The 1,123,091-nt window shown below is 41.2% G+C and overlaps 13 protein-coding genes and 1 long non-coding RNA gene across 27 annotated transcripts; 5 read left to right on the plus strand and 9 right to left on the minus strand.

Annotated features, from left to right (window-relative positions):
- Nucleotides 1-308,623: 308,623 nt before the first annotated feature.
- On the plus strand, nucleotides 308,624-329,539 carry SLC39A10 (solute carrier family 39 member 10). The gene is made up of 10 exons (XM_072120855.1): nucleotides 308,624-308,694; nucleotides 309,348-310,303; nucleotides 313,960-314,140; nucleotides 315,836-316,005; nucleotides 318,550-318,750; nucleotides 320,996-321,119; nucleotides 323,004-323,333; nucleotides 325,272-325,352; nucleotides 326,517-326,707; nucleotides 327,899-329,539. Exons 2-10 carry the CDS (start codon nucleotides 309,359-309,361, stop codon nucleotides 328,055-328,057), a joined length of 2,382 nt encoding a protein of 793 aa, XP_071976956.1. The 5' UTR covers nucleotides 308,624-308,694; nucleotides 309,348-309,358; the 3' UTR covers nucleotides 328,058-329,539.
- Nucleotides 329,540-332,250: 2,711 nt separating this feature from the next.
- Nucleotides 332,251-517,266, minus strand: DNAH7 (dynein axonemal heavy chain 7). The gene is made up of 64 exons (XM_072120857.1): nucleotides 517,036-517,266; nucleotides 513,079-513,144; nucleotides 512,018-512,123; nucleotides 509,833-510,010; nucleotides 509,603-509,684; nucleotides 504,769-504,949; nucleotides 494,726-494,798; nucleotides 492,672-492,797; nucleotides 491,327-491,446; nucleotides 484,682-484,865; nucleotides 482,198-482,377; nucleotides 480,694-480,963; nucleotides 480,286-480,413; nucleotides 478,100-478,178; nucleotides 476,820-477,044; nucleotides 475,500-475,646; nucleotides 473,787-474,472; nucleotides 470,360-470,546; nucleotides 463,549-463,742; nucleotides 463,035-463,233; nucleotides 461,104-461,244; nucleotides 460,469-460,681; nucleotides 454,897-455,006; nucleotides 454,633-454,801; nucleotides 450,097-450,199; nucleotides 449,880-450,007; nucleotides 449,444-449,656; nucleotides 448,153-448,251; nucleotides 445,179-445,427; nucleotides 443,777-443,926; nucleotides 441,320-441,502; nucleotides 440,944-441,120; nucleotides 440,204-440,335; nucleotides 438,770-438,991; nucleotides 436,804-437,001; nucleotides 431,461-431,616; nucleotides 430,458-430,626; nucleotides 427,959-428,085; nucleotides 422,975-423,194; nucleotides 420,179-421,051; nucleotides 419,700-419,929; nucleotides 417,526-417,856; nucleotides 416,457-416,803; nucleotides 411,214-411,394; nucleotides 406,323-406,508; nucleotides 386,283-386,446; nucleotides 381,464-381,618; nucleotides 378,533-378,723; nucleotides 377,946-378,079; nucleotides 376,018-376,353; nucleotides 374,982-375,108; nucleotides 370,615-370,809; nucleotides 365,653-365,745; nucleotides 364,313-364,489; nucleotides 353,252-353,413; nucleotides 350,510-350,710; nucleotides 347,992-348,153; nucleotides 347,531-347,716; nucleotides 346,378-346,515; nucleotides 343,027-343,257; nucleotides 340,486-340,638; nucleotides 337,400-337,577; nucleotides 337,039-337,142; nucleotides 332,251-332,553 (listed from the first exon to the last, which is right to left on the minus strand). The coding sequence occupies exons 1-64, from the start codon at nucleotides 517,042-517,044 to the stop codon at nucleotides 332,347-332,349; spliced, it is 12,021 nt and encodes a 4,006-aa protein (XP_071976958.1). The 5' UTR covers nucleotides 517,045-517,266; the 3' UTR covers nucleotides 332,251-332,346.
- A 3,955-nt stretch (nucleotides 517,267-521,221) lies between these two features.
- Nucleotides 521,222-536,404, minus strand: STK17B (serine/threonine kinase 17b). 5 transcript variants are annotated; one of them, XM_072120860.1, is made up of 9 exons: nucleotides 536,242-536,404; nucleotides 534,888-535,036; nucleotides 532,102-532,280; nucleotides 531,587-531,799; nucleotides 530,773-530,917; nucleotides 528,971-529,094; nucleotides 527,851-527,899; nucleotides 527,196-527,375; nucleotides 521,222-524,472 (listed from the first exon to the last, which is right to left on the minus strand). In XM_072120860.1, the coding sequence occupies exons 3-9, from the start codon at nucleotides 532,221-532,223 to the stop codon at nucleotides 524,214-524,216; spliced, it is 1,092 nt and encodes a 363-aa protein (XP_071976961.1). In that variant the 5' UTR covers nucleotides 532,224-532,280; nucleotides 534,888-535,036; nucleotides 536,242-536,404; the 3' UTR covers nucleotides 521,222-524,213. The 5 variants fall into 5 exon arrangements, with proteins under 5 accessions (XP_071976961.1, XP_071976963.1, XP_071976959.1 ...); XM_072120862.1 differs by lacking the exon at nucleotides 534,888-535,036; XM_072120858.1 differs by lacking the exons at nucleotides 534,888-535,036; nucleotides 536,242-536,404 and adding an exon at nucleotides 534,050-534,176.
- A 9,146-nt stretch (nucleotides 536,405-545,550) lies between these two features.
- Nucleotides 545,551-674,945, minus strand: HECW2 (HECT, C2 and WW domain containing E3 ubiquitin protein ligase 2). Of its 6 annotated transcripts, XM_072120867.1 has the most exons (32): nucleotides 674,554-674,943; nucleotides 646,633-646,770; nucleotides 629,312-629,627; nucleotides 607,366-607,473; nucleotides 604,294-604,388; nucleotides 603,048-603,120; nucleotides 598,739-598,908; nucleotides 597,638-597,780; nucleotides 596,598-596,672; nucleotides 591,440-591,540; nucleotides 590,409-590,999; nucleotides 589,695-590,015; nucleotides 586,960-587,055; nucleotides 586,253-586,403; nucleotides 581,313-581,422; nucleotides 579,750-579,874; nucleotides 578,954-579,139; nucleotides 577,088-577,222; nucleotides 576,439-576,541; nucleotides 573,468-573,564; nucleotides 573,086-573,169; nucleotides 572,746-572,855; nucleotides 570,474-570,594; nucleotides 569,205-569,318; nucleotides 567,610-567,762; nucleotides 566,946-567,044; nucleotides 566,434-566,563; nucleotides 565,232-565,378; nucleotides 559,489-559,603; nucleotides 558,547-558,632; nucleotides 551,893-552,005; nucleotides 545,551-550,981 (listed from the first exon to the last, which is right to left on the minus strand). In XM_072120867.1, the coding sequence occupies exons 3-32, from the start codon at nucleotides 629,604-629,606 to the stop codon at nucleotides 550,870-550,872; spliced, it is 4,359 nt and encodes a 1,452-aa protein (XP_071976968.1). In that variant the 5' UTR covers nucleotides 629,607-629,627; nucleotides 646,633-646,770; nucleotides 674,554-674,943; the 3' UTR covers nucleotides 545,551-550,869. The 6 variants fall into 6 exon arrangements, 5 of the variants coding, with proteins under 5 accessions (XP_071976968.1, XP_071976964.1, XP_071976967.1 ...); XM_072120863.1 differs by having other exon boundaries at nucleotides 589,695-590,999; XM_072120866.1 differs by lacking the exon at nucleotides 586,960-587,055 and having other exon boundaries at nucleotides 589,695-590,999; nucleotides 674,554-674,944.
- A 31,586-nt stretch (nucleotides 674,946-706,531) lies between these two features.
- RFTN2 (raftlin family member 2) lies at nucleotides 706,532-741,927 on the plus strand. The gene is made up of 9 exons (XM_072120869.1): nucleotides 706,532-706,915; nucleotides 713,538-713,721; nucleotides 717,682-717,793; nucleotides 720,535-720,808; nucleotides 724,888-725,091; nucleotides 725,851-725,972; nucleotides 732,936-733,039; nucleotides 733,371-733,458; nucleotides 738,960-741,927. The coding sequence occupies exons 1-9, from the start codon at nucleotides 706,777-706,779 to the stop codon at nucleotides 739,224-739,226; spliced, it is 1,494 nt and encodes a 497-aa protein (XP_071976970.1). The 5' UTR covers nucleotides 706,532-706,776; the 3' UTR covers nucleotides 739,227-741,927.
- Nucleotides 741,928-745,295: 3,368 nt separating this feature from the next.
- On the minus strand, nucleotides 745,296-800,225 carry PFKL (phosphofructokinase, liver type). Of its 2 annotated transcripts, XM_072120870.1 has the most exons (23): nucleotides 799,952-800,225; nucleotides 796,269-796,342; nucleotides 794,560-794,637; nucleotides 793,736-793,925; nucleotides 793,244-793,409; nucleotides 787,394-787,438; nucleotides 787,160-787,268; nucleotides 780,452-780,466; nucleotides 773,409-773,504; nucleotides 772,210-772,302; nucleotides 771,761-771,886; nucleotides 770,992-771,056; nucleotides 769,040-769,103; nucleotides 767,658-767,804; nucleotides 767,455-767,525; nucleotides 763,549-763,636; nucleotides 762,126-762,278; nucleotides 753,727-753,891; nucleotides 753,027-753,088; nucleotides 750,969-751,080; nucleotides 750,660-750,759; nucleotides 746,357-746,462; nucleotides 745,296-745,806 (listed from the first exon to the last, which is right to left on the minus strand). In XM_072120870.1, the coding sequence occupies exons 1-23, from the start codon at nucleotides 800,034-800,036 to the stop codon at nucleotides 745,659-745,661; spliced, it is 2,358 nt and encodes a 785-aa protein (XP_071976971.1). In that variant the 5' UTR covers nucleotides 800,037-800,225; the 3' UTR covers nucleotides 745,296-745,658. The 2 variants fall into 2 exon arrangements, with proteins under 2 accessions (XP_071976971.1, XP_071976972.1); XM_072120871.1 differs by lacking the exon at nucleotides 780,452-780,466 and having other exon boundaries at nucleotides 799,952-800,224.
- A 17,083-nt stretch (nucleotides 800,226-817,308) lies between these two features.
- Nucleotides 817,309-834,513, minus strand: DNAJB11 (DnaJ heat shock protein family (Hsp40) member B11). Its single transcript, XM_072120872.1, has 10 exons — nucleotides 834,277-834,513; nucleotides 831,797-831,953; nucleotides 831,021-831,118; nucleotides 826,628-826,760; nucleotides 826,255-826,397; nucleotides 821,751-821,833; nucleotides 821,546-821,603; nucleotides 820,337-820,448; nucleotides 818,472-818,631; nucleotides 817,309-817,454 (listed from the first exon to the last, which is right to left on the minus strand). Exons 1-10 carry the CDS (start codon nucleotides 834,348-834,350, stop codon nucleotides 817,390-817,392), a joined length of 1,083 nt encoding a protein of 360 aa, XP_071976973.1. The 5' UTR covers nucleotides 834,351-834,513; the 3' UTR covers nucleotides 817,309-817,389.
- Nucleotides 834,514-838,821: 4,308 nt separating this feature from the next.
- On the minus strand, nucleotides 838,822-886,183 carry CALCRL (calcitonin receptor like receptor). Its single transcript, XM_072120873.1, has 13 exons — nucleotides 886,036-886,183; nucleotides 864,945-865,035; nucleotides 852,941-853,088; nucleotides 850,711-850,821; nucleotides 849,281-849,393; nucleotides 848,915-849,006; nucleotides 846,370-846,496; nucleotides 845,030-845,183; nucleotides 844,335-844,395; nucleotides 844,179-844,245; nucleotides 842,831-843,049; nucleotides 841,392-841,433; nucleotides 838,822-839,537 (listed from the first exon to the last, which is right to left on the minus strand). The coding sequence occupies exons 2-13, from the start codon at nucleotides 864,993-864,995 to the stop codon at nucleotides 839,316-839,318; spliced, it is 1,407 nt and encodes a 468-aa protein (XP_071976974.1). The 5' UTR covers nucleotides 864,996-865,035; nucleotides 886,036-886,183; the 3' UTR covers nucleotides 838,822-839,315.
- A 28,714-nt stretch (nucleotides 886,184-914,897) lies between these two features.
- On the minus strand, nucleotides 914,898-927,757 carry TRA2B (transformer 2 beta homolog). The gene is made up of 9 exons (XM_072120874.1): nucleotides 927,578-927,757; nucleotides 918,918-919,063; nucleotides 918,637-918,799; nucleotides 918,144-918,332; nucleotides 917,916-918,031; nucleotides 917,382-917,474; nucleotides 917,191-917,274; nucleotides 916,968-917,041; nucleotides 914,898-915,743 (listed from the first exon to the last, which is right to left on the minus strand). Exons 1-9 carry the CDS (start codon nucleotides 927,611-927,613, stop codon nucleotides 915,733-915,735), a joined length of 912 nt encoding a protein of 303 aa, XP_071976975.1. The 5' UTR covers nucleotides 927,614-927,757; the 3' UTR covers nucleotides 914,898-915,732.
- Nucleotides 927,758-938,718: 10,961 nt separating this feature from the next.
- On the plus strand, nucleotides 938,719-1,022,332 carry VPS16 (VPS16 core subunit of CORVET and HOPS complexes). The gene is made up of 24 exons (XM_072120876.1): nucleotides 938,719-939,026; nucleotides 940,269-940,357; nucleotides 942,455-942,552; nucleotides 945,034-945,162; nucleotides 957,088-957,232; nucleotides 958,829-958,944; nucleotides 962,403-962,525; nucleotides 965,911-965,966; nucleotides 971,158-971,246; nucleotides 972,334-972,429; nucleotides 976,144-976,220; nucleotides 976,665-976,796; nucleotides 993,459-993,586; nucleotides 993,727-993,762; nucleotides 994,807-994,915; nucleotides 994,998-995,132; nucleotides 996,193-996,301; nucleotides 997,937-998,034; nucleotides 999,559-999,666; nucleotides 1,002,177-1,002,254; nucleotides 1,014,390-1,014,559; nucleotides 1,014,893-1,014,989; nucleotides 1,019,362-1,019,465; nucleotides 1,022,082-1,022,332. Exons 1-24 carry the CDS (start codon nucleotides 938,977-938,979, stop codon nucleotides 1,022,224-1,022,226), a joined length of 2,517 nt encoding a protein of 838 aa, XP_071976977.1. The 5' UTR covers nucleotides 938,719-938,976; the 3' UTR covers nucleotides 1,022,227-1,022,332.
- On the minus strand, nucleotides 948,569-953,007 carry LOC140075520 (uncharacterized). Its single transcript, XM_072121594.1, has 5 exons — nucleotides 952,224-953,007; nucleotides 951,204-951,370; nucleotides 950,706-950,972; nucleotides 949,266-950,192; nucleotides 948,569-949,193 (listed from the first exon to the last, which is right to left on the minus strand). The coding sequence occupies exons 1-5, from the start codon at nucleotides 953,005-953,007 to the stop codon at nucleotides 948,891-948,893; spliced, it is 2,448 nt and encodes an 815-aa protein (XP_071977695.1). The 3' UTR covers nucleotides 948,569-948,890.
- Nucleotides 1,019,472-1,021,917, plus strand: LOC140075253 (uncharacterized). Its single transcript, XR_011849375.1, has 2 exons — nucleotides 1,019,472-1,021,122; nucleotides 1,021,231-1,021,917. It is a non-coding gene; the product is annotated as an uncharacterized lncRNA (long non-coding RNA).
- A 14,961-nt stretch (nucleotides 1,022,333-1,037,293) lies between the features above and the next one.
- Nucleotides 1,037,294-1,070,498, minus strand: TBCCD1 (TBCC domain containing 1). Of its 3 annotated transcripts, XM_072120878.1 has the most exons (7): nucleotides 1,056,538-1,057,026; nucleotides 1,055,363-1,055,518; nucleotides 1,052,985-1,053,351; nucleotides 1,051,920-1,052,106; nucleotides 1,049,654-1,050,148; nucleotides 1,045,389-1,045,561; nucleotides 1,037,294-1,037,579 (listed from the first exon to the last, which is right to left on the minus strand). In XM_072120878.1, the coding sequence occupies exons 1-6, from the start codon at nucleotides 1,056,871-1,056,873 to the stop codon at nucleotides 1,045,432-1,045,434; spliced, it is 1,671 nt and encodes a 556-aa protein (XP_071976979.1). In that variant the 5' UTR covers nucleotides 1,056,874-1,057,026; the 3' UTR covers nucleotides 1,037,294-1,037,579; nucleotides 1,045,389-1,045,431. The 3 variants fall into 3 exon arrangements, with proteins under 3 accessions (XP_071976979.1, XP_071976980.1, XP_071976978.1); XM_072120879.1 differs by lacking the exons at nucleotides 1,037,294-1,037,579; nucleotides 1,056,538-1,057,026 and adding an exon at nucleotides 1,070,229-1,070,498 and having other exon boundaries at nucleotides 1,043,487-1,045,561; XM_072120877.1 differs by lacking the exon at nucleotides 1,037,294-1,037,579 and having other exon boundaries at nucleotides 1,043,487-1,045,561; nucleotides 1,056,538-1,057,025.
- Nucleotides 1,070,499-1,070,543: 45 nt separating this feature from the next.
- WIPI2 (WD repeat domain, phosphoinositide interacting 2) lies at nucleotides 1,070,544-1,093,864 on the plus strand. Of its 2 annotated transcripts, none has more exons than XM_072120880.1 (12): nucleotides 1,070,544-1,070,766; nucleotides 1,071,741-1,071,823; nucleotides 1,073,069-1,073,238; nucleotides 1,075,899-1,075,995; nucleotides 1,078,020-1,078,117; nucleotides 1,082,941-1,083,033; nucleotides 1,084,377-1,084,447; nucleotides 1,085,629-1,085,736; nucleotides 1,086,417-1,086,581; nucleotides 1,087,169-1,087,276; nucleotides 1,092,263-1,092,390; nucleotides 1,093,405-1,093,864. In XM_072120880.1, the coding sequence occupies exons 1-12, from the start codon at nucleotides 1,070,693-1,070,695 to the stop codon at nucleotides 1,093,515-1,093,517; spliced, it is 1,308 nt and encodes a 435-aa protein (XP_071976981.1). In that variant the 5' UTR covers nucleotides 1,070,544-1,070,692; the 3' UTR covers nucleotides 1,093,518-1,093,864. The 2 variants fall into 2 exon arrangements, with proteins under 2 accessions (XP_071976981.1, XP_071976982.1); XM_072120881.1 differs by lacking the exon at nucleotides 1,070,544-1,070,766 and adding an exon at nucleotides 1,070,961-1,070,989.
- The last annotated feature ends 29,227 nt before the right edge of the window (nucleotides 1,093,865-1,123,091 follow it).

Raw genomic sequence — 1,123,091 nt, forward strand, 5'->3', positions numbered from 1 at the left:
CACCAGTAATGTCCCCCATACCAACCCCTTGTATTGTTCCCCACAGCCTCCCAGTAATGTCCCCCACAGCTACCCCCAGTAGGTAATGTGCCCCCACACAGCTACCCTCAGTAGGTAACGTGCCCCCACACAGCTACCCTCAGTAGGTAACGTGCCCCCACACAGCTACCCTCAGTAGGTAATGTGCCCCCACACAGCTACCCTCAGTAGCTAAGGTGCCCCCACACAGCTACCCTCAGTAGCTAATGTGCCCCCACACAGCACCCCCAGTAGGTAATGTCCCCCACATAGCCCCCCCAGTAGCTAATGTGCCGCCACACAACCCCCCCAGTAGGTAATGTCCCCCACACAGCCCCCCCAGTACCTAATGTGCCCCCACACAGCCCCCCCAGTAGGTAATGTAACCCACACAGCCCCCCCCCCCAGTAAGTAATGTGCCCACACACAGCCCCCCCCCCCAGTAAGTAATGTCTCCCACACAGGACCCACAGTAGGTAATGTCCCCCACACTGCCCCCCCCCCCAGTAAGTAATGTCCCCCACACAGCCCACCCCCCATTAAGTAATGTCTCCCACACAGCCCCCACAGTAGCTAATGTGCCGCCACACAGCCCCCCCTGTAGGTAATGTCCCCCACACAGCCCCACTTACCTCAATGATGCAGGTGTTCACTGTGTGTTTCCCCAGCAGGTCATGTGACCATGACATCATCACAGGTCCTTCAGAGCATTATTCCTCCAGAGGCTGCAGCCCCTGCTGGGGAAAAAAGTGACTGCACTCCATCTCATCAGGATCTGCGGAGATCGTGATGAGAGAGAAGAGGATGCGCAGGGGAGATCCGGGGCTCCAGCCAAAAGCGACCTAGCGACACCCCTGACTACAGCTGTTACTTGACCTGGCTGTCCAGCAAAACTAAGCAATCATGGGAAAAAAGCCTTGTTGAGAGAGGTAAAGAGGAACCCCAAGATCACTGTGTGTAAGCTCCAGAGATGCAGTAGGAAGAAAATTTAACAAAGTCTACCATCACTGCAGCAATTTTTGGAGACTTTTTGAGATACATAAATAAAATGTTGCAAATGTATTTTTTTTATTAATTTCCTCACATATTTTTTTCCAGCTTTCCAGTACATTGAATGGAATCAGTCAACAGTTTAGACCATGGGTTCCCAAAGTACAGCAGCAGGCCGCATGTGGCCCCCAGAGGCCCCCGTCTCCCCCAGTGGTGATTGAGAGGAGCACAGGATGTGTCCACATTCTGTGTTCCTGGCAGGGTTGGATTACCAATAGTGCTGCTGAAGCTCCTGTGCCCAGCAGCTCCATTGATGATCTGACCCTCAGTGATTCAAAATCGCTTGCCTGTGCGTCTATAAATTGTTCTTTAAGAGCAGAAGGGAGGGACTGCGAGTAAGCAAATACAGAAAGTGGAAAGAGACATAAAGAGAACCCGTCATGCAAAATAACCCTCCTAATCTAAATATATTTTTATAAACTGCCATTAGAAAGCATTGCCTCTAACTTTTCAATGCCTGTAAACTTAAGCAATGAGGTCCTAAAGCTGTATGAAAATGACCTGTGAGATGTCCAATGAGTCATTAGCATATTCAAGCTGTCCAGCCAGCTTATTCATGAGAATATAAGATCTCCAAAGGGCAGGGGCTCACCTCCGTCTTATTCATGAGTGGGAGGCACAGCCACACCCCCAGTGCATGACTGACAGCTGCTCCATGTGCTTGCTTGTGGTCACGCCTCTTGCAGCCTGCGTGTGCATGTGTATGTGAAAGATACAACAGCTCCAGGCAGCTATGTCGTAGTAGAACATGTCAGGTACTTGTGTAGCTGATGTCTGTGTATTAGGAGGATGCAGCATGTCAGCAGATGCAGCACACACACTAGCAATGCTTTACTATACATTACACACAGACATGAGCAGGGGGAGGAGAGTGGAGGGGTAACAGGAGTGACATCACTGCCTCTGACCATGTGACCAGCCTCATTTACATAATAAAGAAAAGATGATTTTATAATGATTAATGTATGAGTTGACTAGATAAAGGCTGTGATGGAATCCATGTGAGCTGCTCCAACAGGTAGAGGTGACAGGACAAGTGACACAGACCTGATGACAGGTGTCCTTTAAAGATCACTTCAGAGGACCTACAAACCTATATAAAGTTCAACTTTTCATAGTCCTACTGCTCACGAAGATTCATCCTTAGCAATGTCTGCAGTTTTGTATGGTCAAAACTGCTGAAGGATTTCCTAAAGTTGTAATTAGTTGCATTATTTTGCACTGTAACTTTTCTACTATTATAATGCTATCTGTTTTCCAAACATCTACTAATCATGTACTTGTGTGATGTATGATATAAGTTTTCTTCTTAACAAAACTTTTTAATAAGATTATTCAATGCTCATTAGGTAGACTATTTTCAAGGTTGTGAAACTATTTAAATTATAACTTTTTTCTTGAAAAAAAAATAGTTTATTTAACAGGTTGAAACAAAGGTTTCATAAATGAGAATGAACTGAAATGTAGCATTCTCAAAATTTAATAAGATATAAACCTATTTGTAATGTAAATGATAACTATTTGTACTTAGTAAGAACAAATATTGTATATACTCGAGTATAAGCCGACCCGAGTATAAGCCGAGGCCCCTAATTTTACCACAAAAAAACTGGGAAAATCTATTGACTTGAGTATAAGCCGAGGGTGGGAAATGCATTGGTCACAGCCTCTCCAGTATGTAGCCAGCCAGCCCCTGCCCCAGTGTATATAGCCAGCGAGCCCCTGCCCCAGTGTATGTAGCCTGCCAGCCCCTGCCCCAGTGTATATAGCCTTACAGCCCCTGCCCCAGTGTATATAGCCTGCCAGCCCCTGCCCCAGTGTATATAGCCCCCCCTTCCCCGTCGTGCAGCACAACAATACCGGATGGATCGCACAGAAGATCTACGGGTGCCGCCAGAAAGGCGAGTTTTGATTTATTTATTTTTTTGACTCAAGTATAAGCCAAGTTTGAGTTTTTCAGCATATTTTTTGTGCTGAAAAACTAGGCTTATACTCGAGTATATAAGGTAACAGAATTCCTTTGAGTAAAAATGTATAGAAACTTTTTAATGAATATGTGTTTACAACAAAAAAAATTAGAAAACTTATTGACTAAAGTATAAGCCTAGGGTAAGAAATGCATTTCAGTCTCCCTCTAGGTAACCGGCCCCCTGCTCCCCAGTATATAGCTAGCCAGCCTTCTAATATATATATAACCAGCAGCCCCCTGGTATATAGCCAACCAGCCCCCTGCCTCCAATATATAGAAAGCCAAACCCCTTCCTCCAGTATATTGCCTGCTAGACCCCAGTTTATAGATTGACAGCGCATGCCCCCATTACACTCACCGGCCACTTTATTAGGTACACCATGCTAGTAACGGGTTGGACCCCCTTTTGCTTTCAGAACTGCCTCAATTCTTCATGGCATAGATTAAACAAGGTGCTGGAAGCATTCCTCAGAGATTTTGGTCCATATTGACATGATGGCATCACACAGTTGCCGCAGATTTGTCGGCTGCACATCCATGATGCGAATCTCCCGTTCCACCACATCCCAAGGATGCTCTATTGGATTGAGATTTGGTGACTGTGGAGGCCATTTGAGTACAGTGAACTCATTGTCATGTTCAAGAAACCAGTCTGAGATAATTCCAGCTTTATGACATGGCACATTATCCTGCTGAAAGTAGCCATCAGATGTTGGGTACATTGTGGTCATAAAGGGATGGACATGGTCAGCAACAATACTCAGGTAGGCTGTGGCGTTGCAACGATGCTCAATTGGTACCAAGGGGCCCAAAGAGTGCCAAGAAAATATTCCCCACACCATGACACCACCACCACCAGCCTGAACCGTTGATACAAGGCAGGATGGATCCATGCTTTCATGTTGTTGACGCCAAATTCTGACCCTACCATCCGAATGTCGCAGCAGAAATCGAGACTCATCAGACCAGGCAACGTTTTTCCAATCTTCTACTGTCCAATTTTGATGAGCTTGTGCAAATTGTAGCCTCAGTTTCCTGTTCTTAGCTGAAAGGAGTGGCACCCGGTGTGGTCTTCTGCTGCTGTAGCCCATCTGCCTCAAAGTTCAATGTACTGTGCGTTCAGAGATGCTCTTCTGCCTACCTTGGTTGTAACAGGTGATGATTTGAGTCACTGTTGCCTTTCTATCAGCTCGAACCAGTCTGCCCATTCTCCTCTGACCTCTGGCATCAACAAGGCATTTCCGCCCACAGAACTGCCGCTCACTGGATGTTTTTTCTTTTTCGGACCATTCTCTGTAAACCCTAGAGATGGTTGTGCGTGAAAATCCCAGTAGATCAGCAGTTTCTGAAATACTCAGACCAGCCCTTCTGGCACCAACAACCATGCCACGTTCAAAGGCACTCAAATCACCTTTCTTCCCCATACTGATGCTCGGTTTGAACTGCAGGAGATTGTCTTGACCATGTCTACATGCCTAAATGCACTGAGTTGCCGCCATGTGATTGGCTGATTAGAAATTAAGTGTTAACAAGCAGTTGGACAGGTGTACCTAATAAAGTGGCCAGTGAGTGTATATAATTGAGTCTTGATTGGCGTTCTTCATAAAATAGAATAACTTTTATTATCCCCATGGGGGAAAGTAGTATTGTCACAAAGTCTGCCACATAATATCACATTTTAAAATACAAACACATAGAACAAACAGATACACCCACATATAAATACAGATACAATGAATAGACATTAATAAGAAACATTAAATACAATAAAATCCTTCCCCATGTATTGGCTAGTCCTATCACAGAAGGAATAAAAGAGAATTTAAATCTTTTTGTCCTACATTTTTATTGAAAGAACCTATCACTGAAGGTGCTATACTGCCCAATCAGAAAAATGTGCAAGGGATTGGATTTATTATTTAAAATCAAGTCTAGTTGTATATGCATGCTGCATGAGTGTATATACTGTAGAAGTGTGAATATATATGTGTTTATGCTGTCTATTTGTGTATATACTGTATGTGTGTAACTCAGCTCTACTACACCTGACCGACTCAGACTTCTACTACACCTGACCGACTCAGACTTCTACTACACCTGACCGACTCAGACTTCTACTACACCTGACCGACTCAGACTTCTACTACACCTGACCGACTCAGACTTATACTACACCTGACCGACTCAGACTTCTACTACACCTGACCGACTCAGACTTCTACTACACCTGACCGACTCAGCCCTACTACACCTGACCGACTCAGCCCTGCTGCATCTATATATTGTCCTAACCATTTTGCCGCAAATAATAATAAAAAGCAATCATTTGGATGTACGATCTCTAAAAGGGTATTGATGGAAACATCATCTTATCCAGCAAAAAAGCTCCATAAGTATGAAATGGTCCTACATATATGTTAGAATATTTGGAATCTCCCTGATCTTATTGACCCAAAGATTAAAGGGGAGATATAATTTGGGGTGCACAGTGACAGCTGTAAAACAGCCCACAAGAAAATGTCGCAATTCTTGTGTCAGTTGTTCTGCAAATGGAATTTATTTCCACTTTTCCAGTACACAGCATGGAATATCAAATGCTGCCGCTACCAAGTATAATTTGTACTGCAGATAAGGCTGTGTTCATTTCTCTATTGTAATGATACGATGAGAGAATTCACTCTATATGTCGCGGTAAGGGGGGGGGGCGTCTTTCTGAAGTTCGCCTCAGGCAGCAGAAAGGCTAGGTACACCCCTGGCCGCGCCCCCGTGTTTTGGCCCCCATACTTACCTACAAGCCCCGCGTCGGCGATCCGCCCATCTTCTGTAGCTCCTGCACCGCGCGGCCCATGTCACGTGACTGACGCGACCTGACGTCAGGTCGTGTAAGTCAAGTGACATGGGCCGCGCGGTGGCCACTTTTCCAGTACACAGCATGGAATATCAAATGCTGCCGCTACCAAGTATAATTTGTACTGCAGATAAGGCTGTGTTCATTTCTCTATTGTAATGATACGATGAGAGAATTCACAATGTATCCCACTGTATATGTCGCGGTAAGGGGGGGGGGGGCGTCTTTCTGAAGTTCGCCTCAGGCAGCAGAAAGGCTGACGTCAGGTCGCGTAAGTCACGTGACATGGGCCGCGCGGTGCAGGAGCTACAGAAGCTGGGCGGATCGCCATTAGGAGAGAAGTTACGCGGAAGAAGACATCAAGGGTAAGTATATAATGTTATTATTTGTATAGGGAAGGCAGCTAGGGTCTTTTTTTTATTAGTAAAGGGAGGCTGGGGCTTTTTATTAGTTAAGGGGGGCCTCTAGGGCCTTTTAATTAGTAAAGGGAGGCCGCTAGGGTCTTTTAATTAGTAAAGGGAGGCCGCTAGGGTCTTTTAATTAGTAAAGGGAGGCCGCTAGGGTCTTTTAATTAGTAAAGGGAGGCCGCTAGGGGCTCTTGATTAGTAAAGGGAGGCCGCTAGGGGCTCTTAATTAGTAAAGGGAGGCCGCTAGGGGCTCTTAATTAGTAAAGGGAGGCCGCTAGGGGCTTTTAATTAGTAAAGGGATGCCGCTAGGGGCTTTTAATTAGTAAAGGGAGGCCGCTAGAGGTTTTTATTAGTAAAGGGAGGGCGCTAGGGGTTTTTTATTAGTAAAGGGAGGCCTTTTATGACTGTTTTAGTATCATTTTGTGCTATTTTGGTTGGTGGTGTGCCCCAGGATTTTCTAAGTATAAAAAGTGTGCCGCGGCTCAAAAAAGGTTGAAAATCACTGGGCTAGGGGATGTTTCACAATTTCTGTCTAGCACCCAGTTTCCTAAAATAAATTCTAAATATGGATGTATTTGAAGAAGAGCTAGGTAGAGCGATTAGAAATTTAAAAAATGGAAAAGCTTCAGGAATTGAGCGTTGCAACACCCCGGAAGAAGCCTTGCCGGCGAAACCCTGGGTCGGGCAGATAGAAAGCTAGCGTCCCGTTATGTGAATTTGTGATATGCGCATTTTTATTGGATTTTTGTGAGTATAATGAATTGGAATAAATTTTAACCTTGTTGGAACGTACCACACCATCTGCCTGCATATTTTCTTCCAGTTACAATATAATAAAGGAGGAGAATGAGAATGTGATGGTGCTAGTCTGAATGGTGACATACTTTCAGCAGGAGAAATTGAAGATTGGTGCTGTTCATCGAAGTTTTAGAATCCTTGGAGCTCCGGTCATAGTGAAAATATTTTTCTCTATTTTGTGGACATTCTAAAAAAGCCTATACCATACTAATCGGTAAAGAGGTTAAAGACCCTCTGAAAGTGGGGTCTTACTGACCAATGTCCTTTTTAGACCAGGACATCAAGTTTCTGGAAAAAATTATGGAGTAAAGACTCTCCCGATTTATGCCTCATAGAAAGTAGATCGGTAGTTGCCAATATAAGAAAGGTGCTTACAGTAAAACACTGCCTGCAGCCAGGAGAACGTCCAACACTCTTGGTGTCAGGTGCAGAAAAGCTGAGAAATTTTGCATGCTACTAAGGGGCTTATATGACACATCTAAAAACACATGGATTCACATGGTAGGATTTGTTTCCATCCTATTTGATCTGATCTACAAAAAGGATCTAGCAAGACTGCCCACTATCACTGTTGCTTTTTGACCTGTCCCTTAAGGATTCAACACTCTTTGAAGGCATCTCAGTAGAAGGCGTTACTTGCTTACAATGTCATGCTCTTCCTATCAAATCCAAGTAAGCATTTGGAATTTGTATTGAAGCACATTAATATCTTTGGGTCTTTTGGGGGCTTCCACATCAATGTTACCAAAAGTGCATCACTGGACTTATCTTCAAGGACAAGTAGCTCAGCATGGCTTCCCACAAATGTACGTATTAAGATAGGAAGTATAAGTATATACTAAGGTACACTAAATTACTGACTTCTCATTAGTTACTAACAGAAGTGAGCTGATGGCATCAATGTTGGTCAGCTGATCAAAATGATCTCCTTCCCCTTTTTCCTTTTTCCTACTCATTACAGACAATACCAATTCTTTTGAAGCATCTGGACATAGACCAGCTAACGAAGGACTTCTAGAACTTTATATGGTGTGGAAGAGCTTGCGGATAGCGGCGCATAAAAGGCTACTGGATAAACTAGATTGAGAAATAAACCCACTGAACATATGAGGCTATAATTTGGCAAGTCTATTTCATCATGTCATAGACTGGCTCCTCCATTTCAGTTTAAACGGCTGTAAAAAGTCCATCAAGGCCGACCTGCTAGTGGAGCCACACAATTTCCTAGCCTTAGCATGCTACATAGCTCCCTATAGCAAGAAAATCAATGATACTTGTGATACATTAGATACATGGAAAAGGGTTAGGAAATTATACAAACTGTAGTTCCTTCTTTCTAAGTGAAGCATCAGAAACCTAATTCACAACTTTCCTGGTTACAGCACAAAGTATGTGTAGCATATCCATACTTTATTCAGAATACTCCCCTTACAGGGGTGGCGAAACAAGTGGGCAACTGTTGGGTCTGCAAATTTCCTGATAGCAATGTTCATGAGGGATTCAAAAAGTGATGAGCGGCAATAAGAAGGTGTACACTTAAAAAACAATGGAGAGAGACCTATTTTCAAATTCTACATCATTAATATTATAGCTTCAACCTTCCTAAAACATCCTCCAGGCCTGATAAATTGCCAGAATGCCCTAAATGCTACACACCCTACACAGATCTATGGCATGGGCTTTGGATGTGTGAACATATTTAGACTTTCTGAATAATATCTTTCATGATGTAGAGGGAGTTAGAAGTCAGGAGGATATTCACATTATCTGCTTAGACCCTCATGCCTTTTTACTGGAAGCCAAAAACTGGATACTTTCGTCAGTGCCTTCTGTAGAAGAAGTTATCTAACATATGCAGTATTCAGTCAAGCTAGACAAACTAGAAACCCTTACACATAAAGAAAAGCAAACAAAAGGTTTTTACTGTGAATGGAAAACTCTTATCACCACTCCAGACCTGAGATTGTAGAACTGGTGCCTCATGGAGTGGTACAATACGGAGAACCTGCAGGGTATGCTAGGGTATCTGACCAGAAAGCTTCCTTTCTCCATCTTCTCAGGACTTACTTGTGGACAAATCTCCTCACCATTCCAGTACTTTTATTGTCATATTCACAAAATAAGGAAAGGCCACAGCATCCAATGCAATTTAAAGAAGGCTGTACGCCTTTATTCACATGGGCATGAAAAAAGCAGCAATGTTTCAATTCACCATGAATCTTTGTCAAGCATGCTGGTGGAGGCTGAGACAGCCAAAGCAACAGAGGAAGTCTCAGCTGTTTCTAGGCATTTTTGGTGTCTCCTCCATTGTAGTTCATATTTAGTTTGCAGATTACTGGTCATGCATGAGGTGCTCAGATTATTGCCACTTTTCCCTTCACTTTAGGGACTGGTGGTTCAGTGCACAAAAGACACTTGTTCTTTCTTCTGCACATTGGGTGAAAAAAATGCCATACTTTAGAGATCCCCCACATTGGTCTTTGTGTGCTGAGTGCCTGGGTGCATTGAGCAATAGCAGGCAACGTCAGGGCTATGAGCTAACTGCTGCACAATGTGCCCACCACCTTTTCATCTAAAGTCTCATTGCCTTTGATCTATGTTGAGTCTTGAACATCAGCCTCACCCATTAGATCTTCCTCCAGCTAGTCCTCACCACTACCCTCCTTGCATAAAGCTGCAGCAGTTGGCACTTTAGTTTCATCATCATCCATATTCTTCATTCTCCAACACAAGTTTTTGGGCATTTATCAACTGTATGGGCGTATTTATCCAATTAAACCACACTTTTATCATTTACCGATAAGTCTGTAAGCATTCAGCTCATCCACCTGGATTTTTTTGAAATGTTTACAGTCTTACTAGTAATTTGTCTCACTATTTGGATTTATTTTTGAAACCATATGTGACAAAGCTAACCAGCTATTCCAGAGACTAAGGTCATCTTATAACCCTACTTAAAACATTGAATGGAAAGAACACTATGCACTATATAGTATCATGGGACCTACTCATAGTTTGGCCTGTGTAGAGCAGACATTTTCAGAAAATGCCAATTTGGTAGTAAAACAAAGATTCTTTTTATTAGAATGTCTCAAAATTATATTACATAATAACTATTTTACGTATGGTGAGAATATATACCATCATATTTGTGGAACAGCAATGGGGATGAAGGTACGGGGCTGGCACCAGCACTGGGCATGCCTGGGCAGATTCCAGGGCTGCTGGGAGTCCCACATAAGACTGTATATAAGGAATACATGGAGTTGAGGAGTGGCTGTATATAATGAATCCACAGGGTGTAAAGTGGGCTCATTTATAATAACCATGAGGTGGTTATTTGGTATAAGAAACTTGGGAACAAGAGAATGTTTTAGTTGTGAATTTTTTATGCCGCCACATTAGTTCACTGCAAAGGGGCCCATTGAGGCTCTGTCGCCCAGGGGCCTACTGAAACCTGGAGCTGACCTGGCTGCTGTATATGCCAATCTTTTAATGGGGATATTTGAAAGTATTTTATTATCCCTAAAGAACTTCACAAAGGAGACTTCATAACGTCCTAAATCTCTCAATGACCTCTTTATGATGTTCGGAGGTGACAAAGAAAACATTTTTTTTAAAAAAACAATCAGTCACAATGACTGGGGAAATAAAATTTTTGGACCTAATAATTAACCATCAAAACAATATCATAGTTACAGAAATTTTTTTTGAGGCCGTCGATATTAACAGTTATTTGAGTTATTCCAGTAACCAACATGGAAAATGGTTTAAAAATATACCATACAGCTAATTTTCGAGACTAAGAAAAAATTGAAAAAAGACAAAAAAATATAAGGAACATTCTAAAATAATTAAAAAATGATTTAAAGAGAAAGGATTCATACATAGAAATAATCAAACACAGAACGACTACCTACAAATCCAAGTCCAGTGGGGGAAGTCCAAATAAAACATTCACTAAACTGTCAATCCTCAAATGTGATTTATCTCTATGAATGTCAATGTAAACTTAAGTACATAGGCAGAACAACACAGACACTACATCATAGGTTAAATCAGCATTGTTTTAATAATAACTATGAAAACATGAAACATGGCTTGTCTAGACACTGTGCCATATACCACAGAGGATCCAGCAAATTAAGTATCCCAGTTATTGACTTTATACTGGAATTAAACCATCATTTTGAGTCTTAAAAAAACATGAAATTTATTAGATTTATAAATTAAGAACATTGAAACCAGGAAGTCTAAATGAAGTATCGGAAACCATTCTGGTTTAAATTGAGATTAATACACATGCAAGATATACATATGGATATTATCTCTTCCATATCTTTCTGCTGATGTCCTAATGATTCAGATATGAGAAGCACTGTATTATCCCCATAATAAGGAAAATTCCTGATATTTGTCGTAGTATAAGATGATATAGTTTTTGGTCCAAGTCAGTTATCCTACCCATTGCCAAAACTACATGGGAAATCGATCTATATCGGTCACCGTACTTGTAGTCCTACAAGGAATCCCTCCTTCAAATAGGTTTATGTCCCATCCTTGCACTTGTAGTTGTAGGCCTAATGAACCAACTGAGGCCATTTTATGTCATTTTCAACACATCGATATCGATGAAAATGTATGTATTGAAGTTACCAGAGTTATCAGTCAATATTATAAAAACAGACTTTTTATTGTGTACATGTATAAAGAACATTCATTTTCTAGTGTTATTTATACAATTATAAATGTTCATGAATGAATGCATTGACACACATTTATTAAAAACAGTGCAAACTGCACTATGTGCAGTTTGTCTGTGAAGTGTGCCGGCTGCACCAGATTCATGAATTGTAGAACAGATTCTTCATGAATCTGGTGCACCCTGCACTTCTCTGACAGAGTACACCAACAAATTTTTGGTGCACCTTTAACATAGAGCCTGCAACACAATTCTGGCAGACACTACATGATAAATGTATTGCACGACTGTGCACCGACTGTTCGACTGTGCACCGGAATGCCCCTTTCAGTTCAGAATTTTGTTGTTGCGTGTATAATGCACATTTGTAAACTCGTTATAAATACATTTGCAAGCAGCTTGTACTGAAAAGAATGTGCAAAGTTAGACAGAAAATTTGTGCAGGAGCTTTAATAAATGTGGGCCATTGTCTTTCTTTGCACCATTATCTCCTTTTAACCCCTTAAATACGCAGGGTTTTTTCCCTCATTTCTCGCTCTCCAACTTCAAAAATCCATAACTTTTTCATGTTTACGTGTACAGACCTGTGTGAGGGCTTATTTTGTGTAACAAATTTTACTTTAACGTAATGTTATTTTAACATACCGTGTGCTGCAAAGCTGAAAAAATAATTCTAAATGTGGAAAAATTGAAAAAAAACCACACGTGCCCGTTCTTGTGGGCTCAGTTTTTACGACTTTGACTATGTGCTCCAAATAACACCTAAGTTTTATTCTTTGGTTCGGTGCGATCGCGGTGATACCAAATTTATACAGGTTTTATTGTGTTTTAATACATTTTCAAAAATTAAACGAATGTGTACAAAAAAGAAAAAAATTTTTTGCCATCTTCTGAAGCTAATAACTTTCTCATACTTTGGTGCACGGAGCTGTGTTAGGTGTCATTTTTTGCAAAATGAGCCGACGTTTGCATTGCTACCATTTTAAGTTCTGTGCGACATTTTGATCATTTTTATTCCATTTTTTATGTGATGTGAAAAGGTGTAAAAGTCCATTTCGGACATTTGGGCGCCATTTCCCGTCTCGGAGGTCACCGCCGGCCGTAACCGTTTTTATATTTTGATAGATCGGGCATTTTGGGATGCAGCGATACCTAATGTGTCTGTGATTTTTACTGTTTATTATGTTTTATATCAGTTCTAGCGAAAGGGGGGTGATTTGAATTTTTAATATTTTATTAATTTTTTTTCTTTTTTTAAACTTTTTTTTTCACTAATTCTTAGACCATCTAGGGTGCATTAACCTTAGATAGTCAGATCGTTCCTACCATATACTGCAATACTTCTGTATTGCAATATATGGCATTTTTGCACATGATTCATTACAATGAGCACTGGCTCATTGTAACGAATCTGCAGAAGCCATTAAGCAACCAATCGCTGCCCCCCGATGACGTTCGGGGGCGCGGCGATCTGAATAAAGATGGTGGCTTTGTCGGCGGCAATCAAAAGGTTAATAGCTGCAAGCATCAACCGCGGTTATTAGCGGTGGGGGTTTGCTGCAATATGCAATAACCCCCACCTCTGTATGAAGAGGACTCAGCCCGTGAGCCCTCATCATACATTCCCTGTACCTCTGCGCCGTAGAGCTACGGCGCAGAGCGTTAAGGGGTTAAAAGGAGGACACTTTATTACTAAGTTAGATTCCAACGATGAAGAGTCCAATGTGGACTAGAAAAGTGTCTCGCTAATTATTTTATATTTATTATTATATTATATTTTTATAATCAAGTAAATAAATATCTTAAAGCAATAACATTTTGTGTTCCACTATTAAGTTTCACAATACTATATTAAAGTATAGGACCCCGAATTTGGGGGTTTGGTTTTGCTCAACACTATTGCAGTTATCACTCACACTGCATTTTAGCAATACAATAATGCAATTAAACATCAGGCAGGGGTGCACCAGCCATGAGGCAAGTTGAGCATCTCTTCACAATTGATACTAAAAAAGGTGCATAGAGAACCCACCAAAAAATAACCTGTTATTTAATTACTGGATGGGATGGAGGGGGTGCTGTTCTATAGCTGGCCTCAGGTAGCAAAGAGTTTAGGTTTGAAAGACGTACCAATTTTACTTCAAGGCTTTACTTCAATACATTATGCATTAGCAACTTCATTTGCCCAGTAAATGCATATAATAACTTTGTTGCACGTTACTGTTTAAATGTAGCTTGCAACAGTGTTTCAACCTTGGATCATAAGAGCCAGCTTCAGTTCTCACATTTATATCCTTTTATACTTCACCGATCTAGTAAAGTCGGCACATGAAATTATAATATGTCTATCTGAGGAAGACATGTCTGTCTGAGGAAGGGAGCATGTCCCTTGAAACGTCACAGGGAACATGAGGCTTGAAAGATCGTTGTATGGCGTCTAAGAGAGGTAGTGTCTCTGCCCGTGGATCGAGAAACGTGAGTCAAGCATATTCATATCATAATTTTATGTGCCGACTTTACTAGATGGGAGTATACAAGGATATACTGTAAATGTGAGAACTGAAGCTGGCTCTTATAATCCAAGGTTGAAACACTGTTGCAAGCTATATATATATATAACAGTAACATGCAGCTGCAAAGTTATTATATGCTTTTACTGGGCAAATGAAGTTGCTAATGGATAATATATTGAAGTAAAGCCTTGAAGTAAAATTGGTTCGTCTTGCAAAGCAATTTTTGTGGTCATTATTTGGACACTATTCATTGGATGCTGTCACGGGTGGTCCCGCGACTCATATCGCGGGTCGTGGGCTCACCTGTGCTCCCCGGGGCTCGCCGGCGCAGCTCACCTCTCCCTGGTCCTGTGTCTCCGTCTGGCTCCGTGCGCGCGTCCCCGTCTCTTAGGGCGCGCACGCGGCACCTTCAGAAGATTTAAAGGGCCAGCGCACCGCTGATTGGTGCGCTGGCTGAACACTTCACCTTTAAAAGGCAAGTACCTCCCTTACTACCTTGCCGGATCTTTGTGCCTCACAGCCTTAGAGAAAGCTCTGTTGCGATTTGCCTGCGTTCCAGTGTCTCCTGCGTTCCAGTGTCTCCTGCGTTCCAGTGTCTACTGCGTTCCAGTGTCTCCTGCGTGCCTGACTCCCTCCGTGTTCGTGTGTTGCCTGACTACCTCCGTGTTCCTGTGTCGCCTGACTACCTCCGTGTTCCCGTGTACCAGTGTCCCTCCGTATTGCTGTCGTGAGTTCTGTGTTCCCGTACCCTTCTGCTTGGACCTCCTGTTGCTGACCCCGGTTTGGATTCTGATGTTGCATCTCTGCTGCCTGCCCTGACCCAGTGCCTGGACTGTGACCTCGAGCTTGGCTGCTGTTTCTGTACCTCAACCTTGGCCACCACTGCAGACAAGTCACGCCTGAGGAACGACCTGGTGGTACCACGCCGCAGCTTGTCTAACCTGCTTTGCGGCGGGCTCTGGTGAAAACCGGGTACCACTTAGACTCCGGTCCCAGGTAGTGGCTTGAGTCATCATCTGCAGTGGTCCAGCGGAGCCACATTCCGCAAGCCTGACAGATGCGTTAATTGAGGAGAGCTGGAGAATCTCCTGTCCCAGACCATTTCTAGACTATCTAGAAGTCTTACAAAAAAGTGACTCCACATACTGTCATTGTTTATTTTATGAAGCAAAGAGTTTAGGTTCACCCCTGAAAGCAGGGTCACCCGTCTGACTTGCCAATCACAGCCAAAAAACTCTGGAGAAAAAACTCTGGTTGATTGGCTGCTCAGCCAAACACCAACCCCCAACTTCTCCCTGAAGTTTTGGATCCGGGGACCTGAACCATCTATGTTGAGTATAGACCGAATAGCATGGGTCCTCTCATCACTACTGATAAATAAAAATAGCATACCTTTAGTATTTACTTCAAAACTAACTTTGCCCCAAATGCAGTTTTCTTTTACCGGCCTCAACCCCTGCAAAATAATAGATTGAATTTTACAATGTACTTTTTTATGTAGATTGCCCATTTCACCATGTCTGAGTTATCTATTATAAAATACACTCACCGGCCACTTTATTAGGTACACCTGTCCAACTGCTCGTTAACACTTAATTTCTAATCAGCCAATCACATGGCGGCAACTCAGTGCATTTAGGCATGTAGACATGGTCAAGACAATCTCCTGCAGTTCAAACCGAGCATCAGTATATGGAAGAAAGGTGATTTGAGTGCCTTTGAACGTGGCATGGTTGTTGGTGCCAAAAGGGCTGGTCTGAGTATTTCAGAAACTGCTGATCTACTGGTATTTTCACGCACAACCATCTCTAGGGTTTACAGAGAATGGTCCGAAAAAGAAAAAACATCCAGTGAGCGGCAGTTCTGTGGGCGGAAATGCCTTGTTGATGCCAGAGGTCAGAGGAGATTGGGCAGACTGGTTTGAGCTGATAGAAAGGCAACAGTGACTCAAATCGCCACCCGTTACAACCAAGGTAGGCAGAAGAGCATCTCTGAACGCACAGTACGTCCAACTTTGAGGCAGATGGGCTACAGCAGCAGAAGACCACACCGGGTGCCACTCCTTTCAGCTAAGAACAGGAAACTGAGGCTACAATTTGCACAAGCTCATCGAAATTGGACATTAGAAGATTGGAGAAACGTTGCCTGGTCTGATGAGTCTCAATTTCTGCTGCGACATTCGGATAGTAGGGTCAGAATTTGGCGTCAACAACATGAAAGCATGGATCCATCCTGCCTTGTATCGACGGTTCAGGCTGGTGGTGGTGGTGTCATGGTGTGGGGAATATTTTCTTGGCACTCTTTGGGCCCCTTGGTACCAATTGAGCATCGTTGCAACGCCACAGCCTACCTGAGTATTGTTGCTGACCATGTCCATCCCTTTATGACCACAATGTACCCAATATCTGATGGCTACTTTCAGCAGGATAATGTGCCATGTCATAAAGCTGGAATCATCTCAGACTGGTTTCTTGAACATGACAATGAGTTCACTGTACTCAAATGGCTTCCACAGTCAGCAGATCTCAATTCAATAGAGCATCTTTGGCATGTGGTGGAACGGGAGATTCGCATCATGGATGTGCAGCCGACAAATCTGCAGCAACTGTGTGATGCCATCATGTCAATATGGACCAAAATCTCTGAGGAATGCTTCCAGCACCTTGTTGAATCTATGCCACGTAGAATTGAGGCAGTTCTGAAGGCAAAAGGGGGTCCAACCCGTTACTAGCATGGCGTAGCTAATAAAGTGGCCGGTGAGTGTAAATCTTTAAGCAACACAATTCTTTTTCTTTTCCTGAAATGTATGTATCTTTTTAGCCTATATGTAAACTTATATCATCTGATATAAATGTTGAATTTATATATGGGCATCTATCAGGTAGAATTCCAACCTTTTTCAATTATAAAGGATATAAAGGCACCAAATTATAAAGGCACCAGTGTATAAAAAGGATATAGTAGAGCTGGAACGGGTGCAGAGGAGAGCAACCAGGATTATTAGGGGAATGGGGGGATTAGAATACACTGACAGATTACAAAATTTGGGATTATTCAGTTTAGAAAAAAGACGACTGTGGGGAGACCTCATTACAATGTACAAATACCTGAACGGACAGTACAAGGATCTCTCCAAAGATCTTTTTATACCTAGGCCTGTGACCAGGACAAGGGGACATCCTATATGCCTAGAGGAGAGGTGATTCTACCATCAACATAGACAAAGGTTCTTTACTGTAAGAGCAGTGAGACTGTGGAACTCTCTGCCGCAGGAGGTTGTTATGGCGGACTCTACGTACACGTTCAAGAGAGGCCTGGATGCCTTTCTGGAGAGAAAAAATATCACAGGTTATGGGTATAAAACATTTATTTAATTCTTAAAGGTTGGACTTGATGGACTTGTGTCTTTTTCCAGCCTTATATACTATGATACTATGAATGTTATATTTGACTTTTTACTTTTAATGCAATCATAATTAATTTTTACCAGGACTTCCCTGTACCAATTTTCAATTATAGAATATGTTAGGTTAATTTATAGTTCATTCTTCTTATTAGCATCCTTGTTTTTATAATTTTTAAGAAGGTCCAAGAGTATCTGTCTTATTGTCTTATGCATATGTTTATTGAATACTAGGTGACTATTTTTATTTTTATTATATTTATATATATGTTTACAGTTATATATTTTATATTATTATAATTGTACAATACAAAAGCTTTTATAAACAAAAAGGTAATAAGAAATGGTAATTTAGAAATGATAAACATTTGGAGATTCTATTAATCTATCCTATAAAATGTTATATGACTTTGAAGTAATTACTTACATTGTTTGTTTGCTGTGGTATTATTGAAATGATTCACAACCAAGTGACCCACTGTTGCCATTTTCGATTATTATATGCAAATAATATTATATATTAATGTGCTTCTAATTATGACATTTTCTTAATCTTATTTAAGTTTAAACAGTGTTATATTTTTAGAAAGCAATTATCGTTATATAGTATACCAGAGCATAAAGAGGAAAATCTTTCAAGGTGAATCAGTCCTTTCCAATGTTGTGCTACTTATTTTAAAAATATTGCTGTTCATTAGACCACAAAAAAAACTCATATACGGTATGGCTCATACAATATGTCCAGATCAAATAAAATAGGTAATTTTTAGGCAATCATATAGAACTAAAGACTGATATAATAGATTTACAAACATTGTAAAAAGGTTACCTATCATAAGATAGTTAATTGATAATATTGTATTGTTTCCATATATACTAATTTAAATTTATATATTTGGAAAAATACAAATGATTGATTTTTCTATATTATTTTAGGTTATAGCATTATGATTAAAAACACAAATTATGAACTGAAACTGAATTTAAAACGGTAGGTAACCCCCCCCCCCCTCTTCAGAGGGAAGAGTCAAAAGATAGCAAGAGAATAAAATTTGCTATAATGCTTCACAAGCTTCTGGGTGAGACTGTGTCACAAAAGCAGGGGAGAAGAGTGGAACATATTCGTTATCTTATTTGGATCCTGAGCAAGACCACTTCGGTTATCTACTGGGGCATGAGAGGTCTGTTGCTAGTACGGTATGTGCCTTGTTTCCCCTTATATAAAAGTGCTATCTTGTATGTAGCAACATTTTCCAGGTCACTTAGCTGGGCCTCAGTATCAATTAAGTATCTAAGAATTGCCACAGAAGGTGCCATGTCATAACCCTCTCTATTCTGCATATCTCGCTTTAATCTAGTCCCTACTAATCTAGTTCTTCCCGCTGATCGCCTTATGAGCCTTCCAAATAATAATCAGAAAAGGTTCCAATCATTATCCCAAAAATAAATTGCAACTCCTTTCTATGAAGTGATACTTTGATCAGCTGCTTATCAAGATGCCAGAGAAAAGTATGGGTCAGGGAATAGGAATCTTTCAAGGAGAGAGTAAGTATGTCATGGTCAGACCACCAAAAGACAGGTCAGTGCAAGCAAGGGTGTGATGAGTATGGGAATAAAGAAAGTAGTTGATTTGTGGGGTTCACAATCCACCTCAAATCATAAATGAAAACTCATTTCAAGATTTGCAAAGGTCGCTAGCAAGGCAGCTTTTAGAGCTAAATGAGGATGGATTTAAGAAAGGCCCTGTCCATGATAACAGAATAGATCATGTTAAAATCCCCATTAAGTGTCACAGAGATATGGGGAGGTACAATAATTTTTGCCAAGAAATCATTCAGAAAATTAATTTGGGAGGAATTAGGACCATAAACATTGAAAAGGGGTCAAAGGGAGGTTAAAATATGTGTCATGGAATAAGTGGCAAGCTACATCAGTAATATTTGAGGTTTTGTGTTTTGTGGGTGTATTGGAGGCCAAGTAAGCCTTGGCACAAATGTACAACTTCCAGAACAGCCAAAATGCATTTCCTGAAGGAACGTCATACCTGAACGTCATCCCGCAGGGATTGAAATTCCAAAAGGGCCAAACACTATTTAAGATTTGAGCTCAGACTTTTTACATTCTTAGTTACTAATCTAACTATAAGGGAAGCTAAGACAGACTAAGATGAAAAAGAAAGAACAAAGGAACAATAAACAGGAAAGGCGTAATATAAAAAATCAATTGAGAAGACAGATTCGGGTTGAAACAAAGAATAAACAGGATCATAAAAGTTTATAGAAGTGCATGTTTCTGCAGAGCAACCTTGGAGAGACCAGAAAGCAGCTTGAGCTCGAAACCCTGAAAAACAATAGGTTTCATGGCTCAGGCGTTTGACGTAATAGATTCCTTAACTTCCTTCCCATGAAGAATAATGTAACTGAGGACAGCGTGAATGGTTTGGTCAGGAGCTGGTGGGTGAGTGCTGCACCTCTTTTTTCAGGCACTGCTGCATCATGGAGGGTATGGAGCCAATTTGTATGGCAAATAAAAATCCAAATTGCTAACCGGAATGCCATCTCTCTGCTTATTGTTGCCAGGATGAAGCTTGGAATTCCTTACAAATGCAGGTATTGCACCCGCACAGGTGAACCAAGATAACAATCCATAAGGAGGCTCAAAGAATTAATCATTTATGGTCAATTATAAAAATAATTTGGTGTTACAGAGATACACAACCAATTGTGACTGTGCACTAGAAAGAATGTACAAACTGCTTTCACATATATTTATGAAGTGTCTGCTCCAGTTTTGTGGCACAAGCTGCACTGTGTATGCTGTGCTACAAAATTGTGCACACAGTGCCAGTTTAACTACTACTTAACATGGTAAAAACAAAAAATTAAAATTTAGTCTTTTTCCTGTTAACTGTTTCCTGTTAGCAATAATTTTGGCAAATAATAAATAAGCAAGCAATTGATTAATAATAAAACAAAATGAAGATGGTTGTAGATTTGAGTATCAGCCATGTTTTTTAGGTTAGCGAATCACGTTGTGCTATTTGTTAAATTTTACGTGGAATATTAAACAATAAATCACTTTGTTCTTTTTCATTTCTTGAAGTATTGTAAGAGAAAATGACCTTATTGCCCATAACTAGAGATGGGCAAATCGATTCTAATTAATCGATGCCACAAGCACAATGTGTTACATGGGGCAGAGAACTCTGGGAAGAAGAATGGAACACAATCGATCACATGTGCAATCATGAAAGACAATCAGCGAGCGGCAGGCTTATGTGATGTCACAGCCCTATAAAAGCAGACCCCAAATTGCAGTTATTTTTTGTTGCTGAAGTTACTAACATGAACTCTGTGTAAAATCCACATAGTTCTGGAGTGATTTTTGCTCCAATTCCAGGGTGTCCATTTTGGGGGATCTGTATACCCCAAATTGCAGTTATTTTTTGTTGCTGAAGTTACTAGCAAGAACACCGTGTCCAATCCACATAGTTTCTGAAGTGATTTTTGCTCCAATTCCAGGGTGTCCACTTTGGGGTATCTGTATACTGCAAATTTCAATAATTTTTTTGTTGCTAAAGTTGATAGCAAGAAATATGTGTCAAATCCATGTAGTTGATTAACCAATATGTCAGACAGAATGGTGGCAGGTGAAGCAGGCAGAGGTCACAGCACAGTAAGGGGATGGTGCAGCAGGGGTCACTCTGTGAGGCCAGAACTTCCGGTGTCATCTAGCAGCAGTGTATTGCTCAAGAACCCAAAGTTCTTGATTGGTTGACTAGGTCATCCACTTCCTCCCAAATGATATCTGAAAACCCCAGACTAGAGTCCGTGGGTTCATCGGATACAACACTTAGTGATGGCCCAGGAGCAGGTCAGCGGCCCTCACCTGCCCTCAACCAGCCTCTGTCCTGTTCATTTCCCTCAGCCAGAGATCTACAAGGTGGTCTGGGCTCAGTGCCGCTATACAGCGAGGACAAAGTCTTTGAGGACAGTCAGCAGCTGCTTGGGAGTGAAGAGGTGGGGCAGACATCCGCTGCTTCCTCCAGTAGGTGGGAAAGTAGAGATGTGGAGAGTGGCACGGGAGGTTATGTTGCAGGTTGTGCATACTGTGACCGTTGAGGAAAATAACAGTGACAGGGAAACACAAATTGATGATGATGTAGCCAATCGCACTTGGGCTACTGTGGCCATGAGTTAGCAGGATGGCAGCAGTGCGAAGACGGGAGCCAAACTGCCGTGGGATACAGAACCTGCTTCCCAGATCCAAGTAAGCAGTGGCACAGGGGCTCAGCAAGGCAGCGGCGTTAGTAGTCACTCAGTGCAGAGTGTTGGCGGTAAAATCACCCACACAGTGGTGTGGTAGTTTTTTGGTGTGGTAGTTTTTTGTGCAGAGGAGCAGAGCATGTTTATATGTAGAATCTTCAGGCAGAAAGTGAAGCGTGGCCAGGGAGCTAACGTTGGTACCACGGCTCTGCGTCAACACATGTAGCGTCCCCATCCAATGGGCTGCCGCCACAGCAACAGCAGGAGCACCTAGTGGCACACATGCCATTTCAGCCAGTCAAGGCCCCAGTGCCGAAAGGAGCTGTTTGTCTTTGACATCATCTCCCAGTCCAGATGCTCCTGCTCCTCGGTAAGCATGGCGCCAGCAGTCGTTAAAGGAAGCGATTACAAAGAGACAACTGTATGTGTCCAGCCATCCTAAGGTGCAGAAGCTGACTCCTGTACAAGTTGTTGGTACTGCAGTCCCTCCCTTTCCAAGACGTGGACTCTGCACCCTTCAGAGAACTAATGGCTTGTGCCGAACCAAGATCTAGAGTTCCAAGCCGCAATTTTTTTTTCCAAAAAGGCAGTACCAGGCCTTCACAAATATGGAGAACAGAAGGTGGGCCAGTCCTTGAGCTTATCGGTTTCTTCCAATGGTGGTCTGGGCAGCGCGGATGTATGGAGCTGTAACTACGGTCAAGGCTAGTACATGTCCTTTATGGCCCACTAGGCAAATGTGCTTCGCAGCGACACCAACAACTTGTACAGGAGACGCCGCTTTCTCCTCCACGTTGTCAAACTGCTGCTCATTTGCCAGTGTCTGTCTCCTCCTACTCCTTCTCCACCACCTCAGCCTCCACAAGTCTAAGTGCTGTTACATCACACCACATGTGCAGGGCACAGTGGTGTCACGCAGTTCTACACCTGGTTTTCCTGGGCGAATGAAGTCACTCAGGACAGGAACTGCTCCGTGTCATGCAAGAAGAAATCAATCTGTGTCTTTCTCCGCCATAACTGCAAATCGGAACCATGGTGACAGACAATGAAAGGAACATTGTGTCCGTGCTGCACCAAGGAGGGATGGTCTTAGGAGGAATTGCTCAGATACAAAAACATTCCTTAAGCAGGCCAAAGACATACGTCTGAGATTTCAGGAAAAGGGCTATTTGGATAGGATATTAAGATCTGCCTTTCAAGATGCCCTACATAGAAATCGATGTGACCTCCTGAAGAAACAGGAAAAACCTAAGGAGGATGAAATGATTAGATTAATCACGACCTTTGACAATAGGGCAGGCATAGTAAGAAAAGTGTTGGAGAAACACTGGGATATCCTTCTGTGAGGGAATAGAATTATTTTTTTTTTTGTGTTCTCCCTACATGTGTCTTCTTCTTTGGCTCTATTGATAGAAAAGACTAGTACCCATCCCCCCGAGTACAAAGATCATTTTACACGCATAGCTCCTCTTGAAGGCTATTGGAATGTGGGTATGGTCAATAGGCTCCTTTGTCTCAAGAACCTATAAAAACTGTCTGCAACCTAAATAAATTGGAATTCTCTCAAACATGTGAAGGTCTGAGTGATTCACCGAGCAGCTCGTACTATACAATAATTTGGAACCACATATCACATCGAGATAAAGGGATATTTCCCTGACACTTTGTATAGACCCTGATATAAGACATGTGATCAGTACAGGCCCAACAATAACATACAGAAAGGGTCGTTCTCTAAAAGACAGATTAGTCCGCAGCCACTTCACTGAAGAGCAAGAATCTATATGGCTTGAGAAAATAAAAATCACTGGTAGTTTCTGCTGTAGTGGCTGCGTGGCTTACCCATAGATAAAAAGGTGCAAATCCCTTACCTCAACAGTGACAGATAATACCTATAAAATCAGACAATTTATAAACTGTCAAACGAAAGGAGTGATTCATAGGGCGATATGTGAGTGTAAAAATCGAGTATGTTGGCAAAACCATCTGCCAACTAAGAAGATGGATAGGAGCACACCTGGGAGACATTACTCACAATAGGGATACACCTCTGGCTCGCCATATTAATCTGGTTCACAATGGAGATGCCAGAAAGATCAGTTTTCATGACATTGAGGCTATCCCCAGACCTCCTAGGGGAGGAAATTGGGATAGGTCCATCCTGCAGAAGGAAGCTAGATGGATCTTCTCTTTAGATACAGTGTCCCCGAAGGGACTGAATGAAACTTTAAGTTATGCCTGTTTTCTCTGATATCCCTATCAGTCGACCAGAGCTTAGAGAGGTGTCCGCAAAAAAAGTCCTCCTTAATCATGTCTGTATTTTACATGACGGTATTGTACCGTACCCTTCTTGTCATCTGACCTCTTATTCTCTCTCTGTAATCTTGCTCTCTTCTCTAATCACCTCCCCCTATGCATCTGTAACAATTGTATACTAAACTTTTTTTTATTACAGAGCTGCCACCTAACCCTACCAACCAAAAACCGGATTAAATTAGGACCATTTCAACATGCCTCCAATATTGCAACCTAACTTTAGAGTTAAGTTAATCTGTCTAAATAGGATGTAACATGTAAGCCCCGATTATATATATAAAATTAAAAAAAATTATCAGGGCTTTTCTCAAACTACGAGGCACAGCTCCTCCCCTCTGCCGCATATGTAAAAGTGATATCCTCACTTAACTGAATGGTAGGCAATAAGGGGACGATGTTTGCTGCGATATCGGGATGTGAGGGAACAACCGCTTGTGCGATTGGAGTGTGGGGGAGTGCCTTTGCGCACCTCCGCCCGCAGATTGGGTCCCCACACATATCCGATCGCAGTCTCCTCCCATGTCATGACGCGATGGCTCCCTGGCCAATGATCTAGAGCGGGGGAGGGAGTAGCCTTGGCGGTGCCGGAACCGGCTATTTTTTGGCACATGCGCAGTATTCTGGCGGCGACGCCGTACCTATACCTAGTGACTAGGAGAACGCTTGCTTATGCTTGACGAGTCACTGCCCGGTTTCTAGACTGTAGTGAGAGCTAGCCTACGTAGCCCACTTAAAAGCAGCAAGTATATCAGTATTAGTTATATCGTTTGTATCCCCTGATGAGTGCAATTTAACCCTTGCACGAAACGCGTAGGGATGAGATGTAAATATAGAGTTGAGCTTTAGAGCACAATAGCCACTGTAGGGGCAGACTTGGGACAGTCCTTGTAAGGGCTGGGAGCAACTAAAGGGGTCCAGGCCAAAACTGGATCCTACATCCCATTTTCCTGTGATCCCTGGATGAAGACTGGTGAGAACCTTTGTATATTCTCCCCCTATTTTTCCTTGTGCCTAGACATTGTTGATGGTTGGCTTATTGTTGCTCATAATTCATGCTTCAATCTAAAGATTTGGATATATGCTGACGAATAGGACGCACTGGTGTCCGTTTTGGTCCGTTTTACTATCTATAGATTAATTAAAGGTTAAGTTTTATATATTATTAAGCACCCTGCTTATTTTGTTGACTTACTGTGATGCCATGGTCTGGAGCCAGTCCTGAACGTGTTGCTATTTAATTAGAGTAACCTTGGACAGGCTCTCTACACCCATCCTTATCCAAGGAGGGATGGTCCATGCACCCTGCATGGCGCATGTGTTCAATCTGGTTGTCAACAGGTTCCTGAAGTCTTCCACCCATCTGCAAGACATTCTAAAAATGGCCAGGAAACTGGGCATGTACTTCAGTCATTCTTACAAGGACACCCTCCTCGAGTTGCAGCGGCAGAAAGGCCTCCCCCAACATTAACTGATATGCGATGTTTCCACCCGTTGGCATTCCAGCCTCCATATGTTAGACCGCCTGTATGAACAGAGAAACGCCATTAATGATTTTTTGATGATGCAAGTGGATAGGAGTAATCCCCTGTGTAGTGTTGATGTCAGCCACGGACAGCTCATGCTTGACACCTGCAGTCTGCTCAGGCCCTTTGAAGATACCTCGCTATAAGTCAGTTGCCAGGACTATGGGATGAATAACGTAATTACACTGCTTTATGTCCTGGAACCGATGCTGAAAAATCTGTCTGGTCAGGGCACTGGAGAAGTGGCGACTACATCTCAAGGACACATGAGTCCGGTGAGGGCTGAACTGGAGGAGGAGGACATTGGTGCACGAGCAGAGTCTGGTGAAATCAGTAGTTTTTCCACTCAGGTGACAAGAAAGGAGGAGCAAGAGCATCCGGAGGAAGTAAAAGATGAGGCAGATGACCCAGAAGCACCATGGCAGTATAAAGTGGCGATGGAGGGCGGGAGTCCCTCAGAATCACTTGCACAGATGGCCCGCAGCATGCTTCTTTGCACAACTAGTTGACAGCCGAATAGTCAACATCTGGCATCAGGATGAATTTTGGCTCTCCACCCTCTTGGACCCTCGCTACAGTTCCAAAATGGGTGCCTTTTTTCCATCTGCCGATTGCTGATTGCCGCAGGTCACTTCCGGGTTTATACTTTAACCTGCGGCTCCTGTCTCCATTCCTGCTCCTGCATCTATCTCCTGTTGTGACCCCGGACTTGACCTCTGACCTTGCATATCAGCCACCTGCCCTGACTGCCTGCCTTTTCCTGACTCCGAGACTGCTCGCTGAGTTTGTACTTCCACCTTGGCTGCCACCGCGGGCTAGTCCGACCCATGGAATGACCTGGTGGCACCATCCTGCTTTGCAGCGGGCTCTGGTGAAGACCAGGTGCCACTTAGATTCCGGTACCAGGTGTCAGCTAGTGTCATCTCCCGCGGTGGTCCAGGGGATTCACTGACCCCGAGCCATGACATTAGTGTGCAGGCACTGGAGCATATAGTGGTTCATGTGGGCCAGGATTCCCAGAGGCAAAATCAAGCTGTCCTCAGTGGGATCTGTCTTTTCTTCTTCCTCCTTGCATCTCCCAGGCCTTGCCCCAGTGATGCCTCTTAGCTGCTCTGGGTGTTATTAAACTCCTTCTCATCCTCATCCTTCTGCTTCAAAACTGTTCTCTGGCTGGACAGTGTGTTGTGGACTGGTCTGGTATCTGTTCCTTCTCTTCTTCCTCATCTTCCATCATTACATCCTCCATCATGGCCTTAAATGCTTTTTCCAGCAGGTGAAAGATGAGGATGGTAGAGCTGATGATAGCTTCATCAGCACTGACCACATTTATAGCACATTGGAAGCAGTGCAAAACTTAACAAAATTCCTTTATGGAAGCCCAGTCGTTGGTGGTGAAGTTCTGCAAATATGAGGCAGTGGGAGGGCAGGGCAAAGTTCCTCTGCGGTGTAGAAAGACGAGCAGCAGCGCAGCAGCATGTGAACACAGAAAATGTGAAAACAGCAGGCACTTTAACCAGGAGCATTTCCACCACCAAGTTCAGCACATGCGCAAGACATGGGAAGTGTATCAACTTGGCTGGGACCACAGCTTCTACAAATTTTTGGCGGTTGTCGCATACCACCTTGCTGGGCTTGAGGTTCAGCAGCAACAACCATTCACCTGTTTGCTCCTTGATCCCAGTCCACAGCCCGTGGACTTTTGCCCAGTGTAGTCTTTTGCCCAATATGGTCTTTTTCCCAGACAGATGAGTTTTGGCATGGCATGCTGCAGTTTTCCCATGGCTTTGCTCAAATTGGCGCTGTGGGCGCTGCGCTGACTGGATGAGGAAGCAGGAGAGGAGAAAGCAAAGGAGGATCTGGAGGCAAAGAGTGAAGTCCGGCAATCCTGGGTGGGGAAAGAATGTGAGCCACAGCACCTTCTGCCTTGGAACTAGCAGCTACTTCATTAACCCAGTAGGCAGTTAAAGAAATGAAACGTCCATGCCCGTGCTTACTGGGTACTGTGGAAGTTGTGTGTTCGGGCTCCAGGTGAACCTGTGAAATTCGTTAAGGATTCAGACCCACTCATCACTAGTGCCAGTGTCTTTTGAAACTTAGATTAAAACAATAAATTATAAGAATACTGGACTATGGACATAATATGCAGGCCAGTTTTGGGAAACTATGTACATTCTGGCTTTTGTCTTTGTCTTAATTTGTATTTAAATGTATTATCTTGATGTTGTACTGTTTTAGTATCTCCTTTGATATAGCATAATATGGGCATAAGAAAGTATTTATTATTTTTACTGAATATTGACAGTAAGTATTGACTGGAACAGCCCTCAGAGGTAGTGGATATTATGGATGGTATGGATGGGGTCCCTGCGTTGGTTTTGTCAATCAAACGATTTTTATTAATTTGGATGAGGGTTTCATAGGTGGATTACCTTCTTCATCAGATCTAAGAAGATGACATAAAACTTAATGTACTAAAAAATATTAAAATATTGCAGCGTATTAATTGACACAATTAGCAAACATGTGATTGATTGCCTATCTTGAGCACTAGGTGGCAGCAGAGATTGGCGTGTACAATCTTTTGGTAAGTTTGCAACTAAATATATCAATAAATAAACATATAAATAATATATAAAAATAGGTGCATACATGGATGAAATATACAAGTCCATAGTTGGATAAATAAAAAAGTCTAAGACAATGAGGTAGGTAGAATGGAATATTGTCAAAGTAGGGTGGGCATGAATAGATTTAGTTCCTACAGTTTCTCATTTGGTTGAATGAAATCATTCAACTATAAAGTAAATATTTCATTAAGTTGGTGCCTTACCCTTTTTACGCTGATGTTGGCGTGGACATACAGCGTTCACTTACAGTTCCAGGGTATTTAAGTGATTTTCGTGAGGAGAGGTGGACGCCTAGTACTCTCTCTCACACACCTGGTACTACATGCCATATCTGTTGGTAGCGGAGGTTGAGGAGAGTTGAACATGTGGCCATGCTTACTCTCCCTCCTGAGATGGTGCTGGTGCCTCTGCTGCTTTGGTGACTTCCTACTCCTTGTGCGGTGGGAAATCCACAATAAGTGCCTCCATCATAATGTGCCTCCTTTATTTCTCTCTCATGTATTACTGGTAAAATGAAGGATGCTACGCTATCTTTGTAGTATGGATCCAGCAGGGTGGCCACCCAATATTCAGAACTGTTGACTATCAATGGGGACCTGAATTTTAACACCCAAAAATGGCAGTTAAAGGGGGTAGTATGAGCTGGAAAAATGGTGGAAATAACAGGACATTTGTCCTGCCCACAATGTGCTAGGGAAAGTGCTTAAAATAATAACAACAAAAAAACCAAAGAAATAATTAAAAATAAAGTAATAATAATAACAATAAAGTGCAGAGCGCTAGAAGACAATAGGGCAGACTTATCAACCTGTCTGAAAGTCAGAATATTCTTAGTTGCCCATGGCAACCAATCACAGATCCCCTTTAAAATATTCATGAGCACTGGTAAAATGAAAGCTGAGCAATAATTGGTTGCCATGGGCAACTAAGAATATTCTGACTTTCAGACAGCTTGATAAATCTGCCCCAATATGAGTAGTATACCCGACAAGCACTGTTTGTGGGAGTCAACTATAATGATGGGGAGGGGTAGCTACTAGAGATGAGCGAGCACTAAAATGCTCGGGTACTCGTTATTCGAGACGAACTTTTCCCGATGATCGAGTGCTCGTCTCGAATAACGAACCCCATTGAAGTCAATGGGAGACTCGAGCATTTTTCAAGGGGACCAAGGGTCTGCACAGGGAAGCTTGGCCAAACACCTGGGAACCTCAGAAAAGGATGGAAACACCACGGAAATGGACAGGAAACAGCAGGGGCAGCATGCATGGATGCCTCTGAGGCTGCTTAATCGCACCATTATGCCAAAATTATGGGCAACAGCATGGCCATGACAGAGAGACCGAATGAGGCTAGATAGCATCTAAAACATCTAATAATTGACCCTGACATTATAAGGGACGGCATACAGAGGCAGCGGCAGCAGCGGCAGGCTAGAGAGTGTCATGGCGACATACCCTAAATGGACTCAGGTTTCACCAAAGGAGGTGAACAAGAAGCGCTGAAATGATTTCCTATGTGAACAAAAGGTTGACGGTTTATTTAGTCGATAACACAGCATGGTGGCGACTTAGTGACCAAATTCCATAACGTATCTGGTGAAACACCCGAAAAATGAGCCTGACACAGCTCGTTTGATAAAGGGACGACATGGGGAGGCAGCCATGGAGACGACTTCCATGATTACGAGTGACTACTGGGGCATCCATATTGCTTCTATGATTGAAACTTCAGGTCTCCAGCATGGTGACAGATGGGCCGAGTTCCACTATGTATCTGGTGAAACACCTGAAAATTCTGCCTGACACAGCTCGTTTGATAAGGGGATGATGTGCTGCATATCCTCTCGTGCTCCAGCGTCTGGGGTATAGACAGTTGAAAGTTGCACATGGAGACATTGGTGGACGCTGTGGAGGATCGTGGAGGCGAAATGGACAGGAAACAGCAGGGGCAGCATGCATGGATGCCTCTGAGGCTGCCTAATCTTGGGATGGAGCTGGCGGTCCGCTGCCAGGTGAGCTTTCGCCTGTCCAAGCCCCTGTCTCTCGGCTCCTCCCCACCCAAGATGGGCCTGGGGGCCAGAAGCGTTTACTTTGAAAAAATTATAATTTTTAAAGCAGGCGGGGTCGTTTGAATATTTCACCTAGGAATAATGGAATAGCATAGTGGTTCTATTTTTAATTGTTTTTCGGAAATGGTTCCATGAATAAGAGCGACAGTATGGGGCATCCATATTGCGCTGCTATGATTGCAACTTCAGGTCGCCAGCATGGCGGCGCCAGATGGACCGAGTTCCACTATGTATCTGGTGAAACACCTGAAAATTCTGCCTGACACAGCTTGTTTGATAAGGGGACCATGTATGGAGGCAGTGAACTAGTAGTAGATTAAAGGTGCTGCAGTTAAAACTATGTTAGTTGGATCTTGGGATGGAGCTGGCGCTCCGCTGCCAGGCGAGCTTTCGCCAATCCAATCCCCTATCTCTAGGCTACTCCCCAAACAGCACTTCTAAGAACCTTTTGTATAAGATCAAGTGTAGTAGCATTCTTATAAGTTTGGGTTATGGCGGGTGAGGGGAATGTAAACAGATGCGCAAGAAGCGCTGAAATAATATCGGTAAATGATAAAAGTTTGCCAGTATATTTTGTGGATTACACAGCAAGGTGGCGACAAAGTTAACAAGTTTGATGTGGAAGCCATGAAAACAACCCAAAATTCTGCCTGACACAACTCGTTTGATAAAGAGACCATGTATGGAGGCAGTGAACTAGTAGTAGATTAAAGGTGCTGCTGTTAAAACTATGTTAGTTGGATCTTGGGAAGGAGCTGGCGCTCGGCTGCCAGGCGACCTTTCGCCAATCCAAGCCCCTGTCTCTAAGCTACTCCCCAAACAGCACTTCTAAGAACCTTTTGTATAAGATCAAGTGTAGTAGCGTTCTTATAAGTTTGGGTTATGGCGGGTGAGGGGAATGTAAACAGATGCACAAGAAGCGCTGAAATAATATCGGTAAATGATAAAAGTTTGCCAGTATATTTTGTGGATTACACAGCAGAGTGGCGACAAAGTTAACAAGTTTGATGTGGAAGCCATGAAAAAAAAACAAAATTCTGCCTGATACAGTTCGTTTGATAAGGAGACCATGTATGGAGGCAGCTATATGGACGACTTTTGGAGGCAGCTATGGCGATGACGTGTGAAGGTAGCAATGGAGACAACGTGTGGAGCCAGCTAATAAGACGACATGTGGAGGCTGCTATGGAGACAATTTAATTTGGATAGTGCCTGTATGTGGCAGTCCAAAAAAGTTTTCAAACCAGAGGAGCAGGTAGGTGGTCCTCCAGAAAAATTAAATAGATTGAGTGCCTGTATGTGGCACTCCCAAAAATTGCTTAAAACAGAGGACCGGGTAGGTGGCCCTCCAGAAAAATTAAATACATAGAGTGCTATAGCTAGAGCCAGTTGGCCCTGGCAAAAAATAGCCAATTTCCTCTGCTTTAGTGTACAAAGAGGAGGAGAAGGAGGACAATGAGGAGGAGGAGTGCATACATTATTCAGGTTGAGCTTCTTTCACCTGGTGGAGAATGAAAATCCGCAGAAATCCAGGCTTTATTCATCTTGATAAGTGTCAGCCTGTCAGCGCTGTCAGTCGACAGGCGTGTACGCTTATCGGTGATGATGCCACCAGCTGCACTGAAAACCCGCTCAGACAACACGCTAGCGGCAGGGCAGGCAAGAACCTCCAAGGCGTACAGCGCCAGTTCGTGCCACATGTTCAGCTTTGAAACCCAGTAGTTGTAGGGAGCTGTGTGATCATTTAGGACGATGGTATGGTCAGCTACGTACTCCCTCACCATCTTTCTGTAAAGATCAGCCCTACTCTGCTGAGACTGGGGACATGTGACAGTGTCTTGCTGGGGTGACATAAAACTGGCAAAGGCTTTGTAAAGCATACCCCTGCCAGTGCTGGACCAGCTGCCTGCTCGCCTACTCTCCCTCGCTACTTGTCCCGCAGAAGTACGCCCTCTGCCGCTAGCGCTGTCAGAAGGGAAATACTGTTTCAGCTTGTGCACCAGGGCCTGCTGGTATTCATGCATTCTCACACTCCTTTCCTCTCCAGGGATGAGAGTGGAAAGATTTTGCTTGTACCGTGGGTCCAGGAGAGTGAATACCCAGTAACACGACATCACCTCTTCACACTGTTCTGGCCTCAACAGTGCTCTACCACGAGTCCCAGTAACTTGAGACATGATGAACCTAGGGAGTGTAGCTCTGCGGTGTTCCCCTGCTCCCTCATCAGCAGGTGGTGTCTCACCCCGCCCAGGACCACGGCCTCTGACCCCTGCAGTAGTTGGACGCCCACGTCCACGCCCTCGCCCTCCACCCCTAGCCCTCGGGTTAAACATTTTCAAAATTAAAGTGTAAACTTCAAATTTTTTTTTTGTGTTTTTTTTTTTAAACAAAACGATGCTATCCTATTGCTATGGCTAGTTTCTAACCTACACTGACAGCACACAACTGGATTTTGTGCTGTGCCAGATGACTTTGAGTTATAAGATAAATAAACGTAAAAAAAAATAAATCAGCAGACTCGGCGTAATTCAAATCAAACCCCTAATAAATTGTCCCACTTCGGTGTTTGAGGTGGATATGTGTGTCACTAAGAGCTAAACACAAGTCTCCCTGCAAATTACTCACAATATGGTACTAGCTGCACTACTAATGCCAGCAAGCCCAGCCACAAGCAAACCAAAAAAAATGAAAATATAATGCTATTGTAGGCCTAAATAAGCCGTTGGGGTTCTCCTATGGCTATTTTCTAGCCCACACTCAAAGCACACTGCTTTGGCAGATTACTGAGAATTCTAAAAAGAAATAAACGTAAAAAAAAATAAATCAGCAGACTCGGCGTAATTCAAATCAAACCCCTAATAAATTGTCCCACTTCGGTGTTTGAGGTGGATATGTGTGTCACTAAGAGCTAAACACAAGTCTCCCTGCAAATTACTCACAATATGGTACTAGCTGCACTACTAATGCCAGCAAGCCCAGCCACAAGCAAACCAAAAAAAATGAAAATATAATGCTATTGTAGGCCTAAATAAGCCGTTGGGGTTCTCCTATGGCTATTTTCTAGCCCACACTCAAAGCACACTGCTTTGGCAGATTACTGTGAGTTCTAAAAAGAAATAAACGTAAAAAAAAAAAATCAGCAGACTCGGCATAATTCAAATCAAACCCCTAATAAATTGTCCCACTTCGGTGTTTGAGGTGGATATGCGTGTCACTAAGAGCTAAACACAACGATCGCAAGTCCCCCTGCAAATTACTCACAATATGGTACTAGCTGCACTACTAATGCCAGCAAGCCCAGCCACAAGCAAACCAAAAAAAAGGAAAATATAACGCTATTGTAGGCCTAAGTAAGCCGTTGGGGTTCTCCTATGGCTATTTTCTAGCCTACACTCAAAGCACACTGCTTTGGCAGATTACTGAGAGTTCTAAAAAGAAATAAACGTAAAAAAAAATAAATCAGCAGACTCGGCGTAATTCAAATCAAACCCCTAATAAATTGTCCCACTTCGGTGTTTGAGGTGGATATGTGTGTCACTAAGAGCTAAACACAAGTCTCCCTGCAAATTACTCACAATATGGTACTAGCTGCACTACTAATAGCAGCAAGCCCAGCCACAAGCAAACCAAAAAAAAGGAAAATAAAACGTTATTGTAGCCCTAAGAAGGACTGTTGGGTTCTTGTAGAATCACTCCTGCCTAACACTATTCTAATAGAACACCCTAACGCTTTCCCTGACCAGCAGCAGCTCTCTCCCTAGCGGCATCCAGACAGAGAATGGCGCGAGCAGCGCGGGCAGGGGCTAGTCTATTCCAGGGTCACCTGATCTGGCCAGCCAACCACTGCTATCGACGTGTAAGGGTACCATGTCATGCTGGGTGGAGTGCAGAGTCTCCTTGCTTGTGATTGGCTCTGTTTCTGGCCGCCAAAAAGCAAAACGGCGGGAGATGCCATTTTCTCGAGCTGGCGAAATACTCGTCCGAGCAATGAGCAGTTTCGAGTACACTAATGCTCGAACGAGCATCATGCTCGGACGAGTATGTTCGCTCATCTCTAGTAGCTACAAATTTTAAATAATAACCATTTGCAAGGCAGTGTTATTTACTACTTGAGTATTCTCAGAATGGAGAGGGCATTGGCCAATTACATCAGCAAGAGTGACTCAAGTTTCATCAGATCTACAAAGCCCTTCACCTCACACCCATAAAATACAGCAAGGATGTCTTTTGGTCATGGTGCAGTCACTAATGCTCTATGATTACTCTCCTAGCATCAGTTGCAGTTGTTACCAGATGCCAAACTACTTGTGTTGCAGGATATGTGGAAACTAACAAGGAGGGCAGTGGTGAGGGTTTGATGGAAGAAAATCTAAGGGGTGATGATGATGACATATGCCCAATATGGCTCAAAAGTAACAACAGTTTGCTCTATAAGCAATAAGAATATCCCTGCACTATAGCAGCCTATGAGTAGCCTAATATGGTTTTTCAGAGTTGCCTAAAAAGAGATTTTTTTTCAGATTTTAACCTGTCCCTAATAACAGCAGCCTCCTTGCTGCAACCAAGTGCCCTGAAAAAGGCAAATGCTGGTTTTTGAGAAGTTCCTTCCTACCTGAATGACCCAATAAATGGAAGCAGCAAGCTCTCTCTAGCTCTGTCTCCTGTGTGTAACCAATCACGGCTCAGCTTCCAACTGCCACAGCAGCAGACAATGGATCCTGTATATGGTGGTTAATAAGTAGATTTTGGAAAGTGCGGGGTGAAAATTTCATCTCAAAATGTGGTCTTGACATTCCCTGAGTCACAGGCAAGAACTGTGCAAAATGTGGTGATTGTAAATGCGACGGAGCAGATTCCTTTAGCGGACATACATACATACATACACACACACACACATTCAGCTTTATATATTAGGTTTATACTAACTTTCTCCACAATAAGGTGAATTTGACATGGTCATTTGATACTATTTTGTATATTCAATGGAAATGCAAATAGTACCAAGACTGTTAGTGTAACAGAACACTGTACAAGGAAAACCTCATACACTACTACATTGTGGTGCTATTGTTATTACTAAATTCACCTATGTCCTCATATGGTATTGCAGGTGCTTTCAAATTTGAAAAGCAGGAATTAAAGGGACAATGACATAGCAGTGATGTTGATGCTGCTGATGGTAATGGAGTTGGTGCTGCATGGAGAAAAGGTGTGCCGTCTACTACGTAATCTGCCTGCTACTTCCTCAGATACAAGCAAGCAAAAGGATGTGCAGTGTATACTTGTAGGCTCCAATAGGTCACAGAAAGTTGAGACATTGGTCAATCACATGTCAAGCAGAGTCTCAACTTCCAAGGGATTAGGTTCGCCATGCTCAACCAATGGAGCATCCCACATCACTCCCCTTCAAAATACCAACGGATGTGTTGGAGGACGAGGATCTAGATGGCAGGCTATCACAAGAGATGTACAATGATGATGAAATCCAATTGCCATCTGTTGTGGCTTCCTGTGGTGTTCAGATGGAGAAGGACAGAGGTGGTGATGGTTCAGTGGTAGCCGATGGTAGGGGTGAAAACAAGATCCTAGACCCAACATGGGTTGAAGGAAGCTCGAACAAAGACGTGGTGGACAGAAAGTCCTTGTTAGCTAGCAGAAAACACACAGGGGATGGCTTAGTGCAGCAGTCAGCCATGACTTTGCCTGCTACTTCCAGCAAGCCTGTGAGCTCTCAAGCCTGAGAGCTCACAAAGGCCAGCCCACATAGTGTCCATGGTGTGGCATTTTTTCATCTGGAGTTAACAAGACAGAACAAGTAATTTGCACAATGTGCCACCAGTCTATAACGCATGGAAAAAGTCTTAACAATCTGAATACCTTGTTTATCACCAGGCTTATGTAGACATGACTGCAATGGATCAGATATCAAAAAAGCCTTAAAATATCGCTCTCTCTACTGCTTTGGTTGGCTTGGCCTGTACCACTACCCCCTGAGTGACAAGGTCACCTGTCTCTCCTTGTAGAAGACCTGAGCTTTGCCAGATTGAGACTTACAGATTTACTCACCCGGTCCTGTCGTGATCCCGTGGTGCTTTGTCCGACGGGCCTGCTGCGATTCACTATGGTTGTGCATCCAATTTCCTGCATGTGTCGCTTCCGCACCGAGGCCCGCCGGAGTTCACTTTCTTCTTCCTGGTGCATGTAAGTGCGACACAATTCTAAATGCTAAATCTTGCGCGTTGTCCGAATCTGTCAGGTCTCCGACAGCCACGCCCCCCGATTTCTGTCAAGTTCAAGCCGGCGCCGAGGCGGCAAAATCCGATAGCGTGCGCCAAAATCCCAGGGCAATTCGGCGCAAAATAGAAATGGTTGGGAATCCCCGCGAAAATGCGCTCCGCGGACCCTTAGTAAATGAGCCCCATTAATTGATTTGCACATGTGCTCAACTTGTTGGTATAAAGGTTCCTGACCGATTACACAGACATGCCAAAGTCCAACAGCACTTCACCAATAACAACGTGGCCTTGATGGGCATTTGTGTCGTGCTGCACTGCTTCCAATATGCCACCAAAATGCTTTAGCAGTAGCATGATATTGTCAGAACATTGTAATGTGAAAAAGCCCATTGAAAAGAATGGTCAGTAAGGTAGTGAAAAATCACTGAAGTCCGGAAGATAAAACCAATCTGTAAGTGTTTAAAGGCCAAAATGGGTTCAGTGAAAAATAACTGATGTGTAAAAAAGCCGATCTGAAACCTTAGAAAATAAACTGGAATATTCTATAGTACCAGTGACCATTAGAACAATATTATAAACAGAAACACTTATTTAAATAGGTCTAATTCACATGTAATGAGGGCAACAATTATTATGCTTGATTAATTAAGTATTTTTAAACAGATTTTCTGGTAGGAAAAACACTCATGTCTAATTAAAAAACCAAGGCATTAAATTAATACATTAACTTGCAGGCTCATTTTCTTAATGATTTTCTATTGGATTTTTAGTTCTTGTTTTACTTCAATAACATTTATCGATTATACAAAAGCCACAATTACTTAGAAGTATGTATCTATCCTTTATATAATACGATGTGTGCCTTGTTTCTCTGTTAAAGCCATCTCTACTTGGGCAAAATGTGGGAATGGCATGGGCAAAGTGAGGAAGGGTCTTTGCACTCCAACAAAGTTAATATTTATGCAATCTACACCAGTTCCTAGTAGAATGCAAATGAATGTAAGTTGTTAATAATTCCACTGCACCTTTAAACCGTGAATGCATTTTTTTGCAATTTAAGGCATGTTTTTCAATTTTTTTAGCTAGAAGTGGATGCTGCAAGAAGGAGAAGTATAGTATATGCAATATTTAATTCACACGTGCATAAAACCAAAGATGTATAAGAACCTGAAACAACATAAAACTCTTGTATAAGTAATGTGGAAAAATTGAAAAGACATTATTTCCACACGTCCCTAGTAACAACAGCCTCCTAAGTACCCTGAACAGGGCAAATTCTAGATTTTCAGAAATCCCTGCTTATCTGACTGGCTCTATGATGAGCAGCAAACTCTCCCTAGCTCTATCTGCAGTGTGTAATGGTTAAGAAAGTAGACTTATAGCTCGTGAGGTACATGCACACTCTTTATCTTTAGCAAGGGTGGCAAATTGTTGCCGTACATATTTTGAACATATTTTGATTATTTGATTATTAAAGGATAATTTAAGTTTTTTCTGTAAATAGATATTCTTCTCAATATATATGAACATTTTGGGAGATTTGCTCGTTTTTAGATTGCAAGTCATAATATAGTTAATTCCTATAGTATGTCATGATTTAAAATATTTTTTCCTATGCCCTCCAAAAATATTCTGCAAGGAAGAAGTTTAATAAAGAAGAATATAAAAATTCAATTATAGCAATAACATATAGCTTCGCCTAACGTAAAATTCCAACACTGTGTTCAGTATGCGTCTACTGAATGAGCTTTGAAGTATTGATCTAAGGATCACAAATCATGAAATGAGAAATTAATTTCTACTAATTCATCACTTTAGTGAATGCTGAATCATTAAAGACTACCTGTAAGGTTTGCCTTAAATTGTACAACAGAGTAAGGGAAATCTCTAATGTATCTCTTCACTGAATTTATAAGCACAGTTTGATCCATGTACAAGCAATAAGATAAATGGGTAGGCTTAATGGACTAAAATTGCTACAGAACAACTTAGCTGATTACACATATTATTGTTGGCCTTGTTTACCAACTCAGCAATTAGTCATTTCTCATGTGTTCCTTGAACATCATACATAATGTAATAACAAACGAGCAATGTAATAATTCTGGCAATATATTGAGATTATTTCTCTACTGTGAATAAATGTGTGCTTTTGATTTCTAATGTTTGCTTTTGTTTCTCTATAGGTAAAATGTTACAGATAATAGATTACTTTACCTTTAAATCAAAATGTTGCTTAGGTTGCAATTTAGCAATAGAAATGACAATACTTCTGTTAAATGTAATGCAAATTTATTAAATGAAACATCAAGTAAAAGAAAAAAAAAGTTAATTATGTGTTCAGATTCCCTTTAAATTATTCATTAAGCTACAGTTTATTTTTATTTATTTTTTTTTTGCATTGAAATACAACAAGAGAATTGTTTAACCCCTTATCTCCACATATTTTCCATGAAAACCCATTCATGAACCAACCAATGTAAATATACACTCACCGGCCACTTTATTAGGTACACCTGTCCAACTGCTAGTTAACACTTAATTTCTAATCAGCCAATCACATGGCAGCAACTCAGTGCATTTAGGCATGTTGACATGGTCAAGACAATCTCCTGCAGTTCAAACCGAGCATCAGTATGGGGAAGAAAGGTGATTTATGTGCCTTTGAACGTGGCATGGTTGTTGGTGCCAGAAGGGCTGGTCTGAGTATTTCAGAAACTGCTGATCTACTGGGATTTTCACGCACAACCATCTCTAGGGTTTACAGAGAATGGTCCGAAAAAGAAAAAACATCCAATGAGCGGCCGTTCTGTGGGCGGAAATGCCTTGTTGATGCCAGAGGTCAGAGGAGAATGGGCAGACTGGTTCGAGCTGATAGAAAGGCAACAGTGACTCAAATCGCCACCCGTTACAACCAAGGTAGGCAGAAGAGCATCTCTGAATGCACAGTACGTCGAACTTTGAGGCAGATGGGCTACAGCAGCAGAAGACCACACAGGGTGCCATTCCTTTCAGCTAAGAACAGGAAACTGAGGCTACAATTTGCACAAGCTCAACGAAATTGGACAGTAGAAGATTGGAAAAATGTTGCCTGTTCTGATGAGTCTCGATTTCTGCTGCGACATTTGGATGGTAGGGTCAGAATTTGGCGTCAACAACATGAAAGCATGGATCCATCCTGCCTTGTATCAACGGTTCAGGCTGGTGGTGGTGGTGTCATGGTGTGGGGAATATTTTCTTGGCACTCTTTGGGCCCCTTGGTACCAATTGAGCATCGTTGCAACACCACAGTCTACCTGAGTATTGTTGCTGACCATGTCCATCCCTTTATGACCACAATGTACCCAACATCTGCTGGCTACTTTCAGCAGGATAATGCGCCATGTCATAAAGCTGGAATCATCTCAGACTGGTTTCTTGAACATGACAATGAGTTCACTATACTCAAATGGCCTCCACAGTCACCAGATCTCAATCCAATAGAGCATCTTTGGGATGTGGTGGAACGGAAGATTCGCATCATGGATGTGCAGCTGACAAATCTGCGGCAACTGTGTGATGCCATCATGTCAATATGGACCAAAATCTCTGAGGAATGCTTTCAGCACCTTGTTGAATCTATGCCACGAAGAATTGAGGCAGTTCTGAAGGCAAAAGGGGGTCCAACCCGTTACTAGCATGGTGTACCTAATAAAGTGGCCGGTCAGTGTATGGCTGGTCACAAAACGGTTTATGGAGAGGGCTCATGAACCTAGCCCGTTGCATATGCAATGAGTGTCAACTGTGTTACACAACTGACACCTGCCAGTAACTGCCGAGAACACGGAAGTTAACCTGTTGGAACCTGCTCTGCTTCGGGGGCGCTGCCATCTTTAAATGCCACTTGGGACCCCCTGTGACATTATCAGAGGGCGCTCATCTGTGCAATGACAACTGAGAGTATGCTAAAGACTCCTAAATCTGTAATTAGAATATTAATATTACAGTCTGTCTGAGGCAGACTATAATATACAAGCAGTATATCTACAATATACTCCCATACAGTTGTATAGCAGTATATTTTTTAAGTGGTCAGCCCTCCTAAGATTCAAGTACCCTAGGGGGACTGAAATAATAGTAAAAAATAATGAAAAAATTCAAGTCACCCCATTTCACTGGAACACACCTAAAATAAACAAAATGTTGAAATCACAAACATGTTAGGTTTGCTGCATCACAAACTGTCTGATCAAAATAGAAACAATTATTCCTGGCGATGATCCCCATAAGGCAAAATAGTATTCTAATGTCCGAATCGCCACTTTTTTTTTTGCCATTTTGCCTCTAATAAAAAATTTTATGAGAAGTTATCAAAAGGTTCTACAGTTTTCAAAATAGTATCAATATAAACATCATCCCATGCCGCAAATAATGACTCCTTACACTAAAGTATAAAAAAGATATTTTTGGCAATTATAAAAGTTTTGCCCTTTCCCAGTGCATTATACTAACGGTCTTTGATCCCTTATACAATGAAGTCTTCAATATTTATATTTGGTAACATATCGTTGTCCATTTGTGGTCTATAACAGTACGAATTGTACGAATTGTACATACTTGAATCATTTATAATGTTTATATGTGTATCAAATGTTGCATTTAATATGGAAAGAAGGATATGGTCTTGTGTGAACACGGTCTTATATTTACCTGTGTGAAGTGATCACCCAGGTGTGTCTGCACACACCTCATCCCTTCCTCTGCTTTGTAATTGGTTGGTGTTTGTTTTAAATATTTTACTGCACTGCACTATACTTTTTTTTTTTTTTTTTATCGCTTCATTGGCACAGAAATGAAACGGTGCAACATCACAAAACAAGGATCATTAGCTGAGGTACATCAGATATAACAACATATATCTTTACACTATCATTTGTCATGTGTTATTACTGCACTATACTTTTCTTATGCCATGACTAAGTGCGGGTATACGCTCGTAACGCATAGGTTTTAGTCCAATCACTGTATGATGTTTTTTAAAGAATGAAAAATAAAGTTTGATACCTTTTTAAGAGGATGTGCTGCGATTTCCCTTTGTTTCATCCAAAGTCTGTGATAAAAAAGTTATGGATGTCAGGATATAATGGAGCAAAGCTTCAGGGGTTGTCTCAAATGCACATTGAAAACCTTAAAGATAAAACCCATCAGGCCGCGGTCACACGTACCGCTAGACGTCCGTTCATAACGCGACGCTAGCGCATAGGGGGAGGTCCTAGGCCCGAACGCACATGCGTTTCCAGAGAAACGCATGCGATCGCCTTAACAATCACATGCGTTTCCCTGGAAACGCATGTGCGTTCGGGCCAAGGACCTCCCTCTGTGCGCTAGCGTCGCGTTGTGACGGACGCCTAGCGGTACGTGTGACCGCAACCTCAGAATAAAGTGGAACTTCTAGGAGCCATATCTATGTTAAAATGTTTTGTCAATGTGGCTTTGTGAGGGCTTTTGGGGGGTTCATAAACCTCTCTTATTTAATAGTATATAGTTTTTGTATGATAGAAAAAAAAATGTCAATTTGGGTGGTACTAGTGTTTCACAAAATGTATGATTTACTTTTTTTTTAAAGAGCGGTTTTGTATACTGGTATTTTTGTATCTTTCTTTGGACTTTATTTTTTTATTTTTCATATTACTTTTTCTCACAAGGGGACAATGACATGAGGTTGTTTGATCTCTTGTACAACCCATTAAGTAATGCAGTGCATTATACTGCCTGTCAGGCATCTATAGAAAGTTAATACAGGCAGCCCTGGGTTTCTTCAGTGAATCCCAGGCTGCGTGTGACATCATAGGCATCTTGTGATTGCAGCTGCAGGGTGGTGATGGGTGATAGAGGGAGCTCACTCCCTCTAAACCTGCTTGGAGAACGTGGCCAATGTGTCTAAGGGTTAAACACCTGGGACAGGAGCAACTCCATGTTTCAGTGGGCCCCTTTGCAGTGAACTCACTTGGCGTCATTAAAATTGAGAAACTAAAACAGTCTTATGTTCCCTAAAATATTCACTAGTTTATTGTACCAAACAACCCCCATGGTTATTTTATATAAAGCCCTCCCCTGGATTCATCAGATACAGCCCCCCTCACCCCATGGATTCCTTATGAACAGCAGCTCTGGGCCCTGGAACTTGCCCAGGTATGCCAAGTGCCGGCTATGGGATTTGAGCTTTTCTGATCCCAAGTGTTAGTAATGGGCACCAGAATAAGCACTTTCAACGGCCACTGTAAAAACCTGATATGGCAGTCAGTAAGGTGTTAACACAACAAAAAAACACTTAGAATATGTTGATTTGAATGTTTGGATATTGCTTTCCAATTAGCAATTGGGACATTTATTTTGATATTTTATTAGATCACAGGTTTTGTCAAATACCTAATTACCTAACGTGTTTATAATTTTTTTTCTTAAATATTCATGCATGTGTTATAGGGAAAGATGGATGATTTGAGCTTTTACTTACATTTTCAGGCTCCACAAGGTTGCAGTACGACCAGGGGAAGCATTAAGGGAAACACTTGCTAAGGCAGCATCCCCCTGGTCTGTATTAATCCTTGAATGCTTCATGTATTTTTTTGTGTTGCCCACTTTTTATATTGCAGAGGGGAAATCAAAAGAGGTTAAACTATAGGGGACTTTAACATACAGTCTTTGGATCTATATCCTTAGGATATACAGGCGGTCCCCTACTTAAGGACACCCGACTTACAGACAACCCATAGTTACAGACGGACCCCTCTGCCCACTGTGACCTCTGGTGAAGCTCTCTGGATGCTTTACTATAGTCCCAGACTGCAATAATCAGCTTAAAATTGTCTGCAATGAAGCTTTATTGATAATTCTTGGTCCTATTACAGCAAAAAAATTTGAAACTCCAATTGTCACTGAGGCAAAAAAAAAAATTGTCGGGAACTACAATGATAAAATATACAGTTTCGACTTACATACAAATTCAACTTAAGAACAAACCTACAGTCCCTATCTTGTATGTAACCCGGGGACTGCCTGTATAAAAAACTAGAGGTTTAATTACTCATACAATATACAGCAAAACAACTAAATTGCAGCACATCATAAATGTACAACTTTTCAATATCAGCCTGGCCCTGGACAGGTTATCAACCTCATCATAAATGATTTACAGACATTCCCTAGCAATATCAGGGAATGTTCCCCATTCCCCCCTAGTCCCAGAGATGGAGATTGTGACAAGTGACATGTGTGACCAACAATTACAACTTAAAGGGTACCTGTCATCAGGGAGGTAATTTTTACCTGAAGATACGTTCCAATTGCCAACAATATAAATAAATTCAGTGCTTTTTATATTTAATGCGGGAGGCATTTTCTAAATTTACATGCCATAGGCAATTGGAAAAAGGCTATAAAATAGGTAGAAATTCCTTCCTGGATGTCAGGTACCCTTTAAAATACTTCTAGCTATTGACAAAGAGCAAACCAATAAACTCATTAAAGGGGTATTCCGGGAATATGAACGTCTGACACAAAAACCCTTGATGATGTAAATAAATGAATACAACAATACTCAATGTCATTAGTCACAAAACGGAGCTAAAATAATATGATTTTATGATTTACAAAATTTATGGCCTCTCTAAAGTAGGTGGAGTTATCACTAAGATGGCCGCCACTGGAAACTACAAGTTCCATGATCCTTTAGTTCTCAGTAACTCCTCCTACCACTTATGCTCTGCTAACAGTGATGATGTAACAGGTTTTCTTGCTCTGTTACCATAGTAATGATGTGTAACTGCCATCACCACAACACTGACCATACTGGATGCACTGCAACCAACCGACTACAGCCAAACGTAGTGGTGATCACATGACCCTGCCCAGGCAGGTACAGGACATGTGATGTGGACATGTGACCAGCGGCCATCTTCTTTTCTGCGACGGACCGCGCGGAGGAAATTAACGGACTGATTAAAGGGCCGGTAGCATTTTAATTCTCCATCATAGTCTATGTCACCAGCATTTTCTGCTAAGGGGAGCAAAATTTTAAATAACAACTAATTACACATTAGCTTATATTTTGAGTGCCCACTTGTATATGAATTATGCTTATTCCTGGAATACCCCTTTAAAGACTGGTCCTGAAAAGGCTTTATATTGTAACTACAAATGTAACCAAATTTTAAAAAAATTATTAGTGCAGATGACAAAATATTTGTTTGCACCTCCACCTTCTACTTTTAAAAGTTTGTATAAATGAGCTTTCCTGTGGTATTTAGGGCAAATTCTATCCTTTTGGCTGACCTCTCCTGAGTTTCCTATACCTGATCCCCCTGCTAATTATGTGCTACTGAATTTAAAGACAAAACTACCCACATGCTGACAACATTACTAATGACTGACACTACACAGGCTGATGCTGTCTCACACACTAGCATCAGTCATTGATGATATTTTCCATCAGTTAGAGGACTTAATTGCAACTTCTTCTAGCTCTGACTTATCACCGCTGAATTTCCCCCCTGATGTCTTCAGCTCCTGGTAGCACATCTCCACATTGCACCCCTAAAAATACCACTTACAGTATAATCTTACATGGTGCATAAATATGTATACATGTACATTTCTTTTAAACCTAGTCTATATACAGCCCATCCTACCACATACTATATACATCCTCTCCCACCATAGTATATATACAGTCTCTCTCACCACAGTCTATATACAGCCCCCTTATCATCCATATACAGCACCCCCACAGTCTATATACAGAACCCTTATCATTAACATACAGCAACACCACGTCCCCTCTGCATATCAACATCTGAGTTTTAAAGACTCAGTTGCAATTGATGCATCCCGCACAGTATAGACTACCACATTACAAACTGCAATTCTACCACTCCTTCACAGAATTGCCATCTGCTGCCTGAGGCAAGATTTTCATCCCGCTTTATGGCAGATGCGGCCCTGCTCATAATGATAGGTAAGATTATAATGTAGTTTCAAGTGAATAATCTCTTTTCAGACAGTCCCTGGAAAGATAATATTTATCCTCCTGTCCTTATCCGCCTGCTGTGTATGAATCTGTGAATAAAAACTGAATCTGTATTTTATTCCAAACTAAAGACCTTTTCAAATAGTCAACATGTAGTAAAATATCAATGATCTATTGCATATGGACAAAATCATACATGTCAAAAGAAGATCATTGATTCAATTTATTCTAAATCAAATAATAAAGAACAAAGCTGTCTTCTTCTAGTAAAGTAAGTGGTCAAAAAAAATATCACAGCTGCGTGAATACTATATTGCCACTTTAATGTGAAAAGTGTATTACCATATGTGTTATACAGGTTGAAATGGATGCTAAATGTGTGTTGCTTGTGACCATTGCTTCGAAATAAATATGCGTCCTATCTCCTTTTCAAAGTATGCAAATGTCAAAATAGATGTCATTTCTGTATACCAGCAGAGTTCACAGGGGTTTCAGTCACTGGTATAAAACAAAACTTGATGTTGCATGCTACCTCCTGCTATCAGACTAATGGAGGTACATTAATGTATTTGGCTATGGGATGCTTTCACAACTATGATCCCAGCACGCAGTTTAGCACAATGCTTGCAGCTGTTAAATATATTCTACACTCCATTTACACTTAACATTGCTTTTTCAGCAGGAGGCTTGGCCTAATCAAAAAGGGTTTAACATTCTTATATTTTATTTTATCCTTTCTAACTTCTGCCCCATGGTGCGTGTTCTCTGCAATGAGACCATTTAAAGTATTCATCTAGCAGGTTGTGGATAAAATAACTTCTTACATACAGGTAATGATAAGTCTTTTACAAAGTTTGTTTCAAAGTCAATTGCCACAAGAGACGGAAAAGGATCTTATTATCCAAATTCATACATTTATCTTAGGAGTTCGGTGTCTTCTAATCTTAATAATCACAATTTTTTTTAGTGCTTACTACTTCTTATATATTTTTGTTCTATAATTATTTTTTGGAGTTCGTGTACCCCATTGCAAAAATGGTTAATTCTGAAACAAGATTTCTAAACCATATTTCTGTAATTTCTTAGGTAACAAGGGTAACATAAGAGAAGGACTTACAGTGAAGGTTATTACTAGTTTACACATTTATTAAATATATATTTACAGTCATAAGTGCTCATCTACCTGACACCTTCACTTATCAGGGGATATTATCAGGGATTCTGCACTTATAGCTAGCACTTGCAATTATTTTGACCAATCCTTCACCTTCACACCAGGGTGGCGTGGAGGGGTGTGAAGGGGAAGGGTGGCTGACCAGGTGGTGGGCAAGGCCGGGTGGTGAGTGAGCCGGAGCATGGCGTTCCTCTTCCGGGTCACTTGCTGCAGCTGGCACCAGCTGCATTTATATCTATGCCATGCAGGGCCTGGCATAGAGATAAACTCTGCCCAGGACCCCACCAGCTACATCAAAAACGGTCAGCGTGTTACCTTTATGTCATCTGTTTTTGCAGATCTGGCAATAAAGGGGGTAAAACAGGCAAAGTATGTCAGAGGCTTTTTCCATCCTCTTGGAGTGTGAAATGATTATGTTACCTAGCAACTGATTTGCAATTACGGGCAGCACATGGATGGAACCTTTGTATTTTTTGCGTTCCAATAGACTTCTATAGGAGGGCACGGCTGCAAACACAGCTAAGAATAGGACCTGGTCTGAGTTTTTTCCTCTCGGGCACAAGGCTCATTCATGGGTCTGAGAAAACTACAGCTCTGTGTACAGTGGGTACAGAAAGTATTCAGACACCTTTAAATGTTTCACTCATTGCAGCCAATTGGTAAGATTAATTACATTTGCTCATATAAATACACTTTGCACCCCATCTTGACAGAAAAACAAAAATGTAGATATTTTTGCTAATTTATTAAACAAGAAAAAGGGAAACATCACATAGTCATCACAAGTGTTCAGATCCTTTGCTTTGACACTCATATTCTCTCTATCCTGGCGGACATATTCCCGCCCAGTGTGACGTCTGACTATTCCTGTGTTCCTCAGCTTCGGTACTTGCCCTCCAATTCAGGTTTCCAAGACTCCGGCTATGCATGGAACTTTGTGGATGCCACCCTGGTCTCCTGGCATAACATCCCAGTGGTTCCTCTTGAGAAGCCTCTCGTCATCTCCTCAGTCAGCAGACAAATTCTCTCCGATCCAGTCCAGTACCGCACTGACCCTACTTTTCCGCAAGAAGGAGCTCTTCTCAAGGAAATACTGTCCTTTTACGTACTGTCACGCGCCACCTCATCTCTCCTGCTGGGTCTCCTGTGGCTGCAACTCCATGCACCGGTCCTCAACTGGAAGACAGGGGAAATCCTTTGTTGGGGGTCTGAGTGTCATTCACGCTGCATGGTGGCATCTCTACCTGTACCTATTTTGACCTCTTCTGTATCTCCTAAGCCTTTGGAGGGCCTACCTATGTGTTATCAGGACTTTGCCAATGTTTTCTACAAAAAACAAGCAGAGACTTTGCCACCGCACCGTCCCTACTACTGCCCTGTGGATCTTCTGCCAGGTGCCTCTCCTCCCAGAGGTTGTGTGTATCCTCTCTCCATTCCAGAGACTGTTGCTATGTCAGAGTATATCAAAGAGAACCTGCAGAGAGGCTTTATATGTAAATCCTCCTTTTTCAACTGGTGCAGGTTTCTTTTCTGTGACTAAGAAGGATGGCTTACTCCGGCCTTGTTGTGGGCTTAACAAAGTCACAGTTAAAATCCGCTACCCCCTGCCGTTAATCACGAAGCTCTTTGACTGCGGTTCAAAGGTCTTCTCCAAGCTGGACCTTCGTGGTGTCTACAACCTCATCCGGATCTGCAAGGGTGACGAATGGAAGACAGCTTTTAATACCTGTCATGGACATTTCCAGTACCTTGTGATGTCATTTGGACTTTGTAATGTTCCCGCTGTCTTCCAGGAATTTGTCAATGACATCTTCAGAGATGCTGTATATGTGTGTCGGGGTCTACCTAGATGACATTTTGGTGTTCTCCACACCTTTAAACCCACCAGTCTCACGAATGGCAAGTTCTTGGTTACCTTTAGTCTAATTGGCTATACGCCAAGCTTGAGCAATATCAGTTCCACCTTTTGTCGGCTATATAATCTTCGACAAAGGACTCCAGACGCATCCTGTTAAACTGTCTGCAGTTCTACAGTGGCCGTGTCCAGAAGGTCTTCATGCCATACAGAGTTTCCTGGGTTTTGCAAACTATTATATGCAGTTAATCCCACACTTCTCCTCTCTGGTGTCTCCTATTGTGGCGCTCACCGAGAAGGGTGCCAATCCCCGGAATTGGTCTTCAGCAGCAGAGAAAGCCTTCTCTAAGCTAATGTTTCCTAGCGTACCCTTAATTGGCGCTGGCTTTGCCTAGAATCCTATTTAACCTTGCCTCTCCCTGCACACCCTGCCGGATTTTTTTGCTTATACCTATGAGAAATCTGTTTCCTGTGCCTCATGCTTGTTATTGGATTCCCCTTTGTGACCCCAGACCTGACCCTGACTTTGCTCCTTTGCTGTCAGCCCTGACCTCCTGCTCTGTTCCCCTCTCTGCACCATTGCCAACTGCCTTGACTACCTGCCTGTCCTCAATTTCGAGACTGCCTAGAGTTTCTGTACCTCGACTTTGGCTGCCACTGCGGACAAGTTGTGCCTGTGAAACGACCTGGTGGCACCATGACGCAGCAAGACCATCCTGCTTTGCAGCGGACTCTGGTGTAGACCGGGTGCCACTTAGATTCTGGTCCCTGGTGTGGGCTTGTGTCATCATCCGCAGTGGTCATAGCTTTGCGTTCATATGTTTGTGTGCATGAGGCCTAATGCACTTCTCCCAGTGCACTCATTGCACTTAGTTTGGCTAGATGGCAAGGTCGAGTTGTGGTCATCCCAAATTTCTTTGAGATGTCCATAACCTTTGTGGGATAACGTCATGACAATTTTTGTAAACTGCCCTTAACAATCCTTCTCAAGGTCTATAGTCAAAAGAAAACACAAAATGTTTTTCATCACTGTCCCTTCTTTTCTCTGAAGATCTTGTAGAATTTATTAATTTTCCTCAAGAAATAGATGATGCCTTTTTTAAAGCTGTGTCAAAAGGTGCCATAGGAAACCCTTGGTCCGTTAATCTGATCTTTAATTTTTCAGCCTATTTATGGAACTGAACTAGAGATGAGCGAACATACTCGTCCGAGCTTGATGCTCGATCGAGCATTAGCGTACTCGTAACTGCTCCTTGCTCGGACGAGTATTTCGCCCGCTCGAGAAAATGGCAGCTCCCGCCGTTTTGCTTTTTGGCGGCCAGAAACAGAGCCAATCACAAGCCAGGAGACTCTGCACTCCACCCAGCATGACGTGGTACCCTTACACGTCGATAGCAGTGGTTGGCTGGCCAGATCAGGTGACCCTGGGATAGACTAGCCGCTGCCCGCGCTACTCGGATCATTCTCTGTCTGGATGCCGCTAGGGAGAGAGCTGCTGCTGGTCAGGGAAAGCGTTAGGGTGTTCTATTAGCTTACTGTTAGGCAGGAGTGATTCTACAACAACCCAACAGCCCTTCTTAGGGCTACAATAACGTTATATTTTTTTTTTTTATTTGCTTGTGGCTGGGCTTGCTGGCACTAGTAGTGCAGCTAGTACCATATTGTGAGGAATTAGCAGGGGGACTTGCTACCGTTGTGTTTAGCTCTTAGTGACACGCATATCCACCTCAAACACCAAAGTGGGAAAATTTATTAGGGGTTTGATTTCAATTAGGCACAGTCTGCCAGTTTCTTTTTATTTTACGTTTATTTTTTTAATAACTCAGTGTCATCTCATCTTGCATAGTAGTGTGCTTTAATACTTGGCTAGAAAATAGCCATAGGAGAATCCAAACGGCTTACTTACGCCTACAGTAGCGTTATATATATTTGATTTCTGGTTGATCTGCTGGTGGCTGTAGTTGCTGCAGTGCATCTACTAGCAAATTGTGAGCAATTTGGAGTGAGACTTGCGACCACTGTGTTTTGCGCTTAGTGATGCACATATCCATCGCAAAGACCGAAGTGGGAAAATTTATTAGGGCCCGGGGTTGGATTTCAATTAGGCACAGTCTGCCATTTCCTTTTTTATTTTACGTTTATTTTTTTCATAACTCAGCGTCATCTCATCTGGCATAGCAGTGTGCTTTCATACTTGGCTAGAAAATAGCCATAGGAGAATCCAAAACGGCTTACTTACGCCTACAGTAGCGTTATATATATTTGATTTCTGGTTGATCTGCTGGTGGCTGTAGTTGCTGCAGTGCATCTACTAGCAAATTGTCAGCAATTTGGAGTGAGACTTGCGACCACTGTGTTTTGCGCTTAGTGACGCACATATCCATCGCAAAGACCGAAGTGGGAAAATTTATTAGGGCCCGGGGTTGGATTTCAATTAGGCACAGTCTGCCATTTCCTTTTTTATTTTACGCTTATTTTTTTCATAACTCAGCGTCATCTCATCTGGCATAGTAGTGTGCTTTAATACTTGGCTAGAAAATAGCCATAGCAATAGGATAGCATCGTTTGGTTTTAAAAACTAAAAAACACACAAAAAAAAAAAACACAAAAAAAAGTTAAAAAAAAAATTAAAGTTATAACTCTCATTTTCAAAATGTTTAACCCGAGGGCTAGGGGTAGAGGACGAGGGCGGGGACGTGGGCGTCCAACTACTGCAGGGGTCAGAGGCCGTGGTCCTGGGCGGGGTGAGACACCACCTGCAGAGCTACACTCCCTAGGTTCATGTCTGAAGTTACTGGGACTCGTGGTAGAGCACTGTTGAGGCCAGAACAGTGCGAACAGGTGATGTCGTGGATTGCCGACAATGCTTCGAGCAATTTGTCCACCAGTCAGTCTTCCACGCAGTCCACCCATGTCACCGAAATCGGCACTCCTCCAGCTCCTGCACCTCAGCCTCCTCCCCCCCAGTCTGCCCCCTCCCAGCAAAATTTGCCATTTGAACCGGCATACTCTGAGGAACTGTTTTCTGGACCCTTCCCACAGTCACAAACCACTTGTCCGGTTGCTGATGAGCAATTTTCCGATGCCCAGGTTTTCCACCAGTCGCAGTCTGTGGGTGATGATGACCTTGTTGACGTACTGGAAGAAGTGTGTAAAGAGGTGTCCGACGATGAGGAGACACGGTTGTCAGACAGTGGTGAAGTTGTTGTCAGGGCAGGAGGTCCGAGGGGGGAGCAGACTGAGGGATCGGAGGATGATGAGGTGACAGACCCAAGCTGGGTTGAGAGGCCGGGTGAACACAGTGCTTCTGAGACGGAGGAGAGTCCTCGACCAGAACAGGTTGGAAGAGGCAGTGGTGGGGCCAGACGGAGAGGCAGGGCCAGAGCTGGTGCATCAGCGCCAAATGTGTCAACTAGTGAAGCTCCCGTGGCGAGGGCTCCTGCGGCGAGGGCTAGATTTTCAGAAGTCTGGAGGTTCTTTAAGGAAACACCGGATGACCGACGGACTGTGGTGTGCCACATTTGCCAAACCAGGATCAGCAGGGGTTCCACCACTAAAAGCTTAACAACCACCAGTATGCACAGGCATATGAATGCTAAACAACCCACTCAGTGGCAACAAGCGCGTTCACCTCCGGCCGTGCACACCACTGCTCCTTCCCCTGTGTCAGCTGATAGTCAGCCCCCTGCCCAGGACCCTGCCACAAAAACCCCATCGTCGCCTCCACGATCCTCCACAGCATCCACCAGCGTTCAGCTCTCCATACCCCAGACGCTGGAGCGGAAACGCAAATATAGTGCAACCCACCCGCACGCCCAAGCCCTTAATGTGCACATCTCCAGATTGCTAAGCCTGGAGATGCTGCCCTATAGGCTAGTAGAGACCGAGGCCTTTCGCAGCCTCATGGCGGCGGCCGCCCCTCGGTGTTCGGTCCCCAGCCGCCACTACTTTTCCCGATGTGCCGTCCCAGCCCTGCACCAGCACGTGTCAGACAACATAATCCGTGCCCTGACCAACGCCGTTTCTGACAAGGTCCACCTGACCACGGACACGTGGACGAGTGCTGCCGGGCAGGGCCACTATATATCGCTGACGGCACATTGGGTTAACTTGGTGGAGGCTGGGACCGAGTCTGACCCTGCGGCTGGTCATATACTGCCGACGCCGAGGATTGCGGGGCCTACCTCGGTCCATGTCTTTCAGGCCTACTATGCCTCCTCCTCCTCCCACCCCTCCTCCACCTCCTCCTCCGAACGACCATCCGTGGGCATGGCGCCATCAGTCGGTAGCTCTAGGCACAGCAGCAGTGCCGTCGCTAAGCGACAGCAGGCGGTGCTCAAACTGCTGAGCCTAGGCGATAAAAGGCACACCGCCCAAGAGCTATTACAGGGCATCACGGCGCAGACTGATCTGTGGCTGGCACCGCTGAACCTGAAGCCAGGCATGGTTGTGTGTGACAACGGCCGTAACCTGGTGGCGGCTCTGCAACTCGGCAGACTGACACATGTGCCATGCCTGGCCCATGTGTTAAATCTGATAGTTCAGCGTTTCCTCAAGACATACCCCAATCTGTCTGATTTGCTCACGAAGGTGCGCCGCATCTGTGCGCATTTCAGGAAGTCCAGCACAGATGCTGCCACTCTCAGGGCAGCGCAGCGCCGCCTCCAACTGCCCGCTCACCGACTGTTGTGCGACGTGCCCACGAGGTGGAATTCAACACTGACCATGTTATCCAGAGTTTACCAGCAGCGCCGAGCGATTGTAGACTGCCAGATGTCAACTTCCACCAGAACTGGTAGTCAGGTCAGTCAGCTTCCTCAAGTCTACAATGAGGAGTGGACGTGGATGTCTGATATCTGTCAGGTGCTGAGTAACTTTGAGGAGTCAACACAGATGGTCAGTGGCGATGCCGCCATCATCAGCCTCACCATCCCGCTGCTTGGCCTGTTGAAAAACTCTCTGGTCAGCATGAAGTCGGAAGCTTTGCGCTCCTCACAAGAGACGGGGGAAGAAGATTCCCTTGTTGATAGCCAAAGCACCCTTAGGTCTGTTTCTCAGCGCATATCGGAGGAGGTGGAGGTGGAGGAGGAGGTGGAGGTGGAGGAGGATGAGGAGAAAGTGGAGGAGGATGAGGAGAAAGAGGAGGAGAATGTTGGCGAGACACAAGAGGGGACCATTGTTGAGTCCTTCACTGTTGAGCGTGTATGGGCAGAAGAAGAGGAGTTGGAGGAGTTGGAGGAGGAGGAAATGGACAGTCAGGCCAGTGAGGGGAGTGAATTCTTACGCGTTGGTACTCTGGCGCATATGGCAGATTTCATGCTAGGCTGCCTATCCCGTGACCCTCGCGTTCAAAGAATTTATTCCAGCACCGATTACTGGGTGTTCACTCTCCTGGACCCACGGTACAAGCAAAATCTTTCCACTCTCATCCCTGGAGAGGAAAGGAGTGTGAGAATGCATGAATACCAGCAGGCCCTGGTGCACAAGCTGAAACTGTATTTCCCTTCTGACAGCGCTAGCGGCAGAGTGCGTAGTTCTGCGGGACAAGTAGCGAGGGAGAGTAGGCGAGCAGGCAGCTTGTCCAGCAATGGCAAGGGTACGCTTTACAAGGCTTTTGCCAGCTTTATGTCACCCCAGCAAGACACTGTCACCTGTCCCCAGTCTCGGCAGAGTAGGGCTGATCTTTACAGAAAGATGGTGAGGGAGTACGTAGCTGACCATACCATCGTCCTAAATGATCACACAGCTCCCTACAACTACTGGGTTTCAAAGCTGGACATGTGGCACGAACTGGCGATATACGCCTTGGAGGTTCTTGCCTGCCCTGCCGCTAGTGTCTTGTCCGAGCGGGTTTTCAGTGCAGCTGGTGGCATCATCACCGATAAGCGTACACGCCTGTCGACTGACAGCGCTGACAGGCTGACGCTTATCAAGATGAATAAAGCCTGGATTTCTCCTAATTTCCCATCTCCACCAGGTGAAGGAAGCTCAACCTGAATAATTTATCCACTCCTCCTCCTCCTCTTTGTACAGTAAAGCAGAGGAAACTGGCTATTTTTTGACAGGGCCCACTGGCTCTAGCTATAGTACTTTATGCATTTAATTTTTCTGGAGGGCCACCTACCTGCTCCTCTGGTTTGAAAACTTTTTTGGACTGCCACATACAGGCACTCAATCTATTCAATTTTTCTGGAGGGCCACCTACCTGCTCCTCTGGTTTGAAAACTTTTTTGGACTGCCACATACAGGCACTCAATCTATTCAATTTTTCTGGAGGGCCACCTACCTGCTCCTCTGGTTTGAAAACTTTTTTGGACTGCCACATACAGGCACTCAATCTATTCAATTTTTCTGGAGGGCCACCTACCTGCTCCTCTGGTTTGAAAACTTTTTTGGACTGCCACATACAGGCACTCAATCTATTCAATTTTTCTGGAGGGCCACCTACCTGCTCCTCTGGTTTGAAAACTTTTTTGGACTGCCACATACAGGCACTCAATCTATTCAATTTTTCTGGAGGGCCACCTACCTGCTCCTCTGGTTTGAAAACTTTTTTGGACTGCCACATACAGGCACTTAATCTATTCCATTTTTCTGGAGGGCCACCTACCTGCTCCTCTGGTTTGAAAACTTTTTTGGACTGTCACATACAGGCACTCAATCTATTCCATTTTACTGGAGGGCCACCTACCTGCTCCTCTGGTTTGAAAACTTTTTTGGACTGCCACATACAGGCACTATCCAAATTGAATTGTCTCCATAGCAGCCTCCACACGTTGTCTCCATTTTTACCTCCAAATGTCGTCCATATAGCTGCCTCCATACATCGTCCCTTTATCAAACGAGGTGTGTCAGGCCGAAATTTAGGTTGTTTTCATGGATTCCACATCAAAGTTGTTAACTTTGTCGCCACCCTGCTGTGTTATCCACAAAATACACTGGCAAACTTTTACCATTTACGGATATTATTTCAGCGCTTCTTGCGCATCTGTTTACATTCCCCTCACCCGCCATATCCTAAACTTATAAGAACGCTACTACACTTGATCTTATACAAAAGGTTCTTAGAAGTGCTGTTTGGGGAGTAGCCTAGAGACAGGGGCTTGGATTGGCGAAAGCTCGCCTGGCAGCGGAGCGCCAGCTCCATGCCAAGAACCAACTAACATAGTTTTAACTGCAGCACCTTTAATCTACTACTAGTTCACTGCCTCCATACATGGCTGCCTTATCAAACGTGCTGTGTCAGGCAGAATTTTGGGTTGTTTTCATGGCTTCCACAACAAACTTGTTAACTTTGTCGCCACCCTGCTGTGTAATCCTCAAAATATACTGGCAAACTTTTACCATTTACGGATATTATTTCAGCGCTTCTTGCGCATCTGTTTACATTCCCCTCACCAGCCATATTCCAAACTTATAAGAACGCTACTACACTTAACTTGGTGCAGGCTGGGACCGAGTCTGACCCTGGGGCTGGTCATATACTGCCGACGCAGAGGATTGCGGGGCCTACCTCGGTCCAGGTGTTTCAGGCCTTCTATGCCTCCTCCTCCTCCCACCCCTCCTCCACCTCCTCCTCCTCCGAATTACCATCCATGGGCATGGCGCCATCAGTCGGTAGCTCTAGGCACAGCAGCAGTGCCGTCGCTAAGCGACAGCAGGCGGTGCTCAAACTGCTGAGCCTATTTGATAAAAGGCACACCGCCCAAGAGCTATTACAGGGCATTCCACATCAAACTTGTTAACTTTGTCGCCACCGTGCTGTGTAAGCCACAAAATATACTGGAAAACTTTTTTCATTTACGGATATTATTTCAGCGCTTCTTGCGCAGATGTTTACATTCCCCTCACCCGCCATATCCCAAACTTACAAGAACGCTACTACACTTGATCTTATACAAAAGGTTCTTAGAAGTGCTGTTTGGGGAGTAGCCTAGAGACAGGGGCTTGGATTGGCGAAAGCTCGCCTGGCAGCGGAGCGCCAGCTCCATGCCAAGATCCAACTAACATAGTTTTAACTGCAGCACCTTTAATCTACTACTAGTTCACTGCCTCCATACATGGTCCCCTTATCAAACGAGCTGTGTCAGGCAGAATTTTGGGTTGTTTTCATGGCTTCCATGTTAACTTTGTCGCCACCCTGCTGTGTAATCCACAAAATATACTGGCAAACTTTTATCATGTACCGATATTATTTGAGCGCTTCTTGCTCACCTCCTTTGGTTCCTCTCTGCCACCCATTGGTTTGAAGCCTGAGTCCATTTAGGGTATGTCGCCATGCCACTCTCTAGCCTGCCGCTGCTGCCGCTGCCTCTGCATGCCGTCCCCTATAGTGTCAGGGTCAATTATTGGATGTTTTACATGCTATCTAGCTTCATTCTGTCACTCTGTCATGGCCATGCTGTTGCCCATAATTTTGGCATAATGGTGCGATCAAGCAGCCTCAGAGGCATCCATGCATGCTGCCCCTGCTGTTTCCTGTCCATTTCCGTGGTGTTTCCATCCTTTTCTGAGGTTCCCAGGTGTTTGGCCAAGCTTCCCTGTGCAGAGCCTTGGTCCCCTTGAAAAATGCTCGAGTCTCCCATTGACTTCAATGGGGCTCGTTACTCGAAACGAGCACTCGAGCATCGGGAAAAGTTCGTCTCGAATAACGAGTACCCGAGCATTTTAGTGCTCGCTCATCTCTAAACTGTACCCCTCATTATTAATTTATTTTTCAACATTAGAAACTGGCTATATGGCAAACTCTGTTTGTGAAAACTCCCTAACCTCTACCTGCTTCACTTTCACATTTCTTAATGTGTTTTCATCTTGTTTTGTTAGTAAAATAAAATACACACCCAATTGTTTTTAATCAATATTTTACACTAAGGCCGCACCACACGGCCAACACCCAGCTTTTCTAGACTCTCTCTGGTTGATTGATCTTACCCATTCTCAGGAGTTGGGAGTGTTGTAGCAGTCAATCAGGAAACATCACAAATTCAGTACGTCGAAGGAAGCTGTGTCTCATCTTCAAAATTCCATTTCATAAGTGTTTGTTTTGGCCCCAAAAAAAGTGTAGGTGTCTCTCTTTTTTCATTATCTATGAGCAACATAATGTCCAAAAACTGTTTTCTATGTATTATAGTAAATAAGGTTATATATAGACATCAAGTCCAATCTATAAATCGTACCGTGTTGATCCAGGGAAAACCAAAAACTCTGCTGTTGCCAATTGGTCCAAAGCAGAAGGAAATTCCTAACCAACCCCTAACATGGTGGTCAGAATATTAGAAGACTCAACAGAAACTACTTACAAAAAGTTTTATTCCCATGCATATTCAAATTATGAGCCAATACAACATCTTTTGGCAGAAAGTTCCATAGTCTCACTACTCTTACAGTAAAGAATCCCTGTCTAAGGCAGTGTTAGAGCCGCCTCTCCTCGAGGCAAAGAGCATGCCCTCTTGTCCAGGCCACAGACCTAGGTATTAAGAGATCTTTGGAGAGATCTCTGTACTGACCATTCAAATATTTGTACATTGTTATCAGGTCTCCCCTCTTCGTCTTTTGTCTAAGCTGAATAACCCCTAGCTTTGTGATCTATCATTGTATTCCAGTCCTCCCGTTCCATTAGTAATTCTGGTTGCTCTACTCTGCACCCGTTCCAGTTCCACAATGTCCTTTTAATATATTCGTGCCCAAAACTTTTAACAATATTCCATGTGTGGTTTGATCAATGATTTGTATAAGGGCATAATCATGTCATCATGAGAATCTATGCCTCTTAAGACTCCTGGCACTAATTAGTAATTTATGATCCACCACTACCCCTAAGTCTTTTTCACCATCAGTTTTAACAAGAAATCTATCATATAAAAATGATTATAATTTTTTATTTCTACATCACTAATGTATAACCTTACATATTTCTACATTAAACCTCAAGTATTATTTGTCTGCACAGGTCTCCAGTTTCTACAAATTCCTCTGTAATATTATACTACACTACTCTGTATTAATTAATTTACAGTGCGTATTATCATCTGCAAATATTTGCAGTCATCAGTCATTTGCTGACCCAAATACACAGATTTCCCTCAAGTTCCAACAGTGCTCTTTTATGTACCAAACTTTTATGCAATACTATATCAAATACCTTGGAAAAGTCTAGATACATGATATCAAAATATACTCAAAATAATTCTTCTTTTTACACATGCCAGCACCGGTCATACACAGTCTATGAAAGCAAAGTGTTTTGCCTGTTTCATTTTGCAGTTAAAATCGTCCACTGTTCCCCCTTTGAAATGTCCATTATTGTGTATTACACATGAATATTAGTAAATCAGAAGTTGGATGGTTTATTGAATTTCTGCCTTTTACTTCCAGAGACTTCCATTTTATACTGTTTTGTTGCACTAGTTTTTCAACAGAAACAGCTGGAAATGAATCCTTACTGGTTTTCAACTTTGAATTTTCTTTTCAGAAACTGAGGGTAAATCTGTCACTATTGATTAAACATGCAGACAGAAAGAAAGGTCATGCAGGAACAAGGAAATCAATCCAGCAATGTAAAGCTAAGTGTCAAATAATCAGTCTTTATTAATCTAGTATTGAAAAAGATCCACAGGAAAACCAGTTGGCAATACTGAGTGCACGCCTACATGTTAGGGATTTTTGATATGTCCTAAGTCATGGAAAGAAAGAAAGATTACTATTAGTTTCTGAACACTGGTGGCCAAAAATGTATTTTGAATGTTTCACAGGTGTATTTGCCCCAAACAAATAAGGAATGTTAAAATAATACACATAAGGATTCTATATTGTTTACCAAATAGGTAAAACCACAACCACAAAACTCCACCATAATAAAATACATGGACCAGAAACACCTTTCTTTATATCTTGATTAGGTAAATCTTTCTGTAACATTGAGAACTATAACATCACTGTAAAACAATAGTAAGTAGTTTCACATTACAGTATTTTTCGCATATAGTATCTGTATGCGTTATATAAATAAATAATAATTATTATAATTATTATTATTATTATTCTGTGGCTCTGTTCAGTTTTACAAACATAGGTACTGCCCAAAAGTTAATCTTCAAGGAAATTCCAAGCAGCATTTATTTATATTAACTGAATGATTGCCTTTATTTTAAACAGAGAACAAAATGGCAAACATAAATAAATAATAAAGAAATACAGTTGTCAAAAAATCTTTAAGAAGGAAATAAAATTGTCTAAAATACAAAACGCAATAGTTTCAGTGAAAACGCATATGTGTCTTGGCCAAACCCCTCCCACTTGGAGCAGAGCTGAAAACCGGGGGGGGGGGGGTGACATTGCAGTATTTACTCTGTTATATTTATTGGATGACTGTGTTATTGTGTCTTTTTCTATGTGTCAGACATTAGAAGTCTGTTTAAAAGCTAAATGAAAGTGTAGATAAATCCTGTACCCTGAAAATCTACACACATTGTCAACACAAAGCATCTCATAGCAAAGAGGAATAATGAGGTGTCTGCAACTGCTTTTTAAGCTAGTTGTCTTTTTGTTACAAAGACCAATTTTTTAACACAGACGTCTGTAGGTCTGATTTTTATATCTGTATGTTTTTGGATGTATAATTAAATATTAATTTATTTAAGAAATCTGGAACCTTCCTTATTAGTGCCCACCCACACTTTTACTTTATGCAATAGCTTTGATCTTTTCCCTTTGGGTGTTTTAGGGTTAAGGTGGTAGCACATAAGGACGGCTAGATAAATTTGATAAGTGCCACTAAATCTCTCAAGTATATATTTATACTTGTTGGTAGAGACTTTGAAAATCAGATTCGCCAAGTTCGTCCAAATTTCGCTACAAAATTCACCAGGAACCAGGACCCGAAAGTTAACCAACCCTATTGAAGTCAATGGGAGTCATAAAAATGACTGTAAAATGTGGATAGTAAGGGCAAGAGAGCTGTAAAATGGTGGGAATAAAATGGTAGGCATAACAGGACAGTTGCCCTGCCCACAATGGTTTAGGGATAGAATAACAAAACATAAAAACAAAAACTAACAAAAGAGAAAATAGTAAATAAAAATAAAAAAAGTCACAGCGTTTAAAGACACTCTGGGTATTCATATCTAGTTATCCTCTCTGCGGTAAAAGAAGCAACCTTTCTACTCACAGTGGTTAATTTAGATATGAGTGTTCAGATCCAGTTATTCAAAGCTGAAGTTCAAGGAAAGTGAAATCGAAAGTTTTCAATTGAAATTTCAGGAATGAGGAATTGAAAAATTTCAAGTTGATGTTCCAGGAATACAGAATGCAGAAATGTGGAATTCTCCATTGTGGCCATGTTGCCCTCTGTGGTAAAAGAAGCAAAGTGAAAACCACAAACCCTTCTTCTTACAGCATGTAGTGGTGATCTGGGTGTTCAGGTATAATGAACTTATTGAGACATTTGCAAAACCAAGTTTTGGGGATCCATGCCATTTGCATCTTTATTTATGTTAGGATATCCATGTGTCAGTAGAGAGGCAAATCCTTTTGTCGGTGATGACACCACTGGTAGTACTAACCACGTGCTTTGACAGCACAGTAGACATGGGGCAGGATATCCCCTGCAAGGGATAGAGGTTGCGCTTTGGCCACATTTTCAATTTTCCCACCCAGAATTGAACTTGGAGTACCCATCCTACAATATTGGAGTCACATCATGCCTCCTGGTACTATGTACCTCATGCAATGGTAATGGAGGTTCAGGGGGATTCTACATGGCATTCTCCATTGTAGCCATGCAGTTCTACCTTCTATGTTGGCGACTTCCTCATCATGCTGCCACTGAGCTCTCAATGTGGAATGGGAAGTCTGTAGTGTCTGCATTAAAATGCGATTTTACTCCCTCATTTTAGTCTCCCCACTCCAGTATTAGAATGAAGGAAACTATGAAGGAAACTATGCTATCCTTGTAGGGTGAATCCAGCAAGATAGTAGCCAGTAATAGGTACAGTTTATCCAGACAACTCAGGTATCAATGTGCAGGCACTGGAATATATGGTGGCTCATGTGAACCAGGCTGCCCAGAGGCACAGACAAAATGTCCTCAGTGGGAGTTATAGACACCCAAAATGGAGGACAGATCAGTGGTGCTTCAGGTACTCAAGAGATAAAAGGTAACTTTATCTTTATTGCAGTGTGTTTCAACCCCAGACCCAAGCCTCTCTTCAGGCTAGACAAGCTTTAACAACTTGGTCTTATATAAACAAATACATATAAGTCACAAAAAAAAACCCTTGGGGAGGGATTAGTAACTCATGACCACCGATGATCAAAGTTCATGATAAACATACGGAAAAACAAGATTCTAAAACATCAATATTTACATATAGTTAAATAATACAACTAGTTAAATAAATAATTCACTAGTTCATATATAAATTTGTAAAAAAAATTCATCTCAAAAAACACAACTGAACAAACTAGTGAATTATAGAAAACCTGAAACCAAAAGGAGCAAGATTATTCCCAGTGGACCATAAAATAAGAAACAGACTTACCTTGTTAGAAAATAGTGTAAAAGTATACAATATACCTTGTGCACTTTTTACAATACAATATACCTTGTGTACTTTTTTTAACCAAGTAAGTCTACGTGTAATGCCTCTGTATACTGGAATTTGAGTGAGCTGTATACCTATGACTCGCTGCTGCAGTATCATATGTGCATATTTGTCTATATTTGTGTACACCCATCATGTGAGAGTCCAAATCCTTTATGACAATAATACAGTAGGGTACATGTTCTATGATTGACTTGATCTGTTCTATCTGTGGGTATTGTGACTGTGATTTCCCAGGTTCCTTCAGTTGGAGTTGTCATCTCCTCTTCATCTTCCCAGCCATGCTCTTGTGAGCTACTCTTGTAGTCACCCAACTTATCCTTATCTTCCTGTTCCTTATCTGGCAGAACATTGCAGTAGCAGACCACTGGTCCAAAATTCACTCTGCGAACCTTGTGTTGACTGGCCTGGCACAGGTTCCTCCTCTTTTTCTTTGTCTGCCACCATTACATCCTCCGTCATAGCCTAAAGAGCTTTTTCAAGCAGACAAAAGATTTGGTTGGTAGAGCTGATAATGGTGTCATCAGCACTGACTATATTGGTGGCATATTGGAAGAAGTGCAGCACTGAACAAATGTTCCTCATGGACGCCCAGTCATTGGTGGTGAAGTGCTGCTAATCACTACTTTGATTTACTGAGGCGTTCTTGAACAAGAGTTCCACAATTGCCTTTCCAGCATATGTAAAGTGGAATTCCACCTAGTAGGTACATAAAATTTAAGATGGTGGCTGGGAAGGCCAAAGTTTCTCTGCAGTGCCGATAGATAAGCAACAGCGCTGTGTGAATGACAAAAATGTGACACAATGGGGCTCATTTACTTACCCGGTCCAGTTGTGATCACGCGGCGCATTGTCCGATGCTGATTCGGGTTTGCCGACATTCACTAAGGTCCATGCGCCCGATATCCAGCAGGTGTCGCTGCTGCGCTGAGGTCCGCCGGAGTTCACCTTCTTAGTTCCGGTACATGTGAGTGCGTGTCTTGCAACACAAATTCTTTTTTAAATTCTGCGGTTTTGCCAAATATGTCAGGTTGTCCGATGGCCTCGCCCCCGATTTCTGTTACGCAAAAGCCGGCGCCCATGCGCCAAAATCCGATCCCTTGTGCCAAAATTCTGAGGCAATTTGGTGCAAAACGGAAATTGCTGGGAAACCCAACGAAAGTGCGCGGTTCTGACCATTAGTAAATGAGCCCCAATCTGTCTGCTTCTAGATCCCAGTCCACAGCTCCCTGGTGTTGTGTTGTCTTTTGCCCGGGCAAAAAATTTTTAGCATTGCCTGCTTACATTTCTCCATGGCTTTGCAAAAAGTGATGGTGTGGGCACTGCACAGACTGGGTGAGGAGGCTGAAGAGGAGGAAGTGGCAAGTTGGAGAAGGCAACTGGCGTAAAAAAAATATGTCCCACAATCCTGTGAGCCAGAGTTCCTCCTTCCACAAGACCATCTTCCAACCCACTTTGCGTCAGGCTCTGGTGAAAACCGGGTGCCACTTAGACTCCAGTCCCAGGTGTCGGCTTACGTCATCGTCCCTAGTGGTCCAGTGGGTCCACTACCCCTGATGCTGTGATGCAGTGATGCTGGTGGTATCGCATCTTGTGACATGGTAGGCCAACTGATACTGAAGGGGGAGCCTTAGGTGTTTCCACATTTTTTGGTGTCTCAGCCACTGCAGCTCCTGTTTAGTCTACAAGTGCCCGGTCATATATAAGGTGCCAAGATTGTAAAAGTTTTGGCCATACTTTAGAGACTGGTGGCACAGCATGAAAATGATACTGTCAGGTTCGCTGGAGAGAATGCTGTTACTTCTGGTTCTTCTGGTGGTGCTAACAGCGTTCTCCAACCTCCAGTGCATATCCGCGCAAACTCCACCTTTCGTCCGCTACCTGCAGTCTCTGGTGTGCGTCTTGTGCTTGGTTATTCTACACCATGAGGGGTTAATTCTCAGAAGTTGTCCAGCTCCTATCAGGTTCTGTAGTCTCACTAGTCACCTGTGCCAGTGTATGAAATCCCTTTCTTCACTCACTCTCTGCATTAGGTTTGACTTGCTCTGTGTCTGAATTGTTGTGATCTTGGCTAGTTTTTTGACATTGACTCTTTGCTTACTGATTTTATTCTTGACGTACCCTCTCGTTGTGACTCCGGCTAGTTTACCACTCTTTTGTGTTTTATGTTTGTCAGTCTGTTTGTGTTTCCCTTCCCACACTTATCCAGTGTATTTCGAGTCTTCAAGTAGTCACCCCACGGTTTAGCTTGGGGGGGGCTATAGGAAGGGACAGAGGCTGGGGCAAGCTCAGGGCACACTATCCCCTGTCTTCTGTGTTACCCAATCCTAACAGACACGTGTTCTGTTTTCAAGTTCTGTCCCTGGGCATGGGCAATAGTAACTGACGACATGCCTACAAACTGCGCTCTGTGTCTTTGCCCCCTTTTGTTTGCTCTGCTGGCTGTCTGTGACCTTCTAGCCACCATCTCTTCATCCAAAGTTTCCACTTGTCCCTGGCTTTTGAGAAGTTCTTACCTACCTGACTGACCTTATGATGAGCAATAAATTCTTAATAGCTGTCTCCTGTGGGTGAAATGGAGTCCGGTTATGTGACCCTGCTCTTATACTGCAAAGTCACTTGTTCAGCCCAGACACTGTTGTGGTCGCTAAGGGGTTGCAAGTTATGTGATTGGCTGCTTAAACGTGGCCCGAATCCCGAACAGCAGTGCTTGTTTGGTCTCCAGGCCCGTGAGTGCCCAACCCACCAATTCAGTACAGATCTAAATTTTGCAGTTCGATATTGCTCATCAGTACTTGAGGGTCATTATTTACTTAAAGTTGTTATATTAAGCTGTTTTTGGGAGTCCTTTCTACAAAATATTATTTATTATAGGGACCAGTTAGCCCAGTTATTGTGGGGCTAATCTATACTATTAATTATGGGAGTGGGCATGCATCTATTATTATTCACTATGGGGATAAACTAATAGCCACAAGAATACTAATCACAGCCCTATGTAGCACATGTTAAATTAACAGTCTTACTGTGCAATCTTCAATGCCTGTGATAACATTTTGGGTTTGGAGAAGATCCATCGGTAGAGGGCACAAAGTTGCAGGTTTTACGATATTATAAATGTCAAAAGGACTACCACCTAAAGCCAGACTTCTATTCCAGATCCCCAAAAATGACAAGGACAGTACTAAGTTCTTGCCCTCTGGTTTGCTCATTACTACTTGGGGTCATTATTTATCAACAGTTTTTATTTAAAATTGTTTTGTGGGGTCTACTCTACAAAATATAATTTATTATGAGATCAACTTACCCACTTTTATTGTGGCAGCAAATCTAGAGAATTATCAGAATGTTGGTGCTTTACATAATATTATTCATTATTGGAACAATATTTATGTTCATTTATTAAGGGGGTCAACATACAGTTTACTATAACTTATGTTCAATCGAACTGTATATTTCATTAGACTAATTAGCAGACATTTAGATGAAACCGCTTGTCGAAGAATGAATAACTCCCTAAACAAATAACCAAATAACAGTACACATAATTAAGATCAAGCCAATCAGCCTCAAGAATCAGAGAATACTAATCACAGCAGCTGCAGTGGTGGACCCACGTGGAGAGTGGAGGTTGTTGGCTGTGTCCACACAGCTGCCTGATGGAGCTCGATCACCATCTCTCCAGCGCCCCGAGTTCCTTCGTCCCTCCGGAGCCCCTGATGTCCTGATGCCTGATATCACGCCTGCATAACAAGAACATGCTGTGTATACATGCAACTATGTAGCTAAGAACAAGCAAGGAATCATAGTCTGTTATAGTAATGTAATGGTAGTAGTATATGTAACTGTATGTAACCGTATCTGTATCTGTTGTAACAGTATGCCTGAGCAATGTGTACAAAAGAATTTTCCCCAGGGGATCAATAAAGTAATATTGTATTATATGTAGAACATAATATATGAACAGTCTTACTGGGCTATCTTCAATGCCTGTGATACCATTCAATAAAGTGATACTAGAGACTTAAGAGTTGGGAGAAGATCCATGAGTAGATGGTGCAACATTTCAGATGTATTATAATCACACTGCCACGTACAGCCAGACTATTATTCCAGATTCCCAATACTAATTTCTTGCCCTACTACACCTGACGCTTTTCAACGTTCTAAAGGATAGAGTTCTGGTACTAAGTAAGGATTTAAGATTTTTTATTTGCTTTTAATTTAATGAAACAAAAATGTATGTATTTACATTTGACTTCTTATCCACAAGGAAAGTATAGAAAAGAAAAAGGGTACAAGTAAGAAAAATAACGAAGCAACATCATCTTGATAGATTCTTGAGAATCATCTTCAGCAATGCCCCTGACATTTTCTCCTAAGTGCCGTGTGTTAAGAGCTCTTCTATTACAGATTTTTTTTATAGTGCTTTTTAAAAACTTTTAAGTGCTGCCCTACGGTTAAACAACCATTTCAAATAAACATAAAGTCTTGAGTTTACTACTTTTTTTGTTAATCTCACCTCATATGTACTGATTGATACATTCACTCCGATTGCTCATTTTCCATAGGAGTCTTGCAGTGTAACAATAGTTTGTATCTATGCAAATTAGTAAGTTAAAGAAGAAAATGCTATTTCCCGGTAATTTGTTGAATTGTGCGGTTCAATCAGTGGTTAAGAATTACCATTGCAGCAACAAAACAACATTGTGAAGACATTTGTAGGCAGTTTTCTTCACAGATGTATTCAGATCGTAATTTCCACTGAGACTATTCCACAGTGTAAAGTTGATGCCTCTGCAGAAGCTGGAAGCTAAAAAATAATGGAGTAGAATCTGTTTTATTTTTACAATCTATAAATTCAACAACTATTCACACAATATAAAGACCTAACAGAGTCTTTTTATATACTATGCATTACATTTTGTGGCAATAGTTTCAATTTTATTACCATGAGACAAAATAAAGTTCATAAATCTCAAACATTTAACCCATTTATGTACTTTTACCATCATTGTTTGTAGTTCTAGATGGTTAAATTGACATCAATCCTAAACTGTTTGGAGCTTATTTAATTTTTTAAGTTATAGTCAGTGTTTATAATATCCCTTCATTCTATATATAAAGAATTTCACAGATGTACTTAAAACTTTTCTGTATAATTCCTATTTCTTCTGTATAATTTATATTTAAATATTTTCTGTATAATTACTTTCACTGTGAAAACAATTTAGAAAACCATATGTGGGTCACCTTTAATAAACAATTTTCCTCAATATGTGTATTTGTTTATCTGTATATTTGTCTCAACTGCAACAAAAAAGTGTTAACTGAGATAAAAATGTCTCAAAAGCAGTAGAAGAGACCAGAGTAATGATAAATCCCACCCCCAATGAAGGGGCTAGGCAGAATATAAGGCAATAATGGACACTGCCTCCAGCACTGACTGGCTCTGCCGTCCATCACTCAAACCGCAGCTGCAGATAAAACAAGTTCAAAGACACACCCAGCTTTCCCAGGATCAGAAATGGAGCTGTCAATCACAGGCAGCTCTGGTTGTGGTTTTCTGGCAAAAAGCCTGAAACCTGATCCCATCAGAACAATTTGTGAGTTCTGACAAAATGGGGCTCACTTACTAAGGTTCCGTGGTCCGCACTATCGCCGGAATACCCAACGATTTCCGATGTGCGCCGCATTTAGAAAGGGTTTTTGGTGGACACGATCGGATTTTGGTGCATCGACACTGGCTTTCACGCGACATAAATCTTTGGGGAGGATGTCGGCCGATTTGACGGATTCGGAGTATGCGCTGGATTTAACAAAGCACATTGTGTCGCAAGATATGCACTTACATGCACCTGAGGGAGATGGTGAACTCCGGTGGACCTCAGCAGGAAGCGACACATCCAGGTAAGTAAATGTGCCCCTATGTCTTTAAAATCCAGATGTGAATATTTATAAAAAGATACAATTATTTGCAATATTGTTGCGAAAATTCACATTTTTTTAAAATATAAACATATGTGCCCAACTAGGATCCCGTGACGCCTGTCCTGACCTCCTGTGTGACTATGGCTATGATTCTGCCTAACGTTTCTGTACCTCACCTCGGCCACTGCCGCAGGCAAGTCACATGTGTGGAATGAACTGTTGGCATCCCGCCACAGCAAGTCCAACCCGTTTTTGCGGGCTCTGGTGAATATTGGGTGCCACTTAGACTCCGCTCCCATGCATTGGCTTACATCATCACTTGCGGTGGTTCAGTGGGTCCACCACCAATCAATGCATCCTCAGCCACAATCTATGGGACAGAGGACAGAGGATGCCACCAACTCAGGTAAATAAGAGTTACACTTTTTTAGAACTGGATTTATGCAAATTGGCACTTCTCTTAATGCTGTGAACCTTTAATAGAGTTCTTGTATTGTGGTGACCCCAAAACATAAAAATTATATTTCTACTTCATAACTGTAAAACAACAAGTAATCCATATTGAGCTGACCCAAACTGGTAATCTGTAGATTGCGACTGCAAGTGTTACCTGTTCTGGCATACCAGAACAGGACCTAAACAAGATTTCAAAGTAAGGGTACATCCGCACCCAAATTTTAACAGGCATGCTCATCACTATATGTTATTATTTATAGCAAAATATTTATTTCTAATTAGAAATAAATACAATTTTATCTTGTGGCATGGTGTCACAGGGATAACAGTATTAATATAACAACAGTAAACTACATTTCTACATTTAACAACATTATAAGTAAAAATCCAAAGGTCAGTCCGAAGGTTGAAATTGCTTCTTCCCCAGCAGATCATAAATTCTCGGAGCAGTCATTGCATAGAATATTAACTCCTTGTAGTCAATGTCCATTTTTGTGTTTACCTTTTCCATTTTCCACCTTTCTGCAGATACATTGTAGGATCATTATTTAATATTCCATGGCACGTTTTTGGTGCGCTACAAATGCCTCATCCCCTTTATTTTATGCATCTGTACAATCACGGCAATACCAAATTTATATAGGTTTTGTTATTTTGTTATGTTTTAATATATTTTTTAAAAATTTTTTAAAAAATTCATGGAAAAAAGTTGCTATATTCCGACACCAATAACTTTTTCATACTTTGTGTACTGTCCTGTTTAAGGTATCATTTTATAATTTTATATTTTGATACATTTATTTGACACATTATTTTCATCTAAAGTAATTTTTACATTTTTACAGCGTTTCCATAGGCCTCTTTAGCCAGTAGGTTCACCTCTGGTGTTCTATATGTGTAGTATTGCTGTGTGTATCCATCACATGATAAATGCAGGATCGTTCTGTGTGACAGGTGATCTCTGGGTAACCAAGCTGTGTGTGTCTGGTGCTTTATGTATGTAGCTGGCTGTACACTGTTGATCTATGGTAATGCTGTGTTTGTCTCCATGTTCGCTGTGTTGCAGACTCCCGCTCTCATCTCTATCAGCTTTAACAGCCAGGCTACAATCTTGGCTCTGTCCACATTCATGTAACTGGTCACATGACACTAACCTTTCCCCATCTATTAAAGCTTAATATGTAGCATGTCAGCATTTGGGCAGACGTGCCAAGAAATGGATTGAGGAGCGGAGTCTTGATTCCTCCGAGCATTGGAAAAGACGTTTCCAAAGGTCTTAAACGACCCCTGTGAAGGGTCATTTGATCTCCAAATGGGTCGATACCCGCTGCAAAGTGAGTGAACTTTGGTTTGAGTCAATGTACAACACTTGAGCATCCCTGAGATCTGCAACAAAGGCCTACCACCTAATCTAGAGAAATCACTGATTTGGCATGCTGCACATCCTAAAGTATGTTCCAAAGCCTGTTTAATGGACAGAGATTGACCTATAGGGTTCCTCCACCCTCCCCTATACACCACAAGAAGAAGCACATGCACATGTACAGAAGCACATACATCAATATAAAGTGATTTGTACATATGAACTTACAATATTCTGTTACACAAATTCAGGGGATGTGTTTATATGTGATAGGAAACTTGTTCTATGCTCCACCACTTTTTTTTTATCTCAACTTGTAACTTATTGCTTGGCTCTTTTGAATGCATTGTTTACTTCACTGGGAACTTTTGCCCAAAGACACTCAAGACGGTCATTAGGAGGCCTGTGACTTGCAGGTCTCCCATAATGAAACACAACAAATCTAATAAATGTGATAGTTTATTGGATATCAGATGTCTGCGATGCATATTCTTCACCAACCAATTGCAGCATCTAAATGATCTACTAATGTGTAGCATGGCGGGAACTGCTGCAATGCCACTAGGTCATATTTTCAAGGGAGGCCTTATATTTCTGAGCTTGAACTAAAATGTACTAGGTCTTATTTTCAGGGAATGTTCTATTTAGGGGGAAACAGATTATTACATTTTCTTTCATGTTCTGTACATATACAAGTTACGTTACTCTTTAGAGATACATTTCAATTTTTTCTTTCAGAAGACAGTTTTTTTTAACAACAGACAACTAACAAACATGGTAAAGATATGCAATGATCTTTGAGCGGAAACTACCAACTTTATGCTTATGTATTATTAAGCTTTACATGCTCCATATGAAGAATTATTATTTTGTTGAAGCTTACAAACTTAAAATAAAATCAGCATCTAATGTCCAGTTGCATCAAGCAATAATCCTTAGTGAAAATGAGAACAGATGGCTCTATCATACACTAATGCCAAAAATCTTCTCATTATAATGACTGTCAGATCAGTATCATTACATTTGCAGAGCTACAAATTATATACATGTCTTTGCTGACATTTTCTCAAATTAACCAAATTTTCTTATCAGTGTGTGGTTAAATGTTTTCAATTCTGATTAATGATAACTTGTTAGATTTCAGCTGTGATATATGATAACATGTTAAAGCTGACATTTATGCCAAAATAAAATTAACCTCAAATATTCTATAGTAAACACGATTTATATAATCACATAAGTCAACTTTAAATATTATAAAATTTTATGGATTCAGTGTTTTTGTGTGTACATCAAACATAAGATTATACTTCCTATAATTGTTGATAACAGTAGTCATGATATCTCTTAGTCAAGCACATACATATTAATTTTTAATTTTTGGATTTATAGCATGTAATCAATGCCGTATTTGTGGGCAAGCACAGGGGGCACTGTGCTCAGGGCAGATCGATGAGGGTGGTAATATTATTATTTCAATAAAGTTAACCAAGAGGTTGTGGTGGGTAAGTTGGTTGGCAGCAGTTGCTCAAAAGTTTGTGGAGCAGGGGCCGGGTGCATCCACCTGCCACTTGTTTCTTGGACTTTCAGATGAAGTGCAGGAGGACAGCACTGGCTACTGGGTCACGGCTACAGCACTGGCTACTGGGGCACGGGTACAGCACTGGCTACTGGGGCAAGGGATAACACTTCTCTCTGGGACAAGGGAAAAGCACTAGCTACTGGGGCAGGGGACAGCACTGGCTACTGATGTAGGAGGAGAGCATTGGCGTCTAGGGCAGAGTGACAGCACTGTGTCACTGGGGCAGGGGGATAACAATGGCTACTGAGGCATAGCAACAGTACTAAGGACACTGGGGCAGAGTGATAGCACTAGCTACTGGGGCAGGGGGACATAACTGGTTACTTAGGCTCTGGGACAGTATTGGCTCCTGGGATAGGGGGCCAGCTGTGGCTAATGGGGCAGGGGACAACACTGTGGTTACTGGCTCTGTAGGATAGCACTGGCTATTGGGGCATGTGGACAGCACTGTGACTACAGGGACATATGGACAGCAGACGCTACATGGGCAGCACTGTTGCTACCTAGGACACTATTGTGACTACTAGGGCCTGGGGGCAACACTGGCTACTGACGGCAGCACTGTGACTACTCTGGGGCAGCACTCTGACTACTGTATCCTGGGGAAAGTATGGTGGCTACTGGGGGCCAGCACTGTGACTGCTGAGGCAGAACTGTGACTATTGGGGCAGACAGCACAGTAACTACTGGCTACTGTAGGAGTATAACTGTGATCTTTAGGAGAACAACAGAACGCTATTAAATTAGTCATAGGAAAGTGGAGGGGATGTTGAGAAAATGAGGAATCTAACTTTTTTGGGTTGCTAAATTTTTAGATCTGTCACACTGGTTGTGACGTCGTTGCTGCATCACTGTATACAGAGAGAGCCCTGATGTGATGGGAGGCACAGCACTGGACTGGAGCACAAGAGAAGGGCAGGTACAAATGCTTTCTTGTTTTTACACATGACCCAGCTCCAACAACTTATTTAATTATGGATGTCACTGTATATGTTAATAGCTCAGTAGCTTAGGGTTAATGGGGCTAAAGTTAGTTGTCTTAGGTTTAATGGGGCTATGGTTAGTTGGCTTAGGGTTAATGGGGCTAGGTTTAGTTGTCTCAGGGTTAGAGGGAACATTAATGATCCCGGTGGTTACGTTCACACACAGCGTTCGAATTACATTTTGGAAAACAAATCAAGCAAAGTGCGGGGGAGTTTCTCCCAATCGCACGTGTAAAGTAAAAAACAAGTGTTGCACATTTCTGTTCACAAGCATTTCAGTGCAAAAGCAGATGACAACTCACCGCCACCCTGCAGGAGTTGTTGGCTACTTAGCACCAACGTCCAGTACCACCCATTACTACGGCTGCATTGTCTACTGCTGAGCCCAGACTGCATCTTTCCATGCCCTTCAAATATAATGTTGAGGCAAAGATATGCAAGGGCTTCATTACTCAGTGCTCCCTACATATTGAACTGATGCCTTCACAGTCCGCCACAGAACGGGCTTAGGTGGCTTTAGTGATCAGCCTTCTTTCCGGGAAAGCCCTGGCTATGGTTACTCCCTTCTGGAAAAGGAACAATCCTGTTATGGCTACTCTCACCATGTTCCACGCTGAATTCCAGTACGTCTTTGAGAAGCCTGCCCAAGCGTAATCTGCTTAGAGCGCACTGCTGAGCCTGTGTCAAGGGGACTCCTCTATTGGAGACTACGTGGTCCAGTTCTGTACTTTAGCCTCTGAGCTGGATTGGAATTAGGCGGCCTTGCTTGCTACGTTTAAAAAAGGATTGTTTGGTCAGATCAAAGACGCCCTGTCTCCACGGGACCTGATGATGGACTTTGCTGAAGTCTTCTCAGAGAAACAAGCGGAGACACTGCCACCACACCGACCCTACGACTGCCTTATTGAACTGCTGCCAGGTATGTCTCCTCCACGATACCTGTTATCTGTGCCCAAAACTGCGGCTATATCAGCCTACATGAAGGAGAATTTGCAGAAGGGGTTCATCCGCAAGTCATCTTCTCCTGTCGGTGCTGGATTTTTCTTTGTGGCTGAGAATGATTGTTCCCTCTGACTGTGCATCGATTACCGCAATCTCACTAAAGTCACGGTGAAAAAACACTACCTGTTGCCTCTCATCACTTAACTTTTTGATATTGCCGTGGGCATATAACCTCATTCGCATCAGTGAAGGCGATGAATGGATAGCCTTCAATACTTTTGACGGACATTTAGAGCATCTTGTGATGCCCTTTGAACTCTGCAATGCTCCAGCGGTTTTCCAGGAATTTGTCAACTATATCTTCAGAGAATTGCTCTACACTTGTGTTGTTGTCTACTTGAATGATATTCTGGTGTTTTCTTCTGATCTGCAGTCTTATCAGGCCCAGGTACGGCAAGTTGTCAGGTGCTTAAGGGCCATTTGTTTATATGACAAGCTTGAGAAATGCCAGTTTCATCTGAATAGTCTTCTGTTCCTGGGATACGGACTAAAAATGGATCCTGCCAAGATGTCTGTCGTACTTCAGTGGCCTTGCCCAGTGGGACTATATGCTATACAGAGATTTCTGGGCTTCGCCATTTATTGCTGGCAGTTTGTTCCACATTTTTCCTCTCGTGTCTCCCATTGTGACGCTGACAAAAAAGGAAGCAAATCCTAAACTTTGGCCTCCAGTGGCCGAATAAGCATTCTCCCAGCTTAAGTCTGCCTTCATCTCTGCCCCTGTTCTCTCACCTGTGGGTTTTTTTCCAAGTATGCTGAGAGAAATTACTCCATAGGAGACAGGGAACTACTGTCCATTAAAGAAGAAGCGACGGCGAAACATTCGTCGGGGTGCTGTGGTGGTGGTCAAGCCTCTCGCCTGCATTATTTCGTCATGTCACGCCCGGGTGGGTAATATGTATTTGGAAATTATTTGGCTTATGCATTGGGCCATTGTAGTGGAGATGTATTTATATTGATTGACTTTTGGACCACCACCACACTCTTTTGTGTCTTGTGGAATATTTTATATGTTTTTAACATTATGTGTCTTGATTGCTGTATATAGTCTATAATAAAGATTGTTGTTATTTCATCCCCAACAAATGGTCTTTGGTCTGTGTTTGGGATTGATTGTTGTCCTAGATGCCTCTATTGGTATTGCTATTGTTGTCTTGGTGTTAGGATCTATACAGGAATAGGGTTATCTGATTGGTATTTACTGTCCATTAAACTTGCTCTTTAAGAATGGTGTTATCTTCTGGAGCTTGCCTTCCGGTCTGTGTGTTTACAGATCATAAGAATCTCCTTTATCTCCAGACTGCTGAACACTGCAACCCACGGCAGGCCCGCTGTTCACTCTTCTTTACACGTTTTAACTTCTTGATACAATTCCATCCTGCTGATGCCCTCTCTCGTGCCTCAGATATAATTGAGAAGAAGCGGCACCTCAGCATATTATTCCTCCCGAGAGACTGGTTGTTGCTGTTCCAGTGGATATTCTGCAACTGAAAGACATATATACGACCTGCACTTCGGAAGAGAATAGTTGTTTTGGGGACATTACTCTCATGTGGCTGGGCACCATGGGGTGCAACGCTCGGTAGCCCTCATTTCCTGTTTCAATTGGTGGGCAGATTTGGTCAAAGATGTACCAGATTTTGTTGGAGCCTGCACTTCCTGTGCTCGTAATAAGCCATCTTGCCCAAACCAGCTGGTCTACTACTGCCGGACTCACGTGGCCATGGACTTTATCATTGATCTTCCATCTTCCTCTGTGAATACTGTCATTTGGGTGGTAACTGACCGGTTCTCTAAGATGTCCCATTTTGTGCCTCTGCCAGGTCTGCCGTCAGCTACTTCTCTTGCCAGCCTGTTTTTTCACCGACATCTTTTGGCTACATGGACTTCCTATGCACATTGTCTCTGATAGGGGTGTCCAGTTTGTTTCCTGCTTCTGGTGTTTTCTCTGCAGTCAACTTCAAGTTGGATTTTTCCTCTGCGTAGTAGCCTCAGTCCAATTGACAAGAAGATAGAGTTAATCAGACCCTGGGATGTTACTTCTGTCATTTTGTTCCTGCCCGTCAAAATGACTGGTACACTCGGTTACTGGTACATGGTGAGCACATTTCTTCTTACACACAGACTATTTTCAAAAAGGTGTCACACTATTAGCGCTCTCTCCCTGTCCTTCCTTGCCTCTCTCTACCCCCTACTCAGTTACTATGGGCAGAGTTCTCTTATAATTCCTTGGATTCCAAGTTCACCCCTTCTTCATTGTCTATGGACATCAACCTCATCCATCTGTACCGCTGTCTGGGACTTTTGGTACTTTTCTTGCAGTTCAAATTCCTGAATCTTCCTATTAGAATAAACCACCATTCAGATGACTACTGCAGCATTTTCTGTGTATCCATTCACATTATACATTCTAACGGACCGCTGGAAGAACACACAGATAGCAGATAGTATGTTCTTAACACTCAGGATTTATTCAATAAAAATTATACTCACAAACAATCATTAACAATGGCATGTAAAACCTCAACATGAGACGCCAGCTTCTTGTTACCGAACGACCCTGGGTTTCTCCAAAGAAGGCTTCTTCCGGGGGGTTACTAGCGTCCAGTCCCAATTGCTATTTATGCTCCCCACTTGTAGTTATAGTTCCACATAAAATTCATTATACAAGTCAAAATATGCAGTAAATTACATGATATACAACAGCCATTGATAGGGTCCAAACCATGGCTATTATGAACCAGAACTCTAAATCCCTCTAGGTAGGGTAGGTATCCTATACTACTATCTACTACTCAGTGGTTACCATTTCATTCATAAATCGCGCTATGTACAATTCATACTACTGACCAGTCATCATCATGGCGGGGAATTTGATTTCTCCTATTGGCAGCCCCTTATGCAACACACCTTCTCTGTCACTCACTCTCCTGAACCAATCGGAGTTCTTTATTACTCTCCAATCCGCTGCTTGGCGGTACAATCATATAGACCTATAACAATCTCACTACCACTACACCTCCTGACATTCTAGGACCAATCGAGGCCATCCAATCAATAGCTCTGTGGTTTCTTTACGTGGACCAATCAGGACCTCATCTTCACACACACCTCCTTTGACCCTGGGAGGAGCAAATTTTTGTATCCTCCTTTTTAATATTTTAGCGGTACTTCTAAATAAGAAGATCTTTACATAACATTCTTGCTCCTAACTTAGCACGGAGCCTCAACCTTCCATAAACCATCTACTTTATTACTCCTAATTCAGCAAAGGATTTCTATCTTCCATACACCATCTACCAAGTTATAACTCTGTTATTACTCCTAAATTTATGAAAATATGCCTCGATGAATCCTGTTTTACTCCTACCAAGTTTATGTCATGTATGATATACAAAATATCTATGTACCGGACATTTAATTCATACAAAACTTATTGCACCTATCCGAAACCCACTGAATAACATATATTTTATATGTATATTGTGCATAAAAGTGTATTCGCTTCTTAATCTTATAAGCCTCTATCCGCATATTACATATAATGTTCATCATGTTACTTTTATTCAATGCTCATTTTTCTAAAAATGATCTTACCACCTTTTTACAATTTAATTACACCGGAGTCAGTGTTCCCAATTTAAGGATCCAATATCCCTCCCTTCTACTTAATTTAATATAAATCTGTTCCCTTCACAAATGCGCTATTATTTTTTCTATTGCCCAAAAACGCAGGGTCGGCGCTATGGGTAGGCAAAGTGGGCAATTGAGTGGGCAATTCTGTGCCCCCTGAAAGGGGAGAATTTTCTTTCAAATGAATCTTGAATTTTGTTTCTAGGTGCCATGGATCCAGAGATATTCAGGTTTAAAGTGAGAATATCAGGTGCCATTTTTATACAGTATATATAAATCACTCCCGACGGCAGTTTAACAGTTAATAGCTCAGTTTTCCTGAAACACAAATTTAGATTCATGAACATTCGATCCTCTTCGACTAATGTCCATATTATATATAAACACTGCGACCCAGAACATGTCAATAAAGTTATATGTAATACCAAAAACACACACATGTTCTGGAATAAAGTTTTTATTTCCCACCATCCTCCATTATTTACACCTATGTTATGACGTTCTCACTCTCATTCTTATGAAGCATGAAGGGTTCTGTTATTGTGCAGCTAATACATTGGCGCACATCTAGAAGTGATTTTTGTTATCTCATTAGCTTGTTTTCTGGATATAAAGTTATTTAATTGGGTCACCATTGTGTAAGGGATCATACAATGATAAATCTGTGTGAAGCTCAGTGCAATTTTCAGCAAAAATAGTTTGGTGTACCGTGTGGATTTAACGTTCCTTTTGCTGCATATTTTGGTGAATATACACATGTGGGGTCTGTGTGATCTTCTCGCATCTTGCTGTTTTTTAGGAAAGTATATTTTCTCTATATAAGTATTCTGGATTTGTACATATTTTAGAGGAAATTTTGAATGTTAATTGCAAAATGCATCGCCTGGTTGTCTGCTTTCTAAATTCTATAGGTTTTATGGCGTCTTTACTTTTTATTCTGTTTTATTGATATATTTTTCAGGTTGTGACTGTCTTAAACAGTTATTACAGTTTTAGTCATATTATGTGGATTTATTGATGTGAACATATCAATATGGGACATTTGTGAACTCTACACATGTCCATTTACTACATTTAGGAGATGTGCTCAAAATATTTACCTTCACATTTTTTTTTGTCAAAGTCAAATTTTATGGCTCTATGTCTACAGTATAAACTCTTTAATGCAATTTTGAAAATGGGGCAAGTGTCTGCTTGCAGAAAATATGTGGTTTGCTGGCTTTACTTTAATTCTTTTTGCTGTATTTTCCAAATTGTAAAAATTGCTCTGGTCAATAATGCAACAAAATATCCAGATATGCCTGGTGGTGAAATACCCTTTGGTTATATTCCCGGGTGAAGATGCTTATCTATCTCCTGTATGTGTGTGTATATATGTATATCCATCTCCTATAATCTGACCATTTATATCTCGCTTTTTCTATTTTTCAATCAATCTTCTCTCTCTCTTCTACTGTATTTCTCTCATATCTATCTACTGTATATATCATCTACTTTATAATTCTGCATCTAGAAATCTCTATCATATTTATCTTCCATCATAATGATAATTAATAATTCTTTATTTATATAGCACACACAGATTACGCAGCACAGCACTGTGCTTGCCAGATCAATCCCTGTCCCCATGGGGCTCACAATCTATTCATAATGAGGATCCAGAGGAAACCCACGCAAAAACAGAGAACATACAAACCTTTTGCTGATGTTGACCACCGCTGCAAGGCTGTAGTGCTAACCACTGAGCCACCGTGCTGCCCATCAATCTCCCTATCATCTATCTCCTTTAAAATTCTCCCATATTACAGTTTGTTTTACCATACTAAAGGGAGCCTCCTATTGACTGTGACTGGTCATAAAATAGTTTTATTTTGGGGCCCCACTTTTCTAGAACCGCCCCTGCAAAAATGCAATCCCTTTGGGTCTGAATTATGCACTTTCCTAAAATTTGCAGACACACTGTGACTGGTCACACCCTTCCAGGCAATCTTAGTTTTGGATTTTCACCCCATTCTTTCTATATACCCCATATTACACGGGCGCCATCAAATAAACCACATTGGTGGTATCACAGCTCATGTATTTTTTTAATGTTATTCTATATTCATTTACTTTGGGGTTATTCCCCTATGGTTTTCTAATCTGTCTAGTCTCCATACATTCTTTACACTTGCCACAGTGTGCAAACTTTCTATCTATAGTTTTATTGTGACATTCTGTTTTGTTTCTCACATAACTGTTGGTCAGCATATCTTTCAATAAGGGGGCAGTTTTTTTCTATTCTTCTCATTTGACCCCTAGGGATATTATTTAGCCAGGGTCTGTGATGACAGCTATCTAATTGAATAAAACTGTTCACATCAACCATCTTAAAATAATTCCTACTGGATCCAAAAAATGTATACTTTCATACTTTTTTCATATGTGAATTTTAAATTATATTCATTAATATTAATGTATTTCACAAATTCCTTGAGTTTTTTATGTGTATCCTTCCAAATTATAATGCAATCGTCAATATAACGCCTAAATTAAAAAATATTATCTTTAAGTACATTTGATGGGGCAAGTTTTTATTTAGTTTTATTTAGTTTTATTACTAGGAATGACTAACAATGTCACAAACCAAACTACTAAGAAAATGTATTTACATGTGATGAAGCATTTTGCCTAATGCATTTCAAAACACAAGGCAAACACACAGTGGAATAACAAGACCCCGTGGGCCACCTAAACCTTTGCTGCCAGCCCATACTGCATGTTATTCTTCAGAATATGCATATACCCTTTATACTTTGCACAGACATAAGGACACATAAACTACATATACATAACACACATACACTCACCGGCCACTTTATTAGTTACACCTGTCCAACTGCTCGTTAACACTTAATTTTTAATCAGCCAATCACATGGCGGCAACTCAGTGCATTTAGGCATGTAGACATGGTCAAGACAATCTCCTGCAGTTCAAACCGAGCATCAGTATGGGGAAGAAAGGTGATTTTAGGCCTTTGAACGTGGCATGGTTATTGGTGCAAGAAGGGCTGGTCTGAGTATTTCAGAAACTGCTGATCTACTGGGATTTTCATGCACTACCATCTCTAGGGTTTACAGAGAATGGTCCGAAAAAGAAAAAACATCCAGTGAGCGGCAGTTCTGTGGGCGGAAATGCCTTGTTGATGCCAGAGGTCAGAGGAGAATGGGCAGACTGGTTCGAGCTGATAGAAAGGCAACAGTGACTCAAATCGCCACCCGTTACAACCAAGGTAGGCAGAAGAGCATCTCTGAACGCACAGTACGTCCAACTTTGAGGCAGATGGGCTACAGCAGCAGAAGATCACACCTGGTGCCACTCCTTTCAGCTAAGAACAGGAAACTGAGGCTACAATTTGCACAAGCTCATTGAAAATGGATAGTAGAAGATTGGACATTCGGATGGTAGGGTCAGAATTTGGCGTCAACAACATGAAAGCATGCCTTGTATCAACGGTTCAGGCTGGTGGTGGTGGTGTCATGGTGTGGGGAATATTTTCTTGGCACTCTTTGGGCCCCTTGGTACCAATTGAGCATCGTTGAAACGCCACAGCCTACCTGAGTATTGTTGCTGACCATGTCCATCCCTTTATGACCACAATGTACCCTGTAATATCTGATGGCTACTTTCAGCAGGATAATGCGCCATGTCATAAAGCTGGAATCACCTCAGACTGGTTTCTTGAACATGACGATGAGGTCACTGTACTCAAATGGCCTCCACAGTCACCAGATCTCAATCCAATAGAGCATCTTTGGGATGTGGTGGAACGGGAGATTCGCATCATGGATGTGCAGCCAACAAATCTGCGGCAACTGTGTGATGCCATCGTGTCAATATGGACCAAAATCTCTGAGAAATGCTTCCAGCACCTTGTTGAATCTATGCCACGAAGAATTGAGGCAGTTCTGAAGGCAGAAGGGGGTCCGACCCGTTACTAACATGGTGTACCTAATAAAGTGGCCGGTGAGTGTATATAAACACTGTACGATATAAACTCTACACACACTATATACACTCTACACATACAAATACACACACCATTTATAAGAAACACTGAAATACAGTTCCACATAAATATACTGTATATTTACCCATATACCTGTACAATACTCATTATTACAGTAATGAATATACCACATATTTACACATATAAAAATATATACCAGCAAGAATGTGCAAGAATATACTACACATTACTATATAGCACGAAAAATACTGCACAGGTCTGAAATAAAGGAGATATAGAGATCACTTACTATATAAATCAGTTGTAGCTCCAACCTTCTTCCTCTTATCTGTCCTGGTCTTCATCTTAGTGGCTCCTCACAGATGACAGTTCTTCTTCTCCATCAGTTACAAGACGTCTTCAGCTCCGTGCAGCACATCCTGAAACCGAGCCCCTAAAAACACTGGAGTCACTTACAGTATAATGTCATACATACACAGGTGACCCCCCGCACACACACCTGCCCTTACTATATACCGGAACAGCTCAAAATTATATATATATATATATATATATATATACTGATGTCTTCAGTGCAGGTACAGGAGTCACGTGGCTGCTGTCCCACGCACTGCTGCTGCAAAGAGGAACAGAGCAGGAAGTGTCAGTGTGCATTGTTTCCTGATCTGTCTCATCTTTCAGCTGTATCGGAGGACAGCACCAATATACCTGCAAGCTGTAAGGAACTGGAAGCTGTACACATTTTAATCGGTGACAGCCTCAGCCATAGACGGCCCCCAATCCTCCAGCATACTCACATACGCCCCTGCAAAGCATCATGTTAACACAGCCTGAAGCAGTTTAGGAATTAAATGCCAGCAGTCGATCATTGAAGAGACTCCTCCTGGGTCCAGCACTAGTCTCTTCTAGTAACATGCTGGCAGTTATGGGCAGAAACATAAGCTTGTTGGCACCAATAGGGGTTTGGGTAGGGGTTGCCCTAGTGCCTAGGGCAGCACCAACACTAAATACAACCCTGCATGTTAGTATATAGGATAAACAAAGTCTAGTATCAGTGCCTCAATTTTTTTTGACTAAAAAAATAAGATTACTTAAAGTTAAATGGTATAACATTTGTCTTCTGGGACAAGATAAAATATGTTGCCAATTTTTATTTTAAAATATACTAAGGTCACCATTATTTAATTTGCTTTAGTTTAGTTTAATCATATGTGACAACTAGAGATGAGCGAACACACTCGTCCGAGATTGATGATCGTTCGAGCATTAGCGTACTCGTAACTGCTCGTTGCTCGGACGAATACTTCGCCAGCTCGAGAAAATGGCATCTCCCGCCGTTTTGATTTTTGGCGGCCAGAAACAGAGCCAATCACAAGCCAGGAGACTCTGCACTCCACCCAGCAAGATGTGGCACCCTTACACGTCGATAGCAGTGGTTGGCTGGCCTGATCAGGTGACCCTGGAATAGACTAGCCCCTGCCCGCGCTGCTCGCATCATTCTCTGTCTGGATACCGGGAGAGAGCTGCTGCTGCTGCAGGGAAAGCGTTAGGGTGTTATATTAGCTTACTGTTAGGCAGGAGTGAGTCTACAAGAACCCAACAGCCCTTGTTAGGGCTAAAATAGCGTTATATATATTTTTTTGTTTGTTTGCTTGTGGCTGGGTTTGCTGGCACTAGTAGTGCAGCTAGTACCATATTGTGAGGAATTTGCAGGGAGACTTGCGAACGTTATATTCAGCTCTTAGTGACACACACATCTCAAACACGTAAGTGGGACAATTTATTAGGGGTTTGATTGAATTAGGCACAGTCTGACGATTTTTTTTTTTTTTTTCAAAACTTAAAGTGACTTAAAATCCAGTTGCTGTGTGCTGTTAGAAACTAGGCATAAAAGAACCCAACCGACTTTCTTAGGCCTACAATAGCGTTAGGGGTTTGATTGAATTAGGCACAGTCTGACCATTTTTTTTTACTTTTATTTTTTTTTATAACTGAAAGTCATCAGGCACAGCACAAAATCCAGTTGTGTGCTGTCAGTGTAGGTTAGAAACTAGCCATAGGAATAGAATAGCATCGGTTTGTAAAAAAAAAAAAAACACAAAAAACAAATAAAACAAAAAAAACAAAAAAATCCAAAAAAATTTACAGTTTACACTTTAATTTTGAAAATGTTGAACCCGAGGGCTAGGGGTAGAGGACGAGGGCATGGACGTGGGCGTCCAACTACTGCAGGGGTCAGACCGCAGAGCTACACTCCCTAGGTTCATGTCTCAAGTTACTGGGACTCGTGGTAGAGCACTGTTGAGGCCAGAAGAATGCGAACCGGTGATGTCGTGGATTGCAGACAATGCTTCTAGCTGTTTGTCCACCAGTCAGTCTTCCACGGAGTCCACCCATGTCACCGAAATCAGCACTCCTCCAGCGCCTCCACCTCAGCCTCCTTCCCCCCAGTCTGCCCCCTCCCAGGAAAATTTGGCATTTGAACCAGCGTACTCTGAGGAACTGTTTTCTGGACCCTTCCCAGAGTCACAAACCACTTGTCTGGTTGCTGCTGAGCTCTTTTCCGATGCCCAGGTTTTCCACCGGTCGCAGTCTGTGGGTGATGATGACATTATTGACGTAGTGGAAGAAGTGTGTAAAGAGGTGTCGGACGATGAGGAGACACAGTTGTCAGACAGTGGTGAAGTTGTTGTCAGGGCAGGAAGTCCGAGGGGGGAGCAGACTGAGGGATCGGAGGATGATGAGGTGACAGACCCAAGCTGGGTTGATAGGCCGTGTGAACACAGTACTTCTGAGACAGAGGCGAGTCCTCGACGAGAACAGGTTGGAAGAGGCAGTGGTGGGGCCAGACGGATAGGCAGGGCCTATGTGCATTAGCGCCAAATGTTTCACGTAGTCAAGCTCCCGTGGCGAGGGCTAGATTTTCGGAAGTCTGGAGGTTCTTTAAAGAAACACTGGATGACCGACGGACTGTGGTGTGCAACCTGTGCCACACCAAGATCAGCAGGGATTCCACCACTACTAGCTTAACTACCACCAGTATGCGCAGGCATATGAATGCTAAACACCCCAATCAATGGCACCAAGCCTGTTCACCTCCGGCCGGGCACACCACTGCTCCTTCCCCTGTGTCATCTGCTGCCTCTGCTAGTCAGCCCCCTGCCCAGGACCCCGGCCAAAAACATCTCCCATGCGAAAACCACATCTTCGCCTCCACGATCCTCCACAGCATCCACCAAGGTCTCCATGCGCAGCTTTCAGCTCTCCATACCCCAGATGCTGGAGCGCAAAAGGAAGTATAGTGCAACCCACCCACACACCCAAGCCCTCAACGTCCACATCTCCAGATTACTTAGCCTGGAGATGCTGCCCTATAGGCTGGTAGAGACCGAGGCCTTTCGCAACCTCATGGCGGCGGCCGCCCCTCGGTATTCGGTCCCCAGCCGCCACTACTTTTCCCGATGTGCCGTCCCAGCCCTGCACAAGCACTTGTCAGACAACATCATCCCTGTCCTGACCAACGCCGTTTCTGACAAGGTCCACCTGACCACAGACACGTGGACGAGTGCTGCCGGGCAGGGCCACTATATATCGCTGACGGCACATTGGGTTAACTTGGTGGAGGCTGGGACCGAGTATGACCCAGGGGCTGGTCATATACTGCCGACGCCGAGGATTGCGGGGCCTACCTCGGTCCAGGTCTCTCGGGCCTACTATGCCTCCTCCCACCCCTCCTCCACCTCCTCCTCCGAATTACCATCCATGGGCATGGCGCCATCAGTCGGTAGCTCTAGGCACAGCAGCAGTGCCATCGCTAAGCACCAGCAGGCGGTGCTCAAACTGCTGAGCCTAGGCGGAAATAAGCACACCGCCAAAAAGCTATTACAGGGCATCACGGCGCATCAGGGCATCATCTGTGGCTGGCCCCGCTGAACCTGAAGCCAGGCATGGTTGTGTGCGACAACAGCTCTGCAACTCTGCAGACTGACACATGTGCCATGCCTGGCCCATGTGTTAAATCTCATAGTTTAGCGTTTCCTCAAGACATACCCCAATCTGTCTGATTTGCTTACGAAGGTACGCTGCATCTGTGCGCATTTCATGAAGTCCAGCACAGATGCTACCACTCTCAGGGCAGCGCATAGCCGCCTCCAACCGCCTGCTCACCGACTGTTGTGCAACGTGCCCACGAGGTGGAATTCAGCGCAGAGCGATTGTAGACTGCCAGATGTCAACTTCCACCAGAACTGGTAGTCAGGTCAGTCAGCTACCTCAAGTCTACAATGAGGAGTGGACGTGGATGTCTGATATCTGTCAGGTGCTGAGTAACTTTGAGGAGTCAACACAGATGGTCAGTGGCGATGCCGCCATCATCAGCCTCACCATCCCGCTGCTTGGCCTGTTGAAAAACTCTCTGGTCAGCATGAAGTCAGAAGCTTTGAGCTCGTCACAAGAGACGGGGGAAGAACATTCCCTTGTTGATAGCCAAAGCACCCTCAGGTCTGTTTCTCAGCTCATATCGGAGGAGGTGGAGGAGAATGTTGGCGAGACAGAAGAGGGGACCATTGTTCAGTCCTTCACTGTTCAGCGTGTATGGGCAGAAGAAGAGGAGTTGAAGGATTTGGAGGAGGAGGAAATGGAGAGTCAGGCCAGTGATGGGAGTGAATTCTTGGTACTCTGGCGCATATGGCAGATTTCATGCTAGGCTGCCTATCCCGTGACTCTCTCGTTCAAAGAATTTATTCCAGCACCGATTACTGGACCCAAGGTACAAACAAAATCTTTTCACTCTCATCCCTGTAGAGGAAAGGAGTTTGAGAATGCATGAATACCAGCAGGCCCTGGTGCACAAGCTGAAACAGTAATTCCCTTCTGACAACGCTAGCGGCAGAGGGCGTACTTCTGCGGGACAAGTAGCAAGGGAGAGTAGGCGAGCAGGCAGCTTGTCCAGCACTGGCAGGGGTACGCTTTACAAGGCCTTTGTCAGTTTTATGTCACCCCAACAAGACACTGTCACCTGTCCCCAGTCTCGGCAGAGTAGGGCTGATCTTTACAGAAAGATGGTGAGGGAGTACGTAGCTGACCATACCATCGTCCTAAAAGATCACACAGCTCCCCACAACTACTGGGTTTCAAAGCTGGACATGTGGCATGAACTGGTGCTGTACGCCTTGGAGGTTCTTGCCTGCCCTACCTCTAGCGTGTTGTCCGAGCGGGTTTTCAGTGCAGCTGGTGGCATCATCACCGATAAGCCTACACGCCTGTCGACTGACAGCGCTGACAGGCTGACGCTTATCAAGATGAATAAAGCCTGGGTTTCTCAGGATTTACATTCTTCACAAGGTGAAGGAAGCTCAACCTGAATAATGTATGCACTCCTCCTCCTCATTTTTCTCCTTCTCCTCCTCTTTGTACACTAAATCAGAGGAAACTGGCTATTTTTTGCCAGGGCCAACTGGCTCTAGCTATAGTACTCTATGTATTTAAATTTTCTGGAGGGCCACCTACCCGGTCCTCTGTTTTAAACAATTTTTGGGAGTGCCACATACAGGCACTCAATCTATACTTGTTAACTTTGTCGCCACCCTGCTGTGTTATCCACAAAATATACTGGCAAACTTTTATCATTTACCGATATTATTTCAGCACTTCTTGCGCATCTGTTTACATTCCCCTCACCCGCCATAACCCAAACTTATAAGAACGCTACTACATTCGATCTTATACAAAAAGGTTCTTAGAAGTGCTGTTTGGGGAGGAGCCGGGAGACAGGGGCTTGGACAGGCGAAATCACCCCTGGCAGCAGACCGCCAGCTCCATCCCAAGATCCAACTAACATAGTTTTAACTGCAGCACCTTTAATCTACTACTACTACTACCTTACTGCCTCCATACATCGTCCCCTTATCAAATGAGCTGTGTCAGGCAGAGTTTTGGGTTGTTTTCATGGCTTCCACATCAAACTTGTTAACTTTGTCGCCACCCTGCAGTGTTATCCACAAAATATACTGGCAAACTTTTATCATTTACCGATATTATTTCAGCGCTTCTTGCGCATCTGTTTACATTCCCCTCACCCACCATAACCCAAGCTTATAAGAACACTACTACACTTGATCTTATACAAAAGGTTCTTAGAAGTGCTGTTTGGGGAGTAGCCGAGAGACAGGGGCTTGGACAGGCAAAAGCTCGCCTGGCAGCGGACCGCCAGCTCCATCCCAAGATCCAACTAACATAGTTTTAACTAAGGCACCTTTAATCTACTACTACTAGCTTACTGCCGCCATACATCGTCCCCTTATCAATCGAGCTGTGTCAGGCAGAATTTTCAGGTGTTTCATCAGATACATAATGGAACTCGGCCCATCTGTCGCTGCCATGCTGGAGACCTGAAGTTGCAATCATAGCAGCGCAATATGGATACCCCATACTGTCGCTCTTAATCATGGAACCATTTACGAAAAAACAATTAAAAATAGAACCGCTATGCTATTCCATTATTCCTTGGTGAAATATTCAAACGACCCTGCCTGCTTTGAAAATTATAATTTTTTCAAAGTAAACGCTTCTGGCCCCCAGGCCCATTTTGGGTGGGGAGGAGCCGAGAGACAGGGGCTTGGACAGGCGAAAGCTCGCCTGGCTGCGGACCGCCAGCTCCATCCCAAGATTAGTCAGCCTCAGAGGCATCCATGCATACTGCCCCTGCTGTTTCCTGTCCATTTTGCCTCCACGATCCTCCACAGCATCCACCAATGTCTCCATGCCCAACTTTCAACTCTCTATACCCCAGACGCTGGAGCACGAGAGGATATACAGCACATCATCCCATTATCAAACGAGCTGTGTCAGGCAGAATTTTCAGGTGTTTCACCAGATACATAATGGAACCCGGCCCATCTGTTGCCGCCATGCTGGAGACCTGAAGTTTCAATCATAGAAGCAATATGGATGCCCCATACTGTCACTCTTAATCATGGAAGTCGTCTCCATGGCTGCCTCCACATGTCGTCCCCTTATCAAACGAGCTGTGTTATCTCATTTTTTGGGTGTTTCACCAGATACGTTATGGAACTTGGTCACTATGTCGCCACCATGCGTTATGCGCTATGTCGCCAGTTAACCTTTTGTTGACATAGGAAATCATTTCAGCGCTTCTTGCTCACCTCCTTTGGTTCCTCTCTGCCACCCATTGGTTTGAAGCCTGAGTCCATTTAGGGTATGTCGCCATGACACTCTCTAGCCTGCCTCTGCATGCCGTCCCCTATAGTGTCAGGGTCAATTATTGGATGTTTTAGATGCTATCTAGCCTCTTTCGGTCACTCTGTCATGGCCATGCTGTTGCCCATAATTTTGGCATTATGGTGTGATTAAGCAGCCTCACAGGCATCCATGCATGCTGCCCCTGCTGTTTCCTGTCCATTTCTGTGGTGTTTCCATAATTTTCTGAGGTTTCTAGGTGTTTGGCCAAGCTTCCCTGTGCCAAGCACTCGAGCATCGGGAAAAGTTCGTCTCGAATAACGAGCACCCGAGCATTTTAGTGCTCGCTCATCTCATCTAGTGACAACATTCTCAATGTGCATATGTATGAATTCATGTGCAATATATATGAATGCATTCATATATAAGTGAATTATGTGGCCTATTCATCTTTTTTCTTTTACAACTACATAAACTTTATGAAGGTCACATGCAGTTTAGATTAAATAGATTATTCTTGCAATTATTTTAGCAAATAATGTGTATTGTAACAAACCAGGATTTCATAAATAAAAAGAAGTCCAGAAAAAGTCCAAAGTCAATTGATAAAATAAAGTACACTTGACAAATGGTGCTCAGATTTGAAGAGACTGTCATATAATACTCCAATAACCCTTCCACTGTCAAGGACATATCTCTGACACCTCCTCTTTAATATGACGCTAGAATTGGGTTTCTAGTTACCAGAGAACCAGAGATATTAACTGTAAAATTGTCATTTGGGAGTGGGAACTGTATATAAAGATTGCATTTTTTTCTTTAACAGTTAATATGTCCAGTTTTCTGGAACATGGAAACACAATCATGGTGTCATATTAACACCTTAAGGACATGGCCTAAAACGACCTTCAGGACACAGAACTAGTTTTCCCTACTCAAATTCTAAAAGACATAACTTGTTTATTTTTTATCCATTGGCATATTTTTGCGTGGTAAAATTTGTATTTTCCGAAAGGATAATTTTTATCGTAAAAATATCATAATGATTTAAATTTATAAATTTTTTGATGGAGCAGAACAGAAATAAAAGTGCTGTTTTGCCACTTATTTATGCAGTTTACATGCAGAGTATAATAAATATGATAAAATTATTCTGTAGGTTAGTATTATTAAGGAGACACCAAAAATGTTCAGGTTTTCTTATGTTTGACTACTTTAGCAAATAAAACCCTCTTTTAACCCCTTAAGGACGCAACCATTTTGTAGCTCAACACCTTGCCGACCGAGGACGAACTATATCGTCCTCGTGCCGCGATGGGTGTATGGAGAGAGCTCACGGGCTGAATTCTCTTCATACACACTGGGTAATGGCTGTATAAAACAGACAACACCCACCTGCCACTTGCTGGTTTTATTTGGTTGGTGCTGGCACCGATCGCGGCAGTTAACCTGTTAAGTGCCGTGGTCGAACCCGAGCAGCACCTAACTTACTGTTAAATGCCCATGATAGGTTGCTATGGCAGCCTAGAGTCTCATTGAGACTCGTAGGCTTGCCATGTGCAATGATTTCTAATAGCCAGCAGAAGCCAGGCTATTAAAAATCATAGTAAAATAGCAATATACTGCAATACAGTAGTATTGCAGTATATAGTATTAGCAATCGGACCCTGCAGGGTTAAATTACCCTGGAAGATCTAAAAAATGGTAAAAAAAAGTAAAAACATTAAATAAAAATAAGAAAAAATAGTAAAAAAAAAGTAAAAGTTTAAATCACCCCCCCCTTTCCCTAGAACTAATATAAATATAAATAAACAGTAAAAATCATAAACACATTAGTTATCATCGCGTCCCAAAATGTCCGATCTATCAAAATATATTAGCAATTTTTCCTGGCGTTTAAACTCGTAACGGAAATTGGCGTCCAAAGTTGTAAATGCTACTTTTTTGCTATTTTGAAAAGTATAAAAAATTCTATAAAAAGTCGCAAAAAATGACATCACCCACAGCTCTGTGCACTGAAGTATGAAAAAGTTATTAGTGCCAGAACATGGCAAAATGAAGAATTTTTTTTTTTGTACAGAAGGTTTTAATTTTTTTAAATGTATGAAAACATTATAAAACCTGTACAAATTTGGCATCCTCATGATTGTACCGAACTAAAGAATAAAATAGACATGTGATTTGGGGCGCTCAGTGAAAGCTGTAAAATCCAAGCCCACAAGAAAATGGCGCACATGTGTTTTTTCATCATTTTCACTGCATTTGAATTTTTTTCCCGCTTCCCAGTACACGCCATGGAATGATAAATACCATCACTATGAGGCGCAATTTGTAAGGCCGAAAACAAGCCCAAACAGAAAAATAAAATGGAAAAATAAAAAAGTTACAGATTTTTTAAGGTGGGGAGTGAAAAATGAAAATGCAAAAATGAAAAAGGGCCATGTCCCTAAAGGGTTAAGGCTCAGCCCCATTTTTTGGATTCTGACTTGCGTCGCTTTATATGGTTATAACTTTTGAACACAGTTACTTATCAAAGTGATTCTGAGATTGTTTTTTCCCCACATGTTGTACTTCATTTTAGTGGTAAATGTTGGCTGATAAGTTAAGGAAACCGCATTTGCCTGTGTGTCACAATATTCTGAGAGCTATAACATATTAATTCCTGGATCAGAAGAGGATTATAACGGCTTATTTATTGCCGGAAAATGTAACAGTTAGATTGGTACTATTATATTATACTTCTGACTTTTTGAATACTTTCTTTACATATTTTTTGGAGGCAGGAAGCACTAAAAATTTAATTTTGCATTCACAAAATGGGAATCATAATGTAATATTTGCTTGGCCAAGGTCGTTACAAATGCAACAATACCAATTTTGTGTGGAAGGGGGGTTATTTTATTATTTTAGCATTATTTATTTTTTTACTTTTACATTTATTTAAACACCTTTAACTTTTTCTACTGTCCCATTTTGGGACTTGAGCCTTTATGCAATACATTGCAGTACTTCTGAACTCAAATGTAGGGTATCTGTCAGTATTATACTGACAGTTTGCCTACTAGACCCAGTTTTGGACTGAGCCTAATAGGACACAAAGATCTTCAACTAACCTTGGGCTGCCACAGCCACCCCATGGAAAGCTTCAATTGCCATTTTCCCTCTGTCTCCATCCTTAGCTGCCACGATTGTGTGATCCAAGCAGTTAAGGAGTTAAACTGCCCGGCAAGGAGAGATCTCCCGGTACAAAGTTGCTTGTGTGTTTTAATTATAAAGTTAAATATATCTACATGGAAGGCTATGGTTTCTGAAATTAGAATTTGGTAGGATATGAGTTTGTACGTTGCATGTTATATATTTTTAATTTTCTCAGTTGAATCAATAACAATCCCTAACACACCATATGCTGGACTACATAAGCTGTGAAATACACTATCTTTAAAAGCACAGAAACATCAATGTTGTGCAGTGCCCATCATATCCATCCCCAGGAAACTCCCATTGGGGAGTAACCATGCGGGATAATGAAGATATGCGATATGGAGATAACAGTGGGGTTGCAGTGACAGGATTTCACAATACACGACTTTATTGATCACAGCGTGTAATCATAGATCAATGTCTTTATTACTATAGGAAACACGGTAGTGGTAGTGTGAGCATGAACAGTATATATGATACTAGACACACTTGTGTTCTGTAAAAATGGGAATGTTCCCTTTGATATTCTACAGGTATTTCAATTGGAAACAGTTTCTATCCTCCTATTATCTAGGTCTATGACTAGGTAAATATTCAACTACAAACAAATGTATTGCTCTGGCCACTTGACAGTATAGAAAATATCACTGCTGGTGCTAGAGAACTGGCCCTTACTACAGCATCTTGTGTCTACCACTCAGGTCTTAGCTCAGTAGGTTGATTTATCCAACCAGATGATCATAAGTGCAGTCAGTAGGTAGGTATATATTGGCTCATTTCACCATCGCAAACACACTCCCCAATTCAATATCACTGCTGCAACTGCAACCTACAGCTGTTACTCCTAATATTCATACACTGTCCCCTAGTCTAACTTGCATTCTCATGCTAGCTAGTAGAGTGGAATAGGTCACTAATCACAACTATGTTACTGCTAGTTAAAACTGACACACACCACCCCAACATGTTTTGCGGTATATAGAGCTTCATCAAGGGTTTAGGCTTATGTTGGCATGTGGCGTTTAGCACTGCTTTATATAAGCTTAGGGAGGTCCCATTTCATCCTAAATTCTCCAATCAGGTCCAAGGAAACATGGAGGTGTAACTTTGATGTCATCAGTGATGTAATTAGCTCCTCCTAGGTCTCCTCCTAGGTCTGATGACATCATGAGTCATATGATCAAGTCACATGACTAGGTCTGATGACATGATCAAGTCACATGACTGACGTGTCATATATCCACCCAGGGCTCAATGAGTCATGTGATGTAGTTACAAACCTGTCATAGCAGCGATGGGATGTTGTTAATCATGTGTTATAGGGAAATACAGTTATATTCTACAGATTACTATTTACAATATCATTATATACTCTGAAGGAGCATCGAATACCAATAGGCTGTAAGTATCCCTACATCAATACACACAGTGTTTCAAATGTGCCGTTCTGGAGCAATAATCTACATCAGATAATTCTTTATTAGATTGGAGGTAGGGAGAATTATAAAGTGCAGACTACCACTGATGTGTGTCACCAATCTGCACTTGGCGGTCACAGGACACACAAAACTGAGCAAAAAACAAAAAAAAAACCCTCCTGTATAAAAAAAAGAAGATGAAGCTAAAGCTGATCAGTGATGCAAGTCACTATTCAGTGCCCAGCGTACAGGATGCAACCACGGAGGTGGTGCATGCGACAAAAAAACTGCAACAAAAAAATTAGCACATGAGCTCAGCATCACAGGACGCACACAGGGAAAGGGGGAAGGGATCAGGAACAGGGATTGGGATAGGGAAATGAAAGATCACACACAAAAAAAATAAGATCACACAGAGGTGAGATCTTACTGTAGCAGTCACAGCAGCAATTGAGGATCACACTGGTGGTGCCCAGAAAGGTGCCAGCCAACAATTCTAGAGGGTCCAGCAACTCAGGGTGGTGATATACACTGTTCTGCATTAGAATAAGAAATGCAGAACAGTGATCACTAATTTGAACTTCCCACCTGAAATCCGTTGGCCGATCTGTACAGATCGACCAATCAGATGTCTATGGGAGGTGGCATGATGCCACCAGACATGCCCCCTAATGATGATGACGATATCCTAGACACCACAAATCATCATTCTGTGTTAACCCGTACATGGCCTCTGATGACGTTTACTGGTGCTATTGACTGGTCGCATTAACCAGCCAATAGCAGCGATTGTGGATGAGAGGGGGGGAGGCGGCAAAACCCCTCTGTAACATGAGGAAATATGTTGGCTGTCAGGGACAGCCGCCATCTTGCCCTGATGACCGTGTCTATATACACATTTCCAATGCTATCGGCTGGTCTGAATTGACCAGCCGATAGCATCGATCGTGAACTGGGGGGTGCGGCAAAACCCCTCTGGTCCACGAGGCAAGGTGGCTGTCTGTCAGGGACTGGTACTAGTAGTACTAGTACTAGTAGGGCGTGTGTCGTTATGTCCCTTCCCCCGCGCCGTACTAGTACAGCACAAGTCGTGAAGGGGTTAAAGGGAACCCTTTGTGTTTGTTCCAACCCGAAAAAGGCTGAAAAACATTCCAGCCTGAATACATCCCCCAGCCACATCCGACATATTCATCACATCTTCCTTTGGTTTGATAAACCTGACTGGCACAATATAGATAATATCTATATACAAAACAGCATAATAATCCGTCTATTTAAGCAGGTTACTATTCAGCAAGAAGGGAGTTAGGAGTTGCTAGTTATCAGTAAGTGAAGAGTTATCAGTCCTCATTCCTTAGCTCTCAAAATATCAAGGAAAAAAGAAAAACAAGATACTTCTCACCCATCCTCGTAATGTTCCCGCTGGCTCCAAAATTGATCCAGATTTACCAGACTGGTAGTCACATACAGCACGTGCATATAGTCAAGAATTTACTCCATACTCCAGTGGTGGCGAACCTATGGCACGGGTGCCAGAGGCAGCACTCCAAGTTCTTTCTGTGGGCACCCAGGCCATCGCCCCAGCACACCAGACAGAACTCAAAGAATTTTCCTGCAGTTCTTAGCAACTTTAAAGATGCTGCTTTCAGTGATGTGTTAAAGTGATACTTACTCGGCTACTTGGGACTGTAGGAAGAGGGAGAATGTGTAGGCAGGGCAGAATTATCTTTGGAGGACCTCCTGCTGGATTCTCTGTGTACAGAGGGACACTGGAAAGATGCTACAATGATGCAAATTTTCCCTCCTTCTTTCTACTGTGTTGGTGTCCTAAGGACATGTATGATGACAGTATGATTAACCCCTTAGCGCTCTGCGCCGTAGCTGTACTGCGCTGAGTCCCGCGAATAGCGCTCAGCGCAGTACAGCTACTGCGCAGAGACGATGCCGGTTCAGCGCTGTATAGCAGCCGAACCGGCATCGTTAGCCGCGGGATTTCAACGGTAATCTACCGTTGACATCCCCGGCTAACACCCGCGGTCGGAGTGGGCTCCGATCGCGGGTGTTTAACCCGTTAAATGCCGCGGTCAACGCGACCGCGGCATTTAACCTGCCTTCTGGGGGTCTTTACATCACAATCGGCCCCCCCGCACCGTTTTCGGGGGGGCCGATTGCTGTTTTGGCACCTCTGGGGTCCGATCGGGACCCCAGAGAAGCCTGGAGGCTTTACCTTTAAGATGGCGTCTGTGACGTCATCTTAAAGGCAAAGTGTCAGCCTATGCATCTGCATAGGCTGGCACTGATAATACCCTGCAATACATTAGTATTGCAGAGTATTATCAAGAACAAGCAATCAGATGATTGCTTGTTCATATCCCATGGTGGATCATGTAAAAAAATGTAAAATAAATGTTTTTCAATAAAAAATTACTTTATAAATCACTAAAAATGCCCATAAGCCCCAAAACATATAAAGAGACCTATAACACTCAAAAAAGTCTAAATCATAACACAAACCCCACATATATAGTATCACCGCGTCCGTAACAATCCATAGAATAAAACTAAATAACTATTGAACCCATATGATGAACGCCGTAAAAAAAAAACGTTAAAAACCCGCCAAAAATTATGATTTTTACCTATTATATCCCACTAAAAATGCAATAAAAAGTGATCAACAAAACATATGTACTCCAGAATGATATTGTTGCAAAGAAAAACATGTCCCGCAAAAAACAAGCCATCAACCAGCTCTGTAGCCAAAAACGTAACAATGTTATGCCACTTGGAAGACGGCGATGCAAAAATGATAGATTTTTCCCCACATTAGGGTTTTATTTGGCAAATTTAGTAAAACATAAGAAAAAATATTCATGTCTGGTATCCCCGTAATCGTATCGACCCATAGAATAAAGATAACAGGATTATTAGGCTATACGGTGAACACAAAAAAAAAAAAAAGTAAAAAATCCAGTACAGAATTGATGCTTTTCTACTCATGACCTCAAAAAAAGTTCCAAAATTTTCAACAATAGGTGATACCAACCCCAAAATGGTAACACTGGAAAAAGCATCTTATCCCGCAAAAAAAATGCCGTCACAAGGCCCAAATAACGGAAAAGCGAAAATGTTATAGCCTTCAAAAGGGGGCAACGAGGAAACTAAAATCCTGGCAGCTGCAGGGTGCTCCTTCCCTTCTGCGCCTTGCTGTGCCCCCATAACACAAGTAATGTCCACATGTGGGGGGTCGCTGCACTCAGGAGAAATTGTAGAACAAATTTTATGGTGAGTTTTCTCTTTTTATCTTTTGGAAATGTGTAAATTTTAGGGCTAGATGAACGTATAACCGACAAAATTTGACCATTCTAAATTTCACTGCCATTTTGATTCAATTACTATGAAGATCTCAAGGGGTTAACAATCTTTGTAAATGCTGTTTCTGATAGTTTGAGGGGTGCAGATTTGAAAATGGGTTGGTTATATAGGTGGTTTTGTTGCTAAATATGTAAAATTTGATTTCAAACAGTATTTATCCCCAAAATAGTCAATTCCGAAAATACGGAAAAGCGCTATTCGATTTGTAGGCCGCGTGACGTCAAAATAAATGATCCAAACATTTCAAAAATTATGAAAATGTAAAGTAGACAAATGGGAAATGTTATTCTGCAAGTTATTTAGGTGGTAAATCTATCTGCCTGAAAACGCGGTGATTTTGAATTTCGAAAATGGCAAATTTTTCTAAAAATTCATCACTTTTTTCTTTTTTTTTGTAAATAAACGCAAAACGTATCAGCCAAAATTTACCACTAAAATGAAGTACAACATGTGGGGAAAAAACAATATCAGAATCGCTTTGATAAGTAACAGTGTTCAAAAGTTATAACCATATAAAGAGACGCAGGTCAAATTTCAAAAAAAAGTTGCGAGCCTTAACCTGCAAACAGGCTGCGTCCTTAAGGGGTTAAACATAGTTGAAGAATAGGAAACAAAAAGTTACTGCATTCATTTTTGGTTGGCACCTCTCGATAAATGAGGATTTGGGGTTGCAGTTTCGGCACTTGGTTGCTAAAAGGTTCGCCATCACTGCCATACTCCATCTGTCCATTCGTGCACCTGATCTTGCTTTGGCTTCCAGCTCTTAGGCGTGCAGCACATGCAAGATGAAAGAGGCAGCGCCGCGCTGTCCGGTCCTCTCATAACCACAGCTTCAGCTCACCTCTCCGATCCACCTCCTGGTCAGCCAGCCACAACACGCCGACAAGCCACAAGCCGCTAGATGCTCGATCTCAATGAATCTTTTTCTACAGCTCATATTTCCAGCTATGTCTTTAACTGGCTGTATATCAGGTTCTATAGGTTATTGCAGGAAAATTATGATCACTTTTACCAATCTTTGGATCAGAATCTTTGTTGGTAAGTAGGCAATATTTCACAAAAAAGAGAGACGTTCAGATCTTTTGGGGGGAGCATGGGAGTGTGAGTGCATCAGGCAACGTCTAGGCTCTGCCCCACGTCTGACCAGACACATGCAGCTGTGAAGCAAGAGCCGCTCCTCGCCTAAGCTTTCTTGGTTCCTGGGACCTTATGCTCTGAGGAACTTGCTGGTCTCCGGCCTACTGAGGATTGGATTGAGGCAACTGAAACTGTGTCGAGATGAGAGATGATGTATCCCTGATGCAGTTGTGGCCATGACTCTGAATCTGATAACTTTGCTTGACAGCACACGCTTAGTTGACAGGTGCCTTGTGGAATCTGGAGACCTGGAGCCAACATGGTGCTCAGTTGGAGTTTAAGATGTATCATGTGCTGGGTGTTGAACTCCGTGTTGGTAGGCTGCAGCACATGTGTGGGAGTGGGAGGGTTGGTCTTTGACAATCAGGGAAAGGGTTAACCTGATGAAAAACTTACCTGCTCCCTCTGCTGATATATCTGGGTAGTGTGTGCATCTCTCCACAACCCCTCTGGACTCTGGGTCTACAGTCTGTTCTTCCAGCTCTTATGGGGGAATGGGCTGAACCTAATCAAGAGGGCGGTTACTTACTGCACAAGTAGACAAGGAGGGTTGTGTATGGTCAACCCTCTGGTATTCCTAGTAAATACCTTTCTCTGGAAAGAAACTACTGTAGGGGTTGGTCCCGGCCTTTCTTACAGAAATGGGAGAGAGGAGGGCAAATAAAGAATCCGCACATTCTGAAGGCAATTCGCTGGTGGGTTTTGGGAATGAAGGAGATGAGTACCAAGAGGAAACTCCTTGACAGGAGGGTTCTGTTGACCCATTTCCAGAAGCCTCTGGCCCTCAAGGATTGCCCAAGTTGGGGTCTGGGTGTAGGTTTAAGTCTTTTGAATTCCATCAGGATCCCCTTGAAGTTTTAGGATGTGACTTGCTTCCATGGAAAGCTGTGTGTGAGGGACAATCTGAGGTATAGTAGCTCTGAGCAAAGGGGTTGTCCCTGGGAGGAGTGTGGTGGAAACAGGGTGGATGCTTCCATCCATTGTCCCGAGTTGGCCGGTCTCTACAATGTAGTGTGGGCCTATGGAGCATTCAGAGGCCTGGGTGGCAGGGACCACTGCACTTTATTTCTAGTCAGTCTAGGGGTCAGGTACCAGATGTGGAAGGCACAGTGCTTAGTGTCAATGCAGCGTAAAATTCTCCTGGTAGATTAGGTGCATAGGAACATGCTGGGTGACCTGGTCAAGGTGCTCTCTCTGGAGTATGTGAGGCTGTGCATGGGGAGGGCCTCTCTTCTTTGGAAGGGGCTCGACTTTAGTGTCCCTTAGTCTGTCATCTCCCCTACTGGTGATGGGCTGATTCTACACAGTAGATTTTTGTATTGTTTTCTGAGTATACAGAGATGTAGGGCTTGCAGGTGCCAAACCTGAGCTTTATGGTATTGATAGTAGTTAAGCTTTTGTTTTGTACTATATTTTCTTTATGTTATGTTGTAAATAGTCTGAGCTCAGTCATTGAGATATTGATTTCTCAGAAGTAAACAATATTGAGTAAACAATAAAGAGATCCCCAACAGCACTGCCTGCTTGCTTCAGTGTATCCTAGGTGATAATGGACAACCAAGAGGACTGTCCTTCCCTGTGTCAAAGTGTGGACACATAACAAGACAGAAAAACAAATAACACAAAGGGAAGATTGATAATCCGAGTCATAAGAGAAATGCCAAAATGAAGAAAAAAGACAGGCGCTTCCTGGTGCAGATAAAGAAGGCAAATAGTGATCTGTATTGATAGGGTAGTCTGGTGCTCACCTTTGGTAGTTGCAAGCCAATACATCAGGTAAAAAAACATTAAAAGTGACAACGCATTTCTCGTCAACCTACTGGATGCTTCTTCAGGTCTGTAGAACATTTACAATTTAGGTGATTTTAAATACATCGAGGAGGTGATGTCACGTTGTGTGTGGTGTGGTCCTACCTATGTATTGTAGGCCACATGGGCATTCTATGAGATGTATTACATAGCTTGATTGGCAAGTCATGGTCGTTTTGATTGGGAACTTTTCCTGAGTGACATTTGACTTAAACTGGGTGGCATTGTCACTGATGTTTGTGTAACATAGACAAGTTTGTGGTCGCATTTTCGTATTCTTGGTAGGGTGTCTGTAATATCATCTCTTTTTGTATCCTTCCCTTTACTGTGTTGTTTTATTTGGCTCGGGGCCAAAATATTTTTCAAAGTGGCGGCACATCGATAGGTGACAATGGGATTAGTGGGAAGGAAAGTCTTGAGGTTCTGATCCTTTTGTAAGATATGCCAATGTATTTTCAATATGTTTGATATTTCCTTAAATTTCTCATTGTATCTAATTATAAAATTCAGGGGATATTCTTTTAAGGTTCGGTCTGCTTTTGGTGCTTCGTTTTTTTGATAAACATTCTTGTTGGGTCAGATCACTTGTTTTGTGTTATGCTCATTTAAAATATGTACAGAGTAGCCTTTATCAAGACAACATTTCTTCAGAATTGCAACCTGCTCTTTGAATATATGCGAGTCAGTACAGTTCTTCCTAATTCTCTTATACTGGCTATAAGGAATATTATTCTTCCACTTTTTATAGTGCGAACTTTCGTAGTTCAAATAACTATTCGTATCCCCCTTCTTAAAAAAGGTGGTAGTGTTAATCGAATTTTGCTTGATATACAATGAAAGGTCTAGAAATGTAATTGTGGTCTCTTGATGTTCTGCAGAGAAGGATATACCCCAATTGTTGGCATTCAGGTAACTTGTAAAGGATCTTGCGTCCTCTGCTGTACCCATCCATAGTAGAAAGAGGTTGTCAATATAACAGCGATAGTAGTGTATGAACTGTTTGAAGAGATGATCTGAAGACAGGTATTGGTTTTCGAAGATGCCCATGAATAAATTGGCATATGCGGGTGCTAGTTTCGTACCCATCACTGTGCCGCATTTCTGATGGTATAGGGTGTTGTTGTACATAAAATAGTTATTTTCTAATACTATGGTTAGTAATTGAAGGAGTAGACAATTAAAACTATCTGGAAGAGAAGGATCTTCTTTTAAGAATTTGTCTACACAATTGATGTCTCTAATATGTGGAATGTTGGAATATAATTCGGTAACATCTAGTGTTAGAAATGAAAAGGTATCAGGTAGTGTGAGGTTATTAATTTCTTTGATGAGTTGATCGGAATCCTTTAAATAGCTTGGAAGTTTGACAACATACGGTTGAAGAAATACATCAATGAAGTGAGAGATGTTACTAGTAATTCAATACATGAAATAATAGGGCGCCCCGGTGGTTCTTTTTAGTTTCTATGAATTTTGGGGAGAAAATAAAAATACAACATAGAGGGAAATGGTATAAACAGGAATCTTGCTTCATCTTTAGTAATGATTCTTGATGTAACGGCTTGATCTAATAATGTTTTTATATTTTTCTAAAGGTTAGGGATTGGGTTTTCATTGACTACTGCATAATATTTGGAATCTGATAGAATATGCAAAGATTCACATTCATAATAGGTGTGGGAGAGGATGACTAGCCCTCCTCCCTTATCAGCTGGACGAAACACCAAATCTCTATTGGCTGAGAGTTTTCTCAGTGCTTGGGCTTCCTTTTTTGTAAGGTTCTTATGTAAAAATGAGTTTTTAGTTGAATTCAAGTTATTGCTGTATATGTTGTCCCCCTTTACAAGGGACTTGAAATAATATTGTATCTTGTCACAGAAGGTTCTTATGAAGTGTCCCTGATTGTGTAGGGGATAAAAATTTGATTTATTATGGACAATTATAGGGTGCTCCTGTGATGTACCAGGGGTGCACTGCTCAAGCTCAAGATTCCTTATGGAGGGACTGCGGTTAAGTAATTTTTCTGTTAGGGTGCAATGTCACTTAGTTGTTAGCTTTCTGATAAAGACATTTACATCTAAAAATAGCTCTAAGTCATTAGGTTTTTGACTAGGGCAAAAAGATAAGTTTAGATAACAGGGATATTTCATCTGAAGTGAGAATATGATCGGTAAGATTAAAGATTTTGACCGTGCTGTTAGTGTCTACAGATTGTTTTTCTGTAGTGGTTGTTTTTTTTATTATTTTTGTTGTGTCCTCCTCGTGTCCCCAATCTATGGATTGTGTACTAGTAAGTGGAGGGCTGTGCCTTTCTTCAAAGTCTATTAGTTCAATTTCTTGACTCAAAGGGCTTTGTGTGTGTGAATAGGTACTAATATTTATAAATTCTTCTGGTAAATCAGTATGTTGAGTGATAAAATATAGATGATCCAAGAGGAAAAGGATGATGACTCCGTTCTCTCCGGACAGTAGGATGCAAAAAAATGGACTTTCCTCTGGCGCAACCCAATTGAGGTTAAAGCATCTATGATGCCATTTTTAATCAAGTAAAAAGTGGATGTTAACCCCTTAAGGACGCAGCCATTTTACAGCTTAAGGCTCAGTCCCATTTTTTAGATTCTGACCTGCGTCTCTTTATATGGTTATAACTTTTGAACACTGTTACTTATCAAAGCGATTCTGAGATTGTCTTTTCCCCACATGTTGTACTTCATTTTAGTGGTAAATTTTGGCTGATAAGTTTTGCGTTTATTTACAAAAAAAAGAAAAAAATTATGAATTTTTAGAAAAATTTGCCATTTTCGAAATTCAAAATCACCGCGTTTTCAGGCAGATCGATTTACCACCTAAATAACTTGCAGAATAACATTTACCACTTGTCTACTTTACATTTTCATAATTTTTGAAATGTTTGGATAATTTATTTTGACGTCACGCGGCCTACAAATCGATTAGCGATTTTCCGTATTTTCAGAATTGACTATTTTGGGGATAAATACTGTTTGAAATCAAATTTTAGATATTTAGCAACAAAAACCCCCATATAACCAACCCATTTTCAAATCTGCACCCCTCAAACTATGAGAAACAGCATTTACAAAGATTGTTAACCCCTTGAGATCTTCATAGTAATTGAATCAAAATGGGGGTGAAATTTAGAATGGTCAAATTTTGTCGGTTATACGTTCATTTAGCCCTAAAATTTACACATTTCCAAAAGATAAAAATTTGTTCTACAATTTCTCCTGAGTGCAGCGACCCCCCACATGTGGACATTACTTGTGTTATGGGGGCACAGCGAGGCGCAGAAGGGAAGGAGCACCCTGCAGCTGCCAGGATTTTAGTTTTCTCGTTGCCCCCTTTTGAAGGCTATAAAATTTTCGCTTTTCCGTTATTTGGGTCATGTGATGGCATTTTTTTTGCGGGACGAGATGCTTTTTCCAGTGTTACCATTTTGGGGTTGGTATCACCTATTGTTGAAAATTTAGGAACTTTTTTTGAGGTCATGAGTAGAAAAGCATCAATTCTGTACTGGATTTTTTACTTTTTTTTTTTTCGTGTTCACCGTATAGCCTAATAATCATGTTATCTTTATTCTATGGGTCGATACGATTACGGGGATACCAGACATGAATATTTTTTCTTATGTTTTACTAAATTTGCCAAATAAAACCCTAATGTGGGGAAAAATCTATCATTTTTGCATCGCCGTCTTCCAAGTGGCATAACATTGTTACGTTTTTGGCTACAGAGCTGGTTGATGGCTTGTTTTTTGCGGGACATGTTGTTCTTTGCAACAGTATCATTCTGGAGTACATATGTTTTGTTGATCACTTTTTATTGAATTTTAGTGGGATATAATAGGTAAAAATCATAATTTTTGGCGGGTTTTTAACTTTTTTTTTTTACGGCGTTCATCATATGGGTTCAATAGTTATTTAGTTTTATTCTATGTTACGGATGCGATGATACTATATATGTGGGGTTTGTGTTATGATTTAGACTTTTTTGAGCGTTATATGTCTCTTTATATGTTTTGGGGCTTATGGGCATTTTTAGTGATTTATAAAGTAATTTTTTATTGAAAAACATTTTTTTTTTTACATTTTTTTACATGATCCACCATGGGATATGAACAAGCAATCATCTGATTGCTTGTTCTTGATAATACTCTGCAATACTAATGTATTGCAGGATATTATCAGTTCCAGCCTATGCAGATGCATAGGCTGACACTTTGCCTTTAAGATGACGTCACAGACGCCATCTTAAAGGTAAACCCTCCAGGCTTCTCTGGGGTCCCGATCGGACCCCAGAGGTGCCAAAACAGCGATCGCCCCCCCCGAAAACGGTGCGGGGGGGGCGATCGTGGGGTAAAGACCCCCAGAAGGCATGTTAAATGCCGCGGTCGCGTTGACCGCGGCATTTAACGGGTTAAACACCCGCGATCGGAGCCCACTCCGACCGCGGGTGTTAGCCGGGGATGTCAGCGGTAAATTACCGCTGAAATCCCGCGGCTAACGATGCCGGTTCGGCTGCTGTGCAGCGCTGAACCGGCATCGTCTCCGCGCAGTAGCTGTACTGCGCTGAGCGCTAATCGTCGGAAGCTGCGCAGTACAGCTACGGCGCGGAGCCCTAAGGGGTTAAAACAATAAAATGAAATAATAAGATAAGTGCAGCAAGACTATGGAACTCTCTGCCGCAGGAGGTTGTTATGGCAGACTCTATGTACATGTTCAATAGAGGCCTGGATGACTTTCTGGAGAGAACAAATATTTAATTTTTAAAGGTTGGACTTGATGGACTTGTGTCTTTTTTCTGGCCTTACATACTATGATAGACAACATTTTTAAAAATATGCAGGATAACAAAATGAAGAATTCTCTAATTCAGCAAAATACCGCATATAATTCTAACCCTACTGTATCAGTTCTGGTGTTTACAATTTGGTTGTCTGTGGATCCAACCGTAAGTCTTCTGACATTGCAGGAGCAGGGGGAAGGGTAGGAGACAGATAACACATAACATAGACACTTCCTGGTTTAGCCATGCTTCTACACTGTTCTCAGCACCCTGGAGAGGACACAGCAGCTGCTCTACAAACAAGATGAGCTCTGGGTCCCAGGGGAGGGGGTGACATAGCAGTGCTGACTGTGCTTCACTGATTAGGTGAAGCAGCATAGCTGAGTGTGTTGTTGTGCCTTATATCCATCCCATGACTAAAAATACAATAAAACTGAGTCAAACTGCAAAGAAAATTATCTTCATTTTGCAAACATGACTAATAGATTAAAATGTGAGAACTTAGTTTCTTGGGCAACCCCTTTAAATTACAAAATTTGTGTAAAGTACCTTGCTGTAAAGTACTTCTGTAAAAGTGCACTTCACACCTCAAAGCTGCAGTTTTCAAAATATCACATAGAGGAAACAAAATAAAAAATATACCACCAGAAAATTAAAAAAAAAAATGGGAACAGGAGAAGAAAAGAGTAAAATGTATCTTTACTAGAGATGAGCGAACATACTCGTCCGAGCTTGATGCTCGATCGAGCATTAGCGTACTCGTAACTGCTCGTTGCTCGGACGAGTATTTCGCCCGCTCGAGAAAATGGCAGCTCCCTGCTTTTTGGCGTCCAGAAACAGAGCCAATCACAAGCCAGGAGACTCTGCACTCCACCCAGCATGACGTGGTACCCTTACACGTAGATAGCAGTGGTTGGCTGGCCAGATCAGGTGACCCTGGGATAGACTAGCCGCTGCCCGCGCTGCTCGGATCATTCTCTGTCTGGATGCCGCTAGGGAGAGAGCTGCTGCTGCTCAGGGAAAGCGTTAGGGTATTCTATTAGCTTACTGTTAGGCAGGAGTGATTCTAAAAGAACCCAACAGCCCTTCTTAGGGCTACAATAACGTTATAATTTTTTTTTTTTTTTATTTGCAGCTAGTACCATATTGTGAGGAATTAGCAGGGGGACTTGCTACCGTTGTGTTTAGCTCTTAGTGACACACATATCCACCTCAAACACCAAAGTGGGAAAATTTATTAGGGGTTTGAGTAGAATTAGGCACAGTCTGCCAGTTTCTTTTTATTTTACGTTTATTTTTTTCATAACTCAGCGTCATCTCATCTGGCATAGTAGTGTGCTGTAATACTTGGCTAGAAAATAGCCATAGGAGAATACAAACGGCTTAATTACGCCTACAGTAGCGTTATATATATTTGATTTCTGGTTGATCTGCTGGTGGCTGTACTTGCTGCAGTGCATCTACTATCAAATTGGGAGCAATTTGGAGTCAGACTTGCGACCACTGTGTTTTAGTGACGCACATATCCATCGCAAAGACCGAAGTGGGAAAATTTATTAGGGCCCGGGGTTGTATTTCAATTAGGCACAGTCTGCCAGTTTCTTTTTATTTTACGTTTATTTTTTTCATAACTCAGCGTCATCTCATCTGGCATAGTAGTGTGCTGTAATACTTGGCTAGAAAATAGCCATAGGAGAATACAAACGGCTTAATTACGCCTACAGTAGCGTTATATATATTTGATTTCTGGTTGATCTGCTGGTGGCTGTACTTGCTGCAGTGCATCTACTATCAAATTGGGAGCAATTTGGAGTCAGACTTGCGACCACTGTGTTTTAGTGACGCACATATCCATCGCAAAGACCGAAGTGGGAAAATTTATTAGGGCACGGGGTTGTATTTCAATTAGGCACAGTCTGCCAGTTTCTTTTTATTTTACGTTTATTTTTTTCATAACTCAGCGCCATCTCATCTGGCATAGTAGTGTGCTGTAATACTTGGCTAGAAAATAGCCATAGGAGAATACAAACGGCTTAATTACGCCTACAGTAGCGTTATATATATTTGATTTCTGGTTGATCTGCTGGTGGCTGTACTTGCTGCAGTGCATCTACTATCAAATTGGGAGCAATTTGGAGTCAGACTTGCGACCACTGTGTTTTAGTGACGCACATATCCATCGCAAAGACCGAAGTGGGAAAATTTATTAGGGCCCGGGGTTGTATTTCAACTAGGCACAGTCTGCCATTTCCTTTTTTATTTTACGTTTATTTTTTTCATAACTCAGCGTCATCTCATCTGGCATAGTAGTGTGCTGTAATACTTGGCTAGAAAATAGCCATAGCAATAGGATAGCATCGTTTGGTTTTAAAAACTAAAAAACACAAAAAAAAAACAAACAAAAAAAAAAAAAGTTAAAAAAAAAATACAAGTTATAACTCTCATTTTCAAAATGTTTAACCCGAGGGCTAGGGGTAGAGGACGAGGGCGGGGACGTGGGCGTCCAACTACTGCAGGGGTCAGAGGCCGTGGTCCTGGGCGGGGTGAGACACCACCTGCTTATGAGGGAGCAGGGGAACGCCGCAGAGCTACACTCCCTAGGTTCATGTCTGAAGTTACTGGGAATCGTGGTAGAGCACTGTTGAGGCCAGAACAGTGCGAACAGGTGATGTCGTGGATTGCCGACAATGCTTCGAGCAATTTGTCCACCAGTCAGTCTTCCACGCAGTCCACCCATGTCACCGAAATCGGCACTCCTCCAGCTCCTGCACCTCAGCCTCCTCCCCCCAGTCTGCCCCCTCCCAGCAAAATTTGCCATTTGAACCGGCATACTCTGAGGAACTGTTTTCTGGACCCTTCCCACAGTCACAAACCACTTGTCCGGTTGCTGATGAGCAATTTTCCGATGCCCAGGTTTTCCACCAGTCGCAGTCTGTGGGTGATGATGACCTTGTTGACGTAGTGGAAGAAGTGTGTAAAGAGGTGTCCGACGATGAGGAGACACGGTTGTCAGACAGTGGGGAAGTTGTTGTCAGGGCAGGAAGTCCGAGGGGGGAGCAGACTGAGGGATCGGAGGATGATGAGGTGACAGACCCAAGCTGGGTTGAGAGGCCGGGTGAACACAGTGCTTCTGAGACGGAGGAGAGTCCTCGACCAGAACAGGTTGGAAGAGGCAGTGGTGGGGCCAGACGGAGAGGCAGGGCCAGAGCTGGTGCATCAGCGCCAAATGTGTCAACTAGTGAAGCTCCCGTGGCGAGGGCTCCTGCGGCGAGGGCTAGATTTTCAGAAGTCTGGAGGTTCTTTAAGGAAACACCGGATGACCGACGGACTGTGGTGTGCCACATTTGCCAAACCAGGATCAGCAGGGGTTCCACCACTACTAGCTTAACTACCACCAGTATGCGCAGGCATATGAATGCTAAACACCCCACTCAGTGGCAACAAGCGCGTTCACCTCCGGCCGTGCACACCACTGCTCCTTCCCCTGTGTCAGCTGATAGTCAGCCCCCTGCCCAGGACCCTGCCACAAAAACCCCATCGTCACCTCCACGATCCTCCACAGCATCCACCAGCGTTCAGCTCTCCATACCCCAGACGCTGGAGCGGAAACGCAAATATAGTGCAACCCACCCGCACGCCCAAGCCCTTAATGTGCACATCTCCAGATTGCTAAGCCTGGAGATGCTGCCCTATAGGCTAGTAGAGACCGAGGCCTTTCGCAGCCTCATGGCGGCGGCCGCCCCTCGGTATTCGGTCCCCAGCCGCCACTACTTTTCCCGATGTGCCGTCCCAGCCCTGCACCAGCACGTGTCAGACAACATAATCCGTGCCCTGACCAACGCCGTTTCTGACAAGGTCCACCTGACCACGGACACGTGGACGAGTGCTGCCGGGCAGGGCCACTATATATCTCTGACGGCACATTGGGTTAACTTGGTGGAGGCTGGGACCGAGTGTGACCCTGCGGCTGGTCATATACTGCCGACGCCGAGGATTGCGGGGCCTACCTCGGTCCAGGTGTTTGAGGCCTACTATGCCTCCTCCTCCTCCCACCCCTCCTCCACCTCCTCCTCCGAACGACCATCCGTGGGCATGGCGCCATCAGTCGGTAGCTCTAGGCACAGCAGCAGTGCCGTCGCTAAGCGACAGCAGGCGGTGCTCAAACTGCTGAGCCTAGGCGATAAAAGGCACACCGCCCAAGAACTATTACAGGGCATCACGGCGCAGACTGATCTGTGGCTGGCACCGCTGAACCTGAAGCCAGGCATGGTTGTGTGTGACAACGGCCGTAACCTGGTGGCGGCTCTGCAACTCGGCAGACTGACACATGTGCCATGCCTGGCCCATGTGTTAAATCTGATAGTTCAGCGTTTCCTCAAGACATACCCCAATCTGTCTGATTTGCTCACGAAGGTGCGCCGCATCTGTGCGCATTTCAGGAAGTCCAGCACAGATGCTGCCACTCTCAGGGCAGCGCAGCGCCGCCTCCAACTGCCCGCTCACCGACTGTTGTGCGACGTGCCCACGAGGTGGAATTCAACACTGACCATGTTATCCAGAGTTTACCAGCAGCGCCGAGCGATTGTAGACTGCCAGATGTCAACTTCCACCAGAACTGGTAGTCAGGTCAGTCAGCTTCCTCAAGTCTACAATGAGGAGTGGACGTGGATGTCTGATATCTGTCAGGTGCTGAGTAACTTTGAGGAGTCAACACAGATGGTCAGTGGCGATGCCGCCATCATCAGCCTCACCATCCCGCTGCTTGGCCTGTTGAAAAACTCTCTGGTCAGCATGAAGTCGGAAGCTTTGCGCTCCTCACAAGAGACAGGGGAAGAAGATTCCCTTGTTGATAGCCAAAGCACCCTTAGGTCTGTTTCTCAGCGCATATCGGAGGAGGTGGAGGTGGAGGAGGATGAGGAGGAAGAGGAGGAGAATGTTGGCGAGACACAAGAGGGGACCATTGTTGAGTCCTACACTGTTGAGCGTGTATGGGCAGAAGAAGAGGAGTTGGAGGAGTTGGAGGAGGAGGAAATGGACAGTCAGGCCAGTGAGGGGAGTGAATTCTTACGCGTTGGTACTCTGGCGCATATGGCAGATTTCATGCTAGGCTGCCTATCCCGTGACCCTCGCGTTCAAAGAATTTATTCCAGCACCGATTACTGGGTGTTCACTCTCCTGGACCCACGGTACAAGCAAAATCTTTCCACTCTCATCCCTGGAGAGGAAAGGAGTGTGAGAATGCATGAATACCAGCAGGCCCTGGTGCACAAGCTGAAACAGTATTTCCCTTCTGACAGCGCTAGCGGCAGAGTGCGTAGTTCTGCGGGACAAGTAGCGAGGGAGAGTAGGCGAGCAGGCAGCTTGTCCAGCACTGGCAAGGGTACGCTTTACAAGGCTTTTGCCAGCTTTATGTCACCCCAGCAAGACACTGTCACCTGTCCCCAGTCTCGGCAGAGTAGGGCTGATCTTTACAGAAAGATGGTGAGGGAGTACGTAGCTGACCATACCATCGTCCTAAATGATCACACAGCTCCCTACAACTACTGGGTTTCAAAGCTGGACATGTGGCACGAACTGGCGCTCTACGCCTTGGAGGTTCTTGCCTGCCCTGCCGCTAGCGTCTTGTCAGAGCGGGTTTTCAGTGCAGCTGGTGGCATCATCACCGATAAGCGTACACGCCTGTCGACTGACAGCGCTGACAGGCTGACGCTTATCAAGATGAATAAAGCATGGATTTCTCCTAATTTCAAATCTCCAGCAGGTGAAGGAAGCTCAACCTGAATAATTTATCCACTCCTCCTCCTCCTCATTTTCCTCCTTCTCCTCCTCTTTCTACAGTAAAGCAGAGGAAACTGGCTGTTTTTTGACAGGGCCCACTGGCTCTAGGTATAGTACTTTATGCATTTAATTTTTCTGGAGGGCCACCGACACGGTCCTCTGTTTTAAACAATTTTTGGGAGTGCCACATACAGGCACTCAATCTATTCCATTTTTCTGGAGGGCCACCTTTCCGGTCCTCTGTTTTAAACAATTTTTTGGGACTGCCACATACAGGCACTCAATCTATTCCATTTTTCTGGAGGGCCACCTACCTGCTCCTCTGGTTTAAAAACTTTTTTGGACTGCCACATACAGGCACTCAATCTATTCCATTTTTCTGGAGGGCCACCTACCTGCTCCTCTGGTTTAAAAACTTTTTTGGACTGCCACATACAGGCACTCAATCTATTCCATTTTTCTGGAGTGCCACCTACCTGCTCCTCTGGTTTGAAAAATTTTTTGGACTGCCACATACAGGCACTCAATCTATTCCATTTTTCTGGAGGGCCACCTACCTGCTCCTCTGGTTTGAAAACTTTTTTGGACTGCCACATACAGGCACTATCCAAATTTAATAGTCTCCATAGCAGCCTCCACACGTTGTCTCCATTGCTACCTCCAAAAGTCGTCCATATAGCTGCCTCCATACATCGTCCCTTTATCAAACGAGGTTTGTCAGGCCGAAATTTGGGTTGTTTTCATGGATTCCACATCAAAGTTGTTAACTTTGTCGCCACCCTGCTGTGTTATCCACAAAATACACTGGCAAACTTTTACCATTTACGGATATTATTTCAGCGCTTCTTGCGCATCTGTTTACATTCCCCTCACCCGCCATATCCTAAACTTATAAGAACGCTACTACACTTGATCTTATACAAAAGGTTCTTAGAAGTGCTGTTAGGGGAGTAGCCTAGAGACAGGGGCTTGGATTGGCGAAAGCTCGCCTAGCAGCGGAGCGCCAGCTCCATGCGCATCATGCGCTTCTTGCGCATCTGTTTACATTCCCCTCACCCGCCATATCCCAAACTTATAAGAACGCTACTACACTTAACTTGGTGCAGGCTGGGACCGAGTCTGACCCTGGGGCTGGTCATATACTGCCGACGCAGAGGATTGCGGGGCCTACCTCGGTCCAGGTCTCAAAGGCCTACTATACCTCCAAATCCTCCCACCCCTCCTCCACCTCCTCCTCCTCCGAATTACCATCCGTGGGCATGGCGCCATCAGTCGGTAGCTCTAGGCACAGCAGCAGTGCCGTTGCTAAGCGACAGCAGGCGGTGCTCAAACTGCTGAGCCTAGGTGATAAAAGGCACACCGCCCAAGAGCTATTGCAGGGCATTCCACATCAAACTTGTTAACTTTGTCGCCACCCTGCTGTGTAAGCCATAAAATATACTGGAAAACTTTTTTCATTTACGGATATTATTTCAGCGCTTCTTGCGCAGATGTTTACATTCCCCTCACCCGCCATATCCCAAACTTATAAGAACGCTACTACACTTGATCTTATCCGAAAGGTTCTTAGAAGTGCTGTTTGGGGAGTAGCCTAGAGACAGGGGCTTGGATTGGCGAAAGCTCGCCTGGCAGCGGAGCGCCAGCTCCATGCCAAGAACCAACTAACATAGTTTTAACTGCAGCACCTTTAATCTACTACTAGTTCACTGCCTCCATACATCGTCCCCTTATCAAACGAGCTGTGTCAGGCAGAATTTTGGATTGTTTTCATGGCTTCCATGTTAACTTTGTCGCCACCCTGCTGTGTAATCCACAAAATATACTGGCAAACTTTTATCATGTACCAATATTATTTGAGCGCTTCTTGCTCACCTCCTTTGGTTCCTCTCTGCTACCCATTGGTTTGAAGCCTGAGTCCATTTAGGGTATGTCGCCATGCCACTCTCTAGCCTTCCGCTGCTGCCGCTGCCTCTGCATGCCGTCCCCTATAGTGTCAGGGTCAATTATTGGATGTTTTAGATGCTATCTAGCTTCATTCTGTCACTCTGTCATGGCCATGCTGTTGCCCATAATTTTGGCATAATGGTGCATTTAAGCAGCCTCAGAGGCATCCATGCATGCTGCCCCTGCTGTTTCCTGTCCATTTCCGTGGTGTTTCCATCCTTTTCTGAGGTTCCCAGGTGTTTGGCCAAGCTTCCCTGTGCAGAGCCTTGGTCCCCTTGAAAAATGCTCGAGTCTCCCATTGACTTCAATGGGGCTCGTTACTCGAAACGAGCACTCGAGCATCGGGAAAAGTTCGTCTCGAATAACGAGTACCCGAGCATTTTAGTGCTCGCTCATCTCTAATCTTTACATTTTAAAATGTATATTAGTTGAACATACTAAATATTAACTGATAGTTTAGAACTTAAAGTGAAGTTCAGATCTGTGAAAAAAATTGTGTGGCAAGAAGATGGCAAATAACACGCTACTGAATTATTCATTGAGCATTTTATATTTTACAAGGTAGTCTCTTCAGTAATTGTCCATGAGTTTGTTTGATGTTTGTGTGCTACTTTATAGCAGTTTATTTCTCCCTTCTTGCATTTTCAGTATAAAAGTTATGGATCTTAGTCCTCTTTGAAGGCACAACATCCAATAAATAAAATATTCTCTTGCTATCTGTCAAGGTTTAGAAAAAGTATTCACAGATCATGTCAACACATGTTTAGAACTTAAACTACGATACAACTAAATCAAATGGAAGCAATCAAGACACATTTGGAGTATTCATCACATGAAATATATACAGCACACCAGGAATATTTTCTGAAATATATTGCCCAACCACATCTACTGAAGTGCAAATGTTTCCAAATAAGTGTCAATGCTGGAAAATTTCTCTGAGCTGCAAAACTTTGCTGTATTTAAAACTTTTTGGGCTACTAGCCCTACTGACTAATTATTCGGCAACTATAAATAGATTGTATGACTACTATGTATACAGACATAAAAGAGAACATTTAACTCAAATTTTAATTGGTTTTAAAAAAAAAAAATTATGATTGATTTCCTGCATTTGTAGCCAAATGTAACCAGTTCAATTCAATAACACATCATGAAAAACCATACATACTCTGTGGTTAACTTATTGAAGCGACATGCTGCAGTCATGGTGTGGTTGTGAAGCGGATACAATGCATCCTGAAATACCACAGTATTCTATTAATTCATTAGAAGTCTAATGGTGATTTTGTACAAGCAAACTAATGTAAACTTTGCATCATACACTTAACTTGATTGAATATAAAAAGTAAAAAAGTTTTGTGCTCTGTTAGTCCCTTGTTGCTTTAAATAGGCCAAGTAAAATAACATTCTTCACATTTACTATGATGCCTTATTTAAATAGAAGATGTTACAAGAAGTATTTTGGGACTGTTAATGGCCCCTCTATCAGGAATGACGAAACTATAAAACAAACACAGATTTTATGCACAAATTGATCAGAGAAGTGATGGCAAAATGAGCAGAACAAAGAAGCAAGGTCCTTAATTCATTTACATAATTGGTTTGAAAGTTGATTACTTATTTTCAGCAAACCCGAACCTCAGATTTTAGGGCTGGAGAGTCTGCTCTGTTCAGTCCTGTGCTTCAAGCCCCGCCCATTTCTTCATGTGGGCGCAGTTTGGTACAGAGCTGGAGAAGTGAACAGCCGTCCTCCAGCTACAAGAGACCCGCCCCCAGCATGTGTTGCTTACCGGGAGTAGCAGCATGGAGTGGAACAGGAAACAGAAGGTAAGTGATGTCTGTGTAGATCTTAGGGGAGATGAGAGTGTGTGTTTGTCTTTCGGAGAGGGTGAAGTTTCAGTTAGTGGGGTAGTGTTGTATTGTCAGCAAGGGGAAGTTTAGATATTATCAGTGTGAGTGGGGTATGTTTGTGTTGCAGTGGGGGATTGTGTTGAAATGGGGAGGGGGAGTGTGTGTGCTGACAGTAAGAGGGGAAATGTGCTGTCACTAGAGGAGGTGTAGTGTGTATTGTCAGTGGTCGAGAGGAAAATATGTGTTGTCAGTGAGCGGCAGCATGTGTTTTGTCAGGGGGGGAGGATGTGTGTTATTATTAGGGTAGGGGGTGCTTGGATGTTGTTAGTAGGGTAGGGTAATAAAATAATAAACAACAGATACAATCCCTCTCAGATGCTCCTGTTAAGCCCGTGGTGTCACCTGTCATCACCAGCCATTGTTTGTATGTAGAGACTAGCAGTGATAGCCACACAACTACTACAGTAAGTGTTTTTGGACTGAAGAAGGCACACAGCTATTGCTGTATATGTTCAGTGTATACAAATTGTGGACAGTGGTGAAGGAGCTTTTTATATAGCCATAAATAAAAAATATTATAACCCAGACAAAACCTTTAAGTTCATACCACATTTGGAAAATATTCTGTTTGTTTCTTAGTATATACTGTATGTATGTATTTAGCATTAGTCCTTCTGCACATGGATGTGTGCATATAACAGGCCACAAACAATGGATATTGTCTTCTGTTTGAGGCCTGTTATCATCTGTGTGCAAGGTCTGCTGACACCCAGTTGACAGGAGAAGATACTACCTAGGCCTCAAGCTCAGGTAGGAACAGGACCTGCTCTGAGTTTTGCGGCTCAGGAAGGTGGCTCATACACTGTGCCACCAGAACCGGCTCAATTCTTTAAGGATGGGGCATTAATTAGCTGAGCCAATTCTGGCTGAAGAAAAAGGAAGCTTTTTCTTGTTAACCTGGAACTTTGCAGGCATGGTTAGTAAGGCTACATTCACACTAACGTATGGAGGACGTATATACGGCCGACGTGTATACGGACGATATACGTCCTCCATAGACATCAATGGGCGCACGGCGCCCTACGGGAGTGGTACGGTGCAGCACACGTGCGGCACCGTACCGCTCCGTACCCAGAAAAAGATAGGACCTGTCCTATCTTTTGCCGTAATACGGCGCCGTGCGCCATTACTTCCTCTGGAGAGGGGCGGGGATGAGCTGCGCTTACCTCCTCCTCCTCTCCCCGTGCACTACCATTGCCCGCTACGGTACGGTACGGGCGGGCAACGGCAGTGTGAATATAGCCTAAGCCTGTTCTGCTGATTTTAAATGTGTTTTTAATATATTTCACTTAATAAAGTTTAGATTTTCTTTTTCATCAATTTAGTAATTTTTCCCCTGTTTTGGGTGATATATGATATATATGTGATCTTATGAGGCAATCTTTACTGCTTTCATGTTAATTATTGGAGGTTATGTTTTCCATTTCCTCCTATTTAGTGTATTACAATACGTATGTTGGACAAACTTCCCAGAAACCCAGTATGAGGGTGAACCTTCATAGGTAGAAAACCTTTGAAGCATTTCAATATTGCTTACTAAAGGAGAATTTGTAATTAGTAAGGATCCCCACAAATGTAATGTGATACCTGTGGATTTGCCATATGGTATTCTATGAGGTGATACTGTAGCAGTGTAAAGTTTGGGATTTTTGATAATTCCATGCACACATTTCATTAAAAAATCTGCAGCATGTCACTTAGGCTGCATTCACCCGTTGCGTGGCAAATGTACAAGGATAGGTCTCGGCCTGGTTGCATATGCACTTCCCTTAAAACGCATGCAATTGGTAACAAGCTCTCTGTGATTTTCAGGCAAACAGTGCAAAACACTCCATGCTTGTTACTGAGCTTGTGCGCAGGGTGGTGGAGCCCCATCAAAGGATATAACACAGAAGAAATCAATCAATTTATTATGGAATCTGCTGCCATTAAACTACATATGGCAGATAGCCAAAGGATCACTCTCATAGGACAAATAAAATGTAGTAAGTTGCTGGGTAACTAAAAGTTCAATTAAGTCATAGAAACAATGTAAAAGAAACTATGTTTCTTTTATATTTTTAACCAATACAATATAATACAAATTATAATGATTTTTTCAAGAAACATACTTTTATTGAACCCACTCCACTTTTCGAATTCTGATGTTCGTTCCACTCGTGAGGTACGAGTAGTATTGAAGGTTCAAAGTCCGATGGCCTATGAAAATCCTTAGGGCACCTTCTCATGTACCATTATCGACGCGCTGCTTGATGTACAGTAATTGCACAAGTAATAACATGCATTTCAAAATGCAGACCACAAACGCATGCATTTTCAAAAATTCAACCGCTTTGAAAAGCGCAATGAAAAGGCACCTCAAAAACGCAGACAAAAAACCACAGGGGAGAAAATGCCAAGTTAAGTCACTTTAACCTAAAACCCATTGAAAAAGCCAATATGCAAAAATTGGTTGCAAGGATGCAAAAACGCAATGAAAATTCCACGTGTGTCACCGGGGGTAAATAGTGCCACAACTTTTGCCAATATTTTTTCTTTGCTTTTATGTACATTTGATCCCAAGTCATATTTATGGGGACTTTCTGGGAAACCTACTTTGGCTAGTGGCTGCTGTACTATACCAGGATCCAACTTGATCCTGATAAGAGGACTATCTCCTACCTTCAGGACCCCTAAATTGGGGTAATTCACCTTAAGACAAGACATCGACAGGTGAACAACCTATATAGGGGCGGGTTTACTTCTCATTGTTGCTGGAATCACCCGAGGCGCCATCCTCTGTTTTTCTGTTTTTTCTTCATTGCTTGAGCAGTGCAGTGTGATCCTTACTTGTTTAGTCAGGCAGAGAGTGGAGGGCTCTTACCATAGAACTCCTTCTTTTCTTTGTCTCACTGTCTTTTTGCTATTGCACAATCCAGCAGGCTGTTGAGGACCAGTCTGTAGCAATCTACTTTTGTCAAGGTTGTCTTGTGCCAAGTGAGGAATCTCCTGGCGTTGCAGATGGCATCCTTAAAGCAACTGATAAAGAGCCAGGCATCCTGGATATCCTCAATGGCATGAGTGTCCTGAAATAGCCCATAAAATACCTTGTGGTATGTCATGGAGCTTCCAGGCACAGAGTCTTGAAATTGGTGTTCCAGGGCATCCAGCAGGCTGAGCAAAGGGGCGCTCCCAAAACATGTGCAGAGGGGTCTCCTCATTCTAGGGGCACCTGGGGCAGTAGAAAGTGTTGCTCAGTCTTTGGGCGTACATGAAGGACTGGAGGGGCAGTCCCTTCCCCCCTGAATGGCCATCCATGATAAGTCCTTGTGCCTGTTAAGCAGTCTGCCCCAAGACACATTGGCCCAAACAGTCCTGGCCATGTTCTGAGTGACTCCTGGAACTGGAGTTTGGCTCAGATGAGCTTGTGCATGGTCTTTGGCTTCCACAGATCGGGTTTGAGTCCCTTCAGTTGGTGATCCCTCACAAAGCATACACCCTGGGCATAGTAACAAGGCACGTCCCAGTTGTAAGGGAAGCAGCTGTCCCACCTGTCCAAGACGAGACCCCTCCAGAGGGGCAGGAGGAAAAAGCGGGATATGGACTTTTCCGCAGATCTTGCAGAGTTCCTCCCATGTCCTGAGCACATAGTCGCAGACCAAAGAGATGCAGAGCAGGGTGGAGATGTCTGAGACGCCTTTGTCCCCCTTGCCTAGCTCCTTGAATATGACTGGTCGCTTGACCCTGTCCATCTTTGAGCCCCAAACAAAACGGACATGGTAACTGCCTTGCAGACAGGAGCCGGGGATGGCCACATCTGTGCTTCGTACTGGAGTACTGGAAGCACTTCAATACGCAGGACGAGAGTTTTCCCCTCCAAAGAGAGCTGTCTGTGGCCCCACAGGGCAACACTTGCCAGGTCTTCAAGGCTGTGCCTTCCTTCCCAAACCAAATTCCCAGAACCTTCATGAAGTCCCGTTGAATGCTGAAGAGGTCTGGACGAGAGCCATCACGGAACTCCTGTCGGAGCAGAATATGGTCACGTCGTCCATGTACAATGAGGACTTGACCTTGTTGCTTCCTGGACCCGGTGATTCCTCCGTTCTCTTTGTTCTGCCAGATAGACTCCATGAACAGCTCTATAACGCAATCAAATAGAAGAGGTGAGAGAGGACAGTCTTGTCTGACCCCCAACACCAAGCTATGGATATCAAGGTACATTAGCTCAACGAAGGAGAAGAACATCTTACCCAGACCGAACCTGCGCAGTGCCTGGCCAGTGAAGCGGTGCTACAAATGGTCAAAGTCCTTCTCCTGGTCCAGGCTTACCAGGGCCGTGTGGAAGTGGCGGTTTCCAAAGTACTTCAGGGTGTCCCGCACCAGGGCCAGATTGTCCGCGATCCAGTGATCTGGGACATCGGGGTGGACGATCTTACAGATTTTTAGTCGCACGGCTTACTACCAGAAACACCCTTTATCCACCAGGGTTGTAATTAAAATCTAACTTTTATTATTTTGTTTATAAGAAACATCCACAATAGAACAAATTAAAAGTATGCAAACAGCCGATGTACGGGAGTGAGTAAATTCGCTGGAGCTAGGAAGTTTAAGGATTCAACAATAGAAGATTTGTAAATTCTCATAGGGGGATTGATCAGTTCTCCCTAGAGGCTGTAAGTAGCTGAGCTAGGCTACTATAAACAATGGGGATGAAAGCCTCCTGCCTATTACCGGCGTATTGTATCCCTTAGTATTGGGGTCGCTACCAGGGTACTCATTTGGATCTCCCTACATGAATATTTAGTATACGGCACTTCCCTACAATCTGCCTGTTGCTAATTAAAACACACACATGCTGCTCAACCTAGCCCGCCCGACATGTTTCGCCAGTCACAGCGTCATCAGGGGTTTAGGGCTGACTGAAACGTGGTTAACATACTTCTCAAGCTTATATAAACTATTAATCCTCCGCTCCTCATCGTGCACCTCACATCAGGGGAGGAAAGCCCCTATGAGGGGATTCTTAGAGATAGAAAGGAATGTGATCCCGTTACGAGTGGTTGGATAGACTTATAAGCCCCATCCCATTATACCTTAAGGCAGGATGTTGACATAAATGTCATCTTACTCAGGATTTCTGGGAAAGTCGCCCGTCAATCCCGTCACAGTGTGTCTTCGTTCTCCTATTCACCCATCACTGTCTTGCTTGTGCGCAAGCGCATTGGGGGTTAGATTTCCTTCGCAGAAAAAAAGTTTTGACGCATGCGCTCAATGCATAGTTGTGCGCATGCGTACTCGCATCATGTACGTGACCGTATGGAAACAAGAAAAAGAAGACCTAGCGCATGCACAGTACGGGTGAGTGCACACATACCATACATTTATCAATCTACAAATATCCCAAATGGGTTATCAATATGTCCTTTCTACAATTGCGTGCCTAGAAACACACTTAAATGGCACAGTATAAAGAACAAAAATAGTAAATATATTCCTTGATATCTCTATTCCCTAATATCTCTTCTTTAGTGTTAAAATAAAAGTCCTTGGTTGACAAATGTCAATACCAGGACCGTGAAGTCCAAAAAGTGGGAGGATATATTGGCTTGTATCATTCATTGTTCTTGTAGCTGTTATACATACTTCCATATATTTTATGTTTGAAGTTCTTGGATATAGAGATCCACATGTAAATATGTATGGTGCACATTGACATCTTTGCATGTAAAAAGTTATGTCTTAACGGCATTAATTATTAAAAAAGGCATTGATAACTTAGTTCATAAAAATGTAGAAAAGGAAAATCCTTCATTCAATCCATTTGGACTGAGGCTTTCCAATCTATAAATCCATTTAGCTTTTTGTCTAGATTTCCTTTTCGTGGGCCCAGTTTCACCTGTTGTAACCCCCAGAATTTCAAGCATTCCAAGGCTCCACCATGATCTAACCTGATCTAACGTGGCGAGATATCGGTGTATCTTCCCCATTGCGTATGGTGCTTATATTGTTTAGATATCCTCCTTCGAAACTCCTGGGTGGTCTTCCTTACATAAAGTTTCGGACAGGGGTAGCTGGCCACGTAGACTATTCATGTGCTTCGACAGTTAAATAACTGCCGGATCATATAGCATTTGCTATAGGTGGGATTGGTGAATTCTTTCACCCTAGGGAGAAACGGGCAAAAAGAACAATTTCCACAGGGATATGATCCCACAGTGGCCAGTGTGAGCCAATTTGCCGATGATGGGCTTTGCATCCAGGTAGCTATGTACAGATGACTCCCTTCAACCTGTTGGCCAGCACCTTGGCTAGGATCTTGTAGTCCACGTTGAGCGGAGAGATGGGAAGCCAGTTCTTCAGGTTACACCTCTCTCCCTTCCGCTTTTACAAGACTGTGATCAGTCCTTGCCTTGACAAAGGCGGCATCCTGCCCTCTGCCACCATCCCCTCGCGGAACTCTGGCAGGTCCGGGCGGATGAGGACCCCCAAGGCTACGAAGAGCTCAGTTGGGAGACCCGAAATTCTGCTGGGTCTGAAGGATTTAGCAGCAGAGAGCAGCTCGGCCCCCGTCAGAGGGGGTGGATCAAAAGTGTTAGCAATACCTGACAGAAACCTCTCAGTGGCATCGTCTGTGGGCTTGGGGGAGTAGAGGTCGCTGTAGAAGTCTCTGATGACTCCAATGATGGCCCACTTCCCTGTCTGCATGCATCCACTTTTGTTTCACAGTTCGTTCAGGGGCATGTGGCCGGCGTGGACTTTTCTGAAAAAGAAGAAGTTACACTTCTCACCCTTCTCCAGGTTGTCCACTTTGGCACAAAAGATGATTCGCTTGGATTCCTCCTCAAAGTGCCTCCTCAGGCCCTCCTTGGTGTCCTCCAGCGCCTCTCTGTCATCCCAGCCGCAGCGCTGGAGATCCTGCAGGGATCCCAGCTGTCGCCTGCCGCCTGCCTTTGTTCTAAAAGAAACAACGGATTTCAACTTTAGCATATTCCCACCACTTACTTACATTTGTCATTTCTCAGGACCATGTAGATGTCAAACAGCTCCGCCTGTACTCCCTTGTCCGCCAGCAGGGCACAGTTCAGCTTCCAGGGGAAGCCGTGGCCCAGGGCGCACTGGACCTGCATGGCCCTGTGTTCGGAGAAGAAGCAGGGGACCGTGGAGGACCCGCACTGCCTGATCTCCCTAGAGGTGAACACAAAGTCAATTCTAGAATGGGAAGTGCTGTCCAGGGCTGCTCCTGGTGTAATTCACGGAGCCATCCCCGACGGTGTCACTCAGGGACGCTTCCATCACTATATCCAAGAGCAGTTTGGACGCCACGTCCAGCATGCAGCACTCTTCCTCTATGATGCAGTTGAAATCGCCGACCAACAACACTGCCCTATTGGTGGCGAGTTGCAGCCTGAGGTTCTGTTAAAGCTTCAGGCGCTCACCACTGTCAGGGCAAGCGTACACACTGATTAGCCACACGGGCTCAGGAGCCATCTACAACCAGAAGTCAGCAGCAGACAAGCTCCTGGACGGAATCAAGCGTGAAGGCGCTCCCCCTGAGAAGGATGGCGGTGCCAGAAGACCTGCAATTGCCCCCACCGGACCAGTAGAAAGGACAGTGATTCCATCTCCTAGGACCTAGAGGAGGGCATACCAAATAATAATGTAATATGTACACATTGCACAACTGGGAGGCAAGGTAGGTTAGTGCAGTCTGACAACCAAACTTATCTCTAATGCTTCTAACATAGATGGAGAAAACGGTTAGGTTAGCCATCATGAGGGAAGAAAAGGAGGGTTAGGTTGGGACGACACAGCCTTAGTTACCTGTCCGGGTGTCTTCAGGCGAAACATTTTTGCCTTCATTGGCAATAACTCTATAAGAAGAACACTTACCGTCTGACCCCAATTGAAAGCACAGTGAGGGTTTACTTAAATCAAGCATCACATTTCCCTCTTGTAGCAAAACACATTTTGCTATAAAACAAAAGTAAGAGCAGAAATAGTTTACTTCAGATTACATTTAGTTTTGTCTACCACAGGTGAACAGTTAATGATCCATGCATTATAGCAAGTTTATTTGTTTTCTTAAAGCACCTGAGATTCCCATGGTTTTTCTATCACATAGAAAGTTAAAATACTCTCATAAGGAACCGATTGGTGACATTTTTAAATTTCTCTTTTGCATCATTTGTTACATTTTAAACTATTTTTGGATGTATTTACACTCTTATTTAAAGTTGAAATAAATTTTCAGTATTTTCTTGTAAGCAAAATACTTATTTAACAAATTTTGTGTATTTTTTAATTTTTTTATGTATGTTTGTGTGTTTTAATATTTTTGTTTTTCAACCTGTTTTCATATGTGAAGGTTGTGAAATTAAGGCCTTAAAATGGGGGATTACAACCCAAAGAATTTAGGATACTATTGAAAAATGGAACTACACAAGTTCAAGCCTAGTTACATCTAGCAATAGATTTAGAAGAACTTAGAAGGGAACACCACTGCTAAATTTTAAGTCTGTGGAATACAAGCCACAAAATGTGGATATTACAACTGGAAGAAATTAATATGATGAGTGCAAATATGCAAGCTGACAAGTTCAAAATATTACGGGTTCAGACTGGCACAATGGATTACCATTGAATTCTCTGCTGGGCCCCACACCTGCTGTCTCCTCCCCCTCATTATAATAAAACATGCAGTGCCTCCTGGTAGGCATTTGACCATGTTGTAATGTGCTTGCATGTAGCTCGTTTGCTGCACTTGGAAAGCAGCATATTCAGTAAAGCCTGGAAGATGAGGACTTGCGATGAGTGAGAGACAGGCTCATTCAGCTGGAACCAGGTCTCTCAGCTTCCCACAGTGCTCGTGGAGTGCCCAAGCGAGCACCTCACCCCTTATTTAATTATACTGCAGCCACATTGGGTGAGCAAATAGTAAGGATTTCGGTCACTGAGTTGTGCTGCTTGACCAGAGGACGTGGGCCCTCCTCCTACTCATTCCATCCGGGGCCACTAAAGAAATAGCAGCTGATGCTGAAGCGGCATCACTTTGACAGCCTGCTCTTAATATGAGGTCTCGCCTAACGCTGGTGTGTGTGGCAGCAGGACCTCAATGAAAAGCTGCTTGCTCTGCCTTCTCCCCCTTATATGGTGGCCTTCTAAACAAAAAAATAGGGTTTATAAAAAATAAAAGTGAAAATGAAAATAAAAATTTCATTCACAAACATACCTGAGTACATCTCTGCAATTTGTACACAATTTGTATTACAGTGAGCTGAAGAACTACAACTCTCTGTAGTTGAATGATCTGCTTAAAGGAAACCTACCACTTGTAGTGACAGGTTTCTGATGGAGATACCGGGCACCAGCTCAGGGTGAGCTGGTGCCGGAGCTTATTTTCGTTAGTGTTTTAAACCGCGGTATCGCGGTTTAAAACACTTTTTAAACTTTATAGCCGGCGCAGGCAGGTACGCGCTCGGCGCTTACCATGCGCTTACCATGCGCGCGGCTCACTTCCTATGTAGCCACGCGCACCACTTCCTATGTAGCCACGCGCACGGTAAGCGCCGAGCGCGTACCTGCCTGCGCCGGCTATAAAGTTTAAAAAGTGTTTTATACCGCGGTTTAAAACACTAACGAAAATAAGCTCCGGCACCAGCTCACCCTGAGCTGGTGCCCGGTATTTCCTTCAGAAACCTGCCACTACAAGTGGTAGGTTTCCTTTAAAGTTGTAGTTTCTCAAATGACTATATTTTATATTGATGTGGATTTACTTTTACCATAAACCCCCCTCCAAATTGCAGAGTGTCCAAATTGTAGATTTATCATCATTTCAACACACTTATATATTTGAATAAAGAGTGATCAAAAGGTTCTACATTTCACAAACTGGTATTGATGGAAACATGTGCTTGTCCGGCTCCCTACACCAAAGTATCAAAAATTAACAGGTGTGTGTGTAAGTTGTTAAAAAAAACACATGTAATAAAATGGTGCAACTTTTTTTTGTCAATTCTACTGTATTTGGAATTTTTCTACAGCTTCCTAGTATACTGCAGGCAATGTTAACCCTTTAAATACCAGGGCTTTTTAGTTTTTCCTGTTTCCATTTTTAACTCTCGATCTATAAAATTCCATAACTGTTTGAGGCTTGTACATAACAAATTGTACTTGTCACAGTATTTAATATTCCATGCAGTATACTGGAAAGCTGGAAAAACCTCCAAATGTGGTGAAATTGACGAAAAAACACAGGTACACAATTTTTTTTTTTTTTTTTGGGGGGGGGGCGCTGTATTTATGGCTTTCACTATAAACTCCAGATTACAACTCTCATGTGTTTTCTTGGTCGATCACGACGATATCAAATTTATACATGTTTCTTTAGGTCACAAGCATGAAAAACACACCATACAAGTTTATGGAGATGCATCAAAACGTATTGCACTCTGAGACGCATTCAAGTGCAATGCAAGTGTAATCTGTTTTTTACTGACCAATTGCCATAAAAAATAGACAATAGTCCTGAGTGCGTGAAAAATTGAGACACTGAACAAACTGATGAAAAATGCCAGTTTTTCACTGACCAAACCCTGATTGCTCTGTGATCAGACTCTGGAGTGATCTGTAATGCAAGTGTGAAAGAGGCCTTACAATACAAAGGTTAAACTCAGCCCCCCAGCCACTGAAAAATTACTGCTTTAAATCAAAATAGTTACCAGTAGTTTGCACTGTTTTTGATAAATGTTGGCCAATATCTCCCATCAACCGGGGATATTTATAATTTTTTTTGTTTTTGAAATGGTATATTGATATAGACCTTTTTCTATATATGTGCCTAATTTAAGTATTTTTATGTTGTAATAAATGTCTTTTTTTGTTTGCGTTTTATTTTTATTACCTTTAATTTGTCTTTAACCATAAATATGTGTGGTTTATTTTATTAATCACATGTTGCGATTTTTAACACTGTTGATTAATTTCATTGAAAATAATCACAATTTGCGTTTTATTAATAAAAATAAAACACAATGCAAAAAAAACCCCCTATAAAACACAAGGTAGTCATTTGAACTTTGTATATATAAAATCATTCCTAATTAAAAATATGCAAATGCTCAGCAAAAAAAAGTTAAACATTTTTTTTATGTAAAATATTATGTTTGTAAAGGCAAGGCCATCTCAGTAAATGTACCTTTGCACAGCGTTGCACACCCATAAGGAATTATACATTTGTTGCCCTTGGAGCATTTGCAGGAATGATGTTCAAACAACTTTGCGATTAAATTAGGCAAAAAAAAAATCGCAATTGACGCAAATTGTGCAAATTTTTGTGTAAAAATTAAACATAGAACAGATTTGCAATTATAAATATTCCCCGATGTCTCTCCCCAGCCATAGGCTAAAATTACATGTGCATGGTCAGTCTGTAAATCCTGGACAAAGAACTGGACTTCTTTCAACATAGCGATATATGCGAACCTTGAGTTTGTAAATGTGGCCTAGCAGCAATAGATCATTGTATAATGTGTGGATGTGCGGTCCAGTTCTTTTTTTCTCTCCAAATGTCAGTTTAATTCCGTTCTTTCACCTCATTTATTTAGTTTTTTGCCTGGTACCACCACTCCACCCCATTCGACCCTGGTGTTTTTAATTAGCTGGAGAATGCATATAATGGCTGCCTACTTCCTCTCACCTTTAAGGTAACCATGTTTTCCACTCTTTTTATTGTACTTTGCTGCAATGTGTAAAGTGATTAACCTCCTTCATGTTAAAAGTATGCTAAATTACCACTATACAACTTTATTTGTCATAGAGGTAGGCCTTTAACTATGAGCTGTCATACATATATGGTGGCTCTTTAAGATGGGCGTAGGTGTCTGGGGACCAAGAAGTGCAGTGAGATCTCACTCCAAGCCAATGCTCACTGTAACAGTTTAGCGCCTTCCCGATACATACTGTAATAGTATGACGCACATCTGAAGATGTTGGATGAAGAGGGCTCCCAAGCTGAGCCTCTCCATACCAGGCGGTTGTTTGTTTTCAATGTTTTTTTATTGAAATTTATTGAAAATATAAACCATTTTTTTTAAAAACATTTAACATTGCTTGTCAGATATTTAGCATCATAGATACATTTTCCATAATATACGCAGTAAGTGTATTTTTATATTTAGTTTTACTAGGTCAAAATAGATCGCTGACGCTTAGTCTATCCATTAGATCTAAATCTTTCTGACAATAAAAACAAAAGACAGAATGAGAGAGAATGGAGGGGGGGGATAGGGAAAGAAAAGTTACAGTAGGTACCCAGGCCTGGGGGCGAGAGCCAGATCAAAAATACCAATTTCACTTCTTATTCTGTAGAATAATCTGTAACCCAGTCTTGCCATATCTTTATAAAGTTCGTTTCCTTATCATGTAACATACTATATAACTTGTCGTTAATCATAATCCAATTTAGCTTAGATTTTACCAAGTGTATTGGTACAACAGCTTTTTTCCACGAGGTTGCTATTGCAATCTTAGCTGCTAAAAATTGGTATGAAGTAAATCTATGTTGTGCAGCCGTAAGGCCCGGTATTGTTTCATTCAAGAGTGCATGTACTGGAGACAATTTAAGATTAATTTGCGTTATAGAATACAACATATTGAATATACATCTCCAAAATCGCTTAACCTTAGGGCAATGCCACCATATGTGAGCATGAGTGCCCTCAATCCCGCACCCCCTGAAACATTTTGATGTTATTGTGAGGAAAATTTGTGACAGGCGAGAGGTCACCACGTACCACCGTGATAAAACCTTAAAGTTTTCTTCCACTAAGTAAGCATTAATTGAGATCCTGAAGGTACGTTCTGCCATATCTTGCCACTCTCGCATTGTTAGGGTTATAGCAAAGTCCTTTTCCCACGCTAGCATATAAGGCAGCTAATTAGCACAAGATACCATCATAGTATATATTTGGGACAAGATACCTCTACACGCAGAGCTGTATAAACAAAGTGTTTTGAACATGGAGCAAAGACATATATCAGGGGTTACTTTTTTCAGTGACTGTAAAAAGAGCGTAATTTGAGAGAATCTGAACAATTCTGTATCTGGAAGTTTATGTAAGTTTATATAAAATCGGCGATTCTGTACAGGCCTTTGTCCAACCACCATTGAAAAGCTGATGGTATTAAGCCTGGAGAGAAGCTTGGGTTGGAGAAAAGCCTTGCAGCTGGTGTATGAGGAGAAACCATTTTAAACCTGTGTTTCAATCTATCCCAGATTGCTAAGTTTGAAGAGAGGAGTCGGCACATTATAACCGGTCTGTCTTTAGGCGCCATCCAGGGCAATAGATCTATAGGAATCGGAGAACATGCTGCTTGTTCAATAAGGCCCCACAGAGGGAGTCTAGGCATTCTGTGTAAAGAAGCAATTGGGACTAATCTAGCCGCATAGTAGTATTTAGTGACGTTTGGAACCCCCAGTCCCCCGTCTATTCTTGGAGTATACAGAGTAGTTTGCACAATTCTACTATGTCTATGCCCCCAAATAAAATTTTTAAATATAGACTGGAGTTTCTTCAAAAATGAAGTTGGAATGTCAATAGGGATAGTATGGAAAAAATATAGCAAACAAGGTAACAAAGTCATCTTTAATGCCGCTAAAAATCTATTGTATAACGGTTTGAAATTTGCTTCAAATAAGTTGCCGAAACTGGATGTCAGGTTAACACCTAAATAGAAGATTTTATCTCCCCTCCAGGGCATCTCAAAATTGAGTTGTATTAGCTTCGCCATATGTGAGGGAACAGTTAAATTCAAAGCTTCAGATTTGTCATGGTTAACTCTAAGGCCCGAGAGAGAGACGCAAACCTGTCCAGAACCTGGTATAAATTTGGCAGCGAAAATAGAGGGGATGTAATCATAAATAAAATATCGTCCGCAAACAGAGCACAGTTATGTTCTCTACCTCCCACCCCAATGCCTTTCCTATTACAATTCATCCTGGACAAGTGGGAAAAGGGCTCAATGGCTAAAGCAAAAAGAATGGGGGAAAGGGTACATCCCTGTCTAGTACCACATTTAATTTTTATGCGATCTGACATGAACCCCTTGATGTTAACTTCCGCAGTTGGTGAGGAATACAGGTTAGACAGTATTGCTATGAACTTTTGTCCAAATCCCCAACGCTTGAGCATATAAAAAAGATAAGGGAAGTCAAATGCTTTGTGAATATCAATTGCTAAACACATAGCCTGTTTTGGTGGGGCATTATTCCATTTGGCGTGAATCAGGGAGAGGAAATCTATTACTCTACGTGGTTTGGTCTGCTGCCTGCCTAGAAGGCACGAAGCCCACCTGGTCAGGATGAATATAACCCTCTAGAAAGGTATTAATTCTTAATTCTTATTTACATAACTTTTGGTGAGAAGCTTCAAATCACTATTGATAAGAGATTTTTTTTATTCAATGGAGTATTTGTGGAACTTCAAAAAGGAGATTGACCCGTGTTAAACATCTGCAATGTGTTTTTCACACATATTGTTCTTCACATACTTTTGTGAAATACACTGTTCTGCACTCGTGTCTTCTGATAAGTTAGCAGATGTATGGAAACATCTGCAATGTGTTCTTCAGTTAGCAGATAAGTTACATCTGTTAACTTATCAGAAGACATTAGTGCAGAAAGGTGTCACTGTTCTTCACTGTGTTTCCTTAAGTGAAAGCTCATTCTTGAGCAGGCGAAATACTCGCCCGTGCAACGAGCCGTTTCGAGTACGCTAATACTCTAACGAGCATCAAGCTCGGACGAGTATGCTCGCTCATCTCTAGTCAGCATATTTCTTTTAGTAAAAATTTGAAAAGCCATCTGGTCCTGGGCATTTAGATGGTTTAAGCAATTTTATGGCCTTCTGAACCTCCATTGAGGTAAAGGGGGCATCTAACAGATCTTTATGTGATTCACTTAGTACTGGAAGCTGTATGTCTGCGAATAGAAGGTCAGGAGACCGACAGGGAACTTCATGACCATTGAGGTCTTTATAATAATTTGCAAAAATGTCCAGGACTACTTTTGGATGCTGGGTTAATCTACCATCTGGCTTCCGAATTTTCGGAATAGAAAAAGATTGAGGACGAGGGGTTAGTCTTTGGGCTAACAAAGTACCAGCCTTATCACTTTGGGAAAAATTTTTTAATTTGGACCATCTAATACAGGGGTCCCCAAACTTTTTACATAGGGGGCCGTTCACGGTCCCTCTCAGACTGTTGGAGGGCCGGACTAAAGTTTAAAAATAAATAGCGGTACATGTGACCGCATCCGTAATACACTGGGACCCCCCTCAATTAATATACTGCACCCCATTGTGAACTATTTTAAACAGGCGGTCCCCTACTTAAGAACACTCGACTTACATACGACCCCTAGTTACAAACGGACCTCTGGATATTGGTAATTTATTGTACTTTAGTCCTAGGCTACAATAATAAGCTGTAACAGTTATCACAGGTGTCTGTAATGAAGCTTTATTGTTATTCCTGGTTCTTATGACAATCCAACATTTTTAAAATCCAATTGTCACAGAGACCGAAAAAAGTTCTGGCTGGGATTACAATGATAAAATATACAGTTCCGACTTACATACAAATTCAACTTAAGAACAAACCTACAGACCCTATCTTGTATGTAACCCGGGGACTGCCTGTATATTGGCCCAATGAATTAATTAATTGGGTCAATTAATGCTTAAATATACGGGGACCCCTCTCCATGAATTATTTTCTATGCTGCTCCCCCCATTAATTATTTCCTTTGCTGCTACCCTCGTTAATTATTTCCTATGCTGCTCCCCTGATTAATTATTTCCTATGCTGCCCCCCACCATTAATTATTTCCTATGCTGCCCCTCCACCATTAATTATTTCCCATACTGCACCCCCCACCATTAATTATTTCCCATTATTTCCCCTAATTAAATACTTTTGGAGGTCAATATTTGAAAAAGTAATTACTTTGTGTAATGTAATGTGTAATGGCAGTGGGGTGCCACCAGCAAAACACATAATGACATTATTTAATTTCACATCTTGTGAAGTGGGTCTGAAGGTACCGGAACAATAATGCTATATGACCTCCCATTGAGAAGTCATAGGTTATAGCTTTGGAAGAAGAGTGGACCAAAATCACACCAGAGCAGTCAGAGCAGACTAGTGATGTGCGATGGCCGCAGATGTACTGCAGTCAATCAAAGTCAGTGCACTTACTACTGATTGGTGACTGGTGTAACCTTCAGAAAATGTAATTAATATTTCTCTGTGCTACAGTCATTACTGTTCAATAATTATGATCATCTCAGGTTTTATGTTGATATACTTTGGTAATTATGTAAAACAGGGGTTTCTCTTCACCATGGAAATTATTCTTCAATCATCCACCACTGTTGTCTTTCTTAGCACTCCAGATCTTTTTGCATTGATGAGTTCATCAATGTTTTCTCTTTCAGGATGTAAACTGTAGATTTTGCCCTCCTAATATTATACAAAATTCTCAGATGATTTTTTCAGTTTTTTCGCAGATAAAAAGGACATCAACCATCAGCTTACTTGATGGTAGATGATTATTACTTACCTCCCTGTTCCTTCCCCACATTCCCCCAGCTTCATTCAGAGAAAAATGCACATATGCAAATTAGAGAGCACCACCAGACTCTACTGTAATGTAATTTATTCACAATCCGAGAGCATTCAGAGAGCCAGTCATCGGCTCTCTTTTCAAATCTCGTGCTGGGAATCAAGCTGGCAGCACAGGGAATGTAAAAATCTTGCACACGTGTGTGGTTAACACGCAAAAACACATAAAAATCTAGTCCTGAAGGGGTTAATAGGGCTCTGGGAATATGAGTCTTCTGGTTGTGATTTTGTGTATTTGTGAATGGTCAAAAAACTGAAAAGTGAAAAAGTCCTTAGTCAGGTCATGAGTTCTTTTATTTATACGGCTGTGTGTACTTCTTTTGTGGACACTAACTTGAAGCCCTACCAACCCTCCGCTTTGATGATTACACATACAGAACCCTCTACCCAGGATATTGGCTCGGATTTGGAAAAGTAATAGAAAAACAAGAAGTTACGTATAATATTGTATCACTTAAGAAATAACAAGAAAATACATTTTATATACTTATTTAATCAATTCATTGAAAGTCTATTCTAGAAAGAAAACATTTATATTTCAAAAGAAAGACATGGCTTACAAACTCTGAACAAGCTAGAATGTGAAAGACATGAATGATAGGGCAGACTGTCAAACATTGGGCTGTCAAAAAAAATCTCTCCTTATATTGCTTCATTTAATTCCTTTAGAACATTACTGACAAGAATGATGTATCATTTAGTACTTTAAAAGGTTCTTCAGTAAGCCATGGAAAGTGATGAACAATTCTTTTGACCTTGACACCCATAAATAATTATGATTATCTGCACTATTTCCCTTGAAAAGATTTGGACACTCCTCATGGTCTGTTAAGCCAGCTTCATGTTTGATAATTCATATTTAAAAGTCATTCAAGGTCACTGAACCTTGGAGTACTCTACATATACTTTGTTAGATATAAAATATAATTTATTCTCAGTTGTAGCTCTTACAGTAGCACTTTTATGTTGATAAAGTAATATGTTAAGAAATATTGAAGCAGACATGATGGTGACTTAAATTGTTTGCAATTAATAACAATTTCCAGGTGATAAAATGGAGGTGAAAGTAAAGATGCATATAAAAATAAAAAATGCCTTCCAAAAAGTGAAAGGCTGAACTAAATGAATTTACACATGAAATAAAAATGGAAAATATTACGATACATGTTTTTCCTTCTCATAAGTAGAACAGTGCTCAAAAAGTGCAATACAAGCATCAAAAACAACAATGGTGTGTGTTGAAGAAAGTGTTCTTTGACAATAACAAAAACTTACTAGGGTAAAAGACAGGAGGCTTCACTTTACACTTCAAGAAAGCAATGCAAAACTAAATTACCTAATATCATGTCCCCAACACTAACACACAGATCTAACGAAAACATGAGGTAAAGTGGCCAACCCTTTTAATATGATGGCGATAAGGACAAGAATAAATGTCTTAGGTTGTAGCATCCAAATTTTTTAAGATTTGGACAATGCTCTTCATCCTGCTTCTTGTTTTCTGTGCATGCTCAGTGTCTTACATAAAGGAAGGACCCAGCTCCCAGAAGAAGCCACACAGCCCCTGGACACTAACAGACCCCCAGGATGCCAGTGGAGGATCGGACCCCCCTGGTTAGTGCCGAGCAGGTCTGATTTTGTGCAGAAGACCCTTACACGCCACGTCATTCATGACCACCGCATGTAAGGGCTTAATGCCCTCGATCAGAGGAAACTCCAATCGTGGGTTCTAGAGACATGTGCCAGCTGTAACATATAGCTTGCACCCGCAGCTTCTGGTACTGGCTCTGTTCAGGATCTGGTGCCAGAAGCATGACGTAATAGTACTGCATAATGTGGGAATGCAAGTCCCCCCATGCAGTACTATTACGTCAAATGTTGGGAAGGGGTTAAAACTGCATTTCCAGAACGGCAAGTTTAAATCTTTCAATTCTCGGAACTGCAAGTTGAGAGAGGTTTTTCATTTGTCATTTAAATCATCTATGTCAATAATTGGGCCTAAACACATAAACGACCTTTAATCGCTGTGACATCATATTTTATGATTTATTAAAATTATGTTTTTAGTAATTTTTTTGTTATGTTATTATTTCAGGTATTTTATCTGACCCCATTTCCTCTCGCCCTTACCATCCCCATTTTACAGCCATTTTGGGGTTTTAAAATGCAGAACCCCATTGACTGACTACTATAGGGTCCATGTTTGAATAAAAGTTCATCCTGAATTGTGAGTCCTGAACCAAATATTGTTGTGAAATTCGGACAAACCCATCTAAGGTGAATTTCGACTAACTTGTCTCTACAAGAAACAAGACAGAGCCAGTTGTTGCACTTGTTATCTTCTTTTTTATGTTTGCAAGTTAAAACAACACCACCTATTTAAACAAGGACTGATATGTTTTGCAGAAAGAAGGATAAAATTGGTGCACCAGCTAGCATTGGTATTCCTGAGTGCACCAAAAATCTAATATAAGATATATACACAATTTTCTCTAAAATGAAATATTGCCGGATAGCAGGTATACATAGTATATGTTTGGAACACTTATATAGTGTCATAAACAGTGCTGGTTTTACTTGGGAGGTGGTAAAATTCCTTTAAATATTGGTGGAAAAAATAAAATGTCGCATTTTCATCCTGGTACTTGATAACATTTTCAGTTTCTTCATGGACAGTGAATTTTAGTTCTAATTGGACTGTTGACTATTACAAGGTATTTAGACCCTAAAGAGAATACTGTGCCTCTGTCCAATTTTTTAACCTGCCTTGCCATAAAATACTAATGTGAAGCTATTTTGCTATTTTGCTATGTGAAGTGCTTGGTCCTTTGGTCAATCCATGCACCATTGGAATTGGAACAGCTAGGCAGTGATCCATTTACATTTTTTACAATTGTGCCGTATAACTATGATTTTTTACCAATTTTTTTTATTTTGTTAATGTTATCCTATAAAAAATGTAATTTTTCCATATGAAGAGCTAGTTAGTATCCTTGTGGTGTATATGCAGCTTTTTGATCACCTTTTAATTCATTTTTCTTGAGGAATTTTGACCAGAAAGTTTTGGGAAGAAATTAGATATGTTATCAGTATAGTAATGTTCGTTTTCTGGCATGGGAGTGTCTTTCAGCTGCATAGTTGCTCAAAAAATGCTGCTTTTTCAGACATTTGCCAACCTACTTCCCTTTTCACTTTGGCTTACCTATGCCAGTTTTATCAAGTGAATCCAGATGTACTAGACAGATTTATGAAGTGCGAGTTTCCAAATTGTTGAAAATTTAGGTGCAAATTCACTCCAGTCCTTCCTAAAGTAGAAACACTTATTTTACTCCTTTTTACAAAAAAAGTCTTAAGTCCGTTGCAGACATTAACACATAATATGTAACATATATTCAGCTGTTTAAGCCACTGATAAATCTAACATACAAAAAGCTCATAAGACAGTCTAAAAAACCTGGTGTAAGAAGTGTCCTGAATAATAACAATCAAGAAATACTGGGGAACAGTGCTCTTTAATAAAGTTAGCATGCGTGTTAGTATATAACTTTAACAGTGATATTTGTTATATATTTTTTTCTTTTAGACTATACATTTGACTGTTGAGGTGAAGGAGAACATTTCACCTTATTCTCTCAAAGGCTTATGTCTTTGGATATGAATTATTTCTGATGTGTCCTGCTTTATAACAAATAAAAAAAGTAAATACTTGTTCCCAACATACCATATTTCCGACTCAGTAGTTGTATTGATTGCTAAAAAGCCTCATTTACTGTAAAAGCTACCCTGGTTAAAAGAAAAAGCACCTGCAATTGTTGGTGTTACTTAATATATGTCTTGGTTAGTTTCAGGGGCATAATGATATAAAGTGTTTGGTTTCTGGAAACAATAAAGTTAAATCATCGGAGTGATCTAAAAATACCCTCTGCATTTAAGAAGGTGCCTGTAAATAAATGTTTTTATTTCTAAATAACTGCAAAGTTAAAGTGATCCAGTCACCAAGATTATGCAGAAATAAGTGGGGGGGGGGGGAGTGGGCTGTAAAAAACTAATAGGACTAACCCTATGACTAAACTGTTTCTAAGCAAATATGCAAAAATATAGCAGACAATAAAAAACAAGTTATACTGATTAGTTTACTGCAAAGTTATGTGCATAATTACAAACAAACATAGAAATGATATTATTTATTATGTAGTAGTGCTAAAAATGTCAGTGAGAAAAAATTGAATGAAGCCTAAATGCAGGATATACTGCACTATTAATTCCTTAAAAACATGATCCCTTATCCATTGTATGGGTTGCATGAAGGTGACCAACATCTGGAATTAGTTGAAAAAGGATAATGAAATCAAAGAAAAGATAACTCATTGTTAAAGAGGGAGAAAACTTGAAGCAGGGCAGGATAATTTATACTATAGTATTGATAGAGAGATAGCGAAAGGAGATCAGTGCCTCTCCTCTGATTTAGGCAGCAGGAGAGCTCCACGGAAGGTCCATCTCAGAACTTCCTACAGAGGCATTTGGTAAGTTACTTTTATAATGTTTGAATTGTAGAGATCCATATTTCTCCTACACTTTTACAAATAACATTCTCTTTGCTAAACGCTGCAGGTTCACAACTACAGACATCAAATACATCAGGGCAAACAAACAATGTTTCAATTATCCAAAGAAAATACCAATAGGGCAACCAATAGATCTGATTACATATTCCCCATTTCACCAGCATCACAGTCATTCCATTTCTTCACAAACCAGTATTTTGTACTACCCAACACCCACAATTGTTTCTTACCATTTCCACTATACATACGCTATCCTTGTAACTTATTTGTTTCCCGATATTTCTGTGATGGTACCATTATGACACTGACATGATGATGTACTTTTAAAATTGCTTTGTTGGATCAGCTTATATTATAATATATCTCACGATGTTATTTATTCCACAGGATCTTTAGAAGGTTTAATTGACCCAAATGTCACAATATTATTGTGGATTGGTATCTATATGTACTACTATTATAAAATATTATTCTACAGTGTACTACTTTATAGTGAATCTCCAAATGAATCATATATGAAATGGATTAGTATCCTACTTGAGCACAACCACTCTCACATGGACAGAGGTGTACGCCGACTGACCTATACTTTCATCAACTTTTAAAAGTGAATGGAAGCAGTAATGTTAATTATAAAAGAAATGTTTGAATTAGTATCAAAAAGGCTATGGAAACCTGGTATTAGTTGAAAATGTGTGTCCTGATGACCGAATCCTTTCAACCGTTCCCAACGCACATCATAATAGTATAGGACACAGCAGGAAGCTACTTCCTGACCAGCACATTACACATTAAAGTGCTTTGTGGTGCCAGCTCACGAGTGGAGGCGGATTATCAAATGGGCAATTTTGGTGTCCGTCTGGGGGCTTAGACTCTCAGTGGGCCTGTGGCCAAAATGTCCTTATGATGATCCAATATGCAGACCTTTGCAGCTGCTACTGTCTGCTCTGCTCCTTTATTTAATTCTTTGTGTAGCTGCTGCCTTATTCTTGTCATGTTGTTTAGGGTCCCTTACACCCACATACTTTACCCTATGGAATCCCTACCAAATAGGATCCCCATATTGTCTTTGTTGAATTACATGCTTCTGTGTACCCAACTGTCATTCATATAGAAGTGTATTGCCCATGAAGTGCATGACTACCATACAACACGTTTACACAGGATGCACAAATTCATGTGAAACAGCCCTTATAGATGTATCACCTTTCACACGTGCCACTGCCCCTGCCAACAAAATCCCATTGGAAGGATTTATCCTTATTGCAAGCATGACACATACCCCAGTCATGATTTCCCTCCATCGTAAAACAATGCGACAGATTTAATAGCAGGCTCTGTTCCTGGATTACTTCTGCACAAGGAATGTGACACAGGCTGTGCAGAAGTAATCCAGGAACAGAGACTGGACATCTCCACCCCATCATGCTCTCTTGGTGTAGGGGAAAAAAACTTTTTCTTGTCTTGTACACCAGAAACCTGGAATACAAGCAATTATATACTCCCTGTAATGATTTTGTGTTTCTCCAGCTTCCTTTTCCTCCCCAAACTGAGACACCTACACCTTGTATTCTTCACACCTACCCATGCCCCAACCCTCACAGAGCCATTGGTAACGTTTATCTCCTGGTGACCCCCTTCCTCCTAATTATCAATTCAAGGCCACAAAAGTCACATCCCTCAGGCTGCATTCACATGTGGAATTTAAATAGCATTTTGAAATGCAATATAATAGCTGAGACTTGCCTACTGTATATACTTGAGTATAAGCCAACCCAAATATAAGCCGAGACCCCTAATTTTACCACCAAAAACGGGGAATTGACTCGAGTATGGGTGGGAAATTCGAGGGGTAAGTCGAGGGTGGGAAATTCATTGGTCACAGCCTCCAAGTATATAGCCAGCCCCCTTTAGTATATAGCCAGCCCCATGTAGTATTTTACCAGCTCCCAGTAGTATACAACCAGCCAACCCCCAGTAGTATACAGCCAGCCCGTCCCCATGTAGTATACAGCCAGCCAACCCGGCCCCATGTAGTATTGTTAGGGTAGGATTTAAGATATCCTCTTTTAGTGTGCATTGGCTATGGTTCAAATTATTAAATTATTGCATGTGTGCATTGTCGCAAGGAAATGAATCAGACCAACACTGATACAAGATAAACTCATGTCATTCAGCACTGCGCAAGCTTTATTTGGTTTCACATAACTATATAGAAAAACAAGAAAGAAGCAGAAAAGGAGGAACATACTAATCAAAACAACTCATGGTTCCCAGATCATGTAGTCTCTTGATTGGAGAGCTTCCCTGCTGTCGCACATTGACGTCATGTTCACATTTCTTAGCCTCAAAACTTTTCTGTCTTGATGCCACCTTGACTTCATTGTTTCTATTACAGTACTCTTTAGGAAAATAAGACAAGTAGAAATTACAGGATTTGATCTATCAGCTAGGTTTATCTTAAAAGTATACAGCCAGCAAGCCCATCCCCATGTAGTATACAGCCAGCCAGTCAGCCCCCATGTTGTATGCAGCCAGCCAGCAAGGACATAAAGCAAGCACATAAAAAGAACAAACTTGCATGCTTACCTCCGGATGCTCGGAGCAGCTCCCTGATGTTCCGGTCCCCACGGCTCCTCTTCTTTCTTCTACTTGCTGTATTATCCGGCAGAGACGCTTCCACGCAATCTGCCGGCCGGTGCACACTATAACGTCATCAGTGGCGACACATAATAGTGTGTACCGGCGGCAGATCACACCAAGGATTGGGAGCCATGCCAAGAATCGGGGGCGCTGAGGTTGAGTATGTACGTTTTTTTCTTTTAATTGTATTGTGTAAGCCGAGGTGAGGTTTTTCAGCACATTTTTTGTGCACATTTCCTCTCCTGAGCTGTTGTATTGTATTTCAAAATGCAATGTAAATGCCACATGTGAACGTCGCCTGTGGGATGGGACTTTTGTGGTTTGCATGGAGCCTCTTAAGAGGCTTTTATCTTTTGAATTGGTCTACTAGCCAACAGTTGATGTTACTGTCATTGCAAACACATCAGTAAATAACACATCACAGAACACATGTGTTTAAATTGATCTAAGCAGCAACATGTTTAGGAGTGTTAATCATTATTATAAAGGTTAATGGGGTTGTCCAGGAATAAAAATTATTTTATACATTGCTAAGAGACGTGGATGATTATAAAAAACATAGAGGTGTGTATAATGGAAGAGCGCCGAATCGGCCTGGTCAAGTAGGTGAAGCGACAGAACATTATTTGAATAATAAAAACACCATTTACTGAAACTAAAGGTTTACGTGACTAAACAAAGATGTAGGTGGGTTCAGTTCATATCACATGTAGATTTCCTTTAAATCACCCATTCAAATTTGTCTGCAATCATGATGGAAATTATTTTGTGTTGAAATAGCCCTTCTGCTCTTCTGCTTTACTGTCAGTTGGCATAATATATCTGTAGTCTGTATCACACAGCCCCGCTGACAAGTTAGGATAACTACTAAGATTTCATTGTGCAATACAGGCTGCAGAAGTGACACACATCATTGTGCCACACATCACCCTGCCACAACACCCCTTTGTAAATCTTCACCACCAGTATGACAGCAAACACAAGCAAGTGGTTATCATGCTGGCCAAAGATCTAAAAGACCTGGTGCTGAACATAGAACCATGGCCCGGACCCCATACAATGCCAAACTAAAATCCTATTGTGAGGTCACCAACAATAAATTGACCTCAAAGAAATTTCTCACCAGAAGTCCAAAACAAAGTCCCCTACTAAAAACCAGACTAGCAGAGGCATAAACATTAAAGAAACTACCTGCCTCACAGGAAGATACAGAACAAAGACGTAGAGGAGAAAAGATCCTGCTCATTACCTTATGTAAAAGATTCATGTGCCTTTACCAACAACAAGTAGTTCCAAATCCCAGTTCTGGGCACCGGTCCATAAAAAGGATGCCCTGGAGCTGGAGAGGGTTCAACGTAGAGCCACAAAACTGATAAGGGGTATGGAGGGTCTTAGTTATGAGGAAAGATTAAAACAACTAAATTTATTTAGTCTGGAAAAGAGACGACTACGAGGGGACATGATTAATTTATCTAAATATATGAATGGTCCATACGAAAAATATGGTGGTAAGTTGTTCCAGATTAAATCAAATCAAAAGATGAGGGGGCACTGCCTCCGTTTGGAGAAACCAAGGTTTAATCACCTGAGGCGACAGGGCTTTTTTACTATGAGAACTGTCAATCTGTGGAATAGCCTGCCTCAGGCGCTGGTCACAGCAGGGACAGCGGATAGCTTCAAGAAGGGTCTAGATGCCTTTTTACAGCTAAATAACATTGATTGTTATGCTATATAGGATTGTTTCCCCTAAATCCCTTCCTCATCCAATTCCTACCCTTCCTTGGTTGAACTTGATGGACAAGTGTCTTTTTTCAACCGTATAAACTATGAAACTATGAAACAAATCCAGATTGTACAGTATATTAAAAGGTATATGGACACAACTATCATATCCCTTAAAACCAGTAGCTGGAACATTCAGAGCCTCACCCGGCCTTTGGATTTAAAACACTATTTCCAGACTTCAAGCAAAAACTAAAGAATCTAGACCTCTAACCTCTACCTCTCTGCAGCCTAAACAGCACCACCAGAGTTCCCCTACTTCAATCCAAACTGCTCTGATATTCTACAGAGCAGCTAATTTGTAGGCTAAATTGCCGCACAAAGGGAGACTCTTTAGGAAGGTGAACTCTTGTGTAGACAGCAGTGGGGTGTACTACGCCATCAGTGATATGGACTCTAACAAACATTGGTGCCATCAACCCATATTCTATACATAAAGTCCCCCAAAACACCAGACCACTCACTTCAGCCTCTCCCACATTGTTCGAAAGGTCAAAAGCATTGGTTTCAAGATATAAAGTAATTCCAAACAGTCCAGAAATCAAGGAAATGCTCCAGAACTTCTACACAATTATGTGTACAGCCCTCCAGAAATGTTTAATGTCGGCTACTTTCCTCAGACCTGGAACCTAGGCCTCATAATCCCCATACACAAGAGCAGGCTCAGGTAGGACTACTGAAAGATCTGTGTCAGTAGTAAACTAGAAAAAGCTGTTAAATAGTGTCCTGCATAGGAGGATCTCCAGTTTCCTCATCTAGCACCATTTTCTAAGCAAGAGCCAAGCAGGGTTTATTTCAAAACTGTGCACATCTTCCGCAGGTCACAGCTGAACAGGCAGCTCGGATGAGAAATGGAGGAGGAAAGGTGACAGTAGGACTAGGAATCTCTCATATCTACTTCCTGTGGGCCCCCCCCATGTGGCCTGCAGCTAATGGGCTGTATATGTTGTGTATATGTTGAAGAACTACAACAAGAAAACCACTGGCACAAGTAGTTAAACATGAACCCATGACACCCTTGTATTTTATATAAGTTACATTGCAACACTTGATTCCATGGTGAAGAAGACATTTCTAGTCTTTAAAACGCATTGTAAAGGAAAATCCGCTGCAACATACTGTAGTGAGGTGACATCACCATACGGAACAGTTCGTTGAATTGCACATGTGAAGACTGCTTTTTGGGATATTCTCAGCAGCATTCCTGGATGACAAAGCTGGAACAAGGATACTTACCTTTGAGACAGTTTAAAAGAAGGCATGGAGGACCTATTTGATTTGTCTCAGACCCAAACACGAATATATCACTACAGCCTCCAGTTATCTGTTCGCTTTCACATCCACTTATTGTTGAGATACACACAACACACAGCTAGGATAGGTAATTATATAGAGGTTCTATACAGACCCATCTATCTAAATGAATGGTCCATAGCTTATTGTATGTTTTGGATGTTGCTGTAATGCTTCCATTGGTAATTATTGTGATAAAGTAGCTTATCTATCTTATTTACACTATATTGTCCTGTTTTGAGAAAACCTAAGCTGTCTGTTTAGTTAGCGCAGGTGTTATCTTTGTGTGTATGTTGTATGGGTATATGCCATTTATATGCTGTATGTGTGTATATGACCTGTATGGATTTGCATGGTGTGTATATACTCTATGTTGTGTGTATACGTATTATTTGCATATCCTGCTTATGTGTGTACATACTGCATGTGCTTGCATGGTGTATATATATATATATATATATATATATATATATATATATATATATATATTGCATGTATGTGTTTATATGCTGTGTGTATGCAGTATGTGTATATACTGTATGCTTGTACATGGTGTGTATATGCGTATGGTTTGTATATACTGTATGAGTGTGTTAAAATGTATAAATGTGTTTAAATAAATATATGTGATTGTATAAACATGTGTATAAATATGTAAATATTTTTCTAAAGGGGAAGGGGGGCCCATGCTATGGGGCCCAGCCTCTTTTAGCTATGCCCCTGCTCAGCCTCATCCAGAACCATGTTCACAAAGCAAAACAGGAAGTGAAGATCTTCATCCTGCTGGGGCAAGAAAAGACCGTAATGGGCACAGCTCCACAATATGTCATTGCCTGCCATGACTAAGAGGCATGTGAAATACACACCCCTGCACCCTATCACACTGCACCCCATGTCCCCCATCAACCCATCTCCCACAATCCCCTAATCTTTAAATGTTTTGGCAATGCTAATTTTGTGTCTTGGTACTTAATTGTTCTTCAAATGGATTTTAACATCTAGTATTCTACGCATTCTGTGAATGCATGGCACTTTTTAGCATTTTTATTTAAACCAAATAATTTTTTAATTTTTAACATCTTAATGGCCTTGCCCTTTTTTGTTTTTAAATTTCCATTTTTCACTCCCCGCCTTCAAAAATCGATAACTTTTTTAATTTTCCATGTATAGGGCTGTGTGAGGGCTTGTCTTCTGCGTAGCAAATCACACTTCATAGTGACAGTATTTAATATTCCATGCCATGTCTGGGAAGCAAGAAAAAATTCCAAATGCATTGAAACTGTTGAAAAAGCACATTTGGGCCATTTATTGTCATGGACAACACAGTGATGATGTATTCTAGGCTTGTGCTGGGCAGGACAAGGCTGAAGCAGTGCATAATTAGGGTGAGGAGAAGTGGTGGGCCAGCAGTGAGATCAACAGAGCCTCATTATCATAATTTTATAATTCATTTTTTCAGCAAAACCACTAATCTCAGTGATTAAACAAGATATGTTTCAGCATCAGTGTATCTACAGCATTCTCAAGGTATGTTTGGTTCATAATTAACTATTGGCTCCTGGTGGTACTGGGACTGTTCTTAACTAAGCACTGCATGACTGTTTCACTGTCAAAAAGGATAAAGACCTGCATATTGAAGCAATATACAACTTTATACAATTTTCCAATATACTTTCTGTATTTAATTACTAAAGGTTTTCTAGATCTCTGTTTGCTGTCCTCCTATAGAAAGCTTCAATGTTTAGGACCATTGAGCAGAAATCTGACCATGGTCACAGAGGTGCATGGCTCATTATAACACACAGCTCTGATTACTCTCTGATACTAACGAGCCATGCACCTGTGTGACCATGGTCAGATTCTGTCTACTGGTAGTAAACATAGAACCTTTCTATAGCAGGACAGCAAGCAGAAATCCAGAAAACTGAGGGATTGATACAGAAAGTATATTGGAGAATTGTATGACTTTTTAATATGCAAACAACATTTTTCTGAAATGGGAATAACGCTTTACATGCTCAAATTTTTAACATGAAAATACCTGGGATTCCAGAGGAATCTGCTCAGAAGATTTTGAAAAAAAAAAACCATTAAAAGTATAATAAAATAGGTTGCTTTATCACTGTGCTGAATCACAGATTTTAACACATAGTTATTACTAGAGATGGGCAAATCGATTCTAACGAATCAGAATTCGTTCTGAATTTCTTGAAAACTTTGATTCGTCACGAATCCGAAGTTTACAGTGATTCGTGGGAACAAAGTTTTTTTTCCCCCTTTATTAGCAGAATGGGTATGAGCACAATGGGGCAGATTTACTTACCCGGTCCATTCGCGATCCAGCGGCGCGTTCTCTGCGCTGGATTCGGGTCCGGCCGGGATTCATTAAGGTAGTTCCTCCTGTTGCGCTGAAAAGCATCGGAACGCCCTGGAGTTCACCGAGCCGGGCCGAGTGAAGGTAAGTGCAAGCTCCGCGACAGATTTTTCTTTTAAAATGTGGCGGTTTTTCCGAATCCGTTGGGTTTTCGTTCGGCCACACCCCTTGATTTCCGTCGTGTGCATGCCAGCGCCAATGCGCCACAATCCAATCGCGTGCACCAAAATCCCGGGGCAATTCAGGGGAAATCGGCGCAAATAGGAAATATTCGGGTAACACGTCGGGAAAACGCGAATCGGGCCCTTAGTTAATGACCCCAATGTGTTACATGGTGCAGAGAACTCTGGAAAGAAGAAAGGAACACCCTTGATCACATGTGCAGACATGAAAGCCAATCAGTGACCGGCAGGCTTATGTGATGTCACAGCCCTATAAAATCCAGACAGCCATTTCCAATCCCGTCATTTCACACTGTATGTGCTGTCTGTAGCGCCTATCTGCTTGTGCTCAGTAGCTGCTGGAGTGATTTTTTCTCAAAGTCCAGAGTGTCAGTTCTTGTGGTTTTTTCTACCCCACATTTCAGGTGTTTTTTTTTGCTGATAAAGTAGATATCAAGAAATCCGTACCAAATCAACATAGTTGATTAACCAATATGTCAGACATATAGGAGGCAGGTAGAGCAGGCACAGGTCGCAGCAAGGGTGACTCTGAGAGCTGCTGGTGTCATCTAGCGGCAGTGTATTGAATAACAATCCAAAGGTTCTCGATTGGTTGGCTAAGTCATCCACTTCCTCCCAGATGACATCTGAAAACCCCAGCCAAGAGTCTGTGGGTCCGTGAAATACAACCCTTAGTTGGCATGGTCCAGGAGCAGGTCAGCAACCCTCACCTGTCCTCAACCAGCCTCTGTCCTGTTCATTTCCCTCAGTCAGAGATCTACTAGGTAGTCTGGGCTCAGCGCCACTATACAGTGGGGACGAATTCTTTGAGGACAGTCAGCAGCTGCTTGGCAGTGAAGAGGTGGGGCAGACATCCACTGCTTTGTGAAGTAGGCGGGAGAGTGGCACGGGAGATTATGTTGCACTTGCAAGTAGTCAGACTGTGCATACTGAGACCATTGAGGAGAATAGCAGTGACAGGGAAACACAAATCAATGATGATGTAGCCAGGCTCGGACTGGCCTGGCGGGGGGCCGGGGTATTCCCCGGTGGGCCCCTGTCCCACTCACCCAGAGCCGGATTGGTGCTATTGGAGCACCAGCGCCGTGACCCGGACTATTTTGCAGAGGCCCCGGCCTGGCCGACAAGCAGCAGTAAGGCAGGGGCCTCCGTCCATCCGGACAGGAAGCTCCTGCCCGCGATACTCTAGTGCTCGATGCGGCTATTTCCGGCCGCTCGAGCACTATTACTAGAGCAATGTGGCCAGAAGAACAACCCCGGCGCACATCGCTCTTTGAACTTGGATGCGCGGCCGCGTGATGGCGTCACCACGCGGCCGCGCATCCTTTCCTGTATGGCCGCAGGAAGAAGAAAGAAGACGCGGGAGCCAGAGGTGAGTACAAGATTTTTTATTTTTACTAACAGCAGTGAAAGATGGTGGGGTCCGGGGTCCGAATATATACGTATTTTTCGGCCTATAAGGCGCACTGGAGTATAAGGCGCACCTCTAATAAATGCCTGCTAAGACATCTAGGTTCATATATAAGGCGCACTGGAGTATAAGGCGCAGGATCAAATGCAGTACCTAAAAATGACCAGCAGGTGGCAGACCTGTGCACAGTACAAGCCAGCTAACTTCCCGGGAAACTTGTCTTCAGCATGTCAGAGAGCTCCGATCTCAGAGGTATGGGCTGCTGGGGGTTAATGCAGGGTGATGCAGCAGGGGTTAAGCGGTCTCCCTCTGCCCCTTCTCCTTCCCTCCTCAGCCAGAGTGTTATTCCTGTGGGGTTCCCTGTGGCTCCTTCTCTTTCCCCTATTACAGGGCAGTCAGGTATGGGGGATTGTTTACTGATGATGATGATTGCCTCGTGGTCGGCACTATGGCAGCTCCGGTCTCTCCGTGCTAGGGGAGGGCAGGATGGGGGCACTTCAGGAGCTAGGGACCCTGTGTACAGTGTGGGAAGGTGCAGGACATTTCTGGGGATGGAGCTTTTAAACACTGGTAAACGTACAGTACATCTTGTCTGTAGTACATTTCTGTATAAGTTCATATATAAGGCGCACTGGCCTATAAGGCGCACCTTTGATTTCTGAGAAAATTAAAGGATTTTTGGTGCGCCTTATAGGCCGAAAAATACGGTAATTAATTATAATATTATTATATTATTAATAATACATTATGGGGGGCATTATATTCAATTATCATGGGGGAAGCATATTCATTAATTATGGGGGGGCAGCATATTCATTAATTATGGGGGCAGTATATGTATTAATTATGGGGGGGCAGTATATTCATTCATTATGGGGGGCAGTATATTCAATAATTCATTATGGGGGGTACCAGTATATTCAATAATTCATTATGGGGGGTACCAGTATATTTATAAATTATTTAAGGCCCAATATATAAAATGGTTGACACACCGTAGCCCTTTTTTTCCGTTTGTTTTTGCGTTTTCATTTTTCACTCCCCACCTTCAAAAATCTGTAACTTTTTTATTTTTCCATGTACAGAGCTGTGTTATGGCTTATTTTCTGCGTAACAAATTACACTTCAAAATGTTGGTATTTCATATTCCATGCCTTGTACTGGGAAGCGGTAAAATAATTCCAAATGCAGTGAAATTGGTAAAAAAAACGCATTTGTGATGTTTTCTTGTGAGCTTGGATTTTACGGATTTCACTGTGCACCTCAAATCACATGTCTACTTTATTCTTCAGGTCTGTGTGATTAGGGGATAAGAAATTTATAATGTTATAATTAAAACCTCCTGTACAAAAATTTTGGGGGGGATTTTGCCATCTTCTGGTGCTAATAACTTTTTTATACTTTGGTGCCGTTTTTTTCGGATTTTGCAGAAGTTGTGGTGTGAGGGGTGTATATGATATATATGGGGGCACAGTGTGGTCAGTTGTGTATGTGAGAGTCAGGTGTGAGGTTTATATAGGATGATGCCGACCATCAGTGGCGTAACTAGGAATGATTGGGCCCCATAGCAAACTTTTGCCTGGGCCCCCGTCCCCCCGCCGACCACAGCACTTCCTCCCACCCCCTGCCAATTTTGAACATATACAACATATATAGGGTTTTTTAATTATACAGTTTTAAAAGTAATTGCAATAAGGGGTTAGAATGATGCAACAAACACCTAAAAGGACCTACTTCACAAAAAAAATGCCCCAGCAGCCTCCATTTTTCAAATAAAATGCCCCAGCAGCCTCCATTTTTCAAATAAAATGCCCCAGCAGCCTCCATTTTTCAAATAAAATGCCCCAGCAGCCTCCATTTTTCAAATAAAATGCCCCAGCAGCCTCCATTTTCTAAATAAGATGCCCCAGCAGCCTCCATTTTTTAAATAAAATGCCCCAGCAGCCTCCATTTTTTAAATAAAATGCCCAGCAGCCTCTATTTTTTAAATAAAATGCCCAGCAGCCTCTATTTTTTAAATAAAATGCCCCAGCAGCCTCTATTTATTAAATAAAATGCCCCAGCAGCCTCTATTTATTAAATAAAATGCCCCAGCAGCCTCTTTTTTCAAATAAAATGCCCCAGCAGCCTCCATTTTCAAATAAAATGCCCCAGCAGCCTCCATTTTCAAATAAAATGCCCCAGCAGACTCCATTTTTCAAATAAAATGCCCCAGCAGCCTCCATTTTCAAATAAAATGCCCCAGCAGCCTCCATTTTTTAAATAAAATGCCCCAGCAGCCTCTATTTTTAAAATAAAATGCCCCAGCAGCCTCTATTTTTAAAATAAAATGCCCCAGCAGCCTCTATTTTTTAAATAAAATGCCCCAGCAGCCTCTATTTTTTAAATAAAATGCCCCAGCAGCCTCTTTTTTTTAAATAAAATGCCCCAGCAGCCTCTTTTTTTTAAATAAAATGCCCCAGCAGCCTCTTTTTTTTAAATAAAATGCCCCAGCAGCCTCTTTTTTTTAAATAAAATGCCCCAGCAGCCTCTTTTTTTTAAATAAAATGCCCCAGCAGCCTCTATTTATTAAATAAAATACCCCAGCAGCCTTGCCTAACAAGTAAAATGTCCCAGCAGCAGCCTCCCTTTACAAATAATAAACTTATATACTCACCCTCCGGTGATCGAGTCTTCTTACCTGTGTCTTCACGACCAAAACAGCGACTCCGCTCCTCAAGCTCCTCCATGCTAAACCGCGCGCCTCTGGTCACGTGAGTGATGTCAGGTGGCTTCAATCACATGACAAGGGGCGCGCAGTGCATCCTGGAGGAGCTGGAGGCCGAGCCGCCATTTTGCCGGCTACGGACAGTGGGCGGACCGGACAGCCGACGCGGCGCTGGGTAAGAAAATTAGAGGGGGCGGGAACAGAGAGGCAGGTCAGGAACAGAGGGGCAGGAGGGGGGCAGGAAGATTGTTAAACAGCGTTGCGCTGGATAGCAGGGCCCGGGCGGAGGCCGGACTGGGTTGAGAATTGTAGTGCAGCCATTGTGATTGAGCCGCTGCGGGCCCCTGCGGCTCATGGGCCCCGTAGCAACCGCTATGGCTGCTACGGCGGTAGTTACGCCACTGCCGACCATGTCTGTTTTATAAACCCGCAGGGAGTCCTGGATGGAAAAAGTCTCCTGGAAGATCAGACAGAAGGGAGGATACGGCATCAGGAACGTCACCTGTAAGTGATTGGATTACACTGCAGCCTCTGTGCAGGACTGGTATCTACTGCTATATGGTCACTATATGGTGGTAGATACTGCTCTGTGTGTAGGTTATCATATAGTATTGCAGTATTATTTAGTAATTATGTAGAAGTGATAATGAGGATGTAATGTTATTATTTGGGCCTTGTACAGAGGTATCATTAGTGATATTGCCCTTTGCTCGGTGGTGTTTGTATAATAACAATATGGCTGTAAAGATCATCAGTAAATGGAGTTTATATGTGGTAAATTATTGGTAATACTGGTCTGTGTACAGAGTCTTGTCTTCATTATCAGGATGTTGGTATTCTCTTCATGTTGTGGTGATGCTGTGGGTCGCAGTTTGGAGGAATCATTTGGAAATTGTTGCGCTATTGTTTGGAATACTGGTCTTGTCATAGTTTTAATTGGTAACAGTACAGGCAGTCCCAAGATAGATTCTGCAGGTTTGTTCTTAAGTTGAATTTGTATGTAAGTTGTATACTATATCATTGTAACCCTAGCTGCATTTATTTTGGTCTCTGTGGCAATTGTACTTTAAAAATGTTGAGTTGTCATATGAACGAGGATTAAAGCTTCATTTCCGACACATTAGATAACTGTTACAGATGTTTATTGTAGTCTAAGGCAAAAGTACAGTAAATTACCAACATACAGAGGTCCTTTTGTAACTAGGGGTCGTCTGTAAGTTGGTTGTTCTTAATTAGGGACTGCCTGTTGTAGTATCATTGTTTGGTAATAGTATAGCGGGAGTATGTTTTGGTTTGTCATGGACCAAAATTGGAATTGGTTTAGTTACTGATTGGTTTATAAATTCCTACCTATCTAAAACTAAATATACCAATGTTTCTAAAATCTCTAGAGCTTGGGCTGATATTTGAAACAGTATAAGGCCACATTTACATGACCGTCCATGGGGTGTATATGAGGCCGCAAGCTTGCGGTCATATATATGTCCCCATATATGCCCCAACATGTGTGGCATCATACCTCTCCGTGCACAAGGAAAAGATGTCCTACCTTCCCAGTTTGTGCAGTGTACATCCCTCCTTCTCACCATCACTGGACAGCGGGCATACGTTCATGTGAATGTAGTTTAAGTATCTGGTATCTCGTTACAAATTTTGTTTTGAGAGGGGCCCCGCATCGTCTACCAAGCTGGGGGGCCCTGTCCTAAATGAGGTGCTCCATACTGCTGGGACCCTTAATCTGGCCCTGCAGACACCTGAAGCTATTGCAGGTTCCTCCGTTTGCAGGGCTACCATAGCAACGATCAGCGCCCCCCGAAAACGGTGCGGGGGGGCCTTGTGGGGGAAAGACCCCCCAAAGGCAAGTTAAATGCTGTAGTGTTACCCGGGGATGTCAGTGGTAGGTGGGCCCCCAGAATCTATTTCACTGGTGGGTCCTAGGCCCCCCAGTCTGACCCTGGATGTAGCCCATCACACTTGGGAGCTGGGTGAAGCCAGGGCTTCAACATCATCGTCAGGAGAAGAGGGTGTCAGCTTGCACGTCACGCAGCGAAGCAGGCAGCAAGTTTCTACTGTGGAGGTGAGTCAACAGGGCAGCAGTGGCAGGACGGGAGCCAAACGGCCATGGAGTACAAAACCCACTTTGCAGGTCCAATTAAGGCACAGGGGCTTAGCGAGGCAGCGGCGTTAGTAGTCACTCAGTGTAAATCAGTGCAAGTCACTCAAATCAGCAACTCAAAGGTGTGGCAGTTTTTTGTTTGTCAACACATGCAGCATCACCATCCAAGGATCTGGGAGAAATGTGACTCAGATTTGGTAGTTCATACTGCCGCCGCAGCAACAGCGGCAGCACCTAGTGACACACATGCCATTTCAGCCAGTCAAGGGAGATGTTTTTTCTTTGACATCATCTCCCGGTGCAGATTCTCCTGCTCTTTGCTTCATATGGCAGCAGCAGTCGTTGCATGAGGCTATTATAAAGAGATAACTGTATGCGTCCAGCCATCCTAAGGTGCAGAAGCTGACCGTGCTCCTGTCAAAGTTGTTGGTACTGCAGGTTCTCCCTTTCCAAGTCTTGGACTCTTCACCGTTCAGAGAACTAATGGCTTGTGTAGTATCGAGTCGGAGAGTTCCAAGATGAAATTTCTTTTCCAAAAAGGCAGTACCAGCCCTTCACAAATATGTAGAACAGAAGGAGGGCCAGTCCTTGAGCTCATCGGTTTCCCTCAAGGTGCACAGCAGTGCGGACGCGTGGAGCCATAACTACGGTCAGGTCAGTACATATCCTTTATGTCCCACTGGGTGAATGTGCTTCCCGCCCAGCCACACCAACAACTTGAACAGGAGATGCTGCTTTCTCCTCCACGTTGTCAAACTGCTGCTCCTGCACCAATGTCAGCCTCCTCCTCCACCGCCTCAGCTTGCTCCAATCACCATTGTTGAGCTTTGATATGCATGACCGCAGTATGGATTCCCCGTGTCCCCCGAATGGGATCTGGTCATATTCAGAACAGCCCCAAGGCCTGCTCTGAAGAAAAAAAAAAAGAAGTTTAAAACTCTAAAATAAATAAAAAATAAAAAATAAATGATAAGCCCTTAAAATAACACATTCCCATAAAAACACTTAAGTATAAAAACCTCAAATAGACAATGCCACTCACCCACACACATATTTGGTATTGTTTTGTATAGTTTTAATATATAGTTGTATAGTTTTAAATCACCTGTATGAAACAATTTTTGTTGCATAACGAAATAAAACCATTAAAAAGATCAACTCTTCTTGCAAAAAATAAGCTCTGATTTTTCATCTGAAAAATAAGTTATTCCTCTGAAAAGATGGTGATGCTTAAATTAACAAGATTTTTTCCAAATAAGTTTTTATTCAGTAAAATTGAGGAAAAAAACTTTAAAAATCCATATAAATGGGGTATTTATGTTATCGTGGTGACCCATTGAATAAAGATAACATATTATTTTTATGGTATGTGAGAGGCCAAAAAACCCCCAAAATAGTCTCACCAAAAATTGATGATTTTTATTTCTTCCATCAATTATGTACCAGAAAAAAAAGAAGAAAATGATAGCCTTCACAATTTGACAATGCAAATCTTCACTGAACAGCGCTCCTTCCATTCAATACCCAGCCGTATGCCCTTATAGCATTTTACCACCACATATGGTGTATCTTCAAACTTGGGAGAAATTGGATATCAAATTTTGCGGAGTTATTTTTTTATAGTCCATTGCAAATGTTTGATTTTTCACTCAAAATTTAATGTATTATCCTAAAATGTTACAATTTGTAGACTGCACCTCCATTTTGTTTTAACCCCTATAAAATTCTGGTCCGATAAGGACTCCAGGGCTGCCTATAGTAGCAGCCTGTTAGGATCATGTTTACAGCAACCTAAGGGTTAAGAAACTTCTTAAAAATGCTTTTTCATACATTGAGGGATGTAGTTTCTATTTTCGATTTTCCAAAAATGTGAAAAATGGCACCCAAATTCTGAGCCTCATAACATTCTAGTAAAATATGTGGATTCTTAAAAAAACATGACAACATAAAGCAGACATTTGGGAAATTTAAGAATTAATTTGGGTGTTATGAATATTTGCTTCCAAAGTAGATCATTTAAAACTTTGAAAAAGGAGAATCTTTGTAAATTAGTTTTTTCATAGTTAAACACAAAACGTATTATCCTAATTTTGAAACTAATTTGAAGTACAATGTGCCATGAGAAAAAAATCTCAAATCAGAGTCATGGTCAGGCAGGAAGTTAGGACAGGCGGCACAGGATCCAGGTCGGAGACTAAGCAGATGGTCAAGACAGGCGGCAGAGAATCGAGGTCAGAAACAGAGGTCATAAAGGTAATTGCAGGAGTTACAAATAGGAAGCTCTCTCTAAGGCTATAAGGCACAAAGATCTGGGAGGGGTTACAGGAAGAGCCTGGCTATTTATCAGGACAGCGGCAATTAGCGGCACTGGCCCTAAATCTCACTGAGCCAGAACGTGCACGCCCTAGAAGGCCAGACCATAGGAGCCGTCCCTTGAGTGCGAACGGGTAAGTCAGCCTGCCGCAGCTGCGATAGGGGACACAGGGGTACACTGGTACGCCTGCGACCCAAGACATGGATTGCAGGAGCATCCGTGACACACATGTTGTAGAACCTTACCATATTAAGTTCTCATCGCTCCCAAACTATATAATATAAATGTTATCTTCTGTAATAATTACTTTTAATAAGATATAAACTCAGAGACTATTGCTTTGATTAATTACAGCTACATATGTATATACCTATAGGCATATCTATTTATTTAGTTATTCATCAATAGACTTGCTAGAATGTGACCTCCTTTGTCTAATTTGGATACATTTACATATTAATCACCCTCTATTTCAATTCAGTCTACAGCTCAGTATTTCAAGTTTGCCGAGTATTTTACATAGATTATAATTTCTTCTTGCACCTAAATTCTTTGTAACATCCTATTTTAATTATTATTCAGTTACCTAATTACAATATTAAGTATGTAAAACGTACTTGAAAATGTAATCATCTTATTAGTTTGGAGGATTTTTGATTTTGAACAAATTTGGTTCTTCCTATAGTTTGGGATTTTTTGTATGCTTTTTGTTGTATTTTTTTCTGATTTCCGTAGCAGAATAGCGTGAATGTCATAAGACACTTTCTTTTTCAAGAGTCCAACTGTGAGTGTAAGTGTACCCAATGTTATTTTGTACCTAAATCTATTCTATTATTTTTACATGTATAGTTATTGTATTTCTGTGCATTGTAACATCAGTATGACTTTTAACCTAATCCTGTATGTGGTATGATGTAAATATTTATTAAACACATAGAATAAAAAAGGAATTCTTTATAATAGTGCTACTCTCTAGCTAGTGAACAGTATAAAAATTGCTGTAATTAGCTAACTAGGTTTATCAACACTTGCACAGTGGTGGGGTTAGCTATAAATGTTGATAAATTGCAGGACTGATTTCTCAAGGAGCTGAATCTGGTGGCCGTCTATACTCCTAATCACACACTATTAAAAGTATTTAGGACAGTAGTTAGCATTGATGTCTACATAGGATACACACAATACACAGGTCAGACTCGCAATGTTATTTAATTAATAGGCTAAACAGTCTCCTAACATGTATGTCTGTACTAGGTATCTTCAGGGGTGGCAGAACTAAACTAGCACTAAACTAGATTTATCAGAAGTATCTGAAGTAAAACTATTCTAGTTGCACACAGCAGCCAATCAGAGCTCAGCTCTAACTTTATAAACTGCTGTGGTAAATTGAAAGATGAGCTTCAGTTACCATGTGCAACTAGAATATTTCTGATCTCAGACACTTCCGATAAATCTCCCGCGCTAGGAGGACTTAATAGGTTGTGGCACCATATTGGGTGGGCATCTGAGGCTGTCACTTGGAACTTGAAGCGTTTATGGGACACATTTAACTTGGCATACATTGTTAAATAATTATTGGGGGATAAGAAAATAAAATAAAGGTTTTATAACATTCTCAACTACTGCCACTGCTTCCCATGCAGTCTCATTTATCTCTATGTCCTGTTTTACCAGTCAGTCACTGGCTGTGGCAGGCCACCATTGTAGTGGGGGGTTGAGGAAGAGCAGAAAAGTATTCGTCAATAGGGATTTATGAATAATTTAAAATCAGCACGTTATAAATTGAGGTTGGATCTAGTGCATTGTAATTGGTATTAAACTGTGTAGTGAAACCCCTTTCAACAATAAAAAATAAGCCTTGTTAATGTATAAAAAAAATAAAATCTTGTTTTAAAAATAGTAAAGTCTCAGTTATGCATACATAAATTATACATGCCTTGATGTTTTTTTTTCCAAGATGGCTTGCAGAATTTTTTAAGGTAGGGATTGTCTGTTATAACTGTTTTGTTAAAAGATATTAAATCCATTCACTTGCTGACTATTTTTGCTTACTGTGATAAGCAAAATATGCATTTGGTGTGTGCATTTTTAAATAATAAAAAAAGATCATTGGATTAGTCTTCCCACATCCCTAGAAATACACTTCTTTTGTCACATGATTGGTTAGCTAGTTAGCAAGGATTTAATACCATATGAAGGTACTAAGTACAGTTATATATCTTTCAAACTTTGTGGTAATAGAAAAGGAATGTTGGAAAATGAGTTAGCTTTAAATAAAATCCTAACATTCCTACCTTAAGTGTGTGATCGTATATTCATTATATGCAAATGTGCCAGCAATCTATCAGCTCACAATATGTGCAAAGCATATTTAAATTGTGACAGCTCCAATTCCATTGCTATAAATTCAGAGCTACATAACCAAATGTGCCTCATGTCTATTTAAGACATTTATGTCAGGGCTGAGATATTTTAAAATTAAATGGCATTATTCATGGATGTCTATGATGTTTTTTTCAGAACCTTAATAAAGTCTCTTAGAGGTGGTAAGAACAGCATCTGCTTTTGAATAAAAGTGCTTTAATCTCTAGAGTATTCAAAGTATTTTCCACAGAATGTATAACCTTTAAAGCATGAAAATGTATCCTTACATCATAAACAGCACAATTACATAAATTTGCTGCAGCATGTGACATCATAAATAGCATGTGCGGGCAGGGTGGTTTAATGAATAGTCAGAACATTTCTTTCCAATGTGAAAGTAGTAGAAATATATCCATATATTTGTTTGCTGAAAGTGGACAACCCCTTTAAGATATATATTGATATAAATCTTAAAGGGGTTGTCCACTTTCAGCAAATAATTGAAATGTTGTGTAAGGAAAAGTTATACAATTTTCCAATATACTTTCTGTATCAATTACTCATGGTTTTCTAGATCTCTGCTTGCTGTCCAGCTATAGAAAGCTTCTATGTTTACATCCAGTACATAGACATCTGTTCACAGTCACATGATGAACATACAGGTGCACAAGCCATTAGTATCACAGGTCTCTGATTACTCTATGTGATAATAACAGCTTGTGCACCTGCATGTCCATCACATGACCATGGGCAGATTTCTATCCACTGGATGTTAATATAAAAGTTTTTTTATAGATTTATGGCAAGCAAAGATATAGAAAACCATGAGCAATGGATTCAGAAAGTATATTGGAAACTTTTCATTGCACAAACATTTTTTGTTGAAAGTGGACAATCCCTTTACAACATATTTTTGTTTGGGTCATGCTTGCTTCATGATATTCTGTTAACATGCTATTTTAAATCATATTGAAATAATACATTAGGTTTCCACTGTTATAAAAAGATGTGCATGTCAAATCGATTTGGGTTGGACCTTGATTGAACATCAAACCTGCATAAATAGAACTGCTGTGGTACTGTTGAGTGGTGAATAGTGAACTGTTTGTCTTTGTGTTTGTACTTTTTCTCCTCCTGCTGGCCAGCAAACCTTTGTCTCTGTCCACTATTGTTTCAACAGACAAACCAGTTCAGCAGTCACCACTCAGTGTTACTTGTGTGTGCAAAACCTGAGCAGAGGGTGAGCTGGGGTTATATAGCTGCACCCAGGGCCGGTTCTAGACAAAGTGGGGCCCTGGGCAAAACTAAAAGTGGGGCCCCAAAATAAAACTATTTTATGACCAGTCACAGTCAGTAAGAGACCCCCCCCCCCCAGTATGGTAAAACAAACTGTAATTTTGGAGAATTTTATAGGAGATAGATAGATGATAGGGAGATGGGCAGCATGGTGGCTCAGTGGTTAGCACTACAGCCTTGCAGCGCTGGTCAACATCTGCAAAGAGTTTTTATGTTCTCTCTGTGTCTGCGTGGGTTTCCTCCCACACTCCAAAAAATTACTGGTAGGTTGATTAGACTGTGAGGCCCATTGGGGAGAGGGACCGATATTTTCTGAAAGCAGAAGCTTGCCCCATTTTCAAAATTGCATCAAAGAGTTTATAGACATAGGCGCCTTCATGCAACTTTGATTCGAACTGAAACATTTTACAAAAAAATACTTAAAATTTGAATTTGATGGCAACAAATGTGCTCCAAACAGAAAATATTGACCTTCACATCTCCTAAATGTAATAGATGGACATGTGTAGAGTTCACAAATGTCCCATATTGATATGTTCACATAAATAAATCCACATAATATCACTAAAACTGTTATAACTAAATATCTGCTTTCCAGCTAGAAATTTTTAGACAGTCACAACCTGCAAAATATATCAATAAAACAGAATAAAAAGTAAATGCACCATAAAACCTATAGAATTTAGAAAGCAGACAACCAGGTGATGCATTTGGCAATTAACATTCAAAATTTCCTCTAAAATATGTTCATATCCAGAATATAAAGAAAATCTACTTTCCTTAAACAGTAAGTTGTGAGGAGATCATACAGACCCTACACCAATATACAGTATTCACCAAAATATGCAGCAAATAAAGTCACGTTTAGATTTGCGCCATTTTATTAACCACACAATAACAGAACCCTCCGCGCTTCATAAGAATATGATTGAGAACGTCATAACATAGGAGAAAATAATGGGGGATGGTGGGAGATAAAAACTTTATTCCAGAACATGTGGGTGTTTTTGGTGTTACATATGGCTTTATGGACACGTTCTGGGTCGCGTTGTATAATATATAATAGCGACATCAGGCAAAGAGGATCAAATGTGCATCGTATCATTCAATTTTCCCAACAAAAAAAACTATCACAAAGTAAAAGGGAATAAGAGAGAAAGTGTGTTCTCAGATAGTTCTGGATGGAGAAGGGTTAAAAACATAAACATTAGTTGATTTTATTCCTTCTCAAAATGCAGTAAGATATAAAGTGAATATTTCCACTATCTGTGAGGTGCAGCAGCTTCTGTGTGCACCAAATGCTCCCTCAGCCTGATGGCTAAGAATCTGGAGGGGGCTACATTTCAGGGGGCTGTATATCTGGCTCTGTGACACATAGAACCTCACTTCTTTTTTCTTATGGAAGAAGAGAGTCTCCTCTTTTATAGGAATCTACATTTTTGTTAATAAGTTTTAGGAAAATGGAGATAATAACTGTTGAACTGCCGTTGGGAGTGATTTTTATATATAAAATGGCACCTGATATTCTCACTTTAAACCTGAATATCTCTGGATCCAGAGCACCTAGAAACAAAATTCAAGATTCATTTGAAAGAAGAGATTCTCCCCTTTCAGGGGGCCCTGGGCAATTGCCACCTTTGCCTACCCATAGCGCCGGCCCTGGCTGCACCTGATTACTGCCAGGTGATGCAGAGCTTCAGCCATGAGATATATGTTTGTATTTCTTACTTTGGTTACTTGTGTATATTGTAAACTCCCCTTTATATTTATATTTTGATTATACTGTAATGTGGTGTTTTATATATATATATATATTATTTATGTAAGAAATGTATCTTGTGATGTTTGTTGTTAAAGGTGCAACCTAGGGGTGTATCCCTTTAAGACTCAGGGCGCATTCACACGATGCATTCCGTTGTGTCATGCGATGCGTTTTTTGACGCATTTGAAAAGATGCTTCTGTTCCTTTGTCATTCAAATGAATGTGTTTGCGGCATTGTTTCTACAATGCATTTATTTACATCATGTACATTTTGATTCATGCGTTGCGTTCTACTGTGCATTTTTTGGTGCGTTCTGTGGGACATTTAGCGTTGCGTCCTAAGTTGCGTTCAGCGTGGCGTCCGACATTGCGTCCTGCGCTGCGTCCTACGTTGCATTTTTCTTGCTGGAAAGCATGTTGCATTGCCGACAACGCTGCTTGACTGCTTTTTTTGGCACTTTCATCCATAGTGTTTGATTTGCGGTTGTGTATGCGTTTTAGACGCTGTTCCCTTCTCCAGTGCTGAAAGAAATGTCTTCTCCCCGGCACATGTCGCTGGATGCGTCAAAACTGATTTCTTTCGTGAGTGGTTTATCATGGGAACTTTCTGCAAACATTCTTTTCCCCTTGAATTGGGAGTGTGTAGTCTCTGTCCCCCAAACATCATGTTTAGGGTGATGTCACACAGTTTTTGATGCCCAAACCAGGAATGGAGTAAAAGTAGGAGGAGGAGCAGCACCTTTCAATTATTTGTCTCACCCTTTATGATCCACACCTGCTTTTGGCTTCAAAAACTGCATCTGAAAAACTGAACGTGTGCCATCACCCTTACAGTGCAAAGTTTTCATGCTGATGAGTTTAAAGTGGATTTTATATACCTATCTGGTCTAAATAAAAAATGTCTTTTTCTTGTATACGGAGCTGTCTACGGAGGGATTAATTTCTTCATTTCCATTTGGACACGTTAGTTTAGTTTGATAATTTCTCTATAACAAGTACTGTGAAGATGTTCCTACCTGAATAATTACCTAGAAGAGGACCTGTCATCAATTAGAGTGCCACAAGGAGATGTTTTAAGAAAAAGAAGCTCCTATTGCAAAGACTACATTCTCACTGCTGTTTTCTGCCGTAACGTAGCGCTGTGGGCACACTGCAGTGCGGGGGGAGAGGAGGAGGATGAGAGCGCCGTTCAGCAATGGCCCTCTCCATAGGCAGGTGCCACACATGACACTTTGTCTGCGTTTGCAAGCGCAAACGCAAACAAAACCGCACCCACTGGGGCAAGCCGCGGCCCGAACGCATCAGCGTTTCTATGGAAACACCTGCAATCGGGAATGAGCCACTTTTGCATTAAATTAACGCAAAACACCGGTGGCTCGTTCCCGATCGCAGGCATTTCCATAGAAACGCCGATGCGATCAGGCCTGGTGGGTGTGGCTTTGTCTGCGTTTGCAAATGGAGACAAAGCATCACATGTGGCACCATCCTATGGAGAGGGCCATTGCTAAACAGCGCTCTCACCCTCCTCTTCCTCCCCCCGCACTGCAGTGTGCCCACAGCGCTACATTACGTTACCATTTTTTAAATCACAAAAAAATGTTCTGAAACATAATCAAAAATGTAAACATTTGCATTTAGATGATCAACTCTGCAAACGATGGAGGTCTTGCCGAGACCGTTTTGGGAAATTATACTCTCAAATGAAAAAAAAATAGAGCTTAGCCCACCAAAGCAAAAGCCTATGTGCACTTTGAAGAGCTAATGTTTCTTGCTCCAATTCGAATTGTGCGCCAGTGAGTATCTTTTTTTTACATTACATTTTGTTACATAGTTCAAAATGCTCAAGCACTGTCCTTGTTAGTGCATTCTTGTTCCAAAATTCCAAAATCAACATCTCTATTGCTTAAATCACTCTGCTGTACTTTTTAAAGTACATTAGGGCTTGTGCTTATATATTAGGAATTCAAAATGATGTAAACTGGACAATATATTTATGATCACATGTTAGATTCGTTGTCTGTTGAAATATGTTTTATTTTTTTATGAAAACATCAAAATTCAAAGGTACTGTTCTTAAAATACTTACAGTGCCTACAAGTAGTATTCAACCCCCTGCAGCTTTAGCAGGTTTGATAAGAAGCAAATAAGTTACAGGCTTCAAACTTCAAACAAGAGCAGGATTTATTAACAGATGCATAAATATTACAAACCAAAAAGTTTTCAGTTAAATTTTAATACATTTTTAAACATAAAAGTGTGGGTCAATTATTATTCAACCCCTCAAACCACAAGAATTCTGTTTGGTTCCCCTAAAGTATTAAGAAGTAGTTCAGGCACAAAGAACAATGAGCTTCATATGTTTGGATTAATTATCTGTTTTTCCAGCCTTTTCTGACTATTTAAAGACCATCCCCAAACATGTGAACAGCACTCATACATGGCCAACATGGGAAAGACAAAGGAGCATTCGAAGGCCATTAGAGACAAGATCGTGGAGGGTCACAAGGCTGGCAAGGGGTACAAAACCCTTTCCAAGGAGTTGGGCCTACCTGTCTCCACTGTTGGGAGCATCATCCGGAAGTGGAAGGCTTATGGAACTACTGTTAGCCTTCCATGGCCTGGACAGCCTTTGAAAGTTTCCTCCCGTGCCGAGGCCAGGCTTGTCCGAAGAGTCAAGGCTAACCCAAGGACAACAAGGAAGGAGCTCCGGGAAGATCTCATGGCAGTGGGGATATTGGTTTCAGTCAATACCATAAGTAACGTACTCCACCGCAATGGTCTCCGTTTCAGACGAGCACGTAAGGTACCTTTACTTTCAAAGCGTCATGTCAAGGCTCGTTTACAGTTTGCTCATGATCACTTGGAGGACTCTGAGACAGACTGGTTCAAGGTTCTCTGCTCTGATGAGACCAAGATCGAGATCTTTGGTGCCAACCACACATGACATTTGGAGACTGGCTGGCACTGCATACGACCCCAAGAATACAATCCCTACAGTCAAGCCAGTGGGGGCAGCATCATGCTGTGGGGCTGCTTCTCAGCCAAGGGGCCTGGCCATCTGGTCCGCATCCATGGGAAGATGGACAGCACGGCCTACTTGTAGATTTTGGCCAAGAACCTCTGCTCCTACATCAAGGATCTTAAGATGTGTCGTCATTTCATCTTCCAACAAGACAACGACACAAAGCACACAGCCAAGAAAACCAAGGCCTGGTTCAAGAGGGAAAAAATCAAGGTGTTGCAGTGGCCTAGTCAGTATCCTGACCTTAACCCAATTGAAAACAAGTGGAAGGAGCTCAAGATTAAAGTCCACATGAGACACCCAAAGAACCTAGATAACTTGGAGAAGATCTGCATGGAGGAGTGGGCCAAGATAACTCCAGAGACCTGTGCCGGCCTGATCAGGTCTGATAAAAGACAATTATTAGCTGTAATTGCAAACAAGGGTTATTCCACAAAATATTAAACCTAAGGGTTGAATAATAATTGACCCACACTTTTATGTTTAAAATTTATTAAAATATAACTAAGCAACATAACTTTTTGGTTTGTAAAATTTATGCATCTATTAATAAATCCTGCTCTTGTTTGAAGTTTCAAGGCTCTAACTTATTTGCTTATCAAACCTTCTAAATCTGCAGGGGGTTGAATACTACTTGTAGGCACTGTATATGTGGCTTTCAAAGAATATGCTTCATCAATGTTTGGGACAAATGGGCAAGGTGAGCTACATGAATGCAGGCGGACTATGTATATTTTGTCGTAATTACCATGATTGAATTCGAAATTTTGTGAAGTTATTTGAAAAAAAAAACACTGAACATAAATTTAGTAACATACTAATTTCATTTCTTGCAAAAATTTTTAAAAACAGATCACAAGGCAATCTGTCGCAGAGCCAAACATTAGCTACCACTTCTGCTGAAGCTCAAGCAGAAAGCCTGCAAAATCCATCTTCTGAGGAAGAGGAGGAGGTTCTGACTATTGTAGAGGAAGAGCAGCACCCGTAAATTGAATCACAGTTTTCACCAGAAAGACCAGCAATGCCGCCGCCACCACCGACTCATGGAAGGCATGCTTCAAGGCGACAAGCCCCAAACCTGAAAGCCAGTGCCTTTCACATCTTTGGCATTAGAAACCATTTGCTCCAAATTTTAAAGTTTTCCAAAACAATAGCCTTTCAATATTCCTGTACATTGGGATTATAATCCTTGAAATATGTCCCCAAAACCATTATACACATAAATAGCCAGTGCTAGGAGAATTATTTTGTTGCACAACTTTATCAACAATGTGGAAGGCAACAGTAACATGATGTATGTTACTTTGGATGTAGAAAAATGGAAAGCTTACAGTGTGCGGACAATGTAGATGCACAGCAGCAACCTACTCTATGGAGTCCCAGAATTTCGCTCTTAAGCTCCGCCCACTTCCACAAAATGGCGTCCTAGCGATAAATTTACTCCACTCAATCTCGGCACCCAGTCCACACTGCCACCACCCACGAGTTACTTACGCAAAGAAGGCCGCAGGCACCTCAACCACACAGACAATGCACCCCGATGATAATTCAGCACATGCACTCACTACTTATACGATTTTACAATGATAAATTCACACAGAACATGCAATCGTTACTACACAGACTATGTTAACAATGACCTCTGGTAACGTAATTCCCATCAGAGACTCAGATTCTTTAAGGCTACAAGCAGAGACTTGTTAAAGGAACACTTTAATTTACATAAAAAATGCAGTATTATCAAAGAATGAAATTGTCAGATAAAATGAAAAAGATTAAAAGCATACACATACGATACTTACAAACAGTTAGGGACAAAGGAAACAAAAAAGTCTTGCTAGTTAAATAGGAAGAAATTCCTTTGGCATGAAGACTGGGCATAGACATCGATACAGTCTTCTAGTGTGATAGAGTCCTCCAAACTGAACAAAACCATGTGGCTGCTTCACTAATTTAAACCCAGGGGCATTTTGACCCCCACACCTGGCTATGATGTCACTGTGAGGGGGATTTTTTCTATACCCCTCCCATCAGTGAGGTACTTTCTGGGTCTGGGTTTTTATTAAAACCCCATAACTTTTGATTGGAAAATGGCACAATTGTGCCATTGCTTCCAACCAAACGGGTATGTTATTCCCATTAACCCCATACTAAACTCGGGGTGTCTCAGCCTAGTATCAGGGGTGTTCGGCTATTGGCTCCCTTCTCCTGGACAGTGTGTGTCTAGACCCCATAACTGTCATGTGTAACTGGGGATCCATAATTATGAATTATTCCCCAGTTATGGACAGCAATGATATTCCCATTGTCTAAGTTTTGAAGGGAAAACCAAAGTCTGCTAGTTCTTTCACCCACCCCACCACCACCACCGACCCCTTTCTGAACCACTCTGGCCTAAGGTGTTAATTTCGTCACCTGGGGAAGTGCACATTTCTCTGATCAAAAAGACTCCATGTAGTGCGGAGACCCATTGCCCAGTGCCTCTTCCTGGCTGGTTGTAAAATTGGTCAAATGGAGTCTAATGACTCCAGAATGAAACACCACAAAAGAAAGAAAAATAAAAAAAAAATTAAAAAACAAACAAACTGTAAAGTACTAATATTATCACACAACCCATAATAATTAAAATACAGCAACACAAGTGGAGCCATGTTGAAATATTGAGCTGGCTCATTAACCCCTTCCCGACGTGCGCCGTACTAGTACAACCGGGTCCCGGTGCATGGAGAGGGCTCGCGGGCCGAGCCCTCTCCATAGCCGGTAAGTCTTTGTTGCATGTTGCAGCAAAGGCTTACCGGTAATACCCGTGATCGGTGCCAGCACGACGATCGCCACCGGCATCGTCGCTCCCCGATGATGTCACGGGGAGCGGTGATCCGTTGCCATGACAGCTTTGGGTCTCACGAAGGCCCGAAGCTGTCTCGTATCATGTGCTATCAGCACATTGTAATGAATGAGGAGTAAAATCCCCATATACTGCCATATTGCAGTATGGCAGTATATGGTAGGTCTCGATCAGACAACCTAGGGTTAAAGTACCCTAGGGAGTCTGAAAAATAGTAAAAAAAAGTTAAAAAAAAAAATTATAATAAAAAAACCTAAAAATTCAAATCACCCCCCTTTCCCTAGAACTGATATTAATGTTAATAAACAGTAAAAATCATAAACAGATTAGGTTTCGCCGCGTCCGAAAATGTCTAATCTATCAAAATATAATAACGGTTTTTCACTGTGTTTAACCCCGTAACGGAAAATAGCGTCCAAAGTCAAAAATGACATTTTTTTGCCATTTTGGAAAATATAAAAAAATTAATAAAAAGTGATCAAAAGGTCGCACAGTCCTAAAAATGATAGCAATGAAAACGCCATCAAAAGTCGCAAAAAATGACACCACCCAGAGCTCTGTACACCAAAGTATGAAAAAGTTATTGCCGCCAGAAGATGGCAAAATCAAAAAAAAAATTTTGTACAGGAGGTTTTAATTTTTTTTAATGTATGAAAACATTATAAAACCTATACAAATTTGGTATCCACGTAATCATAGCGACCCAAAGAATAAAGTAGACATGTCATTTGGGGCTCACAGTGAAAGCTGTAAAATCCAAGCCCACAAGAAAACGTTGCAAATGTGTTTTTACACCATTTTTACTGCATTTGGAATTTTTCCCGCTTCCCAGTACGTGCCATGGAATAATAAATACCGTCACTACGAAGTGCAATTTGTTACGCAGAAAATAAGCCATAACAGAGCTCTTTATGTGGAAAAATAAAAAAGTTATAGATTTTTGAAGGTGGGGAGTGAAAAATGGAAGTGAAAAAACTAAAAAAAGGCCAAGTCGTTAAGGGGTTAATTTAGCAATTTATTTTAGAAATAGGTGTTTTCATTTTCTGGCAATAGGCAATGATATAAGTGTATGACGACTATTCATCTGTTGCACCAAAGTCCTTGTTTTTGGAGTTTATCTTACACTTTGTTTTTTAAAAAATTTTTAAAAAGGAAATTGAGAGGAAAGCATTAGATTGTTTTATAAAAATATTTTTATGTACAGAAAATAAATATGGTTACATTCAGCATTCAAACGTTTGGTCTTAATTTACAAAAGACAGGAAAAAAACAGGAAAAGGGACATTTAATCATAACTACCCTGTCAAACCAAATCATATTGCCATGCCACTGCACCTTCTGCAGAAATAAAATACTTTGCAATGTAGTCCCTTAAACGCCAGCCAGATACTACATTGCATACACAAGAGTCTTATGTACTCTGCTGTATACATGGTGGCTCATCTGCAGAAATGGCATGGGACACAATGCCTTTCCGTGCAAAATTGTGGAGTGCACAGCAAGCTTTTACCACGGCGTCCACATTATTTGGTGCCAAACAAATGGCTGTACCCAAAATGCGCCATTGGTTAGTTAGAATGGCAAAAGCGCACTTAACCATATGTCTAGCCCTAGACAAACGAATGTTAAATATTGGTTTGACTGGAGTTAGCCCTTACTGACAATATGGCTTCAGCAAATGTGGGGATATGGCAAAAGCTTTATCGCCTAAAAGGAAACGGTAGAGGATGGTTAGTGGAAGGCAACAGTGGGGCGTCAGGTAGGTTATGATGTTGATCCAGCAACATTTTGCCCATGACCAAGTGTAAGGGACGTGAGGATAGCTCTTTTTAGAGCTAATCCTCACGTCCCCGCTAACTTTTGGGAAACTTTATTGAACTAATATGTAAATTTAGTTATGTGGCTACTGGGGCGTGGAGTAGCCGGGCACGAGGCTAAAAGGCACGGCTACTCCACGCCCCAGTAGCCACGTTACTCCTTCTACCCTGTTGTGTGCGGCGTGCAGCTCCTCGTAGCTGTGCGCCCTCGACCGTCAGTAGCCGGCTTGTCGGATGAGGGCGCGCAGCTACAAGGAGCTGCGCGCCGCACACAACAGGGTCGGAGGAGTAACGTAGCTACTGGGGCGTGAAGTAGCCGCGCCGTGGAGCCTCGTGCCCAGCTACTCCATGCCCCAGTAGCCGCATAACTATATTTACATATTAGTTCAATAAAGTTTACCAAAAGTTAGCGGGGACGCGAGGATTAGCTCTAAAAAGAGCTATCCTCACGTCCCTTACATCCACCTAACACCCGATCTACCTTTATAGGTAGAATCGTGGTGTTAGGTTCCCTTTAAGGGAGAAGTAAGGGCTCCTCAGCAGAAACACTTTGCCGCATTACAGTACAAGTGTACGTAATGTGTGGTTCCACAAGAGGCAGAAAAGTATCAAACTGCTCTATGGACAGCATACAAAACTCCATGAACTTTGAGCGATATCTTTAAGACACAAACAAACGTAAATGAAACTAGAAAAAATAATAGCAACCAACTAATAAAGGAAAAAAATTACCGTTTGAGCTCAAAATAAATTACAGCAAAATGGCCATGCACATCACGGTTTCGAATAAGGAGATGAATCCAATATTCCTTTATTTGGCCGACATTTCTTAAGTATAAGAAGAAAGACCTCTATTAGTACAACTTTTACAATGTACAAGCAAATGCCTAAAAAATATTAAAAAAAAAAAAGATATACTTTGCATCTTGAGCGACGTCGGTAAGACATAGAAAGCAAAATGGCAATTGAGGCTACCAAACAGATGTGGAAACAGGCATAATTTAAACAAAAATATTATATAAATTTCAAAGTTTGCCGAACACAGTAGATAATACAGCATGAGGTTGCTCTATCTTTTAGAAACTATTCCAAAACCTTTTATGCGTTTTTTAGCCTTTGAAAAAGCAATTGATTTCAGCTGATTGGGATCATAAAATGCATTTGAAAAATGGTCTTTGGATGCATTCAAAACGCATGCGTTTTCAATGCGTCAAAAACGCAAAGCATCGTGTGATTGCGCCCTCAAGGGAAATAGTTGGGTATTTAATGGCACCTGTGTCTACATAGATTTTCTCTAGGTCAGAGTGTCTGATCTGACCACGGGGAGCTGCTTGTTCCAAGGTAGCTGCAACCTGACCCCTGAATTATCTGCATTTTTGTTCTGTTCTGTTCATTTTATTTTTGTGCAAATAAATGCAAGCCTTTTCTTTGGACCTGAAGCCTGAGTAAAGATTTTGTTTTTTTTTAACGGTCAGAAGACCCCACATCTCAACAGGTACATACACCAGCAATCTCACAGAGAACAATGAAACAGCAAGACATTATTTAGAGTGGGGTAGAAGATTCATTCTTTTAAAAATTGTTCTGCATATGTTTTGTTAAAGGGATTTTCTGATCATTTGAAAACCCCCTGAGGGGGATAGTTTTGTTGATAAGTGAAAAAAAAATCATACGTCAACTAGAAAACCTCTTACACTTAATCTACATTTTGAAAACAGGTATATGTTGTATATACTGTAGCTGTTGACCTCTGAGCACTAGCTAGTGTACATTTATGGTATCCACAATATTTTTCACTGACAGTTGTAGAATTACAGCACAACCTGCAAAAATTCCTTTTACATATTTGTATTTCTCTTTACATGTGTTTCTCTGATATTTAGGAACACATATATCTATCTTCATCACGTGATACATTCTAGTGATATTCTTAGGAGAACAGCACAGAAGATCGGACCAGTGTTGGGCAGGGTTCTTAAGCAATTCATTTACACCAAAAGACTGTAGGGTAATTTTTACCCGTATTCCAACACTAAAGTGTAATTTTTATTCAATGATCTAGTAAAAACAGGTACTATTAAAATGAGTTAGCAAATGCTTTTAAAAACGCATGGAACCCTTGAATGAGTAGTGATAATTATCCAAGTGCGGAGATATCCCCAGATGTTAGGGATTTTTATGCAGGGCCCCAACAGCCCTCTTGACTTTTGTAAGGTGAGTCCTAATTAACCCATGATTGAACATAAAGACTAAGCCACACACGTCAATCTCTTAGTCAAGATCTTCTACCGTTTAATAATCAAAATACATAATATATATCAGACAGAAGAGTCATCAAAGGGGTGTGAATAGTACACTCCAAAACTATTGGTCATCAGCACATTCTGGGAAAAAAGTTAATTAATTGTGATCAGTTCTCAGAGACCTTGTACACAGATATTGTTTATACTAGTTTGCTGAGAAGAATATGATAAGTGGCTCCAGAATCATATTATCATGCAGCTTCGAGGACAGACTGGCTTCTCATTAAATGTCAAAGGGTATTAGCTGACAGGCAGGCAAACAGGTTACATAAAATGAAGTTTGAATCATGACATTAACTTGACAATGGTCAGGTAACATGGCCACTGTATCTAAGATGGCGGACAGTAGTCAAGATGGTGTCCGAAACCAGTGCGACCTCCTTAACACCAGATCAAACCTACATTAATCTAGTGTCCACTTTGACTAAGAGATTGGCCAGTTATATTAAATATTGTCTAAAGGGATTTCAACAGTGTTTGTTACAACAAATGTGGCTCCTCTCACTAGTATACAGGAAGTTATGTGACAGTGTGGATAGGGCTGATAATTTATTATTAATAGATGGCAAGTGACTTGATGGTGACTAGTAGGTATTACTAGGTAGGTATTAGTAGATAGTACTAGTGACTAGTAGGTATATAAGCAGTCGGCCGAATTCTCAGCCTAAATTTTAATACAGTGGCAATATGTGTGTCTATTGCCACATTGCCACTGTGGACCATTTATCCTCTGCCCACATAACATGCCCTCAGCTAAGAGTCTAGCCTTTTGATTCTTTCTGCTAATGAGAGGTTTACTCACTGCTGAGTGTGCTTTCAGTCCAAATGCTTTTAGGTATTGTGACACTGTATGACAAGATAGATCCTTAGCCTGTTCAATGCTGAACTGGTGTTCAGGGCTCAAGTCAGGGTTCGGGGGCCTGAACCTGTAATGTTTAGTACACTTCTGAATATTATGGGTCCATGTTCATTCATTCATTGCTGTCCTCTAATTATGATCAACATAATTTTTGAAAATTAAGGTTTTAAGTTAATATACTGTGGTAATTTTATAAAATGCAGTTCTAGTGGCATGGTGTACCCCTTACAAAAAAATCCATCAAAAGTTAATCAATGGAGAATACATTACTTCAGAAAATATCAAGTGATCATATATTCTCTAATTTTGATTTTCAGATTGTGTATGTGTATAATATGTACCGTATATATGTGTGTGTATGTATATATATATATATATATATATATATATATATATATATATATATACTATATTATATATTCACATCCCAGTGGTGATTAACGGATTAGTAACATGTACTTTAGGGAAACTAGGTGTCCTTTTTGACTTGAACTTTTCTGCACTGCCTCTCTGTTTAACATAGAATTTGCCCTTGTAAGGTTTGCTTTTGAGTATTGACCACAGGACACATTCACATTAGCTGATGCTATGAATTAATCATGTTTATTTTTCATATGGGATTAGTTATTCACACTCATAATGAGAAAAGGAAGATTCAGAAATCCTGACTTAAAAGCCAATCCATCCTGTTGAAGTCATCAATACTATAAAACTCCTCTGGCACTTTCAAATATATTGGCTTTTCTGGTCCTAGCAATGTCAAATAATTTATATGATATTTATGAGATCACAAGTTCTGGTAACTGTTTTGCTTTAGATCTTCCAAAAAGAATAAATCAATCCAGAAATGTATAATTGGATTTTTACAATCTGTAGATTACTGCTCAAGCTTTAGCTGGGGCATAAGATGCCTAAAATGTGTCTACCTGATTTATTGATTTTAATTTGAAAAAAAAAAAAAAATACTTCCATTTTTCTTTTAACTATAAAGCTTTATTAACACATCTGTTTTGTAATCCACATATTCTGTCTGTGGAAAACACAAAGAACACACACATAGATTTGATCAGATTACTTTATATTGGCCTTTTTTGTATTTTCATTAAAGTACTTGAATCAATGATATTCATTAACACACCATACAAAAGTATCACTAGAATAAAGTGTTTTCTGTGGAGAACAGACTGCAAACAACCATTCTAAAAGGATGCGTGAAGAGAGCCTCTGGCCTTAATGTATCTTAAGATTTTAGAAAACATAAATATAATAAAATGTTAATATAATAAAAAGCTTTTTTTTTTTGCTTTTCAACAGGAAGTCAAGATGTTAGTGGTTCAAATTTTAGATTTTTTTAATAGTAGAAATTTTTACAAGTTGCTATTCAGGTCAGGGAAGTATCTCAAATATTTGATCTAAGAAAAGGTCCTACTAGCAAATGGTAGATAACTTCACTTGGCAAAAAGAAAATAATGATTGAGGAAAAAAAGGCACTCATAGAATAAGTTCACAATTAATGTAGCCAAGCATGATATGAGGACAATGGACAATGGATCGATGACCTCAAGCCTAGATCACACTGTGTTTCATTCACTGAAGGATCAGAAAGGATTCACAACTTGAAATCAAAGTTCATCTTTGGTGGTATGCAATAATGTGTATCAAGTGTTTACACAACCTTCGTCTTTGCTGGAGAAAGGATGCATGAACAATGGGTGTGTAAACCCATGAAACACATTGCTAGTATCATTATGGAATATTTTCAGATTTTTAACCTAATGAGGAAAAAAAATGTAAAGAAAAATTCCTTGATCTTTATGTATGTTTAAACTGTTACTGATTTTTGCATAGGTAAATTGTATTTTTTGTAATTATTGTTCCAAACATTGGATCTTTATTTTTACATTTCTTAGTTAGATAGCAGTAACATTAACCCCTACGGGACCTATTTTGGCCTTTAGGACGTGGCCCCATTTTTCAAATCTGCCCTGTGTCACTATAAGTGGTTATAACTTTGGAACGCTATAAGATATCCAGGGGATTTTGAGACTGTTTTCTCATGACACATTGTACTTCAAATTAGTTTAAAAATTTGCATGATATCTTTTGAGTTTAGTTATGAAAAAATAATAAATTTAGCAAAAATTTGGAAAAATTCTTTATTTTCAACATTCTAAATTCTCTACTTTTGATGCAGATAGTCATAGCACCCAAATAAATTCATAACTTACATTTCCCAAATGTCTGCTTTATGTTGGCATGTTTTTTTTAAGATTCCACATATTTTACTAGAATGTTATGAGGCTCAGAATTTAGGTACCATTTTTCACATTTTTTGTAAAATCATGAAAAAACCCGTATTTAGATGGACCTGTTCAACTTCTAATTGACACTGAGAGGCCTAAATAATAGCGAGACTCATAAATTACCAAATTATGGAAACTACACCCCTTAACGTATGAAAAACCACTTTTGAGAAATTTGTTAACCCTTTAGGTGTTTTATAGGGATTAAAACAAAATGGAGCTGCAGTCTACAAATTGTAATATTTTTTGACAACACACTCATTTTGGGTGGAAAATTAAACATTTGCAATGGATTAAATGAAAAAAGGCTACACAAAGTTTGATACCCAATTCCTCCCGAGTACACCGATGCCCTATATGTGGTGGTAACCTGCTGTATGGTAGCAGGGCCGGGCATAGAATGGAAGGAGGCGCCATGCAGATCAGATTTGCTATGTCACATTGTACAGGCTATAATTTTTTTCTTTTTTTAATGTGGACCTATAGCGGCTTATTTCTTTTGCCACATGAGATGCACTTTTCTGGTACATAATTTTGGGGCATCTATAGCTAATTGGTGAGATTTTTTTTAACTCTTTGTTGGTGGAGGAAATTAAATTCATCAATTTTTAGGAAAATTTTTATGCTTTTTTTTCTGGCCGTTAACCATACCAAAAAATAGTATATTATTTTTATTCTATGGGTTGCCACGATTACGAAAATACCTCATTTATATAGATTTTTATAAAAAGTAATTTGGCAAAAATGTTGTTAATTTTAGCATCACCGTCTTTCATATGTATAACTTTTTTATCCTTCGCCTCACAAATCTGTTTAAGGGCTTATTTTTTGCGAGAAGGATTGGATTTTTTTTTAGTGTTCTTATTTTAGAGTGCATAATGTTTTTTTTAGTCACTTTTTAGATCATTTTTGATAGGGTATTAATTGAAAAATTATCTTTTTTTTAAGCTTTTTTTTGGCTTTTTTTGGGGTTCACTTTGAGGATCTAATAACGATTGTTTTATAATGCAGATTGATACGGACGCAGCGATACTAAATATGTGAGGGTTTTGTGTATTTTATTCAATTGTACTGAATAAAAACTAATTTGGAGAAAATCTTGTTCATTTTAGCATCACCATCTTTTTATATGCATAACTTTTTTATTTTTCGGCTGACAAATCTGGTTAGTGGCTTATTTTTTGCGAGAAGAGTTGTTCTTTTTAGTGGTAGATCACTTTTGCAAGTCAGAGAAATCCACAGTAGTAGCGCATCTCCATTAAAATCATATCCTTTTTATTATTGTATAGAGGAACTACGCGTTTCAGCGCTGGACAAGCGCCTTTGTCAGGTTCAAGATAACAAAATGGAATAAAACATATAAAACACATTCAATGCTAAATAGAGGTACAGTAGCCTCTCTTTGGGTGAAGGAAATACGTCAGACCCGTACTGATGTTAACATAGGGAAACCTGTTTTTCTATCATTCTAAGTGTCATTTCTGTGTTAGTAAAATAACTTCATTATAATTTCATATTTTCAAAATGGGAAGTACAATATAAGGTAAGAAATGTATAAAAATACTGAATGTTTGTTTGTTTATGAGTATATAGTTAGCTGTTTGGGAGAGGATGTAATGTGATGTTTGAGGTAAGCCTCTGTTTCCCTGGAAACCGGACATTCCGTCTAAGTGATGTTGGTAACTACGGAAGCCGGCTGTGATCAAAAAGGATTCTGGTCATTCCGTCTTAGCTATGTTGATAACTACGGAAGTCGGCAATAGACAAAAAGGGGTTCCGCTATTTTTCTGCTTGGTCGCCGCAGATGTCAGATGGATCGGATGAACGGTAGAGAAATTTTTAGAGAGATTTTAAAGTAGCGCCTATTCAATATATAGCTGTTCCATATTGGTTCGTATTCTTAGTTTTGACTGATTGAGGTAGATCAATATCACTTAGCTTGCGGAGATAACTATCCAGTATAAAATTAATTTTCAAAGTTTTCAATCGCTTCGTTCAACCCTTCAGTATATAATCTGAAGATCTAGTATGATTCTCTTTTATTTAGGGTGGTTAATCGATCCAGTGTGTCTTCTGGGATATGTTCGATGGGGGTTATTGTGATGCAGCTGAAGTCTTTGTTGTGTACTGTTGTTAAATGTTTGGAAAGACTTTGTAGCAAAAATCCAGATTTTGTCTTGCATCTGTGGCCATTTAATCTTGTTCGTAAGGATTGTGTTGTTCGTCCCACATATTGTAATCTACAGCTGCAGTTGATTAGGTATACTGCAAAGTTTGATTAATAGGTCATTCTAGATCTGATACGGAATTCTTCTTTGGTGATGTTAGAGCGGAAGGAAGTTTTCTTATCTCTAATTACTGAGCAACATAAGCATTTTTTATGTTGGCATTTGTAAACGCCCTTTAGTACCGTTTTTTCTTGGATACTTTGTGATTTCTTTATAGTTCTTAATTTACTGGGTGCAATAATGCTCCTTACAGTTCTTGCTTTTCTAAATGTTATGGCTGGTTCGTTCGGTAAAAGTTTTTCAAAATTTTCCATTTTTTTTGTAGAAGATATCTGATGGCATTATTGCCCTTATCAAATGTTGGAATGAAATTAGATTGTATGGGTGTTGAATTTTGAAGGGTATGTTTTTTTTATTTTTTTAGGAGCATACATTCTTTTTGTGTTGTATACAGGTTTTTGATATATGCCTTTTGTATAAGTGGCCTCGGGTATCCCTTTGCGAGGAATCTATTAAAGATTATTTTGGCTTGGCTTTTATAGTCAGTAGTGGTACAATTTCTTCTTATCCTCCGAAACTGACTGAAGGGTATGTTTCTTAGCCATTTGTTGTAATGTGCGCTTTTAAAATTCAGATAACTATTTCCGTCGACTTTTTTAAAATGAGTTCTGGTTTTGATGTGTTATTGGTTATCTTTACTTATTTCCAGATCGAGAAAGATAATTGAATTGGAATTGAAGGTCTATGTGAATTTTAGTCCCCAGCAGTAATCATTCACGTGGTTCACAAAGGCATTAGCTTCCATTTCATCCACCCTCCAGATCATAAACAGATCATCTATATATCTTCTATATAGTATTATTTTTGGCCAAAAGGGTGAAGCTTGTATAAAGTGGGTTTCAAATGCTCCCATAAACACGTTTGCGTAACTGGGGGCTGCTCTGGTCCCCATTGCTGTACCGCGTACCTGTCTGAAAATTTGGCCTTGGAACTCAAAAACATTATGTTCAAGGACAAACTTGAAACTCTCTATTATAAATTCACTTGGTTTTTCATCCATATTCGTTTGGTTACGTAAGTACCATTCCATTGATTTTAATCTCAATTCATGTGAAATATTAGAATACAAGGCTGGAATGACTATGGTGAGGAAATGAAAGTTCTCTTTTATTTCAAGATCTTGTAATTCTGTAATAAGGGTACTTGAATCTCTAAGATAGGAAGGCAAGGTTTTTACAATATCCTGGAGGAAAATATCAACATAGTGTGATAAATGGCTTGTTAGGGATCCAATTCCTGAAATGATAGGGTGGTCCGGGGAAGTCTTTCTCATCTTTGTGAATTTTGGGAGGTGGTAAAATGTTGCGAGGATTGGGTCATTTATGCTGAGATAGTCCTTTTCTTGTTTGTTTAGGATTCCTGCATCGTATGTTAACTTTATTAGATTTTTATAAATTGTGAAGTATTCATGTGTTGAATTCTTCTTTAGGATAATATAATAGTTTGTATCTGACAATATATTGTAGACTTCCTTAAGGTAGGCTTTTCTATCCTGGATGGCAATACCTCCACCTTTATCCGCCTTGCGGATCACAGTGTTTTGATTCTTCTTCAAGTTGGATAAGGCATTTATTTACTAACATAACAAAGCAAACCAATAGGTTATGTGACATAGGAGGATTGTATTATCATCTAGCTGAGGATCAGTGTTGGTACTGCCATTGTAGGGGGGTAGTCTATTCAATTGGGGCCAAATTAAGGGGCAGATTAGCCTTTGCACCTCAATGTATGAACTGTAAGATCCTTATGTTACGACTTTCTTGGCAAGTATTTACTAAATCTCGTCTGTACCAGGACTCCTATTACAACTGGTTAAATTGTGCATTGATAGGATATTTAGTCCCCTAAAGTAATAAAAGTTATATTTTAGCAAGTAATTATATTTGCTGTTCAGTACCACTTTTTTTTCTCCTATCACAGTGTATTCCTTTCATATTTCATGTGGGTCACATATTGAATGGTTCTGTTATTTGACAGAATCAGGTCAATATGGGACCACCTCTCCCATATCCCATATGGGGTTGTTAATCGTCTCCACAGCAGCCCTGAGGTGCAATGAAGGACCCCAGGGCTGCATTGTCTGACTGCCTGCTGGTTTGCATAGGCTAACTGGTATAATATACTGTGATACATCACTATGGCAGTGGATTAATTTGAACAAGTAATCAGATGATCACTTGTTCAAGTCCCAGAGGGGGACAAAAAAAGTGTCAAAAAATATTAAGAAAAAAAACAAAATAATAGTCCCCTGAATGCCCAAAATCTAGCGTACAACTCCCAAACACAATAAAACGTGCAAAACACCACAAAAACACACATGACATCCATAACAACCGTATGAAAAGTAAAATGAAATCATTACTGAACCCGTATGGTCAACGCTTAAAAAAAAATAAATATAAAACACAGAAAAAGTTATGAATTTTGTGCATATAACCAAACAATAAGACACCATAAAAAGTGATCAAAAATTCACATTTACCCTTGAAATGGGATATAAATGGGATATCACCGTAACTGTATGTCACGGGTGCTCCTGCGACCCATGTCTAACCTGTGCCCCTTTCTGTGCTCCAGCGCGGTCCCAGCTACACTTACCTGTCCCCTTCCTGTTCCAGTGGTCATACGTACGCGTCCCAAAGGTTGATTGGTGCTGCCCATTCCCAGAATCTCTCATAATCCAGCAACGCCCTGCACATCCCACCAGATCTTTTGGCTGCCACCGCGGATAAAGTAGCGCCTGTGAAACGACCTGGTGGTACCATGCCGCAACAAGTCCAAACCTGCTTTTCGGTGGGCACTAAGGCTCCGGTCCCAGGTGTAAGCTTTTGCATTGTTCTCGGTGGTCCAGTGGGTCCCCTACCCCTGGTGCCTGACAGTAAGATCCAACCCTGTATCCTGCCAAGGTTCCACTATCTGAACTGGCTGATCTTACCACCATCATGGTACAGCAGTCCCAGCAGATTGCCATGCAAGGTCATCAACTCAGACAAGTCACTGCCATGTTGCAGCAATTGATGGCTACACGGTGTCAAGACTCTACATGCCATCTACACTCATCAGCCACTTTATTAGGTACACCATGCTAGTAACGTGTTGGACCCCCTTTTGCCTTCAGAACTGCCTCAATTCTTCATGGCATAGATTCAACAAGGTGCTGGAAGCATTCCTTAGAGATTTTGGTCCATATTGACATGATGGCATCACACAGTTGCCGCAGATTTGTCATCTGCACATCCATGATGCGAATCTCCCGTTCCACCACATCCCAAAGATGCTCTATTGGATTGAGATCTGGTGACTGTGGAGGCCATTTGAGTACAGTGAACTCATTGTCATGTTCAAGAAACCAGTCTGAGATGATTCCAGCTTTATGACATGGTGCATTATCCTGCTGAAAGTAGCCATCAGATGTTGGGTACATTGTGGTCATAAAGGGATGGACATGGTCAGCAACAATACTCAGGTAGGCTGTGGCGTTGCAACGATGCTCAATTGGTACCAAGGGGCCCAAAGAGAGCCAAGAAAATATTCCCCACACCATGACACCACCACTACCAGCCTGAACCGTTAATACAAGGCAGGATGGATCCATGCTTTCATGTTGTTGACGCCAAATTCTGACCCTACCATCCGAATGTCGCAGCAAAAATCGAGACTCATCAGACCAGGCAACGTTTTTCCAATCTTCTACTGTCCAATTTTGATGAGCTTGTGCAAATTGTAGCCTCAGTTTCCTGTTCTTAGCTGAAAGGAGTGGCACCCGGTGTGGTCTTCTGCTGCTGTAGCCCATCTGCCTCAAAGTTCCATGTACTGTGCATTCAGAGATGCTCTTCTGCCTACCTCGGTTGTAACGGGTGGCAATTTGAGTCACTGTTGCCTTTCTATCAGCTCGAACCAGTCTGCCCATTTTCCTCTGACCTCTGGAATCAACAAGGCATTTCCGCCCACAGAACTGCCGCTCACTGGATGTTTATTCTTTTTCGGACCATTCTCTGTAAACCCTAGAGATGGTTTTACTTGAAAATCCCAGTAGATCAGCAGTTTCTGAAATACTCAGACCAGCCCTTCTGGCACCAACAACCATGCCACGATCACAGGCACTCACAAAAATCACCTTTCTTCCCCATATTGATGCTCGATTTGAACTGCAGGAGATTGTCTTGACCATGTCTACATGCCTAAATGCACTGAGTTGCCGCCATGTGATTGGCTGATTAGAAATTAAGTGTTAACGAGCAGTTGGACAGGTGTACCTAATAAAGTGGCTGGTGAGTGTAAGTTGTGCAGGGGCTTTATCACCCAGTGCTCCTTGCACATTGAACTTTTGCCAACACAGTTCGTCACGGAACAGTCTAAGGTGGCGTTCATCATCATCCTCCCCTCCGGGAATGCCCTGATACAGAGAAGCCTTTCCAGCTGGAAGTTGACGCCTCCTCAGTAGGAGCTGGAGCACTGCTCACCCAGAAAGAGCCCAAAGGCCAAACTTTCACTTTTGGCTTCTTTTCTAAGACTTTCTCCTCCACTAGAAGTCTAAAGACTGTTCCTTCTTGAATAGATATACTGGTTTGGCTTAATCCCACACCATATATTTAGACTTCTTGTTGGTCATACTTGGTGTTAAGGGTGCTGCCTTTCAACGTAGCAAAAGGAGGTATTATTTTCCATTTAACACCTTGGAAAACATTTTTGCATACTTCCCAAAATTCCCTAGTGGAGCATCTATGGCTTTAAGTCTCCACATGCCTTTAAGGTGGCCTTAATTGGCAATCTCTCCATAAGGAGAACACCAACTGTCAATAGCCTCTCACACAGCCAATCCAGTCCCCTACACTGTACTGAGGAGACCCAACCAGGTTGAACAGTGCTGTCTACAGTTGGGTGTCTGTTCCTTCTAGAATAGATATACTGGTTTGGCTTAATCTCACACCATATCTTTAGAGTTCTTGTAGGTCATACTTGGTGTTAAGGGGGCATTGTTTTACATTTAACACCTTGGAAAATGTTTTGCATACTTCCCAGAATTCCTCCACAGAGAGGAATTACTCCATAGGGGTCTGAAAGTCATTGGGTAAATAACTTGCCTTAGAAGAGTGGTGCTATTTTCCAGTCTGCATATAAACAGACACATGAAGCTCCTCTATCTCCAGACTGCTCAGTGGCTCAATCCGCGACAAGCTCGCTGGTCGCTCTTCTTTTCCGGTTTTAATTTTCTTATCCACTTCCATAAGAGCGGAGCGAATGGGAGGTGAATGGTAGGTCGACCATATGGTCATGGAGGGCGAAATAATTCTAAAAAGTGGAGGTTAAAAATTAATAAAAGAGAGGGGTATGATCAAAGCAAAGCTTCAGACCGCTCTCTATTGTTAGAAGTTTTCTTCAAACATCTCATTAAGACCTGCTGGATGAAGCCTGTTTAGTTTGAAGATCCAGTACATTTCGCGTTTGCGCAATTTTTGAAAACGGTCACTACCATCATTGGGTATAGATTCAATGGGTGTGACTGTGAACGCTGTCATGTCTTTATTATGACAAATCAAAGCATGTTTCGAGACTCTATGTTTAGTGTAGCCATTTGTTATCTTACTTCTGTGTCCATTGATTCGGGTACGTAAGGTGAGGCACGTGCGGCCCACATATTGTAGGCCACATGTGCACTCCATTAGATAAATGACATAAATTGATGAGCAATTGAGAAATTGGTGAATTTTGAAGGTTTCACCGGTCTGGTTGCTCGCAAAAGAGTTTTTCCGGTGTTTTTCCGCAGCATTTGCAGCCGGTGTGACCACATCTAAAACTGCCCATTGTTTGTGGAAAAAGGGAGATGGAACTAGCTGTGTTTTTCTTTACCCATAGTTTAGTGGGTGCCAGTAGTCCTTTTAGTGTTTGTGACCGTCTGTAGATTATCTTTGGGTGTCTGGGTAGATCCTTATTGGGAAAAGCGTCATTCTGAAGTATTGACCAGTGTTTGTTGAGGATCTTAGCAAGAGTTGAATGGTTGCTGTTGTAGGTCGTGATGAAAGTTGGGCAGTTGTTAGGATGGGGGGTGGGTTCCTGGTTGGGTTTTGAGTTTGAACTTGATGGACTTATACAATCAGCCTGTGTGAGATTGAGAGACTCCGGTTACCCCGACATTCTATCACCTTCCAAAAGTTCATAAATGCACAAAAAATCCACCCGGTAGACCCATCGTATCAGGGATCTCATCTCTAACCTGCAATCTCTCCCATTATGTAGATATCCTTCTTCCGAAACATGTCACTCAACTGGACTCTTACTTACGAGATTCCACTAGTGTTTTATTAGCACTAGAAAAAATTAAATGGGAACCCACTTACATGTGGTTATCCCTCGATGTCACAGCCCTCTATTCAAATATCCCCCACCAAAAGGGCCTGGAAGCAATACGGTACTTCCTAGATAAGGATCCCTCAATGCCCACCCAACAAAGCACCTTCATTATAGAAGCAATAAATTACATACTCACCCATAACTACTTTTCATTTCAGAAGACCATTTACAGACAAATAAAAGGCACAGCGATGGGGACACGTTTTGCCCCTAGCTTTGCCAACCTTTACATGGGTAAACTCGAGGAAGATTTGGTCTATACGAACAACACCTGGAATTCCAACATCATACTGTATAAACGTTACATAGACGACTTACTCTTCATTTGGAACGGCCCCGCCACTTCCATTGTCCAATTCATTAACCATCTTAACAATAATGATTTAGGGTTATCATTCACTGCCTCCTTCTCCCCAACCGAACTGGAATTCCTGGACCTACACTTATCCATCGTAAACAACCAGATCACCACCAGCACCTTTTTCAAACCGGTAGACACCAACAGCTACCTTGATTACAGTAGCGCACACCATAATAAATGGAAAAGCAATATCCCCTTTAGCCAATTTAGAAGGATAAGAAAGAATTGCACAGACACCAACACCTTCAAAATACAAAGTTTAACTTTGAAAAAGAGATTTAAGGAGAAGGGGTTTCCAAAACCACTAGTTGAAGCAGCCTTCGATAGAGCTCTCAATCTCACACAGGCTGATTGTTTACATCCATCAAGTTCAAACTCAAAACCCAACCAGGAACCCACCCCCCATCCTAACAACTGCCCAACTTTCATCACGACCTACAACAGCAACCATTCAACTCTTGCTAAGATCCTCAACAAACACTGGTCAATACTTCAGAATGACCCTTTAATCCAATAAGGATCTACCCAGACACCCAAAGATAATCTACAGACGATCACAAACACTAAAAGGACTACTGGCACCCACTAAACTACGGGTAAAGAAAAACACAGTTCCATCTCCCTTTTTCCACAAACAATGGGCAGTTTTAGATGTGGTCACACTGGCTGCAAATGCTGCGCTAACATCCAACACCGGAAAAACTCTTTTGCGAGCAACCAGACCGGTGAAACCTTCAAAATTCACCAATTTCTCAATTGCTCATCAATTTATGTCATTTATCTAATGGAGTGCACATGTGGCCTACAATATGTGGGCCGCACGTGCCTCACCTTACGTACCCGAATGAATGGACACAGAAGTAAGATAACAAATGGCTACACTAAACATAGCGTCTCGAAACATGCTTTGATTTGTCATAATAAAGACATGACAGCGTTCACAGTCACACCCATTGAATCTATACCCAATGATGGTAGTGACCGTTTTCAAAAATTGCGCAAACGCGAAATGTACTGGATCTTCAAACTAAACAGGCTTCATCCAGCAGGTCTTAATGAGATGTTTGAAGAAAACTTCTAACAATAGAGAGCGGTCTGAAGCTTTGCTTTGATCATACCCCTCTCTTTTATTAATTTTTAACCTCCACTTTTTAGAATTATTTCGCCCTCCATGACCATATGGTCGACCTACCATTCACCTCCCATTCGCTCCGCTCTACATCCATCCCTATACATCCAATTGCTAAACATCACTCATGTATCCAATCACTCAAATATGACATCACTATTTCTCATATTTTTTATTTAATATTTTATTTAATTTTTATATATTTATTAATTTGTCATATTCATTATTCATTCAATTATATGTTCAGATAACGCTGTTACCGATTCAAAACAGACAACCAAATCACTGACTCAGTGATCTGTGTCGCACACCTGGCACTTCCATTGACGCCTCACTGCCGGAGGCCATGTTTTCGGCCCCCTCGAGCCTAATACGCATGCGCATACCCTGCGCCACACTAGTGCGCGTGCGCACAATTCGGGCGCGCGCGCCAGCGCCGCAGCTTTCGCGGCTTTTTAATCCAGAGTGCGAACCCCCGTGCGCACACACTGGAGAGATTCACACGCCCCTCCAGCGTTCGGTAAGTCCCACTACCACATTCCTCCGAGCTATCTAAATCCAATCAATGATGTAAACGAGTTTTTATATGTATTTTTATACTTTGTGACCATTGGAATACTTATTCTCATTCAGTAACTTCTTTCATCATCTATGTACCTTCCTCTGCTGTATGAATTATTTATTTATTTATTTATGTATTTATCTATTTATTTATGGACTCCTATTGATGTATTATCCCCTCATCATCTATGTACCTTCCTCTGCTATATGAATTATTTAGTTATTTAATTATTTAATTAATTATTTATTTATGTATGGATTCCTGTTGAGATATATATATATATATATATATATTTACTCTGTCATCATGTCTCCAATTTTACTCAACCCTATTCTTATCCTGACAACAACTTCTATTCTCTACTGTTATGCTACATCTTTATTTTCCCAGTCTATTTTATTCCATAGCAAGTCACCTGTTTAATCTTCACTTTCTCTATACATATTTATATCTACTTTCCTTCCCTATGATCTTCACACAGATCCCGCTGTTGATCTTTAATCCTTTCGCATTTACATTATATTTTGTGTACCTTTGTCCTTCGTCAACTAACAGATTACTCATCCACTTGAAAAAGGGGACCCCAGATCCCCGAAACGTGTTGTGTCTATTCCGTGTACATTTTAACATCGAAATAATAAAGCAAAATCATTTTGGAAACCAATACCCGGTCCTGCTGTGCGCCCTCCGCTCTTGTTTCCACTGTACCTACTCATTGTCATTCTGATTCGATCTCGTCTAGACTACTGTGACTCCCTACTAATCGGTCTTTTACTTACTAAACTCTCTCCTCTACAATCCATTGTGAAAGCAGATGCCAGGCTTGTCCTACACAGATTCCTCCAGTTTATGCCAGACACTGCACTGCACTGTTTGTCCATCTCTTTTTGCATACAGTTTAATCACCCTCATCCACAAAGCTCTTCATAATGCTGCACCACCCTACCTCTCCTCTCGTATCACACTCTTTTGTCCAACCCCTGCATTTCGATCCACCAGTGATCTTAGATTATTCTCTTCCTTAATTTGATCCTCCCACTCACTTCTCCAGGACTTCTCTAGAGCAGCAACAATTTTCTGGAATGCCCTACCCTGGTCTATCAGTTTAGTACCCAAGCCCCAAAGCTTCAATTGTGCTCTTAAACCCCATTTATTTAGGCAGGGCCATCACACTTGCTAACTACATGAATCTTTAGTTATTTATTTACCAATTCTGGCCACTCCCCCTGTCTTTTATGTGGAAAATGTTTCTCTACAGTCCCACTGACTTTGGACTTTGTATATAAGATTGTGACTAATCACTGATTCAAACATCAGTATTTTTATTTATTTACCCCTTAACACAAAAAGATGTTCCTGAACTTCCTGTAGCGGAGTAGGGAGTGTTAAGCGGGCTCTCAGGATGAGCCCTCTTCATACTCACCGGGTGTTTGCTGCACAATAGAGCAAACACCCGTCGCTAACACCCGTGATCGGTGCTAGCTCCTGTCGCGGGTGTTAATCCTTTAATCACAGCCAGCAGGCTCCGAATGTTGCACCCTGTGAGGTCATTGGAGAGCAGCAATCCGTTGTCATGACAGCCTCGGGTCACACAAAGATCCGAGGCTGTCATATTTTAGGCTATTACAAAATGTGATTTGCACAATGTAATAGATGATGTGCAAAAACTAGGGTTAAAGTACCCTTGGATGGTCTGAAAAATAGTAAACAAAAATAATAAAAAAGTAAAAAAAATAAATAAATAAAAAAACCTAAAAATTCTAATCACCCCCCCTTTCCCTAGAACTGATATACAGTGCCTACAAGTAGTATTCAACCGCCTGCAGATTTAGCAGGTTTGATAAGAAGCAAATAAGTTAGAGCCTTCAAACTTCAAACAAGAGCAGGATCTTTTAACAGATGCATAAATCTTACAAACCAAAATGTTATGTTGCTTAGTTATATTGTAATAAATTTTAAACATAAAAGTGTCGGTCAATTATTATTCAACCCCTAGGTTTAATATTTTGTGGAATAACCCTTGTTTGCAATTACATCTAATAATCGTCTTTTTACCTGATCAGGCCGGCACAGGTCTCTGGAGTTATCTTGGCCCACTCCTCCATGCAGATCTTCTCCAAGTTATCTAGGTTCTTTGGGTGTCTCATGTGGACTTTAATCTTGAGCTCCTTCCACTTGTTTTCAATTGGGTTAAGGTCAGGATACTGACTAGGCCACTGCAACACCTTGATTTTTTCCCTCTTGAACCAGGCCTTGGTTTTCTTGGCTATGTGCTTTGGGTCGTTGTCTTGTTGGAAGATGAAATGACGACCTTCATGGATGAGCGGAGGTTCTTGGCCAAAATCTCCAAGTAGGCCGTGCTATCCATCTTCCCATGGATGCGAACCAGATGGCCAGGCCCCTTGGCTGAGAAGCAGCCCCACAGCATGATGCTGCCACCACCATGCTTGACTGTAGGGATGGTATTCTTGGGGTCGTATGCAGTGCCATCCAGTCTCCAAACGTCACGTGTGTGGTTGGCACCAAAGATCTCGATCTTGGTCTCATCAGACCAGAGAACCTTGAACCAGTCTGTCTCAGAGTCCTCCAAGTGATCATGAGCAAACTGTAAACAAGCCTTGACATGACGCTTTGAAAGTAAAGGTACCTTACGTGCTCGTCTGGAACGGAGACCATTGCGGGGGAGTACGTTACTTATGGTATTGACTGAAACCAATGTCCCCACTGCCATGAGATCTTCCCGGAGCTCCTTCCTTGTTGTCCTTGGGTTAGCCTTGAATCTTCAGACAAGCCTGGCCTCGGCACGGGAGGAAACTTTCAAAGACTGTCCAGGCCGTGGAAGGCTAACAGTAGTTCCATAAGCCTTCCACTTCCGGATGATGCTCCCAACAGTGGAGACAGGTAGACCCAACTCCTTGGAAAGGGTTTTGTACCCCTTGCCAGCCTTGTTGACCCTCCATGATCTTGCCTCTAATAGCCTTTGAATGCTCCTTTGTCTTTCCCATGTTGACCATGTATGAGTGCTGTTCACAAGTTTGGGGAGGGTCTTAAATAGTCAGAAAAGTCTGTAAAAACAGATAATTAATCCAAACATGTGAAGCTCATTGTTCTTTGTGCCTGAACTACTTCTTAATACTTTAGTGGAACCAAACAGAATTCTGGTGGTTTGAGGGGTTGAATAATAATTGACCCATACTTTTATGTTTAAAATTTATTAAAATTTAGCTAAGCAACATAACTTTTTGGTTTGTAAGATTTATGCATCTGTTAATAAATCCTGCTCTTGTATGAAGTTTGAAGGCTCTAACTTATTTGCTTCTTATCAAACCTGCTAAATCTGCAGGGGGTTGAATACTACTTGTGGGCACTGTAAATATAAATAAACACTGTTACATATTGCCGCGTCCCAAAATTTCTGAGATATCAAAATATAATAATATTTTTTCCCAGCGTTAAACCCTGTAACGGAAAATAGCACTAAAAGTCGAGAATGCCACTTTTTTGCCATTTTGCAAAATATAATAAATTCAATAAAAAGTGATCAAAAGGTCGTACAGTCCACAAAATCACATGCCGATGTATGAAAAAGTTAGTAGCACCAGAAAACGACAAAATGAAGATTTTTTTTTTTGTACAGGAGGTTTTAATTTTTGTAAACCAAATTTGGTATCTTCATGACCGTACTTACCCAAAGAATGAAGTAAACATGTCATTTGGGGTGCTTAACTGTTCTGTTCTTCATTTTTTAGTTTCTGAACAATACAAATTGTAAATTCTCCCTTTGTGTCTGTACCAACATGATTTGTGTTAACAATGTAAAAAAAAACCTTGAGTCTATGAAAAATGACAATTTACCGTATATACTCGTATATAAGCCGAGTTTTTCAGCACAAAATATGTGCTGAAAAATGTCCCCTCGGCTTATACACGAGTCTATAACAAAAAAAATTACCCACTTAAAAAAAATAAACTTAAATACTCACCCTCCGATGTCAGCGCGGCTCCCCGATGTCGGCGCGGCTTACCGATGTCCCCGATGTCAGCGCGTCCCATCTTCTTTCTTCTCCGCGGCTCCTCTTCTCTCTTCTATCTTCCGTCATGGACGCGGCCATGTCTACTTAGTGGCCGCGCATACTATGACATCAGCAGCGGCCGTGTCATAGTATGCGCATGCTAGAAGAAAACATGGCCGCGTCCATGCCGGAAGAGAGAAGAGGAGCTGCGGAGAAGAAAGAAGACAGGACGCACTGACATCGGGGACATCAGTAAGTCGCGCCAACATCGGGGAGCCGTGCTGATATCGGAGGGTGAGTATATAAGTTTATTTTTTTAAGGGCCGTGGGGGGCAGGCTGGCTGTATACTACTAGGGGCTGCTGTATACTACTGGGGGCTTCTGTATACTACTAGGGGCTGCTGTATACTACTGGGGGCTGCTGTATACTACTAGGGGCTGCTGTATACTACTAGGGGGCTGCTGTATACTACTAGGGGCTGCTGTATACTACTAGGGGCTGCTTTATACTACATGGGGGCTGGCAGGCTGTATTCTTCTGGGGGCTAGCAGGCTGTATACTACTGGGGGCTGGCAGGCTGTATACAACTGGGGGCTGGCAGGCTGTATACAACTGGGGGCTGGCAGGCTGTATACAACTGGGGGCTGGCAGGCTGTATACTACTGGGGGCTGGCAGGCTGTATACTACTGGGGGCTCGCAGGCTGTATACTACTGGGGGGGTTTGACCAATGCATTTCCCACCCTCGGCTTATACTCGAGTCAGTAGTTTTTCCCAGTTTTGGTGGTAAAATTAGGGGTCTCGGCTTATACTCGGGTCGGCTTATGCTCGAGTATATACGGAATATCTGTGATGCTTATCGTTTGACTCAATAAAAAGAATTGGAAAAAAAGCTATATTTTTTTTAATATTCAGATTACACTCCGGCGCTCGAGGGTGTCTCTGTTTATCAGCCTTGAGCTTTGTCCACACATAAATGCATATCCCCCTGTGTGCATAATTCTCTTCCCCCTCCTTCCCATCACTGAAGTCTTCATTTAGTGAAGCCACTTCCAGCTCCACTTGCGCAGACGCACAGTAGCTGGCTGCATAATGTATACACACAGCTCACGAGAGGGAATTATGCGAACATGGGTGTGTGCATAGTTATAAGCCTATACACGCAGGCACTCAGGAGCGCCAAAGCCATATTTGAATATTTTTATAAATTGCCTTTCTCAGCAATAGCAGTGTTTCTTGGAAAAAGAGTATAACTACAGGTATCACAATGAAAAGGCTGGCTGAAACTGTTCTCAGCTTAAAACTGTACAATGCAAATGGTTGATTTCCTTTAAGCTTTGTGAACTTTATAATATTATGTTTCCCAGCAAGAAAATAATTGAAACTATTTAAAATACTACCGTTATCCATATCCAAAATATAAACCTGCCAAAAGGGTTCTTTAGTATAGAAACATAAATGTTCTGTGAAAAAACTATAGAATTAAGAGCCATCTGTCTTTATGGCTGTTCTGTAGCCATAAAACGCATGCTCTGAATGATTAGAACAACTATAGACTACATACATGCATAAAGATGTAAACTAAGAGGCAACATAAGTCAATAAGAGATTCTGTTCGCTTGCAAAGTGAGGGCACATAAACATTTTACAGCTGCAAGAAGTCATATTCACAAACAATGTCTTAAAAGACGAAATAAACAGCATTAAATAGCTGATCAACATTTATCAGGGATTTAATGCATGAAATTCACAAGACCTCTGGAAAATATTTGAACTTTCTGGTTTTATTAAACAAAATGTTAATGTCTTGTGTAATGGAGTTTAGTGAAACAAGCAGACTTTTGTAAAATGTATTACTTAAAGGTGATATCGAATGAAAAAGACTATTATGCATCAGTGATCTTAAGTATTATTGATGTTGGGGGGATGTGACCAGCATTATTACCCCTCTCTATAATGACGAATCGAGAGACAATCTGTATATATGGTTCTTTATCTGTTTTACATAAGCTTTCCATGTATTACTTAGCTACCTACCATATACTATATTTATACCTATGGTGGTGTCCACAGAGAGAATTTATGGTCATCAGTCATAACTACCCTGAAAAAATTTTCTGTTCATCTTTTCTGAGCAAGGCTTAACACCAAGATTTCAAAGGTTGTTGAAAACATATTGTATTCAACTTTTTCAGTTCAACAAACTTGAGAAAGTTTCTGATTTTAAACATTTTAAATTATTTGTAATTGTCACCGCCGAAAAAAGTAAAGAGACAATCCCTTTTATTTCCATTTTTATGTTGCCTTTGTTTTACCCACCCTGGGATCTAGTTTAAGTTTCAGTACATTTTAAATGGTACCAACTTACATAAGACAAGTATTGTGTTTATTTTTGACTGAAGGTATAATTATTCTATATAAATTCTGCCATTGTTTATATGTTTTTTCCTTTTATATATTTTATGTAGCTATGATTCTCACAGATGTTGCAATGCTAATTGTGTGTGTTTAGTTTTTTAATTGCTTTAAATAAACAATAAAACTTGAAATTTGTGGGGGGCACTTTTGAATTTCACTTCTTTACATTTGTTATGTGGTTGGAATTTGTACATGCAGTTGTTGAAACATCCAACTTATATAGTGCACTTTATTATGTTTGTCTTGAGTATAGTGACAAGCATCCTGTATATGGTAAATGTGCAGGCCATTGTTAGATCTACCAATACAATCTTATCGTGGTACCTTCCATTATCTGCCATGATTGTGCTGGGCCCCCTGACATAATCAGTGGGTGCTAATCAGTTGACATAACACTGAGGAGGTTCCTTTCTCTCTGCACTTTCTGTTAGAGTATGATGGAGGCAGTCTATATTAGAATAGCAGATATTCAAATTATACTTTAATACAGTTGAATTGCAATATAATGTATTAGAGGTCAGTTTCCCTTTCAGCTCATTTGCTTAAGGGATCCTGAAAAATATAAAAAAAAAATGTAAGTGAAAATTGAATAAAACAAATTAAACATGAATGTTTAAGGCATACTTGAATTCCACAATGACCGATCTAATAAAATATAAAAAATAATATGGTCAATGCAGAGGGGGAGAATATAGAAATGCAAAATCATTGGGTGTTTTTTCACGAAATTTTAATTTTTTACAAATATTATTAAGAAAATCAAACTATAAAAATGTAAATGTGATGGAGACCGAGGAGATAAAGGGGTTGTCTATTGGAATTCTGGAAATGAAAAAAAAATTGCAATAACAGGCCAGATATTGAAGAAATCAGAAATGTAGCTTGGTTTGTGGAGTTTTTGAAGACCTTTCTAGCAACATTGTCACTGAATGTTGTATTTAGCCTATGTGGTATGTGTCTATATACAGTATGCAGTATTCTGTTACAGCAAAGTATAGAAAAGCAACCCCCCCAACCAACCGAAAAATAACATATCAATCAATAGCTACTGATTGTTCTGTGTACAAACACATTTAACTACATTCAGTCCCAGACATTTGCTCTGTGTCTCTGGATGTTACTAATTGAAATGATCTAAAAAATGAAATGAAACTCCTTGAGATTTGTGCAGATGTTTGGATGAACGTGACTATACTCTAAACTTTAAACTAGGGCAGTAACATAGAAAATGCTTAGCTTAGTTCAGACATTCCACTGTCTATCTTGATTTGTCCTAGTCAGGCTATTAAGGGACACACCCCTTTCACAAATGACCAATAACTAGTTGAAATTGCTAGTTGTCAAATTACTACTTGGAATAATAAATGAATAGCAAAATATAGACCACTAAAATAAATATACTTAGACATTTTCATACTACAGTGAATGCATTCACCAAAACAATCTTACTCAGAGATGAGACAAGTTTTTTGCGATCTACTTCCTTGGTGGAATCTCTGATTAAATCCTTTACACCCAACGGTCATGTGACCACCGAGTCTATTGAGCCAGCGTCTGCTCCTCCATGCATTGCGCTCTTTCCGGAGCGGAGAAGCAATAACAAACCGCATCTCCCTTCTCCCTCGGGTCTCCGCACTTGTCTGCTTTTACAGCTAGTGCGGGAGCAGTAGAAAACTACAGTGACATCTAAAGACGCCGCTGTAGACTCTGGTCCGAGAGGAGTTACATAACTTTGAGAATTTATTGTATGCTTCCTACGGAACATTACATGGTCAGTAAAGGCAACTAACAAGTGGGGTTTGTGCCATTTAATTAACTCCTGCAGTGAAGTCTACACCACTCGCACTACACCCTAGTAATCACAAATGACAAACCCTCGATGCGCAGATAGCGATATCCAGAGACATCAAGTGCATGGGCCAATTAAAGGACATCTACCACCAGAATCAAGGTCTGGTAACCAAGCACACTGACATACTGTAGCATGTCTCTGGCAGGATCTGCTATTTTAATCTGCTTTAACCCCTTAGCGCCGAAGCCACTTTTTACCTTTCTAACACGGACCATTTTTTCAAATCTGTCCTATGTCACTACAAGTAGTTATAACTTTGGAATGCTTTAACATATCTTAGCTATTTTGAAATTGTTTTCTTGTGACTGTTTCTATGTTAATTGAAAAAATTTTATGGTATGTTTTCCATTTATTTATGAAAAAAAATGATATTTGTGGAGATTTGGAAAAATTCTCGATTTTCCAAATTCAAAATGATCTACTTTTTCCATACATAGTCATAACAGCAAAAAAAACCTTGATAACTAACATTAACTGAATATGAGTTTATGTGGACATGTTTTTTTACGCATCCTCTCATTTTTGTAAGATTTTATGGGGCTTTGAACATTAGGTGCGATTTTTCACATTTTCATAAAAAAACACCAAATCCTGCTATTGCGGGACCTGCACGGATTTCAAGTCACTTTAAGAGGCCTAAATAAAAGTAAAACCCCATAAATTACCCCATTATAGAGATTACATCCCTAAACAAATGTAAAACAACTTCCATGAAGTTTGTTAACCCTTTAATTGCTTTACAAGGGATAAAACAAAATCGTTTGCAATTTTAACATTTTAATTTTTTTGACTAAATGGATGTGTTTTTCAATAAATGTACAAATTCTCAATGGATAAAATACCAAAACACTCCACAAAGTTTGATACCCAATTTCTCCTGAGTGTAAAATACCCCATATGTGGTGGTAACCTGCTGTATGAGCACACACCAGGGCATGGAAGGAAAGCTGCGCCATTCAGAGCAGATTATGCATTGTCCCTTTATATCGACTATACAATCTTTATTTTTTTGGCTATTTGGACAAATAATGGATTATTTTCAGCAACAATAGATGCACTTTACAAATACTTCATTTTAGTTGGTTATTAGCTTATTGATGAGATTTTATTAACGCTTAAATGTATGTAGTGAAAGAAAATCATACATTTTGGTTTCATTTCTTCTTGTATTTTTTAGGGGCCGTACACCGTACACTAAAAATATGGAATTAGACTTACCGGTAATTCAGTTTCCACTAGTGACCATGACGGCCCCCACCTGGAGGATGCTCCTATATCCTGTAGGGACAGGAAGTGCAAGAGATTAAAAGCTCCTCCCTAGCACCCAACACCCGTGTCTACCAAAGTACCACCCGGAAGGATGCAAGTGCAGAAAATTTACGTAGAACCATCTCCAAGAAGGAAGAAGGGAGGGAAATAATGGGGGGCCGTCCTGGTCACTAGTGGAAACCGAATTACCGGTAAGTCTAATTGCATATTTCCACCACGTTCCATGACGGCCCCCACCTGGAGACTTACCAGATTACCCCATTATTTGGGAGGGACCACCGCCTGCAGGATTTTCCTGCCAAACGCCAGGTCCTCCTGGGAGGCAATATCCAAGCGGTAGTGCTTTGCAAAGGTCGAGGAACTTGACCACGTTGCTGCCCGGCATATCTGGTCCAGAGACGCACCCCTTTTTTTGGCCCATGATGTTGCCATGGCCCTAGTGGAATGGGCTTTAATGTCCCCCGGAAGGGAGGTGTTTGCGGTTTTGTAGCAGAGAGAGATGTGGATTTTATCCATCTGGCTAAAGTCGCTTTTAAAGATTTTAACCCTTCATTCTTCCCCCCAAAGTTGACTAATAAATTTGAATCCTTACACCATTCTTTTGTTGCTTCTAAGTAAAAGAGAACACGTCTCCTAACGTCTAACGTCTGCCACTTTTTTTCACGTTCAGATTTAGGATTAGCACAAAAAGAGGGAAGAATAATCTCCTGTCTACGGTGGAAATCAGACACAACTTTGGGGAGGAAGAGGGGATCTAATTTGAGAACTATCTTGTCGTCTAAGATTCTTAGAAAGGGTTCCCTGCGCAAGAGGGCATGAATTTCGCCCAATCTGCGGGCTGTGGTAATCGCAATGAGGAAGACCGTTTTAAATGTGAGGATTTTCAAGGTTGCAGAATCAAGAGGCTCAAAGGGGGGCTCTGTGAGAGTGTTTAGGACCAGTGAGAGATCCCAAGAAGGGACTGGGTTGTGTATATGTGGTTTAATACGTGAACAGCCCTTAATGAATCTTTTGATCCATCTGTGATCTGCTAAGGGGAAATCAAAATATATACTTAAGGCCGAAATTTGGACTCTAAGGGTACTTGGTTTAAGGCCAAGAGAAAACCCTGTTTGTAAGAAATCTAAGATTTGACCTAGGTTTGGATTCTCTGGAGAAGGGGGATAGTCTCCGCACCACGTACAGAATTTTTTCCAGATCTTGGCTTAAACAGCGTTAGTCACTGGTTTCTCGCTTGCTTGAATAGTGTTGATCACTTCGGTAGAAATGCCTTTGGTCATTAGGTATGCCCTCTCAGGATCCAGGCCGTGAGTTTTAAATGTCGTACGTCTTGATGGTACAATGGACCCTGTAGAAGAAGATCCTGACGATAAGGTAGATGAACAGGATTATCTATAGCTAGTTCCTGAATAACCGGGAACCAACTTCTTTTTGGCCAGTATGGAGCAATAAGAACTATTGATACCTCTTCTGTTCTCAATCTTTGTAAGATTTTGGGAATCAGGGGTATGGGAGGAAAGGCATAGACTAACCCTGACCCCCATGCATGACTGAAGGCATCTAACCCTGTAGGAGAGCCCCTAGGGTCTAAAGAGAAGTATTTAGGGGATTTATTATTTAGGTGGGTCGCGAAAAGATCTAAGGTTGGAGTCCCCCAGATATGACAAATTTCCCTGAAAGTTTGCGGGTTTAGCGACCATTCATGTGGATCTAATGTAACCCGGCTTAAAAAATCTGCTTCTATGTTTTCTGTACCTTTCAGATGAACAGCTGAGAGGGATAGAAAATATGTTTCCGCCCACCGAAAAATCTGATGTGATAACCCTGACAAAGGTTTTGACTTTGTGCCCCCTTGTCTGCGCAGATAAGCTACTGTGGTAGTGTTATCAGAAAGGATTCTTACATGTTGATTTCTTATGTGCAAGTGGCTCTGTTTGAAGGTTTCTAGGACTGCTTTTAATTCCCGGAAGTTTGAGGACCTAGAACGAGTCTGGCTGTCCCACTGACCTTGAAAATAGTGGCCTGCTAACACAGCCCCCCAACCTGTCAGGCTTGCGTCCGTTCGTATTGTCAAGACCGGGTTAGGATTCCACCAAACCCCTTTCTTTAAGTTTATGGAATTCTTCCACCATGATAGGGAATGTTTAACTAAAGGGGGAATTTTTACCTTGTGGTCTAGATGTAGAGGGTTTTTGTCCCATACCCGGATTGTCCAAGCCTGCATAGTCCTTGTGTGGTTCTGAGCCCATGCCACGCACTGGATACAGGACGTCAGAAGGCCCAGAAGTCTCAGAGCTGCTCGAATGCTGCACGACTCCTTTCTCTGGAAGAGACTCAAATTTTCCTTTATTTTTTGGATCTTTTCTATCGGTAGGAAAGAACTCTGTTTCACAGAATCTAGATTCACCCCTAGAAACTTTTTCACTTTCTCTGGTTTTAAATCTGATTTTTTCTTGTTTATGACCCAACCTAAGTCCTGGAGGAGTCCTATGACTATCTGAAGGTGGGTCTTTAGATCTAGTTTGGTTTTGGCGACTAGAAGTAGATCGTCTAGGTAAGGTACTATAACTATACCCTTCAACCTTAGATGGGCCACTACCTCTACTATAATTTTTGTGAAAATACGGGGTGCCGAAGAGATCCCAAATGGCAATGCCTTGAATTGAAAGTGAAGTATTTTTCCCCCCGGGGAACGAGCTGTGAATCTGAGATATTTTTGGTGATCCTGACAGATACATAAAAGATAATTTTGACCTATTAGGGGGGTCGCTGACTTTATCAATTCCATTTTGAAGTGTTTGTATTTTATGAACCGGTTTAATTTTTTCAGGTTTATAATTAGACGGTAAGACCCATTGGGTTTTTTTACCAAAAATAGAGGGGAATAAAATCCTTCCCCTATTTCTGTCTCCGGGACTGGAGCAATCACATCCATTTGAAGTAACTGTTGGATGTTGGTCCAGAGATGGAGAACTTGTTTTTCTGGAAGTTTTGGAGGGGTCTGAAAATGTTGTGGGGGAATATGGAGAAACTCTACCCTGTAACCTGACTGGATGGTCTGGAGTATCCAAGGGTTTTGGCAGATTTTTTCCCATTCGAGCCTGAAATGGGAAAGTCTCCCCCCCACCTGCAAGTCATTGTTTTCTCTGTTTATGGTCGGGGTTAGAGAAAAACCCACGGCCTGCCCCTCCTTTTGCGTAGCTCCATCTCCCTGTTTTTCCTTTGCCCCTAAAGGGAGTTTTCTCTTCCCTGGAAGTACGAAAGGGAAAGGAGGGTTTTTTAGGGGGAAGTCTATTAACCGGAAACCCCTTTTTTCTGTCTGCAGCTTTCTCTAGTATAGAGTCTAATTCGCTGCCAAACAAGAATTCGCCCTGGAAGGGTATACCACAGAGCATAGACTTGGATTTTGTATCACCACCCCACTGTTTTAACTAGAGAGATCTCCGGACAGAGTTGGTCAAGGCCGCCTCTTTGGCCCAAAATCTAAGAGCCTCCGCCGAAGCATCTGCTAGAAATGCTGTGGCGGATTTGAGGAGGGGTAAAGACTCTATAATGGATTCTCTTGAGGTCTTATTTGCAAGGTGGGATTCTAATTCTGATAACCAGAAATATAGAGTCCTGGCAACAGAAGTGGAGGCAATGTTGGTTTTAATATTTAAAGAAGACGTCTCCCAAGCCCTCTTTAGTAGGGCATCAGATTTACGATCAAGGGGGTCTTTTAATTGGGCACTATCTTCAAATGGGAGATCTGTTTTTTTAACTACCTTAGCGACTTGTATGTCAACTTTAGGTATCTCGTCCCATAGTGTATCATCCTCAAATTGCAACCTGTTTCGGAATTCTTTGGGGATTGAAATTCTTTTCTCTGGTTCCTTCCACTCTGATAACACTAAATCTTTTAATGTGTCAACTACCGGGAAGCAACTTTTCTTCCTATATTTAAGAGGTCATTCTGGACTGAAGTGGGTTCAGACACATCTTCTATTTCTAATGTGTTTCTTAGGGCTTTTAATAAGTTGTCTAGATCTTCCGATGCAAACAAGTATTTTGTGTGCCCCTGATCCTTAGAATGTACCTCCTCTAAATCTTCTTCCAGTCTTTCGTTAATAGAACAGGAAGGAAAATCTGAATCCTGATCAGAAGAGGACGAATATATCTAGGTTTTTTCCTAGGTGGTTCGTGTAAGTGAGCAGCAATAGAGGAGGATACTTCCTCCTTTATTGCGGACCTAATTTCGTCCATTAATGACGATCTTTCCTCCTTTAGAATTTTAGTTAGACAGTCTGGACATACACTCTTTCTATAATCCTCGGATAATTTAGAATTACATATGCCACATCTTTTAGAGGGTTTTTTAAGGGGTTTATCTCTCTCTCTCTGTTCTTTTTCTTTAGATTCTTTTTGCTCTTTCCCTTAAGAAAAGCATACATGATAACAGTCAATAGACAGGTATGAAATGTATGGTGAGAGAGAGAGAGCGATCAGCCCAGGGCTTGTACTTACGGGTACCAGGACCTGGAACAGGTTTGATGCGTCGTCAGCCATGTTTGCTGGAAGCATCCGAGCCACCCAAGATAGGCTTCTCCAGGGACGCTTATAAGGGATTTCTGGCGCGTCTGGAGAGGCTCGTCCCTCCTCCCCCTTCCGGTGTGACCGGAAGTGATCGGGCTCCTGGACTGAGCATGAGTCCACGGAGCCGGGCCTTCGGGTCCGCCACTGATGACGTGACCCCGGCGCCCTGGTGACGCGCTACCGGAAGTCGCGTCATCATGATGACGCGACGCGGCCCAACTTCCGGTACGCGGCCACTCCGGAACCGCGCACCAGAGACGCGCGCACGTGCGCCACCATCCCCTGCTGTTCGGCAGAACCCTCCACCTGCCGAGGACCGACGCCCGCTCGAACGCCGGTCCCCAAACAGAAACAAGGCTCCAACGAGCAGGTATTTCAATCTGGCTGCTTGCCCCCCCGTATCCGGCCCAGCATTAGTCTCCCGGGACCTCTGGATGGGCCGGATGATGCGGGGGGTGGGAAGGAGGTGTTTTTGTTCCCCTCCACTCGGTTGTGGAGGCGGAACTCAGCAAAAAAATGAAAGGTAAAAAGTAAAAAAGTAAAAAGTAAAAAAGTAAAAAGTAAAAAAGTTTAAAAACTCTTGTGTCTCCATAAGGAGACTCTCTTGCATCCTATATCCCGTAGGGACAGGAAGACACTGGTGTTGGGTGCTAGGGAGGAGCTTTTAATCTCTTGCACTTCCTGTCCCTACAGGATATAGGAGCATCCTCCAGGTGGGGGCCGTCATGGAACGTGGTGGAAATACTATATTATCTTTATTCTATGGATCACTATGATTGCAGTGATACCTTATTTATATAGTTTTATATATATTTTTATAATTTTACTGAAGAAAAACTAATATAGAGCAAAATCTCATTTATTTTCGTATTGCCATCTTTTCTGCGACATAACTTTTATATTTTTTGGTTCACAGAGCTGGTTTAGGGCTTATTTTTTACGTGTTGAGTTGTCCTTTTTATCGGTACCTTTCTGTTGCACGTAACTTTTTTGACCTTATCTTGAGCTCTTATTCGTATAATACAGTGTAATACAGATGTATTACACTGTGTTATGTAACACAATGAGCATGCTGGACCCGGCTCCTGGACAGGATCGCGCAAGCCCCTGGGCGACCCCGGGGCTGCCCTTGGAGCCACAAACCCCCCCAGTAAGTGCCACAGGGAGTCCAAATCCCTACACATGGCCACGGGTGTTAGTGGCGGGTGTCGGCTATAATATACAGCCGACACCCACAGCTTCTGACACAGGCGCTGTACAGCAGCCGGTGCCAGAAGCGGGACGTAGTACTAAGTCATGATGTGACAAGGCCTTGCTACCCTTGACGTAGCACTATGTCTAATGTCAGAAAGGGGTTAAAAATTATGCAAATGACCCTGGTCATGGTCATTTGCATAATTTTAAAAGTCTTTTTTTATTAAAACTAGGGCGTAAGAAGCTAAAAGAAGAGCAGATTCTGCCAGAGGGGGCACATATCGGTATGTCAGTGTGTTTGATTTACAAACATAAATGAGTGGCCAACCAAATACAAAATACCTAAAATATATTTTGCAATCTATGCAATTAATTAATCAGTAAAAATTAAACAACATCAACCTTTAAAATAGCATCAAGCAATAGGTAGCAAAATATAATAATATATACTACTGTGAGTATAGATACTGACAATATGCAAATATACCCACAATATGATTAACCTATAGTAAAGTCGTATGTAAAAATAGAAATGGAACATAAGTGCAACAAATAAATAGATGAAAACACATAGTGGTAAAAAGGATATGACGAAAACCATACCTTGCCACTTCAATGGTATGAGTCCTCTGAACTCAAGCCAAGATGAACAGACAAACTGATTGATTCAAGGGGTGGAAACTGGAAGAAAAATTTGGCACTAAAATAGAATATGGGGGATCATTTATATTATGATTTTCTTTTTCTCCTTCTTCTGTTTGCAACTTTTTTGGAACATTTGTATATTTGCGCCAAAATTTGAAACTTTTCCACTTGCCTAGTGCAGTTAGCAGTGCAAAAGTTTTGCGCCTGATATATCTTTAAATTCCAGAGGGAGACGTATTAAAAATTAGCAGTTTTGATCGCAAATCGTGGTTAAAAAGTCGAAAATATACTCCAGTCTTGATCAGGTAAAGGAAAAGCTTTAGAAGTCGATGCAGAAAAGTTTGAGACTTTTGTGCAACTTTTAAAGTCGCAAAAACCCAATAGACCCAGATGCCTTCTGATCCAAAATTCAGAAAGAAAAAACATAAAATAAAAAGAAACATGCAAATGTCCTGACTAAAAATAAATGATTCCCAATGATTTATACTGTATTCTAGGGCAGATTTATCATTAAGGGGCAGAATATTAATACAGTGAATTAGGGGCTCCTAGATGTCTTGATACATGATAAATGTTGAGCAGACTTCATTACAAGTTCAGGTCCAGGTTATGCGCATCCTCCCCACCCCCCTGTGCCCGCTGCTGGCACCTGTTGCAGGCATTAACTCTTAACAGTTGTGAACTGTGCCAGATTTTTTAAATGATTTAATTTGTCACACAATGTACCTAATTTTCTTCTTTGTCAGGAAGAGACTACAGTGGATTTGTGCTTAAATTTGCGAACTCATAAATCTGTCAAGCACATCTGAATTCATTAGATAAGTCTGGAGTGAGTTGTATGATATGAAAAATAGGCTGGAAGAAGTTTATGCAATGATCTGTAGCAGCATAGATAATGGCAGTGTGCTCAGTGAGTTACACCCCAAGAGACAGCAAGGCGTGCGTTATATGTGTCAGGGTGATTTTATCCCCTTCTTACCTGCCTCATCTGAACACCGCATCAACACTCCATTTGTCTGAAGTGGCAGTTTTAAATATCAGGCTTAGCTTTTGCTTTGCCAAATAATGTTCACATTATGTGCTTTTAACCATTTTCTTCATACAGTATGGGATCTATGTCTATGCACTTTTATATTTATATACTTTTTCTGATCTTGTAGAGGTTTCAATGGGTTTGGTCCAACTGTATTCTGCCTCATTTTTTATGTATTGATATTATTTAAGAATATTTTTATTTGTATATATTATGTGTGTGTTCTAATATTAGTTTTTCTATTGGTGGATTCAACTTAAAAAATGTGAAACAAAGTGTTTTTGCCATGTCAATGCCATCTTGCCATGGGCTCATTCCCTGCTGAAATCACATAGAAACAGCAGATGGCAAAGTGCTAACAACACAGAGAGATAACATGGAGCACTGTAAAGTATATTTCAAGAAGCAGTGTAACACCCCAAGGGACAATGTAGACTCTACCAAATGAGAAACCATCATCTGTTCAGCCATAAAATAACCTTCACCTTTGCTACAAGTGTAAAAAGCACCAAAGGAGATAAAACAGAAATACATTAAGTGCTATAGCATTAAATGTTTTTAGGTTTATGTAGGTTTGACAAACTATTGTCCTGATGATCAATAATAGTGACAAAAGTAAAGTGACAGTGGAAATACATTTTTAATAATTGGAAAGTTTGTTCTGCGCGTTCTAGATTCCTGAACTTGTTTCACATTTACTAAAGGCTGTGCACATTCTTTTTAGCTCCCACTGCTTGCATAGGTATTTAAGAAGTGTCTGCGCTACATTGTGTCTCACGCAACCCGTTTGTGGAGCAGCTGCACTAGGCATCGTGCGAGGTCCAAAAGAATTATGTTGCACACCTCATATAAAAGGTGCACAAAAAAGGGGTGCACTCAGTCGAAGCCGTGCAAGGGGTGCCAGATTCATGCAGAACGGGCATCACAAATCGTGAAACTGGCACATTTCACAGGCATTTGATAAATGTGGGCCACAATCCTTTGGATAGACATTTAATATGACGTTGAATTGTTGATAAATAAAAGCAATACATGCAGATAGCACTATTTGTAGTACTGCATGTACACGAAATGGAATAATAAACAGAACAAAATAAATATTTCATCATTTTAGTTAAACATGGGCTACACTGAATTGCTTAGTGCCATGCTGTAGCTGTAAAAGCAAATAATGTTAGGTTGTATGAAAAGAGAGAGAGAAGTTCACATTTATTTAAGCATTTTTTTAAAGCCAGTTTTCTATATGACTTTTCACTGAAAAGAACGTACAAACTGCTTATACATGTATTTATGAAGTGTCTGCACCAGTTTTGTGTTGCAGCTGCACAAGACCGAAAAATGTGCACCTAAAGAGGCGTGTTACTGCTTTGTCAGAGTTACATAGTTAATATTGTTGAAAAAAGACAAATGTACATTCTGCGCACAGAATACTAACACAGGTCTGAGACAGGGAAAGCAGGATAACACTAGGAGGTAAACCATACTGAGGGACACACTATAGATACAGGCAGGCAAGCAGAGACAAACAAACCGGGTCAAAACCAAGATGGCTGCAAAGGTACCTAATGGGAAACAAAACACAGAATACCAAATAGCAAGAGTACTAGATACACAGGTAAGACTTGAAATAACAAACCAGGTATGATGGGAATAGGCAGGTATATAAGGCAGTTCCCAGACACGCCTCCAGCAGAACACTGGTGAAACTGTCAATCAGGCTAGTAACCCTTACTGGGCAGGACTGAAATGCAAGGAGCAGGGTGTGGCTCAGTTAATACAAATACAAAGTCACAGATCACACACAAATTAACGCCATCTATTCTGCCATCTGCGGAATAGTGTGATTTTTAGGCACTGATGTTACAGTCCCCAATAATGACCCCACATACAGCCCCCCTGTAATGTCCCCAGTAGTGTCCCCACACAAAGCCCTCCTGTAATGTCCCTCAGTAATTTCCCCACAAACAGCTCCTCTGTAATGTCCCCAGTAGTGACCCAACACACAGCCCTTCTGTAATGTGCCCACACAGGTCACCCTATGTTCACACTCTCACCTCACTCGTGCAGCTCTATGCACGGCTTCCCCCTGCAGGTCATGTGATCATGACATCATCACAGGTCCTGCAGGGAAAGCAGTGTGCACTGTGCAGTTTCTCATCACAATCTATGTCCTGAGGACAGGGGAGGAATGCCCGGGCAGTGGAACAAATGCTAACCCAGGGAGATCCGGGGTTCCGGCCTGTGCCCCAGATCTTTTGACCTAGCGGCACCCCTTCCGGGTGCTGCTTACCAATCACATGCATTTACACAGAAAAGCATAAGCATATGCAGTCGGGCCTAGGCCTTCCTCCAGGTACTAGCGTTGTGTTTGTAAACGCAATGCTAGTGACTGCCCCATAACAGGAAATCAGAGTTAGACCAATGTTCGTACAAGTACATAGAAAAACATCAAGCAAAACCAACCACTAGTCTGGGAAAGCGGACAAACAACAGATAATAGCAAGGTGAGACAGACAAAAGTGGACCAAATCCAAGATGTCGGCTAGGCACAGAATCATATAGCAAGAGAATGGTCGAATAAAAGTATCTGAGGTCAGATACACAGAATAGCAAAGATATTTCTGTAAACATAAAGAAACTCAAACTCACACCCAGTTTTTCCCAAGTGAAAGATAGCGATAGCCGCCTCCATAGCCGTTAAGTCCAAAAACCTTCCCTCATGCATCTAGTAATAATTATGAATTTATTTATTACTTGATATACATAGACTAATAAAATTTGTCTACCAACAATGCACTACAGCTGTCTATGCTATCAACTACTTTGATAAGCAAAGCACCAACTATATTGCCGCAAAGTTTGAAAAACACTATCATCTGCTATACGGAAGCTGTAACACGCTGTGCCACTCTTGGATGTGTGGTGCGCCGGCACTTCAATGTGCGCATGCACACAGAAGAAATCCACATCATATATGTGAGTAACGAAAGATACTAACCAATATCACTTCCCAGGGACGCAGATGGTAAGAAAAATGATTTGTAGAGGCATTTATAAGTTGAAAACTACAGCAAAGGTACGAGCATAGTATATCTTACATTGGCTGTATACTTCATACAAAATTGGCGGACTTCTCCATTTAATGAACTTCCAGTCTGATTGTGGACGGCGTTGATCCTGTCATCATTATAGTGAAAAATATTCTTCTGACTGGTCACTATCCATAAAATCCATATGGACAAAAATTGCATTTTTTGAAAGCCAATGGACTTTTAATTTGAACCTGTGAGAAGTTTTATACTTAACATATATGCTAACAACTATTACTTTATTAGGATATTAGGCATAGAGATGTTTAGGTGCATGGGCCCGGCACAAACCTTGTGACACATAACATACACTCACCGGCCACTTTATTAGGTACACCATGCTAGTAACGGGTTGGACCCCCTTTTGCCTTCAGAACTGCCTCAATTCTTCATGACATAAATTCAATAAGGTGCTGGAAGCATTCCTCAGAGATTTTGGTCCATATTGACATGATGGCATCACACAGTTGCCGCAGATTTGTCGGCTGCACATCCATGATGCGAATCTCCAGTTCCACCACATCCCAAAGATGCTCTATTGGATTGAGATCTGGTGACTGTGGAGGCCATTTGAGTACAGTGAACTCATTGTCATGTTCAAGAAACCAGTCTGAGATGATTCCAGCTTTATGACATGGCGCATTATCCTGCTGAAAGTAGCCATCAGATGTTGGGTATATTGTAGTCATAAAGGGATGGACATGGTCAGCAACAATACTCAGGTAGGCTGTGGTGTTGCAACGATGCTCAATTGGTACCAAGGGGCCCAAAGAGTGCCAAGAAAATATTCCCCACACCATGACACCACCACCACCAGCCTGAACCTTTGACACAAAGCAGGATGGATCCATGCTTTCATGTTGTTGACACCAAATTCTGACCCTACCATCCGAATGTCGCAGCAGAAATCGAGACTCATCAGACCAGGCAACGTTTTTTCCAATCTTCTACTGTCCAATTTCGATGAGCTTGTGCAAATTGTAGCCTCAGTTTCCTGTTCTTAGCTGAAAGGAGTGGCACCCGGTGTGGTCTTCTGCTGCTGTAGCCCATCTGCCTCAAAGTTCGACGTACTGTGCATTCAGAGATGCTCTTCTGCCTACCTTGGTTGTAACGGGTGGTGATTTGAGTCACTGTTGCCTTTCTATCAGCTCGAATCAGTCTACCCATTCTCCTCTGACCTCTGGCATCAATAAGGCATTTCCGCCCACAGAACTGCCACTCACTGGATGTTTTTTCTTTTTCGGACCATTCTCTGTAAACCCTAGAGATGGTTGTGCGTGAAAATCCCAGTAGATCAGCAGTTTCTGAAATACTCAGACCAGCCCTTCTGGCACCAACAACCATGCCACGTTCAAAGGCACTCAAATCACCTTTCTTCCCCATACTGATGCTCGGTTTGAACTGCAGGAGATTGTCTTGACCATGTCTACATGCCTAAATGCACTGAGTTGCCGCCATGTGATTGGCTGATTAGAAATTAAGTGTTAACGAGCAGTTGGACAGGTGTACCTTATAAAGTGGCCGGTGAGTGTATTTTATTGTATAAAAATGTTTTTTTTAGAAATATTAAAATTTAAAGTGTAACTGTAAAGGTTTTTTTTTTATTTTCCACAAATCAATAGCTCTTGAGTTGTAAAACAACTTTGCCTATTATCTTTATTACCTATATGCTATATGCTATAGCCCTCAGATTACCTCATTGCTTTAACCCCTTAAGGACGCAGCCATTTTACAGCTTAAGGCTCAGCCCGATTTTTTGGATTCTGACTTGCTTTGCTTTATATGGTTATAACTTTTGAACACTGTTACTTATCAAAACGATTCTGAGATTGTTTTTTCCCCACATGTTGTACTTCATTTTAGTGGTAAATTTTGGCAGATAAGTTTTGCGTTTATTTACAAAAAAAAGAAAATGTGATGAATTTTTTGAAAAATTTGCCATTTTCGAAATTCTAAATCATCACGTTTTCAGGCAGATAGATTTACCAGCTAAATAAGTTGCTGAATAACATTTCCCATTTGTCTACTTTACATTTTCATAATTTCTGAAATATCTGGATAATTTATTTTGACGTCACGCGGCTTGCAAATAGAATATCGCTTTTCCGGATTTTCAGAATTGACTATTTTGGGGATAAATACAGTTTTGAATGAAATTTTACATATTTAGCATCAAAACCCCCTATATAACCAACCCATTTTCAAATCTGCACCCCTCAAGCTATCAGAAACAGCTTTTACGAAGATTGTTAACCCCTTGAGATCTTCATAGTAATTGAATCAAAATGGAGGTGAAATTTAGAATGGTCATATTGTTCCCTTATACGTTCATTTAGCACCAAAATTTACACATTTCCAAAATATAAAAAGAGAAAACCCACCATACAATTTGTTCTGCAATTTCTCCTGAGTACAAAGACCCCCCACATGTGGCCGTTACTTGTTTTATGGGGGCACAGCGAGGCGCAGAAGGGAAGGAGGGCGCTGCAGCTGCCAGGAATTTAGTTTCCTCATTGGCCCCTTTTGAAGGCTATAAAATTTTCGCTTTTTCGTTATTGGGGCCATGTGACGGCATTTTTTTTGCGGGATGAGATGCTTTTTCCATTGTTACCATTTTGGGGTTGGTATCACCTATTGTTGAAAATTTAGGAACTTTTTTTGAGGGCAGGAGTAGAAAAGCATCAATTCTGTACTGGATTTTTGACTTTTTTTTTTTTTGGTGTTCACCGTATAGACTAATAGTCATGTTATCTTTATTCTATGGGTTGATACAATTACGGGGATACCAGACATGAATATATTTTCTTACGTTTTACTAAATTTGTCAAACAAAACCCTAATGTGGGGAAAAATCTATAATTTTTGTATTGCCATCTTCCAAGTGGCATAACTTTGTTACGTTTTTGGCTACGGAGCTGGTTGATGGCTTGTTTTTTGCGGGACATGTTGTACTTTGCACCAGTATCATGTCTGAGTACATATGGTTTTTTGGTCGCATTTTATATCATTTTTTGTGGGATTGAAAAGGTAAAAATCATAATTTTTGGAGGGTTTATAACAGTTTTTTTTTACGGCGTTTATCGTGGGGGTTCAATAATGATTTACTTTTATTCTACGGGTTGTTACGGACGCGGTGATACTATATATGTGGGGTTTGTGTTATGATTTAGACTTTTTTTTTAGTTATATGTCTCTATATGTTTTGGGGGTTTTGGGCATTTTTAGTGATTTATTACTTTATTTTTTTATTGAATAACATTTTTTTTTTTACTTTTTCACTTTTATACCATGGGACATGAAGAAGCAATCTTCTGATTGCTTCTTCATGATAATATTCTGCAATACTCATGTATTGCAGAGTATTATCAGTGTCAGCCTATGCACTTGCATAGGCTGGCACTTTGCCAGTAAGATGACGTCACAGACGCCATCTTACTGGCAATTCTTGCTAGTAACTCTGGGGTCCAGATCGGACCCCAGAGTTACTATAGCAACGATCGGCGCCCCCGAAAACGGTTCGGGGGGGCCGATCGTGGGGGAAAGACCCCCCAGATACTTGTTAGATGCCGCGGTCGCGCTGACCGCGGCATCTAACGGGTTAAGCACCCGCGATCGGAGACAACTCCGATCGCGGGTGTTACACTGGGGTGCCGGCTATTAGTTACAGCCGGCACCCCGTGTTTCCCGATGCCGGTTCGGCTCTGATCCAGAGCCGAGCCGGCATAGGAGCCGTGGCGGATATATCCGCCACTGAGCGCTAAGTCACTGCGCTCCGTGGCGGATATATCCGCCGCGGAGCGCGAAGGGGTTAATGGCGGCCTCCTCTCCATGTGCTGAATCCTTATGTTGTTTATACTTTGTTTCCTGGGAGGGGAGGAGCTGCTGCTTCCTGCTCACAGGGGAAGAGCTCATGTTTCAGTGAATGCAGCAGAGCTGGAAATGTGAAGAGCAGTGAATGCAGCAGAGCTGGATGTGTATGGAGATTTCTCCTGCACAGAATAGTGAGGTACAAGATCTTCCTGTTCCTTATCAGTCCCTACATTCCAGTCTGAGATTCTATAGAACATTATCTGTCTGTCTCTCCACTTCATGCTGCTCCCTTACCCCACCTTGTCTTTGGCAGCATCAGCTCTGTGTAGATAAGCTATTAACCCTTGCTGCTCACACATCACAGGCAATAGACTTCATGTAACTGGGTTACTTATGATTTCTTACACTTATTACATGTTCCCTGCTCCTGCCTGTGATGGCAGCTCTCAGGCTGTCAGCATATACATCCTGTATGTGCACTATGCAGAGTTCAGTGGATTTACTTGTGGGAAACTAAATGTATTTAATGCATAATTAATTACTGCATAAATTAATGCATTCATATTACCGTTATGGTGATGATGCGGTGCTCACTTTGATGTGCTGTCGCTGCAAAACAAATTGAAGAGAGTAGGCTCTATCTTCAGTCATAAGAACGGCTGTGTGGCACTATTTCCTATGGAGAGGGGAGGGATGAGCAGCATTCATCCCTCTCCTCTCCAGCACGCTGCCTTCTGCTTAACTGGTCTATGGCAGGGCAAGCACATGTCAGTGTGAAAGGACCCATAACAGTATGAATCAACAGAAGGCTGCTCTAAGGGACAGAGTGTGATATCTGCTCTGGGTTCAACCTCTAACCATAAAGTATGGCTGAGGATATACTTGTTCTCAGAGAGTTAACCCTTTGTCTTCCAGATTTGGACTATGGATCCTCAAATAAGCTCCTCCTAATCTTTACTGTTTGCATGATATAGAATTAGTTCTTATCAAGCTCCTGATTATCCTGTTACTCTGGTATCTGTATTCTGGTATCTATTACTTCTGCCTTGCAATTTTTTGGTGTGCCTCTTTGTTGTGATCTAGGTCTAGAGACTATTTTTCTTCGTTTGCTTTGTCTTGTCTGTGTCTTTTGCAGTTTGGCAGAAGAACAGAACATCTTCTAGTTGTCCCTCACCTGCATAACACAGCTGTGGTTAAAGCTCCTCTTCCTCTTCTAACAGGATGGCAAAAGATGTCATTTGATTTGCTATTAGCCACTTTTAAACCAGTAAAATAAATTATATTATTTTATAAATCAGGCAACTGGCTAGGATTTGAAGGACCAACTTGTATAGACTTTTTTAATTTAACCTTTATATACTGAATAAATTGCAAATCCATTTATTAACAACAGTGGCTCCACTCATCTAAAATGATGGCTTATAGTGAAACGGGATAGTTTTTTAATTCACCTTTTAAAGATGTATTTGATGATTTAAGGATTAGAGATGAGCGAACATACTCGTCCGAGCTTGTTGCTCGTTCGAGCATTAGCGTACTCGAAACTGCTCGTTGCTCGGACGAATACTTCGCCCGCTCGAGAAAATGGCATCTCCCGCCGTTTTGCTTTTTGGCGGCCAGAAACAGAGCCAATCACAAGCCAGGAGACTCTGCACTCCACCCAGCATGACGTGGTACCCTTACACGTCGATAGCAGTGGTTGGCTGGCCAGATCAGGTGACCCTGGAATAGACTAGCCCCTGCCTGCGCTGCTCGGATCATTCTGTGTCTGGATGCCGCTTGGGAGAGAGCTGCTGCTGGTCAGGGAAAGCGTTAGGCTGTTCTATTAGAATAGTGTTAGGCAGGAGTGATTCTACAAGAACCCAACAGCCCTTCTTAGGGCTACAATAACGTTATACATTTTTTTTTTTTATTTGCAGCTAGTACCATATTGTGAGGAATTTGCAGGGGGACTTGCTACCGTTGTGTTTAGCTCTTAGTGACACACATATCCACCTCAAACACCAAAGTGGGACAATTTATTAGGGGTTTGATTTCAATTAGGCACAGTCTGCCAGTTTCTTTTTATTTCACGTTTATTTTTTCATAACTCAGCGTCATCTCATCTGGCATAGCAGTGTGCTTTCATACTTGGCTAGAAAATAGCCATAGGAGAATCCAAACGGCTTACTTAGGCCTACAATAGCGTTATATATTTTATTTCTGGTTGATCTGCTGGTGGCTGTCCTTGCTGTAGTGCATCTACTACCATATTATGAGGAATTTGTAGTGAAACTTGTGACCGTTGTGTTTAGCGCTTAGTGACGCACATATCCATCGCAAAGACCGAAGTGGGACAATTTATTAGGGGTTTGATTTCAATTAGGCACAGTCTGCCAGTTTCTTTTTATTTTACGTTTATTTTTTCATAACTCAGCGTCATCTCATCTGGCATAGCAATGTGCTTTCATACTTGGCTAGAAAATAGCCATAGGAGAATCCAAACGGCTTACTTAGGCCTACAATAGCGTTATATATATTTTATTCCTGGTTGGGCTGCTGGTGGCTGTCCTTGCTGCAGTGCATCTACTACCATATTGTGAGGAATTTGTAGTGAGACTTGCGACCGTTGTGTTTAGCGCTTAGTGACGCACATATCCATCGCAAAGACCGAAGTGAGACAATTTATTAGGGGTTTGATTTCAATTAGGCACAGTCTGCCAGTTTCTTTTTATTTTACGTTTCTTTTTTTAATAACTCAGCGTCATCTCATCTGGCATAGCAGTGTGCTTTCATACTTGGCTAGAAAATAGCCATAGGAGAATCCAAACGGCTTACTTAGGTCTACAATAGCGTTATATATTTTATTTCTGGTTGATCTGCTGGTGGCTGTCCTTGCTATAGTGCATCTACTACCATATTGTGAGGAATTTGAAGTGAGACTTGCGACCGTTGTGTTTAGCGCTTAGTGACGCACATATCCATCGCAAAGACCGAAGTGGGACAATTTATTAGGGGTTGGATTTCAATTAGGAACAGTCTGCCATTTACTTTTTATTTTACGTTTATTTTTTCATAACTCAGCGTCATCTCATCTGGCATAGCAGTGTGCTTTCATACTTGGCTAGAAAATAGCCATAGCAATAGGATAGCATCGTTTGGTTTTAAAAACTAAAAAACACAAAAAAAAGTAAAAAAAAATTTAAAGTTATAACTTTCATTTTCAAAATGTTTAACCCGAGGGCTAGGGGTAGAGGACGAGGGCGGGGACGTGGGCGTCCAACTACTGCAGGGGTCAGAGGCCGTGGTCCTGGGCGGGGTGAGACACCACCTGCTGATGAGGGAGCAGGGGAACGCCGCAGAGCTACACTCCCTAGGTTCATGTCTGAAGTTACTGGGACTCATGGTAGAGCACTGTTGAGGCCAGAACAGTGCGAACAGGTGATGTCGTGGATTGCCGACAATGCTTCGAGCAATTTGTCCACCAGTCAGTCTTCCACGCAGTCCACCCATGTCACCGAAATCGGCACTCCTCCAGCTCCTGCACCTCAGCCTCCTCCCCCCCAGTCTGCCCCCTCCCAGGAAAATTTGGCATTTGAACCGGCATACTCTGAGGAACTGTTTTCTGGACCCTTCCCACAGTCACAAACCACTTGTCCGGTTGCTGCTGAGCAATTTTCCGATGCCCAGGTTTTCCACCAGTCGCAGTCTGTGGGTGATGATGACCTTCTTGACGTAGTGGAAGAAGTGTGTAAAGAGGTGTCCGACGATGAGGAGACACGGTTGTCAGACAGTGGTGAAGTTGTTGTCAGGGCAGGAAGTCCGAGGGGGGAGCAGACTGAGGGATCGGAGGATGATGAGGTGACAGACCCAAGCTGGGTTGAGAGGCCGGGTGAACACAGTGCTTCTGAGACGGAGGAGAGTCCTCGACCAGAACAGGTTGGAAGAGGCAGTGGTGGGGCCAGACAGAGAGGCAGGGCCAGAGCAGGTGCATCAGCGCCAAATGTGTCACGTAGTGAAGCTCCCGTGGCGAGGGCTCCCGCGGCGAGGGCTAGATTTTCAGAAGTCTGGAGGTTCTTTAAGGAAACACCGGATGACCGACGGACTGTGGTGTGCAACCTTTGCCAAACCAGGATCAGCAGGGGTTCCACCACTACTAGCTTAACTACCACCAGTATGCGCAGGCATATGAATGCTAAACACCCCACTCAGTGGCACCAAGCCCGTTCACCTCCGGCCGTGCACACCACTGCTCCTTCCCCTGTGTCAGCTGATAGTCAGCCCCCTGCCCAGGACCCTGGCACAAAAACCCCACCGTCGCCTCCACGATCCTCCACAGCATCCACCAGCGTTCAGCTCTCCATACCCCAGACGCTGGAGCGGAAAAGGAAATATAGTGCAACCCACCCGCACGCCCAAGCCCTTAATGTCCACATCTCCAGATTGCTTAGCCTGGAGATGCTGCCCTATAGGCTAGTAGAGACCGAGGCCTTTCGCAACCTCATGGCGGCGGCTGCCCCTCGGTATTCGGTCCCCTGCCGCCACTACTTTTCCCGATGTGCCGTCCCAGCCCTGCACCAGCACGTGTCAGACAACATCATCCGTGCCCTGAACAACGCCGTTTCTGACAAGGTCCACCTGACCATGGACACGTGGACGAGTGCTTCCGGGCAGGGCCACTATATATCGCTGACGGCACATTGGGTTAACTTGGTGGAGGCTGGGACCGAGTCTGACCCTGCGGCTGGTCATATACTGCCGACGCCGAGGATTGCGAGGGCCTACCTCAGTCCAGGTCTTTCAGGCCTACTATGCCTCCTCCTCCTCCCACCCCTCCTCCACCTCCTCCTCCGAACTACCATCCGTGGGCATGGCGCCATCAGTCGCTAGCTCTAGGCACAGCAGCAGTGCCGTCGCTAAGCGACAGCAGGCGGTGCTCAAACTGCTGAGCCTAGGCGATAAAAGGCACACCGCCCAAGAACTATTACAGGGCATCACGGCGCAGACTGATCTGTGGCTGGCACCGCTGAACCTGAAGCCAGGCATGTTTGTGTGTGACAACGGCCGTAACCTGGTGGCGGCTCTGCAACTCGGCAGACTGACACATGTGCCATGCCTGGCCCATGTGTTAAATCTCATAGTTCAGCGTTTCCTCAAGACATACCCCAATCTGTCTGATTTGCTCACGAAGGTGCGCCGCATCTGTGCGCATTTCAGGAAGTCCAGCACAGATGCTGCCACTCTCAGGGCAGCGCAGCGCCGCCTCCAACTGCCCGCTCACCGACTGTTGTGCGACGTGCCCACGAGGTGGAATTCAACATTAACCATGTTATCCAGAGTTTACCAGCAGCGCAGAGCGATTGTAGACTGCCAGATGTCAACTTCCACCAGAACTGGTAGTCAGGTCAGTCAGCTTCCTCAAGTCTACAATGAGGAGTGGACGTGGATGTCTGATATCTGTCAGGTGCTGAGTAACTTCGAGGAGTCAACACAGATGGTCAGTGGCGATGCCGCCATCATCAGCCTCACCATCCCGCTGCTTGGCCTGTTGAAAAACTCTCTGATCAGCATGACGTCGGAAGCTTTGCGCTCGTCACAAGAGACGGGGGAAGAAGATTCCCTTGTTGATAGCCAAAGCACCCTCAGGTCTGTTTCTCAGCGCATATCGGAGGAGGAAGAGGAGGAGTATGTTGGCGAGACACAAGAGGGGACCATTGTTCAGTCCTTCACTGTTCAGCGTGTATGGGCAGAAGAAGAGGAGTTGGAGGAGGAGGAAATGGAGAGTCAGGCCAGTGAGGGGAGTGAATTCTTGCGCGTTGGTACTCTGGCGCATATGGCAGATTTCATGCTAGGCTGCCTATCCCGTGACCCTCGCGTTCAAAGAATTTATTCCAGCACCGATTACTGGGTATTCACTCTCCTGGACCCACGGTACAAGCAAAATCTTTCCACTCTCATCCCTGGAGAGGAAAGGAGTGTGAGAATGCATGAATACCAGCAGGCCCTGGTGCACAAGCTGAAACAGTATTTCCCTTCTGACAGCGCTAGCGGCAGAGTGCGTAGTTCTGCGGGACAAGTAGCGAGGGAGAGTAGGCGAGCAGGCAGCTTGTCCAGCACTGGCAAGGGTACGCTTTACAAGGCTTTTGCCAGCTTTATGTCACCCCAGCAAGAAACTGTCACCTGTCCCCAGTCTCGGCAGAGTACGGCTGATCTTTACAGAAAGATGGTGAGGGAGTATGTAGCTGACCATACCATCGTCCTAAATGATCCCTACAACTACTGGGTTTCAAAGCTGGACATGTGGCACGAACTGGCGCTGTACGCCTTGGAGGTTCTTGCCTGCCCTGCCGCTAGCGTGTTGTCCGAGCGGGTTTTCAGTGCAGCTGGTGGCATCATCACCGATAAGCGTACACGCCTGTCGACTGTTGAACTGCCACATACAGGCACTCAATCTATTTCATTTTTCTGGAGGGCCACCTACCTGCTCCTCTGGTTTGAAAACTTTTTTGGACTGCCACATACAGGCACTCAATCTATTTCATTTTTCTGGAGGGCCACCTACCTGCTCCTCTGGTTTGAAAACTTTTTTGGACTGCCACATACAGGCACTCAATCTATTCAATTTTTCTGTAGGGCCACCTACCTGCTCCTCTGGTTTGAAAACTTTTTTGGACTGCCACATACAGGCACTCAATCTATTTCATTTTTCTGGAGGGCCACCTACCTGCTCCTCTGGTTTGAAAACTTTTTTGGACTGCCACATACAGGCACTCAATCTATTTCATTTTTCTGGAGGGCCACCTACCTGCTCCTCTGGTTTGAAAACTTTTTTGGACTGCCACATACAGGCACTCAATCTATTCAATTTTTCTGTAGGGCCACCTACCTGCTCCTCTGGTTTGAAAACTTTTTTGGACTGCCACATACAGGCACTCAATCTATTTCATTTTTCTGGAGGGCCACCTACCTGCTCCTCTGGTTTGAAAACTTTTTTGGACTGCCACATACAGGCACTCAATCTATTTCATTTTTCTGGAGGGCCACCTACCTGCTCCTCTGGTTTGAAAACTTTTTTGGACTGCCACATACAGGCACTATCCAAATTAAATTGTCTCCATAGCAGCCTCCACACGTTGTCTCCATTGCTACCTCCAAAAGTCATCCATATAGCTGCCTCCATACATCGTCCCCTTATCAAACGAGGTGTGTCAGGCAGAAATTTGGGTTGTTTTCATGGATTCCACATCAAAGTTGTTAACTTTGTCGCCACCCTGCTGTGTAATCCACAAAATACACTGCCAAACTTTTACCATTTACGGATATTGGGGCACATTTACTTACCCGGTCCAGTCGCGATCCAGCGGCGCGTTCTCTGCTCTGGATTCGGGTCCGGACGGGATTTATGAATGTAGTTCTTCCGCCGTCCACCAGGTGGCGCTGCTGCGCTGAAAGTCATCTCATCGCGCCGGAATGCACCACCTCGGACCAGGTGAAGGTAAGCACTCCCCAAGCGATACTTTTTCGGTTTTTAAATGCGGCGGTTTTTCCGAATACGTCGGGTTTTCGTTCGGCCACGCCCCCCGATTTCCGTCGCGCGCATGCCGGCGCCGATGCGCCACAATCCGATCGCGTGCGCCACAATCCCTGGGCAATTCAGGTACAATCGGCGCAAATCGGAAATATCCGGGTAACATGTCGGGAAAACGCGAATCGGGCCCTTAGTAAATGACCCCCATTATTTCAGCTCTTCTTGCGCATCTGTTTACATACCCCTCACCCGCCATATCCCAAACTTATAAGAACGCTACTACACTTAACTTGGTGGAGGCTGGGACCGAGTCTGACCCTGGGGCTGGTCATATACTGCCGACGCCGAGGATTGCGGGGCCTACCTCGGTCCAGGTCTCAAAGGCCTACTATACCTCCTCCTCCTGTTGTGCTCTGTAATGTAACAGAGCACAACATTTGTATGGAACAACAGGAGTGAGGTCCCTGCTCGCCAGAGCTTACGGTTTATGAAGATGATGGGGTAACACGAGGTAAAAGAATATTTAATGGTCAAGCCATTCTTCTTAGGGAATAGAACAAAATATAATAAATGGAATTGCTGTCGCTTGAACCACTCAGCCGTCATCTTATATACCAGGTCCAGGGTGAATGGGACTGCAGAGAAGTCTGGTGCCTGTTGGTTGCTGGATAACAGATGGGAGGACGACACAGGACGGGTTAGTAGAAGAGTTAAAACTTCATGCAGTTAATGAGTGTTATAGGCTTGCCTAAAGAAATGGGTTTTAAGAGCACGTTTGAAACTTTGGAGGTTAGGTATTAGTCTGATAGTCCGGGGCAGAGCATTCCATAGAATTGGTGCAGCTCTAGAGAAGTCTTGGAGACGCGAGTGGGAGGTCCGCACTAGGGTAGAGGTTAATCTAAGATCACTGGCGGATCTAAGAGCACGGGTTGGGCGATAGACTGAGATAAGAGAGGAGAGGTAGGGGGGTGCAGCATTATACAGAGCTTTATGGATGAGGGTTATTATTTTAAACTGTATTCGAAAGGAGACTGGCAGCCAGTGCAGCAACTGGCATGAACTGTAGGCATACATGGTCCCCTTATCAAACGAGCTGTGTCAGGCAGAATTTTGGGTTGTTTTCATGGCTTCCACAACAAACTTGTTAACTTTGTCGCCACCCTGCTGTGTAATCCACAAAATATACTGGCAAACTTTTATCATTTACCAATATTATTTCAGCGCTTCTTGCGCATCTGTTTACATTCCCCTCACCCGCCATATCCTAAACTTATAAGAACGCTACTACACTTGATCTTGTACAAAAGGTTCTTAGAAGTGCTGTTTGGGGAGTAGCCTAGAGACAGGGGCTTGGATTGGCGAAAGCTCGCCTGGCAGCGGAGCGCCAGCTCCATCCCAAGATCCAACTAACATAGTTTTAACTGCAGCACCTTTAATCTACTACTAGTTCACTGCCTCCATACATGGTCCCCTTATCAAACGAGCGGTGTCAGGCAGAATTTTGGGTTGTTTTCATGGCTTCCACATCAAACTTGTTAACTTTGTCGCCACCCTGCTGTGTAATCCACAAAATATACTGGCAAACTTTTATCATTTACCGATATTATTTGAGCGCTTCTTGCTCACCTCCTTTGGTTCCTCTCTGCCACCCATTGGTTTTAAGCCTGAGTCCATTTGGGGTATGTTGCCAAGACACTCTCTAGCCTGCCGCTGCTGCCGCTGCCTCTGCATGCCGTCCCCTATAGTGTCAGGGTCAATTATTGGATGTTTTAGATGCTATCTAGCTTCATTCTGTCACTCTGTCATGGCCATGCTGTTGCCCATAATTTTGGCATAATGGTGCTTTTAAGCAGCCTCAGAGGCATCCATGCATGCTGCCCCTGCTGTTTCCTGTCCATTTCCGTGGTGTTTCCATCCTTTGCTGAGGTTTCCAGGTGTTTGGCCAAGCTTCCCTGTGCAGAGCCTTGGTCCCCTTGAAAAATGCTCGAGTCTCTCATTGACTTCAATGAGGCTCGTTATTCGAGACGAGCACTCGAGCATTGGGAAAAGTTTGTCTCGAATAACGAGTACCCGAGCATTTTAGTGCTCGCTCATCTCTATTAAGGATCAATTATAGTCATACAAAGGGAATCTGCAATTAATAAATATAGGATCTTTTATGTTTTTTATATCTATGCAACTGTTGTGTTATATGACCACCAGTGCATCCTTTCTATACACTATATAAAAGTTGTAGATGTGGTGTTAGAATTGGTGCAAGTATTAAAATCTGCAAAAACTAACTTTCATGTGGCCTTTTTTAAAAAAAAACTCTCCACATGTATGCATTCCCACTTTGAATAAAAACAATGAAGCATTAGGATTAGAGCTTGCTATGAAACTGTATCAAATTTGTGTCACATTTATGCTTTTGATGGATGGGTCAGGTTATATCTATTGGATGTTGTAAAACTTTTTTTTTTCAATTCTGTATCAAAATAATAAACTAGCTTTGATCTTAGTTACCATATAAAAATGTTTCCTAGGCTCTCAAAAAGACTATTGTAGTGACTGTTCTTCCTCTCAGCTAATGGATTAGACTATCAGACATTGTGGTTACCAGTGTGACACAAACAAAAAGGAATTGAAAATTAACTGATCTGTACTTCTGCATCCACACAATATCACCAGCTGAGAATGAGGAAAAACTTTGATAAGAAAATTACATGAGACAAGGCATCATATATTAATACCTTATATTCTCGAGTATAAGCCTAGTTTTTCAGCACAAAAAAATGTGCTGAAAAAACCCAAACTCGGCTTATACTCGAGTCAAAAATTTTTTTTTTCCAAATCTCACCTTTCCGGCGACCCCTGTATATCTTCTGTGCAATCTGTCCGGCAGCGGCGGCAGGCTATATACACTGGGGCAGGGTCTGGCAGGCTATATACACTGGGGCAGGGTCTGGCAGGCTATATACACTGGGTCAGGGTCTGGCAGGCTATATACACTGGGGCAGGGTCTGGCTGGCTATATACACTGGGGCAGGGTCTGGCTGGCTATATACACTGGGGCAGGGGTTGGCTGGCTATATACTGGGGAGGTTGTGACCAGTGCATTTCCCACCCTCGGCTTATACTCGAGTCAATAGGTTTTCCCATTATTTTGTGGTAAAATTAGGGGCCTCGGCTTATACTCGGGTCGGCTTATACTCGAGTATATACGGTATACTCAATTTAATTTATCATAGAAAAATATTTATTTGCATTTTTTTTTCTACATGTCAATCTGTTATCCTGAAATCTTATATATAACAATGATCTAATACAACATTTTTACATTTTTAAAAGTGTACTTGGCTGCTCTTGGCAGACCTGTCACCACATTTTCGCATATACAGCTAGTGACAAGTTCCTATAGAGCCCTATTAACTAACTGATACCCTTCTTTTAGCCAAAAAATGTTTTCCTTACATCTATATAAATCAACTTTATCTTATTTTCCCTGGCATCAGAGACCCCTCAAATCTACTCCTCCCCATTCCTCTTCTCAGCACGTCCTGTGACAAGGGTGATGTCATTTAAGGTCCTGTTACATTTGCATCATTTACCGCATGTAGTTGATGTTCAATCACATATCTAATAGTATCACTTTTGGTCAATTATTTTGACAACTTCCTGCTACCCCTTATTAGATATTCATATTCATTGCCATTGGCTACACTTGAACCACACTATTGCACCGTAATGGTTTATATACTGTTCCTCCGTAGACTTCAGAAGAGTAAGCCAGCACCTCATTAGCTATTAAACACCACCGCTATTCATGATGTGTCCCAAAATTACTTTTTAAAGGATTTTTCCCTCAAAATATCCATATGGCTTCCAAAAATGGGGGACCACCATGGTGCCCCTGTATTAAAATGCATTCATAATTGCTAAATTGGAAATCTCTTGGAAATCAAACATCTCTGTAAACAGAAAATAAGAAAAGTTCTGACATTTGCAGAGAAGTAAAAAACGAAAGCACAAAAGTGGCTGCAATGGCAAAGGTTATAAGTTTCTGACACAGAAATGGCATATCAGATTAACAGAAATGAAAAGCATGTTTATTTTAAGAGGCTACTCTTAGGGATAGATTTATCAAGGCTTGTACTGATATGGTTGAGATTCCTTGTGCACTACCTGGAATTGCAACTAATTTACCCCTTACACCACCTCCACTGCGATGCCCATATGATCATACGATGTTACGAGTTCTGCAGCTGCTTGTGGGCGCTCTGTGTGATGACAAGAGCAGCAGGTCACTGACCGCCGCTCCCCTCTGACAACTTCTCCTCACTGATTTCGACTGCAGCAAGGTAGGAAGGACAGTGAGCGGCATGACGTAGTGGTGTACTGCACTCCTGCACACATCCCTTGCCTTGTGTCACTCTCCATGCCTCGCTAAAATATAGAATGAGCTTTGTTTAGCGAAGAAGCACTAACCCCCATGCGGATATGCAACTAAAAGGCCTGGTGGAATGCCAACGGTGTGAGGGTTTTTTTTCTCTGGTGAGTACAGCGGAGTCACGTAACACTGTGGTGAGGCAGTGGTCAGTGCGAGGCTGTGGGCCGTGATAGGGTCCACATACTGAAGAGGCCATAGCTGAGTAGGCAACTTTGTTACTGTATATAAGAGGCAGCGTGTACACTGTGCCATAAAAACAGATTTTGAGACCATTGTAGAGTATGCGCCCTGAGACCCTAGCCGAGGCTCCAGCTGAAGTGGGGGAATACCGGTTCCATTTGTAGCTTGCATCATTCCATCTGCCTTATCTAAAGACTTCCTCTCCTGGACCAGAACTACTATAGGATCTGGGTGAGATCAATCCAATTTCTACGACTTTTCTTTTTGTTACCGATTTATAGGCCTGAACATCACATCAAAGTATTACTCAAGCCTCTTTCGGTGGACAGTTTATTAGTAGATAACATATTTTAAGGTATATGGCCTGAGGTTGCAGCTGACACTTTAGTGGAAACACTGGCATTGCCACTGCTTGACGCTCACTATCGTCCCCTTAGGGCTGTTTAAAGATTAATTTTTGTGCATCTATATTAAGTAACTTTTTTGGCTCAGGAAAATGACTCCCAAAGATAAAATAAAGTCCACTAAAGATAAATATAAAACGGGGAACGAAATAGACAGCAGACAAACAGCAGATAAAATTTGGAACTCCACTCAGACTAGGACAAAAAACTTTAAAAAAGGGAGTAGTGATAATAAAAGCGCTTATTAACAGACCTCAATAATAGTGGAGTCTCGCTATGCAGCTCCAGAATCACAAACTCAGCAAAGTATTCCTGATGAAGATCATAACAGTAGCTTAACTTTAAACAAGAACTTAATATCAGAAATCTTAAATGCGATTAAGACATGCAATGCTTCAATGCTTGTGGATTTAGCTGCTAAACTTGATTCCACGTCTAGTGACATAATGTTTATTAGAAATGATATCTGAAAAATCTGAGATCAAATGAAGCAAAACGATGCAAAAAAGTGGAATTAAATGCAAAAGTGACTTAGAGGCTAGATCTCGCAGATCCAAAATATGTATTGTGGGGCTACCTGAAGGCTCTGAGGGACAAAATGTGATAAAATTTATTGAGACTTAACTTGGTGACTTTGTTGGAAAGATAAGCTCTCAAATATTTTTTGTGTGGGTGCATCGCGTGCCTCAGAAACCTCTGCTGCGCGGGTATGCACCAAGGCACCTATTGGTTAAAATATTAAGTTTTAAAGATCGAGATACAGTGATGTGCAAACTATGTGGAAAAGCAGATTGGGGCTTCTTTACTAAAGTTCGCGGATCGTACTTTCATTGGACTGTGCACTGTTTTCAGAGATTGTGCGTCTTGGACAGGTATTTAAAGGGTGTCTGCGCTGGGATTGCGTTGTACGCGATCAGTTTTTTTGGCACAGCTGCGCTTATTACAATTCTTGGAGTTAAAAGCAAGAATGCCTTGTAGTACCATGTGGGGATTATAATTGTGTTATGGAGATAAAGTTGGCTAGGGTTAACTTGCTGAAGAAAAGGAAATGGAAGTAGATTCCCCTTTGAAAAACTATGTAGGGAGATACGATTCATAGATCTATGGTGTCATAAGTATGGGTAAAAAAGTTTTTTTTCCTGCTTCAGCAGTTCTCATAAATCAGAATAGGTCTTGCTTTAGGGAATAGCGTAAGTTTGGAATTTGTTACAAGAATAATAAATTAAACAAATCCCTTGTCTAATCACTCATTCATGGTCCTAGATAAATAAGGGAAATTCTGGGATTCCAGTCCCAATAAGGATAAATCCATAATGGTTGTCGATTATAGATGAGGACATGGCAATAATGCAAGAAATTAAGGACTTTAGGTACAGGATTAGGGATTCAGGAGATGTGAGATGGGCTTGGGATGCATTGAAGGCTTTTTAACGGGGTCTTCTGTACAGAAAGTATGGTCTAGAAAAGTAATTAAAAAGAAAGAGGAGAGGTTTAAAGAGCTTGTGCAGGAATGCAAGAAAATGCTTTCATTGGATCCTTAAGAAGAAAATAAAATAAAATTCTACTAGTTGTAGAAAGCGAAGCATAGATCCTTCTTTGAAGGCTGCAATCATTATTATAATGAAGGCAGACCAGGTTAACTACTTGCTAATATCATCCGACAGCAAGATCAACAAGCAAATATTGATAGGATTAAAAATAGTGAGGGGGATATTATAGCTAAGCAAGAAGGAATAAGCGACACATTTGCTATGAATTCTGAGAACTTGTACAAATCTGAAGTCAGTATGGATAGGAAGAACGTCCGAAAATATTTATCAGATATTGATCTCCAGAAATTATAAGCAGTACAAAATGTTAAAATGGAAGAACCTATTTCCATGGAGGAATTGAAAAGAGCACTGGAATCTTTTTTTGGGAATACATCACCTAGTGCTGACAGACTACCTTTTGAGGTCTACAAATGATTTGGGAGAGTTTTACTCTTGATTTTGGAGACCTTACATAGTTCAATAGTGATGGGAAAGATGCCTCATTCAATGAATGAACAAAAATCACCCACGTGCCGAAGAAAAACAAAGTTAAGTCGGAGGTGGACTCATTTATATCTTCCAATATATTTGTTAAATACAGACATCAAACTATATGCCAAAGTGTTGGCAATTAGACTTAAAGAAGTAGTTCCGAATTTGGTTCATGAGGAGCAGATGGTTTTCATCCCAAATAGGCATACTTTGAATAACTTGAGGAGGTTATATTCGAACATTCAATTAGGCCGGGGGGAGACCGGCTCCATTCTGTCCATTGACGCATCTAAGATGTTTGCCAGGGTGGAGTAAATCTTCCTCTGGGAAACACTAGATAGGTTTGTCTTTAATGCTACGTTTATTAAACAGGTACAGTTACTTTATGAATCAACGAAGCCCTGTATTAGAATAGGTCGGTTTTTGTCTGAGTCCTTCAACATTAATAGAGGCACCAGACAGGGGTGCCCTCTCTCTCCCCTGCTGTACCTAGAACCACTGGCAGTTATTTGCAGAGAAGATAGACATATTGTGGGATTTGGCAACAGAGGGGAGGGAGTTGATGACCTGATGTTTTGTCTGTGTCAGACAAATAGGTCTTTGTCTGTTGTGATTCAGACAATAACCAATTTTGGTAAATATTCAGGAATGGTGGTAAATTGGGAGGAAAACCAATTTTGAGCTGGCGGAATTTGGTAGTTTGAGAATTTTGTTGGATGGAGATAAATTAAATATTTGGGCTTCAAAAAAAGGAAAAAATTGCAAATAGCTTTTTGGAAAAAAAATTTAATATTATTGATACATAAAAACTGGGAGAAAAATAAAAATTTGGATCAAATTACCCATATGACAGACAGAATAGCGCTAATAAAAATGGTTATATTGCCCAAGTGCTATATGTGATCACTGCGGCGCCTATTTGGTTTAACAGCAAATATTGATAGATATTAAGTTGATATTAAGTTGATAGAAACCCTCCTGAACAATCTTATTTAGGGGAACAAAAGAGTAAGTATTAAGCTTGAGCAATTATATAGACCTAGAGGGAAGGGCAATCTGGCATCGCCCGATTTTTTTTGGTACTATGCATCTGCAATTGTGCAATAGCTGGTATTGAGGAAATATAAGACAATAATTAAAGAATTGGCTCAGATATAGATGATGGTATCAATTTGGCGTAATCAGGAGTGTTGAGAGAATCTGGTTTATCATGAATACCTTTGTGTAGATATTTAGATAAAAATTGGTCATGGCTCAAACAAATGATCAATATTAGAGGGGGAGGGGGACCTAATAGATCACCATTATGGAATAATGCATGGTGAGAGGAGTTGAAAAACTATCACAATAAGAAAATCTGGTGTAGTAAGGGAATATACTTTGTTATACATTTGTTAAGCTTCTAAGAATAAAATCATACTCCCAGAGCTAAATACACAGTTTGGTATAGAAGAGAAATATTTTAGATATATACAATTGACATATAGGTGTAATAGAATTAAAGATAAATATATATTCAGTAGGTCACTATAAACAAATAGAAATTTTGCATAGGTTAAGAAATGGAAACAGAATATTATCAAAGATATACAAATTGTACAAATTTTCTGTAAAATAATTTTTTTTTGTTTTTCTTTCCGGACTCTTGCTGGGTGCGGGGTGATATTTGGGGTAAAATGAAAATAAATAGGGGCACATTTACTTACCTGTCCCGTTGATGCCGCTGATCCGGGTGTCGGAGCTGCCGCGATTCACTTAGATCGTCCGTCCAATTTCCTGCATGTGTTGCTTCCCCGCTGAGGTCCACCAGAGTTCACCACCTTCTTCCCTGTGCATGTGAGTGCTGATCTTGCGACGCAAATTTTTTAAATTCCGCGGTTTGTCCGAATCAGTCGGGTTGTCCGACGGCCACGCCCTCAGTTTTGTGTTGCAAGAAAGCTGGCGCAGATGCACCACAATCCGATCGCGTGCGCCAAAAACCCGGGGCAATAATGTCTATTTGTTCTCTTTCAGTATAAAAACTGTAATTTTATTGATTTTGAAATTTAAAAAAAGAACTAGACCGCAGCATGGAAACATGGAGCAAATGCTGCTGGACAATCAGCAGTGGACACTAGGAAAAGTGCACAGGGGAGGGAGGTCAGGTACAATAATAATACCTCTTGAATTATATAGCGCCTACAGATTATACAGCGCTGCACAAAGCATGTTAAATTGGTCCAATATGAAGCTGTGTAACTCCTGCTGTTTAAAATAACACTCACTCACTGTGTCCCACCAAATAGAGTCCCCAACACATCTCTCTCTATTCTTCTGGCTGTCACATAGGACTTATTTAGATGACATTACAGGACCAAACTTCCTGCAGGCAGAAGGGCTTCCAGCATCTTAACTATCTGTGATTCTAAAAGTCCCTGTTAAACTACACAGCATTATAGGCAGCTACCATGCTGTCAATCCTGCTCCCTGCATGGCATCTAGCGTGAGACATGTGCCAAATTCTCATTATATCTAGTCAAACATTTCTAACATATTCAGACCTCGGTGGGCCCTGTTGCATGTTAGCCCCGCCCCCTGTCAGTTGTTGTCAATCACATGCCGACACAGCTCAGAGGAAGATGAAAAGAGCAGAGCTGCTGGGAACATGGACAAGTGAATATGTGGTGTTTATTATTTTTTTAATTATTTGAAACAAGGAACAGAGGATGAGTGGGGGGGGTCTACAATATGAGGGATATTAGAGGGGGGCACAAAATATGTGGGCCCTCAAATATGGTGGGTTTTAATATCACCCAAGAAGGGGGTATGAGCGAAGGCAACAATATGGTAGAATAAGAAGGGGTCAAAATATGGGTGGGTTTTAAGAGGGGCCCAAAATATGGGGCATATGAGAGGAACCGACAATATTGGGGGTTTGAAAGGGGGCCACAATATAAGGGAGAGGTGAGAGGAGCCACAATATGAGGAGGAGATGAGAGTCAATGTTCGAGTTCAGTGGACCCTCTGGACCACCGCAGGAGGTGGTACTAGCCGACACCTGGGACTGGAATCTAAGTGGCACCTGGTCTTCACCACAGCCCGCCACAAAGCAGAATGTTCTTGATGTGGCGGGGTCGTTCCGCGGGTGCGACTAGCCCACGGTGGCAGCCAAGGTCGAGGTACCTAAACAGACGACAGTCTCATAGTAAAGTTAAGTCACAGGGTCAGCGCATATCTGTCTGTAGGTAGTAGAGTAAGTCTCTGTACACTGCTGCTTGCTGGCAGGAAGTGACAGTGTCTGAACTGATCTTGTAATGCAGGAGGGATGGGCTGAAGGCAGAGAGCACTGCATTGTGCAGACAGTCCTGAGTGATGCCAAAGCATGCACTATGTCAGCTGCTTGCTGACATTTTAGTGTGTGAGCCGTCATCACACACTATGATGTAAGCAAGTCAGAAAGGTGATTACAAATTTTATTTTTTCTTCTAATGGGCTGGGTATACCTCAGGAAGGGGCTGACTAGCTATATACTGGGGGAAGGGGCGTCACACTCTATACTGGGTGCAGTGGCTGACTGGCTATATACTGGGGGCAGTGGCTGGCAAGCTATATACTATGGGCAGGGGCTGCAGGCTATATATAAGGGGCAAGGGTGGCAGGCTGTGCACTGTGGGCAGTATGCTGGGGCAATGGCTACAGGCTAGATACTGGGAGCAGGGGCTGCACACTCTATATTGGGGGAAGGCTTGGCAGGCTGTATTCTATGGGCAGGGGCTGCTTGCTATATACTGGGGGCAGGGACTAAAGACAATATACTGGGGAAGGTGCTGCAGGCTATATTCTAGGGGGCAAGGAACTGGCAGGCTATATACTAGTGGGCATGGGCTGGCTGTATACCGAGGGATATGTGCTGGCTATATACTGGGGGTCAGGGGGATGGCTAGCAATATCCTAGAGGGCATGGGCTGAATGGCTGGCTGGCAGGCTATTTACTGGGTAATAGTTGTGACCAATGCATTTCCCACCCTCGGCTTATACTCAAGTCAATAGGTTTTACCAGTTTTTTGTGTTAAAATTAGGTACCTCGGCTTATACTCTGGTCGGCTAATAAACAAGTATATATGGTAATCCTTTGCAAAAGGGCTTACAATTGCATGCCCTACACTATCAAAAGTTATTTTTTAATGACAGTTACTCTTTAACTCTACCATCTCATATACAATTGCCACTGGTGTGTGGAACTCTGGCAATGGGTTAATCCCCTTGTCATGTTCTCCATTGCAGACTTACCTTCAGTCAACATGTCTGTATCTGCTCCAGAAGAAGCCTGAAGAGGCGAAACCTGGGTCGGGCGAGGTGTTTGGCGTTTTTTACACTGTTATATGCGCGCTTTTTAACTCCACTTTGTGAGTATATACAATAAAATATCCTTCTTGAACCTTGGGATTCTGCACTATTTGTTCGTTTATCTTCTGGCACAGGACTAAGAGTGCACCACGGACACGGGAGTGATTCAGGGGTGCATTGGAATCCAGTGTTCAGGAGAACGAAGAAAAGGCAGGAGAAACCTAGGAGATCCTCAATTTCTAACTGAAGGGAAGGTGGTGAGATTACCTACTGAATGTGAATTGTGACTTAGAAGAGTTGAGCACTGACCTTTTTTATCTGTGTGAATTGGTTACTATAGTGGGAGAGTGCCGGTTCAGTAGCTCCTCTGTTTTTTCTTTTTTGTCCCTGTTCTTTTTCCGGAGGTCGAACTTTTTGCAATATTTAACATGTCTGTATCTGCTTGTCTTCCCGTGTGTGACCCTGGCTCATCCCCTGTCTCTGTTTCTTCTCCGTGATCCCTAGTATCTATCCCTGGCACACTGTGGTTGGTCAAAAAATTACATTTTAAAATTAGACCAATAGGAAATATTTTTGTCACTTCCCTCATACTTTGCATGTGACTGCATATGCATGATTAACAATTAAGAGCTACAAGTAATGCATCTATTTTGGTATATTTAATGAAATCCCCTTGCAGGCTAGGTATGTGAGTGGAACTATCTAGAATTTACAAGACCAGTTGGGTATTAAAAATTCTTATTTTCATTGTAAAGTGAAACCTAGTAGCACAGTCTGATTGATCCTACCATATATGGCAGTATATGGGAATTTATCACTTTGTAATGAATGAGTTAAAACAAGACATCCTCTGGTCTTCATATGACCCAAGGCTGATTGCCGCCCTCCTGATTACCTCACAGGGGGTGGGCATCGAATTTAAGATGGTGGTCCCTGCACACGCCTGGGATTTAAATGTCTCCGGCTTTGCTAGTGGCACTTTCGTGGTTAACACACGCGAACGGTACCAGCACTGACCGCGGACGTTACCAGCGGATGTTTGCTACAATATGCAGAAAATGCCCACCGTGCATGGAGAGGGTTCAGCCCATGAGCCCTCTCCATATACCTGCAGCCAACATGTGACGTACTATTAGGTCACATGCCGGTAAGGGTCAAGAAAGTACAAGTTACAACGTTATTAAAACTGTCTGAAAGATCACATGCAGAGAGTATTTGTCAATGATTCCTACAATGATTCAGTGGTCCACAATTATAATTATTCAACCATAAAGTTACATGCTGCCTCTACTATTTGATTGATTTCAAATTGAATGATTCCATTGCTGGAACTTTGGAGACGCCATATCCAGAGTGGATAGTTTCACATATGGTCAAAATTGTTGCCTATGTAATTATGGATCTGAGCTGGCTATTTGCTGGCTGGCTATCGTTACTTGTTTTCTACTAGTCCTTGTCTTTCCTATTCTCAGACCATTTTTCTTGATTAGAGTATATTTTATGTGGTATTACAGACAGCCAAAAAAAAAATGGAATCAATTTTTTCCACTGTGAGAGAATATTATTTAGTAGTATTTAATAAATTGATTAATTATTTATTGTCATTAAGTTCCCTATAATATCAGCAGAGATGAAAAGTTCTCTTCTATTATCAAAATCAAGCATGGACAATCTTCTTATATTTGTTATCCATGGCCTCCTTCCTTCTAAAATGAACTTTTGTAAGTATGCTTATGAGTCTGAGGTGTTACCAGAGAACTCCATGCTGCAGATTTACAGGCTGTTCCAGTGTACAGGGGCACTCCCCCCACCCATCCCACGGTGTGCTGAAATGTCCTCCGCAGTAGTTAGATTACATCTGGCAAAGAGAAGGGTGAAGTGCTAAGGGAGCTGGGGAGAAGGTGAGCATGGTCTTCATGAATTTGGTTCATGTACTAAGTGAACCAGTTTTTTTATGGTGCAGTCAGTTTTACGGGCATGCGCAACAATTATGTTGGACTTCAAACATAAAATGACTGCCAGGGAGAGTATTCACCCTTTTGGTGCAAAGTATTGTGTTGTGGCGTGCAAAGAGCAGCTGCAACAAAATAATAATACAAATATTTCATAAATACATGTACAAGCAGTTTGCCCCCTCTGATGCCAGCCAGAATAATATAAAAGTTGATATTCTGGGGATGTGAGGAAAAAATATTTTTGGCTAAAAGAAGGGTTTCATTTAGTTAATCGTGCTCTATGGGAACCTATCACTAACTGAATATGTGAAAAATGTGGTGACAGGTTCCCTTTAAACTGTCATCTTCATACTTTTGCATTCTAATTTCCAAATTTTTCACCATGCCCTAACTGGAACTATTTCATTTTTCCTTTTTACAAGAGAAGAATGGTTTATAGCGAATAAAGCCAACAGTATGTTGCAGATTTTTTGTATGCGTCAGGTTTGAAAATAAAATGAAAATGCAATGCCCACCGATTGCTTATGACAGCTCTCTTTAGAAAGAATATTGGGGCACATTTACTTACCCGTCCTGCGCAATCCCTGAAAGAGCATTGTCCGACCGGAATGCACATCTGCCCATTTCCTCCATGTGTCGCTTCCCCACTCAGGTCCGTCGGAGTTCACCTTTTTCTTCCTGGTGTATGTAAGTGCATTGTCTTGTGACACATATTGAATGTTAAATCCCGCTCTCAGTCCGAATCAGTCGGATCGCCCGACGGCCTGCCCCCCCCATTTCTGATGCAAAAATCTGATTGCGTGCGACACAACCCCTGCTAAATACCTGTCACAGGGGCACAAATCCCGAAAACGTCTGGAAGTCCTACAGAAATGCGATTCGTGGACCCTTAGTAAATAAGCCCCTATGTGTGAGAAACAGCACTCATAACAGAACATTACAGTTGTTACAGTTCATTGTGGCTTCTGATTAATGTTATTATAAAATTGAACTTTACCTCTAGTTCACTTGAAAATGTAACAGTTTTTTTCAAATATTTAAATTTAATATCTGGAAATAGATGTAATGTATTCTAATTTTATTCCAAAAAAAAAAAGTATGCCAAGCAATAAAATAAGTTGAACAATCTCCCACAATTCATAAACTTTAACTATTATATTTAGATTCATTAACGTGTAACTAGATAGCAGCAAGCAAATTTAAAAGAACCTGTCACCACATTTCCCATAGGGCCCTATTAACACCATTCTTTTAGCTAAAAATTGTTTCCCATAGATCCCTATATAATCAACTTGAGCATTTTATCAGGTATCCACAGATAACAGGTTCTTTAGCCTCATAAAATTAGCAAAATATATACAATTTTTATATCTGATCACATGAAATCATGTCTGCATAGAGGCATGGCGAGAAGTAGAAGTCCATGAAGGCATGCTGTGATTTTATGTGATCAGATATATGTAGGATTCAGAGTCAGTGGACCTCTGGACCACTGCGGGAGATGGTACTAACCGACACCTGGAACCGGAATTTAAGTGGCACCTGGTCTTCACCAGAGCCCACCGCAAAGCTGGATGGTCTTGCTGCGGTGGGGTACCACCAGGTCATTCCACTGGTGCGACCAGCCCAAGGTGGCAGCCAGGGTAATGCAGGAGACAATCCGAACCTGGGGTGACAGTGGGAGAACAGCGCTGTAAGGAACAGAAGGACTCACGTCAGGAACCTAGAGCTGGCACACAGAACAGGAACGTGGGAACGGACTGGCACATGGGATGCAGAAGCAGGATCACAGAAACACAGGAGGAGGAACTGGAATGCAGGATATATGGGAACACACAGGAATGCTGGAGACACAGGAACGCTGGAGACACAGGAGGGGTTTCACAGGAATGGCTACCATTATTCCCCGCCGGATTAAATGCAGACCTGGAAGTGGCCAGCACCAATCTCAGTGTAACGCGCGCACCCTAGGGAGTGGGAGCCAAGTCGGGACGGGAGCAGGAACGTGAAGAGTAAAGTCCTGGGGAAGCGGAGCTGGCGCCGCCGAGAGGGGCATGGGTGCACCCGTGATCCACGACATGGATCGGGGGGGCTCCGTGACAGTACCCCCCTCCCTTCGGCCTCCCCCTCTTTTTCTTGGCCCCAAGAAACCTCTGGAGGAAAGTCAGATCAAAAATGTTCTCTTCGGGCTCCCAGGATCTCTTCAACAGCTGCTTGACTCTCAGCCTCAACATCAGACTCCTGACTACTCCTGTGGCAGTTCCAGCGACTACCCCTGCAACTTCTCCTGTCATCCTGGCTTGTCCACCGGCAACAGAACCTAGGCTCAGATTTTCTATGCCTGATAAATACGATGGTGATCCCAAACTGTGCAGAGGTTTCATTACACAGTATGCATATAGAGCTGATGCCGTCTCAGTTTGTCACCGAACACTCCAAGGTGGCATTCATCCTTATCCTCCTCTCCAGGAAAGCCCTGGCCTGGGCTACTCCTCTATGGGACAGTGACTCCAGTCACAGCTAATTATACTACTTTCCTGTCTGAATTCCTCTCCGTGTTTGAGGAACCAGCACAAGCCTCCTCAGCAGAAACAGCGCTACTGAACCTATGCCAAGGAGACTTATCTGTGGATGAATATGCTGTCAGGTTCCGCACCTTTGATTCCGAGTTCTCCTGGAATTACACAGCCTTATCTGCGATCTTCAAAAAGGGACTGTCTTCTTGGGTCAGAGATGCATTGGCCGCCCGTGATCTGCTGGCTACTCTGAGTGGTCTCATCACGCTGGCAACTCAGATAAACGTGCGGTATTTGGAACGACCTGAAGAGTTGCGTCATGAGCGACCTCTAGTCCTGCTTCCGCGTCTGCCTTGTTTAGCTCCAGTTTTCCAAAAGACGCTCCAGCCTCCGGCCGCACAGTCTGCAGTAGAACCTGCGCAGGTTGACAGAGCCCGACTCACGCCTGGGGAACGTTCCAAACATTTTCAAGAAAACCTCTGCCTGTACTGTGCCAGTCCCAAACACCTCATCGGGACTTGTCCAGTCCATCCTCAACGTCCGGGAAACGCCAGCGCCTAGGGCTTCTGGGCTACTTATTTCCTCAGTAAGCAAAAAGCTTCTTTCTGATCCAGTGGGGTACCGTACTGAAACTATCCATCTACAAGTTGGAGTCCTATATCAAGAAAGACTGGTCTTCTATGTCCTGCCTCACTCCACTTCATCTCTTCTTCTGGGTCTTCCATGGCTGCAACTCCATGCTCCGGTCCGCAATTGGAAAACTGTGGAGATCCTGAGGCCCTGAATGCCAATCTCGATGCATGGTACAACCACTTCCGGTCCTGACTTCTTCTGTGTCTTCCAAGTCTCTGGAGGCTCTGCCAGCTTTTTACCGGGACTTTGCAGATGTTTTTTCTAAAAAACAAGCAGAGACTATGATTTTTATGATTGCCCTGTGGATCTTCTATGGGGTGCCTCTCTTCCCAGAGGTCATGTCTATCCTCTTTCTGTTCCCGAGATGGCTGCCATGTCCGAGTACATTATGGAGAACCTGCAAAGGGGTTTCATACACAAGTCTTCCTCTCCAGTTTGTGAAGGGTTATTCTTTATCACCAAGAAAGACGGTTCCTTACATCCCTGCAAAGACTATCGCGGGCTGAACAAGATCATGGTTAATGCTGTACCTTTAACCCTTTACAGGTTCACATCATTTTTGGGTTATTTTGTTTCTAGTTTTTACTCCATGTCTTTAACCCTTTAAGGACGCAGCCATTTTGTAGCTTAAGGCTCAGCCCCATTTTTTGGATTCTGACTTGCGTCTCTTTGTATGGTTATAACTTTTGAACACTGTTACTTATCAAAGCGATTCTGAGATTGTTTTTTCCCCACATGTTGCGCTTCATTTAGTGGTAAATGTTGTATAAGTTTTGCGTTTATTTACAAAAAAAGAAAAAAATGATACATTTTTTGAAAATTTCGAAATTCAAAATCACTGCGTTTTCAGGCAGATTTACCATTTAAATAAATTGCTGAATAACATTTCCCATATGTCTACTTTACATTTTCATAATTTTTGAAAATTAAAGGCCGGATACGGCCACCTCTGCTGGAGGGATTGCACAAAGAAACAAAAGGGTTTTTGTATATAAAATGTCTGGGAGTTACTGCATGTCCCTCAGCTGTCCTGTGGTAATGGTTGCAGAATCGAGGAGGTCAGGCAGGACTCAATAGTGCATGTCTGGCCATGGCTACCAAAATGTGAGCTTCCTCGGATACAGCCACCTATCTCGTTTCTAAGGGACAACATGACTACATATTTGAGAAATTATCTTCACACAGAAACATTTTTTTTAATAACATCCAATTGAAGAAATGTTTACATATAGCAAATAAATGAAATTAAATGCCCAGATGGGAATACCCCTTTAACCATTTTTATATTTTGAGACATTTATACTTTTGGGACATAGCGATGCCTAACATATTTATTAATTTTTATATGGGTTCCAGGGAATGGGGGGTAATTAGAATTTTTAGTTTTGATAAATTTTTTTTAACTACTTTTAAGACCCCCATGGGTACTTTACCCCTTTGGGGTCTGAGCATTCCCACCACATACAGTCCAATACTACATTACTGTGGTATACGGATGTCATGGGTGCCCCCATGATCCATGTCATGGATCACAGGCACACCCTTGCCCCTCTCCGTTGCACTGCCCCCTTTGGTCCTGCTCCAGTCCTGGAATTACCTGTCCTCGCTCCTGATCCCGTCCGGACCCGGCCCCATGCGCATCCCTGTACCCTAGGGTGCTTGTGCTGCGGTACTCTGATTGGTGCTGGCCACTTCTGGGTCTGCATTTAATCCGGTGGCTCCCATCATTACATGCCGGATCTTCAAGCCATTCCTGTGAAGAGAAAACCCTCCTGTATCTCCAGCATTCCTGTGTCTCCAGTGTGTTCCCGTGTATCCTGCATTAAAGTTCCTCCTCCTGTGTTCCCGTGATCCTGTTCCATGTACCAGTTCCTGTTCTGTGTGTTCTTAGTGTTCCTTTGAGCGTTGTTCTCCCGTTGTCGTTCTGGGCTCGGACTGTCTCCTGCATTGCTGCCTTGGCTGCCACCGCGGGCTAGTCACACCTGTGGCACCCCACCGCAGCAAGACCATCTTGCTTTGGGGCTCTTGTGAAGACCAGGCGCCACTTAGACTCCGGTCCCAGGTGTCGGCAAGTACCATCTCCCGTGGTGGTCCAGAGGGTCCACAGACTCTGAATCCTGACAATGAAGAATTTGCTATGGATGTGCCTTTGACACACTGTTATAGATACTGGTGGATAACATGTCCTAGAGCAGGGGTCCCCAAACCTTTACCATAGGGGGCCGTTCACTGTCCCCCTCAGACCGTTGGAGGGCCGGACTAAAGTTTAAAAATAAATATCAGTACATGTGACCACATCCATCATACACTGGCACCCCCCCCCCCCTCAATTATCTAATATACTGCACACCTTAAGAACTATTTTAAATATTGGCCCAATTAATGCATTAATTGGGACAATTAATTATTAAATATACTGGGACCCCTCTCCATTAATTATTGAATATGCCTCCCCCCCGTTAATTTCTAAACTACCCCTCATAATTAATTATTTCCTATACCCCCCACCATTAATTATTTCCTAAGCCACCCCCACTATTATTTCCTATACTGCCCTCCACCATTAATTATCTTCTATGCTGCCCCTCACCATTAATTATTTCCTATGCTGACCCTCATAATTAATTATTTCCTAAGCTGACCCTCATAATTAATTATTTCCTAAGCTGCCCCTCATAATTAATTATTTCCTAAGCTGCCCCTCATAATTAATTATTTCCTAAGCTGCCCTTCATAATTAATTATTTCTTATACTGCCCCTCACCATTAATTATTTCTTATACTGCCCCTTATAACTAACTATTGGCCTCCGGCCACCACAATCTTTTTACTGCCCTTTTTAATGAAAAAAAATAAAAACCCTGTACTCACCTAAGTCTCCTGCGGCGCGTCTTCTAATTTCTTGTCGCGTCCAGGCAGGAAAGGTGAAAGGTTCAAAGTTCAAAGAGCGATGTGCGCCGGGGTTGTATTCCGGCCACATTGCTCCAGTAATAGTGCTCGAGCGGCCGTTTCCGTTTCCATGGGAATGGATCATTGCTCCCCACATGCCACGGTGGGTGTTTTCAGTCTATCAATACCTGAGGTATTACAGTGGGGAAAAAAGTATTTAATCAGCCACCAATTTTCCACCATAATTTTGAAATAAATTCTTCAAAAATGTGATTTTCTGGATTTGTTTTCTAATTTTGTCTTCTATAGTTGAGGTCTACCTATGACGATAATTACAAGCCTCTCACAACTTTTTAAGTGGGAGAACTAGCACAATTGGTGGCTGACTAAAAACTTACATAACACTGCATGTGTCTCACCTGTGGCAGGTTGTCCATATAGAATGACTTGAGTGACAGATCCCAGTAATGGCATGTTTATGGAAAATACAGGCCAGATTGTAACCCCTTAGGTTTGGTAAATTCAGCCCATGAACCTATTCACCCAAAATTCTGAGAGGGCCTCAAAATCCCCAAGGAGGTTCATTACTTTTGTTAAATCCCTCTGTAGATCAGCCATAAAGAGCCAACAGTATCCAACCACAGGCCTTTATGTTGGGGTAACATGCCAGAGACTCCATTAGCGCATGAACTCTTCTCTTCTCTATGGAAAATTTGCAGATTACTATTTAAAGGGGACATTTCAAGACACAGAGGGAGAGGAAAGATTGGGTATAAGAAGTATAAATTAATGCAGAGATTCAACACCTTACAAAACCTTAAGTGGTATTTACATTCACACCAGCTTCATGACCCCCTATCTCTGAACTGGAGGCCACAAGCAGATAAGAGCCAGAGCTCTCTTGTCTTGCCTCACAGGTTTCTAGTCTGTTTATTGCCATCCTGTTGTAAATAAGATGTCCCTGTATCTATCAATCTGTTGTGGGTTTTTTTTAGTATGCTTTGATGATAACTGCCTAGTGTGCATAAAATGCTGTGAATTTTCTGTTTAATGCATAACATCATGTCTGTTAAAGAGAACTTATTTTCTCGAACGCTCAACATCAAATATACTCCATTAGCCTCAAAAAGGGATCGCCTGACTTCTTCACTCTTCTGCTTCAGTGGCTTACACGTTACAAATCTAGACTGCCAGGTATCTGGACAGTGGTTCAAGCGCCAAATTAAATAACAAGGAGGAGAGTGGACAACCCTGTCTGGTACCCTTGCTCAACTTGAAAGATGATAATAGGAATAGGAAGTGGTCACCATCACTACAGGGATGTCATACAATCCAGACAGACGGAAAGCCCCATTAAAACCCATTGTGGTTCATTTACTAAGGGTCGCGCTGCCCACTTTTGTCAGATTGTGTGCCTTTTTTCGGGATTACATGGCTTGCACAGGAATTTAACAAGTGTCTGCTCCTGGATTTTGGTGCACATGATCCCTTTTTCGCGCAGCTGCACTGGCTACCGTGCGACACAATTTAGACCTTCAGATGATCCGACTGATTCAGACTGAGCACAGGATTTAACTTTCAAATTGTGGCACAAGCCCAAGCACTTACATGCACCACTAAATAGATGGTGAACTCTGTTGGACCTGGACGGGGAAGTGACACATGCACAATATCAGGCGCACAATCTTAGTAAATTGAGGAACAGTGCATTATCGTCAGACAATGCACTTTCGGTGAACTACAGCAGGAATTTAAGTAAATGTGCCCAATTGTATACAACACTTAGTTCAACCAAGGTCATTTGACGTTGTCAAACGACTTCTAGGTATCAATGGGAACCAGTGATGGATTTGTCGGCTTTGTGGATACAGTCAACCTTCTAATGTTTGTTTCAGGCAATCTGACAAGAGTAAAACTCACATGAGAAAGTAATGACAGCATTACTTTTTTGGACATGATATTTAAATTTTAAGAGCTAAGTGGTGGCCGGGATATAGAGTAGCTCAGGGCAACATGTCCATTCTGGTCAGCTGTATGGTCAACAATTTAAGCTTAAAATTGTTCCCATAAATTCAACTTTATAATTTTTTCTTGGTATCCAAGGACGTCAAGCAAGTTGAAATGGGCGTGACCTCCTTGGGCTGAATCCAGCAGCCCCTCCTTGTGCTTTCTCTTTATGCAGCAGTAATGTTATGTGACCAGGATGACATCATTGCAGGTCCTTTAGCCTCCTAACAATACCAAACAGCACACCAAGCATATATCTAATGAAATCATAGCATATCATAGCACATAAATTACAGCAATCTGCATGGAGAAGAGTATAAAAAAGCAGGCAAGCTTTAATTTTTTTTAATGTTGTGAGGTACAGTATGTGCATGGGGTGCAGTTTGCTAATGTTAGGGGATTAAAGGACCTGTGATGATGTGACCCTGCTTACGCTCGATAGATCTCTAGATACCAGGCAAGTTTATATGGGAATGTAAGATAAACAATTTTTAGTTACTAGGGCTCTATAAGAAACTGCCACTAGCTGTATATGTGAAAAATGTGGTCACAGGTTCTCTTTAATGCTGTGCAAAGATTTCAGACTTAAAATATCTAAGCAGTAAAAAAAAATGAGAGGAAAAATAGAAGTTTTAAGAACAAAGCAACACAGATTCTTTCCTAGCGCAAAGGCTTTATTAAGATGGATAAAAAAAAAAACTAAAAAAAAAAGACTAGAATACAACACAATTAGTCGTTTACTTCAAACAAATCTCTTTGCTGCTGATCTGAACGTTATAATTAAAATTACTTCTCTTCAACGTACTATGCATAAATTATTCAAATTTTACCCACATAGATTATTCAAATATCTCCTCTTTAAACTACTTCAAACACCTCACCAAAGCATAGTTTAGAATTTCCAGCTGGTACAAACCAACTCATAAAGTGTTTGATAGAAAATAAGTATAAAAACATACATAGTCTCTGTGTGTCTGTACAGATACAAAGAAAGAAATAAAAAAATACAGAAAGAAGAAAAAAATCAAGTTATAATACAAACATATCAACTATTACAAAAAATTTTGCAACAAGTTTATATATATATATATATATCTATATATATATATATATATATATATATATATATACCAAAATACTATTATGATGATTTATATTATATTTTAATAATGAGTATTCATTATAATTCATTATAACAAAATATAAATATATAGGTAATGTAATGAAAGAAAAGTTACATATTGCTATTATTTATTGAATAGGAATTTCAAAGAAGTCCTTTATATACTTTTTTGGAAAGATCTAAGATCTGTCACTATTTAGATAATTAAATTTAGAATCAATAGTGGCAGGTCACATTTTACATACTTGCCATTTGTCTGCCTCCAACAGTTAAAGAGAACCTGTCATGCAAAATAACCCCCCTAATCTAAATAGATTTTCATAAACTGCCATTAGAGAGCATTGCCTCTATCCCTTCATTGTCCCTCTACATGCCTGTAAACCTAAGCAATGAGGTCCTAAAGCTGTATGCAAATGACCTGTAAAATGTCCAATGAGTCATTAGCATATTCAAGCTTATTCATGAGTGGGAGGTACAGCCACACCCCCAGTGCATGACCGACAGCCTCTATAATGGTGTGAAGCTTTATAACAGGGTTCCCCAAACTACGGCCCGCTGGCCGGACCGTTTCGATCCGGCCCCCGGCGGGAATTATGAGGGGCAGCTTAGGAAATAATTAATTATGAGGGGCAGTATAGGAAATAATTAATGGTGAGGGGCAGTATAGGAAATAATTAATGGTGAGGGGCAGTATAGGAAATAATTAATGGTGAGGGGCAGCATAGGAAATAATTAATGGTGAGGGGCAGCATAGGAAATAATTAATGGTGAGGGGCAGTGTAGGATATAATTAATTATGAGGGGCAGTATAGGAAATAATTAATTATGAGGGGCAGCATAGGAAATAATTAATGGTGGGGGCAGCATAGGAAATAATAGTGGGGTCAGCATAGGAAATAATTAATGGTAGGGAGTATAGGAATTAATTAATTATGAGGGGTAGTAATTAATGGGGGGGAGGCATATTCAATAATTAATGGAGAGGGGTCCCAGTATATTTAATAATTAATTGTCCCAATTAATTCATTAATTGGGCCAATATTTAAAATAGTTCTTAAGGGGGTGCAGTATATTAAATAATTAATTGAGGGGGGCGGTGCCAGTGTATGATGGCTGTGGTCACATGTACTGATATTTATTTTTAAACTTTAGTCCGGCCCTCCAACAGTCTGAGGGGGGCAGTGAACGGCCCCCTATGGAAAAGGTTTGGGGACCCCTGCTTTATAATGATGTGCTTCCTGGTGCTGGCACCCCCTGCAGCCTGTGTGTGTGTATAGGAGAGATACAACAGCTCCAGGATGCAGCCATGTTATAGCAGAACATGTCAGGTACTTGTGTAGCTGATGTCTGTGTCTCATACATGTATATTAGGAGGATGCAACATGTCAGCAGATAAAGCATAGACACTAGCAATGCTTTACTATACATTACACACAGACATGAGCAGGGGGAGGAGAGGGGAGGGGTAACAGGGGTGACATCACTGCCTCTGAACATGTGACCAGCCTCATTTACATAATAAAGAAAAGATGATTTTATAATGATTAATGTATGAATTGACTAGATAAAGGCTGGGATGGGATCATTGTGAGCTGCTCCAACAGGTAGTGGTGACAGGACTAGTGACAGAGACCTGATGACAGGTGTCCTTTAAACAACTGAATACCCAACCAGTGAGATGATATCAGTGAGGAAAATGAGAATGTAGAGTCCATATGGGTGGAAATAAGGGAAAGAAAAAAGAATAAAATATTTCTAGGAGTTTGTTATAAGGCTCCAAATATAATGGAGGCAGCAGAAGAAATGCTGATAAGTCAAATAGCTGCGTCCTCAAAGCATGGTGAAGTACTTTTCATGGGGTCTTTAACTACCGTGATATAGACTGTGGGGTAGAAACTTATAGGTCCTACAAAGGCAGCAGGTCTTTGGCAATAAGAAAAGACAATTACCTGTCACAACTGGTACAAGACCCAACAAGAGGGAGGGGCACTCCTGGACCTTAAACTGGGGCAATGTTCTCAAAAATAAAAGCACTGAAAATAAACAGGATGTTTTAAGAAATATTCTAAAAAGTTCCTGTGACATATACCATATGGGAATAAGTACAGAAACAGAAAAAAACAATGTTGTTAACAAGTACTGTAAGGCAAGCAATAAACGAGAAGGATAAAGCATGTAAGTTACTAAAACACAAAGGTACGAAGGCGTTAAAGGATAATAAGGAGAAAAATAAATCCTGTAAAAAATGATAAAGGGAGCAACAATATAAAATGAAAGAAAAATTTTCATGGAAAGTAAAAATAATCCCAAATAAGTTTGCAAATACATAAATAACTAAAAAAGGAGAGTGTAGACCCTCTGAGGAATAACTTGGGGGTCATGGTGGAGGGAGATGAGAAAAGTCCAAATGGAAATGATATGAGGAATAATGTAAATCCTCCATCAACCCCTTAATGACCAGATCCTTTTTGGTTTTTACATTTTCATTTTTCACTCCCCACCTCCCAAAATCCATGACTTTCTATTTTACCATGTAAGGATACCAAATTTATATAGGATTTATAATGTTTCCATACATTTACAAAAATGAAAACGTCCTGTACAATAAAAAAAAATCTTCATTTTGGCATGTTCTGACGCTAAAAACTTTTTCATACTTCAGTGTACGGAGCTGTCTGTTTTTTGCAAATTTTGATTACGTTTTCAATGCTACAATTTTTAGGACTTTATAGCCTTTTGATTACTTTTTATTAAATTATTTTTATATTTTTCAAAATGGGAAAAAAGTGGCATTTTCGACTTTCGACAGGGTTAAAAGTTATTATAATTTGATAGATTGGACATTTTGGGATGTGGCGATTCCTAACATGTTTATGATTTTTAATATTTATTTATATCAGTTCTAGGGAAAGGGGGGACTTTTTTTTTTACTATTTTTCAGACTCCCTCGGGTACTATAATCCTAGGTTGTCTGATTGATCCTACCATATAATGCCATACTGCAGTATGGCAGTACATGGGAATTTTTCACATCATCTATTACAAAGTAAAAAATCGCACATTGCAATAGATAGCCTAAAACAAGACAAAATCTTTGTGTGACCTGAGGCTGTCAAAGTCACAGATAGCCATTCCCTGATGACATCATGGGGAGTGACAATCCGAGCCAAGATGGCGGTAGCCAAACGGGGCTGGCTCTTTAATGCCTGGCCTGACAGATGGCAGAGGTTTAATGTAGATAAATGTAAGGTTATTAATTATAGTTGTCAGGATCAGTGGTAGTGAACCCTCTGTACCACCGTGGACAATGACGTAAGCCGACACCTGGGAGCAGAGTCTAAGTGGAACCCGGTTTTCACCAGAGCCCGCCGCAAAGCGGGTAGGACTTGCTGCAGCGTGGTACCACCAGGTCGCTCTATAGATGCGACTTTGTCCGTGGTGGCGGCCAAGGCACGACTTTGTCCGTGGTGGAGACAACTAGAGGAGAGGCGGTTCTACCATCACCATAGACAAGGGTTCTTTACTGCACAAGCACTGAGATTATGGAACTCTTTGCCATGACCATGTTAAAGAGGGGCCTGGATGCCTTTCATGAGAGCAATAATATCACATCATATGGGAATAAAACTTATTGTTAGAAGTTTCTGTTGATCCAGGGAGTTATTCTGATCTCCATATTAGGGTTAAAAAGTAATTGTTCCCTGCTTTGGGTCAATTGGCATCAGCCCTGCAGGGTTTTTACTATCTTCTGGATCAACGCAATATAATGTATAGTTTAAATGAGTGATGTCTTTTTCTAACCTTTTTTACTATGATACTTTGATAGAGGTATTTGACCTGTTGCGTTTTGTAGACTGTTGGAAATATGACCAGTTTCTTTAGAGATTCAATTGCTTGATGCTACAGTATGTACAGGCTAGCATTAACCTTTTCATGCTCTGCGCTGTACATGTACATGGTGTAGGTGCTGTATGAAGAGAGTTCACCCTCTTCGTCAGACCCAAGGCTCTGGTTTCTGCAGTTGAGCCAGTGGCTCAATGTAATGAATACTATGTGAAAATGCCATATACTTCACTACCATAGTTGCAGTATATTGTAAGAATGATCAGACCATCTAGTTTCCAAAAAATTTCAAAAAATAATAAAAACTTTAAAAACCCTAAAAATTCAAATCAACTGCTTTCCCTAAAAGTGACGTAAAAAGTAATAAAAAGTAAAAATCAAACACGTCAGGTATCACTGCATCTTAAAATGCTCAATCTATCAAAATATAAAACGGTTATTGCTGTTATAGCTCCCAAATTTTACATCACATAAAAAGTGTAATAAAAAGTGATCAAAACATTGCGTAGTCCTCACAATTGTAGCTAATATGCCAATGTCAGCTCACAGCTCCGTACACCATAGTATGTAAAAGTTATTAGTATAAGAAGATGGCAAATTTTTTTTTGTACACATTTGTTTAATTTTTGAAAATGTATAAATGCACAATAAATCCGATATAAATTCGGTATCACCGTGATCATTCCGAATCCAAGAATAAAGAAAGTGTTATTTGAAGCTCACAGTGAAAGTGACACAAATGTGTTTTTTTGCCAATTTCACCACATTTGGAATCTCTTTCCAGCTACCTTGTATGTGCCATTGAATAATAAATAACATAATTGGGAAGTAAAATTTGTTACAGAGAAAATAAGCTTTCTCACAGCTCTGTACACAGAAAAATGAAAAAGTTATGGATTTTTGAAGGTGGAGGGAGAAAAATGAGCGAAAAAACCCAGTGTCCTTAAGGGGTTAAGTATAGCTCTAATATGTGCACAATTAGGCTCATTTCCCATCTCTGTTACTAGTTTCTGTTATAAAAGAACACAATGTAAACTAAATATTAATGATGAGCAGAAATCTTACCACCTTGCTTATGTTTATAACGGAATATATACAATTTCTAGCACACATTTTTGTTTTAAAATACTGTTTGCCCTCTTAAACGGAACCTGTCACCAGGGACGTCATTTTTCACTAAAGACAGGTTGCAGAAGCTTATTACACCTGCAGTGAAAATCTGCCTTTCTGCCTTTACTATGCATTTGTATTACAATATAATTGTGAGTTATAATTTGCTCCATGACAAAATCCTGGGGTAGTCACAGGGGCTGGACTTTGGTTTAGATGCATTAAAAAAAACAACATGTCACTTGTCTGTGTTACTCCTCAAAGCTTGGCCCCCACCTTTGTGCTCCTGTACAGCTCCACCTCCTGCTCCTTCTCAGAGGTCACAGCCTGGTCAGTTTGACATCAGTGGGGGAGGGACAAGCTGTACAGGAGCACAAACAGAGACAGCCTGCAGCTCAGACAAGTCACATGTTCTTTTTTGAAATGCATCCAAAACAAAGCCCAGCCCCTGTGACTACCCCAGGATTTTGTCAGGATGCAAGAGTAAGTTATAACACACAATTATTTTGTATTACAAATGCTTAGAAAAGGCAGAGAGGCATGTTTGCACTGCAGGTGTTATGGGCTTTTAGAATCTGAGTTTAGTGACAAATGAGGTCCCTGGTGACAGGTTCCCTTTAAAGTTTAATACGCTTTGGAAGATATAACATTATTACTATAATACACTCACCGGCCACTTTATTAGGTACACCATGCTAGTAACGGGTTGGACCCCCTTTTGCCTTCAGAACTGCCTCAATTCTTCGTGGCATAGATTCAACAAGGTGCTGGAAGCATTCCTCAGAGATTTTGGTCCATATTGACATGATGGCATCACACAGTTGCCGCAGATTTGTCAGCTGCACATCCATGATGTGAATCTCCCGTTCCACCACATCCCAAAGATGCTCTATTGGATTGAGATCTGGTGACTGTGGAGGCCATTTGAGTACAGTGAACTCATTGTCATGTTCAAGAAACCAGTCTGAGATGCTTCCAGCTTTATGACATGGCGCATTATCCTGCTGAAAGTAGCCATCAGATGTTGGGTACATTGTGGTCATAAAGGGATGGACATGGTCAGCAACAATACTCAGGTAGGCTGCTCAATTGGTACCAAGGGGCCCAAAGAGTGCCAAGAAAATATTCCCCACACCATGACACCACCACCACCAGCCTGAACCGTTGATACAAGGCAGGATGGATCCATGCTTTCATGTTGTTGACGCCAGAAATCGAGACTCAGCAGACCAGGCAACGTTTTTCCAATCTTCTACTGTCCAATTTCGATGAGCTTGTGCAAATTGTAGCCTCAGTTTCCTGTTCTTAGCTGAAAGGAGTGGCACCCAGTGTGGTCTTCTGCTGCTGTAGCCCATCTGCCTCAAAGTTCGACGTACTGTGCGTTCAGAGATGCTCTTCTGCCTACCTTGGTTGTAACGGGTGATGATTTGAGTCACTATTGCCTTTCTATCAGCTCGAACCAGTCTGCCCATTCTCCTCTGACCTCTGGCATCAACAAGGCATTTCCGCCCACAGAACTGCCGCTCACTGGATGTTTTTTCTTTTTCGGACCATTCTCTGTAAACCCTAGAGATGGTTGTGCGTGAAAATCCCAGTAGATCAGCAGTTTCTGAAATACTCAGACCAGCCCTTCTGGCACCAACAACCATGCCACGTTCAAAGGCACTCATATCACCTTTCTTCCCCATACTGATGCTCGGTTTGAACTGCAGGAGATTGTCTTGACCATGTCTACATGCCTAAATGCACTGAGTTGCCGCCATGTGATTGGCTGATTAGAAATTAAGTGTTAACAAGCAGTTGGACAGGTGTACCTAATAAAGTGGCCGGTGAGTGTATATAATTGAGTCTTGATTGGCGTTCTTCATAAAATAGAATAACTTTTATTATCCCCATGGGGGAAAGTAGTATTGTCACAAAGTCTGCCACATAATGTCACATTTAAAAATACAAACACATAGAACAAACAGATACACCCACATATAAATACAGATACAATGAATAGACATTAATAAGAACCATTAAATACAATAAAATCCTTCCCCATGTATTGGCTAGTCCTATCACAGAAGGAATAAAAGAGAATTTAAACCTATTTGTCCTACATTTTTATTGAAAGAACCTATCACTGAAGGTGCTACACTGCCCAATCAGAAAAATGTGCAAGGGATTGGATTTATTATTTAAAATCAAGTCTAGTTTAGCCAGCATTCTGGAGTGAAAAACCATCTCCAAATTTTCCAATGGTGCACAACTGCATAGTTTAGTGCACTCGCTACTACCGACTGATAGAAAGTAATTAGCATCCTACGCTGCACGTCAAAAGACCTCAATGATCCAAGGAAGAAAAGCCTTCCAGATATCTCTGAATTAATATGCCAAGACAATTTCTCATCCAGATAGACTCCCAAGTATTTATAGCTGGAGACCTGCTCCACTTGAACATCCCTAATGCGCAATAGCTCTTGCCTCATATTCGGAGCCCTCAGAAAATTAATCACTAGAGATGAGCGAACATACTCGTCCGAGCTTGATGCTCGATCGAGCATTAGTGTACTCGTAACTGCTCGTTGCTCGGACGAGTATTTCGCCCGCTCGAGAAAATGGCAGCTCCCGCCGTTTTGCTTTTTGGCGGCCAGAAACAGAGCCAATCACAAGCCAGGAGACTCTGCACTCCACCCAGCATGACGTGGTACCCTTACACGTAGATAGCAGTGGTTGGCTGGCCAGATCAGGTGACCCTGGGATAGACTAGCCGCTGCCCGCGCTGCTCGGATCATTCTCTGTCTGGATGCCGCTAGGGAGAGAGCTGCTGCTGGTCAGGGAAAGCGTTAGGGTGTTCTATTAGTTTACTGTTAGGCAGGAGTGATTCTAAAAGAACCCAACAGCCCTTCTTAGGGCTACAATAACGTTATAATTTTTTTTTTTATTTATTTGCAGCTAGTACCATATTGTGAGGAATTAGCAGGGGGACTTGCTACCGTTGTGTTTAGCTCTTAGTGACACACATATCCACCTCAAACACCAAAGTGGGAAAATTTATTAGGGGTTTGAGTAGAATTAGGCACAGTCTGCCAGTTTCTTTTTATTTTACGTTTATTGTTTTAATAACTCAGTGTCATCTCATCTTGCATAGTAGTGTGCTGTAATACTTGGCTAGAAAATAGCCATAGGAGAATACAAACGGCTTAATTACGCCTACAGTAGCGTTATATATATTTGTTTTCTGGTTGATCTGCTGGTGGCTGTAGTTGTTGCAGTGCATCTACTAGTAAATTGTGAGCAATTTGGAGTCAGACTTGCGACCACTGTGTTTTAGTGACGCACATATCCATCGCAAAGACCGAAGTGGGAAATTTATTAGGGCCCGGGGTTGTATTTCAATTAGGCACAGTCTGCCATTTCCTTTTTTATTTTACGTTTATTTTTTTCATAACTCAGCGTCATCTCATCTGGCATAGTAGTGTGCTGTAATACTTGGCTAGAAAATAGCCATAGGAGAATACAAACGGCTTAATTACGCCTACAGTAGCGTTATATATATTTGATTTCTGGTTGATCTGCTGGTGGCTGTAGTTGTTGCAGTGCATCTACTAGTAAATTGTGAGCAATTTGGAGTCAGACTTGCGACCACTGTGTTTTAGTGACGCACATATCCATCGCAAAGACCGAAGTGGGAAAATTTATTAGGGCCCGGGGTTGTATTTCAATTAGGCACAGTCTGCCATTTCCTTTTTTATTTTACGTTTATTTTTTTCATAACTCAGCGTCATCTCATCTGGCATAGTAGTGTGCTGTAATACTTGGCTAGAAAATAGCCATAGGAGAATACAAACGGCTTAATTACGCCTACAGTAGCGTTATATATATTTGATTTCTGATTGATCTGCTGGTGGCTGTAGTTGTTGCAGTGCATCTACTAGTAAATTGTGAGCAATTTGGAGTCAGACTTGCGACCACTGTGTTTTAGTGACGCACATATCCATCGCAAAGACCGAAGTGGGAAAATTTATTAGGGGCCGGGGTTGTATTTCAATTAGGCACAGTCTGCCATTTCCTTTTTTATTTTACGTTTATTTTTTTCATAACTCAGCGTCATCTCATCTGTCATAGTAGTGTGCTGTAATACTTGGCTAGAAAATAGCCATAGGAGAATACAAACGGCTTAATTACGCCTACAGTAGCGTTATATATATTTGATTTCTGGTTGATCTGCTGGTGGCTGTAGTTGTTGCAGTGCATCTACTAGCAAATTGTAAGCAATTTGGAGTCAGACTTGCGACCACTGTGTTTTGCGCTTAGTGACGCACATATCCATCGCAAAGACCGAAGTGGGAAAATTTATTAGGGGCCGGGGTTGTATTTCAATTAGGCACAGTCTGCCATTTCCTTTTTTATTTTACGTTTATTTTTTTCATAACTCAGCGTCATCTCATCTGGCATAGCAGTGTGCTTTCATACTTGGCTATAAAATAGCCATAGCAATAGGATAGCATCGTTTGGTTTTAAAAACTAAAAAACACAAAAAAAAAACAAAAAAAAAAAAAAAGTTAAAAAAAAAATTCAATTTATAACTCTCATTTTCAAAATGTTTAACCCGAGGGCTAGGGGTAGAGGACGAGGGCGGGGACGTGGGCGTCCAACTACTGCAGGGGTCAGAGGCCGTGGTCCTGGGCGGGGTGAGACACCACCTGCTTATGAGGGAGCAGGGGAACGCCGCAGAGCTACACTCCCTAGGTTCATGTCTGAAGTTACTGGGAATCGTGGTAGAGCACTGTTGAGGCCAGAACAGTGCGAACAGGTGATGTCGTGGATTGCCGACAATGCTTCGAGCAATTTGTCCACCAGTCAGTCTTCCACGCAGTCCACCCATGTCACCGAAATCGGCACTCCTCCAGCTCCTGCACCTCAGCCTCCTCCCCCCCAGTCTGCCCCCTCCCAGCAAAATTTGCCATTTGAACCGGCATACTCTGAGGAACTGTTTTCTGGACCATTCCCACAGTCACAAACCACTTGTCCGGTTGCTGATGAGCAATTTTCCGATGCCCAGGTTTTCCACCAGTCGCAGTCTGTGGGTGATGATGACCTTGTTGACGTACTGGAAGAAGTGTGTAAAGAGGTGTCCGACGATGAGGAGACACGGTTGTCAGACAGTGGGGAAGTTGTTGTCAGGGCAGGAAGTCCGAGGGGGGAGCAGACTGAGGGATCGGAGGATGATGAGGTGACAGACCCAAGCTGGGTTGAGAGGCCGGGTGAACACAGTGCTTCTGAGACGGAGGAGAGTCCTCGACCAGAACAGGTTGGAAGAGGCAGTGGTGGGGCCAGACGGAGAGGCAGGGCCAGAGCTGGTGCATCAGCGCCAAATGTGTCAACTAGTGAAGCTCCCGTGGCAAGGGCTCCTGCGGCGAGGGCTAGATTTTCAGAAGTCTGGAGGTTCTTTAAGGAAACACCGGATGACCGACGGACTGTGGTGTGCCACATTTGCCAAACCAGGATCAGCAGGGGTTCCACCACTACTAGCTTAACTACCACCAGTATGCGCAGGCATATGAATGCTAAACACCCCACTCAGTGGCAACAAGCGCGTTCACCTCCGGCCGTGCACACCACTGCTCCTTCCCCTGTGTCAGCTGATAGTCAGCCCCCTGCCCAGGACCCTGCCACAAAAACCCCATCGTCGCCTCCACGATCCTCCACAGCATCCACCAGCGTTCAGCTCTCCATACCCCAGACGCTGGAGCGGAAACGCAAATATAGTGCAACCCACCCGCACGCCCAAGCCCTTAATGTGCACATCTCCAGATTGCTAAGCCTGGAGATGCTGCCCTATAGGCTAGTAGAGACCGAGGCCTTTCGCAGCCTCATGGCGGCGGCCGCCCCTCGGTATTCGGTCCCCAGCCGCCACTACTTTTCTCGATGTGCCGTCCCAGCCCTGCACCAGCACGTGTCAGACAACATAATCCGTGCCCTGACCAACGCCGTTTCTGACAAGGTCCACCTGACCACGGACACGTGGACGAGTGCTGCCAGGCAGGGCCACTATATATCGCTGACGGCACATTGGGTTAACTTGGTGGAGGCTGGGACCGAGTCTGACCCTGCGGCTGGTCATATACTGCCGACGCCGAGGATTGCGGGGCCTACCTCGGTCCAGGTGTTTCAGGCCTACTATGCCTCCTCCTCCTCCCACCCCTCCTCCACCTCCTCCTCCGAACGACCATCCGTGGGCATGGCGCCATCAGTTGGTAGCTCTAGGCACAGCAGCAGTGCCGTCGCTAAGCGACAGCAGGCGGTGCTGAAACTGCTGAGCCTAGGCGATAAAAGGCAAACCGCCCAAGAACTATTACAGGGCATCACGGCGCAGACTGATCTGTGGCTGGCACCGCTGAACCTGAAGCCAGGCATGGTTGTGTGTGACAACGGCCGTAACCTGGTGGCGGCTCTGCAACTCGGCAGACTGACACATGTGCCATGCCTGGCCCATGTGTTAAATCTGATAGTTCAGCGTTTCCTCAAGACATACCCCAATCTGTCTGATTTGCTCACGAAGGTGCGCCGCATCTGTGCGCATTTCAGGAAGTCCAGCACAGATGCTGCCACTCTCAGGGCAGCGCAGCGCCGCCTCCAACTGCCCGCTCACCGACTGTTGTGCGACGTGCCCACGAGGTGGAATTCAACACTGACCATGTTATCCAGAGTTTACCAGCAGCGCCGAGCGATTGTAGACTGCCTGATGTCAACTTCCACCAGAACTGGTAGTCAGGTCAGTCAGCTTCCTCAAGTCTACAATGAGGAGTGGACGTGGATGTCTGATATCTGTCAGGTGCTGAGTAACTTTGAGGAGTCAACACAGATGGTCAGTGGCGATGCCGCCATCATCAGCCTCACCATCCCGCTGCTTGGCCTGTTGAAAAACTCTCTGGTCAGCATGAAGTCGGAAGCTTTGCGCTCCTCACAAGAGACGGGGGAAGAAGATTCCCTTGTTGATAGCCAAAGCACCCTTAGGTCTGTTTCTCAGCGCATATCGGAGGAGGTGGAGGTGGAGGAGGATGAGAAGGAAGAGGAGGAGAATGTTGGCGAGACACAAGAGGGGACCATTGTTGAGTCCTTCACTGTTGAGCGTGTATGGGCAGAAGAAGAGGAGTTGGAGGAGTTAGAGGAGGAGGAAATGGACAGTCAGGCCAGTGAGGGGAGTGAATTCTTACGCGTTGGTACTCTGGCGCATATGGCAGATTTCATGCTAGGCTGCCTATCCCGTGACCCTCGCGTTCAAAGAATTTATTCCAGCACCGATTACTGGGTGTTCACTCTCCTGGACCCACGGTACAAGCAAAATCTTTCCACTCTCATCCCTGGAGAGGAAAGGAGTGTGAGAATGCATGAATACCAGCAGGCCCTGGTGCACAAGCTGAAACAGTATTTCCCTTCTGACAGCGCTAGCGGCAGAGTGCATTGTTCTGCGGGACAAGTAGCGAGGGAGAGTAGGCGAGCAGGCAGCTTGTCCAGCACTGGCAAGGGTACGCTTTACAAGGCTTTTGCCAGCTTTATGTCACCCCAGCAAGACACTGTCACCTGTCCCCAGTCTCGGCAGAGTAGGGCTGATCTTTACAGAAAGATGGTGAGGGAGTACGTAGCTGACCATACCATCGTCCTAAATGATCACACAGCTCCCTACAACTACTGGGTTTCAAAGCTGGACATGTGGCACGAACTGGCGCTGTACGCCTTGGAGGTTCTTGCCTGCCCTGCCGCTAGCGTCTTGTCCGAGCGGGTTTTCAGTGCAGCTGGTGGCATCATCACCGATAAGCGTACACGCCTGTCGACTGACAGCGCTGACAGGCTGACGCTTATCAAGATGAATAAAGCATGGATTTCTCCTAATTTCCAATCTCCAGCAGGTGAAGGAAGCTCAACCTGAATAATTTATCCACTCCTCCTCCTCCTCATTTTCCTCCTTCTCCTGCTCTTTGTACAGTAAAGCAGAGGAAACTGGCTATTTTTTGACAGGGCCCACTGGCTCTACCTATAGTACTTTATGCATTTAATTTTTCTGGAGGGCCACCGACCCGGTCCTCTGTTTTAAACAATTTTTGGGAGTGCCACATACAGGCACTCAATCTATTCAATTTTTCTGGAGCTCCACCTACCTGCTCCTCTGGTTTGAAAAACTTTTTTGGACTGCCACATACAGGCACTCAATCTATTCCATTTTTCTGGAGGGCCACCTACCTGCTCCTCTGGTTTAAAAACTTTTTTGGACTGCCACATACAGGCACTCAATCTATTCCATTTTTCTGGAGGGCCACCTACCTGCTCCTCTGGTTTAAAAACTTTTTTGGACTGCCACATACAGGCACTCAATCTATTCCATTTTTCTGGAGGGCCACCTACCTGCTCCTCTGGTTTAAAAACTTTTTTGGACTGCCACATACAGGCACTCAATCTATTCCATTTTTCTGGAGGGCCACCTACCTGATCCTCTGGTTTAAAAACTTTTTTGGACTGCCACATACAGGCACTCAATCTATTCCATTTTTCTGGAGGGCCAACTACCTGCTCCTCTGGTTTAAAAACTTTTTTGGACTGCCACATACAGGCACTCAATCTATTCCATTTTTCTGGAGGGCCACCTACCTGCTCCTCTGGTTTAAAAACTTTTTTGGACTGCCACATACAGGCACTCAATCTATTCCATTTTTCTGGAGGGCCACCTACCTGCTCCTCTGGTTTGAAAAATTTTTTGGACTGCCACATACAGGCACTATCCAAATTGAATTGTCTCCATAGCAGCCTCCACACGTTGTCTCCATTGCTACCTCCAAAAGTCGTCCATATAGCTGCCTCCATACATCGTCCCTTTATCAAACGAGGTTTGTCAGGCCGAAATTTGGGTTGTTTTCATGGATTCCACATCAAAGTTGTTAACTTTGTCGCCACCCTGCTGTGTTATCCACAAAATACACTGGCAAACTTTTACCATTTACGGATATTATTTCAGCGCTTCTTGCGCATCTGTTTACATTCCCCTCACCCGCCATATCCTAAACTTATAAGAACGCTACTACACTTGATCTTATACAAAAGGTTCTTAGTAGTGCTGTTTGGGGAGTAGCCTAGAGACAGGGGCTTGGATTGGCGAAAGCTCGCCTGGCAGCGGAGCGGCAGCTCCATGCCAAGAACCAACTAACATAGTTTTAACTGCAGCACCTTTAATCTACTACTAGTTCACTGCCTCCATACATGCCCGCCTTATCAAACGTGCTGTGTCAGGCAGAATTTTGGGTTGTTTTCATGGCTTCCACAACAAACTTGTTAACTTTGTCGCCACCCTGCTGTGTAATCCACAAAATATACTGGCAAACTTTTACCATTTACGGATATTATTTCAGCGCTTCTTGCGCATCTGTTTACATCCCCCTCACCCGCCATATCCCAAACTTATAAGAACGCTACTACACTTAACTTGGTGCAGGCTGGGACCGAGTCTGACCCTGGGGCTGGTCATATACTGCCGACGCAGAGGATTGCGGGGCCTACCTCGGTCCAGGTCTCAAAGGCCTACTATACCTCCAAATCCTCCCACCCCTCCTCCACCTCCTCCTCCTCCGAATTACCATCCGTGGGCATGGCGCCATCAGTCGGTAGCTCTAGGCACAGCAGCAGTGCCGTCGCTAAGCGACAGCAGGCGGTGCTCAAACTGCTGAGCCTAGGTGATAAAAGGCACACCGCCCAAGAGCTATTGCAGGGCATTCCACATCAAACTTGTTAACTTTGTCGCCACCCTGCTGTGTAAGCCACAAAATATACTGGAAAACTTTTTTCATTTACGGATATTATTTCAGCGCTTCTTGCGCAGATGTTTACATTCCCCTCACCCGCCAGAACCCAAACTTATAAGAACGCTACTACACTTGATCTTATACAAAAGGTTCTTAGAAGTGCTGTTTGGGGAGTAGCCTAGAGACAGGGGCTTGGATTGGCAAAAGCTCGTCTGGCAGCGGAGCGCCAGCTCCATCCCAAGATCCAACTAACATAGTTTTAACTGCAGCACCTTTAATCTACTACTAGTTCACTGCCTCCATACATCGTCCCCTTATCAAACGAGCTGTGTCAGGCAGAATTTTGGATTGTTTTCATGGCTTCCATGTTAACTTTGTCGCCACCCTGCTGTGTAATCCACAAAATATACTGGCAAACTTTTATCATGTACCGATATTATTTGAACGCTTCTTGCTCACCTCCTTTGGTTCCTCTCTGCTACCCATTGGTTTGAAGCCTGAGTCCATTTAGGGTATGTCGCCATGCCACTCTCTAGCCTTCCGCTGCTGCCGCTGCCTCTGCATGCCGTCCCCTATAGTGTCAGGGTCAATTATTGGATGTTTTAGATGCTATCTAGCTTCATTCTGTCACTCTGTCATGGCCATGCTGTTGCCCATAATTTTGGCATAATGGTGCATTTAAGCAGCCTCAGAGGCATCCATGCACCCCTGCTGTTTCCTGTCCATTTCCGTGGTGTTTCCATCCTTTTCTGAGGTTCCCAGGTGTTTGGCCAAGCTTCCCTGTGCAGACCCTTGGTCCCCTTGAAAAATGCTCGAGTCTCCCATTGACTTCAATGGGGCTCGTTACTCGAAACGAGCACTCGAGCATCGGGAAAAGTTCGTCTCGAATAACGAGTACCCGAGCATTTTAGTGCTCGCTCATCTCTATTAATCACCATTTCCTTTGTTTTTGTGAGGTTTAATTCTAATCAGAAAACCCTTGCTAAGACAATCAAAAAACTTATAAAAATTTGGAATAATTAAATACATATTTCTGCGTTTTCCCCAATTTGTATAGTGTATAACATATCCAATTTGCATATAATTTATGGTTAATTTAATAAATTATACTGTAGGTACCTTTCAAACTTTTATTAATATTTAAGAGGTATTTGGTTTTGATGTTCAATATTGTGTTTTAAATGTTTGCAGGAAAAATTACAAAAAAGTCTTTATCAATGTCAGTATCTGAAAAATTCAATTACCATGGTAGGATGCTGACTCAAGAGGTGGCATACTGACAATCCATATGCTTTATTACTACACCATAAGCTTGATGCCAGTTCCAACACAGAGTATTTTACCTCAGAGACATTTATGACACTGAAGCTGCAGGTAAAATGCTTCATGTACATTTTTTTAAATAAACTTACAGATGTATTTGTATCCCCAAGAAAAATTGTAATTATGTTTTATTTTGTCATCAATAATAATGGAAGTTATGTTTTTGTTTGCTTCCAGGTGTACTGAAAACCCACTGGGATAATCCTAATGTTCTTCTAGGGGGGAAAAAGCATAAAATAAAGAGAAAGATTTAGTGCAACTTAAAATTTTGCATTATTTATAGTAGTTTTCAGAACTGTTTTCTACATGTTTTATTTGTGATTAAACCTATGTTTTTCAGCAATATTATTTTCTAATTGGTAGGCAGTAAGTCAAAGGACTCCTTTGAAGGAAATCTACCATTTGCTTTATGCATTATTAACCAAAAATACCTTGAGATACTGTAGCTACACTGATGCAGAAACATTTCTTGTTTAATCCATGACTTGAGTGGCTTTGGTGAATAAACAATTTTGAAATTATGATAATGAGGTTCTATCGCTCCTGTGGCTGGCTCGGGATTATTCTCTAACACTAATTATGCACTGCTTCAGAGAACATTGTAATAACTGTAAGAATAAACAAAAGGAGAAAAGCGTCCTTCGGCACCAGCTTGAGTAAAAATCTTGAAAGTTTATTAGTATCAAAAAAGAGTGGTTAAAATCGAAAACATAGTGAAAAAATAACAAAACATGATAAAAACATGTTTGTACAAACAGGACTGGGTGACGCGTTTCGGACCTTTACATTTTTAGCGGTCCTTACTCATACCTAGCAAGCATATAGACTGACCGACATTTAAAGCCCAGATCACATGTGAAAGACCTGCCTCCATATCATGGGACAGGAGGAAACACCCAGAGGTCATGTGACTAGTGAATGCAAAGAGAGACACGAATAATATGGATGTGTAGGTAAATTACTAGATTGGGATGCGTTAGGGCGACACTGATAGAAAGGAAGTATAGATAAGGAAAAGAGGTAGAAATATAAATGAAAATAGAGATGTGGAGCATGAAGTTTGGCCCCACCTCCTAAGTTGTGACAGAAGGAAAAACGCCCGTCAGTCATGTGACTGTTTAGGGCTTAAGACTTAGCTATATCTTCTGTTCCTAGGTTCTTAGCACCCGGAGCATCACGGGCGCATCCAAACACTTTCGAGACCTACATGCGGGGAACACATAATACATGAGAGTTACAGGAATAGATCGAGTTTTTCCCAATAAAAGAGGAGGTGACAGAAACAAACAGTTGTATCTCAAAGAAGCAAAATGGATACTCACCTTAGGCACACGCCATCCACAGGGCCTAAACTATAGAAACGATCTTACATATGTATACTAACACATATGTTTACTGTCTATCACCTGCTCATCTGAACTCTTTTTCCTCATCCCACTTTTTCTAAGTTTACAACATCTTGTAAACATTTCTGTTTACAGTTTACATCTCTACAGCAATTGTTATTTTTACATATGCATACTAACACATATATCTACTGTTTATTACCTGCCCATTATAACTCTTTTTTTTCCTTATTCTACTTTTTCTAATTTACTACATATTGTAAACATTTCTATGTTTATAGTTTACATCACTATAGCAATTCTTACTCTTACATATGTATATTAACACATATATCTACTGTTTTTTGCCTGCCCATTTGAACTCTTTTTCCTCATTCCACTTTTTCTAAGTTTACAACATATTGTAAACATTTGTATGTTTACAGTTTACATTATCAGGGCAACTATTACTCCCCTTCTTAAGGGCCACATTACTTATGGGCGTTCCCTCCTAACCTAGGAACAGAAGATATAGCTAAGTCTTAAGCCCTAAACAGTCACATGACCGACGGGCGTTTTTCCTTCTGTCACAACTTAGGAGGCGGGGCCAAACTTCATGCTCCACATCTCTATTTTCGTTTATATTTCTACCTCTTTTCCTTATCTATACTTCCTCTCTATCAGTGTTGCCCTAACGCATCCCAATCTAGTAATTTACCTACACATTCATATTATTCATGTCTCTCTTTGCACTCACTAGTCACATGACCTCTGGGCGTTTCCTCCTGTCACATGATATGGAGGCAGGTCTTTCACATGTGATCTGGGCTTTAAATGTCGGTCAGTCTATATGCTTGCTAGGTATGAGTAAGGACCGCTAAAAATGTAAAGGTCCGAAACGCGTCACCCAGTCCTGTTTGTACAAACATGTTTTTATCATGTTTTGTTATTTTTTCACTATGTTTTCGATTTTAACCACTCTTTTTGATACTAATAAACTTTCAAGATTTTTACTCAAGCTGGTGCCGAAGGACGCTTTTCTCCTTTTGTTTATTCTTGCATACCCTACCTGGGACCGGACCAGGCTTGATAGTCCCGGCGAGCACAGCAGCATCTATTCGGAGCGACCCACTCATTTTTCACAGGTGAGCTTACACTTTTGTTCCATCCCACCCTTTTGCATTATCGTATTTTTCTCCGGTATTTTTGTGTATAGCTCCCTGTTGCAACCTATAAACACATATACTTTTTCTACTATTTGGGTCGCCCGTTATATACGCCTTATCTGACAGTGTGAACTGAACGTATTTTTTTTTTTTTCAATAACATAAAATCCAAAAGGCTTTGGACTCCTTTTTTCCTTTTTTGCAAGCACATACTCTTTTCCGACATCATGGAACAATCCCAGCGTGAACAAACTACTGATCTTTATGATGATGACCAACGTCTACACAAAGCCAAATCCATTTTTTCTCAATCAGAGGCAACACCAGAGGCTGACACTCAAACTTGGGGCATAAAAAAGGAACTCGAAAAAGCAATGTCGACAAGACAAACTATGGTGGGATTCTACCACTCTGACTAATTACTTAGAAAAGCGCATGATCCCTAGAGTACTGCGTATATGTAAATATCCCACCACCTCATATGATGCCGACTTTACAAATCGATGGAATCAAACTCTCTCAGAGTGCTCTTTCCAGCTGATGTCTCTAATTATAGAACAAGAACAGAAGAATATTCAAAATTTACAAACCAATATTGAAACTCTAAGTACACAGCTGAAACAACAGATCACTGCTGATTCCTATGATTCCTTCCTACAACAGACTAAAACCCGCTTAGATCAACAAGAGAAACAAATTATGGAAGTGAAGAAAACCAAGTTTAATCAGGATAATGTTGATTACTTAACAGACAGAGTCTATGTGAGGGAATCTAGAACACCTCGCTCAATTCTAAGAAAACGCTATCAGAGGAGACGTTCATCCAGCAAAGTCTCCTTCTCATCGTCCGAATATGAGTCGGACTTAAATATGGAACAATCAGACTCGGAAAGATCCACTTCAAGCCAGCCAAAAACGGTGTATCTCCCTCTCCACATATTCCTCCAAAAAAACGCGGCGAGCAGGGAGAAACTTCCAAAGGAGAAAGTCAATATACAACACGCCAGACCAACAAAAACAAGAACAACAAGAAAAATTAATATGTGGCAACAGTGTGATCAACCTGTCTGCATGCGTTTTATCTCAACATCAACTATCCCTATTATCTAAAGGTCTAAGCTATGCACCTAAAAAGAACATGGATCTATTCACCACCATGTGTGATGTAAACAAATTTGTACGAGCTCTTACAGTTAAAAAACATTTTCATACTCCACTACAATCATGTACGGAAGCTCCAACTACAGCGCCCCTAGATACCATGAATATCATGGACGCTTCAACTACAATGCCCCCAAACATAGGGGACACAAGGAACAATATGTACAATTTTGAGATGCGTTTTTTAGACTTGTATACTCTCTTTCAACTTTCAGAACTCCAAAATCCCAAACCCAGCCAGACAATAGAAAATGTAGATACATCTACTCTAGTACAGAGGAGCAATCCAAATTTCTATCCTATCAACTCAAGAGTCCCAGAAATGGATCTCTTCCAGGAGGCAGTAGAAAGAGACCTCACTCAACTACATATGACAACCTCACTATCTATGGATCATAATCTGACTGGAGGTGAACAACTCGCCATCAAAGAAATCAAAGATAACCCGTACATTATGGTACGACCCTCGGATAAGGGGGGTACCATAGTGGTTCTGGATAAAGAATTATATCGTAGATCTGTTCTACAACTACTGGACGATGGTGTCACATACAAAAAGCTATCAAAGGACCCCACAAAGTCTGTTACCCAAACATTGACGAAGCTTTTACAAGAAGGTTCGCATCTACAGCTGTTCGATACAAACACCATGGACTTCCTTCTACCCTCTCATCCGATATGTCCTCATTTTTACGCATTACCAAAGACGCACAAAGGCAGCTTTCCTTATTCATATCGCCCCATCGTGTCGGGAAACAACTCACTCCTGGAAAGACTGGGCTCGTGGTTAGACACCCTTCTGCAGCCTCTTGTCAAGCGACTTCCCGCCTACATCAGAGACAGTAAAGCAGTCCTCGCAGCAATGGACAAATTTACTTGGTCACAAAACTACACATTGCTATCATGTGATGTTACAGCACTGTATACTTCAATCCCCCATGGCTTAGCTTGCAGTGCAATAGCATATCATCTTGCTAAATACAGTCTGTATCCTGAGACTTTGCAGGACTACATTGTTTCCGTTTTACATTTCTTATTGTCCAATAACTTTTTTACCTTTGACAATCAGTTTTTTCTCCAACAGGTGGGGTGTCCCATGGGGGCCCGTTTTTCCCCCTCCCTGGCAAATCTTTTTGTCGCCATGTGGGAGGAACGAGTCTTATACCACGAATCTAATCCGTTTTTGTCTGATATTCAATGGTATGGGCGTTACATTGACGACTGTCTCCTGGTGTGGTCTGGGCACCGGGAGACAGTCGTCGATTTTGTGGCGTACCTCAACAATAACGAATTTCATTTGAAATTTACTTATGATTTTCAGGAATCCACTATTGCTTTCTTGGATGTCTGTCTGTCCGGGCACCCAGACACTAATACAGTGACTACAGAACTTTACAGAAAGCCAACATCAGGCAACACATTACTCAGGGCAGACAGCAATCACATTAAACACACTATAAGGAATCTACCTATAGGTGAATATATTCGAGCAAAAAGGGCTTCCTCCTCTCAACAAAGTTACTACAAAACATGCAAAGAGCTTGAAGCTCGGTTAAAATCAAGAGGATACAGTAGAGCACTATGTAGAAGAGCGCAAAGGATAGCTGATGCACAACCGCGATCGCATTACCTCAAAGACAAAACCCCTGACACTTCCAATAACCAAACAAAAATATACTTCAGTACTCGTTACAGTAATCAATACGAGCAAATCATTTCTATTATCAAAAAGTATCTACCCATTCTGCACCATAATGACACTCTTAAAAACATCTTAGACAATGGCATAAACTTTGTCCCCACCAGAGCTGTTACTTTGGGTAATTTACTTTCACCCAATGTCTTTGTATCCAAAGAATTACAAACTCCTTGGCTCACCCATAAAGGCAGTTTCTGTTGTGGCGGTACAAGATGTAACATATGCAAACTCATGCCCAAAACACAGACCTTCATGTGTACTAGAAAAGTGGAAATAAATTCCACTTTTATTCTTTAGGTCAATAAAATCACTGAAATACCAAACATTCTAACAGATATGTAAGACTTTTTTATCATTATGGAGCTTTTTAAAGTTTAATTTTTTTGCAGGATAAGATGATGTTTCCATCAATAACATTTAAGGGATTGTTCATACTACTGATCACTTTTTATTAACATTTTTAATAATGGTTATGATGATATATAGGCACAGCAGGGCTGAGTTGGTGAGGTGTGGCAGGTCTCTGTTGATTTAGGTGTGGCAGGGCTGTGTTGGTTTAGGTGTGGTAGGGCTAAGTTGGTCAGGTGCGGCAGGGCTGAGTTGGTCAGGTGCAGCAGGGCTGAGTAGGTCAGGTAAAGTAATAAATACGGAGGTCGATCGTTTAGCATTACAGAGAGATTTGTAGAAGCTTGAGGAGTGGGCAGAAAAATGGTTGATGAGGTTAAGTGTAGATAAATGCAAAGTTATGCACTTGGGCAATGGAAACAAAAAGTATAATTATGTTCTAAACTTATGTTCTAAACAGTTAATTACTTGGTAAAACTGGAGCTGAAAAAGACTTGGATGGTAAAGCTGGTGGATGGTAAACTTAATTTTAGTGACCAGAGCCAGGCGGCTGCTGCTACAACAAATAAAATTATGGGATGTATAAAGAGATTCTCATTATAAGGACAAAGTTTTGCCCTTATACAAATCACTGGTCAGACCACACATGGAATATTGTGTACAGTTTTTTGCACCGGTGTATAAAAAGGACATAGCACAGCTGGAATGGGTGCAGAGGAGAGCAACCAAGATTATTACAGGAATGGGGGGGACTACAATACAATTATAGATTACCAAATTTGGGATTATTCAGTTTAGAAAAAAGATGAAAGATGAAAAAAGATGTAATGAGGGGAGACCTCATTACAATGTACACATAGGTAAAGGTTCTTTACTTTAAAAGCGGTGAGACTATGGAACCCTCTGCCACAGGAGGTTTTTATGGCGGACTCTATGTACATGTTCAAGAAAGGCCTGGATGCCGGTTATGGCACATTCTCAGATTGGGTTGACGTTACCAGTGGAGTGCCACAGGGGTCAGTATTGGGGCCTCTTCTTTTTAATATTTTTATTAATGACCTTGTAGTGAGTTTGCACAGTCAATAAATTCGGAGGTTGATAGTTCAGCATTACAGATGGATTTGTGGAAGCATGAGGAGTGGGCAGAGAAATGGTTGATGAGGTTTAATGTAGATAAATGTAAAGTTATGCACTTGGCCCATGGAGACAAAAAGTATAATTATTTTTTAAACAGTCAATTGCTTGGTAAAACTGGAGCTGAAAATGACTTGGGGGTATTGGTGGATGGTAAATCCCTGGTCAGACCAAACATCAAATATTGTTTACAGTTTTGGACACCAGTGTATAAAAAGGACATAGTAGAACTGGAACGGGTGCAGAGGAGAGCAATCAAGATTATTAGGGGAATGGGGGGACTAGAATACAATTACAGATTACAAAATTTGGGATTATTGGGAGAGGCAATTCTACCATCAACATAGACAAAGTACTTTACTGTAAGAGCAGTGAGACTGTGGAACTCTCTGCCGCAGGAGGTTGTTAAGGCGTACTCTATGTACATGTTCAAGAGAGGCCTGGATGCCTATCTGGAGAGAAAAATACCACTGGTTATGGGGATTAAACATTTGTTTAATTTCTAAAGGTTGGACTTGATGGACTTGCATCTTTTTCCGGCCTTATATACTATGATACTGTAGAGAAGAGCTTCCTGGAATATCAAAAACCAGCCATCTTTACAAGACAGCTATAACACACAGGAAAATGAAGGGTTAATGCAGGCACAGAGAGTGAGCACCAGCAGACACTGGGGGAAGGGAGGACACATGCTGGATCTTAACTCCTGCTGTCTGCAGTGTGTCTGTTACCTGAGGACTCTTCTTCTGCTCCTCTTCAGGTCTCTCTTCTAAGTCTCCTGCTCTGCAGCACAGGAACAACCAGTGCCCAAGTGATGCTCCTCCCCTCGCCCACCAGCAGTGTCTTCTTCCTGTGGCACGATGGAGCCTACTAGAAAGAGTATGGGGAGGAAGGCAGGTGGTGGAGGCCTCCTTCTCAGACCTCTCCTCCTGCATTCACATGTAGCCATGAGGTTCCGGCACATTTTGCAATGACATGTCCTGGCTGCCTAACGTTCAGTCCTAAAAATGCCGCCTCCACAACCAGCCTCATGGCAGGTATGCCGCTGATATTTTTGTTATTCAGAAAGGAATACTGGACCCTCTTGAACACTTTAAAAGTATCGGCCATATTACATTTAGCAGTACCATGTTATCCAGAAAAAAATAATACTTGTGTAAACATTGTGAATATGCTGATACTTTTTTGGGCTAAGCAAAAAATATATTTTTAATCTTTGGGAGCTCAGATGCCCCTTAATCAGGCTTGTTTATAAATGTATGCATATTCTTTCCCAGGGTTCTTCTGAAATAACATGTGACATATGAAATGAAAGACATGTCAAAGAAATACAGGATGCAGTCTAAACAATCCTGGTCTTACAGGACCCTGAGAAGTTAACACAATAGAGCACAAGTCACAGCCTAGGACATTGGTATCTTGTTCAGGATGTATAAACAGCTATAAATGAACTTACGCACTACTGCAAGAAGTTGTGATCCAATAGTAATTAAAATAAATGTAATATGGTAACAGTGTACACTAGTGTCTACTAGGGTCTAGTGTACACTGAGAGTTAGATAAAGTATTTAAAGGAACATGGTAAAAGGGTCACCAAAAAGACAATAGAAAAATTGAACAGTTACAAAAATCCTAGGACAGAACACACAAGACAAGGTAGCAGTATGAAGAAGACAGATCCACTTCTGTCCGGCAGAAAAGAACATAAAAGCTGATGCCCTTTTTTATGCCTCCGATATCTTTGGGGAGGAACCGGCTCCACGGCATGTCATTCCTACTAAGCGACTGGATGCTGCGGCTCCAGTGGACCTTCGGCAGCTTCCTCATTGTAAGACCTACTTCCAACCTACTCTTCGGAAGAGGATACTAACTTGGTGAAATTGTTCATGTGTGGCTGGGCACCCTTGGGTGCAACACTCTGTCGCCCCCATTTCTACTAGTGGCTTGATCTGGTCAAAGATGAACAGGATTTTGTGGGCTCCTGCACTTCTTCTGCCTGAAACAAGCAATCTCGTCTCAAGCTTGCCGGTCTCAGACAATGTGGTCCAGTTTGTTTCCAAGTTCTGGCGGTCATTGTGAAGTAAACTACAAGTTAAGCTGATTTACAAGTTGAGAGGGTCAATCAGACTCTGGGCTGCTATCTCAGCCAGAATGACTGGTCCACTCTGCTGCCCTGGGCAGAATTCTCCTACAACTCTCTGGACTCTGAATCCACCAGCTCCGCTCCATTTTTCATTGTGAATGGACAACATTCTCGTCCACCTCTCCCTCTTGCAGAGAGCTCTAAAGTTCCTGCGTGGAAGAATTGGTCTGAGATCTCATATCCATCATCCATCCATTATACAACTTTGTACTTTGCCTTTGTCTCCACCCCGGACAAATTCGCGCCCGGAGCAACCTGGTGGTACCACACCGCAGCAAGTCCAACCCACTTTGCAGCGGGCACTGATGAAAACTGGATACCACTTAGACTCCCCTCCCAGGTGTCGACTTACATCATCATCCGCAGTGGTCCAGTGGGGCCACTACCCCTGGTTCCTGACAATTTATTAATTAAACATTTTAAAATATGATTTTTTTAAATTCAAAATTATCTCATTTTCAGGCAGGTAGATTTACAACGTAAATTAGTTGTTTCATATTTTATCATTTTTGAAATTTCTGGATAATTTATTTTGATGTCATGCGGCTTTCAAATGAGATTTTAGAGTTTTCTGGAGATCATTATTGTTTTTGATTTGAGATATATTAGAAACCCCCTATGTATGAACCCAAATTGCAAATCTGAACCCATCAAACTATCGTAAAAAGCTTTTAGGAAGATTGGTCATAGTAATTAAATCAAAATGGAGGTGAAATTTAGAATGGTCCGATTCTGTGGGTAATACGTTCATCTAGCCCTAAAATTTACACGTTCATAAAAGATAAAAAGAGAAAACCCATCTTACAATTTGTTATGCAATTTCTCCCAAGTACGAAAACACCCCACATGTGGACGTTACTTGATGTAGGGGCTCACAGTGAAGTGCAGAAGGAAAGAAGGGCCATGTATTAGCCAGTTTTGACTTATAGAATTTAGTGGATTTTATTTGGTTCATAGCACAGTTTTTAGTACTATAAAATATTTGTTTTTCTGTTAATGTTGCCATGCAATGTTTACTTTTTGTGGGATGAGATGCATTTGCCAGTGGTATTACTTTGGGATGGCTATTCCCTATTGCTGAAAATGTATTTACATTTTTTGTGGGGGAGGCGGGTTTGTAGAAAAAAAATTAATTCTGTAATTGATATTTTATTACCGCAATACCAAATTTCTATATTTTTGCATACTATTTACTAATTTTGCACAACAATGTATCATTTTTTTCAACTCCATTTTCCAATTAGCATAACTCTTTTATTTGCGAGACATGTTGTGCTTTATAACAGTACCATTTTTGTATTTGTTTTGGTTTTGGATCACTTTTTATTACATTTTATGTGGGACAAAATAGGCAAAAATCATCATTTTGGGTTTTATTTTTTAATTATATCACAGCCATTGTACTCATATCTATAATTAATTGTCCTAGTTTATCATGCTTGAGTTTGATAGAAATTTCTTTTAAGATGTTTATGAATGTATTTAATGGACATGGCAGTAAAGGGGCAAATAATAACAGTCCTTGTGTTCTACAGCAGTAAAAGGGCTAACTTGAGAGTTAAGTAAGTGAAAACTTACATCCTTAGTGGACTAGGGAAAATAAATAGTCAATATTAACACTACTGGTAGTGAAGGAAGCAAATGATAAACATCCCTGGTGTTTGATAATCTGTATATACATGCAACTGCTATAAACACTGTGCCAGGATACTTTTTAGATGCAATTCTAGAATGCTGCATTCTCCAGTAAAAATATTGACATTTTCCTATTTGCAAAGTATACATTTTTATTGATTTCAAAGATATTGAGTTCAAAAGTTAAAACTGCAAACTTAATTGTTACGGTTCTTTGTTTTTCTTTTATAGGGTATTAGCATTAGCGGCTTAAATCCTCTTTTCAAGTCACTAAAGCCGATAATCTATACTGCATCAAAGAAATGAAAAGCCTCAATGTAGATGCAATTTCTGCTTGAATTCTAAAACAAACAGTAGTATGTCTAAATTACAATGGATTAGTAATGGCTGCACATATTAACATTACTTTACCTTAGTAAAGCTGTAGGCTTAAGCACAATTGTATTACCTTTATATGCCTCACATAGTATGTTAAAAAAAGCAGTCAGTTGTTGATACCTTTTACTGGCTAACAAAAAGGTGATAACAGTTGCAAGCTTTCAAGACTACTCAGTTCACTTTATCAGGTATTGTGTAACATGAAATATGAATGAAGCAAATTTTCATACACAAATGGATACATAAATGCTATGGTTGATGGGACAAGTGGGAGCCTAATGGTTTTATTGTTCCATGATTGAGATCTGGTCCATGGCTGTGATGACTTTACCAGGTCTGAAAAGCACGTTCCTTAAGAGATAGAGTGACTATCCATGCAACACCTTTATCATTGTTCTCAGCGTGTCAAAAGTTAGCATCAGTTATTTTAAGCTTTACTATTAGGCGTCCCAGTTGTCCCACTTTACTTGGATGTTCCACCTGGAAAAATCGTGCACCATATCACTTCTTGTAAACCCCTACTCTAGTGTGCATACCTCAGCTGAACACCTCCTATTTGGGGGAAATGGACAGACCCCCCTTTGCTATGCCAACTTCTTTTGTTGTAGGCAAGAGTTTGCTCTCACTACTATGCTACCGGAATTTACTATCCCTTTTGGAATAACCCAGCACTTTCCGAACTTTTCCTCCTGGCTAATGGAGTTACATGGAGGGGCAGGGGGTGTTCTATATCAGGGATGTCTTTATACATACAAACACTCCTATGACTTGCCAAATTCCTTCCACCTGCCATATCTTCAACACCGTCATGCTATAAACACATAGTTTCCAGTGGATCAGTAACCCCTGGTGAGGGTATGGTGGGAAAGAAACCTTGGTCCCTTGACGGACAAGGAGTGGGATCTTGCCCTCTCTTCACCTAAGCTGGTTTCCCCCAAATTGAGGGAAAAGAATGTCCAAGGTATATATACTGCATCAAGCACACCTAACCACCAGTAGAGTCAGTAAGTTTCGTCCTGGGTTCCTGAACCTGTGTCCAAAATGTTCAGAGACTTCAGGAACCTTCTTCCATCTATTATGGTCCTGCCCTGTGGTAAGTGGGTTCTGGGAGCAGGATCGTATTTCTGTTTGACAAAATGGGAGTGGCTGTCCGTGACGACCCCAAGCTCTGTCTACTTCTGATAGATCCTGAATTGTTACAATCCACTGCAGAATGAACTTTCATTTCCCAAACTCTGTATTATGCAGGAAGACAGTCGCTAGATTCTGGATTCTTCGGGACTGGATCAAGGCAGTGAATAACACCCTCTCGCTCAAAAACTGGTTATTTATTCGTAGAAAGGATAGGAGGTTCCATGACATCTTGGACAAATGGCTTGACTCTCCTTTTACTGCAGTTCTTTAAATTCCAGCCTAGACACACTCTCTGAGCCCATTGCTGTACAGTGCACTTTGCACATGACTATAAACATGGAGACAATGGGGCACATTTACTTACCCGGTCCTGTACCGATCCAGCGGCGCGTTCTCCAACGAGGATTCAGGTCTTCAAGCGATTCATTAAGGTTGTGTGCCCGATGTCCACTAGGTGTCGCTGCTGCGCCGAGGTCCGCCGGAATTCACCTGCTTCGTTCCAGTGTATGTGAGTGATATTTTTGTCGGCCACGGCCCCCCCCCATTTCTGTCGTGTGAAAGGCGGTGCATCCCGGGGCAATTCGGCGCAAATCGGACAAATTTGTGAAACCCGGCGGAAAAATGCGATTCGGACCCTTAGTAAATGTGCACCTGTCTGTCTATGGTAACAGACCTAGTATTCATAGTGTCTTGTTTTATTGTTGATTATAAAAAAGAAGTTATCATACGTTTGTACTCCCAGAACCTGTGCTCTCTGAGAATGAAATTTAAATTTTAATTATTGTACTCTCAGATCTTCAATATTGTGGTCAGCAAAAATATTCTGCCACTTTAACTATTGGCTTTTCTGGGAGCCCATAGGGGCTAATATGGGGAACTGTAATTGTTGGCTGAAAGGGAGCATTGTGACTATTGGATACAGTGTAGGCACTACGACTACTGGCTACTGTGTGGGCACTGTGACTACAAGCCACTGTGTGGGCATGGTGATTATTGGTTACTGTTGTGGAGCACTGTTACGATTGGCTACTATGAGTCACTCTGACTATTGGCTACTGTTATGGCACTCTGACTATTGGCTACTCTGGAGCAATCTGACTATTGACTACGGTGGGGACACAGCCTATTGGCTACTGTCGGGTTACTGACTATTGACTACTGTGAGGCACTGTGACTATTGGCTACTGTGGAGTACTGTGACTATTAGCTACTTAATGGTAGCCACTGTGACAAATGGCTACTGTGGTTTTGCAGCCAGATCTTGTTGCAGTGAGTTCAGCAGATTTTTGTGGCACATAACCTTTAAAAAAAGCATCAGAAAAGCAAGTGCGGGAGCTTGGTGGCGAGTGTGCATTGATCCGAAGTGTGTGCAGTGTTCTAAGTGTGAATTACGTTTAAGGGTCTTAAGTTTGAGGGGCTTTAGCAGGTAACTGCTGTATTTTGTGTTACTTTGACTGTAAATTCTTCTTTCTGTGCATATTTCTATTGTAATCCCCATTAGAACAATGGACTCCATAAGTGGCATTGCTACACAGTGTAATGTATGCAGTCCTGTGCCATGTATGCTTTCCTTGAACAGCTGTTCGAGGGGGAATACTGCTGTGTGGGATGTGTGAAAATTGCTCATCTGGAAGCCCAGATTCTGGATCTAAATGAGCAAGTTTCAAGATTGCGGGCAATTGACAATATGGAGCGAAGTTTGCTGCTCCTGGAGCACAAACTCTCTGGGGAAGAAGGATGTGGGGAGGGAAGAGTGAGGGGGAAGCTAGTTGGGTAACATGTAGAAGGCGGGGTAGAGGAAAGAGTTGTAGGGAGTCTAGTATTGATCTGGTGCACCCCAATAAGTTTGCCAGGCTGGCGGATGAGGGGGATATCAGCTCTGGGGTAGAAATGCAGCAGCAAGACATGGCCTCTAGCAACCAGGGGACTGTCTGCTCCAGTAAGAAGGGTAATGGGAGCACAGGCAAGATCAGACAGGTGCTGGTAGTGGGAGATTCGATTATTAGGGGAACACACAGGGCAATCTGTCACAAAGACCGTGCATACCGAACAGTGTGTTGTTTGCCGGGTGCTCGGGTTCGGCATGTTGCGGATCGGGTTGACAGATTACTGGGAGGGGCTGGTGAGGAACCAGCGGTCATGGTCCACATTGGCACTAATGACAAAGTAAGAGGTAGGTGGAAGGTCCTTAAAAATGATTTCATTATTTTTCAAGTATATAAATGATAAAAAACTAAAAACAGAGAGTGTGGGTCCCCTTAGAAATAACATGGGGGTCATGGTGGAAGGAGATGAGGAAAGGGCCAATCTACTGAATGTCGCCTTCTCAATGTAAATTCTTTTTGTAATGTCAACAGTTTAACCCAGAAAGAGGTACGGCACCACCTCATAACCACTAAGATAGATAAATCACCGGGGCCAGATGGCATACACCCCCGGGTTCTGCATGAACTATGTACAGTGATAGACAGACCGTTATTTTTAATATTTGAAGATTCACTGAGGACTGGTTATGTTCCACAGGACTGGCGCATAGCAAATGGGGTACCAATATACAAAAAAGGATCAAATAGCGATCCTGGAAACTACAGACCCGTGAGTCTAACTGCTGTGGTGGGGAAAATATTTGAGGGGTTTGTTAGAGATGCTATCCTGGAGTATCTCACTGTGCACAACCTTATAACCCAGCGTCAGCATGGGTTTATGAGAGATTGGTTTCTACGAGGAGGTAAGTTCAAGACTGGATCTGGGGGACGCTGTGGATGTTGTATATCTGGACTTTTCAAAGGCATTTGACACTGTGCCACATAAAAGGTTGGTATATAAAATGAGACTGTTGGGAATAGGAGAAAATCTGTGTATTTGGGTAAGTAATTGGCTTAGTGATAGAAAACAGAGGGTGGTCATTAATGGCACATTCTCAAATTGGGTTGACATTACCAGTGGAGTGCCACAGGGGTCAGTATTGGGGCCTCTTCTTTTTAATATTTTTATTAATGACCTTGTAGTGGGTTTACACAGTCAAGTTTCAATATTTGCAGATGATACTAAGCTGTGTAAAGTAATAAATACGGAGGTCGATAGTTTAGCATTACAGAGGGATTTGTGGAAGCTTGAGGAGTGGGCAGAGAAATGGTTGATGAGGTTTAATGTAGATAAATGTAAAGTTATGCACTTGGGCCATGGAAACAAAAAGTATAATTATGTTCTAAACGGTCAATTACTTAGTAAAACTGGAGCTGAAAAGGACTTGGGGGTATTGGTGGATGGTAAACTTAAAGTATGGGATATATCAAGAGAGGAATAGATTCTCATGTTAAAGATATAGTTTTGCCCTTTTACAAATCCCTGGTCAGACCACACATGGAATACTGTGTACAGTTTTTGGCACCAGTTTAGAAAAAAGACGACTGAGGGGAGACCTCATTACAATGTACAAATACCTGAACGGACAGTACAAGGATCTCTCCAAAGATCTTTTTATACCTAGGCCTGTGACCAGGACAAGGGGGCATCCTCTACGCCTAGAGGAGAGGCGATTTTACCATCAACATAGACAAAGGTTCTTTACTGTACGAGCAGTGAGACTATGGAACTCTCTGCCGCAGGAGGTTTTTATGGCGGACTCTATGTATATGTTCAAGAGAGCCTGGATACCTTTCTGGAGAGAAAAAATATCACGGGGTATGGGGATAAAACATTTATTTAATTCTTAAAGGTTGGACTTGATGGACTTGCGTCTTTTTCCAGCCTTATATACTATGATAGTATGATACTGGGGCCATTGTGACTATTGACTACTGTGGGGCACTGGCCTTGGCTATTGGGCTTATTTTGGCCTAGTGTCTCATGTTATTTAAGAATATGTTCTGCTTTATGGTTCCCCGTCAAAGGACTGACTGTAGTAGTAATACTGTTACTGCTCACTATTCCGTAAGTGTACAAGGTAGCTGCCATGTAGCCTCCATTTCCTATTTAGCCTACAACCCCTCATTTCAGTTTACCACAATCTTAGCTTTATTCTGGCAAATGCCCCAACTGCCCTACCTCACACAGGTATGACCTTGCTTTGATAGAGTGCAGTTCTTCTCCACCATTTAACATTGCATTGACAACCACTAATACATTTGCCTGGCTGTATTACATGTCGATAAAGATAGAAAAGTTTCATTGTTTCAGAGGTGCCATATTTAAAGGAAATCCACCACTAAAGTTGAGCTAAATTAAACTACAGATACTTACCTATACTCCTCTTCACAGGACCGCCACTAGAAATTTTGTGGCCCCTGACTGGAAGATTCAGCCCCCCCCAGTTTACTGCAGATGTCCCCCTTTAATGAAATGTCCACCGTTAATAAAATGTCCATTCCAGATGCCCCATTTTAGTAAAATGTCCATATGCCCCTTATTACATAAATCGCCCCCTCATCATTAATGTAATATCCACAGCAGGGCCCTCTTGAAAAAAAAACTATACTCACCTTCGGCTTCACCTCTGTCTTTTTCTCTTCAGGACCCGGCGGATACACCATGACACCAGGGGATCGCCTTAAAATAAGAGTTATAAAAACTAGGACACGGTGTCCCAGCATGTTAATTATTTACGCCATTTGCGTCATGTCACCTGCGTCTCCTATGCTGAGAGAGGGAAGTATCTATCATGCAGCATGGTAGATTGAGGTGACGTCACACACCGGGCTGCTTTTTAAAACTTATTTTTTTACATGCGATCCTGGCGTATAAAGCTTAAAGAAGACCAGCACCATAAGCGGGGTGACGAGGAGTATAGGTGAGTATCTGTAGTTAAGTTATCTTAACTTTAGTGGTAGATTTCCTTTAAAGTCTAAATGCATGGAAAGAGTACATATATTTTGTGATTGATTATTTTCTGTGACTCTGGTAACTGTTTACTTAAATCTAAGTACATAGTGATTTGCTTTGTGAACAGATTTCTAACAATTTGGTTTTAATACCAAAGGACTATTCATCTCAATGGATAAACAACAGAAGTGCAATAATTAGAACTGGCTTTATGTCAGTTTTTCTCCCTTTGAGGCTATTATAAATTTAGTTATTTTGCTCTATGCTGATTCCCGTGTCTAGCTTTAAAGTTAACATGAATGACCACTAATCCTTTAAAACTTTTAATGACCACTCTCAAGTCTGTAACTTACATTCTCTACTTGATTTAATTGTAAAAGTCATGGCAACTGAGATCTCATGCCTTTTCCAGCTGTACATAATAGCTTTTCAAGAAGAAAGTAAAGTGTAGGGTTTTTTTTGTATTTGACTGCATGTGATGTTTTGAAAAAGTCTGCTTTATTAAAATGCAGTGGTTGCATTAAGTCAGTTAATATAAACTTTTGACAAAATTGTATAAATTATAATAAGGTAATAATAGTAAGCTTTGTTCTATACTTTATTAAAGAAATGTAATGTATGCTCTGGGAATAGACAAAGAAACTAGACAAAGACTAATCACTTAGCCCACTACCCAAAATTACCTACCTGATTGCCTCACATACCCCAACGGTAAGGGAGAACTAGTTGACAATTCCTTCCTACAATAAAGTTTATATAAATCAGCTCAGTCTCTTCATAGCAGCTCAGTTAATCAGATAAGACTTTTCTCCAGACTGGAGAAAGAGCAAAACAAGGTACAGAGAAGCTGGTTTCCTTATTTAAGTATATTACAACTTTTATTCTATTCATTTCTGCAAAGGTTGAGTTACACTTGAAAATCAAATATGCATTATCAACATCACAGTAAGCTTCTGATGTGTTTCTGACCTGATACTGGATCCTTTATGGATAGTGGAGCTTATGCCAATGTGTACCATACAAGAGTACAAATCACACCCAACTTTATTAAAGACCTTTGTGCACATGATAAGACAGGAGATAAACACAATCTAATTAATCTCATTTAAGAGAGATGGTTCTAGTCTGGCATATGCCACAAGGGCTTTGTTTCACAGTGGCTATATTCCAGAGAAGATGAATCCAGATAAATTGCCATTTTCAACATAACTTATATACGAGTATGAGTCGACCCCAGTATAAACCACGGGACCTGAATTTACCACAAAATACTGGAAAAACTTACTTGAGTATATGTATAGGGATTGAAAATGAATTGGTCACATCCTCTCAGAGTAATGAAATGCACAGCAGCCTCCCCATTAATTAAATGCCCAGCATTAAATGCCAGAATGCCATATCTCAGGTCACTGACGCACCCGTATGCCTCAGTGTGCCCCTCCTTGCCAGCCGCAGCCTCACTTACTTGTCCGCATTCACATCTGTGAGATTTAAAGGGGCCAGTAGGCCACTGATTGGTGCTGTCGGCCTCCTAACCTGATAAGTAGCCACCCTCTTCCTGTGACCCCTGCTGGATTTTGTGCCTCATGGCTTTAGAGACAGCGTTCCTGTTCTGATTCCTGTGTATTATCCGTTGTGTCCTTCTGCTACTTTTCTGCCCTGAATTCCTTGCCACCTGTTTTGCCCTTCTGCTACATCCTAGACTCTGATCCTGTGCCGCCTGTCTTGATCTTCTGCTTGTCCATGACTCAGATTTTGCCTGCAGATTAAACACCTTGCCTTGACCACCACCACAAGCAAAGTCGTGCCTGTGGAGTGACCTGGTGGTATCCTGTTGCCACTTAGACTCCATTCCCAGGTGTTATCTTACATCATTGCCTGCAGTGGTTCAGTGGGTCCACCACCTCTGACCTTGTAAGATCTGGCCATGGATCTCACCAAGCTTACGCTGCCTGAACTGGCTCACACCAACATCATGACTCAGCAGTCCCAGCAGATTGGCCTGCAGGGCCAGCAACTTGCCCAACTCGCCGCCATCATGCAGCAGTTATTGGCCACCCAGCACCGCCTAGTTTCCATGGCACCTTCCACTACAGCGGCTACACTGTCTTCTACAGAACCCAGACTGCGATTATCCATGCCCTCCAAATATGACAGAGACCCCAAGTTGTGCAGGGGATTCATCACTCTTGGCACATCGAGCTGATGCCTACTCAGTTCGCCACAGGTCTAAGGTGGCATTTGTGTTCAGTTTACTTTGCAGGAACGCCATGGCCTGGGCTACCCCTCAGCGGGACAGGAACGACCTAGTCATGGCTACCATTTTCCTCGTGGAATTCTGGTCCATCTTCAAGGAACACCCTGTAGCATCTTTTGCTGAAACCTCCATGCTGAATCTACCTCAAGTGGACTTCCCGTCTTCACTGAGTGACTTCATCACCCTGCCCACTCAGATTGATATCTGCTTCTCAGAGCATCTGAAGGAGCAGCATCTTGAACAAGTACAGACCAGGGTCCTCCATTGCCCCATCTAGCCTCTGCCTTCTAAAGACCACCACAAATGCCCTCCTTATCTGCAGTGGAGGAGGCCATGCCAGTGGATAGAGCTCATATGACACCCCAGAACACTCCCAACGTCGACAGGAGAATCTGTCTCTCTATTGTGTCAGGCCAGAGCACTTTCTCAGGACTAATCCACTTGTTCCACACCATCTGGTAAACACACGCACCTAGGGTTTCTAGGAGGAGCATCCCTAGGTGAGAGCAAAGCTTCTCCTTGCCTGAATATCCCTATCCTACTCAGCTTTGGGACAGGAAGACGATTCTAGCTTCTGCCTTCCTGGATTCTGGCTCTGCAGGAAACTTCATGGATGCTGCCCTGGTCTCCCAGAATCATGTTCCTGTGGTCCATCTTGAGAAACCGCTGGTCATCTCGTCCATTAGTGGGCAGATTCTCTGCGATCATGTCCAGTACCCCAGCAAGCCTCCATGTCTGCAAGTTCGGGCACTGCAATACATTTTATGTGCTACCCCAGTCTATGCCTTCCATCCTTCTAGATCTTCCGTGGTTGCAGCACCATGCACCCGTGCTCTACCGGCAGACTGGGAAAGTTCTTTGTTGGGGACGGGAATGCCAGTCACGTTGTCTAGTGGCACTTCATCCTGTGTCCACCATGTCTTCTCCAGTGTCCTCCAAGCCTCTTCTGGGTCTACTCGCTTCTTTTATGGACTTTGCTGACATCTTCTTGGAGAAATAGGCGGAAACTCTGCCACCACACCGTCCCTTTGACTGCCCAATTGAGCTGCTACCGGGAACATCTCTTACACAGGGTCTGGTGTACCCACTGTCTGTGCCTGAAACCATGGCTATGACAGCCTATGTGAAGGAGAATAGGCAGTAAGGCTTCATACGCAAGTCCTCTTTTCCTACTGGTCTCTTCTTTATGGCAAAGAAGGATGGTCCAATCTGTGCCTGAATAGACTGTTGCAGTCTGAACAAAATTACCATGAAGAACCGCCAATTACTGCCTCTGATCATGGAACTCTTCGACCGCCTATGTGGAGCCAAGGTCTTTACCAATTAGACCTACATGTGGCGTATAATCTCATCCGCATCCGTGAAGGCGACAAAGGAAGTCCGCCTTCAATACTCGTGATGGACACTTTGAGTATCTTGTCATGCTGTTTGGACTTGTATCCCAAGTTTGAGAAGTGTCTATTTCATCAAAAGGGTCTTTTTTTTCCTCGAGTATATCATCTTTGACAAAGGACTACAGATGGATCCCACTAAATTATCTGTCGTTCTTCAGTGGCCTCGCCCAGTGGGACTTACTAATGGTAGTTCATACCGTACTTTTCCTCCCTTGCATCTCCAATTGTGGTGCTGACGCTGATCCTACGCTCTGGCCTCTGGTGGCTGAAGAAGCTTTCTCCAAGCTGAAGTCTGCCTTTCCGTCAGCTCTTGTTCTCACTCGGTCTGATACAGAAAAACCGTTCTGGCTAGAGGTTGATGTCTCCTTGTTGGGAGCTGGAGCCATTCTCATCCAGAAAGGTCCCAAGGGCCAAACTATCACTGCAGTTTCTCAAAAACGTTCTCAGCTGCAGAGAAGAACTACTCCATAGGTGATCGGGAGCTTCTGGCCATAACGCTTGCCTAGGAATAGTGGCGTTATCTCCTGGAAGGAACTCTTCATCAGGTCTGTATCTATACAGATCACAAGAACCTTCTACACCTCAAGACTGCTCAGTATTTTTATCCACAACAAGCTCGTTGTTCCCTCTTCTTCTCTCACTTTAATTTCCTGATTCATTTCCATCCAGTAGAGAAGAATGCAGCAATCTCATCTCTCGTTTCTACTGGTGGCCATTTCAGGTCAAGGATGTATGTGACTGTGAGGTTCTTCACTTCCTGTGCCTGAAATAAGTCATCACATCCCAAGCCAGTGGGTCTGTTCCTGCCACTGCCTATACCCAGCTGCCCGTGGACTCACGTAGCCATGGACTTTGTTACGATCTTCCGCCATCTTTCGGTAATACCGTCATCTGGGTAGTCACAGACCACTTCTCTAAAATGTCCCACTTTGTTCCTTTGCCATCAGCTCCTCATCTTGCCATGTTCTTTCTCCGGCTTCATGGACTTCCTTAGCACATTGTCTCAGACTGAGGGGCACAGTTTGTTCCAGGTTCTTGTGCAACCAACTGCAAGTTAAGCTGGATTTCTCTTCTGCCTATCATCCTCAGACAAACGGTCAAGTGAAGAGAGTCAACTGGACTTTGGGCCACTATCTTTGGCACTTTATCTCCGCTTAACAGGAGGACTGGTCCACCCTGCTACCTTGGGCAGAATTCTCCTATAACTTCCTGGACTCTGAATCTGCCGATTCCGCTCCCTTCTTTATTGTTTTTGGATGACATCCATGACCACTTCTCCCTCTGTCTGTTCCTTCTGATGTTCCTGCTGTGGAATGCTGGTACAAGACCTTAAGTCCATCTGGGAGCAAACTTGTCAGTCTCTACTTCGGGCATCCGCCCGCACTAAAACCCAGGCCAACAAGAAATGCAGGTCTTCTCCAGTCTTCTCCCCAGGTGATAAAGTTTGGTATCTTACAGTTGCATCCAGTTGAAGATTCCCAGCTACAAACAAAGTCCTCTTTTACTGGGTCCATTTGAGGTGTTGAAGTGCATTAAGCCCGTGGCCTATAAGCTCCGTCTTCCTCCCACCATGCGCATCCCAAACTTCTTCCACGTCTCTCTTTCCGGTTGGTAGGGCTCCCTGAAAGAGTGGAGGGGCCGGACCGTGTATCCTTTTTTGAAACATGGTTCAAAAATCTGCTTACAGCGGAAACCTTCTCCCCCTTCTTCACTGTAGAAAGGGCCCATCGGGTCCCATCCCGTCATGGTTCTCGAGGGGGTAACCCTAGACCCTTCCTGTCCTGTCTGCTGCACTTCCAGGTCAGAGACTCTATCCTTAGGGCGGTCTGCTCCAAAGGGGAAATCCTGTATGCCAATAAAAGGGTTTCCTTCTATCCTTATTTCTCTGTTAGATAACAATGATCCCAATTCACTGAAGTCCATTGCCGTCTTATAGAAAAGGGATACAAGTACTCTATGATCTTCCCAGCGAAACTACATATTGTGGATGGCCAGAAAACTTGGTTCTTCACCTCACCAACTGAAGCTCTCCACTGGGCGGATGCTGCCCCTCAAGCGGCCCGTGCAGCTGAGCGGACTCCCCATCCTGAATGAAAATAATTCCTTTTTTCCTTTTCCCTGCTTCCTCTGCTATGCATTTGCTGTTTAAATTTGATTCAAGGGGCATGTGTTTATTTTCTTCCAGCCACGTTGCTGAACCTTTTTCTTGGAAGACATGATCTTTATACAAGTCCTGTTTCTTCCGCTTCCCTCCTTTTTTCCCTTACCCCATTTCCACACCATCTCCCACCCCCACTTTCCTTGCCCCCTCCCCTTTTCTTTTTATCATCTCTGTATTATGGATGCCTAACAATCTGCTGAAATTATGTATGCAATATTGGGTTAGGGTCCTGGGATGATCAGTGTGGGTTTGTCTTAAGTTAGGGACCACTGTTCCTAACTGTTAGTTAGTGGGTATAGGTCTACACTACAACTGTTGGAAGTGCTAGACATGGTTTAATTTGTTTTGGTTTATCTGTAATGTTTTTCAATGGTTGTTTGTCTATGTCTGCGTCGCACGAAAGGATAAATGCTTTGTTGTATATGTCTCCTTCCCTACACCATCCCGTTTCTTCTTGCACTCCCCACCAGCCTGGGTGTTTCCATTTCCCTTCCGATGATATGACCCCAATTAAAATTATGAGCTGGAATGTCAGGGGTCTAAACTCCAAGTTCAAGCGGGCTTTAATTTTAGATGTTATTACACAACAGGTCCAAAAAATCGTATGTTTACAAGAGATCCACCTCACGGGTCAGAAGGTTTTTTCCCTAAAGCGGGCTTGGGTAGCTAGAGGGTACCACTCCTCCTACTCTGTCTACACCAGGGAAGTCTCTATCCTTGTTTCCAAAGAACTTCCTATAGAGGTCACTCAGGTGGTGCCGGACCACTTTGGCCAATATTTGGTTCTGCATTTTACCTTGTGTTGATTCGCTTTTACCATAGCTTACATTTATGTCCCTCTTTCCTTTGATGTGGCTACCCTTCATCTGGTATCTAACAAGCTGGTGGCTATGCATCCAGGTCCACTAATATGTATAGGCAATTTTAACCGGTTCGCGTCCGCCCGCCATGTATTCACGGCGGCGGTCGCGTTCCGATGCATGGAGAGGGCTCGTGGGCCGAGCCCTCTCCATAGCTGGTAAGTCTCTGCTGCATATTGCAGCAAAGGCTTACCGGTAACACCCGCGATCGGTCCCGGCACCGTTCGCGGGTGTTTTCTTGCTGGCGCATGGACGCCGACATCTTTCCGAGGATCGCCCCGTGACGTCATCGGAGAGCGGCGATCCGTCGCCATGTTAGCTTCGAGTCTTACGAAGACAATATGCTATCAGCACATTGTAATGTATGAGGAGTAAAATCCCCATATACTGCCATACTGTAGTATGGCAGTATATGGTAGGATCGATCAGACAACCTAGGGTTAAAGTACCCTAGGGAGTCTGAAAAATAGTAAAAATAAAAATAAAAAAAAAATTTAAAATTATAATAAAAAAACCTAAAAATTCAAATCACCCCCCTTTCCCTAGAACTGATATAAATATAAATAAACAGTAAAAATCATAAACACATTAGGTATCGCCACGTCCAAAAATGCCTGATCTATCAAAATATAATAACGGTTTTTCACTGCGTTTAACCCCGTAACGGAAAATTGCGTCCAAAGTGAAAACTGGCACTTTTTTGCCATTTAAAAAAAAATTAAAAATTCTATAAAAAGTTATCAAAAGGTCGTACAGTCCTAAAAATTATATCATTGAAAACATCATCAAAAGTCGCAAAAGATGACACAACCCTCAGCTCCATCCAACGAAGTATGAAAAAGTTATAAGCACAAGAAGACGGCAAGATAAAAAAAAAATTTTGTACATGAGGTTTTAATTTTTGTAAATGTATGAAAACATTATAAAACCTTTACAAATGTGATATCCCTGTAATTTTATTGACCCAAAGAATAAATTAGATGCATCATTTGTGGCGTGAAGTGAAAAATTCACTGCATTTGGAATTTTTTTCCCGCTTCCCAGTACATGGCATGGAATATTCAATGTGATCACTATGAAGTGCAATTTGTTATGCAAAAAACAAGCCGTCACATAGCTTTTTACGTGTAAAAATAAAAAAGTTATAGATTTTTGAAGGTGGGGAGTGAAAAATGGAAATGAAAAAACGGGAAAGGTCCTTAACCGGTTAATGATCCTTCCATGGACCGCACAAGCGTCCTGGATACAGCCTCCCCCAGCCTGAATGAATGGCTCATATCTTTAGACCTCATTGACATACGGCAAAGCAAACACCCTGTAGAGAAAGAATGCTCCTATTACTCCTCTTAGCACAAAAGTTTTTCCCGTATTGACCTGGCTATTGTCTCCTCAGATATGCTTCCTTACATTGACTGTGTATCTTACTGTATACGCAGTACCTCAGATCACTCTGCCATGCTTCCTTTTCTTTGTGCAGGCCAGTGACTCCCGGCTATGGTGTCTGCACCCGGCTTTGCAGCCCACAGTGAGTTTTGGGACACATACTCGGCAATCCAGACCCTCTCTTGATGTGGGACTCATATAAATCTTCCATTGGGGGGGCCTTTATCTCTGGTGTAGCGGGGCATAGATGTACACTAAATGCACAGGAGGTTTGTCTATCTGACGCCCTACTTCTTAACCTGTACTCTTCAGCATTGGAACTTGGTTCCCTCCCCGAATTCATGCTAGAGGCCCTTTTAGCCTGGCCCAAAGCCAGGAACTTGGATATAAAAATACTTGCAAAAATACTGCCTACAAGACTTAACAAATTACTCCTCTCCCTGGTTAATCTGGACCAAACGGGATGCATGCCGGGAAAAGGGACTGACATCAACATACAAAGGTTAAACTAAAACACTGCAGAGCAGGAGGGCTCAACAGACCCTACATTTATATTATCTCTGGACAACTGTAAAACTTTTGATTCATTTGAGTGGCCATACCTATGGGCCCTCCTGCTGAGGTTGGGTATAGGTCCCTACTTCACAGCCCTAGTTCAACTCTTAAACAACACACCTAGGGCAAGGGTTAGGAACAATCTAAACATCTCATCCTCTTTTCATATGGCCAGGGGTACTAAGCAAGGCTGCCCGGTATCCCCGTTTTTATTCGCACTTGCCATTGAACCCCTTGCAGTGGCAATCCGCCATTCTAACGATATCAAAGGCATTTCCAGAGGTGCTATAACAACTGGGATAAATCTGTCCTCTTTCCCATTTCAGACAAAGGTCTGAGTGGCCCTCCCCTCCTGGTCCCGGTTCAAGTGATGTCAAGCTTTACTTAGGAATCCAGGTGTCACGCAAGATTCAGGCCTACACAGTGCTAAACAATGAACCACTAATTTCTGCTACGGAATCTCATCTGAAGGCCTGGTCTACGCTGCCTCTATCTCTATATGGATATATTAACATTTTCATGATCTTCCTCCCCAAAGTTTTATACTTGTTTCATCCTTGCCCAATAATACTCCCTAAGAGCATCTTGAAACATATTGACGGCATCCTTAGATCCTTGTATTGGCAAGGCGGCTCCGTGCTTTTCAGTCAAGCTTTGCTCCAGGCACCTAAGTCCAGGGGTGGGTTGGCAGCTCCTGATTTATATTTTTGCTATTTGGCTGCTCAGATGGTGTATGCACAGTGGTGGATAAACATTGGCAGAGGCAATGCTGACACTGCTCTAGCAGGGGCCATAGTGGGTTCTTATGAAGCTCTCACAAATGTTCTTTACCGTTATAAATCCCCACCCAACATTCCACTCCCTATATGCACAGTGGCAGTGTGCTGGCGCAGAACACAGATACTGGTCTTCCACTTTCTCACTTAGGACCCCTCTATGGCTCAATCCATGGCTTCCTTACCTCCTCTCCTTTCCTGGATGACAATGTGGGGGGTAGTAGGGATGAAATTTATTGGCCAAATCCACAAATGCTGAATTGCTCAGCTTTGCTGAGATACGGGAGAAATATAATGTGCCCAACAGCTGCCTTTCACTACACACATTTACACAATGCTTTCAAGGCCCAATTTGGTTCCCTCAGTCTGACAGACGAATTTTCAAAGTTGGAAATCTGATGAGCACCCTGGACCTCCCTAAACCACTCACGCAGGTTTATGCTCTCCTACAAGAGCAAAGGTCCAGACCCTTTGATAAAGCTCTGAAATGTTGGAAGAAAGACATCTCTGACATGTCTGATGATGACTGACGGGAGGTCGAATGCCTTATTTTACATCTGTGGTGAGTGCAAGGGACTTCTTAATCCAATCTAAATTCTTACACTGGGTGTACTTCACCCCGGTGAAACTTTTTCGCATCGGAATAATGCCTAATGATTTGTATCTCCGCTGCCAGGCTGAAGTAAGATCCTTCTCGCATTGTTTCTGGTCCTGCCCAAGGTTAATATCTGGTCAAAAGATCTGGAATTCTTAAACAAACACTTCCCCTACTAATGTCCCCTACAGAATGTCTCTCGGGTGCTATGAACGAAGTCATTAATGGCCAATACGACAAAATCTTTTTCCGGAAAGTGGTAATTTCATGGAAGGACCGGGACCCCCCTCCCCCCTAAAAAGATGTCTCTTGCTCATTAATAGTACCATTCCCAATTATCGCTCACTTTATACTAACAGTATATGCCACAAGAAATTTGATTGTATGTGGTCCAGGTGGTATGCGAATCCATATACTCCTACATAAACTCTCAAAGGACAAAGGAAAAGATGACCATTGGTGTGAGTGTGTGAATGGCTGTCTATCTTGTGTCCTTGTTGTTTTGTTAACCCCTTAAGGACGCAGGGTTTTTTCGCTCATTTCTCGCTCTCCACCTTAAAAAATCCATAACTTTTTCATTTTTACGTGTACAGAGCTGTGTGAGGGACACGGTGATCGCAATAAAGATGGCGGAGCCCGCGCGCCGCCGTTTTTTAAATGCCGCCGGCGACTTTGCGGCGGCAGTGGACGGGTTAATAGCCGCGCAAGCACCAACCGCGGTTATTAGCGGTGGGGGTTTGCTGCAATATGCAACAACCCCCACCTCTGTATGAAGAAGACTCAGCCCGTGAGCCCTCTTCATACATACCCTATACCTCTGCGCCATAGAGCTACGGCGCAGAGCGTTAAGGGGTTAACAAAGGGGTTGGCTGTCTACAGTATCCTGTTCTCACTACTGTACGATACCTATATCACATATCGAGAATCCGATAGGTTGATTGACAACTGTATTTCACTTGCTATTGTCTTAATGTAAAAATAATACACTGTAGCCTGCTGTCTTGTAATTATGTTCAAGTTTATTGTTCAAAAAAAATTTCAAAAAAATGAATAAATACTGTAAATACTTTTAAAAAAAAAAGTAACTGACTTTAAAGAGGAAAGAAGCAAAACTCTGCAGGTGTGCAAGCCTTAACCCTTACTGGTCAAAGGTTACAGTTTTCAAGAAGTCCAGCAATTAAGCACAGTTCAGACTGCTGACTGATAAGCATTGAATAAAATGAATTGCCTTCTCAGCTGAACAGCACATGTAACACAAATGACACTGATGTAACATGTAGTCTGTTTTTGTGGTTTATGTGCCATCAGTGTGTACTCCATAGAGCCGTATGTCTGCAAAAACAGTATGTGTGTCAAATGAATAAAGGAGATAAAACAAAAATAATTGAGGTTGCACAATATTTCTTAAATAATATAAAATAACTAGTGGAACGCTTTAAAAGAATTGTATTAAAGAAAACAATTCAGTTCAAGTTCCTCAAATGGTATCCATGACGATCTCAGTTATTCCTGCAAAAAAATGACACCTTACACAGATTTACATGACAGTATTAAAAAGTAAAAAAATAAAGGAGATGTGTCATTTGGACACAATAAAAACAAAGCCCACAATAAAATGGAGCAAATGCGCTTTTTTGGAATTGACCATAACATATGGAATTTTTCAACAGATTTCCAATCCATTGCATTTATATTAGTCTTTTTCTTTCTTTCTTTTATTTTTGCACATTTTTTGGCTCATTTTGACTCACATAGCAAAGTGTGCCTAATATATCTTTAAAATCCAGATTAAAATTTTTGCTCCATCATGGTAAAAGTCATAATTTTTTATGCGAAAAACATAAGCAGACGTAGCTGTGTATTTTCTTAATCAGCTGCGAACTGCTATACTACAGGCAGTCCCCAGGTGATGTACGGGATAGTTTCTGTAGGTTTGTTCTTAAGTTGAATTTGTATGAAAGAATTTGCATGAATGGTGGGAGTGCTGTGAGCTACAGAAGTTCTGGTCTCAGGTTTTTAATTTAATTTCCCAGACAGGAAAAAATAAAGTAGACCCGACACCAACAATGGCCAATATCAAGTATTTTAATAGCAGCGAGATTGTGCATAACTAAGTGTCAATGAACAGACGACTGTGAAATTTCTTTATTGAAGAACATAAAGCAGTGGAAATATACAAAAAAAAAGTGGAGGATATGGGAGAACAGCTCTTTCGTAATACCGATGTTAAATGAATAACTGAATGAACTTACTGCCATTCCTTCTCTTGAGATGATTGATTAATATTTAGAAGTGTTCCCTTCGAACAAGATATTGTATGGAGTGGATGGAAGACTGAATGTATACGTATTACTTGTATAAATTATTGTATATGATATTTGGAAGATATATGTATATTTATTATAAATAATAAAAATTAAATTTAAAAAAAAATGTGTATGTAATTCGTAACTGTATATTTTATATTTGTAAGCCCAACCAAATTTTTTTTGGTCTCTGTGACAATTGGAGTTTAAAAATGTTGGATTGTCAAAAAAACTTTTAATAATTGTTATAGCTGATTATTGTATCCTAGGGCTAAAGTACAGTAAGTTACCAATTACCAGAGGTCTGTTTGTAGCTAGGGGCCGTCTGTAAGATGAGTGTTCTTAAGTAGGGGACCGCCTGTATTTTATACATTGCATCAGTAGGCAGTTATCAGTGAACTACATTCTACAGACAGTTGAGATCTCACTGCACAGCCCCGGGACTGTTCACAGTTGTCTCCAGTGACAGCCTGCCATAGTGATCATTCAGCAAAGTAGGCAGTGCAGAGAAATCAAGCTGTCCCTAGACAACTGCAATCTGCTCACACAGCCTGGAAACTCTTCACAGAGGGCAGCGGGCAAATGATGACTGTGACAGCCTGTCATAGTGATCATTTAATGAGACAGTGCAAAGATATTGTCTGGTTGTCTCTAGATAGCGGCGATCTCCCTGCACTGCCCAGAAACCATTCACAGCGGTCTCTGGGCAAATGATCACTGAGACAGCCAAATGTATATAACCCCATTTCACTTATCAACACTGACTATAAATTGATAGCCATGATTTTGGAAAATAGACTGAGGGGAATTATAGAGTCACTTATAAAAGAAGGCTAGGTGGGGTTTATGCCTAATAAATCTACCTTTTTAAATATGCAGCATCTTAATATCTTAATATTCAGAGGGGTGGGAAGCTTAAAGGGGTACTCCTAGGAAGAAAAGTTTCTTATATGTACTCAGGATAACAAAATAGCACATTCTGTAATTCACTATTATTAACAAAAATGCAGCCCCCTGCACGGAGCTCAGAGACACTCACTGATTTGCATCCTGTCAGCACATGGTGAGCAGAGAGAGAAGCTGCAAACTACAAGCTACGAGGAGATAAGAGATCCAGAGGAAGGGGGAGGCAGGCACATGTCTGTGAGATGTAGCAGAGCTCACAGTGTAACAGTGTAAAAGCCTGCAGCCTCTGTCTGTCAGATGCATCTCATGCATCTCTGATCTGTCTCATCTCTCTATGTGTCAGTGTGTTAGTACAATGTCACACCTGATCCCTGATAATATAACCACATTGTCATCCCACAAAAGTAGATAGGTCATAATGTGTCTGCTTAGAGAGGCCCTACCCACACCCTGGGATTTTGCATTGAACGGCTCTATCTGACCATATTGGCACTAGACAAGGATGTCCCTTATCCCCCATGTTGTTTGCTACGGTAATTGAACCACTGGCTATTATGATTAGTAATAATTGAATTATCAAGGGTTTAAGAATAGAGCATAGAGAAGAAAAAATGTCCAATGGTATGTTTGGTTCGTAATGCATTAAATCAAATTATAGATTTCTTTTTACGTATTTAGGTGTAGTGATATCAAGGGATATGAACAGGTATACAGATATAATTCCATTAATTAATACATTGAGATGTAAAGCTGAAATATGGAAGTAACTACCTCTGCGGCTGATGGCAAGAGAATGGTTAATAAACATGATAGTTTAAAATCTTCAGGGATTCCGTAATGTCTGGTGTGGTGCCAAGTGACTGGCGCAATGCAAATGTGGTGCTAATATATAAAAAGGGCTTTAGAACTTTGCCAGGCAATTACAGGCCTGTAGGCTTAACTTCCATTGTGGGGAAAATATTGGAAGGGTTTGTCAAAGGCTATATACTGGAGTATGTGACATCAAATAGTATAATATGTGATAGCCAGCATGGGTTTTCTAAGAATAGAAGTTGTCAAACTAACCTGATGTTGGACAAACTAAGTGTTTGGTCGTCCACTTGGCAAATGAGGTTCAATGTGGATACATGTAAGGTTATGCACCTGGGGGCTAATAATCCAAAGGCAAAATATGTCCTTGAGGGAGTAAATCTGGGAGAGTCCCTTGTTGAGTAGGACCTGGGAGTACTAGTAGATCATAAATTGAATAACAGCATGCAATGTCAAGCAGCTGCCTCTAAAGCCAGTAGGATCTTGTCATGCATCAAAAGTGGTATGGACTCTCGTGATAGGGATGTAATATTACCACTGTACAAGGCATTGGTTTGACCTCACCTGGAATATGCGGTCCAGTTCTGGGCACAGGTCCATAAAAAGGATGCCCTGGAGCTGGAGAGGGTTCAACGTAGAGCCACAAAAATGATAAGGGGTACGGAGGGTCTTAGTTATGAGGAAAGATTAAAACAACTAGATTTATTTAGTCTGGAAAAGAGACGACACGAGGGGAGATGATTAATTTATTTAAATATATGAATGGTCCATACAAAAAATATGGTGGTAAAATGTTTCAGATTAAATCAAATCAAAAGACATGGGGGCACTGTCTCCGTTTGGAGAAATCAAGGTTTAATCACCGGTGGCGACAGAGCTTTTATACTATGAGAACTGTCAATTTTGTGGCCACAGAAGGGACAGCAGAGAGCTTCAAGAAGTCTAGATGCCTTTTTACACCTAAATAACATTGATGGTTATGTTATATAGAATTGTTTCCCCTAAATCCCTACTTCATGCAATCCCTTCCCTTCCCTGGTTGAACTTGATGGACAAGTGGCTTTTTTCAACCGTATAAACTATGATACTATGATCAGCTTCTTTATTTGTCTATAAATTCTCCAGTTTGGCTTCAAGAAAAAATATTTTGTACATTTGATAATAGGATTGGGAATTAGCCAAAGCCCTTTTTTGATTTTACATTTCCATATTTCACTCCCCACCATCAAACTCTATAACTTTTATATTTTTCCTTGTAAAGAACTGTGTGAAAGCTTGTTTTCTGCGTAACAAATTGCACATAGTGACGGTATTTAATATTCTATGCCGTGTACCGGGAAGCGGGGAAAAAAATTGTTTATCCCCGCATTCATAGACACCTATTGTCAGACTGTCTAGAGGTTTCTGAGTTAGTTATTTTGGGACGCTTGAGGCCAGTATATTTCTAACAGTTGATAATCTTTAGTAGATGATCCCTGGCCTCCTGGGCAGTCTAGCCACCAGTATATGGTCGTTGAGCAGGACTTTCCAATGATTTTCAAAGATCCTTATGATGCTAGAGTGTTGGGCATTAAACATTGTAATAAACTTATGTTTAAAGTCACTGCCCTTGGTTCTTTATTCTTAGGGGCTAGGAAGACCTATTATGGTATCATAGCTGCTTTTTTGGAGTTTGTGTTAATAAGTGAGGGCAGGTAGCCTTTTTTCTTTAAACTGTTTGATAAGGACCTTGGCCTGTTCCTCAAATATTTCCTTATGGAACAGTTTTTCCTTATTCTCTTGTATTTGCTGTATGGAATATTTTTCATCCAATTTTTGTGATTGCCACTCTAATAGTGGAGGTAACTATTGACATCCAACTTCTTGAAGAAGGTTTTTGTGTATTTAGTTTTATTATTATTTTATTTTTTATTTTATTTTTAAAAAATGCAATGAAAACGGAATGTGTCAAAAATGCAACAAAAAGGGCAATGCTTTGTATGAACGCTGCCTTTGTCTGGCGATGGAATGCGTGAACATGTAAACAATGCAAAACAATAGTCTTTAACACTATGTCCTGAGGAAAAGTATCAGCAGATGTGGCAACTAACTGAACTATTGAACTAATATTACAGGGGAATAAATCATGAGAGTCTAGTACAATCAGATGTACATGTGCAACACCCTCGCCGATGCAAGGCAGAGCTGTGTTTGCGAATACGCCTCACCATGTAGCTTGCAGCCTGTGTAGGGTCTGATCAGCCCCACAGCATGTCACTACATAACACTCGATAATACAGGGGAACATTGCAGTGGCAGAACCTGCCTGGTAAGGCAGGAATTAAGTGTTTTGTGTGATGTCATATGTGTCAGCCAATCACATGTGTTACACTCTGTTTCTGTGAGCTGAGATGTAATTGGAGGAGTAGCCACCACCTGACCAGTGGGAGTAACAAAATCCCTGTTCAGGAAAGTTCTAGTGAGCAGGTAGCTGAGCAGTAGCTCAAAAGCAGACTGGAGTTAATCCAGTACAGACTCTGAGGAGTCTGTGCAGCCCGCACACCAGACGAGAGCAGGTGAGCCCAGCTCCCTGCCTGGAAATGGAGCTAATAGCTAGTTAGCGAGAGGAAAGGGGTATCATCCTACCTTTAAGGGTGATACCTGAAGCAATCCAGGATAAAGCTGAAGCATCCTTCCAGGACACAGCTATCTCCCAGCCTGCCATTGCATCCAGGCTGGTGATCTACATCCTGTGGCTCCCTCCAACTACATCTCCAGCATTCCACCATCCTGTTAAGGCACGTTGCTACGGTTCCTGTCGGTTCCAATAAAGCATTGTAAGTTTTTTTTGTTCAACGTCTGCCTCCGTCTGGTCCCTGCTACTATGGCTGCCACCATCACAAGCACCCTGTCCACCACACAAAGACTCATACTCTAGACACCAAAGGGTTTCCCCAGGGAGAACCGCTATAGCAGCCTCTCCCTCATCATTTCTTGCCAACACCACCCTGCTGGAGACCTGCCAGGCTGTAGGACTTCCCCATACCAAGCACCGTGACACTAGCCGCAACCGCCAGCCACTAGGGTACTGCGGGCCCCGGCTGACTCCAGGCCCCGGTGGGGGATGTTGCACATGGCTGAGAGAAGCAGTGCCACCTATGGTAATTCAGGCTACTGACTTCTGGTGAATGTGAAGGAGAGATCTGAAAAGTGGTGCATCAGCACCTAGCATATTAGTGCTGTGCACAGGAGGCAGTGTGAGACAGGGTGTATTATCTCTATTTCTTTCACATGTTTTGTGTTAAGACAGTGTGGATTTAGTGTATTTTCTAAATTTCTAAGTGGGTTTGTGGCATAGATTTGCAGCCCTGAGGCTGCGTTCATGCGGTGCATTTTCAGACAGAATCCAAAGAAATGCATGCATTTTGCAGTGCGTTGAAAAGCACACCAAAAATTCACTGCACCCTTAAGGCTACATTCACACTGCTGTTGCCCACCGTACCGAAGAATGGCGGGCACACGGCAGTGCCAGGGAGAGGAGGAGGGGGAGAGCGCCCCCACCCGTCTCCATAGGAATATATGGCACACGGCGCCGTATTCCGGAGAAAGATAGGTCATGTGTTTCCATTAAAATGTATGCGATCTGTAAGTTGATGCATTTTTGACGCATTCCAAAGGCTTCAGCCTTGATCACATGCTAAAGGTTACATTGCGTTTTAGCAGATGCAGTGGAAACGCAATGTAACCTTAGCATGTGATGAAGGCTGAAGCCTTTGGAATACAAAATGTCAAAAATGCATGAAATAACGTGACGCAACGTATAGTGTGAATGCGCCCTGGGGCAAAAAATCAAAAATGAACCTTATGATGCTACCACCCACACTAGTACTAAGTCATTAGACACCGACATTAGTGACATCTAGTATCTAGCACCTTACAGGTAAAAATCTGCTCCGGCAGTAAGACAGTAAAACAACTTCTTTACGATTTCTCCCGGCCATGGTTTATCTCTGCTGAATTAAGCTAAATGTCTTCAGCTCCATGCAGCACAAATGCACACTGCGCCACACAAACCACAGTCACTTACGTTATAATGGGGAATGTTCCTAAATACAAAACATGACTGAACACACTATTACCCAGATATATCACCACCCCTAGTATTACACAACTCCACCACTAAATACAGCCTCCCCCGCAGTATACACAGCCTCCCCTAGTGTTACAAAGGGCCCCATAAATACAGCCACTCCCAGTATTACACACCACTCGCAGTAAATACAGCTTATACCAGTATTACACAGCCCCTCCAGTATCCACAGCCTTACCCCAGTATACAAAGCCTTCCCCCAGTAGTAGTAAATACAGCTGACACCCATAAAAATAATAAAGCTTGTACTTGCCTCCAGCCCCAGCGCTCCCCCACAGCTCCTCATCCTCTTTTCTATGCCGGCAGCCGCATTGTGTGTAGTGACACAGGCAGATGTGAGTGATGACTTCATCGCACACAGAGGCCTGTGTTCTGCAGGGCAGTGCACACAAGCGCACTGTCTTGCACTGCGCTGCTCTGCCTATCAATTATATCAGCACTTTAAAGGTACGGATGTAAATAATTTTTAAGGTAGTACGGACTTGCAAGCATTTGGTCGAGTCCGTAGTACAGGTGGCCATCTGCAGCCCCCAAAAGGGTCCGCAATCTGCCACCTGAGGCGGGAACTTCATCCTGCCTCATAGCAGATGCGGCCCTGGGGGAGTTGCATCCGGGGGAACATTTATGGTTGAAGTACCCAGTGACCTACATGGCGGTCAGGATATTCGGGTCGCAGCCCCATAATGCAATCATAACGCAAATGTACTGTAAAAGAGAACATAGGGGGGCACTGCACTTAGACGGACATTTGCAGGTTTCTGGCAAAAGACTGCGCTTTGCACAAAGGGAAAAGAGTGTGTTGCAGGGGTCTCTGTCCGTATGAATGCTGGGGTGGTGCTCTAGCTTGGGTAAAGCAATAGTGGCGTCAAAACAAGTGTTCATAAGAAAAGAAAAGAAGCTGGCACTCACCCAGTTAAAACTTCAAGGCTTTATTTCTTCAAGATAAAAGAGACATCGTTGCGGGAGGGAAGAAGTATGTACAGCAGGAGCCCACAAAAAAGGCGACGGTCCGTTTCGCACTGTAACAGCGCTTAATCCTGCCCCAGGATAACGCAAATGTAGACACTCAAGGACACGGGGGAACATTTAGCTTAAGTCTGGAAATGTGTGTCTAGTTGTGGGTATTTTTCGTAAGGATTTTTTTGGGCTTGCCTGATTTAACTTAGTGTTTGAAAACTGAGGGTGCACTCCTACAATGCATTGCGTTGCGTTTTTTGATGCATTTTTGATGCATTCCAAAGGCTTCAGCCTTGATCAGTTGGTGAGGTAACATTGTGTTTCCATTGCATTTTCTAAAATGCAATGTTACTTCAGCAAGGGATCAAGGCTGAAGCCATGACAATGCGCAAAAAACACATAAAAAAAGCCATGCAACTCACTGTATGAACACTGAGGCTTGTGAGTCTGTTGGTTTTTCAAGGCTTTTTTCTGAAGTCATAGAAAAGTCTCATGTTTAAGTAACTTCATGCCTACATCTTCTCTGAAGGTTATTTGAGCCAAAATTTTAGACTTTCCACCACGATTGCACTAAAATTAGCAACTTTTTTGAAGCACAAAAAATATTTAATTCAAAAACTTCCTTGAAAATTAGATAAATTGCTGCTCGAATTGTAAACCTCCTAACCTCCTTTTAAAATAAAATGACATGGTATAGTAAGAATTTTAGGCCACAAATGTTCCATTAATTTATTTTCTATTTATGAAGATGGTAAAGAGAGGATGTTTAAGTTGTGTGGAGTACACTGGGTGCACTGTATCCTAGATTTCTCTTACTAACCTCTAGATTGGCAGCCATTGCATTCTGGTAAAGTCAAATCTTGTCTCTTTTTTATTTATAAGGATGTTAGGAGGTTTACAATTCAATCAGCAATTTTCCTAATTTTCAAGTAAGTTTCTGAATTAAATATTTTAGGCAACAATTCATTTTTATAGGGATTTTGAAAGTCCTTATCAAAGCATCCCATTTTTTAATCTGAACCCCTGAAAATATTAAAAACCTCTTTGAGTAAGCCTTTTAACCCTTTAAGTTTCTCATGATTTAAAACAAAAAATATTTATTTTTTATTAGGGGTTAAAGAATAAAATACAGCCAGTTGTTTGCTACATTATTTATCCTGAATATGGAGATACCTCATAAGTGGTCACTGGTCATAAATTTCTGTTGGGAAACACAATAGGGTTCATTTACTAAGGGCCCGACGTGTTACCCGAATATTTTCGATTTGCGGGGGGCGTGGCCGAACGAAAACCAGACTGATTCGGAAAAATCGCCGCATTTAAAAAAAAAATGTCGTGGAGCTTGCACTTACCTTCACTCAGCCCGTCTCGGGGTACTCCAGTGAGTTCTGATGCTCTTCAGCACAGCAGCGTCACCTGGTGGACGGCAGAGGAACTGCCTTAGTGAGTCCTGGCCGGACCCGAATCCACCGCAGAGAATGCTCCGCAGGATCGCGAATGGACCGGGTAAGTAAATCTGCCCCAATGGGGCTCAGAAAAGATGGAGAGCCAATTGACTTTTTGAGATTGATGGGACGGATTTCGGGTGTTTCAGATGCAGAAACAGACCGGATTTCCTGATATCCATGTACGTCAAAATTCTTTAAGGGGTTAAAATAGCATTTTAATGCACCATTTGTGACCAATACATTAGAACATTGAAAAAGAAATGGCAAATCGGTCGAATTAAATTTTTGAATAGTTTGCTAATCCCTTTTTAAGAGTTTCTAATCTTGGGTGTGAATTAGGCATTTTAAAGATTTGTAAATGTTTTGATCTTGTCTAGGATCTGTACTAATGTAACGTACCAGCCTGTCCCACTTAAACCATAGCTTATGAAAAACAAAACACTTTTGTCCAAGTATTTTGGGCTTTCCAAAGTTGAGATTTTTGCTTTTTCTGTGCATTCTAATTTTATAATGTATGTTTAAATGCCTCAAGGTTTTTGTATGATGAGGATAATGTTCAGTCACTAAGTTATTACATCAGAAGGATAAAGTAGGTCTATTGTCAGTTAAAAAAAATACCTGAAGGGCATGAATCATGTAAAGACTCACAGTAACGAAGGGAATTTATGTGTGTGAATGTGTTGCAAGGTTCAAATAATCACATGGCGCTGGTCATGGGAAGAAAGTCTCCAGAGGTTCAGGAACAACATTAGACTTCTTTCTAAATATTTGAACTATTTGTTGTGTGAGGGCTAAAAATAGTAGTTTCTATTGCTAGTGGTGCACTTTGGATTTCTGCTGCCCATTAGATTTTTTAAATTGTCTTTCACCCTAATCTATTTGCAGCATTCTTCTATACTGCTGCCTATTTGCAACTTTGCAGTGGATAGGGCCTAACTTTTCTTCATGGGAAAACCCCTATAAAATAACTAGATTCATTTTGTCTGGAAAAGAGACGACTATGAGGGGACATGATTAATTTATGTAAATATATGAATGGTTCATACAAAAAATATGGTGGTAAGTTGTTCTAGATTAAATAAAAAGATGAGGGGGCACTGTCTCTGTCTGGAGAAAACAAGGTTTAATTCCCAAAGCCGACAGGGTTTTCTTACTATGAGAACTGTAAATCTGTGAAATAGCCTGCCTCAGGCGCTAGTCACAGCAGGGATAGCAGAGAGCTTCAAGAAGGTCATAGATGCCTTTTTACATCTAAATAACATTGATGGTTATGTTATATAGAATTGGACATGTGTGTCTTTAGTCAACCGTATAAACTGTATAAACATGGGGCCCATGGTATCAAGAGACCCGGCTACCCCACCTACCACAATAAAGAATGGAGCTTGAGCACAATTATATACATATTATGCTGCTCAGATGAAAAATGTCAGGGTAGGTAAAAGCAGGTCAGCAGAACAAGAAAACTTCCATCTCTACTTCCTGCATGTGATCTGCAGATACTAACTGTATGAACTCATATCTGTGGCCTCTGACACCCGCCTGCTCAGATAAGAAGACTGCCCGACAATAAGTATATACATGTGTGTATGAGTGTATAAATTATATGTGTGTATCTGTCATATGTATGTATATGCTGCATGTTTGTGTGTATATATTCTGTATTTATGCTGTATGTGTATATTTGCTGTATGGGTATATGGTGTGTATAAATGCATATATGCATAAATGTGTGCATATGAGTGTATACATGTATTTAAAAATGTATGTGTATGAGTGTAGAACTTTATGGTGTGTGATTCTATAAATGTGTGTTTACGTATCTTTTATATTGTTTTAAGGAGAAGGAGCGGGGGGTAGTTATTCAGAAGTCTGTTATGGGGCCCAGTCTCTCATAGTTACCTCCCAGATCATAAGAGAAATCAGCACAGCCAGAAGACAAGCTAGCGTAAGGGTAGGCTAAACTGAGAAGGATAGCAAATAAACTGTTGCACATACATATAATAATAAATAAAGTTGTTCTACATCCCAAGAACTATTATCATTTTTATGTCCTAATCCACGGCGGGCCTGCTGTTGGGGGAAGATTATGGTAGTATGGGGGAGGTCCCGGCTAGAGCACCAGATAGCCATGTGTTAGTCAGCTGTTGGGAATGCAACAAGACAGCTAATGGAAATACATTCAGTCCATAGTTAACCTTAGTATTTAGCATCAATTTGCCTCATCCTACGTACTGGTGTCATTTATTCCCTGTGAGAGCCAAATTGAATGCTAAAAGGCCTCACTAGGGTTTTATACTTTAAAATTAGCCTTTTTCTTTAAACACATTAACCTCTTCCCGACATGCGCGGTAATAGTACGACGTGGCGGGAAGTGACTTAACGATCCGCACTTTACTATTACAGCGCACGGTAGGTGCCAGCTCACGTTCGGAGCCAGTACCGTACAGAACGAGTGTCAGTTGCTTAGTGCAGTGGACAACCATCTGTATCACCAGTGACCGGAGGTTCCGTGTAAGGGGCTTTTGACATGGAATCTGACACCTCCCGGAGGCACTTACTGGGGGGTCCAATCCTCCACTGACAGCCCCAGGGTCTGCTAGTGCCTCAGGGCTGCGCGATCTGTTCCGGGAGCTGGCAGGACCCAGCTGTAATACACTGTGCATGCTCAATACAGTCTTACATTACACAGTGCAATACATCTGTATTGCACTGTGTAAGCTGTATCTTACACATCTTACATCTGTATTGCAATGTGTAAGCTGTATCAAAAGATCACCTGTTTAAGCTTACTTGTCAGTAAAGTGAAAAAAAGTTAAAACATTCTTTTTTTAAAAAAAGATAAAATGAAATAATAAAAGAAAGCAAAAGTCCCTCCAAACACCACAATTAATTATGCACAAGTAATAAAAGTACAAAAAACACAAAATCACAAAAAAATCCCATTTATTTGGTATCGCCGTGTAACAATCTGTACAATAAAACATAAACATAATTGGACCCACTTGATGAACTTGGTAAAAAAAAAAACTGAAAAACTTGCCAAAAATTTAAATCAAATTGCTTTACAAAAAATGTTATTAAAAGTGATCCAAAAAAGTTACAAGCACCAAAACGATACCACTTAAAAAAACAACTTGTCACGCAAAAAACAAGCCCACAACTGGCTCCTCGTATTTTCTCTGTTCATGACAGCCACCAATTTTGCCTTGCGGTCCAGAGGGGTTTCGCTGCCAGCCCCCCCCCCCCCCCCCCCCCACACCGTCCATGTTCGTCGCTTTTGCTGGTCGATCCGGGCCAGCCAATAGTAGCAGTATTCGTCACAATGGGTATCGCTGGGGTGAATAAGAGCAACACTTGGCAATAATTCGCACTAATCATAAGTGGTAGGGGCCATGTCTAGTGGCATCATGCTATCTCTCAGAGAGCTCCGATTGACTGATCTGTTCACCCACTGCTGGATAAGGGTTACCACTTGTATGTGGATAACTTTTATCCCAGTGTTCCCCTACTCCAACACTCAGTTCCAGAAATTCCGCAGCATGCGGTGGCACTGTACGCAAAAAACAGAGAGATCCCCTAGTACCCTTGTTAAGCAACTGGTTAGAAAGGGGGACATCAAGGCACTCTGCAATCAGAACATGGTGTTGGTCAAATATAAGGACAAAAGCAATGTCCTTGTTCTCACCACAATTTATGGGGACTCCAGTACCCTCATCCATGTATGAGGTACCATCACCGCTGCCTCCAAGCCACTATAAATACATGGGTGGGTTTGATCTGTCAGATCAGGTGCTGACACCGTACAGCACCCTATGGAAAACGAAGATGTGGTACAAAAGCGCTGGTTGTGTACATTGCAGGTCAGGCCGTATCATTTCTCCATTTTCAAGAGGAAGATACTAGAAAAATAATATTTTGACAAGAAGGACAGGGCCCCAGTACCTCTGATTATATGTCCCCCATGTTTTGCCAGGACAGCATTTTCCCAGTGAATTCTGCTGCTTCTAAAGGAAAGACTCAGAAAAAAGTCTGTTCCAAAAGAGGAGTTAGGAAGGACACTACATACTACTACGAGACCTGTGAGAACTCCAGAGTGACAAAATTTTTGTTGTCCCCTGGTATATTTCACCACCTTATACGCAACACATTCACAATTTACGTCCAACCTGTGTTGTGAATTCATTTCGGTAAAAGGAATTATTGTAACAACTGTTAGGTCAAATCACTATATGTCAGAGAGCTGACATTTCACAGTGGCACAAACTTGGCATCACATAATGGGCACCACATAACAGGTGTCACATAATGGGCACCACATAACGGGTGTCACATAATGGGCGCCACATAACCGGTGTCACATAATGGGCGCCACATAACCGGTGTCACATAATGGGCGCCACATAACCGGTGTCACATAATGGGCACTGAACTATCCAGAAATAATTGCAATTTCCATCTTGGGCTCTATTGCACATCATGTTCAATATACTCATTTCACCACGTGTATTACACTACGCCACATATTACACCTTGCTAAATTCTGCAAGGGGTGTGCATTCAACAATTAGGGTCACTTTTTGGGTTTTCCTCTGTTTTGGTACCACTAAGGCTTTCCAAATGCATCCTGACACTTGTAAAGGATTTCTGTCAAATTTGGCTTCTAAAAGACAAACGTCCCATTTTCCATCTACTGTGAGCCCATATAACATTTTATATAAACATGTGGGGCACTCCTACACTCGGGAGAAATAGTTTTACACCTTTTGGGGGTTATTTCATCTTTTATCCCTTGTGGCTATAAAAAAATTAGGGATTAAAATGACCTTTATAAGAAAATTTACACCTTTTTCCTTTTAGGGCCTTATTAAATCAAACACCTTTATGGGAAAATACACATATTACATCTTGCAAAATTCTCCAAGGGGTGTACTTTCCTAAATGGTGTCACTTGTTGAGGTTCTCCTCTGTTTTGTACCACTAGGGCTCTCCAAATGCAAAGGATGTATGTCAAATTTTGCTTCTAAAACGCCAAGGTCTCGCTTTCCCTTCTGAGCCCTACTGTGCGCACAACATTTTATTTATACAAGTGAGGCGATTTTATACTCGGGAGCGGTAGTAGTATACGTTTTTGGTGGTTGTTTCCTCTTTGATCCCTTATGGCTTTCAAAAATTATGGGTAAAAGTGACTTTTTCGTAAAAATTTTAATCTTTTTCCTTTTAGGGGCCTAATTGAATCAAACACCTGTAAGGGGAAATACACATATTACACTACACCAAGGGTGTTCTTTCCAAAATGGTGGCTCTCCTTTGTTTTGGTATCACTAGGGCCCTCTAAATGCATCATGTCACATGAAAACCTTTTCAGCCATATTTGTCCCCCAAAAACAAAACAACCAAGTCGTTAAGGGGTTAAGTGGTGTTTGAAAATATTTTATTGAAGTGATATTAAAAGTAATATTTTAACTCTTACCACTTTAACAGCGAAATGAATCGACCTATGTGAGGGAATATCAAATATCTACTCCACACAGTAAATTGTTCAGTCCTAGTCTGAACCATTTTCACTTTGCCATGTGTACAATAAAAGTCAACGGAAAACATTTCTATATTTTTTTTCAACTTTTTGGTGTCATAAAGTTGCAATAAAGATATAAACTTTTTTAATGGAGTTATTCTCAAAGCCCTAATCTGTCTGTTAGTGCAAGACAATGCAAGCACATATATTTAGCGACCCCCATGCAATTTAAGCAACTCCTTTTTTTAGTCACACAGCCAGAAGTGCAGAAGAACACCACATGCAGATTTATTAAGAGGGCCAAAACCACTTTAATAAATATGAAATGCAGCAGAGCTTCAAAGACCCCCCCCCCCAAAATGATGATTGCTAGGTTACACTCTTGAAATTCATTAGTGCTTTTTAACCCCTTAGTGCTCCGTAGCGGATATGTCCGCCATGGAGCGCAGTGACTTAGTGCTTAGTGGCGGATATATCTGCCACGGAGCTGATGCAGGCTTGGCTCTGGATCGGAGTCGAACTGGCATAGGAAACACGGGGTGCCCAACGTAACACCCGGAGTGGGCTCCGGTCACAGGTTTGTAACCCCTTAAATGCCGTGGTCAGCGCGACCGTGGCATCTAACATGCCTCTGGGGGGTCTTTCCCCCACGATGCCCCCCCCCCCCGAACCATGATGGCGTCTGTGACGACATATTACTGGCAGAGTGCCAGCCTATGCAAGTGCATAGGCTGACACTGATAATACCCTGCAATACATCAGTAATGCAGAGTATTATCATGAACAAGCAATCAGATGATTGCTTGTTCATGTCCAATGGTGGAAAAAGTAAAAAAAAATGTTATTTAATAAAAATAAAGTAATAAATCAATAAAAATGGCCATAAGCCTCATAACGTATAAAAAAAATATAACCCCAAAAAAGTCTAAATCATAATAAAAACCACACATATATAGTATCACCGCATCCGTAACAACCCGCAAAATAAAAGTAAATCATTATTGAACCCATACGATGAACGCCAAAAAAAATGTTGAAAACCCACCAAAAATTATCATTTTTACCTATTCAATCTTACAAAAATGCAATAAAAAGTAATCAAAAAAACATATGTACTCCAGAATGATACTGGTGCAAAGTACAACAAGTCCCGCAAAACACAAGCCATCAACCAGCTCTGTAGCCAAAAAAGTAAAAATGGTATGCCACTTGGAAGACGGCAACGCAAAAATGATAGATTTTTCCCCACATTACGGTTTTATTTGACAAATTTTGGATAATGTAAGAAAATATATTCAAGTCTGGTCGTATCGACCCATAGAATAAAGATAACATGATTGTTAGGCTAAACGGTGAACACGAAAAAAAAAAAAGTCAAAAATCCAGTACAGAATTGATGCTTTTCTACTCCTGCCCTTAAAAAACGAGTTCCTAAATTTTCAACAATGGATGATACCAACCCCAAAATGGCAACACTGGAAAAAGCATCTCATCCCGCCAAAAAAAAATGCCGTCACATGGCCCCAATAACGAAAAAGCGAAAATTTTATAGCCTAAAATTGGAGGCAACGAGAAAACTAAAATCCTGGCAGCTGCAGGCCGCTACTTACCTCCTGCGCCTCGCTGTGCACCCATAAAACAAGTCACGGCCACATGTGGGGGGTCTCTGTACTTGCAGAACAAATTGCAGGGCAAAATTGCAGAACAAATTGTATGGTGGGTTTTCTCTTTTTATCTTTTGGAAATGTTTAAATTTTAGGGCTAAATGAATGTATAACTGGAACAATTTGACCATTCTAAATTTCACCTCCATTTTGATTCAATTACTATGAAGATCTCAAGGGGTTAACAAGCTTCGTAAAAGCTGTTTCTGCTAGTTTGAGGGGTGCACATTTGAAAATGGGTATAAAGGGTTATAGAGCGTTTTGATGCTAAATATGTAAAATTTCATTCAAAACAGTATTTATCCGCAAAAGAGTACATTCTGAAAATACAGAAAATCGCTATTCGATTTGTAAGCTGCGGGACATCAAAATAAATTATCCTGACATTTCAAAAATTATGAAAATATAAAGTAGACATATGGGAAATGTTATTCAGCAACTTATTTAGGTGGTAAATCTATCTGCCTGAAAATGTAATGATTTCAAATTTCAAAAAAGTGAATTTTTTTCTTTTTTTGGAAAATAAACACAAAACTTATCAGCCAAAATTTACCACTGAAATGAAGTACAACATGTGGGGAAAAAACAATCTCAGAATCGTTTTAATAAGTAACAGTGTTCAAAAGTTATAGCTAGAGATGAGCGAGCACTAAAATGCTCGGGTACTCGTTATTCGAGACGAACTTTTCCCGATGCTCGAGTGCTCGTCTCGAATAACGAGCCCCATTGAAGTCAATGGGAGACTCGAGCATTTTTCAAGGGGACCAAGGGTCTGCACAGGCCAAACACCTGGGAACCTCAGAAAAGGATGGAAACACCACGGAAATGGACAGGAAACAGCAGGGGCAGCATGCATGGATGCCTCTGAGGCTGCTTAATCGCACCATTATGCCAAAATTATGGGCAACAGCATGGCAATGACAGATTGACCGAATTAGGCTAGATAGCATCTAAAACATCCAATAATTGACCCTGACACTATAAGGGACGGCATGCAGAGGCAGCGGCAGCAGTGGCAGGCTAGAGAGTGTCACGGCGACATACCCTAAATGGACTCACCAAAGGAGGTTTCACCAAAGGAGGTGAAAAGATTTCCTATGTGAACAAAAGGTTGACGGTATATTTAGTCGATAACACAGCATGGTGGCGACATAGTGACCAAGTTCCATAACGTATCTGGTGAAACACCCGAAAAATGAGCCTGACACAGCTCTTTTGATAAGGGGACGACATGTGGAGGCAGCCATGGAGACGACTTCCATGATTAAGAGCGACAGTATGGGGCATTCATATTGCGCTGCTATGATTGCTACTTCAGGTCTCCAGCATGGCGGCGACAGATCCACTATGTATCTGGTGAAACACCTGAAAATTCTGCCTGACACAGCTCGTTTGATAAGGGGATGATGTATGGAGGCAGTGAACTAGTAGTAGATTAAAGGTGCTGCAGTTAAAACTATGTTAGTTGGATCTTGGGATGGTGCTGGCGCTCCGCTGCCAGGTGAGCTTTCGCCTATCCAAGCCCCTGTCTCTAGGCTACTCCCCAAACAGCACTTCTAAGAACCTTTTGTATAAGATCAAGTGTAGTAGCGTTCTTATAAGTTTGGGATATGGCGGGTGAGGGGAATGTAAACAGATGCGCAAGAAGCGCTGAAATAATATTGGTAAATGATAAAAGTTTGCCAGTATATTTTGTGGATTACACAGCAGGGTGGCGACAAAGTTAACAAGTTTGATGTGGAAGCCATGAAAACAACCCAAAATTCTGCCCGACACAGCTCATTTGATAAGGGGACGATGTATGTTAGTTGCCTTGTGTAGGACTAATGTGGATGGATAGTCCACTTTTGATGATCCTACCTGCATTTATATGGTGAATCGTTACGCCAGGTAAGACACTGGGCACCAGTGATGGCCTGATTATAATAGGTGTAGACACAAACCTGCGCGCCCATAGGAAGACCCTCCTACCTGGTAACACATCCAGGTTCATGGAAAAGTTCTAGTTTCTCAATGGAAAGGCATAGGGTCAGGGTTCTTATCTCATTGGATCCAATTGAATCCCTGGATTGCATCAATACCAAACCTGGCCCATTTACTAAGTTCCCATTCAAAGATATTTATATCTCTGTGACCAAGACTGCTAGAACCTTTTTATTCATAGCTATACGATCCTTTGGCTGTACTGATGCCAAAAATGTATCTGGCCTTGGGCTGAGATGGACTATAACTCCATAACTGTCCATAACCCTTTGTCTGTTGTCAAACAAAATGGAGGGAAAATGAGGGAAGCTCTTGAAAGATTACAAAGGCTGCAAAGGTGTTAGTTAATAGCCACTGCCTACAGAGCCAGAGTCCCTTTGCAGCCTTTGTAGTACGACGTTCCCAAGGTCTCATTAATTATAAAGATAAGACTAGGGAGAAGTGAGGGATATGGATGTCTACATTCACAAGACCAAATTTGGCATGTGAATCTCCCATAACAGTACTCACCTTCCAGTGCTCCCTGCAGCTCCTCTTTTTTTTTCTTCTACAGTAGTGCAAAACAAGCTATGCACACTCGGCCCATGCACACATTATGGCGCAGCGCTTTGTAGCGTCATAGTGAGTGCACGGAACTGGATCACGCTACTAGAGAAGATAGAAGATGAGCAATGGGGAGTGACAGAAGGTGAGTAATTAGTTTGTTTTTTAATGTGCTGGGGCTACCTATATATTTGGGGATGCATTGTGCTGGGGCTTCCTGTATACAAGGGGGGTATGCTTTATTGTTTTTGGGCTAGCTTCATACTGGGGTAGTTGAAGTGTGCTGGGACTACCTGTGTACTAAGGGGGAGGCTGCATTGTGCTGGGGTTACCCTATATACTGGGCAGGGGGCTGCAGCGTGCTGGGGCTACCTCAGGGCCGCATCTGCCATGAGGCGAGATGAAAATGTCACCTCAGACGGCAGATGCCCAAGCCCTGGAATTGCCCACATGAAAAAAAAATTAAAAATCAATCACGCCTGTCTCTTTAAGAGGGGCTACCTGTAAACTGGTTAGCTGCATTGTGCTGTGGCTACCTATATACTGGGGGGCTTCATTGTGCTCAGGCTACCCAAATACTGGCTACATTGTGCAAGGGTTACCTTTATGCTAGCTGCAGTGTGCTGGCTACCTATAAACTGGGAGAGCTGCAGTGTGCTGGCTCCCTATATACTGTATTGTGGTTGGGGGGCTACAGTGTGATCGAGATAAAGAGGAGCAAAGGTAAGTATACCACAAAAGAAAGTTATAATTAGCAGTATGGATCATGGGGACAAGATGTCCGGTGCTCCAGGCTGTTTATTATGCATGACCTCACCACCGCCCTCTCCCAGCAGTGAGGTCAAGAAAGAGGCGTGAATTCACGCCTCTCAGTTAATGTCACAGTGCTCTGCCAACATGGGGGAGGGAGGAGGCGAGTTCATGCATAATTAGCAGCTAGGAGCGCTGGACATCTTGTCCCAAATTATAAGAAAATTTATCCCACTTATCCAACTTGTCTGACTGGGTTGCTTCAACCAGAAAACACACATGCCATTAGGCATACTTAACCCATTGGTCAAAAATTCAAATGTAATCTTTATTTATAAAGATATTTGTTAAAAGTGTAGCAAAAGCACTAACATTAATCAACAATGTGTATATAATAAACCATGTAATTAAAAACACAGCACAGGTTTTTGTTTTTGAGTCTTTAGGGTAAGGCGATCTCAGTGGGACCCGGACTTATTTGTAGTGTAGTCAGTAAGCCATTGTTATACTTCACAGTGGCAAACAACAAGCAGTTTTTGGTGTGTGCTCCTGATGTAGCCGTTTACTACATTGACTTATTCAGACCTGTGCTGCACTAGCTCAGAACTACAGGATGAGAGTCGTTTATAATTGGCTGTATTGACCTTTTGCTAGTAGCCATCTACATCACTCTATTTTTTGAACCACACACGCTGTCTCTCTAATGTCCCATTTTCCTACATCGCTGATCACTACAGTATATTTGGAGACACTGGGGCTTATTTATTAAGGGTCCGCAGATTGGACTTTCGTCGGATTTTCGAAGTTTTGGGGATTTGCGCTGCTGTGACAAGTATTTAACTAGGAATTGTGTTGCATGCTATGTGATTGTGGCGCAGCTGCGCTGGCTTTCATGGGACAGAAATCGGGGGGCGTGCCGACGGATGATCCGACTGATTCGGACTGAGTGCTTGATTTAAGATTCAAATTGTGTCGCAAGACAATGCACTTACATGCACCAGGAAGAAGATGGTTTACTCCGGCAGACCTGAGCGGGGAAGTGACAGATGCAGGATATCGGGCGCACGATCTTAGTGAATCGCGGCAAAATTGCAATTCCGGTCGGACAATGCACTTTCGGGGAACTCTACGGAGGGGTAAATAAATGTGCCCCACTGTCTGTAACACTGGCCACTATTTTATCCACTCACTACCTACTGCTGCAGATTAAAAGCACTATCACAGCCACCCCGACACTTTTTGCCAACTAGTGCCGTCCTCAGGGGTAACGGGGCTGTATAAATATTTATTTAGACTTTTTTACAGCCCCATTACCCCCTGAGGACGCCACTAGAGAGCATGTGTGGTTCAAAAAATAGGATGTGATGTAGATGGCTACTAGCAAAAGGGCAATACAGCCAATTCTAAATGACTCTCATCCTGTAGTTCTTTTTTTATCAATTCTGTTTTTATTAAAATTTTTAACCAAGAATAGATACAATATACATTGGCACATTGGTGTGTACATCTCCGAGGTACCGAGCATACCATGGTGAGAAATCGACTAATACATCTAGTCATACATATTCAGTGTATACAGCATCTACATAGTATAAGGTAGAAGAGAAGATATCATCCTCTTGTGATGCAAGAGGTAAGGCCCAGCTCTTTCTCTCATGCTGATATATAAAGAGGGTAGTCGGGTGTTTTCTTTGTTAGCAAGAGATCATGGAGAAATGACACTTTCGTAGCTTTAGGGGCTCCTACAGCTAAAGATATCTCTAGGGGGGTTGCCTCCCTCACTGCACCGTGGACCTTTTGGAACTCCTTGCACACTGACTTGAGCTGCATCTTGATAACTGTCAGACAACTCTTCCCTTTTGTTCTATTCTTAAGTTCTACGTCCTGCATATTGTCTGCTTTTTTTAAGAAATACCCCTAGTGTGAGATCTTCAAATCCCACCCACCAGGTGGGTATATCTGCCCACTTCTTAGAGACTACAGTGTCACGGATCTCTCCTTCTGCCCCATCGATGTGGGGAATACTGAGGAGCGGCCCGATGATCTATATGCTATGCCTCTTGCTGCCTGTGCAGCCCAGTAATAGTATCTTACTTCAGGGACCCCCTCATCCTGTAGTTCTGAGCTAGTGCAGCACAGGTCTGAATAAGATAATAGTCAATGTAGTAAACGACTACATACCAAAAACTGCTTGCTGTTTGCTCACTAGGATAAATACACGCAAACACAACACTTAAAGGGTAGGGCTAATGTAGATGTATTTGTCACTGAGGGCGCGTTCACACGTTGCGTTTTGACCTGTGTTTTCATTGCTTTTGAAACACATATACAACAGCTGAGGAGAGGTGATTTGCCTAATTACATCACTGTTAACATTTCCGTTTACAAAACGCATCGTAAACACAATGCTAACACACGCGTTAAAAACACATTAACACATGTGTTTTGTTAACACATGTGTTAACATTGTGTTAACAAACGTAAATGGTGATGTAATTAGGCAAATTAGCTCTCATCAGCTGTTGTAATGTGTTTCAAACACAATCAAAACGCAATGTGTGAGCGCGCCCTAAGATGCATTGTTCACTGCTCCCTTAATTCTCACATAAGCCTCAGGGCAAATCAGTATCTCATTATTCATTGCATCTAGCCATTCTCATTCAAATCCCTGGCTTGTAGTGTCACTACATCTAGACCCTGAATCCCTAATACTTCATAACCCTATATGTATTTCACTCAGACATGAGTTCTTCCGGGGTTAAAGTAGGTCTATAGATTTAGTTTCAAACAAACTTATCAACATTTGGCCGCATGGTGCAAGCATGCCCATGGCATTAGATTATAGACATGGCCCGCCCCCAGCCCGCCCATATTTATAGTGCCCAATGCAGTTCTGGGTAACACCCACAAAGCCATATCCACCCAATCCGCACTGAACATCAGTTCATCATGTGACAACAGCCTCCGCATCATCACCAAGAGCCGCTTCCCCCAGGATATCACATGACATTGTCACATGATCAGGAGGGCGGGGCGAGGGCCTCTAAAGTATGCAGTGAATTAAATTCCATTTCTTGAGACACAAATAATTAGAACATACTATTCTCAGTGACTTGATATAACAGTGGCTTACTGACTACACTACAAGTCTGTGTCACGCTGAGATCGCTATCCTTACCCTAAAACCGCCAAAAATTCACCCACTCTTGCTGTGTTTTTAATCACATTGTTTATTATACACACATTGTAACTGATTTTGCTACACTTTTAACAAAGTATACAAATAAAGATTGCAAGATTTGAATTTTTGACCAATGGGTTAAGTATGCCTGATGGCATGTGTGTTTTCTGGTTGGACATCGTGGGGCAGATTTACTTACCCGGTCCATTCGCGATCCAGCGGCGCGTTGTCTGCGGTGAATTCGGGTCCGGCCGGGATTCATTAAGGCAGTTCCTCCGACGTCCACCAGGTGGTGGTGCTGCGCTGAAGAGCATCGGAACGCACTCAAGTTCACCGGCCTATTCCTAGTGAAGGTAAGTGCAAGCTCTGCGACACTTTTTTTTTTTTAAATGCAGCGGTTTTTCCGAATCCGTCGGGTTTTCGTTCGGCCACACCCCCGATTTCCGTCACATGCATGCCAGCGCCTATGCGCCACAATCCGATCGCATGCGCCAAAATCCCGGAGCAATTCAGGGGAAATCGGCGCAAATCGGAAATATTCGGGTAACACGTCGGGAAACCGCAAATCGGGCCCTTAGTAAATGACCCCCCTTGTCCCCATGCTGTGTGCTGCTAATTAAAACTGTCTTTTCTAGGTAATCCCTGTATGTCAAGACTAGCGACAGACAGCAGAGGAGCAGAGATGAGTATTGCTAGGTCTGGTTAATTTCCTTTAAAGGAAATCTATGGATCTATAGATATTAATACTCACCTCCCTGTTCCATCCTGAACGGCACTAATCTTCTTTTGTCATCTTTTAGAATGACTGGGTTTCATAGAAAAAGATCCCTTTGAACTATGTATATGAACATAAGGGGTTCGGTTGAGCGCCTCATAGCTCCGCCTATAATTAGTTTATGCAAGCTCCCCACAGCCAATTGACATGCCAACTTAATGACGTCACTGGCTCTCCCTCTGCTATTCTCGAATTATGCGTGATAACAGCATTATCTCACTACACTCAGCTATGATCATGAATGGCACAACAAGAGGGAGAGACGGTGACATTAACGGTTCTGTTAGCATTGTGTGGGCATGTCAATTGGCCAGGGGCAGTGCATAAATTAATTATTGGTAAAGCCATGAGGCGCTGGCGGAGTGCCCCAGGCTGATTTGCGCAGTTTATAAACCTCTTTTACTATAAATCCTCGTCATTCATGAAGATGACAAAATAAGGTTATTGACATTCGGGATGGGACCGGGAGGTGAGTATAAACATCTACCATCAGGTTATCCGATGGTAGATGTCCTTTAAGTGTTTTAGTTTTAACTTTTTCTGTGCAGTTAGCATCCAATCTCCTATATACAATGACATCACAGAGCAGCTTATGTACCTCCTTTCCAAAACTATTACGGAGCTCCCCCCCCCCCCCCCCGTCTACAGCTGTAATTATTGCTTGGGATTTTTTTGTAGCTCCTCAAAGGTAATTTGCAGATATCTTCTTGTTTCTTAAAATGTTTCTTAATGATATAGTACAAACAAAATTGTTAACATTCAACAGTATGTTAAATCAATTAAATGTTCTACTCTGCACAAAGTAGCAGATAAATTTAACATGGTCAGCTCTTGCGTTGACAGGAACTCACTATCTACACTTCTGATTACCGTGACAATAGAGTGGTGAGCTATATTTTTAATATGCGTGACCATATTGTATATTCTGTGATCATCATTGACCACTGGATGACCTTGTCCCCCAACTATCATGGGCTGTGATTACACTATTTTAAAGGATTGTTCAGACTACATGGCATTATAAGCAGGGAATCACTTTTATATACAGCTTTGCTTTTATTATAATTTTAACACAAACTTTCAGCATGGATACTGCATGCATAACTACATAACTTTTGAAAATATAGACAATTTATAAAGGCAAAACAAAGCTGCAGCACTTTTTTTGTAGATTGCAATGAGATGAATAACACTAACCTGCATCCTATCCGATCTATGCATGGCTTGCAAAAACTCATGTCTGACCAACTCAGAATTTGGTGGGACATTGGGGCAGATTTACTCACCCGGTCCATTCGCGATCCAGCGGCGCGTTCTCTGCGGTGCATTCGGGTCTTCCGGCGATTCACTAAGGCAGTTCCTCCGACATCCACCAGATGTCGCTGCTGCGCTTAAGAGCATCGGAACGCACTGGAGTACACCGAGCTGGGCTGAGTGAAGGTAAGCGCATGCCGAGCGGCAATTTTTTTTTTTTTTAATGCGGCGGTTTTTCCAAATCCTTTGGATTTTCGTTCGGCCACGCCCCCCGATTTCCGTCGCGTGCATGCCGGCGCCGATGCGCCACAATCCGATCGCGTGCGCCAAAAACCCGGGGCAATACAGGGAAAATCGGCGCAAATCGGAAATATTCGGGTAACTTGGCGGGAAAACGCGAATCGGGCCCTTAGTAAATGACCCCCAATGTGTTTATAATAAACAATGGGGCAGATTTACTTACCCGGCCCATTCGCGACACCAGCGGCGCGTTCTCTGCGCTGTATTCGGGTACGGCCGGGATTCACTAAGGTAGTTCCTCCGCCGTCCATCAGGTGGCACTGCTGCGCTGAAGAGCATCGGAACGCACTGGAATACACCGAGCTGGGCTGAGTGAAGGTAAGTGCAATTTTCGCAACACATTTTTTTTTTTTAAATTCGGTGGTTTTTCCGAATCCGTCGGGTTTTTGTTCGGCCACCAAGCCCCCCCCCCCCCGATTTCCGTCGCGTGCATGCCGGCGCCGATGCGCCACAATCCGATCGCGTGCGCCAAAATCCTGGGGCAATTCAGGGGAAATCGGCGCAAATCAGAAATATTAGGGAAACCGCGAATCGGGCCCTTAGTAAATGACCCCCAATGTGAATAAAAACACAGCAAGAGTGGGTGATTTAATTTTTGAGTCTTTAGGGTAAAGATAGCGATCTCAGTGGGAAACTGACTTATTTGGAGTGTAGTCAGTAAGCCACTGTTATACTTCACATTGGCAAACAACAAGCAGTTTTTGGTGTGTGCTCCTGATGTAGCAGTTTAGTACATTGACTATTTTATGCTGGTTAACCAGGTAAGTGGTGTACAGTATGGAGAAAGTGAGGACATTGGTGTGAAAAAAGGGGAGATTGTGAATACCAGATAATTTAAGAGGAAGCATGAAGGTATAGGCATGAATAATCCCTAGTTTAGCAATTTATTGTTGTATTGTAGCCCTTCCTCCATTCCCCTAATAATCTTTCATTATTAATCTTCATTCATTCCTCTGTACCCATTCCATTTCTACTATGTTCTTTTTATACATTACATGTGTGGCCTGACCAGTAATTTGAGTGCAAAACTATGTTTTTATCATGAGAATCTATAACTCTTTTGATACATCCTATAATTGTATACAGGCAGTCCCCGGGTTACATACAAGATAGGGTCTGGAGGTTTGTTCTTAAGTTGAATTTGTATGTAAGTCGAAACTGTATAATTTATAATGGAAGTTCTAGACAATTTTTTTTCTTTTGCCCCAGTGACAATTGGAGTTTCAAAATTTTGGTGTAATTGGACCAAGAATTATCAATAAAGCTTAATTACAGACATCTTACAGCTGATCATTACAGTCTGGGACTATAGTAAAGCATCCAGAGAGCTTCACCAGAGGTCACATGGGGCAGAGGGGTCCGTCTGTAACTATGGGTTGTCTGTAAGTCGGGTGTCCTTAAGTAGGGGACCGCCTGTAATTGCTTTATCAACAGCTGTCTGTCATTGGTCACTATATTAAGTTTAGCATCCACCAAAGTAATTTTCAGGTGCAGTTATACCAAGCAATTGACAGTTATGAACATAATTGTAATTTTTGTATTTATGGCCTGAGTGCATTACCTTACATTTATCCACATTAAACTTCATTAGCCATTTCTCCACCCATTCCTCCAGCTTCCACAAATTCCTCTGTAATGTTATATTATCGGCCTCAGTATCAATTGCTTTACACAGCTTAGTATCATCTGCAAATATTAAAACTCTACTGTGAAAACCTCTATTATTAAAATATTAAAAAGTGGCCCCTGACATGTGTGACACTTTAAAAAAATTAATAGTTCAACATTCCAGTAAATAAAAATAATTAAATAATTGCAGAGTTTCAAAGATTATCTTTAAGAGACAGTTCACACAATTTTCTTTTTCCAGAGTTTTTTTGGGACAATCCATGGCAAAATCACTCTCCAATTGAAATAATACCCTGTATACCAAGCAGATGGTGCGGCCAGATGCTGCTTAGAATATAGGGCATGGTTGTCAAAATCTACATTGGAAAGCATAACATTAGATTAGTTTTTTTTAGATTTAAAAAGGAGTTGTGGGAAGTAACCAACTTATTTGTAGCAGTCTTTCTGATTAGAAGTTTTGGTTACAAATAACAACACAACATGGATCAAACAAACCAACAAAAATCTAGTCATGTTTGTGTGTGGGTAGCCTAAGGCTTGGTTCACACGCAGAGTTAATGTTGTTTTTTGAAACCCCATGGGTTTGGCCCGATCGCAGATGGCTTTCCACTGAAACTATTGTGATCAGGAATGAGGACCTTGAGGGGAATTTATCATACGCTGGTACATGATGTACTGGCATATGTGCAACACCCCTGCCAATGCGCATGGCAGAGGAATGGTTGCGAATAGGCCCCTTGTAACATTCAGTACACCAAGAGGTAATATGCAGCGGTAGATACTGCCTGGATAGGCAAGGGTTAATCTTATTTAATAATGTTATCATCCAATTACATGCTTCATTGTGAACTGGAGTGTGATTGGAGAGTGAGCCACCACCTGACCAGAGGGAATAACAAAACCGCTGGACAGGAAGAGACAAGCTCTCTTGGGATCCAGCTCCTGACCGAGAAGCATCTAGATCATCTACCTGAGCACCCACAGTGAGAGATACCGTGTCAGTCCACCATCAGGGCTGACATTCAACCAATCCAGGACTAAAGCTGCAGTTTCCATCATTGGACACAGCTAAATCCCAGCCTGCATCTGCAACCAGGCTGGTGAACTAACTCCTGAGGTTCACTCTCCAAGATCACTCCCAGTAATCCTACCATCTGTAAGAAAGTGTTTAGGCCTGCTGTTGGTTTGAATAAAGAACTGTAAGTTATTTTTGCACTATATTGCCTCTGTCTGGTCCCTAATATGGCTGTAACATCAAGGGCTCCCCCATTCACCACCCATCGGACATTAAGGGGCTGTCCAAGGGAGAACCAGTACCTCTCCCTCATATAATTTCTTGCACACACCACCTGCTGGAGACCTGCCAGGCTGTAGGACAGCCCTCCGGTCCCCATACCAAGCACCGTGACAGCGTGCCTAGGCCGCAACCGCCAGCCACTCCGGTATTCTGGGCCCCGGCTGCCTCCAGGTCCCAAGAAAAGGGCTAGGCCCCGGTGGGAGATGTTGCATATGGTTAAACCCTGCCCCTTCCGCCAGAAGAGATATATCAGGAGGCTCCAGCCCCCAGTTGGGGCAGGAATGCCTGGCACCTCCCCTCCATGCCCACTTGGCGTGGAAGTAACACAAGGGAGAAGATTATAGTAATTCCTAAAAACTCAGATAAGTCCGTGGTTCCATGGTGCATGTTCCTGACCAAACCGTCCTCAGTCCTTCAGACAACTATATTTTCATGTTGTTCATTTTGATTAGTGTTTAACCCATGCTGATTTTCAGTTGCATCTTTAAATAGTGGGGGGGCTTGACGAGAACTGAAATGCCTGTGTTCTAGAATTAGCACCACGTGTTTTGTATGTAAATAATGAGCTTCATGTGTTTTCAGGCCAAGTGTTGCGTTTAACGATGCAACTGAAATGCAATGTGTGAACACGGCCCCCGTGTTTCCATAACATTTTCCAAACATTCATTTTTGTAGGCTCTGTTCATAATACTTCAGCATAATTGTAGCTTAAATCTACCCAGGTTGAATTTCTAATTTGTTACAGCATCCAATATTTACTGTGTGAAGCGTGCGGTATGTTAGAAGTGTGTCCCAACGTCTATGATAACTTATTATGAAATAATAACTCTGAAAACATGTTGTTCTAATTGTGCATACAATGTACCCATTATTCGGACCGTTCTTCCAGCCATAAGGATGTCCTCTGCTAAATGTCTTTCTATCACATGAAACATTGCAGATAATGAACTAACTGCTTCTGGGAAAACTTTGAAGGAAAAATTAATGGTTTCATTGTATGCAGCATCTCCTAACAATGCTCTGTATCTACATGCCCTTCCCCCTAAGTTTGGAAGCTTTATAAATGACAGCCTCGTGGATATGGAGACAGTATTTTCCCAATTGTAGTACAACTTTAAAGAGGAAGGATAAATAGCCATTAATGCAATTTTGGTAAGTGGCAGCTGGCTGTCCTGCTAAGTTTTCTGTCTGTTAAGAGCAGTTTAGTTCTTTCCTTGTTTTTCACACTTTTTAAATTCTACTTTTTTGAAGGGGAGAGGTTCTTGGAGAAAAAAGTTATGAATGATAGGTTGTGATTTTTCTCCATTTTGTATATATAATTTTTTTGTTTTTTTTATGTATTCATGACATAGGGCAGCAAACTTTTGTTACACAAGATATATCAGTAATTGTAGTGATTTACTACTGTGGTTAAGTTTTTTTTTAACAAATATTGTCTATGAATCTTGCATCGTTTTCTTTAAATTTATTATTTATTACCTGCATGAGCAAAAACATATTGTGAAACAATGGAAACTATACTATGCATGTGCTTGTCCTGGTTACTGAGCCTCCTTGTGATCCATGTAATGCATTGTCTCAGCTTGTTGAATTTGAGATCATTTGAGTCACTTAGGCTAGTAGGACAAGAAACTAGTAACTACTGTAAGACGAGAGATATTTGGTAAAGCATATGTTTATATGTTGTATTTTTTTGTGTATTATATATATATAATATATATATTTATATTATATTTAATTGTTCTGCAAAGTACATGATCTAAATATTAAAAGCATATCCCTGTTATTTATGTGTGTTTTTGTAGGTGAAATAGAGATGAAGTTACTCCTGCACACAAAATTTTGCTTCATTTATTTGTGTACCATTATTATTAATTGCTGTAGCCATTGTCATGGCTACAAATCAGATAACAGCCATGGACATGGTCACCAAATGTCAGAAGAGCCAGATCTGCAGAATGGAGCTTCAATGCTGTTCCCAGACCAGTCTTCTTTGCCTGAAGCTGAGCATGAACAAAAATATTATATTGAAAAATTATTCCATCGCTATGGGGAAAATGGAAGACTGTCATATTACGGGCTTGAAAGACTTTTATCCAGTTTGGGTCTTGGTGAGGTAAAAGTGGTTGAAATAGGTCATGAGGACATAGGCCATGATCCTGTTTCACATCTGGATGTTTTAGATGTTCAGGAAGGGAAGCATTTACATGTACAAGATCACATAGAATCTCATCCGTACACAAATGATAAAAATGAATCCAAAATTTTGAACACAAATGATTTTAACAAATGTAACAAGAAAAAAGTATTGCACAAGGAGAATAAGGGCACCCACAAAAATCACTTGCATCATCATGTTCCCAATGGAACTTACCATTTCCATAACCGCAACCAGCATAATATCAGTGTTGCAGTCAGCCGTGTCTCACTTCAAAGGCAAACAAATGAATTAGGAACAAGTGTTAATACAACACAGCAACAAGTAACAAAGAAGCCACACAAGCATAAAAATAGGAAAGAACCAAAACCCAGAAATGCTACTGTAAAACCATACATTGAACGAGATGAAGAAAGTCACGGTTACAAACCTGTCCATATCTCTGCTATTCCACAAAATGTGCAGAGTGATAATCTTCTCTCTGAGGAACACAGGCGGAGAAACACCCATAAAAGAGAGGCTCCTAATGATGAGATGAGTACCCATGCTGGCTTGGAGAAAAGTCACAATCCCCACGATTATGAAGTGCACGAACATGATGGGGTAAGTGAAGGTTACTTTTTTTTCAAATTTTACACTGAAATGTTAAAATGTATACTATATCCCTGAAGTTTCAAATAATTTGGAAAACCGGTATTTTGATTTACAGACATTCTGTGTAAGACTCTTGATTAATAGCTTCCTTTTATGCTAATTGGAACTAATACCTAATAAAATATACTTGACAAAATGTTTAGCACTGCCTCGAGGCTGTGTTGCTTAAATGTCTACTTACAAAAATCATTGAAGATTTTAAAAAAGAAAGAAAAGAAAAGTAAAAAAGAAAATCTTCTAAAATATTTCGGGAAAATAAGTATTTTTCTCCACCTACAAAGAATGGAAAGGTCTATAATTTTTTTAATACACTCAGGGCTAAACCTGCCATGAGGCGAGATGACAAGTCTCAAAAGGGGCCCTGGGTACACTTCAATTGAGAGACAGACTATAAAAACAAATATACGGCCTTGCAGTCAACAATGTTTCCACTTGCCTTCCTGCACAGAGGAAAATATCCAGACAGGAAAAAAGGGTATTCCAGTATATGACCAAAAAACATTTTTCTGTGGTTATTCTTGAAATTCCATTTTTATTGAAAATCGATTAAAACATAGGCGCCTTACAGAAAAGTTTATACGTTTTCAGCATTATCATAGCAAATTTCTTTTGCCCGTTTGCTGGATTACATTCTTTTTCTGTGAGAGACAGAATCTAGAAAAATACATGGATGTTTTTTTAATAATTAATTAGCATTCAATTGCATTCAAAAAGAATTTGATATAATAGAAAAACATAGAACTTAATACTTGGTAATAAACCTTTTTGTGCAATTACAGAAGTCAGACATTTCCTGTATTTCTTTACCAAGTTTCCACAGACTGCAGCAGGGATTATGGCCCAGTCTTCCATACAGATCTTCTCCAGGTTGTTCAGGTTTCGAAGCTGTCACTGAGCAACATTGAGTGTCAGCAACCTCCACATATTTTTGATTGGGTTAAGGTCTGGAGACTGGTTAGACCACTCCAGACAGTAGACAGTCCTTAGTTGCCCTGGCTGTGTGTTTTGGGTCATTGTCATGCTGAAAAAGCTACAATCTGCAATACTCTTACTGAGGGAAGGAGATTCTTGGTCCAACTCTCGCAATGCATGGCCCCATCCATCCTCCTTTCAATTCGGTCATCCTTTCCCATTTGCATAGTGAAACACACTTTGAAAGACAGTTGACAATGTTCATAGTAATGGACTTCCTAGCCATTTCACCCATAATGTCAAACTGTGAAGTGCTCAGAAAATAGTATAAAGAACCAAGAGATACATTCTAGACTCAGTTTCTAGAATGTTCATGTTCAATATATCATTATTAGAAATGCCTAAATAAGTATGGCTTATATAGAAGGGTTTTCAATTAAAAAAAAATCTAATCTGTTCAAAAGATGGCTTAAATGGAACATGTCAGGGAGATTTAAGACACTAAACCACCCACAGGTCCTTTGGTGTCCCAAATCACCATGTATGAATTATCCATGTGTTTGTTTTTTTAATGCAAACCTTTATACTTCCCTTTGTCCTGAGCTTGTGGTGCCTGTGCTTTGCAGCAATTGAGGATGGTGTCGTACACCCCAGCTTCACAGTACAAGCATCATAGAAACAGCGAGTTCATAATAAAGCCTAAGTATTATCTCGGCTTCACCAGAATCACTTTTTGGAAAATATACATGTTAGCTTTCTGTGGCCTCAATTAAAAAAAGCTATTGGGTAAATTTGGGACCCTAATCCATTGGTCTATATGGACCCGTAGGTGGTTTAGGTTTAATCGACCAGACAAGTTTAAGTTTGCAAAGTTGCATTTGAATAAGCCACAAAATTCCTTAAAGGAAATCTACCATTTGCTTTAATGCATTATGAACCAAACATACCTTAAGAATGCTGCAGCTACACGTATGCAGAAACATATCTTGCTTAATTCTGGAACTGAGTGGTGATCCTGAAAAAACAATTCTAAAATTATGATAATGAGGCTCTGTCCCTCTTGTGGCTGCCCTGGCGTTCCCCTCTCACCCTAATTATGCACTTCTTCAGCATGCTTCAGAACTGTGTTGTTCTTGCCAGGCATAAGTAATCATTCCCTGCACCATCTCCCAGCTGCTGTGCATGAGACATCCAGATCAGGTTGATTAGTCCTGTCTGGACAGTCCAGGCAACTCCTGTGTATGTGGAAATGATGGGGAAAATTTACTTACCTGGTCCTGTCGCTATCCCTGATTCGGACGGTCTGACGAAGATAAGTCCGGCGCGATTCACATAGCTTGTGCGCCTGAGTTCCTGCATCCGTCGCTTCCCCGCCGAAGTCCGCCAGCATTCACTTTCTTCTTCCCGATGCTTGTAAGTGCGTGTCTTGCAACACAATTCGAAATTTTAAATCCCGCGTATAGTCCAAATCCGTTGGGTTGTCCGACGACCCGCCTACCGATTTGTGTCGCGTGGAAGCCGGCGCCGATGTGCCAAAATCCAATTGCGTGCTCCAAAATCCCCTGTTAAATCCGGCGCTCCGCATACCCTTAGTAAATGAGCCCCACTGTGTTTATGTATGGCAACCAGCTTTCACCCAGCTTTCGAAGGTCCTGAATTTTAAAATAGTTTTTTAAGCAAAACCACTCCGTTCAGGGATTTAACAAGATATGTTTATGCATCAGTGTAGCTACAGCATTCTCAAGATATATTTGGTTCACAATACATAAAAACAAAGTGATGTTGATTTTCTACAATGCATAGCTCCTGTTTGGCAAAGGCCAAACATAGCACATACATGTCATCTAAACTAAAAAACATATTGGGGGGGGGGGAGTTGGATGCAGACAGGGCTCATTTATAAGCTGTAGTCCATTGAGTAGTCCATTGAGTGGAATATAGAAATCTATGACCAAATTCTTAATTCAGTTTTCAAAATTTTGAATAAGGGGACACATGACAGTGCAAGTGCTAGCACCAGGATGAAGGATTGTAAACCAAGCACACTGACATACTGGTGTGTTCCACCTCTTCTTTCAGCTTCCTATGACCTGGTTTTTTACAAAAAAAGGCTGTTAAAATTATGCAAATACTTTTTAAAAATACCCTATGATGTAGGGAGTGGCATGAGACCCAGCTTTAGACTATGTGCACACAAACAGACCATGTGCTGCTCCAATCAGACCAATCATAGTGCAGTGATATATGATACATCCTCCTGGCAGCATATGAATGATGCAAGGACTCATATCTGCTTCACTGTACTCTGTAGTCTGTGGGATCAGCCCAGCACACAGGTCCATTTCCACCATCCAAGCACGTTCATGTACAGGTAGTAAAATCTGTTAGTAAATCTGCCCTATTGTTTAGAAAAAAAATACACTTTGTACGTAATGCAAGAAAAAGTTAAAGTGTTGCATGTGTTTTCAATGCTCTTTGTGTTTTTATGTTATACATAATTTAGCTTGTTTGACCTGAAAATGTAAAGAATATAAATATTTGCGTAATTGATTGCCTATTTTTCGTTTTACTCTAACATACATAGACAAACAATAAAAATAAAAAAGTTTCACCCACTCCATATTAATACATGCCAGAAGTGACCATATTAGTAATACATTTTAATGCATTTTTGTTCTTTTTTTCCATTCTAGTGTTTAAATGTTACTCAGCTCCTCAGTTATTACGGGCTAAATACCAACTCTCCAATTTCCCCGCATCAGTTTGCCTACCTTTGTCCTGCACTGTTATATCAGATTGATAGTAGGTTTTGCATCAAGCATTTTACAGATTTGGAAGTAGAGACATTGGAAGAAAGTAAAGAAGCAGCAACTGGTAAATAATTCCTGTTTTCAGAACCTTCTTTATATGACATTGTTGTATACTGGTTGGGCTGGAAAAGTTGGGCTAAAAGTGCCCCTGTCTAGGAAATATACAAATTATAGGAGACTAAGCAAGGAGTATTAAAGGAACAATACATCCTCAGCCCACAAAAGTCCTAATGTAGAGGCCCCTTTAGGACAGGGGGTCCTGGGAAATTGCCCAGTTCCCTAATGGGAGCCCTGTAACCATTGACATTTGGGGGTCAATAAGTAAGGCTTTTTCCATTCTTTTAATGCATTCTGAGCCTGCTCTAAAAATTTTCCAAAACTTGTTCAATGTGTCTATACATCATTTAAGATGTAATGTTGAAATGGCAAAATTACTTTTTTAGTTACAGTAGCTTTTTATGTATTAGTGAAACCCCACTACTTTACTTTTTCAGATTGTAGAGACTATTCAAACAAGATAGGTAGTTACTATTCTGTTTTTATAAACTCACAGTAAAATAATGTAATGCCACTTCTACCATGGCCAATACCCCTCCTAACATATAGATGGTCTTACTCAATTGCCTTGCTGTGGAAATACAAAATTAGGAATCTTTCCAGATGAGTAAATTTTTTGTGGATCCTAACTAATGTATAAGTAACATTCAAAATTTGCTTTGTTTCCCATATTTATTTAATTTCTCATATATTCTCAATGTGTACAATAGGATAATTTGACATGGTGAAAATCCACATCCAAATTGGTGCTGCAGGTTTTTGCTAAATTGTTGTTACCAATTTAAATCCACTGAATAGGTGGTGTAAAAAGTGGAGTAACATCTGCAGACAGGTTTAAAGATGCATCCAGTTTTCAGTTTATAAATCTATAACATTTCAACATAGTCTCCTGCAAAACAAACTTTAAAAAGTCAGATATTAATAAGAGCTTCCCAGTGTGTGTTCCAAAATAGTACAATAAAAAATACTCATCTCACAGAAAACAGAAGCTGACCCTTGAACCTAGAATGAAAAAAATTAGTACACTTAGTGTTTTAGACCTTTATGTCGCACGTTGCAAATGTACTGAGGGAAATAATCTACTTTGCTTTTTTATGCAACACAGTGGACCAGTTCATGGTGGCTATTTCACTTTTAGCATGTTCCATAGGAGCCCAGACTAAAAAATTTTTCAATTAATAAATGAATACAAAAAATTACCTTGAACATAAAACATTATTAACATAAAGGTATGATAGATATCTGTCAGTAATACAGCATTGTATTACCAGTGTACCCTATAGGTGTCCAACACACTTTCTAGGTCTCCATGTGATATTAGCATAGTGAACAGCAGTTGAATGGATAGGTGGTTGAGCATTACCTTTTAACATTCTGACAGTAAATAAGGGGTAAAGTTTATATATTTTTCTGGTAGAACTCAAATGCTTAATGCAATTTTCATTGTAGTACACCTAGAGTAAATTGGAGCTGTGATCAGTGAAGTTCTCCTGTCTCATTATTGTCAGCTGCCTTCATAAATCAATGTATGGTAACCTATTCTTTGCCAAATTTAATCTGAAAAGATCTACAAAGAAATTACATTTAAGATAACTTATCTGTTATATTGTACAATAATATCCCTGAATTATGTGTGTAGCTTTGGTCAAATAATATATTAAGATTTTTTTTTTTTTTTGCCTCCTTCTTATCGCATACAAAGCTTGGATCTGTGGCCTCATTTCTATCACTGTTATCAGTCTATTGTCACTGCTGGGAGTGATTTTGATTCCAATCATTAACCAAGGCTGTTTCAAGTTCCTGCTCAACTTCCTTGTCGCTTTGGCTGTGGGAACCTTAAGTGGAGATGCACTTCTTCATCTCTTGCCCCACGTAAGCACTTTATTATATACTAAGAAATAATTTAAGAAAGGAATGCAACACCTTCTGTGAAGAGAGCTGCATACAACGGTCCCGGATGGATCAAAAATGTACCCGAAAAGTTAAAATGTTATACTGTATATGTTGACCGGAGATCCAAAATTTCTCAATCTTTCATCTTTCTTTTAGGTTCAAATCCAATAACAGTCCACACGACAGGATTCAAACCATCACGACCGGTGACATTTTAGATGAGAATAAGTCACTATTCATACACGGGTCTGCCACATTTTCGCTCCTGGTCCTTTAATTCCTCCTAATGGTAAATTCCACTATGCAGAGAAAATATAGACCAAACATAGCGTAGACAGTTCCCAAAAATTAAATTCTTACTACAAATCTACTCACATAAAAACCATAAAAATGCGCTTATATCTCCACGAGGACGCCGAGTCACTGCCCCACCCTGGGTTGGGCCTCTCTTGGCTTCTTCCGGAGTAAGCCATGTTTGGTCTATATTTTCTCTGCATAGTGGAATTGGCCATTAGGAGGAATTAAAGCACCAGGAGAGAAAACGTGGCAGTCCCGTGTATGAATAGTGACATATTCTCATCTAAAATGTCACCGGTCGTGATGGTTTGAAAATCCTGTCGTGTGGACTGTTATTGAATTTGAACCTAAGATAAGGATGAAAGATTGAGAAATTGTGGATCCCCGGTCGACATACACAGTATAACATTTTAACTTTTTTATATATCGCACATAACATAAACCATAGCTTTCAATGCAATACATTTTCTTAGCTTTAATTTTACAGCTTTCACTGTGCGGTCCGACTGACACATTGTTTAGATCAGTACAATCATGGAGACACCAGATTTAAACAGTTTTGTTATGTCTTGGCACCTTTTATAAAAAATAAAATGATAAAATACTTTGTTAAGAAAAACCCTTTTTTCATACTTTGTATGGAACTGTGTAGTGTGTCATTTTGTTGACATTTTCCATTCTTCCATTTTGGGAACTCTACAACCTTTTGATCATTATTTATGAAAATTATTTTGGATCGCAAGAAGGAAAGAAAAATACATGATTGAGCCTTTTTTTCCAGATACAACCTTCCTGGTATAAAAAATTTTTTTTATAGATCAGGCATTATATGTGTATTAACAGTAAATAGGTAGAAGGAGCAGCACTGTGGATAACCGGATTAAATCCAATGTGGGTGCAGGCTTCAAGGGACTGACTCAGGATCCCATGTGTATACAAACTCCAAGGAAGGAAGCAGCACTCCAAGATAAATAGGGAATATGTATTCCACCAGTGGTAAGTGCTACGTTTCGGCTGACTCTATGCAGCCATTCTCAAGCATGCATAGAGTCAGCCGAAATGTAACACTTACCACTGGTGGAATAAATATGCCTGATCTATAAAAAAAATAATTTTTTCATACCAGGAAGGTTGTATCTGGAAAAAAAGGCTCAATCATGTATTTTTATTTCCTTCTTGCTATTCAAAATAATTTGAAACCCGACGGATTCAGAAAAACCGCCACATTTAAAATAAAAAAAATGTCACTTGGTGAACTTCAGTGCACTCTGATGGAATTCAGCGCAGCAGCGACACCTGGTAGACATCGGGGGAACTACCTTAGTGAATAATCGGAAGACCCGAATCCTCCACACAGAACGCGCCGGTGGATCGCGAATGGACCGGGTAAGTAAATCTGCCCCATTGAGTCAACTGATTCCAGCTACAAAGAATAGGCCATCACTACTAAATGCTGCTCAACCGCTTCAATGGCCCACATTTACTTAAAACAGTGCCTGGGTAGCGTGCAGAGGGCGACTTCTTCATGAATCTGGCACCCCGATCCAACAGTGTGTAGCAACTTTTTTTGGGGAACCTTTAACATGGGACTTGATACATGTGTCAGACTGTTGAACTGTGCACCGGAACACCCCATTCAGTGCAGAAATTTGTGTTGCATGAAGAATAGTACAGCCTCGACACAAGAGTCACATGCAACACATATGTATATATGTACACATGGGCAAGTGCCGGGGACCAGAGCTGCTGGGGGGGCTCACATAAGGCTGTATATAAGGAATCCATTGAGATGAGGGGGCTGTATCTAATGAATCCATAAGGGATGAAGGGGGCTTATAAAAAATAACCATGTTGGAGCTGTATGGAATGATAAGCTTGGAAATATTTTCAGGGAACAGGAGACTGTTTTAATTTCTGAATTTTTAATGCCGCTATGTGAGTTTACTGCAAAGGGGCCCACTGAGGCTCTGTCGCCCAGCGGGCTACTGAAACCTGGAACCGGCCCGGTACCTGTGCAAGCAATTTGCACTGAAAAGAACATGAAAAGTCCCCCCAGAAAACTGTCGCAAGCACCTTGGAAAATGTGGGCCAATGTGTCTAGAACTTACATACAAATTTTCATGTACTAGAGACTTCCAGTAAAATTTGAAAACTCACATTCAGTAAAAACATTGCAGTGGCCTTTTTACTTTCTTATTCTTTTGCTGTTTTCATTCTGTTTTGCAGTCACAAAGTGGACATGACCATAAATCAAATGAATTTGGGAAAAGTGATGGCATTCACAAAGATTTAGATCAAGCTTCAAGCGAGGAGTTTTTGGTGGAATATGATGGTATAATGAAAGGTCTTGTTGCCCTTAGTGGCATCTATCTGCTCTTTACAGTTGAGCATTGCCTACAAATGTTTAAACATTATAAAGAAAGAGGGGTAAGTATCCATTTTTCCCTTCTCGTAACATTATGCTTTTCCAAAAACCCTCAGTGTATCTAGTCCAGATGCATGAGGCAGATTTTTCTGCTCAGCCAGATTCTCATCAGTTGCAGGTAGTCTCTAGGCAGCAGAGTGAAGAAGAAATGACCAAATGAATGTCTTGTATCTTTATTACTGCCAAATATGTCTGTTCTTAGCAGCTTTCATCATATTGATTTCTACCATGTGTGGTACAGCAAATTCCTATAATTTTTGTGGAAAAAAAATAAGGGAACAAAACTGGTGCTCCTAGGGCTGCTTGCAGTAGGTACTTGGTGTAGAAATGTACATTCTTGAAAATTGGACGATGCAGTGATCTCCTTACGGCTTAAACGCAAACTGCAATATTTGTTAAAATAGAGACCAAGAAAAAATTTGGAGATTCTCCACTGCGCTGCCTTTATTGAGGGGCTATAGGCTCAATCCTTTTAATAGCTTTTATTGCTAGAAAATAGGTATCTGAACAAACAAATGTCCAAACTGCTCCTAAAAGAATTAGCACTACAGATACAATTTGAAGTTAGGGTACTCACATGTGCACTGTCAAACTATGGACTTATTGATATAGGGGGTTAGGAAAAGGATAGATCTTACCGCATGTCCACACAAATAGTTGGTTGAGGACTAAATAGTTGGGTGTCTTGTCGACTAAGAATTACCCAATCGTCCTGATATTCACCCTAACACCCCATGGTACAACTCCCGCTTTTACAAGGGCACACAAGAGAGTGCTAAGCCATATTTAGAGTTTATTGCCCCTGATGATTGTAGTTATTCCACATGAAAAACATAGGGCATTTATAAACAGCTCAGTAGGTCAGGTACAGTAAACTGAAGATATGGCAACTATTGGGACTGGCCTTGAAAGGGTGGGAGCTATACCATGAGGTGTTAAAGTGAATATTAAGGCATTATGGTATATCTTAGTTGACAAGACCCACTGTTTTACCTTCCCCATTGGCTACTCTGCAAGAACATATGTTATCCAACATCGATGGGTCAACACTTCAAGTGTACATGTGATGACCCTAACCTAACCTATGCAGCAGAAGCGACATGTAAAACTTAATTTTTAATATTCAAGAATCAAACACAATATTTTTGCCACCCCTAAGTTAGGGTACTCACATGTGCACTGGCAAACTATGGACTTATTGATATAGGGGCTTAGAAAAAGGATAGATCTTACTGCATCATGTCTACACAGAGGAGCCAATGGGGAGGACTAAACAGTTGGGTGTCTTATCGACTAAGACTTACCCAATTGTACTGATATTCACCCTAACACAGCATGGTATAACTGTTGCTTTTACAAGGGCACACAAGAGAGTGCTAAGCCATATTTAGAGTTTATTGCCCCTGATGATTGTAGTTATTCCACATGAAACACATAGGGCATTTATAAACATCTCAGTAGGTCAGGGACAGTACACTGAAGATATGGCAACTATTGGGACTGCCCTTGAAAGAGTGGGAGCCATACCTTGAGGTGTTAGGGTGAATATTAAGGCAATAGGGTATGTCTTAGTCGACAAGACCCCACTGTTTTACACTTCCCATTGGCTACTCTGCGTGGACATGTGTTATCCAATATCAATGGGTCCACACTTTTCAAGTGTATATGTGATCACCCTAACCTAGGGGTGGTGGCAAAAAATGTTGTGTTTTATGTTAATTAAATTGTGGTTCTTATTGTATTTTCATCTTGAATATGAAAAGTTAAGTTTTACATGTCACTTTTGCTGCATAATAAGACACCAGACAATGTTATCAGATGTGTACAGCTTAGGCGTAAAACAATTGGCCGAAGATAACTGTTATTTGCAAACCTTTGGAGCCAACCTGAGTATAAATCGAGGTACCTAATTTAGCCACAAAAAAACTGGGAAAATGTATTGACTCGAGTATAACCCTAGGGTGGGAAATGTAGCAACTACTCTTTAATAAATGTCCAGCAATAATAAACTTGGTACTTATCTCTGGTGCTCAGCCCCATGTCCTCTTCTCCTCGCGGCTCTCCATCTCCCTGCAGGTAAAGGCACGTCTATGAGCACTAGAGGATACATACATGTTTATGTTCTTATACACTCGAGTATAAGCTGAGCACATGTGCTGAAAAAATCGGCTTATACTCAGGTATATATGGTATGTACAGCCTTTTGGAAGCCACTATATTATTGAATATGCTGTTTGATTTTGTCAGGGAAAGCTGAATAAGTTGAAACAAAGGAAGAAAGCCGATGAGTCTGCTGTGGGAAAAAAATTATCTGATCATCAACTAAATCGACACTCAAATGCAGAATGGTTACAACTAAAACCTATGGCAGGTAATTTGGATTTCTGGGTGGACATACCATAAATAAACGGTGTTTGGTGGGTTATTTAGAATGTTAGCAGTTTTGCCCAACTTCTTTTACCTCCGAATAACAATTAACAGGACCATTTTTTTATTTAAAAGAGAAATGGAAAGAAAAACAACTTGTTTTGTAGAAAAGAAGTCCTAGGTGTAGATTTATCATTCTTCTTGGATTTGTTTCTCATTAAAAATTCATATCTGAGCTTTTTTTATTGCTACTTTTCAGCTGACCACTGTCACACAACATTTATTAAAGTGTATCATTGGAGCAACTCTGTTCACCAGCCAACAAAAAAATTCTAGAAAACATATGGAAAATTCTATATTTTTGGGGATTCTCTGCATGTTACCCTTCATTACCTTTTCCATTTATATTTCTGATGAGGTAGTTGTACATCGATATTGTACGGGTAGTCTTTTGTATTTCAGGTCCATTTATAGAGGGGTAATTTATAGATGGTATTGTCCCAGTATATTTATACCTTGGTCTTATCAATTCAAGCCACACACTGGGGAGCTTTTTGTCCCCCCACTTTTTAGTCAGTGATTTATGTTATATTGTTTAAACTTGCTATCCACGTATTACCTTTTGTAAAATGTAATGATGAATAAAACAAATTGAATGTTTTTTGCAATTTATTTTTGCAGCTCTCATTTTTTGTTTGTTTTAGTTCTTTTGCCTTTTAGCTCAATATTGATATTCTCTTCAGAAAAGCTTTTTTTGAGGTTTGTGTAGGTTAATAAGTAACTCAGTTCACGCCAGAATTATGCAACTTTTCAAAAATTTTGACACAAATCCACTCCAGTCCCCTCCTAGCATAGTAAATATTAGTTGTGCATAAATTGGAGACTTTTCAGCAAAAAAAGTTTCAAGCACACTGCAGCTCTTAAGACTACAAATACCAGATTTATCAGGCAGTCTAAGCCACTACAATAAATCTGATGTGTAGAAGAGCTCCGAAGACTAAAAACTGGTGCACAAATCCTTCCTTTAGATACATTTCTGCCCTTGACTGATGTGAGTTGTGACATACGACAGAAAACCATCTAGTGACCCCTTTTTTGATTGCATTTCAGCTATAACCATTTCTTTTTATACTACACAAGATAAGTAAGCAGGGTACATGTGATATTTTGATCCTGCTGCTGTTGATGGTTTCACATCCTCAGGCAGATGTCATGGGATGTTATGAAAAAGTTAAACATTCACTGTTGTGTGTGGGGTGGGGTAGAAACCTAAGGATTAAAAGGCAATCACATAAAAACAGTGAGTGTTATCACAAAAATGTATACACTCTTACCACGTGGTGTGTACATCAGTACAGATGACTCCAGGTCAGGTCACCGGTTGCACATGATCAGCAAAAAGAACTCTTGACTTAAAGATTGACATTCAGAAATTCCCTCTGCTCTAGATGTCCATAACTTTTTCCTAAACCTTCTTCATATGTCTTTCATTGTTTAGTTGCCTTTTACTGAATAGAGATCTCTTATTAATATTTTTTTTATCTTTTAACAAAAAACAGGTGCAAATAATTACCCCAATGAGTTTGCCAGTAGATTCACTAACTCTCATAGATGGCTCAGATATGTACAATGTTATTCCATATAGTCTTGAGTATTGGTCTTTAGGAAAGTGCAGGAGGCAAATGTTAAAATTTAATGTAAATTCGAATTTGACAGAGGTAAAAGTGTGAAAGAAAATTGTAGATAACACTAACAGCGCATTTTTCCGTATGTTAAAAATCATCAGTTCACTACATTTTTCAATTTTTATATATTATGATATCTGTGTGTCATTCAGATATTTCCAATGTATTATGATGTTTGTTATAACTTGTTTGTCTCAATTTAGTCACTGACAGCCCACCTGCATCCCAGCCGCTCAAAAAAGCAGAAATGGATAATCTCCATCAGTCCCCTGTGAAGGATTTTGCAGCAGTTGAAGATACCATGCCACATACTAGTAGGAATGGCTCTTGTGATGATGATTATTATGTGGATGTTGGGCAGTTTGATAATCATGGAAAAGCAGAGCTTCCAATGAAACATAGTCAGAGTAAACACCATTCACATGGCCATTGCCATACGGGAAAAGACATGAAAGATACTGGGATTGCCAGTATAGCTTGGATGGTGATAATGGGAGATGGAATGCATAATTTTAGCGATGGACTAGCCATAGGTAAGATTGAGCTTTTTATCTTTGTAGAAATTTCAGGTAAATTTTAATGAAAGATTATGTAGTCTCTGTCCATACAGTGTCTGAGCCCTAATGAAATTATATTACATGTCCAAATGTATGCCAAGATCTGGACCACACATTACACAATGATCTATTGCTGCTAGGCCACATTTATCAATCACATTTGAGGTTCTTAGTCACACTTTGATCAAGTTGCTTAAACAGAACCTGTCATCAAAAATTGGCCTAATTAACTATCACCAGTATGTTATTTAGCAGCTTTACATCTTCCAAAACTTATTTCTTTCATGGCCCAGCATAGTTCCATCATCCAGAAAATCAACTTTGAAATGAAATGTGAGTAGGTTCTATAAAGTCAAGGAGGTGGTGAGTTTAAAGGAAACCTACCACTTCGGGTAGGGCTTATAAGCTGGACATGCCGTGCACCAGCTCAGGGTGAGCTGTGCCGGCGCATATCTCCGTTATGTTTTTAAACAGTTTGAAAGTGTTTTAACAGTTTATTAATGTTTATATCCTTACTAGCTTCCCCGCACCGGGGTCCGCGCTCGGCTCACCATGCGCGCTACCACTTCCTATTCAGAGGCACGCACGGTCGAGCACGGACCCCGGTGCAGGGAAGATAGTAAGGCTATAAACATTAATAAACTGTTAAAACACTTTCAAACTGTTTAAAACCCATAGTGGGTTGTGCATCATGGAGCCCGCTGCTGCCACAACACAGCAATAGCAGTGACCAGGACCCAGCAGTACCCCTACTGACAGACTAAGCCCATATGGCTCTGAGCCTGGCACCCCACAAGTAATGCACCAGAGAAACATTAGATACAGTGCAGCACTGGCAACTTTATGCAGTCTCCTGCAAATTAAAAACACTTGGGCCAAATGAGGAGGGCTGCTGTTGCCCAGAAAAAAAAATGAAATAACGGTGCCAACATTTAGAAAAAATGTTGAAATGTTGAATTCAAATCTTTTTATCCATAGATGTTACCATAGATTTCCAGATGTGTATCTAACAAAAAACTCTAATTTATAACACAGTATAAAAAGAATTTAAAAAGCTCAACCCTGAATATAAATTATCTTTTGCCACGCCAACTCCAACCTCATGCCTCTTTCACTTACTCCAACACAGCTGAATTTTTTTTTCAACACCACTCCCTGGGAATTGGTGGCTTTAGTTTCTGCTCCCAGTATGTTAAAGGGTCTATTCGGAATAAATAACTTAGGGATGGGCTGAGGCAGGCTTTTTAAAAATTATTAATGTATACGTACATCCTCCAATACTGCTGATGTCCTGTGCCACAGTATGTCTCATCCTTGCCCCAGTTTGTTTACAGGGACACAGAAGCCACGGACAGGGAGCTTCAGGACGGCCACTCCCGTCCATCCCTATCTCTCAGTATTGTAGGGCACTGGGAGATGGTTTCGAATGGGAGCTTCCGTCTGGCCCTGTAAAAAACAAACAGGTGCACATATCAGATGGACCATGGCGAGGGACATCAGCAGTGCGGGAGGAGGTGAGTTTATTATTTTCAAAAAGCCCACCCTAGCGGGCCCTAATATATTTATAAATCCTGGATAACCCCTATAATGAGACCTTCTACTGTCTGAAGGGTGGTCCTGGGTTGAATAAGACATCCTGGTTCTGCCCACCTGACAAAAAAAAAGTGTTTCAATAGCATACTGGGTGCTGAAACGGCTCCAGAATTGGTGAAGGTGGTTATGTGTAGCAAATAATGAATCCATTACTCATTTCTGTTATTTGCACATCACAAGTCAAAGAACCAATTGTCACATAAAATAAATAGCGTATAAATGATAAAATATGAGATTTTCGCAGTGTCCACAAAAATTACAGAAATTAGTAAAACATCAATTTTTTTTAGGTATTTATAGTATGTAATTTATGTGTTCTAGGTGCTGCCTTCAGTGCTGGCTTGACAGGTGGGATAAGCACATCAGTAGCTGTATTCTGCCATGAGCTGCCCCATGAATTAGGTAAATTGACACTATTAAACATTACAGAAATTTGGGGGGAGATTTACAAAAAATACTACACCAAACATGATGGTTCTGGTATTCACTAAATGTTTTAAAAAAGTTTTCCTATAATATACTTTATCCGTTATGCTCAGCACTCAACAAACCTACAGCAAGGACCGCTGCATGCAACAGAAAGGGTGACCGCAAGACCCCCTTAGTTGCCCTGTGATGCCAACCTATGGCACTGACTGAGCTATCACGGTAGTACCATTAAAGTCTAAGGCATGAAGAAGAATAATGCGTTATGTGCTCCACTGTAGTCTTTAGGTCTTCCACTATGGCTCACTAAAGAAGCCAAAGTTGGAAGAGGACATCACAGGGCATCTTGTGGTCCTGTAAATAGGAGATAAATGTCTATCATGGGTAAACATTAACCCTGTGTGCCAGAATTTAAGGACCTTGACACAACTTAAGTGCCATGGCTACAGTTCATCTTGGCTAACAACATATTTACAATTCCTCAAGATACAAACTTGCACACAAAGCTCGCGTTCTATACACCAATATCTAAATGGTCTTCATTACCCATCTTTAGTCCACAGTTAACATTGTCTCTTTGGTATATGTATAATCAGTATCATGTATAATGTGCTCTTAAAACCCATCTCTTTAGGTAGGCCTATAACACTCATTAACTGCATGAAGTTTTAACTGTCTTTACCTGTCCTGTGTCCTCCTCCCATCTGTTATCCAGCAACCACCAGACACCAAGGTCAGGCTTCTATGAAGTCCCATTCTCCTTGGACTTTGTATATAAGATGACGGCTGATGACTGGGTCAAGGAACAGCACCACTATATATTAAATTGTATTTTGCTGCATATGAATGTTTGTGCTCTGTCATGTTTTTCTTTATATGTATATGTCCCCTATGATTTGTAAAGCGCTACGTAATATGATGGGGCTATATAAATATAGATTATTATTATAATTTAGTCTCTGCTTCTCAGAGTGTACAACATTAATATGCTGGTATAGTAAATGTGACTATTTGTTAGCCTTAGACCATGCGGCTAAGACACTTTGATAAATATGAACATTGTCTCTCTTTTATTTGGGAAAGAAATATGACAATTGTTAGCATTGCAGTTATTTATAATGTGTTTCTTATTATTTACAGGAGATTTTGCTGTGCTTCTGAAAGCTGGTATGACTGTAAAGCAAGCAATTGTGTACAATCTCCTATCAGCAATGTTGGCTTACGTAGGCATGTTAATAGGGACAGCAGTCGGGCAATATGCCAACAATATCACCACATGGATTTTTGCCATTACAGCTGGCATGTTTCTATATGTGGCACTTGTTGATATGGTAAGAAAATGTTATTACATATTTGTCTTTATAATTCTATATGATCTATGATGTGACCTGGACCTCATGGTACCCTTTCTGTCTGTGTGAATATTCTGATATGCAATTACACTGTATTAGTGATCTATACTAGTCTGTATATGGGATGAGAAATGGTTAAACTCATCACTGCATAGTTGGTTACTCTATTATGAAATTATAAAACTTTCATTCATTTCATATGCTGTGGTCCCTAAGTTTGGTTATGTGTACTTCAACTTATAGTGTGCAACTATTATATTTTAGAAGGGGTTTATCTATAAGGGCATTAGACATAACAACCACTACAGACCCACAGTGTCAGGGAGCCCAGCCACCTCATCTGCCACACTAAAGAATGGAGGGTGTGCACTGTTATATACACTGTGGACATTGCATCATATTACGTTATACCAGTTCATGTCTTTCACAGTACACAGTAGAGCCAGCATCTCAGATGAGAAATGTCGGGGGAAGGGGACAGCCGGGTGGCAGAACTAGGAATCTGTCATCTCTACTTCCTGCTGTCTACTTCCCTGTTTTGTACTAATGCTACTGGGCTACACAAAATCATATATGTGACCGCTGACACCCTGCCTGCTGTGATACAAAGACTGCCTGACAGTTCATGCTGTGTATATTGTAGGTTTGTGGGTATACGTGTGTAGGATAACTATGTACTACTTATGTGTGTGTGTGCTATATGTATGTATGTAATCAAAACGGTATATAAGGTATGCTTTTACTGTATGTGTATATATGGTGTGTATATAATTCAGGTCAAAGTATATGATGTGTATATTCTGTTTTGTGTGTATTATGTGTATATACTGTAAGTGTGTGAGTGCATAAATGTGTGCATTTGAGTGTATCCATGTATATGTGTATAAATGTGTGTGTATGAGTGTAAAACTTTTTGTTTGTGTGTATATAAGTGTATAATCGATTGTGTAAAAATATGTAGTATATATTTTTTAAGGGTAAGTGGGGCCCAGGCTCTACTAGTTACAGCTCTCCCTGTATTGTACTATATGATATTTGTCCCTCTACTTTAATATAGGTGGGTATATTGTAAATCTATAAAATGGCTGCACACATACCGGTATATATAGGAGTTAGAGATTTCTATTAACTTATACATCCTTCATTAAATCTGTTTCAATCTATTTATAGCTTCCAGAAATGCTGCATGGGGATGGTGAGAATGAAGAACTTGGATACAGTCCTGTAGGACAATTCATTCTACAAAATATAGGACTTCTCTTCGGTTTTGCCATAATGCTGCTCATTGCGTTATATGAAGATAAAATTGTACTTGACATCCAACTGTAATGAAACTTTCCTCCAATTGTAAAGGGTTTTTTTTTATCACCTAGCTGTCTAGGATATCAATGATAAATATAAATCTAACTAAAAAGTCGCTAGAGTTCCACCTAGGAATTCCCCAAAAAATTCCTAAGAAAATCATCACTGTGATTTGTGTTATGATGTGAACATGAAAAAGCTGTCTACGAGTCTGCAAATGTTGCCAAATATAAATCATATACAAAAAGATCATGTTTTATAAGTTCTGGATGGTTTTCCAGGTCTTTGTGGTGCCAAAAATATTATTTTCATATTGGGTGGGGGGGGGTCTCTGAAAAAAATAATTACTTGATATATATTTCTACTTGGAATATATTTTTGTTTACATAAGAGATTTATAGGTACAAGCTTACTGTGATTTTATACAAGTTACACCACTATCGGTTTAGTTTTGTGCATATAGCTGTTGAAATTATATTTCTATATAGGAAAGACCTCCCCTGTGTATAATTTTTACTTTTACTACCATTGACATCTCTATACCCAAATTCCACTTATTTGCCAGGCTTATAAGGCTATAAATTTCAAAAAATTTTTCACCATACCTGTAAAATTTGATAGAACCCTATCATATATAACATTGGCTGTAGGTTTTTCTATTCTCTAAAAGAAAAATAGAAGAACAAAAGTTATTATTAAATCATCCTAATCTTGTGATGACATGGGAGTTATAGCAGATACTCATCTCCCTGTTTGAACAGCCATAAAGCCACAAAATGGCTCCAGCTGCAGAATTTTTTTTTTTTTTTATATATAGAAAATAGAAGTATTTACTAAATAAGACATGTATAATTTAATGTTGGATATATTGGTAAGTCAAAAGACATACAACAAATGCCAAAACATGAAGTATTTATAACTAAGGTGTGGGGACCAAAGAAGTTTTCTAAGAAAAGTTGACACTCTAAAAAAAAAAAAAAAATACAATTTTACATTTGTTGTAGAAGCATTATGTATAAGCACCCAGTCTCACATTTATCTTACATGGTGGAATAGGCATCAAAATAGAATAGTTAGTAATATAACTGCTTATAAGATCGGAAGGTTGGGACTAGCATTAAGGATATTGAAAATAGAAAAGCTGTTGCATTTACCTTTGTGTAAATGTTAGTATTATTCTCCAAGTATCCAAATTTTGTTTAAGTTGCACAAGCATCTTTAACTCATGTACATTTACTAAATGATTTGATACACATTGGGGCACATTTACTTACCCGGCCGACAGAGTTCACCTGAAGTGCATTGTCCGACTATGCACTGTGCCTCGATTCACAAAGATTGTGCACCCAATTTCCTGCATCTGTCGCTTCCCCGCTCAGGTCCGCCGGAGTTCACCATCTTCTTCCTGGTGTAAGTACGTACAATGGTTGCGACACAATTTGAATCTTTAATCCAGCGCTCAAGCAATCCCTGTCTAAATAGCTCCAGAACAAACGAGTATATACAAGAGGGTGTACATTAAATAGGATCATACAACTTTATTTGAAAATTTACAAAGGCATAATTAAAAGCATTTAAAAAGCACTAATAGTGCATAAGACAAAGAACAAAACATTAGTCCTGGCAGGTAAAGAATCAAATAAGACAGTGGAGTAGGCAAAGGATACAAAAAATGTCATAGAGTAAATTCAAAATACATAAAGATATAAAGATAAATTCATATTGTCATCGTATCCAGCAGATAATATATGTACAAGTGCAATTAATGATCCATAGTTACCTACATAAATGTAATGTATAGATCACAGCAAAGCCAGGAACTAAGGAGGAATCCCCACGCGTTCCGCCTGTGCAAGCAGGCTTCCTCAGGGGTAGTGTGTAGTCTTACATGTAACAGAGTGTATTTATATAGCGTTCCCTACCTCTGGAGCCCAACACCCAACAGGTGTGAGTTGCGGTCCACCGCGGTGGCGTGCGTGCCAACCGCCGGAAACGGGAGGTCCACGTGATCGGGAACCGGAAGTTGAAGTTACATCACTTCCGGGGGGAAAAATTTTGAAAGAAATTTCATGCGCATGCGCAGAATGATATGACGGCCGCGATCGGAACCGTCATACACATATATCGCGAGGCAGTTGTTCAAGATAATGCGCATGCGTTTAGAACAATAATAAATAGGAAGTAAAGGAGACATATAATAAAAGGTGAGAAAGTGTAAGTGTAGATATAAAGAAAAAATATAATTGAATTGGCATGTAAGTATGTGTAAAGTGAGTGTTGGGCTCCAGAGGCAGAGAACGAAAAAACAATTAAAACACAGTGTTAACTCCCGTTTCCGGCGGTTGGCACGCACGCCACCGCGGTGGACCGCAACTCACACCTGTTGGGTGTTGGGCTCCAGAGGTAGGGAACGCTATATAAATACACTCTGTTACATGTAAGACTACACACTACCCCTGAGGAAGCCTGCTTGCACAGGCGGAACGCGTGGGGATTCCTCCTTAGTTCCTGGCTTTGCTGTGATCTATACATTACATTTATGTAGGTAACTATGGATCATTAATTGCACTTGTACATATATTATCTGCTGGATACGATGACAATATGAATTTATCTTTATATCTTTATGTATTTTGAATTTACTCTATGACATTTTTTGTATCCTTTGCCTACTCCACTGTCTTATTTGATTCTTTACCTGCCAGGACTAATGTTTTGTTCTTTGTCTTATGCACTATTAGTGCTTTTTAAATGCTTTTAATTATGCCTTTGTAAATTTTCAAATAAAGTTGTATGATCCTATTTAATGTACACCCTCTTGTATATACTCGTTTGTTCTGGATTCATTATGGGTGTTACCCAATTACCCTTTTGGCCCTCATTCCCCCATTGTTACCCTGTCTAAATAGCTGTCGCAGCGGCGCAAATCCCAAAATTTCCAAAATCCAACGAAAGTGCGTTCCGCGGACCCTTAGTAAATAAGCCGCATTGTGAACAGACCCCTAGTATTCTATTACTTTAGCTTTGTAAATCAGATTTTCACTTTTCATGAATAAGAATTAAACGTACTAATTAATTTACGTTAGAATATGTTCTGTACATACACTTGCAGTTTTGTTTAATTGAATGTATTGTCCTCATATCCTCTGTTAGCAGTTTAAGCAGAAAAGTCCCAAAAGGTTAGTTTGCATATTCTAGAATAAACCGTGTAGACCTGTGAACATTTTTAAGTTATATATTAAAACGGGTTTTAAATCTCAGAATGCTATTTGTTTGGTCCTTATTTTTAAGAAGGTAGCCATAGATTGTTTTATGAATACCGATAGCTGCTAACAATCTTATACACTAGTAAACCATAACACTAACAAGATAATACTTTCTTAAACCAGTCAAAGTGCCACCTACAAAAAGAGTGTGATACAAACCACAGGAAGTGAAAAGTCAGTCCTTTAAAACTGGAAAATAGACAGGTGTAAGGGTTTAACCAAACTACTGTACTTCGGGAACATATTGTAATAGTGAGACTACTGCTCTAGTAACAGGAGGTCTTGTTGAAGGTTCTCTGTATAAAGTGTTTAGTTCCTACCAATAAAGGACAACCAGTTAACCAATTGGTACCCAATTTTCTTAGATGTGAATGAAAAGAAAAAGCTAGCAAGAAATATCCCAAATATGATAACTTCGGTGGCATACCTGACGAAGGTAGTAAAGAAATGAAACGCATAGTGACAAAGATATAAAAGGAGTTTTAAGAAGGATCTAAACATTTGTGCATGCAGAGCCTCTTTGACGATGAGAGATCCATTTGTGTACATGCTATTTCTCTGAACAATGGAGCCCCTGGAAACTGCTGCGTGGCTCCAGGCAAGCTGCATCACAGCTATTGGCTTTCCAAGAGTCTGATATGCTCAATTATATCAGACATAAGGTGAGAATTATTCTTACGCTAAATTGAAAAAACAACAACTGATTTTTAATCACTTTTCTTTGTACTGTAATTCACCAACAACTTCTTTACTGGTGTTTAATAATTGTACTCAATATTCCATGTGTGGTCTGACTACTGATTTGTGTAGAGACAAAACTATGTCCTTATCATGAGCATCTGTCCCTCTCCTGATACATCCCATAATTCTATGTGGCATTGCAGCTGATGCATGAAAACTTATTGCTAAAACTTAATTGACATGCCAATTGTATCTAATATATGGACTCACAAGTGTCTTCAAAATGATTTTATTGTAATTCTATTTCTGTACCTTTTTTAAACATATTTCATTGTTTTAAAAACCAGGTGAAAGTTCTATGAATATATTTTAAGAGTTAAGTTGGCACAGCAGTGCAACCCCTCGCCCGATCCAGTGCTCCTGAGGCTTGTCAGATGGCAAGGTCATTGCTATAACAAAGTTGGTTGAATGTCCAGTAGTGGACAATGTTCCTCTTCTTTCGCTGGTCTTGTAAACTGGTGCAAGATAACTTGGTCGTTGTGGGATTTCTGACCTCTTACAAGGTTTGAGCCACATCTGTAAACAAAAAAAAATAGAGAAAAGGGTACATTACATATACATAAGAATTCAGGCTCATATTAATGTGTAAAAAAGATGTGCAAATAGCAACAATAAGGGTGGTACTGCATTTTTTCCACAAAATTGTGTCCTATTAATGCCGAAATGAATAACTTTCTTTAGTTACAATAGGGGGGGGCTGTTAATTATAATAGTAAAAATGGTCTTTAGAAGGTCTTAGAAGCAGATTAATACAACCGCAGATGAACAAGATCATGGCAAATTACACTGATCTCATTTATTTGATCTCTGTTTTGGCTAGTTTTTCTATCTACTTCTTTGGCAATTTATCAACCTCACTTATTCGTTTTGTTAAGTCATTTTTTTAGACATTTGTTACAAATTACTCAAGTGACTTCTAAGTTTTCCTTAAGTATTGTTTCGTCTTTTTTGTTTGCAACCAAAAAATGTTGCAAATTTTGCACAATTTGAAATGATAAATGTCATTTGCGACATTTAGCACACCTGGAATAGAAGATATATATGTCTTACTGACGCAAAACAAATGTTTGGGGGACGTTTCAAAATGCCACAAAAATTGCAATGTGCCAAAAATATCTCACAAAAGACAGAAAAAAACAGGGAAAAAATCAAGATAAATGATTACTATATATTGTATAAAACAGCAAATAATAACTAATTTACCTTGGACAGAAACCCCACACAGCGAGTCCACTATTATGTACCAGGGAGCCATAGGAGCTGCAGAGGAAACTCTGCAGTTACCCATGATCATGACAGCAAAGAGGTTAAACCAGGACAGATGCCACTAGGGTCAGCTTGTATGTCACAGTGGGTGCCCTGTTGCTGATCGCACTAATCAGGACATGCAAACTCAACCCTTGTCTTAGAGCTTTTGGCCATAATACATAGTCCCATATTTGGCCCCTTAAAAGACCTGGAGAACTTCAGCGCAAAGAAGTCAAGCACAGTGATGGAGAGGCGATGATTTGGGTAAGTTTTACAGCCATATAACTGGAAACCTTGCAATCATTGTCAACCATAAACTCCTCTGTAAGTATTTCAGTGAAAGTGACACCATCTACTCAACAGCTAGACTGCCATCTTACTTTGAGTCAATTATGGAGAAAGAATTGTCCAGGGTCCTTATCTCTGTTTGCCCCACTACCTGAATCAATGACCCCATCCCCTCATATCTCAAATTTGTAAAGTGTTGCAGAATTTACATGGCACTATATAAAAATTATGAATATTATTTTTGCAGTCCTTTTCCCCAGCAGTCACTTTTCAACTCACAAAAAATTTCAACCTCTATCTCTTCTGATGCCTTTTCCTCTTCTTTCAAGCACATTGTTCTTACCCCATTACCAATTAAACCTTTCCTGGACTCTTCCAGTGTTAACCAACAATCAGTCTCTAATCTCCCTTTCATCTTCAGACTTTTGGACTGTATCTCTAGGCTAACTCCCTCCTTGACCCCCAACAATCTGGCTTGTGTACTATCACTGAAACTGCTCTTTGTAAAGTGTCCAATGATCTCCTCAATGCTAAATCCAAAGTTGAGTATTCTCTCTTCATTCTTCTGGTCCTCTCAGCAACATTTCAGTACTGTGGACAACTATCTCCTCGGTGAGATGCTTCACTCCATTGGCCTGAAGGACAATGTTTTTCTTCCTATCTCTCCAACCGTACTTTGTCGTCTTTTTTGGATCTCTCTCCTCTCTTCTTCTTACTGTCAGAGTTGCCCAGGGCTCTGTCCTAGGTTCTCTTCAAACCATCAACAGGACTGGTTTTCAGTATCAGCTTTATGCTGATGACAACTATACTTCTGAATATAATATCACCCCGCCTTATTGCAGAACACCAGTAATTGTCTCTTTGCCATCCTCTCTCCTATTGAAACTTAATCTTTGCCAAAAAGAACTTTGTCTTTCCACCATCTGCAGCGGGTCTAAAAACATTTCTAAAACCCATCTATTTCTTACAATTGAAACCTCTAAAGCGATAAAGCGGAAGGACGGAAGCCCCTGCCCAACTGTTGAAGGCCGTGGGGGCCCGGTGCTGGCAATCCAAGCGATGGGGGCCTGATAGAAACATGTGGCCCTTGGGCCGTAGTTTGGGGACCCCTGATGTAGAGTAATCCAGTCTGTGCTAGTCACTGTATTGGTTTCTCATCTCCTTCAGTTTAAACTAATCACCATAATCCACATAAGAGCAAAAGTGTTGCAGCCTGTGCTATTTTAATGATAAGAAGTAGTGGGCATCAAATGGTGGAGTGAACTGGGCCTTAGGCTGTTTATATGTAAATTCACTGAAGGGAAATACTGTATGAAAGATGTGTATGTATGTGTGTATGTATGTGAAAGACCAGTATATATCTAACCTCATTTGGGGTAAAAAAAAAAAAAAATTGACAGGTTTCTAACACAACTGATGAGACAATTTGCCGTGGAGGGTGGAGCTCTAACTTTGCATTGCAAAGGTTGATTTCTGTACCCTGACATGCATTTCTAAGTTCTAATTACTTTAGATCATACCATATATACTCGTGTATAAGCCGAGTTTTTCAGCACAAAAATGTGCTGAAAAATGTCCCCTTGGCTTATACACGAGTCACTCAGCCTCCGGTGGCCGCGATCTGCAGCGCTGCTCCCCCGATGTCCGCGCGGGTTCTCTTCTGGCTTCCGCACCCGTCTTCTGTCTTCTGTCTTCGGGAGAGAGCAATGGCGGCGCCCAGGGCGATGTACAGGAGACGGGCACGGAAGCCAGAAGAGGACCCGCACGACATCTGGGGAGCAGCGCTGTAGATCGGGGCTACCGGAGGGTGAGTATATTTTTTTTTGCAGGCTGGGCAGCGCTGTATACTACTGGGGGCAGGCTGGGCAGCGCTGTATACTACTGGGGGCAGGCTGGGCAGCACTGTATACTACTGGAGGCAGGCTGGGCAGCGCTGTATACTACTGGGGGCAGGCTGGGCAGCGCTGTATACTACTGGGGGCAGGCTGGGCAGCGCTGTATACTACTGGGGGCAGGCTGAGCAGCGCTGTATACTACTGGGGGCAGACTGGGCAGTGCTGTATACTACTGGGGGCAGGCTGGGCAGTGCTGTATACTACTGGGGGCAGGCTGGGCAGTGCTGTATACTACTGGGGGCAGGCTGTATACTACTGGGGGCAGGCTGTATACTACTGGGGGCAGACTGTATACTATAGGGGGCTGGCTGGCTATATACCGGCGGGGGGTCTGTGACCAATCCATTTCCCACCCTCGGCTTATACTCGAGTCAAAAGGTTTTCCCAGTTTTTGGTGGTAAAATTAGGGGTCTCGGCTTATACGCAAGTATATACGGTAAATTGGCTTTGTGCTGTGGATTTTTTCTGCAATGTGTGTATGGGATTCTCATAAATCCCATACACTACACTATGGATTTACCTTATAAAAATGCTGCGCAGCATTCCACAGGTAATACACAAGGTTCCTTACATTTTCACACATCTTTTTGTTTTAATGACCCAGGGGAATAAGTTGAGTAAGTATTGTTGTTTGTCTGAGCCTGCATTTATCTAATTTTTAAGAGCTGCTTAGAACATGTATTTTTTTACTAAAGGATAAAGAATTTTTCTGGCACTTCTTTAAAAACTTGGGGCTCACAATTGTCTCTATTTGTATTAAAACTGGCCACTAGCAAATTAAGATTGCTAGGAGGTGCTTCACATGTGAACGAAACTAAAGCTAGTCCAGGGTATATCACTGTCATTATGAATAGGGATGAGCGGTGTGATATATGTGACCAGGGGAGGGGAGCCTTTTCCTACCCCAATTTCCCCCAGCCTCAGCTTACTTGGTCTAATTGAGCTGGTTGTTTATGAACACAGCATGTGCCCGAGCTTCAAAGGACCTCTGCAGTTACATCGTCTATATGTATCCACCCCCAAGTCACAAATAGACAAAGGGCCATAAAAACTCTTAAACCAATAGGTTGAATAGGGATAGTTATAGAGTTATAATCCATCTCACCAGAAGAACAAATACAATTTTGGATTTGTGATATTCAGGAGATCCCACTGGTGGGATCTAGAATGCTTGGGTCCAGAGATATCAAAATCCTTGGATAGGATTATAGCAAATGGGTCAGGTTTGGAATCAATGTGATCCAGGGATTCACCCGGATCGAATGATACCAGAACCATGACCCTACAACTTGAGAAGCTTTGGCTTCAAGGCCAACCATAGAGTATAATAGAATATCACTGCTCACAAATTACTCTACAGGGGTCAGCAAATTTGAGTGTAAATACCAGGTCAAAATCTGCTGTAGCACTTTCGCACAGATTTTATCCAATAAGACCTACTAGAAAATGGAATCATTCAGTGCGACTTCATGTGCCATTCATTTTTCGACTTAACACTCTACTGATTTGATGAAATATAGTAAAAAAAAATGCTTCTAAGTTTTTAGATAATATAGACAATTCTACTAACCACAGGAACTGAATCATAAAGAATCTTAGGGTAGGACTCTCCTAACTTCTTTTTCTTTCTGTCCCATCGGGCTCCATCAAGAAACAATCCATGAATGTATACACCTAAAAACAAACAGAAATCATAAGGTAGATATAATAAGTATAAAACTTGTCACTGGGTATAAAATAACTATAATAGTTTTATTTGTTCTAGACTTATAAATAGAACTTATCTTCACTATCATCCCAATTACAACCCAGCTTCAGAATTATCTGTCACATAAAACTGAGGAAGAAAACTAGCTAAGATGAGTATGAATATCTAAACTGAAGCTTTTCTAAAATACACATAAAATGTAGAAGCAGTGACAGTTCCTTACCATCTTCAGGTGCATGTTTGTATTCTTTATCTTCTAAAACCTCAAAATCAAAGCCAAGCAGGTCAATGGGAATAGTGTACTTGCGAGCAAAATTTTGCTGTGCTCCAGTCAAAAATGCTTGTGTGAAAAAAAATCCAGAGAGCCAAAAAATTGGAGGAGTTCCATTTTCATACCAATCCTGTGTTATATTAATATTATATGCTTAATATAGCAAATAAAAATACCATCATGTACATTTTCATTTTCAATTGACTACACTAAATCATTATGCCATGCATGAGTTAGGCTAGGTAGGTGCACATAGCAGGCGCAACTCATAACCAAAACATAGGTAATTTTTGCTCATTAATGTACACTCTGCTTAGTATTGAAAAAAAGCACCTTTTGAGCTAGTACAGTCATGATTCTTCTTGGGAATGATGCAACAAGTTTCTCACACCTGGCTTTGGGGGTCTTCTGACATTCTTCCTTGCAGATCCTCTCCAGTTCCCTCAGGTTGGATCATGAATGTTGGTGGAAGCTATTTTCAATTCTCTCCAGAGATGCTCTATTGGGTATAGGTCAGGGCTCTGCCTGGGCCAGCCAAAAATGGTCACAAAGATGTTCTGAAGCCACTGCTTTGTTATTTTAGCTGTATCTTTAGTGTCATTGTCTTGTTGAAAGGTGAACCTTCGGCCCAGTCTGAGGTCCAGAGCACTCTGGAAGATTTTTTCATTCATTATATCTTTGTACTTGGCTGCATTCATCTTTCCTTAAATTGCCATCAGTCATCTTGTCTTTGCAGCTGGAAAACCACCACCATGTTTTCGCTGTTGAGATTGTATGTGGCAGGTGATAAGCAGTGAATGGTTTTCTCCACACATAGCGCATAGAATTAACACCAAAAAAGTTCTACCATAAATCCCAGACTGGTGGAGGGCTGTAGTGATACTTGACTTGGTGGAACTTTCTCCCATCTCCCTATTCCATCTCTGGAGCTCTGGAGCCACAGTGATATTGGCATTCTTCTTTACCTCTTTCACCAAGGCTCTTCTCCAATCATTGCTTAGTTTGGCTGGACGGCCATGTGGAGGAAGAGTTGTGGTCATCCCAAACTTACATTTAAGAATTATGGATGCCACTGTGCTCTTAGGAACCTTGAGTTCTTATATAGACAGGTGTGTGTCTTTCCTAATCAGTTTAATTAAACAGCTGCACTAGAATGAAAACTTAGAACCATCGCAAGAATCAGAATGCAATGAAGAGCATGTGAGTTAAAATTGAGTGTCACAGCAAAAGGGTCTGAATACTTATGGCCATGCTCCTGTTTAATAAATCGCAAAAATAGCTACATTTCAGTTTTTTATCTCAAGATGTGGTGCAACAATATGGGGATGTACATTAATGAGCAAAAAAAAGGAACTATTTTGTGATGACAGCAATGAAACAATCAGTGAAAAAATTTGAATACTTTATCTACAGACTGGAAAATCTACTGTGTATTTCTGAGACTTCAAAGTATACAGACATTTTCATGCAAATAAATCAGCGGCAGATTTTAGTCATCTGCATTTAGCCTTAGAATCCAACCAGATTTTGGCTCAAAAATATCACCTAATACTGCCATAGAAACTGCATGTATTCCAGCCAATGGGTGGGGACATACAGTAAATTTTCAGATTTCATCACAGGAATGCACAGTAAATTTATCATAGATTTCAATATTTACAGAGTGACAAATCTACTATGAAAATCCACATGAATGAATTAACATGCTGCCGACTGAGCCACAGAGCAAGTTGCTTTATGCTGCACATTTTATTCTGTAAAATATGACAGCCACTATCCAATATACAAAAAATATACAGATAATGTATGTCTTCTGGAAAATGTATATTTTGTCTACATTTTTGTCTACACAGTCATATAGGGTCCAACCAGTGCCCACTACTCTGGAGCATACCCATTTTCCTATTGTAATAGTTATACCCAGTTGTTATTTTTAGATTACTCCATTTCTAATAGGAGTAGTAAAGGAATGGCACATTATAGAGTTAATGTGAGAGAGCACGAGAAATGTAATTTTTTTTTAAACTGTTTATTGAAAAATATGTATAGCTGTACAGATTAATACAATAAGACTACTAGAACATCATCATGTTGTGTACATATATATAGTCACACATATTATGCAATTTACAGAAAAGTAAGTTATACAACCATACTCATGTGCTAGTCTACAATGTCTAGTAGACATGAAGACATGAGTCTGTACAGATCATTAGTTCACATTAACCACAGAAAAACGTAACCAATAAAATTAACCAATTAAACTAACATGCCTTTGTTATTGCTTCTTATTGTGTGTAATGGTCTGGGTGGGTACGAGTTTAGTTTGCCCAGTTTGCATTTAATATGGCCCTCCAGGTCTCATCAATATCCACATTTGGGTAACACATTCTATCTAAGATTTTGTCACATTTCAGTAACAGTATAGGCTGTCAGAGAGGAGTCACACCAAGCACCCCTTACTTTATTAAATGAGAAATGTATTTTTAACATTACAGGTAACATGTTTTGGTACTATAGGACACTGAGCAGCTTCCTATCCCTGAAGGTCTAAATTTCCATATTACCTACTGCAATTTAAGAGTGTATAGCCCTATGTTGACAAAGCTGTGTAAAACTAAAGTAAAAAGCCTTGATATTCAGTATGAGCTGCACCACTAAACAAAGCCATTCCCAATACATTTGGTTTATTACACAGACTGCACATAGCATAACTCTGGAATGAATGGTTTAGATCTTTTTTAGAAGCAAAATATTAAACCCAAGACTTATGAAATATGTTAAATATTTTTCTAACTTCTATGAAGACAATTATCTACAATCACTTGTCTTCCTTACCCATAACCTTGTCCTCAAGTAGCCTACATCTATAAAGCTTTTACATCTTGTTTCTTTTTCTTCTCATCTCTCCTATTCATGTCATGTATGCATCACTGCTATACATCTGTTGTATTTGTCAGACTAGATGATATTGTAGTTTTGATAAGGTTTAAGTTTAATGTTACATCTAGCTTCATTTCAGCGTAAAAATTACTTACCTGTAAAAATTTTAGCCTTGCAAGAAAATCATTAACATAACTACCCAGAGGTTTGAGGCTTGGATAAGATTTCTTCATCCACATACCAGGGATTTTTCCTTTTAGCATGCTCATAACAACCTCTTCCAAGTCTGCGGACATAACCACCAAGCCCTGTATGCAATTAATAAAACAATGTATTGGTTAATTAGACCAGCTTTACATGATTTGGACTTGTTCTGCATGTAATATAGGCCAGCAGCATTGCTACACACACAGAAATATAGATTTTAGATTGCATAGTGGACCTATACTGAAATAACATAAAATAACAACATTGTTGGTCTAAAACAGTGATGGCGAACCTATGACATGCGTGCCAGTGCTGACACGTGTAGCCATTTTCAGTGACTCGCGGCCGCCGGAGAGTTAAGTTTCATCCTCGGCCAGGTGCAGTAGCCGGGAGGCTGAGATTGTCACGCACTGAGCTCCCAGCACTCCTCCTCTCCCGGGCCGGCCCCTCCCCCTGTGAGAGCTGTGCCTCGTGTCTCCAGTCAGCACAAGTATCATCCTGGGGCTCAGCAGGAGAGGTGACCCGGCCATCAACTCCACAAACTCCTCTGCAGCTCCTGATAGTTGTGGTGGTGTAGTTGATAGTTTTTTGTCAAGGTGACACACCACCCAAGTTATGCCGGGTTTTTTGGTGAATTTTGACACACCAAGCTCAAAAGGTTGCCCATCAGTGGTCTAAAAGATAAATTGTCCTGCTAATTTAGTATGAATGTATTGAAAAGATGACCACAGAAACAAGAAAACAAGAGTTACCAGTTGATCTAGTAGGTTTCAAAATATAGTACTTACTGGGGCTTTCTTACTAAGGGTCCGTGGACGCACTTTCATCTGTTTTTCTGATGTTTTCAGATTTGGCAGCACTGGGACAGGTATTTAACTGGGGATTGTGTCACATGTGATCGGATTGTGACGCAGCTGCACTGGCTTTCATGCAACAGAAATCGGGGGGCGGGCCGTCGTACGATCCGACTGATTTGGACTGAGCGCGTTATTTAACTTTCAAATTGTTTCACAAGATCAAGCACTTACATGCACCAGGAAGAAGAAAGTGAACTCCGCCGGACCTAACCGGGGAAGCGTCACATGCAGGATATCGGGCGCACGATCTTAGTGAATCGCAGCAGAGTCGCATTCTGGTAAGACTCGGAACTTCGGGGAACTCCGCAGACCAGGTATGTAAATGTGCCCCCATGTTTCCTACCTCTGAACTAAGTGACAGGTAAATGCAGGAGCTGGTGGGTCCACATAGCTTGTGCAGAGCCAATGTAGTGCAAATGTTAAAAAAGTTACAAAATAGGACAGAAACTGAATAGTTTAAAAATGTAGATAGAAAAATATTAGAGGGGTTTCTAAGAGTTGCTATCCTAGAGCATCTCCCTGATAATAACTCTATAACAGTATCAGCAAGGGTTTGTGAGGGAACAGTATTGTCAGACTAAGTTGAGCAGCTAAAATAGAGTGGGGACAGAGAAGAGGGACCAAGGTAAGTAAGATAATGGATATATTAGAGAACAAAGACAGGTTTTCAAACTTGAAGTTCTTCTATTTGGAAAACGTCATTTATAGGGCGATCTGATTAAAATATAAAAAAAACTTGAATTGACAGTGCAGAGATCTTTCTAATTATATTATTCAGGGAATATGTCAGCGGTTTTGACCATACAGGCAGTGTTAGGTAGCAGCCTTGGAGATCTGGTTGAAAAAAAAAAACCTTTATGTGTGTTGTTAGTGGTAGCAGGACTGTAAAAAATGCATTTATGTTCTGGGATTGTAGCAAGGTTAGGAGCACTCTGTTTCCCTGGTGTGTTAGTTCTAAACACAGCACAGCCCCTCCTCCCCGAGTGACTGCTGTAGTATTCAAACAGAAGTCACACCAGTACACCAGAGTGCTTCACATCCATCTACAATCCTGGAATATACTGCTACTACTCACATACATATAGATAAGCATTTAATTACAGAAATTCCCAGGGCTGCCAACAAAAACTGTAGCTTTGAATTGTTTTTTTTTTACTGTAAGAGTATGGAATCAACTGCTAAAAGATACTGGGCAATTTCAAAAGGGGTATGAAAAAACATTTCTTCCATGAAAAAGCTTCACATATTATGAAAACATTGGATTCTTAGGAGGGAATTTAATTAAATGCAGGCATTTATTCTGGCTGCCATACAGTATTTGGAAAAGGAAGATATTTGCCCCTGGTTTTGGGAAAATGGCACCTGTCTTATGAGATTTTTTTCCTTGCCTTCCTCTGATTGACAATGTAGGTTGATATATAATGGACCTGCATCTGTATTTAACCTAATCTGCTATCACACTGTAATACTATGATTCTACCAAGATTCTACCGTCCAGCCCATGTTATTTCTCTATCTCTCATGTGGACACATAAAGCCACAAAACTTTCTATATCTACCACAACCAACGAAACTGAAATATTGTTGCAAAATATAACAATTATTATTTCAAAAATTGTTACCAAATCTTACCTTTATTGCTTTCTGTATATTAACACAAGAATCTCTTATGGTGGACAGCAATTTGTTGAATCGGCCCATTTCTTGAACTAATACAGTATTCATGCTCTGAGCGTAGGTGGTTGGGTATCTTCTCAGTGCAGCATCAGTGTCAAAGTTTGGGGGGAGTTTACTTAAGATGTCACCAGACACTTCATAAACTGTTTCATCTGAAGATTTGCCTCCACCTCCGGATGTTCGCGACTATGCAGAACAATTGAATTAATCAAAACACTTATAAAAAAATGTTTGTACATATATTTTAGTCACTAAGAGTCTAGATAAGTTGGGGGAGATTTATCAAAAGTGTCTCGGAGCAAAACTCTTCTAGTTGCTCATAGCAACCAATCAGAGCTCAGCTTCCATTTACCCACAGCAGTGTATAAAGTGAAAGCTGAACTCTAAAAGGTTGGCAGGAGAAACTAGAACATTTTGGCTCTCAGACAGTTTTGATAAATGAGGCCCATCTTATTATGAAATCATTAGAAAAGTGATGGCAGTAGTTATTTTTAAATTTTGAAATGTTTGTCCTAAAATCTTGTTGGTCACTACTGTAAATGTCAGGAGGGCCAGATTGGGTCTGAAGTGTATTCAACAGACAGTTTTTCCTAACTGGTGACAATTTAAAAATTCACCCAAGTTTTTTATAACATTGCAGGGGAAAGGAATGCAATGTTTAAAAAAAATAAATAAAAGGGCAAAAAAGTCAGAAGAAAACATTCATTAAAGAGGACCTGTCACCCATAAAAAAGGCACCAGGAGCTGCTCGCTAAAGTAAGCAGCTCCTAGCGCTAGCCCATTTTTAGCAGTGATAAACTGCTAGCATGACCCAAACCCTTGGATAAAGCGAGCAGACACTGACGCACAGTACGGTAGGAATGCCGGACCGCGCTCAAGGTCTTCATGAAGGGGCAGGACTAAGAGGCTGTGACGGCAGTCACCGCCGGCCTATAGAGTAGGAGGGTCCAGCTTTGGGCGTGGTCCGGTGTTCCTATTGTACTTCGCGGCCATGTCTGTTAGTATTATTGGAGGATTCTGATGAAGCTAGTAGTTTATCACTGCTAAAAATGGGCTAGGAGCTGCTTTACTTTAGAGCGCCAGTCTTAAAATTCCCCCTGCAGGCCGTCCTGCAATCATATTCATTAAAAGGCTGTGACAAACCCCTGCCAGTTCTTGAACTGGCAGAGTTTTTGGTACAGTTTCTGACGGTTTTCTGGTCAGACAAGCTCATATTGGATCGGGGAATGCCAGAAAATGGCGGGGAGAAAATGATTTGTGTGCCTTATCCGCTAGAAAACTGTTAAAATGTCTGTTCTCACATAAAAAATGTGTTCACTTCAATTCCCTTTATATACCACTATGAAAAGACTTTACAGACTGAACAAAACTAATTCAATTACATAATTAGAGTAAGACATAAGGACAGCCCAGCTATAGCCATTCTGTTCACATAAAGACTATTCTCTCACAGTAGTATAAGGCTGAAGTGACATTTAAATCCATCGTAAAATTCACTTAAACTAAGAAAAAAATTGAGGACTTTTAAAGGTTACCAAATTTACACAACTCAGTTTTCAGTAGAAAACTCCAAAAACCAGCTATGCTTGTGACATTATGGAAGGAGAGGCAAAGAAAGTGAGCTGATTTCTTTTTCCTCAGATGACAGAAAGTACCGTCGTTTTTTTAAAAATACATTTATAATACCTACAGAATAACATGATTTCAGTACTGTATAGACTTTACCAGGCTCACCATTAATACATTCAATAATTCTCATTCTTTACCAAATCTTTTGTCACAGCCTTATCCCAACTGTGAAGAGAATAACCTCCAATGATGATGTATACTATTCCACATGTATACAAAAAAGAACCATAGACTAGTACACTTTGTAGTAGTTTGTAATGTGAAAAAATCCACCACCTTTTGAATATGAACCAAAGACTGGTTTGGACTAGTGTTAGATAAGCCACCACCTCAGTTTATATTAGCACTAGAACATATATGTATCAAGAGGGAAATGCAATGAGTAAGTAAATTATATTTATACAGAAATTTGATGCAAGGACAACAATTGGGGGCCTGATCTTCAGCCCTGACACTGGAGGGAGTCCATGCATCATATTTCTGTATGATTTCAGAAGCCATTTCCACTGCACTATGATCGGTCAGTGGCATCGGAATGGTATTATTTGCAATCTGCCAGAAAACCTGCAGCAGTATATGATGTGATGGATTGCTAAAAACCTCTTGACATCATATGGTAACTAAAGTACAGAAAGAAGTCCCACAAAGGACATCCAGAGTATATTTAATACATTTTACTTACACCACTATCACTCTGAAAGAAAAAAAAAAGACATTAGAATTAAAAACTATATAGCTGGACTTAAATACATATACCTGATCAGAGAGATACAACATAAAATCAACATAAAAATATTACAATTTCACACAATTTGCCATACCATGGTTATCCTTCAACCTTCTCTATCTTCACATGTATTTCATTTATAAAGCTATGAGAGGTCTGATGTTTCATGTTGTATAGTTTAAAGATAGGTGTTTTAATATACTATAATTTTTTTTTTTTTACAAATGAACATTTATTGAACCAGAGGACACATGTAGGATAATTTTTGGCCGAAATCAATGTAAAATTCTGACACATTCTACTAACTTTCTCGAATAAAATAACCATTCCATGAGGAACAGGTTTGTGTTGTTTAGCTGCAGTAAACCCACTACAAAAGCCAAACCACTACAATCTGTAGTAAAATCTTAACTAACTATAGGATCCCTAGCCTTAAGCACAAATGAAATACCGGTGTGCAAACCGTCACAACATTTCTTAGAAAGCTCTTTCTTAGGCTGCATTCAAACCACCATATGGGGGCGTATGTACAACCGCAAGCTTGGGGCAATACATACGTCCCCTATAGACAGCAATAGCCGCACGGAGCAATGCGGTGATGCACACGCATGGCACCATATAACTCCATACACGGGGAAAAGAAAGGACCTATCTTTCCCCGTGTGCATGGCCCGTATGACGTGCATTTCTATTATAGGGGACGGGTCACCCTGGCCATAGCTGTGCGGGCATACGTTCGTCTAAATGCAGCCTTAGGACTTTCAACAGTAAGGAAGTGATGAGATGAAAAAGGATGCCAAAATCACTACAACAACCCAAACATTTTTAAAACAATTATAGTCAACAGTCCAAATAAAACAATTTAAAAATCACTACAATAACATATACTTACATAATGTGAAAAACTTCAAAACTAAACTTAAAATGGAATCCACTTTAAAGTACCGTACCTGTGTTAGGAGGATGCTATCAAATAACTGCTGCGTTTCCGACTGATCTTTGGTAATGTCAGCATTAGCATTCATACCAAAAATCTCAGGAGAAGAGTTCAAAGGGAGGGTCTTTGTATATTCAATATAATGGTTGTACTGAAAGAAAAAAATGCACAGAACTTCAATTTATATTTATGAGACTTAAACTACCTTAAAACCATTATCTTCTTCCCATTATCTGTAGCGTCTTACAAAGAGACGTGGCAAAGATACATAATCTGCACTACAATGATGAAGAGTGAGCATTAAAATATGGAGGAGCCCCCTTCCTTCTCTTATGTGAATCTGCAAAATGGATCTAAATAATTGAATATATGTGACTATATTTAGTAATGTGATATAGCCAATGGTTGTAAATCATTTCTGAGGATTTGGATTCATAAAATAACACAGCTGTTACATTTACATTTTACAGTCCAAGTCTAAAAGTGTTTCATCTGTCTGCAATTTCATTATCTCTGTACAGCTATGTGTTTTCAAGTCTAGAAAATGAATTGGTTAATTATAACGCACCATAGCATCACTGAAAATGATACATAATGGGGGTTATTTCTCATTCGGCGGCCAATGGTAGCCCTGCCTCCCCTCTGTTGAAATTAGAGGCCAGCTTAGGCCTCTTGGTGTTTCTGGCCAGTGGTGGCGCAACATTTTATTTCTATGTAAGGTAGGACCTGGCGCAGCCAGCTACTTTTTTACGTATGAAATGCGTGGACGCAGAGACAGGAACGCCCCAAACCAACTCACTCCCCTATTGGACGTGCCCCTTTCAAGCTCCTCCAGCCACCTTTGCCGCGGAGGTGGAGGAAAGGTGTAAATAATCCCAAGTACTAGCAATACACTAAGATTTGCTTCGCTTCAGGGTTTCTACGCTAGTGTTTAGCTGCAGAAGCCCTGATAAATAAGCCCCACTATGTATACAACAATATTTGTTAATATGTTCTTTTATACCATAGTCCTTCAATTCATTACAAATGTAATAATATAAAGTAATTGCATTTAAGAACATGTAGAATAATACATTATTGAAACATGATAATCTCCCCTTCAGTGAAAAATCTATAATATAAACTGTTAAAATTGTTGAATCATAAAATAAAACAATTTTGCTCACATCTCCATCTGAGGGTGCATAGTAAATGCTGCTCGAGTCAAATTTGTAATTTTCATTGTTAATAATGTCAGGGTCATAAAATTTATTTAGTATGCTACGAAGCGTCCGACGGTCCCAGTCATCAGTCACTCTTCCTCCGTAGTTACATTCTCCTGTCATGTATCTTAGAGCATCATATGGTACCTCCTGTGACAACAAGGACATGTATTATAGGAAGAATAATTAAAAACAATCTGATAACTGCATGGTGTAACTTGGAGACACTAACACATTTTTGGAAGATTGGTAAATAAATATGAGGCATAAGAGATAAGACACAGTTTAAAAGTGAGATGCAAACACATGGAAAATTGTGGACCAACATATTTGAATATCAATTACATCCTTAAGTCCACACATAATAAGACTATAATGAAGCTATAATAGAGAAGCAACAGGCAATAACTCTTTCTCATCCTTACATCATATTGATTTAAAAACATGTTTAATTGCTGAACACTAATTCGCATGTCGGTCTCATTGAATTCATATGGAATATTCCATCCCAAAGGGCCAAATTTCCTTCTTTCTTGAACCAGTGCATGAAAGAAACAAAGTCCATAAAGAAGTTTCTTGAATTCCGGCTGAAAAATAAAAATGACAACAACTTATTTGATATTTTATAATATAGAAATATTCTCATCATCATTTGTTACTATGGAAGTTATTGTACTAATAAGTGGAGTCTGTAAATCATACATTAGATTACAAAAAAGTAATATTTCTTTTTGTTAGCACATTTCAATGTAAAATCCTATATGATAATTAATATAACCAACAAGAACACAGCCCTTTTTAGTTTTTGTTTCCTTGTTTTACTCCCTACGTTTAAAATTCCATAACTTTTTAAAATTTCTATGTACAGAGCTTAAAGGGGTAATCCAGCTGTTAAAAATTACTGAGGGCCGGGCTGGGGTGGGCTAGTTAAACATAATAAACATGTACTTACCTGCTCCAGCGCCACCGATGTACCGCGTCGCGGTCCGTTTGATCCGCGCCCCTGTTTGTTTACAGGAGCACAGAAGCCGCGCACAGGGAGCTTCCAGTCCGGGATGTGGTGGGCTCCTCCCATCCATCCCGATCTCTCAGCGTTGCAAGCGCTAGGAGATGCTGTTGGACGGGAGCTTTCAGCTGGTCGGAAGCTCCCTGTGCGCCCCTGTATACAAACTGGCGCACAGAGGAGACGGACCGCGGCGCGGGACATCAGCAGCGCGGGACATCAGCAGCGCGGGACATCAGCAGCGCCGGACGAGGTATTTACATGTTTATTATGTTTAACTAGCCCAGCCCGGCCCTCAGTATTTTTTAACACCAGGATAACCCCTTTGATAAGGGCTTGTTTTCTGCATAATAAATTATTCTTGCTAGTGATAACATCTAATATTCCCTGCCTTGTACTGGGAAAAAAAAATTCAAATGTTGTGAAATTGACAAACAAAAACCACATCTGTGCCATATTCTTTGGGGTCCTGTATTTACAGTGTTCACTATTCGCTCCTAATGACACCTCCCCTTTATTCTTTAGGTCTTATGATTGTGGGGATAGCACATTTATATAAGTATTATTGTTTTAGTATATTTCAAAAATGTAAATCTTTTGTACAAAAATAAATGAATTTTGCCATATTCTGAGGCCAATAACTTTTTCATACTTCAGTGTATAGAACTGTATAAGGTGTCATTCTTTGGGGGATGAGATGGCATTTTCATTGCTACCATCATGGAGACTGTATGACTTTCTGGTCACTTTTTGTTAAACCTTTTAATTGATTTTAACATTTTTCTACTGTACTTTAAAACCCCCTAGGGTACTACTGCAATTGTGTATGCAATATATGGGGATTTTTTGTGTCACACCATTATACATTGAGCTGAACGACATGCTGGGGAGTCTCACATAGACACAGTCACAGCAATGGATCAACGTCCCCTGATGACGCCATTTGGGGGTTGACGCTCCAGCCAAGATAGCAACACACACGCACAACAGCATTTAAATGGCGACTTTGCTTACTATTATGTGATGAGAGGCCAAGGACACTTACTCATAGCCTCCTTCCTTCTACTTACCCATGGCCTTCTCGCTCCTTCCTTCTAAAACTACAATCAACTTTAAAGTTATGCTAATGAAAGCCATGGAGGTATTATCAGAGCCTCTCTGTGCTCTGGCTTCACAGGCTCTTACACTGTGCAGGAGCAGTTCTCAGCCTTGCTCCCTGGAGTTACTCACTGCACCAGATTTCATCACACACAGTGGGAGGGGGAAGTGCTTCTGCGCAGTGCAACTACCTGCTAGGAGTGGTTCTGGTAACACCTCCATAAGGCTCATTACCATAATTTTAAATGTTGGTTTTAGAAGCAGTGTAAGGGCTCTGGCTGTTACATCCCCTCCCCCTACTCCTAAGGCTCTCCCCCTCCTTCTCTGCCTGATGTCACACAGTGGGACAGGAAAGTTGCATACTGTCTGTGAAGCTGCAGCATGGAGAGGCTCTTTTAATGCTATTCAGAGCCCTTCAGGCTCACCACCATAATTTAGATATTGACTTTAGAAGGAAGGAGGCCATGGATAAAAAAAATATAACAAGTTTACCAAGTCACAGTGGCTGGATCCATAGTCCCTGGTGCATGCATGATATTTATGGTAGATTTCCTTTATCCTATAAGTTGGCATCTGTGTTGTGGCCACGTCTGGACAATGTTTAACAAACCGTGAACTATAAAATATTTGTATTGTAAAGCCTAACTGTAAGCAAGATTAATTTTTCAATTTTTTTAGTGGAGTTTCTATTTTACAAATACATGCAGCTATTTTACATATAGTTACAAGAAAAGGCTAGTAATGTATTTTAGCCACTTAATATGTAGGAACTATAATGTACCATAATGTAAATGAACAAAAAAAACTGTTTTTTTTCTACAAATCTAATAAATATTACTAACAAGCTTTTTGCAGCTAGTGAAAAACTCAGGATCAGAGATAGGATCCATCAGGTATGAGCGGATAATGTTGGAACGTAAGCCTTTGGGTGCCTCATTTGTCATCTTCACTCCATTCTGCAGTACAGAGACAGGGAAATTTGGTGATGGATAACTTGTAAGCCAGAGGCGAAAATCTGGATGTGTAGTCTCCGGATTCAGCTCCTGTGAAATGACAAAACATTAAACTATAAACATACAATGCAATCTAAATTCAACATGTCATGAATATGTAATGCCACTTATAAACGGCACAAGATGATGTCCTTATTAGCTTGCATTTTGCAATTCTATGCCTGGAAAGTAAACTCAGATGACATCTTTTTATAAGTCAGGTTTTCACATAACTCTTAAGTGTTTCATATATTTGACATCATTTAACCCCTAAAGTTTGCCTTCAAGGGACATTCCAAGATATGTTAGGATAAGTCATAATTGAATATGTAATGACAGTACTGACACCTAGGTAGTGTTGCTTCAGTTTAATAAATCTGTTATGTCATATCCATTGGCCACGTTTGTAGTATATTCCCTTCAGGTTAAAGGGGCTGAGCAGCAATATCAAGCATGGCCTCTAAACTAATGTACAGCACAGTGCTTGGTAAGGCAACCACATTGCAATCCAAACTATGCAAGAATTATCTGCATTGCTTCATCAGCTTTCGGCCACAAAGCTATGTTTCTGCTCTACTAAATGCCCCCTTCACAGTAATATTACTGGTTTCGTAGGACTTTTTGATCTAAAATGCCCCTGTTATTATTATGTAGTAATTAATGATTTTTTTTGTCTTTTTAAGTAATTTATAAGATCATTATTTTGGGATGAAGAGACATAAAAAACTGATTTTTTTTTAAACATTTTATTTAATAAATAATTTGTTACATAGTTTCTTCTTAGCTGGAATAGTCACATTTTTTAGAAAATGTCTCTACTTATCTTGCGCATGTGCAATGCTATAGTCGGTGTGTACCAGAAGTTATGTTGTTTTCACATGCAGGCAACTGACCCTGCACTAGCTGTCAATCTACTACCACCTACACACATAGCATTTCCCTTTTTCCTCTTCAAAATAAAAGACACATCGAAAAAGTATCCAATTATTCTTCATTGTAAAATTATGCCACTCCATTGTAGTATTTGATAAAAGGCTGGGTTGTTGTGGCTTAGCCGGTTTGGTGGCTTAGCTGTCTTTTTCTTGGGATTTATCCGAGACAAAAATATGAGATGATTGCAGCGTAGAATCTCAGCTTATTGGCTCCTTATCGCTATATTGCTTCACTATTAAACAGGCTTCTAAATTATTGAATACATTATACATCAGTTGAACATTTTTACTGCCGGTTTACCTGTTGCAGTGGCTAAAGTCCATATTAAATATTGAAATCTGAATAAAATATACCAATAGTAAGCAATTGTTATCGTAAATAAATTTCTTCTTTATTCAACCGAATGTTAAATACCATTAAAATTTTGTTTAAAATGTTTCAAAATAATTTAAGGGAGCATTTTCCCAGGTACAAAACTTTTAATCTATAGATAATGATACTTCTACTGTAGATTGAAGGCAATTGACTTTATAAATATATTTTCCATTTCTTGGCTTACTCTGCATACACATTAAATATGAAAATCCCATTCACCTCGGATGTGGCTTAGATGTTATCAGACCTGACTCACACAAAACTAGCTATTTCAAAACCAATCAATGAGAATGTTTTCAAGGACATAGATGTGTGAAATAAGGTGAGATTTCATTAACTCCTTCACTGCAGAAACATAGCATAATTACTGGAATCAAATAGCAGCTGCACACTTCACGGTACACAGAAAAAGGGCCAATGTGCTTCTATCTTATTAGTCCGGGAGTTTTACTGTCAAGTCAGAGAGTAAACTGTCCTTCACCAAGTCTGAATCAGAAGTGTCATTGCTGAATGCACTTACTAATTCATATTTTCATTATTACTAACTTTGCATTGAATACTAACTAATGTTAACTGCCATGTCAGCAGTGAAGCAAGCTTACAAAAAATAAAAGGTATTATGAATAAATTGCATGATTCAAATATAATAGAAACATTTCAAACATTTTAGTGAAAGCTGCAGATGGCCAGTTTCACATTGGCCACTTGCATCAGTCACAATAGGCTGATGCTTGCTGTTTCTTGCAGCTCATCTGCCAGCTCTACTTTACAGATGTAAATAGTATGAGCATTATTATTATTTTAAGATCAGCAAGCTCATTAGGACTTAATGGTATAGTAGCTTAGATAATAGACTCCATTTAAACCCTCAGGTGACTTATTATACTCTCTCTGTACATGCTGTGTATCTGAGCCCTTTTGCTTGAATCCTTGACTAGACTTTGCCTTTAGATTTTGTACCATATCGCAGTCTTGGGTTTGACCCAGTGTGTCTGACTTCACTCTTTTTTCACTCTTTGTGTGTCTTACTTTGCTGTGCATGAACTCAGAATAGTGATTGTCCTCCATCTATCACCAGCGATTTAGCAAAGGGCTGGCAAGTAGACAAGGACATAGTTTGTAGGAAGCACAGGACTTGTACTCTTCTGTTTTGACATCTGCATTACATCTTTCTGTATCTCTAGTCCATTAATTAATTTTATATATTGGATTACTTTGTTTTAAATAATTAAGGCTTAGCATCTAGTATGCAAAAAATTAATAGTTAATTAGAAAAGAAAATACCTCACAAACTTTTTCCAGTGTGGACATCCACGAGGTAGCCAGGTGACAGTTTTGAAGTACTACCCAACTACCTTCTTTTATAGCCTTTTCAGTCATACGAAGGGCTATTGGTCCTTGTCCTTGCCCAAGAGACAAAGAGCTTAGCTTTGAGCCACCAAACCCCTAAAACAGAGCAGGAATGTTTTATGATCTTATTGTAAAAGCATATTCCTAAATTTACATTTTACAAGTTTAATCAGAACAATTCTAATGAAAAACAAAACAACAATTAATTCTGCAATATAAAACAAATATTCATGATTTTCACATTTTAAATAGTTTTTAAGAAATAAATATAGTCTAACATAAATAGTTTAAGAACCATAATAAGGTATATGTAAATTGTTGCAGCATATGACAGATAAAATGTAGAAATGTATAGAGACTCTATCACCAGCTTTTACCCTAGGGTAGGTTATAATATCCCACCCATTTACCTATGATAAATACTCTCCAGAGTCCTATGAAAATAAACTGAAAAGAGCTGAAGAGAGCCTGAGATGAGTCATGCTGAGAGGCTGAAGTTCACTTTAGAAACTATTAACTTGTGGTATATAGTGCCTAGAACCATACCTTTGGTATCATATTAAAGTATGTGGTTCTCTGACATATAGTACCAGGGTATCAGGATACAGCCTGACGAAGGTCCATGTTCTGGACTGAAACACGTTGTCTATTAAAAGATGCCGTTATTTGGATCACGTACATTGCGACAAATGATTTCCTGAAGAGCGCTTCCTTACACATTCGCTTATGAAACAGACAGAATCAGCTCTATTCATCAGAACCAGAGATTTGGAAAGGTGCAATTTGAAAGATTTGAATGTGACATGATCTGAAAGATAACACCTAACCGACATGTGACATACTATTACATCACATGCCGGCTACAGGTGCACAGAGAATTCTCACGGGCTGAGCCCTCTCCACACAAGGTGGGCGTTTGCTGCCTATTGCAGCAAACACCTACCGGTAACCCTGTAAATGCCTCCGGCAAAGCTGGCTGCGAACGGTTGCCATGACAGCTGTCGGCAGACCCAAGGCAATCTGGTTTCTGCAGATTCATTACAATTAGCCAGTGGCTCAATGTAATGAATACTGTACAAAAATGAGGGTACTGGTAGTTTAGGTTTCAGAAATAATAGCAGTTAAACTGAAATCATGCATAAAATGGTGTATCACTGCGTAATATTACACACATGCTTCCAAAATTTCGACTCCATCATGTATACAGTACATAGAAATTTGATCTATATTGTTTGATTATTTAAAGGTGGTTTGCCCAAGTTTCACTATTATCTCCAATCCACAAGGAGGAGTTCACAGAAAGTGCATTGTTCAACAAGAATGCATTCTGACGTGATTCATTAAGATCGTGCGCCCGATATCCTGCATATGTCGCTTCACTGCTCCGGTACTACAGAGTTCACCTTCTTCCGGGTGCATGTAAGTGCTTTGTTTTACAACACAATTTGAATTTTAAATCCCACGCTCAGTCCGAATCAGTTGGATCGCCTGACAGACCAACCCCCGCCCTGATTTGTGTCGCAAGGAAGCCAGTGCAGATGCGCCACAATCTGATCGCACGCGACACAGTCCACTGCTAAATACCTGTCACAGCCGCGCAATCCCCAAAAACGACAGAAAATCTGACTAAAGTGCGGCCGTGGACCCTTAGAAAATAAGCCCCATTGTGTCCTTCTATTTTAATGAGTCTAAGAAATAATCAAGTGCAGCCAAAGTGCCAAAGACAGCAGTGTACTGTTCTCAGCCCACCACTTCATCAATTAGAAGGAACAAGACTACCTTTTTTCATAATGAATGGGGATCACAGAAGTTAAATCCCCAGAAAGCACATTGTTATCCCCTATAGTTTGGATAGGGTATGACAGTGAAACTTCAGCCATGCACTTTAATGGAAACCTATCATCAGAAGCCCTTTTTCTGGTTCCCCCATGTCCCCATAGAGAATAGTGTACACATTACCAAAGAGTTTTTTTATAATAAAACTGGCTTTTTCCAATAAATAGAAAAGTTAGATGAAGGCCTACCTTTCTCTCTGCAGAGCAGAGTGGCAATGGGAGTGGTTAGTGAGGAGTGACTACCCTCCCCAACCTTGGGAAACCGCTCTGCGATAAGACTTTTTCTAAAAGGAGGGATATGGGCGTTTTTTTTTATTTGAAATGACGGAGCAGTTTTCCAAGGGTAGGGAGGAATCACTTCGCCCTGGCCACTCCCATGGGACACTGCTCTGTAAAGAGAAAGGTAAACTTCCATCTAATTTCATCACCTTTATAGGAAAAAGACAGTTTTATTATAAAAAAAAAAACTTTGGAAATGTGCCCACTATTCTCTATGGGGACACAGGGGGGGCCAAAAATGGCTCTTGATGACAGGTTCCCTTTAAGCTCTTATGTGCAATGTAAAGATTTTTTTTTATGGTGCATAAATGTTCAGGGTACCAAAATGTCAACACCTAAAGTTGTTGTTTTTTTGTAAAATGAGTTTCAAACGGTCATAACTAGAGATGAGCGAGCACTAAAATGCTCGGGTACTCGTTATTCGAGACGAACTTTTCCCGATGCTCGAGTGCTCGTCTCGAATAACGAGCCCCATTGAAGTCAATGGGAGACTCGAGCATTTTTTAAGGGGACCAAGGCTCTGCACAGGGAATCTTGGCCAAACACCTGGGAATCTCAGAAAAGGATGGAAACACCACGGAAATGGACAGGAAACAGCAGGGACAGCATGCATGGATGCCTCTGAGGCTGCTTAATCGCACCATTATGCCAAAATTATGGGCAACAGCATGGCCATGACAGAGTGACCGAATGAGGCTAGATAGCATCTAAAACATCCAATAATTGACCCAGACACTATAGGGGACGGCATGCAGAGGCAGCAGCGGCAGGCTAGAGAGTGGCATGGCGACATACCCTAAATGGACTCAGGCTTCAAACCAATGGGTGGCAGAGAGGAACCAAAGGAGGTGAGCAAGAAGCGCTCAAATAATATCGGTACATGATAAAAGTTTGCCAGTATATTTTGTGGATTACACAGCAGGGTGGCGACAAAGTTAACATGGAAGCCATGAAAACAACCCAAAATTCTGCCTGACACAGCTCGTTTGATAAGGGGACCATGTATGGAGGCAGTGAACTAGTAGTAGATTAAAGGTGCTGCAGTTAAAACTATGTTAGTTGGATCTTGGCATGGAGCTGGCGCTCCGCTGCCAGGCGAGCTTTCGCCAATCCAAGCCCCTGTCTCTAGGCTACTCCCCAAACAGCACTTCTAAGAACCTTTTGTATAAGATCAAGTGTAGTAGCGTTCTTATAAGTTTGGGATATGGCGGGTGAGGGGAATGTAAACAGATGCGCAAGAAGCGCTGAAATAATATCGGTAAATGATAAAAGTTTGCCAATATATTTTGTGGATTACACAGCAGGGTGGCGACAAAGTTAACAAGTTTGATGTGGAATGCCCTGTAATAGCTCTTGGGCGGTGTGCCTTTTATCGCCTAGGCTCAGCAGTTTGAGCACCGCCTGCTGTCGCTTAGCGACGGCACTGCTGCTGTGCCTAGAGCTACCGACTGATGGCGCCATGGCCACGGATGGTAATTCGGAGGAGGAGGTATACTAGGCCTTTGAGACCTGGACCGAGGTAGGCCCCGCAATTCTCTGCGTCGGCAGTATATGACCAGCCCCAGGGTCAGACTCGGTCCCAGCCTGCACCAAGTTAAGTGTAGTAGCGTTCTTATAAGTTTGGGATATGGCGGGTGAGGGGAATGTAAACAGATGCGCAAGAAGCGCCTGATGCGCATGGAGCTGGCGCTCCGCTGCCAGGTGAGCTTTCGCCAATCCAAGCCCCTGTCTCTAGGCTACTCCCCAAACAGCACTTCTAAGAACCTTTTGTATAAGATCAAGTGTAGTAGCGTTCTTATAAGTTTAGGATATGGCGGGTGAGGGGAATGTAAACAGATGCGCAAGAAGCGCTGAAATAATATTGGTAAATGATAAAAGTTTGCCAGTATATTTTGTGGATAACACAGCAGGGTGGCGACAAAGTTAACAACTTTGATGTGGAATCCATGAAAACAACCCAAATATCACACCTCGTTTGATAAGGGGACGATGTATGGAGGCAGCTATATGGACGACTTTTGGAGGTAGCAATGGAGACAACGTGTGGAGGCTGCTATGGAGACAATTTAATTTGGATAGTGCCTGTATGTGGCATTCCAAAAAAGTTTTCAAACCAGAGGAGCAGGTAGGTGGCCCTCCAGAAAAATGAAATAGATTGAGTGCCTGTATGTGGCAGTCCAAAAAAGTTTTCAAACCAGAGGAGCAGGTAGGTGGCCCTCCAGAAAAATTGAATAGATTGAGTGCCTGTATGTGGCAGTCCAAAAAAGTTTTCAAACCAGAGGAGCAGGTAGGTGGCCCTCCAGAAAAATTGAATAGATTGTGTGCCTGTATGTGGCAGTCCAAAAAAGTTTTCAAACCAGAGGAGCAGGTAGGTGGCCCTCCAGAAAAATGGAATAGATTGAGTGCCTGTATGTGGCAGTCCAAAAAAGTTTTCAAACCAGAGGAGCAGGTAGGTGGCCCTCCAGAAAAATTGAATAGATTGAGTGCCTGTATGTGGCACTCCCAAAAATTGTTTAAAACAGAGGACCGGGTCGGTGGCCCTCCAGAAAAATTAAATGCATAAAGTACTATAGCTAGAGCCAGTGGGCCCTGTCAAAAAATAGCCAGTTTCCTCTGCTTTACTGTACAAAGAGGAGGAGAAGGAGGAAAATGAGGAGGAGGAGGAGTGGATAAATTATTCAGGTTGAGCTTCCTTCACCTGGTGGAGATTGGAAATTATGAGAAATCCAGGCTTTATTCATCTTAATAAGCGTCAGCCTGTCAGCGCTGTCAGTCGACAGGCGTGTACGCTTATCGGTGATGATGCCACCAGCTGCACTGAAAACCCGCTCGGACAAGACGCTAGCGGCAGGGCAGGCAAGAACCTCCAAGGCGTACAGCGCCAGTTCGTGCCACATGTCCAGCTTTGAAACCCAGTAGTTGAAGGGAGCTGTGTGATCATTTAGGACGATGGTATGGTCAGCTACGTACTCCCTCATCATCTTTCTGTAAAGATCAGCCCTACTCTGCCGAGACTGGGGACAGGTGACAGTGTCTTGCTGGGGTGACATAAAGCTGGCAAAAGCCTTGTAAAGCGTACCCTTGCCAGTGCTGGACAAGCTGCCTGCTCGCCTACTCTCCCTCGCTACTTGTCCCGCAGAACTACGCACTCTGCCGCTAGCGCTGTCAGAAGGGAAATACTGTTTCAGCTTGTGCACCAGGGCCTGCTGGTATTCATGCATTCTCACACTCCTTTCCTCTCCAGGGATGAGAGTGGAAAGATTTTGCTTGTACCGTGGGTCCAGGAGAGTGAACACCCAGTAATCGGTGCTGGAATAAATTCTTTGAACGCGAGGGTCACGGGATAGGCAGCCTAGCATGAAATCTGCCATATGCGCCAGAGTACCAACGGGTAAGAATTCACTCCCCTCACTGGCCTGACTGTCCATTTCCTCCTCCTCCAACTCCTCTTCTTCTGCTCATACACGCTGAACAGTGAAGGACTCAACAATGGTCCCCTCTTGTGTCTCGCCAACATTCTCCTCCTCTTCCTCCTCATCCTCCTCCACCTCCACCTCCTCCGATATGCGCTGAGAAACAGACCTAAGGGTGCTTTGGCTATCAACAAGGGAATCTTCTTCCCCCGTCTCTTGTGACGAGCGCAAAGCTTCCGACTTCATGCTGATCAGAGATTTTTTCAACAGGCCAAGCAGCGGGATGGTGAGGCTGATGATGGCGGCATCGCCACTGACCATCTGTGTTGACTCCTCAAAGTTACTCAGCACCTGACAGATATCAGACATCCACGTCCACTCCTCATTGTAGACTTGAGGAAGCTGACTGACCTGACTACCAGTTCTGGTGGAAGTTGACATCTGGCAGTCTACAATCGATCGGCGCTGCTGGTAAACTCTGGATAACATGGTCAGTGTTGAATTCCACCTCGTGGGCACGTCGCACAACAGTCGGTGAGCGGGCAGTTGGAGGCGGCGCTGCGCTGCCCTGAGAGCGGCAGCATCTGTGCTGGACTTCCTGAAATGCGCACAGATGCGGCGCACCTTCGTGAGCAAATCAGACAGATTGGGGTATGTCTTGAGGAAATGCTGAACTATCAGATTTAACACATGGGCCAGGCATGGCACATGTGTCAGTCTGCCGAGTTGCAGAGCCGCCACCAGGTTACGGCCGTTGTCACACACAACCATGCCTGGCTTCAGGTTCAGCGGTGCCAGCCACAGATCAGTCTGCGCCGTGATGCCCTGTAATAGTTCTTGGGCGGTGTGCCTTTTATCGCCTAGGCTCAGCAGTTTGAGCACCGCCTGCTGTCGCTTAGCGACGGCACTGCTGCTGTGCCTAGAGCTACCGACTGATGGCGCCATGCCCACGGATGGTAGTTTGGAGGAGGAGGTGGAGGAGGGGTGGGAGGAGGAGGAGGCATAGTAGGCCTGAAACACCTGGACCGAGGTAGGCCCCGCAATCCTTGGCGTCGGCAGTATATGACCCGCCGCAGGGTCAGACTCGGTCCCAGCCTCCACCAAGTTAACCCAATGTGCCGTCAGCGATATATAGTGGCCTTGCCCGGCAGCACTCGTCCACGTGTCCGTGGTCAGGTGGACCTTGTCAGAAACGGCGTTGGTCAGGGCACGGATGATGTTGTCTGACACGTGCTGGTGCAGGGCTGGGACGGCACATCGGGAAAAGTAGTGGCGGCTGGGGACCGAATACCGAGGGGCGGCCGCCGCCATGAGGTTGCGAAAGGCCTCGGTCTCTACTAGCCTATAGGGCAGCATCTCCAGGCTGAGCAATCTGGAGATGTGGACATTAAGGGCTTGGGCGTGCGGGTGGGTTGCACTATATTTGCGTTTCCGCTCCAGCGTCTGGGGTATGGAGAGCTGAACGCTGGTGGATGCTGTGCAGGATCGTGGAGGCGACAATGGGGTTTTTGTGGCAGGGTCCTGGGCAGGGGGCTGACTATCAGCTGACACAGGGGAAGGAGCAGTGGTGTGCACGGCCGGAGGTGAACGGACTTGTTTCCACTGAGTGGGGTGTTTAGCATTCATATGCCTGCGCATACTGGTGGTAGTTAAGCTATTAGTGGTGGAACCCCTGCTGATCCTGGTTTGGCAAAGGTTGCACACCACAGTCCGTTGGTCATCCGGTGTTTCCTTAAAGAACCTCCAGACTTCTGAAAATCTAGCCCTCGCCGCAGGAGCCCTCGCCACGGGAGCTTCACTAGTTGACACATTTGGCGCTGATGCACCAGCTCTGGCCCTGCCTCTCCGTCTGGCCCCACCACTGCCTCTTCCAACCTGTTCTGGTCGAGGACTCTCCTCCGTCTCAGAAGCACTGTGTTCACCCGGCCTATCAACCCAGCTTGGGTCTGTCACCTCATCATCCTCCGATCCCTCAGTCTGCTCCCCCCTCGGACTTCCTGCCCTGACAACAACTTCCCCACTGTCTGACAACCGTGTCTCCTCATCGTCGGACACCTCTTTACACACTTCTTCCACTACGTCAAGAAGGTCATCATCACCCACAGACTGCGACTGGTGGAAAACCTGGGCATCGGAAAATTGCTCAGCAGCAACCGGACAAGTGGTTTGTGACTGTGGGAAGGGTCCAGAAAACAGTTCCTCAGAGTATGCCGGTTCAAATGCAAAATTTTCCTGGGAGGGGGCAGACTGGTGGGGGGGGGAGGCTGAGGTGCAGGAGCTGGAGGAGTGCCGATTTCGGTGACATGGGTGGACTGCGTGGAAGACTGACTGGTGGACAAATTGCTCGAAGCATTGTCGGCAATCCACGACATCACCTGTTCGCACTGTTCTGGCCTCAACAGTGCTCTACCACGAGTCCCAGTAACTTCAGACATGAACCTAGGGAGTGTAGCTCTGCGGCGTTCCCCTGCTCCCTCATAAGCAGGTGGTGTCTCACCCCGCCCAGGACCACGGCCTCTGACCCCTGCAGTAGTTGGACGCCCACGTCCCCGCCCTCGTCCTCTACCCCTAACCCTCGGGTTAAACATTTTGAAAATGAGAGTTATAATAACTTGAATTTTTTTTTTAACTTTTTTTTGTTTTTTTTGTTTTTTTTTGTGTTTTTTTAGTTTTTAAAACCAAACGATGGTATCCTATTGCTATGGCTATTTTCTAGCCAAGTATGAAAGCACACTGCTATGCCAGATGAGATGACGCTGAGTTATGAAAAAAATAAACGTAAAATAAAAAAGGAAATGGCAGACTGTGCCTAATTGAAATACAACCCCGGGCCCTAATAAATTTTCCCACTTCGGTCTTTGCGATGGATATGTGCGTCACTAAGTGCAAAACACAACGGTCGCAAGTCTCACTCCAAATTGCTCACAATTTGCTAGTAGATGCACTGCAGCAAGTACAGCCACCAGCAGATCAACCAGAAATCAAATATATATAACGCTACTGTAGGCGTAAGTAAGCCGTTTGGATTCTCCTATGGCTATTTTCTAGCCAAGTATGAAAGCACACTACTATGCCAGATGAGATGACGCTGAGTTATGAAAAAAATAAACGTAAAATAAAAAAGGAAATGGCAGACTGTGCCTAATTGAAATACAACCCCGGGCCCTAATAAATTTTCCCACTTCGGTCTTTGCGATGGATATGTGCGTCACTAAGCGCAAAACACAGCGGTCGCAAGTCTCACTCCAAATTGCTCACAATTTGCTAGTAGATGCACTGCAGCAAGGACAGCCACCAGCAGATCAACCAGAAATCAAATAAATATAACGCTACTTTAGGCGTAAGTAAGCCGTTTGGATTCTCCTATGGCTATTTTCTAGCCAAGTATGAAAGCACACTACTATGCCAGATGAGATGACGCTGAGTTATGAAAAAAATAAACGTAAAATAAAAAAGGAAATGGCAGACTGTGCCTAATTGAAATACAACCGCGGGCCCTAATAAATTTTCCCACTTCGGTCTTTGCGATGGATATGTGCGTCACTAAGCGCAAAACACAGCGGTCGCAAGTCTCACTCCAAATTGCTCACAATTTGCTAGTAGATGCACTGCAGCAAGTACAGCCGCCAGCAGATCAACCAGAAATCAAATATATATAACGCTACTGTAGGCGTAAGTAAGCCGTTTGGATTCTCCTATGGCTATTTTCTAGCCAAGTATGAAAGCACACTACTATGCCAGATGAGATGACGCTGAGTTATGAAAAAAATAAACGTAAAATAAAAAAGGAAATGGCAGACTGTGCCTAATTGAAATACAACCCCGGGCCCTAATAAATTTTCCCACTTCGGTCTTTGCGATGGATATGTGCGTCACTAAGCGCAAAACACAGCGGTCGCAAGTCTCACTCCAAATTGCTCACAATTTGCTAGTAGATGCACTGCAGCAAGGACAGCCACCAGCAGATCAACCAGAAATCAAATAAATATAACGCTACTTTAGGCGTAAGTAAGCCGTTTGGATTCTCCTATGGCTATTTTCTAGCCAAGTATGAAAGCACACTACTATGCCAGATGAGATGACGCTGAGTTATGAAAAAAATAAACGTAAAATAAAAAAGGAAATGGCAGACTGTGCCTAATTGAAATACAACCGCGGGCCCTAATAAATTTTCCCACTTCGGTCTTTGCGATGGATATGTGCGTCACTAAGCGCAAAACACAGCGGTCGCAAGTCTCACTCCAAATTGCTCACAATTTGCTAGTAGATGCACTGCAGCAAGTACAGCCGCCAGCAGATCAACCAGAAATCAAATATATATAACGCTACTGTAGGCGTAAGTAAGCCGTTTGGATTCTCCTATGGCTATTTTCTAGCCAAGTATGAAAGCACACTACTATGCCAGATGAGATGACGCTGAGTTATGAAAAAAATAAACGTAAAATAAAAAAGGAAATGGCAGACTGTGCCTAATTGAAATACAACCCCGGGCCCTAATAAATTTTCCCACTTCGGTCTTTGCGATGGATATGTGCGTCACTAAGCGCAAAACACAGCGGTCGCAAGTCTCACTCCAAATTGCTCACAATTTGCTAGTAGATGCACTGCAGCAAGTACAGCCACCAGCAGATCAACCAGAAATCAAATATATATAACGCTACTGTAGGCGTAAGTAAGCCGTTTGGATTCTCCTATGGCTATTTTCTAGCCAAGTATGAAAGCACACTACTATGCCAGATGAGATGACGCTGAGTTATGAAAAAAATAAACGTAAAATAAAAAAGGAAATGGCAGACTGTGCCTAATTGAAATCAAACCCCTAATAAATTTTCCCACTTTGGTGTTTGAGGTGGATATGTGTGTCACTAAGAGCTAAACACAACGGTAGCAAGTCCCCCTGCAAATTCCTCACAATATGGTACTAGCTGCACTACTAGTGCCAGCAAGCCCTGCCACAAGCAAATTAAAAAAAAAAAGTATAACGTTATTGTAGCCCTAAGAAGGGCTGTTGGGTTCTTGTTGAATCACTCCTGCCTAACACTATTCTAATAGAACACCCTAACGCTTTCCCTGACCAGCAGCAGCTCTCTCCCTAGCGGCATCCAGACAGAGAATGATCCGAGCAGCGCGGGCAGCGGCTAGTCTATCCCAGGGTCACCTGATCTGGCCAGCCAACCACTGCTATCTACGTGTAAGGGTACCACGTCATGCTGGGTGGAGTGCAGAGTCTCCTGGCTTGTGATTGGCTCTGTTTCTGGCCGCCAAAAAGCAAAACGGCGGGAGCTGCCATCTTCTCGAGCGGGCGAAGTATTCGTCCGAGCAACGAGCAGTTACGAGTACGCTAATGCTCGATCGAGCATCAAGCTCGGACGAGTATGTTCGCTCATCTCTAGTCATAACTCCTCAAAATGACACAATGTTAAAGATACAATTTTTAGCTAGTTAGGAAAAGAGACATGCATGCCTACCTGATCATCAGCAAATTTCAATAATGCAGCCATTGGATCAGCACCAGGAGACAAAATAAAGATCAAAGGAGCACAGCAGTGGCTGTCAGCAAAGGCTTTTGATAGATCAAATGGAGGAGGTTCAATAAAATGTCGGCCCAAATTCTCTGTTACATATTCTTGAATCATCGGAATTACCTAGGGAAAGAAATATTTGTACATTTCACCTTTCAGTAGCATTATTACCTAAGAAAAATGTTTCTAACACAGTTGTAGTGTATTTATTCTTCATACATATCTTCAGAACAATGACTATTTCAGAACAACATCACATCCCCTGAATAATAAAGCATCTTGTCCTTGTAACATAGGTGCAACAATAGAAGACAACTCCTCTTTGTATCATAAGTTAATGTATCATACTCCCTATTCCAGTCATTCATAGGACAACAATGCTTTCCACCACATCTTTTGAAGGGATGTTGAAGTTATTACATGCTAATTAAAAAGGATTTGCCTTCACAGAATTTTGCCAACGGGGCAAAATGGGGACACAAAGAAAAAATAACATCTGCTACATTATAAACTCTTGTAATATAGTATTTATTTTTGTTTATTTAAAAAATATATGGATAAAATGATGAAGATATAATTCTTCTGATTAAAATAGAACAATAAAACACTTATGTCACCACTCTGTAGGGGTCATTTATCATGCCTTATATGCCATTTTTGCCAAGTGAGTGTGACGAGGATGGGATGTTTATCAGAATGTGCCAAAATCCTGGCATAGGCTACAGCTTGTCCTACCCGGCGTATAATTTACATGGGTGCTGCAGACTCTCAGTATATCCGGTGCAATGTTCCCGGGTGGAGACTGGTGCTCTTGATGATTCCCCCCCCCCCTGTGAGTGTATTACATGTAAAGGTTGCATGACAACTTTTTTTTTCTATTTGCCCATAAAGAGTAAAGAATAAAGAATGGGCTTCTGTAGATCCCTAACTTCTGTGAAAGAAATATTTATTCTTTCGCCAATCTTTTATAAAATACTATATTGGGTATAAAGAAAAATTAGAAGAATCCTGCTTTTGGTACGTCCACTTTAAAGGTTTATCGCTCTTGTAAGAAAACAAATATCCCCATGTATTAAACTCATGTTCTTCACTTGTGAGCTTTGCTGAGCTTAAACTAATATATTCTAATAATAAGGAAAGGAAAACAAGTGTAGCATGTTTGCTGTTATAACTTTCCGTCATGCTCCATTTCACTCAATATGCAATGTTGGTTGTTTATCTGATTTCAAGGCACTAAGTCATCAAAGCTGTGTATGATAAGACTTTTAAATTGCTACCATACTTACTTTGTCAGGCCTTAGGCATCGGATGATGAGCATCCTTTGGAACTGACCCACTTTTTCTTGCCACTCAGAAGGAAAAGCCTCATGGTGTGGTTCCTACAAGAGCAGACACAGTAGGTTGACTTTATTTAATTTGTCACTTTTCATAGCAGCTACAAAACGATAAAGCCAACATAATCACCATCTACAGTTTGTCTTTGCAAATAATCCTTGAAATAAACATTTATTCCACAGAGAAGGAAAGCGGAGTAAATAAAATATAAAACACACAATTAGCACATTAAGATTTACAACTTTCAACGTAAAACACAGAACACAATGTATCACAGTGTATCACAATGACAATTAGTAAATCAACCTTCTTTAAGACCTAATGTGCTACTGTAAGCAGACTGCATGCTGATGGAAGGTTTATTTCATGGTTTCCTTGATAATTGAAGAGCAGATAAAGCCAATGAAGTAAGTTATACTTGTATGTTCATAACAAGGAAGACATCTGAACAAAACATACTGTGTTTAATCCTAGATTTTCTTAAAATTCTAGTACACTACCTATTTATGGTAGATTGGTGTCTTCAGTTCTTTTCACACAGAATTAGGACATTCATTCATTCATTTATTTATACAGTTTCTCAGGATCGCATGCAATATGGCCTTCTTTTGGGTTACATGTGGCAGAATGTGGAACCTTGTGGTGTTTTTATTGCATAGTTTTTTGTATGGAATAGAGCAGCAGTCTATGCTCCTACATACAGCTTTTATTTAGAAAACAAACTGTTAAACCGACTTTATGCTGGGGAAAGCCACCGATTAATCTTAGGAGACCATTTCTGAATCTGCAGATGCAACAGGAGGGGGAGGGGACTGGGCGGTACTTTCATTAGATGGATTTTCCTATGGGCGGTTATGCAGAAGATGGGATTTGGAAGGGGCCATCTCAGATGGGTTCAAATGCTATATAGAAATCCTAGGGCTGGTATTAGAGCCATGGGCCTACTTTCAGAACCTTTCATCTTAAGAGAGGGACTAGACAGGGCTGCCCGCTGTCCCCTTTCCTCTTCGCCCTGGCAATAGAACCCCTGGCTTGCTTGGTGCATTCTTCCAGTCTTATAAAGGGTTTCAGATGCTTGGGTTAGAGGACCCCATTATTGTGCCACTTTTTTTTTCATAAAAATCTCCAGCTCATTGACAACACTCCCCCAGTGGCCACCCTAGGCACTGCTGTCTAATATCTCAATTTTATGCCAGGCAGGGAGCAGATGAGGTACAGGGAAAACATATAATAAATGTAAAAATTCACAGAAGATAGAAGAAGAATGTAAGCTGAAAGCTGCAATGGATTTCCTAAACATCTTAAGTATTTAACAAATCTACAGCCATGTACAATTTCATATCCTTTGCTGAACCTACCTTTATATCTGTTTCCAGATAATGAGACAGATGACAGCATCCAGAAGCAGAAAGAAGAAAAGAGCTAAAAGTGATTTTCTGTGTAAATGTTAGGCCTAAAACACGTTAGATGGGCAGTATAACTAACTTATCCCAGCATTTCGTTTTAGGGAGAACCAAATTTCACTATCATATAGAATCTTTTTATAAAAAAGCACATACCTAAATTATGCATATACTCGTATAATTATGATGCTAACCAATAGTTGAATACAAAACACATAGGTTTCATAGCAACAACGGTAAACAACCAGCACTCTCAGGTAGTAATGAAATATCTAGCATTCCTATTTTATGTTAAAACACTTTCATTTACCAATATAAATTGCCCTTCACAGTCATAATAAATAAGGTGAAGAGAGTCACTTTTTTCCTGCAATAAGTCACCCTAAGAAGCTAGAGAAGAAGCATCATTTCAGATGCACCTATCCTGATCTCTATAGCAGATATGGTTCTGTTATCATATTAATCACCAGGCTTGAGGTTCTGTGTGCTAAAGAACTAGAGAAATAGGCAATTAAAGACAGAGTAAGAAACAGTATCTCCGGTTTTGTGGCAGACACTGAAGTGATTTGAAAGATAAGATTCTTATATTTAATATGATGCCAGAACTGCCAAAGAACCTAAGACAGAGGAGACTGAAGTGATGGTCTCTCTGTAGTTTCACAATCTCACTTATCTCATTTAAAATCTGACTCTTCTCAGCTCATATAACTTTGTAGGCAATTTTTTATGTTTTTAATGTTTAATTTTTTAATATTTATTAATGTTTATACAATATTTTTAGGCAATATTTTACATAAAAGAGGAAATTCTTATTTATTAGCCTTCTTCTGGGTGCTGCTGGTTTAGTGGTGTAAAAGGTGTAACCCATTCCTTTTTATTTTCTTGTGTTTCAGTTTTTTGCTCCCCTTTTTAAATAAAAATCCATAACTTTTAGATTTTTTCCATGTATGGAAATTTATATATATTCTGTGTAACCAACTATACTTCTTAGTGGCACTTTTTAATTTTCTATGCCGTGTACTGGGAAGCGGGTGACAAAATTCCAAATGCAGCAAAGTTGATGAAAAAATGCTTTTATGCCATTTTCTAGTGTTTTTATGGCTTTCACTTTGCAGTATTGCAGTATTTTGTAAATTTGAAAAAGAGCCTGATAACAGCATGCTCCTTTACAGACCCTACTATGACAGTCATGGAACCCTGTGTTAGGGTCCTGACTGTCAGCAAGCAGCCAACGCCCCAAAGACACTGTCAGTGGGGGTGCCGAACAGATCCAGACTAACACCCGCTGCGTATGGAGCGGGCTCTGCCCCTGAGCCTGCTCAGTATATCCTTAGGCTTTTTTCACACTGCTGTATGCTGGAGAGAAGCCTTCTCCATAGTGTGGCATAGTGCCTAAACACTGCAAAATCTTTTTCCCATGCACGATAGGGTACGTTGACACTTTGGTCCATATATATACGTCCCCACAACACCAGTGCAAAACAGAGATGTTAAGTACAGATATATCACAGGTCATTAAGGGGTTAAAAGGCTCTAAACACTTGCTAAGACTAAAGATAAAAAATCGAATTGATAGTATGGTTATTGAGAACCTGTAATTAAGATTTTTTTTTAGTAAAGTGAAGATGTATCTTTTTGTGTGTTTATTTCCTCTTTTGCAGTATTTTTTTTTTTTTGCTCATTTTTGTCGTGAATTTTCATACATTCTCTGAAGTACGTGGAGCACTGGTTTTCCTGCTTTGTGTCTTATTCATTTTTGAACTGCGCCTGCTGACAGATGATAGCACATAGTGGGGCACATTTACTTACCAGTTTCCTGCACCATCCCCGATCCGGACTGTCCGATGAGGATGAACTCTGGCGTGATTCATGAAGATTGTGCACTCGATATCCTGCATGTGTCGCTTCCCCGATCAGGTCCGCCAGAGTTCACCTTCTTCTTCCAGGTGTATGTAAGTGCTTGCAACACAATTTTTAAGTTAAATCCCATGGTTGGTCCGAATCCGTCAGATTGCCGTCAGCCCGCCCCCCAATTGTGTTGCATGAAAGCCAGCACGATTGCGCCAAAATCTGATCGCAAAATCCCTGTCCCGGCGGCGTAAAATGGAAATCGTCGGGATGTCCAACGAAAGTGTGACACACGGGGCCCTTAGTACATGAGCCCCAATGCATCACTGATTTGTTCAAAAAATGCACAAATAAACCCCAGTCCGTACCAGATGTAAATAACAATGTAGTATAGGTTGCATCAATAATTACACAAATAACAGAAATTGTGTAAAAATAGGACATAAATATATAGCTTAACCCCTTATCACCGACACTAGTTTTCAGCTCCATGACCAGACTCGATTTTTCAAATCTGACATGTCTCACGATAATTGGTTTAACATATCCAGGTGATTTTGAGATTGTTTTCTCGCAACACATTGTACTTCATTATAGTTGTAAAATTTAAGTGATAAGTTTTGCGTTTCATTCTGAAAAAAAGTGAAAATTTGGCAAAAGTTTGTAAAAATTCTTCATTTTCCAAATTTGAAATGTTCTGCTTTCCATCAGGAATTAAAACTACCCAAAAAGCTTGATAATTAACATTTACGGAATGTCTTCTTTATGTTAGGATGATACTTTATGCGTCCTGTTATTTTTGTAGGATGTTATGAGGTGCAGAACTTTAGGCGTGATTTTTCTCATTTTCATGAAAATTGCCGAAACTCACATTTTGAGGGACAACTCAGCTTTCAAGTGACTTTGATAAATTACCCCACTATAAAAAGTTCACCCCTCAACGTATGTAAAACCGGGTAAGCCAGGTCCTGCCAGGAAGGCAAAACCCGGCGTGAAGGATTGCTGGCAGCCTCGGGTCACTCGCCGGAACCTGGGGCTGCAGCAGGAGGGATCGGATCCCCCAGTAAGCACACAGGGGGGGGGGGGGGGTAGGGGGGCGCGTTCCAAGTGGGACACGCGTGTAAGGGGTTAAACACCCGAGATCGGAGTTTTTACGATGCCCAGTGTCAGGCATCACAGCCCGACACTGGCACCAACCTAGCCCGATGTACCAAAATCTTCTTCTAACGCGCCGCCATAGAAAGGTGTCGAGTCAGAAGAAGTACCCTTAATGACCGCCTTAGAATCCCGATACGGCGGTCATTAAAGGGTTAAGGAAATCAGCCCAAACATAAATCAAAGAGCAGAATAGCTAATAGAAATAGTAGTAATTTCTAGTACTAGGATTTCTTTTGCTGTTTTCATTACTGATTTATGCAATATATTTCACCAGAAAATCGGCGTAAAAAAGCACATGTAGAATTTTCCAACTCAGTTTTGGGGACCCTCACATCTTATATTCTTAGCAGAATTTAGGGCTTATTGTTGTATAAAAATATTTTTAATAGTGTAAAAAATTTTGAAGGACCGTGTAATAAATATTTTTCATCATAAAATCTCATTCATTCCCATTAAAACTGTACTATGGAATGTATATGATAAACTCTTAAAATTGCATCTTACCAAACTATCATATACTATTTTCCATCCATCTTTAAGTCTCATAAAATCCTTTCGAATTCCCTTGAATCTAGTAACAGAATCAAGGCGGCAGATTTCATCCCATGATTTCTGTGGCAACCACGTGCATGGATTGGAGTGAGGATTATCCAGTCCTAGGCCACCGGTCAGCAAAAACATCCATTCTACTTCATCAACCTAAAAGAATGTAAATAAAACATTATGTTTATGAACAAATAACAATATTCTGCTGAAATACAAGTTCTAAGTAGTCCACATTCTTAAATGAGGGAAATATTCCAAATATATTGACAAAACCCCACTAAACTGTTGGATTTTTTACAGCCAAAGCTTGGAATGTAACAAGAGAATTGTAGACTTTTCTTACTGACTTTACCTAAAACAATCTGCATGAAAAACTGCAATGCAGTGTGAAAGCAGTCTTACACAAGATGAGTGGTTTTCTGGCACACTTTTATCTGAACAGTGGAGCAGCTGCTTGTTAAGAGTGACTGACTGCTCAACAGTGACTATAGCAGAAGGAAATGCAAACTGCACACTATTTTGACAGTGGATGATATTCAATATGAACTTCTTAAGATCAGTTTACCGTTTCATTCCTTCCACATGACTTGCTTCACTTTCGTCTCTGAAAGCTTTTTGACACTTTAGTGTGATATTATTATTTTTTTTTTTTTGATCTTACAGTACTATACTGTATATCAGAAAATAGAAAAGAAAAAATACTCAAAAGCACCATAGTCATAAAGCAGAAGAAAAATTAAAAACAAAACATTTAATTCCATTTTTAAAAATACTCAGCTCTAATTAAAATAAAATAAAATAATCAACATGGCTTCTGCCTCTTACTCCTAGTCAGGAAATGCCAATACAGCCAATCACTGGCAGAGGCAGGCCACTGCTATAACCAGTGACTAACAATGCAAGTTTTTCCTGGAAGCTGTAGGGGATCATTAAGATAGGAATTTATTTTGCTTTAAAAGGACAACTACTACCAGGATGAACTAAGCACACTGACATACCGATAAGTGCCCGATCTGGCAGGATCTGCTCTACTTTTAGCTTCTTATACCCTGTTTTTTTATTTTGTTCCCCTCAGATTCCTATATATAGGACTTTATAATTTTACCTGGTGTCCAGGCATGTCTCTAGCAAGTCTAGGTGGGCGTGGCTTCCTCAGACTGAACCCCACAGCTCCTCCCCTTGCTATATTTGCATGCAGCAGCAATATCATGTGACCAGGGTGACATCAGTGCAGGTATTTTAGCCTTCTAACATAAGAAAACTGTACTTCAAGTATATATCTCATGAAATCAGATCGAATCATATCACATGAAATCACAGTAGCCTGCATGTAGAGAAGTATAAGTCCATGCAGGCATGCTGTGATTTTTTATGTGGTCAGATATGTGCATGAGGTACAGTTTGCTAATGTTAAGAGGCTAAAGGACCTGGTCACATGACATTAGACCATGCCCCTTGACTCGCTCTAAAGATGCATAGGATCTGAGGGAATCAATTTTTAGGTAAAGGGTGTCATTTAATTACTAGGGCTGTATGGGAACCCGCCACTAGCTGTATTTGTGAAAAATGTGGTGTCAGCTTTGCTTCAAAGCCTATTTTTCTTATAAACAAGGGCATATGAAGAATGAGAAAATCCTGCCAGAGGGGCACATATCTGCATGTAAGTGTGAATAGTTTACAATCCTTCATCCATTTTGTTTTAAAATTGTATCCCGCTACCCTACACCCACTTTCAAGGCTACAAACACCTACAAACAGGTATACCCTGCCAAATGTATGGCATATCTACACTTTAAAGTATGCTATAAATACAGTGTTTGCAAAGTATTCGGCCCAGATGAACTTTTCTATCTTTTGCCACATTTTATGCTTCAAACATAAAGATATAAAATGTAAATTTTTGGGTGAAGAATCAACAACAAGTGGGACACAATTGTAAAGTGGAACAAAATTTATTGGATAATTTAAACTTTTGTAAAAAAAAATGATAAACTGAAAAGTGAGGCGTGCAATATAATTTGCTCTCCTTAAGTTAATACTTTGCAGCGCCACCTTTGCTGCAATCACAGCTGCAAGTCGCTTGGGGTATGTCTCGATCAGTTTTGTATTATATACAGCCCAAAGAAGAAAGAAGGAATGGCGCTTTGCAACTCACTCGGAGCTCCAACATTGGATGAAAGATGTTTTATTAGGATGAAATGATACAAGTAGTGACCGGAGCTTTAATCAGGCTCTATCAGTTTCGAACAACGAGAGACTGAAGTTCTTGCCCATTCTTCATCGAAAAACAGCTCAAGCTCTGTTGGAAGTTGGATCGAGAGCGTCGTGAACAGCAGTTTTCAGCTCTTTACACAGTTTCTTAATTGGATTAAGGTCAGCACCTTGACTTGGCCATTCTAACACCGGGATATGTTTATTTGTGAACCATTACATTGCACATTTTGCTTTATGTTTAGGATCATTGGGGCACATTTACTAAGGGTCCGCAGCCGCGAATCCGTCGGGTTTTTCCCGAATATTTCCTCTTTGCGCTGTATTTCACGGAATTGTGGCGCACGCGATCGCGACAGAAATCGGGGGCGTGGCCACCGGACAACCCGAAGGATTCGGAAAAACCGCAGAATTTAAAAAGCCATTTGTGTCGCAAGATCAAGCACTCACATACACCAGAAAAAAGTAGGTGAACTCCAGCGGACCTCGGCGCAGCAGCGACACCTGGTGAATATCGGCGCACGGACCTTAGTGAATCCCAGCAGAACCCGAATCAGCGTCGGAGAACCCGCCGCTGGATCGCAACTGGACCGGGTAAGTAAATGTGCCCCATTGTCTTGTTGGAAGATAAATCTCTAATCCAGTCTTAGGTCTTTGCAGACTCCAACAGGTTTTCTTCCAGAAGGGTCCTGTATTTGGCTTCATCCAACTTCCCATCAATTTTAACTATCTTCCCTATCCCTGATGAAGAAAAGCACAAACCATGATGCTGCCACCACCATGTTTGACAGAGGGGATGGTGTGTTTAGGGTGATGAGCTGTGTTGATTTTAGACCAAACATATCCTTTGGTATTGTGGGCAAAAAGTTTGATTTTGGTTTCATCTGACTAGAGCACCTTCTTCCACATGTTTGGCGTCTCCCAGGTGGCTTGTGGCAAACTTTAAACAAGACGTTTTATGGATATCTTTGAGAAATGGCTTTCTTCTTTCCATTCTTCTATAAAGGCCAGATTTGTGCTGTGTACAACTGATTGTTGTCCTATGTCCTATGTTGTTCATGGGGCTCTTGGCTGCATCTCTAATCAGTCATCTCCTTGTTTGAGATGAAATTTTAACGGGACGGCCAGGTCCTGGTAGATTTGCAGGGGTGTGATACTTCTTCCATTTCAATATGATCACTTGCAGAGTGCTCCATTGGATGTTTAAAGTTTGTGAAACCTCTTTGTATCCTAATCCGGCTTTAAACTTCTTCACAACAGTATCAATGACCTGCCTTGTGTTTTCCTTAGTCTTCGTGATGCAGAACCCTGATATATTTATCATACAGTAAGTCATATAGGACAACATTGGATCATTCAGAGATCCTCACTGAACTACTGGAGTGAGTTTACAGCACTGAAAGTAAAGGGGCCGAATAATATTGCACGCCTCACTTTTCAGTTTATTATTTTTTACAAAAGTTTTAAATATCAAATAAATTTCGTTCCACTTGATTCATCACCTAAAAAATTACAATTTTATATCTTTATGTTTGAAGCCTGAAATGTGGCAAAAGGCAGAGGCCAAATACTTTCACAAGGCACTGTATCTCATAGATGTGGGTCCCAAATTTGAGAACGCCTCCTGAACCTGTATCTTTACTGTGATTGAATACAGAGGTGGCTAGAATTCTTTGTAGATTCAAACACATGTTGTTTCCTTATTGCCATTTTAATAAATATAGTATTTGGAAGCTAGACTGCATAGCAAGTTACAGTGTTTAATAACTTATGCGTGTGGGTCACTGATGTGAGTGTGTATTGGATTCTGTGTTTTTCCTCCTAGAAATACCCCTTTTATATAACAAAACTCCAGCCAAGTGCTTTTACACCACCACAAATGAGAACACAAGCACAATTTTCCACTACAATCAGGCGATAAGTTGTAAGCAAGAAGGCCAATTGGAGTTATATTCAGGGGAAGCACAAATGAGAACAGGCTACATATTTCTTACTTCCCTATTGTATCAGCAATGGCAATAACCTTACAAATCATATATAATATTATAATATTTAATTATGTGAGCACTTACGGTATTGATAACACAACAGGTACAACACTGGATATTGCTTACCAGTTTTTCATGTTTTAACAGGTTTACTGTTAAGCAGAATGAAAAGAGAAGCTTGTCCTTTTCAAACAGAGAACGGCATACATTTGTGTATAGTGAGTATGTAAAGTGATCCTTCAGTATTTGCAACCTTTAAAAAAATGGGATATGTGTAAATTTAGTTCTCTATATACAATACAATTGAATTGCTTAATACAACAGTGGGCTTATAGACAATGTATATGGAATACAACAATATCTTATATTTAAGAAAGCAGATCAATTATCAGCCAACACCAACAGCCATATAGTAAGAGACTATTTGTATCACTATTTGTATCAAATTTTTCTAGTAAATGTTTAAAGTAAAAATATTAAATAGTTAGAGGTTATGCCCATTGCACATGGTCTTGTGCTTGTTTAAGACATAACCTAGGTGTAGCACATAAAATGCTGAATGGGGAGAGGTCACATTGCAGTGATACAACAAATGATGCTAAACATAAATTAGTATAAAGGTTATACCAGGTAAGACCATAGGGACAGCCCAGGCAATGTGTCTACACATGGGTGCTAAGTAGTAATAATAGTAGGGTTGAAAAGACTATTCATATGTCCAATTGTCACAGATCACACACAATGTTGGTTTCTTAACCATGTAATGTATGCTACATTACATACATTAGTTATTATACAGTACTATAATTACTAATTGGCACCCAGTTACTACTTGCCTGGGTTGTCCCTATGGTCTCACCTGGTATAACCTTTATGTATTTTAATAGTAACATTATCTAATAAGGATTATCTATTTTTATATATGTGTTTGGAATCATTTGGGCTATTTTTTCTCTTGATTCTTTTGTGGGTGGTATAGCCTGCACATAGATTATGCCAGGCAGGGACTACCATACAATTGTCCATCCGCACGGTTGGGGACAGGATATACTTAGTGGTAAAAGCTATGCTGTGCATTGTTTAAGTGGTTAAGCAAGAAATGGATTACCTTGATAATAGTTGGCTATATGTTTTAGTGTTATAGTGTTATATGTTAACTTACCTAGTCTGCAAATCTTCTGACTTCTCTGAGTTGTCTATTGACATAATAAAAAGATTAATAAACCATGTAAGTGAGTACTGGTACATGGGCTCAATGTTGGCTAAATCTGCAATGGAGAAAAACAGAATTGAAGAATGGATAGAGATAGGGCGGTAGCCCATTCTTGTTGAATCAATCTTCTTCTCTGTTGCCTCAGCAACTGTTTGCTTCTCAGAAATTTCATTTGCTAGGGCCTTGGAGGAAGACAATATTTTAATGGCAGTTTCATCTTCTAATATGTTGCCTTCTGAAGTTGAAAGTACTTCTAAAATCTTGTCCTCAATTTCTTTTAGCTGCCTGGAAAAATAAAAAAAATTCATTCTGAGTTATATCAAAGACACAGTAAAGAAAAAGTATCTTATCAACTGAATAAATACAATATTTAAAAGAAGTATTCTGGAAGTCTATGTCTTGCCTAAAGTTCTCACCTATTACTAGTCATATAATTAAAATACATAACTGTTTATAATACAATAGACACACGATGGGCATTTAATGCTGAAGAGCTGAACAATATACATTCCACCAGTGGATATATCTCTACTGTATTACATGCTACCTAGCAAGCACATATCTTGGTAGATACAAAAGCACATATCTTACCAAAATTATAATAAGGGAGTTACAAGGTAAAAATATTCATAACATATACACAGATAAGATCATTACTATCTGACAAATCGGCTGTGCTTAGGGTTTTATAAATAGAGAATGAAGAGGAAGCAGAGGGCTCCAATCTTTGTGTTGTGGCTATACTAGATTATTGGCAGATAAGCCACAATAACTTAAAACAGCTGATCGTTTGGGGGTTCTGGTTATCGAACAGCCACCAATCTGATAATGAGAATATTACAACACCAATTATTTATATCTATTTTAATAGCATAATATACTTTTTAGCACCATGTCACTGCTTAAGTGTTACATTTGTTTTGTAATTAAAATGAATTGTAATTTAAACATTTTAGAAATGTAACATTCTATAAACTTTGGGCATATGATAGTGAAATGTCCGAGGTTTTGATAATTGGGAGGGTAAGAGGAGTTCTGTAGCCCTTTGACTCTGATAACCTTTTTTGACACCTCATTTTAGTTTACATAAAAATGGCTGATTATCATTTATAAGCTTTTTCCGCTGAGAAATTTAAAAGAAAACACATATGCCATTAATTTTTTACGGTGTACTGTACATTTTGTACTTATTCACCATGAGTCTGAAATAAAATGTCAACATTAAACAGTGTGTCAATACAGTAAAGTTCCCAAACGTATTACATTTTTATAATGTTTACTTCACCATATCCCAGCATTGAGAACCTTTTAAAAATTTTTAGAAAACGGAGCTTTGGAAAGGCTCTTTATTTGTTTATTTCAGGGGGTGGGATAAACAATACTTCTGTATTGCAGTGTATGAAACCTGAAGAGCTTCCTCAGCATAGGAGTATTAGTGTTCTACAGATGGCAGACTCAGAATTCAATTAAGAGCCCATAGTGAAAGCTGTAAAAACAAAGCCCACAAGAAAATGGCATAAAAGCGTTTTTTCTACACCTTCACTGCATTTGGAATTTTCTCCATTTCCCAGTACATGGCATGGAATACTAAATACTGTCACTGAGAAGTACAATTTGTTAGGGAGAAAACAAACCCGTACAAGCCCTGGCGGAATGAGGTTAAAGGACACCTACCACCAGAATCGAGCATTGTAAACCAAGTAAACAACAACTTAAAAACAAGGGTATAGGAAGCTTAAAGAAGAGCAGATCCTGCCAAAGGGGGCACACACCAGTATGTCAGTGTGCTTGGTTAACAATCCTTGATCCTGATGGTAGATATCCTATACTATACAATATTAATAACAGTTGATCATTGAGAGTTTATTAAGTGCCACCTTTTGTTTTCAGCTCCCTGGAGAATAAGTGCTTGTTTTTCTTCCTCAAGATCTGGTCTTTCCCGAGCAACAACAATACCCAGCAACTGATCCTGCATCCCTTCAGGAGTGATCATAAAATTCAGCAAGGTGACCTACGTGAAATAAATTATACAGGAATGTAAATATTCACACATATTTTCCAATTTAATGAAGCAACAAAAAATACACCTTTATTTTGTGAGAAGGCAGAATGTTTGACCTTTCAATAGCATTATTTCTAATTTGCTCAAAAAGAGCACAGCATTTAAATGTGAACTTTAAAGCAAGATAAGCATCAGGCAAACATACACCATAAATAAGAAGGTATCTAATGCAGCATCAACTAAATATCATTCTTCTACTACCCTTCCCTCTATGAAGATTAAATCAGCTAACAAACAGTGTTTCTGCCAAATAGCTAATCTGCCAGAAATATCATAATGCACACAGTACAACTAGTTTGTTCAGATACAAAACTGAGAAATTTAGTGGGCCTGTAAACTTTCATTCTTTATTTTATTTTTTTAATTTTTAGGTTAAAAAAGTGGAAAATACACGTAGCTGACCTTGACAGATGTCTCTGGTAAGTAGTGAGGATTTCTCAGTTTAGTTGTAATGTAGAATCGGAAGTCAGGAGCATATTCAATGGTGGAATCCCCAAGACGGATACACACACTGCCTCCTTGTTTAAATGTTTGCTTTAGAAGAAGTGGCTCCAGAATAGGATCCAATTCTTCTCCAACATTTTCCAGTAATACTAAAATAAATTAAGAAGAAAAAAAAGAATACATTTGACATATCAAATTCTATAAATCAAAATCAGGAATACTGGTTACCTATTTATGGATGATCTGTCCTGGCACGTAATCCCGTTAGTGATTTATATGACACAACATATCGGTAGGTGATTTGTTAAGAAATGTTAACATATATAGCATGATGTTCATAATAACCGTATAAATGAGGACGTAAGATTTAAACCATCCTGGCAGTGCAGTCAAGACACAGGCATGCACCTGCTATAACGGTGTAGCAAGGCTGCAGCACTGGTTTGGATGGCATTATCAGCCTCTATATATAGACAGAGAACCGGCAGTGAAGAGATGAGACTATATTCTTTTTATTATTTTTAAATCCCCCAAATACTTATATTAAAATAATGTATATACCTGGACAAACCCTGCCCTGTCATGCAAATTAACCCAACTAAAATAAAGACGTCTTTAAAAACTATGATTATATTTAGTGTTGCCCTTATCCCTAAATGGTTTCTTTCCATGCAATGTTACAAAAATCAATCTGTAAACTTATATTCAACTCACCTGATGTGAGTTCATCTCACTAAGTGAGTCACACTTATTAAAATTTACTTGCATTGCCCTGCCTCCTTGTTAATGATTTACAGGTCTAAGTGCTATGATATTCTGTTGTATTGAACATTGAGAGAGAGAGATTTTACATCTTTGAGCACTTAGAACCTTAAAAGTCATCATCCTGGTCAAATGACTTACATATGCAATGTCTACCCCATGTATGCATCTGATCACATGAAATCACAGCATGTCTTTATGGAGGATGGGGAGTAGTAGAATTCCATGGAAGATGGGAAGGAGAAGTACATGGAGACATGCTGACATTTCACCTGATCAGATATATACATGGGTTAGACATTGCAAATGTAACAGGACCTTAGATAATGTCACCTGGTCACATGACATGCTTAGAAGAGGCATGGAACATGGGGGAGGGGGAGCCAGCTGAGCAGGACACACCCCCTCTGATTCCAGGTAATATAACATAAAGTTGATTTACGGGAAACTAGGGAAACAACTTTTAGCTAAAGGGGTGTCAGTTAGTTAATAGAACTCTATGGGAACAAGACACTAGCTGTATTTATATAAATTTGGTGACAGATTCCCTTTAAGTAAAGTGGGCAGTCACTGACTTGACCCCTGTCCCAGTGACAATAAATGCTCTTCAATGCTCCTTTCTGCTCTTAAGTGACTGCTGTGGCATTTAATTGAAGAGATAATACTACTGTCACTTAAAGTATAGGGAGAGGGTTAGGGACCATTCATTGCAGTCAAGTCTGCATGATTAAGAACACATTCAAATATGTGGTCACTATAGATGAGCAGGATATACGCTTTGGTTACCGAGAATTAAAACTTTGTACCAAAAAAAAGGCAGATGAATAGGGAAATTAATAATCTTTATAGAAAATGTGCAAGGACTTTTAAAAACCCAAACTTTTAAAAACCCAAAACTGGGTACATACCAAGACTCCCCACATGCCAGGCTTCCATCCAAAACTGCATATATGTAGAGTAATGAATAATAACATATAAGTAAATGCCACAATTTATGAGGACTAAGGCAAAAAAGGGTCCACATTTGGTAAACATTGGATGCATATAAAGTGCTATAGTGTATAGCCCAGCGTCTATCAATACATATAAATAAATATTTTTAATTTCCCTATGCATCTGCCTAGTTTGGTACAAAGTAGATTCTTACTTAGATGTGGGAACAATGGGGCAGATTTATCAAGCTGTCTGGAAGTCAGAATATTTCTAGTTGCCCATGGCAACCAATCACAGCTCGGCTTTAGTTTTACCAGTGCTCATGAATATTTTAAAGGGGAGCTGTGATTGGTTGCAATGGGCAACTAGAAATATTCTGACTTTCAGACAGCTTGAAAAATCTGCCCGATTGTCATGTAACTATTCAACTTAACCCCATTTATTAATTCTTATGGAGGTTTAAAACTTTATTTCTTTGAACATTCTATCAACAAGAGTGGTCACCCACGATATGGATAGTTGAACTCCTTTGCAGGCTTAAAATAAAGACATACGAGTATGTGACTGCATGATAAGACATGCAATCACTTGCTGAAGTGCGTCACCGCTGAGACCACAGCATCTTTTATAGCATGTTAAACAACCCCTTTAATTTCAGACAAAACCATTCAATAACAGACAACCTTGAGCCTTGATCAATTTATAATAATGTTACGGAAATAATTCTGTGTCCTTTAATCTGCCATAATTAAATAATATTTTAGACATTGCAAGTTTCCTACTCTTGGATTTATTTGGTCAAGGAAGCGAAATAAAATTGTCTCATAGATAAATTATGTATATTGCCACTACCCCGTAGAAGCAAGAGGTTTAGATTTATCTATGTGCCATTGTGTAAAATATCGTTTTTTTCCCCCCAATAACTGCATCTAGAAAAATCTTATTTTTAATGAATACATAAATATGCTGTGCTTCACGACACAATAAAGGAGCTAATTAAAAGAATTTTACACAAATGAATCTTTCAACATACAGATTTTACCACCTGCTGCTAATACAGCAATTACAGTTTTAATGTGATTAATGATCAGTAGAAAATGAAAAGCTAGAAATGCACCAGTCATCATGGGAAAACTCTACTTTTAACTCTGTGTTTTCTGCTTTATTTTGCAGTTTTTGTTGTTTGTAACTTACCAGGTGTGCCAAACTGGATGCAGTTTTCCAGAGTTCGCACAAAATCTGGATCACTTAGCTTAATAATATGTAAGCTGTTGGCCTTTTCCATATTCTTCACCCATTTGTTTGCCTGACCCTGGGGATCGATCATCAAAGGCCATCGCCTGGCGTTACTGAAATGACATGTGTAAATATTAAACATTGAACATATTTTAAAATTGTCATTTAAGGGGGTTTGTCGTTTTACCTCATGTTTTTGTTGTTATATTCATAAATACTAATACTATCCTGGCAGGGTGATTGTTCATGGACTGATAGACATAAATTACCTAATATCATGCCCCCCACACTTTACACAAAAGATGAGGTTAAGTAGCCAACCCCTTCAAGTCCTTGCATGTGTGACATCTGGCAGACATCATGTTCTTTATTCTGCCTGTTTATCTCTATTCCCTTATTTGGCTCTGGAGGAGACACATGGAGGACATTGTGCTCTAACACTCGCAATCTGAGCCGGTTCAGGACGCTTAACCTAAAGGGTTAACAAACTTCTTAAAAGTGCTTTTGCATACCTTAAGGGGTGTAATTTCCATAATGGGGTAATTTACAAGTCTAGCTATTAGTTAGGCCTCTCACAGTCAATTAAAAGTTGAGCAGGTCCCTCTAAATACGAGTTTTGGTGACTTTCCAAAAAATCTCATAACATTCAAGTAAAATACGTGGAATCTTAAAAAAACATGCCAACTTAAAGCAAACATTTAGGAAATGTAAGTTACGAATTTATTTGGGTGCTATGAGTATCTGCTTCAAAAGTAGAGAATTTAGATCTTTGAAAATAAAGAATTTTTCCAAATTTCTGCCAAATTTCCATTTTTAATAACCAAACACAAAAGATATCATCCAAATTTTGAAACTAATTTGAACAATGTACAATGTGTCACGAGAAAACAATCTCAAATCCCCTGGATATCTTATAGCATTCCAAAGCCGTAAGCACTTATACTGACAAATAGGCCCCAGAAAGTCCAGAAAGGGTTAAATAAAAATTATTGGGGGGGGGGGGGTAAATTCTGTTTTCATGTTACCATGCTTATTTGAATAAAAAGGAAGAAATAACACATGGAAATTACAAATATCAATATATATATATATCTGTTACACTTTGTTTCTATTTTAAAACAAAACAACTAAAACCTTCTGTTGTGCCTATGTTATTTTTAACAGAAAAATGTAAAGCAGCAGACTGTTAATGTTTCCATCAAAATAATGGAAATATAGGAGAAGACATATCAATGGATGAAAAGCATGATTTAAAAAAAATTGTCTACAAATAATGAAAGTGCAGAAGATGTAAATGAAATTCACAAAAGGAATTCACAAGTTAATTGCTATTTGTTTCATGATTTAAATATCCAGTTGTGTCATTGTGGTCACTAAAAGCAAGTGCATTAACTTGTTTCAGAAGGTTAATAATGACAGGGATATTATTACTAGCCAGCGCCAAATCTTCCTTGCTCAATATGTGATTGATCTGATACATGTCTGCCTCATCTGGCTTTATTGCTTGATTCATTTCATTGTCTCTCTTGCTAGCACTATAATGAGGTTCATTTGCATTAATATAGAATTTAGTAGTCCTATGTTTTTTTTTTCTAGGTAAAAAATGTTCTGCAAAATATACCTTTATGAAATAGTGATATATTTACTAGCTCTGAAAATTACATTTTTGACGTTAAAATTGTGGAACATTTGTAATAAATTTGCTCCAGTAGTTATGTCTAAGGAGTCATTCAGATGTACGTGTGTCTGCTGCATTTCCCAGTTTGACTGCAGCACATCTGAACTAAATTCACGGCATCATAATGCTTTATGATGTCCCATATGCACAGCAACATTTACGTATGGGACAGAATTGCCAAGGTAGTTATGACACAGCATCAGAAATGACTATGCTGAGATCAGCTATGATGTGTGGCAGTAAGGCCAAGAAATGTGACACTGATTTCCTGGGCATAATGCAGACATCTAAATGGGTTTTCGGGCTGAAGTTACACACAGGAATTCACTTTTTTTGGCCATTCTAAATTTTAATGCTAATGTTTTAGGTCAGTAATGCTATGGTCAGGCTAAGTTCACACCACTCAAACCGCTGTTCCTTATTTGTGTTAAAAAAAGTAAAAAACAGAGGTTTAAAGGGAACCTATCATGCAAATGAACACAAAGGTCCTGTTACATCTGCAACGTCTAACTCATGTATGTATCTGATCACATGATCACACTGCCTCCATGGAGGATGAGGAGAAGTAGAATTTCATGGTGGGTGGGGAGGAATAGAAGTCCATGGAGGCATGCTTTGATCTCATGTGTTAAGATATATGCAGTTTGCTAATGTTAGGAGGCTAAAGGACCTTTGAAGATGTCATCCTGGCCACAGCCATGGGACATAGGGAGGAGTAGATGGAAGGGGTCGACCAAGCAGGACAAGCCTTCTCTGAGGTCAGAATATATAAAATAAAGGGATTATAATATAAAGTTGAATTCTGTGGATATAAGGGAAACAAATTTTAGCTATAAGAAGGGTGTCAGTTAGTTAATATGGCTATATAGGAACCTGTTAGTTTTATCAGTTACAGTTAGTTAGGCAAGCATGCTTTTTTTTTTTTTAAAGGGAGAAAAAATATTGCAGCCACCGTAATTTTTTCCATCAAAAAAACGCATGCATAATGGCTACTTGCCAAACTTAACATAACGGATGACATCAAATCTACATGTCAATAGGATTTTTAATTGATACATTAAACCTCTGTTCTTTACTTTTTAACCAAGGTAAGGAACAGAGGTTTGAACAGTAGTGTGAACTTAAAGGAGTTTTCCCAAAGAATAGGGCCTAACTTGCGGATCGGTGGGGGGTCTCAGTGATGAGAACTCCACAGATCACGAAACGAGGGGTCCAATGGGTCCCACGCACCTCCATCGTTCCCTTGTCGATCTGCCAGACCATTCTGCTCCATTAATCTCTATGGAGCTGATGGAAATTGCAGAGCGCCGTGCTCGGCGATATCTGTCAGCGCCATAGAGATTAATGGAGCAGAGCTGTAATGCGCGGCCGTCTGCTCCATTACTCTGACAGAGCAACAAGGTGTATGATGGAGGTAGATGGGATCCCATCGGACCCATCATTTTCATGATCTGTGGGGGTTTCATCTCTGAGACCCCCCACCGATCAGCAAGTTAGGCCCTATCCTGCGGATAGGGCCTAACTTATGTTTGAGGGAAAACTCCTTTAACCTCAGATATTATTTTAAGTCTACAGTATAGCACTGACTTTTCTACATACAAAACTGTTTAGTTGTGCTATTTTATGGTTCAGTAGATTTTCATATAAATAGGCACCTTATCTTATCTCTCAGTTTTTAACAAACAGTTTGTCTTGAGCTGGGCCTAATACGGCAGTCACAGAGGTCTTGTTCAGACCTACTGCTGCCATGGCAAGCCCATGGCACCTTGCAGTCACCTTGTGGTGGGTCCAGGGGGGAGGGACCTCTCTTCCACCTATCTCTCTCCTTAGCCACTGAGTTAAAGGGCCAGGCTGTGTGTAATAGCTAGTCTCCAGCTGATGACCAGGCTGACACTCTCACAGTGCCTTCCTGATCATCTGGATCAGGATGCTTATTCTAATGCGGCTAAGACCCACTAATAAGGATGATCATACTTTCTTGGTCGTCAAGCTGTTAATTATGTGTATTAATTTAGTTTCAGAACTACATTTCTGAAGTAAAGAAGGACAGCAGAAAGACAGCATTAACTGACTGTTCATACATTAACCCAAATTTATGCATTTGACTTTCCTCATCTCTGATAATTAAAGTCACATATCTTCTACATGTTCTAACTGTGGTTTCAGTGACATTTTTGAGAAAGAAATATTGGCAAAAATTTGGCAGTAGCAGTTTTACTATACATCTTTAGACATTGCAACTCTGCCCTTGCATTGGACCTGCACAACAAAAAATCTTCAAGGTGTTTGGTAAAATTATAAACTTTGCATGGTTTTACTATTCTCCATTTTTTCTAAACCATTCCACAAAAAAAAAAAATTAAAAAAATATTTTTTTGTAAAGTTACTGTATACCCACTACATATTACTAAAAAGATGCAACCACATACTAAAATGGTAAATACTCCTCAGTCAGCAGGCACTTGATGGTACCCAGAAGTTGAGTGGGCCTTTTTTTTTACTACAAAGTGGCAGTTTATTCATAGGTTATGAGAAACCACAATGTCGATTCAAAGACCCTACACTGCAAAAATAATTACAAAACACCTTTCAAAAACTCATATTTAAAATCATTTTCAAAGTGTGATAAATTGTAAAAATGGCACCGTCAGATTTCTTTCATTACTTTGTTGCCTGGTCATTTAAAATTGCAGCATACACTATGTAAATTACTATAGAGAAGCACCTCAAAATGAACATTCCAAAAAACTGGCTGTCTTCACAGTGCGATGCAGCCATCTTTTGTAAGGGTGTGATGCAGCTGACTGTAAAGATTCCTGATGTACTCTTACAATGGAGGGCTCAGACATCCCACTATATGGTATATACAGGGGATACCCAAACCTGTAGGCAGCAGTGAGGCTAAGTTCACCACTGATTCTATCATTACCAAATACAACTGAATGTACACAAATTAAAGAAATATTTTTGGACAAGATCTAAAAATGGAAACATAAAACACCAAACTGAAAAAATTATATATAAATGAACTTGTGTTTTCTGCTATCTTATAACATAATGTTACTCGAAGACAATGCAACAGTATAAACTATAACTTACGAAATAATAATTCCATTGTCAATAGAGAAGCTGTCCGACGGTAAACCTGCAATGTTCCAAGCTCTGATTTTCACAGGTTCGCCTAATGTGCTGGTAAGAGAGTAGTCTTCAGAACAAGGTATATTCTTGTCTTTGCACATTAAGCTCCATTCTTTAGTTTGCATCTGCAAAATTGAATGTATTATTATTATTATTTATTCCTGGTGCTGTACATTCAAGGGGTTCATAACATCAAGTCAACAAGTCAAAAACAAATGGAACTAGAAAAAGTGGAAGGAGAACCCTGGGAATTCACAATGTATATGGGAGGGTAGATGGCAAAGCTAGGGGAAGGAGCATAGTAGTGGGCTCAATGGGGGAGATTTATCATTAATCCTATGTAGTTTCTTGGCGTATAATTGTCGCAATTTTTTGCGCAAACATCATTTTTGTGGGTTTTTTAGTTTGAAAAAAAAGCAACTCCAAAGTCACAAAATTGCGGAAATAATACACCACAGAGTGTGCAACACTGTGCAAAACCACATTTATCAACTGAGAATTTTCAAAAGAATGCAAATTTAATCGCAAAACTACACCACTTAGGAGGTGGTGTATGTGGGTCCATTGCTGCTACATGGGGCAGATTTATCTCAAACCTGCACAATTTTGAAGTTTTTGCTCAATTTTGAAGTTTGAGCAGATGTTAAACATACGTGAGACTGGTGCAGTCTCTATTCGCATAGAGCACACACTGCTGATACTCGCATCAGAAGGTAACACTGCACAAACACGGACTATAAATCCGACTGTTGGAAACCTGCCAGTCTAACACATAGACAACGGCTCAAATTCTGCCTAATGATAAATCTCCCCCAATGTCTTTAATATTCTTTATTTGAAAACTTCAAGCGTAACCTGAAAATCATTTATGTAGGATTGTCTGCAACAAGCAATATGTTATAGATGAGTTTTCAAGTTTGAAGGATCAAAATAAGGAATAAAAGAGACATTGCACTTAAAGGAAACCTACCACTTCCGATGGTGGTTAAAAGCAGCAAATGGCGTGCACCAGCTCAGGGTGCCGGCGCTTATTTTCGTTATGTTTTTAAACCGATATAAAGCGTTCAAATTCTTTATTAATCTTTATATACAAGTACCTTCACCGCACCGTGGTCCGCGATCGGCGCACCATGCACGCAACCACTTCCTACTCAGGCGCACAAAGTGGTCGCGAGCACGGTGCGCCGAGCGCATACCATGGTGCCGGTGCAGCCACTTCCTATGTAAAGATTAATAAAGCATTTAAACGCTGTACATTAGTTGAAAACATAACAAAAATAAGCACCGGCACCAGCTCACCCTGAGCTGGTGCACGACATTTGCAGCTTATAACCACCATCGGAAGTGGTGGGTTTCCTATAAGAGCGAGCTAGGCTAAAATAAAGCATAAAATGCAATTGCTGGTTTTGCTGTCAACTACCTCCCAGCTCATCCACAATATATACCAATATTGCTTAATCTAAGGGCAGGGCGACTTTAGACATCACAAAGGCTTTTGTGACTTTTTGGATAAAAATGTGTAAATACAACGTGTGAAATAAAGATTGTCCAGATAGCACTTTGAAAGCTTAAAATCACAAGCTTTTTAGTATATTTCATGTCTTGATGGTTAGATAAGAACTCATCATAAAGGAAATCTACCATTTGTTTTTATGCATTGTGAACCAAACATACCTTGAGAATGCTGTTGCGACACTGATGCAGAACAATATCTTGTTTAATCCCTGAAAAAAGTGGACCTTGGGAAAGCTGGGTGCAGGCTGGCTGTCGTACATAAACACATTACTTCCACACACACATAGGAGCTGCCTGAACTGTCCAGACAGAAATAATCAACCTGAGCTGGATGACCCATACACAGCAGTTGGGGGTGATGCAGCGATTGATTACTCTTGCCTGTAACACAACACAGTGACTACGTATTCTCGGCTTGTGCTGGGCGGGACAAGGCTGGAGCAGTGCATAATTAGGGTAAGAGTAGAGCGCAGGGCAGCCAGAAGAGCGCCAAATCCTCATCATCATAATTTTATAATTGTTTTTTTTCAGCAAAAATACTCAGTTCAGGGATTAACAAAGATATGTTTCTGCATCAGTGTAGTTACAGCATTCTCAAGGTATGTTTGCTTCATAATGCATTAAATCAAATGGTAGATTTCCTTTAACTAATGATGTAACTTTAACTAACCATCATGTAAATAATGGTTACTAACTATTTCGCTTTAGTGACACATAAAGACAAAGTACATTTTTAGAAATGACCACTAATCTCATGGTCACACGATAATATAATATGATTTGTACAATCTTTTGAGGTGACTGTAAAAGACAAATGAAGAGATTTGTAATTTTTAGATTCATAATCCACAAAAGATAACATTGCACTCACTACAGACATGAGCATAATGTGATTATGGCACCAACTGGGAAAAATTCAATTAATTTAATGTTTAATTATAAGGTACCTCATTATTTTTTATGTTCTCCTTGGTTGTTAATTACAATGTCTTTTCTTACAGAAATCTTGCATTATACAACTATGTTGTGTATTGCGGTAAAGTTAGAAGTAAAATATCTCAAACCTCATTTACATTTAATGTGCTCTAACAGGAAAAACAGCTTTTACAACCCAAAGTGAAAATGGACAAATTTTCACCAGAATCTGAATGTCTTGCATGCAGTCTTTTAAAAAAAAAAAAATTAAATCTGAGAATATCTACATCAGCAAATAAAAATCTGTCACAACTTCTTAACTCAACAACTTATCACAATTCCTCAGCTGCATACATCAGCATGGGAAATATGAGGATTTTGGAACAGATTTCACCATGGCATCAATTGTACCAAACATAAATCCACCCTACAGTTTTTAATGAAAACTACTTTTTAAAAACTTTTTAGGATTGTGTAGAATAGGAAAAACTTGCTCCTCCAAACAGGAGAATGTAGAATATAATTCAACCTAATATATTCAATATAATCAGTCTAAATGTCCCCTTATTCACAGGACTTATTCACACTTGAATAAAGCAGTCAAGAAAATGCTAATAAATCTTAGTGGTGTGCAATGCCTGTGGCTGGGGCTAGGATGGCAGCTGTTCACAAGTGGTATTTTATATGTTTCATGATGTAACATTTTCTAATGTAATCTGTGTTATGTATTCCGTGTACCACTGTGATTGGTAGGCAGAGAATGGGTTACTTCACTACAGACAAGAACTGGTGACAGTGACAACCATAGATTGTGGTGGGAACTGCTTCAGGTAGTGTTGGTAAATGCCAGTTTCTCCTAGAACCTGCTGTAAGGTAGACAGGGGGAGGTTAATGTGGGCCATACCCACAAACCCTACCCGTAACAGTAGGGGAAAGGAGTGGTTGTTCAGTTGGTGGGTTGGTTGAAACCAGCTTGCTGCTGACAAGGGGCAAAAAGGAGATCAAGGAGAAGAACTGAGAGTGAGAATGTGAGAAAATGTACCAATTGTATTTTCCACAGAAACCAAAGATACCTCTACTGTGGAAATCCTCAATCCAAGTGGACTTGGGTATATTGGGTGGCAGAGTAAACTACTGTCCACTGCATCATATCTTTGTGGGATTCAAGGGGGAATTTGTACATGGACCTTTGGATTATTCTAGAAATCACACAGGCTCGGCTCGGCCTAAATACTTACGCAGAAAGCTCTCCATATTATAGGGAGAGAAATGACTTAAGAACCATTGGGAAAGCCAGGATTACGTTACTACTGGACTGACCAGAATAAGCTAGGGTTTCAGAAAGCCATTGATATTCCCATCCTCAAGCACAGTAACACATTCCATGCCACCAGTATTAAAAACTAACTGGACTGTACTAGTGCCTGTAAGTAACTGGTAAAAGAATTATTGTTACACCGCCTCCCTCCTTGTCTCCCTATTATCTGGTCCATCTACACCACAAGGCCCAGTCATCATGCAGGTAACACAACCACTCTCACCCTGCAGCTTGTGTATCCCCTCAACCGAGAGCTCAGTGCATTACACAGAGTGGAGAGAAGCCTAATCACCTAAAGATTTTGCTACTACTAATACCAGCATCATCCTCTCTGTACCTTTTTTTAAACTTCAAAAATACTTGAGCCCTCCTGCATGAGAAAGATGTTTTTGCCCATGTGCTTTCCACTGAATTAAATGGACAAATTAATGTCTATAGGCTCATGCACACAGCTGTGGTTTCCACAGTGGGGTCGTTTATCTCTGTAACTGGGTCTATCATAGACACCACAGATACAGTAGAAAACTTGTAAAAAAATGTTAATTAAAAAATATACACTATACACTTTATAAATCTTTATAAATTCATTTATAATGAATTCAGAATCAGAAAACAAGGTATGTTACCATAATGTAACTTTAATCGCAACTAAAAATGAAAAAAAAAGCGTTGGGAATCTTTTCTTTCTTTACATCACTTCCACACCCAGTGGGCAGGGATGGACGCAGAGTATGCTGTGTCAGACCGACGAGTTCCTGATAAAAGTCATAGGGCAATTCTATACGCTGGCACAGAATTGATACATGCCTCTTATTTGGAAAGGGAAAACATTAAAAGCTGGAAAACAATGCCCCACCTCTTCATAAATACCCCCCTATGTGTCAAAAAAAAACACGACGTTAAACCACGACATCTGCATTTGGTTATTTTATTCCTAGAAAACAAGTTTACAAAACCCTCACAGTGGGTTCGTTGCCACCTGTATGATTTACAGGAATATCATGATTTCAGAGAAATAAAAAAGGAATAGCCTACGATAACTGAGTGTAAATGTTTAACCCAATAAACAACGTGTGACTTCTAAAAGCAAATTACATAGTTTACCAGGGACAGTCATAACAGCAGGATTTTTATCATAGAAGATTAAATCCTTTTCCCACTGTCTTGCATCACATAAAAGATCACACGTGTAGGGACACAAAGACATCCAGCAGAGCATGGGATATTAGTAACAAGCTGTCTCAGCTGAACTTTGTCTGATGCAAATAATGGTTTTTTGAGACAGAAGCCAAATCTAATTTCATATTTTACAGGTTTCAATTTGAAGTGGCTTAAGGCAAACATCCACATAGCTAAATAAAAATCATATAAATCAGGTGACCAGAATGGAGTGCTCATATCTAGTGCTTAAAATCGTATACTTGCCAATGCCTATAGATGTAATGATTGAACTAGAGCTTTAAAGTTTTACCTTTTTGAGGCACATATTACTTTTTGATTTTTTTTTCAATCAGGTTTTTGGAAGGCAGATTGAGAAATAGCAGTTTTAGCCTTTTCATGAATTGTGGGTAATATACCATAGTTCTGATTATCATTGGTTCAGTAATACCATTCAATTGTAGGATTTAACATTTTTTTCTCAGGAATAAAGGTTTTTGGCAAGAAAAATGCATTAAGGTTTTTTTCATTCAATTTAATTTATTTTTATTACATCATTTATATTAGAAGAAACTTGATCTTGGGGTCTGTTTTGAGTTTGTTATAAGTATTATTTTTCATTTTCAACCTTTTTTTAATTTTGCACATTTACTGGGGTAGGAGGATATACACTCACCGGCCACTTTATTAGGTACACCTGTCCAACTGCTCATTAATACTTAATTTCTAATCAGCCAATCACATGGCGGCAACTCAGTGCATTTAGGCATGTAGACATGGTCAAGACAATCTCCTGCAGTTCAAACCGAGCATCAGTATGGGGAAGAAAGGTGATTTGAGTGCCTTTGAATGTGGCATGGTTGTTGGTGCCAGAAGGGCTGGTCTGAGTATTTCAGAAACTGTTGATCTACTGGGATTTTCACGCACAACCATCTCTGGGGTTTACAGAGAATGGTCCGAAAAAGAAAAAACATCCAGTGAGCGGCAGTTCTGTGGGCGGAAATGCCTTGTTGATGCCAGAGGTCAGAGAAGAATGGGCAGACTGGTTCGAGCTGATAGAAAGGCAACAGTGACTCAAATCGCCACCCGTTACAACCAAGGTAGGCAGAAGAGCATCTCTGAATGCACAGTACGTTGAACTTTGATGGGCTACAGCAGCAGAAGACCACACCGGGTGCCACTCCTTTCAGCTAAGAACAGGAAACTGAGGCTACAATTTGCACAAGCTCATCGAAATTGGACAGTAGAAGATTGGAAAAACGTTGCCTGGTCTGATGAGTCTCGATTTCTGCTGCGACATTCGGATGGTGGGGTCAGAATTTGGTGTCAACAACATGAAGCATGGATCCATCCTGCCTTGTATCAACGGTTCAGGCTGGTGGTGGTGGTGTCATGGTGTGGGGAATATTTACTTGGCACTCTTTGGGCCCCTTGATACCAATTGAGCATCGTTGCAACGCCACAGCCTACCTGAGTATTGTTGCTGACCATGTCCATCCCTTTATGACCACAATGTACAACATCTGATGGCTACTTTTAGCAGGATAATGCGCCATGTCATAAAGCTGGAATCATCTCAGACTGGTTTCTTGAACATGACAATGAGTTCACTGTACTCAAATGGCCTCCACAGTCACAGATCTCAATCCAATAGAGCATCTTTGGGATGTGGTGGAACGGGAGATTCGCATCATGGATGTGCAGCCGACAAATCTGCGGCAACTGTGTGATGCCATCATGTCAATATGGACCAAAATCTCTGAGGAATGCTTCCAGCACCTTGTTGAATCTATGCCACGAAGAATTGAGGCAGTTCTGAAGGCAAAAGGGGGTCCAACCCGTTACTAGCATGGTGTACCTAATAAAGTGGCCGGTGAGTGTATATTTGCATTTATATCAGTTTTCTGCTTTAAACAGCTGATGTTTGGAAAAATTGTGGAAAATTGGTAATTAATTACAGGAAGAAGTGAGAAGAGGGGAGGGAATTTAGAGGTGCTCTCATTGTTCCGGGCAAGAAGACAACCATGTTGGAGGCTAAGGGTGTGTTCAAAAGTTTCTTTTTTTCAGGTGCAGTTTTTGATATCCAAACCCAGAGTGCAGTGAAAAAAAAGGAGGAACAGCTTCTCTCAATGATCTGTTCTCCCCCATTATCATCCACACCTGCTTTTGGCTTTAAAAATTGAAAAACTGAACGTGTGAATGCACCCTCACAGATCTGATTGATTGAAACTTCCCTAAATTCTGCCCAGGATGTAGACACTGATATATTGGAATGGGCCGTTAATCCTTCTGGCACTAACAAATCTGAAACAGAATAAGCAGAAGCTATGGCTAGTCTGATCCATCTAGCTATGGTATTTGAAGAGGCCGCCCTTCCCCTATTCTGCCTGCCGAACAGAATAAAGAGGCTGTCAAACTTTCTCAAAGGGGCAGTCTTCCGTAGGTATTCAATTAGAGTATATCTGAAATCTAGTCAATAGATGTCAGGCACACTCTCCCTCTCCGTGAAAGGATTAGCACAAAAGGAAAGTATCACTTTCTAAGTATGATGAAATCGTGATGCAACTAACATCTAACAACAGGTTTACAGGATAGAGATGAAAATTCTTCAGCTTGTCTTGCTGACATGATGGCTACTAGCAGTACTGTTTTCAAGGTCAGAAGTTTGAGAGAAGTATTTTCAATTGGTTTCGAAAGGAGATTGAATTAATGATTCGAATACTACAGACAAATCCTAAATAGGGATTGTCCTTCTCTTTACTGGTGTCATCCAAGAAGCTCCCCTGATGAACCTGACTATCCATGGATGAGAAGCATAAGCTTTGTTGAAAAGGGATCAAGAGCGGAAACCTGCACATTAAGTGAAGCAGGTCTCAACCCCTTTGTCCAGGTCATTCTGCAGAAAATCTAGTATTTTATCAAAATTTGAGTCATCCAGATTTGGATCTTGGCAGAAATGAAAGAAAGCCCTACAAATTCAAAAGTATATTTTCAAGGTCATGACTTTTCTACTTTTCTGTAAAATAGAAATAACTTTATCACAGAGGCTTTTGTTGAAAAGAATTAACCTTTCAAGTGCCAAACCATGTTGGGGTAGTCTGCTGATTTTGGAATGATAAACTGGGCCATGAAATGGAAGGTTCGGCAGTTCGGGCAGAATCCGTGGATCTAAGATGAACAATTCTCTCAGAACCCTCTTTAGCCAGAAAGGAGTTATTATGATGACTCTTATTTGGTCTTGCCTGATCTTCTTTAGGACTCTTAGCAGCAGAACTAATGGAGGGAAAGCATAAAGTAGATTGGATTCCCATTTTGTGCACAGAGATTACCATCTAAGGACTCTTCTGAGGAGTCAAGGAGCAGAATCTGTTGGGTTGTCTGTTCTTTAGGGTAGCAATTAAGGTCCACTTCTGGGAATCCCCAGAGACTGGTAATCATCCGAAAAACATATCTTGTGAGACAACCTTCTCCCTGGTTGAGATTGGTTCGGCTTAGGAAGTCCATCATAGTATTATCTGGACCTTTTAAATGTATGGCTGACAGGGAGGTTAGATGTTGTTCTGCAAGGAAAAAAATGTCAGAGGCCAATTTCACCAGTTGGGCTTCTGGTGCCCCCTTGAAGATTCACAAAGGCCACTGCCATAGTGTTGTTGGTAAGTATCTTCATGGGCGAGTTCTGAATGATAGGAATAGACGCCTTCAGTGCCTCCCAGATAGCCGCTAACCCAGATAGGCCAAATGTCAGATCCGGAGTTATCAACTACCACTCAAGGGACTTGAGAATTTTTTTGGATAGAAGAATCTTCTAGTCCAAACTTGACTCTTCTCCATCCCACAACTTTAACATGTGAAGTTGTAAGTGATAGCCATGGATTCGAGCCCAATGAACGGCCAGGATGATAGCAGTGATTAGGCCTAGAACAGACATTACAATCCTTATTGAAGGGAAGTTGTTTGCTCGAAGACCATTAACAGCTTCCTGAAAAAGTCTTGGACTTCGATGGAATGAGAGAATACTTTTTTTAATTTACCATCCAGCCTATTCTGCCTTTTCTAACACTTCTTGTGCATTGAAGTTTGACATTACTGTAGTCTTGAATCGTAGAGGCAGTGGAGAGAGGAAAGGTAGCTTCAGGGCCTCCTGAATAATCCTCAGTACCCACTTGCTGTTGAAGATCTCCTTCTACTGTGGGTAGAATCAAGAGCGTTCGCTCACCACCTTTGGCATCATTGCTGAGAAGTTTTGGAGGAGTCTGGGGATGATTAAACATAAACCCCCTTAGTTATCTTGAAGATTTCCAACCACCCTCTTTCTTATCCTGGGGTTTCTGATTAGAAATTAACCTTCATTGAGGGTCAAAAGACTTGTTCTAAATTACTGGATGCTGAAAACACATTTTTTTCTGTAAGATGCTCTTTCCCGAATTGTATGTAGGGTGAAGCATTGCCCTTCGCAAGAAATAGCAGACAGACAGCTTTTTGTCACCACATCTCCATTGCATCTTTTTAGGCAGATGGGTGAATTGAGAAAAGCAGAAGACCTCGCTGAAGCCTGAGGGCGTCCACAGATGCGTCCGCTAGAAATACAGAGTCACAAGTGGGTTTTTCATATGAGGATGGTAAATTATCCCCATAAATGCTAAAGACTTTATTCTTTCCAGTGTTTTTTTTTTTTACTGGGAAACCCAATTCAGATCCCATGGGATCCCCTCTTCCAACATCCATTGAGCTCATGGCAAAAACATAGTAATCCACAGGAACACTGTCAATCACTGGTATAATGAGGGTGCATGGCACACAGCCAATGGACCCAAAAGGCTATTATATACACCCAGGTCAGCAGCTGCAGCAACAGGAGTGGTGAGCAACAATCCTTGTGGTTGGCTGGGAGCATGGGCAGCAACCCATCAGCCCTGTCAGGATATTCTTTATTTCAAATTTCCTGCCCCATGATCCAGTTAAGTGGGCAGCCACAAAGCAAAGGCGCAATTCGCCGGCAGCGAATGCAGAAATGCAGCACACAGCCTCCACACTTCCCATATAGCCACAAGTGGAGAGCACGCTGAGTCCTCCTCACAGCTCCCAGACTCGGCACGCCAATTGATGCCCATCTGACCTCCCCCGGCGCCTCCCCACTGGGTAATTGCGGATAGTGAGGGAAGCACGCGACCAGCCAGGGGCATGAGAACCAAAGGTTTCACAGTCTCCATAGAGCACAAGGTGAAATTGCCCAGGACCCTCACTGAGGTTCCTCTTGGGTCTCTCACAGAAACAGGTAACCACACTGAGGCAAAGGTGAAATTTAAAGCCTTGGTTTCCTGTTCGTGGGGGCAGACCCCCTCTCTCTCTTTGGTGTTGCTGTCGCTAAGTCACCAATTTCCATACAAATCCAAATCATCATCATTCTTGCATAAGAAGAACACAATTAGTCATGCCCAATATGCTACTTTTTTTTTACTAAAAAATTGAAACTCCTCCCCTTCACACTTCATGTGCCAAAACCACATTTATCAAGCCTTCCAAGCCACTTAATCTGATGTGCAAAAGTCATTAATAATGCTCCCAAGAATTCTGGAAATCTGTGACTATTTTGTGACAAATGTCATCATTTTTTTTCTGAGGAAAAGGATAGGGCAAGGAAGAAAATAATTCAGTAAGGCATCAGTTAAATCACTTAAGCCAGAAAAAAATATCTCTAAAAAACTGCGACTGTTTACCTGTTACCTGTGGCAGTGCATATCAGCTTAAACACCCGAGGGCACCTAAAAGGCTATATATGTTTTTTTTTATTCTTTTAAAAAATATCTTTTTAATATAATACATTAACAAAAATGTGATCGCTCCTCTCTATCTACACTCACTGGCCACTTTATTATGTACACCATGCTAGTAACGGGTTGGACCCCCTTTTGCCTTCAGAACTGCCTCAATTCTTCGTGGCATAGATTCAACAAGGTGCTGGAAGCATTCCTCACAGTTGCCGCAGATTTGTCGGCTGCACATCCATAATGCGAATCTCCCGTTCCACCACATCCCAAAGATGCTCTATTGGATTGAGATCTGGTGACTGTGGAGGCCATTTGAGTACAGTGAACTCATTGTCATGTTCAAGAAACCAGTCTGAGATGATTCCAGCTTTATGACATGGCGCATTATCCTGCTGAAAGTAGCCATCAGATGTTGGGTACATTGTGGTCATGAAGGGATGGACATGGTCAGCAACAATACTCAGGTAGGCTGTGTCGTTGCAACGATGCTCAATTGGTACCAAGGGGCCCAAAGAGTGCCAAGAAAATATTCCCCACACCATGACACCACCACCACCAGGCTGAACCGTTGATACAAGGCAGGATGGATCCATGCTTTCATGTTGTTGACGCCAAATTCTGACCCTACCATCCAAATGTCGCAGCAGAAATCGAGACTCATCAGACCAGGCAACATTTTTCCAATCTTCTACTGTCCAATTTGGATGAGCTTGTGCAAATTGTAGCCTCAGTTTCCTGTTCTTAGCTGAAAGGAGTGGCACCCGGTGTGGTCTTCTGCTGCTGTAGCCCATCTGCCTCAGAGTTCGACGTACTATGCGTTCAGAGATGCTCTTCTGCCTACCTTGGTTGTAACGGGTGGCGATTTGAGTCACTGTTGCCTTTCTATCAGCTCGAACCAGTCTGCCCATTCTCCTCTGACCTCTGGCATCAACAAGGCATTTCCGCCCACAGAACTGCCGCTCACTGGATGTTTTTTCTTTTTCGGACCATTCTCTGTAAACCCTAGAGATGGTTGTGCATGAAAATCCCAGTAGATCAGCAGTTTCTGAAATACTCAGGCCAGCCCTTCTGGCACCAACAACCATGCCACGTTCAAAGGCACTCAAATCACCTTTCTTCCCCATACTGATGCTTGGTTTGAACTGCAGGAGATTGTCTTGACCATGTCTACATGCCTAAATGCACTGAGTTGCCGCCATGTGATTGGCTGATTAGAAATTAAGTATTAACGAGCAGTTGGACAGGTGTACCTAATAAAGTGGCCGGTGAGTGTAGAACAGACATAAAAATGCAAAAAAATTCCTAGCCTTAATGGTAAAACATCTGAATATTTGATTTAATTCTTTTTCGTCATTTTGCCACAAATTAAAATTTATAGGAAAAAAATCAGCTAATACAATTTCCATAATGCTATGAATGAAAATTTAAATTTGTGCCATACAAAACGGATAAAAGCGATATGACATTTGGACCACACATGAAATTCTACATGAAAGCAACTTTTGTTCTTTTTTTCCAGCTTTCCAGTACATTACACAGAATAACTAAAATGTCTACACTCCTCAAAGAGCTATATAAACTTCTAAACAAAGAATGCTTTAATTTCATAAGAAGAGGAGTGAAAAAGGAAATTTAAAAACAAAAAAGGGGGTTTTCAGGTATTATAATTAAGGACTGAAAACAGGCCCAAGCACTAATTGTGTAAACACACGGTGGAGAGTCATAAGCAGTTTTCTCCATGATCCGTGTGCTCACCAGAAGCTGTAACTGCAGCCAAGGCTCCCATAAACGTGAATGGGTGCCACAGCTAAAGACACTTAAAGTGCACATTGCCAAGTGCCCCCCAAAACCTTCTCTGTATTTATATCAAACAGCTGAAAACTGACCCATGCGTTGGCTCCCCACCAATCAAACATTAATCGCCTATCTTGCAGACCCATTGACAAAGAGCTGTTGGCACTGAAACAAGTGTCGGTGAGGTGCTGGGCAGCGCCTCTTGTCTTGCACATTGGTGTACCCTGATCTCTTTAGGTAATATATACCAGTATCTTTGTGTTTGCACAAATGTGATTACTATGTTACTATGTTTACTTATGTTCATTGTAATACATTATACTGTATGTATAGTTACTTGCATTTGTAGATCTGCAGCCCGACACTACTTTTTGTTTCATATCCATCTCTGGATTAAATTTTAAGCTTTAAAATTATTTTTTTATGTATTTTGATAAATGTGACCAGGGGGAGGGGAGGCCTGCTAGTATGCCAATTCACCACCTCCCCCTGCCTCAGTTAATTGGCTTAATTGAGCTAGATTGTTGACAGACACAGCATGTGACTGTGCTTCAAAGACTTTTGCAGTCATATCGACTCCAGGCATTCCCCCCTCCCCCCCCCCCAAATCTCAAACAAAGATTGGGGATATTTTGATGGTCAAGGAGATGCGATTTGCTTGGGTCTAAGATACTCCGTTCCAGAGATATCAATATCTCTGGATAGGACCATAGAAAATAGGTTTGGTATCAATGCGATCCAATGATTCACCCGGATCTAATGATACCAGAACCATGACCCTACGACTTCCCCTTGAGAAGCTATGGCTTCTCCAGGGCTCTGGTTGTAGTACCAGATAGGAGGGATCCATGACTTCTCCTGTTGGGTTGGCAGAGGTGTGCCCACACCTGATATATTCAGGTTTCTCTCAGCCAACAATTGTCTTTCGCCTGGGGGAAATCTTACCATCAACAAGCGCAGGGAGGATCTTAAAGTGTGGACTATCCATCCCCATTGGGGCCACACACACAAAGGTAATTAACTTACGGAACTGCTGTAACTTGTATTGCCACCTTGTAGTTTGTACTCTGTGTAACTGTATATATCCCAACTGTATATATTGTTTTGTCTAGTGTGCCCTTAAGGCAATTAAATATAAAATTTTTATTTATTATTTGTTGCTCTTTTATCTTGATCACGAATTTCCACATCCGAGTTTCACTTATATACATGCTACCGGGTTGGTTCCTCACCCTATATAATCCCGTTACGGATCGGGCTTATATTAAAGGGGAACTGGTGGCAGCACAAGGCTGATAATTTTCTGTCTCACGAAGGCTAGTGAGAGGGATCTTATAACCATTCAGGGCTGTGATTTATTGTTGTGTCATATCCGGAAGTTGTGTGGACAACTTTAAATCACTTCCTGCGCCTCTCAGAACTCATGCGTTCTGGGAGTGTCTATAAATGGATAACTGAGTGACGTTGCGTACCCTGAACATCGCGGGTCCTGAACATTGCGGTTTCCTTCACATGTATATTCAATAAACTATGAATTTTTATTCTGAGCGCTGGTATAGCTCTTTTTTTTCTTTTTTCGGTTTTATCTTGCAGCTAGGTCATCACTGATTATTTATATACATCTGCCTCAATTTTGCGCTATATCTCTCATGTTACAATCCTATTTTAAAGAAAAACAAGAAATACAGGGATGCCCTGTGCATCCCACTTCCTCTATCCCTGCCTACTTGCCAGCCTTGTGCTAAATCGCACGAGACTATTGGGTGACGGTCCCTACTCTGAGTTTGTGCACAGAGCAGAAAGACAAAGAAATGAGAGAGGGACAGACAAATAGTGAGGTCACACAAAACAAGTAAAAAACCAAGATTGCAGCAAGATACAAAAATCGTAAGGCAAAGAATAGGCAAGGTTACAAGCAAAAAGTCACATACACAATAAAAGCAGAGAGGGTATATAGATATAGATGGCTACTATCCAGACTTGTATAAAATGCTCTGAATGAAATGAATAAAATGGACGCCCCCCCCCCCCCCCCCCCCAGCAGCTAATTGGTTTGGACGGCCATCAGACCAGCAGGCACCTGTGACATACCCCAAGTTTCAAAGAGGAAGCAAGTTGTCAATCATTCAGCCCTCTGCAAGTTATACACCTGTATGTGGAACTCATCCAGCAGAACTGAACCTGCAGAACTAAAACCTGACATCTAAGTCTTAATTCTAATAGGATTTCATTTAATTTATTATGAAATGTGTAATTTTTAAATGTCATTTATTATGCCTCTATCAAACAGAGTATCACTTTCAAAAGCAGCGAAGACAAGCGACAGAGAATCTGTGTACGCTTCACATAGCAACACGTCTATTCCTGGAAAATGATGCCAAGCATGCAAAGATTTTCTTCAGTCAATGGCCAATTAAAAAAAACCTTCCATTTGTAGAAACACATTTCTAGATTCCAAAAGTGGGTTTGTAAGGTGCTGTTGTGCAATCTAAATCAGATTAAAGATTTTCTGCAATAATGCAAATGTTTACCATAGCTTCTGTATAGTTACACAATTTTACATCAATGTCTATATCTATGTGCATATCTATAACAAGATAACGCTACTGCTAAACCTTAACACACAATCTTATCTAATAAAATATCTTCTTTTTGGATTAGTTTCCTGTAGTACACAGACATTCAGTGAATCAGACGCAGATCAAAGAATAAGCTGAAATAAAAATTCTCTATGCATGGGTAACATGGTTTCCTTAGTTTGGACCAACAGTGACATCTAAAGGAAATCATTCTAAACTGCTTACATTATACTCTTTGAAGAAACACATTACAGCTAAACTACAAGTAGAGCACAAATTAATTGTAGTCACACAAGCTGCATAAAAATACTATAAGGCTGCCCCTTCATGAAGCACAATATACTTAGTGGCATACAATATGTCCTGTGTAACATGTACACACATTTTGACTTAACATGCATGTATAATATATATACACACAAACAATATACAAATGTGGAAAATGTATTAATTATTAATTCTTCAAATTTGTATTAAATTTATTAATAAAAGATACATTATCCGAAGGTTTTCATGGTAGAACATTTTTATACGTTTTCCCCATTTGTTTGACCGTTTGACACCCATCTTGAGAACATCCCTTGTATATTGTTCAATTGCCAAGTGAGAGTAGCATCTCATTTCTTGTATTAAATATACAATATTTCCCCATGGACATGTGTAATACAGCTTTTTGTACTGGCTTATAAAGAGCACAAAGGAAATTAAAGGAATTTCTTTGAAGCCAAATTTGCCTCCCAAACCAAAAATATGTTCTTATTGCTCATTACTCTAGAAACACAGCCATGTTTTTATAATTTACGTTCCCATCTTTGATCCCAGCAAAAAAATAGATTTAAAAAAATATGCTGATTATTTTGAAGTGCTTTGGGAGGTTTTGTCAGAGCTCCTCCTGGCTCTGAGTCCAGGACATAATCCCCACTCCCTGCTGCACTTCAGTTACACCCTCCCATTCATCGGCAAGTAAACCTCATGCTGACATGAGGCATGAGAAGGTTGCACCAATGAACAGGAGGGCGTAAATTAGCCAAAACCTATCTACCCTATATATTGTTCATTCTTACATTAAAAGGGTGTTCCCATTTCTGCAAATTAATGTTATTGTTTTTATGATAACAAGTTATACAATTTTCCAATACACTGTTTCCCAGATCTCTGCTTGCTGCGATTCCTATAAAAAGATTCAGTGGACAGAAATCTGACCATAGTCACACCGTACAACTGTACCCCTGTGTGACCATGGTCAGATTTCTGTCCACTGGAAGTAAACATATACGTTTTTTATAGAATGACAACAAGCAGAGATCTAGAAAACCGTGAGAAATTGATTCAGGAAGTACCGTATATACTCGAGTATAAGCCGAGCCGAGTATAAGCTGGGACCCCTAATTTTACCATCAAAAACTAGGAAAACCTATTGACTCGAGTATAAGCCGAGGGTGGGAAATGCATTAGTCACAGACCCCCCCAGTATGTATACAGCCTGCCCCCAGTAGTATACAGCAGCCCCCAGTAGTATACAGCCAGTCCCCAGTAGTATACAGCACTGCCCCCAGTAGTATACAGCAGCCCCCAGTAGTATACAGCCTGCCCCCAGTAGTATACAGCCTGCCCCCAGTAGTATACAGCCTGCCCCCAGTAGTATACAGCCAGCCCCCAGTAGTATACAGCACTGCCCCCAGTAGTATACAGCACTGCCCCCAGTAGTATACAGCATTCCCCCAGTAGTATACAGCTTGCCCCCAGTAGTATACAGCCAGTCCCCAGTTGTATACAGCCAGTCCCCAGTTGTATACAGCCAGTCCCCAGTAGTATACAGCCTGCCCCCAGTAGTATACAGCTTGCCCCCAGTATTATACAGCTTGCCCCCAGTATTATACAGCTTGCCCCCAGTAGTATACAGCCAGTCCCCAGTAGTATACAGCCAGCCCTCAGTAGTATACAGCACTAGCCCCAGTAGTGTACAGCCTGCCCCCAGTAGTATACAGCACTGCCCCAAGTAGTATACAGCACTGCCCCCAGTAATATACAGCCAGCCCAGCATTCAAAGAAAATAATAAACTTATATACTCATCCTCCGGTGGCCCCGACCTGCAGCGCTGCTCCCCCGATGTCCGCGCGGGTCCTCTTCTGGCTTTGGCGCCCGTCTTCTGTCTTCACTAACTTCGTGCCGGGCGCCGCCATTGTTCTCCCCTGGACGGCGCCTAGTATGACGCGCGCGGACATCGGGGGGAGCGGCGCTGCAGGTCGGGGCCACCGGAGGGTGAGTATATAAGTTTATTATTTTTTAAAGATTTTTTTATGTATGACTCGCGTATAAGCCGAGGGGACGTTTTTCAGCACATTATTTGTGCTGAAAAACTCGGCTTATACACGCGTATATACGGTAGATTGGAAAGTATAGAAATAATTAGATTATAATACCAGAAATAATAACATTAATTAGCTGTAATGGGAATACCCTTTAATGTTACTGTAAAAAGCTTTTTTAAAAGGATTGGCTGTAGTTTTTATGCACATATTTGGCCTATATAAATTTATAATTCATTGGCCACTCAACCACAGGTTAGAAGGTAGCAAATAATAATATACACACATATTTAGAAGCACACACATATATATAGTATTATACTATTATCTACATATTAAAGTGACCACCTCAGCAGGACATTAAACCTTGAAAGAATCTCCTGTCAAGACTTGGTGTGTTAATTGGAAGCCACAGATACTCCGTCTTTGATAGAAAGAAGTTTGGTGACATTCAATAACAATACAAATTTTTTGATCTTCATGACAACAGCTCATTAGCAACATATAATAGCAGTCATGAACACGGACACATACAAATGATAAGAAAGAAATAGCTCATGACAATCCTTGAGGAAAAGGTCTACCATCTCATAATGAAAGGCAAAGATAAAAATAAATTTCAGTTGTAAGTTAAAAAGAAAATAACTGTAAAATATTCACAATTTAAATTAAGGTTAACCAAAAGCATATCCTACAATGGTTATCCAGGGCAAGAGTACCGCTAATTGGTCCTGACTGATATCATGCGGACTGTCCTGACCTTCTGCTACATCCCTGACTCTGATCCTGTGCTGCACGTCCTGACCTCCCGCCTGTCCCTGACTTCGTCTCTGCTTCACGATTCTGAACTTCGCCTTGGCCACCCCCGCATGGTGGTACCATGCCGCAGCAAGTCCACCCCCTTTGTGGCGGGCTCTAGTAAAAACCGGGTACCACTAAGACTCCACTCCCAGGTGTCGGCTTCATCATCGTCCGCAGTGGTTCAGTGGGTCCACTACCACTGTTGCCTGACAGCACCTCGTATTTAAGAGGTGATATTTAATGCTTTAAGTATTGTTTATATATTTTTTTCATTAAGATTTCTAACATTTTTCATCTGTTTTATCTAAAAAAAAGGAGTTACATTTTTTTCTCAGTTGTAATAAAAGTCCATAGAAATCAAAGTGTCAAAGTAAATTTAACAGTAACGTATTTATTCGAGTATAAGCCGACCCGAGTATAAGCCGAGACCCCTAATTTACCACCAAAAACTGTGAAAACCTATTGACTCGAGTATAAGCCGAGGGTGGGAAATGCATTGGTCACAGACTCCCCCCAATATATAGCCAGCACTGCCCCCAGTAGTATTCAGCACTGCCCCCAGTAGTATACAGCACTGCCCCCAGTAGTATACAGCACTGCCCCCAGTAGTATACAGCACTGCCCCCAGTAGTATACAGCACTGCCCCCAGTAGTATACAGCACTGCCCCCAGAAGTATACAGCACTGCCCCCAGTAGTATACAGCATTGCCCCCAGAAGTATACAGCACTGCCCCCAGTAGTATACAGCACTGCCCCCAGTAGTATACAGCACTGCCCCCAGAAGTATACAGCCTGCCCCCAGTAGTATACAGCCTGCCCCCAGTAGTATACAGCCGTGCCCCCAGTAGTATACAGCTGTGCCCCCAGTAGTATACAGCTGTGCCCCCAGTAGTATACAGCCGTGCCCCCAGTAGTATACAGCACAGCCCAGAATAAAAAAATAAACGTATATACTCACCCTCCGGTGGCCCCGATGCGCAGCGCTGCTCCCCCGATGTCATCGCGGCTCCCGGCTCCTCTTCTGGCTTCCCGGCTGCTCTTCTTGCTTCAGCATGCTGGGCGCCGCCATTGTTCTTTCCCGGGCGCCGCAGCTGACGTCATACTAGGCGCCGCCCGCGAGAAGAACATGGCGGCGCCATTAATTTGACTCGTGTATTGACTCATGTATAAGCCGAGGGGACGTTTTTCAGCACATTTTTTGTGCTGAAAAACTCGGCTTATACACGAGTATATATGGTAGGTTGCATATCCACTGCATCACCTATCAAGTTTGGCTAGGGGCTTTACAAATGTCCCTGTCGTATTTTTATTAAGAAAATTTCAAGGAAAAAGCCTTAGAAAAAAATCAGGACAAGGATGCATCCTTTATGTCTACAGGAGAGACAGTTCTACCATCACCATAGACAGGGATTCTTTACTGTAAGGGCAGTGAGTCTGTGAAACTCACTAGAGACTTTTTTGGTGGATACTTTACATATTCAAGAAAGGCCCAGAACAAAAATAACATTTGTTCAATCTTATAGGTTTGACTTGATGGAGCTGTGTCTTTTTCCAGCTTTGTCCACTATAGAAAGTGTCACGCGTCAGTAATTAATGTGGCACAAACCCTGACTAAGCACTAAAACGCCTCTTTAGGTGCACATTTTTTCTGTCTTGTCGGACACAGTGCAGCCGCAATACAAAGCATGCACAGACACTTGATAAATACATGTGCAAGCAGTTTGCACGTTCTTTTGATGTGCAAACACTTTAATATATGTGATCCAGTAATTATAAAGATGTAGAGAAAAACGTAATTTGGGCATGTCTGACTTTCAAAAACATCTTCAATTAAGGAAATACCTGACGATAACTTGATGTGAAAGCTCCTTGATAAGCCACAATTCCTGATGATATAAGAATATCTCCTGTGAGGTTAACATAAAGTGTTCCAAGTTCTATTGCAGTTTGGCTCCATCTTGTTTTTTCGCCACCTAATCCTCCGATCAACTGTTCTGCTCGATCCAGTTTTTTGCTGCATAGATCAACCTAAAAAAAACAGATTATCAGTTTTTCTTGCATTGTTTACATGGTGCATATGTAGCCTTCAAACCCTAACGTTGTAGCTGAAGAGTTCCATATGTTTTGGCAGTTGTTTTAATATATATGACATGTGTTGTTTTGGGTATATGGAATTATTTAAGATTTGTTTTAGAGGGGAAGTTATTTTTTCTATTTTAAACTTAATTTGCAATTCATGCCATAATTTATACTGCATATGTGTTTTGTTTTGATGTGTTGATGTTTTGTATAACATCATGTGCTCACCAGGAGGTCTCCGGGTGACTTGTGTCTTTATTAATCTCCTAAGGAGTGCCCAAAGTATATCCAAAAGAGGTGAAGGCTGTACACAAAGAAGGTGCACACACTGAGCACTAACCTTACAGGGCAGATATCTGCTGTATTATACAGCAGACACCTGCGGCCTGTAACGTAAAATAGCACCCGTATGTCTGAACTGCGACTTTTTCACTATTTCCAACACATAAAATTATTATTAAAAAGGGATCAAAAAGTTGTGGTAGCAATCAGCTCAGCCCATAAAATTACTTCTTACTCAGCTACGAAGCCTCAGATTATGGCATAATGAAAAAATATTTTTGTACAAAAGATTAGAATTTTTTAAAAAATATTAAAACCTAATAAAACCTATATAAATTTGGTATCCCTGTGTTCATACTGACCCAAAGAATAAAGGAGACACTATGAATGAACTAAAAACAGTCTCCATAAGAAAATAGCGCAAATGCTTTTTTTCATCAATTTCATTGCATTTGTAATTTTTAACAGCTTCTCAGTACACAACAGGGAATATAAAGTACCTTTACTACACAGAATAATGTGTTATGCTAAAACAAGCTCTCATACAGCTCTGTACACAGAAAAATAAGAAGTTATTGATTTTTTAAAGACAAAGAGTGAAAAATGAATATGTAAAAAACAAAAATGGCCTGGTCCTTAAATGGGTTGGCCACTTTACCGCATGTTTTTCTGATGTAGGTTTGTAAATTGGGGGGCTGCATACTAGGTAATTTACCAATATACATCTATTAATAGTTCTGCTCTGCTTTTTTGATATGTGAAGTGAAGCCTCCTGTGTTTTACCTCATCAGCCAGACTTTCCTGTGCATACAATGGCTGCAGATGGAGGGTCATGTGATCTCTAACTGGCCATTGTTCATGGGCAGTTAAAGATCACATGATAAAACACAGGAGGCTTCACTTTACAAATCAAGAAGGTGGAGCAGAACTTTTAATAGATGTATATTGGTGAATTACCTGATATCCTGCCCACCACACTTAAACACATTACAATAAACATGCAGTGAAGTGGTCAAGGGGTTATATCTTATTTACTGTGTTACTTTAAAACCTCTGGGGGATTTTTTTTATTCACCTTTTATGAGCTGAAAATATATTTTTCCTAATAGTTTGAAAAAAGTGTTGGACTGGGGTTACAATTATTATAGGGACATACCCTGCATCATACTCTCGGTAATAGACCAGCTTCCAAATTCTTTTTTCTACAATATCTATGGGGTCCAGTATTTGGTTAGAGCCTGATCCCACCGGAGGATCCTCTGGTATTCTGGTGGGCCAGTCCAACACTGGTTTTATAATTAAAAATCCCCAATAGTTGTTATTCTCCAAAAGAGTACAGGCGGTCCCCTACTTAAGAACACTCGACTTACAGATGACCCCTAGTTACAAACGGACCTTTCGTAATTGATAATTTACTGTACTTTAGCCTTAGGCTACAATAATCAGCTATAACAGTTATCACAGGTGTCTGCAGTTCAGCTTTTATGTTAATCCTGGTTCTTATGACAATCCAACATTTTTAAAAATCCAATTGTCACAGAGACAAAAAAAAATTTGTCTGGAGTTACAATTATAAAATATACGTTTTTGACTTGCATACAAATTCAACTTAAGAACAAACCTCTGGAACCTATCTTGTACGTAACCCGGGTACTGCCTGTAATCTATAAGAGAAGTTGACATCTAATTTTCATGCTGTTATCTCCAAGTTTTCATCATTTGCTTGAGCTAAATCTATCATAAGACTGGTAGATGCTGGATTATCTGATGAGTTTCTCTAAAAATGACATTGCAGTATACAATATATGAGAAAAGGTGCAGGTGGCTGGGTAAAGATGTTATTTTTCCATATAAACATACTGGAATGTTTTTTTAGCTTATAATAAGTGCAATGTGACTCCATGGGTCATCAATGTTAAGCATATTTTTTAATGTTCCATACAGCATTAGTGATATATTGATTTTATAGTATAAAAATGATATAAAATAAGTAGGAGAGCATCGTCCATGTCAATAGTGCCCAAACAAGCTGTTAGGAAAACACAAACCCCTGACACAAATAAATATTCCATTTTATTGAAGCTCATCAATCCTTCTACACAAAGGCACATAATTGATGCCAACACATTTGTGAGCTGCAGCCCCCAGAACATAATTTATGTGCTGCTGTCAACACATTATACTGTGCTTAGTATGAGAAGTAAAATGCTAATCACGTTTTACAAGAAGGCCAAAAATTATGATTTAGAACAGACAAAGTTATTACGGTATATCATCATCCCAGAACATTTTATATCTGAAGGTCTAAATACATTAGGTAAAGCAGTCACCTGACATTATTTCAGTGCATCTAAATTTGTTTCTATGGTCATTTTCAGAGATTTACAAATAAATGTGATATGAACTCTGGTAAACTCAATTCGTATTACATCGTAGGGTTATTCTGGTACATAAACTCTATCAATTTGAAACGGCTGAAGTTTTTTTTTTAGAAAATGCATAACATTTTTCTATCTAATTATATCTTCTGCTATCAAATAAATCGCAATACATTTGATTCTAATTTAAAGTCATATTTCCACCTTGACCATTTATGGTATATTGACAGGATATGCCAAAAAAGTCCCACATCTGTCTTATGAATGGAGGTCCCATCATTCGTGGTATACAGCTGCAGTAAGCGATGAGCGAGTATGTGACTGTTCTAAAGCTACATGTGCCCATAATATAGTTGGAGCCCACTTCTGTAGGAATGTATGTCACATTTTGTGCAATATGTCACCATGTGTCACAGAACACAAAAATGTTCTTTCTAACCTTACACGACGCAGCCAGGTTTAGCCTTCAGGACGCAGAGTAGTTTTCCCAATCGTTACACTTTGGGGGGTGATCTATCACCACAATATCTGGTTACATATATCAACAGGGACAAATAAGTGTCAAAAAGTAGTAGTCGAAAACAAACAATGAGACACATGTATCATTTGGTTTCTTTTGCTACTTTTTAAAGTTGTCTGAAGTTGGGATACTTGAAGCAGTGCTTTGTATATTCCTAAATTTGCCGTTGTGATGCACGTCTTTTATTTTATTTGTCTCTGTTTTGCAGGTTGTCTTTGTGAATGGGCAATTAAGTGACTGCACCCATAATTAAAATAATATAAATATATTATTAATCTTCATTTGTATCACTGTAGGATTCTAGATTGGACTTCATGGACCTATCTATTTATATTCCCTAATAAGCAGATATCCCATAGTTTCAAAGTGTACTATATTTATTAACCTGGACCTAATATAGAGTTAACATTAGCAAGCCTGTACACCTTCATTTGGCTGTCAACTGCCATGGGAACAAGAGATAGGTGTACAATATATAACCACTTTCACTTTCTTTAAAGGGAACCTGTCACCACATTTGCACATATACTGCCAGTGACAGGTTCCTATAGAGCCCTATTCACTGACTGACCCCCTTCTTTTAGCTAACAAAATGTTTAGCTTACATCCACATAAATTACCTTTTATCATATATTACTTGGAGGGGGCGTGTCTTCCCCCTCCCATCTAATCCTCCCCATGCCTTATGCCTCCTTACTGGTCACAGTTCATGTCATGTGACCAGAGTGACATCATCTCAGGTTCTTAAGCCTCTTAATAATAGAAAACTGTACCCCATGAAGTCACAGCAGCCTCCATGGACTTCTACTCCTCTCCAAGCTCCATGGAGCCTGCTGTGATTTCATGTAATTACATACATGGTGTACAGATTGCTATTCTTAGAAGGCTGAAAGACCTGCAAGGCACCATGTAAAGATGGACACAATATTTCCCATCTGTACATAGAGCTTTGTATGTTGAATATTAGCAGGCAGTCCCTAAGTACAAGAAGGCAAAGCAGGGATTTGAAGAGACGCAGATTTGTCAGAATAATGGGGCGTGATTCAGTGCCAGCCTGAGAGAGGAGAAGAATCAGAGATACCAGAGGTGAGTCAGAAAAGCTAATTTGCATATCAAAAACATGTCTGTAATTAAGGTACAGTGCCTCACTGGCAAATAATTTTAAGTGATATGGGGAGGACTTGTAACCCTTTGTTAGTCGGGGGGGGGGGGGGTAAAAATATGGTGAAAGGTCCTCTTTAATGCTTTAAATGATGCAGTTAGTACTGGCTCTGGGGTCTAAAGGGTTAAACAGATGCAATTGCTATCTGTATGTGACAGGCTGTGACTGAAATCATACTGGCTGGGTACTACAACCCATTCAAGCACAATTCTCTCCCTACAGTAGGTATCTGCTGTATAATACACAAGACATGGTCATTTTCTAGTAACACATTTCATTTAAGAACCCTGAAGTCAAAGATAAGTTACAAACCTGGTTTTCAAGATCAGCTTTTCTTTGTTTGTTCTCCTCAAGTTTCTCCTCAAGTTTTGCCAATTTGTCTTGTACTTCCTTTAAAGCTGCTTGTTTCTTCCGCAAACTATCCATAGCAATCTTCAGTTCACCTTCTGCTTGATTTAACTTAATTTTTTTAGGAGCTACAACTTTTGCCACTCTAAATAAACCGAAAATAAATACATTATTAAAAACTATGATTAAAAAGCAGTGCCTTCATCCCTAAAGGTCATTAAAATTATAATTTTAAAAATCAGTTTTTTTATACTTACCGTATTTTTCGGACTAGAAGGCGCCCCTGATTATAAGGTACACCATCAATAAATCCTGCTAAAATATCTAGGTTCATATAAAAGGCACACCGGATTATAAGGCGCACCTGATTATAAGGATGAATGACCAGCAGGTGGACGACCTGTGCACAGTTCAAGGCAGCTGTTGTCTGTAAGTATGGTTCATATATAAGGCGCACTGCACTATAAGGCGCAGCTTTCATTTCTGAGAAAATCAAAGGATTTTTTGTGCGCCTTATAGTCCGAAACATACGGTATATGCAATTCACCTGAAATGAGTCCAATCACAGTAAATAAGTCCTGTATATTCATGGTTACCTGCACTGTCCAGCCCCCCTGTTCCTCATTGACAAATATCACTGCTACCACCATGCTGCCTGTATGGAAATAGTACTTAACGACCTTTATTCAAAACAGTTCTGCTTTCTTTTTATCAGGGGTAGGAAATGCTACACATTGCCTTGCTTGAATGTTGACAGATAGAGAGACATTTGACTTGCTGAAGAGAATCCTAAAGGGGGGACAGGTGAGAGAGACAGTGGATGTGTGTGACTGACTCTGCTACATCATTAAACACTCCCTGAGGAAGATGGGCTATGTGAAAAGAAATTAACCTTGCTCTTCACCCCTTTGTCAGGAATTCTCTCCAGGAAGTCACAAATGTCTCTTTAATTTATAAGTGGGCATGTTTAGTAGTGTTAGCATCAGTTAGGAGGACAGGGTAGCCTGACTGTAAACTGCAATTCACAACCTCCTTTATTGATGTCAACCAACAGATGACATCAATAAAAAATGTTTTTAGAAGAATGGTGGTTCTAATCCCATGGATAGAGGCATCAGTGAAACATGTATAAGGACATCTGGTTTGTGGTGGGGGTCGCTAGTGACAAATTCTCTTCAAGTAAGAAAGTAAGCACATTTACATCATGGATACATCAATGTTGACCTATTTGCATTTATGCTTGGTTTAAAAATCATGAACTGCAAGATGGGCTTGGTTGAGAAAAGTTGACTTGGGTTTAACCCCTAGGGGACACAGCCTATTTTGGCCTTAAGGACGCGGTCCCATTTTTCAAATCTGACCTGTGTCACTATAAGTGGTTATAGCTTTGGAAAGCTGTGAGATATCCAGGGGATTTTGAGATTGTTTTCTCGTGACACATTGTACTTCAAATTAGTTTAAAAATTTGGATGAAATCTTTTGCGTTTAGTTATGAAAAAAAACAAAATTTGGCAAAAATTTTGAAAAATTCTTTATTTTCAACGTTCTAAATTCTCTACTTTTGATGCAGACAGTCATAGCACCCAAATAAATTCATAACTTACATTTCCCAAATGTCTGCTTTATGTTGGCATGGTTTTTTAAGATTCCACATATTTTACTAGAATGTTATGAGGCTCAGAATTTGGGTGCCATTTTTCACATTTTTTGTAAAATCGCCAAAACCCGTACTTAGATGGACCTGATCAACTTCTAATTGACACTGAGAGGCCTAAATAATAGCAAGACTCGTAAATTACCCCATTGTGGAAACTACACCCCTCAACGTATGAAAAACTACTTTTAAGAAGTTTGTTAACCCTTTACGTGTTTTATAGGGGTTAAAACAAAATGGAGGTGCAGTCTGCAAATTGTAATATTTTTTCACAATACTCTCATTTTGGGTGGAAAATTAAACATTTAAAATGGATTAAATTAAAAAAGGCTCCACAAAGTTTGATACCCAATTTCTCCCGAGTACACGGATACTCTATATGTGGTGGTAACTTCTGTATGGGCGCACGGCCGGGCATAGAAGGGAAGGAGGCGCCATCCAAATCAGATTTGCTATCTCACATTGTACAGGCTATAATTTTTTCTTTTTTTTAATGAGGACCTATAGGGGCTTATTTCTTTTGCCACATGAGATGCACTTTTCTGGTATGTAATTTTGGGGCATCTACAGCTAATTGGTGAGATTTAATTAACTCTTTGTTGGTGGAGGAAATGAAAATCATCAATTTTTAGGAAAAATTTTATGTGTTTTTTATTTGGCCGTTAACCATACCATAAAAATAGTATATTATTTTTATTCTATGGGTCGCCACGATTATGAAAATACTTCATTTATATATATTTTTTATTTTTTACCATTTTTACTGAATAAAAAGTAATTTGGCAAAATTGTTGTTAATTTTAGCATCACCGTCTTTCATATGTATAACTTTTTTATTTTTCACCTCACAAATCTGTTTAAGGGCTTATTTTTTGCAAGAATGATAGCTCTTTTTAGTGGTCTTATTTTAGATTGCGTAACTTTTTAAAATCACTTTTTTTAGAGCATTTTTAAAGGGCATTAATAAAAAATCATCTTTTTCAGAGAGAGTTTTTTTAGGTTGTTTTTTACGGGGTTCACTTTGCGGATCTAATAACAATTCTGTTTTATTATACAGATTGTTACGGACGCAGGGATACCAAATATGTGGGGGTTTTGTGTATTTTATTCAATTGTACTGAATAAAAACTAATTTGGAGAAAATCTTATTCATTTTAGCATCACCATCTTTTCATATGCATAACTTTTTTATTTTTTGGCTGACAAATCTGGTTAGGGGCTTATTTTTTGCGAGAACAGTTGTTCTTTTTAGTGGGCTTATTTTAGAGTGCATAAAATTTTTAAAATCACTTTTTAGAGCATTTTTTATAGGGTATTAATTAAAAATTATCTTTTTTCGGAACGTTTTTTGCGTTTTTTTCCTCCGGCGTTTACCGTGCGGGTCCAGTAACAATTCTGTTTTATTATGCAGATTGTTACGGACGCGGCAATACCAAATATGCAGGTTTTTTTTGTGTTTTTATGTTTTTTATACTTTATTAAGTTTTTTATGGGAAAGTGACATTTTAGGGGCTTATATTTTATGTATTTATTTTTTATTTATTATAATGTGTAGTGTTAACTGTTTTTGCATTTTTTTTTACTTATACATACTTGAACTTAAACCAGTGATGCTCTGATCACTGGTTTAAGTTCAATACACTGCTCTACAATACTATTTTATTGTAGAGCAGTGTAAACTGTCTGAGCAAGCTTGCGCATGCTCAGACAGTTTGCAGTCAGACCCGGAAGGGGTCTGGCTGCCATGGAGACCGGGCAGCTCCGGGGCACATGCGAGTCCTCGGAGCTGCCCGGAAGAGGATCGGATCCCCCGGTAAGCGGCACGGGGGATCCGATCCACAGCAGGAACACCCTTACACGCCGCGGTCATGCTTGACCGCGGCGTGTAAGGGGTTAACACCCGCGATCGGAGCCGGCTCCGATCGCGGGTGTTACAGCGCGGTGTCAGCTGTGATAGACAGCTGACAGCCGCTGCTTCTGGTACCGGCTCCGTTCGTGAGCCGGTCCCAGAAGCTAGACGTTATACTACGTCCCGGTGCGCTAAGCATCTAGCCCCGGGGACGTAGTATAACGTCGTGGTGCGCCTAGGGGTTAAAAGGGGTTTCTGAGACTTTACTATTGACAATGTATCCATAGGATAGGTCCGGGAAGAAAGATCTATTCTTATGTAGACTTTGTCAATCAAAGGAAACCTACCATTTGATTTGATGCATTATAAGCCAAAGATATCTTAAGAATGCTGTAGCTAGACTGATGCAACAGCATCTCTTCTTTAATCCCTGAGCTGAGTGGTTTTGCTGAAAGAAAACAATTATAACATTATGTTAATGAAGCTCTGTGGCTTCTGTGCCTGGGCTCAGCGCCGTTCCTTTCACATTAGTTATGCATTGCCCCAGAAGATGATACAATCACTGTTCTCCCTGCCAGGCAGAATAATCAATTGCTGCACCATCCCCCTGCTGTTGTGTATGAGTGATCCAGCTCAGGTTGATAAGTCCTGTCTTGGCTGTACAGAAAGCTTGTGTGTAATGTATGTAAATGTGGATCCAGCTTTCCCAAGGTCCTGAATTGTTTTATTAGCAAAACCACTCAGCACAGGGATTAAACAAGATAAGAATTTCCTTTCAACTATCTTGTAAGGCAATCCCCTTAACATCAAGAATGACTTTCCGGAAGCCTAATGACATGATGCAGGATAAAAGCCAAACCAGGATGACTGTTCCAAAAGTAACATATTTCCCACTGTAGACTGCACTGTTTTTATGTTTTTGTTTAGCTGGGTGAGAGGCTTTTGACTAGGTCCAGGAAGTGGAAGTTGTTCTTACAGTGACTTTGATAAGAGGTACTATTTTAATTATACCATCCTGGAAATGATATTTGCATATTTCCTTGTATCCCCCACTGGAGAATCAATGGCTGTAAATCTCTGCATGTCTGCAAGGCAGCCTTAATTGATAAAGGTATCCTTAAGAAGAACTGTTATTTCAAGTCAAAAGCCTTTTACTAAACAAGTACTGTCTACAGTCTTTTGGATAAATATACTGGTTTGGCTTTTATCCTACATCATGTCTTAAGGCTTCCAGAAAGTCATATTTGATGTCTAGGGGGTTGCCTTACAAAGTAGCTAAGAGTCAATGTTTTCCTTATACTATCCTGTGAAACACATTTGTATATTCCCAAGGATAAGTTATCAATAGCAGATTGGGAGGCAAACTCAAGACACGTTACCTAGATGCTCCAAAACCATCTATATATTATACCAGCCAGAAGCACCTCACTGTGGCGGCGCCCAATTAGTGCAGCTCTCTCTCTCATGCACTTGAAACAGACTTAGCTGAAGTCTGCTGAAGAATTATTAATTTTTTGATACAGCACTGATATAACAACAGCATAAGTCACCAAAATATTCCCCAAATATACACTGATACACAGTCACAATATACAGAACAAGAATTTCAAATATTATACCTGCTTTCTATATTAGTTTGATGCAGTTTATAAATCTAATCTAATCTAATTTAATCTAATACTTTATTAAGTTTTATTTTCTTACTTATCATAGGAATCCATGGCAATGACCCATTTACACAGCCCTTCAGCAGCTGTAGATGCATTGCGGATTTTGTCTGGAATAAACTCTGCATTGGTAATGTATTGCTTTCTTATAATATTCATGTATGCAGGTGGGATATTATCCTTATCATATTCATGTAGAGACTGGAGAAATTTCATATCACCCAGTACTCTTTTTGCTGGTCCCCAGAAATCTTCAATCTTCCGTCCTGAACCACTGGGGTCCGGGATTTTATCAGGTTTCACTCCTTTCAAAATGCAAATTGCCTCCATGACAAGCTTTACTCCAGCTGGGGGACTTTTCATAGACTTTACCACAGTAATGTCCTGGTGAATAAGATATGTAGTTTAAAGTATATTTTCAATTAAAGGAATTCTAATAATTCTAATATCATCAACAGGAATACAGACAAAAATGGCAGAATTGTCAGCTTGGGATGAGGGGGAAGGGAGCCCTGATACAAACGCACCCGCCTACTTTCCATGTCTACTTGATGACCTCCCTAGATGATGAGTGACATTCTCGACACTAATGTGAGGAAGAAGGCCAAAGTTGGGGTCAGCAAGCTAGATCATACAAAAAGATTATGTCAGATACAAAATCGTAATCAGTGGAGAAGAGTCAAAGGCACAAACCAAAGTCCCAAATAGAATATAACCATAAACAAAATCAGGAGACAAAGGATGATCAGAAAAAAAGCAGAAGGCAGAAGGTAGACTCCTAAATCAGGTCAAGCAGAACAAACACACATGTAGGTAAAATAAATTACTGGCAGGAAATCACAGCTGCAAGGAAGCTTTATAGTTGGATAATGAGCTGACTGAGGTAGCGGCAATAGAACTACTGTATACATAACTCCTACTATTTGCATCTTGGACTTAAACAAGCAGAAATCCAAAAAGGGGAAATGTTGTTTCACAGCTGATTCCAGAAGAGTTTTAATTCTTTAGCAGTGTAATCCAAATCAGTGTATAATGTGTGATGACTTGGTCATTTTAATGTGATGAGGCATACGAAGGAACTGTATCCGTACATAGAATAAAATTACCTGGGCAGTAAGGGTGTCCAAAGCAGCCAGAGCAGATTCCAAAATAGGTAAAGCTTGAGCCAGATCACTATCACATTCATCCTTGATTGCTTTAGCAGCCATTGCTTGTTCATTTGCCACAGCTTCATCAGCTTTGACTATCTTTTCAGTCTTAGCTACTTCAATTGACTCTCTTTCAATGACAACCATCATCTCATCAACCTCTCTGCTAGCAACCTTCAACTGGGGCTGTAGAGCCTCTAGCTCACTTTGCATAGTGGCAACTTGTGATGCAGCTGATTCTAGTTTCTCTAATCCCACTTCATATCTTCTTTTCATTTTCATTACTTCCCTGTACAGAAGAAAAATGTGAATTATTTATCCTTTCATTTATTGCACCTTTAATAAATGAGCAACAAATTCACAAGCAATATTGAAAGTTCTATACACCGACATAGAGTTAACATGAACAAAATATTCAGTGTTTTATTTGCAAACTTGTTGAGAAACACAGGAAAGTATAGATTTTGTGTTTTTACACTTTCAGGTATGTGTGAAAATAAAAATAAACCCTCAAGTATATAAGTCAAGGAAATTTCTCATTCTAATTCTCTAATTTCATTAAATTTCAGATAGATGTAGGTCACTAAGACACTGTGAATAATAAGGTGGCCAGTCATGTGTGTCCTTCACCACTCACTACACTTCTGTGTGAATACTATATACAGGTAAGCAAGTTGTAATAGCCGGACACATACAAGGACAGTGACATAACTGTTCCCTTCCCACACCAAGTGTGTACGTGTAACAAGACAGACAAATTACATAAACGGAAGGTCAACAATCTGAGTCACAACTAGATAGCAAATACAGTACAGAATCAAAAACAATGGTCGAGGATGTAGTAAATATTCAGAAACCAGGGCAAGCAAGAGAAACAGAATATAGATAGCAGAGTATAACACAGCTGGGCAGACAAATAGTTTGACCAGCAAGGGTAAATAGCTGCACACAGATCTAAAATCAAAGTTCACCCTTGAAGGAGAGGCAGAACTCTGAAAATGTGTAAGCCTTAACCCTTACTGGTCTAGAGCAGAGGTTGCAGCTTTGCAGCTGTACAGCAGGAGAGTGCAGTTCAGAGTGCCAACTTAAAAGCACCAGAGGAATTTAGCGCCTTCTCAGCCGAAAAGCAGAAGACCATGATACAGCTGTAACACAAATGTTCCAAACTGCTTATTAAGGCTGAGAAACATTTTTAAGAACATACCATATTTTTTGGACTATTCCATACTGTTCTTCTAGGGTGCATCTAAAAGCTTAAATACAGGGATGGTCTAAGCTCTAGGTAAGAGTATAAGGTTCCACTTCAAAGGCATGTGGAGGTGAGCTCAAGATGAGGTGTGCATACAGAAAACATCATTCGGCTCAGAAATACAGGACTGGAGAAATCATATGTTATTGTCATAAATCATACGTTAGTGTGAAAGGGGCCTAAATCATCAACGAGATGCCCATGGAAACATTGGTAAAAATATTCACCAACAACTACAGTCAGTATGCATATGGCCGATAGACTCTTTATAAGATAAGATAAGATAATCCTTTATTAGTCCCACAGTGGGGAAATTCACAGCGTTACAGCAGCAGAGAGGGTACAGAGAGTGAAGTACAAACTATGACAACAATAACATTAGGGATAAAAGAACAAAAAGAAAAGGGGGATAAAAAGACAAAAAAGAGACAAGCAATGATCGGCAGTTTGATGTTTAGTCTGTGGATGGGACTTGTAGGGACTGGTTAGGTGGGTGGCACGGGTTACTTCTGTTTAGGCCTTGTTTGTTGAACAGCCTGATGGCAGCGGGGAGACGCACTGTGGGAGACAGTACTTGAACATTACGTGGGGCAGTGTGGCAGACACCTGACTATATTGCCAGAATATTACCCATGCAATATGAAAATAACTTTTTCCCCTTTTTTTGCTTCTAATTATAGGTCTTGGTGCATCCTATTATGAGAAATATACAATATAGTTACATAATTAGTTTTAATGTTCATTATACCAAAAACCTTATGGGTCAGAATTAATCCGTCTTCTCTAATTTAAGATACTGTATGGTTATTCAGATATATCACAACTATCTTTGGTATTCACAAAACTTCTTTAGTACAAAATATTTATAGTGATAAATACTTACGACCGTTTTTTCTCTAACAAAGTTTTAAAAGTGGAGATGAGTTCCAAATAAGATGTAGGCGTCACATAATTATATCTTTGTAATTCTGCACGAAACTTCTCAGACAAGTTAATAGTTGATGTGTGGAAGCTTTTACACATATCAATACATCCATTGCGAATTTCTTCTGACATTTCAATGTCTTCCAAAAATCTTGTTGCAACAGCTTGAAGTGCATCTTCTGGCCAGGACTAGTTACCATGGAAAAAATTATGGACAATTAAAATTAATTACACATAAAAATGTTAAAAATTAAATAAGATACTAAAGAATTATCAGATATGCAAATCAAATTCCTTTTCTAAAAATATTTGACTTATAAGGTAGGTACAGGCTATTTTATGACGAACATATCCATATTTTATATAATATAATAAACCTTGTATCTTTAATTAACAGAAATGAAAACCATTTGCATTTAATGATAATATAAATATTACCTGGAACCAGTCAATTGTACAGCAATTAACGAGAGCGGGAAATTTTCGAAGACGGTTCCGGAATGCATCTCCAATAGGACTCATGGCAAGTACAACGTGAAGTTGATCTCTGCAACGGTCAACAAACAAGTTGAAGAGAGCAAGTGGGCTGCCATCAGTCTGCTTTGATTTATCTCTCTGTCTGTCTATCTGTCGCATTCTTTCACATATTTCCTGTTTTTCATCAGGTGCAAAAAGATTTGGAACCTCTCCTGCATTGAGCAAATTGTTAATGTCTTCTAAGAAAGATTCCTTCTTAATCTGTGTATCAGTGAAGAGAAAGACCCCTTGCATTTCACCCTCTGTAGAACGACGTAGAATCTGTTTCAAGTCCTCACGCCACTCAGAAGTACCATAACTTTTTGAAATTTCAACTTGAAAGAGTCTCTGGTCAGCCATGTGAACAGCTAATCGAGTAACAGACTGACGGCCACTTCCTCCAACACCAACAAGAAGAGCATGACTGCGAGGTTGTTTCAATATACGAGATATTCTACATATGTGTTCAATTGCAAATCTGAACAAAACCAAATTCATTGGTTTTTTACTAATGTTATTGAATTCCTCTAAATGACTTTCCACAACTAAACGCAGCTTATTAGAATCAGTTATTTCTTTATAGTTTGTGTCTTCTCTTTTAAGGTCATGAAAATCACAGAACATTAAACTACGAAGGTCATCTTCCTCTACTTTTCCATCACCATTAAAGTCAAGATGTTGAAACAGTTGATGAAAGTCTTCTCTCATGTGACTCTTCACAACTTCTTCAATATAGCTAACAAGCCAAGAACGATCTGCATTATCTACCAGGCGATCATAATAAACTCGAAGAACCTGTATCAATGAGATATACAAACAATTCATTTACAGAAAGTTTAACACTCCAAATATATTAACCACTTATCACTTAAGGCCCTTTTTACCTTCCTGACACGGCCCATTTTTTCAAATCTGACATGTGTCACTATAAGTGGCTATAACTTTGGAACATATCTAGGGGATTTTGGGATTGTTTTCTCGTGACACATTGGGGCACATTTACTTTCCCTGTCAAGAGGAGATCCTGAAAGTGCATTGTCCGAAGACAATGCACTGTGCCGCGATTCAATAAAATCGTGTGCCAATTTCCGGAATGTGTCGCTTCCCCGATCAGGTCCGCCGCAGTTCCTTCTTCTTTCTGGTGTATGCAAGTGCCTGGCTTGCAACACAATTTTTAAGTTAAATCCCGTGGTTTGTCCGTTGGATCATTGGACAGCCTGCCCGCCAATTTGTGTTGCATGAAAGCCGGCGCGATTGCTCCAAAATCTGATTGAGCGCGACACAATTGCTAGTTAAAACATGTTGGTGATATGTTTATCTGGGCACACGCTATGGCATTGAAGGGAAGAAGGGCCATTCAGTGCAGATTTGCATTGACACTTTTTGAAGGCTACACAAGCTATATTTTGGGGGGGGGGGGGGGATTTGGACATCTCTGCGAGATTAGAAGCACTTTAAAAATACTTCATATTATTGATGATATTTTATTAACTCTTGAATGTATGGAGTAAAAGAAAATTGTCAATTCTGATTTCCTATTTTTTGCAGTTGTTTAGGAGACGTTTACCATACCATAAAAATAATATGTTATCTTTATTCTATAGATCACTATGATTACGGTGATACCTCATTTATATAGTTTTTAAATATATTTTTACAATTTTACTGAAGAAAAACTAATTTAGAGAAAATATCATTTGTTTTCATATGCCATCTTTTCAGAGACATAACTTTAACAATTTTTGATTGACAGAGCGGTTTTAGGGTTGTTCGAGTTGTTCTTTTTAGTGGTACTATATTGGAGCACATTTTTGTGAAGGTTGATTTTATGAAAAGTTTACATTTTTGGCAAGTTTTTCAGGTTTTGTTTTTATGTTGTGTGCACCGAGTGGGTGCAATAATGTTTCTGATTTATTGTATAGATTGTACTGGATGCGGCAATACCAAATATGTGGGATTTTTTTTTGTGATCTTGTTGGGGGGTTTTTTGTACTTTATTAGATGTGTATAGGGAATGCTTTTGTTGAGGGGACATTTCTGATCGCTTGTTCAATCTCTTATACATCCAATACAGTGCAATACAGTGGCATCAGAGGATCAGACCTCACCGGTAAGTGACACAAAAATCTCTGATTGCAAGTGTTACAGGCGGGTATCAGCTGTAATATATAGCTGACACTCACAGCTTCTGGCACCAACTCCTTTCAGGAGCCGGTGCCAGAAGCTGGACATATTAGTATGTCACGTTGTGAGAAGTCCCTGTTGACCATGACGTACATACATACACAAAAGACTTTGCTCACAGCAACAAATCTCAGTGAAACATTCATTTCCTAATTTGCACTTAAAAATTAAGGCTGTAGTGATAATCAATAATAGGAATGCTTCTGCTACACTTTCCTTTAAGGGTTGTTGCATGCTTGTTGTTTGGCTGAATAGAAAACCCTGTTTATAAGCACATTCCAAACATCCAAATCCTCTACAAAATTATGACATAACCCAATCTCTAGAGATGTTTAGTAAAATCAGGTAAATCAGGGATTCCATGAAAGATAACTATGAAATGATTGCAATCCTTCCCTTTATACTTTATGTTGTACTTGATCTTTTTGTTTGAACTATAATAAAAAAGGGCAAGATAAACATAATCTGCCTAAAGACATTAACATTTGATTGTTTTTGGAAAATAAAGTTGACTGTTTGAGAGCATTTCTGTACCTCATGAACCCATAGCCGCTTAATTAGTAAGGGAGAATCTGAAGTCTCAGGACGTGATAAACAGATGCCTTGAATGACACGAGAAAAATCACGAAGATTGAATAAGTAGTGAGATTTTGCTGGAGTAGGCAACAGATTTTTCATTGCTTCCTTGTACACTGCCATGGTGCTGTGTATAATCTGTGGTGTTAATACTGTATATTCGCTTGGAAAGTTGTACCTGGTAGGAAATAATAAGAAATCTCTGAGAAGTTATATTTCAGCAACAGACGTTATGTGTTAACAAGATTTCTGTAATGTTATATTTCTGTAAAAAGAAAACTTCTTAAACAACTATATAAAAGTTTGGGAGACAGTAATTTGTGAGGAGTATCATCTAGACTGAGAAAATCTGTATAGCTGTTTTATAATTGTACACATTGTATTCCTAACATTTTTCTTTATTCCTAGAAATTTAACAATGCTCATCCTGTGAATTCCAACCGATATGGAAAAACTCACAGGTTTCACATATTTCTCGTAGCCTTTTAAAACAGTAATGTTAGGCTAGCTTCCCATCTAGCTAGATTTCCACATGTTGCCATGCAATGTACTGTATATATACAATGTACAATATCATCCATAGTTGTAAGAAAATAAAAAAAATTTCAAGGTGTCATACATTTGACCAGTGCAGAGTAAGACCAGGCAATCTTCTGCTGCGCCAGATTTATAACTGTGTTTTATGCTGGAAGATATATCTGGAGTAGTATAAGAAGTTGAGTCGTACTTTGCACAATGTATTAGTTGGTTTAGTTTAATTATTTAATTTTTGGCGCTCTTACTTTTTGCTGCAGGCCCCTTCCCTTTTCCAATGTCACTTTCCTTTTCCGTTAAAGTGCCTAAAAATAGTCTAAAATCCTTAAAGGGATTGTCCATTTTCAGTAATTGATTGGTATTGTTTGTGTAAAGAAAAGTTATACTATTTTCCAATATACTTAAAACCAAATAATCGGCATATAACAAATAGCTTATGTCTGAGGTATAACCTCCTATTTGAACCCACTCCAACACATATACTCAACCAACATACTTATGAGTGAAAATTGGTTCTTACATAATTAATCACAATGTGATTCTTTAAAAATCAAATTCATTTTATTTATTAAATACAATTAAAAAAAAAAAAAGGACCACTCCAAATGTGAAAATTCATAGCACAATAAATCGTTTCTGAAGATCCATCAGATACATCACCGCATCACCAAATACATATTCTCTGAGATTTTTATCATTAGACAATATGTGCAGACTAATGCAATTCATATAGTGCCAGTGTTGTTATAAGTCAATCTGCCATACAAGATTCTAAAGTGTCAGTGCATTATAATTGTCTGTACAGGTATAAGGAAAGATAAAGGATGCACAAAAGGGTAGCGATCAAAGTTTCCAATAATTTACTCGGTAGATATGTTTTCTAAATCCACTTACCCATAATGTGTGAATGTTTGGTGAGGTGGGATGCGCTACCCCGACACGCATTTCGCATGTCCCCGCTTCCTCAGGGGGCCTGTCCTGATGTATTTGGTGATGCGGTGATGTATCTCATGGATCTTTGGAAACTATTTATTTTGTCATGAATTTTCACATTTGCAGTGGTCCTTTTTTTTTAATTGTATTTAATAAATAAAATGAATTAGATTTTTAAAGAACCACATTGTGATTAATTATGTAACAACCGGTTTTCACTCATAAGTATGTTAGTTTCCAATATACTTTCAATATCAATTCCTCACAGTTTTCTAGATGTCTATTTGCTGTCATTCTATAGGAAGCTTCATTGTTTACTTCCTGTGGTTAGAAATCTGTCCACTGTATGTGATGTTACACAGGGGCATGGCTCATTATCTATAACACACAGTCTCTGTGTGTACCTGGGTGACATCACATGACCAAGGATCAGTTTTTAGCCACAGGAAGTAAAAAAACATTTAGAAGTGATACAGAAAGTATATTGGGAAATTGTATAACTTTTCACTTATTTTCTGAAAGTGGACAATCCCTGGCACAAGGCAGCATCCCGAATTCTGACGCAGACAGCTTGACAAATCACCCCCATTACTCCAGTATTGTTGGTTTCAGCCTCTAGGACCAAGTCTATGGAGAGGGATGTACTAAATTAGAAGGCTTGGGGACTCATATACAATTGACATAAAAACAGAATTAAGAAACTTTGTACAAATCCACTTGTCTGTGTTCTTTACTTTCTGGGTACTGAATAAAATGTGAATGACGAGGAGTTAAAAAGTATCTGAGTATCTAATTTCTAGCGAAAATGGACAGTGGTATGTGTTAGAATATAAGGACAGATGATCTTCTTGCATACTAAAGGGCTGATGTATGCTAACTGTCATTTGAAAAGCTTGTAGACAATGGGGCACATTTACTTACCTGTCCGTGTCGCAATTCCCGATCCGGAATGTCCGACGATCATGGATTGTGCCACGATTCACTACGAGCGTGCGTCGGATATCCTGCATGTGTCGCTCCCCACTCAGGTCCGCCGGAGAGTTCACCATCTTCTTCTAGGTGCATGTAAGTGCATGGCTTGCGACACAATTTAAATGTTAAATCCCACGCTTAGTCCAACGGCCCGCCCCCCCCCCCCCAATTTGTGTCTCATGAAAGCCGGCGCCAATGCGCCAAAATCCAATGGCGTGCACCAAAAACCCTTCCTAAATGCGTCTCAAAAACGGAAATTGTCAGAATATCCAACGATAGTGCGGTCCTCGGACCCTTAGTAAATAAGCTTCAATGTTATTTATTTGTCTGTCTAAAGCTTTCGCTGCCATCCCAGCAGTAAGCCCCAATTTGCCATGGCAAATCCTGGCATGAGGCCACAGGCCTGTTAAATGGGAATGTTTCTTTAATAATTGTATGATAAAAAAATGTGTAAGGTTTTCCACTGTAACTCAAGCTTTCTTAAGGAATTGATAATTGTAATTTGTTAAGAAAAACAATCTTGTTCATCAGCTGAATACCTAATGCTCATTTATAGCAACTATTGGAATATGTAAACATTCCACTTGACATTTACATTCATTAAGGCAATTTTAAAATATTACTAGCAGGTTGTTAAAAGTAATGATGACACTGATTAGACTGATTAAAAAGATATACACTCATATTAGAGAATAATCGAAAAATCAACATCTATCAGGAAAATACACTCATCTTACGATGCATAAATTATTTGAATGCTAAATATAATTGGAAATAGAAGCTGGAAGGGTTATTATTTACTCAAATTTAGCTTCCGAGCAGTTTACACAGGTGTTCTTTCTCCTCAAATGAGAGACTGGAATGATTATGAATTTACGCTATTTATGCACAATACACATTGCTATTTACTACTTTTATCACCAGGAGAAGAAAAGAAGCTAAACAGTCTCTAGTCCTGTGAAAGGTCGGGATAACACTGGATAGGGAAGTTTTATAAGTTCTATGGAATTGCCTCAACTAACCATCCGAGAAATTGGCTGAACGTGTTCATTATCATTCTGTCACATGGGGCATTCTGGGCATTTGAAGTCCCCCATTGTCCGAAATGTTGAAAGTTACAATGATTGTATCTGCAGAAAATTATTTCTCTATATTGAGAAAATCCCTTTAACCTGTACACTATGTTAGGCTTTCCCCCTTCTCTGCCAATGTCAATAACCCTTTCACTGTTGTAGGCTACCATTCTCCACATTATGGATCCAAGGCACCAGTATTAAAGTCTCACCTTTACTTTATTGAACCTAAAGTTTCACATTCAAGGTGGAATTACGCTGCCCCTGTTGGTCTATGAACCATGGACTGCAAAGAGTTCAGCCGTACAAACCAACCTCACTGCTGGAGATGGAACTCCTTATGTAATAAGGATTTATGATGTAAGGAGTTCCTGCTTTTTTTTTTTTACTTAACAGCAGCTCCTAGACTATAGTGCACATAATTAATTTTTTTGTGCTAAAAAATCCCCCCTGGGCTTATAATCCAGCGTTCACCACAGCTCTGGCTTCTTCTCTCTTCAGATCATTTGACTGGGCTCTTCCCAGTATGTACTTCGAAGCACATACTATGACCGCTGTGAGACATCACAATGTGTTTGTGCAGGCAGAGTACATAGATGTTCCTCTGCCCACACTGGCCGAAAGCGGCAAAGAGCCAAGGAGAGAAGAAGAAGATAGAGCAATGGGGAGAAGAGTAAGGGGAGTACGGAGTTTTTTTATTTTTAAACGGGCTCTGCTGGATATTTCATTAAAGAGGCTCTGCTGGACATTATATTAATGAGGGGGCTATGCTGCACATTTTATTAATGAGGCGGCTGGTGTGGACATTTTACAAATGAGGGGGCTCTGTTGGACATTTTATTAATGAAGGGAGGCTGCTGGACATTTTATTAGTGAAAGTAGGTGGCTGCTGGACATATTATTAATGAGGGGAGGCTGTGTGACATTTTCTCACATTATAGCAGCTGCATTTCCCATCCCAAGCCTATACCCGAGTCAATGGCGGAGATTTATCAGAAGTGTCTAAGAGCAGAAAAGTTCTAGTTGCCCATGGCTACCAATCAGAGCTCAGCTTTCGCTTTCCCACAGCTGTTTAAAAAATTAAAGCTGAGCTCTGATTGGTTGCCATGGGCAAATAGAACAGTTTTACCTCAGACACTTCTGATAAATCTCCCCTAATAATTTTTCTCAGTTTTTTGTGGTATAATTGCGGGCATCGGCTTATACTAGAGTATTTACAGTATATACCAATCCAAATTTGCCTGCAAAAAAGCATAAAAACTGCTGAATTGGTGAGTTTTTTTTCCCACATTGTTGTGTCAATGCTACTCATATCATTGATGGGTTCCAGAAATTTTTTTTCATTTCATTCCTAGTTTTGGTTTATAAACAATACATAAAAAATAGAGCTTCTAAATTAAAATTTATATAATAGGTGGACATCTATTTACCGTGTTGAAAGGTGCCATTCTAGTATCCTGGAGAATATAGTATACATAGAGTTGTCATCAAATTCATTAATTGTTATAGTATTGAAATGCCGGAGGAATCGTGGTGTTATGACATTTCTTCCACCACCTAAACAAGAAAATATATGTGGACTGACATAAACCATTAAAAAAATTGACTGATACTGGCATCTACAATTATATATGAGATACAACATGTAGATGTGCTCTTAGATTTGTTAATTGCATGTTCTAAATTTAAGCAATGCATATTTCAATTGACAGTCACAGTAGCCAACAACATCTTTAGTATCTTCCTATATACTTTGAATGATTAGACAACTATACTTGTCAGTGAGGTAAAAAAAAAAACAAAGATTAGAAATACATTTATTCTAGAAATACATTTATTCTTTATATAAAATAAAAGTGTTGAACAACTTTCCTAAAGTACCATATATACTCGTGTAAAAGCAGAGTTTTTCAGCACAAAGAATGTGCTGAAAAACCTCACCTCGGCTTATACACAAGTCAATTAATTAAACCTACATACTCACCCTCCGCCGCCCCTGATGCTCAGCGCAGCTCCTTATCTGTCTTCCCTGTGGCTCCTCTTCGTTCTTCGGTCTTCTGTAACACCCGTCAGAGACGCAGCCATGTTATCTGCCAGCCGGGTCATAGTATGCGCCGGCTGGCAGAGCACATGGCCACCTCTCTGTCGGCTGTTAGAGGAGACCGAAGAAAGAAAAGGAGACAAGTGGACTGGAGCATCGCGTAAAAGACAGAATAGGAGCCGCGCCAACATCGGAATCACCCGAAGGTGAGTATGTAAGTTTATTTAAGTGCTGGGTGGGCTGGCTGTACAGGGGGCAGGCTGGCTGTATACTACAGGGGGCAGGCTGGCTGTATACTACAGGAGGCAGGCTGGTTGTATACTACAGGGGGAAGGCTGTATACTACAGGGGCAGGCTGGCTGTATACTACAGGGGCAGGCTGGCTGTATACTACAGGGGGAAGGCTGGCTGTATACTACAGGGGGCTGGCTGTATACTACAGGGGCAAGGCTGTCTGTATACTACAGGGAGCAGGTTGGGTGTATACTACGGGAGGCAGGTTGGCTGTATACTACAGGGGGCAGGCTGGCTGTATACTACCGGGGGCTGGATGGCTGTATACTACAGGGGGCGGGCTGGCTATAAACTACAGGGGGCAGGCTAGCTATGTACTACAGGGTGCTGGCTGGCTGTATACTGCAGGGGGCTGGCTGGCTGTATACTGCAGGCGGCTGGCTGGTAGTATACTGCAGGGGGCTGGCTGGTAGTATACTACTGGGGGATGGCTGAATACTAAAGGAGGCTGGCTGGCTATATACTAAACAGTGCTGACTGTATACTACTGGCAGATGGCTATATACTAAAGGGGACTGGCTGGCTATATACTACAGGGGCTGGCAGGCTATATAGTAACGGGGCTGGCTGTATACTACTGGGAGCTGGCTGGCTATATACTACTGGGGGCTTGCTGGCTATATACTGGGAGGGGCTGCGACCAATGCATTTCCCACCCTCGGCTTATACTCAAGTCAATGGGTTTTCCCAGTTTTTCGTGGTAAATATAGGGGCCTTGGCTTATACTTGGGTCGGCTTATACTCAAGTATATATGGTACATCTGGAAATGTACTGTGCTATAAGATGTTAAAGATGTTGTCTACAATTTATTTGTTTACTGATTTGGAACAGCTTTCTGTGCAATGAAAAATGTAAAAGAAAAGAACATTTACAGAAAAAAATTTATTTTAATTTTCATTTATGCAAATAAATATTATTGTTTGTATATTGAAAAGATTAACAATTTTTCAATATGCTTTCAGTATAAATTCTTTGTGGTTTTCTAGATCTCTGCTTGCTGTTATTTTATATATAGCCTCATTTTTTACTTTCAGTGTAATGAAATCTATCCATGGTCACGTGATGTCACTGTGATGGTGCACAGCTCATTATAACACAAATCTCTGATTATCTGTGACACTGTGTGACATCACACAGGATCACAGTGGACAATTTTCTATTCACTCTAAGTAAACAATTGTATAATGTTTCATTATACAAACAATATTATTTATTTGCTTAAATAGGAACACCCCTTTAAAGCTACAAGCACAAGTCGTGTACTGTGCCATGATGTGGTTGTATGTTTTGTGACCAGATCCCGGCCCCCATTCTACTCAATGGAGGTCAGACATTCTCCTCACACTGTGTCCTAGCCATGCGGCTTAGCTGCAAAAGATAGAGCAGGAATTCTTGTCCCATTTAGTGGCGTGGCTGCTCAGATTCCTATGAAAAGGGGAGGGTTGAGCAGTGATCACCCTTTCCATCTCCTTCTGGCTTGCGGCTCATGGCACATGTGCGATGCTATGGCAGTCTGCAATGTAGCCTAAGTACTGCAGTGTTTGAGAAAATATTTCTGTACCACATCTCTCACTTATTCAACATATTGTTTACCTGCTGGTCCCATTGCACACATGATTTGAACATCAATTAGCTTGATCATGGAGCAGTCTTTCAGATCATACCAGTTCCAATGATCTAACCACTGGCGTAGTAATTCTACAGGAGGCTGAGCACCATAAACCTCTCTAGCAGGCATATTCACATCATCAACAAAGACCACCTTGAAAAAAGAAGGATGAGACAATAGTGAATCCCTGGATCAAATGTATTATTGGGGATGAAGTATTTGATGTATTTGAGTATACAAGTTTGTATGGTCACTTTATCATAAATTTGCCTGATCTCAATGCAGAGGATTTGTAAGTCTGTTAATAAAAAAATAAGTTAGTCAGCAGTTGTGACAATGGATGGCAATTTAATCAAACTTGTTACAAAAAAACGAGAATAACAATTTAAACATCCCATAAGTCAGAACTCTAATTTATAAAGTACGCAAAGAAAAAAGCCCAAAATTGAGACTTAAAAATAACACAGACTGGTTTCAAATTGACAATAGACTCTGTTCTCATCTTGTCTGAGCCATGCATCAGACAAAATACAAGACATTCACTATAAGTTACACTACAATATAAACGTATAGTAGAATATAATGTAACTTATTGCCTCCCCACTCCATACAAAAATCTACTTATTTTTGAAGCATAATGGAGGCCAAACCAAAACTATGATTAGACATAGGCAAAAATAGACTGTAGCTGACTCATTGAAGTCCATGGAAGAGATCTTTTCTGTACAGAAAAGGGACATGATAAACATCATTTCTAGATGTGTTATATTCTACTACAAACTGTCTTGTAAGTGATGTGAATTAAGTGACTGCCAACAAAATTACCACACATCAGTCTACTGTCAGATGTAATGGTCTCAGTGAAAACCGAAGAATATTGCACTTTTTATAATGTTGACATGGAAAAAGGTTTTTAAAAAGTCTTTAAAAATTCCAAAAAAATAATGTTTAAAACAGAAAACACTGAATGAACAGTGCAATAGTTACCGTTTTCTTTCCTAAGGGAGGTCCATAGACTCCTTTTCTTCTTTTGTCAAGCTTGGACATAATAATGTTCTGAGTTTGTGCTGCTGTCGTCTGAGCTGAGAAATTGATCAGCAATGGTTTGTACATCTCTTTATCCAAATTATTTAACAAGAAATCCTAAAAATCAATATTGTTAACAATTTTAATTTCAGTCTCAAAATGTTCCAAAACAGTTTATTGTGTTCTCCCATTCCAGACATTAATGTTATGCAGAATTGACCATCAAAATCAAGAATTATAAACAAGGGCACTTAGGCTACATTCACACGATGCATGCCCGCTGTACCGCAGTACGGCAGGCATACATCACGTCGGGGAGAGGAGCAGGGGATGAGCGCTGCTTACCCCCGCTCCTCTCCATAGGAATACACAGCGCACGCGTGCTTCATTGTACCACTCCAGTATGGCACCATGAGGCCTTAGAAGTGTTTGGGGGACGTATATCAATAGCATACTTTATTGTCCCCACAGGGGAAATTGATTGTGTCACAGCAATAACACCTCCATCCGCATACTCACAAAAATACAGATACAAACAAAAAAAAAAACATAATGGCATACATGCAAAACACAAACTTAAAATAAATATTTTTTAAATATACGCCCCCCCCTACGTTCGTGTGAATATAGCCTTACTCATAGATCCAGGCACCATGTCTGTGGTTATCTTTTTATGTTAGTTATCCATTGCCTCCTCCCTTCTAAAATCAACTTTTAAATTTCTGCTAATGAGCCATAGGGCTACCAGAGCCCCTCAGTGATGTCTTTTCACACGTCATTACAATGAGGTCTCAACCTCCCCCTGCTCTCTCCCTTATCTCTCTTCCTGTGTAATCTACCAGCAGGAAGAGCATGGGATGGATAAACCTTCTCTGCTCATTGTAACCATGAATGAAACTGCCCCCCCAGAGCCATCATTAGCATAATTTTAAAAGTTTATTTTAGAAGAAAGGAGGCCATGGATAACAAATATAAAAAGGGACTTCAGGGATTTCATAAAAAAACTAATTCTGTACTACTTGTTTTACTGCATAATAAAAAATGACTTAGTTACCTAAACAACTAAAAACCCGTCAATAGTCATTGGATCAAGAGTGACTTAATGAATGTACAGGCGGTCCCCTACATAAGAACACTCGACTTACATACGACCCCTAGTTACAAACGGACCTCTGGATATTGGTAATTTATTGTACTTTAGTCGTAGGCTACAATAATCAGCTGTAACAGGTATCAAATGTGTCTGTAATGAAACTCTAGTGTTAATATTGATTCTTGCGACAACCCAACATTTTTAAAATCCAATTGTCACAGAGACCAAAAAAGTTCTGGCTGGCATTACAACGATAAAGTATACAGTTCCAACTTACATACAAACTCAACTTAAGAACAAACTTACAGACCCTATCTTGTATATAACCCGGGGATTGCCTTATCTTAAGAAACATTTTAATTAAAAAAAACTGTAAAAACTATACATATATCATGCACAACATTGATCAACTATTGGTTTGGAAGAGTATTCTAAAACAGACAGATTTCACAGTATAAAACTTTATGTATGTCTCTAAAATATGTAAATTTAAGCTTTCTAAACACAATATCATTACTCTTAGTCTTTTATTGAACTCTTACACAAATTATGTTGATATTCACTTCCAATGATGTCAGTAAAAAATAACATCCAATGATGTCAGTATAACTACTGGTCTGGTAAAAAAAATTCCCAGTAGCGATAAACTTATTTAAGATGGAAACATAAAAACCCACACAGGGGATGTTATATGTCTAACAGTAACAATATGATTGATTGAATTTTTAGAACTACTCTAATTAAAACAGAAAAAGATAGGCATGTACAATGTCATGAGGCACCAGGGACTACTTAGATGATTGTGAGGGAGATCATTGGGGCATTATTGCTCAAATAAACATTTCATTGCTTGATGCTGCTTGAAAGATGAATGAGTGAATCTCCCATTGATGAATCTACGGATTGCTTTGTTTTCTATACGGTCAAGAAATAATAAACAATATAAAAATGATAATAAAAAATAAATTGAAAGATAATGCAATTTAACACATGGCTGAGAGAATAATTCATTGCGCTGTGTGGATGTTAAAGAGATTAGCTATTTGCATGTTCATAATTTCTTATAGCACAGAAGTAAGAAGATCTTACTTTGCAATTACTATATCCATATGGCTACAGTAGTTTATATCTAGACCACTATTATACACAAATAGGGGCTTATTTACTAAGGGTCCGCGGACCGCACAAACGTCAGATATTCCGACGATTTCGGATTTGCGCCACATTAAAAGGTTATTGTGTCACATGCAATTGGATTTTGGCGCAATCGCGCTGGCTTTCATGAGACACAAATTGGGGGCAGGCCGTCGGACGATCCGACGGATTCGGACAAACCGTGGGATTTAACTTAAAAATTGTGTTGCAAGCCATGCAAGCCAGCGGACCTGATCGGGGAAGCGACACATTCAGCAAGTTGGGCGCACAATGTAAGTGTATTGCGCCACAGTGCATTGTCATCGGACAATGCACTTTCGGGATCTCCTCCGGACCGGGTAAGCAAATGTGCCCTATACTCTTGCTGGTAAATATATGGTGTGCAAGTAGCTACTGATACTGTAACAAAAAACGTCAACAACTTTTAACTAAGACACTGCTGCAACTGTAGTGAAGCTGGTCTATTCTACCCGTAACTAAGGAAAAAGAATCAAGAAGACAGACAATTAATAAATGGAACATTCACTAAAATGGTATACAAATGAGCCTCTATGTCATAATTAAATAAAAACATATGCTCAGTGTCGAGTCCAGATATGGGCGGAATGGGTGGTCGCCCAGGGCCCCTGGCTTCCGGGATGGGGGCCTCAGCTACCCAAACCCCTATAAAAATGTTCCCGGCCACTGTACTGTAGGTCAGTGGGGATGCTGACACTTAGTACTGACAAAGCTGTGGACACTTTCTCTGTTCGGGGCACTAAACAGTTAATAGTGCTCTTCCTGTTGCATCACAGAGAGTGTCCAATGCTTCCACTGCTTCCTGTGCACCACCACTGCCGCTCATGACACTGCAGCAGACCGCTGGCTTTTTGGTAAAGTTCAAAAGGCATTGCAGGGGTTGCGGGTGGGAGTGGGTGTTAAGGAGATCTGGGTGTTGGTATAGAATGCACGGTCTGAGAGACTGAGGAGAGGGACTTGCGTGTAATGTTTATTGTTGAGTAAAACTGGTAGTCAGTATTGAAGTAGCTGTTTGAGCTATTGTGTTATGGTTGTGTAAGTGGGTCATACGTATATACAGAATTCATTTTGGAGGCTCTATATAATAAAATCTTTAGGGGCAGTTAAATATAAATTAGAAGTAGCTGTAGACAAGTAATAATTATTATCACAAAGTAATAATAACAGGGTGCCATCTATGACTTATATATTATTGAGGCTGCCTTCACATGATGCACTTGCATTATACATTTAAAACGCTTTGCAAATGTATCAGGCAAAACTTCATATGAAGCAACTTGTTACATTGTTAATCGTTATTACTAATGTTAATAAAGCAAATCACATGTTGTTATTTACACATATGTGTTTGGTGATATGTTTGCCCAATGTGTTTGCAATGCATTTCAAGACACAATGCAAGCGCATCATGCGAGAGCGGTCTAAGGGGCCTCTTTATTAATCAGAAAAAATGAAAGAAACAACAAAGGAGGACGGCGTCTCGTGTGATAACGTTTAGGCAATGAGTCAGGTGAGTGGCAGTATATGCTCACCTGATGCACACTTGTATAGTGGCAAAGAAACAGTGGGACAATGATCCATCCAAGGTCCAGATAGTATTGTTGGCGAAAGAGCAGCTCCCAAGCACTCCAAAGAGACACGTACAGAAATAGAAATTTTGTCTTCTATTTCTGTAAGTCTTTATTAATCAGGGAGTGCTGTATATTATATATATTATTATATGTGTGAAGGTAAGTGTGGGGGCCTCTGATTAATTAAAGGGGTATTCCAATTTCATCAAATAAATGTCCAGTGGACAGAAATGTGACCATGGTCACACGTGTGTGACGCTTATTATAATCCACAGCTTAGATTACTCTCTTTGATACTAACGAGCTGTGCACCTGTGTGACCATGGTCAGATTTCTGTCCACTGGAAGTCAAAATAGAAACTTTCTTTTGAAGGACAACAAGTAGAGATCTAGAAAACTTTGAGAAATTGATACAGAAAGTAAAGTGAAAAAATTTATAATTTTTCATCATGTAAACAATAACAATAATTTGCCGAAATGAGAATACCTCTTTTAGTAAATGGAATGTAGTAGTGGATAAGAAAAAAGAAATCTTATGTGATATATTCTAAAATGTAACACAGCTAGCTACAGACGTAACAATATTATTCATGCACACAATGTAAGAAGAAACGTGTATGAATGTATGTGCAGATAATCCTATTTTGAAATGATTGTTTTATAAGAAATTTATCGTGTGAAGAAAAAAGTATGCAGCACTCACCAACATGTACGAAGATCCTTAATGAGGTAATGTGCAGTGGGAGAGCGGGGCCTAGTGACGGGCCGTTTCGCGCTTCTTAGCGCTTTATCAAGCCGCTGAACAGCTTTGTAATGCGCTAAGAAGTGTGAAACGGCCCGAGAATGTGTCATGTTGAGAATGTGTCATGTTGTTATCCTGAGTAGATTTAAGAAACAGAAAAAGAAAGAAAGACAAAAAAAGAATTAAATATCTTTTTTAATTGTGGTCGACCTTTCATTTGAAGGGGACAACTAAAAAAGGCCCTGTTCAACAAGTTTCACAAGATGACTATTTTAAGATGGGCATTTATAATATTAGTTGGCTGATAAGACAGCTTCTTCAAATCCAAAGTTGTTTAATGTTATTAAATAAAATAAAATATGTAAAAGTCTGATGAGGTGGACTACTGTGTACAATTAAATTAAAACTTTAGTCCCTTTACCGTATTCCTATTGAAAATGTGAAAACCAATGGCAACATTCAAAAACAATCTTCTTTAATATGAGTAAACACAACACAGCTTCCACATACATTGCCAGTCATCAGATGTGCTATAAATGGATAGTAACTGGTTTCTGGATGTGTAACTCCTACTACAGTTTATGGAAAACTGAGCAAAATGATATTGAAGATGGGTTTACAAAATGATCACAAGAGTCCATGTGACTGATTTCCAGATTCAATACTATTTACCACAACCGTAAGAAATATAACAAAACTGAACATAAACTAATAGAATAACTTACAATAATATAAGTACTTTTTCCAGTACCAGTGGGACCCACAAACACAGTAGGTTTCTGGTGTGTAGTCAGCAACTTCATCAATGCTGTGTACCTAATGGTGTCCAAAGTGGGTACAATTATTTCATTAAACATTGTGTCGCGTGGTATAGGTGGCACTAAATTCAAGTCTTCGGTCCATAGTTCCCATCTTCCAACACCCTATGGTTAAATATTTAAATATGAACATATTTGTGTCATTAATATTTATTAGATGTCTTATGCATTCCAATTTGACATTCACAACTTTGTTCATACCACAAAATACATTTAAATTTAAATGAAGGAACACTTCAAAAATGGGAACAGATCCTACTAATAATAACCTCAAATTACTGTTCTGATACAGGGAATGATCATTGTGTATTGCTGATGTTTTTTGGAATATGATGACTTGCTTATTCAGAATGGACATCTATCAGGCCTTTTATTTTTCAGCTTCTGATTTACTTCAACAGTACCGGCCTACCAAAAACAAAGGCATCAGTAACAGGTGTAATTTTATACATTGCTATAAGTTAGTAGCTCAAGAGAAGCAAGCTTCAACGCCAGGAACTATAAAAACTGAGAAGTGGTGCTTATTCGTCAATTACCTAAAACAATGGTGGCGAACCTATGGCACGGGTGCCAGTGGTGGCACTCAGAGTGCTCTCCGTGGGCACTAAAGCTCGGCACAGAGTTCACCAGACAAGACTCAAAGAATCTAATTGAAGTTCTACACAAGTCAAGATTTACTACTCTCAGTGCTATTTTAACCATTTTTAATCGCCAAGGAAGTATCTCATATGTCCTCATAGGGTCGCACCTTAGTGGCCAAGCATGTGTGAGATATGTCCTCAATTATAGGAGCCATAGCTTTGGATCCCTGGCACCTAGAACCTCTTGGCAGTTTGGGACTGAAAGAATAGGGGGGAAAAAGTGTGGAGAGGAAGGGAATATCTTTGAAGGTCCTCCTGCTGTCCCCACAACTCTTCCTGTACAGCGTGACCCTGGAGAGAAGCTACAGTGATGGCCCAGATTTGCCCTCCTGATTTTTATTGTATCAGTGTCCACAGGAGGTATGATCGAAAGTTGTAGGGAACAGTTCCACAAATAAATAAATAAATAAATTACTGCTTATATTGGCACTTTGTGATAAATAAGTGTATTTTGGTTTAAGCCTGGGCACTTGGTCACTAAAAAGTTCCCCATCACTAACCTAAAACATAAGTCTCTGGACTATGAAACCAAAGGGTTTTTCATACAAATTTTTAAACTTTTTTTAAACTGCACTAAAAAACAATACTCAATATTCTAAATTCTTCAATTTGGAAACTGTCCTGCCAGTCAGTCAGTCTTTCTGCTTCTTCAGTGATGTGTGGCAGGGTTCAAAAGATATAATATATCTGTTTTCACCTTCTCTGTGCCTCTTTCACGACTCTAGTGAGTATTTTTTGCACCTCATTTCTCTTTGTAGCCTCAGCTATTTGTCAAGTGCAGGGTTTTTGAGACTTTTTAAGCCCAAATTTTTGTGCAACTCAGACTATTGGCTTTCACACACATGCTCAGGAGTGGAGTGTTTTAGCACAATTATTTGTGCCTTTTTAGGCGCGAATCAATGTTAAATTAAGTAAAAACTACTGGATGGAGGAAAAACACAAAGAAAACTAGGCGCAAGCTACACGGTGAACTCTGGCGTACTGCTTGAAAAAGTCAAGAAAAATTGTGCAAATAACCAAAGGTGCCGAAAATGTCACTAAAATACAAACAAAAAGCACACATCTGACTTAGATGGAATTTGTGCCATAGTGTATTGAAAAACAAATCTAAATAGCAGGATAAACATTGATGATAATAAACAATGGCCCTTTAGGGACATTCACTTTATGTTATTCTGGCCAGAAAATAAGTTAATTCATGCAAATTTTTGGGTACTATAAGAAAGATATACCTCTTTCAGAAATCGGTAGTCATAAACAGTGTTTTCTTTCGGAATTGGAACTGTAAAAGGTTTTTCAGGTGGATCAACAGGATGCAAAATCTTAAATCGAGTTCTTGTTTCTTCACTTAGTGGTCCTTCTATAATTTCTCTCAGAAGTTTGTCAAACTTCAGGCGATCATCTTCCTTACAACTTCCTCCAATGGACCATACCAAAGAAAACACAAATATGCCCTTGGGAGACAAATTAATATTTTAGATTAATAATACATGTCTAATTTGGCTTCACTTTACTTGAATACTCCAGTTTGATGAACTGGCTTCCTGATCACTGTAGTTTTTGTATTTGCATTTATTTTATCTAAATGTGAATCATTTACTGATTGCACAGCACTATGGAATTACCGTATATTCCGGCGTATAAGACGACTTTTGAAGACAGAAAAATCTTCTGTCTTCTCTGGGGTCGTCTTATACGCCGGTAATTGACCGCCGCCGTGTATTCACGGCGGCGGTCGGGTCGCGCTGCATGGAGAGGGCTCACGGGCTGAGCCCTCTCCAAAGCCGGTAAGTCTTTGCTGCATATTGCTAGCACCGATCGCGGGTGTTTTCACAGCGTTGGCTCAAACAGTGGCGTACCGATCGGGTCAGGTGCGACCCCTGCGCTGATAACTCGGCGCAGCACAGCGGGCAGATGTTTTAAATTGTGAGAGCCGCGGGCCTTTCCCTTACAGCGCACGGACTGTTCTGCATCTGGTCCGGGCGCTGGATCAGGGAGGGCCCGGAGCTGTCACAATTTAAAATTTGAACGGCCCCCGATCCGCCCACCTCCCCACCCACCTCATCCATCGACGCCGGCACAGGCTTAATGCGTCATCAGCCGTCGCCTGCGCCGATCTTTAGGAGAGAGAGAGGGCGCGAAGAGGAGCGGAATAACTAAGTAAGAGTTTTCTTTTTCATTTTGCTTAAATCTATGGGGCCCTGATTCTATTTGGGGGGGGAGGCATAGGTGAAAGTTAGGAAATGGCTATTTGGGGGGGATATTACCTGGTAAATGGTAACATTTACAGTAAAATGGACGATGGTAATGTTGTTGTTGTATGCCTTATGTTTATGAGCGACAGTTTTCCTGCTATATACCTGCATGTCATAAGAATTTAAATTAAAAAAAGGACCATGTTAAATTCAAATCTGTTTTTTTTTAAATTTTTACCGGTGTTTTGTATGCGTTGGAAAAGGGATAGTCTTATACGGCGAATATATCTTAAACTCTATATTTTAAACAGGAAAGTAGGGGGGTCGTCTTATACACCAGGTCGTCTTATACGCCGGAATACACGGTAATATCGCTCTATAAATAAATAATAATAATAGCTTTTACTGCTATCTCGTTCCAATTTGTATGTAGTATGCTTGTGTTGAGTGTTAAAGAATTGGTCAACATACCTCTAACCATGAGCAAATGTCTCTTTCATTCATACTATGAACTGCAGATTCATCAGAAAACTCATCCAACATACAGTCCATCAGATTCATCAGAGATCGGACTAAATTTGTATCAGAGGTGGGAGACAATTCCTAAAGTAACGAAAAAAATATCAAGATAGAAATAATAAAACAATGCAAAGTAATTTTAGCTGCCTTGTCAGTTACAATCTATCTTTTATTATTAAAGAGGACCTGTCACCCTAAAAAAACTCTCTAGGAGCTGCTTACTAAAGTAAGCAGCTACAAACACTACCCCATTATTATCAGTGTTAAACTGCTAGCTTTATCAGAACCTTCCGATAAAGCTAGCGAACACTGCCGTGCCCACGTACTCGTGAGGGGGCAGTACGAGGAGGCGGTGACTGCCACATTAAGCCTGCCAATCACCCTATAATCAGCCTATAGCGTGGTAGGGGCGGTCCAGAGGAGAAGCAGTGCATGGACTGTCACCTCATGAGCTGTAAGCTCGATCCGGTGTTCCAAGGCTATGGCAGTGCAGTGTTCGCTAGCTTTATTGGAAGGTTGCGGTAAAGATAGCTGTTTAACACTGCTAATAATGTGATAGCGCTAGGAGCTGCTTACTTTAGCAAGCAGCTCCTAAAACATTTTTTTTTAGGGTGACAGGTCCTCTTTAATCTGTAGTTATGAATAATATATATGACATCTATTCACACGTGTATGCATTCATTTCTATTTACCTTGGCACATTTTCGAATCATTTGAAGGCATGGAGGAACCATCCTGTCAAATAATCCTTCAATAAAAGTTTTGTGCATTTTGCTGAGTCCAGAAGGTAAAATGTTAAGCCAAGATACCATAACTGGTTTCCAACCAAGCATAGTTGGTTCCATGTATATCATACCACATCTGGAAACCTGTCAAAAATAAAATTGAATATTATTATATTCCCTCACAGCTGTATTTACTTCCAGAATGTAAAGCAAAATCATGCACTAGGCATTTAAGTATAAGGTTCATGTATAATTTGAAATTGTAGTGGTACCATGATTTTTTTGTTTAATGTTACATGTTCATAAACAAAGTGGTATGTGCAAAACAGATATGGATATTTACTGTTGCAGGAGATGCCACTTCTAAATCCATAGGCTCAAATATAAGACTCATTTGATTAGACATCTGAATAATCTCTCCACTCATCAAACACAATTTTTTGTTGTCATCCAACACAGTATTCATGTTTTCGATCCAAACAGCATCAACTGGTCCATCAAAAATGAGCCACTTTCTATCTGGAGTCTAAAATGAAAGAAAATAATTATATTTTTTACAAACTGAAATATTTAACTAGAAATTAAATGCAATGAGTTTTAAATGTTAGTTTATGCTTTACTACAGACAGTCCCCGGGTTACATACAAGATAGGGTCTGTAGGTTTGTTCTTAAGTTGAATTTGTATGTAAGTCGGAACTGTATATTTTATCATTGTAACCCCAGCCAAAACTTTTTTGGTCTCTGTGACAATTGGATTTGTAACTAGGGGTCGTATGTAAGTCGAGTGTTCTTAAGTAGGGGACCGCCTGTATTTTAGGTTATTCATAGTGTTCACATACAACAATAGTAAGTTACCAACAAAACTCTCTAACCAACACATTGGGAGGAATTTATGAAGCCCATTTGCAAGACTTCTGGTCTAATTTGTCCCTAAATACGGGCACATTTATGAGGGCTTTTACACAATTTTTTTAACTTTTTGTACTAATCCTAAGAAAGGGGGTGGTCTCCCTTGATTAGACAGAAAATAGTCCATGTACAAAAAAATTAAGAGGGTGTGTCACAATGTGGGGCAGTTTCGATCAGCTAAAAGCAGGTCTAAAAGAATTCAACAGTTTTTAACTACAACATATTAACCATCAATGTCATGAATCTGTCCCAACCAAAAGACAAGTATCAAGCTCTGAACTGTTGGAGCCAGTGACACATTGCATGATAAATCTGGCGCACAGTCTGGTGCAAAGTCAGACATAAGTCTGTCGCGTGCCCTATGTTAAAGGTGCACCATAAAAAAGTTGGGGAACTCTGTAAGTGCCAGGGAGTTTCATGAATCTGGCGCACCCCACTTTTATTGCAGTTAGCACCATTCTTAGTAAATGTGCCACATTGGGGAAGATTTACTTACCCGGTCCATTCGCGATCCAGCGGCGCGTTCTCTGTGGTGGATTCGGGTCCGGCCGGGATTCATTAAGGCAATTCCTCCGACGTCCACCAGATGGCGCTGCTGCGCTGAAGTCCGCTGAAATGCACTCAAGTACACCGACCTATACCTGGTGAAGGTAAGTGCAAGCTCCGCAACACTTTTTGTTTTTAAAATGCGGCGGTTTTTCCGAATTCCTTGGGTTTTCGTTTGGCCACGCCCCCCGATTTCCGTCACATGCATGCCAGTGCCGATGCGCCAAAATCCGATCGCGTGCGCCAAAATCAGTGCAAATCGGAAATATTCGGATAACACGTCGGGAAAACGCAAAACGGGCCGTTAGTAAATGACCCCCATTGTGTTGTTTGGGGACTCAGATTGTCGGTCACAAATCATTGTAACACAAGGAAACCTTCATGGACCTATCTAATGGGCCAAAGAATTATCTTTTTTATGCAGTCCCCATTTAAAGTGAACTTTGTGAGGTAGTCCAACACAACCTTATATGTACTGTAATGCAGCAAAGTATGAAAATAGAATAAAGTTACCTACATCTACAAATATTATTTTATCAATTAAAACAAAATCTAAACTTCAGAGTCAGAATATAACAAAAGAAAAATAAAATTTTGTTTTGAAATTTTTTTTTACTGTTTTTAAAGTATTAATTAAGAATAGAGACTATAAAATGCAGTTTTACCATAAATTTACTGATCAATAGAATAGAAATTACAGGCAGTCCCCGGGTTACATACAAGATAGGGACTGTAGGTTTGTTCTTAAGTTGAATTTGTATGTAAGTCGAAACTGTATATTTTATCATTGTAGTTCCCGACAATTTTTTTTTTTTGCCCCAGTGACAATTGGAGTTTCAAATTTTTTTGCTGTAATAGGACCAAGAATTAACAATAAAGCTTCATTGCAGACAATTTTAAGCTGATTATTGCAATCTGGGACTATTTTAAAGCATCCAGAGAGCTTCACCAGAGGTCACAGTGGGCAGAGGGGTCCGTCTGTAACTATGGGTTGTCTGTAAGTCGGGTGTCCTTAAGTAGGGGACCGCCTGTACATTCTTTTTTTACATTATGAAGAGTACAACCGGTAAGAAAATAACGCAACATCATTCATATTTTTTTTCCACCTCCGCAGAACGCTGCATAAAAGGTGCCATCACGAAGTACAATTTGTTCAACCAAATAAGTAGCCCTTTTACAACAAACCACAATGAAATGTCTTCTGTTTTGTTGTTTAACTGACATTGGATTGACAAAATTTTAATACCCAGCAAGTATAAGTTTCTTTAGGAAATGTTAAATAATAAAATGCATAGAGGATGTACTTTTTCACATGTAACACATTAAATAGGCATGGTAACTTACCGTTGATGAAGCAAATGCTCTAAAACTGACAGCCAGTATTCCATCTGACCATTCATGAGACACTGGGTCAAACTGTCCATAGAGTTGCCCCATAGTTATAGATTTTGGATTGAGAACAGTAATTTGTACTTTATTTTCATCTGAAAGGCCCTGCAAAAGGAATATTTCACATACAATGAATGGTCTATATTTAATCGTAGTTGTCAAGCAGAATGTAGATGTAGGTCAGTAGTAAAAGTAGTATTTAAACAGTAGGGGAGATTTATTTAGCAAAATGTGTCCATTTAATTTGGAGAAAAAACACACTTAAACAGATCGAATAATTGCCTCAGTAAAAACAAAAAGGTTCTTGTGATAAGATTTTGACAATCTTCATGGCCTTTTATGTGGTGTAGATGTGTGTGCACCTAATTTAAGGATTTTTTCACCTCTATTCCTTGCTTTATATATTCTTTTCATGATTGGCAATATTCTGCAGTGTCTACGGAAGGTCACAACTAAGTTGATGATGTAGTTGTAGTAGGCAAGTGCTTCCTGGGTCATCACATAGACCGCGAGCAGCACTAGGGGTGAACTCCTGGATTATTTAAAGGTATCTTTCACCAGATTTTACCCCACTTAACTACTAGTACCCTAAGGTAGAGTATGAAAAGCTCTTTAAAAATTCCCTCTATTATGTGAAATCTCATATGTATAACTCATAGCCAGGTAAATATGACTCTGCTTATCTAATTTTCCCATGGGTTGAGTCAAGTTTAGAAGTTGCAGGGGAAGTGTAATTTCAGAAGACTGTATCTTTGGTTCTATAGTATCTAGAAACAAGATTTTCTGTCTAATTAAAGATAAGACCCTCATCTTTACGATCCCTGGACTTGCATGCAGTTAAAAAGTAGGGTGGAACTAGATCTTTATCTGCAGTTTCCATTAACAAAGTCTTTAGCTGTCTGTATCTCTGGTTGTGTAGCTCACAGAGCCATAAGCATGTTTCTAGGTACTACAGAACACAACATAGGGGCTTCTGAAACAACACTAGCCCTGCAGCCAATAAACTTAACTCATTTCATGTGAAAATGTGTTGAGAGGATCAAGATTTGTCTTTGGAAGGGATTTCTTCTATAAGGAAATGGGTGAGATTTCACATAAAAGAGGGAATTCTAGAAAAACTTCATACCCTACCTGAGGGAGCTGGTAATTTAGTGGGGTAAACCTGGTGACAGGTTCTCTTTAAAGAGAAATAATGTAAGTATGTTTTATTATATTATGTTTTAACTACATAGCTCAGACCACTCCTTTACTGCACTCTCAATGCGGCTCACAGATGGACTCACTTAATGGACACAGATCACATAAAAAAGGGTGTAAACAAAGGAACATTAAAGCAACAGCATTGTTATAACAGTACCTTTTCACAAATGTCACTGAGTGCTGCAGCTAAAACTCGATAAGCTGAAGTCTTTCCTCCAAAAGGTTCTCCAACAATCATAAAACCATGACGAACAATCATCATTTCATATATCTGCAAAATTTTTTCTGCAAAGAAGTTTGTCATCTGCAAATTCATTCGCTCACAATTTTCTTTTATTGCATCCATGAGGATTTTATAATCTGCTTTAGGAAGTTTAACACCAGGAAACAGATCAGATGTTATTCCCTACAAAGAAGAATATAGTTCATGAATCTTCAAGGAGTTATTTTTGTTGACTATTTAACCCCTTAACGCTACTGTTGGTTTTTGTTTTTCTGTTTCCATTTTTTTCTCCCCACCCTCAAATTTTTTTAATTGAAGAAAATGAAAATTGAAAATATATATACAGTATACAGGCAGTCTCCGGGTTACGTACAAGATCGGGTCCATAGGTTTTTTCTTAAGTTGAATGTGTTTGTAACTTGAAACTGTATATTTTATCATTGTAGTTCTAGACAAATGTTTTTTTTGCCCCAGTGACAATTGGAGTTTCAAATTTATTTGCTGTAATGGGACCAAGGATTATCAAAAAGCTTCATTACAGAAACTTTACAGCTGATTATTGTAATCTAGGACTATAGTAAAGCATTCATAGAGCTTCACCAAAGGTCATAGGGGGCAGAGGGGTCGGTCTTTATCTAGGGGTCATCTGTAAGTTGGGTGTCCTTAAGTAGGGGACTGTCTGTATATATACACACAAATATACACTCACCGGCCACTTTATTAGGTACACCATGCTAGTAACGGGTTGGACCCCCTTTTGCCTTCAGAACTGCCTCAATTCTTCGTGGCATAGATTCAACAAGGTGCTGGAAGCATTCCTCAGAGATTTTGGTCCATATTGACATGATGGCATCACACAGTTGCCGCAGAAGGGATGGGCATGGTCAGCACCAATACTCAGGTAGGCTGTGGTGTTGCAACGATGCTCAATTGGTACCAAGGGGCCCAAAGAGTGCCAAGAAAATATTCTCCACACCATGACACCACCACCAGCCTGAACCGTTGATACAAGGCAAGATGGATCCATGCTTTCATGTTGTTGACGCCAAATTCTGACCCTACCATCCGAATGTCGCAGCAGAAATCGAGACTCATCAGACCAGGCAATGTTTTTCCAATCTTCTACTGTCCAATTTCGATGAGCTTGTGCAAATTGTAGCCTCAGTTTCCTGTTCTTAGCTGAAAGGAGTGGCACCCGGTGTGGTCTTCTGCTGCTGTAGCCCATCTGCCTCAAAGTTTGACGTACTGTGCGTTCAGAGATGCTCTTCTGCCTACCTTGGTTGTAACGGGTGGCGATTTGAGTCACTGTTGCCTTTCTATCAGCTCGAACCAATCTGCCCATTCTCCTCTGACTTCTGGCATCAACAAGGCATTTCCGCCCACAGAACAGCCGCTCACTGGATGTTTTTTCTTTTTCGGACCATTCTCTGTAAACCCTAGAGATGGTTGTGCGTGAAAATCCCAGTAGATCAGCAGTTTCTGAAATACTCAGACCAGCCCTTCTGGCACCAACCATGCCACATTCAAAGGCACTCAAATCACCTTTCTTCCCCATACTGATGCTCGGTTTGAACTGCAGGAGGTTGTCTTGACCATGTTTACATGCCTAAATGCACTGAGTTGCCGCCATGTGATTGGCTGATTAGAAATTAAGTGTTAACGAGCAGTTGGACAGGTGTACCTAATAAAGTGGCCGGTGAGTGTATATATATATATATATACACAGATTAATTAAATTAAATGTGAATGCCCACAAGGGAATACCTCTTTAATTGACATCTTTATTATTTCTTGATCATAAAAGCATTACATTAGTAAGTAGGAAAGACAACTTACTTACTACTATGTAATGCTTTTGATCAAGAAATAATAAAGATGTCGGGATTTTTACTGTTGCCGCGAATAACTTTCCTTTTTGCATTGCTTGCTTATTCTTTAGGAGATGGCAACTTCTTTCTTATCTTCAGGAACAGCTGAATTTATGTAAAAAAAAGTCTTTATAAAAATATGTAGATCAGATGTTCTAGCTATGTTATCAAAATGCCTCTTGGAAATGCCATCTGCTTAATTGTGTACCCGCAGAGAACTGTGCTTTGCAGAGTGATGGGCAGTGCCAGGCTGCAAAGAACAGAGCAGGGGCGTGCATAAATAATCTACGTCGGCGTGTCAGAAGAAGATTGCGGTACATCGGGTCTTGCGAGTGCTGGTGTCAGGCTATGACATCATAGCCCAGACCCGGTACTAACATCCGGAATAGGAAAAACTCAGATCCCGGGTGTTTAACCCCTTACACGCCACGGTCAAGCATGACCGCAGCGTGTAAGTATGTCCCCTGTGGATCATACCCCCTCTGTGAGCTTACCGGGGATTCCAATCATTCCTGCTGCAGCCCCGGGGTCCAGAGCATGCCCAGAGGCTGCCAGCTCCTCCTCATGCCAGGTCATCATAAAGCAGACATTCCAGAAATAAACGTTAGTTATCAAATGTTAGCTATCTGCCTGGAAAACTTTGAAAATGAATAATTTTTCGGAACTTTTGCCAAATTTTCATTTTTTTCCAGAGCAAAACACAAAACTTATCATTTAAATTTAACAACTAACATGAAGTACAATGTGTCACGAGAAAACAATCTCAAAATCACCTGGATATAAGATATAAGACACATATAAGATTCTAAAAATCGAGTCTGGTCATTGAGCTGAAAACAAGCATAATGGGTTAAGCGATAATGGGTTAAGAAAACGTTTGCCACGTTGTGACTTGTGTACAGGGTACCTTACCAAGATTCTCAATTCTATTTACCTATTTGATTATTTACTTCCAGTTTTCATTTTCTGTAAACATCCTTCAATATAGACATGATTTTTGTCTTTACCAAATATTAAAGCATATCAAAATAACATCTTACCTCAAAAAGAGGGAGATCATGGGACAAAAACTTTGGCAGATTTACATCAATAATTGATCGGAGAAGCAAAATCTCTTCATTTTCATTAGGGTATTTAAGCTGTAAAATTAAATATTAAATAGATATGTATATATTCTATATAATAATACAATACTGCACATGAATAAATATTGTAATATTAAAGGACATCTACTATCAGTTTAGTGATTGTAGATGTGTCCTATTAAGAAGTTCCTTTATTATAACTCTATATCCTGTGATTTTGGAAATATAGAGTTATAATAGTTATGCACATTAGGCTAAGTTATCCTGAGCAATTCAGGGAGCCTTGTATTTGAATGCAGCGCTAGAGGCCCCACCCTCACCAATCTATGTGCTTGAGGGGGTTGGTTGGTGGAACCAGGCAGGGCACTAGTGCTACTTCTTACTAGGACACATTTACCATCAGTAAACTGATGGTAGATGTCCTTTAAACCCATGAAAACTTATTGAGTACTGAAAGTTGTGTGACCTCTTCAGGAAAAAAAAAAGTGAAAACCTATTCAAAGGAATCATACAATTACAATAAAAATAAACACGAATTGGCATTTTGGGTCACGTGTGAAATCTGGACCAAGAATGGCCCCTTTCATGTCACAATGTGAAGCATATTTATGAATCCATGCATATGCATATTTATTAATCATTTCTATAGGAAGAGTATACTGAAAATAAGGATGAATAAAGGATGTAATGGAACACATTAAGAATAATAAAAGAGGGAACATCACAAGTTTTACCTCAACAGATACTCTTTATTTTATATTTGGAGAGTTTGATAACGTATATGGTCATGTTACACTTTATCAATCATGAACTTTAAGGACAAACACAACATTCTAAATTTATAAACATTTTCTTATACATGAAATGACATGTAAGCGGGTTTGTACTAAATTCAAAGCTGTATAAATTTACTATTGTGATGTGAGAGGTCCTGCCTAGGGGCACAACATCTTAGATTTAACTCTAGATGGGAGTTCCAGTATATCCACCTGGATATATAACTGATCTATCACATGCACGCTTTCAACATATAGCATGTATTTGTGAGCAAGAATAATTGATTGTTTACTGAGGGCATAAATAAATATCTTTGAAACAGGGACATATCAATATAATACAAGAACAGATTTGATTAGTGCAAATTGTCCATAGACATGAAATAGCTCAAATTATTTATATCCTATATTTGATTTGTAGAAAATAAATTATATGGAACATACATACAGATCCTTATCTTTATCTATACCTTTAGGTTTCCTGCTGCTGTAAGAACGGATTTAACAGCTCTCATTCCATAGTCATAATGATGCTGGGAAGACAGTTGTTCAGAACATAGACGATATGTTGCTACAATTTTCACTGATAATGGTCGGGCTGTGACAAAGCCACAAGAGTATAAGACTATTTCAGCAATCATGGCATAATCCGGGACCATCATAGCAACAGTTCTGAAAAGAGCCTGTTTGTAAAATGGGAAATAAAACTTGTGTTTAACAATGCACATTTACAGAACTCAAAATTTTATGATGGGTTAACTATAAATGAACAGAAGTAAAAGTTGTTATCAGTATAATTATATAATTAACAACAAAGAACAACAGCAGACAAAAGGATCCTCATTTATCAGAATTAACATTCAAAAAAGTGAAATAAAGTTATCAAAGACAGAATATGGCTAATACCTTAAGGTTGTCTGGGAGCTCTGAACGTCCAGCATAGCCAGGGTTCATGGTGATGAAGACTGCGCATGTGGGGTTAAGTTTTAGTTCCGTACCCTCAAAAACTAATAGATCTGATCCTGTATTGATACCTTTAAATAAAGGAATTTTTATGGCTTAAAAATAAATGCTACATCACTGTGACTATAAAGCAATATAATATAGGTATATAAATTGGTACCTCTTTGGATTGTAAGGATCTGCTGTGCAACCACTGAGAGCACTTCTAAATCTATTCTGTTAAATTCATCAAAGCAAGCCCAGGCACCACAGGAAAGTAGACCCTGAAATAAAAAAAACGATTACACAATAATGTGTTATTTGAAACTGAGATAAATATGCCCAATGTGGCAACCATGCATTCTAAAATTTTGCAGAACTTCTACTTTAAATATCTTCCTATTTTTCATAGTAGATAAGGTTGGAAAAAGACTCAGGTCCATAAAATCCAACCTATAACATTAAACAAATGTTTTCTTCCCATAACACATGATATTTTTGTTCTCAAGAAAGGCATCCAGGCCTCTCTTAAACATTTACAAAGTATTTGCCATGACAATCCCTTATGGCAGAGAGATCCATTCACTGCTCGTACAATAAAGAATCCTCGTCTATGATGATGGTAGAACCGTCTCTCCTCTAGGTGTGGAAGACGTCCCCTTGTCCTGGCCACAGGCCTAGGTATAAAAGATCTTTGAAAAGATCTCAGTACCGCCAAATTCAGATATTTGTGCATTGTAGCGAGGTGTCTACTTAGCTATAACCATTCCCTTAATAAACTTGTATATACACAGTAAAAATATAGAAAAATAGATTTCATATACTCAGGCTTCTCTATGGGTGGGGTCCTATATATGCGAGTGCTCCATGGCGCCTGGCATGCGATGCAATCCATAAAAACGATGAAGGAAGACCAGGGCACATCCAGATAAAATCCAAATATAGTCTTTATGAATGCTCATAAAAGATAACACACAGTAAATGTGAATGGTCGGTGTAGGTGCGGTAACCTACGCTTTTTGGCTTAACATGAAGCGTTAGTCATGACTAATGACTATATTTGGATTTTATCTGGATGTGATCTGGTCTTCTTTCACCGTTTTTATGGATTGCATCACATGCCAGGTGCCCTGGAGCACTGGCATATAGGACCCCACCCATAGAGAAGCCTGAGTATATGAAATATATTTTTCCTTTACCCTTAAAAAACTTGGTTGCTCTCCTCTGCACTCTGTCCTTTTTATACACTGTACACAATATTCCATGTTTGGTGTGACCAGGGATTTGTATAATGGCAAAACTATGTCCTCCTATGTCCTCCTCATGAGAATCTATGCCTCTCCTGTTACATCCCATAATGTAGGGGCTTACTCTACTCAGCAGGACTAGCATCCTCTAGCTACTATAGCAGTGGCGTTCGCGCCTCTAATTTAAAGACATACCTAGACAAAGCGCTTGTGTAACGCAAAACAGACTGTTGCTCATGGTGAGGGGGAAAGCAGCTACTTCACCTGACCGGCTGCTGATTTTTATGAAGGACTTTTGATTAAAGATTTCGGTGATTGCCACTGTTTTGTATGCCACTTCTTATGAGAATTTATGCCTTTCTTGATACATCTGATAATTTTATTTGCTACTTGGCTAAATATTAAGTTTACATTCCACCAATAACCCCAAGTCTCTTTCCACTGCAGTTCTAATATGCATTTGACTGTTTAGAACACAATTGTTTCCATGGCCCAAGTGCATAACCTTACATTTATCTACATTAAACCTCATCAGCCTTTTGTCAGCCCAAGCATACAGTTTCCACAAATCCCTTTGCAATATTATACTATCCTCCTTTGTAGTAATTACTTTACAAAGCTTAGTATCATCTCCAAAAATTGATAACATTGGTAAACCCTTTATGAGGGACCATTCAGACATCCGCACATAGCGGTCGTGAGCTAGCCGCAAAGTCACCAGCTAGCTCACAGCCACCTAGACATGCATTGTGCAGGATGGTCTTACTGCATTGTGTCCGAGCCGGGCACCCACTCTGCAAATAACATAGGACAGATCCCATTTTGCTCACCCTCCTCCCATATAGCAACTCACGGTGTATGGGCATGTTCATGTAGCCCGACATAATATATAAAAATATTAAAGAAGCGGGCCCAATACTGACCCCTGTGGCACCCTACTGATAACTTCAATCCAATCTGAGAATGCACCATTAATGATGACCCTATTTTCTCTATCACTAAGCCAACTGCTAAACCCAAGACACAGATTTCCCCCTAGTCCAGTGGTCTCATTTTATCTATCATATTTTTAAGTGGTACAGTATCAAATTACTTGGAAAAATGTAGATACACAAGATAAACAGGTTCCCCCAGTTCCAGTCTAGAACTTACCTCCTCATAGAAGTTGATCAGATTAGTCTGACAGGACCTATCCCTCATAAACTTATTCTGATGCTTTGTTATCGGGTTGTGTTTGTTGAGATACTTCATAGAGAAAGCATTTCTAACAAACCCTCAAAATGTTCCCCCACAGAAGTTAAACTTGCAGGTCTATAGTTTCCAGCATCCCTTTTTGCTCCTTTTTTGGTAAATAGGCAACACATTTGTTATGCACAGACTTGTGGCACAGAACCTGCCTTTTCGAAATCTTCAAATATTAAAAATAACTATTTATCTATTAAGTGGATCTTTATTGCTTGGTCAGGGGTATAATTATTGGAGTCCAAAAGTTTAAGTTTATTAAGTTTACTTAAAGCCACCTTTACTTCACATTTCTTGTAATGTGTGCAAGTTTAGGGGTGAAGGATTTTAATTTAGCTATATATATCTATTAAAAGTTCTGCACTACTTTCTTCAAATGTAACGTAAAGCATATGTTTAACCCCATATTAACAATTTTGTATAGTTACAGTTAGTCATTGTAGTCTGAGACTGAAGTTCAGTAAATTAGCAGCATCCCCAGAGGTTACAGAGGGCAGAGAGGTCCATTTCTAACTAGTGGTTGTGTGTAAGTCTGGTGACTGCCAGTCGTTGAAGTGTAGGACATTTCTGCAGTTTTACTTTACATTTCAAGAAAGTGGTGCAGAACTTTTAATAGCAAAATTCTTGTGCTCGGCTTATACTCTGGTATAAAAAAAACCAAAACACTGTACTCACCTTTCCCACGACCCCCCTGCAGGTCATCCTCTTGATCCCTGCCTGTCAGTAGCGCCAGAGCCGTGCACATTAGCGACGCATAGACTATGATATCGGCAAACAGCTGTGCACCCCCAGCATGCATGGACTTGTCCGTGCTGGCGGGATCGGATTAAAAATGCGGATCTGTGGAGCAGCGGCGTCAGTTGGCTGGCTGTATACCAGGGGCTGTCAGGCTGTATACCAATGGGCTAGATGGCTACATATTAAAGGCATGCTGGCTATACACTGGGCCATGGCTGGCTGTATACTGGGGGCTGGCTGGCTATATACTGGGACTAGCTGGCTATATACTGGGACTAGCTGGCTATATATAGGGACTGACTGGCTGTATACCAGGGACTGACTGGCTATATACTGGGGACTTGCAGGCTGTATACTTGGGTTTGGTAGGCTGTATACTGGAGGCTGGCTATATACTGGGGGTTTGCTGGCTATATACTGGGCATGGCTATATACTGAGGGCTGACAGGCTATATGCTGGGAGGCTATATACTGGGGGATGGCTGGCTATATACCGGGGCAGAAGCTGGCTATATACTGGAGGTTGGCATGCTATATACTGGAGAACTGGGGTCTGGCTGGCTAGATAAAGGGGGCAGAGGGCTGGCTTGCTTATATACTGAGGGGATGGGCAGACTGGCTACCTATATACTGGGCCAATGAATTTCCCACACTAGGCTTATACTCGAGTCAATATAGTTTTTGTAGTTAAATTATGGGCCTCAGGTTATATTTGGGTTGACTTATACTCAAGTACACATGGTATATAGGTAAAATACTAATAGAGTGCTTTACTTTACATTTAAAGATGTAGTGTACTTTTAATAGATAATATATAGGTAAATTAATATCCTTATCTAGTAAGTGTAGTAATATGAAGTAAAGGCCACTTTAAAGGGCCTCTTTAAACTCAACAACACTTTTGGACTTTAGTAATTATAACGCATGCAATGAAGATCCACTGGTGCACACTTTTAGGGACAATCCTAATTGTCATGCTTTGTGCAGCTCTGCTTAATCTGCAGGCGCTATATAAATAAAGAATTATTATTATTATTAATCCTATAGCTCATAGTCATAGCAGCTAAATATTAATAAAAAGTGGGGTAAACTAAATCCAATCTACGATTCTGCAGTGTTCACCCAGAGAAAGAAAACATAATGGTGATTGCTGGTAAAAAAAAAAGCCTATGGTAGGGAAATAAATCCTTCCTGGCAGCCATATGTATATATAGTAGCCACAATAAATCCCTGAATCATATCACAGATCTCACACCAGGAATATAGTTCACATAGCATAGCATCTAAGGCTCTTAAGCTTGTCCAGTGTATCAAGCATCACAACATATAACAGCATGTGCCACTGTCTGACAGCTCTAGAGATTATTTACACTGATTTGAACGCATTTGACTAATGACTTTATCACATATTTAATATTGTATAAATCTTTTATGAACTTGATGGTGTGCAGCATATAGAATGGCACCTAACAATATATAATAAATAATACCTTAAAAAACTTTCCTAAAGCAAGGTAATCCAATCCATCGGAACAATTGAAAACAACACATTGCTTAGCCACAGCTTTTGCCAAGTCCTTTGTTGTTTCTGTTTTTCCTGTGCCAGCGGGTCCTTCAGGAGCACCACCCAAATGAAGATTGAGAGCACCAAATAAAGTTCTGTTTTGAAAACAAAGATTTTAGAAGTTATTTCTAATACATGTTTTGCATTTTTTTCTGACATTTTAAATTCAACTTATAGATGTGAACAATACCTGTAGCATCTATCTGTTAGTGGCGTTATAACCAGTCTAGGTGTATTGCCAAGATACTCATAGCCATATTGTAAGCCAGCATTGATCATTTTTGTTTGCAAATGGCCTTCCTATATAGAAAATGAAAATTAGACAAGATTTTTACAATACTTTAAGGAAGCATGTCAAGTATTTTTTTACATCCATTCTGATACACATTGAATACTATTATAAGCTTTACAAGCATGCCCTTCTTATACGTTCTGCATAGGAATGGCGGACAAGGAGAGACCACAAAGTGCAATAGAGAAAAACAGATTTTGGTGAGGTGGTTAGAATAAGGCTAACCAGAGGGCGTTGTGCTAATACCAGGCTCAACACTAGTAGGAAGCTGAAGTAGGGAACCAAAAGGTCATGCCCATTGACAGGATCGTCAGAACACAGTAGCCACACTGTTCTGGATCGGGCCATTGGGTAATAAGGTGGTTGTCACTGCGGCGCACACTGGTAGTCAAAGTAATTCGGGATAATCTTCACAAAATACCAAGACACCAATAAAAAGTATTTTGTGAAAATTATTCCGAATTACTTTGACTACCAGTGTGCGCCGCAGTGACAACCACCTTATTACCCTTCTTATACATTTAATGCAATTATCAAACATATAGCTTTAAAGTTTGCTTTCACAGGCAAATTAGCCATAAATAGTCATGAGGGTGGGGAACTGATCAGTCAAGGGTGGTGGTTTATTATTGTGTGGATTTTCCTGGCATGGAGCATATGTCCTTGTCTCCTAGAGCCAAAAAGGGGTGGAAGATGAAGTAGGAGAGGTGATTTAGGTCAAAGGCACACACACAATCGGGCTCATTTACTAAGGATCCGCGGAGCACATTTCCAATTAGGTGTGTTTGGAGCATGCAATCGGATTTTGACGCATCGGCGCCGGCTTTCGCTTGACACAAATCTGGGAGCGGCCGTCGGACGACCCGACGGATTCAGACAATGCGTGGGATTTAACATCGTAAATTGTGTCGCAAGGAAGAAGAAGGTGAACTCCGGCGGACCTTAGTGGGGAAGCGACAGGTGCAGGAACTCGGGCGCAAAATCTTCATGAATCGCGGCAGATGTGGATTCCGGCGGACAACGCACCTCGGGGATCGCGCAGGGACCAGGTAAATAAAGGTGCCCCAATACGGGTAACTAGATCAATCAAGCCCCAAACCCATGCATGTAAACAGGCATTTTATATGGTGTGGCAACTGCTTCCATCACTTTACATCTATCTATTTTTTCCTGAAGAGTACTGTTAAATATTTTTAAAAAATATAATTAAATGGTGGCATTTCTCCAGCATACTAACTGTGATGAGGAGACTTTATCATAAATTGTGACTAAATATCAAATGCTTTTTCTTTGTCCTTTTGGTAGTAATATATTTATGGACTTATTGTTTCCTCAGGATCATAATGTGTGTGCTGTACAAAATTGTAATGCCCTATATTTCTTTTGCTAAAATACATTTTCTATTTTTTTTCATTTACTGTATATGGGACTGGGTATCCTGCTAGCATATGGCTAGAAGGTGCAGAATCAGCAACTATTCCTGCTTACAATTCTGTAGGCTTAATTAATAATGCATAAATTCCCTTCTCAAAAACATTTCTTTATGCTGCATTACAGAAAAATAAAAAATGACAACTGCTATGCTAGCTGTATTCAGACATAATGAGTGGCTGTACGCCTGATCAGCTAGTTACAGCCAGTGACAATACTGTGACAGCTGTAAAATACTCTGAATAAAAATACACTTTACTGATATCCAAGATGCTATAAAGCTAATAGAAGGGCCTGACATCATCAATTACTAGTTTGTGTAAAAAAGATATGTTTAGAGTTTTATGTCAGATATGAATGCTTCAGTTTGCATCAAATATTTTCTTACTTCTCAGCCCTCTCCGGTATACATTAGATTACCCTTAGAAATCTAAAGATTTCAGAGACAGGGAGCTTGCTGCATATGCATTTTCACCAATTTTATTGAACTCAATGGAACAAGTAAAATAGTATGCTGCAAGATCCCTTTAGCAGTAGCCTCAGAATCTTTAAAGGAAATTTTCAATTGGAGTTATTAAAATCATTTGATTTACTTAAAGAAGACCTTTCACCAGAATTTTAACCCCAAAACAACATATCACCTAAATTTAAGCTGCCAACGAGGCACTTTACATTAATTATAGCTGTTGTTTTTAAATGGAAATTAGCATACTTGACTCTTTTAGTCAAGATATGGCTTGTTTTCTCTCAGGCTGCAGGTGAACCCGCCATGTCCCCTTATTTTGACTGACAGCTCTATATCTCTTCAAATCTGCACTGTCCTGCTTGATTATTCCTGATTGACAGGTCTCACTGCTAGGAAATGCTACTATATGAAACTTAGGGCCTGTCTGCTAATATTTGACTACTGACATATAAAACTCTGCTTACTTTTGGGAAATATTTTGTCACATTTTGTACATGGTGATTTGTGTTATATTCATGGGGAGGAGTAGAAGTCCATGGAAGCATGTGATCAGATACATTTTAAAAATGTAAAGGGTAAATGACCCTAGATGACATTACCCTGGTCACGTGACCAAGTGCTGAATAGTGAGGAGGCATTATTATTATTATTTTATCTTTGAGAAAGGGTCGTCCGACCCGAAACGCGTTAGGAGGATATACTATACATTCCTGTACTTTTGTTTTACCATTCTGGTTTTATCAATAAATTATTTGGATTTGTAACCAGTGATACATTCGCTGATACTCTCAGTCGGTGGTCAGCGCCCGTAGAATCTAGCCAACCCATCCTTATACATGTCAGGGTTGTCCACTATCACCACTGTTATAAGTCTTAAGCATAGAACCCCTAGCGGCTCATATCAGGGCAAACCCAGATATTGGGGGTATCATGGTCCGCAACACTCAATTCAAAATCTCCCTATTTGCTGATGACATCCTACTCACTCTGTCCAAACATCTTATCACTCTGCCAAACCTACACACGAGGTTAGATCGATACAGTAGTTTCTCAGGTTACAAAATCAATAGTACCAAGACAGAGGCACTGCCCATTAATGTCCACCAATGACATCTACTGACTCTACAGGCTATATTCCCCTACACCTGGAAGTCTTCCTCCCTAAAATAGCTAGGTATTAATCTTAAGCCCTGCTATGGCGCACCTTTTGGGGCCAACTTTACACGCCTACTTGAATTAAAAATATGAGGTCAATGGAACACCTGACCGCCCAACTGAACAACAAATTAGATGTATTTGAATTTGTCTGGTCTCTATGGGACCTTCATTGCATGACTAATGGTCAAGGCTCTTAGGCCAACTGCTCTGGTTTTCCTTATATGTTCCTTTATATGTGTAGCTAGTGTGACAGGTTTGTTTGTTGGTTTTTTCTTTTGTTTCTTTATGATATTATATTTCTCTAGGTACTTATTTACATTGTACCCTTCCTTGTAATTGTTTATAGTCCATTTCTGGGCAGATGTTCTTGCTTTGTGAATGTTAAAAAAATAAAACAAAATAAATAAAGAGTTGAAAAAAAAAAGATTATAGAAACCAAAAGTTGGGTTGGTGAACTAAATAAAGGGGGTGACAATGCCCCATAATGCTGCAGTAGTTCATAACTTAGGTATCAGAACCCTGCAGTCCAGCCAGGAGCTTGTGTGCGGCTGTGACTGGAACAGCTACTAGTAGTCAGTGACAGGTGGGTGAGCAGGTGACTTGTCTGATAGGGACAGGTTAGATCTATGATAAATAAATATGATGAACCTAATAGGGTCTAAAAGTAGCACCGTCAGAGAATTAGAGCTGTAGTAAAAAGTAGCTGGTTAGTACTGTGAGGATAAGTGCAGGTCATCACATTACTCTGAGGTGCTGTTGTACAGTGCAGTGACTACAGAATAAAAATCGAAATGACCCTGTGTACCTCTAGAAACACCTCCCTGTGAAAAGTATGAGTAAGTCTTAGGTCCGGAAAGTTAAATTCTGAACTTACAAAGACCTAAAAAATATATCCTTCCCAGTGTAGATACAGTTGTACTTTGCTGAGCTACTGACAGCTCTGCATTTTACCACTTTCTTTTTCATATTTTAAAGGCATCACAGTATAGTGTTTATGGCCAAATATTAAATCCATACGACAAAAATTCTCGGTGGAGTGGGGGTGAGAGTTCATCAACACTGTGAATCCAGAAATCCTCTTTAACTTTTTATGTGGTTGTATTAACCTTTTGCAGGGTTGTCACTTGAGCTGCCTGTGAACCAATGCTTCTCAAACAGTGGATCAGTGAGGATGATAAGAGTCAGATCTGCACCAATTTAATATTGTGACCTAGCGGCACACAACACTACATCCTCGTGCCATTCGTATTTTGATGCGCAGCACAAGGCTGATCTAAATGATGCGCAGCACAAGGCTGATCTAAATGCAATGCCTTTTAATGGATCAGCACCTAAGGCCATTATTTTTACTAACCGTAAGACTGATACATAAAACGGTAGAATACGTCCCAGACAGAACTGTTTTTCAAGGATCACCCAGGTTATTGTTTATGAGGGTCAATGAAAAATGGGTGCCAGACTGAAGTAAATGAGCTGTGAGGAAAGGAGAATATTGGACCGCATTTATCAAAACTAGTGCATTCTGTACTATGTGCAGAATGTACCAGAATCATTAAAACTGGTGCACAGTCTGCATTAATCTGTCGCCCCCTGCACTGCTCTGGAAATGTGCACCATTTTTTTGGTGCACTTTGTTCATGCTGCAGAATTGTGGCGCATGTCAGTAATAAATGTGCCGCAAAATCTGACTATGCACTAACATGACCCTTTATGTGCAGGTAGCCTAAGGAGAGACCATCAATATTCAGAACTCAACCCATTTAAACTTTGTGTATGGTTTCATTTAGTGTACATTAGGGCTACTTTTATACTTCCCAATTACAGTGCAAATGGCTTTTCTAAATGGGCACAGATCCACCTTCATTTAGCATTTTTCTGTGTAAACAAAAACAACCATCTCTACTGATTGAAGATGTGAAAAAGGAGAAGCAATTATTTTAAATGAAGTGTATTTCCCCATTTGCGCATTAATGACTGAATATTGGACTGTGTAAATAACAGAAAATGGGTTTTCTACACATCATTTTTATAATCTTTCATCATCTATATTTAAACACAGCTTTCAAATTAAGAAGCAATCTCAGATGAGCTTTGCAGTCAAGCAGAATGACTTCACAAATAAATATCAAACCATATTTGCACATAATAAAGAATTGTGACAAGAGAAACAAAGTGCCATTTGAAGGCAATTTAGCTTAATTATTTTTTTAATTGGTTTCCTCTGTAATTTTAGTAAAACTGTATTTCCAGTTCTTGAAATAATCATGCAAGTGATCAAGCTCTAGCTCCATTTTTTTCAGTACTTGATATTCAGCATTTTATGATTGTACAAGGATCATTACACACTGCAAGCATGAAGATTATTATTTAACTGAAAATATGAAGAGAAAGCAGACAGAAATCTTCATCACTTACCTCCCAGTAGTATCGTAGCTGACTCAACCATTCAAAATCATTTTCATCACTGACTTGTTTTTTAACAAGAGCAGCAAGAACATCCCTTGCATGGACATCCAGGACCACAAGCGCCCCAAGTGTCACCCGATTCTGTTTTGATAATGTTCCACGTACAAGGGCTACAATATCATCAATTTGTTGGTTGTTCTGTTCCAGGTAATCTTCAAGCGCCTAATAAGATATGTTACAACATCTTGATTTCCAATGGAAAGTCATTATAATAGTAATATGAAAGTTACTGTTGCTATAGACACCATGAACTGAACAAAGAAAATTGCCCTTATGTATTGCCTTATAGTGGCTTTGTACTAAGACTTGTCTATTTTAAGCTATTTTCTTTATGTTTCGATTATACTTAGAGGACAAGTTAAAGGACTTGTGCAATGTCAAAGATGATGATCTGCAAGCATCATGTCTGCTGTATGCATACAAGTAAGAGGGTAAGAGGACAAAGATTCAGTCAAGCATGTAATTCCTTACTTCAGATCACAGACCTATCTATGCTCATAACTCGAAGAGGCAGCCTGAACTATATAATGTACACGCAGGATGTAAAATAAGATCAATAATCAGGAAAATTCTGTTGTACATACCTTTTGACCTTTCCTTATGGATAACTGAACATCATTTGTCCAGAAGCACTGCGATACACACAAGACAGTTTGTCCAGGCCATTCCCTCACCCAGTCAATACGTTTTGTTTTGGGATAGGCTTCTATAGCTTCGCCAATCACCTTAAAAAACAAATACATTTCATACAAATGTAATGCCATCAACTATCTGCAGTATTTATATTTTAACCCCTTTTTTATTTTTACATTTCCATTTTTCTTTCCCCAACTTCAGAAAACTATAAAATTCTTTATTTTTCCATGCAAAGTGCTGTGTGAGGGCTTGTTTTCTGCATAACAAATTGAAATTCATGGTGACTATTTAATATTCCATGCTGTTCTTCATTTTGCCATCTTCTGGCGCTAATAACTATTTCATACTTCGTTGTACAGAGCTGTGGGTTGTGTAATTTTTTGTGAATGTTGATGACTTTTTCAATGCTACCATTATTAGTACAGTACACCTTTATGATCACTTTTTATAGAAATTTTTATAAATGGCAAAAATGTGGCACTTTCGACTTTTTCCGTTACTGGGCTAAACACCGGGAATAACCGGACATTTTGGGACACGGCGATAGCTAACATGTTTATGATTTTTACTATTAATTTATATTTATATCAGTTCTAGGGAAAGGGAGTTGATTAGAATTTTTAGGTTTTTATTAACTTAATTTTTTTAAAACTTTTTAAAAAATGTTTTACTTTAACCCTAGGTTGTATTATTGATCCTACCATATACTGCCATACTACTATGGATTTTGCACATCATCTATTGAAGTATGCAAATCGCACATTGCAATGTATAGCCTACAACATGATAGCTAGGGTCTTTGGCCCAAGACTGTCATAGCAATGGATCGCTGCTCCCCGATGACGTCACGGGGAGCAAGATCTTTAATGCCGGCATCCCGCAATCCGTGTTAGCACCGATCGCGGGTGTTACCAGTAAGTGTTTGCTGCAATATGCCTAGGGTGAGAAATGTAGCCGCTACACATTAACTAAATGCCCAGCAACCTACCATCATTATTAAAATGTCCAAAGCAGGCCCCTTCAAAAACTCACAGCCCCCAATAGTAATATCCCCTGCCCAGCCCACATTCTAACGTCCTCTGCCAAGGCCCCATAGTAATGTCCCCATCACAGCCCCCTAGTAATGTCCCCTGCCAAGCCCCCATAGTAATGTCCCCTGCCAAGCCCCCATAGTAATGTCCCCTGCCAAGCTCCCATAGTAATGTCCTCTGCCCAGCCCCCATAGTAATATCTTCTGCCCAGCCCCTATAGTAATGTCCCCTGACAAACCCCCATAGTAATGTTCCCTGCCCAACCCCCATAGTAGCATCCTCTGCACTATCCCTATAGTAATGTCCTCTCCCCAACCCCCATAGTATCATAGTAATGTTCCCTGGCTAGCCCCTATAGTAATGTACCTTGCCCAGCACCCATAGTAATGTCCCCTGCACAGCCCCCATATGATTCCTCTTTAACCTGCAGCTTCCAGGCAGACGGGCAGAGGCACTGGCAGTGCACATAGAAATGCCTCTGGCCGTCTCCTCCGAAGCTGCGGGGTGAAGTATTTATTCAGTGCGGCTGTGCAATAGAACCTAGAAGCCAAAATATCTACATACAAACACCACAGACACTTAGCACATCTTGTAGCATATTTTTAAATGTTAGTTTTCTGCATAAGGAAGCCAAAAAAAAGTAAAATACATACAAAGCCAGTGATTGACTGGGGGTCTTTACTGTAAGTCTCCTAATGAGTCACTTCTTCCATATGTTGTGGAGAGAATACATGTAGTAGTAAAGACCCTTTAACAGTTGTCTACACAGTGGGTATAATTTCCCCCAACTCACTGACAAGACCCAAATATACTTGATAATGGAATAGGTAGGGTTAAAGAAGTCATACCTTATGAACAGACTGAATCATTGCCGTCTCAAGCTCCACTAGCCACTTTTCAACTTGGCCCCTGGCTTTTGATGTCGAAATTGTATTGACAAGTTGTACTACCTCTCCTTCACTGCTGTTCATATGGGTAATGTCTAAAACATCTGTGAATTCTACTTTTGCTATACCTTCAAAGCATTTCTTTAGATGTGGCTGTACCCTGGAACAATGTAAATTCACATATATTAAACAAATAAAACTAGTAACAGATACAGACAAAACAGGAATTAAAGTTTGCTCAACCTAAAATTGTCTAGTTATTTATGGTATGAAAAAAACCACAAATATTTATTTTTTACTGGACTATTGATTTTTCACATAAACTGTTTCTGCCTGTAATTTCCTTCAAACACTCTTTAGTAAAATACTGAATACTTCTCTACTATTTGCTGAATCTACTAGTTCCACATTAGTTATAACAATACAATTGGACCTGATCTTTATAACTCTGTTGGATGGATTATATAAAACATACCTGGTTGGATCTTTTGTTTCTGATAAAATTTCAAGGAGTTCATCATTAGACAAAAAGAAAAACCGAGGGAAAAATAGTCGTTTCTTTTCCAGGTAATCATTAAGTCCCTTTAAAATGAGCTCCAAAAACTCATTTGACTTTTTAAATTTTTCAAGCATCTTTTCAATCATAACAACAGAAAGGACATGCTTATCCTGTGGAAAGACACGGAAAAGTTTGCTATAGTTAAATAGAAGAACACATTTTATAAGACCATAACACAATTATTATTCCATTTACTGATGAAATACATATAAAAAATATATATACTTGTTATTGCTTGTTATTAAAAAAATATTTCTCTATATACCCTACAGGGTAAATGCATCCTATTACTGGCACCCAGCTGTCATTACACTGCGTGCTCCGATGAGGTCACGGAGGACACCGACCACCATTTAAAGCAGAGCTGTTAGGTGCCACAGTCAAACCCAAATTAACAGGTTAACTGCTGTGATCAGTGTCAGTACTAACAGCGGCAATTCTCGGTGGTTATCAGCCTGTGTAATGCACCCCACCATGACCAGCCAACGTTAATATTTTAATTGTAGAGTGGAAGTGAATTCCAAGGTGGAGGCATTACTCAGTGTGGGCTATAGGGGCATTACTTTCTGTGGGGACATTAGTTGTTGTAGGCCCTGTGGTGATTACAAGTGATAGGTCATTAGTGGCTGTGGGGACATTACTAACTTTGGAGGAATTACTGGCTGTGGGCCATGGATGCGTAGCTGGCTGTGGGAGCAGTACTTGCTGTGTAGACTTTAAATAGTATTTAGTATGTGTAATATTAGGTGGAGGGCTGCTTACAATGGAGCCACAATCGGAGAGCATTATTTTTGTGCGGTACAGTGAGAAGGAATTAGTGGGGGGCACAGTGTGCTTGGCATTATCACATAACAGGCCACATTAGTGAACATTGTTAGGTGGGTGGCTCAGTGAAGAAGCATTATTAAGTGTAAGGGCAAAAAGGGAGAGGTTTATGTAAAGTATGGGGACATACTGTACATTGTATGTGTGGGGCTGTAATTGGCAAGTTTAATAAAAAAATATGGGGGCCACAATAAGAGTTGCGTTATAGTGTGAGCACAATGTACTGTGTGTATACCAGAATATAAAGAATTATGCTGTGAGGGGCCATAACTGGGTCATTACAAAGTGTGGAAGCCAAAATCAGGACAGCATACTGTGTTGGTCCTCATTTTCGGCATGAAACACATTAAGGGGCATTTTATAGTATAGGGCCTAGAATGGGGTGGGGGATTACAACAGTTTATACTAGGTGTGGTAAAAAATATGAAAATAGCAATTAGCAGTTATCTCCAGTCCTTTAATTACCATCACCTTTAGTCATAGCCATAAACTGAGCCCTTTTGTAGTGTAAATGTTAATTATTCTTTAGAGCCCAGACAGGATTTGCCAGGAAGGAAAGCTTGTGTGGTGCCTGACAACCTTGGGTGGTCCATGTTTGTCAAAGACTTTGGGGAAGCATGTTTGTACAGAGAGAGTGAGCATTGCCACCTCTTCCAGGCACATCTCCTGAGCAATGGATTAAAATATGGAATGGTTTTTTGGGCTTGGGCATAACCCATATAAGTCCTTATAAGTCCTCATTTACAAGGGAGGATTCAGGGGTTTTGGTGTCTCTGTTTCTATTTAGTGAATCCAGGGGACCCCTTGGTATGTTTTGGAAAACCTATCGTCACTGGAATGCTGTCCAAATCATCTTTGCTGGGTTTCTCAGTCAAATGAATTCTAACTATTCCATAGTAAGGTTGTTTTGTTTCTTTTTATCCCATTTAATGTTCAGAACTGTTTGTATGTATTGTATGTTTGTATGTATATAGTGTCTAATCTTTTTTTTTATCATTAATTAGTTTTTATTGAACAAATTTTCATACAGTGTGTAACATTTACATTTGCAAGTTGTCAAAAAAGGATGCACATTGAGGTTAGATGTACATGGTCAAAACACAGAGAACTAAAAAGAGCATCCCATCTTCTCTCATGTGAGAAGAGACTGTGTAACAGGAATCAAAGTTTCTACCAAGAACTGAGCAACGTATGTATTGCCCAGGTCGTATAGTGTTGCTGGTTGCTCAGTAGGAAAAGGACATAAAGTCAACTTAAAACAACATTTCTTTTTAGTGTTATGCTGGTTTTTGAAGTTTTATACAAACTTAACAAACAAGGCAGGTTGTGGGGGGGGGGGGGGAGGAAAGGAGTGGGGGGAAAGGGATTTGGTGGGGGGTGCAAGACTGTCAGGCTCAGTATGTCCAGGAACTAGGGAGAGCTCATATCTCAATGGTAAAGGCGGGAGAGCGGTGAAAGTCGAGCCATGGCCCCCAGGTCCGGAGATATTTCTCTACAGTGGAATATGACTCAGCCATGAGTTCCTCCATTCTCTGGAGTGATAGCATTTCTTGTAGGAGGTCCATAGCTGAAGGAATCCTCATAGTTTTCCAGAGCCTGGGGATCAGTGCCCAAGCCGATAAGAGGAAAAAACTCAGAAGGGAACGCCTGGCAGTAGGAGTCGACAAAGGTAGGAGTAAGTGTGCCGGATCGTTGTATAGCACAATACCCGTAATTTTGAGATCAGCCTAATAACCATTTGCCAAAAGGGCTGAAGTATTGGGCACTCCCACCAAATATGTACCATTGTGCCAGGTGCCTGCCTACATCGCCAACATTCTGTTGGGCAGGAGTGGTGGATTGCATGGAGTCTAGCAGGGAGCCAATACCATCTCGAAATGATCTTATAGTCAGTTTCCTGGGCTTTGTTAGAGATGGAGAGTTTGTGGCATAGTTCAAGATATTTATCCCAATCCCCTGGGCTATAGGTTGTGTTCTAATCTTTTTATTTCAAAGACTTCATTCTTTAGGTTGGTCACTAGGATACCCCATTTTTATAGGTTTTATAATACATACATTTACAAAATTTAAAACCTGTACAAAAAAAATTCTTCATTTTGCCATCTTCTGGAACTAATAACCTTGTTTGCGGAGCTGTGGGCAGTGTCATTTCTTGTGACTTTTCATGATGTTTTCAATGCTACCATTTTTAGGACCTTACGATCACTTTTTACAGAATTTTTTTAATTTTTTCAAAATGGCTTAAAAGTGGTATTTTCGACTTTGGGTTCTATTTTCCATTACGGGGTTAAATGACGTTATTATATTTTGATAGATCGGACATTTTAGGACGTGGTGATACATAACATGTTTATAATTTTTACTGTTTATATTTTTATGAGTTTTAGGGAAAGGGGCGATTTGAATATTTTTACTATTTTTCAGACACCCTAGTACTTCAACCCTAGGTTGTCTAATTGATCCATATACTGCCATATTATTGCATGGCAGTATATGGGGTTTTACCACATCATTCATTACATGAATAGGTTAAAACTAGACAGCCTTCGGTCTTCATAAGACTGTCATGGCAACCGATCAAATCCAAGATAGAGGAGCCCACGCGCCAGGATGCATTAACAGGGTAAACAACTGCAGTCGGCATGTGACACAATAGTATGTTACATGTCGGTAAGGGGTTAATAAGAGATTTACATTACCAGGTTCTTATAGCATAGCATATTTAGTTATTACATGTTCTGTGTGGATGAGGTGCCTATGGCCTTCTTAGTTTAAGTAATTTGTGGGTGTTGGTAGATTGTTGTGGGGTGCTGACACTGCTTTGGAGCAGATTTAATGTAAATACACCATCTTGCGTAGGTAGGTGGGGGTAAATTGCAAGGCTCCCTAGTGTGAGTGTAACCCGTGATCGAACACAAAATTGGGGGTTCATCACGCTAGGAGTAATTATTTGGGTGGTGCTGATATTTTCAGTTCTTTGTGTAGCACTATTGCAGTAACTAAGGGCACAGTGTTAGAGGTAGCAACCGGAAAAAACTGTTAGGGGACGAAGATGTGGTGGACAATGGGACAGTGAAGGACATTAGATGTTGGTGTTGGTGTTGGTGGACAACGTGTGGTTGTACTCCACAAGAACGACGTGTGGTTGTAAGAGGGGACATTGTGATTGCCTGCCTAATCAACTAGATCATCTTCAACATCTTCAACATCTAACCTTCAACACTAGATGTAATAGCTTGGGATTTCGACTGTGTTTTCTGTAGCTGTATATGATAAGTACATTTGTTTTTACTGCAGGCACATGTGTACATAGTTTTTTATATCCCTAGCATCCTTCCTGGACCGATATAGCACTGGTTAACGTAACTAAATTATTTAATTAACTCACAAAAATGGCCCTTATTACGTAAAACTATTGACTGTATTATCACATATTATAAACTATTTAAGACAGTCATGTTAACCAGTGCTACACCTGTATCTTCACTAGAAAAAGGTTCTGCTGTCTGTAGTAGCTGAATGTCTGTGGCGGGTGCTGTAAGGTGGGGCTGGGGTGCACATATGGATTAACAGTGCCCTTAGATAAAGAAAAAATGTCCTTTCACATCATTCACCTCAGCCCTGTCAAGCTACCACACTTGCGGACAGCTCTTCGGTAAAGACAGGACTAATACCAGGAGACAGTTTATTCCCGAAACGCCCTGTGCTACTGTATAGCATTTTATTGCGTTTTATTGATTTCCAATTAATTTCCTCCTGTTCTCAATCGAATTATCTGTGAATAAATCACTTGGTGCGTGCGTGCCGTCTCCATCTTTCCAACACTCCAGCACCCTAAGCATGAGGCAAAAAGACATAGGCTGCACCACTGAACATTATCCTATATGTGCCGACACTAGAGTTGTGCCCAACTACACTAGATGTGTAGATTACATATCACTATTTGATAATTCTTCTATACTTTATCACCCTATGGGCACTTTTTGTTTTCCCAGTACTTTTGGTATTTCCCTTTACTAAAAACGAACTAGGGGGTCATTTATCATTTTTTGATGAATACCAACTGTCCAGCCACGATATACAAATATAAAGCCTGCCAAACAGCAAATACGTATTATCTACCTACATGCAGACCCTATAAAAGGTGAAAACAAATCAACACAAAATGTATCAAAAATTATAAATTTTATTTGTAATTCAAGAAAAAAACATATATATGATCACCATGACATAAAAACAACCAATAAAAACAGTCCCTGGTGGACACAAAGTCCATCGCTAATCCTGATACAATAATAACAAGCTTGTTTACAGATAGGTATCGCCTAAACTGGGATCTGACCATTTACGGCCATTGTTGTATACTGGGTATTTTTGTTTGTATTAATAATTAAATTGTACGACTTTATTTAATTACACACTTAGCAATTTTTTCTCATATTTATGCAGTTTAAATCATACATATGATAACAAGCAGTGTCACTCTGGCGGGTTCTGTGCACTACACAATGTTCTTATTGTATCAGGATTTGTGATGTACTTTGTATACACCAGGGACTGTTTTTATGGGTTGTTTTTTGTCATGGTGATCATATATATGTTATTTTTGTGAATTACTAATAAAATGTATAATTTTTGATAAATTTTGTGTTGATTTGTTTCAACCTTTTATAGGGTCTGCGTGTAGGTAGATAATGTATCATTTGTTTTCTGGCAGCTTTCACAAAGTTGAATGGGGAATTTAACATTTTTAATTAAATTGAAAAAAAAAAAACATACACAACAAAAGCCTAATTCATGAAGTAGGAAAAGCCACTTTTGATAAATCTGCTAGGCAGCAGAACTACTATCAGTAAATAAACTGGTGCCAGTTGCATGGTTGTTAAGTTTTTGGAATGCAGGAAATTTTAAAAAAGGAAACAAAAAAGCTAAAGCTGGCTAAAGGGTGTTAAAAATGTACAAAAACAACCAATAAGTTGACACCAATATAAATTTTGTGAATATCAAATATTAACATAACTGACTTTGCAATAAAACTGCATTTACCGCGCAAACAAATAACCTGGATTAAAAAGGATTTTTGTGGGCAAAAATATTGAGGACCAATTAAGGAGAGTACTCAATGGGTCCTAGGTCCTCAATATCTCATGCGTGAGACTGCAACCTCTGGCAGTTTCAGCTTACAAAATACATATTTTTTTTGCTTTCGGTATATATTGGAGGAAGCTTTATGTGCTGCTTTACTAAAGGGACCATTTTCACATAAAAACTGTTTTATGTATTCCACTTTTGAAAATAAAATCTTGTCATTACCCAGCATTGCTTTTTTCCTATATTTTAGAAAACAGGAAATACACATTTTTAAGTAGCAATTATTCATAATTACCCTGACAGGTTAGGCGCTTGAAAGATCACATTTGCATTACCTTTCATCCCAAAATGCTAAGAGCTAGCCCAAATTATCATGAAAATAGAGGATAGAGCAAGTTTATTTTTGTTGATCAGTATGGAAGGAATCTCTGTTTTGATGTTTAGATTCTTTTTTTTTGGGTGTGTTTTTAAACAAATTCCTTTTTATCAATTTCACAGCGCCATCTTGTGGATATTTTCATTAGGAGATGGAAGTACATGAAATCGGTAGATGAGGGAAATGTAATCATACGATGGGTTTTTATTACAAATCAAACAGATAAATGATTTTAGTAAAGTATGTAGTAAATATAATTGTATATAATTATTATTATTATAAGATTATAACCTGTTCATAGCTCAGAAATTTTCAAATTCAAATTTCTTCACTACTTCTTTATCTAACAGTATGTAGAAAGTGTGACATTGGTCGGAGACAGATTGCACCCTTACCACACCTCTAAATACCTTTAGTATAAAGTTACCTACTTACCAACAATACTAGCTTCATCAAGTCTCTCCATGTCTTATCCACAGTTGAGAAGCGCCTTCCTTCTTCTGGCATCTGGGCCATTATATCTGGAGAACTGAATATGGGTTCCAAGTATAACCATGTTGCCTGAACTTTTAGCCACTCATCCAGTATTTCTTGCAAAAGCAATAGTTTTCCTTCCCATTCTCTGTAAAGGAAACAACTGCAAGTTGAAGCATTTGCAATGCAATATACAGATTTCAGATTCTCTTGGCACCACATAACATCATCACAAAGCTTATTGATGTACCTTTTTCAGTATTGTCTTAAAGGAGTTGGCCACTTCTTTACTTAAGTTACCCATGTGCCTTTACTGCCTTGTGGATAATCCCTAAATGTTCATCAAGTGATTAAGCAGTCCTGCTACGTACTTTTGTACTGCATACAGACTGTCCATGCTTTTTTCTCTACATCTCTGAGAACTACTGAATAGGTGGGGCTGCAGCAGTACAGTTTGACTCCCTCCCCGATCTCAGTGTTAGATCTCATGCACACGTCCAGATTTTCCTCTTTCAGTTTTTCCGGTCCTATACTACAAATACCGACCGTAAGACACTGGTATGCAACTGCATGTGATCCGTATATACTCCAAAAAACAGCTATAGCAAACCCCTGCCTGTTTCCTCCCACCTGCAGGAAACCATCTGCAAATACGGGTCACCTACAGCATGAACAGGTCCAGATATGGAAAAGAATAGGACAAGTTGTTATTTTTTGTGGACCATACGCCACGGAGAGATATGGGACTCATTTAGTGAGCCGTATTTTACACTGAAGTTTATGGGGTCGTGTTCAAGCTGTCGTATTTTCAGTTTGGACAATGCCCAAACATCTGGACATGTGTATGAGGCCTTAGTATGGACAGACAGTGAGAACAGGGAGAGGAGGAAAAGACACAGGTACATATACATGCAGGGGCAAGTCTAACAGAAGATATTTATTGAAAAGAGGCCAACGCCTTTAAACTTAAAGGACATCTACTACACATTAATGGGTGGTAGACTATCACCAAATGCATGCTTGTTACCTTAGTGGGGATGGGGGAGTCCTGCTGCCATGTTCTGGGGTGTCTGCTACCCCAAAATATAGACTTTTAATCTTCATGCAAATGAGCCAGAGGCGCTCACCTCTCCTCTGGCCAAGCACCTCCTGGCTCTGTCGAAAGATAATTTATGCACGCCCCCTCACTGATATTTCCCCACGTCGCTGGCCGCAAGCGCTGCAGACAGCCGGTACCACCCGAGGTCCTCCTTCTGTGGCGCAAAGTCGCAATGAAGTTCCATGTGTGTCTCTGGCCCAGCCGCACTTCTCTCCGGCAAGCTGCGCAAGGTAAGCAGACAGCCGGGTGAAAAATAGGGTGAAAGCACCTCCTGGCTCCGATGAAAGATAACTTATGCACGCTCCCTCACTGATATTTACCCACGTTGCCGGCTGCAAGAGCTGCAGAAAGCCGGTGACGTGGGGAAATATCAATGAGGGGGCTTGCATAGATTATCTTTCGACGGAGCCAGGAGGCGCTTGGCCAGCGGAGAGGTGAGCGCCTCCGGCTCATTTGCATAAAGTTTAAAGGTCAATATTTTGGGGTAGCAGACAGCCCGGAACGTGGCAGCAGGACTCCTTCATCACCCCAAGGTGCATTTGGTGACAGTCTACCACCCCTTAATGTGTGTGTCCTTTAATATAAATAATTATGGAAATCTGAAACCTATTCAAGTGAATGGGAAATTTACAGCCTGGCCACTTATCCTAATAATAGATAATCAATATCAAAACCCTGTCAAGTCACTTTAAACAGAGAAAAGATGCAGGTTATTTTTCTCCAAATTAGTTTGGCCCTTTGTTAAAGGGATTGTCCAGGAATGCTACATTTTTTATATATGGATGGGGGAATCTGTGCATTTGTAAACAGAGGCCTGGTGGCGACATCCCCTGAAACAGCCTATAGGAGCACAAAGAAAGGTGAGTATAAGTTCCATATTATTTTTAAATATTTAACACTGTATGGCAAGAATATTTATCTCTCTATGGCAGTACTATTTGTCATTTTATGGTGTTCATATTATCACAGCATGGTGGTAATATTAATTACCGTATGGTGGTCATAATTAATATTTCCACCATACAATGGATATTACTGCCATACAGTGATTAATATTACCCTCATACTGTGATTACTTCCATATAGTGCTAAACATGTACATATATCAAACTGATTTGCACCCAAAACAATATACATATACTGTAAAAAGAAATACAGCACACTCTACATACAAACACATATATATATATATATATATATATATATATATATATATATATATATATATATATACAAACACAGCTGCAGAGCACACAATAAACACACTTCATATGTATATCCATCTATGCTGGACACTTACATGTTATGACTGCATCATAGTATGCACAGGCTCAGAAGACTTCTCTGCTCACCTCCTTCCCATTCCTCTGTCTGACATTTTGTGTCAGATGGATGGGGGAGGAGAGGCAGCTCCTGTGCCGCTTCTTCTGTCTGTTATGCTACAGACAGAAGAGTGGATGCTCCAGTTCTCCCTCTTGCAGCACTGTCAGGTAAGACAACCCCTGACCCTGCTAACATGGGCCCTAATATGAGGCAGGGACGTAACTAAGAGGTTCATGGAGCCCTGGCATCTGGGGTATTGGGTGCGCATATACTGGATGTGTGTGTGTGTATGCTGTATGTATGCATATATACGCTGGTGGGTATACACTATATACACTTATGCTGTATGTGTGTATATGGTGCGTATATACGGTATATATAAAAGTATGTAATGTATTACTCTCTGCTTTGCATTCATTTTGCCTGCACACAGAGGCCCGGTGAATCATTGGAGCTCCCTGCATGCAGCAAAATCTTTCCCTGGCCGGAGCTCCAGTGCTGAACCCAATCTGGAGAAAGTGTGTGATAGGTTCGCCACCGCTGCACTAGGGAAAGATTTATTGTTAGGCAGGATCTCCAGTTTTTTTTAGAGTGACTCAGAATTTTGTCATAGTGGATTTATAGCATCTCATGGTGGCTTAGAAAGCTTGATAAATGTATCATGTGAGGTGTTACTGTATGCAGTAGACACTTACTTTTTGGTTCAAAAGTCAAACAAACATCACAAATTTGCCACAACTTTTGCTATGCCGAAGTGGCTAGATTGGATATGTGCCTAAAATTGCTAGTTTTTTAAAAATTGCACTTAATGAATCTCTCTACATCTGGATTAACTTGATATAAATTGTCTAGAGTGAAAAGCAGAGGGGGATTTAAAAAGTTGCAAAAACTTTGCAAATTTCTAATGAATCAGTTGTGAGATGCTTGAAGACAAAAACTAACATACATCCCCACATTATTCTTTACCTGATTTCGTTTTCAAAAGCCTTAATAAATGGAGACCCTCTCATGGTTTGTGTTTTGACAATGTGATCATCTAGCAGCATCTGTATATCATCCACAGATGATAAAATATAGGTCCCAGTTTCCCGATATGGAAGCAAAGTGAACTCCATTTGATCCCACTCAGAAATCATTTTCTCCATTGCTTTTTCAAGCGAGTATTCCTTGCTTGCACTTTCACTGATGCCTTCAAATTTGTCCAGATAGGGCTGCAGGTTCATGTCCAAAAACTTATTAACACAGGTGTCTTCTTGAGGTTTAATTGGATAGCCAACAACAGCAGACATTGCCTCCCAATGCCTGTCACGTAATCCTGGGTTACACACCACCTGTATAAGGGGTATGATTTCTTTGAACTCTTCTACTTTCTGCTTGATTTTTAGGGTCAGAGAATGAGCATTTGGAGAGTTGGTAAATGTTCTTTCAAGTTTATACAGCAATCTCCAGTAATTTCCCACATCTTGCTCCACAACATCAGGATTTACTGTAGTATAAGGACCTTCCATCCAATTTTTATATTTTGTGTTAAACTCCACTGTAATTTCATAGAGTTTGAGATATGGATTAAGAGAGTCTTGAATTTTTTTCCTTTGTGGATACTGTGAAGCTGCCCAGCCAAATGCTTCTTCCTCCAAGTTAAGCTGATCAATCTGAAATGTAACAAATCAAAGCAAAGTTGAAACCAATAATGGTAAAGTATACCAGGCACATAAAAACTTCACAGCATTGGCTTTAAGAAGGTTTTCCAAGTGTGTAGCTAAGCCATCATTTGCTACCCGGCTTCAGTGCTACATACTGCAGAAGCAGAGCAAAGAGGAAAGCTGCTGCGGGAAACGGGGAGAGGTGAGGATCTGTATTTATTTATTTTTTTTATTAAGCAGCGACAAGCATAGGAGGTGCTGGCCACAATATTAGGGGGAGCAGCTTGGGATATATAATTAAGTGGAAGCTACTGGGAGGGCATAACAAGAGGTGCGGCTGATAGGAGGCACACAATAAGAGGTGGAGCTGATGGGAGGTGCACAATAGAAGGGGGCTTTAATATGAAAGGCATGGGTGCACTATATCAGAGGGGTTACAATGTGAGGGGGAGCTGCTGGGGGACACAATAAGTGGGAAAAACACAGACATATATTATACACAAACAGTATACATATTTAGATTTTTTCTTTCTTACTACTCCACTGTAATAAAATGTTAGATTTTTGTTATACTTAAACAGGCTTCATTATAAGTGTTTCACTTCTTTCACTTTTTTTAAACTCTTTTGAAAACCCTTTAGCAAAAACCCTTCATATATATTCAATACAATATGTCCAACACTTTGACGAGTACAGTATTCTTTCTCTGAGTTTATGTCCTATTAATATTTAACATGTTGACTTGTACAAATTATGATTCAAAGAACCAGAAATAAACAGCCTGACATCTGTCACACTATAAATATAAAAGGTGCGCAACTGCAGGAAACCAAGCTAATTATAATCCGTAAGATAACTTGCAGACAATAAATATATCTATGGGGAAATTATGTTGGTTATAAATGACCAAAGTGTAATTTCAAAGAGTAATAATTTAGAATGAACAAGTTAATTGCATGAACAAAAATACAATAAAATGTTGCTTTGAAAACATAAAAAGATTGGGTACCCATTAATAATTCAAAACAATACTAACCTTTTCAATGGCTTGTTCCAATTTGGAATTTAGAGCTTGTGCTTTTTTTAGGTATTTGTTCACCTCTTGAATATCACCATATGCTTCAAATTCTTCCACCTGCTTGCCATAGTTTTGTAATTCTTCGATAAACCTCTCACAACGCAACTGTAGAATAATTATATTTTTAGTGAAGAATAGCTAATTCTCAACTACAAAGCAAGCAAAGCTCAAAAGAATACCATTACCATAATGTCATACATTTTGCAATAATTTTATGTAACAACACAGAACACCACAAAAGATAGCAAATATTTGTAGTCTATATAATAAAAGTGACATGTATTGATTAACTGTGATTGATTGATTAAATGTGCTGAAAAACCCTAACTCGGCTTTTCTTGACTCCTAACTGGAGTCAAGAAAAAAAACTAAAAGTGTACTCACCTTCCCCCCCCCCCCCCCCGGCAGGCCCTCTTCAATCCATCGCAACTCCGGCATCGGCTCCGTGTTCCCGCACAGCTCTTCGCAGGCATCATGACGTCTGCCGCTCAGTGACATCATAGTGTGTGCCGATGCCGGCACACACATTAGAATGTCAGTTTGCGGGAACACGGAGCCGATGCGGAGTTGGGATGGATTGAAGAGGACCTGTCGGGGGGGGCTCGGAAGGTGAGTACACTTTTTGTTTTTTGGGGACAGGGCTGCAGGCTATATACTAGAGGGGGCTGGCAGGCTATATACTATTGGGGGCTGGCAGGCTATATACTACAGGGGCTGGCAGGCTATATACTACAGGGGCTGAAAGGCGATATACTACAAGGGCTGGCTGGCTATATACTACAAGGGCTTGCTGGCTATATACTACAGGGGCTGAAAGGCTATATACTACTGGGGGCTGGAAGGCTATATACTACTGGGGGCTGGCAGGCTATATACTACTGGAGGCTGATAGGCTATATACTACAGGGTGCTGGCAGGCTATATACTACAGGGTATGGCTGGCTATATAGTACAGGGGCTGGCAGGCTATAAAGTACAGGGGCTGGCAGGCTATATTCTGTAGAGGCTGGCAGGCTATATTCTGTAGGGGCTGGCAGGCCATATACTGGGGGGGAGGGGCTGGCAGGCTATATACTATGGGTGTTGGCAAGCTATATACTGGGGGGCAGGGACTGGCAGGCTATATACTGGGGGGCAGGGGCTGGCAGGCTATATACTGGAAGGCTGTGACCAATGCATTTCCCACCCTCAGCTTATACTGGAGTATGCTTATACTCGGGCCGGCTTATAGTTGAGTGTATACAGTATACAGTATAAAGTATATATATTACTGCTGACCCTTAGTCCTTCTTGATACTGTTCAGTCTTTTCCTTTATGATCTTTCTGTGCTCCTCAAAAACGTCTCCCATTCGACCATGCCACTGAAAGGTACTATTGTTCGAGCGAATATCTGCAGGTGACAAAGTTACATAGTCCACAAGAAACATGAGACGATTTTTGGCTTCTACCAGCTTCATCTCCAAATCTGTCATCTCCTGAGCTTCAACTTTCTCAATGTATGCCTGCAGAAGAAAAAAAACAACTACATCATAGATCCAGGTGAAAACTGGATTGTTTAAACTAGATTTTAACCTGGATGTCACTTCAAATATGGTCATGCATTAGTTATTCTGAAGCCAGATTGTAGTGTTTTAAATGCATCTATGAGTGTATACAGGGCCGCTATCATGGGGGGGTCCAGTGTTCAAGGGCCCGCCCGTTTTTCTATCAAAAGAGGGGGGGGGATACAAATCTGTTCCAGCTACCTCTCCCCGATACCGCGGCTCTGTCTTCTGTTCTTCCGGCCGGGGCGCATCAGTATGAAGCGGCTGTGTCGCAGCTGCGTGATGCCATATTCTATGCAGCGCGCAGGCCCTTACACGACATCCCACTGCCGCGACACCACCGGGGGCGTCTGGCAGGACATTTCATTAAAGGGGGAATCTGGCTCATCATTTCATTAAAGGGGGCGTCTGGCTGGACATTTCATTAAAGGGGGCGTCTGGCTGGACATTTCATTAAAGGGGGCGTCTGGCTGGACATTTCATTAAAGGGGGCGTCTGGGGTGGATATTTCATTAAAGGGGGCATCTGGGGTGGACATTTCATTAAAGGGGGCATCTGGGGTGGACATTTCATTAAAGGGGGCATCTGGGGTGGACATTTCATTAAAGGGGGGCATCTGCTTCACCAGCAGCAGCAGGAGCTCCATGTCGCACAACTGGTTGCAACAGAGTACTGGAACCGGAACTGGGAGCCAAGAGCACCAGTTACAACTTCACCGGAGCATCTGAAATACAAGTGATCACATCCAGTGCCTTACCGCAAGTCTGGAGGAACACTGCACCAAGGCTCCAGCGGTAGCCAGCACCAGGAAGCTTCAGCGCCAGTATTTGGCAAAAGTGGGGCTATGGGCAGTGTCTCCTCTGCCAAATACAGCACACCACTATTTCACCACAACATCATTAGCACTGCACCAGCACATTGTTCTCCAATGCTGATCTCCAATTCATATATGAATACATTCTGCAAAAATATGTGTTCTTTGTCGCTAAAAACAGCAGCCTAGGCACACATACCTTTAACTCCATGAGTTCTTGGGTATTCGGAGGAGTGCTGAGAGCTTTTTCTGCAATTTTTTCAAATTCACCACACAATCTGTAAATATATATTATATTGCTTATGTCAAAAAGGGACATTATACTACACAGTGCTTCACATAAAACATATAGCTTTTCTTACTCAATGAATTAAGCCACATCTACAAGTTCCATTAAAAATCTACATAATATGAACTTTTTCAAAGGGAGACCCTTAAATTTACAAGAAGCTCCACAAGATTACAATAGGTCAAACGCTCCTGTATATATATATATATACTGTATATACTCGTGTATAAGCCGAGTTTTTCAGCACAAAAAATTTGCTGAAAAACATCCCCTCGGCTTATACACGAGTCACAAAATAAGTAAAAAATACTTTAAAAGTAATAAACTCATATACTCACCCTCCGGTGGCCCCGATGCGCAGCGCTGCTCCCCCGCGGGTCCTCTTCTGGCTTCCGCGCCGTCTTCTTTCTTCTGTCATCACGCTTTCTTCTGTACATCACGCTGGGCGCCGCCATTGCTCTCTCCCGGGCGCCGCTGCTGACGTCATACTAGGCGCCGCCCGGGAGAGAGCAATGGCCGCGCCCAGCATGATGTACAGAAGACGGCGCGGAAGCCAGAAGACGAGCGGCGCGGACATCGGGGGAGCAGCGCTGCAGATCGGGGCCACCGGAGGGTGAGTATATAAGTTTATTATTTTTTTTAATGCTGGGCAGTGCTGTATACTACAGGGGGCAGGCTGGGCAGTGCTGTATACTAGTGGGGGCAGGCTGGGCAGTGCTGTATACTACTGTGGGCAGGCTGGGCAGTGCTGTATACTACTGGGGGCAGGCTGGGCAGTGCTGTATACTACTGGGGGCAGGCTGGGCAGTGCTGTATACTACTGGGGGCAGGCTGGGCAGTGCTGTATACTACTGGGGGCAGGCTGGGCAGTGCTGTATACTACTGGGGGCAGGCTGGGGTGGCTGTATACTACTGGGGGCAGGCTGGGCAGTGCTGTATACTACTGGGGGAAGGCTGGGCAGTGCTGTATACTACTGGGGGCAGGCTGGGCAGTGCTGTATACTATTGGGGGCAGGCTGGGCAGTGCTGTAAACTACTGGGGGCAAGCTGGGCAGTGCTGTATACTACTGGGGGCAGGCCGGACAGTGCTGTATACTACTGGGGGCAAGCTGGGCAGTGCTGTATACTACTGGGGGCAGGCTGGGCTGTGCTGTATACTACTGGGGGCAGGCTGGGCTGTGCTGTATACTACTGTGGGCAAGCTGGGCAGTGCTGTATACTACTGGGGGCAGGCTGGGCAGTGCTGTATACTACTGGGGGCAGGCTGGGCAGTGCTGTATACTACTGGGGGCAGGCTGGGCAGTGCTGTATACTACTGGGGGCAGGCTGGGCAGTGCTGTATACTACTGGGGGAAGACTGGGCAGTGCTGTATACTACTGGGGGAAGACTGGGCAGTGCTGTATACTACTGGGGGCAGGCTGGGATGGCTGTATACTACTGGGGGCAGGCTGGGATGGCTGTATACTACAGGGGGCTGGCTGGCTATATACTGGGGGGGTCTGTGACCAATCCATTTCCTACCCTCGGCTTATACTTGAGTCAATAGGTTTTCCCAGTTTTGGTGGTAAAATTAGGGGTCTCTGCTTATACTTGGGTCGGCTTATACTCAAGTATACACAGTATATATATATACATACATATATATATGTGTATATATATATATATATATATATATATATATATATATATATATATATATATATATATATATATACAGGCAGTCCCCGGGTTACGTACAAGATAGGTTCTGTAGGTATGTTCTTACGTTGAATTTGTATGTAAGTCGGAACTGTATATTTTATAATTGTAACCCCAGCCAAAATTGTTTTTGGTGTCTCTCTGACAATTGGATTTTAAAAATGTTGGGTTGTTAAAAGAACCAGGATTAACAATAAAGCTTCATAACAGACACCTGTGATAACTGTTACAGCTGATTATTATAATCTCGGGCAAAATTAAATTAAATTACCAACATCCAGAAGTCTGTTTGTAACTGGGGTCGTCTGTAAGTCGGGTGTTCTTAAGTAGGGGACCGCCTGTATATATACTTTTTGTACAAGAGAGTAAAAAAAATGTACCTTACTGAACAACTTACTTTCTGTTGCTTTCCTGGTGATCTGTAAACATTTTCCCTATCAGTTTTCCACAAATAGATTCTGTTCTCTTGGACAATGCTCGGATTAATTCATCACAGTGGAGTTCAAACATTCCTAAACGGACAATCTGACAAAGTAGTAAAGTATGATTTACATGCCAATACAAATGCATATAAAAAACAACTGTATAAATAATGAATAAATAATTCATCTTCTGGAAAGATTGTACAAATCACAAATGAATCAAAATCTAAGGTTGGTGCTTGTGCATTGACTTAGCACACACCTGCAGAGGCAGCTTTTAATGGAAAAGTCTTCATAAGGCATCTTCCTACTTCCCAGACCATATAAAAACATAGTCATGAGTTAGCAGCTGGTCCCTTATAGAAGGTATATATACAACATACCTTTCTTGAATTATACTGAATTTCCTCCGTGAGTTTTTCATATTTCATGAACTCTCTCATAATTTCTTCAAATGTGTGTGTCTCAGCTAAAAACTGCTGAACATCCAATTCTGCCTGCTTGGTAATAATGAAGCTGTACTTATCATACAATTTCAAATGTTCCTTCGGCAAAAGGCTCTCCAGAGCTACAAATTCCTTGATTTTTTTCTTCTGTTCTTCCAAGATCTCTTCCGGAATAATTGGCTTTAAAGTTACATTTAGTTGATGATCCTGTTTTTTTTTACAGAAAAAAAATATATGTGATGATCTGGATTTGGTCACTTGGTAATAAAAGCGCCTAAACTTTTTATTGAATCTTGGAGCACTGCCATTTTTCGCATATCATTTTTTAACTCGTTGTCCTGCTGACCTTTTTTATTATTCTATTTTGTTATTATTCTTCCCTCCTTTCAAATGCTATGATTTTAGTTTGGAGTTTTCCATTTACATAGATGCATAAAAAGCTTCTTTTCTGCATAATAAATTGTTCCTTTGGATGGCACTATTTAACAGTGCATGCGTTGTACTGAGAAGTAGGAAACAAATTCCAAAAGCAGTGAAATTGACAGAACTTAGAAGTAACATTTTATTTCCGGCTCGGTTTTCACGGCTTTCCCCGTGTGCTCGAAATTGCATAGCCTTGTTATTCTTTGAATAAGTATGAACACTAATATAACAAATTTATGTATTTTTTATTATGTTTTAATACCTAATTTATAAAATAAAAAGAATTCAAAAAGAAATTCTGCGTCACCATATTCTTACACCAGTAATTTCATTCTCTGGTGGATGGAGATGGGTAATGTGACATTTATTCCAGGACAAGCTGACATTTTCATTGGGTGGTAAAATATCTTGATAGACCTGTATCCCCATGTGCCAAAATGACAGGTCTATCAAGATATTTTACCACCCAATGAAAATGTCAGCTTGTCCTGGAATAAATGTCACATTACCCATCTCCATCCACCAGAGAATGAAACACATAATGCTTATGTGTGTTTATTTATGTTTATCTGCAATCTGCAAACTGGTTAGCCGAACCAGTTCCCTACACTGTACTGAGGAGATGCAACCAAATTGAAACAGTGCTGTCTATAGTTGGGAATCTGTTACTTCTAGAATAGATATACTGGTTTGGTTTTTATCCTGAATCATGTCATTAGGCTTCCTGAAAGTCATGATTGATGTCAAGGGAACTGCCTTACAAGGTAGCAAAAAGAGGTGTGGTTCTCCATATTCCATCCCGGAAAACCTATTTGCATATTATTCTAGGGGAAGGGGATGCTTTGAACTTCAAATTTTTTTTTTTATAAAAAAAAATTTTTCCTAGGCCACTTAGGATGTTTGAACCCTGAGGATTCTGATCGCTCCTACAATATACTGGAGTACAACTGTATTTTCTCAGGCAAGTAACAGATGCAAATGTATTTAACAGATGAGGATCAAATTCTCAAATACTCACCCATTCAGAATATAGTTTTGTTTCGACTCTTGGAACTAGACTGACTGCTTTAACCATCACATCAAAAACATTTAACAGCACAATTTCATAATCATTAAAGTCAGGTTCAAATTTAATAGAAACATTGTCCAGAATGAGTCTTATTACAAAGCCTGGATGTTCATAGGCTCGAACTGAATTCTGGAAAAAAAAATAACATATTATTTATTTGTAATTGCTCCCCCCCCAAAAAAAAAGTTGATCAACAAATTATATGTACCCCAAACACTCAACCCACAAAAAAACAACCCCTGTTAAGGTTATATTGAGGTAATAGAGAGAGACACGTGGCTCCTGGTTATGTAGTGAGTGGAAGAGTCAACAATCTTGAAGGAGAGGGTGAAGGTAGAAAATAATGATGTGGTGGGCTGCAGCGTACCCTGTGGCACACAGGAGATCCTGTGATCCAAAGTATTGTAGAGAGAGAGACAATAATGTAAAAAAAAAACACAGGTTTGTATGTGCACGCTGCCCCTAAGTCTAAATAAGAAAGATGGGCTCTGGATAGTGACGAGTATTTTATTATTTTTCAGTCCGTTACTGAAAAATAATAAAATACTCGTCACTATCCAGAGCCCATCTTTCTTATTTAGACTTAGGAGCAGCGCGCACATACAAACCTGTGTTTTTTCTTGACATTATTGTCTCTCTCTCTACAAGGTTATATTGACAGAGCATTTAAAATGTTTTGGGCTTTTGGAGGTTAAGCAAAATACACCAAAAAGCCAGGTAAAGTCAATTCCTGGTTGCTCCACTAGGGATCCAAAACAATAGCACAAATGTGGATACCACCTAAAACATAACCTTTAATCAATCTAGATAAAATGAAGTACATAAAGAACCCTCACAAGCATATACAATAATATTTATGCAGCAAACGACTTTTGCCTCTGGTTTGGGATTACAGACTGGTTATGGGCTAACCAGTATCAATACAAACCGGGCCAGAAAAAAATTATTATTGTTGACTCAATGGGGGTCATTTACTAAGGGCCCGATTTGCGTTTTCCCGACGTGTTACCCGAATATTTCTGATTTGCGCCGATTTCCCCTGAATTGCCCCGGGATTTTGGCGCGCGCGATCGGATTGTGGCGCATTGGCGCTGGCATGCACGCGGCGGAAATCGGGGGGCGTGGCCGAACGAAAACCTGACGGATTCGGAAAAACCGCCACATTTAAAACAAAAAATGTGTTGCGGAGCTTGCACTTACCTTCACTCAGCCCGGCCCGGTGTATTCCAGCGCGTTCCGGGGAACTTCAGTGCAGCAGCGCCACCTGGTGGACATCGGAGGAACTGCCTTAATAAATCCCGGCCGGACCCGAATCCAGCACAGAGAACGCGCCGCTGGATCGCGAATGGACCGGGTAAGTAAATCTGCCCCAATGTGACACAATAACAGACAATATTAACGCGAGTCTCGTGTAATGAATCCTGATTAACCCTATGATGTAAGACATACAATAGTGTCCGCTAAATGCCTCAATTCAGGAGTGACAATCCTGAATGATTGCCCCCAACCGGAACTTGTCCCTAAGACAGTGCACCCATTTAGGGACAGGTTCTGGTCAATCATTTAGGATTTAGGGTATTCTTCACGTCATATGGTTAATCGGGATTCATTAATCAATGCCATCACCTCCCTATTGAACTATCCGGTATATCTACCTATAAACCCTGTCTCTTTGCCTGTCTCCTATTGGTCACTTTTTGTCTCTTTTCACTTTGCCTTCTTAAGCGAACACTGCATTTGGTATCTCTGACATGTCTACAGAGGATTTTTTCTACCAAAATTGGGCATTTTCTATCATTGTGTCACATTGAGTAGCTAATAATATTTTTTTTGGCCTGGCTTGTATTCATACTGGTTAGCCCATAACCAGTCTTTAATCCCAGATCAGAGGCAAAAGTTGTTTGCTGGGCTACATACAAATTATTTTATATGCTTGTGAGGGTTCTTTATGTCCTTCATTATCTAGAGTGATTAAAGGTTATGTTTTAAGTAATAGCTCCACATTTGTACTATTCTTTTGGGAGGTAAGGTTACAAAAAAACAAAAATGCATGGCGCAAAACATTTTCGTCACTAAAGGGTAAACTGCAATTTTTCCAAGAAAACTGAACTACACAAAATATCATGGACAAATTTTTTTTTTTTTTTTTAACTTCACATGTGCTCGCCTTCCCCAATTTTGCAGGCGCAGCTACAGCCTGATGTAACGTAATTAGCTATGGACCTACAGAGCAGCATACAAGAAAGATAGATCTTTCTACTGAAACTGCACTTTATTCATCCCATATTGTAGGGTATCCTGTTTTAATTAAGAGTGTTCATGTCTTGTAAGCCAAGCAATAATGTAGCAGTATTGAATGACCTTGATAAAAAAAAAATGTAGTAATAAAATGTTGAGTATATTAGCATAACATTGAGTAATGATCCTACTTACTGGTGGTTGTACAATTAGATCTGTATAATCCTGCATGGATGTTAGAGCAAGGCTCTGCAGCTGTTCTGTCATTAATGTGGCAGTACAATTAAAGAAAGATTCCAGTTTCTTATAGTTGCCGTTACTGGGAATTTGCTTTCTCTTGTTTCCTTGGTAATAGATGTTCTGAATTTCTGGAAACCATCTGTGAAAATAACAGGATTTAATATCATCATTCTCTATTATAGAAAAATAATTATGTAGCAACAAATGTTGGGAACAATTTCAACAGGTTGGTATGACTTTCCAGTATACGTAGATTTATAAAACTCTCAAAAGGAAAAAATGCTTTTATTGCCCACAGGAACTAATCATAGTACAGTTTTCATTTAATTTCTAATTTTATGAATATGTTGCTTACTGCAACCTCTACATACAAACTGCATATATTGCAGTTTGCACTATTTTAAATGCGGGCCGCGTGCTCACCGTACCGTATCTGGCCTCCATTGACTACAATGGAGGCCATCATCTGCCAAATTGTGCTGCCAGATCATGGCACTACACTTAGTCTTAGGCCTCATACACACAACTGTATGCACTCTGTTTTTTTAGTGTGTCAACCGTATGTAACCTGGAGGCCACCGTAAGCGAGCCATATCCACAAAAAATTCTGTGAGCTGGCACCCATATTACCTGGTCTCCTGGGAAACTCACTGCAAAACAGACCAAATACATGGAGAACACCATATGTAGACCACTTTTTTGGATACCCATATACTTTTATAGAGAGACTGTGCCGTAAAACTTCAAAAAAGTTGAACATGATCTACTTTTTGTGTTGCAGTCTCACAGCCAGTTCACTTTGCAGTGAGAAATATGACAATATTATATAGATCGCTGTATACCCCCCATTAAAGTCAATTGGGCTGTTTTTTAGACCAAAAAATTTGTTTCAGTGGCGACATTCCAATACAATTTGCAAAGATAAGGGGAGTGATGTCCACTAAGGACAGCTATACCCATTAGTCACTAAAATGTAACTTTTATTGATTCATATTAAAATTTGAGAACTTGAAAAGAAATACTCCATCCACTAGTGTAAAATTAAAACTATCAGCAAGTAATGACCGCAGCCACAGTATAAGGGTAGGATATAATCAGAGCCACCAATGTGCTGTATTGAGTGCTGAGGATCCCCTTTCTAAAGTGTAACCCTCTCAATTTCCCTACTCGCTGTGCTCAGCGTGCTAAGGGGAGGAGGGGGAAGGGAGGATTCCTATCAAGCTGCCTCATACACTATCCCTGTTATAAACACTGCAAACTGTCTCCGAACAGAGGTGGACTTGGTCCTATCTCGATTCCCTATTAGATGGCTATCATCCTGCTGCTCTAAAATCAATGCCAAGTTAGCCCCCCCGACATGTTTCACCACTCAAGGTGGCGTCCTCAGGGGTAGCGGGGCTATTAGCGGCACACATCGCGAAACGGTGTACTATATAAACTCCTACCGTGACGTCACAAAGGGGGACCGTTCACGGCAGCCAATCATCTGGCACGGGGCACGGTTGAGCAGACCAATCACCTGTGTGCATGGTCTGTGACGTCGCACGAGGGCGTGGTTCGCGCATGTCAGATTACCTTAGCGTCGGAAGCCACAGTCAAGAGGCCCGGTTAGGGAGACCAATCGCCAGCGTGTACTGTCCATGACGTCGCACCAGGAGGCGTGGCTCACGCCTGTCAGTCACCAGCCGGAGTCACAGCCAGTGACATCATGCGAGGGGGCGTGGCCTGCGCATGTCAACCGACTTAGTGCAGAAAACCACAAGGTCCTACCTGGTGTGTATATCGTTTCGGTTAGGCATCCGGTTGGGTTGGCGTAGATGCGCATGTCAGGGGACTTAGTCTCCATTTACAAGGATGACTGTATCTGTACATAGCCATCACTTGTATGTGCGTTATGCATAAGTGTGCAAGTGTTTATAAGGATACCCATATCTATATGCCGCTATTAGTTAAGCGTGCACTACATTTGATTGTATGAGTATCCAAGTTTTAATAACAGTAAGATTATTGAGTCTCTAAGTCCCCAACATCTGGATCTACACTGGGGTAAGTATAGGACATCTCCATTTACTCCAGCATATCAAGTTCCTTGTGCGAATTAGACTATCTTGTCCCCGTGTACATTTCTGTGTCGGGAAGAAAGCGATGCGATAATAGTGTGCCTATATGGATGGGTATTGCCCATGTGGATTCAAAAGAATTCGTTCTACATTATGTTGTATTATGATATTGACTCATATCACAAGAAAGCTGCAAAAGTAAATCCTTCATTGAGACCCTTGGGGTTCAATGTCCCCAATCTATAGATCCATTTTGCCTCAAGCTGTAATAGCCTGCGGTCCAGATCTCCTCTTCTAATGCCTGTCCGAAGGCTGTCAATTCCCCAGAAGCGTAGGTGTTCGAAGTCACCCTTATGTACAGCCTGTACATGTTTGGATAACGTGGTGTCTTTTTTCGTTCTTACTGTACTAAGGTGTGAAGAGATCCTTTTTCTTAATTCTTGTATTGTCTTCCCTACATATAGCTTTGGGCATCCACATTGTATCATGTAGATCACCCCAGTTGTCTTGCAGTTGATATATTTTCTAATCTGATATAGATGGTTATTTTCCGAGTCCGAGAATTCCTTTTTCCTGATCATGTACTTGCAAAATGAACAGTCCCCACATGGGTATGACCCTGTTATGCGGGTGGGTAGCCATGTTGTTGATGGGGTGTGTTTCTCAGTGTAATGGCTACGTACGAGTAAGTCCCTCAGATTTTTACCCCTACGATATGTAATCGAGGGGGAATTAGTTAAAACTGGTTGTAGATCCTCATCTGCCATTAGCATGGGCCAATATTTGCCAAGGATCTCCACCATCTCTTGGGAATAGCCATCATATGTTCCAATACATCTGATCGGTTCACGTTTTGGATTCGTATATTTATTGCCAAGAAGATTCTCACGTTTCATTGATCTTGCTTTTTGATAAGCTCTGTGTAGGGTCTTTTTTGGATAACCTCTTGCTACGAAGCGTCTGTAAAGGTCGCCACACTCTTTTTCAAATTCACACTCTGTTGAGCAGTTCCTTCTGGCGCGGAGGTACTGTCCGATAGGGATACCCCTTTTAAGGGGAGTAGGGTGCCAGCTTTGCCAGTTCAGTAGATTGTTCGTTGAAGTTTCCTTTCTGTAGATAGAGGTCTGTATTTTTCCCTGTGCATCAATTGTAATGTTTAGGTCCAGAAAATAAATGTGCTCGTGATGGATTTCCGATGTGAAGTGCATGCCTATCCTATTATTGTTTAGCTGAGTCACAAAGTCATGGAAGAGGTCTTTGTCACCATCCCACAGGATCAGGATATCGTCGATATACCTTCCCCAGTAGATCACATGTTTGGTGAATTCATATAGATCATCAGAAAACACTATGGTGGATTCCCACCACCCTAGAAAAATGTTAGCGTAGGTAGGTGCGCAGATAGTCCCCATGGCGGTGCCTCTCACCTGGTGGTAGAAGGCACCGCCAAAGAGGAAATAGTTGTGGGTGAGTAAAAAATGAAGAAGTGACAACAAAAAAGTATTGTGTTTTCTATACTGTGTCCCTTTAGTGCTTAGGAAGTGAGTCACTGCTTGCAGTCCCAGTGTGTGCTGTATGTTACTGTACAGGGCCTCTACATCAAGACTTGCCAGATAGGTGGTTTTTGACACAGTTATTTCTTGTAATTTGGTGATGACATCCTTAGTGTCACGAAGATAAGACGGTAGCGAGGTGACAAACGGTCGTAGCAATTTATCAATATATTCGCTTATCGCTTGTGTGAGACTATCATTCCCAGAGACAATCGGTCTCCCCGGGATAGGCTTTGTCTGTTTGTGTACCTTTGGAAGGGCGTAAAAGGTTGGTATTGTCGGCTTCTTGATAAGTAAATATTTGAATTCATCTTTGGAAATCATGTTTTGCTCCCTCGCCTCCGTGAGGATGACTGAGAGTTCTTGGACAAATTTGTCCGTGGGGTCTTTCTCTAGTAATTTGTAGGTGTCCTTATCAGCTAGTAGACGCTTGGCCATGCCTACATATTCCTCTCTGCTCATCACTACTATGTTCCCCCCCTTGTCCGATGGTTTAAACACCACCTCATCCAAGGCTATTAATTCTTCAAGTGCCTTATTCTCCTCCCTAGTGAGATTGGAGGCAATTATCTTTTTGTGTGGTTTCATCTTTTCTATCTCTCTGGTTACCATATTTACAAAGGCTTCTATTAGTGGGTACTGCGAGAAGAGAGGTGTGGTCTTACATTTTGGCTTCAGATTTGTTAGAGGTGGAGAGATATCAAGGGGGGTTATCTGGTTCTCCTGTTGTAATTCAGAGAGAAGTTGCACAACCTTCTCATCATTGATTGTAGGGTCCTGCTCTAATCGTGTATGGTGTTTGTGTAGAGCGATTCTTCGAGCAAAGAGGTTTATGTCCTTTATCCAGGAGAATTTGTCAAAACTGGGTATAGGGGTGAAGGAGAGGCCCTTACGGAGTACCCTAAGTTGCATTTCACTTAGCTCTAGTTTAGATATATTAATCACTAGTCTGTCTTTCTGGTTCAGCTCAAAGATATCATCCTTTATTTGCCATTGTACCCCCATTTCTCCCTGTCTCTCAGGGCCATATTTGGCATTGCTCCTAAAAAAGGAACCGAGGAGGGATTTGTTGTTTGTAAGCTCCTGTTTATCCCTACATTCACTGGGGTAGTTGTAGTGACTACATAGGGGGTAATAGTGTTGTATGTCCCTGGTCCTCCTGTGAGGTTCACATGGGAGGTCACTGGGGCCGTGACGGGGATATTCGTTTGTGATGGTATGATGGATTGTTGCGATGATATAGCTGAGGATTGTATAGAGGGCATATGCTCTGCCCTTGGCCATTGTACAGATGATAAGGCAGGGGAGTGTCCCCCTCCAGTATGTGCAGATTTTTTGGAGTGTTGTTGATATGTCAACCTCTTATTTTTATTTTTTCGTTTGGTACCACTTCTATTAGGAAACGGTGCTCTCTCCTCAGATGCTGAATTCTCGGACTCGGAGATATCAGTGTAATAGTTTTGTCGTTGATTAGATTTTGTATTGTAAATTTGTCCTGATTCAAAATCGTTAGAGTCCCTAATATATTTGCGGTGTTTTCTTTCTTTAATCTCTAGTGTAAACGTATTTAGGTTTTTTTGAAGTTTTTCTTCTAGAGTCTTGAATTCAGGGCAGTTATTGAACGTTTGAATTTCTTCTATTGCTTTATCCAGGGTTTTAGTTATTTTTTGTAGGTATGCTTTTTCATAATCATACAAGAAGTTAATCATCCTAAGGGAACTCTTGGTTAGTAGTTGCTGCCATCCCCTGAGGAAATCTGTGTCCTCCTGATGGGCATTTGGGGTTAGGTTGATTCTTAATCCCCTAAAGACTATTTTCTGTTTGAGATAAGTTTCCAAACTGGCTACTTCCCAACTAGCTCTTATGTAGGATTTATATGTCTTGGTGAGCTCTCTGAATGCAGTATTTATATCTACTTTATTGAGGGGGATATTCTCCCTGGAGAAAACGAAAGCAGCTTCCGTGGGAATAGAGTCAAATGTAGGTTTGTGTGACAGAAAGCCTGCATTGGTTACAATACATAAACTTTGCTTCTATATAATTCCAATACAATCACCTATTTTTCAAAACAACAAGACTTTCATTATTTAATTGATTATGGACACCATATCAAGTTCTGGTTTTTCATCTCCAATTCCACTCTAAAGCTTTTATACACTAGTATTGGAATTTACAGAGCTAAATATGTGCATAATTTATTTTTACTTCCTGGTCAAGTTTCTTTCATGGCCCAGCATGGTGAAATCATCCATAAAATCAACTTTAAAGAGGACCTGTCACCCATAAAAAAAGCACTAGGAGCTGCATACTAAAGTAATTAGCTCCTAGCGCTAGCCTATTTTTTGCAGTGATAAACTGCTAGCTTTATCAGAACCCTCCTCCTATTCCTATTGTACTGCGCGGCATTGTCTGCTAGCTTGATAAGCTTGATGGGCTAGCGCTAGGAGCTATTCAAAGCTGTCAATTACAGAAAAGGCAAGAGCTTGACTTCAGTGCTAAATTCTCTGCCTTTTGGACTTAATACATCCAATATTGACTGACAGGGTCCCTTTAAAAGAATAACTTGCCTTGTTACACATACAAACCATTGAAAGTATAGTTTCCATTTTCTAAACTGCCCTGGAAAAATAAAAAAATAAATGTTGCACTGTCATAGAGTACTGTAAGTAGCAAGAACATTGCTATATAGAAGGCTTAAGCACCAGAAAAGCAGCATCAAACTGTTCCGAAAGAGCCCATAACATTTGCGGATATTAATCCACCAACATGTTGTTTAAATCAAAAGGAAACTTATGTTTGTGTAAATAAAAATACAATGTTATGAATACATAACATGCAATATGAATGAAAAGATATATTCATGAAAAGATATATTAATATATTCACATATTCATGTAATACTTTCCTTAGTCTCAAATCAATAATAAACCTAGTAACAGAAAACAATGAACCAGCTAATGGGATAACAAGACAATTTATTTTCTTACTTTTTAAGTAATTTATCTTTGGCAGAATCGATATGTCTCATGACAAGGTTTTGGAAGATAGATAACTCCATTGACTCCTGGCGGTTGTGAAATTCATCAGTATCAACAAGACGTAATTGCCTTTGAAATTAACAAAGAACAATAGTTAAAAATGTACATCAGAAGCAAATGAAACCCCAAAATATGCACAAAGTGGGGCAGATTTATCAAGCAGTCTGTGCTATAAATCTGGAGTAAAAAAACTGTCTTAAGTGCCATTCAGACCATTTTTAGGAATTTTTCTGAATTGGGAATAGGAGTGTAGTTTAGCAACAAAAAATGCGCCAAAAAATGTTTTATTTTAAAGTAAGGCATTTTGGACCATTTTTAGACACTTTTCTGACTTTTGTGAAAAGGAACTTGGCCTTGTGAAAAGTAGTGTGGCCTCATGGCAAAAAGTCCATGCACCAAAAAAATAAATTAATTAAAAAAAATAAGTTGGTGCCCCATAAAATGTATTATTTTGCGCAACAAACTAGACCACCTTGCCATGACTAAGAGCATGAAGCATGAACCGTTCACTACTTCATCTGCAGTCCTAGCAGACCACATGATTGCACTCCTACTCGTGTAGATTATACCTGTTGAATTTCCTTCACGGTGTGTAATCCTTCCACCTAGATGGTGCAAAGTACCACTTTTAAAGGGCACCTACCACCACGACCACCACCTACCATGTCATCTTCGGTGCGCAGCTCCTCGTAGCACGGCCACAGCTCCGAGGCCGGAGCTACTGCGCATGCGCAGAACGCCGGGTATTCGGATGAGGGCGCGCAGCTACAAGGAGCTGCGCACCGAAGATGACATGGTAGGCGGAGGAAAGAGGCTACTGGAGAGTGGAGTAGCCGCGTTGTGTAGCCTCATGTCCGGCTACTCCACGCCTCAGTAGCCGCTTAACACAAATTCCATACCCACGGATTAAAGTTTACTAAAGGATAGCCGGGACGTGAGGATTAGCCCAAAAAAGGGCTATCCTCACGTCCCATTCATCCACCTACCACCCGTTCTACCTTTATAGGTAGAATCGTGGTGGTAGGTTCCCTTTAAACTACTCCAGATCTGTTATCCAGCATCACACATACAAATAAATCTGGCTCAGGAAAAAACTGGTCTAGTTCTACTCTGCACTGGCCTAATGTGCAACACATTGATCAATCTCGTCCAGTGTGTTTTAATGTACTTTCAACTGTGTGTACTACTTTAATCAATTTTTCCATAGCTAAACCTGTAAAATTTGTTATATACAGTAAATGGAACATAAAAATATAAAAATAACCTAAATTAGGTCTGTGATGAGTTTACTTACTTGAATGATGAATGCCATAAATCTAAAACAGCAGCCATTGTTGGGTTTACTGTGTTCAAATTCTCCTTAATAAAGTTGTAATTTGATAAAAATGACTTCTTCCAGGGTTTCGGCACTACTTCCAATCTATAACACAGAACAATAAAGCACACTTTAGTTTTCTTTATTCCTGTCCTGGGCCCCAAAGTATTTTTGTAAAAGCCAATTGAGTTTTATTGTTTAGCCTTAGGAACCAAATTAATGGGACATGCTGGAGTTAAATTATTATAGTAAATAGTATGAATAATTGAGCTAATGCTGTATGTTAATTGGGTTGGGGGTGTGGTAGCATATTAATTCATTAGGGGGTGCCAATGCTTTAAAAAACATAATAAGTGGCATAGGTTTGGAGGGCATTAGATATAAATAATTATATGGGCAAGTACGTAAATGATTTTGCTGTCTAATTTAATTCATAGTAGTGCTGTGCATAAATAAAACATAATTAATTTGGAGAGGGGTTGCTGCATATATGGCGTATGTAACAGCAATTAAAGGGAACCCGTCTGTAGAAATTGACCTAATAAGCCACTACAAGTATGTTATCAAGCAGATGAACTGTCACAATACTAGTGGGACGGGAGCAGGAGTCCAGTAGTCAGGTACGGCAGAAGAGGCTGGGGACAGTACACGGATAGCCCGCAGGGGGCTGCAGTAACAGTATTGAACAGGAGTGTAGAGACCAGAGTAACAATCCGTTATATCTCAGGAGCTAAAGGAGCAGTATAGATAACTTGCAGTCAGCAAAGGTAATGTTCCAAGGAACTAGAAGAAGATCTCCAGCAAGGAGGTCTCCTGGGTGTACAGGCTGTACTCAGTAAACTGAACACAATACTAACACAAGGAGGAAGTGTCAGAGACACATATATATATAGGCAGACCAATCAAGGTAAACTCAGGGCGGTACTAATCAGGAGAAACAGGTGGCAGGTTTTACAAGTAGGTTCAGCACCATAGTCCAGCGGACAACTATTCAACTAGCTGAATGGCTCAGCATACAAGGAGACAGAGAACCAGGCACCAGAGCACAGGTTTGAATCCTGATATGAACATCTTCTAGATAATGCCTATTTCATGGCCCAGCGTGGTGGCATCATCCAGAAAATCAACTTGGAAATTACGTGTAATTTGGTTGTATAAAGTCAAGGAGGCGGAGAGTTTAACACTGAAGTCAAACTTTCCTGGTCCTGCATCCAGACAGATCACTAACCATATCTAGTTCATTCTGAGGTGAGGAAAGTTTGATTCAATGCTGAGCTCTCCGCCTCCATGACTTTATACAACCAATTTACATCTCACTCCAAAGTTAATTTTCTGAATGATGCCGCCACACTGGACCATAAAAGAAACATTATCTGGAAGGTGTTAATCTGCTTCACAACATACTGGGAGTGGTTAATTAGGTTAACTTCTGATGACACAGTAGAAAGATAGGAAATTTGCATAATTTTAGCTTCTTTCCAGTGTCCCTCTGTACACAGAGAATCGTGGGGCCAGCAGAAGGTCCTCTAAAGATAATTAGGCCCTGTCTATTCATTCTCCCTCTTCCTACAGTCCCAAGTAGTGAAATAAGTATCAAAATATGACCGAAAGCAGCATCTTTTAAGTTGCTTGAAACTGCAGGAAGATTCTTTGAGTCCTGTCTGGTGTGCTGGGGCAATGGCCCGGGTGCCCACAGAAAGAGCCCGGAGTGCCGCCTCTGGCACCCGTGCCATAGATTCGCCACCACTGGTATATTTTAATAATTTAATGGGTAAAATATATATTTATACAGTAAGTAAGTGCCATATTATAAATCGGGAAGAAAATTTTCACTGCTTTGGGCCAATTGGCATTAGTCTTGCAGGGTTTTTGCCTTCTTCTGGAATATTGCAATATAATTTACATGTTGGACTTGATGGACTTTTTCTAACCTTTTTTACTATGATACTTTGATACACTTTTAGCAGATTTATACAAGGACTATGATAAACACTATGATGAAGGTAAAGAACTTTCTAAAGAATATGACTTACTCTAAACGATGTGGTTCTAAAACTGGTTCTTTATTTTCATTCTTCTCCCTTGGATCTTTCAAAACAAAGTCAACTAAAAGAAACAAAAAGTGTACATTTTCTTACATGTAGTCTGTCTGTGCATACATGAGGAGTAGAACAATTTGTGGCCAAAAAATTACTTGTATCCTGTGTTATGTAGCAGTTTTTCACTCACTGCCAGCTCTATTTCTAATTTCAAATTGTCTCTAAAATAGTAGATGGAGACAAGCTAAACTCCTGTCTCCCATACAACCCAAAACCAGGAAAGATTCAGCAATCAAATCTTAATCATCATGCAAAGCAGCAGAATTACACTACTATACATTTATTGAGGTATAACACTTGTCAGATACTAAATCTTACCTGTACTCCGGGCCGCGTCTGCCATGAGCAGAATGTAAGAGCCCTTTGTGAAGTGACAAAATTTCCTATCCTAATATGGTAAATCTTGGTAAATCAATCCTACCTGTCTCTTTTAGATAGGTGCGTTAGATATGTGGAGCAACACAGAGCTTACCTAGCGGCCTGCGTTGCTCTGTACTATGCAAGAACAATACCTGTTTCTCTGCACTGAGCCGCGGCTGACAGGAAAGCCGGAAGAAGAGAGCTGGCCGGCATGGGAGCACATTGACTGCAGATATCAGTATTTTTATTTTTACTGTCAATTATTGATTTAACTTGGGGGGGTGGGAGAGTTGGGGTCTGGGGGATCTATATATATTAATATGGGAGCCTGATACTGTTTATACTGGGGGGGCTGTGTATGTAACTAATCTTTATGGGGAAATCTACATAAATGGTTGTATATATAGGAAAAAACTGGGGGTGTCTATACATGAGGCTGTATATAATAAAACTGGGGTGGGGGAATCTATATATGGGGTAAATTAATAATTAAACTAGGGAGTTTCTATGGGAGGCTGTATGTAGTCAAACTGAGGTGGGATCTAAATATGGGAGCAACATATTAATGAAACTTGGGAAAGGATATATATATATATATATTAATCCAGGGCTGGATTTTAATTAGACTAGAGGGTGGCTGTATATAGGGTACAGTATATTGCATATATAAGTTGGGAGGGCTTTATATGTGGGGACAGATTTTATTTAAGCTGGATGGGAAGCTGTATATAACTTAATGGGGGGGGGGTGTATATCAAGGCCTTTAAGTATATTAGAGGGGGAGATATATATACCGTCTATATTCATTAGGAGGTGCCATATTTTTACATTGGTCAGGGTAGCACTGTATATAAAACCATATGCAGCTTAATAATAGCAGGGTGGGGTATATTAGTGATAGGATACAACAAATTACTTAGGCTGGAGTCACATGATGCATTTGCTTTGTGTTTTGAAACACTTTGCAAACGTATCTGGAAAAAATGCTCAATCACATGCGTCCTGTGTTTTATAAGTGGTAACTTGTGATTATATGCACATGTAGTTACCTATATAAATAAATGAATAACTTACACATATGTTTTATGCTCATGCTTTTCACCTAATACGCTTACACTGGATTTTAAAACACAATGCAATTGAATCATGTGAACCAAATGTTGGGGGGTCTATATTAATAAATTAGGGGGTGCTGTATATATAATTGATTGGTGTGCTGTACATGCTATAATTCAAGTAGAATGAATAATATTTTTTTGTATGTGGGGGAGAGTGTGGTAAGTTGTGTTGTGAGGGGTATATATTGTGTTTAGGAGCACAGTGTTCTTATCCAGGAGACTTTATACTGTAAGTGGAATTTTAGGGACGCTGGGTGGAGATGCGCTGCATGGAGCTACAGATATCTGCCTGTGAATTCAGCAGTGACATGGATTGGAGAACCCGTTATAAAGTCCTCTTACTGATGGAAAAGCTTGTCATTAGAGATGAGCGAGCACTAAAATGTTCGGGTGCTCGTTATTCGAGATGAACTTTTCCCGATGCTCGAGTGCTCGTCTTGAATAACGAACCCCATTGAAGTCAATGGGAGACTCGAGCATTTTTCAAGGGGACCAAGGGAAGCCAAGGGAAGCTTGGCCAAACACCTGGAAACCTCAGAAAATGATGGAAACACCACGGAAATGGACAGGAAACAGCAGGGGCAGCATGCATGGCTGCTTAATCGCACCATTATGCCAAAATTATGGGCAACAGCATGGCGATGACAGAGTGATCGAATGAGGCTAGATAGCATCTAAAACATCCAATAATTGACCCTGACACTATAGAAGACGGCATGCAGAGGCAGCGGCAGCAACGGCAGGCTAGAGAGTGGCATGGCGACATACCTCAAATGGACTCAGGATTCAAACCAATTTAAAAAACTCCTTTTGGCGAGGATAACGTGTAGCACTGTATGTATCAGTATTTTGCCTGGTTAAGGCGGCAGAGAGGAACCAAAGGAGGTGAGCAAGAAGCACTGAAATGATTTCCTATGTGAACAAAAGGTTGACGATATATTTAGTCGATAACACAGCATGGTGGCGACATAGTGACCAAGTTCCATAACATATCTGGTGAAACACCCGAAAAATGAGCCTGACACAGCTCTTTTGATAAGGGGACATGTGGAGGCAGCCATGGAGACGACTTCCATGATTAAGAGCGACAGTATGGGGCATCCATATTGCGCTGCTATGATTGCAACTTCAGGTCTCCAGCATGGAAGCGACAGATGCGCCGAGTTCCATTATGTATCTGGTGAAACACCTGAAAATTCTGCCTGACACAGCTCGTTTGATAAGGGGATGATGTGCTATATATCCTCTCGCGCTCCAGCGTCTGGGGTATAGAGAGATGAAAGTTGCGCATGGAGACATTGGTGGACGCTGTGGAGGATCGTGGAGGCGAAATGGACAGGAAACAGCAGGGGCAGTATGCATGGATGCCTCTGAGGCTGCCTAATCTTGGGATGGAGCTGGTGGTCCGCTGCCAGGCGAGCTTTCGCCTGTCCAAGCCCCTGTCTCTCGGCTCCTCCCCACCCAAAATGGGCCTGGGGGCCAGAAGCGTTTACTTTGAAAAAATTATAATTTTCAAAGCAGGCGGGGGCTACAAACAGCACTTCTAAGAACCTTTTGTATAAGATCAAGTGTAGTAGTGTTCTTATAAGTTTTGGTTATGGCGGGTGAGGGGAATGTAAACAGATGCGCAAGAAGCGCTGAAATAATATCGGTAAATGATAAAAGTTTGCCAGTATATTTTGTGGATTACACAGCAGGGTGGCGACAAAGTTAACAAGTTTGATGTGGAAGGCATGAAAACAACCCAAAATTCTGCCTGACACAGCTCGTTTGCTAAGGGGACGATGTATGGAGGCAGCTATATGGAGCTATGGAGATGTTGTGTGGAGGTAGCAATGGACACAACGTGTGGAGGCTGCTATGGAGACTATTAAATTTGGATAGTGCCTGTATGTGGCAGTCCAAAAAAGTTTTCAAACCAGAGGAGCAGGTAGGTGGTCCTCCAGAAAAATTAAATAGATTGAGTGCCTGTATGTGGCACTCCCAAAAATTGTTTAAAACAGAGGACCGGGTAGGTGGCCCTCCAGAAAAATTAAATACATAGAGTACTATAGCTAGAGCCAGTTGGCCCTGGCAAAAAATAGCCAGTTTCCTCTGCTTCAGTGTACAAAGAGGAGGAGAAGGAGGAAAATGAGGAGGAGTGCATACATTATTCAGGTTGAGCTTCTTTCACCTGGTGGAGAATGGAAATCCTGAGAAATCCAGGCTTTATTCATCTTGATAAACGTCAGCCTGTCAGCGCTGTCAGTCGACAGGCGTGTACGCTTATCGGTGATGATGCCACCAGCTGCACTGAAAACCCGCTCAGACAACAAACTAGCGGCAGGGTAGGCAAGAACCTCCATGGCGTACAGCGCCAGTTCGTGCCACATGTCCAGCTTTGAAACCCAGTAGTTGTAGGGAGCTGTGTGATCATTTAGGACGATGGTATGGTCAGCTATGTACTCCCTCACCATCTTTCTGTAAAGATCAGCCCTACTCTGCCGAGACTGGGGACAGGTGACAGTGTCTTGCTGGGGTGACATAAAACTGGCAAAGCTGCCTGCTCACCTACTCTTCCTCGCTACTTGTCCCGCAGAAGTACGCCCTCTGCCGCTAGTGCTGTCAGAAGGACCAGGTCCTGCTGGTATTCATGCATTCTCACAATCCTTTCCTCTCCAGGGATGAGAGTGTAAAGATTTTGCTTGTACCGTGGGTCCAGGAGAGTGAATACCCAGTAATCGGTGCTGGAATAAATTCTTTGAATGCGAGGGTCACGGGATAGGCAGCCTAGCATGAAATCTGCCATATGCGCCAGAGTCCCAACTCACAAGAATTCACTCCCCTCACTGGCCGGACTGTCCATTTCCTCCTCCTCCAACTCCTCTTCTTCTGCCCATACACGCTGAACAGTGAAGGACTGAGCAATGCTCCCCTCTTCTGTCTCGCCAACATTCTCCTCCTCTTCCTCCTCATCCTCCTCCACCTCCTCCGATATGCGCTGAGAAACAGACCTGAGGGTGCTTTGGCTATCAACAAGGGAATCTTCTTCAGAAGCGCAAAGCTTCTGACTTCATGCTGACCAGAGAGTTTTTCAACAGGCCAAACATCGGGATGGTGAGGCTGATGATGGCGGCATTGCCACTGACCATCTGTGTTGACTCCTCAAAGTTACTCAGCACCTGACAGATATCAGACATCCACGTCCACTCCTCATTGTAGACTTGAGGAAGCTGACTGACCTGACTACCAGTTCTGGTGGAAGTTGACATCTGGCAGTCTACAATCGCTCTACGCTGCTGGTAAACTCTGGATAACATGGTTAATGTTGAATTCCACCACGTGGGCACGTCGCACAACAGTCGGTGAGCGGGCAGTTGGAGGCGGCGCTGCGCTGCCCTGAGAGTGGCAGCATCTGTGCTGGAATTCCTGAAATGAGCACAGATGCGGCACACCTTCGTGAGCAAATCAGACAGATTGGGGTATGTCTTGAGGAACCGCTGAACTATGAGATTTAACACATGGGCCAGGCATGGCACATCTGTCAGTCTGCCGAGCTGCAGAGCCGCTACCAAGTTATGGCCGTTGTCACACACAACCATGCCTGGCTTCAGGTTCAGCGCTGCCAGCCACAGATCAGTCTGCGCCGTGATGCCCTGTAATAGCTCTTGGGCGGTGTGCCTTTTATCGCCTAGGCTCAGCAGTTTGAGCACCGCCTGCTGTCGCTTAGCGAAGGCACTGCTGCTGTGCCTAAAGCTACCGACTGATGGCGCCATGCCCAGGGATGGTAATTCAGAGGAGGAGGTGGAGGAGGGGTGGGAGGAGCAGGAGGCATAGTAGGCCTGAGAGACCTGGACCGAGGTAGGCCCCGCAATCCTCGGCGTCGGCAGTATATGACCAGCCTCCACCATGTTAACCCAATGTGCCGTCAGCAATATATAGCGGACCTACCCGGCAGCACTCGTCCACGTGTCCGTGGTCAGGTGGACCTTATCAGAAACGGCGTTGGTCAGGGCATGGATGATGTTGTCTGACACGTGATGGTGCAGGGCTGGGACGGAACATTTGGAAAAGTAGTGGCGGCTGGGGACCGAATACTGAGGGGCGGCCGCCGCCATGAGGTTGCGAAAGGCCTCGGTCTCTACCAGCCTATAGGGCAGCATCTCCAGGCTCAGTAATTTAGAGATGTGGACTGTGCCTAATTCAATCAAACCCCTAATAAATTGTCCCACTTAGGTATTTGAGATGGATATGTGTGTCACTAAGAACTAAATAGAACGTTCGCAAGTCTCCCTGCAAATTCGTCACAATATGGTACTAGCTTCACTACTAGTGCCAGCAAGCCCAGCCACAAGCAAAGAAAAAAAAAAATTCTAGCCCTAACATGGGTTGTTGGGTTCTTGTAGACTCACTCCTGCCTAACAGTAAGCTAATATAACACCCTAACGCTATCCCTGCAGCAGCAGCAGTTCTCTCCCTAGCGGCATCCAGACAGAGAATGATGCGAGCAGCGCGGGCAGGGGCTGGTCTATTCCAAGGTCGCCTGATCAGGCCAGCCAACCACTGCTATCGATGTGTAAGTGTACCACATCATGCTGGGTGGAGTGTAGAGTCTCCTGGCTTGTGATTGGCTCTGTTTCTGGCCGTTAAAACTCAAAACAGCGGGAGATGCCATTTTCTGGAGCTGGCGAAATATTCGTCCGAGCAACGAGCAGTTGCGAGTACACTAATGTTCGAACGAGCATCAAGCTCATCTCTACTCTACTCGCTCATCTCTACTCATCTATAAGGTACTAGATGCCACTAATGACTCTTAGAACCTGTAGTCAGTCAGATCGTGTCAGTGAGCTGTGGGGATGTTAACAATTGTTAGTAAAGCTTTCAGCATTTATGGAACAGGGTGTGGGCAATGGAAAAAAGGTAGGCTACTGAAGGGGAGGCAGCATTTTTATTTTTGCCTCAGGCAGCAAATATGCTAGAATCACCCCTACTATTATCAGTACAGGCTTCATTTTGCCCAAGTCTTTCATGCTCTTTCAATTGTATATATTTGTCTGTATTCGCCACTTATATTCTTGACGCGCTGCAAAAGTAAAATAACATAATATTTAAAAATGTTATAGATTAAAAAATGCTATAAAAACGGTGTTTCATCAGTAACTTAGCATAGGTCTATGTTTAGGTGTTAAGTCTACGCCAAGTTACTAATGAATAGCCCAGTACAGTCTTGAAACGTGTTTTTAAAGCATTTTTTAATCTATAATACAACATCCCCCACCTAGCCTAGCCTTTTCTTTTGGGTCTGGAGGCAGCCAGGGCCCAGAATACTGGAGTGGCTGGCTATTGGGGCCTAGGGTACGCTGTGGTCACGGTGCTTGGTATGGGGACCGAAGAACTGTCCTACAGCCTGGCAGGTCTCAAGCAGGTGGTGTGTGCAAGGAATAAGGAGAGGCTGATATACTGGTTCTCCCTGGGGGAGACTGATGAGTGTCTGTGGGATGAGTTCCTGGGTAATGGATGGGGAAGCACATGGTGGTAAGCAGTGGTATCCAGGGATCAGACGGAGGCAAGTTTGTGCAAATCAACTTACAGTTCTTTATTGAACAGCAGACAATGGGCCAAAACAATTAATATTGGATTCTGGTTACTGGAGTGGTCCGCAGAAATGGTGCACCAGCCTGATAGTAGATGCGGGCTGGGATAGTTGAGGTGAAGCTGTGTTCAAATTGTGGAAACTGCAGCTCTGGGTTAGAGTCTCCCAACTCAGTTCCTGGGATTGGTATATGTGCTGCACACACTCTCTCTCTCTTCACTCTGAAGACTCTGCAGTCTAGACCAGCTAACACCATGTGGTCCCACTGCACAGGGGTTTTATACTCCCCCTGGTCTGGTGGTAGCACCTCTCCAATAACACTCCAGCTAACAATACAGCCACATAATTGGATAATTACTTACAAGTAAGTTCTCCTAGCATTACCTTCTGGGTGAGTTACACAGGCTCACCGGATAGATTGTGACATGGAGAGGGCACTATTCGCAACTACCACCTTGCCTACATATTGGCAGGGGTGCTGTAATAAGATTTTTTAATATTTTGTTATTTTAAATTGTTAAAATAATTTAAAAAAACAACGGTTGAAGAAGATCTTTTGCAGCGTGCCGAGCATATAAGTGGTGAATACAGACAAATATATACATTTTATCACTTTCCTGAGGAGGTCTTTGGAATTGAGCATATCGGATCCCACTGTGATAAATGTGACCAGGGGAAGGGAGGCCTTAAACTACTCAAATCCCTCACTTCCCCCCAGCCTCAACGTTATTAGTCTAATGGAGCTAGCTAGTGTTACCTTGTTACAGCAGATACAAAGGATTTCGGTAGCTGCATTGTCTTTATAGCTTCAGCTGATTTTCCCTCCAATTTTAAAAAAGAAGACAAAGAGCCATAAAAACTCTTAAAATAATTGGTTGAATAGGGACAGTTATGGAGTTATGGTCAATCTCAGCCCAAATGCAACTACATTTTTTGGATTTCTTATCGTCAGGAAATCACAGTGGCCCAATCCCCGGGGCTCTAGCATCCTTGGATCCAGAGATATCAATATCTCTGAATAGGACCATAGCAAAAAGGTCAGGTTTGGTATCAATGCGATCCAGGGATTCTCTCTGGTCTAATGATAACAGAACCCTACGACTATGGCTTCTCCAGGGTTCCTGATGTAATACAAGGTAGGAGGGACCCATGACCCCTCCTGTTGGGTGGACAGAGGTGTGTCTGCACCTGATATAAGGCCACATTGTCTTTCAGCTGGGGAAATCTTACCATCACCAAGCGCAGGGAGGATCTTAAAGTGTGGACTATCCATCTCCATTAGGCCCACACACAAAGTTAACTAGCTCACTGAACTCAAAAAACAAGCTAGCATACGGGGGGGCAGGCCTCGGCCTGGTCGCATATGCGCTTCTATGGAAACACATGTGAGCGGTAACCAGAACCCAGTGTTTTGCATTAAAACAATGGTTCTGGTTCCTGAACACATGCTTTTCCATAGAAATGCATATGCGACCAGGCCGTGCAGCCCGTACGCGTCACAGCACATGTAACAGCACCCAGAAGGTTGCAGCTCTGCTACATCTACTCCCTCTTTCACTTATTCGATTTGGTGAAACTTTGCACGGTACTGGAATTGCCTTCCTGAACATAATTCAAGTGCAGAGTGTGAACACAGCTGGAGGTCGCATTCTCATGATTTGCTTACAATTCAAATGCATTGGGCTAAACGCATCAAATGCATTATGTGTTCTGTAAGTAGCCTTGTCTTTTATTATTAATACTGATGACTAACAACGTCACACACCACACATGCTGCTACTAAGGATATGTACCTATATGTGATTTAGCATTTTGCCCAATGTATTTTTAAACAAAATGTAAATGTCTTGTGTGAACACAGCCTGAAGCTTTTATAAAATTTAATGCTAGCATAGCAGTGGAGACTCCTCCTGGATCCAGCGCTGATCTATTCTAGTAATATGCTGAGGGTTATGGGCAGAGGTGTTGGCTTCACGGCTCTGATAGGGGGCGTAAGTGCTGAGAGTGCCTAGGGTAGCACCAACACTAAATAGGATGGGCTATAAAATAGGTGATCTGTGGGGGTTAGCACCTGACAGCAACATTGAGCTTTAAGCTTCCTATGCCCTTGCTTTTAAGAAAAAAGGCTTTAAAAATGTGCCTGAGGGGCTCCAGGCTCCATAGATGTCAGACTCATTTGTATTGTATTTGTATGGCAAAAACCTTTTCTTTGTAAAAACCAGGACATCAGAAGAGCAGATCCAACCAGAGGGGGCACACACCAACAGGCAAGTGTGCTTGGTTTACAATCCTAATCCTGGTTGGAGGTGTGCTTTAAACAAATGAAGCTCTGCTTGAAATGATCCTGGACGGCTACTACTCTATGGACTTAGGTGTCTGCTTTCAAACTCTCTCTACAGAAAGAGATTGAAAGCAAACACCTAAGTCCAATAGTGGATTGCTGGAACTGCTGGGTGCTGTTTTATATCATCACCTATTAATGGTCTATTCTAAGGAGTTAGCAGCCATGTTTTGCTCGTCCTTGACTATTTAAAGGGAACCTGTCACCACATTTTCACAATTATAACTAACTAACACCCTTCTTTTAGCTAAAAATTGTTTCCATCCATCCAAACCATCCAGCTTTTTCATATGGATGTAAAAAAAAACAGGAAGAAAAAATGGATGTGGATATAAAAAACTGACTGACTTAAAAGGGCAGTATGCAGTCCTTGAAAATCATGGATAGCATATTGAGAAACAATGGATGTGCCCTGATATGGAGATTTTCACAAGGTCAAAAATCTATTCAAATTCTTTAAATGTCTTCTGTTCTTGAAATCTACATGAGCAGAACACTATTTATACAGATATGTTACATAGGAAGACAAATTGATCAACATTTCAATATTAAAAAAAAATGCAGTATATTATGAAAAGTAACTCACCAATTGCCTTCTTTACACTAAGAAGATAATCTTCTTTCATTTCATCTGACAACATGTAAATGGTATCTGTGTACACCTTCAAGTGTTCTGGAACCAAACATAAGACGTTTTCCAGCCACGAGTCTTCCATGGCTGCTACATGTTGAGTGTCAATCCCATGGCTTATATAGTAATTGTACCTCTAATGTGGGGCAAAAAAGCAAATAATGAGCTGGAAATGTAAATATGCCAAATAATGTATTGTGCACTCAACGACTTAAAGACACTAATATTTTTATTTTTTGGACAAATTTCTAAGGATAAATTGTCCAAAATTGTAAGATTCAAATTTTTATTTAAATTATATAGTAATTTGGGTATAGTAAAAGTCCAACCAAAAATATAAAAAGTTAATTTATCCCCAATGTCCTCAAACATTTGATCTGGAAACTGCATTATTTTTATTGCCTGCTCTGGGGTCTGTATTATTATTTATCATCTTGCTTTGGGGGTCGCAGTGCGCTGGTTACCTATATACCAGGGGAGGGGCGCAGTGTGTTGGCTACCTATATACTGTGGTGGGTGCAGTTTGCTGGATATTTATATACTGCGGAGGGTGGTCCAGTGTGCTGGCTACCTACATACTGGGGAGCAGTGTGCTCGCTACCTACACACTGGGGGGTTCAGTGTGCTGGCTACCTACACACTGGGGAATGCAGTGTGCTGGCTTCCCATATACTATGGGGGTGCATTGTGCTGGTTACCTATATAGTGGGGGGCAGTGTGCTGGATACCTATATACTGGGGGCAAAGAAGGAAAATGTGGGGTCGAATAGGAAGACGCGCTACGTCCAAAGTAAAGTAATAAGGGTTTTATTAAAATTATGACAACGCGTTTCAACACCGTAATGGCGTCTTTATCAGGTCAAAAAACTGTGATGGTGGGGTTACATAGCACAAGACAAAAACAGAAGCAGAAAATAACACATTAGTAATTAATAGGTATAAAAGACGCCAAATTTAGTAAAAGCAATGGTTAAAAAAGCAAAAGCAAATTTAGTAAAAAAAGACGCTGGGGGGGCAGTGTGCTGGTTAGCTATATACTGGGGGGCGGTGTGCTGGTTACCTATATACTGTAGCGCAGTGTGCTGAATACCTATATGCTGGGGGCAGAGTACTTAATACCTGTATACTGGGGGGGCAGTGTGCTGGTTACCTATATACTGGGGGACAGTTTGCTGGATACCTATATACTGGGGGGCAGTCTGCTGGTTATCTATATATTGGGGGCATGTGCTTGATTCCAATATACTGGGGGGGGGCGGTGTGCTGGATTCCTTTATACTGGGGGGCAGTGTGCTGGTTAACAATATAATGGGGGGTGGTATGCTGGAAACCTGTATACTGGGGCACAGTGGCTGAATACCTATATGCTGGAGGCAGTGTGCTGGTTACCTATATACTGGGGGCAGTGTGCTGGATAACTTTATACTTTGTGGGCAGTGTGCTGGATTCCTATATACTGGGGCAGTGGGCTGGATACCCATATTTTCAATTCAATTCAAAGAAGCTTTATTGGCAGGACCAAATACAACTTAGCATTGCCAAAGCATTATACAATATGGGATTGTGGGAAAAAAGTTGGGGTACAGGGTCATGGGGAACAGGATGATAGGGACATGGGGTTTGGGGGCTCATTATAGTCCATGGTATCACGCGTCTTTCAGTCTATGGCAGGCAGTGACATATTGTGCCGCTATGGCCGTTGTGGTCTCCTCTTCCCCCAGCAGGATGGAGATCTTCTCTATCTCCTCCATGGAGCAGAAGCCCAGGTGGAAATCTGAGAGTCTCCTTAAGTGAGTGTCCCTCACTGGTCTATGTTTGTTTCTGGCTTGGTTTGGATTCCCAGGTTGCCAGTGACCCCCTGCTGCTGCCAGGCTTTATGGTGGAAGGAATCTGGACTGCTCTTCTGTAGGTAAGCCAAGAACGATAGCACCCTATTTGAGGTGTTTGTACTTGGGGAAGGTATTTGCAGGACTCCAGGTGAATTATTTCAGTTGGACTGGAGCCCACCTTGACCAGTTTCATTATGTGTGTGGGCCCCAGAACTCACTGCCATACAGACAGATAGAGGATATGATGCTGTCAAAGATTTTTGCTCAAACTGTCACCTGATGTGATTGCATGGCAGGTTGTCTCTGTGCAGACCTTGTCTCTGAGCATCTGGATGGCTTGCTTGAAGCTTCCTGATTGGTTGATTTCCAGGCCCAGGTAGGTGTACTCTTCCTTTTCTCCTCTGGAACACCATGATATTGGTTTTCTTTAGGTTGATGGGTAGTACCCAGGTGGTGCTAAATTTCTCCAGGATTTCCAGTCCGGGTGCGGAGCAGGCCTCCAGGGCTGCAGCCAGCTCATTGATGTAGATGTTGAAGAGCGTTTGACTTAGGCTGCAGCCGTGTCTGACCTCTCGTCTCTGCCGTTCTCCTTCCATTTACCGTCACCCTGCAGGTGTTCTCGGTATAGGAGCTTTTGATGGCGTCATAGGTTTTACCACCTATTCCCCTCTCCAGCAGTTTGAGACCTGGGTGCCACACTGAGTTGAAGGCCTTTTTAAAGTCCACAAAACAGGTGTATATCTTTCCCCACTACACCACGCTGGACGTAGGGTATAGAGGTGGTCAGTGGTGCGATGGTTTGGCATGAATCCTGCTTGGCTCTTGCTGAGGACATTGTGCTGGACGAGGAAGCTGGAGATCCTCCTTTTCAGGACAATATTAAACAGCTTTCACAGGTTACTGCTCACACAGTAGTTGGAGGGGTCGTACTTGTCCCGCTCTAATGATACCAGAACCATAACCCTACGACTATGGCTTCTCCAGGTTTCTGGATGTAATACAAGGTAGGAGGGACCCATGACCCCTCCTGTTAGGTGGACAGAGGTGTGTCTGCACCTGATAAGGCCACATTGTCTTTCAGCTGGGGAAATCTTACCATCACCAAGCGCAGGGAGGATCTTAAAGTGTGGACTATCCATCCCCATTAGGCCCACACACAAAGTTAACTAGCTCACTGAACTCAAAAAACAAGCTAGCATACGGGGGGTGGGCCTCGGCCTGGTCGCATATGCGCTTCTATGGAAACACATGGAAGAAAGTGTGCTGCATACATAAATACTGGCAGGATGTGTGCTGGATACATATATACTGGGGGACAGTGTTTTGAATAACTATATACTGGGGGGTATGTGCTGGATACATATATACTGGGGGGAAGTGTGTTGAACAACTATATACTAGGGGGGGCAGTGTGCTGGATACCTATATACTGAGGGCAGTGTGCTGGTGTGCTGAATACCTATATACTGGGGAGCAGTGTGCTGGATACATATATACTGAGATAGTGCCGAGAACTCTTAGGCGGCTGCACATGAGAAAACAACTTGATGTGCAGTCGCTCTTGTACTTACATCCTTACATATGTTTACATGCCTCTGATGACACAATACCCACACAATGGGATTGTAGAAACGCGTCAGGCGTAGAATGTGTTAGGCAGATTAGGAATGCTGACAGACCAAGGCAGAATCAGCATCCAATGAGCAATCATTACTCGGCTGAGTGCTAGGATTATAAATGAGAGTGGAATGTAGCACTTTATCTTCAGCACTACCTTCACTTTGCACTAGCACTTTGGTCCACTGTGTGCATAAGCACCTAAGAGGGGCGTTATTTTAGAAGTTACCTTCACAGGGATAACGCTGGTTGCTGCGCATGGTGGACTAGATAACACTATTTAAAAGCACTTTATTCCAGTGTGGAATTACGGACTAAATAACCTATGATCTGAGACACACACTGGTTAGCCTGAATAAACATTCAGTTTACTGAAGAGTGGTTTTCAAATTTTAATATGGTAATAAAAGTTAGTTTTTAAGTGTTCCTACTTCAGGCAGATTTAATTTTCAAACATTTGAACACAAATTTTTGCATCAACAATTTATTTTGATACATATATACTGGTAGGAAGTGTGCTGGATACAGAGGTACGGGAGGGGCAGTGTGCTGAATACATATAGATTGGGGGCAGTGTGCTGGATACATATATACTGTGTGGGGGCGTAGTGTCCTGGATAACTATAAACTGGGGGAAGTGTACTGGATTCATATATACTGGGGCATTGTACTGGAAACATATATACTGGGGGCATTGTACTGGATACCTATATACTGGAGGGCAGTGTGCTGTAAACCTATGTACTGGGGGCAGTGTGCTGGTTACATATATACTGGAGGGCAGTGTGCTGGAAACATATGTACTGTGGGCAGTGTGCTGGATACATAGATACGGGGGGCAGTGTCCTGGATACCTATATACTGGGGGTCAGTGTGCTAGATACCTATATACTGTGTGGACAGTGTGCTGGATACTTATATACTGGGGGCAGTGCACTGGATAACTATATACCTTAGGGGATATTTATCATGTTTTTAAACTGCCATTCTGAATATTAAATAATAACAATGCACAGATCCATCAGAATTTTTACAGTAAATGTATAAAATGTTCATGTAATATATAGCAGAGTGGAAGCACAGTGGGAGCCGGGAACAGAATGACACAAATGATGGCTTGTGTATGTATTTATTATGTTTGTGCACACAGTTCTGTAGCTACAGTATTAAGCCATGTGCACCAAAATAAATAGGTTCAACTGTGTCCACATCATGAACCGGATTAACTAAGAGGCTGCGACACTATTAAATAATGTGGCCCAACTCACACAAAGCAGGTGTAAAGAGAAATAATGCACAGTGCACCAGTTTTAATATATCTGAGTGCAATACAATTTCCTTACCAAAATGTCTTTGTCCAGTGGGGATGTCCCAGATGTATTTTGATCCATTTGAAAAGGCTGCACTGTAGCATCATCATTTTTCCTAAAAAAAAAAAAAGTACCGTAATATTAAGAAGACAAATGAATATGAAATATTCAGCTCTCAATTGAAAACTACAAGACACATTTAGAATTGTTTAGATGCAGTCTAAAAAAAGAAAAGAACGAATGTCCACTGATGGGTCACTTACATTATAATGTCAACAAGGGCACTTCTGAATTGTTCACGATCCTTTTTTGGGTGTGAAAAGCTGCTTCTCATTTTTAAAGATGGTCCAGTGGATAGATCATCATATTTTGATGGTCTAGGCTTTGGGAAGCTAGAGCTCAAGAATTTATTTCTTTTCTGCTTTGGACTGACAAGAAAACCTGAAATTTAAATGATACATTTATTTCCATTTGTTACAATTGAAGTAGTATGGTGTTGAGAGTTCTCAAACTAAATTTCATTTCAGATAAGGTATATGTAGAATTTCTGACTACAGGTTTCAGTCATTTAAATGGAACACACCTTTTATATTAACCCACCCAAAATAAAGGATTCATAAACACTATGATTAAAAAGCTTTGCCCTTATCCCTAAATGGTAATTTTCCATGGCTGCAATGTTTAAAAAAACTGTTTGCAAACTTATATGTAACTCACCTGAGGTGAGCCCAATGATATTAATGGAGTCAGGCATATTAAATGTTATTTGCACTGCCTTACCTCCTTGTTCCTGATTGACAGGTGTCACTGCTAGGACATGCTGCTGTATGGATCTAGTACTTAGTGGCAGTCTGTTAATATTTAACTAAACACAAATACAAACATGCACATTATTAAGACTTCATGTTATGTGACCAGGCTGATGTCATCTAAGGTCCTTTACCCAGTAACATTAAAGGGATTGTCCACTTTCAACAAATAATTGATATGGTTTGAGTAAGGAAAAGTATTACAATTTTCCAAAATACTTTCTGTATCAATTCCTGACAGTTTTCAAGATCTCTGCTTACTGTCATTCCATAGGAAGCTTTATTGCTTACTTCTAGTAGATACAAATCTGGCCATGGTGTTGTGATGGACAGGTGGGTGCACGAGCCGTTACTATCATCAGTCTCTGTGATAATAATGGCTTATGCACCCACCTGTTCAAGGACAGATTTCTATCCACTGGAAGTAAACATAGAAGCTTTCTGTAGAATGACAGCAAGCAGAGATCTAGAAAACCATGAGGAATTGATACAGAAAGTATATCGGAAGAATATATGACTTTTCATTACTCAAACTATATCAGTTATTTACTGAAAGTCGACAAGCCCCTTAATATCTACCTCATGTATGTATCTGATCACATGAAACCACTGCATGCCTCCATTGAAGATTGGAAGGAATATCCATTGAGGAATGCTGTGATTTCACGTGATCAGATACATAAATAAGAAGTTAATGTCATTGGGTAAAGGACACCTTATGACATCACCCTGCTCACATGACATGAAGTGCTGAATAGTGAGGAGATACATTTACTTTTTTAAAAACAACTCCTCAGCCCAGCAGGTACATTTTTCAGAACAGTCAGATAACCCCTTTAATAGATATATATCTATCTCATTGCCAAACTAAATTATCAAGATAAGTATTCTCCATGTCTCTAAGTAGTTAAGGTTTAAACTCCCTTATCAGAGCAGGGAAGAGGGGCTAGAAAAATAGAAGACTGACATTTTTTTTCAATTATGCAAGTTACGGTTTATGTTTATAGTAGTACTGATTTCTGAAATCATTTATTTATACTTTAGGTGCAATTACCAAGGGCTGCTACTGGTGTAAGATTTTTTTTAATATGGTTGAGGTAACTATTATCATAGTAATTGTTAATCATCATCTCTCTGTGATCCTATTTAAGGGCAGAAATGGACCCTAAATACAGAAGATATACAGATCTTTCCGTTACATCTTCTCTCTTAAGGACCCACTGCTGGTATTGCCTTACAAATACTGAAAAAAAATGCTTTCATTTGTAAGTAGCTTAACTTCAGGGTTTTTTTATCTAGTGTAAGTCAATAAAGGGATTATTTCAGAATTTCTTTTTGATTTGGTTTATCAAATCTACACTAACGTGTAGTGAAATAGAAACCAAGGATGCAAGTGATAACTTTTACATCAGCCCTGTAGTGAATATGATTTGAACAAGTTCCATCTTGCACAGTGTAATATTATTTTTAACATATTCATAATTTATAATTGCAGTATTCACTGCAAAATAAGCAAAATTACAACTAAAATCAGCAGAACAAAACAGCTGTTTTTAAACATCACAATTCAACAAGGTGTTTCGGTAGCCAAACATTTCTTTTTATATAAAATGGTTGTAGGTGGCTTCTCAGAACTTACTTTGGGAAAAGTTGTAAGCATCATTAACATTGTTTGATTCCTCTTCTTTCTCTTCTCTCAAAAGAAAAGACGGTTGGGCCTTTCTCCATTCAGGCTTAGAACTAACCTAAAAACATATTACATCATTTTTAATTCCAGTGTAATGCCTATACCAGTCCATATATTTTCAAATGTTGTTCCCCAAGAGTCACCATTTAAACTTGAAGAAGTATCACAGAGCAGTTAACATAGACTGGTGGTAGAACTATGGCACTGTCCGGGTTTCTTCAGACAAGCAATTGCTTCACTGCGGTATTTGCAGCATTTGGGGAGGCGTGATGACAGGCGCACACTGGAAAAAAACTTGTTTTTGGTTGTTATGGTTGTCTGTTAAAGTTATCAGATTCTTGAGACTGCAAGGAACTATGTTTCTCTTTCCAAGGTAGGACATAACTAGTGTCATGACTGCTCAAATCGAAGGGTTATCCTAACAAAATGAGACCATTGTATAATGGCAGCTTGTATGGGACACAGTGTCAAACATGCGACACTCTCCAACGAAAATTAGGTTTCTACCTTGTGGAAAATTGGAGCAAGATGGAGAAGATGGTTATATGTCTCTATATGATACACTGTTGCTTTTGACCTACTATGGGGAGCCCTTAAATTCCAAGAATGCTTATAGGAATAATTGAAAATAAAGTGATGTGATATGTTATGTTATGATAATACACCTGTATTTGATCTTGGAAAAAATCTGATTTGTGTTGTAATAATTTTATTTGGAAAATCAAATAAAATCTTTTGAAAAAAAAAAAAGCCTGTGTACAGAGTTTATTATTTTAAGAGGGGTCTGGTGGACATTTTTTAATGGGTCTCCGCTAACATTTTATTAATGAGGGGGTTCTGCTACTCAACATTTTATTAATGAGGGTAGGCTGCGGGACATTTCATTAAATAGTAGCAGCTGCATTTCCCACCCTAGGTGTATACTGGAGTCAATAAGTTTCCCTACAATGATACATACCCCTCAAAAACTGCATCATAGAACAAAGAAAATGAAAGGCAAAAGGCTATATTACCTCCGGTAGCTGTGGTAAGAATCTTGAAGAAGTCTTAGGGAACCTTCCTTTGTTGTGGGTTGCAGACTGTTGAAACAAATATAATGAAAACAATATGATTTTGCACAAAGAATTGATTAAATCATGGCACTAAAACATGAATACTGCACATGTGATTAAAGGGGTTATTCAGGGATATAAAATATACCTTTACAATTTTACTCAGTTTTATTGCTGTTTTAGCGCCTATAAGTATTTTACAGTGATGGCCAGTGTAATATTGTAGGCATGTACTCTCTAAGCAGACATATTATGATCCCTGTGTGCTGACATCCTGATTACATTATTAGGGTACAGGTTTCACTAGTACATACACTAGTATCTGACACATATAAAAAGAGAGATAAGACACATCAGAGATGAGAGATGATGAGATCCATGAGATGCAAATAACACACAATGACACTCTCAGCTCTGCTAACTCAGCTACACATAGTGAGCTCTGCTATATGCACCCATCCCCTGCTATATACATCTTATCTGTCCGTAGCTTGTAGATTTAGTCTCCTCACTATGCTGCTTGCCGGCAGGAAATGACCATGTGAGTGTCTGTGTGAGTTCTTCTTGGAATACAAGGGTGGGGACCGCTGCAGGGAGCAGACAGGAGAAACTATTCATGAGAAGAATCTGCCATGCCCGAGCCTAGTTAAAAGAAGATTGAGGGTCAGATCCAGGGGCAAGCAAAATTGTGTACACCAGGACTGATAGAGACAAGTTCGAATTATATCTGTGAAATTCTGTATTTTTGTTAATAACAGTGAGTTAGAGAATGTTATATTGTTATTCTGAGTATATTTGAGAATACCCCTTTTAAAAAACTGTAAAAAATAAACTAAAATTTCAAATTATAAACATGATTTCAAATCATAAACCGGTATCGCCATATCCAAAAATGTCTGATCAATCAAAATAGTAAAACAATTATTCCTAATAGTGAACCTAGTAACAGAAAATAGCACCCTAATGTCCGTATCATTACTGTTTTGCCATTTTACTTCCAATCAAAAATGTTAATAAAAAGTGATCAAAAGGTAATACAGTTTTGAAATGCAGAGTGTGTTTTTTTAACACAGGGTTTTTAAAATTTTCTAAAACATAACTAAACTGTTTAAATTTGGTATTTCTGTGATCATACTGATCCAGAAAATGAAGGAGACATATCATCTAGATCGTACATTGAAAGCCGTAAAAAAAAGAATATGGCGTAACTGTGGTTTTCTGCCAGTCCCACCACATTCAGAATTTTTATTCCAGCTTTCTAGTACATGATGCGCTAGAAAGCTACATTACACTAGAAAGCCCAATTTGTCTCCCAGATAAAAAGCACTGGTATATGAAAAAAATCAAAAAGTTATAGCTTGTGGAAGGAGCAGAGTGAAAAGCCGAAAAAACTTGGTCTTCAAGGGGTTGGCCAATTTGCCTCATATTTTGTAATTGTTGGGGGGGAAGAAATTAGCTAATATACATCTATTAAATGTTCTGCACTGCTTTATTGATATGGAAATTTAAAAACCTCCTGTCGGACATTCCTGACCATAAATTGGCTCCAGATGGATGTGATCTCATGTGATCTCTATCTTCCCATCAGCAATCGCCTTGCCATGACCTAAAGGGCAGACGCCCCTTGATGGCCACCTACATTAAGTCCATGTGCTTGTTGGAAAGTCGGTCCCACGACACGTAAGTCCAAACAGTCTCTGCCATGTCAGGGGTAACACCTGAAAGCTGCTCTTCATGTACTTAGCTCTGATGAGCTTGTGAATGGTTCGGTTTCAGTCCCTCCATATGGTGATCCCTCACAAAGTCCACAACCCTGGCATAGAACCAGGGGGCATCCCAATTGTAAGGGAAAGAGCTGACCCACTTATTACACCCCAGCTTGTGCCAGCGACTGCCCTTCAATGATGTCACAGAATTTTAACGCCTCCAATTAAGGCCATCTTGCAGGCGTGTGGAGATTTACAGCCACTGAGGCTCCACAAGGGGAGTCTGGGAAATAGGTTTTCCAGGATGGGACAAGGAAAACCACACCTTTTATTGCTAATATGTAAGGCAGCCCCCCCCCCCCCTTACCATCAAGCATGGCCTTCAGTGACATGATGTGTGATTAAAGCCAAACCAATATATATATGCCAGAAGGAACAGACTCTCAACAGAGGAGAGCACTGTTTCAACGTGTTTGTGTCTCTTCAGTACAGCGAAGGGAACTGGTCACGCTAGTAAAAAACCCTCCTACATCTAGTGCTGTGTTGTCTACAGTTGGGAATCATTTCCTTCTAGAATAGATATGCTTGTTTGGTTTAATTCCCACATCATGTCATTAGGTTTCCAGAAAGTCATGTTTGATGGTAAGGGGGCTGCCTTACATAGCAAAAGAGGCGTGGTTTTCCTTAACCCATCCTGGAAACATATTTGCATATTTCCCAGCTCCATTCTGCAAAGAGCATGACCTCTCTATGGACCTCAATGTGTCGGCTCCAATCTATTGCTGCTGACATGAAGCTCCTGTAAAGCATATCACTAAATGCTAGGGCTCAGGTAAGATGGCAGCCCCACAATTAGGGACAAAAATTAGAAGAAAAAAACTACAATTAGAATAGAAACACAGATCTCTAAAAAGTGATACATTTTATTGTATGGCTTAATAAAGAAAAATGAAATTTGGTGACGCTTTTACTTTAATGTGTTGACACTGTATGCTTGCCAACAGTGACATGAAGTTTCTTTCTTCTCAAAGGGCTTATTTGTCTGGCTCGGTTCCTCAGGTTTGCCAGCTCCCGATTCCATCATGGCTGAAGTAGAGACAGAGAAGGTGGCTGGCTTAGCTAATAAACAGGGACAATCAGTTCCTTCCAACATGTTGGTGATATACAAAGAAGTGTGCCATCAGGCCAACGAAGAAAAAGTCAACAACAGCTCAATCTTTTTACAGTCAGACATCCTGAACACATCTTGGAACTACCTATTAAAGCAGATCTGGTGGCAGGTTGATCTAATGAATAGCATCTGAGCCCTCTTTAGGTCCAATCCTTCAGTAGCCCTCAAACTTTTGAAATGTTTTATCACCTTAATATGCAAATATGTGAAAGAGGCTTTCGATCCTCCTACTATGACATCGTCAGCACCCATCCACGCTCTGCATAGACTAACTCCAAAGCCAGACACATGAAGTAAAAAGAGGATCTGTCCTCCAAATTGACACTTTTCTGTCATTTTGACACCCATAAACATTTGAATAAAAAGGTTGTGCAGTTCTCAAAGTAGTATTAATGAAAATGTCAGCTGGTCTCTTTAAAAAAATTCTAAGTAAAACATTTTTTTTTTAAAGTTTTTGGAATTTTTATTCCAGCTTCCCAGTACATTGCACAGAAGATTAAATGTAGGAAGTACAAATTGTCTGGCGGATAACAAGCCCTCTTACTACTCCGTGGGGGTGGAGGATTTATCAGGGACTGCGCAAAGAATTGCCATTATTGCCCCTTATGCCGCCTCTACGGCAGGTGGGTGTGGCATGGTCCATAGTGTTTCCGCTATTACCTATAGAGTCTGCGCCATAGAATTGTGCGGTCGGATAAACTAAGGGCCTTTTTCCACTTACAGGGCGATTCATCAAGCGTTGGCACAGGGAGCACCAATGCCCGATGTTCCCCTGTATATGCCAGTCCTTGATAAATCCCCCCTGTAAATGGAAAATAATAAAAATCTGAAACTGGTCTGGTAAGGAAGTGGTTAAAATGGAAACCTTTCACTTATGGAGTATAGCAGACTTTGTACAGCCCTGATGTAACCACAGCTGGTATGACACCTAGTAACATAGAAAGGCTGCCAGAGCCCCCCACTATCCCGTGCTACATCCGCCCTATCCCGGGCTACATCCGGGGCCCGGGGCTTATTCGTTGTAACGTTATGTCCGATTACCTGCTCCATAGTGCGCTTAGGTCGCAGCGCTGCAGCAGATCTGCTGATCCCCGGGGTAACCGCACTGTCAGAACACGCCGCAGACTCGGGACTGCCTCTAGTGCGTCTTCTCCGCCATGTACAATATACACTTATTTCTCGTCCCGCAGAGAAGTCGCCTGTTACAGTGACGCTTGTTACTTGCGAGTCTTGCACGAGCTGAGCCGCGTCTATTCGTCGCTATGGAAGCAGCAAATCAGTGCGGCGGGGCGGGGCGATGACTGGCAGGGAGCTGTGTACATGCAGCCAGGGGTAACGGGCGGGGGAGAGCAGGAGGCAATTACCTTCCCACGTGATCTATAGAACGGCATATTCGAGGCAGAACCCCCAAAATTACTACGTGTCCGGGAATAGGGACCTGAGCCTGTAACTTACCACAGACAGTATAAGACTCCAAACATAAATCCTTGTTCTGAGTCCTAGGGCCCAGTAGTGAAAGTAGTGAGTCTGGGGGCCCACCAAATGCTACATGGAAATATAACATGTACATGCCTAGGCAGCCCTCACATAATGCATTGTCCTTGCCAGCAAAACCGCATCACATAGCACAGCTTTAGTGGCTATAAAAACACTGCTGTATTGCATTGTGTCCCTTCTGGAATATTGTGGCCTCAAAACACAACCACATTTTTCTGCCCCTTGTCACTAAAAGGCTACATTCACGTGATGTAGTATGGCGGGCTTACATTGGCGCCGGGGAGAGGAGGAGGGGATGAGTGCTGCTCACCCCCTTCCCTCTCCATAGCAATATTTGGCCGTGCACCCATGGCCGTGTATGGGGGACGTATATATACACCCCCAAAATGTTCGTGTGAATGTACCCCAAGTGTTTATAGCTGTGGAACGGTTTAACATATCCAGGGGATTTTGAAAATGTTTTCTCGTGAAATATTGTGCTTGAAATTAGTTTAAAAATTTGGACGATATCTTTTGTGTTTAGTTATGAAAGAAACACTGACATTTGGCAGGATCTGGACGCATTAGCACGTCCCGATCCAGGAGGTATCTTTTTTTGCCTGCCTGATTTATCTTAGGCTATATTCACACTGCAGTTGCCCGCCCGTACCGTACCGTAGCGGGCAACGGCAGTGTACGGGGAGAGGAGGAGGAGGTGAGCGCAGCTCACCCCCGCCCCTCTCCATAGCAACCTATGGCGCACGGCGCCGTATTACGGGAAAAGATAGGACAGGTCCTATCTTTTTCCCGGGTACGGAATGGTACGGTGCCGCACGTGTGCTGCACAGTACCGCTCCCGTAGGGTGCCGTGCGCCAATAGAAGTGTATGGGGGACGTATGTCGGCCGTATATACGTCCCCCATACGTTAGTGATAATGTAGCCTTAGTGGTTGCTGCCTGAGGCATGTAAGTCTGTTGTTTTTTTTGAGTTTTGTGTGAAAATCACACAAAAGTCTCCAATTTTTAAGCAACCCCATAGCTTCATCTGCTCTGGATTGAAGTTTATTTGCAACTGTTTCAGATGTCCACATCTGGATTTTTAAGATAAATCAGGCACGGCAATGTAAAAAACTCTGTCACTGTGAACTTTGCAAAACAAGCGTAAAAGTTGCACATTTTTGCACAAAATAAAAATTGATAAATGACCTTATGTGTTCTAAAACACAATGCAAAGAAGTGCATCTGGAATATCTCCTCCCTCATATTGTGTAGCCCCCCCCCCCCCCCCCATCACTATTTTATACTGTGGCCCACTCTCCTCCTCATTTTCTTGTTAGATACAGACCTCTTCCTGTTCCCCAGGAAGTCTCATCTTCTCTTCTTCCTGTGCTGCTACCGTGCACAGTGAAATTGTCTTATTCAATTGTATGGTTAATATCATATAGTTAATGTCCCTGTACAGAGCGCGGCAGAATCTGCTGTGGTGGACAGGGTGAGCTGCAGCAGGAACAACAGTTCAACCCTGCTCTGGTGTAAAAGCGGCCTAACTACTCTTGAAAAGTAGATCCTTGGAGTTTTCATACCCTGAGGCTGCATTCACACTGCCATATGAGGGGAAGTATATACAGCCGACGTATATACGCCCCCCATATACCGTTCTGTAGCCCGGAGAAAGATAGGACATGGCGCCATATATTACTATGGAGAGGAGCGGGGTTGAGTGGCACTCACCCCCTCCTCCTCTCCCCGGCGCGGTGTGCCCGCCGTTTTACGGTACAGCGGGCACACATCAGTGTGTATGCGGCCTAAGGCCTCATGCACACGACCGTATGGTCTTTTCTGTTCTATATATACGGCTGTATTGTGGGTGTAAATACGGGGCGTATTGCACCAGCGTAGCAACGTATTTTACCATATCCGTATAAAATACAGTGGGTTGGCAAGTGATGGGCGACTGCCTATAGGCTGGCTGACAGAATGCCCCTCCCACTGGTTCTGGATACTCCACGTATATATTGCAGCATGCGGTACACAGCTGTATGCATCACGTATTTAACCCGTATTTTATACTTTTCCATTGACTTCTTTGGGCCGTACAGAATGGAAATACAGTGGAAAATAGGACATGCTCTATATTTGTACATGTACATTGATGGTCGTATTGCCCATTTGAATGCATGGAGTCATATTCCAGCCGTATACGGGCGTTTTTATACGGCCGCGTGCATGGGGCCTAAGGCCTCATGCACACAACCTGTCTGAAAAGTTTTTCCCTCTGCATCCACGTCTTTCAAATATTCTATATCGATGTGGTAGCAAATCCAAGGAGAGACAGTACCTTAAATCCGGTAAGCAATGAAGTGAAAAGGTAGGGTCATCAGATTCTCCATGTGTCGCTCGCTCTGCGGTATTCTCGTGGATCCCGTAATTCCACTTGCGGAGAGCAGCGGGCGGCTGTGTGGATTACTTTTTCCTCCGACTGGGAACTCGATCACAGCACTTTTGGTTCCGCCTTACTCCGCAATGGTCCGTATGGGGAAAGAAGATACGGGAAAAAAATAGTGCAGCAGAGCTTCTATTTGGTGAAGAAATATTTAATATTATACTCACAAAAATTGGTTAAAAACAGGCCTTAAAATAAACTGTGGTGCACGTTTGGCGTCATATACCCGACTCGAGTTTCGTTAATAGCGGCTTCTTCCGGGTGTTTTTTACCTCATGCTCACAACCGTATGGTCTTTTCTGTTCTGTATACATGGTTTTATTCTGGCCGGAAATATGGGACGTATTGCATCGTATCTGTACCGAATCCGTATAAAATACAATGGGCTGGCAGATGATGGATGGCTGACAGAATGCACCTCCCACTGGTTCGGGATACAGCATGTACATACAGCAGCATATGGTGCTCAGCGCGTATTTAGCCCGTATTTTATAAGTTCCCATTGACTGCTATGGGCCGTATGGAACAGAAATACGGTGGAAAATAGGATATGCTCTATATTTTTATACATCTCGTTTACTTACGGTGGACAATATGGCCATGTACATGGATGGCCGTATTCTGGTCGTATATACGGCCATTTTTATACGGTTGTGTGTATGGGGCCTTAATCCTTTTTGCACTTTGGGCTAAAATAAGGAGAAAAACTAGAAATCAAGGCAAATGTTGGAAATGTGTGGTGCAGACTTGGTTTATAAGGTAATCAGGAACGTGATAGTAATGTGAATGTTGGCATTGCCCACTTTTGCAGCAGATGGGGCAGCACAGCTTATTTTAGCTGGTTTCCTAATGTTCAAAAATGAGGTCTGCAAAGATTTGCTCCCGAAAATAAAGATACTAGTCCCGCTTGCATATCAGGGTATGCGGTGTCCAGAATACACTGGCCCAAACCTCTAAGACTATTTGCACACGTTGCGGATTCTATGAACAGATTTTGTTTCGATAAATCTGTGTAATACAGTGGCATTAAAGAGAATGTAGTATTAAAAAAAAAAAAAAAAATTCCCCACAAGAAAATTGTTCCACTACAAAAAACAAAAAAAAAAAATGATCATTTCACTTTCTAGTATGTCATTGCAGTCTATGGGAGAGTGAAAGTCTGTACCAAATATGCCTAAAACCCACATCAATATGATGCACATTTTTCTTGAACTGATGTCACATTAGGTGAAACAAGAGGTAAAAAATGCACCACACAACACAAATCGGCATAAAACGTTCGTATTTAATGTAGATGTTCATATGGATTTTCCCCCCTGACAATCCACAACATCTGCAGATTGCTTCCTAGATTGATCTTTAGGCTGACAGCTTTGTCCACAGGTGCAAAGGCTGCTTAGGGTGCCATAAATAAGAGAGAAGCACAAGAAAACACTTAAAATCCATCAATTTTAATCGTGAGCATTATGTGACAACTTTTCAAATATATTTAATTTTTTTTTAAATATTGTAATAAACAATACATTTAATTTAAAATATACAACAGATTAAATTCAATCTGGTCCTCAATCTTTTAATCTGAAATTTACAAATTTTATGTTTATTTTAGAATTACAAATTAAATTACCAATATGATATATAACATATCAGGAAAAAGCAGCTTGACTGTATTAACAATTCCCTGTGCATGGCCAAAACACAGTATATAGTGATGACAGATGATCCTCTTTATTTGGCCACAAATTCAACCAAAATTCTAAAAAAATATGTCTGTTAATTGTAAATTAACACTTTTTAGGCACAAAGCTGCTCTTAAAGGCAATCTGTACCAGTCAAAATGTAGTTTACACTGCAAGCAACTAGCTGTTAGATATACAGTAGAGCCTTGTGGGAAAAGATGATGAACTCAAGAGGCAGCAATTGACTGTTGCCATATAGAGATTAATACAGAATTCAGTCTCAGTGATGCTGCAATAGACCTTATTCCAACATAAGGACACTATGACATATGGTAATCTACTTATAATACAAGCGAAATAATAATCCTAAAGACAAAGTATTTCTGATATGCACAGCAAGAATTATTCTGTAGGATGACATTATAATTAAATAGCTTCCAAGATTACACAGGGAAAGAAATGTGACCTAAATGGTTGTCACCCTCAATGCTGGATTAAAGGGGTTTCTTTTAAAGAATTGGCTATAAAAAAAAGTGAAACACCTACCTCAGGTGCTCCAGTCTAGTGCTTTGCCTCACATCGCCAGAGCACCATAGAGGGGTAAGTGTAACTGTTTTTCAGACAACCCCTCTAAAGAAAATGGACAATATTACATATCAATATACAGCTATACAGTTATTTTGTTGCTTTAATTAACTGTTGCCTGGGATCATAACAATGTGCTTTTTTATCGTCATAAAGACAATGCCCAAAAGACCACAACCTGTGCAGCAATAATGACAATTCCAGTTTTGCCCAATAAATATATACATTTAAGAATATAGCATAAACAGCAGCTAAAGCGTTGAGAAATTAATAATTTTGTTTTTACAAATTGTCAGGTCGATTTGATACATTAGGCCAACTACAGGACCTTAAGAATCTGTGTTTTAGGATCCCAAATTAGCCTTTGGGTGCAATATTAAAAAAAATATATATATATTCACCTAGATGTGAGTCCTGGATTTCTCTGCACCAGTGTCTCTTCTAGATTGCTTCAATAAAGCTGGAATAGTATTCAGGCTTTATTGTACATGCACAGCACCTAAGCCAGCTTCACTATGACGCTTGTTTTTTTTTCTTTTAAAGAGGTCATAAACAAAACTCGTATTGGTCGATTTAGGAAAAGGAAATTGATAAATATTAATCTATACAAGACCTCCAATTGGACTTCTAAGAATAAGAAGGATCATCACCCACAATATACCAAACTGGTATATCCCCCACCAGAGACTCCAGCCTTTTTCTATTATGCCATGGCAAAATGTAAGGGAATGGATAGGAAAAGAAAAGAAATACTGGACACTGGATTGCAGTCATTTCCTTTCCTAGAAACCTTAGGCATGAAACACATTTATATTCTTTTTCCAGTAGAATGCATAACATTTTCATGGTAACACTCTTCCTAGGTAAAAGGAACAAACATTTTCAAGGCTTTTTGACCCCTTGGGACCCCTTCTGATAAGCAGAATGAGGGAGCTGAACAACAGTAACCAGATACAGCCACAAACCTATGGACGGTGCAGTAAAAGGAAGGAAGATGATAAGACATTTTACAAAAGTCTTTTGAAAATGGTGACCATTTAAGAATAAAGCGCAACAACCCTTTTTTATGAGCTGTCATTGACAACTTATCTGTACCTTCATTTCAAAATAGTGGACGGAGTATACTTTACATTACATCTACTTCCAGTCATTCATTGCATGACAATATATATGCAGGAAAGCTGAAATAAAGCAGCAAAAACATAGTGCAAATAATTCTGAGAATATTAATTACGCAGAAAAAGGAAACTGTATTCAAAGAAGCTGTAGTCAAGCGGGGATGTTCTATCCCGATTTTATTGATGTCCTATAGCAGTGGTGGCGAACCTATGGCACGGGTGCCAGGGGCGGCACTCCAAGCTCTTTATGTGGGCACCTGGGCCATCTCCCCAGCACACCAGACAAGACAAGACAAGACATTTTCCTGCAGTAGCTAGCAACTTAAAAGATGCTTTCAGGGATAGTTACTTGGCTACTTGGGACTGTAGGAAGAGGGAGATGTGTAGACACGGCCTAATTATCTTTGGAGGACCTCCTGCTGGCCCCATGATTCTCTGTGTACACAGGGACCCTGGAAAGAAGCTACAATTATGCAAATTTTCCCACCTTCTTTCTACTGTGTTGGTGTCCTAAGTAGGTCAGTATGATTGAACTTTGTTGAAGAAAAGGGAACAATAAGTCACTGCTTTAATTTTTGGTTGGCACCTCGTGATAAATATGGGGGGTTTGGGGTTGCAGTTTGGGCACTCCGTCGCTAAAAGGTTCGCCATTGCTGCCCTATAGAGTATACATGCTGATGTATTAGTCCAAAGGGACATCACTGAAGCCAGGACAGGACAGCTCAGCGCAAATATTCTCCACGTCAGTGTATGTAACATTCAAAGCCTAATACAGATTCTTCTAGTATAGAAGTATCTCATTGTTAACCTGTCCCCATGCCAGATGACAGAATGGTGGCTGTCTGTTGCCTAAATTCCCATAAAAATAATAAAGAATACATAAAAATACTATTTTCTATTGTGGATCTAAAAATAAGTTTAGATGAAGAAGTGCTGCTGATGGGTAGTGTCAAACCGGAATCTCTTAATGGCCGTAACACCGTCTTCCTGTATATTCTCCTTGTCCTCTTTACGATCCTTGTTCATTTTATTGCACCCACATTTCAATTTAAAATGATTTGACCTATTCACATTCTCTTCTGAATGTGTATTGTAGAGACTTTGAAGACAAGACAAATGTGGTTCATCTTGATGAAGCCAGGGGTGAGCCAGACAATCCTCAGCTGTGGCCCTGTCCCTGTAAAGTCACAAGTGACAGGACAATGAAGCACATCTGCTACAGACACATTAGTATCATTCACACATGACCAATAGTCTACATTTTCTTTACAATATTGTGGCCCAAAAATGTTAAATATTGGTAAATGTTTTGCTTCATTTAGTGACATATCACATTATGAGGGTTAAATGGAAGTTGTGTATCAATGCCATTTTTGGGGTCACCTGGTTTATCTTCGCCCTCACCGCTTTCCAAAAAGGGTTGCATCTGGCAGAAAACAAAAGCTTGCTGCATTTACTCTAGTCCCTCTTTATGCCTGCCCCCACTTAATGTAGCACTATATGCAATAAGAGAGTAGAGGCATTACACGAATAATACACAGTGTAAAAGGTTGACCATTATTAGAACTCCTTCCGCCTGCCTACAGACCGCTATCTTCACCTGCTCTATTTGGAAACCTTGCACATCTCCTCTGTTGGCAGCGCCTCAGGCTCTCGTAGCGGTCTCTAGGCGGTGCCAGGGGGCAACAAGCCGTGAATAATTTAGTTTGCAACGGAGTCTTATGGGGCTCTGTTGAGCACCTCAGCCATATTGGCATATATTTAAAGCTCCAATTTTGCCCAAAATAGGTCATTCTAAGGTATAACAAAAGTAAATGGCTGGAAAAAGGGCACTGGATCTATGCATGCTTCCAGTGCGCACACACTATGACGTAATTGGCGGCTTCATAATGTGTGTACAGACATGCTGCTGGCTAAAGAAGAACCTGGAGCCGCGGGAGAAGACCGTCAGAGGAAAGTATAGAGGGTTTTTTTTTTTTTTTTTTTTTTTTTTTTTTAAGAGGGCTGGGCAGGGGACATTACTATGGGGAGCCATGCATTTTTGAGGGGCTCTACTTTGGACATTCTATTAATGAGGGGAGGCTGCTGGACATTTAGTTAATGAGTAGCGACTGCATTTCCCACGCTAGGCTTACCCAAGTCAATAAGTTTCCCCGTTTATTTTGTGGTAAAATGTAGGTGCCTCGGCTTATACTCAGGTAGACTTAAACTCGAGTATATGTGGTATAAAAAGGGGTCTACAGGAAAAGGAGTACTATCTGGAGGAGGAACTATAAAGGGGAGATACATTATAACGGGAGGGGGTTCCTTAAAAGAGAGCACAATAAAGGGTGCTACAGAAAAGGAAGGGGTCACCTTAAAGGCAGGCTAAAAAAAAATTGGGAATTATAGGCTGCAGTAAATGACACATTATATGGGTTTGGGTTAGGTATGGAGTATTTGCTGGGCAAAGAATTTGGGGTGCAGCCTATCCCCAAACACAAAAAAGTTGGAGGAGACCACTGCTTTAAAGTATTTTTTCTGTCTCAGAAAATGTACAAAGTCATCACTGTGATCTTGTCACTACTGAATAACCAGTTGTGGTTTGTGGGCCCAAATTCCCACGACAGGCTCTCTGGCTTCATAGGCTCATCCTCCTCCTCTGCTCCTACTGCACTTCACCGCCTGAGTCTGCCCGATGTAATCTTACTGCAACAGAGTGCTTATTGCATAGTGTAAAACCCTGTGAATCTGCAGCAAAGAGGGGCTCTGCCAATTAATTTTAATTGCTAATTCTAGAAGGAAGGGGGCCATGGATAACACATATTCAGTCACTGTGCCTGGACTTTTTTAGTTGCCGTTTCTTTGTGGGCCTGTCCATTTCAGAACAAACCCAAAAGAACCTATGTTGTACGTAACACAGGGCCTGTATAAGGGCTTGTTATATGGGAGACATATTTAAGTTATAGTGGCATTATATAATATTCTGTTCCTTGCGCTTCCTAGAAACACAAGGGGAAAAAATAAATTCTGAATGTAGTGAGATTGGCAAACAAACACAGTTGCACCATATTCTGATGGGCTTTATTTTTACGGCTGTGCAGAGAGAACTTTATTCTTTGGATCCACAAAATATACCAAGTTTGTAAAGTTTAGTTACATCTTAAAACCTTATAAAGACATCTACCACCAAGATGAAGCACAATGACATGCTGATGTCTGCCCCCTTTCTTCTGCTGCCCTGGTTTTTACAAAAAAGTCTTTTCAAAATTATGCAAAAATAATAATAAATAGATCTTTGAGGGCGGGGAGCAAAAAATGGAAACACAAAAATAAAAAAGGGCAGTGGAATTACAGGGTTAACAGATCAGACATTTTCGAACGTGGCGAAACCTAATATATTTATGATTTTACTTGTTTATTTTATATGCCTTCTAGGGAAAGGGATGATAAAATAAAAATCAAGCATATAAAGCCAGGGACACTTATTAATAGATCCAGGCAATGTGACTGTGGGAATCTATCCATTGCCTCTTTCCTTCTAAAATCAACTTTTACAACTATGTTAATAAAGGGCTCTGGGGAGGATTGTTACCAGAGCCCCTCAGTGCTGTAGCTTCAAAGGATGTTACACTGTCTCACCATCCCCCTGCTCTTCCTCATAACTTCCCCTGCTCTATCTTCATAATGTAATCACTACAGCAGAGGAAATTTCAACACACGGTGGGGGTAGTAGCGGGGGGCAGATTGCAGAAAGATTGCATCATCATAAGGTTAGGGTTTGAATCCTCAAGGGAAAGAACTGGGGGCACTGCAGCGGTGTACATCAATTCAGACACATATTGACTTGCCAGTATTATATAAGTATTTTGTGGTACAACCCCTTTAAGACACATATTCTATTTATATGTTAGAACTTACTGTGGGTTCTTTACAAATATGGACTTAATAAAATCCACAGCATCCTGCGATACGGAAGCAAATGTTTCTTCAGAGTAATCTACATTGAGTTGTGAAATATTCAGGTAGGTTTCCTGGTTATCTATGCCAGCAAATGGTGATTCCCCAGTAAGAAGCATGTAGCAGATTACACCAATGCTCCTGTAAAAGATAAAAGGACACACTGCTTGATGTCAGCACGTAAAAGAGTTCATCTCAAAAGGTTACATTACTGACATATCAACCTGTACAATCCATTTACAAAACAATATTTGAAAAGACATTTAGTGTTTGAGGAGGTCAAAATCAATCATGATATACCAGTACCAGGGACACCTTGTACTGTGACTGTGGAAATATTTTAATGTTTTTTATCCATGGCCTCCTTCCTTCTAAAATCAACGTCTACACTTATGTTAATGAGCTGAGATGCTACCCTAACCACTTGGCGATCTAGATTTACAGGCTGTTACACTGTTTCAACGTTCCCCCGATTCCTCAGCACTTGTGCACTAATTAATTCTTTGCATTTACACCTACACATGTATAAAATGTAAATGTACTATAAACTATCAATCATTTAAAAAGCATGTATATATTCATTAAAATATTCTAAATATAGAATGAACACATTTACCATATATCTGTTGAGGTTGTTATGGGCTCATAATTGAGTACTTCAGGGGCTAATAAAAACAAACAAAATAAGACATTAAAATACAGCTATACACATCTAGATCAATGGTTCCCAATGCAAGGCATCAAGGCACCCATACTCTCACATTCTTACTTCAAAGAGCTGGAAAGGATTTTTTTTTAAATGTATGCAATCTCTGCAGCCATTAATTATGCTGCCAAATATGGGACAAAACAATGGAGGTCAATGATTACAGTGTACACAATGTAGGTGCTGCAGGACAAATAAACCACCAAATGGAGAACAACTGGAAAAAAAATAAAATAAAAACAACAGAAAATGCCTATGTGCCACAGGCAGTTTTTGTTAATGCATCCTTCACTTTGTAGACCCATAGCTTGCTTTGTTTTCTGTGTACATTGCAAAGTGCTTATTGTTGTAGGACAAACTGTAATTTTATTGGCATATAAGTTATTGAGGAAATTAGAAAAAAAAATTCGGTGAAAGAGGAAAAAAAGAATCATGTAACAGGTTTCTGATTGCGTTATCATAGCACAGTGGTGGCAAACCTATGGCACGGGTGCCAGAGGTGGGCACCAAGCCATCAACATATCACTCGACATAGACCTCAAAGAATCATCCTGCAATCTCAGGAGACTCAAGAAATGCTGCTCTCAGTGCCATTTTAATGCAACACATTCTTGATTGCTTGAGACTGCAGGAAGCGGTAGAACAAGTGGAAAATGGAGTTCCTCTAGGCCTAACATTTGTTGCTGTACAGGGGGACCATAGCGAGACTCCTCAACATTAGTCAAAACTTGCCCTTCTTCTTTCAACTGTTTTGTTGTCCTCTAGAGGCCAATATGATTGCATGTTGTGGTAGAACAGATAGCAATAAATTACTACTTAAATTTCCGTGCTGGCACTTTGCAATAAACAAGTGTGTTTTGGTTGTAGTTTGGACACCCAGTCTCTAAAAGGTTCGCCATCACTGTCATAGCATGTAGCATAGCAGTTTAAAAAAGGTTGGAAAAAAAAAAAGTAACTAAAGCAACAGACATTTCAATTTATAGTTTTTTACTCACAAGAAGGTTTTCTTTAGCAAAAAAAAATAAATTACCTAAATATTCTGTTGTGCCCATTATTTCTCGAATTTCACAATTTCCTAGTTTGCGGGACATTCCAAAATCGACTATTTTAATGTCACCTGGAGGTTCCAGACTACTAAGCAGTATATTTTGAAGCTGAAAACACAAGAAAAGAAATATTTTAAATGTAAATAAATCTGCTTTTATGCATCCAAAACATCACTATGTAAGGGGAAAAAAAAAAAAAAAAAGAAATGAAAAAGAAAAGAAACAAGGAATCTTATACACTAAAGAGGACCTGTCACCCATAAAAAAGGCTTAAAGGGCACCTACCCCCCCGATTCTACCTATAAAGGTAGAAGGGGTGGTAGGTGGATGAATGGGGCTTGAGGATAGCCCTTTTTTGGGCTAATCCTCACATCCCGGGAGTCTTTTAGAAAACTTTATTGCAAGCACATTTAAATTTTATTACGTAGTTACTGGGGCGCGGAGTAGCCGGACATGAGGCTACTAGTCAGGGCTACTCCACGCCCCAGTGGCCACGTTACTCCGCCTACCATGTAATCTTCGTCCTAGTCCCCTGTGTTCTGCGCATGCGCAAAACGCAGGCCTTCAGCTGCGCGGCCACGGCTCCGGGACCAGGGCTACTGCGCATGCGCAGAAGGCCGCAGGTGCCGGGGGACTAGGATGAGGGCGCGCAGCTACGAGGAGCTGCGTGCCGAAGATTAAATGGTAGGCGGAGTAATGTGGCTACTGGGGCGCGGAGTAGCCGCGACTAGTAGCCTCATGTCCGGCTACTCCACGCCCCAGTAGCCGCTTAATAAAATTTACATATGCCTGCAATAAAGTTTTCTAAAAGACACCCAGGACGTGAGGATTAGCCCAAAAAAGGGCTATCCTCACGTCCCAATCATCCACCTACCACCCCTTCTACCTTTATAGGTAGAATCGGGGTGGTAGGTTCCCTTTAAGCAGCTCCTAGCACTACCTCAGATGAAGCAGTGTTACACCCTCCAATAAAGCTAGCAGACACTGCTGCGCTGTACAATAGGAACGTCGGACCGAGCTCATAGCCCTCCCACTCCATAGGCCGGCGGTGACTGCCAGGCTTCATGCGGCAGTCACTATCTCCTAGGCCCACCACCTCATGAATACGCAGGACCGTAGCATTGTCTGCTAGCTTTATCGGAGGGTTCCGATAATGATAGCAGTGTAACACTGCCACATCTGTTGTCCTCTTTAACACTGCACTCCCCTTCACAAATAAACTCTACTGTCTTTTTTTTAATGCCAGTTTTTACTATTTCCTGCAGAGCTTCCAGGGCTAAGGCTACTCCATGCCCTGTGTAACCCTGCAGATCCGCTTCCGTATGCATCCATACCGTTCATGGGCAATCGCAGCTCATCGAAGCTGGCAGGGGTCATGAGTGTCTGAGCACAAGCAGGGGGATCTGCAGAGTTACTTGGGGCATGCAGTAGCCTTAGCCCTAGGAGCTCTTAAAGGCTACTCTACACCCCAAACAGCCTGCAAGTAGTTTGCATAAATATCATAAATAAAGTATTAAAACATTTAGGCTGCAATACAGCCTAAACATCAGAAAGGCAAATGACATGATGCAGGATAATACCCAAATCACTATCTTTTCCATAAGGAACAAAAAGGTTGTGCTTGATGTTAAAGGGGGCTGCCATTTAACATAGCCAAGAGGCAAAGTTTTCCTAATCCCATACTAGAAAACATATTTGATGGTTCATTAAACAATAAGGAAGGGGCTTGGGAGAAGATACAGCAGTCCATGTACAATTATTTCCGCGCCTATTAGGATAGCATTACCTTAAGGTCAAGGTGAACAACATGGTTTTCGTGCAGAAATTTTACGCCCTCAATGATTTGACGGAGAAGCCTAATTATTTGCCTTTCAGAGATGTTGTCATTTTTGTCTGGTGCACAAAGACTGAACATTTCTCCCCCTGCTGCACTGGAGTAAAAGGACGCAGTTAGTTGAAATAGAATATAAAATACTATACGTATAACATTTTTGAATAAGATTTAATGGGGTTGATGTGCCAGGACTTGGCTCCTGATCTCTTGATAGTGATAGCAGTGGGTGACTACTGGGTTATATAGTGTATGGAGAGGTCTTAAAGGGTTAAAAAAAAAAAAAATAAAAAAAAAAAGGGTCCATATGCAAAGGGATAACAATGAAACAAATATTTTAGTAACAATGCTTCTATGTAATGAAAAAACTGTAAGGCTAAATTCACACTGCCGTGAGCCCGCCGCACCGTAGCACGGCGGGCACACGGCAGCGCGGGGAGAGGAGGAGGAGGTGAGCGCTGCTCACCCCCGCCCCTATCCATATCGATCTATGGCCGCGGCGCCGTAATACGGGAAAAGATCGCTCCCGTAGGGCGCCGCGACCCCATAGAAGTGTATGGGGGACGTATATCGGCCGCATATACGTCGGCCGTATATACGTCCCCCATACTGTAGTGTGAATGTAGCCTAAGACAGATAAAAACTGTAAAAGAAAAGTATCACAAATATCACAAATCTGATACTGACTGAATATTTATGGTCTCTAAAATGTTCTACTATCAGAAATGAGCACAGTTTCCATATAAATTACAGATAAGGTGGTACTTACTATTCTAAAACTAAGATCATTTCATTGCTAGTCTCATAGACTTCATGAAGATCCACAATGTGCGGATGTGACTTTGCCATTTCAAGCACAGCTATTTCATGGATTATCTCTGCTCTGCAGTCTTTTCCCCGTCTTCGCTTTTTAAGAAATTTGGCAGCAAATTCTCTCCCAGTGGCTTTCTCTGTACATCGTCGAACCACAGCAAATCTACCCCTACACAAAACACATGTAAAAATGTCATGTAGGCTTCGTTTCAAAATTCTGAATAACTTGGAGACAAGGTTAAAAGGGCTGTCTGGGGTTATGTGTTTTGTTTGTTTGTTTTTTTTTAAATATGGACCAGAGGGGGTTAAAAAAACAAAACAAAAAACAACACTTATCTATACACATCTCATGCTGGCACATAGCACTTCAGAAAGGGTATAGTTAGTTATTTTTATAGCCCCCAAATCCCAGACAACCCCTTTAAGACTATAACCAATTTTTTTTTGGCGTACCCATTATACATGACTTACCTTCCCAACAGGCCTGTGTCCACAAGGTATAAATGATGCAATTTTTCAGTCTTGATGGGGGTGTGGATTGTGGTATATAGACAGTCTACGGGGTAGTTACCTTCCACTTTACTTCTCAGCATAGTGACGGCATACAGAGGGTAGACAGCTCTTTATGCCAGTCTGCTAGGATTTTCTTGCTGATTACAAAACATAAATAGATGTTAAAGCAAATTTTAAATAATTGACAAAATAAATGAATAAAACATTTCCTGACACAATCTAAATTGTATATGTGATGGTCTTAACCAGGAAAACCTGATAGCGGTTGAAAAAGGGACGAAAACAATTTTTTAAATAAACATGAATTAAAAGCTAGCTTTGAAAAAAGCCCAAACGTTTTATTGTGGTTGTTGGTAAGCTTTCCAGGCATACCTGTTCTGTTTCCAAGCATTTAAAAAAAAAAAAAAAAATCAGGTTTAATCTTCATAGTAATGGGCTCTCAGTGCACAAGGGGTGGGTTGAGCCTGGTGGCACCTATTTTCTCATTGGCACAGTAAAGCACCAACTGGAAAGAAGTACCCTATGCCAGTTGTGCCATCAATATCAGACTAAGGGTAAATTCAGACACACATGTGCCCACTGCACAGTAGCACGACAGGCACAAGTAGGCGCGGGGAGAGGAAGTGAGCGCTGCTCACCCCTGCCCCTCTCCATAGGGATATTTGGCGCACGGCGCCGTATGCCGAGAAAAGATAAGACATGTCCTATCTTTTCATAGGCCCATTGCTGGCCTATGGGGGACGTATACACGTTCCCCCATACGGCCGTGTGAATGTAAGGGGTTGTTTCACACACAGCGTGATCATGGACCGTGCAGTGTCCTGTGTCATGGGCTCACTACACTGCAGGAATGGGATTCCTTGCATCATATTGATTGATGATGCAAGGAATCTCTGCTTCCCCACTGCTGTTTAGAGAGGGAAGTAGGGATTATTTGCATTATAGATCGTGATTATATTTATGATATAAGAAATCCCATTCTCGTAGTGTGGTCAGCCCGGGACTCGTAAATTACAGTAGGAGGTTTAAGACTATAGAAGCTTTCAGTGCATAAAATTCTTCACTTGTTCTTTACACAAACAAGAGGCTCAATGCTCAGAGGGTGTAGACTTTCTGTGGAATGGTGTTCTCCGCAGAAAAAACACCCCTACAGTGAACAAAAACTGCTAGAAAACAGAAGACTTATCCCCTTCACCCTCAGACTGTAAGCTCTTGAGAGCCGGACCCTCACTCCTATTGTTCTATAATATGACTGTTTGTTCTCTGTAATGTATTATATTTGTATACGTCCCCTATGATTTGTAGAGTGCCACAGAACATGATGGCGCTATATAAATAGATTATTATTATTATGTCTGGAAACACAACGCTGCGTTTACATGTAGGGTGTCTCGGAGCTGGCAACTACAGACTTGGGTCATGAGGAAGCCATAGTAATTCACGTCATCAGACTTTATGGAAGGGAGGGGAATATATAAACGGATGTGCTGGAGAATTCAGAAGTGTTTCTTAGGGAGGGCTTCTGGTGCAGGTGACTTTAGTTGTGGCTTCTGGAAAGTGATCACTTGTGCTTGTAGAGGGGTCAGTTTTTTTGTGTTGTATGTGTAGAATTTATCAAACTCAACATTGAACAATGGTTGTGGAAGTCCCCTTTAACTCCATGTCATGCAAGTGTCTTATACCGGCAGCTGTTCCCTTGACAATGTGCAAGGGTTTGTAATGTGACGCACCTGTATAGTGCACACCTGCAGTAGCTGACAAGTAACCATACTATGGGCGCATAACGTGATCCTATATGTCCTAACTCCAAGGTAACACCTGACAGCAGGGAGCTGGCATGAGCGGCTATTCCCCGCCCGCGGTAGCGGCGTGACCGGGCACCGGGTGACTGCACGTTACTACTCACATAACACCTCTCCAGGCAGACCTCGGGTACTCCGGCCGCTGTCACCACCTGCACGACGGTTGCAGTTTGAAAAGTGCAGCAGCACTAGGACGTCAGAGTATGCGGAGATAGAACCCCGCCCATTAGCGATATGGGCCAATCACTGTGCAGACCTAACGCTACTTAATGCGGATTGGCTGGTATAAAATGCATGTCGTGTGAAGTTCATGTCCGTGACTGACCGGGCCGCAGTGTACCTGCAGCGTTACCCAGAGGCGGCGCTCTTACACTGCCTTGTCCTGTTATCATAGTGTGTCTCACCTTGTACAGTGTCCTGCTCTCTTCACGTCTCCTCACTTCTATGTCCTCACCCCCTCACCAGGACAATCTGAGAAAGCAGTTTCATTAGGGTTATAGGGGTTTTCTGGGGCGACCAGGGCAGTGGGGAGAAAAGTTATACTAAACCCACAAAAGTCATAAATACCCATAGGTCCTGGCACTGTCATCCTGTATGTGTTATCCAGGGCCTCCTTCCATCTAATCAACATGCATTAATGTATGGATTGTGGTGTTACCTTAGAATTAATTTGGGGGAGCAATGTCTAACATATACAGTGTCCCCACTTTAATTAAAATATTCCCGACCCCTTAAAACGCACAGAGCCCTCCCATAATTAATCAATGAATACATGCAGTCCCCTCTATTAACCCCTTCACGCTCTGCGCCGTACATGTAGGACGCAGAGGTGCAGAAGGTTATAAAGAGGGCTCACAGAGGGAGCCCACCAACCCAGGAGCAGTGGTCCATTAGCACATTCATATGATAAATCCCCATTGTCTGCTATGGCATCCCACTCACCTCGAAGGGGCGGCCCACAGATCTTTGAGGTTCTGGGGTGAAGGGTTACAAGCCTCTACACAGCGAGGTACCACAGACTCCAGCAGCCGTTCCCTCATGATGGGACCTCGATGAGCAGGCGCGAAGCCTGTGTTGTTCATGCTCTAGCTCTTGGTAAACAATCAGAGTTCAGATTTAATTTTATATACTCTTGTTGGAAAATGAAAGCTTAGCTGTGATTAGTTGCAACTAGAATGGTTCTGCTCTCAGACACTTCTGACAAATCTCCCCCAATGACTAAATTAAATATGTTATTATAGTAGTATGGACTTGTCAGTAAACCATAGGTCACTTCATTATTCACTTGACACACCTGCCCACAGTGTTTCATCACTACCACCAAAGGTTAGTCTGGTGACAACATTGGCTGATGCTCAACTTTCATCAATAAACAGCACTGAAGCCCACTGGTCCTTAGTCCTGCAGGACAATAAATTGCATTTACAAATCTAACCTGGGGGTTGGCCTTGGTCCGATCGCATATGCGACCAGCACCCAGTGTATTGCATTTAAACAATGCAAGACACCGTTTCACTGGAAACTCATGAAATCATGTCAAAGCCTACCCTTGGACACTAGCGTTGCATTTGAAAAACAAGAAGTAAAAGTAAAAAAATTTCTTTATTTAAATCAAAAAATAATAATAGAATAATAAATAACAAAAACTGGTGAAAAAATGGTACAATCCCAAGGGGGACACAAAAAGAAGCTGTGACCCAGGCAGCAAGATCATCAGAATTGTTAAGTATGAGGTAGAGGCATCCATGGCCTTACAACAGTGTACATGGGGATTATGGACATTTGGTTTAACAAAGTCTATTAGTCAGCAGAAGTGCATATACATGCATAGTAAGCAAATGTAATGTATCTTACCCATGTAGGAGATGATCGTTGCCCGGAATGACAGCACCCCGACGCGCGTTTCGGCTGGCGTGCAGCCTTCGCCCCCAGACTTTTACTTCTTGTTTTTCAATTGTGCTATTTTGTTGGATTTTATCTTCCATCTAGTGGAAGATCAATAGGTTACAGATTAATCTTTCCAACCAGCCACATGGTACCATACTGTGTAGGGAGAAGGATAGGTTCCAAAATACCATCCTAGAACATTAGTACCTTGTAACCTACTCTTCCTTCCTCCCTACTTTGGTTTGTTTCAAAGTCATTCGTTGCATTTGTAGGTGCAGTGCTAGTGCCACATATGAAATCGCCTAAATTTTGTGATGTGGTCATGCACCCTTGCAGGGGGCCTAGCATACAGACCATGCTGATGCCAGTAGTTTTAAATGGTCTCACATGACTATTGAGTACCTCTTACCTCTCAAATGTGCGTTGAGTTCTATAGCATTCATAACGTCCTGCAGGTCATTCAAAATGAAGCAGCAATCAGGGTGGGATGTGGCCAAAGGACGTCCAATCCTTTGACTCTTCCAGACTGTCTATTTCTTTTGCAACCTGCTGATGACACTCTACCCTCAGCAACGACTTTCACCTTTGTCTCTTGTTGCCTTGGTCTCATGAAGTGAAAATGTGAAGCACATGATAATAAAGACTGGATAAGAAAATGTATTTAGCAATTCATGGATCAAACACCTGTTGTGAATTTTGCCATTAAGCTCCATGATAGAGAACAGCAAGCTGTGCAAAACTAAATGAAGAAGAGTGAAGAAATCAGGTGATACCTTTTTGAGGCTAACTGAGTATATTTGATGGTGAGCTTTCGAGAATAATAGTCCTCTTATCAGACATGATGTTATGCATGAAACAGAAATTTCACAGCATTTTATACACACTAGGCAGTGATCATCAAAGGATATTTAAAAAAATCTTATTTACGACAGGACGGCAATAAAAACATTAAAAACCTATGAGGCGAGACACATGAGCCCTGGCTCTTATCTGCTTGTGGCCTCCAGGTCAGAGGTAGGAGGTCATGAAGCTGGCGTGAATGTTAAAGAGAACCCGTCATGCAAAATAACCCCCCTAAACTAAATATATTTTCATAAACTGCCATTAGAGAGCATTGCCTCTATCCCTTCATTGTCCCTCTACATGCCTGTAAACCTAAGCAATGAGGTCCTAAAGCTGTATGCAAATGACCTGTGAAATGTCCAATGAAGCATTAGCATATTCAAGCTGTCCACTCTATTCATGAGTGGGAGGCACAGCCACACCCCCAGTGCTTGACTGACAGCTGGCGCCCCCTGCAGCCTGTGTGTGCATGTGTGTGTATAGGAGAGATACAGCAGCTCCAGGCAGCCATGTTACAGCAGCACACACACTAGCCATGCTTTACTATACATTACACACAGACATGAGCAGGGGGAGGAGAGGGGAGGGGTAACAGGGGTGACATCACTGCCTCTGACCATGTGACCAGCCTCATTTACATGATAAAAAATAGATGATTTTACATTGAATAATGTATGAAATAACTAGATAAAGGCTGGGATGGGATCCTTGTGAGCTGCTCCAACAGGTAGAGGTGACAGGACTAGTGACACAGACCTGATGACAGGTGTCCTTTAAGACCACTTTGTAAGGTGTTGAATCTCCTCATTAATTTATACTCCCATTCTTTCCTTTCCCTCTGTGTCTTAAAATGTCCCATTAAAATAATAATCTTCAAATCTTCCATAGTGTGGTCCTCTCTGGAGAAATGTGCAGCCACTGGCAGATCTTTCCTTTCATTTTTAATATCAGATCTGATATCAAAAATATCAAAACTAAATGAAACATTGAACAGTTGGACATGTGCATTCAAAAGTTGTATTGAATTAATTCTCTTATTCCAGTAGCAGGGTCTCCATTCTGTGTGTGTTGGATAGGAAGTGACCGGCTTCCTGCGACCAATAGCTTGCCTCAGGTTACAAGTACCAGAATAACCAAACAACAGCAGGAATATATATTGATAAATCCTACAACTCAAAATCCAGAGAAACCAAATCATATAAGCATAATACCTGTTCAAACCTCCATTAGAGCAAACCAGATATAAATCCAATAATTAATTACAAGCCATTATATGAAAAAAAATATCATCTTTATTAACATATTACATAGAATTCATCACACAAAATCTCAATAAAAACACTCCATTAAAAGATATACACTTAAAAACATCACATAAAAAACGGACCGTGCGGGAATAACTGGAAAGGAGACAAAATACCTCAATAGGCTCTGGTTTCGATATATTCATGGCCTACACATTATATGTTTCCAGGAGAACTCCACATATCACAATTAATAAATAAAATATTTCAAACACTATGAGGCACATTTACTTACCCGTCCCGACTCGATCCCCGAAGTGCATTGTCCTACGAGGATTCGGAGCTGCCACGATTCACTAAGATCGTGCGGCATGTGTCACTTCCCCGCTGAGGTCTGCCGGAGTTCACCTTCTTCTTCCCGGTGCATGTAAGTGCATGGCTTGCGACACAATATTGAATGTTAAATCCTGCACTTAGTCCTAATTAGTCTGGTTGTCCGATGGCCATGCCCCCAATTTGTGTCGCATGAAAGTCGTCGCAATTGCGCCAAAATCTGATCGCGTGTGGCAAAAACCCCAGTTAAATGTGGCGCAAAATGGAAAAAGTCTGGAAGCCCTACGAAAATGCGGTCCACGGACCCTTAGTAAATGTGCCCCTATATGTCCCCTATCACCTCTAATGTGCAGGCAAACAGGGAATCTAGCAAATGAAACTTAGCGTGGCCTGTATGGGAGAGTCAAGCTGCTCTTCCTCACCTTCCCAGTGATACCACACCTCCCCTTATACATCATCCAGCTGGATGAATTATTGCGCCTGAGCAGTAGCTCACTGTGCATGCGCAGATTCCTACCTACTTTTTGTTGCTAAGCAGTGAACGATATGCAAACTCTGATTTTGAGAGACGGGATTTTTTTTTAGGTGAAACAAGGGTTCCCTCGTGGTATAAGGGCTCTATGGGAACCTGTCAAAGGCAACATTTAGGAAAAAGGTGGTAACCGGTTCCCTTTAACTTACAACTGATGTTTACAAAACTTGAGAAGTGCCAGTTCCATCAGAAGAGTCTTCCATTCCTCAGGTTTATCATTTCTGACAAGGGTCTACAGACCGCAGACCCTTGTCTGCGGTTCTCCACTGGCCTCGCCCAGTTGGACTTCGAACTATATAGACATTCCTAGGCTTTACTAACTAATACCGGCAGTTCATACCACATTTCTCCTCCCTCGTGTCGCCTATTGCAGCGTTAACAAAGAACAATGCTGACCCTAAGCTCTGGCCTCGGGTGGCTGAAGAAGCAATTTCTAAATTGAAGTCGGCCTTTGCCTCAGCTCCTGTTCTCACGCGGCCTGATATGGAGAAACCATTCCAGCCTGAGGTTGAGGCTTCCTCTGTATGAGCTGGAACCGTCCTCACCCAGAAAGGGCCCAATGGCCGAACGCTCACCTGTGTTTTTTTCTCATAGACTTTTTCTGCTGCGGAGAGAAACTACTCCATAGGTGATCAGGAGCTTCTGGCCATAAAACTTGCCTGAAAGAGTGGCGTTATCTGCTGGAAGGTGCTCTTCATCCGGTCTGTATCTACATGGATCACAGACCTCCAGACTGCCCAGCGTCTCAATCCTCGACAGTCTCGTTGGTCCCTCTTCTTCTGCAGTTTCAATTTTATGATACACTTCCGTCCAGCTGAGAAGAATGTTAAGGCCAATGTGCTCTCTCGTGCCTCTGATGCCATTGGAAAAGAACTGGCTCCTCGTCATATTGTTCCTCCAGAACGAATAGTTGTGGCCGCTCCTGTGGATCTGCGGCAGCTTCCTCCTGGCAAGACTTATGTCTGATCTGCTGTTCAGAAGAGGATACTAACTTGGGGACATTGCTTTCGTGTGGCTGGGCACCCTGGGGTGCAAAATTCTGCCACTCTCATTTCTCGTTACTGCTGGTGGCCAGATCTGGTAAAGGACGTTCGAGATTTTGTGAGTTCCTGCGCTTTCTGTGCCCTTAACAATTCGTCACGTCTCAAGCCAGCAGGTCTGCTCCTGCCGTTGCCGATACCCAGTTGCTTGTGGACTCACATAGCCATGGACTTTATTACAGATCTGCAATCTTCCTCTGGGAATTCCATCATCTGGGGGGTAACTGACTGTTTCTCCAAAATGTCTCATTTTGTTCTACTGCCAGGTCTGCCGTCAGCTCATCATCTGGACAGTCAGTTCTTCCTAGATATCTTCTGGCTACATGGACTCCCTCTGCACATTGTCTCGGAACGTGAGGTCCAGTTTGTTGCCAGATTCTGGTGTTCCCTCTGCAATCAACTACAGGTCAAGCTGGACTTCTCCTCCGCATACCATCCTCAGACTAACGGGAAAGTAGAGAGTCAACCAGACTCTAGGCTGCTATCTACGGCACTTTGTCTCTGCTGGACAGGCAATTGGTCCTCCCTCTTACCTTGGGCGGAATTTTCTTATAATTCTCTAGACTTTAAATCTGCCGTTGCTCCCTTCTTCATCGTCTCCGGACGACTTCCATGCCCACCTCTTCCTCTTGCCGTTCCTTCTGATGTTCCTGCTGTAGAAGAACTATTACAAGATCTTAAGTCCATCTGGGAGCAAACTTGCCATTCTCTACATCGGACATCCGCCCGCACCAAAACACAGGCCGACAGGAAACGTAGGCCTCCACCAGTTTATCTCTCCTGGAGACAAAGTTTGGCGGTCCTCCATGTATGTCTGTCTGAAGATCCCCGGCTACAAACTCGGTCCTTGTTTTCTGTGCCCATTTAAGGTACTAAGGCGCATCAACCCCGTGGCATACAAACCATGTGCAACCCGAACCCCTTCCATGTCTCCCTCCTGAAAACAGTCATCTTCAATCTATCTCCCAGCAAATAGCTCCTCCTGCTCTTGTGGAAGATTGCACCAATGTCTATGAATTCAAAAAGATACTGGACATGAAGTCGATTAGAGGGATACGGTACTTTCTCTTTGACTGGAAGGGGTTCGGGCCAGAGGAGAGATTGTGGGAGACCGAGGACAACATCCTTGACCGTATCCTTCTGCAGAGGTTTTTTCAGACCATAAAGAGAGGGAGGCCAAAGGAGGGGGGTACTGTCACGGGTGCTCCTGCGACCCATGTTTTGGGTTGCAGGCGCACCCGTGTGACTCCATGTGCCCTCACTCACCGTCAGCCTCACTTACCTAGCCGCATACTCCGTCCGTCTGAGATTTAAAGGGCTAGCGCACCACTAATTGGGGCTGGCCACCTGCCGACCTATAAAGGCTCAATTTCTTCCGTGACCCCTGCCGGATCTGATCTTTGTACTTCCATGCCTAAGGTGCCGGCTTACGTCATTGTCCGAGGTGGTACAGAGGATCCACTACCTCTGATCCTGACACACACTGGAACACATAATCTGAGTTCCTGAGGCAGCAGCATCCAAAGGAGAACTACAAACTACACACAGATAAGTTGTTTATCTGGGGAGGCGCAGCAGGAAGGCACAGCAGATCTAGTGTGCAGTAGGAGAGCTGAGAGTGTCTAATAGGCATCTCATGAATCTCATCTGTTATCCGTCTCATCTCTCTCTATATGTCAGATACTAGTACAATGTTCAGAAGCTAAATGAAAGTGTATATAAACCTTGTACCCTGATAATGTAACCACATTGTCACCACACAGAGCTAGGTGGATCATAAAGTGTCTGCTTAGCGAGTCCCTGCACTGACCAGCCGAGGGAGTAATAGAAGCTAAAACAGCAATAAAAATGAGTAAATTGTGAAGTAAAGGGTTAAAATGACCTTTATTGTGTTAATATCACTAGGGGATTGCAATTTGAGAATTTTCTTTCATGGGAAAGTCCCCTGATGCATTATGTTTAGTGAAGCCAAGAAAAGTACATTTTGCTTCCCTGCAGATGTACTGAACATTAAGTGTAGCATATTGACCTCTGCTTAACTATGCAAAATGCACATACTAGGCCACCAGGCATTTTCTCTCCTATTATAGCAGGCCCCAAACCAACTGACATTAACTGAGGCTAAATCTTCATTTAGTCTGTATCGGCTCACCTTCCTGCGTCTTCAGCAAGTGCTATGGATATCTCCTGGATTTCGGAGCTCATTGGAACAGTAACAAATCGAATTATCCAGCACCAGCATTGGCATATAGGTAAAAAACTGGCATATAGCCCACTTTGTTGGAAAAAAATAAAAAAAGACATACAACTAGGCAACGGTTCAGGAGTATACATGCAGGCTCACAAAAAACAATGTCATTAGCATCAGTAGGACATATGTCCCTCAGGACACAGATCATGATGAGTCCATTGCTGCTTTCTCCTGGAGGTCCTGTACCCCGGGAGAATATTACTACCCAGAGGCTGCAGGACCGTGTAATGATGTCATGTGTCACATGACCTGCAGGGGAAGCCCGTGCACAGAGCAGCAACAGTGAGGTGAGGGGGAAACATGGTAGGAGCTAAGGGAAGGGGGAGAACATAGGGGGTAACTGTGTAAGGACATTAATGGGGGGGGGCAGTGTGGGGCACATTTCTTGGAGGATGTGTGGAGAACATTACTGGGTGGCTGTGGGGACATTTCTTGGGACACGTTCTTTTCCCTGTGTTTTTGATCTGTGGCAGAAAACATTTCAAGCATGAGATCTGTTTATATGTCAAATCCAGTGTGAGTGATTAATAAAGTTGTATCGAATATTGCATACCCCATAAACATATACCACCGATAAGTAAAAATATCCGGGGTGAAACTGGTTAGTTGGGCCACCCCCAGTCACCACCTGTATAACAAGATTACCTACTCCCTATGTGCAGAAAAACAAGCAAAACACATATAAATGATTACAAAAATTATATACTTTATTAATTATTGTACACTCAACACATCTTTATGCTTAAAGGAACATAAAAGGCAGACATGAAGGGACAGACAGACTAAAAAAAACCCTAAACATTTAACACAGACGTTGGCACATACACTCAATGACAAAAGAATGAAAATGCACACAGAAAGAAACGTCAGGTTGCTAAAACATGATGTATGTTTGCCAGATATGCAAATGTTTACACGTGTGGCCTCATTAGTCACTGGCAGAGATTTATTATGCATTCTCTCAGGCATGAAAGTCTCCCCGAAATGTTCATGCCATTTTATGCCCACAAGCCACATTGGCCGTGTCGAAGCTGGCAGGCAAGCAGTCTGGAGAGTGAACACCCCTAGGCGCACAGTGGGGCACAGAGGGGAAGGAGTGGCTTTTCGTGGACACACTTTTGGGAGATATAAAATATTAGGTTTTTTTCCGTTGATGTTGCCATGTAAGGGCTTATTTTATGCAGGACGAGATGCATTTTTTAGTGGTACCATTTTGTAGTGGCTATGTCCTATTGCTAAAAATGTATTAAACTTTTTTTGCTGGGGGTTGTAGAAAAAACATCAATTCTGTCATTGATTTTAGACTATTTTTGGTGTTCACCGTATACCCTAAGTAACATGTTACATTTATTCTATTAGTCAGTACGATTTCAGAGATACCAAGTTTTGAAAATAATCGTCAGAACTAATATTTTAATGTCTGTATACTCATATATACATAATAAGGATGCATATAGACAAACAAAGCTAAGCTTCCATATTGTCTGCTAAAGTGTGTTATCATCTTTACCCCAGTGGTTGCAGATTAACCTGGCCTCAGAATACATGTAGAGGGCCAAGGACATTCCATGATGTTATGGAGTCACCAGATGTCTCATTTTTAGGTATAACTTGAGAACTGAACAATTCCAGATGTCCGAACCGCAACATATTGCCAACATGCTATCGCCTGTAATTATGTAATCAGCCACGTATCATTATATGAGTTGTACCAACCATTAACACCCATAATTCCACCTCAGAAATGCCGTCATGTGGACGTGTATTAATAACATTTTTGGGTGAGGTCTTTGGAGATCTTCCTTAAGATGCAACAAATGATGTCTGTGACTTCATTGTCAGCCGTTAAATAATTTAATCTACCTGTTGAGCGTTACTCTAACACAAATCTTTATATTTTTGCTTACTTTTTACTAATATTGTATAATAAAACTGCATCAGGTTTTATAATGGCAATTTGCATATACTCCAGAATGTTATAAAGAGTGACCAGCTTAACAGCAATTAATTGCAAAGTCAATATTTGCCTAGAATATGAACTTTTTCCCCCAAAACACATTTCAACTTCATTACAGGCCTGCCTTAAAAGGAGCAGCTAACATTGTTTCAGTGATTGCTCAATTAACACAGGTGTGGGTGTTGATGAGGACAGGGCTGGAGATCAATCTGTCATGATCAAGTAAGAATCCCAGTACTGGACAAAGGAGGCTGGTGCTTGGCATCATTGTTTCTCTTCTGTTAACCATGGTTATCTCTAAAGAAACACATGCAGTCATCATTTCACAAAACTGGCCTCACAGGGAAGAGTATCAAAGCTAGAAAGATTGCACCTCAGTCAACAATCTATCGCATCATCAAGGAATTCAAGGAGAGAAGTTCCATTGTTGCCAAAAAGGCTCTAGGGCGCCCAAGAAGGACCAGCAAGCGCCAGGGCCATCTCTTAAAAGTGTTTCAGCTTCGGGATTGGGCTACCAGCAGTGCAGAGTTTGCTCAGGAATGGCAGCAGGCAGGTGTGAGTGCATCTGCACGCACTGTGAGGCGGAGACTCTTGGAGCAAGCCCTGGTGTCAAGAAGGGCAGCAAAGAAGCCACTTCTCTCCAGAAAAACCATCAGGGACGGACTGATATTCTGCCAAAGGTACAGAAAGTGGACTGCTGAGGACTGGGCTAAAGTTATTTTCTCTGATGAATCCCCTTCCTTTTCCAGATGTTCCGATTGTTTGGAACATCTGGAAAACAGCATTAACTCATTCCAACTGTCAATAAAAGCTTTTGTTACTCATAATATGATTGCACTTGTATTTCTGTATATGATAAAAATATCTGACAAACACACATAAAAACCAGGAGGGCAAAAGATCATGTGAAAATACAATATTTGTGTCATTCTCAAAACTTTTGGGCATGACTGTATACGGAATTTCCAAATTTTGACAATAAAATGTTTATTTAGCCCTATACATTACATGTTCATGCCTGTTAAAATGCAAAGTTTCTTCCGAGTATGGCAATACGGCATGTGGATGTAAACCACTTAATAGGTTAACAGTTTTCAGAAGGGAAGGAGCACCATCACGCTTTTGAAGGGCAAATTTTGCTGAAACAAATTTAATTTGCTGAGCCATAACATAGACACCCCTCAAGGAGTAATACTATGTTTGGGTACTATTGATAACATTTTAGGAACTTTTTTTTGGCACGAATGGAAAAAAAATCTATTCTGATACTAATTTAAAATTTTTTGTTTTATACACTGTATAACAGATAATTTATATTTATATAGCTTTTTTATGTTTGAATAATTTTGCTGCATAAAAACGCATTTGGAGATAAAAATTATTTGCTTTTGCATTGCCAACTTCTAAGTGGCTTAACATTTTGATTTTTTTTGTTGATTAAGCTATATTAGGGATTATTTTTTGCGGAAAGAGTTGTACCTTTTATTGGAATCATTGTGGCATAAATGGTACTTTTTGATCACCTTTACTTTTTTTGTTTGGTTGGATGTGCAAAAATCAGAATTTTTAGAGTGCTTTTTAATTATTTTATTCCTGGTGTTACTGTACAGGTTTAGTAATGATTTTATTTTATTTTATGGGTTGTTACGGACGATATATTATATGTACTGTTTGTGTGGAGATTATCTTTTTTTTGTAGGCGTTTGGTAATTTAAGGGGCATTTAGAGGACTTTTAATTACTTTTTATGTTATTTTTTTATTGTCACTATTTATTTGTACTGTCCCACTCTGGGAATTGGACAACTGATCATCTGATCGCTTATTCAAAGTAATACACTGCCGTACTGATATATGGCGGAGCATTACAGCATTGCTGGAGCTGTCATTGCATGGCATTGCTGACACACACAATGACAGCTCCAACAGTTACACTGGAGTCAGGAAAAAGCATACAGATGTGCTACCCGCATTGCTGTTTGTTGACAGTTTTCATGGTGACATCAGTGCAGGTCGTAAATGCATGTCCAGGGACGGCAAATAACTCCTGATCTGGATGTGCATTTACGTGCAAATCAAATAAATCACACACAATATATAAGATCTTGAATGTGAGGGAATTTATCATATGTTGGTGCTAAGTGCTATAGCATGTAAGTGGCATTAATGACCCCCCACCGGTCCACCCTGGACACTGGGGCACATCCCCTGGACACCTACACACCCACTTGGTACCGCCAAGAATTTCAGTTATTTCAGAGCCTGTATATGAAAAGCCTTGATAACCCCCCAATGTGCCTGTATACTATAAAGTATACCAGAAAACAAAGTTGATAAAAAAATCTTTTTTTTTTATTGAAGGTGCTAAATAATACAACCAAGCACATTTATGCCATTATAGAAATGAAAATTTGCTGTTAAATGTTTGTCAACATTTAAAATACTCCCTAGTAAATAGTACAATCGTGTATAAAAATAACCAAATGTATTTTCTTTTGTATGGCAATGCGTTTAGTTGTCAGAGTAACAGCATACTGTGGAAGATCTATATCATAATCAATAAGCTATTACAGATGAAAGCAGGTCTCATCTTCCATTATTGACATGTGAATACATTTTTTATTCATTGTGTAAGTGATACTGCTCTAGTGCCTTACGGTGTAGTCCGTCCAGATGATCTGCAACATGATCAAAGTCCATGCTAAATATTACAGTGCCTGACTTGACAATAATCATAATCTTGGTGTATTTTTACATGTGGGTCCTTAAAGTGACCATAGATATAGAATACACAGAGAACTTTCAGTTATCAGTTCATTATTGGAAACATAATCATTGTACCAATGGTGAAAAAAACCTGTAGAATAGAAAACCTCATCCTATTGGGTAGTAGAAGCTTTGTCTTGGTCATCTAAAAGAAGTGTTGACAGGTTAATAAATCCACTTAGCACTGCTCATACTTAATTTTCACAGTAGGAGGCCTGCTACCCACCAGAAAATCATTGACATACTTGCAATGTACAAAGCTTTTGTGCACATTTCAATATAATGATATGAAAAGTAATTTACATATAAAACATTCCTCAATAATAATAATACATTATAGGATATGTGGACCCATGTTATTTTTTGAGACAAAAATGCCTTAAAAGGGAACCTGTTGCCACTCCTGACATATATTTGTAAATAATTCTGCATTGTGCTCTTCTTTCATGTTGTTTTTCCAAAAGATTTACAAATAACCTGTCAACTGGGTGTTACCATTCCCCTTGTTATATAAGTATATTGCCACTTTTAAAAACCGCTAATTCACTGATTTATTTAATAGCATATACATTATGTAATTTGGTGACAGATACTCTTTAAAGAGAACCTGTCAGAAAAAAGAAGAATCTATTAATCACTACCAGTATGTTGTAAAGCAGATTACCACCGTCCAGATCATGTCTCTTCCACAGCCCTCGGTGGTGGCATCATCCAGAAAATCTATTTTTGAAGTTAGATGTAAAATGGGTGCATAAAGTCAGAGAGACGGAGTTTAGCACTGAAGTCAAGCTCTCCTGCCTCAGAACACCTCCTCTGCTGTGATTGAAATTATAAAGAAGACTTCTGGAGAGCTGCTCACTGATGTTCCTGAATGCAAAGACATCAATTACAGCAGACTCCTGTGCTTGACTCCAACCTCATTGACTTTATACAGTCAATTTATATCTCACTTAAAAAGGCACCTAATTTTACCACAAAAAACCTGGGAAATCATATTGACTTAAAGTGTAAGCCTAGGGTAGGAAATGCAGCAACTACTCAAAACCAAGTACAATGACATGCAGCCGTTTTCTCCCCTCAGACAGGATCAGCTCTTCTTCATGCCTCTTATGCCCTTGTTTTTAAGACAAAAACAAAACCTGCATGTCTGTTTGATTGGTTTAAAATCCTTCATCCTGGTGGTAGATGTCCTTTAATAAAATGAGCAGCAGCAGTGCCCCCTCATCAATAAAATGTCCAGCAGTGCCCCCCCATCAATAAAATGTCCAGCAGTGCCACCACATCAATGATTACATGTCCAGAAGAGCCCCCCTCATGATAAATTGTCCAGCAGGGCCCCCCAAGTTGAGGAGAAAATGCCCAGAAGAACCCCCCTTAAAGGGGCTTTCCCATGAAAGCAAGTTCTCAAATTTTAATCCCCTAGTAATGTTTACACAATAAAGATAATTTCTAACCCCTTTCTTTGCAATTTTATTCAGTTTTATTGCTGTTTATGGTCTTAGCGCTTCCTAGACAGGTTAGTGCAGAGTGTGGGTGGGGACTCTCTAAACAGACTTCATGATTCATCTTATGGTTCAGGGTTTATCTACACTTTTATTTAGCTTCTGAATCTTCTACACACAGAGAGAGAGATGAGACAGATCAGAGATGATGAGATGGATATATATCACAATGATAATCAATAAAACACAGTCAGCTCTGCTATAAAGATCTTATCTTGCCTGTAGCTTGTAGAGTACTGTAATTCTCTGCATGCTGCTTGCTGGCAGGAAGTGCCTGCGTTTGAGCTGATCTTGTCATGCGGGGGGAGGGGCAGATGGCAGAGACCATATATCTGTGAAATGCTGTATTTTTTATTACTAACAGTGAATTAGAAAATGTGTTATTTTGTTATCATGAGTATATTTAAGAGTCTTAAAGGGCATCTACCACCATGATGAAGGAGGGGCTCCAGGCTCTATATGTGTTAATGGAGCCTGGAGCCCCTCAGGCTCATTTGCATACAGTTTTTCATCCTGGTGGTAGATTTCCTTTAATGATTAAATGTCCAACAGAGCCCCACTTAGTACTCACATCCGGCATTCACCCTCGGCCTCCTCCACTCTTTGAGTCTTGTCTACTCCCTGCAGATAGCATAGACATGCCTCTCCCCGCATGAGGGGAGAAGACAAGTTGCCAGGAGAAGAGAATGCAAGGGGTGAGCAATGGAGATGGGTATCAAGTTTTTTTTTTTTAGACTTTTTTTTTTAAACCAAGTGGGTCTTTTTTTATATCACAAAAATAGTGCAGAAAATCTTGCCTTATACTTGAGTATATATGGTAATTTTTCTGGGGAATGCCACAACGCAGGTCCCTAACTGGAACATGATCTCAAAGTTGTATAGTTGCTTTACAAGAAACTAATAGTTGTTTATTTGGTCCATTTCTGCTGACAGTTTCCCTCTAATGAAATAGACACTAGTAGGGTGCAATAATAATTGCATATTTTGAAAATAAATAGTAAGAATGATTTTTTTTTAATTCAGTCTAAAATCTATCCAGATAATTAATAAATAAGAGTAGAGAGATTATAACATGGAAACACTAGCAGCTGAAATGTATTTGGCCTCTAAAGCCTTAAAGGGGACTGCCCTTCTCATGGAAAACAAATGCACTAGATGGTCTTCATTTGATTTTTAACATTCACTATAGAACAGACAGACATGTGGTTTTCATGTAAATATGAGTGTGTGCATCAGCTCCATCGTTGTGTGCAGTGGGAAGAAATCAATAGTGAGGTCATAGCAGGCATCTAGGAAGATTAGGCTGGGTTCACATTATGTTTTTAGTATAGCATACCCAGTTGCATATACTGGCAGACGCAGACATAGTGGTTGCCTTTGTCTGCTTAGTATATGAAGCTTCTGTGGAAAAAAACAGGATGAAAAGACATAGCAAGCTACATCTTTCCATCCGTCTCGCTCCGGCCAAGTGACAGAATACAGTGATATTGCAGGAGAAACACCCCTAACATCGGCAGCAGCCAATCACCGGCCACTGCTGATCACTCCTCCCTTCGCATTCGGATGGGGGAGGATACATTGGGCGTCCTTTCCCGATGCATAGCAAAAACATGATGTGAATCCAGACTTACTACAAAAATAATATACCTCGCTCAGCAAAACTGCCTGATTGAAAAACTAGTATCGTTTTCCACAGCAACCTACCACAGCTCATACTGTATTCCCATAGGGGTATAAGAAGTGAAAACTGAGCTTTGACTGCTTGCTATGGACAACAATGCCAGATTTTGTGTAGACATTCAGTACGTGTTATCCCGAAGATCCATTTTATTATAATAATACTTCAATACAGATTCCTGCTTTCTTATGTAATCTTGTGATTTAGAATAATTTAATAACAATTACAAATAATAGTCATAACAATCAAGATATTAAAAGACATAAGGGACGGCATCGTTTATAGATGCAAAGAATAAATAAAATATTTTACAATACATTTCATTATTTATAGTGCTGGCATGTGAGTGTATCATTTAAAAACAGTATTAACATACAAGTGTAGAAAGAAAGAACATCTATGACAATCTGTCGAAGAACTAGACATTGATCTAGAGAATGTGCAGGCTTTTTTTTTGCATGTGTTAGATCAGGTCATTTCACTAAAAGAGGTTGTAGATATAAACATGCATAGGTTTTGACACATATTAATTATTACGCTAGTCTTACCCTTAAAGACTGAGCTTGGCTAGTGTTACAAAGATTAGGATGCGGACCATGCAAGCACCTAAACATTACCTGTAGAAAGTGGAATGCATTATCTACGTGTGTACGTTATGTCGCACTATTGTCATAGAGTTACCGTGTGAGACAGTAATGACCTCATCCGGATGCCATTCTTCTTTGTTTTGTATTCTTTCCTTGTTGTACAAATTATTAACACATTCTTAAATCATCTGTGGTAACATCCACATACTGTAAGTTCATGGATTTCAACGCAACCCACGGAAAAGTTTCTCTTTATAAAATGAGCGACACTTTGAAGTTTGGAGAAATTCTTCAACATCTTTAGGACTACTCAAGGCCAAATGTACTTGTCTCCTCAACAGCTGTTAAAAGTTTCTCGTACAGCATAGAAAAAGAAGGGTATGGAGGAAGATCAAGACGATTGAAACACGTATGGGCTCTGCACAAAGACACAGACAATTATTCTCAAACTTCAGTTTATTGCTTTAGCATTTGGATATCATGGAAAATACAAGTAACTATAGATATATATATATATATATTTAGCCACCAGGACTAAATTATGGACTATGTAATATAGGCTATGGCCTCATACACATGAACGTGAGCATTTTCTGGGCTGCCAGCACCAGGCTGTGTGCAGGAATAGGACCTGGACATGTTTGTGTGCATGAGGCCTATGACAGAGGATTAATTCATGTAAAGCAATGTATTCAAATGGTTATCACATTACATGCATACCGTGCACATTGTTGTTAGAAGGCAACAAGATGCAGTGAAAGTATAATGCTGTTAAAAATTCAAAGGGGTTGTTATCCCCTATCTGGCTTATTTGTAAAAGTCTTACTCTCATTTCCCCTAATGGGTGGAGTTGCAGGACAAGCATGAGTCCTGCTCCTGCAATCAATAATATGGGAGCGCCATGGGCACTTGGCTATCTCCAGAACTCACAAAGACACTTGGAGAAAGCCAAGCGCTGTGCTCAGCAATTTCTGACTATCCAATACTGCACTATTGAATGGAGTGGTAGGACACACGCTTGTTCTGTCGATCCACCTATTAGGGAGAATGGATTCTCCGTTTTGGTGATTAGTCAGGGTTCCAGCAGTTGGACCCTCACCGATCAGCTTTTTATCTGAAATACAATAGAATAGGGGATAACTTTCTAAAATCAGTACAACCACTTTAAGTTATATCACAGGAAACTTTATCCATGCCTCTGTTGATTTCTATTCTCCGGATACAGAGGAAAATGCTTACCCTGCCAATCACTTCCTGGAGATTGACATTAAAAGCTATAGAATTAATATGGTAGCAATTATATGGTAGCATAAAATCTGTATTGCTTACCTGGGAAGAGCTGTTATTTTCCCCCATTTTTCAACACAAAATCGGCGCGGACCATTGCTGCCTCTGAGAGAGGCGAAGCCTTCATATGGGATACTAGAAGTACCGGTCACAAACTGCCAAAAATAAAGGAAGAATTATACATCTGAAATAACAGAAGAACTAGAAATAATTAAACAGATTATTAACACTTTTAACAGGTGAATAATATAGCACAGTGTTAAGATAAGATAAGATAATCCTTTATTAGTCCCACAGTGGGGAAATTCACAGCTTTACAGCAGCAGAAAGGGTACAGAGAGTGAAGTACAAACTATGACAATAATATTAGGGATAAATGAACAAAAAGAAAAGGGGGATAAAAAGACAAAAAAGAGACAAACAATAATCGGCAGTTTGATGTTTAGTCTGTGGATGGGACTTGCAGGGACTGGTTAGGTGGGGGGCACGGGTTACTTCTGTTTGGGCCTTGTTTGTTGAACAGCTTGATGGCAGCGGGGAGGAATGACCTACGATAGCGCTCCTTTTCACATTTGGGGTGAAGCAGTCGGTCACTGAATGTGCTCCCCAATGCCACCACAGTCTCATGCAAGGGATGGGAGCTATTCTCCAGAATAGACTTCAACTTCCACAGTGTCCTCCTCTCAGCTACCACCTGCACTGTGTCAAGTGCACAGGACAGAACTGGCCTTCCTAATCAGTTTGTCCAGTCTGCTCCTCTCCCTAGCTGAGATGCTGCTTCCCCAACAGACTACACCAAAGAAGATGGCTGGTGCCACTACAGAGTTGAAGAAGGTCTTAAGAAGAGCCCCCCGCACTCCGAATGCCCTCAGCCTCCTCAGCAGGTGTAGCCGGCTCTGACCCCTCCTGTGAAGTGCGTTTATGTTCTCTTTTGTTATAGTATGCAGTAATTATATACAGTATATATATATATATATATATATATATATATATATATATATGTGCCTGAGTATCAGATATGACCAACCTTTATGAGTACCGTATATACTCGTGTATAAGCCGAGTTTTTCAGCACAAAAAATGTGCTGAAAAACCTCGTCTCGGCTTATACGTGAGTCAATGATAAAAAAAAAAAAAATTAATACTCACCCTCCGGTGTACCCGATGTTCTTCGCGGCTCCCCGTGTCTTCTCTTCGGTCTTCTATCTTCTTTAGCCGGCAGAGTCGCGTCCATGCAATTTGCCGGCCGTCGCACACTGACGGATGACGTCATCAGCAGCGACAGCGCTGCATCACAGTGTGCGACGGCCGGCGCGATCTCCCGGCCAGAGAAGAGTGAAGAAGCCGCCGGGAGCCGCGATGGGGATCGGAAGCCGCCGGGAGCCGCGACGAACATCGGGGACAACGGAGGGTGAGTATTAAGTTTATTTCTTTATCTGTATACTAATAGGGGCTGCTGTATACTACTGCGGGCAGACTGTATACTACTGGGGACAAGCTGTATACTGATGGGGGCAGGCTGTATACTGCAAGGGGGCAGGCTGTATACTGCAAGGGGGCAGGCTGTATACTGCAAGGGGGCAGGCTGTATACTACTGGGGGCAGGCTGTATACACTACTGGGGGCAAGCTGTATACACTACTGGGGGCAAGCTGTATACACTACTGGGGGCAAGCTGTATACTACTGGGGGCAGACTGTATGCTACGTGGGGCTGCTGTATGCTACATGGGGCTGGCTGTATACTACATGGGGGCTGGCTGTATACTACATGGGGGCTGGTTGGCTGTATACTACATGGGGGCTGGTTGGCTGTATACTACATGGGGGCTGGTTGGCTGTATACTACATGGGGGCTGACTGGCTGTATGCTACATGGGTGCTGGCTGGCTGTATACTACATGGGGGCTGGTTGGCGGTATACTACATGGGGGCTGGTTGGCTGTATACTACATGGGGGCTGGTTGGCTGTATACTACATGGGGGCTGGCTGTATACTACCCTCGGCTTATACTCGAGTCAATAGGTTTTCGGTGGTAAAATTAGGGGTCTCGGCTTATACTCGGGTCGGCTTATACTCGAGTATATACAGTATATATTACTTCAATCCAGCAAGATTAGAAAGACCAGAAAAATGCCATAGCATCACACTTTTTCTGACAAAAATGAAAACCTTCAGGAAAACCTAAAAATATATGTATATATTAAGCTAGAGTGCTACCTCGCGACGCCGCACAGAATTGTATAAAATTATTTTCTCCTGTGCCGAGGTGTGATTCAATAAAACAAGAGCTTTATGTATAAATATCTAGTGTGGACCCGAGGAGGGACAACTGCACACATCAACCAATGAAATTATCCCTTTCAGTTTCAAAATTGCCTTAAAAATGATAACTGTAATGCGATTGATTTCTGCGGATCAGCTCCAACACAAGAGGTGAATGGTGGTGCCAAAGAAAGGTTGTCTTCAGCATAGCAGTAGTAGTAGGCTATGTCCCCTTAAGAATTCTAATATTGAGAGATGTACAGTATAATGAGACATGTATAGATGGTGACATTAGGTAATGCCTGTAGGACAAGATAATAAAAGGTAAGGTTCAATATAGAGTTATAAAAATGATTAGTCTGGGGTGCTCCGGCTGCATAGAGCAGGTGAAGGACGGGACGGTGGGAGTGAATGAATTAAAAGACGAGGCACTTTGGCGACACTGTATGAAGATTTCTCACTGGGTGAGCCCTCATCATACAGAGGTGGGGTTTGCAGCATATTACAGCAAAGCACACCGCTAATACCCACAATCTATGCTATTAACCCCTTGATCGCTGCTGGTGGCATTTAAAGTTAAGATCTTTTTAAGACACGAGGCTCCATGGCTTTTGCAGATTCAATGTGCCCTTGGCCTTTGCAATACAGTAGTCCTGAAATATATGGTAGGAACGATCAGACTATCTAGGGTTAAAGTACCCTAAAGGGTACAAAAAGAAAATTGTAAAAAAAATGTTATAAAATTTTATTTAACCCTTTCAGGACCTGGCCCTTTTTTGTTTTTTCATTTTCATTTTTTACTCCCCATGATCAAAAATCCATAACTTTTTTATTTTTCCCATGTACAGAGCTGTGTGACGGCTTATTTTCTGCGTAACAAATTGCACTTCATAGAGATGGTATTGAATATTCCATGCCGTGTACTAGGAAGCGGGAAAAAAATTCCAAATGCAGTGAAATTGGTAAAAAAACGCATTTGTGCCGCCTTCTTGTGGGCTTGGATCTTACGGATTTCACTGTGCGCCCCAAATGACATGTCTACTTTATTCTTTGGGCCGGTACGATTATGGGGATACCAAATTTGTATAGGTTTTATAATGTTTTCATACATTTAAAAAAATTAAAACATCCTGTGCAAAAATTTTTTTGGGGATTTTGCCATCTTCTGGCGCTAATAACTTTTTTATACTTTGGTGTACGGAGCTGTGGGTGGTGTCGTTTTTTGTGGATTTTGATGACGTTTACAGTGTTATCAATTTTAGGACTGTTCGACCTTGTGATCACTTTTTATCGAATTTTTAAATTTTTTTAAATGACAAAAAAAGTGCCATTTTCGACTTTGGGTGCGATTTTCCGTTACGGGATTAAACGCAGTGAAAAACCGTTATCATATTTTGATAGATCGGGCATTTTCGGACGCGGCGATACCTAATGTGTTTATGATTTTTACTGTTTATTTATATTTATATCAGTTGTAGGGAAAGGGGGGTGATTTGAGTTTTTAGGGTTTTTTATTATAATTTTTTTTAACTTTTTTTTATTTTTATTTTTAGTACTTTTCAGACTCCCTAGGGTACTTTAACCCTAGGTTGTCTGCACGATCCTATCATATACTGCCATACTACAGTATGGCAGTATATGGGGATTTTACTACTCATACATTACAATGTGCTGATAGCGACGGATCGACGCTCCCCGATGACGTCACGGGGAGCGGCAATCATCGAAAAGATGGCGGCGCCCGCGCGCCGCCATCCTTTTGAAGCCGCCGGCAGCATTGCCGGCGGCGATCGAGGTAAAAACACCCGCAATTGGTGCTAGCACCGATCGCGGGTGTTACCGGTAAGCCTTTGCTGCAATATGCAGCAAAGACTTACCGGCTATGGAGAGGGCTCAGCGCGTGAGCCCTCTCCATGCACCCGCGGCCGACCCGTGACGTGCTATTACGTCACGGGTCGTGAAAGGGTTAAAAAAAATTATAAAAAATAAAAAAATAACTAAAAATTCAATTCACTCCCCTTTCCTGATATAAAACTAAATAAATAGTACAAAACACAAACCTAACTAGGAAACGCCATGTCCCAAAATGCTGATCTATCAAAATATAAAAATGGAGGTGAACGGAAAATAGCGCCCAAATGTCCAATTTGCCACTTTTACACCATTTTACATCACATAAAATTTTTTTTTTTTATAAAAAGTGATCAAAAGGTTGCAAAATCCTCAAAATGATAGCAATGAAAACATCAGCTCAATTCACAAAAAATTAGGCCAAACACACCTCTGTACACCAAAGGATGACAAAGTTATTAGCGCCAAAAGATGAGGAAAAATTGTTTTAATTTTTGAAAATGTATTAACACACAACAAAGCCTATATAAATTTGGTATCTCCTCGATCATACTGAACCAAAGAGTAAAGTGGACGTATCAATTGGAGCACACAGTGAAAGTCATAAAAACTGAGCCCACAAGAAAGTGCCACGAATACGTTTTTTTTTGCCAATTTCCCCACATTTGGAATTTTTTTCCAGCTTCCTAGTGTATGCCATGGAATAATAAATACAAAAATTAAAACCTCCTGTACAAAAATATTTTTTTTTTATTTTGCCATCTTCCTGCACCAATAACTTTGGTGCACGGAGCTGTGAGTGGTGTAATTTTTTGCGACTTTTGATGGCGTTTTCATTGCTATCATGTTTAGGACTGTGCGACCTTTTAAACACTTTATTGATTTTTTTTTATTTTTCAAAAATGGCAAAAAAGTGGCATTTTCCATTACGAGGTTAGACGCAGTGAAAAAACGTTATTATATTTTGATAAATCGGGCATTTTCGGACGCAGCGATACCTAATGTGTTTATGATTTTTACTGTTTATTAATATTTATATCAGTTCTAGGGAAAGGGGGGTGATTTGAATTTTTAGTTTTTTTTTTTATTATATATATATTTTAAACTTTTTTTTATTTTTACTTTTACTATTTTTCAGACTACCAAGGGTTCTTTAACCCTAGGTTGTCTGATCGATCCTATCATATACTGCCATTGCCGCTCCCCAATGACGTCACGTCATCTTTTTGAAGCCGCCAGCAATGCTAGCACCGATCATGGGTGTTACCGGTATGCAGCAAAGACTTACCGGCTATGGAGAGGGCTCAGCCCGCGAGCCCTCTCCATGCACCAGGACCCGGCACACGCCGTACTAGTACAGCGCAAGTCGGGAAGGGGTAAAAGGGGTTGTATGGTCGTTCTAGGTAAAATATGAAAATCAGAGCATCTCTATTAGATGCTCCTTTTTTCATTTTCCATGGTCCTCCAATTTTTTTGGGTGTGAAAAAGTTTTTTAAACTGCTTTTTACCTTTTAATCCTTCTGGCATGGCATAAAGACTAAATATGGCCGCCACGCAGAAAGACTGCAACTCCCAGGATCCTCAGCTCCTACGGAGCTGTGTACGGGTGTACACTGCACACACTATTCCCTGATTGGCTGTTTAAGCATCTGCTGATCTGTAAACAGTAGAGCGTGCACACACCCTCTCATGTGTGGATGTGAGTGAGCAGCCGCGGACCACAGACATCGCAAGACGCATGCATGTACAGTAAGTCTCCTTGTCATATCCTTGGAGATTAGGGGGTTCACAAATGCTGTCTGGGAATAAAACATTTGTTTTATACCTCACAAAGGACCAGGAATTGTTTATAACATTAAATTAGTGATAGCTTTGATTATTGTTAAGGGTAATGTTTAAGGCCAATGTTTTTGACCATACAACCCCTTTAATATTCCATGTCATGTACTGGGAAGCAGGAAAGAAATTCCAAAAATGGTGAAATACTGTATTACATTATATGGAGAATTTGCAGAGAACTATATAAGTGTGCCACTGGTAACTGTGCTAGTGATTTCTACGCGTCTGACTATTGCATAGACTCCCAGCTGTCACAGAGTTAAGGGTTTTAGACAATTTTTAGGCACTTTTCTGGCTTGTACAAAAGTGGGCATGGCCTCTGGAAAAGGGGGCATGGTTTAGCTGCAAAAAGTCCCACCGACAAAAAGGTATTATTTTTAATTCTACAAAAGATAATTCCTCAAAAGTTAGCTGCAGTCTGTGTGCCAGGCTAGTTACTATATAGATCCTGTATGTACACTATGCAGTGTTCAGTGCCTTTATTTGTAGGAATCTGACTGGATTTATTGTTAAATTACTTAATGAAAAAACACGAGGTTTAATAGAAACTGTCGGCAGCCCAAATTTGACTCAGCTTCAGGGCAGATACTGGAAGAGGATAGTGTCTTCAGTACTGTTAAAGAAGATCTTTTGACAAGCAGCTTCAGAACATAAAATGCCATAACTGTGAAAAAAAGGGTGTGGTGCATAATATTGGCATGGTCCTGTTTTTTAAAGTTTTACTGTAGGTATAACACTTACCTGTAGCAAACGTAGACGCTGCTCATTATTAAATCTTTCCACAGCTGCCCAGAACCACCTAATAACAATATGATTGTCATGGTAACCTATAGATAATAAAAAGGTAACAGGTCAATATCATCACACCAATGTTTAACTTATGTAAGATAGCTATGCAAAGATGTGTAAAGTTTAGTGCATGTGGATTATTTAAAAAAATACTCTATTAATGAAATCTAGATTTTGTCTTACAATAGAAGTTATGGCGACAGGATAGATCCTGCTGTTAACATACTTTATGTTTAACCCTTTGTGTGACCAAAGGTCATTGGTGTCTGAGTGTCCAGGTAAATTTTTGTTAATCTTTGGAATCTCTTTACATATGATAACAATTTTTACAACTTTTTTCATGATATGTGAGACTTTATTTTAATAGAAATATTTTACTAATAACAATTTTTTTTTTATAGAATTGGCAGACAAACAACCAAAAATGTGAAAAATATGTTTTGTCTTGACATGCATATGCGTGAAATCTACAAGGGGAATGAGCAAATAGTACGTACATAGTTGTTTGATAGTCGTGAAGGGATTAAATGGAAAAAACCTCACTAAGACAGGATAGACATAATGTGAACTGAGTGTAACCTGTGGTCTCCTCGGCCTGAATCCAGCAGCTCCTCCCCATGCCTTCTCAGCATTCAGTAAATAATGTCATGTGACCAGGGTGACATCATCTAAGGTCCCTCTGCCTCCTAACATTTGAAAACTGTACCCCATGCATGTATCTGATCACATGAAATAACAATTTGCCTCCATGGAGGATGGGGAGTAGTAGAAGTCCATGCAGGCATGCTGTGATTTCATTGTGGACAACAGTAATCATGTTGATCCCACATGGAGAATTTCTGATAATTTTTACTAGAAAAGTATATTGAAAGTGATCACTGAACATTCCTTTACCTCCTCTGTACTCTGTGTTGTTTCTCCAATCACCCAAATCAATCTCTGCAGTTCCTGCAATAACTAGCTCAAGTTCCCTTGCATCAAAAACTGACACTAGGCGAGCGTCTACCACCTGTAAAAAGCAAGGAAATGAAAACATTCTGAAGCCTTTTAAAACATTTTACTATTTGTATCTCATATATTTTATAAACTTAAAAAATGTTGTATAATTCACATACAGCATGTCTACTGTGTACTACACAAGTTTTGTTAAACAGAGATGTGTAAGGAAGTGCTTTTTACACATCCATGCTTTACATCACTAATGCTGCTTTCACACAAACGTATGATTTCTCCAGTCCTGTATTTCCTTGCAGTATGATTCCGTATGAACCCATAAATAAATGATGTTTTTCATCTATATGTGCCTGTATCTCACTGTAACCGTATAAAATACAGTGGGCTGGAAAATAATGGATGGCTAACTATTGACTGGCTGACAAAATGCACCTCCTACCGGTTCTGATCTCCCTGGATACTGCACAGAAATATGGCAGCATATGGTGCACAACCATATGCCGCGTGTATGCTACACATATTTTAAACGTTCCCATAGACTTCTATTGGGCATACAGAACGGAAATACTGGAGAAAATAGGGCATACTCTATATTTTTTTATGTCTCACTCATGGTACGGTGGACAATACGGCCATGTAGCCGTATTACCCATTGAAATGAATATGGCCCTATGTTACCTGTATGAAAACAGTATGGTACAGGTAGCATACGACCGTTATAATACGTTTGTTTGAAGGAGGCTGAATATTGAGCCAAAACTAGGTTGCAAACCTATGGCACCTCTCTCCTTGCTCCAGGCCTCCATGATTTTTTCTGTTCAGGGGGCCCTACCATCTTTAAACGGTATTGGAGCACTCGGACAGTTATGTTACTGCCATGTAGACACTTTGGGAAAAGTTAGTGGGTTTTGGGTCACATTTGGGGCACTTGATCTCGAAAAGGTTCACCATTATTGGCCTAGAGTAAGCGGCACCATACTTTGCACAGACAGTGCAAACCTAACCTTAGCATCATTGATGAAAATGTTTCTATCAATTCCTAGAATAGCGGCATTGTGGAGAAAAAGAGTTTAATAAAATATGCAAATGATGCACCACCATGAATAAATGAGCAGGGGGTGATTACTGGAGCGAATCTGGCTTGTTCGCATATTTGAAAAAACTATTTCTCCAAAATGCTGCTGTTCTAGGAATTAATAGAAACATTCACAGCCATTATAAAACACTGTGAAAATGTAAGCTATGGGAGTTTACATCAGTATGTCTGTTGAAAGATGTCCTTTAAATTATGCCCCTTGTCTCAGATAACATAGACCAGGGGGGTACAACAAAGTAAATTACAACCGCTAGACCAGCCCCCCGCCCCCCCAGCACTGAATGACTATAACATCACCTACAACCTCTCAGTTGTGAAAAAATAACGCGTAAAGATACTAGAAAATGACAATTGCAAGTTACTTTAGGGCCAGAAATATTATTCCTTATGTACTCCCACCAGACAACTGATATATTCAAAATTTGTTGAAAAATTTAGATATACAATTTAAGGGAACCTGTCAGCAGAAAGTGCCCCAATAAAGCACTACCAGTATGCTGTGGAGCAGACTAACACATTCCTGATCCATGTTTCTTTTATGGCCCAGTTTTGTGGCATCATCTAGAACATAAAGTGAGATGTAAATTGGTTGAATAAAATCATGTTGATCAAAAGAACTAAAGTCAAGCTCTCCCCACCTCAGAATGTTCCCTCTGTTGTGATTGATGTCATTCGCCAGAATTCAGGAGAGATGATTACTGATGCAGGAATATCAATTACAGCAAAGTGGGGATGTTGAGACGAGGAGAAGTTGACATCAGTGGTAAATTCTCTGCCTCCTTGACTTTATACAACTACCGTATATACTCGTGTATAAGCCGAGTTTTTCAGCACAAAACATGTGCTGAAAAACCTCATCTCGGCTTATACACGAGTCAATAATAATTTTAAAAAAAATTAATACTCACCCTCCGGCTCTCGGAACCTCGGCGCGGGCTCCCGGTCCTCGGCGGCGGCTTCTCTCTTCTATCTTATCTTAACATGCCGGCAGTCGCGTCTATGCGATCTGCCGGCGGGCGCACAATATGATGTAGCGGTGACGTCAGCAGCGCGACTGCCGGCAAGTGAAGATAGAAGAGATAGGCCGCCGCAGAGGATCAGGAGCCGCCGAGGACCGGGAGCCGCCACTAAGCATCAAAGGTGTCGGAGGGTGAGTATTAAGTTTATTTTTTTATTATTCGCTAGGCATACTGAGGGCAGGCTGTATACTTTTTGGGGCAGGCTGTATACTTTTTGGGGCAGGCTGTATAATACAAGGGGGCAGGCTGTATAATACATGGGGGCAGGCTGATTGTATACTACTTGGGACAGGCTGTATACTACAGGGGCTGGCTGGTTGTATACTACAGGGGGCTAGCTGGCTGTATACTACACCCTCGGCTTATACTCGAGTCAATAGGTTTTCCCATTTTTTTTGTGGTAAAATTAGGGGTCTTGGCTTATACTCGGGTCAGCTTATACTCGAGAATATACGGTAATTTACATCTCACTTCAAAGTTGATTTTCTAGATGATACCACAATACTGGCTCATGAAAGAAACATGATCTGGAAGAAGTTAAGCTGCTTGAAAACATACTGGTAGTGGTTTATTTGCTCAATTTCTGCTGACAGGTTCCCTTTAAAGACACAGTTTTCTTGATAAAGAAGTGTGAGATCTTACTATTTTGGAATCATTTTCTTTTAATATTTACACAGTACAATGCTTAAATTTCATTGTCCTCAAGACTCACATAACATATATAACATACATTTCAAAGTTACATACCAACCAATAACAAATATACATGCACATTCATTTGTGGTGTAAATTATCATTTTTTGGCCCCTCTTGGTATTCAATATACGGTACTTATTATATCCCCCCCCCCCCATTCAATTTATTAATGGAGTGAAATAAATACTTGACTAAATTTCCATTGCTTCAAATAATTGACTAAAGCAATCTCATAAAACATTTGTTCATGTTTTTAACTTCTGTTAAATTAGGTAAATCTATAAGAATCTGCTATGTGTGATCCTACCCCTCTATACTGGGGGCCAACTTTGTTTACTCCTATATGTAATAATGCTTAGAATGGAGAGGGATTAAAGGAAACCTACCATTTGATTTGATGCTTCATAAAGCAAACATACACTGATGCAGGATCATATATATCATGGTTAATCTCTGTGCTGAGTGGTTTTGCTGATAAAACAGATATAACATTATGATAATGAAGCTTTGTGGCTTCTATGGCTCCTTCAGCGCTTGTCCTAGCTCGTGAGTTTTTCTATGCAGGAGAAGATGATGGAATCACGTTTCTCCCTGCCAGACAAAATAATCAATTGCTGCACCATCCCCCAGCTGCTGTGTATGAGTGATCCAGCTTAGGTTGATTAGTCATGCTTGACTAACCACCATTAATTACAAGATCAGTGTTGATCTAGGCAGCCATGCTGACCCAGCTTTCCCGACTGTTTTTTCCGCAAAACCACTCAGCTCAAGGATTAACCAAGATATGATCTTGCATCAGTGTAACTACAGCAGCCTCAAGGTATGTTTGCTTCATAATGCATCAAATGTTATGTTTCCTTTAACTACCTTGCCTATCTAAGAAGAAACTAGTTCAAAGACCTCCATCCAAAACCTTTGGAGCTTCATGCATCCCCACAATACTGTACAGTACATGTTATTGTTGTAACTTTTTTTTACAACCTTTCCAGCATAAATTGGAATATCCTTGTACACTATGTACACTATGCGCTAGCCGGTCAGGGCACAGGTACTATCGAGTCAGTTGTTTTATATGGTTGATAGATGCTGAGATCCTTGCCACCTCCATGTTTGACGGGTAACATTGAGATAGTGTTATTTCTGTTCTTAAGTCCTTTTCCCATTTTACCATGTACCCAAATTTTTCTCCTTCTGTGTCATCATTAAGGAAATGATATGCTACTGACAAGTTTTTCCTCTGTTCACTTTGTATATAAAATAACTCTTTTGTCCCCTCTTTTTATGTCTCTCTACTGTATTCCGCATCTGCAAACTTTAAAAAAAAAATCTCTTTCGATAAGCCGCTTTCCTTTCGTAGCTCCTCAAAAGATCTCCTGATCCCTTCCTTCATTATGGAATTTATACCTTTATACCCTCTGTTTACCCAAGTATCTAGATTTACCTTAGGTCATTTTTGTAGAGTTAACTCTTTTTTGTAGACGCTGTTTCTGTTCTCTTCCATTCTCAGTGTACTGAGTTCTGATTGGTTGGAGAGTCAGCTTACTCTTAGCTTGAATATAATTTTATACAATTAAAAGTAGATTTCGATGTAGGTATTTACATGGTATCTTCCAATCAAAAGTGGTAAAGCAAAAGGGTATTTTACATGAACTAATGTAAAAATTAAACACATGAAGCTTTTTAAATTAAAATGCCACATTGCCCTGTGTGTTGATATCTAACGTTAATTGGTACAGAATCGGGGGTTTGATTTTTTTTTTCTGATTTTAGTCCCTTAACTGTTCAGAGGATACTGCAAGAATCTGAGCTTGCATTTCTGCTAACAAATCACTACTGAAGGGGTGAAATAAGAAGGAGACTTGCATGTACCAAGGAACATCAGGAGTGAATCAAATGACATGTTTTAGCAGTTTGTGGGTTAAACATTGGCTGCTATGATGTTTTCCATAGACAGTACACAAGAAGTACAGTGGAACCAGTACCATGATGCTTTTTCACATTCACCAGGATTGTATTTTTTACAGAGACTGATCTCAGTAAATAAAACCTCAGTGCTGTCCTTCTTGCTCAGAACAAAATAAGTAGAGATCTCAGAGGGAATATCAGTTTGTCAGGAAGAGGAATTTTTGTATAACACATAGTTGACAATTTCTTATATTCCCTTGTATTGTTGATTTATGCAAAGTAAGTTAATATTTAAAGTGCAGTGAAGTGTATGATTTATGGATGTGAGGTTCTGACGAGTGGTGGTAGCCATAACAAATTGAAGAAACGTTTATATTTTGGGATTAAGGATTGAATTAATTGTAGTAGGTGAGGTTGGAATACCCCTTTAAATGGACTAGGGGTCAATCTTCCACCCTGCTTGTCCATTCAATGTCTGCTATGAAGATAGACCAGTATAGAATAGATTCCCACCTCTAGACAGCACTGTTTCCATGTCTTTGCATCTTGTCAGTAGAGTGTGGGGAACTGGTTTAGCTGAGCAAGAGGTTTTTGAATAGGGTTGGAAAAATGTATTTGCATATTTTCCATAATCCCCCAAGTGTAGCATCAATGCCTATAAGTCTCTGCAAGGCGTCTTAATAATTGTCAAAGTCCAACTTCTAGACCCTACCGTGAAGATGGAAAGGCTATGATTGTCTTTCTCTTTCCATCAGCCCTCTAAGATACTGAAAAAAGGAACAGTGCACAATTGCTGCTGCATATAACCCAGTCTTCTGCATGGACATGCAGTGAGGAGGTGTAGGACACTAGAACCCATGTCTAATGATCAGTGGTCCCAGTTTCACTTTACAGGTGATAAACATTGATTATTGGAAAACCTCTATTATAAGCAGATTGTCTAAAGTAATAAAATGAATCCATTTACCTCATAAAAGCCACGCACAAGGCTTTCTGTCTGCTGTACAACTCCTCTTTCTATTCTCCATTTCACCATTTTTTCTATGTACTCCTTTTTATTCTTTTCAGTCACAGCTATGTTGGCTCCCCCTGGTTTGAGCTCACGTTCTGTTATCTTGAGGAACAAAATGAACACATGTTTTTTGATTATTCACCGATTATTAACTATATAAAAATTGATCATAGGAAAGAACCTGAGACAAGCCCAGGGAAAGAACAAACAAAGCAACCCTCCTCCCCAAAAAGTCCCTTATACCCATAAATCATAACTGCACACAGCTCATCTAGACTTCAGGGGTTCCACGCCCCAGCACATTTTTTCTCTTTTAAGCTTTCTCCAATGTGCAGCAACACAATTATTACATCTAGGGCTAGTTCTGGTCACATAGGTTTTACCTTTTGGTCACATAAAAAGTTGAATAATTATCTCCATATGTGAAGAGACTCTCTGATTGGTTAATTCTCTTTTAAAGAACGGTAAAGGGTTAAAATAGCTCTCCATATCACCTTAAATTAACTGCCACTGCACCATGTTTCTTAATTACAGCCATTTTTTGCATATGCAAATGAGTAGACACAGAGTCAATTGTGAAGAGAAGAGTCAGGTTTTATCCAGGCTGCCAGTGAACCACTCCTTCTTTTGATTGACAGCTCTGAGCCTCTTCAGATCTCAACCTGAGCAGACAGAAAGTCGTCTCCCTGTCAACTTTCTGACCTTACCAAAATGCTGTCCCTCTCACTGAATGCTTCTACACCCTTTGATGCGCGGAGCCAAACGGCGATGGACAGACTCAATATAGACATAGGCAAAAAATGTTTGGGGAGAGGGTCTTTTGCTCTCACTAGTTCTTAGTGTTTTTCATTGGTACCAAGATAGATTTAAATAATTGCAGTTATAACCTTATACTGAGGTCTAGAAGTGCAGTGTGCAATTATGATTTATGGCTATGAGGTGTGGTTGCTTGTCAATGTTCTCTGAATAGTGTTTAAAAGTGTTAAGGAATTTATTTGAATACATATGTATTTTATACAACAGTTATTTTGTGGTGTTATTAAATATCAAAAGGGATTTCTGCATGAAACTACAGCTGAAGAGCTTATTTTAGCTGAGGTTTAGTTGAGCGGGGTTGTCAACCAATTTATTACGTGGAATATGTAGAATTTCCTTACCTGACCAAATACTTCTTCATTGACGGTGAATGTAAGATCTAAAATATCATGGATATCATTATCTTTCATCCACTGTAGACTCTGATGGAACTCTTCATCCAGATACTCTAAGTCGCTTAAATCACAAAGTCTGAAAATAGATCAGTCAAATTTAATGTACCAATTGCTACAGTGGACATTGCTACTCAACAATCACATCTTTATCCTAATAATATGTCTGCAATGAATAGTCCACAGGAGAAAACTTTTAGACTATGGATCCCTGTTGGAAGAAGCTGCAATTCTTCATGTATCAACACAAAGGAAGGTACATTGATCATTTCCCCTCTTGGACTACCAACCCCTTTTGCCTCCACTGATATACCTCATACAATTAGTAGCATATGCCTATTATCGGTAATAATATGCACACATTTGTGTAACATTGCAAGAAAGGTTTTTTTAATAAAAATGTTAAAATTCTTTTTGCAGAGTAACAATATTGTACACTGCATGATGAGCGGTAAACGTACATTCGAAGAAGGGCTTTATAAAATGGACGCGTGAAAAAGGCGTCTAACAAGTACTGATGTATAAGAGCAAGACCCAGGATCCGACCACTGAATCTGAACCTGAAACAAAAACAGATTTTAGGTATTTAAGAAATAGGTAATATATTGTTTAAATAGTAAAATAAAGCAAAAAAAAAAACTCCCCCAACATCTCATGCAAAAATTCTGTACATTTTATGGAGAAGAATCCATACACCAAGTAAGTTTTGGCACTTATAAAAGACTTTTTTCCCCAGAACAAGTGTGGGCAGATAGTTGGTGTAAAATTAATTTCATTAATGCAAAACATGCTGCAGAGAACTTTTTCTTTCTTTTATTTGTAGGCCTAGAATTGGGGTCAGGGTGTATGTTCTTCATTCTGGAAGAGGACTCAGTTAAGTTGGAACTGTTGACCTGCTTTGTTATCTATTGACATGTATCTACCATACAACATTATTGATCCCCTGGGGGATCTATAGTATCTATCCATATTTATATCAGAAATCATAAAAAAAGGGTCTAACAAGCTTAATATGTGTTATACATTATGCATGTTATTCTACTCTATGGAACAATTTTCTCCATATCATTGAACATGCAATAAACCTATCCCTCAATACTTTGTAACAATAATATGTGCACTTACCATTCATGATGATTGTCAACAAATGCAGACATTGGACTTATCTGCACTGTGTACGTGTCATTTGCAGAATACTCAAACAATCCATAATATGGATTAAATAGTTCTCTGGACACGAGGAAGAAAAATTCTCGGGATGGTCCACTGTAATCCAACCTTCAACAGAATAAGAATAACATATTTTTACAAAGTTCTCATTCCTCCAAGAACTACAAAAAAACATTATTAGGGCAGAGAGGCACAGCAATTGGTAGTTTTCACTCTATAACCATTTCCTTGCCAGGTGTTTTTGGAAATGTTGTCACGTTATTTGCAAGAGCAATTTTCACAATGTTTAAATGTATAAATAAAACCAAAAAAGAATAAATAACTATACTAAACCTCAGCAAACCATGTATATTCTAACTTTTAGGTATATTATGTTCACCATTGTATTGGCAGTGCAATAACAGCACCTTCCGCAGTTCATAGCAATTTAAGTAAGAATGCCATAACATAGGTATAAATAATGTTGGGATGGTATGAAATAAAAACTTCATTCAGGAACATGTGTGTGTTTTTCGTGTTACATGCAACTTTTTTAAATAAACATTTTATTAGTTTTTAACAAAAAAAAAATATTTAGCTACAGATAAAGTAAATATTGACTTTATCTGTGAGCTGCCGGGTAAGAATTTGGAGTGGGGCAGATTTTGGAGGGCTATAACTTTGGATCCCTGTCACGTGGAATCTCGAGGTTTTTCCTCTTTCATATGAATCTATGATTTTGTTTCTGGGTGCCAGAGATCAAGAGATAGTAACTGTTAAATTGACTTTCGACGTAGATATATCACAAATTATGACTTTAAATATTTCCAGATTCCTGATTCACAATTTATGATTCATATGAAATGGGGATTCTTCAGAGGAAAAAAACCCTGAGATTCTAGGTGCCAGGGATCTAAAATTATGCATCGTGGAATCCCTGATTTATCTCAGGTGTCCATGGGGATATAGGTGCCACTCTGTGAGAATGTATGAGATACGTCTTTGGCAGAGAAAGGCATTTGGAGTACATGCTTCCATAATAGTATGAAACAAGATAGATCAAGACACAATTTTCTGTATATTTTTCTGCATATTCTACAAGAAAAGTAATATATGGAAACACTTTGCATAACGAGACATTTCTGGGCATGGTCAGCGGGGCACATTTACTAAGGGCTTTGTGCCGCACTTCTGATGGACTTTGCACGCTCTTGTAGGGGAAAAGGCTTGCACAGGTATTTAAGAAGTGTCTGCGGCACAATTGTGTACGCAACCCTTTTGTGGCGCAGCTGCGCTAGCCTCCATGTGACACAAATTAGAGGGCGTTTCGGCGGTTGTATTTAATATGCAAATTATGTTGCATGCCTTATGTTATAAGTGCACAACAAAGAAGTTGGTGAACTCTGTCGGACCTGTGCAGGGAAGCGACAGATTCATGATTTCTGGCGCATGTTCTTAATGAATGTGTCACACCCAGCATTATACAAGGAAATAGCACTTTTAGTGAAGTTTCCGTCTTTCTAAGTAAATGTTCCCCACTGTGGATAAATAAATACAGCAAAGACACTTACCCTTCTTCACCAACAAAAGTAACATAAAGTTTATTTCTTTGAAGATCCTTTCTTGAATATCCCATGATTTGGTTAAAGGCGTCTTCTAATAAATGATCCCTTCGTATTATTAGTCTGCAACAATATGAATAACAAGCCTATTGTAGACTTATGAAAATAAAAAAGGTATTAAGAAGAAAGCAGAAAGCTAGAACATCTGTGAAAATAATTTGTCTGATCATCAAAATTTCCACCAAAAAGGGTAATATACCACTTAGTTGTGCGGAAGAAAAAAATGTCAGCAATTTTGACAAAATTGTTCCTATGTTGTAGGAAACCCTCACATTCATGGCATGTATCGAAAACACATACACAAGTGCAACACAAGTGAAAATGTTCATTGTGTGAACATCACCTCAATGTAAATTACCATATATACTCGTGTGTTAGCCGAGTTTTTCAGCACAAAAAATGTGCTGAAAAACCTCAACTTGCATCATACACGAGTCAAACCCCCCCCCCCCCAAAAAAACCTTAATACTCACCCACCAGCTTCCGCGGTGCACGGCGCGGCTCCTCTACTATCTTCTCTATATTGTATTAGCCTGCAGAGTCGCGTCCATGCGATCTGTCGGCCGGTGCACATAATGATGCGGCGGTGTCACCGCTGATGATGTCATCAGCGGCGACACGGACGCATCACACTGTACGCCGCCCAGCAGATCACATGGACGTGACTCTGCCGGCCATTACAGCAAAGAGAAGAAAGAAGAGGAGCCACGCTGAGGATCGGGAGCCGCGCTGAGCATCGGGGCGCCAGAGGGTGAGTAATTTTTTTATGTGCTTGGCATAAAGGGGGCCGGCTGGCTGTATACTACTGGGGGCCGGCTGGCTGTATACTACTGGGGGCCGGCTGGCTGTATACTACTGGGGGCCGGCTGGCTGTATACTACTGCGGGCTGTCTGGCTGTATACTACTGGGGGCCGGCTGGCTGTATACTACTGGGGGCCGGCTGGCTGTATACTACTGGGGGCCGGCTGGCTGTATACTACTGGGGGCCGGCTGGCTGTATAATTCTGGGGGCTGGCTGGCTATATACTACTGACCAATGCATTTCCCACCCTCTGCTTATATTGAGTCAATAGGTTTTCCCAGTTTTTGGTGGTATAATTAGGGGTCTCGGCTTATACTCAGGTCAGCTTATACTCAAGTATATACGGTAACTTTATTTTATCTTATATTTACTTTTATTGTTTGTTTTTTTTACTATAAAAAGTACAAACTCATACTTTAATTTCCCAGGACCTTGACCATATCCTTTAGTTTCTAGCTTGCGGTAGAAATTCCGTAGCTTTGCTTCAAAGTCTCTTTTATAAGGTGCTGGTGCACGAGCATTGGCACGCTGGGTACCTGTAACGATTGGATAAGCATAATTGATCAATATGTAAATGGATTCTGCTACTAATAGTAAACTACATTTGCAATACACTTTTTATAAATCAATAGTACATAAGACTGTAAAAAACTATGCAATATATCTTATTAGATCAAAGTGGTTCTTTTTCCACATACTTTGGCTCTTAGCATCTTCCCTTATTCTTCTAGTTTACCTCCCTGAAACCTTTCTAACAAGATGCGTTCAATTATATACCTGCTCTATGGACAGTGAGTTACGAAAGCTAGCTCTGCAGACATACAAACTGCAGCTGCTAGAAATGAAGATCACAAGTCACATGTTGACCAGATTGGACTGATGTAAAGTTTGTTGTAATGTTCGGTATGCTTTAAAGGGACTCTGTCACCATATTTTACACCAATAAGCTACCAACCTCTTCAGGTAGGGTATGAAATAACCTTTCTAAATTTCCATCTTTATGTTAAATCTCATCCTTTAACCCATTAAAAAACTCCTCTAATATCATGTGCAAATTTGCCTGAGATAAGTCAGGTTTGGAGGCAGAGTGTCACTTTAGACACTAATAGCTTTTGGTGTCTGAAGACATATGAAATTTGAGCTGCATATAAAGATCCAGTCCCTGCCTATGTCTTTAGCTTGTAGATCACAGAACAACAAGCTTTATGCGACCTGAAAGAATAGATACTCATCTTTAAAAGGACATCAAGGGATGTTTCTATGCACAGTGGTTTAGGTTTCTATCTACAAAGATGACTTACAAGTGACATCAATGGAGTGAGAACACGCTAGATTAGTGCGAAACGGCCCGTCGCCAGGCCCTGCACCTTTCATGTATTGCATTGTATTAATAAAGTTTCCTGTGAGTGCCGCGTTATTATTTTCTTCTTGCATCTATATGGACATAGATATTGGCGACAGAAGTTACGCTTCACTCTACAACCTCTAAAGGTGACTCATCTCCAGCAAATATGACTTTTTTCTGCTTATTTTCACCAAACTTTGGAGGAGATTTTTAAGGGTAGACAGGTGAGATTTTATATAAAAGTGAATTCTAAAAAAGATATACCCTAGCTGAGGGTGCTAGTAGTATAATGGGGACTTCTTCCCTTTAATGAGGACTCTGGGCTTATAAATGCTGAAGTGACTGACCCTATATGCACAAATGAGAAGCCACATTTCTTCCGTATGACAACGACCATTTTTAAGGTTTAGCTAGAAACTGTACTGGCCTTATTAAATACTCATTTTGTATCAAGCAGAAAAACTTTCCAGTACACCACCTTCATCAGGTCCAAGAGATCAATGTAATTATGTTTGGGTTGGGATTGTGATTTTTGGTGACAAGTCATCTTCCCCAATATTCTGTCTAATAATTATTAAAACAATTACCTGCCTTTTCCTGTCCAACAGTTATCTTGTTCCTCACATTATTCGATTCTACAAACTATTCCTTAATTATAACAGTACTGGTACCCACACAGTAAAGCAACAAGTACCCAAATTTACCAGTAAGCATTAGAAAAAAATGTAGCTAAAATGTCTTACATTTTAAGTTTTTGTTTTCAAAATGTTAAAAAATAGCACTTGTGTAACATTTTAAAGGAAAGCTACCATTATATTCCCCCTTTATTAACCAATAATGCTTGATTATAATATGCTTATGAGGAGCTCTGTTCATGTTGTTAACTAGTAAAATATAAACTTTATTTTAATAATGCCAGAGGCTATTCCACCCCCCCTAAGCACTTCTTCTCTGTCTTGTCTGGTGGAAATCTTGTGACACCACAGAGTATTAGCATTGTGCTGCCACCATATTCCAGCAGACAGCAGGAGGGGGAGAGGCAAGGGAGCAGAGAGGCGAGTCACAAGTGTTTCGGGGGAGTGTAATAACCAGAGCCCTGGAGCCTGGAGTGATTCCGGTGACACACCCAGAAGCATAATTTTTTTCATTAACATAAATATGAGTAGTAGCTGAGGTCTTAATGAAGCGGCATTTTATAAAAGCTAAGAGCAGTAATTTACTATCCCGGGCAATGCTGGGGGGTTCAGCTAGTAGTTAATAAAGTAGAACTCTGCAGTAGGTTTTCTTTAAACACTCAATATTCTGTTATGTAATAAGAAAGGACTGTCAGAAGATACTGTACCAGGTGAATTCTGTGGAGAGGACACTGGGGATCCTCGGGGAGACTGACAATAGCTGGGGTGAAGTAAGGCATGCGGTGGAACATAGGACATAATTTCGTCTTCAAAAAGACTGGTTAAAAGAAAACACAGAACTATTAAATTATTACACTTTGCGCACATCAGATACAAAATCTACAGAACACTGCAGCATATCCAGATAAAGAGTAACATGTGTTTGAACTAAAGATTTGTAATGACAAAATATGCCCCCGGTCAGCCCTGCACCACCGAGATACAACCAAAGTGCTACAGAATGCACAGAAAATAAGACAAGAAATGACTGTCGGATGGAAACATTACCTCAGTAGAATAACAAGATCTGCATCACCAGAGAGGCGCACTAGTCCTGAGGGTCCCTCTGCTCGAATAAACTGTATCTTTTCCCTGAATTAAAATTAAGCTTGAAATTAATATGTTACATGACATCAGATACATGGCTATGATAGCAGCCTGGCTGGGTAGTCCGGGGTGCCCCCTATAGAAGAAGATTGGCAACACAGTCTACAGAGAATGAATTGAGTGGCAGTGCATATACATGACCTTAAGCTCTTGTGACTGATGGGAGTCCCAGCAACTGGACCACCTCCAGTCACTGCGTTATCCCAAATCACGCCAACAAATAAGTGCATTAAATCTTAAAGCAACACTTTTAACTAAAATAAGGAGTAAACAAAATTGATACCTGAGTGCATGATTCCTGCAGAGTTCATGCTGACGCTCCTGTAGAATTTCAAATATGTTTGGTTGACGCAAAAATGCAACAATTTTCTCATTGTAACCTGATACAAGACAAAAATCCAAAGAAAAATGGGATGGCTATGCAGCAGATTAGGTAAGAAATGTAATGCCTAAAGAAAACTAACTTTCTGTATACAGGCGGTCCTCTACTTAAGAACACTCGACTTACATACAACCCCTAGTTACAAACGGACCTCTAGATATTGGTAATTTACTGTACTTTAGTCATAGGCTACAATAATCAGCTGTAACAGTTATCAGAGGTGTCTGTAATGAAGCTTTAGTGTTAATCCTGATTCTTATGACGACCCAACATTTTTAAAATCCAATTGTCACAGAGACCAAAAAAAGTTCCGGCTGGGGTTACAAAGATAAAATATACAGTTCCGACTTGCATACAAATTCAACTTAAGAACAAACCTACAGACCCTATCTTGTATGTAACCACCCGGGGACTGCCTGTATCTTTGAAAACTGAAACTGAAAGTGTGCTTATGTGTCATTTTCTTGTGGGCTCTATTTTTATGGCCTTCACTGTGCGCTTCAAATGACATTCTTTGCTTCAGCAGGATCAAGGGGAAACCAAATTTATACAGATATTATTAAGTTTGAAACCTTTTGGTTTGAAATAGCGAATTGGACATTTGGCATTCACCGCTGGGAATAATCGTTATTTTAAAATATTGGAACTTTTCGGAAGAGACAATGGGGCACATTTACTTACCCGGCCCATTCGCGATCCAGCGGCGCGTTCTCTGCACAGGATTCGGGTCCGGCTGGGATTTAAGATGGTAGTTCCTCCGCCGTCCACCAGGTGGCGCTGCAGCGCCGAAAATAATCTTAACGCCCCGGAATGCACCATCCCATAGAAGGTGAAGGTGAGCGCTCCCCAAGCGACACATTTTCGGATTTTAAATGCGGCGGTTTTTCCGAATACGTCGGGTTTTCGTTCGGCCACGCCCCCCCGATTTCTGTCGCGCGCATGCCGGCCCTGATGCGCCACAATCCGATCGCGTGCGCCAAAAACCCGGGGCAATTCATGTACAAGCGGCGCAAATCGGAAATATTCGGGTAACACGTCAAGAAAACGCGAATCGGGCCCTTAGTAAATGACCCCCAATACCTCACATGTTTATGATTTTATTTGTTAAAGGGGTATTCCCACAAAGACAAAATTCTTAAATATACTTCTTAATTCTTAAATATACAACACATTCTCTAATTCAATGTTATTAACAAATATATTTTGGTTGTCCCTGGAGAAGACCGTAAATTCTTAACTATGGTGGGACAAACTGCTCTACAAACTGTACAGACAGGATGAGGTCTTAATATTAGGGGGGGGGGCATAGCAGTGCTGTCTGTGTGTTTTATCGATTAGGTGAGTTCGCAGAGAAGAGAGTGTGCTCTCTTTTTGTGTGTCAGATATTAGTAGACTTTTAAGAAAATAAATGAACGTGTAGCTAAATCTTGTACTCTGGTAATCTAAGCACATTGTCAGCACACAGAATCAAATAGCTGCAGCATCTCTACTGACACTCTGGAATCTTGCACCCATTATCACTGAGCAAAAACAGCAAAGTAAGGGGTAACAAATTGTCTATTTTGTAAACATCACTAGGGAATAAAAATTTGAGCACTTTCTTTCATGGGCAAACCCCTTTAATTTTATTTTTTACAGTTTCGTACATTCCTGCAACGTTACTGTGTTGTAGCATAAGGCGGTTTTGCTTTGGATTTGCTTTGAGTGGATCATTTCAGCCAAGATGGTGGTGCGCATGTGTTGCTGTCATTCAAATTGTATTGTAATTTATTAAGAGTTAAAGAATAATTGTCATTTGAGAATTTTTTTTTTTTATCATGTGGGGGGTGTTGTGAACAGTCTTCTAATATACTTTATTAAGACATTCTGCTTAGTTTGTAAAGAAATGTGATGCTCCCTCTTGTACAGATCTGTATTCCAGCCTGTACAGTGCGAGTTTATATCTAGTCTTCCTGTGTGTTAACACAGCTGTGAGCAGTGAGGATTAACACCTTCACTTTCAGCATGATGTTTGTAAATAATGCTCTAACCATACTACAGTCAGTGAGAGAGCAGAAAAGGTTATCACTCAATGCTCAGATTTGTATAATGAAACAGTGAGTAGAGAATAGAGTCCTGTCTTAAATCTGGTAGAAGGATCAGAGATGCAAGACCAAGTTACTAAAAGCCTGTTTTTCACAAACTAAGCAGAATTTCTTAATCAAGTATATTAGAAAAAAAGTTCACAACACCCTGGAACCCACAAAACAATATTAAAATCTATCTGAAATGACAGTTACTATTTAAGGCTTCTCCTTATTTATCAGCTGTCGGCGCAAACATCCAATGATAGCCGTCTTACCACTACAGAACATGCTGCCTTATGGAACTAATACTTAGGGACTGTCTGACAATATTCAACTACAAACATATACAGCTCCCTTTATTTTCACCTTCTGGGACAGTTGTACACAATCTCTTGCTGGAATGTTTAGAGAGATACAAACAGTGGTTGTGTGACTCGGCACTGCTACAGTATTAACCATGCCCTCAGAAAGGTGGTTGATGAGAGAGACCTGACTATGTGAAGAGAACTCAACCTCAAGCTACCTTCAGAATTTGTCTTCAGAGTCACATGTCTCTCTCATTCATGAGCAGACATGTTAGCATTGTCAGAATCAGTGAGGAGGTGGGGTATACTGCATACTGCAACTCACCACCTCCATGACCGGAACAGAGGTCTTTTGTAGAAGAATGTTGGCTCTAATCTCATGGATAGAGGAATCAGTGGAATATGTATAAAGACATCTAAGAGGAACTGTGTGTGGTTTGTGGGTGGTTTTCTGGTGACAGCTTCTCTTTAATTGATTTATGTTTATTATATGCTACTTACCAACTGGCATCATATCTTGATAGTGACTTCTGGTGACAGTGTTAAAAGTGCTAGATGGCCTCGGTAAAACAGGAGGACCTGAATGTCGATTATCATCTCCGACCTAAACGTGTGTAAAAACAAAATATAAAGAATTGCAATAAAAAGAATTTAGAAGCTCAGACTAAATCAGGACATGTTACATAAAAGAAAATAAGTCTAGATATGGTCATGGGAAACAGAGGGTACTCATGAAACCCTTACTATAAAGATTCATAGCTGTTCTAGAGGGCGATGCTTGAAAAAACAAACAAACTGACTTCTAGGACACTAGCAATGGGACAAGACAATCCAGAATTTAAATAAGTAACCACAACTTTTCACAAAACTTATTGCAAGATTAATCATAGTACAATATGCAGAGAAATACTCTGTATACTTTAATATATATAAAGCATAATCTACATCCTAGCACGCATACTGCATGTATACTGTACACTACTGTATACAACATCCTAGGTAAATGTATATTTATCTAAACATCATATAAATACACACACACATATATATATATATACATACATACATACATACATACACACATACTTGTGTAATTGCCAACTCTGTATAAATTATTAGGCAAAATAAAACTCAGTAAAAGATGACCCACCTCCCCAGCACTATGGCTGCGCTGCCGTGTTAAGTGCTGCCGATGGAGCAATGCACTAGTTGGTCTGCTGCTTTGTAATGGAAGACGAGGGTCAATAAAAGTAGTGCTCCTACAATTATGATCAACAAAGAAAGGCTGGAAAAAAGGGAATAAGTTTAATTAATATCTGAACACAAAGATAACAGACTATAATGTATCTATTACTTTATAAAAGATTGTGAGAATCAACAATTATTAATTGTACCTCAGCCATTAGATTTGCCTCAGACAACCTTCTATTTACCTGACAATGCCCCAGGATTCGCCCCTCTTTTTTCAGAAGGGAGGACAGAGAAGGATTGACAGGTAAGGTTTCTTAACTTCTTCAAGTGTTATTCTAAAGAGTTTCTTTGTTCTTTTGTTTCTCTTTGGGGGTCATTTATCTTAGAATTGTGGGTAATTCTTGTCACATTTCCTTATTTCTGGCAAAATTTTCCACTAGTCTAGCAATGTTTGCCGCCTAATAAATCTTTGGAATGCAGACGTGGACGTTTAAAAAAGTTGCAATTTTGATGCACATATAGAAGGGGAATTTGCAACTTTTAACCCTTTAATGATTGGTGACGTAGTAGTACATCACAAGTTTGTTAAGGGAATATGGGAAGGCTCACATGCCGAGTTGTCTGCATTCAGACGCGGTGTTTGCTAGTTGTATTGTAATTGCCAATGGTAACACCCACAATCTGTGCTGTAGCTTCACAGGCTTTTATACTGTGCAGGAGAACTCCCCCTCTGAGTGCTAAACCTTCATCTGCTGATTACATCAGGCAGAGGGAGAGGGGAAGTGCTGAGAGCAGAGGAAACAGTGTAACAGCCTGTGAAGAGCTCTTCTGGATCAATAGCATATTTGTAAAAGTAAAATTTAGAATGTAGATGGCCACGGATAACACTATAAGAAGATTACCACAGTCACAGTGCCTGGATCTATAATAATAATTCTTTATTTATGTATAGTGCACAGAGAATACGCATTGCTACACAGAGCTTGCCAAATCAGTCTATGCGTAAATATCCCTGGTTCATCATGCTTGATTTTGATGGTAGATTTCCTTAAAATTCCTGCTATGTTTTTACTGTTTACATGCTGATTAGGAATGAGCAACATGTTTTTGCACTGTTTACCGGCAAAACACTTGTTGCTCTTTCCCGATCTAGGTCTGATTGCATCTGCGATTGGGAGAAGATCATTCCTGTTTGAATTGGGTTTCTAAACACAATTCAAATGCAGCAAGCTGCTTTTTTTTAGTTGGCAATTTTCTTGCATCTTTGAGGAGTGACTGGATTTTAATATGAAAAATCAGGCCCTTGGGTTGCTGTGGATGGATGATTTCTGGCTGGCTATTAGAGGAATGGAACCTATTATTATACCTGGGCACACAAAATCATGCCATTTGCTTTGGAATACTCTGTGACTGCACTTCAGCGCCTAAGTTGTTGCACCTGGTGCTAGATAAAAGTTAGCAAAATTGAAGATGTCAAAATTCTACATGCCAAAACGTCAACTACTTATAGCAAACATTGGGTGACAGTAATACTTCATAGTGGTTTATAAACTGTGCTTAGTATATATGACTAGATGAAACAATTATGTTTTAAAATTAATGTTTTTAAAATTAATTCTTCGTAAAATAATAGCGAGGATGTTTATGGTTTAGTTCTTCCCAAGAGCAGCCAAGAACTTTTCAAACTGAATTATGTCATTGTGGCTTTCCTGTAATTCACAGTTTCCTGTAAAATCTCCTTTGATCTTCCTAACGCGGATACAAGGCACATTACAAAACTAATATTAATAGACTTGGCGACAACACCAGTGGATTGTGTTGATACCTTGCTTTGATGATCGTGCTTCATTTCCCAGCCTCGTGGTAACTCTAGTTGTTTATTGGCAAATACGTTTAAAAATCCCACAAGATCGCGATTATGTTGATAGCGCTCAAAATGGTGCGTGTCCCTTCGAACTTTGGTGATCATATGCTTTAAACAAGTGTTATTCGTAAACATGCGATAGGCACTCTAGAATTATAGAAAAAGATAGAAGATAAAATATATAAAGACTGACACATCAATAGACTTCCCCCATTGTGATTAATATGCCAAAAAATTCTTGTTAGTAAGATATGTACTGTACTATGTATCTCACTACAGATAGTATAACACAGCTGGAACCTTATATTAATGTACAATTGTCCTTGAATTTCTACTAATATCTAAACAATGACTTGTAATAACACTATATACACACACACCAATTCTCAATCAAATAAATCATCAACTCTTTTAAACATATTTTATCCCATTAAAGTAGCACCCCCACACGAAGGTTATCCTTTTCTAGAACTTCCTCTTCTAGGTAAACAGATGATATTCCACATAAAAGATGGAATTCTAGAAAGGATATTTCATAACCTAAGTGTACAAGCAGTTTAATGGGGTAAAAATCAGGTTTCTTTCAAAGGGGAGTCTCAGCTATAGAGTGGAACAGGGGACTCCCCAGGGTCAATCTTCCATACTCCTTATTATGGGGGGCGGTGTTATCAAACAGTACATTACAAATGAAAAATATGTTTTATAATAGAGAAAATATATAATGCAACCATGATCAAAGGACTTCAACTCTACTTACAGGGTTTGAATGCAAAACTGTAAAGAACTCTGGACTAGTAAGAAATTTCACAGGAGGGGAATTAAGCAGCAAACTGAGCCTTGACCTTGAGGTAGAATGAGGAAGTGCATTCTCCCTGCGAAAATCTGCAAAAAAAAAGCAGCATTAAAGAAGTCTAATTTATACAACCAGTACTAGGCTACTAGTAATTTGCAGCACTACCCACTAGGGGGAGCTAATAGACAGTGTTTTACTATTGCTATAAGTCACTATTTTCTTCTTTAAAGGAAAATAAGGAGACCTGATGGCAGATTCCTTGTGCGTGCCTCTGCCCTAATCTGTGATTTAATAATCCTTTAACCTAACCTAACTTGAACTTGTTAAAAATTTATTTTAGTAATATATAAAGTAACTGCACCGGGGCGTGTACTAGCCTGGCCGGGCACTGGGAGCTAAGGCTAGTACACGCCCCGGTAGCCTCTGCAGTTAGATTACATATTAATAAAATAAAAGTTATTAACAAGTTAGGTTAGGTTCCAGGATTATAAAATGACAGATTAGGGCAGAGGCAGGCAGGGGGAATCCACCATCAGATCTACTTCTGATAATAGACTCCTCAAGGTTGGTTTCCTTTAAAAAATCCTCGAAAGGATCCTTTGAGCCCTCTCATACATCCTTAATGATAAACCACAGTAATAGTAAGATGAGCATCATTAATGGGTTAATTACATATCTGGAACATTTTAGTGTTACATTTTCCCCTGTTGTTTGGTCATTTATACCATTAAAATTCACTGAAATGTAGCTGCACGTGACATTTTTTTCCGTAAATCAATGTCACGCTCAATCGCTTGTTCGAGAAGTAAAATTGCCGAAAATCTTAAAGGGGTTGGTCACTCTTTACATAAGCACATGTGTCTTTACTGCCTGGTGGATAATCCCTGAATGTTCATCAAGTGATTCAGCACATGCAGGTAAATTTACATGCAGAGATATGTCTAAAGGATGAGATTTATTGAAAAGAGGCCAACCCCTTTAATACTGTTGATAAATGTGGTGCAGAACATTGCAGTGAGTTTTTGGCAAAAAATGACATCAGCTTTAGGTTGTACTGGTTCACTTCTTTCTCTACAGCATCATTACACAGCATTACTTAGTTTTTGATTTTGTTCAGATGGATGTCTTTCCTTATACAGGCAGTCCCCGAGTTACATACAAGATAGGGTCTGAAGGTTTGTTTTAAGTTGAATTTGTATGTAAGTCGGAACCGTATACTTTATCATTGTAACCCCCGGCCAAATTATTTTTGGTCTCTGTTACAATTGGATTTTAAAAATGTTGGATTGTCATAAGAACCAGGATTAACACTAAAGCTTCATTACAGACACCTTTGATAACTGTTACAGCTGTTTATTGTAGTCTAAGGCTAAAGTACAGTAAATTGCCAACATCCAGGGGTCCATTTATAACTAGGGGGTCGTATGTAAGTCAGGTGTTCTTAAGTAGGGGACCGCCTGTATTAGGATTTTGATTTGTTGATAGAAAGATAATTTTTTTTACTGATGCCCTATGACTCTTACACACCTGCATTTGAATGATGATAGTCTACATCCGCCCCTGCTACTGCCCCCTCAACTGGCTGTGGCGCTTCCTCTGCTTGATCATTAGTCATTGTTCGGCGGATGCTTTGATACCTGTTATGTGAAACATGTACAATACATATATTATTTAGTTGAACAAACCTGCAAACCATTGGGGCATGTGTATTTCTTTACTGCACAATAAAGACAGACTGTCAAGGAGATATTAATCGTGAATGCATAAGATTGGTTTAACTATAGGGTAATTACAAACTTTGTTGAAATATATGGCATCCATTGAAGCGTCCAGGCCTCGTTTACAACATCCTGGAGATCCTTACAACCTGATAAACTCAGACCTGCAGAATGTTCTGTGGTGACCTCAAAAGCCATTTGGTCACCTCTCCTCTGCACCTACCCCCACCCCTGCATCTAGGGATTTGGAAACAAAGAACTGTTAAATATTCCTGGACTCTTCCCCCCTCATTAACACTTTGCCCAATCCTGAATGACCCTCTGGACTAATTAATGAATGGGAGGTTCTGAAACCTGAACCAAACTGAGAAGAAATAAAACAATATGAAATCCAAGAATTGGTGTTCACATTTTGGGGGCTGCTTGACAAGCTGAGTGTGTTCCTTATTTCTCCCACCTCCAGGGATCAGGATTTACTATAAGTTGTAAGTTTCTGTTATTTTTCTCCCCTTTTATTTTATAACTGTTTTGCCGTATTGTGTGTCATTTTATTTTGTAATTCTTTGGTTTTTAATATCTTTTTTATGCACTGATCAACTTTTTGTAATTAAAGCTTTTCACTTTAATTTTGGACCCTGTATGCTCTGCGAACTCATAGCCTTGTGAAGTGTGGTTAGCTGTGTGACTGCTAGAGTGCCAAGTGTGCATGTCTAGTGGTGTGACAAGGTGACTGCTTGAGAGCAAGATTTGATGTAGAGTGGGATACTTATTGGTCCCAGTATAAATGCAATAATTGGTGGCAGCAGGTCTGGCGGGTGCTGGAGCTGTATGAGTTGTGATTTATGCTCAATTTGTGTCCTGAGTGAAAGGTCAGCGCAAGTTTGAGTAGGCTAAATTAACCCGTACAGTTGCACCCCACGTCACGTGACGAGGCGGCGGCGTCCTCGCCGTGACACAGACAACTCAAGAAAAGCAACAAAGCAATGTCAAACAAACCAGGTCCAAAGATGGCAACGAGGTACAAAATCATATGGAAAAAAGGATAGTCAAGGTACAGGCAAAAGATCAGAGTCATAGCAAAATCACAGCAGGGTATATAGCAAAATATCACAAAAAGACAGACAAATTCAATAGCAGGTACACCCACAGCTTAGAGAGATTGCTGTCCACTCAAACAACCTACTACAGAGGGAGGGGGTGGGGCGGTTCCAAGACAGGAGAACTGAACTGCTGAGCCCTGCCAGGAACCAAGGAAGGTTCAGAAGGAGTAAATTCAGAGAGTTCTGACAAATACTATGTAAATACAGAATGCAATACTATTGTATGAATCTAAAGTAGCAAAGTGGGAGCAGTAGGGGATTATAATATAGGCGGTTGGGGCCAATGGGCACACAAACCACCCACCAAATTTGATACTGAGAAGAGCCATCACCCATGAAATCCCCATACATCTGTTTCTGCTCTCAATACACATGTATACAAGAGTCATTTACGGACTTTTGAAGGTCGTGAAACAGCAGATTGAAAGCAGGCAGAAGGGATGCATCCTCCACTCCCCAAGAAGGTCAATTATAGTATCATGTGTAGGAAATGAATTCCAAACTTGCAGGGGCTATAATATTCATATTGCCCAGAGCCCATGGCAGTCTTAATCTGCCCCTGAGTATCTGCTGCATCAAATTGCCATTCAATTATTTTTAATGTTTTCTGCATCAAATGGGTCTTTTGTGTATAAAACTATTAATGACTTTACATTAGTAAAATGACAGAATTTTAGATTAAAATTTTAGATGAAATAATGTAAAATTTGTAAATTGTGAAATTATTTTTCATTTATTTTAATTGTGAAAAAGAAATACTAAGGGTAAAGACGGAAGCTGATTTAAACAGCAAAAGATAAAGACACTGGCTTGGTTTCCTCACATTAGTCATCATGGACATTAGAGGAAGGTACTTGAGCTATTGAAAACCAGCTGAGTAAGCATTTACTTAACAAATTGCATTTTGAAATTTTCAATTATTGATTCCTACATCATTCTCATCAATCTTCTGTTGTCAAGCTTCTCAGCTACACAACTTACTCATAGCCTGACCGCATCTGAACCATGATGAGAGCGAGGTATGGAATTCTGTAATGTTATACACTAAAAATTTAGGTGACCGCAGCTGCTTTATAACAGTATAAATGCCACATTTAAAGGGGTTATATGGTCCCTGAACCTCCAAAACAAACTCCTGGGTGTGACAAATACACCCTCTACACCATCTACTACAATACCTTCCACTAAAATATTGTGGTAATTGCGATTTTTACAAAGAATTACCTCTTTATTCCTGGAGGCAGGAACGGAGGAAGCAAGATGGCCGCCGCACTCTGAATTGTGACTACAAGTCCCATGATGCTTCACTCCCACCATCGATCGGCTGCTAGAGCTCTGGGCTTGTGTTGTAGCAGAGGTGGAGGCGGGCACTGTCCATACAAGGAAGGAAGCTGCACAGAGAATTACACTGTGTGCAGCAAATATGCGGGCACATAGGATGATGAAGACTGCCTACCACGCATGCGCGGCCAGCGCTGGGGACTGTGAAGTTGTCGTTTCCCAGGAGATGAGGTAGTATAAACAAAAGCTGACCTTATAACTTCAGATTTCATTATCTGTAAATGTACCTAAAATCACTGATAACATTGAATTCATATATGGAGTTACTTTTGTTTGTCTGCAACATGCAGGGCAATGTCTGCCACCTTACAACCCATTTAATGTCAGCAGGATATTTTGCAAGGGCCTGAGTCTCCTGATATATACAGTCTGATGTTTAGTTGAATAGGGAACTATGAATACTTTAAGGTACGTGTCCACCATTTTCTTATGAGGTTTAGAATTCCTAATTTTAAGAAAAAAGGAAATACAGTAAAGTCGGTCACCGGGTTACATACAAGATAGGTTCTGTAGGTTTGTTCTTAAAGGGAACCCGTCACCACTATTTTCACAAATACAGGTAGTGACAGGTTCCTATAGAGCTCTAGTAACTATCTGACACCCTGCTTGTAGCTAAAAAATCTTCCCCTGAGATTCCCATATATTGAACTTTATAGTTTTATCTGGTAACTAAGCATGGCTACAGCGAGTCCAAGGTGGGCGTGGCCTCCTCAGGCTGAATCCAGCAGCTCCTCCCCATCCCTATCTCTGTATGCTGCTATAATGTCATGTGACCAGGGTGACATCATTGCAGGCCCTATAGCTTTTGTTGCATTAGGAACTGTACACTAAGCATATATGTCATGAAAACACAGCATATTTTATCACATGAAATCTTAGCAGCCTGCATGCAGAGGAGAAGAAGTCCATGGAGGCTGCTGTGATGGTTTTATGTGGTCAGATATGTACATGGGGTATAGTTTTCACATGAAGTAGCTCAAGGACCTTTGATGATGTCACCCTGGTCACATGACATTAGGCCACGCCCCCTAACAACCCCCCCCCCCCCCCCCCCTCTGGAACCCGCTCCAAAGCTGCATAGATACCAGGCAAGATTATAACTCTGATTTTATGGGGATCTGAGGGAAACTACTTTTAGCTACAAGCAGGGTGTCAGATAGTTACTAGAGCTCTATAGGAACCTGCCACTACCTGTATTTGTGAAAATAGTGGTGACGGGTTCCCTTTAAGTTGAATTTGTATGCAAGTCGGAACTGTATATTTTATAATTGTAAGCCCAGGCAATTTTTTTTTGGTTTATGTGACATTTGGATTTTAAAAATGTTGGATTGTTATAGGAACCAAGATTAACAATAAAGCTGGATTGCAGACACCTTTGATAACTATTAGTGTAGCCTAAGGCTAAAGTACAGTAAGTTACCAAAATCCAGAGGTCTGTTTGTAACTAGGGGTCGTCTGTAAGTCAGGTGATCTTAAGTAGGGGGATCGCCTGTACTAACACACTAACATTTATATCCCACAGAGACATTTGTCATGAAGCAAAAAGAGAAAAGCTTAATTGACATACAGGAATATATACATTCAAAACACAACAACAACCGTAAAAAATAAAAACAATAAAAAGGAGAACAAGTACCTAAAAATCTCAAGGTAGGATTGTAGCGCCAAGTTATGCAAAAACAACGGCCTGTTTTAACTTCATCACTATTAGCTGTATACCACAAAAGCCAGAAAGCCAAGAGCCATATACAAAAATTGCAAATAAAAGTGGTTACAAACAATGGAAATATCATCTGCAAAAATTGCTCAAATATTGTAACCCATAAAAGGATGTGCAAAAACTGACTGGCTAAAGTGCGTGGTAAAGTTCAAGCTGCCTGCTGGATCTGCAGTCCTGCGTATCGGAGCCAGAGAGTAGTTATGTTTGGGCATACTGTTATCAAGGGTGTGAAACGCGTTGTCACACTGTTTTATCTTCGAAATATACGGAATTCAACCGATCCTAAGAGTTAACCTTGTGCCTTTGAAACGTCTCTTTTTCCAGTGGGCCTGGCTAAACCAGCCATACAAATCACCCATAGCATGCTATCATCCATGTTACAGACGACGTGCATTCATTATTCCCCAGTCATGGTCCATGGTAGTGGCTCCATTGTTCTGTATGCAGCCAATATTGTAAAGCAATTCTATCTCATAGTCTTTATTACTGCCAGAAATAAATTTTATGTGGAAACATTTATTAACACAAAGCCTGGATATTTTCACATTTCAATGAAATATTCAGTAAAACCACAAATTACATTCTCACCGCCTATTAAGTTGCTCCATTTGCTGAATGGAGTTTGATCTCTGAAGGATCTGTGGTGCTGGAGGAGCTGTAGGACGTTGCCACGTTGTTGTACGATTTACATGATCAACATAAAATATTCTTCCATGACTGTCAATTCGTGCTTCCCAATCTTAAAGAAAAAATGTATACATTAGAAAATAATGAAATGTATACAGATCCTAGTGCATTACACTTCATAGCAATTTCACAGTAAAATCAGACAATCTATTAGAGCATAAAACATCATTTCAGTTTAATAAGTAAATTAAAGGGTATGTTCTGACTTACAGAAATAGGGTTTGATTTTTTTTTATGTTGGAGAAGCCATTATAAGGAATTTGTCTGCTCTTAAAAGTGGTTACCCACTAGTTAGCATTGGGACAAAAAATAGCATTGCTGGGGGCCTCACTACATTAGAGTATAGCTTAATAGTCGTTTTATAATGTAATATTCACAGTTCTAGCCTCCTCATATGTGAAAGAGACCCCTCCTAAGTCTCCTAGGGTGCGCCTGCACCCTCTCAGGTTATGCACCTGCGGCTATGTCGATTTCCCAATAAGAATTATAAAATAGTACGGCTAGTAAACACAAAATCTTGTAATAAATAAGTATACTGCTGATTTTATGCAATGCCATTATAATGCTACTACTAATAAATGTGAAATTGGAATGAAATAACGTCTCACTGGGTGGTAAAGCTTCATCTATTCTCTGGTATCTGCTGACATCTTGTCGGACTGAAGGAAGTGACCGCAATGGTTGATGGCCATTCACTTGGGAACCTGCGGCATAACAGAATAATGAAAAAGATTTCCCACTTGAAAAGGGTCTGGAATTGCATTGGTTAAACAAAAGATGCGTATACCAAAATCTAAGTACTAATGCTGAAATAAGCAGTTTATCAGAGAAACATATGTTTTAGGCCCCATGCACACGACCGCATAATATGCAGCTGCATCACGGCTCCCATAGAGGTCTATGGACACCGATCACAGTGCGGTGAGCACAATGTTTCACTGAGCTGTTTTACAGGGCAGCCATTCAACTTTCAATGGAGAGGGGAGGGGTAAAGAGCACTCGCCCCTCCTTCCTCCTGCATCCCTAGCCCTAGCTTATTCTTTCCTTCTTTCTTTCTTTCTTTCTTTCTTTCTTTTCCCTTCTGATAAATGGTGGCGGGAAAAGGGAAAAAAAGTGACTGGGCTTTTTTTTCTGGCTACATTTACACACATTTTCTAATTCAACAAAAATACAGCATTTCACAGATATAATTCCAACCTGTCTCTATTAGTCCTGGTGTACACAATTTCTGTTGCCACTGGTTTCAGACTCTACATCTTCTGACTTTAGGGTTGGGGAAGCCATCTTGCTTTTCTGTCTAACGCTTTGGAGCTGAGATATTCTCTGCTCCCTGTATGGGCCCCTCTCACTGATACACAGACACTGACTTCCTGCCAGCAAACACCAGTGAGAGAAGAGCTACAAGCAGAAAAGTTCTTTGTCCAGAGAGAGGGAGGGAGGAGAGGGAGGCGCATCAGATCTGATAATGTGTGTAGCTAAAATGTAGCAAGAGCTGGAGAGTGTCACTGTGTGTAATATGCGTCTCGTGGATCTCATCATCTCTATTCTGTCTTATCTCTCTTTCTATGTGTCAGATACTAGTACAATGTTCAGAAGGTAAATGAAAGTGTATATAAACCTTGTACCTTGATAATCTAACCACATGGTCAATGTAAAATTTCAGCTGACAATCACTGAGTGATATGAGCTAAAACAGCAATAAAATGGAGTAAAATTGTAAAGTAAAGGGTTAAAATGTGTCCATGAACAATCACCCTGCCAGGACCTTGTTATCCACACATTACAAAAAAACATGAGGTAAAATGGCCAACCCCTTTAAGGAGCAATAAAGTGCATCTCAAATGAGTACTGTTTCATTACCATTTCTATATTATTCTGATAAGGAATATCGAGGGTCTTGTTAATGTCGAAATGTAATGGCATCCAAATGATACAGTTATGATTAAGGGCTTTGATTTCTTTATTAGGTTTTGCCATTATACAAATCAACAGTCAGAACACACATGGAGTACGGAGTACAATAATGCGCCCCAGTCTAGAAGAAGGATGTAACTTAACTACAAAGGGTGCACATAAGGGCAACCAAGGTAATTCAGGGTAAACACTTATTTACAAATTGTAGGAAAAAAATAATAATTACCATGTGATCTAATTACAAAAGAACAAATACTTGAATGTACGGTAATTATCTTTTAAAGAGCCAAGGCAGTTTCCCGATTTCTATAGAGAGGGATTCTTTACTGTAAGAGCAGTAAAACTATGGATCTCTGCCACATGATACTGTAATACTAGAAAACACTGTAACACTAGACACTGTTCAATAGGGAATGAAGGTCTTTCTTGAAAGTAAAAATATCACTTGATGGACCAGCGTCTTTGTTGAACCTAATCTACTATGATTAATAGTAGCTATTTCCATGAGGAAACGGTCCACCGAGATTACAAAGGATACTCTGAAGGTTCTGACGGACAGTGGTGGCCTGGCTTTACTGTACATGCATAATTACTACCAAGAGGTACAGTTGACCTACGCAAAGTGGTGGATAAGGGTAGATTCCAATAATTCATCAGTAGTACTTGAGGCAGCCCTTGTGGGCTCCTATGAAGCTTTGACCAATTTTGTGTACAGGAGAGGGAAGACTTGTTGTAATACACTATGAGCATGGTGGAGACAGTGACAATATGGAACAGAGTGGTGGACTTACGGGTGTAGGATGATTGTGGGGCATGGTGTCCCCTTACCCCCCTGTGACATAACCCTTTCCTACCCAAGTTACACTCCCTACCAGACTTTTTGGGGCGTAAGGAGGTTAAATACCTTCAAAATTGTTAATACGGTTGAATAAAAGACATGTATCCAACAAGTTCTGAGTGATGTACATAGACATTTAAATAGCAACTAAACACAACCATCAGTGCTCCATCTACTAAACCAATTGCCCTTAATTTCTTGGGGGGAGATGTTGGAAAAGGAGATATATATATAAGCCACGGAGAAAGACAATCTTGAAAATCTAAACTTTTAAGCAGGACCATTTATAATACATGTGGGGTCCTGCTGTGTAGTGTGTTAGGCATACATTGATTCATACATTAAGCAAAAACATGTTCCCTCCGCCTTTCATTAAGAATTGAACCAACCCTCCAGGAGAGACTGTATGCTAAAATCGTCAGGTTATATACAAAAATGGTATATTTTTCTCTCAGTTCTGTGAAATAGAGCAACCCATGTACTGTAGGATGTAAAACATGTTAGATCTAATTTCTACCCTGGTTTTACATTACAGAAACAGGTACAATTCCTGCAACCGTAGAACTGCAATCTCAAGGTAAAATGGCTCACCTGCTGTGGCACCTTCAATTTGTGAGGTATCCCTTGATGTTCCCTGTGCTCCACCAGATTCATCTTCCTGAGTGTGTTGTCTACTGGTAGTAGCTGTTTGTACGTTTCTTCTCTGCCAAATTTCTTCTGTCCCATCTCCGTCACATAACAGTTCTGATCCACTATGATTCCCCTCTTTGCTTCTGTGGATGGTCACAGTTGGAAGGGAACAAGGCATGCATAGGGAAGCCTGCATCTCTAAGTCACTGGCAGGCCCAGATTCGAATACAGATGCCCCACATCCCTCAAAGTTTGCGTAAAGTGCAGGGCTTTCTGAACTGTCTACAGACGAAGAACATGTACTTTGTGTAAAACTTCCAGAAGAAACATTAAAATTAAAAATAACATCTCTTCCCTCATTATGTGTCCTTCCCTCCACACAACAACTACCTTCACAGGCTGTATGTATATTAATTGCACTACATGCTTCTATCTCAGGTCCTACCTGAGAAGGTGTACACAACATAGGTTCAGATAAGTTTGTATCAATGTCACTTGTCCTGATTTCACTTGTTTCAAGCACCTCACCATTTACATGTGGGGGTTCCTGTAGCCCCTCACAAATGCACAATGCATTGTCTATCTCTTCAACATTGTTACTCACTACTGTACTCTCAGCTTCCTCGCCAACTGCTCCCAACATTGATTGCTCTGTATTCAAAGTCTGAGCGTTACCTCCTGAGGTATCAGATGTTTGGAAATTCAGCTGTGCATTTTCAGAACTGCTATGTTGCGCTTGACTTGAAGATATATTACAATTGTTGTCTTCATCTGCATTCACACTACAGTTTAATAAGAGTCCACCTTCTTCCAGTAATGGCGAATGACACAAAACATCTTGTCGAAATTCATGATCCTCTTCATCAGAATCAATGTGTAGCATTGCATTGAGTCTTGTATCAGTGGGAAAGCTGCTCCTTAGCTTTGGTGAAGCTCCAAGTGGACGATCACAAGTGACAGAGGCAGTTGTGCAACATTTAGCATTATTGTTATTCTGTTCAAGTGCATCAAGGTAATCATTAAGCGAGTCCTGGCGATTTCTAATGGGCGATGTCCTTGAACAAGTGCTAGTTGCCTCATTACAGTCTGTCTCAGTAGTGATGCTCGATCTTACCCCATCTAGTAAAGATTCGGCATGTAGAGGACCATTCGAATATGAAGGTGAATCATGACCTGCAGGGCTATCTTCATCATCAGAAGGTGTACCAAGATCTCCATTAATATTGTGAGCTGCAAGCAGAGTGCCAACTGCCTCGGGAGAAGCATCTAGAAAGAAATATGAAAATAGAATTCCTATAAATATGATATATTAAATAAGGTTATTTATGGAACACCTTTACAACCCTCACATGATTAACTCCACTCTCCAAAAGTTTTCTACCAATCTGCTGAGCTCCATATTTAAGTAATAGGTTGCACGATAGGTAATTTGAATACATAGCCTACAGCCAATTCAAAATACATTTAAACAAATGTACTTGCGAATGAGCTAAATGTGTATTCAAATAGAAATAGGGGCTTCTGGATGTAGTTTGTACGAGATGGTTAGGTTTAACTTCACATGACAGTGTCACCATTTTGGTATTTGTTAAATTGCAAGGCTACAATTCTTAAACTATCATGTGAGTGCAGTCTCAATGCAAAAGCATTAAATAATTATGATACAACATTTACATGAGCATTGCACATTTGTCAAATTCTCTTACCGTCATGAATTGATGATGTTATTTCAACTTTAAACTGCAAGTATCCGCTTACATGATCAGTTGGGAGTCTTCTGCCCAGGTTATAACTTAGCACCTGATCACTGAAAACAAACAAGAACTGATTATCTCATGTATTTCTGATCTAAAATGCCATTTTACAACTATATGAAAATGTGTAAAGATAAATCTGAATGAATTTTCATTCTTTGTGCTCTTATAGGTAAATTGAGACAGATTTAATATTTGGAAACACCAATCACTCCTTAACAAAAAATGGTTCAAAAGTAGGATGACTGTTCACTGTTTTCTATTAAACAAAACAAATTATTGTAGCATATCCACTTTCAAAACTTTTTTTTTTTTTTTTTTTACAAACCCCCTTAAGTCTAAGAGGGAAAACATACAAGGACAGGGGAACTATAATTCTTGAGGGAAACCTACCATCAGGGGCCTACCCAATAAGCTAGATCCAATGGTAGGTTTCTACTATCTTCTTCATCCCTATACAGTCCCTGTCTAATCTAAGCATTTAGCAGACAGGGGGTAAAAAACATGTGATACTGAAACATCATGGTCAAAATATCTGCAGACTGCAGATTCAAAATCTGTGCAAATTGAAATACCTGTATACCCCTTGAGGATTTTGGAGTACATTGAAATCCCCTCTGGTATTCACTTTTCCCACATAACATAATTTTTAAGACCACACTCTCACACTCTACATCTATCTTGTGTTAGCCTAATGGGAACCAGTAATATATCAGAGGTTGGCTTGGATACGGGGGGGGGGGGGGCATATAATCCCTACTGCCATCCATCTGCTATGGGCAAACAAATAAGGCCAAGGCAGGATAGGTCCTAACTGTGCTGCTCAGTTGTACGTATTCAGATATTGGCCACACCTAGGTTTGCTGTCCAGCATTAGGATTTGGCTCAACTATGTACTCAAATAACATGATATTGATAACTGAAACATTCTCAGGCAGTGTCAGGCTATGGTATGATAGGTCCATCAGTGGTCCATTATGTGTGGGCTGGCTGGCTATATACTACATGGGGCTGGATGGCTTTATACTACTGGGGGCGGGCTGGCTGGCAGTCATCTAAGTTTATGGGTAGCACTAAATTATGCAAGTCTCTATAAACCATAACTTGCACTATATATCGACAAGGCTGGGTTCACATCATGTTTTGACTCTATGTTGTTAGGATACAACGGAGGGCCAAGACATATATACAACTGTATGCATATATAAGTGGATACACCTTCCTGTTACCCTCCCACCCCCAGAAATGAAATGAACATACGCAACAGCCAGTGATTGGTTACTGCCAATGTTAAGGGTGATCCCGCTTTCCAATCACTGAGGACCTCTCGGACGGTATGCTTAGCTGAGGTCAAGGGAGGGATACAATATTTTGCATCCCCCCCCCCCATTGCCTCTAATGGCCTCTGCTAAGCGTATACGTCACTCAGCAGGAGGAAAAGATGTAGATGATGTGGCAAAAAGCAGGGCCACCTCTGGCACTGGGCATACCTGGGCATGTGTCGGGACCCAAAGATGCTGGGGAGGGCACACATAAGCCTGTACATGTAATCCATGGGGGTGAAGGGGCTGTATCTAATGAATCCATAGAGGGTGAGGGGGTCTTATATAAAATACCCATGAGGGGGCTGTTCACTATGAAAAGCTATGGAATATTTTAAGGAAAAGGAGACGGTTGTAGCTTCTGAATTTTGAATGCTGCCACGTGAGTTAACTACATAGGGGCCCCCTGAGGCTCTGCCGGTCACAGGCCTACTGAAACCTGGAGCCAACCCTGGCATAACATCTCCTTGTTTATGCATATATATATATATATGCTAAACATAAACATTGGGAGCTTTCCTGTTTTGTACAAAAAAAAAAGATGTGAATGATCATTTTTAATCTAAAACCAGCAACAGCTTATCTCCTAGTTTATCATACTTTCTGATGTTATAATTTATTAACCCCTAAGGATGCAGGGTATTTTCGCTCATTTCTCACGCTCCATCTTCAAAAGAAGAGAAAAAAATTCCAAATGTGGAAAAATTGGGCTTAGTTTTTACGACTTTCACTCTGCGCTCCATATAACACGTCTACTTTATTCTTTGGTTCGGTGCGATCGCGGTGATAACAATTTTATACAGATTTTATTGCGTTTTAATACATTTTCAAAAATTAAACGAATGTGTACAAAAAAAAAATAAATTGCCATCTTCTGACACTAATAACTTTTACATACTTTGGTGTACGGAGCTGGGGGAGGTATCATTTTTTTGTGAAATGAGGACTGTGCAACATTTTGATCATTTTTTATTACATTTTTTATGTGATGTAAAAAAGGTGTAAATGTCGCATTTCAGACATTTGGGCGCCATTTCCCGTCTCGGAGGTCACCGCCGTCCGTAACCGTTTTTATATTTTGATAGATCGGGCATTTTGGGATGCGGCGATACCTAATGTGTCTGTGACTTTTACTGTTTATTATATTTTATATCAGTTCTAGGGAAAGGGGGGTGATTTGAACTTTTAATATTTTATAAATTTTTTACATTTTTTTAACTTTTTTTTTTTCCTACTATTTCTTACACCATCTAGGGTACATTAACCCTAGATGCTCAGATCGTTCCTACCATATACTGCGATACTGCTGTGCGCCCGTGAGCCCTCTCCATGCACCGGGACCCAACGATGCGCCATGAATACACGGAGGGCGGTCGGGAACCAGTTAAAGCATGCGTTTTCAGTCCGTTTAAAAACGAATGCGTTTTTGTATGTTTACTATACGTTTGGTTGGTTTTAATCTGTTTCACAGCTGCCTACAATTATAGAAATGAAGATAAAGAGTTTCAAAGCAGCCAAAAGCATGGTAAACATTAAAAAATGTATGCATTTTTGAATGGACTTCAAACGCATGTTTAAAACACACCAAAAATGCGACATGTGGCATCACCTAAAAGGGTGAGATTTAACATACAGAAGGTAAGCTAGAAATGACATTTCATACCCTATCTGCTTGTACTTTAGTGGGATAAAAGTTGTAGACAGTGTCCCTTTATGAATGGCTCATCTTAAATTGCATTTTACTTTGGAATACAGTGTTTATCAAATCCAAAAAATGCCCATTAAGGGAAAAAATCTTTTGGATGCTTCGGTAAATCTATGAACATGTGGCCTTGAAAGCTATTGGAAATTGAGTGGATAAAAAGGCTGCAGCCAATGGCTTTTCAGGTCCAGTTACTTTTTTCTCCTTCATAATACAAAAGTAAGCTCCCTGCACGGCTAACAGCTTATCTGCTCCAATGATTTCTTCTACTTCACAAAGGGAACACCATCAGCAGATAGGACTTGCTAGGAGTTTACTTGTGCCGACAAACACACATGATTTTCATTGCAGCTTTTTACAATATTGAAAATGACAAAGTGTTAAGGGTGCAACCACACGTTCGGTTTTTCAGTTGCAGTTTTTGAAACCAAAGGCAAGTGTGGAGTATAATGAGTGAGGATTATCATTGAGAAGAGTTATTCCTCCTCTATTCTCACTCCACTCCTGGTTTAGACATCAAAAATTGCATCTGAAAAACACTAAAAGTAGTTTTAAATTATCTGCGTTTGTTAAAAGTATTATACACAATCTGACTAAAATAATAAGAGGGGTTGTAAACCCTTTGGACTTCAACAGCAGTTGTTACCTCCGAAAATATTGGAGAAAACCTGTTTTAGTTCAATAATATTTCTGGGATGCCTGGCCTGCAGAACCCTATTCAGTTCATGTCACAGGATCTTGATTCATTTGAGGCAGGGTTTGCCCCAACCAGTTAGTGATGGAAAGTTTTACTATTTTCAGTAAGCTGGATCATTAGGCTCAGCTAACTAAAAAGAGCCAGCTCTTCTGGCTCCTGAATGGCTCCCTATTAAATAGTCAGAAGGGGTGGGGTTTACTGAGCTATCGGCTCCCTGCCCAGAGCCGACTAGTGCAGGGGGAATTTATTAGAAATAGAGAGAGGGACGGGTCAGTGGGAGGCCTGGCCCAACCATCTTTAATGCAATTTGAAGAAACTGTCTAACCGGATCAACTCTTGGATGGGAGCCGGCTCATATCGTTCACCGAAAAGAACCAGCATTTTGTTCAGTTAGACGTAATGCACTGCTACCAATGCATTCTCCTGATAATACATACAGGATATACATCAGAATTCACTGTTTACTCAGTCACGGCAGTAAAGCATGGTGAAGAAATAATAATGGTTTGGTCTAAGTAAAATAAAAGACACAAACAGAATAACTATTTGTGTATTATTATGATTATTTTCATCAGAATGTGTATATCTATAATTGTGACTTGGGTAATGATCAGACCATGTTTTATTAGTACTGAATGCAGAAATTTAGCCAATTCGAATGTGTTCAATCACATTTTAAGCAATATATTAATTACACACTAAATCTGTAACACTGTAGAATTTACTATGTTACTGGCCATATATATTCTATTTTAGCCATCAACTGTTGGAATATGGAAGCAGACTTTGTTAAAGCACTGTTATACAGCAAGCAAAATTACTGTATTAAGTATATTGTTGAATGTCAATATCAACACTTTATCAGACTCCAATTTTTGAAATTATTACCAATTTTATAGTTTTAAAAGCAGTTACATTGCTGTATTTTAATAAAAATTATATTTGCAAGTTAAACAGTGCACTGTTGTTGATACATTGGAGAAGATCTCATTTTGTAGTGGACAAGGGTTTTGGACAGTTTTCAGGCATGCTTACGACCCACGGGTCATGGTCTATGAAAAGGAGTTGTGCATTCATATTGAAAAGTCTGTGCATCTAAAATAATGCTAATGTGACAGAATTTTGGCACAGCGTTCAAGAGTAAACCAAGTCAGTAGAAGGTGCAAAGTACGACTAGGCAGTCTTATACCAGGTAAGATTCCGAACTGCAGTTACAGGGGATTGGTTAGGTGAGCATTACTTTCATAATAGACAAGATGAAAAAAGTGCAACCTATAGTCATAGTCACTGTACAAGGCTGATGGCCATTGACCCAAAGTAGGAAAATAAATTCCCCCCCTTAGGTCCCCTCTTTCTCTTGTAGTGATTTACTGTATTGTCTCTGCCTACCTTTGTACACAGCAGTGGATATGGCTTTTCTTTGCATTGCTTTCCCTCTTGTCACAATCCATGTCTGAGGTGTCCCTAAGTGGATTGAAACGTTACACTAATGTGTATTGGTAATATAACTATGAATACAATTCTGCACTAAGCAATACACAAAACAGAGTGCCAGATTTTTCTTAAGCTCTGTATGTATATGTACCTGTGTCTTTGCCTTCTTTGATAGCTTCAGACATTTCCTGTTCTCACCATGCTGCCCCCTGCCATATATACACAGCTTCCTCTCTCACTGCATTGTTATTTTTACTGTCTGTCCTCACTGACAACTCTCCTGCTACAGCTTCTCCTATCTAGCAGAGCTCATACATGTAAACAAAGAAGCATGGAGAGTTTGCACACTGTACACAAGAAGCAGGACTGCTGAATTACTTGATAAACATTCAGGGATTATCGACAAGGTACATGGACAATTAATGTCATAGAGTCATCATAGCTAATTGCTAACCGAAATACACAGTTTCCCCTTGTCCCAGTAGTGTCGTTGAAAAAGTGTAGATACACAACATCCACAGCTTCCCCCATGTCCAGTCTATAACTTACCTCCTCATAGAAGTTGATCAGAGCAAAAGGTTTTTGCCCTTTGTTAAAACACTTGATCACACTGGATAAACCCTTATATAGTATATCCATATGTGTTCTATATTTTGCCATGTTTGTGGGCCAGGAAACATATGCACACATTTTCAGTAATTAGAGGCTCTTTATGCCAAATTTATCACCAGCAATCATTGCACAGTAAGCACATTGTTTGTTCATCTGCTGCCGTGTGGGCTCCCTCTGGGGGAGGTGCTGAGGAAGTAGGATGGAGGGTTAGACAGTGTAACAGCCTGTGTAGACCAGAACCCCTCTGGCTCAATAGTATAATTTTCAAAGTTGAATTTTAGAAGGAAGGAGGCCATGGATAACAAATATCATGCTCGATATTGATGGTAGATTTCCTTTATGTAAGCATTCTAAATACATGGCTTTTAGAAATCAATATTTACCCAATAGCATGTCTCTCCAATAGCCTCTGTACTGGAATAGTTAATTTTCCAAGAAACCTTTTGATGATTGGACGACTTTTGGCAAATTTATCTTTTAATTCAACTTCTAAAACATCTGTCAGAAGAGCAACAAAGGAATATTTCTAAAAAAAAATATACAAAAAGAACTGTTAAAGAGGCAAACAGAATACAACAAGAGTACATACCTAAAATAATATCCATAAAGGACATCTACCAGCATTATGAAAGATTGAAAACCAAGTGAAAACCCTCTATGGCAGGAACTGCTCTTCTCTTAGCTTTTTATGCCCTGTTCTTTACCAAAAAGGGCTTTTAAAATTGTGCTAATGAGCCTGAGGGGCTTCAAGCTCCATTAACACTTATGGAGTCTGTAGCTCCTCAGGCTCAGTTGCATAATTTGAAAGCCTTTTTTTTCTTAAAAAACAAGGGCATACGAAGCCTAGAGAAGAGTGGATCATGCCAAAAGAGGCAAACACTAGTATATCAGTGTGCTTGGTTTACAATCCTTGATCCTGGTGGTAGATGTACTTTACATCTGAAATCATGGGTTCCAATAGGTGCAAAATAATTATTCTAAATTACTTCACAATCATTCAAAACTATTTCTATATCAATTCTAGGGACAAGCGAGCCATCAGGAAGATAGTTCTATATTTTAGCAGAATCAACCTATTCAGGCATGAATGACCCCCGGTCAAACACGGGTTAAATTAAAAATGAAAAGATAAGAGTTGTGCCTAGTCTACAATTTGGTTGCTATTCATGCCATTTTGTGGACTGCATTGCAGTATTGTTACATGACATTTGCTCTGTTCTTTAGTACATGCATCTAACGTTACGATTTTTAATCATTTTATTTTATTATTCACATTCTTGATAATGAACTATTTTAACCAACTCTATATTTCAATCTGGAGATTGAAATATTGTAAGTATGAGTCACCCCAAAATAGTCTTATACTTACCCTGTTAAAGTTTGGTACAAGTGGCCAACCCCTTAAATAAAATGCACTCTTGTATTTCTAATGCAAATCTTGCAGCAAATCAACATACACACCAATTACATAACCTTTAAAATACCTCTCCATGCCATATTGGATTTGTAGTGTTTGCAATAATTGTTGACCTCCTTTCTTGCCCGTGATGGGCAAAAGTTGGAAATGTACTTCTTTTTCCAGGTCGAATAGACATCTTTAGATATGGGTCCGGATTGAAAAACATGCCTTTCTTTAGTCCCACAGCTCTAATATCTGAAATATAAGAGTGAAAAATAAATATTTCACAGTGTATAGATATGTAGATTTGTCAAATACAGGTAGTCCCTGGGTTACGTACAGGATAGCTTCTGTAGGTTTGTTCTTAAGTTACATTTGTATGTAAGTCGGAACTGTATATTTTATAATTGTAACCCGGCCAAATTTTGTTTTTGTTCTCTGTGACAATTGGATTTGAAAAATGTTGGATTTTCATAAGAACCAGGATTAACAATAATTCTTCATTGCAGACACCTCTGATAACTGTTACAGCTGGTTATTGTAGCCTAAGGCTAAAGTACAGTAAATTACCAACATCCAGAGGTCTGTTTGTAACTAGGGGTCGTCTGTAAGTCGGGTGTTCTTAAGTAGGGGACCGTCTGTATATCTACACTTCTATGGTGCTAGATCTCTGTAAAGCTTAAAGGGCTTGTCTGGGAATTAAAAAAAAATTAAGATATGGCTGTGGAAGGGAGCTGGGGGCACTTAAAAAAAAACAATACATTTATACTGAGGAGGTGGACTGTGTGACGGAACATAAGAGCAGACATGATGGAGCTGCTTTCCTAAATCATTGAGCAGAGACGGAGGCGCACACTGCATAGCCCCCAACCCCCTCACCCTTTTCTGACACTCTAGTCCCTTGCAACCAAAATACTTGGCAGAAGTTAGAGAGGTTGAGAGACACAGAAAGCAGACGATTACCAGAAAAACAGCTGTAAAACCGTAATTGGAAAAATGTTAGTTTTCAGCCATTCCAGCTATAGGGAAAACTTTATAAACTTTACAGTTATGCTTTTTATTACAGGGGTTGTCTATGTTATATATGGCTGGGGGCTTAAAAACAATATACTGCTTGTACTCACCTTCTCTTGTTCTTCCACTGCGGCGCCCCCCACTGCCACACACTTGCTACTGCCTGAACTTCTGTTGTAGCAGGACTGGGCCAGTGCTCAGGACGGCACCGCCTGTCACTGCTGCCCACCATTTCTTTACAAAATCCATGCAGTAACAAGATACCATTCTGTTAAAATGAAGGTCGCCATCAAATGCATTCATCAAGAGACCGTTCATTAAAAATCTTTTAGGGCAGTTTACTTTTATTATGTTCGGTTTCGATGTATAATTGTGGGAAGATTAGGTTGCCACTATTTCTGCAAAATACAGTGTTTTGTCACCAGGCACAACACATGGAACAATTTATGCAAATATTAGGGAGCATCTTTCATTGATTCATCCCTTTAGTGAAAAATAGATATCATCAGGTGAAGTGCCACATCCCACCCCTACAGTGAGAAGCACAGCCCCCAACACTATCCCACAACTCATCCACTTTAGGGCATATCCATAGAAAAGATCAGTTCCAGGTGTATGACAATTTGGACAACTCATCAATCATTCTGGATATAACAGTGACAGTGGCAATTTTAACGCATAAATGGCTCTATGAATAGTATCTAGAGCTCCTATCTCCTGTACATTAACACAAGAATCAAAGGCTTTTTAGTGATATCCCTTTGCCCAAACATCTCGCAGTCTGCTGTAGAGTTGGGATGGGATGAGTCAGCAAAATGATTTTGTCAAAATCACTACAAATTCTCTCTTTACTTACATCCCTGAGTTTGTTTAGGACAGACTCAGACTTGGGTATATTATACAAATTTTGATTTATCCGCATTTCTCTCCATTATGGAAGAGGCTGTTTTCACAACCCTTGGGGAATGCCAGGGAGTCTCATGTTTAAATATTTGGCAAGAAACTTTCACTTCAAGCTGCTACGGTATCCCTGCCCAATAAGGACCATTTAATCCAAATAGTGGAATGACAGCGGAGAACGCAACAAGGCAGAAAGACAATTGGGATGGCTAAAGGGGCCACATTCGTGCCCTATAGATCGGCATTTTAGAGGTTCATCAAAGTCAGTTTCACCGTAATTTTAACACCTTGTAAAATAAACCAGGTTAACCAACCAGGCCCAGGGTTTTTCCAGTAGGAAGAAAGCATACAACACGCTGAAGTTCTTCCATCAAATTGGGCTATTAGAGGCTTCTTACAGTTCTGATTTAAAAGTTGTGAAATTTACATCCCTCAGAAATGATGCACCTTTAGTTGGGTCATAAGGGGTTTTTGTGGTTTCCTCTGTCTTTCCTCTGGCCAGGTTAGCCAATAGGCGCCCAGAATGGTTTCAAAAACTGATGTTATTCTATCTCTTGTTGGGATCTAATGAATGGGCTCTTATCTGCCCAGGTCTCAAATCTAGTTTTAGGTCCCACTGTATGCTCATACAGTGGAATACGTGCTCCACATTGGCGCACCCCCCCCCCTGAAAGTGGGAGAAGGAGCGAACATTTGCAGCAGACAGCACCTCCAGGTTCCGGGTCTCTCCCAAGCAACATAACTGTTCATATTTGATTATATTACTTTGGAAACACCCATATACTCAGTGGAAGTCAGGGATGGATGCCATACAATTGCATCTATCCCCCATAGCCTCCATTTTGTTTATGCTGCTCCCTCCAACAGGATGAAAAAATGCATACAGCATATACTGAGCATATGTCGGCATAAAGGACTTTGCTGTCTGCCATATTAGTGTACACCAGGATATTTTACTGGCATATACATTGAATGTGTCCAAACAACAAGGTGTGAATGTAGCCTTAGTTGGCTTCTAACAAACAACATAATTTTCCCATCTACTGTTAAGCATAGTGGCCATAGTGAAAATTGCAGGATTTAGTACTTTTGTACATTAGTGGTGAAAAATCCCAAGCAACATGTATAACATTATAACATGGTGACAAATGTGGTATAATATTTGCTAACACAAAGAATGTGAATAAGCAATCATGCAGGTGGTACATCCAGTCAATCCCAAGACAATTTCAATTTAAGTAATCCAGTATGGCCACAGAATCAAACAGAGGATCCTGTAAATAAGGTCAAGCCAAAGAAAAGACAGTGGAGACAGCTGCTCCAAGGACAAGCAGATGTGAGGGATTAAATTCAGTACAGAATAAAGTATTACTCTGCAGTGCTGTAGACTCTGTAGAAAGATGTTTTATTTGAGGCTCTGTGGATATATATATATATATATATATATATATATATATATATATATATATATAGATACACACACACACACATATACACACATATACACACATATACACACAGGTTTCTGTTCATGCTGCCAAAGCTTCTACATTATTTATAGGGAGCCACAGCCTTAAGGGTGAAATTAACATTGGACCATCAGCAAATACATGTGATATTTATAATATTTTGAATTTTGGGAAAACTCAGTGGATAGAAAATAATATTATGGCTGCTTATGATTAAGGGATATTGCAAACAAATAATTTCTCTCTGTAGGACCCAGAGGTTACTAAAATATTTATTACAAAGCTATGTGTGCCCCCTGAGCCCAGTGAAAAGTAAGTGTTAATATTGCTGCTGCCGTACTACTGATACTCATCTGACATGAGCATTTTACTAATTTTACTGTATTCTTATCAACCACAGAGTCCAAAAAAAAAAACTTCTGCCCTATGGCGACTTTTTAAGTATCACATTATCAATATTTTTCTTTATTTTTTTTTCTAATACTGCTTACCATCATTATATGATATTGTATTGTATATTGTATATCTTCTCCCTTTGGTTTCTTTAGTCAGTCCAAGTTCAACTTTAACAAATGCACTTAGCCTTAAATGTAAGAGCAGGATCATTTATCCCAACAGACAGACATGTCGGGAAATGAGAGACTGCATAAACATACCCACTAATGTTCTGAGCCATCTATGGAGCTGCCATCCAACATGGCGTGTGTGTCCTCACTATATGATAAGACATACCGATCATGGCTTCACGACTGCTCATATAGAGAAGACTACTGATCCTTGATAGAACTGCCCCCCTGACTCATGTTTTTTTTCAAGCATGGATATAAAATAATAAGCAAGCAAAATATTAATCTGCTTTGTTTACCCTTATCTATAACATGATACCAAAATAATTTGTAAGTGGACAATATCCCTTTAAGTAACTACACAAAAGAAAAATATCAATACATTTCTGCAATGCACCTCAGAAGTTTAGCTACACATGTAGTTTATAGTAAAATAAGCCAATACCTGATAAAGTGAAGCTAGCAAGCTTTCGGCTTTGCTGAGAAGCAGAAAATCCATCCATACCATCTGCACCCATCTATAAAAAAGGATAAACACTAAAAATTAAAGTAAGAACACCTGAAAATGACTTTCGATGTCCATTCAACGCAGCTGGAATGAATTAGCCAATGGGGTCATCAATATCCACTTTACTATGAATATCCCTTTAAGTAAACAAGATATAGAAGCACAGCCCCCCTCAAAGCAATGTAGAGATTGATACAATTCATTGCCTTGCTAACAAATAACCTGTACATATATAAGAATACCCTTTTAAAAACAAATATGTTATACCTTTACCTTGTGTGACCTGTGATGCAGAATAATGCTAAATTTAGAATGCTGAGTAATCACATTTCTGATACAGCCAACATCTGACATGTCTATAAAGGGATACATTGAGTGTCCTTATCTCAGTAGGATAGCAGCATAGCCCTTAGTGTACAGTTTACAATATCATTATTTTATAAAAGACTACAAAGGGCTGTATAGGTTATGCTACATTTCTCCAGCAAAGGCCACAGCAAGGGGCTCCACAAAGCAGATGGTCTCCAGAGATTAAAGGAGCCAGACCGATGGCGATCAGATGATTGCAGGCGCTTTACAAAGATTCTATCCGCATGGACGCAAAACTGGCTGCACTACAACTTAATATAAAAAGCTGTCAATTTTCTGTGATTTTCCAGTAATTGATAATATAAAAAATTAAACCATCTCAGCCACAAAATCTTTCTATTATTTTAACGTAGCACCCTGTTTGTAACGTCAGTGCTATACATACTTGTTATTGTCCCCACAATAACTGGATTCCATTGTCGAAGGGGTTATTATCCTGGTCAGTGGCAGGTATAAATAGTGGGGGCAGAGGGGACAACAAATAGACGGGAGGCATAGACTGATCAGAGGGTGAAACTGTGAGAAATCTAGCTTACAATAAAAATTCGAAAAAAACATACATTTTTTTACAACATGCTATGAAAGGTATTTATGTTTACCAAGAAAACCTTCTGGCATTCTGATCTGTTGCAATACTTTGGAATCACCTGGATTAACATAGAATGGAGCAGCGGCGCTGCATGATCTGGACAGTCACACTGCATGTAATCTCATGTACCAGTAGACCCAAACAGCAGTCATAATAGTGAAATGCAGTGCTCAAGGGGACCATTACAATCACACATAGTACCACACAGTGTTGCCTAAAGCTTACCATTACAGCAGGATTTTTCACAGTGATGCAAGGTGTTGTCGCTCGCAAAGATCCACTGATACCATGATAATACTTAAAACAAATTTTTATTTCAGCTGAAAACAAGAAAAAATTCTGATCAGTACAGTTACAAGATAAATAACACAATCAATATTGATCAATACAGCCTACTATGTACCAGTACATACATAAACAGAGTATAAAGACTGCAACTTATGCCATTTTTTGTGTTGTTTTCAAAAACACCACCACACCTATTGACGGACCAGGGGAGAATGTTAAGTCCTGACCTGCCAGATTTTGGCATTATTAAGTTGCAATATCTTGTATTACGATTTCTGAGCTTATCTGAAATGTTTTTGACACATGAAAACTTGTGTGGTTGGCCTACAGAGTTGTAGTAAACCAGATTATTAGATTCTAACTCCAGGAGGTTGGGGGCATGGAAAGTTGAATATTCCATCAGGACAGAAAAGTTTACCTCTTCTTTCAACAAACGTTGAATAAATCAATAGTCCAGTGTATGTACATGACATGGAACTCCATTTCTGTTACATTATGCGACTTGTATTCTGCATTTTCCAACAGATTTCCCCTGCTGTGGAGACCTAGGTGTGCTATCCTTGGTCTCTCCTATGCTACACAATCTTACATGTTGCTAAGCATCTGTCCATTATGATGGAAAGATAATTTCCTCTAGGTATTTAAGAAAGAAATTCATTTTATCAGGAGAGGAGGCCAAAAAGTTGCAAAGTACCAAAGGACTCGAGTATAAGTCTAGGGGGGGGGGGGAATGCATTGGTCACAGCCTCCCAGTATACAGCCAGCAAGCCCCATGTAGTATACAGCCAGCCCTCTGTAGTATACAGCAAGCCAATCTCCTGTATTATTATATAGCTAGCCACCTTTAGTATATTTGTCAGCCAGCCCCCTGTACTATATAGCCAACCCCTGTTTTATAATAAAATGTAGTATTTAGCTTGCCAGCCCCCAGTGGTATATAGCCAGACCCCTGTAGTATATAGTTAGACCCCCTTTAGTATATAGCCAGCCCCCTTTAGTAGACATGCCATGATTAAGGGTGTGCATTACACCTGAAACACGTAGGCTGGCTTCCCACTTTCAAATATACGGTGGTGTTTTATTGAGGATGGATGGTGTTTATGATCTTGGAGTGAAAAAATAAAGAAATTCGAAATTGAAGATTTCTCAGTGCTGGAGTGAATTATATTTCAAGTGCAACTGTGTGGACACCAAGGTCCGGGTATGCCGTGGAACTATTTTTTCTCTTTTCTCTAAATTCCCTTTAGTATATAGCCAGACTCCTTTGGTATATAGCCAGACCCCTTTGGTATATAGCCAGACCCCTTTGGTATATAGCCAGTCCCCTTGTGTATGTAGCCTTCCAGTCCCCTTGTGTATGTAGCAAGCCCCCTTTAGTATAAAGCCTGCCAGACCCCTTTAGTATATAACCAGCACAAAAAAACCCCCAAAACTAACTACTCACCTTACCGACGCGGCGTGCAGGTCCTCTACTTGCTTCAGCTACAGGTCAGCAACAGGTCCGGGTCCCTGCACGCTATGATGTCAGCAGCGGCTGAAGTCATAGCTGCGTGCCCGCTGCGCACGGACCTGCTGCTGCTGACGGAAGGAGAGAAGACCTGCGGGGGCCCCCGGAAAGCTGAGTTTTGACTTTATTTTTTTTTCTTGACTTGAGTATAAGCCAAGTTTGAGGTTTTCAGCAGATTTTTTGTGCTGAAAAACTCGGCCTATACTCGAGTTTATATGGAAAGTTAAGAACAAAGTTGCATCCAATCTATAAAATTTAAGAATACATTAAACTCTCTCTCTAAAAAAACCTTTATAGCCAATAGTAACCAACCACAAAGCTGCCAATTCATATACAAATGAATGCCTATCAAGACAGGTCTGTTGGCCTCTTTTGCTTCAAATTATGGGACTCATGGAGGTGAAAGGTTGATTCAAATTTATTATTAGCAATTTATTTTTGTAATGAGATATTGGGGGTCACCCTATAGGGGTTTGCTTCCCTCCTCTTTAGAATTATATTAATGGACCTACATAGTTGATGGGGTTGATATAAGATGTAAGTCTATTGGCAAATTTTGTAACATGGAAGATCCATAGGATAGGTAATTATTGTATCCCAAATAATCATAATAAAACCCAAAATGCTTCAGGACCGAAATTTAAAGCTAAATTTCAGGGGTGCAAGGTGTCCCCTGATCACGTCCCCACTGATCACGTTTTAATGACCTTTTCTATAAAATGACCCATTTTTTTAGTATTTGGCAAAAAAAAAAGACATGACAAAAGAGATGTCAAATTCCATCAACAGTCTTCTTCCCAAATGAATACAAATTAAACAAATTTGTGCAGGTCAGGAAGCTTTACTCTACATATTCTTATTTGATATATGCTACATTTTGTTTGATGTTTTAAATGGGAGAACCACCTAAACAATATTCAGAAACATTACAAAAGGTGGGGTCTTATGAGACATTTGTAAAGGGGTAGTAATCAACCCCTTTTTGATGCAAATGGAATTCAAAGTAAACGTGACATGTAGTTTCTAACATGACAGTAAATTACTTTTTTGTGTTCTCTATGTAAAACTGGCTTCTTATTTGCACTTTTTACTGTTTTTAACATTGTTGTTTTCACATTGTTAGTGTCTCTTCAACATCCCAGAGTCTGATAAATGCATATTTATTTAAAAATATATATTTTTGCTAGGGCAAATTTTGTTACTCTATAAAATGTAATGTGGTTCTATTTGGTGGAGATATGGAATTGGTTAGGAAAGTATTACTTGTAACAATTTTTTCACCATTCTGTTGTTTAAAAAATAAATAAATTAAAAATTAAAAAGACAGGAAAATCCATCACATATTCATTGAGGTTGACTGATTGATAAAAAGCTGATTTTTATGCCTGTGGAATAAAAAGCCATAAAATCACACACAACGGTGTTCAGCCATAACAAACAGTGCTATGCATATGTTAAAAGCTACATGCTAAAATCCACAAATTTTGTAAAATGCTACTTACGTTCCATAAAATAGGGACCAGACTCAATTCTCCAGACAATTTGTCCTTTCTGAGTTCCAGTTACACCTCTATTCTTGGAATCCCAAAAGTTTGAGGGACAATTTTCATCTAAAAAAAACCCAAAAAACAAAGGCGTTGGCTTGGAAACCTACTAAGCAAATAAAATGTTTACATAATATGGGTCGTCATAAATGAATAAACAAATTAGATAAACTGGCCAAATACAACAGCAAGATGTCATCAACCTCTCACTACTGTAAATCTCTCCACAGTCATTTTAGTGTTCCCGCATGCTCTCCATATTCTTTTCTTTTTGAGATCTAGCCGCGGATGCTTGCTTGGCTATTTTTGGTGCTCACTTTGACTTGAATGGCTGGTGTGTAGTCACTAACCACCGCTCCACTCAAGCAGTGAGTGATACGGCCGATTTACACATCACACAAAAGTTATTTTTAACAACTTGCAGTCATTGCCTGTAAATGAAAAAAAGGCACTGCCTGGACATCAGATTGCCTGTCTGAATACTGTGACTGGTTTAATGATGAGAAATATGCAAATATGTTTTCCAGGATGGGATAAGGTTGCCTCTTCGCTACCTTGTAACACAGCCCCCAAAAGGGAAATCTATCATCAAACATGATAAACCAGGGACATTTACTTATAGGTCCAGGCACCTCCTTAAAATCATGCCAATGAGTCAGAAGGGCTCTGGGGGGCATTAACTCAGTGATCTAGCTTCACAGTTTGTCTCACCCTACCCCTGCTCCCTGTGGAGAAGTATCCACAACTAGTCTGACTTTACTTCCTAAAGAGTTTGCTGGCAACAGGGATTCCAGAAACGTTTGAAGCTACTTCTTTTAATATTTTCCCAAATTACATGAATCCACTTTCATGTTTTATGAACTAGTGGAACAGGATGCTAACCGTTCTCTCTACATTATTTATGTCAGGCTTCCGTGCTAAAAACTGTTTCAAAATTAAAATGGATGAAATTGATTAATTATTAGATAAAATACATTATAAAAGCTTCAAAAACCTATTTATTTTCTTCTTTTAGGTTGTTGCAGCAAATGACACTTGCACTAGATGGAAAATACATAATTTCACAGATTTTAATAAACATACGCCAAACATTACTGCTACGAGATGGAGCCAGACAAGAGGACATATCCCACTGAACGAGCATACAGCAGGCTACATTGTAGCTCTCTGTTGTAAGTATATGTCTGCAAGTCCCTTGTAAATGTAGCCTTAACTGCATCATGAATCCCATCACACTGAGATGAAATGTCCTTAGTATAGGGGAGTGTACTTACTCACCTTTTTGATTCCCTGGAAATACACCTCTACCTCTTCGTAATCTAAAAACCTTATGTTGGTTACATGAAGGCTAACGGACACTATTATAGTATTTTAGTATATACTCTTGAAAAAATATGCAGATCCATTCCTTCCCACCGTCAAATACGGTAGTCAAAATAACATACTGTACCAACATCACATTAAAAAAAGTTTTTGTTTACATACTGTGTAATATAATGTTCTCTCTCAAGAAAAGGCTCCAGGCTCCTCTAGAACAAGTATCCACCACAACATACTGCGGCAGAGAGCTGCACAGTCTCACTGCTCTTACAGTAAAGAATCCACTGTCTATGGCGATACTTAGAAAGGTTTCTATGCATAGAGAATACACCCTTGTCTTCGCCACAGGCCTAAGTACAAGATCATTGGAAGAATTTCTTAACTGCCCATTCAAATATTTGTACATTGTAATTGGATCACCCTTCAGCTGTCTCTTTTCTAGTCCCCATGCCCCTAATAATCTTGGTTGCTCTCGTCTGCACCCGTTCCTGTTCTACTATGTCCTTTTTAAATACTGGTGCACAAACCATTAAAAGTGATTTGCATAATGTCATAACTACAAATTTATATTGGAAACCTAAACCTACATGGATATATCCCATAATTGTATTATCCTTTGCAGCAGGTGCCTGGTACTAGTCACTAAAATTAAGTTTACTGTCCACCAATACACTTAAGCCTTTTTCTCCAGCAAGCACATAGCAAGCTCTATATTTATCTACATTAAACAGTGTTGGCGTTGTAATATCCAGCAATAATTACCCCTTTCTCAAGAAGACAAGTTAGGCACTATCCACGGGATAGGACCTAACTTACTGATCAGTGGGGGTCTGAGCGCTAAGCTCTCCGATCTCTGATCGCGAAAACGAGCGGTGCGACCGACCCCTCGCCACTCCTCAGGCTAACGAAGCAGACGGACGCGCATGACCGTTCTGCTCCATTAATCTCTATGGAGCTAAAGGAAATCGCCCACTGCTTCATAAAGATTAACCCCTTCCCGCCGCAGCCCTTTTTCGTTTTTGCGTTTTAATTTTTCACTCCCCACATTCAAAAATCTGTAACTTTTTTATTTTTCCATGTACAGAGCTGTGTTGTGGCTTATTTTCTGCGTAACATATTACACTTTAAAATGGTGGTATTTAATATTCCATGCCGTGTACTGGGAAGCGGGAAAAAAATTTCAAATGCAGTGAAATTGGTAAAAAACCGCATTTGTGCCGTATTCTTGTGGGCTTGGTTTTTACGTATTTCACTGTGCACCCCAAATGACAGGTCTACTTTATTCTTTGGGTCGGTACGATTACGGGGATAACAAATTTAAATAGGTTTTATAATGTTTTCATACATTTAAAAAAATGAAAACCTCCAGTACAAAAATTTTTGGGGGGATTTTGCCATCTTCTGGCGCTAATAACTTTTTTATACTTTGGTGTATGGAGCTGTGGGTAGTGCCGATTTTTGCAGATTTTGATTACGTTTACAATGTTACCATTTTTAGGACTGTACCACCTTTTGATCACTTTTTATAGAATTTATTTTTTTAAAAGTGCCATTTTCGACTTTGAGTGCGATTTTCCGTTACGGGGTTAAACGCAGTGAAAAACCGTTATAATATTTTGATAGATCGGGCATTTTCGGACGCGGCGATACTTAATGTGTTTATGATTTTTACTGTTTTTTTATATTAATATCAGTTCTAGGGAAAGAAAGGGGGGGGTGATTTGAATTTTTAGTTTTTTTTATTATAACCCTATAACCCTAGGGTGTCTGTACGATCCTATCATATACTGCCATACTACAGTATGGCAGTATATGGAGATTTTACTCCTCATACATTACAATGTGCTGATAGCACATTGTAATGAATGGGTTAACCCGAAGTAGCTTCGGGTCTTTGTGAGACCCAACACTACCATGGTGATGGATCGCCGCTCCCCGATTATGTCACCGGGAACGACGATCCTCGGAAAGATTGCGGCGCCCATGCACCGCCATCTTTTTGAAGCCGCCACCCAAGCGCCACCATCTTTTTGAAGCCGCTTTGCCGGCAGCGATCAGCAGCAAAGACTTACCGGCTATGGAAAGGGCTCGGCCCGCAAGCCCTCTCCATGCACCAGGACCCGGTATGTGACGTACTAATACGTCACATGTCGGTAAGGGGTTAATAGAGCAGAACGGTCATGCGAGGCCATCCGCTCCATTAGTCTCATGGAGTGACGAGGCGTCGTCCGGAACCCTGGTTTTCGCAATCGGCAGAGGTTTTGGCACTGAGACCCCCACTGATCAGCGAAGCTGCCGGTGGCTTCAAAAAGATGGCGGAATGACGTCAATGGGGAGCAGCAATCGGTTGCTCCCGAAGACCCGGGACTGTAAAGTTTTAACCCATTCATTATAATGTGCGATTTGTAGTATGGCAGTATATGATAGGATTAATCAGACAACCTAGGGTTAAAGTACTGTATATACTCGAGTATAAGCAGACTCAGCCCCCATGTAGCATACAGCCAGCCAGCCCCCATGTAGCATACAGCCAGCCAGCCCCCATGTAGCATACAGCCAGCCAGCCCCCATGTAGCATACAGCCAGCCAGCCCCCATGTAGCATACAGCCAGCCAGCCCCCATGTAGCATACAGCCAGCCAGCCCTCATGTAGCATACAGCCAGCCAGCCCTCATGTAGCATACAGTCAGCCTGCCCCCATGTAGCATACAGTCAGCCTGCCCCCATGTAGCATACAGTCAGCCTGCCCCCATGTAGCATACAGTCAGCCTGCCCCCATGTAGCATACAGTCAGCCTGCCCCCATGTAGCATACAGCCAGCCAGCCCCCATGTAGCATACAGCCAGCCAGCCCCCATGTAGCATACAGCCAGCCAGCCCCCATGTAGCATACAGCCAGCCTGCCCCCATGTAGCATACAGCCAGCCTGCCCCCATGTAGCATACAGCCAGCCTGCCCCCATGTAGCATACAGCCTGCCCCCATGTAGTATACAGCCTGCCCCCATGTAGTATACAGCTGCCCCCATGTAGTTTGCCAAACAGATTAAAAAAAAATAAACTTTATACTCACCCTCTGGTGCTCCACGATGTTCGTTGCGGCTCCCGATCCCCGTCGTGGCTCCCAGGGCCGCTTCTTCTGTCTTCTATCTTCTCTAGCCGGCAGAGTCACGTCCATGCGATCTGCCGGCCGTCGCACACTACGATGCGGCGTAAAAAGATAGAAGAGGAGCCACGAAGGGGATCGGGAACCGCGACGAACATCGGGGACACCGGAGGGTGAGTATTAAGGGTTTTTTTAAATTGACTCGTGTGTAAGCAGAGGTAAGGTTTTTCAGCACATTTTTTGTGCTGAAAAACTCGGCTTATACACGAGTATATATGGTACCCTATAGTGAAAGTAAAAATTTTAAAAAAAGTTAAAAAAATTATAATAAAAAACCTAAAAATTCAAATCATCCCCCTTTTCCTACAACTGATATAAATAAACAGTAAAAATCATAAACACATTAGGGATCACCGCATCCAAAATTGCCAGATCTATCAAAATACAATAACGTTGTTTAATGCGTTTAACACCGTAATGGAAAATAGTGCCGAAATTTGAAAATGGCATTTTCAAAATAATTCAATAAAAAGTGACCAAAAGGTCGCACAGTCCTAAAATTGTTGGAATTGAAAACGTCATCAAAAGTTGCACAAAATGACACCACACCACCCAAGGCTCCGTGCACCAAAGTATGAAAAAGTTATTAGCGCCAGAAGATGGCAAAAGAAAAAATTAGCACAGGAGGTTTTAATTTTTGTGAATGTAGAAAAACATTATAAAACGCCCCAAAGACGTTTAGTCACAGTTTTTTTGTAACTATGAAGTGCTAATTTTTTTACGCAGAAAACAAGCCGTCACAGAACTCTTTACGTGTAAAAATAAAAAAAGTTCTACCTATAACTTTTTTTATTTTTACACGTAAAGAGCAAAAAGGTGAGGAGTGAAAAATGGAAATGAAAAAACAAAAATATCATCCTATAATAATTTATTTGCCCGTCTTTATTTCTAAATAGGGCAACATATAGACAGAACAGACAAAGTTGAAGAATTCTGATTCTTTGCACTTACCAATAATTCCCAGGCTAGTTCTTTGTGTTCCCACACATGAAAAATATCCCTGAAATTCCCAGTCAGATTGAAACGGTTAAAGTGTTAGAGGTCATTTAACATCCTGAGCAATTTGTTTGCGTTATCATTGTCAGTTTTGTCTGATTTCCTTCTGAAGCCTTCCCATGGTTGTGGTAATCTGCACTGCGCCTCGGACACATGTACAGGTCCTGCAAAGTCTGGGAAAGGAACTGTGCACAGAGAGAGCTGGCCACTTCAGAGCCGACTCTGTGCCCCTGCTTCTTCTTCTGGATCAGCTGTAAACACTACTGACTAATGCTCACCTAGTCTATGTCATTTCCTTAGATAACACATGTATGGACTAAAATTCATCCCTCCTTTCTGGTACAGGATGTAATAGCCCATCCTCTCAAAGTTTCCTTCCTCTTCCATGGGAACATGCCGCGCTGTTTGTAGTGTGAATCATCATACTGATGACATAAACTACCCCACAGTAAACTTTGCACTATACAGTTAACCTTTAGGGTGTTGTTACTACAGTTATCAAGGATTGTGGCTTCACTAAGCATTTTAAGGCTATGGCTTTGTGATTTAAATGCAGGCAGTCCCCGGGTTACATACAAGATAGGTTGTGTAGGTATGTTCTTAAGTTGAATTTGTATGCAAGTCGAAACTGTATATTTTATCATTGAAACCCCAGCCAAATTTTTTTTTGGTCTTTGTGACAACTGGATTGTTAGGTTGTCATAAGAATCATGATCAACAATAAAGCTTCATTGCAGACAACTGTGATACCTGTTATAGCACTTATTTGTAGTCTAAGGCTAAAGTACAGTAAATTACCAATAACCAGAGGTCTGTTTGTAACTAGGGGTCGTCTGTAAGTCAGGTGTTCTTAAGTAGGGGACCGCCTGTACTGCTGATTTTTAGCTGAAATGACCTGCCTCATCTTATTGCTGCTGTGCTCCTGATCAATGATCCCCCACAGCTTAATATATGAATTGCACACACAGAAAATAAAGCATAAGAATATACATATTCGAAAATTTTCAGAAAAAGATCCTGAAAACTGGTGGTCAGATTTTTAAGTTGCCGAGTAATATGTTACACCGTCATTTAAGGGCCAAAAAGCTCGGCTTATACTCGAGTGTATACAGTATGCACAAGATCCTATCAGGATCACCCATATTGTACTTACACTGGTAAAGTTTCAGTAAAGCTGTAATCCACTGGTAACAGGACTCAGGACTCTAATTGTCACTCTATACTATCTACATGTCCCCTCCATCATAACCATTCCCATAGTATTGGTAAAAAAAGGTGTGCCAAAGGCATCTGCAGAACCCTCCTACTACTACTATTGGAGTGGTCATGACAGAGAGGGCATGCTTATAGTAATGTCGGCACGCCCTTCTCCATCTGCCGGAAGGCTGCAGGATGTCACAGAAAAACCTGAGACCTTCTGACCAGGGGTCACATGACCGGATGGTCCTGGCAATTTTACATAAACTTTATTAGAGTAAATACTACATGGGTGATCCTATTAGGGTTTTGTATTCACCCTGGGAAAGATTTGTGATAGTGACCAACCCCTTTAAGGATGTATGAGAGGGCTCGCCCGCTATGGCCTCTCCATACACAGTAGGTGTCTGCTTCTGCTGTTGTTTATGGTAGTATCTTCCTTGTGCAGCCGGGCAAGGAAAATACTACTGCGGGATTTGCAGAGCGCTGGGTGACATCTTACTTGCACAGTCGGCTGCACAAGGAAGATACTACCGTGTATGCTAGGGATATCACAAGCTCTCTACTTGGTATACTAGGCAGGACAAGGCGGCTAGCCTCATACTGGAGAAGTGACTAAATTAAAAGATGGCAGAGCAATGAGGGGCTCTGTTGATACCCTAGAGCCCTTCAGGTTAATTTACAAATTTTCAAAAAAATTCTTTTTTTTTTATTTTTTTTGGGGCATTCCTGTGTATAAAAAAGCACTACACTTCATTGGACAAACAGCTAAATATTAGGAGTTTAGTGATTCTGACAGAGATTTGCTTTAAACACCAGATAAGCCCTCTTAGGACTCTGTAAACAAAAAAATAATGCTAATGGTTGCCATAGCAACTGGGGTCATCCAAGAGGCCCTCAGGGCAATCATGAAGGAATAATGCTTGTTAGGCAACCTGAAGTGTATTGGTATACTGAGTATTCCAATGCATTTTATTAGCAAAGAAATGTTACCGTATGTTTGTAGGTGGGTCTTATTAGTGTAAAAAAAAAAAAAAGAGAGAAGAAAGGGTGATATTTAAAGAAAACCCGTCATGCAAAATAACCCCCCTAAACTAACTATATTTTCATAAACTGCCATTAGAGAGCATTGCCTCTATCCCTTTATTGTCCCTCTACATGCCTGTAAACCTAAGCAATGAGGTCCTAAAGCTGTATGCAAATGACCTGTGAAATGTCCAATGATGCATTAGCATATTCAAGCTGTCCACTCTATTCATGAGTGGGAGGCACAGCCACACCCCCAGTGCTTGACTGACAGCCTGTGTAATGATGTGAGGCTGTATAATGATGTGCTTCCTGGTGCTGGTGGCCACGCCCCCTGCAGCCTGTGTGTGCATGTGTGTGTGTGTTTAGGAGAGATACAGCAGCTCCATGCAGCCATGTTACAGCAGAACATGTCAGATTCATGTGTAGCTGATGTCTGTGTCTCTCACCTGTATATTAGGAGGATGCAGCATGTCAGCAATGCTTTACTATACAATACACACAGACATGAGCAGGGGGAGGAGAGGGGAGGGGTAACAGCGGTGACATCACTGCCTCTGACCATGTGACCAGCCTCATTTACATGATAAAAAATAGATGATTTTACAATGAATAATGTATGAAATAACTAGATAAAGGCTGTGATGGGATCCTTGTGAGCTGCTCCAACAGGTAGAGGTGACAGGACAAGTGACACAGACCTGATGACAGGTGTCCTTTAATAATGTTTACAAAAGCATGCAAACCCTAGTAACAATACATGAAAAAAATTTTCAATTCCAAAAAAGTAGTTTTTTTGCTTTTAGCTTTCAAAAAATGTAAATAAACAAAAAAGTTCCATTTCCTTTTCCAAGGCCGGAATTGCTCTTTTATGTATCTCTGCAAAAAGGGTTCTTGAATAACATTAATGCACGCATCAAGATGCACGCAACACGCAACTGGTGCTGCAAAAAACAACTCAATATACAGTGATGGCAAAATAAAAAGAGCTATTTGTGCATGCAACAATTTCTGATTTAACCCACGTGCCTTTTGTCAGGGTCAACATACAGGACGGCTGCTCTGCATCACAAAGGCAAAATAACTGATAGGGTAAATGAATGCGTTTCCACGTTCCTTTAGTGTCTCGTAAGGAATTCCAGGATGTTTTGGCTCATTTCCTTAAGTGTCTGTATCTTTCAGATGAGCAAAGCACTGAAGACTTTAGGAAGTGAGTCACAACCAGTTGCTGTCTAAAGCTACAATTCTCGGGTAAGCCACTGGTTTGCCCAAAGACTATGGGAAAGATCTATTATGCCATGGCATGGAAAAAGCCCATCTCTGCCGCTTTTTTTTCCCTGCGGAAGCCATTTTTCATGGCTAGTGATATGGGTGGGTACACATCTCCACCCTGGATCACCAATAGGTTTGTGCATCTCTGACCCTTTATTCCACAAAGACAAGTTTCTTATATGTCAGTGATGGCTAACCTATGACACGCGTGTCAGTGCTGACACGCGTAGCCATTTTCACTGACACACGGCTGCCTGAGAGTTAAGTTTCATCCTACATGACCAGGTGCAGTAGCCGGGAGGCTGAGAGATTGCACTGAGCTTCCAGCACTCCCCCCTACTCCTCCTCCCCCGGGCCAGCCCCTCCCCATGTGTGAGCTGTGCCTAGTGTCTCCAGTCAGCACAGGTATCAGCACAGGGCACAGCAGGAGAGGTGACCCAGCCATACACCCAGGAGGCTCCTCTGCAGCTCCTGATAGTTGTGGTGGGGGGAAGATGGCAGCACAGTCAGAGGTCACATTGCTGCTGCCTTGTGTGATGTCCCAGCAGATGCCACCTCTACACTGACCATCCCCATAGCAGGGGCAAAGGAGGACAACCACTCTCATCATATAGTAAGTAAGGTCAGTGCACTGTATGATAGAAGACAGTCATCAGGGCTTGTGTGTCAGTTTTGTGATGTACAAGCCCTGAAATAATCGCAACGCCTTTCAAATCGCAAGACATTGCGATTATTTTGCTCCTCACACCTTCTCCATGCCAAGAGGGCATGAGGGAGATGCAGACAGTGGCGCCTGCGCCCTCGCTATAACCTGTGAACTTTCATGACAGAAAGTTCACAGGTTACTAAGCATTTCCACACGTGTTTGAGTGTAACCGATCTATTACAATGTGTGATTTGTACATAGTAATAGATGATTGGGAAAATCCCCATATACTGCCATAATGTAGTATACTGTAGTATGGCAGTACATTGTAGGATCAATCACACAACCTAGGGTTAAAGTACCCTAGAAGTTAAATAATATACATATTTGTTATTTAAACTATAAATATCACAAAATTATGTTTTTTTGTCAAGGTGACACACCACCCGAGTTATGCTCGGTTTTTTGGCGAATTTTGACACACCAAGCTCAAAGGGTTGCCCATCACTGTTATATGTACTCTGAACATCAAAATAACACGTTCTCTAATTCACTGTTATTAACAAAAATGCAGCATTTCACTGAAAAAATAACAGCATTTTGAATTTTTGCCTCATGCAGCAAAAAAGGCTAGAATTGACCCTGGTGGGCAGCAATGGGAAATATTAAAATTTATCCTAATTTATAACATTTCTTCAAATATGTAAAGATATAAAAAGATGTAATTAAATTTAAAAAAGGCAACCCTAACACATTTCTATTAATATTCTGCAAATATTTTGAAAACTTTCTTCAATCACCAGTAAAAATCAAACGTTATGATTTAATAGCAACCAAGCATCGAAAATAATAGCTAATTTATGCTTTGTTTTAGTATAAAAGATTTTAAAAGGCACGTTCCCAGATGGTCCCACTAAATAATGCAAAAGCACATGAGTTAAATTCTTGCACAGCCATAACAGACATAGCGAAAAACCTCATGTTTGTTAAAGGGGTATTCGAACGAAGACAAGATTTTTAAATGCACTCAGGATAACAAAATAATACATTCTCTAATTCACTGCTATAAAAATACAGCATTGTACAGATATAAGTCCAATCTGACTCTAACAGTCCTTGTGTACACAATTTCAGTTGCCCGGGATCTGACAGTTAATCTTCTAACTTTAGGGTAGGGAAGACATCTTGTTCTCCTGTCTGACGGTGCCCTGAGCTCCTCTCTACATTGGCCCCACCCCTTGAATTCCTAGACAAGCTCACACACAGACACTACTTGCCAGCAAACAGCAGCTTGACGAGACTTATTCTACAAGCTACAGACAGGTAAGGTCTTTATCCAGGGGAGGGGGGGGGAGGCATATAGCAGTGCTGACTATATGTGTTATGGCTGAGATAGCAAAGCTGAGAATGTCATTGTGAGTTATATGCATTTCATGGATCTCATCATTTCATTACTAGTACAATGTTCAGAAGCTAAATGAAAGTGTATATAAACCTGGTCCCTTATAATCTAACCACAAAGTCAGCACACAGCATCTCACAGCACTAGAGGGATCATGAAGTGTCTGCTTAGAGATCCCCTGCCCACACTCTGGAAACTTACACTGAACAGCCTAGGGAGTGATAAAAACTAAAACAGTAAAATTGTAAAGTAAGGGGTTTAAAATGATCTTTATTGTGTAAACATTGCTAGGAGATTGAAATTTGACAATTTTCTTTCATGGCCAAACACTTTTAAAAGGTAGCATCAAGGATAAATGTGCTCCAGATACATGCAGATACTTGCGTCCTGCAAGTTGCTTGTATTTTGTAAAATGAGTTTTTGACTTTTTGGTTGTGACCACTGGGTGTGCACTAAAGTCTGCCACTTTATAACACTTTTTACTTTTGTCAGTATTATTCAGATGATACCCAATTAAAATAAGTATTTTTTATGTTTTGCTAGTGTTATAAAATGAAAAAAAAAACACTTTTTACCTACCATATTCTCATAACTTTTTAAAATTTTTCCTCTGAGTTGAGAGCTAATTTTTATGCGAAAAGCTGTCATTTTCATTGGTACCATTCTGCACCACTTGTTGATCAATTTTTACACATTAGACCATATTCAGTAAAGTGTTTGTGCCAATTTTCTGTTTAACATTCCAGGCCTAGCACCTCTTTTTTAAGGTATAGCTGATGTCAACAGTGATGTCAGGGATGTACCAGAAAGCTCTGGGTTTTTTTTAACTGCAGTATTTACTAGTTGAAAAATGTTCCCCAAAGTCTGCAGCCATTATCTGTAACAGGTCCAGGCTTTATGGAAAAAGTCTTCTTATCCAATTCTCTCCCAGACCTTAGAAGAATAAGATTCTTATTAGCGCCTTCCTCCATTTATCAGACTCTTTAAAGGGAACCTGTCATCACATTTTTCACGTTCCAGGAAAGCAAAGCGTTAAACATTTTTTTACCCCTAATAATAAGTTAACAGAGCTGTGTATGTCTAATTGAATACTGGCAGAAGGTCCCCAAGTACTAGTTCCATACAGCAGCATTGCCTAGCAGTGAAACTGGTCGATCGGGAACAAGTAGGCAGGGCAGTGTAAGTAAAATATAATATGCCAGACTCCAGTAATATCATTGGACTCCCCTCGGGCGAGTTGCATATAAGTTTACAAACTGAGTTATTTTAACAACTTTTTAACACTGCAGCCAGGAACAATCAGGACAATGTTTTTTAAAGGACATCTACCACCAGTGTAAGGATTGTAAACCGGCACACTGGCATACTGGTGTGTTCCCCCTCTGGCAAGATCTACCGTGCTTTTTGGACTAGAAGGCGAACCGGATTATAAGGCGCACCATCAATAAATGCCTTCTAAACTGTCTAGGTTCATGTAAAAGGCGCACCGGATTATAAGGCACACCTGATTATAAGGATGAATGACCAGCAAGTGGCAGACCTGTGCACAGTTCAAGGCAGCTGTTTTCTGTCAGTGCGGTTCATATATAACGCGCACCTTTGATTTCTGAGAAAATCAAATTTTTTTTGTGTGCCTTATAGTCCGAAAAGTACGGTACCCTTCTTTTAGCTTCATATACCCTGGTTTTTATGAAAAAACAAAGGGGCTTTTTTGGTGTTGATGGAAAATGGAACCCCTCAGATTCATTTGCATAATTAAAAAAAATTCTTAAAAACGAGGGCAAAAGAATCAAAAGAATAGCAGATCCTGCCGGAGGTGGCACACACAAGTATATCAGTATGCTTGGTTTACAATGCTTGATCCCGGTTGAAGATTTCCTTTAATCATATCTTTTATGAAATATTTATTTTGGGTGGGTTAATTTAAATGGCATGTTCTCTTTAACTCCTTTCTAGTCTTATGTAAAGTGACACAAACTCAAAATTGCATTTTTCTCCGTTTAACTGCTTAATTGACATCAGTACCCTTCAGTTCACTCTGTAAAATCTTCCACACTTCTTCTGAGAGTTTGAAAGATAAGGCTGTCTATGGAAGACTTCAAAGCAGTCACCAGCAAAACAGCTGAGATTTAAGAGACAAGTCATATAATAGCCAGAAATTAAGATTGCTCAGAAGTAGCAACATATCCTAAAAGGTAGTTGAAAGTTTGGCAAGCATTAAGCTTACAGTGGGTACAGAAAGTTTTCACTCCTTTAAATTATTCGCTCTTTGTTTCATTGTAACCAATTTGTAAGGTCAAAAAAGTGTTTCTTACTCTCATTAATGTAAACACTGCAGCCCATCTTGACAGAAAATAAATTGAGATGTTTAATAAATTAGCAAAAATATCTACAAGAAAAACTGAAATATCACATATCACAAATATACATACCCTTTGCTGTGACACTCATATTTAACTCACACGCTGTCCTTTTCTTTCAGATCCTCCTTGAGATGGTTCTACTGCTTCATTGTGTTTAATTACTCTGAGTGGACTTGATTAGGAAAGGCACACACCTGTCTACATAAGACCTTACAGCTTACAGTGCATGTCACAGCACACAAGAATAATGATGTCAAAAGAACTGCCCAAGGAGCTCAGAGACTTGTGGCAATGCGCTGATCTGGCCAAGGTTACAAAAAGATTCTCTGAAGCACTCAAGGTTCCTCAGAGCACAGTGACCTGCACAATCCTTAAATGGAAGAAGTTCAGGACAACCACAACTCTTCCACCACATAGCTGTCCAGCCCAAAGCAATTGTGGGAGATGAACCTTGGCGAGAGGTAAAGAAGACCCCCAAAATCACTGTGTTTGAGCTCCAGAGATGCAGTAAGGAAATGGAAGAAAGTTCCACAAAGTCAGCTATCATATGAAAGTCTGCATACAGTTTGCAAAAAAAAAAAAAAAAAATATGAAGGACTCCAAGGCTCTGAGAAATAAGATTCTCTGGTCTGATGAGATGAAGATTTAACTTTTTGCTGTTAATTCTGCTATGTGTGGAAAAAACCAGACACTGCTCATCACCTGCCAAATACAATCCCAACAGTGAAACATGGTGGCGGCAGCATCATGCTATGGGGGTGTTTTTTAGCTGCAGGGACATGACGACTGGTTACAATTCATTCAAAGGAAAGATGAATGTGGGGAAGTACAGAGATATCCCTGAGTGCTATGGATCTCAGAATGGGCCTAAGGTTCACCTTCCAACAAGACAATGGCCCCTAAGCACACAGGTTAAATAACAAAAATAGCCAGAGCCCTGACCTAAACCCAATTGAACATCTTTGAAAAGACTTGAAAATGTCTTCCACCAACATTCACCAACCAGTCTGAGGGAAATAGAGGATCAGCAAGGAAGAATGGCAGAGAATCCCCAAATTCAGGTAAGAATCATTCCCAAGAAGACTCATGGCTGTACTAGCTCAAAAGCTGCTTCTACTCAATACTGAGCAAAGGGGCTGAATACTTATGACTATGATATTTTAGTTTTTCTTGTTTAATAAATTAGAAAAATTATCTACATTTCTATTTTATTTCTGTCAAGATGAGGTGCAGAAAAATGAGCAAAAAAAATTTACTTTTTTGATCTTGGCAATTGGATGCAATGAAACACAGAGTAAAACATTGAAAGGGGTCTGAACACTTTCCATATCCACTATATAAGGCAGATATGATGAGGAAAATTGTCTAGGTTGTTCTCCTGGAAAACACAATTTTTGGTCTAGCATTACAATTTTAATAATTAAACGCATTCTTTATCTGCATCATAACAAACCAATTTTCCACCATTTTAAATGTAATATATGGCAGCTGCCCATTAACAGTATAACTGGGATTAGTGGTTTATGATATTATGGATATAATTAGAAGGTCTTTCATTTATTTTGACTACAAATGACTGCAGTTTGCCAGCTGTGCATGGGAAATTGAACACCAGAAGTTGCCTTAGCTAGTGCAGCAGTTATTATTAAAATCTTTTTATACTCAAATGATAGAAACAGAAGTACAGAAAGCACATTGTTATATTACCCGACCTTTAATAGATATGTAGTGCTCATCTGTTGGTGGATTAAATTGTTTAAGTAATGTACCTCATGTCTCCTATCTTTTACCTCATCAGCTGAACATTCCTGACCATAAAACAGCCACAGATGGAGGGTCATGTGATCTCTGACTGTCCATGAACAATCAACCTGCCAGGACCTACCTGGTCCTGGCAGGGCGATTGTTCATGGACAGTTAGGCTCCATGAACGGCTGTATAGGAGACATATCCACGATAAGGAAAAAATTCTGGATCCAGCTATTTGCAGAATAAGACCACCTTTATTGTATTTTCAGGGCATCCATCACGTAAATTACAGGTGGCATGGTAAAATCATCGCCAACGCGTTTCTAGCACAGACAAGTGCTCTTAATCATGACTGGGGAGTGTGGTAGGCTCGTGTGTTAAATACTTGTACTACAACAGGTCGACCACTCCTTTCCCGTCAGGTTTAGCCAATCCGGTATGATTACAATAAAACACATTACTCCTTACAATGTTTATAAATAGTTACACAGCATATAGATTAGAAAGGCAAAAGCAATACATATTAACCACACTGTCAAACGATCGAAGTTCTTATACAGTTGACATCCTATACAGGTTACAGGTTAATATAATGGACATGGTCAAACACGCTCTAATGTCTGTTGCTTGAAACGGCATAGTATCCGATTAATGTGTATAACACAGAATGGCCAACAGACATGAGAAGGCTGCAGCTTTGTTCCTGGATAACAACGAACAGGTTCCACCAACAGCTGATGGTAAACAATTGGAGAAGCTGCTACACAACGAGACACGAGTCTGGTGGGACTTCACAACCCTAAACAAATATAGGGAGAAAAAAATGATCCCAAGAGGTCTACGCATAAAAAAGATTTTCACTTGTGTATACTCAGAGACATTTATAGAGGATTGGAATAATGCCCTTTCTGAGTGTTCATTTAAACTTATGGAACTAATAACACAACAGGAAGACATCAAACTTAAGGCGCTACAACATGAAATTGAAATCACCAGAAATGATCCAGAAACACTGGATAAAGATAAATTTGAAGAAGTTCTACAGAGAACCGCAGCCTCAACAAGTGTCCTGGAGGACTCAATCATTTACACAAAAAGAACAAGTTTGCAAGGGACCAATTTGATTACAACAACAAACAAGTCTATGAATGGGGAAGGTGGGAGAGACCCCCGCACACGCCCAAAGCAATTTTGAAACGCAGATCCAGTTCCAGAGAAAATATGACAAGGAACGTCAGTTTCACTTCCACTGAAAAGGATTCGGGGGAAATTGACAGATTCTGACCCGGATTTTGTCTTTTAGTTTCCCACATCCTGCATAATTCTTTTATTGCATGCATACATTTAATATTTGTGTTGTTCCAACATACTTCTTGTTTTTAAGACTTTTTTTATTCTCTACATGTAGTTGCTGGACAAAATCGGTATCCATCGATCGACCAACCGAATGTACCTCGTAATGAACCACTATTTACAAATGTTATATACTTACCAACAATCCTGAGGAAACGCCAGGCTGGTTGGTCCTCGATGGACCGGTATACGCACGTACTTCCCACATTGAAATGGTCCGCAGAATGTAATGTAATGTGTTTCCGCTGTCTATCAATAGTTGCATCATGTGACAGGTCACATGACCGGAGACCAGAGAACAGCGTGGAGTTCCCCTGGTAACGGTCCACGGAAGCCACAGAACTCATTGGAGACAATTCGGAGTTGCTATTAAAGTGTTCTATTTGTCAAATGTGGTTAATATGTATTGCTTTTGCCTTTCTAATCTATATGCTGTGTAACTATTTATAAACATTGTAAGGAGTAATGTGTTTTATTGTAATCATACCGGATTGGTTAAACCTGACGGGAAAGGAGTGGTCGTCCTGTTGTAGTACACGTATTTAACACACGAGCCTACCACACTCCCCAGTCATGATTAAGAGCACTTGTCTGTGATAGAAGTGCGTTGGCGATGATTTTACCATGCCACCTGTATTTTCCCCGATGGATGCCCTGAAAATACAATAAAGGCGGTCTTATTCTGCAAATAGCTGGATCCAGAATTTTTTCCTCATCGTGGACTTCACTGCCCTGCAGCGGGGTGGATCCGTGCAAGCGGATAAAGTTATCGCAGATCTAGGTGAGCTGGAGGAACATATAGGAGACATATGCCCCCATAGATGGCAATGGCCACACGGAGCGATACAGTGCTGAACTCATGCGGCACCATACTGCTCCGTACACGGGAAAAAGATAGAACATGTCCCATCTTTCTGTGTGTTACGGCCCATACCCTATGCATTGCTATGGAGAGGGGTCATCAAGGGTTCTCTCCATGTCGCCGGACGTATGCCGGCCCGGCAGGCATACATTTCTGTGCATGCAGCCTTAGCGATCACATGACCCTCCATCTTCGACCATTTTATTGTCAGGAATGTTTGGCTGATAAGGTAAAATACAGGGGCTTCACTTTACTTATCAAGAAAGTGGTGCAGAACTTTTAATAGATGTATATTGGTGAATTACCTAATTTCCTGCCCCCCCCCCCACCCCTCTAACACTAGGTTGTATAAAACGTGTGGGCCCCTACCGCCAAGTATAATCATTTTAAAGGGAACCTACCACCACAAATCTACCTATAAAGGTAGCCCTTTTAAGGACTACCGTATATACTTGAGTATAAGCCGAGGCCCCTAATTTTACCACAAAAACCTGGGAAAACCTATTGAGTATAAGCCGAGGGTGGGAAATGCATTGGTCACAGCCCTCCTAGTATATCGCCTGCCGGACCCTGCCCCATAGTATATAGCCCCATAGTTTACCTGTTTAGAGACCTGAGGCCTGGTCTTTTTAAGCTTGCACCGCCATCTATTGCTATAGTTGGCTGTTCCTTTCCTCGAGTATATATATACTGTATATACTTGAGGATAAACCAAGTTTTTCATCACAAAAAATGTGCTGAAAAACCTCACCTTGGCTTATACTCGTGTCAAGAAAAACTAACAGTGCACTCAACTTCTGACGGAACCCGGGTCGGGTGCTCTTCTATACAGCAATGCTCCAGCATTGTCTCCGTATATCCGCACGGTCCACCTCAGGCATCATGATGTCAGCCGCTCGCTGACATTCTACTATGTGCGCCGGAGCATCGCTGTATAGAAGAGGACCTGCCGAGGGGAGGTTCTGAAGGCGAGTACACTTTGTTTTTTTTCCTACAGGCATTATATTGGGGGCATGGGCTGGCAGGCTATACACCGCAGGGCAAACAAATAACGTAGAAAGCTAGCCGCTCACCTGCATCCTTGCTCGTGCTCTGGAGTACGTCCGGACCTTGACGTGGGCATAAACAAATCAAATTTTCTTCCTGTATACACCGCAGGGGTCTGGCAGGCTATGTATTACAGGGGGCCGGCAGGTTATGTATTACAGGGAGCCGACAGGCTATACACCGCAGGGGCCGACAGGCTATACACCACAGGGGGCCGGCAGGCCGTACACTGCAGGGGGCCGGCAGGCCGTACACTGCAGGGGGCCGGCAGGCCGTACACTGCAGGGGGCCGGCAGGCCGTACACTGCAGGGGGCCGTCAGGCCGTATACTGCAGGGGGCCGTCAGGCCGTATACTGCAGGGGGCCGTCAGGCCATATACTACAGGGGGCCGTCCGGCCATATACTACAGGGGGCCGTCCGGCCATATACTACAGGGGGCCGTCCGGCCATATACTACAGGGGGCCGTCCGGCCATATACTACAGGGGGCCGTCCGGCCATATACTACAGGGGGCCGTCCGGCCATATACTACAGGGGGCCGTCCGGCCATATACTACAGGGGGCCGTCAGGCCATATACTACAGGGGGCCGTCAGGCCATATACTACAGGGGGCCGTCAGGCCATATACTACAGGGGGCCGTCAGGCCATATACTACAGGGGGCCGTCAGGCCATATACTACAGGGGGCCGTCAGGCCATATACTACAGGGGGCCGTCAGGCCATATACTACGGGGGGCCGGCAGGCTAGATATTACAGGGGGGCTGGCAGTGTATATACTACAGGGGGCTGGCAGGGTATATACTACATGGGAGCTGGTAGGCTATTTACCACAGAAGGCTTGCTAGCCATATACTGGGGGGGGGGGGGGCTGGGATCGATACATTTTCCACCCTTGGCTTATACTCAAGTCAATAGGTCTTTCCAGTTTTTGTGTGTTAAAATTAGTGGTCTGGGCTTATACTTGAGTGTATATAAGATATATATATTTATATATATTATATACACTCACCGGCCACTTTATTAGGTACACCTGTCCAACTGCTCGTTAACACTTAATTTCTAATCATCCAATCACATGGCGGCAACTCAGTGCATTTAGGCATGTAGACATGGTCAAGACAATCTCCTGCAGTTCAAACCGAGCATCAGTATGGGGAAGAAAGGTGATTTGAGTGCCTTTGAACGTGGCATGGTTGTTGGCGCCAGAAGGGCTGGTCTGAGTATTTCAGAAACTGCTGATCTACTGGGATTTTCACGCACAACCATCTCTAGGGTTTACAGAGAATGGTCCGGAAAAAAAAAAAAAACATCCAGTGGCGGCAGTTCTGTGGGCGGAAATGCCTTGTTGATGCCAGGGGTCAGAGGAGAATGGGCAGACTGGTTTGAGCTGATAGAAAGGCAACAGTGACTCAAATCGCCACCTGTTACAACCGAGGTAGGCAGAAGAGCATCTCTGAACACACAGTACGAAATTGGACAGTAGAAGATTGGAAAAACATTGCCTGGTCTGATGAGTCTCTAATTCTGCTGCGACATTTGGATGGTAGGGTCAGAATTTGGCGTCAACAACATGAAAGCATGGATCCATCCTGCCTTGTATCAACGGTTCAGGCTGGTGGTGGTGGTGTAATGGTGTGGGGAATATTTTCTTGGCACTCTTTGGGCCCCTTGGTACCAATTGAGCATCGTTGCAACGCCACAGCCTACCTGAGTATTGTTGCTGACCATGTCCATCCCTTTAGGACCACAATGTACCCAACATCTGATGGCTACTTTCAGCAGGATAATGCGCCATGTCATAAAGCTGGAATCATCTCAGACTGGTTTCCTGAACATGACAATGAGTTCACTGTACTCAAATGGCCTCCACAGTCACCAGATCTCAATCCAATAGAGCATCTTTGGGATGTGGTGGAACGGGAGATTCGCATCATGGATGTGCAGCCGACAAATCTGCGGCAACTGTGTGATGCCATCATGTCAATATGACCAAAATCTCTGAGGAATGCTTCTAGCACCTTGTTGAATCTATGCCACGAAGTATTGAGGCAGTTCTGAAGGCAAAAGGGGGTCCAACCCGTTACTAGCATGGTGTACCTAATAAAGTGCCCGGTGAGTGTATATCTCACATACATACATTGAGAACCTAAGTACAGTGCTGCAATCCCAGGGGGCCCATGGCCACTCATACTGCCCCTCCTTCAGATTTTGTGCTCCTGTGTCGGACTGTTGGCAAGTTTCTATAATTCTCTCCTCTCCATTAGTGGAGATATAATTACAGCAACCAGTAGGTGGCAGCAGTCTGCAGTTTATGTGCCTCTCTGCTCCTGTGGAGAAATGGTAATGGAGTCATCTTGGTTCCAGTTCTGTATCTATGTAGTAATCGTGAGTTCTGGTAACATATTCATTTTAGAAGGAAAGAGGCCGAGGATAACAAATATAAGAAGATTTCCACAGTCACATTGCCTGGATATATGAGCCTCCCTAGTAGATCATGGTTTATTTTGCTTGTAGCTTTCTTTTAAACAATTTGGAACAGTCTTTATGATGAGATCATGTCTTTGAAAACACAGGGGTGGCAGCATCATGTTATGTTCCTGCATGAGAAATTGGGGAACTTTACAAAATAGCAACATCTCAAGACATCAGCTAGGAAGTTAAAGCTTGGGGCGCAAATGGGTTTTCCTAAAGAACAATAACCCGAAGCACACTGCCAAACTGGTTAATCTCAATCCTATTCAAAATTTATTGGAAACCCTGAAAAGACAGGTGTGAGCACAGCAGCTACAAATATGGCTCAGCTACACCAATTCTGTCAGGAGAATTGGGCCCAAATTCCTACCAAGTGTTGTGAGAAGCTTGTGGAAGGATATCCAAAACATTTGATGCCAATGGTACTAAATACTAATGAAGTTTATGTAAACTTTTGAAAGAAAGTAGTGAAATCTCTCCCTCTCGTTTTTCCGGCATTTGGCAAAAGTAAATCATTTTGGTAATCCTAACTGAGCTAAAACAGGAACGATGTATTTCATGTTTCATGTCCGGGAGTGAGAAAACATGCATAGGTCTCCTTTTATACAGTGTATGTAAGCTTTTGGTTTCAACCATATACAGTTCTTATGATACAAAACAGCACCCCCTTCCCACAACGCCAGACACAGACAACTGGTCCTCGCACCACTTGTTATTCCCATCATAAACAGATGGCACTAAGCTGGAAGCAGTTGGCTCCAGGCTTTCTGTACCGTCTGGAAGGTAGACATTAAATACTGATGCTGCTCTCATCACTTCTATTGGGGCCAGTGCCTCCAGCCATCTCTCATGTGTAGGCGGTCAATTAAAATCTCTGTCTAATTCCTTTAAGGGGGTTGTCCAGGATCTGCCAAGTGTACATTGTAGACATGTGGTGTCACTGGCATGTGAAGTGCTCACCAGACCACTGGACCTCCTCAATCCGAGGTGTTGGACCCATGACAATTACCCATCTTATACATTTACACTTACCAATGTGATAAAGCCCAATCCAATCGGTGGGATCTACTTCTTCTTTTATATCCCAAAATATAATAAGCTCCTGAGAGTGCCCCAATACATATTCATACATGCTGGCTGTCAGGCTGGATCGACTGTCAGAAGTCACCAAGTCAGTATCACTGTTGGCCCGCTGAAAGTTCAAGTTCTCAGTCATTGTGTTTTCAGATGCAAAACTTTGAAGATTCTCAGGACTCAAAGTATATCGTAGCTGAGGGTTACGCCGTCGCACAAAAAGTAAATGATCCCGAGCTGAGCTGGCCATCATATATTGATAATCCTCAGGGCTCTGCAAAATCAAACACAAACACAAGATCATTGTAGGCAAATACACCAGCAAAATAAAAGATAGAAACTAGCAAGTTCAGAGGTAAAGAATAATGTATTTATGGGTCTCCATACTTCTTTCCCCAAGAAAAAGCTACAGAAGCTTCCCTTGTGAAACCAGATTGGGAGCCATACAAAGCTTTTAGAACTATATTATAACCAAGCTAAATCTTTACTTCAGACTGGAAAAAAAAAAACACAATTTTTTTTTTTTTTTATATTTGCACTACCTACCAACCACACTGACATTAGCATAACCTTATCCTTTAATGGTCCCGAATTCCATCTAATGACGTGGGAGATATGAACAGCATTGACTGTTTTTTTTCCTGCTGTAAGTGTAGCATTACAAATAATCTACTAGGTCAGTGTCATGTACCAAAAACCAATCACTAATAAAGATAAAACATAGAAATATTTATTGGTATACTCTAAAAACACCTAAAAGGCACTCCCAAAATGTGCCATCCTATCTCTGTAAAAATAAGACAGAGTAATCCTCCTTACTAATGCCTGAATGTCTGGCAAACACATGGACAAAGTGCAGATAGTACAGGTCAATAATACAACAATGGAAGATTAAACATACTAGCTGAATGGAAATGTGAATATTATAGATAAATATCACCCAAGTCCATGTGTGTAAGGAGGAGAAAACGTCCCCACGCGTATCGCCGCGCTCCTGCGGCTTCCTCAGGGGTAGCTGGATACCAAATGATCCTTTCTCATATATATGATTCATGTGACCTTGGCGTCTGACGTCACTTCCGGTTTGCTGTCGGCGGCTGACGTCACTTCCGGTTTGCTGTCGGCGGCTGACGTCACTTCCGGTTTGCTGTCGGCGGCTGACGTCACTTCCGGTCTGCTGTCGGCGGCTGACGTCACTTCCGGTCTGCTGTCGGCGGCTGACGTCACTTCCGGTCTGCTATGAGACTGGGCCTATGCGCATGCGCGCCAGCCGCGTACGCCACGCGCGCACGGCATCCCCACTCCTCCACCTCCATGTGGGGGAAAAAGTGAGGCCACAAATGTAATTGATAAATTTGAATTAATCAAAGACCTGTACCTTTTCTGCAGACAACTAACATTCAAAATTTTATACCATCAACCCACTATCATCAATCAAGTCTCAGAGGAGGACCGACAGGTTCTATTAGATGTATTGCATTTGTTACAAGAAAATGAGAGGGAAGAAAATAGAGGTAGGAGGTTCACGGGCAGATTACCATCACAAGCCACACCATCTCTCAGCCTTTGTCCGGCTATTAATGTTTTTTTCAATTCAGTCTGCAGGGAGATACAACTTTTACCATCGGACAGATGTAGATACAACAACCTCTCAAAAGAGGAGCGACAAGCCCTGAAAAACTTGAAAATGCTGGACACGGTGGTCATACGAGAAGCAGACAAGGGGGGCAACATAGTTCTTTGGTCTACCCCAGCATACGTAGAAGAAGCCAATAGACAACTTTCCAACAGACAAAACTATGTTGACCTCCCATCAGATCCCACGTTGATATTCAAGAATAAATTTGACCGGTTGATAGACGCGGCCTTCAGCTATGGGATAATTACCAAACAAGAGGTACGGTACCTTAAAACAGACAAACCGATGGTAGCGACTTTTTACTTAGTCCCTAAAATTCATAAGTCGATGGTCTCCCCGCCTGGGAGACCTATTGTTGCAGGAATTGGAAGTCTATGTGAACAAGCATGCTCCTACTTAGATTTCTTTCTCCAACCGCTGGTGTTTCAATTAGAGTCATACGTGAGGGACTCCATGCATCTTATGGAATTGTTGGAAGAAATAGACATCACACAAGGTACGATCTTACTCACGATGGATGTAGAATCCCTTTATACCTGCATTGGACATGATGCTGGAACAAATGCGGTGGCATATTTTCTTAATAAAAGAACAGACAGTGACAGAAGACATGATTCCTTCATATTGGACTTACTTCATTTTGTGCTTAGTCACAACTATTTTGTCTTCGATAGAAAATTTTATCGACAGGTGTCCGGAACTGCGATGGGTACTAGGTGCGCTCCTTCCTATGCCAACCTATTTTTGGGTTGGTGGAAGGAGACGCACCTGCACCCATCGCAGTCTTTCCGAGACCACATCATCAAATGGTACAGACATATAGATGATGTGGTTGTCCTATGGAAGGGGACTGAGGAACAATGTCTACTATTTATACAGGAACTTAATAATAACGATCTTAATCTCAAATTTACTCCACAGATGTCTAGAGAACAAGTGGAGTTCCTGGACCTGAAGTTACTGAAATGCAACAACAAAATTGAGACCACGCTATTCCGCAAAAAGACCGCCACCAACAACCTGCTGCACTACACCAGCTTTCACCCGCAACATCTAAAAAATGGAATACCTGTCGGTCAATTCCTCAGACTGAGACGAAACTGTAGTGACGATCGGGATTTCAAAGCAAATGCACTGGAACTTACAACATGACTACGGGCCAGAGGTTACCCCAAAAAAGTGATCTCCCGAGCATATATGAGGGCGAAAAACAGCAAAAGGGACGAAATTCTACAACCCAGAAAAAGGATCTCTGATAACAAGGTAAGACTAATTGCCACGTTTAATAACCAGTGGAGTGACATACAGACCATTCTGAAGAAAAATTGGCACATCTTGATGAGTGAGCCTAGACTGACGGAACATATTACAGAAAAACCAGCTCTCACGGCTAGAAGAGCTAGGAATCTCAAAGACCAACTGAGCCATAGCCATTTTACAAGACCCGGCGGGGGATCCACAGGAGGCCACCGACTCAAAGGCACGTACGCATGTGGCAATTGCAACATATGCCAATACATGATATCACAAGATACCTTCAGGGACCCACAAAATGGTAAGGTTTACCAGCTTAAACACTACATTAACTGCAAGACCAGAGATGTGGTATATGCCATTGTTTGCTCTTGCCCCAAAATTTACGTAGGGCAAACATCACAAGAGCTTAAAAGAAGAATACAACAACACTTCTCGACCATCAACAGAGCACGAAGAAATTTTCAAAATGACAAGAACTTGACAGCAGGGGCCAACCACTTCCTCCAACATCATCAAGGTAAGACCAAAGACATTCAAATTGTGGGCCTAGACAAGATTTCTTCCAACATTAGAGGAGGCAGTGTCTCTTCTAAATTATTACAATGCGAATCCAGGTGGATCTACACTATGCAGTCTATGGCCCCTCGAGGATTGAATGAGGAATTACTATTCACAGGATTTTACAAGCAAAGGTAATGTACACATCTTATACACCATCACGGGGGATTCTCATTTGGCTCTAGGAGCAGGGCACTCATTTGGTGGAGGTAAAAATAGGGCGGGGAGGGTTGGGGGGGAGGGGGGCAACATGTGAGCGTGTGTGTGTGGGGGGGGTGACATGTCACTTGATGCATTTTTTTGTTTTTAGGTAGAGGTAAGTATGGGTAAGTATTGGCACTATTTCACAGGGGCACGGTCCAGGAGTGTGGGGAGGAGGGGGGGGGGTGTGGGGAGGAGGGGGGGGTGTGGAGGGGGGGGGGAATTTGACACTTCACGTGTGTTTTGCGTTTTTAGGATAAAGGTAAGTATAGGTAAGTATCGGCACTTTTTCACAGGGGCACACTTTACGGCAATACATCTCCCTTTTTTCTTTCTCTTTCTTCACACATGGCATACGCACATCACATAGCGTGCAGTCACTTTCACTCACTCCACTTTTGCCATTACCTATTTTTCAGCACACCTGCATCATATATCATGTGGCACACATGGCCACCCTACATCCACATTTTTCCCATACTATCACATATCTGCACTTCATACTTCACTAGCAGTAACACTGACACATATCATTCACTATGTCACCTTAGTTATAGCACATTGGACATAGGACACAATTTCACATGACACTGTCACTTCACACACATTCACCATCACGGTGCACACCATGTTGACATATTAGTCAGGTTTAGCTTATTTATTTTTCACTTCATCCCATTTACATCTGATACCGACGTATATTTTTGTATTTATATTTTTGTTATTATATCATGTTATTACAGACATTACCCGTGATGCTGGATCTCCACTTTAACTTTTCCTCCTTCTTTGGAACCCCCTGAAGGGCCCGGGAGAATTATGAAAACCAGAAATACTTACCCAAGAACTATGTCCATCATAATACATCTAATCGACCGGATCCAGAGACTAATACCGCAAGATTGCATCATTACCACACTGTCGCACTTACCTGGAGGCGTGGGCCCGCCCCCGTAAGGGGGTGGAATTTTGCGGGTGTGTGCTGGCTGGGCGTGGCCCGTGACGCGCGCGGTGTCCCCACATGGAGGTGGAGGAGTGGGGATGCCGTGCGCGCGTGGCGTACGCGGCTGGCGCGCATGCGCATAGGCCCAGTCTCATAGCAGACCGGAAGTGACGTCAGCCGCCGACAGCAAACCGGAAGTGACGTCAGCCGCCGACAGCAAACCGGAAGTGACGTCAGACGCCAAGATCACATGAATCATATATATGAGAAAGGATCATTTGGTATCCAGCTACCCCTGAGGAAGCCGCAGGAGCGCGGCGATACGCGTGGGGACGTTTTCTCCTCCTTACACACATGGACTTGGGTGATATTTATCTATAATATTCACATTTCCATTCAGCTAGTATGTTTAATCTTCCATTGTTGTATTATTGACCTGTACTATCTGCACTTTGTCCATGTGTTTGCCAGACATTCAGGCATTAGTAAGGAGGATTACTCTGTCTTATTTTTACAGAGATAGGATGGCACATTTTGGGAGTGCCTTTTAGGTGTTTTTAGAGTATACCAATAAATATTTCTATGTTTTATCTTTATTAGTGATTGGTTTTTGGTACATGACACTGACCTAGTAGTTTGTTCAGCATGTTGTGCAATTTCAGTGTTTCTTCCACTTATATTACATACTAGTGGAGAGGCTATCAGCTTTACACGCATTACAAATAATGCAGCGGCCCTCCTGTATGGCCTGTTCGTGAATTTGCCATAAATGGGCGCGCTGCAATCTTGGCGCCTTCTTTCAGACCAATAGTGTACCTTTAATGTTGCCTCAATTTCCTACAATGCCTCTGAATATGCCGCAGCAGAGGTGGCAGAGTCTTACAAACTGCAAAATCAGAGACAACGGAGCTGCTACAAACGATGGATGTGACATCACTTACCTGTGAGATGGAATTGACACTAACATGATGCCTGCTTCCAAAACCTGATTGGTGGGGGGTGCCAAGTGATAATTAAAACCTGGAACAACCCCTTTAAAAAATGCGGATATAATCCTGTCGTTCACAGGAAGTAAACTCCAAAAGAGAAACCGACCGTCTACACAAGAGAGCATGCTCTAGACTAGGCATCGGGCATTGGACGATGTGACCTGCTATTCATAACACAAAATTGGTTGCAATTGAGCTGGCACAAAGCAAATTATACTACTGGAATATTACACTTTACACTCATTTTCACTAGGAAAATTGTGCAAATAAGGACTAGTTTGGCTCAATTCTAACAGGGGTATGTTGGGCAACGTTTTCCTTTTTCCATATTTATTCCCAAATATTGCATATTACTTTACCAGAATCCTAAGTGGAGCATTAACGGAGTACCCCCTCTTCGCGGGAAGCCTTATAAGCTACATTTTAGGATAGAAGTAAGGGTATAACTACAGTGGTAGCTATGGGGCCCGCAATGTCAGGGGGCCTCAACATTCAACCTGACATTAAAGAATAGAGGATGTGCACTATAAATATATGCACACTGTACAGCATATTATGTATATAACATATGTGATGTATATATGCTGTATATGTGTGTATATGTCATGTGTATTTGACGTATGTGTATATGGTATATAGTGTGTGTATATACTGTATGTGTGTATATATGCTGAACGTCTGTATATGACATGTGTGTGTATATGTGAAGTGTATATACTCTATTTGTGTGCGTATGTGTGTAAGAATGTATAAATGGGTGTGTAGGAGTGAAGAACTGTATGTTTATGTATATACATGTAGAAATGTGTTTGTATAAATAAGTATAATATTTTTAAAAGGCAAGGGGGATCCCATTAAGAAATCTGCTATGGGGCCATGCCTCTCCAATCTACACCCCTGGATAGAGGCCCTTGATATACACAATATATTAAAATAATGAATGTAATATTTTGTCATGGACACCAGATTAAATTTTTATTTATATATTTTATTTAATATGCAAATAAATAGTTTGTATGTTTGATGCCAGCCCTGTAAAAGGGAATGCATCATTGCATGTGTAGTACTACTTCATTTTAACAGTGTGCCCAGAGACCTCATCCCTGTGATTTCGCACCCCCAGCAATCAGACACATATCCTTGAAAAATCTATCGAGTGCCTGGGGTCAGATCCCCATCAGTCTTTTACCCTTTCCTATACCCTAATGAAAAAGCCCTTTATGTGCTCATACTCACAGCGGTTAAAAATGCAATCCGCTTCCAAATGCAATACTTTCCAATGGATCAGTGCCAAAGGCCGTTGTTTTAATGGACCATGTGACTGTTCTGTTGAAGAGTGGAGCATGTCCTAGCCTGAACCGCTTTTCACTCATAGACTATAGTTCTATATAACAAATGCCACAAGGTTGAAACATAGAACGGACACCCCAGGTCAAACCTAGCAATGGCTAATTGTTAGGGGCATCAATTTGCCAGATTGGCTGTCCAGCTGCCAATAAGCCAATAAGTCCGGGTCGTGCGACCAAACCAGAACGGAAACATCAGGTCGGGTCATCTCTAACGAGAAGTTTAAATTGTAAAAAGAGCCAGGAGTAACCACAGAGCTTTGTGTGCAGCCTGATGTTTTACTGGGTGCCTCTTAACCCTCTGAAACACTTTCTATTAAACATTTATTCGAAATACTTAGCGATTCATTGCTGCCAAGCTGCTTCCAGTGATGCTTGCTCTGCATCTTCCAGCAAGCAGTGCACTCTTATGCTCAGAATAATCCTCCCTCTATCATTCAGAATGGAGAAGAGACATGTACAACTCATTTGCCTCGAGCACCTTCACTTATGGGAAGGATCAGACAAGACATTTATAGAAAAAAAAATAGGAAAGCACTTAGTTAATGTTTTCTGAAGCTCTAAGCAAAATCTACTATGTAAGTCTATCACACCCTATCTAAATACAGTGAAACCTATGAGCATACTGCCCAATTTTGCAGAGAAAAATTGGTTTTTTAAAGGGGTGGTCTGCTCATAGGGGGGCAGTTGCACTCACAGCCCTCCCTGTGGGCACCCAGACCTTCACCCCAACACAGAGTTTGCCAGACAGGACTCAAGGCTTCCTCCTGCGGTCCAATACAGCCCAGGACTTGCCATGCTCAGCGCCATTTTAAATCAACATCCTTGGCTGCCAGGGCTACAGGAGGAACAAGAATGTGCGGATAGAGATAGATTATTGATGGATCTCCTGCTCTGGGAACCCTGATTCTTCCTCTTCAGGGGACCATGGAGGGAAGCTACAATCCAAATTTCTCTATGATCTTTCTATTGTATTAATGAACTCATGACACTAATACAATTGAAACCTGTGATACAGCAGGGATCAATAAATTACTGCTTAATTTGTCGTGTTGGCACTCTGCGACATATAAGTGGGTTTTGGTTGTACTTTGGGCACTCTATCTCCAAAAGGTTTGCCATCAGTGCTATAGAGCAGTGATGGCGAACCTATGGCACTAGTGCCAGAGGTGGCACTCAGAGCCCTTTCTGTGGGCACTCAGGCAATAAACCCAGGACTGAGTTCACCAAACAGGAACAAATCCATGAAATCTTCCTGCAGTCCTAGGCAACTTATGAGATGCTGCTCTCAGCAATATTTTACAGCAACACTTCATTGGCTGCATTATCTTTGGAGGTCCTCCTGCTGGACCCACCATTCTTCCTAAACAAAGAGACCCTGGAGAGAAGCTACTATGATAATCTGAATTTGCCCACCTTCTTTCAATTGTATTGGTAGCCTCAGGCGGCCGATACAATCAAAGAAGTGGAAGAACGGGTAGCAATAAGTTACTGCTTAAAATGGCACATTGGCACATCAGGCTAAATAAGTGGGTTTTTGTTGTAGTTTGGGCACTCGGTCTATAAAAGGTTCGCCATCACTGCTATAGAGTATAATGGAGAAAAACGTGGTCTTTTAGGAAGGGGAGAGGTTTTAATTATATATTGTTTTTATATGACCATTTTAGAATTGTGTGAACAATCCTTTAAGGTTTTACCTGTTTATTTATTTGCAGATTTCATTTACTTACACAACATTTCTGTAAATGTCTCCATGGACATGCAATTAATTACATTTCATGAACATGTAGAGGATTAATTTCTCATGTCCATTAATCTTGTAACAAAGCCACATTTCAGGATTCCATGTAAGCAGCTTAGCGTTATTAAGTATTTCTCTGCAACATATGATCACATTATACTGTAATATATCATTTCATTTCTTTGCAATGATGGAGACAAGACTGATGTGTTCATGTCACAATCTAAATGTTTTTCAGTGCTCTTATCCTTGTAACTGGCAGCTTTAAAAGATGAAGAGGTTCAGCTGCTTACAATGTGAATTATAGTGAATCATGCAGCAGCTGAAAGCTACATTTTAGGACAGACAGAGAGGCTATATATAGTCTTCTTCATTATTTGCAGACTACTCAGACAAATGTCTGCCTCATTGATTCATATCACAAACATCTAGATTGCAGAAAATGGAAGTCACAACTAATAGACAAGATTAGAGATGGGCGAATGTATGTAAATTCGATTCAACCCGGTTCGGCGAATTTTCTGAGAACCGAATAGAATCAAATCACCGCATGTGACGTAACAGTACGTCACATGCCGGGTGTGGGTGCATGGATTGGGCACCCACGGTCGGTGCTAGCACAGATCGCAGGTGTTAACCCGCAGATCGTCTGCAGCTGACGGCGCATGGCTGCCGCCATCTTGCTCCCCATGACGTCATCGGGGAGCGGCGATCTTTCGCCATGACAGCCTCGGGTCTTCCGAAGACCTGAGGCTGCTTCAGTTCAACCCCTTCATTACATTGTAATGAATGAGGATGGAAATACCCATAAACTGCCATTACTGTTGTATGGCAGTATATGATAGGATCGATCAGACAGCCTAGGGTTAAAGTACCTTAGGGAGTCTGAAAAATTGTAAAAAAAAAAAAAAAAAAAAAGTTATAAAAAAACCTAAAAATTCAAAATTCAAACTCCCCCCTTTTCACCCTCCTTTGCCTAGAACTGATATAAAAATAATTACTGTAAACAGTAAAAATCATAAACAAGTTAGCCATCACCGCATCCGAAAATGCCCAATCAAAATATAATAACGTTTTTTCACTGCGTTTAACCCTGTAATGGAAAATAGAGCCCAAAGTCGAAAATGTCACTTTTTTGCCATTTTGAAAATCTAAAAAATTTAATAAAAAGTGAGGGACACAGTGAGGGACACTACCCCCATACAGTGAGGGACACTACCCCCATACATTGAGGGACACTAGCACCATACAGTGAGGGACACTAGCACCATACAGTGAGGGACACTACCCCCATACAGTGAGGGACACTACCGCCATACAGTGAGGGACACTACCGCCATACAGTGAGGGACACTTCCCCACATACAGTGAGGGACACTAGCACCATACAGTGAGGGACACTACCCCCATACAGTGAGGGACACTACCCCCATACAGTGAGGAATACTATCGCCATACAGTGAGGGACACTACCGCCATACAGTGAGGGACACTACCGCCATACAGTGAGGGACACTACCCCCATACAATGAGGGACACTACCCCCATACAGTGAGGGACACTACCCCCATACAGTGAGGGACACTACCGCCATACAGTGAGGGACACTACCGCCATACAGTGAGGGACACTACCGCCATACAGTGAGGGACACTACCCCCATACAATGAGGGACACTACCCCCATACAGTGAAGAATACAGCCCATACAGTGAGGAACAGTAACACCATGTTCCTTTCTTCTTCCTCGAGTTCTCTGCCTATATGTAATATGTTGTGCTCGCAGCCATTTTGCTAATAAAGGGGGCGGGTGGGAGAATTAAAAAAAATATATATATATCTAAATTCGTTCCCACGAATCACTGTAAACTTCGGATTTGTGACGAATTGAAGTTTTCCTGAAATTCTAAACGAATTTGGCATAGTTAGAATCTATTCGCCCTTCTCTAGACAAGATTGTAAACCTATAGTTCTACTGAATGGGTAACCCGAGTCAAATACAGGCAGTCCCCGGGTTACATACAAGATAGGGTCTGGAGGTTTGTTCTTAAGTTGAATTTGTATGTAAGTCGAAACTGTATATTTTATAATGGAAGTTTTAGACAATTTTTTTTCTTTTGCCCCAGTGACAATTGGAGTTTCAAAATTTTTAGTGTAATTGGACCAAGAATTATCAATAAAGCTTCATTACAGTCACTTTACAGCTGATCATTGCAGTCTGGGACTATAGTAAAGCATCCAGAGAGCTTCACCAGAGGTCACATGGGGCAGAGGGGTCCGTCTGTAACTATGGGTTGTCTGTAAGTCGGGTGTCCTTAAGTAGGGGACCGCCTGTACTCATTTTACAACAATAGGGAATTTGCCCAATAATTGATAACCAAGTCTTGATTCTGTTGTTTATAGTATTTTATATATAGGCGGTTCATAAACTTATCATTGTTTTGATATAAAACTTATAAACAATTATTGGGCCAATCCTCTATTGCTGTAGGATTATTAATAGACTTGTTCTGGAAAATAACACCCCTGATTTTTATCTTTGATGACCGATTTTAAAGAAATCAGATAGAACAAACTAATGGCCAGTTTATTATATTTGTAGGGCCACTAAAAAAAGCAAGAAGCTAATTTCTAAACAGAATAACCATGTTTGTAGGGAGTGTTAACACTCTGAGAAGAGAGAAGATAAATGAACTGTGAGGTTAGAAACTAACTGGAAAAGTTCACAGAGGGTCAGTCGCCACCATTTATGGTAGCAGAATAGTAAATTGCATTCAATCACATGCTGCGTACTAAACTCCGCACAGTAACTTGCATCCACATAATTTCACTTTATCCTGCAGATTTGACAGTGGATTTCGACATTTGCACTTGGGGGGGGGGGGGGGGGGACTGGAATATGAGCTGGAGATAGAAATGAGGTCCAGAAGAAGAGAAGAAATAGGACTGGTGTCATTCCTGACTCAACTTTTCAATGTAAGAGGTTCAAAGAAGGAGGCTTATTGAGAAGGAATTAAAGGGGTTTTCCCACAAAATAAAGTTAGGCCCTAACCACGGATAGGACCTAACTTGCCGATCAGTCTCAGTGCTCCGTCAGATTAATGGAGCAGATGGCCGCACATGACCATTCTGTTCCTTTTATCTTTATGGAGCTGATGGAAATTGCTGAGCGCCGAGACCCCCACTGACCAGCAAGTTAGACCCTATCCCGTGGAAAACCCCTTTAAACAAGATAAAGAATGGCAAATCAAGCCAAAAATAAAGCCTAAATGAAGTTTCTGAAAGGAGGTAAAATATTGCTACACCTAGTGTCCTCCAGGCTAGAGTGGAAACAATTTGTGCCTTCCTTAACCCCTTAAGGACGCAGGGTATTTTCGCTAATTTTTCGCTCTCCATCTTCAAAAATCCATAACTTTTTCATTTTTCCGCGTATAGAGCTGTGTGAGGGTTTATTTTGTGCATAACAAATTTTACTTTCCCATGATGTTATTTATTATTCCATGCCATGTAGTGGGAAGCCGCAAAAAAATTCCAAATGTGGAAAAATTGAAAAAAACTGCATGTGCGTCATGTTCTTGTGGGCTCAGTTTTTACGACTTTCACTCTGCGCTCCAAATAACACCTCTACTTTATTCTTTGGTTCGGTACGATCACGGTGATACCAAATTTATATAGGTTTTATTGCGTTTTAATACATTTTCAAAAATTAAATGAATGTGTACAAAAAAGAAAAAAAAAATTTGCCATCTTCTGACGCTAATAACAACTTTTTCATACTTTGGCGCACGGAGCTGTGTGAGGTGTCATTTTTTGTGAAATGAGCCGACGTTCTCATTGCTACCGTTTTGAGGGCTGTGCGACATTTTGATAATTTTTTATTACATTTTTTATGTCATCTAAAAAGGTGTAAAAGTCGCGTTTTGGACATTTGGGCGCCATTAGCCGTTCCGGAGGTCACCGCCGTCAATAACCGTTTTTATATTTTGATAGATCAGGCATTTTGGGACGCGGTGATACCTAATGTGTCTGTGATTGTTACTATTTATTATATTTTATATCAGTTCTAGGGAAAGGGGGGTGATTTGAACTTTTAATATTTTATTATTTTTTTACATTTTTTAAACTTTTCTTTTTTTCCCACTATTTCTTAGACCCTCTAGGGTACATTAACCCTAGATGGTCTGATCGCTCCTGCCATATACTGCAATACTACTGTATCGCAGTATATGGCATTTCTGCTCACTATACATTACAATGAGCCACAGGCTCATTGTAATGGATATGCAGAAGCCATGTATCCTCGGGTCAACCGATCATGCGCCGCCAAATTTAAAGTGCGGCCGGCGACTTTGCCGGCGGCAAAGAAAAGGTTGACACCCGCGATCGGTGCAAGCGCCGACCACGGGTGATAGCGATGGGTCTTTGCTGCGATATGCAGCAAAGCCCATCTCTGTATGAAGAAGGCTCAGCCCGTGAGCCTTCTTCATACAACCTTCACAGCTCCATGGCGGATATATCCGTCACGGAGCGTGAAGAGGTTAAAGTAAAGAAATCTGTGTCAGCAATACATCTCCTAAAACCGCTAAAGGGAAAATCTAATATTTTTTATAATCTAAAGAAAAGAACAAATCATTCATAAAAATAAATTGTCAGTCTGTATTGTAGATGTATAAATGTAAAACTATCTGTTGCCCCATCACAGCAGCCTCATCATCTCACCCTCACATCAGATCGAAAAAGTAAAAATGTGTGTCAAATCTTTTTCAATACAGGCAGTCCCCGGGTTACATACAAGATAGGTTCTATAGGTTTGTTCTTAAGTTGAGTTTGTATGCAAGTTGGAACCCTATACTTTATTATTGTAACCCCCGTGACAATTGGATTTTAAAAATGTTGGATTGTCATATGAACCAGGATTAACCACAAAGCTTCATTGCAGACACCTCTGTTAACTGTTATAGCTGTTTATTGTAGCCCAGGGCTAAAGTACAATAAATTTCCAAAATCCAGAGGTCCGTTTGTAACTATGGGTTGTAAGTCAGGTGTTCTTATGTAGGGGACCGCCTGTAGTCTATCCAATGATACAAAACACGGCTCCCTACACCCTAAGGTGGGGTGGGAGGCAACTTAAAAATCTTTAATGGGAACCCCCATGTATTTTTGCAGATTCAGATTCCCTGGGAATCACAACTTTAGTGACAGATGGCACCGTAATAGCCAAAGATCAAAATGTGTGCAAAAACGTTCAAAAAGGGAATATTTGAGTGATTGATTGATTGGTCACCAGTGATTTGCCAGGAGAAGCTTTAGTACTTTTTGACAGTGTAGTATATGTCTTCTAAAGGTTATTCTGGTTAAAAATGGACGACACATGCATGACATCTGTACGCAGAGTGTTTTTTCTTCAAATGTTGCTAGGCAACCAACTGGGCAGGGCACGAAGTAGATCAGAAACCCATCAGCTTTTTATGCATATGTGAAAACAAAATGAATGGCGTACATCCCCATTTTTTGCTGAATGAGCCCTTATTTTTTTGTCTTATACATTTTTATTCTTTCAACTGTATTATATGCTTAATATATTATAATCTCCATAATAATAATAAATAATAATCTCACTAATAGCCATCTTACTAATAATAATAATAAGCCTACAGCTTAGTGGATAAAGGCTCTGTCATGCATTTCTGTGGCAGGTGGAGTGTGGAGGTTATGGGTTCAAATCCAGGGCTGGGCAAAAAATTATTTAATTGCATTAAAAAGAGACCTTGTGTCTGGGGAAGCCCTGGGAGATGTAGAGACACCATATATATGAGCAGATTGTGATATTACCCTGATGAGGTGGTCCATAAAGGATTCCCTGCCCAATGACTGCTACCTGCAGACAGATATAAGGAGTCTGTGGAAGTCATTCAGTACCACAAGTAACAGAAACCTGGTATTGAACCGTTCTGACTATCATATACTGTAGTATCGTATAAAATCTCCATTTTCAGAGGGGAGGAGAATTAAGTTGATCTTCTCTACCATGTGTGACTCACATTAAACCAGCCCCGAAGAGAACAGAAAACTTTTGGAGCATTGGATAGATTTTTAAGAAATATTTGAAATATGTGTATTTCTTGAAATACCCTAATTTTTGAACTTTTTTTTTACCTATTTAGATTTTTGGTGATTACAGCGTCATCTTGTCTATTTCCTCCCAAGATGGCGTCGGCGTGGCTCCTCGGAACTTCAAGTCCCATGATGCATTGCGCACCACCCATAAGAGCAGCATGCTCGTGATAAGTGCTGCTCAGTAATTGGCGGCGTGCCATCCAATCCTGAGTGTGCACAATGCAGAGAATTGATGTCCGTGTGCTCTCAGCTCGATGTGGCGTGCAGGCATGTTCACAATTGAAACACATGAGCGAGCGGCCTGCAGCGCCATAGCCCCTACTGCACATGACCGACAAGTCCTGTAGCAAACTACAGGTTGTTACCTGGGATTTGGGTAAACGGAGGAGACCTGGACTGGTAAAACAATTTTTATTACATCTTCAGAACAGCATATTTCCCATAAATAGAGCCTATTGCTTTATTGCTTGTTTTTAGATTTTAAACCATATGAGAAATTATGTTAACACCCGGAGAACCCCTTTAATTTCAATAGCAACTTACAACTAAGCTCCCTCTAGTGGTGGCTGCAGACAGCCAGTTGGTTCACTCAATGAAACTAAAGGAGTAACTTTGAGTTAGTGTTAAAACTGAGAAGCGTGTGATCCTTAGACATTAAAGAGTTTTTTTCACTTGTGAATTCAGATCACATCTAATGTGTCAATTTCCTCATATGAGAAATCCCATTACCCTTCACAACATTTCACTTTTCCGAAAAAGACTATAAAGCCAAGAGATGCAGGAAGGATTCATTAGTCTCTTGTGATCCCTTTACGAAACTGTTGCAACACATGTCTAGAATTTACACACTGGTATTAGCAAATGTAACCTCCTTCATCTCCCTGATGGCCGTTGCTCTATATTCAGCTGGATAGTGTATCCTTTAATATATGCTCATACTAGTTTATACGTAGTACTTTCTTTATCTACGTGCAAGTTGATACCCCACACGCTGCTGGCGTTGAGCACACATCATTACACACTGACCTGTATCAGAACAATGTAATGCTGGCCTGCAAGGTGCTACCATGGTATGGGATCCGAAGCAGATGGGGGTTGCCATCCAGTGATCACTGCTGCCACTGTATGAATTATAACCCGCAGCTATTTATAGCATATCTATATAGCATATATTTTAGAAACAGTAATACAATTTTAATGACAAAGGTTGGGAGTTTCATATTTATACACTATTGTGGTGCAATTCTGAGCTTTGTGAAATCTTATGCTGGAAAGATTTTTACCCTGGGAATAAATGTATCTGCACTCCAATGGACAATGTAAAGCTTTTGAACAACTATGTATATCTACCATTGGACTGCTTTTACCATTTTTTTAAGCTCACGGATATATAGTCCTTCTGACAAACACAATTTTAGAAACAATTATTTTACAGGTAAATGTATTATTATAGGAGCTTTGAAAGACAAACTTCCCCATTTTAAAAACTGCAACAACAATTCCAAGCAGTAAAAAAAAATTTCATAATGATTTTTAACAAATTGTCATATACCAAACAAAAAGGGATGATCATACTGTGATTCTCACCATTTTCTTTCCAGTACAGGCATTTTTTGGTTCTAAGCTACTTGACAGACATCTTCCTCAGCAGCAGTAAGTAGGTGTTCTCCTTAAGGAGACAATGCCAATTAAGGCCACCTTAAAGGCATGTGGAGACTTAAAGCCATAGATGCTCCACTAGGGAATTCTGGGAATAATGCAAATAAGTTTTCCAAGGTGTTAAATGGAAAACAATACCTCCTTTTGCTACCTTTAAGCCTCCACATGCCTTTAAGGTGGCCTTAATTGGCATTGTCTCCTTAAGGAGAACACCTACTGTCTGATCCTAGTCAATAGCCTCTCACACAGCCAAATCAGTTCCCTACACTGTACTGAGGAGACCCAACCAGGTCGAAACAGTCATGTCTACAGTTGGGAGTCTGTTCCTTATGGATAGATATACTGGTTTGGCTTAATCCCACATCATGTTTTTAGACTTCTTGTAGGTCATACTTGATGTTAAGGGGATTGCTTTTCAAGGTAGCAAAAGGAGGTTTTGTTTTCCATTTAACACCTTGGAAAACTTATTTGCATTATTCTCAGCAGCAGTAAAGTGGACAGAGACTTACCTCCTCCTGTCTTTGCCCAAAGGCCAAATCACTTGGCTTTTAGAGGGCAAATTTTGTTTTAATCGTTTTTCAGGTGCTATGTGCTATAGCCCCAGCTATACCAGCCATTACATGGACATTTTATACAGCCAACACAAGGGAAAGTTTAGGAGTTTACTTTTTAATATTTTATTTCTATGTACAATGTCAAAGCCATATGCTTCAAGCATCCTCTAGTGGGGGACAACTATTTGGAACTATTCATTAGATACATGTATAAAAATGAATGAACACTAGAAGATTATGCAGTAAAAAGACTGTGCTCAAAAGAAAGCCACTTACTTTATGGTTTCATGTCTTCTATACAACATTGCAATGTGTACAGTAACTTTACAATGCATTGGGACTTTCCCTCTGATCTTGCAGTGTTTTATTGTTTGAAGTTATGTCGACCAGTGGCTCTCCTTATCTTCAGGTAAACTATAAAAAATACATGGAGAAGAATAAATATTTAAAGGGTGTGAAATGGCACAGTTGGTTGCTATGGGTAACAATGACACTTAATAAAAGGAATCATTTTAAAACTTAGAGGAAAAATCATAGAAGGAAACAAAGACCCTAAATAGATTGTACACGGTACAGTAGAGTACACGGCATATCACACCTCTGCAGGGCGGAAATAATAAACTTTATTTGCGCTCCCCATCTCTCCCCATATCAATAGCACCTGTGTTAAAAACGACTGTCTGCCCAGGTCTATACAGTGTGGAGGACCGAGGCTGTGTTTGATTACGTCATCACACGCCGTCCGAGAATAAGAGATGGCAGCGACGTGGGAACAAGCCGGTAAGCATTAATTTTATTATTTTATTAACTGCAACACACATTATCTAGGGAGATTGTATAGAGTTATGGGGGGGTTGTGGCTGTATATAGACTGTATGATTGGGTAGGGTGCTTTATATAGAGTGGGGGTGTTGTATATAGACTAGGGTGTTGGTGGGACTGTTAATAGGGCTGTGGTTACTGGTTGCTGGGGGGTGCATATAAATGTTATGGTTGTGAATAATGTGTCTGTTCTTGCAACATTCTGTTCTGCCATATCTAATTTTGATTGACTGCCCTTATTATGATAATCTTCGTCTTTATTATATTTCTATGCCTTGAGTATAGTTGCTTGCTACACACGGAGGAAAAAACGAGCTACACCACACATGTTGTGCTTTGTATTCAGGATCTATTCTATTGTTTCATTTTTCTTGTTTAAAAAAGCATAAACGAACACTTAAAGGGAACCTGTCACCAGGGATCTCATTTTCACTAAACACAGGTTACAGAAGCCCATTACACCTGCATTGCAAATATGTCTTTCTGCTTTCTCTAAGCATTTGCATTACAATATAATTGTGTGTTTTAACTTACCTGGATTCATGAAAAAATCCTCTGTTTAGTCCCAGGAGGGGTGGGCTTTGGTTTGTATTCATTTCAAAAAACAACATAAGACTTGCCTGTCCTGATCACTCCTCAGCTCTCAGTCCCCACCATTTGTGCTCCTGTATAGCTCCTCCTTCCCCCACTTGGTCAGGTCAGCATACTTGCCAGGTCAGCACACTCTGAGCTCTTTTCATGTGAAGGAGCACAAAAGGTGGGGGCTGGGAGCTAAGGAGTCACATGTTGTTTTTTGAAATGCAGCCAGACCAAAGCCCAACCCCTGGGACTGAACAGAAGATTTTGTCAGGAAGCCAGAGAAGTTAAAACACAGAATTAGTGTAATTATTGTAATGCTAATGCTTAGAGAAGGCAGAAAGGCATATTTGCACTGCAGGTGTGATAGGCTTCTGTAGCCTGTCTTTAGTGTAAATTAGGTCCCTTGTGACAGGTTCCTTTAAAAAAAACAAGTGGATAGCGGTTTTATTCCTTACCCCACAGAAAATAGTTAATGCATTTGTATCATTATGTTAATTACAGGCAGTCCCCGAGTTACGTACCAGATAGGTTCCTTAGGAAGTTAAATTTGTATTTAAGTCAGAACTGTATATTTTATAAGTATAGCTCCAGAAAAAATATTTTTGTCCCAGTGAAAATTGGATTATCAAAGTTTTTTGCTGTAATGGGAAAAAGGGTTATCAATAAAGCTTCATTACAGACAACTTTCAGCTGATAATTACAGTCTGGGACTAAAGTAAAGCATCCAGAGAGCTTCACAGAGCTTCAGAGAGGTCACAGTGGGCAGAGAGGTCCGTCTGTAACTAGGGGTCCTCAAGTAGGGGACCACCTGTACACCCTAAAAATTAAGACAATTAGAAAATACAACTCTACCACAGAAGATGCGCTTGTGAAAAAAAAAATTATATTAATATATTATATTTAATATATACCGTATTTTTTGGTCTATGAGACACACTTTTTAGCAAGAAAAAATCTTGCTAAAAAGTGCCTGCGTTTTATAGACCGGAGGTCAGGAGGATCCAGCACTGCCAGACCCTCCTGACCGCTGTAATGGAGATCGGGTGATGCCCTGATATAGAGCTGCACCCGATCTCCCAGAGAGGAGCCTCCGCACTGCTCTCCCCTCTGCCTACAGGTACAGGACCTACGGTGATGTCAGCATCATGTGACTGATCACATGCTTCTTACATCACCACAGGTCTGATACTGCCATGCTACGCTGGGACAGGGTGAGAAGAAGGGGAATGGGGAAGGTATGTGTGTGTGTGTATCTGGACGGATGATGCAGAGCTGCGTGTGTATCTGGACGGATTATGCAGAGCTGCGTGTGTATCTGGACGGATTATGCAGAGCTGCGTGTGTATCTGGACGAATGATGCAGAGCTGTGTGTGTATCTGGACGAATGATGCAGAGCTGTGTGTGTATCTGGACGAATGATGGAGAGCTGCGTGTGTATCTGGACGGATGATGCAGAGCTGCGTGTGTATCTGGACGGATGATGCAGAGCTGCGTGTGTATCTGGACGGATGATGCAGAGCTGCGTGTGTATCTGGACGGATGATGCAGAGCTGCGTGTGTATCTGGACGGATGATGCAGAGCTGCGTGTGTATCTGGACGGATGATGCAGATCTGCGTGTGTATCTGGACGGATGATGCAGAGCTGAGGGTGTATCTGGATGGATGTTGTAGAGCTGAGTGTGTATCTGGATGGATGATGCAGAGCTGAGTCTGTAACTATGGATGATGCAGAGCTGTCTCTATAAATGTATGTCTGTGTGTGCTGTGCTTTAGTTCGACCAACAGGGATATTTTAATTGGTGTAAAATATATTTTCCTTTATTTGGAAGCCTAAATCTGGGGTGCGTCCTATAGTCCAAAAAATACGGGTATGTATATTTTACACACACATATATACATATTAGTTATACCATGTGGTAGTCAATAATGGAAAAACACGTTAAAATATGCTGTGTACTGAAAGCCCTATGTCTTTCAGGCTGCTCCTACAATCCACTACATTTCTAGACTCCCCCACTGCCCTAATTTCAGCTATATAAAAAGTATGATTGCAAAGATCTACAGCCTGAATTCCTAACACTTTCTGCAGCTTTCTATGGTCACAACAGCTCTTCGGGGGATTTAAACACCATACCTATGAGGACCTACCAAATTTTTCTGGGACACCGACCACTCCATGATATAGAAAGAAAAATTGGGGGGGGTGGCAAAAATAGTGAACACTGATAAGGGATGTACAATGGCAGACATGTTGGATTTAATTTGCTGATAACATTTGTGCAGACATGCTTAAAGGGGTTGTCCACTTTCAGGAAATATTTGATATGGTTTGTGTAAGGAAAAGTTATCCAATTTTCCAGTATATTTTTTGTATCAATTTCTCACGGTATTCTAGTTCTTTGCTTGCTGTCCTGCTATAGAAAGCTTCAGTGCTTATTTCCAGTGGATAGAAAACTGTACATGTGACGGATATGCAGGTGTACAAGTTTTTATAGCAGGACAGCAAGCAGAGATCGAGAAAATCACAAACAAATGATACTGAATGTATATTGGAAAATTGGATAACTTTTCCTTACACAAACAATATCAAATATTTGCTGAAAGTGGACAGCCCCTTTAAATGTGTCATTAGGGGAATTTTCTTTGCACAACCACAAGTTCTGTTGGAAAAACCTTGGGTGGGGAACATAATGACTTCCTCATCTCAAGTTGTCACATTTCCTGATTGTACTTTGATTCAAAACATATAAGAAGAATCACAACCTTGCAGAGGAGAACATTGGAAACGTTCATATAAATACAGCGTTTGGTTCAAGTGGGTGGCGCAAAAGTTTGGACATTAGGGTGTAATCATTATCCCTGGAACAATGGCACAAAAATAAAATAGTTTGGGCAACATCTGACTTTCCCAAGAAGAAGTGGTATTTCAGTTACTCTTCTATTAAAGTGGATTATGTTGAAAGCAAGTCAATGTTCACACAAATAATTAAATGTGAACAGAGATATACATTTTGTTAACAAAAATAATTTATGTTCCTGAAATAGGGAAAATACAATTGAAAACTTCACTACTGTCAAGCAAAACTTACAAATGGGAAACAATAAACCACAGGATGGAAAATAGTCTTCAGGAGGTTGAACGACAAAGCCGCAGGAGGGAAACAATGAAACCACAGGACTGAAGTGAACAAATAAACTGAAAGGTTACAGGTTATTTCAGGGCTACAGGAAAAGAGACGGTGCCTAACAAATGATGAATAAAAATAAGTATAAACAGAAAGGCAGGGATATCCATCAGAGTATCAAATGTACACAAAAGCAACGTAATAACTAAAGGGGGTATTCTCATCTGAGCTTTGACATTTAGTGGAATTCATCTGCCACATACGTGTAGACATGTTGTCCCAATAGAAACTGCACACTCTAAGATAGTGCTGCTTTATGTAGGATTCTCAATCCAAATGTATCCAATCATAAGAAATGGCACACACAAAATAGTTATTTTCTATTTTAGTAATGATTTCCCATAGTGTAGTCTTCACCATAATACATGAATCCAATTAAAGACATCTACCGTATATACTCGAGTATAATTTTTCAGCACAATTTTTGTGCGGCCGTCTACTCCATTTGTCTGACGTCTCAGCACCGAGACCCCCACTGATCAGCAAGTTAGGCCCTATCCCATTAGATTAGCTTTTCAATCTTTTCCAAGTTTACAAAACTGTAAACTTGGTATCGTAATGTTCATGGTATGTAAAGCAAACTTGGCGATAACTAGAAGAGGAAGGCCCCATAGCAGACTTCTGAATAGGGCCCCCCTTCCCGCTTAAAAATATACATATTACATTTATATATACACACAAATTTAAATACCTATATACATAAACATCCAGTTCTTCACGCATAAACACACATTTATACATTCTTACATACGCACACATATAAAGCATATAAACATCACATATACACACACATATACAGTATATACACATATACAGCATATATATCACATATATGATATATACACATCATACTGTACAATGTGCAGCATAATATATATATTGCTACCACTGTAGTTACATCCCTGAAAGCGAACCCGTCACCCATAAATGTCCTTTTTAGCTGGTGACAGGTTCCAATAGTCTATACTATGCTGATTTTGAAATGCCTTTGACGGCATTCTTTGTTGGCAATCATTAGCCAATGAAACAGTGGTTTATATAAAGTTTAATTCACATTACCTGGCTCCCTGCGAGGAGCATGTGGTTAGTCCCCGGGAAGGGGCAGCTGCAGCCATTGTCAGTCTACTCTCCTCCACAGTCATGCAGTTCCCTCACCCCTCCCAAATTCCTGTCTTGTGCAGTGAGCAGGTAGGGAAAGGAGGGAGAGATTATGTGGAGTAGAGAAAGAATCCACAGGCACACACAGGCAACAGCTACCCCTCCCCAGGACTCACCACATGCTGAATGGAGCCAGGTAATGTGTATTACCGTATATACTCAAGTATAAGTCACGTTTTTCAGCACAAAAAATGTGCTGAAAAACCCAAACTCGACTTATACTCGAGTATAATAATCAACTGGCTGCACGACGGGGCGGGAGGCCGGCTGCATATGGAGGCAGGGGCTGGCAGGCTATATACACTGGGGCGGGGGCTGGCAGGCTATATACACTGGGGCAGGAGATGGCAGGCTATATACACTAGGACTGCGGCTGGCAGGCTATATACACTGGGACTGCGGCTGGCAGGCTATATACACTGGGACTGCGGCTGGCAGGCTATATACACTGGGACTGCGGCTGGCAGGCTATATACACTGGGACTGCGGCTGGCAGGCTATATACACTGGGACTGCGGCTGGCAGGCTATATACACTGGGACTGCGGCTGGCAGGCTATATACACTGGGACTGCGGCTGGCAGGCTATATACACTGGGACTGCGGCTGGCAGGCTATATACACTGGGACTGCGGCTGGCAGGCTACATACACTGGGGCGGCTGTGACCAATGCATTTCCCACCCTCGGCTTATACTCGAGTCAATAGGTTTTCCCAGTTTTTGTGGTAAAATTAGGGGCCTCGGCTTATACGCGAGTATATACTGTAGTTATGTAAAGTAAAGAAATAATTCAGAATGCTGACATAGGCATAGGCTATAGAAACCTGTCGCCAGCTAAAAATTACATTCCTGGTGACAGATTTGCTTTAAACAGTTCAGAATTTCTGAATAGTTATTAAAAAACTGCTGAGCTTTGAGCCAAGGTGTGTATCTGTGAGGGAATTATTCTACTCAGGTAAGTGTAACTTCTTGGTGATGTAATCTATTATAGACACATTTTTGTATTCCTACAATAACTGCAGTATGTCTTACATGAAGCATTACAAGTCATGTGTTAGAGAATCTGTCCCATTTCCGCCTTTAAATCATGCATGTATTTCTACTGCCTGCACTGACTTATTTATAAGCCACAATCAAGATTAGATATTCAGACCAAAGGGAGCTTCCCGACCAAAGAGCTTCCCAACCATGCCATTATTCTGGAGGTGAATGAGAAAACCTACGTCCTGGAGAGGTTTCATACATTTATATATTGAAATATGAAGAAATTGACAGTCACATCTTCACACCTCGTTTATTACTTGTCTGTAGTGTAGCAATATGGCTCATGTAGGACTCCTATATCTGCACAAGGCTAACAGAGGATATCCAGAAGGACCATTACATGCCATAATACATTACATGCTACAACACATCTGCTCTCTGATGATAACACTAAACTATTCATCGCAGAATAGTGGTTCTGGAGATGCTTTGCACACAAATAAACAAAGAACGTCAAGAGTTGTGTCTGCCTTGGACATGATCCGGTGATGCATCTGGTGAGGGCCTGCGCAGGGTTTATCTGTATGCCTGGCCCTACCTGTTGTAGAAATAAACACAGCCAACAAATTTTCACGCAAGTTTGGAGGTGGCAGAAAGGGGAAAATACCTGCAAAATACCAAGCTAGCATATGCAATTATTATTATGTTTTGCTATTCAATTAAATTTTTTTTTTTTTTTTAACATGGAATATGAACTCACAACCTTTATCCCTATGGCATTGCAAAGAGTGAAGTAGTGCCTTTATCCACTAGAACAGAGATTGTCATTATACATTGTACTTCTTCTTCAATATACAATATTCTTATTGAGGTTTTTCTACTTCTCTTTCATCCTGACCCTATGATACATATCTTTATAGATGGCATACATCGTGGCGTCTAATGCCTTATATGATTTAAACTGAAGATACACAGGATAAGCGAACTTATACACCTGGAATCTAATAGGGAATAAGGACTGTCATGATTAGCACCTATGCAATATTCTTAAATGTCTATGGGAAAATGTGATTGATTATATACTTTGTAGTCGGTACAATGTTTTTTATTTGTTACAATAAAATATAAGTTGGAAAAAAAGAGTTGGGGTTGGGCAATGGACTGAGATGAGAGAGGAAAGGCAGCATTATGCAAAGCTTTGTGGATGAGGGTGACTATCTTAAACTGTATTTGGAAGGAGAAGGGCAGCCAGTGCAGTGACTGGCACAAACTGGAGGCATCCGTGTAGCGTTTGGTCTGAAAGACGAGCCTGGCTGCTGCATTAAGAATGGATTAGAGAAAGTTTAGTGAATGGGAGACTGATTAGTCCATCTGAGAGTGAATCAGAGCAACAATTTGCATTTTAGAGGTTTCAATAATAAGAAATGGGTGGATTCTGGAGATGTTAGAATTAGTGAGTTAGTTGAGAGATAACAGGTAAGCACCGATCGCGGCTATTAACCCCCCCGTTGCCGCCGGCAAAGTCGCCGGCGGCATTTAAAAGACGGCAGCGCGCGGGCGCCGCCATCTTTTTTTCGATCGCCACGCCCCCGAACATCATCTGGCAGCTGCAGATTCGTTACAATGAGCCAGTGGCTCATTGTAATGAATGTGCTGCAAAAATGCCATATATTGCAATACAGAAGTATTGCAGTATATGGTAGGAACGATCTGACCATCTAGGGTTAATGTACCCTAGATGGTCTAAAAGATAGTGAAAAAAAAAAGAAAAAAAAAAGTTTAAAAAATAAAAAAAAATAATAAAATATTAAAAGTTCAAATCACCCCCCTTTCCCTAGAACGGATATAAAACATAATAAACAGTAAAAATCACAAACATATTAGGTATCGCCGCGTCCCAAAATGCCCGATCTATCAAAATATAAAAACGGTTACGGGCGGCGGTGACCTCCGAGACGGGAAATGGCGCCCAAACGTCCAAAATGCGACTTTTACACCTTTTTACATAACATAAAAAATGAAATAAAAAATGATCAAAATGTCACACAGACCTCAAAATGGTAGCAATGAAAATGTCGCCTCATTTCGCAAAAAATGACCCCTCACACAGCTCCGTGCGCCAAAGTATGAAAAAGTTATTAGCATCAGAAGATGGCAAAAAATGTTTTTTCTTTTTTGTACACATTCGTTTAATTTTTGAAAAAGTATTAAAACACAATAAAACCTATATAAATTTGGTATCACCGCGATCGCACCGAACCAAAGAATAAAGTAGGCATGTTATTTGGAGCGAAGAGTGAAAGTCGTAAAAACTGAGCCCACAAGAACGTGACGTTCAATTTTTCCACATTTGGAATTTTTTTTCAGCTTCGCGGTACACGGCATGTTAAAATAAATAACATTACGGGAAAGTAAAATTTGTTACGCACAAAATAAGCCCTCACACAGGTCTGTACACGGAAAAATGAAAAAGTTATGGATTTTTGAAGTTGGAGAGCGAGAAATAAGCCGAAAAACCCTGCGTCCTTAAGGGGTTAAAGGGAGATTAGAGACTGGTCGATAGTTATTAGCACTGGACAGAGGGTTTCTTTAGTAAAGGGGCAACAACAGAACGCTTGAAAGAAGAGTGAACGACACCTGAAGAGAGGGAGAGGTTGAAGATGTGAGAAGTGACTGCTGGGGAGAAAGACTGTACAAGATGTGAAGGGATGGGAATGTGAAAAGGGGTACAGGAGGAAAGTGAAAGTGCAAAGCGGAGAGAGTAGTATGCCTACCCCTCCTCCCTGCCTTTTATCAGGTCTGGAGCAGAGTGAAAAGTGTAAGCCGTCATAAGACAAAGCAGCAAGGGAGGCAGAGTCATCCTTGTTTCATGTTTCAGGATTGTGGGTGGAGGAGAAGACGGAATACATTAAATCTTGATAAGGTTTTCAGGGTTTCTATGTGAAGTGTTAAAATGAAGGTGGGTTAGGAGCTGCAGCAAGCAAGAGGAGAAATAAGGACAAAGGATGCAACGTGTAAATGAAGCAAACTTGTTCAGAACAGAATATATCATAATTCTTCAGAATATGATCTGCTATGCAAACTATCAATCAAGGAATGCAAGCATTCTATACTACCACTAAATGTATACCCAGAGGGGACAAGAGACCAGACCCTAACTTAGCTTGTAAAACAAGGAGACTTAACATCTGTGGGGCATTTTCAAAACAGAGAAAAAAAATACTAGTATGAAGGGCGTAGATGAACATTAAATCAGTAAGGACAGAGAAGGGTCAAATGTTATTGAAAGAAACAGACCCATGCAATACAAAGGTAATTAACAGATAAATACCATTGCATAGGCTGTGAGTGACATGAATGGCAGAGTATATAGGTGATAAAGAACTTCACTAGAGCCCCCAAGAGCATATGAGTATATATAGATGTATCTTATCAGTGATTTCTCTATACATCACATTATCACATAATTTCAAAGCATATAATACAGTTAAATTGAATTAATAAAAATTTACAATACACAAAATTTGGGTTCATTCAGACAGATGTGTCTTATGCGCATCCACAATAAATGTGGATGTGTGATATCTGTGTTTAATCCGTATTGTTTTCCAAAAAAACAAATTGGTTTCTAATTTACTTTTTGCCCTGCCCAGTTGGTTGCCTAGTAACCTATTTACAACACATTAAAGTGGTGACGATCATGGTCATTGCACAAGTCAAAAGTAATTTATTATTATTTATTCTAAAAGCATAACTCCAAAGTTATCTGGCCAAAAATAGTTTTGGCACAGCTGGAGAAAGCCTTTGACCTTAATTGCAACAATACCCTATGTCATGCTGCTGGATTCTTCCTAGCCTGAGATCCAGCCTGGTAGATCCATCAGCCCTCTATCATCTTCAGGCAAAAGGAAAGGTTTTTGCCTCAGTGATAATTGGACTTTCAACATCTTTTGCTGTTATGAGAACAAGAATTATCAATAAAAACTTAATTACAGACACCTTACAGCTTATCATTTCAGCCTCAGTCTAAAGTAAAGCATCCAGAGAGTTTCACCAGTGGTCACAGTGGACAGACAGCTCTGTCTGTAACTAGGGATCATCTGTAAGTCAGGTGTACTTAAGTCAGGAACTGCCTGTATATAATTTATCATGCATTTTACCAGGTGTTAAATTTCCCCAATAAGTTTCTATTTTGAAAAAAAAAAAAAATTTACATAAAATTGCTAACTGAAAGTTTTGCACTCATTGGTTAATATGGGCACTTTTTATTTAAAGAGAACCTATCAGGCAGATTAACCAAACTAAATATATTTTCATCAACTGCCATTAAAAATCAATTCCCCTTATCCCTTCATTGTCCCTCCAAATGCCCCGAAAACTTTAGCAATCAGGTACTTACACTGTATGCAAATGAACTGAGAGGGGTCCAATGTATCATGAATCATTATCATATTCAGCTGTCCAGCTTAGCACAGCCACACCCCCAGTGCTTGACTGACAGCCTGTATAATGACACTCCTGGTGCTATTGGCCACCCCCAGGGGTGACATCACTCACTCTCTCTCCATGTGCCTAGCCTCATTTACATAATAAAGAAAGGATGATTTTAGAATGATTAATGTATGAATTGACTAGATAAAGGCTGAGATGGAATCCTTGTGAGCTGCTCCAACAGTTAGTGGAGACATAATTAGTTACTAAGACCTGATGACAGGTGTCCTTTCAAACAGATTCAGAAATCTGAACACATATGAAAATTTTGGCTTAGATTGGGTTGACAGTTAAAAAAAAAAAATCACTGTAAAGTCGCAGCAAAATCACAACAAACTGCATGGTAAGAAACCAGCCCAAGTGTATCCTAACAAATCATAAAATCAATCAATCAAACAAACAAACAAACAAACAAACAAACATAGGTTTAATAGCAGCAAGTTGTAAGATGTGAAACTAAGAGGTAGCTCTGCTAATTAGTTTTTGGTAATTGAACCTCTTCTGTTCATGAGTTCTATGTTTAGCTGAGAATTTAAATAAAAGGTGGGCCGCTGCTGGATGTCATTTACACGCTGCTTGCCAAAAATCAGAAAATAGAAACCTTCTTACAATGGCTAAATGAACCTAGCTACAAACATTGTTTTCCAACCTGATTGTATGGTTACTTTAGTATAATTTACAGAGATCCAGGGGTGTTGCTAGGGTGGTAAAAGATCCGGGGAACTGACCCCAATACATATATAGCACTCTTACAGTAGTGCCCCCTCCTGTACATAACCCACTCACATGTGGTTAAGCCTATAATAACTTTACTGACTGTATATACAGCTACAGAAACCACATGAAAAATCCCTACCTGTTCCCTACAATGACTGCAGGTGATTTGTCCTCTATCTTCTCCATTAGGCCCAGCATCACCACATCTTATGTTCCTCATTGTCCCTAAATCTTGGTTCCCTGGCAGTGTTATCATGCTGCTGCCCCTAACAAACTCCGCCAAATACTGTAAGTCTGTGTTCACACATTTGTCTTGTATTTAAACACCAGGTGCTTGTTACCGATCACATGTGTAGTACTGGAAATGCAAGTGAGGTCAAACCTAGTGCCACGTGTGAACACGCCCCAAATAATGTCTCCCACACAGCCCCCCAGTAAGTAATGTGCCCACACAGCCCTCCCCCCAGTAAGTAATGTGCCCACACAACCCCCCTCCCAGTAAGTAATGTGCCCACACAGCCCCCCAGTACGCTGTGCCCACACAGCCCCCCAGTACGCTATGTGCCCACACAGCCCCCCAGTACGCTATGTGCCCACACAGCCCCCCAGTACGCTATGTGCCCACACAGCCCCCCCGTACGCTATGTGCCCACACAGCCCCCCGTACGCTATGTGCCCACACAGCCCCCCCGTACGCTATGTGCCCACACAGCCCCCCCAGTACGCTATGTGCCCACACAGCGCCCCCAGCACGCTATGTGCCCACACAGCGCCCCCAGCACGCTATGTGCCCACACAGCCCACAAAGCTTTTTCTCAGGCAACAGGGCACAAAGATCCAGCAGGGAGCAAAGTAAGAGGCAGGCCATATCAGAGCAGCGACCAACCAGCACCAAATAGCGGCCCGTTGGCCCTTTAAATTTCACAAAAGGCGGCGTGCATGCACTAGGGGGTTGGAAGGTGCGTTCCGGAGCACAGGAGCCATCGCTGGAGTGTGGACGAGTGAGTAACCCCACAGCTGACGCCCTGAGGTACCTCAACCCGGGGATACACGGGTGCGCCTACGACTCCAGACATGGGTAGCAGGAGCACCTGTGACAAGCCATTATAGGAAATAGGATACTCAATAAAACTATATTACATACACCTTACAGCTGCTCATTGCAGCCTGATACTAAAGAGAATCCGGAGAGAGCTTTACCGGGGGTCACAGTGGGGTAGTCGTGTGTCCTTTGGGGAAAATGTATCGGACAGCCCTGACCATGTCACAAGCAGCAGGGACTCACCGCATTATAACATACTTTTACGCCCAGATTCTTGCACGGGCTTCAGAAGCCGGCACCAGAAGCTACGGGTGTCATCTGTATATTACAGCAGACACCCTCCTGCAACACCCGTGATCCGAAATTCACACATGACCGTGGCATGTAAGGGATGTGGGGGTAAACTGCCCCCCATAAACGTGCTAAACATTTTCTTTTCCTCCAGAGTGAATAAAATCTCATCAGTAAGCTAAAGACCCACTAAAATTGAGTATTTGTAAAGTGCATCTAAATCTTTCAAAAACAATAAGCCAAATTTTAAAAAATAAGATTGTATAGCCTTTACAAAGTTACAATGCAAATCTGCTCTGAATGTCTCACCTTCCCTTTAAATGCCAAGGCGTGTGCCCATACAGCAGGTTACCACCACATATGGGGCATTGTAATACTTGGGAGAAATTGGGTATCAAACTTTGTGGAGCTTTTTGGTATTTTATCCACTGAAAATGTGTACATTTTATGAAAAACTGCAATTGCAAAATTGCAACTGGTTTTGTTTTAAACCCTGTAAAACAATTAAAGGGTAAACAAAATTCCAACCAAGTTGTTTTACATGCATTGAGGGGTGTAGTTTCTAAAAATGATATAATTCATGGAGTTTTACTATAATTTAGGCCTCTCAAAGTGAACTGAAATCGGTTCAAAGCCTCATAACATCCTACAAAAATGAGAGGATGCACAAAAAACACTTCAAACATATCACCTATCACAGGGGTGGCGAACCTATGGCACGGGTGCCAGAGGCGGCACTCTGAGCCCTTTCTGTGGGCACCCAGGCCATCACCCCAGAATGAAGTTCACTAGACAGAACTCCTAGAATCTTCCTGCAGAACCTTCCTACAATGATAGATGAATTTTCCCTCGTCCTTTCAACTGTGTTGGTGTCCTTGGGAGGCTGAAGGATTGAAAGTTGTCAATGGACAAGCTAAAATTGCTGCGCTGGCACTTTGCAATAAATAAGTGGCTTTTGGTTGAAGTTTGAAGCACTGAGGCTCTAAAAGGTTCGCCATCACTGACCTATCATATCACATATTTTTCTTGCATTATGTACAAAGTGTGTTTTTTCTAAACAATGGGGCAGATTTACTAACAGATTTTACTACCTGTACATGAACGTGATTGGTTTGTGGAAATGTAGCTCTTTCAGCACGACAATGACCCAAAACACACAGCCAGGGCAACTAAGGACTGTCTACTGTCTGGAGTGGTGTAACCAGTCTCCAGACCTTAACCCAATCAAAAATATGTGGAGGTTGCTGACACTCAATGTTGCTCAGTGACAGCCTCAAAACCTGAACAACCTGGAGAAGATCTGTATGGAAGACTGGGCCATAATCCCTGCTGCAGTCTGTGGAAACTTGGTCCAGAAATACAGGAAATGTCTGACCTCTGTAATTGCACAAAAAGGTTTATTACCAAGTATTAAGTTCTATTTTTTCTATTATATCAAATACTTATGTAATGCAATAAAATGCTATTTTAAATGTATTTTTCCTCATAACATCCTACAAAAATGAGAGGATGCATAAAAAACACTTCAACATAAAGTAGACATTTGTTAGATGATAGTTATCAAGTTATTTTGCTTTTATTACCTATGTGTCGAAAAAGTAGAAAATTTTGAAAATCGAGAATTTTTTCACATTTTCAACTAATATTGTTTTTTTCCATAAATAAAACATCAAACATATCACCCAAATTTTTCAACTAACATGAAGTAGGCTGTGTCAGGAAGGTGAAAAGTTGCTTTCGGCAGCAAGGGATATTCCCATTTCGGGAAATGAATGTTATTGATTGTATGATGAAAAATGATACAATTTTCCAATATACTTTCTGTATCAATTCCTCAAGGTAAGATCTCTGCTTACTGTCATTCTATAGAAAGCTTCTATGTTTAGTTTCAAGGGACAGAAATCTGACCATGGTCACACAGGTGCACGGCTCGTTAGGATCATACAGAGTAATCAGAGCTGTGTGATATATAACGAGCCGTGCACCTGTGTGACCATGGTCAGATTTCTGTCCACTGGAAGTAAACATAGAAGCTTTCTATAGAATGACAGCAAGCAGAGATCTCGAATACTGTGAGGCATTGATACAGAAAGTATATTGGAAAATCGTATAACTTTTCATTATTCAAACAATATACATTAACATTTACTTGATAAATGGGAATACCCCTTTAACACGCTTTCTGCCTAATACATCTATAGGTTCCATTTGAGGATACATAGAACTTTGAGGTTATAAGGAGCTAGAATGTAGAGCATATATTTAAATGCCTGTCTAATGTCAGAATAGTTAAAGTACAGCAAATGGACAATTTCTATTTTCTGATGTTCATGGCTGGCCATAGAAATGAATAGAGGAACAAAATATAAAACTACATAAATATGTTGAACAGTTAAAACCACTTTTGCTAAAAAAACGTTTCCCCTTTAATCCCAACATTCCCCTATGACAGTGATGGCGAACCTTTTAGAGGCTGAGTGCCCAAACTACAAACAAAATCCACTTATTTACTGTGAAGTGCCAAGTGGGCTTTTAATCCCCCCGAGCCCACCAGTACAATGGAAAGAAGGAGGGCAAATTCAGACTCATTATAGCTTCTCTCCAGGGTCTCTCTGTAGAGGAAGAATGGTGGTCCAGCAGAATGACCTCCAAAGATATTGCAGTTCTGTCAACACCTTCTCACTTTTCCCGCAGTTCCAAACAGCCAATGAAGTGTTGCTTTAAAATAGCGCTGAGAGCAGCATCTCTTAAGTTGCTTGGGACTACAGGAAGATTTGGTGGATTTGATCATATTTGGTGAACTCGGGCAATGGAGTGCCCACAGAAATGGCTCCGAGTGCCACTTCTGGCACCCGTGCCATAGGTTCGCCACCACTGCCCTATGACATCCTTTCTTTTCAATTCACGTCTGCCCTCCAGTCTAACAGGACAGATGTCAAGACCCTGGTTCCTTAAGAACCTTTCTCACTTTCACAATCCACGGCAGGTCTCATCTCGGCTATATATAAAATACTGGCCTACCAACGCGACCCCCCAAAACACGAATACATGCGAAAATGGGAAGCGTATTTGGGCAGGGAGCTGTCTCAGGAGTCCTGGAGGATTGTTTGGGATAGGGCGGCAAAATCATCCCAATGTGTACAGTTTAAAGAAAATCAGTACAAATTGTTGATGTTCTGGTATCATACTCCAGCCTTATTACACCGCATTTATCCTGACTCCCTGGATGTATGCTGGAGGTGTGGAGGAGAGGGAGCGAATGTACCACACATCTTTTGGCACTGTCCTCTAATTAGTGAATACTGGAGAAAGGTAGTCAATGTGGCGTCCTCAGTCCTTAAACACAAATTTTCTTTAGACCCTGCCAAGTGCTTATTGAACCTGTTTCCACCGCAGATGAAGAAATTGACCTCTAGGCTACTTCTGCATATGCTCACAGCTGCTATGTGTCTGATCCCAGCCAAATGGAAACAGCCTACCACCCCTCCCCCCGACCCGGGTGGAATTATGTGCCAGGATACAGGAGGTGCGAAGAATGGAGCATCTTACTGTGCTCCTCCAAAACACCGTAGATAGGTTTCACCTTATCTGGGCTCCATGGGATGACTTCTGGACGGGAAGAAATGAATGCTGAAGAGGGAGCCCATCATAGGGCTGTCCCTTACTAATATGAGTGCGGATACCACTACCCCCTCCCAACTACCTTCCCTCTCCCTAATTTTCCTCTTGTGTCTTCCCTTTAATGCACCCCATCTCTGTCTATGTCTTTGTTTACTAGAAGTTTTGTAATTGTTGGCTCATATGAGTCCTGACGTTTCTTAAGATCCAAACACTTTTGCTCTCCGCAGCCACATCAAAGAATCATGTCCAGCCAGGTTCTGGTTCACCTGCAGTTTCAAAGCCCCAAGTGATTCCCTGGTAACACTTTTTCTGATAGGTGGATGTACAGGCGGTCCCTGGGTTACGTACAAGATCTGTAGGTTTGTTCTTAAGTTGAATTTGTATGTAAGTCGGAACTGTATAATTTATAATTGTAACCCCAGCCGAACCAGGATTAACAATAAAGCTTCATTACAGACACCTGTGATAACTGTTATTGTTGGTTATTGTAGCCTAGGACTAAAGTACAGTAAATTACCAATTACCCGAGGTCCGTTTGTAACTAGGGGTCGTCTGTAAGTCGGGTGTTCTTAAGTAGGGGACCGCCTGTATATTCAATTGTCTTCATTCTTACATTTATTTTGAACTTCCACAACCTCATTGATTATAAATGTAAAATTACATTGTCATATCTTCAAAGACCTCTCATGAGCTACAAACACAATCCTAGCACAGCATGTGAATGCAGCCCCATGTGAAAACATTTAGAAATTAAAATATACAATAAGTGATATCTACCAAGTCTATAATACCGTACTTTTATTTTTAAAATAGTAATTTCTGCTCCATGATATACATTACTGCACTTGCTACAATGATGACTTTATATTAAAGGTTATATTAAAGGTAACTCAATACACATTGGTAAATGAATATGATGGTGTGCACGTTACTTGTGCTGTGTAACGTAATCTCACATTTGACAAACGCACGTGATTTTACAGATTCAGTTAATACTCAGCACTAAACAACTTGCTATTTTCAGGCTGCGCTGCAACTATTAACACAGGGAAAATGATAATAGAGCTCCAAGGGTAATCTAGATTCTGCACAATTTCTTATATAGATAGATAATTTGGGACAGCACTGCATAATCTGGGACAAGGAAATGAATACTGCATTGTGAAACCACTAGGACATTAACCTGTTAGTGGACAAGGATTTTTTTTAGCGCTTACTACAATTTTACTGCCATTCAGCTATATACTGTATGTCCTGATTACACATACCTCATGTGGATAGCACATGTCATGACAGTTGCACCTTTAAAATGCTTATATCTTCTGAACCATGGCACCTAGGAACAGATTTCTGATGTCATTTTACAGAGAAGAATCTTTGATTGAAAGATGCCACAGAATCAGAGATGCTCACATTTAAAGTTGCAGTTAAATGTGATTATTTGTATACAACTATTTCTAACTAAATTTTACAGTGGATATATCTAGTTATGTGGCACCCACAATCCTGGGGCAATACTAAAGGAGAGATTGCTAACTTTAAAATGACATGAGAACTAGGCTATTCCAGTCTATCAGCTCAAATCAGAATGAAGAAGGATCTACAGAGAGACATTGCTGATAGTTTACAGAAGTACTCGCACACACTGCATCTGCAGCTGAAACTGAGGAAAGGTGACAGACTGATGCCATACATATTTTTTACATATTTTGGTTTATTAAGTTTAACTGCTTATAAAAAAAAAAAAAAAACTATAATGTGCAATGTATCTTCTCACATTCTCAGTCTTTTTGTCAGCTAATTCTATACACAAAACACGTCATTAATAAAACTATCCTATAAAGTTAATTTCTCACATGTTTGCACACACAGTCGCTGGTATGTTAGCCCATTCTTCCATGCAGATCTCCTCTAGACCAGTGAGGTTCTGGGGCTGTCGATGGGCAACACAGACTTTCAACTCCCTCCAAAGGTTTTCTATGGGGAAGCCACTCCTTTCTTGCCCTGGAGGTGTGCTTGGGATCATTGTCATGCTGCAAGACCAAGCCACATTTAATCTTCAATGCCATTGCTGATGGAGGGAGGTTTGCACTCAAAATCTCACCATACATGGCCCTATTTATTCTGTCATGAAAAGTTTTACTTTAGTTATTTCTGACCATATGAAATTCTCCCAATACTCTTCCAGAACATTCAAACCAGAACTTCAGATGAGTCCAGATATGTACTGGCTTATGCAGGAGGACACTTCTGGCACTGTAGGATCTGAGCCCTTGGTGGCCTCAACGGACAGTAGCATTTGTTGCGTTGGTCCCAGCTTTCCGCAGGTCATTCACTAGGTCCCCCCATGTGGTTCTGGGATATTTGCTCACCATTCTTGTGATCATTTTGACCCCCGGGCAAGATCTTGCGAGGAGCCTCGGATTGAGGGAGATTATCAGTACGTCTTCCATTTTCTGCCTGCCTGTAGCAGATTCAGTCTTACCAGCCTGGTGCAGGCCCACAACTTTGTTTTTCGTGTCCTATAACAGCTGTTTGGTCTTTACCATAGTGGAGTTTGAAGTGATACTGTTTGAGGTTATGGACAGGTGTCTTTTATATCGATAACAAGTTCAAACAGGAGCCATTGGAGGACACAGGAGCCTCTTGAAGAAGTTACAGGTCTGTGAGAGCCAGAAATCATGCTTGTTTGTAGCTGACCAAATATATACTCGAGTATAAGCCTAGTTTTTCAGCACAAAAAAATGTGCAGAAAACCCAAACTCGGCTTATACTCGAGTTAAAAAAATTATCAAAACTCACCGTTCTGGCTTCCCCTGCTGCTGGCTCTATACTGGGGCAGAGGGCTGGCAGGTTATATACTGGGGGGAGGTGCTGGCTATATACTATGGGGTAGGGATCGGCAGGCTATATACTGGGGAGGCTTTGACCAATGCATTTCACACCCTCGGCTTATACTCGAGTCAATAGGTTTTCTCAGGTTTTTGTGGTAAAATTAGGGGCCTCGGCTTATACTTGGGTTGGCTTATACTCGAGTATATACAGTACAGTACCTATTTTCTACCATAACTTGCAAATAAATTCAGACAATGTGAGTTTCTAGATTTGTTTTCACATTTTGTCTCTCATAGTTGAGGTCTACATATGATGTCAATTACAGGTCCTGTCTTTGGCGCCTGCACGTGTATTTATTATATTTGTGTGCCACAATGGTGTTGCAGCTGCATTTTGTTTGACACTATATAATACAGTGCACCTTAAGTGGGTTGGAGTGTGTTCCTTGTTTGCAACGATTCTGTCATAACATTAAGCCAAGTGCAATAAGAAAAAATAGGTGCAACTGTGTGTGCGCATCCTGAAAACTAACCGGACTATTAAACACTATTAAATGTGGTGCAACTTGCAAAAAGCAAGTGCAAAGAAAAATAATACACAATGCACCTGTTTTAATATATTTTGGCCATTGCCTTTCGTTTACCATCTGCATTATGGCCAGGTAGTGCAACCAAATCCCTGAACCTTTTTTGATTCACTATTCTATGACTATTTGAGGACAGCACTGGGTACCTATCCCAGGAAAACTGGAGCATGCTATAGACCAGTGATGGCTAACCTTTTACAGCTGGAGTGCCCAAACTTCAACTAAAAGCCACTTATTTATTGCAAAGTGCCAGCACAGCAATTTAAGCAGTAATTTATTTCTCCTTTTTCTTTGACAATTTTCAATCATTCAGCCTCTTAAGGACACCAACACAGTTGAAAGGAGGAAGGCAAATTCGCCTATCATTGTAGGTAGATTCTCCAGGAAGATTCTTTGAGTCCTGTCTGGTGAACTTCATGTTGGGGTGATGGCCTGGGTGCCCACACAGAGGGCTCCGAGTGCTGCCTCTGGTACCCGTGCCATAGGTTTGCCACCACTGCTATAGACCTATATGGCACTCATCACAATGTGCCAGCAGGTGAACATGATTCCTACATATGGCTCATTGTACATATCTGCTCCATGGCGCGTTTTAAAGTTAACACATACAGTATTGTAGATTTTAGTAAGGAAATAGAGAGTCTCAGCACAAATGCAATTTACTATAATATGTTTCTTTGTAACATTAAAACCTAAAAAATACCAATGAATGATTACATTTATATAAATGATTAATTCAGATAAACTTCATTGGGCATACACTGCCTTATATAGCTTTTGAACACTTTCATCTAAACATGTGATATTTTATTGTTATTTCAAATTATCATTTATTGGTAAATATTGATTAAACAGTTTTCAATTATTAAAGGGGTTGTCCGAGAAAGTAAAAAATCTTGGGAGGGGCTGCTTAAAAAAAAAAACCCATTACTTACCACCGAGGTCCCTCCTGTTATCCCACGATGCCAACTCTACGATCAGTGCCCCATGTAAAAAAATAGGGGCCCTATTTGTATACATGAGGCATGGATTTGAGAGTTGGCACTGTGGGACGCCAGGAAGAACCACTGAGTTAAGTAAAGTTTTTTTTTTTAAGCAGCCCCCTCCTGGCCACCAAGGTTTATTTTTACAGTCTCGGACAACCCCTTTAAAATAATACACATTTGGCAGAAATTTCAAAGAATTTAGGTTCTCAATGTTTCCGCTACTGATTACCCAAAGTAGTTACTAACATTTGCCATACCTTTGTTTGTAAAGCAAAATGAATTTAAAATTAAATTATTTTGATTTATTTTAACACATTCTTTTGGCCTCAACTTTCACACATTCACAGGGGAAAATAAGACAATGCACCAGATAACCTTGCAAGTTAAAGGGGGCATGTCCTGCTCATCCAGACCCTCCCATCTAATCCTCTCCATGCCTTATGCCTCCTTACTGGTCACAGTTCATGTCATGTGACCAGAGTGACATCATCCCAAGTCCTTTAGCCTCTTAACAATAGCAAACTGTACCGCATGTATGTATCTGACCGCCTGCAGTCACAGCAGCCTCCATGGACTTCTACTCCTCTCCATCCCTAAGTACAGTGCAGTGATTTGAAGAGACACAGACCTGTCACAATAATGGGGTGTCATTCACTGCAAGCCCAGAAGAGAGAAGAGTCACAAAGACCAGACACGAGTCACAAAAGCTTATTTACATATGAAAAACGTCTGTAATTAAAGTAATTTTAGGTGATATGGGGAGGACTTGTAACCCTTTATCAACAGGCATTGTTAGTCAGGGTGGTCAAAATCTAGTGACAGGTCCTCTCTAAACATATATACAGGAAGTCCCAGAGTTACTTACATTATAGGTCATGTAGGTTTGTTCTTAAGTTGAACTTGAAGGGGTACTTTTATCTGGGCATTGACATTTAATTTAATCTACCGTATAGATACATTTCTTCAATTGGAAGTTATTAAAAATCTTACCTGTGTAAAGATAATGGTTGTAGCATGTACCATAATCGTCCTGGGATAATGAATGCTGAACCTAGGTGGTGAGGCAGGGTTCAATAACGCATGTCCATCCACTGCTGCCAGGGTGCAGTGGTCATATCTTGTTTCTAAGGGACAACTTGGCTACATTTATGCAAAATTATCTTCAAACAGGTACATGTTTTTTCATCCAATTGAAGAAATGTATATACACTGAAATTAGAGAAAACCCACACAATTTCCTAAATCAAGGTCAATGTGTAGCTTGATGTTGAATATATCCTAACATGAGTAAAATAGCAGTATTTTAATCTTATTTTATACACTGTATATATTCTAAAGCACAGAATAAAAATGAAAACTATATACTGTAATTGTAAAGGAACACTGATCAAAATTAGAGAACATTTAATTTTTTTACCCAAAAGTTAGGAAGGAATCACATTGGTGTTTTTTTTTTCACATCAGTGATTTCTCACTGACCCCATTTTGGCTTATCTACACATATAGATTGGTTTTCTCTTCTTGTCTTCAGTGATGCCTTACTGAGCCCTTCTTATCAAAAGGGCCTTTTTTACACTTTTTTCCAGTTTTTTCCACTGATCCAATGTTGTCAGTGGAGACCCACAGAGGAAGTTCTAAATTGACCACTGATATAGTGAAAAAGAAAACTGAAGTGATAAAAAGCTCAATGAAGGGAGATGTTGTTATGTGTTGCCCGCTTTTCTTTTATACAGATCACATAAAAGAGTGATCGAATGGTAACGGCCCATTAAATCACTTTTATCAGTGATCTGTATACTGAGACATGCAGAGAGGAAGAATCTTCCCTGCATGCCTCTCACCCCCCACTATTACAGGGACCCCCCTTGCATACAGGGGCCTGATATCAGCCTCTTGTCACAGTAAAAGAGTAGGCTGTCACACAGACAGCTTATCCTGCTGTTGGCAAGACCGCAGTCATGTGAACGACTAACTGAGCTCCAGACACATGACCTTCTGTCAGCTACAAGCAAGAGTCACCCACAGCACAGGGCCCCACGCGGAGGGGGGTTCCCAAGCAGATGAATCTGTGTGGGACTTTTATTTTTAAGAGAAAACTTCCTGTACAAGCATCATAGACGCTTCTACAGGCATTAATGCAACCTCTGGGTGAGGGAGTATGCACTGTTACAGGAAGCAGCACCATCATGTCTGCTCTGTCTACACTACACAGTTTAACAAATAATCTATTATCATCCTTTAGCCTTCCCTGCACACAACCAATTTCTTGTTAGGCTTTGAAAAGGCTACAGTTGGGTACAGAGAAGGAGCATGGTCAGCACAGTAGTCTGATGCATAATATGAAATCTATTTAATGCAGTGTGTGCGCAATAGAGGTATCTGACATAATGTTGGGTGAGCCCTTCTCAATCTGTTCTCTGTACTCCCCATGCCCCACTGTGCAGGGAAGAGGGAAGCTTCTGCTGAACAGCCTGGCTGACACATTAATCATAGAAGAAAGTGTGTATAGTAGTCATAAGGCTGTATTAGATTACAGGCCTATCTGTGTAACAATGCATAGGTGTATATGTGCACGTAATAATGTGTGTGCTAGATCTGCTAAAGTTGGAAACTGAGCTCAGAATTATGGGAAGTGAGTTAAGCTGCTGTGGAATCCTTGCCGAAAGCTGATGTCACAACCAGTACGTGCCAGCCCACTTCAGGAAAAGCTGAAGAGGATTTTATAAAAAGGGCTGTTAAAAAAAACAGACTATAGCTCAGGCTAGGAACACAGCATTTAACAAAATGAAAGTCACATGTATTTTTTGGTCAATCACTAGTTCTGACTACCCTGGTCTGCAATTGTCTTTTCTACCTGGTGTTTCGACACACACAGGAAATGCTAACTCCAACAATCACTAGGACTGGTAAAATATAATTATACTTTTGTTAAGTAAGGATAGATAATTCTCCCTTGAAAACACTGTAAAACGCTGTGGTACAAGTATCAGGTGTGATAATGTTGCATTGTGATATTGTGTATGTGGGTGTAGCCACAGAGTAATAAGGGTACCAGTAAGAGGAAGGATATGTGCATAGGAGTAGTATTATAGTTGTTATATTGAGGCCTGATGTGACCAGGGGTTCGCCCAATACACGTTTCAGAGTCAGAGCTTCTTCTCGAGCTTGGTGTCCTTATCAAAGGAAGCAGATTATAAGGGAAACACTTGCCAATTGAGAATTACATACAGTCACATCCTTAACATATCACAAGTCATACCACATTGTGTCCATACTGGGCAGGTGGCAGTATAAGCAGCTGGTTAATCATAGCACCAGAAAAAATGCAGGGAGAGGGTAGAAAATCTTCACCCAACATTATGGCAGATACCTCCAGTCTACAGAAACCAAAGAAGGACAAAAGTACATACTGTGCACTATACAGAGAGTCCAACCAGCAGGCCTTGATTATTAGCATAACCAAACTCGTATAACAAAGCAACACTGTTCAATAGCTGTCGACATATATATTGAGCACAACCAAGGACAAATACTGGGGAGATCTCGTAAAAATGTCAAGGACATAAAAGCCATGAAAAAGTTGCAATTCCTGTTGCATGGCCAGGAATTGAGACTTTTCCCCCCCTTCCCCCACGGCAAGTGGGTGGAATGGGGGCCTGAAGCGATGAAGCCTGTGGCAGAACTCATGCCAGACCTGGCAAAAATTAAATCAAATAGGCGTGCAATATAACAGACTGAAAATTTGTTATATCAGGAGGATCATGCACCAGTTGTGATTGTGTGTCACAGCGGCCACACATTGCATAAAGTTCTCCAACCATTGGGGGAGATTTATCATCAAGTTTCTGAGGTAAAACTGTTCTAGATGCCCATGGAAACCAACCAGAGCTCAGATTTAATTTTATAAACATCTGTGGGGAAATGAAAGCCATGGGTAACTAGAACAGTTCTGCCCTAAGAGGCTTATGATAAATCTCCCCCAGTGTGTCAAATGTTTGATGCTGTTGCAGAAAACAGCATAACTCATGGTGTTTGAGTTATAAATCTGGCACAGTTTAAAGTTACCCTTTCATGGCAACTTAGGACACTAAACCAACTACAGGTTCTTATGGATTTCACAGGAGCACAAAGGTGGGGGCCAAGAGCAGAGCAGAGCAGTCTGCTGCACAGACAAGTCATATGTTTTTTTGAAATGCATCCAAACCAAAGCCCAACCCCTGGGACTACACAGAAGATTCTGTCCGGATGCAAGGTAAGTAATAACACACAATTATATTGTAATGCAAATGCTTAGAGAAAGCAGATTTCCAATGCAGCTGTAATGGGCTTCTGTAATCTGTGCTTAGTGAAAATGAGGTCCCTGGTGACAAGTTCCCTTTAAGCAGAGACCCGTTGCATGATATCCATCTATGATGCTTTGAGTCTGATCCCTAGCACAATGTTCAACAAGTCAAATCTTCAACAACACAAATTCACGGACAGAGCATATTTGTGTGTTTTAGCCTTCAGTCACTGTGGATGAATACTGTTCATTATTGGGTGGATAATTGGGTCCCCCGTTATTGTGGACAGCTTAATATGAAATGATTTAGTACCAGCTATTATACAAAATATAAATATATGCACAATTTCCTAAATGTCAAGGTGTAGTCCTATGTGGATATATTCTAACATGAATATATTTTAATGTATTTTAAGCTTATTTTATAAAATGTATATATTCTAAAGCACAGAATAAAAGTGTAACTGAGTGAACACTAAAATTAGTGAACACTTTCAGATACCTGCAAATTATTGGTGGTAATCTACCACCTGGTTTAATTCCCTTAATTATCTGACAAACGCTATTTAACTGGCAGCCTAACGTTCCAGATTTACCTGACTTTGCTAACATGCTGTGCTGTTTCAATGTGACTGAAACCATCTAGCAGCAGGTTGTCCAGAAGAAGCCCCTCAAGAAGGCTGGATAATGTTGAGAATCTCCATGGGTAATCGTTTGAACACTTCATTTGGAATTGCTCCCCAGTTCAGCACTGAACAGGGTGAGGATCTGTCTCGTCATACAATGTTTCAACATTCAAGAGCATTTGGACTAAAAGCTCACTCTACTCGACCAAACCTCTCAGAAGAAAGAATCAAAAGGCAAGACTCAACTTAGGAGCATGTTATGTGGATATAGGAGAGGTGGTCCACAGTTCATTTTAGTGATGAAAGCATATTTATATATTTGGGTTTGATGGGAAACCTTATGTTTGTCGACAAACTAGGGAAAGACTGAACCCAATGGGGCACATTTACTAAGGGTCCGCACTGCGCATTTTCGTCGGGTTTCCTGACTATTTCCCATTTGCAACGCATTTAAGTGGGGTTTTTGGGGCACATGATCGGATTTTGGCGCAATCGCGCTAACTTGCAAGCGACACAAATCGGAGGCGTGGCTGACAGACAACCCGACTGATTCGGACTAAGCGCAGGATTTACAATTCAAATTGTGTCGCAAGACATGCACTCGCATACACCTGGAAGAAGAAGGTGAACTGCAGCAGACCTCAGCGGGGAAGAGACACATGCAGGAAAATGGACACACATCTTGAAGAATCGTACTGGACTTCATCCTCGTCGGAGAATGCACCTCGGGGATCGCGACAGGATCGGGTACGTAAATCTGCCCCAATGTGTGTAAAGAAGTCATTGAAAGGTTGTGAAGAAAGTGTCATGGATTGGGGAATGACAAATTTGGCAAGTTCTGTGCAGTGCTGCGTAATGTGTGTGCGCTATATAAATAAAGGAATTAATAATATTAATGTTTTCTGTAGCAGGAGCTACAAAGCAGAGTGTTAACAACATGTAGATCATTCACTAAATCAGCCAGCAATTTTCATGCAGGACAATGTCCCCTGCCATACAGCAAAATGTAGAAAGCAGTTCCCTGAAACTGTTTGAAACACAAAAGATCAAAAAAATTAAATGGCCAGTCCAGAGACCTCATATAAACCCAGTAGAAAACCTCTGAAAAACCATTGGCGATAAAGTTGTGGCCAAGAAACCAACAACACTCCCAGAATTGTGGAAGAGACTGGAAGAAGAGTGGACCAAAATCCCAGCAGAGCAGTGAGAGAGACAGTGATGTCCGGTGGCTCCAGATCTACTCCAGTCACTGAAAGCAAAGGCCTCTGCACTCCCTACTGACTGCTGTCACCTTCAGAAAACTAAATTCCAATCTTTTTCTGTTGCTGTTCTCGAATTATTATCCCGTTTTTGGCAAAATACTGTAAAGGTATTATGTTGATATACTCCATTGGTCCATGGTGTGGCATGGTGTACCCCTTACAAAAGATCCATTACATGCTGATCAATGGAGATTACGTTATTAGAAATCATGTGGTCAGACGTTGTTCTGTCACATGGGTCTCCGGTGTGCACACACAGTAAGGATAACATCCTGGCGCTGTATACAGTGTTACAATGTATAGCTCCAGCAGTGCTCATGCTCTAGTGACACCCAATAATAAGCTGTAAAAGTCCTTCCGCACATCACACGAGACTCTATAAGGAACCTCCTTGGCTACATTTACTATTACAGGAAAGCACCTCTCCCTTCCGCGGGGCATCACCAGTTGTCACTGGGGTATTCCCTCCTCATACCAATTACCCATATCCTGCCACCTCACAGTCATGATGCGTCCACTGGGAGGGATGTGTGACAGATGGGAGACATCACTGTGCTGAGAGGATGAATAACATCAGGGTTGTGTGTGATATGTAATGTCTAGTTCCAGGGTGTCACATGCCAGTGTATAAGGGCACCTGCAGGGTGCTAGAATGTGGGCACAGCCCGTACATGCCTATCACAGGGAGCATGCTGATAAATAATGCATGCCAATGACTGGCCACATACCTAGCGCTGCACTCTCAGCACGTCCACACTGCGCTGCAGATGTCACTGGGGCGGGCGCCTGTGTGCCGAGCCTCCAGGGCGCTGCTGTCCGGGCACAATGGGGACTCAGGTAGAAGGATCGATGCGCTCCTGAGTCACCGCGGCAGCAGCTGCTGCATCCTCATCGCTCTGTGCACTGCACACTGCTGCTCGCACAGGACCATGTAAAGCGCCACCTGATTGGCCGCTAGCATCTTCCTCTGCATTGGTCTACCTCTCTCTAGCTGCTATTGGCTGAGAGGGCAGTGTAGCGTACTCCGGCCGGGGAGTAATAGCGGCGTTACACTACGTAGTAAACATTGTGTGACCTGATGACACATGTGCAGGCTCCCCGCATCGCTCACACACGGACAGGCCCCGTCCACATCTGCAGGAGGAGTTCACTGGAAACCCCCCCAACCCCGCCCAGTCATCTCCCATGGGGCGGTGGCTCCGTAGGGGAGGGGCACTCTCTCTGTGTGCATGACTGGGCCGCCACTAGGAATTTAGGGGAACTGGCAAATTTTGTTGGCCCCCAACACACATTATTTTGCCATCTTGTACTACTACACCACATTGCAAGGAAACATTTGGGACTATCACTGGCCCTGGGCTGTAGAGAGACTGTGTAATAGCCAGAGACTCCAGAGTGGCTCTGGTGGCGCCCCCTGAAGCTTAGCTTTCAAGTCACATTGAGAGGCCCAAATAATAGTAAAACCCCATAAATTACCCCATTGTAGAAACTACACCCCTCAACGTATGTAATACAACTTTTATGAAGTTTGTTTAACCCTTTAAAGGGAACCTGTCACCGGGAGACCCATTTTTAGCACTCCCCCAGTCCCCACAGAGCATAGTACATACACTGCCAAAGTGTTTTTGTATAAAAAAAAATAGGTTATATTGTACCTTTCATTAGCATCTGCTGTGGGACCTGGGAGTGACAAGTACTATATGCTTGTTTTAAAGATTAAGCCATGCATGTCTAAGTACTGACTACTCTTTACGGTGAACTGCAAATGGCTCATTAAATCAGTTATGGTTCCCCAAAACACCCACACTTGGCTTTGGCCCCCCCCCCCTGCCTCTCTACAGCCACTCCCGACCACTCCCGCATTTTCATTTATTTTTAAAGGACACATGGAGGAGCGATTTCCCGAGGGTTGGGTTAACTGCTCCTCTATAGCCACTCCCAGGTGCCTAGTCACACAGCATATGGTATTGAAAAAAACGATAGTGTGAGACGCGATCCCCAAAAAGTTGTGAAAGCCGACGAATATGCGGCCGTGGGACCCTTCGTAAATAAGCCCCAATATCTTTTTTTCTGTAAAACCTATTTTTTATACAAAAACTCTTTGGCAGTATATGTACTATGCTCTGTGGGGGCTGGGGAAGTGCTAAAAATGGGTCTCCTGGTGACAGGTTCTCTTTAAGTGTTTCCCAGGGGTTAAAACAAAATGGAGGTTTAATTTTGAAATTGTCATTTTTTTGGCTAGATGAATGCATTTTTCAAACAATTTAAACATTCAGAATGGATAAAATACCTGCAATCGCCTCAGGCGGCGCCACCTGGTGGACACATGGAGGCGGCATCTTGCCCACAGGTAATGAAGTGCTCTACCTCATGTAGCAGAGCTGAGGTGTCCACCCCATCTCTTCTACATCTGTGTACAATAGTAAGTGGCAGCAGGGCTAAGATGGACAGATGTAGAATGAATGAGGTTGCAAATGAATTTATTGGGCCAGATTTATCATTAGTGATTAGTGTGCAGAGTGCGCCGGATTGTTGTAGACCACTGCGCAGTCTTCAACAATCCGGCGCTCCCTGCACTCGTCTATAGCACTTAAACTGAGTGCACAAGATTTTTTTTCAGGTGCACTCAGGTTACAGGGCGTACTCCACAATTATGTCAGACTATGTGGAGTAATATCAAATCGGCAATGGAACCCCCCTTTATGTGCAGAGTTTTGTGTCGCAGCGGACACAGTACTGCAGTATCACAAGACTCTCTGAAATGCCTCATAAATACTAGAGACATGTCGTATAGTCCCCAATAATGAGCTTATCCCACAAAAATTACACCTTACATAGCTCCCTACGTCATAGCACAAATAATTTATGGGACTCAAAATTTGGTGTATTTTTTTTTAACTTCTTAACCTTTTTTTATGCCTCTGTTCTTTGCTCCCCGCCTTCAAAAATCCATAAATTTTTTAGTTTTCCACATACAGATGTGTATGGGGAGCTGTCTTCTGTGTAACAAATTGTACTTCGCAGTGAAATGGGTTGGAAATGGCGAAAAAGTGGCGGTTCAGACATATGGGCGGTATTTTGTATTACGGGCTTCAACGCCAGAAATTACCTACATTTTGGGACATGGCAATAACGAAAATGTTTATGATTTTTGTTGTTTATTTTAGGGTTTATGATTTTTGTTTGAGGGGGTCATCTAAACTTTTAGGGTTTAATATAATTTTCTTTTAACAACCATTGATCTCAAGGGGGACCGCGATCAAATCCATCAGTGCAAACAATATGTAGAAAACACCCACCCACTTATCCACCCATCCAAGCGTTTCTTAAGGAATGTGTTTATATAGATCTAATCTACCGTATATACTCGAGTATAAGCCGACCCGAGTAAACCTATTGACTCGAGTATAGGCTGAGGGTGGGAAGTGCATTGGTCACAGACCCCCCAGTATGTAGCCAGCCTGCCCCCAGTAGTATACAGCACTGCCCCCAGTAGTATACAGCACTGCCCCCAGTAGTATTCAGCACAGCCCAGCCTGCCCCCAGTAGTATACAGCTTGCCCACAGTGATATACAGCCTGCCCCCAGTAGAAAACAGCCCAGCGTTAAAAAAAAATAATAAACTTATATACTCACCCTCCGGTGGCCCCGACGTGCAGCGCTGCTCCCCCGATTTCCGCGCGGGTCCTCTTCTGGCTTCCGCGCCCATCTTCTTTCTTCTCTAACTTCCTGCTGGGCGGCGCCATTGTTCTCCCCCGGACGGCGCCTAGTATGACGTGCCGCTGCTGACGTCATACTAGGCACCTCCTGGGAGAAAAACATGGCGGCACCCAGCACGAAGTTAGAGAAGACAGAAGACGGGCACGGAAGACAGAACATTTTTTGTGCTGAAAAACTTGGCTTATACACGAGTATATATGGTATATAAATTTTGTAATACTAACCATACTAACTCCAATAAAGGGAATTTGTCATTTGAATTGCACAATAAAAAACATAAAAGCCTATGTGGCTACAAAATTTTTTGGGGGGAGGGGTGTAGTTCGCCTCAGACAGCAGAAAGGCTACGTTCACTCCTGGTTGTAACCTGCTGTATTAGCACACATCATGGCATTGAAGGGAAGGTGCGCCTTTTAGAGCCAATTTGCACTGTCACTTTATTAAGGCTATACACCCTTTACAATTTTGGGGCAATTTTGCCACGTGAGGGCTAATTTTTTGCGGAATGAGGTTATTGAGGAAATTTCATTTCAAACTTTAACCCCTTAGCGTTCTGTGTCCAATATATCGGACGCAGAGCGCTGGACATCAGAAGCTGAGCTGATGCTGGCTCAGTTCAAGATTAGAGCCGGGCCGGCATCAGAATACACTGGGTGCCGGCTGTAACTAACAGCCAACATCCCAGTGTACACCCGCGGTCGGAGTGGGCTCCGGTAGCTGGTGTTTAACCCGGTAAATGCCGAAATCCGACTGCTGCATTTAAACTGCCTTCTAGGTGTCTCTGTCCCACGATTGCCCCCCCCCCTCCCTCCCACACTGCCTTCCGATCAGGACCCCAGGGCTTTCATTTTAAAGGCACAGTGTCAGCCTATGCATGTGCATAGGCTGACGCAGCTAATACCCTGCAATACATGAGTTTTGCAGGGTATTATCAGATATTGCTTGCTCATGTTCCATGGTAGAACTAGTAAAAAAGGTAAAAAAAAAATATTATTCAATAAAAATTAAATAAATCAATAAAAATGCCCATAAGCCCCATAACATATAAAGAGACATATACTGCACAAAAAAGTCTAAATCATAACACAAACCCCACCTACATAGTATCACCGCAACCGAAACACTCTATAGAATAAAAGTAAGTAATTATTGAAGCTGCATGATAAAAACCTGCCACAAATTATGATTTTTACCTACTTAATCTCACAAAAAATGCAATAAAAAGTGATCAATAAAACATATGTACTCCAGAATGATACTGTTGGAAAGTATAACATGCCCTGCAAAAAAACAAGCCATCAACCAGCTCTGTAGCCAAAAAAGTAAAAATGTTATGCCACTTGGAAGACGGCGATGAACAAATGATAGATTTTTCCTCACATTAGGGTTTTATTTTGCAAATTTAGTAAAACATTAGAAAAAATATTGGAGTCTGGTATCCCTGTAATCGTATTGACCCATAAAGATAACATGATTATTAGGCTATACTGTGAACACCAAAAAGAAAAAGTTAACACTGGAAAAAGCATCTCATCCCACAAAAAAATGTCATGTCCCCAATAATAAAAAAGCTAAAATTTTATAGCCTACAAAAGTGGCCAATTTAATTATGAACTACAAGAACGCCCAGGTCCTTCTCAACAAGGGGCTCTCCCAGATTAATTCCCCAGAGGACATATGTTGCCTTTGGATCATTAGCCCCCAGGTGCATAACCTTACATTTATCCACATTGAACCTCATTTGCCAAGTGGATGACCAGACATTCATTTTGTCCAAGTCACCCTGCAACAATACACAGCCTGGTAACATCTGCAAAAATAGACACTGTGCTATTAATTCCTACCTCTATATAATTAATAATATATTAAAGTGGGCCAAGAACAGAACCATGGGGTACACCACCTATAACTGGTGACCATTCCGAGTAGGAATCATTGACCACAACTCTCTGGATACGATCCTTCAGCCAGTTTTCAATCCAATTGCAAATGATTCCTGCCAAACCAATAGCACTTATTTAACCCATCAGGCATCTATGAGGGACAGTGACAAATGCCTTTGCAAAGTCCAAGAACACAATATCCACAGCAGCTCCTCCATCAAGACATCTGCTCACTTCTTCATTGATGGAAGCATATCAGGTTAGTCTGACAACTATTCTTAGTAAACCCATGCTGGCTGTCACTTATTATACTATTTGATGTCACATACTCCAGTATATAGTCTTTCACTAACCCTTCCAATATTTTCCCCACAATGGAAGTTAAGCTTACAGGCCTGTAATTGCCTGGCAAAGTTCTTTTTTTAAATATTGGCACCACATTTGCCTTGCGCCAGTCACTTGGCACCACATGAGACATTACTGAATCCCTGAAGATTTTAGACAGTGGTACAGCAATAACAGAACTGAGAACTCTGGGGTGTAACCCATCTGGTCCAGGAGCCTTGTACACATTGATTTTATTGAGCTTAGATTGGATCATGTCTACATTCAGCCAATCTAGTATATTACAGGATGCATGACCCACACTGGCACCACCCATGTCAGAAGTTCTTTCTTATACTGTATAAACGAAGATAAAAAAAAAAAACATTAAGTAGCCCCACTTTCTCTTGGTCTCCAGTGACACCTGCCCCATTTTCAGAATAAAGGGGTCCAACCTGCTCTGACCCATTTTTTTTTAATTGAAATACTTAAAAGGTTTCTTGGGATTTGCTTTACTATCTTTGGCCACCTGTCTTTTATTTTGTATTTTGGCTGATTTGATTTCCTTCTTACAGATTTTGGTAAGTTTTTTGTAGGTTTTGAAAGCCTCAGGTGACCCATCAGATTTATATATTTTGAATGCCCTCTTTTTCTCATTAATTGCCCTTTTTACTGTAGCAGAAAGCCGCGCGGGGTGTAATCTAGCCCGTCTATACTTGCTACCTATTGGAATAAATTTAGAAGTATAATGACCCAGGATAGATTAGAATTTCTCCCATTTAACATTAGTATCATCACGTGACAGTATCTGATCCCAGTCTATATCCTGTAGTGCAGCCCTGAATTTCTGGAAATTAGCCTTCTTAAAATTCATAGTTTTCGATTTTCCCACCTGTTTTTGCTTTTTACAGTTTAAGAGGAAAATAATTATGATATGATCGCTGTTCCCAAGGGGTTCCCGGACACTGACATTTTGGACAATCTCCAGATAAAATTTTCCTTCAGAAAGTTGATAAAACGTCTCCCCTTCACAGATGAAGAAGAGCCCTGACCCCAATTTATATTTGGACAGTTAAAGTCTCCCATTATCACTGCTGTCCCCTCCTGTGCAGCCCGCTCCATCTGTTTGTATAGGTGACCCTCTATTTCCTCAGAGATGTTAGGGGGTCTATAAATTAAACCAAAAATAATTTTCTCAAAGTTCTCCTGGTTTTGTATTTCAACCCACAAAGTTTTAGCCTCCTCACACTATTCTGAGACCTCTGACTCGCTGTCGCTTTCAAGACTCTTCTGACATACACTTCCTTCCCTCCTATTTGCCCTGTCTTTCCAAAAGAGTGTAAAACCTTGAATATTAACACCCCAATCATGCGATGCATCGAGCCATGTACCCGCTACATCAACAACATCTAACTGTTCCTCTAATACCAGAGCTTTAAGATCACCCATTTTGCCTGTGATACTTCTGGCATTTGTGAACATACATTTATTTTTCCACAGATATTTATCTGATTTATAGTAATTTTACTGGCACATATATCCTCACTATTATTTTCTAACTTGTGGATCTCCTTATTCACTGCCTCAGGCCCCCATACACTGCCCACCTCACCACCCACCAACATAACCTGCCCCCTCTCTGACTTGTTTACCCCTTTGGTGTCTTCCTTTTCCTCCTCCCCCGATCCTAATTTAAATACTCCATCACCCCTGCTAGGATCTTCTCCCCCAGCACAACAGCCCCCCTTCCATTTAGGTGCAAGTTATCTGCAGAAAACAGCTTGTACCCCAAAGAAAAGTCAGCCCAGTGCTCTAGGAACCTAAAATCCCTCTGCTCTACACCAGGATCTGAGCCATGCATTTAACTCCCTGAGCTGAATCCTGAGTCCTCTAGGATTCTTACACAAATAACAAATATTGTATTTATCTACCTACCTATGTATTCTATCTATATATTTTCAGCTTAATTATCGTCATATCTTGTATGTTTATTTATTACCTGCTAGAGGGCCCTTTTGCTTGTGGCATTTTGTCAGAGTATATAAAGTAGCCCTCGTTAGGTTTAACATTACCCCTGATGAAGCCAATGTATTAGGCAACACACATCAGGTGTTCTCTCTCACGGATACGGACTGGTAATTGTATTGTGTTGTATTAGCTACTCAGTGGGGCTTATTTATTAAGGGTCTTGCGGCAGCATTTCCGTCCAGTTTTCAGACTTTTCGGGGACCGCGCTGCCGGGACAGGGGTTTAGAAGGGCTTTGGATTTTGGCGCAATGGCGCCGGCTTTCATGCAACACAAATTGGGGGGCGGGCCGTCGGACGATCCGACGGATTTGGACAAACCGCGATATTTAACTTTAAAATTCTGTCACAAGCCAAGCACTTACATCCATCGGGAAGAAGATGGTGAACTCCAGCGGACCTGATCTGGGAAGCGACACATGCAGGATATCGGGCGCATGATCTACGTGAAACGCGGCAGAGTTCACACTCGTTGGACATTCCAGATTGGGGATCGCGCAGGGACCAGGTAAGTTAATGTGCCCCAGTATCTTTTTTGTGGTATCACTCTCTTTAATCTTTGTTTTCTTCATTTCTTGCATCAAATGCTAGAGCTAGACTACCAAGTGCAATATATTTAACACAGTTGTTAATTCATGTATTCACTGCTGTATTGTGTTACACCACATGTAGTTATTCTCTCCAAAATATATAAATTATTGCCAGTCTGCTTTTTTGTCCACCTGCATGTACATTTGTAGACCCCCTAGTGGGTTTTTTTTAATGGTTTTTATATATTTGATTGTGTTTATTAATATTAGTTTTTCATGTGACATACGCATCCCACTTTCCTTTTGTTTAGTATAACTCTCATCATGTGTTATGTCAGTGAAAGTCTTCCTTCCAAATACAACCTGTGGGCGATGTGCGAGGGTGTTGTTACATGTAAGTATTTTGCGGTTAGGGTTTGGGTCCTTTCAAAGTCCTATTTAGGGTTATTGGTAAACATGATGTAAGGTTAGAGGTAGCAGGCTGCATCTGTGTATTTAAAAACTCCAGACATGTAGGGGGTCTGCAATAAAGGCTTAGAATAAAGATATTACTTAAGGTATACGGTAAACACCGAAACAAAAAGTAAAAAAATCAAATCACAGAATTCATTTTTTTTTTACAACCCACCCACTCCAATAAAAGTGAATGAATTTTAAGCAATAGGGCAGTGATGGGCAACCTTTTGAGCTTGGTGTGTCAAAATTCGCCAAAAAACCGAGCATAACTCGGGTGGTGTGTCACCTTGACAAAAAAACATATTTTTGTGATATTTATAGTTTAAATAACAAATATGTATACTATTTAACTTCTAGGGTACTTTAACAGTGGATTGTCTGATTGATCCTACCATGTACTGCCATACAATCAGACAGGTGTGAAATTTCTTAGTAACCTGCAAACTTTCAGTCATGAAAGTTCACAGGTTATAGCCAGGGCGCAGGTGCCGCTGTCTGCATTTCCTTCATGCCCTCTTGGCATGGAGAAGGTGTGCGGAGCAAAATAATCGCAATGTCTGGCGATTTGCAAGGCGTTGCGATTATTTCAGGGCTTGTACGTCACAAAAGTCTTCTATCATACAGTGCACTGACCTTACTCACTGTATGATGGGAGTTGTTGTCCTCCCTCATCCCTGCTCTGGAGCTGGTCAGTGTAGAGGTGGCAGCTTCTAGGACATCACACAAGGCAGCAGCAATGTGGCCTCTGACTGTGTTGCCATCCTACCTCCACCACAACTATCAGGAGCTGCAGAGGAGCCTCCTGGGTGTATGGCCGGGTCACCTCTCCTGCTGTGCCCTGTGCTGATACCTGTGCTGACTGGAGACACTAGGCACAGCTCACACATGGGGAGTGGCCGGCCCGGGGGAGGAGGAGGAGGGGGGAGTGCTGGAAGCTCAGTGCAATCTCTCAGCCTCCCGGCTACTGCACCTGATCATGTAGGATGAAACTTAACTCTCAGACAGCCGCGTGTCAGTGAAAATGGCTACGTGTGTCAGCACTGACACGTGTGTCATAGGTTAGCCATCACTGCAATAGGGCATAGCTGCCCCAATAAAGTATCGCTAAAAAAAATGCATCTAATCCCACAAGACATAAACCCTCACATGGCAACCGTAACGGACATACAAATATTTTAACCTCACAAAACTGTGCCGATGAACCAACAAAAAAAACACTAAATTCTGTGGGGCAAAACTGGTTAATGCATAGCCTTCCATCCCTTCTGCGCCTCGCTGTGTGTTGATACAAGTAATGTAAGCATGTGGGGCATCCCAGTACTTGTGAGAAATTGCATAACAAATGTTAAGATGGGTTTTCTCTTTTTATTTTTTGTAAATGTGCAAATTTTAGGGCTAAATGAACATATTACTGACAAAATTCTTCATTTCACCTCCATTTTGTTTTCATTACAATGAAGATCTCAAAGGGTTAACAATCTTTTTAAAAGCTGTTTCCGATAGTTTGAGGGGTGCAGATTTGAAATTGGAGTGATATATAGGTTTCTAATATATATTTCAAATATTATTAAAAACAATAAAGTAAATTCTAAAATCTCCTTGAAAATATGTAAAATTGATGTCCAATTTTTAAGCCGCGTAACATCAAAATAAAATATGCAAACATTTAAAAAAAATTATGAAAACATAAAGCAGACATATGGGAAATGTTATTTAGTTACTAATCTGGGTGATAAAATTGTCAGTCTGTAAACAAGATAATTAAAAATTTAGGAAATGGTGAATTCATTTGCAATTTTTTTCCATACGTTTTGCATTTATTTACAAAAATAATCAGCCAAAAGCACTCACATGAAGTACAACAGGTGACAAAAACAATCTTAAAATCATGTTGGTAAAAAAATGAGGCTGAGCCTTAAAGTGTAACTGTAAAGTTATGATTTTTGCCAAATTATTATATGTGATTCCCCCTTTAAAAACAAACATAACGATGCCTACTTTGTGCTGCTCAACCTTTTCTTTCTAAAGTTATGGCATTTCCTGTTCTGAAAGTGTTTGACCACTAGTGGGCGGAAACTAATGTCTGTCTTTCTATGCCCGCAAGCTGAAGCCAGTTAGCTGAAGCACAGATCCCATGATGCCTTGTTTTCTTTCTCAAAGTCATTTAGCATTAAAGGGAACCTGTCACCAGCGACTTCATTTTCACAAAAGACTAGTTGAAGAAGCCCATCACACCTGCATTGCACATATGCCTTTCTGCCTTTTCTAAGCACTTGCATTTCAATTTAATTGTGTGTTATATCTTTCCTTGCATCCTGACAGAATCCTCAGTGTGGTCGCAGGGGTTGGGCTTTGGTTTGGATACATTTTACAAAACAGCATGTGATTTGTCTGTGCTACTCAATCCTCAGCTCCCAGCCCCCACCTTTGTGCTCCTCTACAGCTCCACTCTCCTGCTCCTTCACAGAGGTCACCGCCTGGTGAGCTGACATCAGCGGGAGAGGGAGGAGCTGTACAGGAGCACAAAGGTGGGAGCTAAGAGCTGAGTAGTCTGCAGCACAGACAACTCACATGTTGTTTTGGTAAATGCATCCAAACCAAAGCCAACCCTTGTAACTTAACAGAGGATTTTGTCAGGGTGCAAGCAGAGCACTTCTGCCATGAGGCGAGGTGAAGTGGATAGTGGATCCCATTTAGGAGCGGCATTTTGCCGCTAGTAGCACAGACTTGCCAATGTCTGTCAGGTCCATGCTGCCTGTAAAATAAATTACATTGGCACCTTTAAGGCGCTGATGTAATTTATAGGCAGAGCAGTGCAGTACATCGCGTCTGTGCGCACTGCTCTGCAGGACACAGCTCGGCATGATGTCATCACGTGCTGGCCTGTGTCCCTTCACAGATATCGCAGCTGCTGGCTGGGGAAGATGAGGGAGCTGCGGGGGAGCACCAAGTGGCGAGTACAAGTTTTTTTGTGGGGCTGAGTATGTCTATACAGGGGGTAGCTGAGGCTGTGTACACAGGGGAGGTGCTGAGGCTGTGTACACAGGGGGGCTAAGGGTGTGTATACAGGGGGGTGAGACTACGTATACAGGAGGGGTAAGACTGTGTATACAGGGGGTAGTTGAGGCTGTGTATACAGCGGGGGTGCTGATGCTGTGTATACAGGAGAGGGGTGCTGAGGCTATGTATACGGAGGGGTAAATGTGTATACAGGGGGGCTGAGGCCGTGTATGCAGGGGGGGGCTGAGGCCGTGTATACAGGGGGGGCTGGGGCCATGTATACAGAGGGGGAGAGAGTGTTGGGAATAATTTGTTCAGTCATGTTGTGAGGATAATATATATTGGAGACACTCTCCATTATACTTTTAAGTGACTGTGGTATTTTTAGGGGCACAGTGTTGAGTTGTGCTCCATCGAGTTGAAGACATTTGATTGTGAATTCAGCAGAGAAAAACCATGGCCAGGAGAAAGCGTAAAGAAGTCCTCTTCCTGATGGAGTATATGGTCATCTGTAAGGTACTAGAGGTCACTAATGTGTCTAATGACTTACTACTAGTGTGTAAGGTAGCATAATCGGTGGCGCGTTATTGTGGGAGGGGGCAGCATTTTCAAGTTTTGCCTCAGGAAGCAAAGAAGCTATAAAAGCCCATCAGCGGAAAGGGGTTAAAATGCCCCCTATACCAGATGATAAAAAGTTTACAAATTCTCTGGGATAAGAATTTGTTGTGCCTGAGGCCACATTCACACGTGGCATTCAGGTTGCATTTGGAAATGCAATCCAAAGGCTCCACTCATGATAACAGGGAGCACCCATGTGCCTCCCTGTGCTTCCTCATGTGTGCCGCGGCCTCGCTTACATATCCGCGCTCTAGCGCTGTCTCCTGCACTGGGCTGTGTGCCTCCACCTCCTAGGGCATGCACGCGCTGGATTTTTGTGATTTAAAGGGCCAGCTCCCAGTTAATTGGTTCTGGCCATTCCAGTTTTTTTTATAAATAGCCGGCCTCTTTCTGCAAGCCCCGCCAGATCTTTGTGCCTAGTGACCTAAAGAAAGCATGTTCCTGATACTATATGCTGATTGTGAATTCCCGTTGTGACCCCGCTTCCATTCCTGACGTCGCTACTCTGATGCTTGCTTTGACCTTTTGCCGTGCTCCTTACTGGTGGTACCACGCTGCAGCAAGTCCAACCCGCTTTGTGGCAGGCACTGGTGAAAACAGCATTGCCTGCGTCATCGGTTTACATCATCGACTGTGGTGGTACAGTGGTCCACTGCCCCTGAATCCTGATCTGCATGCAACATAGAGTGATGGAAACGCACATATACCCTACCTTTTTGTAATTTGGTGAATAAAATTTTTGAAAGTCGGTTCATAGTTAGAGAATATTATTATTTTATAGTCAATCATCTTGGCTATCGCATACATCAATGTGACTTGCAACAATTTTGCAAATGCCTTGTTATACAGATTCTTGTAATGTAAAAACATTGTCACTGTTTTGGTGAAACAATCTTTTTCTTTTTGAATATTGCAAGTTACAACCTGTTCTTACTTCCTCAAGCAAAATGTCACTGGTTAAAATTGAGGAGCAGCCATGAAGAAGATTTCCCAAGAGAAGAGAAACAGCATCATCCAGCTAATTAATAATGGTCACTTGACCAAGAACATTGCCAAACTGCATTAAGTGAGTGCAATAACAGTTGGAAGAATAATAAATTAATTCCACCAAACACTTCCAAAACCAAGAGATGGGCGTTTAGGCAAGATATGGGAGTCAACAAGTTGGCCCATCACAAGAGCTATCAATTCTGTAGTAGTGGAGCTGGTTTGTTTGCTCTGTATTAGTGATATCACAAATGTCAATGAAAGGATCCTGAAATTTGCATTACATAAGTCAATAAAAGGGGCCGAAAATTGGGAAGAAACCTCAATTTCAATATTTTCATAAGAAGTGCTGGTTTGAGTTTGCAAAACAGTATGAAAAGTGGAAGATTGGAAATAGTTGAATTGACGCAATGAGGTGAAAGTAAATGGATTGGGAGGAATCAATGTAAAAGTACTGTCAAGTTTGTCGGAGGAAGCCAGATAAAATGGGGGATAATTTACCATGATTGATGGAGGTCTCAATGCTGTATACGTATCTTATAAACTAGCTATTTTGTAGACTTGATTACTATTGGTATAAATGGATGACATAGTGTTCTAGCAGGACAACAACCGAAAGCATGCATCAATATAGGTTCAATGACAATGAAGAAGTAGGAGTTGATGGATTAGACCCCATAGTCCCCAGACCCAAACTTGTAGGGTAGAATTGAAGAAAAAGCTGTTTTTGTACTCAAGTCAGTCAACAAGTATGCACTTATGGTAAAGGCAGGGATAAAGGGCTTGGGCGGAGGGGTTTCTATGATTGTATCTTACAGTTGTATTGTAGGCTCCTGGATGGATGACAATGGCTGACAATCCTTACTGGGGGGACATGCATAGGACAGATAAAAAAAAAACATAGACAGACAAAAGCGGGTTCAGACCCGCCAGGTCAAAACCAAGATGATGACGGAGTACAAAATCGTAAGGAATGAGGAATGATCAAGTAAGTGTCAGAAAACACAATAAAGTACAAGACAAGTCTAAAAAGGACTGAATTAAGTTCCTGGATGCCACTTTAGCAGCTGATTCATCAGCTGTCCATCACTACAACTGCACCTGAGACACACTCCCAGCTCCCTAAAGTAGCAAGATGAATACTCAGCCCTCTACAGAGCAGAACACGTGGGTATGGTAAAACCATGGGAAGTTCAAACTGCAGGAGTTCTGACACAAACATAGGGAATGAATAGTACAGACCTCAGATTTGATATCTGTGAGGCATGATTGAATCTGATCAAGGGCATGCCGGAAGGATTCAGGCAGCAATAAAAGGGGTTTTACAAAATACTAACAAAATGATAAAAAAAATTTGATTTTTAATTTCAAAACAGTGTAGTCATATCACAAGCATACAATAATCAAATTTATGCACGATTATTGTCTATACGCTCATAGCTGTAGTAGATGTGAGATATGGAGCCTAAAAATCAAAAGTTCAAAACATTGTTACCATTTTTGTTATTGTAAAATTGTCTCATCCCACTTCTAGATTTCACGAATGAGAAAAGAGCATTGGTTAGGGGCTGAAATTGCAGCCTGAGAGCAATGCATGAGAATATTATTTAATCTGAAAATTGAATAGTAGAAACCTATGAAATTCAGCCATGAGGTTGCTCCGTTATGAAAAACAAGAGGTCATTGGCATATGCTGGTATTTTCATAAACCAAGTACCAATTTTTTAACCAGTTTGTGCCAAGCTGCTGCAATAGTGGCGTTGTGGGTTGGAGACTGTCTAATGTGGCGCACACACAGGTTCAGATGGATACGTCATATATGGTTAGGTATAGCATTTAATGTTAATTTCAGAGCACAACGCGTTTCGGAGTATCAGGGACTCTTTTCTCAAGTGAAATGAGACTGAAATTAGAATTTACATACAGACAGAATTGGCATAAAAACAGGGTACGGATAAAAAATACATAAATTTCATATAAAATTCATTAAAAAATATATACAAAAGTATACAATTGTATATCTGTATAATATAAACCATGCAATAGCGGTGGAAGAGAAGGGTTGAAAATGGTGGAGGAGAGGGTCTGTATACTCATATAAAGGAGATTCTAATTGTAAGAGTGGGTAGTGAGGAAAAGGTCTAGGAAATGGCTAAAGCTGTGAAGGAAGTGGTAGAAAATAGTATGTAAATGCATGACCAAGCAGTTGATGTAGAAATAGTTGATATTAAATTACAGGTTACCTTAGAGATAATAAGTGGTTAGTTCTGTTGAAATAAAACATGAATAAGTAAAAGTTGCCAGGCAGGGATCATAAGTAAATGAATAACTTGCAGAGTTGATTAGATGAACTAATAGAACATAATAAAATAAATAAATAAGTAGGTCTGTGTAACAAAACTTAAAGGGAACCTGTCACCAGGAGACCAATTTTTAGCACTCCCCCAGTCCCCACAGAGAATAGTACATACACTGCCAAAGTGTTTTTGTATTAAAAATTGGTTTTACAGAAAAAAAGATATGTTATATTGTACCTTTAATTAGCATATGCTTGGTGACTAGGCAGTTGCCAATTAGGAGGGGCTGGAAAGGAGCAGTTCCCCCCCACCCTTGGGAAACATGTGACCTTTTCAAATATATGAATAATTCCCCTCACTCGGGATTGGCTGTGTATGTACTATGCTCTGTGGGGACTGGGAAGTGCTAAAAATGGGTCTCCTGGTGACAGGTTCCCTTTAATGAAACTTTTGTACAATATAAGTGAGAGGGCAGAGCCATATCTTACCTGTAGCACGGGAGAAACACAGTTCTATCCCGGTGGCTGACAGGAGGCTCAGGGACGCCAGGGTTAAAAAATGAATGGGAGGGGAGGAGCTCGCGCCAAGGGAGAGGTAGGCGCGTGCGCTCACTGTACAGGAACCAACAATATGTCTGCCGGGATCAGCGGCGACATACTGGTTTGGAACATGCGCAGAGTGTGTGGCACATGACAGCCAGCATACGGAATGGTAAGCGATGTGTCCGAGCCGGGGCATGCAAGAGGCATGCCGCGGGAGTCGGACATCGCTAAGATTAATGTATCATGATATGTTATGTAAAGTGGTGGTCCTGTTGTCCAGATAAAGGGGGACGATTTTAGCAAAATGAGTAATATGAATAATGAGCAGGTAATGAACAATAGTGGCGTGGTAGTGATGTTTTTTTTGTTCAACTATGGGGATGTTACAATATTTAAAAACAATATTGTATTTCTTCTAGTATTATATTAAATATTTTCCAAATAATCATTTTATTATAAATTTTTTTAAAACTTATATTTTGTAAATGTGGCAACAATGGCATGATAACTTCTATATTTTATATGTTTGGTATAAGTTACTCTTATACTCTTGCTACCTAGGAAGAACTGATTGTACAAAGCAGGGTGGAGCTTTTAATTAACATTCCCTGGATAGAGCTGGCAAAACTCACATTGAGAGGTTCACCACTGTGTGATGTGTTTTAACTATATCTACAGAACTTATATTCAGTATAATAAATACTTATTATGTTATTTCACCAAAGCTGCTGTGGGGAATTACACAATGGGGCTTATTTAATAAGGGTCCGCGGAGCGCACTTTCGTTGGATTTTGGAAATTTTGACGAGTGTAAATGTGATGTACATGTGTTGTATGTGTGTATATGGAGTAAGTTGTGTATGTATGTGTTTTTATGCTGCATGTGTGTGTATATGGTGCATTAATACTGCATACATATGTGTATACACTGTCTGTGTAAAAATATTTATATATACTATATGTGTGTATGTGTGTGCATAAATGTTTGTTATTGTATAAAAGTGTGATTGCACAGATATCTATATATTTTTAAGGCAGTTTGGGGTCTCTAATCAGAAGTCTCCTATGGGGCCCAGCTTTTCCTATTCACGCCCCTGGTACAGAGTGTTTGACAAAATAGTCCTTTTTGCAGCCTCCCCTCACAAATTTATGTCCCTATTTCTCTAGCCTCCGTTTTTATACCCCCCAACCTTAGGTGAACTTCCCATTTTATGTCCCATTTAAGCTAGCTCTCCTAGACAGCTCTATTTTTTTGCAAGCAATAATGGCAATAAGCTCATAGGGCACAAAGTAACATGTTTAATGTAGGGGGTGGACTATAGATAGCCTTTCATCTTTGTGAGATTAATAGGATCCTATTATTGGACTCCCAATCTATTGCACATCTATCATTGCAGGCAAATTATATGCTGAAATGAATGTGTCCAGTAGAAAACAAATGTGTCCAGTAGATGGCGTTGGTGCACAGCCTTTAGTTAGATTTAAAATACATGTTACAGCACTTTAGCCTTTCCTTTTTCCACCCTCCGTTGATTTGACACAACATAATAGCAAAATTGATTTTCAGTTATGATAGAGCAGGTAAATACAAAATAACCCACAAACAGGTATCCAAAGTCTCCAGTTTCTACTTATTATCAAGAAATATAAACTTATTATAGCTACTGTGCAAAAGTATGTAATAACTCTTTAAAACCTCAGTGGTCAGCAGCAGTGTCGGACTGGGTTTCCTTAGGCCCATCAGTGAAATACTCTTGTAGCCTCCAAATTGTGGTGTTTTCTGATGGACCTATGGGGTTCAGTATTGGGTTGAGCCAGGGCCCACCGGAGGATCCTCTGGCATTCTGGTGGGCCAGTCCGACACTTGTCAGCAGTTCATTTCATATCGTGACAACCTATACAGACCACAGTGCCTATGTCATGAGCTCCACACAGAGGGAGTAGAGACGGCAAGCTTGCCCCATGTTATACAGACGGAACCAGGTCAGTGATCCCAATATGAACAACACCCACAGGAAGTCAGGAAGCTATAAGCAAATTAATACAAGAACACAGGATAGGGCCCAAGCTGCTGATCAATGGAAGGTCTCAGTGATGGTATTTCCACTGATCACGAGAACGGGCAGTCCGTTGTACCATCCCTAGTCACACCCGCGAAATAATCGTCACTCCCCGAGATGAGTGGAGTGCTTGGCAATCTCCATTATCTCCATATAGATGAATGGGGCAGCACGGACATGAGTGGCTGTCTGTTCCGCTCACCTCGTGGAGCAACAAGGGGTCTGACGGAGGTACCTTGGACCCCATCAGACCCCCATTCTCATGATCTGTGGCAAGTTAGGCCTTACTTCTTTTGTTGGAAACCCCCTTTAACAATGGTAGTAGATTTGCAATTGATGGGTATTTGCGCTTTATATATCACTAACAGGAACTATATACCAGTAGTTAGTTAGTTAAATAAATAAATACATAACTATATATATACATATATAGTAGAACTGTAAAACAATATATCTCACAGCAGTATGTACAGTAAAAGTCTGCAACTTACCTCTATGATGCTAGGTTTCCTACAGAAGAATAATGGCTGCCACATGAGGTCACTTTAGTTTCCCTAGAGCCAATTTAAACGAAACCTGTCGCTGGTTTTACCCCATTAAAACCATTACCCATTATTCTCAGGTCCAATAAGAAATGTCTTTTCTAGAATTCTCTCTTTCATCTGTAAAATCTTGCCCATTTACCTTAGAAAAAAAATCTCCTCTAAAAAATGTGAGGTGTCTTATCTTGGCAAAAACGACTCTTCTCTGCTCATTTTCACATGACTTTGGAGGGGGTGAATGATGAGATTTGACATAAAAAGGGTTTCCAAGAAAGGACATTTCATACCTAAGATGGCTAGTAGTTTAATGGGGTAATTAACTGGTGACAGGTTCCCTTTAAGTTGCCAATTCGACCCAGATTAACACATTAATAGAGGATTTTACAGTCTGTTCTGTCTCTAGGACTGTTGGTCTTTCCTGTTATTCTTGGATTCTTTCTGGAATGCCAGTTTTGCAATCTGGCCACTCACACCTAGCCAGGGGTCATAAGGGATCCCATGCAATTGCATAGAGAGTCCACACAATGGTAAAATACAGCTCTTCAGAGAAACGGGCAGAAGCAGGATGCCTACCTACATCAGCACTTCCACCCAACCCAGTTTGCTTTAAAGGAAACGTACCATATGATTTCATACATTATGAACCAAACATACCTTGAGAATGCTGTAGCTACACTGATGCAGGATCATATCTTGGTTAATCCCTGAGCCTAGTTTGGAGGCTATAACTGCCTTCTGAGACAGAGAAAAACATTTTTTCCACTGACTGTTAGAGAACGTTTTCCCTAATTCTGTTTCCTTGCCTTACAGAATGATGGTGTAGGTGTGCAATTGGGTGTGATTGATAGTTTGTATGTCACAGAAAGGGTCATATTTAAACTAAACAAACTAAAAACTTAGGTGCCAACTTAGCACCAACATCAACCAAGCCACATAACTTTACAAGGATTGAGTGTGTATGCTGAACAATAGACATGTGCAAAGGACAGAGTCAAACCGGTTAGGACACACACCTTCAAATGCAGTCAGTGCCCTAGAGAGATCTGTTGGTTTTGGGAGGGAATTCTCAAAGTTGAATAGTTGTAGACCCTGCCAAAGTAAAACCTTCTGTATATCGGAGGTGGGGGGCAACTAGACTGTCTCTCTTTTGCCATTCTGGACCGATTTGGCAATTTCTGTGTAGTGCTGCATAATCTGTGTACGCTGTATAATTAACAAACTATTATTATTATGACCTGTATATGAAGTGTGTGGCACAAAATTGACCTGTACCACTGTTGGAAGACTTGAAGAGATTGGCCTGGCTAGAAGTCTGGGTTTCCCTGGACTGGGAGAATAGGGAAGTTTCCCAGGGAAATATCTGCATTGTTTCAACAGCCACAATACACCACAACAGTCAGGTAGATTGTTAGGTGAGAAGAAACTTAACTTAGGGAAGCCACAGGAGACAGGGCAAAGGCATCTGCAGCAAAGTTTTCTTCACAGACACCCAAGTCTTATTGTTACTGTTACAACACCAGTAAACTGTTCTCACCAGATGATCTACCTGATTTCCTCTGTTTTATTTGCCCGAACGGAGTTTGAGATAAGGCCATGGACAGTTGGTAGAAAGGTGGCTGGAATTTTTATTGGTAGGGCCTGGGGGGGAATTCTTTTGTACAGTGTCCCTGCAATTGTTACACGCAGCTAGTTAGGCTTAACGTTACAGTTACATACATACACTACAAGAGGCACATTCTTACATGTTGCTAGTTCGTTAGTTGCATACTAACATAGTTACAGGACATTACGATACAGCACAATACAAGTTAACATGCCCGTGACACTGCCCATAGCTCATGGAGCCCCTGATGCTGATGATCGCCTGGATACTGAAGGGGGGTGGCAGGATGAGTGCCACGTTGGTGCCGCAGGGTGGGAGGGTGTGGGGTGAAGAAAGCCAGAGCCGATGCACAGGCAGCCACCTACAGTGGTGCTATTCTTGACAATACAAAATGTGTTGGAGAACATTCATTTTTATGATACCTATCCTGCCAAACCAAGAGAACAGTCCTGGGGACCATCTATTTCAACTGTTGGAGCAAAGGGGGGAAATTGAGTTTGAAAGTCTAGATACTAGATGGAAGCTGTAGACCCAAATATTTATTGGTGTCAGAGGTCCAACGAAATAAGTTCCACCAAGCTGTCTCTTCTGTACTGAGGAGACAAAGTGCCATTGCTTTTAGGCGTTAACTTTAAAGTTAGGTAGCCTACCAAATGTGTCTGTTTCCTCTGTAAGATCTGGAATGTTTGTAATATAGAAAAAAAGAAGGTGAAGAGCGCAAAAATAGTGTAGCAGGTTTAAGTAATGCCAATCCAGTAGTTAAGTGCAACTATATGCTCACCTTGAGAGTTTGTGTCAAATGCCACAACCAACTTGTAATGCTTTTGTAGACCAAATCCGCAGGGCTGGAATGGACAGTAGTAGATAAAGAGAACAATAAATCATCTATGTAGGGCGCTACAGGTGTCTGTTGAGAGGACCACAGTCAGGCAGTAGTTAGCCCAGTGAATATGATTGAGAGCCTTAGTAGTATAGTCCGTTTCGTCTGATGAACCTACACTTATTTATGTAGCGCCATTGTATTCTGTCGCGCTTTACAGATCTTAGGGGACATATACAAATAAAATAATACATTACAGAGTACAAGCAGTTGCAACACCCTCGCCGATGCAATGGCGAGGGAGGGTTTGCGAATACGTCCCACCTGCATGTAATCACATCACACTACATGGTCCTGATAGGACATAGGGGTATTGCAGTGGTGAATCCTGCCTGGCAAGGCAGAAGTTAATTTTGTATGATGTAAGATTCTATCATCCAATGATCTGTGTTACATCCTGTCCTCTGTAAGCTGAGATGTGATTGGAGGAGCAGCCACCACCTGACCAAAGGGAAGTGATAAAACCCCTGGCCAGGAATGTTCTAGAGAGGAGAAGTCTCTCAGAACTTTCAGAGAGATTCTAGTGTAGGAGAATCCTAGAGATTAGTGAGTGAGTGAGCAATCTCTGTCTAGCCCATACCAGAGCAGGAAGAGCCTAGCCCCTGCCTCTGAAGAGTGGAGCAAGAAGACTAGAGTTAGTATAGTGAGGAAAGGGGTATCATCTTACCTTTAAAGGTGATACCTGAAGCCCTACAGGACAAGCTGAAGCTTCCTACCAGGACACAGCTGCCTCCCAGCCTGCCCTCTACATCCACGCTGGTGAACTATCTCCTGAGGCTCCCTCCAAAAGCATCTCAGCACTCCATCTACCTGTTAAAGGCACGTTGCTGCGGTTCCTGCCGGTTCAAATAAAGAACTGTAAGTTGTTTTTGTTCAACCTCTGCCTCCGTCTGGTCCCTGCTACTACGGCTGCCATCATCACAGGCACCCTGTCCACCACACAGAGACTCATCCTCTAGACACCAAAGGGTTGCCCCAGGGAGATCCGCTATAGCAGCCTCTCCCTCATCATTTCTTGCCAACACCACCCTGCTGGAGACCTGCCAGGCTGTAGGACAGCCCTCCGGTTCCCCATACCAAGCACAGTGACACTAGCGTGCCTAGGCCGCAACCGCCAGCCACTCAAGTACTGCGGGCCCCGGCTGACTCCAGGCCCCGTGAAAAGGCTAGGCCCCGGTGGGGGATGTATGACCACTAGTTCCTGACAATTTATGATAATCACATTTGTGATGGTCTCTCAAGTTATACAATTCCAATCAAAGTCGGGACAACAGGAAGTATTGAAAAAATATGGAAATAGAGATATTCAAAAAATATTTCTAATGGAGTATGTATACTGATGCCTAATCCTTGATAACAAGACTGAGAGAAATAGAATTGATACCGTATATACTTGAGTATGAGCTGAATTTTTCAGCACAAAAAAATGTGCTGAAATACCCTAACTTGGCTTATACTTGAGTCTATAAAAAAAACAAAAATGTACTCACCTTCTTACGCACCGACAGGTCCTCTTCTAGCCATCAATGTTCCGGCTCCCTGTCTCCATGCGATGCCGTGGCTCGAGCTTTGATGTCAGCCGCTCAGTGACATTCTAGTGTGTGTGCCGCCATCGGTACACACTATGATGTCAGCAAGTGGCTGGCGTCAGGACTAGAGTGACAGCACCGCACGGAGAAGGGAGCCAGAGCCAGAACATTGATAGCTAGAAGAGGACCTGCCAGGGGGATGTTGGAAGGTGAGTACACTTTTTTTTCTTATAAGCTGGGCATTCCTCTGGGAGGGGTGGTATACCGGGGACAGGGGGCTGCTGACTGTATACTGGGGGGGGAGGGCTGTATACTGGGGGGCAGGGGCTGCAGACTGTACTGTGGACAGGGCTGTATACTGTGGTCAGGGGGCTGCAGCCTGTATACTGTTGAAAGGGGGCTGCAGCCTGTATACCGGGGAAAGAGGGCTGCAGGCTGTGTACAGGGGATAAGAGGCTGCAGGCTATATACTGGGGACAGGGGGCTGCAGGCTGTATACTGGGGACAGGGGGCTGCAGGCTGTATACAGGGGATAAGAGGCTGCAGGCTGTATACTGGGGACAGGGGGCTACAGGCTGTATACTGGGGACAGGGGGCTGCTGGCTGCATACTGGGGACAGGGGGCTGCAGGCTGTATACTGGGGACAGGGGGCTGCAGGCTGTATACAGGGGATAAGAGGCTGCAGGCTGTATACAGGGGATAAGAGGCTGCAGGCTGTATACTGGGGACAGGGGGCTGCAGGCTCTATACTGGGGACAGGGGGCTGCAGGCTGTATACTGGGGACAGGGGGCTGCAGGCTGTATACTGGGTGCAGGGGCTGCAGGCTATATACTGGGGGCAGGTGCTGAAGATTATATAATCCGGGGCAGGGGCTGCAGGCTATATTCTGGGGACAAGGGGTTTCTGGCTATATACTGGGGGCATGCGCTGGCTAGCTATATACTGGGGCAGCAGTGGCGTAACTAGGAATGAGTGGGCCCCATAGCAAACTTTTGGTAGGGCCCCCCTTCCCAACCACAGCACCTCCTCCCATCCCCTGCCAATGTTTAACATATACAATGATTTTTTTAATTGTTGTTTTAATTGTTACAATAAGGTTAGGATTGATGCACCAAACACATAAAATGTCCGGCAGCGGCCTCCCCTCCGCTAATAACATGTCCGGCAGCGGCCTCCCCTCCGCTAATAACATGTCCGGCAGCGGCCTCCCCTCCGCTAATAACATGTCCGGCAGCGGCCTCCCCTCCGCTAATAACATGTCCGGCAGCGGCCTCCCTCCGCTAATAACATGTCCGGCAGCGGCCTCCCCTCCGCTAATAACATGTCCGGCAGCGACCTCCCCTCCGCTAATAACATGTCCGGCAGCGGCCTCCCCTCCGCTAATAACATGTCCAGCAGCGGCCTCCCCTCCGCTAATAACATGTCCGGCAGCGGCCTCCCCTCCGCTAATAACATGTCCGGCAGCGACCTCCCCTCCGCTAATAACATGTCCGGCAGCGGCCTCCCCTCCGCTAATAACATGTCCGGCAGCGGCCTCCCCTCCGCTAATAACATGTCCGGCAGCGGCCTCCCCTCCGCTAATAACATGTCCGGCAGCGACCTCCCCTCCGCTAATAACATGTCCGGCAGCGGCCTCCCTCCGCTAATAACATGTCCGGCAGCGGCCTCCCTCCGCTAATAACATGTCCAGCAGCGACCTCCCTCCGCTAATAACATGTCCAGCAGCGACCTCCCTCCGCTAATAACATGTCCGGCAGCGGCCTCCCTCCGCTAATAACATGTCCGGCAGCGACCTCCCCTCCGCTAATAACATGTCCGGCAGCGGCCTCCCTCCGCTAATAACATGTCCGGCAGCGACCTCCCTCCGCTAATAACATGTCCGGCAGCGGCCTCCCTCCGCTAATAACATGTCCGGCAGCGACCTCTCTTTACATATACACAAAACATATATACTTACGCTCCAGCGCTCCCCGTATATACATTAATACGTACACACATATATAATCACATATAAGGCTACAGGCATATACATATGAATTATACTCACCTGTAACTGGTTCCAGCGCTGGTCTCTTATAGATAGCAGGCATCAGAGTTTGAAGTAGAATACCTGCTATCTATAAAGGGTATACACTTACCTGTAGAGGTCTTCAGTCTCTCTGCTCTCCAGATTGGCAGCTCGTCCTCCAGCTCCTCCATGCTTCACCCGGCATCGCAGTTGTCTGGACGTCAGGTCAGGGGTCACATCAGTCATGTGACCAGGACGGACTGAGAAGACGGGGGCAGGTCACAGCCACAGAGAAGGCAGCAAGGCAGGGCTGGTAAGCTAGGAGCCGAGGGGGCAGGAACGAGCCCACCTCTTCTGTAGTTAGTGTTAGCAGACAGAGAGTTAGCAGCGCAGGATGCGTAACCATTACAGCAGAGGTTTTGCAGCATGCGCGTCCGGGGGGAGCGGGTTAGTGGTGGGGGCAGTTGCTTTGCTGCTACTGTGTACCTGAGCGCACGAGTGGTGCCGCTGTCCTTGTTGTGTCATAGTTCACCTCAACATTATGATTTGGCCGTGCACCACGGGCCCCTGAAGCTGCCGGGCCCCGTAGCAATTGCTACGGCTGCTACGGTGGTAGTTACGCCACTGTGGGGCAGGCTGGGACCAATGCATTTCCCACCCTAGGCTTATACTCGAGTCAATAGTTTTTCGAGGTTTTGTGGTAAAATTAGGTACCTTATACTCGTGTCGGCTTATAGTCGAGTATATACAGTATGTGAGAAGAGAAATACAGTATGACATAATGGGGATAAAAAGGTCATGGCTGAAAAGGGGGGAGTGGAGTGTTAATTTGAAAGGCTTTTTGGAATGACCATGCAAAAAAAGAAAAGTTTTGCAAACACAGCCTAAAGCTTATCCTGTATAATGACATCTGTGAAGAATATTTATATGTCAAGCACCTATAGGTTGAAATAAGGTCCAGGTGGAAGAATAATACAATCCTAAAAGTGCATAGTCATAAGCCATCAAGTAAGCAGCACCAAAATTTACTAAAACGGAAGAGGCAGAAATTCTTAATACAATAATTACTGTGGGGGCCTATAACTATGGTGATAAGAATACAGGCAGTCCCCGGGTTACGTACAAGATAGGGTCTGTAGGTTTGTTCTTAAGTTGAGTTTGTATGTAAGTCAGAACTGTACATTTTATCTTTGTAACCCCAGCCAGAACTTTTTTTGGTCTCTGTGACAATTGGATTTTAAAAATGTTGGATTGTCATAAGAACCAGGATTATCACTAAAGCTTAATTGCAGACACCTCTGATAACTGTTATATTATTATTAGCCTAGGACTAAAGTACAGCAAATTACCAAAATCCAGAGGTCCGTTTGTAACTAGGGGTCATATGTAAGTCAGGTGTTCTTAAGTAGGGGACTGCCTGTATACCTTTTTTGCCCTCACACAGTGATATTGCCCTTTTCAGTGGGCAAAATGCAATAAAAAATGCAAAATGTACAGTAAGGGTTCCCTTTGGGTTCATTTTGTTCCTTGCAATACAGATTGTTCTCTTAGTGCCCACCACACAGTATTATACCCCTTAGGTCAGGGGTCAGGAACTTTTTTGGCTGAGAGAGTCATAAGTGCCACATATTTTAAAATATAATTCTGCGAGAGCCGTACAATATGTTTAAAGGGCCACTGACAGAACAATGGCTCCAGCAGTCATTAGTACAGCAAGGAGTGTTCCTCCCCCCTGTACTAAGCCACAACTGGACCAAAACAATGGTGATTCCCTGTAAAATAAAAAATAGATAATTTACATTGGAGCTTGTGATGCAGGACATCTCGTCCAGCACTCTGGCTTCTTTTTAATGTGCTGCCTGGATCTGGCTTCTTCCCACCTGATGATGAGAGAGTGCCAGCTTTCAGGCATGCACAGAAGAAGGAAGAGGCCAGAGTGCTTCTGTAAATTATCTATTTTTTTTATTTTACAGGGAATTAACATTGTTTCGGTCCAGTGGTGGCTTAGTACAGGGGAAGAACACTCCTTGCTGTACTAATGACTGCTGGAGCCATTGTTCTGTCAGTGGCCCTTTAAAAGTGTTGTCTTAAATAAAGCAAACAAATAAAGAGGGTGCGCAGTCCCATAGGGAATTTGTAGCTTCAATTTACTAAAAATCACTGATAATCAGGAACAGGAGCTGCAGAACCTGCAGAATACACGCACTAGCCGCTGCAGAGCATCCCAATACACGCGCCATCTGCTGCAGAACATCCCTATACACATGCCAACCGCTGCAGAACATCCCTATACACGCGGCATCCGCTGCAGAACATCCCTATACACATGCCAACCGCTGCAGAACATCCCTATACATGAGCCAACCGCTGCAGAACATCCCTATACATGAGCCAACCGCTGAAGAACATCCCTATACATGAGCCAACCGCTGAAGAACATCCCTATACATGAGCCAACCGCTGAAGAACATCCCTATACATGAGCCAACCGCTGAAGAACATCCCTATACATGAGCCAACCGCTGAAGAACATCCCTATACATGAGCCAACCGCTGAAGAACATCCCTATACATGAGCCAACCGCTGCAGAACATCCCCATACATGAGCCAACCGCTGCAGAACATCCCTATACACATGCCAACCGCTGCAGAACATCCCTATACAGACGCCAACCGCTACAGAACATCCCTATACACATGCCAACCGCTGCAGAACATCCCTATACATGAGCCAACCGCTGCAGAACATCCCTATACACGCGCCATCCGCTGCAGAACATCCCTATACACATGCCAACCGCTGCAGAACATCCCTATACACATGCCAACCGCTGCAGAACATCCCTATACACATGCCAACCGCTGCAGAACATCCCTATACACATGCCAACCGCTGCAGAACATTCCTATACACATGCCAACCGCTGCAGAACATCCCTATACATGAGCCAACCGCTGAAGAACATCCCTATACACATGCCAACCGCTGCAGAACATCCCTATACACGCGCCATCCGCTGCAGAACATCCCAATACACATGCCAACCCTGCAGAACATCCCTATACATGAGCCAACCGCTGCAGAACATCCCTATACATGAGCCAACCGCTGAAGTACATCCCTATACATGAGCCAACCGCTGCAGAACATCCCTATACATGAGCCAACCGCTGCAGAACATTATAATACACATTTATTAAAGTATCTGCACCAGTTTTCTGGGGACTTTGCACTGGATAGAACATCTTTGGAGCTTGTACATGTATTTATAACGCATTTGAACCAGTTTTGTGTGGCGGCTACTCTGTGTCCCACAAGACAGAAAAATCTGCACCTAAAGGGGCTGTGCACACAAATGTTGTCATGGGTTCTAGCTATTATGTGTCTAAGCTGCTGCAGAACCTCACATTAATGTAGAAATGCAGTGGTGGGGGAAGATATGAGGGGATGATGCAGAGGGGTCTGTAAGGGACACTTAGGAGCTTCATAGCTGCTCCTGCACACAGGCAAGGGCAGACTGGGAATTTAAAGTGGCCCTGGAAAATACTGTAAAAGTGGCCCCATTTTGTGGGCGGGGTCAAAACAAGTAGGCGTGGCCTTGCAATGTGGGTGGAGTTACTAAACTTCTATAATACTGCCCCCTATGTAAAAGGATATAACTACTATAATACTGCCCCCTATGTACAGGAATATAACTACTATAATACTGCCCCCTGTGTACAAGAATATAACTACTATAATACTGCCCCCTATGTACAAGAATATAACTACTATAATACTGCCCCCTATGTACAAGAATATAACTACTATAATACTGCCCCCTATGTACAGGAATATAACTACTATAATACCGCCCCTATATACAGGAATATAACTACTATAATACTGCTCCCTATGTACAAGAATATAACTACTATAATACTGCCCTCTGTGTACAAGAATATAACTACTATAATACTGCCCCCTATGTACAGAAATATAACTACTATAATACTGCCCCTATATACAGGAATATAACTACTATAATACTGCCCTCTATGTACAAGAATATAACTACTATAATACTGCCCCCTATGTACAGGAATATAACTACTATAATACTGCCCTCTGTGTACAAGAATATAACTACTATAATACTGCCCCCTATGTACAAGAATATAACTACTATAATACTGCCCCCTATGTACAAGAATATAGCTACTATTACTAGTAGCCATTACCCCCCCAGTATATAGCCAGCCACCCCCCCCCCCAGTATATATCCAGCCCACTATAGTACACAGCCAGCCCTTCTAGTATATTCAGTCTGCCCAGTATACGGCCAGACTGCCCGTGCCCCAGTATACGGCCAGACTGCCCGTGCCCCAGTATACGGCCAGACTGCCCGTGCCCCAGTATACGGCCAGATGGCCCCAGTATACAGCCCCTGAGCCCCTGTCCCAGTATTACGGCCCATGGCCCCAGTATTACGGCCCATGGCCCCAGTATTACGGCCCATGGCCCCAGTATTACGGCCCATGGCCCCAGTATTACGGCCCATGGCCCCAGTATTACAGCCCATGGCCCCAGTATTACAGCCCATGGCCCCAGTATACAGCGCCAGCCCCTGGTATACAGCCCATAGCCCCAGTATTACTGCCCATAGCCCCAGTATTACAGCCCATAGCCCCAGTATTACAGCCCATAGCCCCAGTATTACAGCCCATAGCCTCAGTATTACAGCCCATAGCCTCAGTATTACAGCCCATAGCCCCAGTATTACAGCCCATAGCCCCAGTATTACAGCCCATAGCCCCAGCATTACAGCCCATAGCCCCAGCATTACAGCCCATAGCCCCAGCATTACAGCCCATAGCCCCAGCATTACAGCCCATAGCCCCAGTGTACAGCCTGCCACCGGTATACAGCACCAGCCTCTGGTATACAGCCTGCCCCTGGTATACAGCCACCCCCACGCCAGTACATAAAAATAAGACGTCAGAGAGGAGTTTCATGTGTTTTTATTTTTACACCGGCCCCACCAGTACAGGACCGGCCACAGACCAGCCCTAAACCAATCGGCCCACCGGGATTTCTCCCGGTGGGTCTTATGGCCAGTCCACCACTGCACACAGGACACTAAGGGGTTAGTGCAGAGTCTGAGGAGACACTCGGGGGAGGGAGGACTTAGCTCTGGCTGATTCCCGATTCCTTCTCCTCAGGTGCTGGATGTCTCCGGAGTATGCACCTCTCTAGTCTCCTCTGTATGAATCTCCCGCGCTGCTACATCCAGCGCCGGGATTGGCTGCAGCAGACAGTCTCCTCCCCTCCCTCACTCACACAGAGGAGGCTGCAACAAGGAGGGAGAGGGAGGTGCCGCTGCTCTGCCGAATACATCCAGGGGCACAACAGGGGCCCGGGACATACGACCAAATACGGGCTCCTGGTCTTGGCAGGCATCTTAGCAGTTGCTGCGGCTGTAGTTACGCCCCTGGATAGAAGCCCTGGCTGCGAGCCAGATGCCGCCATCAAAAGACATCTGGCTCCCGAGCCATAGGTTCCAGATCCCTGCCTTAGGTGCTCCCCAAATAGACAGCTAATTGAAAAGGCCCATTTATTGTCTGTATTTACCTTCTGTGCACCTTTAAACTCAAACTTGTGGCTTTTTTTTTAGCGTCAGTGCTAGAAAATCTGCCATAGTAGCATTTTTTGGGGCTGGGTCACAAAGGGGCCTGGCAGACTGCACAGTGTATGCCAACTCTATCCAATTTTTACAAAAACAGACCGAATGTCCCGGCAGGGTTTTTTTACGAATTTTTAAAGAGCTGCCATTGGCAGATTAGACCACTCATATCAGACAAGGATCCCTTTCTTGTCCGGATATGGGTGGTCTAATCTGCCACTGGCAGCTCTGTAAAAAATCCAACTCTATCCCGATGCAGATTTAGTTGAACGCAGAAGTGAAGCATGTGATCTATAGGCTACCCACTCACAATGGTCTGATATGGTTGACATGCCTGGTGACTTCAGAACTGTCCAAAGCTTTGGCAGATAAGAGGGTAGCTGCTGGGGAATTCTGTGTATCGTTTCTTATTTTTATAAATTTGTTAAAAAAAAAAGTAAAGAAAGGCTGGGGAGTGGTGCAAAAATGGGAGTATCATATATGGGTCTATTGTAAGTGGGGGTCTAAAGAAAAGAGGAAAAAGTTTGGAGGGGCTACAGGAAAAGTGGCATAAGTAGAACGAGGGATGTCATGGGTGCTCCTGCGACCCTCCTCTCAGGTCGCAGGCACACCCATGTGCCTCCCTGTCCCCCCTCAGCTGTGTGGCAGGCTCACTCACCTGTCCACGATCCAACACTGTTTTCCGCAATCTGGCACGCGGGTCCCCGCTTCCTATGGTGCACATGCTGGCTTCTTGAGATTTAAAGGGACGCTAATTGGCGCTGGCCATCTGGTAATCTGATAAATAGCCATCCTCTTCCCTCATGCCCCGTCGGATCTTTGAGCTTCCTGCCTTAGAAAAAGCTTGTTCCCTATGTCATGTGCATTTATAGTGATTTCCGGTTGTGACCTCGATGCCGTTCCTGACTTCGCTCCTGTGCTGCCTGTCCTGACCTCCTGTCTGTCCCCATCTCAGTCTCTACCTCACGATTCTGCACCTCGCCTTGACCACCACCGGGGACAAAGTTGTGCCTGTGGAGTGACCTGGTGGTACCCATGCCGCAACAAGTCCAACCCATTTTGCGGTGGGCTCCAGTGAAGACCTGGTACCACTCAGACTTCGGTCCCAGGTGTTGGCTTACGTCATCGTCCATGGTGGCTCAGTGGGTCCACTACCCCTGAATCCTGACAACGGAATTCTAAATACTGGGATACAGACCTGGCATTTGGTAAATGTCCCCCTAAGTGTCTATTTCTTACTTTACTGCGTGGCTTTCTGAATTCTGCGTCTTCAAATGAACAGAGTATGAAGTGATAAGTGCGTAGGTATCTGAAAGAAATAACATCATGTTAACATATTTATGAAAGTATCAGAAAACAGCAGGCAAAGCATCACAACATTGGAATTTGCTTGTCATGTTGTGCAGTTGGCTGGCTTTCTAATTAAAAATATTTGGACCCTCCCTAGTTACATAACGTGCAAGAAAGCTCTTGGGGATATTAGTGTTATCTTTATTTTATTTCTTAACCCCTTTAGAACATGGCTAATAATTTTGTATTTTATTCACACTATTATACTTTTTCTTTTTGTTAGTTAATGTACTGTTGTATAAGGTCTTCTTTTAGTTCTTTATTGAATAATTTTAGTCAATATGTGTTTTTGTTTGGTACAATGATAATATAACATATGAAATTTGCATTCATATTAAATATATATGTATAATTATATCACTCTTTGGATATAGAATAAACTCTCAATGCTGTTTGGTATAGGAAACTGAATTAACATTTCAGACAGGGCAGTTTAATCAAACTTTTCTTATTGTTATTAACACTAAATATGTTACCCAAAATGATCAGAATTGTTAATTACTTGCTCCATACTTTTGGGAGTTTTTCTATAGAAATAAAACAGAAAAACTGATCGAAAAGTCTTCTCCCTTATATGTCAGCTCTTAATTGCCTTTCCAAATGCTAGCCAAAAGGGGAGGACACAAGCAAGGACAAAGAACTATTGGTGTCTGCTGCTCAGAAAAAGGCTGGGGGGCTGGCTGTAATTTGACGTGGCATGAAAAGTCTTCTCTAAACTCTTTGGATGTCTGTGTAGCTGAATTCAGGAGCTCTCCCACAGAGTCTGCATGGGAAATAAGGCAAAGCCATGCTTCTGAAAATGAGCAGGGAAGATTTTTACAATCTACTACTTTCAAGGATGGAATATGACTAAACATATATTTAAGAGTATTCTTTCAGAGCCTTTTGCTGTATTTTCTTTTGTGTGTGTTCACTAAAAGCAAGTTTTGCCATGGGGTGTGGACTTAGGAAGCTAGAGGATTCCGATGACACTAGTCCTGGAAAAATCTTCTCAACATTAAAAAGGCCACAAGTAGAAACAAAAAATGACTTGGCGTATGAATATGTCTTACTAGACTTCTCCTTAGAAGGTAAGTCCCATTACATAGTGAATAACATTTAATTGCCATTGCTCTTAGTGTGTTTACATTCTTGGGATTTTTGGAGTAATGTGAACAGGACTGTACGGTAACTTGTAAATTATAAACTCATTATTGCCTAACAAATGCTTTTACATACTGTACAACAAAATATCTTAGATTTGTTTCCTGTTTTTTTCTGATTCTTGATTTATAACTTCTGAATACCTCCTGTTATTATAGAGCTCTAATACACAAGTCTCTTCTCTTATGACCGTTATACTGGATGTTCACTTATGTTGTCAAAACAAATGTGATTTATTCTTTAGTTTTTTTTATATTGGGGACTAAATCTTTCTCTATAAAATGTGAAAAGTAAATGTACAATGTAAAGTGTGAGATACAGAAACGGCTTAGGATTCAAAAGTAACATATTAAAGAAGTTTAAAGAAAATTAGCTTTTTTCCCTCGCTTTTCCACTCCTTTCTGTGAGGACATTATAGCCAGAGCATGCTTTGTAAGAGGCCCCTCGTCTCTAGGATGCCCAGGCCAGGGAAAATCTCAGAGTAGAAAGTTGAAAACACAAATAAACAAGTCCAGATGGCTGCCCTCTGGGAACATAGACTCCTCTGTTCTACTCATATTCACAACCCTTTTATGTTGCCTCTGCAAAAAAAAAAAAAACATTTTGGAATTAAAAATCACAGTACTATCTCATGAAGAAAGAAATATTAAGAAACAATATTATTTAATAGTATTTTGTTACTTACGGTGTTAAACTTCTTTTGTCTGCCTTTTATGAAATGGCACTAGATATCTGTTATGTGTGTATATAGATGTTTAGTACACTTAGGCTGTGATGGTTATGGGATCTTGTGCTTACAATGGGTTATATGGAAATAGCTTAATCTTTATTAAGAATAAACCGGATTCCCACCCCCATCTTTACTTGAAAATGACATCATTGTGGGAATATCTGTAGTCAAAATTCTTCATGATGAGGTATTATACGGTTTTCAAGAGACCATCCATTTATATGTCAGTATACCCTATTTATGATGTAGAGATGTCATAGATGTCAAGACCTATTTATAAGCCAGAATAGAACAGTTGGCGAAGGGATCTCTTCACAAAATCATCAGCTTGCAAGGGTTGTATGTAGCTGATATCAAAATGGGTTTGTGTTTAAAATGAGTTAAACATCCTTAGATTCTATAACTTATTTCCTTTTGGATTGTATTGCAAGAAGCTATAATGAACATAGGGGCACATTTACTTACAAGCGCACTGGAGTTCACTGAAAGTGCATTGTCTGTCTATAATGCAGCGTGCGGCGATTCACTAAGATTGTGCGCCTGAAATCATGAATGTGTCGCTTCCCTGCTCAGGTCTGACAGAGTTCACCATCTTTTTTGTGGTGCATCTTTAACCTAGGTCATGGGACACAATTTAGAAGTTAAATCCAGCACTCTGTCCGAATCAGTTGGACTGTCCGACTGCACGCCTCCTAACTTGTGTCGCATAGAAGCCGGCGCAGCAGCACCACAAAAGGGTCGCTTGCTCCACAATCCAAGCGCACACTCTTCTTAAATACCCGTGCAAACAGTTTTAGCCCCGAAAAAGGTGCACAGTCTGACAAAAGTGTGCAGCGCGACTCTTAGTAAATGAGCCCCATAATCTACAACCTGATGATCAGTTACATTAAGTAGGGCACTTTAGCTACCTTGGTAGATTTTACAAGCTCCCTATAAGGAAGTAGTAACTTCCTAAAGCTAAGACAATGCTACATATCCGTCCAATGTTATTCCTTCCTGTGACTTTAAAGAAAGACATGCAAAGATACAATGCCATAAGGATCTGAGTCATCCTGTATTTATGTAGTGCAAGCCATTCTAAACCACTGTAAAACCCTGGAAACAATTGCCTAAAAGTAACATTTACTGAAACAGATGTTCATTCATTCCTGAGAAAAAAAAGTAATAGAAACATATGTGTCTTAAGTGGTTCTCTTCCATAAATTATCTTATGCCATGCTTATGCCTCTAGCAAAATTCAGAGCTCATTTGGAGCTAATGTTTAAAGCTATCAGTTCTGTATGTCATCAACACAAGTCACCATAGCACCACACATTCTTCTATAATGGATGCAATCACAAAGAGAAACTTGCTGTGCTGAGGTGCTCTACCTCTAGAACTAATTTCTATAGAACTAACAGTTGCCATGTGTCTATACATCAGCTTTTCTCTGTCAATATCCCACAGTATGTCAGCTGTAGAAAAACTAAATAAAAATAAAGAGCAGAAAAATTTCAAAAAATAAAAAAGTTGCAACTCTTCCAGGCTGATATTCCAATCAATATTGCAGGATTTTAGGGTTGCCCCCCCCCCCCTTGGGCCACCTCAGGTCACCACCAAAACTTTTAACATGGTTTGCAGTATTTTATGCTGTTTCTCTGCTGTGTTATGTTCATTGGTCCTTCTCTTGAATAAAATAACAAATTTGTAAAGATCTCCAGTATTTGCATCATTAGATGTCCTATGACAGCCTTTTGGTGTGCGATTGGTTTTTGCATACAAGTGAATACATTTGTATTTTCCCGATACAGAGCCATAGTTTTTTCAGTACACCAAAACTTGTCATTTATGTGTAACTAATCACTTTTTTACTGTATACCTTGAATGATAAAGGACTAAGAAAATATTTTATTAGCCCACATGCACTAAACGCTATAAATTTTTCTGGTCCCTTCACTCACAGCTTTACATACAAGTCATAATATCTTGTAGGAGCAGGCTACGAACAATAACTGAATTTTTAACATAGGAAAAATGATTCCAGCTGCAGAAAAAATAAAAATAATAACTTCCTTTATTAGTTACATCTTAAAATAACAGACAAAGGCTTCTGCCACCCAAAGAGGCTGGCGCATTTTGGGCAAGAAAATTATCAGATGCCCTTAATCATAGCATGGTATGATTAACAGCGTCCAATAATTTTCTTGCCTGAAACGCGGTAGCTGCTTGTGGTGGCAGTAGCCTTTGCATGTTATTTTAAGATGTAACTTATAAAGAAAGTTATTATTTAAATTTTTTATGGTGCTAGAACCATTTTTTCCCCCCTATATTTATGCAAGTCTTCATGGCTGCAATCTTGGCAGCATTGGCTCCAAGCATTGGAAGTCCTTCAGTGAGAACCCAGCTGTCAAAGACTGTGGACTGTGGGAGCTGTTTGTTTTTGGAGTTTTCATACACTGAATTTTTAACATTTTGAAGAAAAAGAAATATTTTAGAAGAAAAATAAATATTTTAGAGAATCACCTGGTTACTCACCAATGAAATTGCACTAGTAGTTTTTGGAGTAGGGTAGCCCTGCATGGATTCCCCAAGGCAAACTCCTCTCAATTATTCAGCATAAAAATACATTTTGTTAAACAGATGACAACAAATTCATGTTATTTTTAATAGGTCAAAAATAACTTTATTGCGATTGTGATACCTTTTAAAGGCTAACTGAAACATAAGATGTCAAAAGCGTTCTTCAGGACCGCTAAGGTCCCTTCATCAGACATGCTCACAATCTCAAGAATGTTATTTTGTTTGGCCTATTTAAAAGCAATAGAAATTTATTCAACTGGCTAATGCTGCATTCACACAACCATGTTTCCACCGGACCATAGTATGGAGGGCACATGTCCGTGCCCAGGAGAGGAGCAGGGGCTGAGCGCTGCCCCTCTCACCCCCGCCCCTCTCCATAGCAATATATGGTGCACAGCGCCGTATTCCAGGGAAAGGTAGGAAATGTCGTATGTGTGCTGCTCCTAACAGCTCCTGTACGGCGCAGTGCGCCCATTGCTGTATCATATGAATATAGCCTAACATGGTACAAAACTCTTTACAGATCACAAATGTAACGCCAACTCTCTGTAGCTTTTTTAGCTTTCCAGGCATACTTCTACTGGTCCGTTCCCTATAAAGGTTCTTTGAACTGCACTCAATTTATGATGTGACTGCAATAGGTGGTGTCACAGAGATTGATTCTAGGGACACATGCTTCTGACTGTTCACACATGCACCTTCAGGTCACTCACTGTTAAAATAGTAGATACATATGGTATCTGTTTGAATTCTAATATCTATATCACGCCCACATTTGATATGGATAAGAAGTATATTATATATAGAGTACACTGAGAGATATTTATCTATACTGTGACTATTTTAACTGCAAAAAAAAGTTAAACAACTGAGCTACAGTTATTAGCCTTAAAAACAAACAGCAAATATGCATCTTGTCTCATAAAAGGTTCCCCTCTACCCTCCCCCAGCACTTCTATAGCAAAGAATCACACCAGACTGATCTACATAGGCGCAGGACATGATCACATCTTGCTTGCCGGTTGCTAGGCATCCCCTCAAAGCCATTTGGCCACTAGCTAGAAAGTGTAATGCTTTTATAAAAAGACTGAATAACTCCATAATAATAAGTATAAACTTTGTTGTTGTTTTTTTTTACCAACTTTTTTTTTATTAAGATAACACATACTGTACAAAATGCAAAAAATGTCTATACACCTCTGTGTAAAATAAAATAAGTCTATAAAATAAGTATATACAGGGGGGATGTTTATAAGATATATATACGGCGGCCATAAATATTGCAGTGTGACTTTTAAATAAACATACATTTATTATTACCTTAAAATTGCATTGACATTGGTGTTAGAAACTGTTTATATTCCATGTGTTATATTGTAAAAGTGAAAACAGATTTTTCTGGCAAAGCCCCTGTGAGAGAGGAAAGATGTTTCAGGAGTGAACAGGAAAGAGGAAGAGGAAATGCAATCAGGCAGCAGAGCTGCCCTTTCCATTCAGATTAACCATTTTTAAGAGACATTTTAATCATTGTTACATGTAACTATGATGTCCAACAATTTCAGGTTTAAGTATTTTTCAAGAGGCCATTGTGTTCAACAATAAGAAAATAGGTATTACTCACCTTCCAGTTCCAGTGCTGTTGCTCCTGTTCCACTGCTTTTGCAGTCGCAATGTCAGGATAATGTCTTATGACTTATGCAGCCAGGCATTGGCCTTAATGGGGATATAATGATATGGCTAAGCTGTAGTTTTAACAGTACTTTTGAGTCTGGTGACAGGTGACAGCATTTGTATGTTTATTACCTGATGTCATGGTTACAACAAGGTAAGCAAATCTTGGGCAATTTGAAGGGAGCATCTACATAGGAACTGGTTAGATAATATTTTTTGTTATTTAAAAAGAAATGCAGATGTGATGCAGAGCATCCAGCTACAAGCTCTTACTACAGTTTCCTGGTTCTAGATGCACGGAATAAAACAACAGGAACAATAAAATTCAGTTTACTGGAGCTGGAAAGCCAAAAGGCAGTAGCAGACCAGGCAGTAGCAGACGGCACAGGCCCCCAGACCAGGTAGCGGTGGAATCCCCCATAGGCCCCCAGACCAGGCAGTGGTGGACACCAAAGGCCCACAGACCAGGCAGTGGCAAATGCCACAGGCCCCCGGGCCAGGTTGTTGTGGAATCCCCAGCAGGCCCACAGACCAGGCAGTGTTGGACACCAAAGCCCAACAGACCAGGCAGTGGCAGACGCCACAGACCCCCAGACCAGGTTGTGGTGGAATCCCCAGTAGGTTCGTGTGCAGCAAGCTTTATCATAGGTTACAAAATTAAGATAAGTTTTAAGATAATCACAAAAAATTAAAACTCAAAATGCTAAGTTCCATAATTCACTTGTATCAGCTAACCACAAGATATATAACAAAGATAGAGATTAGTAAACTTTTCAACAATCCGATTTAGGATATTTTCAAAAAGTCTATTTTATTCAAATTTAGCAATTATGGCATTAAAACTGTACTTTTGAGTATTGGGGCTGTGTGTGCATATCTGTCACTGTACAATGTTGCCAAGTGCAGACCCTAGTCCTTTCTAGTAGAGTCACAGAGCCCCAAGTAGCCAATAATCACGCAGCACCCTTTAGCCAATGGTCAATCAGCCCCCATTAGCCAATCGCCATGTAGCACTCAGCAATGTCATGGAGTCTCCATTATTATTTTGCAATAAATGAGGATGGTCGGAGGCAGATTACATTGATTCATCCTGGGCAAAGGGCACACAATCCAGCAAAAGGCAACCAACTGCACAAACACAAAAAAAAATTGTTTACACCTGTCACCAGGAAATTCATATTTGTGACGGGGTATATTTTACCTGATGTTCGAATCAAATTCCACTTTTTCCGAATCACTTCAATAATCTCTATTTAAAATGCTAGTTAATAGCCCTATTACTGAGACCTACAGTCAACCTCTGCAGTATGGAAAACCGATCATGCATGATAAATGGCAGAGGGCTGTATTGGCCTCTCTCCCAGTCACTACCATAGATATTGTATTTTTTTTAAATAAACATATTAAAATCCTATTAATTCTGTAAGTGAAACTACAATAGTATGGTTTTAGTGTACTATGCTATCAAAACTCATGGCTTTCATATGAGGTTTAAATGATGATAACTGCTATGATGACCAGTTAAACCAAGATCGTTAGATATACTAAAGATCAACAAAGTCAATAATCATTGTTATTATTTCTTCTAGCATCAGCAAATATCAATGCCATTAAGATTAAGTCATTGCTTGATATTCCAAGCAAAGTAGAAGAATACTACTTAAGAGGATATATGGTTGCTGCAGTCCATCCAATAATTGTTTCTAGTGGTCGTAGAAGGCACTTACCCATTAGTTACTTGTATCGAGTAGTACTTTATCGACTTAAATTAAGGTAAGTTATTTTATTAACATTTTTCATGCTGTTGAAACAATTGACTTCAAAATATTAAAGTGTAATATTTTACAATTCAATCAGGCTATTGCCATACCAAAATACGATTGGATTCAACTGAATTGGATTAAATGCATCATCAAAAGTAAGAATGTTGCAGAATGTGTCTTTTAAAGAACATCTCCAATCCAGCATGCTTAACCTGAAAAGGGATGAGTTTTCTTTTGCTCCTTACAACAGCAATGGTGCTATAAATATACAAAAGTAAATCATTTTATAAATGACAAAATAAAAAGAAAAAAACAGTCATAATTAATGGAGTTTGCTGTAAAAAAAAATAACAATACCTACATAGAAAATGCTACATTTCTGTATTATAGACAAATAAATATCTATTAAATTAATGCTAATGTATTTGTCATAGAGCCCCGTGTTTAGCTCCATCAATATTTCCTTCATCTCTGACCAGCTTTCTATTCCCTACTGAAGCAAAGCATCCCCACCATGCTGCCACCACTATGCTTCATAGAGAAGATGGTGTGTTCAGGGTAGTGAATAGTGTTGGCTTTCCTCCAAACATAGGGTTTCCTTGAATCATTCTTTGTACAACATTTTTTGGCGTACTAGGCATAATAAAGTCACAATATCTGGTGTAGGACAGATTACAACTGGGAACAAGGTGGGTCAAGGCAGGGAGATCTTGGACATCCAATTCTGGGACCAGCTTAGATTTCATTTGACCAAAGCACCTTCTTCCATGTCCTTGCTATGTCACCTGCTCATTTATTTTGCAGAATGCAAAGGGAACTTCTTTTGGCTTGCTTTCAAAAATTGTATTTCTTCCTGCCATTCTTACATAAAGTTCAGATTTGTGGAGTTCACGACTAACATTTGTCCTGTGGACAGATTCTCCTACATGTGTTGTGGATCTCTGTTGTTGTTGGGCCTCTTTGGTGCTTCTCCCTGGGGTGTCAGTTTAGATGGTAGTCTGTGTACTGGTAGGGTAGGAGTTGTCCTTTCATTTGCAGATGATGGATTGAACAGTGATCTGTCAGCTTGGGGTATTTTTTTAAAAATCTAACCTCAGACCTCTGAGAAATTTGTAGCTAATAAGATGACTTCTAAAAACAATTGGACATAATGGGGGAGATCTATCACAAGCATATAATAAAGCTGTGTCCCCACTGCAACAGCGGATATATTAAGAGGTGTAGGCCTCATGATGTATCTACCGGCCCGCTGCACTGAAGGACAACACTACGCCAGTAAAAACGTGAATGTTTGCAACGGTGAATGTTTGCAGCTTTTTAGAAAGTGTGCAGGCTCGGGGCAGAAACGCCGCCAGTGGCCACACCCCTTCACAACTCCGCCACGTGGAGGGTGGTGTAGATACTATAATAATCATAATTTCTTGTATTCCACACAAATTTGTGATTAGTTCAGTGCTTATATTCCAGTTTTCTGGTAAATGCACTGATTAATGCCCCCCATTGTATTTTCTTTGGGGATATCAGAGTTATGGGGGCTGCATACATTTGCATGCAGCACTTTTCAGTTTTTTTTATTTTTCAAAAATTCTGAAAAGAACATATAATTTTCTTTACACTACACAAATACATGATACATTGTGCTGATCTATCACATAAAATATCAACAAAAACACCTAAAGGAAATCTACCATCAAAATCCATGATGATAAACCAGGGACATTGACTCATAGATCCAAGCAATGTGACTGTGGAAATCTTCTTATATTTGTTATCCATGGCCTCCTTCCTTCTAAAATCAACTTTTAAAACTATGCTTATGAGCCTGAGGGGCTGAGACAGCAGAGCCATCTTACCACTGAGCTTCCACAGCAAAGAATGTCATACTGTTGGAGTCTACGGAGGAAATTTATCATGGCTTGTACAGTGTAGTATGTTGGTGTACATATGCCTATGCTAAATGGGCAGTGAAGAGCAGGAGTGGGTTGGGACGGGGACTCATTTGCTATAGCTTGCGCCAGTATCCAGGCACATGCAATAGCAGACTACTATTCTAGGTGGGATCTTGCATGGAATTTTTACTGTAGGCCGAAGTTTTACTGGAAGTGTAAAGTAAAACTTTATAGGCATGGTTCCTTCAATAATGCCATTTAGTGATTAAATGTTCATTGTAAATAACAAAATAAAAGTCACCAGTTCTCTGGCATATAAACAGCAAAATAACTTCAAATTCTTGTGCAATGTAAGAAGTTGTGATTATACTAGCGACTAGGCTACTTCCACACGATGTGGGCGTCGAGGGGGCGTAGATGGTGAACGGCAGAGTAAGCGGGCGGCGTTCCCGTCCCATGCCTGCGGAATTTGGAAAAGCCTGTAAACCTGGCATAGTTCTGCCTGGTGGCCGTGCTACCCGGCGGATCCATCCAGAGGTTTGTGCTTCTTGATGTATCTGGCGAGACGCGGAAGGGGTGGCCCTTATCATATACCAATGCGCAAGTGTCAGCATATGATACATCTCTCCCTTTATGTCAATTCAAATGCATACTAAAGAAAAGTATGGGTTCAATTATTTCTTTTGGCAGTTTTATAGATCTACAATATAACCATATATGCAAACCCAAAGGAAGCATTATTGATATTTATGACACCAATGCTTTAATGATGATGTTTATATTCTTACCTGTATCCATTTCATTGTTTATTTAGAAACATTCACTACTGTTCTCCATGTGGTCCCAGAGATGATTTTGGATCCTCTGCCATACTGAAAGATATCAACATGTTTTTTCTGTGCTCTTCAGGAATTTCCTTTGATTGTGCCATAATGTGTTTGTTGAATCTTTGTGCTGACAACTTGACTGATGGCTAGGGTCAAAAGTTGTAATGGTTGTATGAAACAGGACTGGCTGCAATTCACTCAATGTTCATTCAACGGTCTCTAATTATGACCTCAACTGGGTTTATTTTACTATGGGAAAATGATATTTCCATGCAATGCCGGCTGATATGAGCAGTTTAAATAAATATGTTTCCTAAGCGCTGTACACAAAATCATCAGTGAACAATTTGGTGAGGACATGTTTTTCCTCAAAATAAAAGAATATGAACATTAGTTTTAGTGGGTATGTACTCTAGTAGTCCTATTTATGCTTAGACACTGCAAACAGGGAGATTATATAGAAAAGTAAAGTGTTGATTGGAAATTATATTGATTTGAAGTCTCTGAGACAAGACACACTTTGGGGAATTGCAACTACAAACGCTTGGCCCATTAACCATCCGATTGATTACATTTTTTGCTCATTCATGAGTTAAAGGGAATCTACCATAAAAATAAAGCATGATAAACCTGGTACACTTATGCATAGATCCAGGCATTGTCGCTGTGGTAATCTTCTTATATTTGTTATCCATGGTCTCCTTCCCTCTAAAATCAACTTTTAAAATCATGCTAATGGCCCAGAATGGCTCTGGGTGGCGTTATCAGAGCCCCTCTGTGCTCTGGCTTCAAATGCAGTTACACTCAGAAGCACTTCCTACCCACTGGGTACTGCTGCCATGAAATTAGAGCAGGCAAAGGGAGGGAGAAAAGCTGGGGGAGAGGGTGAGACATGATCCTGCACAGTGTAACAGCCTGTGAAGGTACAGCATTGAGGTGCTCTTATACAATAATAATTCCTCTATTTATATAGTGCACACAGATCACGAAGTGCTGCACAGAGCTTTCCAAATCGGTAACATCACCCAGAGCCTTTCTGGCTTAAAACCATAATTTTAAAAGAAAGGATTTTTTGAAGGAGGTAGTCCATGAATAACAAAGAAAATTACCAGTCATGGTGAGCTGGATCTATAAGTAAGTGCCCCTGGTTTATAAAGCTTGATGGTAGATTTCCTTTAACTTTACATTATTAAAATAAACATGAATTCACTTTAATTAAATCAATAAATGGCAATACAATTTTCTTTATTTCAGTCAAAAGCATGCAGTATCCACAGGACAGAAACAGGCCAGCCTTGTTATCGAGGAATGGATGTCATTATATGAAGCTCTGACAAATGAAGGCATGAAAATCCTTCTAGAAAAAGTATTCCTCCTTTTTTAATGTTGCTCATACTTAATGGTTTGTGGTGCTTAAAAGCCATGAAAGATTCCCACAACAAACTACCCAACTACATTGCCCTGTGGTGCAGCCATATCTTTTCATCACTGCTCAAAGGTTCATGTCCCCCAAAAATGTGTTACCAGAGCCCCCTGCAGCACTTCAGCTTCTCCCACTGTCTACTCCCATCATTTCCCTATTCACACAACTCAGTTCTTACAAACTCACCCACATAATAATAATTCTTTATTTATATAGCGCACACAGATTTGTCCCCATGGGGCTCACAATCTAAACAACCTAACAGTATGTTTTGGACTGTGGGAGGAAACCGGAGGACGCAGAGGAAACCCGCATAAACACGGAGAGAACATACAAACTCTTTACAGATGTTGACCTGGGTGGGATTCGAACTCAGGACTCCAGCGCTGCAAGGCAGAAGTGCTGCCCACTCAGCCACCGTGCTGCATGATTACTAGATGCTGCTGTCAGATGCCCCTGTTGGTTCAGTACAGCATCTGGATCTTCTACCAACAGTACAGCAACATAATGTTGCAAGATGTGCAAGAACTGAGTGATGTGCCTGAATGGGCAAAGGATCTGAGAAGGCAGTGGTGGAGCTGAAATGCTTTGGGAGGTGTAGACATCATGCCGAAGCCAGAGCCTGGGGGGAGGGGGTGCTTTGCTAACACCACACAACACTTCAGCCTTATTAGCATATTTGTTAAAACAGATTCAAAGGGGCGTGGAGCTGTGAGCAGTGATAAAAAGGTATGGCTGCACTATGTATTCAACAAGCTACAGGGTTGTGCAGTCTGTTTGTGGTACTTACATGAAAGATTACCTTTAAGTTACTTGTTATGTATTTATCTGTGTTATCATTTTAGGTCATATTTAGGTGCTTAAAGAAAATCTACCATCAAAATCAAGCATGATGAACCAGGGACACTTACTCTTAGATCCAGGCAATGTGACTGTCGTAATCTTCTTATATTTGCTATCCATGGCCTCCTTCTTGCTAAAATAAACTTTGAAAATTATGTTAATGAACGTCCCCCTGTTCTCTCCCTCTACAGGGGGAGAATTGAGAAAGCAGGGTGAGAGCGAGACATGTCCTGCTCATTATAAACAGCCTATGAATCTCCAGCACTGAGGGTAAATGTAAAAATCCACCAGTGCCCTGCAGGCTCATTAGCATAATTAAAAATTTATAAAAGGAATAAAAGATGATTACCACTGTCATGGTGTCTGCATCTAAGGATAAGTGGCCCTGGTTTTCAGGCTTGATTTTAATTGGTAGTTTTCCTTTAACTCACTAAATGACAACAGTGCTATGTAATAAAATATCAGAGCTTGGTCAATATCACCATGTAAGTGTCAATCACACAGAAATTATCACGTTCTAGATTTGCTAAGAAAGAATCCATGACTGATTTGGCAAGCTCTGTGCAGCGCTGCTTAATCCGTGTGCGCTATATAAATAAAGGAATTATTATTATATGGTGTTATTTAAATGTACAAATCACTTAATGGGGCACATTTACTAAGAGTAGTGCAAACTGCATTAAATGCAGTTTGCCAGTGTATAGGGCAGGGTGCCCCAGATTCAGGATTTCTGGCACCTGTTTTTCATGAATTTGGTGCCCCCTGCACTGCCCCGACAGGGTGAACAAACTTTGTTAGGTGCACCTTTAATGAAGGGCATGCAATACACTTCTGTCAGACTTTGCATGCTAAATCTGGTGCACGGTCCGACTGAGCACCCTCTTATTTGGGTTGCATGGTGCCTAGTGCAGCTGCACCACAAAAGGGTCGTGTGTAACACAAATGTGGTGCAGACACTTCTTAAATACCTCTGCAAGCAGTTTGTACCTAAAAAAAACCTGGAAAGTCCACCAGAAGACTGGCACAAGGCCCTTAGTAAATGTGCCCCAATATTTACATTTTGTGCAAATGGACCTGCTGAGATTACCCAAATCAAAGAACAAGTTATCACATTGATTTTCACTTGTTTTGGCTACATTCACACACATGTATGAAGGACGTATATACGGCCGATATACGTCCCCCATACACTTCCATGGGCTCATGGCACACGTGCGGCACCGTACCGCTCTGTAGCCCGTAGAAAGATAGGACATGTCCTACCTTTCCACGTGATACGGTGCCGTGCGCTGTATATGCCTATGGCGAGGGGTGGGGGTGTGCTCTGCTCATCCACTGCTCCTCTCCGCAGCGCCAATGTATGCCCGCCGTACTACGGTACGGTGGGCATACATCGTGTGCATGTAGCCTTATATGCAGATATTTTACTGTTCAGTCTTATAAAAAATAAACATTTAGCTCTGACAACCGATATCATTCGTACCTCAAAAGAATTAGGCTGCTCTTCTCCAAATTCCCACTGGTACAAAATACGGTAGTATGTTGTTTATTTTTGATAGATCCAGACATAAGTAAAGAGCCACAGTCACACATTTATCAAGATAGATTTTCCTTTAACTGTTAATATTTTTTTCCTCAGTAAATGCACCAAATTCCTCATAACAAGAAGTGATATATCCAGGGTACACAAGGATACATATTTTGTTTAGGAAAAAATCTAAAATACAGAACCTCCTCTACCAATTTGCTAACAAATAAGCAAGTTTATAGGGCCCATCTGTGGTGATAATACATTCTGTATTTTAATTAAATAACAACAGAATCTGGAATCTTTTATACAGGTAAATGATGCGTCCAGAAAGGGCATGAGGTTTGTTGGATTTTTAGCAAAGCATTTTCATCAATCTACAAATACTCTGGTGGATGTACAAAAACTGGAACATAATACCAGCAAAAACTCGAATGAGGATGCTTATAAAAGACGGACAGAGGGAACCATCAGTGGACAATCCTCAGAAAGTGGAATAGATGAAGAAATCAATTTGGGAAATGAAAGTTTTCAAGACTCCGTATTTCCAGATGAAGGGACGTTAACAAAATTAAGAAAATGTCAAGGTATGAAATGACTTTATAACTAATCCTATGGATATGTTAGTTATAATTCATTAACATAGATCAAGAATTTCTCAATGCTCCAGCATCTTTGTAAGCTTTTATATCTAGTTTAGAGGTTTTACCTTCGTCAATGTCTTCTTCATCTAGGGAGTGTCAATCAAACTTAAGAAAATCTACCACCTTAAATAAAGCATGATAAACTGGGGGTACTTAATCATAGATCCGGGGACTGTGGAAATCTTCTTGTCCCCCTTCCTTTTAAAATGAACTTTTAAAACGATTCTTCTTACTGGAATAATGAATTGCATTACAAATAATGCAATTATGCAATAATTTATGAAGACACACATTGAGGATTTTTTTCCTATCTTTTGTTATTTACACAGTCACTCATTAAAGAAATAGTTCCATGAATGGGCAATGTATTTTCATTAAAATTAATTTTCTAAAAATTTAAATCATTAGGCAGCAGAAAAATATAGTTACTTTTTAATTGAAACAAAAGAAGAGGGGTTATACAAAAACATTTCTGGACATAGTAACAAAGATCTAAAGGGATATTGTCAATGTCAGAGAAGTTTCTATGGCTAGGGAAGATTTGGGGCTAGAGCCGTAATGCACATGTAATACAGAACAATATCCATACTGTACCAAACCAATCCAGCTGCTTAAATGCAGTAGAAGCTTCTTGCATACAACTCACATAGATACTGAACAAGAACCAAGCTTACTACATAGAAATGGAAGGGTAACTTCCGTCATGGTTCCATTTAAACCTCACATAAAAGCAGTGTAAAGAGAGCATTTCCTAACCTGTTGCTGAAATGAACAAAAGTCACTAATAAGATGACCCAGAGGGAACCACCACAAGACGACACAGCAACCATCACACTCTATAGTCCTTTTTCCTTCCAGTACAGGTTTGTTTTCACCCAGCAAACACATAGACCACTCTTCCAACAATATATGTTGTGGCTATAGAAAGTTCTTACACATACAGTGTAAATCTGAGTACAACCAGTAAGTAGATAACCTTTAATATGAATCGATAAAAAATACGACAATGTTAAAAATACAGAAAAAGATGCCGACCAAGGCAAAAAATAAAAATAAATTATACGCTTTTCCAAACGTGTATCAAGCGCAACTTCCCAAATGCTCACAACGATCCACTGGAAATCATACCACATATCTGCTAATGTCAGCTGGGTGTGGGACCCGGACAACAATCCCCATATGTAGTTTTGAAGGGATGAGTCTCATTGGCTCATTGGATCATTTCAACAAAGTCCTTTATGAAATGAGGGAAGTGAAGCAAAAGTGGGAGTGGACAGTAAGGAGCAGAGACAGAGACAAAAAGTTGCTTACATAGAATATGGGTACCGCAGTCCTAACCAACTGCCACCCCGACCGAAAAACTCCATCCCTAAAGTACCTGGATTAGGTGCGACAATAGAGATGTGTCCAAAGATGACCATAAGTGTCAGGTAATGATGTACAGGTCTGTGACATGAGCCTGCATCAGGGGCATATTCATAGACCAATTAGCCCTGCATTTCATATGTGGCAGATGGAGGAGGCAGGCATTCACTAGGAGACAATCAGCGAGCAGTGGCCACTCGTGTCAAACTTCCTAATGATAAAGCCGTATTTCTCCAGGAATTGCCAATGTAAGGTATGGCAACGAGAGGCAAGGGACACGATAACCCTGCATACTGCGTGTAGCCTTGGTGTCCGGGTCCCACACCCAGCTGACATTAGCAGGTACGTGGTATGATATCCAGTGGATCTTTGTGAGCATTTGGGAAGTTGCGCTTGGTACACATTTGCACAAGCGTACAAAATATTTTTATTTTTTGCCTTTGTCGGCATTTGGCTATTTTTTTCTGTATTTTTAATATTGTCGTATTTTTTTATCGATACATATTAAAGGTTATGTATTAATATATCTATTCACTGATTGTCCTCATGTCTCTTTAGACTCTTGGTTGAGTTGGCAGGGAGTTATCACTACCCTCCGATGGTGGATTTTCCACATACATTGTAAAGTAAAGCTGTGCATCTTCTGTCCTAAATAGAGGGATGGCATCAATTGGTATATGGTGCCATATTCTTACTTCCTGGTCACTGCGGCTCCATGAAGCAGCTTACAGATAAAACTAAGCTTGTCTCATTAGATAATGTTCTGAGACCAGGACCCTGGTTTGGGGATGGAAGAACACAAAGCTGTAATAGACTCCCATGTTGTTAATAAAGTCAAGAGAACATTCAAGCTACTAGACTTTCAAGTACATTTTGAGCCAGTCACCAATGAGACCTAAAAGAGATATTTAAAGATATAAAAGGCATCAAACAGCCTGACCAAAACATAGAATATCTAGTCCTAAAGCTTGTTCTAAAGATTGCCTTGGCTGCCTGCTATCTAACAGCTAACTGCTGCCATACACATGAACTCAGCAAAATCAAAGAACCTCCTATAGCAGTGATGGCGAACCTTTTAGACACCGAGTGCCCAAACTACAACCAAAACCCACATATTTTTTGGCGACGTGCCAATGTGACAATTTAAGCAGCAACTTATTACTCCCTGCTCTGTCACAGGTTTAAATTGTATAGGCACCTGAGGACACCAATACAGTAGAAAGAAGGAGAAGAAGTTTGGATTATCATTGTAGCTTCCTTCTAGGGTCCTGGGCTGCCTGGGACTGCAAGAGGCCTTGAGTCCTGTCTGGCAAACTATACCCTGGGGTGATTGTGCAGGTGCCCATATAGAGGGCTCTGAGTGCCACCTCTGGCACCCGTGCCATAGGTTCGCCACCACTGTCCTATAGCTTTAACTAGTGGAGAGAAGACAATTTGGGAGAGGAAAGTACTTTTTTTCAGTCAAATTGTTTCCGAGAGAACACACGATTAAATATCTTTGGCATTAGAACTTATATTACCATCTTATTGCTGATACAAAAACTTTCTTGTACATTAAATAGCAAGAAAAATTAAAAACTGTGTAGGAAGGAAGCATAACAGAGAAGCTGTGCACATTGCTATATTTATCCTCAGGAATAGAATTGCAAGGAAGCAGATGCCATGGGGCCCATACGAATTCTGCCGTACTGTACTATAAATATATGGTTAACGTAAAGAGATACTCCATGGATTTATTTTCCCTTTGATTATATTCCTATTCTCCTTCTACAGAATCAGTGAGCATTACCTTATGTAAGTATTGCTTCCTATCTGCATTGTGACCTGATAAAAATTACATGCAATTGGGTAACTGACAGGAGGTCTTTCTCTCACGCCATCTGCTTATTAAATATACCACACAAACTCTTCACAGACGGGTGCAATAAACATATCACAGCTACTGCTAATGATAAGACTTCTGTCATATAGTTACACCAAGGGTAACAACAATGTAGCCTGATTGTACACTTCTGGTCTCTTACATTTTGACGGAGACTACAGTATACTGTCCACCAGCAAGTACAGACGGTAGAGTATGTAGTTGCCCATATGATGTTCTACTCATGTATCATGTATCAGGTATAGAAATCTAACATTATGGTGTCTGATGAAAGCAGACAGGTACCATGATTCCCCAGAATAAAAAGACAGTGTCTTATATTAATCTTTGGGTCTAAAGAGGCACTAGGTCTTATTTTCAGGGGATGTCTTTTCCTATGAACAAAAAAACAACACCTTCTCAAACATCCTTTTAAATCTCCAAACTCATTTCATGCTGAATTTCTTGTGACTCCATCTCTCATGTTTAGTAATTGCTCCTTCCTTAAATGACCCCTTCTTGCTCATATCGCATTTGCAGCGCAACAGTCAGTGTTTTTATCCCATGAATTCTTCACCCATGTCACAACCTCTCGTAGTAACGAAATTATCTACTAATGCTAATGTACCGCGCAGGGGGAGCAGCAGCTATAACTGCAGTTAGGTCTTATTTTCAGGGGAGACTTAATATTTCTAAAAGTGAAAAAACATTGTTTCTCACAGAACAGGTGTCTCTTCTGTCCCATCATGGTAGATGCTATAAAAAAAATTTACTTTTTTTCCCTTTTTCTTACTAGGCAAAACATTGTATGCTGTTTTTAATGTATTGGAAAATGATCTAAGTGGCTGCAAATACATTGAAGGCAACCTTTCTATGAAAGTTTCTCGAAAAGGCACAACTATTAGTGCCCTTGAAGCAGACTGGCTAGAAATGACAACGTATTACTACAAGCAGGGGTTTTCTTTAATTGATTCGTTTGTACACTGGGAAATGCTACGAGGTAAGGATATAGATATTCGTGTGCAGGTACCCTTATTAAAAATTTCCAATTATTCAGTTCAGAAGCAACTAAGAAACCTCAACATACAGTATCAGCAAAGTATCAGAAATTAAAAAGGACTGTGACAATTGAAATATATTGAGCTTACCAATGGACATGTAGGTGCACGAGTCGTTAGTATCACACGGCTCTGATTACTCTCTGTGATAATTACGACTCATACACCTTCGTGTCCATCACATGATCATGGGCAGATTTCTATCCAGCAGAAATAAATATAGAAGCTTTCTATAGTAAGACAACAAGCAGAGATCTAGAAAACCATGAGGAATTCATACAGAACGTACATTGGAAAATTGTATAACTTTCCCTTGGATAAACCATATAAAATTTTGGCTGAAAGTGGACAATCCGTTTAAAATCTGCAGGTCCCACAATGAAATCCACCTTACACGTAAGGCATTTATCATCATATTGCAATACATATTAACTGTCACAGTAATAAAACATATTTTTTATCTTTGATTATTAGAAACAGTGTGTAACCTTGTGTTAGGTTGCAGTATATAAAGGATTTATCATTTATTTGTACAAATAACAAGGATAGAGGAAAATAAATCATCTCCCCTCAAGTTTTTCTTCCTTCTAGAAATAGGAATTATCTGTTCAGTTACCACTAAGTTTTGGGCAAAAACATAAAAGGGCCAAATTAATAGACACCAAGACACATAGTTAATATATTATGTTTTCTCTACACAGGGGAACAAACACCAAAATCATTGGATGGATTATTTATCTATGAAGATGAAGCTCCTCGAGTTACGCCTTCAAAGAACAGAGGAAATGACGCTATAATAGTAGAACAATGGACGGTGTTTGAGGTGAAAATTCACATGTACTTCCTATGTCATATGTATATACAGGCGGTCCCCTACTTAAGAACACCTGACTTACATACGGTTACAAACGGACCTCTGGATTTGGGTAATTTACTGTACTTTAGTCCTAGGCTACAATAAACAGCTATAACAGTTATTACCAGTAATGGTGCCTGTAATTAAGATTTAAAGTTTATCCTGGTTCTTATGACAATCCAACATTTTTAAAATCCAATTGTCATAGAGGCTAAAAAAATGTTGACTGGGGTTACAATAATAAAGTATACGGTTCTGGCTTACATACAAACTCAACTTAAGAACAAACCTACAGACCCTATCTTGTTTGTAACCCGGGGACTGCCTGTAATAAGGATCTGAATACAAGGATAAGGCTGGTTAAATATGCAGTGATTTGATTAATATTTTTGGCTACTATATTTGATTACAATACCTCACCATAAACACTTGCCATAAATAGAATAAAAATATTGAAGTACCATATCTGTGACCCTACGAACGCTGGTTCTTTTTGTGCATTTTTGTCATGGGGGGAGGGATTGAAGAGACCTTGAAAACTCATTTGTGTAATAGTTAAAATGCTAACACTATTTTGCATATCTAAAAGTATCCAGCTTTTTGTTGTCCTAGCGAGAGTACCTTTTTAAAAAATATATATATATATTATTGGACCAACAAACATTTGCATTAGCTCTATTTTGGATTGTACAAAATATTTTCATTGTTTTTGTTGAATTTTTAAAAATGCAACAAAAAATAGTTATTTAGGATTGTTTTAAAAAATTTCCATCAATAACTTCATTTTGCTCTAGGATGAGTATACAAAATTTGTACACAGGCTTGAGGAAATTCATATCTGAAATGTATGGTTTCACATATCAGGATATAATAATTACATTCAGGTTAATTTAACTTCATATATGACAAACCCTTGCCATTATTTAGCAAATACTAGTTCAAAATGTACAAGCAATGTGTAAATGAGAATTCCCATATCAGATGTTCACGCTGTTAAATGCCATTTCAGTAACTCCCATAGAGGTGGAATAAAATGATGTTAAAAGCATACCAGAATGACAAATTTGTAAGTATTCTCCTAAATAGGAGTGATGCAGGAGTTGTGTGCATATAGCTCCTTGAGAAAATAAAAAAAGTGTGTATAAATACTATTTTTATTATTTCATTTTTATATGTTAATATGTTTTAAAGTGTTTTTACTGTGCATTTGTACATTTTTTACAAAATAATAAAAATAGTATTTGGTCCCCCCAACTGAAATTTTTTTACACAAGGAGCTCACAACCCCTGGATCTACTAGACCCGCTAAGCCATTTGGATGGTGGGATTACCAAGGACTGCCCCGTGGATCATTATCAAAAAGCAGTTGGTTGTGAATAATACACAACACCGAAAGGTGAGCAAACAACCATCACTGCAAACAATAATCTAATAACCTGAAAATACTACACTTTTTGTGCTTTCCTTCCTTTTTTTGTTTTTCTTTCCTTTGTATTTCCACAAATAGGAGTGAGATAAAAACACTGTAGTGTAGCTGTTTCCATAACTCCCACCACCTCAGTAAGGTGGAGACCTTAATATTCAAATGGCTGAGATAGAAAAACCTATTTAAGTACACCATAACTGCTTTCATAGGAAATAAAGGGAAAGTAGCAGCCGGGTGTTGCTAATCATTAACTAATTATTAGAATTAGTATGACCACATCTATAAAAGTCGAAATTTGAGCAGTCTCCTGGTCTGCAGTACTCAGGTATGTACAGTTGCTGCTGAACTTTGTGGAATTGCATCTTTCTAGCAAGATGGATGGAAGCTCACTGATAGAAGCTCAATGCAAAGGGGAGGGAGGAGCAGTGATTCACAGTAGTACAATCTCAACCCACCAGTTTAAAGTGCACACAGAATTCATAGGTATTCACAGGGAATACACTCTTCTCCTTATGAAGAGTTTGCTAAGAAAGGCAGCCTTTGTAGGTAAAAGGAGGCTTAGAGATCTTGCATGTTGTCCTTGAGATCCTGGGAAGTAAATTTAGAATGCTTATGCCTTAAAGCCAGCTTAAAAGCAGCCCTCTTGGCATCAAGAATGACTTTTAAGAAGCCTAGCGACCAGTAACAAGATTCCAATAGGCCCTAGTACAAAATTCAGATCAGGGTCCTATATACCTAAACCCCCCGTTGAGGTTTATACAGTAGCCTCTTAATTTATATACTTCCTGTACAATCTGTGCCAGCATAGTCTTCTGTCTGCAGAATGCGGCTTAGAAAGCGTTGATTTTCCTCTGTGTTTTGCGTGTGTGAACTATGGCTAAGGTTACTTCTCCTTAGGGACGGACTAAACCACAATCAGTTCCTCGGCAGCTCAGCTCTGTCCAGCAACGGTTAACTTGAGTGATGGTTGATCTGTCCAGTCAACTACTGGGGGGGCATCCAGGAACTCCTTTCTATATATTTGCCCAATTCCATTGCATCTGTTTGTTATCTGTCTCTCTGTGTTTGGTCTTCTTTTTTTGCACTCAGTCAGTGTAGGGAATGTAGACCAGAAGTCCTTAACCAAAATGGCGAGGCTTGTTAAGTAGGTGACAGGGTTTGTGGGCAATTCTCTACCCTTGCACATACCCGCTATTTTTATATTGCAACTAGATGCCCCAGTTGGCATGAAAATAAGAAAACAAGCTATACTTTCCACGTTTTGATGCACCGGTACAGATGCTGTGCTGCAATGCAATGCCAGAGGCAAAGCCAAGAATACCTGTTTTATTTTCATACCACCTGCGGATAATACTGCAGTAAAGTTAATGCAAGACATTCCCTTTAATAGATGGCACAGCAACATAAACAAATACAGTAGAGTAGCTCCCTCTCCTCTTTAATTAAACTGTATAGCAGCACCCTATTTATAAATAAAATAGAGAAGAACAACCTCACGTATTCACTGATATACATATCACTTGCCTCCCTTATTAATAAAGCTCAGCAGCCACCCCGCCCAATTTAATATAGTTTTCACAGCCCCCCGTGATTCAATATAGTTTTAGCAGCCCTACATGTGATTTAATATAGTTTTAACAGTCACCCCTTAATACATTACTTTATAGAACAGTTCCCCCTTAATTGACCTCAATACTTGATTATTTAAATTAAAAATAATAAAACTATTACTTGACCTACTGCGTCTGAAATCCCACACCTACCGGTCTTCTTGAAAGCTTCTAGTGTAATGCGCGGCGGTGGTATGACAGCAACACGCCACAACCACGTCAAAGTTAATGTGCAAGAGAGAGAAACATGTATGGTGGCCCTCGTGAAGTACAGCCAAATACGGGGGGTAGATAAGTATATAATGTGCTGCTTACATGGTGTAAACTTATGAGCATTGAGATAACCAAGGGCAGACCAGCCATGTAACCCACAGGGTGAAATCCCGGTCTACATCTTCGTATATACCAAAGTATAAGCCGCCTTATACTCAGGTATATAAAAATATATAAGCATATTAGTTATATTCATGTACATAAGGGGCAGTGTTATAGTAGTTCTATTCTTGTACATAGGTGGAAGTATTAGATTCTTGTGCATAGGATGCAGTATTATAATATATTTTACTTAGGGGCAGTATTATAGTAGTTCCATTCGTGTTTATTGGAGAAGGTATTGTAGTAGGTTTTTTTTGGTATATATAAAGCAATATTAAGTTGTGTTAGTTTTTTTTTTATTCCTGTACAAGGGAGATGGGCTATCTTTCAACAGTTTTTGTGGAGTTTGGTTACTTTATCCACATGCTATGGCCACACCCACTTGTTTTGACTCCACCCACAGAATGGGGCCACTTTCAATACCCAGTCTGCCCCCGAAAATAACCATAAGTTGGAAGTAGGTGGGTTGGTGACCGACGAAGGAGTGTGTCAGGTGAACGAAGATTATGCAAATCAAGGGAAAATGCCAGGTAGGTATTGGACGCACTGCCTCAATAATCGGTGTAACAGTTTGTCTTTAAACAATTCTTTTGATTTATCAAAGTGACTATGCGTTTCAGGAATTAACTTATAGGTCCTAAAAGGTCATAGACTATAATGTATAATTTTTTTATATTCTTTTTATATTGTATGACCTTTTGCTACCTGAAAAAGGGGATAGTTCATCCCAAAAATGCTTAGTCCATTTTCTCACTTTTACCAATAAATTTAATTTGAATAAGACAAACTGTTACACTGATTATTGAAGCTGCACGTCCAATACCTACCCAGCATTTACCCTTGATTTACATCTCCATAGAGAATGCACAGGCAATCAATTTTATGTGCGTCTTAACCAGCCTCATTAACCAGCATTCTGACAAATGGCATACGAGAACCCCTTCTATCCCTGGGCTGGTAGAACCCCCTGTGACCCCAATTGTTCTGCCCCTGCTAGTTACATGATGGGAGATAATAGCCAAACCAGTAAATAAAAGGAGCATATTCAACAAATGTGAACAGAACTTCTTAAATGTATCTGAATCTTGTCAGCACAGTGTTCATGCCACTAGGCATCTTGAAAGTCATTCTTGATGTTCAGGGGGCTGTCGTCAAGTTAGCTTAGATGCAAAGCTTTCCACAGCTTCCCCTGGAAAATCGATTTGCATAGTCACTTCCCAGCAAATTCATAGGGATAGACTCCAGAGATAAAGGCATAAAATGCACAGAAACTACTTCACTTGTAAACATTATTGAAAGGTAAGGTACACTTTAAAGTTCACAATACACTGTTAGAGACTATATAACTTAATTGGTACGTCCCTGAATAGTTATTGCTAATACGTTCTTTATTACGCCTTTTATAGTAGACTCTCCATAAGGAGAGTACTTCCTTCCCTGAAAGTTTTGTTATGGACAGTGCTGTCTAAAGAGACAGCTGCTTGTGGTTTTAAATATCACTACATTTGTATAATGTGAACAGCTGTTACATTAAAGAAAAATTATTTCAACATTTTAAAAAAGGTGTAGTCTTGAATGAGAGTAGAAACAATCATTTGGATTGAGGTCATTGTAATTTTAAATGGCATTATGTTAAATCTAATAGTTTTAACCGTCAGTTATAGTTTTTTCTGTTCCACCAAACTTTTATTTCCACAGGAAACAGCTGTCTCTTCAGTCTGACACCAGATACTAAAAGGTCTTAGCAATAAAAGCCAATTTAACTTGGCTTTATTTTAAGCTTATAAATCATGTGCTTAAAGAGCATAAAACAGACCCGGTAGTTACATATTTCAGCTAAAAGTATATTATTTAGACATGTGAATGCTTATTATTAAAATAAAATCCCAAAAAATTGATCTTAGGCCCCTTTCACACTTGCGCTTTTCACACACGTTTTCTGTGCATGCTTTTGACGTGCAGAACTTGCATTGCACTCTGTCCCATTGTAATCAATGGGCTTTTTCCGACTTGCATTTTTGTTCACGCAGACACGCGAACTTTTTTAACGCGCGTTTAAATCTCAGCATGCTTTACTTTTGCAAGTCACGCGCGTGAAAAACGCACCATACATGTCTATGGAGATTAATCAAAATCGCTTTGCACTCTGATTGCAAGTGTGATGCGTTTTTCAAGCATCAATTTCCATAGAAAAGATAGAGCTCAGCCCTGATTCCTTTTCACGCTCATTATCTGCATGTGAAAAATGCATTGAAATTGCATTGAAAATGGGCGTAAAAAACGGAGAAACTGATCAAACTCTGACTGAAAATTGATTTACTGACCAAACCCTGACCGCACCCTGATCAGACTCTGATGTGATCTGCAACGCAAGTGTGGAAGGGGCCTTACGTAAATGGAAGATTGGTTCCATTCCAGTCCATCCCATTCACTTCTATTAATTATTGAAATAGGAGACCAATAGAAGTAAATGGGACAATGGTCTAAGCTTCTCATAACAATCAAACAAACACTTATCTCCTATTCACAGGCCATTTGTAGGGAAGCCTCTCTGAGGGAGGGTTAAAGAGTAAAATACCAAGACATTCTAAACAAATTCCTATTGTAGTAGATTATACATATTTATGGTTTCTGCCATTTTATGACTTTACAAAGTATATAAAGACATATAAAATCTCTATTATAAGTAAGGTTGAAGGTTTTTTCTGTTTCCTGGAAAAGCCTCTGATGAGGTAGGGCATGTAAAAGAAAAAAAAACAAAAAAAAAAAAAAAAAATGTATACTTACCTCTTGTCTGCAGGGCCTCGTTGGTTGCAGTGGCAGCTCTCACCAATAGTGGATATACCCCTGCAAAAAATGGCAATGTCTTAATAGCTTGGCAACTCATGTGGCCTTAAGCATCAATTACAATTAATTGTCTACTGAGGCGGCAGCTCTCATGTCATAGAGCTTCTGGGGTACAGAGATACAAGACTCTATACCAGGGCTGATGCCAGCACAGGGCATACCTGGGGGGCTGACATAAGGCTGTACATAAGGAAGTGAGGGCGGCTGTATCTAATGAATCCATAGGAGGTGAGGGGGCTTTATATAAAATACCAAGACTGGGCTGTATATTATGATAAACTAGGGAATATTTTATGAAACTGGAAACCATTTTGTTTCTGAATTTTTAATGCCGCCATGTGAGTTTACTGCAAAGGGGCCCACTGAGGCTGTGTCGCCTAGCGGCCTACTGAAACCTGGAGCCGATCCTGCTCTACATTGCGACTCTGGAGATAAAGACAGGTGAAGGAAGCCAAATCACCCCTTTGTTCATATTTCTACAGCAATTGTGTGCTGCTTATGGACAGCAAAAGACTGTAGAGGTCATCACATCACTGCTGCAGGAAAATAAACAACCACTACTTAACCATCAAACCATTAACTCTACAGAAAAGAGGTGTCAGAAAGCTGGAAATTCATTATTTTACAAATCCTTTAACTGAGATGATGTATATATTTTATATTTTTTTCTAGGGTCTTGAAATTAAAACAGATTATGGTCCCTTGTTGCACACTTTGGCAGAATTTGGATGGCTTCTAACTTGTGTTATACCAACACCAATAATAAGACATAACAGGTGAGAAATTAAGAGTCACAATAATGTTTGCCTGCTGATTACGTTTTATAAGTAATTTTGTGCTTTCAATGCATCAGCTAGATCCATGTGGGAATCAGTATAGAGGAAGGGGAGTGCCCCTCACCTAGTCAGTGGCTTGATAATTTCCATGTCCACTATATTGCTTCTAATGTCGAAAGTTCCAGTTTATACATTGTTTTGCCATTTCTTATTTAAATGGAATTGAATAGCTCCCTCATATACTGTATATTTAATTGGCCTCAAATAACATGTTTTAAATATTAGAAATGGTTAACATCCCCATGACCCTGATAATTTCTGCTTATTTCAGTGAAGGAAATTTGACGACAAAACAAATTATTTTTCTTCAAAGACCTGTTATCTCGCAATCATCTCAATCATCAGTTCCATCCTCTGAGGTAAGTCAATCTTTATGATATAAATCCATATTATTGAAAGTACACCTTCGGAGGTTAGTGATAACTCCCTGCCAACTCAGAGACTAAGAGGACCCGAGTACAACCGGTGAGTAGAGCAGATATAGTATAGATATAGACCGGTGAGTAGAGCAGATATAGTATAGATATAGACTGGTGAGTAGATATATTAAAACATAACCTTTAATATGTAACAATACAAAATATGACAATGTGACAAATATGAAATATGACAATGTTAAAAATACAGAAAGAGTAGCCAAATGCCGACCAAGACAAAAATAATAATAAAATATACGCTTGTCCAAATGTGTTCCAAGCGCAACTTCCAAAATGGAAATCAACCACGTACCTGCAAATATCACAATGGTGTAGAGCCAAAACACAAATACCCATACGCAATCTTGAATGGATGAGTCACAGTAGCCCAGCATCTATCCCAGGTAGATCGGTCCTTTATGTGGTAAGGGAAGTGGAGCCAAAGTGGGAACTGACAGGGGACAGGAAGGAACAGAGGCAAAGATAAAGAGTTGTTTGCATCAGTTTCAAGAGATGTGTAGGGACACAAACACATTTTTTTACAAGCTTGGTTCTTATATCTTTCACTCTGGAATCTTAATGATACAACCACTTTAATTTTTTGGTCAGTACAGTCACAAAGGATACCAAAGCTTTATAGTTTTATTATAGTTGAATATCATTAAAAAAACACCTTTTTTACTGTAAGGCTATTATGGATAAGCGTCATTTTTTTAGACTTTGCAGTAAGGTGTATCTTTTTTTTTTGCGGTACAAGCTGGCGTTTTATTACCAATTTGGGAACTTTCTGAGTTTTTGATGACTTTGTTTAAACTTTTATGAATGGAAAATGGTGGAAAAACTGTAAATAAAAGGAAGGAAAAAAGAAGCAGGTGACTCACCAAAAATGCGGTCTTTATTTAAGCCAGCAGGGTAGAGTCGAGAGGTGCCAGACACGCCACAAATGATGGACCATTTTGTGCGTAGAGTGCTTTCTCAAGTCGATGTCACAGTAATATACTTTATTGGCGACACCGTTCCCCCATCCTGCCACAGACAGAAAGTAACATTGCCACAATTTGTTGATCTTTTACTTGCTGTTCTTATCATAAAAATAATAATCTCTATATATGGCGCCATCATATTCTGTAGCGCTTAATAACTCATATATAGGACATATACAAATAAAATAAAACATTACAGAGTACAAACAGTCATATTGAACAATAGGAGTGAGGGCTCTGCTAGCTAAAACTTACATTCCATAAGGAAGAGTTGGTGACACAAGAGGGAAAGAGCTTGTATAATGGTCCAGCCATTCTTTGTAAGGGAACAGTAAAAAATAATTTCATAAATAAAAATTCTGCAGCTTGAACCAGCCATCAGCCGCCATTTTATGTACCAAGTCAATGGGACTGCAGAGAAGCCTGGAGCTTGTTTAACAGACGGAAGATGTAATTTGATGCATTAAGCTAGTGTGATAGGCTCACCTAAAGAGATGTGTTTTAAGAACACGTTTGAAACTTTGGAGGTTGGGTGTAACTATGATAGTCCGGGAAAGTGCATTCCAGAGAATTGGTGCAGCTCAGGAGCAGTCCTGAAGACGTCCGTGAGAGGTTCGAATTAAAGTAGAGATTAATCTAACATCACTGGCAGATCGAAGTGCACGGGTTGGACGGTGGCGCAGAATTATGCAGAGCTTTCTGAACGAGGGTTATCAGGGACTGGCACAAACTGGAGGCATCAGTGAAGCGTTTGGTCTGAAAGGTGCATGTGGCAAGAATGAGCAATGGATTGAATATGCGGTGCATAGGAGAGGTTGGAGTCCAGAACAACCCCATGACAGTGGTCATGCTGCCTCAGCGTTGGAGTCCATGCATACCAACATATGGGGGACATATGGGCTCTATTCTTTATGGAGAAAGGAGGGGTGAGCAGCATACGCTTCTCCTCCTCTCCAGCACGCCCGACATGTGCCCATACGGCCAGGCACATGTTAGTGTGCACAAGCCCTTATACTGATCCCACAGACAAGATGGAGAGATCAGGATTGGGTCAGTTAATAGATGGTGGAAAGACTTAGAATGATGACATTTCAAGAAGTGAGAGGACAAGACGTTAGAGGTGGCAGAGAGACAATCACTAGTGTTCTGAAGTAAGGCAGGCAGGGGCGTAACTTGAGGGGGTGCAGAGGGTGCGATCACAACCGGGCCCAGGAGGTTTAGGGGGCCCATAAGGTGTCACTTTCCAATATGAGAAGACTAGTACTATACACCATACATTATAGTCAGGGTGCCTGGCACAGACTTTGCACTGGGGCCCATCAGCTTCAAGTTATGCCACTGAAGGCAGGGGTAATGTTACGTGTAGAAGTATATAGCTGGGTATCATCAGAATAAAGATGATACTGGAAACCTGATGATTTATCCTATGGGGGCAGTATAGAGGGAAAAGATAATTCTAAAATAAAAGTATGATAAAGGCTTAATGTGAAAAACTATTTGCTCATAAAATAAAAGCAATGACATTCAAACATTGTCACAACTAATGTTGCAACTTATCTATATATTGGATTGAGAATCCTACACTGAGCACCTCTGAGTGCTCAGTGTACGAAGCCTCTGCTTATGCTCAGCAGGATAGTTTCAATCATCCTGCAAAATTCAAGGCCTCAAAAACCTGTTGTTGGAAGAATAAAAAAGGTACAGACATTTACAGTGAATAGGATTACTGTAAAACAATGCTCTGATTAAAAAAACCTTCTAACTTTGTTGTTGCCCCTTAAAGGGGTTTGCCCATTAAACAAGTCTCAAATTTCAATCCCCTTGTGATGTTAAGGAGATCTTTGTCAGCTCTGTAGAGATTAATGGAGCAGAACAGTCATAATCAGCACTGAGACCCCCACTGATCAGCAAGGTAGGCTCTATCCCTTGGATAGGGCCTAACTTGCCTTCTTGGGAAAACCCCTTTAACCCCATACTAGTATGGCATGTGTCGGATCTCAGTGCATGTAGGGGGCTTGCAGGCTGACAGTCTCAGGTCTTCCGAAGACCCGAGGCTGTCTCGTTTTAAACCGCTTCATTAACCAGCACATTGTAATGAATGAGGAGGAAAATCCCCATATACTGCCATACTGTAGTATGGCAGTATATGATAGGATCAATCAGGCAACCTAGGGTTAAAGTACCCTAGGTAGTCTGAAAAATAGTGAAAGTAAAGATAAAAAAAAAGTAAAAAAAAAAAATTATAATAAAAACATAAAAATTCAAATGACCCCCCTTTCCCTAGAACTGACATAAATAAACAGTAAAAATCATAAACACATTAGGTATCGCCGCTTCTGAAAATGCCCAATCAATATATAACGGTTTTTCACTGCGTTTAACTCCGTAACGGAAAATAGCGCCCTAAGTCGAAAGTGGCACTTTTTTACCATTTTTAAAAATATTTTAAAAAAATCAATTAAAAGTGGTCAAAAAGGTCACAGTCCTAAAACTGATAGCAATGAAAACGTCATCAAAAGTTGCAAAAAAATGAAACCACCCACAGCTCTGTACAGCAAAGTATGAAAAAGTTATTGGCGCCAGAAGATGGCAAAATAAAAATATTTATTTTTGTACAGGAGGTTGTAATTTTTGTAAATGTATGAAAACACTATAAAACCTATATAAATTTGTTATCCCCATAATCGCAACGACCCAAAGAATAAAGTAGACATGTCATTTGTGGTGCACAGTGAAAGCTGTAAAATCCAAGCCCACAAGAAAAGGCGCAAATGCGGATTTTCACCATTTTCACTGCATTTGGAATTTTTTTTCCCGCTTCCCAGTACACGGCATGGAATATTAAATACAGTAACTATGAAGTGCAATTTGTTACGCAGAAAATAAGCCATCACACAGATAGATTTTTGAAGGTAGGAAGTGAAAAATAGAAAAAACAAAAAAAGGCCAGGTTGTTAAGGGGTTAAAGGACATCTACCATCAAATGAGCCCGAGGGGCGACGGGCTCCATTAACACCTATCCTCAGACTCATTTGTATACAGTCCTTCATCCTGGTGGTAGATGTCCTTTAAAACAATAAAGATCATTTTTAACCCTATCACACAGTCATGGTCAGTGTAAAATTCTAGGAGTGTGGGCAGGGACTCTCTAAGCAGACCATCTAGTTCTGTGAGCTGAGTGGTTAGATTATCCAGGTACAAGGTTTATATACACTTTTATTTACCTTCTGAACATTGTACTAGTATCAAACACATCAGACAGAGACATATCAAAGATGATGAGATCCATGAGATGCATATTACACACAATGACAGGCTCCAGCTCTTGCTACATGTAGGCTATACACACACACACACACACACACATACTATCAAGATCTAATGTGCCTGCCTCCCCCTCCCCAGATGTATATATATCCAAGAGTGAGCTCCATCCTGGAATGCAGGGGGAGGGCTGCCGACCCTAAAGTCAAAAGATACAGGGTCGCAAACCAGGAGCAACTGAAATTGTGTACAAATACCACAAGAAAAAAAGGAGCTACTCAGTTCTCAATATAAAATTGCACAGAAAATTAAATTGAAATAAAAGACAAATTAATTACAATGGATGTTAATGGAAGAAATCCAATATCAATGGTCCGGGTTGGCTAAGCTTCTGCACACACTATAGGGTATATCCACCATTAAAGGTAACAGATAATAGAAAATATGCCTCTAAGAGACTCCAATGCGCATAGATTCTAGGCAAAATTGCATTAAAGGGGTTATTCGGGTTTAAAAAAAAATTTCTTTCTCGGGCTGGGGAGGGCTATTTAAACACAATAAACATGTACTTACCTCCTCCGGTGCTGCCAATGTCCCGCGCCGCGGGGGGTCTTCCCTGTGCGCCGGTTTCATTACAAGGGTGCACAGGGAGCTTCCCCGGCCGGAAGCTGCCATGCGCACCATCTCCCAGCGCTTACAACGCTGAGAGATAGGGACGGATGGGAGGAGCCGTCCACATCGCGGACCGGAAGCTCCCTGTGCACGGCTTCCGTGCCCCTGTAAACAAACAGAGGCACGGATCAAAGGGACCGCGGCGCGGGACATCAGCGGCGCCGGAGGAGGTAAGTCCATGTTTATTATGTTTAACTAGCCCTCCCCAGCCCGGCCATAAGAAATTTTTTAAACCCGGATAACACCTTTAATGACTAAAGTACTGTATATACGATTGGTGGAATGAAAAGTAATGAAATTGTGTACAAGTTGGACTTATATCTGTGAAATTCTGTTTTTTTGTTAACAGTGAATTGGAAAATGTGTTATTTTGTTATCCCGAGTAGATTTAAGAAACTTGTCTTTGTGGGAATACTCCTTTCATATAACTTGATTTGTTTAAAATATGTGCATATATACACAAATATATTTTTTCACTTTTTATCCAAAATGAACTTAAAATTGACTTTACAATTTAAATTGTAGAGAAAGATACAAAGAAATATGGTCAATGAGGAAAAAATCACCACATCCAATCGAAGCATTGGACTTCAAGCTCCTGGAACCCGTGTAGATATTGGGCACACATCTGAAGAACTGTACTTATCCCCTTCTAAACAATACTGGAATAAAGAGAATCATCAGGAATTTGGTGGGTTTCCTGGTTTCAACAGCAATGACAGCATGCTCCGGGATTTGGACGATTTACAGTTTGATCAAGAGGAAGGTGTTACACAAGTTACGTGTATGTGACCGAGGAGTTTGACAAGGTTTTAACAACAAGTTAATTTCTTTCCCTCACGTATACTTGTATAGGTAGTGACTTACAGTGAAAATATCTTCACGGTAACAAGTCTCATAGGACACCTGGTACTGGACAAGGTGAAAGCTGGATATGGTTATTGAAGTGCGTATGGACTGTATGATACATACTGTATATAATAATGCTAGGCAAAAATATTATATAAAATTGTAACATAAAAAGTAACACTAAAACATTTACAGAATATGCAACTAAATATATTGCCTAAAATTTTGTAGCGCATTTCTTTAAGATTTTTCTCATATTCTGAACAACAAACCTTTACAGTGTTCTGAATAACATTACCTTACAGCAAATAAACCCACAAGCAGTGGTGGGTAACTTACATAACTGGGGTAGCCATTTTTTAAGGCCATGGATAAGAAATATAAGAAGATTACCACAGTCATGGTGCTTGGATACATTAAAGGGAACCTTTTACCAATTTTTTTTTTACAAATACAGCCATTCACATAGAACCCAAGTAACGAAGAGAAAATAATGTCTATAGCGAGTTAAGGTGGGCGTGACCTCTGCGGGCTGAGTCCAGGAGTTCCTCCCCATGCTTTCTCTTCATGCAGCAGTCATGTGACCAGGGTGACATCATCACAGGTCCTTTATCCTCCTACCATTAGAAAACTACACCAAGTATATATCTCATGAAATCATAGCAGCCTGCATGGAGAGGAGTAGAGATCCATGCAGGCAAGCAGTGATTTTTTTTTTCATGTGATCAATTATGGGCATCCGATACAGTTTGCAAATGTTAAGAGGTTAAAGGACTAGACAATACCAGGTAAGTTTATAACTCTGATTTTATGGGGATCTTAGGGAATACATTTTTAGCTAAAATAAAGGTATCAGATAGCTACCAGGGCTCTATAGGAACATGCCACTAGCTGCATTTGTGAAAATGTGGCAACAGGTTCCCTTTAAAGAAAATCAACCACTTGAAAAAAAGGGTTTTTTTTACCAGCAGTTCAATCCAAGGTGATGACGGATCCTCCTACAGCAATAAACACTCTTCTAAAAAAAGGCCTATTACATCATCAATAAACTTTATTTAAGGGGAACATGGAGAAATGAGATGCACATTAAATAAGGCATACGAGGATTGGTCTTGCAGGACCCAATGCAAAGGGACCATAAAGAAGCAGAAGTCTAAAAATTAGCATACATAGGCTACAGCAGACAGAGTCATCTCCACATGACTGTAGGTGTAATGATGTTGAAGTTATTTAGTGTTAAAAAAAAAAAATCTGTAGCCATCTCACTGCAGCAGTGCTCCAGTCACAAATTGTCCTGCATTCAATGCAAGTATTGAATATATGCAATGCCACATTTAGTTAAATGTCTCTATTAATTGTATATTTATTAAAACAAAATGAGGTAATTTTTTACTTTACATTAATTTTACCACCAATTGTTCACCACTGGGTGAAGATATGATTTTTTTTTAATGTAGTGGTCACCCTAGTTTTCTACAGATCAGCTCCCATTTACTTCAATCAGAGCTACATAGAGGAAGGAGCTGTAGGTTTCCTGTAACATTATCAGCTGCTAAACACATCTGGTTTGTAGGGGTCCGGTTTGGTGTACGCCTACCAATAAAATATTGTGAACTATTTTATGGATCATATTTTTATCCTGGAAAACTCTTTTAATGCTTGTCTGGCAGTGTTATGAAGGTGTTACAGATGCAAAGTCTTCACCACACTACAACGAGTAATTTTTTCTAATTCTGCTTCATGGTTTGTTAATTAAATAATTATTAGGTTGATTTTTTTTTTTATATAAGAGGTAAATGTTTATAAAGCTAACACCATCTGTATAGAAAAATAAGCGCCAATTAAGTTGTATTTACTATGCTATATTTTACCCGTTTACTGTATAAAATAACACAAAATAGATACAGATGTTGTGTTTTTATTTAAAAACTTTAGCTACCAAGGAGAGAAGCACATAAATGCATTATATAGCCACTCCTACTAGCTAAGCATAATGTGGAGGATCTACAGAACAACTAGAAAAAATTTTTGGAAACTATTTATATTATAGGTGTATACGTTCTGATACATTATGAAAGGGTGTTTTGCCAGGCTAATCTGTGCCATTCTTCTGATTTTAGTTGCCAGCCATGTTAATGTCCTTGGTGACGTGTTCATTGACAAGCTTTATTAAGAACCACAATGATGGCAATATTTTGGTCCTGAGGCACCTGCAAGCTTCATCTTTTTTCCCTCAAAACCAATAATAGAGTACACACCATTTGGCCACCAGCAGAGCAAAGAAATGGATGAGTTAAAGACCATTAGCACTTTGTGCAGAGGATTTTTATGACAACATGAGGACGATTTAGTTTGTCCTGGTGTGCAAAGGTGTTAAAGAGGGAAGTCACCAATTTAGAGATCCTGGGCAAAGTTCTCATCTATGGAGACTTCAGCAACAGAACCGGAGGAGAAGGTATTCTTGATCCTAGCCACAAAATAGAAGACCTAAGAGACCTAAAATTAAGGAGATGCTACATAGTTTCTACATCAATTTTTATCGGAGAAAGCCTATGTAAATAATTATAAAGTGATCTGGTTTTCAGATACTCTTTCCACCGAAGTTGGTAACTAACATTTATAATACATGCTTCTTGTTGAAATCGTTTTTTAAATGTCATTTTTTCCCCCACAACATTAGAATATACATATATTTTATTGGTAGACTCCAATACTTCATCCAATTTTCAAAACTGGATCCTGAAAAGTATTTAAACCAGCCTTTGGGAAGCTTGTTAACCCCTTTATGAAATTTATAATGTTAACATTTTCTCTATAATACATTCATTTTGCCCTACAATTTACACTTTCACATTGGATAAAAAAAAAGAAAACCAGTTTTAAAATTTGTAGGGCAAATTGATCGAAGTTCATAAACACCCGACATGTGAATGTTGCCTCTTGTATGAGCAGACATCAGTGTGCAGAATGAGAATGGATGGAGAATCACTGAGCTTTTGGAGGGCAGTGTTCAGGCTTTATGTGACATTCATAGAGCCTCAAGACACCAGAACAGAAGTAACTCCAAGAGGTAACATTTTGTAACCCCCGAAAGGCAAGGTGTACAGGAAGCGGTCCAAGTATTTCATAGAATTTATTGACATAGGCTAATTAAAATAATCCCTTTTTGTCAATAAAACGTTGGTTTAGCCCTAAAAATTTCATTTTCACAAGGGGGTTGCACAACAGGGCTTGGGAGGAAAGATTGCTAGTTACAGATCGCATGCATTTCAGTGGAAACTATATATGATGGAGCCAGGCCCCTTCTTAAAAAAGGGTGCTGAAAAATCCAAACTCGGCTTATACTTGAGTAAAAAATAATCATAATTAAAACTCACCTTTCCGACGGCTCCCTTGGGTCTTCTGTGCGATCCGTCCGTCAGCGGCAGGTCCGTGTGACATCACAGGCTCTGACATCAGCCGCTGCAATTATATTGTGTGTGCCGGGTAAAGGGGCTGGCAGGCTAGATACTGGGGGGCGGGGGCTGGCAGGATAGATACTACATGGGGCGGGCAGGCTAGATACTACATGGGGCGGGCAGGCTATATACTACATGGGGCGGGCAGGCTATATACTACATGGGGCGGGCAGGCTATATACTGGGGGGCTGTGACCAATGCATTTCCCACCCTCGGCTTATATTCGAGTTAATAGGTTTTACCACTTTTTTGTGGCAAAATTAGGAGTCTCAGCTTATACTCGAGTATATATGGTAGTCTCTATTGATTCCTCATAGTTTTCTAGTTCACTAGAACTAGTTTCTTGCTGTCATTCTGTAGAAAACCTTAATATTTACCTCTTGTGGATAAAAATGGTCCATAGACATGTGAGGTCCCACAAATGCACAACTCATTATACAAAACAGCTCCGATTATGCTTTGTTATACCAACATGCCGTGCCCCTGTGTTACATCACATGACCAAGTTTATTGGAAGTAAACAAGGGAACTTCCTGTTGAGTAACAGCAATATAATTTGGTGACTTACACAGCATTGGTGAATTACAGAGGCTATGAAAATAAAATAAAAAAATAAAAGTGACCTTATTTTGGAAAAGACAACACCCTCCAGGAATTTATTAAGGAGAATAGTGAACTCCACACTCGACCAAGGGTAATGCATGATTTTGCAACTAAGCGGAGGAGCTGCAAGACTGGCACAAACCATGGTCAGGTTTGGAGGTTTTTTTGTAAGAAAGCAGTCAGTGTTTTTCAACCCCCAAAACAAACAAATAAAATAACAATAACAATTTTAAATATTTTTTTTTTTTACAAATATGCAATTTTAGTGCAACATATGTGTCAGGGGTGGTCCCGCGACCCATAACGCAAGTTCACCCGAGCTGCTCTGCCCCCGCCAGGGCGTCTCACATGTCCCAGCTCCCTTCCCTCCGCGGTGTGCGCGCATCCCCGACTGGCGCTGACCATATTACCCAATTCGATACAAGCCTGCCTCTTCCTGCAAGCCCTGCCGGATCTTTGTGCCTCACAGCCTGAGAGAAAGCTTTACTGCGATTTGCCTGCGGTCCTGTGTCTCCTGCGTTCCTATGTCCCTCCGTGTTCCTGTGTTACCTGAGCTCCTCCGTGCTGCTGTCCTGCGTGCTGTGTTCCCATACCCCTCTGCTTGGACCTCCTGTTGCCGACCCGGATTGAACTCTGACGTTGCAGCTCTGCCGCCTGCCCTGACCCGGTGCCTGGACTTTGACCACGAGATTGATTGCCGTTCTTGTACCTCAACCTTGGCCGCCACTGCAGACAAGTCACGCCTGAGAAACGACCTGGTGGTACCACACCGCAGCTTGTCTAACCCGCTTTGCGGCGGGCTCTGGTGAAAACTGGGTACCACTTAGACTCCGGTCCCAGGTAGTGGCTTGAGTCATCGTCTGCAGTGGTCCAGAGGATCCACAACCCACAAGCCTGACAATATGTTGTGTCGAGGTCATGCTACAGTGAGAAGTCAGCTCTTTATTCTGTGTTTCCCAACTGCAGAAACATAGTACACATGGCCCCAATCTTTACTCTATTAAAATCACATGCACATGATTTCTAAAGAACAAAATTTAGATTGAGAAGTAGGGATAATTGCAATTTTCACTTAGGACCACAAGCTACACATTCACTTCTGTGGGTTACAGGCTCAGCTCTTTAGATAGTTATTGATGTCAATACCAGTAATGGAGTGGAAAAAGAGAGCAGTAGTTGCACTCAATGATATGTTCTCACCCATTATGATCCACACCGGCTTTTGACCACAAAAACTGCATCTGAAAAACTAAACTTGTGGACACACTCCAAGGGTCAAAATGCTCACTACACCCATTACTCCTTAAGAATAAGAGGGAAAACATACAGTGCCATCCTACACCAAGAAATACTGCTGTCTGAATGTAATTGGTAGAGTCAGGTAGGACTCCAGCGCAAGTTCAATACTCTTCAATATTCTTGTACAGTACTACTTTTTGAGACTCAATTGACGGTGACCAAAAAAAGAGACAAAAAATAAAAGTCTCAAAACTTATCGCAAGGAAACAGACATGGTGGTGGTAAATCACCCCCAATATGCATTTTTCTGCAGCTTTGTGTTAATATCCACTATTTACCCTTCCTATAAACAATACAATTATTTGAATCAAAAAGTAGTAATGCCCATCACCATCTCATGTCAGAATCAATACATCTACAACTGCTTGGCATCACACAGTTTGGAGGTACATGTGCTGTACTTGCATAGAAGGTAGACACCATTGCTCTAATCTCTACATTTTAGAAAGTAATGATTCTACTTACAAAGATGCAGCTGGCAGAAAACCATACTTTATGATAAAAAATATCAAATAGTTTTTCTCCTCATTTTCATGAAGCTTTTCTCTGCGGCTTGTAGTGTTGCACTTCGTTTGCTGTGACCACCCATGACAAATGAAGATCATTTTCCAACATTTGTCGTCTGATTATATAAAAAGCAGGATTCTGGCAATCATTTACTTGCATTTATTAGACTTTTTTTATAATTTTAGCATTTATTCAGTGCAGTCCTTTTTACTTATCAAAGAATTTAAAATATAATCTACATTTAAGATCAAATTCCATTTCTGAGACAAATATGTCAGCCTAGACACATTCTCCATTCATAAAAATAGCAGGTCCCCATTCATTATTTGTTACTGCAAATCCATCTATTCTATTTGCTGAAAAGTAAAGCAGCTTATAATAGTAACCAATTTGTTAAATTGAATTAAATTGAAATATTCCACAAGGATTGGGTTAGTCACAGAAATCACGTTCAGCATTTCTTTTAGCTGTCATGATGGTATAAGAATAGTATGCATCTTAGACAAACTAAAACCCTTTCTCGATGCTTAGAGTCCTGCGTGTCACATGTTCTATCTTTCCAGAAACATATTCTGTCAAACTGATCTGATAATTTGCCAACATCTTCAGCATCAGACGCAAATTCAGCCACCACTGCTCTCTAGGCATCCGGTGCCTGGATAATATAAAGAAAACAATAGGCATTAATATTATGAACATTGCAATGCAACATAACATAACACATTTCTTATAGGGAGGTACAGTATTACATGGCATCTTTCCCTTGTCATAATACAAAATAGCACTGCACATTCATAACTCAACTGATCCTTTAAGGGAGTGTGTGCTTTAGACGCCTTTGGCATAGAAAGCGTTTTTTTTTCCATTGGTGAAAGTGTAAGCAGCTGTGAAAATGTTAACACAGCTGCTTACACTTCCAGCAATGAAGAAATCCGCTTTTGAAGCAGCCAAATGCATAGTAACATAAAAACTCATGTGTTCTAGAGCTAGTGTTCTATAGGGCTCTATAGGAACCAGTCACTGCCTGTATATGTGCAAATGTGGTGACAGGTCCCCTTTAATTGCATTCCAATAACAATCATCCAAACGTTTACTTACCAAGTATAGAAATGTATACAATTTTAATTTCTTGCCCCACAGCTCTATACAGGAATAAGGACATATATAATGCTCTCTATTCCCTAATTAGCATTGAATAAACTTACTCAAAGTCTGTAACTTTTTTCAAATCACAAACAGATGTAAATGCCACAGTTTTCTTCTTAAGACCTATTACGCAGGCTGTGTCCGGAGCATTAGCGAATACACGACCTTACATTCATAAAAAAATAAAAGGCAATTAAACACAAAAATATAAATTCCATTTATTACTCAGAAGCTATTTACATGCGTTTCATGCAAGTAGGAGCCGGCAGAGCAGTGAAACTCTCACAGTTAAATAAAAGAATGGCTATTTTAAGCACCAAGCCTATTAACTAGTTCAAGTTATAACATGCCGATATAACATGCATAGCACAAGGTGGAGGTCCCCTTCTGGAGTTATTAGTTGCCCAGATGGTATTGTCCAATATTTCATATTGATGTACGGCTTTTAAGTTATTCTATTATGCATCTGAAAATTAAAGGGGTTGTCTCATACTGCAGATTATTGCCACATATGGGATATTGCCATACCCAGATTAAGCCGCAGAATGATTTTTGGGGTGCTTATCCACAGTGGCATGAGTTGGGCTGATTTCATTTGCCACTACAATGGCACATTTGAGATAACAATGCAATTTTTATTCTGCATCATTCACTTTGTATTACATTTGATTCAGCATCTTAGGGGTTAAAATGCTCATACAACCCTAGATACATTCTAGGAGGGGTGCCCTTTCCAAAAAGGGGTCACTTCTTGGAGGTTTCTATTGTACTGGTACCTCTGGGGCACCCAATCTAGTAGGCTCCAAAAGCTAAATTTCGGTCCTTTCTTTCTGAGCCCTGCTGTGTGCTTATCCTGTAGTTTATTGCCACATATGAGGTATTTTACTAGCCAGGGTAACCCACAGAATGATTTTTGACGCGTTTGTCCCCAGTGGCATGAGTTAGCCAAAATACATTTGTCACTACAATATACATATTTGATAAGTTGCAATGTAATTTTTACGCTGCACCATTTATTTTGTATAACATAAAATGCTCATCACAACCCCAGATAAATTCTGTGAGGGGTGAAGTTTCCAAAATGTTGTCACTTCTTTGTTTGTTTTGTACTGGTACCTCTAGGGCTCTGCGAACATGACATGGTACTCCAAATCCAAACTTGTGTAAAACGTAGCTCAAAAAGCTAAATTTTGCTCCTTCCCTTTTCAGCCCTGTTGTGTGCCCAGCCTTTTGGTTATTGCCACATGTTGGGTATTGCTGTACTTGGGACATCCTTCAGAATGATATTTGGGGCGCTTGTCTAAAGTGGCATGAGTTGGGCACAATAGGGCACATTTACTTACCTGATCCTGTCACGATCCCTGCTGTGTGTTGTCCGACAATCATGGACTCCGGCGCGATTCACTAAGATCCTGCGCCCGGTTTCCTGCATGTGTTGCTTCCCTGCTCAGGTCCGCTGGAGTTCACCTTCTTCTTCCTGGTGCATGTAAGTGTATGTCTTGGGACACAATTTAAATGTCAGTCCGAATCCATTGGATCATCCAACGGTCCACCCCTCGATTTCTGTCGCATGAAAGATGGCGCCGATCCACCAAAATCTTTTTATTCTGCACCATTTACTTTGTACTAGATTTTGGCCCGCATCTTGGTGGGTCAAAATGCTCACCACACCCCCAGAAAATTCTTTGAGGTGTGTAGTTTCCAAAATGGTGTCATTTCTCGGGGGTTTCTATTGTACTGATTTGAATAGTTTGAGATGTTAGGTTATAAAATGGTGTTACTTGTGGGGGGTATATAGTACATAAGCCTTTATAGGGCACTTAAATTGGTCACCAAAAATTTAGAGTTTTTAAAATCTCTTGAAAATTCAAGAACTTGCTACTAAGAGCATTTGAAACGTTGAAAATTGTAAAAGGGCAGAGGTCACACTAACATTTTTCCAGAAGGGTAATAATACTCCTCTCACAATTTTTGAGGAGTACGAAATTTTCACTAATAAATGTATAACTCCTAGCGTGTGTGTGTGTGTATATATATATATATATATATATATATATATATATATATATATATATATATATATATTAGTGTTATAAGACGTCTATTAATACAAGGAAAAAGTTACAGCTCCTGTTTTCTGTGCTTAAAAGGGTTTTCCCACAAATTCAAGTTAGGCCCTATACACGGGATAGGGTCTAATTTGAATTCTTGGGGAAACCCCTTTGGGGTGCATTCACGCCTTTTTTATGTGTTTTTGACGCATCCAAAGGCTTCACATGTTTAAGTAACATTGCGTTTTAGCAAATGCAATGGAAACAGAATGTTACATCAACATGTGATCAAGGTTGAAGCCTTTGGAAAGCGTCAAAAACTAATCAAAAAACGCAACACATCGTGTGAACGCACCAAAACGCATCAAATAGCAATTACATTGCTGTCAACATTGTGTTAACAAAACACATGCATCAATACAATTTTATTGCATGCATTTTGTAAACAAAATGTTGACAGCAATGTAATTAGGCAAATCTCGTCACAGCTGTTGTGATGCGTTTGAAAACGTAGGTAATAACCTCACCCTTAGGCTGCATTCACATTACTGTATGGGGCACGTATATGCGGCCGATATACGTCCCCCATACACTTCTATGGGCTCGCGGCGCCCTACGGGAGCGGTACAGTGCGGCACCGTACCGCTCCGTAGCCCGGGAAAAGACAGGACATGTCCTATCTTTTCCCGTATTACGGCGCCGCGGCCATACATCGCTATGCATGTAGCCTTAGGCTGGTGCCACACGTAGCGCTTTATCTGCGCTTGCAAACGCAGACAAAGTCTCGCCACCGCGGCGTGCTTCGGCCCGATCGCATCGGTGTTTCTATGGAAACGTCTGCGATCGGGAACAAGCCACCGGTGTTTTGCACTTTGTCTGCATTTGCAAGCGCAGACAAAGCGCTACGTGTGGCACCAGCCTTAGGCCACATGCACACAACCATGTGGGGGACGAATGTACAACCGCAAGCTTTCGGCTGTACATATGTCCCCAATAGATGGCCGCACGGAGTGATACCGCTCCGTACACGGGAAAATGACATGTCCCCGTGTTGCGGCCAGTACCCAATGTATTAAAATTGTATTTCAATGCCTGCACGGCTACGGCCTGGCGGGCATACGGTTTGTTTGAATGCATTTCTTTTATATAGATCACAGATAACAGTGATCTAATGGTAACAGCCCATTGGATCACTGTCATCAGTGATCTGTATACAGAGACCTCCAGAGAGGATGCACACAGCACCTTCCCTGCAGCCTCTCACTGTATACAGGGGCTGCTGTGACAGGAGACTGATAATAATCTGCCCCCTGTCACATAGACAGCACGATCCTGTTTCTGGCTGTGTGCACGATCGCACACAGATCAGGAGCACAGCCCCGGCAACAGATGCCCCGCCCCCTCCCTCGCTCGGCCCCGCCCCTCGCTCGGCTCCTCCATCTCCTCACCTATCTCTCGGCGTCCCGCGGGAGAGGCTCGGACGGTGAGCAGGAAGTCCCTCCCTGTCCTGCCTCCAGCCACTCAGCGCTGCGATCCTGCAGCCGGCGCAGTCACCGCTTGGAAGCGGCAGCTCATAGGAAAATCACCAAGCGTATTAATACGCTTGGTGATTTTTTGGGGGAGTAAATCAGCCTCTAAACGCGTCTATGACGCGTGTAGAGGCGTTATCGCGACCTCTGTAAAAGGGAATCTGATGGACACATACTTTAAGAAATGAAATATATTTTATAATCTCTCTAGGTTATACCTAGACTACACAGCCTAAAGAAATGCCAAATCCATTCCTGAATGCAGCCAGAGTACTTACATTGGGTAACTGGTAGAAAAGTGGTGGTGTTTGGAAGAACCAAGGATACATCACTAGGTGTAGAGGACCACAGTGATCCCATATCTCTCTATAGGTCAGAGGTCATATATAGCACAAGCAATTCTGATCAAAAAATAATTTTTCTTTAATAGTTATATCCAAACTTTGCCAATATACAGAAAATCTCTTGATCTTAATTTGGGAAATTCCAAGTTGTCATTCAAATTGAAGGGACTTGCCCCTGAAAGAAAGTTCTTTAATCCCCTAGTGATGTCTACACAATAAAGATAATTCTTTACCCCCTTACTTTAGAATTTTACTAATTTTTATTGCCGTTTTAGTTCCTATCACTCAGGGATGGTCAGTGTAAGATTCCAGAGTGTGGGTGGGCAGACACTTCAAAGTCCCTCTAGCGCTGTGAGATGCTGTGTACTGACAATGTGCTTAGATTATCAGGGTACAGGGTTTAACCTACACTTTTATTTAGCTTCCAAACATTCTTACCCCTTCGATAAGACTCTCTTAGTTTTTCAGAAATCCATAGAACAGCCTTGACTCCAAGCTTTGTTCCATAATTTCGATCAAAAGGAGTTGGTGCACCTCCCTGAATAACGAAAAAAAAAAAATCTATTATTAAATTGGTAAATTAAAGTTAAAAAAAAGTTTCAGATTGGATGATGAACTGTTACTGCGATTCATGGTCATAATATAATTTACCTCTGCATTGTCAAAACAATATATCAGTGGGTATGTCATAAATACCTCATATGTGAGAATCACCCTTTAAAAAGTTACTGGTACAAATGACCATACCTGTTGAAGATGCCCAAGAACATTCGTCCGACAGTCAAAAACGCCTTTTCCTTCAGCAGAATACAGATTATACAAAAAATCTGTAGTATAGTAGTCATGGCATTTTTCATTCCTATAGAATACAGAACATAGCACCGTTACATTCCATACGCATGTCCATACATTTTCAGAAATTGGTTGCTATTACGGAAATATAAACAAATATTGTCAATGTTAGATTTTCTTTTTAATATGTTACTAGCATAAAGTCTGAAAATAGCCAAAAACACTGAAAATCTTTATTGGGAAGCACAGTGGCTTTGTGGTTAGCACTACAGCCTTGCAGCACTTGGGGACCTGGGTTCAAGTCTCAGGGTCAACATCTGCAAAGAGTTTGTAAGTTCTCTCTGTGTTTGCGTGGGTTTCCTCCCACACTCCAAAACACACTGGTAGGTTGATTAGAATGTGAACCCCATTGGGGACAGTGACCAATTTGGCAAGCTCTGTGCAGCGCTGCGTAATCTATGTGCACTATATAAAATAAAGGAATTAAAAGGCTGGTTCTGCCTTTCCAGGTCTGTCCATTGACGAGTACAGAATGCTTCATAGATGGTGTTTTAAATGAAACAGTTTTTATTTTAAAGTAACTGTCTGGTTTCAAATTATCAGCTTCTACCTGAACCTATGTCACTCTATATATAACAAGTGTAGATTATATAAAAAATAAACACTATTTAAAGAAAATACGTTTTCCAGGATGCAATAAGGAAAACCACGCCTCTTTTGATACCTTGCAAGGCAATCCCCTTACCATCAAGCATGACTTTCAGGAAGGCTTATGACTTGATGGGGGATTCAAGCCAAGCCAGTATATATACCGTATATTCCGGCGTATAAGACGACTTTTGAAGACAGAAAAATCTTCTGTCTTGTCTGGGGTCGTCTTATACGCCGGTAATCCCGACCGCCCGCCATGTATTCACGGCGGCGGTCAGGTCCCGGTGCATAGAGAGGGCTCACGGGCTGAGCCCTCTCCATAGCCGGTAAGTCTTTGCTGCATAATGCAGCAAAGGCTTACCGGTAACACCCGTGATCGGTGCTAGCACCGATCGCGGGTGTTTTCACAGCGATGGCTGCCGGCAGCCTCAAAAAGATAAAAAGATAGCGGCGCATGGGCGCATACTCACCCTCCGGTGGCCCCCGATGTCTGCGCGGCTCGTCTTCAGTCTTCCGCGCCCGCTTCTTTCTTCTGCCGGGCGCCGCCATGTTTTTCCCGGGGCGGCGCCTAGTATGACGTCAGCAGCGGCGCGTCATACTAGGCGCCTGCCCGGGAAGATCAATGGCGGCGCCCAGCAGAAGAAAGAATACGGCGCGGAACACTGAAGACGAGCCGCGCGGACATCGGGGGAGCAGCGCAGCACATCGGGGCCACCGGAGGGTGAGTATATAAGTTTTTTTTTTTTAATGCTGGGCTGGGCATTGCTGTATACTACTGGGGGCAGTGCTGTATACTACTGGGGGCAGTGCTGTATACTACTGGGGGCAGTGCTGTATACTACTGGGGGCAGTGCTGTATACTACTGGGGGCAGTGCTGTATACTACTGGGGGCAGTGCTGTATACTACTGGGGGCAGTGCTGTATACTACTGGGGGCAGTGCTGTAATGGTAATGTTGTTGTTGTATGCCTTATGTTTATGAGCGACAGTTTTCCTGCTATATACCTGCATGTCATAAGAATTTAAATTAAAAAAAAAGGACCATGTTAAATTCAAATCTGTGTTTTTTTTTAATTTTTACCGGTGTTTTGTATGCGTTGGAAAAGGGGTAGTCTTATACGGCGAATATATCTTAAACTCTATATTTTAAACAGGAAAGTAGGGGGGTCGTCTTATACACCAGGTCGTCTTATACGCCAGAATATACGGTATTCCAGAAGGAAGAGATTCGTGAATAGAAAATGTATTTGCCTATTCCCGAGAATCCCCTGTTGGAGCATCAATGGCTATAAATCTCCATAAGCCTGCAAGGGTAACTTAACTGGCAAAGCCTCTGACTCCCTGACACGGTTTGATCCATACCTTAGTACAAGTCCTCTCTGAATATCAGTTTTCATTTTTTCTGTCAGGTGCTCCACATTAGACTGCAGATACAATGAAGTATAATTTCATTATTATGAATACAGGCTTTAAACTTTTGAACAATGTTTCATTTCAAATAATTCCTATTCAAAATACAGAGAAATACAATGCAGACACATTTAAATGTATATAAAAACACAGAATAATACTCATCAAGTAATGAAGTACAGTAAAGGTACAGTAAACCTCAATATGCAGTGCCAATCCTTCAGCCCCCCCCCCCCCCCAACACACTTTTGGTTTTCAAACCTTCATCAAGGGATAATGTTTGGGGAGTGAGAGTTTTTTTAATATTGGACCAATATGTTTATGTTCTGATAATAATCTGTAGAAGCTGTCTGTATGATTGGCGCTTGCAAGATTCAAAGCCTTGGTGATAAATTTGGTGCATTTAGAGGTATTACACTACTGTCATGAAAAGTTGCTTTACTTTCTATCAATTTTGTTTTTGAATGAATTTTGTGAATTTATAACGAAGATTGGCAGGGAAAGCATGCCCCTTTAATAAAAGAGGTTGCTAAATATTGGCACAAATGTGCTACAAAATACATAAACTCTACAGCAAGACTTTTTAAGATCAACATTCTGGAAAGCAGGGCTCCCAATGTGGTTCATAAGATGTTTCACACTTCTAACTCACCTTTAGGTCATGAATGTTGAATTTATCTTCGTAAATGTAAGCGGCATCAGCACCAACAGCAATACCTGCCACAGTAGCAAGGTATCCACAATATCCCCCCATTGTCTCTACAATAAAGACCCGTCGCTTTGTACCAGAAGCAGATTGTTTGATACGATCACAGCTCTTCAGGAAACAAAACAAAACATTCAATTATCTAAAGAATTGGATTTTGAGTTTTTATACTTTTTTTAATAAGTATTCATTTAAAGGCCACTCTGTTCCAAAAATTGCCAATGTGCCTTTACTGCTTTAATAATAATCCCTGAATGTTCATTAATTGATTCATCATCCCTGATGCTTCCTTTAGTGCAGTCTGTAAACTCTCTGTGAATCTTTGTTTACATGTCTGTACACTGAAAAATAGGAGGGACCTGCAGCAGGAGATTAGGTCTCATCCTGTCCCCCTATTCCCTATTCATGAGAAAGTACAGGTACATATACGTGCAGAGAGATGTCTTATAAGGCCATAACCAAGTATGAGAACATAAGCTTGGCCTGGTGAGGGGAGTTAGGGTGCTGATCTCATACTGCATGGGTAGAGGTTCCTTAATTCTGGATAGATGTGGGGTGCTTGGAGGCGAGATGGTAAGCTGTAAGCATCCGAGATACTACTTATGTTAGATTGCTGTGCTTCAGCAATCTTTAAAACTGAAAAATTCTCAATAGAAAAATGTATTTGATTAAAAAAAAAAAAACGTGGCCAACCCCTTTAAGCATCATATTTTAATTGAAATCTCATTACTGGGAGAAGGTGGAGGGTTTATCAACAGGCAGACATCATGCATCAGTTTTTAGAGCGTCTTTGGGAGCTGTGTTGCACGTCAGATTTATCATAGTGGCTTTGACTGCTTGATAGATATGGCATAGGACAGTGATGGCAAACCTTTTAGAGACCGAGTGCCCAAACTACAACAAAGACCCGCTTATTTATCGCAAAGTGCCAACATAGAAATTTAATTTATGATTTACACTCACTTCTCTGTCACAGTTTTCATTGATACCAGCACCTGAGGACACCAATAAAGCAGAAAATAGTCCCAGGTAGAGCTGTCACTTTAAAATAGCTCTGTGCACAGCAAGTCCTGGGCTGTCTGGGACTGCAGGAAGATACCTGGAGTCATCTCTGGTGATGGCCTGAGTGCCCACAGAAAGGGCTCTGAGTGCCACCTCTGGCACCAGTGCCATAGGTTCGCCATCACTGGCATAGGAGGTATTAAGGTCTTCAGTGAATTTGCAATGTATTTGTGAAAAAAGTTGCAGGTCATAAATCTGTATTGAAATAGCTCTATTCACTTGATAAAATAGAAAAAAAGATGAATCCATCCCCAATGAAACCAAGCAAGTGAATTGCAGTTCAAATTTTCACTTGCAGTAAAAGATTTTGAGCAAAGCGACTGTGAGCCTATGGCCATAAATGCAGCCTGCTTATGCATCACAGCAGGGTAATGAAAATAGGTCATTCTCATCTAATAATTTCCATATTTTTTCAGACTAGAAAACACACGTTTCATCAATAGAAAAAAAACTTGCTAAAAACAGTTTATATCTTATATTCCAAAGTCAGAACTGCTAGACCCTCCTGACTGATTTAATGGAGATTGGGTGAATCGCTGACATAGCGCTTTACCAAACTTCTGAGAGAGCGGAGCCTCTGCACTGCTCTCTCCCAGCCATTGCGACATGGTTATTACCTACCGGACCTGGAATGATGTCAGATGCACATGAATGATCATATGCTTCCTGCATCACTGGCAGGTCCTGTAACCCTTTCATTGCTGACAGATATGTCAAGATGGGGTCGGAAGACAAGTTGCCACTGGGACTGGGTATAAAGAAGAGGTAGGTGTTCATGTGAATGCTTGTATATTTGGTGTCAAATACATTTTTTCAGATGACTAAATCCAGGGTGCGTCCTATAGTAAGGGGTATCTTGTAGTCAGAAAAATAGGGTACATAAAACTTAAGGGGAATCCATAAAGGAGGCTATACTTTTGCTGTGGACAAGTACATACATTTCTTATATGGCACATTTTCCAGGTCTTGCAGACTTACATAAAGAAATGTATGTTATTTGTTCAGAAAATATATTCTAGTAAATATTCTGCATGTTGTTTACATGGCTGAATGTCAAAAAGCCAACTGATGTATGTGGCAGGTGTCAGCCCCCACAGGTATTGTATTGTAGTATACTATATGAACTATCAGACTTCCTAGGGCAGCGGTCCCCATCCCCAGGGCCAGAGCCAAAGAACTTTTGTCTTTTCTCATCTCTACAGCTACTGTACACACTAAAGCCGGAAGGTGAAATGTGATCATCACTGAAACTGAACATCATTGTGTCTTCCGGGTTCAGCCCAGTGTACAGCGGCGACAAAGAGGAGAAGAGGATTACTGCTGGTTCCAGGGAGCAGGAAAAGGAAAGTATAGGAATTTTTCAAAGTGGGTAAAAAAGAAAAGAAAAAGAGTTAGTGGTAGGATGCATAGAGGAGGCTGGCATACAGGCAGGGGGCAAGAGAAATGGGACCATTATAATGGATAATAATCCTTTTCTGTAGCCCCTCCTTATAATCCAACTTTAGAAAAAATTACCAATTGTGAGACACTGAAGGGGTTAACTGTGGATGGGCGGTATGTTTCCCCTAGGTTTTGCTTCTATGCAAGGCCTTAGTGCTGAGGTGGGTTTGTCCAGCACCTTGGACACAGGTGATGGGAACAGCCTAATTAGCCTGGATAAAATGACTCAGCAGAGTTGAGTGGGTTGTCTCTCTGTGGAAGGAGCAGCCACGTGATCTTTTTGTTTAGTGTGAGCTAGTGGACTAATTGTATAGTTAGCACCCTGACGGGTAGGTTTTCTTTTGTTTATTCAAATACCTGTATGTAAAGGCTGGTTTTATTTTGCTGCAATAAACGCAGGCGAGACCTGTTTGGACTGTACCCTGGTGTCCCTGTCTTGAACTGCATCCTAGCACCCCGCTCCCACGGTCTCTACTGGGCCAAATCCCCACATATGGTGCTTCGGATTGCGGGCAGTTCAAAAAGACATACACCCGAAAGGCTCGCTACATCCTGCAACATTGCATGGCCTGGGTGAAAGCAGCAGGCAAATTGCAGGATACAGCAAAGATGGAGGACTTTATTAAAGCCATGCTCCAGCAGCAGGAGGAGAGATCCCGCCAGCAGCAGGAGGAGGCCAGAGCTAATCGGCAGCAGCAGCAGGAAGAGTCCCTGGCTAATCGGCAGCTGCAGCAAGCCATGCTCCAGCAGCAGGAGGAGAGGTCCCGCCAGCAGCAAGCCATGTTCCAGCAGCAGGAGGAGAGGTCCCGCCAGCAGCAGGAAGAATCCCGAGCCATGTTCCAGCTGATGATGGAGAAGTTTTCTGGCATGATGGCAGCACCGCAAGCGACGACTACTGAGGGGTTCCGTACTGGTCTGCAAGGGTACCCGGTTGTCCAGCATTCCGCACGGGCTGCAGTACAAAAGGCTTTACAAAAAATGGCGACGACCGACGACGTGGAGGCGTATCTCACTGTGTTCGAACGAGTAGCTGAGCGAGAGGAGTTACCGGCTGAGCAGTGGGCAGATGTCCTGGCACCGTTCCTGACCGGCGAGTCGCAGAAGGCTTACTACGACCTGAGTGAAATGGAGGCCCGTGAGTACCCCCAGCTAAAGGCGGAGATTCTGGCTCGTCTTGGGGTCACCGTTCAGGTTCGCTCCAGCCGGGTCCACCAGTGGGCTTACTCAGAAAAATTACCCCCACGCTCCCAAATGCATGACCTGATCCATCTTGTCCGGAAGTGGCTGCAACCAGAGGACTGCACCCCCGCACAGATGGTAGAGAGAGTGGTCCTCGACAAATTCACCCGTTCTCTGCCCTCTCGGCTCCAGCGGTGGGTTGGACAGGCCGGTCCCACAAAAGCTGAGGATCTTGTGTCCCTTGTAGAGAGGTATCGGGCTACGGAGGACCTTCTACTTACCTCTCCGACACGAAGCAGTGCCAGTGACAGGGTCACCAAACCAGCTGGTAAGACTGCTACTGCGGAAAAGGGGAGACATGTCAGGTTGGGAGGGGGTTCATTGGGGGGCGTGGATACCCAGAAACCCAGTGAGGCTCGTGACAGAGGTCATGGCCGTATCCAGTGCTGGCGGTGCCATGAAATGGGCCATATTGCTGCCAACTGTCCACTGTCAGTGGAGCCAATGGACTGCAACCAGACCCGGCGAGTGTCACTGTTTGCCCGGCCAGTTCTGTCGGCAGAGTCAGTCACGGATGCAGAACCCCAAGTATGCATGGTCACAATCGGTGGTCACACAGTGGAAGCCTTGCTAGACTCAGGGAGTCTGGTCACCCTGGTGCGGGGAACTTTGGTTGATCCTGGACTGTACAGCGGGCGGAAAGTGGGAGTGTTGTGTATACATGGGGACACTCGCGAATATCCCACTGCTGTCATCAACCTACATACCCCTTGTGGTTCTGTTACCCATGAAGTGGGGGTGGTGGGGACCCTTTTTCATGAGGCTATTATCGGCAGAGACTTACCGGTGTTTTGGGACCTCTGGAGACGAAGACCCACCTCAGGTGCTGTTGCAGATAATGGACAACAGGTATGTCCGGCCTTGGCCCCTGAACCCTTTGAGGCCGATGTACCCACACCAGCAGTAGGGGTGACCCCATGTGATGAATTCTCTCCCCTAGAGGTCCTAGCTGGTGAGGTCGAGGGCCACGTGGAGGTGGCCGACATGCTGGACCTTGAGATTTCCCGTGACAATTTTGGGGCTGCACAGCTACAGGACCCTACCTTGGTTAAAGCACGGGAGAATGTCAAGGTGATAAATGGGGTACTCCAAATACCAGGGGCTGATAAAATATACCCCCGAATGGCGATTATTGGGGAACTGTTGTACAGGGTCGACCAGATACGGGGTGAGGAGGTTGAGCAACTTGTAGTACCCCAATCTCACCGTAGGCTGGTGCTAGAGTTGGCACACAAACATGTGCTGGGAGGGCACCTAGGGGCTGAGAAGACCCGAGAGAGGATCCTGCAGCGATTTTTCTGGCCCGGGGTATGGGAGGAGGTAAACCGGTATTGTAGCTCCTGCCCTGAGTGTCAACTTACTGCCCCGCTCTCCCACTTCAGGAGTCCTTTGGTCCCGCTACCGATCATAGAAGTGCCCTTTGAACGGATTGCAATGGATCTGGTTGGCCCCATAGTCAAATCCTCCAGGGGGCACCAATACATCCTAGTTATCCTGGACTACGCTACGCGGTACCCCGAGGCGGTTCCACTAAGGAACACCTCCTCCAAAAATATTGCTAGGGAGCTGTTCCAGGTGTTCTCACGCACAGGCCTCCCCAAGGAAATCTTGACTGACCAGGGTACCCCATTCATGTCTAGGGTAATGAAGGAGATGTGCAAGTTACTACAGGTAAAACAGCTCCGCACCTCTGTGTATCATCCTCAGACAGATGGCCTGGTCGAGAGGTTTAATAAGACCTTGAAGGGGATGCTTAAGAGGGTGGTCAGCAAAGATGGGAAGGACTGGGATTGTTTGTTGCCCTATTTGATGTTTGCCATACGTGAAGTTCCCCAGTCCTCCACGGGTTTCTCACCCTTTGAGCTGTTATATGGCCGTTCTCCACGTGGGCTTTTGGATGTAGCCAAGGAGACCTGGGAGCAGGAGAGGACCCCCCACCGTAGTGTGATAGAACACGTCTCCCTTATGCAGGACCGCATAGCGGCGGTAATGCCCCTGGTAAAGGAGCACATGACAAGGGCACAAGAGGCCCAGTCTAGGGTCTACAATAGGTCAGCCAGACTCAGGACCTTTAACCCAGGCGACAGAGTGCTAGTTCTAGTGCCCACCGTGGAGAGCAAGTTCTTGGCCAAATGGCAAGGGCCATATGAGGTCATGGAGAGAGTGGGGAAGGTAACCTACAGGGTATCTCAGCCGGGGAGGAGGAAACCCGAACAGATATACCACGTGAACCTCCTAAAGCCATGGAGGGAAAGAGAGTCCCTGATGGCCATGGGAGTAGAGAAGGCGTCTGTCTCCAAGAAGGGGACACCGGAGGTAGGTGTACCCGTTGCCAAGGTGCCTGAAGTACGGATCTTGGAGTCCCTCTCCAGGGCCCAGATTCAGGAAGCGAAGGAGTTTGTGCTCCGAAATATGGATGTGTTCTCTAAGTTACCGGGACGTACTTCAGTCATCAAGCATGACATCATAACCGAACCCCACATCCGGGTACACCAAAAACCTTACCGGGTCCCTGAAGCGCGCCGGCGCGCCGAAGAAGTCAGGCAGATGTTAGACCTGGGGGTTATCGAGGAGTCTAAAAGTGACTGGTTGAGTCCTATTGTGTTGATTCCCAAACCGGATGGTTCCCTACGGTTCTGCAATGATTTTAGGAAGTTGAACGAGGTGTCCAAATTTGATTCCTATCCCATGCCCAGGGTTGACGAGTTGATAGAACGACTTGGACAGGCTAGGTTCTTCTCCACCCTTGACCTGACGAAAGGGTATTGGCAGGTACCCCTGACTGACAGGGCTAAAGAGAAGACCGCTTTTGTTACCCCTGATGGGCTTTTTCAGTACGTGGTACTCCCCTTTGGGCTACATGGGGCTCCCGCCACATTCCAGAGGTTAATGGATCTCGTGCTAAAACCTCACCGGAGTTATGCCTCGGCCTACTTAGATGATATTATAGTCTATAGTAACGACTGGGAGAGTCATCTAGCCAAAGTACAAGCAGTGGTAGACTCCCTGAGGGCAGCAGGGCTGACAGCGAACCCCCAAAAGTGTGCACTGGGTCTGGAAGAGGCCCGTTACCTGGGGTACCGTATTGGGCGAGGGGTCATCAAACCCCAAGTAAACAAAGTAGAGGCGATCCAGCAGTGGCCACGACCTTTGAGCAAGAAGCAAGTGAGGGCTTTTTTGGGCATAGTGGGCTATTATCGCCGATTTATCCCCGATTTTGCGACAATAGCGGCACCTCTGACTGACCTGACTAAGGGTAGCAGGGCGGTGATGGTAAAGTGGAGTGAAGAGGCTGAGGGGGCGTTTCAGCGACTTAAGACGGTTTTGTGTGAGGGACCGATACTGATCACCCCTAACTTCACCAAGACCTTTATTGTGCAGACTGACGCTTCTGACGTGGGCTTGGGGGCTGTCCTGTCCCAAGTAGTGGAGGGTGAGGAACATCCTGTAACATTCCTGAGCCGCAAGCTCACACCTCCTGAAAAGAACTATAGTATAGTTGAGAGGGAGTGCTTGGCGATCAAATGGGCTCTGGAATCCCTGAGGTATTATTTGGTAGGGCGGCAGTTTACACTGGTGACCGATCACTCTCCCCTAACCTGGATGAGTCAGGCCAAGGAGAGGAACGCCAGGGTCACAAGGTGGTTCCTAATGCTCCAGAATTTTAAATTCACGGTGGAACATCGAGCAGGAAAATTGCATGGGAATGCCGATGCCCTATCCCGTACCCACTGTCTAATGGCCAAAAGTGTTCGTCCCCACAGGGTCAAACAGAGGGGGAGGGTATGTGAGACACTGAAGGGGTTAACTGTGGATGGGCGGTATGTTTCCCCTAGGTTTTGCTTCTATGCAAGGCCTTAGTGCTGAGGTGGGTTTGTCCAGCACCTTGGACACAGGTGATGGGAACAGCCTAATTAGCCTGGATAAAATGACTCAGCAGAGTTGAGTGGGTTGTCTCTCTGTGGAAGGAGGCTGAGAGGACACAGCTCTGACCTGTGTGTCTGGAGCAGCCACGTGATCTTTTTGTTTAGTGTGAGCTATTGGACTAATTGTATAGTTAGCACCCTGACGGGTAGGTTTTCTTTTGTTTATTCAAATACCTGTATGTAAAGGCTGGTTTTATTTTGCTGCAATAAACGCAGGCGAGACCTGTTTGGACTGTACCCTGGTGTCCCTGTCTTGAACTGCATCCTAGCACCCCGCTCCCACGGTCTCTACTGGGCCAAATCCCCACACAATTTATCAACTTTTTTTTTTAAAAAAAAAATAAATAAATAAAATTCCAAATTTTAAGTTATTAAAAAATATCAAAGCTTTATCATTTTTTTTTCATCGATTTCAGGCGCATTTGGCTTTTTTTTTTTTAGGCTCTTAGTACATAACACAGAATATTAAATGGTGGGGGGTTCAGTTTTATATGTGGATGTTTTCAACATAACAAACTGAAGGGCTTGTTTAGCCCTTATACTGCTATGTGAAGGGAAAATGAAAAAAGTTGTGGGAGGGGAATAAAAAAAGAAAAACACAGAAACATAAAAGGGACAATTGGCTTCTTCCCAATTCCCAAAAAGTGTATGAAAATGATTTCAATATGTTTTTGTTACCTCCATGGCTGCATTAACGGCGGTGTCACAACCGATACTAAAATCTGTTCCTGGTACATTGTTGCTTATAGTAGCAGGGATAACACACATGATGATACAGAGTTCTTCATATTGTTCCCGTGCCTCAACAAGCTGTAGCACTCCTTCATAAGCCTATAAAAGACATAAATAAATGAATATAAATCACAGCATGGATTTATGAGGTACTGTCAAAATAAAAAAAAAAAATTGTAAAGACCGTCAAATGACTGCTGCACCTGTAAAAAACAACAGTGAGGAACGGCATTAAATCTGCAGCCAGGGAGCACTTTGTTCAAGGGTCCTTACAAAAAGGTCTCCTTGCTGAAATCTCTATTAAAAGCCCCCCCCCCCCCCCACAAACACAATACAACTTTTAAAGGAGTTTTGACCATACAAAAGTAGACAGCTGTGAGATCATGCCTTTGTGTATGTTGTTAGTAGTGACAGGACAGTTAAAAGTGATGTTATAATCCAGGTCTGCATCTCTTGCAAGGGCTGAGGGTGGGTCTTTCAGCCTGAACAGCTTTCTGCTCTCTGCACTATTGTGCCCCACCCCTCTACTACTAGTTGGAGCTGGATTGGTTGGATAGTTTCAGTCACTCAGTAGTGGGCAGGGACTGTGGAACAGAATTGCAAACAGAAAGCTCTTCAGGCTGAAAGTCTCACCCAAAGCATTTGCAGGAGCTGCAAACCAAGATGAAAAGCTCACTTTTAGTCCTGCTGCTACTTACAGCACACACAAAGATATGCTTACACAGCTCTCTAGTGCCTATGCTTGGCACATTTTGCAGTTCATTATGGCCATTACGGATGACAGATTTCCTTTAAAGGATTTTAAAAAGCAGATTGGTCGTCCATTAGTGACTGAATTCTAGCCATACAGACAACATTATAAATACAATATTATTTTACCATTCACTATTAATTCACATAAAATCCTGATTTTGATAACAGAAAACCAGCTAGGATCTGTTTAAATAATTCCCATAGGAGCTGGTGCTTAAACATATGAATGGAATCAGATTTATGTTATAATGCAGATGTAACTAGATAATTGGTATCCGGGAAAGACAGATACATAGATAGACCGTCTAGACATTAGTTAACAAGCCCCAGAGTTTCCAGGGAAGACTTGTGTCCAGCCTTGGTTTGATACATCGACATTTTAGTATATATTTTTTATTCCACACAGCTGCAGGTCAAATGAATGAAATAAAATTAACAAATGAATATGAATAGTAAATCCAATCCAAAAAAAATATAAAAAAAAAAAAAATGCATGAATTTTTGTTTTCTGTCCTAAAAACAGCAGCCTTAGTATCTATAGCTCAATCCAATACTGTGCAGAGAATATATCCTTGTGTCGAGTACTGCTTTAGTTTTCTAAACATATAAAATTTACCTCAAATCCACCAACGACCAAAAGAGCGTGGATATTATATTTTCTTATGTTTTCCACAATGTTTTGCATGCATGACTTGGGAATTGTTCTTAAAAAGTAAAAAGTGAAAAAAACAATGATAAAATGTAATAATTATCAAGCATTAAATACAGTAAGTGTCATGTCCATGGCAATAAACGCCACAGTACACAGCTCTCACTGACATTTATTGAATTCACCAGGTCCTAAAAGTGTGTGTGTGTGTGGGGGGGGGGTTGTTTACAAACCTTAATCCTGGTGGTAGATGTCCTTTAACCCCTTAAGGACGGAGGGTTTTTCGCCTCATTTCTCGCTCTCCAACTTCAAAAATCCATAACTTTTTCATTTTTCCGTGTACAGACCTGTGTGAGAGCTTATTTTGTGCGTAACAAATTTTACTTTCCCGTAATGTTATTTATTTTAACATGCCATGTACTGCAAAGCTGAAAAAAAATTCCAAATGTGGAAAAATTGAAAAAAAACCGCACGTGCGTCACGTTCTTGTGGGCTCAGTTTTTACGACTTTCACTCTTCGCTCCAAATAACACGCCTACTTTATTCTTTGGTTCGGTGCGATCGCGGTGATACCAAATTTATACAGGTTTTATTGTGTTTTAATACATTTTCAAAAATTAAACGAATGTGTACAAAAAAGAAAAAAATTTTTTTGCCATCTTCTGACGCTAATAACTTTTTCATACTTTGGCGCACGGAGATGTGCGAGGGGTCATTTTTTGCGAAATGAGGCGACGTTTTCATTGCTACCATTTTGAGGTCTGTGCGACATTTTGATCATTTTTTATTTCATTTTTTATGTTATGTAAAAAGGTGTAAAAGTCGCATTTCGGACATTTGGGCGCCATTTCCCGCCTCGGAGGTCACCGCCGGCCGTAACCGTTTTTATATTTTGATAGATCGGGCATTTTGGGACGCGGCGATACCTAATATGTCTGTGATTTTTACTGTTTGTTATGTTTTATATCCGTTCTAGGGAAAGGGGGGTGATTTGAACTTTTAATATTTTATTAATTTTTTTTATTTTTTAAACTTTTTTTTTTCTTTTTTTTTTCACTATCTTTTAGACCATCTAGGGTACATTAACCCTAGATAGTCAGATCGCTGCTACCATATACTGCAATACTTCTGTATTGCAATATATGGCATTTTTGCAGCACATTCATTACAATGAGCCACTGGCTCATTGTAACGAATATGCAGCTGCCAGATAGCCTCGTGTCAAAAGAAGACACGAGGCTACCATGGCAACTGATCGTCGCCGTTTCGACGTTCGGGGGCGTGGCGATCGAAAAAAAGATGGCGGCGCCCACGCGCCGCCGTCTTTTAAACGCCGCCGGCGACTTTGCCGGCGGCGTTTAGGGGGTTAATAGCCGCGATCGGTGCAAGCACCGACCGCGGTTATTAGCGGTGGGGGTTTTGTGCAAAATGCAAAAACCCCCACCTTTGTATGAAGAGGACTCAGCCCGTGAGCCCTCTTCATACATCCCTTATACCTCTGCGCCGTAGAGCTACGGCGCAGAGCGTTAAGGGGTTAAGAAGGTTTACCAGGGTAAGTTCAAGTCCTAATATGGTCATCCATAATGTACTTACCCATGTATAGTTTCTCTTTAGTCAGCAGCAGGACTCAGGAGTTCCTGTAACTCCTGTTATGTCCCGAGTCCTAGATACATTTGGCAGATCAAGGGGGACGTGAACTCATTACTGTATGCACACCCTCTTGTGGATGTCCTAAGCATGTCCTTAGGAAAGGTACTTTGTATGATGCCTGGGTTCTGTAGGATTGAGTTGCTTAAAGGGGTTTTCCAAATTTAAAAAAAAAAAATCTATACTTTAAAGCAATGATTTTTCCTTCACTTGCCATTTCTAGAGAGCAGATGTCTTATTTACAACACTGATACAGACAGGATTACAATGGAATTTAACCCCTTAGAGCAGTGGTGGCGAACCTATGGCACGGGTGCCAGAGGCGGCACTCAAAGCAATCTCTGTGGGCATCCAGAACATCACCCCAGAATAGAGTTGACCTGACAAGGCTCAAAGAATGCTGGCCCAACAATTCTTCTTGTATACAGGGACCCTGGAGAGAAGCTGCAAATAGTCCGAATTTGCCCTCCTCCTTTCAACTGCGTTGGTGTCCTCAGCAATAAATTACTGCCTAAATTGCTGTGCTGGCACTTTTCCATAAATAAGTGGCTTTTGTTTGAAGTTTGGGCACTCAGGATCTAAAAGGTTAGCCATCACTGCCCTAGAGAAATTACCTTAATTGTATTTACTCCTGACAATAGATGATATTTACAACTCAAATTTCTGTGCCTCAAAAAACTCCCATGGACCTCAGCGAGTCAGCTTCAGACTATTGCTGCCTATGGTCATGAGGCAGCTGTAAAATGTATCACATAATCAAGATTGATAAAATCGTGGACTTTGAAAACAAATGCGCTAATGCACCCTTATATTCTAACACATTTTTAACATGTGTTAACATCTTGTAAACACTTGCATTTGTTAAAAAACTATAAAACCTATAAAAACTGCACTAGAAGCTGCTTACTAAAGTAAGGAGCTCCTAGTGCTAAAACAGATGCAGCAGTGTTACACTGCTAGCGTTAGCGGAAACCTCTGATAATGCTAGCAGACACTGCTGCGATGTACACTAGAAACGCCGGACCGCACTGGAAGTAGTCCTGCTTATTCATGAGGGGTCAGTGACTGCCGCATAACATGCTGGCCTATGGAGTGGGCGGAGCAGACCAGGGAAGAGGCAGTGCCTCGGACCGCCCCGTCATGAATACGCCAGACCGCTTCCAACGTGGTCCGGCGTTTCTAGTGTACAGTGCGCCAGTGTCTGCAGTAACACTAACATTGCTGGGTCTGTTGTAGCACTAGGAGCTGCTTACCGTATATACTTGACCCGAGTATAAGCCGAGGCCCCTAATTTTACCACAAAAAAAAAACGGAGAAAACCTATTGATCAGCCGAGGGCGAAAAATGCATTGGTCACAGCCTCCCCAGTATACAGCCTGCCAGCATCCCCTGCCCCAGTATACAGCCTGCCAGCATCCCCTGCCCCAGTATACAGCCTGCCAGCATCCCCTGCCCCAGTATACAGCCTGCCAGCATCCCCTGCCCCAGTACATATGTGTTTTGTACGAATCAGTTGGATAGTCTGACGGCCCGCCACCAATTTATGTCGCATGAAAGGCGATGCTGATGCGCCAAAATCTGATCGCGTGCGACACAATCCCCTTCTAATTCCCTGTCACAGCACCGCGATCCCCGAACACGCCGGAAAACCTGGCGGAAATGAAGCCGTGGGACCCTTCGTAAATAAGCCCCAATGTTGACAGAAATGTGATTAGGCAAATCCCCTCTTCTCGGCTGCTGTGATGTGTTTGAACCCCTGTTTTTAATGACTGAAAATCACAATTGAGGATATATTACAATTAAAGCGTTTGTCAACCTGATCGGTGAAGGTCAAACTGCTGGCACATCTGCCGATCATAGTCACACAAAATCCCATTCTCACTAATTGAATGAAGCAGCAGGTCAAGCAAGCATTCTGCTACTGCATTCAATACTATGGGAGTTGTGGAAACTGCCTAGCACTGCGCTCAGCTACGCCGGGCACTCCCATACATAACAGCTTTGGTCTTTAGTGTGATTAATGAATTATCAAGTTACTGTGATTGGAAGTAGGAAGTGTCATTTCAAATGTAATAATGATATGAGGCTTTTGAATGGACCCCCACCAATTGCAGATATGACAGGTCCAAGTACAGCATTATTGGACCGTGTGGTTTGCTGAAGTATACGATTAACTACTGTAGATTATAGACTAGAAAGATTATAATTTACACATTTTTCACATACCTTTTTGTTCCCAACATTGACCCACCACGGCCAAGCCATCCAGCAACATCATGCCATCCTACTTCATTAATCTAGACAAAACATAAAAACAAAATGTGTGTTTCAGTATGTACAGTGTATACAATTTCTTTTAATAAACTGATGATTGAGGCAGTGGATCTTGGATTTACGGTGAATCCAAGAAACCTGATGTGAGAAAATACCTGTCCTTTTGCCAGTCCTTCAAATCCATCATGTACAGTGTAGATTTTATGGCCCTCGGAAATGCCAATTCTCACAGCAGACCGCACAGCAGCATTCATTCCCGCAGCTGGAGCACCCACGTTCAGAATGGCAATACTAAAGTTGCTCTAAATTTTAAGAAAATAAAAAATAAAGGTCAATAGTTTTAGCATAAAATTTCACATGAAATCTCAGCCGTGTCAATTTTAATGTAGCTCCACCAAGGCTGGATGGCTACATACATACTGGGGCGGCAGGGGGCTGGCTGGCTACATACATAATGGGGCGGCAGGGGGCTGGCTGGCTACATACATAATGGGGCGGCAGGGGGCTGGCTGGCTACATACATACTGGGGCGGCAGGGGGCTGGCTGGCTACATACATACTGGGGCGGCAGGGGGCTGGCTGGCTACATACATACTGGGGCGGCAGGGGGCTGGCTGGCTACATACATACTGGGGCGGCAGGGGGCTGGCTGGCTACATACATACTGGGGCGGCAGGGGGCTGGCTGGCTACATACATACTGGGGCGGCAGGGGGCTGGCTGGCTACATACATACTGGGGCGGCAGGGGACTGACTGACTACATACTGGGGAACAGGGGGTGGCCTGGCTACATAATGGGGGGCTGACTGGCTATATACTGGGCAGCAGGGGGCTTGAAAAGAGTTCACATAAATAAAGCCGAAATGTTGCCATCAACGGTTCACTTTTTTCATCACAACTCTCGTTGTGCTGCCATTTCTTTGAATCTATTTGAGGAGGAGCTGAAGCCCAGCCTTTTTTGTGTGTGCACCCACCATTTTGTCACCTGTTGTCTTTGACAGCTGTGCTGCTTTTAAATTTTCTTTTGGTACCATATTAAATTAGCTAGGGTAATTAAATGCATCATTTTGTCTGAGATTTATCTAAACCTTTAAAAAGTAACTAAACTCTTTCAGGGTTTGTACACAAAACATAACAGTACAATGGACCGTTAGATAACTTGTCATATGTAGCAGTTTCACTTTCAAATGCTCAGCTAAGCTGCTAGGCAAAGACTAAACGCTATACTACCTCCCATAGAGAATAGATAACGAAAACAGAAAGTTTGACAGCGAACCCTTCTCTCATTCATTCAGAAGCAGCTTGAAAAACATACAAACTAATGTAAATAGTGCATGAATATCGGAGCTGCCAACGGTTCTAAACAAGTTCTAAAAGGGGCTATTGTGCCTATGAGTAAACTGTCCTGTCCCAATCAATGCACATTACTGGTGCAAAAAAAAAAAAAAAAACTTGGCGCACTAGGTTACTAGTCCTATGCAAAGATGTAGGTTATATTTGGGTAAAATCTGGATGAAGTGACAAGTAGACTATTACCTTCTCCTCAGACGGCTTTTGATGTGCAAGCAGCTTGTATATGTTCCAGTTATTTTCAAAACTCCTATAAAAAGAGGTCATGAAAAAAATGTTACTGAATTTATGACTACATGAGGTATAAAACATCCCAAACATTATTAATTCATGAAAATATATATACACATGAAATTTAAAATCAATTGAAAAACTACTACTACAAAAAAAAAAAAAAAACACAACACAGGATGGGGCAAGTACAAAGACTTTACTCCATCCTCCAACCATGACAGATAGTTTTGAAACATACAAGTAAATCACGAGTCACAAAGCTAAGTACCTGGTTCAAGGTGGTATCAGTATCCCAAATCTCAATATTGTAAACATTAATACAAATTCAACAAATAAATCCTTGCATAAACCAGATGGCTCCAACGAAATATATAGCATATAAACTCCTGGTCATAAAGTGCAAGTGCAATAAATCCCTTCCTACAACATCAAAACGGAAGCGAAAGAGCTACCTTGTGCGGAGCCCAGCACCTAGGTTTAGCAGCAAGACAACAAAGTGACACTGATACACACCAAACACTATGCCTCGGTCGGGGTGGCCCAAGCATGATTACTACCAAACACACCAAAACAAGCAAGGCAGCTAGCAATGTTTCCATAGCTAGAGAAAGGCACAAACTCTATTCATTGCATAATAGTCATGTTGTACAGATTAAGAAAAACAATGGAACATACATAGGCTAAAAAAATACCTTTCCCATTGATGCCTCTTATTTTGCTTTCTGTAGCTGAAAAGGTCAAGTTATGAGCTTTTACAACTTTAGGGTGCTGTCATGCGGTGCGTTCTTTGTTTTTAAACGCCCTGTAAATGCAAGTGTTTTTACGTGTTACCTTGCGTTTGGCTGGTTTGAATAAGTTTTTCTTCATTTCTGAAAGTGTAAGAAGCTGTGAAAAATGTTAATGCAGATGCTTACACTTCCAGAAATCAAGAAAAACAGATTCCAACCAGCCATACACATGGTAAACCGCATGTTTAAAACAGATGCTTTTTTTAGTGCACCAAGAACGCACCGTGTGACAGCACAGGGGTAGGGAGCAAGTCCATCCAGTCATGCTCTCATTGCAGTCACAAAGTATGAATTGGCTGGCAGTTCAGGAGGCATTAGGCTGCTATCAGAAATTCAGGGTCATGTGGATGACACATCACAGGGTGATTTAGCAAGGCTACGGCAAGCTGCTCCCCAGATTTGTGACTAGTATGGGTAAATTTACATATGCTGATCTAAGGTTTTAAAAGCTTTCAACTTTTTGGCAAAAAAAGCTTAGTGAGTGGCAACATAGGAAAGGTCATTACTTGATACCGCACATTGCTTTATTTCACGAAGTACAACATTGATCTAGTCTCATGATTTCATATATATATTTGATCAGTCACATACATGGAGAGTAGAGGGAGAATACAGGAAATTTTAAACCTTTTTGGATAAACAGTAAAAACTTTTATTATATATCAGTTGCGAGTAGCAGGTTGTGTTTTTGTACTTAGCAGTGATGTGTGGGTGTAGCAGGACCGTTTGTATTGACTTGTATTGTATTGATATAGCAAATGTTAACTTGGCTTTAAAATGTGTAATACACCATTTGAGGACATTAAAAGGAAACCTACCATCATGGATCTATCTACTAAGGCATCTCAGGTCGAGTACCTAGGCTGTTGTGTGCCGAGCGCTGGAGACTGGGGTAGGAGAGATCGAAAGAGCCAAATGGGTGTGAAGTAGCCGTAACTCCTGTTCCACAGCACGGCTACTCCATGCCCCAGTAGCCACGAAAGGAAGACTTTCACATCATGCGCTCAGCGGTGGATATATCCGCCACGGAGCAGGAAGGGGTTAAAGATAATGTTTATTGAACCATACAGTATTAATTCCAAGATTGCTACAAAATTATAAGAAAGAATATTTCACCTTCCCCGTAACTGAATTGCTTCCTCAAATTTTTTCTCTTCCATAGCTTTTTGAACATCTTTCGTCTGAAATAATGAAAGAGCACAATATAAGTAAATCAATTTACTTGTTTCTAAACTTTGTATTCATAGAAAAGAAGTATATAAAAGATAAAAAAAATTTAGGAGCCAGCCTGGGGTGTGCTTTCTAAAAAAAATAAACATGTACTCACCTCATTTGTTGCTTCTGATGTCCCGCGTCATGGTCCGTCTGTTCCGTGTCCCTGTTTGTTTACAGGGGCACGGAAGCTGTGCTCGGGGAGCTTCCAACCGGCCATTCCCACCAGTCACCATTTTCTAGCACCTGATACAATGCTGAGGGATAGGGGCGGCTGGGAGGGACTCCTCAAGCACAGCTTCCGTGCCCCTGTAAACAGGGACATCAGACGGACCGCGCGCAGGACTTCAGGAGCCAAGGAGAAGGTTAGCACATGTTTACTTTTAAAAAACATTTTCCCCAGCCCGGCTCCTAATGTTTTGGAACTCTTGGACAACCCCTTTAAAGTAGTTGCCCAGGAATTTTGATTATTAGCCTATCCACACAGCCCCTGAACACTGCACAGTTGTTTTGGCCAACAAAGTAGAAAATCACACAGAAAAGTTTAGGCCCCTACACAAAAGCAAAAAGTTTCCAGCTCCATCATAGGTGTTAATGGTGGGCCAAAAAGCTCATTGTTGCAGATTTTGATCTCTTCAATAATAGAAATGTCAAAAAGAGAAAATACACTTACGACTTGAACACACTCCATCAACGGCAGCCGTACGGACTGGTTACCAGACAGACTAACCACGCAGGCTGGAGTCCGTGGAGTTGCTTCCATCAAAGCGATAACTGCTTCCATGCCCATCTTACTGCTCTGTAGTAAAAAGAAACATTTAAGATGATATATTAAAAAAAAACTCACTAAAAATATTTTAGCTTAAATTAGTGCATTTATTTTTATTAATATTGTATTGCTTAAATGAAAAAAAAAAAACCAAAAAAAAAAAAAACCTGTAGATTCCAAATAAGAGCCTTCTGCATTCTTCAGGCTTATTGAATAAATGGTGTCAGTAGGTAACTAATATTAAGTGACCCTTTGGGTATTGGTCAAGCTTAACTAATAAACACAGGAGTATAAGATCAATTGTTTAAATTTTTAACAATCAGTTTTAGTACTGGAAAAATGCTTATACCTACCAAGACACGGTCGAAAGCTGACGGTGTTCCTCCTCTCTGCACATGTCCAAGAACAGTGACCCTGGTATCAAAGCCCAAGCGCTTAACAACAAGCTAGATAAAGAAAACGAATACTAGATTACTATTTATACATTTTCGCCATTTATTAATTTTTTTCAGACATACCCAAATCAATCCAAAGGTATTGTGGGATACCCTTTATAAGTATCATAGCAAATTAGAGAGATAATCCAACAAATTCTTCAGACAACAAGCCTTATGAACCCAATGGAGAATACAGTTTGTATTAACTTTATTTGAATTAATATTAAAGAGGACCTTTCTCCACCTCACACATGTGAAGATTATCATACCATCCTGTAGGGACTGCTACACAGATTCAGGGGCACTTTAAATTTTCCTTCTAGCCCCCCCCCCCCCCAGTTGCAGAGACATCAATCCCAGTTTCTGACCATTGTATTCTGTGTTTGGTCAGAGAGGAGGAGCTGGGGCTGGAGGCATGTGTTATGCTAATTTTCTTTCATCCTGACCAATCAGTGGCAGGCAATGTCAGAGAAGCTATTATGAATATTGAGCTGTGAGTTTTTTCCATGTTCATCTAATGGCTGTGTTCACATGCATTCTGCTAATATACTGTTGACATAATCACAATGTTAAGGCAGTTTTGCTTGCGGTTACTCTTACTCAGCGTTTGCGGCACGTTTACTCTTAAGAAGCGTTACGTTTGCGGTTACACAGCGTTTGTCACTTTTACGTGGCGTTCGCGTCACATTTACGCAGCATTTGTGTCACTTACCAATGCGTGTAACATTGCATTTTTGTAAACACTTTGTAAACGCAATGTCAACAGAATATTAGAATGTATGTGAACATAGCCTTTAGATGCACATAGAGAAATTACATCTCAACACTGTATGAGAGAAGATTAGCATAACACATGCCTTCAGCTCCACCCCTAGCTCCTCCTCTCTGACCAAACACCGATTATAATGGTCACATCTCTGGACTAATAACTACGCAACCTTGGGGGCTAGAAGGTAAAATTCTAAGTGCCCGTGACTCTATGTAGCAGCCCCTACAGAATGCTATAGGTACAGTATACAGTATGCTAATTCCCATGTAAGTGAGGTAGTGAAAGGTCCTCTTTAATACTTCGACACCTTTAACACATTAAAAGTGAAGCCATTTTAATGAAATACCTCTTTCACATAATTAGATGTAATTGGTTCCCCATTCTGATCAATGGCTCCTTCAGCGATGATAATAATGTTCAGTCTTGAACCTCGACTTCGAGACTGTATCAGGGAAATTAAAAACAAAAAAATCTAGTTACTGTTCAATTTTGGTTTGTCAGTGTTGACATTGTTGCCTGTATTTTTACATAGCTCAGAACCTGTGGACAACATCATGTTCTTGAAAATACTGTAATGGAACCATCTCCACAAATATAAACATCAAGGTTCCATGAAAATCAGTCAGGTTCTTCCACAAAAAAAAAAACAAAACAAAACTATAAATTAAAAAAAATGGCAAAACAATATGTTGCGAGCATCAGTAGGTCATGCATTACTCTTGTTACAAAGTTGGAAAAACACTATAGAATGTCACTGTATGCTGCAGCATATGTAATCTGTATACAGCATATTTACTATAGGTTTTTTGCCCATTGCATGAAAGTAGAGCGTCTGGCCCGAGGTTGGGCATAGTCACATTGTTGGTAGATTAGCATCCTGTGTATGCCTTACAATGTAGGGTTACAAGCAGGGGCGTCGCTAGGTCAAAAGATCCGGGGCTTGTGCCCCAGATTTTTTGGCGATGCCCCGGATCCTAGGCATCCTCCTCTCTCTCATCATTAACTGTGTCCTCTGGACACAGAACACGATGAGAAGCTGCACAGTGTACACTGCTTCCTCTGCAGGACCTGTGATGAAGTCACGATCACATGACCTGCAGGGGGAAGCAGTGCAGAGCTGCAGGAGTGAGGTAAGAGGGAGAACATAGGGAGATCTGTATGGGCACATTACAGGGGGTATGTTCACACATGGCAGTAGGATGGGGCCTCTGTTTGCTCACATGAGTTTCCAGTGATGGTTATGTGATGGATAACGAGCGCCTGGTGTCTTAGGTGAAGTTTTGTTAATTTAACAAGTGAAAGAACTGATCTGAACGGGTGAATTTGAGTTTGAAGCGGAAACCTGTTCCACAAATGTTGTTCACTTAAAATAACAAAACTGCACCCAAAACCACCTCAAAACTGATTGCTATGCATTTTTAACTGCAACATGTGAAAGCGCCTTCATAGAACCAAGATTTCGGGACAATGAAGGACATAACACGTCTGTGTGGTGAACTCCAAAGGAAGGAGAATTGGTGATGCCTAATAGTGAAGTGGACATGTCACCAGCAGTCACTGGGATACATTTACTAAGGGTCCACGGACCGCAAATCTGTCGGGTTTCCTGACTATTTCTGTTCTGCGCTGGATCGCACAGGGGATTGTGTCGCACGCGATCTGATTGTGGCACCAGCTTTCATGCAACACAAATCGGGGGGCGTGGTCGTCAGACTACCCGACTGCTTTCGGACAAACCGCGGAATTTAAAATTCTAATTGAGTCGCAAGATCAGCACTCACTTGCACTGGGAAGAAGTAGGTGAACTCCGGCAGACCCGAGCGGGGAAGCGACACATTCAAGAAATCGGGTGCACCCTGTAAGTGAATTGCGGAAGCTCCAAATCCTCATCGGACATTCCGGATCGGCGGACGCAACGGGATGGGTAGGTAAATGTGCCCCACTGTATGTAACATGTAGGGATTTCTGTAGCTGTATATACCCTCAGTAATGTGGTTATTGGCACAACCAAATGTGAGAGGGTTATGTACAGGAGGGGGCATTACTAAAAGTGTGATACACATGCATTGGATCTTTTACTACCCTAGCATTGCCCCTGGTTACAAGGCATCCCACTGTATACATGATCATGTTCCCTGTAGGTCGGGATAGATGCAAACAATGTGATTTTAACCAGGCTTTAAATGGTTAAACTACATTTACACGATCGTATACCCCCCCAGGCCGTAGCCGGACAGGCATATACATCTGGCACCATGGAAAGGAGGAGAAGCGACCACTCCCCTCTCCATAGAAATGCATGGCGTACGGGCCATAACAAGGGTAAAGATTTAGCATGCTCTATCTTTTTCCTCCATGTACGGAACACCGTATTGCTCCGTGTGTCCATTGTTGTCTATGGGGGACGTATGAACGGCCGCCAGCTTGCGTACATATGACTTCCCCATACGGTCGTGCAAATGTAGCCCAACACTGGATAACAACACAATACAACCCAACCCAAAATAACAGACGTTCAATAAAGGAACTGTCGTACAAGACATCGACATCCGAATTAGAAAATCTGTGACTCAAAAACCTAAGATATCATGAGACTGTCTCCTCTACCAAAAGCTCACTTCTGCTACTTCTAATGGTCTTTCAGGAGTATAAAAAAACACATACTTTTTAGAAGTAATCTATTTCTACATTGTATGTTAGGCATGTTCTTTTAACCACCAATTTATTTTTGTGTCGACAGCACCACAACTGTTATGTCTAAATACCAGCTTCACAATCCCGAGAAGGCTCCACAATTACACACACTCATTTTTGTTGAATAAAGAAGTTTATTCTAAATGGGTGCGGATCGGTGCTGGCAGTCAATATTATAAACTTCTTAAAGTGACAGTAACTCTTTTTTTTTAAATGAAAACAGTAACTTATAAAGTGCCCCCAAAACATGGATGTCTGGATAAACGTCTCTAATGCACAGAGTACACATTCAACTAAACAAGACGATATGGCTTCTCACCTTTGCTGCGCACACCAAAATTGGCAACAAACTTTTAGGCTGCATGCACATGACACAATTGCGTTTAGAAATGTCATAATAGCTTCTTTGTAATTTCGGTGGAAAAAAGATATCATGCAGCCTATAGTAAATCTAGAACACTCATACTGTTGCACCTTGATAAATGTGCCACTCCACCAGTGAAATTACTCATGAATGAATATATATATCTCAAAGTGGTTGCTCAGGCTTATAACAGAGGTGTGTGTGGAAAAAAGACGACGACGAGGGGACGTGATTTATTAATATAAATATATGAATGGTCCGTACAAGAAAATATGGTGGCAAGTCGTTTCAGATTAAATCAAATCAAAAGACGAGGGGGCACTGTCTCAGTCTGGAAAAATCAAGGGTTAATCACCAGAGGCCACAGGTCTTTTTACTATGAGAACTGTCAATCTGTGTAATAGCCTGCCTCCTGTGGATAGGGACTAACTTGATTCATAGGAAAACCCCTTTAAGTGTGTACATGGATCTTTCTGCCCCAAGACTTGTCAGCCCACCAGGAATATTTCCAGTGAAATGACTTTCCTGTCTGCCCTGGCAGAGAGTTTGTATAAGCATTCTAACTCTCCTTGCCAAAGCTGTGCCTCGACACTGACTTAGACCACCCTGCAACTTCAACAGCCAGCCCCTTGCTCCCTTTGATATCAGCTCCTCTACCAGCTGAAATCTGTGTCACAGAGTGCATGTATAATGAAGGTTGTTAACCAGCTTTATTAAATCTTAACGGGGTCAAAGATGTATTTTAAGTCTTAAAGGGGTTTTCCCAGGAAAAAAAAAAAGTCTCACATCTCAATAACCTAGTAATGTTAGCACAATAAAGATCGTTATAACCCCTTACCTTACAATTTACTCAGTTCTATTGCTGTTTTAACTCCTATCAATCTCTATGCTGCTCAGTGTAAAATCCCAGAGTGTGGGTGGGACTCTCTAAGCAGACACATTATGACCCATCTAGTTCTGTGGGGTACAGGGTTTATATGCACTTTCATCTGGCTTCTGACATTGTACTAACACATTGAAGGAGAGATGAGACAGATCAGAGATACATGAGATGAGTACACAAAGGCTGTTACATTGTGAGCTCTGCTACATCTCACAAATATGTGCCTACCTCCTCCTTCCTATCTCCTTGTAGCTTGTAGTTTACAGCCTCTCTCTCTGCTCACCATGTGCTGACAGGATATGATCAGCGAGTATGATCAGTGTCTCTGAGCTGCGTGCAGGGGACGTGGATACTGCCACACAGCATAGACCAGTGATTTTCAACCTGTGTGCCGCGGCACACTAGTGTGCCGCGACACAAGGTTGAGTGTGCCGCAGGGGAAAGTTGCCCGAACTAGGCTGCCCCGGTTTTCTGCCCCATACTTACCTCCAAGTCCCACGTCGGCGATCCGCCCGTCTTCTGTAGCTCCTGTACCGCGCGGCCCATGTCACGTGACTGACGCGACCTGACGTCAGGTCGCATAAGTCACGTGACCAGAGGCGCGCGGTGCAGGAGCTACAGAAGGTGAGCGGATCGCCATTAGGAGTGAAGGTACGCGGAAGAAGACATCAAGGGTAAGTATATAGGGTTATTATTTGTATAAGGAAGGTAGCTAGGGTTTTTTTTTTTATTAGTAAAGGTAGGCTGGGGCTTTTTATTTGTTAAGGGGGGCCTCTAGGGCCTTTTAATTAGTAAAGGGGGGCCTCTAGGGCCTTTTAATTAGTAAAGGGGGGCCTCTAGGGCCTTTTAATTAGTAAAGGGGGGCCTCTAGGGCCTTTTAATTAGTAAAGGGGGGCCTCTAGGGCCTTTTAATTAGTAAAGGGGGGCCTCTAGGGCCTTTTAATTAGTAAAGGGGGGCCTCTAGGGCCTTTTAATTAGTAAAGGGGGGGCTCTAGGGCCTTTTAATTAGTAATGGGAGACCGCTAGGGGCATTTTATTAGTAAAGGGAGGCAGCTAGGGCCTTTTTATTAGTAAAGGGAGGCTGCTAGGGGCTCTTGATTAGTAAAGGGAGGCCGCCAGGGGCTTTTTATTAGTAAAGGGAGGCATCTAGGGGCTTTTTATTAGTAAAGGGAGGCCGCCAGGGGCTTTTTATTAGTAAAGGGAGGCCGCCAGGGGCTTTTTATTAGTAAAGGGAGGCAGCTAGGGCCTTTTTATTAGTAAAGGGAGGCAGCTAGGGCCTTTTTATTAGTAAAGGGAGGCAGCCAGGGGCTTTTTATTAGTAAAGGGAGGCAGCTAGGGGCTTTTTATTAGTAAAGGGAGGCCGCCAGGGGCTTTTTATTAGTAAAGGGAGGTGGCTAGGGGCTTTTTATTAGTAAAGGGAGGCAGCCAGGGGCTTTTTATTAGTAAAGGGAGGCTGCTAGGGCCTTTTTATTAGTAAAGGGAGGCATCTAGGGGCTTTTTATTAGTAAAGGGAGGCCGCCAGGGGCTTTTTATTAGTAAAGGGAGGTGGCTAGGGGCTTTTTATTAGTAAAGGGAGGCAGCCAGGGGCTTTTTATTAGTAAAGGGAGGCAGCTAGGGGCTTTTTATTAGTAAAGGGAGGCAGCTAGGGGCTTTTTATTAGTAAAGGGAGGCAGCTAGGGGCTTTTTATTAGTAAAGGGAGGCTGCTAGGGCCTTTTTATTAGTAAAGGGAGGCAGCTAGGGGCTTTTTATTAGTAAAGGGAGGCATCTAGGGCCTTTTTATTAGTAAAGGGAGGCAGCTAGGGCCTTTTTATTAGTAAAGGGAGGCTGCTAGGGGCTCTTGATTAGTAAAGGGAGGCAGCTAGGGCCTTTTTATTAGTAAAGGGAGGCAGCTAGGGCCTTTTTATTAGTAAACGGAGGCAGCTAGGGGCTTTTTATTAGTAAAGGGAGGCAGCTAGGGCCTTTTTATTAGTAAAGGGAAGCAGCTAGGGCCTTTTTATTAGTAAAGGGAGGCAGCTAGGGGCTTTTTATTAGTAAAGGGAGGCAGCTAGGGCCTTTTTATTAGTAAAGGGAGGCATCTAGGGGCTTTTTATTAGTAAAGGGAGGTGGCTAGGGGCTTTTTATTAGTAAAGGGAGGCAGCTAGGGGCTTTTTATTAGTAAAGGGAGGCAGCCAGGGGCTTTTTATTAGTAAAGGGAGGCCGCCAGGGGCTTTTTATTAGTAAAGGGAGGCATCTAGGGGCTTTTTATTAGTAAAGGGAGGCAGCTAGGGCCTTTTTATTAGTAAAGGGAAGCAGCTAGGGCCTTTTTATTAGTAAAGGGAGGCAGCCAGGGGCTTTTTATTAGTAAAGGGAGGCATCTAGGGGCTTTTTATTAGTAAAGGGAGGCAGCTAGGGGCTTTTTATTAGTAAAGGGAGGTGGCTAGGGGCTTTTTATTAGTAAAGGGAGGCAGCCAGGGGCTTTTTATTAGTAAAGGGAGGCTGCTAGGGCCTTTTTATTAGTAAAGGGAGGCTGCTAGGGCCTTTTTATTAGTAAAGGGAGGCTGCTAGGGCCTTTTTATTAGTAAAGGGAGGCCGCCAGGGGCTTTTTATTAGTAAAGGGAGGCCGCCAGGGGCTTTTTATTAGTAAAGGGAGGCAGCCAGGGGCTTTTTATTAGTAAAGGGAGGCCGCCAGGGGCTTTTTATTAGTAAAGGGAGGCCGCCAGGGGCTTTTTATTAGTAAAGGGAGGCAGCCAGGGGCTTTTTATTAGTAAAGGGAGGCAGCCAGGGCCTTTTTATTAGTAAAGGGAGGCAGCCAGGGGCTTTTTATTAGTAAAGGGAGGCCTTTTATGACTGTTTTAGTGTCATTTTGTGCTATTTTGGTTGGTGGTGTGCCCCAGGATTTTCTAAGTATAAAAAGTGTGCCGCGGCTCAAAAAAGGTTGAAAATCACTGGCATAGACAATACACAATAAAATTCTCATCTGCACGATCCCAATCCAAGATGGCCGCCACCAGACCCCAAGTGAGAACTAACTGGGTCGTGTCTAGGGGAAACTGAAATTGTGTACAGCAGGACTGACAGAGACAGGTTGGACTTATCTGTGAAATGCTACATTTTTATTAATAACAGTGAATTAGAATGTGTTATTTTGTTATCATGAGTACATATATTAGAATCTTGTCTTCGTGGGAATACCCCTTTAAGCTGAAAACATCAAAAAAGTGCTACGCCTGTGTCCAACTTTCACAAATCCTGAGGATAAAGAGAACACTAGCTGATTTATAGCTGCAAACCTTTAACTGGTTTCAATGTGCAACAGCTATGCAACAACATAAGTAAACAGTTCCTTGTACAGCAAAAGGGACAGGAACTGAACTAGATTAAAAGTGTGACTGGATTAGAATTAGTCATACTGTGCCTACAGCTAAAAACAATTCTAAAATTTTATATGTAAACTCTATTTTAACCTACCTTTGAATCTGATATCTGTGAGGAAAATGTAAATGTAGCATCCCTAGAGGTGAAAATACATGATGGGAAAGTCAATCATAAATAAGGGTATAAACTATCTCAAAGCACAATGAAGTAAATGGCAGAACTAATAAGGTATAAACAGCAACCCCCAAACCAAAATACTTATGAGATACCAACAACAACTGGTGTCCTTTGGCTGCCATTTTTTTTGTAGCTCAGAGAATCACGGTGGACAGGAAAGTTTTCCTGATGGCAGGAAGTAAAGGATGAATATTAAAGGAGTAAATTTATTATGCGCTTCATATTCATAAAAAAATGGCAACTGTATTCAACAATTAGGGAAAGTAAAAAGCAAAAAGAATGGCCTGTAAAGTTTCTCTGATTTGTGTCTGCCCTGTTCACATGTTAAGTAGAAAAACAAAACTGCCAAGGTTGGACCTCTACTGATTCGCTTAGCTTTTCAGTTCCTGTGAATGTAGAATTAGGGTTTTTTTTGGCAATTATGAATGATCACTACCCTATCCAATACATGGAAACTAGAGAAACAGGGGTTTTCCTGAATTTCTCCCTTTTTATTTTGTGAGTAATGGGGGGCGGGGGCTTCAACTTATGCAATTAAATGAGGTTAAAGGGAGATGACCATTAGTTTTGACCATACACTGTTGCAGAGTGTTAGAGGGGTATTCCCATTCAAGCAATTTAATGGTATTGTTTGTATGATGAAAAGCTATACAAAAAGTTATACAATTTTCCAATATACTTTCTGTATCAATTCTTCAGTTTTCTAGATCTCTGCTTGCTTTCATTCTATAGGAAGCTTCCATGTCTACATCCAGTAGACAGAAATCTGACCATGGTCACACAGGTGCACAGCTCGTTCTGATATAACTGCACAAGCTGTGTGATATAACAAGATGTGCACGTGTATGACCATGGTCAGATTTCTGTCCACTGGATGTAGACATGGAAGCTTTCTATACAATGAAAGCAAGCAGAGATCTAGAAAACTGAAGAATTGATACAGAAAGATATTGGAAAATAGTATAACTTTTTATCATACAAACAAGAACATTAATTTGCTAAGGAGGGAAAACCCCTACAAATCTTGTAGATTTATTTTTAGTTACAGTTCCATATATCCAATGCAACTATAGTACCGAGGCATCTAACACAAGAGGCAATCTCACAAAAGCGTATATGAGAGAACAGCTACGAAAAAGCTAAAGCGTAACTAAACTATTAACAAAATGGAAAAACACAATAGTGCAGCAGACAATAGTAAACTTTGTAATAAACTTCTTGAAGAAAATGTTTTGGTGTCCTTTTTTAAGATGGTGCTAAAAACATGCATAACATGCATAAGTGTCTTTATATATAGTGTATGTAAACTTCAGATTTCAACTGTACTGTATGTGAAGTGTACAAACCAAAAAGACTTCTTTTTTGCTTCTTCTTGCTCACCGCATGCAAGAAGCTCTTTTACTTAATGACGTGTATGACATAGTTTAATATATCCAACTGAACTATTCATTTCGGTTATAAAAATAAAATTGCTTCAAAAGCTTTTGTTATGGTATTTGTCAGATAAGAGACGTGCGATAGCTGGATGGTAGGTTACACATCTTAAAAATTATGTATTGCTGTTAATACATACCTTATACATCCAAGAGCAGAAAACAAAAACAAAAAGGAAATCTGTAAAGCATTGTTTTCAACTGATAAATAGAGCAAATAAAAAGACCGGGCACCCCCTACAGCTTTCAGCATGTATTAAGCCACAGACACGAATGGAAATCCTGAACAATAATCGCTGACCCCGTAGGTAAATATCAGGAAGATTTGAAATCAGGAAATTTGAGACCTAATACATCTTGCCATATCAAGCTGTTATAATAGAGTAGCAAGAGGGAGAATTCTTACATTAATCAGAATGATTATTTTATGGAAAACCAGGTACCGTATATACTCGTGTATAAGCAGAGTTTTTCAGCACAAAAAATGTGCTGAAAAACGTCCCCTCGGCTTATACACGAGTCAATACTACTAAAAATTAATTAAAAATGGACTAAAAAAAATAAACTTATATACTCACCCTCCGGTGGCCCCGATGCGCAGCGCTGCTCCCCCGATGTCATTGCGGCTCCTCTTCTGGCTTCCCGGCTGCTCTTCTTGCTTCAGCGTCAGCCGCGGCGTGTCATACTAGGCGCCACCCGGGAAAGAACAATGGCGGCGCCCAGCACGCTGAAGCAAGAAGAGCAGCCGGGAAGCCAGAAGAGGAACCGCGATGACATCGGGGGAGCAGCGCTGCGCATCGGGGCCACCGGAGGGTGAGTATACAAGTTTAATTTTTTTTATTCTGGGCTGTGCTGTATACTACTGGGGGCCGGCTGTATACTACTGGGGGCAGGCTGGGGCAAGCTGTATAATACTGGGGCAGGCTGTATACTTCTGGGGGCAGTGCTGTGTACTACTGGGGGCAGTGCTGTATACTACTGGGGGCAGTGCTGTATACTACTGGGGGCAGTGCTGTATACTACTGGGGGCAGTGCTGTATACTACTGGGGGCAGTGCTGTATACTACTGGGGGCAGGCTGGGGCAAGCTGTATAATACTGGGGCAGGCTGTATACTTCTGGGAGCAGTGCTGTATACTACTGGGGGCAGTGCTGTATATTATAGGGGGCTGGCTGGCTATATACTGGGGGGTGGTCTGTGACCAATGCATTTCCCACCCTCGGCTTATACTTGAGTCAGTAGTTTTTCCCAGTTTTTGGTGGTAAAATTAGGGGTCTCGGCTTATACTCGGGTCGGCTTATACTCGAGTATATACGGTATTTTAGGAGAGTTCTCTTTAAATCACAGATTTAAAAAGGTAAACTTCTAACGTTTAACTGAATCCGATTGGAAACGGCTATTAACGTGAAGGATCACTGCGGCTCATTAAAAAAAATATAGTGTTGTTTTGCAGGAAAAAAAAAACTGGTAAGGCTAAAATTAAGCAAATGCACTTGATTTTTTGCACAGTTTTACGCCAAATTTATCATCCAGCATGAGACCATTTGATAAATCTGGTGCTGCATATGACTACTGATCTACTCTTTCTTGGCAATTTGTTACTTTGAGACACTTGATAAATTTGTTCCATTACCTACCTTTTAAATACAGTTTTATTTTTAATTTTTTTTTTTAATTTTCTAAATATAGATATGGACACTGTTTGATGCAGATAGTAAACCAATGCGTTCAATTGGTAGGCTTTCAATTGTTATAAAAAGTTTTATGATTACGAGCACTTTTAAATTGTTTATTTTATGTGTTCAACCTATCTCATATACCGTATATTCCGGCGTATAAGACGACCTGGTGTATAAGACGACCCCCCTACTTTCCTGATTAAAATATAGAGTTTAAGATATATGCGCCGTATAAGACTACCCCTTTTCCAACGCATACAAAACACCGGTAAAAATATAAAAAAAAACAGATTTGAATTTAACATGGTCCTTTTTTAAATGTAAATTCTTATGACATGCAGGTATATAGCAGGAAAACTGTCGCTCATAAACATAAGGCATACAACAACAACATTACCATTACAGCACAGCCCCCAGTAGTATACAGCCTGCCCCCAGTAGTATACAGCACTGCCCCCGGTACTATACAGCACAGCCCCCGGTACTATACAGCACAGCCCCCGGTACTATACAGCACAGCCCCCAGTACTATACAGCACAGCCCCCAGTACTATACAGCACAGCCCCCGGTAGTATACAGCACTGCCCCCGGTAGTATACAGCACTGCCCCCGGTAGTATACAGCACAGCCCCCAGTACTATACAGCACAGCCCCCAGTACTATACAGCACAGCCCCCAGTACTATACAGCACAGCCCCCAGTACTATACAGCACAGCCCCCAGTAGTATACAGCACAGCCCCCAGTAGTATACAGCACAGCCCCCAGTAGTATACAGCACAGCCCCCAGTAGTATACAGCACTGCCCCCAGTAGTATACAGCACTGCCCCCAGTAGTATACAGCACTGCCCCCAGTAGTATACAGCACTGCCCCCAGTAGTATACAGCCCAGCATTAAAAAAAAAAATAAACATATACTCACCCCGATGCTCCCCCGATGTCCGCGCCGTCTTCTTTATTCTGCCGGGCGCCGCCATTGATCTTCCCCGGCAGGCGCCTAGTATGACGCGCCGCTGCTGACGTCATACTGGGCGCCGACCCGGGGAAAGACATGGCGGCGCCCAGCAGAAGAAAGAAGACGGCGCGGAAGACTGAAGACAGCACAGCGCGGACATCGGGGCCAACGGAGGGTGAGTATTTTCCCCCCGATGTCTTTTTGAGGCTGCCGGCAGCTTTTTGAGGCTGCCGGCAGCCATCGCTGTGCAAACACCCGCGATCGGTGCTAGCACCGATCGCGGGTGTTACCGGTAAGCCTTTGCTGCAATATGCAGCAAAGACTTACCGGCTATGGAGAGGGCTCAGCCCGTGAGCCCTCTCCATGCCGCCGTATAAGACGATTACCGGCGTATAAGACGACCCCAGAGAAGACAGAAGATTTTTCTGTCTTCAAAAGTCGTCTTATACACCGGTATATACGGTACTCTTTGTGACAGTGGAATTAATTTGAGCAACTGACAAGCTTATTGTGCCATCAGAAAAAAAACAAAAAAAAACACATGGACAAAAACTACAAATCGCATTACCAGTTTGATATCTGCAGTACATGTTGTAGGAAATCCAACAAAAGTGCAACAAATTCTGGATCCAAAAAAAAAAATGACTGGCTACCACAACAGGGAATAATCATTAATGTACACTATGCACCTCATCTTGACAGAAAAAAACTGAAATGTAGATTTTTTTGCAAATTTTTGTAACAGTGTTTTGTGTTGTGACACTCATATTTAACTCACGTGCTGTCCATTTCCTTCTGATCGTGGTTGAGATGGTTCTACTCATTCATTGTAGTCCAGCTTTGTTTAATTAAACTGATTGGACTTGATTAGGAAAGGCACACACCTATCTATATACAGCTCACAGTGCACAGCACATGAGCATCATGAGATATAAGGAACTTTGCAAGGAGCTCAGAGACGGAATTGCGGCAAGGCACAGATATGGCAAAGGTTACTAAATAATTTCTGCAGCACTCAATGCTGCTAAGAGCACAGTGGCTTCGGTAATCCTTAAATAGAAGGATTGCAGCGCTCCACCAGTCAGGGCTTTATGGCAAAGTGTACTGATGGAAGCCTCTACTCAGTGCTAGACATATGAAAGCTGCATACAGTTTTCCCAAAAAACACAAAGATTCTCTGGTCTGATGAGATAAAGATTAAACTTTTTGGTGTTAATTGTAAGTGGTAGGAGTAAAAAATAAACAGGCGCTGCTCATCACCTGCCAAATACAATCCCAACAGTGAAACATGGTGGTGGCAGCATCACGTATGGGGGCGTTTTTCAGCTGCATGGACTGGACGACTGGTTGAAAATGAAAGAAAGGTGAATGCGGCAAGTACAGAGATATCCTGGATGAAAACCTCATACAGAGAGCTCTGGACTGAAGGTTTGCTTTCCAACAAGACAATGACCCTAAGCACACAGCTAAAATAACAGAGCTGTCAGAGCCATGACTCAATTGAGCATCTCTGGAGATACTTGAAAATGGCTAACAACTTGAGGGAACTTTAGAGAATAAGCAAGGAAAAATGTCAGAGGATCCCCAAATCAAGGTGTCCCAAGAAGACTCATGGCTGTACTAGATCAAAAGGTGCTTCTACTCAAAAAGGTCTGAATATTTTTTCTTGTTTAATAAATTAACAAAAACATCTACATTTCTGGTTTTTTTTTTCAAGATCGGGTGCAAAGTGTACATTAATGAGAAAAAAAAAAAAAAAAAAAAAAGAATGTTTTTCATCTTATCAATTGGCCGCAATGAAACAAAGAGTGAAAAATTTAACGGGGCCTGAATACTTTCCGTACATACTGTATATGGTGACATACCAAGGTTGACTAATTTAGCTTCTGAGTGTTTTATGAGAAAATATGCAAATTTAAACGAGGATAAAAGGAAAACCACACCTCATTTAGCTACTTTGTAAGGCAGCCCTCTTGACATCCAGCATGGCATTCAGGAAGCCTAATGACATGATTAATGAGTTTTATGAGCAACTAAGAATACACTCTAATCTATTCACATTCTACAGGAATGGCTGATACACAAAGGAGACTGCTACATTCTATAAGCTCACATTACACTGCAGAGTTTTAAAGATAGAATGAACATAATCTCCAATCCATATCAAAGTAACATACTGCATACTACACTTAAACACAGTATACCTTAACTCAGCTGTTAGGAGACTTTAGCAAAACATGAAAAAAACACTACAAAAAACTTTATGTGAAGATGCATGGCTACGTCATAACTAGCCAAAATTAATACAATTATTGCTACATGTGGGACTGAATCCTGGATATTTTCAAAGGTGTTTTTAGGATCTCAAAAATAATTTCACAGCAACCATGAAAATGGCAAATTATGCAGCTTAAGCAGTGGCGTAACTAGAAGCTGATGGGCCAGAGTGCAAAGTCTGTGCCAGGCCCCCGACTATAATGTACGGTTTATAGTAATAGTCTTCTCATATGGGAAAGCTACACTATAAGGCCCCCTAAACCTCTGTTTGATACTTGCCTCTCCAAGTCTAGTGCACATGACATCCTCCCAACCATCTTCAGGAGGACATTCTGGAATAAAGAGCCAGTCAGCTCCGGATGCCAAAGCAGAAACTAATGCTAAATACCTATTAGAAAGAAAAGAAAAGCGGGGACACATTTTTAGTTCCGATATTCATTTCAACAACTACATTAAATAAATAGTGGAGCAAGTTATTGCTAAATGAAGAAAAAAATATATCATTGTCATTACCCGCAATGTCTTCCCATGACTTCTAGCACAAAGGTTCTCTGGTGGCTACAATGACAAAAACACAATAGTCATTATAAAATAAATGAATACATTAGTGAAATTTTGGGACAGTTGTTTCAAGAGAAAAAACCCTAAGCTGTAGCTTTTACAGGTTATAAATCACAAGTCACAATACGGTATAATAAATCTGTGTTTTGAATGATGTTTTTATTAGTGAAAAGCTTTATCAAGCAGTGCACTTGAGGTCTTATGACCCACCCATACCCTTGACCCCTTAATTACTTGGCCCTTTTTTGTATTTCCATTTTTCAGCCCCCACCTTCAAAAACTACACATTTTATTTTTTCCATGTAGAGAGCTGTGTGAAGACATGTTTTATGTGTAACAAATTGTACTTCATAGGGACGGCATTTAATATTCCATAATAAAAATGTTACATTGGCGAAAAACAAGGCGAAAAACAATGGCATTCGCGCCATTTTTTAGTGGGTTCGATTTTTAAGGCTTTCATTGTATGCTCCAAATGAAACCTCACCTTTGTTCTTTGGGTTTGTATAATAAAATTTATTTAGATTTTACTTTTTGTACAATTTTTATTTTATTCTACTATTTGTTTCAGACTTCCCCGGGTACTTTAATCTTAGGCGGTCAGATCGCTCCTACCACATACTGCAGTATTACAGTACATGGGGAATTTGCTTTTAATCTGTACACTGCTGCAGATTTCAGCAAACGACAGTTGCGGTTGGGAAAGGATCGTCGTTCCCTGATGATGTGACAGGGAGCAATGATTGAAGCCAATATAGCGGATATCACACACACACAAAGATAAAGCATAAATATTCAGCACCAATCGTGGCAATATTTAAACATTTTAAAGAAGGCATACTAGAGGGGTTATTACATTTGAGAAAATACAACATATCCACAGGACATGCCATAAATGTCCTATAGATTTGTGTCTCGACACTATCTATGTGACCCTAGAAAGGGAGTCATGGCTTGCGTGCTGAGGCCTACGTGAATGGAGTGCTGAACACACACACACACACACACACGTCTTTCTCCATATGTTTTTATGAGAGCCAGGAGGTGACATACTTCAGTTTCAGGCTAATTCAATATTTTAGGGAGATTTATGAAAACCAGCATATGCTTGGAGTACTCCATATATCGCCATAAACAAGATGCTCCTCCTGCACTTTGCCAGAGTGTACATCAGGTCGTATGTGGCACACATTTGAGCTCTAGCCTACATCTTGTGTAAGTGATTGTAAATCTGTGGACTATGAGTAGTCCCACCCTAACATGCCCACTTTTCTGAAAGGTGCCTTGCCAAAAAAAAAAAAAAAAAAATAGTATTGCAGCTTGCATGGAAATAACAGAAGGACTAACAGAAGTCATACAATCTTTCTAAAACCTGATGTATGTGACATATTAAAAATAAATAAAAGCAGTGCACACACCGAGACCATGAACAAAAAAATAATTAATCTTCACCGCAACAGAAAAACACAAAAGAAAATTGACAAAATCACGAAGACAAGTTTCTTATATGTACGCAGAATAACAAAATAACACTCTAATTTAATGTTAATAGCAAAAATGCAGCATTTCACAGATATAAGTCCAATCAGTCCTGCTGTACACAATTTCAGTAGCCCCAAGACATGACCCTGTAACTTCTCACTTGGGGTCGGGTGGCCATCATTTTGGATTCCTGTGTGACAGCCGTGCTGCTGAGATTTCTGTCTCTCTCTGCTCTGTCCCTGTAGCCCCGCCCCCTGCAGTCACAGAGCACGGAGGTCACACTGCCACTCATCACTCCCTGCCAGCAAACACATTGTCAACAGAGAGAAGCTGCAAGCTACAAGGAGATAAGTGATCAGTGTGGGAAGTGGGAGGCAGGCACATATCTGTGAGAACAGAGATGTAGCTGAGCTGACAGTGCAAAAGTATGTCAGCCTGTGTCTATCATGCCTGTGTGTAATAGGAATCTCATGCATCTCTGATCTGTCTCATCCCTCTATATGTGTCAGTGTTAGTACAACGTCAGAAGCCAGATGAAAGTGTTTATACAACTGTACACTCATAATGTAACCTCATTGTCACCCCACAGAACTAGATGCATAATACAGTAAAGTGTTTGCTAGAGAGTCTCCACCCACACCCTGGGATTTTGAACTGAGCAGCCTAGAGAGTTAGAGGAGTTAAAACGGCAATAAAAAAAAAAAACACACGAAGTAACATTGTAAAGCAAGGGGTTAAAATGATCTTTATTGTGTAAACATCACAAGGGGATTGAGAATTTGCTTTTGTGGAAAAACCCATTTAAATCCCCTTCATCCTAGCCCATGAAAACTATAAAAATGACATGAAATATGAATGTGACAAATTGCAAATGTAAAACTAAATAAGGTTGATTGCAGTTTGTAATTATGGAGAAACAGGTCTGTATAGTGGAAAAGGATCGTCCAAAGGCGTGAAATTTAGACTTTGCAGAAGAAAGATTCTCAGACAGTGAACCATGGAAGGAAACACATACAATAGTCATTATAAAACTATAGAATCTCGTTGTGATCAGTTGATATCTTACTGTGACAACACGTCATCAGAAAAGCTACACACTGTGGATTTGACCTTCGCCTCTGTTATAAAACAATAAGTCACATTCTTCACTTACTCAATATATTTTGACTAGGTTAACCTGCACGGCAACTGATCGTATGATATAGGTATTAGCCCTTTTACCATTGAAGTGCATATGCAGCAAGTACTGAATACTCTTAACACATGAAAGTCATTACAAACAAGGAAAATTACTTATTTTTATCTATACCCAAGGAACGACATCATTAATAGTCACCACAATTTCTATTCTACTTCATTACAGGCAGTCCCCGGGTTACGTACAAGATAGGGTCCGGAGGTTTGTTCTTAAGTTGAATTTGTATGTAAGTCGAAACTGTATATTTTATAATTGAAGATCCAGACCAAAAATTTTTTTGCCCCAGTGACAATTGGAGTTTAAACTTTTTTTGCTGTAATGGGACCAAGGATTATCAATAAAGCTTCATTACAGACACCTTACAGCTGATCATTGCAGTCTGGGACTATAGTAAAGCATCCAGAGAGCTTCACCAGAGGTCAGAGGGGTCTGTCTGTAACTATGGGTTGTCTGTAAGTCGGGTGTCCTTAAGTAGGGGACCGCCTATACTAGTAAAAAAAAGGGATACAATAAAAAAAAGGGAACCCATCAGCTACTTTACTACATATAAACATATGCCCTTGTAGGTGACGTGCCCGGTATCATAAGCATGCCTTGTAGAAACCTCTATGTGACCTCTATGCAGAGAAAGCATTATTTTCATTTATATGCACTTTTTTATCATCATTTCAGTAAACATAAATAAAGACCAGGATACTCAATGTAAATCAAGATTGAGTGAGTAGTGCTGGGCAGAAAAAAAAACTAAATAGATGGGGTGTATGGGACCACAAGGTCCATGTTTAGCTTTCAGAGAAAAGCATTCAATTAACCCCTTAAAAGGGCCTCTACCACAAGGATGAAGGACTGTATGCAAGTAAGCCTGAGGGGCTCCAGGCTCCATAGGTGTTAATGGAGCCTTGATCCCATCAGTGTGCCACCGGTACATAAAATCGCAGACAGTGCGTCTCATATAGTTAACTGATCGTCGCCCCTTAATGAGGTCACCTGGGGCGAGTCATTGCTGACAGCATTGAAATGGTAAAGCAAACACCCCTATATATGAAGGGGGGAGAGGGGTAACCCTTTTTTTTTTACCCCAAAAGTATGTCATTAATCAAAGTAAAGTAATTTACAAAAAAAAAAAAAAAAAAAACTTTAAATTTAGCCATCTAGCTGTGTATTGAACTGTAGGAAAAGACGTTGTAATACAGGTTGGACTTTAACAAGCAGAAAATGCTTTATTAGAAAAGACAACATCAGATGTGCATTATTTTTTCAAATTTACTGCACAAGAAGGGTTAATTAAAACAGAAATTAAAAACAGTAAGATATACGAAACATAAAATTGTGTTACTATTCAGATCTTTACTCCTCTCGTACATGCAGGGAAATTGACCCAAAAAAACCCGCATTTGCAGCATTTAATTGTGGGCTCCCCAGATTTCGTCTTCCAAAAAAAAAAAAAAAAGGAAAATAAATTTTACACCAATTAAAATATCCCTTTTGGTCGCACAAAAGCACAGCACTGCTACATCCATATATTTACAGATGCAGCTCAGCTATATACATACACACACACACACACTGACTGGGCACTACTATACACATAAACAGCTTTGCTATACACACATAAGAAGCACACTAAGAACTACTCTACACATGAATACACACAGCACTGCTATAACACATAAGGAGCACGTTTGGCACCACTATACACATGAATACAGACACACACACACACAACTCTGCTATACAAACACATAAGGAGCACATTGGAAACTACTCTACACAAGAATACTCACAGCCTACTATACACACATAAGGAGCACACTAGACAACTGTACACATGAATACACCCAGAACCCACCTCCCCTTCTTCTTACAGTGTCCCAGCGCAGCATGTCCCTATTCTCGGCAGTATCAGGACCTGTGGTGATGTAGGAAGCATTGGACACCCAGGAGAGGGGAGAGAGCAGTGCAGAGGCTCTCTTCTCTGGGAGATCGGGTGCAGCGATGTCAGCGTGTCACCCGATCTCTATTACAGCGGTCATGTGGGTCTGGCAGTGTTGGATCCGCCTGACCTTAGGACTATAAAATGCAGGCACTTTTAAGTGCTTCTTATAGTCCAAAAAATACGGCAACTAGCAGCAATACTCCACATAGGTTTTGGATTTATAAATTACAAACTTTATGAAAGCCTTGAAAATTTGTTTTAATATGAATTTTTCCTGTATCCTTTGTTGTTATTGGTATTCAATTTTTTTTAAATTAAACTTTTTGGGTTTTTTTATTCATTTTTTGTTATAATTATATACAATATGGCTTACGAAAAGCAGACATAATAGAAGACACAATAGTCATTATTATACAACCATACCCACAACTCCTGCAAACCCGAAGCCACACTCTACCCAAGTTGTTGTCCGCTCATTAGGTAGGAGGTATTCCATTTTTAATAATGTGTGTTTATTTCATTTGTTTTGTCCCCATTCTCTAAACATTTATATTTATTAAATATATCAAGGTTTTTTGCTTTAATTTCATTATACATTTTACTTACAAGCTACTTTGCACACAATTATATGCAGATTCTCTAGTGTGTTTTTTGTGTGTATCTTAGCAATTCTCTGTCCCAGTCACTAATTGTCCGGACAACAGTCGTTGTATTCGAGCAGTGCATGTCCGGCACAGGTGACTTCCAGTTCTCTTTTGTGCACAGCATTGTACCAAAAACTACTAAAGTTCTTCTTTATACCATAATGATAGTAGGTGTGTCTCATTGATTCATTTAAAGATTTCAGTAACACGCATGGGAGTGGTATATACATTTTTGTATTGTGTGGCAGGACCTGATTCAATTTCAAAATATTGTATCAGCTTAAAACCCAAAATGCGTTATAACTGTCTTTCAATTTTGTTATCCAATTATATGGAATAAACGTCTAATATCCGCTACAGTTATTCCATTATTCTTGTAAAAGCCCCTGAGATATCACCATCTTTTTTTTTTTTTTCATATGATTGAGCAGATTAGGTCTGCACTTAAGAAATCTGCATGTCCAGAAGACATTTAGACCTCAGAACTGAGTACCAGAATAAAGAAATGCAAGCAAAAAAAAAAAAAAAATATATGGATTTACCTCTGTGCTGTAGTAGTGATTGCATCAATAACCTCCATAATCCTGTGCAAAGCCGAATCAGTTCCAATTGTCATATCTGTCCCACAGAAGTCATTGTCAATGGAGCCCACCAGTCCAACTATATTTAGATGAGAATACTTTGCAGCAACATCTTCAGTTATTTTCTCTGTTACAAAATAAATATCAGAATTAATATAAAATCTTCAAGAATGTAAGGCACAGGCAAAGTGAAAACAACACAAACATCATTTGTCATAACTGTGCTTGACAATTGGGCTACAGGTTTCATCACAGATTTCATCAAAATGTCTGACGTAATGTGAAAATAAAGGCCATGAAAGAAATCCAATGTACTCCCCTTATAGGAAATAGAGTATATTGGGGCTTTCAGCGCGATCACTTTGTTCTGCCTTGAAATGAAAAGTGAAATGTGAACAGAACAAGAAGCAATACACATTAAGAAGATAAACTAAAAAACAGAATAGCAATTACCTTCGTTAACCAACTCTTCAAGCAATCCTCCCCACTCTTTCCGAAATATATTTGCTCCAGTTAAACTTCCATCCCCACCAATAACACATAAATTTGTTATACCGTGCTGAACAAGGTTAAAGGCTGCAGAGAGGCGGCCTTCATGTGTTGTAAAAGCCTTGCACCGCGCACTTCCGATGATAGTGCCTCCCTACAATAGAAAAATAAATAACAGAAAACATAAAGCACAAGGTAAGAAAAACACACACATCACAATATAACTTTTCATATTAAAGGGGTTGTTATAATTCATTCCTCAACTTTATATACACCTTATTTCTGAGTTAAATATTGATGGATTGTCCTTTTTATATTAGTTTTTACCTTTTAATCCACAATGTTATCCCTTGTGATCAGGGCCCTCACTCCTATTGTTCCATATGAATGTTTGTACTCTGTAATGTAATATTATATTTGTATTTGTCCCCTATAATTTGTAAAGTGCTGCAGAATTTGATGTTGCTATATAAAGAAAGATTATTATTATTATTATGACGACCCTGCGCTGATGGACAAAGATGGCCACCCCGTGCTGCATAAGGAACTGTTATCACCCTCCGCTCTCTGTGTGCTGTATGTGGACAATGAATGAGCGGCCACGCTCATATTAAATTAGGTTAAAATTATTGAATAAATGGCTAATTAAGGAGAAGGTTTGTTAATGTTCAACCCCTTTAAACAATATGACTCGTCCTGGCAATCTCAGACATCTGTTAATACGACCCGGATTATCTTAACTGGAACTTGTGTTGCACTGAACATTTAAAAAAGACTAATGAACTTACCAACTGAATTATGTTCGACACACTGAGCCAACTTGCTTGTTGGATACAATCCCCACCCTCAACCAAGCCTTCATAACCCTAAAGGAAAATAAAGAATTTACTAAACAATGCACCAAAAACAAATGTAAAAAATAAAAAATAACCCCTTTGCATAAGCCATAATAACAGACACATACTAAATACTTACACACCTTGCATAAAGAACACATTATATATACATACATACACATATATATGTTGCCTTTAACAACCTGTACAATAAAAACGTCACTGAAAAAAAACATAAGAAAACTCACAAAAAATGATCACATTTTCACATATGACCTCATAAAAACAGGATAAAAAGTGATGAAAAAGTAACATTTACCCCAACATGATGCCAAGAAAAAAAAATACAGCTTGACCCACAAAAAACAAAAAAACAAGCCTTAACCCCTTAACGATCTGCGCCATAACTCTACGGCGCAGAGGTGCGGGGTGTGTATGAAGAAGGCTAACAGCAAACCCCCACCGCTAATAACCGCGATCGGTGCAAGGCCATTAACCTTTCCGATGCCACTGGCAAAGCTGGCATTTAAAAGACGGCGGCACATGGACACCGCCATCTTTCTTGAGATTGTCGCTTCCCCGAACGTCATCGGGGGCGGCAATCGGTTGCCATGACAGCCTCGGGTCTTCGTCAGACCCGAGGCTGCATGGTTTCTGAAGATTCGTTACAATAAGCCAGTGGCTCATTGTAAAAATGCCATATATTGCAATACAGAAGTATTGCAGTATATGGTAGGAACGATCAGACCATTTAGGGTTAAAGTACCCTAGATGATCTAAGAAATAGTGGGGGGGGGGGGGGGGAGAGTTTAAAAATGTAAAAAATTTATAAAATATTAAAAATTCTAATCCCTCACCCTTTCCCTAGAGCTGATATAAAACATAATAAACAGTAAAAATCCCAAACACATCAGCTATCGACGCATTCCAAAATTCCTGATCTATCAAAATATAAAAACGCTGATTGCCATCAGTGACCTCCATAATGGGAAATGGCGCCAAAATGTCCATAACGCGACTTTTACTCCATTTCACATCACATAAAAAATGGAATAAAAAGTGAGGTCGCACATACCTCAAAATGGTAGCAATGAAAACCTGTATAAATTTGGTATCACCGTGATCACACCGAACCAAAGAATAAAGTAGAGGTGTTATTTGAAGTGCATAGTGAAGGTCGTATAAACTGAGCCAACAAGAATGTGAAGCACATGCGTTTTTTTTTTCCCAATTTTTCCACATTTGGAATTTTTTTTCAGCTTCCCAGAACACGCCATAAAATAAGCCCTCACACAGGTCTGTACACGGAAAAATGAAAGAGTTATGGATTTTTGAAGGTGGAGAGCGAGAAATAAACCCTACGTCCTTAAGGGGTTAAAACAGCGCAGTAAATAAAAAATAAAACGTTAAAACCCATAAACAAGAATTATTGATTTTTTTTTAAACACCACCAAGAAAAAGTTAATAAAATCTCATTGTTAGCTTTTGAACACCCCTACATTGTAGTACTGCTGTGTTGTTATAGTTATGTGAAAAACTGAATAATAAGGAGCGATAAAAAAAAAAACTGCTATCACTTATCCACCTATGATGGGCAAAGGATCCTTATTTCAGAACATTGAATCAAGTTTATATAGATTAATATTGTATGGAAACTGTACCTCATTTATGTGGAAAACTTTTGCACCAACATAAATACCCATCCGAGTAACAGCTCGAACCGCAGCATTCATTCCTGTAATCCAGAAAAAATAGAAAATGTATGGTATTAGACTAGATACCATCAGCTTTTAAGTGAAGGTAAATTCTAGACTGGACATGGGAGATCCAGTACATGTTGTTTATGTAAATCAATTGATACATGGTAGGATAAATGGTTAAAATCCAGCATGACTGACCAAGGACACTTACTCATAGATCCAGGTGCTGTGACTGTGATAAATTGTTTTATATTTGATATCCATGGCCTCCTTCCTTCTAAAATCAACTTCATGCTCTGGCTTCACAGGCTGTTACAATGTGCATGAGCACTTTCCCCTCCCACTATGTGCCGAAACTTCCTCTGCTGCTGCGAGATTACAGCAGGCATAGTGAGAGGGTAGAGGTGCTGAGGGAACAGCCTTAAAAGGGTTTTCCAACCAAACAAGTTAAGCGCACTCGGCAACCTCAGACAGCTCCATAGAGATGAATGGAACAGAACGGACATGTGCAGATGTCTGCTCCACCCATCTTGGGGAGCATAAGGGGTCAGACACTGAGATCACTGAGACCCCTACTGATCAGAAAGTTAGGACAGGAGCTGGTTTGGCAAGCTCTTTGTAGCGCTGCGTAGTCTGTGTGCGCTATATAAATAAAGAAATTATTAATATATAGTGTATGTAAATTTGTGGTTTCAACTGTATATAGCGGCTGGGGGGGGGGTTAAAATAATAAAGAGGTTTTCACCAATAAATGAAAATTAATAAATGAGGAGTGTTGTCATGCAAGACATGTTGCACATGAGAGAAGCTCTGCTAGGTGTCTAGCTTCTACAAAAATTCCCTTCCTTCCTTGTATGTATGAAAATGTGGTACAGAGGCGTACGTAGAATTGATTGGGCCCCATAAAAAACTTTGCTGTACGTTGTGATGTGCCAGTATACTTGGCACCAAGGCAGACAGTTATTTGCTGCTGCTGATGTTCTGGGTGTCTATGTGTGGGCAGTTACACCACTAGGCATGTACAGTAAACGTTCAGTGAAGGCTGGGGATGGATGCCATGCAGAGACATCCGTCCCCCATATAAGCTGATGGCCTATGCTAAATGTATAATGCTTTATCCAGTAGGAAGCTGTTGGAAAAAGCGTGGTTTCTACATTATTCCATCCTGTGTTTCCCCCTGGATGTGACATATACTGGGCAGATGGAGGAAAACAGGAGGCCCCCGACTGCCAGTACAAACCTAAGGACACATTTGGCATATACACCTAAAGCTTTCCGGCCATACATGCCGAATATGTCCAAAAAACATGTTGCAGAGAGAGTGTGAAGACCCTTTCTGTGCAGGCCCTGTAGCGGCTGCTATGGAAGTAGTACCCTCCTCTCCAGCGCATTGCCGTATATAGTAGTGCATACGCATATGTTAGGTGTGCATGTAGCCTAAAACTGACAAGTTCTAATGCCACATACCTGTGTAAGACAAGTCAGAAAAGGGCCGGAAATGGTCTAAAAGCTTTCATTAATGTGCTGGAAGGCATTTTAGACAGTTGTCTTGCACAAATCTGTACTTTTCTAGCACAGAATCAATAATGAACGCCCCCAAGGAGTTACACTATAAGTACTGCACTCTCACTTTGATTGTCACTCAGAATAGCTCATAGTTTTTGTAATGAAATTGATAGATTCAGTATATTGTGACAGTGCAGAGGGCAGACGTGTCCTTTAACATCTACGATACAATTTGAGAGGCAAGACTTAAGGGTTTTCCTCTAATTCAGGGCCGGTTCTACACAAAGTGGGGCCCTGGGCAAACTAAAAGTGGGGCCCCAAAAATAAAACTATTTTATGACCAGTCACAGTGAGTTAGAGGCTCCCCTAGAGGCTGGCTGTATACTGCTGGGGGCAAGCTGGTTGTCTATATACGGGGGGGGGGGGGGGGTGGTCTGTGACCAATGCAGTTCCCACCCTCGGCTTATACTCGAGTCAATAGGTTTTCCCAGTTTTTGGTGGTAAAATTCGGGGTCTTGGCTTATACTCGGGTTGGCTTATACTCGAGTATATACGGTATATAGAGAAAATATACTTCCCTAAACCAGCAAGATGTGAGGAGATCATACAGACCCCACATGTTTATATTCACCAAAATATGCAACAAAGGGAACATTAAATCCACAGGGGACACCAAACTGTGTGAGCGTCACACAGATCTATCATTGTGCGCTCCCTTACATAATGGTAACCCAAATAAATAATTATATATCCATAGCTAATGAGATAACAAAAGTCACTTCTAGATGTCGCCATTGTATTATCCGCACAATAACAGAACCCTCCGCGCTTCATAAGAATGAGAGTGAGAACGTCATAACATGGGTGTAAATAATGGAGGATGGTGGGAAATAAAAACTTTATTCCAGAACATGTGAGTGTTTTTGGTGTTACATATAACTTTATGGACATGTTCTGGGTCGCCACGTTAATATGTAGTGACATTAGGCGAAGAGGATCGAATGTTCATTGTATCAGTCAAACTATCACGAAATGAAAGGCAATCAGAGAGAAAGTGTGCTCTTAGATAGTTCTGCATAGAGAAGGGTTAAAAACATGAATATTAGTTGATATTATCCCTTCTCACAATGTAGTAACATATAAAGTGATTATTTCCATTATCTGTGAGGTGCAGCAGCTCCTGTGTGCAGCAAATTCTCCCTGTAGCTGCCGGCTAAGAATCTGGAGGGGGACACTTCAGGGGGCTGTATCTCTGGCTCTGTGACACATAGAACCTCACTTCTTTTTTCCTATGAAAGAAAAGAGTCTCCTCTTTTATATGAATCTAAATCTGTTTCTATGTGTCAGGAAAACGGAGATATTAACTGTTAAACTGCCGTTGGGAGATATTTACAAATGTCACCTGATATTCTCACTTTAAACCTGAATATCTCTGGATCCATAGCACCTAGAAACAAAATTCAAGATTCATTTGAAAGAAGAGATTCCCCCTTTCAGGGGGCCCTGGGCAATTGCCCACTTTGCCTACCCATAGCGCCGGCCCTGCTCTAATTCTGGATAAAAAACCCTGGGGATCAGGGCAGTGGTTAGAAAATGAAATGTACAAGCACTGAAGCTTTAGTAATGCTGCGTCAGTTTGAGTGACCCGGATCACCAGAGGTGAATGGCACATAAAATCTGTGAGGTCCCATACAGAAAGTCGGGTGTTTTAGTATCCTGCTCCATACCCTTAAATGAGGGGGGTCACTATTGGAGCCCCACTGATCTTTTCTTTAGGTGGGACAAAGCTGCAATACTATAATCAATCACTACAAAAAGTAAAGCGTGCGACCCATCAGCTGGCCTGCTATAAAGATTAATGAGACCCCAGACCCTGAGGGGTGAGAGCTGGACCCCAGTAACCTCATGTGGGTAACTTATCTTGCGGGTCACATCACATGTAACATGTACAGCGCATGTACCGTCATGGGAAGGAGATATGAATGACTGAAAAGTTTGTGGTAAACCTGGCAGTACACATCCCCCGGTGTCAGGGCAGTATGACCCGCTGTGGCCTCTGTAGACACGAGCAGGTTTCCTCTGGTTCCTGCTGCCTGCATGGAGCAGCCACATAAGCGGATCATGTGCTTTGTACTGACCTTGTGCATCTCCTCCGCTCGTCAGGACAGCGATCGCCTTCCCGGCCCCTGACATCCGCAGTTTCTCCAGATCTACAGCGGACATGTTTAGCAGCTGTGTACAGATGAGTAGGAGCTGCAGGGGGCATAGAGCTCGGGCTGTGCTCCCTGGAAGTACGTGCTGCCTGCTGCGCTTCTGCACCCGCTGCCTCCTATTGGAGCGACCTTCGCCCCTCCTCGTTATAGGAGCAGAGGGAGGGTGCTGGGTGCGGGGACTGGCTGCACCTTCACACCCGCTCCGGCCGGACACAGGCAGACATACAGACATACATACATACAGAGCTACGACACAGGGGATTATATACACAGCCAGGCTTACATTATATACATTATACATACACATCTACAACACATGGGGGGATTACATACACAGCCAGGCTTACATACACAACTATAACACAGGGGATTATATACCTAGCCAGGCTTACATTATATATATTATATACACATCAACAACATGGGGAGTACATGCATAACCAGGCTTACAGTATACATACACATCACAGGGCTATTATATACATAGCCAGGCTTACATTATACATACACATCTACATCACAGGGGGATTATATACATAGCCAGGCTTACATTATACATACACAACTACATCACAGGAGGATTATATACATAGCCAGGCTTACATTATACATACACAACTACATCACAGGAGGATTATATACATAGCCAGGCTTACAGTATACATACACATCTACATCACAGGAGGATTATATACATAGCCAGGCTTACATTATACATACACAACTACAACATAGGGAGGGAACGGGAGGCGCTATCCCACATCTTTTTTTCTTCCTTTGTCTACTGGCGAATCATGAGATCAACAGAGATATTGACAAGGCAACATCTGATACATTGGTAATACTAAAAGAAAAATTAAGCTTTGAATTAGCAAAAACGTAACTGATATAGCTAAAAAGAATAGTGGTGTATCTGGAGGGAACTGGATCGAAGGCTTCGTAAACGAGAAGCTTTTAGAATACCAGGATCCCTAAAGGAATGAATTTTTGTGATGATCTCATCACAATATATTGATATTAAGAATGATTATTGATATTGAAATTGTATTCTTGTACTAAAATTTTGAACTATATGTTAAGGGATATGACGTTTACCTCAAGAACGCTGTGATTGGCTGGTGTGTATTTTAAATGTCTGTGTTCAGTTTTAATGTTAGCCATGATTAAGATGGTGTTCCCTCGAAACGCGTCGGCTCTCTGCTCAGACTTGAACTTTTAGAATGCAATAATAAAGATCTACTTTTAAGAAGATTGGTGCTGGACGTCTTTTTTTTGACAAGGCAACGATGGTGTTCTGTTTCAGTCAGTATAAAAGTTTCAAAATCCACTTCATAACAATAGATTAAAAAAATGTGCACACTCACTGATAAAAAATAGTCCTCTCTATTTCAGGCGACAGCCGTTTTGCACCGTCCAGCACTTTCTCTAGCCTCTTACCTGTGGTGTCCTCACCTGTCTACTAATAAGTAATACTCCTATGTCCTCATTACTGCATTCCCCCCTATAAGGAAAAAGGGGCCTTAGAGCGGCTTAAGAACAATGAAAAGTTGGAAATTAAAAGAGCAGATAAGGGGGGGATGCAAAAGAGGCCATCAGACAACTGTATAATCCAAAAGTGTATCAGAAATTAATGAAAGATTTAACTACTAAGATTAAATAACAGCTATGTTCCTTTTTGAGGACAGGAGTCAAAAAAGGTATACCCGTATTTTTCGGCCTATAAGGCGCACCAAAAATCCTTTAATTTTCTCAGAAATCAAAGGTGCGCCTTATAGGCCAGTGCGCCTTGTATATGAACTTATACAGAAATGTACTACAGACAAGATGTACTGTACGTTTACCAGTGTTTAAAAGCTCCATCCCCAGAAATGTCCTGCACCTTCCCACACAGTATACAGGGTCCCTAGCTCCTGAAGTGCCCCCATCCTGCCCTCCCCTAGCACGGAGAGACCGGAGCTGCCATAGTGCCGACCACGAGGCAATCATCATCATCAGTAAACAATCCCCCATACCTGACTGCCCTGTAATAGGGGAAAGAGAAGGAGCCACAGGGAACCCCACAGGAATAACACTCTGGCTGAGGAGGGAAGGAGAAGGGGCAGAGGGAGACCGCTTAACCCCTGCTGCATCACCCTGCATTAACCCCCAGCAGCCCATACCTCTGAGATCGGAGCTCTCTGACATGCTGAAGACAAGTTTCCCGGGAAGTTAGCTGGCTTGTACTGTGCACAGGTCTGCCACCTGCTGGTCATTTTTAGGTACTGCATTTGATCCTGCGCCTTATACTCCAGTGCGCCTTATATATGAACCTAGATGTCTTAGCAGGCATTTATTAGAGGTGCGCCTTATACTCCAGTGCGCCTTATAGGCCGAAAAATACGGTACTTACTAAAACTATGGCCAATTACTCCCCCCTCTTCCCCAAAAACCGGGATGGTATTGATACACACTCCAAGCCCCGCCAGGACAACCTATCTTTGCAGGCGTATGATCAATTACCGAACCCTTGTCAAAATATGTTGACTGGATACTCAGACCTATGTTACAAAATATCCCCACATGCTTAAAAGACACAAATGAGTAGTATTAGAAATGTCCCATGGCAAGAGGGTTTTAAACTAACGACCATTGACGTCAAAAGTTTATATACAAATATCTCCCATAAAACTGAAACAGGAACCGTAAAAAGGTAGTGATGAAATCTATTTTATTTATTTTAAATAATAATACTTTCAAATTTGGTATAAATGGTATAGGCAATAAATGGTACAGACAAATATAGGGCATGACCATAGGGACGCATATGGTGTGTACATATGCCATTTTTTTGACAGTAATGTTGCTAAACAGAGGTTACTGGAGGAAATGGGGGATGGAAGCAATGTATTGCATTTCTCCCCCTGCCTCCGCAGAGCATGTGACAGAGCTCTCTCCCAATGTTTCTCACCCTACTAGCAAATTGGAATTCCTCTCCTTAGGGATTTTGGGTGCCACCTCTTCCAGATCAAAAGAATATTTGTAGAAGTCGATATATAGTTGTATGAATGTAACCTAAATCATCTTTCATTATGGTGAGATCCAAAAAATTGATTGTGTTAGAACGCACATTTCTTACCAATTTCATTAGTTTTAAGGATGCAGACAAACTTTTAAAAGGGATGGATATTCCCTTCCCAGAGGGTCAGCATGACTTCTATATATCTACCCCAAAATAGGATGTGCTTTGTGTACAAACGTAATTCATCAGTGAAGATGTGCTGATCCTCCCACCATCCAAGATATAGGTTGACATGCAGGATAAGACTGTCGGTTTCCAGTTTAGACCTACTTTAAAGTGGTCTAAACTCTGCAACACAATTTTTGGTGCACGGAACATTAAAATGTGCCATGTCCATTTTCCGAAGGCCCCGCCCCCTCAGTTGGACAAGTTGGAAAATGGCTAAAAGAAGGTCTCAAAAGGCTTGATAACTGTGGTGTAAGGATTTTCACACAGTTTTTTTTTGCGCAAAACCACCAGAATTGTGGCGCAAGTCCGTTAATACATCCCCTCCAATGTGCTTTGCTGAATAGCATTGCGTAATGCAGAAGCCAGGGAAGCTTGTGAGCTCCAAAAAGGGGAAGTTCTACTCGAGCACTCTGCATGAATTATTGTGCAAGAACGGAATGTTGAGTCTTGTCCTGACCAGTATAGGCCGAGAATACATCATCACTGGGTTGTCCATGACAGGCAGAAGTAATCAATCGCTGCACCAGCTGGTGTGTACAAGTCATCCAGCTCAGGTTTATTAGTCCTGTCTAGACAATTCAGGCAGCTCCTGTGTATGTGGAAGTAATGTGTTTATGTAAAAAAAAAAACCTAAATTGGACATAATGGGGCACATTTACTAAGAGTAGTGCAAACTGCACTAAATGCAGTTTGCCTGTGTATAGGGCCGGATGCTCCAGATTAAGGATTTCTGGCGCCCCCTGCACTGCCCCGACAGAGTTCACAAACTTTTTTTAGGTGCAGCTTTAACATAGGGCTTGTGACACACTTCTGTCAGACTGCATAATAAATCTGGTGCACGGTCCGACTGAGCACCAGAACGCCCCCTAATTTGTGTAGCATGATGCCTACCGCAGCTACTCCACAAAAGGGTCGCATGCAACACATTTGTTGTGCAGACACTTCTCATACCCATGCAAGCAGTTTGCACCTATAAGAACGTGCAAAGTCCGACAGAAAACTAGCGCACAGCCATTAGTAAATGTGCCACTATGGATAGCTCTTTAAAACATAACTTTTATTATTATTCAGGTAAGAGTAGTTAATAACACTTAATAAACGTTAAAATATGACCAGAACCGTTTGCCGGAGTACCAGCTAGACTATTGAGAGATCTTTTATCCCAACTATTAACCCCTAGGGGACACAGCCTATTTTGGCCTTAAGGACGCGGCCCCATTCTTCAAATCTGACCTGTGTCACTATAAGTGGTTATAGTTTTGGAACGCTATGAGATATCCAGGGGATTTTGAGATTGTTTTCTCGTGACACATTGTACTTCAAATTAGTTTAACCCCTTAGCGCTCTGCGCCGTAGCTGTACTGCGCTGAGTCCCGCGAATAGCGCTCAGCGCAGTACAGCTACTGCGCAGAGACGATGCCGGTTCAGCGCTGTATAGCAGCCGAACCGGCATCGTTAGCCGCGGGATTTCAACGGTAATCTACCGTTGACATCCCCGGCTAACACCCGCGGTCGGAGTGGGCTCCGATCGCGGGTGTTTAACCCGTTAAATGCCGCGGTCAACGCGACCGCGGCATTTAACCTGCCTTCTGGGGGTCTTTACATCACAATCGGCCCCCCCGCACCGTTTTCGGGGGGGCCGATTGCTGTTTTGGCACCTCTGGGGTCCGATCGGGACCCCAGAGAAGCCTGGAGGCTTTACCTTTAAGATGGCGTCTGTGACGTCATCTTAAAGGCAAAGTGTCAGCCTATGCATCTGCATAGGCTGGCACTGATAATACCCTGCAATACATTAGTATTGCAGAGTATTATCAAGAACAAGCAATCAGATGATTGCTTGTTCATATCCCATGGTGGATTATGTAAAAAAATGTAAAAAAAATGTTTTTCAATAAAAAATTACTTTATAAATCACTAAAAATGCCCATAAGCCCCAAAACATATAAAGAGACATATAACACTCAAAAAAGTCTAAATCATAACACAAACCCCACATATATAGTATCACCGCGTCCGTAACAATCCATAGAATAAAACTAAATAACTATTGAACCCATATGATGAACGCCGTAAAAAAAAAACGTTAAAAACCCGCCAAAAATTATGATTTTTACCTATTATATCCCACTAAAAATGCAATAAAAAGTGATCAACAAAACATATGTACTCCAGAATGATATTGTTGCAAAGAAAAACATGTCCCGCAAAAAACAAGCCATCAACCAGCTCTGTAGCCAAAAACGTAACAATGTTATGCCACTTGGAAGACGGCGATGCAAAAATGATAGATTTTTCCCCACATTAGGGTTTTATTTGGCAAATTTAGTAAAACATAAGAAAAAATATTCATGTCTGGTATCCCCGTAATCGTATCGACCCATAGAATAAAGATAACAGGATTATTAGGCTATACGGTGAACACAAAAAAAAAAAAAAGTAAAAAATCCAGTACAGAATTGATGCTTTTCTACTCATGACCTCAAAAAAAGTTCCAAAATTTTCAACAATAGGTGATACCAACCCCAAAATGGTAACACTGGAAAAAGCATCTCGTCCCGCAAAAAAAATGCCGTCACATGGCCCAAATAACGGAAAAGCGAAAATGTTATAGCCTTCAAAAGGGGGCAACGAGGAAACTAAAATCCTGGCAGCTGCAGGGTGCTCCTTCCCTTCTGCGCCTTGCTGTGCCCCCATAACACAAGTAATGTCCACATGTGGGGGGTCGCTGCACTCAGGAGAAATTGTAGAACAAATTTTATGGTGAGTTTTCTCTTTTTATCTTTTGGAAATGTGCAAATTTTAGGGCTAAATGAACGTATAACCGACAAAATTTGACCATTCTAAATTTCACCGCCATTTTGATTCAATTACTATGAAGATCTCAAGGGGTTAACAATCTTTGTAAATGCTGTTTCTGATAGTTTGAGGGGTGCAGATTTGAAAATGGGTTGGTTATATAGGTGGTTTTGTTGCTAAATATGTAAAATTTGATTTCAAACAGTATTTATCCCCAAAATAGTCAATTCCGAAAATACGGAAAAGCGCTATTCGATTTGTAGGCCGCGTGACGTCAAAATAAATGATCCAAACATTTCAAAAATTATGAAAATGTAAAGTAGACAAATGGGAAATGTTATTCTGCAAGTTATTTAGGTGGTAAATCTATCTGCCTGAAAACGCGGTGATTTTGAATTTCGAAAATGGCAAATTTTTCTAAAAATTCATCACTTTTTTCTTTTTTTTGTAAATAAACGCAAAACGTATCAGCCAAAATTTACCACTAAAATGAAGTACAACATGTGGGGAAAAAACAATCTCAGAATCGCTTTGATAAGTAACAGTGTTCAAAAGTTATAACCATATAAAGAGACGCAGGTCAAATTTCAAAAAAAAGTTGCGAGCCTTAACCTGCAAACAGGCTGCGTCCTTAAGGGGTTAAAAATTTGGATGAAATCTTTTGTGTTTAGTTATGAAAAAAAACTAAATTTGGCAAAAATTTGGAAAAATTCTTTATTTTCAACGTTCTAAATTCTCTACTTTTGATGCAGGTCATAGCTCCCAAATAAATTCATAACTTACATTTCCCAAATGTCTGCTTTATGTTGGCATGGTTTTTTAAGATTCCACATATTTTACTAGAATGTTATGAGGCTCAGAATTTAGGTATCATTTTTCAAATTTTTTGTAAATTCACCAAAACCTGTATTTAGATGGACCTGCTCAAATTCTAATTGACACTGAGAGGCCTAAATAATAGTGGGACTCGTAAATTACCCCATTGTGGAAACTACACACCTCAACGTATGAAAAACCACTTTTAAGAAGTTTGTTAACCCTTTACGTGTTTTATAGGGGTTAAAACAAAATGGAGGTGCAGTCTGCAAATTGTAATATTTTTTCACAATACACTCATTTCGGGTGGAAAATTAAACATTTACAATGGATTAAATGAATAAAGGCTCCACAAAGTTTGTTACCCAATCTCTCCCGAGTACACGGATACTCTATATGTGGTGGTAACCTGCTGTATGGGCGCACGGCCGGGCATAGAAGGGAAGGAGGCGCCATCCAGATCAGATTTGCTATGTCACATTGTACAGGCTATAATTTTTTTCTTTTTTTTAATGTGGACCTATAGGGGCTTATTTCTTTTGCCACATGAGATGCACTTTTCTGGTACGTAATTTGGGGGAATCTATAGGCTAATTGGTGAGATTTTATTAACTCTTTGTTGGTGGAGGAAATGAAAATCATCACTTTTCAGGAAGATTTTTATGGGGGTTTTTTTTTGGCTGTTTACCATACCATAAAAATAGTATATTATTTTTATTCTATGGGTCGCCACGATTACAAAAAGACCTCATTTATATAGATTTTTTATTTTTTTCCCATTTTTAGTGCATAAAAAGTAATTTGGCAAAAATGTTGTTACTTTTAGCATCACCGTCTTTCATATGCATAACTTTTTTATTTTTCGCCTCACAAATCTGTTTAAGGGCTTATTTTTTGCGAGAAGGATTGTTCTTTTTAGTGGTCTTATTTTAGAGTGCATAACATTTTTTAAATCCCTTTTTAGAGCATTTTTATAGGGTATTAATTGAAAATGATCTTTTTTCTGGAGCTTTTTTTTGTTTTGTTTTTTACGGGGTTAACTTTGCGGATCTAATAACGATTCTGTTTTATTATGCAGATTGTTACGGACGCAGGGATACCAAATATGTGGGGGTTTTGTGTATTTTATTCAATTGTACTGAATAAAAACCAATTTGGAGAAAATCTTGTTCATTTTAGCATCATCATCTTTTCATATGCATAACTTTTTTATTTTTCGGCTGACAAATCTGGTTAGGGGCTTATTTTTTGCGAGAAGAGTTGTTCTTTTTAGTGGGCTTATTTTGGAGTGCATAACATTTTTTAAATTACTTTTTAGAGCATTTTTTTATAGGGTATTAATTAAAAATTATCTTTTTTCGGAACGTTTTTGCGTTTTTTTTCCTACGGCGTGTACCGTGCGGGTCCAGTAACGATTCTGTTTTATTATACAGATTGTTACGGACGCAGCAATACCAAATATGTGGGGTTTTTTGTGTTTTTTATACTTTATTAAGTGTTTTTATGGGAAAGTGACATTTTAGGGGCTTATATTTTTATGTATTTATTTTTTATTTATTATAATGTGTAGTGTTAAGTGTTTTTGCATATTTTTACTTATACATACTTGAACTTGAACCAGTGATGCTCTGATCACTGGTTTAAGTTCAATACACTGCTCTACAATACTATTTTATTGTAGAGCAGTGTAAACTGTCTGAGCAAGCTTGCGCATGCTCAGACAGTTTACAGTCAGACCCGGAAGGGGTCTGGCTGCCATGGAGACCGGGCAGCTCCGGGGCACATGCCAGTCATCGGAGCTGCCCAGAAGTGGATCGGATCCCCCGGTAAGCGGCACGGGGGATCCAATCCACAGCGCAAACACCCTTACACGCCGCGGTCATGTTTGACCGCGGCGTGTAAGGGGTTAACACCCGCGATCGGAGCCGGCTCCGATCGCGGGTGTTAGCGCAGGCTGTCAGCTTTACTAGACAGCTGACAGCCGCTGCTTCTGGTACCGGCTCCGTTCGTGAGCCGGTGCCAGAAGCAGGACGTTATAGAACGTCCCCGTGCGCTAAGCATCTAGCCCCGGGGACGTACTATAACGTCCTGGTGCGCCTAGGGGTTAATTCTGTGGTACCGTGGGAGATATTATTGAGATTTTGTGTCAGATACAATGAAAAAGTAGTTATTTAATTGATTAATGTGTCCTATTATTCTTGGACATAGGATGACGCACCCAAGTGTGAACACCTGAACATCACATTCAGTGTACTGTATATACTCCATATCTTCTCTGTTAATTTCTATTCACATTGTCTAGCATTTAATTAATGTCCCATTCATTCCATGATGCTGCCACGTTCAGTGGTGAAACAAGGTCTCATGAAGGAAAACTGGCAGTCACTATCTTTCATCAGAGCAGTATCCCCACTCGACACACAGTAAGCCACAGACCGACCCTGGAACCAGAGATCCCGGTAGAGGACAGTGCGGTGAGGGTCAGTTAATAAACATAAAAGTCCATAAGCAACACGTAGAGGAAAGTAACGGCACTCACCCACTTTATTCAGCTTAAGAAGCGTAAAAACACATGCAAAAGCAAGCCTTAGCACAGGAGCGTTTCACGCTCTGTGCGGCTTTCTCAAGTTTTCAGTGGTGAAACAAGTTTGGAGGGGCAAATTGTACTTTTTAAATGAAAGACAGTTAATTACACCAAATATATCCAATACTTATTTATTGTCAGGGTAGACTATAGTCACCTTGCTTCAAGTAGCTGGCGGTCAGAGATGTCTTTTCCTGTTCATATGGTACTTTCCTTCCTTCTCCTACAGATGTACAGTAGTACATCTTATTGGTTGTTTGGTTGTACAACAGCAATTCAACTAGGAGCCTTCTGCTGCTGGAACCCTTTCTATGGTTACAAGGATCCACCCCAGCCTTTATCTAGTCAATTCATATTAATCATTGTAATATCATATTTTCTATATTATGTAAATGAGGCTTGGCACATGGAGAGAGAAAGTGATGTCACCCTGTTCCTCTCCCCCTGCTCATATATGTGTGTAATGTATAGGAGATCATTGCTAGTGTTTGTGCTTTATCTACTGACATGCTCCCATACACATTTGTGAGACACAGACATCAGCTACACATGAATCTGACATGTTCTGCTAGAACATGGCTGCCTGGAACTGTTGTATCTCACCTATACACACAAAGGCTGTAGGGGGCGCCATCACCAGGAAGCACAGAGGTCCCATTACACCATTATACAGGCTGTCAGTCAAGCACTGGGGGTGTGGCTGTGCCTCCCACTCATGAATAAGCTGGACAGATAAATATGATAATAACTCATTGAACATCTCTCAGGTCATTTGCATACAGGTTTAGTACCTGATTGCTTAGGTTTACAGGCATGTAGAGGAGCAATGACCAGAAAGGGACAATGCTTTGTAATGGCAGTTTATGAAAGCTAGAATTAGACTCACCGGTCTAATTCTCACTTTCCATGATGTCCCCCATGACGGTCCACCTGGAGATGTACCAGATGATTTAGGAATTTTAGGGAGGGACTACTGCTTGTAGAATCTTTCTACCAAACAACAAGTCTCTAGCAGAGTGCAAGTCCAATCTATAGTGCAGTGATGGCGAATCTTTTAGCGACCGAGTGCCCAAACTTCAACCCAAACCGCCCCTTATTTATCGTGAGTTGCCAACCAAAAATTAAAGCAGTAGCTTATTGCTCCCTGTTCAACAATTTTCAATCAGATTGGCCTCCTGTGGACAGCAACACAGTAAAAAGATGGAAAATTTGCATTATTTTAGCTTCTTTCCAGTGTCCTTTTGTACACAGAGAATCCTCCAAAGATAATTCAGCCCTGTCTACTCATTCTCCCTATTCCTACAGTTCGAAGTAGAGAAGCAAGTATCAAAATATGAAAACAGCATCTTTTAAGTGGCTTGCAACTGCAGGAAGATTCTTTGAGTTCTGTCTGGTGTTCTGGGGTGATGGTCCGGGTGCCCACAGAAAAGGCTCTGAGTGCCGCCTCTGGCACCCGTGCCATAGGTTCGCCACCACTGCTATAGTGTTTGGCAAAAGTTCCAGTTCTGGACCAAGCCACAGCTTTACAGATTTGCTCCAAAAATGCTCCTGCTCTTTCCGCCCCAAGAGGTGGCTACTGCCCTGGTAGAGTGGGCTTTAAGATTCGTAGGTGCTTCTAGGCTCTGAAGGGTATGGCACTCCCAAATTGTCTGTTTAATCCAACGTGCAATGGTGATTTTTTTTTTTCCCCCTGGAATTGAAGAAACAGGTTTGAGTCTTTCCGCCAACTATTTGTTACTTCCAGAACTTTTCTCCTCACGTCTAATGTATGCCAGCTGGCTATCCCTGGTGATTTTGGATTCTGGCAAAAGAGGGGGGAATAATTTCCTGACGACGGTGAAAGTCTGTTGTTACTTTGGGAAGAAAGCTGGGATCAAGCATCAGAGAGATCCTGTCCTCAGAGATTTTTAGATCAAGTTAATTTATAGATAGTGCTTGAATTTCACCTAATCTCTTAGCTGTTGTTATGGCAACAAGGAAAGCAGTTTTTAATGTGACATTCCTAAAACGTGAGTTCTCTAAGGGCTCTTGCATAAGACCATTCAAGACAGTCGATAATTCCCATGGTGGTGATTTAATGGGAATGTTAGATCTAAGTTTAGCAGATGCTTTTAAAAACCTTTTTACCCACCTATGTTCATCCAAAGAGATGTCAAAGAAGACACTGAGGGCTGAAACCTGGACCTTTAATGCGCTGGTCTTTAGGCCTTTGGATAGTCCTGCTTGCAGGAATTCCAGGATCTGCTGTATGTTAGGAGAAGATAAATCAGGAATCTCAGGATGGCAAAAGGAAGAAAATATTTTCAAGATTTTTAAGTAGATGGCTGAGGTCAGCGTTTTCCTACTTGCCTGTAGTGTAGAGATGACCTTATCCATCAGACCCTTGGCTCTTAACATCTGTTTCTCAGGCCGATAGCTGGAATATTTCCGGGCTGGGATGATAAACCGCACCTTGATATAGGGCAGTGATGGAAAACCTTTTGGAGATTGAGTGCCCAAACTTCAACCAAAACCCACAAATATGCTGCAAAGTTCCAACTTGACAATTTAAGCAGCAACTTATTGACCCCGGCTATATCACAGGTTCCAATCGTATTGGCGTCCTGAGTTCACCAATATAATAGAAATATGATGGAGAAATTTGGATTGTAGCTTCCTTGCAGAGTCCCCTAAAAAGGAAGAATCCGGGTTCCCAGACCAGGATCTTCAAAAATAATTTCTCTGTCCACACTTTCTCGTTTCTCCTGTAGTCCTGGCAGCCAAGGAGGTTGCTTTAAAATGGCGCTGAGCATGGCATGTCCTGAGCTGCATTGGACCGCAGGAGGAAGCCCTGAGTGCTGTCTGGCAAACTCTGTGTTGGAGTGAAGGCCTGGGTGCCCACAGAAAGGGCTCTGAGTGCCACCTTTGGCACCCGTGCCATAGGTTCGCCACCACTGATATAGGGGATCCCTCCTCTGAGGTAGAAGAATTAGATCTTCCAATGACATGTTTTTCAATACTGGAAACCAGCTCTTCTTTGGCCAGAGGGGCACTATTAGGATGATCCTGAGATTCTCTTGCCTTATCTTCTGTACTGTCCTTGATATTAACTGAATGGCATAGGCCAGTTTTACCTGCCAGCTGTGACTGAAGGCGTCTAGGAGGTAGTCTGGACTGTTCTTTTGAAGAGAAAAGTAGTGGTCTACTTTCCTGTTCTCTCTGGTGGCAAACAAGTTTTTTAGTAGAGTGAACACCACTCGTGAGGATCCAGAGTGTGTCTGCTTAGGAAGTCCGCTTCCTTGTTCTCTGATCCTTTTAGGTGGATAGCCGTCAGGGAGAGAACATTTTCTTCTGCCCATAAGAAGATTTTTCTTCACAGATTAAGAAGAGTCAGAGATCGTGTGCCCCCTTGACAGCTGAGATAGGCCACCATGGTCGTGTTGTCTGACGGTACATTTATTTTTTTTTCACAGGAGTTGCTCTGAGCATCTCTTTAGGGTTTCCCAAACCGCCTTTAACTCCTTGTAGTTGGAGGATCTTCCTTTTTCTGCTTGGGACCATTGGCCTTGAACCAGTTTCCCTGGCAGTTTTTCTCCCCAACCTGTCTTGCTTGCGCCTGTCAGGATCATTGTTGTTGGCCAGTTCCATTTCAAGCCTCTGACTAGATTCTCTGTTATGTTCCACCAGTTACGGGAATTATTTACGTAGAGGGGGGTCCTTATTTTCCTCTCTAGTCGTTTTAAATCCCTGTCCATAAGGATCCAGTTCTGAAGATCTCTCGTGTGATTTTGGGATCAAGGAACACATGCTATACAGGCTGTGAGAAGTCCTAGGAGTTTCATGGCTTCTCTAACTGAACAGCATTGTCTCTCCTGGAAGGACGTTACCTGGATATTAGGTTTAGAGCTTTCTCTTCTGGAAGGATTGAATATTGATGTACTGAGTCCAGAAGAATTCCCAGGAACTTTAGTCTGGTGCTGGGTTTGAGGTTTGACCATTAGTCGATTTCCTGGAGATAAGACCGCGTATCGAAGGTATTTTTGAGAGTTGGGGTGGATTGGGACGTGGTAATACGCGTCTTTGAGGTCTATAGTGCAAAGGGCCGCCTTCTTCGGAATTAGTGGACTTTAGAGACTCCATCTTGAACTTTTTGTATTTGAAGTGTCTGTTCAGGATTTTCAGGTTTATGATCATCCTGTAGGGCCCTTTTGGTTTTTGGATTAGAAATAGGGGTGAGTAGAACCCTTTTCTCATCTGACAGGAGATATTACGTTCTTGGTTAGTAGGGACTGTACTTCACTCCACATAAGGTGATGAAGATGTGGAGAAGAGACTTTTGTTGACACGAATGTTTGAGGAGGCAGTGATCCTAGTTCGATCCTGTAGCCTTCCTGCACTACTCCTAGAATCCATGCGTTCTTTGTTTTGGTTCCACTGGGAGGAGGAGAATCTTCCCCCCACCCTTGCGTCATTGTTTTTTGGCAGGATTGGGCTGGCTACTCTGGGAGGCACTATATCCCCTACCTCTACCCCGTTTGGGGCAACTCCATCGGCCCCGTTTTCCTTTACCACGGTAGGATGGGTATTTTTCCCGGGAATCACGAAAGGAAGGTTTCCTCTGAGTCTTCGGTTCTGGAAATCCCTTTTTGTCGGCTGCTCTTTCTAAGATGGTGTCCAATTCTGGACCAAATAGGAATTCGCCCGTGAAGAGTATGCCACATAGATTAGATTTTGATCTCAAGTACCCCGACCATTGTTTTAGCAAGAGGGCCCCACGGGCTACGTTGGAAAGGGCACCTTCCTTAGCTGAAAACCTGAGGCATTCACCCAAGGCATCTGTGATGAAGGTGGTGGTTGCTGATTTTAAAAGAGGAAGACTCTCTAAAAGCTTTTCCTTTGTGGCTCCACTAATGATCTGATTTTCTAGACTGTTTAGCCAATATGTCATGGTCTTAACAACTGAAGTAGTTGCAACATTGGCTTTCAGGTTTAACATCGTTGACTTCCATGTCTTCTTTAAAATGCTGTCCGATTTTCGGTCCATAGGTTCCCTAAGTTGAGTTGCATCTACGAAAGGGAGGATGGTTTTCTTGACCACTTTCATGACCTGGACGTCTACTTTCGGGATTGAATTCCATTTTCTTCATCAAATATCAGCCTATTCCTGAATTCTTTGGCTACCGAGATCCTCTTTTCCAGCTCTTCCCATTGTTGCCGATTACGGTCCTCTAGCATGTCATTGACTGCATAAACTCTTTTCTTCTGTACCTTTAGACAGCCAAAAAGCTCATACTGCACCAATTTTGTTTCCACTGGATCTTCAATATCCATATTCTCTCTGACTGCCTTTAGCAATGTATCTAAATTGTCTAGAGAGAAGAGAAATCTAGATTCTGACTTTTTTTTTTCCTGAACTTCGAGGATTTGCTCCTCTTCACCCCCTTGGATCAGGACAATGCTTCCTGTTCCTACAGAGTCCAACTCTTGAATGGGCCCAGGGGCTTTGAATTTCTTAGGGGGAGGCCCTTCTGGAAAGAGGGATGCAACTGTGGTTTTTAACTTCGGACTGGAACATGGATCTTAATTCATCCATAAAAGACTTTGTTCCTTCACGCATGATATTGTCTACACAGTCCTTATACATTGGTTTCTTATAAGAATCAGGGAGTTTGTTAAAGCACATGTTACATCTTTGGGTTTGAGGAGTCTTGGGTTTGGTTTTATCACCCTTTCCTCTTTCTTCTTTTTCCTTTACTCCTAGGAGTGAGAAGAAGCTACAATATAGAAGGGGATGTATATGATAGAGGGGATTCGGGGGTTAATTTGCCTGACGGGTTCTCTTTAAAATGGTTATCCCAAAATGAAAACTTGACCAAATGGCTGCTGGTTGCAAAAAATAATGGCTGACTTGGACTATTTTCCTTTGAACCACTGATGCCTTTTATCACGGAACGCAGGACACAGACAAAGTTTATCTACCAAATTTGCTATTTTCAGCCATGGTAGATACTGCAGTCGTAGCCATACATACAAAACTAATCCCAGAAATGGAAGCACAAAACAGGGCAGCGACCCATCAGCAGTTTGTTGATTTTAAACTACAACCCGCATGGACAAACTACAAACCAAAATTAGTTCAAGAAATTGTGGTCTGAAATTTTTAAATGTTTTTTGATGTTTAATGTTAAAACCAAACCCATGAAATTAATGTATTTGAGCAACACAGTTACTACTGCAAAAATCTGCATTACAGTGCGTTATACTGACAAATTTTAAAAGATCTTTGTTTTATTAAAGCATATAAAATCATATTAAAATTGTAAAAACACAAAATAATGATTAGAAGGTACAGTCAGTAAGAGTCAATTTTTATTCATTTTTAACTTCCTCTTTACTTACATAAAAAAAAAAAAAAAAAAAAATCAATCATGTACTACATTCCATTCCAAATCCTCCATAAAATATATACAAAAAACTCATTCTTCTACTAAAATATTGGGTTAGGATCATTACATACCGTACTTTGAGTGAACGCAGGACAAGCTCAATCTTTGCATTGCAATGCAAACAACACAAGGTGCTTGTTGCCTATTTAGGCCAGCGGCACATGTGGCGTTTTGAACCCGTTTTTGGGCCATTTTTTAAGCAGTTCGTTAAAAAAAAGCAAGCGGTTTTTGAAAAATGCATGTGGTTTTTTTAAAACGCATCTGTTTTTGACTGGCGTTACCAATTATCTTAATTAAAACGGGTCAAAAACACATGCAGTTTTTAACGGACTGCTTAAAAACGGCCCAAAACCGGGTTCAAAACGCATCCTTTGAATTGCGCTTCGAAACGCAATGTGAATGAGGCTTGAATCAACAGCACTAATTAACATGCAACAGATCCTTATACCGCAGTGGAATTTAGTTTCTGTCGCTGTTCCAGCATCCTGGTAGGATGTATAAATCCCATGTACTATGCTGCTGCAAATTGCTAACCTGTAGCGATTATGACCACGTGTGTCCATGACTTTAGAGGTTTTTTTGTATCCTAAACTCCCCTTAAACAGCATCAAGTAATGATTTTTCAGCTACAGAAATTACCATAGTAAAGTCGAGTCATATGCTTTGAAAACCTTCGATTACTATAAGGTATTAATAGGTCACCCTGGGGAAAGAGCTTCATTAAATGACATAGTCATGAAGCTAAATCATTCCCTTTGAGGGGCGATGGACATGTCCATCGCTGTATGAATAGGTGGTTTAAAAAACAGGTAACTCTTCAGCAACAAAACTTAGGGTTCTGTAAAGGTTGCTATGCTGTACACTCTGGGACACGTCTATGGAGGAAGAACAGAGGGGGAAACTTTAACCGTTTGATCAACTATTTAAGTAATCACATTTTTGGTGAGACTTTATGGAGATATAAATGATGCTTTGGCATGCACAGCTAATTACTACTGGTAGTATATTACATTTCCGAAATATGGTATTATGCAAATCAGATCACTGCTGTGATTTACTACCAGTAGTACTCCGCACAGAGCAGGCAGTTGAAAGACTGATAAGAGGAGGGATGAGGCTATGTATCATAAGTCATTAAGAAAAGTGTGAGAATCTACTGAATGTGGGCCGTTACTTATACTAATCTGTTAGCACCATCTTATAGAGTCTTTATATAGATCCATACTGTCCACCTGGTAGTGCAGCTCAGCTCCACTGAAGCAAATGGGGCTTATATTCAATACCATCCACAACCTGTGGACAGGCAAGGTGTTTCTGTACCACACACATTGATAACAGGGACTTTGTAATGTAACTAATTCTTCCATATATAGAACTTAGTTCACTGTTGCTGGATTTGTCAACTTTGAGAAGAATAAAAATGCTGCAAACTATATTAAGACCAATTCAATAGAACATTTATTTTTTATTAAAAAACACAAAAAGAAACCCAAAATAAATAGATCCAGTTACTCTATTAATAGCCCTGAAGTCCATTATAAACCTTTTGCACTGATCCATGTTTCAAGAGCTGTTTGACACCTAAAAAAAAAAAAAAAAAAAAAAAAAATATATATAAAATAATCACATTTGGCAGACAATGTTTTATTTTTCCAATTCATTTACAATTTAGATTTCAAGCAGTTAACATGTATTTCTAGCTTTTGTTATGTGATAGGAATAGAAATTCGGAAACTCACAACTTCCAATATTTGTACACTTACAAAGGCCATTACTTTTTTTTTTTAACCGATACAGGACCATACACAATTTAGTATTTTTCTTTCTTTGTAACTGAAGGTCCAAAGCCGGAGCTACTACGCAGGCGCAGACTAGAGCGTGCAGCTGCTTTAAGCTGAAAAAAGGAGGGTAGGAGGGATTCAAATAGGCTACTGGGGCGTGAAGTCGCTGTAGCTCCCGCTCTACGGTGCGGCTACACCACGCCCCAGTAGACTCTTCAAATAAATTGCATCAGATACAAGTTTAAAAAAAGTTTTGGGGAACTAAAGTAATAGGTATATAAAAAAAAAAAAAAAAAAAAAAAAAAAAGATTTGGCTCCAATCCAATAGATGATCCTGCCAGCAGCTCTACCTTATTAGGTAGCAAGTTTCCTTTAAAAGCTAAATTTTAAGCTTAATTGTAAAAATAGAAAAACCTGACAGTATTTGGGACTTTTTGCCACAAATTTTTATTATATATATCATATGGCAATTTTAGGGTAACTAGGTGTTGTATAGGGTGTCATTAGTGGAGAAGAGAACACATTTTGGGGTATATATATTTTTTAATTTATGCTTTCATTTTTTTTTCTACTACTTTGCTTTTTCATTGTAATTGTGGTTGCTATGCAGTCCCAACTGCAGATGAAAGCTTCAGTTCTACATTAACAATTGTCACCACTGGTGCTGTGCTGGGTGTAGACAGCAGCAGCCTCAGTACTGTATAACGGCGATCACGTGTTCAGTCACATGATCACCAGGATGCATAGGGGCGGACCTGGCTCTTATCCAGGATGTGAAGTTATTAATATACTTCCTTTGTAGCTTAAACATCCATACCATTTTTCTGCTCTTCCGTTAGCTGTTCCTTTGGAAATTCCACATCGAAAGTAATAACTAGGGATCCTTTGATGTTGTTGTTGTCAAAGTTTGGAAGGCCCTCTCCCTTTTTCCAAAGCTTTGCTCCTGGTTTAGTTATTTTGTCTCGAATTATATGAACCTGTAAATAATGGGGGGAAAAAAAAAAAAAGCAACAAAGTTCTTGTAGTTACAATATTATTCAGCACATTTACATTTATGTATTTAAATATAAAGAGCTTTAATAAATAGTTTATAACAATTAACCCCTGAACTTCCTGTAGTTAAGGAATCATGATTCAGGAGCATGATGTATATGTCATACTGGCTCCATAGGTTCCAAAACAATGCCTTTTGATCACATGGTGATTACTATGCAGCCAGGTATTTAAAATGGACACCTACTAGGCCCTTCTTATTTTCTCTTTTCTTCATAGTACTGGTGGTCACATAAAATGCACATGTCACACATAACATTTTATTTACATATATCTGTTTAAAATTAACTAAGCAAATCTGTTTTTTATGTTAAAAACATTTGTTGGCAACAAGGTCAAATCCCTCATCCGCTCCTCACTGGGTAACACGACCACCAGTACTCCTTTTGGGAGACAAACCTGGGAAGGTTAAGGCGCATCGCCCGATTCAATTTATAGCACTGGCAACTAGAATCCATATAGCAGCAAAATGGAAATCACCGGTGCTGTTCTTCACAGAAGTCAAAAACAGGATTAACCTATTGATACAGGACGGATACCTATGCACGATTCATAGGAATATGGGAACCGTGGATTACTGCGCAGAGATCTCCCACTCTTGAGAGAGCTCTAACATTATTCCCATAACAGTCCTTTTCATGTGTCGGAGACCTCCCCCATCTTTAATTACAACTGATCTCTATAATTAATAGAACAATATTATGACACATTTTATACACTCCCCCCTGTGGTGCCCCTCTTTGTTTTCCTGTCTTTCCTTTCCCCTATCTTTACTGTTTATTATGACACAGTATTTGCCTATGTATCCAACAAAACTGACATGTGATGTTCCCCCTTTGAGGGGCCTCTGTGCAACCTGTTTGATTGTAAGGCACTTTCTTGATTTCTCATTGAATAAAACTTTGTTTAAACTAAAAACATTTGTTAGCAAAGAAAACATTACCACTTGCCGCTTAAGCCACTTTTCACCTTCCTGATCAGACCTATTTTTTTCAAATCTGCCCTGTGTCACATTAAAGTGGTTTTAATTTTAGAACGCTTTAACGTATGCAAGTGGTTTTGAGACAGTTTCTCATGACACATTTAACTTCATGTTAATTGAAAAAAGGTGGGTGATATGGCATTTATTTATGAAAAAATAAATGAGAATTTGTAAAAATTTTCACCAAATATCTTAATTTCAAAAATGTTACTTTTTCGACACATAGTCATAACAGCAAAATAACTTGATAACGAACAATTACCCAATGTCTACTTTATGCTGACATGGTTTTTAACGCATCCTCTCATTTTTGTAGGATGTTATGAGGCTTAGAACTTTAGGTGCAATGTTTCATAAAAACGCTAAATCATATTTTTGAGGGACCTTCCCAGCTTTGTGAAGCCTAAATTGTAGTAAATCCATAAATTAGACCATTTTAGAAACTACACCCTTAAATGTATGAAGTCCGTTTACCCTTTAATTGTTTTACAGGGGTTAGGCAGGACCTAGCATAGAATTGGCCGGCCACTGGATAGATCAGGAGGCTGGAACCTCTCGATGCAGCCAACGGGGTTAACATCAAACGTGGCACCAGCGTCCAATAAATATCCCCCCCCCCATTGTTTTTCTTTTCACAAATTTCTTACTTTATGGCCATCCAAATGTGTAACGTCCATTTCAAAACCAATAAGTGCTTCTACCAAAGAGATTGTTACATTTGTGTAAAGGTCATCACCCCTTCGTTCAAATATCGGATGTCTAGAAAAGCACAAGAAAAAAAAAAATTACTTAAACAATAAAGCAACCTTAAAGGAATAGACCAGTGCGATTGATGAACGATAGATGCATGACATGTGGTATTGATTGCATATTACATCATAAACTGTCAGAATCTATCATTAAAAAACCCATAATACTATAAATAAATGAAGATAAAAAAACGTAAAGCCATTAATCACAAAAAGGAGCTTAAATAGTTTGCTTTTAGGATTCACTAAATTTTATGGGCTTCTCAATTAGGCTGAATTATCTACAAGAACACCACCATCTACAACTCCCATGATCCTTCAGTTGTCCGTAACAGATCCTTCCCCTTATTCTCTGCTTCCAGTGGTGATGTAACATATTTTCCTGCCTTATTACTATAGTAATAATGGGGGGAGATCTGTAAGGAGGGTGAGAGCAGAGCTGTTCTAGTTGTCCATGGCAACCAATCAGATATCAGTTTTCATTTTCCAACAGCTGTTTAAAAAAATTTAAGCTGAGCTCCGATTGGATTTCGTGGGTAACTAGAACAGTTTTACCTCAGACACTGATAAATCTCCTCCAATGTGTGTAACTACTATCAGCGCACATTGCATCAGTGAAATGGGTCTCGCCACAACACAGACCACACTGGATGTACTGCAAGCAACCAACTACAGCCAAACATAGTGGTGATCACATGACCTGCCCAGGGAGGTGCAAAACATGTGATGTGGACATGTGACCAGCGGCCATCTTCTGTCCTGTGTCTCCTCCACAGGGACAAAGTCACCGGACTGATTAAAGGGCCGCTAGCATTTATAGTGCATGCCCACAACATTCTTCTGCTAAGGGTAGCCAAATTTTAAATAACTAATTGCATATTATTTTGTATTTCCATGACACATTTGAATATGAATTATGATGTGTGTCAAAGTCTGAAAAACAACAAAGAAGAGTGGGGGCCCAAGGGGTATAAACCTTAAACAGCCTATGTGGGCCTCCACCTGTTATGTAATTATTTCTTGGAAGGAACTCTCAGATAAGTTATTATTATTTTCTATTAAAGAGAAAGTTGAAAAATATGCTTATTTAACTGAATATAATCTTACTTGAGAACTTTGATTCGAAAACGCAAGTCCCCTGGCTCCCCATCAATATGGGGTTCACCTGGAAAAGCAGATAAAGGATTGTAGAAACTGAATATAATGGTTTAGTTGTGTTAAACACAAATAAAGAAATGTACAATTAAATACACAATTTAAAAAAAAAAAAAAAAAAAAAAAAAAAAAAAACACAAAAACACAAAACACCCACCTTCTCCAATGAACGGATACTCCATACCATCTCTAACGCCAGGTTCGATTTCAACTTCTAACGTTCGTTCTTCATTTACAAGTCTAAAGGCAGGGGGAAAAACCCACAATACTATATTACTACTATAAACCACTTATTCAATACATCACAATGTGCCGCCATGAGTCTACAGGGGTATTCTCATACATCAACAATTTGCTGTAGGTGCTGTTGAGATCTCCTCAGTGCCGCATTAAGGTCGGTTGGGAAGGAATTTTGCCCAAAGGAGAGAAAACAGCCATCAGTCTTGTAGTGTTTTTTTTGCCTTCCTCTGGATTAACATTATATAAAATACATGTATCTCAAAGTTTGGCTTTGTGCACCTGCCTTTTCTACCTTTTTCTGCTTATCAGATGTGTTTTAGGAGTTTTGACTTTTAAATACATCCCAGCTAGGTTCTTAGGCAAATTTGTGACTTTTACAACAAAAGTTGCAGAAAAGTCCCCAAAAAGTCAAACAGCTTTCAGCAATGTCCTACAAAAAGTCATGACTTTTACATCTAGAACACTATAACTCGGGAATAATGCTGAAAGCTGAAACTGAACCGCAACACCAATGTGAAATAGCCGTAAATTGCATGTGAGAGCATATGAGAATCATGAGGTTTAAGGAACTGCTCAAGGGCCTCAGAGACAGACTTGTGGCAAGGCAAGGATCTAACCAAGTTTACAAAAGAATTTCTGCAGCACTTAAGTTTCCTAAGAGCCCAGTAACCTCCCTAACATATCTTCCTCAACCTGGTCATCCAGTCAAACTAAGCAATGGTGGGAGATGAGGTGAGAGGTAAAGAGGAACCTCAAGATCACCGCGTGAGCTACAGAGATGCAATAGGGAGATAGGAAAAAGTTCCACAAAGACTATAAATACAGAGAAATTGGGGGTACCGTACAATTAGATATCAATAGTGGGTATATGGGCACCGTACAGACATGTAAACTCACAAGAAAAGATGTGCCATAACAACCCAAAAATAAATATCAAAATTACTTTATTTACAAACAACAAAGACCAGACAAACAATATAAAAACAATTAAAAAGTGTAGAGACTACACTGAAAACTCAATGTGGTGAGTATGATAAACTCACCAACAACCATCCCTGGTTCCACTAGTCATAAGGGTTACTGCTCAAATACACACAGAATAGGGGCGAGAGTAGGTGTCCCTAATTCATATGATACAATGAAGTGCATGTAAACAAACAATGATATTATAATCAGTATAGTAAATACAGGTACAGGCAATATATCCTCAACATAGCCAGGACATGATAACCTCAATGACCATCCTAAATGCAAAACCTGAAATCAGCATGGCTGTACAAAAAGGAGCAAAGAAACCCAGGCAACCAGGGAATGTGCGTGTCCACCCCACGCGTTCCATCACTCACGGTGACTTCATCAGGGGAAGTGTGGACTGGGAGTTTAAGTGGCGTTTTTTTTTTGTGCATGCGTTGGGTGCGTAATTGGCCCACCCGCGGTCACCCACTCACCTGTGCAGTCAGGTACGGCGCCTAGTTCGTTTCCGGTGGAATGCCTCTGACTGAGCGCGCTCAGAGGACTTACTGAATGCTGCGCATGCGCCAAAATTAATTAGACGGACAAAATAGACAACAAGGCGCATGCGCTGTGTGGCGCAATGTTACTAATTTACGAGGATGACCGGGATCCAGTTGTAATACGGTTCGTTACTTAATATTGTTGTAAGCACATCAGTAGTCGCATAGATAAATGATCGTTTGTAAACACACATAAATAAAAGACATATATGATACAAAGTAGTAGAGATGACAATAATTATCAAGTACTACTGGAGGAGCAGGTGCATCCACAGGGCATTGGATACATCATTGCATAGTATAGAAAAAAGTTTAGTGCCGTAAAAGTGGCAGTGTGCATAGTGGTGTATAACACAATTCATGAATATTGATCCAAAAATAGTGGAAACCTAGAAGTCAAACAGCGACCTATGTGCTAATCCATAATATTAGGTAGTGAAAATCTGAACATCAGACGGCGACCTATCAAGTGTCCACAAATGGAGAAAACAAGACGCATACAGGCAAGTTAAAAATAAATGTGATCAACTTATAAACGAAAAATTAGATATTAAGAAGATGCGATTACCAGCAAGTGCTGACAAAGTAGATGAAGAATGATAAATAAGTATAGGTATGGCACACGCATGCTAAACCAGGGTGGCCATAATGTTCCACATAATGCGTACCTTGACTATGAAATAGTCAATGAATACTGAAATGGTCAATCTTTAATGTTTTCAAGAGTGTGCATGTGTTTGGGGGCACCCACCCGTGGCACTCTTGAAAACATTAAAGATTGACCATTTCAGTATTCATTGACTATTTCATAGTCAAGGTACGCATTATGTGGAACATTATGGCCACCCTGGTTTAGCATGCGTGTGCCATACCTATACTTATTTATCATTCTTCATCTACTTTGTCAGCACTTGCTGGTAATCGCATCTTCTTAATATCTAATTTTTCGTTTATAAGTTGATCACATTTATTTTTAACTTGCCTGTATGCGTCTTGTTTTCTCCATTTGTGGACACTTGATAGGTCGCCGTCTGATGTTCAGATTTTCACTACCTAATATTATGGATTAGCACATAGGTCGCTGTTTGACTTCTAGGTTTCCACTATTTTTGGATCAATATTCATGAATTGTGTTATACACCACTATGCACACTGCCACTTTTACGGCACTAAACTTTTTTCTATACTATGCAATGATGTATCCAATGCCCTGTGGATGCACCTGCTCCTCCAGTAGTACTTGATAATTATTGTCATCTCTACTACTTTGTATCATATATGTCTTTTATTTATGTGTGTTTACAAACGATCATTTATCTATGCGACTACTGATGTGCTTACAACAATATTAAGTAACGAACCGTATTACAACTGGATCTCGGTCATCCTCGTAAATTAGTAACATTGCGCCACACAGCGCATGCGCCTTGTTGTCTATTTTGTCCGTCTAATTAATTTTGGCGCATGCGCAGCATTCAGTAAGTCCTCTGAGCGCGCTCAGTCAGAGGCATTCCACCGGAAACGAACTAGGCGCCGTACCTGACTGCACAGGTGAGAGGGTGACCACGGGTGGGCCAATTACGCCCCCAACAAATGCACATAAAAACGCCACTTAAACTCCCAGTCCACACTTCCCCTGATGAAGTCACCGTGAGTGATGGAACGCGTGGGGTGGACACGCACATTCCCTGGTTGCCTGGGTTTCTTTGCTCCTTTTTGTACAGCCATGCTGATTTCAGGTTTTGCATTTAGGATGGTCATTGAGGTTATCATGCCCTGGCTATGTTGAGGATATATTGCCTGTACCTGTATTTACTATACTGATTATAATATCATTGTTTGTTTACATGCACTTCATTGTATCATATGAATTAGGGACGCCTACTCTCGCCCCTATTCTGTGTGTATTTGAGCAGTAACCCTTATGACTAGTGGAACCAGGGATGGTTGTTGGTGAGTTTATCATACTCACCACATTGAGTTTTCAGTGTAGTCTCTACACTTTTTAATTGTTTTTATATTGTTTGTCTGGTCTTTGTTGTTTGTAAATAAATAAAGTAATTTTGATATTTATTTTTGGGTTGTTATGGCATAAAAAGTTCCAAGACATCACATCAAGTTCCACATCACTGCAGCCCTCCACTAGTCGGGGGGTTTATGGCAGAGTGTGCCGACGGCAGCCTCTCCTCAGTGCAAGGCATATGAAAGCCTGCATACAGTTTAGAAAAAAAAACAAAACAATGACTTCCAGACTATGAGAAATGAGATTCTCTGGTCTGATGAGGTGAGGATTTTTGGTGTTAATTCTGAATGGTATGTGTGGAGAAAACCAGGCACTGCTCATAACCTGCCAAATACAATCCCAACAGTGAAACACGATGGAGACAGCATCACCAGGGGAGTTTTTCAAATGCAGGGACAGGACAACTGGTTGCAATTAAAGGAAAGATAAATGTGGTTCACTTTCCAACAAGACATTGACCCCAAGCACACAGATGAAATAAAGCAGTGACCATGTAACCATGTGACCATTGACCGGCCCAGCCACAGCCCTGACCTAAACCCAATGGAGCATCTCTGTAGAGACTTGAAAGTGGCTGTCCACCAACATTCACCATCAAGCCTGAGGGAACTGGAGAGGATCTGCAAAAATGAATGGCAGAGAATCCCCAAATCCAGGTGTGAAAAAAGTGTTGCATCATTCCCAAGAAGACTCATGGCCGTACTAGCTCAAAAGGTGCTTCTAGTCAATACTGAGCAAATGACCAAGATAAAAAAAAAAAATAACTTTTTTGATCTTACCAATTGGTTGCAATGAAATATTTAAAAGGGGTACAAATACTTTCTATACTCTCTATACATAAAAATATGCTTAGGTAAGCATAACCCTGTACTGGATTTACATACTTGACATTGGGGCATTCATCACAAACAACTTCCTGCGTCATCTGAAAGCGGCCAGGGCCCAGTTGTGTCGTTCTCATTTCTTGTCGACAGTTACATTTTCTCTTGCCTGGTGCCTGCCGAGCTACGGGTTTGTTTCTCACTACCTAAAGAGAGAGAAAATAAGTAATTATAGAATTACATAAAGAACATTACATAGGTTTTCAAAGTGTAGATGTCTATGCATTAACCTATTTAACCCTTGTGACCAAGTGTCATTGCTGACAATGTCCAGGCCAAATTTTGCAGTTATATTAGGCTCTTCCTTAAATTCAGATATGATTTAACGAAAGAGCATGAATATATAAATGTTAAAAAAAAAAAAAAATTATAATACCTCTACAAAATTTCCAGAATAAACTTCCTCCAACGTCACTTCCAGATCTATTATTATGTCACTGCCACGTGGAACATTTCTGTCTTGTTGTCTTGGATTGCCACCGAACATAAATCCAAAATCTCCAAAGAAACTATTGAAATTTAAAGAAAAATAGAAATTCTTTTAACTTTATTTTTCTAAATACAGATATTGATGGTTAGGTCTATTTTTTTAGACATGACTGCATTCAAAAGAAAATACAAATGATGAAATCTCTATTATATCACAGTATCTAGTTGTACATTGACCAAGATGGTATGGGTCCAGATTTGTGTTATTCCCTAGCCCAACATTTTTTTTAACCCCTTTACGACTGCCCTAGGGCTATAAACATCCTATTTGCACATCCCGGTGCAGATAAGGCATCTATAAACGTCTTGACAGTGACTAACTTCCAAGTCATATCTCCAGAACCCTGTCACATAGAAACATAATTTTATGTCATTTTAAACAGAAGAATCTCCTTTTATATGATGTATGGATGCCTAGCAGAACCGGAGATATCCACCCTTAAAGTTGTACTAAACAAAAAATAATTTTTATCTGCAGCTTTGTATTCCCGATTGTAACTTTAAGAGTGAAGATCTCTGGTTCCCTTTCACAGCCTTGCACAATTCATATATCATATCAGCGTTTGAATTGTGACCCCCTCCAGCTGAAGGCAGAGTATAGAAGAAGCCGCAGGAGACTTTGCAGAAGTACATGCACACTCTGCATCTCTAACGGAACCTAGGAAACGGTGATGGAATTATGCTGTACATATTTAAAACATATTAGTAAAAGTTACTACTTACTCAAAAAACTTTATTTTGAAAAAATGACAAAAAAAGCTTATTTTTTCACATTTGTAGTCAATTATTGGCAAATTTTATAAAGAAAAAAAACATGTAGTTAATAAAACATATATAGTTAAAGTCTCACGTGTCATGAAAAAAAAACCCAAGTAAAAATTGTTGTATGTAAAGCTTTTCCGTAGATATTGTCATTTAAAGAAGAACAAAGCAGAACGGCAAAAATTGACCTGGACATTCAGGCACCAATGACCTTCGGTCATGAAGGGGTTAAACACCTTGATTGGTAAGGGTCCAGCTGCTCAGACCTCCCATCAATCATGACAATACAGATCCATGTAAATAGAGCAGCAGGTCAGGCTCTGCCACTGTATTAGGGACTGTTAGTGACAACATACCTCAACCATCTCAAGGAGTGCTATAGAGAATTAATGGAGATTTATGTGATGTGTGTGCCCCCTCTGGGAGGATCTGCTCTTTGTTCAGTTTATTCCTTGGTTTTTACAAAAAAGGCTTTTAAAATTATGCAAATGCGTCTGAGGGGCTCGGACTCCATATCTGTTAATAGAGCCTGGAGCCTCACAGGCTCATTTGCATATTTCTTACCACTTTTTTTTCTTAAAAACAAGGGCAAAGGAAGGTTAAAGAAGAGCAGACCCTGCCAGAAGGGGCACACAGCAGCATGTAAGTGTGCTTGGTTTACAATCCATGATGCTGGTGGTAGATGTCCTTTAACCCCTTAACGCTCTGCGCCGTAGCTCTACGGCGCAGAGGTATAAGGGATGTATGAAGAGGGCTCACGGGCTGAGTCCTCTTCATACAGAGGTGGGGGTTTTTGCATTTTGCACAAAACCCCCACCGCTAATAACCGCGGTCGGTGCTTGCACCGATCGCGGCTATTAACCCTCTAAACGCCGCCCGCAAAGTCGCGGGCGGCGTTTAAAAGACGGCGGCGCGCGGGCGCCGCCATCTTTTTTCCGATCGCCACGCCCCCGAACGTCATCGGGGGGGCGGCGATCGGTTACCATGGTAGCCTCGGGTCTTCTCTTGACACGAGGCTACATGGTTTATGCAGGTTCGTTACAATGAGCCAGTGGCTCATTGTAATGTAAGACCTGCAAGAATGCCATATATTGCAATACTGTAGTATTGCAGTATATGGTAGGAGCGATCTGATCATCTAGGGTTAATGTACCCTAGATGGTCTAAAAAATAGTGAAAAAAAAAAGAAAAAAAAAAGTTTAAAAAATAAAAAAAATTAATAAAATATTAAAAGTTCAAATCACCCCCCTTTCCCTAGAACGGATATAAAACATAACAAACAGTAAAAAATCACAGACATATTAGGTATCGCCGCGTCCCAAAATGCCCGATCTATCAAAATATAAAAACGGTTACGGCCGGCGGTGACCTCCGAGGCGGGAAATGGCGCCCAAATGTCCGAAATGCGACTTTTACACCTTTTTACATAACATAAAAAATGAAATAAAAAATGATCAAAATGTCGCACAGACCTCAAAATGGTAGCAATGAAAACGTCCCCTCATTTCGCAAAAAATGACCCCTCACACATTTCCGTGCGCCAAAGTATGAAAAAGTTATTAGCGTTAGAAGATGGCAAAAAATTTTTTTTCTTTTTTGTACACATTCGTTGAATTTTTGAAAATGTATTAAAACACAATAAAACCTATATAAATTTGGTATCACCGCGATCGCACCGAACCAAAGAATAAAGTAGGCGTGTTATTTGGAGCAAAGAGTGAAAGTCGTAAAAACTGAGCCCACAAGAACGTGACGCACATGCGGTTTTTTTTCAATTTTTCCACATTTGGAATTTTTTTTCAGCTTCGCAGTACAGGGCATGTTAAAATAAATAACATTACGGGAAAGTAAAATTTGTTACGCACAAAATAAGCCCTCACACAGGTCTGTACACATAAAAATGAAAAAGTTATGGATTTTTGAAGTTGGAGAGCGAGAAATTAGCCGAAAAACCCTCTGTCCTTAAGGGGTTAACCAGCCAGGATGGAAACCCCATTCTTGTAACTGATGGGGGGTCTCTTCACTCATTGGTTATGTGGATGATATATAATAAAAAATGAAGTAAAATTAAGTTTATAAATTGCTCTAATATGGGGTTGCAAGTGTGGGTCCCTGTACTGTTCTTTTTCTTGCGGCTTCTAGCTCCATACATTACTTTAGAGAATACTGCTAGCAAACGTGTGAATCTGCCTCAGGTGACACAATTTAGCATCCTCTATACATGAAGACTATAGATGGACAGCATGACCACAGCATACTCCCAGCTAGCAAAAAATGACCAGGTCTCTGAATTGCCACATATAGTAAAGCAGAAAGAAAGAAAACAGGGAAATACAAATGTTGGAGAGGTAAAAAGGGATGGAAATAGAGAGCTTCTTTAAATCTTAATCAAACCCCTTTAAATATACTGATGGAAACACCACATGAAACCTTTTCTGCAAAGGTTTATCCAGGATAGAACTATACTCTTTATATATAGCTGTTATCAAAGTTTTTTGAACTACAGGCGGTCCCCTACTTAAGAACACTCGACTTACATACGACCCCTAGTTACAAACGGACCTCTGGATATTGGTAATTTATTGTACTTTAGTCCTAGGCTACAATAAACAGCTATAACAGTTATCAGAGGTGTCTGTGATGAAGCTTTAGTGTTAATCTTGATTCTTATGACAACCCAACATTTTTAAAATTCAATTGTCAAAGAGACCAAAAAAGTTCTGGATGGGATTACAATGATAAAATATACAGTTCCGACTTACATACAAATTCAACTCAAGAACAAACCTACAGTCCCTATCTTGTATGTAACCCGGGGACTGCCTGTACTCAAAGATCCAGGCACCGTGACTGTGGAAATCTTTTTATACCGTATTATTCGGACTATAAGGCACACAAAAAATTCTTTCATTTTCTCAGAAATCAAAGGTGCACCTAATAGTCCAGCGCGCCTTATATATTAACCGTAGTTACAGACAACAGCTGCCTTGAACTGTGCACATGTCTGCCACCTGCTAGTCATTCATCCTTATAATCAGGCAGCCTTATAGGTCCATATATAAGGTGCACCAGATTATAAAGATAATTCACCAGCTGGTGGCAGACCTGTGCACAGTTCAAGGCAGCGGTTGTCTGTACGTAGGGTTCATATATAAGGTTCACCGGATTATAAGTTTTAGCAGGTATTTATTGATGGTGCGCCTTATAATCCGATGCGCCTTATAATCCAAAAAATACGGTATTTGTTATCCATGGCCTGCTTCCTTTAAAAAATATATCAACTGTTAAAATTATGTCAATGAGCCTGAAAGGTTATGGCTGTGTTATCAGAGCCCCTCTGTGCTGTAGCTACACAGACTTACATTCTGAAGGAGCACTCCCACTCTCTCACTGTTGTCAAGACTACCATGGATAACAAATATAAGAAGATTACCACAGCCACAGTTCCTTGGTCTACGAGTAAGTGTCCCTGGGTTATGGTGCTAGACTTTAAAGGTAGATTTCCTTTAACTACTTACTGTGAGAATATATCCCCGTGAGAGCTCTGATGGCCATCTTTAAGACCTTCTTCACCATATGCATCGTACTGTTTTCTTTTTTCTTCATCAGAAAGCACCTAAAAGCAGATGGAAATGTAATCACTTACACTTCTTTTGCTGTATGATAGACTGAGGACAGTATTCTGGAGAGTGGGGGTACTCTACAACTGTTTGGGTATGGTAAATGTAGGCTTGCAAGCAACAGCCTATCTCATCACATTCACAGTAAAAGAACACCAATTGCAATGCATTATAGAAGTGATCACATGTGTAGATCTCCTAGTGGAACATTAAAAAATATATATTCCCAGGACATAATGGCCGCTTGAGTACTATTACTGTAGCCATAACTGTCAATAGCATCTGGGAGTTTAACATTAAGACTACTTTTACACTGCCGTGTGCTCGCCCAGGCTATTGAATGCTGCTCACCCCTCCCCTCTCCATAATAAAGCACGGCGCCCAGCTGTACACATGGGGATAGCTAGAGCATGGCCTATCTTTTCCCTGTGCACCGTATGTTATTGTGGCACAGAAGTTTGCACCCGGATATACGTCCCCACAACGCCCATGTGAAAGGGGATTAACACTTCAGCAGCGAGCGTGATGACATCATCACACCACCCATCAGCCATTCTATTGCAGCTAGGTTGGGCCCTGAGCAGCCAAGTCCAGCATAGCATTATCCTCATGTAACTGAACACGGAAGTCTATAATGCAAAACAGCTAGGTCACATCTATCATCATCAACTCACCTCATAGGCAGCACCTAAGTCTTGAAATTTTTCTTGAGCTTGTGGATCATCTGGATTTCTGTCTGGATGCAACTGTAATGCAAGTTTTCTATAGGCCTTCTTTATTTCCTTCACAGTAGCGTCACGCGATACCCCCAGAATTTTATAAAAATCACGCCTGAAATTTAAGAAGACAAATACTTTAATATGGAATTTCATCCGACTTGGAGTAGATGGGAGAAACACACTAGGCCAGTCATATTTTACTGTCAGTATTATGGTCCTCAAATTACAGCAATACAATATTCCCTGGGATTGTATGATAGATTCCACAGAATAGAACTAGAAATGAAAAGGTTGCTGTATGACAGACAAGTAAAATCGTCCTTGACACTCACGACATTGTCACCAAGTGACATTTCTACATTCTCCAAGCTGGGAGGGGCCGCCCTGTGCTCCAGGCCCCTGACTCATGACTGGTAGAAGGATTTTACAATTCAAGGCCTGCCACACACATAACTGCACAGTCCTACACTCTAAGATACTTGTTCTAGTTAGAAGTGAGAATCCCATGTACATTGCTATTATGTATTAGGAAAAGAAATAATATTCTCATAAATGGTAATGTGATTGTCCTTGAGAACATTCCAGCACGTCATGTAATGTAAAATGCTGATTGCCTCATTCAGGTGGGAACAGGCCAAATGGTACATTAGCAGCTGCTACTTTTTTATTTTTCCATGTAAAGAGCTCTGTGATGGCTTTTTTTTTCCGTAACAAATTGCACTTCATTGCAACGGTATTTCATATTTCATGCAATGTACTGGGAAAAAAATTCCAAATGGAGTGAAAATGGTGAAAAAACGCTTTTGCGTCGTATTCTTGTGGGCTTGGATTTTACGGCTTTCACTATGCACCCCAAATTACATGTCTACTTTATTCTTTGGGTGGGTGCGATCACGAGCATACCAAATTTGTATAGGTTTTATAATGTTTTCATAAATATACAAAAATTAAAACCACTTAAAAAAAAATTCTTCATTTTGCTGTCTTCTGGCGCTAATAACTTTTTCGTACTTTGGTGTACAGAGCTGTGGGTGGTGCCATTTTTTGCAAATCTTGATGATGTTTTCAATGCTAGCACTTTACAGCCTTTTGATCACTTTTTATAGTTTCCAAAATGGGGAAAAATTGGTATCTTCGACTTTGGGTGCCATTTTCCATTATATTTTGATAGACTGGATATTGTACGACTCGGCGATACATAACAGGTTTATGATTTTTATTGTTTATGTCAGTTCTAGAGAAAGGGGCGATTTGAATTTTTTGTTTTATTTTTTACTATTTTTCAGACCTCTAGGGTACTTTAACCCTAAGTTGTCTAATTGATCCTACCATATACTGCCATACGACAGTATGGCACTATATGGGGATTTACCGCCTCATTCATTACAATATGCAAATCACACATTGTAATGAAAGGGCTAAATTCAGACAGCCTCAGGTCTTCCCAAGACCTGAGGCTGTCATGGCAACCGATAGCCGCCCCCCGATGACATTGGAAGCATTTTAACACCCGCGATTGGTGGCAACACCGACCGCGGGCATAATCGGTGGGCTCAGCCTGCGAGCTCTCTCCATACACCCGCAGCAGACATGTGACTTAATACTACGTCACATGTTGGGAAGGGGTTAAAAGGAAATCTACCAACAGGATGAAGGTTTGATCTGCTCTTCTTCTAGCTTTTTCGAATTTCTATGCAAATGAGCCTGATTGGCGGCAGACTCCATAGCTGTTAATTGATCCTGGAGCCCCTAAGGCTCATTTTCATATAATTTTAAAAGCCTTTTTTGTGTAAAAACAACAGCATACGTAGCTAAAAGAAGAATGGATCCTGCGTCTGCAATCCTTTATCCTGGTGGTAGATTTCCTTAAAAAAATGACTGTATTTCAATGGTCAGATTGGGAGCTATTGAAACTAAACAAGAAAATAATGCAGGATAGAGGGCAACAAGCTGATAATGGGAGGTTCCACCCGGGGACCACCTCCGACAACGAGGTCCCGTTCTCACCAACTGATGAACCATTAATTCTTCTGCTCCGTTCAACACTATAAGAGCATTGAAAATCGCCAAACACAGCGCTTGGTTTTCTCTGGCACAGCCAATCAATGAGAGTGCTAGAGACACCTGTACGCTGTGCTTGTCAGTTCCTGATGCTCCTAGGATGCAGATAACGTAGTGCACACATAGACATTCCCTTGAAGGTGAAAGAACCACATCCTTTGGTTAAGTGATGGATATGGACCTGCACACAAAGCCTGCAGTGAGGTGCACCCAGAGGGGACGCTGATAATCTTATAGTCTTATCATGAAGCATCATAAAGGAGGAGCAGCCTTGTAGTCTGATACAACAAGATATAGCACTCTGTATAGCATGTAACACAGAGCACAGCCCTCCTCACTGACACAAGACGTGGACATGACACTTCCTGACTTACCCGGCAGCGACCATTGCCAGCACATAGACGAGCAGCAGACACAGGCTGCCCAGCGATATTGGGCCGATCTTCATGGCTCCTGTGGGAATGTGACTCCAGCGGGTAGACACTGGCTATTACCTCTGCCGTTACCACATACACGGGGCAGTCCGGCCACCTCTCAGCGCCTCTCTATAGAGAACTCACTATTACCAATTCCTACATGTAGGGAACCAATGACAGCCAATCACATAGCACAACGTCGCCGCCAGCGCCGCAACTTCAGCCAATCAGCGTTGTCCTGCTGTCACTTCCTGGATCTCTCGTCCAATGACAGGTAAAGACATGGCACGTTACCGTTCTCACTCAGGGAACCAATACCCTGCCGGCTGGAAGGAGGACAACTTCCTGCTCTGATTTGTCGTCGTACGAAGCTGCAGTCATAGTGTTTGATTTGTCATTCATGATTTGCATTAGACAAAAACCTGTCAACAAATTCTGTGAGGGTTTGTTTTCTGCCGAACAAGTACTATATACTGTATTGTATATACTGTATACATACTATATACTGTATATATGTCTGTACTATATAAATATGTGTATATATATATATATATATATATATATATACATACACACTGTACAGACAAAAAGTTTGGACACACCTTCTCGTTCAGAGTTTTCTGTATTTTCATGAATATTTCATTGTATATTCACACAGAAGGCATCAAAATTATGAATTATATAGCTAACAAAAAAGTGAGAAAAAAACTAAAAATATGTCTTATATTCTAGGTCAGTGGTGGCGAACCTATGGCACTGGTGCTGGAGCTTTTTCTGTGGGCACCCGAGCCATTGCCTCAGCACACCAGACAGGACTCCAAGAATCTTCGGGCAGTTCCAAGCAACTTAAAGGAAACCTACCACTTAAAAGTGGTAGGTTTATACACATATACATGGCACCAGCTCAGGGTGAGCTGGTGCCAGAGCATATTTTTGTTAGGGGAACAAAGCCCCTATCGCAGAATTATAAGTTATATTAACTTATAACTCGGCGCACCGCACTTGGGCTCGGCGCACCATGTGCACGCCGGATTCTGAGGTGCAGGAGAGCCGGTGACGTCACCGAGCTCTCCGGCACACGCACGCCTGCGCAACTTAGCAAGGCCTGTTTCCCTGTGCTAAGTTGGGCAGGCGCGCGTGTGCCGGAGAGCTCTCCTGCACTTCAGAATCCGGCGCACGCATGGTGTGCCAAGCCCAAGTGCGGTGCACCGAGTTATAAATTAATATAATTCTGCAATAGGGGCTTTGTTCCCCTAACAAAAATATGCTCTGGCACCAGCTCACCCTGAGCTGGTGCCATGTATATGTGTATAAACCTACCACTTTTAAGTGGTAGGTTTCCTTTAAAACATGCGGCTTTCGGTCCTATATTAAAGTGATACTTACTTCGCTGCTTGGGACTGTAGGAAGAGGGAGAATGAGTAGATAGGGCCTCATTACCTTTGGAGGACCTTCTGCTGGCCCCAGGATTTTCTGTGTGCAGAGGGACACTGGAAAGAAGCATCTTGTCCTCAGGAGACCAATATGATTGAAAGTTGTTGAAGAACAGGAAGCAATAAGTTATTCCTTTAATTTTTGTTGGCACCTCGCAATAAATAAGGGGGGTTTTGGGTTACAGTTTGGGCACTCCACCAAACTCGGCCACTTTCGTTCACCTTTTCTGCGTCACACAAATACACAGTGGTTGAAAACAAAGATTTCAAATTTGGAGTCATCAGAAGAATGTCCATTCCTTGTGTTCTTTAGCCCAAACAAGTGGTTTCTTAGCGGCTATTTTACCATTGAGGCTGCTGCACACAGTCTCCTCTTACCAGTTGTTGTAGAGATTTGTCTGCTGCTAGAACTCTGTGTGGCAATGACCTGGTCTCTAATCTGAGCTGCTGTTACCCTGCGATTTCTGAAGCTGGTGACTCGGATGAAATTATCCTCCGCAGCAGTGGTGACTCTTGGTCTTCCTTTCCTGGGACGGTCCTCTTGTGAGCAAAAGTTTCTTTGTAGCGCTTGATGGATTTTGGAACTGCACTTGGGGACACTTCCAAAGTTTTCCCAATTTATCGGACTGACCTTCATTTCTTAAAGTAATGATTGGCCACTTGTTTATCTTTACTTAGTTGCTTTTTTCTAGCCATAATACAGATCCTAAGAGCCTATTCAGTAGGACTATAAGCTATGCATCCACCTGACTACTGCACAACACAACTGACGGTCTCAACCCCATTTATAAGGCAAGAAATCCACTTATTAAACCTGACAGGGCACATCTGTGATGTGAAAACCTCTTCCGGTGACTACATCTTGAAGCTCATCAAGAAAAAGTGGCTACTTTGAAGAACCTAGAATATAAGACATATCTCTGTTGGTTCACACTTTTTTGTTAAGTATATACCACATGTGTTAACTCATACTTGATGCCATCAGTGTGAATCTACAATTTTTATAGTCAATATAGAAAACTCTTTGAATGAGAAGGTGTGTCCAAACTTTTGGTCTGTACTATATATATATATAGTTACAACACAACGCGCTTCGGCTACGAGCGGGAGCCTTCGTCAGGTGCAATTACATACATGGTATGACGAAGGCTCCCGCCGAAACGCGTTGCGTTGTGTTGTACCTATGTAATAAAGTAATTTTATGGAGAAAATACCTCAATCACATTCCTGAGGGAAGTAGTGCCTATTCCATCAGGACCTTTCCTCGTGGATCCTCACTTTCTGTCGGGTCCGCCACTTTGGATGAGCGGACCTATCTGTCTCGTATTAGCACATATGCTACATGCCTACCATATGAGCACATCAGGTGAGCATCACTCCCTAATACCTGTCTCATCATAGTAAGTCCTCTGCGCTCTTTGTCTCTTCTTTCTCTACAATGGCTTTGTTGCTGTACACCCATGGAGCTCCGCGGCACGCTACTCAACACCAGTCCTTCTGCATTCAACCCCCTGACTTTACAATTTTAGTCAATGTAAGATTTCAGAGAGTGGGCAAGGACTCTTTAAGCAGACACTTCATGATTCCTCTATGCTATGAGATGCTGACAATGAGGTAAGAAATGATGAGATCCATGAGATGGATATAAAAAAATGACACACTCAGCTCTGCTAACTCACCTAATCAATGAAACAGAGTGAACTCTGCTCCCTCACCTAATCAATATAACACACAGTCAGCTCTGCTATAAAGCCCTTATCTGTCTATAGCTAGTAAAGTAAGTCTCTGCACACTGTTGCTTGCAGGCAGGAAGTGCCTGTGTCTGAGTTGGTCTTGTAATGCAGGAGGAAAGGAGGCAGAGAGCACTGCAGCAATGCAGACAAGAGAAGCTATTTATAAGAAGAATCTGTCCAGCCATAGTGAGAAGATTTACAGTCGTATCCCAGGAAACCCAAAATTGTAAACACTAGGACTGACAGCGACAGGTTGGAATTATATCTGTGTAATGCTGTCTTTTTGTTAAAAACTGTGAATTAGAGAATGTGTTATTTTGTTATCCTGTATATTTAACCCCTTAAGGACATGTGAGGTATGTGAGTATGTCACACGTCTGCCAATGTTTGGAGAGGGCTCACGGGTTTGCTGCATATTACCCGTTTACATTGTAGCTTTGCCGGCGGCATGAAAAAGATCTTGGTGAAGATCATCGCTCTTTGTGACGGCTTTGGGTCATACAAAGACCCAAGGCTGTCGGAATTTAACTATTCAATTACAATGTACGATTTGCAAATTGTAATGAATGATGAGAAAAAAATCCCCATATATGATAGGATCAATCAGACAACCTAGGGCTAAAGTAAAGTTAAGATAAATAAATAAAAACCTAAAATTCAAATCCCTTTCACTAGAACTGATATAAATATAAATAGCAGTAAAAATAATAAATATGTTAGGTATCACTGCAAAATCTCCAATCTATCAAAATATAGTAACGAATAAATATTTTAAAAATGTTTTGATAAAAAGTCTGTACAGTCCTCAAAATGGTATCATTGAAAACGTCATCTTATTTTGCAAGAAATTACATGTCACACAGTTCTGTACACTGATGTATGAAAAAGTTATTAGTGCCAGAAGATGGCAAAATGAATATATGTACAGGCAGTCCCCTACTTAAAGACACCCTACTTACAGACGACCCCTAGTTAAAGACGGACCCCTCTGCCCACTTTCACCTCTGGTGAAGCTCTCAGGATGGTATACTTTAGTACCAGACTGCAATGATCAGCTGTAAGGTGTCTGTAATGAAGCTTTATTCATAATCATTGTTCCAGTTACAGCAAAAAAGTTTGAAACTACAATTGTCACTGGGACAAAATTTTTTTTGTCTGGATCTACTATTATAAAATATACAGTTTCGACTTACATACAAATTCAACATAAGAACAAACCTATGGAACCTATCTTGTCTGTAACCCGAGGACTGACTGTATATATATATATGATTCTGGGACAACCCATTTAAACACAGTAGAGAAAACAAAGAACCATTGAAGAACAAGTGTCCGAGTATTTATAATATGGCTTTAATGTACTGGTTTTAGCTTCAGATGTGGTCAACAAATAGCACATCCATTTTACTCTTTCAAAGAAAAAATAACTGTCAAACAAGAATATATCAAAATATCAAAATGTGAGAAGATTTTAGTTGAAATGTTTATGCATAAAAGTAAATATTATAATAAACAAGGCAGTGTAATGAAAAGGGAAGATATACCTTACTGAACTGGCACATACCAAACAAAAATATTTTACTTATATAGAAAATAATCAACTTACAGAATGAGGCCATTATTCACAGACCTCTTATATAAGTGTAACACAAGTGCAAACAAAGTTTAATGCAGTTTACAGCAAATATACCTTGCATAAAAGTATATATATAAATAGATAATGAAACACTCTTAATATGTTTAAAGTAGATATTGCATTTAGACAGCAGTCATAAACGGTAATAAATGCAGCCGTCACAAACAGTAATACTTGAGCAGAAACGTGTCCACCTCACATATAAGGTTTATCTGGTTTATACGAAATATTTTCCATATCATGGTAGTTTTTTCCATTTGAATGCTCATTGCTATAGTCATGGGTATAGGTGGTACCCTGGGCTTCACTGATTGATGATATTGTGTAAGATGCAGATCGAAGACCTTCAGAATGTGCAAAGCCGCTCCCAAACTGAATCCTATACTGATTCCAGTTTCTTTTTAAAACAGCTTGTACCTAGGGTTAATGATATTAATATAGATTTAGTAGGACATAGTGATGCGATATATTCAGATATATTTAACTATATAATACCACAATGCACAAAGCCCTAAACTAGAATGTTAAGAACAGTTCTCACCAGCATCATCTTGAACTGCATTCATTATTTTTTTTTTACAATAAACATTGCTCACCTTACTGGAGCTGTTTGCCTAGTAATGATCTGACTTCTAGTAATGTTCTGCCAGCCTCAGCCCTGCATTCTAGTTGGCAAGAAGAATCCATAGAGTGCAACAGGAGATACAGGCTATGGAATTCAGGGTCAGCAGAGGGTGAAGGGGTCAAGCTATTGAATTTGCTGGCTCATGTCTATACACAGAGAATCATCCACAAGCCCTGAGCTCTGCACACCACCCCCTCTCGCTAGGATTTAACAAGGTCACAGTCAAGTCAGTGAGGCGAAAGTGGGTTTACTTATGTGTGTATTCTGTCTTCTCCTTACTCCTGCATGTCAGGAGCTACTTTCTTATCTTTCTCTTTACTCCCCCTTTCCCACTGTCCAGGGAAGAGTGGAGAGTGATGGCATCTGCTGAACAGCCTGGCTACATTTACCTTAGTAGATAGTGGGGCCCATTTACTTTACTGCGCCACAAAGGGGTTGCATGCGACACAATACCTGTGCAAGCCATTTAAGCATACAAACAAATGCAACGATTGACAAAAGTGTGGCACAAAGCCCTTAGTAAATGTGTCCCAGTGTGTATAGTACTCATAAATCTGTATTAGATTATAGGTCTCTCTGTGTAAGAGTGCATAATTGTGTATGTGTATAATAATCAAACTTTATAGGTCATTGTAATAGATGTTAGTATTGATGTGAGGATGTACAAGTAGGGCTGAAAGATATACCAGGTTTGATCTCAGGCTAGGAAGAAGCCAGCAGAATGATATAGGTATTGTTGGAATTGTTGTCAATGGTTCTTTGCAGCTCTGTTAAAATTATTTTTGGCCAGGTGAGTTAAAGGGAACCTGTCACCAGGAGACCCATTTTTAGCACTCCCCCAGTCCCCACAGAGCATAGAACATACACTGCCAAAGTGGTTTTGTATTAAAAATTGGTTTTACAGAAAAAAAGATGTTATATTGTACCTTTCTCCCAACTCCCAACACTCGGGATTGCCTGTAGAGGAGCAGGGGGCGTCGCTAAGCCCAGTGATGGGTGTTTTCATATATTTGAAAAGGTCACACGGAGTAGCTGTTTCCCAAGGGTGGGGGGGGACTGCTCCTTTCCAGCCCCTCCCAATAGGCAACTGCCTAGTCACACAGCAGATACTAATGAAAGGTACAATATAACATATCTTTTTTTTTCTGTAAAACCAATTTTTAATACAAAAACACTTTGGAAGTGTATGTACTATGCTCTGTGGCAACTGGGGGAGTGCTAAAAATGGGTCTCCTGGTGACAGGTTCCCTTTAAGGGTTATGCTTTATAGTGAGTCTATCAGCATATACGTCCCCATAGACGGCAATGGCGGCATGACGGTGATACCGTTCCACACTGGAAAAAGATACAACATGCTCTATCTTTTCCCTGGTGCGCCGCTGTTTTCTATGGAGGGAGGAGGGGTCACCTCCTCCTCCTCTTCAGCACATGGCGGTATGCTCGCACGATGGGGCATACTGCGTGTGAATGCACCCAAACACTCTATGGTGTGTAGTATTTTTATTCTATAATTTTCAGACTTATTGTTAAAGGAACGAAAAAGTTTTTACTTATCAATTTGGGAGAGTTTTGCAATTTCTTTTTCACAGCCATCTGCCAAAAAAGTAGATTTTTAATGTAATATAAGGGAGTTAAACCTAACATACCTCTCCATTGAAGAAACAGAATATTGTTGCAACCAGCAATCCCTGTGAAATAAAAAAACATATATTAAAATGATCTATACAAGAAGGACAAAACTCTTCAATGCAAATATAGTAGATATAAGTGGGCAAGTAAAAAAAGCAGTACCATATTTATAAAGGAGACAGTGGAGGTCATTTACTAAGGGCTCCGCGGCCGCACTTTCGTCGGGTTCCTCGACTTTTTCCGTTTTGCGCCGAATTCCGCCAGGATTTTGGCACACACGATCGGATTTCGGCGCAACAGAAATCGGGGGGGCATGGCCATCGGAAAACCCGACGGATTCGGAAAAACTGCGGAATTTAAAAACCGAATCGTGTCGCAAAATCTATCAATCACATGCACCGAGGATAGGTTGGTGAACTCCGGCGAACCTCGGCGGACTTCAGCGCTGCAGCGACACCTGGTGGACATCGGGCGCTCAACCTTAGTGAACCGCCGGAAGACCCGAATCCTTGCCGGAGAACGCACCACTGGATCGCGACGGGCCGGGTAAGTAAATGACCCCCAGTGTGTCAGCTTTCTTTATAAATGTAGGTAATGAGTGTCTAAGTGGGGAAAAAAAGTCACAGTACCCTCCACCAGCCTGCAAAATTTTTGGTGAGAAAAATAGCATCTATAGTTGTTCCCACTGCAGTACTGCATAAACTTGAGAATAAGTTGATCCAAGTATAAGCCAAGGCCCCAAATTTACAACAAATAACTGGGAAAACGTATTGACTCAAGTATAAGTCTGGGTTGGGAAGTGCATTGGCTACAGCCTCCCCCAGTAATGTAATGCCCCATGCAGCCCCCCTGGTTATGAAATGCCTTATACAGCCCCCCTAATAATACAAAGCCCGATGCAGCCCCCCTAATAATTCAATGCCTGATGCAACCACCCTAATAATGCATTGTCTGATGCATCCCTTTAAGAATAAAATGCCCTGCAGCCTCCTAATAATGCAATGCAAAATGCAGCCCCCATAAGAATGAAATGCCCAATGCAGGCCCTTGGTGTACAAAAAAAATAAACTTCCGATGCTCTGTGCGGCTCCTCCTTCTTCTCCGCTTCACTCATAACAGAGCGGGAATAGACCAACCTCTGCCCACTCTGTATTGAGAGAAGCGGAGAAGAAGGAGGAGCCACACAGAACATTGGAAGGTGCGTATGTTAGTTTATTTTTTTAAACACCGTGTTAGGGTTTTTCAGTACTTTTTTAGAAAAAAGGAGCTTCACTCTTGCTTTGACTTGCTTTGAATTATAGACATTCCCTATACAGCATCATCCACGTCCATCTCTACTACTTTAATTTTACTGTCAAGCAGTTCTGCCTATGTCATAAAAAGGTTAACCTCTGGCAGCAACAATGCAATTAAATTAAGATTCTTGAGCTTTATATGCTGCTTACACAGTAATTACCTGATAATTCATGAGAATATGCATAATGTAGTCAAAAACCTCTTCTGCTATACGCCCACTTGGTCTCCATGGCAGTAATACAAACTGTATTCCAAGAAGTGGCACAAGGATGAGAGTTGCCCTCACAGCTTTCATGTAGAGGTTGGATTCAGCTTGATGCGTCACTTTCAATTTGGTTATCAGAACGCGCACAATGTTCAGAAGGAAAAAGAGGTTTACCTTTAAATAAAAAAGTAAAATAAAATAAATAAAAAGTAAATAAAAAATACATCTATAACTAAATATACATAAAATAATACATCACCAGCAACTCCCCCACAAACCCCACACAAAACCTTTTAGATGCCTTTCCATGATCTGATCTTTAGGAACAAAGTGCATTGATCTTTTTTGGGAGAAATTGCATGGATAGAGGCATCAGTAAAACATTTATAAAGACTTCTAAAATCTACTGTATGCGGTCTGTGGGGGAGGAGTTACTGGCGACAGGTTCCCAGGGGTTACTGTTCCCAGGTTCGCCAGGGGTTAGTGGCGACAGGTTACTGGCGACTGTATACATTTACTGTATGTGTATTGTAAAGAGTAAGCATAATTTCAGATTAAAAGAAACAGGCAGCAATATGACCCTTAGTTATCATGTAACTTCTACGTTGCTATGGCAAATCTGTCTACCAGACTGAAGATGGGTATCTCTCTCCTCTTTGTAACACAGATGTTATTGTTAACCCTTTCTGCTCTCTCACTCTGACTTTAGTATGCTATGAGAATTATTTTCAAAGATGAAGCTCGAAAAAGGGGTTAATCAGAACTTCAAGAGCTGTAAAACCAAACACATGAACACTAGATATGAGTTCATGAGCCTACATAGACAAACAATATACAGGCTGGAATACACATCACTATATGAAGGAGTTGCTTGATTTAAAACAATATAAAAAAACAACATAAAAAAATTATCTTTAATGACGGTTAAACTTTAAAGCATAGAAAGTAGCATCAAAACTTGAATGAACTATTTCTTCCAAATTTGCGAAACCTAAACAAAGCCAGAATACAATACATGCTATACAATTCTCAAAACTATTGTATTTTTATAATTTCTGATTAATTCTAAGACTATTCAGAAGTTTTGCATAGCTAGCCAAGGAGGTGTTCAGCTCAGCTCAGCAATACAATAAAATAACATTTTATTTACCGTATCTTGTTGGTAATTGCTTTGTACAGTACAGCAAACAAAACAGATGTGTCATTCCTAACACTCAAGCATTTTTCAATTTTTTAGAATAACCAAACAGCCTCACTTATTGTTCTCTATTGGTTCATAGCAATTTTGCCAAATTCTACTTACCAACAAGGCAGCACAAATGGGTCCATGAATAATATAGAGTAGATGAGTGTCGGAACTAATCCAACAGCTGCAAGAAACAGATGTAATACAGTAATACATAAAATGTGACAAGTATTAAAAATAAATCAAGAATATAAAATTCTACTTAATGCTTACTTGTCATTATAATACAAAGTTCTCGCGACAGCATGTATACACGCTGGGATTAGCGGAAATCCTGTAAGAGATTGTACATTATTACGTGTCACCTCCTAAAAATTTTTGGCAGATTCTCCCCTAATAATAGTTCATATCCAGAACTGGATTTTCAACATTTTTGTTAGTATAGCTCTTCCTATACTAACAAAGAACCAGGATAAACAATAAAGCTTCATTGCAGACACCATGGGTAACTGTTATGGCTGTTTGTTGTAGCCTAGGGCTAAAGTACAATAAATTACCAATATCCAGAAGTTTGTGCCCTCTTTGGCCGTATCCTTTTCCCTTGTAGTGTCTTATGCCCTTGTTTTTAAGAAAAAAGGTTTTAAACATAATGGAGCCCGGAGCCCCTCAGGCTCATTTGCATAGACATCTATGGAGCCTGGAGCCTTTTTTTTCGCAAAAACAAGGTCCTAGGAAGCTAAAAGAACAGATCAGTATGTCAGTGTGCTTGGTTTACAATCCTAAATCCTGGTGTTAGATGTCCTTTATTATGTGGCACTATTTGCACAAAGCAAATGCGAAGAAAAATAATGCACAGTGCACCAATTCTAATATTTTTGGGCCAATATGTTTAACATTTACATTATGACCCATTATGGAAAATGTTATCCTATAAAGAGAATTAAAAAAAAATTTAAATTTTTACATACCCCATCCAAGTAAGTAGTACCATATCAAATGCTGTTTTTCTGCAAATACGGCAACTACTATAAGTGTATGCAAATAAATTCCTTCACATAGCATCCAAAAATAATTGCATCCCATGAGGTAAAAGTGAATAAACTGACATATTTTACAGCTGATCTGTGAAAAGAAAAAGCAAACAAACATTAATTTTTATAAATCCTTTATGATAAAGCCAGTTTTATTTTTAAAAATAAAAACAATTATAAAGGCAAACTATCTGATTAATTCGGTACTTATTTTTATTTTTAAATTTGTCCATTTGTCAATTACCGTATATACTCGAGTATAAAACGAGGCCCCCTAATTTTGCCACAAATAACTGGGAAAACATATTGGGGCTCATTTACTGAGGGTCCGTCGGACGCACCGAATTGCCCCAGGATTTTGGTGCACGCGATCGTATTGTGTCGCATCGACGCTGGCTTGCAAGCGACAGAAATGGGGGGGGGGGCAACCCGACGGATTCGGACAAACTGCAGAATTTAAAAAAGGATTTTTGTCGAAGATCAATCCCTCACATGCACCGGGAAGAAGCAGGTGAACTCCGGCGGATGTCGGCGCAGCAGCGACACATGCAGGAACTCTGACGCACGATCTTGGTGAATCACGCTGGACTCGAATCTTCGTCGGACAACGCACCGCGGGATCGTGACGGGACCGGGTAACTAAATCTGCCCCATTGACTCAAGTATGAGTATAGGGTGGGAAATGCATTGGTCACAGCCTTCCCGAGTAATGTAATGCCCTGCAGCCCCTATATAAAAATTAAACTTACTTACCTTCTGACGCTCCCTGATACTCCATAGGGCTCTTCTTCCTTCTCATCGCATGTAACAGAGTGGGCAGGGAGGTGTCCATGTGCCCTGCCCACTGGTGCACACTATAATGTCATCAGCAGCGACACCACCCTTAGTGTGCTAAAAAATTTTAAATCATACAAACAGTGTCCTTGGATGGTGATTTGACTTTTCACTTTTGGTATATGATGCCATAACGCAGGCCACAAAAATGCCATATATTATGTATATGATGGTTTTAATTAAGCAGGTAGGGACCCTCTGGTGGGTTTCACTTTAGGCCTCACAATTTGTGTCTGTCTTTCTTTTCCCAGTCTGCCCCTTGCACTTAGTTCTTCTTTCTGTGTCAGAGTAAAAATTAATCCTGGCAGATACATTTTAATTCCAGGCTGTAGTACAAGGAAGGGGGCTTTTTTAAGGCATTGTACCTTATTCTAAGAAATCAAGTTTTGTTATTTTGATGTTACAGACCAATTTATTCAATTACAGATTTACTTTTTACTTACTGGATTGGTAGCCACTAAAGGTTGGTTGTTTGCCACAGCTGTCAATGAAATTATTGTGACTACTGAATTGCAGACAAAGGACAAAAAAAGATTCTTGTGAAGTGTAATTCTCTGGCAGCTTAAATTCCTGAAACAGACAGTTTAATATGATGTTTAAAAGGGTATTCCCACAAAGGCAAAATTCAGAATAAAAAAAAACATCATATGTTGTAATTTGATGTTATTAAAAAAAATCTGGTGTTTCACAGGTATATTTATAACCTGTCTTCATCAGTTATTATGTGTAATGTGGTTGCCCAGGGATCTGACCATAAACTCATATTGACTATGGTCAGGCACGTCTTCCTGTCAGGTTGGATTCCCTTACTGAATGCAGACAGAGGTCTAGATAACTAAGGCAAAATCTCCTGCCATTTGTCCCACACTGCATTGTGGGAAGCCTCGCCTGATAATTACAAGCACCCCTGGCCCCACTCCTCTCACAATACACATCAGCTGCAACAGAAACGTCATCACCCAAAAGTGCACAGAGGTCTAGATAACTAAATCGAAAGCTCCCTCCACATCTGTCCAGCAAAGCAATGCAAGTTTATTCTCTGTATAACTACAATCACTCCAAGGCCCACACCTCTCACCGTACACATCACCTGCATCAAAAGCGCTGTCACTCTTCCATTGACGTCATGCAGGAGACAGACAGCCAGCAGCGGTGATATCAGTGAGGCTGCAAGAAGTGGGAGACACCTGAGAGTGTAGTGTGGGGAGTAGAGGTAGAACATGGCTGATGTGAATAACAGGCTTCTGGTCAGGGGGTGAAGGCCACGGGGAGGACATGTGCACGTTATACACTATAGGGACTGATGACTGCTGTGTTGTCGGCACCTTTGCCTGTGGGGGTCATATGATTTCCAGGTGATGAAGTGGGGATCACATCAGCGGGGAACACTAGGGTGTGTAATATGGTCTGAATGGTATCACCATTATCTCAAGAGGGAATTTTGTGATGTCATCTTCATTCATACAGCTGGAATCTAGTGATGTCACCAATTGTATGTATTCGGGAATGTGTCAAAATCAGAATGTGAAGTGGGAATCTTGTAGTGGTATCCTCAGGTGGGAAATTAGTTGGGATGTACAGGTTGCAGGTTTCTAATATAGGTAAATGGAGTGACCTGAGCTAAATGTCTCCTTGTCTATATGACTGGTCTATATCATATATATCCATGTCATGTCATGTCATATCTCTTTCTATATGTAAGATAATTATTTTTAAAAGTAGAAAACTAAATGAAAGTGTAGCTAACCACTGTATCGTGATAATCTAGGCACTATCAGCAGCAGGAAGTTCACATGCAGGAGCACTGAAGACAGAGGAATCTGGAAGTGTCTGCTTTGCATTATGTGACTGATCATCTAGTCAATGCCCACAGAGCTTAATCTTACACTGAGCTAGTTGATGCTGGGATAGGAACAAAAGCAGCACATAAAATTGGAAAGCTCTCTCTATCATGTTAGGATCATAAGCAATTGAGAGTTATGTGGACAAATCTACCATCAAAATCCATCATGACACTCATAGGTTCAGGCAATGTGACTTTGGTAGTCTTGTTATATTTGTTATCAATGGCCTCCTTCCTTTTAAATTCAACTTTTCAAATGAGGCTGATGAAGGGGTCTAGGGGAACGTTGCATTCTTATTTCTGCTGAAGCTTCCATAGCAAATAAATTTATGGCTATTCTATATTGTAGAAAAGATCACACAGTGATCTAGTGTGTCACAAGACAATGCACTTACATGCACCAGGAAGAAGAAGGTGAACTCCGGCAGACCTGTGCGGGGAAGTGACAGATGCAAAATACCGGGCGCACGATCTTCGTGAATCGCGGCAGATGTGCATTCGGACAATGCACTTTCGGGAATCGAGCAGTACGGGTAAGTAAATGTGCCCCATAGTGTCCGCCAATTTTTTTTTTACTGACTGTATGCTAGTTCAGTAGTTCACAGAATCATAAACCTTTACTCATCTCCTCCTCCGTCTCCCACCCGACAGTCCTTCAGAGATGCACCCATTTGTTTATAGGGGCATGGCACCTCTGCCCGACAACTTCCTGCGACTTGGCAGAGGTGAGTAAAGGTTTTTTTTTTTTAAAGCCCTCCGCAGCCCACCAGTTTTAAATAGTCGTACAACCCCTTTAATGTGTACCTAGCTTCTTTTTAGGTACCAAAGATTCTATCCCTGCAACCACTAAACTTGACTCATCTCATGTGAAAATGGGATGAGAAAAGTCATATTCGTCTGACCTTGGGGGACATCCTTTATAGGTAAATGTGTGGCAGAGGGAATTTAGCAAGGACATTTCATAATCTACCTGCGGGGACTAGTTGTTTAGTGCTGTAAAACCTTGTGACAGGTTCCGTTTAGGGCAACAATAAGGTTTCTATTCTAGAATAATTTCTAATATGTGACAAGTCATTCAATTTAATTATGATTGAACTTGATATATATGAATTCATTCTGAAAAACAATTACAAATAATGACTTACTTAAAGTAAAAGAAAATTCCTAATGAAATCAGAAGTGATGCAACCGACAAGCCATGCCCAATAATGGTTAAGTAGAACAAATTTAGGGCTGTCTGCAAAAAAGAAGAAAACGCTACAGGATTCAGAATGCAATAATCATAACAAATAAGTTAATGAAATAAAAGTAACTGAAAAGAAAATATTCCACATAATATAGGTGTGCATTCAGTTATGTAATCTATATTATGTGCTAATAAAAAATGTTCATTATGTTTTTTTCTTGATACTTGTCTCCTTCTATGAGCATTTCATATAATTTAAATTAACTTCTTTATTTCACGTTGTATGAGAACTTGCCACCTATCATCATGTATCAAACATTCATACCTTTACTCTTTCAATGGTGAAGGCATTACACTGTGTATAATTTGTCCATGTTCTGTTGCTGTCTGGATGCCTGAACCAGTATCCACTTTTATCACAATGCTTTGTAACTTTTTCTGTAAAATAAACAAAAACTTAACAGCTTCTTGAAAGTTAATTCCCATCCTCAAGCTTTTATAATGTCACAATTCATATCTCAGTCACTTGTTAAAAAAAAGTTTAAAAAAAAAAAGTTTAATCCAATTTTTTTTCATACTAAATAAAATCCAATAAATGCTCCAAATAGCGTAAAACTCCCAAACACAAAATGTGAAAATCACCACACAAACAGCACATATTGGATATCGCCACGTCCATAACAACTCGTACAATAAAATAAAATCATTACTGAACATGTATGGTGAACTCCTTAAAAAAAAATTTTTAAACACAGCAAAATTATTTTTGCGCATCAAACCCAACAAAAACACCATAAAATATGTGATCAAATACAACTCGTACTGCAAAAAAATGTTGTTTATAAAACACAAAAAACATTTAAAAATCAAGTACTGAATAGATTTTTTTGAGACCCTCTTCAAACAAAAAGTTAATAAATGGGGTATTGCACCCCAAAAACAGCATTAATGCAATCCCTGAGTCGTTTAGGTTTTAAAATGGGTCCACTCTACTATATTAGGGGCTTAGCCAATGCGACATAGCGCCTGAAATCTGTTCCAGCAAAATCTGCCAATACATGCTCCTTCCCTACCGAGCCGCATTGTGCACCCTTACAGCAGTTTGTGATCACGTGTGGTACATGAATGCACCCCTTTAAAAAATAAAAATTTAGGGGACAAAGCAAGTTTTTTGGGAAAAGATTCTCACTTGCACAAGCCAATGTAAATGCTTTCTATAAAACATCTGTGGTGGTAAAAAGCTCAATATCAACAGCTGAGTGAAGTTGGCCCTGTTTAAATCTGACAAAATTGGTGTCAAACTTTGTGATGTTTTGTGCAGCAGACATTTTCGTTTGTGTCGCTATCGTTTTTCAGATATTATTAAAAGTTTCGAAAAGTAATCAAAGGTCAACTAGCCACCCCCCACATTACCCAAATCAAACAAAACTTGTGTCAATCAATTCTGCTACATTTGTGCTGCTCAAATTTTTTTGTGCTGCTTTTGTTTTGAAGATATTAACTAAAATAAGTTTAATATATTTCACGTAAAATTAGAATTAATGTGAAGTACAACATGTCATGGAAAAAAAACTGTCTAAAAATAAACTCGGCAAGATAAACCGTTCCAAAGTTATATCTGCATAACATGACACAGGCAGATTTGAAAAAATTCGGGCTGTGTCCCAAGGTTGAAAATGAGCTTAAGGGGTTAATATACAACCAGTTTTCATGTATCATGGAGAAAAGTAGAATCAAATATTACCCAGAACTTACCTGAGGGATCAAAGTCCTGAAAATAATCTGGACAGTGCTGCTCAGAAATTTCTCCTGCAGCTGCATCACCCCAGCATAACCAACCATCCCATGTCCTATTGCAAAACCGACCTACATGCAAGAAAAAGGAAAACCAATAGGAAGTTACAATAATGATGCAATATCCAAACATACTAAAGCATTAACAAGCATCTCTTCTTACTGGCCCAGACAAGGCATCTGATATGAACCCCATAGCAAAGAAATGCTCTTATACAAAACCTACCATCAGGAATACACTAACTTGAGGTATTTCCAATGGTAAATACCTTTCTGTATACTGAGCCACAAACTGCCTTTACCTAAACTTTTAACCATAATTAACTAAGAATTTTATCTATTCTTGCAGATGAACTTCACCACTCCCCTGCAGCCTCTGAAGTCTCACCACCCAGTGCGTCTACAGCTATTCAGCCCACGCATGCGCAGTAACTCGGCTCACTACCGAAAAGTGCAAGAAATTGCTTTAATTAGAGTATGATAATTCTGTATGCTATGGCTTGTGATACATATAAATCTTCACATATTTGAGAGAAGAAGCCCATTCTAAGTAAAAATAAAATGTATGTGATTTTACCATTTGAGTTGGAAATATTGATTGAGAATCTCAGATTTTTACCATTTACTTAAGGAAAAGATGGACACCCCAATAGGTAAAAGACTGAAAATGAAAAGATTAGAGGAACTAAATGTAAGACAATGTAAACACAGCCATGAGACTGCAAGTTAAAACATTGTACAAATCCATAATCAACTAAATACTTGGTCTTGTGGATCTACATTCTATTCCAAATTGAATATAAACTCTTTGTTACATACATAATGGTCTCGCATAATGAGCCCTTACTTAGAGAGAGGCAAGTACAGTGCATAAAGTGAAAATAAAAACACGATCAAAAGAGAAAAGAGTAACAATGACAGTGAATACATAAATGAAGCTTTACTAGTTAGTCATTTGAAATCATGTGCACAACATGAATTGGGGTTTTTAGACCATTTTTAGGCAGTTTTTCTGTCTTGTCCACCTTGCTAAAATGAGGTTGTCTGCACCAGAAATAACCTGTGTGCCGGAAAATTCTATATTGTGGTGCAGAAAACTAGAGGCGCAAAGTACGACTCACCAGTCTTATACTGCAGCAGATTAATCATCCAGCACCAGACACACTGATAAACCTGGCGCAGCAGAGAACTGTCTAGTTCTATTCTACAGTCTGACACATTAATACATCTCCCACAATGTGTTTCTGGAAAACACCTGCCACTTGTACTCCTGACTATGTAATGTTTGAATAGAGAAATCTGTTCACAAAATGTAACCCTGACCAATCATTTTCACCGATTTACCTCTATTTTCTGCAGCCACAAATTCCTGATTTTCCAGGAATGTCTCCACCAGATTGTAACACTTAGTCTGGATTTTTTGTCAATAAAGCTTTTATGGTACCAAATGGCACATCAGTTTTGAAAACCTAAAACTATACAAAATGTACAGGACCAGCTGTAGTAGATGTACCACAGAATACCATATAGAGTTTGTATGCTTTCCATGCCCATCATCAGTATCTCATCTTGTTTCCATGCTAGAGGTCTCCCAAAAGGGTCCTAGAGCTTACGCTCAACTGTACAGTTTTCCCCAGTACACTTATCCTCTTGCACTAATATGCAATCACATACATATATCATTATTACAATTACACATATAAACGTAATACTCAAATTTCGACTAACCCTAAAAAAAATATTTTTGTTCAACTCACTCAATATGGTGGCCTAATTAACCCAAGATTCATTGGAGGACATGTACGGTATTATTTGCATTTATTAGTCCTGTTTTTCTGGTTTCATTGATTGTTGTGCACTAGTGATTGGCTGGTGTTATTTATTAAAAGGAAGAAAATATGTTAATAGTGTATTGAAATCTAAGCAGAATATATGCCAGGACAAACAGCTGTTAGGATGTGACAAGAAATTGGCTAAAAAAAATTCTAAACCTTTAAGGCTGCATGCACACAAGCGGCCAGGCGGGCATACGTCCAGCACTATGGAGAGGAGAATGGGTGACCCCTTTCCATAGAGAGGCCGTAACACAGGGAAATATAAGACATATGTTGTACATATGTCCCCCAGATGGTCGTGTGCATGGGGCCTTATGTTTTTAGTTAAAAGAAAATTAATTGTAAGGGAAATATACCTTCTTTTGTTTGTGTTGGCTCTTGCATTATTTTCTGATAGCACTCAAACTGTGCTGTCATAATCTTGTTTCTTGTAACACCAACCTCTTGAAAAATTTGCTCCACTGTCTCTGGACGCTCCTCCCCTTGGTCAATCATTGCATATGTCTATAAAAAAAAAATAAAAAAATACATACAGTAAGATATAACATAACCAGTCCAGTTACACATGAATAGTCTACAACTAAAACTATGCCTTGTTATTCTACTAACAGCCACCATACCTCTAACCTGCCCTGAGCTGAAATTTTCATAGTAGATAAGTTTGAAGAAGTTCTTCAATCCAACAATAGATCACAGTTTAGGCGAGCAAACTGACTTCCGACAGCCAAGAACCATATTTCTGGTGCCTATATACTTCCTGCTCATGTGTTCCTGCATGCACAAACTCCCTCACAGCATTTATAAACCCGGGCTCCCTCAGCTTGAGTAATAACATTGTCATATGAAACAATAGAAGTACAGGCAGTCCCCGGGTTACATACAAGATAGGGTCTGTAGGTTTGTTCTTAAGTTGAATTTGTATGTCGGTATATTCTATAGTTATAACCCCAACCAAATTCTTTTTGGTCTCTGTGACAATTGGATTTTAAAATAGTTGTATTGTCATAAGAACCAGGATTAACAATAAATTTTAACTATAGACACATTTAATAAGGGCTATAGCCGTTTATTATAGCCTGGGATTAAAGTGCAGTAAATTACCAACATCCAGAGGTCTGTTTGTAACTAGGGATCATCTGTAAGTTGGGTGTTCTTAAGTAGGGGACCGCCTGTACATTTAATTCACAGAGTAATTTATGCTCAATGTCGAAACCAATTATGTATGATAATTTATGGTAAGATTAGTTTTCTTTAATCAATACATTTATGCTTATTGCTGAAACTAATTATGCATGCTAATTTATTGCATCATAAAGAATAGTTAACCCCCCCTCTTGCTCATTCATAGGTGTCTAGCAGCTTCTTACGATTGGTATTGTTCAAAATCTGTGCAATTTTATCGCACCATGCCTTAAATAACAAACAAAATGCTTTGTACTCCTCCATAATATGCATTGTCAATGTAATTTGCCCTGTTATCCCTATGTGGATAACTGTTCTTGTTATTGTTCACTGTTTGTTGAACTGTCTCTCAATAAAATGATTCAACATAAAGAATAGTTAAATCTCTACATTCCAGATACAATTTTTAACCGTTGTGTTTATTCATTTATGTATTCATTTATCTGTATATGAATTGATCTCTATAGTTATAACAACAAACTAGTATAGCGTTTAAATCATGTCATCTCACCACATGTATTACTTACTTATCTATTTATTTGTTATGGACAGTTTTACCCTCCAATATAGCATTTCTATAATTGTCCTTTTCGTTACCCATTTGGCTCTTTGAGTTACCCACTGTCACTGTTATCCACTTAAGAAAGGGGGCACACCAGACCTTGTTGTGATGATTTTACAAATATACAAAATAAAGAATTCAATTGTCTATGAGAATGTCCGGTGTCTGTCTGATTTCCATTGTTCTACGATCAATAAGGTTTAACCGGTTGAGGCAAAATCAACAAACAAACCATGAGGTGATTCCTAACCTTAAAGGGAACCTACCACCACAAATCTACCTATAAAAGGTAGATCGGGTGGTAGGTGGATCAATGGGACGTGAGGATAGCCCTTTTAAGGGCTAATCCTCACGTCCCCGCACTTCTTTAGTAACTTTTATTTGACTTCTATGGTAATTTTATTATGCGGCTACTGGGGCGTGGAGTAGCCGCATCCGAGGTTACACGAGGCGGCTACTCCACGCCCCGATAGCCACTTTACCCCTCCTACTCACCATCTTCGGCGCGCAGCTGCTCGCCCTCGTCCGACGATCCTGCAGTCTGCGCATGCGCAGAACAGCAGGCCCACACCTGCGCGGTCACTGCTCCAAAGCCGGGGCTGCACAGGCGCGGGCGTGCTGTTCTCTGCGCATGCGCAGACGGCAGGATCGTCGGACGAGGGCGCGCAGCTACGAGCAGCTGTGCGCCGAAGTTGGTGAGTAGGAGGGGTAAAGTGGCTACCGGGGCATGGAGTAGCCGCCTCGTGTAACCTCAGATGCGGCTACTCCACGCCCCAGTAGCCGCATAATAAAATTACCATAAGTCAAATAAAAGTTACTAAAGAAGTGCGGGGACGTGAGGATTAGCCCTTAAAAGGGCTATCCTCACGTCCAATTGATCCACCTACCACCCGATCTACCTTTATAGGTAGATTTGTGGTGGTAGGTTCCCTTTAAAATAAACACTGGGATCAAAATGACATTCCAACAATGTAGCTCTCATAATTTTCAGGTGAAAAATAGAAAAAACACTGGCAAAATAATATGCTGATAAAGATTATAGAAAAAACACAAAAAAAAACTAAGCGCAGATATAGGAGCAGATTTATCAAACTGTCTGAAAGTCAGAATATTTTTAGTTGCCCGTGGCAACCAATCACAGCTCTCCTTTAAAATATTCATGAGCATTGGTAAAATGAAAGCTGAGCTGTAATTGGTTGCCATGGGCAAATCTCCCCCATAGAGTAACATAGCCAGATTCCAAATATATCAGGATCGGAGGTAGTGGATCCTCTGAACCATTGCGGATGATGTCACAAGCCAACACCTGGGAACCGAGTCTAAGTGGCACTCTGTCTTCAGCAGAGCCCGATGTAAAGCAGGATGGTCTTGCTGCGGCGTGGTACCACCAGGTCATTTCACAGGTGTGACTTGTCCGCAGTGGCAGCCATGTTCGAGGTACAGGAACGGCATGCAATCTCGTAGTCGGGGAAAGGCAGAAGGTCAGGATGGACAGAACAGACAGAACAGGAGCGAGGTCAGGAAAGGAATCGAGGTCACAACAGGAAATCAAGATAATCGCACAGGGCATCAGGAAAGCTTTCTCTAATGCTATGAGGCACAAAGATCCGGCAGCGAAGGTCCTTTATCAGGGAAGGCAGCTGGCCAGGCGCCAATTATCAACGCACTGGCCCTTTAAATTTTACATTGCTTTTTACATCGGACATCGCTGGGACCGCTGCTGGTGCCGGAAAAGGTTAGTTTGTCCCCGGAGCCTGCCTGCTAGCTGAGTAAGGCCCGGGATATGGGTAGCAGGGGCACCCGTTGCCCTGACAGTACCCCCTCCCTTCGGCCACCCCCTCTTCTTGGACTGGAGAAACCTGTGTAGAAGAGCACGATCCAGGATGTTGTCCTCGGGTTCCCAAGACCTTTCCTCCGGCCTGAACCCCTTCCAGTCAACAAGAAAGAACCGCTTCCCTCTGACTGACTTCATACACAGGACCTCTTTCACTTCATAGACATCGGTTGAATGCGCCTCAGGAGCTGGAGGTGGTACTTGCTTAGAGAAGCGGTTCAGGATGACTGCCTTCAGAAGGGAGACATAGAAGGAATTGGGGATGCGCATAGTGGGAGGAAGGTGGAGCTTATAAGCCACGGGATTGATGCGCTTCAGCATCTCAAATAGACCCAAATAGCGAGGACAAAGCTTTTAGCTGGGAACCTTCAGCCGGACGTATCTAGAAGATAGCCACACCTTATCTCCTAGAGAAAAGACTGGAGGAGGCCTGCGTCTCTTGTCGACCTGGGTCTTGGTGCGGGCGGAGGCCTTGTTTGGTCCCAGATGGACTTGAGAATTTGATCAAAATCCTTCACGGCAGGACCATCAGAAGGCTCAGACAGAGGAAGAGGTGGGCGTGGGTGTCGTCCAAAGATGACAAAAAATGGAGTGGAGCTGGCAGATTCAGAGTCCAGAGAGTTGTAAGAAAAGTAAGAAAGGAAGGTCCTGTGCAGAAAAGACATCTTTGATTTTACCAGACAGTCCCTTTTTAAAGGTTGCGACCAAAGCAGCTTCGTAACAGGCTAGCTCAGATGACAGATGAGTCCCCTTGACGCTAGTTCAGCAGGGTGGTCTCAACAGAAGACGCCCGTGCTGGTTCCTCAAAGACGGAGCGGAACTCGGGAAAGAAGGTGGCAATATTAGCTGTGACCGGGTCTTTCCTGTCCAAAAGGGGAGTAGCCCATGCCAGGGCCTTCCCGGAGAGGAGGCCGATGATGAAAGCCACTTTAGACAATTCTGAGACAAACTGCGTAGACATGAGGTTAATATGCAGGGAGCACTGCGTGATAAAGCCCCTGCACAACTTGGGATCCCCATCATATTTAGATGGCATAGATAGACGCAGTCTGGGTTCTGCAGAAGATAATGTGACAGTAGTAGCGGAGGGTACCGCAGGAAACGGATGCTGCTGCTGGGATAACAATAGCTGCTTTAGCGCAGTGCAGACTTGTCTGGGTTTCTGACCTTGCACAGCAACTTGCTGGGTCTGTTGAGCCACGATGGTGGCAAGATTCATCAGATTCAAGATTCAGATTCAACAGGTAGCTGAACCTCAGCAGGATCCATGGCCGGATCTTACTGTCAGGATCGGAGGTAGCGGATCCTCTGAACCACTGTGGACGATGACACAAGCCAACACCTGGGACCGGAGTCTAAATGGCGTGGTACCACCAGGTCGTTCCACAAGCGTGACTTGTTCGCGGTGACAGCCAAGGTCGAGGTACAGGAACGGCAGGCAATCTTGTAGTCGGGGAAAAGTAGGAGGTCAGGAGGGCAGCACGTTATCAGAGTCGGGGAAGTAGTAGAAGGCCAGGATGGGCAGCGCAGGAGCGAGGCCTGGAGGCAGCTGGGGACCAGAATACCAGAGTGGCTGGCGACTGCGGCCTAGGGCGTGCTGATGTCACGGTGCTTGGTATGGGGGTCGGAGGGCTGTTCTACAGCCTGGCAGGTCTCCAGTAGGTGGTGTGTGCAAGAAGGAAGGTAGGAAGGAGAGGCTCATGTACTAGTTCACTCCCTGGGGGGGGGCCCTGAGTGTCTGTAAGATGAGTCCCTGGGTAACGGATGAGGAAGCTTGTGGTGGTAGTCAGCCGTATCCAGGGATCAGATGGAGGCAATGTTGTGCAAATCAAACCTAAACAGTCAAACAGCAGATCTGGATTCTTGTCCTGGAGTGGTCCTCAGGAATAAAGCACCAGCCTGGTAGTAGATGCAGGCTGGGATAATTGATGATAAGATGGAGCTGTGTCCAAACTGTGGAAGCTGCAGCTCTGGGTTAGAGTATCCTGACTCAGATCCTGGGATTGGTTTCTGTGGCAGCACTGAAGGTGTGCTATACACTGTTCACTCTGTCCACGTGCTCAAAGACTGGACTGGACCAGCTAAGACTGCACTATCAGCTCTGGACCATGTGCTCCCACTGCACAGGGGTTTTATACTCCCCCAGGTCAGGTGGTAGCACCTCTCCAATCACACTCCAGTTTACAATACAGCCACATAATTGGATAACATCTTACACCCATTTAACTATTGCCAGTCCAGTCCGGCTACAGCTGCAGATTAACTGGGATCTCCCTGCATTATTCATTGGGTGAGTTGCGCAGGCTCAACAGATGGATCCTGACTTTATTTGCAATTACCCCCTTGCCTATATGTTGGCAGGGGTGTTGCACGTAAGCATTTTGTACGCTGTCACAACCACAATGACCACTTTATCTACCTGTTGTTTTATAAGAGTTTAATAATAAAATATGAAATGCCTATTGAGTTTATGATAAGCTTACATCTACAACACAATAATATGCTGTTGATGACCTGTTAATAGTTTTAAAACTCCTACTGCAACTGACACAACCCAGGCTTTTGGAGATTAGATGAACTTCCTAAAAAGGCTTTGTAATTAAAGTAACTAGGAAAGTTCCAAGGCCAGATAGCATTACACATTAATTGGTATAATGCATTGTGTGAAAATTAAATATGTATGTAAATTATCAAATATTCAATCAAACATACTTTGGTGATTCACTTCTGCAAGAAGTGCTAAAAGCAATTCTGATAACAACGATTAATTTATATGCCAATATTATTCTTACCTAGAGATAGGAAGAGGCCTTTGAGCTCACTAGGGGTTCTTGGGGATGATCCTTTAGCCCTACTGCCTGGGTTCCTACATAAGGAATTGGATCTTGGCATTGTAGCTGACCCACAGCCCTTCATACAGTCTTCAAGCCAATAGATCTTATCTGATCATTAACCGTGTATGAGGGACAGTGTCAACTGCCTCACTGCCCACGGACACTATGTTCCACCACTTGTTCTCCTTTCTCACACATTTATTAGTGGTCATCACCAGAAATAATGTGATTTATAGCCCCCTTTATAGTGCCTATTTTTCCCTATTACTTTTCAGTAGCCCCCTTTTTATCTTATCTGTGTGTATAAGAATGAGGCTACAGAAAATGGCACATTATAATACCCCTTGTTTTAGGCCTATTCACTCGAGGTAAAAATATATATACTGTATATACTTGAGTATAAGTAGAGAAACCTAATTTTAACACAAAAACCTGGCAGTCTGGCAGGTCTCCAGCAGGTGGTGTGTGCAAGAAATATGGAGGGAGAGGCTCATGTACTAATTCTCCCTGGTGGGGGGGGGTGACCCCTGAGTCTCTGTAAGATGAGTCCCTGGGTAATGGATGGGGAAGCTTGTGGTGCTAGACAGCCGTATACAGGGATCAGATGGAGGCAACATTATGCAAACCAACTCACGGTTCTTTATTGAACAACAGGTAGCAGGCAACGGACTTAAGCACTCAAACAGCAGATCTGGATTCTTGTCCTGGAGTGGTCGTGCAGAGTGGTCCTCAGGAATAAAGCACCAGCCTGGTAGTAGATGCAGGCTGGGATAAGCTGTGTCCAAACTGTGGAAGCTGCAGCTCAGGTTTAGAGTCTCCTGACTCAGATCCTGGGATTGGTTTCTGTGGCAGAAATGAAGGTGTGCTACACACCGACTCTCTGTTCACTCTGTCCACATGCTCAAAGACTGGATCAGCTAAGACTGCACTATCAGGTCTGGACCATGTGCTCCCACTCCACAGGGGTTTTATACTCCCCCAGGTAAGGTGGTAGCACCTCTCCAATTACACTCCAGTTTACAATACAGTCACATAATTGGATAACATATTACACCCATTTAACTATTGCCTGTCCAGTCCGGCTACAGCTGCAGATTACCTGGGATCTCCCTGCATTATCCCTTGGGTGAGTTGCGTAGGCACATCAGATGGATCCTGATTTTATTCGCAACTACCCCCTTGCCTATACTTTGGCAGCGGAGTTGCACTTACGTAAGCATTTTGTGCGCTGTCACAACCACAATGATCGCTTTATCTACCTGTTGTTTTATAAGTGTTTAATAATAAAATATGGGATGCCTATTGAGTTTATGATAAGCTTACATCTACAACACAATAATATGCTGTTGATGACCTGTTAATGGTTTTAAAACTCCTACTGCAACTGACACAACCCAGGCTTTTGGAGATTAGATGAACTTCTCAATAAGGCTTTTTAATTAAAGTAACTAGGAAATTACTTTAGAGGAGAAATGTAGGGCTGAACTAAAAGTACAGTCCATCCTGGGAAAGTTCCAAGGCCAGATAGCATTACACATTAATTGGTATAATGCATTGTTTGAAGATTAAATTTGTATGTAAATGATCAAATATTCAATCAAACATACTTTGGTGATTCACTTCTGCAAGAAGTGCTAAAAGCAATTCTGATTACAACCATAAATTTATATGCCAATATTATTATTACTTAGAGATAGGAAGAGGCCTTTGAGCTCACTAGGGGTTCTTGGGGATGATCCTTTAGCCCTACTGCCTGGGTTCCCACATAAGGAATTGGATCTTGGCATTGTAGCTGAACCACAGCCCTTCATACAGTCTTCAAGCCAATAGATCTTATCTGATCATTAACCGTGTATGAGGGACAGTGTCAACTGCCTCACTGCCCACGGACACTATGTTCTACCACTTGTTCTCCTTTCTCACCCATTTATTAGAGGTCAGCACCAGAAATAATGTGCTTTTCAGTAGCCCCTTTTTTTCTCTTATCTGTGTGTATGAGAAGGAGACTACAGAAAATGGCACATTAGAATACCCCTTGTTTTAGGCCTTTTCACTTGAGGTAAAAAATATATACTATATATACTCGACTATAAGCCTAGTTTTTCAGCACAAAAAATGTTCTGAAACCCCAAACTCGGCTTGTACTCAAGTAAAAAAAATATATCAAAACTCACCTTTCTGGCTTCCCCCACTGCTGGCTATATATTGAGGCAGGGGGCTAGTTATATACTGGGGCAGGGGGCTGTCTATATACTGGAGGATATGGGCTGGAAGGCTATATACTGGGGGGCAGGTGCTGGCTATATACTATGAGGCAGGGTCCGGCAGGCTATATACTGGGGAGGCTGTGACCAATGCATTTCTCACCCACTTGAGCTTATACTCAAGTCAATAGATTTTCCCAGGTTTTTGTGGTAAAATTAGAGGCCTCAGCTTATACTTGGTCGGCTTATACTCGAGTATATATGGTATACTATATATACTCGAGTATAAGCAGATAAACCTAATTTTAACACAAAAACCTAGGAACTCTTATTGAGTTGAGCATTAGCCTAGGGTGGGAAATGCAGATGCTGCTCTTTGATAAAATGTCCAGCAGCCTCCCTTCATTAATAAAATATCCAACAGCCACCTCCCCTTACCAATAAAATGTCCAAGGCAGCCTCTTCCTCCAGCAGCTCCTCTTCTCTGCTGTCCCGGGCCACGGCCAAAGAACTGTTCAAAAAAAGATTCTTGCTGCTCGCCTTTCCCTGCTCCTTTGAGGCAGGAATCTTCTGCCCACAGCTACCTGACAGACTAGGCAGAGGCACGGTTATGTTCTCTACTCGCGTGCACACAATGATGTCATCAGGTGGCAAAATTGGTGCATCATACAGAGTCCACAGGTAGAGTGCATAGACATGAGTGAGTGTCAGGATTTTTTTTACACAGTTCTTTGCAGTGCTCCACAACCCCATCTCGGGCCACGGCCTGGTGGTTGGGGACCGCTGTAGTATACTACAGGATGCATTATCCACACTGGCATGACTAACACCAGCTAGTCGCTCTTCTACCGTGTAAACCAAGCTAAAAATCCCATTGGTATCTCTTGATTGCAATTTACAATTCCCAATTTTCAATATCTAGTAGAAGCCCTGCTCTATTTTACTTTAGGGAGATTAGAAGGTTTAGGAAAAGTAAAAAAGATGTGTCAACAAACAAGCCAAAGTGAGGTTCATCAAAAATATTTGTATACCCTCCCTTAAAGCATATAGCATGCTAGAGAAATCAGGAGAAAACCTCTCCTGAAAAAAGGACCCTTTATAACCAGGGATCAAAGGGATTGGCTGCAAGCACAATACTGTGACAGTAAGTGGAGGAGCATGGATTGCCTTGAGCTCTGCAGTCGCCCAGAAGAACAAAAGACTAAATAGGGCAAGAGGAAGAGGAGCCAATGACTGAAAAGCTAACAAAACGGTGGGCACTTATCATGAGTGTTACGCTCAATTAGTTCTCTACAATTTACTTAGTTACAGTTTATGTATCCTAGAGTGGACATGTTAAAATTGCACTTATTTGTTCTGCTATTTTTACCGTTTTATGTTTGCTCAGAACATATTGGCGGAGATGTATTAATGTGTCATTCTTTAGACCAAAGCAGAGTAGAACTAGCCATTTTTCTGCTGCGCCAGATTAATCACTGTGTCCGATGTTGGATGATTCAACTAGTGCAGTATAAAACTGGTGAGTCCTACTTTGCATCTCCTTTTACTTGTTCTTGTTTGCTTCACCACAATATTGAATTTTTTGGCACACAAGTTATTGGCACAAACAAGCCCCCTTTTTCAGTCAGAAAGCAGTCTAAAATTAGTCTAAAACCTTCAGTAAATGTGGCGCAAGGCATTTCAGGTACAAATTACTCCAGTTTTCTGGTGTACACAGATAAATATCCTCCATTGTGTGCACAGTGAATTCCTATAACATGGCAAACTGCAATTATGCTCCCTGCAAGGGATTAAGACCAGGTAAACGGAAAACCTCGGCACACAAGCAATTTAATAGTCCACAAGAAAATGATTATCCATAATATCCGCAACATATGATTTTGGTTCAACTGACCTCAACCAGTTTTATTTAGCTGGAATGGAACAAACAAAATGAAAATGAATAAAGTAAAATCCTAAGTCTCTCCAGAGGTGTAAATGAGGTCTCCTACCTCACCGGGTACTGGTTTACTTCCTAAAACCAAAACAAGTAGATAATACTGCAGTACACAATTGAAGTACACAATTGCCTGTTTCTTCCCTAGGTTGGGGCCACTGTTATTTATGTAGCTCTATAGGCTGCCTACTAATGACTCCTAGTTGTCTTCGACAGAGAAACACCCTGTTTTTCCACAGTCATCCATCTTTCCCTGGGTGTGAAATGTCCTGTTTATAGCTTTAGCAGACACCCTACCACATCTCATACTTATTTACAATCTGAATGTGGGAACAACTCCCATGGTTTTGGTCCCAAGTCTTCTTTTGCTTCATGTGTGCAAAATCTAAAGGAGATATAATAAATGGGGGATGAGCACTTATCATCTGCTGGTGCTTCTATACCAACTAAAACTAGTGGGGCACGGCCCACTTCCCTGCCTGGCATGGCCGTCTTCACATCCCTCCATTCACATTTGATGGTGACTTAAGAGGAAAAATAACCATAAATCCGGGTTGGTTACAGAAAACTGGTTTAGACGCTTTGATAAATGATCTCTATGTGTTTTCTGTTTAAACAAACATTCATCCCTAGGCTGCGTTCACGTGCTGTGCATTTATTGCGTTTCAATTTCATAAAAATATGATTAATCTGCAACAAGCTAGTAGCTTGTGTTCTCTAATATGAATGAAATCTGATGAATTGGAGGCATGGTGTCACGGGTGGTCCCGCAACCCATGCCTCGGGTCGCGGGCTCACCCGTGCCGTTTGTCCCCCGCCAGCGCGACGCAAGCGCCACTCGCGCGTCCCGGCTCCTGGAGCGTCTGCTGCTGCTCCGTCCCTCCTGGCTGTGTGCGCGCGTCCCCAACTTCTATGGCGCGCGGCAGCTTCTGTAAATTTTAAGGGCCAGTGCGCCGCTATTTGGTGTTCGCCTTTTCCGTCTAATCTATTTAACCCTGCCCCTTCCTGTTACCCTTGCCGGATCTTCGTGCCTTGCGCCTTAGAGAAAGCTGTGTCTATGCCTTGTGCTGTTTGTGTGAATTCCCGTTGTGACCCTGGTTCAGTTTCTGACTTCACTCCTTTGCCGCCTGCCCTGACCTGTTGCTACGACTCTGACTCCGATCCTGTGCTGCCTGTCCTGACCTCCTGCCTGTCCCCGACTACGAGATTGCCTACCGTTTCCGTACCTCGACCTTAGCTCCCACTGCGGACAAGTCACGCCTGTGGAACGACCTGGTGGTACCACGCCACAGCAAGTCCAACCCGCTTTGCGGCGGGCTCCGGTGAAAACCGGGTACCACTTAGACTCAAGTCCCAGGTAGTGGCTTGTGCTATCGTCCGCAGTGGTCCAGAGGATCCACAACCCCTAGCCTGACACATGGTGGCTTAATGGCTAGCATTACAGCCTTGCAGCACTGGGGACCTTGGTGCAAGTCTCAGGGTCAACATCTGCAAAGAGTTAATATGTTCTCTCTGTGTTTGTGTGGGTTTCCTCCGGGTCCTCCAGTTTCCTCCCACACTCCAAAACATACTGGTAGGCTGATTAGATTGGGAGCTACATTAGGGACAGGGGCAGATTTGGCAAACTCTGTGCAGCACTGCATTATCTGTGTGCGCTATATAAATAAAGAATTATTATTATTATTATTAATGAAATAATGACAAGGTAGTGTAATGAGTGAGTCATATACAAATCATTAGGGAAAAATACTGAGAATCCAATGTGTTTTAATGACACCTTCATAATTACAATACAAAATCATACTTACACCTGTTACGATAGCAAGTAACATATGAACTACAAGTAGATATTTTCCCATTGCTGAGGTCTATCATAGAAGTCGATCCTTCTTGAATTATCTGCAACATCAAAAAAAAACTTTAGTTAAAAACTGCATTAACTAACGGAAACATTGATCTAATAAAAGATAACTAAATTAGTTTTTATAAAATTATTTAACTAAAAATGTTCATATTCACTCATATAAACTATGGCACGGCACCTGCCACAGCCACAAGCCTAGCTCTGACTGGCCGACAGTGAACAGGTGCATCCCCCAGTGGGTGGTGCATGGAAGAGGACATTGGGGCAGATTTATCATTAGGCAGGTATCTTTTCAGAGTGTTTTTAAAATCTCTATTACACATCACAATTGTTATAGTGCCATTGGTTTTAATAAATTACCGTATTTTTCGGACTATAAGGCGCACAAAAAATCCATTGATTTTCTCAGAAATCAAAGGTGCGCCTTAAAGTCCAGTGCGCCTTATATATGACTGCTGTATGGGCACATGGCAGGGCATGGAATGTAAGCAGCGCTATTAAGAGCAGATTAGTATTGTCACAATGTACAGGCAATAACCTTTTTATTTTTTTGGTAATTCAAACATATGAGGGCTTATTTGCAGGGTGAGATACAATTATGATTATTTATGAGATACACATAATTCATTTTAGGGGTCTCTAGCTCATTCATGAGATTTTGTTAACTATTTCAAGGGTCATACAAACAAAATTATCAATTTTTATTTGGGATTTTTAGCACTTTTTTTCCCGCTTGCCATAACATAAAAATAATTTTTAATCAAAGATCTCGGGGGTGTTGCATTGCCAGATCTCAAAGGCTATCATATGGCTGCCCACCTAGCCAGAACCTTGGGTAGGTGCTGTAACTTCAGCCTGAAACCTTGGGTACGCCTGTAGCAATCCTTTACTACAACTCCACTGCAGGTACTACCATGGCTAATAGCCGAAAGGACTACAACTCTAAAAACACTTCCCACAATCGGCCTGACTATTCTCCACTGCCAACTAGAGACAGTCAGGGAAAAGATATTGCCCAAGCACTCACCACTGACACCAATATTGGGACACCCCGAATGTTTTCCTCCAGGATGTGAGGACATTGTATTTAAAGAATGGAAACGAGCAGGCAAATTAGGACATTTTAGTAGGGACTCGGGATAGCTGACAACTCAACAGCTCATGGAACTTACGAACCCATCCCCACTAGGAGCATGGAAAGCTCAAAAATTGTGTCATTATTTGACCTCTCTTCCTCCCTGCTCTTAATTCTCTAGAAATCTAAACTCATTTGAAAGTCTTTGCTCCAACACATGGACCATATGACAAACGCTCTCCTCCGCATACTCGTGCCTCCTATCCATTCCTCCCCAAGCGAGCATATAAACGATCTCTGCTACAAATTCTAATAATGGCTGCCTGGTCCTGCATCCCAATACTTTGGAAGCAGACCACTCTGCCAACAAGCCATGTGGATCAATAAGGTTAACGACATTATGCGCATGGAAGACCTCACTTCCTCTCTTCATGGCACATATGCCAAATTCAACAAAACCTGGCAATGGTGGACCCATCTAATGAATACAGACAATCCATTTGAGATATTGGAGAGGTCTCTCCTCCAGCCTTTCCTGGCTGACCTTTACCCCCTTGACCTGGACGCCCACCCTTCTTATTTTTCCCCCTTCCATCATGTCCTGCACCCCTTTCTTCAACCCACTACCCCTTCCCCATTCTCTCACACTTTCTTTCTTCTGTCTTTATAGATAGCATTGCCCTAGGAAATCTGTAGAGTCACAGGACTCCCCATTGGCTTTGTTTATTAATATTACAAATATTAATATTGGCTGGAGTGCGGTGAAGACTGGAAGGCGAACATGTGTGAGTAATATATAAAGTGACTATATGTAATGTGCACTACCATTCATGATGCATGTATGACCTATTGTTAAACTGTTTTCTACCTTTTTCATGCACATTGCTAATGTAATAAGGATTGGTTCCTGTTTTCTTCTTGTATTCCGGCTACCAATAAAAACAAAATTATATAAAAAAAAAAATTTTTTATCTGTATTCTCTGGTTCACTACAATTGTGGGGTTACCTCATTTATATAGTTTTTCTTATCTTTGCTCAATTTTACTAAGCAAAACCTATATTGGAGAAAATCGCATTATTTTTACTATTGACAACTTTTCAGGGGCAGAACTTCTGTATTTTTATGTTGATAAGTCTGGTTGAGGGCTTATTTTTTGCGAAAAGAGTTTTTCTTTTTAGTCGTATTATATTTAGGTACGTAACTTTTTTTTAACATTTTTTAGAACATGTTTTGTGAGGGTATTTGATTAAAAATGGTATATTACGGGAAGTTTTTTGTGTTTTTTTTTTACGTCGTTCACCAAGCGAGTTCAATATTGTTATAGGTTTATTGTACAGACTGATACGGAGACGGTGATACCAAATATGTACTTTTCTGTGTGTTTTTGTGTTCTGTATACTTTATTTGGATTTTCTTTGTAATTGGGCTGATTAAGGGACTTTTATTTTATTCAATTATTATAAAATGATTTTTACTTATTTTAAAAAAACATTTTCCAGACTTTGGCTTTAACAAGCCTTCATCCGATCGCTTGTTCAAGCCCTTACACTGCAATACAATTGTATTGCAGTGTACAATGTAACTGCGAATGCTCAGTTATTTACAGCCCAGTCCTGCCAGGAGGATGGTTCGGATCCCCCCTTAAGCATGACGGGGGGGGGGGCAATCCATGGGGGCACAAAGTGGCATGTAAGGGGTTAAACACTGCCACCCGATGTCCCGCAATCTTCTTCTGAAGCGCCGACATAGAAAGGCAGCACATCAGAAGAAGTACCTTTAATGACTGCCATAAAAAAGCCGATAGGGTGGTCTTTATGGGGTTAAAGGTTGTGTCAACGTTGTGTCACTGCCAACCTCCGTACATAAACAGAAACAGGTAGTAACAGTTGGTAGCACAGCTGACTAAGATCGCTGAGAGAAGTGAGTATAAGCTGCCCCCCCAGCCAAGGGTGCCTGAATGTCCAGTTCATATTTTGCTGTTCTACTCTTCTTTAAATTACAATATCTTTAGAATAGCTTTAGATGTAACATTTTACTTAGTTTTTTCATGATAGTATGAATTACAATGTGAATTAAATGATTCTTCTTTATAGATTAAGCAAATTTATTTTAAAAAACGTAAAAAAGTAATAAAATAGAATAAACCTTTTACCAAAATAAGTACACTATATGTACAGCGGCAATCCATTGCCCTTCCCCAGGTTTAGTAACAGAAGAGTGTGCAAGTACTTCTGCTAACTCTCACTTATATCTCCCTGCAGCTTCTTCTTCTGCATTGCACCTTCAGCTGACAGACTAGAGGGGGGCACACACTTTAAATGGTTATATCTTCTTAACAGTAGCACCTAGAAACACAGTTGTGTCATAATAAAGAGGAGAATCTCCTCTCCACGGTTGAGAAGATACAGGCGCCTGGAATGGGCCACTGTCATGCTATATGCATCGGGTATGTGCAACTAGGACATATATTAAAGCATTGGGGACAGGAACTGATTTGGAAAGCTCTGTGCAGTGCTGCAGAATCAGTATGGGCTATATAAATAAAGGAATTATTATATTATTAGGCATGACAGTCTTGAAGGGGTTATGGACTGATTAATCTAATCATATCAGAGTGCTGAATCATAAAGGGAAACATTCTCTAGGTTTTTCAATATGTTAGCCAAGTTCTCATCTGCATTCCTCAGGTTCTCTTACATAAGATAGGCCATTAACAGATGATCAGTATGTGGCAACTGCCATGCAGAGAGGTCAACTGTTTTACACTATAGATGGGGCTCTAATGGGACCAAACACAACACTCATTGGAAGAAGTGGGTGCCATGGTCCTTGGAAACATTAGCTACAGCAAGGTACTAGAATCATACAGGAACTGAAGTCGGACCGGGGAAGGTATGAGTTTTCGTTTTTTTCTGCAGCCCAGGCCGTCTGGTGGTTTTCCATATTCATGGAAAAGCCCTTTCACTGGAAATGACTCTCTCCTTCTTGGCGTGTCTATTTTCTGATATTTTTTCTTGCTCTTTTGAAATCTATATCATGTTAGTTTTTAGAGCAAATTTTAAGATTTCATCATATTATCATAGAAATTCTGGCATGTAGATTTTTTTTTCTCCCAAGCATGGTTTCTTTATGAGAAATTCCAATTTCTGTTAAAATATGTGATGTGTGAATGTTTACCAAACCTTAATATGGATGCCTCCAGTTTGTGCCAATCGCTGCACTGGCTGCCTGTCTCCTTTCGTACTCACTTTAAATTAATAACCCTTATCCACAAAGCTCTGAATAATACTGCACCTCCCCATCTTTCTTTTCTCATCTCAGTCTGTCGCCCTTCCTGTGCTCTTTGATCTGCCAGTGATATTAGATTAATCTCTATCTTAATTAGAACCTCTCCAGGACTTCTACAGAGTTGCACCAATTCTCTGGAATGCCCTTCCCCGGACTCTCAGACTAATACCCACCCTCTAAAGTTTCAAACATGCTCTTAAAACCCATCTCTTTAGGCACGCTATCACACTCGCTAACTGCATGAAATGTCAACTCTCCCTTTACTAATCCATCTTATGTCCTATCTCCCGTCTGTTATATGGCAGACACCAGATATATACCAAGCTCCAGGCTTCTGTGCAGTCACTTTCACCTTGGACCTAGTAAATAAGATGGCGGCTGATGGCTGGGTTGAGCAGCAGAATTTTTATTTATTGAATTATTTATTAAATTATTTTATATTGTATCCTTAAAAGGAATGGTTGGACCATTATACAATCTCTTTTACCTCTTGTGTCAACCCCTTCATCCTCATAGACTGTAAGCTCTTGCGAGCAGGGCCCTCACTCCTATTGTTCCATAAGAATGTTTTTACTCTGTAATGTAATATTATATTTGTACATGTCCCCTATGATTTGTAAAGCTCTATATAAATAGAGATTATTATATTATTATTATGAAAAAGATGGTTGAGTGCAAAGACCAATACCTCTGTATCAAGGGGTAAAAAGAGGAATATAAAAGTATGAAATGAGTCTTGTAACACCAAGAAGCTAAAGAGGCATACTCCAATAAAAAAAATAACAATGTATTCAAATAAAATACAGGCAGTCCCCGGGTTACATACAAGATAGGGTCCATAGGTTTGTTCTTAAGTTGAATTTGGATGTAAGTCGAAACTGTATATTTTATAATTGTAGATCCAGACAAAAAAACTTTTTTGCCCCAGTGACAATTGGAGTTTCAAAATTTTTTGCTGTAATGGGACCAAGAATCACAATAAAGCTTCATTACAGACTCCTTATAGCTGATCATTGTAGTCTGGGGCTAAAGTAAAGCATCCAGAGACTTCACCAGAGGTCACAGTGGGCAGAGGGGTCCTTCTTTAACTATGGGTTGTCTGTGAGGCGGGTGTCCTTAAGTAGGGGACCGCCTGTAGATACAGTAGTCACAAGCATTAAAAATCTTTTGCGGGGCCCATGCAATAGGAAAATATATGACTGTTCCTATAAAAAAGAAATAAAATACACTGTATATGCTGTCTAAGTTAAGACATCCAATTGTGAGTCATAGCGTGCCATAAATGTATCACTTCATTAACTAGATACTTGAGTCTTATGTACTGGTGCAGTTTGATGACTGCCTGAAAACTTCCACAGTTCCACAGATACCGCTCCTTGACAGTAGATATTCCAAACGGATGCCCTAAAGTTGCGTGTTGTTGAGGCATGCACCTCTCCACGGCGTGTACCTCTTCGCTGATAGTTTGAGAACGAGGCGTGGTTTAGATGGATTTGAGGGTGTGATTAGCCGCACTTGCGCCGTAGAAGGTTTTTGGTACACTGTAGTTTGTATTTTGATGCAGTCTGTATACTTTGCTGTGGTATCCCACCAGTATTCTGCTTCAGTTTAGCAATTTATCAAAATTTGTGAGGTCTGTATAATATGCAGTTTGCCTAAGGAGTGTGCAGAGTGTGCCAGATTAATTAAAAGTGGCGCACATTATTTTTCTGGTGCACTCTGTTTATGCTGCAGGACTGTGGCGCCGAAAAAATTGTGCCGCACATTAGCAATATATGTGGCGCAAAGTCAGACAAAGTTAGGTGCACATTGTCTTACCTCCCGAGAGGGTGTCATTATATTATGTGACTAGGGACAGGAGTCAGGCTGCTGTAATGAGACCCAGGCCCCATGTCACTGCATATTGTCCCTGAGATGGCAAATGCTGGATGCAAATACATTGATATGCATGCATCATAGTAATCATATGCAAATGCAACTCAATTGCAGAATTCAAAAACATTACTGTTTTTCTTTGGATAAGCACTGTTACACAACAGCTAATAATCTAAATTAAATAGAAGGACCTCCGCACTATGTAAAAGTGTCAAATTATTTCCAGAGGATTTTTGTGTCAGCAGCAGTGATATATAAATAACACTGCATTCACCATCCACCTGGCCAGGATCTAATCCAACACAGATAACGTCCACTCATGTTTCAAGGGCTGGGGGCTTAGGAAGTAGCAGATTTAGTTGAAGGAGTCCAGAGGGGTCTAGATGTCTTATATATCTAGAGAATATTATATTTTAACTACAGTTACCGGTTGTTATAAACAGAAACCAAAAAGCAGATCTAAAGAGTCTTACATAGAGGAAAATCAGCTATAATAACAAGGCAAATCTAATTTAAGCAGGGCTCATTTTGTTGTTCTGCTGGGTGGATTCATTTATAAATAACTTGTTTTTACAAAAAGAAAAAAAAAACTTGTTTCTCTTTGCTATTTTTGTACACTGATCTCACAGTATGTGTGCATCATATTTGAGCAGTTTTTGTAGCTATGTGGAACCCTGTGCCCAGAAGCTAAAAGACCCATCAGCAATACATAAAGAATATGCAGCAATGCAGAGACTCCGTTCTATTAAATGAAGAGCTCTCAGGCGGTTACTTCTACATAACAAGCCATGAAAGTTGCACGGGATTGGTTACAAGTTTCTTTTTGTCCCATACTTTTTATTGGGTTTTTCTTACTCAATAATTACACTCACCGGCCACTTTATTAGGTACACCTGTCCAACTGCTCGTTAACACTTAATTTCTAATCAGCCAATCACATGCAATCTCCTGCAGTTCAAACCGAGCATCAGTATGGGGAAGAAAGGTGATTTGCGTGCCTTTGAACGTGGCATGGTTGTTGGTGCCAGAAGGGCTGGTCTGAGTATTTCAGAAACTGCTGATCTACTGGGATTTTCATGCACAACCATCTCTAGGGTTTACAGAGAATGGTCCGAAAAAGAAAAAACATCCAGTGGGCGGCAGTTCTGTGGGCGGAAATGCCTTGTTAATGCAAGAGGTCAGAGGAGAATGGGCAGACTGGTTCTAGCTGATAGAAAGGCAACAGTGACTCAAATTGCCACCCGTTACAACCAAGGTAGGCAGAAGAGCATCTCTGAATGCACAGTACGTCGAACTTTGAGGCAGATGGGCTACAGCAGCAGAAGACCACACCGGGTGCCACTCCTTTCAGCTAAGAACAGGAAACTGAGGCTACAATTTGCACAAGCTCATCGAAATTGTACAGTAGAAGATTGGAAAAACGGTCTGATGAGTCTCGATTTCTGCTGCGACATTCGAATGGTAGGGTCAGAATTTTGCGTCAACAACATGAAAGCATGGAGCCATCCTGCCTTGTATCAACGGTTCAGGCTGGTGGTGGTGGTGTCATGGTGTGGGGAATATTTTCTTGGCACTCTTTGGGCCCATTGGTGCCAATTGAGCATCATTGCAACGCCACAGCAAACTGTACCCCATGCATGTATCTGACCACATGAAGTCACAGCTACCTCCGTGGACTTCTCCTCTCCATCCTCCATGGAGGCTGCTGTGATTTCACGTCATCACATACATGGTGTACAGCTTGACATTAGAAGGCTAAAGGACCATATCATAAATGTAACACAAGGCACCATGTAAAAAAATGTACACAATGGGGCAGATTTACTTACCCGGCCCATTCGCGATCCAGCGGCGCGTTCTCTGCAGTGGATTCGGGTCCTGATGGGATTTATTACGGTAGTTCCTCCACCGTCCACCAGGTGGCGCTGCTGCGCTGAAGAGCATTGGAACGCACTGGAATACACCGAGCCGGGCTGAGTGAAGGTAATTGCAATTTTCGCGACACATTTTTTTTAAAAATGTGGCGGTTTTTCCGAATCCGTCGGGTTTTCGTTTGGCCACGCCCCCGATTTCTGTCACGTGCATTCCGGCGCCGATGCGCCACAATCCGGTCGCGTGCGCCAAAATCCCGGGGCAATTCAGGGGAAATCGCCGCAAATCAGAAATATTCGGGTAACACGTCGGGAAAACGCGAATCGGGCCCTTAGTAAATGACCCCGAATATTTCCAATCTGTACATAGAGCTTTATATGTCTTTAGTTGAATATTAGCAGATGGTCCATAAGTACAAGGAGGCAGAGCAGAGATTTGAAGAGACACAGAGCTGTCAGAATAATGGGGTGTGGTTCACTGGCAGCCTGAGAGAGAGAAGAGTCACAGATACCAGACATGAGTCACAAAAGCTAATTTGCATATCAGAAAAACGTGAACACTTGTTCAAGCCCAAGTTTGGAAAATGTAAAAAATTGGAAAAAGTATAATAATTAAATAAAATAAAAGTCCCCTAATCAGCCCAATCCAAATAAAGTAAATAAAACACAAAAACACACAAAAAAGTACATATTTGGTATCACCGCGTTCATAGCAATCTGTACAATAAATATATAACAATATTGAACCAGCTCAGTGAATGACGTAAAAAAAAAACACGAAAAAATTTCCATAGTATACAATTTTAAATCAAATGTTCTAAATAGTGATTTAAAAAAGTTGCGTGCCCTAATATGACCGACTGAAAAGAACAACTCTTTTTGCAAAAAATAAGCCATCAACTAGACCTGTCAACAGAAAAATACAGAAGTTATGCCCCTGGAAATTTGTAAAAAAAAAAAAAAAAAAAAGCTATTTTCTCCAAAGAAAAACTATATAAATGAGGTATCACTGTAATCATAGTGAACCAGAGAATAAAGATAAAATATTATTTTTATGTTATGGAGAACCAGAAAAACAAAGTGCTAAAAATCCATAATAAAAATGGATAATTTTTGTTATTTTGCAAATGATAAACCCTCATATGTTTGCATTACCAAAAAAAAAAATCTAATTTTATAGCCTGTACATTGTGACATTACAAATCTGCTATGAATGGCGCTGCTTCCATTCTATGCCCTGCCATCTGCCCATACCTCATATGTAGTGGGGAACTGCTGTATCAATAGACTCGGGAGAAATTGGCCATCAAACTTTGCGGAGCATTTCATAATTTTATCCATTATGAAAGTGTCATTTTTGGGCTTAATGAATGTATTTTCTCAAAAAATTTAAATGTTTCTAAATCGCACTTCCAATTTATTTTAACCCATGTGAAACACTTAAAGGGTTAAGACTTAATAGAAATTGTTTTACATGCGTTGAGGGGTGAAGTTTCTATAGCGGGGTTTATGGGTTTTAACTATTATTTATGTCTTTCAAAGTCACTTGAAAGCTGAGTTGTCCCTCAAAATGTGAGTTTTGGCGATTTTCATTAAAATTTTAAAAATCACACCTTAAGTTCTAAGCATTATAACATCATAGAAAAAGGAGAGGGCGCATAAAATATAATTCCATTATAAAGCAGACATTCCGGATATGTTAGTAATCTAGCTTTTGGGGTAGCTGAACTATCTGTCTGGTAAGCAAAACATTTCAAACTTTGAAAATGAAGAATTTTTCAGAAATTTTGCAAAATTTTCACTTTTTATCAGAATGAAACGCAAAACTTATCACTTAAATTTTACAACTAACATGAAGTACAATGTGTCTTGAGAACTAGTGACAGGTCCTCTTTGATGAGTCCTTGGAAGGGTGTAAACCACATTCCCCATCTTGTTCATTTCCTTCCTTCATTATTCATTTAGTATTAATTCTCCTTTGTTTCCTTCCCCTTTACCCCTTTATTGTGTGTTTTTATATCTCCTGGTTTGATAACCATATGCCCCTCAACCTTATGTTAACTACGCTATATTTTATTTGTTACGGCCAGCAATATTCAGGTTAAGTTTAGGGTTACAACTCGGTCGGTTAGATTCTTTTAACCCCTGCAGACACGGTGATCGCGGCAAGATGGCGGCTGTCCCTGACAGCCAGCCACCTTGACTTGTGGACCAGAGGGGTTTTCGTCGCACCCCCCGGTTCATGATCGATGCTATCGGCTGGTCAGTTCAGACTAGCCGATAGCGCTGGAATGGCGCTAGACACCTCTAGTGCTGGAACCTCTAGACACGGCGATCGGGACAAGATGACAGCCGACATCTTGCCTCGTGGTGCAGAGGGGTTTCGCCCCCCCCCCCCGTCCACGATCGCTGCTATTGGCTGGTCGATGCGACCGACTAATAGCAGCAGTATACGTCACCAGGGGGTCCTGTAGGTTAACACAGGATGATGATTGGTGCTGTCTAGGACAGCACCAATCATCATCATTAGGGGGCATGTCTGGTGGCATCATGCCACCTCCCATAGACATCCGATCTAGACATCTATACAGATCGGCCAATCGGATTTCAGATGGGAAGTTCAAATTAGTGATCACTGTTCTGCACGTCTCATTCTAGTGTGAGACAGCGTGCAGAACAGTGTATATCACCCCCCTGTGTTGCTGGACCCTCTAGAATTGCTGGCTGGCACCTTTCTGGGCACCACCAGTGTGATCCTCAATTGCTGCTGTGACTACTACAGTAAGATCTCACTTCTGTGTGATCTTATTTTTTTTTTTTGTGTGATCCCTAATTTCCCTATATCAATCCCTGTTCCTGATCCCTTCCACCCCTTCCCTGTGTGCGTCCTGTGACGCCGAGCACGTGTGCTCATTTTTTGGTCGCAGTTTTTTTTTTTTTCCTCGTATTTTTCCCTGCACCACCTTCGTGGTTGCATCCTGTAAGCTGGGCACTGATCAGTGACTTGCATCACTGATCAGCTTTAGCTTCAGCTTTTTTTTATACAGGAGGGGTTATTTTTTGTTTTTTTTGCTCAGTTTTGTGTGTCCTGTGACCGCCAAGTGCAGATCGGTGACACACATCACTGGTTGGCACTTGTGCTTGCACAGTGCCAATTTTTTGCTGCTTTGCTGCTTTTTTTAAAATAGTTTTTGCACACACAATCCATCTTGTGAGTGCGCTGCGACAACCGAGCGCTGATCAGTAGCATCTTACTGTTCAGCACTTGCTCCTTTTTTGTCGCTTTTTTTGGTTGTAAAAAGAGAGGGATTTTTTAATAGTTTTCTATATCCAGGAGAAATATGGTTACACATTTTGTGGGGTTGTTTCATCTTTTGACACTTGTGGCTTAGAATAATTTGGGGTAAAAGTGACTTTTTGGGGAAAATTTTCACCTTTTTCCTTTTGGCGTCTAATTGGATCATACACCTTTAGGGGTACATACACATATTACACCTTGAAACATTTTCCAAGGGTGTATTTTCCAAAATTGGGGTCACTTGTTGGGGTTCTCTTCTGTTTTGGTAAAACTAGGGCTCTCCAAATGCACTCTGACCCATGTATAAGATTTCTGGGTTCTAAAAGACACACATCCCCCATTCCCTCTACATCGTACCCATACCTTTTATCTGCACATGTGGGGCGATTCGACAACCAGGAGAAATAGTTGTACACATTTTGTGGGATTGTTTCATCTTTTGAAACTTTTGGCTTAGAATAATTTGGGGTAAAAGTAACTTTTTGGGGAAAATTTTCACCTTTTTCCTTTTTGGGGTCTGATTGGATCATACACCTTTAGGGATATATACACATATTACACCTTGCTAAATTCTCCAAGGGGTGTACTTTCCAAAATGGTGTCATTTGTTGGGGTTCCCCTCTGTTTTGTACCACTAGGGCTCTCCAATTGTATCCTGACACATGGAAAGTATTTCAACAAAATTTGTCCTCTAAAAACTGAACAGCGCTGTTTCCCTACCAAGTGCCACCCTGTGCCCGTACAGCAGTGTATATTGACACAGTGGGTATTGGAATACTCAGGAGGAATTGCACCAAACATTTTGAGATGCATTTTCCTTTTTAACCCCTTGTGAAGGCACAAAATTTAGTGTTCAATGAATATATTGTTAAAAAAAATTAGATTTCCGTAATTTCACGTTCATTTATTATTCACGCTTGTGAAATGCTCAAAGGGTTAACTAACTTTCCAAAGGTTGTTTTGAATATTTTGAGGGGTGCAGTTTCTAAAATGTCTTGTGTATCACTTGTGGGGGGAGTACTATCATAAAGTCCTTAAAAAGTGACTTCTAACTAACTTGGTCACTGCAAAAATAGGTTTTGACGATTTTTGTGAAAAAGAGCATTGGAGTCAGTAGGCATGCATGCAGTGACTTTCCATCACACATGTGCTCACTAGCCTTCCACGATTTAATTTCTGAGTGCAAAACTGTACAGCCCAGATACCCCCTGAGGACCCCAGAACATGGCGAAACATGTCAGGTGGCTGTAATAGTCTTTGAATTTTAATAAGCAGCATATGGATGTAGGGTTTTAGATAAATAGTATAATAGACTACGGTCACAACTAGGAGGTAGTACAGTGAGTGTATTAGGAGAGTTATAACTCCAAGTAAGAGATTAGTAGCCACCCTGTTGCCTTGTAGCTAGTGCAGCACAGGCTCAACTACTTCAATAATAAAACGGATACACTGTAAACTGCTTCCCACTGTGAAAATAACAGGGGTTAACATTTTGTACCATTCCACAATTGTACTTGCCTCCTATCACCATATGTTTAGTCATATGAGATCTAAAAATAATTAATCACCCACTCCAGATGTGCTTTTAATCTCCTTTTTTCTTTGTATATACACTGTTGCTCTTTATGGTGTATTGAATACACTTTTTAAGATATATGAATAAAAGGTATTTTTTTAACCATTGACAAATAGGTTACATATGCCTGATGGCATTTTTGGTCTGTTGCAATTAAAATAAACCCAGTCATCTCATTAGACATTTGGGTCTCCTTTCCCCTAAGGTTTGACTCTAGGTTTACATGCTACACATGCAAGTCTGTCGTTTCCTTCTACTATTACGTTATAACTCTATGTGACCTACCTATTTACTATATCATTCTAATTTTTAAATCGCTCCAATTAGATCGAATGCCTCTCATCTTATATGTCAAAAAGACCATATACACCCCCTGAAGCTGCCATCATCACAGATTGATCAATACATATTATCTCATCCTTATACTCACACATCCACATCCAGATGTGTGACCACCTACTGCTGTGACACAGAGCCATATTTTATCCATCCATCAGGCCATCTGGTTAGTGTTCAGCTTCATGTCTTAAAACTTTAAATTTTTACCACATAAATGACGCAGAATGCAATCAAGTCTCATGTTATATGTATTCACACTTCCTTCCCTAGACTTATGTATTTATTTGTGTTTTTTCATATGTATTTATAAATTTTATTCCTATATTCATACTTAATTAATTTAATAGCCTTGACCACTATGCAATTATTCCGTCATTATTCTGCATTTTATAATGCACATGATTATATTAATCTACAATACTATATTCTAATACCTAATTCATATATTTATTGTAACATATTTGTATGTTCTTACTTCCCGTAGGCCCTGTATACATCTGATGACAAATTTATAAATAAAGTTGTTATTGTAATCTATATAACTGTAGTTAACTACCTAGGACATGGGTTTGTCCCTTGTACACCAGTAGAAGCCACAACTCTATCCCTGATGCTATAAGAGCTGCCTACCCAAGACGGTGAACAACTCTTCAACATCAAGAGTCATTGGACACTCTACTTCAAGCAACAGTGCGCTGTGCGAAATTTCTCTTGGTTTAAGGATGCTATGTTTTTGAGGATTTTTCTGAATCTGCTGGTACCTGTAAGATTCAGATGGTTGAAATTAAAATTTAGGTTTAAAGAGGATCTGCCACCCATTAAAAAGGCACTAGGAGCTTCTTAGTGATGCAACCAGCTTCTAGCACTAGCCCATTTTTAGCAGTGATAAACTGCTAGCTATATCGGAACCCTCTGTTAAAGCTTACAAACATTGCCTGCTACAATAGGAACGCAGGACCAAGCTGAAGCGTATTCATAAGGCCAGAGGTAACTGCCGGGCTTCAAGTGGCAGACACAGCCTCCTAGTCCTGCCCCCTCATGAATACGCCCGCCCTCTGTAAGCTCGGTCCGGCACGACAATATCTGCTATCATTATTGGAGGGTTACAATAAAGCAGGCAGTGTATCAATGCTAAAAATGGGGTAGCACTAGAAGCTGCTTACTTAGGTTGCCTTTTTTATGGGTGACAGGTCCTCTTTAAGTCTCTCAAAAGGGAGTAAATGGTTGTTCACAATTATTTCTGATATTAGTGTAATACCCTGGAGGATCTATGAGGAAACACTGATGGTTTCTAGAATTGATATATGGTGGTATATTCAAATTCGTGGCCACTAGACCTTTTTTAGGTAGAATCCTGTGGCACAGATCTGCAATATCTGAAAGACCGTGCAGTTTACAGTAAAGTTCAACACTATTCAGGGAAAACGCAATAAGAGCAATTATAATACTGTTAACTGTTAATAGGTAGGATTCGACCCATTTTTTGGAAGTGCTGATCTAGTAGGACCACTCTGTAACACTGAAGGACAACGTAATCCTCCTTTGGCTATAGGTCTGTATATATTGTCTGCTTTGGTTGTAGGTCTTTCCTTTTTCCATAGGTGGATCAGTAACAAGGATTGTATTTTCTTTCCTTTTTTTAATGTTTTTATTACATATAAGAGAATCAGTACAAGACATTTTCACATTAAAGTAAAGTAAAACCACATTCGCAAGTAAAACCAAAGGAATTGTAACCAAACGCTACATATATGGAAGAGCGTGTGTTCTAAGCAATTTATAATAATGTACAATATAGATTTATACTTTTCTCAATATAAAAGAAAAAAAAACTAACTAATGGAAAAGGAACAAAATCAACAATATAGATCCTAGAGATCCAGCTTCAATGAGAGAATACTTGAGCAAGTAATTAGATTTAACGCAAACCTCTCAGTGTTTCACATAAGTAGCATAATTATTACTTTGAAAAGAAGGAGCTTTCTTGTAGTCACAGTCAGTGTTACTTGCGTGATGCCCTCTTGCATACAAGGGCAGGTAGATTCTTTCCAGTGCCTTATTAAAACCAATTTCGTGGCCATCAGGATATGAGCTGTCACAGTTCTAAACTTAGGGAAAGTGTATTAATATCCATAAGAAAGTAAAGCTTTATCTGAACCGTCTAAGTAAGAAGTGACTCCTAGAGCAGATATAATTGTTAATTCCTCCTGCCAAAGGGGTCAAATTTTTGGGCATGAAGTATGGGTAAGTGCCCCTTTTTGACCACAGATTCTCCATCATCCAGAAGGGTCAGTGGAGTTGTTCCTCAGGACTTCTTTTATTATAAGTTTATACACCGCAATATTGTTTTATACAAATTATAAAAATTAGCCACCATAGCGCCTTGTATTTTAATTTATTCCCTCCCCCCATTGCGTTAGCAGTCCCGACCGCCAGCTGCTTTATGTACTGTGTATAATGGAGCCACAAAATAAACAGTTGTCACCTTTCCAATCCCCTCTTCTTATTTCATGTGTCCCGGCAACGGCATCAGGTCAGCGACAGGTCCGTGCTCATGACCTAGCCGGTGCACATGAAGTAAGAAAAGGACCTGCCCGGGCGTCGTAAAAGTTAAGTAGTCAGTTTAGTTTTTTATGTGATGGTAAAACTGGGGGATGGCTATATTCTCTAGGGCACTGGCTATATGTTAAATTGGCTGGCTGGCTATATTACAGGGATTTGGATAACCACAGGGGCAGGCTGGCTATATACTACTGGGGGCTGGCTATATACCACTGGGGAGGCTGTGAACAATGCCTTTACCACCCTAGGCTTATCCGTAATATGTTTTTGCAGCTTTTGGTGGTAAAATTAGGTGTCGTGGCTTATACTCGGGACAGCTTCTACTTGAGTATTTATGGTAACTGAGCTACCCCCCATGGAATGGTGCTGTTGTTTCTGGCATCTGAGGCAACTGCAATAACCTGCTCACGTGTCAGACCAAAACCGATCTGATTTTGACATCCTATAGTGACATGTGTTGCATCTAACTGCTGGGTTTTCAAGGGGATTTTTTGCAGGATAATGTTCATCTATAAGCAGCAAGAATATTTCTGCAATTCTGGGAAGGGGCGGCTGGAGCCTGTGTCTCAGTCTCCTCATGCAGTCTTTCTCTCTTCCTCACCATCCCACTCCCTCCCCTGCCTAATCAATAAACATGACAGGAAGTGTGGAGGGGGAGGGAGCTGAATTAGTGTAGTGGAGAGAAGACTGACAAAGGCAATTTTAAATCAGCATAGCAAAGGCTATTGGAACCTGTCACCAGAGGAAAATTACATTCCTGATGACAGGTGTGCTTAAACTCATTGCTCCAATATTGTAATCTTGTGCATATCATCATTGCATCCACACATAAATATTCATCTGATTCAAACACCTACTAGGTGACTTTATTTTTTGTCAGTGACTATAACTATACAGTATACACCTTTTCTGATAGGTCTGTTCTAGAATAACAAAAGATTGAGATTTAATTTTGAATGAAAATATATATTTAAAAAATGGCCAAATCAGTATATACACAGGTACCCTTTAACATTTCAGCAGAACAGAATAGTTCTTTCATATATATTTTGAGGATTAATGAAACTGTAGGAAAATTAGATTTTCAGATTTAACCCCTTCACGCACCCCAACGTAACTGTACATCATAAGGTTTGGATAGTTATGTCATGACGATCGCCCGGGCTAAGCTTGTGATCACCGCGGGAACCCGACAATATGTGAAAGCCGAGTTCCCTCAGTAACAGCCAGGATAGCGACTATAGGGCTTTACCGGGACACGGAGGTGTCGATCATTGCATTGGTGACCCTAAGGGCCAACAAAGGACCCCAGGGCTGCCGTCAGTAACGCCTGCTAGATTCTGCATAGGCTAACTATGTAATATGCTGCAATACATTAGTATCGCAGTATATAACACTGAACAAGTGATCACATTGGGACAACTTAAAACTGTCAAAAAATTTTTTAAAAAGTGCAAATAAATGTGTCCTGATGCCCCATCCCATATAAAAATCAAATACAACATAAAAAAAGTAAAACTCAACAAAAACCAAGTCTGTAACAACCCGTACAATAAACTAAAACTCTCACTGAACCTGTACAGTGAACAACAACTTCTTATAATGACACAGGGAAAAATTTTAAAAATCAGGCTTGGTCCTAAAGCCCTAAAATGGCTTAGACCCCAAGGGACTAAAGGCAAGTACAGGGATTGTGTAACAGGTCTTTCTTTATTATTGTTGACATAGGCCATTGAGAAGGACCAAGGTTGCAATATCTGAACTAGGGTTAGATCCAGATCATAACATCCTTACACAAAGAGTGGTCTATGACGTGCTGGGATTATCTCTATAAATAAATACTCCCTTGCTAAGACATCTGTAAGATATAGCAGAGGGAGTATTTGTTTGCGCTGATAATTTTGCAGGTGAAGATACTCCTAACATAAAAAAATGATGATTCATATACTAGTTGACATATTTAGGTAGCATACACATGTGTGCCTTGAAACAGGAATGAAATATTCCATAACCTTGCAACTTTTTGACTTATTATATTGTACTAAATGCACCAAAATGAAGAATCTACTGCCTCTAGATTGTCTGTGTGGGTTCCTACCTTTTTCCAACTCAAAGAGAACCTGTCAGGTCGATTTGGGAACCTAAACCAATTAGAGATCCTTAACCCCTTAATTGTCCTGACAATGTGGTTAGATTATCAGGGTACAGGTTTATATACACTTTCATTAAAGGGGTATTCCCACAAAGACAAGTTTCTTATATGTACTCAGGATAACAAAATAACACATTCTCTAATTCACTGTTATTAACAAAAATACAGCATTTCACGGATATAATTCCAACCTGTCTTTATCAGTCCTGGTGTATACAATTTCAGTTGCCCCTAGACCCAACCCTGTAACTTCTGACCTTAGGGTTGGCTGGCCGCCATCTTGGATTCCTGTGTGACAACAGACTACAAGGAAATAAGAAATCCGGAGGAAGGGGGAGCCTGGCACATATCCCCACTTTGGGATTTTGCACTGAGCAGCCTAGGGGCTGATAGGTAATAACAGTAATAAAACTGTGTAAAAGTGTCAAGTAAGGGGTTCAAATGATCTTTATTTTGTTAACATCACCAGGGGATTGAAATGTGAGAATTTTCTTTCATGGGAAAACCCCTTTAATCTTCTGAACATTAACTAATATCTGACACATAGAAGGAGAGATGAGGCAGGTCAGAGATGAGAAATAATAAGATCCATGAGATGCATATTACACATCTCAGCTCTACTATCACAGTCATAACATACACAGCTCTGCTATATACCTCCCTTCCCCTCCCATGGATGAAGACCTTATCTGCCTGCTTTACTCTCCTCACAATGCTGCTGTTGTTTGCCAGCATTTACATACCCGGCCGCTGGAGTTCACTGAAAGTGCATTGTCCGACGATAATGCACTCTGCCGCAATTCACTAAGATCCGAAATCCTGCATGTGTCGCTTCCCTGCTCAGGTCCGACATAGTCCATTAGGGGCTAAAGGCAGAGAGCAGCTCAGTGCAGAAGAACGACGTGTCTGCCAATCGTAAACTCAGAAGTCATAGGGTCAGGTCTAGGGCCACCAAAATTGTGTACACTAGGACTGATAGAGACAGGTTGGACTTATATCTGTGAAATACTGTATTTTTGTTAATAACAGTGAATTAGAAAATGTGTTAAATGTACTCAGGATAACAAAATAAGAAACTTGTGTTTGTGGGAATACCCCTTTTAAATTCCTAAATTGACCAGTATGAGGGATATACGTGGAGAACATTTTTTAAAAAAACTTTTATACTTACCTAAATGTGAGCCTGATGAGGCACATCAAACTCGTATCTGAAGATCCTGCACCGGCACCTCCTCCTGCAGCGTGAGGCTTAATTGTGCATGGGAAGTGAAGCCTGGAGTGTACTACACCGGCTACACTTACCACAACGCACAAGCCCAGAAGGGAATGAGGAAGGAGGTGAGTATAAAGGTTTTTTTTCTTATATGACCACTTAAATAATACAGGGGTATTTGGGTCCGTTTCGGGAGAGCAAATGGCCATCTGAATGTACCCCACCGCTAAACATCATTGTGTGTATGGACCTGTCTTGTTATTAGTGTAGGTCCCAAGATTAAAATATTTGGAAGTTCACTCCCTTTCTGTCCGTGTTCCAGCCACATCTTCATCAGCGAGCGCGGTTTTTAATTGTGAATTCTTTTTCCTTTTGGAAATGCTTTAAATGCCATTTTCCATGATAGAGCATGATGCTACAAGTGAATCTTTATAGAACACCACATCACCATTACAGTGCACTATGAATTGCCCTACATAAACAATACTCCATGGCACGGCAAATGTTGAAATTAGCGCCACATTTCAGCGTTAAATCCAGTAGCCATGTCCTGCAGATTATTATTTTTTTACACCACATGTGGGTGGAATTTTCTTGGATCCATCTGTGCAAATTAGCATGTTTTAAAAAGACCAAGGCAATTTCTCGAAGTTTTCCAGAATAAAAAGCTAAAAAATTATGACAAATAAAAAAAACATGGAGAATTTCTTTTTTAAAATAGTGAACAAACCATTTTGTTAATAACTTATATACAATGAAGTGAATACCCTGCACTACCCCTTGAGGACAATTCTTTCCTTAGCGTCTTTCTCCAGTCAGGGATCTAGGCTGCACATAATAACTTATGTTGACCCAAGAAGTGAGGCTATACCTCTACACTAACGTTGCAAAATTCAACTGTGAAAAAAATCTACCACCAGGATCAGGGATTGTAAACCAAGCACACTGACATACTGGTGTGTGCCCCCTCTGGCAGGATCTGCTCTTTTTTTTAGCAATCCATAGTGCTGCAGCTTATGGTCTTGTGTGTGCCCCAAGCTGCTGCCTCCTCTGCATGCCCGGTTCTACCTCCTGGCAGCACCCGGCTGTAACTAGCTGAGCAGTTTGTTCAAGCCCAAGTGTGGAATCATGTAAAAAGTAAAAAAAAAAAAGAATAAACAAATAAAATTAAAGTCCCTTAACCACCCCAGTTACATACAAAACCAAAATAAAGTATATAAAACACACACACTAAAAATACATATTTGGTATCCCTGCGTCTGTATCAATCTGTACAATAATCTAAAGCAATATTTAACCTGCACATTGAAAGGTGTAAAAGAAACCACGAAAAAGTTCCCATAATATATAATTTTTCATCAAATACCCTCATAAAAAATGTTCTTTACATTAGAAGAAAGCGGAACAGAACTATTAATAAATGTATATTGCTAAATTACCTGATATCCTGCCCCCACACATTACAAAAAAACACGAGGTAGGTGGCCAACCCCTTTAAATCTGATAGAACCTGTAAACTCATTTTTCTGGCACCGGATTGAAAGGACAGGAGATATAAGTGGACCCCTGGCAGCCATAGTCCTCATACATACTGTTTGAGGTTTACACAAGATATGCAATTGTGTATGACATGTCCTTCCATATAAGAAGGCTGACATCTTAAATCATGACATAATGGAAGCAATGTCGTAGTAACAAGTCGCGACACAAGCATCAGCCACAGCAGAAGATCATCAGGTGGTCACAGATGTGTCTGCAGCTATAGAAGACACCGTGGTACTCACAGCCCTCAGCGCAGCCCGAGCACAGGAGCAGTACGCGGCCTCCGCCTCCAGCCTCCAGCACAGGATAACCTCGGACCCGCTCCCCTTCCTATACAGAAGAAGAACCGCTACATAAAATCCCAATGCCCAAAGTGAGTGTCAGTGATCATCAACAGGAAACATAGGAGCTTCCTGTGACATCACTGGACTCCGCCTGCGTTCTGTTCTCTGGCTTCCCTGAGCTGTGACCTGCCGCCTCGGAGGGATCCTCTCCGCAGTGCGGGACAGGCTGGACCTCGCCGCTTCCTATGCCCATAAAGCAGGATGTGGCTGCTCGCATCAGGAAACCTGGCCCCAGCCAAACTCCCACAGATAACATTGTGTGAGGGATTTATCAGCCCGCCCAAAGCTGAAATCAGAATAAAATAAACAACCGCAGCTTGTGCTCAATGCCAGACATTTACATGTAGGATCTGTGTGAAAAGTAAGAAAGGAAGGAGTTAAATGTCACCTATACATTACAATCTATGTACCATGGTCAATTGGAATGGACACCCGCCTGTAGCTTTATACTGAATAGTTCTATGAAAATGTCACAACTTTTATTCATAATTTATTTATTGCAGGTTTATTTTAGGACTTTCCCTTATGCACATTTGGAGCACAAAAACCCTGGACCAGAAGATTATGGATCTGGCTTGTCACCATGTTTGCTGTTTGATGCCTCTTTTGGAACAAAGAATATTGATTAAGAATATTGAATATTGATTATGTGGTGATGGAGCTCCTACAATTTTTACAGTTATGATGGATTTGGCTTGTAACGTGCACCATAAGGATTGAGGATTTACAGGTTCAGGGGGTGAGCTGGCTATATGGAGCCTTTGGGCTTTGTTCATTATTAGAACATGATGGCATCTTTCCTATTGCTCATCTTGCCATGCGTGGTGTGCTTGCTGCAATGTCTGGCCCGATTGTTTAGAAACCAGAACTGAACTGACATGCTTCTGACAATTTCTGAGCGTTCGGGCCAGACATTGCAGCAAGAACACCATGCCAGAGGCCTATAACTGAAGTATTCTATTGCGCCTTTACTAGAATCCTAATTTTATTATTGTTCACTTGACATTGATGATTGAGGTTTTTTTTCCTGAAGATGAAGCCTCAGACAGAAAACAATGGACTCCTGGTCTGTTGTTTGCAACCGCTGTGTCATCAGCGAATGACGAATGACGAGTTCTCAAACTCAGATGACAGTAGAAAAAGCCTGGCTGAGCTGCAAACTCTGGCAGGAATGGGAGCTGCTGTAAAACTTTTGGCACAAGCAGTCTGCTTGCTCACTTTACCATGGAAAACACTGCTGTGGGCATGAGCTGCTAGAACGTTATGAGACCTATTGGGGCTCATTTACTTACCCGTCCGCTGGAGTTCACTGAAAGTGCATTGTCCAACTATACTGCACTGTGCCACAATTCACTAAGATCGTGCGCTATCCTGCATGTGTCGCTTCCTCGCTCACGTGCGACAGACTTTGCCATCTTTTTCTTGGTGCATGTAAGTGGATGAGTTTGTGACCCAATTTGAATGTTAAATCCTGCGCTCAGTCCGAATCAGTCAGATCGTCCGACGGGCACGACCTTCAATTTGGGTTGCATGCAAGTCAACGCAGCTGCACCAGAAATTGATTGTGTGCGCCATAATCCCGGCAGCGCGACTCTTAGTAAATGAACTCCATTTTATTGTTGTTTATATGTCTTTAAAAGTTACAGCATTCCTCTAAAAAGCCATTTTAATATCATGCACTCTGATCCATAACAGGGTGAGACTGCGGTGGCTAGGGCCAACCAATGGAATAGTTTCTATGGGCCCACCCTATTGCTATATAGAAATATTACCTATATCATGGGAGTCATTTTAGGCACTGGCAGGTGAGACAGTGAAATAAAAACTAAAGTAATTCCTTTTTTTCTCTTTTTCAATGCAGAAACCGTAGGGGTGACGTTATTTCAGGGCAATAATGTAAGTGATAGGTAGAGCTGTCTCACTCTGAATACACCACTAGACATCATGAAACAGAGGCTTAGTCAGTGATTACAGGACTGATCAGGCAAATGCAGAAGTGGATCCTAGCACCTCAAAGGTGACAAGTCTTTTCATTCAGGTCCAGAATTTTGGGTCATACTTATTTACTGCTGCAGAATTTTCTGCCAGTTGTCTTCAGCTCTGTGCAGCACTTCTCTGGTAAGTTACAGCATAATATCCCCTGGATAACAAGTATGTCGTAACTTGTTCTCCTAAATAATACTTTGCCCCTAAAGTATTATTACACATAAATAGAGATGAGCGAGCACTAAAATGCTCGAGTGCTCGTTATTCGAGACGAACTTTTCCTGATGCTCGAGTGCTCGTCTCGAATAACGAGTCCCATTGAAGTCAATGGGAGACTCGAGCATTTTTCAAAGGGACCATGGTTCGGGAATAAAATGTGTTAATTAATTGAAAAAGAATGTCTTCTGATAAGTTAGCAGATGTATGCAAACATCTGCAATCTATTCTTCACTGTTCCGCGCGTATATTATCTCCCGACAAGTTAGCAGATGTGAAGAACAGTGAAGAATAGAATAAAAACAGTGAACACAGGATCATTTAAGTGAAAAACACAGTGAAGAATAGATTGCAGATGTTCGGCACATCTGCTTACTTGTCGGGAGATACGCTGTCCCGGGATCCGCTGCTCTCCTTCCACTGAAGTCTCCCCGATGTCTCCGTGCCCCGATGTCTCCGTGCCGCTGCCAGATGTCTCCGTGCCCCGATGTCACCGTGCCCCGATGTCTCCGTGCCCCGATGTCTCCGTGCCCCGATGTCACCGTGCCCCTGTGTCTCCGTGCCCCGGTGTCTCCGTGCCCCGGTGTCTCCGTGCCCCGGTGTCACCGTGCCCCGATGTCTCCGTGCCCCGATGTCGCCGTGCCCCGATGTCTCCGTGCCCCGATGTCTCCGTGCCCCTATGTCTCCGTGCCCCGATGTCTCCGTGCCCCGATGTCTCCGTGCCCCGATGTCTCCGTGCCCCTATGTCTCCGTGCCCCTATGTCTCCGTGCCGCTGCCCGATGTCTCCGTGCCACTGCCCGATGTCTCCGTGCCGCTCCCCGGTGTCTCTGTGCCGCTCCCCGGTGTCTCTGTGCTGCTCCCCGGTGTCTCTGTCCTGCTCACCGTGTTCTTCAATGTGTTCTTCACACATATATATTGTTCTTCACATAGTATTTTGTTCGCACCGTTCCGCGCGTATCTTCCGACAAGTAAGCAGATGTGCCGAACATCTGTAATCTATTCTTCACTGTGTTCTTTACTGTGTTTTTCACTTAAATGATCCTGTGTTCACAGTGTTCACTGTTTTTATTCTATTCTTCATTGTTCTTCACTGTGTTTTTTTAATTAAATGCTCGATCTCGAGCAGGGGAAATACTCGTCCGAGCAACGAGCCGTTACGAGTACCTTAATACTCGAACGAGCATCAAGCTCGGACGAGTATACTCGCTCATCTCTACACATAAAGTGTCCCTAAATTATTTTTACATTATACCCTAAAGCTATTACAATACATATAGTGCCCCATAAACTACTAATTTATACATAGAGCCCTCTAAATTATTTCTTTACTCAAAGTATCCACATATTATTCCTTTTCAGAGTGACCCCCGCAAACTATTTCTTTGCTGAGTACCCCCAAACTATTCCTGTACATAGTGCCTCCCAAACTATCACTTTACAGAGCGCAACCGAAACTATTCCTTCACACAGTGTGTGCCCAAAAATATGCATTTACACATAGTACCCCCCAAACTATTGCTCTACAAAGTGAACCCCCAACTATTCCTGAACAGAGAAGCCACTTAACTATTTCTGTAAAGAGAGCCCCCCAAATTTTTAACTTCCACAGCAATAGCAGTATGGTGGTCCTCTAGCTGTTTTCGGTTCCCAAACTGTGGATTTAAAAAACAAAACAAAAATGTGTTATGTACCAGATCTTCACACAGGATTAAGGTGAAAGGATACGCAGACGCATTATGATGACATCATCGTGGCTGTGCATCCAGGGTCAAAGTGTAACATAAGCCGCAGAAGTCCTTGGCTGTCTCACAGTGTCAATAGCATCAGCGTCTAAAAGACATAGGGGTGCATTTACTAAGGGTCCACGGACTGCATTTTTTTTGTTTTTCCGACTATTTCCATTTTGCAACGCATTTAACAGGGGTTTTTGGCACACGCGATCAGATTTTGGCACAGTTGTGCGACACAAAATCAGGGGGCATGGCCGTCTGACAACCCGACTGATTCAGACTAAAAAATTAAAATTCAAATTGCGTCGCAAGACATGCATTCACATACACCGGGAAGAAGAAGGTGAACTCCAGTGGATCTGAGCGGGGAAGCAACACATGCAGGATCTCGGGCGCACAATCTTGTTGAATCGCGGCAGACTTCATCCTCGTCGGACAATGCACCTCGGGGATCGCGCAGGGGCCTGATAAGTAAATGTGCCTCATTGGGGCTCATTTACTTACACGGTCACCAGAGTTTACAGAAATGTCCAACGATAATGCACTGTGCTGCGATTCACTAAGATCATGCGCCCGATATCCTGCATGTGCCGCTTTCCCGCTCATGTACGCTGGTGCAAGTCTGCTATGGCTCATATGTGGTGCTCCTGGGAATCCAGCTGGGAAAGCACACTGCACATGCGTGAGAACTCAAACTAGAAGAGGATGGATTTGCTTGTTTGGAGTATGAGGAGAGGAATCGGGATAGCCTGCTTGAGCTCCGCAGCCTTTTTGATTTAATCATGGGAGTGATTAAACTGTCAGGCTCCAGAAGAAGTAAACCCACTAGACCACTGCAGACGATGACGTAAGCCGACACCTGGGACCGGAGTCTAAGTGGTACCCGGTTTTCAGGTTGCACTTGTTGCGGCATGGTGCCACCAGGTCATGGCACAGACGCAACTTTTTCTGCGGTGGTGGCCAAGGCGGAGTACAGAATAGTGAGGCATACTCGTGGTTGGGGACAGGCAGGAGGTTGAGACAGGCAGCACAGGATCAGAGTCAGGGATGTACCGGTAGGTAAGGACGGGAAATCAGACTAATCACAAACGGCAAGTGTGAAGGAAACCGCAACGTTCCGGACCCCTGAAGGGTACCCAAGGTCACTTAGTTACCCTTTTACAGACACTCCCAGAACGCACGGGTTCTGAGAGGCGCAAGAAGTGATTTAAAGTTGACCACACAACTTCCGGATATGGCACAACAATAAATCACAGCTCTGAATGGCTATAAGATCCCTCTCACTAGCCTCACCAGTTCTCCTTTAATATAAGCCTGGTACAGTAGCTCAATTAGTCCAATTAAGCTGAGGCTGGGGGTAAATGGTGAATTTGCGTACTAGAAGGCCTGCCCTCCGCCTGGTCACATTTATCACAACATGGAACAAAGCTTTCTCTTAGGCATAGAAGCACAAAGATCCGGCAGGGGAGACAGGAAGGGGCTGGCTATTTAAAAGAATTGGCAGCCCGCCAGCAACAATTAGTGGCACAAAGGCCCTAGGGGAGACGACACTGGAACAGGGAGAGATAAGTGAGACTGCTGGCTGCACTGAGGGGCACACGAAGGCGCCTTCGACCTGGGACACAGGTCGCGGGAGCGCCCATGACAGTACCCCCTCCCCCTTCGGCCTCCCACTCTTTTTGGCCTGAAGGAACCTTTGAAGAACATCATGATCCAGAATGTTATCTTCAGGCTCCCAAGACCTTTACTCTGGCCTGAACCCCTTCCAGTCAACAAGAAAGAACTGCTTCCCTCTGATCGACATACCCAGGACCTCTTTTACCTCATAGACATCGGTGGAATCCGCCACAGGAACTGTAGGTGGTACTTGCCGGGAGAAGCGGTTCAGGATGACAGGCTTCAGAAGGGAGACGTGGAAGGAGTTTGGGATGCGCATGGTGGGAAAGAGGAAAGAGCAGCTTATAGGTCAAGGGGTTGATGCATTTCAGCACCTCAAATAGACCCAGATAGCAAGGACCAATCTTTAGGTGGAAACACTTTATCACCCGGGGAGAACACTGGAGAAGACCTGCGTCTCTTGTCGGTCAGAAATTTGGACGCCCGAATTAGAGACTGCCGTGTTTGCTCCCAGATGGACCTCAGATCTAGAACCGATTTTTCCATGGAAGGAACATCAGAAGGCACTGACAGAGGAAGAGGTGGGCGTGGATGTTGTCTAAAGACAACAAAGAAGGGAGCGCATCGGCCAGAGAATTATGTGAGAATTCTGCCCAAGATAAGAGAGTAGACCATTTGTCCTGATGAGCAGAGACAAAGTCAGTACACAAGTCAGTTCATCTAGCATCAGAAACGAAGTGCCAGATAGTAGCCCAGAGTCTGATTTACCCTCTCCACTTACCCGTTAGTCTGCGGATGATAGACAGAAGAGAAGTCCAGCCTAACTTGCAGTTGGCTGTATAAGGAAATCCAGAACCTGGAAGCAAACTGGACCCCTCGGTCCGAGATGTGTTGAGGAAGCCCATTAACCTGAAAGATATCAAGGCATGGGACCAACGGCAGACCTGGCAGAGGCACAAAGTAGGATATCTTGGAGAACCGATTTGTTACCACCGAGATAACTGTATTACTGAAAGAAGATGGGAGATTCGAAAGTCCATGGCCATGTGAGTCCACGAGCAACTGGGTATTGGCAACGGCAGGAGCAGACATGCTGGCTTGAGATGTGACAACTTGTTACAGGCACAGAAACTCACAAAATCTCGAATGTCCTTGACCCCAAGTCCCCAAGTTAGTATTCTCTTCCAAAGAGCTAGACAAAGATCTTGCCAGGCAGTCCTAGGTTCACAGGAGCAGCAACAAGCAGATGTTCCGGAGGAATGATATGACGAGGAGCCAGTTCTTCCCCAACAACATCAGAGGCACAAGAGGGCATCAGCTCTGACGTTCTTCTCGGCTGGATGGAAGTGAATGAAGAAGTTGAACCAAGAAAAGAAGAAGGACCAGCGAGCTTGTCGAGCATTGAGATGCTGAGCAGTCTGGAGGTACAGGAGATTCTTGTGGTCAGTATAGATATAGACCAGATGATAAGCTCCTTAGAAGATAACGCCATTGCTCCAAATCTAGCTTCATGTCCAGAAGTTCCCGGAGAAGACGACTTGCAGGTGAATCCCTTCTGCAAATTATCTGGAACAGGCACAGATAATGGGTATTCCGGACCTCGTGGTATATCTCAGAGAAGACATCTGCATAGTCCAGCGGGAAGACCCACCAGCGGCTTGGAGGAGTCCGCAGTAGACATGGTGGACACTGGATGGAGAGCCATGAGACAGTGAGAATGGCACTCCGGTCCCCAACAAAGAATTTCCCCAGTCTGCCAGTCGAGCAGTGGACTTGAAACTTGAACTGGGTCACCTGTTCCAAAACTGAGAAGAACAGGAACATTCAGACAAGGAGAAGTTTTGCTCTCACCTAGGGATGCCTCTCCCAAGAACCCTAGGTGCGTTTGTTTCCAGGACGCTGTGGACAGACTGGACAAGACATAAGAAAGTGCTCCGGGCTGGCACATTAGAGGCAGAATTTCCCCTGTCTTTGTCTGGAACGCTCTTGGGAAGACACCTGCATGGGCTCCTCTGCAGCAGACACGGAAGACGGCTGAGGTGGTCTTTGGAAGACAGGAGCCAGACAGACGTTGGAACTTGACTTGTTCAAGACGCTGCTTCTCAAGGCACTCAGTAAACCGGATATCGATCTGAGTGGCTAGAGAGATGAGACCACTCAGAGCAGACGGCAGGTCACGTGCAGACAGTGTGTCTTTAATTTGTCCAGAAAGTCTCTTTTTAAAGGTTGCAATGAAGGTGGCTTCATTCCAGGCTAGCTCAGAAGCCAGGGTACGGAACTGAACCGCAGTTCAGCATGGAGGTCTCAGCCGAAGACGCCCGGGCTGGTTCCTAAAAGACAGACCGGAACTCGGCGAAGAAGGTGGTGATGTTAACCGTAACCGGGTCTTTCCTGTTACAGAGGGGAGTAGCCTATGCCAGAGCCTTCCTGGAGAGGCGGCTGATGATGAAAGCCACTTATAACCGTTCTGTGATGAACTGCATAGGAATGACTTCAATGTGCAAGGAGAACTGAGTGATAAAGTGCAACTTTGTCCACGTTGGCAGCCAATGCGGCGTACAGAATTATAAGGCAAACTCGTGGACAGACAGGAGGTCAAGACAGGCGGTACAGGATCAGAGACGTGGACATAGCGGTAGGTCAGGATATGCAGCACGGGATCAGAGTCAGAAATGGAATCGAGGTCACAACGAGAAATCATGATAATTGCAAAGGGCATGGAACAAAGCTTTCTCTTAGGCATAGAAGCACAAAGTTCCAGCAGGGGACACTGAAAGGGGCTGGCTATTTAACAGAATTGGCAGCCGGCCAGCGCCAATTAGTGGTGCACTGGACCTTTAAATTTTACAGAGCCGGCCCGTGCGCCGAGCTGCGGAGACACCCCTGGAACAGGGAGAGGTGAGACTGTTTGCTGCACTGAAGGGCACGCGGAGGCACACGGGTGCACCTGCGACCCAAGACATGGGTCTCAGGAGCACCCATGACATAAACATATCCTTAAAAAATTCTTATTATTTGTTGACAAAATACACAAAATATCACATAACATAAATTTACTTACATGTATTTAATTTAAAAAATCTTAGATTTTCTTAATTTTTTATATTTCTTGTTATGGTCCTTATTCTTGTTTATTATCATATATCACTATTGTAGTAGCAACTGCTGTTTTAATGCTATTACTCAGAACAGAGGGTAGAGACTGTGCTGTGTTAAGTGAAGTGTTCTTACCCACCAGTGCACCAACCTGATCCAAATCCAGCTACAATCCTGAAATATAAATGCACATGTTACAACAGACACAAACTAGTACCTAACACAGTCGGCATCTTTGTATGGTCAAAACTGCCGACAGATTTACTTGGCTAGTGTTGTTTGTACACATAATTCTTTCCCAGTTTTCACACTGCTAACAACCCATCACAGAATAGTGTACCATGGCACCTTTAAGGGGGTATGGAGAGGACTGATGTGATGACCCTTCTCCATTATAGATGTTTGCTAGGCCTGTCATAGCAGGATCTGAATAACACCCTACTGGACACCAGGTGTTATACAGATTTAGTAAATTTCCAAAACGGTAGTATTGCAGCATATTGGATCAGGGATAACAACCACCAGTTTTAAGTACCCTAGGTAGGGTTCAAGAGGGTCAAAAAATGTGTAACTTTTTTGAAAATTTTAAGTAATTAAATACATAATCACCCCCTTGATATAAAAATAACAAATCATAAACATGTTAGGTATCCCCACATCCCAAAATGCCAAATCTACCAAAATATTAAAATTATTATTTTTCCCATGTGGTGAACCTTTCCATAGTGAAAAAAACTTCCAAATTGCCCCTTTTTTGCCATTAGCCATCATGCGACACAAATTAGGGGGCGTTCTGGTCGTCAGTTGGACCATGCGTCAGATTTATCATGCAAAGTCTGACAGAATTGTGTTCCACTCCCTATGTCAGTGATGGCGAACCTTTTAGAGACCGAGTGCCCAAACAACAACCAAAATCCATGAAATGCCAACATGCCAACATGGCATTTTAAGCAGCAAGTCATTGTAACCTGTTCTTCCACATCTTTTAATTGTATCGGCCACCTGAGGCCACCAATACAGTTTAAAGAAGGAGGGCAGATTCAAACCCTCATTGTAGCTTCTCTCCAGGGTCTGTCTGTACAGGAAGAATGGTGGGTCCAACAGGATGACCTCCAAAGACTTTCTGCAAAACCTTTTCATTTTTCCCGTGTCGCTTTAAAATAGCACTGAGAGCAGTTGCCTGGGAATGCAGGAAGATTCGGTGGATTTGGTCCTGTCTGGTGAACTCTGTCCTGGGGCGATGGGCCTGAGTGCCCACAGAAACGGCTCTGAGTGCCACCTCTGGCACCCGTGCCATAGGTTCGCCACCACTGCCCTATGTTATAGGTATACCAGAAAAAGGTTGGTGCACTCTGTAGGGGCAGTGCAGGAAGTGCCAGATTCATGAAGCATGTGCACCAGAAATCCTGAATCTGGTGCATCCTGCACTATTTACAGGCAAACAGCATTTATTGCAGTTTGCCCTGTTCTTTGTAAATGTGCCCCTCTGAGTATTCTAAACCTGCAGCAATAAGTATTATCAATTGCAATTGGGCAAATCTCATTTGCTGTAAATCTCTATGTAGGATAGCCTTCGACGATTATGCTGCAGCTAACCTGCAGGGATTATGCTACTTGTGCAAACAGCAGCGCACTGGAAAGGAGGACAGCCGAGCATGGCACCCGGACATAAACACCAGGAAACAAATCTTTTCCCTGTGCACGATACGGCAAGCTATCGCTGCCGGGTGCCTGTAGCCATCTGTGTGGACATATAGGATATAAGTCCCTAAACGGCATGTGTGAAAGGGACCTAAGGTCGGCTCCACATGATTGTGCTCAGTCCGTAGTAACAGACCTGTGTGCTGTCAGATCCCACGGACTGAGCATAGTACAGTTGAATGGATTGTAACAAAGTTGACGCTGCTGTTCACTTGGCAGACAGGAAAACCTTGCACTATATTTCTACATGATGCAAAGACTTCTGTCCATTGCCCTGTGCTCCATCTGTGGAATCTGACAAGCACGCAGGTCCGTTTCCGGGGACTGAACATTTTCACCTTTAGATGAGGAATAAAAACCAAACAAAATAGCATAAGAGTAATGATAACTTCCTTGCCACAACATCATATGTGTGGGACAGGAAGTCAGTTTCTCTACTCATTTCCATGATAGCATTTTTCTGAGACACTTTCAATATAATGACCCAGTTGTATAGTGGTATTATAGCTAAGCTTTCATCCAAATCCATGGAAGCTGAGTGCACCATGGCCACTGATGAGTGTACAGCTCCATGTAGTTGTCAGTATAAGCTTATCAGTGCTGGCCCCAGGCGGCAGACCTATGAATGACCTATCCCACTATCCCATACCTGTTTCCACCAGATGCCAATATTAGGGGACTGCTCTTTTTATGCCACCTCAATATAGCAGAGATCCCAGAACTTGCCATGGCATCTTCATTTTCACCAAAATCAAAAACACTGACACTATGAGGCACATTTACTTAACCGGTCCTGACGCGATCCCCGCTGTGCGTTGTCCGACGAAAATGCTTTCTGCTGCGAATCACAAAGAATGTGCGCCGGATATCCTGCATGTTTCGCTTCCCCGCTCAGGTCCCCGGTGTTCACAATCTTCCTCCTGATGTATGTAAGTGCTTGTCTTGCGAAACAATTTTTAAGTTAAATCCTGCAGTTTGTCTGAATCTGTCGAATTGTCCAATGGCCCGCCCCCCGATTTGTGTCCCCCGGCGAGATTGCGGCAAAATTTGATCTCATGCGATACAATCACCTGCTAAATACCTGTCCCAGCGGCGCGATCACTGAAAACGATGGAAATGCGAGCCGTGGACTCTTAGAAAAAAAATCAGCCGTTGTCTACAAATAAGTTTATTGTGGGGAACCTTTTTTTAGATACATCTTGATACACCTCTTGACTCACCAATAATTTTTATGGTGGGGTATACACGTTTAGATTAGATAGTTCATAACAAAGATGTATTGTTTAAAATCAACCACTAGAGGGCTGCATTGATCTAGTTTAAATATTTAGTTTGCTACAAAAATTCAAGCTATCACTGTGGCAGCTACTTATTATGAAAGCTTGGTCAGCTATAATTGTAGTATACCCTGTATTATCTGACAGGGTATCTATTTAGAGGCCCATTCTCAGTTGATTGGCTAGTTGCCTGATCAAAAATGACTATACTGTTAGTAGCCCTAATGGGACATTTTGTCAAAGTGTCTAAAAGTAGGACACGTTTAGAATAGATAGGGGCTCATTTACTAAGGGCTCCGTGGACGCATTTCCGTCGGGCTTCCCGAATTTTTTTGTTTTGCACTGAATTCCGCCTGGATTTTGGTGCACGCGATCGGATGTGTCGCAAGATCAAGCACTTACATGCACCGGGAAGAAGCAGGTGAACTCCGGCGGACCTCAGCGCAGCAGCAACACCTACTGGTTATCGGGCGCACGACCTTAGTGAATCCAGGCAGAACCCGAATCCATGTCAGAGAACACGCCGCGGGATCGCTACTGGACCGGGTAAGTAAATGAGCCCCATAGTCTTATAGGCTACCTTTACACCATCCATTACTGGCTATGTTTACTGCAGAAAAAGGCAAAGGTAACATATTAAACCATGTTAGAACAGAGTTTCCAAAGTAATCTCCCACACTATTAAAGACTTGTACAGTTCTACAGAGATCAATGCAGAAGTACAATCATTTTCTTCATATACTGTGTTTCCTAAAGGGCTTTTTTGAGCCCCAGTACGAACTTTGGATCAGGGCGCCATATACCTAAACTCACTGCGGCGCCCCTTCCTGCACATTACACTTGAGAATTAACATATATGCAAAGACGACATATTCTCACAGCACCAGCACTGTTGTGTCAGCAGCATCCCCCTTTATTAATATACTGTCCAGCAACTATCATTAATGAAATCTATACTCACCAGCACCCCCCTTGATAATGAAATGTACAAAAACAGCCTTCTTATTAATAAAAGGTCCAATAGCCCCATTAATAATGGAATGTTCAGTAGAAGCCCCCTTAATAATGAAGTGTCCACAAAAGGCCCCTTAATAATAAAAATGTACAGCAGCAGCCCCCTTAGGTCTCTTGCCCACAAGTGCAGCCTGAATGCTCAGAAACCGGAACTGAAATGTCATGCTGGGGCTTATTTACTAAGGGTCCGCAGAACGCATTTCCACCGGACTGTTTATGGTTTTCAGGATTTGCACCCCTGGGACAGGAATTTGGCAAGGGATTGTGTCGCAAGCGATCAGATTTTGGTATAGCAGCGCCAGCTTTCATGCAACAGAAATCGGGGGGGGGGGGGGGGGGGGAGACGGGCCGGCGGACAATCCGACTTATCCAGGCTGGGCAAGGGATTTAAGATTAAAATTGTGTCGCAAACAATGCACTTACATACACCGGGAAGAAAATGGTGAACTCCGTCGGACCCAAGTGGGGAAGCGACACATGCAGGATATCGGGCGCACGATATTAGTGAATCGCGGCACAGTGCATTATCGTCGGACAATTTAATTTCGGAAGTCCGAGGGACCGGGTAAGTAAATGTGCCTGGCTGAGTTCATAGTATATAAGGCTGGAAAAAGACGTAAAAGTATAATTATTTTACCAAATTATTATATGTAATTACCCCTTTAAAAACAAACACAATGATGCCTACTTTGTGCTGTTCACCCTTTTTTTTTTCAAAGTTATGGCATTTTCTGTTCTGGAAGTGTTTGACAAAAATCTTTCTTACCAGTGGTGAAGTGGACGGAGAGTAATGTCTGTCTCTTGCTCTCAAGCTGAGGCCAGTTAGCTTGTCCACAGATCCCATGATGTCTTGTGTTCTCTCTCAAAGTGATTTAATCCATTTAGTTTCCCAAAAGTAAATCCAAGGCATCTTTTTCCAGCCTTATATACTATGGTACTATGAACTCATTGAGGCACATTTACTTACCTGGTCCCTCGAAGTTCTGAAATTGCATTGTACACAAACAGGATGTACTTGGTGACTAGCCTGGCAGCTTCTATCACATGGAGGAGCAGGGAACATGTAATAAGTGAAAGAAATCATAAGTCAACATTCTACATGCAGTCTATAGCCTGTGCTTTGTGAGCACTAAGGTTTAATAGCTTATCGTCACAGTGCACAAAGTGCCGATGACAAGGTGGGGGAGTGGAGCAGCATAAGGTGCAGAGAGAGACAGAGAAAGTTCTGTAAAATCACTGACTGGAATCAGGGACGATTCTAGCACATTTGTTGCCTGAGGAGATAATTAAAATGCCTTCCCACCGCCACCCACACCCCCCTTAATCCTTCAGTAGCCTACCTCTTTTCCCGTGCTATGTATGTGGCAGGGGAACAGGAACAAATCTGACAAATCTTTTAAAGGTGTCCACATCCTGTTCAGTAAATGTAGAAAACTTTTCTAACAATTGTTTACATTCCGACAGGCAGGATCACTAACACTCTGTGACAAACTGAGAAGCACTGGCTGCATCTAATACCTTATAGACGACAATCTCTTCCATTTGGAAAGGACTTTATTTTGGGTTCTTCCATCCATGACGTATCAATGCTGAATTCACAGCTAGATATCTTCAGCTCCGTGCAGCACATCTCCACCCGGTGTTCCTAAAAATACCACAGTCACAGTATAAAGTCTCCTAGATAAACACACTGTGCTCCTAAATAATATATACCAATCACAGTACAACTGACCTCACTCTCCAAAATACCCCTTCATTAAATACTGTAAATATATATATATATATATAGTACTGGAAATATTGTATGCACAGCACCCCAATAACATATATATAGCACCTCCTACTGCGTTTCAAACTAATGTATCCCACCGTGTTATTAAGTTATATACAGCCCCTAATCATTTTATATACAGTACTAACCCACCAATAATTATATACAGCACCCCTTAATAAATATATAAATATATATATATATATGTGTGTACCCTAATTTTCTCAGCCCCCTTTTATGCATTTAAAGGCATGTTATATACCGTACCCCATATACAGATGCCCACTAGTTTTATTAAAATCCAGCTCCCGGATATAGTCCACCAGCTCTGTTGAATTACTATTTGGACCCAATATATAGCCCACCCCATCAGTTAAATTATATACAGCCCCCCCCCCCCCCCAGTTTAATTTCTAGCTGGCCCCCAAAAATAGATTTCCCCAAATCAGTTTTATTATATTCAGAAGGCCTCCCACCCACATCAATTTTATACATTCTACTAAATAGCCTCCTCCTGTGGCAGAGTTCCATAGTCTCTTACAGTTAAGAATCCTCATTTATGGCAATGGTAGAATCGCCTCTCCTCTAGACGTAGAGGATGCCCCCATGTCCTGGTCACAGGCCTAGATATAAAAAGATCTTTGGGGGAGATCCTTGTACTGCCTGTTCAGGTATTTGTACACTGTAATGAGGACCCCAAACTTTGTAATTTGTCATTGTATTCTAGTCTCCCATTCCCCTAATAATCTTGGTTGCTCTACTCTGCACTCGTTCCAGTTCTATGTCCTATTTATACACTAGTGCCCCAAACTGTAAACAATACTGCATGTGTGGTCTGCTAGTGATGTCCTTATCATGAGAATCTATTCCTCTCTAGATGCATCCCATAATTTTATTTGCTTTAGCAGCAGCTGTCTGGCTCTGATTACTAAAATTAAGTTTACCATCCACCAGTACCCCCAAGTCTATTTCAGCTGTAGTTTTACCAAGTAATTGACTCTTTAGAACATAATTATACTTTTTGTTTCCATGGCCCAAGTGCATAACTTTACATTTATCTACATTAAACCTCATCAACCATTTTTTATTAATTACTTTACACAGTTTAGTATGATTTAAAAATATTGAAACTTGACTGTATAAGCCCACTACAAGGTCATTATTAAAAATATTAAAAAGAAAGGAACCCCAGCAGTCTCATTTTATGTACCAACCTTTTATGCGGCACTGTATCAAATGCCTTGGGAAAGTCCTGATATACAACATCCACAGCGTCCCCCAGGTCCAGTCTGGAACTTACCTCCTAATAGAAACCAATGTTTAGTCTGACAGGTCCAATCACTCATAAACCCATGCTAATGCTTGGTTATAATGTAATGTACAGTGAGATACTCCAGGATATCATCTCTAACAAACCCATCAAATATTTTCTCCACAATAGAAATGAGACTCTGTAGTTTTCAGGATCGCGTTTTGATCCTTTTTGTATATTGGTACCACATTTGCTATGCACCAGAACCGGTCCTCAGGGAATCTTCAAACATTAACCCCTTAAGGACGCAGGGTTTTTTCGCTCATTTCTCGCTCTCCACATTCAAAAATCCATAACTTTTTCATTTTTACGTGCACAGAGCTGTGTGAGGGCTTATTTTGTGCGTAACAAATTTTACTTTCCCGTAATGTTGTTTATTTTAACATGCTGTGTACTGCGAAGCTTAAAAAAAATTCCAAATGTGGAAAAATGTAAAAAAAAACGTGCACCAAATTGAGTCAGTCGGGTGTTCCTGAGCTGTACCGTATCAAGCTGCAAGACTCCCTTCCTCCTCTGTTCTCTTATACATGCACACCTTCTGCTAAGCTGCTGCTCAGAAAGAGATACGAATGACATGTGCAGGAGGCATGGCACAGGAGTAGAGGGGTGTTGCAGTCTGACACTGGTCAACTCAGGAACACCCAGGCTGACTCAATTCATTGGGTTAAAATGCAGACTGGGGATCTAGTCTACATACCTTACCTGAACATCTCCTATTTGGGAGAGACAGATGGACCAGAGGGGAATCCTCCTTGCTGCGCCAACTTTTGTTGTGGACGAGAGCTCGCTCCCACTACTATGCTACTGGGTTTGTCAAGTATACTCCCCTGTGGAATAACCCAGCTCTTTCTAAACTACTGCCTACTGCATTATGGGGCTAGATGGAGGGCCAGGGGGTGTTCTATATGGGGGATGTCTGTATAGATGGAGCCCAGTGGCGTAACTAGGAGAGTCAGATTTCTGCATGAGGCCCCCCTCCTTCTTAAAAACATTCATGCATACATACACGTTTATACAATCACACACATTTAGGCCCCTTCTCCACTGGCGTTTTTCACGCGCGAGTTCTGCGCGTGCATTTGACGCTCAGAACTCGCATTGCACTCTGTCCCATTGTATTCAATGGGTCTTTCTCCATTTGCGTGGTTTTCAACGCGCGTGCTTGCGTTCGTTTGCACGCGCGTCAAAATCGCAGCATGCTCTATTTTTGCGATTCACGCGCATTTTTCACGCCCCATTCAAGTCTATGGGGACGTATCAAAAACGCATTGCACTCGCAAACATTGCAAGTGCAATGCGAGTGCAATGCGTTTTAAACGTAAGGGTTGCTAGGTGACCAGTATAACAGTATTTCCCCTGCTCGCGAACGATCATTTAATTAAAAAAACACAATGAAGAACAGTGAAGAATAGAATAAAAACAGTGAACACAGTGAACACAGGATCATTTAAGATAAAAACACAGTGCAGAACACAGTGAAGAATAGATTACAGATGTTCGGCACATCTGCTTACTTGTCGGGAGATACGCGCGGAGCGGTGCGAACAAAATAGCATGTGAAGAACAATATATATGTGTGAAGAAGACATTGCAGATGTATGGAAACATCTGCAATGTCTTCTTCACACATATATATTGTTCTTCACATGCTATTTTGTTCGCACCGCTCCGCGCGTATCTCCCGACAAGTAAGCAGATGTGCCGAACATCTGTAATCTATTCTTCACTGTGTTCTGCACTGTGTTTTTATCTTAAATGATCCTGTGTTCACTGTGTTCACTGTTTTTATTCTATTCTTCACTGTTCTTCACATCTGCTAACTTGTCGGGAGATAATATACGCGCGCGGAACAGTGAAGAATAGATCTCAGATGTTTGCAACTTATCAGAAGACATTATTTTTCAATTAAATAAAACATTTTATTCCCGAACCTTGGTCCCTTTGAAAAAGTCCCATTGACTTAAAAAAACGCGCGTGAAAAACGCACCGAAAACGCAAAAAAACGCGAACAAAAATGAAACAAAAACGCAGCAAAAACGTCAGTTTTTCACGCATTGCACCCTGACGTGAAACGCAACGCTAGTGTGCAAGAGGCCTTATACACTTAAATACACACACATAACATTCTACACTCACTTTTATATACTCGTAAACACATACATTTGTATACACTGATAGGCACACATTTATGTTCTCATTTATACATTTATACACTAATACATACAGTTTATATGCATCAAAGTTTCATACATACTATTTATATACATACATATAGCATACATACATCACATTCTTTTACATACGGTATACACCCAATGTGTATACATGCAGTATAAACACACCATATACACATACTAAATCTATATACAGAATATACACACATACATACAGTATATAGAGTGTATACATACATAATGCATATACATACAGCAGATACAGACATATACTGTATATACAGCAGATACACACATATATACAGTATATACAGCAGATACACACATACACCATATACATATAAATATTTATATGCATGTGTCTACATACAGCATATAACTATATACAGTATATACAGCATATACATATACGCACAGTATACACATACACACATACTGCATATACATACACAAATACATAAGGTATATACAGCATATACACAAACATACATACATACAGCAAATACACACACATACAGTATATACTGTACAGCACATACATACATACAGCACATACATACAGCACATACATACATACGGCACATACATACATACGGCACATACAGACATACAGCATATAAATACATACAGCAAATACACACATACAGCATACATACATCAATCTTACATATATAGGGACTTACTTACATTTCTTTTAGACTGGCTGCTGTGCAGTGGGAGGCTAGTTCTTCGGGAAGCCGCAGAAATATACATACAGGCCAACTGCGCGATTGCGGTAAGGAGTGGGCCGGACGAGGAGCCGCGGATGGAGTGGGCCGGATGGGGAGTTGCGGAAGAAGTGTACCGGACAGGGAGCCGCGGATGGAGTGGGCCGGACGGGGAGCCGCAGAAGAAGTGGACTGGCCAGGCGGCCGTGTAGAGACAGTGTTGCGAATGGACTAGGCCGGCCTCTTGGCCGCGGAAGCACTGGGCTGGCCAGGCAGTTGCCGATGGACAAGGCCAGCAGCCGCAGAAGAAGTAGGCCAAGCGCCCGCAAACAGACTGGGGCAGGCTACTGCGGGGGGACTAGGCTGGCTGGCTGCTGGAGCCGTCGGGGCGGTCGCGCCAAAAGAAGTGGGCGGGCTGAGCGCCAACAAATGAAGAGGCCAAGTCCGGTAGCCTGCAGATGAGGTGGGCAGACAGGGACAGAGGGACGGCACAGGGGTCCGTATTACTCTACAAGGGCGGTCCCATCTTGGCCTTTCAACCCAGGCCCCTGTGCCGCCCGTGCCCCGTAGCAACCGCTACGGCTGCTACGGCTATTGTTATACCACTGATGGAGCCCCCAGCTCATTTCAGCAATTAAAGCATTCCTATGACTTGCCAAATTTCTTCCACCTGCTGTGTCTTCAACTCCGCCATGCTTTAAACATAAAAGTTTAGAAAGAACAAAAGTCTTAAAGGCATTCCAGTAGTCCAGGACACAATCTTCTCGGCAGTGCGAGTTGAAAAATGAAGACCACTGCTCAGAGAATTATGCAGGAGGGAGCAGGATAGTAAGCCAAAATGGGTTGAGTCTCCATGGAGGGCGGGGAGAATGCATCCCCCAGCGCAGTGTTACACACACCAGAGCATGGTCTAATATTGAATGGGAAAGATAAGAGGCCTCACTAATCAAGTGAAGAGTCAGATAATCAGCAACGCACATATCTATGCGGGACATAGATTTATGAGAAGCAGGAGGAGAGGCTCTCTGCAAGGCCACTGAACGCAGTAGGGGAGGATGGGACCCGCCAAGTTACTAACTAATGAGCTGTTCCAAACAGTATTGAAGTCTCCCACCGACATTAAAGGGACCCCTCTCTGTAGTTGTATAAAGTCATGGATAAGGCGGAGGAGATCACACCTGAAGAACGGAGGGATATAGACATTGGCCATTATCAGGCGGGCTAAAAAAGAGCATGGATATTGATGTATTATTGATGATTAATGGATACTTCCAGCAGACTAAAAGACACACTCCTGTGCACAAAAATAGATACTCCTCTAACATTAGAGGAGAAAACAGAGTGTTAAGACCCTTTTAAGCTGTCTGGAGAGGGGCAGTATACGTTCCCGACTCTGATCCTGTGATGCCTGTTCTGACCTCCTGCCTGACTTCAACTCTGACTGCAGTCTCTGTACTTTGCCTTGGCCACTACCGCAAGCAAGTCGCGTCTGCGGAGCGACCTGATGATATCCCACCACAGCAAGTCCAACCTCCTTTGTGGCAGGCTTTGGTGAATACCGGGTGTCACTTAGACTGCACTCCCATTTGTCATCTCACTTCATCACTTGCGGGGGTTCAATGGGTCCACCACCACCGGCCATGAATCCTGCCATGGTACCTCTCCCTGAAGTAACTGACCTCATCCCCATCGTGGCTCAGCAGTCCCAGCAGATCTTCATGCAGGCCCAGCACGTTAACCAGCTTATTGCCGCCATGCAACAGTTATGGATGGTTCACTCCGTCCATACATAGATTATTACAGTCTTAACAAAATCACTGTGAAGAATCGCTACCTACTGCCTCTTATCATGGAACTCTTCGACCTCCTACGTGGAGCCTAGGTCTTTACCAAATTAGACCTACGTGGGGTGTATAATCTCATCCACATCCGCAAAGGCGATGAATGTAAGATCGCCTTCAATACTCGTGATGGACACTTTGAGTATCTCGTCATGCCATATGGACTCTGGAACGCACCAGCCGTATTCCAGGAGTTCGTTAACAACATTTTCCGAGATCTGCTATATACCTGTGTTGTGGTCTACCTGGCTGATAGCCTGGTGTTCTCTGCTGACCTCGAGTCCCATCAGGTTTATGTACAATCAGTCCTCAGACTTCTAAGGGCCATCCATCTGTATGCCAAGCTCGAGAAGTGCCTGTTTCACCAAAAGAGTCTTCCTTTCCTTGGGTACTTCAGTGACCTCGCCCAGTGAGACTTCGTGCCATCCAGAAATTCCTGGGCTTCGCTAATTACTACCAGCAGTTCATACCGAATTTTTGCTCCCTCGCGTCTCCCATTGTGGCGCCGTTCAAGAATAACGTCAATTCTAAGCTCTGGTCTCTGGCAGCTGAAGAAGCTTTCCCTAAGCTGAAGTCTGCCTTTGCCTCTGCTCCTGTACTCAGTCGGCCCAATACGGAGAAACCATTCCTGCTAGAGGTTGACGCCTCCTAAGTAGGAGCTAGAACCGTTCTCACCCAGAAAGGGCCCAAACGCTGAACTCTTACTTATGGCTTCTACTCAAAAACCTTCTCAGCCGCAGAGAAGAACTACTCCATAGTTGATCGGGAGCTTCTGGCCATTATGCTTGCTTTGGAAGAGTGAAGGTGTCTTCTGGAAGGAGTTCATCATCATGACAGGCTCATTGGTCCCTCTTCTTCTCTTGCTTCAACTTCCTGATCCAGTACCGACCATCAGAGAAGAATGTCAAAGCCGATGCTCTCCCTGGTGCCTACAATTTAATTGAGGACGATCCAGTTCCTCAACATATCGTTCCTCCTGAACGGTTTGTGGTTGCCACTCCTGTGGATCTACAGCAGATTCCTTCTGGCAAGATATTATTTTGGGGACATTGCTCTCATGTCTCATGGGCACCCTGGGGTGCAGAGATTTCTCGCTCTCATCTCCTGTTTCTACTGGTGGTCAGGTCTAGTCAATGATGTATGAGACTTAGTGAGTTCCTGTGCTTCATGTGCCCAAAATAAGTCTTCGTCATCTGGGTGGTCACAGACCGCTTTTCCAAAAGGTCCCACTTTGGTCCACTGCCTGGTTTGTCGCCAACTCCTAGTCTTGCTAGCTTGTTATTTCTCCACATCTTCTGGCTTCATGGACTTCTTCAGCACATTGTATTTTCAAGTTTTTTTCAAGATTCTGGCATTCTTTGTGCAACCAACTTCAAGTAAAACTAGACTTCTCCTCTACCGGGCAAGTGGAGAGAGTCAATCAGACTCTGGGCTGCTACCTACAGCACTGTGTTTCGGCTCGACAAGACGACTGGCTCACACTGTTACCTTGGGCATAATTCTCCTATAACTCTCTGAACTCAGTCTACCGGTCCCGCTCCCTTCTTTCTTGTTTTTGGACAAAATCCACGTCCTCCTGTTCCTCTCTAGGTGCCTTCTGATATTCCCACAGTGGAAGACTTGGTACAAGACCTCAAGTCCATCTGGGAGCAAACTTGTCAGTCTCTACCTCGGGCGTCTAACCGCATTAAAACCCAGACTGACAAGAAACGCAGGTCTCCCCCAGTTTTCTCTCCGGGTGATAAAGTGTGCCTGTCCTCCAGATATGTCCGGATGAAGGTTGCCAGCTCCAAACTTGGTCCTTGCTTCCTGGGCCCATTCGAGGTGCCGAAACGCACTAACCCTGTAGCTTAAAAGCTTCGTCTTTCTCCCACCATGCGCATCCCAAACTCCTTTCACATCTCTCTTCTAAAGCCTGAGTTTCTTTCTTATGGACTGGAAGGGGTTAGGGTTAGAGTCGAGATCTTTGGAACTTACAAAACAACATTCTGGACCACAGTGTGCTTCAAAGGTTCCTTCAGGCCAATATGAGGGAGAGGGGCCCTGTCACAGGTGCACCTGCGATCCATGTCTCTGCTCACGGGCACACCCACGTAACTTCGTGTGACTCTGCATGGCGGCTGCATGCTTACTCACCCATCCACAATCCGGCGCATGTTGTCCGGCACACCGCTGTTTGCAACTGGCCGGCTGCTGCCCTGTTATACAACCTGTCTCTTACTATGACTCCTGTCAGATCTTTGTGCCCAGTTTCCTTAGAGAAAGCATTGTTATTGAGACTTTTGTGATTTATCCATTGTGATCTCTGCTTTGTTTCCTGACCTTGCGCCTGTCAGCTTTGCCTGCAGAGGGCAATCTGGGTCTCAAGGAGGCAGGAAGGTTCCCGAGGAAACATCTAGGTCAGTGGTGGCGAACCTATGGCACGGGTGCCAGAGGTGGCACTCAGAGCCCTTTCTGTGGGCACTCAGGCCATCACCCCAGGTGTTGACAGAATTGCACTATCTTTGGAGGTCCTCCTGCTGGACCCACCATTCTTCCTGTACAGAGAGACCCTGGAGAGAAACTACAATGATAGTCTGAATATGTCCTCCTTCCTTCAACTGTATTGGTGGCCTCAGGCGGCCGATATGATTCAATGTTGCAGCTTAAAATGCCATGTTGGCACTCAATGGTAATTAAATTGATTTTGGCTTGCGGTTTGGGCACTCTGTCTCCAAAAGGTTCGCCATCACTGATCTAGGTGGTGTGATGGAGCCTATTCGGGGTCCGGAAACTGCAGACATGGATACAGTCCGGCCAGAAGTCCTCAGTTAGCTGGAGCTTGCAACTCGAGGCCCCGGCTTCCCGCCTATGTGGGCCATAGCTGTTCTGGGCACAAAAAAAATGAATTACGCCAGAACAGTTACTACGGAGTAGAGGGAGACCCCTGAGGTGATGTCAGAGGCTGCATGAGCTCCAGGGACCGCAGATGAGGTGTGAGCAGATTGACAACTCCAGCTCCCTGTTCCTTTCAATAATGAAATGTCTAGTAGCACCTCACATAATATTGAAATATCAGGCAACCCTCTAAATAAAGTTGTCCACAGTAGAAGTCAAATGTATAAAAAAAAAATAATGCTTCTAAATAAGTTTTCAATTTCATACATAAATCACATACTTTAAAAAACAAGGAACACGGAATACATCTGATTTGAACAAGGTATCTAAATAAGGAAAACACTTTAAGCATACATACACATCAGGCTAAAAAATCCATGTTTGCTAGTTTCTCCAAACCACCTGGAGGGCAATCTCTGTTTTCAAACTATCCTCCAATCACAGGGAGTGCTGAACCAAGCCCCTCAACCTGTCATTCAAAGTCACGTGGGTATTACCCAATTAACCCAAAAGTGTGCTTCACTCATTACATAGGGAGTTGGAGAAAAACAAAACCTTCTTTTGTTTTCATTGTGTCTGGGAGATGTTGAGCTAGAGATGTTGTATAAACTGTAGCGTATTAATAACAGAAAAACATTTTTTACTTTTATATACATATTTTCTTAATACAAAGATTACTACAAATACATTTTGCACATATTCCTATTTTTACAACCTGTGATCACAGACATCCTTAATGTCGAGTGCTACATTATAAAACTAAATTCCTTTACGTCTACCCATCATGATACTAAGCTAATATTAAAGTGCATTAGATAAAGTGCTTCATTCATTTCTACCTATATTTTTGTGCTTTTTTTATCCCTACCTATATCACTGTTGAAGTGTTAAAGTGCTTCAATGTGGACTAGGTCCCTACCTATATCAGTGTGAACTAGGTCCCTACCTATATCTCTATTCAAATGTTGAAATGCTTCAGTGTGAACTAGGTCCAATTTATATATCCCTGCATCTACTTAGACACATTCAAACGATGTGTCACTCAAAACCCATAGACCTTGATGCATATAGTGAAATCTAGTACTTCTACCATATCCCTATACTCCAATAGATATATTGCTAGGCAGAAATATTTGTGTCTCTCAAAAAACATTTTAATTCAAAGTCTATATTCACACCTCCTGGTGTTAACGTACCCAGCTTATATATCCACTGACTCTCTCCTGCTTAGTACAGTGCTTAAATGTTCCCCCCTCCAATGTGGAAATATTCTTTCAATTGCCCAAAATTGTAGTTTCTCCGGGTTGGATTGATGTGCTTTTTTGAAATGTGCTGAAACACTGTGTGTCATTACCCCTTTTTAGTAAAACTCTTTGGGTGGACATGTATTACTCCTATAGCTTTCTTTTTCTTTTTTTGTGCGTCTTTGTCAATTTTTCGCTGTTTGGGACTTCGAAATACAGCAGCGTACCAATGTTAGCCGCCTCAAGGATTTAATGCAGTGTGCCATATTGATATTTGTAGCCCAGATATTTGTTCAACTTGTGAAACTTTTGGGCCTAATAAGTCCCAAAACAGAGCATGCTGGGCCCAGATTTACTTTTGGGAGCTACTATATGGGACTAAAAAGTCGCACACCACAGAAAGTCGCAAAAAAAGTGAGACTAAACAGGCAAAGCATCACATGTATCACAAAGGGAAAAAATTTAAGATACATTGCAATGACTAAGTAGGCCAACTTCCGGAAACTTGAAAAAGTGGCAGCCGGAAAAGTACATGTGCCCCTTTCAATAGAATATAAACTTAAAAATTCAGTACCAACCTCTCTTCTTCACGTGCATCAGGTAGAGGCACATCCATTGGTGCATCCTGATGACATCACATCATACAGCCATGAAGAGAGCACGGGTGTGTCTTTACCGGTGGCACTGTTGTAATTAATTGTATGCGTGTCTTACATGCTGACCTCTTCTCTACCCCACATTCTTTCCTCCCAATATCTCTGAGATTGTGGACACGCCCATAGCCCATGCAACAAATCAGTTGCCGGGGCCCTTACATTTGGGGCATGACGTGATGCTGTCCGGGTAAGCCAGTGATGGCAGCAAGTTTAAACCATAAATTGCCCTGCGCATTATTTGGAACTGGGCGTCTCTTCACATCTCATTAATGATTGCTCGTCTTACATATTGCCACCCCTTCAAAATTTTCCTCCCTATGTCAGCATCCACCAGATGGCCAGAGCCTGTCTGCCAAATATGTTCCTAATTTGTCTGTAGAGGATCGATATAGCCTCCTTAAGTAGTCGTCAAATTTGTTTTGTCCTATATCCAATGTTACATTTTCGCGAGGTATATAAGGAATGTTTGAGCTGGGAAAACTGAAATAATGGAGTGGCGCTTAACCCATACTTAAAGGGGTATTCTCATCTGGGCATTCACATTCAGTTTCATTAATATTCCACATATATACATTTCTTCAATTAGATGTTCCTCTGTTAAGATAATTTCTCATAAATATAGTCATATGGTCCCTTAGAAACAAGAGTGTGTCTCTGGATAAGTTTGTTTGTATAAGTGTCCAGGAGTTACTACATGTCCCACAGCCATCCTATGGTAATGATTACTGAAGCCAGGTGGTCAGGCAGGGCTCAATAGTACATGTCTGGCCAGTGCTGCCAAAATGTGAGGTGGTCGTATCCGAGGAAGCTATCTCGTTTCTAAGGGACAACATTACTATATTTATGAGGAACATTTTATTTTTATAACATCCAATTGAAGAAATGTTTACATATGGCAAATTCATTTATATAAATGTGATTATGCAGATGCGAATACCCCTTCAAGGATCAATTCTTCCCTTGTCAACAACCTATGTTCCTGGTGGTGGAGCAGGTCATGTATTGTCAGGATGCCCTTTTCTCACCAGGGAGGGAGAGTAGATCATTTGTAGAATGGAGGGAAGAGTGGATGATTTTAAAGTTGGAGACTTTTTGATATCTGCCATGACATCCGGCAACTCTTGCGGATTGTCTTCCAGGCCGCTATGGTGTCTCTAATGACAATGGAAGTGTGGATTTGAATCGGGAGTCGGCCTATCGGTACATGAAGCAAGGTGCGCAGGTCCCATGGTTGACAGTGTACAGACTCAGTCTAAGATCAGAGTTCTCATTAGTCCCTTTCAACCAATCTGATATGTGTGTAAAAAGGAAAGCTAGATTATATCCTCTAATGTCCGGCAGGTCCAGACTTTTCCCCCAAAACGCATTTCAACTTCATTGCAGGCCTGCCTTAAAAGGAGCAGCTAACATCGTTTCAGTGGAGTCAAAAGAAGAAGAGGAAAATCGGGAAACCGGCACTCATGAAAAAAGTCCAAGGGTAAGCGACTATTTAAAAACATGTGGAAGCATTTATTTAGAAAAATATTTTAAAACACTGCTGAATAGCATGGAAAAACATGGACACAGCAATAGACAGTGTGACACGGAAAAAAAAAAAAAAGAAGGGGGGGGGATAGCAAAGGTAACGCGTTTCGGACTCTATTGGGGGGATCTCAGTCCTTAGTCATACCTAGTTTGCTTGTGGTCCTCACCTAGGTTAAATAGTGTTAGCACAAGTGTGCATGAGTGGATTTCCTGCATGGAACCACGCCTCCACAAAGGTGGGGGGGGAGAGATTTTTTCGTGAATGGCAACTTGTATGAAACAATACGTGACATACCTAGATGTACTAGTAAAAATATAGTAGGTCATGTCTGTGATTGAGACCCTTTGGATAACGAGTATCAAGATTTAAGATCCAATATCTTAAATCGTTTCAGTGATTGCTCCAGTAACACAGGTGTGGGTGTTGATGAGGACAGGGCTGGAGATCAATCTGTCATGATTAAGTAAGAATAACACCACTGGACACTTTAAAAGGAGGCTGGTATTTGGCATTGTTTCTCTTCTGTTAACCATGGTTATCTCTAAAGAAACACAAGCAGTCATCATTGCACTGCACAAAACTGGCCTAACAGGGAAGAGTATCGCAGCTAGAAAGATTGCACCTCAGTCAACAATCTATCGCATCATCGAGGAATTCAAGGAGAGTGGTTCCATTGTTGCCAAAAAGGCTCCAGGGCGCCCAAGAAGGACTAGCAAGCGCCAGGACCATCTCTTAAAAGTGTTTCAGCTTCGGGATCGGGCTACCAGCAGTGCAGAGCTTGTTCAGGAATGGCATCAGGCAGGTGTGAGTGCATCTGAACGCACTGTGAGGCGGAGACTCTTGGAGCAAGGCCTGGTTTCAAGGAGGGCAGCAAAGAAGCCACTTCTCTCCAGAAAAAAGCATCAGGGACAGACTGATATTCTGCAAAAGGTACAGGGAGTGGACTGCTGAGGACTGGGGTAAAGTCATTTTCTCTGATGAATCCCCTTTCCGATTGTTTGGAACATCTGGAAAACAGCTTTGTCGGAGAAGACAAGGTGAGCGATACCACCAGTCTTGTCTCATGCCAACTGTAAAGCATCCTGAAACCATTCATGTGTGGGGTTGCTTCTCAGCCAAGGGAATCGGCTCGCTCACAGTCTTGCCTAAAAACACATTCATGAATAAAGAATGGTACCAGAATGGACCCAAAAGCAAGATCTCACACTTTGAAAAGTTTAAAGCCCGAGAAGATCCCATAGTCATTAAAGACTTTCGGTACGTCACCTGGGGATCCGCCATAAACACTTTATCAGCGAAAAGTGCCCACTTCAGCAACTTCTCCCCCACTGAGATGCCTTCAAAGGTTGTTGAGGTTGCCAGATAACTGGCTAGTGGCTCTAGAGGCAGGTTAAAAAGGAGGGCTGAGATTGGGCATCCCTGTCTTGTCCCCTTCTGAAGAAAAGCTCTTGGCAAGAGCGGTGCCATCTTAGGTAGTGGGGAAGCCATGCTGCAGCAAGAGCCGACTCAAGGGACCCTCTTTTGTTCACTTCTGAGCACATACCTCTCCATAAATGTTTCAGGTTGGTTTGTTGCCCCACCCCCAGATGAGGGAGGGGGGAGTGTTTGTCGAGGCGAGCTCTTTAGCACGTACTGGAGCAGATTTTGGTGGGAGCCGGCAGGAGCTGTGTACTACGAAGCCATCTCCATCAGTGCCGTAACCGAAAGCCCCATATAAACTTTTAATATAGATCTGGGGCACCAAGTTTAAAAAAAAAACAAAAAAAAACACACACACCATCAGGTTACCACTAAATATAGGAACCTGCCACCAGATCTACCTGGGATGGTAGATTTCCTTAATAATGCGGCAATTCAGCTCAGAAAAATGTAAGCTTCCAGCAGAGAAGTTTCTAGACATAACATGGCACAATTTGCATGCTCCCACCCCTCGACAGTAGAATGTTTGGTGCAAGAAAGCAGCTGGACTGGTTTTCGCTACACACTGCCCCAAAAAAGTGGAATTTCAATCAAAATTTTGTTCAAAAAACACATTTATTTAAAAATAGCATTACACAAACAAAAGCAACATGTGTACTGTTTATTTATTTGGAGGGCACACTATTACATGAACTTAAACCACCCATATGACCAATGATGTCTCTACAAGCTTGCAGTAATTTTCTGGATCAGTATACGCCACATATACGCACCATATTGTTAAGCAGATAACTACGGAGGGAAAAAAAAAAGCTACAACTTGGCATGTGTCATTGCCACTGGAAAGTAAACTTAGGTTTATTCAAAAATCTAGTCCACAATGGGGTCACAGATGGGGAGGGGGGGGGGGCAATGTAGACAAAAATGCAGCTCTGGAATGTTTTATAGAGCAACAATAGTTTTATGTGGGAAAGGTTTATCATATCGCCCAACACCTGAAAACATGGACAAATTATTATAGATGCAGTGCGAAGGTCTCAATATTCTCTTCTAAATATTGACAGGTTGACTTCCTAAATATAGATACTGTAGGTCACAAAATATTAACTCCATTTAATGTTTACTTTGCCATTCTCTAAAAATTTTGGGTTATGGGAAATAACATTTTATAGGCAACTTTTTACATTTAAGTTGGTACCAACAATATGATGCCTATGTAAATAATGGTCAGAAATTTAAATGGCAAAACTTTGCCTCATTGTGACCCCACCAACAAAAAAAAAAATAAAAGTTTTGTGCACATCTGTAGGTCATGATGTCTACAAGAAATGTCCATCTTTACAAAATTGCCAAAACATTCTCCAAAGTGTTTGTACAGCGTATTCTTCAAAAATTTACTGTTTAATTTAAACTGACTGAAGCAACTCCACGTTAATAACGACCTGAAAATAAAATAAATAAAATATTAGCAAAAACAATCCAAGTGCTTGAAACATTACCTCACATAATGTGCAGGAATTTTTAAAGGAAAGCTACCATGAGAAATCAACCATTAGAAGTGGATCTGATGGTAGATTCTTCCTACCTACATCAGCACTAATCTTTATTTTTACTCATTTTTAAACCGAATAACACTTATGAAAGTAATATGCAAGTTCCCTGAAAAGGCAATGAACACCCACTTGCGCTTTCTGGCGCGCTGCTCTTCTTTCAGAAGTTGCTGGGTTCTATGGAGCTACAGTAGCTCCAACACCTTTTCCGGTTAGTGATAAGACATGCAGAGCATCTTTTAATCCCTTCTATGCCCAATATACACACACAATACAGTATAATTACAGAGAAATTAGTTCCAAGATGCAGTGTCTTTTAACCCACATCAGAAAGAGGAGCAGAGGTTGTCCCTGTAGAGTTATGAGTAGCCTCGGCGTCAAGCTGCCCCACGACCTAGTAGCTTCTCCAAGTAGTTTGCATATTACTTTTACAAAGTTAGATTAGGTTTAAGGATTAATAAAATAAAGATTAGGGTTAGATCTACTTTTGATGGTAGAGTTCCACCATGCATTATTTAAAGGGGTATTCCCACCAAGCAAGTTAAGCCCCATCCACAGGATAAGGCCTAGCTTGCTGATTGGTGGGTGTAATAGTAGAGAGACCCCTGCAGATCACGAGAATGAGGGGTCCTAGATACCTCCGTTTGACCACTTGTCACTCCCGGAAATGAGTGGAGCAGATAGCCGTGCATTACCATTCTGCTTCATTCATCTCTCTGGTGCTGACGAGATTGCCGAGCTCGGCAATCTCCATCAGCTCCATGGGGATGAAGGAAGCAGAACAGCCCTGCGCAGCCACCTGCTCCATAACTACCTGGGACTGACTGAGGTACCTGGGACCCCTTGTTCTGGTGATCTGTGGGGGTCTCATCACCAAGTCCCCCACCATTCAGTGAATTAGGCTCTATAAGGCTACATTCACACTGCAGTGGCCCACTGTACCATAGCACGGCGGGCAACGGCAGCACACGGGGAGAGGAGGAGGTGAGCGCAGCTCACCCCCGCCCCTCTCCACAGGAACATATGGCGCACGGGTGCAGCACCATACCGCTCCCGTTGAGCGCCGTGCGCCCATTGCCGCCTATGGGGGACACAACAACAACAAAGTCAACTTACGTGGAGAGTAAGAACGAGACCTAGAGCGAGACCTGTATCCCCCTCTGCTATAGTATGGCGAAGGCGACCGTCTCCTGTTGAAGTAAAATGTTATAAGGTCAGGCGGACTTGGATTTGAGGACAAGCTTTAGCATTTAATTTAATTAAATTTTTTCCCCATTAATTTACAAAATGTAAATTCAGAAACCAAACAAAAGCAGACATTAGTCTTGTACTCAGTTACCTAGAAAACTGATCCCGGTCCTGACCACCACGCCATCCTCCTCCACCACCACCACCACCGCCGCCACCACCACCACCACCACCCCTGAAATAAAAAAGACAGTAGATTAATACAAATATCAGCAGATGTCACATTATCGTTTAATAAAGCCACACAGCTAGGCATCCGCAAAACTGGTTTTTGTTTTTTACCTGTAAGAAGAACGACTATAGTAATCACGGTCGTCATATCCACCTCTTTCATACCCTCGATCATAATAGTCTCTTCTGCGAGAACTCCCACTACTTTAGAGGTTACAGGTGGATGGTAGGAAAGGAGGAGAGGGAAAAAAAAAAAAAAAAAAAAAAAATGAATGATCATAACTCAACTGCATGCAACAATCTTAAACCAGATACAGCAACTAGTTAAAAGATACACTTAAGAGGCAGAAAAGCATACAAAAATCTCTCAGTGAGCTACACTTCAGTTAAATGCATCCCTTTTAATATGCATATTAACAAGACATAGTAGGCAATTAGATGTTTTACCTAGCTGACAAGTAGTAGTAGAAGAACACTGTTCAAGGACTCAATATTAGTCATCTGCTTTATTCTTTAAAATGTTTAAGGGTTGGCATGATTGAGGTTGATAGAATTGATAGGTTGGCACTAGCTCACCCATTATTCTTAAACAGATGTTCTGATCCACGTTAGAGCAGACAAGCTTTAACTAGTATTTACACTTACTAGGTTGGTCTGCCCATATAAATCCCTGGCGTAGGTGTATGAGGCCTTTTAGTTATGGAGAAATCAACCCTTATCCTTCTTCCATCGAGCTCCATTCCATTGGCACGTTCTTTTGCCTGCAGAAAAAAAAGGCGATCTTTAGAACACTTTTTTTTCCACCAAATATAAAAATAAAGTTTGTTTCATGAGCATACATTATAAAACTCACAATTGCAACATTATACTCACCTCCTTTGCATCATCAACATTTTCAAAATATACAAATGAGAATCCTCTGGATCGTCTTGATTGCTGATCATACACAATTGAAACATCAGATATTGGACCATACTTTGAAAACACTTCTCTTAGGTCACGCTCTGTGGTATAAAGACTTAGACCAAATACACCCAAGCAACAGTTAGGATCAGGGTTTGCCTAGAAGGTAAAGATAACACAAATGTTATAAAATATTTTCCAAAACAGATTTTAAGGGTGTACTTTAATAAACAGACTAGATAGCCTTGGAATTTAAATTTTAGCATTATGTGAACCTTACACCACATCCAGCGTCAATTTAGATGACTGCTAAATTAACCAAGCCTTGCAAAGCGGCTGCAATCAGCTGATTGGATGTGGAGCCAAGTGTAACCATCCCCTTGGTAAAGGCCATCAATTCTTAAGCAAATCCTTAATGTGGTGGGGTTCTAATTTCTTAAACCGAACCTTGGAAAAAACTTACTCTATTGCCAACATGGCGTCTGCGATTTGACATAGGAGAGTGGCTATGGCTGTGACGTCGTCGATAATCTCTGCTATATGAACGGCTTCTAGATCTTCTATGAGACCTTGAACGGGTACGAGATCTTGTATAATGACGACGAGAACTCCTTCTTGATCTGGATCTAAAATATGGAGGGAGACAGTGAATACATTTGCTACATTTTTCACTAGCAATAAAAACTCAACACACAAGTAACATGTGTAACATGTGTATGAATGCATTGACTGTGCACAACAAACCTTGATTCAGATCTTGACCTAGATTTGGATCTTGAACGTCTTGATCCCTCCTTAGAGCGTGAGCGTGCAGGGGAACGATTAGGAGAGTGACTTGCAGACTTGCCTGAACGTCGGGCACTTCCACTTCTTGAAGCAGATCGGGATTCCTGAACACAAAACAATAAATTCACCAAAATTGACAAGGCATTTAAAAGAAAAAAAAACCTCCTTTGAAGTTGTCTTTACTATGAGTCTGAGTGAATTTTAATTACAGCCCCGTTTTGTTACCTACGTGCTTTACCCTGTATGCTCTCTTTAACAGATAACGCATGCATATAATTTGATATATGTACAGGGACACAGAAACAGACTAGTAATTACTTAGCGTAGAGCTTTATGATCCCAGATTACTTCTTATCTTAACTTCATTTTTATTTCTCTTTCCTTCTTCATTCTTCATTTTCAAATTCTGACTTCTTTTCATCTTCCCCACTTCATACACATTTCTCAAAATTCTATAAGTAGGGCTTCAGTTCTGACAATTAGCATGCATACTTTAATTTTTTTTTTCATATTTCAGCTTCACTTATTTCTGAGCTTCAAATAATTCTCAAATAATAAACGTGTCAAATGACGACTTCTGTATTTTCCTTCTTCAATATTAACCTTAACAGAAAAAGAACAGGATGGAGTTTAAAATCTTTAGGATCAAAACTCTGTAAAAGCCAATAGAGAGATCTGAACTGCATTCCCTAATTGTTTGTCCTCAAATGTGATGTAGTGGCTGCTAATCTACAAATGCATTAAATATGCAGCACTTATTGTACTCTTTGTAGTAAATTAAAAATGGGAGAACCCTGGACTGATTTTTAACAATTAATGAGAAGAACAACTTTAAGTTATATATGCATGCCTTCAAACAGGACCTGGCAGCTCCTCTGAGAAATGAATTCACCTAAAGTTCCTTCAGGTGACCAGTGGCTTAGTGTCCAAAATATAACTATCCATAGGAACAAAAAAAAATTAAAAATAAATAAAAGCACACATTCTTACCCAGAGAATTAATCTCAAACATATCCATGCCGTTTCTGCCACCTGTACAAGAGGTTAATTTAAGCCAAGGAAGAACACCTTGGCTTTATTGCAGATCTGAATGAGTGCTGGCAATTAAGAGCCAGAGCCATGCAGGCTAGTGGGTAGACATGGTCCCTCTAAAAGCATCTTTTTTGTTAGACTTGCAATGCATCCATTATGGACCAAAAACGTTTTCCTCCGATAGGTTTTTATTTGTAATTTTCTACAACATGCAATACCCACTGCTCAAGGCTCCTTTCTAGAGAGATCAGTCAGAATCTAGCCCAGCAGCTGTTCTATTCTTCTGAGTGCTCAATAGGTTATTATTCCCTCTTGCAGCTGCAAACACATGTCAAGAGCAGCCATGATGGGGGCCAAGTCCAGGCTTTCCAATTCAACTCTGGTATATGTCTTCTGTGCCAGCAAGATCAGTTACCCAAGGGATCATGAACACGCATGGGCCAAGAAAGAGTGAGTGCTTCCCACCCCTTCCCATGTAAAGCAGAGCAGCCACCTCTGTGATTCGGAAAAATATAGGACATGCCCTTTTGGGTCATCATTTGCCTTCTTAAATAATGGACATGCGGAAGACAATTTAGAAGCTTCTGTGTAAAGAGTAGTAGTAGCTGCCATACTACTGCTCCTAACAGGAAAGCCAATGAAAGACCTATATTTTGCCAAAAAATGTTAAACCCCCTTCTCCCACATGAAAAACACATGTTCCTGACCATGAGCCATTATTTGGTATCCCAACGTATATTTGCCTAATTTATGTACACTTTTTTTATTTGAAAAACAACATTTCATACAGAATTCAAAGTCTGCTTTCTAAAATCAGCATTAAAGAGGACCAGTAAGGGCGATTTGGGACACTAAACCACCCAGTTCCTTAGGGACTGCTGGTTTAGTGTTCCAAATTGACCTTTAGCTCGCCCCTCTGTCACTATTAAAATAAAAAAGGTCAAAGTGTCCATGGTTTTTCATGTTTTTGCTGGTAGATTCCTTTCAATTGTTCAGTAAAAGCAGGTGTGGATCCTAATGGGCAAGAACATTGATATCTGAAAGTCTCTATATTTACTTGTGGGAGAGGAGGAAGCAGGCAGAAACCCTTAAAGGGTATATCACATATATAATTCCAACATGTCTATCAGCCAAGGAGTTAAGTTTGGTTGGCCGGGATCAGACTGTAAATATTCTGACCATGGTTGGATTCTTCTCAGGAATAGCTTCTCTTATCTGCACAATGCAGTCCCATCCTACCTTCCTTACAAGACAAGCTCAGACACAGGCACATTCTTCCGACAAGAAGCAAATGTGCAGAAACTTACTTTCAAGGTAGCAAAAGTAGGCATTGTTTACCATATAACACCCAAAACGTATTTGCTTACTACCCAAAATTCCCTATGCATCTATGGCTTTCACACAACTATAAGGCCACCTAAATTGGCAAACTCTCCATAACAGCTCTTACCTACTGACGCTAGTCAATAGCCTCTCACACAGCCAAAACAGTTCCCTACGCTGTAATGAGGAGACCCAACCAGGTCCAAACAGTGCCGTCTACTTTTGGGAGTCTATTCCTTCTGGAATGGATGAACTGGTTTGGCTTGTCACTTTTTAGACTTCTTGTAGGTCATACTTTGTGTTAAGGGTGCTGCCATATTTTTTTATGCGTCCTGTGCTGTTGCATAAGGATCCACTAACTGCTGGGGGGCTCTAAATCATTATCTATTCCACAGTCTAGCTTATTAGACTGACTTGTACCTCCTAGACCGCAGCGGACCACTAATAAAGGACACATGGGACCTAGGTGTTGTGCCAGACTGCACACCCGAAAAAGGGGAGAGCCATAGACACCTGAATTTGAAACTCAGATAAAAAAAAACCCTCCATACATCTCTTTAAACTGAAGAAAAATGTATGGTTTTTTTGTTGTTGGTGGTGGTTTAAATAATAAAAAAAAAAACACAGAACGTAGCAAGAAAGATAGGGTCTGTAGATTTGTTCTTAAGTTGAATTTGTATGTAAGTCGGAACTGTATATTTTATCATTGTAATCCAAAACTTTTTTTGGTCTCTGTGACGATTGGATTTTAACCCCTAGGCGCACCAGGACGTTATAGTACGTCCCCGGGGCTAGATGCTTAGCGCACGGGGACGTTCTATAACGTCCTGCTTCTGGCACCGGCTCACGAACGGAGCCGGTACCAGAAGCAGTGGCTGTCAGCTGTCTAGTACAGCTGACAGCCTGCGCTAACACCCGCGATCGGAGCCGGCTCCGATCGCGGGTGTTAACCCCTTACACGCCGCGGTCAAACATGACTGCGGCGTGTAAGTGTGTTTGAGCTGTGGATCGGATCCCCCGTGCCGCTTACCGGGGGATCCGATCCACTTCTGGGCAGCTCCGAGGACTGGCATGTGCCCCGGAGCTGCCCGGTCTCCATGGCAGCCAGACCCCTTCCGGGTCTGGCTGTAAACTGTCTGAGCATGCGCAAGCTTGCTCAGACAGTTTACACTGCTCTACAATAAAATAGTATTGTAGAGCAGTGTATTGAACTTAAACCAGTGATCAGAGCATCACTGGTTTAAGTTCAAGTATGTATAATTAAAAAAAAGTCAAAAACACTAAAGTTAACACATTAGAATAAATAAAAAAATAAATACATAAAAATATAAGCCCCTAAAATGTCACTTTCCCATAAAAAAACTTAAGTATAAAAAACATAAAAACACAAAAAAACCCTGCATATTTGGTATTGCCGCGTCCGTAACAATCTGCATAATAAAACAGAATTGTTACTGGACCCGCACGGTAAACGCCGGAGGAAAAAAACGCAAAAAACATTCCAAAAAAAGATAATTTTTAATTAATACCCTATAAAAAATGCTCTAAAAAGTGATTTAAAAAATGTTATGCACTCCAAAATAAGCCCACTAAAAAGAACAACTGTTCTCGCAAAAAATAAGCCCCTAACAAGATTTATCTGCCAAAAAATAAAAAAGTTATGCATATAAAAAGATGGTGATGCTAAAATGAATAAGATTTTCTCCAAATTAGTTTTTATTCAGTACAATTGAATAAAATACACAAAACCCCCACATATTTGGTATCCCTGCGTCCGTAACAATCTGCATAATAAAACAGAATCGTTATTAGATCCGCAAAGTTAACCCCGTAAAAAACAAAACAAAAAAAAGCTCCAGAAAAAAGATCATTTTCAATTAATACCCTATAAAAATGCTCTAAAAAGGGATTTAAAAAATGTTATGCACTCTAAAATAAGACCACTAAAAAGAACAATCCTTCTCGCAAAAAATAAGCCCTTAAACAGATTTGTGAGGCGAAAAATAAAAAAGTTATGCATATGAAAGTCGGTGATGCTAAAAGTAACAACATTTTTGCCAAATTACTTTTTATGCACTAAAAATGGGAAAAAAATAAAAAAATCTATATAAATGAGGTCTTTTTGTAATCGTGGCGACCCATAGAATAAAAATAATATACTATTTTTATGGTATGGTAAACAGCCAAAAAAAAAAAAACCCATAAAAATCTTCCTGAAAAGTGATGATTTTCATTTCCTCCACCAACAAAGAGTTAATAAAATCTCACCAATTAGCCTATAGATTCCCCCAAATTACGTACCAGAAAAGTGCATCTCATGTGGCAAAAGAAATAAGCCCCTATAGGTCCACATTAAAAAAAGAAAAAAATTATAGCCTGTACAATGTGACATAGCAAATCTGATCTGGATGGCGCCTCCTTCCCTTCTATGCCCGGCCGTGCGCCCATACAACAGGTTACCACCACATGTAGAGTATCAGTGTACTCGGGAGAGATTGGGTAACAAACTTTGTGGAGCCTTTATTCATTTAATCCATTGTAAATGTTTAATTTTCCACCCAAAATGGGTGTATTGTGAAAAAATATTACAATTTGCAGACTGCACCTCCATTTTGTTTTAACCCCTATAAAACACGTAAAGCGTTAACAAACTTCTTAAAAGTGGTTTTTCATACGTTGAGGGGTGTAGTTTCCATAATGGGGTAATTTATGAGTCTCGCTATTATTTAGGCCTCTCAGTGTCAATTAGAAGTTGAGCAGGTCCATCTAATACAGGTTTTGGTGATTTTACAAAAAATTTGAAAAATGATACCTAAATTCTGAGCCTCATAACACTCTAGTAAAATATGTGGAATCTTAAAAAACCATGCCAACATAAAGCAGACATTTGGGAAATGTAAGTTATGAATTTATTTGGGAGCTATGACTATCTGCATCAAAAGTAGAGAATTTAGAACGTTGAAAATAAAGAATTTTTCCAAATTTTTTCCAAATTTTGTTTTTTTTCATAACTAAACACAAAAGATATCATCCAAATTTTTAAACTAATTTGAAGTACAATGTGTCACGAGAAAACAATCTCAAAATCCCCTGGATATCTCATAGCGTTCCAAAGCTATAACCACTTATAGTGACACAGGTCAGATTTGAAGAATGGGGCCGCGTCCTTAAGGCCAAAATAGGCTGTGTCCCCTAGGGGTTAAAAATGTTGGGTTTTCATAAGAATCAGGATTAACACTAAAGCTTCATTACAGACACCTCTGATAACTGTTATTGCTGATAATTGTAGCCTGAGGGTAAGTACAGTAAATTACCAACATCCAGAGGTCCATTTGTAACTAGGGGTCATATGCAAGTCGAGTGTACTTAAGTAGGGGACCGCCTGTAATCTTTTCTCTATTACCGTACATATAGTCCTTTATATTGAGATCCTGATCACTGGCAGCTTCATGGTATACATTGCAAATGCAATATACACACACACACACACACACACACACAGTGTAAGCCATACTACCACACAGCTGAGGGAACCACCTCACACCACTCCAGTAATCCTGAGAAATGGACAATGAATCAGTGACATCAGCAATAGAGGCCAAGCAGGAACAGTTGCCAGTATTGCTGTATTACTATAGGGTACTATTAGGGTATAGGCAAGGAGCTAAAGCCTTGAGGGGGACTGATAATGCCCCCCAAAGCACTTCAGTCTAATTTGAACATTTTTAAATAACTCTCTTAGGGAGATCCATGGAAAAAAGCAGAACTGGATAGAAAACAGGAAGGCAATATTACTTTGGAGGCTTACATTTAATAGAAAGCAATATTTCCTATTTTCTCTGCAACATTTCCTGTTTCATGTGACTCAATCTCTACATAATGGTCTAACAGTTTATCTGCACATTAACTACAGCATGATCGGCATATCCTGCACATTCCTGCTCCCCAACCTACAGACTAGAAAGCACCCTATGCTAGGACATTGTGTTGCCCCCCCCCCCCATTATTATTATTTTTAATATAAAGCAGTCTTATTCTAGCCACCAATAGACTGAAAGTAGCCACACTGTAGTGTTACATAACAGGCAGAATGGACAAATGTATACTTTCCTAGGGAAGGGGCTGAACCATAGAACATACCCTTAAGCTACGTTCACACTGCCGCAAGGGGGACGTATACAAAGCAGACGTATATAAGGCCAATATACGTCCCCCATAGACGGCAATTGCCGCACGGCGCCCTACGGGAGTGGTACAGTGCGGCACCATATCGCTCCGTACCCAGGAAAATGATAGGACATGTCCTATCTTTTCCCGTATTAAGGCGCCTTGCGCCATATATCCCTGTGGAAAGCGCTCCTCCTCTCCCCGCCCTGCCGTTACCCACCATGCTACACTACGGCGGGCAACGGCAGTGTGAATGTAGCCTTACAATACAAGATATGCTCTATAGAAAACCTCCATTACTCTACAACACCCCCATAGGCCTCAACAAGTCAGTCCTAAATTATGACCATGAGGCTGATGTAAAGGATATCACTGCAGAAGAAAGCCACCCTCACAATCATGGATTGAACGCTTACATGTAATAGGAATATATAAAAGGGAACCTACCACCACGGATCTACCTAAAAATCTAGATCGGGTGGTAGGTGCACCTATAGGATGTGAGGATAGCCCTTTTAATATTTTAGTAACTTTTATTTTGGTAATATGTACATTTTCTAATGAGGCTACTGGGACATGGAGTAGCCGGAGAGGAGGTTACACGGCGTGGCTACTCCACGCCCAAGTGTCCTCTTTGTTTCTTATAGCTGCGCGTCCTCGTCCGCAATGCAGGGACAGCAGGCATGGGGCTGCATGGTCGCTGCTCTGGAGCCGCTGCACATGTGCACACGGCAGGCTTCGAACTAGGGCGCACAGTTCTTCATAGCTGTGCAACAAAGTTATCTGGTAGGCCGAACTAAGAGGCTACTGGGGCGTGGAGTAACCATGCTGTGTAGCCTCATGTCCAGCTACTCCACGCCCCAGTAGCCTCTAGAAAATTTACATATTAGCAAAATAAAAGTTATTAAAATATCGCAGGGACGTGAGGATTAGGTCTTAAAAGGACTATCCTCACATCCTATAGATCCACCTACCACCCGATCTACCTTTATAGGTAGATCCGTGGTGGTAGGTTCCCTTTAAGCCATCTGGTTTTAATAAAAGGGTTTCTGCAGCCAGGTGATCCAAAGGCAGCTGCATTTCTTGCAATAAAGCCACATCCTCTATTCTCCTTACACAATTATAGACACTTCTCCACAATATTCCGGAAAACTCCATGTTCCTCTTCATAACTGAAGTGCCATATATGGACTAAGGGAATTGTCTGACCTCAGTTGCAATGTAGTACAGGCCTTTGTGCAGCAGCCGCACCAGCCCATCCCCGCTCTGACCATAAAGGGCTGTGAGGATGACCCCCAACCAGAAGAAAGCTGGCTTACATTACTATAGAGGACAGGTTACAGCATATTCAATGGTAATAGATCTAATGCAGTGCACATCAGTTCAAGAGTGGAGGTCCAAGGCTGTGTTCACACGTTCCGTCTGCACAGCATTTTAAAATCTATACTAGACTGAACGGGCACTGGCCAAAGAGGTTTCACACAGTTTACATGCAAAACACTGGGCGCTCCAGCCCATCGAATGCATTTCTATTGAAACCCAAATATGATCGCCTCCATATTGCGTTATGTGGTGCGGTAGTAACCCCGTATGAACACCCCTCTCCCCGCAGTGCAGACTATACCAATCGCGTGGCTATTCCTCACGATGCGCAATGAAGAAAGTCTGCTCTGGTATAGACGCCGCATACAGCAGCACACGACGCAAGAGGACGTAATACATTATCCATCCGGCTTATAACAATAATGCAGGATCAGAAGTCTCAAATCTAACACCGGGCAGTCCCGGCCCTCAGCGGTATATAAAGCGCGCCACAGCGCGAAGCCATTTTATTCCAGCGCTTTCCATGCTCACAAAATGGCGGCCAGCTACCAGCCGGCAGTCACAGCGCGAGCACGGGCCTCGCATCGTCACCGAGCGTTGGCAGCGCTGCACGAGGCCGGCGCATTACTACTTACCGGCAGCACATTCATAATGTATTCATAAATAGCACCCGGTGAAGATAGGGGGGGGGCCATTTCGATGAAGCCGCGGAAAAAGGTCACAACACACACAGTACCACCACAGAATTCTGACCAGTGAAGATTGCTACTCACCCGATCGCCAAAATTTTGTTCCCCGCTGTCGCTCATTTTCTTGGCTTGACCACCGTCACCTCAGCTCGGTCTTGAGGAAGTGAAGCAGCGGAGAGACTGTGAGCTACAACAAAGCAGTTGTGTGACCCGCCTACTGAGGTGGGCGGAGCTTAATTGCGCCTGCGCTCTGTGTAGCTACGGGTCTACAGACTCTGAGTGACTCCTGGATGGTAGTGGTGGGGTGCAACATAGAAACACTCATTTCTCGTTGGCTAAAGGACGTTTATTGTTCATAGAATGTAAAAGCAATTTAAAAAGGGTTTTTATTTCCCCTGCATGTGGAGGCTTCCTCCGATCTGTAAATTAAGGGAGATGTATGTGGCACATGGGTTATGTAACTGCCATCCGAGGCTGTTGGTTGTTTGCAATTTAAAAAATAAATATTGCACAGTCACCGCTTCTGTTTCACAATTTCTGGTTTTTTTTAATTATTGTAATTTTAACAGATGTCTAGACGGCTATTACTGTAATAATAAAGTATCTTTTTTTATATACAAACCTTGTATTTTGTTAGTGTCAGTTAGAAATCTGTGTAAGTTAGGACTTGTCCTGGCCTGACTTGTGCCCCACCACATATTTTAAAAAGTGGCGTGTTGGATTTAAAACCATCAAAAAGTCGCAATATCCTGGCAGTGTGTCAGAAAAGCTACTTTCCATGCCTTGTATACAGAAAACTTTTTAGTGCCTCTTGTGAAGTATTTTACCCTCCGCAAGTAGTGTTAGTGCTCCCTCTCAAAAACATAAATCTAAAAACTGCTTGTCCTCAGATGGAGTCTGAAGTCCATGCCGATGAGGTCCTTGCACTGCTTGTGCTAGCACAGGGACATACGCTTTAAAACATACGTAGCTCCTTTCTCTTTCTTAAGTGTGTACACTGGTCTATATTTTGGAGTCTCTCACACTCCTAGTGATCACCATTTAGAAGTTAAACTTAAGACCACCATAAAACTTTTTTTCAAAAATACTTGATAATTTAATAACATCAACAATGGTACATTTGGCATGAGTACTTCACCCCTCTTTGGTTGTAGTATGCCGTAGTCCTATTAGAAAGTCCACACTTAATTTTCATGGCTTCCACTGAGACGCTGAACGCCAAGTGAGTCCTGTGACTTTTCGGAGGGGATTCATGGGGGTCATGGTGGAAGGAGATGAGGAAAGGGCCAAACTACTGAATGTCGCCTTCTCAACTGTCTTTACCCAGGAAAATTCTCTGGTGGAAGACACGATGAGAGGTTTTAACACCAATGAGAGGACAGGTCATCGGTATTTAGATGGTGAAGACTCTGATGATCTGGATTAGCAAACATCAGCAAAGCTGCATTCACATGAAGCGTTTGTTCTGAATTTTTAAAAACACAATGAAAAGACTGCGAGAGAGGGGCTTGCACGATCCCAGATCCGTTTGCACTGTTAGGGTGAAGACACACATGGCGTTTTTGGGCAGTTTTTACTAAGTGCGTTTTCAGATCGTTAAAAACACATGCGTTAAAAAACGCATGCATTTTTGTCCGTTTTTCATTGCGCAATTTCGGAAAACCGGACAAAAACGCATGCGTTTTTAAAAACGGATGCGTTTTTTACGATCTGAAAACGCACTTTGTAAAAACGGCCCAAAAACGCCATGTGTGTCTTCACCCTTAGGCCCCTTCCACACTTGCGTTGCATTTCACGTCAGAGTTTGATCAGGGTGCGATCAGGGTTTGGTCAGTGAAAAACGCACATTTTGCATCAGAGTGCAATCAGTTTTCAGTGAGAGTTTGTTCAGTGTCTCATTTTTTCACACGCGTTTTCAATGCAATTTCAATACGTTTTTCACGCACAGAAAATGTGCGTGAAATGGACTCAGGACTGAGCTCTATCTTTTCTATGGCAATTAATGCATGAAAAACGCATTGCACTTGCAAGTGTCTCAGAGTGCAATGCGTTTTTGATGCATCTCCATAGACTTGTATGGTGCGTTTTTCACGCGCGTGACTTGCAAAAGTAGAGCATGTCGAGATTTAAACGCGCGTTAAAAAAAACGCGCGTGTGTGCGTGAAAAAAAAATGCAAGTCAGAAAAGACCCATTGATTACAATGGGTCAGAGTGCAATGCAAGGCACGTCAAAAGCACGCGCAGAAAACGCGCGTGAAAAACGCAAGTGTGAAAGCAGCCTAAGACATACAATCAGGAACAAGCCCCCTTACATTGTGTTTAAAACCACTGGAAACCGCAGGATCCACCAGACAATGTGGCAGCAGCCAGTGCCATTATTTCAAGAACTTAAACAACTCATGTACTAAAGTAAAGAAAAAGAAAAAAATCAAGACACCTTGATGAAAATTTTTCATAAAGATATTTTTTTTTTTTTTTAATCCACTCTTTTTTATTAAACATTTTTTCATTTTACAACAGTCAACATAAAACAGATACCCCCCCCCCACCCTCCAGAGACCGTACAGCATAAAAAGGTCATATTCACATATAATTTGCATTATACATCAAACAATGCGTATTGGGGTTCTCCTTATATACAAAAGCAGACCAAATCCGTGACCCTCAATGACAATCACATCAATAAAGCTCATGACAGCCAGTTTCTTCTTGCAATGAGACCATATCTTACAAAGTGTGAAATGGGTTTCTGCGCAGGTGCACTGATGGAAGTCCCGGTGAATCAAGCCAGGGCCCCCATATTTTCTCAAATCGCTTTTCAGCCTTTCTCTTAATGTATACCCCTTTCTCTAGCCTAATTATCTTATTCATTTTAGTGATAAATTCCTGTTTAGTAGGAGGAGCAGCCTGTATCCAGTGGTACGCAATTAGTTTTCTCGCTTGATATAACATGCGGGCAATGCCCAGTTTAGGTCCCCTTTCATCTGTTACCTCATCTACCCAGCCCAGAATGCAAACCATAGGAGTGGCAGGGATCTGCACATCATATACCTTTTTCACAAGACTCAGTACCACCTTCCAGAACGTGCCCAGTTCAGGACACTCCCACATCATGTGGAGCAGATGTGCCCCCTCTCTACCACATCTTGGGCAACAATCATCCCCCCTAATGCCAATTCTGCATAACCACGCTGGCGTCTTATATGTTCTGTGGCATAGGAATAACTGCGAGAGTCTATGTTTCTCGCTTGGAGACAGATCTGGTGTCCAAGCTAGAATGGAGGTCCATTGCTCGTCTGTTATGGGCCCAATATCGGCTTCCCATTTAGACCGGATTGTTAACGGGAATTTCTTATGATATTCATCTAGCAGTTGTCTATATATAAGCGATATTATTCCCCTGCCATTTCCTGGGGAGATCAAAGTGTTAATAACTAAATGGTTTTTAATGGTCAGTGGGGTACTTTTCATTTGAGTGTCCAGGGCATGCCTTAACTGGAGATATCTGTAGAACATGTTATGTGGCAGTTGATGTTCCTCCCGTAGCTGCTCAAAGCTTCTCACCACTCCCTCGGATACTACTTGCTCCACCCTATGAATCCCCTTATTTTCCCATATCCCGATCTCTTCTAGTTTATTTATTTCAGTGAGTTGTGGGTTCCTCCACAGAGGAGTGATCTTTCTGCAGCCCTCCAGTCCAAGCATCAGCTTTGCTCTCCTCCATACCTCTACCACTAAGGCTACCGTAGGGGGCATGTCCGGGGGTCGGGTCTGGGCACCTATTTCCAACAGATAGAGAGGGGGTCTTCCATCATTACAGTAGGACATAAGGCGCTCCACTGCTATAATACTATCCGGCTGTCCCCAGCCCTTCAGCTGTTGTAGCTGGGCAGCCAAAAAGTACAAATACGGATTAGGCACTGCTAATCCTCCTTCATCTTTTGCCCTTTGTAGCGTTTCTAGCCTAATGCGTGCCACCTTCTTACGCCAAATCAGAGACCTATATATACTTTGTATGCGATAAAAGTATGTCATTGGGATCCATATTGGTGAGTTATGTAATAAATAGAGATACTGTGGCATCAAAACCATTTTTGTTAGGTTTGCTCTCCCTACTACAGACAATGGCAATTTACACCACGCATCCACCTTTTCCAGGGCCCTGGCCATCATTGGTTGAATATTTAAGGATATATACTCTTTGGGATTAGGTGATATCCATATACCCAGATACTTGAATGTGGATACTACCTGTAGCTGACCCGTGCTGAAGTTTCCAGGGAGAGGGTCTAAGGGTAAAAGCACGGATTTGTTCCAATTTATTTGAATACCTGAGAACTTTCCGTACTCTATCATGAGAGCCATAAATGGAGGTAGGGAGTCCTGCACATTGTTAAAAAATAATAACATGTCATCAGCATATAGCGCAATGCGCTCATCTAAAAGTCCATATTTAAATCCTCCAAGAGCCGCTGATGCTCTAACCATGCACGCAAATGGCTCCAGTGCTAACGCAAACAGGAATGGGGATAGGGGACAGCCCTGCCGAGTTACCCTCCCCAAGCTAAACGGGCTGGATAGCTTTCCATTCACTCGGATTCTGGCCTTAGGTTCCGAGTACATAAGCTGCACCCACCTTAAGTAGTATGACCCGAATCCCATCTTTCGCATGACCGCCCATAAAAATTCCCACTCGACGCTGTCAAAAGCTTTGGCAGCGTCGAGTGAGAGGACAGCCCTATAGGCAGCGTTTTCTGGAGACATCTGTAGGTTCATAAACAGGCGTCGGATGTTAATAGTGGTAGATTTTCCTGGCATAAAGCCAGTCTGATCATTATGCACCAGGTTAAGGATGACTTCTACCAGCCTATTGGCCAATACTTTGGCAATTAGTTTGACATCCGTACACAGGAGTGATATGGGGCGATAAGACTCTGGCTGGAGCGGGTCCTTGTCAGGCTTAGGGATCAATACAATTGTCGCCTCCTTCATAGATGCTGGAAGATTGCCTGCCTCATGGACAGTTGCAGCTACCTCCAATAGTTTGGGCAGAAGTATTTCCTGGTACTGCTTAAATAATTCTACAGGGAGACCGTCTACCCCCGGGGCCTTGTCGTTCTGAAAACTTGCCAGAGCCTGCTCTAACTCTTCTATGGTTATGGGGCCATCTAACATTGATCTCTGCTCCTCTGTTAGCTTAGGTAGGGAGACATCAGCTATAAAATTCTCTATCTCTCCCCTACTGTATGTCAATCTTGATTTATAAATATCTGCATAGTATTGCTGCATGACCCTCATTATTTCAATGTCTGAGTTGACTAGTGTTCCATCCCCATCCCGGAGTGAGGAGATATGAGCTGGGCCACCTTGTGCCCTAATAATCATTGCTAGGAGATGTCCTGTTCCCTCCCCTTCAATGAAGTACCTCTGTTGAGTGAAGTATTGTTTAGCCTCTGCCGCCTGCTGATAGTGCGCTTTTAAAAGATCCTGTGCCTCTGTCCAATCTCCCTTTGTTGCATCATTGGGACTCAGCACATACCTTTCCTCCGTGTCACTAACTCGCTGCTGTAGGGTCGTGAGATATTCCCTCTTTTTGGCCTTATGCCCACAAATTTTACAGTGAAACAGCCCCCTAATGGAAGATTTTAGAGCATCCCATAACCAATGGGTGGACACTGAGTCCTGGTTGTCCCTGATAAAATCCCTGACGGCATTTTCCACCTCCCCTGTTAAGTTGAGAATTTGTAGCCAGAATGGGTTGAGGCGCCACAGTCTCCCCCCGTGTCTGCAGCCCTAACTAGCGTAACCAACACGGGGGATTGATCTGAGACGCTTTGCGGCAGGTATACAACATCTGCCACATGCTGCACTACCTGATTGCTGCCTACAACCAAGTCAATTCTAGACAAGGAACCATGTGAGGTGGAGAAACAAGAGTATTGCCTAGTATCAGGATGGCGCTGTCGCCAGATGTCTACTAGGCCCACCTCCTGCAGCAATTTCGCCAATACCGTGGATGTTGCCCCACTTCCCCCTCCCGATACTGAAAATCTGTCAAGAGTTGGATTAAGACATTGATTGAAGTCCCCTACTATAAGAACTGGGACACCATGGGCTTCTGTGATAACACTCAGAACCTTTTTTAGTACTTCTCCTGAGTATGGCGGAGGTATATAGACCGCTACCAGCAGTAATGTCAAGTTATATATGCGGCAGCGAATGCAGATATATCTACCATCTGCATCCACATGGACAGCGAAACATTCAAAAGGGATCTGCCTATTAACAAGTATACTGACCCCTCTTGAGTGCGTAGAATAAACTGAATGATATTCTTTTCCGATCCAAGCTCTTTTAAGCCCCTGTATAGAGTCAGCCACTAGGTGCGTTTCCATCAGACATATTACTGCCGGCTGGTATTGTTGTATTACATTAAACACTGCATAGCGCTTGGAGGAGTCTCCCAGGCCCCTAACATTCCATGCTACTATATGCCACTGAGCAGCCATAGCTTATGTGTGACAATAAGTTTCCCTGACTCTTTTGGTCTCCGGTCTTCCCTCATGTACCCCTCATCACTAATTTTCCACTCCTTCCCCATTTGCATCCATGCTGTACGATCTCCCTCCCAAAACACCAAGCCCCTCCCCCAAACATACATTGTACCCTTCAACTCTGGTACAAGAGGTCTCTCAGATACCTGAGATGTGAGCAGTAGCAAGAGTTTCCCCTATCATCCACAGACAATTAGATAGTTCAATAATACAATTAAACAGCATGAAGAACTAATCCTCCCGCCAAACTAAGAGGATAATGTATTCCTGTTTACCTTATAACATGAATATATTATTAGTATCATATGGCACTGTCATTATTGCAAAGTATAACAGCCTAACTCATGTCTGCCTATTTTCAGCATAGGACAGACTTAAACAATAGACATCAGCATATTATATAACTGTTAAGCATGAAAGGATATTTTGCCGCCTGTCGACAGCATAACTTCAGAACCGCAACACACGGAGGAGAAGACACGTTCCCGTGTTTAACTCTAACACAAGCCAATAAGAAGGTAGTCTTCCCTCAGAGAAAAAGGATTGTGTCCACCTCGGTGTCATCCATCATTATGACGAAGTCGTCTCTCATTGGCATCCAGCCATTGCAATGCCGCCTCCGATGTCTCGAAGAAATGAGTTGTGTTTAAGGCCACTACTCGCAGTCGAGCCGGATAGAGCATAGAATATCGTAAATCCAGAGCCCTCAATCTTCTTTTGACACTCATAAATTGTGCCCTCCTCCTCTGCACCTCAGCCGAGAAGTCCGGGAAAATGGAAATCTTACTATTATCAATGCTGAGGTCCTCTCTGTCTCTCGCCTTACGCAGGATTATATCACGGTCCTTGTAATGTAGGATCCTCAGCAAGACAGGTCTGGGCGCATTGCCCGGCGGGAGGGGTCTGGAGGGGACACGATGTGCCCTTTCTATTGCAAAGAGGGGGGTGAGGGTTTCCTTCCCAAACACCCCCAAAAGCCATTCCTCGAAGAATTCTCCAGGATCTTTCCCTTCCGCTCTTTCAGGTACGCCAATGAGCCGTAAGTTGTTCCGACGTAGTCGATTCTCCATATCATCGGCTTTATTCTTTAGGGCTACTACATCATTCTGTAGCCTAGAAACATTACGCTGGACTGGTAGGAATTTATCTTCCAGCTCCCCCACACGTTCTTCCAGAGCTCCCACTCTCTCTGACACTTTGCGCATATCATGCTTTATGACATTAACATCCTCTCTGACACCTCCAATTGTAGCAGTGAGAGTGGTCAAGGCAGCGCTACAGTGCTGGACTACTTTAAACACATCAGCCAGTGTAGGTTCAGAGGGCAGAACTGTAGTGTCCATATCTGCAGCCGCGGCTGCCTCTTGAGATCGTTGGGGGAGGGGGACCACGAGGTCTGCAGAGAGTCCCGATGAGGCCTCCTCCGGCGTAGCCGATGGTAGTGGGGGCCATTCCTCAATATCATCTCCCTCCTCTCCCCATTCTGTACCTGCCGGTGCTGCTGGTGCTTTTTCTGCTGCCGTAGGGTTCCGGGCAAACCGACCCAGACGGGCCGCTATGGCCGTGGTGTCATGACTTCCGGTCGGCTGAACAGCATTACGGGAGCCCGCGGCTTCGGCCGCCTCTCGCTCCTTCGGGCCGCGACTCTTATTTCTTCCGCCGGCCATCGCTGTGACAGGGGGTGTTCACTCACTGCCTCGGACACCGTGTGGGCTGCCAAAATGTCAGTAAACAGGTAAAAAGGATTAGATATCAGGATATGCAGCGGGAGCTCCGTTCCACACGTCTGCTCACATCCTCGTCCAGGCCACGCCCCCCTTTCATAAAGATATTTAATATCATTTCATACATAAAGCTAAGAAAAACATCAGGTGCCAAAAAAGCTCATAAAACACACAATTTTTTTTAATAAAATGTTATTTTCTTACTACCTTAGTAACAGTGCTGTACAATAAGATTTTTATGTAATGAGTGAGTAAGTACAAAGGTTTATTTTTTTGGCTGGGTGGGGGGCAGGCATCGGCTATATAATGGGGGCCGGGGGCTAATGGCTTTATACTAGGAGGCAGGGGCTGGCTATATACTGGCTGGATGCTGTGATCAATGCATTTCCCACCCAGTTTTTTTGTGGTAAAATTAGGTGCCTCGGGCTTATACTCAAGTATATATGTATATATACGAGTATATAAATATTTTTAAAAATTTTGATAAGGCTAACATGATAGTGGTTTTCTGGGATCAGCAATTTCAGGTGGTGCACAGGAGCTCATCTCCCCTCCGGTCACATGCGGCGCCTCTTGCGATTATCAGATGTCAGCGGAGACGAGTTCCTCTATGCTGGAGCCACGATGAGGACTGAGGTATTAGCAATTTTATTTTTACCATCAGAGGCCACTAACAAGAAAGATAAAAAAAACTCCCCCCTCTTACCACCACAAGAGTATCTGAGTGTAAAGCACTGGGGTGGGAGCAAGCTGGTATCATCATGGTCTCCTGCCCTGCTAATGCTGCTGCTTTGTCATGTTACATTTTTCAACATTATTTAAAACACAAACAAAAAAGGCCATTTGATCAATGCAAAGAAAACAAAAAATCCTCATCCTCAATACAGACCACGGATCTGAAAGAGAAACATATAAGAAAAGTTCATAAGAGAAAAGTAACAAAATAATTACACAACAACCATAACCCCATGGCCCCCTCCTCCTTACAGAGCATGCACCCCCCAGATTACCTCCATATCACACAGAACCTGCACCCCCCACATCCCCCCCATGTCACACAGCACCTGCACTACCACATTCCCCCCCATCTCACACAGCACCTGCACTACCACATTCCCCCCCCCCCCATGTCACACAGCACCTGCACTACCACATTCCCCCCCCATCTCACACAGCACCTGCACTACCACATTCCCCCCCCCCCATCTCACACAGCACCTGCACTACCACATTCCCCCCCCCATGTCACACAGCACCTGCACTACCACATTCCCCCCCCCATGTCACACAGCACCTGCACTACCACATTCCCCCCCCCCATGTCACACAGCACCTGCACTACCACATTCCCCCCCCATGTCACACAGCACCTGCACTACCACATTTCCCCCCCCCCCATGTCACACAGCACCTGCACTACCACATTCCCCCCCCCATGTCACACAGCACCTGCACTACCACATTCCCCCCCCCCATCTCACACAGCACCTGCACTACCACATTCCCCCCCCCCATGTCACACAGCACCTGCACTACCACATTCCCCCCCCCATGTCACACAGCACCTGCACTACCACATTCCCCCCCCCATGTCACACAGCACCTGCACTACCACATTCCCCCCCCCCATGTCACACAGCACCTGCACTACCACATTCCCCCCCCATGTCACACAGCACCTGCACTACCACATTTCCCCCCCCATCTCACACAGCACCTGCACTACCACATCCCCCCCCCATGTCACACAGCACCTGCACTACCACATTCCCCCCCCATGTCACACTGCACCTGCACTACCACATCCCCCCCCCCCATGTCACACAGCACCTGCACTACCACATTCCCCCCCCCCATGTCACACAGCACCTGCACCCCCACATCCCCTCCATGTCACACAGCACCTGCACCCCCACATCCCCCTCCATATCACACAGCACCTGCACCCCCACATCCCCTCCATGTCACACAGCACCTGCACTCCCACATCCCCTCCATATCACACAGCACCTGCACTCCCACATCCCCTCCATATCACACAGCGCCTGCACCCCCACATCCCCTCCATATCACACAGCGCCTGCACCCCCACATCCCCTCCATATCACACAGCGCCTGCACCCCCACATCCCCTCCATATCACACAGCACCTGCACTCCCACATCCCCTCCATCCCCACATCCCCTCCATATCACACAGCACCTGCACCCCCACATCCCCTCCATATCACACAGCGCCTGCACCCCCACATCCCCTCCATATCACACAGCGCCTGCACCCCCACATCCCCTCCATATCACACAGCGCCTGCACCCCCACATCCCCTCCATATCACACAGCACCTGCACTCCCACATCCCCTCCATCCCCACATCCCCTCCATATCACACAGCACCTGCACTCCCACATCCCCTCCATCCCCACATACCCTCCATATCACACAGCACCTGCACTCCCACATCCCCTCCATCCCCACATACCCTCCATATCACACAGCACCTGCACTCCCACATCCCCTCCATCCCCACATACCCTCCATATCACACAGCACCTGCACTCCCACATCCCCTCCATGTCACACAGCACCTGCACCCCCACATCCCCTCCATGTCACACAGCACCTGCACCCCCACATTCCCCCCCATGTCACACAGCACCTGCACTCCCCAAATCCCCTCCATGTCACACAGCACCTGCACTCCCACATCCCCTCCATGTCACACAGCACCTGCACTCCCACATCCCCCTCCATATCACACAGCTGCCTCTTCTTTACCTTTCCCCCTCAGCAGTACATGGCAGCCGCCTCTCCCGGGATCTCCAGGCTTCCTGTGTAAACTCTAGCGTAGCTCCTCCCATACAAGAGCCTGGTCACATGATCATTACGTCATCGGAGGTCCTTTAGACCACTTGGAAATAGCATCTACCGAGCCCATATATCAGACACAGCTCCTGGACCCTACAGACACCGGAGCAGATAAAATCACTGTGATAATCCCTCCACACACAGCAGAGACACCGAGCCCAGCACCTCCTCCACACACTACAGTCAGGCGACAACCAGGGAGCCCCGCCTGTATAACTTCTGTCACATGACCTGGAATGACATGTGACGAGTGACGTCATACCTCATCCTGTCAGTTACATGCTAGCAGCTACCTTCCGTCTATGGTAGGATACTATTTGGCTGAAAACACTCGTTGAGCATGGATTTCTGCACTGCTAGTTGGAATCCTATGGGCGACGCTTACTATCGGTGAGTGTGAGGGCTGTATGTGGAAAGTCTCATGTTCAGGGCAGGGTACGGGGATAGTGCTCCTTGTAGGATCAATAGATTGTTTCCATTTCTGATGCGCAGTCCATAAAGGACAGTAACCGCTCCCCATACACTGTATGCAGCCTGGGCACTCGTTCTAGTTATGTCCTTTGTTATCCGACCAGAACATTCTTGGCTTTTACATCAGCAGAAATGTAAATGGTGTCACAATTACAAATCATTCAAATCCATGAGCGCCATTCTGCTATTTAGCAACATCATCTTATATGGAAATTACGCTGTTTTTCATAGAATAGAGTAACAGCATCTGACACCTATTGCTCTCCCATTTCCTCATGTCGCCCAAAACAGCCCATTGTTATAGGGGGTAATACACATATATCCATAGAGGAAGCAGGGACCACTCTTAAATCGGTTTTGCTGCTTAAGGGAAATCTACCACCGGTATATGAGGTTTTCTATCTAATGGCACCTACTGGTTGGCTCTGTGCTGCCGATCCTGGAACATATCCTGGTTAGGCACAAAAACTGTTGCTTTTGTCAAAAAGTCAACTCCCGCTGATATACAAATGAAGCTCAGGCGCTACCTCCACGACATAGCTTACATTCGGCTGTCCGCTGAGTTATACGTATGTACACCTCCTCTTTAGTTGGCCTTCTCCCCCTGCCTCCGAGAGCCGGTGACGTCTTTATGTTCTTTAAGATATAAACTGGCTGCCTCCTTAAGGGGTTACATTTTTAAGTCAAATTGTATATACCAATAGTGCATAAAACTTAGCTTTGTGATATACTTTATTAAAGAAATATGTTGCTTTCTTTCTCCTCCATCCTTCCCGCATTTAGAAGTGTATATAAATCAACTTTCCATGCTGTGGTACTCGCAACACTGAATGAAACGTTACAATCATTGTAAAGTCTTCTCTTCTGAAAGAGCAGAATTATCAAGTGAAGTATTCCCTGTCTGTAAAGAGTTAGATAAGGACAGGAGGCCATAGATTAAGTGTTGTACACAGACATGAGAAGGCTTTCAGATTTCTTCCATACTACAGTAGAATGAAGCTGATTGTTTTTGTGTTTTGTTTTTTTTAGTAAAAAAAATCCGGCACTATTTCCTTTTGGAATATAAATATGTGGCTTCATTGGCTTAGTAACAGTTTCTAGTAAATCTTTTTTTACAGATTATGTTATATTGCAGTTATAATAATTTTCTACTTTTTGCAGAAAGTTTGATCTTTACCAAATGGAATGGAACATTAAGGAAGAATTTAAAGATTGTCTTGTAGCTGTTGGCCCATATGGAGGACCCATAGGTATGTTGGAATAGTAGCTTCTGACTTTATAGTTGAATCTGTCAGCTTGATTCTCTTCCCTCTCAAACTAAGTATAAGTCATCTAGGGCGCATTACAGACTTTACTACCTTTACAAGCTCCACAAGGCTCATGCTTCACCTCTGTAATCCCTCTCACTCTCAATGCCAGCTAGCTTCCTGCAATACCAGGATCAATGATTGCATAAAAATGATCAAATATTCCCTTATAAACAAAAGTTCAACTAAACTCCAGTACTGTACTCACTGCTGGCTTGTGATGTCATCGGAGTTTGTGGCGGGAGGGGGGTATTTGGTTGCCGATGCATTTCCTCTCCACAGCTCCCAGGCCTGTCCCTCAGCGGCAACTATTACAGACTGCCAACGGCCAAAGATCGTGTCCACTAAAGATTAATACTAAGGTTGATGGGGACAGTGAAGAAGCTTTACCCCATTATTTACTGCCAATTTGAACATATCTGAACGAGAATCTTGAACAAAACTAAAGGGCAGTCACTGCTACAAGATGTGATTGTCAGTTGTAAATTACAGCTGACATCCACCGCTAAGGATGATCATATATGTGGAAGTGGAAAATAAAGGTTTTCCATTAATCTCTTTAGGACTGCTCCATGTAAATATACGGCAGCTTTTACTGTGATAATATTTCCCAAAGGACGTTAATTTGTGTCATGACAGTAGCCAACGTCAAAAGGCTGTATCTCCTGAACCCTGGTATCTAGAAACAATAAAATATGATGTCAAATTAAACCAGAGAATCCCCACTTTAATATGATATATGGATTGTGTATGGATACTAAGAACCAGAGATATTCACTCTTAAATCTGTACTAAAAAAGTTGATTTTTATGTACAGCTTTCTAATGCTGATTGTAACTTTTTTTTTTTTTTTTTTGTAAACACATTTATTAGTAGAAAAAATTTAAGAACATTACATCAGGTAAGAGAATAAACAACACAGCGTACATTCCATACATTTATATATCTTACCGCGAAATTGCATACCTGCTCTTATCTAAACCAACCATTATGCAGATAATATCCCTTCCCCCCCTCCCTACCCCGACCGGATGAGAAAATGCACAAAAAAAAATAAAATTAAAAAAAAATAAAAAAAGGAACACGACGGGAAAACCTGAGATTACGGCCATACTTATTTCTTATTTGATGCGCCATTAGTTCCATTTTCCCCATATGTCCTCCCATTTCCTCTTACCCTCCCCCCCCTGTTTCATGAACCAGATTTTTTCATACACCTTAATCTTGTTCACCACGCTGATTGTAACTTTAAGAGTGGACATACACAATCCATGTATCATATTAAAGGGGATACTCTCCTGAAGCCAGAATTTTTCTTGGTACAAGGGTTCAGGAGATGTAGGCGTTTGAAGGCACAGCTCAGCTGAAGGCAGAACAAAGAAAGAGCTGCAGGAGACACTTTCACTTTTCATTATTGCAGAAGTACATGCACCCTCTGCATCTGTAGCTGCACCTGGGAAAAGGTGATGGAATAATTGTACATATTTATAACATATTTTAATAAAAGTTTAATTGGAAAAATGACAAAAAAGCTTATTTTTTTTTTTTAAATTTGTGGTCAACTATTTGCAAATATTAAATGTAATTATTAAACTATGGTATCAAGATAATCTCACCTATCTTGAAAAAACAAAGTACAAATTATTATGATATTGAATACTTTTCCAGTGCATAGCAGAACGTCAAAAAATTGAGAATATGGCGATGCTAAAACAAGTCAGATTTTTTCCAATTCGGTTTTTATTCCATAAAATTGGGCAAAAGACAAAAATGATATAAATGAGGAATTGCTGTAGTTGTAGTGATCCATAGAACAAAGATAACATATTATTTTAGCGGTACTGTGAACAAAACATATGTATTAAAAAAAACATGTGCAAATTTATAATAGATGAAATTACAAAATGCATTTTTAAGGAACCCTCGTTGCCAAAACCACCCGATCTGTTCTCATCTAGTATTTGTGACATCATTGTGGGTTTTCTCATTGACACAAATTTTTCCCAGTTCTGTAAAATGTTTTTTTTTTTTTCTCTCCAGCCTTAATGAAAAATTATTTGAAGAAGGAGGGAGGCAGCAGCACAAGACCTGTGCTAGAGATTTATTCAGCCTCTGGTGTCCTTTTATCCACTCTGACAGTAAGTATGTTTAAAGGGAACCTGTCACCAGATTTAACCCCACTACACTCTTGGGTAGGATATAGATGTAATTTCTGGCATTACCTTGTTTAGATGAAAACGCACCATTTTGTCCTTAAAAAAAAAAAAAAAAAAAAAAAAAACACACCACCACCACCAAATTCATATGGAAATGGGGTGAGTCATGTATTGCTTAAAGGACAATTACTACCAAGATGAAGGATTGTAAAGAATTCTCACTGACATACTGTTGTGTGCCCCCTCTGACAGTATCTGCTCTTCTTTAATCTTCTTGTGCCCTTATTTTTAATTTTTAAAATGCATTAAAAATTATGCAAATGAGCCAGTATGTCAGTGTGCTGGGGTTACAATCCTTCATCCTGGTGGTGGATGTCCTTTATGATGTGTCCCTTTTAAAGGCTTGATGGGGAGTGTCAGTTTATATGCCCCTGTCCTTGGTTATGTAGTACATAGAGCTATGCTTTTGAAAGGAACCTCGTCTGTGTCTCACATTAGAGCTGTGCAGAGTATGAGTAGACTTTTGCTGTATTAGACTGGCTTCATATCACTTTTTTCTATAGAGCTGCCGGATATAGACCCTTGTTCTATGGGGTGTCCTCACTCACATACCCACGGATCAGTTGTTTGGTGGGAAAACCACTATAACATTTACAAGAATAGGAATGCGTAATACATGGGTGTCAGCTCTTTAAGGCACATATAATTGATATGGACAGTGAAATGTACCTTTACTATAGGTCTGTATAGTGGGGCTACTATTTAACTGGCAACCAGAACTTCTCCACCGGTTGGTGTCTTAGGAACCCAAATGCAAGTCTTTTTCGAAATTGTATGTCTTAAAAATTGCCGTTTTAACTCCCCCCCCCCCCCCCCCCAAAGACGGCAATTAGGTGATTTCTAATATATGGATACAGCTAGTCTAGGTATGGTGAACATTTTGGACAATCTCTAATTTTAGGGGTATGAGTTGAAGATCTAAATTCAACAAAGCTTGAGGCCGTTATTCGTTATAGGACCTAGCATTTTTTCCAGCATGTCCTATATCTTACTGCAGAAAGGTTGTATATTTGGGCAGTCCCACTTAGTTTTGATGTTAAGCCATTGGGAGTTATCAAGTCAGGGAGGCCAACCATAAGTTTTGTTGCCAGAATCTTTGCATAAATTTTATTATCTATGTTTAAAAGCGTTTATTGGTCAGAATATTCTGTATATCGGAGAGCCTCCCTGTTTTTGGCAGGGTAATTATTAGAGCCTCTTGATTTTCCTCAGGCATAACGCCTCTCAACATGGCTTGATTAAACATAGTAGTTATATATTGGAGCAATACTTCAATACGTGCTTTATAATATTTCCCTATAAGACTAGGCCAGGTGCTTTTTGTGGGGTAAAAGTCTTAACTGCTTGAGATATTCCCTCTGGTAAAATAAGTTGGTTTGATTTTGTGCACTGAGCTTATATTAAGGTCTTCAATGATGACATGTGAACGCCGCCTTATACTGATCACTGCCCCTGATTCTGGATGATGAATCTAGAGTAATTTAAAGGGGTTGGCCAAAAACTTTACTAGGGTAAGTACAAGACTCGTATAGGGTCACATGACTCCCCAGCAGCTATGTTTGGAACGTTCTATTATGTCCCGTGTCCTGCTGGCTTCCCACAGATAAACTGGCGGCTGTGCAGTCATTACTGTCTATCTTTGTTATCCCCCTCCAACCACTGACATGGTAGGTTATCACGGAGGGATCTGCAGACTTACCAGGGTAAATATGCTATGGGTGATCCTATTATGCTCTTGTATTTATTCTGGTAGTTTTCTTATTAATGGCCAACCCCTAACTTGGCACTTCCTACAAGCTGACATGGCTTATGCCTATTTTTAGACTTCTGCTTTTCTCTTTAATAAATCTATTTCACGCTTCTCTATTACAAAGCCTAACCCTTCTTGGTGCACATTGTATAATCATGTTCAGCGTGTCGTAACCTTTTATTCTTTTTGGTGTTCTTCATTCATACATATGTCTTATGTTACTTGCTCCATTTCTAGTACATGGTATGACTAAAAAGTGTCATCCGTGCATTGATAAATGTGTCCCACTGAGTCAGACTAGCCCAATGTTTCTTAAAATGCAATTCACTCCAATGGCTGACCACTCTTGTAAACTATGTATATCACTTTATTGTTTTATATTTCTGTTTTGGAAATGAACTAAAATGTTGTTAAAAAAATGCAATTCACAACATAAGACAGATCTCTGTATACTTACCTGCCTGTGACATTACCTTCCAAAGTATCACTGCTTTCATGCATCAATTAATTTTTTTTTTTTTCACATTTCTTCAACTTTCATATTCTTACCTGGCGTAAAGTGTAGTGTGACCTGTGAAGTCTTCTGTAAACCTGCATTTTGTAAACTTATTGAAAAACCTTAAATATTCTGTTTTTTTGTTTTTTTTTTTTAGTGGAAAAGTGGACAAGTTGTACACCTAGGATGGACTGTTTCTGAAGACCTGCTCTGTATACAGGAAGATGGGACTGTATTAATCTACGACTTATTTTGTGTATTTAAGCGTACATTTACTATGGGAAATGTAAGTAACAGTGCTTTTTTTTTTTTTTCTTCTCTTTACCTATTACAAAGTAGTTATCACTAGAAGTCCTTTCATATTCAGGTTTTGATGAAGAACCCAGGTGGGGAATAAAGTGAGGCAATGTACAATGCTGTGTTACATGCTGCAGTTTTATTTGGGCTTTACTGTAAAATTGCTTTAAAACAGTTTGAACAAGAACAGGTGTTTCTGCTATATTTTTTTTTTTTTTGCCCCGAATGTACATCTGCTGCCTGCCAATGAAACTCAAACAACTAGTAAAATAAAATACTACAATATTTATTCCTTCACTGCAATATTTATATGAATTACTGTGTCAGTTTTATACATAGCGGTAACGTTAAAAGTCTATCTGGCCATTTAACTACTGATGACCTAGCACTTGTGGTGGTGGTGGGACATCTTACACACCACAACACTATGGTCTGTGTAAGATGTAGTAAGCCCCATCTGGTGTGTATCACTAATGATCTATCCTCTGGAGAAGGGGCAAGGAGCAGTAATTTACTGCAGGTTGATCTAAACCCAACAGTACAGACTAACAAATTTGCTGATGGAGAATGCATAGAAAATGAACATTAGTCACACAGAGAACAGAAACTATGTTACTCTTTATTCTGGATTCACACCCTTTTTTTTTGCTATATGTTGTAAGGACACAGTCGGATTCTAGACATGTTCTTACAACATACGGCACAGAAGTATGCGGGGGGGGGGGGGCAATGGCAGCAGTTGGTGATTGGCTGATGACGATGCTAGGGGTTTTTCCTTACAGTGACATCACTGGTGTCCGTCCTACCACTTGGGGAGGCTGGGGCACGTTGCGTTGAGTTGAGGTAACAACTTTGCCTCCATCTACCAGTATATGCCCATAAGCCCATTTTATGACCCTGCTCTCCATATTTGGTTTAAAGCAGGATAATAACAATATATTAAATCTTGTCATTTCTCAAATCTACACACATAACATGATATTTACCTTTATAAAAAAACACTTTTTTAACCATACCCTTACCGTATTTGGATGTTCCTGTATATCCTGTAGCGGAGGGGGGAGTATGAAGCGGGCTCACGGGCTGAGCCTTATTCATACTCAGCGGGTGTTAGCTGCACAATGGAGCAAACACCTGTTGCTAACACCTGTTAACCCTTTGATGGCCACTATCTTTGCTCGGACATCCGTTGCCATGATGACCTCGAGTCACACAAAGACCCGAGGCTGTCATGTTTTAGGCTGTCTATTACACTATTTGCACATTGTAATAGATGATGTGCAAAATCCCCATATGCTGCCAAACTGTGGTATGGCAGTATATGGTAGGATCATTCAGACAACCTAGCGTTAAAGTACCCTACGCGGTCTGTAAAATAGTAAAGAAAAAAATAGAATAAAGATATAAATATAAATAAACAGTAAAATTAATGAACGTGTTATGTATCGCCGCGTCTCAAAGTGTCCACTCTATCAAAATATATAGGCTGTATAAATTAAGAAAAGGGAGTAACATAGCGCAGGCAATAAATAAGATATAGTAATTAATTAGTGAGCTAGATAAAATGGTAGGAACAATGGTATAAAGGAAAGCGTGTCATCACAACGCTGCTGCAGATGACCTGATATATCCGAAACTGGCAGGTAGCGGTTAAGTATGTTCATTGAAAAGGGCGAAAAAATAGGTCTGTACTGCTTTGCTTTGTAGACACAACTTTTTATTCGATTGATTATTATTCATTTCTTTTTGTACATTTCTTTTTAAAATGTATTTAAACATTATAAAACCTATACAAATTTGTTATCTCCGTGATTGTACTGGCCCAATAAATGAAGTAGACCTGTCATTAGGGGCGCTCAGTGAAAGCGGTAAAATTTAAGCCCTCAAGAAAATGGCGTAAATGCGTTTTTTTTCCCCATCATTTTCACTGCATTCAGAATTTTTTTTCCTGCTTCCAAGTACACGGCATGGAAAATTAAATACCGTCACTATGAATTGCAATTTGTGATGCAGAAAACAAGCCGTCATACAGCTCCTTACATGGAAAAATAAAAAAGTAAAAATGGCCTGGGATAAAACATTATCCACACAATGATGTGTTGCCATCACAACTTGATGTGGCATTGGTTTCCATAGTCTTGCTGCCTTTACAGTAATTTTTTTTTTTTTTCCCAGGCTTTCTGAATGCCCTGTATATGTCCTGGTCCCTAGTGCATGATTTATTCTTTGTACAGACCAGATGTCAAATGTACAAATGTCCTGCTCTTTTACTTAACACATATGTGCAAGTTCCACTATGCCGAAACAGGTGGTCCATGACTATAACCCCTTATCACTGACCCTTTTCTGCTTAGTTACCAGATTTTTAGAATCCGACATGTGTCATGATAATTGGTTATAACTTCGGAGCGCGTTAACAAATCCAGGAGATTCTCAGATTGTTTTTGGGGTAAAACTGATCTAGTTGCCCATGGAAACCAATCAGAGATCAGCTTTAATTTTAAATGAAAGCTGAGCTCTAATTGGTTGCTGTAGGCAATATGAACAGTTCAGCTCTAAGAGACTCCCCATTGTACTTCATGTTGGTTCTAAATTTAAACGATAAGCTTTGCGTTTCATTCTGAAAAATAATAAGTGGCAAAAGTTCCAAAAAATGCTTCAGTTTGAAATGTTCTGCTTTCCAGGAAGATAGTTAAAATACCCAAAAAGCTACATAACTAACATTTACGGAATGTCTGCTTTATGTTGTTGGAATGATATTTTATGCGTCCTCTCCTTTTTCTAGGATGTTAACCGGTTAAGGAGCGGGCCCTTTCCCGTGATTTTCATTTCCATTTTTCACTCCCCACCTTCAAAAATCTATACCTTTTTTATTTTTACATGTAAAAAGCTATGTGACGGCTCGTTTTTTGCGTAACAAATTGCACTTCATAGTGATGGTATTAAATATTCCATGCCATGTACTGGGAAGCGGGAAAAAAATTCCAAATGCAGTGAAAATGGTGAAAAAACGCATTTGTGTCGTATTCTTGTGGGCTTGGATATTACGGCTTTCACTTCACGCCACAAATGACGCATCTAATTTATTCTTTGGGTCAGTACGATTACAGGGATACCAAATTTGTATAGGTTTTATGTTTTCATACATTTACAAAAATTAAAACCTCATGAACAAATTTTTTTTTTTTATTTTGCCATCTTCTTGTGCTTATAACTTTTTCATACTTTGGTGTATGGAGTTGAGGGTGGTGTCATCTTTTGCGACTTTTGATGATGTTTTCAATGATATTATTTTTAGGACTGTACGACCTTTTGATCACTTTTTATAGAATTTTTATTTTTTTTTTAAATGGCAAAAAATTGTGAATTAGACTCACCGGTAATTCGGTTTCCATCTAGTCCTCCATGACGGCCCACTAGGAGGATGACCCTTGACCTCTGTAGGGACAGGAAGCAGAGAGGTTAAAAGCCTCCCCCCCACATCCTCCCGCCAGTGTCTACCAAATAACTACACCGGTGGAAGATACAACATATTTTTATTCTGTCTTGTTTGAATCACATACAGAATTTTCAATAAAGTGAAAGAAGCATGGGAGGGAAAAATATATAGGCCGTCATGGAGGACTAGATGGAAACCGAATTACCGGTGAGTCTAATTCACAATTTCCATAACGTCCCCCATGACGGCCCACTAGGAGATCTACAAAATTAGTAGAGTTAGGGTGGGACCACAGCCTGGAGAACTTTCTGACCGAAGGCGAGATCCTGTGAGTTGGGTAAGTCCAGCCGATAGTGTTTTGCGAAGGTGGATGAAGAAACCCAGGTGGCAGCTCTGCAGATTTGTTCAAGAGAAGCACCCCTCTTCTCTGCCCAGGAGGCGGATATGGCTCTGGTGGAATGGGCTTTAAGGTTAGGAGGAACTTCCTTCCCCTGTTCTGTGTAACAAGAGGCTATGGCAGTCTTTAACCATCTGGCGATCGTGGTTTTGGATGCCTTTACCCCTTTGTTCTTCCCCTGAAACTGAACAAAGAGATTGTGATCCTTGCGCCAGGGTTTTGTAGCTTTTAAGTACTCTAAGACCGAGCGCCTTACATCCAGGGAATGCCACTCCAATTCCTTGCTTGAAGAAGGATTCCCGTAGAATGATGGAAGAATTATTTCTTGATCTTTGTGAAACCTGGACGCCACTTTGGGAACAAAGCTTGGATCCAGAGTCAGAGTTATCCTGTCAGGGAGAATACACATATAGGGTTCTCTAATAGAAATGGCTTGGAGTTCCCCCAGCCTTCTAGCTGAAGTCACAGCTACTAATAAGGAAGTCTTTAAAGTTAAGTTTTTTATACTAGCGTCCTTTAAAGGCTCAAAGGGAGGTCTGGAGAGAGCATCCAGAACCAGGGAGAGATCCCAGGAGGGAACCCGCTTCAGAATCTGAGGCCTAATTCTATTTGCAGCAGCAATAAATCTTTTGACCCACCTGTGGTCCGCCAGGGGATGGTCGAAGAATGCGCTCAGAGCCGAAATTTGGACTTTCAGAGTGCTAGTAGAAAGACCAATTTCTAGTCCTTTTTGCAGGAAGTCTAGTACCTGTAAAATATTTGGGTTAGACTGAGAGGGGGGATTAGCCCCACAAAAGGTCACAAACTTTTTCCATATCTTATGATATATGGCGAAAGTAACCTTTTTCCTACTTGCCTTCAACGTAGTTATTACAGCCCGAGAAAGACCTTGGGACCTTAGGAACTCGAACTCAGGATCCAAGCCGCCAGACGGAGTCTTCCTGGATCGGGATGGAAAATCGGACCTTGGTATAGAAGGTCCTTCTGAATCGGTAGAATAAAAGGTTGCTGGACAGATAGGGACCTCAACAGTGGGTACCAGCTTCTTTTTGGCCAGTTTGGGCAGATCAGGATCACCCTTGACCGGTCGAGCAAGATTTTCCTGAGTACTCTCGCAATTAGGGGAATTGGGGGAAAGGCATACATGAGACTTCCGCTCCAAGTGATCTCTGGACTCGCCGGCCTCCAGAGAGAAGTATTGTTGGCATTTTGAATTCTCCCTCGTGGCGAATAGGTCTATTTGGGGCATGCCCCAGACGCTGGTTAGATGTAGGAAGATCTCCTGGTTGAGACACCATTCGTTCGGTAGGATCTCTCTCCTGCTGAGATAATCCGCTTCTCTGTTTAGGGATCCCTTCAAATGAGTGGCAGAGATGGAAAGGATGTTTTCTTCCGCCCACTGGAAGATGGTACGAGCCAGACTCGATAATACTGGGGATCTTGTACCCCCTTGTCTCCTTAAATAGGACACTGTCGAGACGTTGTCCGAGAGAATGTGGATATGATGATCCCTCAGATAGGCTGTGTTCGATCTTAGCGCTTCCCAGACCGCTCTTAACTCCCTGTAGTTTGAGCTGCTTTTTGCTTGGGCTAGAGTCCAGGACCCTTGCTCGTAGTGGGAAGGAAGGATTGCTCCCCAGCCTGAGCTGCTTGCGTCTGTCACTATGGTGATGGTTGGGAGGTGGTGCCAACATACCCCTTTCTCTAGGTTCCTTAATTCCATCCACCACAGCAGGTCCCTCTTTACAAAGGAAGGAATCCGGATCTTCTTGTCTAGACCTGAAGACTTCCTGTTCCAGAAAGTTAGGATCCAATTCTGAAGGATCCGAGTATGGCTCTGACTCCAGGCGACCGCAGGTAGGCATGCTGTGAGGAGCCCCAGGATCTTCATCGCCTGTCTGACTGGTACAGAGTCCTTTCGTCTGAATGAACGAATCTGATGCTTTATGTTGGATATTTTCTCCTGAGGAAGAAAAGACATTTGGTGAGTTGAGTCTAGAATGATCCCTAGAAAGGTCTTTCGAGTGGAGGGTACTAAACTTGATTTTTTCAGGTTGATTAACCACCCCAACTCTGTTAAAATTCTTAGGGAAGACTCTCTTGCCAAGATTAGTTTTTGTTTGTCTTTCCCTATAATTAGCAAGTCGTCTAGGTAAGGGATGATTGATATGTCTTGTAGTCTTAAAAAGGCTACCACCTCCACCATGATCTTGGTAAAGACCCTTGGAGCCGATGAGATACCGAATGGAAGTGCACGGAATTGAAAGTGTAAGACAGAGCCCTCGGGAGAGAGAACCGAGAATCTTAGGAATCTCTGAGATGAGGGGTGAATAGGTACATGATAGTATGCATCTTTTAGATCTAAAGTGCACATATAGGAGTCTGTGTGAATAAGTTGGGTAGCTGTTCTTACCGACTCCATGCGAAATCTTCTGTAAACGATGAAGCGGTTTAGCTCTTTCAAGTTGATAATTAGGCGATTTGATCCATCTGGTTTTTTGACAAGGAACAACGGGGAGTAGAATCCCAATTTTTCTTGTTCTTGAGGGACCGGCACCACCACTCCCATGTGGATTAGATGAAATACTTCCTGCCAAATGAAGGAATGTGTAGAGTGAGAGAGAGATGGTAAGGGAGCGACAAACCTTGGAGAAGGGGGGGGTGATGAAAATTCTATCCTGTAGCCTGATTCCAAGATAGACAGTACCCAGGGATTCGAGGTGACCTTTGTCCACTGGGATAGGAATCCCAGGAGACGCCCCCCCACTCTGGCGTCATTGTTTCTTGTTTCCTGGACCCTCTGGGAGGTTAGAGAAAAGGAAACCCCTTCCCCTTCCTCCTTTGGGATAACTCCACCGTCCTTGCTTACCTTTGCCACGGTAAGTCTCTCCGGTGTTCCTAAAAGGACGAAAGGAAGATTTCTTGGGTATTGTTTTGGACTCTGGAAATCCCCTTTTTCTGTCAGACGCCTTTTCGAGTATAGCGTCCAATTCGGGTCCGAACACAAAGTCCCCGGAAAAAGGAATGCTGCACAATTTGGATTTAGAGCGGATGTCCCCGCTCCACTGTTTCAGCCATAAGGCCCTCCTGGTGGCATTGGTAAGAGCTCCTTCTTTTGCAGCAAACCTTATTCCTTCAGCAGATGCGTCAGCAAGGAAGGCAGTAGCTGATCTTAGCAATGGTATGCTTTCCAGTAAGTCTTCTCTGGGAGTACCCTCCCGGATATGGGACTCTAATTTCCCCAGCCAGAAATATAGTGTTCTTGCCACCGAAGTGGCTCCTAAGTTTGACTTTAGGCTTAGCATGGAAGTTTCCCACGCTTTCTTTAAAAGGGCTTCAGATTTCCTGTCCATCGGGTCTCTTAGCTGAGCCGAATCTTCAAAGGGCAGGTCCATCTTCCTAGAGACCTTGGAAACCTGTACATCAACTTTGGGGAATGAGTCCCAATCCTTTGACTCTTCAGGGTCGAAGACTAAGCGTTTCCTGAAATTCTTAGAGACCGCGATTTTTCTCTCAGGGTCTCTCCATTCCTGACTAATTAGACCCCTAAGGGTATCGTTGAGGGGAAAAACACGCTGTTTCCTGGCTTTGAGTCCCCCAAATAGTTCATCTTCGCGAGAAAGAGGGGGTTCCTCGTCCTCGAGGTTCAATGTATCTCGCATAGCTTTCAGAAGATCATCCAGATCCTCATTTTGGAATAAGTAGCGGGAGCATGTTGCCTGCTCACGATCCTGATGATCCTGGTCTCCCGCCAGAGAGCAGGAAGGAGAGTCTGAAATGCATCCCTCTTCTTCCTCTGAGGAGGAAGCCGATACTATCCGAGCTTTCTTACGTGGGGGGGCTCCCTGCGTAGCCGCCGCCACTGAAGAAACCACTTTCTCGTCTATAAAGGACTTAAGCTCGTCCATAAAAGACGTTTTCTCCTCCCGCATGAATTCATCGATACAGGGTTTGCAGATCGGTTTCTTATAGCCTTCTAGTAGTGTACGGAAGCACATACTGCATTTTTTAACAGGAATCCTGCTTTTTTCAGGCTTTTCTCTACTCTTTTCAGACTTTCCTGATTTCTCTTCCTTGCCTTTCCCCTTAGAAACTTGCTCCTAGGGAAGGAAGGCAAGGAGACAATGACTTGGAGCTCACAACAAAAAACAATTGTATATGTTGCCATACAGCACCACTCACGTGCACCGGGGGGTGGAGTAGGCCCAAGTCTGCCTCATCAGCCATTACGATGTCTGGGACGGCCAGCCAAGAAGAAACAAGTCATAGACCTCAGACCAACTGACTACCCGCTTTTGAGGATTTAAATACCTTCATGGGGAGCCCATCCCCCTGCCGGTGGCCTCCACTGCGTCCCGCGCCCGGTCCGCGGTCACTTCCGGTCGCGACCGGAAGTCGTCATCGAACAGGGGGAATTCTGGGAAACGTAGTTCCCTGCGTCCGCGCGAGAGTCTGGTGGACCAGCCCGCCGGAGAGGACGCCAGCCGGAACGATGTTACCGTCCAGGGAGAGCCCGCAGCCGCCGGGCTAACCGAGGATCTGTCCGGAGGGGAACTTGGACCGCAGTCGGCGTAACCCCAGGTAAGGTTGGTAAGTATGGAGATCCTTCTCCGTTTTTTTTTTTTTTTTTTTTTAAAAACGTCCCCCCCCCCCCTAGGAGGAGAGAGACCCTCTCTTGACCTGACCCCTGTAGGGACAGGAAGACACTGGCGGGAGGATGTGGGGGGGAGGCTTTTAACCTCTCTGCTTCCTGTCCCTACAGAGGTCAAGGGTCATCCTCCTAGTGGGCCGTCATGGGGGACGTTATGGAAAGTGCCAGTTTTGACTTTGGACGCGATTTTCCGTTACGGGGTTAAACGCAGTGAAAAACCGTTATTATATTTTGATAGATCAGGCATTTTCGGACACGGCGATACCTAATGTGTTTATGATTTTTACTGTTTATTTATATTTATATCAGTTCTAGGGAAAGGGGGGTGATATGAATTTTTAGGTTTGTTTATTATAATTTTTTTTTTTTTACTTTTTTTTTATTTTTATTTTTACTATTTTTCAGACTCCCTAGGGTACTTTAACCCTAGGTTGTCTGATCGATCCTACCATATACTGCCATACTACAGTATGGCAGTATATGGGGATTTTACTCCTCATACATTACAATGTGCTGATAGCACATTGTAATGAATGGGTTAACCCGAAGTAGCTTCGGGTCTTCGTGAGACCCGAAGCTACCATGGCAACGGATCGCCGCTCCCCGATGACGTGACGGGGAGCGGCGATCCTCGGAAAGATGGTGGCGCCCATGCGTTCTGCAAGAAAACACCCGCGATCGGTGCCGGCACCGATCGCGGGTGTTACTGGTAAGCCTTTGCTGCAATATGCAGCAGAGACTTACCGTCTATGGAGAGGGCTCGGCGGGCGGTCGCGAACCGTTTAAGAGACTTAGAACTTTAGATACGATTTTTCTCATTTTCATGTACAACTCTGCTTTCAAGTGACTTTGAAAGGCCTAAAAATTTGTAAAACCACGTAGATTACACCTCTCAACCTACGTAAAACAACGTCTATTAACCCTTTAAGTGTTTCTCATGGGTTAAACAAAATGGGATTTCCATTCTTTATCCACATTTCAGCTTTTGGGGGTTTTGAAATCTATAGATCTAATATACATTTTCTTGCACAAAACAGTAAACCTGAAACTATCTTTTTATCTTCATTTTTCAACCTTAAAACCTTAATATACCCTAAATTTCCCATCCAAGGATTCAGTGTTCGGGTTCTACCATAGATTTCACTAATAATATCAAATACCTCCACCCACTACCTGTGTAATTTGAAGTTGAAATGTGGATAAAGAAGGTAAACCAAATGGCAGAGTTGGAAGGTATTTGGTCAAGGGTTAACAAAATGTGAAAACAGATGGAAGAAATGGATGATGTCTACTTACAGTAGAGTGCTATATTAAAGTGGCCAGATTTATGATTTATTTTTTTCTTCTTTCTCTTATTCCTTTTTTTCTGCTTCTTTTTAAAGAGGACCTGAAGTAAGCAGCTCCTAGTGCTTGAACAAAATCTCCGGTAACACTAACACTGCGGCGGGGTACAGTGTAATTGTCGTACAGCTTGCAGAGCTGCCCGACGTATTCATGATGGGGTGGGGTTAGGTGCGGTGACTGCTGCCTGACGCGCGGCAGTCACTGTCGGCCTATGGAGCGAGCGGGGCGGTCCGGGGAAGAGGCAGCGCCTCGGACCTCCCCCTCATGAATGCATCGCACCGCTTTGTGTGCAGTCCGATGATTACATTGTACCCCGCCCGCGGCGTTTGGGTGACAGGTCCTCTTTAAGCCCCTTTACAATGTGGGTGGGAGGATGGGTTGTGTTTATGGGGTAAGGTATGTTAAGACTAAGACCTCTGTATTTTAGATGTGGTCTTGTATGTATAATAATGTGATAATGATTATAGTTGTATTAATAGCGATAAAATACCTTTAAGAAAACCATGAAAAACTAATTAGGAGTTAAGAAATTGTTGAATTTTTTTGGGGAAAATGCATTGATTTTGGCCAAAATGACACTTTCATAATGAATTAAATCATGAAATGCTCTGCATAGTTTGATACCCAATTAGTCCAGAGTGTACCCATACCATAAGCGTCGGCTTACATCTTATTTGTATTGTCACATTGAACAGGATATACATTTTTTTTTTTTTTTTGTAATGCGAATATATAAAGGATTATTATTTTCGGGATGAGATATTCTGTATAGATAGTTCATTTTGAGGTTATATAGCTTATTTATGAGATTTTAGCACTATCCCACTTCACTTTCTTGAACATTTTTGATGAAAAGTTTCATTTTACGGGAAGTTTTTTACATTGCACACTGGGCTTTGCTGCATATTGACCCATCGCTATCACCTGCGGTGCTTGCACCGATCTCGGCTGTTAACCACTTCTTTGCCGCCACCATATTTCCTCCGTTCATCGCTCCTCTGAACCTCATCCAGGGGTGGCGATCAGTTGCCATGACAGCCTCTGGTCTTCATCAGACCCAAGAATGCATGGTTTCAGGAGATTTGTTACAATGAGCCAGTGGCTTATTGTAATGAATCATATGCAAAAACTCCATATACTGCAATTCAGTAGTATTGCAGTATATGGTAGGAACGATCTGACTATAGAGGGTCTAAGAAATTGTGAAAAAAAAAAAAAAGTTTAAAAATGTAAAAACTTATAAAATATTAAACATTCAAATCACCCCCCTTTCCCTAGAACTGATATAAAATATAATAAACAGTAAAAATGAAACACATTAGGTATCGCCGCGTTCCAAAATGCCCGATCTATCAAAATATAAAAACGGTTATAACTGGCGTTGACCTCCGAAATGGGAAATGGCACCCAAATCTCCGAAATGCGACATGTCCGAAATAAAAAATGTAATGAAAAGTGATCAAAATGTCACACAGTCCTCAAAATGGTAGCAATGAAAAGGTCGTCTCATTTTGCAAAAAAAAATGACATATTACACAGCTCCGTACACCAAAGTATGAAAAAGTGTCAGAATTACTTTTGTTAAAATGTATTAAAACGCAATAAAACCTGTATAAATTTGGTATGTCCGCGATCGCACTGAACCAAAGAATAAAGCAGAGGTGTTATTTGGAGCGCGAGTGACGCACATGTTGTTTTTTTTTTTTTTTTTTTCAATTTTTCCATATTTGGAATTTTTTTTCCTGCTTCCCAGTACAAGGCATGTTATAATAAATAACATCACGGGAATGTAAAATTTGTTATGCACAAAATAAGCCCTCACACAGATCTGTGCAGGTAAAAATGAAAAAGTTCTGGATTTTTGAAGGTGGAGAGTGAGAAATGAGCGAAAAAAACCCTGTGTCCTTAAGGGGTTAAAACACCCGACTTACAGATGATCCCTAGCTACAAGTGGACCTCTGTTACCTTTCTGGATACCAGTACTGTACTGAACCTAAGCCACAGGCTGCAGAAAAATGTAGTTTTTGCTTTTAGGGGACACCCTCATGTTCCAATATTAATTTTATGTCTTTTTTCATCACAGGAAGTTAAGCAGAACCAGGTTCTGGAAGCTCGGGTATTTCATTCTGAATATAGAACTGGTATTGCAATTTTAACTGGACCTCTGAAATTCACTATTGTATCAAATATTGAAGATATAAAATTACACAGGATGCCAGATGTTCCAGGTAATAACCAAATGCAGATTTCTTTTGTAGTGAATTCATTTTATGTATTTAAAATATAGTTTAGACTGTTAAGTCGCAGAACTGTGGCCAACAGCGGCATATAATTTGTTTGCTTTTATTTTTTTTTAGGAACACTAATTTATAAGTTATTACTCAAAATGTACTCGGTTGCATTTGACTTTGAAATTTGCATTCTGGTGTACACTCACCGGCCACTTTATTAGGTACACCATGCTAGTAACGGGTTGGACCCCCTTTTGCCTTCAGAACTGCCTCAATTCTTCGTGGCATAGATTCAACAAGGTACTGGAAGCATTCCTCAGAGATTTTGGTCCATATTGACATGATGGCATCACACAGTTGCCGCAGATTTGTCGGCTGCACATCCATGATGCGAATCTCCCGTTCCACCACATCCCAAAGATGCTCTATTGGATTGAGATCTGGTGACTGTGGAGGCCATTTGAGTACAGTGAACTCATTGTCATGTTCAAGAAACCAGTCTGAGATGATTCCAGCTTTATGACATGGCGCATTATCCTGCTGAAAGTAGCCATCAGATGTTGGGTACATTGTGGTCATAAAGGGATGGACATGGTCAGCAACAATACTCAGGTTGGCTGTGGCGTTGCAACAATGCTCAATTGGTACCAAGGGGCCCAAAGAGTGCCAAAAAGTATTCCCCACACCATGACACCACCACCAACAGCCTGAACCGTTGATACAAGGCAGGATGGATCCATGCTTTCATGTTGTTGACGCCAAATTCTGACCCTACCATCCGAATGTCACAGCAGAAATCGAGACTCATCAGACCAGGCAACGTTTTTCCAATCTTCTACTGTCCAATTTCAATGAGCTTGTGCAAATTGTAGCCTCAGTTTCCTGTTCTTAGCTGAAAGGAGTGGCACCCGGTGTGGTCTTCTACTGCTGTAGCCCATCTGCCTCATAGTTCGACGTACTGTGCGTTCAGAGATGCTCTTCTGCCTACCTTGGTTGTAACGGGTGGCAATTTGAGTCACTGTTGCCTTTCTATCAGCTGGAACCAGTCTGCCCATTCTCCTCTGACCTCTGGCATCAACAAGGCATTTCTGCCCACAGAACTGCCGCTCACTGGATGTTTTTTCTTTTTCGGACCATTCTCTGTAAACCCTAGAGATGGTTGTGTGTGAAAATCCCAGTAGATCAGCAGTTTCTGAAATACTCAGACCAGCCCTTCTGGCACCAACAACCATGCCACGTTCAAAGGCACTCAAATCACCTTTCTTCCCCATACTGATGCTCGGTTTGAACTGCAGGAGATTGTCTTGACCATGTCTACATGCCTAAATGCACTGAGTTGCCGCCATGTGATTGGCTGATTAGAAATTAAGTGTTAACGAGCAGTTGGACAGGTGTACCTAATAAAGTGGCTGGTGAGTGTATATGTTTTGAGATTTTGATTACTAGCATTATTAAAAAAAATGTGAATTATTTGCATTATTCACAGCAAATCAAGCAAATTACATCAAGGTCATATGTAAGTGAGAGTACATTTTGAGTCATATGTGGGAAACATATGTATAAGTGTTTTAGAATTGATTTGTTTCTTTTTAGGTGCTAAAGTGCCACCTTCTTGCTGGACGGTTCTCATACAAGATAGAATGACGTGCATTTTGCTTGCCATTGGCAAGGAGTTGTACCTTTTGGATAATACATCTTGTACTGCCATAGTAAGTGAAATATTTTTGTGATTTTTGTATTGCTTTTTAAGAACTTCTATACCTGGAAATGAAAAGGTCATCCAAAGATTGACGCTCCAAATAGTTTTTCATTTTGCTACATTTTCGTACCTCTTTACAACAGTCCTGTAGAAATTATTGTAGAGAATTTCTGAATAACCTTAATCAGGAGAGGCTAGGGCAATGGACCAAGCTTAAAGGGGGTTTACTAAGTGTATGTGCCAACTCCCAGCCTATCTCCAAAAAGCGGGTCCTATTCCCCCTAATTGCTAAACAGCCAAATGAAACAGCCATTGCTTTGATTGGTTTATTGCCAATAGTGACCATATTCCAGGTTTGATAAATTTGCTACTCTAAACCAGGAACCAGAGCAGGGCAATTACACTTTGTAAGGCAGTTTTGATAAATTTACTCCATTCAATAAAAATAGAAACCTAAAAACAAATTATCCCATACAGGCGTTCCCCTACTTAAGAACATCTGACTTACATACGACCCCTAGTTACAAACGGACCTCTGGTAATTGGTAATTTGCTGTACTTTAGTCCTAGGCTATGATAAACAGCCATAACAGTTATCACAGGTGTCTGCAATGAAGCTTTAGTGTTAATCCTGGTTCTTATGACAATCCAACATTTTCAAAATCCAATTGTCACAGAGACCAAAAAAATTCTGACTGGGGTTACAACAATAAAATATACAGTTCCGACTGTTTCTTGCAACGTTTTCTTTGTAAATTCCCCATATACTGCCATACTGTAGTATGGCAGTATATGATAGGATCGTACAGACACCCTAAGGTTAAAGTACCCTAGGGAGTCTGAAAAATAATAAAAATTTTAAAAAAAGTTAAAAAAAATTATAATAAAAAACCCTAAAAATTCAAATCACCCTCCTTTCCCTAGAACGGATATAAATAAACAGTAAAAATCATAAACGCATTAGGTATCGCCGCGTCCGAAAATGCCCGATCTATCAAAATATGATAAAGTTTTTTCACTGTGCTTAATCCCGTAACGGAAAATCGCGCCCAAAGTCGAAAATGGCACTTTTTTGCCATTTTAAAAAAAAGTGATCAAAAGGTCGTACAGTCCTAAAAATGATAATATTGTAAACGTCATCAAAATCTGCAAAAAATGGCACCACCCACAGCTCCATACACCAAAGTAGGAAAAAGTTATTAGCGCCAGAAGATGGCAAAATCCCCCAAAAAATTTTTGTACAGGAGGTTTTCATTTTTTTTAAATGTATGAAAACATTATAAAACCTATACAAATTTGGTATCCCCGTAATCGTACTGACCCAAAGAATAAAGTAGACATGTCATTTGGGGTGCACAGTGAAATCCGAAAAATCCAAGCCCACAAGAATACGGCACAAATGCGTTTTTTTTATCAATTTCACTGCATTTGGAATTTTTTTCCCGCTTCCCAGTACACGGCATGGAATATTAAATACCACCATTTTGAAGTGTAATTTGTTACGCAGAAAATAAGCCATCACACAGTTCTGTACATGGAAAAATCAAAAAGTTACAGATTTTTGAATGTGGGGAGTGAAAAATGAAACCGCAAAAACGAAAAAGGGCTGCGGCGGGAAGGGGTTAAACTTGTGTTCATTACTAAAATAAACTGTTGTCCACACAACATGTTCCTCAGCAAAGGTTTGACAAGACAGATCCTTACCCTGTTCTGTGCTGAACTAGCGAGTCCTTCCCGCCGCAGTATTAAAACGATTACCCATGGAAATTGTCTGCATTATCCTGTCCTCTCTTACATTTATTTTTTAAGGGGCAACCAACTTTCTTGGGGGCTTGAATGATTTTGTGATGTTGTAAAGATAGAATATTCTAGAAATCACAGACTTTGAATGACCGACTCCTCTTGTTTTGGCTGATGCAGTCTCCGCTTTGGCCTTCATCTGGACAACCTGCTGCCAAAGGGTTTCACTGTCTTTGGCGCACCGTTTTTTAGAAAGTAATTGAAAACTGGAAAGTTAGTCTGCCAGTTAAATAGTGTTTATCTGCTACCTGCTGCTAATTTTCTTAATTACTGTATCTGACAAACACCAATTACTCGCAGGCATCTGAAAGTGTTCTCTCTAATTTTGATCAGTGTTTTACAATAATCTCATTAATAGTTTTAGTTTGTGCTTTAAAATGTATACAATTTAGGAAATAAGTTTAAAATACTCATATTCATAAATATGAATATGTTCACATAGGACTTAATACTTAATGATCTTTGAAGATGTTTTTTTTTAATGGGAAACACAACATGGGAGACTTTTCTTTGAGGCAACTGCCTTTGTCTATTGCTGGTCAGTGTTCTCTAATCAAAACTATAAAACTCTGTGTACAAATTTATTTTCTTATTACTTGAAGGGGGATTCAAATTTAATGTAATATATATTAAGAAAAAATGGCAGCACTCCGAGATTTCAATGTGGTCAAAAACGTACTATTTTATTCCAGCATGTGCCATGCAACGTTTCAGCTCCCAAAGCCTGGAGCCTTTTTCAAGCTTGAAAAATTTACTGTACTTTACTGTACTTTAGCCCTAGGCTACAATAAACAGCTGTAACAGTTATTAAAGGTTTCTGTAATGAAGCTTTATTGTAATCCTGGATCTTATGACAACACAACATTTTTAAAGTCCTATTGTCACAGAGAAAAAAATTTGTTTGGAGCTACAATTATGAAATATAGAGTTTCAACTTGCCGTATATACTCGAGTATAAGCAGCGTATTTCGTCACCAAAAAATGTGCTGAAAAACCCTATCTTGGCTTATACTTGAGTCAGGCAAAAAAAAGACAAAGTGTACTCCCCCTCCGTCGCCCCCCGGCAGGTCCTCTTCTATACATCACGGCTCTGTACCCCGGTCTGTAGCAGGCATCGTGATGTAAACCGCGCGCTGACATTGTAGTCTGTGTGCCACAGGTGAGGACCTGCCGAGGGGGCGTTGGAGGGTGAGTACACTTTTTGGATGTAACCCGGGGACTGTATATGGTGTGTAATGTATATATTATATATTTTACCCACACATTTCTTCAATTGGATGTTATTTAAAAAATGTACATGTGTGAATATAATTTCTCATAACTGTAGCGTGTTGTTCCTTACAAACAAGATAGCTGTCCTTTGAAACAACCGCCCCACACTGTGGAAGCGGTTCCCAGACATCCACTATTTAGGCGCCAGATCACCTGCATAGTAGTTCATTACTACTGGATGGCTGCGGGACACGCAGAAACTACCCACCAGTTCATATTCAAAACCAATTTTGTTTTTTTGTGCAATCACTCCAGCAGTATCTAAGCATCTATCCTGTCTATAAGGAACCATATGACTATATTTATGGGAAATTCTCTTCACACAGGTAAGTTGTACATATTACATATTTTAAACATGCATGATTTAACAGGTTCTCTTCCTTTTTTTTTTTGCAGACATTACCTGGATTAAGCCCTCTGTCTGGCGCTTACCTACATATGTCGGTGTCCTTTCATTATAAGTATCTGGCAGTTTTCACAGACAGTGGTTACATATGGATGGGAACTTCATCACTGAAGGTAACTTTATATTCACTTTATTTGATTAAACCTACCGTATATACTCGAGTATAAGCCAAGTTTTTCAGCACAAAATTTGTGCTCAAAAGCCCTAACTCGTGTCAAGAAAAACAATTGTCAAAACTCACCTTTCCGACGTCACCCATAGGTCCTATGCTTGTTTCGATGCTCCGGTGCCACCTCTGGTCCTTTGGATCCTCTTCGGGAAGTTCTGCTCCTCTTCCGGTCCCCATGTGATGCCGGCGGCTCACAAATAATGACGTCGGCAAGCGGCTGACGTCATTCTGTGTGCTGGCCGAGGGCGAAGACCGAAGAGGAGCGGAATGTGCCAAAGAGGAACGGAACAATCTGAAGTGGATCGAAGGACCCGAGGCGGCACTGGAGCATCGGAGACAGATAAGGACCTACAGAGGATGTCAGAAAGGTGAGTACCGTGTTATTATTTTTTTTTCCTACTACAGGGGCAGGCTGTATAGTACAGGGGGGCTGGGCAGGCTGTATAGTACAGGGGGGCTGGGCAGGCTGTATAGTACAGGGGGGCTGGGCAGGCTGTATAGTACAGGGGGGCTGGGCAGGCTGTATACTGGGAGGCTGTGACCAACGCTTTTCCCACCCTCGGCTTATACTTGAGTCAATAGGTTTTCCCAGTTTTGGTGGTAAAATTAGGGGTCTCGTCTTATACTTGGGTTGGCTTATACTCAAGTATATGCGGTAAGTTTTAACCACAAATAATACTCTCGCCATTGAAAATATTGAAGTGCTTAACTATCAAGGTCCAGCCTGGGTTTGGTGGTCTAAGGAGATGAAACTACAGTAATTATACAAACTTTAAAAAAAAATCAATTGGCTAGTTAAGCACAGAAAACGGCCTGTAATGGGTTTCCTACACAATTATCTTGAAACATGTTGTATGTGAATTGCCTTTTTCCTATACTCTACAGGAACTAGATCGTTTTCCATGTTCACATCTAAACACATCTGCGTTTTGGAGTAGCTTCTCCATAGCGCTTGAATTGCATTTCAAAATGCATTTTAATTTAAGATGGCAGATATGGAATAAAAATTACATTGCACGTCTAATCTTTTAAAACTGGCCCCAAAATATTATTGGTGAACATAAGAAGCCACAGAGTGCATTGAGCTAAACAAGTTGTGTATTAGAGTAGTGTCATTTTGCTGTAACTTAGAAAAGGAATATGGACAGCGAATATCACACTAGTATGCTCCCGTTAGAAGGTGGTATTGGCAAATAAAATCACAAATTTGCCAAAATCTAAAGTTTATTGGTTCTAATACTGAATACCAGACCTCTAATGTGCACAAGTAACATTTTAGCTGATAATCGAGGTAAAAATTAGAAAGGTCTCGCCAAATACAGGTTGGATGATGTGGAGGAGTCACAGGGAGATAACATCATGAGCCTATGAAATCAAATTACTACCACCACCATTACAAATTATTACCACTCATGCTGCCCGAAGGGTTTAGCTAGGAAGGTAGAGTCACTACAGCTGCCGTATAAATTGACTGCAGTTGCCAGTTGTGTTTATTTCTATGACCAATTAGAAAAGACAGCACTTATTACTAGACTCCTATTCAGACAGATGCGTCACTCTGCTGCAGGACAATATGTAGTTGTGATCCACATTAAAGTCCCTATTGGTAACCTTAACTAGTGATTGATGTGGTGAGGGTTCCCTTCACTAAAGGGGGAGATTTATCAAGCTTTCTGCTCCAGAATTCAGGAGCGAAACCTGTCTCTGTTTTGCATCACATTTATTAAGGGTTTTAGACTCTTTTTAGGCACATTTCTGACTTGTACGAAAAGCGGGCAAGGTCTCCCAGCAAAAACTCTGCAAAAAATGTATTATTTTGGTGCTGTAAACTAGACCAATAAATAAACAGTGCGGCTTGAGAGTCTTACATGGATCCTTTAAAGACCTGGCCCTTTTTTTGTTTTTTAATTTCAATTTTTCATTCCACACTTTCAAAAATGTACAACTTCTTTATTTTTACATGTAAAGCACTTATTTTCTGCGTGCCAAATTGCACTTCATAGTGACGGTATTTAATATTCCATGTCATGTACTGGGAAGGGGGGGGGGGGGAATCCAAAAGCAGTAAAATTGGTGAAAAAAATGTATTTGCACCGTTTTCTTGTGGGCTATGATTTTATGGCTTTCATGTTGCGCCCCAAATGACATGTCTACTTTATTCTTTTGGTCGGTGTGATCACGGGGATAACAAATTTATATAGGTTTTATAATGTATTCAATGTATTTTTTTTTTTTTTTTAGATTTTGCCATCTTCTGGTGCTAATAACTTTATCATACTTTGGTGTAGAAGCTGTGGGTGGTGTTATTTTTTACAACTTTTTAAGAAGTTTTCAATGCTACCATTTTTAGGCCTGTACTACCTTCTGATCACTTTTTATTGAATTTTTTATATTTTTCAAAATGGCAAAAAAGTGCAATTTTCGACTTCAGGCACTATTTTCCATTACGGGGTTAAATGGAATGGAAAACAGTTATTATATTTTATAGATGGGTATGGCCGCATCCGAAAATGCTGAACTTGTTTATGATTTTTACTGTTTATTTATATGACTTCTAGGGAAAGGGAGGTGATTAGAATTTTTAGTTTTTTTAATACAAATTTTTCATATTTACTTTTACTATTTTTCCGACCCCCTAGGGTACTTTAACCCTAGGTTGTCTAATCTATCCTACCATATACTGCCATACTGCTGTATGGCAGTATATGGGTATTTTCCTCCTCATTCATTACAACGAGACAGCCTCAGTCCCGAGGCTGTCATAGCAACTAATCGCCGCTCCCCAATGATGTCAAGGGAGCAACGATCTTCAACAAGGTGGTGGTGCCCATGCTGCGATGTGTGGGATAACACTGCCAAATTTGGAGAGGTCTCAGTCCGTGAGCCCTCTCCATGCACCCGCAGCCGACCTGTGACATGCTATCACGGGTCGTTAAAAGGTTAAATAAGATTCCAAGTTGTTTCCTGTCCCTGCAGAGGCAGGGAATCCCTCCTGTCAAATGCCGTTGTGGAGGCTTTGAAAAATCCGATTACTGGTAACAGCAATCTTCATCTTCTAATCCAGCATTCGACACATATTATAAATCTGGGGCAGCAGAGTACTGACTGCAAAACCACAACAATTATCAAGCATTCAAAAAAAGTAAAAAAATGTTTTAATCACATTATCATTGCACGTTATAATCATTTATGAAGTGACTTTATGTGACTTACGACTTACCTTTGTTGACCAGCATATGTAAAGATTGCCAAAAAAGGTACCTAATTTAAAACCTATTTATTTATTTATTTTGACTTTTTCTGTACTTGTTTTTCTCTTTTCTTTTTAGGAAAAACTTTGTGATTTAACGTCCGATATAAAACAGCCACCAAAACAAATGTCCTGGTAAATATTGACGCATCTTCCTTCATAGTGTTTCTATATTTTAAAATTTAATAACAGCTAGTAGTACATCTTAGATAACAAGTATGGTAAACAAAAGTTTATTTATTTTTTTTAACTTTTAAAATTTGACATTAACTTTAAAGGCAGTTCCCAGGTTACATACAAGATGGGTTAGGTTTCTTCAGGTATATTTTGTTAATGTAACTCCAGCAAAATAATTTATGTCACTGTGACAGTTTTATATTTTTAAGTCTTTGGTTGACATTGGAACAAGGATTATCAAGAAAATTTCATATAGAAAATGGATTTCATATAGAAAATGGATTTTAGCTGCACACTAAACCAACGTGCTGCACAGGTGCTCTGGAGAAGGTCCCAATCCCGTATAGCATATGAAAATCGTGGACTCCTGTCACACTGTTTAAGTTGCAAAGAATTTTTTATTGACACAAACTTTAAAACTGGACGTTTCGGTCAGACAGTTGACCTTCATCAGACTCCATTTGCATAGGAAATATCAGTGTGTAGTTTGCTTATAGCAATGATAGCGCTGCCGTGTGGGAGTATGGGAGTAGCGGTCTATGCTGCTTAATGAAGTGGCACATTTCAGACACCTTGCAGTTGCTCAGTGCAGCGAAGTTTTAAAGTAAATTACCAGCATCCAAAGACCTTCACCAGAGGAAACCGTGGGCACAGAGGTCAGTTTGTAACTAGGAGTCGTATGTAAATCGGTTGTTCTTAAGTCTGGGACTGCCTTTATAGTAAATCCACTAGAAGACCTAATAGAACTGGTGCTACCAAACGTTCTAGTGGTGTTTCTATGCTTTGCTAGGCCTAGAGTGTTTACTAAATGTGTCCTAAATGGTTTAGGGAAGGTATTTCTTAGTTGTTCATATTGCTTTTGGTGGAATATTGTGAAGTGAATGCTCTAAAACCTTGTTTATAAATGTTATAACTATACAATATTACATTGTTCACACAAAATATCACCTATTCCAGCCTGGAAAAATTTTAATATGATGTGCGTGTCTTGAGCATGGCGGCGTAATGATGCTCGTCTTAGGAGCCCCGCACTGACAGGCGCAATTACTTGCCCGGCAGTGTCGATCCCCGGCTCCTGGCATTTCCAACAGGAGGGGAAGGAGCGCAGGATGAATCGGGACAGGCAAACAGCCCTGGAGCTAAGCCCGGAGAGGTTCAGGCGCCAGCCCCGGGGGGGAAGAGCCAGACACGCCGGCCGACTCCAATATGGCGTCCATTCTGGTGGGACCAACATGGAAGAGGAGGACAGTGCAGCAGCTGCCCCACATGAGAGCCCATGCTCCCCACAGGTACTGGAGCCAGCACTTTCATTAAAGCAAGCCCACACGAAAGCCACCCCCCCCCCTGCCACAGACACATATGGGACACAATCCATTCTTAGCTCCATCTTCTCCCTACAGGACTTAGATTCTGTGATCCACAGAGTAGAGGCCTCTCATCTGCAGGGCTTGTAAGGATTTAGAGGGGATTTGGAGACTCTTACAACCTGCACTGTGAACACTGAAAACGTGACTGCTTTAAATGACTGGGTGTCTGCTCTGGAGTGGGAAATTAATAGCCGAAGTCTACATGTGCAGAATTTGACACTCCTCCTGGATGAGCAGGAAAACAGAGGCAGAAAAAATGTTTGTATCAAGAGTCTGCCTTAAAGCCCCCCCAACCCCGCTTACACATTCCAGCCTGTGTAGAGTAAAGGTCTCCTTCATGAGCATCAGTTGATAGAAAGCTGGAGGCCAATTTATCCTTAAGATAAAGACTACACATTTTACTCCGCGACTCATAACAATTACACCATACTGGACTATCTGTTCCTAATGCCACAGAGACCTAGGGTTGCTTCAAAGGGCTACCATAGATAACATCACCTTCTCAGATCATGCTCTGATTTCCATATCCATCTTGCTCCCAAACCTCACAGCCTTTCAAGGTAGTGGAAGCTTAATACCTCCCTTTCAGAGGACCTTTTGCTCCTAGAGGAACTTATTGCCGCCCATTTTATCTAAAATAGATAATGTATATCCCTGCACAGCATGGGAGGGACACAAATTTACCATTCGTAACATCCTAATACCGCATGGCAGCCACCGTTAGAAAGAGAGGGCCCAAGGCATTGTCACACTCTTAGAATAAATTAAATCATTGGAGCTCTAAAATAAGAGATCACCCACCTATGACATCAGGAGTACTTTAAAATCAGCCATGGAGGCCTTGCATGCTCTACGCATTGACAAAGCCAAAGGTACCCTAGCTAGATGCAGAAGACACTTCTATGAGTACAGTAATAAGTGTGGCAGATAAACCCCCAGATACCAGCTAATGTCATTATTAAATCGTGGTCTTAAGTTATTCTCAAAAGTCTTGGTGACTAGTTTTGACACCTTGTTGAAGAAGACAATATACTCGGACCAGGCAGGATTTTTACTTTGTGGAGAGGCCAGAGACAACACTACTGAAGCGATTAATCTCATACACAAAGCACAACTCGAGAGATTAGCATGGGTATTGTCTCTGTACACCTCTCGGTCCGCTTGAATGGTGTCTTATCAGACAGTTTCAATATCAAAAACGGTAGACACGACAGGGATGCCCTCTCTCCCTATTACTATTTGTCCTATCTATAGAACCCTTTCTCCTTAGGATTCGTATTAACCAAGATGTTTCAGGCATCACAATTCAAGGTTTCTTCTGCAAAATAGCAGCCTACGCTGGCGACCTGCTATTCTTCATCTCAAATCCGCAGATCTCCTTACCCAACCTTATGCAGGAAACACTACTTTTTTCGTCTCTATTGTATTGAATCTCCCCCCCCTGGTTCTTTAAAATATTCAAAGAGACTGCTCCAGGTGGTCTAAGGGCATTTTCTCGTGTTGTTCGAAATGTGCCGTTTTCAAAATGAACATCCTCCCACGATTGCTTTACTTATTCCAGGCTATCCCTATCCATTTGCCCACGGCCTATAACGCAACGGGTATTGCAAGAGTCTTCGATTGGTGTTGTAATCGAAGCACGAAGCCTTGGATCCACCTTGAGCAGTCTTATAGGCAAATACCATTACAGGCGCTGCCCTAGCTGGATACTTCTGAGACAATACTCTTAAAGCGACACCCTACAATCAGCCCTACACTGACAACATTCCAATCCAAACTTGTGCGAGACAGACTCCAAACCCTGAAATCTCCTCTTACTCCGATCCTCAGCAACCCAAACTCCCCCCCCCACCCCCACCCCCACCCCGGCTATGAAGACCTGGTTTTCGAGCAGTGGCTGGTAGGTTTAGGGCGGAGTATTTCATTAAAGAAGCAAGCTGTATGATGACTCAAGAACTGACAGATCTAACTGACCCTTTTCCCCTGGGAGCGTGGAGAAATCTGACTTCACTGTCCCCATGTGCGCAATACACCAGAGAGAAAACTACCTTTCGAATGTCTGTGTGGTAATGTGAATGGCCAAAGACACCCATTGTCCCTAACTCACTCATGCTTACTGTCAACCCCAGATGACCCGAGCCCTCTTTTACCTCAGTCAATGGGAAGATTTGCATATCTCACTGACTCCTGAACAAAAAGAGGATTTTTGAACTCTGTCATTGGGCGACTATTAGTTCGCACTACTAGTCTACCTACCAGACTGCACACCATTTTCCTCATGTACCAGACACATGCTGGAGATGTGGAGAGACAGAAGGCTCTTTTCTACATATGTTTTGGGCTTGTAGAGTACTCTCCCCGTTTTCGCAAGAACTATGAAGAGTCGTCTCATTGCTGTGTGGAGAATCAATTCGACTGGAGCCTGCCGTCTTCCTCCTTCATCACTGTGACATGTCCACTCAAAGCTTTGAGATCCTTGGTTTGTTTTCTCATCATCACAGTGAGGGCCTGCAGTCCGCTGTTGTGGAAACAAACTACACTGCCGATCAGTGAACGATCTGATATACGTGGAGGACATCACCTTCTCTGTTCATAGGGTTCTACAAAACATGACAACCTTTGATTCAATTCTAACAGTTTCCCGAATACAGAAGGATGTCGTGAAAACACCAGCTGACATATCTCCCCCGTGGACAAGACATGCTCTCCCCCTTCCCTCTCGCCCCATCTCCTATCCCTTAATTTATATTACCATTTTCTTCTCAGATTTGACTTGGCTTCCTACTCTCTCTTTACAAGTCCTATTGCTTTGAATTTCTATTTTTCTTTTCATGTTTACACTGAGCCCTTTTGCGGCCCTCTGGGGCCACTGAGCCTATTTGGGTTTATTGTATGAAAATCCGGAAAAAAAAACAGACAAGTGGATTGGGCGTGAATGTAAAGTTTTATTTAACTGATCCATACAAGACATGTTGACACCAATGACCTCTAATTGTATTGTATTTCATGATGATGTAATGCTCAAAGACCTCTTTATTCTTTGCATTTAATTTGTTGCTGGCCTGTAAGAACTTGCATTCCTTTATTCTGGTCTGCTGCGTGTTGTTAATAAACTAAATTGTATATTTAAAAAAAATATAATACTGATCTGTATTAGGTTCTAGTCTGTACAGAGAACAGATCCATCTGCTTCTAGCTCCATACTCTTTTGGGGCAAAGCTACTTATCCGTGTACAGAAGGTTGCCTATCCACAGTTTTGCATGTGAAGTCACTACAAGATAAATTACATAAATCAAGTTGTCGTATTATCCATTGTCAATGTGCCTATGAAAGGGTTTAAAGGAAACCTATCACCACAGATCTACATATTAATGTAGATCCGGTGGTAGGTGCCTCTAACGTATGTAATGATGGCCCTCAGCTTCGGCTACTCCACGGCCCAGTAGCCTCTTTGGTGAACTGGCATATTATCACAATTAAAGATGAAAAAAGATAAAGACGACTTAAGGATTAGCCCCAAAAAGGGCTATCCTTACATACTTTAGAAGCACCTACCACCGGATATACCTTAGTAGGTAGATCCGTGGTGGCAGGTTTACTTTAATGGATATATGGAGCAGTGTATCAGCAGTACAGCAAACTCTTGGCTGCCTTTGCAGTTTGTCACTGAGCTTCAAATGGTGAACCCTGCATTGTTCAACATTTTTTACTATTTGATGTTCTGTTTGTAAATGTAAGGGTTCTGGTAGTATTATTTTTTTTTCTGCTTAATGTTATATAGGTGCATCCGACCTCGAAGTAAACGAGTAGCAATTGTTGTCCTTTGGGACAAGATACTTCTTGTTGGTGGATGTGCTAAAGAGAACATATTGTATCCTTTGAAAATTTTGAGTAGGGACGTAAAGAAAATTTAGTGGAGAATGCAGAACCTTTAAGTCTCTCTGTGTGGTATGTTTTCTATTCCATAACCCCTTAGCAATGCATCACATTAATTATCGTTTTTATAGATGGTCCCTCAATGCACTGGTTCTGGAAAGCGCAGGAAGTGAATTAGTTATCCACACAACCTCGGTATGGCACAATACTATTTTATATTTAATTGCCTTACACACAACTACCATCACATCACATGATAGAGGATTACCTCTTGTCCTCATGTGTACTAAGCATTGTTTCTTACAACTTTGCATGGACCGCAGAAAGCTACCTGCTTTCTGCGGAGACATCACCAGCCATCAGAACGCTGGCACCGCCCTGAGATGTGAATTAATTATATTACTAAAATGCAGTAAACAATGCACCCATGCAAAGCTATAAGAAATAAAGCTTGCTACACACGGGGATGGGACGGAAAGTAATAATTGTCTAGCAGCAGGTACTCTGATGGTAGATGTCCTTTAAGGGCACACTTGACAAAGAGTGTACACACAGGCACACGAGTGTGTGTATGTATGTGTGTATACCGTATATATATACTCAAGTATAATGCGAGACCCCTAATTTTAACACAAAAAACTGGAAAAACCTATTGACTCAAGTATACGCCAAGGTGGGAAATGCATTGGGGTGTTAGTTGATAGACCCCCCTACAGAGACAAAGACCATCTAAAGTCTTTGAAGTGTTGCCTTCCAGAAATTGAATTAGTTATTCAAGATTAGGCTAGGGGAAAATGAGGGATATTTGGGATGCCCTGATGAACAAGACAAAACCTGGCATGTGAACACTCCTCTTGTGCATGTATATTCCTATATTTCATCACTGTTCCCTGCTGTAAAGAGCCTATGTGGTAAAGTTCATCCAAAAGAAGGGAAACCTTAACTAAAGAGAGATAATAACAACATAATGTAGTGTTCACTGACTTGTTCATACATAGGAATAAGGTATGTAGGGAAAACTTAATCTTCATCAGGGTGTTGCTTTTAGTAAATACATGTTAAACTCTTAACATTCATTACATATTTCCTTTGGATGAAGAGACATTTATGGTTTCTGAACTTGATGGAGTAAGGCTTATATCTCATTCCACACATGAATTTCTTCATGAAATCCCAAGTAAGTATCATATCCATGCATATTAAAGAGAACCTGTCACCTGGGACCTAATTTTCCCTAAAGACAGAAGCCCATTACAGCTGGATTGCAAATATGTCTTTCTGCTTTTTCTGAGCAATTGCATTACAATATAATTGTGTGTTTCAACTTACCTTCCACCCTGACAGAATTATTAAAAAGAAGAGAAAAAACAAGTGCTTCCTGGTGCAATAAATCCTAGGATATTTCAATGGTGTCCTTATTAGTAAGGTAATGCGCTCACCTTCAATGGTTGTGCAATCAGGCACAACGCTGTAGAATTGTGCATCGTGTGCTGCCTAGTCCTCGCCAGTGGCAGAAGTACCGGTTGCCATAGAACATAAGATCTCCAAGGGGCAGGGGCTCACCTCCGTCCTCGTAGATTCAGAAGAAAAAGTAGGACTATTTTCAAGGCTCACCGATCCAGCTGGTTCATTTTAAATGGTTTTATTACCAATGATAAAATAAAAATGGAAAACATGAAAACATAGTAACTATGTTACTATGTTTTTATGTTATTAGTAACTATGTTACTATGTTTTTATGTTTTCCATTTTTATTTTATCATTGGTAATAAAACCATTTAAAATTAACCATCTGGATCGGTGAGCGCCTTGGAAATAGTCCTACTTTTTCTTCTGAATCTACGAGGACGGAGGTGAGCCCCTGCCCCTTGGAGATCTTATGTTCTCTGACAGAATTATATTCTGAGTCCAAGGTTTCTTTTGGATGCATTTTAAAAAATAAAAGTGACTTGTCTGTGCTGCTCACTCCTCAGCTCTCAGTCCCCAACCCCACTCCTCCCTCCTGCTCCTTCACTCGCACAAGGACAGAACTCATCGTGTGGTTAGCTGACATCAGTGGGAGAGGGAGGAGTTGTACTGGAGCATAAAGGTGGGAGCTAAGAGCTCAGGAGTGAGTGAGCAGCAAGTCACATGATGTTTTTTGTTGTGCAAGGCAAGTTAAAATAAACTATTCTATTGAAATGCAAATGCTCAGAAAAGGCACAAAGACATATTTGCAATCCAGCTGTCATGGGAATCTGCAATCTGTCTTTAGTGAGAATGAGGTCCCTGGTGACAGGTTCGTTTTGAAGGTTATGTAAACCTATGTCATCTTGTACTATTCTTTTAATTCATCTCATATGAAAAGTGAAGCTACTATAAAATCTTAAATGTAGACAATTGTGCTTTACTGCTTATCTTTTATCCCTCAACAATTCCTCCTTTGTGTATTTAACTAGCCATGAACCAAATGAATAATTAATTTTAAATTAAAAAAAAAACACTGACTAACTTGTCTCCCTGAATTATATAATTCAACTGATCTGGTCTTGGGAAGCCTGTGGAATAAGGCTGTGGAATATCTAGCATGAACATTTCTATTTTATGTTCCTTTAAACTACTGAAGGCCTCTTATGATGCAATTTTAGAGCTGTCGACAGCTTATTCATGTCCTGGAAACCTCTCTCATCATGTCCTCTCATGTCCTCTCTCATCATATCTACCTACCCCCCTTATTCGAGTTCTTAGATCCAAGGCCTACATGGTCTGATATCTTCAATGTACTCACACTTTATTACTGACCGTGATCAACAATCCTTCCCCTGCCCTGGCAAATGGAATCTATAAATTCCCAGTTTAACTGATGACTGAAGGTTATTCAGAGGCATTGTCTTCTCTCTTGGTGTTTCCATCAGCCAATAATGAACATTTTGAAATGTCTTTGTTATAACAAGCCGTACACCTGTGTGACCATGGTCAGATTTCTGTCCTCTAGAAGTAAACATAGAAGCTTTCTATAAAATGACAGCAAGCAGAGATCTATAAAACCACAAGAAATTGATATAGAAAGTATATTGGAAAAAAATATAATGTGTCATCATGCACACAAAAACACAAATTTGCCGAAATTAGAATACCCCTTTAATGTTACAGTTTTATTGCTGTATTTTGTTGTATACCTTAAATAAAACGAGTTTAAAAAAAATAAATACTCCATCCTCCAGATCGTGCAGGTACCGTCTCTGTACACAGGATCAGCAGCAAAACAGCAGGAAAGTTTGAATAATGTTCTATTGATTGGGAAATGCACATGTTTTAGCTCTCTAAATCTGGTGACATTAGAGGGAACCTTCCACAACATTTTTCACAAAAATAGCTAGTGCCAGGTTTCCATACAGCCCTAATAACTAAATGACACCCTTCTTTTAGCTAAAAATTGTTTTCCTCACATCCCCATAAAAGTAACTTTATGAACTTGCCTTTGAAGTATTTCTTCCATGACCCAGGGTGGTGGCATCTTCCAGGAAATCAACTTTGAAGTGAAATGTAAACTGGTAGTATAAAGTCAAGGAGGTGGAGAGTTTAACAGAGAAGTCAAGCTTTGTCTTCCTCTGAACACTTCCTCCCGTGACTTGCATCACGCACCAGACTTCAGGAGATCTGGTTATTGATTTCTCTGGGTGCAGAACCATCAGTTACAGTGAAAGGGGCATTCTGAGACTGAGAAAGCTTAAATTCTGTGTTAAACTCTCTGCATTCTTGACTTTTATTCAACAAATTTACACACACTTCAAAGTTGATTTTCTGGATGATGCCACCCCCCCTGGGCCATGAAAGAAACATGAGCTGGAAGGTGTTCAGCTGCTTGACAACATACTGGTAGTGGTTTATTAGGTATATTCCTGCTGATGAGTTCCCTTTAATAGGACTCTGTGGGAACCTGCCACCAGCTGTATTTGTGACAGTGTAACTTTGGTTTTATAATTAACAAATTGTCAAATGTTGTCCCCTCTTTCAAAACAGACTGATGCCTATATGGGGTTTCTCATATTTTTCTTTCCAGACTTTTTTCTGTTCAAAATCTACTTGTCACACATCTTTCTCAGCAACAACAGACCTTTTCCTGCCTTTGCCCTAAAATTGAGTCAATTATAAGATGCCCATGGCTCCCATGTTGCTTTATGTTCTCTCATGAAGAAACCTGTCAGCAATTCCATTTAGATTTCAGTAAAAGCACTGAAGAGTGTATAGTGTGAATGTATGTAGTGGGAGCTTTAATTATATGGAGCATCAGTAAGTAGTAGAAATGAACAGTGAAATAGTTGTGTATATTCTGTGCTGTGTGAGCACTAAGGTTTAACAACTTCCCTGCTGAGAAGATAGTGTCCGGAAGGTAGAGGGGCGGGGAGTCTATGATGCAGCTTAATGTGAAGAGAGAGACCTAGAAAGTTTTGTAGAACCAGACTGGGATGGAGGGACTAATAAATTAATATGGAAGCTATTTTACCTCCCTATTCTTTACAGGAGACTTCTTTAACCACAGATCTGCACAGACACACTCCTGCTAACTACACAGTATCACATGACCTTTCCCACTTATTCCCAGAGTGAGCAGGGAGCAGCAGCCCTTTCCACATGTGATAACATCCTGTATCTTGAGTGTAAATACTCGACATTCTCACAGAGTGGCCAGGGAAACCGCTACTGAGGAGGGTAGAAAAGACTTTGTTTGACATGGAAGGTTAAGTTGTGCCTTGAATTTTGAACATGGCTTTTGCTGTTCCTTATATTGCTTTACATGAGAATGCATTTGCATATCTTATTCTGTTTCTAAACTTCTTGGAGGGTTGATCCCATGTGAATATTGATCATGGAAAATAATTTCAATGTAACTATGTTTTTATTTTGTTAGAAGCAACTGAAGAAATATTTAAAATTGCTTCAATGGCACCAGGTGCATTGTTGATGGAAGCACAAAAGGAATACGAGGTAAATTTCAACCTAATAATTATACTAATTTCCTATTTTTCATAAATTCTTTTGTCATTAGTATTAATTAATATTATATATATAATATTATATTTAATATTTGTGTCATTTAAATCTTGACATTTTTTTTGTGCTTCTAAATGTTACTTTTTAAAATGTAACTTTTTCAAATGTGTTGGTCCAACACCTCTGAGATCAGTTGTTCAAAGTTTTTATAAACAAAGAATGGATCAGGAAGCGGAAAACTCTGTTCTGGCATCTCAGCTCCTATTCAAATAAATGGGAGGTGATCTGCAGTGAACTTTTGGGCTATAGCTTTGTTCCCGTTCTATTGTCCGTTTTCTTAGATCTTTTTTTAGTATAGAATACTTTGAACTACTTCACCTAACATTTTCATAGCCTGAGTAATGCATTATAAGGATTGTGATATTATCTAATTTCTAGAAAGAAAGCCAGAAGGCTGATGACTACCTTCGTGAAATAAAGGATCAGAACCTGCTTCCTGTTGCTGTTGCGCAATGCATTGAAGCGGCTGGTTATGAACATTTAACAGAACTGCAAAAATCATTGCTGAGGGTAAGATGAAACACTTGTTGGGTATTGAACTGCAGTCATAGTGGCGTAGTGTCATAGTAGATGAGTTCCATTAAGTCCAATCTGTAATCCTATGGCAGTGATGGCGAACCTTTTAGAGCCTGAGTGCCTAAACTTCAACCAAAAGCCACTTATTTATTGCAAAGTGCCAGCGCAGCACTTTAAGCAGTAATGTATTTCTCCTTGTTCATTGACAACTTTCAATCCTTCAGCCTTCTAAAGATACCAACCCAGTTGAAAGAAGGAGGGCAAATTCATCTGTCATTGTAGGAAGGTTCTGCAGGCAGATTCTTTGAGTTCTGTCTGGTGAACTTCATTCTGGGGTGATGGCCTGGGTGCCCACAGAGAGGGCTCAGAGTGCCGCCTCTGGCACCAGTGCCATAGGTTCGCCACCACTGTCCTATGGTGATGATCCAGTGGAAGGCAAAATAACTCTTATTAAGCCAAACCAGTATATCTATTCCAGAAGGAACCAACTCCCAATTGTAGACAGCACTGTTTGGACCTGGTTGGGTCTCCTCAGTACAGCGTAGGGAACTGGTTTGTGAGAGACTATTTACTAGGGTCAGACAGTAGGTGTTCTCCTTAAGGAGAGATTGCCAATTAAGGCCACCTTAAAGGCGTGTGGAGACTTAAAGCCATAGGTGCTCCACTAGGGAATTCTGGGAAGAATGCAAATATGTTTTCCAAGGTGTTAAATGGAAAACAATTCCTCCTTTTTGCTACTTTGAAAGGCAGCCCCCTTAACACTAAGTATGACCTACAAGAAGTCCATAAAAACATGGTGTGGGATTAAGCCAACTCTTTAGCTACATTAACAAAATCTTTTTGATCCACTTAAAAATTCTTTTTTCACAAAAGACGCATTCAGTCCCCTCTTCCACAGTCTCACTGCACTAAAATTAAAGGAAATCTATCAAGCGTTTTAGTACATATTGTGTTAGAATGCTGCTGGGTAGATTCAAGCAGTGTCAATTTTTACTAAACATGCAGGAGCGGAGCTCTTAAAAACCATATACAGGTGGTCCCCTACTTAAGGACACCCGACTTACAGACAACCCATAGTTACAGACAGAGCCCTCTGACCTCTGGTGAAGCTCTCTGGATGCTTTACTATAGCCCCAGGCTGTAATGATCAGCTGTAAGGTGTGTGTAATGAAGCTTTATTAATAATCTTTGGTCTCATTACAGCAAAATATGTTTAAACACCAATTGTCACTGTGGCCAAAATGTTTTGGGTCTGGATCTACAATTATAAAATATACAGTTTCGACTTGCATACAAATTCAACTTAAGAACAAACCTCTGGACCCTATCTTATCCGTAACCCGGGGACTGCCTGTAATTGTATTAAGGTTAAACGTTATTTAAATTAAATGCAAATGATCCATGGTGCAGCACCATGGCCCCTCCATGTTTCAGTTATTACAAGCCCCCTACCGGACTTCACTCCCTGCTCCCTTGGCACTTTCCCCTGCCCGCTGTGTACTGCTTTTGCGTTACTTAATTGTTACTGCCTTAATAATTATCCCTAAATGTTCACCAAGTGATTCAGCATTCCTGCCACTTTCTCTGATTCTTCATTTACATGTGTAAGCATGGATGAATAGGAGAAACTGCAGCGTTAGGACTCTTCCTGCTTCACCCCATCCTTGCTCTTCCTGTGACACAGTGAGGATGGACTGTAACAGAGAGCGACCGACACAGTGGGAGGCGCCATGAGGATGGGCTGGAGAAGAGAGAGAGGAAGGTCTGTGTGTCTATGTGTGTGTAAGGCCGGAGAACAGGAAAAGGCTAAAGTTCTTAAAGGGACAGCGGGAGGAAATGTTACAGGCTGGGCTAGATTAACGATTCCAGCGGTATGTAGCACCTCATTTAGGATGTGCCCCCCACCTCGGCAGCCGTTGCGAAGACCCCTCCCACAACAATATATGTAAAAAGATACCACATACTCACACTGTTTCAAAGCGCTAGAGATAATAAAAACAATGGTATCTTTAGATTTATTTATAGGTTTGGTTTCTAAATTCCTACCTTCCAATTCCAATTTTGGTCCATAACAAACGAAAAAATACTACTGCCATACTATTACCAAATAATAATACCACAGTTTCCAAATGGTCCCTCCAAACTACAACCCACAGCATTACCACAACATAAGGACAATTCCATCATCCTCCATTTACTGATGAATTTTACCGCCATATTGTTATTATACAAAACCACCCTGCAAAGGACAATATCACTAATGATACCTTTTGTACAAGCCCCAAATAATACTACTTCATGATCATTACATAATGACTGAATAATACACAAATAATAAATGAATATATATACACACAGACCAGTATTTACCACCTTATAGTGACCATATAGTAGTAAATACCAATCCTGCACAGAGGCTGCAGTGTCATCCAATGACTTACAGTTGATGTCCCTAATGCTGTGTCTTCCCTTCTGTCTGATCTTCCAGGCGACTTCATGCAGCAGCATCATCCTATATACACCTCACACCTGACCCTCACATACACAACTGACCACACTGTACCCACACATGTATACCCCTCACACCTCAACTGATCACAATTTTCCCCCACATATATCATGTATATCCCTCACACCACAACTGATGACACTGTACCCCACATATATCATATATACCCCTCAAATGATCACACTGTGTCCCCACACATATATCATATATACCCCTCACACCTCAACTGTGCCCCACATATCATATATACCCCTCACACTTCAACTGTTCACCATGTGCCCCCAAATATATCATATATACCACTCAAACCACGACTGGCCCCACTGTGCCCCCACATTTATAACACAACTGACCACACTGTGCCACCGCATATGTCATATTTAGCCCTATCACCTCAAATGACCACACTATGCCCTCCCCCCACATATATATACTCCTCACATCACAACTGTCCACACTGTACACCAAACATATATTATATATACCCCTCACACTACAATTGACCACACTGCCTCCACATATATAGTATATACCCCTCACACCACAACTGAACAAACTGTACCCTACATATATCATTTATAACCCTCTCACCACAACTTGCCACACTGTGCATCCATAATCCATTATGGATCCCTCATAGTACTTCATTGAGTAGGTCTCCCCCTTAGTATTTTATAACTTGAGGAGACCAGGGAGGGGTGAGTGGAACGGCACTAGCTGGATTGTAATCGTTCAGGAAAGGTGTCCACACTTCATAAGTATTGGTTTAAATCTTGCTTTATTGATGGTGTGTTTCGGAGACGCACCGTCTGCTTTTTCAGATCTTCAGTTGAAATATATATAATATACAGAAACCTGTATGATTCGTACAGATTAAAAGATTGGAAAACTAAAGGAAACCTACCATGAGGAATCTACCATCAGAAGTAGGTCTGATGGTAGATGCCCCCTGCCTGCCTCTGCCCTTATATGTACTTTAATAATCCTGGAATTTAACCTAACTTGTTTAAAACTTTACTTTAGTAATATGTAAATTAACAGCAGAGGCTACTGGGGCGTGGAGTAGCCTTAGTTCCTAGTGCCCGGCCACCCTCCTTTTTAGACGAGTCACGAGTCATAATTAGGGAAGAAATTAAAGCTTCTAAGGGACACCCCTTAAAGAGACCCAGAATTAGCCCTGGTAATATTGAACCTGATAATGAACAGTCATCTTGTGCATATGATGTGGAACCAGAAGATCAGGAGTTGAATATGCAACCTTGGATTTTAAGTGACCCAAAATATTTATTTACAAATGAAGACTTTGATAGCTTGATAAAAACGTTGAGAGATACCTTGAAAATTGAAGATATGGTAGAAGAGAAATTTGTGGATGACAAACTATTTGGGGGACGTAGACAGAAAAAAACAGAGTTTTTCCTATTATTGAAAATCTGAAAGGTCTTGTTGTAGACGAGTGGAAAAAGCCAGAGAAACGTTTAAATGTTCCCAAAGACTTCAGACATTGTTTACTTTTTGATTCGCAAGAGACCAAACCATGTGATAATGTATCTAAAGTGGACATTCCAATTACCAAAGTTGTAAAAAAGATGGAGCTGCCTTTCGAAGATTCTACTCAGTTGAAGGATGCAATGGATAGAAAGTCGATGTTGATTAAGAAATCGTGGGAATCCTCTATGGCCACAATTAAAACCATTATTTCGGCTACACCCGTGTCCCGTACACTCCTATTTTGGTTGGGAAGATTGGAGGAACATCCAGAGAAGGTACCTCTAAAGACGAAATCTGGGATTCTTTACCATTACTGAAATCTGCTACTGATTTCTTAGCGGACGCCACAGCGGAATCCATTCGCTTTGCCTCGAGGGAAGCAGTACTTTTTTTTGAAGAAATTTTTTTTTTTTATTTTTTTATTTTCATATAATAAAACATACAAACAGATGGATGAGCCTTTTTCAAATATCTTGACTTCGCAGAGCCAACATACATCTATCACTTTTTGACTTCACAGAGTCAACATGTCAAAAATTGAATTACTAGGTGCTTTGTCTCATCCCTTATCCCCTAATATCAGATAGGGAACCATAACATAATATACAATAACAATAACAGTCCCCCCCCCTCCCTGCCTTAATGCCTGTGTGTGTACTCCCACCACCCCTCCAGCCTCCCCCCCCCTCCCCTCCCACTAATCTAGGTCTTCTTGACAGTACCATTGGGTATATTGGAAGGGAGACATAAGATCCACAATTTCCTGTCTATTGTAGTGATTAGTTATGAAAACTTTCCATTTTTTAAAGAAGTTCTTCGCTCCCTTTTCTTTATGACGTAAAGTGTCAATCCTATCTATGTTAAAAAGGTGTTTCAATTGTTCAATTAACTCTGTTACTGTGGGTGAAGAGCTCTGGAGCCAATGAGACAAGATGCATCTTTTGGCCACTAGTAGCACTATATGGGGGAACCTCAGTCGTTTTGGAATACTTCCTTCTACTATTTTCCTCTCCTGATCCTCCTCCTCCCTCTTCTCCTCTTGGCTGCCGATATCATGGAATAAACACTCTCGAGGGTGTTCTATAATATTTGTGTTCCAATGACCATTGATGTAATCTACCACTTGCGACCAAAATCTTTGAATACTGGGGCATGCCCAAACACCATGCCACAGATCTGGAAGTACTGCTCCACACTTGGGGCAATCCGTGATACGATCTGGTCTAGTGGGGGTAGGCAGGATATTCAGTCCATATATTGCCCCATGCATCAATTTAAAGTAGGTTTCCCTCCATCTTTCATTGATAATTACATGCCTAACCATGGCCCAACCCTGCAAGATTATTGTAGTCGGGTCTGGTATTTGTAACTTCTCCCCCCATTTCTTAAATAGGTCTGAGCTCGCTTTCCCCCACAGTTGTCTCATAACTGCATAGAGGAAAGATATTGAATCCCTGGAGCGATATTCAAGAGACCTTCAAAGGCCTGGTCAGAGAGTTCTTTTCTGATGTCCCTCACTCTTTCTCTACAAAACGACAGTATCTGAAAAGTATCAAACTGCTGTCTTATTGACAGGTTATGTTTAACGACCAACTCTGAGGCCCTATACCAACTTCTCGTTTCCTCATTCATCATTGCTTTGGCCTTTGCTGGGTTTCTCTCCCCCCACTCCAACTGCGTTCCCCTTTGTCCCTGCCAAGGCGATTCTGGGTGATTAGTCAGAGGCATATGCTTAGAAATCAAAAATGGTAGACCATACATACTTCTCACCTTTTTCCATGTGACTATGGTATCTCTCAATAAGACAGAGGACTTTACTTCCATCTGGTATGCATCAGTGCCATTAAGTCCCAGGGTGCAGCTAGGTCTCTTTCTAGCTCCCAATTGGAGTGGGAAGATGCCCCATGGTGCCAGTCCAAAACATGACGGAATAAACAAACTAGATTGTAACCCCTCACATTTGGAAAGTTTATACCTCCTTCTACTTTTGGTAGCATGAGCTTTTGCACGGCTATCCTTGCTTTACCTCCTTTCCACACAAATTTTGTAAATGCCCTATTAAGTTTGTTGACATCTGTGTGCTGTAATAATAGTGGCAGGGTTTGCAGCTGGTATAAAAGTCTAGAGAAACTCACCATCTTTATCAAGTGACATCTTCCCAAAAGTGATAGGGGTAAGTTTCTCCATCTCTCCAATTCCTCCGTTATTTTAGCGATCAACGGGGGATAATTCAACTTATATAGGGACCCCGGATTCCTTCCTATTTTAATTCCTAAATATTTAATTAATATTTTCAATCATGGGCAGATGGTTTTATCCCTAAAGAAAGCCCCTCCCATTCTCTTGTGCCCCCATTCAGTTTCAGCTCCAAGACTTCACTCTTCCCTATATTAACTTTATACCCCGAAAATTCCCCAAATTCCTTTATGGCTGAAAATATGGCAGGAAGGTGGTTTATCGGATCCGACAGGAATAGGATCATCCGCAAATAACGCTATTTTCACCACTTCCCTCTTGATACAGATGCCCTCATACAAATTAGAGTCTTCGAAGAAGCGAGCAAGCGGCTCCAGAGCTATATCAAAAAGAAGTGGCGAAAGGGGGCACCCCTGGCGAGTTCCTTTTTGTAACTGAAAAGGGACCAATATAAAACCCGGTGTACTGATTTGGGCAGTTGGATTATCATATATCCCTTTGAGATATGTGCGAAATCTCCCTATTATACCCATACGATCCAGCACCAACCCCAGCCAGTCCCACTTGACATTATCAAAAGCCTTTTCTGCGTCCAAGGCAACTAGTGTCGGTCTCTCTCCTGACTTTGGTTGATGCTGGACTCTATCTAACACTGCAAGAACCTTTCTGATATTGGTAACCGCAGCCCGCCCCTTAACAAATCCCACTTGCGATTTCCCCACTAGCCCTGGTAGCATTGCTGCCAGGCGTTGTGCCAAGATTTTAGACAGCAGCTTCATGTCAACATCAATCAATGAAATCGGTCTGTAAGACCCCGGGCATAACAAGTCCTTTCCTGGCTTCGGCAATAATTTGATATAGGCATTTTTTGAATCCCTCCTAACTTCTCCCTTTTCCATCACATGGTTGAAGTACCTGCATAAGGGTGGCACCACTTGTTCACTTAGCCCCTTGTAGAACTCGCCAGGATAACCGTCGGGGCCAGGAGATTTTCCCCCCGCTAACGACTTTATTGCACTCTGAACCTCCTCTTCCGTTGTCACTGCATTTAATTCTGTCCGCTGATTCTCACTTATGGTGGGTAACTTTACTTTAGTCAGAAATTCTTTCCCCTTATCCAATTGACATGGGCTATCTTGGTACAGTTGTGCATAAAAATCTCTAAGAAGAGAATTAATCTCCTGTGGTTGTGTTTTGATCTGGCCTGCACTGTCTCGCAGTGCCCCAATATGTGGGACTGTATACCGTCCTTTAGCTAATTTTGCTAAAAGCTTCCCCGCTTTATCCCCAAATTTGTGAAGCTCCGTTTCCCATTCTGACCGATAAAACCCTTCCTTCCTTTCCACCCAAGCTTCAAATTCCCCTTTTGCCTGTACCCATTTTTCCTTTGCGGATTCCTGCTGGGTCTGAGTGAAAATAGAGTATGTCTCACGGAGCTTTTGGCTTGCCTCCTGAAACTTACGATGTGCCTCCCGTTTTTTTGCTTTCACATAAGACATAATCCATCCCCTAACCATCATCTTGGCTGATGCCCAATACAAATCTGGTTCCTCAATGTGTTGTTCGTGTGTGGAACTAAATTCTAGCCACCACCCCTTTAGTAGGGACTGGAAGTTCTCATCTTTGGAAAGGAAACTTGGATATCTCCATGTCATGTGAGAGCCCCTGGGATGTTTATCGGCATATTGCACTTCTACCGGGGAATGATCAGAGATGACCAGGTCTCCTATATTCGCCCCCGTTACTCGTCTGGCCAGCAGGGGAGAGGATAAAACATAGTCAATCCTAGACCATGTACCATGTTCGTGAGAATAATGAGTGAATTCCCGGCCCTCAGGGTGTTGGAGCCTCCATAGGTCCCCCAAACTTGTTTTCTCAAGAAATGAGGCTAAAATCCTTTCCTCCCCTCGTGGAAAGCCCAGTGTTTTGTGGCCCTTCCGTTTATCTTCTATCACTTTATGTACAACATTTAGATCCCCTCCCACGATGACATGCATGGATTTGGACTTATGGACATCTTCCTCCAACTTTGCAAAGAAAGGTGTAGCTCTATCATTAGGGCCATATACATTGTATTAATCATATGTTTCCCCTAGGTATGAGAAGGTTAAACCCGATACCCTTCCCTCCTGGTCCGAGTTATGTGCTATCACCTGTATATGAAGGTGTTTGTTAATTAATGTAAGTACCCCTGCTTTGTTATTACTAGCTGCCGATCCGTATACACTGCCTACCCACATCTTCTGCATCCTTACAAAATCAGATTCATCCAGATGCGTCTCCTGTAGCAACACTATGTCAGGGCGCATGCGTTTCAGGTGTCACAAAATAGCCATGCGTTTATTGGGAGAATGCAACACTTTCACATTCCATGTTATTAATTTAATTGTGTTTAATTAAAGAGGGGTCTTTCCTTTTGAGCAATAATGTGAGATAGTGGCAGTGGAAGGCATCCCTGTTATCCGGATCGGCAGCAAGAGACAACACACAGGCATCTATCCCCCCCCCAAGAAACAAAAAAAGGGGTTAAATCCCCCAACTTAATGGAAGCCCAATCTTCCTTAACTGTGTACCCAACAATTGCCCTCCCTCTTTTCCCCCACCCTACTAGGCCAGGATAATCCTGATCCTCTTGCTTGGTGTACTGGACTTCACTTTTTTCTACCTTGTGTACTTTGCATCCCCCTCACCGCCCCTCCCTAAAATAAACTTACACCAGTTGCCCTTTCCCCCCTCTTATTCCTTGCTAATATGCAAACTTCCACCCCTTCCTTATTGCTTATGCGTTCCCTTAAACATATACAAAACTATAAAGTCTCGTGCTTATCTGTCTTCAGGTTCCCCAGGTGTCCTGGGGTGATTTATCTCTTCGTCTCCTGGAGTCCCTCTGTTCTTTCGGCGATTCTTCTCTTTCTGTCAGCGGGGATGTCGGTATTGCCGCACAGTTCGTCTGCCTTTCTCTGGTACGATGTCTTGGGCTCATCTTCTGGGGTGATGTAGTGCTCAGGAGCTCAGTCAGTCCCTTTCTTGCCTCCTCTGGAGAACGAAATACTCGAGCTTGAGCTTTTTCCTGGAATACCCTCAGTATAGCCGGATAGGCCAGTTGAAATTTAATTTTGTGGTTGTACAATTTAGAGCATATTTCACTGAAGGCCCTGCGATGCTGCGCCCCCCGCTGATGAATAATCCTCGAACAAGAGCACCTGTTCGCCCTTATATGTTAATGGGCGTCTGCGCTTCCTATACGCCCGTAAAAGCTCTACTTTGTCGTTGTAGTCCAAGAACCTCATAATTACTTGTCTGGGTTTTTTCGAGTCCACCGGTTTACCCTGAAGAACTGGATCGGGGCCTATCCGATGAATTCTTTCAATACGGCACATATGGTCTAGCCCCAGGGCATAGGGCAGCTCCCTTTCACACAGCACTCTCAATGCATTCTCCTTGACGGCTTCTGTAAGCCCCACTATGCGCAGATTGTTCCGCCTCCCGCGATTTTCTTGGTCTTCAATGCGGGCTACTAGCTTTCTATTTTCCTCCTGTGTCTTTTCTAAGTCAGTCTGCATTGTCGCTCTATCATCTTCCAGCATGGCAATTCTGGACTCTAGCTCTTCAAAGCGAGCATTATGTTGTTGTATTTCTTCCCCCAGCTTATTAAAGGAGGCCTGCAGTGTCTGTTCCAGCGTTTTTTGGACATCTGCGGCTAAGTGCCTGGCCACCTCCACTGCCAACTGTCTGTAATTTATGCCAGATACCTCCGGTAGCTGGGGAGAGTCTGGGGTGTTTTTTTCTGGGCTTAACTCTGCTCCCTCCATGTCCTCGGTGCTGTCTTCCATCCCCTCAGTACCTGATTGCGCTGCTGCGGTTGCCGCCGCCATCTTGGGCAGTCGCGCGGGTCCTGGATCTCTTTCTTCTAGAACCGCATCTGCCTTCTGTGAGCTCCGGAGGACATACCGGTCCATGTTCCCGACTACCTGAGGTAAGTTGGGGTGATTTTATTGCCGCTGTAGTGGGGCTCTTAGCGGGTCAGCGGGGAAGGACGGCGGGAGCTCCGTTCCTCACCTACTCACATGGCAGCGCCGGAAGTCGGAAGCAGTACTTTTAAATGCGACCAGATGGGCTCTTTGGTTAAAACAGTGGTCAGGGGACATCCATTCTAAATCAAACTATGCATCCTCCCCTTTTCAGGTGAATTCTTGTTCTGATCTGAGCTTAATGAAATCCTAAAGCGAGCATTATGTTGTTGTATTTCTTCCCCCAGCTTATTAAAGGAGGCCTGCAGTGTCTGTTCCAGCGTTTTTTGGACATCTGCGGCTAAGTGCCTGGCCACCTCCACTGCCAACTGTCTGTAATTTATGCCAGATACCTCCGGTAGCTGGGGAGAGTCTGGGGTGTTTTTTTCTGGGCTTAACTCTGCTCCCTCCATGTCCTCGGTGCTGTCTTCCATCCCCTCAGTACCTGATTGCGCTGCTGCGGTTGCCGCCGCCATCTTGGGCAGTCGCGCGGGTCCTGGATCTCTTACTTCTAGAACCGCATCTGCCTTCTGTGAGCTCCGGAGGACATACCGGTCCATGTTCCCGACTACCTGAGGTAAGTTGGGGTGATTTTATTGCCGCTGTAGTGGGGCTCTTAGCGGGTCAGCGGGGAAGGACGGCGGGAGCTCCGTTCCTCACCTCCTCACATGGCAGCGCCGGAACCGGAAGTCGGAAGCAGTACTTTTAAATGCGACCAGATGGGCTCTTTGGTTAAAACAGTGGTCAGGGGACATCCATTCTAAATCAAACTATGCATCCTCCCCTTTTCAGGTGAATTCTTGTTCTGATCTGAGCTTAATGAAATCCTTGACAAAGCTGCAGACAAGAAGAAAGGATTTCCTGAACCAAAAACTGGCTCCAAAGTTTTTTCGAGGTTTTAGAACAAAGAACAGCCTTCAAAGGTGAAAAAATCCTTGTATTGGTGGAAGAAACCCAAACGCCTACAGAAATGAGTAAATTAGGTAACTTGGCCAGTAGTCCAAATTCAAACAGATGCCAGCGCCTTGGGTTGGGGAACACTACCTCCAGGAAAATACGTTCAGGGTTACTGGTCCCAAACAATATCTCAAGCATCTTCCAACGAAAGAACTAAAAGCCGTTCTGAAGACTCTAGAGGCTTGTACCAAGGATCTCAGAGGCAAACATCTAAATATCTTTTCCGACAATACAGTGCAAGGAAACTTCTGACAATACAATACAAGGAAGCTTCTAACTATTTCACAAAAAATATTTTCTTGGGCAGAGGAGCACATAATTTCAATATCAGCCATCAATTTGAAGGGCTCAGAGAACAAGATAGCAGACTATCTCAGCAGAGCACCAATACTTCCTCACTAATTGAGTTTGAACAACGAAGTCTTCCAGGAGATTGTTCTCAGATGGGGCCAACCCTCCATTAATTTATTTGCACTAGACTAGACTAGCCCTGGATCTACACCAGGGACCAGTCTTATATTAGAACCCAAGGTTCCTAAATCTATCAGCTTGGATCCTAAAAGCGCCTTCCTAAGCTCGAAAGGACTCTCCTGCAAGGTAAAAAAAAACTTTAAGAAATAGGAAACGGTAGGAAACCTGTAACCCATTCTATTTACCTAAAAATATGGAAAAAATCCTGTTCCTGGTCGAAAGACCACCCTAACCAATATTTTCCCAATATTTGTCAGATTCTTGATTTCCTGCAGGAAGGATTTGGTAAAGGTTTACGGTCCAGCACCCTGAATGTCCAGGTTTTGGTTTTAAGCAAATACTTTGATACGCACTGGTGGGTAAAGAGATTCTTTCAGGCTTGTACCCGCTTAAGACCCACTATAAAAGAATCATCCCCTCAGTGGGACCTTTCTTTGGTCTTAGATGCTTTAACCTCAGAGCCCTTTGAGCCAGATGACTCCAATACGGAATTTACGTTGCTTAACATTCAAAACCGCATTTCTAGTAGCCATAACAACAGCTAGAAGATTAAGTGAACTCCCTTATTGATTTGTGAACCAGTCTTAGAGGATAGAATTACTTTCAAGCTTGACAGGAATTTTTTACCTAAGTTGTTTCTAACTTTTACAGGAGTCAAGAAATTATACTGCCAACCTTCTTTCATCATCTAAAAAATTGTATGGAAGAAAAATGGCATCTCCTGGATGTCTCCTCAGTACTTAGGTGCTTAGAAGTCTCAAGTTCTTGGAGGAAAGATTTAAATCTTTTATTCAATTTGCTGGGAAAAATAAAGGAAGAAAAGCATCTAGGTCTACGATTGGCCGGTGGATTACAAATACGATCAGAGAATGTTACCATCTTAAAGGTCATTCTACCCGAGCCTTATGCACATCTTGGGCAGAAAAATACTCTCAATTTTCTGTCCCTACAGAGGAAGAGGAAGCAACCTCCAGTGGGCTATCATGGTGGGCTTATGGAAACTGAATTACCGACTAATTCCTTTTTTCACACAGAAAAAACTATCACAAAGATACTTTTGTGAAATCAGCTCACCCTCTCCGTTCGAACAATCCTCTTGGTCTTGACTCTGGACACTCCAGCACGGACAAACCTCGGTCACAGGTGCGGGCAGCATTAGACAGGAAAAAGAACTATTTCCAGCTGGACATCAGACGTCATTTTTTAGGATAAAAAGTAGCAAAATTTTATTTGAAATCCATTAAAAAGGGGTACAATGGTACATGACACAGCATAAGGAATAAAAAATAGCATCAAAGCTTACGCGTTTCGGTGATTAAACCTTATTCATAGCTATGAATAAGGTTTAATCACCGAAACGCGTAAGCTTTGATGCTATTTTTTATTCCTTATGCTGTGTCATGTACCATTGTACCCCTTTTTAATGGATTTCAAATAAAATTTTGCTACTTTTTATCCTAAAAACTGACGTCTGATGTCCAGCTGGAAATAGTTCTTTTTCCTGTCTAATTCCTTTTTTCGTGTCATAAAGTAAAATGTCTTGAGACGCTGTGGTTTTTGAGTTTCTCAAAGCGATTGTGAAGGTGTTCAGGGATCATTTCTATAGGTGTGAGGTTACACAGAAAGACTTTTCGTGACATGATGTAAGATGTCTTGAGACGCTGTGGTTTTTGTTGCCGTTCGTGGATTTTGATCTTTGTGTGTTCATTCTTTTATGTAAAGATTGTATAGTTCTCCCAACATATTGCAAGCCGCAAGGGCATTCTAGAAGGTAGATCACGTATTGGCTTGCACAGTTAATTTTATTTTTTATATCAAATTACTCTTTAGTGGTGCTGCTTTGGAGGCTGTTAACCCCATGGGTGATATTTAAACACATAAGCATTGGCTCGATTTACATTTGTAGACTCCCGGGGGTTGATCCTTCTTTTGTGGCCAAAGCTGGTTCTCTGTGTTTTCTTTGATGTAGATTTAAGTCTACTTGGAGCCGAATGGGATTTCAAAGTTTTATTTTTTTTGGTAAGTTATCTGGGGTTGAGAAGCTAATGGTCTGGGTCGGCTTGAAGGATATGCCAATGTTTGGCTAGAATTTACCGAATTTGAGAATGAGCTCCATTGAAGGTTGTAATAAAATTTTATGTTTTATTTTCCATTTTGTTGGGGTTATAGACTTTTTTTTGTTTTTTTTCTCTTTTGGTAACTAAATCTTTTTGGGAGAGTTAATTGACCTTCTTTTCAGCTTCTTGGATCAAATTTCTTGGATATCCTTTTTGTCTAAAACGTGTGGAGAAACTTTCGGTTTGGACCTAAAAGTCCTGATTAGTTATGCAATTTTTTCTTATTCTTTGGTATTGGTTGAAAGGTATGTTTGTCAACCAAGGCTTGTAGTGAGCACTCTTGAAGTTCATATAGCTATTTGTGTTAACTTTTTTGAAGAAAGTTTTGGTTCTGATTTCCATTCCAAAATGAAAAAGGACCAGATCCAAATATTTTATTTCCACTTCTGAAATGTTGTGTAAAGGAGAGGTGCCTATTGTTGTTGTTTAGGTGTGACCCAAATTTTTCGGGAAACCTGTGTTGATACGTCCCATATTACAAAGAGATTGTCAATGTAACAACGATAGCAAATTATGGAATTGGAAAATAGACCGTTGGAGATTAATTCAGATTCAAAAGATCCCATGTACAAGTTTGCATAGCTTTTTACCTTTTATCAAAGGTAAAAACATGAATTCTATCGCTGAGAGAATGAAGTCAGTTTTTTTTTTCCGGGTAGGCTGTTATCTCTTCTTTGAAAATGAGCCACTTCCATATTCCTTGTATATGAGGTATGTTTGAATAAAGAACACTCACATCTAAGGTGAGGAATCTGTAGGAATCTTTCCATTCTATGGATGTAATCACCCGTATCTGCTGGGTTGAGTCCTTCAAGTAGGATGGTAGTGCTTGTACATATTCCTGTAGGATAATATCATTGTAATTGGGTTCTCAGGAATGATGAAATCTTTCTCTCTTTTTGTAAGGGCTTTTTTTTTTTAAACCTGTTGTCACCAGTTTGGTCAAAGCTTCATAATCTTGTTTTTTAGAATCTGTTTTTAAAGTTTGATAGTATTTTTCATCTGAAAGGATTTTGTATGCTTCTTTCACTGGGACTCAGTGTACAGACCAACTGCATGTGTTACCTAGTTGAAATAATGATTTTAAATATTGCACACAATGTATTTAATACTGACATGCATGAACATCAAAATCATTCCTTTATTACCTATAGCTTGGTCACCTACATATGAATTTTGACCACTACCGCAATAAAATTTAGTATATCCATTATGTAGCTTAAAATTCCCTTTCTCATTATTCGGCTGTTAAAAATTACTGAGGGCCGGGCTGGGGTGGGCTAGTTAAACATAATAAACATGTACTTACCTCCTCCGGCACCGCCGATGTCCCGCCCCGTGGTCCCTTTGATCCGTGCCCCTGTTTGTTTACAGGGGCACAGAAGCCGCGCACAGGGATCTTCCTGTCCGCGATGTGGCCAGCTCCTCCCATCCATCCCTATCTCTCAGCATTGTAAGCGCTGGGAGATGGTGTCGGATGGGAGCTTCCGGACATCTGGAAGCTCCCTGTGCGCCCTTGTAATGAAACTGGCGCACAGAGAAGAGGGGCTGCGGCGCCGGAGGATATAAGTACATGTTTATTATGTTTAACTAGCCCACCCCAGCCCTCAGCATTTTTTATCACCCGGATAACCCCTTTAAGCATGTATTTTATTTTTTTACTACCTTGTATTGTTTTAGAAATTTACTTGAAAGGAACATAAGAGCTTCACTCTTGAACTGTATGAACTATGGACTTTGCAACAGTTTCTTTTTCCTTTTTAATGTACTACTTGCATTCTGTATATATATAATTTTTTATCTGTTTGTATGAATTATAGATGGTTTTTTACGTATATATTTGTTATGGACTTATATACATGGATATTTTATGGATACATTTTCCATTCTTTATCTGTGCAAATCCTACATGTTTCTGTATGTATATATATGAGGTAGGCAGGAGGGATCCACCTTTAGATCTACTTCTGATATGAGAATTCTACTGGTAGGTTTCCTTTAATTTGCCATTCTTTTAATCTGTACAAATCATACATGTTTCTGTATATTATATATATATTTCATCTGTAGATCTGAAGAAGGAGACTGGCAGTACATGGCAGTACATGGCAGTACATGTCCCACACTGTGCAACTAAACATATCACAGTTATTCACAGTATAATGTCACCTGGATAACAGAAATATGCCCCCCCAAATTTAATCCATAATAAAACCACTCTGTGGCCCCTGCAGATATCAAAGAATACATTGCGACCCGCAATGACCTAATTCACCTATGGTGCGGCACTGTACCGTTCCGTAGCCCGTACAAAGATAGAACATGTCCTATCTCTCGACAGAATGCGGCACCAGGCCCTAAGTTACTCTATGGAGAGGGGCTGGGTTGAGTGGCGCTCTCCTCCTCTCCCCGGCGCAGATGTATGCCCGCCGTACCGTAGTACATCGTTTGAATGTAGCCTACAACTGTGACATAGTGGTTAGCACTACAGCCTTGCAGTGCTGGGGTCCTGGGTTCAAGTTCCATCCAGGTCAACATCTGCAAAGAGTTTGTATGTTCTCTCTAAGTGTTTGTGTGGGTTTCCTCTGTGTCCTGTGGTTTCCTCCCACACTCCAAAACATACTGGTAGGTTGACTAGATTGTGAGCCCCATGGGGACAGGGACTGATTTGGCAAGTTCTGTGCAGTGTTGCGGAATTTGATGGTGCTATATAAATAAAGGTATTATTATTTTTATTATTATGTGTTATTATTATTATGTGTCCTGGATACAGATTGGGACTGTTTTTTATTCATCAAAAATTTATGACACTTAAAAGTCAAGGTTTTTTTTTTTTTTTAAATAACTTCATTGTATACTGTACATAAACTTATATTTATAAAATTATATTTCTTTCCCATTTCAGGCTGCTTCTTTTGGAAAATGTTTTCTTGATGCATATTCACCTTCAGATTTCGTAACCATGTGTAATGATCTCCGTGTACTCAACGCCATCAAAGAATATCAGATTGGCATACCTTTAACTATTGTACAGTATCCTTTCAGTAAGAAATTCACATAAGTACAAGCATACCATGACTGAAGGTCTATGGTGTCTGAATTGTATGGTATAATTGTGTAGTATAATGATACTTTCTTCAGTTCCTCAAGTGTTATCCTTACAATTTCTGCAGATATAAACAGCTGACTTTTCCAGTTCTCTTGGACAGGTAACATTTTATTCAATGCTATTCATATGCAAGTGATTTTCTTTGTCAGTTACAAATGATGCATGCATTATGTAGTAGCAATGTTTTTATCTTGTGGCAGTTTACAATAATTTTCTTTCCATTGTTATGTCCTGACAATAATAAGTAAAATCTCTTACTGGCCCAGGTTTCCTAAATATTAAACTGCTAGTACATCTCTACCAAATCTTCAACCAGAGCAATGCAAGGAAATACAATTAAGTTTTCATGAATAGTTTTAGAACAAAATATTCTATGGAGCAGAGGTATGTGAATCTGAAACTCATCCTTCAGAATTATTTGGAAAAACTGTGACCAGTAAGTCAACTTAGCTCAGTATACCATTGCTACTGCAGATTTAAGAAGTCTGTTAGAACACATGGGCCATGTTCTAAACATGAAACCCTGTATTCAAACTAGATAAATGACCTTCAACTGACCATAAATACACACGTTTAGGGTATACCGTAGCTAAAAGGCAATATTTTAGTATATATTTCATGCAAAATTCATATATTCAGTGTTTCATATTTCTTTAGGTACGGTCTTCCATAGATTATTACGCACAGTTGGATTTCAACATCAAAATCCACACATCCACTTTCATGCACAGATTTAGACTTTCATATTGTTTATTTATTCTCTTTTGTTAGACTTAAAAATCCATGGTGGGCCAGGGCAAGGGGGAAAAAAATGAAAGTTCCTTTTACTGCTCCAGTTGCCCTTTTCCATGCCTCAACATTTGGTCACTTTGTTTCAAGTTAATCTAGGCTGGGCCAGTAGTTTTGGCTATTATGTTACCGTTGTAGCCTACTGGTGGCCATAAAGGTAGGATATTCAGTGACATCACTATTTCTCCCCCTTTGACCGCCTTGGCCACTGATCGCACATAGCAGTTATGTGAAAAGCATCACTTCCTGTCTAACCAAGAGTGGAAACTGGAAAACCCCTTTAATGAATATCATAGTAGTATTGTGCTAGTAATGTTACTCCTTACACTGAAATTGTATTCGTATGTCTACATAGATTAGTATTAAGAAGGCTTTATCCACTGGCTGTTAAAATTTGCGAATACATGAAGATTCCTGAATTTCAAGGAGTGAGTCGTGTTTTAGCTCACTGGGCATGTTTCAAGGTATTGCCTTTTTAACTCTTGGTAGTTATTTAATTTTCAATTTCTTTGTCTATTTTGAGATAAATATATATCTATTCTATAGGTTCAGCAGAAAGAAAAATCGGATGAAGAAATAGCCCATGCCATCAATCAAAAACTAGGTGATACTGCTGGGATTTCTTATTCTGAGATTGCCTCAAAAGCATTTGATTGTGGAAGAACAGAATTGGCAATTAAAGTAAGTCTGCACAGGGTTTTAAATGGTAGGCCTTAATGTAGTTTTACTTTTTTTTTTTTTTTTTTTATTACTACATTTACTGGTTTTCATTGGGGATACAGATAAACTCTTTAATTATTTTCAACACATAAAACAAATTAGCAGCTTAACATCTTCCAGATCATGTTTCTTTCATGGCTCAGTGTGGTTCCATCATGCAGAAAATCAACTTTGAAGTGAGATGTAAATTGGCATAAAGTCAAGGAGGTGGAGAGTTTAACATTGAAGTTAAGCTCTCCCCACATCCTCCGATGTGATTGACATAATGCATCAGACTTCAGGAGATCTGGCTAGTGATGTTTCTGGATGCAGGACTATCAATTACCGAGAAGGCGCCCCCTTTACTTTACTTCTAGGCAAAGAAAACTTGACTCCAGTGCCAAATTCTCCTCCTCCTTGACTTTATACCACTAATTCTCAATTCAAAGCTGACTTTTTTGGATGATGCCTCCATACAGGACCATAAAAGAAACATTATCTGGAAAGTGTTTAGCTGCATGACAACATAACAGTAGTGGTTTATTAGGTCAATATCTGCTGACAGGTCCCCTTTAAGAGGAGGACCTGCGGGGGCGTCGTAAAAGTTAGTATAGAGTTTGTTTATTTTATTTTTTTAGACTCCTGACAGAGTATGATGTAAAATCATATCAATGGGGCCACATGTAAAATTGAGTTGATATCCTTAAAGGCGTATTCCCAGCAGGACAAGTTTCTTATATGTACTCAGGACATATTCAGTGGGCTTACCTGGGCCAGTCAGAGATGGTTAGAATGCCAGCTGTGGCTCACGGACTATACAATGCCCAGGTCTGATCTATATTGTGCTGGACATTGAAGACCTCAATATTCTCCACCCACTACATGTGGACAATTGAGAACTGTAGTTGGCATCTGCAGAGGGGAACACTGCTAAAAATGTGCAAAACGAGTCGTATGACTCGACTGATTTAGTGTAACTCCCTATATACACAAATTGGAAAAAGTATACTATAGTAAACCTTTTTTTTAATATTTATTCTAGCTCTTAGAATATGAACCTAAATCTGAGGATCAAGTACCTTTGCTACTGAAGATGAAGAGGAGTAAACTTGCACTTGGCAAAGCCATTGAAAGTGGAGACACTGACCTTGGTAAATAATTGTATAACATGTAGACTTTTAAATATATCGAATCCTCATGATATAGCTAGGGAAAAGCATTCTAATTATTAGTACTCTGAGTGCTGGGACTTGACATGGCACATGTTAGACCTGTCTATTCAGAAGGGAATAGAATCACATTATTTTGTTCTGTGACCCCACACTGATCAGCATACATGTATACAATACACACAGATTATAAAATAACATTAAATCAACCTGTTCATGGAGGTGGGGTTTGCTGCATATTGCTGCATAATAACTCTTCTGCTGCCACCAGCGGCAGCATTTAAAAGACAGCGGTGTTGCCAACTTTGTTACAATTGTTCATCAAAAAGAAGACATTTGAGGGGTACCAAAATAAAGTATGTTTCATACGACTGTCGCTCCCCTAGACGTCATCAGGGAGTGGCGATCAGTTGCCATGACAGCCTCGGGTCTCACCTGAGGCTGCATGGCTTCTAAAGATTTGTTACAATGAGCCAGTGGCTCATTGTCATGAATACTATGTAAAAATGCCATATACTGCAGTACAGTAGTATTGCAGTATATGGGAGGAATGATCAGAGCATCCAGGGTTAAAGTATCCTAGAGGATCTAAAAAAAATGTAAAAATTAAAAAAAACTAAAAATTCAAATCACCCCCCCCCCCATTAAACTGATACAAAATGTAATAAACAGTAAAAATCACAAACATTTTAGGTTTCGCCATGTCTCAAAATGCCTGTTCTATCAAAATATAAAAACAGTGAGGAACCCCATAACAAAGAGTAACACCCAAATGTCCGAAATGCTTCTTTTACACCATTTTACATCACATAAAAAATATAATAAAAAGTTATTAAAAGGTTGCACAGATGGTAGCAAACGTCAGCTCATTTCTAAAAAAAAAGTCACTTTACACCGCTCCATAAACAAAAATTAGAAAAAGTTATTTGCTTCAGAAGATGGCAAAACAATTTCTTTTTTTCATTAACACACAATAAAACCTATAGAAATTTGGTATCACTGTGATCGTACTGAACCAAAGAATAAAGTATATGTGTCATTTGGCATGGATAATGAAAGTCTTAAAAACCGAGCCCACAAGAAAGTGATGCAAATCCTTTTTTTTTCTTATTTTTTGCGAAGTTCACTACATTTGGAATTTTTTTCCAGCTTCCCAGTACATGGCGTAGATTAATAAATAACATCACTGAGAAGTAAAATTTGTTATGCAGAAAATAAGCCCTCACACAGCTCTGTACACGGAAAACTGAAAAAGTTATGAATTTTTGAAAGTGGAGACTGAAAAATTAGAGAAAAAAAGCTGCGTCCTTAAGGGGTTAATGGTCAGTTCCTTCAACCTGCCTTGCTGAGATGAACCTTCAACTTATGGAATGAACTTATTTCAGCTGTATTTATAGCTCTTTGGAGGGGAAGGGGAATAAATGAGGAGGAGACCAAGATTAATAAAGCAGATTCTCCTCTTCTTTCTGTGAGAACCATCAAAGCAGTAAGTCTACACCCACCAGTTCAGGGAGTATTTCCTTGATAAAGGTGTAAATGTATTTTTTCTATTATCTATAACAATTGTATAAAGTTTTCATGACTACAAATATGGCAATTTTTTTTCCTTTGTTTTAGTTTACACTGTTGTGTCCTATATGAAAAATGAGCTCAACCGTGGAGATTTCTTCATGACCTTACGGAACCACCCCATTGCTCTCAGTTTATATAGACAGGTACTGCTCTTTTCTATGTACTCATTACACCTACCCACTTTTATTTTGCCTTGTATACATTAGGGGTTTTTTGCTTCTTTTCGCTTTGTTCTATCCCTATTTCTATTTTTTTCTGATGCATGTATATAACTATGGCCTCCTGTATAGGACTGTATGCTGATACTGACCGCAAACAAGACAATGCTTGAAGCCTTTAAGGCCAGATGGAGATGGCCATCCACACTCTAGGCATAAAGGTTTCCTCTAGGCTTAAAGGGAACCTTTCACTAGGACCTCATTTTCACTAAAGACAGGTTACAAAAGCCATTACACCTGCATTGCAAATATGTCTTTCTGCCTTCTCTAGGCATCCTGACAGAATCATCTGTCTAGTCCTAGGGGTTTGGCTTTGGTTTAGACAGCTCAGCTCTTGGCCCCCACCTTTTTGCTCCTGTACAGCTCTTCCCTCTCCCACTGATGTTGGTTCACCAGGTTGTGACCTCTGAGAAGGAGCAGAAGGGAGGAGCTGTACAGGAGCACAGAGGTGGGGGCCAAGAGCTGAGCAGTCTGCAGCACAGACAAGTCACATGTTGTTTTTGGAAATGCATCCAAACCCCTAGGACTACAACCCCTGAGACTTCACTGAGGATTCTGTCAGGATGCCAGGTAAGTTATAACACACAATTATATTGATCCGTGGGTTACTCTCTTGGATACTTGTGCCTATGATTGCTTTTTATGCATGACTTTCAAATAAAGAAGAATGTTTTTATATTGAGCCACGCTTCCTGAATTAGCGGATTTGTGCCAAGGTTGTATCCATTTTCTACACAATTATATTGTTATGCAAATGCTTAGAGAAAGCAGAAAGGAATATTTGCAATGTGATGGGCTTCTGTAACCTGTCTTTAGTGAAAATGAGGTCCCTGGTGACAGGTTCCCTTCAAAGGATGTTCAGTTAATTTTATTCCAAACTGAATAACTTCAAATTTGATAGCTTAGTATTGTAATCCCCCTTCCTAATTTTACTCTTTGCCCCTGCTTTAGTTCAGTTATAGTTGGTGCAAATATGGACAGGCTGTATAATTGTAGCCACCTACACAAACCAAAAATCCTTTTAACCTCTTATTTAAAAATAAATAAAAATGAACAAAAAAATGCTTCTTTGTTCATTTTTATTTATTTTTAATTCCGTTCTATGAAAAAGGGATGCTTTTTGAATTCTTAGAGTTATTGCAGTATATGGCATTTTTACACATTATTTGTATGGTTTCTGCTAATGCGTTACAAAGACCCAAGGCTGTTATGGTAGCTGATCGCCGCTCCTCAATATCATCGGGGAGCGTCAATCAAAACAAAGATGACAGCGCCCTTACGCCGTCTGTGGGTTGACTCGTGGGTGTTTGCTGCAATATGCAGCAACCCCAATGTCTGTATGACCATGAGCCCTCTTAATACATGCTTAACAACTTATAATAATTAAATTCTTGGGTGTCGGCAAGATCCTACTTATCTTGCTAATATTATTGTTGTATTAATTAACAGTTCTGTAAGTATGAGGAGCCAGAGACTCTAAAAGATCTATATAACCAAGATGACAATCATTTGGAACTTGGAAACTTTCATGTTCGTGCAAGCTATTCAACAGAAAAGGTAAAACTTGTATGTCAGTGTTCTGAAAATATTATTGAACTGTGCAGTTACAAATTGTGCATTATCTGTCATATTTCATTTAGATTCATAGAGATTAAGGAATCTGAATAGGTATTAAAATCTTATTTTTGGCTCTTCAGCAATGGATGACTATTTGTCTCATGGTTTGTGACATGGGCTTCTTGTTATGGCCTCATATATACATTCAATAACTTTTGACCAGAAGAGGCATCAGAAGTTGGGGCAGCTTCTGCACTACTATGATTACTTGAAGCTAAAGGACCAGAAGATGGATCCAGAATTGCTTGCATCACATTTTACAGTTTTAGATATTTTTATGTCATGAAGATATAATGAAGATGGATATGACTTTGCCAGTAAAGAGGGCATGGCCTAAATGACATCACATTTTAACACATTTTTCTGGTATAAACTAAACCTACAAATAGGAGGTTCCATGTTAATGTTGTACTATCTGGTACTTTTCACTGTGTAAATTGCAGACAATTGTAGTAAGTCACCAACCTGGCTGTGGTTTGTTGAAGTTTATTTCAATTATGATCTCATATGGTTGGTTACATTGTCTTAGTTAGATCACTTTTGCAAGTCAGTTAGATACAGAGAGGCTTTGTAGGTTGAAAAAGGTTAAATGAGTGGGTTTGTTTAGTTTTAATTTCCACACTTATTAAAGGAATTCTGCCAAAAAAGGTGGCACGTTCAACTGTGCCTGACATTCAACCCTGATGTGCATTTCAACTGCTTGTATCTTTTTCAAGAGGAGACACCAGACAGGAAAGGTCAGGTTAATATCCAAGGGATAACCAAAGAACAAGGCAATTAATCTCCTCTCACCTGGTAAATTGGGGCATACATGATTACTTGCAATGGTCTACATTATGCTGGTTAACATAGCTTCAGGGCAGGGTCATTAAAAAGGTTCCCCAAAATTATCCATGTAAATCTGGATAAGAGGCGAGTTTCACATCCCCAAAAAACAGGTGGTTGCAAAAGATCTATTTGTAAGCACACTTGGACATAATAGTACGTCCTTGTACTGTCTGTGCAATAAACTGTCTGTGCAATACATTCGTATTGTAGTGGAGTGTCTTTGTCTTGAACCAGCGATCAGAGCTTCCCTGGTTCAAGTTTGTATAAAGTCAAAAAAGTTTTTAAAAAATAAGATAAAAACATTAAAATATATAAACAATAAATAAAATATAGGGTTCTCTAAAATGTCACTTTCTTATACACACACTTAATAAAGTATAAAAAACACAAATACACAAAAAAAAAACCACATATTTGGTATTGAAATGTCCATAACAATCTTTGTGATTAAAAAGAAGAACTTTTGGACCAGCACGGCAAAAGCCATAAAAAAAAGTAAATAAATAAAACTTTGAGAAAAAATATAATTTTTAAGTAATTCCATTAAGCAAATGCTCTAAAACGTGATATTTTGAGGCATGTAAAAATAAAAATTAAGACCACTTAAATGAACAACTCTTCTCACAAAAAATAAACTCTTAAACAGATTTGTCAGATGCAAAATTAAAAAGTTATACATTTGTAAAGATGGTGATGATAAAATTAACAAGATTTTCTCCAAATTATATTTTATTCAGTAAAATTGGGAAATAAATGTAAAAAATCTATATACCAGTAAATTAGGTATTTTCATAATTGTGGCAACCCAGAAAGAGTTAATAAAATCTTATCAATTAGCTATAGATGCCCCAAAATGATGTACCAGAAAAGTGCATCTCATGTGGCAAAAACATTAGCCCCTATAAGCCTGTACAATTTGACAATGCATATCTGCTCCATTTTATGTCCGGCTGTGTGTCCATACAGCAGTTTACCGCTACATATGGGGTTTCTTCAGACACGGGAGAAATTGGGTATTAAACTTTGTGGATCCTTTTTTCATTTAATCAATTGGGAATGTTTAATTTTACGCCCGAAACTAATGTATTAATATAATGTCTAAAAATATTTCAAATTGTAGACCTCACTTCACTTTTGTTTTAATTCCAATAAAACATCTAAAGGGTTAACAAACTTCTTTACAAGTTTTTTTTAATACGTTGAGGGGTGTAGCTTCCATAATGGCGTAATTTACTTGGTATTATTTAGGCCACTCACAGTCAGTCCCTTAATTTTGTAGGAGAATAGCAATGAAATGTGGCAGAATAGATTTTAGTTGGTCAGTCGCAGATTCTTGGGTTACCACAGCTGCCAAAATGCTGTTAACATGTTCTCTTACCCTTAACCTAAATTCACAAGTTGTCATATCAGTAAAAAATCTTCAGTATGGGCCAGTGGTATAGTATACAACCCCTTTGATTTGACAAGTAATGGATTATCTTTTCCAGGACTGTAACCTTTAGGCTATGTTCACATGTGTCAGATTCCATGTAGAAATGGAAAATAATTTGTAATCCACAGACCAGACTAACTGCATTTATATGTTGTCCAAATTTTAACAATATATTTATTAATTTGCACAGGGTGTGGAAGGCCGTGTTGCAGAGCTGCAGAACGCTGTAGATGAATACAGTAAAGCAAAAAATGACTTTGCTGCTAAGGTGAGTAGTTAGGAAAACATGTGGGGGGGGGAGGCATTTATCTGTAGTCTGGAAATTCTCGTCTCTCTCTCCTCTTTTTTTGGGTGGGGAGGGGTTTGGCTTGTTTGAGTTATCGAAGAGGGTGATAAATCTGTCAAATGAGTCTGTTGGTATATTGTCTATTAAAAGAAATATATACATATATTCTGAACAAAATTCTTGAGTAACTCTTTTAAACTTTTATCCTACCTACCTAATTAATGTCAATATCTGCAATCTAAAGATAAATAGGGTGCAACACTGAAAAATTTGGTTACAGCGATCTTTGGCAGGCAGTTGAAAAAGTCACATTTTTCCCCCAGATCTGCCAATGTGGCAAATATGAGAGAAAAGGGGGGGGGGGGGGGAATAAGATAAATGACCCCCTTAATTTTTAAATAAAATTTTAACAAATAAGCAATAATAATTCACTCTCTGTGAAGTCAGGATACTGCGCTATTTCTCAACAGACAGGGTCTGCCTTTTAGTGGCAGGGGGACCTGCGGGTTACCAAGTGTTGGCACACAATGCAATTCCTATTGGATTCTTTTACAGTAATCAAGTATGGGATTAATTTACTGAAATGGTCTCTAAATATTAAAAAAATATTGTAAAGGTTCCTATGCGATATACCATGGGGGCAAATAAGCATTTGATCCCAGGCCAATTTAGCAAGTTTTCCCATGTACAAAGAACGAAGAGGTTCATAATTTCTATTGTAGGTACACTTCAACTGTGAGAGACAGACAGAATCTAAAACAAAATGTAGAAAATGTATGATTTTTAAAGAACTGATGAAATATGTATTTCATTACATATAATATACAGATAATATTTGGTACAGAAACAAATTGGAGCTCAGACATATCCTGAATTTCTTGACTAAGTTTGCACACATTGATTGTGACAGAGGTTGAAAACAGGAAATGTACAGGGATAGATATGTAGTAGGTTAAAGGTCCTCAAAACAACAGGAGAATCAGGAAGGGAGAGAGAAGGGAGGTGAAGGTATCAAACCTATATACCTAGTAAGTCCAGATCCATATGGTACGTAATAGTGTGTGGGTTGGACCGGTATGGTAAGTAACACACCAAAGAGAGGCTTCCCATGAGCATACACAAAAACAAAAGGTACCCCTTTAAGGAGGGAGAGGGAAAAAGGGGTAAAAGGAAGCACTATGAAAGACCAAATTGAGTCTGAATAATTGTAGTAAAAAATACTTTATTAATGACTATTTAAGCCATAATGATAAAAGCAGGATGAAAATCCTCAGACAATGCTGAGGGGGAATGACAGTGCAAGGCGGCGAAAACAAATGAGAAATTCGTCACCCCGGGCAGACATAGGAGGAATTACACATGGACAAAGCATGCACATGTAATAGGTAAGGACAGATGGTACATATAATGAAGGCAACAGGTGTAAAGTGGCACACCGTTGCTTAACATGCATAAACATAGGTAATGTGCACAAACAGGTAGAGATAATACCTTACCAATGAACAAAAGGATAGATGAAGTGAGCCTCCACTTCCTGTACAGGTTGTTGCACCAAAGAGGGTGCCCCACAAAATTGTAGAATATGCAAAACCTATGGAACCCCTCAAGATGAGGAGAGGAGAGTGGGGCAATCTAACAAAATCAAGCATATGTGTAAAAAGTAAGTAATCTTTATTTATGCAAACATATACATACACAATTACAATTAAAAATTGATGAGGATATATAGGTAGTATGAATGTGTGAAAACTGGTTGAAAGGGCTGGTGTATATAAGGTAGATAATTAAGAAAAACATGAATCCATATAAAGGCATTGGCACAGCAGTGCTCGTGCCATTGTGGTGTAAAATGAGGTGGATTGTAAATCTTGTTGCCAGTCTTTACCAGTAATGAAGGTAAATGTGCTCAGTGTCCGGGGATGACTGCTGCCCCTAGACACTTCCCAGGACACTGAGCACATTTACCTTCATTACTGGTAAGGACTGGCAACAAGATTTACAATCCACCTCATTTTACACGACAATGGCACGAGCACTGCTGTGCCAATGCCTTTACAGGCGGTCCCCTACTTAAGGACACCCGACTTACAGACAACCCATAGTTACAGACAGACCCCTCTGACTTCTGGTGAAGCTTTCTGAATGCTTTACTATAGTCCCAGATTGAAATAATCAGCTGTAAAGTGTCTGTAATGAAGCTATATTGATAATTCTTGGTCCCATTGCAGCAAAAATTGTTTAAACTCCAATTGTCACTGGGGCCAAAATTTTTTTGTCTGGATCTACAATGATAAAATATACAGTTTCGACTTACATACAAATTCAACTTAAGAACAAACCTCCAGACCCTATCTTGTACGTAACCCGGGGACTGCCTGTATATGGATTCATGTTTTTCTTAATTATCTACCTTATATACACCAGTCCTTTCAACCAGTTTTCACACATTCATACTACCTATATATCCTCATCAATTTTTAATTGTAATTGTGTATGTATATGTTTGCATAAATAAAGATTATTTACTTTTTACACATATGCTTGATTTTGTTAGATTGCCCCACTCTCCTCTCCTCATCTTGAGGGGTTCCATAGGTTTTACACATTGATTGTGGCCCAGTCTTCCATAAAGATCTTCTCCAGATTGTTTAAGGGGTTTTTTTTATTTCATAAATTGGAAAGCAAAAGATTACCAGTAAGATTACCAATACGACAAATGTTGTGGGGAAAAAAGGTGCATACAAGTAAATAATGGAAATTTTGTTCACAAATGTGGTCTGAATCTGTAGGTCATAGGACACGCTGATATATAACATCACATAAATAGGTCCACATATCTTGAGTGCCTCTGATTAATGACCAAAGAGATGGCCAATATCCACCTCAGAAATTGTAGGCCGACATAAAGCTTTGGCATAAGTTACAAAGGAACAGAAGAGTGAGGGACAAGGTAATCTTCAGAGACTAATGTACAAAAGAAGTAAAATGCTCTAATGAAATCAACGGCTACTCCCAGGATCAGTATGTACAAGGACATTATGGGGGAACACTAAGCCATCAAAGCATAGGCTGGCTTTATGTTAGCTTTTGTGAAAGGAATCGTATCCATTGTGATCTTCAGTGACCATCCTTTCCATGGATATGAAATGATTTAATTCTGACACCCTTTCCAAGATGGAAGGTGACAATGTAAGTAAAATTCCAGCACAGGATTTTAAACTGTGAAATTCATGTAAAATTCCATGGTTAGCAGAAAGAGACCAGTATGGAGGGGACCACCTCCCTTCGAAGTGCCTCAAAAACAATAGGCTCCCTCTTTAGTGCCCATGATATGTTAGATCTTACTAGGAAAGAATTTAGCTGGAGATAATGCAACCATGATGGAGCCATCTCTGGATCCTCTGATTGAAGAGCATGCAGGGGAGCAAGTAAAGAGATGTCAGGGCCAAGAAGTTTTCCAAGGCAGGGCCAAGCATCACGTTTCCAGCACAAAAATGGTGTACTCCCAACAGCTGGCGGAAAGCGGAGTTTGTCAAATAAGGAGGAGAGCAAGCCGAAAAGGGCGTTTCAAGCTGATCGCGGCTCTCAGTGATACTTGTGTCTTGCATATCTCAAAACATGCTATTTTGCCATTTTTTCAGTTTCCACGCAGTATCGTACATTTATAGCACATCTGCTACTTTTGTTACATTTAACAATTAATATGCTTACTTTCCTTCTTGCTTTTCATACACCTATGCTGTGACCATTCCCCCTTTCAGAGTATGTCCCACCTGTCACATCATTCATTACACAATATTTTATTGCCCCTCTACTTAGTCTGTTCATTCACACCATGAACACAGGTATGAAGGTATGAAGAGCCGCGATCGGTTCAAAAGGCGTCGCCAGTTATTTTATTCTCCACCATCATGATGGTCTCAAGTTTTTTACTATTGACGGAAATAAAGATTTTTTTGAATTTTTAAACCATGTATTAAATTTACAATCATTTGAGATTTCTTCCCCTCCATGTCTGCAGTCTTTAGCTGGAACGGGTTCAGTCCCTACAAATGAATTTTTTATAAGGGGAGCTGGATTGATTACCTTTCATTTGTATATTCCAAGCCCCGTACCACCCCTGTCTTTGGATCTGCAGAGGACATCACGTCTAATTGGTGGGACTGCCTCCAAACAAATTTGCTGATTGCCTCCTCTAGCTTTTGGAAAAAGAAGCGAGGGAGAACTATCGGGACCACCTGAAAAACGTATAAAAATTTTGGAAGCATGTCCATTTTGATCACGTTTATGCAACCAAACCATGATCAGGATGTCCTGTCTCAGTCACGTAGGGCACCCAAAAATTTTTAGATGACAAGGGAGTGAAATTCAATGGAATAATTTGCTCTAAGTCTCGTGGAATCTATATGCCCGATATGTCAAGGCGGAATGTGAAGGATTGGGAAAGGAGAGCCCTCAGCCTCTCTGTTAGCGACAGATTTAGCGCTTCAGTCTTTGAGAGGTTTGCCTTGAATTCACTTAAAGGGAACCTGTCACCAGACGCATTGCTTCTAAATCAGCAATCATACCTTATATGTGCTGTTTTCTAGCCATGTCTTTATAAATTGCGAGCGTTGCCTTTATCCGGAAAAAGAAAGTTATATCCTTGGACAGTCACCAGTCAGTGGGGGTGGGGTTCAGGATACGGTACGTGTGGTGTCTGACTGTGATTCCCCCTATGTTTGCCATGGATGACATTGGCAAGGTGTTCTATCACAATTATGAACAAAAGGGGCAAGAGGGGAGAGCGAGAGGGGGACACCCTGCCTTGTCCCGTTTGATAATGAGAGGCTCAAAAAATATACTTTTTACTCTGGCTGTAAGACATTGATATAATGCAAACATCCTGGTCACCATACATAAGCCCAGCCCCATCTGTAAAAACGACTGCGCAGCAAGGACCAGTCGACTCTTTCAAAGGCGTTCTCTGTGTATGGAGAAAGAAATGGGTCAGTAGACAGATCCTTCCTTGGCTTGGGGATCACTGTAATGGAAGCTTCTAAGGTTTGCTGGGCAAAGCCACAGGTGGCCAAAATGGAATTGTACATTTTGACTAGGAAGGAGGAAAGAGATTCTAGCATGTTTTTATAGAAATGATTGTTAAAGTCGCCAGGCCCCGGACTTTTACCTAGGGCAGTGATGGCGAACCTTTTAGCAACCGAGTGCTAAAACTGCAAACCCAAACCCTCAATTATCGCGCGGTGCCAATCAAAAATTAAAGCAATAACTTATTGCTCCCTGTTCTTCAACAACGTTCAATCATACTGGCCTCACGAGTACACCAACACAGTAGAAAGAAGGAGGGAAAATTTGCATAACTGTAGCTTATTTCCAGTGTCGCTCTGTACACAGAGAATCATGGGGCCAGCAGGAGGTCCTTCATGGATAATTAGGCCCTGTCTACACATTCTCCCTCTTCCTACGGTCCCAAGTAGCCAAGCAAGTATCACTTTAAAATATCACGGAAAGCAGCATCTTTGCTTCGAAGTTGACTGTAACTGCAGGAAAAATTTCTGTCTGGTGTGCTGGGAAGATAGCCCTGGTGCCCACAGAAAGGGCTCAGAGTGCCGCCTCTGGCACCCGTGCCATAGGTTCGCCACCACTGTCCTAGGGGAAAGTCCCTCAAAATTCTCTGAAGCTCTGGTTCCATTTGAGCACAAGACAGGGGTTCCTGTTTCAGTCACGTATTTGTCAATAAGGGAAGACTTGAGCTCTGCATCCATAGATCTTGTCAATGCGCTGGTGTTCCGACTGCACGTCACTTCTATTCTATTCCATATCTCCCAACTGAGTTTAAGATTATAAAGCAATTCGTAGTAGGACCTAAAAAATTCTGCAATACCGGATTATGGATATGCTCACCTGTCCCGCCGCAAAGCATTAGAATAAAAGATATTGGTGCTCTTGGGTGGATAAAACGTACCAGGGATCTGTATATGGACCCCCTCCTTGTGCATCTGATGGAGAACGTTGGACCTCTTCTCCGGGGTGTTAAACAGAAATTGGAAAAACTGAGCTACAGGGCTGGTAGTCCCGCAGTCTGCTACAATGGGCTACAGATATGACAATAGTATCAGGATGTACACAAATGGGACACGCACAGGGAAGCAAAGGTAGCACAAATGTACATTACAAGGGGAACACCCAGACAATGACGACAAACAGCAGCAACAATAACTCCTTCCTCAACCAGTACAAAAGCTCAGAATCTGCTTATGAGCATTAAGAGTAAAACTGCGACAACAAATTACAAACTATCTAAAGAGGCGGACTAACAATAGTCTCTCACAGACATTCCTGGGATACAAGGAAAAAGGTAGTCTGCTCACACCTAGGTGGTTTGGGAATACAGAGAGCTTCAACCACAAGGTCCACGTTAGACGGGTCTCTAATGTGAGTAGCACTCACTGTCTTTATCAGCAATTGAAAGGGATACCCCAATGTTGAGCTATCTGGGCCTCTCTCAAGGAATCCAGGAGGGGACGCTGGTAACTGCGCTTAGCCAGGATAACACAAGACAGGTCTGCAAGAAGTTGCAGCCTAGCCCCATCATACTTGATAACTTCCATGGCTCTAAGCATAATGTCCTCTTTTAATGAATAAAAGTGAATGCGGCTTCATGGCTAGGAAATCTATTGCTTTACGCTGAATGGGAGATAGGCCTCCCACTTGCTCACAATGGAAGAAACTGGTTAGTTTATAAAATAGTGTATAAGAATAGGGGGCGCCCGGAGAAATTTAATAAAGTATGGGGTGCATGGTGTGACTCCTCTCTGACAGCCTATACCATAACTGAATTGCGACATAATCTCTGATAAAATGTGTAGTCCAAATGTGGATATTGCCGAGTCCTTGAGGCCCATACTAAATGTAAGCTGGGCAAGCAAAGTTCGCATTCACTCAGACCAAAATACAAAAGGAAACAGTCACAAGGGCATGTTAGTTTATATGGTTAATCTTTATTGGTTCTGTCTCTTTTGGTTTATGTAAATCAATGATCTGTACGGACTCATGCCTCCATGTCTATTAGATATTGATGACTAGCACATACGCACTGTTGTATAACTTGATCTACTGTGACTTGCATAGTATAAGTGATCATAAGCATGTGCACGACATGGTGATGTTTTAGTAATTTATTGTATTAATCTGTAAAGCTATGCATATTGTTCAATAAACAGTTTTAAAAAAAAAAGTGAATGCGGCAAATTGCATCACGTAGCCTATGATCTTCAGGGTTCCTAGGGCCAAGGGCTCTGTGTGCCCTGTCTAATTTCATGACATTCCGGGGGACCCGGGAAAGGATTGAAGACCTTTCACAGGGCAGCCATAAGATCTTGGTGGAAAACTTTCTCTGGCAGGCCCCGAATCCTTATTTGATTGCTTCTATTGTGGTTTTCCACGTCATCCACCATGTCACACAGCTGTTATATCTGCTGCGAGTGTCGGTCCAAAACACTGTTGATGCACATATTGGGTTACTTCCACAGAACTGATCCTGTTGGCAACTAGCTGAAAATTAGCTGAGACTACCTGCTATTCCATCTTATAAGCAGACTCCAACTCCAATATGTGCTTCTTTGGTTGGGATAGCAGTCATTATGGTTTTAAGACTGTGCAGTTCACAACTTACTGTGTCTATGCGTAGGGCCTGGTCTGCCGGAGACTGGCTAGACCACTCCAAGACCTTGAAATGCATCATGCGGAACCTCTCCTTAGTTGCCCTGGCTGTGTGTTTTGGGTCATTGTCATACCAGAAGACTCAACTACGACCCTTCTTCAATGCTATTACTGAGAGAAAGAGATTTTTTGCATACAATCTTGAGATACATGGCCCCATCCGTCCTCCCTTCAATACGGTGCAGTTGTCCTGTCCCCTTTGCAGAACCCCCCCCCCCCTAAAGTATGAGGTTTCCACCCTCTGCTTTACGTTTGGGACTTAAGGTTGTACTCATCCTTTTTCTGCCTCCAAACCCAGCAAGTGGAGTTGATAAATTAAAAAGTTGTATTTTGATCTCATCTGACCACATGACCTTCTCACGTGCCTCCCCTGGATCACCCAAATGGTCATTGGGGAACTTCAAATGGGCCTGGACATGTACTGGCATGAGCAGGGTGACCTTGCAAGCCCTACATGATTTTAATCCATGACTCTGTTTACAGTAATCTTTGACACTTTGTTCCCAACTTGCTTCAGGTCATTGACTTGTAAAGCTCTACGGAATTTGATGGCGCTGTATAAATGAAGATTAAAAATATGAAAAAATCCAACTATATCTTGGTTGTGTGTACTTATGTACATTTTCTAACAAGTTTTAATGTGTCCACTTTGTCTGGTCAGATTTTTTGGTCATTGCTCTAATAAAAGTATATTTGTTCATGTACCATTTCTTGCCTTATTGACACATTTTTTCTTTGTACATTAGTAATATAAATGAAGATTATTATTATTATTGACCAGGTCTTCCTGTGTAGTTCTGGGCTGATGCCTGACCTTTCTCAGAATCATTCTTACCCCACAAGTTTACACTCACCGGCCACTTTATTAGGTACACCATGATAGTAACGGGTTGGACCCCCTTTTGCCTTCAGAACTGCCTCAATTCTTCGTGGTATAGATTCAACAAGGTGCTGGAAGCATTCCTCAGAGATTTTGGTCCATATTGACATGATGGCATCACACAGTTGCCGCAGATTTGTCGGCTGCACATCCATGATGCGAATCTCCCGTTCCACCACATCCCAAAGATGCTCTATTGGATTGAGATCTGGTGACTGTGGAGGCCATTTGAGTACAGTGAACTCATTGTCATGTTCAAGAAACCAGTCTGAGATGATTCCAGCTTTATGACATGGCGCATTATCCTGCTGAAAGTAGCCATCAGATGTTGGGTACATTGTGGTCATAAAGGTATGGACATGGTCAGCAACAATACTCAGGTAGGCTGTGGCGTTGCAACGATGCTCAATTGGTACCAAGGGGCCCAAAGAGTGCCAAGAAAATATTCCCCACACCATGACACCACCACCACCAGCCTGAACCGTTGATACAAGGCAGGATGGATCCATGCTTTCATGTTGTTGACGCCAAATTCTGACCCTGCCATCCGAATGCCGCAGCAGAAATCGAGACTCATCAGACCAGGCAACGTTTTTTCAATCTTCTACTGTCCAATTTCGATGAGCTTGTGCAAATTGTAGCCTCAGTTTCCTGTTCTTAGCTGAAAGGAGTGGCACCCGGTGTGGTCTTCTGCTGCTGTAGCCCATCTGCCTCAAAGTTCGACGTACTGTGCGTTCAGAGATGCTCTTCTGCCTACCTTGGTTGTAACGGGTGGCGATTTGAGTCACTGTTGCCTTTCTATCAGCTCAAACCAGTCTGCCCATTCTCCTCTGACCTCTGGCATCAACAAGGCATTTCCACCCACAGACCTGCCGCTCACTGGATGTTTTTTCTTTTTCGGACCATTCTCTGTAAACCCTAGAGATGGTTGTGCGTGAAAATCCCAGGAGATCAGCAGTTTCTGAAATACTCAGACCAGCCCTTCTGGCACCAACAACCATGCCACGTTCAAAGGCACTCAAATCACCTTTCTTCCCCATACTGATGCTCGGTTTGAACTGCAGGAGATTGTCTTGACCATGTCTATATGCCTAAATGCACTGAGTTGCCGCCATGTGATTGGCTGATTAGAAATTAAGTGTTAACGAGCAGTTGGACAGGTGTACCTAATAAAGTGGCCGGTGAGTGTAGATCTTGCATGAATACCAGTCCAGTTCAAGGAAGATTAGGGTCATCTAGTGTTTCTTCCATTTCAGAATTGTCCCAATAGTCTTCTCATCGAGCTGCTTGCCATAAAAACAATTTTAGTCTTGGCCATGGTAGAGAGGTAGGAGTGTGATTGAGAGAGTGGACAGGTAATGAGTGTAAAGTGGGAGGAGCTTTTTAAAGAAAAATTAACAGGACTGAGAGAGCCAGAATTCTTGCTTCTTGGTAGGGGATCAAATATTTACTTAAAGCAATAAAATTTATTTAATTATTTAAAAATCATGCAATGTGATTTTTCTGGATTTTTTTTTAAGATCCTGTTTCTTAGTGTACCTACAATAAAAATCAAAACCTCTCCATTCTTTGTAGATGGGAAAACTTGCAAAATCCGCCTGGGATCAGATATTTATTTCCACCACTCTATACAAATATTCTAATCATAGATGTCTACTCATAGGCTCTAAAATCTGCTTTGTTTCCCTATCAAATGAAAGGTACAAGGCAGAATTTCCTTTATACGGCATCACATCACATTTGGTTACTACAGGAGTTGCTTTTTTCTAGCCCTGGCCTGTGAATAGGAGGCTGATAACCATAGATTAGCAACAAATGAAAACCCTAAGATATCCAAAAATTTATTGGACTACACATTTACATAAAAAGCTATGTATCAGAAACAGATGGTTATAAGTAAAATATTTAAGGAAACCTACCACCACGGATCTACCTATTAAGGTAGATCGGGTAGCAGGTTCCTCTAATGTAGAGTAGTATAGCCCTTATTAGGCCTATTTCTTTTGTGACCCAATATTCAAATTTTCTAAAGAGGCTACTGGGGCGTGGAGTAGCCAGAGCTGAGGCTACATGGCTCGGATACTCCACGCCCCAGTAGCCTCTTGCGTTCCGCCTACCCTGACATCTTCAGCGCTTGGCTCCTGGTAGCTGCGTGCACTCGTCTGTGAAGCTAGGTTCTGCGCATGCGCAATAGCCATGACATCGCAGCCTGCGTTCTGCGCATGCACAGAACGCAGCTTCTTAGATGTCAGTGTAGGCGGAACACAAGGGTGTCCACATCCTGGGCCAACTTCGGAAGTCCGAAGTCCAACTATCGGACTTCCGAAGTTGGTCCAGGATGGATCTGTGGGATGGAGATGGGCGCACAGCGTGGAGAGAATGGGGCAGATTTACTTACCTGGCCCATTCGCGATCCAGCGGCGCGTTCTGTGCGGTGGATTCGGGTCTTCTGGCGATTCACTAAGGCAGTTCCTCCGACGTCCACCAGATGTCGCTGGTGCGCTGAAGTTCCCCGAGGTCCGCCGGAATGCACCATCCTATACCTGGTGAAGGTTAGCTCATGTCCCGCGACACTTTTTTAAAAAAAATGCACCGGTTTTTCCGAATCCGTCGGGTTATCGTTCGGCCACGCCCCCCGATTTCCGTTGCGTGCATGCTGGTGTTGATGCGCCACAATCCGATCGCATGCGCCAAAAACCCGGGGCAATACAGGGAAAATCGGCGCAAATCGGAAATATTCAGGTAACACGTCGGGAAAATGCGAATTGGGCCCTTGGTAAATGACCCCCATAGTGACGCTAGCTAGATATTCTGTAACCAGGATTAAGATCTGGTTACCCTGACAATGAAAGGAGATCTACATACTATGTCACATGTAAGGACTAACAAGTCACGTGATAGGTCACGATACCAATTACCAGGAAAAGCAAAAGGCGTCCTTGACAGGTCGGATGCTAAATGATGATAGTATAATATGCGTCATGTTTACTTTCCCATTAGGGGGAACTAACACAATCCTTTTATGTTTTATACGTAATGTCAACTAGGTTTAAGATTTACGTAGAGAATGTGAATAAGGGAGGGTCTAGGTTAGACCACAGGTGTATGAATCACTGCCACTCCTTCACAATCTTTAGTCATGAGTAAGAGCACACTTCAGTGCTAGAAACGCGTTGATGATACCATATATAACTGTGTGCTGCTGTTTGGATGCCATGTAATTGACGAATAAAGGCGGTTTTATCCCTTACTGAAAGCTGGATCCATGGATTCTTTTTTAGTCAAGCAACCATGCCTCCTGCAGGCAGTCTGCTCTGCCCACTCCTTGAAACATTCACACCTTTAGGGCGCTTACATATTACAGAAGAAGGTACGGGCATTTGTGTAGTGACAGGTTAGCTTTAAATATCATTTTATTTTCTGTTGCCTTTCTGTGCATTGTTGCTTGCGGTTATTCTGTTTTTTGCTTTGATTTTTGGAAGGTTTAGTATGGATCTAATTCTTATTCCTATTTTTAGGCTACAGAGGATCAAATCAAATTAATAAGAATTCAACGTTCGCTACAGGAAAAAATGGATAAACCTTATGTAGACTATTCATTACATGACACCATCTATAATTTAATTCTTGATGGCCTGCAAAAAAAGGCAGAACAGCTTTATAAAGACTTTAAGATTCCAGATAAAAGGTAAAGGATGGTATGACTGAAAAATGCAAAATTATTAAATATTTTCTTTTCTGTTCCCACCTTAGAGTTTTATAAAGCCTTATCCAATCTTTGTAATAGGTAAATGTAACTCCTTCCTATGTCAGCACCATACTTTACTATCCTGGAATGCGGGTGACTAGAGCTCCTCTTCGCAACACTTCAGTTTTTGAATTGTTTGTTCCCCTGAAGTAACTGTAAGATGGTGCACTATTTTAAAAAATACTTACTATGTTGTCAGCATATAAAGATTTGCATTGAATAAAAAAAAATAGTTCTGCTAACCGTGGCTAATATTATTTTTTGTGTCGTCAGGTATTGGTGGCTCAAAATGTCTGCATTGGCAGAAAAAGAAGATTGGGAAGAGTTGGAGAATTTTTCGAAAAGTAAAAAATCTCCAATAGGATATCTGGTAATTTTTGTTCTTCTGATTTTAATAATTTTTTATTTATTGAGAGAATAGAAAGTCATATATTTAACCCCTTGATGCCAAAGCCACTTTTCACCTTCCTGACACGGCCCGTTTTTTCAAATCAGCCTTGTGTCACTAAAAGTGGTTATAACTTTACGCTTTAACATATCCAAGTGATTTTAAAATTGTTTTCTCATGCCACTTTGTACTTCATGTTAGTTACAAAATTTTGGTGGTATGTTTTGCATTTATTTATGAGAAAATCAGATATTTGGTGAAAATTTAAAAAAAAATTCAGAATTTTTGAAATTCAAAATGTTCTACTTTTCCCACACATAGTCAGAACAGCAAAAAATACTTTAAATAACCAACATTCACCGAATGTCTACTTTATGTCTCCATAGTTTTGTAGGACTTTATGGGGCTTTGAACTTTTGGTGCAATTTTTCACATTTTCATAAAAAACGCAAAATCATGCTTTTGAGGGACCTGCTCAGGTTTCAAGTACCCAATATACTCCTCATGTATAAGCTGAGTTTTTCAGCACAAAAAATGTGCTGAAAAAAAATAATCTCAACTTATACACGAGTCAATAAAAAAAATAAACTTACACACTGGCGCACCCCATGCTCAGCACGGCTCCTCTTCTGTCTTCTCCGCGTTGCTCCCGTTACCGCGGGTCCTCTTCTTTCTTCTGTCTGCTGTAACAGCTGGCAGAGTGCATGGCCGTGTCTCTGGCGGCTGTTACAGCAGACAGAAGAGGAGCAGCAGGAACCAGATCATCAAGGAGCTGCACGGAGCATCGAGGCCGCCCAAAGGTGAGTATGTAAGTTTATTTTCTTTATGTGCTGGGCAAACTGGGGGCTGCCTGGCTACTAAAGGGGGCTGGCTGGCAGGCTACTAAAGAGGGCTGGCTGGCAGGCTACTAAAGGGGGCTGGCAGGCTGGCTACTAAAGGGCGCTGGCTGACAGTATGCTACTGAAGGCTTGCTGGCTATATACTGGGAGGCTGTGACCAATGTATTTCCCACCCTCGGCTTATACCCAAGTCAATAGATTTTCCCAGTTTTTGGTGGGAAATTGGGGGCCCTCGGCTTATACTTGGGTCCACTTATACTTAAGTATATACGGTACCTTTGAGAGGCCTAAATAAAAGTAAGACCCCATAAATTACCCCATTATAGAAACTACATGCCTCAACGTGCATAAAACAACTTTTATGAAGTTTGTTAACCCTTAAGTTGTTTTACAGGTGTTAAAACAAAATCAAATGCAATTTTGAAATTAAAATTATTTTGGCTAAATGAATGTGTTTTTCATAAAATATACACACTCTCAGTGGATAAAATACCAAAACGCTCCACAAAGTTTGATACCCAATCTCTCCCGAGTATAACAATCCCCCATATGTGGTGGTAACCTGCTTTATGGGCACACGCCAGGGCATCGAAGGGAAGCTGCGCCATTCAGAGCAGATTATGCTTTGTCACTTCGTATACAATCTTCGGGGGTTTTTTTTGGCAATTTGGACATATAAGGGCTTTTTTTCACGACATGAGATGCACTTTACAAATACTTCATTTTAGTAAGCCATTAGCTTATTGATGATATTTTATTAACTCTTGAATGTATAATCTACGATTACGGTGATACCTCATTTATATTGTTTTTTATATATTTTTACAATTTTACTGAAGAAAAACTAATATAGAGAAAATCTCATTTATTTTCGTATCGTCATCTTTTCGGAGACATAACTTTAATATTTTGTGGTTGACAGCGATGAATATGGGCTTATTTTTTACTTATTGAGTTGTTGTCCTTTTCCGTGGTACTATTTTGGCTATTATTGACTATTATTATTTTTATCACTTTTTGAAACATCTTTGTGAAGGAATTATATGAAAAATTTACATTTTTGGTGAGTTTTTGGGGTTTTGTTTTTACTGCATTCACCGAGCGGGTCCAATATGTTTCTGAGTTATTGTACAGATTGTTACGGACGCTGCAATACCAAATATGTGGTGTTTTTTTTTGCTAGGAGGCAGGACCCCTGCAGGAGCGCAGGGGGTTAATCACTTGAAATGCCCCTTACACGTGTAAGGGGTTAACACCTGTGATTGGAGGAATCTCCAATAGCGGATGTTAGAGGCGAGTGTCAGTTATCGGAATACTCTAATTTCAAAATTGCATCCGATTTTGTTTTAACCCCTTCATAACAAACTTCATAACAGTTGTTTTACGCACGTTGAGGGGTGTAGTTTCTATGGGGAAATTTATGGGGTTTTACTTTTATTTAGGCCTCTCAAAGGTACTTGAAACTTGAGCAGGTCCCTCAAAAGCACAATTTTGTATTTTTTATAAAAATGTGAAAAAACGCACCTAAAGTTCAAAGCCCCATAACATCTTACAAAAATGAGAGTATGCATAAATAACCATGGAGAAAATAAAGTAAACATTCGGTGAATGTTAGTTATCTAGTTTTTTTGCTGTTATGACTATATGTGGAAAAAGTAGAACATTTTGAATTTTGAAAATTAAGAATTTTTCCCCATTTTCACCAAATATCTGATTTTCTCATAAATAAATGCAAAACATACTATCTACAGTTTTCAAGTAACATGAAGTTCAAAGTGTCAAAAGCTTGACGTAATAATAGTGCAAAATGCGGGAACACATCTTCCGCCATGCAGTTCTATTATGTCAAATGTCGGGAAGGGTTAACAGTTGTTAACCTTGTATGGAGAGGGCCTATGAACTCATCCCTCTCAATGGATGTCTGCTGTATTATACAGCAAGCACTGAAGGTTTATGCAGGCATGAGCTCTGCCATCTTGCCACCAATTGCCCCCCCCTCCCCCGTGTGGGCAAAGATGGGTTGCTACAAGTACTCCCACTGCTGCGATTGATTAGTGAAGCCGTATATATTAGCAATAAACAATTTCATTATTGTTCCGAAACCCAGGGGTTTACCTAAAAGATAAAATTAAATTTTAAAAAATTACATCTTAAACCAAAGTATATAAAAAGTTTTTTTAAGGTATTGAAATCTAACAAAAAATTTGGTATAGTTTTAAATCCGTCTCAACTGTTAATCAATAAAATTCTTTGAATGGAAAAAAAAAATCTGTCTCTAAGTATCTCTATGATTATATTGACCCATATAAGGGAGATGTGTCAAAACAATGCCCTTTAGAAAATGGTATTTCTTCTGACGCTAATAACTTTTTCATACTTTGGTGTACGAAGCTGTGAAATGAAATTGACTTTTTGCAAAATGATCTGACTGTTTCATTGCTACTATTTTGAGGACTGTGCGACCTTTTGATCACTTCGTATGACATTTGTTTTATGTGATGTAAAAGCAGTGTTTCAGACATTTGGGTGCGATACCTAACATGTTTGATTTTTAATGTAACATCAGTTCTAGGGAAAGGGGGGGTGATTTGAATTTTTATTTTTTTAAAATTTTTAATTTTTTTTTCCTTTTTTTTTTTTTATACCTTCTTTGGTACTTTAACCATAGATGGTCTAATTGTTTTTTTACCATATACTGAAATACTACTGTATTGCAGTATATGGCATTTTTTTATAGGATTCACTACAATAAACCACTGGCTAATTGTAACAAATCTTCAGAAGCCTTGCTGCCTATGGTCTAATGAAGACCCGAGGCTGTAATGGTAACAGTTTGCCACTCCCCGATAACGTCCCGGAGAGCGACGATCAGAACAAAGATGGCGGCGCTCAGCATCGTAAGTGTTAATACTCATGATCGGTGCTAGTACCGAACGCAGTATTAGCGCTTGGTGTTTTCTGCAATAGGCGGCAAACCCTACTTCTATGAAGAGGGCTCACCCTGTGAGCCCTCTTCATACAACCTCTTCGCTGTGCATGTATGGCACAGTGTGAAGGAGTTAAATTCATTTGGTTGTATGTGCATACTAGGGAGCAAGAGTGGGTTTTTAAAAAATTTTTACATTTTTCAGGCCCTTTAGGATGTCCGAATATAAGGGGTCTAATAGCTCATAGAATGTAGTGCAATACAATTGAATTCTATAGAATGTTCGAAACCTCAGTCATTTGATCCACCACATGAACCTCATGTGACCGCTGAGGTTACTTGTGAGCAGAATTTTAAATACAGTTATATCAGAAAACTGCTAGCTTTTCTGTATTATATGTGAAAAAAAATTGCTGTCATAATTTTCTGTTGATTTGTCATATTAAAAAGTTTAAAAACAACTTTGCCTAGTCATTGAGGCAAAAATAGAGCTAACTGTTAGGGATTAATACAAATTCAGGTATTAAGTAAAAATACAACCCCATTTGAAAAAAAAAAAAAAATGTCTTTTTTTTCCCCTTTTAAACAGCCATATGTTGAAATATGCATGAAACACCGAAACAAATTTGAAGCAAAAAAATACATTGCCCGTGTGAGCCCTGAACAGAGGGTAAAAGCTTTTCTTTTAATTGGGTAAGATTCTGTAAAATTTCTGTTTGTGTTTATTTTCTGTACATTAAAAAATACAAGGCAGGATAAACAACATGTAAAGAGCAGATAAACAATATGCAGCAAATGTACAAACCTGTAAAAGGCCAGCTGGCATTTTGTTATACCATGGCACAATGGTTGTCTTTCTAAGGAACATTTTAAAAGTAAGGACATATTCTACAGTAAAAGCCAGAAGTGGACAGGCACTATATCAAAAGACACACATGCTTGTTTTTCTCACTATTTGACATGAAATCAGAATAAATCTTTCCTGTTTTTAGGTCATTTAGGATTATCAAAATTATTTATTTGCCAAATGCCAGAATAATGAGAGAGAATATTTTGTTTTTGGAAGATGGGGGGGATGTATCAATCTTTCTATGCCAGTAATGTGTACCTAAAATGTTGTGTGCCACATTTACTGATTGTTTTAGACCATTTTTAGGCTCTTTTATGACTCCTCTATAAAAGGGGTGTGTCGTTTCTAAAGGGGTGTGGTCACAGAATATGAAATAGTTTAGAAAATGTTTAATATGAGAACAGTTATATAGCTGTTTAAAGTTGGCCACTGTAATGACATTTATAAACGTCCTTTATGGGCAGGGCATGTGCGTATAGGACATATGTAGCCGTATGGCAGTTGTTAAGGAGTTAATCTCGCACAGCAGAGAATAGTTCTAAGAGGTGCAGTAGTCCTAATGAATACTTCTGACTATATCAAGGAAGCAAACAGACAGCTGTCCAACCCCATTGCTTGTAGTAAACTTGAAAGTGACCCCACAGAGGCCTACAAGAATCAACTTATTGATATGACCTATAAGTTTTCCATTGATATGCAACACACGGTCTGGCCACCATGGATGAGGAATCTCTATACACTGAGATTACACAAAAAGATGGAATAACAGCATGTCGGGCACACATGGAGAAGCACAACTTACCAACAGAACTGGTCACAGAACTCATACAATTTGTGCTCACCCACAACTATTTCTCATTTGGAGAGGATCTGTAATTAGTGTATGGGAACATCAATGGGTTCAAGGTGTGCACCACAGTATGCCAATCTTTTTGGCTGAACTGGAAGGTGCTTACTTATCTACATGCACCACAAAACCCATGATTTACCTCCGTTATATTGATGACATTCTGATCTTCTGGACTGCAGGTGAGGAGGCCCTGCTTCAATTCCATTAGGGCTACAACAATTTTCACCCCACCATCAATCTGAAACTAAACTATTCAGACAAGGAGATACTTTCTGGATACCACAATACAAATTAAAGACAACTGCGTAACCACAACAATATTCCATAAACCAACAGACCGAACAGCCTACCTGAGAAATAATAGCTTCCACCTCAAACATACCAGACAGTCTATCATATACAGCTAGGCCATATGCTACACCCGTATCTGTTCAGACAAGAAAGACCTGGAGAAAAACACCTCCTGGAGCTCAGGTCTGAATTTCTCCAGTTGGGCTACAGAACGAAAGTGACTGACAACCAAATAAGAAAAGCAGCAGCTATCAATAGAGACTAAAATAAATATTCTGAGTCCCTCCTCTCCTGTCCTTCCGGCAACCACCTGAAACAACTAGTTGTCCGGAGTGCCCTGAGACCTCCATCAGAAAATGGTAAGTCACCCTGCCCTGCCTGTACCTCAATCACGGCAGGTACATAAGATCATGGGGTCGTTTTCCTGCAGGTCCTCTAATGTGGTCTACCTTATTATGTGTCAACAGTGTCCAACCACAGACTTTTATGTTGGGGAAACATGTCAGAGACCCCATCAGCGTATGAACTCGCACTGATCTGATATAAAAAAAGAAAGGAAAGATCTGCCAGTGGCTGCACATTTCTCCAGAGAGGACCACACTACGGGAGACTTGCAGATTACTATTTTAATGAGACATTTTAAGACACAGAAGGAAAGAATGGGAGTATAAATTAATGAGGAGATTCAACACCTTGCAAAGTGGTCTTAACATTCATGCCAGCTTCATGACCTGCTATCTCTGACCTAGAGGCCACAAGCAGATAATAGCCAGAGCTCTCTTGTCTCGCCTCACAGGTTTTTCAGTGTGTTTATTGCTGTCCTGTCGTAAATAAGATGTCCCTGTATATATCTGTTGTTTTAAAGTTTTTTTTTTTTTTTATATCCTTTGATAATCACTGCCTAGTGTGCATAAAATGCTGTGAATTTTCTGTTTCATGCATAACATCATGTCTGACAAAGAGAACTAGTATTCTCGAAAGCTCACCATCAAATATACTCAACCTCAAAAAGGTATCACCCAAATTCTTCACTCTTCTTATACTGATCTAAAGACAGACACATTAATACATCTCCCCCATTATTTTGTAATGACTCTTGTTAACTGATTTCATATGGTCAGTAACTAAATATGCCAAAAAAAAAAAAATGATAATGGACCTCATTTATCTAGTTGCTCATGCCAACCAGAGATCAGCTTTTATTTAATGAACTGCTTTGGAAAAATGAAGCTGAGCTCTGATTTCCATGAGCATTTAGAATAATTTGGTTCTCAACCAGAGTTGCTCTCTCCCCCAATAATTTTTCTTTTTTTTCCAGAGATCTAGACCAAGCTGCAGAGGCTGCGATTGAACATAAAAATGAAAACGAAATGAACATGGTCCTATCAAAATGTTCTGGAGTCACCGATGCGGCAGTAGCAGACAAAATTGAGCGTGCCAAGGTCCAGCTTCTAAAAAAATGATCCATACTATTTAAGAAAGAAGGCAGCCATCATGTGTTGTATTGGTGATGGACAGATAAAGGAAAAAAAAAATAGCCAAGATATAGAAACACTGATTTTTTTTTTTTTATGAATACATGAGAGAATTGTTTTGTTTATAACTGTAATATAATTGTTATATAGGTCTGCGTTTTCCACAATTTTACCATTTATTATTGGCTTCCTGTATCTTTAAACAAGCTGTAAATATTTGAGAATGAAAAAGTGAAAACAGTGTTGTCCTTCATTCTGATCTTACATTTCATGTGAAAAGATAATGGAGTATTAAACCCTGCGCAAGACTAAAATGAAACAAACAACTTTTGACTTTATTCCCCTCTGTGGGAAACCTAAAGTTGAAGCCTCCCTTCACATTTTACTACTGACACTTGTTACTTTAAGTGGATAATGGAATGGACATACCTAGCTTGTGTGTGTAAATATATATATATATATATATATATATAATCTCATTATCCCCTACGAGGGATATATACGTTATATACTTGAGTATAAGCCAAGGGTGTGAAATGCATTATTAGTGCATCACAGCCTCCCAGTATATAGCCAGCCCCCAATTTGCCCAGCACATTAAAAAAACTTACATACTCACCTTCGGGTGGTCCTCGATGCTCGGCTCTTCTTTTCTCTCTCTGCTGTAACAGAGCAGCAGAGGCACAGCTACACTTCAGCATCATAATGTACACCGGCAGGCAGAGGTAATACAGCAGAGAGAAGGGGAGCCACGCCGAGCATCTGGTGCACCGGAAGGGGAGTATGTTAGTTTCTTTTTTTTTTTTTATTGATTTGCTGCTGAAAAACTTGGCTGATATACAAGATAAGCCGTTCTGTGCCTGTATTTATACTATTTTGCATTCAGTTTCAACAGGTTTTATCAAACTGAATATAGACAACTTTTGGCCTCTCGGTTAAACATGTAGTCTAACCATGAGGTATTAAATGTTTATATATAAACAAGAAGGGACACAAAACAAAATATAGGCTAAGGTGACAATCAATAGTTGTTCACTAATAATAATTATTATATAGCGCCATCATATTCCGAAGCGCTTTACACATCTTAGGGGATATATACAAATACTACATTATAGAGTACAAATCTTCAAATAGAACAATCGGAGTGAGGGCCTTGCCCGCAAGAGCTTACATTCTATGGGGATGAGGGGTTGTCGCAAGGTATAAGCTTGTAGGGGAACATTTCTTTTTGCAGCCATTCTTTATAGGGGAAGGAAATAAAATAATTTAATAGATAAATTTGCTGCTGCTTGAACCAGCCATCAGTCAACTCATTTACAAATTCAAAGGTGAACGGGACTGCAGAGAAGCTTGGAGCTTGGTAGATTTCTGGTGTTTGCTGGATAACAGACGGGAAGAGGACATAGAATGGGTTAGTAAAGAGTTGAAATGTTATGCAGTTAGTGACTGTTATAGGCTTTCCTAAAGCGATGGATTTTAAGATCATGTTTGAAACTTTGGAGGTCGGGTTTCCACACAACTTGTGCAGCTCTGGAGAAGTCCTGGAGTCGTGTGTGAGAGTTTCGAATTAAGGAATCTAACATCGAATTAAGGAATCTAACATCACTGGCAGATCGAAGATCACAGGTAGGGCGATAGACTTAGAAGAGAGGGAGGTACAGTGCTATGCAGAGCTTTGGATGAGTGTTATTTAAAAATGTATTCGTTAGGAGACCCAAAATGGAGGCATCCGTGTATAGTTTGGTCTGAAAGACAAACGGATGAGTGGAAGACTGATTAGTAAGGAGTTACAGTAGTCTAGTAGAGAGTGAATCATCGCAACAATTAGCATTTTAGAGGTTTTGCTTGTAAGAAATGGGCGGATTCTGGAGATGTTACTGAGATGCATGCGGAAAGAGCAAGCAACATATTGAATATGCGGTGCAAAGGAGAAGTCTGAGTCCAGCAGAACCCAAAGAAAGTGGGCCTGCTGCCTCAGTGTTCTAGTGATCCCAAAGAGATGGAGAGGTCAGGGTTGGGTTAGTAGATGGTGGAACGACGAGAAGTTCACTCTTAGAAAGATTAAAGGAAAGTCCAATTGCAAATCCTCAATGAGCATGCTCTTCAGCTCAACCTATCAAGTGAAGTCTCAGCATAGCAGTGAGCAATAAAAACACAAATTTTAATAGATATGTGTGAAGGAAACTGTGACCTTTCGGACCCCTGAGGGTCACACAACTTCCCGAAATGGCACAACAATAAATCACAACCCTCCTTTAAGTATAAGCCCTGTCCGTAATGGGATTAAATAGGGTGAGGAACAAACCCGGTAGCATGTATTTAAGCAAGACTTGGACATGGGGATTCATGAATCGAGATAAAAGAGCAACGCAGGTGAAATTTTATATTTAATTGCCTTAAGGGCACACTAGACAATACAGTACACAGAGTACAAAATACAAGGTAGAACTACTAGTGTCAGAAGTTCTGTGAGTTGCTTTGTGTGTGGGCCTAATGGGGATGGATAGAACACACTTTAAGATCCTCCCTGCGCTTGGTGATGGTAAGATTTCCCCCAGGTGAAAGACAATGTGGCCTATTATATCAGGTGCAGACACACCTCTGTGCACCCAACAGGAGGTATTATGGGTCCCTCGTACCCGGTATTACATCCAGAACCCTGGAGAAATCATAGCTTCTTATACAATAACACACCCCGGTCGTGAGTGCAAAAAAAAATCAGTCTGCAACATGTATCAATTATAAATATGTCAATGATACTAGTAACGGGATAATAAAAAAACATACTGTATCATACAGCATTAAGACAATTTACACCAATGTCACACGCACCTGACCACCTAGAGATATATCACCTATAGAATTTATATAGAATTTTATAGTCTTACCAGTTCGTCGTGTAGTAGCGATGTTGCTAACAATCGCGCCAATGCTGTAGAATCCTTGGTAGATGGTACGTGATAGGCGAGGAGCTCAGGGGGTACGATGGATTCTTTGGAACATACCTGTATATTGCAGAGTGAGGTATAGAGGTATAAATAACACCTAGCATTTACCCAAGCACCCAAGTTGAAAGCTCCCGCCCTTACAAGGACAGTACCACACAATATATGCCCTGCACTAAACACCCCACATCTCCCCTCCCTGACGCGTTTCTTCCTTAGGTGGAGTAATCAGAGGGAAAGCGGTGGAAATTTATTAAGACTTAGCGGCTCCTTTTATATATAAAGAACCCCTGACAGGTTGGACTGAGTGCAATATCGCCCACCGGGTATCCGATGCGGTCCTATAGAGATATGGGCCACATACACTTCTCTGGATGAATACAAATAAAAAGATCACAGGGGAACATTCTTCCTAACTGGACCCTCTGCTCTATTATTATATATATTACATATAGAGTAAATGGATACACTATACCAGTGATGGCAAACCTTTTAGAGACCGAGTGCCCAAACTACAACAAAGACCCGCTTATTTATCGCAAAGTGCCAACACAGAAATTTAATTTGTGATTTATACTCCCTTCTCTGTCACAGTTTTCATTGATACCAGCACCCTGAGGAAACCAATAAAGCAGAAAATTGTCCCAGGTACAGCTGTCACTTTAAAATAGCTCTGTGCACAGCAAGTCCTGGGCTGTCTGGGACTGCAGGAAGATACCTGGAGTCCTCTCTGGTGATGGCCTGCGTGCCCACAGAAAGGGCTCTGAGTGCCACCTTTGGCACCAGTGCCATAGGTAAGCCATCACTGCACTATACACTGATAGCAGTCACTGATATTCTGTGGTGAGATGTCAGTGTGTACAGAGGCCATTTGTCCATTAACATAGCAAAAGGCTTTGAACAGGAGAAAGGCACCATGACTCAGGAGTGAGATTCTCTACCTACACACATTGGGGTCTATCTTAAAGTGATCTTAAGGTGGAGTTATAAGGGGTATTTGGGCTGGTAAAACCAGAAATCTCTCTTTGTTTACTGACCCTGCCTGGACGACCAGCACTTAACATAAGGGTTACACCAGGTTATATAGTGTGTGTGCTTTCTGTGTATGTATATAACTTTATAAGAGTAATTCTAAGGCTACATTCACACTAACGTATGGGGGACGTATATACGGCCGACGTATATACGGCCGATATACGTCCCCCATAGGCAGCAATGGGCGCACGGCACCGTACCGTTCCGTACCCGGGAAAAAGATAGGACCTGTCCTATCTTTTCCCGTAATACGGCGCCGTGCGCCATAGGTTGCTATGGAGAGAGGCGGGGGTGAGCTGCACTCACCTCCTCCTCCTCTCCCCGTGCACTGCCGTTGCCCGCTACGGTACGGTACGGGCGGGCAACGGCAGTGTGAATATAGCCTAAGATAGTACTTATTATAATATAGTAGACTTTATAAGTGTACCTATAGATATTCCAGGTGTTATGTGTTTTACCATTTATACATAACTAAGTTTCTGCAGTGAGTGTGTATATATTAGTGTAACTACATGTACAACATGTAGCCGTATCCCATTACACGTGGATCTGTAACCGGCACATGTATTGGAGGAGTAGATATATAGATGCTATTGTGCATGAGTCTCTATATGTACATGTATATGGTCAGGTACTGGATGTGACTCCTGCTTCAGGGTATATCCAGGAGCTGCTCTAGTGTTAGAATATATTGTATATACATGCACATTACTGGGAGTCTAGGAGGTTGCAGGAAAGGAGGTTTGTGTGTAGTTGTGTTCTCTATGTATTTTGTATTGTATTTTATGTAGTTACTTTGCCACATGTATGTTGTTAGTAAAGTCTTTTTATATACAAGTATCTGCAAGGGTTGTATGTTACTCTTGTGATGTATAAAGGATTGGGATGGGTGTTTATGGTAAATAGCACAGACTAAGGGGCTGGATAGAACTACTGAAACCTATTGTAACTGAGTAAAAACCAAATCCCCTGCAGCAGTAATGGCAGCTCGGTACGGTCAGTAGCTGCACGCTGCATTGTAACACCGGTGACCCTTCTGGTCACGTGATGCAGATCATGTGATCATATAGGGGGAGGTGAATAGTCACGAGTTGTCATGGTTACATGACGCTAACTGGGATGATAGCAGCGGCTCACAGCTACTGGTTATGATGGGCTTATAATGACTGGTATTACAAAACAACAAATGTAAAAACAAAATGGAAAAGCAAAATTATGAAGCACAGTGGTTAAACCACTGCAAGTTAATTATGGAGTGGCCGCTAGACCCCTTCTATGCGCCCACGGAGCTAGATGTGGAAGTGGTTATGGCCAGGGGAGTGATGCCACAGTTATTTATTATGCAGCTATTAATCCTTAGTCAGTAGATTGACACATTCGGAAGGCATTGTAGGGGTATAGTGTGCATGTAGGAACAAAATGTATAGAGGTGGGATATTTGTGCAGCAGCTAGGGTATACAAAAAGTTTTTTTTACAGAAAACCTGTATATTGCAACTGTTCATTTAATCCTCCAGTATCACAGTCCCCAAACTGTAAATCCATTTAGCCTCAGCCTGCAGAATCCTTTTGTTCCAGTCTCCACCTCTCTCGGGATACAATATTTGATCAATCCTGACAAACCGTAATTGTTTAGGGTCACCCCCACGTGCTTGGTGAATATGCTTGCCACCGGTGTACCCCTTGCATGCTGCATGTCGCCTAAGAGGTCCCCAGTTCTCCTCCAGTTTTCCTGATGTATTTGAGCCCACAACTACAAGTCGCCTTGTAGATGACTCCCACTGACTATTAATGAAGTCTCGAATCACAAATGTTTTCCTAGTCACTACACTGTAGAAAGATTTAGTGGTCTAAAAGTGGGCTCTTGAAAGTGATCAAGTGTGTAGGACTCACCATTTCTCTGATGTCATCGTCCATCATCAAAATGGGCCAGTGAAGTTGCAGTATTTCTCTTGCTTTTTCAGCCCCGTTATCAAATGTAGTGACAAGTCTGGATAACTGTTTATCGGCATTCTTATTCTTAGTTGTGCTTTCAAAAAGCTCAGTTTGGTCAAAACGTCAGGGGTGTTGAAAAGCTGCCGGAGAACCTTATCTGGGTACCCCCTTTCTGTAAAAAGGCGCAAATTATCAGCTAAATTTTTTAACTCTGTTGTTACTACAGTTTCTCCTCATGCGTAAGTATTGCCCATTAGGGATACCCTTGCGATGAGGGAGCGGATGATGGCTCTCCCACCTGAGGAGAGAATTTGTCGCTGTGGGTTTACGGAAGATGTTTTTCTACAGGGAGTATCCTTGTGAGAGTTTCAAAAGGACATCCAGAAAGGGCAGCTTGTCTGGGTCAGTCTCATAAGTGAACCATAACCCAATTCGATCATTAAAGCTCTCAACAAAGGTCACAAAACTGCCCTTATCCCCTCACCAAAGAGCAAAGACATCATAAACATAACGAAGAAACACCTCTGCCCTTTCAATCCCTGGATAGGGGTTATCAGCAAACAAGACCGTATTCTCCCACCAGCCCAGTAACAAATTGGCACATGTGTGAGCACTCGGGCTCCCGAAACCTCTATCGTGTGATATTCCAAATGCAGTGAAAATGGTGAAAAAATGCATTAGCGCCGTTTTCTTGTGGGCTTTTACTGTGTGGCCCAAATGACATGTCTACCTTATTCTTTGGGTAGGTGCGTTCACGGGGATAACAAATTTTTATAATGTTTTCATACATTTACAAAAATTAAAACCTCCTCCATAATTTTTTTTTTATTTTGCCTTCTTCTGGCGCTAATAACTTTTTCCTACTTTGGTGTACGCAGCTGAGGGTGGTGTCATTTTTTGCAACTTTCGATGACGTTTTCAATGCCATCATTGAACTGTGCGACCGTGTGATCACTTTTTATTGAATAATTTATATTATTCAAAATGGCAAAAAAAGTGCAATTTTCCATTACAGGGTTAAAAATATAGTGAAAAAACTTTATTATATTTTGATAGATCCAGGATTTTTAGACGTGGCAATACATAATGTATTTATGATTTTTACTGTATATTTATATGACTTGTAGGCAAAGGGGGGGGGGATGAATTTTTATGTTTTATTATAATTTTTTTTTTACTTTTTCTTTTTTCACACTTTTTCAGAATCCCCTAGGGCAGCGATGGCGAACCTTTTACAGACCAAGTGCCCAATACAAAAAACCCACTTATATTTCACAAAGTGCCAACATGGTATTTTAAGCAGTAACTTACTGCTCCCTGTTCTTCCACATCTTTCAATCGTATCAGTCCCTGAGGCCACCAATACAGTTGAAAGAAGGAGGGCAAATTCAGACTATCATTGTAGCTTCTCTCCAGGGTTTGTAGAAGAAGAATGGTTGGTCCAGCAGGATGACTTTCAAAGATAATGCAGCCCTGTCCACACCTACTCACTTTTCCCACCATTCCAAACAGCCAATGAAGTGTTGCTTTAAAATAGCGCTAAAAGCAGCATCTCTTAAGTCGCCTGGGACTGCAGGAAGATTTGTTGGATTTGTTCCTGTCTGGTGACCTCTGTCTGTTCTGTGATGGCCTGAGTGCCACCTCTGGCACCCGTGCCGTAGGTTCGCCACCACTGCCCTAGGGTGCTTTAACCCTAGGTTGTCTGATCTACCATACACTGTCATACTACAGTATGGCAGTATATGAGGATTTTACTCCTCATTCATTACAATGTGCAATTAATTGGGTAAAACGAGACAGCCTCGGGTATTTGGAATACTTCGGCAAAATGGTGACACACACTGGCTATGGAGAGGGCTCAGCCTGTGACGTCGTACTATTACTGTGTCATTAAGGGGTTAGGGAGATCAGTGGTATCCCTAATGTATGTAGGGTGGGAAAATCCGGTCTAAGGACCTTATCAACATAAATACCCCTGACGCTATTGGTCAACCCTTCAGTAGGTTTAGCCCTTTATGCACTTTAGGCAAGGCGTAGAAACTGCTGGATATGGGGAACTTAGGAAGCATAAACTCAAATTCAGTCTCGGTTATCAGTTCATCTTTTTAAGCTGTCAAGAGAATCTGTTTAGGTTCAGATAGGAATCACTTGATGGGATCCCTATCCATGACATCATAGCACAGTCTGTTGTTCAGTAAGCCCAAGCACATCTTATACTGGGGGCATCGCGCAATACAACATTACCCCTTTTATCTGATGGTTTATTAATGATACATTTTTTATTATCCCGTTATTAGTACCATTGACATATTCCTAGCTGTTACATGTTGCAGACTTATTTTCTGCACTCGCTGCCCGGGTGTGTTATTGTTTATTTTGAAATCAACCAGTGAAAACAAATAAAGGCTACAAATATCAAGTTCTGATTAGCAGCACGGAGTGTTGGGACAAGATGTTCGGCACTCCGGGCTGCTAATTGTGCATGCCCTCGCCACCTCTCGCTCTCATGCTGGGAGCGTGGGAGAGTGAGGTGACCTCACTCGAGAGGCGTGAATTCATGCTGGGAGAGGGAGGTGCGGGGTGTTGCATAATGAGTAGTCCGAAGTGCTCTGTTCTGCTAATTATTGATCCCGGGTTGTCAAGACTAGCAATTGACAATGCTGGGATCAAGAAGAGGAGCGGAGGTGAGTATTTTTTGCCTTTTTTTTTGTTATTTTCACTGGTTGATTTCCTTTAAGTTTCAAGAAGAGAGAGGACATGATGGACAGCAGAGAGACAATCATTTAGTGTTCTGAAGTAAGGCAGGGGTGATGTTACATGCAGAAAAAGCACATTTTATTTCAATTAAGCCAAAATTAAATGAATCATAAATACACTCTATACATTGTTAATGTGGTAAATGAGTATTCTAGCTGAAAATGTCTGTTTTTTAAATGCAATATCTACATAGGTGTATGTAGGCCCATTTCCAACAACCACCACTCCAGTGGGTTAATTAGGGCACATTTACAAAGGGCTTTGCAATGCATTTTTTTCGAACTGTGCCCCATCTTCAATAGTAAAATGGCTTGCACAGGTATTTAAGTACTGGGTGCGCTGAGATTGTGTCACACGCGAACATTTTTGAGGTACAGCTGTGCTGGCTTCCGTGCAACAGAATTTAGGGGGCATGCCGTCGGACAATCTGACTGATTTGGTGAATCGCGGCACAGTGCAATATAGTGGGACAATGCACCTTCAGTGGACTAAGTAGCGGGTAAGTAAATGTGCACCGTTGTGTTTTACTAACTGTGTAAGAAGGCTAATGGATGTTTAGAAAACCCTTGTCAAAGTAAGCCAGTACAGCTGAAAACAGTTTAGCTGATTAGAGAAGCTATAAAATTGACCTTCCTTTGAGCTGGTTGAGAATCTGGAGCATCTCATTTGTTTGTTCTATGAAACTCTCACAATAGCCAGAAAAGAACTTTCATGTGAAACTCGACAGTCTATTCCTGTTCTTAGAAATGAAGGCCATTCCATGCAACAAATTGCCAAGAAACTGAAGATTTCCTATAACATTGTGTACTACTCCATTCAGAGTAGAACACAAACAGGATCTAACCAGAGAAGAAAGAGAAGTGGGAGGCCCGCTGCACAAGCAAGCAACAAGGCAATGACATTAGAGTCTCTAGTTTGAGAAACAGACCCCCACACAGGTCCTCAACTGGCAGTTTAATTAAATCATTGAAGCTCACCCGACATAAATTAACATTTTAAATTGCAGGTCCTTCTGCCTGTAGCTTCTTAACCCCTAACCGACTTGTGGCGTAGTATTACGTCACATGAAGGGTGGGGGTACATGGAGAGGGCTCACGGTTTTTGCTGCATATTGCAATAAAGACTTACTGGTAACACCTGCTAGCACCGATTGCAGTTGCTCTCCTGCCGATCACCGCCTGCGAAGCTGCCGGCGGCTTCAAAAAAATCTCGGCGCATGGGCTATCAGCAAATTGTAATGAATGCGGAGGAAAATCCCCATATACTCCCATACTGTAGTATGGCAGTATATGATAGGATCAATCAGACAACCTAGGATTGAAGTACCCTAGGGAGTCTGAAAAATAGTAAAAATAAAAAAAATTATAATTAAAAAAACATAAAATTTAATTTCGCCCTCCTTTCCCTAGAAATGATATAAATAAACAATAAAAATTACAAACACATTAGGTATCACCGCATCTGGAAATTCCCAGTCTATCAAAATGTAATAACGTTTTTTCACTGCATTTAACCCCGTAACGGAAAAAAGCGCCCAAAGTCGAAAATGGCACTTTTTTGCGATTTTAAAAAATATAAAAAATTCCATAAAAAGTCAACAAAAAGGTTGTACTGTCCTAAAATTGATAACATTGAAAACGTCATCAAAACTCGCAAAAAATGACACCACCAAAGTATAAAAAAAGTTATTAGCGCCAAAATGTTTTTTTTTTGTACAGGAGGTTTTAATTTTTGTAAATGAATGAAAACATTATAAAAGCTATACAGATTTGGTATCCCCGTAATCGTACCAACCCAAAGAATAAAGTAGACATGTCATTTGGGGCGTACAGTGAAATCCCACAAGAATACGGCACGAATGCGGTTTTTCACCATTTTCACTGCATTTGGAATTTTTTTTTCCCGCTTCCCAGTACACGGCATGGAATATTAAATACCACCATTTTGAAGTGTAATTTGTTATACAGAAAATAAGCCACCACACAGCTCTGCACATGGAAATATAAAAAAGTTCTAGATTTTTGAAGGTAGGGAGTGAAAAATGAAAACGCAAAAATGAAAAAGGGCATCGGCGGGAAGGGGTCTACGTGGAGTCATTACATTGCTGCTATCAGTAGCTCAAGCACTGAAACACTGTTAAGGTGGAGGATCTCCTTATGAGGAGTCACACTTTTTATATGAGTTGTTGCTCTTGCCCAAATTGATTTATACCAAGTGCATGCATAAGGATTACACCAGACAGAGAAAAGTATTCCAGTATAATTCCCTCTTGGTCAGAGGCGAGGGCGATTCTGCTTTATTCAAAGAAGTACACAAACTATAGAAACAAGAGTAGGTGTTGCCAGCTTTGTTCCATGTCTCTTTGTGATAGGAAGATCCTAAATGACTAAGGCTTCAGGGTGGGCACATTCCCACATGCCAACGCCATCGTTGGGTGCAGACACAGACGCCATCTTTAGAGCAGAGTAATTTCACAGTAGTTGTAGACAGTTATATGATTACATGATGAAAGGTTAATAAATGTATTTTGTGCATACAAGAAACCTACTGTGAAGGAAACCGCGACATTCTGGACCCCTGAAGGGTACGCAAGGTCACTTAGTTATCCTTTTATAGACACTCCCAGAACGCACGGGTTCTGAGAGGCGCAAGAAATGATTTAAAGTTTTCCCCACAAATTCCGGATATGGCACAACAATAAATCACAGCCCTGTACAGTAGGAGCTGCCACCAGTTCTCCTTTAACCCCTTCCCGACTTGCATGGAGAGGGCTTGCGGGCCGAGCCCTCTCCATAGCCAGTAAGTCTTTGCTGCATATTGCATAAGGCTCGCACCGATCGCGGGTATTTTCCCGACGAGTGCCGCTCGCAGCTTCAATAAGATGGCGGCGCATTGGATGCCACGTATCGCGCTCCCCGTGACGACTTCCGAAGACCCAAGGCTGTCTCGTTTTAACCCATTCATTACATCATAATGTAATTAAATCATTGAAGCTCACCCGACATAAATTAACATTTTACATTGCAGGTCCTTCTGCCTGTAGCCCCTTAACCCCTAATCGACTTGTGACGTAGTATTATGTCACATGAAGGGTGCGGGTACATGGAGAGGGCTCACGGTCTTTGCTGCATATTGCAATAAAGACTTACCGGTAATACGGATTGCAGTTGCTCTCCTGCCGATCACCGCCTGCGAAGCTGCCGTCGGCTTAAAAAAGATGGCGGCGCATGGGCTATCAGCACATTGTAATGAATGAGGAGGAAAATCCCCATATACTGCCATACTGTATTATGGCAGTATATGATAGGATCAATCAGACAACCTAGGATTGAAGTACCCTAGGGAGTCTGAAAAATAGTAAAAATAAAAATTTAAAAAAGTTAAAAAAAAAATTCTAGTAAAAAAACCCCTAAAAATTCAAATCCCCCCCCCTTTCCCTAGAACTGATATAAACATTAATAAACAGTAAAAGTCATAAACACATTAGGTATCACCCGTCCAAAAATTCCTGATCTATCAAAATATAATAAGTTTTTCACTACGTTTTAACCTGTAACAGAAAATAGCACTTATTTGCCATGAAAAAAAATCAATGAAAAGTGATCAAAAGGTTGCACAGTCCTAAAAATTATAGCAATGAAAAATCCATCAAAAGTCGCAAAAATTACACCACCCACAGCTCCGTACACCAAAGTATGAAAAAGTTATTAGCGCTAGAAGATGGCAAAATAAAAAAATTGTACAGGAGATTTTAATTTTTGTAAATGTATGAAAACATTATAAAATCTATACAAATTTGTTATCCTCGTGATCGCACCGACCCAGAAAATAAAGTAGACATGTTATTTGTGGTGCACAGTGAAAGCTGTAAAATCCAAGCCCACAAGAAAACGTCGCAAATGCGTTTTTTCCCCATTTTCACTGCATTTGGAATTTTTCCCGCTTCCCAGAACACGGCATGGGATATTAAATACCATCACTATGAAGTGCATAAGCCATCACAGAGCTCTTTATGTGGAAAAATAAAAAAGTTATAGATTTTTGAAGGTGGCGATTGAAAAATGGAAGTGAAAAAACTAAAAAGGGCCTAGTCGTTAAGGGGTTAATATAAGCCCGGTCCGTAACAGGATTATATAGGGTGAGGAACCAACCCGGTAGCATGTATATATGCTAGACTCTGATGTGGGGATTCATGATCGAGATAAAAGGGCAACACAGGTTAAGTTTTATATTTAATTGCCTTAAAGGGGTTATCCGGGTTTAAAAATTTTTTTATGGCCGGGCTGGGGAGGGCTAGTTAAACATAATAAACATGTATTTACCTCCTCCGGCGCCGCCGATGTCCCGCGCCGCGGTCCCTTCGATCCGTGCCCCTGTTTGTTTACAGGGGCACGGAAGCCGCGCACAGGGAGCTTCCGGTCCGCGATGTGGACAGCTCCTCCCATCCGTCCCTATCTCTCAGCGTTGTAAGCTCCGGACGGCCGGAAGCTCCCTGTGCACCCTTGTACTGAAACCGGCGCACAGAGAAGACGGGCCGCGTCGCGGGACATCGGCAGCACCGGAGGAGGTAAGTACATGTTTATTGTGTTTAAATAGCCCTCCCCAGCCCGGCCATAAGAAATTTTTTAAACCCGGATAACCCCTTTAAGGGCACACTAGACAAAACAATATATACAGTTGGGATATATACAGTTACACTGAGTACAAACTACAAGATGGCAATACAAGTTACAGCAGTTCAGTAAGTTAGTTACCTTGTGTGTGTGGCCCTAATGCGGATGGATAGTCCACACTTTAAGATCCTCCCTGTGCTTGTTGATGGTAAGATTTCCCCCCAGGTGAAAGACAATGTTGGCTGAGTGATACCTGAATATATCAGGAGTGGACACGCCTCTACCAACCCAATAAGAGGAGTCGTGGGTCCCTCCTACCTGATACTACAACCAGAGCGTCGTAGGGTCATGGTTCTGGTATCATTGGATCCGGGAGAATCCCTGGATTGTGTTGATACCAAACCTGACCCATTTGCTATGGTTCTATACAGAGATATTGATATTTCTGGAACAGTATATCCTAGAGTGACGAAAAATGGATTATTGTGATTCCCTGAAAATAACAATCCAAAAAAGTATTTGTTCTTCTGGTGAGACGGACTATAACTTCATAACTGTCCCTATTCAACTTAGTGCTGGTTGGAGTTCAGGCCCTTTGTCTTTATAGAGTGGGGGGGGGATGCCTGGAGTCGATAGGTCTGCAGAGTTCTATTGAGGAGTATGGACACATGCTGTGTGAACGTACACAACCCAGCTCAATTAGGCCAATCAAGCTGAGGCTGGGGGAAGGTGGTGTAGGAAAAGGCTCCCCTCCCCCTGGTCACATTTATCACACCTACTAAGCAAAACCTTGAGATTTCTCCCGTCACAGTCGGCCATTTTATACATTTTTTAACCTTCTTTCCCTTACACCTGAATCACCCACCCTCTTGTATTCTCAAACTCTTTTGTTGGTCCGTTAGACGAGTGATCTCTTACATATCACCCCCCTTGGTTCCCTACACATTGAGGTATGGCTGCTGTCCCTTCATGTCCCGATCTTTGGTTCACTTTAGGGGACTGATGTTTTGGTTGAGAGGCACTCAAGACTAATAGAAATCCTTACCTTCAGAATGAAGTAAGGTGGGTGTTGTCTAGTGTAGCATACTTCAGCAATCATCTTACATCTTTCTGCACCAGCATCATGTTTAGGGCCAATCTGTTCTTGGAGGTTCATTCGGGAGGCAGTGGCTAACTGTTCTGCCAACCCAGAAGGGGCATGCCTTGTATAATTTACAAATCTCTGTTGATTATAGCATATATAATTTATCCGTTCCACATTTTTGTCTACGGTTGCAATGGTGAAAATAGACTAAAACATTGCTTTAAACTCTAGCTTTAAACTCATCTGAAACCTCTCCCCCCCTTGGCACTTCAATGGCATCAATATAACCATGATAGTCAAAACTAGCCATGGGTTCTACGGTTGGAGCGGTGGAAACTTGGAGAGGATTCATTTTTAATTGGGCATAAAAGGAATGAAACTTGACATGAATTAATCCAGTTAGGTCTTCCTTTAAGCTTTACTGAAGCTGTGCTTATTGTCAGAACCTGTAAGGCATTTTCAAATTCCAAGTCAAATCTCTTCTTCACATGCCACTTTATCACCAACCAACCTAGTTTCTCCAGTGAGATCCTACATGATCTTCTAGAAAGAAAGAGAAAACTAAAAAAACATACTTTAGTACAGTATAACACTAGATTTGGAGCAACTGTAAAGAACATTTTAAGATAAGAACAGAAACAAATTATCTCTTCAAGACTCAGCTCCAATTTTTGTATGCTGACATGCTATCCTTCTAACCATGCTGGCTGTCACTTATTATACTATTTGATGTCTTTTTTAAATATTGGCACCACATTTGCCTTGCGCCAGTCACTTGGTACCGTACCAGACATTAGGGAACCCCTGTAGATTTTGGACAGCGGTACAGCAATGACAGATCTGAGAACTCTGGGGTGTAACCCATCTGGTCCAGGAGCCTTTATTCAGCCAGTCTAGTCTAATACAAGATGCATGACCCACACTGGCACTTCCCAAGTTAGAAGTTCTTTCTTCCATTGTATAAACGGAGCTAAAAAAAACCCCAAAAAAAAACAAACAAAAAAAACCCATTTAGTATCTCCGCCTTCACTTGGTTTCCAGTCACCGATTCTCCATTTTCAGAATATTTTTTTTTCGCATTGATATATTTCTTAGGATTTGTTTTGTCATCTTTGGCCACCTGTCTTTCATTTGGTATTTTGGATGATTTAATTTCCTTTTTACAGATTTTGGTAAGTGTTTTATAATTATTGAAAGCCTCAGGTGACCCATCAGATTTATGTTGTTTGAATGCCCTCATCTTTTTATTTTTATCATTAACTGCCCTTCTAATTGTAGCTGTGAGGCCCCTTCCACACTTGCGTTTTTCACGCGCGTGTTCTGCGCATAATTCTGAAGCACAGAACTTGCATTGCATTCTGAAACTTTTTCACACTTACATTTTTTTTAAACGCGCGTTTAAATCTCGACATGCTCTACTTTTGCAAATCACGCGCGTGAAAAACGCACCATACAAGTCTATGGAGACGCATCAAAAACGCATTGCACTCTGAGACACTTGCAAGTGCAATGTGTTTTTAGACACTGAACAAACTGACAGAAAACTGATTGAACTCTGATGCAAAATGTCAGCTTTTCACTGACCAAACCCTGATTGCACCCTGACGTGATATACAATGCAAGTGTGGAAGGGGCCTAAGCCATGCAGGGCGTTATCTGGCCAATCTATACTTGTTACCTATTGGAATAAATTTAGAAGTATAATGACCCAGGATAGATTTGAATGTCACCCATTTAACATAAGTATCATCACGTGACAGTATCTGATCCCAGTCTATATCCTGTAGTGCAGCCCTGAATATTGGGAAAATTTTCTTAAAATTCAGTGTTTTTGCTTTCCCCATGTTTTTGCTTTTTATAGTTTAAGAGGAAAATAATTGTTATGTTCACTGTTCCGAAGGGGTTCTTTGGACAGTGACATTTTGGACAATCTCTGCAATGTTTGAAATCACAAGGTTCAACCTCTCGTGGGATCCTCTACAACAGTGGTGGCGAACCTATGGCACGGGTGCCAGAGGTGGCACTCAGAGCCATCTCTATGGGCACACGAGCCATCTCTATGGGCAGTGTTTGTCAGACAGGACTTAAGGCTTCTTGCAGCCCAGGACCCTAGAAGGAAGCTACAATGATAATCCAAACTTCTTCTCCTTCTTTCTACTGTATTGGTGTCCTCAGATGCCTATACAATTCAAACCTGCGAAAGAGCAGGGAGTAATAAGTTACTGCTTAAATTGTCGCATTGGCACTTTGCAAAAAATACGTGGTTTTGGTTGTAGTTTGGGCACTCGGTGTCTAAAAGGTTTGCCATCACTGCTCTACAAGCTGTACCATAAAATTATCCTGCAGAAAGTTGATAAAATAGGTGACCCTCTATTTCCTCAGAGAAATTCTGGGTCCATAAATTACACCAAAAATAAGTTTCTCAAAGCTCTCCTGGCTTTGAATTTTAACCCACAAAGTTTCCGCCTCCTCAAACTCTTCTGAGACACACACCACCTCCTATTTGCCCTGTCTTTCCGAAAGAGTGTAAAACCTTGAATATTAACACCCCAATTATGTGATGCATCGAGCCAAGTCTCTGCTACACCAACATCTTACAGTTGCTCTAATACCAGAGCTTCAAGCTCGCTCATTTTGCCTGCAATACTTCTGGCATATGTGAACATCCACAATTATTTATTTGATTTATAGTCATATTACTGGCACATATATCATCACTATTGTTTTGTAACTTGTAGATCTCCTTCTCCACTGCCTTACTCCCCCATTTACTGCTCACCTCACCACCCACCAACATAGGCTGCCCCCTCTGTGACCTGCCTACCCCTTTCGCTGCTTCTTTTTCCTCCTCCCCAATTCTAGTTGAAATACTCTGCCACCCCTGCTAGGATCTTCTCCCCCAGCACAGCAGCCCCCCTTCCATTTAGGTGCAAGTTATCTGCAGGAAAACAGCTTGTACCCCAATGAAAAATCAGCCCAGTGCTCTAGGAACCCAAATCCCTCTGCTCTACACCAGGATCTGAGCCATGCATTTAACTCCCTGAGCTCCCGCTGTCTGCTCTGTGTAGCGCATGGCACAGGTAGAATTCCGGAGATTACTACCTTGGAGGTCCTTCCCTTAAGCTTTGAACCTAATTCTATAAAACCATTTCTGTTGAGGTGGTCACGGCGACAAATTATTCTATCCGTCTTCTTGATTATAGAGGCAACCATTAACTGCCTTGGCTTACCTACACAACTATCCCCCCTACTACTAGCTTGTCTTCTCCCCCGGCTGTTAGGGAGAGCAGGATCCGGTAGGGCTGCCATTTCTGACACTGACGTCCTTACATCATTGCACAATTTTGTAATTTTGCTTGGGTGTTCAGTCAGAATTGGCCTTCCTTTTCTACCCCCTCTATTTACAGTAACCCAGCTACCTACCGGTCTTACTAGCTTTCTTCTCCACCCTCCTCTTCTATCCCACTTAGTTAGCAGCATACTCCTCTCAAGATTGTCGATTGCTCGCAGCCGTGCAATATCTTCCTCCAGATCTCTAACACGAGCTTCCAGTAGAAAAATATGGGCACATCTGTCGCAGCGTTATTCACCCTGGAACTCCTGCTCCAGCAGTGTATACATACGGCACAGTGTGCACTGGAGTATACCACCAATCTTACTAGCCATATCCTAGTTACAAAACTGTGAGGAGTGTATAAATCAAGAGATATAAATTGAAGATTACTTACAGTTCTGTGGACTCTTTTTTTGAGCTCCGCTTGTTTAAACTCCACTTATGTTCACAAGCCACTTAGAAGCACAAGCAACAATGAGCAAAGCTCATGGACAAACTGAGTGTTTGAACCTCATTTACCAAGTGGATGACCAATGTAGATAAATGTAAGGTTATGCACCTGGGAGCTAATAAACCACTTACAACATATGTCCTTGGTGTAGTAAATATGGGAGTCTCTCATTGAGAAGGACCTGGGCATACTTGTAGATCATAAATTAAATAACAGCATGCAATGTCAATCAGCTGCCTATAAAGCCAGCAATATCTTGTCATGTATGAAAAGTGGTATGGACTCTCGGGATAGGGATGTAATATTATCACTGTACAAGGCATTGGTTTGGCCTCTCCTGGAATATGCCGTCTAGTTCTGGAACTGGAGAGGGTACAACAAAGAGCCACAAAAATAAGCGGTATGGAGGGTCTCAGTAATGAGGAAAGATTATTTAGTCTCGAAAGGAGATGACTAAGAGGGTACATGATTAATTTATATAAATATATGAATGGTCCATACAAAAAATATGGTAGAAAGTAACAGCCCAAAGCGGTAGGCTTAAAATGTACTCAATACAATTCTAAATGTCCCTATATAGAGTGGGGACATTTAGATTTATATTAGGTACATTTAAGCCTACCGCTTTGGGCTGTTACTCGTGGTTTGTAGGGTCAGATGCTAGACGCAGTGTCAGGCAAACTGATATAGCGGCCTCTGGTGGGGCAGCTGAGGTATTAACCGAGCTCATTTAGTCTAGGGCTCGAGTGTACACCACAAATTATACTGCCTTCAAATTGACAGCACTGTCTAGTACTGTCTACCCCACCTGACCAACAGTGTAATTGTAGCAGTCCATCTACATAGGCTTTAAACCCCCTTTTTTTGTCCTATGTCCTTTATACTTTTTATAGTCTGCTCGATACTGCCTATGACTTTGATCACACTGTGTTTTTAAATCACTCGTGTCCTCTGCACCTAGTGGTTCACGCCACTTTAGTTTGAATTATTTTAGTATTTCCAATAAAAGTGATGTTTTATTCTTTATATGTCCGGATATGGGCCACTTGGACTGCCTAGAGGCAGTTTTGTAAAAATTTGCCATTACTCCCTGCCGTGACAGTAGGTCCAATTGTTTAGAAAAATTCTAGGTCTATAAACAATGCAATTTTGAAGATTTGACTAATGTCTAGTTTCAGAAAATACTATACAGTGCACTTTTTAGCAGGAAAAAAAATCTTGTCCTATAGTCCGTAAGTCAGCAGGATACTACCAGACCCTCAACCCGTTGTAAGGGTGATCAGGTGAGTTGCTGACATAGCATTTCACCCGATCTCATAGAGCACTGCTCTCATCCTCTCCTGGTAGTCCCACCTTGAGAATTACCTACAGGACCTGGAGTGAGGTCAGAAGCATGTGAGTGATCATATGCTTCCTGGATCACTGCAACATCTTATAAATAAAGGCAATGAAAGGGTTACATGTCAGGACAGAGCCAGGGAACTGGGCTAGAGATCAAGTTGCAGCTGGGGCCTTGGTATGAAGGTGTGTGTGCGTGCGTGCGTGCGCTATGTCACATGCCGGCTGTGTACGAGCCCTTTTCATACACGGTGGGCATTTGCTGCAACACCCACCAGTAACACCCGCAGTCAGTGCTAGCAGTGATGTCATAAATAAACAGTAAAACTAAAAAAACCTGTCTGGTATTGCCGTGTCACAAAATGTCTGATCTATCAAAATATAATACAAGATGATAACATTTTTCACAGCGTTTAACTCTAACGGAAATTAGCGCCCAAAGTAAAAAATACCACTTTTTTGCCATTTTGAAAAATATACGAAATTCAATAAAAAGTGATCAAAAGGCCGTACAACCCCAAAAATGGCAGTCGCAAAAAATTACACCACCCACAGCTCCATACACCAAAGTTTGAAAAAGTTATTAGCCCCAGAAGATGGCAAAATGAAGATTTTTTTTTTTTGTACAGGAGATTTTAATTTTTGTAAATTTATGAAATACTGTCATTTGGGCTGCACAATGAAAGCGGTAAAATCCAAGAGCACAAGAATACCGTTTTTTTCTTTCACCATTTTTACTCACACAGCTCTTTACATGGAAAAATAAAAAAGTTATAGATTTTTGAAAGTGGGGAGTTAAAAATAGAAACGAAAAAAAAAAAAAAAAAAAAAAAAAAAAAAAGGGCCTCAGCATTTAGGGGTTAATATATACTCTAGTATAAACCTAGTTTTTCAGCACAAAAAAAAATGTTTAAAACCCAAACTCGGCTTATACTCGAGTAAAAAAAATATATATAAAAACTCACCTTTCCGGCTTCCCCCGCTGTTGGCTATATACTGGGGGATATGGGTTGGCAGGCCTTATACTGGGGGGCAGATGCTGGCTATATACCAGTGGTGGCGAACCTATGGCACTGGTGCCGGAGATGGCACTCTGAGACCTCTCTGTGGGCACTCGGGCTGTCTCCCAGGCACAGAGTTTGTCTGACATGACACCTTCCTGCAGTGACCCATCCTGTGCTGCTTGGTCCTGTCTGAAGAGTGAGGAGGTGTGGACAGGGTCGGATTGGAGCTCAAAGATTCTGGTAGCAATAAGTTTGTTACTGCCTAAATTGCCGTGTTGGCACTTTGGGAAAAGCTTGTGTGTTTTAGGTCTCATTTTGGGCACTCGCTCTCTAAAAGGTTCGCCATCACTGCTATATACTATGGGGCAGGGTCCGGCAGGCTATATAATGGGGAAGCTGTGACCAATGCATTTCCCACCCACGGCTTATAATCGAGTCAACAGGTTTTACAAGGTTTTTGTGGCAAAATTAGGAGCCTCGGCTTATACACATATATATATATTAACAACTAAATCTGGGTTGCATCTTATAGTCCTAAATATAGGGTACCATTCTTTATGCTGTAATTACATTTTTATTTGTACATGTCAAAATTGTGAAAATTGCTTTGGCAAATAACAATGCGAAATTTCCAAAAACTCCTGGAAAGGAAAGTGCTAAATAGAAACAAAAAGGTTACATTTTTTAAATACTAACTTAGAAGAAAGACACATAAAAAACCCTTAGAAAAATTAGGTTTTAATTGTCTGAAAATACAAAAGTAAACTTTGAAAACAAAATATTGTACACATGCTAATTATTTAAAATACTGATAAACAGCAAGACATAAAAAGTGCTGTGTGCATCAATTCATAACGTATCGCTTGCTTTGCTTAGCATTAAAAAGGAAATTAAAAAAAAAAAAAAAGCCAAGAATCTATAATAGTGCTTTTTCATATGCATGGAAATGAATATAACATTCTGGATCTGGTGATTTGTAACCAATCGGCTGTTTTAAAGTAGGGCGTTCAAGCTTGGGTGAAAATTAAAAAACAAACAAACAAACAAACACACAATGTTGAACCACAAAAATGCACAGAACAAGATGTTCGGTGCTCTGGGCTGCTAATTATGCACGTCATGCCTTTCACGTGATGTCAGATAGCAGAATTGTTGCTGGCACCAGGATATGGAGGAAAGGCGTTTCCCCTAATTAAAATATCTACAAAATCCCTTTGAACCATTTTCTATGATTAACTTTGGGGATTACAGTGGCAAAAATTGTATAGAAAGGTTTTCTACCAACTGCTTTCAGTTTTTTTTACATCTTGCAAAGAAAAGCATAAATTTAAACCTTTCAGCTTTATTAAAAAAACTGAATCTCTCTTAGTGACAAAGTATCTCACAAACTCAAGGATAGAAGAATAAGCCCTAGAAGAATAAGTACTCACTTATTGCAGTTCAAACAAATACATTTTATTGCTGCCTTGTACAGAGTTATGACGTTTCAACTAACAAAAGTCTTTTTTTCAAACGCTGTGACAAATACATAAAAAAATGAAAAAAGTAAAAAACGATATTTACATATCCATAACTAAACATAGCAGCACATGTAGTACTGGAGAGTCTGGTGTCAGTGGGCAATATTCAAAGTTCCAATAGCCTATGTTATGCTTATTTTTAAAATGCCCTTTTCAGCATTCTGAATCATTTCAGTACTTTATACAAGTTTAATTCACATTACCAGGTCCATGGGGAGGGTGGGGGGAAACTGCAGCCTGCGTGTGCACTTGTACGAGTCTGGTGTCCTCCACACTCATGCAGCGCCTCTCCTCACCCTAATTATGCACTGCTCCAGCCAGGTCATAGCACAGGCAAGAATATGTCATCACTGTGTAATCCCTGCACCCCTCCCCCAGCTGCTGTATATGAGTGATCTAAGCTCAGGTTGATTAGTCCTGTCTGGATAGTTCAGGAAGCTCTTTGTGTAATGTGTCTATGTAGACACCCAGCTTTCCCAAGGTCCTGAATTTTATAATTTGTTTTTTCAGCAAAACCACTTGGTTCAGGGGTTAATCAAGATATGTTCCTGCATCAGTCTAGCTACAGCATTCTCAAGGTAGGTTGGCCATCTCCAAATGCCTGATAGCAAGTTTTAGACAAACTTTTACTCAGAAAACGTTCTTATTAGATTCAGAGTTTATACCATAAATCTTTGGTTTACAATCTATATCATCGACCATTTGGAGTATACTTTAATTGCCCTATTCCATGATTTTGTCTACTCTGTATATTGCTGACATATATATATATATATATATATATGCAGTTTCTAACATTGAAGCAGTAACTTGCATCTGAATATTGGTTCAAATAAACATGTGACCTGCTGTTGACTTGTACTACTTCTGCCACACTGCGCTGGTTGTGAACCTTCGGTTGGAATATGACCTATTGACACCAGACTCTCCATTAGCATTTGTGCTTGTATGTTCATTTTTGGATAGGTAAATAATGTTTTTGCTTTTTGACCTTTTGAAAACAAATGCTGCAATAAAATTTCTTTTACGTTTGAACTTCAATAACAGCACTTGGATTTATTATCAAATATATCAAGGGGTAGAATCCCTTCCAAAGTACCCCATCATTAGTAGGAATGAGATATAAGAATACCTGTTGATTTTACAAACTCAAATAATATGACTAAATGTGTTCTCTATCCAGCAACTTCTTTTGTACCATCGCCTGGAGACACAAGGCTATCCAACTGATGTCGATTTCCAGTTTTAACAAGCCATTCATTGAATTTTTGTTCAACAATTGTCTGAAAGTGCTTTCGCTGTTCCCTATAAATGAAAAAGACAAATTCAAGAAGATAAAAATTCAAAAGGCAATATTATAAAGACTTAAATCATGCTGAAGGAAAATTGTCAAGACCATTCTAACGAGGATTGACAAACTGTACATTTTAATTGAACTCTTTAAGGAATGTGGACATAATACGATTTAGTCCAAACCTACAGGCGCTATCTACCAGGAGGCCTGACTGCCCAGCCTTCAAACTACAACAGCATGCAACACATAGATGGAAGCAGCACTCCTTCATTCACCTATGGTCACATAAATAAAGACATTTGACAATGGGTGAATAAAGAAATCTTCAATTGTGCAAGGAGTGCTGCTGCTTCCATAGAGTATTGTGCCAAATATAATCTGCTCAATTTACTTATTTTTATATCCCTATTTGTGTCTAAATCTCTTCCATGATGTAAAAAAAAAAACTAACAGTGTTGTCAACTTCTACTGTAAGGCGAGCAATAAACCAGAAAGATAGGGCAATTTGTTCTATAAATAAAAGTGTTAAATATTGCTCCTCAAAAGACATGTATGTACGAGTGTATTACACTTGTATGAGGCATATGTGATGTTAATAAACGTTACCCAATAAAAAAATAAATACAATACATAGAAACAGTTACAAAAATAAAAAAGGGAAAAACAAAGACTTACTAATGAAATAGCTCCCGTGCTGTTGGGGTTTAGCAGAAGTTCCAAGCAGCCTATCCATGTGCAATGAATTCCCTAAAAGTCTGACAAAGGGGTTCCCGGGATTCACTAAATAAAATCCAGTGATGTCACCGAAAGGAGGAGGTTCGCATTACCCCTCCCTCCGGCAATGTATATTTTGATGAAAATCCCCTAACTTTTGATCAGAATTGCCTCCAATCATCAGAGTATCTCGCTACCTTTCACCCCATACCAAACTTGGGGTGGCTAGGCTTAAAAATCAGGGGTGTTCCATAATTTGACACTGTTTCCACCTAGATAGATTCTTGAAATTTGGGAGTTTGAGACACCATAAACCCTTAATACTCTCCTGTAAATAATAATAATAAAAATAATAAGGCCGAAAACATTAAAGAAAAACTACCATCAAAATCAAGCGTAGTTACATGCACTGTGACCATGGTGAGCTTCTTCTATTTGTTATCCATGTTCACCTTCTAAAACCAACTAAATTTATGCTAATTATCCTGAAGAGCTCCTGATGAGGTTACCAGAGCCACAGATTCACAGGCTTTTACAGTGTGCAAGGAGCACTTGTGCCTCTCACTGTGTGCTAAAACTTTCACTGCTGCAGTGAAATTACAGCAGAAATAGGTAGAGGGGAAAGAAGTGCTGAAAGACCACGGGGATCCTCATGACGGTGGCCAGCGTTGGCTCCAGTACCCTGGCAGCTAGAAACACAATCCATTTGTGATATTAAACAGGCTAATCTCCCCTTTGACACTGTATAAATGCAGCACAAAAGAATTTGCTGAAAAACCTCACCTGGGCTTCTAAAAAAAAAAAGCCAACAAAACTTACATACTCCCCCTCCGACGCCCCGATGCTTGGTGCAGCTCCTCTTCCATCTTCTATGCTGTAGTAGCCGGCAAAGACGCGTCTATGTTGGCGTACACTATGATAGTGTGCACAGGCCGGCAGATCACTTGGACGCGTCTCTGCTGGCCACTACAGCATAGAGAAGATAGAAGAGGAGCCGCCAGGAGCCTCCTGGAGCATTGGGGCATTGGAGGGTGAGTATGTAACTTTATTTTTATGTGCTGGGCAAACTGCAGGGGGGGGGGGGCAAATGGCTGTAGACTACATGTGGGGCTGGCTATATACTATAGGGGGCTGGCTGGCTATATACTGGAGGCTGTGACCAATGCATTTCCCACCCTCGGCTTATACTCTAATCCAGTGATGGGCAACCTTTTGAACTTGGTGTGTCAAAATTCGCCAAAAAAACGAGCAAAACTCAGGTGCTGTGTCACCTTTAGAAAAAAAACTAATTTTGTAATAACATGTCCAGCAGCGGTCTCCCCTTATTAATAACATGTCCAGGAACAGCCTCCCCTTATTAATAACATGTCCTGCAGCGGCCTCCCTTCACTATTAAAATGCCCCTAGCGGCCTTCCTTCCCTAATAAAATGCCCCAGCGGCCTCCCTTTACTACTAAATTACCCCTAGTGGCCTCCCTTTACTACTAAAATACCCCTAGCCGCCTCCCTTTACTACTAAAATACCCCTAGCCGCCTCTTTTTACTACTAAAATACCCCTAGCCGCCTCCCTTTAAATATAATATAATAATAAACTTATATACTTACCCAGTGATGTCTTCTTCCCTGTAGCTTTACTGCAGACGGCTCGGCACCTCCAGGTTTCACCGCGCACCTCGGGTCACGTGACTGAAGTGACCTGACGTCAGGTCGCCTCAGTCACGTGACGAGCAACGCGCATTGCAGCCTCGAGGAGCCGGAGGAGTTGCAGACAGTGGGCGGACCAACCTGGCGCCGGACAGGTAAGCAGGGGGCAGAAACACAGGGACGGGGGCGGGACATTTGCACAGGGACAGCACATTACACAGGAAGGGGGGGGGGCGCTGGGCGGCCGCGTGTCACCAAAAATGGCTACGCGTGTCAGTGCTGACACGTGTGTCATAGGTTCGCCATCATTGCTCTAATCAATAGGTTTTCCCAGTTTTTGGTGGTAAAATTAGGGGTCTTGGCTTATACTCGGGTCGGCTAATACTCGAGTATATATGGTGGTCAAGGCGTGAGCACTCTTCATAGAGACATGGTGTTTGTTGCATGATGTCATGGGGAGCGAAAATCTTCACCAAGATTGCCGGCAGTGATCGATGGGATAACTAAACACTAACGCGATCAGTGCTGGCACCAATCGCGGGTGTTACCGGTAAGTGTTTCCTGCAATATGCAGCAATGACTTACAGCCTGCGAGACCTCTCCATGCACCCGCACCGTACTATTAGGGTGTGCGTCAGGAAGGGGGTGCTGTAGCAGGAGCTTCAGACTGTATATAAATAGAGACCGGAAGTAATGGCTGGTAGTGCATCTAAATGGGAGAACCAGAGGAGGCATCAGCTCTTTATTTTCTTACTTCCCAGAACATATATAATTTTTTTTTTTTTTAAACCCAGATAACCTCTTTAAGACTAATAATTAGTGCTTTTTATGGAAAAAGGGGTGTTTTATTTGCTGGAACTAATAAACGATTAGGCGTTAAAAGAGATCTACCTTCAAAATCCATCATGATAAACTAGGGGCTCTTACTCATAGACCCATGCACCGCAACTGTGGTAATCTTCTCTCCCCTTTCATTTCCTGCTTCTGCTAGATTCTGTAATCTATGGAGAGGGAGGAAGGAGAGAGCAGGGGAAGGGAGGCATCTTCTGCTCATTGTAACAACGAGTGAAAACACATCACTGAGGGGCTCTGGAAACACCCCAAGAGCGCTTCAGACTGATTAGCATAATTGTAAACATTTATTTTAGAAGTAAGGAATCCATGGATAACAAATATAAGAAGATTAACACAGTCACCAGGGCAAATTTACTTACCTGGTCCTGTCGCGATCCCCGATGCGGATGGTCCGACCAAGATGCAGTCCGGCGCGATTCATGTAGCATGTGCGCCCGAGTTCCTGCATCCGTCGCTTCCCCACCGAGGTCCGCCGGAGTTCACCTTCTTCATCCCGGTGCTTGTAAGTGCGTGTCTCGCGACACAATTCGAAATGTTAAATCCCGCGCGTAGTCCGAATCCATCGTGTTGTCCAACGGCCCGCCCCCAGATTTGTGACGCGTGCAAGCCGGTGCGCCAAAATCTGATCGCATGCGCCAAAATCCCGTTAAATGTGGCGGAAAACGGAAATCACCGGGAAACCCAACGAAAATGTGCTTCGCTGACCCTTAATAAATGAGCCCCACTGTGTCTGGATCTATGAGCAAGTGCCCCTGGATTATCGTGCTTGATTTTGATGGTAGATTTTCTTTAAAAAGATACTACTTGCCTGATGCTCTCATCACTTTCAGTTATAGTCACATTTGGAGGTTCTTCATATAATGGTTCTTTACTAAAGAAATAAACGTACCTGGTTAATTTAGATTCCTTGACAGCTTTCTGCCACATCAGTACTTTTTGTTGTCTTTGATCCATTGATTTCTGGAACACAGGTGGAAGGCCTCCTGGAACCTCAGTTGTGTCCCCTTCCATTTCAAACGGAATTACAAAGGAGTAAAACTCTCGAGGTGACATTAGCTTCCATACCTGGTTGTCACTCTCTGTAGACAGCAACTGTGGTCGGTCCCAATAATTAGGCAAAGTGGCTAAACCAGTCTGTCCCATATGGTCTTCTAACATTGAATAATGAGTATGAAAGGGGGAAAATACAACTGACTGATTGCCAGAGAATAAAAGGGGCCTCGTAGGAGTAAGTATATGGAAAGTGCAGTTTGTTGTAGACAAAAGTGACAATCGCTGGCAAACACTGATGACTTTTACATGGTCGCACATTTGAACATGAAGCACGGTTTGCACTGGTCCAAGGATAATTGTACTATTTCTACATTTTTCAATGGTAACACACCTAGAAGTAAAAAAAAATAACAAGAATGTTACTTGCTGACTGAACTCGACTGTGACAATACTGTATTGCTCTGCTGGCAGTCAGTTGGGGTGGTTATTAATGGGTCGGTCCCTAGAGATTATAACTCATATTGAATTTACTGGTGTACACAGATTGATACATCTCCCCCTATGCCAGCAAATATCATATACAACTACAGCTGCATAAAGGAGGAAAGCACCCCACCTGTATATCCTGTAACCACTGGAATCATCTTAAATGGGTGTGCCACTCTAACATAAATTGCCTATGTGGCATTAATGCCTTAATAATATTCCCTGAATGCTCAACAATATATTCATCATCCCTAATACTGTACTTCCTTTATTGCTGTGTGCAGACTCTCGGTGCACTCTGCAGAAGTAAACAAAGATCCTACACTGGTAAATAGGATGATAATACTGGTAAGCAGGATGACTCATCCTGCTGCTCTCCCACTTACCTCCCCGTGTAAGTGAACTGAGAGAAAAAGACGACACACTGGAGGCTCCCATAACAGACGGACTAAAGGAGTGAGTAACAGGAAGTTGTGTGGAGATGCAAAGTGCAGCATGTGAACAACAGGGAAAGGCTGAAGCTCTCACAGGAGGCAAAGACACAGGTAGATGTACATGCAGAGACCTGTCTAATGGAACAGATTTATTGTAAAGTGGCCAACCCCTTTAAAGCACACTACAGATCAATATTTAACCCCTTCCTGCACCCTGACATAACTCTACGTCATAGGATGCAGGTAGCTCCCACAACTTGACGTAGAGTTACGACATGGTGATTGCCCGAGCTCAGAAGCAGAGCCTTAGCAGATCCGTAGTAACAGCCGGGATTGTTAACATCGGAAAAAAAATGCTAATGCCACTGACATGGGATGCGGACAAGATGTTCATAAGGGGGGAGCTCATGGCCCTTGGAGCTGCGGTAAAGAAACAAAAATCAAAAAATATAGATGACCTACTGCAAAAAATATATAGACTAGAAATAGTGCATAAAAGAAGTCAAGCGATCTCTATTGTCCAGGAGCTCACAACCACCAGGGAACAATTGAAAGACTGCCTAAACTTAAAAGTGGCAAAAAATGATATGTTTTGCAAATATTTACATTATGCCCATGGAGATAAGGGCAACAAGCTTATGGCCCAGCTCATGAATAAGCAGAGATCAAATCAGTATATTAAATCCAAAGCTAAACCAGGCCAAACTATAGAAATTGGGTATCAAACTTTGAGGAGTTTTCATCATTTAATAATTGGTGACAGTTTAATTTTTGCCCAAAATAATGTGTTGTCAAAAAAAAAAAAAAAAAAAAAAAAATATACAACTTGTAAATTACATCTCCATTTTGTTTTAACCCCTGTGAAACATCTAAAGCCTCCTAACAACCTAGAAAAAAATAAAGGATGCATAAAAAGCCATGCTGAAAGTTACAAAAGTTATAATCTCCTATAATGACACAGGGCAAATAAAAAAAAAAAAAAAATCAGGCTTGGTCCTAAAATGGCTCAGACCTGAAGGGGTTAAAGCACAACTCCAATATATATTTTTTCCAGTTTTCTCCAATAATCTCTGGGAGCTACGTTCACCCATCGTTCTCCTATCTGTGGGGGTCTCATTACCAAGACCCCCACAATCAGCAAGTTAGGCTTTCATTCAGGTACAGCAGAGAAGCGTTTGTGGATTCCTTGTGTATACCTATTGTAGTTGCATGCATGTTAGTTATTTATAAGTATGACCTTACCTTAATGGAGATAGTAGATAGATAAAAGACTCATTACAGTGAGAGATTTTAACACGAGCTCCCACCAAAGTTTCGGAACTTTTAGCCAAAGTTTGTCTGTGTATATAACTCATGAGAACCATATGATTACCACGTGGCACTTTATAAACGTTGCAAACAATTTTAGCCTTTCTGTTTGAGCCGTCAACTACGTACAAAAAGAAATAAGATGGAAAAAATTAAAAAATAGGAGAGAAAATAAAAGTACAACAGACATAAGATATAACTGAATAAGGCAAACAATCAATGAACCATTATTTGAAGCCTGTCCTTAAAAATGTCTTAATGTTAGGTCTATATATCTGAAGTACAGCACAAGATAAATCACATCATGTCAATTTTGTTTTTCAAAGACTAGGCCAAAATCAAAAGCAGTGTGTGAAAAATTAAATACACCCTGCATGGTTGTTGATGTGAAATCAGAGTTGAGCTTTGTATACATAGACCAGCACAAGAGGTGCAGAGTGCTGAAAGATGTGCAGACCCAGTTTGATTATATATATATCACATATATACATACACACCGTATATACTAGAGTATAAGCCGACCCGACCATAAGCTGAGGCCTCTACTCTTACCACCAAAAACTGAGAAAACCTATTGACTCGATTATATGCCAAGGGTGGGAAATGCATTGGTCACAGCCTCCTGGTATACAGCCAGACAGCCCCCTGTTTACCCAGCACATATTAAAAAAAAAAAAAAAAAAAAAAAGTACACTCTCACTTTCCGGTGCCCCCCAATGCTCAGTGCGGCTCCTCGATGCTCCCGTCCCCGTTACAGCTCTCTGCTGTAACAGCGGCAGAGCGCATGGCCGCACCTCTGCCGGATAACACAGCAGAGAGAAGAGGAGCCGTGGTGACCGGAGCATCGGGAAGCCGGAAGGCGAGTATGTACGTTTATTTTTTTTTTTATAGACTCATGTATAAGCAGAGGTGGGGGCTTATACACAAGTATATACAGTGTATTATATACACACACACACACATATATACATATATTTAAAAACAAATAACATTTCTTACCAAGTTGTGCCCATGCCAATTTCCTTCCAGACTTAATGCATGCAGACATTCCAAATGAATTCACTACAAAGCATTCCTTTATCCAGGCCTGTAACTTTTTAAGGGAGAAGGTTTCACTTGTCTTTGAGTAGCCGCTAGCGTTTTGCAATGGGTGCCAAAGGGCCAGATCAATAAAAGAATGGACAGTTCTGCTTTTGTCCACTGTTCCTTCAAGAAGAAAACCAAGAGATTGAGCCGCTTCAAGAGATAAAAGACTACAGTGACTGGAATGAGAAGATTTAGTGAGCTGGTCAGGATCCAGAAGCAATTCCAAAAGATAAGGTAGATGATTCTGTATAAATGTGTGATGGCCATAGTCATCCCAGTTCTAAGGAATGAAAATAGGATTCCATTAATTAGATTTCATAAAACCAACACACCCAAACCAAAATAAACAGATACCATGACCATGAAATGCTAGTTAAACATAGAATGTTATCAGAGATAGAAGGTTTTTTTTACTCTTTAGTTTCCTAAAATATGACAAGAACGTAATATTATAATTAAAGGAAATCTACTATTTTAAAAAAGTAAAAAAACATCTACAGATACTCACCTCCGCTCCTCTTCATCCCCGCGCTGGTCTTCTCTAAGCTTGACACGTCGGGATCACCTAGAAAAGAGTTTTAAAATGAGCACGGAGCTCGGGGGCTGCTAATTATGCCTCCTTCGTTACGTCACCTCCCTCTACAACACGGGAGAGCAAGGCATCTATCAAGCATTTGCATAACGTCACCTTCCTCTCCCAGCATGGGCAGGGAGGTGCAGGGCGTGCATAATTAGCTCTAAATTATAACTCTTTTCTAGGTGATCCAAGCTTAGAGAATACAAGTGATCAAGATAAAGATGGGTGTTAGTTGGGTACATGTTTTTTTTTTTTTTTTTTTTTTTAACTTTTTTTAAAATGGTAAATTTTCTTAACCTCTTAGAGACCAAGCTAATTTGTGACTTGAACAAGGCCTTTTTTTTTTTACAAAACCAACATGTGTCACTTTATAAGGCTTTAACTTACCCAAGTGTTTTTGAGTTCATTTTCTCGTGACTTCAAGTTAGTGAAAAATTTAGGCTACATTCCTACGTTGCCCGCTGTACTGTAGCACGGCGGGCACACGGCAGCGCGCGGGGAGAGGAGGAGAGCGCTGCTCACCCCCGCCCCTCTCCATAGGAACATATGGCGCACGGTGCCGTAACACGGGAAAAGATAGGACATGTCCTATCTTTTCCCGGGCTAAGGAGCGGTACGGTGCCGCACGTGTGCTGCTCCGTACCGCTCTTGTACGGTGCCGTGAGCCCATAGAAGTGTATGGGGGACGTATATCGGCCGTATATACGTCCCCCATACATGAGCGTGAATGTAGCCCTAGGTTGATATATTTAGCATTTATTTATGAAAAAAAGGTGAATTTGGTAAAAAATTTTTAAAAAAGTAACTATTTTCAAAATTCTAAACTGATAGTCTTATTGCCAAAATGAGTTGCTAACTAATATTTAGCATATCTCAGCTTTATGTGGGCATCATTTTATAAGTGTCCTTTTGTTTTATTACAATGCTAGAAAGATCACAAATCTGACAGCATTCTCTCAAATCTTTAAGAAAGTGGCATCTTGGTTACATTTTGTAATGCGATCGCATGTTGAGGCAAGATAACATTTCCTCCATGTTGAGTTAATGTGTGGGAAACACAATGGGGTAAATTTACTTACCTGGTCCTGTCTTGATCCCCGATTCGGACGGTCCAAAGAAGATGAAGCCCGGCGCGATTCACGAAACCCGACGAAAATGTGCTCTGTGGACACTTAGTAAATGAGCCCCATTGTTACTAAAACATGATCAAGAGTGGAGCCTTTGAAATGCGTTTCAAAAAGCAACCAAAAAGCCACGTGTGAACGTGGCCTCAGGCACCACAAACCCTTATCCCGGAGAATTTGTAACTGTAGTATAGGGGGCATTTTAAACCTCTTGCTACTGTTTTTCCATTTTGCCTGAGAGCTTGTTTTCTGCGTAACAAATTGTACTTCCTAGTGACGGTACTTTATATTCCATGCCATGTACTGGGAAGTGGAAATAAAATTCAAAATTCGGTAAAAGAATAACCGCAATCACGCTATATTCTTGTGGGCTCTGTTTTTACATAATATATTATATAAAAAAATAAAAAATAGAAATCGCTAATCGGAAAATGTCACAACACTAGAATTTTTTGCCAATCCCAGGTACATGGCAGAGGATGTTAAATTGTGCCAGTAGAAAGTACAATTTGTTTTGCAGATAACAAGCACTTATATAGATTTGTAAATAGGAAATATCAAAAAGATATGGTTTTAGAGTGTGGTTTTACCTTATTATGAAAGTTTGACTGCCCAGCCAAGTCAGGAGTAGGTGATCTTGCTCTAGGACTCGGCCATTCATCCCCAATCAGAGAAGTCCTTAGAGAGACCTTATTAATTTGTTGTATGTATAGAAAAAGTAGGAACTGCAAGGTATCCACCGAGAGCTGTAGAAGAAAAACGTAGCATTAAAGTGGGTATGCCCCACTTACAGGGAAAAATTTGTTTTGCAAGTGAAAACAATTCCATTTAACACCTACGGGATGCAGTATACAAATTGTAATATTTTTTCACAATACATTCATTTTGGGTGGAAATTTAAACAATTACAATGGATTAAATGAAAAAAGGCTCCACAAAGTTTGATACCCAATTTCTCTCAAGTACACCGGTACCCTATATGTGGTGGTAACCTGCTGTATGGGTGCACGGCCGGGCATAGAAGAGAAGGAGGCGCCATCCAGATCAGATTTGGTACTCCACGCCCCTGTAGCCTCTGCAGTCTCACCTCCCGGCGCGTCCCCACGGTGCTCTTCAGCCCATGGCCACACATGTGCGATAACGTCTGGTTCTTCTTTGGAGCCCCGGCAGTGTGCTGGATGTTATTGTGCATGTGTGGGCACATGCTAAAGAGCAGAAGAGTGCTGTGGGCATGCGCCAGGATGTGAGGCGTCAGAGGTGTGAAGTAGCCTTAGCTCCCAGCACTCACACGTTCTGCTAGATTTGTGTTCATAACTGTGTTCATTGGGTTGAGGAAACACATGCAATCTGTAACCAGGTCCCGGTGTCTTGTATTGTTTAAAACCGGGTCCTGGTTATCGATCGCATGCATTTCCCTCGAAACGCATATGCGATTGGTGCCAAGACCCGCCCCCTGTGCGCTAGCGGAACGTGTGACCACGGTCTTACGCCCCGTTGTCTCTCATGTTCATGTACATAAACAAAAGATAAAGTTTTTATCTAGTTAGAGAAAAAAAAAAAAAGAACAGAGAAAGGGCTCTGCCATCAGGAATCCCTCAGTTACTGTATTCCTGCTGGTAGGTTTCCTTTCATGATATCTCGCTGCTGTGAATATGCAGCAGTCAGGGTTCATACAATTCATGTCTATTCCCACAGGCAGTTACTATGAGATGTCATGGACGTCCCACACACTGTGCTGTACACCATTGGTGGTTTCCAGCATTACCTTGCTCTTAACCTTTTCGTATTCTTCTACAGAGGCGCAGCTGGAGACACGCTCAGCCCACTCCAGGCTCTTGTGGGGGCTCCGCTCAGTCAGGCTATGAAACGCTTCGTAGTACATCCAGGCGGTGTCCTCCAGCAGCTGCAGCTTCCCGCACGCTATGTGCCGCCACATCGCATAGCTGAGGCGCGGGTAGCAGCCTTCTGCAGAGCGGCTCCTCACGTAGGTTGCCATCTTCCGCAAGTAATGCATGTTAAATTTAGCCGGCGGAGGGCACTGCAGCGCCCCGATTAGGAACGGGTCTGTTTTCGCCCATATTTGAACTTTGTAAGCGTCCATGGCCACTGTGACCGGCACAACTTCAGCACCTTCCGCCTAAAATGACGAAACCGCTGACGTTACGGCAGGCGTCATAACACACAGCCATGGAAACCAGGACATGTGGGCGGAGCGCGGCCCGGAGGAGAGGGGAATGCCGAACTGTGGCCACAAACAGAGAAAGCGCGGGAGATACAGCCGATGTAGGGTTAGGATTTCATTTAGAAGGATAATGACCCGCCTGGAAAGTAACTCTACTACTGGACTCAAGTCTGTTAGTCCGCCATTATTATCAATGTAGGTAACATTGCAGGTAGCTGTATAGCGTTCATGTGAGAAGGGTAAGTCCACTTTCAGTAAATATTTGATATTGTTTGTGTGAGGAAAATATATCCAATTTTCCAGTATACTTTCTGTATCAATTCTTCACGGTTTTCTCGTTCTCTGCTTGCTGTCCTGCTATAGAAAGCTATTTTTTTTCTTCTATTGGATAGAAATCTGTCTGTGATGTGATGGAGGTGCATGTGCAGGAGCCATTATTATCACACAGCTCCTGTAATGATAACGGCTCGTGCACCTGCATGTCCGTCACATGGACAGTTTTCTATCCACTGGATATAAGCACTGAAGCTTTCTATAGCAGGACAGCAAGCAGAGATCTGGAAAACTATAGGGAATTGATACAGAAAGTATATTAGAAAATTGTATAACTTTTTTCCTTATACAAACCATATCAAAATTTGCTGAAAGTGGACAACCCCTTTACGACGCTAAACAACACTACTTCCCTGGGATAGGTTAAGTGGTAAGTTAAACAATCTAGACAAAAAGTGGCGGACTTAGACATTTATTGAACTTCCAGTCCAATGATGGACAATAATCAATGAGCCTGTCATTATTAGGGTACATTCACACAGCGGTATGCCCGCATGCTCTATCTTTTTGCGGTGTGCGGGCCGGATCGGTGCCACCATGTGCGCCGCTATTGCCGTCTATGGGGACGTATTTGCGGCCGCATGTATGTCCCCGCAGACGGCCATGTGAATGTGCCCTTATGGTGTAGAATTGACTTTCCAGGATGGTCATTATTTTTATAAATGGTTGACTTTTATACAAAAAAAACAAGACTTTGAAAATCAACGAACTGTTTAGTTAGCATTTTCAGCTTTTAATCTACCATATATACTCGAGTATAAACAGAGTGGGTAGTTTTCAGCACAAAAATTATGCTGAAAAACTTGGCTTATACTTGGGTATATACGGTTGATAAGACCAGCTGCACATAAAACCTGATTATTATTAGGGATATCAGCTACAATACTGATTTTAGGTGCATGGACCCAGCACAAATGTTGTCATTTATACCATATTTTAGTATGCATTGTACAAATATCTTTTTAAAAATTAATTAACATTAACTAATATTTTTTTGGATCAGTTTTATTGAGGAAGTTTACAAATGGTGCATTTGCAATCTTATTTTCCCACTTGTTAAAACTATAGTTTTTTTTCTTAAAGGAAACCTACCACTTCGGGTAGGGCTTATAAGCTGGACATGCCGTGCACCAGCTCAGGGTGAGCTGGTGCCGGCGCTCATCTCCGTTATGTTTTTAAATAGTTTTAAAGTGTTTTAACAGTTTATTAATGTTTATATCCTTACTGGCTTTCCCGCACCAGGGTCCGCGCTTGGCGCACCATGCGCGCTACCACTTTCTATTCAGATGCACGCACGGTCGCGCGCATGGTGCGCCGAGCGCAGACCCCGGTGAAGGAAAGCCAGTAAGGATATAAACATTAATAAACTGTTAAAACACTTTAAAACTGTTTAAAAACATAACGGAGATATGCGCCGGCACCAGCTCTCCCTCTCTTGCCGGCATGCACGGCAAGTGGTAGGTTTCATAGTATCATAGTATATAAGGCTGGAAGGAGACGCAAGTCCATCAAGTCCAACCTTGAAGAATTAAATAAATGTTTTATCCCCATAACCCGTGATATTTTTTCTCTCCAGAAAGTCATCCAGGCCTCTCTTGAACATGTACATAGAGTCCGCCATAACAACCTCCTGCGGCAGAGAGTTCCATAGGCTCACTGCTCTTACAGTAAAGAACCTTTGTCTATGGTGATGGTAGAATCGCCTCTAGGCGTAGAGGATGCCCCCTTGTCCTGGTCACAGGCCTAGGTATAAAAAGATCTTTGGAGAGATCCTTGTACTGTCCGTTCAGGTATTTGTACATTGTAATGAGGTCTCCCCTCAGTCTTCTTTTTTCTAAACTGAATAATCCCAAATTTTGTAATCTGTCAGTGTATTCTAGTCCCCCCATTCCCCTAATAATCCTGGTTGCTCTCCTCTGCACCCGTTCCAGCTCTACTATATCCTTTTTATATACTGGTGCCCAAAACTATATTCCATGTGTGGTCTGACCAGGGATTTGTATAAGGGCAGAACTATGTCTTTATCATGAGAATCTATTCCTCTCTTGATACATCCCATTATTTTATTTGCTTTAGCAGCAGCCGCCTGGCTCTGGTCACTAAAATTAAGTTTACCATCCACCAATACCCCCAAGTCCTTTTCAGCTTCAGTTTTACTAAGTAATTGACCGTTTAGAACATAATTATACTTTTTGTTTCCATGGCCCAAGTGCATAACTTTACATTTATCTACATTAAACCTCATCAACCATTTCTCTGCCCATCCCTCAAGCTTCCACAAATCCCTCTGTAATGCTAAACTATCGACCTCAGTATTTATTACTTTACACAGCTTAGTATCATCTGCAAATATTGAAACTTGACTGTGTAAACCCACTACAAGGTCATTAATAAAAATATTAAAAAGAAGTGGCCCCAATACTGACCCCTGTGGCACTCCACTGGTAACATCAACCCAATCTGAGAATGTGCCATTAATGACCACCCTCTGTTTTCTATCACTAAGCCAATTACTTACCCAGATACACAGATTTTCTCCTATTCCCAGCAGTCTCATTTTATGTACCAACCTTTCATGTGGCACGGTGTCAAATGCCTTTGAAAAGTCCAGATATACAACATCCACAGCATCCCCCAGATCCAGTCTTGAACTTACCTCCTCGTAGAAACCAATCAGATTAGTCTGACAGGACCGATCTCTCATAAACCCATGCTGACGCTGGGTTATAAGGTTGTGCACAGTGAGATACTCCAGGATAGCATCTCTAATAAACCCCTCAAATATTTTCCCCACCACAGCAGTTAGACTTACGGGTCTGTAGTTTCCAGGATCGCTATTTGATCCTTTTTTGTATATTGGTACCACATTCGCTATGTGCCATTCCTGTGGAACATAACCAGTCCTCAGTGAATCTTCAAATATTAAAAATAACGGTCTGTCTATCACCGTACATAATTCATGCAGAACCCGGGGGTGTATGCCATCTGGCCCAGGTGATTTATCTATCTTAGTGGTTGCGAGGCGGCGCCGTACCTCTTCCTGGGTTAAACTGTTGACATTATAACAAGAATTTACATTATTCCTCATTGTGTCTTCCACCAGGGGATTTTCCTGGGTAAAGACAGTTGAGAAGACGACATTCAGTAGATTTCCTTTAAAACAACTGATAATCTTCAATACCCATAGCAATATTGCACATTTGTTACCTTCCCGTGAATGATGCCCCATACAGTTTTATCATATATCTTTTTTTATTCTCTGATGCGAGTGGTTTTGCTAAAAAAAAAACAATTATAAAATGCTGTACATAAACACGTTACACTAGTGATGGGTCTTTCACAAACAAGCCAGAGCAGAGAGCCGACTACTTCACATCAACGACCAGAGTCAGCGCCACGCAGTAAGACAATAGATCACCTAACTCTGCCACTAATCGGCTTACCACATCCCCTTTAATCGGTTTAAGAGTGGTGTGGTTCGACTTACTGGCCGGAGGCTCCTTATTATACATTTAATATAGATCCATTCAGAAGCCAGAAAACTCGGCTCTACTTAGTGAGCGGAACCTAATGATCCAGCTCGCTGAGAAGAGGTGGACTTCCCATCACTACATAACAAGAGCTTCCTGAGCTGGATGACTCATACACAGCATTTTGGGGATGATGCAGCGATTGATGACTTCTGCCTGTCAGGGACAATACAGCGATGACATATTTTCAACTTATGATGGGCAGGACAAGGCTGGTGCATAATTAGGGTGAAGAGAAGCATGAGAGCAATATAGCTTCATTATTTTTTTTTGTATCCCCATGATCACACCGACCAAAAGAATAAAGTAGACATGCCATTTGGGGTGCACCTTAAAATCCAAGACCACAAGAAAACGCTGCAAATGTGTTTTTTTTCCATCAATTTCACTGCATTTAGAATTTTTTTACCGCTTCCCAGTACATGGCATGGAATATTAAATACAGTCACTAGGAAGTACAATTTGTTATGCAGGAAACAAGCCCTCACACAGCTCTCTCTACATGAAAATATTAAAAAGCTATAGATTTTTCAAGGTGGGGAGTGAAAAATGGAAATGCAAAAATTAAAAAGGGTCTTGGCATTAAGGGGTTATGGCTGCGTTCACATGTGGTGTTTACATTGCATTTTGAACCACTATAGTTTTATATTGGTTCAAGGAGAAGAGATGAGATTTGCCTAATTACATTGCTATTATCATTTTCATTTACAAAAAAAAATGTTAACTGGCGCGCTAACAATGTGTTAACATATAAATTTTTAACCCCTTAAGGACGCACTTTTACAGCTTAAGGCTCGGCCCCATTTTTTGAATTCTGACTTGCGTCGCTTTATATAGTAACACTGTTACTTATCAAAGTGATTCTGAGACAGTTTTTTCCACATGTTGTACTTCGTTTTAGTGGTAAATGTTGGCTGATCATTTTTTAAAAAATTCATCATTTTTTCTTTTTTTGGAAAATAAAGGCAAAATTTAACTTTTTTGAAATTCGAAATCATTACATTTTCAGGTAGATAGATTTACCACCTAAATAAGTTGCTGAATAACATTGTCTACTTTATATTTTCATCATTTTTGAAATGTCTGGATAATATATTTTGATGTCACGCGGCTTAAAAATCGAATATCGGTTTTCTGTATTTTCAGAATTTACTCTTTTGCGGATAAATACAGTTTTGAATGAAATTTTACATATTTAACATCAAAACCCCCTATATAACCAACCCATTTTCAAATCTGCACCCCTCAAACTATCAGAAACAGCATTTACGAAGATTGTTAACCCCTTGAGATTTTCATAGTAATTGAATCAAAATGAAGGTGACATTTTTGTCAGCTATACGTTCATTTAGCCCTAAAATGTACACATTTCCAAAAGATAAAAACACAAAACTCGCCATACAATTTATTCTGTAGTTTCTCCCAAGTACAGAGACCCCCCCTCATGTGGCCGTTACCTGTTTTATGGGCGCACAGCGAGGCGCAGGAGGCAAGCAGGGACCTGCAGCGGCCAGGATTTTAGTTTTCTCATTGGTCCCTTTTGTGGGCTATAACATTTTTGCTTTTTCATTATTAGGGCCATGTAACGGCATTTTTTTTGCGGGATGAGATGCTTTTTCCAGTGTTTCCATTTTGGGGTTGGTACCCCCTATTGTTGAAAGGGGCAGGAGTTTTTTAGGACAGGAGTAGCTTCAATTCTGTACTGGATTTCTAACTTTTTTTTTGGTATTCACTATATAGCCTAATAATCATGATATCTTTATTCTATGGGTCAGTACAATTACGGGTATACCAAACGTGAATATTTTTTCTTACGTTAAATAAAACTCTAATGTGGGAAAAATCTATCATTTTTGCATTGCCGTCTTTCAAGTGGCACAACATTTTTATTTGGGGTTTGTGTTATAATTTAGACTTTTTTTGTTATATGTCTCTTTATATGTTATGGGGCTTATGGGCATTTTAATTGATTTAATTATTACTTTATTTTTTTTTTACTTGTTCAACCATGCAACATGAACAAGCAATCATCTGATGCAAACAAAACCATGCAAACAAAAGCCCACAACCTGCTCTGTCAAATAAAAAATACTAAAGTTATACCGCTGCAAAAATGGCGATGCAGCGCAATTTTACTTATGACGTCAGTAATGTTCCTGACAACCATCCATTTTTTTTCCTCACAGTCCAGAGGGGTTTCGCTGCCCCCCTAGTTCCATGTTCGGTACTACTGGCTGGTCGATCTAGACCAGTCAATAGTAGCAATATTCGTCACAAGGGACCCAACTGAGATTAATGGGAGCAACACGGCGATAATTGCTGCTGTCTAGGCAGCACCAATCATCGGTTGAAGGGGTCTGTTGGCATCATGCCATCTCCCAGAGAGCTCTGATTGACTGATCTGTGCACTCACTACTGGAGAAGGGTTACCACCTGCATGTGGATAACTTTTATACCAGCGTTCTACTATTCCAATCTCCGTTCCAGAGTTACTATAGTGTACTGTATGCTAAAAACCAGAGAGGTGTCCCTGGTTCCCCTGTTAGGCAGCCACTTAGAAAATGGGGACATTGAAGTAGTCTGCAATCAGAACATGGTGTTTGTCAATTATAAAAGGGATGTCCTTGTTCTGACCACAATTCATGAGGACTCCACCAACACCCCTGTACGAGGTACCACCACCACTGCCCCCAAGCCAGGCCGCATCAAGGCTTACAATAAATAAATGGGTGGGTTCCATCAGATTAGGTGCTGAAGCTGTACAGTGCCCAACGGAAATCAAAGATATGGTACAAAACGCTGGCCGTATACATTGTGCAGATGGCACTGTACAACTCTTATAGTTCCAATGTGTAGGTCATGCCGTATCATTTCTCCATTTTCAAGTGGCGTGATTAGGGAACTAATATTTGAACAAGAAGGCCAAAGCCCTAGTACAGTGATGGCTAACCTATGGCACGGGTGCCAGAGGTGGCACTCGGAGGCCTTTCTGTGGGCACTCAGGCCATCACCAGAGATGACTCCAGGTATCTTCCTGCAGTCCCAGACAGCCCAGGACTTGCTGTGCACAGAGCTATTTTAAAGTGACAGTTCTACCTGGGACTATTTTCTGCTTTATTGGTGTCCTCAGGGGCTGGTATTAATGAAAGCTGTGACAGAGAAGGGAGTATAAATCACAAAGTAAATTTCTGTGTTGGCACTTTGCGATAAATAAGCAGGTCTTTGTTGTAGTTTGGGCACTCGGTCTCTAAAAGGTTTGCCATCACTGGCCTACTACCTCCGGATTAGATGTCCCCCGTGTTTTGCTGGGACAACATTTTCATGGTGAATTCCTCAAGTCTGCTTCTAAGGGAAGGAGTCTGTTCCAAAAAGGGGGTTAGGGAGGACACTATATAGTACTACAAGACCTGCGAGAACTCCAGTGACAAAATTCTTGTTGGTCCCCTGGTATTTTCCACCACCTTATACGCAACACATTCCCAATTTACGTCCAACCTTAGTTGTGAATTCATTTTAGTAAAAGGAATTAATGAAATAACTGTTAGGTCAAAATGCTCCCTATACCCCTCGATTATTTCCTTGAGGGATGTAGTTTGCCAACAAGGGTCACTTGTTGGTTTAATTTTTTTTCCCCTCATGCCTCTGGAATCGTTAGCATATGGTGCTTTATCATTGTGGAGCCCCGTTATATTTTCTGGCTAGCATTTAGGATTACATGTTGCGTCCTACTCATGTTAGGAAACATGCTTCCTAATCAGAGAATTGACATTTCAACCGAACTTGAAGTATTTCCAGAATAATTGCAATCTCCATCTTGGGCATTTATTGCACATCATATTTGGAAACAACCTGTATGTTCAAAATGCTCACTACAACCCTTGTATTACTCTACAGCAGATATATCACCTTGCTAAATTCTCCAAGGGGTGTGCATCCCTCTTTCCCGCTACTGTGTGCCCATACAACATTTTATAGTCACATGTAGGGTGGTTTTACAAATATTCGGGGATTATTTCATCATTCCTTGTGGATTACAAAAATTAGGGGTAAAAGTCACCTTTATGGGAAAAATGGTGTCATTTGTTGGGGTTCTCATAAGTTTTGTACCACTAGGGCTCTCCAAATGCATACTGACACATGTAAAGGATTTCTGTCAAATTTGGCTTCTAAAAGGCATTTTATCTGCACATTGTCACGCATGCCCCTGCGAACCATGTTCCGGGTCCCAGGCACACCCGTTACACCTCCCTGTGCCCCCAGAGCTCTGCAGATTAGCTTACCACGTCGCGCTCCAGTGACGGTATCCTCGCTCCATGTGTGCATCCCAGCCTCCTAAAGAGCGAGCCAGCTATCTAAGATTTAAAGGGCCAGGGCACCAATGATGGCCGACCGCATTCCCAAATAAATATCCCAACCTCTTCCCATGCCCCCTGCCGAATCTTCGTGCCTTGTGCCTTAGAGAAAGCTTGCTACTGATGTCCCTTGCATTTATGGTGATTTCCTGTCGGGACCTCGGCTCCATTCCTGACTTCGCTCCAATGCTGCCAGTCCTGTGGAGCGACCTGGTGGTACCACACCGCAGCAAGTCCAACCCACTTTGCGGCAAGCACCATGGCAGGTTTCGGCTTACGCCATTGTCCGCGGTGGTCCAGTGGGTCCACTACCCCTGGTTCCTGACACTGTCATCCTGAACCGCTTCTTCTGGCAGCTACCACCTCCTGCGGCAGATTCCTCTGACATCTATGAAGTAAAAGAGGTTCTGGATATGAAGTCAGTTAAAGGGAAGCGGTTGTTTCTTGTAGACTGGAGGGGGTGTGCCTCCCTGTGCTCCCGGAGCTCTGCAGATTCACTTACCTCGCCTCGTTCCAACGACGGTCTCCTCCCTCCATCACGCGCGTCCCCGTCTTTTAGGGTGCGTGCGCGCCAGCCGTCTGAGATCAAAATGGCCCACGCACCAATGATTGGTGCTTGCCTGTCGCTTTCCCAGATAGAGAGGAGGAGGGCCGGGGACTTGAGGGGGACACGGGTCCGCCCACAACGTGGGTCGCGGGAGCACCCGTGACAGTCAATTCTATACTCGGGAAAAATAGTTTTACACATTTCTGGGGTTGTTTCACCTTTTGACTAAAAATTACATTTTTGGGGAAAATTTCCGCCCACCCACTCTGTTGTAGTCCCGGTCCTCCATAGTGATCAGCGGTGTACTTCTTTTTGGCCATGTGTGGCGGCTACTTTATACTGCTGGGGCATCTGTATGGGCCACTATATACTTCTGGGGTATGTGTGGGGGCCACTATATACTGCTGAGGCACCTGTAGGGTCCCTACATACAACTGCGCCATGTGTGGGGGCTACTATTTACTGATGGGCACATGTGGATGCCACTATTTACTGCTGGGCGCGTGTAGGGACTACCTGCAGAGCTGGCGCCAGCACTGGGCATACCCAGGAAAGTGCTGAGACCCAGAGCTTCTGGGGGAGCCCACCTTAGGTTGTACATAAGGAATCCAGGGGGGTGAGGGGGCTGTATCTATTGAATCCATAGGGGATGAGGGGGATGTTTAGTATGATAAACCAGGGAATATTTTAGGGAACAGAAGTTTTAGTTTCAGAATTTTCAATGCCACCATGTGAGTTCACTGCAAAGGGGCCCACTGAGACTCTGTTTCAGTGGGGCTTACTAAAACCTGGAGCCAAACTGGATGGCACTATAGAAATAATTATTATTGGTTCTGGATCCTGCATCTTTGTAATAATATTGGCATATGACTGTAACCATGTTATATCTTTAGGTTTTTTTTCTATGCATTAAATGCAAGATCATTTAAAAAGGCCATAATCTCTTTACAATATCTCTCAATCCCCGGCCAAAACTACCACCCTAGTCATGGCAAGTTGCGTCCCGAGGTTCTGGAAAATCTCCAGTTGCTCACCCATCAGGGGGAAGCATCCATGCTGATAACCTGAACAGACTCACCCATTCAGGGGCGGTCTACATCCATTAGTCCGCTGCAGATTAGCTCCCGGAAGGGATAGGGTGTGAAGGCGCTCCCCGACGAGGAAGGCAGGGCCAGCAGACCTGCAATTGCGCCCACAGGACCAGTGAGAAGTCCACTGTCTGGCTAGATGCTTGTAGCACCCAGAAGAGGAAAAACTACATTCCTGTAATATGTACACATCGTACGACTAGGAGGCAAGAGAGGTTAGAGTGAGGGCACGTTTTTTGAGGCGTTTTTGACGCATTCCATAGGCTTCAGCCTCAATCACACGCTAAGGTGCAATTGTGTTTCCACTGCATCTGCTAAAACACAATGTAATCTCAGCATGTGATTAACCCCTTCCCGCTCTGCGTCAGATATATCGGACGCTGAGCGCAGTGAATTAGCGCTCAGCGTCCGATATATCGGACACAGACCCGATGGCAGTTCAGCTCAAGATCTGAGCCGAACCAGCATCGGAAAACACAGGGTGCTGGCACCACAGTGTAACAACCGCGGTCGGAGTGGGCTCCGATCACGGGTGCTTAACTCGTTAAATGCCGCGGTCAGTGCAGCTGTGGCATCTAACATGCCTCTGGATGGGTCTTTCCCCCACGATCGGCCCCCATAACCGTTTTCGGGGGGCGCCGATCGTTGTTATGGCAGTGCTGGGGTCCCCAGCACTGCCTGCAAGAACTGGCGGTAAGATGGCATCTATGACGTCATCTTACTGGCACAGTGCCAGCCTATGCATCAGTATTGCCGAGTATTATTATTCAAAAATTGTTCAATAAAAAATAAAGAAATCAATAAAAATGCCCAAAAGCCTCAAAACATAGAACGCAAAAAAGTCTAAATCATAACACAAACCCAACATATATAGTATCACCACGTCCGTAACAACTCGTAGAATAACAGTAAATAATTATTGAACCCGCACGATGAACGTCGTAAAAAAAAAATCCAAAAATGAGGATTTTTACCTATTCAATTCCACAAAAAATGCTATAAAAAGTTATCAAAAATACATATGTACTCCAGAATGATACTGGTGTAAAGTACAACATGTCCCACAAAAAAAACAAGCCATCAACCAGCTATGTAGCCAAAATAGTAACAATGTTATGCCACTTGGAAGATGGCAATACAAAAATGATAGATTTTTCCCCACATTAGGGTTTTATTTGACAAATTTAGTAAAACGTAACAAGAAATATTCATGTCTGCTATCCCTGTAATCGTATGGACCAGTAGGAGATACCAACCGCAAAATGGTAACACTGGAAGAAGCATCTCATCCCATAAAAAATGCCATTACATGGCCCCAATGATGAAAAAGCGAAAATTTTATAGCCTACAAAAGGAATGAGGAAACTAAAATCCTGGCAGCTACAGGGCCATAAAACGAGTTACGGCCTCATGTGGGGGGTCTCTGCACTCGGGAGAAATTATAGAACAAATTGTATGGTGGGTTTTCTCTTTTTATCTTTTGGAAATGTGTAAATTTTAGAGTTAAATGAACGTATAACCGGCACAATTTGACCAATCTAAATTTTACCTCCATTTTGATTCAATTACTAGGAAGATCTCAAGGGGTTAACAAACAAAAAAGCAGTTTCTGATAGCTTTTGGGGTGCAGATTTGAAAATGGGTTGATTATATAGGGGGTTTTGATGCTAAATATGTAAAATTTAATTCAAAACAGTATTTATTCCCAAAATAGTCAATTCTGAAAATCTGGAAAAGCGATATTCAATTTGTAAGCCGAGTGACATCAAAATAAATTATCCAGACATTTCAAAAATTATGTAAATGTAAGTAGACATATGGGAAATGTTATTCAGCAATTTATTTAGGTGGCAAATCTATCTGCCTGAAAACGCAATGATTTCGAATTTCATCTTTTTTTTTTTTTTAATAAATAAACGCAAAACTTATCAGTTAAAATTTACCACTAAAATGAAGTACAACATGTGGGGAGAAAACAATCTCAGTATCATTTTGATAAGTAACAGAAAGTTATAACCATATAAAGCGACGCAAGTCAGAATCCAAAAAATTGGAATGAGCCTTGAGCTACAAAATGGCTGCGTCCTTAAGGGGTTAAGGCTGAAGCCTTTGGAATGTGTCAAAAACACATCAAAAAATGCAACCGCAACACATCATGTGAAAGTGCCCTGTGAGAAGAGTCTTTGAAGTGAGGTTCTGTGAAGATGTAGAAAAGCTGTGAGTGAGAGGAGAATTTTAGGAACACTGGCAAGGTTATTTCACAAGGGCACTGCCTGACAAGACCCCATTGATTTCTGCAAGCAGTTGTAGGGTCCGACCTGCTTTAGATATAAAAAGAGAGCAGCCACAAGAATTACTTGTCCGAATAGAACAGCTGAGATCTATGGATGGTTCATTTTGGATGCCACAATAAGTAGTGCAGGAGAGGACTTACATAGCTGAGAAGGAAAAGCATAGCAACACCATCACCAGCCAGCCATTTACCAGCATGTAACCAAGTATTGTGCATCCACTTTATGGAAGAAGTACTTCAGTAAAGCAAGTCATCTGGTTTAGCACACGGCCTCTATTTCTCTATGTCCCTGGTGCAATACAATGCACTAGTGATGGGAATTACGGCTCTTCTTCAAGAGATGGAAGAAGAGCCGGCTCCGCTCCGCTCACTAAGAGCCGGCTCTTCTGGCTCCTGATCGGCACCATATTGAATAGGGAGCCTCAGTCCCGCCAACCCCCACTCTACTGAACTGAGACGATTAGGGGCGGGGTTAAGTGAGCCGACTCTCGCCGTTCACATGACAGAGCCAGGTCTTAGAATAGGTTCACACGTTCAGTTTTTAAGCTGCACTTTTCAAAGCCAGAAGTAGGTGTGGATCACAATGGGAATGTATAGAGAGAACATGTCACTGAGAGAAGCTGCTCCTCTTTTTTATCACTTCACTCCTGGTTTGGACATCAAAAACTGAAAAACGGAACATGTGAACACACCCCGAGGGCACGTTCCATACGTTCCAGCTGAGAGGTGATTTGCCCAATTATGTTACTGTTTACATTTGTTAACACAGTGTTAACACGTGTGTTAACAAAACAAATATGTTAGCATTGTTAACAAATGTGTTAACATCACATTTACAATGCGTTTTGTAAATGCAAATGTTAACAGTAATGCAATCAGGCAAATCACCTCACCTCAGCTGTTGTAAAAATGCAGGCCTGAGGTGAAAAAAAAGAAGAGTAGCACCTGCATCGTTTGGCCAGGGACACTATATACAGAGAGTGCTCCAGGGTAAACTACTACCACCATCACCAGTGCAGCCCCCTCATCATCAGTTACCTAAGCCCCCTGAGTTATAGCCACCCTGATATACCAACATTACAGCTGGTCACACGCCATCGGCCTCCCTGTCACTATAACCACCATCATCACCTCATTCCTCTGTCTGAGGTCCCTGCTGCTGATCAAACACCAATACACAAACGTTATATCCAACGTCATCCGTGGTGAACGTTTCACACGTAACGCTAATTTATCAGTCTAGCACCATATCTGTCTTCATACTACAGAAGAGAGCAACGTTTTTCTATTCCGTATAACGTTATGATAAAGTGATGCATTTTTTATCCGCCAGCATATGACTTGCTATTGGTAAATGCCATAAGGAAGACACGCAGCAACAACACGACTTGTTACCGTCAGTAACTCGCGCGTGTACAATGACGTTACGCTGCCCTTTGAAGACCTGCGCAGTGACGAGCACGTAGACCTTGCGCGCATGCGCAGTTGTCCGTCATGTCCAGGCCGGTAAACAAGGAATGAGCGGCCGCGCAGTACGGAGCCTGCAGCCGCTTAGTGACCCGAGCGCTGTCCATAGCTGAACATAAGGTCTCACTATGAATCTGGCTAGGCAGAATGTAGAGACCGGAGCCACGCATCTCTTGTTTGCGAATTTCAACCAAGATAACACGTACGTGAGTCCGGCATGACTGCCGAGAACAATGCATTGATGAAGTTGACTCTTCTCCGCCATTGATTTGTTGCCTAATCCTAATAGTGATGTGTGTAGCTTGTAGTGGCTTAACCAATAGGTATTTTATTATGGAGAGACACCTCCTTTACCTTCTGTTTACCTGGGTGACACACTTGTGATGATGCTCCAGCGGAAATTACTGACACATGATGATGCTTAGGTCAGTGTTCACATTACCATGTAAAAATAAAGATTATACACAACTACTCAACTGCTGCTGTACTCTCTGATTGTAGTCAAAGACAAGCATGCTGTCAGAATCGCTTATTAAATTATATAATTCCTATCTGTGTCACAGGGTAGATGAGGCATGTAGAGGCCAGTTTCTCTACTTCATTAGCTAATCGGCTTATTGATTTAGTACAAAATGTATCAGGAACATTAAAAATCTATTCACGCTAAGTATTACTGTATATACTTATATATAAACCGACCAGAGTATAAGCCGAGGCGCCTAATTTTACCACCCAAAACTGTGACAACCTATTGACTCGGGAATATGCCAAAATGGCGTGGGAAATGCATTGGACACCGCCTCCCCAGTACTATAAAGCCGCCAGCCAGACCCTCTGTTGTATATAGCCAGCTAGCCCCCTGTAGTATATAGCCAGCGCCTTGAAAAATAAAGCCAGCCAGCCCCCTGTATGCCCACCACATATAAAAATAAACGGAGTACTCACTTTTTCCGACGCCCCTGGCCTGGTCAGTGACAGGTGCATGCGCAGTTTTGACAAATTCAATAATTTGTCATGTTTTGAGGAAAAAGGCACAGAAAAATAAGAATTTAGGACGGTAACCTGGTGCTCGGGCAGCTTTCTATTGTAATATTATATACTCATATGTCACATTGGTTGTGGTTTTATTTTTTTCACAATGTTTATTACTTCTCTCTTTTCTTTTTTCTAAAACAGATCCTTAGCAGTTGGTCTCAAATCTGGCTACAAATTCTTTTCTTTGCCTTCTGTGGATAAGCTTGAGCAAATATATGAATGCAGTAAGTTTTCTTTAAGTTAAACAATCTCCTCTTTCATTGTTTATAAAGCTTTCATTAACCCCTTAACAACCTCCACCTTTTTTGTTTTTATTTTTTTTTCCTCCTCACCTCCAAAAATCTGTAACTTTTGTATTTTTCCATAAACATGAGGGCCTGTTTTCTGCGTAACAAATCTTACCTTCTAGTGTTTTTATTTAATATTCCATGTAGGGGGGGGGTTGAAATTGAAATGAAAACGTGTTGTCCAAATAACACATCCACTTTATTTATTTGTTCAATACGGTCACAAGGATGCCAATTTTATAAAGATTTTATTCGTTCTCATTAAATAAAAAAAAAATCCTTAAAGGGGTATTCCCACGAAAATTCTCACATTCTCAATCCCCTAGTGATGTCGACACAATAAAGATCATTTTAACCCCTTATTTTACAATTTTACTCAGTTTTATTGCTGTGTTAGCAACTATCACTCCCTAGGCTGCTCAGTGTAAAATTCCAGGGTGTGAGCTGAGGCATTATGATCCATCTAGTTCTGTGGGGTGACAATGTGGTTAGATTATCAGGGTACAGGTGTGTATATACACTTTCATCTAGCTACTGACATTGTACTAACACACTGATACATAGAAAGAGAGATGAGATGGATCAGAGATGAGTTGCATAAGATACTTATTACATAGAGGCTGAGAGACTTTTACACTGTGCATGCCCCCCTCCCCCTTCCGCGCCGCATTTCTTACTTCCTTGTAGTTTGCAGCCTCTCTCTCTGCTCACGATCTCCTGACAGGATGTGAGTGTCTGTGAGCTCCATGCAGGGGGTGTGGCTACAGGTACACAGCGGATAGAGACAGAAATCTCATCGGCAAGCTGTCACATACGATTTCAAGATGGCGGCCACCCGACCCTAAGTCAGAAGTTACAGGGTTGTGTCTCGGGGCAACTGAAATTGCGTACAGCAGGACTGATAGAGACAGGTTGGACTTATATCTGTCAAATGCTGATTTTTTTTTGTTAATAACAGTGAATTAGAGAATGTGTTATATTGCAATTTAGCAAAATGGGGAAAAAGGTGGCGATTCAGACCGTTGGGCGCTATTTTCCATGATGCCATTTGGTTAATATTTTCCGTTCCAGGGATAATAGTTTTGCTTGCCTACAAGAGAAAATAACCCACATGATCAATGAGAAGTGCAGTGGTACATTTTTAGGTCTTTATGTTTCTTGTGTTTTTTTTTTTCAATGTAGCTGACACAGAAGATGTTTGCATTGTGGAACGCCTCTTCTCCAGTAGTCTTGTTGCAATTGTCAGCCTGAAGGCACCTCGAAAACTCAAAGTGTGTCATTTTAAAAAAGGAACTGAAATCTGCAACTACAGTTATTCAAACACCATTTTGGCAGTGAAACTAAACAGACAGGTTAGTAAATTATGGATAGTGGTTTATGCCACAACAAAAGTTTACCTTGGCCAACCCCTTTAATTTCTTTTGTAATCAATCAATCTTGAAAATGTAATTTAAAAAAACTCTTAAAAATATATAAAAAATGTCAGTGTGTAAAGTGGAGCAAATTATTAATAGGGATAAAACTAACATGGAATACTTACCCAAAATATATAAATATATACATATGAGTACCTGTTATCAGATTCTAATGGATATGGAATAGGTTATAATATTAAACTTTGTGACATACTAAAGTGGTTTCTCTGTGCCTTAATTCTGCTCTGATTCCCTTGTCGTGCACAGTGGGGCAGATTTATCAATCTGTCTGAAAGTCAGAATATTCTTAATTGCCAATGGCAACCAATCACAGCTCAGCTTTCATTTTACCAGAGCTCATTAATATTTTAAAGGGGAGCTGTAATTGGTTGCCATGAGCAACTAGAAATATTCTGACTTCCAGACAGCTTGATTAATCTGCCCCAGTGTCTTTGAAAGCCTTGAGCACTCCATCCACCTCAAGAATATAAGACGACTAATGAATAACTATTAGAGCATAGAGCATATGTTCCTTGATGATTTACTTATCTGAAGTGATTAGACTATCCATAGACTATTTGTAATGAGTGAACATTATCAGGTTTTTACCTGATCAGAAGTCAGTGGTATATGGAGAGCTTCAGAAACTGATTAAATGCAGTATAAAAAGGAGGACACAGGAACAGATTTCTTAATTTAAGTTTTGAGATAAATTTTAATGTTGTGCGGGGTAGGGGGGGGGGGGGATGGGAGTCCTGTGAACATTTTTCTAATATACGTCTATAAGATATTCTGCTTAGTGTGTAAAGAAACAAGCTCCATTGCTCCCTTCTGTAGGCCTCTATAATGTGTGTCTATAGAGCTTACATCTAATCTCCCTGTGCTTATTTACACAGCTGTACGCAGCTTGATGTTTGAAAATACTACTCGTAGCATACTACAGCCATGGGGCGAGCAGAAAGGGTTAACACTCACTGAGGGAGTTATGTAAACAGGAAAGATGAAGAGAGAGTCCAGTCTTCAGCCTGCTAGACAGTTCCTGACATCGGCAGAAGCAGACTTTCTTAACACCTAGGTGCATCTGGACGTTACAGTACATCCCGGTGGCTAGATACTTAGTGCACCAGGATGCACTATAAAGTCCTGCTTCTGGCACCGGCTCACGAACGGTGTTAACAGTGGCACCGGCTCCGATTGTGGGTGTTAACCCCTTACACGCCGCTGTCAAGCATGACCACGGCGTGTAAGGGTGTTTCTGCTATGGATTGGATCCCCTGTGCCGCTTACCGGGGGATCCGATCCTCTTCTGCGCAACCCCGAAGTCTGCCTAGTGCTTCGGGGCTGCCCGATGTCCTCAGCAGTCAGACCCCTTCTGGGTCTGACTGCAAACTGTCTACGCATGCTCTGCATGCTCAGACAGTTTACACTGCTCTACAATGAAAAAGTATTGTAGAGCAGTGTATTGGACCTGAACAAGCCATCAGAGCATCATTGGTTCAAGTTTGTATAAGTAAAAAAAAAGTGAAAAACAGTAAAGTTAACACATTAGAATAAATAAAAAATAAATACATTGAAATATAAGCCCCTAAAATGTCACTTTCCCATAAAAACACTTAATAAACTATAAAAAACACAAACACACAAAAAACCGCCACATATTTGGTATTGCCACGTCCGTAACAATCTGTATAATAAAACAGAATCGTTACTGGACCTGCACGGTAAACTCCAGGGGGAAAAAAGCAAAAAACTTTCAGAAAAAATACTATTTTTAATTAATACCCTTTTATAAAATCCTCTAAAAAGTGATTTTAAAAAAGTTAGGCAGTTTCAAATAAGACCACTAAAAAGAACAATCCTTCTCGCATAAAATAAGCCCTTAATCAGATTTGTCAGCGGAAAAATAAAAAAGTTATGCATATGAAAAGATGGTGATGATAAATTGAACAAAATTTTCTCTAAATTAGTTTTTATTCAGTAACATTGAATAAAATACACAAAACCCCCACATATTTGGTATCGCTACGTCCGTGACAATCTGCATAATGAAACACAATCCTTATCGGACCCGCAAAATGAACCCCGTAAAAAAACAACCTCAAAAACGCTCCGAAAAAAAGATCATTTTTAATTAATACCCTTTAAAAAATGCTCTAAAAAGTGATTTTAAAAAGTTACACACTCTAAAATAAGACCACTAAAAAGAACAATCCTTCTCACAAAAAATAAGCCCTTAACCAGATTTGTAAGCTGAAAAATAAAAAAGTTATGCATATAAAAGTCGCTGATGCTAAAATTAACATTTTCGGCAAATTACTTTCTATTCAGTAAAAATCACTCGGGTCACTGCTTCTCATTTGTTTGTCTATAGTTGAATTTTCAAGCGGTCCATAACATTGCTGCTACATAGCCAGCTCAATTTTTCGACTTTTAGTTTCAAGGAATCCCATTTTGTAAGGGAACCCCCCCCCCCCCCCCCATTTAGGAGAACGGGATTCTGTTCTAACTATTGGGTGGAATAGTGGGTGAATGCTAATCCCAAACATTACTAATCATTTGTAATACTTTTTTTCTTCTACTTTTTGTTACCTTCACAGAGGCTGATTGTATGTCTTGAAGAATCGCTGTATATACACAATATAAGAGACATGAAAGTACTGCACACTATCCGTGAAACACCCCCAAACCCTGCAGGTATCTGTCTAAAATGTGTTATGATGTGGTGACAAATTGGTATTTTTTAGAAGGTCTGTTTCACTTTGGGATTATTGATTAGTTTTGAGGCAAATTACTAGTTGATATGGTCATTAACTTCAATAGTCTTTGCATAAATTAACAGTTCAATAAATATTAGAAACTATAATATTACTTGCCATAATCAAACAGGGGAGAGGTTGAGGGAAAGGGAGATGAGTGAGGAGGAAGGAGGTGGCAGTGAAAAGATGATGACTAGTTCCATTTGAACTGTCGTTTCTCTCTCCCCACCACCCCATCCTCCCCCACGGGATTCACCACACACTGCTGGCCGGAGCCCATTTAAAAGCAGCGGAATAATATAGATGCACAACAAAGGCATTTTTAAAATCAACATGCCAGAACCTTATGGAACCTATATAAAAATGACCTTCCTGTTGGCAAGTTCCCTTTTATCCCCTTCCCACACCCTGTCGTAATTGTACATCACAAGGTGCGGGTAGTTACTGCACCATGATATACAGTTACGTCATGGTGATTGCCCGAGTTTACAGTAGAAGGATGGGATCCCGGCAGCATGTGTAACAAAAAATTAAGAAAACTTTAAAAATATTATTTTCACATCCAACCTCATGAAAATAGGATAACCTCTTTATGGTAAAACTGCGAATGGCTCATTAAACCAGTTATGGTTTATGGTTACCACAACATCACACCAATTAATAGTACAAAAAATAGTCCTGCAAAAAAAAAAAAAAAACCCTAAAATAGCTCAGAATTAAAAAAAAAATGTTATGCCTCTTAGAACATGGCGATGCAAAACAAGCTAATTTTACTTGGCAAATGAGTTCTGTATTCTGCAGCACAAGACAACCATAAAAAGTTATATAAATGGGTTATCGCTGCAAATGTGGTAAACCATAGAATAAAAATTTTTCATTATTGTACAGTGAATGGCCAAAAAAAATGGTTAAAACCCTAAACCAGAATTAATGATTTTCTTACCCCAACAAGAAAGAATTAATAAAATCTCGTCAATTAGCTAATGAATTCCCCCAAATGATGTACCTGAAAAGTGGATCTCATCCTACAAAAAATAAGCCCCCCATATTACCAAACTACAAAAAAAATAAACTCTTTATAGCCTGTAAAATGTGACAATGCAAATCTCTGAATGGTACTCCTTCTGTTCTATGCCCTGTCATGTGCCCATACATCAATTACTAACACATGTGGGATATCGGCAAACCTGGCAGAAATTGGGTATCAAACATTGTGGACCTTTTTGACATTTAATCTATTGTGAATGTTAAATTTTTGACCAATGTATGATTTTGAAGGTATGACAGTTTGTAAATTCCACCTCCCATTTTGTTTTAACCCCTGTGAAACAAGGTTAACAAACTTCTTAAAGTTTGTTTTTTCATACGTTAAGGGGAGTCGTTTCTGTAATGGGGTAATGTTTGATTAATATTTAGGCCTAAAAGAAAATCTGCCATCTGAAGCAGTTCCGGATTCAAATTTGCCCTCCCTGCATCCCAGAATTAGGTAAAAACAGGATGCATCTGCTGCTGAAATTTTTAAAAATTAGCATTATGCTAATTAGTTTAAGAGGCTACTGGGGGCGTGTAGTAGCTTCACAGTGCTCTGGGACCGAAGGCTACTCCACGACCCCAGTAGCCATTTCATGCCCTCCTTTAGATACTCTTCATATCTTCTAGCACATCTTCAGCATCAATAGAGCTAGAGCTGTGTAAGCTGAGCAGGCCCCTCAAGATTCAAAATATAGGATTTGGATAATTTTATAAAATGTGAAAAATTGCACCCAAAATTCTAAACCTCCTTATAACCTAGAAAAATGAGAGGATGCATAAAAACATGGCAATATAACGCTGACTTTTGGGAAATGGAAAAACAAGTTTCCAAAACTAATAAATTAGGTGGTTTTTTTTTCGTTCTGTTTTTCTCTCGGTTTGTATGAATAGCGGCTAATAATAACTTTTTTTTTTTTGCTTAATTGTAAGGCCTCTGCTCCCTGTCTATTAATGGAGATAACTGCTATTTGGCGTATCCTGGGAGTGCCACCATTGGTGAAGTCCAGGTCTTTGACACTGTTAACCTGGTAAGTGAATGCTATTTAAGTATTCCTTGAAATTTGATTTAATCAGTCGCATTTCCAAAGATAAATCAGTGGAATAAAGTTATAGTAGTTATCGGGGAAAAGCCAGGGAAATAGTGGTGATTTAGAATTTTTATATTTTTTTTCAAATCTTTTTAATATTTTTTCAAACCTTAAAGACAAGTTTCTTATATGTACTCAGCATAACAAAATAACATATTCTCTAATTCACTGTTATTAACAAAAATTCAGCATTTCACAGATAGAAGTCCAACCTGTCTCTATCAGTCCTGGTGTGCACAATTTCAGTTTCCCCTAGACTAGTCGGGAGGCCGCTATCTTGGATTTCTGTGTGAGATCGAGCAGATGTGATTTCTGTCTCTGTAGCCACGCCCCCTGCGTGGATCTCACCGACACTGACTGATTACATTTTGTCAGCACATGGTGAGCAGAGAGAGAGGCTTCAAAGTACAAGCTACAAGGAGATAAGTGATCCGGGAGAAGGGGGAGGCAGGCACGTGTATGTGAGATGTAGCAGGGCTCACAGTGTAATGGTCTATCAGCCTCTATGTAGTCATCTCATGTTTCTCTGATCTGTCTGCTCTCTATGTATCAGTGTGTTAGTACAATGTCAGAAGCCAGGTGAAAGTATATTTACACCTGTGCCCTAATAATGTAACCACATTGTCACCCCACAAAACTAGAAGGATAATACAGTAATGTGTCTGCTTAGAGAGGCCCTGCCCACACACTGGGATTTTACACTGAGCAGCATAGAGAGTGATAGGAGCTAAAACAGCAATTAAACTGAGTAAATTGTAAAGTAAGGGGTTAAAATTAGGGGATTGAGATGTGGGAAAACCCCTTTAACCCTAGGGGGTCTGATGAGTCATTCAATATACTGCAATATAATTTTATAGCAGTATCTTGTGAATATACAGCATCTGTATAACAGTCCCGGTCTCTGACAGAGAAGCTATTCATGAGAAGAATCCCAAGATTTACAGTTGGATCAGAACAGGACTGATAAAGACAGGTTGGAATTATCTGTGACATGCTTCATTTTTTGTTAATAAAGAGAATGTGTTATTTTGTTATCCTGAGTATATTTAAGAATTTTGACTTTATGTGAATACCCCTTTAAATCTAAGAAGTTTGGGATGACTACAACTCTTCCACTACCTAGTTGTCCAGCCAAACTGAGCAATTGTGGGAGCCTTGGTAAGAGAGGTAAAGAAGAACCCTGATCACTGTGGCTGAGCTCCAGAGGTTCTGTAGGTAGGCAGGGCTTTATGGGAGTGTGTGCCCACAGAGGCCTCTCCTCATTGCATGACATATGAAAGCCTGCATACAGTTTGCAAAAAACCCATGAAGAACTTCCAGACTCTCAGAAATAAAATTGTCTGCTCTGATAAGATGATGATTAAACTTTTTTGTGGAGAAAACCAGGTATTTCTCATAACCTGCCAAATACAATCCCAACAGTGAAACATGGTGGTGGCAGCATCATGCTATGTGGGCGTTTTTCAGCTGCAGGGACAGGACAGCTGAAGGAAAAATAAATGTGGTCAAGTACGGAGATATCCTGGATGAAAACCTCTTCCCGCGTGCTCTGGGCCTCAGACTGGGCGGAAGGGTCATCTTACAACAAGACAATGACCCTAAGCACAGAGCTAAAATAACAAAGCAGTGGCTTCAGAACAACTCTGTCACCATTCTTGAGTGGCCCAGCCTTGACCTAAACCCAATTGAGCATTTATGGAGAGACTTGACAATGGCTGTCCATCTCATGTACACCATCCAACCTGAGGGAACTGGATAGGATCAAGGAAGAATGGCAGAGAATCCCCAAATCCAGGTGTGAAAAAGTTGTTTCATCATTACCAAGAAGACTTGTGGCTGTACTAGCTCAGAAGGTGCTTCTACTCAATAAAGAACAAAGGGTCTTGTGATATTTCAGTTTTTTACTAGATGGGGTGCAGAGTGTACATTAATGAGCAAAAAAAGAACCTTTTCGGCTGCCCTGAAACAAAGTGAAAAATTTTAAAGGGACTGAATACTTTTTCCTGTACTCACTGTATGCCCAGGAAATGATAGTAAATGGGTGATGTAATGCATCCAGGTAACATCATTCTACAGAGAACCCACAGAAGAGCTCACATGGGCAGTGTTAGAAAGAAGAGATCTTGCACTTCTTAGCCTTGTGTCTGCATGTCTGTACAATCTGAATGCAATACTAAAGATTCCAGCCTAAGAGATTAATTCACGGTAACCTCTAGGCCAGTGGTGGCGAACCGATGGCACTCGGAGGCCTCTCTGTGGGCACATGGGCTGTCTCCCAGGCACAGAGTTTGCCAGACATGGCATCTTCCTGCAGTTTCAGGCAGTCCAAGTAGTGCCCTGCTATTTTAAAGTGACCCATCCTGTGCTGCTTGGTCCTGTCTGAAGAGTGAAAAGTTTCAGATTTGAGCTCAAAAATTCTAGTAACAATAAGTTTGTTACTGCCTAAATTGCCGTGTTGGCACTTTGGGAAAAGCTGGTGTGTTTTGGGTCCCTTTTTGGGCACTCGATCTCTAAAAGGTTCGCCATCACTGCTCTAGGCCAATTCTCACCTCGGATACTTCTGGTTTTGCCTCAAAATAACTTGTGCAAGGAATGTAGATGACACAGGTATGGTATAATAGGCTTTTTTTTAAGTGACAAAGGTGTGTGAACAAGGAACAGAAGATGGGGGAGGAGGTCAAGTAAAGTTTTTTTTTTTTGTTTAATCTTCCAGCAATCCCTTGGGAGTTTTCCAGTTTTAATTTAGTGGTACTCACATGCTGCAGTTTAAAGCACATCTACCATCAGGATCAAGGATTGTAAACCAAGCACAATGACATATTGGTGTCTGGCCCCTCTGGCAAGATCCACTCTTTTAGCTTTTTTATGCCCTTGCTTTTAAGGGAAAAAGAGCTTTAAAATTATGCAAATGAGCCACAGGGGCTCCAGGCTCCAATAACACATATGGAGCTCGGAGCCCTTCAGGATTAGTTGCATAATTAAAAAAACAAGGCATCAGAAGCTAAAAAAAGAGCAGATCCTGACAGAGGGGGCACGCCCAAGTATGTCATTGTGCTTGGTTTACAATCCTTGATCCTGCTGGTAGATGTCCTTTAAACCCACCTAAGAAAAAACATGCATTTTTTTTATTTAGCAGGTGAAAAAAATGTTTTTCTATTGACTTGTTAAAAAGCACAACTACACTAAAATGCATGACGTCTTTTGACGGTGGTGTGTGATGGCATCCTTAGAAAATGCTTAAAGGGAAACTGTCACCAGGGACCTCATTTTCACTTAAGACCAGTTGCAGAAGACCATCACACCTGCAGTGCAAATATACTTTTCTGCCTTTTATAAGCATTTGCATTACAATATAATTGTGTGTTATAACATGCCTTGCACCCTGACAAAATCCTGGGGTAGTCACAGGAACTGGACTTTGGTTTGGATGCATTTCAAAAACATGTGGCTTGTCTGTGTTACTCACTCCTCAGAGCTTGACCCCCACCTTTGTGCTCCTGTACAGCTCCACCTCCTGCTGCTTCTCAGAGGTCACAGCCTGGTGATCTGACATCAGTGGGGGAGGGAGGAGCTGTACAGGAGCACAAAGATGGGGGCATCCTGCAGCTAAGACAAGTTACATGTTTTTTTTTTAAATGCATCCAAAGCTCAGCCTCTGTGACTACCCCAGGATTTTGTCAGGGTGCAAGGTAAGTTAACACACAATTATATTGTGTTTAGGTTTGCATTATATTGTAATGCAAATGATTATAAAACGCAGAAAGGCAGATTTGCACTGCAGGTGTGATGGTCTTCTGCAACCTGTCTTTAGTGAAAATGAGGTCCCTGGTGACTGGAAGCTGTAATATAATGGGGAAGCAGTCTATGTTTGGAATGCACAGACAGTTGCCCTCCTATAGACACCCTATTTTGACCTTGCCTCAGACTGGTCTGGAGAACCTGTACACTGATCAGCGCCGGCTTGCATGCAACACAAATCAGGGGGCGTGGCCGTCGGACAACCCGACTGATTCGGACAAACTGCGGAATTTAAAAACCAAATTGTGTCGCGAGACCAGCACTCACATGCACGGGGAAGAAGAAGGTGAACTCCAGCGGACCTCAGCGGGGGAAGCGACACATGCAGGAAATTGGACGCAGGAGCTAAGTGAATCGCGGCAGCTCCGAATCCTCGTCGGACATTCCGGATCGGTGGCGTCAACGTAACAGGTAAGTAATTGTCCCCCATTGTAGAAAATATATTCTTGCGTTCAGTTTTGTAAACATTAAAACCACATAACATGTATCGCTTTATGATAATTTGTTTTATTTTCTGATATTAGCAGTTTTTTTGGCTTCTATTATCTGTCCATGAGAATGGGGCTGTCATCTTGCTTGAGATCAGATAACAGCATTTAGTTATCTGTTGTGCAGCAGCCTCGTGGCCATAGGCAGCAATAGTCTGAACTTGACTCTGGAGCCTGTTGATGTCTATGTTTTTTCTTCTATCATAATGGTATCTGTCTTGGCTGTGTTATGAATGAGGTGACTACGCGCAGAAAAGCCCCATGAAATTGTCAAATGTAACGATGTGGTTAAGCTTATTATCCGAAGTAAGAATTGTATGACATTTCTATGGTATCTAATGGCAAAACAATTTCCCAAAAAACATTGACACAAAAACTTGGTGATAAGAGAGGTTATTTTCCAGAGCCAACTTCCCTTTAATGAATTTAGAGCAGTTTGTCAATAACGTTTTTTCTATATTCCTTTATACTTTACAGAGAGCCGCTAATATGATTCCTGCCCATAATAGCCCTCTGGCAGCTTTGGCTTTTGATGCAAGTGGCACAAAACTGGCAACAGCATCAGAAAAGGTAATGGTTTTAGTTTTTAAAAAGCAACAGAGCCAAAAAAGCTAGTTTGTCTTTTAATGATCAATATTGTAATGGATTCTTTCAGCCTGGCTAACTACCCTATTTCCCTGAAAATAAGACCTAGTGCAATTTTATTCAAGCTTAGAAATATAAGGCCTCCCTTGAAAATAAGACCTAATGGCCGTCATTGCTACAATTTCCCTCACGTCATACATTAGTATTGGTAGATCATTTTGATATTGCATTGGGTTGGGACGTGGGTGAAGAATTCATGGGGTAAAATCACTGACCGCTGCATTGCAAATGCAATACAAGCAGCTACCTGGACAAGAAGGGGTTATTGTCCTAAATTTGTAAGAATTGTGTCCTAAATTTTGTAAAAATACACAAATGTTAGTAAATATATTTGATAACTGTCAGTGTGCTGTGAAAAAGAAGAGAATAAGAAGTTGAAAGTGAGCAAAAGATGTGGATGATGGAGTCCCAAGAGGACGGCAAGAGGCCTAAACCAAGGTGTAAAAATAAAGTAAGGCCGAGAATAGGCAAATGAAACCGTCAAGCAAAAGACAACAAAAATATTTACCGTATATACTCGTGTATAAGCCGAGTTTTTCAGCACAAAATATGTGCTGAAAAACGTCCCCTCGGCTTATACAAGAGTCTTACAGTCATAAAAAATAATAAACTTATATACTCACCCTCCGGTGGCCCCGACCTGCAGCGCTGCTCCCCCAATGTCCGCGCGGGTCCTCTTCTGGCTTCGGCGCCCGTCTTCTGTCTTCACTAACTTCGTGCCGGGCGCCGCCATGTTTTTCCTCCAGGCGGCGCCTAGTATGACATCAGCAGCGGCACGTCATACTAGGCGCCGTCCAGGGGAGAACAATGGCGGCGCCCGGCACGAAGTTAGTGAAGACAGAAGACGGGCGCCGAAGCCAGAGGAGGACCCGCCCGGACATCGGGGGAGCAGCGCTGCAGGTCGGGGCCACCGGAGGGTGAGTATATAAGTTTATTATTTTCTTTTAATGCTGGGCTGGCTGTATACTACTGGGGGCAGTGCTGTATACTACTGGGGGCAGTGCTGTATACTACTGGGGGCAGTGCTGTATACTACTGGGGGCAGTGCTGTTTACTACTGGGGGCAGTGCTGTATACTACTGGGGGCAGGCTGTATACATACTGGGGGGGTCTGTGACTAATGCATTTCCCACCCTCGGCTTATACTCGAGTCAATCGGTTTTCCCAGTTTTTGATGGTAAAATTAGGTGTCTCGGCTTATACTCGGGTCGGCTTATACTCGAGTATATTTGGTATTCGAAATTTCTAACATGTTCTTTTATCCATAGGGCACAGTGATCCGCGTTTTTTCCATTCCAGAAGGACAGAAGCTGTTTGAGCTAAGGCGAGGAATGAAAAGGTGAAAACAATATTCTAATCAGTTAATGATGCATTTTAGACTACTTGTATTTATACCACTTATTAGATGGCTTACTATGTACCAAAATGTTGACGCTATTCTATCCAGGTTTTACCCCTCTTCCCCAATCGGTATAAAATTTATTTTAAAAAATATGGAACAAATTAAAGTGGTGTTCCCATTTTAGCAAATAAATGTTACTGTTTGTACAATGAAAAGTTATACCATTTTTTTCATAAAACTTTTTATTATACAATCAATAACATTAATTTGCTGAAATGGGAACACCTTTTTGTTACAGTTCCTCATCATAAAAAGGATCTTTCCGGAAAACCAACCACAGAACATTATGGACTCCAAATTCACTACCCATGTGACACGTTTCCAGCACAAAGCCGGGTGTACTACATCAGCTTGGTTAAAGCAACTATTTTTTTAATTCACACATGAGGACCTGTGGTTGGTTTAGTGTAAAAATTACATTTTTGTTATTTTTAAGTTTTGCAAGCTACATTATTTTTTCGTCATTCTTACTGCAGAATTGAAATAGTTGACATTTGTCTATTCTCTGGAATACCACTCCAATAAAAATGTATTTTAAGTTTCCCTACATAACATCTACTCCATTTGCTTTAGCTAGTACCGACCTATTTGGTGGTATTCTAACAATTAAAAAATAAATGATCCAATCAAAAATACTTTTTTTTTAAATTATAGGACCCCTTCACCTTATTGTCTACCACTCTCTGCACTTCTTATGGAGTTGGCATTTATTTTCTTAATGTTCACACGTCTGTCTCTTTTTGATTAAACACCATCTTAATTTTGAGATTTCTCTTTTATGGTGCTGTATTTGTAATAGCATGATGCCTAGGTGCACCATCACATGAGCAGCTACACTTGGCCATCGTCTCAGTATAATTATCCTTCTCATTATATGCTAAAATGAGGTCACTTTATGTAGGCAGTGCAATTACTGATCATTCTTATTGTAAAGCTTAAAACACACATCTGTGGTCGGGGCCTGAATCGGATTATTACTGTGCCAAGTATGGGACTGAGCATCATAGTGATATATGATATATGCAAAGAGTCCCTTCTTCTCTCTGGAGCTGCAGTGCTGATCTGCAATTATGACTACTTTTATTTTGATATGTGATCATTATTAATTCTTGTTTTAGGTGTGTGACCATATTTTCTCTGGCATTCAGCATGGATGGTACTTTTCTTTCTGCCTCAAGTAACACAGAGACTGTACATATCTTCAAGTTGGAGACAGTCAAGGAAAAGTATGTACATTTTTTTATTTTGACTGATATATGGGTGCTTTGTGCATCCGGGCTTAGCACATGTTTGGCTGGAGAGGCTGCTTCCCACTCCCTTTTCCATAGGGATGCCTGGTGCATCCATTGGAGTCTAAGGGGACATATAACCGGCCCAATACATGTCCTTAGATGGTTTGTGTGCATGGGGCCTAAATCTGTGTCAAATACTCGGTTGCAATCTGCAGTCAGGCTTTTAGATGCATATTTTATGACAGAATGTAGAGAATGCCACTTATTTTTTTGCAAGCAGACAATATTTTTTCTGTAGAAAGATTTTTCCATGGTTTTCTTGATGAAAAATCTGTTCCACTATCCCCTGTATGGAGTACTGAATGACGCTATTAAGTGTACTGACATATGGTGAAAATCAACATCTGAAATCATAGGGTCATCCTCTGATTTCTACTGTGGATTTTCACCATGACAATACACTAAAATAGCTTCAGTGTCCAAAAATGCTTCTGGAAAGTGTGAATGATGTCCAATGATATTGTATATACCATTTTTTGTGTTTAAATATTGATGTCTGAAAAGGGATTAATATTAGGTCTTTGGACGCAGGAGATAAATATTGCTAGACTGGGATTTAATGAAAAACAAAACTGCTGATGTAAAGTAATGATTATATTCTTTGTGCTTTGTAGGCCTGCGGAAGAACCAACCACCTGGACGGGTTACTTTGGAAAAGTTATTATGGCTTCCACCAGTTATTTGCCTTCTCAAGTAACTGAAATGTTCAACCAGGGTAGAGCTTTTGCGACGGTTCGCTTGCCTTTCTGTGGACACAGGAACATCTGTTCTTTGGCAGTGTAAATCATCTATTCTTTTTGTTAACTATTTATTTGAATTGATTTTACATTTTATTTGTTTATACTAACATTGAAGTTTAAAAGCAATATCTGGCTATATTTATACACTTTTTAAAGGATTTTTTTATTAAAAAAACCCAAAAAATGATAGGTGATTAATATAATTGGTGGTGTTGAGAAGCTGAAACCCCCTGGCACGCTAACTGCAGACTCAAAACCCCCCACAAATTGTGGTACCATAATTACAAGTGTGAATTGAGTTTTATATTCCATAATAAAAGGTATTTGTTTTATAGATATTTAAACTACCATATATACTCGAATATAAACCTAGTTTTCCAGCCCAAAAAAATTTAGCTGAAACCCCAAACTCGGCTTGTGCTCAAGTAAAAAAAAATATAGGTTTTACCAGGTTTTTGTGGTAAAATTAGGGGCCTCGGCTTATACTTGGGTCGGCTTATACTCCAGTATATACGGTACATCTAAAATATATACATAAATAACCCTATGTGTATGAGAGTAGCTTTATAAGTAAGCTGTATAAGGTACTGAACTGCTTTTCTCATGTAAAATTATATTTTATTTAGGATTCAAAAGATTCCACGACTTTTGGTTGCTGCCGCAGATGGTTACCTGTACATTTACAACCTTGATCCACAAGAGGGTGGAGAGTGCACGTTAATGAAACAACACAAGTAAGAAATAGAGCATAAAAATTTACCAATAGTCTTTTTTGGAAGGCATTGTCACCGTTTCTGTTGATGGTTCAGGATAATTATTAATGCAACAATGTTTTGTTTCATATTAACCCAATTATGCTACATGACATAATTTGTTTATCAAAATATATACGTTATTAATACAGAAATTACAAAAATTCGCCTTCTGGAAAACGAGTAAAAAAGTCCAGAAGAGCCACTGACCCAGCACTCTCCCACAATAGCCACCAATTCACAGTCAACAAGTGCTCTACTCTTTAAAACTGCTGTTCAACTTCAATGAATAATCTCACCACCTTCCCTCAGGTTAAAAATGGAAGATCCACTAGGTTCCTTGCTTCTCTCTCCGTTCCCCTCCACTGGATCCAAGTGCAGTCCATGTATTGCCTCTGTGTCCGTGGTACACTGCTTGTCCTATGTCAGGAAATTAGTGGATATATAGTGCAGATTTCCAAGGTAAAGGAAGAATTTTTTATTGTGTATACTCACAAGAATATGGTTAAAAACACGCGTATCAAAAGCATAAAACGCCAAACAGGTAGCCCTGGGCAAGGGAATGGAGACAGAAGCAAGGGACCTAGGGGATCTTACATTTTTAACCTGAGGGAAGGTGGTGAGATTACTCATTGAAGTTGAACAGCTGTTTTAAAGAGTAGAGCACTGACACATGTTGACTTCATTATTAATATGCCCACTTATGATCTGGGTCCATGTTAAACACTCCTACAGTCTGATGTAGCCACCCACTGATCCTAGTTATTTAGCCGCTTAGCTGTGGTCGATAGCAAAAGTGGCCTCCAAGAATGAAATTGTAAATGACACAAATGGATGGATCGACCCAATTTAAGGCGCTGTTATCCAGCACCTGCAATCAGGTGCAATCCATTTGTGCTAGGCGACAAGGGATTCTGGACCTCCATGTCACCATCGATCCATCCAGATAGCTGATCCACAACATTGATGATCCATAGTGATCTATATGCACTACTACATGTTGAGAAAGGGTAAGAAAACACCCTTATGTTTACATTATTTCTCAACCTCTACACTACTATGTGAGCTAACCAATCCATATACCCAGCATCTAAGAATGAAAAGGATATTACATTTTATTGCCACTGTGCTTGGTGTTTTTTTTTTAATTATTTATATACCCCTTCACAGGATATGGCCTCCAAATGTTTGTATGCTGGCAAAGGGTGGTAAATTTTCTTTTCTCTGGTGGTTTATCTCTGTGTCTCTTTATTGTAGGATGAGAGCTCCTTCTGTTTGCTCATTGGTACCATTTAACTAAAGGGTGGTAATGAGTTGTAATGGCAACTATCAGGGATATTTTTTCCAATTCTGCTACACACACAGTTGGGGGAAAAAGTATTTAGTCAGCCACAAAAGTTCTCCTACTTACAAAGATGAGAGAGGCCTGTAATTGACATCATAGGTAAACTTCAAAATTGAGATTTAAAATGAGAAAACGAATTCAACAAATCACATTGTCAAATTTTTAAAGAATTTATTTGCAAATTATGGTAGAAAATAAGTATTTGGTCACCTACAAACTAGCAACTCACAGACCTATAACTTCTTCTTTAAGAGGGTCCTGTGTCCTCCACTCATTACCTGTAGTAATGGCTCCTGTTTTAACTTATCAGTATAAAAGACACCTGTCTACAACCTCAAACTCCACTATGGTGAAGACCAAAGAGCTGTTGTAGGACACCAGAAACAAAGTTGTGGGCCTGCACCAGGCTGGTAAGACTGAATCTGCAACAGGCAGGCAGCTTGGTGTGAAGAAATCAAATGTGGGAGAAATAATTTGAAAATGGAAGACATTCAAGACCACTGATAATCTCCCTCAATCCGAGGCTCCACGCAGGATTTTGCCCCATGAGGTCAAATTGATCACAAGAATGGTGAGCAAATGACCTGCAGAAAGCTGGGACCAACGCAACAAAGGCTACCGTCAGTAATACGCTAGGCCACCAGGGATCCTGCTTTAGCCATTTCATATCCGGGCCCATCTTCAAATCTTCAAGGAGCTCTCTGGTCACTATATGTTTTTTTTTTTTGTTTTTTTTTAAACTGACCAGTTCTTTTGCATATATTATAGTTACACACCCTTATCTCACCACACTGGGCTGTATACTTTATTTTCCTTCACTTGTCAATTCACAGCTCACTGCTGCAGCTGCATCACTCCAAGATAGCTACCCCTACCCTGCCAAAAGACTACATCTCCCACAATCCCCCTGGTCAGCATAGCCTCTTCAAACAGAGGAACGTGCAGCCACAGCCCCCAGCAGGGAACAGGGAGCTGACTGCACATGCCCGACAGGAGAGCAGGAAAGTATACAGGTTGTTTCTATGTTAGTGTAGCATGAAGGCAAAGTAATGACTTTGATTTTATGAAAAGGGGGCAAAAGATTTAATTACACTGATTAGTTAAGTGATAACTGTGGCGAGATGAGGAATAGTGAGAACAATCTTTGTCACTTGAGAACCCCTTTAAGTTCTCTAAAGAGCATTTGGATGTTTCAGAAGAGTATTGGGAGAATGTCTTATGGTTAGATGAAACCAAAGTAGAACTGTTTGGTAGAAACACAACTTGTCGTATTTGAAGGAGAATGAATGCTGAGTTGCATCCAAAGAACACCATACCTACTGCGAAACATGGGGTTGGCAATATGATGACAATGGGCCATTTCTCTACAAAGGGATCAAGACGTCTGATCCATGCACATGTAAAAAAGTGAATGGGGCCATGAATCATGAGATTTTGAGTGCATACTTCCTTGAAACAGCAAGGGCATTGAAGATGAAACATGCCTGGGTCTTTCAGCATGACCATGATCCCAAGCACACCTCCACTGCAACAAAGGAGTGGCTTTGTAAGAAGCATTTCAAGGTCCCGGAGTGACCTAGCCAGTCTTTGGATCTAAACCCCATCGAAACCTTTGGAGGGAGTTGAAAGTCTGTGTTGCCCAGCGACAACCCGAAAACCTTACTGCTCCAGAGGAGATCTGTATGGAGGAATGGGCTAACATATCAGCGACAGCGTGTGCAAACCTTGTAATGACTTCAAAGAAATCAGTTGACCTCTGTAATTGCTAAGGATATATGACAAAGTATTGAGATAAACTTTTGTTCTTCTTTTCCAGCATAATTTGTAAATAAATTCTTTGAAAAGAATGTGATTTTCTGCATTTTTGTTTTCACATTTTGTCTCTCATAGTTGCTACATATGATGTCAATTACAGGCCTCTCTTATCTTTTTATGTGGGAGAAAACAATTGGTGGCTGACCTGAATACCTTTTTCCCCAATGTATCAACACATTCGACAAGGCCTAACGCTTACAGGAAACTTGTCATTAAGAGCCCTTTTTTCGGCTCCCCCATATACCCATACAGAATAGTGTACACATTGCCAAAGAAGTTTTTATAGTAAAACTGGCTTTTCCAAAAAAATAAAAAATTGTTTCTTTCTGTATGCAGAACTGTGTCGCTAGTACCTTGGGAGTGGCCAGTGAAGAGTGGTTTCTTCCCCACCCTTGGGAAATCGCCCCATCATGCTTGTGTTTTAAATAAAAAAAAAAAACTCACATGTCCCCCATATCTCATCCCTTTCGTCTCACCCCCCTTTAGGACATCGTACATGTCTGCCTGCCCCTGGGTTTCTCTTCTTGCTGACCGCGTCAGGCAATTCTCACACCTACGCGGTCAGCATCTGCATGTAAACATGCGCAGATGAAGCAGAGCCGGCCACCCGGTCTCCGCATCCGGCTGTGCCTCGCTAAGCTTGGTGTTGCTAAGCAGTGAGGCGCTGGGAGGTATGAAAACTCTGTAGCGAGTTGCATACCAGCCTCACTACAAAGCGTTGAGGGCATGCGCAGATGTTTGGTTTTAATAACTTAGGTATGCTTTATTGTGTTAATTTATCCAATACATACTTTCAAAAGGTGGTCTACTTACAAATATGTTGCCAAGGTTTTCAGAATGCAGCAACACAAAAATTACTCTTCTGCAAATACTGTACTTACCCATAGAATAACATTAACAGTTAATAATACAAGATTAATAAAAGCAGTCAACTTTTTTGGCATTTGTAAAATTTGCTGTACCTCCTATAAAGTATATAATAAAACAAATTTGATGTACCCTCAAATGGTGGTTAATAAAACCCTCATATTGCGATATACATTTTTTAAAAGTTGTGATTATTGCAATAAGAGAGAAAAATAGTACTTGCTTGACAATCCCCTGCCGTTCTTCCACCGGTATCTACTTCCATTACATGTCTGGGGCATTGGCACACAAAGTAGAGACCAGTAGGCAACAAGTCATTTTTTTAAAGACCATTCTCTGCTCGGTTAACAATTTGATTTTGAAGATGTTTTCCAGGTATTTGATACATCCCCATAAATGAACTTTATCTTATATTTCCTGGCATCGGAGGGACGTGTTCTGCTTGACCCCTCCCTCCCATCTACTCCTCCCCATGCCTCCTTACTATTCAGCACTTTGTCAAGTGATTAGGGTCCCATACCCTTTACATTTGCAATATGTACCTCATGTGTGTATCTGGTCACAAGATACAGCATGTGTCCATAAGACTTCTATTCCTCTCCATGTGATGAGATACATAAGTAAGGTACATTTTGCAAATGTAAAGGGTATAGGACCTTAGATGACATTGCCCTGGTCACATGACATGAATGTAACACAAGGCACCATGTAAAAAAATAGGCACAATATGGTTTACTGGCAGCCTGGGAGAGGATAAGAGTCAAGAAGGCTAATTTGCATATAAGAAAAATGTTTGTAATTAAGGTACAGTGTTTCACTGGCAGATAATTTTAGGTGATATGGGGAGGACTTGTAATCCTTTACCAGAAGGCATTGTTGGTTTGTGGGGGTGCAATTCTGATTACAGGTCTTCTTTTAATATTATATTTTCTTTTAAACAGATTAGATGGAAGCATGGAACCTGCCAATGAAATTTTAGAGTCTGCGTCACATGATAGGCCGTTTGTTTCAAAAAACTATAGTGCTGCAGCCACAAAAGATACCTACTCAACCTCACCAACAAGTCATGGTAAGATAATTATATGTATGCGCTAAAATGTGTGTGTGTAATATATAATAAAATGTATGTATGTGTGTGTGTGTGTGTGTGTATGTATGTGTGGGCCTCCTGCTAGTGAATGTGCAGATCACAGGCCACAAACAGCAGATCTTTGGTCCATTGTTTACAGCCAGTGTCTCAAAACAAGGAAATGAGGTTGCAATGGTCACAAGACCATGCAGGAATAGGGCCTGCTCCGAGCTTTGTGGCTCATACACAGAGACTTAGAAACCAGAGCCACGTTTGGGTACATGAGGCCTTTTATAAATGCTATATGTCTGGTTGTACATTTATTAATGCATTATATATATTTATGCAATATATCTGAGGGCTGGATATGGTGACATTGTTGTGGTACAATATCTACGGTTTGGGGGGGAGTGTTGTATTTGTCAGTAAAAGCTACCACTCTTGCCCTGTTGCACTTTCCACTTTTCTAAAAGGACGTCTACCACCACATTTAGGGGTGGTAGACTGTCACCAAATGCATGCTCGTTACCTTAGGTGATGTCTTTCTGCCACATTCCGGCACGTCCTTTACACTGAAATAAAGACTCTGTAAGTTTATGCAAATAAGCCAGAGGCGCTCACCTCTCCACTAGCCGAGCACCTCCTGGCTACAATGGAAAATAATTTATGCACGCCCCTTCATTGACCTCCCCCCTAACGGAGAGGTAAGGATCTCTGGCTCATTTGCATAAAAGTTATAAAGTCATTATTTTGGAGTAGCAGACGGAACGTTGCAGGAGGACTCCCCCATCACCACCAAGGTAACAAGCGTGCATTTGGTGACGTCTACCACCCCTAAATATCGTGGTAGATGTCCTTTAAAGTGAATTGGTTGCACGATAGTGTGCAGTACCCAGCTGGCGAAGATATCAATTTGTGGTGCACATAAGTTTTTTTGTACTCATTCACTCCATTAATGAAGTGTTCAATTTTAAGGCATTTACTTAAATGATGTGATGTGTACATCTGTTACAGCCTTTTCTGACGAACTTGGAGCTGTTGGCGGGACAAGCTTAGAAGATGAAACACTTGCCCTTCGACTGGATGAAGACAGCGAGAACCCACCTATGGTCTTGAGAACTGAGTGAAAAAGTTCCTCAGATTAGGCAAAGAACTACAAGAAGAAATTTTTTTGATCTCTTGTGTTTGCTGCTATGGACAATTTTAGGGATCAGGAAAGATGTGAATACTCTTAAAAAATAACCCACTTGTATTCTTCTTACATTTTAACAGTGGGAAAAACTGATATTTTCACTTCTCCTTCAGTGCAATTTTTAGCTTTTGTTTGGTTGCCAAATTAAGATATGATCTGTTGCTTAGCATGTTGCTTTGTGCCAACCAAATTTAGAAAAAAAAATAGAAACTGCTTAATTAAGTTGACTTTTTTTGTTCCTTTTTAACCCCTGAACATGTATAAAATATATATATATATATAATATCTTGTGTGTATATATAATATGTATGTATATTTTGTGGCAAAACTGAAAAGACATTATGGTTACTTAGTAGGATTGTAGGGTTACTTCACTCATCTGCTGTTTTGGGACTGCAAAATCCATACTAAAAGTTGGATAGTAAAATTAATGGAATATGTGTTTAAGCTATGGCATTTGGCTCCATTGTGTGCACTAAACCACTTCCAAAGCATATGCATACTTAGTCTTGTACCTGCAGAGACCTGCAGGGATTAACATGGATTCCTTCTGAACACAGTGCCACAACTGTTCACAGGTTGGAAGTAGTGCATTGGCTTGGCCCCACTTCAGTAGCACCAAGTTAAAACGCCAGGTACAACCCAAGGGAAAATGTGGTGCTTTGTCTTAAAGGACATCTACCACCAGGACAAAGGGTTGTATGCAAATGAGCCTGTGGGGCTCCATGCTCCACAGGTGTTAAAGAAGCCTTTGACTTTTGTTGGTGTTGTCATTCATCTCCAGACAAGTAAAACCTTCTCCACTGCCATACTAGACAAAGACCATTGCAGAAAAGGGCAAACAATATCAGAAGGCCCTTTTCCATTGTCATTGTAGACTGCTATATTCTTAAAATGCAGCCAGTACTTACTGCTATAGCCTATAACATGCCAGTAGATGGTGTGCAACTCGTATTTAAAAATGAAAATGCCTTAATTTGGTTTAATTGCAAAACTGGAAAAAGTACCCTGTGAATACTCAGCCCAAAAGCTGTGTCCAAGAGCAACTGCTTTTAATGATCTCATGAATCACTGACTATTGCATTTTACTTTACCAAAATGTTTGTGATGTTATTGTCAGATACTTTGAAATTTTATCAAAAAGCGCACAACAGCCAGAAGTAGTATACTAATGCACAAAGATGCACAAATGCTCAAGAATATATATACAGGTGATCGCCTACTTAAGGACACCCAACTTACAGATGACCCCTAGTTACAGACAGACCTCTCTGCCCACTGTGACCTTTGGTGAAACTCTCTGGATGCTCTACTATAGTCCCAGACTGCAATGATCAGCTGTAAGGTGTCTGTACTGAAGCTTTATTCATAATCCTTGGTCCCATTACAGCAAAAAATGGTGAAAATCCAATTGTCACTGGTACCAAAAAAAATTGTCTGGAGCTACAGTTATAAAATATACCTGTTCCGACTTGCATACAAATTCAACTTAAGAACAAACCTAAAGAACCGATACATAACCCAGGGACTGCCTTTACCTTTTATTATTCTGTATTGATTTTATATAATGCCTATTCTAAAAGTAAAGCTAAATATACACCCGACTTACAGACGACCGCTAGTTACGAACGGACTTCTGGTAATTAGTAATTTACTGTTCTTTAGCCCTAGACTACAATAAACAGCTATTACAGATATCAGAGGTGTCTAATTAAGCCTTATTGTTAATTCTGGTTCTTATGACAATCCAACATTTTTAAAATCCATAAAATACAATAGGATTGGCACACATCCAAAAAAACTATGAAAAGCTTGTAGTCGCTGATATAATTAGTCGGTGACCTGCACCCAAACTATAATAGGAGTCACAAAAAGGTGAACCACTAGAATAAAATACATCCAATATATCTGCGTCTACTAAACCAACACAGCAACTAAGGTACCTATAGCTCAAATGCACTTGTATACGTGTATCCTATATGTGATTAGTATCATAAATTAGCCATATAGATATGTATAAGTACCCGTGAATATGGTTGTGACCTGTTTCTTCACGATGTCAAAACTTGCGAACGATGTGATAACACGGTCCTTAATGAAGGTAAGACGTTGGAAGGTTGCTGCATCCCAAACAATCCACGCAATGTGTACAAACTGTGTAACGTTATCCTGCTAGGAGTGGAGCCCCAGCCGGCGGCGAACACTCCGATCGTGGTGACGTCGCCAAGTGGACTTCCCGTACTTGGTGACGTCACCACAATGGAACTTTGCAAGCCAGCGATCGGAGTGTTAGCCGCCGGCCAGGGCTCCATTCCTAGCAGGAAAACGTTACACAGTTTGTACACATTGCGTGGATTGTTTGGGACGCAGAAACCTTCCAACGTCTTACCTTCATTAAGGACCGTGTTATCATATCGTTCGGAAGTTTTGACACCTTGAAGAAACCGGTCACTACTATATTCACATGTACTTATATATATCTTTATGGCTGAGTTATAATACTAATTACATATAGGATACACGTATATGAGTACATTTTAGTTATAGGTACCTTAGTTGCTGTGCAAACGACTGCTTTGTTGGTTTAGTAGGCGCAGATATTGGATGTATTTTATTTTTAAAATCCAATTGTCACAGAGGCCAAAAAAATTTTGTCTGGAGCTACAATTATAAAATATACAGTTCCGACTTACATACAAATTCAACTTAAGCACAAACCTACAGAACCTATCTTGCACGTAACCTGGGGACTGACTATATTGTAAAAAAACAAACAAACTGTAAAATTAAATAAAATCTACCATCAAAATATAGCATGGGACCGTTACTCATAGATCCAGGCAAAGTAATATTTTCTTATTTGTTATTCATGGCCTCATTCCTTCTAAAATAAACCTTTAAAATTATGTTAATGAGCCTGAGTTGCTTTGGTGGGTCTTTTCACAGGCTGTTACAATGATCGTTCTGCTCCCCCCCTTCCCCACCCCTACTTTCTCCCTCCTCTCTCTGCAGCAGGAAGTGCAGGGGATGGGGAAACCTGCTTTGCTCATTGTGGACATGAGTGAAAAGACCTCACCGAGGGTCTCTGGAAGCTCCTCCTAGAGCCTCTTATGCTTATTAGCATAACTTACTTCATGCAAACTTTATTTTTGGATCTATGAGTACCGTAAGTGTCCCTGGTTTATCATGATGGATTTTGATGGGAGATTTTCTTTCAATTATATTTTGAATATTGACAATATGGACAGTTGAGCAGTGGATTTTGTGGGGAGCAGTTGTTGACCAAAAATAATTGGGCATTGTATATCCACCTCTAATGATCATTTAAGGTGCACATAAATGATACAGTCTGTAATTCACATAGGAAGCATCATGGGACTATTTATACTAAGGTGAACAAAAGGAAAAAGTATATTCTCTATCATCTATTAATGGTAGTATCTGTGAGTATTCTTATTACAATTATTATGAGAACATAGAAAAGCAAATTTGTGTCCTGATGACCAAGGCCTAATTTTGAAAACTAGTATGCGTCACTTTATCAGATTATAACTTTAGAACGCTTTAACTTATCCAAGTGTTTTTGAGTTTGTTTTTCCGTGACATTTTGTACTTCGAAATAGTGGGAAAATTTGGTTGATATATTTTGAATTTATTTATGAAAAGAGGTGAATTTGGTAAACATTTTGAAAAAGATTTCTATTTTCAAACTTTAAAATGTTCTGTTTTTTAAACTGATAGTCTTACTACCCAAATAAGTTACTAAGTAATATTTACCAAACCTCAGCTTTATGTTGGCGTCATTTTAGAAGTGTCCTTTAGTTTTATTACGACGCAAGAAAGATGACAAAGCGAAAAGCATTTTCACAAATTTTCAAGAAAATTTTAGAATCAATTATTTTAGGGACCATTTGTATAGGGGTTTTGGATGTTCTGTAAATAGAACCCACCACATATCGCCCCATTCTATTTACTTCACACCTCAAACTATTCAAAACACCTTTAAATATTTAACAGAACTTCAAACAAAATAAAGGTTTGATTTGGAATTCACTTATATTTATAATTAATACATTCATTTAGCTGCAAAATTTACCCACATTTACTAAAAAAAAAGGAGGAAATCTACATCTACAAATATATTGTACAGTTCTTTCCGAATAAGAGAGAAGGCCTCCGGGAGCGTTGACCATTTTAAGCATGATAAACCAGGGACGCTTACTCACAAATCCAGGCGCCGTGACTGTGGCAATCTTTTTTTTTATTTGTTATCTGTGGCCTCCTTCTGTCTAAAATAAACTTTTAAAATGACGCTAATGAGCCTTTAGTGGGCGTTTCCAGATGTCTCTGATGTCTTCTCTCTGGTTGTTACATTGAGCAGAGCAGGTCTCCCTGCACTTCCTGCTGCTGCTAGATTACACAGGCAGAGGGAGGGGGAGACCTGTTCTAACTTACCTTGCACCCTGACAAAATCCTTGGGTAGTCACAGTGGTTGGGCTTTAGTTTGGATCCATTTCAAAAAACAACATGTGTCTTGTCTGTACTGCAGGCTGCCTCCATCTTGTTCCTGTACAGTTCCTCCCTCTCCCACTGGCTGTTAGCTCTGTGAAGGAGCAGGAGGGAGGAGCTGTACAGGAGCACAAATGTGGGTGCCAAGAACTGAGCAGTCTGCTGCACAAACAAGTCACATGTTGTTTTTTGAAATGCATCCAAACCAAAGCACTACCCCTGGGTCTACACAGATGATTCTGTCAGGATGCAAGGTAAGTTAAATACACAATTATATTGTAATGCAAATGCTTAGAGAAGGCAGAAAGGTATATTTGCAATGTGATGGGCTTCTGTAACCTGTGTTTAGTGAAAATGAGCTCCCTGGTGACAGGTTCCCTTTAAGGTAAATTCAACTTCATTCTTTGATTGTTTCACTGCCTTGCCAGGCTTCAACAGGAGTGAGGGGCCCTAGGGGAAGGATTAAATTGAGTATTTTTAGAGCCACTCACCATCTATATTAATAAACCAGTGAATGAAATAGAATTTGCCTTGAAGGAAATCTAGAGAAGAAATGGACAAAAATACGTAGAGGGAAATAAACTGATAATTGGTCTAGGACTAGAGGATCTCCATTACCTCATGTAAACGCATCAGTGAATTGTGTCCGACAATATAATAATAATGATCTTTATTTATATAGCGCCATCAAATTCTGTAGCGCTTTACAAATAAATATAGACCACAAACAAAGTTTTCTTCCTTAACCCCTTAATGACCGCCCTATCGGCTTTTTACGGCGGTCATTAAGGGTACTTCTTCTGACGCGTACGCCTTTCTACGGCGGCGCGTCAGAAGAAGTTTTCGGGACACCGGGTCTCGCTGGTGCCGGTGTCGGGCTGTGATATCACAGCCCAGACCCGGCACTAACACCCGGGATCGGAAAAACTCCGATCCCGGGTGTTTAACCCCTTACACGCCACAGTCAAGCATGACCGCGGCGTGCAAGTGTGTCCCCCGTGGATCGGACGCCCCCGGTGTGCTTACCGGGGGATACGATCCCTCCTGCCTCAGCACCGGGTTCCGACGAGTGACCCGGGGCTGTCGGCTCCTCTCTGTGCCGGGTTCCGCCTCCTGGCAGGACCCGGCTGTGTGTAACTGAGCATGCGCAGCATGCTCAGTTACTTACAGTATACACTGCAATACAAGTGTATTGCAGTGTAAAGGCTTGAATAAGCGATCGGATGATCGCTTATTCAAGCCAAGAAGTACAAAGTGTAAAAAAAAGTAAAAAAAAAAAATTCAATCTTTTTATAATATAATTAAATAAAATAAAAGTCCCATAATCTCCCCAGTAACACATAAAATGCAAATAAAGTAAATAAAACACAAAAACACGTACATATTTGGTATCACCGCGTCCGTATTAATCTGTACAATAAATCTAAATCAATATTGAACCCGCTCGGTGAACTACGTAAAAAAAAACTCGAAAAACTTCCCATAATATACAATTTTCCATCAAACACCATCACAAAAAATGTTCTAAAAAGTGATCAAAAAAAGTTACGTTCCCTAATATGATACGACTGAAAAGAACAACTGTTTTCGCAAAAAATAAGCCCTCAACCAGATCTGACAACAGAAAAATACAGAAGTTATGGCCCTGAAAAGTTTTCAATAGTAAAAACATATGTTCGCATTACCAAAAAAAAAAAATTTATAGGTTGTACAATGTGACAATACAAATCTGCTGTGAATGGGGCCTCCATTCATTCTATACTCGGCCGTGCGCCCGTACAGCAGTTTACCACCACATATGGGGTATCAGTACACTCGGGAGGAATTGGGCATCAAGCGTTGCAGTGCGTTTCAATATTTAATTTATTCCGAAAATGTCAGTTTTGGCCTAAATTAATGTATTTTCCAAAAAAATTCTATAGTTTCTAAATCGCAGGTCCATATTTTTTAACCCATGTGAAACACTTAAAGGGTTAATAGACTTAATAGAAGTTGTTTTACAGTGAGGTAATTTATGGGGTTTTACTATTATTTAGGTCCTCAAAGTCACTTGAAAGCTGAGTTGTCCCTCAAAATGTGAGTTTTGGCAATTTTCATGAAAATAAGAAAAATCGCACCTAAAGTTCTGCGCCTCATAACATCCTAGAAAAATGACCGGAAGCATAAAATATCATCCCAACATAAAGCAGATATTCTGTAAATGTTAATTATCAAACTTTTTAGGTAGTTTTACATCTTGTCTGGAAACCAGAACATTTCAAACTTGGAAAATGAAGAATTTTTACAAACTTTTGCCAAATTTTCACTTTTTTTCAGAATGAAATGCAAAACTTATCACTTAAATTTTATAACTAACATGAAGTACAATGTGTCACGAGAAAACATTCTCAAAATCACCTGGATATGTTAAAGCGTTCCGAAGTTATAACCAATTATCGTGAGACATGTCAGATTTAAAAAATCGAGTCTGGTCATTGAGCTGAAAACTAGTGTCGGTGATAAGGGGTTAAACAAGTGTTTTCTTTACTTAAATATTATTAAATATACAATATTTACAATTCAGTTGCAATAATCTGCATAGTTGTGCAAAAGAGTAATAATGGCTTGTTATACGGTGTTAAAACAGAGAGTGTCACTAGAAAACATAATTCTTACTCAAATATTTTTTTTTTTTTTATTGGTTACTTCTAAGGGTGAGGTCACACGTAGCTGTTTAATTGCGTTTTTAATGCATTTTGAAACCCATTAAAACAGCTGAGGAGAGGCGATTTTCCTTATTTCATTACTGTTAACATTTTAACGTTAACACGTTAGCGTTTTGTAAATTCAAATGTTAACAGTAATGTAATTAGGAAAATCACCTCTCCACAGCTGTTGTAATAGGTTTCAAAATGCATTAAAAATGCAACATGTTAAATCCCAAATTAACAGTAGTGTCCACTCCTGTATATAACCCCCTCACATGGCTTGTATCCTCCCCTGTATATAACCCCTCACATGGCTTGTATCCACTCCTGTATATAACCCCTCACATGGCATGTATCCTCTCCTGTATATAACCCCTCACATGGCTTGTGTCCACTCCTGTATATAACCCCCTCACATAGCTTGTATCCTCCCCTGTATATAACCCCTCACATGGCTTGTATCCACTCCTGTATATAACCCCTCACATGGCATGTATCCTCTCCTGTATATAACCCCTCACATGGCTTGTGTCCACTCCTGTATATAACCCCCTCACATAGCTTGTATCCTCTCCTGTATATAACCCCCTCACATGGCTTGTGTCCACTCCTGTATATAACCCCCTCACATGGCTTGTATCCACTCCTGTATATAACCCCTCACATGGCATGTATCCTCTCCTGTATATAACCCCTCACATGGCTTGTGTCCACTCCTGTATATAACCCCCTCACATGGCTTGTGTCCACTCCTGTATATAACCCCCTCACATGGCTTGTGTCCACTCCTGTATATAATCCCCTCACATGGCTTGTATCCTCCCCTGTATATAACCCCTCACATGGCTTGTATCCACTCCTGTATATAACCCCTCACATGGCATGTATCCTCTCCTGTATATAACCCCTCACGTGGCTTGTGTCCTCTCCTGTATATAACCCTTCCCGTGGCTTGTATCCTCCCCTGTATATAACCCCTCACATGGCTTGTGTCCACTCCTGTATATAAACCCTCACATGGCTTGTATCCTCTCCTGTATATAACCTCCTCACGTGGCTTGTGTCTTCTCCTGTATATAACCCCTCACGTGGCTTGTGTCCATGTGGATTGGAGACATTTGCAACAAAAAGTCTCATAAAGAAGCCAAAATTTGCGCCTGCCAGGATAGGAAAACCTGAACATGTATCACAAGTAAAAAGACAGGATCATACATAAGGCGCAAAAAAGACCTGCCAAAAGTTTAAAAAATGCACCTCAGAGAGACCAAACTATGATACATGTGGCCCTTTGAGTCCAAAAGGCTTAAATGAAGACTGTAATTTTAATGTATTTTTGCAGTAAATATCTATGGAGGTTCATAACATATTATATTATATGATATAGACATAACTGTTTGAAAGTTCAACCCTCTTTACGTAAATAGTTATTTCCCTCAATGACTAGTTTTCATATTGATTTTAGAATAAAGATGTTTAGTTGTCATTTAAGTAATAATGTTAACATTGTATACGTTGTACTTACTATGACATCCGGAAGGAGGGATATAATTAGTCTATGTAGGTGTGCTCCCCCGAAACGTCACGTCATGTGACTTATACTATTGTCTTCAGCGGTCTTGTGAGTATGAGTCCCTGCCCGAGGTCTGAAGTTCAAGTGAGTGTCTACACTATACTAATCCAACTACACTGACTGTGCGAGGAAGAAATATGTTTTATAGTGACACTCTCTGTTTTAACACCGTATAACAAGCCATTATTACTCTTTTGCACAAAACTATGAGGATTATTGCAACTGAATTGTAAATATTGTATATTTAATAATATTGAAGTAAAGAAAACACTTTTTTAAAGAGAACCCGTCATGCAAAATAACCCCCCTAAACTAAATATATTTTCATAAACTGCCATTAGAGAGCATTGCCTCTATCCCTTCATTGTCCCTCTACATGCCTGTAAACCTAAGCAATGAGGTCCTAAAGCTGTATGCAAATGACCTGTGAAATGTCCAATGAGTCATTAGCATATTCAAGCTGTCCACTCTATTCATGAGTGGGAGGCAAAGCCACACCCCCAGTGCATGACTGACAGCCTGTATAATGATGTGAGGCTGTATAATGATGTGCTTCCTGGTGCTGGTGGCCACGCCCCCTGCAGCCTGTGTGTGCATGTGTGTGTTTAGGAGAGATACAGCAGCTCCAGGCTGCAGCCATGTTACAGCAGAACATGTCAGATTCTTGTGTAGCTGATGTCTGTGTCTCTCACCTGTATATTAGGAGGATGCAGCATGTCAGCAGATGCAGCACACACACTAGCCAGCACACATTACACACAGACATGAGCAGGGGGAGGAGAGGGGAGGGGTAACAGGGGTGACATCACTGCCTCTGACCATGTGACCAGCCTCATTTACATGATAAAGAATAGATGATTTTACAATGAATAATGTATGAAATAACTAGATAAAGGCTGGGATGGGATCCTTGTGAGCTGCTCCAACAGGTAGCAGTGACAGGACTAGTGGCAGAGACCTGATGACAGGTGTCCTTTAAAGAAGAAAACTTTGTCTATATTGTTGGACACAATTCACTGATGCCTTGAAGGAAATCTACCATAAAAACAAGCATGGATTCGGTATAGATAATGTCAGATTATCAAAGAGAGGAAAAGTGGTTTGCATTGATTTATTGTAGCCAGTCTTTATTAGGCAGTAAGCTGTCAAATAGAAACATTTTTTTTCTCTCCAGAAAACCGATTTAAACTAATTAGAAAATTCTGTTGATGATTCTGTCCTCTGATCGTCCATTTGGGGCAAGTCTCCATGTGGCTGCAGCAGTGGTATCTAAAATGGTGCTCTGAAGGAAAAACAGCTGCAGCACAGATGACTGACACTGGAACAGATGGACAAGTTATGTTTGATGCATTGCTCCATTAAAGCAGTTTTTTTTTACATCAGACATTGATTCCCTTTGATATAGGTAATTCATTCACCTTTCTGCAGCTGCCTATGAATAACCATGTATTCTACATACAGGTGGTCCCCTACTTAAGAACACTCGACTTACATAAGACCCATAGTTACAAACGGACCTCTGGATATTGGTAATTTATTGTACTTTAGTCCTAGGCTACAATACACAGCTGAAACAGTTATCAAATGTGTCTACAATTAAGCTTTAGTGTTAATATTGATTCTTATGACGACCCAACATTTTTAAAATCCAATTGTCACAGAGACCAAAAATGTTCTGTCTGGGATTACAATGATAAAATATACAGTTCCGACTTACATACAAACTCACCTTAAGAACAAACCTACAGACCCTATCTTGTATGTAACCCGGGGACTGCCTGTAATTGCATGTCAGAATACAAAAAATGTATATGCCCTGAAGGGGTAAAAAGGATATAAATACATAAAAACAATTAATCAAAAATCAATACTCCTAGGTAAAGCAATTAAATTAAAGGTAGGTTTCTTATCCTATAGTTATAATATAAACTGTATAAATGAGTGATGGTGAACCTTTGAGAAACTGAGGGGGGTCATTTACTAAGGGCCCGAGTCACGTTTTTTCCAACGGGTTATCCGAAAATTTCCAATTTGCGCCAATTTTCCCTGAATTGCCCTGGGATTGTGGCACATCGGCACTGGCATGCACGCAACGGAAATCGGGGGGGGGGTTGACCGTACGAAAAAAATACAGATTCGGAAAAACCGCCGCATTTTTTAAAAAAGTGTCGCTTGACAGGCGCTTACCTGCTATTTTCCATTACAGGGTTTAACTCGTATGTGGTAGATTCAAAGAAGGGGCCTGGTGAAGGATTGGGAAATCCAATTTGGCAGGTGGTTTGTAGGGCAAAGTGGTTGCTGTGGGGTGGAGGCACAGGTGGATTTGGGATCACCCATATATGACAGCTGTCCGTGGCCACATATACACTTGCCTCTGTCCAGAGCGCTCATCACCTGCACAACACTGCTAGTGATGCAGCATAGCACCCGCTTACATTGTGCATAGGGTGCACTCTGTGGGGTTGTCCTGGCTTCACTGGATGCCTTGTGGCCACAGACAGCTGTCATACTGGGTGATTTGGGACACTAGACCACAAGTATTTATAGTTGGTTTAGTGTCCAAAAGCCACCTGACAGGACATCTGTAAGTGCACAGCTCTTTGTGAGCAGCACCAGCAGCTCTTGACCTCTTATCTTCTTATCTGCTGCTGTAGGCTCCATTCTGTGAGCTGCCTCACTCCTCATTCTGTTTCTACCATTTCCCTGGGCTAAAAAGGAGGAGGGTCCGGCACTGATCGGCTGATACTGTCTCACTAAGGCAAAACTAGTAAGAGCAGAGCCGATCAGCTTCAGGCTGCAATGGGCCAGGATCATTGGAGCTCTCCACCTGCAACACTATTTTCTGCCTTGCCAGAGCTCCAATGGTCGACTTGGACAAGGCAGGGGAGATGGTACATGTGCATGCAGAGAGGGCTCATCACTGATATAGACCCTTAACCCCTTAGTGAGCAAGCTCATTTGTGCCTCATTGATGTGTCACTTTTGAGGTTTTTTTCCCATGACATGTTTTACTTCACATTAGTGGTAAATTTTGGTTGATTTTTTTCTTTTTCATAATTAAATGTAAAACTTAAAAGAAGCCACTCACCCTGTTTAAAAAAAAAAAACAACAACAAACGTTACCCTATTCAAAACAACACATTAAATTAATCCTTAAGTATATTACAAAAATGGAAAATACAACATGTAATGTACGGTGATGTAGGCACACCTCATCCATGCATTCCTCTTCCTGCCCAGGTTTTTCATTGGCGTGTTTTAAAAGCTATAAAATTTAGAATAATACCTGGTGGTTAAAACTTCCCTCCCTATCGTCGGCAAACTGGAATTTTGCAATACAAATACAAGGAATTGCTACTGTGTAATGAAGGACTAAGACATTTGCAAAGAAACATTTCATGGCACTCAACTTATCAACTTATCTCTACTTCAGCTGAATTCCAGTCTGGGCGGGCCAATTAGCCTTCCCAGCAGCCTAGGAGCCGAACTGTAATTTTTTGCTTGAAGCAGGCGTCTTCTGTTCCAGCCCAGACTACTGATGTGGTAGAACAGAGCCTACACACAAGGAAAGACAGAATTCCATAGATATATTGTGCAAAAAGTATCAAATAAAGACAGGTAAAAAAAAATCACTGATTGCACATGGTAGTAAACATAATGGTACATAGTAACCTTTGGTGTAATAGGTACCTGGCACCGAGTCCACACGTCCACCCAGAAGACTGACACCCCGATGCGCATCCCATTATGCTTGTGGCATTTTCTCCTACCGCTAAACATGACTCACTTCACACAGACATTCTTGAGTTTTATCATACATTTTTTGTACACTCTCTTCTAGTCTTGTCATTGTCCCCTTTTTTATTATTTGTAATTATGCCATAGTTTACAATTGGGCTTCTGCAACTTTACATGTATTAACTCTGTTTACTTTATGAATTAGAATAGAATAGAATAGAATGCTTTATTGTCCCCATAGGGGAAATTGACTTTGTCACAACAACAACAGCAACACCTCCATTCATGATCACAATTATACATATACAAACAAGTAAGATACAACATACATATACATATAGATAATAACAGTTATTTTAAAAGAGTCAGTAAAAAGTATAAAAAAGAAGAAAAACACCATGGTTTGAGATATTAATTACTTGCCCATGTTAACTAATGCAATTGCCCTAGGTATAAAAGAATTTTTAAAACGATTCGTTCTACATTTCATATGCAGAAACCGATCACTAAATGTGCTACGTTGACCCATCAGTGTGTTATGTAATGGGTTTTTCTCATTACATACAATGGACTTAAATTTGGAGAGCATACGTGCACACAAGATTGACTCCCAATCCTCTGTCTTAGTGCCAACAATTGAGTCCACCTTCCTAACCAATTTCTTAAATTTGTTTACGTCAGTCGTACGAGCATTATTTCCCCAACATACCACCGCATAAAATAGAACACTTGCAATTACAGACTGGTAAAAGGACATCAACATCCTACGGTCCACAACAAAAGACCTAAGAGATCTTAAAAAGTACAGTCTCCCGGTTGCCTTTTTATACAATTTCTCTGAATTTATATGCCACAATAACTTATCATCCAGATAGACGCCCAGATACTTATAGTTTGTTCCACTGCGACACCCCTAATCTTTGTAGGCTCACCATCAGTATCACGTTCTTTCCGGAAACTGATTACCATTTCCTTGGTCTTAGATAGATTCAATTCCAGGCCATTTGTATCACACCACTCCGAGAACAAGTCGATAGTCGACCAATACTCAGACATATCACCCTCCTTTATGCACCCTATTATCGCAGTGTCATCCGAATACTTCTGCAAGAAACACTCACTTCTATTTTTTTGAAAATCTGCAGTGTAGATGGTGAATAGAAACGGGGCAAGAACAGTCCCCTGTGGGGCTCCAATGTTACTCACAACCACATCCGACACCGTGTTTCCAATTTTCACCTTCTGCGGTCTTAATATCAGATAATTAAAGATCCACTGAATTAGGCCAGAACCAACCCCCATTTTACCCAATTTCTAACATAAACGTTTCGGGATAATCCTATTAAAAGCACTCCCAAAGTCGAAGAACATTATCCTGATCTCAGACCCCGGCTCGTCCAGATGCATGTATACCCTGTGGAGCAAATAAAGAATCGCATCCTCCACACCCAGACGTGGTTGGTATGCGAATTGTAGAGGGTCAAGATACGGTCCAACTACTTCAGCAAGATGTCTCAAAATAAAACGCTCAAAAACCTTCATAATTATTGGTGTTAACACTATCGGGCGGTAGTCATTTGGTTCTCTCGGAGCCCTGACCTTTTGTACCGGAATAATACACGACGTCTTCCATAACGTAGGAACCACAGCAGCTGAAATACTACGATTAAACAGTTCACAGAAAACAGGGCCAAGTTCCCCAGAGCACATTCGAAGGATCTTCGCGCTTACGCAGTCCGGACCTGTCGACTTTCTAACCTTTAATTTCTTTAGTTCACATATTACATCCTCTGCCAAAATTGAGAAACCAACATCTTTATTGGCCATACTTCCCAAACTAACATCCTCCTCGTCAGTGTCCCCATCACAATCGATACATGGGTTCCCTTCCCCTGTACTAAACCGATTAAAAAAGGAGTTCAAGGCATTCGCATTATCTCTATCCCCTAAAAAGCCACCCATCTTTGCTTGCATCCCTGTTATTAATTTCATACCCTTCCAGACCTCACTGACCTGGTTGGCAGCCAATTTGCCTTCTAGTTTCTCTTTATATCTATTTTTACATTCACGAATCATAGTTTTAACCTGCTTCAGTGAGTCCCTATACAGGTCCCCATCCTTTACCCGGAATGCTTTATGTTTCTGCTTCAGCAGAACTTGAAGCTCTTTAGTAACCCATGGTTTAGAATTAGGGTATTTCCTAATAGTCTTGACTGGCACTATAGAACCTACACAAAAGTTAATGTAATCAGTCACCATAATGCCAAGAAAATGATCCAGCTCAAATCCAGTTGTATAACAGCATAAAAAAAGTTTCTTTATTTAGTCCATTGTTAAAAGAGACATGGGAAACAGTAAGAAATCCAACGCGTTTCAGACGCTCACGGCGTCCTTAGTCATGGATAAAAAGACATTTCACAATACTAGTATTTAAATGGAAGGAATCATGTCATGTGACAAATAAGCCCTTCTCCGTAGAGAGGGGAAGTTCAATTGGGATGGCCAACAGCTGGTGTAAGTAAAACACTGTCATGGGGCTGTACGGCCAATCATATTCCCCAGAGGAGTGGTCAGATAGTAAAGCCACGCGGCGAACAACGTCGTCATGGTAACCATCAACCACTCCGCTACGGATGGAATACAGCGAGGAATCAATGTCGCATGAGGAATGAAAAACAAGGTAAATTTGATTACAGTAATAAGATCACGAGATCTGAGAAGGGATTGTTAATACCAAATGTACCCAATGCGACATTGAAAAGTAAAAGTGAATATGAAAGCATTTTATAACAAAACATATGAAAAATATGTAATAAAACCAATCATTATCTGGCTGAATTTAACAGGCGTAATAGGAAGGAGACAGAATACAATCTCAATGCAATAGGATACATAAGGATAGAAAAAGATTAGTAATGAAGCATAATTTCATTTCTAATATTCATGCCAAGAGGTGACATGGAATTCAGTTGCATAATCCAGAAAGCCTCGCGGTCTAATAGTAATCTCCTAATGTCACCTCCTCTTTTAGGGATTGTTACTTTTTCTATCGCAAAAGCTGTAAAATTGCAGGTGCGTTTCTGATGAACATCTCTAAAATGGGTTGAGGCTCCACTTATATTACGGGAGTCTGATCCTGAAATGTCATTCAGATGCTCCAAAATTCTAGTTTTAAATTTGCGTGTGGTACAACCAACATAGAGAATGTTACATTCAATGCATTGTATTGTATAAACAACATTGTAGCTATTGCATATTAAATGATGTATGATGGAGTAAGTATTCTTGTGTAGAGTGTCATGGAATGACTTGGTGGGTTTGATATATGTACAACATTTGCAGCGTTTTGAGCTGCAACGAAAGAAACCTTGGTTCTGTAACCAGGTTCTCTGAGGGTGTTGTTCATTAATCATTGAAGGGGAAAGAATGTTACCTAATGTGCAACCTCTTCGTGCAACAAATTTGCAACCATCTTTGAGGATGTATTCAATTTTGTTATCATCAAGTAAGAGAGGGAGATGTTTTGAAACAATGTGTTTTATGTCCTGAAATTGCAAACTGTGCTGGAGAGAGAGTACCGGTGTATCTGTATGTCTGATATTGGTGTTGCTATGTCGTTCACGGTTAAGTAAAGTATTGCGGTTTTTGTTATTGGCAATACGTTTTGCTCTATTAAGTGTCCACCGGGGATAACCTCTGTTGGTTAGTCTGTTGGAGATTTGTGTGGTTTCCAACTGAAAGTCAATGTCAGAGCTACAATTTCTCCTACTTCTAACCATTTCTCCAACAGGTATGGCTTTTGTCGTGTGTTTTGGATGGTGGCTGGAGTAGTGTAAAATGGTATTACCCGCTGTGGGTTTCCTGAATGTGGATGTAGTAATTGGAGTATTAACCTCACCCCGCAACCTCAGATCCAGAAACGTAACTTCACTCGAATGAGAATAATGAGTGAATCGCAAGTTGAAATTATTAGAGTTCACATAAGCCAAAAATGAGGGTATGGCAGATACATCGCCCCCCCAGATTAGGAGGAGATCATCGATGTACCTGCCATACCACTCAATGGAGGCCAGAAAAGGATTCTCCTCAGTATATAGAAACTGCAACTCCCACCATGACATGACTAAATTAGCTAAAGAGGGCGAATATTTTGCCCCCATGGGGACTCCTTGTGTTTGTAGGTAAAATTTGTTGGAAAACATAAAGTAGTTATGGGTCATGAGATGATGCGTTACCTGTATGATGTATTCTTTCAAATCAGGGGAGTAATTGCTGTATGTGTTAAGATGAAACTCCAACGCTCTGATGGCTACTGTGTATGGAATAGAGGTGTAGAGAGAAACAACATCTCAGCCTAACCAATGGTGATGATCACGCCAAATATGCTTATTGAGATTTCTGAGAACATCAGAGGAGTCCTGGAGATAACCCGGAACTCTCTTGACTAGAGGTTGTAAAAGAGTGTCTAACCATTCTCCCATTCTTTCATTGATGGAACCCATGCCAGAAATGATAGGTCTCATGGGAGGTGGTGAGACATTCTTGTGGGTCTTAGGTAACCCGTGTATAATGGGAATCAAAGGTTCCTGTACATGTAAGTAGTCACTTTGTTTGTGTGTAATGACACCAAGAGAAACACCTTCATTAATGATGTTCAGAAGTTTTTCATTGAAAATTTTTGTGGGATTACAACTTAATTCCCTGTAAACATCTTGATCAGCAAGTAAAGATAAAATTTGGGAACAGTAAATAGATTTGTCCATAAGGACAACCGTCCCCCCCTTGTCCGACATCTTGACAATTCAGTCACCATGTCCACACACATGTTAATGTCCCCTCCAGACTCACTAAAGAACAAGTCCCAATCCGTTGTTGAATTATGTACTTTATGTATGTTTTAATCTTATAATATGTATGTAATCCGTGTTTTTGCACTAATTAATCTACCGTAATTTGGGTAACATGTAAATAATGGAGTACTGTACCTTCTTCTTTATACCTCACTAGGTCGGCAGACCTCTGTAGTCCGGGCCCCGTAATCGCGATACACCTGATTTTCGACAGCGACTAATACAGTCACATGATCGGATCACGTGACTAGGCTGCCACTCAACCGGAAGCAGCATCAGTATCGCGCGGTCAGTTACCTGCAGGTACTAACTAAACACAGGTGAAGCTCTAAATCCCCATTGGCTATTAGATTGTTTACATGACGCCCTCTGTCTAACTGACTTTACTCCTTGACGCAGGCAGCATGCTGAAACGTGCATCAGTCAGTCTTCTGGGTGGACGTGTGGACTCTGTGCCAAGTACCTAATACACCAGAGGTTACTATGTACCATTATGTTTACTACCATGTGCAATCAGTGATTTTTTTTTACCTGTCTTGATGTACTATACCTGGCACCTACAATAAGTGTATATATTATTGGTGCTACTATTGCATTCCCCTTATATCACACATCCCCCAGAAGTTTTATGTTGTCCTTTCCAGCATGGCTGACTTTTCTATAGAAGCCTTGTCTCACTGTATTTTAAACAAATATTTCCAGATTGAGAGTCCTTATTTGAGAGGACTATTTAGTTATTACGCATATGCCTCTCTTCTTTTGATGCTCAGATATTGCTCAGACTGATGTGGTAGAACTTAGAGTCTTCATACTACGGCGCCGGGGAGAGATGGAGGGAATGAGCGCCGCTCACCCATATATTACTATGGAGAGAGGCCAATCTCTCCATAGTAATATATGGCGCACGGCACCGTATTCTGGTAAAAGATAGGACTATCTTTCTCCCAACTACAAAATGGTTCAGTGCCGCACATGTGCTGCTCCCGTAAGGCCCCGTGAGCCCATTGCCGTGTATGGGGGGGGGGGGCATATATAAGCTGTATATACGTTGGTCACATACGTTTGTGTGAATGTAGCCTTAGAGCAGGGGTAGGGAACCTATGGCTCGGGAGCCAGATATGGCTCTTTTGTTGGCAGCATCTGGCTCTCAGACAGCTGTGGCTACCTATCTACCAGGGGCCAGTGATGTGGCTACCTATATACTGGGGGACATGTGCTATAGGAACCCGGAAAGTGAGCAGCGGCTCACTGACCCTATAAATCCGCAAATGCCGTCGCACACGTGTGTGCTAGCCAGCCGGTACGGGGGCCGGAGAGTGGTGGGTTGAATGAGCTCGGAAAGGGGCACCACCACAGAGAGTGACACGGTCGTGCCTGCGATTCGAGACCTAGATCGCAGGAGCACCCATGACACTGGGACTACCTATCTATTGGGGAGCATGTACATATGGTACGGTTCTTACAGAATAACATTTTAAAATATGTGGCGTTCATGGCTCTCTCAGCCAAAAAGGTTCCTGACCCCTGCCTTAGAGTGAGGTGAGGAACTTGGAGACAGCATGGTCAACAAAATAAAAATAGCAGTTTTACAGGGCCTCCCAGAGTGGCCAACTTGGATATACAATAAATAGAAGCATGAGGGGGTTGAATTTGAAGGACAAATCCATCCTACAGAACAGTTTATTTTCTTATTTACAGCTTTTTTCCCCCTTTTTCTTTTACTTTTTGACATGTCAGTCATGGCCAAAAGTTTTGAGAATGACACAAATATTATATTTTCACATGATCTGTTGCCCTCTGGTTTTTATGTGTGTTTGTCAAATGTTTTTATCACATACAGAAATACAAGTGCAATCATATTGTGAGTAACAAAAGCTTTTATTGACAGTAAGAATGAGTTAATGCAGCAAGTCAATATTTGCAGGGTTAACACTTCTTCTTCAGGACCTCTGCAATTCTCCCAGGCAGCTCTCAATCAACTTCTGGACCAAATCCTGACTGATAGCAGTCCATTCTTGCACAATCAATGCTTGCATTTTGTCATAATTTGGTCAAATTTGGTTTTTGTTTGTTCACCCGTCTCTTGATGACTGACCACAAGTTCAGGCCATGGACCCGAAAACTTTATGTTTTGTTCCCTGAGCCATTTAGGTATCACCTTTGCTTTATGGCAAGGTGCTCCATCATGCTGGAACTGGCATTGTTGAACTGCTCTTGGACGGTTGGGAGAAGTTGCTCTAGGAGGACATTCTGGTCCCATTCTTTATTCATGGATGTGTTTTTAGGCAAAACTGTGAGAGAGACGATTCCCTTGGCTAAGAAGCAACCCCACACATGAATGGTTGCAGGATGCTTTACAGTTGGCATGAGACAAGACTGGTGGTATCACTCACCTTGTCTTCTCCCAACAAGCTGTTTTCCAGATGTTCCAAACAATCGGAAAGGGAATTCATCAGAGAAAATGACTTTACCCCAGTCCTCAGCAGTCCACTCCCTGGACCTTTTGCAGAATATCAGTCTGTGCCTGATGGTTTTTCTGGAGAGAAGTGGCTTCTTGCTGCCCTCCTTGACACCAGGCCTTGCTCCAAGAGTCTCCGCCTCACAGTGCGTGCAGATGCACTCACACCTGCCTGCTGCCATTCCTGAACAAGCTCTGCACTGCTGGTAGCCCGATCCTGAAGCTGAAACACTTTTAAGAGATGGTCCTGGTGCTTGCTGGTTCTTTTTGGGCACCCTGGAGCCTTTTTGGCAACAATGGAAAGTGTCCAGTGGTGTTATTCTTACTTAATCATGACAGATTGATCTCCAGCCCTGTCCTCATCAACACCCACACCTGTTACTGGAGCAATCACTGAAACAATGTTAGCTGCTCCTTTTAAGGCAGGCCTGCAATGAAGTTGAAATGTGTTTTGGGGGAAAAGTTCATTTTCTAGGCAAATATTGACTTTGCAATTGGTGTTAAGCTGATCACTCTTTATAACATTCTGGAATATAGGCAAACTTCCATTATAAAACCTGATGCAGTAGACTTTTTAAAAATTAACATTTGTATCATTCTCAAAACTTATGGCCGTGACTGTAAACAAGCAATTGTTTCATTGCTTGTCCATTATAATATTGTGCAATGCATCAGTATTGCAGGGTATTAGCACTGTCAGCCTGTGCGTATAGACTGATACTGTGTCTGTAAGGTCCCGTATGGAACAGGACCTTACAGGCATTTACTATGGACAGTCCTGGGGTCTTGGCTCACATCCGGGGTTGTCATAGCAACGATCAACCCCCCCAAAATCCCCCCCCCCCAAAAAAAACACACAAAAATGCTGTGGGGGCGCCAAATGGGGCAGGAAATCTTCCTGATAATAAGGAGGTAGTTGGAGGCGCTTAAAAACCAATAGCACTGAGAGCCAGAATTCTTGCTTGTTGGTAGGAGATCAAATACTTATTTCATGCAATAAGATGGAAACTAAAGTGGGGGCAGGGGAGCAAAAATCCTAGTGGAGGCCCTATATGCTTAACAGAAGAATGTCAGTGCAGGCAGCTTGTTCTCCCTACAGTCCCAGCGCTGGACTTCTCCATGGTCCTGCATCCTGCAGCAAACAGAGATGCCCCAGTGAGACACAGAAAGCCCGCAGCATTGCCCAGGATTGGAAACATGGGAAAAGAGGGGAGTCATGAAAATTGCCCTCTGTATTGTAGGAAATGCTTGAGTGGGGAAGGGGGGCTTTTGACTCAGCATCCTAACCCCTCCCTCACTATGTGTATACATGTATATAGCTCCCAACCGTCCCGATTTTGCCGAGAAAGTCCCGTTTTCCCGCATGTCCCGGCGCTGTGTCCCCATAGTAAATACTTTGAAAGCCTGAACCCATAGTACACAATGGCTTCTATAGACATCGGGCAGGGAATCCTTTTCAGAGAAGTGTCGGGTTAGCGGAGAGCAGGGACCATGTCATCAGGTTCAGATCTCTATCCATATAAGGTCACTACATCTCCTAGGGTTCCCCAGAGCAGACATCGGGCAGGGAATCCTTTTGAGATAAGTGTTGGGTTAGCGGAGAGCAGGGACCACGTCATCAGGTTCAGATCAGCATCTGTCCATATATGGTCTCCAGGGCTTCCCCAGACACAAGCTCTTTATTTAATTAAATTAAATAAAGTTTTGCCCAGGCTGAGATTCAAACCTGAGACTCCTGTAGACAGGAGCCTTAACTAACTGAGTTATAAGCCCAGTGATACTTATCATAGGATTTCTGGTAACTAAGAAGTGTTATCTGCCACTGTTACACTGTGACACAGACTTACTGCACTGATAGAGAGGGATCTTCTCAGAGATTATTATTGTAATTATTGAGACTATTATTATTATTATTATTATAAATTTTAGTATTTTTATTATTATGGAGACTATTATTAATAATAGTAAAAATAATAATAATCTCCATAATAATAATAATCTCCTTAATAATAATAATAGTCGCAATAATTACAATAATCTCTGAGAAGATCCCTCTCTATATACCAAGGCATTAAATCTGTGTCACAGTGTAACAGTAGAAGTCACAGTTCTTAGTTATCAAAATTCTAAACCTTTATAATCATAGAGGTTATAGCTCAGTTGGTTGGGGCACTGTGTCATTATTGTTCATGGACACTGCAGGTTCTAGGTTCAATTCCCAATGAGGATATTTTTTTTTTTTTTTATTGAGATGATTTTTATTATTATAATATGTCTAAAATTTGGGGCGTGGCCAAGGAGTGATTGGGGGTGTGGCTTAGGGGGATTGCCTCATTTTGTCCCTCTTTCCCTTTCACAAATGTTGGGAGGTATGCATGTACACTGATATGCATAGTGTATTATATGTAGGTCCACATGGATATAATGCCCACACTGTTTTGCAGATATGGCATGAAGCCTGAGTCACAAGTAGCGCTAGCATAGCATTAACAACAACAACGCTAGAGCCTAGCCACAGGTCTTGTCCCAATCGCATATGTGTTTCCATAGAAATAAATGCAATACAAGACACTGGACGCTGGTTACCGATCGCATGCTATTCACTAGAAATACATATGCGATTGGGCCGAGACCCACCCCCAGGTCCAAGTGTTGCAAGTGTAACCATTCCCTGAGGGTGCCATCATGCATTAAGCTTTTTATATACAGTTTATATGCAGTTATACACATGTTTTTTTTTACTAGGGTTTCATGATTCATAAAAACCTAAGTACTTATACAATACTTTCAAAGCCAGAATAGTTCAATACCAAGTTTATGTAGCTTCCCCACATTTTGGATTTGAACCCCTCCACACTCCGCCTGCCATAGAGATGCAGGACAGAGCCTCTATCTACTAAGACTATGGGCTTAGTGACTCTCAATGGGAGGATTTTATGTAAGTAAGTGCTTCACTGTGACACAGGCTCCATGCACTGGTATATAGAGATACATAGTATACAGAGATTATTAGTATTGAGATGATTATTATCATTATGGAGATTATTATTATTTTTATAATATTTTAAGCATCCAATACAGTTAAATTAAATGAATAAAAATGCACGCAAAATAAGGGCTCATTCAGACGGGCGGGTCTGCAAAAAATGTGGATGTGATGCCTGTGAGCAGTCCATATTGTATCTGTACGCCATCCGTTTCTGTTGCAAAAAAAGCTGATGGGTTTCTAATCTAATTCTTGCCCTCCCCAGTTGGTTGCCTAGGAATATATGAAGAAATAAGTCTGCACATGGATTTCATGCATGTCATGTACATGGTCCGCATGCGAGACAAAATAATGCATGCTGCAATTTTTTCCTCACTGCCTGCACATCTGTGAAAATGTACCTTATATACTTGAGTATAACCCGAGTTTTTCAGCACAAAAAACCCCAAAACACTGTACTCATCTTTCCAACACCCCCCGCAGGTCGTCGTCTTGCTCTGGCTCCATCTTCGGGTCCCTACGCAATTCCAGCACCCACATTATGAAGTCAACCGCTTGTGACGCACAAACAATGACATTGGCTAGTGCCTGATGCATAAGTGTGTGTGCCTGCCCCGCACGGGGACTAGAAGATGTAGTCAGAGCACTGTAAGCAAGAAGAGGACCTGGGGGGTGAGAGGGGTCGGGGGGGGGGGGGGTCGGAAAGGTGAGTGCAGAGTTCATTTTTATTTTATAGGCTAGGCATACTGGGGGGGGGAAAGGGCGGGCAGGCTATATACTGAGGGGCAGATGCTGGCAGGCTATATACTGAGGGGCAGATGCTGGCAGGCTATATACTGAGGGGCAGATGCTGGAAGGCTATATACTGGGTGGGCAGGAGCGGGCAGGCTATATACTGGGGGCCAGGAGCTGGCTAGCTATTTACTTAGACCCATAAGACTACATTTAGGGAAGACTATAATGTGCTCTGATGTTACTTCCTTTTAGGGAAAAAATAATTTTTACGCATCCACTCCTATAGGAGATATTTTACCCTCAGTCAGTTCTAAAGTAATCCTTATGAGTGCACTTATTTACACCTCGCAATAATTTCCTGTGCAGAATATGCTATCAAGTTGGGAATTGCAGACTATGTAGAATCCCTCAGACTACATTTGTCCAGATGACTATTTGCTTTGATCTAACTTTTTTTGAGTCTATCCCTTAGCCTTTGCATTATTCCAAAATAATGTTTAATCTATGTTTATTATCATCATACAGGTGAACAAATGTCATGGCAATAAAGTGATAAAGTAATTTTCAGCCAACATTGGTCAGCCATTTCCACTGCAACCACAATATAAAACAGCTGCGTAGTAGAACAATGCAAATGGATCAAAAAGGACATACGAAAGGACAAACAAAAAATGACATGCAAGATGTACCGAGGAGGGGTAGGCAAGTCTTAATCTTTGAGAAAGACACACAGACCCTCAGGGTCAATGTGGTCTCCAATACCTCTTGTTGGGTCTCTTGTTAAGAGCAATAGAAACCCCTCTGGACTTGGCCGATGGGTTTGTGTTGTGGAACCACTGAGTGTAGGGTCTGTTGCGAAGATTCGGTACAGCAAGCTTTTGAGGAATATTTAGACTTCTGGAGAATAGCAGGCGAGAGAAGTCATGTGCAGTGTTCCAAAATTATAACGTCTCTCACCTATGTATCTCATTTTCAAATGCATATTCGATCTATCACCCATTTAAAGGTTACATCAGTGGTGCGAACCTATGGCACGGGTGCCAAAGGTGGCACTCTGAGCCCTATCAGTGGGCACTCAGGGTGTTTCCCCAGCACATAATTCATCAAACAGGACTTAAGAGATCTTCCTACAGGCCCATGATGTGGCACACTGAACGTTATTTTAAAATTAGACTGCAGGAAGAATAGATGTGGACATGGTCGGATTTTTATTGGAGCCATTGAAGCACCTGCTCTTGTCGCTACAATTCTTCCTGTTCAGTGGGTTGTCAAGGGAAGCTCCAATGGCAATCCAAATTTTCCCTCCTTCTGTCAATGATATTGGTGTCCTCAGGACCGTTGAAAGCTGTGCTACAGCACAGAGTAAGAAGATTTTAATAAGTTATTGCTAGAATTGCTGTGTTGGCACTTTTTAAATAAATACATGTATAAGGGTTGCAGTTTGGGCACTCGGCCTCTAAAAGGTTTGCCATCACTGGGTTACATTGTTGGATGTACAGGTGAGGAAGTGCCATAGAATATCTGTAGGCTTAGAGTACACCAGTTACCATCTAAATTATCTCAGAAGTGAATAGATGCTGGCATGCCTTTCAGAGGAATCCAAAGAAACCAACGATCCAGCGATATGGTTAAAGATCTTCCAGACTATGCCTTGTGTTTTTTCTGGATGTCACATCTCCACACCAGATTTCCCAGGGAAAGAATCACAAGCTTGATTTTTCTCTTTATTATAAGAGCTCCATATAAATAATATACTAAAACTAAATACTTTGCGCTCATGCTTGTGTTCGTTCCCAAGAAAAACCCAGCAGACTCAGTTTACAGTTAATATACCAGCTCATTTATCTACTTACCTATAACATGAATTCCCCGAATGTATTCCTTGAATGTTTCATGTATGTCTATACACTATGTCCCGATATCATTCTGAACGGGTCTCTAATATGCAACACTTGCAATCCCATTTAGGCACCAGTAAACCTCATGTATGAACACGACTTTTCGGATCATCCTTATGGCACTTATGTGCCACAAACACAAAGGATCCCGTTTCATTAACAGCGTATAACATTTATAGATTAAGCATCTATGTTTAGTAATGGGCTATAGCTTTTCTTACCCAATCAGCTATTTATTTTCTCTTGTTTCGTTGTCTTGTGTGGGAGATTTGGCCCAGTAGAGACCGTGGTAGCGGAGATTCGTGATGCAGTTCAAGGCGGTGACACCAAGATACAGTCCAAAACAGGTCTCGTCTGCGTTTATTCCAGCAGCAGGTACAAAATAAAACAGCCTTCACATACAGGCATCAAAACATAAAACAAAATCCTACCCTTTTGGGTGCTAACTAAACAGAGTTCTCCTAACTCATCATTAAAACATAAAAGACGTCGCTGCTCCAGGCACAGAAGTCAGGGCTGTGTGCTCTCTCCAGCCTTCTTTCAGAGTCAACTCTCTCAGCTCTGCTCAGCAGCTTTATGCAGACCTGTGTCCCAGGTGCTGGACAACACAACCTCCCCATTAACCCCTCAACGCTCTGCGCCGTATCTCTACGGCGCAGAGGTATAGGGAATGTATGAAGAGGGCTCACGGGCTGAGTCCTCTTCATACAAAGGTGGGGGTTTTTGCATATGGCAGCAAACCCCCACCGCTAATAACCGCGGTCAGTGCTTGCACCGATCGCGGCTATTAACCCTTTCATTGCTGCCGCCGGCATTTAAAAGACGGCGGCGCGCGGGCGGCGCCATCTTTTTTCCCATCGCCGCACCCCGAACGTCATCAGGGGGCGGCGATCAGTTGCCATGGTAGCCTCGGGTCTTTGTTTGACCCGAGGCTATCTGGCATCTGCATATTCGTTACAATGAGCCAGTGGCTCATTGTAATGAATGAGCTGCAAAAATGCCATATATTGCAGAACAGAAGTATTGCAGTATATGGTAGAAACGATCTGACCATCTAGGGTTAATGTACCCTAGATGGTCTAAGAAATAGTGGGGAAAAAAAAGAAAAAAAAGTTTAAAAAATAAAAAAAAAAATAATAAAATATAAAAAATTCAAATCACCCCCCTTTCGCTAGAATTGATATAAAACATAATAAACAGTAAAAATCACAGATACATTAGGTATCGCCACGTCCCAAAATGCCCGATCTTTAAAAATATAAAAACGGTTATGGCCGGCGGTGACCTCAGAGACGGGAAATGGTGCCCAAATGTCTGAAATGCGACTTTTACACCTTTTTACATCACATAAAAAATGGAATAAAAAATTATCAAAATGTCGCACAATCCTAAAAATGGTAGCAATGTAAAGGTCGGCTCATTTCGCAAAAAAAATGACACCTCACACAGCTCCGTGCGCCAAAGTATGAAAAAGTTATTACCTTCAAAAGATGGCAAAACTTTTTTTTTCTTTTCTGTACACATTCGTTTAATTTTTGAAAATGTATTAAAATACAATAAAACCTATATAAATTTGTTATCACCGTGATCGCACCGAACCAAAGAATAAAGCTGAGGTGTTATTTTGAGTGCACAGTCAAAGTCGTAAAAACTGAGCCCACAAGAATTTTTCCACATTTGGAATTTTTTTTCAGCTTCGCAGTACATGGCATGTTAAAATAAATAACATTACGGGAAAGTAAAATTTGTTACGCACAAAATAAGCCCTCACACAGCTCTGTACACGTAAAAATGAAAAAGTTATGGATTTTTGAAGATGGAGAGCAAGAAATGAGCGAAAAAAAAACTGCGTCCTTAAGGGGTTAAGGCCTTGCATAGGAGGAAAACCCAGGGGAAACATACCGCCCATCCACAGTTAACCCCTTCAGTGTCTCACACTTGCTAAAAAAATTAATATCAATTCCCTGCATTCCTTTCCACAGGACTACACATTTCGGGTTTGTTTTTAATGCAGTTATAATTTTATATATATACACTCACCGGCCACTTTATTAGGTACACCTGTCCAACTGCTCGTTAACACTTAATTTCTAATCAGCCAATCACATGGCGGCAACTCAGTGCATTTAGGCATGTAGACATGGTCAGGACAATCTCCTGCAGTTCCAACCGAGCATCAGTATGGGGAAGAAAGGTGATTTGAGTGCCTTTGAACGTGGCATGGTTGTTGGTGCCAGAAGGACTGGTCTGAATCTTTCAGAAACTGCTGATCTACTGGGATTTTCACGCACAACCATCTCTAGGGTTTACAGAGAATGGTCCGAAAAAGAAAAAACATCCAGTGAGCGGTAGTTCTGTGGGCGGAAATGCCTTGTTGATGCCAGAGGTCAGAGGAGAATGGGCAAACTGGTTCGAACTGATAGAAAGGCAACAGTGACTCAAATCGCCACCCGTTACAACCAAAGTAGGCAGAAGAGCATCTCTGAACGCACAGTACGTCGAACTTTGAGGCAGATGGGCTACAGCAGCAGAAGACCACACCGGGTGCCACTCCTTTCAGCTAAGAACAGGAAACTGAGGCTACAATTTGCACAAGCAAATTGTCTCGATTTCTACTGCGACATTCGGATGGTAGGGTCAGAATTTGGCGTCAACAACATGAAAGCATGGATCCATCCTGCCTTGTATCAACGGTTCAGGCTGGTGGTGGTGGTGTCATGGTGTGGGGAATATTTTCTTGGCACTCTTTGGGCCCCTTGGTACCAATTGAGCACCGTTGCAACGCCACAGCCTACCTTGTAGTATTGTTGCTGACCATGTCCATCCCTTTATGACCACAATGTACCCAACATCTGATGGCTACTTTCAGCAGGATAATGCGCCATGTCATAAAGCTGGAATCATCTCAGACTGGTTTCTTGAACATGACAATGAGTTCACTGTACTCAAATGGCCTCCACAGTCACCAGATCTCAATCCAATAGAGCATCTTTGGGATGTGGAGGAACGGGAGATTCGCATCATGGATGTGCAGCCGACAAATCTGCGGCAACTGTGTGATGCCATCATGTCAATATGGACCAAAATCTCTGAGGAATGCTTCCAGCACCTTGTTGAATCTACGCCACGAAGAATTGAGGCAGTTCTGAAGGCAAAAGGGGGTCCAACCCGTTACTAGCATGGTGTACCTAATAAAGTGGCCGGTGAGTGTTTTTACGTTTTAAGGTTAATGAATAAATTGTGTTTTTAAACATGATCTTACAACATATTTGAGTGGTGGCACAATATTTAAAATCGCTGCACGTCATTGTGGAGAGTGGGCTTTTCGGTTCTTTCTCCTTACTGGCGTGTTTCCCGTGAATACCATATAGCCATTTCCCCTGAGATATGTTGTAGCCATGATTAAGAGTGTTTAACGCACTCGAAATGCATAGGCTGAGATTTGTAGCCCACACTCTGGACGCAGTGCCTTGGTCTATGTGATGCTGTATTGAACACCTTGGAGACCATAAAAACCTGGAAAATCTTTAACCATATGCACTGGATCTTTGGATTCTTCTGTATCTACTGGTCACGTGGAGATCCGAGCTGCAGGAGCGGGAGTCTTCCCAAAATTTACTTCATCGGGTGAGCGTTGCCAACTTTCCATATATATTTTACTCAAGGACTATGATGCCCTTGCAGAGGGCAATCAATATTATTTACCAAAACTGCCATAATACAATAGGGAATTAATATAATGTTATATTGGTGTATCACAAAATATCAAATACTACAGATGTAATACTGGTTAGCATAACTGCAAGTGTATTCTCATTTAGATATATGGGATGATTCCCTGTATTAGTTAACACCAGAGACTGAATTATCACGGCTTGTTAATGGGTTAAGCCAGTCATGTAGCAACAAGTGCTTCATCTGTATATCAAATAGCAGAAATACATCTGTGCATCAAATAAAAGAAAAATAGCACAAATAGCACTGTGTCTTTCTTTCAGCCATCTATAACTGTGGCATAACAGAAGCTAACCTGAAGTCAAAGAACAATGGAAGGTGAATGGAAGACTTTCCTTCTACC

This window comes from Engystomops pustulosus, chromosome 8 (genome assembly GCF_040894005.1).
Source record: "Engystomops pustulosus chromosome 8, aEngPut4.maternal, whole genome shotgun sequence".
Classification (NCBI taxonomy): domain Eukaryota; kingdom Metazoa; phylum Chordata; class Amphibia; order Anura; family Leptodactylidae; genus Engystomops; species Engystomops pustulosus.

What these genes read in the sequence shown, in the direction of transcription:
- DNAH7 (XM_072120857.1), bottom strand. An exon ending in GTACAATTGACTGGTTCCAG is followed by an intron (nt 419,930 to 420,178) that starts GTAATATTTATA and finishes CATGGTAACTAG; the next exon opens with TCCTGGCCAGAAGATGCACT. An exon ending in CATCCAGTTTGGCACACCTG is followed by an intron (nt 378,724 to 381,463) that starts GTAAGTTACAAA and finishes AATTTATTTTAG; the next exon opens with TATTACTGGAAAATGTTGGA.
- CALCRL (XM_072120873.1), bottom strand. Translation starts at nt 864,995, where the DNA reads ATGGGAAAATATCTACTTGTAGTTCATATGTTACTTGCTATCGTAACA. An exon ending in GTACTACTTACTTGGATGGG is followed by an intron (nt 844,396 to 845,029) that starts GTATGTAAAAAT and finishes AATCTCTTACAG; the next exon opens with GATTTCCGCTAATCCCAGCG. An exon ending in TCTGTTTCTTCAATGGAGAG is followed by an intron (nt 839,538 to 841,391) that starts GTATGTTAGGTT and finishes CATTAACCCTAG; the next exon opens with GTACAAGCTGTTTTAAAAAG.
- DNAJB11 (XM_072120872.1), bottom strand. Translation starts at nt 834,350, where the DNA reads ATGAAGATCGGCCCAATATCGCTGGGCAGCCTGTGTCTGCTGCTCGTC. An exon ending in ATTCTGGAAATTTTGTAGAG is followed by an intron (nt 826,398 to 826,627) that starts GTATTATAATTT and finishes CTCTCTCTTTAG; the next exon opens with GTAGTGAGAAACAAACCCGT. An exon ending in CACATTTGGATGGCCATAAA is followed by an intron (nt 818,632 to 820,336) that starts GTAAGAAATTTG and finishes CATTATTTACAG; the next exon opens with GTTCATATAATTCGAGACAA.
- PFKL (XM_072120870.1), bottom strand. Translation starts at nt 800,036, where the DNA reads ATGTCCGCTGTAGATCTGGAGAAACTGCGGATGTCAGGGGCCGGGAAG. An exon ending in TGTCGAACATAATTCAGTTG is followed by an intron (nt 793,926 to 794,559) that starts GTAAGTTCATTA and finishes TTTCTATTGTAG; the next exon opens with GGAGGCACTATCATCGGAAG. An exon ending in AAAAGCCGTCTGAGGAGAAG is followed by an intron (nt 767,805 to 769,039) that starts GTAATAGTCTAC and finishes CTTAAAATTTAG; the next exon opens with AGCAACTTTAGTATTGCCAT.
- SLC39A10 (XM_072120855.1), top strand. Translation starts at nt 309,359, where the DNA reads ATGAAGTTACTCCTGCACACAAAATTTTGCTTCATTTATTTGTGTACC. An exon ending in AAGTGCACGAACATGATGGG is followed by an intron (nt 310,304 to 313,959) that starts GTAAGTGAAGGT and finishes TTTCCATTCTAG; the next exon opens with TGTTTAAATGTTACTCAGCT. An exon ending in AACATTATAAAGAAAGAGGG is followed by an intron (nt 318,751 to 320,995) that starts GTAAGTATCCAT and finishes TGATTTTGTCAG; the next exon opens with GGAAAGCTGAATAAGTTGAA.
- STK17B (XM_072120862.1), bottom strand. Translation starts at nt 532,223, where the DNA reads ATGCTGAGAAGTAAAGTGGAAGGTAACTACCCCGTAGACTGTCTATAT. An exon ending in ATGATCTTAGTTTTAGAATA is followed by an intron (nt 530,918 to 531,586) that starts GTAAGTACCACC and finishes CTTTTACTCCAG; the next exon opens with TGCAGCAGGGGGAGAAATGT. An exon ending in TTGTTCACCTTGACCTTAAG is followed by an intron (nt 529,095 to 530,772) that starts GTAATGCTATCC and finishes TTGTGTTTTCAG; the next exon opens with CTTCAAAATATACTGCTTAG.
- WIPI2 (XM_072120880.1), top strand. Translation starts at nt 1,070,693, where the DNA reads ATGAATCTGGCTAGGCAGAATGTAGAGACCGGAGCCACGCATCTCTTG. An exon ending in TCTTTGACACTGTTAACCTG is followed by an intron (nt 1,078,118 to 1,082,940) that starts GTAAGTGAATGC and finishes TATACTTTACAG; the next exon opens with AGAGCCGCTAATATGATTCC. An exon ending in AACATCTGTTCTTTGGCAGT is followed by an intron (nt 1,086,582 to 1,087,168) that starts GTAAATCATCTA and finishes TATTTTATTTAG; the next exon opens with GATTCAAAAGATTCCACGAC.
- VPS16 (XM_072120876.1), top strand. Translation starts at nt 938,977, where the DNA reads ATGGATTTCTGCACTGCTAGTTGGAATCCTATGGGCGACGCTTACTAT. An exon ending in TGGGAACTTCATCACTGAAG is followed by an intron (nt 962,526 to 965,910) that starts GTAACTTTATAT and finishes TTTTCTTTTTAG; the next exon opens with GAAAAACTTTGTGATTTAAC. An exon ending in TTTCCAGTTCTCTTGGACAG is followed by an intron (nt 993,763 to 994,806) that starts GTAACATTTTAT and finishes ATGTCTACATAG; the next exon opens with ATTAGTATTAAGAAGGCTTT.
- LOC140075520 (XM_072121594.1), bottom strand. Translation starts at nt 953,007, where the DNA reads ATGTGCTTCCGTACACTACTAGAAGGCTATAAGAAACCGATCTGCAAA. An exon ending in TAAGGAACCTAGAGAAAGGG is followed by an intron (nt 950,193 to 950,705) that starts GTATGTTGGCAC and finishes TTCTCTCTGGAG; the next exon opens with GCCGGCGAGTCCAGAGATCA. An exon ending in TGGAGTGGCATTCCCTGGAT is followed by an intron (nt 949,194 to 949,265) that starts GTAAGGCGCTCG and finishes CTCTTTGTTCAG; the next exon opens with TTTCAGGGGAAGAACAAAGG.
- RFTN2 (XM_072120869.1), top strand. Translation starts at nt 706,777, where the DNA reads ATGGGGTGTGGACTTAGGAAGCTAGAGGATTCCGATGACACTAGTCCT. An exon ending in AAAATTAAGAAAATGTCAAG is followed by an intron (nt 720,809 to 724,887) that starts GTATGAAATGAC and finishes TTTTCTTACTAG; the next exon opens with GCAAAACATTGTATGCTGTT. An exon ending in AACAATGGACGGTGTTTGAG is followed by an intron (nt 725,973 to 732,935) that starts GTGAAAATTCAC and finishes ATTTTTTTCTAG; the next exon opens with GGTCTTGAAATTAAAACAGA.
- TBCCD1 (XM_072120878.1), bottom strand. Translation starts at nt 1,056,873, where the DNA reads ATGGACGCTTACAAAGTTCAAATATGGGCGAAAACAGACCCGTTCCTA. An exon ending in ATTGGCATGGGCACAACTTG is followed by an intron (nt 1,052,107 to 1,052,984) that starts GTAAGAAATGTT and finishes TTTTGTACGTAG; the next exon opens with TTGACGGCTCAAACAGAAAG. An exon ending in AAGGAATCTAAATTAACCAG is followed by an intron (nt 1,045,562 to 1,049,653) that starts GTACGTTTATTT and finishes TTTCATTTATAG; the next exon opens with GGAACAGCGAAAGCACTTTC.
- TRA2B (XM_072120874.1), bottom strand. Translation starts at nt 927,613, where the DNA reads ATGAGCGACAGCGGGGAACAAAATTTTGGCGATCGG. An exon ending in GACGCCATGTTGGCAATAGA is followed by an intron (nt 918,333 to 918,636) that starts GTAAGTTTTTTC and finishes TTTACCTTCTAG; the next exon opens with GCAAACCCTGATCCTAACTG. An exon ending in TATATGGGCAGACCAACCTA is followed by an intron (nt 917,475 to 917,915) that starts GTAAGTGTAAAT and finishes TAACCTCTAAAG; the next exon opens with TAGTGGGAGTTCTCGCAGAA.
- HECW2 (XM_072120863.1), bottom strand. Translation starts at nt 629,606, where the DNA reads ATGATGGCCAGCTCAGCTCGGGATCATTTACTTTTTGTGCGACGGCGT. An exon ending in CAAGGTCCTGGGAAATTAAA is followed by an intron (nt 569,319 to 570,473) that starts GTATGAGTTTGT and finishes ATATTGTTGCAG; the next exon opens with ACTAATAATACGAAGGGATC. An exon ending in GTTGACAATCATCATGAATG is followed by an intron (nt 567,045 to 567,609) that starts GTAAGTGCACAT and finishes TTTTTGTTTCAG; the next exon opens with GTTCAGATTCAGTGGTCGGA.